A 945,416-nucleotide genomic window follows, 5' to 3' on the forward strand; every position below is an offset into this window, starting at 1 on the left:
AGTCCTGCAAGCATGAGTCAGTTGGCATGGGCCAGATACAGGTGTCTATTTGCAGTGTAGAGATACTCTATGAATCTCAACTTTCATTTTGAAAAGAGTACATTTCTAGGCCTCTTGGTTGCAGAGAAAAGCTAAAAGTGTGAAGTGAGTTCACCAAAAGGCTCAAAAACCAGAAAAGCAAATAAAAAGAAATCAACATTTTATCTTTTTTTTTTTTTAAACAAACACACACTCATGGTTTTGGAAGGCTAGACTTACTATTTTTGAACGTTTGGGACTGGCCTCCCTGTTACTGATAAAGTCTCTATGGGTATTGTACTTTATAAACATAGCTCCAAAACACTGTACTGGATTTGTAACTAGATAATCAGAACAATTTAGAACTTCATCATCCTTTAAAAATAAACACACAGAAATACCTATCTTAAGCAAAACTTTCTGTAACCTAAAACGGTAAAAAGCCGTAGACTCTAAGAAGTCTGGTAGGGACTTTGCTTTTGCTAATCATTTTAATTGAAAGATGCTACAACAATGGGTGGTATTATAAAGGTTGCTAAGGTAGATAAATAACTAGAATATTTTGGTTTCTGTGATGCTTATATGCATAATTATTTGATAAAGTTTTTCAACTGCAAATAAAAACTATTGCAGAAATTAGATCTTTGGTGGTTTTGGAGAAAAAAAAGCAACAGGTATATTAACATTCTAAAAGGTATACTAACATAGAGAGAACATATATTTGCTAGTTGCCCTTAAAGCTGGGATTGAACTAGAGACTGCATCCTTTCTCTGTATCTCAGAGAAGCAGCACTTCCTCCCACCATTCATATGTTATAAAAGCAAGGAGAAAGTGATGAGGCCATATACACGCTGGGCTATACATGTACATTTGGAGTAAATCTATTGGGTTCAACAGTGTTACCTCAGCACAAAACCAATGGAGTTTGTTCCCCAATGTAATTGAGAACAATTGGCTCACTGTTTCTGAGACGGGTGTGCATTTAGGGATGCCATGTGTTTTTCAAAGGTTCTGAATTCCCATGAAATGAGGCCCATTCTGGCTTTTAAAAAACTGTATGCTCAGGAAGGCTGAAGTGATTCTGAGGAGCAGTCCTGAGGGATGCATTGGAAACTCATGGATTTCCTATGTTTCTCTTTGCAAAGTGATATAAAGTCTCAAGTGCCAGTGGATCACCACTTTCTCTACTGATGGTTTGTTTGATTTAATATTTTTGCCCACAACAATTATATTGGGTGACTGGATGGTTAACAGGATTGGCTCGAGGTTGTTAGTTCAAATTTGATCCAGGTTGAAAGGGATCAACAGTTTTTACTATCTGATGGCTATTCAGTGGCCTGTGAATGAGGATGGCTGTGTTTGTTAATTTCCTAGAGTACAATCCATTTCCTCAGTCCATTTCATATCATAAATACCACTATCACCGTTAGAATTCTTGTTGGGAATCATAGAAGATAGCTTAAATAGGTATAGACTGCTAACCTTTTACCAATGGTCTTTTTAGGTCAGGGTTGAGGTATATTTTTAGGGCAGAGTGGGGAAGCCTGACTTGTCGCTGACCATGCCTATCTATTTTGTGGCCTGAGATTTTCATCCCTCAGGCTGCCAGCCAAGACCTTTCACAACTCTAGTCACTATTTTAAAATGACAATAAAATAAAGCATGGCGCATTTGACAAGAGATATTTTTAGACAGATGGACTCTACATTTCTTGTACCTCAGAAGGCTCTCTAGGGCTTGGCATAGCTTTGAAATAACCATGTGTTTCTTGAGCAAGTTCCTCTTGAGCACTGTACTTTAGATTCCTGTGTAATTATATTTAGTCTGGGGATGAACAGATGGACGGTTTAGATTGGGCTTCTGTACACTAGATTCCCGCAATATTAAAATGATGTATGCATCTCAGAATGGTTTAAATGGTGATTGGGTATACTCTTGGGGGAAAAGCAGCTTGTTTTTTATCATTCTGGGTTTCATTAATATAGTTTCACCAGAATGCCCTTACATCATTCATATCATGAATCATACAACAACCATATGATTCTGTGATATTCCCTTTTTGTCACAGGACATTTTCCTGGCAACATATCACTGTGCCTCATTTCATCAGGGTAAGTAGTGTGTGTGTGTGTGTGTGTGTGTGTGTGTGTGTGTGTGTGTGTGTGTGTGTGTGTGTGTGTGTGTGTGTGTGTGTGTGTGTGTGTGTGTGTGTGTGTGTGTGTGTGTGTGTGCGCGTGCGCGCGCAGTCCTGTATTTATATTTGTGTTTTTAGTATCTCTATTTATGTGTATTTAAACTTTTTATGAGTTTTTTAATGCCTCCAGGAGCCATTCATTTGAACTTCTTCAGGTAATTCATTCCATGATTAGTGGAAATGTTATAAGTAGTTCAGATTTCATGCTATTTTAGCTCTGTAAATGACTCCATGGACCCTTAGTCACTCAAAAAGCCAATGAAAACCAAAAGTAAAAGTATTTTTTTTTATATTTATTTGGGTAGTAACAGATGTGAGCTTCCTAATCAGTTAATCACATAATCAAGAAGAAGACGTGAATGAGACTTTTTTTAAACAACTAACAAAATCATTCAAAGCACAGGACATCCATTGGGAAAATAACACAGCAAGGCACAGATTATCCAATAAGTTCTTGGAATGTATTGGAAACAATTTTTAATTTCAGAAAGTGGAGACAGCTACCAGGGGAGAGGCTGTTCTACATTTGATTTTGACAAATAGGGAGGAACTGGTTGAGAATTTGAAAGTGGAAGGCAGCTTGGGTGAAAGTGAGCATAAAATGATAGAGTTCATAATTCTAAGCAATGGTAAGAGAGAGAACAGCAAAATAAATACAATGGATTTCAAGAAGGCAGACTTTAGCAAACTCAGGGAGTTGGTAGGTAAGATTCCATGGGAAGCAAGTCTAAGGGGAAAAACAACTGAAGACAATTTGCAGTTTTTCGAAGAGACATTATTAAGAGCAAACTATCCCACTGTGTAGGAAAGGTAGATAGTATGACAAAAGACAACACTGGCTTAAGCAGGAGATCTTCAATTATCTAAAAATCAAGAGTCCAAAAAAAAGAAAAATTAGGTCTGTGATAAATGAGATGAGGGGGGATAGCTCCCTTTTGTTGATACCTAGCCAGACAGTTGGCTGTGGAATCCCTCTTGGTGGTTGTCCTCTACTTGCCTTACCTGTAAAGAGTTAACAAGCCCACAGGTAAAAGGAAAGGAGTAGGCACCTGACCAAAATAGCCAATGGGAGCCTAGAACTTTTTAAAATTGGGGAAAAAACTTCCCTTTGTGTGTTGTGGTTCTCTGGGAAAGAGGGGAACAGGGAGCAGTTATGCTGTGAGAAACTTAAACCAGATGTGAAAAACCATCAAATCATACCTAGAGATTGCTTATCTGAAACCCCAGATATGTAAGTAAATTAGGGATTTCACCCAAGCTGCCTTCCACTTTCACCCAAGCTGCCTTCCACTTTCAAATTCTCAACCAGTTCCTCCCTATTTGTCAAAAGGGGATAGGAAAAAATGGGGATAGAGAATAAGAAGGAGAATATATTATTGCCCTTATATAAATCGATGCTATGCCCACATTTTGAATACTGTGTACCGATGTGGTCTCCTCATCTCAAAAAAATATACTGGCACTAGAAAAGGTTCAGAGAAGGGCAACTAAAATGATTAGGGGTTTGGAACAGGTCCCATATGAGGAGAGATTAAAGAGGCTAGGACTTTTCAGCTTGGAAAAGAGGAGACTAAGGGGGGATATGATAGAGGTATATAAAATCATGAGTGATGTGGAGAAAGTAGATAAGGAAAAGTTATTTACTTATTCCCATAATACAAGAACTAGGTGTCACCAAATAGGGATCTGGGGGTCATAGTGGACCATAAGCTAAATATAAGTCAACAATGTAGCACTGTTGGGAAAAAAACGAACATCATTCTGGGATGTATAGCAGGACTGTTGTAAGTAAGACATGAGAAGTAATTCCTTCACTGTATTCAGTGCTGATTAGGCCTCAACTGGAATATTGTATCCAGTTCTGGGCGCCACATTTCAGGAAAGATGTGAACAAATTGGAGAAAGTCCAGAGAAGAGCAACAAAAATGATTAAAGGTCTAGAAAACAACCTATGAGGGAAGATGGGGTTTGGGACTGGAGGGGGAGGGAGGGAACTTTTCTTGTTTTAGAAGCAGTGCTGACTAGCGATTATTTCCCCTGCCCTTGATCTCAGGATAGCATTGTTACCTAACCAGAGAGTGAGAGGGGAATTGAGGTCATTTTTTGGGGAGGAGGGATAGCTCAGTGGTTTGAGCATAGGCCTGCTAAACCCAGGGGTGTGAGTTCAGTCCTTAAGGGGACCACTTGGGGATCTGGGGCAAAATCAGTACTTGGTCCTGCTAAAGAAGGCAGGGGGTTGGACTCAATGACCCTTCAGGGTCCCTTCCAGTTCTGTAAGATAGGCATATATTTATTTAGATTGGAAAATATTGGGTTTGTTTAGTCTGGAAAAGAGAAGACTGAGAGGTGACATGATAACAGTTTTCAAGTACATAAAAGGTTGTTACAGGGAGGAGTGAGAAAAATTGTTCTTAACCTCTGAGGATAGGACAAGAAGCAATGGACATAAACTGCAGAAGAGAGGTTTAGGTTGGACATTAGGAAAAACTTCTTAACTGTTAAGCACTGGAATAAATTGCCCAGGGAGGTTGTGGAATCTCTATCACCTGTGATTTTTAAGAGCAGGTTAGACAAACACCTATCAGGAATGGTCTAGATAATACTTAGTCCTGCTATGAGCGCAGGCAACTCAACTTGATGACCTCTTGATGTCCCCTCCCATCCTATGATTCCTCATTATTTTCAGACTGTTAAGTTGATAGACTTGAAAATCAAGATTGGGGGTAGACCTCATATGTGAAATAGAGAATGAGTGAGAGGGAGGGAGGGAGGAGGAAAAAAGATTTTAGGAAAGCTTTTGTCAGTAACTTAAAGACAATATGTATTATATCTGGTTTTAAAAAGAGGTTTTAAATGGGGTTTTTGTCATGACAAGAACAGAAGGGCCTAGAAGAGAAAATGAAGTCTTGGTATCTTAGAGAGAAATTAGTTATAATGAGTGAGTGGAAGGGGTGAGTAGCTGAGGGGGAGAGAAAGGGGGAGAGGATGGGACAGCATAGACATCTCATTTCTTACCGAATGACAAGAGAAAATACTGTTAAAGGTATTATTAGTTTTACTGGATTATTTTCAGCTCAGTTGTAAGTAGAAACTGTGCCCTGAATGCAAGAGCAAAGAGAGATAGTGCCCTGGAGCAGAAAAGGATCGTTAAGGCTAGTTCTGGGGCTATAGACTGTTCTAGGAGTCAAGTCTGTCCTGATCTAAAGCCCCCCTGAAGGTAGTGGAAAGATTCCAATTGGCTTCAGTAGGCTTTGGATCAGGCTTCCAGAGAGAGAGTAAAGGAAGAAAAGATCAAAGAGAATCACTAAAATGATTTGTAATCACCCAAGAGAGTTTTCCGTCCAAGAGTGCTGTTGATATTTATTTTTCTCATGATACACAACTATGTCTGAATTCACACTGGGCCTGTGGCTGCTCCAGCTGAAATAAATATCAATACTCATACTTTAAATTGGAGCAACACCCATACTTAAATCCCTTAAACTGGAGCAGGGGTAGGCCCATTATTTGCAAACCTACTTTTGAAATTCAAAGACAACATTTCTGGTCATTCTTAAATTGATCAAAAAAGAAAAAAACCTTGATATAATGGTGGTGATCATAGAAGAATTGGGTTTTCTTACATTCAAATAAACAAAAGTCAGTCACCTTAATATCAAAGCGGTCTGGTATTAATGATTAATCAGCAAACTGAGCTGAGGAATATGTGCATTGTAATGGAAGTAGAGATTATTGTGTAGTGATCAAGGAACCTGATAGCTGGAGATAAAATATTGTATTAATGAAAATTATTGGAACATTAAAGTGATCCCTTAAAATCCCAGTCACTCAGGAGTGGCGCCAGGGTTTTTGGCACCCTAGACAGGAGTCCTTCCGCACTCCTGGTTGTTGGCAGCAATTCTGCGGGGGGGGGGTCCTTCCGTGCTCCCAGTCTTTGGGGCACTTCGGCGGCGGGTCCCGGAGCGAGTGAAGGACCTGCCACAGAATTGCCACCGAAGACCCGGAGCACGGAAGGATCCCCTGCCGCCGAATTGCCACACCCCCCCCCAAATCCTGCTGCCCTAGGCTACCGCCTAGGTCACCTAAATGGAAGTGCCAGCCCTGCAGTCACTTGATGTTAACTCCTCCTTGTGGCAAAGATTGCACCATAACACTGATACTTCTATACACGGGAGTACTTGGTCAAGTACAAAGGTGTGCAATGCTGCTTACATTTTTGAGTAATTCGTTATATGATTAGAGCTGTTCCAGTTCATTTTTATGGTCACCTCAACGTAGGGTATTAGTTCCCTACAAATAAGAATTTTTTTTTTGCCATAATCTTAGCCATTCACATGGCACTAATATTTTTTAATGATGGGCACCATATAAATGTTTAAATTAAATATGTGAGTGCACATTGAACTTCTCTGATTATTAAACTGTGCTTTCAGAAAGCGAAGCTAAGTGAAATATTGTTTAATTTCTTCCATGATTAGATTATGTAGTGTGGCCAAGTGAATGGGGATCAGGCAACTGCACCCAGCTTCCAGTGGCTGACACACTCCACTTCATCTGAGTGCAGTGGAGAACTGGATTCCGTGCATGGAATCCTGACTCCACTGAAGTCAATGGAAGCTTTGCCATTAATTTCAATAGGGCTAGGATTTCAGCCCCCTATCCCTCAGGTGGTCTTATTTTGCAGTGACCTCTTAACTGTGAATTCAAAGCTATTAGAATTAGGAGATACCTGTATCTGATTGCACAGTATACTTTGTGCATATGCTCTGGGGCATGATGTCACTTCTGTCTTCAAGTAAACAGGCCTGGCTAAGCAAAAGAATGAAGTATATGCCTAAACATGTGTTTTCAGTTGCAATCCAAAATGTATGACCCAAGAATAGTGATTTTAAAACTTCCACTACTGGCATAAGGTCTAAGGATCAGGCATGGTGGAGCTCCACTCTCACTCCCTTGAATGCTCCTGACATATTCCTCCTTTTCTTTATACCAGGAACAAGAGGCAGTTGCCATAGGGAGCTGTGGAGGTGTCTCCTTCAGCTTTCCACCAATAGAGAGTCTCTCTGCACAAGATGAATTCTCTACTTGCTATCTTTTGACATTTTAAGGCCACTTTGTACCATTTACCAGAACTGGGGAGTCCCAGCCTAGAAATTTTTGCTGGATTTTTGTGCCTCTGTAGCTTATTAAAGGGATATTGTGTTGCTGCAAGTACATTATATGTGGTACTGGTAGAGAAACCAAGTCAGTGGTAAGAGAGATCAGCTTTAATTTAAATTAACATACAGGAATGCACTTGTTTACATTAGAACTGAATCTAAACAACTATCTCTTGCATATCTTACTGATTTCTTCCACCCTCTTTCTGTGTACCTCTTTACCTTCTGTTAACAAGAGCAGAACTTTGTGCCACTATGATCTGTTGTAATTTCCTCCTAGAAGTCATAAGTCGTATGAGTGAGGTTTATTTTAGAATAGAATGAGAGTGGAAGAAAAGGTTTATAAGACTTGCAGGAAATAGAAAAAATAGTATTTGAATTAATCTTAAGGTTGATGCAGACTATTCTACATTTAAACCTCAGTTTATACATCTTTTTTTACTTTTCAGTCTATCAATAGGGTGTTCTTTAAGATACATAATGCTGAGTCATAGAGAATGAACTGAAGACAGGGAAAATTAATTTACCAGTATGTGTCTATTTGTTGGTATAGTGTATAAGCTAAATAACAAACCCTTTTTTGCCCTCCCTGAGCTATATAATTGAGTCTGGACTAGATGGGCTGGAAAATAGATTTTGCACTATGTACTCTCAGAAATAAATCCCAAGAGCCTCTGCAAAATAATAATAATAATAATAAAATAAGAGGTTGGGAATGTTTTATTTTGTGAGATGGAAAGGAATTTATTCACAATTGTATCTCTAAGTAACAAGCCTTATTTTCTCACTTTATTTAGTGCAGGCACTATATGAATTTGGCTCTTTTGGCATTGCATACCACTGTCTCCACTTTTTTCTCATAGAAATCAGAGTGCACTTTTTCAGCTTTAAGAACAGGAGTCCTTGTGGCACCTTGGAGACTAACAAATTTGTTTGAGCATAAGTTTTCGTGGGCTACAGCCAACTTCTTCAGATGCATCCAAAGCTTATGCTCAAACAAAATTTGTTAGTTTCTAAGGTGCAACAAGTACTCCTGTTCTTTTTGTCGATACAGACTAACACAGCTGCTACTCTGAAACCAATTTTTCAGCTTTGTGTATTGTTTCAAACAACACATTTGGAAAGGCTTATTGTTAGTAGCCATAATGTTGATGAAAAACAAATAACATGAATTCCAAAATAGGTTAATCCTAAAAAGATGAGAAGAACATTTTTTGCAATTACTGAGATTATATGTGTGCGTTAGGGGGAGATATGTATGGTACAATACTCACGATAGACCTCACAATAGAATAATCTTAATACTGTCAGTAAAAGTACTTTATGTACCCATGAGTGAGTCACAAAAATATGAGACACATACTGTGAATATAGATGCACTGTTACTGACATCTGAGGAAGTGAGTATTCACCCACGAAAGCTCATGCTCCAAAACGTCTGTTAGTCTATAAGGTGCCACAGGATTCTTTGCTGCTGTTACTGACAGCAGAGTCAAAATAACAGATTGTTTTCCAATACAAGAAAGTATACACTACTTCATATCTGTTATAGTGTTTATGTTATAAATGATGTTGCACATATTTATGCCATATATCTATCTCTGCATGCATGTTTGTAAATATATTATGCACAAAAAAGCCTACATTAAAAGAACATTATTAAGGTTAGAAAGTCAAGCACTCAGAAGTTAGGAAATGCTGAATTAAGGTTGCCTGCGTAATCTTACTTTGGCCCCCTTGAGAGTATGCAGTCTGATAGTATTTCATTATATGTTCACATACTGTTTTTTACACCGAGCCCCTGCCTCCTTCAGTGTGTAGGATGGAGGGTGCTAACTTAGTAAGCGGCTATCTGACATTTTGTTTTATCCTCATTGTTCAGTGTATGGTCCTGAGCCTGCCTTACTTCATGCTGTTCACATCTTTTTTTAAGACAGAATTAGTAATTTCCTCATGAGCTTGTCTGTGACATTCATTCTAAACATTAATTTATCTTCATGATACCTGTATGACATGAGGGGTGGTATTATCCCCATTTTACAGAGGGGGAACTGAGGCACAGAGAGATTAGTCAATAGTATCCACTAATTTGGGGTGACCAATTTGAGACATCTGGGACCTTCAGAGTTCCTAGTATTATACAGAACTTCATGTATTCAAGCACATCATTCATTGATTTCACTTGCAATTGTGAGTTCTCAGCACTTTTGTGACTTAGGCCCCATGGTATCAAGTTGGACACCCAAAAAGTGAAGAACACACGATTAGTGCACTTGTGAAAAAAGTTGTTTTAAATGACTTGTCCAGTATCACGCAGGAACTCTGTGACAGAGGCAGGAACAGAATCCAGTTCTATAGGACATCATTCAACTGTCTTAACCATGAGACCTTCCTTTCTCTTCCTGCAATCCCCAGCCTCATCCGTTTACTTCTGCGACAAATGAAGCAGGGTTTGTAAAGACAACTCCTTCACTACATAATTGTGATTCACCTCCAGAACAGTACTATCCTATGCACTGAATGAGGCAGGGGACCTGTGGAAAAAATAGTATGTGATCATCTAATTAAAGACTGTATCAAAATGTGTATGCACAAGGGGGTCTAATTAAGGTTGCTCAGACAGCCTTAATTCTGGTGTTTTGTGCTCTTGACTTTGCAAACTTAATAATGTTCTTTTAACATAGTTTTTATGTGTATAATTTCCTAAATTTAAAAAGAAACCTAAAATCCCCCAGAAATTCAATCATGTGGTATCATATTAACAAATACATGGTTCATCAGGAGGGTTGGAATCTGTAGATAAGTTAATGGAGTAACCTGATGACAGTAGCAGGCTGTCATCCTCTATATGGATCAGGAATAGAAAGGGATGGAACAGTTTGCCAATGGGTTTCACAGATATTTGCAGTCAGCAGAAGAATGGTAAGAAAGGAATTTTGGGTTCCATTCCAGGCCCTGGAGGGGAGGGTTCTCTAGTGATGCTCCGGGCCAATGGGAGCTGCTGGAAGCGGTGTGGGCTGAGGGACTTACTGGCTGCTGCTTTCAGCAGCTCCCATTGGCCCAGAGCATCGATCCATGGCCAGTGGAAGCCACGATTGGCCTGACCTGCGGACGGGGCAGGTAAACACACCGGCCCGGCCCACCGGAGACTTTCCCTATACAATTGGTGACCCTGTTTGAGAAACCCTGCTGTAGTGGATACAGATTCTTCTGCCTGTCCCCTTAAGTCTGACCCCTTTTTGCCTTGTTCCCTCCCTCCAATCTGTCCCTGTCTTAGTCTTGTCTCTTTCCCCATCCCACCCACCATGACTCTCAATCCCAGTCTCCTTGCCTAACCAGTACTAGCCTCCTGAGAGGCTTCCAGTCCCAGCCTCCCCACCTAAGCACTCTCAAGCCTCCTCTCCCCTAGTCTCAGCCCATCTCTTTGCCCAGCCAGTCCCAGTTTTCCTCTCCACCTTCAGTCCCAATCTCACCAGACTTTGTCCCAGTCTATTCAGTTCCCTCCCCCTGGCCTGTGCATGTGAATCAGATCACTTTCTTCTCCATGCTGCCTGGCCAGCAGCATGGGCATCACTGAGTGCACAGGAGAGACAGGATCCCTGCTTTCAGTTTCAGTGGCCAGTCCTATCTGTCCTAGGGCAGCTGGGAGCAGCCATTACAAATACAAGCTGGTTTTGCCCCTTGGTAGTCCTGGGCTGGAGTGAGCATGTTCAGTCACTCTGTGGGAAGGTGTATGCGCAATATGGTCACAAAAGGAGCTGTGAGGATCTGGAACATGCTTGTGTGGCTGGATTTCTCAGACTCTTTAGCAGCTAAAACAAAGAAATCTCTACTGAGCATATGCAAACTATGATTTGTCGAACGCACATTGCTTGGCTAAATTTGGCCATATTTTCACGGGGATTGGAAAAAGGCACATATCTGATACACAGGCCACCATTCACAATCACTTGTTGTTCCTGTAATGCTTACACATGGAAAAGTGTTTATGTATTCTTAGCTGGCTTCAGTGCAATAAGTGTTTTGTTCTTTTTGAAAAGAGTTAATTATTTATCTCTGCTTCCTGCCTTTTCTGATTCTCTGTGCTGGGAAGAGCAGAGTCAACATCATGTGACCAAACAGTTCACCACAGACTATCAGTAAGTATCTACAGATCATCAACGGTCCACAGATCACAGTCTGGGAACCACTGTGTTCTCTCTTTCTCTTATATAAATTGTGTATAAAAAGAGAGATGGTCTTCTGATTGCATGTCAGAGGGGAGTTGTCTGAGAGATAATCTCTCTGTTAACATGTCATCAACTTTATATTTAATTAGACTATTTAATCTATTTAGGAAAAAAATGGAACTAAACTGTAACAACTTTTCAGTGAAATGATGACATTACAGAAGATTTATGCTTGATCTTAGAAGACCAATGGAGTCTACTGATCTGGAAGTCTCCGTATAGTTGGTTTCACTCTGAATAACATGGAACGTAGAGCAGTCTGTCTGTTGGAATGACTGTCATTCTCTTGAATGTATCTGTTCTGAATCTGTCACTCTTTTCTGTCCTTTTTTTCTTTCACAAAACTTTGGATACCACCTGTAGGCATTGGCACTTACTGCATGGGTAGTGTAGGCTTGAACTCCCCTCCTCGGCAACCAGGCAAACAAAAAGTTATCCATGTAACCACAGATATTGGAGCAGATCCCTTCTTAGCTCCAGCTGCTTTGTGCCACTCTGGCTGTATAAAGGAGCCACAAAGGTGGCAGACACAGCCCCATGAAGATTCCCTGGCATTGGAAATTCCTTGAGTGACAAAGGTCTGCTAAAAACAACAGCCTGTTTGCTAACGATTTCTGAACAGAAGAAAGAGCTAAATTAATTAGTTTTCCCAATTGTATTTCTAAAAAAGCCTACCTGATATTTATCATTTATTTTGGTATCTGGTATCTCACCTATGGATTGAGATGGATGAACAGAGAGAGTCAGTACTAGCAGATAATAAAAATGTTATGGGTAAGAAAGAATGGAAAAGTGGAATCGGAAATAGATAATTCTTTATGCAGCCAGTGGCTGTTCCCACCTTTGCACAGACCCTATATTGTAACAATTCCATAAATGATTGTTACCGAAGTGACTGTTGATTAACTGCATTTCCAGCATTCTTTCCCTTTGCCTGACAATTAGTATAAGTAACTATCCTGATGGATGAGAGACTAATGTTCTATAAGTTGATCCCAGGACAAATAAAAATGTCAGTGTTAAAGACTGCAGAAAATACAGTTGCCCAAGCAGAGGGAAGCCATTGTAAAGCTAGACTGCTCCTGACATACTGTAGTGAACCAACAATCAGAAATTCTTCTAGTCTTAGGTCAGAGAATGGTTGTCATAGAGAATCAACCTCACTCAGTTCTCTCAGTAGAAAAATGAACAACTTTCTCCGGCACTGGCAGACATCTGTATTTCCAGTAACCTGGAACCTTCCATCTATTCTCAGTCCTCAGATCTTCAAACCACATTCTCCAGGTTGCTTTCATTCCAGTTGGGCTGTACCTGAGTTATGGAATAACCTGAGTCCCAATTCTTGTTCATTTGAGTGCACTCTTAGAGTTAAAGACCATTCCTAAGCCAACCTTCTCCAGAACAAATCCACCTCCAAGTTTTATTTTCCTGCCTCTCAACTAAACCATGCTCTAGAACTCATCTCCAGTGCATACAGCAATTAAGGGAGTTCTCTGACAGATTCTGCTTACAACTTCAGAAAGTATTGGCATCAAAGAGACCGACCTTTTTACAGGAACATATATTACTCATGCTGTTTTACAGGGCTTGAACGCCATCAGTTAATGTAAAACCAGGTCATTCAGCACTAACATCAGCTCACCACTAGAACACACATTTACAATTTACAAATCTATTAAACACACTCGGGTAATAGATGTGCTGTGCTTAGCCTGGTCTGCGATGTGAGAACAAATTTAGTCTGGTCGTGCTTAAACATATTATAGAAATAGCTTAAGGACCTTGACTTACTTTTAGCCTGTCAAGATATCCACAAGAGGAAGCCCAAGCTCAACAAGCAGTGTTTCAGCAATACTTAGGGCCAAATTATTATTTGATCATTAATTATACCAACACTTTATCATTTTGTGATTGATGCTTGATGTTGGTGACAATCTTTTGGCAGTAACTTTTGTTAAAATTCATTTCCATGTTCACTGAGTTTTCAGATGTTGAACGGAATGGATTACTTGCAGTAGCCTCCGCTGAAACCAGTCTTTGGTTGTGGTGCAAGACACCATTTCAAAGTATGTGGTGACACAATCCCTGAAAGATGAAAGCAGTAAGTCAGTAACAGCTGCATTAATGAGACAGTTTTGTCAATATTGGCTACATTTCAGTGCATAAGGGGTGCAATTTAAATCAAGGTAGCTGAATGAGATCTGGCAACAACTTCAAGAAACCAAACTGAAAACAAGTGTTGTCCTCTTCTGAGTAACAGCAGTTGTGGAGAGAGGTAAGTGCACCATTTGTCCAGAGTGATGATCCCAAACTCAGCTTTCTCTTCATACCTAGCCTACTGAATTTTATGTCACTTTTGAAAACTGAGTTCTTGATAACAAAGGGGGTCCAATCCAAAGCACATTGAAGTTGGTTGAAAGAATCCCATTGATTTCAGTGGGCTTTGACTTTGGCCCTAAGTGAACAGAAAAGATATCAAGCACAAGACGCCATGGGTAAGGAGACCTACATTCCTAACCAGAAAAGGGTAAAGGTTTAGTTATACAAAGAGAAAAAACAGCCAGGAAGATTATTAAAAAAATTAACCACTTTTTGGCTTATACCCTGAGCTGTGTTAAGCACAACTCAGTGGGACGATGGGGTTCAAAGGTGCCTTAACATTGCCTTTATCCCAACCCACTCACTCACTCAGTCCTGGGGTAGCCAGTGGCCAGACTAGTTCCAAGTTTAAGCAGGTCAGCCACAGGGCTGCTTTTCTTTGTACTGTCTGCCAATAGCCATGAAGATGACAGATCAATAGCCAAATAAGAAACATGGAGAAATGCTGTTTAAAAGAAATACTGGGACTGGCACATCCCAAACATGTCACTATTCATAAGTTCTGTTTTTTTTCCTCCCCAAGGATCTAAACAGCCTGCTTTAGCAGTTCTGTCCACCTGAGGAATGCTTCACATTGGGGCGATTCTCAGAAGACTGGATCCATCAACTTTATGACTGCTTTTCACTGTTTGAGCCAGCATGGGGATCACCTTGTGGTTCACAGTTATACAGATATTGAACAACTATCCTTGCCTATGTAAACAAGAAAGCAAGCACTGATGAATAGATTAATTGAAAGAAAGAGGACACTGAATGATAGAGGCCATATACCACACTATTGATTCTGACAAATGCTTGAAAATATCTTGGTAGGTTTCTTTCGTTGCTACTAACAAGCAGTTATGCTAAAAGTCACTGGAAAGCCTCAAGAGTTTTACTAGTTCACTGTCATCCATGGGTCTAGTTTGAAGGCAATTAACCCTGCAATGGAGAATGACCTGAACTGAACTGACAGAGATGTCACCTTGACTTAATCCAAGCAGACATCATCATCCTCATTCCCAGCATCTAAACAGGCAGAGCAGTCTGGAAATCTGTGTGGATGGCAGGTTAGTCAGAGCCTTGTAAAAATGCAGAACTCGTGAATAGCCTTTTTTTGAACTTTAATTACATAAAATGGGAAATAGTGGTAATGAAAGATGCAGACAGCAGGCTTTGTCAGCATGTGGTATTCTGCTTTTATTTAATAATTACAAACCTGTAGTCTAGTCTGTACATATCACTGTCAATCTGGCAAGAAGAGTTGCCAGTAAAGGGGAGGGGAGTTCAGGGGAGCTATTTGCCTGCATGTAGCAGTGACTTTCAGAGTCCTATGTGTACAGCATCCAGACAGTATCCTCTTACAGCTAATGTACATTCATATAGTGTATTGATTTCTTGTAAACACCTTTTGCTGTAATGGTAGGTAAAGACTTAAATTTTGCACCAACTCTAATTGTGGATAATGTTTTGCAATCATATAGTGCCTTCCATATGAGAATCTCAAAGCACTTTACAACACCCCTGTGAATTAAGTATTATACCCATATTATTAATGCTTATTATGGTGCTGTAAAGATTAGTGGCACTTTGCAAATCACAGAGAAAGGCATGCTCCATGTCCCAATGTGTTTACATTTTGATAAAACAAAACAGAAGGGCTGGGTATGGAAGGATGAAGATGGTACTGAAACCAAATTAGAAATAGATCTGAATATTTGTTAATTAAAATATTTTTGAATTATTAAAATAAAGTTAAAAGGTAGATAGACAATTTTATTGGCTGCAGTCCATACAGTTGCTTCCATTGGAAATCCACACCACTAGCGAGCCATTAAAGGCAGTGATTGTGTGCAGTTGAGATGCTGGAAAGACTCACTACAAACCTTTAGAATAAATGTGCAGAATATGGGCTTTTTATAATCTATTTTGTGCTCATCTTCTTGAAGGTGATCCAGGAGTCTGTTTTTTACATGAAACCAAACTGATCCATTTCATGGTATTCATGAATTTTGCAGCACATTTATCCTTCATGTTTAAAAATATGCACCATAAAGTTTTTCTGATAGTGATTGGGATAGATGGATTAAATATTTTTGGATAGTTGGTTGGACGGGATACTTGAAATTGGACAGAAGTGTTTTGGGATTGATACGGGGTTGGGAAGATCATTGGTCAAGACAGACTTTGCAGCTTGCCCTGGCTGTTCTTATCTGGGCATTCAACTGCAGCAACTACTTCCCATCAGTTACAACTTTAGGGAAGCTGAAAAGGTTGAAAAAGGATCCAAGTTCATGGAGGTTGTGTTTATATGAGGGCTTGGGCTCCTCAGTCTCTGTGGGAAGGGAAAGACAGAGTAAGAACATATTTTATTTATTTGTACTGAGTTGAACCCAAAAGATCTGTACAAATACTTTGGAAGACCTGGTCCCTCCCCAAAGAGTTTTTCAACCCAATTTAACAAAATGGTAAGTGAGTTTGTCTCAAACAGTTGGAAAGAGGCTAAGAGGTTGATACCAACAGCACCCCAGCAAAGAACACTCCATGCAGGGATTTTTTTGGTGGGGGACAATGGTTTTCAGAATTTACAGCACTATAAGATGAACGGGGCAGTTCATGCCTGTCATAGCTGTTGGATTCAGGCTGTCTGCAGATACAGCTAGTCGACAGTGTACAAGGTACATTCAGGGCATGTTTTGAAGGTTTCTTCAGAACCATTAGAGCTAGAAACATATCTTTTAAAAAACAAATCTGAGATTATGAAGGCATCACAGAACTTCAGGAGCCAGGGCCCTAGGCATGTGCCCACAGTGGGACTATCTGAACCTGGACCTGAGAGAGAGAGAGAGAGAGAGAGAGACACACACACACCCTTTCAACAACTATCCATGTCTTTTGTCACCTCAAGATCAGATTTAGGTACCGCACTGTGTGGAGGCTGCACACTAACAACTGTGCTAGAAACTGAAGCTATTGCAGAATAATAAGCACTTTCACTTTATTCCAGTACTCTGGAATCTGTGCTCTATTCCATAGCCTTCCAAGTGAAATTCAAAGTGCAGGTGTAAGCCAGGGCCCTAACTATTTAGGGCTTTATAGGTTATCTGACAGATCACCTCCCTTCCCAGGTACATGGTCACAGCTGAAATCAGTGGAGGCACTAAAGGTGGAGACTCCTTATTTTAACTTGGAATGGCTACTAGCACCTTCCTGACGAGTGCAAGATTTTGGAAATGAATTTCCCCTTCATCCCTTTTTGGTCCACCATAGCTGATATTTCTTAGCTTTCCAAGCAGACTTCAAAGAAGGGAGTGGGTTAAAGATTAAGAGAGGGGATTATTATATGGTGTTATGGAGGGTGGGTATTTTTACTATATTTTGGTGGTGGATATATTTATGTATGTTTCAAGGTGAGATGAATAGGCCTTTGTATTATAATATATTGCACTTCATGATTTTTTAAATTGTATATTTTAATGTATGTAATGGGTACACAGAGCATCTATCAAAGATCTTATAAATCTAAGTAAAATAAATATTGCAATAGTTGCATGATTCACTATGATATTGAAATTGCGTATATATGTTACCACTGGTCAAATATTCTAAATCCAATACATTCCTCATAAAATTTTGTTTGCATTTGATGAATACATTATATGTAAAATGATTTATTGTAGCATATAAATATCTCCCAAACTTATGCAATTTGTTGATTTATTTGGTGAATAAATTCAAAATTATTTTTGAATAAGCAAAAATTAGTAAATTTGTTCAATAAATAATTATCCAGTTTTTGATCAGTGTTTTTAAAAAATTTGTAACATTGATTACAAAAAATAAATTATTAATAACAATAATTCCTCTACTCCCACCAATACAAAATTTTTCAAGGAGATACTTTGAAGATTGGAAAATAACTAACTAATCGTGACTAGGAATAAATCTATCCAACTACAAGTAACAACTGAAATATCTTTCACAAAAAATGTCTTTCAATGTGGATGTATGTCAAGTAACAATGGATCATTTAATAATGTTTAACATTGCTTGTTTTTTTATTTATTTTTTACTTCATAATATTGCCTAAAGCATTGGGAAATGTTAAAGACTCTTAACTTAGCTCAACTCAAGATGGTAAGGTTAAAATGTATATTGCAACAAAGATAAAATAACCAAGACTGAGTCTTAGTTTCTGGTCTGAAGCACTGTGAAACAATGAGAGAAAAGTGGAAAGACAAGGAGAATTCTAAGCAAGAGCAAAAAAAGAGAATATACAAGTCAAAAGAAGAGTGAGACAGAGAGACCAAATAATTTAGGGGGAATGTAGGCAGAAGGGAAAAGCATGTAGGCAGAATATGAATATGAACATGAACTTGAAAAGAGAAGTAAAAGAGAAGACTCGCGGACAGTTAGAGTACCTGTAACTTGGAGGAGGAGGCTGCATCAGATGAGAAATTATCTGTAAGATTTCGGTGTTAGTAAAATATAGACATTGCTTTCTATATCATCAGGTTTACCATCCAACAGTCGTTATTTTGGATTGTTAGAGAGAGGTATAATATAATGTAGTAAGATAACAAAGGCACAACTAGAATAAGAGCATAATACTTAGGAATACTGATAAGAGATTTCTTATTATTTCCTGGCCCCTGTCACATGACATGGATCAGCGTTACAAATGGCTGTAATATTGTCATATAGTAGGCATCAGTAGAACTGAATTCCTGTAATTGATTCTATCATTATACCACTACCAAACCCGCAATACAACAAAAGACAGAAGAAGAAGGCAAGAATTTAGTCTCTGGAAAACTTAAACTCCTTGGGTACCAACTGTAAGATAAGGAAAAATGAATTTCCAAGTGAAGCAACCTTAGCTCATCTCCTGTTAACAGCTGATGTAAGGAGACATAAAGGAAGCCATTTGCAGTGCACAAATCTCATTGGACCTACAAAACACAGGATCTGTGCTGTATATGTTTGAGCACTAGCTGCTACTAACTAGATATTTACATATATACAGATATAGAGCTCTCCCATAACATCTTCTATGATTAGGGTAACCATAGTCAGGGAAAAAATTACTTGCCTTTCAACTTGTGAAGTTCCAACTGCAGTACGGAGCAGGATGGATCCTTCATAACTAGTCATCAGGTTAGTGGTTCCCCTGTTTAGTTAAGCTCACGATAACATTTTTGTGTTCAGAAACACAACACAGAGAGGAGGAAACACAATTGAAGCCTTCCCTTCCCTGACCTCTTCTCCACATATACTTAATAAAACATACAGTAAAGAAGGTGTCTCCTTTGCACCTTACCTCTTTTAAGTCTCAGTTCTTTATTTTAAAATATAGGTGACATTTTCAGTTGGGCAATACTTGTTATGTGCCAGGGCCTATGTACCTGCAGCATAAATCCAGCTATGTTGTGCTTCGTAGTGGAGATTTAAGCAGAAGTGAGGTGGCCAGAAAACATTCATCATAGGTAAGGCTAAGTTTTTGTCATGGATATTTTTAGTCAAAGTCATGGACAGGTCATGGGAAATAAACAAAAATTCACAGCAGCCCCTGACCTGTCCCTGACTTTGACTAAAAATATCTCTGACAAAAGGGGAAGGTGGGTTCAGCACCCACTGCTGCTGGGGCTCCAGAACTGCAGCTACCCAGCCACCGCATGCAGGCGGACTCCCCACAGCTGCAGCCACAGCCAGCAGCTGGGAGATCCTGCAGCTATCAGCTGCCGGGGGCGATGGGACCCAGCAGCAGTCCAGCCCCATGGGCATGGGGACCCTGGAGCTCCCCATCACTGCATCGGTTGGGGACCCAGGAGCCTCAGCAGCAGTTGGGACTTTTAGTGAAAGTCAGAGACTGATCATGGGCTGCCATGAATTTTTGTTTATTTTCCATGACCTGTCCCTGACTTTTACTAAAAATATTTATGACAAAAACTTAACCTTAAACATAGGTACTGCTGTTTGAGGCATTGTGGTATTCCATAACATGGAAGATTGTTTTAACACAGAGGTTCTCCAATTTTTGTAGCTCTAACCAAATTCCTAATGCAGAGACAGTCTCCATTCCCATTCAGAATTGCACAGCCTTCCTGCCCTCCCATTTGAAAATGTATAATACACATGTAGTAACTAGACTGCTGCTTATGGGTAAAGGAAAGCATTTGTATCTTTTTATTAGAATTACACTGGTGGAGACAAGGAACCAATACTATATGACTGTTAGCTTTCTGTGGACAACCAACAAGCGCTCCACAGACCAGTCTGAGAACCTTTGCCTTAGCATTTCTTCAGATGCATGTGCAATAAGAAGGTTCAAAATCTCTACTAAAGTTTTAATTATTTTTTATGTAAAGAAAAGTGGGTGTTGAAGACTTGTAAATAAAATGTAACCTTATGGTTGTGAACTACAAGTAGTTATCAGTGAGGAATGGAGACGGCAAATAACCACCCCAAAAAGTGTGAGATACTTCACAAAAAATTTAAGGTAAACAATATCACATGAGAGTGTACATTTTTCAGGCAAGCAACACACACCTTGGGTACACAGCAGGGGATTCTACACATAAGAGGTGTGTATAAATTGTACACCTTTGACAATTTGGATTTAATGACACAATTGTTGCACTTCTTGTAAACCATTTACAACATAGTATGTCACAAATGAGTTTCCTGAAGAAGGCTGCCTGTTGAAAAAAGTCCAACAGAGGCTTGCCTGATCTCAGTAAGAAGGTAATGCAAATTTGATGAATAATGTAATTGCATTTTAAGACATGCAGTTGTTTGTAGTCCGCAGAGGAAATAATTTGTGTTATTGCTACAATTTTTAAGGACTTGTATGCTCCCTTTATTTTATCATTGTTAGAACAACATGAACTGACATTGTGAAGTGTGATGATCACACACTAATCAAAAATTTTTAGGGGATGTTACTGAAAAAAAATTATTTTGCTATCATAAGGATACTGGTTCTTCACAATATATAGGATGTTAAATGGATAATCAATATAGAAATCATGCTTAGCATACAGAGATATTAAATGCCAGACAAACATAGTTAGGGTCATATTTAAAAAATAATCTCTCATGGCTAGTGGGATTAATAATGGTTTATAGGAAGACTTCTTCCACCCTTAGGTTGCTGGCTTGAAAATAATTCTGGTGAAAGTTTCATGGGCTAAAGTCCTCTTTGGTGACATAAGTGGAATTAATTTGTGGCAATGGTACTGGTACATTTGATACTGACAAATTTAACACCACAATTGGCACCATTGTGGCAACCTTTGGAGACAAGGAGCTGAATGGGATTTTTAAAGAAGCCTAGTAGCTGAAAGCCAATGCTAGTGCATAGGTCTTATCTGTACAAGCACATGTCTGTGTGTTTATAAAAAGCCAAAAGTGCTAAAATCTTAAAAACTGGACAGCAGCAGATTGTGAATCCCAGTGATGACTGAACCTGGTGATATTGTGAACAAAGAGTTCTCAATCATGCATGTTGCTGTTTCTATCACTTCATACTAACTCAATAGACATTCTAGGCTTCACAGTGAACTTCGGGGTTATTGTGTGTGCTGACTGTGTTTTGCGACTGGGGGGTTGTTCTGGGAGATTTGTTGCAAGTGGCAAATATGCAGTGCATGCTGTGGTGAGGGGTGTGACAAGTTGGATCACAGAAAAACCCTCTGGGGGCTGCCAACTGATGTGCCAAGAGTAGCTTATTAAAGGGATATTGTGTTGCTGCAAGTACATTATATGTGGTACTGGTAGAGAAACCAAGTCAGTGGTAAGAGAGATCAGCTTTAATTTAAATTAACATACAGGAATGCACTTGTTTACATTAGAACTGAATCTAAACAACTATCTCTTGCATATCTTACTGATTTCTTCCACCCTCTTTCTGTGTACCTCTTTACCTTCTGTTAACAAGAGCAGAACTTTGTGCCACTATGATCTGTTGTAATTTCCTCCTAGAAGTCATAAGTCGTATGAGTGAGGTTTATTTTAGAATAGAATGAGAGTGGAAGAAAAGGTTTATAAGACTTGCAGGAAATAGAAAAAATAGTATTTGAATTAATCTTAAGGTTGATGCAGACTATTCTACATTTAAACCTCAGTTTATACATCTTTTTTTACTTTTCAGTCTATCAATAGGGTGTTCTTTAAGATACATAATGCTGAGTCATAGAGAATGAACTGAAGACAGGGAAAATTAATTTACCAGTATGTGTCTATTTGTTGGTATAGTGTATAAGCTAAATAACAAACCCTTTTTTGCCCTCCCTGAGCTATATAATTGAGTCTGGACTAGATGGGCTGGAAAATAGATTTTGCACTATGTACTCTCAGAAATAAATCCCAAGAGCCTCTGCAAAATAATAATAATAATAATAAAATAAGAGGTTGGGAATGTTTTATTTTGTGAGATGGAAAGGAATTTATTCACAATTGTATCTCTAAGTAACAAGCCTTATTTTCTCACTTTATTTAGTGCAGGCACTATATGAATTTGGCTCTTTTGGCATTGCATACCACTGTCTCCACTTTTTTCTCATAGAAATCAGAGTGCACTTTTTCAGCTTTAAGAACAGGAGTCCTTGTGGCACCTTGGAGACTAACAAATTTGTTTGAGCATAAGTTTTCGTGGGCTACAGCCAACTTCTTCAGATGCATCCAAAGCTTATGCTCAAACAAAATTTGTTAGTTTCTAAGGTGCAACAAGTACTCCTGTTCTTTTTGTCGATACAGACTAACACAGCTGCTACTCTGAAACCAATTTTTCAGCTTTGTGTATTGTTTCAAACAACACATTTGGAAAGGCTTATTGTTAGTAGCCATAATGTTGATGAAAAACAAATAACATGAATTCCAAAATAGGTTAATCCTAAAAAGATGAGAAGAACATTTTTTGCAATTACTGAGATTATATGTGTGCGTTAGGGGGAGATATGTATGGTACAATACTCACGATAGACCTCACAATAGAATAATCTTAATACTGTCAGTAAAAGTACTTTATGTACCCATGAGTGAGTCACAAAAATATGAGACACATACTGTGAATATAGATGCACTGTTACTGACATCTGAGGAAGTGAGTATTCACCCACGAAAGCTCATGCTCCAAAACGTCTGTTAGTCTATAAGGTGCCACAGGATTCTTTGCTGCTGTTACTGACAGCAGAGTCAAAATAACAGATTGTTTTCCAATACAAGAAAGTATACACTACTTCATATCTGTTATAGTGTTTATGTTATAAATGATGTTGCACATATTTATGCCATATATCTATCTCTGCATGCATGTTTGTAAATATATTATGCACAAAAAAGCCTACATTAAAAGAACATTATTAAGGTTAGAAAGTCAAGCACTCAGAAGTTAGGAAATGCTGAATTAAGGTTGCCTGCGTAATCTTACTTTGGCCCCCTTGAGAGTATGCAGTCTGATAGTATTTCATTATATGTTCACATACTGTTTTTTACACCGAGCCCCTGCCTCCTTCAGTGTGTAGGATGGAGGGTGCTAACTTAGTAAGCGGCTATCTGACATTTTGTTTTATCCTCATTGTTCAGTGTATGGTCCTGAGCCTGCCTTACTTCATGCTGTTCACATCTTTTTTTAAGACAGAATTAGTAATTTCCTCATGAGCTTGTCTGTGACATTCATTCTAAACATTAATTTATCTTCATGATACCTGTATGACATGAGGGGTGGTATTATCCCCATTTTACAGAGGGGGAACTGAGGCACAGAGAGATTAGTCAATAGTATCCACTAATTTGGGGTGACCAATTTGAGACATCTGGGACCTTCAGAGTTCCTAGTATTATACAGAACTTCATGTATTCAAGCACATCATTCATTGATTTCACTTGCAATTGTGAGTTCTCAGCACTTTTGTGACTTAGGCCCCATGGTATCAAGTTGGACACCCAAAAAGTGAAGAACACACGATTAGTGCACTTGTGAAAAAAGTTGTTTTAAATGACTTGTCCAGTATCACGCAGGAACTCTGTGACAGAGGCAGGAACAGAATCCAGTTCTATAGGACATCATTCAACTGTCTTAACCATGAGACCTTCCTTTCTCTTCCTGCAATCCCCAGCCTCATCCGTTTACTTCTGCGACAAATGAAGCAGGGTTTGTAAAGACAACTCCTTCACTACATAATTGTGATTCACCTCCAGAACAGTACTATCCTATGCACTGAATGAGGCAGGGGACCTGTGGAAAAAATAGTATGTGATCATCTAATTAAAGACTGTATCAAAATGTGTATGCACAAGGGGGTCTAATTAAGGTTGCTCAGACAGCCTTAATTCTGGTGTTTTGTGCTCTTGACTTTGCAAACTTAATAATGTTCTTTTAACATAGTTTTTATGTGTATAATTTCCTAAATTTAAAAAGAAACCTAAAATCCCCCAGAAATTCAATCATGTGGTATCATATTAACAAATACATGGTTCATCAGGAGGGTTGGAATCTGTAGATAAGTTAATGGAGTAACCTGATGACAGTAGCAGGCTGTCATCCTCTATATGGATCAGGAATAGAAAGGGATGGAACAGTTTGCCAATGGGTTTCACAGATATTTGCAGTCAGCAGAAGAATGGTAAGAAAGGAATTTTGGGTTCCATTCCAGGCCCTGGAGGGGAGGGTTCTCTAGTGATGCTCCGGGCCAATGGGAGCTGCTGGAAGCGGTGTGGGCTGAGGGACTTACTGGCTGCTGCTTTCAGCAGCTCCCATTGGCCCAGAGCATCGATCCATGGCCAGTGGAAGCCACGATTGGCCTGACCTGCGGACGGGGCAGGTAAACACACCGGCCCGGCCCACCGGAGACTTTCCCTATACAATTGGTGACCCTGTTTGAGAAACCCTGCTGTAGTGGATACAGATTCTTCTGCCTGTCCCCTTAAGTCTGACCCCTTTTTGCCTTGTTCCCTCCCTCCAATCTGTCCCTGTCTTAGTCTTGTCTCTTTCCCCATCCCACCCACCATGACTCTCAATCCCAGTCTCCTTGCCTAACCAGTACTAGCCTCCTGAGAGGCTTCCAGTCCCAGCCTCCCCACCTAAGCACTCTCAAGCCTCCTCTCCCCTAGTCTCAGCCCATCTCTTTGCCCAGCCAGTCCCAGTTTTCCTCTCCACCTTCAGTCCCAATCTCACCAGACTTTGTCCCAGTCTATTCAGTTCCCTCCCCCTGGCCTGTGCATGTGAATCAGATCACTTTCTTCTCCATGCTGCCTGGCCAGCAGCATGGGCATCACTGAGTGCACAGGAGAGACAGGATCCCTGCTTTCAGTTTCAGTGGCCAGTCCTATCTGTCCTAGGGCAGCTGGGAGCAGCCATTACAAATACAAGCTGGTTTTGCCCCTTGGTAGTCCTGGGCTGGAGTGAGCATGTTCAGTCACTCTGTGGGAAGGTGTATGCGCAATATGGTCACAAAAGGAGCTGTGAGGATCTGGAACATGCTTGTGTGGCTGGATTTCTCAGACTCTTTAGCAGCTAAAACAAAGAAATCTCTACTGAGCATATGCAAACTATGATTTGTCGAACGCACATTGCTTGGCTAAATTTGGCCATATTTTCACGGGGATTGGAAAAAGGCACATATCTGATACACAGGCCACCATTCACAATCACTTGTTGTTCCTGTAATGCTTACACATGGAAAAGTGTTTATGTATTCTTAGCTGGCTTCAGTGCAATAAGTGTTTTGTTCTTTTTGAAAAGAGTTAATTATTTATCTCTGCTTCCTGCCTTTTCTGATTCTCTGTGCTGGGAAGAGCAGAGTCAACATCATGTGACCAAACAGTTCACCACAGACTATCAGTAAGTATCTACAGATCATCAACGGTCCACAGATCACAGTCTGGGAACCACTGTGTTCTCTCTTTCTCTTATATAAATTGTGTATAAAAAGAGAGATGGTCTTCTGATTGCATGTCAGAGGGGAGTTGTCTGAGAGATAATCTCTCTGTTAACATGTCATCAACTTTATATTTAATTAGACTATTTAATCTATTTAGGAAAAAAAATGGAACTAAACTGTAACAACTTTTCAGTGAAATGATGACATTACAGAAGATTTATGCTTGATCTTAGAAGACCAATGGAGTCTACTGATCTGGAAGTCTCCGTATAGTTGGTTTCACTCTGAATAACATGGAACGTAGAGCAGTCTGTCTGTTGGAATGACTGTCATTCTCTTGAATGTATCTGTTCTGAATCTGTCACTCTTTTCTGTCCTTTTTTTCTTTCACAAAACTTTGGATACCACCTGTAGGCATTGGCACTTACTGCATGGGTAGTGTAGGCTTGAACTCCCCTCCTCGGCAACCAGGCAAACAAAAAGTTATCCATGTAACCACAGATATTGGAGCAGATCCCTTCTTAGCTCCAGCTGCTTTGTGCCACTCTGGCTGTATAAAGGAGCCACAAAGGTGGCAGACACAGCCCCATGAAGATTCCCTGGCATTGGAAATTCCTTGAGTGACAAAGGTCTGCTAAAAACAACAGCCTGTTTGCTAACGATTTCTGAACAGAAGAAAGAGCTAAATTAATTAGTTTTCCCAATTGTATTTCTAAAAAAGCCTACCTGATATTTATCATTTATTTTGGTATCTGGTATCTCACCTATGGATTGAGATGGATGAACAGAGAGAGTCAGTACTAGCAGATAATAAAAATGTTATGGGTAAGAAAGAATGGAAAAGTGGAATCGGAAATAGATAATTCTTTATGCAGCCAGTGGCTGTTCCCACCTTTGCACAGACCCTATATTGTAACAATTCCATAAATGATTGTTACCGAAGTGACTGTTGATTAACTGCATTTCCAGCATTCTTTCCCTTTGCCTGACAATTAGTATAAGTAACTATCCTGATGGATGAGAGACTAATGTTCTATAAGTTGATCCCAGGACAAATAAAAATGTCAGTGTTAAAGACTGCAGAAAATACAGTTGCCCAAGCAGAGGGAAGCCATTGTAAAGCTAGACTGCTCCTGACATACTGTAGTGAACCAACAATCAGAAATTCTTCTAGTCTTAGGTCAGAGAATGGTTGTCATAGAGAATCAACCTCACTCAGTTCTCTCAGTAGAAAAATGAACAACTTTCTCCGGCACTGGCAGACATCTGTATTTCCAGTAACCTGGAACCTTCCATCTATTCTCAGTCCTCAGATCTTCAAACCACATTCTCCAGGTTGCTTTCATTCCAGTTGGGCTGTACCTGAGTTATGGAATAACCTGAGTCCCAATTCTTGTTCATTTGAGTGCACTCTTAGAGTTAAAGACCATTCCTAAGCCAACCTTCTCCAGAACAAATCCACCTCCAAGTTTTATTTTCCTGCCTCTCAACTAAACCATGCTCTAGAACTCATCTCCAGTGCATACAGCAATTAAGGGAGTTCTCTGACAGATTCTGCTTACAACTTCAGAAAGTATTGGCATCAAAGAGACCGACCTTTTTACAGGAACATATATTACTCATGCTGTTTTACAGGGCTTGAACGCCATCAGTTAATGTAAAACCAGGTCATTCAGCACTAACATCAGCTCACCACTAGAACACACATTTACAATTTACAAATCTATTAAACACACTCGGGTAATAGATGTGCTGTGCTTAGCCTGGTCTGCGATGTGAGAACAAATTTAGTCTGGTCGTGCTTAAACATATTATAGAAATAGCTTAAGGACCTTGACTTACTTTTAGCCTGTCAAGATATCCACAAGAGGAAGCCCAAGCTCAACAAGCAGTGTTTCAGCAATACTTAGGGCCAAATTATTATTTGATCATTAATTATACCAACACTTTATCATTTTGTGATTGATGCTTGATGTTGGTGACAATCTTTTGGCAGTAACTTTTGTTAAAATTCATTTCCATGTTCACTGAGTTTTCAGATGTTGAACGGAATGGATTACTTGCAGTAGCCTCCGCTGAAACCAGTCTTTGGTTGTGGTGCAAGACACCATTTCAAAGTATGTGGTGACACAATCCCTGAAAGATGAAAGCAGTAAGTCAGTAACAGCTGCATTAATGAGACAGTTTTGTCAATATTGGCTACATTTCAGTGCATAAGGGGTGCAATTTAAATCAAGGTAGCTGAATGAGATCTGGCAACAACTTCAAGAAACCAAACTGAAAACAAGTGTTGTCCTCTTCTGAGTAACAGCAGTTGTGGAGAGAGGTAAGTGCACCATTTGTCCAGAGTGATGATCCCAAACTCAGCTTTCTCTTCATACCTAGCCTACTGAATTTTATGTCACTTTTGAAAACTGAGTTCTTGATAACAAAGGGGGTCCAATCCAAAGCACATTGAAGTTGGTTGAAAGAATCCCATTGATTTCAGTGGGCTTTGACTTTGGCCCTAAGTGAACAGAAAAGATATCAAGCACAAGACGCCATGGGTAAGGAGACCTACATTCCTAACCAGAAAAGGGTAAAGGTTTAGTTATACAAAGAGAAAAAACAGCCAGGAAGATTATTAAAAAAATTAACCACTTTTTGGCTTATACCCTGAGCTGTGTTAAGCACAACTCAGTGGGACGATGGGGTTCAAAGGTGCCTTAACATTGCCTTTATCCCAACCCACTCACTCACTCAGTCCTGGGGTAGCCAGTGGCCAGACTAGTTCCAAGTTTAAGCAGGTCAGCCACAGGGCTGCTTTTCTTTGTACTGTCTGCCAATAGCCATGAAGATGACAGATCAATAGCCAAATAAGAAACATGGAGAAATGCTGTTTAAAAGAAATACTGGGACTGGCACATCCCAAACATGTCACTATTCATAAGTTCTGTTTTTTTTCCTCCCCAAGGATCTAAACAGCCTGCTTTAGCAGTTCTGTCCACCTGAGGAATGCTTCACATTGGGGCGATTCTCAGAAGACTGGATCCATCAACTTTATGACTGCTTTTCACTGTTTGAGCCAGCATGGGGATCACCTTGTGGTTCACAGTTATACAGATATTGAACAACTATCCTTGCCTATGTAAACAAGAAAGCAAGCACTGATGAATAGATTAATTGAAAGAAAGAGGACACTGAATGATAGAGGCCATATACCACACTATTGATTCTGACAAATGCTTGAAAATATCTTGGTAGGTTTCTTTCGTTGCTACTAACAAGCAGTTATGCTAAAAGTCACTGGAAAGCCTCAAGAGTTTTACTAGTTCACTGTCATCCATGGGTCTAGTTTGAAGGCAATTAACCCTGCAATGGAGAATGACCTGAACTGAACTGACAGAGATGTCACCTTGACTTAATCCAAGCAGACATCATCATCCTCATTCCCAGCATCTAAACAGGCAGAGCAGTCTGGAAATCTGTGTGGATGGCAGGTTAGTCAGAGCCTTGTAAAAATGCAGAACTCGTGAATAGCCTTTTTTTGAACTTTAATTACATAAAATGGGAAATAGTGGTAATGAAAGATGCAGACAGCAGGCTTTGTCAGCATGTGGTATTCTGCTTTTATTTAATAATTACAAACCTGTAGTCTAGTCTGTACATATCACTGTCAATCTGGCAAGAAGAGTTGCCAGTAAAGGGGAGGGGAGTTCAGGGGAGCTATTTGCCTGCATGTAGCAGTGACTTCAGAGTCCTATGTGTACAGCATCCAGACAGTATCCTCTTACAGCTAATGTACATTCATATAGTGTATTGATTTCTTGTAAACACCTTTTGCTGTAATGGTAGGTAAAGACTTAAATTTTGCACCAACTCTAATTGTGGATAATGTTTTGCAATCATATAGTGCCTTCCATATGAGAATCTCAAAGCACTTTACAACACCCCTGTGAATTAAGTATTATACCCATATTATTAATGCTTATTATGGTGCTGTAAAGATTAGTGGCACTTTGCAAATCACAGAGAAAGGCATGCTCCATGTCCCAATGTGTTTACATTTTGATAAAACAAAACAGAAGGGCTGGGTATGGAAGGATGAAGATGGTACTGAAACCAAATTAGAAATAGATCTGAATATTTGTTAATTAAAATATTTTTGAATTATTAAAATAAAGTTAAAAGGTAGATAGACAATTTTTATTGGCTGCAGTCCATACAGTTGCTTCCATTGGAAATCCACACCACTAGCGAGCCATTAAAGGCAGTGATTGTGTGCAGTTGAGATGCTGGAAAGACTCACTACAAACCTTTAGAATAAATGTGCAGAATATGGGCTTTTTATAATCTATTTTGTGCTCATCTTCTTGAAGGTGATCCAGGAGTCTGTTTTTTACATGAAACCAAACTGATCCATTTCATGGTATTCATGAATTTTGCAGCACATTTATCCTTCATGTTTAAAAATATGCACCATAAAGTTTTTCTGATAGTGATTGGGATAGATGGATTAAATATTTTTGGATAGTTGGTTGGACGGGATACTTGAAATTGGACAGAAGTGTTTTGGGATTGATACGGGGTTGGGAAGATCATTGGTCAAGACAGACTTTGCAGCTTGCCCTGGCTGTTCTTATCTGGGCATTCAACTGCAGCAACTACTTCCCATCAGTTACAACTTTAGGGAAGCTGAAAAGGTTGAAAAAGGATCCAAGTTCATGGAGGTTGTGTTTATATGAGGGCTTGGGCTCCTCAGTCTCTGTGGGAAGGGAAAGACAGAGTAAGAACATATTTTATTATTTGTACTGAGTTGAACCCAAAAGATCTGTACAAATACTTTGGAAGACCTGGTCCCTCCCCAAAGAGTTTTTCAACCCAATTTAACAAAATGGTAAGTGAGTTTGTCTCAAACAGTTGGAAAGAGGCTAAGAGGTTGATACCAACAGCACCCCAGCAAAGAACACTCCATGCAGGGATTTTTTTGGTGGGGGACAATGGTTTTCAGAATTTACAGCACTATAAGATGAACGGGGCAGTTCATGCCTGTCATAGCTGTTGGATTCAGGCTGTCTGCAGATACAGCTAGTCGACAGTGTACAAGGTACATTCAGGGCATGTTTTGAAGGTTTCTTCAGAACCATTAGAGCTAGAAACATATCTTTTAAAAAACAAATCTGAGATTATGAAGGCATCACAGAACTTCAGGAGCCAGGGCCCTAGGCATGTGCCCACAGTGGGACTATCTGAACCTGGACCTGAGAGAGAGAGAGAGAGAGAGAGAGACACACACACACCCTTTCAACAACTATCCATGTCTTTTGTCACCTCAAGATCAGATTTAGGTACCGCACTGTGTGGAGGCTGCACACTAACAACTGTGCTAGAAACTGAAGCTATTGCAGAATAATAAGCACTTTCACTTTATTCCAGTACTCTGGAATCTGTGCTCTATTCCATAGCCTTCCAAGTGAAATTCAAAGTGCAGGTGTAAGCCAGGGCCCTAACTATTTAGGGCTTTATAGGTTATCTGACAGATCACCTCCCTTCCCAGGTACATGGTCACAGCTGAAATCAGTGGAGGCACTAAAGGTGGAGACTCCTTATTTTAACTTGGAATGGCTACTAGCACCTTCCTGACGAGTGCAAGATTTTGGAAATGAATTTCCCCTTCATCCCTTTTTGGTCCACCATAGCTGATATTTCTTAGCTTTCCAAGCAGACTTCAAAGAAGGGAGTGGGTTAAAGATTAAGAGAGGGGATTATTATATGGTGTTATGGAGGGTGGGTATTTTTACTATATTTTGGTGGTGGATATATTTATGTATGTTTCAAGGTGAGATGAATAGGCCTTTGTATTATAATATATTGCACTTCATGATTTTTTAAATTGTATATTTTAATGTATGTAATGGGTACACAGAGCATCTATCAAAGATCTTATAAATCTAAGTAAAATAAATATTGCAATAGTTGCATGATTCACTATGATATTGAAATTGCGTATATATGTTACCACTGGTCAAATATTCTAAATCCAATACATTCCTCATAAAATTTTGTTTGCATTTGATGAATACATTATATGTAAAATGATTTATTGTAGCATATAAATATCTCCCAAACTTATGCAATTTGTTGATTTATTTGGTGAATAAATTCAAAATTATTTTTGAATAAGCAAAAATTAGTAAATTTGTTCAATAAATAATTATCCAGTTTTTGATCAGTGTTTTTAAAAAATTTGTAACATTGATTACAAAAAATAAATTATTAATAACAATAATTCCTCTACTCCCACCAATACAAAATTTTTCAAGGAGATACTTTGAAGATTGGAAAATAACTAACTAATCGTGACTAGGAATAAATCTATCCAACTACAAGTAACAACTGAAATATCTTTCACAAAAAATGTCTTTCAATGTGGATGTATGTCAAGTAACAATGGATCATTTAATAATGTTTAACATTGCTTGTTTTTTTATTTATTTTTTACTTCATAATATTGCCTAAAGCATTGGGAAATGTTAAAGACTCTTAACTTAGCTCAACTCAAGATGGTAAGGTTAAAATGTATATTGCAACAAAGATAAAATAACCAAGACTGAGTCTTAGTTTCTGGTCTGAAGCACTGTGAAACAATGAGAGAAAAGTGGAAAGACAAGGAGAATTCTAAGCAAGAGCAAAAAAAGAGAATATACAAGTCAAAAGAAGAGTGAGACAGAGAGACCAAATAATTTAGGGGGAATGTAGGCAGAAGGGAAAAGCATGTAGGCAGAATATGAATATGAACATGAACTTGAAAAGAGAAGTAAAAGAGAAGACTCGCGGACAGTTAGAGTACCTGTAACTTGGAGGAGGAGGCTGCATCAGATGAGAAATTATCTGTAAGATTTCGGTGTTAGTAAAATATAGACATTGCTTTCTATATCATCAGGTTTACCATCCAACAGTCGTTATTTTGGATTGTTAGAGAGAGGTATAATATAATGTAGTAAGATAACAAAGGCACAACTAGAATAAGAGCATAATACTTAGGAATACTGATAAGAGATTTCTTATTATTTCCTGGCCCCTGTCACATGACATGGATCAGCGTTACAAATGGCTGTAATATTGTCATATAGTAGGCATCAGTAGAACTGAATTCCTGTAATTGATTCTATCATTATACCACTACCAAACCCGCAATACAACAAAAGACAGAAGAAGAAGGCAAGAATTTAGTCTCTGGAAAACTTAAACTCCTTGGGTACCAACTGTAAGATAAGGAAAAATGAATTTCCAAGTGAAGCAACCTTAGCTCATCTCCTGTTAACAGCTGATGTAAGGAGACATAAAGGAAGCCATTTGCAGTGCACAAATCTCATTGGACCTACAAAACACAGGATCTGTGCTGTATATGTTTGAGCACTAGCTGCTACTAACTAGATATTTACATATATACAGATATAGAGCTCTCCCATAACATCTTCTATGATTAGGGTAACCATAGTCAGGGAAAAAATTACTTGCCTTTCAACTTGTGAAGTTCCAACTGCAGTACGGAGCAGGATGGATCCTTCATAACTAGTCATCAGGTTAGTGGTTCCCCTGTTTAGTTAAGCTCACGATAACATTTTTGTGTTCAGAAACACAACACAGAGAGGAGGAAACACAATTGAAGCCTTCCCTTCCCTGACCTCTTCTCCACATATACTTAATAAAACATACAGTAAAGAAGGTGTCTCCTTTGCACCTTACCTCTTTTAAGTCTCAGTTCTTTATTTTAAAATATAGGTGACATTTTCAGTTGGGCAATACTTGTTATGTGCCAGGGCCTATGTACCTGCAGCATAAATCCAGCTATGTTGTGCTTCGTAGTGGAGATTTAAGCAGAAGTGAGGTGGCCAGAAAACATTCATCATAGGTAAGGCTAAGTTTTTGTCATGGATATTTTTAGTCAAAGTCATGGACAGGTCATGGGAAATAAACAAAAATTCACAGCAGCCCCTGACCTGTCCCTGACTTTGACTAAAAATATCTCTGACAAAAGGGGAAGGTGGGTTCAGCACCCACTGCTGCTGGGGCTCCAGAACTGCAGCTACCCAGCCACCGCATGCAGGCGGACTCCCCACAGCTGCAGCCACAGCCAGCAGCTGGGAGATCCTGCAGCTATCAGCTGCCGGGGGCGATGGGACCCAGCAGCAGTCCAGCCCCATGGGCATGGGGACCCTGGAGCTCCCCATCACTGCATCGGTTGGGGACCCAGGAGCCTCAGCAGCAGTTGGGACTTTTAGTGAAAGTCAGAGACTGATCATGGGCTGCCATGAATTTTTGTTTATTTTCCATGACCTGTCCCTGACTTTTACTAAAAATATTTATGACAAAAACTTAACCTTAAACATAGGTACTGCTGTTTGAGGCATTGTGGTATTCCATAACATGGAAGATTGTTTTAACACAGAGGTTCTCCAATTTTTGTAGCTCTAACCAAATTCCTAATGCAGAGACAGTCTCCATTCCCATTCAGAATTGCACAGCCTTCCTGCCCTCCCATTTGAAAATGTATAATACACATGTAGTAACTAGACTGCTGCTTATGGGTAAAGGAAAGCATTTGTATCTTTTTATTAGAATTACACTGGTGGAGACAAGGAACCAATACTATATGACTGTTAGCTTTCTGTGGACAACCAACAAGCGCTCCACAGACCAGTCTGAGAACCTTTGCCTTAGCATTTCTTCAGATGCATGTGCAATAAGAAGGTTCAAAATCTCTACTAAAGTTTTAATTATTTTTTATGTAAAGAAAAGTGGGTGTTGAAGACTTGTAAATAAAATGTAACCTTATGGTTGTGAACTACAAGTAGTTATCAGTGAGGAATGGAGACGGCAAATAACCACCCCAAAAAGTGTGAGATACTTCACAAAAAATTTAAGGTAAACAATATCACATGAGAGTGTACATTTTTCAGGCAAGCAACACACACCTTGGGTACACAGCAGGGGATTCTACACATAAGAGGTGTGTATAAATTGTACACCTTTGACAATTTGGATTTAATGACACAATTGTTGCACTTCTTGTAAACCATTTACAACATAGTATGTCACAAATGAGTTTCCTGAAGAAGGCTGCCTGTTGAAAAAAGTCCAACAGAGGCTTGCCTGATCTCAGTAAGAAGGTAATGCAAATTTGATGAATAATGTAATTGCATTTTAAGACATGCAGTTGTTTGTAGTCCGCAGAGGAAATAATTTGTGTTATTGCTACAATTTTTAAGGACTTGTATGCTCCCTTTATTTTATCATTGTTAGAACAACATGAACTGACATTGTGAAGTGTGATGATCACACACTAATCAAAAATTTTTAGGGGATGTTACTGAAAAAAAATTATTTTGCTATCATAAGGATACTGGTTCTTCACAATATATAGGATGTTAAATGGATAATCAATATAGAAATCATGCTTAGCATACAGAGATATTAAATGCCAGACAAACATAGTTAGGGTCATATTTAAAAAATAATCTCTCATGGCTAGTGGGATTAATAATGGTTTATAGGAAGACTTCTTCCACCCTTAGGTTGCTGGCTTGAAAATAATTCTGGTGAAAGTTTCATGGGCTAAAGTCCTCTTTGGTGACATAAGTGGAATTAATTTGTGGCAATGGTACTGGTACATTTGATACTGACAAATTTAACACCACAATTGGCACCATTGTGGCAACCTTTGGAGACAAGGAGCTGAATGGGATTTTTAAAGAAGCCTAGTAGCTGAAAGCCAATGCTAGTGCATAGGTCTTATCTGTACAAGCACATGTCTGTGTGTTTATAAAAAGCCAAAAGTGCTAAAATCTTAAAAACTGGACAGCAGCAGATTGTGAATCCCAGTGATGACTGAACCTGGTGATATTGTGAACAAAGAGTTCTCAATCATGCATGTTGCTGTTTCTATCACTTCATACTAACTCAATAGACATTCTAGGCTTCACAGTGAACTTCGGGGTTATTGTGTGTGCTGACTGTGTTTTGCGACTGGGGGGTTGTTCTGGGAGATTTGTTGCAAGTGGCAAATATGCAGTGCATGCTGTGGTGAGGGGTGTGACAAGTTGGATCACAGAAAAACCCTCTGGGGGCTGCCAACTGATGTGCCAAGAGTACTACTGCCCCTGCTTTCCCTGCCAGCTTGGGACTTCAGCACCCTGTCTTGTTGAGCCAGACATGCCAGTCTGCTCCAGCACCAGACCCAGGGTCTGAACCACGTGCCCCAAAGCTGCAGACTTAACTGAAAGCAACTTAAGAAGTGTTCCAGTCTTAACACTCAGATACCCCACTCCCAGTGGGTTCAAACCCCAAATAAATCTGTTTTACCTTGTATAAAATGTATACAGGGTAAATCATAAATTGTATGCCCTCTATAACACTGACAGAGAGCTATGCACAGCTGTTCCCCCCCCCCCGGTATTAATACATACTCTGGGTTAATTAATAAGTAAAAAGTGATTTTATTAAATACAGAAAGTAGGATTTAAGTGGTTCCAAGTAATAGCAGACAGAACAAAGTGAATTACTAAGCAAAATAAAAGAGAACATGCAAGTCTATCTCTAATACAGTAGGAAAACTGAATACAGATAAAACCCTCATCCTCAGAGGAATTCCATCAAGTTTCCTTTTACAGAATAGTCTCCTTCTAGTCTGGGTCCAGCAGTCACTCACATCCCCTGTAGTTACTGTCTTTTGTTCCAGTTTCTTCCAGGTATCCTTGAGGGGTGGAGAGGCTCTCTCTTTAGCCAGCTGAAGACAAAATGGAGGGGTCTCCCAGGGGTTTAAAAAGACTTTCTCTTGTGGGTGGAAACCTCCTCCTCTCTCCTATGCAAAGTCCAGCTCTAAGATGGCGTTTTGGAGTCACATGTCCATGCATGACTCAATTTTTACATGCAGTAGCCATTGTTTACATGCTACCCTGAAGGTCCTCAGGTAGACTTGTTATATGGATTGGAGCCTTCCAAGAATCATTGTCCTTTAAGTGTTTCTTGACTGGGAACTTAATTTGCACGTTCTTTTCTCAAGAAGCTGACCAAATGCTTTACTAAGGCTACTTAGAAATCAAGCAAGTACACAGCAAATATTCAGAACTTTGAATACAAAAATGATACATGCATACAAATAGGATGAATAGATTCAGTAGGTCATAACCTTTACAGAGATATGTTACATGGCATATGTAGCTGTAGCAAGGAGATGGGATACCCCACTGAGAGACGAGCCTCCCCTAAAACCAACATGAGTGGAGCCAGTGGGTCCTGTGCCCGCCCCCCCAGAGGTCACGGCACAGGACAGGAAGTAGAAAAGCCCCGCTGCATAGCTCAATTGAAAGTCAGCCACCGGAGAGGCCAGATACTTGTGGCCTAGCTCTGGGTTGGGGATCGTCGGCAGGCCGCGGCTGACCTGAGGACTGGCTGGGCCAGCCGAGCCTACCCTTCGCCAGCTACCCTGAGGAGCAGCCAAGCCTACCCCTTGCCAGCTACCCTGAGGAGCAGCCAAGCCTACCCTTCTCTAGTCACCCAGAGGAACCGATGATGCTGGAAACTGCCGAGGACACCAGCCAAACCCAGATACCTTATGAGGGGGAGTCTGGAAGTAGCCCGGGGGCAGCTGACCCTGGCCAGGCTGCAGCAGGGCCAGAACCAAGGTCAGCGTGTTGAGGTCAGGATCCCCACTGACACAGCAGTGAGTCTTCTGCCGCTGCTAGGGCCCCGGGCTGGGACGCAGTGTAGTGGGTGTGCCTGCATTCCCCCTGCCACCCCACTCACGGGTGGCAGTCTCCCCCTCGCACCAGATGCTCAGAAGCCTGAGCTCCTGACTGTGTGTGTGCTGCCCTGCCCTGCCCCAGGGCCAGGGCTCATATTGAACTATTGGCTCAGCCTCTGCTTAAGGGCCTGAGCTCCTGACTATGTGTTTACTGGCCAGCCCTGACCCAGGGTTTGGGCCCAGAGCGAACTAGTGTGAGGTGGTGGGATACACCACAGCCCCACTGAAGGACTAGCCTTGGCCAAGCCCTTCTACAGTAGCATAAAACATATTCCAGTTATGTCATATATACATTCATAAGCATATTTCCATAAAGTCTTATGGGGTGCACTGTCACAAGGGGCCATGTGTATTTGGGCTAATTGTGAGTGCTGGTTATATTGGGTATGGGTTGTTGTGCTGGGAGACTTGTGCTTGTAGCTGTTTCCATCACGTCTCACTAATTCAGCAGAGATTCTATGCATCAGCATGACACACAGATGACACACAGGTGACAATCCTGAAATCTTATTATATAGCTAAGTATGTACTTCTATGGCAAGACACTGTAACTGAAATGTTTTGTTGTTAACTGTGACAAAGTACTGGGAATTAGCAACTAAGCCAGCACTCTGTGCACTTTAAAGCAGTTAGCCTCCCTTCCCCCTTCCTGATGAAGGAGAGGAGTTCCTAATTACCAGATCAGATTAGGGCTGGAAATATAATAAGATAATTATTCATTAACAAGGCAACTGAATAAAAGAGCACAGGAAAGGGATGGGGAGGAGAAGTGGGGTTGGAGAAGGCTAAAGTGGCGCTTGACAAAAGGGAGTTCTCTGGGAGAAGACACCTTTCTCCCCCTCCCACCCTTTTTTGTAGACAGGGTGGTAAACCTGAATAGCATTGTAAATACTGAGACTGCACTAGTATGTAAAAGGTGGTTGAGAGAAACATTAAATAAACTATAAAATGGTATCTTCAAAAGGGAGAATCTCTGAGTCATTTGTGTGAAGCAAAAAGGAGGGGAGCAGGGGAACCCATCACATAAATGACCTGAAATATCAATACAGATGCCTCCCTGATTTACGCAATTGTTCTGTTCCGAAAAGCCTTGCATAGCTCGAATTTTGCATAAGTTGAAAACATATACCCATATGTTACACAAAAATTTCTGCAAATCAAAAATCCTATTTCTGGCTTATGGAACTTTTTCTGTAAGTGCAAATTTGTGTAAATCAGGTCTTGCATAATCCAGGGAGCGTCTGCAAATAAAAACTTTTACAAATAAAAAGTTTACTTCCAAATGCAATCCCTCAAATGAATCCCAGTTCTTCATCTCTCAGTAAGAACCATGCACCAATAGCCCTTGGCTCCTTTTAATTTTGATCACTCCCCCTCTTGAGGTGGCAGATAGTTTTAGGATGGGAGAGGAAATGGAAGAATCTGCATGGCGGTACAAAAATGTTTAACTTCAACTGGAGGTGAGAGGGCTCATCACCTCATATGAGTAAGAACTCTGTGCAATGCCATTTGAAGAAGCCCTGAAGTGGTGTATTGGAATGTAACCATGTTCCTCTTCTTTGATATTTACATATGTTAAGTGGGGAAGCCACAGAGGTACAAAGAAGTCTGAAGAATAGAAGAAAAATGTATTCAAGTAGATGTCAGATGTCAAATAAGAGACCATGGATGCAATTTTAAGCTGTAAAAGGTCCAGAACATTGTTAATAACTAATAAATAAGGTGAATTTATTTATACAAGGTCCAATTCTGAAAAAGAGAGCATAGCCCAAGTGAAAGGGCTTGTTCACATCAAATTGTGGATTCAGGGCAGAAGAGGTGAAGGAAAGACAGTCTTATTAAAGTAAATGAGAGTCTTTCTATTTACTATTGTGAGTGATGGCTCATATATGTAGTGCCAGGCAATTAACATAACTGGCCAGTTGCTAGCTACTATGGATAGGGATAGAATAAGATGGAACCTATTGCACTCCTCCTATGCAGAAGTGTTTTAAACATATGGAATCACTGGTCACACCCATTTTTGTGGGTATCTTGATGGGCTTCCCTCCATTTCAAAAGCCCCTTGAGGAGAATTGCTGTGGACGTCATATCATTATATACTGAGCTTGTGGACTTTCCCTGCATGAGCTTTCTGTCCCTTTATACAAGCTATTCAGCAGAAATACTGTTCTAGGCCTTGGGATTTGTAGTTATTAGAGGAACTATCACAAGCATCACTATAAGTGACTAAACCTATAGCTAAATAGTTTAAACAGAAGGCTAGAAATTTTGCAAAAATATCAGAGGTACAAATATTAACTCAAAGCAGAATAACTGCCAATAAATGTATCTAAGTTCTCATTACAATTTATCCTAAAATCTCCCATGTTACTTTGTCAACATTAAAAAGGGAGCTATTTTGTATTAAGAATGCATTTTGAAGCCAGACTGCCACACATTAATGTCTGAGTGCTCAAACTTGCTTTTCCTCACTACATCTGTAAACCCAATGATAGGTTAAAATAATTTATATAGTATGAAAGCTAAGGCATTTTGCAGAGCTAATAAGAATTCTAGAGCTCCACAGCAAACTTCTTATCTTATCTTATGTTGTTTTCAAGATATCTATATAAATTTAACACTTGGTGATATTTGCTGAGGAAGTTGTAATTTGCTGTCTGAGACACTACGTTTTGTTCAAAGTAGAACATGTTTTATCTACAGTTTATATAGGAGAATAATTAAGAATCCCAGCAGGAAGAATATAGAGAGAGAGAGAGAGAGAGAGAGAGTGTGTGTGTGTGGGAGAGAGAGAGAGAGAGAGAGGTGGAGCTAAGATTGTCAAACACTTCCCATTATAAGTCCCTGTTTTCAGTTGATTATAACTTTGCCAAATTTGAACCATACTGGCTGAAATTTGTTTGACTGTTTTAGCAAAAATGTTTCAGCCATTTCCAAGAAAGAGATTAGGAAAGTGCTCTCTGAAGACTTGATCCAAATCCCATTTCAGTAAGTAGAAGTCTCCTGAGTGCCAAGTTAAAATGCCACTGTGGTGTAAAGTTCTGCCTTCCCATATTCAGGGTCTGGCTACACTTGCAGCTGTACCGCGTTGCCACGGGAGTGCTCCTGCGGCAGCGCTTTGAAGTGCGAGTGTGGTCGTGGTGCCAGCGCTGGGAGAGAGCTCTCCCTGCACTGCAGGTATTCCACCTCTCTGTGGGGATTAGCTTACAGTGCTGGGAACCACGATCCCAGCGCTGGGGCACTGTTTACACTGGTGCTTTACAGCGCTGTAACTTGCTGCACTCAGGGGGTGTTTTTTCACACCCCTGAGCGAGAAAGTTGCAGAGCTGTAAAGCGCCAGTGTAGCCAAGGCCTCACATGCAATTTCAATATGAATTGAGTATACACATGAAAGAGCAGAATTATTTCTTAGCTAACAATTTGTGCCATATGAAGTCCACAGAAGTTCTGCCACCCACCTGAACTCTATAGCCAGAGAGGCTACTGGATTCTAAGGGGATCCCTCCTCTGCCACCTCCCAGCATAGCTATGTATCTGGCTACCTAATTCCCTCCTTTACCAGGAGCATATTTTATTACACTGTTCCAGCAGATTGTCAGATGTGGCAGTCAGGTTCTGGAGAATGATATTGGGGTTTTACTCATTGGTACCCTGGCATCCCACCAAGAGGCAGCTTCTTTCAATAATCAGCCAGCAAAGAGACTTAAAGGTGTTGCATGGTCAAAAGACATCTCCCTGGCTGACAGCTCCAAAACAGAGCTTAGCTAGAGAGACAAAACAGGCTGAAGTTATCAGCAAGGGAGGAGGAGGAAGCCCTGTGTGAATACAAACCCTCCAAGCCTGTTACATTTTGTATAGTTCCTATTCACAGTTAGGAATCCTTCTTGATAGTTTCTTGCTGCACTGGAGCCCTAGGGTTGTAACTCCTGATTCCTACATAACTCTAGCCAGAAGGTGAGAAAAGGTTAGGGATATGAATGGGTCTGCTTAGAGCTGAGGGGAATCTCATTGTCATCCCAAATGGACCTCTACCCCAGGCAGCAAGAAATGGTCCCCTCCTCCACTTTGTGCACTATTCCGTTCAGGTACGCAGCCAACTCCTTCAGGGAGACAAAAGACTACAGAATTTGTATCCGCTATTAGGCTCTGAGGCCAAAATGTTTAGACTTGGGCACCTAAAGTTAAGCACCCAAATCCATATTTAGTCAATTAAATATATGGTTTGATTTTTACAGTATCTCTTAATAAAGGGGGGAAGGAGAGCTTAGTGGTTTGCACATTGGCCTGCTAAACCCAGAGTTATGTGTTCAATCCTTGAGGGGGTCACCTAGGAATGTATGGCAAAATCAGTACTTGGTCCTGCTAGTGAAGGCAGGGGGTTGGACTCAATGACCTTTCAGGTCCTCTCCAATTCTATGACATAGGTATATCTCCATATATTATTTAAAATTGGGGGGGAGGGATCACTCAGTGGTTTGAGCATTGGCCTGCTAAACTTAGCATTGTGAGTTCAATCCTTGAGGGGGCCATTTAGGGATCTGGGGCAAAAATCTGTCTGAGGATTGGTCCTGCTTTGAGCAGGGGGTTGGACTAGATGACCTCTTGAGGTCCCTTCCAACCCTGATACTCAGCAATGATCTGGAAGAAAGAGTAATCAAAATGAGTAAAGGATGTTAGGCTATATTAAAAACCAATAGAAAATACTACTGAAAATATTATATTACCATTATGCAAACTGCTCATACATACTCACCTTGGCCCTCAATCTCCACTGCTTTGTGCAGACATTTATACCTCTGCAAAGTTGATGTAAAATGCTAACACATGAGAATGGTAGGGTTTTGCACTCACTTTGCACAGCTGTAAACAATGACACAGAATGCAATGGATGAAGAAAAGGTTCAGAGAAAGGCAGTACATGTGATCTTATTTTGCTTTGTGATGTTGAAATTTGAAAACTCCACAACAAGGAAAAGAAGAAGTCCACAACATAGTCATTATCTTCAAAAACTAACATCTCTTATCTCTTCCTACTAGAGCAAACTGTAGTGCATAGTGAGAGGAAGTAACAAAAACCCTCAAGAACTGTGACATTTTTAAAGAAGAATATCCCACCAGAAGGAGAAAGGTGTGTGTGGAGGGTAACAAATTCACGATAGTCCAGACCAAAGTAATATTGGAAGTAGAAAGAGGATGAAACTGTAACACCAGTTTTGAATATGTACAAATTTTGGGAAAATGTGTTCCAATCTTTGCTATTTGCTTCTATTGCTACAGTACGTGAAACAAAAATCCCAGATCTTGGGAAATACCCTTTAACATGGGAAAGATCAAATCTATATCCAAATTATGTAGCCTGAACTAACCAGAAGGTAAAATATTTTTTGCCCAACATTAATCTATGTATATTTCAATTTTTTCCTAATGTAGCTGGATTTTAGGGGTTGAGGGAGAGGTATCAGAATTAGAAATTTCAGATCTATATGAACCTAAGAATAGGGAGAAATAGCAAATCTATAATGAGTTGAAAGCCAGAAACATTAAAAATGACATAGTTACAATTGTTAGAGAAAACTGCTAACTATATTAAAAACAAATCAATCTAAAGGATTGATTCAAATCTTATACAAGTGGAAAGATTCTTGTTGACTTCTGTGGGCTTTGGATCAACTCCTAAGTGTGTTAAAAAATAAATTTATGCAATGCAAGTACATGGCATGTCAAAAAGAGCATTACAGTTTCCAAGTCACTGATAACTCAGAAGAAAATTATCTTGTGGACTTCAATGTGCAGGATATCAGACTAGATGATCATGATGGTCCCTTCTGACCTTAAAGTCTATGAATCTTGAATGCTTATGGATCCAGGGCCAGCTCCAGGCACCAGCATTCCAAGCTGGTGCTTGGGGCGGCAGTCTGCAAGGGGCGGCAGTCCCTGTGTTTTCGCGGCCCCAAGCAGCACGCCGAATTGCCCCTGCGGACAGCGGGGGCAGTCCGTGTGCCCTTAGGGAGGCAGGTGCATTTCCATGATGGTGGCAATTCAGCGGCAGCTTCTATGTTTAGCTGTCCTGGGAGGCTTCAGCTAAATATAGAAACTGCTGCCGAATTGCTGCAGCCGCAGAAACGCACCTGCCGCCCTAAGGGCACACAGACTGCCCCCGCCATGCGGCGGCAATTCGGTGCGCTGCTTGGGGTGGCAAAAACTGTAGAGCTGCCCTGTATGGATCAGTGTCCTAACAGGTAAAGCGCAAGATGGTGTACTAGTTGGTGACTCCTACAGACCACCAAATCACACCAGGGAACAGGATGACTGCCTCCTTATGCACCTATCTATAATGTGTAGGGGGAAAAAAGCTGTGTTATCATTAGGGATTTCTATTTATGTGACATATACGGGAGATATCATGCTACCAGTACTAAACATTCTTGGAATTTCTAACATTATACATGACAATTTCTTAACTCCAAAAGTATTGCACCCAAAATAGAGGAATTCTTTTTTGGACCTTGTCTTGAATGAAAGAGGAATTGATCTCAGAACTAAAAAATAATGGTAGTTTAGGTACAAGAGATCATGACTGGATTATATTTAAAATGTCCAAATAGAATAAAGCCCAGACCAGTAATATATCTACTTGGTGCTTCAATAAAGCTAATTTCACAAAGCTGAAAACAATAATGAGTGAAATTAACTGAGAGGAAGAACTTAATTAAAAAAAATGTGACTGATAATTGGCAAACCACTTGTTAGATGCCCAAAAAGTCATAATGAAGGAAAAATGAAGTATTAGTTAAAAAACTGACCTTATATAGAGGGAAAGTGAAGGCAGCTATAAAAATACAAAAATAATATATAACAAATGGAAAACAGGGAAATCTGATAGTAATGAATATAATTCAGAATATAGAAATAGTAGAAAATTGATAAGGGATGCAAAGGGACACAAAGAGAAACCTATAGCTGGCAGGATAATAAGAAGGGTTTTAAAATATGTTAGGAACAAAAAGAATCATGATAATGGTATTGGTCCATTACTAGATGGAAATGGTAGAATTATTAATAATAATTCTGAAAAGACAGAAGTGTTCAATAAATATTTCTGTTCTGTATTTGGGGAAAAAATATGATACAGTTTCATCATATGGTGATGATAACACTCTTTCCATTCCACTAGTATCTCGGGAAGATGTTAAACAGAAGGTAATAAAGTCAGACATTTTTAAATCAGGTCCAGGCCCAGATAACTTGCATTCAAGAGTTTTAAAAGAGCTGGTTAAGAAGCTCATTGGACTGCTAATGTTGATTTTCAACAACTTCTGGAGCACTGGCGAAGTTCCAGAAGACTGGAAGAAAGCTAATTTTATGTCAGTTTATTAAAAGGGTAAACAGGATGACATCGGTAATTATAGGCGTTTCAGCCTGACATCAATGCTGGGCAAGATAATGGAGTAGGTGATATGGGATTCAATTAATAAAGAATTAAAAGAGAATAATGTAAGTAATTAATGCACATCAACATTTTTTTGAAAATAGATCCTGTCAAATTAATATATTTGATGAGATTACTAGTTTGATGGATAAAAGTAATAGTGTTGACATAATATAGTGAGACTACAGTAAGATGTTTGACTAGGTTACTGCACAAAATTGTGATTAAAACACTAGAATGATAAAAACTAACATGGAACTCATTAAATTGATTTAAAATAGATAAATGATAGGTCTCAAAATGTAACTGTAAATGGGAAATCATCATCAAACAGGTGTGTTTCCAGTGTGGTTCCACAGGGATTGTTTCCTGGCCCTACATTATTTAACATTTTTATCAATCACTTGAACGAAAAAATAAAGTCATCATTGATAAAATTTGCAGATGACACAAAAATTAGGGGAGTGGTGTATAAGGAAGAGGACAGGTTAACTGATAGAGTGATCTGGATCACTTGGTAAGCTGGGCATAAGCAAACAATATGCATTTTAATATGGCTAAATGTAAATGTATACATCTAGGAAAAAAGATGTAGGCCATATTTACAGGATGGGAAGCAGTGATTTGGAAAAAGATTTTGAGGTCATGGTGGATATCAGCTGAACATGAGCTCCCAGTGTGATGCTGTGGCCAAAAGAGCCAATGTGATCCTGGGATGCATAAAAAGGGGAATTTTGAGTAGGAGTAGAGAGGTTATTTTACCTCTATATTTGGCACTGGGGTGACCACTGTGGCAATATTGTGCCTAGTTTTGGAGCCCATAATTCAAGAAAGAGATTGATAAATTGGAGAGGGTTCAGAGAAGAACCACAAGACTTGTTAAAGGATTAAAAAATATGCCTTATAGTGACAGACTCAAAGAGCGCAATCCATTTAGCTTAACAGAGAGAATGTTAAGGGGTGACTTGACAACAGACTGTAAGTATCTAAAATAGGGAACAAATATTTAATAACAGGCTTTTCAGTCTTGCAGAGCAAGGTATAACAGTGTCCATGGGCTGGAAGCTGAAGCTAGACAAATTCAAACTGAAAATAAGGCATACAGTTTTAACAGTGAAAGTAATTAACCATTAGAACAATTTACCAAGGGTTGTGGTGGATTCTCCATCATTGACAATTTTTAAATCAAGATTGGATTTTTTTTTGTAATAATTATTTTGGGGAAGTTCTATGGTCCATGTTAAGTACAGGAGGTCAGACTAGATGTTAACAATGCTCCCTTGTGGCCTTGGAATATATGAATCTATAAAAATGTCACTTTTATTTTTCAACTTAAAACAGGCTTGGGTTAGCCTTGTGTGACTTACAGCAAGAACTAGGTAACACCTCAAAGAGTACTGAAGACTGCTTTTGTCTCACAAGATTTTTCTTCCTTTCCGACAGTAACAGTGAAAACAAAAAAATAATTATCTACTCTGTATTTTCTCTGCCTCTTGCTTGAATTACCAAGACTCTGTATTTGTCTCAATTTTAATCTATAGAAACATAGAGCAGGCACAGCAACTAATGATAAAATATGGAAAAATATTTTTTTCCAAATATGAATTATATATTTGCATTGTATAAAACCTTATTTGCACATTGTGAAAATATTATTTATTTTTGGTGTGAAGTCCCATATGCCATTTCATGCTCACTCTTGTCTCATGCAGACTAGGAATTTTAAAATTAATGTGACTTCTGGTTTTACAGTGGCATGAGCCTTCTTGCTATGATCCTTCTTCCAGATTTAGAATAAGGTTTCAAAAGGTGATTTAGCTCAGAGAATTCCACATGTGCAATAACTCCCTTTCTTATGGACCTGTTTATGATGAGTTGCTTCTGATTAATGTCAGATTATGCCATCATGACTTCTTGCAATTTTGCCATGGATCATTAAACTGCCTTCCAATCTTGGATCTGCTTAACTCGGAGGATGGTGTAAATTGCTGTAATTAAACAGCCTGACTCACAAGACCTTTCACTACACACCTTCCAACTTCTGCAAAAAATGAGACATGGCCCTTCAGACAAGAGTCTTCTTCACCGTACAACCTTCACAGATTCCTCCCCATAGCAGGTCCATCCTGTGCACTGAATGAGGGAGGGGTCCTGTAGAAAAAAGTAATATATGATCATGTAATTAACAACTGTTAATGCATAGCCAGCCAAATTTACGTTGCCCAGGCAACCTTAATTCTAGCATTTCCTAACTTTTGAGTGCTTGACTTTGCAATAATGTTCTTTTAACATTTTTTAGGTATAATTTCATAGGTTTTTAAAAAAGCAAACTGAAAAAGCAAAAATTACATCATGTGGAATCCATCATAGTCACACCTACATAGTTCATCAGCAGGGTTGGAACCTTTTCATCTGTGGTGGGCAGCCTGTGGGCTGCATGTGACCCATCAGGGTAATCTGCTGGCAGGCCACCAGACAGTTTGTTTACATTTGCTGGGTTTGCCCGCAACTCCCAGTGGCTGTGGTTCACCGTTCCCGGCCAATGGGAACTGTGGGAAGCAGCAGCCAGCACATCCTTGCTTTTCATGTGCTATAATAAATATTCTGCTTACTGTATTTTTCACTCCATGCAGCTGATGAAATGAGTTTGAGCCCATGCAAGTTTATGCCCGAATATATTTTTAGTCTCTACAGTGCCACAAGGACTCCTCGTTGTTTTTGCTGATACCGACTAAAATGGCTACCACTCTTATACCACATGAGTTTGCATGATTATTACTCCAAAGTGGTGATCAACTCTGCTCTGACTGAATTTAATGGGAATCTAGGCAATGGCTTCAAAGAAAGCAAGATTACTAGGGAGCAGTCCAGGTTAGTCACTGGTCAACTCCTGTTATGTAAATATGGTTTTGGAAAGACAGCAAAGAGCCTGCCCACGTTTAATTCATTCTAGGCAGATGAATGATCTACTTGTAATTTAGGGCTGGCCTGGAATTGTAGCAGTTCAGCAGCCAGTTACCTAACCAGTCATCCAGAGTTCAGACAGTGAAAAGTAAGGGCAAAAATAAATTTATTTCTTGCCATTTGTCTTTTTGGATGTTAGTCTGAATCCTTATGTTAAATATTCCTGGCTTTGTATTCTGGCTATTGTGGTTAAACAATTAAGTTTGTCTTGGTTGCTAGGTTTTTAGCATTAACTCTTGTCTTTTTGTTTTCTCCTTCTCTTAGGAATTTTGACATGTGTCAAGAGTGATTTTAGTGACCAGATTTTCAGAGGTGCTGAAGACAATTTGCAAAATATGTTTTCATATGCAAACTGGAAGCTACATTTGCAAAACATGTACAGGTATTTGCATATGCAATTTTGCACCTTGTCATTATGTATTTTGAAAGTGCAGCTGTTTGTACCTGTATATTCTGTAGGCAAAACATTACTGAAAACCTGGTCCTATATGACATTTCCTCCTGTATAATTGCTTTCTTTTATTCTGACAGGACATCTTCTCTTTCTCATTTTCTGGGATGCAGCAAGTTGAGTTTCTGGCCTTATCATTTTGCTGAGTACTATAAATCACCATTACCACATGTTGGATTTACATCAAAAAAACTTTGTTATGTATTACATTAGCAACATACTCATTAGACTTACTGTTTAATGTAAAAAGTAGAAGAAATTTCAGCAAGTGTCCTTAATACTCAGGGCCAGATTCTCAGTTAGTGTACATTAGTGATGTCAATAAAGCTACACTGAGGCACACGAGGTGAGGATCTGGCCTTTTATGTACTTCCTTACTTTACCTTTGTGGGTGATGGTGGAACGCAGTTCTAAAATGCACCATTTGACTCTCTCAACTTTTTAAATAAATAAACAAACAAAGCTTCAGAGAGATCCAAAACTGTACTGAGAGCTAATCCCTGATTGTTGTTCTGTTATTTACCTACATGCTGTGTGTTGCAATAGGAACAGACAATTCAATGTAATAAAAGACAAGATGGGAGAGGTAATATCTTTTATAGGACCAACTTCTGTTGTTGAGAGAGACAAGCTTTCTAGCTGCACAGGGCTCTCAGAGCACCTTGTCTCTCTTATAGCCTAGAACCAACTGGCCTTTAGAAACACTGCCTAATTAAGTGTAATTTAATGTATTTATTTATTGGTGTTTTTTACATCTCTTTTCTTGTTATAAAGAATTTTTTTTACTGGTTGTTTTTCTGAAAATTGGAACCCACTAGATGATTTTTCTCATACCTTCAAAAAAGTAAGGCTGGATATGGATATAGCACAAACCAGAAGATGTATCCCTGGATAAATTGTGTACTTAGGTCAGTGTTTTCTGTGATGTCTGGGATTGTTACTGCATCAGCCATTTTAAATAATTATTGCTCCAACATCACTTCCATGGTGTCACTTTCAACAGTGACACTTCTGTGAATGTGTTTAGAGAAAATACTATTGGGAGAATAGGTCAGGTATTCATAATGATCCACGTTGAAAAGTCCAGAACCTGAAACAAGTCAAATGAGGTAAAATTTATCTCTATTTACAGCCTTTATTCTCTTCCTCCCTGAAGGGATCCATTTGGTGATTTACTTTGATACCCCGTGGGAACATGAGAGTAGAGGTAGCTGTAATATTCCTCTTTCATTTTATTACTAACATTTGCTTTCAGGAACTCACACTTTCTATTAGGAAGAGAATGTTACGGTAAAATACCGCCAGAGGCATAGAGAATTAAAGGCTTATCCCCAAGGAAGTGTGCCTGGCACAAAAATAATCTGTTTCAGCCTTTCCATCAAATGAGATTTCAGATTAATTTCCTCAGTCAAAGTCCCCATATGCAAAAGCCCAGTTCCCGTCGTGAGCAAACTAACCCTTACACACATGAGACCAATGCAGGACAGGCAGAGAGATCTGGAAGGAAAACCTTTGGCAGTGCAGCAGCTCAAGTTTAATCGTGCGGAACAGGTCCCAGACCTCAGATCCAGCCCGGTCCTACCTGCACATCGTGGTGTGGGTGGGAAATAGGGAGCAAGTAGCAGACACATTCGTGCTATAAATGGAAATCTTAACCCCTAAACGCTATTTTAGTCTACATATAGATGCTGTACCTTTAATTCCCCCCACTTCCCGGAACTAGCCTACAATGAACCACAGGATTGCAGTCATTTTTCTAGTTGCCATACCTACTGGTTAAATGGTAGTATCTGCTAATTGTTATAATCTCTCTCTGACAGAGACTTGTGACAAATGCAAATACAGTCAGGTGGGGAAAGGGCAGCAGGAGGCAGGGAGATCCCGCTTATATTACAACTTTGGATGCGTACGGTGACAAGCCACTCACGGATCATCCCCTGCGACTGTGACTACAGTGAGCTAATCAATCAACATCCCTCACTAAACTCTTAATTTTCACGGTTGGCGTCGTGATAAAAGCATTTGCAGTAACATCTGGGAGGGAGCTCATCCCCAGTCCGCGCAGTTGCAGCAGGGCTGTCTGAGTTCATAGTCCCCTGGCGGTAGCGGGCTGCTATCTGCGGATTTGTCGTTACAAACTTTCCATCCTGATCTGAAGCGATGATTTTTTTTTTCTGTTTTGGGTTTGCCCCATGACCGCACACGTGTTTGTTAACCCCCCCGCCCCAGCCAGCTCCCGCGGGCAGTGAAAACCGCCCACAGCCGCAAGAAGGGTATTAGGACAAGGAAGGCAGGTAAACTTTGGTGCCGCCTGTTTGGCCGATCAAGCTGCTGCGCCCGCTGGCAGCCAGCCCGTGGAAAGAGCCGGTGCTGCTGCAGCAGCATTACGAGGCGGCAGCCCCCGTGCGCATCCCGCAGTAGCGGCGGATGCAGCTTCCTCGCCAGGCGGAGCTGGACTGAAGCGGCCGGGCTCCAGCGGGCTCTGCTGCTGTTGCTCCCGCAGCCTCCGCCGCAGTAGGAGCCGCGGCCCGCGGGGGAGTGGAGGCGAGAGGAAAAGGATGGAGCCGCGGGCTGCTGCTGGAGACAAGCCCAGCGAGCCCGAGCCTGCGGCTTCCTTCCAGGCCCGGCTCTGGAAGAACCTGCAGCTGGGCAGCAAAGCCAGGAGCGGCCGGTCCGGCGCGGAGCGCCGCACTGCAGAGCCCCAGCCCTCGGCCGCTGCTCCTCCGGGTGGCAGCAAGGGAGACCCGCTGCCCGGCGCTAGGTGGAGCGGCTTCAAGAGGCGGAAGCAGGTGCTGGACCGCGTCTTCTCCTCCTCCCAGCCCAACCTGTGCTGCTCCTCGGCCGAGCCGCTAGAGCCGGGCGGCGAGCCCGCCTCCGCCCTGCGCCGCCTCCGCGAGCACCTGCTCCACCAGGGCAAGGGGCAGCAGCCACCCGGCCGCCCTGACGGCCCTGCCGCCTCCTCCTGCGCCGCCTCCTCCTCGCCGCTGCCCCCCGCTGCCAAGGCAAGCGGGGAGGAGGGACGCCGGCCCGCGGCACACCTGTCCCACCAGAAGAGCTCCTCTCTGCCCGGCACCACCTGCCTGGAGCAGTTACTGCAGGACGAGCCCAGCGCCGAGCGCAGCGAGGACGAGGGAGCCGAGGGCAGCGCGGTGAGTTCATCTTCCCACCCCGGTACCACTGACAGCTCCGGCTGAAGGGGCGGCTCCAGGCCCCAGCACGCCAAGTGCGTGCTTGGGGCGGCATGCCGCGGGGGCGCTCTGCCGGCTCCGGCGGTGGACCCTTCGCGGGAGGTCCACCGGAGCCGCGGGACTGGCGACCGGCAGAGCGCCCCCCGGGGCCACGCTCAGGGCCTGAGTCCCCACTGCCCCGCAGCTTGGCTGAAGTGTGGGCGGGAAACAGGGCGTCTCTTGCGTCGGTAGCATTCCCATTCCCTCCCCTCTGAAAAGGTGTTAATGGGAGAGCAGGTGCAGGGCAGAGGAAAGTCAGGCTCTGGCTCCTCAGGAGGTGCAGGTAAACCCAGCTCACTTAAAACGCCCTAGAAAGGGAGGCAAACTTGCTTGAGAGAGAAGAGGTGTAAGCTTCACTCTTGTCAGCTGTGTGTCTTGCACGTGCACACACGAGGGAGAGCCTCAAGCTGTGGGAGGAGCGTGTGTTTGCGCCACTGTTTAAATTGAATATACAGGGGGCACAGTGTAATTAAGAGGAAAAGTGAGTGTAGAGGTGATTGTCAAGGATATCAGGTGGGGCAAAGTAATTAACACCACCATCTGGTGCACTGAATGGTCTTCTCTCTTCACAGTACAAATGATTTGAATATCATTCTGATTTCCTGGCTTGTGTTGTGACAGATTTGTTACCAGTCTGTCTGAGGTCTCAGGTAATCAGGCTGAGGCCACAGGATTGTTAGGGGACAAGATGAGGGAGGACACCAAGTGTCTAAGTTTTAAGTTTTTATTAATAAAACAACAGTAGAGAGTGCTGGGGGTTCCCCATGTCACTCAGAGGAAGGAAGAAAGCATTAGTGCCCCAAGCCCTAACCCACTTTCATACGTACACTTGCACTACCTGAGGCTGGCCAAGCCTGGGTGTAATGTAGGAAGAAGGGGGAAGGGGGGCCAAGGGTGGATGGGCATTCTTGTCATGTGCACGGGTCATCCAGGGTCCACTGTGATCTCAGACTTGCTTTCGCTCTCGGCAGTGTTCTTAAATCCTGGGTTCTTTTGGCATTTCATTCAGGGACCTCTGTTCCTTGTGCTCTTTGTACCAATCCAAACTGGCTTTCTGTGGCGTCCTCAGTTTTCCCAAAACACACCAGCTTCAGGAATGCAAGACTCTGTTTTCCCCCTCGCTGGCCTTCACCGTCTCACCAGTTTTGTAATCCCCTGCCTAGCTGACCTCCCACCTCCCCACCCCTTTTTCCACGGTTTGCTGGGGTTGGGTAAGATGCAGCCAAGAAACATGCAGCCATATCTACAACAACATTAGCAACATACAATGCTGATCTGTCTCCCCAGGGGACATTATAAGGAAATAATTAATTAAAAGCAAAATGGGCTCCCCTCCCCCACTGTGGGCCACCTTCTTCTGTGTGTAAATCTGAAGTCCTTTATTCATGCCAAATTACCATTAACAAAAATTGAAGTTTTGTGTATGTATTTGGGGATTGTGCCTTGTATAATGCTAACTGTACATCTTCTAGGTTTCGATCCTGTTATATGAAATGTGTAGGCGTAAGGTTCCACGTTCATAGGTTGGCTTGTAGCTTTTGAAGTCTTAGAAAAGTTGTGACTGGGGAACACAAACTCTGGCTCTGATCCTACAGCCACTTACTAAGAATATAAAAATGGCCATATTGGATCAGACTAATGGTCCATCAAGCCTAATATGCCGTCTTCCAACAGCAGCCAATGCCAGGTGCTTCAGAGGGAATGAATAGAACAGGTAGTCATCAAGTGATCCATCCCATGTCACCTGTTCTGAGGTTCTGGCAAATAGAGCATCGTTTTCCATCCTTGCCCATCCTGGCTAATAGTCATTGATGGACTTATTCTTTACGAACATATCTGGTTCTTTTTTTGAGTCCTGTTATGGTCTTGGCCTTCACAACATCCTTTGACAAAGAGTTCCACAGGTCGACTGCATTGTGTGTAATTTCATGCATGTAAGTAGTCCCATTTAATTACATAGGCTCATAAAACTTTGAATTAAAAGTTAAACACCTGTAAGTGGTTGTAGGATCTGGGCCTTTTCAGGAGTAATCTGTTAATCAAACATACTGGTGATATCAGGGCATGTCATGACAGTAGCACTTCTAAAATAATTCTGTATGCCTCACTATGGGGTTGTCTACACAGGAAACTTTTCCAGTTGCCCTGATAAACTACACCAGTATAGTTAAATTGCTATAATCATACTGGTGTAACTCCACCATGTTGGTGCTCTTGTTCTGGAATAAGAATGGAATTGGTTTAAACTACACCACAAAAAGGCAATGACATAAGCTAAATCAGAAAGGCATTCCCATACCCTCATAAGAGCATTCACAGGGAGTTATACCGGTATAACTCAAGTGGTTTAAATTCACACCCTATCTTATACTTGTGTAATTTTCCCATGTAGGAAAGCCCTGTGTCTGTTCCAGACTGATGTGCCCCATTTACTTTAATTTATTGGCACTGCTTTTGTTAGGTAACTTTTTTTTCGCATAATATAGAAAAGTGAACCTGTTTTGTGCATATGTACAAATATCAGGAGCACAAATAGCATCTGTGATAATACAAGTTATTTCTAAATACATACATATATATATGAACTTGCTGAATATTTGTCAGACACTGCTAGCAAATATTTCACGCCTACTGCAGTAATTTCAGGCTGAAATAGTCATTTTTTCTCATTTTTGGAGAAGGTGTTGTTCAAACTGACAGCCGTAAGAGTGATCGCTTTGAAGTTAAGTGATGATGCTTGTTGATAGATCTGTCGACTCCTACAATGGATTCTCTAGTAGAAAAGTTCAGGATATGTGAGTCACTCTGGAGTTAGTGTATGTCTTAGCAATCAAATACTTCTGCAGAAATAATTGTGACAATATGGTACAAAAATATATCATGCTTCTTTGATCTTTAGCTATGGAAGAAATGAGTAACTGAATTAAAAGGTGCACTTTAATTTTTGAGTGTCAGGAAGAATCTATAAAGTGTGTGTATATTTGATTTAGTCAGCACTGAACAAATTCTGGCCCTGATTCTGCAAAGACTTGTGTGTTCTGAACTTTATGCCATTGAAATCAATGGGACTTCTCATGTATAAAAGTTCATTATTTACAAAAATCTGTGCAGAATCAAAGCCTAAGCTTAACTTTAACCATATGTCTCAGTCCTATTGACTTCATTGAGTCATAAGTGCTCTGCTGAATCAAGGCCTTTATATAGCTTCCCAGTGTTTGAGAGAGATCAGGAAACTTGTTAAGTTACTTTGGCTTCTTGATATCAGAATCAAACTCACTTCTAAGCAAGCGTTTATAAAATGGATATTTCTCTTCAGTGACTTTCTCATTGAAGATCATTACAAGGACTAACTTTTAAAAAAGTTAACTCTTTGGAATGAGTGGAAATTTTCTTTAATTGGGTGATAATTTTAGTTTGGGAAAATTTAGGGAGGAAGACATGGTATCATGCCTAGACTTGGTCAAAACCAGGACAAAATATTGCAGATAATGAATGGGTGGTTCTTGTGTAAAAAGCTGAATTTCATGAGGAAGTTCTATAAAATGCAATACAATTTATTTAATTTTAAATACAACTGTAGGTGTCCCTCCACTGCTCTGGATTACATGAGTTATATAATTACAACAGCTGGGATATATTTTACCCTTTTTACAGTCTACTATATTTGGCAATTTAAAAACATTCTCATGATAAACATGAAAATATTTCTCAACATTGTTCTGCTTAAATTGATGCTTTGGCAAAGGAACTATATACATTTTTCATATGTTTTGCAATGTTAAGTTTTGTCAAGAGGGAGAAGGTCACTTTAAGAGGCTGGGTCATAACATTTGTAAAACAGTGTCAAGTAAGCAAAGTAGACTGGTGCCCAGGAGTGGATTCACTATGAAACAAACCATGCGGTGACATAGGGCCCCCAAAATGCAGGACAAATGTCTGACAACCTGCCTCCCAGTCCCGGACGGTGGTGTAGCAGGGCTCAGGCAGGCTGCTTGCATGCTGTGGCCAGTAGCCCCACACTGCTCTCGGAAGTGGCCTGCTGCTGGCATGTCTCTGCGCGCCCCTAGTGGGGAGAGGAGGCAGCTCCATGTGCTACCCAGACCTGCTCACCACCTCCCTTCAAGGGGAGTGTAGAGACAAGCCAGCAGTAGGGCTAAGGTGGCCCCCTGTGTGTCTGTGTGTCTCTCCCCACATGATGCCCCTGCCCTGACACCGCAGCTCCCATTGTCTGCAGTTCCTGGCCAATGGGAGCTGCAGGGATGGTGCCTATGGGCAGTGGTGTGTAGAGAGCCTCTGCACCCCTCCCTCCCTCCGGACACACCTAGAAGCTGCTGCTAGAGAGATGTGTGTGCCGGTTGTTTTGGGAGCCACCTGAGGTAAGTGCTGTCCCCCTCCAGTACCCCTACCCCAATCAAGGTACCTCACTTTATTTTCATTAACTTCCCATTACTTAATATAGGAGGAGGATGAAGGAAAAAAATAATGAGAAACAAGGGGAGATAAGAGAGAGAGTGTTGTTTTTCTTGGCTGGATCTCGAAGGGGGGACCTGAAAATGAAGCTGAGTTGAGGGCTCCAGCAGTGGGGCCCTGTGCGGAGTTAGTGGCTTCTTTCTAACTTTGGTCTCATTAATGAAATATAGGGTTTTCTAATAAGTCTAGATACATTCTCTAGCTTGTAGGATTCACTCAGGCTGTGCTTGCACTGCAAGGACATAATTTATTGCTTGTTTGTTTACTTCTAATGTTTGTGGCAATAAAAATCAATACAGTAGTTGTGGCACTGCTCATAATTTTTTAGTTAGCTGAATAAATAAAAACTCCCTAAAATATTGTGTTTGGGCACTTGTAGGACATTCAGTCAAGACAATAACCTTTCAAAGAAATGGAAGCTGAATTTCAAATAGCAGATTCTCACATTTCTAAAATAGCAAAGGCAAAAAAGCAAACCTTAAAGGCATCATCCTACTGTCACATACAGCAATTTAATTTTACTGGCTTCAGTGGAGTTATACGACAGAGAGTAATATCAGAGTCAGCCTATAAAACAGAATCAAGTCATAAACTCAATCAATGAAAGAATGCCCATTTATATCAGATAGTCTCTGATTAATGGATCTGATACAGAGCATATGAGTCCCATTAAAGTTGATCAGAGTTCTGTGTGTGGAATAACTTCAGGATTGATTTTTTCCCCCTCCTCACCTCCTGCCTTAAAGTATTAATGAATATAACCATGTATAATTTAGGGAGAAAAAACAAAAGTACTTTGTTCAGTACCTTGTATCACTGGGCCCTTTACTTGTAGAAGTTGTCATAGTTCCACAGTAAAAACCAGGAATATAGAAATATGACTCTTCAAAAAAAAATGTACAAGTATTGTAGCTTTACAATTAATTAGAGGACATGGTCTTGGGCACATTTCATCTTTAATTAGCAAGAACAGTTGTTTTTTACCTTTTAGACAATCTATTATTAATTATTTAATTTGTCTACACTATCAGTGTGCATGACCCCTCACCAGGAGAATAAAGATGCAGTCCCTGACCTGAGGAGTTAAAATCTAATGCCCTGATTCTGCACAAATAGCTGCATTGGTGTAGGGGGGTGTACCTGCTGAGCTCTCTTTGCAGGATCATGGCTTAGGTAAGTGGTGTCATATCTTTTCAGCATAAGGAATGAATGTGATATTATTTCACAAGGTCAAGAAACCACAGTCAATACTTCATGTCTATTCTTTGCCCTGTTCCACTTCCTCTGCTTGACCTAAGTCCCAGCAATTTTAGCTAGCTGATGTAAGCTAGTGAGCTGCGGAGGTTAGAGTAAGTAGAGGGAGCACAACTACTTCTCTGCTAAAAGCGGAGGGAGGGTTCCCTCCTTGCCCTGGCTTGGATAATCGGTGCTCTCTATCGAGTGCTCTCTTGTCTAGTGTAGTAATCATCTCCTCCTGTTTCAATCCTGTTTAACTACTGGGGAGCTGTAACTGGTCATTTGTTCTCAGCTTCTTTCCCCCCCCCCCATCTTCTGGGCTGTCATGAATGGCTGTTAGAGGAAGAGGAGCCAGTTTTTACAGTAGTGTTCTCCTAAGTTCAGGTGGACCCAACTGAGTTCCTATACTGTCCTCCATGTGTCTCCCCAGCCAGGCATGGCAAGAGGCAACAATTTACTTTTTGGGATACCAGAGAAAAACCAGAGGGCATGAGTTTGGGCCAAGAGAACCTCCTATCAGTTAACAGAAAAGTGTAAGATAAAGGAACTGTTGCTAAAGATTTCCTCTCTTCAGAAAGCTGTTGCAATTTCTGAAGGCTCTCTCTTTCCCTAGGTCTTTAATGTTACCAGTGGATGAGTCTTGATTCTGGAATCACCTCCAGTTATGCAGTTCTGACAGAAGATGTTCCCTTTAGCAGCATGAGCTGTATTTGTCTGCTTCTCATCTTTTAGACTGTATCTTTGATGTGTGTCTTACTTCACAATACTTTTAACTGTATGCACTTTATAATTGATCTTAAAATCAAAAGACAGTATACTACAACCATATTTAATCAAGTGTAATTTCACTTGTGCTTATAATTAACTAAAGCTGGTTCCTGGAGTTTTCAAAGTGGATCACTTGCAAAATTGGCTGGCTAGTATTTAAATTTCTTCCCCATCCTCTGGGGTGGGGTAACCAGAGCAGAGACATTTCAAAGCCAGCTAGCAACTCTTCTTGTCCTCCATAACCTCATTTATTTTGAACTTTCATTTCCCCCCCGCTTGAAATCTTTGTAGTTATGGGGTTGTGATTTACCTGCTTCCCCCCCACTAAAAAAAAAAATTGCATTTGGGGGAATGAATGACTCATTAGAAATTCAGGATTGGAACATGGTGTGGGGTAAACAGGTTACTTTTATCTTTAGATATTGCAATCCCATATCTTTCCCTTTCCTGTTTTTAGCAAAATTACAGTAGTACTTGTGAAAGTTGAATTGAATACAGTTGTATTTACAAAAAAGCCTTATACAATGTTTTACCACAATTCTTACAGCATGGTAGTTAGCCAAGTTCTTCAGTGATCATTGCTGAATCTCTTATTTTCTATAACAATAGCATTTATAAGGAAACATTTTTTAACAAGGGGATTAACTCCTTTGGCCAGCAAGGCATGGCAAAGAATACGGTTTGTTACTGTAGAACTGTTCCATGTGTGCTCCGTAGGTACTGTTTTTTAAATTCATGCTTGATCTACAGTTTAAAGTGAAAGGTCTAAAGCAATATGTTACTATGGTAGACTTTTAGGATTTTTTTTTTCTCTGAGCTTCATCTTGCCTATGATGGAGTCATCTGCCTCTTTAAGAGTCTGTGGCCAGTCAACCGTATAAGGACAGCTGTTTGGCCCTGGTAGAGGGCATTATCAGTCCCAACTGGGAAGGGTCTAGGTGATTGCTATAAAGGCTGAAAGAAGAAAAGAGAGCTACAGGAAGCATGCTGGATTTTGGGTTAAGTTCTGGAATGCATAAGTCCTTAAATAGCAGGTGTCCCAGTATGTTGCCTGTGGGAGGACTGGGGAAAACTGCCAGGAGTAGTAAGGGTCCAACAAGGAAGACGTGTGCCAGTGAAATGGTTTAGCTACTGAACTGTTTTTGTTGTGGTGTGTTGTTTTTTTTTTTGCTGAAGACCGTTAATGGCACCCATAAATGAAGCCCTGAGGAAAAGGACCTCATCCAGACTCAGGTTGTGGTGTGTTTCCCTCCTGGGCTGGGGGAGACAAGGCAGCAGCCTACACTGCCATTATGGTGAAGTGCATATAGAAAAGTTGTTAGAACTCTAAGTAGGAATCATCTCTGGCTATCATTTCATTGCAAAGAAAAGTGCTTTTTAGCACTTAAAAATGTCAGCACACACAGTTTTTAAAATGGACTATGTCTCTAGTGGGGTCCTGCAGGGATTGGTTCTTGGCTCGACTCTCAAACACTTTATCAATGACATGTAAGAAAATCTAAAATTGTCACTGATAAAGTTTGCAGATGACACAATAATTGGAATGGTAAATGAGGAAGAAGACAAGTCAACTGATAGTGATCTGGATCACCTGATAAGTGGGGCGGAAGCAAGCTGTATTTTAATACATCTGGGAACAAATAATGTTGGCCATACTTACTCTTTCACAGGATAGAATCTCCCATTTTGTGATTCTGAAAAATATTTAGGGGGAAAAGTGGATATTAGCTGAATATAAGCGCTGTGTGATGCTGGCCAAAAGATCCAATATAATCTTTGGATGCATAAACAAGGGATTCTTGAGTAGGAATAGAGAAGTTATTTTACCTCTGTATTTGGCACACCTTAATGTGCTGCTGGAATATTGTGTCCAGCTCTGGTGCTCACAATTGAAGAAGGATGGTGATAAATTGGAGAGAGTTTGGAAAAGAGCCATGAGAATGATTAGAAAGCATGCCTTATCGTGATAGTTTTAAAGAGCTCAATCTATTTATCTTAACAAAGAGAGGGTTAAGGGAAGAGTTGATTAGTCTGTAAGTACCTACATGGGGAACAAATATTTAATTATGAGGTCTTCAATCTATCAGAGAAAGGTGCAACAGGGTCCACTGGCTGGAAGCTGAAACTAGACAAATTTGGGCTGAAAATAAGGGGTAAATATTTAATAGTGAGTAATTGACCATTAGAACAAATTACCAAGGGTCATGGTGGATTCTGCTTCACTGACAATTAAGTCAGGACTGGAGGCTTTTATAAAAGATCTTACCTAGGAATTATTTTGGGGAAATTCTGTAGCCTGTGTTTTGTACAGGAGGTCAGACTAGTGATCACAATGGTCCCTTCTATCCATGGAATCTATGAATCATACAGCTTCATTAAGTACTCCTAAATTAACTGTTTTGTTTTGTGGTATGGCACAGTGTACTATCAAATACTAGATTTTGCCCTGGGATGCATTTCTGTGGAGCTCCACAAGGCTTCAGTGAGACGTCTATGCAGGGCCGGCTCCAGGAACCAGCGCAGCAAGCTGGTGCTTGGGGCGGCCCATGGAAGGGGGCGTCACGTGCAGGTCTTTGGCAGCAGGTCCCTCAGTCCCAAATCGCCAAAGTGCCGCTGATGGCGGCTTTTTTTTTCTCTTCACGGCTTGGGGTGGCAAAAAAGCTGGAGCTGGCCCTGCCTCTATATGCACATCTGAGGACAGAATTTGTCTCTTAAGTTCTAATTTTGTTACTGATTCCAGACCTCAGTGATTTATATAATGTTATGGATTAGACTATTTTAATTAAATAATAGTAAGTCCCCAATGTTATAAGCTTTAAAAATAAAAGTAGTTATTTGCATTCTCTATAAAGAGAGAGGGAAATCTAGCTGTGACCAGGGATGCTAGAACAATTTTTATAGTGGGTTGTGTGTGCTGAGAGCTATTGAATCAAACTGTAAACCCTTTATATAATGGAAACCACTTCAAGCCAGGGGGTGTGAAAGCACCCATAGTTCCAGTACTTATGGCTGTGACAGACTTGTGACTACACAAATTATAATTATTCCCCCACTCACTTCTGCATGGTGTTTTGTGTTGGCGTTCTTTTAGAAAAGGGTGTTACATTTACATACATCATGTATTTATGAAATGGACAGAAATTGTGAAAGATATAGTCTGTGGGTAGAATCATCTTGGTGGAATATGTTTGGTTCAGGAGCCCAAATTAAACCAGTGAAAACTTTAAATTCTTAAAACCTGGCCTGGGGTGATAGGATAAGATTTTTAGGAAGTGGCTTGAGCTAGTCACTTTATTTTAAACAAAACCTTTGGACAGTATTGAACTGGCCTCATAACAGCTAATGATGCCTGGCAGGGGCTTGCATAACTCTTTGCAAATACTTTACTGTGCATCGTGGTGTAAATTCAGTAACAGTGCTGCTAGAAAAATGTATTAAAAAAACTTTTTTTGGAGTACTGTTTTTAACATCAGACTGCGAGTTAAATAGCAAAATATACTGAAAGGGTAATAGTCTAATTTGTATTCCACTAGTACTTTTCATCCAGGGATCTTGTAGTACTTTACAAATGTTCATCGATTAAAGTCTCATCGCCTTGGGAAATACATAAAAGGATCACTTCACCTGCCACAGAAATGCATTCTGCTGTGAGTTGGAACATAGCCAGGGGTCTGATTCTCTCTCTCTCTCTCTCTCTCTCTCATATCAATGTAAAACAGGAGTTGGAGTTGCACTAATTTCACATAGCTGGGAGAGAAGAATCAGTCTCAAATATTTTAGAAGCATCCTATACCCAAATTAAAATGTAGAGTGAATTCTAGATAGGCCAAATGCAATTACTTGATTTGGCATTTAGTGAGGACAGGGGTAACACCCTATCTCTTATGAAGTCAGAGAGATCTTTAAACACATAAGATTACAAATGGTCTGTTTTGTTTACATCTTAGCCAGAAAATGGCACTGCCAGCTGCACAGTACCTTGTAATAGTACAAAAAACACTTCAGTATGGAAAGTCAAGGGGAAGAGTGTCACCTACTAACTCACATCACTTCCTGCAGCAAGTGGGTATTTATTAGCAATTTCCCAATACCATCCAAGTACCCTAACCATCATGCTTCTCATAGCCCATCAGATCTCTCACTAATAACACAAAGTGGTATGGCTGCAGATTTCTATATCTAGATTATATACCGAATGTTACTGAGCATGCACACGCTGTTTGTTTATTCAGACTTTGAATGATTCTTCAAAAACCCAATTTTGTGGATTCCTTTAGGTAAGAACTAAAGGTAGAATCCATAGAGCAATTTAGGCTCTTAACTTCTTTGTAGAGTCCACCCTTAAGACTAGCTGAGTACCATGTTAGGATGTAACTTAGGTCTGCTGACAGTGATTTGTATCCTTTTAGATCTTTTTTTGCTTTGCTATGACAGGAAATAATGCTGTTAACAAAAAGGCATATCTTCATGCAAAATATAGTAAGGCTTTTTTTTTTTTTTTAAACTATTTACAAGCATTTTCACACATCCATGATACTACATACTATAGCTATCTTTTCATCACAATAGTAAAAATGCTTGGCTCAAAGGAGTACACAATAAAGTCTGAAGGGTTTTTTGCTCATTATCTTACAGCTTTCACTGTGTGTATGCCTTAAAACAAGAATTCATTATTAGTTGCCTCCTAATAATTGAAACTTTCTGGAGAAGTGTTGGTTATGGGATTCTTCTAAAACAATGTAATGAATATTTTAGCTTACATGTAAGGCTCCCATTAGGAATGACTAATCCTAAAACTTAATAGCACCTGAGAATTAAGTGTCCAGTTGATCCACGGAGTGATATAATAGCAGTGCAAACTTTCCAACACTACCTCACCAATGTGCCTTCAGCATCAGCTAAGGAACAATCTCCTTGCCCCACTTAGTTTTGGTTACTACTTAGCTGGGCCAGTATTTAACAGATTTGCTAGAGGTGAAAGGCTGTATGGTCCAGTCCAATCATTTAACTCATTAATAATGTTACCAGCTCTCATGACTTTGGGCCCTGCTTGGGCCAGTCTCCATGTCAGGTGAGCAGCTCCAGCCAACTCCTCCCACTTTCTCACCTCCCCGTTTCCATCCCATCACAAGGGAAAGCCCCTTGTGCTTTGATGCCTTCTCCACTTCCACACCTCCTGGGAAGAGCAGCCATCTGCTGCAGAGGACAGACTCAATTTTCTCTCATGAGAGTTGGCAGGAATTTTTGGGTAGGGGCCAGAGGGTAGAGAGTAGCTTATACCATTCTGACATGAGGGGAGGAGAGAGCAGAAAGAGCCCAGCAGCTCTGCTCCCTCCTTACCCACACCCCTCCTGTGCATAATGGGCTAGTCTGTTCTCTCCTCCTTTCCCAGGCCTGATGTTTCAGGGACAGAGAAGGGAGAGGGTGTGCAGCCCCTGTAACTGTCCCCCTTCAAGCCTGAGAAGGGATGCTGCTGCAACTGCCCCTTGGGCCTGGGAGAAGGAGCAAAGAATTCTTGTAGGAGCAAGGACAGATGTGGGATGGAAGGAGGGAAACTGGTGGGGGTGGGATGGGGGAGTGGTGAGCTCAGTGAAATGCATAATTAAGTGATGGGCTTGGAAATAGGTAGATCTGGGGATGGGGCCAGAATTAATTAGAAGTTTTGGGTTTGGGGAGAAGCTGGAGGCACCACACCTTAAGGCAATCAGTGAGCAAGCCTGTGACTGGCCAGAAGTGCCCCAGATGTCTGCCCTGCCCTCCCCCATGCATGCACATGTATGATCACAAAGGGGATTCAAAAACCAAAGGACAAACCAAAATAACACAATATAACCTGTCTGTTAAAATCTGAGGACTTCTGAGTCAATATCATAATCTTCTTGGAGTCTGATTTGATTTTTAAACTTTTGGGGTTGGTAATATTGCATCCCATCCAACAGATCTGATTCTTTTAAATCAGCTTTGCAGATATTTTGTTGCTTAAATTTAAAATACATACAGACTTTTGTTCATTTAATTGTGCTCCAATATTTGTTCTTGACATGTGTTATTAAAACAGTTTGTATCAGAAGCCTTTGATTTGTTCAAAGATGGTTCCTTCAGCCACACTAATGCTATCCTATAGAATGACATCTTGTAATACAAAATTGGATTTGGGAGCACTTGGAATATCCTTTATAACATGATTTTCAATGTTATTTTTTTATAGTGGTACTAAATCCACACTATGCTCTTTTAAATTAATTTTCCTAGGAAGAGTGATGAATGAATGGTGCATTAACATTAGCTTCAGTAAAGGAGGAGAAGCAGTGTCCTGAATCTTCCAGTCAGTTGAAATGATGACTGGATCTGAAGAAGAGCTCTGTGTAGCTTGAAAGCTTGTCAGTTTTACCAATAGAAGCTGGCCCAATAAAAGATATTATCCCACCCACTTTGTCCCTCTGGCTGGCTGGCAATCATTTGGTGCTTTATACTTTTTAATTCGATTGTTTAGAACCACTGTTTTGAACTTGTAATTGAATTCTTGCTCTGTCTTTAAGAGTAGCATGATTTATACTTGAAATGGTGTTCTCATTTGATAGCTGCTGGGCATTCCATGATGTCTTTCTTATAAGTGGAAGCCTTTATCTGCCAAATTGATTACAATGTATAATAGCTGGGTGTCTAGTCGTGGTGACTGCTGAATTTTTAGCATAGCAATGAGCTGTCCCTTATACCAGCCAATAAGATGTAGCTCTATGCTACTCTTCTGCATTATAACTATTAGAATTGCATACTTAAGAAATAGAGCTCTCCCAAAGCTGCCATCGACAAAGGAATGTAGGAATTGCTATAGTGGATCAAACCCAATGTCCAGTATTCTGTTTAACAGTGGCCAGAACCAGATGCTTCGGAGGAAGGTGTAAGAACTCTATAGTAAGCAGATATGAGATAATCTGCCCCCACCGCTCCATTAGGTATCATCTTTATTGATGATAGTTAAGCAATGTTTACCATCCCTTCCAAATTTTTTATAATTAATTATGACTAGGGGGTTGCATGCTCTGTTGCTTCTGTAGGCTGAACTCATTGCTTGCACCAGGGGCTCTTCCATTCTCCTGTCCCAAACTCCCTGTGCACCACCTTCCCTATGTTTCAGGCACTCTGCATGCTCTCCTATTGCCCCATTATCCCCCTTTCCCTCCATTATTTTTTGTCTAGGAGATAAGGAATTCAGTGTGTTAAACTGAGATGACCTGGGGGATAATGTTGTGTTGAAAGGTGTTAATGGCTACACAATCAGATTAGTTTGTCTATAGGCAATTTGAGTATGTCTACACAGTAGCTTGGAGTGTGCTTCCCAGCCCAGACTTAAGACAGAACACTAAAAACAGCACTGTGGATGTTAAGGTATGGCCTGTGGCTTGGGATAGCCACTACAGCTCAGATCCAAGTGGTCAGGTAAGTTTGGAGTCTGGTGGCTAGCCTGAGCTGCTGGCCCCAGGCTGCAACATCCACACTATTTTTTTAGCATGTTTGCTCAAGTGGAACTAGTGCAAGTCTGTCTACTGGTGCTCAGAGTCACACTCCCAGCTGCAGCGTAGACATATCTTTGTAGATGCAGTTGAAGCTGCTGGGACTACTAACTAAAAGCCAGAGGCTGCACATGTCCCCCATTTTCCTTTTCTGGTTTTCCAATTTTCACCAAAATCAATTGGGTTCTTCCCACTGATGCCTACCATATTCCTGGAAAATTTGAAATCTATTGGATAGGGCATTCAAAAGTTATTGATTTTACTTTACCACAGACAGTTGTTGAAGCTATGAGTCTAACTAGTTATGTATGTTACCCTTATCAATTTTGAACTTGCTACCTTTTTAAAATTTAATTGACTGTTTCCTTGTTTTTGTGTTGATGAGAATGAGAACAGAAATTCCCAGTCTGCCTGTTCTATACCATTAATTATTTTATATACCAGTACTTTTATCATGTCACCTTTTTATTAATTTCTTTCTTTGAACCTCCTCTAGTTGTGCAGTATCATTTGTGCATTGACCAGTACTGCCCATTATTATAGATGACATTTCACCATTGAATTGATCTGATATGCAATCAGATGAGATATAAAAGTTAATATTAAAAAATAAATTAAACCCCCACTTTGCACTTGGTATGCTAATAATCTTCTAACAAAATGCATGCTTTTAATATTCTGTTGAATCTAAATTCTTAGAAGCAGTATTAAATGTAAAAATACTATCTCAATCCTATGTCAGAGGAAAGAATGTGTATGGATTCACAAACAAAATGCTAGCTCAGAAAGAGTGACTTTCCCTGTCCTGCTCTGTACCTACCTGGTTCTTTGCATCGTCTTTCCATGCCTTCTATGCCCTTCCTCTAACTTTGTGACCAACCTAGTCCCCTGAACACCCTTGTTCATCGTACCACTCTGGTCCCCTGCATCCCTGCCATTCTGATCACATTTCCCTGAAACTGCTTGGAGCCTCTTACGCTTCTTCTTTTGTGCTCCTCAAACATCCACACCATCTTCATGCTATGTCAGGTGACCATCCCTTCCATGCATCCTCACCCTGACCTTTCCTCCCATTCGAAGATCAGAGTACAACTTTATGTTCACCTCCTTCCTTCCCTTCAGTAGATGTTCTTCCTGGTCATCTGCCCTCCTCATTATATGCCCTTACCCTCCCCCCCCCCTTTTTTTTTTTTAAAGAGTTCAGGCCCTCCATACTTCCCCATATTTTACATCACCTACCTAGGGTTCAGACTAGCTGCTGTATAACAAAGCCTGGAGGCAGCAGAAGCAGTAGGTCATCTTATTTATGAGAACTTATATTGTTAATGTTCTAAACTTTGCTTCAGGTACATGTAAAACCAAATCTTCATGTCTTTGTAACTTTCCCATTAACATCTTCTCCCTATTTAAAGAAAACAAGACTAAATTTTCCTGAGCAAGGCCCACAAAATGAATTTGGAGTTTGGTTTAATGAGCTAAGTATGATTAGGATATTTGTATACACTGGAACTTGAAAAATCTCTTTGATGTCTTCTCCCCATCCCTAAAAGAAAAAATAGTGGTATCCTGGGATGAGACATGAGATGTGACATGTACAATTTCTGGGGGGTTGGTTGGTTGGAGAAATTCAAAGGAGGGTTGAACATTTGGCATATACTGCAAAGATGGCTTCAGCCTTAACTATAGAGCCAGACAGGGAAATCCTGCTCTATAATCAGTATAATCAATTTGTTATTTTACAAACCTAATTCATCAGAGTTCATCAGAGATTCTGCTAGATATTTTTCCCCACCAGTTTGATTCTTTTGATTCAGAAAAATATTAAGTGTTTTGGAACCTTAAACAAACACAAAAATACTTGCATAAGCTCATATTACAGTATATCCAACTACCGGGATAAGGTGGGTGAGTTAATATCTTTTATTGGACCAATGTGTGGTTGTGAGAGAGACAAGCTTTTAAGTTCCAAAGAGCTTTTCTTTAGGTCACCCAGCTTATGTGTCTAATATCTTTGGACCAACATGGCTACAACACTGTATCCAATTAAGACATTCAGCTCAAAACTAGATTAGTCTTCCTTAGGATAATACTTTTATAGAAAAGCTTAAGGCCACAGTTCTCAAACTGTGGGTCAGAACCCCAAAGTGGGCCATGACTATGTTTTAATAGGATCACTAGGGCTGGAATTAGACTTGCTGAAGCCCAAGTCCCACCGCCTGGAGCCATAGCCCCGGGCAGTGGGGCCCAGGTTATAGGCCCCCCCCACCTGGAACTGAAGCCCTTGGGCTTTGGCTTTGCCCCCTCTCCCTGAGGTGGTGAGGCTCTGGCTCTGCTCTCCCCTGCCTGGGGCAACAAGGCTCAGGAGGGCTCAGGCTTTGGTCCCCCTTCCTGGGGTTGTGTAGCAATGTTCGTCAGAAGGGGATTATGGTGCAATGAACTTTGAGAATCGCTGCCATAAAGCACTAGTTTTCTGGCTATCTCCGACTTCTGTGAGCATGTCTGAATCACCAGCTGTTTGATAAATCAAACTGCTTGAATCGTGATTCTAGTATGGATTGGTCGTGTTCACACAAGCACCTGAGTGCTGGGCTCAGACACCCACGGCTGGGCTCTGGGGGGGGCGCGGTGGGGTGGGTGGAGAAGGGTGTGAGTCTCTGACCCCTCTCCAGTTGGGCTCTGGAGGGGAGGGGATAGAGAAACAGGAAATGGGTTGTTGTAGGGCAGTGGTTCTAAAACTTTTTTTTTTTTGCGGACAAATTGAAACTTGCTGAGAGTCTCAGCGGACCACTTAATGATCTTTCCAAATGTTCTTTCTAACATTTGCTAACTATTGTAAAGAACTTTGGATATAAGACCTATATAAAAACTTATTTTGTTCTACAAATAAAAGCAAACACTTCCTATTTTAATATCAGTAGTCTTAACTTTCTAATTCTTACCTTTTCCGCTGCTGTGGCAGCCCCTGAGCTGGGACTGGGAAGGAGGTGGGTCTTCTTCCCAGTCTCAGCTTGGGGGCTGCTGCAGTGAGGGAGGGCCTTTATCTCCCCGGCACCTGCAGACCTGGAGCTGGGTTAAGTCGCCTCTTTCTCTGGCTGCTGCAGCCCTGCATGTCCCAAATTTCCCCCTCTCCCCCAAGGCCACCACCTCACCTAACATGCGCATCTTCTTCAGAGTCCAGGCACCAAATTAATGCGCGGCTCCATTAATTAGGTGAGGTGTGTACGGCTGCCCAGGCATGCACCTCAGGGTACGTCTTCACTACCGGCCATATAGGTGCGTAGCAATTGATTTCTCAGGGATCGATTTATTGCATCTAGATGAGACGCGATATATCGATCCCCAAACGCGCTCCTGTCGACTCCGGAACTCCACCAATGCGAATGGCAGTAGCAGAGTCGACGGGGAGCCACGGACGTCGATCCCGCGCCGTGAAGATGGTAGGTAACTCGATCTAAGATACTTCGACTTCAGCTGCGTTATTCACATAGTTGAAGTTGCATATCTTAGATCGATCCCGCCTCCTAGTGTAGACCAGCCCTCAGAGGGAACTATCCGCGGATCACCTGAATCTGGTGATTCATGGACCACTGGTGATCTGTGGACCACAGTTTGAGAACCTCTGTTGTAGAGAGTTAAAGACACCCTATACCTAGGAGAATGTTAATGTGTGCCTGTATTGTTTCAGACATACTTGCTGGCAGGTATTTTGAAATAAATTTCCAAAATAATTGAAACTGGTATGATTATATAATATTTTGACAATTTGCTGAATTTGTAATTTTTTGGTGCAGAATTCCCTCAGGAGTATTTTCTGCATCATTCAGTAATAAAAGTCCTTTTAAGAGATTCCTAGATTGCTTTTTTTCCCCAGAAGTTTGGAATTCTGCTCATACTGTAATTTGAGCACTAGCTAAGGAGTTTGTGATTCTACCAAAGAAACAGCTCTAAATTCTCAAGGACCAAACAAGCTACTTTCTAGGCAGGAGAAAATAAAGGATGGCTTTCTACTTTTGTCTGGGGTCTGGTCAGAAAAATGGAATAATATAGTAATTTAGAATGTGGATAGGGAAAGAAAGAAAGTTAGTCAATTAGACTTTATCAGTACCAATACCCATAGAAACACAGCAGAAAGGGAGCCCACAGCAGGAGAGCCTATGGAAATTAAAGGGGATGATCCTAAGAATCTGGGAGCAGGAGGAAGAAATGGCACTTCTTCCTTCTGCTTTCTGCTATTTCTGTACCAGTGTGGAGTTTGTTCTCCCTCTTTTGCTTGGCTGAGAACTTCCTCTGCAAGAAATGTGTGATTACAATTAATTACTTTTATTAAAATTATAGAGCTATGAACATTTGATCCTTGTTTTGCTTCTCTTGTTTTGTACCCAGTTGATATTAAAATAAACGCTATTTGAGTCTCAAGATGTCATGGGGTGAGATCTGCTTCTTGAATATTACACTGTGCGTTTATGAAAATAACATTGGTATACCATGGAAATTGGCAGGTGTGAAGAGAATGGATATGCATGATGTTGCATCTTTCTAGAGCATACAAAAGAATTGTGGAAACACTATCTTAGAACTATAATCTTGATGAAGACACCAAGTCTAAGAGGGGTTTGGGTTGTGTGTGTGTGGTGTGTTTTGTATTTGTTTTTTTTAAATTAACAATGCAAGTTCCAGCTGCATGGTAGCAGATAGTCTTTTGAAATTATCACACTGCTAATGTTAAAGATTCAGGTACTGTAGTACAGCTTCATGAGATTACTTAATGCAGAATAACAATGGGAACATTCTAATAATGTAGATAATAGGAATTGAAATTCTGTTTCAAACGGGTCTAAACACCTTACTTTTGGTAGCTGACTGCATAACCATTAGCACCCTCCAGAAGAGCTACTACATATTTTTTCCCACCAGTGCACAGAAACTCTGTAACCTACAGCATAAATGAGGAACTCTGAAGTAACATTCAAAGCTTTGACTTACACAAAATGCCATTTGTGAATATCAAAAATGGTAAATGCCCATCAGTGTAATGAACTTTATGTAGGAAACAATATGAACTTCTGCATTTCTTTAGATTCTTTGCTGTGTATCACAGAATATTTAATATTGATTAAATCTAGCCTCAAGTATTTTGTTGCATGTATGGTTTGAGCATTGGCTGGCTAAACCCAGGGTTGTGAGTTCAGTCCTGGAGAGGGCCATTTAGGGATTTGGGGATTGGTCCTGCTTTGAGCAGGGGGTTGGACTAGATGATCTACTGAGGTCCCTTCCAACCCTAATAATAATCTATGATTCTATGTGTGTAGACACAAGAATATTGTTCTGATGGGGGTTCTCACAATGCCAGTAGTTTCCTTGTAGGATTTGTACAGCTATGCAAAATGATGATTCATTTCAGTATTAAATGCTTGTTTTGCCTGGCATGTAAACTGGGAACATATGGTGGCTGGCTACACAGTTCTTTTGCGCAGATGACACATTTGGTGTGAAGATGGGGGGCATGCTAGTGCATCAGCCCTCCATGCAGAACTGCAGATAACACATCAGGTGTAAATGCCTTTGACAGGAAGGTCTGCTATCTTTTCAAAAAAACTTCCACTGTGTTCTCTGGATTCAGAAAATTGTAGAATTCATTCTTTAGTAGGTCATTTAGTCTACAGTTCAGCTACTGTGAGCTTTCTTTTTAATGTAACGTCTATCAGTCACATAAGACCAAAAAAGAGCTTACTTATGGTTTTGCTCTCAGACAGCAATGTAAATATTTGATCAAGATTGGAAAAATGAGAAGTGTCGTGTAGAAACTCTGATGGCTTAAATAGAATACATACCATTTTGCAGGGGCATAATGCACCATATTTATGTCTCTTCTGACTCTTTTTTTTGTTCCTCTTTCATGCCACCCCCTACACCTGGAATGACCTCCTTATTGTGGTATAGCAAATGCTTGCTCTCTCCTTTCTAATCACTCCTTAAAACTTGGACATTCCCAAAAGCCCACAAATGCTGAACCTTGTCAATAAGAAATGCTGTCATTGAAGTGTGCTAACAACAATTATTTACTAAAATAATTAAAATATATAAAAACACTTCAGGGGACAAATGAAAATCATCCAGGTGGCCCATAAAAGGGCACAGAAATATCAATCTAAAAAGGTGGTTAATGCTTTCAAATTATTAGAGGCCAAAATCTGCCCTGGAATGTAGAGACCTGATTCTGTAAGAATAGCTTAAGTAAAATGGTTTTGACCTCTGTTTGTCCTGGTGTCAATGACTTGTGACACCTTTTTTACTGGGGTTAGGATTCTGCCACACTACAGACCTATTAGTAGTAATAGACTACATAATGCAGCCTGCAGTTCTGTACTCCCAGAATCCACTGTTGGCTACAGAATCACCTAGTAACAATGAATTTATTTAAAGCTTTTGGCTAGTACACTTGAATGCAGGGCCACCAAGAGCAGGTTTGGGCTCCAGTGAAAAAAAAATTTTGGGCCTCCCAGCAAGGGTGGACCGGCTAAAAATCTTTACATGGGATTTGTATTAATGTGCATAAAAAAACCACATATATACCCATCCTGGTATACAAATCAAACCTGGAACAGGAAAAGAAAACATTTATTCTTTTAGAACATATACAAATAAAAATTTAAAGAACAAACTTCAATCAAAATCACATATTACATTATTATAATTCACATTGCAGTAAATACTCGCAAAATGCAACCTTGTGAATTGTAACACTCATATAATGTAACATTTAAAACTACTCACAAAATGCAACTGCTTTGTTTTCACTAGAATGTTAAATTTTAACTTTTATAATTTTGACTTGATCTTGTTTGTTTGTTTGAAAACTAAGAAAATACAGTTTAGAAATAATTTAAAAAATTGTATTTTACAAAAAAAATACATATGTAGCCATTGAGACAGAGCTGCTCTCGGGGAGGAGAAAGTGGAATAAGTGCACCATCCTAGCAATGGTGTCTTCAGAATATGTTAGCAAGCGTGTTCATATGTGGGATTTGCTTTGAATGTACAACAGGTGTAATTAGTCTGCAGTGGGAATGGGCTATGATTAGACAAAACCTTCAGAGGTTGTTAGGCAGTATGCCCTGTTTCTTCTCAGAGCCTGCAGCCAAATTATGTCTTTTGTTTGCACGGTGCTTTTGGGAAGGAGGGAGGAGAAAGGAAGGGTGTCATCTCTACCCTCTAGGGCATTGATGCTGAGTTAGCCTTAATTTGGCTTTAAGAATTCATCAGAGAAGGAAATGGTTTGTAGCTATAATTTTAGTGCATGATTAAATATTTAGCACTTTGAGGTGTGGCAGAGAAAAGGATAGACAGTGGTGTTGACTGAGTTGGTTAGTAGCAGGTCAGTATCATGACATGTGAGTTTATTTGAAAAATATGAAGTTTATTAGCTGTTAAAAGTATTATTATTGGGCTTAAGATTGTGGGGGGGTCATGCCTTTTCAAAGCAAATACTGTTCGGTTTTGTGCATGGCCTCAGTACTCAGTGTGAAAGCTGGAAATTGAGTAACCAACAGCTTATTGCAAACTGAGTCTTGGGCCACTGGTTGTGAATTATGAAACGTTTTACTTTTAATATGCAAAATGATGCCTCAAGCTGTAATTTCTTATTGTAATTATAATTTACAGTCTTGATCTTGAATACTCAACCTTCATCTGAAGCTTTTGATAATTAGAAACTAGCTTGGCCCATCTTCAGTGTTGCTGGTTATTGTGCTATGCCTGCATGAATAAATGTGATTGCCGGCAGACATCTTTCTTTAAAAGTAGTGCCACTCCATGTATCAGCTACTGAGAGGCTAGAATCACAAGATGCTTATCTTCACAAAGGTCAGGACCATTCTTTACATCTCATTAACTCACTCTGTTTGCTGCTATTTATTGATATGGCATTAGGTGGCTAGATGACTGGATGTGAAATTCCAGGTAAGGGTTATTTGTTGCATAATATTAATAAACTAGAATTTGTTGGGTTGTCTTCATATCCAGTGGGAATCTGCAGTTGTGCTTACCAGTTTATCATTAACAAATATTTTGTCTATAAAGACTGAGGGTATCTGATAAAAAGAATCGCAAAGATGCTATGTTGACAGTGTTGAGGATATGCATACACCTGCTCAAATTGCTGAACATGCACAGCCAGTGTGTGACTTTCTAGGTATTTATTTTGTTGGTGCATAAGTAATACAAACATTGTAATTAAGCTCTTGTTCTACTATGTGCTGTCTCAGAGAAATTGCTTTTCCGAATGGATCTTAAGTTTTGTGAGACTGGCATCCAGGTTAACCCAAACTTAATTGCCCCCCAGATGGAAAAAGCCCAGTAGAGTTTCCCTTCCCATCCTACTTCGATGAAAAATGATCATGACACCCCATTAGATGTGCAGGAACTGTGTAGTATTCCTGTTAATCCATAGGGGATATATACACAAGTTTTTCTTTCTACATTAGAAAGGACCAATCTGCTGTAAGTAATACTTGGTTTTTGTATGTGCTGCTCCATGGACTATAATGGAAGAAATGCCTAGAAGCTAAAATACATTAAAGTATTGCATTTGTGCTTCAGTGCTGCTGTGGTGTCTAACAAATCATTTAATAAAATTAAATGCTTCCTCTAACTTTTTCCACATGGGAAAAAATGATGCATCACTTTATTGGTAGTTTTGTGTAGCTTATGATTTTGTGAAATGCAAGGTTATTAGGCAAATTATGATAATAAGCATGAAGGTATCTCTCATGTTTAACAAACATAGTAGTGACTTGTAATTATTAAATAGTCAATCAGTTCTTCACCTTTTTAGTGACTTGGAACTAGGCTCTCTCAATTCAAATAACGTATATTACCCCTGCATTCTAATATCTGTATCAAAGCAGTAAGCATTTAGAAAAACTATAGCTTTCCACAATGATAGCTTTTATTTCACTATTTGAAAAATAAATGTAACCCCACCTTTTAAGGCATGGCTATAGTCTTCTCCCTTTTCTCCTCTGGGGTATGGCTTCTGGGTACACCTATAAGGGTGCCTGGTGCCTCCACCCGAGGAAGTCCTGCCTAATGCAGAGAAGACTGGGAAAATATCTAACACCCAGTCTGTTACAAATGAGTATCAGCTTTTGTGTGCTCTGACTATCATTTCCACAGTAATGAAACACTAACTGGGACTTTACTAGGTATGGGGAACTAAGGGTGTGTGTGGGGGTATCTGCGTGCAAGACTCACCCCTGTGGTGCCTCCTGCTGGTCATCTTGGAAAGTAGCTCTTCCAGCCTCTGAAGCTCCTTCTGTAGGCCAGTGTCATGCTGCCGCTGGCCCCCATGTCCCTCCCAGGACCTGTTGCCCCTTGTGTTTTGGGGTGCTGCCCCCTGGCAATACCGCTGCAGTCTCAGCGTCTCCCCACTCAGGGGAACAGCCACCCCCTATCTCTACCTTGCCTCAGTCATAGGCTGCTGCCAGTTACCTACTTGCCTCTGCAGCCCTGGGGCAGACTGCAGTATAAGCCACTCATCATAGGCAAGGTTGAGTCTGGACCTGCTGCCTTTCTCTGCAACCCAGTGCCTCTATGGGGCCTTGGACAAGGCCCTGCAGCCTGGGGAGTTGCGAGCCCTTCTGGCTTTTCCCCAACCCTGCCTCACTCTAGGCACTCTGAACTTCCCAGCAGCCAAGCCCCCCCCCAAGGCAGAGAGAGACTCTGTGCTCCTGGCTCAAAGCCTTTTATAGGGGACGGCTCCCAGCTGTCCCTACTTCCCCAATCAGCCTGGGAGCTGCTTGCCCTAGCCACAGCCCTCTGCTGGGCTGCTCTAAGCCCATCAGGGCAGCAGCGGGTGACCACCCCGCTATGGGGGGGAAGGATCAGGCTAGCCAAAACCAACAATATGTGAATTATACTCCTCCCAACATGTATAGCCAGTACAAACCACTTTGTGCTTTCTCCCAGTGCCTTCCTAGGAAAACAGTAAATAGATTAGGGTCAGTCTTCAATGGGTGGTGCAGCTCTGAAGGCAGGCTTAAAGCAAAACAGCAAATAAACAAGGATATTTTTTACAGCGTATCTACACCAAGGATGGTCAGACTGTCTTTGTGACTCTCTGGTCTGGAGTCCACTGTGCAGTTATGCTGTTTTCTTGATTGCCTAACTTTTGAATCTCTGCTCAGTTTCTTGGGTTTCTTGTCTCTGCTGAGATGACACCGTTCTAGGAACCAAACACAGCCAAAACCGAAAGTAAAACCAAACTCTAGTTCTGGTAATGTTGCTAATCAGCTCTCTCTCTGCTGAGGAGTCGTGAACCTCAGACACATTATTTCTGTAGTCTGGGGGAGTCCCCTAGAGGTCTAGTATTCCAGGAGCATCCTCTCCAACGATATGACACAAACAATACTTTTTTTTTTTCCTTTTTTAAAAAAAAGTTAGGTTTTGATATTGGTAATGGACACTAGGACCACTCAACTATTCCAATTATCTTTAATTGTAAAATGTGTATTGTTAGTGGATGTCTGCACTACTCATGACCATTGACTTCACTTTTGTAATAAAAATGCTGGCTGGGCTGACAATTTTTGTTTAATTGATTTTCATAAAACAACAAAAATACTAAAGTGAATGACTTATGGCTTGCTATGAACATGAGACTTATGAATTGGCCGGTCAAGCACACACCTCATTTGGAATTGGAAGTATGCAATCAGGCAGCAGTAGAGATTTTAAAAAAACCAACCTCAGTACAGTACTGTTAAATGTAGAGTACTTTATTTTTTTTTAATGGGGGTGGTGGTGGTGGGGAGGAGTTGTCTTAAAAAAAATAAGGAAATTTGTTTGTGCTTGTTTCATTTTAAATTAAGATGGTTAAAAGAAGTATTTTTCTTCTGCATAATAAAGCTTCAAAGCAGTATTAAGTCAATGTTAAATTGTAAACTTTTGAAAGAACAACCATAATGTTTTGTTCTGTTACAAACTTTTCAGAGTTACAAACAACCACCATTCTGAGGTGCTCATAACTCTGAAGTTCTACTGTATATATTTCCAAATGTTGCACGCTTCACAAAATCGCTAATAAAATTTTACAATTTGTAAAAACTGCAAGACGAGGCAATACAAAACCAGAGAATATTACATAGACATAACATGTTAAGGTGGGGATAAGTGATAACACTGGAAATAGCATACATAAATGGGAAAAGAAGGGAAGTAGGGGAATGGGGAGAGAAGGAGGAGACATTAGGTGGACTGAAGGTGTAGCATTATTTGAACAGGTTTTTTTTTAGTTCAAATGTACCTAGAAATGAGGGTCCAAATTTTGTCAGATCCACATAACTAATCTCTATGGTGGTCATCTATTCTTTGGCTATTCAATCAGACAGGTCTGAATACCGCTGCTCTGTTGTGGGCATAAGCCTACTCTTCCATTTTTGTAAAATCATGTGCTTGGTGATTATTGCAGATCAAGAGCCAGTCTTTGTGTTACAGTTAAATGCAACTCAGAGTAAATGGATTTGGCTAATGGATACAAGATTCTGCTACAGTCATGAATCTCTGAACTCATCAAAATACAGATGATCCATATTGTAATAATATCCCTATTTTAATAGGGATGGCCAGATTTATTAATCCTTTTACAAAAAATAAAAAAGAAAATTCACATAACCAAACAAGTTTCCCGTTCTTGCGAACTTCCAGGTTAGCGGATGGTTTAAGGAGGCTTTGTCAGAAGTGTGTCAAAGAGGAAGTAACTGGAATAATCAATTATTTTATTATTGTGACAGAACATGGAAGCTAAAATGCCATTGCAGTAGGTGCTGTGTACACCAAAAAGATGGTCACTGCCCAAGGGTGTTCATCCAAATTTGCAGGTGGAGGTAACAGGTGGGTCTGATAGATTGGGAAGTATGATAGCAGTGAGATAGTTATGAACAGTGGAATGAAGACTAAGCAACATTTGTCTTGATTAGATAAGATAGCCAACTCTTTTAGAAGGCAGTTATGGAGGAACTGCCACATATAACTTTCCCTGCCAAACATTGGGTTGGATGCGGATCTATATTGTTTGGGGGCAGGGGTGAGTGTTTTGTTTTTGCGTTTTTTGCTTTGTGAAGGAGTCCAATGATGATCAATTTGCTGCCTTATCAGTTTCTTAATGTGGTATATATTTTTCTCTCAGGCTATGAGTCTGCCACTGCTTTGAGAGAGCAAGTCCTTTTTAGAAAGCTTAATAGTGCTATGGATGTCTAAAGTATGTTGCAATTTTCCTTGTAGGTGGGAGGGATCTTGCTTAAAGATGGTAGAAGTATTTGTTGAAAAAGTATGAAAAGCTAGGAAACTGGCTTTGACACCAGTATCACTAAGTATAAGGAACAGAAATGAGTTTCCACTGACAACTTTTCACATCTCATTTTGAAGCTAAGGACTGTCAGAAATATCACTTGATATTACAAACATTTTCATGTTACGGTTTATGTTTTTTTATTCAAAACAATGCTTGCTCTATAGGTGCACAAATAGTGAATTCTTTTTAGGTCTTACTTTTTATGGCAAGTATATGTTTGATATTAGTCTGAATCACCAGGTAGAAAGTGCAAGAACAACAAAAATATCCAGCCTTCCAATAGCCCTCCAAAGAGTGATACTACCAGGTTAAGGTAGATGAAGATTACCAACCTCCTATTTAGTAAATTTCTCCCTATATCATCCTGCAGATTCACTGCAGGATGAACTATTTCCATTCTTATCACTTCTGTGGACAGACCTGAATTACACAGCGGTCTTTGTGGAATTCTCTGTGAGTCATTCAAATGGTCGTGCCAGACAGAGAAGGAGCAAAGATGAGATGGAGCAGTTTAATTTTATGAAGCAGTTGAATGAAAGCTAATTTTCTTTGTTTTGGAATTTTAAGTAACGACCTCTTCCTATTCACTCTAGGTTAAAGAACTCCCTGGAACTCATCTGACCTGATTACATTAATTATTACTGTTATCAACTGCTTTTATTACTAAATTCATCAGTAGATCAGATCCTCAACTGGCTTAAATATGCATAGCAATGGTCATGTTATAGCCATGTTGGTCTCAGGATATTTAGATAGACATGGTGGGTGAGGTAAGGTCTTCCTTTCACCCACAGAAGCTGTTACAATAAGGGTATGTTTACACTATGAAATTGGGTTGATTTTATAGAAGTTGATTTTTTTTTAAATCGATTTTATACAGTTGATTGTGTCCCCCCAGTAAGTGCATTAAGTCGGCAGAGGGCATCCACAGTACCAAGGCTAGCGTCGACTTTCGGGGCGTTGCACTGTGGGTAGCTATCCCACAGTTCTTCTTCGAGTGATTGCTCACATCCATTCCAGTTAGGTGTGCGCGCCGCGCGTGCACGTTCGTCGGAAACTTTTTACCCTAGCAACTCCAGTGGGCCGGCAGGTCGCCCCCTGGAGTGGCGCCGCCATGGCGCCCAATATATATCCCTGCCGGCCCGCCCGCTCCTCAGTTCCTTCTTACCGCCGTGTCGGTCGTTGGAACTGTGGAGCGCGGCATAGCTGTCCTCCACGTCCCTAGCTCTCCTAGTTTCTATCGCTTGTTTATCGCTTATCTCTAGTTCTATATAGTTGTTAATTAGTATTGTTAAGTAGATAGTTTAGTAAATAGCTGTTAAGTAGTTTCTTGCCGGGGGGCTTAGCCCTTCCCGGCACCGGGCGCCAGGCTCATGCCTGTTTCGCCAGGCTTCAAGCAGTGTGCGGCCTGCAAGAAGCCCATGCCTACCAGCGATCCCCACGAAGCGTGCCTGAAGTGCCTCGGGGAATCGCACAGATCTGACAAGTGCCGCATCTGTAAGGCTTTTAAGCCGAGGACAAAAAAGGAGAGGGATCAGAGGCTCCGAACTCTCCTAATGGAGGCGGCACTTGACCCGTCGACTTCGCAGACCGTGGTTTCGGCACCGGCACCGGATCGCTCCGGCACCGAGAAGACTCATCGGCACCGACCTTCTCCGGCACCGGAATCAGAGCCTAGGCCGTCGAAGTCTAATACTCCGGCCAGGCAGACCCGGCTTGAACGCCCGGCCTCGACATCGGCCGCGGCGCCGCCGGCACCGTCAGCACCGTTGACTCCGGGCCCGGCGGGTCTGTTGAGTCCGGTGCCGCCGAGCTCCCCCATGAGATCTGGGGTTGAGATAATGGTCCCATCCACACCGGAGACCTTTGCCTCGGCTCGGGACCTTATTGCCCTGACGGAGCCTACTCGGCTGCCACCCCCGGTTCCTCCGGTGCGGGTCACGTCCAGAGGCAAGCCCATGATGTCGGCACCGCCCACGGACAGTCGTTCGCCATCCAGGCCCCGACGTCTTGGGCGCTCCAGATCCCGACGCCGCTCGCAGTCCCGGCACCGCTCCCCTCAGCGGTACCGGTCGCACTCGCGGCACCGGTCGGCATCGAGACGGTCGCGGTCAGGCTCCAGTCGACACCGGCACCGCGACTCCAGGAGCAGGTCCCGACGCTACTCGCCGCACCGGTCGACCTCCCGGCACCGAGCTGGTGGCAGGTCCCGGTCCCGATCTCGCTCGACCTCCCGGCACCGAGCTGGTGGCAGGTCCCGGTCCCGGTCGATCTCCCGGCACCGAGCTGGTAGTAGGTCCCGGCACCGAAGCGGCGCCCGGCACCGTGACAGATCCCGGTCCCGAAGCGGCGCCCGGCACCGTGACAGATCCCGGTCCCGAAGCAGCGCCCGGCACCGTGACAGATCCCGGTCCCGATCCCGGCACCGTTATGACTCCCGGCACCGGTCCCCGGCACCGAGACGATCCTCCGTGCCGGCCCGCGCAGACCCGTACCATCCAGGGTCGGCCCCGCCGTGGCCCTCCAGGCAGCCGTCCGTGTCCTCCCAGACGGACAGCGGCTATGCGCTGGGCACCGACCGGCAGGCGGCGCTGTTTGCTGATCCGCCGCTGCAGGACCAAGGCCCCCCACAGTGGGGATTCTGGACACCCTGGGCGTACCATCAGGCCCAGGGCCCCCAGCAGCTCCCTGCTAGGCCGGCGACTGCGGAGCGTAGGGCCCCTGAAGCCTCTTTGTCTCGCCCCCCTCCCTCCCCGGAAGGGGACGAAGGGTCCAAACAGCAGGACTCCGCTGCGGCTCCGGAGACAGAGGCGAGGGCTGAGGAAGACCCTCAGTTGGACACTATTGTGCCTGGGGTCTCATCATCCTCCTCCCCGGATGAGGCGGTGGCGGGTACCTCCTCCAACAGTCCCCCCCCGCTGGATCTCAGGGCGCACCAGGACCTCCTCAGGCGATTGGCTCAAAACCTGAGTCTGCAGGCAGAGGAGGTCTCGGAGATAGAGGACCCAATTGTCACCATCCTCTCTTCCGATGCTCCCACCAGGGTCGCCCTGCCGTTTATACGGACCATTCAGGCCAATGCCAATACTATCTGGCAGTCCCCGGCCTCCATTCCTCCGACAGCGAAAGGAGTCGAGAGGAAGTACATGGCCCCTTCTAAGGGGTACGAATATTTACATGTTCACCCGACTCCCGGTTCACTGGTAGTGCAATCGGTGAACGATAGGGAGCGTCACGGCCAGGAGGCTCCGGCCCCCAAATCCAGAGAAGCCAGGCGGATGGACCTCCTTGGCCGTAAGGTGTATTCGGCTGGGGCGCTGCAGCTCAGGGTCTCTAACCAACAGGCCCTGCTGAGCAGATACGCCTTTAACTCCTGGGTGGCAGTGGACAAATTTAAGGAGCTGCTGCCACAGGATGCTCGCCAAGAGTTCACGGCCATCTTGGACGAAGGCAAGAAGGTCGCGCGCACGGCCTTGCAAGCCTCCTTGGACGCTGCGGACTCGGCTGCCCGTACCCTCGCGTCAGGAGTTACGATGCGTCGCATCTCCTGGCTGCAGGTTTCCGGCCTTCCGCCAGAGCTCCAGCACACGATACAGGACCTTCCTTTCGAAGGCCAGGGCCTGTTTTCCGATAAGACAGGACCCCAGACTTAAGAGTTTAAAGGACAACCGGGTCATTGCGCGGTCCCTCGGGATGCACACCCCCGTGACACAGCGTAGACCCTTTAGGCCGCAACAACAGCAGCACCGTCGGCCGTTTTCCCAGTTCCGCCAGCGGCAGGACCCTTACAGGCGCCGTGGCAGGAACGGGAGGCGCAGGCAGTCGGGGAACCAAGGGGGGCAGAACCAAGGCTCCTCAAAACCCCCGCCTGGTCCTAAGCCTTCATTTTGAAGGTGCGCTCGAGGGCGCAGTAACAGTTTCCCCTACGGATCCTTCCCCTCCGTTTTCCAACCGCCTTTCGTTTTTCCTCCCGGCGTGGTCCCAAATAACATCGGACCGCTGGGTCTTGAGCGTGGTGCAGACGGGGTACCGCCTGCAGTTTGTTTCGTTCCCTCCTTCCCGCCCTCCTTCCTCGTCCCTCTTCAGGGACCCCTCTCACGAGCAATTCCTTCGGCAGGAGGTGCAGACGCTCCTCAGCAAAGGAGCTATAGAGGCGGTTCCCGAAAACGAGAAAGGCAAGGGGTTTTATTCCCGCTATTTCTGATCCCCAAGGCCAAGGGGGGCCTCAGGCCTATCCTCGACCTGCGAGAACTCAACAAATACCTCGTGAAGTTGAAGTTCCGCATGGTATCCCTGGGGACCATCATTCCATCCCTGGATCCGGGAGACTGGTACGCCGCCCTCGACATGCAGGACGCGTATTTCCACGTTGCCATTGGCCACGCCACAGACGCTTCCTCCGCTTCGTTGTGGGGGCTCGTCATTATCAATTTGCGGTCCTCCGTTTGGCCTGTCCACGGCCCGAGGGTGTTTACAAAATGCATGGCAGTTGTCGTGGCGCATCTTCGGCGCAACGTGTCCACGTGTTCCCTTATCTGGACGATTGGTTGATTCGGGGCACGTCGGAACAGCAGGTGTACAGCCATGTCCGCGTGATCACCGGCATGTTTGCGAGTCTGGGCCTCTTGATAAACACAGACAAGTCCACCCTGAGGCCCACTCAGAAGGTGGAATTTATCGGGGCCGTCCTGGACGCCACTGTGGGCAGGGCCTCGCTGCCTCGGCAGCGGTTCCAGACCATGGCGGCGATCGTTCAACGCTTGCGGTCAGCCCCGTTGACGTCAGTGAGGACATGTCTAACCCTGTTAGGCCACATGGCGGCGTGCACTTTTGTGACCGACTACGCTCGGCTCCGCATGAGGCCTCTCCAGCTGTGGCTTATCAGTCATTACAGACCAAGGCAACCGCTAGACATGTTAATCACAGTCCCCCAGAAGGTCTTAGATTCCCTCGGCTGGTGGGTGGACCAGTCCGTATTGTGTGCGGGTCTTCCCTTTCACCCGTCTCAGCCCTCGGTATCCCTGACAACGGATGCCTCAGATCTAGGCTGGGGGGCCCACCTAGGGACCCTGCGGACGCAGGGCCTATGGTCCAAGGAGGAGGTGGGGCTACATATCAACATGAGGGAGTTGAGAGCGGTCCGCCTTGCTTGCCAAACGTTTTGTCATCAGCTTCAGGGTCGTTGTGTAGCCGTGTTCACGGACAGCACGACGACCATGTATTATATCAACAAGCAGGGCGGCACCAGGTCCTCCTCCCTGTGCCTCGAGGCGATACGACTCTGGGACTTTTGCGTAGCCCACTCCATTCACCTCAAGGCTTCCTTCCTTCCCGGAGTACGGAACACGCTGGCGGATCGATTGAGCAGATCCTTCCTGTCACACGAGTGGTCCCTTCGACCGGACGTCGCTCTCTCCATTTTCCGGAGGTGGGGTTATCCCCGGGTGGACCTCTTTGCGTCCAAGGGGAACAGGAAGTGCCAAGCGTTCTGCTCCTTTCAGGGCAGGGAGCCGGGGTCGATAGCGGATGCCTTCCTCATCCAGTGGTCGACCCACCTGTACTATGCGTTTCCTCCGTTCCCTCTGGTTCACAAGGTCCTCCTGAAGGTGCGCAGAGACAGGGCTCGTGTTATCATGGTGGCCCCGGCATGGCCCAGACAGCACTGGTACACCATGCTGCTAGACTTGGCCGTAGCCGACCCAGTTCCCCTGCCCCTTCATCCGGACCTGATTACCCAGGACCACGGGTCCCTCTGTCACCCAGACCTGCAGTCGCTGCACCTAGCGGCGTGGCTCCTGCGTGGCTAACTGGTTCCGAGCTGCGCTGCTCCACGCCTGTGAGAGAGGTGCTCTTGAGCAGCAGGAAACCATCCACAAGAGCCACATATTCGGCAAAATGGAAACGCTTCTCCTGTTGGTGCGTAGAGAGAAATCTCCGCCCTATGGAAGTTTCGGTATCCGAAATCTTAGATTATGTTTGGTCCCTCAAAGAACATGGTCTGGCCTTATCGTCGTTGCGAGTCCATCTGGCAGCTATCTCCACCTTTCACCCGGGTGCGGACGGTCGCTCCGTTTTTTCTCACCCGACGGTGTCGAGATTCCTTAAGGGGCTGGAACGGTTATTCCCTAACGTCCGTCCCCCTGCTCCAACCTGGGATCTTAACCTGGTGTTGTCCTGGCTCATGGGGCCCCCCTTTGAGCCGTTAGCTACTTGCTCCCTGCTTTACCTCTCCTGGAAGGCTGCCTTTCTAGTAGCTATCACCTCAGCTAGACGGGTGTCGGAACTCCGAGCCCTTGTGGTGGACCCCCCATACACGGTCTTCCACAAAGACAAGGTGCAGCTTAGACCACACCCTGCCTTTCTACCCAAGGTGGTCTCAGCCTTCCACGTCAACCAAGAGATTTTCCTCCCGGTTTTTTTCCCAAAACCTCACTCCTCAGGCAGGGAGCAGCAGCTCCACTCGCTGGATGTCCGTAGAGCTCTCGCGTTCTACATAGAGAGGACCAAACCCTTCCGCAAATCCCCCCAGCTTTTCATGGCGGTAGCGGACCGTATGAAAGGGCTTCCTATCTCCTCCCAGAGGTTATCCTCGTGGGTTACGTCCTGTATCAGGACCTGTTATGACTTGGCCCATGTCCCTACGGGCCGTGTGACTGCGCATTCTACCAGGGCGCAGGCGTCGTCGCTGGCTTTCCTGGCTCGTGTGCCCATCCAGGAAATCTGTCGGGCAGCGACCTGGTCATCGGTCCACACCTTTGCTTCCCACTACGCCCTGGTACAGCAGTCGAGAGAGGATGCGGCCTTCGGAACTGCAGTGCTCCATGCCGCGACTTCTCACTCCGACCCCACCGCCTAGGTATGGCTTGGGAGTCACCTAACTGGAATGGATGTGAGCAATCACTCGAAGAAGAAAAGACGGTTACTCACCTTTGTAACTGTTGTTCTTCGAGATGTGTTGCTCACATCCATTCCACACCCGCCCTCCTTCCCCACTGTCGGAGTAGCCGGCAAGAAGGAACTGAGGAGCGGGCGGGCCGGCAGGGATATATATTGGGCGCCATGGCGGCGCCACTCCAGGGGGCGACCTGCCGGCCCACTGGAGTTGCTAGGGTAAAAAGTTTCCGACGAACGTGCACGCGCGGCGCGCACACCTAACTGGAATGGATGTGAGCAACACATCTCGAAGAACAACAGTTACAAAGGTGAGTAACCGTCTTTTCCTGCAGTCTCCACTGCCCATTGGATTTCGGGGTTGAGCTCCCAATGCCTGATGGGGGCAAAAACATTGTCATGGGTGATTTTGGGTACATGTTGTCAGGCCCCCTCTTTCTGTGAAAGCAACGGCAAACATTTCTCACCTTTTTCCTGGGTTACCCGTGCAGACGACGTACCACGGCAAGCATGGAGCCCACTCAGCTCACAGTCACCGTATGTCTCCTGGGTGCTGCTGACAGACACGGTACTGTGTTGCTACACAGCAGCAGCTCCTTGCCTTCTTGGCAGCAGACGATGCAGTACGACTGCTAGCCGTTGTCTTTGTCTGCTGGGTGTTCGTGGTTGACCTTGGAAACGAAATTCAAAGGTTCGCGAGGCTTTTCCTGTCTACCTGGCCAGTGCATCTGAGTTGAATGCTGTCCAGAGCAGTCACAATGGAGGACTCTGGGATAGCTTCTGGAGGCCAATACTGTCGACTTGCGTCCACACTACCCCAAATTTGACCCAGCAAGGTCTATTTCAGCACTAATCCCCTCATTGGGGAGGAGTACAGAAATTGATTTTAAGAGCCTTTTAAGTTGACAAAAATGGCTTCGTCGTGTGGATGGGTGCAGGGTTAAATCAATCTAACGCTGCTAAATTTGACCTAAACTCGTAGTGTAGACCAGGGATAAAACTGCCTTTTGAGCTTACACAGCTCTTCTTCACGTCTGGGAAAGGTACTCCCTGTCACAGCTAAATACAAGGTGGAACAGATTGTTTAGCATAAGTAGTTCACACATTGTAAGAGGCCACTCCATGGTGAAGTGGCCAGTTAACACCTGTGCAGGGGGTGGGTTTAATAGGTTATGAAAAGTGTTCACCCACAGGTGTTAGTGTTTTTTGTCTTATTATTTTTCTGAGAGTTCATTTTAGAGCACAGTGATTAATCTGTCTTGTTTCACCCACATAGTTTTGGGGGCATTTAGTGCACTGGATGAGGTACAACACTTGTTTTGACAGGCATGTGTAGGCCCATGGACCTTGAAAGTATGTCATGGAGAGGGTGCTGATGATCACAGCAATGAGATGTCTACAGGATTTTCATCTGTTCTGGCAGGGTATGCTGCTGCTTTGAGTTGATGTGTGCTGGTCTGTGGGGTGCATGCTTCTGATGAGCTTGGAGAGTCTTTGGTATTAAAGATAACTGTTCTTTTGAGAGAAGTTTTTAGAGGTGGGCTGGAGCTGTTATTGAACTCCTATCCTGTTCCCTCGAAGACAAAATAAGGGAGAGACACACTCAAGGAATAAAAAGAACAGTAAAAGTAGAAAATGCAGCCTCTGACTTTCACTTGCTGTTTGGGGTGGGGGGGGAAACACAGGCACAGTACAGTGTCTTATCAGCATGCCAAGATCTGGCAAACTTGTATTAGCATTGGACTGTTTGGGATACTGCATTTCGCTGCCTTTTTGATCACCCAGGCTTACAACAGTGTTGCAAAAATATGTAGTCTTGGTTGGCTAAATCAAACTCTGATTGGACAGAAGGAGATAGCAAAGGAAAAGAACACATGGGATGGGGAGAGTGTCTCATACTCTGGTGGTATTTGGGATTAGTTGTGGAGGTGAAGATGTCATCTGGGTCCCTCCAGTGGCATTGGAACAATTTTTGTGTGTGTGTGGGGAGGTGGGTTGGTGAGGTGCTGAAAGCCATTCAATAAAACTGTAAACCCTCTATAATAGAAACCATGTCAAGCAGGGATGCTGCCGGACCCCCAGTATGCATAGTTTCAGCACCTCTGGCTCCCTCTCTCTCTGGCCAGGTCTTATCAGGATATCCCTCCAGATTAGGATGAAGGAGGTTTGGAGACCCAGGAGACAATGGGGATGGTAGCCATGGTGAAGCTCACTGCTGCTGCTTCTTTCAAACAGCCAGTGATCATCTGTTTACCCCAAAGTCTCTTTGAGGACCCCAAAAGAGGAGTGATGGCAGAACAGCCTGTTTCATTATTTTGGCCACCAGTTAAGCCTAAAATCTGATACACAGCACTCCTGGTTCATGGAGTTTTTTTTTTTTAATTTTTTTTTTTGGGTCTAGTACTTCCTCGTTTACTTGGCATGATCTTAAGACAATTCTTGAGTTATTTCAGTAGGTCTCTATTGTTTTGGTTTAACTTACTCAGTCTGTCTTGCTCTTGCACCTTTCAACATTTGTCATGGGTTACTATGACACTTCATAAACTTTCACTCACTTCTTACTACTTGAGCTTGCAATTAGGTTAAAATGTAGGCCTGTAAAGGTGTGTGACTGGGGCTCGACCCTCCCTGAGAGGAGGAGGGAAGCCACACCGGCTCGCTACATGCGGTCAGGCCAGGCAGGTCCTGGGGCAACAAACACAAAGGTCCAAAGTTCTGGACTCGGGTTCGGGGCTGAGCTACAATACAGAGTCAAGGGGGAAGCTCAGGCCCTTTGCCTCAGGGCCGAGCGACAATGCAAGTCAATTGGGAGCTCAGGCCCGTTGCCTCAGCCCTGAGCAACAATACCAAGTCAATGGGGGCCCTGCCTTGAGGCCAGGTGGGGCACCAAAAGCAGAGTCACCAAGCTCAGACCCTTGTGGTTCAGGGCTGAGCAAACAAACACTCTAGAAGCCCAGGCCCTTGGGCAGGCGGGGCAACCAGCAGTTCAGGTGTATAAAGCCCAGGCCCTGGCTCAGGGCGGGGCAACAAGCAGTTTAGGGCTCAGGCCTTTCAGCAGGGGCCGAGCAAACAAATAGTCTTAATGGTCTCCTCAGGCCAGGGAGAGGGGGAGTCTGCCACCCTTGGGAGAGTGGCAGGGGGAACGCAGGCCCTCCCACTCCACTGCGTTCCAGCCCGAGGCCCTAGTAGCAGCTATCATCGCTGACAGTCAGTAGGGATCCTGACCGAAACACACTAACATAGGCTCGGGTACGTCTGCAGCCAGACTGGGGTTGGCTGCCCCTGGGCTACTTCCAATTTCCCCCTCCGGGCCTACCTGGTCCGTGGCGTCAGCCCCCGGGAAGTCCAACAGCATGGGCTCCTCGCGGCCAGGGCTGGGTGGTAGGTCCGGCAGTTCCTCCGGGAAATCCGGCCAGGCTTGCTCGGGGGGTTCCTTGGGGTAACAGCAAGGATGGGGAGGCTCCGGCAGCTCCTCTGAGTAGCGGGCACGGGGAAGCTCTGGTGGCTCCTCCCAGTAGCGGGCGCGGGGAAGCTCCGGCCAGTCAGGGTGACTGCCCTGCGTCCCAGCGGCTTCCCAGTCATGAGCTCCCTGCGGCAGGTCTGCTCCTGGCGGTGGTTGGGCTCCAACTGAGCTCTGACGGCTGGCTTTTGTGCTTCTGGGTCGCCGCCTGACCCTCTGGGGGGCGGGCTCACCACTCCTTAGCCCCGCCCACTCACGTGTTAGGTGGGGCATGCCCTCTCCTGGGCAGGAGGGGAGCCACACTGACCTTGCTACAAGGCCCAATTATTGTGACACACATGGCAATCGGAATTTGACCTGAAGAAACTGGCCTTATGTAGTTGAGCAATTTAGAAAAAAATCTTAAATGGGGAAAAGAATTGCCATGCACTCAAGAACCTTTATCACTGGTGATAATGTATAAGAAGGACAGAACCCAGCTTGAAATACATATAATATGAGGTTGAGTTTGTATAGCTGGTAGTTAGGGGAAAAAATACAACTTTATAGTTGAAAACTGAGCACATCTGATGTGGAAGACATTAAGGAACAATAATCAAACAGTCCCACCATGACATTTTTACACAATCAGAGCAGAATTACACTTTAAGACAAGTTTTGCTGTAATTAAATGATTGGGCAAATTACTGTAGCCTGCTTCTTAACTCTTGATTGGTGCTGAAGGTGACTGAATTATGGTACTTCTACCTTTTTTGTTTTTCAAGGTAAAAGGAAAAAATGATCAAAGGGACAAGTAGAAACCACTGGCAGTCAGAAATCAGATATACAGAACAGACTGTCCATTACATATCTTGGGGCCTGTGAGGATCTGTTCTGAGGGGTTGCATGCTTCAACTATGTCTCTCGCACAAAAAATCGTTTGTTTATTAGGTCAACTTCCTCACTTTATTCCTCTGTGAATATACTTTTTCATTAAAAATCCTCTAGAAAAAGAGCTCTGATTTATAAGAAATCCTTAATATTAAAGTACAAAAAATTGTTAAACATCTTGTTGGTATCTAGGACTGAATGCTATATTCAGTTGCCTCGTATAATCATAACATGTCAAACACTCAAAAGCTAGGGAATGTCAGAATTATGGTTTGCCTCCGTGTATGCATTATGCAGTCTAACTCTAGGATTCCATACTATTTTCTTCAAGACCCATGCCTCATTCAGTGCATTGAATGTATATGCTACTCATTTAATGAGCAACTATTCAACATTTTGTTTTTCTCCTTGTTGTTCAGTGGGTGGCCCTAGGCCTTTTTAATTGCACACTATTCAAACCCTGCTCTGAAAGCAGATTTATTAATTTCCTCATGGGCTTTTATAAGGCACTCATCACTGTAGTATCCAAATGTTTTTCCAACACACACATGTATTTCCCCAACAGCCCTGTGACACGAGAGATTGTTATCCCCATTTTACAGATGGAGAACTGAGGCACAGAAAGATCAAGGTAAAATGTGTTCACTCATTTAGGGTGCCCAATATGAGAGCTCTAGGACCTGATTTTTTCAGTGTTCATGGCATTATTTAGCACTTCGTATGTTCAGACCACAGTTCCCATTGACTTCATTTGAGCACTCAGCACTTCTGCAAATCAGACCCCAGGGTATCAAACCAGGCACCCAGAAAATGAGGCATGCACACAATTAGAGATCACCTATGAAAAGTTTGGTTTAAATAACCTATCTAGCATCACACAGGATCTCTATGGCAGATGCAGGTATAGAATCCAGTTCTCCAGGGCCTTCAAACTTTCCCAGACCTAAAGAAGAGCTCTGTGCAAGCTTGAAAGCTTGTCTCCCACTAACAGAAGTTGGGCCAATAAAAGACATTACCTCCCCCACCTTGTGTGTCTCATGTTGGTCCCAACATGTCTACAACACTGCATACAGTGCTTTTTGAAGTCATTGGAGTTTTGCCATTGATTTTAAACAGGCAGAGGATTAAGCCAATTTCTGTTTTGTTCTTGTTTATTGTTAAAAGTGCTAAGTAGGCTTATTTATGCCATAACTCTACAGAGATGAGCATATTTACATGGAAATAAAAAAAATCTCTTGCAATGACGTTACATTTCTACAGTGGCAATAATGCCAAGCAACTAAGGTATCTAAGCTTCAGTTGGATGGGAAAGAACACCTACTTTTTTTTGTTTCTTGTAACACCTGTAAAATCATGTATTCTGAAAAGATAAAAGGAAATGATTTTTCTATAGTAAAATGACAATAGGAATGTTCTGAAGCCTAAGTAATTTGTGTACAACTGGGAAAATAGTATTATTGTAGGTGGGACTGGTTGTCTCACCTGTTAAGGGTGCCTAACACTTTCCATTATAAGACCCCGTTTTAAGTTGCTTACAACCTTGCCAAACTAACTGTTCAGACTAAAATTTTCCATGTTGAGTGTCTGCTTCAGGTTGAACAACTTGGGAAATTTTCAGTCAAAACAGTTCAGACAACTTCTGAGAATGAGGGTTGGAGAAAAATGTTTTTTCAGTGTTTAAAAAAAATTCTGCCAAACTTTCCCTTGGAAAGCTCTAGCATCTCATGTTTTCAAGAAGGGACTTGAAATTTGTCTGAGGCTGGCTCTTGTGTCAAGGATGTGCCTTTTGCCATCCCCATGAAAAACTTTTGAAGAAGTTATAAGCCTTTGGGAAAAAAATGGCAGTTCACATAGTCTCAGTTGAGATTTGCTAGCGCTAAAACAGCTAAACTCTACACAGATTCTGTCCTCACTGGGCATTTTAAAGCTCGAAAGCTTTTCTCTCTCACCAACAGAAGTTCTCCAATAAAAGATATCTGCTCGCCTGTCTTGTTTCTTCAAAATCACTGTTGTATGTAGAAATCAAGAGGTTAACTGTACTCGCAATTTATATTGCCAAAGATGATGATTTGCTAGTTAAAATGATTCTCATTAAATGGTATAATTTAGTTAGCCATGGTAACAATAAAGAGCAACAACTGTGTCCTGTGTGTTGTAGAATTATAAAGTGCTGATGATGTTAAATTTGTTTTACACTGTAGAGTACAAAAATGAAATTAGTTTTTTAGATTCTTTTGTTAGGTGAAGAGGGTGTGGGTTTTGCTACATTTTTCTTTTTCTGATTTTTAAATAGTTTTTGTTATTTAATTAAACTGATTATAATTTGACATTGCAATTCTGAGAAGTTTCTTTGCTATGTGCCACCAAGAGGAAATCAAAAGCCAAAGACACCATGTAAATAACTTTTTTTGCAGATTTCCTGAACTGAATAAGATACAAATGGCAGCATTCTCAGTATACACACACTATATTTAAACAAAGGATAAATATCTAAAATGTATTTACATTGTCCTAAAATTGTATTGCATTTCCATAGGTAACTGAATTGTTGATGTGTATATATCAAAATGAAGGAAGAAAACACTATATCCTAGGCGAATCTTAATTTAAAAAAATGTTCCTTCTTTAAGGGAAGAGCTCTCAAATTCTTCGCACCCACGACTCCAAATTGCACTCCCCCTCTCCTCCTCCAGTGACCATATACATCAGAATTGTTTGTACCCTAGCCCAGAATATTTCTCTATTGTCTGGTCTTATGGCAGAACTAAGGTAATACATAGTAAATTTGTTTGTCATTCATGGTCAGAGTGAGCGTACTGTCTGGCAGTGGACCGTCAGTGAATATGAATTTTGATTTTAAAAATATACCAGATAAAACAGGATGGATTTGATTTAACTCAAATTGATTTAAATCACTAGTCAGGAAAACTCAATTTAATCATGGATTTCTACATAAAAGTGCATTCTTGTTGATTGGTGTAACCTTAATACATATTCTTCAAAACTCAGAGATGTAGGTTTCATTTTTAGAAGGTACACACTATACATTTTTAAGTTATTTTATTTTGGAAACTTTTCAGATTAGTTTTACAGCTGTGTCAGAAAATGAATGATGATTTGGTTATTTCAATTACTAAAAGTAATTGAAGCGGATAGTTTACCTCCCAGTGACTTCATGAATATCTCCAGTTCAACAGGTTAATCATTAATATATGAAGGATTTTTTTGCCATGCTGTATTAGGAGACGAGCATCACCAGACACATACTTAAATTGTTTTATTCTGGATTTTTTTCTTCAATAGCAAAAACAGACTATTTTAACAAAACAAGCATATGAATTTTTGAATTTAGTTAAACATTCTGATTTTTTTAAAATCCAAGTTTGTTTTTTGTTAAAATTGTTTAACTAAAATAGTTAAATGAAATATTAAAAAAAAAAATCAACTATGTCAGCCAGATCAACGTGAGAGACATGAAATATTGGCTTTTGCAGCTAACTCAGTCATCTTCATGTTCATTTTCCTGTTTGTTCATAATCTGGAAAAGAAAAACTAGCTTTCCTGCCTTTTCAGGTCTCAAACGATTTCTCAATTTGGAATGAATTAATCCAAAAGAAGAAGAAACTCTTTCTACACCGTCAGAAGAAGCTACTGCTGTTAAGTGAGATTATCACTTCAGCTTTCTGAATCCAAGTTGCTTCAGTGACTTCCACCAGTTCACTGGTGTGACTCTCTTTAAAACATCATCAGCAAACATATGTTTCTTGAACGTTCAACCTTAGCTCTGAAGTTTTATTATAGTTGGCATTATGAAGGGATGATTGCTGGATGTCCATGTCATAGCCAACTCCTCTTCTTCAGCAGTTAAGGTTTGACCCTGGTACTGAGTATTGAGAATATTTGCAAGAAAATGAGCTGGAGATAGTTTGTCCCATTTGTATTTTTTAAATGCTTGTAATTTAACTCTGTCATTGCATATTTCTCTTTTTAAGATCACTCAGTTCCTTCCAGATTTCAGCAGCACGAGCAATAAAGCAGCTATTTCCCTGCGTTTTGTTCAAGGCTAAAGAAATAGGCTTCAGGGTACTCAGCATGTGTTCAATATTTCTCGTAAGCTCAATGTTGAGAACTTTGGCTGTGACAGTGCCATCTATTTTTTTTCACAATTTTGTTGATAAACTGTCATCAGATTAGGCCAGTTCTTGATATAGTGCTCAAAACAGTCCACTGCTGAGTTCCATCACCTGTGTTGTGGGAGAGTTAGCTTGGTTCCTCCCTTTTTTTCAGAGAACTGCTGGAAAGTGGTTGTTACAGAAGTATTTTGCAATTTCAACATTGGCCTTTATTTCTGGAAGACTGAAGTCTTTGGCTAGGAGATGCATCGAATGAGCACTGCAGCCATATGTTAATAGCTTGGGACTCTCTCCTAAATAATTTCTTCTAATCTTGGATACATTTGCAGCATTGTCTGTGACCAAGCTGCGTATTAGACATTTGAATTTTTTTTCACAGTTTATTGTAGCTTTTACTGCTGCTACTTGTAAGTATTCTGCTGTGTGCGTTTCCTGATATATCAATTGTTTCTCTAAGGAAGACATTCCCCCCCTTCTGTTGTCACAAGCACATACAACAGGATCATTGTGGACATTGCACCACCCATCAAGACTCAGGTTAACAATTTTACCCTCTAGACCTTTTGCACGCTGCCCAATTTCTCTTTTCATACACTTTATCCAGCAATTTGCCTGCGACATCTGCACTATTCGGTGGCCTGTATCCTGGTCTTAATGAGTGAACTGTGTTAATGGAGGGTGGGTTCTCAATCATATGGAAAGGAGAGTTTGTTGCATAAACAAATCAGGCAATTTTTTCCATCAATTACCTCTTTTTTTGTAATCTGCTGGTTAGTATCACAAACTTATATATGGTTGTTTCTGGATGATGGAGATTTTTTTTTCTTTTTGCTACTGTGGATATACTGTGACTATATAACATACATGATGTGACTGAAACACTGTCATTGGCAGGTAACTCAAACTATAGAAAATGATGGTGATCTTGAAGATGGATAGTCTTCAGAATCCTATGTGTTCAGGATGGATTTTCCTAAACAAAATAAGTCCAATGCAAGTTTAATTATTACCATACAGCTCATTTACTATTATTCACTGACACTCAGTACTACTTTGAGGGTAAAAGCACGCATATGACGAAGTGGGTATTCACCCACGAAAGCTCATGCTGCAATATGTCTGTTAGTCTATCAGGTGCCACAGGACTCTTTTTGCTTTTCAGATCCAGACTAACACATTACCCCTCTGATACTTTGAAGGTGAAATTGTAAAAGAAAGATCTGCCTATTTCACCTATTTATTTTTTATCACAACTGCATCTAAAATGATAGTACTATAGAGTAACAACTATTTTTTTTGCTCAAACATGAGAATTCAAGAATAGTCCAGAAGGAAGACAGGCATCAGTCCTTAAGAAAGAAGTTTGAAATAAAAAAGTTTACCAACCTGAAGATCCTGCATGTTTAGACATGTTCCTTTGATCATCTTCAATTCAGCTTCCTCTTGAGAAGGAACACATCTCATGATGTTTCATTTAGGCTACCATTTCTTTGTTGCACTGTTTGCATTTTGCATGTATGCCTGTCTTACCCACAGGTAGAGGAACTTCATTAAAATATTCCCAAACTGGGTCTCTTTTACGGCCTGCTGCCATTATAATTTTTCCCCTCTAGTGAGAGAATGGTATGGTAGATCTCAAATCAATGAAGGCCTCAGGAAAGGTCAGAAAGACTTCAAGATTTCTGGAATATGTTGCTCAAACAGTTCCACTTTTGTTTGTACTGCCTCTCCCTCCCTTCTCACATTTATCTCCAGACTTCTCCTCATCCAGATCTATTCCGCTCCCAGCAATCTTCTGTTCATTGAACTTCTTGAAACTTTGCACTTTTAGAGAGAGGTAAGGAATTGACTCTGTGTACACAAATTTGCAGGGACACAATAGGGTTGAGGTCTGTTATTTCTCACCTCCTAGATATTATGATTTTAAAAACATTTTTGTTGTTAACAGGGATGTTATCTCTGAAGACACAAACCCACGGTTTGAGAACTGCAAAACTAAGAATCTCTGATCATATCTTCTAGACTGAGCCCTGAGTCCCATTCGGTAGACAGCAAGATTAACCTATGTCTATACAGAAGCCCCTGGAACACCGTAAAATTGGTTTCCTAATCCATGAACTATTGGAACTCATTTACAAAACTTTTCTTAAACATTACATGAATATATTGTCTCATACTATAGAATTTATAATCCCTATTCCATGATGAGATCTTTGAGCTATAATGTATCTTTAGATTGGATTTTGTTTTGGTAAAATGCTTTTTGAGGAGGAAAAAACCCTATTTTCTTTAAATCACTTTTATCTACCCTGTAAAATAAGTTCTTTTCTCAACATTATAAAGTTGCACACTGTTGGTATTTACGGTAACAGTCCTTGTAATCATAGCATAGATATAGCTATGCAAACATTTTCAAAAGTGAGTGCCTGAAATTGGTCTCAAATCCACATTAGGAAACTTGAGAAAAATCAGGCTTCTTTATTTAAGTGCTCAGCAGGCAGCAGCTTTCACTGACATCACTAAGAGTTCCAGGGCCTCCCAGAGGGGGGGAAAGTGAGGTAATTTGCCTCAGGCCCTGCAGGGGCCCCCACGAAAGTTTTTTAGGGTGGAAGGACCCCCCTGCCGCCAAATTACCGCTGAAGCAGGACTCGCTGCCGAAGTGCCGGGTCTTTGGGGGTAATTCAGTGGTGGGGGGCTCCTGCCGCGGGTCTTCGGGGCACTTGGACAGCGGGTCCCGAAGTGGAAGGACCCCCCGCCGCCAAATTACCACCGAAACGGGCCCCCCACCGCCGAAGACCCCAGGCCTCCTGAATCCTCTGGGCAGCCCTGAAGAGTTCAGCCACTCATTTACATGCTTAAATATAGATGTAGGAATCTAACTTAAGCCAATTTTTTTTAAAAAGGGATGCTATAATGTATATACCTTTTTAATAAAGAAACTGTATGATAATAATAGTTTAGAGTCTCTAAAATTCAGTGACTGTAGAAAAGCAGCTTTGCAACCAATCTTGGGGTTTGACCAAAAGGATATCCTCTCAGTCCTTGTGCTGACAGGTAAAGTGAGAGAGCTTTTCATCTGAATTTAAATATTCAGACAAAATATATTCCAGTAAGAGGGAAAATGTCAATAACTTTGTAAGCACCCAGAGGACAATAGGGTCATAAGGAATAGCAGCATAAATTTGTCAATAACAAACCATGCTAAACTAGCCTTATTTCCTTCTTTGACTGAGTTCTGGCATAGGGGATAGGGAGGAAGCTGTAGATTTGATAAATTAAGATTTAAGTAAGGTTTTTGACAGTTCCACATTACAGGCTCAAAAACGAACTAAGGAAACGCAGTCTAGACAAACATACTATAAGGTATGTGTGCAACTGGTTGAAAAGTTATACTCAGAATAGTTATCAATGGTTTGCTGCCAAACTGGGAAACTTTGGGGTTTCTTGGGTCCCATATTCAATATTTTTATTAATGATTGGATAATGGAGTGGAGAGTGTGCTTATAAAACTTGCAGTTGAGGGGAGGCTGGGAAGTATTGCAAACAGTTTGAAGGACAGGATTAGAATTCAAAAAGATCTTTTGCAAATTGGAGAATTGGTGTAAAATCAACAAGATGAAAATCAGTAAGAGCAAATGCAAAGTATTTCACTTAGGAAGGAGTAATCAAATGCACAACTCTGTAGGGATAGCTCAGTGGTTTGAGCATTAGCCTGCTAAACCCAGGGTTTGTGAGTTCAATCCTTGAGGGGGCTACTTAGGGATCTGGGGCAAAAATCAGTACTTGGTCCTGCTAGTGAGGGCAGGGGGTTGGGCTCGATGGCCTTTGAAGGTTCCCTTCCAGTTCTAGGGGATTGGTATATCTCCTATTATTATAACTACAAAAGGGGAATAATTGGCTAGATACTAGTACTGCTGGGAAAGATATGGAGGTTATAGAGGCTCACAAATGGAATGAATCAGCAATGTGATGCAGTTGTAAAGAAGACTGATATAATTCTGGGATATGTTAACAGAAGTATCGCATGTAAGAAACATTAAGTAGTTGTCCTGCTCTACTCAGCACTGGTGAGACCTCAGCTGGAGCTCTGTGTACAATTCTGGGTGTCACGTGCTGGAAGGCTATGGACAAACTGGAGAGAGTTCAGAGGAGATCAACAAAAATGATAAGGTTTAGAAAAGCTGAGAGATGAGAAAAGGTTTTAAAAAAAAATGGGCATGTTTAGTCTTGGGAAAAGAGGTCAGAGGGGGGACAGTCCTTACTGTGTTAAGGGTTATTTATAAAGAGGACTGTGATCAATTTGTTCTCCATGTCCACTGAAGGTAGAATCAGAACCATCACATTGCTGGCTTAATCTGCAGCAAGGGAGATTTAGGTTAAATACTAGACTATTTCCCTAACTATGGTCACGTCCAGACTAGGGTATTAAAATCGATTTTAGAAACTCAACTTCAGCTACGTGAATAACGTAGCTGAAGTCGAATTTCTAAAATCGAGGTACTCACCTGTCTGGACGGCGCGGCATCGATGTCCGCTGCTCTCCGTGTCGATTCCGGAACTCCGTTCGGGTTGATGGAGTTCCGGAATCGACGTAAGCGCGCTCGGGGATCGATACATCGCGTCCAGACTAGACGCGATATATCGATCCCCGAGCAATCGATTTTAACCCGCCGATGCAGTGGGTTAGTCTGGACGTGGGCTATGAGGGTAGTTAAGGTCTGGAACAGGCTTCCAAAGAAGCTTGTGGAATCCCTGCCAGTGGAGGTTTTTAAGAACAGGTTAGATATACACTTGTCAGGGACGGTCTAGGTTTATTTGGTCCTGCCTGAGTTAGGTCCCTTCTAGCTATATATTTCTGTGATTGTGGGGTGTTTGTGGTTTTTATTTATTTATTTTATTTAGGAACACTGATTCATCTACTTTGGTAGGATTTATAATCATATAAGTCTATTGGACAAAAAAGACTGTGCATTTGGAAGAACAGCAGTTGGTTTGTGACTTCTCCTAACAGAGGGCTGTATTTTGATGAAAAGTCTTATGGGTCCCCTAGCTATAACCAGGTTCTAATATGTAGTGTGTTCCATATGTTCTTCCATAGCTGACTATTAGATACAGAAGAATTTTAAGTTGATATATGCGCAGCAGTGAAGTTTGCTTTGAAAAAGAGCTCTTTTATGGAGCTCCAGGGAAAAGTAACAGCTTATTAGACCAAAGATTCCTCCAGACTAAGCTGCAGTGATAATGATGAGGGAAGAATTCTTCTATCAAGCTTGCGACTCCTCCTTGGAGTAGTGGATTAATTACAGTGATGGGAGAATCCCTATTGTTGCTGTAGGGCGTGTCTACGCTGAAGCAACTGCATCGTTTTAAGTGTGAATATAGTTTGAGGCTTTTCGCTGGGAGGAAGAATAGTCTCTGCATGCTTCATATCTGATTAAACTCCTACTTAGTTTGGTTGGGATTCCTGTCTGGCTCTGCCCTGACCCTTGGCTCTGTCATCCAGACTCGACTCTGATTCTGACCCTCACTCCAACCACTAGGCAAGGCTGCCCATGACCCAGTCTTCCTTACCACTGGGCTAAAGGCTATAAGGGAGGCTGCTGCTGCTACCACCTCTTACTGGTTTGTGTGGAGTTAGGTGCTTGCCTAACTCATTCTTGCAAGACACAGCATAGGAACCTAAGCTGCCTGACTCAAGGAGAGCGTTCCTGGCTGTGGAATGCAAGCAGAGATTGGTGCCTTCCTTCCTGATTTAGGCACTGAACTCTGAGAGGATAGGGCTTAAGACAGACTCCTCTGGTCATATCTCCTATTAGCAGGGCCGGCTTTAGGCCGATACGCCCGTTTCCCCGGAATCAGGCCCTGCACCAGGGCCCCATGTCTTAGGTGCCTTTATTTGTTTGTTTATTTTTACTTACTTGGCAGTGGTCCAGGGCTTAGGTGGCATTTCAGCGGCAGGGGGTCCTTCAGTGCCGTGGAAGACTCGGAGCAGATCCCCCGCTGCTGAAGTGCCGCTGAAGCCCTGGATCGCCGCCAAGTATTCAAATTGGGCCCCGCCCTTCATAAAGCCAGCCCTGCCTTTTAGCTAACTTTAGGCTGCTCCCCACCTACTGTGCTGGCTTTTGTGGATCATGTTCTTAGGCACCTACCTCTCTTCATTAATTTTTATAGTGAGCCTTGACACCTAATTCAGGCTTTATAGGTGCTTAAAAGTCCAGGCCTATGTGCACAGTCTGAAAGTATACTTAAAATCTACATACATATAGCTGGGTAAAAGAAATTTAGTGTAGGAGAGCAGAAAGGATTTGGTTTTATTAGAATTTAGAGCATGTCCATTGTAACAGTTTTCAATTAGATTGTTGCGCTGTGTTCCAAAAGTGTGGACAAAGTTGGTACTGTTTACTTTATGCTCCTTTTTGGAGCACAGGGATGACGTAAGACAAATCTCAATAGCTAGCATTTACAGTATTGCTAGTTGTCAAAATGAGATACTCCTAACTAGTTATTGAGATGAATCATAAATGAATGATTTGCTTGTTATGGAAAAGATAACTCCTTCCGGAAGAAACTAATATAAAGAAGGAAAATAGAGCCCCACTTATAAATGAGAAAGTGGATTAAAAAAAATAATTTTTGTGATGGAAGAGGTTTCATCAGCTGAAGAAACAGAGATTGGAGTTATTTATTCCTCAGAATCCAGAATGAATAAGTTGATCTCCTTGTGTAACGGACAAGGAGAGCAGCAAATAAACAGATGTATTTCAGAAGTGTTTGTGATATCTTCAAACAGGAGCAGATAGTTCTTTCTGTATGTGTTTGGCAAATTAATGAATAATAAAGGAGAAAAGATACCTTATCTCCTGCCCCAGATAAGGTATTCAGAGGTTCCATTTGTGGAACACACAGTCCACTATCTATGCCAGTACTTCACACATCTTCAGAAAAGAACTGATAGCTGTGTGTGCATTTATGAGATCATTAGGGCTGTGGCTGAGACCTCAGGGACTCTAGAGGATTGTGAAAGCCAGATAGAATTGTTTGGGTTGTAAAAACTGCTGAATTGTTTATCTGAAAATCCAGCTAAGGTTTTTTCTTTTCAAGTCATTCCTAATTCCCTTGTTCCCTATGCCCAATAATTTTGCTCTATAGTGCTTTGTAGTGGGAGTGTTTATGTATCCTGACGGCAGGGGCGGCTCCAGGCCCCAGCGCTCCAAGCGCATGCTTGGGTCGGCATGCCGTGGGGGGTGCTCTGTTGGTTGCCGGGAGGGTGGAAGGTGGCTCCGGTGGAGCATCCGCAGGCATGCCTGCGGGAGGTCCACCGGAGGCGCGGGACTGGCGAGCGGCAGAGTGCCCCCCATGGCGTGCTGCCGTGCTTGGGGCGACGAAATGGCTAGAGCCGGCCCTGCCTGACAGGCTCTTTGATTCCGTAGAGCACAGCATATGTTATAATGCCTTTTGAAATTGTTTTCAGGATGTTTTGAATTTAAAAACAAAAGGCCAGATTCCTCCACCCTTTCTCACATTGACTAATAGCTTACTTTACATGTGTTCCATTGAAATTGATGAGGCTACATGTGGCGTTAGTTGCTACTCAGTGTAAGTAAAGGTATCAAAATCTGCCCCCCCCCCCAAAATAACAAAGAATCCTGTGCTAATTCATTCTATTTTATTTAATACAATCTTTTTCAATTTTACCTGAAGTTGTCCTAGTATTTCCAATCTGGTATATCTTGGCTATAGCAGATGTTCAAGAATTTTCTTAGTTATTTTTGTCTGCTGAGTGCTACCAGTTGTGGGCAGTCCATCAATTAGTTTATATTAGGGCTGTCTATTATTCGCAGTTAACTCACATGATTAACTCAAAAATGAATTGCAATTAATCACCATTTTAATCGTACTGTTAAACAATAGAATCCCAATTGAAATTTATTAAATTCAAATATATTGACTTCAGTTACAACACAGAATTCAAAGTGTTTACAGTGCTCACTTTATACTTCTGTATTACAAATATTTGCACTGTAAAAATGATAAACAACAGTATTTTCAATTCACCTCATACAAGTACTGTAGTGCAATCTCTTTATCATGCAACTTACAAATGTAGATGATGATGATTTTTGTTTTGAGTGCAAGTATGTAACAAAACAGTGTAAAACTCCAGAGCCTACAAGTCCACTCAGTCCTACTTCTTGTTCAGTCAGCTGGTCAAACAAACAAGTTTTGTTTACATTTACGGGAAATAATGTTGCTCACTTCTTATTTACAGTGTCACCTGAAAGTGAGAACAGACATTCGCATAGCACTGTAGTAGCTGGCAGAGCACAGTATTTACAGGACAGATGTGCTAAAGATTCATGTGTCCTTTCATGCTTCAACCACCATTCCAGAGGACATGCTGATAACGGGTTCTGCTTGATAACGATCCAAAGCAGTGTGGACCAATGCATGTTCATTTTCATCATCTGAGTCAGATGCCACCAGCAGAAGGTTGATTTTCTCTTTTTTTTTGGTGGTTCAGTTTCTGTAGTTTCCGCATCAGAGTGTTGCTCTTTTAAGACTTCAAAAAGCATGGTCTGCACCTTGTGCTGCTCAGATTTTGGAAGGCACTTCAGATTCTTAAACTTTGGGTCAAGTGCTGTACCTATCTTTACAAATCTTGCATTGGTATCTTCTTTCACTGCAAATTTTTCAAAATGCAAAGTGTTCTTAAAATGAACATGTGCTAGGTCATCATCCGAGACTGCTGTAACATGAAATATATGGTAGAATGCGGGTAAAACAGAACAGGAGGCATGCAATTCTCCCCCAAAGAGTTCAGTCACAAATTTAATTAAAACACGTTAATTTTTAAAAAGCATCATCAGCAGGTCCTCTCGAATGGTGGACGAAGCATGAAGAGGCATACAAATGTTTAGCATATCTGGCATATAAATACCTTACAATGTCAGCTACAAAAGTGCCATGCAAATGCCTGTTCTCACTTTTAGATGGCATTGTAAACAAGTGAGCAGCATTGTTTCCTGTAAACAAAACTTGTGTGTCTGAACAATTGGCTGAACAAGAAGTAGGACTGAGTGGACTTGGTTTATTTTTGAATGCAGATTTTTTTTGTATGTAATTCTACATTTGTAAGTTGCACTTTCATGATAAAGAGATTGCACTACAGTACTTGTAATGGGGAATTGAAAAATACTATTTTTTATAGTGCAAATATTTGTAATAAAAAATAAAGTGAGCACTGTACACTTTGTATTGTAATTAAAATCAATATATTTGAAAATGTAGAAAACATCCAAAAATATTTAAATAAATGATATTCTATTGTTTAACAGTACAGTTAATCACAATTAATTTTTTAATCGCTTGACAGCCCTAGTTTATATTGGTTAGCTTTTAGGTAGTTCAGAACTGCTATTCAAAACCCAGCTGCTAGAATTTGGTGGATATATTCGACTGAAAATGTGAATTTTTTGCTTCCCAATTAATTTATTTAAGTCTGATATTCCCCCCCCCTTCTTAATTTATCTTGGGTTAAGTTGCTTCTTGTATATGATATCCAATGGAAAATTTTAAGCAAATGTCAGATTTTTCTTTTTCAGCAGCTGTAGAAGGACTGGTTTGAGGAAACACATGTTCAAGAGATGATAATCCTAGAGCGGTGTCAAAACAGCTGTAGTTGGGATGCTGTGCCTAACATGGATAGGGAGGATTGATAAAGTTGTTCTAACTACTGTAAATTCATTTGAAGCATGGAGAAAACTCCAGGTGAGGAATCTTACTATTTTTGAAAGGCTTTCCTTGTGAACTACTATTATTTACATCAAAATTTGATTGAAATTTGCCTGTGACATAATTGGAAATTGATACAACTACCTCTCCACCTCCAAAGGCTTCTTTTCAAACAGCAGGTCCTGAACTGAGTGTGTCTATCAAGTTGCAAATGTTTTTTCTCTTGCATACAGGGAAGGAAGGACAGACTCTGGGGGAGACAGAGAGAGAGGGGCCGTAGGTATGTCAGATTGCTCTTCTAATCCAGGGCTGCCTAGGTGAAGCAGGGCCTGCTTAACTATGCAAGGGGAGACTAGAAGATTACATAAGAATCATGCATGTAGACCTTCTTTAATGTTTTAACCTATATCTTTAATTGTTGTGTTCCTGTAGACAAAATATTATTTTGCCTGTCTACAAATAAATATTTTGTCTACAAAAAGAGAACTATATCCCTGCATGCATTTTTCCTTTTTTTGGTTACCAGACTTCCAAAGGGGAAGACTCCTGCAGGGAACCAAGCCAAACTGGCCCTGCTAAAAGAGCTGTAGCAAAAAACCCAGATATCTAGTCTGGGAGTGGCTCCAAGACCTATCACAAGCAGGGGTGTAGTAAAACGCACAGCAGGCTCTGATCTGTGACAACTAAATTCAAGATAGTATTTGTTTTTTGTTTTCCATTTAAATTCTAAAAACTACTGAGTTCTCCTCCAAGTTTGCCTATATGCTTTAAAACTCACTTCTAACTTGTCTTGATCTACAATAAGGTTTTTGTATGTTTCAAAAAGGTGTTTTTTTCTTTTTTTAATTATTAAAGGAACTGGCAGTTCCCAAAATTCCCCTGTTTCCTCAACTACATGTACAGGGTGTGAATCTAAGCGTGTAGCATAGACCTTGCATCATGGGGAAAGAGGAGCAGTAAGGTGGCTTCCAGTCACCTTTGCATCCTCCTAATCCTGGGCTGCTGGACCCTGATTATAGCTATATAGCCGTAGGGTCTGTCTAAATTACAGTAGCCTCCCAAGGCTGCCCTATAGGCTTCAATGCTGCCTGGAATATCTGCCTTGTCTCATTTTGTCTTATCTCTACCATGACCCCATACCACAGCTTGTGAGTAGAACTGTATCGGAATTTTCCAACAAAGCAGAGTTTCACTGGAAAATGCCAATTCATAGAACCTGAAATGTTTTGCAAAAATATATTGGGTTCATTGAACTTGCATTGAATCACATCAAGGCTTTAGTTGGAAACCTGCCTCGGCTCCTGACTGACTGCTGGGGACCCTGGATTTCCAGGGTTGGTAGCTATGGGGCAGCCCCACCATGTGAATTGCCTTGAGACTGTGGACCACAGGCCTTCCAGGGCAGCCCTGCTGTTGGGATTCCCTCTGAGACCTTTTCCACTCAGTTTGTCCAGAACCCCCTGTCCAATTCTGGGAGAACACTTCATTCAGTTCTGTGTTCCAAAACACTCATCACTCAGGTGCCTTTATTTGGCATACAGCAAAGCTACACTGTGTTGATCAGACTCAAGCGTAAGGCATGAGTATAGGGCATACCACACATCCAAAATTCCACAGGAGCAGTCTGGGCCTACTACCCAAGAAGTAGCAGCTAATGCCACAAAACTACTAGATGAACATCACCATAGGGTAAAAATGTGTCTGGGGATTGGTCCTTGTAGTGGGGTGCCCTGGCTCCCAGCTGCGCCTGAGAGGGCTGAGCAACTGATGCCGCGAGAGTGGGCGGAGCCACCGCCACCAGTTCCCGCCTCCCCGGAAGTCAAAGGGCGGGACAGGAAGTATAAAAGCCCAGCCCCGGCGCTCACTTGGGAGCCGGCTGCCGAAGAGACCTGACGTGGGTGGCCAAGCTCCCGCCTGGCCTGAGCTTCCCCGTGCCCGGTATCCCGAGGAGGACTGGCCTGGGACCCACCGGAAGACGCCGGCGAGCCACAGGTACCCAGAGAAGGGGAGGTCGGAAGTGGCCCGGGGGTAACCAACCATGATTTGGCCCTGGGAGAGCCTGAACCGATGTCAGTGTGTTGCGGCCAGGATCCCCACTGACAGCAGCGAGTCTTGGCCGCTGCTAGGGCCCCAGGCTGGAATGCAGTGGAGTGGGAGGGCCTGCATTCCCCCTGCTACCCTTCCAAGGGTGTCAGACTCCCACTCTCCCTGGCCTGAGGAGGCCTTCTTTATAGACTTACTGTTTGAACTGCTGCTCAGCCCCTGCCTAAGGGTCTGAGCCCTGTGCCTGTTTGTTGCCCCGCCCTGAGCCAGGGCTTGGGCCTTATAGAATTCCTCGTTGAACTGCTGCTCAGCCCTGGCCTGAGCCCTGAATTGCTTAGTGCACTGCCCTGACCCAGGGCCTGGGCTTTATAGAGTACTTGTTTGCTCAGCCCCCTGCTGAAGGAGCTGAGCCCTGAACTACTTAGTGTCCCGCCCTGACCCAGGGCCTGGACTTAGAGACTATTTGTTGGCTCTACCCCTGCTGAGGAGTCTGAACCCTGACCTATTTTGCCATCTGTCTTGAGGCGCCCTGGCTCCCTGCTGCGCCTGAGAGGGCAGAGCCCCAATGCCGGACATTTACAGTCCTGCTTTGAGCAGGGGATTGGACTAGATGATCTCCTGAGGTCCCTTCCAACCCTGGTGATTTATGATCTATGCCAAATGCCTCAGCCAAAGGCATCCTAGGAACAATAACTAGGGTATCAGTCTCCATTACTGTTGGGACAAAATCCTTAGGCATTTTCACCCATGTGGACAGAGAGAACTATACAGATTATGGGCTGTGTCAAACACTTCCTTGCAAAAGTTTAAATTGATCCCTGAAGTGTATAGAAGGAGGTTTCAGGGAGTTGAGAGAAGAGACTATGACCTATGCTGAGGTATCAATCCAAATTAGGAGTTACATAAAAAGATGAGCAAGTGGTTGGGAAGTTACCGTAGTTGATAAAGCCTCCAAATGTAAAGCTTTTAGAACAATTCTTCAAACCCTGCCACCCCAACCTGACATTGTGGTTAATTGGCAGACTTGTTTACACCTAGGATCTTTGTCTATTTCCCAACTCATGTGGTGGTTAGTTGGCCTGTGTTTGATAGAAAACCTAATAGGGATGGAATGGGATCAGAAGACAGAGGTTGGGACCAAACTGAGACCCACACCCAGGGAAGGAGGGAAACCACTTTTGAAAAGTCCTGGGACAGGAGTGGGAAAAGTGTCATCTGTGGACATCTGAGTTACTTTACCTGGGACTGACCACTCTGCTCACTGAGGCCTAGTGCAGTGCTGGAAAGGCTAGCTGCAGCTCAACTACAGAGAGTTAACTGTGGGACTGAATTTCCAAAGGGAGAGAGTCTCACAGCTAGTCTGCCAATGACCTATAATGTTCATGCCAAACCATTCACATCTCCAACCACCACCCATGTGCCATTTTGAACCCTCTTTGGTGCAGATCCATCTCCTCCCTAGTAGTGGAGGAAGGTGGTTTGATACTGTTCACAGCTACGATTAGAGTTAAACCCCTTGTCGTGAAACCCCAGCAAATGCTCACAGGATGTGAAATCTAAAGCTACTGGTGTAAAGGCCTTCACCTAACCTACAGCACAGATTTCTACATTTTCCTAGGAAGGGTCCGGAGTGTTGGTTGTAGAGTGTTGGCAGACATTCTATGTTTTTTGTTGGGGAATGTTGTTATGGCTTTAAAAGCTGATGAGGTGAATCAGGCCCATTTAGTTACATCCAAACCTGCAAGGAACTGTTAGCCAAAATGCAAACAGGATAGCTGGCACAAGGGGTGTGGTCCGTGTCTGAGAGGAAACATTGTCCAGAACAAGTTACCTTCCCAGGATATGCAATCAAATACCTGAAGCTGAGGAAAGATTGCAGTGGGGTGAGGTGAGACAGCCTCTTGCCCCATGGGACAGGAAGTCCTCCTGACTTGAGGCTAGGGAGATACGTTCTCTTCCCTCTTTTACCAGGGACCCAGAGGTAATACACAGCATAATGATGAGTGTCTCCAACCAAAAGTGGGGACACTGAAGTAGCTGCTCTGCTCTGCCAAATGTATGACACCCATGTCGAGAAATGCCCAAGTAAAGTATAGAACAGCTGCTTGGGAGACGGGAGACGATGGTGGTAACTGCACCTTGGAAGAAAGGGGAACTTCTCCCCTGTCTGTAATTGCCTGATGATCTGCTCACCTTGAGTCAGTGTTTGGGCCAATCCAAAGAAGTGGGGGGATGAATAATCTTTCCTCTCTTCTCAGAGAAGCTGAGGTCAGGCCAAAGGGTCCCCAGACCCTGACCTCAGAGAGGGTGGGCAGGAAAAAGGAATTTGGTTATAGGGAGGTCTGAAGAATCTCCCTTACCGGACTTCTTTGCTGTTTAAAAACAGCGTGTGGTTAAGAGCTGCTTCTCTGGAGTCAGCCCTGCGGTTTTCTCCCTTTTGTCCAAAGAGTTTCTCCCTAGAATATATCAAAGGAGTGGGGAATCTCCACCACCACGAGGACAAACGGTGCCTTGAGGCACAAAGGGACAGCCCAGGCACACTCCTTGAGACCTGATCCTCCTGCCTCCCAACTGGTTCCTAAGTTCACATGCAAAGATTTTGGGGTGATATGTGAGAGAGGCTATGAGAGCTCTCCTTAAAAATATGCTCCAGGGGTTCTAAAGAGAAAAATTGTGTAGGGGGGTTGTCAAATGATGCTGTATGGATTTATGAATATGTGCTGGCTTGTTAGCAGAATGTTTATTATATGAATAGTTGAAATGTGAAATTATGAAAAGTAGTGGCAGTAACACCATCCAGGGAATAAGTTGAGGATTCCCCTAGGATACTAGTCAGGTGCCTCAAGTACACTACTTCTTTTGTGGGGAGTTGGAATGGATATTGCCACTGTGTGTGGTATCTTTGGGGAAACATATGGTATTAAGTTTATGCATCGCTGTGGGCCAGGGATTGTATGCCTGATTGTGTTCTTCTCATAGGGATGGTTACCACAGCTGCTCCAGGAACTAAAACAGTAGGAGTGATTGAGATGAAAGACTCACATTGTAAACGTTTCCAGAGAGGTACTGTGGGAAGGTTCACACAGAAAACAAAGAAAGGGCTATTGGTATAAAAGGATGAGCTTGTATTGGCTTGTGGCCTTCTTTCTGATCCAGCAAATGGGTAGGACCTGCTGCCCAACTCCTCAGCCCTTGAGGAAAAGTGGGAAAGACATAGGCTTACTAGGGCCTGATAGCTAACTTCCGGTATGGGGTGTGCGTGTGTGTATGTTTAAATCTGTTGTTGTTTTTGTTTTCTCTGTAACACTTCTAAATTAAAAATAAAGCTGAATGCTTAGAAAGAGCTGTCTGGTAACTTGTAACTTCTGACAATACTGTTCATGGCCCTTACAGAAAGCATAGGTGCTGGCCCTTGAGCAGACTGTCTTCCTGGGGATATCACAGTGTAAAACAGGGAGCTGTACTGCCTTAAAACCATGGATCAGAAGGGAGTGGGGCAGGGGTCTATGCCTAGAGACAGGTGAGAGTTAAAGACCTGAGACCTGATTGGGAACTGCTGAAGTGGACCTGGGGGGGGGCGTGTCCGAGGAGTATGGGATTCAGGTGCAGTTACCTTGAAACTGTGACAAGAGGTGTGGGAGCACCTGTCAGAAGTAAGGCCTCTGAGTCGGGGGCAAAGAATAGCCCTAGCTAGGCTCCCAATTAGGGGCTAACAGTACAGCTATAGCTTCTCCCAGCTAATCTCAGGAAACAGCCAAATCTTTCTCCCCAGTTCAAGGCCAGCATTAATTAGCAGCCGAACCACAGCAGAGCATTCTAGGACAAGGCAAATCCAGGGCCAGAGACTCAGCCAGCAGCCCAAATTGTGAGCCTGGGGCAGTGCCAGCAGAAGAATATTTTTCTTTTAATATAGTATTCTTATCCTCCTGTTTCACAGCATAATGTAGCCAATAACTGATAGGGATTAAGAAGATATTTTGCCTACAGGTAGGCAGGTATTTGATAATTATCCACTGTGGAGTTTCTTGCATCTTCTTTTGAAATACCTGGTTCTGCCCACTGTCAGGGATGGGATATTGGACTAGATGAACCACTGGATTCAGTTAGTATGGCAATCACTGGGTTCCTAAAGCTTGTTCTATGCTGCTGTCTTTTCAGGCCTTCCTCTGGGAATCAAAACAGTTGCTGCCTTTTATATAAATGAAGTGCTGCATGTCCACAAGAGATGCAAATTAGGGTATTATGTCATTTGTATAAATCTTACAGATTTCTGGACCTTCTGCCTTAACAATAACACAGACTAGTTAAGAAGGGGCAAATTTTTGTAAGGCCTTAAAGGTGGCGACTGTTGCATGTTCAGATTTAATAAGTCATGATGTCAAATAACTACTTCAGTTGAAGTTTTATTTAAGTAAAACTATCAAGCAATACTTAATACAGCACTATATAGAAAGGGGAACATACGTACCAAATCTGAGGCTGTAGAAGTGAGGCAGCCTACTTGAATTCGCTTCTGACTAACTCCTTAAAACTCACCTTTTATGTACTGTTCAGAATGATGAAAAATGCTTTCTCATGCTTTCTTGTTTTGAATCAATAAGCCAATGATATTTGTAACTAATTTATTGCTACTGGGATAAATTCTGTGACCACAATTATCTATTAATATTTAGACATCAATGCATCAGCAAAATGTTAATGGATGAATTTTATAACATACCTGCTATACCACATGTACCTTGTCCAGTTTGTCAATTACAGAGCATTTCTGAGTATCTCTTATCAATAGGATCCTACCAAAATGGAACGTGAATTTGGTCAATTTCATGGTCATGGGATTTTTAAAATTGTAAATTTCATAATTTCAGCTATTTAAATCTGAAATTTCATGGTGTAGTAATCATAGGGGTCCTGACCCAAAAAGGAGTTGGGGGTTGGGTCTCAAGGTTATTGTAGGGGGAGTTGTGGTACTGCAGTCCTTACTTCTGTGCTGCTGTTGGTGGCAGAGGTGCCTTGAAAGCTGGGCAGCTGGAGAGTGGTGGCTGCTGGCCAGGAACCCAGCTCTGAAGGCAGAGCCGCCACCAGCAGCAGCACAGAAGTAACGATGTCAAGGTATAGTATTGCCACCCTTACTTCTGTGCTGCTGCTGGAGGGTCGCTGCCTTCAGAACTGGGTGCCCAGCTAACAGTGGCCATGAATTTGGTAGGGCCCTACTTATCAGTTACACCATTTTGTCCATTACAACATACAACTATAATAACACCGAGACAAAGAAATGAACTATTAACTATGGATTTCTTTTCATGGTATCAGGCTTACATATTTGATGAGGAAAGGCATCTGTTCAACCATCCACTATTATCTATTAGAAAAGATATCTATAACCCAGTTATTATGACAGAAATCATCTTTGGTTTAGTCTCTGGTGAATAGTTGTCCTGGAAACCAATTGCCTTAGTTTTTGCACATAGTTTTTAATCATTTCTGGTCTTCTGTTGATGTTTACGGGGTTCAGAGAGTTCATGTTTTCTCTTCTCATGTCTTCTTATGTGATGTAGGTTCTTTCAGGAGGGAAAAGTGTATAGGAGCAACAGAAAAGTTGGACCAGGAGGCAGGACAGTCTGTTAGAATGAATCGCTGAAAAGGAATAGAGGATAGCAGTGGGAAGTGTATTCCCATCCCTATTATATTACCTAGAAAAATTGTTTTACTGGGTATCTGCGTTTACCCATTCAGACTAAAAATTGTCTAGGGTTCTGCTAGAGTCTAGACTGTAGAAAACCTACATGTCCAATGAGTGCAATTTGATTTATTCACTTGTGGAAACTGTACCTTGTATGATCTAGCTGTTCATGATCTGCTGACAGTCTGCTCCACCAGAGAGCAAATGAATATGGATTTGATTTATGGATTCATGCTCCCCAGCCTGCAACCATGGAGTGTATGAGTTTTTTTTTTCTGGGCAGAATATCCCTTTTCCCCTGGACCATATAAAGTCCTTTTATGAACTTGGAGGGGGCTCCAAAACCTGCAGGGGATTGTTAACTTGTGCTGTGGAATCCCATGAAGCAGCTGCAGTTAAAAGCACCTGGTAGCAAGGTTTCTACAGAAACTGTGCTCTTTCTCAGCCAGTGAGAACTGGTGAGTTCAGGCCTTAGAGCAACGGCTGTGGATGTTCACATGATAGCAATTGTTTCTTGCACCACCTCATGTGCAGGAGAATGGAGTGGAAACCCAGCTTCTTACATGAAGGGGAATTCCACCCTATCCCTATCATAAGAATGAGTAGGAATCTGAGTGGAAACTCACTTTTTCTCCTGCTGTGTGAATTATTCCCATGTTAAGAATAGGGTCCTTTATATTTTTGCTCTGGAAGTGGTGAATAGGTTTAAGGACACATGTTGTATCTAGCTAGGCGCTGATAACTACCCTAGTTTGTGTTTGTAAGTTTGTTCCTAGCTGGTTCCTGTAGCTTTGAGTCCAGGCATTACAATTCCCAGAATGTACTGGGTAGGAGAAGAAGGAAACAAAGAATGTGAGCACAATGAAAGTGTGAGGGGGAATAAACCTCTTACTTTAATCTTTTGCTGTTATCAAGCTTTCCTGAAGTCTTACTCAAAGGAGTGCAGACACGAAAGCACAGTTAGAACTTTTCATTTGACTACCTGTGGGAGATTGAAAGTTTATAAGACTTCAGTGTGAAATATTCTCTAGCAACATTCATGAACACTTAGTTTAAAATTACCTTTCATACTGGTTTGCTAGGAAACCTATTTCTATAGAAATTTCAATTTGTTCATATGGTAGTGATGGAAGTAAGAATCAAAGCTAACTCTGAATATGCTGTCTTGATGAAGCACAGAAACTGAATCGCCACTCCTCTGGCTGAAACAATGATTAAAATTAAGAGTAGTAAAATCAGTTTAGTAATTGGAATTTATCTACAAAGCATTTTCAATTTTAAAATACATACAGAAACTACAACTTGCTATTGTGTTCTGTAAACGGATTCAAATATGAGGTTGAGCATCCATAACAGTATCTGAAAGATGAAACTAGAGGCTTTTTAGGAAGGTGATCACAGGAGGCCATTGGTCTCAAAAGTCCTCACATTGCTGCACGATCTAATGCAGAATATTGTCTATGTAAAAGGAATCCATTGTCAAGGGAATCAAAGTTTCTATCCCTTGTTAGTTGTCCAGGTGCTTAAAATAATTATCTCTGTAATGGTCAGTAACAATAAAATGTATGCAGTGTTGTTGGAGCCATGTTGGTCTCTGGATATTAGAGAGACAAGATGGGTGAAGTAATATCTTTTACTGACCCAATTTTTGTTGGTGTGAGACACAATTTTTTGAGTTTACACAGAACTCTTCTTCATGTCTGGAAAATGTACTCCGTTTCACAGATAAAGACAAATTGGAACAGATGGTTTAGCATAAGGACTTAACAGATCTCTCAAGGGACCATTCAAGGTGAAGTGGCCCATTAACACCTGTCTAGTATTGGAGGTAGGGAGTGGGGGGATAGTGAATTTTAGATTGTTGTAATAAGCCAATACAGTGTGTTTAAGTCCACGATTTTGTAATGTCTAGCTAAGTTAGGAATTTAAGCTCCTAGGCTCATCTTTTGAAGGTTTTGGACGAGTTTCATTTGAGGACTGAGAAGTCAGATATAGAGTGTTCACTTTGAAAAGTGTTCACCCACAGGTAATATGGAAAGTTTGTCTCTCCCCACCCTTCCCCCCATGTCAGTTCATTTGAAAGTGTAGGAATTGTCTGCCTTCACCCATATAGTCATTGGGGCATTTAGTACACTGGATAAGGTACACCACATGTTGTGATAGGCATGTGCAAGATGCAGTGGATCTTAAAAGGTGTTAAGAGGGGTTTTGATCATTGTAGCAGTGGAGATACGCCTACAGGTTTTGCATATGGATCTGGTGCCACAATCAATTGATGGGCCCTAATCTGTGGGGAGCTTACTTCTGATGATGAGGTAAGGGACTGGTTTGAAGGCCGGAAGAGGGTGGTTTAGGAAAGATTTCTTTCAGGATGTGGTCCCAGTTGAGTATGGGTTGTAATTTGATACCCATATTGGTTCCAGAGTGGGGTGGTAGGTGACAAGTAAGGGAGTGACCAGGATGGTGATAGCAACTGCAAAATGCTCAGGGAGATTAGAGAGGCTATACAATAAACTCAATAATAATGGGAGATGTCAACTTGCACAAATACAGACAGATATCATCTTCCTTTCCAAATGCAAACGGATGGACATCATACCAAATGGACTAAAGGTAAAAAAATCCACTGCTATCTACATACTACACAGACCACAGTGAAAGATTATGCCATACTCTATCAAAGAAACTGAGGACCACCTGATCAGCATCCTATACAGCAAACAGGAAAACGTCAAAAAAGAGCTCTCCAACCTGGAGACTCTCATTAATAACCAAACTTCCATACAAACGGACTTCACTAAAATAAGACAGGAGATCTACATTACTCACTTCACCTCTCTACAAAGGAAAAAGGACTGTAAGCTGTCTAAACTCCTACCTGCCACATGGGGCCACAACTGTGGTATCCCTAACCCACCCACCAATATTGTCAATCTGTCCAACTACACACTCAGCCCAGAAGAAAAGTCTGTCCTATCTCGGGGACTCTCTTTCTGCCCTGCCACCCCTACCAACATGATACAGTTCTGCAGCGGTCTGGAAGCCTACTTTCGCCGTCTTCGACTCAAAGAATACTTTCAGGACAACACTGAAGAGCACACTGATACGCAGGTACCCTCCCACCAACAGCACAAGAAGAAGAACACCACATGGACTCCTCCTGAGGGTCGAAATGACAGTCCGGACCTATACATTGAATGCTTCCGCCGACGTGCACAGGCAGAAATTGTGGAAAAACAACATCGCTTGCCTCATAACCTCAGTCGTGCAGAACACAATGCCATCCACAGCCTCAGAAACCACCCTGACATTATCATCAGAGAGGCTGATAAAGGAGGTGCTGTTGTCATCATGAACAGGTCTGACTACCAAAAGGAGGCTGCCAGACAACTTTCCGATACCAAATTCTACAGGCCACTTTCCTCAGATCCCACTGAGGAATACACTAAGAAACTGCACCATCTACTCAGGACACTCCCTACATTAACACTGGAACAAATCAACATACCCTTAGAGCCCCGACCAGGGTTATTCTATCTACTGCCCAAGATCCACAAACCCGGAAATCCTGGGTGCCCTGTCATCTTGGGCATTGGCACTGTCACTGAAGGACTGTCTGGATATGTGGACACTCTACTCAGACCCTATGCCACCAGCACTCCCAGCTATCTCCATGACACCACTGATTTCCTGAGGAAACTACAATGCATTGGTGACCTTCCAGAAAACACCAGCCTAGTAGAGGCTCTCTGCACAAGCATTACACACACAGATGGAATACAAGCTGTCAAGAACAGTATCCATGATGATGCCACAGCACAACTGGCTGCTGAGCTCTGTGCCTTTATCCTCACACACAACTATTTCAAATTTGAGGACAATATATATCTGCAGATCAGTGGCACCACTATTGGCACCCGCATGGTCCCACAATATGCCAATATTTTTATGGCCGATCTGGAACAACGCTTCCTCAGCTCTCATCCACTCATGCCCCTTCTCTACCTATGCTACATTGATGACATCTTCATCATCTGGACCCATGGGAAGGAGACTCTGGAAAAATTCCACCACTACTTGAACAGCTTCCACCCCACCATCAACCTCAGCCTGGACCAATCTACATGGGAGGTCCACTTCCTAGACACCACGGTGCAAATAAGTGATGGTCACATTAACACCACCCTATACCGACAACCTACCGACCGCTATGCCTCCCTTCATGCCTCCAGCTTCCATCTCGGGCACATCACACGATCCATTGTCTACAGCCAAGCACTGAGGTACAACAGCATCTGCTCTAACCCCTCAGACAGAGACCAACACCTACAAAAACTCCACCAAGCATTCTCAAAACTACAATACCCGCACGAGGAAATAAGGAAACAGATCAATAGAGCCAGACGTGTACCCAGAAGCCTCCTACTGCAAGACAAACCCAAGAAAGAAAACAACAGGACTCCACTGGCCATCACATACAGTCCCCAGTTAAAACCCCTCCAACGCATCATCAGGGATCTACAACCCATCCTGGACAATGATCCCACACTTTCACAGGCCTTGGGTGGCAGGCCAATCCTCGCCCACAGACAACCTGCCAACCTGAAACATATTCTCACCAGTAACTGCACACCGCACCATAGTAACTCTAGCTCAGGAACCAATCCATGCAACAAACCTTGATGCCAACTCTGCCCACATATCTACACCAGCGACACCATCACAGGACCTAACCAGATCAGCCACACCATCACCGTTTCATTCACCTGCATGTCCACCAATGTAATATACGCGATCATATGCCAGCAATGCCTCTCTGCTATGTACATCGGCCAAACTGGACAGTTGCTATGGAAAAGGATAAATGGAAACAAATCAGATATTAGGATTGGCAATATACATAAACCTGTAGGAGAACACTTCAACCTCCCTGGCCACACTATAGCAGACCTTAAGGTGGCCATCCTGCAGCAAAAAAACTTCAGGACCAGACTTGAAAGAGAAACTGCTGAGCTTCAGTTCATCTGCAAATTTGACACCATCAGCTCAGGATTAAACAAAGACTGTGAATGGCTTGCCAACTACAAAACCAGTTTCTCCTCCCTTGGTTTTCACACCTCAACTGTTAGAACAGGGCCTCATCCTCCCTGATTGAACTAACCTCATTATCTCTAGCTTGCTTGCATATATATACCTGCCCCTGGAAATTTCTACTACATGCATCCGACGAAGTGGGTATTCACTCATGAAAGCTTATGCTCCAAAATGTCGGTTAGTCTATAAGGTGCCACAGATTCTTTGCTGCTTTTCCTGATCCAGACTAACACGGCTACCCCTCTGATACTTATCCCCATATTGACTGGGTACATGTCTTCTCAGGACGGGATATAGAGAGAGAGTTTCTTGACACCTTAAATGACTGCTTCTTGGAGCAGCTAGCCCTGAAACCCACAAGAGGTGAGGCAATTGAGTTAGTCCTAAGTGGAGCACGGGATCTGGTCCAAGAGGTGAATATAGCTGGATCGCTTGGTAATAGTGACCATAATATAATTAAATTTAATATTCCTGTGGCAGCAAAAAGACCACAGCAACCTATCACAGTACCATTTAATTTCAAAAAGGGAAACTACACAAAAATGGGGAAGTTATTTAAACAGAAATTAAAAGATGCAGCAGAAAAAGTGAAATCTCTGCAAGCTGCATGGAAACTTTTTAAAAACACTATAATAGAGGCTCAACTTAAATGTGTACACCAAATTAAAAAACAGAGCCTAAAAATGCCACCATGTCTAAACAACAAAGTAAAAGAAGCAGTGAAAGGGAAAAAGGCATACTTTTAAAAAGTGGCAGTTAAATCCTAGTGAGGAAAACAGAAAGGAGCATGAACTCTGACAAGTGAAGTGTTAAAATATAATTAGGAAAGCCAAAAAAGAATTTGAACAGCTAGTCAAAGACTCAAAATAATAGCAAAAAATTTTTAAGTACATCAGAAGCAGAAAGGCTGCTAAACAACCAGTGGTGGCCAATGGATGATTGAGATGCTAAAGGAGCACTCAAGGATGATAAGGCCATTGTAGAAAACCTAAATGAATTCTTTGCATTGGTCTTCATGGCCGAGGATGTGAGGGAGATTTCCAAGCCTGAGCCATTCTTTTTAGGTGACAGATCTGAGGAACTGTCCCAGATTGAGGTGTCATTAGAGGTGGTTTTGGAACAAATTGGTAAATTAAACTGTAATAATTCACCAGGACCAGATGATATTCACGTAAGAGTTCTAAAGGAAGTCAAATCTGAAATAGCAGAACTACTAACTCCTTTCTGTAAACTATAATTTTAAATCAGTTTCTGTATCAAATGACTGGAGGATAGCTAATGTGACACCAATTTTAAAAAAGGGCTCCAGAGGTGATCCTGGCAATTACAGGCCAGTAAGCCTGACTTCAACCAATTTGCCTGGTACTGAAACTATAGTAAAGAACATATTGTCAGACACATAAATGAAAATAATTTGTTAGGGATGAGTCATATTTTTTGTTTTTTAAAGGGAAATCATGCCTCACCAATCTACTAGAATTCTCTGAGGGAGTCAACAAGCATGTGGACCAGAGGGATCTAATGGATATAGTGTACTTAGAGTTTCAGGAATCCTTTGACAAAGTCCCTCACCAAAGGCTCTTAAGAACAGTAAGCTGTCATGGGATAAGAGGGAAGGTCCTCTCATGGATTGGTAACTGGTTAAAAGATAGGAAACAAAGGGTAGGAATAAATGGTCAGTTTTCAGACTGGAGAGAGGTAAATAGTGGTGTCCTCCATGGGTCTGTACTAGGAGCAGTACTATTCAATATATTCATATATGATCTTGGAAAAAGGGGTAAACATTGAGGTGGCAAAATTTGTAGATGATACAAAACTACTAAAGATAGTTAAATCTGTGAAGAGCTACAAAGGGATCTCTCAAAACTGGATGACTGGGCAACAAAATGGCAGATGAAATTTTGTGTTGATAAATGCAAAGTAATGCACATGAGAAATAATCTCAACTATACACATAAAATGATGGAGTCTAAATTATCTGTTAACACTTGAGAGAAATTTTGGCATTATTGAGTGGGTGTTTTCAGAGAACTATCCACAATGTGCAGCAGCAGTCAAAAGGGTGAACAGAATGTTGGGAATCATTAAGAAAGTGATTACACCAGAAAATATCATATTGCCTCTATATAAATCCATGGTATGTCCACATCTTAAATACTGCATGTGGATGTAGTTGCCTCATCTCAAAAAAGATACATTGGAATTGGGAAGAAGTTCAGAAAAAGGCATAAAAAATATTAGGGGTATGGAAAGCCTGCCGTATAAGAAGCGATTAAGACTGGGACTTTTCAGCTTGAAAAAGAGACAATTAAGTAGGAGGTAATATGATAGAGGTCTATAAAATCATGACTGGTATGGAGACAGTAAATAAGGAAGTTTTATTTACTCCTCATAACACAAGAGCTAGAGGTCACCAAATTAAATTAATAGGCAGCAGGTTTAAAACAAGCAAAAGGAAATATTTCTTCACACAAGGCACAGTCAGCCTGTGGAACTCTTTGCCAGATGATGTTGTGAAGACCAAGACAATACCAGGATTCAAAAAAGAACTAGATAATTTCATGGAAGATAGGTCCATCAGTGGCTACTAGCCAGGATGGGCTGGGATGGTGTCCCTAGCTTCTGTTTGCCAGAAGGTGGGAATGGGCGACGGGGGATGGATAACTTGATGACTAACTGTCTTGTTCATTCCCTCTGGGGCACCTGGCATTGGCCGTTGTTGGAAGACAGACTTCTGGGCTAGATGGACCTTTGGTCTGACCCAGCATGGCTGTTATGTTCTTATCTTGTAAGGAGTCTTATTTCTGTATTGAAGCAGGTACTCTTGGGGTATTTGGGTGGCCAGTTCCACAATGCAGTTCACTTCTCTGGTGAAGTGTTCTTTTTTTGATGAAAACACACTTAAAACTGCCAAGGTTTTTATCCCAGGCTTTCTCCTCGAGCATATTCTATGGTATCTGAGTGCCTGACTGTATGTTACAGATTTCTTGGTGTGTCGCAGGTGGTTACTGGATCTGTGGAGAGAAGTATGGTGATCTGTGGGTTTCTTTGTATATAGTTGTGTTTAAATATAAATGATGTGTCTTTTTTTTTTTTAAATCTTTGTATTTTTCTTTAGGATTAAAGACAGATGGGAAAATATGGGCTCAGTTCTGCCCTTGAAGTTCTGTGCAGGGGGTGTCAGGTCCTATAATAATTAAATTCATATTTCTCTGATAAAAAAGGATTTGGGTTGATATTCACTTCCCCCACCCTGCCTTAAATCAGTGGATTATTCACCCTTCCTCCCCTTCAAGTCCCACAAAGTATAATGCACAATTATTTCCCTTGTTGGGGAAGAAAGGATCCTAATTTCTTTCTAATTGCTTATTCCCTAGAGTGTACTTGTGCTGCCCATATGATACATGTATGTGTAAATAAAATGCTGTTTTTTAAATAATTTTGCCTCGGCAGCTTATGGTAGCAAAGTAGTTGTACGGTTGAGGAAACTACAAACTATTTATCCTAATCTACTTTATTTAAAAAAAATGATTGCTAATTTAATAAATTACAAAACATATCAGAGCTCATTTGACAGGCTGCTGGGAAAAGTCCACTGAATCTGACAGCATGAAATCTAAAATAGAAAATGCAGACATTTGCATAAATCAGGCAGAATACATCAGGGCAGTGTTTATGGACACACTTTTCTTTCATCTAAGTCAGAAATCAAATCAAAATGACTTCAAAATCAATGTCTTGAAGGGAACTAATTCTGTGACAAAGAAAAGTAGTTGAAAGATTGAGCTTAGTACTTCAAGGATGAGAAGTATACTTATCTCCAGTAAATTGTACTGAACAACTCAGATCCTACCCAATATAAGGTTTAGACCCACTCTAGAATGGTTTTCTCCTTTGTTTTCAAAATGAGCCCTTCCTCCATCCCCTTAACTCCTTTTTTTGATCACTTGAGGCCCTATCTCTGCACTGAGTAGACAGTCAGTTCTCCGTGTAGTTATCTTCATTATGGACACACCCTGGGCTTTGTGCCAAGAAGTTTTCGCCCTCTTATCTCTGCTGCAGGCACATGCCTTAGCCCTGTTGCTTTTTGGGCTGAGAAGGCTCTCAGTGAGAGAGAACTACCTGAAAAGGTAGTTAGCTGATCTGGTTGGGTCATCTTGTAGGCAGGAATTGCAATCCATCTCCTCTTCTCTGTAGCACAGATTGTCCCTCCTCTGTCACAGTATTTCCTAGTGTCATTTCCGAAAATCCTGGGATTCAGGAAATCAACTAGTCCATAGTTTCTAGGGAACCAGCGAGTTTCCTAAAGATAGATGATGTACTCTGCCATATAGAAGAGTTGGTTTCAACTACTGGTAACTTTCACCAGTCTCAAGATGCTGTAGAGACAATGCACTCATTCTTCAGCAACTTCTCCAGACATTTAGGCTGTTTTACTGAAAGGTGCTATTATAATCTAATCTCCCACTGTTCCGTTATCACCAGCATAGCTCCACTAGTGGTAGCAATAGTGAAGTGCTAGTTTAAACTGTCCACCAGCCACCATGTTTAATATTATTCAGGGAAGTTGAGGAAAAAGTAGTGGCAAAAATTGTGTAAGCTTTGCTAGACTACTGCTCCCACCATTGTTACAATGTGGTAGTGCAATGGTAGGAGACTTTCGAAAAATGTTAGTCTAGACCAGATTTTGGTGAGAAATATTGATGAACTTCAGTGGAATACTGGCAGTGATTGGTGGCTACCATGTAAGGTCTTGAGGATGGGATGTGTAAAGGAAGTGGATTGGGGAGCAGGGCTAAAAGAGTGGTGATAGTCTTCTGATCTTTCACGAGGATGGACAGATACAGACACTTTGAAAAGCTTCTGTGGAGGCTTCTGGTTAAAAGTCCCCAAACAACTTTCAACCAAAAGAAGTTTTAGTCTGAATAAAGCAAATGATTTAAACTAAAAAAAAATCCAATTACAGACTTTTATCCTGTCTGCTGGATGGCACATTGACTGAGCATCAAAAACCAGATATATGAACAGGGGACCACAGAGTATGTGAACTCAAACCATCTATTGAAAGTACAGACACAACAATTAAAATTTAAGCAGAATGAGTACAAGAACTTGAAGACTGTATCACAGGGACAGCAGGAAGTGACTTTCAACTAAAGTAAAACCATGTAATGTTTGAAAATGGTCAAAATGATAGATTTTTTTCCAGCTCTTCAGAACAATCCTATTTAATTATTAGATTTTCTGGAAGAAGCAGAGAATGAAGACATGATCTAATTTACAACGAATGCCTAAAAACAGAAGTGGGTGACATCTTTTTCACATACCCACCTGAGCATGATAGAGCTCATGGAATTGTATGCCCTAGAGAACACACTTCAAGCAATTATCGTGAAACGACTCCACTTATAAAACCAAAAGGAATTACTGCAGCATACCCATAAAAATGGAAAACTGTTTGAATGGTATTAACTTTTCTTTGTACATTTTCAGAGTTAAATTTTAAAGCCAGCTATAAAAAGAGAACAGAGAGATGTTATAAATGTATTTAAAAACAGATTGCAAACATGCCTCACTTTTTCCTGCCAATCTTTATTGTATGCATTCTTTCTTATGTCTTTTTTCAAAATTAAAAATATACTGTCATAATTCTTAGCCTTACTTGATGAAGACTGATGCACAAGCATAACCCTTCCCTCCCCCCAAAAAAAGCCTTAGCCTGAGGCCCCCGCTGTGCCACTGACCAGACTTTTGATTGCCCAGTCGGTGGTGCCAACCAGAGCTGCCAGGGTCCCTTTTCTACCAGGTGTCCCAGTTAAAAACCGGACACCTGGCAACTCTACTCCTCCATGTACTACTTGGGACCATCGTGTAGCTGAGAGTAAATTTCAAAATTCACAGTCCCTCATGGAGATTGCGATATCTGCAGTCACTGAATATGGCTGAGCTATAACCCTACTGGTTTAAAAAACAAAGAAGCTGCTAGCAAAGCAGTGTGATATAGGAGAAGCAGTATCTCAAATAAGCAAGTTCCAAGCCACAGTTTTATAGATCTTGCATATCATAGACCTTTTTGTGCTCCGTTCATAATCCAGCTCCTAGTGCATATCACACAACATAGGTCTCATACATTCACAGTCAGAAACTCCTAATTAGAAGGCTGCCTTATTTTACATATGTAACCCCTCTTTCCCATTTGAGAGCAGACAACACTCACCTATGTGCCTGGGCACCTAACGTTGTTGACATTAAAGGAGATCCTAAGTATCCTGGTGGTGATGTTGGGAATCCTCTGTCCACCCCTCTGCTGAAGTTTCTTTACTCCTAAAGGAATTTAAAATTGGAAGTGCCTCCACCTGGCTGGCCCCTTTACATGCTCAGTGGTGTGCCTTGGGAATCTCCAGGAATAAAACTGTTTTAATAATCATTTGTGGCGTGGGTTTAACTCAAAAATACCAATTATAAATAATATACATCCAATATACTTAGAGTTAATGCACCTTTACTTAACAACTTAAAGGGGTATAACAGACTAAGATTAAATGTTACTACTGATTTAAATCCATGGGGGCAGTTGAGTAAAATCAATCAATAGGTACGTTTTTTATTTATTATTGTATACTATATTTAACTGGCATCTACACTGCCACCATTTACCCCACCCAGGAGTGTATGCTCCTTTGGATTTCAGAGTTTGTGTGGGTGCGCTTGAAGATCTGAAACTGGAGACAGCACTCTGTTGGTTCTGTGTATCAGTCCAGCCAAGGCAACAACATAAAATATGACCTTAATATCTAAATGTTCTTATAACGTGTTTAGGAGCAGGACCGGCTCCAACATTTTTGCCGCCATAAGCGCCTCCCTCCCCACCCCAAAAAAAAAACAAAAAAACCCAACAACCCGCTATTGGCGGCAATTCTGCAGCAGCTCTGCTGCCGCTGCTTCTTTGGTGGCAATTTGGCAGCAGATCCTTCCCTCTGAGAGGGACTAGGGGACCCGCAGTTGGACATGCTGCCCCTTTCCATTGGCTGCCCCAAGCACCTGCTTCCTGTGCTAATGCCTGGAGCCTGCCCTGTTTAGGAGTATTTGAGGGAATGGAACATGAGTTTGAGTGCCTGTAAACTTGATACTTAAGCAATGTTGATTTTGCTGTTGTGATCATTACTGTATACTCAGCAGAAACCTTCCTTGACTATTCAGTGATGCTCAAGTTTTTTTTTCCCCCTGCATTTAGAATCCACTCGTGTGTGTATGGTTTTTTTTTTCATATTATTCATATCCGTTTGTTCTGCTGGGGTATGTGAAGAAAGAATACTGTAGCTACAAGTTCATGAAAATACACTGGAACCTGTACTCATTAGACACAGAAATACAGCAAGCTAGTGAATGCAGACGAGTTGACTCAGTCGGTGTCTTAACGTTTTGACTGTTCGGGAGCCTCCTTGGCTTTTGGTCAACTCTCTCTCTTCTCCTGATTCTCCTCTATTAATACCCGTCTCCATTCCCCACTGTATGGTTACCAGTTGGTTGTGCTGAGTCCCAGCTGGGTCTGGGTGGAGTCTAGTTACTGTTTCTGGCTCTGGGATTACAGGGCATGCTTCCAGATCAGACCTTTTGTCTGACATCCTTTTTTGGGATGTGAGACATTACCACACTTCCCTAGATCCTGACATCTGTGTCTGAGACCTCAGAGTACTTCCCCCGCCCCCCAGTCATTTACACATCATCTCTCAGAACTCCAGCTATGCTGTGAGAATGCCTGGCTTCTAGTTCAATCTCTTCAGGGACAGTGTGGCAGGAAGGCAGGGAATACCAGTTTAGCAAAGGAATTTGTTAATTACAGTAACTCTACTATTAAAACATTTCAAAGTTACAGATGTCTAAAAACAAAAATCCTGAGATGCACCTTCTCATGGTCTGATCTCTCCCGCTTTTGTGAGTCCGAGGTTTGTCAGAATTTCAGGCTATGTAGAGTTGCTCTTGCTCTTGTCCTCCTGCAAGTCCTTTTGGTTGTGCGTCAGAATATGTGGTAATATTGCTCCCTGGCCCCACCACCCAGAGCAGCATGCTGCTTTTACGTAGACCTCTACCTCTTTGCTGTGTTCTTCATTGGGATCTTCAGCCCACTCCCTGAGTCAAGCTTGCCTCCACCTTGTGTAGAACCATCATTGTTCCATTGGGGTGGGGGTAGGCTAGTAGTTTGGAGCCACTGACTTTGAAGAACTTGTGACTGTAGTTTTGGTGGTTCTTAAAGCTATTAACTAATTTTGTGTTGGCTCTTCAATGAGCTGTCAAAGCCTTTCTTAGGTAGAGCAGCTGTTTGAATGTAGAACAGTAGGTTGTCTTTGGGCATGTCCAGATACATGTTCAACACAACACAACACAAAATGGAATTCATAATTGGATACAGATGTATCCCACTCTTACACCCTCTACCAAGCCTCTTAACATTTTTATTATTAGATAGCCAATAATGTTTTCTTAAATACATTTGACATTTTCTATATATTACTCCTAGGGAATTCAGCACCAAAAAAAAAAATAAATTCTGCACACTATTTTAAATTTCTGCAAATTTTATTTGTCAAATTAACACCACATAATCATGCCAGTTTCAATTATTTTGGTAATAGGTTTTTTGAAATAAAGCAGCAAGTATGTCTGTAACAATACAGTCGCACACAAACATTCCCCTAGGAGTAGAGTTAAAGAAACCTCTATGACAACCCAGCTCCTGTTTCCCTGCCCCCTCCCCCACCTAGAGCCTAGTCACAGGACCCCCCTTAGCCCAGACACCTGCCCCTCTCTCCCTGCCCTGAGCCCAGAGATCCAGGGAGAAACATCCTGATGCTTGGTCCTAGTCTTGCACAGAGTTTCCTGCATGCTGCTATCTCCTTCCCTCAGGTTGTGCCTAGAACTGCAGCTGCTGGTAACCCTCTAGCTCAGGGGTGGCCAACCCGAGCCTGAGAAGGAGCCAGAATTTACCAATGTACATTGCCAAAGAGCCACAATAATACATAAGCAGTCCCCTATGAGGTCTCCCCACAACCGGCAGCCCTGCCGATCAGCGCCACCTCCTCCCTCCCCACACCTCCTGATCAGCTGTTTCGTGGCATGCAGGAGGCTCTGGGGATGGGAGAGGAGTGAGGGCATAGCAGGCTCAGGAGAGGCAGTGGTAAAGGGTGAAGTGGGGGCAGGGCCTGTGGCAGAGCCAGGGGTTGAGCAGTGAGCACCCCCCAGCACACCCGAAAGTTGGTCCCGGTAGCTCCAGTTCTGGAGTCGGTGCCTATACAAGGAGCTGCATATTAACTTCTGAGGAGCTGCATGTGGCTCCAGAGCTATAGGTTGGCCATCCCTGCTCCCTCTCCCTCTCCCTAGCAATGTCTTCTATGGGCTCTGCCAGGTCCAGTGTCCCCTAGTGGCAGCCAACAGCACTGCAGCCCATTTATGTGGGAGAAAGGAAATTCTGTGCGTACAACATGAATTTCTGCAAAATTGTACCTGGTGCAGAATTCCCCCAACAGTTACATAAGGGCTGTTTCTTATTTAAATAAAAATCGCCTGTTGCTTACTAAATCAGTTTGAGATACTTTGTATCCTGTATTTTTTTTTGCTATTCCTGCCCCTTTTGCAGGCACCTCTACACATGCTGAAGGATGAAGCAGTCAGCATTAAATTTAGTTAAATTCAACTCTAAATTAAAAATTATTGAACCTGGAGGACATTCTTCATTGATAGCAAGTGTCTAATCTGGGCTCTGAATAAGTATTAATGTGCCTTTTAAAATGTTAATTTTGTTTATATGGATTGGGTTTTTTTTGTGTTTTTGTCTTTTAGTTACCCTGTCACTGACATGTTTGAAAAGAAATTGCACCTGGGAATGATAGTTTGAAGAGCTACACCTCTCTTTTCACTAACAACATGACATGGCATTTGACTGGTTTATTCTCTGCTTAGATGAACAAGTCAGTAAATGGATAACATTCAATTTATGTACACAAGGTCAGAATTACTCTGTAGAACATAACAATTTCCCCTGTACTTCAGACAAAAATAGGGATGTTCACATGATGTTCATGTTGTAGGAGCTTGTGGAAATAGCACCCACAACTGTGAATGACTTCAGTGAGTATTGAGGGGTTTCAACAATCTTCTGGATGTGCTCAGCACCTTTCAGGATCACACTTTTTAAATCGATGGCTTTTTTAATGTATATAACTGCATTAACTTATAAATTTGCATGCAGGACTCTGTTAAGAAAACATGATATGCAAGAAAATTAATCACTCGGTAGCTAATTGAAATAAAGGTGGGGTTAAAAGCTTTTGCGTATCTATGCAAAACAGTAGGAAGAGGGGGAGATTCACGTTTTTGGGGGTAAGCATGTAATGCCCTAACTAGTGATAAGAGGTTGGAAGAGAAGCTTAAATTTGTAGAACACAGAACCAATACATGTACAGTTCATCTAAGACCGGTAGACAGGCCCACTGATTGGGGGGAGGGGCAAAGGGGGCAATTGCCCAGGGGCCTGGGCAATTAAAAAAGGGCCTGGGGGCTCCCAGCTGCCGCTGCCGGCAGCACAGTGGGGCTAAAGCAGGCTTCCTGCCTGCCCTTGCTCCACACCACTCCTGGAAGCAGCCGGCACATCCCTGCAGCTCTCGCCTAGGAGCCACTGCCAGAGGGGTGTGCTGGTCACTTTTGGGAGCTGCCCAAGGTGAGCGCCGACCCCTGATTTCCCCCTGCACCCCAACCCTCTGCCTCAGCGTAGAGCCCACACCCAAACTTCATCCCAGAGCCTGCACCCTGCTCCCCCTCCTGCACCCCACCCCCCCTGGCCTAGCCTTGTGAAAGTGAGTGAGGGTGGGGGAGAGTGAGCAAAAGAGGGACGGGATGGGGTGAGCAGGGGGCAGGCGTGGGGGAAGGGCGCAGGGATCTTGGAGAAGGAGTGGGACAGGGGCATGGTCTCAGGGAAAGAGCAGGGCAGGGAGCAGGGCAAGGATCTTTGGGTTTGCGCGATTAGACAGTTGTCAACCCTACTGGGTTGGCATGTGGAAGCCCTGGCTGTGCTGGAAGAGTGCGCCCAGCAGCGCAGCCGGCAGCTCGCTGGACACCAACCAGCGCAGACATAGCATGGCCCAAATGTCAGGCAGACCGTGTCTGTGGCTTATGTGTGGGCCCACTGACTGTTCTGCTCTGGGGCTCTGAATTGCTGTCCGTGGGCCTGCTGGTAGAGGAAATAGGACAGAAATTGTGTAAGCTTTGGCATAGTTTTACTGCTTGCAAAATTCAGAAGAATATCAAGGTCAGATAATACTGTGACTTTTAACTTTATTTACCAACAAAACAAAAACAAAAAAACCTACAGCTGGAAGTGTATTTTAGGCTATAAAGAGTGTTTTGTAAAGAAAATGGGCATGAAAATGATAAAGAAAAAAGAAGTAGATTGTTTCATTTACTGTGAACAAGACAATCTTCTTACACTTGATGGTTTTATTATTTGTGTTGTGTTTGTGTCTGAGAACCAGAGTCACTGACCATTAGGCACAAAACAACAACAAAATGGTTTCTGCCCCAAGAACTGTATAAGTAACTAAGTAAGATGCATCTAAAAACATTTTTTTTTTGTATTTATCTTCATTCAGACACTTTCAGTTTTGCTTGCAGAGTTTTAGCACTTGCTGGTACAGTTGCCAATATTTCATATTATTTATGTTTGCTTATATAGGCCTCAGTTCCACAATGTGAAGTGGATGGGCTTTAATAGGGCTCCACATAGACTCAGGGGGGTTCCTATATATCGCATAATGGGATCAGTGCCTTGGAAGGTGAAGTGAGAGTATCCCTAGTTGAAACTGTTAAAGTATAATGTTCTACTGGGAGGCAGAAAAGATTAAAGTGTTGGAAAGCTTGTAGAATTGTGACAGATTGGCTGGTGCATGGGAGAGCTGCATACGTTTTCAGAGTTAGAATTAAATGAGAGGTTGTACAGTTTTTTATTTTGAACATAGGTTATATTTTGAGCTTGTAATTTTTTTTGTTTTGTAAATAGCCAATTTAAAAAAAAAACTTTCCTTTGACTATAACCAGAGTCGTCTTGTTGCAAACACTTAATGCTCATGTGCAATTTTACAAATGAGAGCACTGAGTTGATTACAGTGACACCTAGGTCCCTTTCCTGAGTTGATATACACCTCTACCTCGATATAACATGACCTGATGTAACACAAATTCTGATATAACGCGGTAAAGCAGTGCTCCAGTGGGGTTGGGCTGTGTACTCTGGTGGACCAAAGCAAGTTCGATATAACATGGTTTCACCTATAACACAGTAAGATTTTTTGGCTCCCGAAGACAGTGTTATATTGAGGTAGAGGTGTAGTTAATTTAGAACTCTATAAAGTGTACAAGTAGTTTAATGCACGCTGGAGGAAAACATTTCATTTTCATTGCCCAGTAACCTAGCTTGGTTTGGGCTCTGAAGTAGTTTCTGGTCTTGGCTAGCCTAAATAAATTTTGTCATCTGCAAATTTTGCTACCTCATTGCTCACACTCCTTCCCTACCAGGTCATTAATACATATATTAAACAGCATGTAATTAGTACAGAACCTTGAGGCATCCTGCTGTTAACTTTTATCCATTATGAAAATTCACCATTTCTTCCTACTTTGTTTCCTGTCTCTTTACCAGTTCTTGATCCATGACACTATTCTGCCTCTCACTTCATGAATACTTAGCCTTTTTAGTAGCATCTTGTGAGGATCCTTGTCAAAGGCCTTTTGAAAATCTGAATAATAAATGTCAACTGGTTCTTCTAGAGTGCTGAGAGGTTAGTGAGAAACAGTCTTCCTTCGCAGAAACTGTGCTGGTTAGACCCTAATCCTATCACAATCTTCCAGATGTTTCACGGGCCACATAAAGTGATGCCTAACGCTCAACTTGAGGGTATTTATCTGTCCATCTGTGATGCAATATTTGAGAACAACTCTCCTGCAAGAACAGGCAGCCCTCCATTCCCATCTTGGGGAGTTAGACACTCCAGTCAGCTCCAAACAGACCCAGAGGTTGGGCCACATCTCTGCAGTTCATTGAAACTGAGATTCACTCAGCCCAGGGGCTTGTCAGTTAACAGTGACTTTCCCAGCGCCCAGTGTTCAGCCTTTCTGGGAGCCTGAACCCCAGATAAATCCATTTTACTCTGTATAAAGCTTATACAGGGTAAATTCATAAATTGTCTGCCCTCTGTAACAATGATAGAGAGATGCACAGCTGTTTGCTCACCCAGGTATTAATCACTTACTCTGGGTTTATTAATAAACAAAAGTGATTTTATTAAGTATAAAAAGTAGGATTTTAGAGGTTTCAAGTAATAAAAGACAGAACAAAGTAAGTCACCAAGGAAAATAAAGCAAAACCACACAAGTCTATGCCCAATACATTAAGAAACTGATTACAAGTAATATCTCACCCTCAGAGAGGTTCCAATAAACTACTTTTACAGACTAGACCCCTTCCTAGTCTGGACCCAATCCTTTTCCCTGGTACTGTCCTTGATAATTCCAGCAGACATTTCAGGTAGTAGGCAGGGGTTTTCTCATGACTGGCCACCCTTTTTGTCCTGCTCCGCCCCCTTTTATAGCTTTGGCACAAGGCAGGAATCTTTTGTCTGTGCTTGTCCCCACCCCAGCTTCATCAGTAGAAAAGTACAAGGATAAAGATGGATTCTAGTATCATGTGACATTGTCACATGTCTCTGTAAGACCCCCTAGTCTCCATTCTTCTTGGGTTGGCCCACATGTACACAGGAAAGTGTGCAGGTAAATAACTAGGACAATCAGTTTTAAATGGTTTAATGGAAGCCATCAAGATTCTAAACCACCATTAATGGCCTACACTTTGCATAATTAGAGTAGGACCTCAGAGTTATACTTCATATTTCTAGCTTCAGATACAAGAATGACACATGAATACAAATTGGAGAGATTTATTCAGTAGGTTATAACCTTTGTTGTGATACCTTATAAGAGACCTTTTGAATAAAGCATATTCCCGTTGTATTATATTCACACTCATAAGCATATTTCCATAAAACATATGGTGTGCAACATCACAAAGACTGTATCCAGTCAATTCCAAAATTTCAGGGAACATTGTAGGCATCAGTGGGGATTAAAAACCCGATGATTTTGGGAATGCTCTGGAAAACCAGAGAAATCTGATATCCATAGGGTACCCATTTGATGCTCCAGGTGAAGAAGCATTATAATGTCAGAGGTAACTCACCCACTCATCACTTTCTCCCTCAAGTTCAATTGCATGCTTACATTCCATTGGGTGAAATAAGTCGGCAATTGAAACTGAACTTTAGAACTGAGGTTCTTTGACAATGTTCAGGGAACACAGAGGTTCAGAACTGAAATAGCTTCAGAGGCTGAGCTCCAGCCCAAGCCACAAATCGAAAGTGCTTTCTATATAGCTATTTTTAGAACACTAGCAAGCGCCCCACCATCCTGAGTCTGTCCATGCACACTAGGAAGCTCACTCTGAAATTCTGTGTAAACATACCCACAGATGCTATAGAACACTCTGGGAACAACTTTGGGTTAGGCCAGGCATAGTGAACAGGAGTGGCAAAGGATGGCCCTGACTGGAGTGCCCTCTTGTGGAAGGCCATGGTCCTACTGTTGCATCTGCCTTGGTTTCCCATCTCAGATAACCCAAGGATCCCACTTCAGGCTTTCTTGCCTCAATGATATCCTTCATTGGGGCTGGCTTATTATGAAAACCACAGTGCAAATCCATCATAACAAAAGTCCTCAACATATAGCCCTTTTATTATTACCACAGTGCTGGTAGTCGTTAAAATCCCAAAACATCTCATTCCTCAAAACCTCACATATCACAGTGCAATTGGGAGGTGTGTGATTGCAGCATGTGTCGCTGTACCTGAGCTAGCTTTGTTCTGAGGTAGTTCAAGGGTTGCTGTTGCCTGTTTCACAGGGCAAATTTCAGTTTCTGTTGTGGTGTATATCTTAACACTGTTTCCTGTTCACAGAGGTTTGCGTTTAGGTTTCTTCCACATTGTAGAAGGACATGAGGCACTACTCTGCAACCTGAATTCTGAGTTAAATCCTTCCTCCCTCTTTTTAAAAAAAAATTCAGTATCCCCATGTACTGTGGCCCAACTGTCCCCCGTCACTGCTTCTGGAGCCTTGGCAACAGTTAACCTGGCCTCCGAAAACACTGACTCTACATTAGACCCTTCACATCCTCCCAACATTCTGCCTGTCCAGCACTGCCCAGTTCTCCCTCCTCAGCCCACTTCCCCATGGAGAAAAAGGTTGAAGAACTGGGTAGAGGATGGAGAAAAAGGTTGAAGAACTGGGTAGAGGATGCAGAAACAGTGCAAGGACTAGCAGTGAGTCAGTGGGGATATTGTTTTGAAGGGGGAGAATGGATGTGGGGGATCTGGGGAGAACAGTTAAAACTTCTCCATTTCACAGCTCTGTTCCCTTCTTTTCCACCCCACTCTTCCCTGCACTGCTTCAATGCTCCTTCATTTCCCCCTGATTTCTCAGACTCCCTTACCACTGCTCAGACACTACCCAGACTTTTCCAACATTCCCTCCATCACATCAATTACTCTGACCACACCTGCAGCTCCATCCTTCTTGCCACCCCATGCCCCTGATAAACTTGAATGAGGGGAAGGTGGGAAAGAGGTTTGGGCTGTGAAGAGTCTGTGTACCATCTGAAGGCAGAAAGGGGCAGGAGAATGGAGATGCGGAGTCCCTACCTCAGCTCTGGACCTAGTGTTTTGGGAAGGGGCACTGCATACCTATCTGCAGGATAGGAGGCTCAGAGAGGTGTGAAGTAGCTTCCTCACAATGTGATGTTCTCAGCTGAATGAGACTGCCCCATGGAGATGAATAGAACCAGAAACAATAGCTCTGAAAGATGATGAATGGGCAATTCATTCAGTAGGTGTTCTTGTTCTCCCAGCACTTGTGGGCCTGTGCCATGCACCAAGAATATCCGTTCTCAGCTCCTCATTGCGTTGTCTGCATTGTGTGCCTGTGCCAACTTAGGGTTGGGCATTGGACTGGTCCAAAAAAATTGGTCAATTGACTTGTCAAATATTGTGCAATATGGTCAAATATTTTAAAGCGCTAACTTATTAGAACAAGGAGTAAGACTTTATCATCTGCAATAGGCATAGCTTTAGGCACTTATACCTGATTATAAACAAGTTACTTAACTGAATTATTTTAACTTGGGGGGAAATATAAAACAATGAAATTCTAAAAAAAGAAAAATACAATTTTTAGCAGTATTAAGTTCACATTTAAATGTGAATGATAGTCAAGACTAAACAGTTAGAGAAATGAAATTAAACAAAAATAAAAAATGAATAGTAACTATTTAAATAATTTTGAAATGCACTTACGCTGCAGGCAGAAGGCTAGCCCTTCAAGCATCTTACATTTTATTCTCTTTATCAGCTTCAACTGCTTTATCTATATCTTTGTCTTCATAGTCAAATTCATCAGTATCGCCTCTTCATCTGATGAATGTTGAGTCAACTTTTCATCTGCCATTTTCTTCTCTGATCTTATTTTTTGATGCATGGTGATCAGCTAGCTTCCCAGCAGTGGAGTCTTCAGCTATTTTTTGGTTTTGGAGTGGATGATTTCCCAAACTGACCAATTTTGGTTTGCACACGCAGTAGTATATGGAAGTGTTGAATATAATTTCTGTCTCTGTAACTAGGATGCCAGGGGGACACCCCACTTTTCAGCTTGATCGAGTAAGCTTTTTTGATTCAACTACTGGGATTGCACTCCATATTGTCTTATGGCTGAACAGGATGGTTCTCGCTTTATAATTTGCTACCTCTGTCAGAATTGTTTGTATCTCCTTAAAATGTGCAACAGCCTTTAAAATTTCCATCAGACACTAGAGACGTAAGCAGCTTGCACAACAAGAACAGCCACTCTTTTTCACATTATCCACTTTGGCATTCAGAAGACTTCCCACAAGCCATTTCCATGCAGGTACTTGTAAATTGGACTCAACTTATGAAAAAAGTATAGCATCTAAGGATTTTCAACTATATGAAATGGTTTACTCCTGGCATAAATACCTCTAGCAAATGTACTATCAAGTTTGTTTTTCTAGGCATGGGATATTCTTTCAGAAAACCTCTTAATACCAATTTGATGAACATCTGAAGACTTTCTGGGAATTGGGATTCTTGATGCAGAAGCAGCTGGAATAGATGAAGAAACAGAATTAGCTTCACTTTTGCTATCACTCATATCACTGTCTTCATCAAAAAACTCCTTGCTCTGTGGTGATGCTGCTGAAGACTAAGTAGAAGGAGAATGCAGAGAAGAAAACAAATTTTGGTGCAGATCAGTTTTCCTTTTCTTGGTGTTTGACTGCTATAATTTAGCTTTGACAGTATTTAGACAAAAATTCAACAAGTTTCTCCATTCTATCTACATGTCACGTACCAAGAAGTAAAGAGCTTGCACTTGGCTTGAACAGTTCCATGTTCATATGTAGTAATTTTTTTCAATACAATTGACTTTGGCTTTCCATGACTGCATAATGCATTATGTCACTGCTACTAATGTCACACTACGTCTGGAATGCTCTCTAGGTTGTGAAGTGTCTCTTGTATTTCAGTCAACCAGGAGCCATTCAATAGCATGTCTACCTGCTGTCTAGCCACTCAAAATGTCTTTGGGCATGCTGCCCTCTCTCTTACAGACTCCTAGATCACATTTTGGGGGGGTAGGGGGAAGCATGCAAGGAGGGGCCTGTACAGAGATGTGATGTCACACACTCCTCATTACCATAGAATTTTTCATGTTATCAACAAGGTTTGGCTGGGGTGTGTTGGGGGAGGAGTAAGGGGAGATGGGGAAGAGTAAGGAGGTTTATTTACATGATCATTTAATGTGGGTTGTTTGGTTTGCTGAGGATAAGGTAGATGTTGGAGGTATCATAGCAGTGATACTTTTGTTCAAAGGAGAGGCTATGACTGCATCTTTTCTTTTTGTGTTGGGGGAGGAAGCATAATGACTATTAACCTTCCTGTCACTCTCCCCACTCCCACCTGAGTTAATGTCTATATGTTCATCTAATTAGTTTAAACTGTAAACTCACTGGCGCAGGACTGTCTTAATTTAGGCCATGTTTATATGGACAGCATTGCAGCGGCACCTCTGTACCAATGCAACTATGTTGTTGCAGCACATCTGGTGAAGACGCTGTATCCTGACCGGAGAGAGCTCTTTTGTTGGCATAATAAAACCACCTCTGCTAGTGACAGAAGCTGTGCTGGCAGGAGAAGTTCTCCTACCAACATGGTGCTGTGCACACAAGCCCTTATTTTGATGTAACTTATGTCGCTCTGAGGGGTGGCTTTTTCACACCCCTGAGCGACATAAGTTATCCTGACATAGGTCGTAGTGTAGACATAGCCTTATTTAATGTGCTTTGGAAACCACCATGTACATTGATGGCCTGTGTAAACATGTGGACTCACCCCCACGGCGCCTCCTGCTGGTTGCTTCGGGGAATTAGGTCGATTCCAGCTACGGAGTGCCCTTTGCAGGCCGGTGATCCACCTGTCCTCTGCCGGCCCCGGGCCCCTCCCTGGACCTCAGTGCCCCTTTAACTGGGTCTCCCCTCTCCCGGGGAACCCCACCCCACTATCCCCACTTTGCCTCCGTATTGGTTACTGCCCAGTCATTGTCTAGCCTCCGTGCCCTGGGGCAGACTGCAGTAACAGCCACTCATCATAGGCAAAGGGGTTTTGGCCTGGCTGCCTTTACCTACCCTCCGGCTGCCCCTCTGCAAGCCCAGTACCTTGCAGGCCTAGAATTAGGCCCTGCAGCCTGGGGAGTTGCTGGCCTAGGGCTTCTCAGCTACTAAGGCTTTTCCCCAGCCCTGCCTTCCTCTAGGTCCCCAGGGTGCATTCCCAAGCAGCCAGGCCTGAGTCTCTCTCCAGTCACAGCTTTTGGCTCCTCTGGCCTTTTCTTATACAGCCCTGTGGCTCAGTTTGGGGCGTGGCCCCCAGCTGCAGCCACTCCTGCCATCAGCCCAGGCTTCTGGCTCCAGCTACGGCCCCTTGCCAGGGCTGTTTTAACCCCTTCTCTCCCGGAGCAGGAGTCCACCCTGCTACAGCCTGATATGCAAATAAAGATATGCATATGATGTTTGTTCTAAAAGATACCAGCCAATCAAGATGCCCAATTTTCCGTTATTTCACCTTTTCCTCAACAGGTGGCATTAGCATGTAGTAAAGTGTGTGATCAAGACATTTAAGTAGGGTTGTTAATAGTTGGCACCACCATGATGCAAGGTAGCCCACCACCTACACCAGGGTTTTTGACTGTGATGAAATAATAGGTGGTCAATAGGATCAGTCAATGCTATTTGACTGGTCATTTGACCGGCCTCCAAATCTGTGGGGCATACATAGAACATTCATCCCCCAGCTCCTTATCCTAGCTTGAACACTGTGGGGCACGTTTTGAAACAGGTGGACAGAAATGGGGCCATATTCATGTGGGGACGTTTTGGGGATGGGCAGAGCTGAAGACTTCCCTACATGCCCCACTGCACATCTGACTCCACTTATTTCTTCCCCATGCTCTCCTGAATTGCTCTCACTGCCCCTTTCTTTCTAGACATAGCAGAAAGATGGGTGGGGGGGAAAGCAGGCTGAGCTTGGTATACCTTCCCCACTCAGGCAGCATTGGGTTCATTCCCCTGATCAGGAAGCAGTGGAGGGAAAGGAGCATTGGAGCCCACTCCCTTGGCCTGGTGGAGCAGACATGGGGAGACATTTGTGGGGAATGAGGGATATTTTTAGGAGAGAGGGGAGTGAGAGAAGAGGGTTCCAAAGGCTCCGCCTCCCTTCCTTGTGTGTATGTCATTGGGGGGGAAGTTCCAAACTTTTCCCCCTTATAGTTCTGCTCCATCAGTGCTTCTGAACAGAGCAAAGGCTCTCTTTGAGGATGGCCTCTCACAACTCATTGAGGATTCATAGAAAGTGTCCTTATGGGAACCCATTTCTTTGTCATATCTCTAGTCAATTGAACTGGGTTTTCAAAAAACAACATTGTTGAAAAATTCCCTTACACTGATAAGGGTTTTTGTCTAGGGATTTTGCTGGCCCCTCAGATGCTGTGGAATAGCAGTGGCCACATTTCCCACAGGCATCTGGCAAGGAAAATACTCTCAGATGATACTAGCTGAAGAGTTTGTTCTGATTGTTGATGATGTCATTGTTGTAAACTAGTATTCCGGTTCCTGGGTCTGTTATGATTTCTGCTCTAGATGATGTATCTTGAACTGTCTGAGAAGGCACATATTTTAACTTGATTGTATGAAATGTTTGCATGGACTTGGGGCTAGTGCACTAATATGCTCATGAAGTTGTTTAGTACTTCCACCCGCTCCATCCCCAACAGCAAGGCAGGGCCACAGCTGCTGCCATAACGGTCCCCTCATAGTAAATTGTGCAAGAATATCCACCCAAAGATAGTTAGGTACCGCTCCAGCAACTTTGGACACAGAAACATGAACTTTGAAAACTGTCTATAAAAATATTTATTTCATGTTTGGCATTACACTCATTTGTATTGATGTAATAAAACACTTTTAAAAAATTTACAAGTAATCATTTTATCTTTGATGGTACCCTATTTGTTGTGTACATTTGTAGCTTGCAGGACCAATGGAGAATTACCTAAGCCAAAATATTCCTATGTTACTGTGTATCTTAGCCCTGGTCTACACTATGAGTTTAGGTTGAATTTAGCAGCGTTAGATCAATTTAATATGGAGAGATTAGTTCATTTTAAGTATAGCATCAAGGAATAGTCTCTGGCTCAGTGAATTAATCATTCTTACACAAAGATGTCAAATACAGTGGTGATTTTAATCACTTAAGGAAAAATATTCCTTTGAATTGAACTCTCTTTAAATCAATTTGAGTAAGCAGTGGAAGAGTCTAGATCAGCATCTAACATAATTAGTTCTTCTTTTATGAAATTAAGCAGTTAATAGGAGTATTTAAAAAAAATCCTAAAAAAGCATAAAATGAATCTGAAGGTGTCCTCCAATACTTTCTTCCATCTCTACTCCTTTCCCACAATTCCCATCTAGGTCCAGGATTTTATTTAGTGTCAAAAAATGTATCCAGGTAAGATGATGATTCAGTCTGGTGATTAGAGATGGATGAGAATTTTCCACTGAAATGTTTTTTGATGGAAAATGTAATTTCCCTAAAGCAAAATTTTCTAGAGGATTTAATTTTTCTTTTTTGCCAAGATATTTTGATTTTTCTATTGGGAAAAATCAGGACAGTCTAAATATTGCTCTTTAGCTAAGCCACATCACCAATTTATCCTCTTCTAGTGTAACAAAAGTCCAAGCAAACAAAAGATTCTTCTGCCCTTCCTGAGCTACTCTTCAGCCTACCTTCCTGTCTCAATCCTCAGCCTCTTCTGACTACCTGCTTGTCTTTCCTGCTCCATTATAGAGAGCTTACTCCTAGACTGCTTTGCCTGGAGTGCAGTTCACAGAGTCTACCACTCAGTTCAATTCCCTGCTTTATGGCCTTCCATAAGAGTCTAACCTGATTCCTGTAGTTCCTCTGAGTTCTCTCAGCCCTTTTTATGAGGTCCAGGTGTTCAGCTTGCTATCCCTTGATCCCCTTAATCCCACCCACTCTGCTAATTATAGCACAGGCAGGACTGGCCCTTTTCTCTATAAAGGGGCCACTCACCCTGTGACAGTGAAATACAGGGGGAAATGGAGTGGGTGAGAGTGGTTACGTGCATGGATACACTGAAAGAGTTTCTATTGGCAAAGAAGCATAAGATAAAGGAAAGAAAAATACAGTTTAGAAAAATAATCTTAAAAGAGCTAACATAAGAATACTGAAAGAGAAGACTGGCCATTGTGTTTAACCTGCTAAACAGCTCACTTCCAAGTCATTGGCATAAAAACTCTATTTATATAGTAGTCAGTTATCAAATACCCTCAGAGAATGATAGTCTCTCAACAAGTCTATTTTAATCAATAATATAGTTGCCTGGATTTATATAATCAAATTTTGGGTTTGAAAAATTATTTAGGCTATATTGTATATCACTGTCCAAATGAAACTAACATCTGTATGAATATACAGTAGTTATTTGAGTGATGTAGCAATTGTAAAAGGAAGAAAAATTTGTTCCTGACAACATTGTTGGATTCCAATCTTATGTTATTTCTTAACCATGAAGGATATACAGCACAGTATATTTTTCTGGGAATTTGGTATAATGTAAATTGAAAACTCAGATTTATTTCTTGTGTTTATCTTTAGCACTTTTAAAGGCTTGATATATTTGGAAAATATATATTAAAAGTCCCCCACCCCAAATTAGTGTACAATGACTTATAACTTTTAGCCCCTCAAACTGATTTTTGTCATATTTCACAAATTAAACCAGAGAAAAAAGTTTGATCAGAACCTGAATGATAAGGAACATTCTCTTCTGGTCTAACCCCACAGATGTCAATGAAGTTACACTGGCAGAGATTTCAGCCCTAAATCTCTAAAGAGACCATAGGTGATGCAGAAAAACTTGTCTGAGCTTCTGAATCAACCTCTTTCTTTTTGAATCAGTACATGAGCAAATACCCTAGCATGAGAATGAAGGAGATGCTGTGGTGCTGAGGTGACATCTTTTAGTTGTGTTGTGTAAGTTCTATCTGCTTATGCCTAATACCAAGTTCCTGATAGTTTTTGTGTTGCTATTTATTTTATTTGTTTCTTTGGAAGAGCAAGGATGTTTGCCCTAGTGCCCTATTCAAATTTCTATTTAGGTAATTCCTTACCTATCATTTCTCCTCCATAGTTTCAGTTGGATAAGAGTCTTTGCTCTCTTATCTTGTTCAGTGCTGCTGTTGTAGTGCTGGCTGCATTTCGTTAGTGGATCAGGTGATTCCTATATATTGACCTGTAAAGTCTTTTGGGGTATTTCTGGATGAAAAATGCAATATGAAATTAAGCCATTAGTCTTTAATCAATTCCTTTACTAGTACACTAATCAGACATGCCAAACTGACACTAAAGACTATTACGCTTTTTGACTTTCAAAAAAGTGTCTACCCTTATCTTGAAACACCCAACCCATAGCTTTTTAAGTTTATGGGGAAAGTATTGTGATGGGTTGGATCACAGAAACCCTCTTGGGAGCTGCCACCTGATGTGCCAAGACTACTACTACCCCTGCTATGCCTGCTAGCTCGGGACCCCAGTACCCTGTCTTGGAGGAGACAGGAGTGTCTGGCTCAGCAACACAGACCCAGGGTCTGAATTACTTGCCCCAAAGCTGCAAGTTTACCTGAAAGCAGCTAACAGAAATGTTCCTGTTTTTAACACTCAGATGCCCAACTCCCCATGGGGGTCTAAACCCAAATAAATCAGTTTTACCCTATATAAAGCTTATACAGGGTAAACTCATAAATTGTTCACCCTCTATAACACTGATAGAGAAACATGCACAGTTGTTTGCTCCCCCAGGTATTAATACATACTGAGTTAATTAATAAGTAAAAAGTGATTTTATTAAATACAAAAAGTAGGATTTAAGTGGTTCCAAGTAGTAACAGATAGAACAAAGTAAGTCACCAAACAAAATAAAATAAAATGCACAAATCTATGTCTAATCAAACTGAATAGAGAGAATCTCACCCTCAGAGATGCTTCAGTATTTTTTTTTTTCCCCTCAGACTGGACACCTTCCAGGCCTGGGCACAATTCTTTCCCTTGGTACAGCTCTTGTTCCAGCTCAGGTGGTAGCTAGGGGATTCTTCATGATGGCCCCTCCCTTTTTTGTTCTGTGCCACTCCTTTATATATCTTTTGCATAAGGCAGGAATCCTTTGTTTCTCTCTGGGTTCCCACTCCCTCCTTCTCAATGGAAAGAGACCAGGTTAAAGACAGATTCCAGTTCATGTGACATGATCACATATCACTGCAAGACTTCATTACCCACTTGCCAGCACACACTTATACAGGAAGACTTGCAGGTAAATACAACCATCTGCAGACAATTGTCCTGGTTAATGGGAGTCATTAAGATTTCAAACCACCATTAATGGCCCACAGTTTGCATAATTACAATAGGCCCTCGGAGTTGTATTCCATATTTCTAGTTTCAGATACAAGAGTGGTACATTTATACAAATAGGATGATCACACTCAGTAGATTATAAGCTTTGTAATGATACCTTGCAGAAGGCATCATACCTTTTTCATGAAGCACATTCCAGTTACATTATATTTACTCATTAGCATATTTTTATAAAACCATATAGACTTCAATGTCACAAGTGTATTGGCTTATTATAGATCTTGGAGCTCAGTGGCCTGATCCTCCTCTCTATTACTTATGTTTTATACCTTTGCAACTCCAAAGGAGTCTCACTGGCAAAAAAATTGCTTTAACGTAATGGTAAACCAGGCCACACAACCCCAAATTTTTCTAAGTCAGTGTGATTTATTAGATGGCATCCTTTCTCCCTTTTCTTATTGTTTGTGGAAATGTGATCCTATTCAGCTGTTTCTAGAAATGTGGTGGTGCCAACTCATAATTAACTGACTTAGATGGAGGACATCTTTAATTATCAGATAGAGGGCAATACAATAAGAACAATCCTAGTATCTTCATTTGCTCATTATTGTAGAAGCTTGTGTGATTTCTAATCCAATCTTTATGTACATCTCATGACAAAAATGTAGTTAAAATATACTTAGGGTTTTACATAGATACATAGCAACTTAAAATATCATATTTATACTACTGTATTATTATTAGCCATATATTTGAAAGTCAGGAAATGTACCTACAGGTTAAAGACCAATTAAATGTAGCAATCTAAAAATTGCAGATAAGTCTCCAGCATGACCATTTCCTTGACTGTGTGCTCACCCTTACTCTTCTTCCTGCCCAGTGAAAGAAATTTTCATGATGATCCCTTTTGTACCTCTGGTGCAAAGTGACTGGGAAACTTGTCAAACTGGCCTTGCTTCAGAGGAATCCCAGGATGGATACCACAAGAATCAGAGAGAGGCATCATGTCATATTTGCATGTGCATACTCCCTTCTGCGCTAAGTTGGTATAGCCCATTGTATGGCTCTGTCTTCTCTCTTTTTTTGTGTATGTAAAAAAGAATAATATAATACTTTGTTGTAATGTGTTATAATGAGCACCTGTCTGGCCTATGTCATTGTTTGGAACACACAAAGTGTGACGAGTTGTGGAATATGTACGTTATCTCTGGGAGATTGTGAACCCTATGTATCTGTGCCAGACTGCCAACTCCATTTGGAATGTGCAGTCTTACCTTCTCTGTTGGTCTGCTTGCCTTCTTGCAGTGTCGTCCCCAGGGGGTTGCCGGGCCCGGAACATAGGTGATGAGTTTCTAATCTGCTGGGGGGTGCTCCCCCTGGCTCTGCCCAGGCCCTGTCACCACTTCACCCCTTCCCCCAAGGGTCCACCCCTGCCCTGCTTCTTCATGCTCCACCTCTTCCACACCCGGTTTCACCTCCTCCCCCTGAGCATGCTGCACCTTGCTCCTCCGCCCCAGTGCCTCCTGACACCACGGGTGAAACATTTGAGCTATGGTAGGCGCTGAGAGGGAGAGGGAGGCGCTGATCGGCAGGGCCTGTTGGCGGGCAGGAGGTGCTTGGGGGAGGTTCTGGCAGGGGGGCTCCTTGCCCTCCCAACCTGCCGGCCTGCCACTCGCCTCCCCATTCACCTCTTCACCCAGCTCACCCACTCCCCACCTCACCTCCCTGACCGCCTCCTGGGGGGGCCCCCAAAGCGCAAAACCTGTGGCAATTTCCCCAATTCGCCATCCCCTAGGGAGGGCTCTGCCTCCATGTTGGGTTGAGTTTGCAGAGTCTGGTGGCAAAAGAATAACAGAAGTGTTCAAGTTAAGTGGTTTGACTACTGAAATGTATGGACTCCCTATCCAGAAGAACTAATGTAGCAGGGAGGAGGTTGTCATGGTAGCAATGAAGTCACTTGGCAGAGGTTTTGTGCTTAAGTGGGTAAGCTAGCAAGAGTGTTACTTGACACAGGGGGCTGAAGATTTAAAAAAGGCAAATGCTGATCTGTTCAGTCCACTTTCTTCAGTCCATGAAGAAGAGACCACTCACAATATAATGGCTTGCATGAGGCAGGGGACATCCTGCCTGCCTTTCTGGACACTATTGGTCTCTAAGGACTCCCAAGGGGAGGATGAGATAGAAAGTGACGGGCATCATGTTTGTTTTATATGCTCTGTACTCACTGGTGCTTTACATGATTAAGTATAATAGAACATAAAGGTGTTAAACTGTGCAAAGTGTGTGTGTTGATTGCTTTACAACTGCTGTGGTGCCCCCGAGAGCACTATATTTATAAACCAGAAGCTTCACACATTTGGGTTAAGCTCTTGGAGGAGGGTGTGTTGAAGTCCAAAAGTGTACAGCTAAGAAGTTAGACAGCAGGTTCCAGTTCTCAGGAGAGGGTGCCAAATAGAAGGTCTGCTTCCTGAGAATGTGCCTAGGCACCCTGGGACTGGGGCAGTGGCTGGACTCAGTTAAGGCTCCAGGACTTAAACTACTTGGAGATCCAGAGCAACATAGGCTTGAATTCCCCTCACAGCTATCAGAGGGTACGTCTACACTATGGGATTATTCCGATTTTACATAAACTGGTTTTATAAAACAGATTGTATAAAGTCGAGTGCACGTGGCCACACTAAGCACATTAATTCGGTGGTGTGCATCCATGGTCTGAGGCTAGCGTCGATTTCCGCAGTGTTGCACTGTGGGTAGCTATTCCGTAGCTATCGCATAGTTCCCGCAGTCTCCCCCGCCCCTTAGAATTCTGGGTTGAGAGCCCGGTGGCTGATGGGGCAAAAATCATTGTCGCGGGTGGTTCTGGGTAAATGTTGTCAGTCATTCCTTCCTCCGGGAAAGCAACGGCAGACAATCATTTCGTGCCCTTTTTCCCTGGATTGCCCTGGCAGACGCCATAGCATGGCAACCATGAAACCCGTTCAGCTTTTTTTTTTTTTACAGTCACTGTATGTGTACTGGATGCCGCTGACAGAGGCGATACTCCAGCGCTAGACAGCAGCATTCATTTGCTTTTGCATGATAGCAGAGATGGTTATCTGTCCTTCTGTACTGTCTGCTGCTATCATGGGTGCCCCTGGCTGAGGTCGGCCGGGGGCGCAAAGGCAAAAATGGGAATGATTCCCCGAGTCAATCCTTCCTTTATGTTTTCTAAAAATAGAGTCAGTCCTGCCTCGAATATGGGGCAAATGTACTAGAGAAGCAGTGTATCAGAGAGCACAGCTGCTCTGTGCCAGATCCTGCAGAAAGGATAAGCTGCATGCCATTCCCGGGGGGTGCTCCTGCAACAACCCCACCTGTTGCTTCCCTCCTCCCCCAACCTTCCTGGGCTACCATGGCAGTGTCCCCCCCATTTGTGTCATGAAGTTATAAAGAATGCAGGAATAAGAAACAGTGACTTGTTAGTGAGATAAAATGAGGGGGAGGCAGCCTCCCGCCACTATGACAGTCCAGGCAGGACATTAAGCGGTGCTGGGGAGAGGAGCCCAGCATGCCGCTACTATGACAGTCCAGGCAGGACAGAATCTTTTCTTTACACAGGAAAGGGAGGGGGCTGATGGAGCTCATCTCCCAGTTGCTATGATGAGGACGGTTACCAGCCGTTCTGTACCATCTACTGGGAATGACTGAGAATCATTCCTATTTTCACCCAGGCGCCCCCTGCCAGCCTCACCTGAAGCCAGCCAGGAGCACTCACGGGTTGATAACAAGGACGGTTACCAGTCCTACTGCACCGTCTGCCACCAGGCAGGGTAGAGGAGTGGATACTGTTCTTCACTGCTGCAGCATCGTGTCTACCAGCAGCATTCAGTAGACATAGGGTGACATTGAAAGAAGTCAAGAAACGATTTCTTTCCCTTTTCTTTCACGTGGGGGAGGGAGGGAGTAAATTGTTGAGCTATACCCTGAACCACGCCGGACAATGTGTTTGAATCTACAGGTATTGGGAGCTCAGCCAAGAATGCAAATACTTTTCGGAGACTGCTGTGGACTGTGGGATAGCTGGAGTTCTCAGTACCTCCTCCCTCCCTCCGTGAGCATCCATTTGAGTCTCTGGCTTCCCGTTACGCTTGTCACACAGCCTGTAGATTTTGTTTTCAAACGCTTTGGCATTTCGTCTTCTGTAACGGAGCTTTGATAGAACAGATTTGTTTCCCCATACACCAATCAGATCCAGTATCTCCCGTACCAATCAGATCCAGTATCTCCCGTACGGTCCATGCTGGAGCTCTTTTTGGATTTGGGACTGCATTGCCAACCGTGCTGATCAGAGCTCCACGCTGGGCAAACAGGAAATGAAAATCAAAATTTCGCGGGGCTTTTCCTGTTTACCGGGCCACTGTATCAGAGTTCAGATTGCTGTCCAGAGCGATCACAGTGGTGCACTGTGGGATACTGCCCAGAGGCCAATACCATTGATTTGCGGCCACACTAACCCTAATCCGATATGGTAATACTGATTTTAGCGCTACTCCTCTCGTCGGGGAGGAGTACAGAAACCGATTTAAAGAGCCCTTTATATTGATATAAAGGGCCTCGTAGTGTGGTCGGGTACAGCATTAAATCAGTTTAACGCTGCTAAAATTGGTTTAAACGCATAGTGTAGACCAAGCCTTAGTGGGTGGCCAGGAGGAGCTGATCATTAGGATCTGTGACAAAAGGGCTGTTTTGAAAAAAATACAAAATGTATTTCTATTTGTTTACCAGTATATTCAGGGTGGGTGTGGAAAACACTGATATGCAATCTTTAATTAGTGAGTAGCTTTACAGTTTACAGGCTAGCATGTAGGGTTTTATTCCTTGGGATAGTCTGTGTGGAGAGGGAGGCAGGAGAAGGGGCTGTGCCAAGAATAAAAATAGCTTAATTTTACTGCTCCTGTTAAGGATCTGGGAAATGGAGCATGCCAGGGAGAGTTTTTCAAGTATGAGAACGAGGGCAGATGAATCAAGCAGTTGAGTAGGTTTCAGTGAAGTGTTTTTTTAGATGATATGGTGCTTATTGAATATATTTAGATGTTCAATTTAAACACAATGAGCAGAGAATTAGGCAATGAATCTTCCGTTATTGCTAACAGGTTTATTTAGTATTGAGTTCTGTTGTACTAATTTAGATGGAATAAATGGGCCCAAAGGATCAAGAGTGTTAACATGACCCTGTCGCTGTCCAGGGTTGAGTATGTAAAGATCTCAGCTTGCTTAGTCCCACAGCAAACACATCTTTAAAAATCCCTTTACCCTTTAATAAAGATATGCAGGGGAGGTGGAGGGAGAGGAAAAACAGTTAAAGCTTCTGAAATTTAAAGTATTCAGTAAAACTTTTATTTTAACATCTCCTGTTCCCTTTCATTGGAGAGAAGTTTTAGAAAGAAACCTCATTTGCCAGACAGTCTCTTAGACTGTCTTAAAGATGGTAATAAGTGTCCTTTGAGAGAAAAGAGAAAAAGTTAGTTGAGATGGGCTCGAGGTGTTTTTGTTAAAGTCCGGTCACGTGTCCTGGAAGACAAAACAGAAGAGAAAAGAACAGCAAATATAGAAAATGCAGCTTCTGTCTCCCGTGTTGTCTCACTTGCAGCTTCACTGCTGGAAAAACATAGGTACAGCACACTGTTTTATAAGTCCCTACAAAACCCTGCAAACTTGTACCAGCATTGGGCTATTTAAGACACTGCCTTCAATTGCCTTTCTGATTACACAGGCTTACACCAATGTTGCAAAATATGCAGTCTTGGTCAGCCTAGCCAAGCTCTTATTAGACAGAAGGAAAAAGGCGAGAGAGGGGAAAGCAAAGAAATAAGGTAGGGAAGGAAAGGACACACTGAGGGATGTGTGTGGTGTGGGGGGAGAGACATTCCAGGTGGTGTGTGTGATTTAGTTGGAGATGACAATGTCATCTGGGTTCTTCTCTCTGTGGCCCCGTCTGGTCAGGATATCTCCTAATCCTGAGAGAAGTCACAATGGCATCATACTGGACCTCAGGGTCCCAGGAGACGTTGGAAGTGGCAGCCATGATTAAGTTGGCTTCTTCCCCTTCTCTTGCCTTTTAGTCAGCCAGTATCACAGTAGCTAGCTTTTCCCTGCAAACTTTTTTTTTGAGGACCCCAAAAGGTGAATCCCAATATGAGCACCCTCCAACTGCCTCTGTGACTTGCTCTTTGTATCTGCTCCCCTAAAAGGCATGACAACCTCCCAGGCTGGTTGATCTATAACTCTCCCCAACTGGAGAAGTACAGCAGATTCACCGCATTGCTCTCTTTGAAAAATAGTAGTGTTCATGACAGATGTCCAGCTAAAAGACTGAGATTTGGATGGTTACAGATTATTTCTAATCAGGCTGCAATGTTCCCTTGTGTCCAATGTTCCATTGCTATGGAATAAACCTATCAAGTCCCAAAGAAATGTTTCATTTCAGTAAGTAACAATCTAGCCAAGAAGAATAGACCTTTTAGATATATTTTTCATGGTATTTTTCAAACATTTCTACTCCTACACAAAAGGCTCTGTCCTGCAGAATGTATTTTTCTCATAATTTTATATTTCTCTATCAAGTATAGATGTTTGTCATGCATCACCTTGCTGCCAGATTAATCCAAGTTAATGCTAGCAACTTATTTGAATGAGACCATGACAAATTATTCCCATTGTATTTTGTGTAGGAGAGCACAAAAACGCATCCTACAAGCAACAGAATGCTGCAATCCTTGGTTTTTTTTTTTAAATGCAAGTTAGAGACCGAGAAACTTCAATCCATCACAGGAGATACGTAGAATCATAGGACTGGAAGGAACCTTGAGAGTTGTCTAATCCAGTCCTATCATTGCACTCATGGCAAGACTAAGTATTATCTAGGTCATTCCTGAGGTGTTTGTCTAACCTGCTCTTCAAAATCTCCAGTGATGGAGATTCCACAGCCTCCCTAGGCAATTTATTCCAGTGCTTAACCACCCTGATAGTTAGGAAGTTTCCCTAATGTCCAAGCTAAACCTCCTGTTAGGGTTCCCCTCGACTTTGAAGTCTGGAGTGCAGATGTGGGGACCTGCATGAAAGACCCTCTAAGCTTATATTCTACCTGTTTAGGTTAAAACTTCCCCAAGGCACAAATTCTTTTACTTGTCCTTGGATGGTATTGCTGTCGTCACCAAGTGATTTACGTTAAAGGATGGGAGTTGCTTTATCAAGTGTGAGGTCAGTCTAACAATAAAGTGATTTACACAAAAATTCAGAGAAGGGTTACTTGGACTAATTATGCTATGGCTCTACAAAGCAATAATTTCTTGAGTGCCTGTAAGTTTTGCTCCAGAAGTTGAGCATTTTAACACAGTACCTAGCTCTTATGGTTGCAAAGACAACTTTCAGAATGTGGATCAGAAGTAAACCAGTGCAGTAGTATCTGTCTGAATCTGTTAAGATGCCTGAAACAATACTCCAAGGGAGAATGGTACTGATCCTAGTCATTTCAGGGGGTGTTTGCTATGTCTGATATCTTAAATATGAACACAGTTAATTATTCTACTGCTGAATAAACTATGCTGGAATGGAGAGGGATGATCATGTTTTGAAGATCTTGTCAGTATATTAGGAGGGCATCTCATTTTGTGGTCTCAAGTGGATGGAGCTTTGGTTCTAGGTGAAGTTCAAAGGAGAAAAAATTCAGGCTGACCACTGGGAGCAAAAACCTGCAGGTTCATTCAGCTCATTCCCCAGCCATGTGCTTTACCTGAAGAAGGTTCAACATATCTTATAGAATCTCTGTTGAGCCCAGATGCCGCCCCTTTTAAATCTGCTCCTCTCAGGCTTTCTTTGACTCAGGCCCTGTAGGGGACTCCGGAAGACATTGTTACGGTTTAAGCTAGGGCCTGCGCTTTCTCAAGGAGAGGTTATTACCGGACAGAAGTTGCTAGCAGCTGCTGCTTCTAACCGGTTAGAACTGCCCTGTGTGGGAAGCCCCGGTGTTTTGGGGAACTGCAGAAAGTCCCTGGCCTGAGGCCAGGGGAGGTGGCTATTGCTGATGGAAAGTCCCCCATTGCATATGTAAAGGCTGCTTTGCATGCTATTAGCATGATGCTATAATTGCTAAGGGTTAGAGCTTGCGCCTTGAACTTTGCACCTGACCAAGCTGTTTGGACGTTGGACTCCCCAAGCCAGTGGCAGCAACGCGTGGCGTTCCCGTTGCGGGTGTGTCACTTAACCTTCATTAAAGCCAATTAATTCACCTGTGTGTGTGGGCCTTGTCCTTGCAGAGCATCCAGACACGCAACAGGCCCTAAAGTGCACACTGTGATGCAGAAGCCTTGGGAAAAAAAATCAAATCTTGTGCAGTGTGGCGCTCCCTTTCAAGATGTACAGTGCATTCTCGGGCAAACAGCATAGCAGTGTAGTTAAGTAGAGCAGCAGGTGCCAACTGAGAGAATGCAGGGCCTTGCAGCCAGGCTAATTGCTGTAAATAAAGAGGGCTATAGGAAGAGGCTGAAGAGCTGCCACCAAAAGGACAAGTTTACTCCATCATTTGCCAAAGGTCATGCAGCTGAAGAAATGAGTGGATCATAGATCATGAGGAACCAAGGCCATTTGAGGAGGGAATATTTTGGAAGATTGTGGGAGGATGTTTATCTCAAAACTCCTCACTTCTCGATTAGGTACTGCTTTCACTTTGATTGTAGAGTTGTGTATATTATTGGGGGGGCGGGGAATGGTCTAAATGGTAAAGAAGGTAGATGAGATAAGTGCTAGTGATGTGCTATTTTTTCCTTAATTATAAATGTTTGGTAGGGCTTCCAGGCGTCCGGTTTTGGACCAGAATGCCCGGTCAAAAAGGGATCCTGGCGGCTCTGATCAACACCGCTGACCAGACCATTAAAAGTCTGGTCAGCAACTCAGTGGGGCTAAGGCAGGCTCCCTGCCTATCATGGCGCTGTGCAGCTCCCAGAGGCAGCCATCATATCCCTGCAGCTCCTAGTGGTGTAATGATCAGGGAAGCTCCATGAGCTGCCGCCACTACCAGTGCCAGCTCCGCAGCTCTCATTGGCTGGGAACCGTGGCCAGTGGGAGCTGCGGGGGTGGCACTTGTGGGCGCGGGCAGCATGCAGAGCCCCGTGGCCCCACCACCTGGAGGCCTAAGGGACTTGCCAGACACTTCCAGGAGCTGCGCGGAGCCACGACAGGCAGGGAGCCTGCCTTAGCCCTGCTGTGCTGCTGACCAGGAGCTGTCTGAGGTAAGCGCTGCCTGGCTGGAGCCTGCACCCTGATCTTCCTCCCACACCCCAGCCCTGCATCCCCTCCCACCATAACTCCTTCCCAGAGCCCACACCTCTGCCCTGCATCCCCTCCCACCATAACTCCCTCCCAGAGCCCACACCTCTGCCCCAATCTTCAGCCCCCTCCCAGAGTCTGTACCCCACACCCAAACCCCCAGCCCTGAGCCCCCTGCTGCACCCCAAACTCCTCATCTCTGTGCCCACCCCAGGGCCCAACCCAGGGCCCACACCCCAGCTGGAGACCGCACCCCCCTGCCACACCCCAACCCTCTGCCCCAACCCACTGAAAGTGAGTGAAGGTGGGGGAGAGCTAGTAACAGCAGAAGGGGGAATGGAGTGAGTGGGGGCAGGAACTCTGAGAAGGGGCGTGGCAGGGCCTTGGAGAAGGGGTGGGGCAAGGGTGTTCATTTTTTTTTTTTTGTGATTAGAAAGTTGGCAACTCTAATGTTTGGGCTTCCAGGACTTAAATGTTTGAGAGGTTTTTAGACTGTCATCTGATCCTCTGAGTTTAAATCAGGTTTAGGTTAAAAATGGGGCGGGGAGGGAGGGGGAATTACTCGTCTTAACCTGGTATCTGTAGTAGTTCACATTTGTCCATATTACAAAGAAAGTGGGAGGGAGAGGGAAAAAATCCAACCGCATTGTGATGTTACACCCCACATTCTTCATAGAAATATGGTTATGATATGAATATGTCCTAAGATATATTTTATCAAGATGGGTCTTGTAAGGTATTATTGGAAAGGTTGATTTACTGAATGTGGTAATCCAATTTGTATGCATGTATCATTTCTGTTTCTAAAGTTAGGAATATTGACTATGTAACAATTACAACTGTGTGTGTATTTTGGGACACACCCACCAGACAACAGGCCATCAGCTTTGATGGGCCATTAGGAAGAAACAACCAGACTAATTTCTCTCCTTTCTGAGAGGCATCCTTGGACATAGCTGTGACACTACTAGGTAAGGTGGTCTTGTCACCTGGTACTAAAGACTATGATGGACTTCTAGTAATTTTCCACTAAAAGGTGGGAAACAAAAGATTCTTGCCTTATGTAAAGCTTATTTAAGGCTGTGGAGGAAGGCAAACAGGACTCTCCTCCATTTCCTACCCAAGAAAGACTGCTGAAAGTACCCGAAGAGAGCCCATGTCCAGACTAACCCGCGGCATCGGCGGGTTAAAATCGATTGCTCGGGGATCGATACATCGCGTCTAGTCTGGACGCAATGTATCGATCCCCGAGCGCGCTTACATCGATTCCGGAACTCCATCAACCCGAACGGAGTTCCGGAATCGACATGGAGAGCCGCGGACATCGATGCCGCGCCGTCTGGACGGGTGAGTACCTCGATTTTAGAAATTCGACTTCAGCTACGTTATTCACGTAGCTGAAGTTGCGTATCTAAAATTGATTTTAATACCCTAGTCTGGACGTGGCCAGAGAAAGGAACTAATATGAGGGGGAAGGCAGGGCTGAATCCAGATTGAGACAGGGATCCAGTCTGTAAAAAGAGATAACTGGAACTCGAAGCCACAGAAACTCAGCAACTTGCCTAAAACAACATTTAGGGTGAGAAATTATTTCATGAAACAGTCTCTTTAAGATCTTAAGCTTGATATGCATGTTTTGTTTTATTTGCTTGTTAATCTGCTTTGTTCTGTTTTCTATCCCTTATAATGATGTAAAATCTGTCTTTTGTAGTTTATAAACTCATTTCTTGTTTATAACATAACCCAGTTTGTGCAATCCATATCTTGAGGAGGGTGGGGGCAAGAATCTGTGCATATCTCACTTAGCATTGAGGGAGAGAGCACATTTTTATGAGCTTGCACTATGCAGATCTTTCTATACAGCACAAGACCATATTATCTGGGGTTTACCTCTCCACAGTGGGTGTGCATGTGAATGCTGGGTGAATCCTCTCGCACAGATCTGACTGCAGTCTGTGTCTGCAGCTGGGTCTGGTCTTACCTGAATGTGTTCTGGAAAGGGGCTTTAGAGCCTGGCACAGCAACCCAGTGCAAGGGAAATCCAGGCTAGCAGGGCCAGAGGGCTGAGTGGGATCCTAGCACATCGGGTGGCATTCCAGAAGGGGGGTCCAACCTGTCACAGATATGATCTGAAATGATTGGTAATTTTTTAAATTTGTTGTTCTAAAACACAGCTTCAGTGCAAGAGAGGAGATGAATGTGCAAATAGTAAGAATGCAGTAAAGTTAAAAATTGTATTTAGACAACTTTGTTAAAAGAATCAAGAACTTTAAGGCTACAGATTGATTTGTGAAGTAAGGAATAGCTAGTGTTTGGAGAGAAGGGCAAAGAGATGAGGAAAGGACATGACTGATGGGCTCGTTGGTGGCAAAATAATACATGAACATATTTCTAAATCAAAGCTAATTTTTGAGAGAATTAAGGTTGCTCAAATACGTTTCCTATTGATACAATCACTAGAAATCAAGGAAATCACTAGTTAATATGATCTTAGCATTCAGACTAATCTCATATTGCATACCTCTCTACCCTAACATCAGAGGTGAAAGTAAGCCGGTACAAGCCAGTACAGTGTACCAGCAAGAGCCAGTATGCCATGCCGGACTGCATCGGCTTCCATTATGGGGATTTAAAGGGTTCTGGGCTGCCGCGGCGGCGGTCAGCCCAGAGCCCTTTAAACCCCCCGCCCACAGCTCCGGCGGCTGGGCTGGGGCCGTATTTAAAGGGCTCTGGGCTGCCACGGCTGTGGTCAGCCCAGAGCCCTTTAAACCCCCCGCCCACGGCTCTGGCAGCCGGGCTGGGGCCAGATTTAAAAGGCTCTGAGCTGCTGTGGCTGCGGTCAGCCCAGAGCCCTTTAAATCCCCCATCTACGGCTCCGCGGCAGGAGCTCTTGGCCCTTTAAATACCTGCCTCAGCCCCACAAAGCTCAGGATTCCCCGCGGCAGCCGAAGCCCCGGGCCCTTTAATTTTCCCCTGAGCTCTGGGGGTCTCCCAGCCACCTCTGCAGCTTGGAGGTCCTGTTTGATTTAAAGGCCCTGAGTCTTCCAGCCACAGCTGGTGCCCCAGGGCCTTTAAATCTTGAGGCCACACCTCTTCCGGATGAGGCCACGCCTCCCTCAGGACTCTGGCAGTACCGGTAAGTCCTGTAAGTTACTTTCACCCCTGCCTAACATCTAAATACCCAGAAACATTCAGACTACTCAGCTCCACAGAGAGCTCCATTTCAAATCCAAAATATAACCAACTAAGGTGCACACCTGTTTTTCCTCATAATTGCACTCAAATCCTCACATTTAACTGTGACTTCAATAGTTTAAGATCTATTCTTTACAGACATGTGCAATGGGTCTGTAATGTGTTAGTTACTTTTACAGTAACTATCTTCAAAGTCCATCTTTTCTTTAGGGCATTTGTGGAGTGCTTGGAGGAGACTAAATTGGAGGGGTTAGTATGAAATGTTTACATGCCTCTTGGAAGGGAATTTTCATTCTTCTTCGAGTGCTGACTCTGTGGGTGCTCCATTCTAGGTGACGGTGCGTCCCAGCGCTGTTGATCCGAAATCATTGGTAGCAATGCCTGGTTGGGGGACACATGCTCAGCTACTGTCTCGCGGTCTCGTTATTCTGCCTGAGCGCATGTCCCCTGCCCTATCATAACCTAGTCCCAGATTTGGACCTTAGCGTCCAAAATATGGGGGTTAGCATGAAAAACCTCCAAGCTTAGTTACCAGCTTGGACCTGGTACTGCTGCCACCACCCAAAAAATTAGAGTGTTTTGGGGCACTCTGGTCCCCCCGAAACCCTTCCCTGGGGACCCCAAGACCCAAACCTTTGAGTCTCACAACAAAGGGAAATAAATCTTTTCCCTTCCCCCCTCCAGGTGCTCCTGGAGAGATACACAGAAGCAACCTCCGTGAATCTAAGCAGAGGGAGTCCACCCTCTGTAATTCCAGTCCTGGAAACAAAAGCACTTTCCTCTTCACCCAGAGGGAATGCAAAATCAGGCTAGTAAATCTAACACACACAGACCTCCCCCTGACTTCTTCCTCCCACCAATTCCCTGGTGAGCTGCAGACCCAATTCCCTGAAGTTCCCCACTAAAGAAAAACTCCAACAGGTCTTAAAAGAAAGCTTTATATAAAAAGAAAGAAAAATACATACAAATGGTTTCTCTGTATTAAGGTGACAAATACAGGGTCAATTGCTTAAAAGAAATATGAATAAACAGCCTTATTCAAAAAGAATACAATTCAAAGCACTTCAGCAATTATAGACATGTAAATACAAAAGAACATATAAATCCCGATCTGATCTTTGGTACTCACGACTGGGAAACAGAAGATTAGAAAGCAGGAAATAGAAAAACTTCTCATCCGAGAGAGCATACAGGCAGAAGACAAAGAACTTAGACACAAAATTCCCTCCACCCAGAGTTGAAAAAAATCCTGTTTCCTGACTGGTCCTCTGGTCAGGTGGTTCAGATTACTTCTTTCTAGGTGAAAGAGACGTTAACCCTTAGCTATCTGTTTATGACACGCCCCCCAAATTGCAGACAGTGGGGAAGCTCACTGGCGGCGATTTATTTTTAGAACTTGAAAATAAACAGCTGCCTGAGCGCATGTCCCCGCCCCCCCTCAGTTCCTTGTCAACCATCCTCAGCTGAAGATGGAACTCGGGGCAGTGCTAACACTCTTTCCTGGTCTCTGAAGGGAAACAATCACAAACATATAGAAATAGTTAGTAACATCCCAGTTGTTTCCCTTCCTTTAGAATAGTTCCTTTTTTGAAACTAACTTTTTTCCCTCAAGCTCCTCTCCCGTGGAGACACTCTCCCCCGGCGCTCCAAGTTCAATAAAGCCAGGGGCTTCAGGATTTAAGAAATGTGTCTCTTGTCAGGACTCTATGCCAAAGTCCAATGGACATTCACGCTGCGTGATGTGCCTAGGCGAGACACACATCCCTGCTAAGTGCCTCCATTGCACAGGGCTCATCGTGGCAGGGACCTGCGGCTGAAAATGATTCCTATGCAGAAATCCCTGCAGCCATCTCCAAAGAAGGGCACTGTTAAACCCTTTCCTTCATGCTCCCTGGCCAGGTCTGAACCTATTGGAAGCATGGCTTCACCCTCTCAGGCAGAAGGGCAAGAAGCCCAACTGTCTGCAAGTGGAGGGAGACTTTCACAAGGGTAAAGGGTCTCCTGCAATTTCCTTACCCTCAGTGCTGTTAGCGCCGAAGGCAGGAGCCACTGACCATCCCAGCACTTCAGCAGCTTTGGCGGAACGCAGAGGCAGGGACCTGACTTCCTGTGGAGGGAAGTTCTCCTCGGCACTGATCCCTGCAGCACCAAAAATAGACCCAGTGCCGACCGTGTGTTCTACCCCGGTGCTGACAAGAACGTCGGCACTGAGCCTCCCCGCCACTCATGCAGCAGCAGCGGACCTCCCGTAAGGCACACACAAAAGACCTGCCAGCACCGGGGAAAGCTAAACAAAAGTCTGTGCATGCCTCTGAGCACAGACCGTGTGCAGTGCACTCAGACCCTAGGGAACAGCAACAACAGTTCCTGAGTCAAGACAACCTTTCACTGGCACCTGAGCCTAACTCTGCTCCTGGACACACAGTACCCACTCTTTGAACAGCCGCTCTCCCCACCTGACCTGACCACCTTTACTGACAGCGAGCCTGATATGCAACAGCAGCAGTAGTTCTCCCCACCTGCCTCATCTCAGACCATGGTGAACAACCACCAGCCTCAGTTTCCCTACTTTGTCCCCCACCCTGTGGGCTGCACTTAACTTCTCGTATCCAATGCCTTGGTCTCATTGCAGCTCCTACTGCCACTCGCCCTCATGCTTCTTCCACCAGACCACAAGCTCCTTCTGTGCCTCCATCTCCATCTCCATCTACTTCTAAAGTGCCTGAAGCCCCCTCTGAAGACGTGGGCCAGGGACCGTACCCTGATTTGCCAAACCTGAACTCTCCATCAGCTCTAGATGGAGCCCTCATGCCTCCACAGAATGTGGGCAACCTGAAACAGTTCCAAGAACTTTTCAAGAGGGTGGCACTCAGCTAAGACATCCCTTTAGAAGACGACCAGGAGAGACAACACAAATTCCTCAAAATCCTTCAACCCTCTGCACCCTCAAAAATCGCGCTTCCCATAAATGACACTTCTAGAACCAGCTGGACACAAATATTATGTTCCTGCTAAGGATAGAGACTTTTTATTCTCTCACCCACAACCAGATTCTCTTGTTGTGGATGTAGTGACTCACAGGACAAAACAGCCACACTACCGGCCCACCCGCAAGACAAGGACCTCAAACGTCTTGACACCTTGGGCTGCAGGGTTTATACCTCCTCCACTCTGCAATTCAGAATTGCAAACTACTTGCAGGCTATGACTTTGATAACTACAGTAAACTCTTTGACGTTACCTCCCATATTCCAGAGGACAGGAGAGCAGACTTTAAGTCAATCCTTGTTGAAGGTCAATTTGTTTCCAGAACGGCTCTACAAGCATCCCTAGACATGTCGGATACAGCTGCCCATACTACTGCAACTGCTGTGGTTATGCGCAGAGCTTCCTGGCTCTCTGCATTAGGTATCCCCAAAGACCTGCAGACCAAAGTGGAGGACCTCCCCTTAGATAAAGAAAAACTTTTTTCCAAAAAAATGGACGAAGTCCTTCACATCATGAAAGACTCTAGAGAAACCCTACACACCCTGGGTATCTACCCATCAATTCCCAGGAGACAACAGTATCAACCTTACCAGAGGCCACGTACACAACAGTATCACTGATCTCAGAACAGAACCTACGATATGCCTCGGAATTGCCCTAGACCTCCTAAGCGCAGACAAAACCAAGCGCAAACAGCTACTTCCCATCCACTGGGAAATAAACAACAAATTTAAAACATTGGTTGAGGGTCTGCAGGACCACTCCTTGACTCCACCACCTACTTGCCCATTTGGCCACCACCTCCAGGCTTTCCACCATGCCTGGCAGCAGATTACACAGGACTGTCGGGTCCTAGAAATAGTTCAGTCCAGCTACTCCATCTCTTTTATATCCCACCTGCCTACCCTTCACTCTTCCCTATCTCTCCTCAGGGACCCCTCTCACTACTTCACATAGAAGTGGATCATCTTCTACAGATAGGTGCAGTGGAACCTGTGCTGACACAACATCAAGGAAAAGGGTTCTACTGGCACTACTTTCTGACCCAGAAAAAGATCGGGGGTGGAGGCCTATACTAGACCTATGCCAACTGAACAAATTCTTAAGAGTACAAAAATTCAAGATGGTCACACTGAGCATAATAATACCTGTGCTGGAACAAGGGGACTGGTTCACAGCCCTCGACCTGCAGGATGCTTATTTTCACATATCCATTTATCCAACCCACAGACTCTCTTTCTACACTTCACAATTGGACACAACCATTTCCAATACAGGGTACTCCCTTTTGGACTCTCCACAGCATGGAGAGTATACTCCAAACCCTAGCCATAGTCGTGGCCCACCTCCGCAGACACGGGATCATACTTTTCCCTTACCTAGATGATTGCCTCATCAAGGACAACTCATACAACGAGACACTTCAAGTTACCCATTTCACCATCTCACTTTTCCACAGTTTGGGCCTACATGTCCCAAAAATCCACCCTGATGCCTACACAGCAGATCGAATTCATTGGAGCTCACCTGGACTCAGTTCAAAGCAGAGCCTCACTACTACGCAACAGGTTTCCAGCCATCAGAGGAGTGAAGTTCTGGAACAGCCTTCCAAGGGGAATAGTGGGAGCAAAAGACACATCTGGCTTCAAGACTAAGCTTGATAAGCTTATGGAGGGGATGGTATGATGAGATTGGTCTTTGACTATCAGTGGTAAATATTCCCAATGGCTTGTGATGGGATGTTAGATGGGGTGGGATCTGAGTTACTACAGAGAATCCTTTCCTGGGTGTCTGGCTGGTGAGTCTTGCCCACATAGTCATGGTTTAGCTGATCATCATGTTTGGGGTCGGGAAGGAATTTTCCTCCAGGGCAGATTGGCAGAGGCCCTGGAGGTTTGTTGCCTTCCTCTGCAGCGTGGGGCACAGGTCACTTGCTGGAAGATTCTCTGCACCTTGTTTTTTTTAAACCATGATTTGAGGACTTAAATAACTCAGACACAGGTTTGATACAGGAGTGGGAGGGTGAGATTCTGTGGCCTGCGTTGTGCATGAAGTCAGACTAGATGATCATACTGGTCCCTTCTGACCTTAAAGTCTATGATTCTATGATTCCTCACTAGCTTACACCTCGTACTTGCGCTCTTGGTTCGTCCCAGGACACAGGCAAGAATTTGCCTACAGCTCCTTAGACACATGGCAGCCACCACCTTTGTGGTCAAGTACACCAGGCTGCACATGAGATATCTTCAGAGTTAGCTCAACTCAAATTACACGCTGCTGACTCCTCCAGCGAACGTACTAGCTTCTCTGCAATGGTGGACAAGACCAGAGAACCTTTGCTTAGGTGTTCCCTTCCAACAACAATCCACCACGCTCATGCTCACCATGGACACTTCCCTGATTGATTGGGAAGAGCATCTGGAGGGACACATGGCACAAGGCCACTGGCCTATGCCAGAGATGCGTCTACACATAAACCTCCTAGAGCTCAGAGCTGTAAGACAATCCTGCCTCCACTTTCTTCCCCTCATAAAGAACAAATCTATCTGGGTCCTAACAGACAATATAGCATGTATGTTTTACATCAACAGACAAGGGGAAGCATGATCACACTCCCTATGCATGGAGGCCATTCGATTATGGAATTGGTGCATACAGCACCATATACAAATTGTTGTTTTGTACCTACCTGGCTGCCACAACACTACCTCCTATACACTCAGCAGGAACTTCTCCAAAGAACATGAGTGGGAATTGCACCCCACGATACTGCAACAGCTCTTCTCCCAGTGGGGCACCCCGTCAATAAACCTCTTTGCCACAACCCAGAATTGCAAATGCCACCTCTTTTGCTCCAGAGAGGGATTCGGGACTGCATCCCTAGGAGACTCAGTCCTCATCCCATGGAACAACTCTCTCCTGTATGCCTTTCCACCGAATCCTCTGATACACAGGGTCCGATGCAAGATCAGAGATGGCAAGACCCAGGTCATACTCATTGTCCCGTCATGGCCAAGACAGACTTGGTATCCTTACCTGCTCCACATATCCATCTGTCCTCCACGGACTCTCCCCAACAGACCAGATCTCCTTTCCCAGGACATTGGATGAATTCTTAATGCCCCAGCTCTAGAAACTCCACCTGACAGCATGGTTCCCCTTTACTTTGGAGTTTTGTTCTGACTTCTCCAAAGAAGGAACTGAGGGGGGCGTGGGATGCGCACGCTCAGGCAGATTCTAACAAGACCGCAAGACAGCAGCTGAGCACCTGTGTCCCAACCAGGCACTGCTACCGAAGAACTCTGATCAACGGCGCCGGGATTCACCGTCACCTGGAGTGGAGCACCCACATAGGGACATATCTTGAAGAACCTCAGTTACTGCAAGGTGAGTAACTTTCTATTATGTGTGGGGTGATTTATGGTTAGAATGTTGACAAGTGGGTATTATCTTCCTGTGTGAGAAGAAGTCTTTTTTTAATTAACCAAGTTATGGGAGGAATTCCAGGTGTAGATCATTTATTATTTATTTCTATTTATTAAATTAACCAATAATGATAAGCAAACTATGTGGTTGTAATCCAGTTAGTAGGCAGCAGCACTGATAGTAGTTGATTATACAGTTCGGATTTAAAAAAAAAATAAAAATAAAAAAAAAATTGTGGATGTGTTCAGAATTGTCTAGCTGACTTCTCAAAACAGTTTATTTTTATAGGAGGCCCAAAACTGGAATAGCAGGTGCATTATAGGTCCAGATTTGTGGGTGGGTGAGTGGGTTTTTTTTTTTTTTTTGTGTATAAGCTGTACATAGAAGCTTTCAAAGCAGTTTTTTGAATTGTTTGGCTTTCTCTACAGCTGTCAGTTTGTCACTCATAAGCATTAAAATTCACTAATTTCACTCCTACAGCTACCTGAAACTTAGGTAGAGGAAAAAATGAATTATGATCATTCTCTTTGAATGTGTCAGATGATATTGTGCTTAACACATTAAATAAGTTGTCAGGACCACAAAAAGAACCTAGTCTACATTAATGAAAAATAACGAACTGAGAAAAGCATGGTTAGTTTACAGCTTTTCACAGTGCGGTGAGTTCTTTAAAGTGTGTGACTCTTTTCGACTTAACTTTGTCGTTCTAGCTAACACTTAATTCATAAAATACCCCCTTACTGGACTCTTCATAACTCGTGAACTTCTGTGTTGCAGTATTCTGATCTCACAATTAATTTATTTCTTGCTGTTTATTTCTTAAAGCCTCAGCTATTTAAATTGTGATTATGTAAGAATCTCAGCTTTATAATTAGAAAGAAAAGGCAAGTTTCTAGCCTTCATGTTTGTGGAGATGACTGAAAACATAACCTAAGTGCTCAAAAGGCAAACAGTCCTGCCCCACAATTTATTATTCCATGATTTTATTTTAAAGTCAGGCCTGTGATTTGCAGGTTCGGCTGAGTCATGATTTTTGAATATTTTGACTCATAGACTCATAGACTCTAGGACTGGAAGGGACCTCTTGAGGTCATCGAGTCCAGTCCCCTGCCCTCATGGCAGGACCAAATACTGTCTAGACCATCCCTGATAGACATTTATCTAACCTACTCTTAAATATCTCCAGCGATGGAGATTCCACAACTTCCCTAGGCAATCTATTCCAGTGTTTAACTACCCTGACAGTTAGGAACTTTTTCCTAATGTCCAACCTAAATCTCCCTTGCTGCAGTTTAAGCCCATTGTTTCTTGTTCTATCATTAGAGGCTAACGTGAACAAGTTTTCTCCCTCCTCCTGATGACACCCTTTTAGATACCTGAAAACTGCTATCAGGTCCCCTCTCAGTCTTCTCTTTTCCAAACTAAACAAACCCAATTCCTTCAGCCTTCCTTCATAGGTCATGTTCTCAAGACCTTTAATCATTCTTGTTGCTCTTCTCTGGACCCTCTCCAATTTCTCCACATCTTTCTTGAAATGCGGTGCCCAGAACTGGACACAATACTCCAGTTGAGGCCTAACCAGCGCAGAGTAAAGCGGAAGAATGACTTCTCGTGTCTTGTTTACAACACACCTGTTTATGCATCCCAGAATCACGTTTGCTTTTTTTGCAACAGTATCACACTGTTGACTCATATTAAGCTTGTGGTCCACTATGACCCCTAGATCTCTTTCTGCCATACTTCTTCCTAGACAGTCTCTTCCCATTCTGTATGTGTGAAACTGATTGTTCCTTCCTAAGTGGAGCACTTTGCATTTATCTTTATTGAACTTCATCCTGTTTACCTCAGACCATTTCTCCAACTTGTCCAGATCATTTTGAATTTTGACCCTGTCCTCCAAAGCAGTTGGCAATATTGATTTTATACTAATATGCTTACTTCACAAACAGATTTGTTGTGGAAATTGAGAACAGGAGGCCAATAGAGGACTGGCCTGCTAAAAAATGGGCAGAAGTGAGAAATGCAATAAGGTGCAGGAGGCATGGTACCTACTTACCATGAGATCAACCAGCAAAGAGAGGTCATCAGTAGAGCTGGCTGGGAAGCAAGATTTCATTTCCATTAAAAGTTTACAATTTTTATCAGTAACTTTTGTAGCCTGAAGTGGGATAAAAGCCAAAACCTTTTTATTTTTATCCCACAAAATTTTTCTTGGAAATGAAATTCCATAATTTTTTTTTGGAAACACCAAAACATTCTCACAGCAGAAATGGGTTGGTATTTCCCAAAAATATACTATCTGGGGAGCCTTAGCTCTGTACCGAGCTAAGGCTGGGCAGAAAGTGGTGTTTCAAGTTAAGAGCCAAGTAATTTTATTTAAAAAATACTGAAAATGTATAGTCTACACTAGAGAGAGAAGAAAGGGTGGACCAATGTTAGTAATCTCTCTCCATGCCATTTCAGAGATATGACTCCCCCTATTTTAGTCACGTGGTTCTTAGCCTGCCTTGGGAATGCTATAAGTTAAAAACAAGGAAAATAATTAGTTACAATTACTATGACTAGATTTTTATTTTTTTCCTTAACAGAACACAAACAACGGTTACTTCAGTTACAGTCTCTTCTGTATACATCTCTGTAGGAAGCATTCAACAGAGATTACATATATTTTTAGAAAAATATCCAATAAATTGTTAGATGGAGACTCCACCACCACACTTTGGTAAATTATTCCAAGGGTTAATTACCCTCACTTAAAAATTTACACCTTACATTCCATACTGAATTTTTCTAGCTTTCACTTCCTGCTGTTTGGATGGTGTTATATCTTTCTTTGCTAGACTGAAAAAGAGGGTCTGTCAAGGTAATCAAAATACCTTATTCCCAAAACTAGCAGAAAGGCTTGTTTTAGTGTATCATAAATTAAATTCGCTTGCCATTTTGGAATTTGGTAAATCATGGATAACCTAGATAGTTTACAAATGGGCAAAGATGAGTAATCTTAACTAAATCCTATGAAATAGAAGAGGTTTTTTTGTTTGTTTTTAAATCAGCTATTTAAAAGAAGCCATTGAAGGAGTGGTCCTGAAACAAGCAGTTAATGACTATTTGGGAATCCTTAACCCCAGTTAAATTTCACTGTTTCTTGGTTCATCAAGTCTAGCTGATTCCTCTTCAGGAATACACGGTCTAATCACTTTAATGTTCAACAATTTCTCCTGTTTGTATCTAATAACATTTTAATATCCCAATAAAATATTACAAGAATCATTTAAATCCAATTCTTTGGTAGTGCTTTGAACTTCAGCATCATGGTTGAGATGAAGAAACAGTGCTGAGCTGGAAGGTTGCTGCTTCTTGATACTGTTCTTTGCCTCTTTTTGTTCTGTCTAATTACTGCTATTAGTTGCATGCTTGCCCTGTTCATCACTGCAAGCAATAATGAGTGCTATGAAGTTGAGGGGTGAAAGCAATGTGTGCTGCATGCTCAATCCAGAGAGCGATTTTACAACCAGGTCTTTCCATAACTTCACTGAAGGAGGAAGGCTTACCTCTTTCAGGGGTTTGGGTAGATTCAAAATGAACTGCTGTCATCCTTTCATTGGCTCAGCTGCTGCTAAGCCAATGCCACAGACTTTCAGCTCATGAATAGGCCATCTGCTACTACATGTGCTGTAGGATTGTAATTGTTCCTCAACTTTATGGCCATACTGTCTTTGTGGCAGGAAATTCTCATAACCTTTTTACAGCTAGAGTTCTGTCTGTCTTCTATTCAGGCCATTTTCTGAGAGATTTTTAGTTCCATCAGAGTTTAATAGGAATTGAAATTCTGTTTCAAATGGGTCTAAACACCTTACTTTTGGTAGCTGACTGCATAACCATTAGCACCCTCCAGAAGAGCTACTACATATTCTTTCCCACCAGTGCACAGAAACTCTGTAACCTACAGCATAAATGAGGAACTCTGAAGTAACATTCAAAGCTTTGACTTACACAAAATGCCATTTGTGAATATCAAAAATGGTAAATGCCCATCAGTGTAATGAACTTTATGTAGGAAACCATATGAACTTCTGCATTTCTTTAGATTCTTTGCTGTGTATCACAGAATATTTAATATTGATTAAATCTAGCCTCAAGTATTTTGTTGCATGTATGGTTTGAGCATTGGCTGGCTAAACCCAGGGTTGTGAGTTCAGTCCTGGAGCGGGCCATTTAGGGATTTGGGGATTGGTCCTGCTTTGAGCAGGGGGTTGGACTAGATGATCTACTGAGGTCCCTTCCAACCCTAATAATCTATGATTCTATGTTTATTATAGATGTATTGTAGCAACATACCATATTCCTTTTATGTGCCTTTGTCACCAAAAGAAAATGCTTTTTAAAAATATGCAGTCCTTTGAGCTATACATGTTAAATTTAAAATAAGAGCATAAATATTCTGATCTTGTTGTATTCCAATCATAGATAACACTAGGGACATAAAAGACTTCCTGACTTCCAAATACAGACCAATCTTATGCCTGGTCCACTGAGCTATGTTGCTCAGGGCTGTGAAAAAATTGTTCCCTGAGAACCATAGTTGTGTCTACACTGGGGATTAGGTTTACCTAACTAGGTTGACAGAAGAATTCTTCCATAAACCTAACTACTGCCTCTGAAATTAACTACATTGACACACAATCCCCTTCTGTTGACATAGGAAGCCTTTACACCACAGCACTAAGTGGCACAGCTGCAGCACACCGTAGCTGTGCTGTTGTAGCGAAGATGTGGCCTTCGCCATTATGTGTTTGCAGATTAGTGTATAACACCAGAACAATACCGTATTTATATTGAAATATCAAATCAAAAGTATATAAATTGTATTGCAAGTCATTGTTTAAAAGTAGTAAGGATGTTCATTTTGTTTCAGCACTTAAGAATGGTTTTAATAGTTTTGAAGTGTGTGTGAATTTACTGTCAGTCTGACCTTCCAGCTTTGTGAGATGCTGAAAAGGTATTTCTGAGGCTCTTGTTTGATTTATTATGCACTGCAATTTTGTGGAGGAATTATTTTATATTCCATTAAAGTTATTGCCTCATAAATTGCTTATTGGCTGTATGGCTGCTTTAGTCAAGCAGAAAGGTCACATTAGAATGAATAATTGAAATAGAATAAATAAATATACATTTTATTAAAATGTCGAATTACTCAAACCACACAAATTAATGCCTACCAGACTTGGGAAAACTTTCTGGCTAACTTTCTGAGTGCTGATATCAAGGGAGAGAAATGTGTGGTGATTATGACAACTGGCATTGTGATGTTTAGGTATCAATCACATTGTGGAAGGGTTTTGGCAAGTAGCCATGCTGGTGACTCCTCACCAATCTCCATCTGTTACTTGGCCTTCTCACTTTTCTGCTTTATCCTACCCCTCTGACATAGAATCGTAGAAATATAGGACTGGAAGGGACCTTAGTAGGTCATTTAGTTCAGTTCTCTCCACTGAGTCAAGACTAAGTATCATGTAGATTGTCCCTGACAGGTGTTTGTCTCTGCACGTTAAATTGAAGTGTGGATGGCATGGTGAAAGGACAGCTAGCTAACTGATATCAAATCAGGTATAAAATCTAACTTTATAATGAACTAGCCCAGATATCAGGGTTTTTCTGCAAACTAGGACATCTGATCACTCTGTATAATTTTCTTCAATATGTGTCTGGTTTTTTTTTTCTTCTGTACTATTAGGGTGGTTGTGGAGGGCAGGGATTAATTTTTTCCCTCTTCAAGCCTTCACCCATTAATGTATGCTGGCCATTATCTTTCTATCTTGTGATACTTGAAACAATTCTCTCTTTGAACCCATTATTATTGCTATTCAGAAGAGTCATGGTTGAGATGCATGGGTCACTAGGGACTTAAATATATTTAGGCACCTAACTCCTGTCCTGGAAAACTGGATTCTTTCTCTGCCTCTGCCACAGAGTTCCTGTGTAATGCTAGGCAAGTCACTAAATCCTGTCTTTTCAGAGGTAGTTGCTAAATTTGTATTCCTAATTTTCTGGGTGCCCAACTATAGAGATACCTGGATTCTGATTTGCAGAAATACTGCGTACTTACAGCTGCAGCTGAAGTCAGTTGGAGCTGGGCTTTGGCTGTCTAATGTGTTGTAAAAATGCAAAGTATTCTAACAAGTTGGGCAGCAAAAGTAGTGGACAGTTTTGGCAATTTGGCCCATCCTGCAAGGCAGTTATGCCTTTTTAACAATGGAAACACAAAGTGTTGGTTCTGCCTTGGTGAGAGGCATGCCCTGGAGAGCTATGAAATCTTCTGGTCCTACTCAAAATTGACCCAGTGCTTGAGAGAGGCATGCCTGAGGATCTTCTCAGAGAAGATAATATTGCCAGGCTCCAACCCTTGGTTTCAGGTGTCTAAGCCTTCGGGAGTTTGGAGGTTGTCAAAATCTGCCCCGGCATTGACTCTGAAACTGGCTGAAAGGTCACTCAGGCCTGTGACTGCCTCATCTGGGAAGCACAGAGACCAATTTGATTTGGAGCCCAAGTCTTCAAAGGAGAAGAGGTGGATATTGCCATCCCCTGATGTAATTTTTGAGGCTACATAAGTTCCCTGAGCATTGGTGCCATTACCAGCTGAATGGATCTGACAGAGAGAGAGGACATCATGTCAGTACTGGTGTCCTTGATAATGAGGCAGATGGAACTAGCATCTACTCGTGCAGTACCTGGTGGAAGTCTGAGTTTGGTACCGGCCACCCTGTTGCCTTTTGCACTGGTAGCCTGAACAGTTGCTGCTGCACTGACTGATAGGGGCTCTGACACTCTGGGCTGCTTCACCAAGACTGGTGCCTTCACAGCTATTCTAGCTGCATTGACCTCCTGATGCCTCCTAGCTTCCTGGATCTGGCAGTGTCGATGTTTCTGGCACCCAGTCAGAACTTTCCTAGCCCCATGAATTGAGCATCACCCCTCCTAGAGGACTGTGCTCGCTCATCCTCTGATGCTCAGGAGAACCAGCAGTTGTCCCCAGTCAGGGGGTGGTTGTATAATTCCATATCTATGAGGATATGTACCCACCTACATTCAAAGCCTCATGCTGGGAGAGCATAGCAGAGGTTGCGCACACTGGATGTCTGCAGAGCCATGTTGTTCTACCTTGATATGACAAAATCCTTTGGGAAGTCTCCTAGGCTGTTTCTGGCTTACATGGAGAGAATCAAGAGGCAGACCATATCTACACAGAATATCAAATTGGATCACTGAAAAAATCAAGACTTGTTACCAACTAGTGACCAAACAGGCGCCTGGCAGTATATTGGCCCACTCCACCAGGGTGCATTCTACCTCAGCAGCCTTGCTAGCCAACCTGCCATGCAGAACTTTTACAAGGTCTTCTCCTAGTAATGGTATCTTCTGAGGACTAACCTATCATTTGGAGGTGTCTTAGGAAAAACATAAGGTGGCTATGTTACCAGGTTACCAAAACAAAACATTCATCCAAGTAGTAGGATTCAGGAGTTCAGTAATGACCAAAGTGTGTGTTTTAACATGTTGACAGTAGAATGATTAGTGTGTGTCTGCTCTTTGCTGTCCCATGGGCTGGTCCTCTGTTACACTGAGACATTGTGCTGCCTGAAGCCAGGGATCCTTTATCTGCCAGTTACAGCTCTTCCATCATTTTCTACATTCCCCTAAAGGATAAAGCAATGTTAATTCCCTTTATTTGTTCCAAACCCCATCTTCTGCCACCTATTGTATATTCTGTGGAAACAACAGTAGCACACAGAAAAGACGTGTCTGTATGCTTAACTGCTACATTCTGGTAAAAGTGATTTGCTGGGGGGCATGCATATACAACGAATGTTACTGTGGTACAGAACTTGGATATTCCTTCTATACAATATAATCCCATCATTTCTTTACTTCATCAAAAAGCTCAAAAGTCTTACTGACTTAGACTTTTGGCAAGAACAAAGCCTATGTTAGAGGAAATACTCCTAAGTTATGAGTACTTTTTTTGCGCATCGGTCCCTCAGTGTCATTCCACGAAGCCAGACTGCCATGTCAGGGGCAAACTCAATCCTAGATTGTGACCCTGGGAAAATAGCCTTAAGCAGGTGTGGAGGGTAAAACTGCCATTTATATAGATGCTTCTGAAAAGGAAGTACACATCTGCATAAGGTTTAACTACTTCATCTGTGTAACTTAAGGATCATCTGCAATATAATAGTCACAGAGTCAAATATGAGTTGGATAGAGCCATAAGTAAAGAAAGAGGGAGACGTTGGTTGGGTATGATATAACTCTTTACAAAAAAACAAATCAGATTTAAACGTTTCAGTTAGTTGTTTTCTTTGTTTATCAGAGTTTGGTGATATAAATTTGACTGAAAAATTAATTTCTGACTTATCCATGGATTTCCTCAAAATGTGCTATATACAAATTCACTTCTACCCAGGTGTGTCAGTGCTGCTCTTTAGTTGTGGGGCTGGGAGGTTTGTCGTGAGTAGTGTAGAGTGCTTCCCTTTGGAGCTGAGTGGTCTGCCTCCTCATCTCCTTCAGGAGCTAAGTCAGGTGATTCCTCTTTTGCCCTTGTCCTGCCAACTCTGAGAATGTCACTGCAAGTGAATACATTTCCTACATTGCAATGTCCCATGAGGCCAGTATTTCTGCCAGAGTACTTCAGACATATCTGTTTTACATGGTCCTCATCACTGTAGCATCTGAGTACCCCACAATCATAAATAGATTTATGCTCCCAACACTTTTGTGAGGTGGGGAGGTGTTATGCCCATTTTACTGATGGGAACTGAGTCACGGTATATTAAATTTACTAGTTCAAGGTCACACAGGATGTCTGTGACTGAGATGATAAATGAAAACTCAGGTCTTCTGAATCCATGTTCAGTGCCCTACCCACTATACCACACTTCCTCCCTATAGGAAACTGATGGGGAAACCTTTTGAATTTGAATTAGATTAGTCTAAGAATTCAGTTTGGGTTTGCAGTAAAAAACCCATGTTCACATTAAACAGGTGCATTTTTTATGTGCATGTTTTGTACTACACTATTCAAAGAAAGATTTATCACAGGAAGGTTAACTTGACACTAATTAATCATGCCAGGTAGTACATTCATACAAGAAATCATTGACTTTACCAAGCTTTCAGTCCACACTGATGAATGAAATTAGTCTAGCAAGATAAAGGGTGTTTCTCTCTCTCTCTCTCTCTCTCTCTCTCTCTCTCTCTCTCTCTCTCTCTCTCTCTCTTTTATTTTTAAATAACAGTTATTGTAGAACAATTAATGTTTTCATTGCCTTTGGTGAACTAGAATTTATTCATGCTTCCTAGTAGGCTTGATGTGCAGTAGGGATCTGCAGGTATTGAATACATTTGCACAAATACATCAGAAAGGAGAGCTGTGAAAATTAGCCTTCCCTATGGTTAGTGAATAAAGTTACAGTGACAAGCTGTTAATTGCCTCTTTCCTGTCCATTTTCAGAAAATGGATCTCACTTGGAAATTCATTTTTCTATGCACTGAAATACGCAAGGTCTAGGGTAGTGGGAAGTAGGTGGTGTGAGTTAGAATGGGGTAGGGAAGAGTGGGGCAGCCTGGAGGTGGAAAGATGCCGATTTATATCTGAAAGGGAAAAGAGTCAAATGGGGGACACAGCTTCGATGCTGTCGGGAAAGTAAGGTGGAAGTAAGCGTTTTGTGTTTCTAGGTGACTGGTTGGATGAATATGGGTTGAGGCAGAATAGAAAAGGGAACTTGAGAGGCCTCTGTAATGATCTTAGGGTTCATTAAGTAACAAACCAGTGAATTAGGAAGGAATAAAACAAATGGGAGAGTATCGTTAGTGAACTGCGGCACATAGCAATTTGGTGTTCCCAACCTCCAACTCAGGGCCAGTGCAAGGAAGTTTCGTGCCCTAGGCAAAACTTCTACCTTGCTCCCTACTCCAAGCCCTGCGGCAGCTCCCCGCCCCTTCCCTCAGCCCTGAGGAGCCCCCCCTCGTGGCAGCTCCCACCCGCCCTGAGGTGCGCCCCCCCCCCACTCACCTCTGTTCCGCCTCCTGCTCTAATTCTCCTCCCAGGCTTGCGGCACCAGACAGCTGATTGGTGCTGCAAGCCTGGGAGATGGGAAAAGTGGAGCAGCGACCGTGCGCTCAGGGAGGAATGCTGTAAAAAAAAAAAATTGGGGGCACTGCTTTTTGGCGCCCCCAAATCTTGGCATCCTAGGCAACTGCCTAGTTCGCCTTAATGGTGGCACCGGCCCTGCTCCAACTCCAGGACACATCTCCAAATTCCCACACTCACAACACAGTCCCTTATGAGGGAGCGCCTCCAAATCACAATCTCTCTCTAGGCTGCCTCTGAGATCAGGCAGTTAGGAGAAAGGGTTGAGGAGCTAAAATGTGGTGGTAGGAGATGGAGTCTCCTGAATGCCAGGAGTGACTGCCATAAAAGGGTTGCAGCACTGATGGGGTACTATATCACTTTGATTTGAGACCTTGACTGGTGCCACTGTAATAGATTATGTAATAAAAATGCAGTTTTGGCTGACCCGAACTATTCGCGAATTTGATGTGAGTAATTTCAGTTATTCACAAAATAGCCAGATAAGAAGGAAGAGGTAGGTGCTGGTGATGCTGTTGCCCCTTCTCTACCCTTTCCCCTTTGCAACCTTTAGCCCAGTGGTTAGGGATGTGGGAGAACCAGGTTCAAATCTTTACTCTGGAACAGACTGAGAATGGACTTTTTCAGTTCCAGTGAAAATTTAAAAAATTCACATTTGGTTCAACCCAAACACAAAACACCCTTTTTTTTTTTTTAAACTGCCACTGAACCAAAAAGTCAGTTATTCACCCAGCTCTAGTTGGGAGCACTGGGAACGTTTGCCCTTTGAGTAGTCCTTGTTTCTAAAGTGAAATTAAAAGATTAATGGTGTCTTTGACTATTGTAGCTGATACAAGAGTCTGTTAATAAGGTTTTTTAGCATCCTTAGGTAGCAGTTTTAATTCTGCTGACTCTTTTCTGCAGGAAACTGAAAGTTTCAGTTGGGAGGTGAAATGTATGTTGTGTTTTTCATATGTTACATCAGCTAGAGGGAAAAGTGAAATATATATCAGTCACTGTCCCCAGTATGATATACAAATATTCCCAATGTAACTTTTGATTCATACTAGTAATTTGGTGATTAGAAGAATGTCTGACCTGGGGGAAAAAATAGTGCTTCCCCATAGGATGTAAGAGTCTTTCTTTATTTTCAGAATACTGAAGGTTATCCTCTTTTATGTCATTTTATGGTTGCTTTGCCAATATGACGGTGTTTTATGTTAATAACTTTGCCCGGTCCAGAATATTGTACATATTTTCTTCCTGAGAGGTGGATTCTTGTTGATAAATATGTGGGTATGGAACAGGTGCTACATCAGTTATTTACATTGTGTTTGTAGTACAGATACAAGGAAATCAGAGGCATGTGAAACTCAGCTGTTTTACTTCACTGTGGTTTGCCAACCTTTTTTTTAATGTTTAGATCCACACAAGTACAGTAACCCCTCACTTAACATGGTAGTTATGTTCCTGAGAAATGCTACTTTGGATTCACTTACCATTGTTTCACTTAATTTCCCCATAAGAATTAATGCAAATGTGGGGATTAGGTTCCAGGGAATTTTTTTTCACCAGACACAAGACCTCCCCCCCCAACAGACAGTATAAGTTTTTAAAACAATTTAATACTGGTACACAGTGATGATGATTGTGAAGCTTGGTTGAGGTGGAGGAGTCAGAGGGTGGGATATTTTGCAGGGAATGCCTTACTGCTAAATGATGAACTAGCAATTGGCTGGTCCCTCAAGGGTTAACTCTCTCACTCTACAAGGTAGCAGGAATGGAGGGAGGGGAGAGAACATCGCAGACAGAGAGACACGCTGTGTGTGTGTGTATATGAGACAGAGAGAGTGAGTGAGCTGTGCATTTCCCCTTTAAGTACACTGCCTTGTTAATTAGATCAGCTTGTTGAGACTGCAGCTGCTGCTGCCAGCAAGCTCCCTCTGCCCTGAGCCCTGTCCTGTGTCCGCCCCCCCGCTCTATGGAAGATGGGGTAATTGGGGTGCAGGGGGAGGGGGACACCCTAACATTAGCTCTCTCTTTCTCCCCTCTCCCTCTTACCCCCCACAGCAAGCAGGAGTCTCGGAGCAGGTCCAAGAAGAGGGCAGGAGCAGCACATGGCAGTGGAGGGAGGGACAGCTGCAATTGCTAGCCTGCTGGGCAGTTGCTGTACAGGGACCTTAGGGAAGCGGGGAGCAGATAAGGGGGCTGCAGGTCCACCCTGATTCCAAGCCCCCAGCAGCTAGCTGCAATGGGCTGCTATTCCTGCAAGCAGTGGACAAAGCAGGCGGCTGCCAAACAACAGAAGGGAGCATTGCACAACTTTAAACGAGCATGTTCCCTTATTGATCAGCAACATAACAACGAAATGACGTTAACTGGGACAACTTTAAGTGAGGAGTTACTGTACTCGCCTCCCAGCTTTTACCCTGATATTGGAATTTGATGGTCCCCAGTCTCAAAGCAAGAGTTGGTCAGAATTGCTGAATCGTCTTGAAATCATGTAAATCCACTAATTTCACTTGATTTTTGATGAAAACCATAAAACAGTATGGAGACATTAAAGAGCACCACTTTCTGAAGCATCTAGGTTATCATTGGAATTTTCCCATTGACTTACTGACCAGGTAAAAAATATGAAAATTATCAAACCTTTTGACTGCATATTGCAGCCAAATTCTGTGCTTGATTATACACAGGAAGCTCTATTGACTTGTGAAGGATTCAGTGAGGATAAGTGGCAGCAGAATTTGGTTCCAAGGTGTTTAGTGTGGCAAATGGTATTATAAATCCATAATGTTGGAATTTGAAGCCCAAAATAGTAGAGGAACTTGTTTTCATTTAGATAAATCTACCATTGTAACAATATTTGAGTTTAGTGATATGCTTGATCCTTTGATGTGCTGAATACCCTTAGCTCACATAAATGGGGGCTGAGGGCACTCAGTATCTTCCAGAATCAGGCCCTTTAAAGTATGTTCCCACTGCCGCTGAAGTCAGTGGTAAAATTTCAGGATCAGGTCCTTTTATTTCTGATATTAGCAGTGTGTCTATAGTATACATCTGGATTCTGTAACTTTTCCTAAACAAAAATTGCCTTTCTACGTACTGAATACCACTATTTTGATGTTTTTCCTATAGTGAAAAGTTGTTTTGCTGGTAGAGATGTCTTTGAGAACGCGAGAACAGGCAATAAATTCAAAATCTTGCAGAAGACAAAGGCCATGATTTTTTAAGGTATTTAGATGTTTCTGTGCTTAGTGTTGCAATGCCTAACTGATTTAGGAGCCAACATATCATTTTCAAAATTAGTTTAGTGCTTAGGGGCTTAATCCCATTGACTGTCAATGGGGTTTTGGCTCCTAAGTGCCTAAATGTTTGAAAATGAGATTTAAGCTCCTAAATCAGTGAGGCATTGCAACACTGAGCACAGCAATACTTTAACACCATTCAAAATCTGGCCTGTACCATAGTTACGAATTTTTGTAAAGCTAAGCACAAACATTGGGGAAAAAAGTGGTAAGCAAACATCTGGAGTATACTTGACAATATAAAAAAAAAATCAGTTGCCCAAATTTTAACGACTGACTATTTCATATTTTGCAGCAAGGTAATGGATAAGAAATTGACATCTTTATGTCAAATCACTTGGTGTGTTAAAGTTTTGACCTTCACAATCACCTCTTTTCAACAGACTAAACCCATTGTGGTTGACAGAATCCTTTCAAGAAACAGAACTACTTGAGCTTCTGTGGAGACAGCTTTTTCTCTATTTCACCTCATGTGACTTTGAGTAGGAGACAGAGTATCTCTGAATGGTGCAACTGAGATAATGGGCGCTGACACCAACCAAATATAGAGGAAGGAAAAACAGATCAATATCTACAAGAGCTGATAGTGTCGAGTTAGTCTCCATCAAGAAATCAGTAACAAGAAGCAATGTTCTCATTGCACTTTTGTGTAACTGAAGTGCTGCTAGTGATAGAACGAGACAAAATAAGTCCCAGTAGGTTAAACTGAAATAATTGGTCTCTCTGTAAAGCATTTGGTGATATAGTAGATCCTTTTTCATTCACATAAACAGCTGGGAAAGCCATTGTGGTTTACAATACTTTTGTAACTTAAGAAGTAAAGGAGAAATTGTGAACACCAAGCTGAGTTAATGGGAGGAACTCTAGAAAGGTGCATGAGGTGGAATGGATTTTCCTCTTCCTGCAGATTGTGAAGCAGTCATGGAACCGCTCAACAGCTGCTGCAGCTAAAAGACTTCAGTAGGCCCTGTGGTTGCTGTATATTTTACTTTGGGAAAGTGATGAGTCTTGATTGGTAATGCAAGGACTCATTGCTATTAGATTTTTAATAAAGTGGGGAGCCACCACCGTTTTTTGTGAATTTTGAAGGGATTAATAAATTGCTACTGTATTTCATGAGAAGGATGCTATAGAAATATTAGATTTGTTCTGTCATATTGCACTATAGTTGTTTACAGGGGAAAGAAAAGCATTCAACTATTCCTGACAAGGAGTGATGCTAGAATATCTCTACTGTTTAGAACCAATCAATCTTTAAGATCCTAAGCAAACAAAAAACTGCTTGTTTATACACTCAAAAGTATCCATAGTGGCCATATTCATTTTACTGGTGAATCACGCAAACAATAGTATCCCCTTTCTGAAATTCTCACAAGTATCAGTTATGCTGCAAATGTTCTCTAAAACTCTCTCTTAATTAAGTAATGATCACCTCTGCTGCAGCAAGATGTCAGCCAACTAATGATGGCTAGGTTGAGGGGCAGAATGGGCTAGTTGGAACTCATTCTGTTTAACAATAGGGAGAAAGTTGAAAATATATATTTGTATATAAAATAAAAATATTTGATGGTTGTTGTCTTATCCTTCATCTGCCACTTATCTTTTTGTCCCATTCCTGCAATGAGCTGCATATAGGTGGATCTCCATTAACTTCAGTTGGAGTTCCTCCAAGATTCAGGGTCTGCCACTGCAGAGCTCATTGCAGGATTGGGGCCTTACATCTGTGGGGGTGCTTATGTGATCAGAGCCTTAGAAGTACTTAGAAGTATACCAAAGTAATTTGCAATGGAGCTGATCCTGACAACTCTTACTCATGTAGGCAATATGGCAGGCTGGGACTTGGGAGACCTGGATTCTAGTCCTGGCTCTAGTCTTCTGGGTGACCTTGGGCAAGTCGCTTCCCCTTTATGTATCTCAGTTCCCCCTCTATAAATTGGACACATTGTCACTGACCTCCTTTGTAAAGTGCTTTGAGACCTATGGATGAAAAGTGCTATATAAGAGCGAGGGTGAGCCCTTTCGAACTCTGTGGGACTCTCAATGTACAGGGGACTGCCTACATGGATCAAATTTTTCAGGCTTGGATCCTTAGTAATTTTACCTTTTGTGGTACATTGGTTTTTTTAAGTATTTTAATGTATACTAGGTGGTGTTGGTGTTGTGTGAGTTGTTCTGTTGAAGTTAATAGAACTGCATGCATGTGTTTCTGAGAATTACTTGCGAGAGTAAGGGTTATAGTTATAGACACACTTGAAATAAATTTCAATAATCAGTTCTTTTATAAGCTAAATTATTGTAACTGACTGCTTTTCCTTATGCAGTAAGATAAAATGAAGTGCTATTAATATATTCCTAATACATTTAAAGTGTGCTGCAGTTCTTCTGAACTTGTATTTTTGCTCTTTAGTGTTCAACTATTTTATTTGAGATTTGTTGAATCTTGGTGATACTCATCACTTTTGTTCCAAAGTTTGCTTCCCATTTAAACTAGGGTAAGTTGAAATGTCTCCCTTTAGAAGAAAACAAACATTTAATATGAGTTAAAGTTCTGTGGATATGTATGATAAGAGAATGAAATTTCATATTGCACTTAACTAGACTTCTGATTTTTAACTGATTTATAAAAAGCTCATGGTGAGATTCCTTAAGAATTGAGAAGTACTCCAACTTTGAAAGACACATCTTCCAAACACCACCTTTAGTCCTTTCCCCTCAAACTCTGTGCAAGGTACATAAGACATTAGAAAATGAGAGAGCAGACTAGAAGCTAAAGGAGCAAAACAACACTGTAATAAGTAAACAAATATTTAAAGAAAATTATGTAGTCCCTATTACACATGAAGTTTCTATTAGGAGGTAATTTACACCTTTGTAACATCAAGCTTATGAAAGAAATACACTCTAGAGGACAAATGATGAGAAAATTCAAGCAGCCACTAAAAATGTGTAAGATCAAAGTCATGGTCCTAAAGGACTAGCAAAATTATCACTACAAATAGAGATCCCTTTAAACTGACTGTCAAACAAGGAAATCAGTTTATACTCTTAGAAGTAGTCCCATTGTTCTAAAAGCAGGGATGAAACTTGATACAGATTTCAGCAATTCACTGTATATATGTGATGCAGAGTTAGTCTACCCAGGGGTGGACCCAGAATGGTGATGGAGCGGATTCTAATGTGGCACTCACTGATTGGCAGCTATGAGTAATACCAAACCCAAGAGTTCAAAAATCAGAAGACCACTCAGAATAAACGATTAAGATATTTCTAAGCAGAACAGTACACACAAATCAGCCCCATTACATGTCCTGCAGCAAGCAGGACACTCATTGGAAAATACATAAAGGCCAACTTATTTTTGCCCAGTATGTAATCTCTGCTCACTTCTTATTATTGATCTCAGTGAGAGTTCTGCTGGTTTTGTTGCCATTTGCATACTGGTGAGTAATACTTTAGATGTTTCCATGTTATTCCCCTATTGCCAGTGACTGATCCCTTTTGATGCTGACATCATTCCTAAAATCTGATCCACACTAATTGCCCTAATGCAGGCATGGAGTCCTTTCGAACTTTGTGGGACTTACAGTGTACAGGGGACTGCCTACATGGATCAAATTTTTCAGGCTTGGAACCTTAGTAATTTTACCTTTTGTGGTACATTGTTTTTTTTAAGAGTTATAATTTATACTTGTGAAGGTACCAGTAGTACAGAAGATTTAACTCATGTGCTCATTGAATGCTACTACAGTGGAATCTGGTATTGCTGATAATGTTGCCATTGATCAACTTAAATAAAGCTAGACACTCTTGAAGCTAGCTTTGGCTGTGTAAACTGTACTAGGATATGCTGGACTGAATGCATGATATTGGTACAACACGAGTGTCCTCCTAGTCTTTTGTTTCAATGCCAGTGCTCTTCACAGCCTATTTGCACTTCTCTAGTTATGATTCACTTTGTATTTAAGTTTTATCCTGTACTGCTGATCAGAAAGTATAAACAATGCCAAATTGTCTTGTCAGTATTGTATGTTAATCCCTCGCAAATACAAAACCCTAAGTACTGTCTGTACTGGTATGAATTTGTTGGATTAACAGCATAATTTACGAAGTGTGATTGTTGCTGAAGAAACAAAGTATGTTACTGTGCACGATAAATGAAAAGAGAAAAACCTAAGTTTTAATTGCCAGTGTGAATTTTTTGTATGACTTCAGTTTATGCTTTTGAGGTTATTAGCTGGCAACATAAGAGATAATCAGATACTATTGTAGAAAATAACACCTCTGGCTTTTTAAAACTGAATAAAATTGACAGTTTATTTTACTGTATAATAAAATATACATTCTTAAATAGTTAACTGAAATATAACTGAAAAATTAACCAAATCCAGCAAATATTTAAAAAAACAACTCTAATAGTTACAAAGGTCACACTTCTATGTTTTGTATGTCTAAATGGTGATTCACTAACTGTTGACTTTAGTTCAAAAGACATGAGCAATAGGGACCTGTTTCTTGCAGTTTTTTACAGAATTACCTATTGCAATAATCTTCAATACCTCTAATTGAACACCAAGGCTAGTTTTAAGTTTTTGAACATCCTCTATCCAACTGTAGTTCTTTCCAGAGGCGAAATTTTCTGCATTCTGCAACATTTGTTCAGTAAAAGATTACAGTATGGGTGGGAAAACAAATTAAGAACGGTTCATGAATATCCCTTTAGAGCTGTGAGTGACCACAGCACAGCTCTTTAATCCAGCCACAGCATCAATGCTGGTTACAATGTATAATAACATGCCACATTCAGATTAACACAAAGCTGTTACCTGATTGTACATATACTTAAGATCTAATTCAATACTTTTGATAAAAGCAAGTTGGAAGTTTTAAACCACAGTTTCATTAGCTTCCACGCCAAATTCTATTATATCGGAAATACTGAAGTACAGAATCACTAGAGCTACATTTAAAAACAAAAACAAAAACCATGAAATAAAGCTCTGCATTGGGCTCTATTCTCCTGTTGAATAAGGCCTCCTATTACATTTTCAGTAAGTCCATGGTTGTTGTTGAAACCCTTCCTCACATGTTACATTTGTATTTGTACACTGGTATCTAATCAGGAGAAATGAAAATTTCAGCCTTCATGTTTAGCATGGTAATTATGCTCTACTGTCTTATGTTTTAATTTTGTTAGCCACATATTTGGATGATTAAACAATAATTAGTGGTTTTTGCCAAAGCTGGTGCTGCCTTTGATGACAGTGACTGTTCAGCTTTTAAAAGCTAAGTGCCACTATGCTAGAAGTTGGTGTTGCTGATAGTATTGGCATTGAAGAATTTAAGGACAGTCTAGGTATATTTAAGGTTGCTTTGGACGTATAAACAATTCTGTGATGGGCTGGATGCACTTGTCTGACCAAACTGCACTCAGTACAGGACTGGTGGTGGAAGGGTGGCAGGAAGGTGAGGGGGCAGCAGGGAAAAAGGTAGCTTAATGTCAACTTTGCAGCTTCCTTATCCTGTTGCTAATCATTGGCAGGTTAGGGCAGCCCTTGCTACAACATAGAACAGCCTTAGGTTTGGCTGTTCTTGGCCCGAGGAGGCCATTCTCACAGCCCGGAATCTTTAAAACACAGATATATTCCAGCTTTTCCCCCACTTTTGAAGTTCCCTGGTGCTTCTGGGTAGCAGGGCTGACTCTATACCACCTGGGGATTCCTCCATGCTTGGGAATCCTTAGATGGGAAGTTCTCAAGTTGTTGGTTGCTTTGTGCCCTGCAGCAGTGTAAATCAGGCTGAATAGGGCCAAGGATCTGGATCACAAAGATTTACTAGAATCAGACCTTAACAGTTGACTAGAAAATTCATACTAACTCTAACTTTATAGCAGACCGCATTCTATAATGGTTTTTGGAGCCAGGAGCTTGAGACCAGGAGAACAGATCCTGACTACCACAGACTGACTCAGTATCTCTTTTGGCTAGCCATATAATCTTCTACCTCAGTGTTGCCACCTGTAAAATTGGGACAACAATATCCAGTTCCTTATGGTTCTTTGAGATCCTTAGATAAAATGTCAGCTGTTTGACTTAAAATATTAGTAATCTATGTTTGGAAATTCTATGTAATTTGTTTATCATATGTGCCTAAAAATAATTTAATCCAAATTTACATTTTTTTTTGCAGTTTACACAGCTATCTAATATACGTAAAATCGTTCATATATTCTTAAAAGCAAATATTTTTTAAAATACTCAATAAAATTCATGATTCTACTCATTTTTAGCAAATTAATACCTGTTCTAAAGTGTTTCACAGTTCCTAATCAACAAGCCATTCCTGCTTATTTCAGAAATCCATTTCAACAGCTTTGTTTCCTCCCCCAACTCAATTTTTTTGACTGTAAGAAATGATGGAAATGTAATTTGCCAGTATTTGATTATATTTATTCTACATAGTCACAGCCGCACAGCTTGCTAAAGGCTGTGTGGAGTGAATTTAGGTTAATCCATGAAACATTTTCTGTGATTGAAAAAAGAATATGAAATCAGAAACAGCTATATTTAAAATGAATAAGTAATATACAAGGAAATATCTGGAATAACTATTTCTGATTAACATCATGTTTATACACTCTTATTGTGGAGTGCCTTGTTTCATTTCCATTTACTTTGAAATTGGACTAGTCTAAACAGGAACAAGGAACTATTATTTGGGGGAGGGATAGCTTAGTGGTTTGAGCCTTGGCCTGCTAAACCCAGCATTGTGAGTTCAATCCTTCAGAGAGCCATTTAGGGATCTTGGCTAAAATCCTTCTGGGGATTGGTCCTGCTTTGAGCATGGGGTTAGACTAGATGACTTCCTGAGGTTCCTTCCAACCCTCATATTCTATTATTCTGGAATAAGTGTGCCCACATGTGCAGTTTTTCTGGAAAAGCTATTGTGCTTTAAATTCACACCCTACCTTAATCCAAATTCATAGATTCCAAAGTCAGTAGGGACCATTATGATCATCCCCAAAATAATTCCTAGAGCAGGTCCTTTAAGAAAATATCCAATCTTAATTCAAAAATTATCAGTGATGGAGAATCCACTACAACCCTTGGTAAATAGTTTCAGTGGTTAATTACTCTCACTGTTAAAAATGTACACCTTATTTCCAGGCAGAATTTGTCTAGCTTAGTTAACTTTCAAGTGTAGACAAGCCCTAAAACAAGACAATTTTTAGATAATTTGCCACAGTGTAACCACCTATATGAGGATTCTCTGGAATAATGCTGTGTGTGTGTGTGTGTGTGTCTGTGTCTGTGTGTGTGTGTGAGAGAGAGAGAGAGAAAGATTAGACTGTGCAACTAAATAAAGGAAACAAACCTAGTTAAAGAAATAACGCAAGATCAATATCTGAAATGTTTATATCGTTTCCCTTACAATATAATTGATTCCTTCTTTCCCTTCATGGCTGGTATCAAGGGAGTGTTTTGTTTAAGACTGTCCTCTTTCCATTTAAGTCTTTTATAGAAGAAGAGTCAAGGAATCATTTCTGTCAACAAGAACAAAGCGGGAAATACTGTAATAGGGTAGGAACTATTGGCGTTTAGAAATATTGACATTATTATTATACATCTTCATTTTTTAGGTAACAGCAAGAAAAATAAATATAGGAGTATTTACCAAGAAATTAGAGAATTACAAACCTGATTAGAACCATCACTTTTGCTGTACGTGGTTGGGCTGCCTGAAAGGGGAACTGCAGTTTTTTTTTTAATTCTTAAAACTCTTTTGCATAGTGGCTAAAAACAGAGAAAATATATAGACATGATTTAAAAATATAATTTAATAGTACATTTTAACACAATTAAAATGCCTCCTTCCTTAGCTCCTCAGCTACAGATTTCTTCTTTTTCTTGCCAGGTCAAATGATAGCGTAAGTATCATAAATAAAACTTTGGAAAGAAACATTCCATTCCTAAGGACTTGGTCCTTTTTTTTAATTAAAATCAATGGCAAATCTCCCATTGACTAAAGTAGGATCAGAAGTGGGCCCTAAATCCTGTTTTCATCATTTTTTTTCTCTTTCTTTCTGTCATAGTATTTGTGATGTCATTTTGGCAGTGAAACCATAAAGTCCGCTCAGGTTTCATGCAGAGGTGAGGTAAAATACAGAGCTCATTACATTTTTAAACTACTATATGTAGTTTCATCTATTGGAATCTTACCTGTAGTTTTTAACTTTTGCCAAAACTTTTTCAGTTCTCCTTTAAGTAGAGATTGCCAAAGGATGCTTAATTGTTGATGTTTCTAAAAATACGAATTAAAAAACAAACCAGAACAATGAGCCAAATTCTGATTTCCATCACTGTAACAGATCACTATGGTCACAAACTATTCCCATACATACCAGTCCTCCTTACACGCCTTTCCTATCCCAACATCAGAGTAATTATTTAAAAAAGCAAAACAAAACAGAACACAAATCTGACTCCTACCTCTGGTTTTCTGAGTACATCTTGTTTTCCCTGTGCTTGCCTTTTTTTAATATTACAAACTCTTTCAAGATAGGAAATATCTCCATATTAGCATCTCCTACACTACTGAATATAGTGGTGCTTAATAATAAATATCTAATAAAAAGAACACCTATGCATTGGATGTTCAATCCTAAACTCATAATCTCTTTTTACACATAGCTCTGTTTTTATATAATTGTACCATTGATGTTAATTGAATGCATTTAAACAGTGAAATTTCTTCACCTACATTTGGAAAGATTACTCTCTTTTTTCTGTTTTGTCTATTTCTTTTTTTTTCATTGCTATAATGTCTGAAACTCTGACAAACCATTCTGTTGCAGAAATCTGTTCCAAACTGTGATGTAAAGGTTTAATTAAAACATTTTGATATATAGACTCAATAAAACATTGAAGAGAAAAAAAATCCTTCAGCAATTTTGATGTATTAGATCCCGTACCAACCAATCCTAACACACTCAGAGTTACTATGAGGTAGTTGGTGATTTCAGATGATCTTAATTTTTTGAGGTCTAGATTGATCCTTTGACTTGACTCAGTAACAATTCCTCTCTTATCCTCCCCTTCCCAAACTAAAAGGAGAGCAAATTGAGCTCTTTTCAGGGTGCATTTTAACACTCCCTTCTCATGCCTGGCCAGCTGTGCCTGCTGGGGCATGTGGGTGGTGGAGGCATGACTTTGCCCATTACTCACCCCTTACTACCCTTCCCTGCCCACTTGCTCACAGAAGGGAGTATTGGGGACCTTTGCATCTCTGAGTTCCATAGCCTCCCTAGGCAATTTATTCCAGTGCTTAACCACCCTGACAGTTAGGAATTTTTTCCTAATGTCCAACCTAAACCTCTCTTGCTGCAATTTAAACCCACTGCTTCTTATCCTACCTCAGAGGTTAAGAAAAACAATTCTTCTCCTTCCTCTTTGTAACAACCTTTTACATACTTGAAAATTATTATCGTGTCCCCTCTCAGTCTTCTCTTCTCCAGACTAAACAAACCCAATATTTTCAATCTTCCCTCATAGGTCATGTTTTCTAGACCTTTAATCATTTTTGTTGCTCTTCTCTGGACTTTCTCCAATGTGTCTACATCTTTCCTGAAATGTGCACCCAGAACTGGACACAATTCTCCAGTTGAGGTCATATCAGTGCGAATAGAGCGGAAGAATTACTCCTTTTGTCTTACTTACAACACTCCTGCTGATGCATCCCAGAATGATGTTTGCTTTAAAAAAAAAAAAAGGTAATTTATTTATTTTGGAAACAGTACTCCTTCTTAGGCAGTCATTTCCCATTTTCAGAGGGATAGCCGTGTTAGTCTGGATCAGTAAAAGCAGCAACGAGTCCTGTGACTATAGATGTTATAGACTAACAGATGTTTTGGAGCATGAGCTTTCGTGGGTGAATACCCACTTCATCAGATGCATGTGGTGGAAATTTCCAGGGGCAGGTATATATATGCAAGCAAGCTAGAGATAACGAGGTTCGTTCAATCAGGGAGGATGAGGCCCTGTTCTAGCAGTTGAGGTGTGAAAATCAAGTGGGAGAAACTTTGAAGTTTTTTTGCTGCAGGATGGCCACCTTAAGGTCTGCTATAGTGTGGCCAGGGAGGTTGAAGTGTTCTCCTACAGGTTTTTGTATATTGCCATTCCTAATATCTGATTTGTGTCCATTTATCCTTTTCCGTAGAGACTGTCCAGTTTGTCCGACGTACATAGCAGAGGGGCATTGCTGGCATATAATGGTGTACATTGGTGGATGTGCAGGTATATGAACCAGTGATGGTGTGGCTGATCTGATTAGGTCCTGTGATGGTGTCGCTGGTGTACATGTGTGGACAGAGTTGGCATCGAGGTTTGTTGCATGGATTGGTTCCTGAGCTAGAGTTACTATGGTGCAGTGTGCAGTTACTGGTGAGAATATGTTTCAGGTTGGCAGGTTGTCTGTGGGTGAGGACTGGCCAGCCACCCAAGGCCTGTGAAAGTGTGGGATCATTGTCCAGGATGGGTTGTAGATCCCTGATGATGCATTGGAGGGGTTTTAACTGGGGACTGTATGTGATGGCCAGTGGAGTCCTGTTGGTTTCTTTCTTGGGTTTGTCTTGCAGTAGGAGGCTTCTGAGTACACGTCTGGCTCTGTTGATCTGTTTCCTTATTTCCTCATGCAGGTATTGTAATTTTGAGAATGCTTGGTGGAGATTGTTTAGGTGTTGGCCTCTGTCTGAGGGGTTAGAGCAGATGCTGTTGTACCTCAGTGCTTGGCTGTAGACAATGGATCATGTGATGTGCCTGGGATGGAAGCTGGAGGCATGAAGGGAGGCATAGCGGTCGGTAGGTTTTCGGTATAGGGTGGTGTTAATGTGACCATCACTTATTTGTACCGTGGTGTCTAGGAAGTGGACCTCCCGTGTAGATTGGCCCAGGCTGAGGTTGATGGTGGGGTGGAAGCTGTTGAAGTAGTGGTGGAATTTTTCCAGAGTCTCCTTCCCATGGGTCCAGATGATGTAGATGTCATCAATGTAGCATAGGTAGAGGGGGGGCATGAGTGGACGAGACCTGAGGAAGCGTTGTCCCAGGTGAGGATAAAGAAGGTGCTGTGGGAAGGCCATGGGGAAGTAGCCCAGGGAATTGTAGCTGTCAAGCAGCTGATACAGGGGACATTGTAGACAGCTGCTATCCACAGGGCCCTGGGCTGGAACCCAGTATAGAGGGTGGGCCTGGGGTTCTCCCTGTTCCTCCAACTACCTATCTGACACAGGAGGAGCTGACCTGGTCTCTGAAAAACACCAGAAGGGAAGGTCTAATTTAGAAAGGGATCTGGCCTGTCCCCGACCCACTAAGTGGGACACAGAGACTGCGGAGATGGTTCTCTGTTTCCCCCATGCTGGCCAGTGATGAGGTTAGCTGAATGAATGGCAGGTTTGAGCCTCTAGCAAAAGCAGCCAAACTGAGGGCTGCCGTGAACCTCTGAGGCGAGCAAATCTGCCCAAAAGCACAGGACACACCACTTAAATTGCTTTCCAGGGAGTCTCATTTTTTGTCATGTTTCAAGCTGTGCATCCTGTTCAAAATTTCTAGTACTGGAAGTCTTAAGTACTGGGCTGCTGTGGCTTGTAACTGATCATCTCCTCTAATACGTTTATAACTATTCTCCACTTTTATCTCACAATGAGCTAAAAATACATAGCTGCTAAATGGACACCAATAATGTTTTGGGCCCAAAGTCTGATCTATGTTTAAAATTTATGTGATTTGATGAAAACGTTATGTGGTTTCACTATGTTTAAAAAAATTCAAATATTACTCATTCACTTGCAGACAATATAAGAAACAAAATCCCTAAAGTAGCTACTTTTTGTATGAGCTACAAAACTAGTAATGTTTTGTGCTGATCTTGATGGTCCTGGAGCAGTTACTAACCAATGTCATTTCATTTTTAGAGCACTATTAACTTAATTATGTTAGCTCACAAAAAGATACTTAGCTGTGATAAAGTAACATATAAAGGGAAGGTAGTAGCACTATTTATAAATCTGCATCATACTGTGTATTAATTTCAGGCCATTAGTAGGAAAAATATTAGTGTTTCCCATGGAAAGAGAAATATTATTATGTTCAGAAAATGAGGCAGTCATTTTGAACAATGAAAAACCTTTAAAATAAAATATATATTTTCTGTTTTGAAAGAGAAAATATCTCAGAATTCCTGTAAAAATAAAGCATTATTTGATATGATTTATTAGTGTGTTCATTCTGATTTCTAAGTCACAATAATATTTGTGTTTACATTTGAATTTGGGTTCCAAATTTCATCCTCAGTTGATGTAAATAACAGTGAAACAATTTGTTCTTTGAAACAGGCTCTCTCTGTTGAAGAGCCCGAACTATTATTGACACTGGGGAAAAATCTTTTAAAAAGACATTTAATTACAAATCTTGTAATCCTTGATCAAATATGGTAGATTTTTATGCCAAGGACGCAAAAAGCAGACTATTTAAACAGATAATGTAGGAGACCAAATGGGAAGCAGAATTGACAATCTCTTTAGATGTTTCAAAGGCTTTCAGCTGAACAGAGTAGGATTATTTAGTTTATGTGTAAAAGAGATTTTGCTTTTGGTGATAAATATGTACTTGTAAGGTTAACCATGTATTTACATCTGAGTTCACTGACAAAGTTAATCAAGTTTCTCCTTTTCTACTGCACAACAGAGCAATGCAAAGATGTCCATAATTGCTTGCTACCTCTATAAGCACACCTACCTACTGCATTAGCAATTAGATACAAGGAGAATCTCTAAAACATTGAAAAATAGCCAAGGAATTAATAAAATGTTTTGCAGTATGCAGGATCCCATGGCTGCTCCTAACTAGGTCTACCATATCATTTGCCCCCAAAACACAAGCATTCTAATTTCTGGTAATATTGCAGAGTGTAAAAATCAACTGTGAAACAGAAGTTTCACGATGGGCCTTATTTGCATTCACATTGTGTTTCCAGTACTTGGCCCTAAAATCGCTGTGTTTTGTGCATTCAGCAAGAATTCATCCACGATAATAGCAGTGGCTCCAATATCACTAAATACTGCCCTCATGTTCCCAACCCAAAATACAGGCTGCAGATAATATACCACTAAAACTTAAGCCAAATATATCTGAAAATAAGTGGGGATCTGACTTTTCACCCTATTATTTAAAATGCCTATTACAGTATGACATAGCTACTGCTAATCTTGTTCCTTAATATGCTTATACTGAGGGATTGGAAGAATAGTTATACTGTCATGAACACTAGTATTGTAGTACCTGATGTATAGTACACGGCAGGTAGTTGTTATGCTGGTAGAGCTATGTGATACTAACTCCAGTATTTGTATCATGGTTCCATTTTTCTGACCAAGTTGTATCTATCAACTCTATTTTACTTCATAGAATTTGAAATGAAAAATCAAAACATGACTTAATTAAAAAAATTAGTTTAACACTATTCTACATAAGGTAGTAAACAGTAATTACTGATCAGTAATTACCAGTATACAATACATAATTGAGGATTTGGAGAGGGTGGTACTTATTGAATCTTGACTTATGGGGAAGACTAATCACAAGGAAAGTGATCTCAACTCAGCAATTCAGTGAACCAGTTCTGGTGTTAGGCATGTACTTACCACTATACTTGTTTTCCCACATTGAAGATTGTTCATTTATATGCAGATTTATACAAAGGAAAGTTACTGCTATTGAACATTATAAATGTTAACTTTCATGAGATTTGGCTCAGATAAACTTGTCATGCCTTGTCAGACTGAATCTTCTACCAAGAGTATGGAACAATATATTTCTAACATATTTTGAAATCCAGAGTATATGCCAAATAGTGCTGTACTGAAAATGTCTATGATGCCTAGTGGTTGATAATTCCACTTTTCAGACTTAACATGTTATTTAATGGAGGCTTAATAGTCTTGCCTTCCAGTAATAAGGGGTATGTCTACATTGCAATTAGATACCTGCAGCTGGTCTGTGCCAGCTGACTCAGGCTTGTAGGCTCAGGCTAAGGGGCTGTTTAATTGCTATGTAGACCTTCTGGTTCAGCCTGGAGTTTGGGCTCTAGGACCCTGTGAGGTGGGAGGATCCCAGAGCTTGGGCTGAAGCCTGAGCCTGAACATCTACACTGCAGTTAAACAGTCCCTTGGCATGAGCCCTCTGAGCCCAAGTCATATGGCATTGGCCAGCTGCAGGTTTTTAAATGCAGTATAGACATACCCTGGATGCCTAACAGATGTTAACACTGCTGCTACTACTATTGAGATGTTGGAGTGGAGGAGTTACTGCTGTTGCATTTGGGTCTCATTAATTCAGATATGAGTAGGAGTAGGCTCTGCACAGACTAAAAAGGAACTTGTAAGTAAAGTGTCTGATCTGTGGCTGGTATGTGCACCATTAATGTTTAATGAAGGGAACGTCTGAGGTTTTCCAAAGAAGTAATTTAATTACTACCTGGCTTTGCACAAGTACTGGACTTTTTTGAAATTTAGATTAAAGTCCCTTTTTGCAGCTTGATTAATTCAGTTGGCACTACTCAGATTGCTTCAGAAGAGCCTATGATGCACTATGTCAAGTATTAGGGGGTAGCCGTATTAGTCTGTATCCACAAAAACAACAAGGAGTCCGGTGGCACCTTATGCCCAAATAAATCTGTTTACCCTTTAAGGTGCCACTGGACTCCTTGTTGTTTTTATGATGCACTGTTTCCCTTTGAGAACTATTTTGGTCTAGGAGTGATATGAGCCTGTTGAGTGACTATCAGTGGGAAGTTAAATAGTACTTGAACTATACTGTTGAAACTTCTTTTAGGGAAAGACACTTTGCCTTGCCTAGGCATTTACTGTGTGACCTAAATTTACCAGCTTATATTGCTGGTAGCCGGGTTGTCATCTGTGCTCCGAATAAAGAATTCAGCTATATCAGAGAATCACTCATCTTTCTATTATGCTGAGGTGAACAAAAAAAATGATTGTATATACCAAGTCTACTGGAGAAAAGTGAGTACCACTTTGTCAGATGCATGGAGTGAAAATGACAGATACAAGCATAAATATACTGGCACATGAAGAGAAGAGCGTTATCTTACAAGTTAAGAACCAGTGTTGACAAGGCCAGTTCAGTCAGGATGGATGTGGTGCAGTCCCAATAACTGATGAATCGGTGTCAATACCAAGAGGGGAAATTGCTTTTGTAGTGAGCCAGCCACTCCCAGTCCTTATTCAAGCCCAAATTAATGGTGTTAAGTTTGCAAATGAATTGTAGCTTTGCAGTTTCTCTTTGAAGTCTGTTTTCGAAGGTTTTTTTTTGTTGTTGAAGGACGGCTGTGGTGCCACCGGACTCCTTGTTGTTTTTAAACAGCCTAATGTTGATACATTTCTTGGGATCAATACTTTATCATAGTACAAAATAAATATTGGCACAGGAAATATAAGAAAATAATCAATACGTAAAACTTTGTGGGATTAAGTGGTTTCTCAGGTTGTCATATGTAGTTTTATAATGGCTCTAAAATAAACGTTATCCATTAAAATGTATTAATAGTTTATTCATTCCCAAATACAGTACTCTGCCAGTGACCTTAAAAGTAATATACCTTCACTATTAATTTTTTTCTAAAGGTATTTGCATTTAAGTAAGAAAAATATGCAAAGGTCTGCAAATCCTGTAACTCTGTTTATTTAAGTACACCTGAAAATCCTCTTGAACCTCAAGATCATTGTAGCTGTATTTTTATGTAGCTGTGATCAACAAGAATTTAAAGGATCTGTAGATTGGTTTGCTAATTCTACAATATTTGGGGAAGTGTACAAGTCAAAATTAGGATTCAGATGTTTGGATTGATTTTAAAAACAGCATGTTTTTAAGTGTACACCAAAATCTGTGAAGAAAGTAAAAAGGATAATAAGGAAAACATTGAGGCTAAATTGGTCATGTGAATTATCAATTTCCATTGGTACATTTAGGTTAATTGTATTTTTCACTAGAGATGTGGACAGGCCAGTTACGGCATAAAGGAAAGGACATGGAGATCTTTTCTATTTGGAACAAATGAGAAATAGAAGCATCTGATGTATGACTGAGTTGGCTGATGTTGCCAGTGGTATTAGTAAGGGCTTGTTTACGCAGAGAGTTATTCTGGAATATCTATTCCTAATTAACTCCATGTGTGGAGGCTCTTATTTTGGAATAAGGGTGCTTTATTAAAATTACCTTAATCCACTCTGTTATCTTAATACTTTTTGTTGGATTAAGGTATCTATGTAGGAATAAAGCACTTTTATTCCAGAATAAGAGCCTCCACATACAGTGTTATTTAGGAATGGTTAATCCACTTTAAATTCACACCCTACCTCATTTTGGATTAATTTTCGTGTGTAGACACTCCCTAAGTAGTTTTCTGGGTCTGGCACTTCTAGTTAGTCAAGCTAGTCAAGAGTTCCCATAAAATATTCTAAAGAAATATATGTTCTTCAATAAACAACTGCTTGTACATAAATCTTGACTTGACTTCTCTTGTAAAACAAAGACAGAAAATGCGTAAGCTATATAGACATGTTATTGAATGAGTTTACTTTTAACATAGGAAGTTAACTTTTACAAAAAATACTGTTCTTGTTCATGGTTGTGCCTGGAATAATGTAGAATCCTCATATTCCTGGTGTATTAAAGAATCTTCTGTAATATAGCTGAGCTCATTGTTTATTCAATATCCCATTGCTCAGTCCACTTTGTTTAAAATTTTTTGTCTTCCCCATGTTTCTTAGCAATAATGAGATAGATGCTTAGGAGGTGATTTCTGTGTAAATACCGAATACAAGTTCCAAGTTAAAATAGCTACAAGAGCCACCTCACAGGCTGCAACTCTTTCACCCCTCCTCACCCATTTCCAACCATGTTACATACCCCCTGACATCTCTCACCTCTTAGTCCGGGCTCACCCTTATTCCCTAGTTTCCTCTTCCTCTGCTGCTGTTATGCTTTCTGCATCTTCCTGTGCCCTATCACCTACCACCTTTGTCCATGTGCTAGTGCCCATATTTAGAAGGAGCCATCTTCTGCATGTTCTTCCTGACTTCCTCCAACAGCAACAAGAGATTGTGCCATCACAGCACCACTATTCCTATGGTGACGTTAATATTCGCTCTCATCAGGGGAACTGCCACCACCTGCTGTCAGTCCCCCTTACATCACACCCTTGTGTATGCCCTCTAGAGGGCTTCCATTAACTCATTTGATGAAAGCTCCGATTAATTTTCCTGGACACAGATAGCTGTATTACTGCTAAAAGTCCAGTGGAGAGAAAAGTATCCCCTTCAATATCGGAGTACTCACCAACACATCTCTCTCCAGCAGGGGGTTAACCCTAGCTGGGTATCATAACTCTACCACATATTTCTTCACCCACTTCCATTCTGTGACTCCCTAACATTCATTCATAACTGCCTCCCTTGACTCCCCTCCAGCCACAGCAATCGCAAACCCCACACCTCCTGGGCCACCTCATCCCCTGACATTGCCTCCCACAACAGCAACATACGAGTCCAAAGGTTGTTTGCTAGCCAGCCATGGCTCGTGCTGTAAACCTGGAAGGTACTGGCTCTTTCTTCCCATGTGGCTGTGCAGCCAGAAGGCTTGCTTTTTGTGCTGCTGCTGAGGTTTTTGTTTGGGCAGAGTCTCTGCTTTGCCCATGATGCCTGGGACTGTTTCACTGTCAATTTCTGTAGCAGTTTGGCCTGTGCCTCTGTGGATTCTTGGTTGGGAATGCAGGAAAACAGAGTCTGACTGCTCCCGTCTTTTTTTTTTTCACCTCCCTCCTTCCTCATCCAGTTCTCCTCTTGCATGTCTCAAGCCATCTGCTGTACTCTACCATAGCCATTTCCTCTTGGGCAGAAAAAAAAAGAGGGCAAAGTAGAACTGCCCTGAGATCTGGGCTCCCACTCAATCATTAGTCCTATCCTCCACTCCTCCAATATCATTTCTGGTGTCTCCATTGCCAGAGCTTGCAAAGGAGGGGTCACTGCAGTCTTCTCTTGCTCCTCTGGCCCACCAAAACTCCAGGGTGAGACTGTACAAGCCTCTTTTTAGCCTGTTCCTGGATTGCCAAATGCTCTCCGCTGCCAGCCTCAGGAGCTTGAACTGGGAGTCCCAAAAGACAGCTTGTTCCACCTGCCTCATATCCGAGGCAGCTGGGTTCTGAACCCTTGTCACTACCTCTTCAACTTGCACTTGAATTAGTGGTTTTGCTACCCCAAGCAACTGACTCGGTAGCATGTTACTGTGTTCAGCTGTCTCTGTGTCACCGCCCCTAGTGTCTCCACCAGTCCAATGGTGGGACTCCTCTTCTCCTGGTGTATGCCCAACTGAGATATTGTTGCTGCCCACTTTGGGCATCAGCCACCACCAGAAGAGCCACGATTCCAGCTGCTTCTTCCCTGGCAGCAGTTCCCACAGTCACTGGTGCCCACCCCACCCTTGCCAGTTGGTTCCCTGCTTGTTCTCTATTTGGCAATCTAAGGTCTGGATGACTTGCAGTCACCACTTCAATCTGACTACAGCCACAGATGCTCCTGCTGCAACTGCTCCCAATTCTATTCCTCTAGTAGTCAATTATGGAGCTCACGTTGGCTATTCAGCATCCTCCATTGGATACTGCCCCAGTGATAGTCTCAATCCCCTGCTAAAGGCTTTACCTCCCATGTCCTAATTCCAGCAGCCATTGTTCTAGCAGCCTCCTCTCTTACTCCCCAGGCCATTCACCCATAGCTGCAACCCTTGTCAGGGCTCAGAAACACTCCAGGGTCCCCATTATACCCTCCTGCTCCAAATCACAGCAGGGCTCCCAAAGAGGCAGGCCACTCCCTTTTCCAATTCCTTTGGGCTTCCTCCATCCCTCTGCTCTCAGTAGCCTCTCTGAGCTCTCTGACCGACATCTGCCCAAAGCATAGATCTCACCTGCAAAGTAGGAGATGCAGTGCAGGTTTCCAAGTGCCTGACTGCTGAGGCAGCAGCCTCCTCAGTCATCAACTTCCTATGGGAATAGCGAGTCAGGAGATAATTTGAAACTGAAGGCCGGCAAGAGCTCAGGTTTCAGAGTAGCAGCCATGTTAGTCTGTATCCTCAAAAAGAACAGGAGTACTTGTGGCACCTTAGAGACTAACAAATTTATTTCAGCATAAGCTTTCATGGGCTACAGCTTCCGAAGAAGTGAGCTGTAGCCCACGAAAGCTTATGCTGAAATAAATTTGTTAGTCTCTAAGGTGCCACAAGTACTCCTGTTCTTTTTGCAAGAGCTCAGTTCAGCTGTAGACCTGAAGGAGACAGGGAAAGAACCCAATTATATGACTCCCAGGCAGATGGCTTGGGGAGAGAACTGCAGGGAGTAGAAAGGCTCTTGTAGGAAGAGACCTTGGATCAGAGGAGAGGAGAAAGCCTTTAGGAACTATAGCCCATGTCATGCAGAAGAACTTCTTAGTTTTGATGGTATTCCTAAATTTTCTGCTTAACCAACAAATTGTGCCCTGAGACAAAGACCTGAGACAGACTCTGGTGTGGCATCACTCCTTCCTGATGAGAGAGCCCTCTAGCTTGCAATATTCCTTTCTCAAAATGTGTATTTACATACAGGTCTATCAATTTAAACTTTAATTAACTGAACTTGTTTTAAAAATTTAGCAGGTTTACAGCTACCTGAATATCTTTTACAAAATGCAGTGTATACATGTAAAGAATATGGTAATTTTTTATGTGCTGCCTCTGAACCTAGATATTCTCTAAAACCAAGAAGCAATTCCTGCCCCAAGCTTTTCTATGGGGCTATAAGGTCTGATAAGCAGCAGACCCAATACAGCTCTACTTTGCGAGATGAGTGCCCAGGTTGTGGTGAGCCCACACAGGGTGTTTGTATCCCCTATGAGTCTGCCTTCTGGGGACTCGATCAGCTTTTGTTTGGAGAGTTGTTTTGAGGACAGGCCAGAGCACGTGCAACTATGCAAATACATTTGAATAGAGGAGTGGGGTGCTGCATGGTTAGAGGTCTTTTTTTTTGGTCTTTTTATTAAACTGGCATCCTTTTGACTTGTTTATGATGAGCGTTTAAATGAAAGATGAAATTCCTGTGGCACTAACCTAAATGAGTAAACAATAACTTAAATCTAATAGCCAGAGTTCCTTCATTGAGCAAAACAGGTTTTTAATTATCCAGGCTCTGTGATCTGTTGCAGAGGACTTACTGGCCAGCACATTTACCTACATGTTCTCCAAACTGCAAAGTGCAACATCTGTTGTATTTTAAATGGCTTTTTAAAAAAGCAAATAGCTGTCTTTATAGTAGGAAACATCAAATATTTTCCCTTTTCCTCAAGATTTCTAAATATAAAGATATTGTTTGTGTTTTTGCAAATGTAAATTTATAAATAAGCATTAAAATATGATAAAAAAGGCAACAGAATAGATTGATGTCAGGCAATGTATTATGCAGTTTGGGGTAAGTTCTGACGTGTCCTGCATTCCTGTGTAAAGTGGTTACAAAGGAAGCTGTGTGTGAAAGGAATGTACTTCCATCTTATAGAGATGTGATTCTGGATGTTGTATTACTGTTCTCATTTCACAGAAGGGAAAACTGAGACAAGAATGTTAATGTTTGCCCAAGGCTACCCAATATTAATCAGTTGCAGAGTTATGACTAGAATTGAACAGCTGCTGGCTTCTAGACCAGTGCTCAGTCTGTTAGAATCGTAAATAGAGGCAAATTAAATCCAGTGACCAGCTAGACTGTAATTGGTGTAAGAACCAGCCTCTTCAAGACTTTTTGCTCCAACTGTGGCAACTTACCCCACGGTGAGCTGTGACTTTTCCTCATTTTCCCTTCAGGTATGGCTGAAATTTACCTTTGTACTGATCCTCTGCACAGGGGTAAACGTCATCTGATTGTGTCAACCACCTTCCTTCCAGTTTATATCTGTGTCTTGGGCATTTCTTTTGGAACACCTATGTGGTGCTTTGGGAAATCTTTCTATGTACAGCTTATAAATTCTGTATGATATTGGGGACTCTGACCTGTATCTGTGTCAGACTGCATACCCCCTTTTGAGTGTGGAGTTTGTTTGCCTTCTCTGTTGTCCTTTTACTTCTCTGTTGAACCGGCATTCCACGAGGTAGTAGGTCAGGGCTAACAATAAAGGGTTGTTAAGTTAAGCATGCTCTCGTTGAAACAGAACCACCTTAGACAATAGGTCTTCTCTAACCCAGAAGAATCTGTCTGCCCAGATGGGCTGGCAATTAAGCAACAAATCACCTGATAGGGGATTTTGAGTACTTGATGAGGGATAGCTCAGTGGTTTGAGCATTAGCCTGCTAAACCTAGGGTTGTGAGTTCAATCCTTAAGGGGGCTATTTAGGGATCTGGGGCAAAAATCTGTCTGGGGATTGGTCCTGCTTTGAGCAGGGGGTTGGACTAGATGACCCCCTGAGGGGTCCTTTCCAACCCTGATATTCTATGACCAGGGAGTCAAGGGCAGAAAAAAAGAAGAGATGAGAATTAAATTGGGGGGGTTGGGTCAGCCTCCGGCCAAATATCTTTTTATTGCATTGATGTAACAACTGCTTGTTTCCAAAGCTTAAAAAGGTTAAGTAAAATATAATTATGGATGCTTACATTTTTATTCTTTCTGTAGAGAGCCTTTCTTTAATGTGTTGGTTCTTGTATTTTCGGATTAGTTAATATTTGTACACTGCTTTGAACATGTAACACTCAATATAAGCGTAAACTTTTTTTTTATTAAAGAACTAGAAGTATATAGCTGTAATGTTAATACCTCTCATTTTATGCTTGTAAGGGAGTCATGGAGTGTTTTCCCCTCAATATAATTCTCATTACTCAGTATTTTAGGAGGGTAATATTTTAATATGTAGCACTTAGTTTTAGTCTGTTGCATAGCACACTGAGTGCGTTAATCATTGTTAATACTATTTTATTTGTTAATGCTGATGAAAGCTATGACAGAGACTGTGCCCTTGTGACATGTCAAGAGTGTTAGAATGAGTTTGGTGCATCAAAAGTCACTGTTAGTATTTATTGCATAATAAATACCCCAACAGTTGAGGTCCACATAGAGTTTCTTTAATGGTAGTTGGGCCTCACCTGGGCTGGGCCAATAGCCCTAGTTCCCCTGCACAGCTGCCTCAATCTGAGCATGAACATGCCAAAATTATATAATTAAATATAGTGCTATATTTTGTAGATGAGGCAGAGTTCAAACTGAGGGGATGTTTGGAGTGATTTCTCTGCTGTTGGTAGATTTTATGCTCTTCTCTTGATACTGCTAAATTATCCCAGACAGGTTGATAAATTGTTTGTTGTTCGGATATATTTTTAACACAGATAATTTGCCCCAAATGACCTGTATTTTCACAAGAAACATGGGTAGTGAAGTCCACATGCTCCAGCAAGGGCTTTCTTTTCCCCTCTGAAAATTACTCAGTATTTTCTGAGCTGCTCTAAGAATATAGCTTGGGCTGCTGGCAAGTACCAGTCCAAACTTGTCATTAATACAAGATAAACATTAGGAAAAGAAGAATACGTAAGGGACTTTTCAGAAGCAAGATGATTTTGTTAAAATTATTTTTTTTCCCACACAAGATCATTTTCAAGAGCCTTTTCTAACTGTTGAATCATGCTGTGTTACAACAGCTGGGTTAAATCAATCCCACATAATCCCTCTTGAGCTTTCTCTTGCAAGGTGTTGTTACCCCCTATGTGGTGAGCTGTCAACATGTCACTGGCTTCAGTGGGAGTTGAGGGCCTCTTTCATGATTCAGTCCTTTATTTTGCCTCACCCACTTACAGAACTGTGTCAGGTTAGCAATGATTCTGTGTGAGCCCAACAGTGCTCTCCTGGTAGTACTGGCAGGGCTCACACAGAAGTCTGCACTGGTATTTGTGCACATCTCAAAGTCTCATTGACTTCAGGGTCAGTGTTGGGTGCAAGGAATTCAGGACTGGCTTCCAAAACAAAGTTGTCAATTTCATGGCTCACCAGGGGGCTTCTGGGGCTTCTCACTGCAGCTCTCCAAGAGAGAAAGGGGCAGCTGGGCTGTAGCTTCCTGGCTTTCATGTCAATTTCACAGTTTCTGCCTTGAACTTGACAAAATAGCCAACAGCCCATGTAAGGGACACAATGTCTACACAGACACTGCATTGCCCTAACTAACCTGATATAAGCCCTGCACCTCTTGTGGAGGTGGAGTTATGATGTTGATGTAGTAGGGCACTTGCGTAGTCAGAAGGAAGGCTGTAATGTAGACAATGACATAATTAGGTTGACATAAGCTGCCTTATGACAACCTAACTGTGTAGTATAGACCAACCCATTGTCTTTTTACAATTTGCTGCCTGTATGGCAAGCGTAAACAGTCCCACAACCATTGCTGAACGTTAGAGGGTTCAGTCTAGATTAGCGTCTAAAAGTTTTGAAGTTTATCTGAACTTTACCTGAACTACTCAATCTTCTTGAGTCTGCAAAATTTGATGAAAGCCAGCATAATAAAGAGGCATGCCTTACATTTATTTCTGAAGAGGGTGATATCTCAGGTTATTGTCGCATTGGTCAAAAGTAAGTCCTCGAGAAAGCCTTTTCCCCTGGGAACTGGTCATATTACTGTCTTATCCTTCTTCAAATTGAGATGAACATGCATCCTTTACTAGAAATGAGGTAGTTGACACCTCCATTTTATAGAGGCTTCTCAAAGAGATTATCGTAAATTCTGTCCATATTAGTTTAGATTGGGCAAAGCTAGGTATGGGGAAGAAGATCCTTCAGTTGGGAAGTTTTAAAATTTGATGTAAAATTGATTTGAAACATCTGTGTCTCTGAATTTTAAATTAGTTATATTAAAGCTTTTAGATGCTGTTCCTGTGCAATGCCAAGATCCTGGCTTTCATCCTCTATTACTACAGATATAATGAAAGGAAAGTCTTGAAGGTTAACTATAACATTCTCACTGAAGTGATGTCTTTGATGTACTGAAGAAGACAAAAAACAAAGTAGAATGTAGATGGAAAAACAAGGCTCCAGATGGGCATCCTATATTTCTGAGAAACTTGTTTTCCTTGGAGTGTATGTTTAACTCTCCGTGTAGTGAGCTTTTTATATTTTCAGCAGTATGCAAAACAGAGTGGACAGAATATTATCTGTAAAGCTATCTAAAATCATTTGTAATCTAACCATCCTGGGCTAGATTGAGTCTTTAGCAGGGGGGCTCTGCATTTTAATTTAATTTTAAATGAAGCTTCTTAAACATTTTAAAAACCTTATTTACTTTACATACAACAATAGTTTAGTTATAGACTTACAGAAAGAGACCATCTAAAAACATTAAAATGTATTACTGGCATGCGAAACCTTAAATTGGAGTGAATAAATGAAGACTCAGCACACCACTTCTAAAAGGTTGTCAACCCCTGTTGTATGGCAAGGCTAAAAGAATTCTATGACACTCCCATGGAAGTGGCAACATATAACTGTTTGTGTTCCTTCACATAGTGGAATAATAGCAGGAATTCTAGCTTCTCTGTTTTGTAGCTAGCTGGATGTAGAGACTTGAAAAATCTCATTTCCCTTCTCCCTCCCCCTAGTCAGCTGTACCGCAGAACAAAAATGGATATGATAGTTGTGACTGTTGTCATCATTTCAACTGTAAATGGAAGAGAAAGAAAATGTATGGCTAGTGTACTTAAAATCACTACTGAAATAATTTAAAATCCTATTTTGTACTCAATCTAATTCCAATTAAAATAAAATTTTGCATTGAAAAGCCTTAATGCTTTTAAATTTTTTAAATTATTTTTGGCTAATTTCATTAGTTCGTTTAAAAGTACTAACTAGTAGCTACAAGTACATGAGTAAGTGTATACAAGTCCCCCTGCACAGGTCTGTCAACTCACCTGACTTCCTGTTCATAATTTACCCAAGATATTCCAGTTTTAAGCCTTTCTTGAGTGGACTGCCAGTGATAGCCTAGCTGTGGTAAACCTGTCATGAGCCTTTGCTGTGTGCTAGCACTAACCCCCATACATTGTATGAGGTACTTTTATGGCAGAAGCCTCTGTGATCTGGCGACCACTGGACTAGTTGGACCTTTCATTTTCATCTCCAAACTCCATTTTGTTGTAATTTTCCACAGTAATAACAAAGACGTGTTCTTACACATGGAAAAGACTATAGAAGGCTGATGCCTCATTTCCATCTTGTCTTCAATCCTTCTTCTTACTTCTGGAGGGACTTGGCTACAAACTGAAACTCTGAACAAAGGACTAAGGACCCATCCCAGCTATGGATGGACTCCAGAGAATTGATTTGAACCTGCAGTTTTTTCTATCACTGCTACAAGCCTGAACTAAGAACTTTACCATTACTGTATGTAATCGATTCCATTTAACCAATTCTAGCTCTCATCTCTATCTTTTTCCTTTTATGAATAAACCTTTAGATTTTAGATTCTAAAGGATTGGCAACAGCATGATTTGTGGGAAAGATCTGATTTATATATTGACCTGAGTCTGGGGCTTGATCCTTTGGGATCGAGAGAACCTTTTTTCTTTTACTGGGGTCTTGGTTTTCATAACCATTTGTCCCCATAATGAGTGGCACTGGTGGTGATACTGGGAAACTGGAGTGTCTAAGGGAATTGCTTGTGTGACTTGTGGTTAGCCAGTGGGGTGAAACCAAAGTCCTCTTGGTCTGGCTGGTTTGGTTTGCCTAAGAGGTGGAAAAACCCCAGCCTTGGACTGTGACGGCCCTGTTTTAAGCAATTTGTCCTGAATTGGCACTCTTGGGTCCCTCCAGAACCAGCATCGTTACATCCCATAAAAACAAAGGAACATTTATATTAATTTTTGTTTAGTAGAAGGCTATAAAAAGCTATCATTTCAGGTAATGAGATTGCAATGGTTAAAAATGCCACCCATCTAGCTCACTGGGTGGGGGATATTGTGGGTTAAGGTAAACAAGCTGAGTTACTGGGGTGGAGTTCTTTATTCGTCACAACTTGTAGCCAGTTTCCAGTGTGGTTAAGAAAATAAAATGAACTGTTCCCAGAGGTAAAAGACCTGGGATTTTGGTGATAGGCTGTGGGCTCATGTGATAGGGTGAGATCTTGTTGCCCTCATGGGCCAAGGTCAGACCTTGTGGTCTTTGCGGGCCAAGGCCTCCACCCTGCTCCACACTCTGTCCCTCTTAGATGGGGAGAGGGGCGAGGGTGCTAGGACTCAGAGAGAGCTGAGTCTGGGAGGGGGATGAGTAGGCTGAGGAGAGCTACTCTGAATTATGGGTTATATGTAGGGCCCTACCAAATTCATGGGCCATTTTGGTCAGTTTCACGGTCATAGAGTTTTCATGTTTCATCTGAAATTTCATGGAGTTGTAACTGTAAGGGTCCTGACCCAAAACGAGGTCGTGGTGTGTCGCAAAGCTATTGTCAGGGGATCATGGGAATATCACCCTATTTTTTGCGCTGCCTTCAGAGCTGAGCGGAGGTTCCCAGAGGAGGTGGGTCTGATCTCCCCTGTTCTGCTGGAAGCGTCCCAGTCATGGGCTCTTAGCTGCTAGTTCTGACTAGGCTGGGGAGGGACTGGACGTGCTCTTGTCCTGCATGGCTGCTCTTGTGGGGGACCTCAAACCCACCTCTGGGTACCTCCCACGATTGCAGGAAGCTCTGGGACTGGGCAACAGCCCTGGAGGTTCCTGGAAATGGGTCTGATCTCTCCTGTGCTGCTGGCAGAGCCCCAGCCAGGGGCTCCTAGCTGCCAGTCCTGGCAGGATTGGGCAGGGATGGGACTTCCTCTTCCCCTGCATGATCACTCTTGCGGTGAAGAGAATCAAACCCACCTTCCTGGTACCTCTCCCAGCTGCAGCTCTGCAGCTGTCTGAATGCAGCACAGAACGGAAGGCAGCAGCCGTGGAGCTTCCTGAAGCCGGGGGGTGAAGGGGGTGGTATCTAGAGGCAGGTCTGATTTGCTTGCCTAGACGAGCTGTGCAAGGGGAGAAAAGTTCCGTCCCTCTCCAGCCTGGCCAGGACTAGCAGCTAGGATGACCATGCCCTCTGAAGGCAGTGCAGCCATGGAACTTCCTGCAGCTAGGGGTAGTACTTGGAGGGTGAGTCTGATCTCCCTCCAAGAGCAGCCATGCAGGGGAGTCTGGGGCATGATAGGGGTCTCTTGCCCTGCCCTTTCCTTCCTGTAACCTTTCTGCCCATCTGAGTTGGCAGCAGCAAGGGCCAGGTTAAGTATCTAGGAGTTCTGTTTCAATAACACCATGCAAAACCAGCTCGAGCCCCCACCCAGTGACCTAGTGACTTAGAGCAGCCCCCGGGCAGCTCTAAGAGGCAATACTTCCCCTCTCACAAGCACAGAGTCTGAGTGGAGCAAAATCCTTTTAATAAAGGAGGGAAACAATGCATCATTATGTTGGGGAAACACCACAAACAGGATCTTAAGTCCAGCAACCCAAAAAAATCACCCAGAGTCCCAAAAGTGTCTGTCTGTGGTCAGTGCAGCCCCAGAGTTCAAAAGTTTATCTGCAGAGTTCTATCTCCCAGCCCAAGGGGTGGAGGGGAGGAGGGCGCCATTAAGGGGCACCTTATGAGGCTGACGGCCCTGCCTCTCCATGGGGTTCCGCTGCAGCCTTCACCGCAAACCACTCTGCCAGCAGCTCCACTCCTCCAGCTGTCCCGCGAACTGCTCCGCTTCAGCTGTCCCACAAACTGCTCTGCTCTGCCAGCTATCTTGCAAACTGCTCTGCTCCACCAGCTGCTCAGCAACATATCTTCAGGCCCCCCCCACAGCACTCAGTGATTTCAGTACTCAGTAATTTTGGCTCTTTAGTGATTTCAGCTGGTAGTAGGGGAGCCTCAGTGCTGGTGTACTATTAGCCCAAAATGAATTCAGCTCAGCAGCCTGTAACTAGATTTCTAATGGAACTAAAATTAGCTCTGCTATTCCACAGTAGAGAGAAAAGGAGGTGCAACTGGTATTTCAGGCCCTCAAAAGGGGGCCCCTACTATCAAGTACAAATACTTATCCCCAACCTCTCTCAATTCAGTGGGTTTTGGAACCCATGTCCCTTGTCTAGCAAGTGCTACTTAGTTGATGGCGAGTCTCTCTGTCATAAAACAGTTTCATTGTCCTTGATTCACAAAATCAGGGTAACAACGTTTTATTCTTCCTGCCCCAATAACAGAGAAACTGCGGATCCCACAGCAGCCAGAGTGACCATTTGGGCTCATGCTAGGTGGGTGGGTGTGCCTATGCAAACTAGATCAGCCCCTGAAGTTCTTTTCCACAGCTCACCACAGTTCACTACCAGATGTCAGGTTAGAGCTCATCCTGACTCTGCTTACATTCCAATAGCTAGATTTCATAGGGAAGGTCTGATTTCATGGTCCGTGAAATGTTTTCACTGCCATGAATTTGGTAGGCCCCTAGTTATATGGTAAGAGGTCTACAAGCCCTGCTCTGGAACCAATTAAATGCTTGGTATAGGAGAGTATCTGTCATGGTATAATCCCCTGCTCTGAACCTTAGTGTCCAAGAGATGGGGTACCAGCATGAATTCCTCTAAGCTCAATTACCAGCTTAGTACTTGTAGCGCTGCCACCAACCAGGAATTCCAGTGCCTGGTACACTCTGGTCCCCCCAAAACCTTGCCCGGGGACCCCCAATACCCAGTCCGTCTGGATCTTAACACAAGGAAAGTAAACCCTTTCCCTCACCGTTGCCTCCCCCAGGCTTCCCCTCCCTGGGTTACCCTGGAAGATCACTGTGATTCAGACTCTTTGCATCTTAAAACAGAGAGGAGAATTCACCTTCCCCCCCTCCTTCTCTCTCCCCCTCCCAGACTCTCCCTGAGAGAGAAAGTAATCCTAACACAGAGAGAAAATTAACCTTTCTCTCCCCCTTCCCTCCTTTCTCCCTACCAATTCCCTGGTGAATCCAGACCCAGTCCCCTGGTGTCTCACCAGAATAAAAAAACAATCAGGTTCTTAATCAAGAAAAGCTTTTAATTAAAGAAAGAAAAAACAGTAAAAATTATCTTTGTAAATTTAAGATGGAATATGTTACAGGGTCTTTCAGCTATAGACACTGGGAATACCCTCCCAGCCTAAGTATACAAGTACAAAATAAAATCCTTTTAGCAAAATACACATTTGAACTCCTTCCAGCCAAATACACATTTGCAAATAAAGAAAATAAATATAGGCCTAACTCGTCTTATCTACCTAGTACTCACTATTCTGGACATATAAGAGACTGTATCAAAGAGATTGGAGAGAAACCTGGTTGCACGTCTGGTCACTCTCAGAACCCAGAGAGAACAACAACCAAATTCTAACAGCACACACACAAACTTCCCTCCCTCAAGATTTGAAAGTATCCTGTCCCCTGATTGGTCTCTGGTCCGGTGACAGCCAGGCTCACTGAACTTGCTAACCCTTTACAGGCAAGAGAGATATGAAATACTTCTGTTCTATTAACTCTTACCTATCTGTTTATGACAGTATCAGTGATGGGCAGGTAGCACCCTTCTTGTGTTAAAATTTAATAAAAAACTTACTGCTTAATTCCATGAATGCATCTGTCCCATTTTGCCCATGTGTCCACATTGATTAATGGTGCACACTTTTTCTGTTGGACCCCACAACAAAGGCCATTTACTAGCCATTCCTAGCTCCTCTGTGTCACTTGATAGCTCTTATTTTGTAGGTATGTTCAGTGAGCTCCCAGAGTCTGTTTTACTTTTTCTGAGTTTTACAGATTTTTATACAAAGACTTTCTTTGTTCTTGATAGAGTGAAGTGTCAGCTTCCATTTGCATTTGGGGAGATAATGTCTCTCTTAATACATAATTACATTTTTACAAATAAAGAATCTGTCATTTGCCTTCTGCGTATGTTCACTTCAAAACTCTTTCCTCTAATTTTAAAGATGCTTTTTTGAAGCTGTGTAAAATGTGAGGCATTTTAAAGGATTTCTCCCTCTTCCTCCATGACCTCTTCAGTAGATGTTCTGGTGGGGAATCATTTTTAGAGAAAGTTAATTAGGCGGCTCTTCCTGTTTAGGATTCTCTTGTTCCAGAGCACAAGTAGGGTTATTATTCATATGGATTTTCCCAGACATGACCTTTTTGTTTGTTTGTTTGTTTTTGGGTCCTCTGATCTCCATCTGGGAAGATACTTTTAAATATGACATCACGTCTGTGGTATTGCCACCCTTCAGTGCTTCCTTCAGAGCTGGGTAGCCGGAGAGCAGCAATGGCTAGCCAAGTGCTGAGCTCTGAAGGCAGTGCTGCTACCAGCAAAAGTGCAGAAGTAAAGGTGGGATGGTATGATATTGCCACCCTTACTTCTGAGCTATCTTTGGAGCTGGGTGGTTGGAGAGTGGAGGCTGCTGTACTCCTCTGCAGTTCTCCCTTCCTTCAGCAGTGTCCTCTATTTAGGAATGTGAAATATAGTAACCTTAAGCATGAGGGCTAATATGTCAGATGTGAACTAATGTTAAGCTACTATTATACTTGTAACTTGAGCTTTCCCCCTACCATGAGGGTTGCCTTGAATAGCTATTTAAAGCTTCTTTTTAAAAATATAGTACCAAATATGGAGACTGTCCAGAGAAGTTCTGGCAGAGGTACATATTCTCTTGAGGAACTAATGGAAAAAACAAAATACTAAGAAGTGGTGGTGATTTTGTCTACTAGAGAGAATAGAGTATATTTCAGTAAAGTTTCAACATACATAAACAACTTTTTGTATAGAACTGAGTAACTGACTCAAAATTTCAATAGTGCATGGAAACTATTTTTTATATCCTGACTTGCTGATGGACCCATCTGGGCGTATGTGGTGTGTACAAATCTTAAACATACATACATGCATGCATTGGACATTGTGCATGTGCAAGTTAGAAGCATGCAGAAATGCACAGAGGGTTTAGTTCACATAAGATTGAAAATATGGAACTGTATGCCAAGTGCTAATGAAACAAAGACCAGTGTGTCAGATGCAAACTCTCCTCTTGGCCTCTTGTAATTTGGCCATCTATAGTTTTACAGTATTGACTAGGCTTTTTCAAGGACACTAGAACATATAGAATTATCAGTCTGTAAGGGTACAATAAGCATTCATGATATGGATAAATGTACTACAAGTAACTCCTCCCTTAGTTGTCCCAGTTAACATTGTTTCGTTGTTGATCAATTAGGGAACATGCTCATTTAAAGTTGTGTAATACTCCCTTCTAATGTTGTTTGGCAGCCGCCTGCTTTGTCTACTGCTTCCAGGAAGAGCAGCCCGTTGCAGTTAGCTGCTTGGGGCTTGGAACCATGGTAGACTGGCAGTCCCCATCAACTCCCCCCATTAGCTCCCCTAAATTCCCTGTGCAGCAGCTGCCTGCAGTTCAGCTGTGTCCCTCCCCTACTGCCACATGCTGCTCCTGCCCTCTGCCTTGGAGCTGCTCCATGAGACTCCTGCTTGCTGTGCTGGGGGGGTGGGGGAGAAGGGAAGGAAGAGGGGGGCTAATGTCAGGGTGTCCCCCTCCCCCTGCACCCTGCTTACTCCATCTTCCATACGGAGGGAGCTTGTAGCAAGCTGATCTAATTAACAAGGCAGTGTACTTCAGGGAAATGCGCATATCTCCCTCCATTCCTGCTGCCTTGCAGAGTGAGAGTTAACCCTTGAGGGCTCAGCCAATTGCTAGTTCATCATTTAGCAGTAAGGGAAATATCCCACCCTCTGACTCCTCCACCTCAACCAAGCTTCACAATCATCATCGCTGTGTACCAGTATTAAATAGTTTAAAACGTATACTCTGTGTGTGTGTATATATGTGTGTGTGTGTGTGTATATGTGTGTGTGTATATGTATATAGTCTTTTGTCCGGTGAAAAATATTTCAGTGGAACCTAACCTCCTCATTTACATTAATTCTTATGGGGAAATTGGATTCACTTCACATTGTTTCGCTTAAAGTCGCATTTTTCAGGAACATAATTACAACGTTAAGTGAGGAGTTACTGTACTAAAAGGAGTGGTTTCTAGGCAGAGAAACTGAAATAGGAACCAAATGAGAGAGAATATTTTTCTGCTCAAGATTACTCTTAGATAATTGAATAGTTTTAATATCTTCTTATTTTAAATTAAATGATCCTAGCTCAAGTCTGAAGTATTATTGAATAACTGTTATATGTTGTTAAACAAGAATTGCATCTCATGTTCCCCTTGGGAGTATTCAGAAATACCATATATAATAAATGACCATTATCCATAATACTTCGTTTGTATAGATTTTAGGAAACTGATTCTACCAATCCTGTTCTGATATCCTATGTTAAGCCCCAGACCAGTGCCTTAATTACAAGTTCATGTTTCCTTTTATTTACTAGAACAAGGCACTGGAATGTGACTTATTCATTATTTATATTACTGTAGTGTATAGAAGTATCAGTCAGGACTAGGACCCTGTCATGCTTGGGTGCTGTACAAACACAGAACAAAAGACACCTCTCCGTCCGAAGATTAGTCTAACTATAAGATGGTAGATAACAGATGGGTACAGCCAGATAGGGAGTACAAGGAAACAATGAAATAATGTTGGTTAGCAGGTCAAGAAGGATGAGGATGGAGTACTGGTTCTGAGCTTTAGCTAAGACGAGGTCATTAAAGATTTCAGCAAGAGCGGTTCAATGGAGCGTAAGGAGCAGAAGCAGAATTGGAGAGGGTCTAGGATGAAATTGGAGTAGAGACATTCCAGACAGCCATTGTAAACAGCATTTTCTATTAGCTTAGAGGTTAAAGTGAGAAGGATCAGTAGTTGGAGAGACATGTGGGGTCAAAGATGGGGTGTTTTAAGGTGGAAGAGACTAGATGATGCTTGTATTGTGAAGGGAAAAGAGCCAGAAGAGAGCAATAGGGTCAGGAGAAGAGTAAGGTAGGGGATGAGAGTGGGTCCTAGGGAGGCTGGGAGCTGGAATGGGATTTGGTCACTGGGGCAATTGGAGGAGTTTGAGGAGGAGAGCATATGAGACACTTCTGTCTCTGACAGAAGAAGGCACTGAGAGTTATAGGAGGGGAAGGGGAGACAAGCTGACAAAAGGAGGAATTTTGTCATATTCTGTCAATTGTCTTGGAAGAAATCAGTGAGATCTTGTGCAGAGAGAGGAGTGGAGGCAGGAAGGAATGCCTCCAAGGCTTTGATTTTATTGGTTTGACCTCAGTTTGATTATTGGTTCTGCCATAGACTTTGTGCGGGAATTTGGGCAACCTGCTCATTCTCTGTGCCTTAGTTCCCCATGTCCTTGTCTTTAAATTGGGGATAATACTTCTAGAGTAGCCTCTGCTTGGTTTTTAACCATTTATTCTAGCCTGGTTAAACCCATTCTTTGGACTGGCAATTTCTGAGAAAGCAGACCTGTTATACCACCTGCATCCTGAGGTTTCTTGTTCCTGCAGACTTATCCATTGTTGGTAGCAGCTGCCATTCAAAGCGCTAAAAGGTGTCAAGTCCACTGTAGCCCTTCAGATAGATAGGGTCAAAAGCTAGATGCTCTAGGTAGAAAGATATACTCCTGTCTGACACTAGATGAGTCTGTGAGTGGCAAACTACCAGTCAGTAATGTTCAGATATCAATATGACTTATGAAATAAGATTGTACTCTTTGCCCAGTCTGTGCTGGAAGTTCAGAGAGAACAGGTCAAAATCTTACTTACCAAAGGACAGTTAATAATTAAGACTTAGGTCTTATAACAGTGCTTTCATTGGTAGATCTCAAAGCACATTACAAAAGAAGACAATATTGTTATCCCTATTTTCAGGAAGGGGAAAACTGAGACAGTGACTTGCCTGAGGTCACCCAGTGGGCCAGTGACAGAATTGGGAATAGAATCCAGGTCTTCTGTCCCAGTTCAGTGATCTATCCAATGGACCACATTGACTTTCACTTAGTTGCTAAGCATTTCCTGAGCATGTCCTCCAATACCTTCTATGTGGCTTCTGGAGTTGTACCATCTGTCATTCCTTTGAGGCACTACTCAAGGCTATGTTGTCTGGACTTCCTCTGGAAACAAGAACGTTGATAGAAGACTTCCCATCTGATGGTGAAGGGCTGTTTAGCTCTACAACAGATGATGTTCTAGAGAAACTGAAAGACACCAGCTCTCCTGCAAGGCTTCTGGGGATTTTCAATACCTTACAAAAAGAATTTGTTACCAGCCATACCATTGGCATCTACATTGTATTCTTTTCAAACCAAACAATTCTAACAAACAGCGAAGAAGTTCAGAAGTTTGTTTGCTATTAGAGTTGGACGTCACAGAGGTGGTTCCCCAGGAATTTTAGGGGAAGGGATTTTATTCTAGGTGCTCTTCTGATCCAATCTCTGACCCATTCTAAATATTGAGAAGTTCAACTCTTCCACCATAAAGTTCTAACTCAGTGCAGTTAGCATAGCTCCATTATCTCCTCTTTTTATCTACAGAAAAACAAAAGTCTGGGGCTCTCCATTGGCAGGATGCCTATTGTCACATCTCACTCACACCTTGGCATTGAAAATACCTATGGCTTTTGTGGAAGAGAGATCATTACCATTACAAACAATCCATTTAGCCCATCTTCTGCACTTTGAGTATTCACAAAGTTCCTTTCAGTGATACCCTAAAATCTCAGATGTGCAGCTATCCATGTCTACCTTTATTTAAATGATTGGTTCATCTGGACATCCTCACGGGAGGGCCTAGACAAAACTATGTCACAAATACAGCTATGTTTATGAAATCGATACACCTCTACCCCGATATAATGTGACCCGATATAACACTAATTCTAATATAATGCAGTAAAGCATCCCCTGGGGGGGGGCAGGGCTGCACACTCCGGTGGATCAAAGCAAGTTGAGGCAATTTTTGTTTGAACTCAGCTCACTGAGGAGAATTTTGTTTGGTTGTAGAAGTTATCATTTACTCCATCAGCATTCACTCCATTTTTGTTCCAAGAGATCATATATATGGATCCTGAACAAACAAGGTCTGATTTTCAGAAGTGCTGATCACCTGCATTTTCCATTGATTAATTGAGGTTGTTAGTGCTCAGCACCTCTGGAAAATTAGACCCAAAACTTACAATTATTCTTCTGCTACCAGGAGACCAACTCTGTAATCTCCATATTTTTGCTATAAAGAAGTGAGTCTTCAGTTGAATGCCTGTACAAGTGTGTTTTCAGGTACAAGTATTATCAACTGAAGGAAAATAACTTTTAACAAATTAAGGAAAGGAAGCCCAAAAGGATAACTCCTTTTTCAGTTTAAAACCACACACTACCCATTTAGTTTGATTCTTATTGCATTACAGAAATACACTGTCAACTGTACATTGATATGGGTTTTTAATTGTTTGTGTTTTGGTTACTCACTCTTTTCCTTTCCTTGGCCTGAGAAATATTTTCTGTACATACCTGCACTAGCAGCTGCACAATTTGCTTGTGACAGTGGTTCATTTATAGGGAAATCGGGATGTGAGGTTACAACAGGCCTGCAGAACACACAGATTTTCTTTATGAATGGCATAGTAAGTCCTTGAGAAACTGATGCTCAAAGGAAGCTGTAAACTTTTTTCAAGGCAAAAAGAACCATGCTCTTCTACCTGCTTAGCTCAAGGAAGGTATTCCACTATCTCAGGTTAAGATAACACTGTTACTACAGTGATTTACTAAACTCTGTAATCTAGTTGCTTGACTATGCCTTTAACTCTGACTGAAGATTGTTATTGGCTTAAATGCTGATTTCAAAAGCAAAATTAATCTGAAATACACAAATATGTACTTTAGCACACAATCTGTTTTGGTCTAATTATGTACATGTAGTGAAGATTGTACGTTTAAAAAACAACTTGCTATGTTATATCCTTTATCTATTTGCTGTCACATGGAAGTTATTAGTTTTTAAACATGCTAGGTGCCTGATTTAGCTTGGAGAATAAATAAGATTTCAAATCTTTTATATACCATATATAGAATTTAAAATAAATATTGGAAAAAGCTTTAAATACAAAAACATAGAGTAACTACATCTATCTTTAGATACCAAGAAGATAGGCACATTCTAAAAATGAGAAATATATGGAATATAATATGACTTCCCACGTTATTCTATTTGCATACTGCCCCGTTATAATGATAGGGAGTCACAGAGTGAAAGTTGAATACTGGGATTACTAAAGAAAAAAATAAACAATTTTTCATTCATGTCTCTACAATGTACTTTTCATGAGTCAAAATACTTTTATTTTGTTAAATGTTTTAAAAATATTGTTTTGCAAATATTGTGCCACATCATGTTGCTAAAAATAATTGCTTTAATTTAATATGAAAATTCAGTGCACTGAAGAGATGCGCTCATCAAATCTGCAATACCAATCTATAGTAATTTCTCATTTTAAAATTCATACTGTTTCTAAGATACAATTTACTAAATTAGACCCTAAACTTCAGTGCTATTATATTAAATTCACCAGGAAAAATTAAGCTTTGTTAAACAATTTTCTGAGCTGTTTGGACCATATTTTTCAATGTAGCGTGATCATTTTGTGCCACACTGTCATTGTGAACTGGGCCTAAAACTGATGTTAGCTGACTCAAGGAGGATCACTTCAGCAGAAGAGCTCTTATGATCAACCTCTGGTGAGGGGAGTAGTGCTAAAATCGAGTTTGCTGGGTCGAATTTGGGGTAGTGTGGACACAAATCGATGGTATTGCCCTCCGGGAGCTATCCCAGAGAGCTCCATTGTAACCGCTCTGGACATCACTTTGAACTCCGATGCACTAGCCAGGTACACAGGAAAAGCCCTGGGAACTTTTGAATTTAATTTTCTGTCTGATTAGTGTGGCGAACTCAGCAGCACAGGTGACCATGCAGTCCCACCAGGATCCTAGAGTGTAGAATGTTTCTGTGCTCCCCCCGTCATCTCCATCCTTGAGGTTATCGCAGATTAGAAGGTGAAAAAACGCACTTGTAATGACGTTTTCTGAGCTCATGCAGTCCTCCCGCACTGATAGGGCACAGCTTAATGCATGGAGGCATTCAGTGGCAGAGACCAGGAAAGAATTAAGTGAGTGCAAAGAGCAGAGTCAGCATGCAATGCTGAAGCTAATGGGGGGCCAGATGGACATGATGAAGCAACTATTGGAGCTTCAGGAAAGCCAACAAGAACACAGACCACTGCATCCACTGTATAACTGCATGCCTCCTCCCCAAGTTCCATAGCCACCTCACTCAGCTGCCCAAGAATACGTGGGGGGGGGGAATGCTCCGGGCACCCAGCCACTCCACGCCAGAGGATGGCCCAAGCAACAGAAGGCTGTCAGTCAAACAGTTTGATTTTTATTGTGGCTCCAATAAGCAATGTGGCCTTGTCCTTCCCTCCTCCCCCACCCCATCCAGGCTACCTTGTCTGTTTTTTTTTTTTTAATTAATAAAGAATGAATGCATGGTTTCAAAACAGTAAGTAGTTACTTTATTTTGAAGTGGTGAGGGTGGTTGGCTCACAGGGAATTAATATCAACAAAGGGGGCAGATTTGCATCAAGGAGAAATACACACAACTGTTACACCAAAGCCTGGCTAGTTATGAAACTGGTTTTCAAAGCCTCTCTGATGCGCAGCGTGCCTTGCTGTGCTCTTCTAATCGCCCTGGTGTCTGGCGCAAAACAGTTGTCTGCCGTTGCTTTCACGGAGGGAAGGGAGACTGACAACATGTACCCAAAACCACCCGTGACAATGTTTTTGCCCCATCAGGCATTGGGAGCTTAACCCAGAATTCCAATGGGCGGCGGAGACTGCGGGAACTGTGGAATAGCTACCCACTGTGCACCACTCCATAAGTCTATGCTTGCCATGGTAGTGAGGACATACTCCACCTACTTAATGTGCTTAGTGTGGACATACACAATCGACTATATAAAATCCATTTCTAAAAATCGACTTCTATAAAATCGACCTAATTTTGTAGTGTAGACATACCCTCAGTATCAAGCAAACTAGAAGAGATGTGTTTTCCTGTCTTAGAGTTTTGAGTAGCAGGCAACAGTAGTAATGTTATTGCTCCAATTTTTTATATCTTCAGACTGCTTTCCTCCCTCTATATTGTAGTTTTCATCCAGTACTTGTTTTTTTACTCTCAAGTATAGAAAGATTCTTTGTAAAATTCTTTGAGGTGAGAATAGTAAGAGGAGTGTTTTAGTACTTAAGATGAACTGATCGCACCTGTGAGCTCTAGTCATGTTCGGCAACATTTTGGCTGTATCTTATGTAGATAGAGGAACCAAAAGTAAATCTTGTCTGTGTAGATACTTACGTTGGTCCCATCACAGTAGTATCTGCGTGCATCACAAAAAATGAATTTATGCTCATGACAGCCATATGAGGTACAGGAGTATTATTATTATTCTCCATTTATGGATGAATACCTGAGGCACAGAGGGATTAAGTGGCATGCCCAAAATCACACAGTAGAGTTAATAAAAACTGAACCCAGAGCTCCTGAGTACCAGTCCTCTCCTGCATCTGTGGAATTATTCCTGCAGTTTCTGTCAATGGGGAGAGAAATCTCCTGCCAGGGATGGCAAATGTCCTATTCCATGCCAATCAGTGCTCCTAGTGAATGAGTCTAAATTGCTGTTATATGCTAATAGACAAAAGGGCCTGCCCAAAGGGAAATATTTCCCCCAACTTTCTGCATGAAGAGTTCAGTCTACTTCAGCTGATCCAGGCATGCAAGAGAGCTCTAAGTACCATCTTGTTTTCTGGAGAAGTGCAATGCATATGCTCTTTCTCCTCACTGTTTTTTTTCTGGAAAATAGAGACCTCCATTTATGGTATGACCAAGTCAGGGGACCTGGTTATGATCCAATTGTCTTCTGACTTGGTTACAAAACTTTCATTGGGTTCCTCCGGAGACATGTCTAAGGCTTTAGCTTGGTGAGAAAATCTGGGTAAGACCTTATCTTTGCTACATTCAGAAACTATGTGCAACCACATCAAGGGACTACTGTGGTGTTACTGGGTCGCCTGGTTTGATGAGCATTTGATGAGCCTAGGAGAACATGAGTCTAAACTTGCAATGTACAGGTTGATCTGGGTTATTGAAATTTGGTTTAGATGACTTCCTCCTACTTCCAGTGTTTCCATATTTTTAGCTGAGGGCCTTTCAATTGCCCAAAACTCCATACATTACTCTAATGGGACAGTCTGCAAAGGGAGACAGCAGTAAAGTTCTCTTCTTACAAAATGTGTCTCTATTCTAACCCAGAAGAAGACAGTTCTTGATGGATGTTCATTGTGTCTTTGGGTGCTTTCTTTTAGTTCTATCTGTCAGACTCAAGTGCTCCATCTGTTTGACTAGTTAAGGTAAGTCCTAAGAAAATTTTATTGGTGACTACCTTTGTCAGGTGTATCAGACAACGTATCTCAAAAGCCCTTGAGGTAGAGAGGACTAATGTCCAGGGGAGTGAGAGTTTGTGGGGAGGGAGAAGGGTGTCAGCCTTGTCATCTTGTTGGGTGGAAAATAATGAGGCCGTGGTGAGACTTAAAAATTACATTTTGTTTTTCTGCCTACTAGAGTTACTAGTCTTGTTTTGGCAGATGTTAAATTAAAGGTAAGATTGTAGGGTTGTTGTTTGTATTGGTAGGAATTGTTATACAGATTCTATTAGTGAAGTATTGATGAAGGGTTTAGAAAAATGCATTTTTACCTGCAAGAGGAATTCTTGCATCCCAAAACAACAGTTATATAATATCTTTCTCGTGTTGTTTGGTGTGTTCATTTTTAAAGTTCTTAGGAACACATGGTAGGAATAAATTGCCATCAGGCTGATACATTTAATCTGGTATCTTGTGTCCAGCAATGGTCAGTACAAGGTGCTTCTGAGGAAGTAACATTGTAGCATGATTGGTGGTAGGGAAATGCTCACTTTTATCTGCCAAGGTGATGACTGACTTATGCCGTAAAGCAGTCTCAGATATAGGAATGTCTTTAGAATTTTTGCTTCCTTAGGCAAATTGGAAAATGTGCGCGCCTCACAGTCATAACTGGAAGACCAAGTTTAAAATCCACCTTGAGATGAAGTTCATGCTGGAGGAATATTTTATTTTTCTCTCTTTCCTTCTGAAGTGATAAGACAAAACTAAGTGAGAAAAAGATGGGGTGATTTGAATGGTGGAAAAGCTTTTCATAATTGCAGAAGTTGGATGCTTTACGGTTTGATACCAAATATTCTTCTGCCTTAGGCAGTTGGCTATTCCACTGATCTCGTGCCAGCTGTAGTGGAGGAGCAAAAGAGAAATTTGAATGTTTTGTTAGACTGTCTATTTAGAATTATCATAGATGTCCCTTGACTATCAACGAGTTTTCAGGGAGATGAACTTTAGAGAGCAGGAAAACTAAAAGTTTAAAGTAGTTTAGTTGTTTTTTTGTGCTGCTTGTGACTTGAGGAATAGAAGATGCAATTTATAAAATGAACTCATTATTGAATGTTGCTTATTATGCGCTTAATTAACTGAGAAATTAGTGTGGCATTTCTTTCACCATTGAGATTGGGACAAAAGATGTGCTGAGGGATTCCAGAGTCAGAATAGTGTTTTTATTTTTGGCTAGAGTCTAAAATAAATTTTACAAATTTTCTGCGTATCCATATTGCAGAAGAGATAATATTTTACGTGTGGTCACTGTGCTTTCAGATATAAATATCTTGTATGAGATCCCTCAAGTAAAAAAGCAAGGACTTCACGTTTATGGAGCCTGATTCTCCTTGCACTTTTTATATCAGTTCAGATTCATCAACTTCAGTGGAGTCATTCCTCATTTAGACAAGTGTAAGCAAGTGGAGAATCAGGCTCTTTATCAATAATACACATAATGGAAATACTTTAAAGTAAAAGGCATCTCTCTTTCCTCCACTTACTCTGCATGCAAGTATCGTCACACTCATACTGTAAGTTGCACAGTGTTTTATGTGCTGCAGTTTCCCCTCAGCAAAATAAGAATAGCAATAAATTTTAAGAGTCAGAATTATTTGATACAGTGTTCTCTCTAGGCAGTACACTAAGATACAAACACACAATTTTCATTTTGTTTAAAAGATAAATGTAAACCAAATAGTAAATCATAAATGACCTGTTTTAATAAAACAAAAACAAAACACTTCCTCCCTCACCAAACTAAACTGAAACAAAAGTATATTCTTTCCAGAGCGAAGATTAAGAAATCAGTGCAATAGTCTACCAACAGTATAAAAAACTGGACAGGCTCTAGGAATATGCAGATAATGATATCCAGCAGCGGAATGCTTGTGTTAATGTGACTATATGGCATCATATTCAACCAAAAATCCATGTTTGCTTGCTTTCTTTTCCTTCAGGATTTTTCCTCAACCCTTTCTTTTCCACTCTCTTATGCCCCCATACTCAGCACGAAATCCATCGTTTTTCTCCTTGGTAGAAAGATTTCATTTGTGTTGTTAATCTTCTAGATGGTATTTTAATTTGTTTTCAATGTTAAATTTTTAACTCTGAAATTACTTTAATGTAGAAAATTAGAGAGGCAATGTGGGTGAGGTGATATCTTTTTACTGGACCTCACCACTTTCTCATATCCTAAGACCAACACAGCTACAGCAGCGCTGTATATAACAAGTGTAGAAATATTGACAAAGTTGAAAAAATAAATAGCCCTGACTTAGAGGAGACAACTGTTTTACTGTCACAAGATGATGACAATGCAGTTCAGGATATATTAAGAAAAAATATATGTTAACAGTCTGAGATGTTTTTAAAAAGACACTTTTCAAAGTATTTCGTTTTCATAAACAGATTTAGTGTCTTTGACTTCTACCTTTTTATACTGGACTGGAACTATTCACATTGGCAAGCTTGTAACCTCATGTCTGGTCAACATTATAGTACATATCTTTTTTTTCTACAGATTCTTTTGCTATGTTAGATTATTTCTATGGTATATGTGATCACACACATGAATTCTGTGTGGGAAACATGCTAAATAGTAAAACGAATGTTTTAACAGGTAAATGTTTGGATCATGTTTAATTTTATGTATATATAAAACCCATACGCCCTACTCATTTTCTGTACACTCTGTATTCAGCATTTAGAGTTGGAGGGAAAGACAGTTCTTAATGTCTTTTGAGGTGGGGAGATAACTTCAAAGGATATGACTCAACTATGAAGCAACAGTATTCATAGATCACATTTTCCCCTTACTTTCATTCTGAGTAGCTGCAGTTTGTAGAAGCAAGCAAGTGGTATTTGCAAAGAGGCTGTTGCTGCCAGCTGGAGGTGAACAGTGTTGCTTAGCTGTTGTCATCTCAGAAGGGCTAGTTGTGGATGTGCAGGTATCTTTTGTAAAGCAAAAGATGTTCTGTTCTTTCCTGTTCCACTATGCTAGATAGTTGCAAGCTGAAAACTGGAGAAACTTTCCCATTTGGGTACAATAAGGTAAGAAAGTTTTTGGCTTATCTTTGTGAAGTGTAACATGCTCTAGTGACTCGCATTAGATCACATCTTGTTTTAAATCAATTCTGTATAATATTATATATCAAGTAATACTATGTTCTTTTTCTTACACAAATAGCAAAGGCTCTCTCATCTGTTTTATTGAAATCCAAGTACTTTTACAGATAATTTTTCTGGAAAATGGTTAAATGGATTTTTGTGTGTGTGTGAAAACTATACATTTCCTTAAATATGCGCATATTGTAGAGTCAGAAAAATGAATGCATTTCTCAAGTTCAGAATGCTGTAGGTGGGAAGGAATAGCACTCATTATCTATATTAACAAATACATCACTTTAACGTGCATTGTTTCTCCCTTTCAAGCATCGTTTGTTTATAATTAGGAACTATGAAACTGAGATTTTTTTTTTTTGTCATTCTACAGTGTGTGTTTGTGATCATGCAGTTAGAGATCTAGTCAGAAAATAAGACAGTGGTGAAATTTCACCTTTGGTATGCTCATATTAAGATCTCCATATTAAGAGGAACTCTTGTTTATCTAGTTACCAATTGAGTTATTTATGTTTAAAATATAGTTAAGATAATTAGTTCACTTCCTCAGTTGCTGAATATACTTGCATACTGCTGAGTACTATATTGATTTTGTAAGGAAACTGCCTTTAGAATAACCACTCTTATTTAGATTTTTTTAGTAGCTGTAAACATCAGGCATATATTTACTGAGTTAATTTGATTACACTGTAGTAGAGTACTTGACTAAAAGAAAAATTTAAATATATTTATATCTTCCATTTTAAAGAAGCAATGCTAAAATATTATTCTCTTGTATATAATTAGAATCTAAATTTAAAAGTAGTAAATAATTATGGGTAATCTCTATTAATTAAAATAAGATGACAATTTTATTTTGTAGTATGGAGATTCAGCTATTCAAACTATGATTATTTTTTCTAACTTATGGCTATTCAAGGTGAACTTGAGAAAATGATGTGCTACACTTACTATTTTATATATATATATATATATATATATATATATATATATATATATATATATATATATATATATATATATATATATGTCACCAATATATACCAATGGAGGAAGTTTCTCAGTTTTGGATCTTTCACGGGCATAAACATGACATCTGTCTATGGATATTGAACAAGTTATGCTTTGTATGCAGTGCTTATGATACAACTAGCAGTGTGTAATCCTCCATTCTTCAGGCAAATCAGAGGCCTTTTGTGTTTTAAGTTTGTTCTAATTTGTTTAGAATTCTAGTTACCACAGAAATTGATTAGCACTATGCTTTTCAGATTACTGAACAGTGATGAGGAAATGCACATATGATTTTTGTATTTAACTGGCACATGAAGGTGATTATAGAATCTCAAACTTCATTTTGGGGAAAAGTGTATTTAAAAAAAATCATATGCTTTTTCATGGACTTTGAAGCCCTTAGATATTTGTTTTACATAAGAGCACTACAGCTTTTGGCTTGGAAGTCTATAAGATCTGTTAGCTAGTTCCTTGCAGTCTATCTGCTCCTTCACACACACCTATAACTTCCCAATAATCCTTTTAGCCAAAACGGCAGGGAAGCCCATACTCTTCAGCTATACTGAGAACTGAATACTTTTACACATGTGAAAGGGTCAGCTAATTTATTTCAAGTGTTTTTTTTTCATTAATTCTGCTTAAAGAAGTAGATTCTTCCACTAGTAGTAATGATGGTACTCATGGGATTTGTTTGAATTCAAGTGCTATTGGAGATTTTTTTGGATTCTGTGGAAGACTTTGAGCATTGTATTTTTTCCTGTGTAACTCTGACTTGATTGGAGTTACACCAGCAATATATTTGGCCACATGAGACCCCAGAGAATCCCTCTCACCTAACAATTCCACAGAAAAAAAAATTTGTTTCTCTAGTGTTGAATTTCACCTTGAGACTTGTTTTGAAGACACCATCTCTTGGATTTATGAGTTATATGCGATACTATGTGTGAAAGTCTGGAGTCAGGCTTTCATGGTGTATGATTTACGTTAAAACCATACTAGTCTTTTTCTGAGGAAAGTGAAACATGAACACTGATCATGTTTTATGTTCTGATGTATTTTCTCACTTGTATTCCTTGAACTTATTGGCAGCACTGTGGCTCAAATGAATCCCGATTTGTTTTGTTGAAAGTGCTTGGTAGAAACTAATATTCCCACAGTGCTTATTTTATTGATGAAATCAGCAGTGTTGAAACATACAGTGACCATTCTGTTAGTTTTTCTAAAAACTGAAGCTCTTGGCTGTTTAACTACTTGCTTTTTGCCTGAAGACATGTGACATGCTGTACATCTATCAAGCTTACACATGGCTGTATAAACATATGAAATATGTCTTACATTCTTTTCAGTGGTACAGCCTCTGCCTTCAGAAAGAGTGGCCTTGGGCATTGGTGAACACTGGCAACATCGGGGCTGGGGTAGGGGGTTAAATTAACAGTATGCACAGACACTACAATATAGGCTTTCTCTAGCTTGTTGAAAAATGTTCTGCATTTATGCATATCTTGAGCACACTATAGTCTTATACAGGAAAAAAAAAGCAGACAAACTACTTTTGAATCATTAGTTGCAATAGTGTTCTACCAGAGCCTGCCAGAACTAGCAGACTGGCGATAAGAGAATAGATTTAACCACATGCCAGCTTTTATAATAAAGTTATTGTTTATTCTGAGCTTCAAAAGAAACAGAAAACAGCTGTATGACCTCTCCTTGTCTACTCTTGCCTATGCTTGTGTCAGAGTGTAGGAAACATGCAGCTGGGAAAGGCAAGCTGTGTCTGTACTCACTCCGGTCTGTAACTACAGGCAGTGGTGAAAGGCTCCAGTAGGAGGTTACGGGGTAGCAGGAAGGCTCTGGTAGCTCCTTGCAGGCAGCTGCCAGAGACTTTCCCTGCTGCCTCCTGCTCCCAGCGTCTTTCACTGTGGTGGAGAAAGGCACCAACAGCAGGCCAATACACTGCTAAAAATAACACTGCAAACATGGGAGGCACTACCCGGGTGTGTAGGCCTATCCTATCCTGAATCCTATGCCCTAGGATTTAGGCTCGTAGGACACTCTACACTACTCACCTAAGCACTGACTCAGTACACTGCTGTTTGTACCAGTGCTAGCTGGGTGTGCAAGTGTCTGTGTCTGTACTCCACATGCCACTTTTGGGGGGAGGGATAGCTCAGTGGTTTGAGCACTGGCCTGCTAAACCCAGGGTTATGAGTTCAATCCTTGAGGAGGCCATTTGGGGAACTGGGGTAAAAATCTGGGGATTGGTCCTGCTTTGAGCAAGGGGTTGGATTAGATGACCTCCTGAGGTCCCTTCTAACCCTAATATTCTATGATTCTATGATAAACATGAGAGAAACAAACAGGGGTCAGGAAACTCTTAGAACCAAACATCATTGTTTAGCTTTTGTATCTGTAATATAGTTTAAATTGTTAGCCTCCAAGAGGTTTCTCATGATTTGCTACCATGTTGAATATTCACTGTCTTTCTTGTGATAACGTATGAACTTCTGTAAGTCTTTTAAACAAAGTTGCTTAATTTATAAATAGCCAATGGGTATTTAGATTAACAGAAAGGACCATAATGCCAGCACTCTGCACAACATTCATATAGGATGAATAAGCCTACTAACAATTTGCACAACAAGCTGAATAAGCTGATAAAAAATATTGCCTCAGGAATATTTTGTAGAATGTTTGTTGATTTGCTAATAAAGGGTGGGGCCACTCTTTTTTTCTAATTTTATTTTTAGAAGGGATAAAACTATCAGAAAACCACTAATAGTTGCCCAAAATTTGTTTGAGGGAGGAGTTTGGGGGCCTAATTGCATCATCCTTTTTTCTCTCTGACCACACTAAAACGGTATCTTCTGATCAATGTTTGCTCAGCTTTCTCCTGTTAAATGGACATGACAGGGTAGGTGGGGAAATTAAGCTGCAGAGACATGGACTCAGCAACCTGTGGCAGACTAGCAGGGAAATACCCATAGGATTTAATAATGACCTGTTTGCTGCTATTCCTATTCTGCTGTAACAGTTTTCTTTTAAAGGAGTTTGACCTATGTGGGGAAGCTGTTATGAAAGCCATGCTGCTGTGAGAAATGAGGTAACTCTGGGCAAAGGACAGAGAGATGATTTGCTTATTCGGCATGCTGGTCGAAAAGGGACCCTGGCAGCTGTGCTGACCGGGCTGCTAAAAGTCCGATTGGCCGCAGCGGTTGGCTCCACATGGCCACACACCTCAGCTCAAAGCCCCCTCCAGCACCCCAAACCTCTCATCCTTGGCCCCACCCCAGATCCTGCACCCCCAGCCAGAGCCCTCATCCCTCTCCCGCACTGCAACCCCCTGCCCTTGCCCAGTGAAAATGAGCAAGGGTGGGGGAGACTGAGCAACTGAAGGAGAGGGGATGGAGTGAGTGGGGACAGGGCCTTGGAGAAGAGATTAGGCGGGGCACGAGTGTTTGGTGTTCTGCAAGCAGAAAGTTGGCAATCCTACTGCTCGTCTGTGTGAATACCCTGAAATCTCTAGAATTTCTCTGAATATCTTGGAGCATCCACTGAGTTTTCTGTCTTATCTGCCCATGGAGAAGGAATAATTAACTTATTTATGATTCTGGGAGTTGATATTCAGGTTAAGTGGCTAATGGCCCCTTAATTCCTCTGGCAGGCACTTTGGTGAGGTCTGATAAAGCAGTCATGAAAGCCTTCTCTAATGAGATTCTTCTTCTTATAATCAACCTAGAGATCCTTTTTTGTAGTTTTCATCTGTCAGGGCACAGAAAGCCTTGGATATTATTCTTTAGAGGTAGTTGAAATAGACGGAGGAGAGAGATCCAGGGTAGACTTCACTTTCAGAAATTCTCCATGACTCCTGATGCCTCTTGCAAACAAAAACAAACAAAAAGGAAACACCAGAATTTTATGTTCACTTGTGTGTGCACACCATATTAGCCAGGCAGATCCTGGAAATAATTTGCCACAGATACTGGATGGCAGTGAAATATCCTGCTTTTTAAAGACCACGATCCAGAAAAGCACAAAGTATGTGCTTAAACTCAAAGCATATGAGATAGGTCCAGTGACTTGAAGGGGACTACTTATCTGCTTAAAATTAAGCACACACTGATGTGTTTTGTTAGAGTGGGCTCAAAGAGACCGATTTTTTCAAGGATATTTAGACTCCTATAGATATAGATGGGCTTCTACTGGCATCTAAATCCCTCCTGGCTTAAGTGCTCTTGAAAATTCCAGTAAGTGCCTATCAGCATCTTTAAATACTTAAATGCCTTTAAAATCTGGCCCCAAATTTCTTGAGACAGACAGAGTTACCAACAGTTTGCAGAGGTTGGAGCCAAATACTGATACCTCAGTTGGAGTTAAACCATAATGTTTAAGTCATCTGCTGTTTACCACTAAGTGTACAGTAACTATAAATTCTAAATATAAACTTTCCAGATTAAGCTTCTGTATCCTTGATAGACCTCAAATAAGCTTGCTTCCATAAACCTAGCTTTGCATAACAGCAACAATACAATACAAATCTCTTCCCTATAAGTTTGCAATTTTCCCCCGAGAGTTTTTCAAAGTTGTAATTTTTCTGATTTCAGCTTTCAGATAAAAATAAATTTGCATCTGTTCTTTTTGGAAAACTTGTTGGTCAGGATCCTTTGGAGAACCAAGCAGTTCAGGGCATGGAAATGACAATGATTTTTTGTTGCGTCTTTGCAAGTTTTAGAACTCTGCCTTCATCCTCGTGCTGGATGTGCCAGAATCACAACTTAATTGCTGAAAGTGGAAGGCTGCCCTTCTGATGATAGACCCATAGGAGGGTCTTGCTGAGTAATGTAATTAGCAGGTTTGTTCTCATTAGTTGCTTAGGCCTCCTGCAAACATGCACATGCTTAATTATATGCATGTGAGTAGCTTCACTGGCTTCAGTTGAGTTACCCACATCTGTCAATTTAAGCACATGCATAACTGTGAAGCCCGCCATTCAGTCTATATGACATGAGCGCCTATGTGCCTGATCCAAATGGTAAGCAACTGCTGTTTTTACTATAAAATGTCCTTTAGCTTGAGCTATAGAAGCTTATGCTCTGAACCCTGAGTTTCAGGTTCAGTTCCTTGTGATGATCAAGGGAATGATTATTACGTTTGCAGGATCATGACCACAATTTGCCATCTTTGTGAGCTTGTATAAATTGTAATAGATGAAAAATAATGTAATATAAAGGGAAAGCCGGTGTAAACAGAAATAGATATATAAATTGAAGCCAGGCTTTGAAAAAATGCGTGTCAAAATCATGCATAATTTTAGCATCCGGGTGGAGTTCCTCTGGGCGGCGTTCACTGGCTCCCTTGATGCCTTTGAGGAGCAATGGGCGTTGTCCGGGGTTCTCTGCTCAGTGTCGCCATTAGGTTTCCTTCATTTAGCTCTATGACCTCACTCCTGATCCTGCTCTTTCATTAGTTGTACCACGAAATCATTTGGTGTCACAGACCTGTGGATCCTCCCCTTAGGCTGGGAGGAGGTCCTTTAGAAGTGAGCAGGCTTTGCCCGCCCATCTCCTGGATGCCAATAGGACCAGACTCCTGTACCCCACTGGCCTGGGTCTGTCACAATAGCTAAACTTAATTTGCTATAGAGTTTTGAAAGAGCAGTAATTTACTTTCTGTTCAAGACAAGATGATGTGACACAGATGATTACATTGTTGTTATCCCAAATGATTACGGTTGACAAGCAGATAGAATATTTAAATATGAATCTCATTAGTTTGTCGAACTCATCCAAACAGATATAGCTTAATTGCTGAAAGTGGAAGGCTGCCCTTCTGATGATAGACCCATAGGAGGTCTAAAGATAACACAAAAGGAAGCTATATATATTAAAAAGAATAAGGAAGGTTAAAATCTCTTATGTAAGAGACATTGCACATGCCTGGAGTTGAGAAAGTAAATGTTCTGTGTAGCTGAATGTAGACGTGACTTGAATATAGCTAGGAGAACATTAATTTCTGAATATTGAAGGTCTCCCGTTAATCTCAACGATTTTCAACACTGAAGATGTTTCTATCAAAACAGTGGAAGAAAAATTACCCACATTGAAAAAATGCTGAAACTTTACAGTTAATTTTCTGTTGGGTTAAAAAAATTACTTAATATGACAGCTGTTGGCCTCTGTAACTATCCTCTGCCCACTTGTTGGCCTGCATGGAACAGCATATAAGTAGTTATAATGGGCTGTTTATAGGTAGTGAAGAAATCAATTTATGTATTAAATTGTCTGCACGTCAGCAGAGCTGCAGTCTCAGCCATGGGCCATCCATCTATGCCTGTCTCAAGAAGTGTTTGGTTTTAAAAGCTAGATATAATAGAGATTTGGGGCCTACTTATGCTCTCCTTTGCTCTTTGATCTTCCAAATCAGGATTTTGTTATATTAGATGCCTGTGCAAAAGGAAAACTACCTCTGTGTGTGTGTAAACAGCTGAAATAGCTGTCTGCACTCTAGAAAAATGAAATTAGATTACATTCTTTTATAATAAATATTTGAATTTTGTAGCATCAGAAGGAAAAAAAATTGAGAAATTGAATTTAGAGAGAGATGGGGTATATTATTCATGTAGTTCTCATTGATTTTGGAAGTTGCAAGCATATTTGAGAGTAAAACTTTCTTCTTTCCTTCCTTATGCTAATGTAAAGCAGCAGTTATAAATATTAATATTTTAGGAAAATTAAAATTACTAATCTTGCAAAAGCTTTCAGTCAGAGTACCTTCCAACAGCGTTCATGTTGACGTGTAAACGTTTGCAGAATCAGGACCCCAATTTAAGTTATACTTTTATCTTTGTTTAAATATCCAGCCAAATGTACAGTTTAAAAATGTAAAGATTTTGTGATAAAATGTGGTGGCTCTCTTCCCCCCCCCCATTTTAAACTTGGTAGGCGTCCCTCCATGCTCTTCCCTACCCTCCAAAGCTAACCCTGCATCACAAAGAATGATTTAGAAAATGTGTAATGGATAGTAAACCTGTAGCCAATATTTTCATTTTAGGTTTTAACTAAAAGTGCAAAATTGTAAACAGTGCCAGACTGAAAGTGCATTGATTCATTATAAGAACCTTGGGTTGTGAACTTATTTCTTGTTTTTTCTGTAATAATGGAACTGTAGGCTCATGATTTAGAGGTGATTTAAGCAAAATATATATTGAAAATCAGGTCAGTCCATTAAAATTATTCCCTTGATCTGGAGATAAATTGACTAAAAATATAAAAACTTGTCCTTAAGGGAAGGCTTCAGTTTACATTTTGTCAATATGGCTTTAAACTCCTGTTAAAATTCAGATTTGCCATGTCAACATCTCTGGTAATTGTTTTTGCTTTGTTTCTTTATATTCATGCCAGTTTTAGCAAGATTAGAGGTCAGAAAGTGTGCTAACTGGTCCCAGAAGCTTGATGCTGTGGGTGTTTTGTCTGGCTGGCTAGAAGAAAAGGAATTATTTATTGCCCTTTTAAGGGGTTGCCCTACAATGAGGGAAGCGGAGTAGGAGAGGGAAGGTTTATACAGATGGCACAGGGAAGAGCAAGAAGCAGCTGAACCAGGTCAGGTGGAGGGGACAGGAAGGCATGGCCCTTCCTGCTCACCAGAAGAGGGAGGTATTTGTACCCCATACAGCCCTGAAGAAATCCCTCTTTAACATGGATAAGGCTGGTGGAAGAACACACCTACCCATGACATGTAAATAAGGATTGGGATTCCTCATTACCTGCTGAGGGCAACACACTAGTAGCCCCTTTTCCCTGGGGAGCTGGGAAGGAATTTTTCCCTTGCTGACAGATTGGCTGAAGAGGGTCTCTCCCCACCTGCTGGGACCCAGTGAGGTGGTGCATGGGGGTTAGGTTCTAATGTTGCAATTTAGTATGTAAAACTCATGGCAGATTCCCAGTGCACATATGCATTATGGAAGGGATATGGTTACGAAAGAATATTTGATTAAAATGCATTTGAAAGAAATAATCTCTTAAAGGAGCTGAGGAAGTGTGGAAGGGGTTGGGGCACCTACATCTGGGGCAGTAGAGATGTGACACTCCTCCCCCCTTCTTTTTTGTGCTGCCCATTAAGGGAGCTGAGGAAGGGGGAATTATGTGGAGGTGATTAAGGAAATGTTGATGACCTGCACTGTACAATTTATTGCCAGGTACACCCAGTATTTTAGGAGAATGACACAACCTCGCTAAACCACATGCATTGCCATTTGTTTTTTCTTCCAGTATGGCCAGACAATTGTGATAAGATTTTTCACCCCACACCTGCTAAAAGTTATGTAACTGACTTTATTAATCTTGTTAATCTTCATCAGTTCTAAATAACGTTGACTTCTCCAGCACATCTTATTTAAAAATATATAGCTATAGATATAATTTTTAGAGTCACATTCTGCAACCATGCACATGACTTTGACTTTCAGAAAATGGAAATTAAAAGAGCATAAACTAGACCAGGCAATACAAAAGGTAAATTAGGAGGGCTAAAATGCAATTTGAAGAGTAAGTAGCTAAAAGTACCAAAACAAATTCTTTACATTTATCAGAAGTGAGAAGCCTGAGAGAGAATCACTGGGTTCTTCTCTAATCTGAGGCACTACAAGATTTCTTTGCATCAGTTCCTCCCACAGAGAATGCTGGAAATACATACCCCAAACCTGCTATTTTCTGATAATAATGACAAGGCATTATTGGGGATTGAGATGCCAAAAGAACAAGTGCTGGAAAAAAATTGATAAATTTAAAAAGCACCAGGTCTTGGTTTACATGGTGCATATATATATATCCCAAGAGTTCTGAAGGAATAAATTAGTCACACCTCCAACAGAAAGATCATACACTTTTCTTCTCTGTCCATCATATATATTCACCTACTGACTTCTATCTAATCTCCGGGCAGGTAGTCCATTCTGTGTTCAGTTACTCAACAGTACAATGGTGATCTCTGACATGCACCCATTATTCTACAATTTACCCCCTACACACTGGGCAAGAAACAAAATAAATGAAAGTTTAATACTTTAGTAATCTTAGACCCCTATTTCAAGTTGCTTATAAAGAAGGAAACTGATCTCTCGCTGGAGACCAATGAGCCCTCATTTCCCTATAGCAAGCTTCGATGGGAAACTTTAAAAGTCTTTCTTAGAGGCAGAATTGTTAGCTTTGCTGTGTCTTAAAAAGAAAAAAAAAGGTGAAGAGAAAACATGGTGCTACTTGAAAGGAAAGTCAAGGAAATGGATTGACAATATGTTCAAAATCCTTCCCCAGAATTCTTTTGCAGACTGACCAGAAAAAGGTATGAGCTTGTCATAGTATCTTTCCCCAATCTGAACCTTAGAGTCCAAAAGTTGGGGTACCAGCATGAATTCCTCTAAGCTTAATTACCTGCTTAGATCTGATAAGCTGCCACCAATCAGGAATTCCAGTGCCTGATACACTCTGGTCCCCCCAAAACCTTCCCTGGGGACCCCCAAGACCCAGACCCCCTGGATCTTAACACAAGGAAAGTAAACTATTTCCCTCACCTGTGCCTCTCCCAGGATTTCCCTCCCTGGGTTACCCTGGAAGATTACCGTGATTCAAACTCCTTGAATCTTAAAACAGGGAGGAATGTCCCTTCCCCCCCCCCCTTTCTCCCTCACCCAGAGGCAATACAGATTCAAGATCCCATGAATCTAAAACAAAGGGATTCCCCCTTCTCCTCTCCCTTCCTCTTCCCTGTTAAATACAGACTCAATTCCCTTGAGCCTCAACAAGGGGAAAAAATCAAATAGGTCTTAAACACAAAACTTTTAATAAAAAATAGAAAGAAAAAGGTATAAGTTATCTCTGTAATTTAGATGGTAAAAGTTACAGGGTCTGTCAGCTTATAGAAACTGGAGAAAAAGCCTCCTCCAGCAGAAATACAATTTAAAATACTTTCAGCAAACTACACATTTGCAAATACAGAAAACAATCAAAAGACTATAACCGCCTTTCTTACTAAATACTCACTATTCTGAATATATAAGAGACTGTACCAGGAAGATTGGCAAGAAACCTGGTTGCACATCTAGTCCCTTCCAGGACCCAGAGAGAACAAAACCAAACCCAAAAAACACAAACAAAGGCTTCCCTCCACCGAGATTTGAAAGTATCTTGTCTCTTGATTGGTCCCCTGGTCAGGTGTTTGGTTCCCTGTTTGTTAACCCTTTACAGGTAAGAGAGACATTAACCCTTAACTATCTGTTTATGACAGAGCTCAATAAGCTGTGCATGGCCCAAATAGAGTTTGTCCTTTTTTCACAAATGGAAGCTAGGGGAATTGTTTCAGCAGTCTGAAATGAGCATAATAAACAGTTCTTTAATTTTTATAAAAGTCTGTGCAATTCTGATTCTGCCCCTTCACAGAAAGCCCTGGAAATTTTCTTTGCTAAAATACAAGTGCCCCAACTCTCTGAGGTTCAGCAGGAGAATTTGGATGCCTCATTAGCATCATCCGAGCTTGCCAGTGCCCAAAGTCCATGAAATTAAGGAAGGCTTCTGCCACAGATCTTGAGCTTCAGATTCCTAGCAGAGATGGAGACAGGACCGTCCGGGGTGGGGCGTCAAGTGCGGCAATTTGCTCCGGGCCCCGCAGGGGCCCCCATGAGAATATAGTATTCTATAATATTGCAACTTTTTTTTCTTATGGAAGGGGCCCCCAAAATTGCTTTGCCCCAGGCCCCCTGAATCCTCTGGGCGGCCCTGAATGGAGAGCTTTGTAGATGCAAAGATTTCTTTCACAAATAGTTCACAGGTTATAGTTCAGTGTTTATCTTCAGGGGAGTCCAGTCAGAACTGGGATCTTAGTCCTTATGGCTTAGACTTCCCCTGCATGAAATCTCAAGCAGATCTGAGATGACAGAATCAGGACGCAAGCCATTTTTATACAGTTTCAGGCCACCTTTGACAGGTTGGAGTCCCTCGGCGAATAATAGACACTCATGTTCTAAGCATTACTGGTTATTATTCACACAGATTAACATAAGACTAGTGCCTGTTTTTCCAACATTCACATCTGATTTGCTATATATTTCCAAGAGAGATGAATGCAGGGATATCCTGTTACAGTTCATTTAAATGTTGTCCTTTTGATCTCTGAATTAATAGACAGGGACTGTTTGATTGCATTGTTGACCTCTACCAATATATATAATATCTATAAATACACAAAACCACAACTATTATCTGTTATGGCAGAGCTCCTTCTCTACCTCAGCGGTTTCCATACTTCCTGTTAGCGGCGGGCTGGGGGCTTCCTCTCTCTGGGAATTTCCCCACGCCCCTGGGTTTACTGTCCTCACCTTGTCTGAGTAAGGGTTCCTCCCAGATTCCCTGATGGGGCGGGGAGGAGAGCCTCTTAGGCCTTGGCTACACTTGCAAGCTAGAGCTCATTAAATCAGCCCCGAGAGCCCTAACTTCTGAGGTGTCCACGCTGGCAAGGCACTTAGAGCACCTGGACTCTGTAGCTGGAGTGCTCCTGGTAATCTACCTCCACGAGAAGCACAGAGCTTGCTACTCGGGCTGAAGTATCAGTATGGACAGTGTGTTGCATTACTGAGCTGTGATTGGCCTCCGTAAATGTCTGATTATCCCATGAAGTCAAGTGGCCACTCTGGTCACTGTTTTGAACTTGGCTGCAGGCATGCAGATATCCCCTTTCAAAGCTCCGTTTCCGAGAGCCGGCATGCTTATCTGTCTGGAACACAAAGTAAACCATTACTGTGGAATGCTCCTGCTGCAGAGGCAGGCCTGCGTGTGTGTGAGAGAGAGAGAGAGGGGCGCACAGGGGGTGGTGGCGGATGTCAAGTTTCCCCCTTCCTCCTGCCATTGTCTGAACTTACAAGATAGCATGCTGACACACTGCCCCCCCAAAACACACTGTCTCTCCCCCTATATACACACAACACACACTCCGTCACACTCCCCACTCCCTCATTTGAAAAGCAGCTGGCAATCTAATAGGATGCCCATGGAACAATGGTATTGGGAAACCTGCATCATATGACGCTGTGCCTTCCCCATTAGGCATTGCAAAACCTTTCCAAAGCATGCCACTCGCACACTGCGATAACTACTACTATGCACTGCTCTCTGTGGTGTTGCAAGAGCTGCTGATGTGGACATGCTCCACAGTCACAAGCCCAGTGTGCACACACGGCGGCACTTTCCCTGCTGCTGTCTCCAAGGGCTCATTTAACTCCTGGCGCTCTACATCTTCAAGCATAGCCATGCCCTTAGTCTCTGGTAGCTCCTCCAGACATAGTAGCGGCAGGCCAGACATCCAGTTCAGTCTCTCCCTTCTGGCAGGGTCTCTTCCTTCAAACCTCTGGGGCCCAGAAGGGCTGCACCCCTGTTGTGCAGGGTTTCCCCCGCTTTTCACCTCTGTACCTGTGAGGTCTCCCTCCTGGCATTTGTCAGCATCTGCACCATCCGGCTCACCAATAGCATGCCTGTTCCCCTACAGCTCCTATTGCGTGCACCTATCTGACTGGAGGGGAGGCTTTTAACAGGTTCTGGCAGGCCCTTGATTGGCCCCAAGGGTGTCTTAATTAACCTGGAGTAACCCCTGTTCAATTACCAGGGGAAAAGGGACCTTCTTACCTGCCTTTGACCATCTTTCATTCAGGATGAATGCTAAAAGTGACTGTTCACAAACCTCAGTGATGTGAACTTTGTTGCTCAAGAGTGACAAGTTGCTAATATGCAGAAGGGATGAGTGATTTTCTTGGTTCTCATGCATGTTTCTGTATGTTAATGACTTGTTGGGTAGCTAAAATTGTAAGGTACTAGAATTGATATAAATGTGTACAGGATCCTATTGCAATAAAAGTCGTTATGATTTGATCCAAGTGTTTTAACAATTGGGGTGTTAAGTCTGACCATACATCACTGTGATAGAATGTGGACTTTCAGAGGGGTGAAACTGCAAGTATTAACCACAGTGTAACTTAGTTTCCTAAAAACATAAACCTGGCAGCTATAAAATACACTATGTGCATTTATAATAGCTATTTTATATATTGTAGTGTCAACATTTTTAAATTAAATGTTTTACATTCAAAAAAATAAATCCCTCTCTTGTAGCTGTCTGGCCTGACCCCGTCACACTACCCATATGTTTTTAAGGGTTGAATTTGAGTCATTTGTCCTGCAGGATACTTAACCCTTTCTGGTTATGTGTCACACCAATATACATCCAGATCGGGTGGGATTGGCTATAGACCGCATTACTTAGATTACTTACGGCTGTTAGTAGTTATAATAGTGGCTTTTAGCAGCCTTGGATGTGGAAAAGATAGGGAACTGTGAATACATTATATATACAGTCCAGAGTTTTGGTTTCAGTTTTAGTGAATGGGTTAACTTCTAGATAAGGGCCCTATGTCTTGAATCTTAGCCAATGACATCATTTCAGACTCATTTAACCTCCACAGAGGTACCCAGACAGTGTTGCCCATTGTCTCATTTCGTGTTCAGTCTGGCTCTAATGCCTGCAGAAATCATCATATGTTCTCACCCAAATATTCAGAGTATTAAAAATGGTCCATTGGCATATAATTTGATGCTATAGATCAGGGGTCGGCAGCCTTTCAGAAGTGCTGTGCTGAGTTTTTAGAAGGTCTCTTTCTATAAGTCTATAATATATAACTAAATGATTGTTGTATGTAAAGTAAATAAGCTTCATTTAAAATTAAATTAAAATGCAGAACCCCCTGTACTGGTGGCCAGGACCTGGGCAATGCGAGTGCCACTGAAAACCAGCTCGCATGCCACCTTTGGCACCTGTGCCATAGGTTGCCTACCCCTGCTATAGACAAATTATGCTCTTTTGTTGATAACAAATCACAGTTTCCACTCTTGTAGCATTAATCCAAAATTTTTCTCTCACTTTCAGACTATAGATTTAACTTAGAGAAGTTGCATCTACCTGTGATCTCACAGCTGCCTTTTAGCAGAGTTTTTTCTCAGTGAGCCCTTCATAGATGGTCAGAGTGTTATGCTATACAAAGCGCACGGGATCTTTATAGAGGAGAAGGCAAAAACACTGCATTTATTGAAAATACAACAGTTAGCATATGCTTTTTAGACACACACACACTGACTCACTTCTGCCAGTTGATGTTTATAATTACCAGTCTGTTGTAGCTCGAGTCAATCTAATGGCCAGTTAGATTGAGCACAAGTGAGGAGCTGGGCTCTTGTTGGTCATGCTCCAGGGCTTTGCAGGACTGAACCCAGAGTTCCATGGCAAAACACCTCGGCTTTATAGTTGTAAATTCCCATTTGAGTCCATGCATTTGCAATGTCATCCTGTAATCATTAGTCCTTAAGTGGTGTTATCATTTGATGGTTATTCTCTGGCTTCCCATCGTTATCTTCTATTTGTTGTCTCGGGGCGGGGGCGTGCCTGCCTCATCTCTCAGGTCCTCAATGCTGCTAACATGTTTAGCATCAGATACAATGGATGTTTTCTGATTGTCTCCTGGTCTTTCCAAGTCTCTCACTTTTTCTTGATCATCTAGACATTTCTGATGGCTTTCACACCGTATCTTTTTCTAATGCATGCAGTCCTCATTCACACAAACAATCTCTTACAGAAACCTTCAAAGGTATAGACAGCCATATTTTATATTCAGCAGAATACATGTAAATCAAGCCTTGCTAAATCTTATAACTAAAACAGTTTACATTGGAACTTCAGGCACTCAACATTCCTCTAATCTCCTTAACATAGATACAATACAAGACCCTGTCTCTTACTTACTAAAACCTTAAATCAAAGAAATGTCTATTTAACTTAACTAGAGTGCCTAATTTGCAATATATATAGGAAACCATAGTAGATATTATAACTTATCCTAAAATAAAAGGGTGACCATGATCAGTCAAAAGGATTGTTCTGGTCTGTCATTCCTTTCTGTTATTCAAAGAGGGTGGCTGACAGGATAAAATCAAATCATACATTAATTCTCATAGTACAATTATAAAATCCTGCTCCTACAAGAGGCAATTAAACCCCTAGGAATAAAATACAAAGAAATTTTGAAAAACTTGCAAAAATGAATTCAGAACCCACCCTTCTACAGCTAGCAGAAGATACTAGGTAGTGACAAGCACTTTCTCTAAGCTTGGAGGTGTCATGAACAGATAGTTAAGGGTTAATGTCTGTTTTACCTGTAAAGGGTTAACAAACAGTAAACCAAAAACACCTGACCAGAGGACCAATCAGGAAACAAGATATTTTAAAATCTCGGTGAAAGGAAGCCCTTGTTTGTGTTTTTGGGTTTTGCTTTCTTCTCTCTGGATTCTGAGAGGGACCAGACATGTAAGCAGATTCCTCCAATCTTTCTGAGAAAATCTCTTCTGTTCAAATTTTAGTAAGTACCAGGAAAAGGTGAGTTTAGTCTTTTGATTGTTTTCTGTATTTGCAAATGTGTAGTTTGCTGGGAGTATTTAAAATTGTATTTTGCTGGGGGGAGGCTTCTCTCTAGTGTCTATAAGCTGAAAGACCCTGTAACTTTTACCATCTAAATTACAGAGACAACTTTTACTTTTTTTTCTTTCTTTTTATTAAAAGTTTTGTTTTTTAAGACCTGTTTGATTTTTTCCCCTTGTTGAGGCTCAAGGGAATTGAGTCTGTACTTAACAGGAAATTGGTGAGAGACAGGGAGAGAGAAGGGAGGGGGGAAAGGTGGAATCCCTTTGTTTAGATTCACGGAGCTTGAACCTGTCTCTCTCTCCAGGATAGCCCAGGGAGGGAATGCCTGGGAGGGCGAGAGAAGGGGGGGGGGAAAACCTGATTTCTCTGTGTTGTGATTCAAGGAGTTTGAATCACGGTGATCTCCTTTCTGTAGAGACTGTCCAGTTTGGCCAATGTACATAGCAGAGGGGCATTGCTGGCATATGATGGCGTATATTACATTGGTGGACGTGCAAGTGAATGAACTGGTGATGGTGTGGCTGATTTAGTTAGGTCCTGTGATGGTGTCGCTGGTGTAGATAGGTGGGCAGAGTTGGCATCGAGATTTGTTGCATGGATTGGTTCCTGAGCTAGAGTTACTATGGTGCGGTGTGCAGTTACTGGTGAGAATATGTTTCACCTGCACGTCCATCAATGTAATATATGCCAGCAATGCCCCTCTGCTATGTATATCGGCCAAACTGAACAGTCTCTACGGAAAGGGATAAATGGACACAAATCAGATATTAGGAATGGCAATATACAAAAACCTGTAGGAGAACACTTCAATCTCCCTGGCCACACTATAGCAGACCTTAAGGTGGCCATCCTGCAGCAAAAAAACTTCAGGACCAGACTTCAAAGAGAAACTGCTGAGCTTCAGTTCATCTGCAAATTTGACACCATCAGCTCAGGATTAAACAAAGACTGTGAATGGCTTGCCAACTACAAAACCAGTTTCTCCCACTTGGTTTTCACACCTCAATTGCTAGAACAGGGCCTCATCCTCCTGATTGAACTAACCTCATTATCTCTAGCTTGCTTGCATATATATACCTGCCCCTGGAAATTTCCACTACATGCATCTGACGAAGTGGGTATTCACCCACGAAAGCTCATGCTCCAAAACGTCTGTTAGTCTACAGGTGCCACAGGATTCTTTGCTGCATTTGTGGAACTGGCTGCAGAATCCACCTTTTGTTGCAGAAAGTTAAGCAAAATCTAAGCTTTCATTTTTTTAAAGAGGTTTTCTGCAAAACATAATTTCTTTTTCAAATTTAAAACTAGTATAATCTGATACAGAATGGTCTTTCTGAAACACTAATAGATGTGTGAATTGCCCTTATTAACCTAAGTGTTAACTATGAAACTTAGTGATAACCTTAACTATTTATTATCCAACTATTTAACTGTTGATCATTTTAGTAAAACTTTCAGCAAATGTATTTCTCTGTTGTCCTTGAGTACAGTGGAAGATATTGGGACAGTGAGCTGTGAAGCTGCGTTTTGCTCTCTGTGATTTCTGGCACTGGGAAGTAAGTGCAAGCTTCCTACACAATTTTTTTCTAAGTCATTTGTTTCTGTTTTCTAAAACAATAAAGATTATTGTAGCACAGCTTCTTAGAATAAGAGCTGTTGATTGGTATTGTTAGAGGGATAGGGCATCATCTGCTGAAACAATGTGACTTTGTTATACATAAATTATAAAAGATTTTTGTGATCATTGAAACAGAAGATGATGGAAATTTGAGGGAGGATAACAAATATGACTGCTTTCAGGCTGTGGGATTCATTCAAGAAACTAATTAAATGTGCTATGAAGTTGTTTTTGATGGCACAGAGAGAGAAGTACACTATCTTGTTTGAGGCAGTTTTTCGTAAATCTACTTGCCAGGTGAAGAAGAATTTTCAAAGGTACATCCATCAGGAGTTTCCAGAGTACAGTATGTTTAAAATGGCATAACATGTAAATCCCTTCCTCCTAAAATGACAATCATTAGCCCATAAAGACATGGCTGCCCTGAAAAGTTTATAGTCTAAGGCCCCAGTCCTGCAATTTGTTGAGCGTGGGTGGACTGCTATGCCCATGAAGACTGTCACTGACTTCAGTGGGGCTTTGCACGATTGCAACATTTGATTTTTATGCAACAGATTTCAGGTGTGGGGCTTAAATTCTGACATGACACAGCAAGTGAGAATAAGAAACAAAATATGGGAAAGGAGAGAGGTAGGACAAGAGCTGAAATACTTGGATTTTGTGGTGACTTAAAGTGTGTTCCTTGTTGGTTCTTTATTTTTTAATTTTCTTTTTATACATTTTATTAACTCGTTCTGTATAGGTCATGTTGAAGGAGTGAGGTTTTAGAGGGGGTTGGAATGAGAAAAGGGTGGTGGCTTGGTAAACTGTTTCTAGTTTTAGAGGGCATTCAAGGAATGGAGGCATGTGGCTGAGCCTTATCTGGTTGCAGTAGTAATGTTGCTGTTGACTTGGTTTCCCTTGCTGGTAAGTTGGGTTAGCACTTCAGCTGAAACAAAAAATAAAATAAAATGAAGCACTGCTGAAATATCTCACGTACCAATTACAATTGTTAATATTATCCATACGTCAGAATATTTGGGTTGCAGGAGGAAGTTCTGGTAGGGAATCAAAAATGATTAGTGTAATGTGGAAAATAAACACTTTTGAAGCTCTTACTTTTCAATCAAAAATGGAAACCAATATTTACTACAGACACCCAGGTTTTCTCGAGAGTTAACCATCAGTTATATTTTAATTTTGATGGTTTGTTTAAAGACTTTTTTTAATAGCACAGTTACACATTGTTTTACACCGTTATTTTAATTCTTTCTTAACCACAACATCCTTCCTGAAAATGTTAACAAAACAAAGTCCCACTCAGTGTTGTATATTGACAGAGAGGGCCTAATTCTCTGTGCACTCAGATTTAGACTGTGACTCTTTTGCATGTAAAGGTTTAGGCCTATTTGATAATTACCTTCTCTTATTGGACTACATTTTGTTCTGCTGGGTCAGCCCACTCCCTGGGGTTAATTTGATTGAGCTTTCTCAAGGAATCCAGGGAAGCTTTTTGTCAGTTTAGGTAGCTTTAACTAAGCCTTCGTAGCACAATATAATCACTCTTGCAGATTCTTTCTTCAAAGTCTGTGCAAGAATAGCAATCCTTCCCCCAAATTAGCCTCTTACACCTGTAGTTCCAATAACTAGATTTCCTGGCTTTTGCCTCAGCCTCAGCAATACAAAGCTCCCATCCAGTCTCCCTTTTTTGTCTATTTGGTTTTCTGGAGCAATTTCTCTCAATGGTAACTTCAGTAGCAGTCCATTGAGACACTGCTTTGACCCCTCAATTTCCTGGAGGGTATTGCATTTCCTCCTCACTCAGCCATTCCTTGCTGATCTATCTATATAAGGGTCTGCTAATTAAGGTCCACCTCTTTCACAGGTGCCATGGGTTGTGGCTAATCAGACAGCCAGGCCAGCTCCCAGGCCTCTGACTTAAAGAGAGGGGTATCACTTATTCTTTCACAGTGCCACAGACCTGCATCTAAGCCTGCTTCAATGGAGCTATGCTGACTTGCACCAGCTGAGGACCTGGCCCGCTATGTCAGCTACTACTGATACATACATGTAGATATGTGTATACATGGCAACTTTATACTTACTTTTCATATTTCTCCAAATGAGCTTGTAAATATCCTATTAACTTCTTTAAAGACACATTCCTCTGATGTGTAAGCACTTTTTTCCAGTATAGGAGCCCTTTATTTTGGAAGGAATTCATTTTTGGAGGTCAGGTGTAGGTTGCTGCAGATTAACTACGTTACTCAAGTTCTTTAGATGGGCAAATATTTGAAATATTAAGAACATAAGAATGGCCATATTGGATCAGACCAAAAGTCCATCCAGCCCAGTATCCTGTCTACTGACAGTGGCCAATGCCAGGTGCCCCAGAGGGAGTGAACCTAACAGGTAATGATCAAGTGATCTCTCTCATGCCATCCATCTCCACCCTCTCACAAACAGAAGCTAGTGTCATCAAGGCAAGGGCCTTGAAGAAGAATGCCTGTGTTCATGACCACATAAAGAGGGACAGAAATGTTGTTGGATAGAACAATAAAGATCCTGTGGGCCATTAAACCAATGTGTGGTCTTGGAAACCACTCTCAAATGGGTTGTAAGGAGATACCCCACACTACAAGAAGGATATGGAAAAATTGGAAAGAGTCCAGCGGAGGGCAACAAAAATGATTAGGGGACTGGAACACATGACTTATGAGGAGAGGCTGAGGGAACTGGGATTGTTTAGTGTGCAGAAGAGAAGAATGAGGGGGAATTTGAGAGCAGCCTTCAACTACCTGAAAGGGGGTTCTAAAGAGGATGGATCTACACTGTTCTCAGTGGTAGCAGATGACAGAACAAGGAGAAATGGTCTCAAGTTGCAGTGGGGGAAGTTTAGGTTGGATGTTAGGAAAAACTTTTTCACTAGGAGGGTGGTGAAGCACTGGAATGGGTTACCTAGGGAGGTGGTGGAATCTCCTTCCTTACAGGTTTTTAAGGTCAGGCTTGACAGAGCCCTGGCTAGGATGATTTAGTTGGGAATCGGTCCTGCTTTGAGCAGGAGATTGGACTAGATGACCTTCCTGAGGTCCCTTCCAACCCTGATATTCTATGATTAATGGTCTGAATTCTGATTTTGCTGTACTTTGGTATAATTCCATCAGTATCAACAGATGTAACTCGTAACTTCACTGGTGTAATTGAGCTCAGAATCAGACTCACTGTGTGTTGATCTTCCTTAACACACTTTTTAAATGATGACATAGTTTGTGTGTAGCAGCAATTTTAGTTGTCTGCTTCAAAATTTGAAAAGTACATTCCCCACCTGTTTCAGTTTAACAGCATTTTGTCTAGTGAATACATGGCATGTTGGAAGTAGGATATTGTGTTTTCTCTAATGTGAAATGGCCCTAAAAGCTGTTTGACTGTATTATTGAAGCAAGCTCTTTGCTGCTTGGATAAGACTAACAGTCCACTAGCTTATTCTTTTTATTTACGTCACATCCTTTATTTGTAATAAAAAACCATTTTAGTGTATTGTTGTTATAGTAAAGGCATTGAATTGTTAAAGGCGTGTCATCCAATTGCTCATTGGGTGGCACAATATGTTGCAAATTTGGAGATCTGGGCAAAACACTCTCAACTCAGGAGGTGAAACTTCCATCCTTTGCTTCACCTGGATGAATATCACAGGCTCTGGCAGAGGAGAGAGAGAGAGAACCTCCCTGAGCAACAAAGTACATACCATGGTATAAACTGCAGCCTGAGTCCGGCAGTTTCTCTAGAAATTCTTTAGGATAAATAAATGAGTTTTCTATCATATATAAGCAAAAAGGGAGCAATTCCCTCTCTGTAAAAGCTCAAATGTGGTGTAACACTTAGATATGGATCAGAATTCACAAGCTGAAATAGATTAAACTGTGTCAGTTGCATTAACAGAAACTCCTCAATAGATAATGACATCAGTGATTGTCATTACCAAGAACACTAGGATTCTTGAAGACAAACATTTTGTACCTGCATGGGTCTGCAAATCAGCCTTTTTTGTGCTAAGGTCCACAGGTTTGTTACAGGGTTGGTACTGCAAACTGCATGCAGCATGGGGGTAAAACATGTCATTCACTGGCACCAAGCAAATTCCCTACTTCCTGAAGTTCCTTTCCTTTTTTTTTTCTTTTTTCCTTCTGCCTTTTCAGTAGCTGGTGGCTCAGCCAGTCCTCCCTGACTGCAGAGCTTTTTGAAGAAAAGTCCAAACTTTATTTCAGAGGGTACGTCTACACTACAGGATAAATTCGAATTAGCTTAAACCGATTTTATAAAACAGATATTATAAAGTCGATTGTGTGCGTCCACACTAGCCACATTAATTCGGTAGTATGTGTCCGTGGTCCGAGGCTACCATCAATTTCTGGAGCGGTGCACTGTGGGTAGCTACTGTAAAATAATGAGGCCAATAACGTCGATTTGCGTCCACACTAACCCTAAATCGATATAGTAATATCGATTTTAGCGTTACTCCTCTCGTTTTGTAGGAGTACAGAAATCAATTTAAAGAGCCCTTTAAATCGATATAAAGAGCAGTGTAGTGTGGACGGGTGCAGCGTTAAATCGATTTAACGCTGTTAAAATCAGTTTAACAGCGTAGTGTGGACCAGGCCAGATTTTTAGACTAGCAGTTTTGGTTCATTAATGTGTTTGTCTAATACCCAGCCAGTGCCCTCTGCAAGATTCACTGAGAGAAACAGGCTGAGAAAAGCTCAAGGCAAAAGGAAGTGAAGAAGAAAATTAACTTTTCATCTTGACAGTTTTTCTGACCAGGGCTCTACAGAGATATAAAGATGAGGGAAACACACAGAGTGATATGAATTCTGGAGTATCTTGGATTCAGTGCAGTCAGACACTTGGTGCCAGGGAAGTCAGTATTCATCCTCAGCAATGGCCTCCAACTATCAGGAACAATTTTTTTCACCTGAATGAATGTTTTTCTGTTGAAAAATGCCTTTTTCACAAAACTAAAATTTTAAATTTTGGCCCTGATTTTGACTTTTCATCAGGAAAGTTGAGTTTAGAGCTCCTTGACTGTCCACATGTGAAGTGAAACTGAGAGAAGCTTTCCTAGAGGATTGGTGAGGCTGATTGCCCAGGCACTCTGCCACCCACTCCCTTACCACTCCCGTTCCACCCCTCCCTCCCCTTGCCAGCTTTGGGAGCTGGACTGGGAGAGATCCCTAGGCACAATTCTGCTTCCCCTCCAGCTCCAGGAGAGGCAGAGAACCCCTGCCTTCCTTTTCTTCCCACTGCCTTCCCAGCTGCAGATCTTCCAGTGGTAGGAGGCTTGAGTGTGCAAGTTCCCTGACTCTCTGGCAGCCAGGTTAGAAAGCCTTTCAGGCAGGGAGACAGGAAGACAACCGTCCCCCCCCCCACTTTTTTTGTTTGTTTGTTTGTTTGTTTGTTTGTTTGTTTGTTTGTTTGTTTGTTTTCCACAAATGGAATTTTTTTTAGTCTTTCCATGATAATGTTTGCTTTTTTTTTAAAAAGTTTTGTCCTGGGTTGGGATGACTTTCCCTCATTCTCAAAAATAAATTTTTCATGAAAAGGGATTTCATTTTCTAGCCAGCTCTAGATTCAAGATCTTACCTCAGAAGGATGATGTTTGAAGATAGCTATAATAGAAAAGAAGTGGTACTGAAACAAAAAAACCCCTATTTTTTATCTTTAAAAAAGATTAGGTTAGAAAAATTTGAACTAGCTCTAGTGGTGGATGAAGTAGGTGGGTATATACATAAATAAAAAACAAACAAACGGGGCATCATTTCTTCCATAACTAGAAGTGAGAAGGGGTTATTTTTTTCAAATTTTATATAAGAACAGTCATACCGGGTCAGATCAATAGTCCATCTAGCCCAGTATTCTGTCTATGACAGTGGCTGGTGCCAGATGCTTCAGAAGGAATGAACACAACAGGGCAATTTTGTCATTCAGTCCAAGCTTCTGGCAGTCAGAGGTTTAGGGTCACCCGGAGCATGGAGGTGTCTCCCTGACCATCAGGGCCGGTGTAACCACTAGGCAGCCGCCTAGAGTGCCAAGATTTAGGGGCAGCAAAAAGTGGTGCCTCAAATTTTTTTTACACTGTTGCTGGAAAACGAATGAATAAAGAAAAGAGAACCGTTGTTGAACTTGCATTTTAACTTGTCATTCTTCTCTCGTACATTATAGCTATAGCCTATGCCAACTCTCCATTGCGGGCACAAGCGTACTGCTTCACTACAGTACAAAGTGGCAATGATGTCATTTTTCTTGTCATGCGCAGCCATTACCCGCTCTGACAGGGTGTTCATAATGCTAAGTTTACTAGTTTTAGGAGGTTGTCGACTGAGGCTAACAATTTTTATTGAGTTGTTTCAGATCTAAGACTCTGGCAGTTGCTGCTGCATCATTTCACTAATACTTTGTGTCAATTGTGTGTGTATGTTAAATATTTGAGTGTATATGTTTATCATGTGCGAATATGCATGTGTAGGTTGTTAAAGTTTGTCATATTGATATTGTCAGTTGTATGGCGGAAATTCGCCATTCTAATTTTATAAATTTTATTAATAACAATAATTGGATATTCTAAAGGTAAAATAAAATGTAGTTTTTTATATGAAAGAATGAAAGAAGTATACGTGAACAATGCCACATTATGCAGTATTTATTTTTTGAAAGTTTATAATGAACGATGCTCCAGGGGGAAGGGTGGGGGGAAAGGGGGCACAAGGTGGAAGTTTCGTACCATTTTGACTAATAGCCATTTGTACTGGAATAAGTTGGGTGTTTCTCTTCAAAAGATAATTGTTTATCTTCAGAAGGACCTTGGTTCATTCAGTGCACAGGACAGATCTACTCAGGATTGTGTAGTGAAGTAAGCTGTTGTCTATAGGAACCTTGGCTCACCTGAAGTTTGAAGATTTGTAATGAAAGAGGCAGGGGGTTGCACTGAGAGAAAGGAGTATCAATCTTATGGTTAAGGCAGTTGAATGCCCCTATGGAGACGCAGTCTATCTGTTCCTCTGCCACTGAGTTCCTATGTGATGCTGGGCAAGTCACGTACACCAAACTTTTCAGATAGTCACTTCTGCATGTAATTAAAGGCTGTATCATAATGGGGTCTGAATTAAGGTTGTGTGGGCAACATCATTCTGGCATATCCTAAATTAAGAGTGCTTGATTTTGAAATCTTTTAATACTTTTTAATCTTAATTTTGTATTTCCTATTTTTTTATGGTTCAGTTTATTGATCATAGCACCCTTAACTAACACTAACTAAAGATTTTTGCTTGTGAATTTAGACAAAACTCACTGAAATGATGCATTTTTAGGACATGTAAGAAAATCCATTTAAAAATGTCATGAGTCAGTAACAAGTTATAACTGAAGATCCATTTATTTTAAATTTAGACTATTGAAAAATGTACTGCTGGTTTAGACCTTTAACTGAAAATTAAAGCAGCACTCTCACTGATTTGATAAAAGCACTGATCAAGAGAGTTTAATGCAATGTCTACTAAACATAAAATGTGGTTTATAATTGGTCTGTCTCTCCTGATCTTTTTAATCAGACATCATATTTTCATCATGCTCATGTTTCTGTACAATTTGTATTCTATTTCAGAGTTCTATGGTAGTGATGGTTGTATTAGCTAAATAAACTATTTTCTTTTGAGAGAAAAATTCATCCATATTTTCATTGTGAATTAAGTTGGATCCAAGAACTGTACTATCATTTAGCTAATAAGATTATTCCTAAATAGAATGAGACAAACTACCAACATAACAAAGTAATTTCAAAGTGCAGTATACAGCTGAAAAGTTCAGAGTGGTAGCCGTGTTAATCTGGATCTGTAAAAGCAGCAAAGAGTCCTGTGGCACCTTATAGACTAACAATACGTCTGTTAGTCTATAAGGTGTTAGTCTATAAGGTGCCACAGGACTCTTTGCAGCTGAAAAGTAATTGTTCAAGCATTGTTTCCCTTAGAGGATTTCTAGTTGTCTGAGAGCTTAAACACTTAATGATTACACATTCTATGAAACAGAAGATATTAAAGGCCTTCTGCTATCTGCCATTTCAATGTTTTTATTTGACTTCATATTGAAGATAATATCTTTCAAGACCCTCACTACATTCTAGGATGCTAGAGAAGAAGACTAAATTTTCCTTCAGACTCTCTGCTTCTTCAGATGTCTAAGCTTTATCTTTCAGTACTAACTTAAAGGAATGGCAGATATCACAATAAAGATATAGGTCTGGTTCTGGGGTGTCTATTGTGGATACTTGTGTGGAAGAAAATACTTCTCACTTCAAGTGACACGGTGGAGTGTGGGAGTTTTAAGAAAGTAATGTTGGCGATATTAACCAGTAGATTCAGATTTCATAATTTGTTTTGTTCTGACAGATACAGGAAAGGCTATTTTTCTTTTATCAGAGGGTAGCCATGTTAGTCTATATCCCCAAAGCAACAAGGAGTCCAGTGGCACCTCAAAGAGTAACAGATTTATTTGGGCATAAGCTTTTGTAGGTAAAAAACCCACTTCTTCAGATGCATTATGCTCAAATAAATCTGTTAGTCTTTAAGATGCCACCAGACTCCTTGTTATTTTTCTTTTGTTATTCAGGCGAATAGCTACAGCTCAGTTCCTGAAAGTTCCTGATTATTTCAAGAACTAGTAAATTCCCACATATATTGAAGCCTTAATCTTGACCTTTTATATTTTATGGTTCCAGTGAAGTAGTTAATGGATAAAAATGGTGTTGATTAGGTCGAGCATTTTGTAGTCATCACTATTGTAACGTACATTACTTGTTCTGCACTAATCTAGATTGGGCGGGAAGTTCAGAGCTCTCTTCATGAATGCATATGCCTGGCTCCACTCCATTAGACCGCAAACCTGTAATTGACTCCATGTGAGTGGATATTGGTGTCCCTGTGAGGAGTTCCAGTGAAGTCAGAGGGACTTTGTGTGGGCTTGGGGTTCTGCAGGATTTTGGGCTTGGGGTTTTGCAGCCTTAGTTCTAGGATGTATTTTTTGTTCTTTATTCTGCCATATGTATTATATAGTTATTTTGTTGTGGTTTTTTTGCCTTTCAGAGAACAAATACAATTGGAACTAGTAATGCAGATTTTCCCTTGGCTGATTCCGGAATGTACCAGTTGGACATTACATTAAAAAGGGGTCAAAATTTAGCAGCGCGGGATCGTGGAGGTAAGAATATGCTGATAAATGTGGTTTTATATGTGTCGTGTAAGTTATGTTTTTAGTAGTTGAATAAAATGCAGTACTAATACTTCTAATGGCTTATTGACCTGAAAAGTGTCTTTAAGGGCCTGTCTGTATGGGGTCAAGTATCAGAGGGGTAGCCGTGTTAGTCTGGATCTGTAAAAGCAGCAAAGAATCCTGTGGCACCTTATAGATTAACAGACGTTTTGGAGCATGAGCTTTCGTGGGTGAATACCCACTTCGTCGGATGCATGTAGTGGAAATTTCCAGGGGCAGGTATATATGCATGCAAGCTAGAGATAATGAGGTTAGTTCAATCAGGGAGGATGAGGCCTTGTTCTAGCAGTTGAGATGTGAAAACCAAGGGAGGAGAAACTGGTTTTGTAGTTGGCAAGCCATTCACAGTCTTTGTTTAATCCTGAGCTGATGGTGTCAAATTTGCAGTTGAACTGAAGCTCAGCAGTTTCTCTTTGAAGTCTGGTCCTGAAGTTTTTTTGCTGCAGGATGGCCACCTTAAGGTCTGCTATAGTGTGGCCAGGGAGGTTGAAGTGTTCTCCTACAGGTTTTTGTATATTGCCATTCCTAATATCTGATTTGTGTCTTTTCCGTAGTGACTGTCCAGTTTGGCCGATATACATAGCAGAGGGGCATTGCTGGCATATGATGACATGTATTACATTGGAGGACGTGCAGGTGAATGAACCAGTGATGGTTTGGCTGATCTGGTTAGGTCCTGTGATGGTGTCGCTGGTGTAGATATGTGGGCAGAGTTGGCATCGAGGTTTGTTGCATGGATTGGTTCCTGAGCTAGGGTTACTATGGTGCAGTGTGCAGTTACTGGTGAGAATATGTTTTAGGTTGGCAGGTTGCCTGTGGGCGAGGACTGGCCTGCCACCCAAGGCCTGTGAAAGTGTGGGATCATTGTCTGTATGGGAACACTTAGGAAAGTTAACCCAAATGAACTAAAGGTGTGAATTTAAAGTGCATTAGTTAAACCATATTGATCCTCTGTGTGGATGATTTCATTCAGAAGCTACAGCTAAAGTGAACTGTGGACGCTTTACTTCTGAATGAGAGCATCCACACAGGAGATTTAGTTAACTGGGTTAACTTTCCTAAGTGTCTCCATGTAGGCAAGCCCTAAGTGTTAGGTTGTAATGTTTGGCTAAGAACAAATATGCCCAAAAGTGTTTCCCTGAGATAAATAATGCACATACATTAAAAAAAACTCTACTTGATCCATTTTTTGGTCATAGTCTTGCAAATACAGTGTGTCTACAGCTGCTGGCTACATATTAGTGCTTCACAAGTTGCATTTGGGTCATGCACTGGGCACCCTAGTTTAGAAAAAAGGAAACATTCTTACAGGGCAAATTGACCTATAGGAATACACGGTTTAATATATATATATTTTTTCCAGTGTTGCAGAACCTGCATCTGCAGCTCCCATTGAAAACCAGACCATCTGAACATAACATATATTCAGACTTTTATGAGGAGCCAGTCTGATGTGAAAATCTGACTAAAAAATACTTTGAATCTGTTGTGAAATAGATACCGAGGAGCTGTGTGGGAAATATAATAGCAACAATAATATTGTTAAGAATCTTTCCAAGAAAGACTTATTGGTCACATCACATGATCAGTCTAAATTTACCTGGCTAGATTCAGGTCTCAGCTACAGTGGTGTAAATCTGGAGTAATTCAATTTAAATCAATGGTGTTACTTCAGATTTACACCAGTGTAACAGATCTGAATATGGCTCTCTGTTTCAAAAATAACTTATCACTCTATTCTTCCTCGTGGTATATAGATACATTAGCAAAGTGTGCTTGATGTTCATAAAACAAGATATTATGATGTTCTATGAGGTAGAAAGATGCCCATATAATTGACTCAGTCTCTGAATCAAATTCATTAGAATAAAAACATAACTTATTTTATTTAAACTTGAAATTAAAATATGAATACAAATTTCTTGCTTTTTGTGTGAGCAATATTTTTATAACTAGCATAATTACATTTTGTTATTATTTTTCTTCTATAATTTAGAAGTTTAATTCTTTTGGTAGGCCTTTAGAAATTTGGGGGCATTAATCAGGCAACCATGCTAGAGAGCATCTGAACTCCCTGCACACTGCAGAGATGCTCTGCATTAGCCTTGTGTAGGCCAGGACAGAAGGTGGTGGGGTGACCAGATGTCCCGATTTTGACTCCTTGATCTGGAGCAACGTTACAGACATTGCTCTTGTGACATTCTATATCTTGGAGGAGCACCTTGTAATCCCTGTATTCCTTATTTATATATAATTTTGATCTTGCATATAAAGCATGCCATGTGAGGTATCGGGAGAAAGGTTATGATTTGCCAAAAGTCATTGTTCTATCTAAATATACATATCTTTAGTGCATATGAAGTTATGTGATTGTGTTGTATGGTTGTCACTAAAACATGCTGTAAGATGGAGAATCAATCAGATCGTAGCTCTCCAGCAGCAACAAGAAAAAAGTAACCAGTGGCTGGGCATGTGTTGAACAGCCATCAGCAGCCATTGTCCAGAAACAAAACTACAATGCAATGACATGCTTGGACAAGGCCACACCAGTGCAATTGCTCAACTTCGCCTGGGGACTCAGCAATGTCCGCCAGACATGGACTTGTGTTCTCCAAGCACATGAGACTAAGGGTATAAAAGAGAACACAGTGGCCCCAGCCTGGCCTTTTTGCTTCCTCCTCACTTGTGCTGCAAGCAACAAGGACACTCAGAAGACTGAAGACTCCAACAGAGGAGACTGGACAGGTTTCAAGGGTGAAACCTGTGTACTATGAATTGCAATATCCAGTGGGGTGAGAAAAAGTTTGGTTCCCACTCAGCCTATCAAGTTCATTGGAGCCCCGTAAGATTCTACAAGCTTGCAGACTGGCTATTTTAAAATGATTCACCACCTTTGTCTCAGTCTGCAGTCTGAGCTTTACACAACAGTTTGGATGTGCTTGAGGTTCTTGGTCCACATGTCTGCTTGCATGCAAGTGGTCCAATTTTCAAGGTTGCCTTTTAGCCCTCTTCAAATGTGGCTCAGGACAGTTTACTGTCTAACTCTTCACTCTTTGCATGGATTGATCCATGTGCCACCACTGGTCCTGGATTCCTTACAGTGGTGGACACTTCCAGAGAATGTTTGTTAGCATGTTTCCTTCATCTGGCCCTTATAAACTAGGCCTTGTCATAACATTTTTCCCAGATCTGGACCTTAGCGTCCAAAATATGGGTGTTAGCATGAAAACCTCCAAGCTTAGTTACCAGCTGGGACCTGGTAAAGCTGCCACCAGCCAAGGATTATACAGTGCCTAGCTCACTGTGGTCTCCCCAAAACCTTCCCTGGGGGACCCCCAGACTCAGATTCCTTGAGTCTCACAACAAAGGGGAATAAACCATTTCCCTTCCCCCCTCCGGGTATTCCCTCCCTGGGTTCCTGGAGAGATATATAGAAGCAAGCTCCGTGAATCTAAAGAGAGGGACTCCCTCCTCCCTGTGTTTCCAGGACTGGAAACAAGTACTTCCCCCCTCACCCAGAGGGTATGCAAAGTCAGGCTTAGTAAATCTAACACAAATTGGGGTCGATGAAGGATTGGTGGATAGCTGACACTTGTGCCCCTGTGTCTCTCCACGCAGTAACCTTCTTTCTGCCCACTCTCAAAATTTCCCTTCGCTCCAAGGGTATTTGAGAGGCATCTGGGCCTGGGGATCTTTTGAGTGATGGTGGTGTAATGACTTGCACCCAGTTGGGGTTTTTTGGGCAGTTGGCCTTTATATGTCCCAGTTAATTACACTTGAAGCATCTTCCAGCTTGACTGGTCACTGGGTCGAGGTGAGTTACTGGAGACTGGTGAGGTGGAAGAATAGGGCATCCGTGGCTTTACTTGGATTGTAGATGGGGTCTTTGGTTGCCCTCGGTTGTAGGGCTTATTGTTGGTGTGCCCTCTGGGGTATTCGCTCCCCTTGACAGTAGCTTTCTTGCTTTCTGCCACTTCCATCCATCTAGCTCCAATCTCCCCCGCCTCGGTGAGATTTTTGGGTTTTCCATCTTGTATGTACCGTGTTATGTCCTCAGGAACACCATCCAAGAACTGCTCTATTTGTATGAAGAGGTGCAGTTCGTCCAAGGATTTAACATTGTTTCCTGATATCCAGGCCTCATAATTTTTCCCAACGTAGTAGGCGTGTTTGGGAAATGACACATCTGGTTTCCACTTTGGGGTTCTGAAATGCTGACGGGCATGATCTGGGGTTATCCCCATTCTGTATCTGGCCTTGGTTTGAAAAAGTTTATAGTCGTTCATTTTCTTCTTAGGCATTTCAGCCGCCACCTCTGCTAAAGGTCCGCTGAGCTGTGGCCTCAGTTCTACCATGTACTGGTCTTCAGGGATGCTGTACCCAAGACAGGCTCTTTCAAAATTTTCCAAGAAGGCCTCGGTGTCATCACCTGCCTTGTAGGTGGGAAATGTCTTGGGATGTGGAACCATAATTGGCGAAGGGTTGTTAGGATTGGCTGGAGCATGCTGCCCAGCCTGCGCTAAGTCCAGTTCATGTTTTCTCTGTTTTTCCCTCTCTGCACTTTCTTTTTGTTGTTTTTCCATTTCTCGGCGGTGGGCCACCTCTTCTTCTTCTTGTTTTCTGTGGTGGGCTGCATTTTTGGCTTCTTGTTCTCTTTTATGGGCTGCCTGTTTGATCTGTTCTTCTTTTTCTTTCAGCTCCACCTCTTTTTCTCTTTGTTCCAGTTGTCGCCTGTGGTCTGCTTCTTTGATTTGTTCTTCGGCCTCCATTTTTGTCTTGGAAGGTATGGTTCCTGTTTTCTTGTGTTGTGGTGCCCTCTGGTGTTTATTGTGTGAACTGCTGGTTCTGTTGCCTCCTGGGGTCTGCCTAGCAACAGTGCCTTTTTCCCTTTCTTCCTCTAGCTAATCTTTTAAATGTAAAGTAAACCAGAAAAACCACTTTATTTGCATGTGTATTGTGCTGGTACTTGACTCCTAATGGGAGTGCTATTGTCTGACAAAAGACCCGTTTGTCACAGCTTAATGGTTCCTTGCTTAATATGCAAGCTACTGCCAGGAGAGAACAGAAAAAAAAATTCTCTCTGGTTCCTTTTGAAACCAAACCCTCTCTGCTTAAAAGCCCCTTGCAGAGAAAAGAAAAATATATTATTCCTACTGGCTTCTGGATTCTATGTATCCCACGGCTGCCACCATGTCATAACATTTTCCCCAGATCTGGACCTTAGCGTCCAAAATATGGGTGTTAGCATGAAAACCTCCAAGCTTAGTTACCAGCTGGGACCTGGTAAAGCTGCCACCAGCCAGGAATTATACAGTGGTCTCCTAGCTCACTGTGGTCTCCCCAAAACCTTCCCTGGGGGACCCCCAGACTCAGATTCCTTGAGTCTCACAACAAAGGGGAATAAACCATTTCCCTTCCCCGCTCCGGGTATTCCCTCCCTGGGTTCCTGGAGAGATATACAGAAGCAAGCTCCGTGAATCTAAAGAGAGGGACTCCCCCCTCCCTGTTTCCAGTCCTGGAAACACAAGTACTTCCCCCCTCACCCAGAGAGTATGGAAAGTCAGGCTTAGTAAATCTAACACAAAGAGATTTTCCCCCTGACTTCTTCCTCTCACCAATTCCCTGGTGAGCTGCAGACTCAATTTCCTGGAGTCCCCACTAAAGAAAAACTCCAACAGGTCTTAAAAAGAAAGCTTTATATAAAAAGAAAGAAAAAATACATAAAAATGGTCTCTCTGTATTAAGGTGACAAATACAGGGTCATTTGCTTAAAAGAAAAAAAATGAATAAACACCCTTATCCAAAATGAATAAAATTTAACACATTCCAGCAACTACACACATGTAAATACAAAAAAAAAACAATATAAACCTTATTGTCTTACTATCTTGTACTTACAACTTGGAAACAGAAGATTAGAAAGCCAGGAAATAGAAAAATCACTCTCATAGCAGAGAGGGTCAGACACAAGACAAAGGACAAAGAACTCACACTCAAAACTTCCCTCCACCCAGATTTGAAAAAGTATTGTTTCCTGACTGGTCCTCTGGTCAGGTGTTTCAGGTTACTGGTGTTACCCCTTTACAGGTGAAAGAGACATTAACCCTTAGCTATCTGTTTATGACAGGCTGTTGTCAGATCTTGTGGGGAAGGAATCTTATCCCAGTGAAAAAACAGATTCTTTGAGCCAGTTTTGCTCCTGAAAGTAATTAGTATTTGGAAGGGGGCTTCTCAAAATCAGGATGTCTAAAGGTAGTTCTTCCTTTTCAGTGCATCCTTCTTTCCATCATCCATGCTTCCTCACCTGGAAATAGTGATCTGTAGGTATTATCCCCCAAGATAATTTTAAAAAAAGAGTCTAGCACACCACTTTGGTGCTTCCCACCTCAACAGGGAGTCCATCACAGCTTAGTGAGGTAACCTTCCTGATTAAATTTAATAAAAACTAAGAGAAATCAGCAGTATTATTCAGATACAATGATCTGTGGCACAAATACACAATGAAAACGATACATAAATACTATATATGACAGGAAACACACTTTCTCAGTTAAACTAGATAGAAAATTCTTTGCACTTACTCAGAAGAAAGTCATATCTAATAAACATTACTATTAGTAGTTGAGTGATCCACGTCATATAGCAGCCATCCTGTTTAGAGCGGAGCTGCAGTTGTAACTTGCATTCTCGTCCAATTGGCTGCCCACCTAACTACCTTAAAACCAGGAAACAAAACACTCAAGATCACCAGGGTACAGAGAAGATCAAGTTTGTGCTGCAATGTTGAGAGGAATCCAGCAGCAGACTATTTGGGTGGGTCAAACAATGTTTTGCCCAATTCCTGTTTGAAATACCCTATTGTTATTTTTATTAATTATTTATATTACAGTAGTGCCTGGAAGTCCCATTCAAGATTGGACCCCATTGTGCTCAACTAAGAGATCACCCTCTCTAAGTAGTCGATACACACAAGTATGGGGAAGGGAAACTGATGGACAGAGAGATGATTTGGCTTGCCTAAAGTCCTAAATCAGTGCCCTGTCTACAGTGTCATATTACTGTCTCGTCCCATGGGGACACTTAGACCTGGGTACAGTCATGTTAAAGTCTTCTTGATAAGGAGTTGGGTCTTTTCCTTAGCATTCTCAGGAGAAAACAGTGCTAGATTTACTTCTCTTTTAATCTCCTCCTAATCATATCAGTGATGAGCATAGCAGGTAGCTGCATCAGTTGTGGGAGGAAAATAGTAAGAAGCTCTTAACGCTGAATTAACAATATCTGTCCTTCAAATTACTGTTGTTCTAGGCTCTTTCTCATGTTGCTTGTCTGACTCATTTCAAGCTAAGAAGTCTAAATTTCTAGGTGGGATTCAGGGCAGAGTGCTGCATCCTGGCAGGATCGGGAGGCTGTCAGACGAAAATTGTTGGACTCGTAGTCCATCTCAGCAGAGGAGTATTATTTGCTTTCGACTACTAGTCGAGACAGAAGCTCATTTGTTTCCTGAGTCTCCTTACAGGCCTGCCCACTGGTTGTTTGTCTCATTGCATTTTATAATATAGGCATCTTGCATTGAGATCTGCTAACTAGGACCCCTGACCTGTTCGTAGTCCTATTAACTTCCTTGAGATTTTTGCACAGGTGCAGGATTCTGTGTTTCAAGGTTTTGACAAAGGACTGGCATCTAAATCTAAGACTTTTTTAAATATACATCCCTGTGCCGATACAACCTATTGCAGTGAAAATATTGCATTAATAAGAATAAGTAGTAGAACAAATGGAAATTTTGTCCTATTTAACATTTTATAATTATTTAAACTGTAACATACCTCTGTGGTGCACGGTGTATAGCTGGCATGCTTTTCAGTGTTCGTAGATGGCTTCTGTTGCTCACGATCCCTGCTCAGAATTGGATGGAAATCTGCCTTTTCATAGTGATGTATTCAATTAAACAATTCTAGAATAAAATCTGGTCCTGTGGATTTCCTACATTCCTGTAACACATCTTAGGGGAGAATCCATATGGTATTTAGATATCCAGATCAGTGGCCTGATTTTTAAAAAAATAATTTTTTTGAGCTGCAGATTATTCAGTGCTCATGCTCACTACTTCTAAAATATCAACTTATTTATTGTAATTAGTGTCTAACCTAACCTTAGGCACTCAAGTTTGAAAAACTTGGCCATTGTCCACAGGAAATTTTTGATCCTTCCTGCCTCTGGCCTTCCTCCACTCAAAGAAAAAAATGTAGTAACTTCTGGTGATGATGGAGACAAAGGCCAGTTTCCATCTAGAAAAATGGATATATGGCTGGATACATACAGAAAAAATATATTTTTAAATGAACACAGTATTGAAACATATAATTAAAGACTTTTTATCCTTTTAAAAAATGTATTTGAGTGTCTGATTTTAGTGCCTGATTAGATTTAGTGCCTGATTTCACCCACAATATGTTTATCGCATTCAGATGCTACAGATATAGGGGTCATATGAGTACCTAAATTGACAATATGCCAAAACAGGATAATTACAAATCTGAAAATTACTTGCCATATTAAATGCTTTTGAACTTTTTTATAGAATAAAAGGTAGAAGGCGTTTCCATTTTTTCATAAGTATTTCAGTTTCATGGTAGGTGTTGCATTTATTCCATCAGAGCATCAATAAAAATTTTGAGTGTCAATTTCTACCACCCTTAATTACATTGACTACTATGACAGGTTTCAGAGTTACAGCCGTGTTAGTCTGTATCCGCAAAAAAAACAGGAGTGCTTGTGGCACCTTAGAGACTAGCAAATTTATTTCAGCATGAGCTTTCGTGAGCTACAGCTCACTTCTAAGGATCACTTCTAAGTGAGCTGTAGCTCACAAAAGCTCATGCTGAAATAAATTTGTTAGTCTCTAAGGTGCCACAAGTACTCCTGTTCTTATTGAGTACTATATTACTGTACGAGAAGCTCCGTTATTCTCTAGTAGCTCTGCTATTCTCAGTGCCAGTATGTGCTTACACATAATACATTATTACGTGATGTGAGTCAGAGTAAGAGTCTGGCTCTCTGAAAACACTTTCTCCGATAATATGATTGTTATTTTGTGAAAGGGTGGGACAAAGGTGTTGGGTTTTTGCTATTAGAAAGTAGGCAACCCTAGTGAAGGGGCTCAATGTGATTGATTCAGCTGTGTGTGTCAGAAGAAGAAAGCATTCAGAAATCTATAATAAAAACAGATAAATCATCTGGTAACATAGCCCTGAGAAGGAGCAGAGATAAGACTCCATGGAGCACAGGATTGGCTGGAAAACAGACTTGGATTTACAAACGAGGACACCTGTTGTTGTACCTATGGTGTTCAAAGAAATGGAACCTGTGTAAAACTTTTGTAAAGAAATAGCATTGCATCAAAGAAATAACTGACTTCATCAGTTGTTGACTCCTCGCCAGACTAATTATCTGGACCATTCCTGACAGGTGTTTGTTTAACGTGCTCTTTATAATCTCCACAGATGGATTCCACAACCTCCCTAGGAAATTTATTCCAATGCTTAACCACCCTGACAGTGGGAAGTTTTTCCTAATGTCCAACCTAAACCATCCTTGCTGCAATTTAAGCCCATTGCTGCTTGTCCTATCCTCAGGCCTGGTCTACATTAGTCTGTTATTTCAGAATTAGCTGAGTTAATTCGAAAAAAATACCAATGATTCCATCCACATGACCAAACCGTTTTTTTGATTTAAAGGGCTCTTTAATCCAATTTCTGTACTCCTCCTCAGCAAGTGGAGTAGCGCTTAAATCGAGATCGCAATCCCAGGTTAAAGGGATTGTGGACGCAGTTCAACATTATTGGCCTCCAGGAACTATCCCAGAATGCTCCCTTGTGACCGCTCTGGACAACACTCTCAATTCCAATGCACTAGCCAGGTGGGCAGGAAAAGCCCCGGGAATCTTTGAATTTCATTTCTTGTTTGGTCAGTATCAGCACAGAGGACCATGCAGAGTCCACCATCACAGGAGATCATGCAGTCCTGGATTCGCAGATAAGCTCCCGACTGACTGGTAGCTTTTGGGCGTTGCAAGCTTCCACAGTGCTTCTCAACTGTGAGGGCTGCTCTCATTTTGGTGTCTTTGTGCTTCAGGGTAAGGGACAGAAAGTCTCAAAGTTCCATGAAAGTGGCCCTATGCATATGAAAGTTTTGTAGCCACTGGGAATCATTCCAGACCTGCAACACTGTGTGGTCCCACCAGTCTGTGCTTGTTTCCCGGGCCCAAAATCGGCGTTCCGTGCCATGAACCTGGCCCAGTGCCACCATGATCTCCCAATTGCCACATACTGTGCTTCTAGGAATGTCTGTGTCCATGTCCTCTATCATCGCTTCCTCATTCGGTTTTGCAGCTACTGCACATGCTGCTGGATAATGCGCAAGGTATTTACAATGGTCAAAACTGCAGCAGAGAGCTGAGCGGGCTCCATGATTGCCGTGCTATGGCACCTGCATAGGTAATCCTGGAAAAAGAGCGCAAAACATAGGAGGCCTGTTCGGTTCAAGATGGCCAATAAAAGGTGGTAAATGGCTGTCTTCTGTACCTTTCATGGAGTTGGGAAGCTTGCTAGAGCTGCAAGAGCAGGAGAGTTTGCAGCGGAAGCATGAGCAGAGTTTGCGGTGGAAGCTGTGCAGCTCAGTTCATGATGGCTGAAAAACAACGGGGAATTGTTGCCTTCTGTAGCTTGCACGCGAGCCCAGGACAGACAACATGGAAAAATTAGCTAGCGATGTAAGAGCAGAAGAGCAGAGTTTGCGGTGGAAGCTGTGCTGCTTGGTTCATGGTATCCGAAAAAGATGGGAAATGGTTAGATAAAAGAGTAGATAGAAAGATGAGAGGACATGCGAGATGGATTCATAGTTCTAGGAAACAGGCGGTGCACCGTACTGCACCATCTGCTGTCAGTATGGCGTCTGCCGTAGCTTTCACGGAGGGAGGAGCGAGTGATGGAATACACCCAGAAATACCTGTGAGAATGTTTTTGCCCCATCATGCACTGGGAGCTTAACCCACAATTCCAGTGGGTGGCGGGGACTGCAGGAACTGTGGGATAGCTTCCCACAGTGCACTGCTCTGACATTTGATGCTAACCTTGGTACTGTTCACGTGCTTTAGTGGGGACACACAACACCGAATGTATAAAATCGCTTCCGAAAATTCAAATAGAATACATTTGAATTAATTTCATACTGTAGACGTACCCTCAGAGGTTAAGAAAAACAATTTTTCTCCCTCCTCTTTGTAACAACCTTTTACATACTTGAAAACTGTTATCATATCCCCTCTCAGTCTTCTCTTTTCCAAACAAATCCATTTTTTTCAGTCTTTCCTCATAGGTCATGTTTTCTCTAGACCTTTAATGATTTTTTTACTCTTCTCTGGACTTTCTCCAATTTATCCATATCCTTCCTAAAATGTGGCCCCCGAACTGAATACAATACTCCAGTTGAGGCCTAATCGGAGTAGAGTGGAAGAATTACTTCTCGTGTCTTGCTTACAACACTCCTGCTAATACAGCCCAAAATGGAGGTACTCTGAAAGTCTTTGTCACGCTGTGGGTGAAGGCCCGTTCATGCTGAGCTGTTGACGTTTGGCTGAGAGGTGGGGTGGTGGTTTGGGTGGAGGGGAGTGAAGCACATGTGCTATGTAATGTGAATCACTTGATTCAGTGTGAAATAGTCTTATTTTAGAGAGCAAAGGCATCTTTTTAAATACTACTCTCCCTTTTTTTTCCTCCCGCAGCTGTAAATGTTTCTACGCTCCCCCTATCCTCTCCATCCCAGGGGCTAATGAGCCTAATGTGGGAGCAAACTGACATGCTCAGGCATCTGGTGGAGCTGCAGGAAAGGCAGCAGGAGCACAGACCACCGATGCAGCCCCTGTATAACTGCCTGTTCTCCTCTCCAAGTTCCATATCTTCCTTACCCAGATGCCCAAGAACGCAGAGGGGAGGCTACGGTCACCCAGCCACTCCACTCCAGAGGATTGCCCAAGCAACAGAAGGCTGGCATTCAATAAGTTTTGAACTGTAGTGTGGCATTGTCCTTCTCTCCTCCCCTCATCCATCACCCTACCTGGTGCTTCTCTCCTCACCCGTCCCTCCTGGGCTACCTTGCGAGTTTCCTCCTATTTGTCTGATGAATTAACAAAGAATGCATGATTTTGAAACAAGAATGACTTTCTTGCCTCTGAAAGTGGTGACCGAATGGGGGAGTTGGTTGGCTTACAGAGAAGTACTCAACCAAGTGAGCGGGTTTTCATCAAGGAGAAACAAACAGAATTGTCACACCGTAATCTCCCTCCAGGCGATTTGCCTCAACCTCCCACCACGCCATAAATGTCTCCTCCTTACTTTCACAGATATTTTGGATCACACAGCAAGCAGCAATAACAATGGGAACATTGGTTCACTGTGGTCTAACCTAGTCAGTAAACTGCGCCAGTGAGCTTTTAAACTTCCAAATGCACATTCTACCACCATTCTGCACTTGCTCAGGCTATAGTTGAACTGCTCCTTACTGCTATCCAGGATGCCTGTGTATGGCTTCATTAGCCACGGCATTAAGGGGTAGGCTGGGTTCCCAAGGATAACTATAGGCATTTCAACACCCCCAACGGTAATTCAACTGTGAGGGCTGCTCTTATCTTGATATTCTTGCGCTTCAGGGCAGGGGAAAGCAAGTCACAAAGTTCCATGAAAGTGCCCTTACGCATGCGAAAGTTTTGAAGCCACTGGGAATCATCCCAGACCCGCAACACTATGCGGTCCCACCAGTTTGTGCTTATTTCCCAGGCCCAGAATTGGTGTTCAACGGAATGAATCTGTCGCATTACCACCATGATTTCCAAATTGCCAGGGCCCTTGCTTTGAGAGAAGTCTGTGTTCATGCCCTCATCACTATCGTGATCGTGCTGTCGTTGCCTCCTCCCCTACTTTTGCAGGCTCTGCACATACTGCAGGATAATGCGCAAGGCATTTACAATGCTCACAACAGCAGCAGTAAGCTGAGCGGGCTCCATGCTTGCCGTGGTATGGCGTCAGCTGGCGAGCAGAGTTGCAGCAGAAGCGGTGGATGATGATGGTCGGCACCGCACACATTTCCCGATGAACATACGTTCCTGGGAGCCAATGACAGACAACCTGGAGAAATTCGCTATCAAGGCAAGAGCAGGAGAGCAGAGTTGCAGCAGAAGAGGTGGATGATGACGGGATGCCACGAGAATAGATATTTATAAAGAACGACGAGAGGACCTGTGAGGTGGATTCACAGCCCCAAGAGACCAGAGCTGAAGCAGAAGCGGTGGTTGGATGATGACAGTTAGCAATCCTACTGCACCATCTGTTGAAAGCAGTATGGCATTTACATGGAAAAAAGGTGCAAAACAATTGCTTTCACAGAGGGAGGGGCGACTGATGACATGCACCCAAAACCACCCACGACAATGTTTTTTGCTCTATCAGGCATTGGGAGCTCAACTCAGACTTCCAATGGGCAGCGGAAAGTCGACAGTAGGCTACAGTACTTAGTGGGGACACACACAATCGACTATATAAAATTGCTTCCTAAAAATGGACTTCTATATATTCGACCTAATTTCGTAGTGTAGACATACCCTAATCATTCACATTTTATCCTGCTCTTCTCAACAGACTAGTTATTCTTCTAATTGGTTTCTGCTGCATTGCAAATGGAAACCTTCAAACCTTCTCTCTGGTAATTCATAAAAGCACTAAAAAGCATATAATAAAATACTCTTTGTATTTGTAAATGGACACCTTTTTCAAATTCACAATGCTTTTCTTTTGGTATATTAATTCAGTTGAAACAGTAACATAAATTATATGTCTGCATCTGTTCAATAATATTTTAAAAGTGGCTAGCTATACATTACTCCTTTTCTAGTTTTCAGTTTATTATATTTGGAGACTGCTGTCACAGATGTAAAAGAAACTCGATTTGGCCATATAGTGGGTATTTTTTGTGGCTTTTAAACACAAACTTGTGATGGAGGCAGTGCAGACCCTCAGTGGTGCAGTAGGGCACCAGGAGACCTTTTAGGCTATGTCTACAAAGCAGCTGATTCCCAGCTCAGGTAGACAATACATATTAGCTCTTCTAGAGCTTACGCACTGAAAATAGATATGTGGCTGTACAGTCATGGACAGTGGCAAGTGCAACCCTGTCCAAATTCCCAGGTGCATGCTCAGGCAGCTGTCCTTACCACTATAGCTCAAGCAGAGCAAGGGCACATGTATCTACGTAAGCTAGAAATCATACCTCCTAGCTCCCCTTAGGTTATGGCTACACTACAAATTACAGCATGTTTCTAATTTTAATGTAGGATGGATTATCTGGTTAAAAATAACTTTTTCTTTCTCTAGATGTGCATTTTCTGTGGAGCTTAACATAATGGTGACTGTACTACAAAATTTATATATGTATTAGCACTATGCACAGAGGCTAATATTTTTTACTCCTTTTCAGAAGTTTGTTGCCCAGCTTTGATATACAAATATCACCCATTCAAGGGATTAAAAAAAAAAAGCCATGTGAGTCCTTAGTTATAGATGTAGATTTACACCTTGTGCCTCTAGACACAGCATCTACTCCCCCCGCCCTCACCTACAGCTGACCTTTGTGTTGCACACAGTTTTAGAGTGGTAAGGCACACCTAGGCACATGTCTACTGTGCCTAATAGGAAATCCGGCCCTGGATATAGTTGTAGATCTTTCTAACTTACTGAAATTTGTATCTGTTGGGGCTTTGTGTCATGCAGTCCTCTGAATATAAAATACTGCCCTGTCTAGGACTTACTTCAAGAGCTAAAGGCTTCTGATGACCAGGGCCCTCTCTTTATGGTTCATGTTTACAGCAAGTTCAGTGCTTAAGAAGTCTATCACTGTCCATGACTCGGTCAAGAACGAGGCAGCTGAATTTTACTAGGACCTGGCTGGATTCTGCCCCAAAGGCAATATTTGCCCCGTTGTTTCCAGGCAAGTATTCAGTTCAGCAAGAGCATTTAGTTTATTTTGGAGGAACTATGCTAGTTGAATTTGATATCGAATATAGAATATGTCCCACTGGATTAGTTTAAGGATTTCTATCTTGTGAGTGTGGGTGTGTGGGTGGGGTTGTAATATAGGTTTAAAGTGAGTATTAGGGTGGTGTGTTGGTCACACTGCTGTACTTTAGATTCCCTGGTGAAATGGGTTTGTGTTAGTCTTTATTTCATTTATAAAGTGGCTCTGTGTCTTCAGTGGCAGAAGAGTTCTTCCTCTGCAGTCTGTATGGATGTCCTCAATGATCAGCCCAATGTAGATTGTGCATGAAAATCAAGTTTTTGGTCTTTTGGTTCTGGTCTATCACTTTAGGAGCTCCAGACTGCTGATTTTGATGAACAAATTATGCTTGATATTTTATTACTATTATTTATATAGCACTATAAACATGCATGGCACTTCACAGACAGATAAAAGATAACAAGATGAAATTCTAGCCTTACTGAATGAAATGACAAAACTCCTGTTGACTTCACTGGGTTCCGGATTTCATCCACTGTCCCTGATGAAGAGTTTACAGTGGAAGTTAAGACAAGGTGTTGTAACAGATGTCATAAAACATTGCGGAATTTAGGGTGGGGAAGGGTGGACAAAGACTATAGCAACATCCTGTAGATTTTTAAGTTCATAAGACGAATATGTTTTATTTTCTCCCAAATATTTACTTGAAGGGAATAGGGAAATATACAGATCTCTTGGACAAAGTATGTTCTAAGAGCTGTTGATATCCGCTTTGTATCAGATTTATTTCTGAAAATCACTCATAGTGAATTAAGGTCTTTTTACATTTTAGTATTCCAATGGTCCACTGATAGAATTTAAAATGAGAAAATCAAATACAATAAATGTGAAGTGTGTACATCCACAGAAGTGGTATTGATTTGTCATTTGATTTGACAAACAGATAAATATATAAATATATCACATGCATTTCTTATGCAGTTTTCTGCTTAAAACATTCATTAATCATCTGCATGTTAGTACTTATGACCTTTGGTATTGTCATTAGACAGCACATTTGGTGTTTTGTTGGGGGAGCAGGAAGTTGTGGAAAATGTTTGTTTGGCTTGATTTAAGATTAATGAATTTCCATACTAAGAAATCTACATTTCATTTGTGTTTAGGTGGGGTGGGGTGAGTGGGAGGACCAGGGAACATGAATAATTACTAGAGTGATGGTGGTGTTGCAAGGACATTTTATTTCTTGTGCTTGTGTTTGTTGATGATGGCAGAATAGGTATTAATGTGTTGGTATTAAACCAAGCCACAAATTGTGCAGGAGACTTGATTATAAACCCACCATGAAGCCACTAATGATTTTATAGCTGTTTTATAGATCTCATGGTAGGCAGAGCTGCTAGCACTGCCCGTAGTTAAGATTGCCCCGCACTTTCCATTATAAGGCTCTGATTTCAATTGCTCTAATAGTTTTGCCAGATTGGATTAAAATTTCCCATGCTAGGTGTCTGCATCAGGCTCAACTTTTTTTGGAAAGTTTCAGCCAAAATATATTGCTTTGCCAGTGCTTAAAAAAATGATACAACCATTTTGTTGTGAAGCTTTTTGGAACAAAGGCTTAAGCTTTGGCACGGGGGTGCCCTAGTGTCAAGGACATGTCTTTCGCCAGCCTTCTGAAAATTTACCCAAATATAGTTGTCCCTGCCTGCAGGTATATGGGATCTTGGGGAGCAATTACCACCCAGGTGGGGTGCCAATTAATTTCTTTATTAAAGGAAAAAGGAGGTGGTGCGAATTTAACAATGAAATACAATGGGATGGGGTGTATAGGGTGTTTACAATAGACAGTGATGGGGGGTTCTTCTTATTGAACAATGTAGGGAGTTCTAACAGTGGGGTACAGTAAGTGGGGTTTAGCACAGTGGGATACAGTACAGTCAATAAGCGTATCAAAAGAAATGCAAAATAAAATGGTAGCTTCTATATAAAATAGTCAACAATCTTAGATAGAATGTATTAAGTGGTTAGTGGCCTTATACACAATGTAACAAAATGGTATCAATGCAAATACAAAGTATATCAGAAAAGTGGAAGCAACCAATGGGGTGTTATAATTACAAGTAAAATGTGAATCACAGTGCAATAATACAATATGGGTAATAAGTGAAATTATGCAATGTAACGGTATAAAAGAAAAGTAATGACTTAATTTGTGAGGCTAGGATAGCAGATAATCTGCAAGAGTGTACCTAAAGGCTGGGTCAAGGAACAGGAGGGGGGAGGGGAGTGAATGATTAGTGGCAACTGATGAGAGGAGAGTGCGGCTGGAAGCAGCGAGAGACTCTGAAGCCCTGCAGGGTAAGAACAATGGAGCAGCGTGATGGTGATCTTCGGTAGGGGAGGGGCAGCGGAGAAGTGTAAAGAAGGGCTGGAGAGAGGCTTAAGCAACAAGCGGACACCAAAAACAAAGAAAAAAAAAGCGGCAAAGGGTTTGGGAAGTTTCACAGGGGGAGAAGCAGCAAGGGGTTTGGGAAGTTCGGAGGGTGATGCAGACGCAGGGGGGAAGCAGCAAGGAGCTGGGAAGTTCGGAGGGTGATGCAGATGCGGGGGGAAAAGCAGCAAAGGGTTATAACAGGGAGACACGGAGGAGCACACAGAGGGGGAGATTGGAGCGGGGGGAAAACAGACACGGGAAAGTTCAGGGAGAGATCGGGACAGCGGGAAGACGAATTTAAGCAGCAAAACCCTTATCTATCTTAACCAACGACTAGGAAAAACAACAAATATCACAATTCTAAGCAAAGCTATAACAAGCAACTATACCGAGCAAGAAAACAGTGAACTATAACAAGGCAGGTGAACTTACAAGCTCTACAATCTTAACAAACTATGACTTATTAAACTAAAAAAACCAAAACCTATGGTGCACCTTATGCTATGGGGAAGTCACAGAGGGCAGAGTGGTATGTGCCCAAGATCCAGTTCCCAAGGAAGCCAAGGGATGGTGGCTGCAGCAATGGATACAGCTGAAAGCAGAGAGCCCCAAGGCAAAGCCCACAGGAGCAGAGCTTAGCGGCTGCACAAACTTATTTTTAGCGGCAAAGCGCCGCGGAGTTTAAGAGAGGTTTTAAGACACAGATCAAGGTTTAGCTTGAGTCTGTGTGCTGGGGAAACAGAGCCAGTCGCTAAAATAATAAAATAAAAGTAGGGAAAGTTTCACAGAGGGATTCTTACCAGTCCCCAAGGCAGCAGCAAAGGCAGAAGCAGCAGCAACAGAAGAAGCAGCAAGGAGGGCTTGGTACAGTCTCAATAATCAGGAGATCTCTCAGGTAGCAATTCATTCTTCGTGGAGGGAGGTTCAAAAACCGGGGGTATGCTCAAAAATAAAATGAGAGCGGAGAAAGGACCCCCCAAAACCCCTGGCTGATCAGACCAGGCAGCAATGCAGGAACCTTTCTGATGTTTGTTTCAAAAACGTCTGTTTTTAAAGGCAAACTCAGGCAGTTTCCCACCAGTAATCCTGATAGGCTTCCTCTGTCACAGGGGAAGAGGCACAGGGAAAAACTGCAGATGAGCACAGAAACATGTCTGGGCAGAGTCCTGTGCAATAGGTGACTCAAAAGCGCATGAGGCCTATGACTCATGCCCAGGATCTTAAAAACACAATAGGTCTTGCAGCTCTGGACATTGCCTGCCCTACACCGAGCCTAGGTTCAACGAGGTGATAACAGGACTAACCCTTGAACAGGGCAGTGGTCCCATTTAGCATGCAGCACAAGTGGCCATCCCTTTGAGAAGGGCAATGGCTCTTGTTAAACAACTTAAGGGGCCTTCCCTTTGAGAAGGGCAGTGGCCCTGGTAAACAACTTAACAGCCAGGGAAGGGCGGCCACAGGAGGAGAACAAAAACAAAATGGAGTATGGGGACAGCTGTAAGAAACAAAATGGAATAGGGGGATAGCTGTAACAGACAATAGTCAGGTTATAAATCTCTGGAAAAAAATCTCAATTCACACATGCTTAGTAGAGACTTGTTAAAGTTTACCAGCCAAATTCTTTGGGCATTCACTGGGCATGCTGCAGTCCAGGGACATGGGGCTGAACAGTACATTTCCTGCAATTGTTCTTTCCATTTGCTTGGGACTGCTGTGGTGTCAGAAGAAACTGAGAATAGAGAGATGGTCTCTGTTGCCCTCTCAGTTAGAGTTGACAGGTGTCTGGTTTTTGACCAGAACACCCAATCAAAAAGGGATCCTGGTGGCTCCGGTTAGCACTTCTGTCCGGGCTGTTAAAAGTCTGCTTGGCGGTGCAGCAGGGCTAAGGTAGGCTCCCTGCCTGCCCTGGCTCCATGCAGCTCCCAGAAGTGGCTGGCATGTCCCTACGGCCTCTAGGTGGAGAGGTGATCGGGGAAGCTCCATGAACTGCCCCTGCCCCCAGAGCCCGCTCCACAGCTCCCATTATCTAGGAACTGTGGCCAGTGAGAGCTGTAGGGGTGGCACTTGTGGGCGCGGGCAGTGCACAGAGCCCCCTTACCCCTCTGCCTAGGGGCTGTAGGGATATGCTGGTCACTTCCAGGAGCTGCGCGGAGCCAGGGCAGGCAGGGAGCCTACCTTAGCCCCATTGCACTGCTGACTAGGAGCTACCCGGCTGGAGCCTGTGTCCCGATCCCTCTCCTGCACCCTAATTCCCTTCCAGAGCCCAGAGCCCTGCCCTAGTCCTGAGCTCTGTCCCGGAACCTGCACCCAATATCCTCTCCTGTACCCCAACTTGCTGCCCAATACCAGAGCCCCCTCTTGCACCCCCAAGCCCCTCATCCCTAACCCAGCTCCAGAGCCTGCACCCTGAGCCAGAGGCCTCACCCCCTCCTGCACCCCAACTTCCTGCCTCAGCCTGGAGACCCTCCTGCACCCTGAACCCTCATTTCTGGCGTCACTCCCTCCCACACCCAACCCTCTGCCCCAGCACAGTGAAAGTGAGTGAGGGAGAGCGAGCAATGGTGGGAGGGGGGATGCAGTGAATTGGGGATGGGGCCTCTGAGAAGTGTCTGGGTAGGGGCGGCGCCTTAGGGCAGGGCAGCGGTGTTTAGTTTTATGCGACTAGAAAGTTGGCAATCCTACTCTCAGTGTGTCTGTTGCAGGCATTCAGACAGCCTGATTGGAACGCAGAGGGGTGAGAAATGGAGGGAGCGGGGCAGGGATTCATGGGATTCCACTAAAACATAGTAGAAGACAATGGGCCAGATTGCCCAATTTTCAATCTGAGTCAATACTTGCATAAGAGAGCATGGCATAGGTGTTGAGGGGATGCACTGACTCAGCATATCCCTGCTGCTGCCGCCTCATTGTCAGGGTTCTTCAGAAAGAGAGACAGAGATTAAAGCTGCCTTCCTCTGGTGGAGTCTCTGGTGCATGGTAGGAGTGAATTTCCATCTCCAAGCACAGCAGCCATCCTTAGTACAAGGGTGTGCAGTCTGCATCTCCCTCACTCTGTGCATTACCTGGGGAAGAAGCTAACCCAAGATATTTACTGTGCTGTCACATCCACCAGTCAGGACTGTTGGATTCACTCACTATTTCTACTTGCAGTCAGGCAGCTGTAGCCAGATGGCAAACTGTGCCTTTCCCAGTCTTCAGAAGTCTGCATCTTGTTTTCCTGAAGACTGTAGCTTCAGTCTTTGTTCAGGCATGCTTACATAGTGATCCAAATCTTTACAGCTCTACCATTTCCTACAAATGTATTGAAAAAGAATAAATGCAGGAAGTGTTGAGTACATGTTAATTTCAGTGCTTCACTATAAGTTGACCTCTTTAAGGCTTGTCTACATTGGCACTTTACAGCCCTGCAACTTTCTCGCTCAAGGGTGTGAAAAAACACCTCCCTGAGCGCTGCAAGTTTAGTGCTATAAAGTGGCAGTGTAGACAGTGCACCAGCACTGAAAGTCACTCCCCTCATGGAGGTGGGTTTTTTAGAGCGCTGGGAGAGCGCTGCCGTGCTACACAAGCCACATTAAAGCGCTGACGTGTTGCCAGTGAAGACGTGCCCTTAGGGTAGTACTGTATTGTGTTAGGAATATAGATGGCAATGCTAAACTAACATTTTACTGTATATATTATCGCTGAAGAAGCTATTTGTTACCTTACAAATATTTCTCAAAAATTAAATTCCACAAATAATAGTTTGATGTTTTTTATAATAGAAGAATAAGTAATGTTACAGTAACAGATGAGGACTATACAATCAAAATGTTAGCAGGGAGATGCTTGCACCATTGATGTAGCTGACTGTGAATGCAGCATGGTGACTTTTAAAATATCTCTTGTCGTCTTTGAAGCACAAAGGCAAGAAGCATTTTTGTTCATTTTATTCCTCTCTCCCAGTGGTAGACTTCAGTCGCCCCATTACTACTGAACTGAAGTTCTGAGAGACTTAACTGCTTTAATGTTGGAGAGATGATCGTTTAAAGTACATCAAATGAATCATACCACAAATGTTTTCCCAGTGAGGCATTCCAAGTTGTGGAGGGACATGTATCTCTTCAGGGGAAGTCTGGTACAAATGGAGAGAGATATGATAGCAGGGCTTCATATGTAATGTGATTGTGGCTGTGTAAATTACAATATAATTGTCCTTTTCTGAATTTGCTTCATAATTGTGTTCCAGAATCTAAGGTTTAAATTAAAAAAAAAAGTCTAGTTTTTATGATTGCAAAGAAAATCTTCCAAATGAGAATAGATTGTGAACTGTTACAGTGTTGTCTTACTGAGTCTGCAGTAGGCCTGAAACAATAGCTCTAAGATGTTTGAACTTTCCTGTTTCTCTCAACACTATGTTATATTTGAAGCCTAATAATTTGCTTTAAATGTCAACATTGTGAAGTACTTTACTAGTATTATTCCAGCAGATACATTAATATAATTCTCTGTTGTATGTAGGGGCAGATGGTGGGATGTCGCATAGTGAGGCAGCCAGTTGTCAGAGCTTGCTGGAGCGAGGCATGAAGAATTCATCCCCTGCTCTCCACCAAATTAAGTCATCATCACCCCTGCTCAGGAGGAGGAATGAAAAGAAGATGCGTTCCCCACCCAATACAAAAAGCTTAAACTGCCTCCTAGGATTAAAAGCCAAAGAAACATCCCAAACTCTGGCCTTGATAGGTGCCAAAAATCCCACCTGAATGCTGCACAGGGGGTTCCCTGCTTTCCCACATCAAGTCCTTAAGCAAAAATTGGTGTGTTCAATGTATAGCTGCTGCTCCCGTCCTCCCACAACCTGTCAAAATACACTGGAAATTTATGGGCACTGTATAATAGGTGGTGGAGATGGTGGTGGATATACTAATGATTTGTAATATACTTGAACAGCAGGAACGACAGTCGGGGAGAGGGCTTGTGGCAGGGGAAGGCTTTAAAATCTTAGGCATCATGTTATATGATTAAAGTCTAAGGTTTCAGCTAGAAAACAAGACATATATTTTTCATGGTAGCCCTACAAATTATCTTACACCATTATAAAAGATTCTCCTGTTGACTGAAATTTCCCATGCTTTGCTTCAGTTTAAAGAAGATTATTTTTTTAAATAAGCAAAATTTATTTTACTGTATCTGAGTTGGGAAAGCAAGAAAAGGATTTACTCATTTTTTAACCATTTTTTTTGTTTCGTTACATATCTCTGCTGTATAATCTTTAACAGCTTGATTCACCGCTCACTCTGATAAATCTGTTGAAGTCAGTGGAATTACATAGGCATAAGTGAGATCAGAATCAGGCCAGAAAACTTTAGATTTCAAGTATAAATGTGAAATATTATATTATGGTTTATACAAGGACATTAGTCATCAATTAATCCTCGCAACACTCTTGTGAGTTAAGTAGATAAATACTGTTATTCTCATTTTACAAATGGGGAAATTGAGGTACAGGGTTGAAATGATTTGCCTGAGATCATACAGTGGGTCAGTGACAGAGCCAGAATTAGGTCTCTGAACCTGCCGACATGCAATCCTGTGCTCACGTCTCTAAACAATGCTGGTGAGTTCTCACAAGATTTAGGAGGTCTCTTTTGGATGTAGTAATTCTTCTGTGGTAAGAAAAAATTAACAATGTGGAATGTGCCTAAAGTGGAGACAGACATAACTGACAATGAATTTAAATAAAAAGGCACATTTTCATGGAAAAATATTTAATAGTGAAGTTTTAAGCAATTGAGGATCTATTCTGTGCTATGACATAGCCAAGAAGCCATGTACTAATTGTGACTGTGCTGCATGTGAAGCAAAATACTTTACATTTTTGTCTAGTCGTGTTGGTGTTTGTGTTTTGAGTATTGTACCTTACCAGTTGATTTGGGTGAGTTTTTAAAAACAAATAATTTATTCACCCAAAAGTGTTGTTTTGGTTTACTTGAAACTATTAATAAATTTGATATGAATTTGCTGAATAATTTTATCCAGAACATATGTTTTTGGGAGTAAGGAGCCATTCACAAAATGAGGGGAATAGCCACTTCACAGAGCACCCATCTGAGATGTGCAGGACCACAGTTCCCACTGTGCCCTGATGCAGAGATGGATTTGAATTTGAGTCTCCCATGTTGCAGGAGAGTGCCTTGACCACTGGATTGTAGGATGTTCCAGGTTGGGTCTTGCTCAACCTCTCCTGTCAAAGCTGTTCCACTATGATTAAAATAATTGAATAGTCACTGTGCTAGAGGGAGTGAGTGAAAATGACTCTCTAGCCTGGTGGTTAGGGCACACGTGGGAGAGGAGACCCACATTCACGTCCCTGCTCAAATGACTTTTTAATGATTTAGACACAATGGCACAGCTTCAATAGGAGAGACTAACATCTAACAAAGCTAATTTGCAATTTTTCAAATTGGGTTAGGTGCTGAGTGCTCTTTCCTATGTTAGATGGAGTCAGACCCTGTGATTGTGAAGAAATCCTTCTAAATATGACCCAGTGTTTTGCTTTTTAGCCTGAAATAATAGTTCTGAAAGGAATGAACCACCACAAACGTCACAGTGGGTGTTAAATCTGAAGCCGAACTGTGCCAATTTGAATGCCAACATTAACCATTTCACTGCTGATAATTTTAGCAGAAACACCAAGATAATCTGTTTGATCAATGTACCATCATTTTTCTTCAAATTCTGTCCCCAGGGTAAGTAAACACAAACCTTATTAAGCATCTGAGTTGTGGCTACTAAGTAGATAGCTATGTGATAAATATAGTATGCTTAATGGTTAATTTTTAGGCATTCATGTATTGCAGTATTCAAATTTTACTAGAGCGAAATGGCTAGGAATGAGCTTCATCATATGTATTGTGAACATTCGGTCTATCAGAGTGTGAACTTTATCATTTCTTTGAGGTACTCAGAAATCTATTTCACTGTTTAAGTGATTAATCTGGAGCAAAAGATAAACCAGGTGTTTTCAGTATGCAAGGGAAAAATGAATATAGGGAATACATAGCATACATACTTCATTACTTTCCATTATGGTTTTCTAGTATCTCTGTTTCTTGATAACTCGTATCATCTCCACGGCGTGCTTTTCATAGGCCATTATAGTTATCTGGAGATTAATTTATTCAGCAAATGTGATTTCAGCTTGATTTTTTTTCTTTTTTTTTGGTAAGGTGGACCATTAAAACTAGTGAAGATGCAATTAACTGTTCAGAGGTTTGGGTGATATGAGCATCCACAGATTTGGCCCTTAATCTGAATCTTATAACCAGTTTTCTCACAAGTCTTCTAGTACTCTTTGATTCCATGGGCCATCAATAGCCAGTAAAAATAGGTTTAGTTATATTATTTTAGTTCTGAAACATGGAAGTGCAGAATTAGGCAAACAGTAAAAGAAAAAACACCAAAAATCATACATATGTCAAAAAAGGTTCAGGTTTAAATTCTAGACTATGATCTGGTTGTTTTATCCAAACTAGTTTATCTGCTCCAATAAAAGCTTTGATCACACTTCGAAAGTTTGTAATAGAATTGCTCATTGTTACTCTGCCCTGTGATCCCACTAAAATAAGAGTGTGCCTCTGTGGTTTGTATTTAAATGAACTAAGGCAGTTGAGTGTATGCAAACAATGTTTACTGAATTATTTTGCATCATGGTTTTAATGTAGTGCAAGGTACAGAATCTTTGTGAGGAAGGTGAGAATCTAAGCATGAAATAACTGCACCTTAGGCATTCAGATTTCAAAGACTTACTAGTACATGAAGCAAGTTTCTGTAACCTGCCTGGCTGTTACTTGCTTCCTTAATAGTTTGCAAGTTTTTATTGAGCCTTAATTTTAGGCTCATTAATCAGAACTAATCCCTGTTATCTATAGAACACCACAGATTCGTGTAATCCCCGCAATGAGTACTGCCTACCATGGAAGTGTAAAAAAGTGTGGATGCAAAATTGCCATTTTGCTTGTGATGTAGCTGTTTGCTTACTTCTGATGATACTTGTGCATACTCAGCACTAATGGGCATTGAGAAGTAATAAGCAAGAATAAGTTTAGTTAGTTGTACTGACAGGCTCTGAGATGCACAGATAGATCTGAATAATTTCACAGTGAATTTTACTTGCTCTCACACTGGCCATTATAGTTTCAGAGCTGTATATTGTGAACTACCAGTAAATGGTTACTTAAAGGTACTAATATATAAAAAGATTCCATCATGGATATTTAGTGTGTGTGTGTGTGTAGGGGGTTACACATCACAGTCATATTCTATGCCAATTCTGTGTAGCTGTTTGGAGATAAACTGATGAAGTATAGAAAATGTTTTGTGTATTTCTTTTGCATTTCTTCTTCACCAGAAGATTTAGCATCTTAAAAAGTGAGTTTATTAACCTAAGTTATATTAGGGAGGGCCATAGTAAAATTTGGGTGTTTAAGTCAAATGACATTCTTCACATCAGGGTGTTCTTTAAAAGAAAAGAAGTTGTGAGAGGTATAACCAACTTGTCCAATTTTTCACCTTTTCAAAACTAGCATGGAACATTTTTTTAAAATTTTGTGTTCCTTGTTGATTTTTAAGCAAAAGGAACTACTCTTCCTATTACCATGCGTGGACTCCATGTGAACTTGTAATTGGCATGCTCATCTTTGGGATACTAACTAATCCTGTATCATTTAGACTAATTAGTGCCCTGTGAAGACTGTAGATGAATCTCTGGGAAGGACAAAGTCTGGGGCATGGGTAGGGATGGATTGTGTGGACTAGCTGCTATTGTTGTGTAGGCTGTGGGAAGTGTCTGAAGACACATTGGTGCTTGGCAGTTTTTAAGCAAAACAAAAAGCTGGAGATTCAACTAATGGCAGGTTCCAATTTCTGTTATATGTTTATAAAAGGGAAAAAAAATAAAATTTAATTGTTGAACAAAGCTCCTGTAGCTTGAGTGGGAAGAAACAGCAGGGTTAGGATTCCTGGGAGACCAACCGTGCTGTCTCCCCCTTTTGGCTGTGAAATGCCTATAGAAAGTAGGAATATATGAAAGTATAAAAAATGATGGATGTCTTTCTTACCTGAGGTATTCATTTGACACAACCCTAAGTGGCCTTCTTTTCTGATGGTTGTGATTTTTGTAATTATTTTACAAGAAAAATAAAACACAAGATTTCTGCTTGGAGGAGCTTATGAATGTAAAATGGTCTAAAAATCAACAGCAGAGAAGTGTGTGGGCCGGAGGAAGAGTTTTGGTGGTGACAGAAAGTATGTGCAAGTAAAAAGAAAAGTATGCCAAAACTTGCCGAGGTGAAGATAATAGGAGGAGCTAGAGTTAAAATAATAGCTTTTGAATCTTGTTTTAATAAATAATTTTGTATTGACTGAATTTGTCCACTTTTAATAAGGTGAGATAAATGAGCTTCCAAATTTAGTGTTTCCTTTGTGTACAGTGTTTTATTGAATGTGGTTCATTAATACGCAAAAAACAATACTTTAGCATTTTTATCCAGAGCTTTTATCTAAAGATTCTAAATCAGATTTTGAAAGAACCCTTACACACCTGTATTTATAGTTTAAAGGGCCAAATTTTGATCCCATCGAAGTTAAAAGATGTTTTGTCATTAATTTAAGTGGGACTAATATTTGTCCTAAACTAGTATTAAATTTCAGCTTAATTTTTGGAGGGAATTCCAACCCCTTCCCCCCCCCCCACAGTTGCGCCCCCCACAAAAACTATCTATACGATGTTTGGATTTTCCAACTTCCTCCAAAATCCAAATGTGTCTTCTCCACAACAAACTATCTTTCATATAATACCTTCATTCGGAAGGATCCCTAAATGCCTCACAAACTTCTTACTAAAGTGTCAGGCTGTGTCTGCACTGGCATGCAAACTCAGTTAACTGACCGTGTACATGCTCATGCATGTTCCCCACATCTGTGGCGAGTGTCCAGAGATGCTGTGCTGGAGGCGCATATAGCATGTACAAACATATACCTACATACACTACCTCTGTTGTTATGTAACGTTAGCGCTACCATTTCAAGGGCTGTATCCAGAGTTCTGTGCATCACAGGAGATGCTCTAGGAGCTGCTTTGCTGTGTGGTGTTTGGTACTATCTCCCGCCTTCACACATTTGTTGATGGCATTTCCTGCTCACTTCTGCCTCCTGCCAAACTGGATGGGAGACATGGAGTAACTGGATGTTGATCTGGTTCTTCTCCCGCTCCTTATTGAGGGACAAATGTTTATGCAGTGGAGTAGATAATTGTCAAGATGCAGAATGGAACCTGGGTAAACTTTCTGACATGCCAAAGACAATTGACTATGTGAATGAATGACAGTCCTTTCTGGTCTCATCGAACAGATGTGGTAAATGCCAGTATTGCCACAGTATGCCCCAGGTGGATTGTTGCTTCTTATATACGAGATCAGGCACCATGTAATGGAGTCACATCATTTTGGAAATCTGGGATGACCAGAAGTGGCTTCAGAACTTCCAAATGATGAAACAGACTTTCATGGAGCTCTGTGATGATCTTACCATATATCTCCATCACCAGGACACTCAATTCAGGAAAGCCGTACTGGTGCAGAAATGGGTGTCTATTGCCCTGTATTAGTTGGCGCCAGCAGATCACTAACCATCAGTTGCAGACCACTGTTAACATTGTGGTTGTGCAGGTTTACAGGGCAGTTAGCACTGCAATATGCCAACATGTGGTTGCCATAAGAAAAGTTCCAGAAATAACAGATGTATTTGAGGTTGGGGTTTTTGAACTGTGCAAGGGCATCAATGGCACAGTGTCCCAATACTTTGCCCACCAAAAGGGGTGAGTGAGTATGTGAACTAAAAATGTTACTATTCATTCATTTTGCAAGGTTTTTGTACCACACAGACAGATTTATGATTAGGAAACACTGGAAAGGTCCATGAAACTAGTGTGTTGAGGAGATCAGGATTGTACTTTAAGAGAAGAAGAGACTTTATTCCCCAGAAATTATGTGGTTCTTTATGGCATATCTATGCCAATGGTTATTTTGGGGGACCCTGCATACCTGCTTCTAGCTTGGCATGAAACCATACGCTGACATCAATGACCCTGAACAATGGGAATTCAGGTCTGGATGCCAGTGTGGCAAATGCCATTCACATCACCATCACTTGCTGTGCATCACATAACATTTATAAGAGTAAATTGGAGTGGGCACAGAACAGGTCTGGTATACAGACTGTATACAGACAGCTGGATCCAAGCCACATTCACAGTGGTCCTGGTTTCCAGGGACAAGGGAAATTCGGGATGCCATATATGCACACATTTTGGAACAGCAGGGAGGCAGAAGGTGCTGGTGCCAAAGGACATCTTCATGCCCTGTGCACCTGCTGGAAATGCGGATGGGAACATTGGCATTTACTTGTAGGGCTACGTAACTGAGGGTTTTGTTCCCGTCATTAGCCATTTGTTCCTCTGACTATTTGTCCATTACAGACTATTATAATAGGATGCATTAACTGAGTTAACACCTTACATTTGTGCTGTGGAGGGTGGCTGCTGAGTTGTAATGTGGTCACTGTGCAGCGCTTTTGTCTTAAATGTTCACACTTGTTTACAAACCTCTGTTTTTGGAAGCACTCAATTTGTCTTAATGACCTTTTCAACATTTGGTTTGGGTGATGGAGGGGTTCACTCCCCCCCCATTCGTTGTCAGTGGTGCTAAGCACACTTAACAGCTTTTCTGGAGCAAGTATCAGAGGGGTAGCCGTGGTAGTCTGTATCCACAAAAACAACAAGGAGTCCAGTGGCACCTTAAAGACTAACAGATTTATTTGGGCATAAGCTTTCATGGGTAAAAAACCCACTTCTTCAGATGCACGGAGTGAAAATTACAGATGCAGGCATTATATACTGACATATGAAGAGAAGGGAGTTACCTTACAAGTGGAGAACCAGTGACAGGCTAATTCAGTCAGGGTGGATGTGGTCCACTCCGAATAATTGATGAGGAGGTGTCAATACCAAGAGAGGGAAAACTGCTTTTGTAGTGAGCCAGCCACTCCCAGTTCATATTCAAGCCCAAATTATCAGTGTTAAATTTGCAAATGAATTGTAGCTCTGCAGTTTCTCTTCGAAGTCTGGAGCACTGACCCAAAGATTGAAACTGGTGAAGGTTTTGAGGTGGGAGAGAAGTGGGAAGGATGAGCTGTTTAAACAATGGGTAGTGGCAGATACCTGTATTATTACTTTAACTGTGTTTCATTGTTCTGCATGCAAACTAAGCCACAAAGATGTTAATCTATCCATTTTCTGTGTTGAGTTCTGCTGCTTTTAAAACTATCAGTGCTTTGTAAGCACATAACAATGTACTTTCCTCATCCCGTTCATGTATTCTTAGGACTTCAGATATTTTTTGACCATAGGGTTGACGGGGGGGGGGGAGGGAGTTACTGGGTGTGGGATGAACAGAAAAGTGTTTGCAGTGTGATGGTACCAGATATTTACACTATTCCAGTTCATGTGCTGTGAATTGTGGGGCCCCCACACCTGAAAACACTTCATATTCTTCATACTTAAGAATGAGGGTCCATACACAAATCAAGGAAACTGACATTTGTTAAAATAATATATACAGTGTGGAAACTTTTTGTCAAAGGAGAAGTAAATCAAAACACATCGGGATTGAATCTATGAAAAACGGCCAAATGGCAGTGTCTCTGAACCCATCTCCTTGCCCTTGCCTTTCCCCTCTCTCTGATAAGAAAAGAAAATTGTCTTGATCAGCCGGGATGATTCCTATGTGGGATTTAGGGGGCAGGCACTTGGTGAGCTTCAGGGACTCCAGTGAGCTAATCATTCCCCTCCTTGACGCTCAGGGGATCTCTGGTGAGAGGTTTGCAGGCTCTTCTGGATTATTGATGGAATTGGGTCCTCTGCCACCACAGCACCCTGGGTGACAGCTGGAGAAGGGTGAGAAGAAGGAGGTGTTGCCAGTTCCTGGAGAGTCATAGTAGCCAGGATAGCAGGCAGACCCCAAATTCATTCAGCCGCCAGTTCTATGAGCCTCTCCATTAGGGCATCTTCTGTTCTCTATGCCATGCTGAGACAAGAGCCACTTCATCAATGTTTTTTCCTGCTGAAAAGCCTGATTCTCTCATACCCTAGGAACTCATACCCTGTTTCCTCCTGTCCATGCCAATAAGCAGCTCCTGCAAGATTTCTGTCTGTCTGGTGTACTTCTACTGCCCCATCCCCATCCTAAATGGAATGGTTTCCCTCTCAGGAACTAAAAGTCCTGCCAATTCAAAAAATGAGGATAGCATTATAATTTTTTCCTTTTGATGAAGTCGAGAAATCCCCCCGATATTACATTACTTTGTTGTGGGAGGCCACTATATTGATATTTTTCAGCATTCCAGGAATGCAACAGTTAGCCTGCCTTTGGTTTTCAAACAAAGGAGGAGGAGCAGAAGCTAATAATGGTGAGATATATGTACAATTATTTTTAAAAAATATTGTTTATATTTTCTCAGAAAGGTGAAGTGGGGGTGGGAGATGCAGTTACTTCCAGAAGGCTGTTACCAGTTTGCAATTTCTTCTTTAAAAGTTGAACATTTGGAGAACATAGCTGTTTTCAGGGTACTATAATGGAAAAGAGAGGTGGCTTTCCAGTCCTGTAGAGGAGGTCCAGCCATCTATGCCAGAGAGATGTTTCTGCTAATGGTCACCCCTCTACATTTTGCTGAATGAAGGGGTTTGGTCAGCTCTGAAAGTGAACCAAGCAAATTTGTAGAGCAGTTGAACCTTAAGACCCAGCTAGAGTTTCTGATATACCAGAAATTTGCTGAAATATGTGTAGCCTTTAATTTAATTTAAAGTGAATTTAGTGATGTTTTATTATACCACCATGGGTTTGGCTCTGGTTGCTACAGTTTCAGGCTCAATACAGTGAAATTGCCTCTGGTGCTTTTCTCAAATTTGGAGGCTCTAAGAACACACGAAGACCAAAGGTAATGTTCACAGACATAGTCAAAGTGCAAAGTCTTATCTGTACTACAAATTCCATTAAAGCAATAAATAAAGTTACAATTACTCATGAATCTAGAAATCCTACAAAAACCTATGCAATACTGGTAATTATAACTGTAGTCACACTTAAATCCTCAATGGTATTCTAGGATCTGGTGGACCTCTCAATAAACTATCATCAGTAGAGGGTTATTTCCTGTTGGGTCATCCTTTGGGTCTTCCCACTTATAGCAAATCAGGGGACCAACTCTCTTTTATATTGTAATTCTGAATACACTTAAGGTTTTATTCATATGCATGAAGATGTCAACCTTCTTTTCCTTATCTGTACTTTTGCATCCCATGAATACTGAACTGCCCTGTTTTTCATAGGTTGTTCATAGTTTCTCTTATTCTCATTAGCATTTATGCATACCATCTACCCACAGCGTCAAACAGATATTCAAAGATGTTACAATCAGGTGTCTTGTGCTCTTGGAAAATACATTGCAGTCTATTGCAATCCATTTTTCCATAACCTCACCTACTGGCACATCTTATGCAGTAAACTTGTGACCTTGCTGGCATAGGGTTATTCCTTGGTCATTCACTCATGTCAAGCATTCTTAAGCCTATGGCCTAGCCTGCCTAAGCTAAAACCTTACATGTCTCTGCTTGTCAACCTTTCGTTTCAGCCATGCTTTACTAATACCTAATTCACACTCATCATTCCTAAATATTTATCAATCCTATATTTCAATAATCCTATAATTTAAATCTATTTAGCATACATGGATTATATATGAAATAGCATATGAGTTGACCATAACATCACATAATACAATGATAAATGGATGATAAAATGAACTAATTGGCTACATCTGCTTACAGGACTGGGATGCAGTTTGTCTGGAAATTGACTATATTCTCGGCTAGCATATGGAGTTTCCATGGCACAAGCAAAGCAAACCATGAACACCACTATTCCCCCTCAGCTTCACTAGAAAATCCTGCCCCTGTGCCCGCCTAACAGCGGTGAAATGGACAGGGAAAGAGACACGCCACAACTTTATTTTGTTCCCCAAAGTTTCAGATCAACACCACAACTATCTCACCTTTCTATAGTGAAATGACACCGCACTGTATTTGTCCAACTGCCACACTGGGTCCTTGTCCTATCCCCGTTTTTCTCAGCTTGTTTGGCATGGCTCAATATGTTTGTAAAGGGATGGTAAGATATGGGTGGAGGAAGAAGCATGAAACTGTGTAATCCTCCAAGGAACAAAGATGGCTGTTACTAACTTTAGACAACCAACTACACATTTTTAGCCCCTCCTTTTCTGTGCTCAGCGTGGCCCCCACACCTTTGCTGCCTGTTAATTGGCCGAGAAATGCACAGACACAGGGGCACAGTGATTATTATCGAACAACCTGTTTTATAGCTTCTGGCAAATGCATAATAGTGATTCATGGGAAATAATACAATCATTGATTTATAGCCTCGTCTTGCTTGGGGACCATATAAGGGTTGAAACAGAGCAGGGCTTGGGCTTAAAATCAGGAGAGTAGCATCTGAACAAGAGAAGATATTGGTGTGGGTCCATTGTAACTTACCTGCTGTAGCTTGTGGTTCCTCCTCTGGTTCATACACAGGAGGTTCCTTTGTCAGCTCCCCCAGTTAGCAGTGCCAAATCATGTGCTCCTCGTCTTCCAGGGCATCCTCTGTGCTCCTTGCTGCTTCCTCTCTCTGGCCTTCATCAGCATCCTGTTGGACAGTGAGGCCAGCAGGGTTGAGGAGGCAGTTATGAGCCACTTCAGGCTCTGTATTGGGAGTCCTTGACCGCACCAAGTCCAGCTCATTGTAAAAGGGGGCATCTATGATGATTCCTCCAAAGTGACTATTGGAGACATTTGCCCTTCTGTAAAGGAGCCTCGGGTTCCTGGCACTGGGCCAGAATCTGCTGAGCTACCCACCTACCCCAGCCTTTGTGAAATTTCCAGGTAGAGGTGAATATTCCTGCTACCCCAGGTGGATGATGGTGTACTCTGACTGTACATTGATCAGCACATGGTGTGGTCGGTAGACCAGGCATCTGCTGTCTGAGCAGGATGCATGTTCACCTGCATTGATCTGTAAAAAGTGTAGTGGAAAGGTATTCTGAGGTGATCAACTCACTACTACCAATGAAAATGGAAGGAGTGGGGGGAGGGACAGGGACCCTTATAGACTGGGTAAGGGTCAGGCAAAAATGGGTACATTGCACTGTAGGACTCGGGGGTGGAGGACTATTGAAATGCATGATCTGGTGCACACCCCTTTGCCCTGTCCACACTGCGTTTAACCGGCACAGGCAGAAAGCTGTGCCACAGCCAAAGACATATACTTACCCATGCCCCTCACGGGTGCTCGCTTACTCACCTTCAGACACAAGTGTCTGGAGTTTAGATGGATGTGTGGACACCTGTACAGTCGCTAGTGTAGATGTATCGTGAAATGCAGCATGAAAGGCGACAGCTAAGCAAACAGCTGGTACGCTTAATAGTGAAGGGGTGGGGGAAACTTTATGTTTGGGCATGAGGCCAAACTGTTTTAGCTATTATTACTATTGTTTATTTTATCACATACACCCAAAATTTTCTAGATGCTTTACAGAACAAATGCAAAAAGACGTGATCTTTACCTTGAGGAGCTTCATCATCAGTAGAAGAGTGAAGGAATTGGTTGACTCATTATTTCTTATCATTGAACCATACATTGTGTTGCCAGTAAAACTAAGATCCTATTATAATAAATGAACTAGACTTAAACTGATTGAAATAGAACCACCGCTATGGTTTTGAATGGAGTGTATAGTATTTAGGTAAATACCAGTGCCATCTAGTGGCTAGATAAAATACTGCAAACAGCGGTATAAAGTAGTTTCACAAAATTCATTTATTAAATTTTTGTGGATATGACTATAAACTTTTTGCAGTTCTTATTTATACAAAAATATAAATTAGAAAAGTTGGAAAAGTTCTACATTCTATGTTAGCGGTTTCTTCTCGCATCTCTGCCAGGGGCGGCTCTCGGAATTTTGCTGCCCTAAGCACGGCAGGCAGGCTGCCTTACACGGCTTGCCTGCGGGGGGTCCGCTGGTCCTCCGAAGCCGTGGGACCAGCGGACCCTCCGCAGGCAGGCCGCTGAGGGCAGCCTGCCTGCCGTCCTCGCGGCGCCAGCAGAGCGCCCCCCGCGGCTTGCCGCCTCAAGAACACGCTTGGCGTGCTGGGGCCTGGAGCCACCCCGATCTCTTCTAATTGTGGTGTCATTAAAGGTATTGCATTTATTTTAAAACTGTCTTGGATGAAATGGAGCTAAACAAAAATGTTGTTGCAGACAGTTAACTGATGGAGAATCGGCAAAATTGCAGTCAATTCAGCACCTTTTATGAAATTTAAATTCAGTTTTACAAAAGTAGGTTAAAATTGATTGGCATCTTGGGAGTGTTTACCCAATTTTAATGTTTCCAAGATTTTTACAAAATTGTAAAATTAAATTTTATATTTAAAAAGTACAGGGAAAGAGCTGTGGTCTTTCTGCACTTTACCAGTTTGATTTTGTCAGGGCACCATCAAACCAGGAACTTAGAACAGCACAATTGCAACTAAACAGAAATGTAGGTCATACACTAAACTGTATTTATGATTTAAAAGCCTTTGAAAATTGCCATTCCTAATGCTTTCTTAGTGTAGGCATTGAAGTCTCTCTTTGACAGTGTATTGAGTACAACTTTGGAAGAAACTGCAGGAGAGCTTTGCCAGAATGATTTAATTACAGTTAACAAGGATTGGAGCCTCTCTTAGATGGACAGTGGGGATGACTGCAGGAAGGGAGTGAGTTTAGAAACTAAACCCATGTGGATGAGGGGATGTGGTGTTGAGAGTGGGATGGGGGAATTTGCTTATTCATGATAGTGGAAGAAAAGCTTCCCAAATTAAAGGTAAAATTCTGGGCACAATAAAATCAGTTGGAGTTCTGCTAGTGACTTCAATAGGACCAGGATTTCACCCTTCATATTTTCCCATTGTTCTAATAACATAGCTTACTGATGTATAAAATAAAATCCTAAAGTAACAAAACAAAGTTATTTTTCCCTCTATCAACTCTATTTTCTTCTCTCCAAAGTTCATATTGTCAGTGAAATTATATTTAATTCATTTTAGGGTGAATTAAATTTCTAATGTACACATATAATTAAATTGCATCAATGTCTCTCTCTCTCTAACAGGGACCAGTGATCCATATGTCAAGTTTAAAATTGGAGGAAAAGAAGTGTTTAGAAGTAAAACTATACACAAGAACCTCAATCCTGTGTGGGAGGAAAAAGCTTGCATTCTTATTGATCACACTAGGGAACCGTTGTATATAAAGGTGAGCCATTCATTTATTTTACTTCTGTAGAAGTTTTACTAAACAATTCAAGATACTGTTCTTTATCTCTGAAAAAATTATCATGTAATTCTACATTTCATAAAGATACATGGTCAGGTAACTTTTTATGCACTAAAGTATTATTTTTTTTAGCAAAACAATGGTAATGACTTTCATTGTATTTTTATCAAATCAAGTAAACCAATTTTTAAAACTTAAATGCATCTTTTTCATGTCATTTTAGACAATAGTGTGCTAGTGCAGAAAGTGAAACTGATTAAAAAGAAGACGTCTATCTTTCTTATTCAAGTTGAGTGAAATGCAAAATTAAGAAATAAAAAATGTAAATAGGGCTTACAAAACTCTTCAATTTTAATAGTCTATTGTTATTAGTAAAGAAAAGGGGACAAAAATTAAATGAGTTTTTTATAGATAATGTTTTTAATTTATATTTATGGGAATACCACTATATGTAAGATAATTTTTACATAAAAAACATTTCTGGCATATTAAAAAACTGTTCTTTGCTAAAGGGTATTTTGAGCCTGATCCTGCCAGGTGCAGAGTTCTCAGCTTCCATTGTTTTTGATATTCATAAATAAATAAGATGTCTTTTTTTTTTACGTATGTTTTGCATTGCTTTATATTGTTTTCCTTGGGTGTGAGTGTGCTCAGCGCCTTGCAGGACTGCAATATACCTTGAACCATTCAATCATTACAAATAGAGTGGTTATTTAAAAAAAAAAGACTTAATCCAAAGTTGAAGGGAAACTGGGATCTGAGGTACCATATTTGTATTTGTATTGAGATCGTGTCAAAGAGCCCCAGGGATGGACCAGGACTCTGTTGTGCTAGGTGCAGTACAAACACAGAGCAAAAAGTCCCTGTGCAAAAGAGCTTACAATGTCTTCCTGGCAATAGGGTCCTTAAGTTTATGTAAGATGCTGGATAAAAAGTCAAGCACACACTCCATCACCTCTGGGCAGGAGGAAAATCATTTATAAAATCTGCAGTATTGTGCCTGCACCAGCACAAACCTAGATCAGTAATACTTAAGATCTCACAGAGATTTTATTAAAAAATAGCAATATTTAGACATCTATAATTGATTTGAAACAACATGATGTTTAATCTCATCATTCTGAATTGAGGACAGTGTACCATAGCTTGTGTTTTGTTCCCCACTGAAAGAGTTGGAAATTGATAACGGTGAAAGTAACTGAACATTTGAGAGACAAGGACCACTCAAACTTTCTTTGAATTTGGCGCTGCACTGGCAGATTCCTTCAGTAATGTGCTGTGTTTTACTCTAATAAAGAAGTGCATCAGTATCAAGCACTGTTGAAATTAATTGTAATTCATTGATGCTCCATTACCACTCTTATTTAGAGACTTGAGTGAGCAATCAGGTTTACAGAGTGAAAGAGAGGGAAACAATATAAGTGGGAAACATTTATATAAGCTACTGCTTGTTTTGGCCAGTTGTGTGTCAAGAATAACTGCAGTCCACCACTAAGGTATCAAATTACTACAGTGACTCAAAGGAACAGTAAAAAGCATTTTGATCATTCAGGGGAGGCTGTACTGCTTCATACAATGATGTGTTTGTACTCTGAACAAAACAGCTGAATTTCAAATACTATATCTCACAGAAAATGATGCACAGCTGCAAAAGTTGATTTTAAAACAAGTTTTCATCTTGATATGTGAGTTAAGAACTTAGTAATTCATCTTCAAGATCTGTATTTTAAGATGTGTATAAAAGTCAGTTGGAATTGAATGTAGATAATCATCCAAGAAATGCATTTTTCTCCAATTTTTTTAAACTCATCCTTTACCTGTATCTTCATTAGCAGAGTAAATAAACCCGTTGTCTTTGTTTTTATAGAGTATATATTGTGAGAAAGGGGAACACTGAGGCTCTTGGTGTTCACATAGGTATGGTTGTTAGCTTTTTCATATTTACTTACCTGTGAGATTTAATTTGAATATATCTGATTAAGAATAACTTTCTCTCTCACTATCCAGGTAATGATTTGTTAGTGAGTCAAACAGAGATCATGCAGTTTGTTGCATGTCCTTTACACTGTTCTATATTATCTGATATAATGTTAGTGTTGTGATAGTTCAAAGCCTGATTTATGCCATCTTCAGTAGCGGTTCTATTGGAGTTAACATGAGTAAAGGTGGCATCACTGGGCCCTTACTTTTCTAGATTTTTGTTTGTGTAACTTGTAACAGTTGTGTTTTCTTTTCTTTTCTTTTCTTTTCTTTTTTCGTATTCATATCCTCAACAAGGTCCTTTCCCCGGCTTTTAACATGAGAGAGGATAATTATCCCCACACCATTGGCACTAATATGTACAATGGCCACAGACTCCTCTCCAGGTTTCTGTAAGAGGTTTGTCTAGATCAGGAGTGGCCAAACTTACTCATACAACACATACAACAATCTTCAGAAGTTTGAGAGAGGGGGCACAGTTGCCGGGCTCAGGGTTTCATCCCCATGGGAGGTGCCTGACAGGCCTCGGGGTTTCAGCCTTGCTCTGCTGAAGCTCTGAGTCCCGGCAGGTGCACTCCACAAGGCTGAAGCCCCGAGGCCCCCCTTCCCACTGGGAAGAAGCCCCTACCCCACCACCTCATTGCAAGGCAGAAGTTCTGATCTTCACCTGTGACTGGAGTCCCAGGGTAGTCAGCTGAGATCACTCAATTAGGGTGAACTGCAAATAAAGGGGCAGGCAATCTCAAAAGCTGGTGGATATTCCAATACTTAGATTTACCAAGTCAGCACAAAACAGCTTCTATAGTACCTTACTGGTTACCCAGAAGCCAACACACAGTTCCCTTAAAACAACTCGGCCTTGGGCCTCCACCCAGACACCCAAGTCAAATATGATGAGGATTACTGAAAATCTTATTCATCATATAAAAAAGTCCTACCAATCCCAAAGGATCGGACACATTACTTCCCAAATACATGCTTACCCAAATACATGCTTACAGGCAGTTCTTATTAACTAAACTAAAATTTATTGAAGAAGAAAAGAGAGTGAGTATTGGTTAAAAGATCAGTATACATCCAGACATAAGTACAATTCTTGAGATTCAGTGTAACTTGTAATGGTTTTTGACATCCAGACTCGTAGCGGAAATGGTGAGCTTTGTAGTTTCAAAGAGTTCTTTCAGAATTGGTTCATAGGTTATAGTCCAATGTTTATATTTGGGGTGTTCCAATTTGGGATTGGAGATCTCAATCTTGGGCTTCAACGTCCACTGCCTGAAGCATTAAGTAGATCTGAGATAAAAAGAATTGGGACCCAAGGCATCTTTATACAGTTAGGAGTCCTTAGGCAAACAATAGGCAATCGTGGATACTTTGATGTAAACCTATTTCCTAAGCATCATTGGTAATTAGCTACCCAAATTAACACAAGACAATTCATCCATTAGGCAATCTATCACAAACTTTAAAGAGACATATAGACAGTGACATTATTTCACCCAAGATTCATCTAGATGTTAATATTCCCTTTTGATCTTTAAATCAGCTATAGTGACAGACAGAAACAGTGTGTTTACATGGCTAACATTTGACAAGATATGGGTACATACATACAATTAGTATCGCCTCCAATTTCTAACAATATAGGTTTGCATTTCAGAGTTCTAGCCTGTCTACCATGGAATGGCCCTAATTACTGGTTACATACGCTTCTAAACACGTCTCTAATGGTTGGCTTTGGGTCATTTAGCCTGTAAGCTGCTTAACCATTTCTGGCCACGTGTCACACTTTGTATAAGATTCCTTGCTTTTATATAACAACGGTAGCAACAATGGTTTGCATGGTCATACTTAAATCTGATAACATCAACCTCCCCCCTACCCCCCGTCTAGTAGGTGGAGAATGGGGAGGGGAGCTCTGCGAGTGGCACTATAACTGTAAAAGAGCTGCATATGGCTCATGAGCCACAGTTTGGCCACCCTGGTTTAGATGCTTCATGAGATCTGTCATCCTCTCGTGGTAGACAGGTCGGCTAACAGCCACCACATACTGATTTATTAATTTTTCTAATGATAAAAATCCCCATATGTAAATTTCCTAATTGCTTAATTTAGATTGTAATTCCTTTTTAAAGAAAATTCTATAAAGCACCTTGCAAAATTATACTGCTAGCGGTGTATTATCAGTACTAATACTTCCACCACAGTCCATTTGCTTCTGACAACTATATCTCAGCCCTCCAGCCTGTGCTTTATAGAATTACTCAATGCAACAATTTAGGTACAATTCATAACCTGGATGCTTAATCTGCGGGGTTTTTTTTAAATCTCTTGCATCTGTTTTTCCTCTTCAGTCTCAATGGATTTGTTATAAAATGGCTTGTTCTTCTTCGAGTGCTTGCTCATATCCATTCCAATTAGATGTGCGCGCGCCGCGTGCACGTTCGTCGGAGACTTTTTACCCTAGCAACACTCAGTGGGCCAGCAGGTCGCCCCCTGGAGTGGCGCTGGTATGGCGCCTGATATATACCCCTGCTGGCCCGCCCGCTCCTCAGTTCCTTCTTACTGCCCGTGTCGGTCGTTGGAACTGTGGAGCGCGGCTAGCCGTTCTCCACCTCCCTAGCGTTTCACTCTTCTGCAGTTTAGTGTATATAGTTCAGTTATTATAATAATAGTTGTAGTTATAAAGTTAATTAAGTGTAGTTGTAAATAGTTATACTGAGGGTCGGGGGTTCGCCCCTTTTTCCTCCCCGTGGTGCCGGGGCCCATGCCCGGTTCACCCGGCTTTAAGCCTTGTGCGGCCTGTCATCGGCCGATGCCAACAGGAGATCCGCACGACTCTTGCCTGAGGTGCCTAGGCGAGTCCCACCTTATGGACAAGTGTTAGATCTGCAAGGCGTTCAAGCCCCGAACGAAGAAGGAGCGGGATAGTCGCCTGAAACAGATCCTGATGGAGGCAGCGCTGACTCCCCCACCGTCGGCACTGACTCCGGCACCGGGACCAAGTGTCGCCGCCGCTCCGGACCGCCCGGCGCCAGCAAAGGCTCCAACTTCCCGCTCGGCACCGGCCCGGCACCCTAGCCGGCACCGCTCCCTCTCCCCGAGGAGCAAAAAGCACAGGGCTCCTGCGGTGCCTGCGACTGCACCACAGTCAGAGCATGCCTCAAAACCTGACCACCTGGCACCATCATCCGCCGCAGCACCGAGCGTTGTCGCACCGTCGACTCCGGCCCCTCAGAGACCGTTGAGTCCGGTGCCTTTCAGCTCCCCAGTGAAGACAGGGGTCGAGCTTGTCGCGCCCTCCACGCCGGAGACCTTCTCAGCGGCACGCGACCTCATCGCACTGACAGAGCCCGAGCTGCCCCAACCCCCGGCACCGCCGGTGCGGGTTATCCAATCGATGGGCAAGCCCGCCATGGTACGGCCGCATTCGCTGAGTACTACCGGGCATCGGTCCCGTTCCAAATCGAGGGACCGCTCCCAGCGTCGCCACTCGAGATCTAGACGCCGCTCGCAGTCCCGGGACCGCTACCTGCGGCACCGGTCATACTCGCGGCACCGTTCAAGATCCCGGTCGCCGTCGTACTACTCTCGGCACCGGTCTAGATCACGGCACCGACGTTCCTACCGCAGCCGATCTCGGCACGGCAGTGGACGGCACCGGTCGACCTCCCGGCACCGAGCTGGTAGCAGGTCCTGGTCTAGATCGCGGTACCGCCATGACTCCCAGTACCGTTCACCAGCACCGCGCAGCGACGTCGGGATGCGCAGAGGCCTGCCACAGTCCTCCATGGCCTTTGAGGTACTCGTCCGCTTCTTCTCATATGGACAGCGCCTCTTACGGGGGTTCGGATGTTCACGCCCGCACGGACCAGGGTCCACCTCAATGGTCCTTTTGGACGCCCTGGGCATACCACCAAGCCCAGGGCGAACCTTCAGGACAAGCTCGCTCCAACCCATCGGAGCGTCGTGCACCAGAGGCCACAGTCAGTCGGCCCTCCCCCTTCAGGTATGGAGGAAGACCCCACGGATCCCCTGGTGCAGCAGGATGCCCGGGAAATGGAGGCCCCTCTGGACGAGGCTTCCGTGCAAGAACCTCTCCTCCCTGGGGTGTCTTCGTCCTCGTCCCCGGATGAGGCGGTAGCGGGCACATCTTCATCAGGGCCCCCGCCGATTGATCTCCGGGCACATCAGGACCTGCTGAGGCGAGTTGCCCAGAACATAAACCTTCCTGTAGAGGAAGTCCCGGAAGTAGAGGACCCGGTAGTAAGCATCCTCTCGGCAGAGGCACCGACCAGGGTAGCCCTCCCCTTCATTAAGTCGATCCAGGCGAAGGCGGACACCATCTGGCAGTCTCCGGCCTCCATTCCACCCACTGCCCGCGGCGTGGAAAGGAAGTATATGGTACCATCCAAGGGGTATGAGTACCTCTACGTACACCCCGCTCCCTGCTCCTTGGTGGTACAATCAGTCAACGAGCGGGAACGTCACGGCCAACAGGCTCCTGCACCAAAATCCAGGGAAGCCAGGCGCATGGACTTGCTGGGTCGTAAAATTTATTCTGCTGGAGGCCTTCAGCTCCGTGTGGCAAACCAGCAAGCCCTCCTGAGCCGTTACAGCCACAACACCTGGGAGGCTGTCGGCAAATTTACAGAGCTGCTCCCCCAGGACTCACGCCAGGAATTTTCATCTCTCCTGGAAGAGGGCAGGAGGGTCGCCAGGACCTCGCTACAGGCGTCCTTAGATGCCGCAGATTCAGCAGCGAGGACTCTGGTGTCGGGCGTAGCCATGCGCCGTATATCGTGGCTGCAGTCTTCTGGACTACCGCCGGAGCTACACGATCCAGGACCTGCCATTCGACGGGCAGGGCCTCTTCTCTGAAAAGACGGATCCCAGGCTACAGAGCCTGAAGGATAACCGGGTCATCATGCGTTCACTGGGAATGCACACGCCCCAGACTCAGAGAAGGCCATTCCGCCCCTACCATCAGCGCACTTACCCCCCGCCTCGCCCCAGACAAGATTTCAACCGGAGGCGAGGCCGGTCAAACCGTAGACGGCAGTCAGGTCCTCACAGGGGTAACACTTCCGGGTCTGAAAAGCCACCGCAGGGACCCAAGGCGAACTTTTGAAGGTGCGCCCGAGAGCAGCTTACCAATCCCCTCTCTGGATCCACTTCATTTCCTCAACCGCCTCCGCCACTTCCTACTGTCATGGTCCCTGCTGACTTCGGATCGTTGGGTCCTGAGCACGGTGCAGTTTGGTTACCATCTTCAGTTTGTTTCTCCACTCCCCTTCCATCCTCCCTCCTCGTCCCTCTTCAGGGACCCCTCTCACGAGCAACTTATCGTCCAGGAGGTTCGCAAGCTCCTGTCCATTGGGGCTATAGAGGAGGTTCCAAGGGAGCTAAGGGGCAAGGGGTTTTATTCCCGGTACTTCTTAATCCCCAAGTCAAAAGGGGGCCTACGACCCATCCTGGACCTGCGAGGCCTGAACAAATTCATCAAAAAGTTCAAGTTCCGCATGGTAACCTTAGGAACCATCATCCCTTCCCTGGATCCCGGAGATTGGTACGCCGCTCTCGACATGAAGGATGCGTACTTCCACATTGCGATCTTCCCCCCGCACAGACGGTATCTCCGCTTTGTGGTGAATCAAGACCACTACCAGTTCACGGTCCTCCCCTATGGGCTCTCCTCGGCCCCCCGGGTATTCACCAAGTGTATGGCGGTCGTCGTTGCTGCCCTGCGACGTCGTCGTATCCATGTCTTCCCTTACCTTGACGACTGGTTCGTTCGAGGCACGTCGGAAGCGCAGGTGACTGGACACATCACCATCATCACGGAGCTGTTTGCGAGCCTAGGTCTGACCATCAATCCGGACAAGTCCACTCTGGTGCCTACGCGGAGCATAGAATTCATAGGGGCAGTGCTGGACTCCAACCTCGCGACGGCCAGCCTCCCCTGGCACCGATTCCAAGCCATAGTGTCCATGGTCACAAGCCTGCGGGCCTTCCCGACCACATCTGCTCAAACGTGCCTCGCTCTCCTGGGGCACATGGCTGCATGCACCTTCGTCACCAGACATGCAAGACTCCGCATGCGCCCGTTGCAGACCTGGCTCGCATCGGTCTATCGACCAGGCAGGGATGCCATAGACACAATCGTAACGATTCCACCGAATGTTCTAGGCTCCCTAGGCTGGTGGACAACGCCCTCCCAAGTGTGTGCGGGCCTACCGTTTCACGCCCCACAGCCCTCAGTGTCCCTGACAACGGACGCGTCATCGCTGGGCTGGGGTGCGCACCTAGGGACCCTGCGTACACAGGGTCTGTGGTCGCAGAGAGAGTTGACTCTTCACGTCAATGTGCGGGAGCTACGGGCCGTTCGCCTAGCATGCCAGACATTCCAACGCCATTTGCACGGTCGTTGTGTTGCGGTATTCACGGACAACACAACGGCCATGTATTACATCAACAAGCAGGTTGGGACCCGGTCCTCCCCGCTGTGTCAGGAAGCAATACGTCTGTGGGACTTTTGCATAGCCTGCTCTATTCATCTAGTGGCTTCCTTTCTCCCGGGAGTGCAGAACACCCTTGCGGATCACCTGAGCAGATCCTTTCTGTCCCACGAATGGTCCATCCGTCTGGACGTCCTCTATGTCATTTTCCAGAGGTGGGGGTTTCCCCAGATAGACCTGTTCGCCTCCAGATCGAACAGGAAATGCCACGTGTTCTGCTCTCTACAGGGTCGCTCCCCAGACTCCCTGTCGGACGCGTTCCTCATACCGAGGTCGGGTCGTCTTTGCTATGCCTTTCCACCCTTCCCTCTCGTCCATCGAGTCCTAATCAAGGTCCGGAGAGACAAGGCCCGCCTCATCCTGATCGCTCTGGCGTGGCCGCGGCAGCCTTGGTACACCATGCTGCTCGATCTGTCCCTGGCGAATCTGATTGCCCTACCTCTTTGGCCGGACCTGATCACGCAGGACTTCGGCAGGATGCGCCGTCCAGATCTACAGTCCCTCCATCTGTCTGCATGGCTCCTGGCTGGTTAAGCCAGTCCGAGTTGTGCTGTTCCGATGCAGTACAACAAGTGGTGTTGGGCAGCAGGAAGCCTTCCATGCGTTCAACCTACCTAGCGAAATGGAAACGCTTCTGCTGCTGGTGCAGTCAGCACGGCCATGACCCACTCGCCGTGCTAGTCCCCACCATCTTGGACTACGTGTGGTCTCTCAAGCAGCAGGGCTTGGCGATCTCCTCTCTACGCGTCCACCTCGCGGCTATATCCACCTTCCACCCAGGCGAGGCTGGCAAGTCCGTATTTTCTCACCCAATGGTGTCAAGATTTATCAAGGGCCTGGAGCGACTCTACCCTCAGGTCAAACGGCCTACCCCTACTTGGGACCTGAACCTGGTTCTAACCAGGCTCATGGCGGCCCCCTTCGAACCCTTAGCCACATGCTTGCTGCTGTACCTATCCTGGAAGGTGGCCTTCCTAGTCGCTATTACGTCGGCCCGGCGAGTCTCGGAGCTTCAGGCTCTGACGGTGGACCCTCCGTATACGGTGTTCCATAAGGACAAGGTACAGCTGCGACCGCACCCGGCGTTCCTCCCTAAGGTCGTCTCCGCCTTCCATATTAACCAAGACGTCTTCCTGCCAGTCTTTTACCCAAAGCCGCATTCATCCCGAAGAGAGCAACAGCTCCACTCTTTGAATGTCCGAAGGGCTCTCGCGTTCTACATTGAGAGAACTAAACCCTTCCGGCGTTCACCACAATTGTTTGTGGCAGTAGCGGAACGCATGAGAGGCATGGCAATCTCCTCCCAGCGTATCGCATCCTGGGTCACGTCCTGCATCAGGACATGTTACGACTTGGCCAGTGTGCCAACGGGCCCCCTTACCGCCCATTCTACCAGGGCTCAGGCTTCCTCGGCCGCGTTTTTGGCTCATGTCCCCATACAGGAAATCTGCTGTGCGGCCACATGGTCTTCTGTACACACCTTCGCATCACACTATGCGCTGGTACAGCAAGCTAGAGACGATGCCGCTTTTGGCGCAGCGGTTTTACAGTCCGCAACGTCTCACTCCGACCCCACCGCCTAGGTAAGGCTTGGGAATCACCTAATTGGAATGGATCTGAGCAAGCACTCGAAGAAGAAAAGACGGTTACTCACCTTTGTAACTGTTGTTCTTCAAGATGTGTTGCTCATATCCATTCCACACCCGCCCTCCTTCCCCACTGTTGGAGTAGCCGGCAAGAAGGAACTGAGGAGCGGGCGGGCCAGCAGGGGTATATATCAGGCGCCATACCGGCGCCACTCCAGGGGGCGACCTGCTGGCCCACCGAGTGTTGCTAGGGTAAAAAGTCTCCGACGAACGTGCACGCGGCGCGCGCACACCTAATTGGAATGGATATGAGGAACACATCTCGAAGAACAACAGTTACAAAGGTGAATAACCGTCTTTTCTGTCATAGAAGGTTGATATTATTAATTTTATGCAGTCCAGATCTGATAGTTCCTTGGACATTTCCAGAAATAGGCACATTGAACTTTAAATGAGCAGCTTCAAATTTTAATTTACTTACCTCAGATAGGCGTGAACCCTATGGTAATCCTGCTTTAACAGGATGAAAATCCACTCTGAGAAATGGACACTTAAGAAACATTTATTAATTAAGGAAGTTTCAAAAAAAGTTTTCTAATACTGGAAATACTTTCCTCTCTTGTATGTCTTAGGTCTTCGATTATGATTTTGGATTTCAGGATGACTTTATTGGCTCAGCTTTTATGGATCTCACATCACTAGAATTAAACAGGTATGATGTAGGTGTGAAAGTCCATGGAGTCATATATGCACAGTCCTTGAGGTGTCAACTAATCTCATCCGTGTGGCATTGCAAATAGAATTTTCAAGATGCTTAAAAATAACTAGCTGCCACTTCAGCTAACAGGGAAAGGACACGTAGCCTTGGAGCATTGCTGTAACATTAATGTTAATAATACTGTGTTAAGTCATCATACATAACACTTGCTGCAGTATCTACAGATGGCTTAGGAGACAGCCATTTTATTTCTGTTCCCATGGTTTTTGTTCTGAGCTGTACCACGTCTTGTTCTTAAATTTAGTTTTCTTCTGATTGAATTGCTTCAGTATATACAAGCTGCTTGGAAAGTGTGAAATTGTCAGGAAGGGCAGTTGGGACCAAGGGTTTGAGCAAGGTCAAATCTGAGGCTGATAGTAGCAGAGGAATTCATAATCAAGTTCCAGGCTGGGGTTGATACCAAGGATCAGAGTCTGAGTCAGGTTTCAACGGCTGGGTCAGGAGGAAAGGTCCAAATGAAGCTGAGGTTGAAGCCAGGACTTCAAGAGCATGAATGGAATGATTGTGGCAGCTACAGGAGATGTGTGCTGTTGCCAGGACACTTCCTGGAACAGCTCTTGGATTTATATACAGCAGGGAGCTAATCAGTAGCAGTGAGGCTGCTGCCTTGCAGACCTCTTGAGGCAGGACTTCCCATGATCTGTGTCCACAGCAAGTCATGGATAGTGGTGCATGAGCTGGTTATAGCTGCTGCTGGGTAGCAGTATGGAGACGTTCACTGCCTGGCAGCTCAGCAGATCTAGGTTTGAGACATGCTGGCTCTTACAAAAATGTATTTAGATGTCTGTCCTTAAGAATAGAAATAAACTAAAACTCATTAAAGTAATTGATTTGTAAAAATTATTTTCTAAGTTGTTTCATATAAAATTTGGATTCTGTTGAGCCTGATGCTTCAGAAACATCATTAAACTGGTGCTCAAAATTCAGAATAAATGTTTGTCTTTTGGTCTGCTAGGCCAACAGATATCACCTTGTCTTTGAAGGATCCTCACTACCCTGACCATGATCTGGGTTCTATATTATTATCAGTTCTCCTGGCTCCCAAGGAAGGACAGAGAGAAGTGGTAAGTTTAAAAGTTTCAACAAGTAAGTGTTAACCTGTTTTTGCGTACAGAACATAGATAATATGGTCCTTCCATGGTCATATGAGTAGTAGCATAAGAAGAGGAGACTGCAATCTTGAAACAAATTTGTTATAAGTAGACACTATTGATCAGTGTTTATCATGCATTTGAGAAAAGTGTCATACTTCATATCAGATCCTCTGGTGAAAACAGTGAGGGATCTGGATGGAACATAAATGTACAACAGTCTCAAACAAAATTCCAGGTGAATATTAGTAATTAATATGGAAGTGCACTGATGAACCATTTTCTTATTAAAGAATTTTGGACCTAGTGCGTCAACATTTCAGAGATATTCCAGTGTTGGAATGAAGAGGGAAACTTGTAATAATTAGAATTTCTGCTTCTTGGCATTTAATGGTGAAAACACTGGATATTTTTTGATGTCTTAGTAAAGTGCCATAAATAAAATAACCCTTTTTTCTACACTTAATATAATTTACTTATCCATCATGGCATGTAAAACACAAGGGCATGGCACAAAAATGATGGTCAAGAACAAGGATTCAGAGATTGGGAGCAGCACAAAAATAAATACATTAAATAACTTAAACAAGCATTTTTTTGGTCAGGATGGATTTTCATTGTCAAGCTTATACCAGGTAGCTATTTGCTTCAAGAAAGAATTTGTGAAATTTGCAACATATTAAACCCGATTCACAACTTCATAAACTAGTTCTCTCTCATTTTCAGTTAAAATATATAAAAAGATACAATTTTATTTAGTTTCCAGTACAGAACATGGATGTAACTATAGCTTTTAAAAATATGAGAAAGTTATGTAATGAAAAATTAACGTGTATATTGTGTCAATTTTTATTCCTGAGCATATTTGCTTTTATTTATTTATGCTGACTGCAAAGCTATCACTTTTCATTCAAAGGATGACATTTCATAGAATCCGAGAGGATACAGCAGTAACAACAAAATGGGCACTTTAAAACGCTGGAAAATGTTGACATTATGTGGGCATTTTGGCCATTAGATACAGAAAACTTGAGCTTTCCTACAAGATTTGCCAATTGTTTATTTTTTGTGGACCCCTTTATTATTACCTCTGTCATTAAATTTGATCTTTTGTGTACAATTTCTGAAAGTGTATGTAGTATTGAGTTTCAAGTCTAAGACACGTAGGTGATTTTGAAAATGTTTTTCCAAATGCCAATATAATGTACATTTAGCATTTAGTTTGGATCTTTTCTCCTGTTGACTTTTGAGTTACAAGCACTGCTGGCCAATTTCCATTAGAAATTTAACTAAATTAGAAATGTAGAAATTAATTACAGTTTGAACAGTGCCTGTAAAATAACATGGATTCTCTTTCCTATAACACATATTTTTACACCCACAGGGGCAGAAAATTGTTGTAATCTCATGAAGGACTCAAATTAATGGGAAACCTTAGTCTATTCCCTGTAATTTCACAAAGGAAGTGGAGAGAATCCTTTCTGGAAAGCAGCATCAGCCCCTTGACAAGTTATATAGTGAGATGAGTTTTAAGGCCCACTGTATGATGGTAAATCTTCCCCACTGCCTTTTCCATTCACCCTCTCAGTGGGCCACATAAGAACATACCCAGTGGTTCATGGAATTTGGGCTGACATATTTGTCTTTGTTCTGAATTATAAATATATTTTATGTGAAATAGATTTCAAGAAATATTTAATACTCATTCCTAAACACCAAAATTGAAACAATCCTTTTAATCTTCTGGGTATTGTGACAGACCCAGACCAGTGGGGTACAGGAGTCTGGCAGAGGGTAAATATACTGGTCACTGGATGAGTAGTTTTCTGTTCCCTGAGTGACCAGAGCAGGGGCTGCACTAGAGTAATCAGGAACCTGCTAGAACCAATTAAGGCAGACAGGCTGATTAGATCACCTGCAGCTAATCAAGGCAGGCTAATCAGGGCACCTGGGTTTAAAAAGGAGCTCGCTCCAGTCAGGTGAGGAGGAGCCAGAGGAGAGGAAGTGCCTGTGAGGAGCTTGGAGCAAGAGGCACAAGGAGCTGAGAGTGAGAGGCTGTGCTGCTGGAGGACTAAGGAGTACAAGTGTTATCAGACACCAGGAGGAAGGTCCTGTGGTGAGGATGAAGAAGGTGTTTGGAGGAGGCCACGGGGAAGTAGCCCAGGGAGTTGTAGCTGTCATGCAGCTGTTACAAGAGGCACTATAGACAGATGCAATCCACAGGGCCCTGGGCTGAAACCCGGAGTATAGGGTGGGCCTGGGTTCCCCCCAAACCTCCCAACTCCTGATCAGACACAGGAGGAGTTGATCCAGACTGTGGGGAAGATCACTGAGGTGAGCAAATCTGCCAATAAGTGCAGGACCCACCAAGGTAGAGGAGGAACTTTGTCAGTGTTCAATAGGGAGTGTAAAATCTGCCCACCACAGCCAACAATCAAACATAAAAAGTCTTACTACCTGAAGCAACCATCAGAGGTCAAGTAAACCAAGCTAAGTGATTAAGTAGGTAGGAGAACAGAAAAAAAAGTTTGTCTCCATGGTCTTCTGCAGTCTGTATTTTACCCTATTTAATACAGGACTGTAGTAAGTAGTACATAGTAGTTGTATGACACTCCAGCAAGACTATCTACTTACAAGATGAGGAAGGCTGTGGAGGACTGAAACACTGTTTTTCATTTTTCCTTCAGCTATAATTAAACCACCAGTACATGAATGTGTATGCCTGGTACCTGGAATGCTGTAGAGTTAGAATTCTGAAAACAATTCTCCCACCATTAAGCACCCTCATGATATTCTGTAAGAGTTGTCTGAAAAAAGGACACACCTATTGTGTGCACATTCAAAAAATGAAAATGCATTGTCTCTTTTAAACAATTGCTTCACCCATTTTGCTCAGCACAATATCCTACAAATGTGCATCATGACAACTATTTCTGATAATAAATTGTAAAACATATCTGAGATTAAAATTTGTCATTAAAGCAGGTATTACCGAGCTATTTGGCAACAACCCTGTTGCTCAAAGTTTAACAGTCAGAAGAAGGAAAACTTCTGATGTAGAAAGTAACATTCTACAATTTTTTTTTATTTTTACACACATACTCAAACACAGACATATATTGTGCTAGTCACTATTCAGAAAGAATAACCATCCATTACACAGTGAAATCTAAATATTCTGAATATCATCTCATGACAGCATGGCGTCTTCATTCCTGCCCCTCAACAGGATTTTTACCTTATGGGATAGAAATTGAATGTGAGAAGGGACAGGAGTGCATAGGTTGGCTGGCTAGCAGCCTCTTCCAGATTCAGTGGATTATGATGGTAGCAAAGAGAAGACATGCTGTTATATTAGATCTTCAACTCCATTTACTTTCTATATATTATTTTAGCAAAAGGTACAATTTTATTCTTCCATTCAAACTGTGATCGTTTGGTACCTCCCATTTTGAAGAGGTCTCTGACCTTCATTATTCTATTGTAATATGAGGATGGAATTTCTTTTTTAAAAATAGCATGCCAAGCTATGCATATTGGAGTAAAGTTCTGGCAAAGTTCGATTAAAAGAGTTTGTGTCACCATGAGGGAAAGAGGACTTACCAACTTAACGCTGAGTTGGTTCGTAAGAATGCATCAATTATTTAAAGATTCAAGATGCAATGGATCTTGCGTTCAGCTTCTCTGTTATTTACTTATTTATTTTATGTATACATAGAGATTTAAAAAACTTATTTCATTCCAATTAAATCATCATCCTAAGGTGTTCTTTTAAAAGGTCTTGTAATAATGAGGGTAGTTTTCAGGGAATTAAATGTAGATGAGATTCACGAGACAATTAATTATATTAGAGATATAAAGCAAAACCTTTCCCTTAGTTACTCCTATGCATCTTCATGGGCAAGATGTGGTCCTTGTAAAATAATTATTCAAATAACATATATGGTCCCAGAGTAAGTAATGAGAGCAGATGGTCTGTAGTGTTTGAGTAAATAATTTTCCTTTATACTCTGCCATCTGTATAGGTACAGTATACTTATTAAAGTGTACTTTGGAATAGGATTGAAATCTTTGGAGCATCTCCAAACATGGTTTAATAGCTATAAATACTGGAGTTAGAAGTATTGTGTTTTAGAAACATGTTCAGAAACATCCTTAGGTTCCATGGGTAAAGTATCCCTATGCTACTGACCTGAAGGATAGTGAACTAGGAGCTCTGCAACTTTTACATCATCATTCAGCAGTGGAGATTAGTCTTGGTACTCATACCTCCTGCATGGATTCTGTTCCTCTCTTCAGCCTATCCCGAACAGACATTGCCAGTAATTATGAACCTTTGAACTATAATGTTGTTTGATGCATTTGTGATGCAGATTACAAAGCCTGATATGATCTTTTGCTCCCCAAACCAGAAGGATTTGGAGTATCATGGCGGCTAAATATTTTAACCATAGTGTGTTGAAAGAAGATAAGGCTTCAAGTGTTTACTCTTGATAGACCTTCAAAAGTTATGTGACTGAGTAGTGGATGGAGCCACATCCTTTTATCCCATTTGTGAAATATTAAAGTGTTTTGGTTCTATGTTGTAGGGAAACACAGTCGGTTTAGAGTTAGTCCTGGAGGTGGTGAAAATATTTTTAAGCATGTTGTATATTCTTATCTGTGCAAACAGATGTGTGATACAAATGTGGAACACTGAAAACATCAAAGAGGATTGATTCAAGAATAGTAGGTGTTTGATTTTAGGGTGCCTAGCCTTTGTAGCTTAGAAATACCCAAAAGAGAGGTGAGTGATGTCCCTGCCTGCAGGTATATGGGATCTTGGGGAGCAATTACCACACAGCTGGGGTTCCAATTAATTTCTTTATTAAAGGAAAAAAAAAGGAAGTGGTGGGAATTTAATAATGAAATACGATGGGATGGGGTGTATAGGGTGTTTACAATAGACAACGATGGGGGGGTTCTTCTTATTGAACAGTGTAGGGAGTTCTAATAGTGGGCTACAGCAAGTGGGGTTCAGCACAATGGGATACAGTACAGTCAATAAGCAACTCTAGATACAGTGTGGAAATGCAAAGCGTACCCAAAAGAAATGCAAAATAAAATGGTAGCTTCTATATGAGTTAATAGCTAGATACACAATGTAACACAGTGGCATCAATGTAAATACAAAGTGTATCAGAAAAGTGGAGGCAACCAATGGGGTGTTATAATTACAAGTAAAATGTGAGTTACAGTACAACAATACAATATCAATATAAAGGCTGGGTCAAGAAATAGGAGGGGGGGAGTGAGTGATTAGTGGTATGCAGACGAGCGGCTGGAAGCAGCGAGAGACTCTGAAGCCCTGCAGGGTAAGGACAACGGAGCAGTGTGATGGTGATCTTCGCTAGGGGAGGGGCAGCGGAGAAGTGTAAAGAAGGGCTAGAGAGAGGTTTAAGCAACAAACGGACACCAAAAACAAAAGGTTAAAAAAAAGTGGCAAAGTGTTTGGGAAGTTTCACAGGGGGAGAAGCAGCAAGGGGTTTGGGAAGTTCGGAGGGTGATGCAGACGCCGGGGGGGGAGCAGCAAGGAGTTGGGAAGTTCGGAGAGAGTGCAGATGCGGGGGAAAAGCAGCAAAGGGTTATAACAGGGAGACACAGAGGAGCACACAGAGGGGGAGATTGGAGCAGGGGAAAAACAGACACGGGAAAGTTCAGGGAGAGATCGGGACATCAGGAAGGCGAATTTAAGCAGCAAAAACCTTATCTATAGACACGGAGAAGTACACAGAGGGGGAGACTGGAGCGGGGAAAAACGGACCCGGGAAAGTTCAGGGAGAGATCGGGACAGCAGGGAGATGAATTCAAGCAGCAAAAACCTTATCTATCTTAACCAATGACTAGGCAAAACAACAAATATCACAATTCTAAGCAAAACTATAACAAGGAAGGACTGCTAGGAACAGATGGTGTTCACCTTTCGAAGAGGGGAAAGGCCTTATTTGCGCACAGACTGGCTAACCTAGTAAGGAGGGCTTTAAACTAGGTTCGACGGGGACAGGTGAGCAAAGCCCACAGGTAAGTGGGGAACAAGACCTGGGAGATGGGTTGGAAACAGGAGGGAGCACGGGCTATAATGGCAGAGAGGAAGGAGGGTCAGGGCGAAGCTGGGAGGCAAGATCAAACCAGTATCTTAGATGCTTATATACAAATGCAAGAAGTATGGGTAATAAGCAGGAAGAACTGGAAGTGCTAATAAATAAATACAACTATGACATTATTGGCATTACTGAAACTTGGTGGGATAATACACACGACTGGAATGTTGGTGTGGATGGGTATAGTTTGCTCAGGAAGGATAGACAGGGGAAAAAGGGAGGAGGTGTTGCCTTATATATTAAAAATGTACACACTTGGACTGAGGTGGAGATGGACATAGGAGACGGAAGTGTGGAGAGTCTCTGGGTTAGGCTAAAAGGGGTAAAAAACACAGGTGATGTCATGCTGGAAGTCTACTACAGGCCACCTAATCAGGTGGAAGAGGTGGATGAGGCTTTTTTCAAACAACTAACAAAATCATCCAAAGCCCAAGATTTGGTGGTGATGGGGGACTTCAACTATCCAGATACATGTTGGGAAAATAACACCGCGGGGCACAGACTATCCAATAAGTTCCTGGACTGCATTGCAGACAACTTTTTGTTTCAGAAAGTTGAAAAAGCTACTGGGGGGAAGCTGTTCTAGACTTGATTTTAACAAATAGGGAGGAACTTGTTGAGAATTTGAAAGTAGAAGGAAGCTTGGGTGAAAGTGATCATGAAATCATAGAATTTGCAATTCTAAGGAAGGGTAGAAGGGAGTACAGCAGAATAGAGACAATGGATTTCAGGAAGGCGGATTTTGGTAAGCTCAGAGAGCTGATAGGTAAGGTCCCATGGGAATTAAGACTGAGGGGGAAAACAACTGAGGAAAGTTGGCAGTTTTTCAAAGGGACGCTATTAAGGGCCCAAAAGCAAGTTATTCCGATGGTTAGGAAAGATAGAAAATGTGGCAAAAGACCACCTTGGCTTACCCTTGAGATCTTGCGTGACCTACAAAATAAAAAGGCGTCATATAAAAAAATGGAAACTAGGTCAGATCACAAAGGATGAATATAGGCAAATAACACAGGAATGCAGAGGCAAGATTAGAAAAGCAAAGGCACAAAATGAGCTCAAACTAGCTATGGGAATAAAGGGAAACAAGAAGACTTTTTATCAATACATTAGAAGCAAGAGGAAGACTAAGGACAGGGTAGGCCCACTGCTCAACGAGGAGGCGGAAACAGTAACGGGAGACGTGGAAATGGCAGAGATGCTTAATGACTTCTTTGTTTCAGTCTTCACTGAGAAGTCTGAAGGAATGTCTAGTATAGTGAATGCTTACGGGAAGAGGGTAGGTTTAGAAGAGCAAATAAGAAAAGAGCAAGTAAAAAATCACTTAGAAAAGTTAGATGCCTGCAAGTCACCAGGGCCTGATGAAATGCATCCTAGAATACTCAAGGAGTTAATAGAAGAGGTATCTGAGCCTCTAGCTATTATCTTTGGGAAATCATGGGAGACGGGGGAGATTCCAGAAGACTGGAAGGGGGCAAATATAGTGCCCATCTATAAAAAGGGAAATAAAAACAACCCAGGAAACTACAGACCAGTTAGTTTAACTTCTGTGCCAGGGAAGATAATGGAGCAGGTAATCAAAGAAATCATCTGCAAACACTTGGAAGGTGGTAAGGTGATAGGGAATAGCCAGCATGGATTTGTAAAGAACAAATCATGTCAAACTAATCTGATAGCGTTCTTTGATAGGATAACAAGCCTTGTGGATAAGGGAGAAGCGGTGGATGTGATATACCTAGACTTTAGTAAGGCATTTGATACAGTCTCGCATGATATTCTTATAGATAAACTAGGAAAGTACAATTTAGATGGGGCTACTATAAGGTGGGTGCATAACTGGCTGGATAACCGTACTCAGAGAGTAGTTGTTAATGGCTCTCAATCCTGCTGGAAAGGTATAACAAGTGGGGTTCCACAGGGGTCTGTTTTGGGACCAGTTCTGTTCAATATCTTCATCAACGATTTAGATGTTGGCATAGAAAGTACGCTTATTAAGTTTGCGGACGATACCAAACTGGGAGGGATTGCAACTGCTTTGGAGGACAGGGTCAAAATTCAAAATGATCTGGACAAATTGGAGAAATGGTCTGAGGTAAACAGGATGAAGTTCAATAAAGATAAATGCAAAGTGCTCCACCTAGGAAGGAACAATCAGTTTCACACATAGAGAATGGGAAGAGACTGTCTAGGAAGGAGTATGGCAGAAAGAGATCTAGGGGTCATAGTAGACCACAAGCTTAATATGAGTTGTCAGTGTGATACTGTTGCAAAAAAAGCAAATGTGATTCTGGGATGCATTAACAGGTGTGTTGTAAACAAGACACAAGAAGTCATTCTTCCGCTTTACTCTGCGCTGGTTAGGCCTCAACTGGAGTATTGTGTCCAGTTCTGGGCACCGCATTTCAAGAAAGATGTGGAGAAATTGGAGAGGGTCCAGAGAAGAGCAACAAGAATGATTAAAGGTCTTGAGAACATGACCTATGAAGGAAGGCTGAAGGAATTGGGTTTGTTTAGTTTGGAAAAGAGAAGACTGAGAGGGGACCTGATAGCAGTTTTCAGGTATCTAAAAGGGTGTCATCAGGAGGAGGGAGAAAACTTGTTCACCTTAGCCTCCAATGACAGAACAAGAAGCAATGGGCTTAAACTGCAGCAAGGGAGATTTAGGTTGGACATTAGGAAAAAGTTCCTAACTGTCAGGGTAGTTAAACACTGGAATAAATTGCCTAGGGAGGTTGTGGAATCTCCATCTCTGGAGATATTTAAGAGTAGGTTAGATAAATGTCTATTAGGGATGGTCTAGACAGTATTTGGTCCTGCCATGAGGGCAGGGGACTGGACTCGATGACCTCTCGAGGTCCCTTCCAGTCCTAGAGTCTATGAGTCTATAAGCAACTATACGGAGCAACAAAACAGTAAACTATAACAAGGCAGGTGAACTTACAAGCTCTACAATCTTAACAAACTATGACTTATTGAACTAAAAAAACCCAAAACCTATGGTGCACCTTATGCTATGGGGAAGTTACAGAGGGCAGAGTGGTATGTGCCCAGGATACAGCTCCCAAGGAAGCCAAGGGATGGTGGCAACAGCGGTGGATACAGCTGAAAGCAGAGAGCCCCAAGGCAAAGTCCACAGGAGCAGAGCTTAGCAGCGGCACAAACTTATTTTTAGCGGCAGAGAGCCCTGGAGTTTGAGAGGTTTTAAGACACAGACCAAGGTTTAACTTGAGTCTGTGTACTGGGGAAACAGAGCCAGCAGCTAAAATAATAAAATAAAAGTATAGAAAGTTTTACAAAGGGATTCTTACCAGTCCCCAAGGCAGCATCAAAGGCAGAAGCAGCAGCAACATCAGAAGAGGCAAGGAGGGCTTGGTACAGTCCCAATAATCAGGAGATCTCTCAGGTAGCAATTCATTCTTCGTGGGGGGGGGCGTTCAAAAAACGGGGGTACGCTCAAAAATAAAACGAGAGCGGAGAAAGGACCCCCCAGAACCCCTGGCTGATCAGACCAGGCAGCAATGCAGGAACCTTTCTGAGGTGTGTTTCAAAAATGTCTGGTTTTAAAGGCAAACTTGGGCAGTTTCCCGCCAGTAATCCTGATAGGCTCCCTCTGTCACAGGGGAGGGGGCACAGGGAAAAAACTGAAGGTAAGCCCAGAGACATGCCTGGACATAGTCCTGTGCAATAGGTGACTCAAGAGCACATGAGGCCTATGACTCATGCCCAGGATCTTAAGAACACATTAGGTCTTGCAGCTCTGGACATTGCCTACCCTACACCAAGCCCAGGCTCAACGAGGTGATAACAGGACTAACCCTTTGAACAGGGCAATGGTCCCACTTAGCATGCAGCACAAGTGGCCATCCCTTTGAGAAGGGCAATGGCTCTTGTTAAACAACTTAAGGGGCCCTCCCTTTGAGAAGGGCAGTGGCCCTGGTAAACAACTTAACAGCCAGGGAAGGGCGGCCACAGGAGAACAGAAAACAAAATGGAGTCTGGGGACAGCTGTAAGAAACAAAATGGAATAGGGGATAGCTGTAACAGACAAGTGACACCCAGTCTTGTACGTACTCGCTCTCCTCTCCAGTGCTATGGAGCACTTTCTCTGGTTTATCTACCTGAGAGAAGTTCTGATGGGAGGCAATGTCAAAAACACTGGCTGGTGAGAGACTCTTCTTTCTGATCTGCAGCTGATGTATGCAGTTTCCTCACATAAAAAATTGTTACTTTCTAAAATACAGAAAATCTGCGAAAGCATGTTAGGTACTGGGAAGAGTGAGATGCTATAAACTGTGTAAAGTTATGCTAAATATTCTATATTTCCAATATTTCTTCTAAGAGAAAAAAGAGACCTTAGCTTAAAAGAAATTCAGTACAATATTGGTATAAGTACATTCACAATGTATTATTAAAATATCATGAATAAAAATTGTAGTTCTATAGTTTTAGGGCCATTTTAACTATAAAAGCTATTTTTCTTGAGTTGCTTTCCAGAAGTGGATCCTAAATATATATTAGTTGCAGTAGCACTAGTTCCAACAATTCTAAATCAGAAAATCTTGTGTATTTATTGTGTGGTGCTAACACTGTCCTTTGCTTACATAAATAATGCAGTTTGAATCATTTGTCATTGTGTAGTCTGGCAGTTTGGATAATCATTGCAAGCAAAAGAAGAGTTGAGAAAAGTAAAATATGAGAAGCACTAGAAAAATGCTATTTCTAATTACCAAAATTAAGCAGTACTGTATGAATGATTTTAGATTTTAAAAAATCTAATTAGAAAAAATGAGACCTACAATTAGCTTTAAAATTATCTGAGTCATGTAAGAATAAAGCTTGTTTGTTTATTTAACTCACTGTATTTGTTTATGATAAATATTTGTTTTGTAAAGTGTAATGTAAAGCATGGCATATATATAATTTACAACTGCATGCATACTGATCTGAAAAGCATATTGGTGTCGCTCTTGTAAACTTGTGTCCTTTATTATAGTCATTTGTGCTATTATGCATGTGTGAGATTTTTTCTAGCAAAGTTCAATGCACAGATTTCATCACTGGAAAACTTACAAAGTAACTGTAAGTTTGTTTGAGCTGCATGTTCCTTTCTGTCTTCTAGAACTATAAACTGCTTGGCTAATGTTGGAAGATTAAAAATAAAATAAAAGCTAAAAATTCTCAAATATACGATTGTTAAAAGGCTGTTACTGATGAATGCAAATACAATCTATCTTACTGATTTATTTCTGAAGTGGTTTATCCCAAATGATGCATAATCTTAGTTTGATTTTAGAAAAAATATACCCATTGTTAAAATGCAGCTGATTTGTTTGTTCACTTGAATTCTATTATGTTTTACCTCTGTAATATTTATGTATCTGTCTAAAGGTTAATAATATCACAGAAAAAGACAAAGAGTGGAATGGATTCAGGTCATGGAATGTTTTCAAATGATACCATTTCCTGCAGCTCATCTATCAGTCTGTTTTGTTTTATGCATTTATTTTATTGACTTCTAAGAAAAGTTGATCAGATTGTTATTACTACAACTTTAAACTTGTACTGCAACAGCCTATGTTTTAATATTGATAAGCTTAAATGTACAATTATGCGTTTCTGTAGCTAGAATATAAAATACATTTCTCAGAGATTAAATAGTATAGATTTTTATCTGATTTAGACTTGGGGCCCAATTCTCTCCTAATTTAGGATGTGATCCAAAACACACTGTATTGAGTATGTGGCAGTGTGGAACACTGAATAGGACTCAGGAGATCTGAGTTCTAGTCTTGGCTCTGCAATTGACTCAGAGTGTGAACTTACTCAAGTTACTTAACTTCTCTGTGCCTCAGTTTTTCTGCTTGTAAAAATAAAGATAATAATACTTACCCAACATTGTAAAGCCCTTTGACATCTGTGGATGAAAAGTACTTGCTGAGATTTGAGTATTATTTATTGAGGACAGAATTTGGCCCTTTAGGTTTAAACTATCTTTAGCAGCTTAAATAAATACACATGGGTTAACCAGTTTTCTTCCAATTTTCCAGTTAAACAAGGTTTTATTTTTGATATGGAAAAGTCTCATCATTTATTTTAAGATTATCAATAACATGCATCTTTCTCCTCCTCCACCCTTTTTCCTCCATGCAGTATTTTAATTTGCTGTCAGTGAAATCTCATATTTTAAATCTCTTTTCTGGCCACCTGAAAAAGAAAGTGACTAAAATTAAGCATAGTGCACGATTTGCTTATTTTGCAAGGGACAAAAAGTTTCAGTGAACTTAATGCCATTTTATTTATTCACACTAAATGAAAACTTACATTGCTAAAATAACATTAACCTTTTTATGAATATAAGGTGCACAACTTAATTGCTCAAATAAAATGCTTGATGTGGCTGTTGGAACTCAGCTAAATTGTCCCCCTGCATCTATCCTGTTCAGTGATTTAAGAATTTGTGTGCGCCCTCAGAAATGACAGCGAATGATTTCTGGGATTGCTAAATTTTGACAAATTATTCAGGGAATATCATGTGGGCCCATTTGTTTAAAAATGAGTCAGAACAAATATCATAATTTTGTAAGATTAATGCCAGAAAGTGTAGTGTGCCAATAATAAAAAGTTATTGGAGACCTTCAATTCTTTAGCAGTTTTAGTATACAATATCCTAACTAGACACTTGACACCTTAGGAAACCTATTGCTTCTCAGTACTGTGGATAAAATTTAATTATAGAAAAGGCAGAACATGATCAGTGCTTCATAGCACAGCAACTAAATTTTGAGAATGTTCTAATTTCTTACCAGCTGAAAATAAAATCCAGAAAAATTTCAATTGGCCAAAGTCTTTTCAGCAGCCAAGGAGAGGTTGGTGCAAGTCTGGAGATGGGCAGAGAACAACTTCTTTAAGTAGCCTTTGTGTTCACCTGATCCTAGGATTAGCAGGCACTAGCCTGGACTCTGGAGCAAGGAAGATCAAACTAAAGGCTGCACTGATGGCCAGGGATTATCCAGACACATGGGAGCCCCAGTCACACACCTTTTCCCTGACCATATCCCCAGCACCACTAACTAATAGGAGGATAGTAGTAAAGATTCTATAGTGGCTGCACACCACCTAAGGATGCCATTATGTAGAAGGTATCCACCTGTGGCTGTATCTGCTGTGCAAAGGAACTAGACTACTCTAAAGTATTGGAGCACGTGTTCCTAAACTTCAAAGCTTATTACTCAAGTGATCAGTCAAAAACTGCAATTGCTTTTAAAATAATTGATTTTTTTTTATTGCTTTATCCACTTCCCTACTGTTTTTTATTTTAGACATTCTTCGTATTCATTATCCTAATTTCTCCAAAAATATTAGGAGAACCAAATCCATCTGAAGGGTTTGCTTGAGTATGAGAGATGGTTCTAGTTGCTTTGATTTCAGTCCTGTGTAGTTGTCACTGGAAAATATCTGTTGTCACAACAGAAGCTGTGGTTAAATGTGGATTGTCCCTTTGGAAGACAGTTAGCCTCCTTTTTTCTATGTCTGTCAAAGTACAAGATAATTAAAATGCTTTATTTCATTTTCAGACCATGCTAAGGAGGAAGAGTTGGAAAAGATCAAGTAAGGTAATTCTTAGCGTGTGGTCTTTTAGCCTTATTTTTAGAAGAATGAGATTTCATACTAAATCTCTCTCTTAGCATTGCAAGCAATGGCACGGGATTTATTCTCTATGAAGTTATATTTTTATATAATTTTGGGGACAACTGAGTGAGCCTTTTCAGTAATAATGAAACTAATCAAATGTGTTTTTACAACCTTTTAACTTGTCTCAAATTCATCCAAACGCTTCAAGTTATTTATGTAACTGGCAAACATGGCAATGTTTTCCCTAACATTGGTAATCTATCATGTATGGTAATTTTTCTTGTACACAACAGGGCCTAAAAATAAAAGTTCATGTGCTAAGCTGAAAGATATATGGGGGTCTTTGTGTCCCAATATCACTTTAACTATTTTTTTGAATTTGATTTTAATTGACTGAAATTATGCTTGCAAATGTTTCTAGCTTGATAGTTCTAAGGAATTAAATCCTCTAACCACAGGACAGACACAGGAGAAACAAGAGTAGTCAAGTTTTCCTACTGTACCCCCATTCCAACAATGTGCCTCAACCATATTTTGAGGGACCTGGTCAGGGAGTAACAAGTGGTAGCTGCATAGGCCTATCTCCAAGCCAGTTCAGATGTTGGCCTTTCTGCTAACACTCTCCACCATAGTGTAAGCAGTTATGGTTGTGTATGCAATGTACATATCTGGCTACTAAGACTTTGAGATCACCAACACCAAACAAAATTAATTTTTACATATTTTCTGTGCATGTTTCTGTAAAGTTTAGTGCACACTTTAAAAGTTTGTGTTTGCTTTTTTTAGGAACTGATACCACAGAAGTACAGTGTGCTTTCTGATGAAGTATATACTGTGTATAGTATAGGTACTGTTCTTGAGTTGTATTCATTTTCATTTATGTATCTTAAAAAAAAAAAAATAGGAAAACATCTCCAAGATTTGAAATTGACTGCCAATTCTGATTTTGAGAATACACCTCTACTTAGATATAACGCTGTCCTCGGGAGCCAAAAAATCTTACTGCGTTATAAGTGAAACTGCGTTAAATCAAACTTGCTTTGATCCACCAGAGTGTGAAGCCCCGCCCCCTGGAGCACTGCTTTGCCGTATTATAAATTCGTGTTATATTGGGTTGTGTTATATCAGGGTAGAGGTGTAGCTGTTTATCCTGTAAATTCCTTAAAACATATTAGCCATCCAAGGGCAAGTCTTTTTTTTTTTTTTTTTTTTGAATTATGGTTTACTTTTCTAGTGTATAACAAACTTAACTATACTGTCATTGCAAAAAGCAGTTCTATATTACATACTCAATGGAAAATGCTTAAATCAATATATTTATCATTTAATCATTTAAAGTACAGAACTAGGGTTGCAAGTTCCTGGATTCTGTTCCTGGCACTCACATAAACTTCCTATGTAAGATTAAGCAGTTCACTTATCCTCTCTTTTCTTTTCCAAATCTGTAAAATGACGATGATAGATAATTATTTCATAGTAGTGTGATGAACAATAATTCATTGACATTTGTACAAAAGTTGAGCTTCTTAGATGGAAGGTGCTATGAAACTGTGATTTAAGTATTTTCCAGCCATTTCCATAATACACAGGGAACTCAGATTGGAGTTCTTCTGAAGTGCTAATGAAATGTTGTGGGGCTGGTGAATCACATTGGTTTACATATCCTGCAAATGAAGCTTTAACTTCTGATGTTGTATACCTTCATTCAAGTGGGACTCCCCTAGTTTGAAAAGCAATTTCTCATGTTTTATCTGCATTTGACGATGGGCAGTTAGCAGCCTTGATAATTCAAAATGCTTGATGATATCGTAGTTAAGAATTCTCCAAAATGTCCTACCTATATGATTTGTTTTATATTCACTTTCATGTTAGTTATTTAACAGCAATTCATTTAACAGTTGCGGCTCTCATTGATAGGCATATAAAAAGGTTTGGTACATATGGAATGTATTAATTTAAATATTGTATTCATGTATCTATAATTCACTGAAGCCAGATTCACTGGAGTTAATATGCATACATGTTTCTCCCATATATATGATGGTGATAGTCAGGTTATAAATTGCATAGCCATGTAATAAACTGCATTTATTATGCATCTTAGGCCATTTCAGTTGCACTCTGCCCATTACTCCATCTTCACCGGTACTATTTTTACAATTGCAAACCTCTGAGAAACTTCAATCAGCTGCATTTTAAAGAAAGCAATCTGTAATAAAGATGTTTTCTTGTCTTCACAAACATAGAATTTCTTTCAAAAATTGCAGTAATCTGAGATGCAGGATGGATCAATATTAAATGAAGAATCACTGAGATTTAAGGAATGTCTGGAAATAGGTACTTTATATTATTGTGTAGGAGGGAAATCTTCTGCTCCACCTCCTCTTCAGTAGGACATAGTATTTATGTGTGGATCTAGGAGCTTGAGATATCAGACCCTAAAATCATGATATGATTTATTAGAAAAGCTAATACAGTTAACTTTTGGGGTATCTAAAATAAAGTACATTTTTAACCTTCCAAGGTCTTTACAGTTGCACCGATAGTAAGGGAATCTGGATTACAGATTGTGGGGTCTGAATTGCTTTTATAAACTCCCTCAAACATTCTAAAAATAGTTTTCAGTAATTAATTGTTGTAATTGGTACTTGTGAGAGTCAGCACTGTGTCTAAGCAGTGAAACCCACAGTACTAGCTTTCCAAGTTGTTTCCAGCACACAATACTGTGATACAACTATTAATATAATTAGAGCTTTCATGAACAAAGAACATCAACTTGAATTGGTTGGTTATGAAAATGTATTGGAAAAATAGATTCATTTCTAGTCCTTCTTCTTTCAAAGGGAAGATGATGTCTGAGCTCCTTTATGAAATGTTGGCCAACTATCAATGAGTAAGAGAGGCAAATGAGACAATGTTTTGCCTTTATAACTTTTTATACTCTGTACAGTGCAATGCTATCTGGAAATGGTTAAACATATCTCCTCTGTATTATTGAGCCTGAAGGAAGTAGTTATCACAGAGAGAAACGTGTCGCATTTATCCTTTTGTACAAGATGATGGCATTCCCATTGCTTAAGTACTCACTCAGTATTTTCCTTGTTTTGACTTCCGTTAATGAGGTTTCTTTCTTTCTCACCCATACTGCCAATAATAGGATTTTTTTCCAGATGAAATCTTATTACTTCTGCCACTCACATAATGTGAGATTGGATTTAGTGTTGAAATCAAAAGGATAAATAGTAAGTTTATGGCCAGTGAAACAGTAAATGAACTTCAGTATTGATTTATATGTCTGCAAGAGCAAATGTGTTATCCGCCCAAAACCAAACATCATCTGATCATAATAAGAAACAAGAAGGGGATAAAAATCTGCAAAACAAAAATATGTTTCTGTTGCAAAATGTTAGATTATTAGTGTTTACTCACACTAGTTATTGCTAACTTTACAGACACTACTCCCACTGCGAGATGTAATGTATACCTTTAAGATCCAAGTCTATTATTAAAAGACAGATGGGGCTGATACGTAATTTCACCCGCATTCAGCAGTCAGTTGGGTTGCCTGTAATATTTTATGAATATGTTCCTTCCATTTGTCTGATATGGTAGTTTTTGCTATATGAATACAAGGGGTTAATTCAAGCTGAAGTTGCTTGTATCTATGCAAGAAGGGAGTTGACAGCTTCAAAAAGCCTGTCTACCAGCCTTTAAAGGACAATGCAATTGTAATTTGCTTTTGAAGTTTTACCTCTGACCAGATGGAGTCCAGCAGTCTGGCTTGTAACCACAGGTGGGAGAATTAGAAGTGGGAAAAAGTGTAAAAATGATCTTTGGATTGTAAAATGACAATTCCTTAAGAACAGGCAGAGAGTGAGGCAGGGACTGATGGGGAGATGGGGACAGACTGGAAGCCTGTGTTGCTTTTTCATTAGATAGGTTTACACTTCGTGTTCCTGAGCACCTCTCACATAAAGGGCCCCATAAACATAAAAGTAGATTGACTCAGTTGGAAAACATCTATCAGTGGGATGATCTCTGAACCAGGCAGTTTTTCAAGAGATTGCTTGAAAGTTCCAATATCTAAATATAGATTTTTTTTCAGCAATATTATCAAATTGCAAGATATCACTATTCTTTTACAGAGAGACAGACTAAAAAACAGTAATGAATGTGCTATCTTGAGTGGCCTCCTCTGCTATTTTATGCATTATACCAATTCCCTGATTTTGATCGAAAGTGATGAATGTGCTTTTGGGGTGAAATCCTTTGTCACTGACTTCAATGCTGCCAGGATACTTGAGCAATACATAAAACTTCTGAATTTACTGATGTTCTGGAAAAATGTGGACCACAAGATAGTGCTCCATCTTTTCCTACAAGAAGTTCTCTCCCTTGGTGTTAGAGCCAGTACCCTCAGGGGACATATATCTTCTTGTATCAAAGTTTTGCAGTCCAGGGGAGTAGTCCCTCATCATTCAGCTTCAAATTCCTTAAACTGCAGAATAGGTTAATCCACCCAGGAAACTCAGTGCTATACTGCAGGCATTCACAGGCCGATTAATCATTTACACCCATTGAGACTCTAGTGCAGGCTATGTACAATGTCACTTAATTTTCTTACTGTTATGCTAGAGGTCCTAGCAGCAGTTGTGTCCACACATAGTCTTAGAGCTGGGAGCAATCTAGTTGGAAACTTACTGCTCCATTTTTCATGGCATTGATGACATAATGGAGTCAAATTATAAGGATATTTTCCGTTTCACAATATTGTATTCTTGCCATTTTGTCCTTAAATAGAATTCGAGAAGTCAAAACTGATTTTTCTCTACTTTCATCTCTGACAGAGGTCAAAAGATCATTTCTACCAGATATAAAATTGAGCGCATTCAGTTTTCAAAATCAGGGATTTAATCCCACTTTAAGGACCCAAAGCCCAGTCCTAGATTGATGGCCACATTCTTAATAGAGAAGATCAGCATGTCAAGCAAAGATAGTATGCAAAGTGGCAACATGGACCAACATCCAAACCTGGAAGTTGACGCTACTAGCTGCTCTCCACAAAATTGTTCAGGAATATGATTCTCCAAGCCATGGTTCTGCCTTAATCTTGCCAATATCATCTCTTTTTTTGTCTGTTAGTATTCATATACTGTTCTCTCTTGTATTTTTACTACTGGCTGCACCAAATAATTTAGTCACCAACTCAATAGAGAACAGAAAATTTGGACTGATCTGTCGATTTCTCTGAGAAAGGCATGTACAGTGCTCTGTCCCTCCTTGTTTTCCAGTGCTCGGTCGCTCTGAATGTTTTCTACAGTTGGATTTACAGTATTGTAAAGTAAATCCAAAAATATCCAATAAGCTTCTCCACTGAGAATATATCTGACATAAAGCTGTTCTATTTATTCTTGCTGAAGTTAACCAATTACTAGTCATAGAATGCTTTGAAAAACTCTCTGAAAGGGACCTTCAGGTTGGGCCCCCATATGACTCTTCAGATATATTTTATTCTTTCTGACTCTGGCATGACCAAAGGGGGACCCTACCTCACATGCAGGTCACAGACCCAAAATGTTTAGACCAGTGTTACGATAAAGCACATAAACCAGCATAAGAATACCTGTTAGACAAACATCTGTCAGGGATGATCTACATAATACTTAGTCCTGCCATGAGTGCAGGAGACTGGACTAGATGACCTCTTGAGGTCCCTTCCAGTCCTATGATTCTATGATTCTAATTTCCATATCCATTATGGTCAACTCATAGTTCATGGAATTCAAATAATGGACTGTGTGCAAGGTGTTGTAATGATTTAGAAATAGGCAAAATAGTCATCCTAGATGTTGGAAGTGAGAGAGAAGTGCAATTAATTGCTATTGGAACTGTGGTCTAAATCCTCTTATGCTGGAGTCAGAAAATGGGCTGGATTTATGCAAATACAGTATGTCCACCCTTCTTGCTAGTTTCGCTTATGAAGTAGTGGTATAGGAATGATTAACACCAGGGTCTAAAGTAAGCCTCCTAACAAGCAGCTGAGAAGGTCTCAGTTTAATTCTGGCATATCATAGTGTTGCCTTACAGGCAGTGTGCAATGTCTGCACTAGGTCACATATCCAGATTTGGAGCTGGGTAAACTAGAACATTGGTTTATCTACAACCATTATAGAAGCCAACCTTGTGTTTACCATTAAAAAAAAGTCTGAATCTTCCAACACTAGCCACACAATGTTATGTGATTACCACAGCTTTTCCTTAAGCTTAGAATAGGATATGTCTGTGGTAACTTATAACAGTTGCCCGATGTTGACTTGATAATGGCTTCTACTTTAGAATATTATAAACATTCTTAAAGGCCCTGACTAAGGACTGGTACACACCTAAAACTTAAGCTGACCTGGTTATGTCACCGAGGGCTGTGAAAAATGTTTTGCCCTCTGCAATGCAGTTAGGTCAACCTAACTCACACAGTGGATGCAGCTACTGTAGAATTCTTCTATCAACCTGGCTACTGCCTCTCAAGGGGATGGATTTGCTACAGACATGGAGAAACCCTTTCCATCTCTATAGCAAGCATCTACACTATAGTGCTATGGAGGTGTAGCTGCAGTGCCCCTTGTGTAGTGTAAATATACCCTGAGCTGATTAAGCAAGTGCCTAACTTTGAGCACGTGAGTAGTTTCTGGCAATATTCTTGATGAGTCCACTGCTGGTATTGGCTGTTCAATATGATGATTAGAGCTGGCTGGAAAAAATATAATTCCCATGGGGGAAAAATTGATTTTTTTGGGAAAAAATTAATTGCAAATCAGAAGAAAAATTCAAAAATTTGAATTTTTTCATGGAAGCTAAATTCTAAAATAAAATTTGTTTTGGGAGAGCCAAAACAGATTTTTTCATCCTGCTTCTAGGGGCTACCCAACTCTCCAGGGAGAGTCATACTGCCTAGGTAGTTGGGGTGCTAAGAAGCCTGGGCTCTCTGGTAACCCGCATGTAGGCCACCAAAGAGCTGAGGGTTTGCAAGCCCTGGGACCTTGACTCCCCAGAAAGCTGTTAGATAGCCTGCTGAGGAGTTGGGGAGTCCAAGGAGGCAGGCAGGCAAACAGGCAGAACACCTGCCTATCTGCATGGTTTCTGTCAAGTTTTGACAGAATCTGCACATTCCCATGGAATTTATTGATTTCATTGAATCAGCATTTCTGATGGAAAACCAACCAATGCGTGCTGTGATCAGTGACATAATTCTGTCTTTACATAAACAGCTTTATTTTACGTCTATAAATACCACTTGCACTTTGCACTCTCATGAGTGTCTAATTAACATGCTAAGTGCACTTAAGCACAGTTTCCATGCCAAGAAATGAATCCAGCTTCAGACACTTTTTTATGTAAGACGCTTATTATCATCAGTTTGGCAGAGCAATTTTAATACAAGATAATACCTTATAGCAAAAGCTTGCCAAAATAAGGCCCTGGAAGGGAATATTGTTCATTTAAATTGAAAATTATTTTCAGCTCAGTAATCGCTTGCTCTTGCTCCTGTTGAAATCAAGAGCAGAATTCCCATTGATGTCAACTGAAGCAGGATTGGTCCTTAAATCTGGAGGACATAGTTAAATTTGATACATTAATGACACATTAAAACACATCAGTAAAACCCTCTAAGTGCCTTAATTTAAGGAAAGGTGCAGTAACAGATTATCTTGCACCTTTAGTCAAACATAATGGAAAAAAGTAGTCATTTAACAGTTATCAGCTCTTCTCTGTCATCTCATGGTGTACTGGTAAAATTTAGGGGGAAATGTGAAGATAAGAAATTGTCTTCTGAAATAAGGCCTTTGCTCTTAATTAGGTCTGTAGTCAGTATAATTTTTTAGTTCCAATCTGTAGTTTGAAGTAGCAAACTTTATGGGTTCAGAAAAAAAGCCCCTTCCCTCTTTTCCCTCCTCCACCTTCAGTTGCCAAGGAAAAGTTGTTGTGGGCTCTGGTAGTGTTCCATTACGAATGTTATCTACCATGTTAGTACTACAGTATACAAAGCTGGTATAATCAAAAAAAGACTGAAGTCCATTCTCCATCGCTTCAGCTAGAAATAGTCTGAATTATAGCAAGTTTTTATTTTAATTAACAGCATCCCAGTAAAAATATTTTGGCATCCTTCAGTGTGTATTTGGAAATTACTTTTGATTCACCAGACCTACAAATTGTTGTAAAATAGTTATGACATTTATTGACAAAAGAAGGATAAATATTTAAGAATGTTGTTCCTAAATATTTATTTTCCTTTCCATTTACAACATTAAATTATGCACTTAATTTTAACTTGCATTACAGCCACAGTTTTTGTCAGAACTCAGTGATTAGACTTGTGTATGTTGTCTAAAATATACATTTTCATGTATTATAATTTATAAAAAGGATTTGCAGTAACAGTGCAACATTTGCTTTACCCATCTCACTTTTTTTAAATGTTGTGTGCACTTCCAGAACAAGTCTGAGTCTGTACAAAGTGAAATGCTGAAAGTGATGTCTGTATTATATAATGATTTTGTGCCTGATTCAAGATGTTTAAGTGTGTAGTCACTGATTTTTTTTTTCCCCCAGTGTTGGCAGCATTTTCAAATGATTTCCCTTATTAGCATTGAGGGCATAGCCTCCAGTGTTGCATGAGGCTTCATGAGCTGAGAAAAAAATGGGAAATAGCACATTATATTATAAAGATTATGGCAGCAAACAAAAATACTGATTTGTGTGATATTTCTTAATTCAGAAAATGATTAATATGTTGCAATAATAATTTAGTATAATTTGGAAATGGGAGGAGAAATATAATTTTAAAAAGTACTTTGATCTATACAGTATAAGAATTTTTACTTTCATAAAATATCCACATCTAGATGTCAATTTGTCAGCAATAAATGATGTTTACAGAAAAATTACTGAGATGATAGAAGGTAAGAATCAATAGCAGAGAAAAACACTTGAGAATAGTGGCTACCACACTAATATTTGAAAAGACAACCAGAGATTCAGTGGGGCTTATATTTGTGTTAAATGTGAGTGGAAGAAGAGAGCCTATCTGGTTAATTATCAAAACAGGTAAGTAATATTTCTGTGTAAATGTCAGCATTTTCAGTGTTCACTCTCTGTTACGATGGATTTAAGTACAAGTTTCCACATGGTTTTGATAATCACTTTAGTCCAGTCGTGGACTTCTTGAACAGAATAAAACTATTGATTTTACCAAAATGCACAAATATATATTGAAGTTTAATTCCATTTTCCTTTGCAGAGATTGAACGTGCAGTAAACTTAGTCAGCAGACCCACTTTGGTGAAAACATACTAACTTTCTGCAATGTTTGTAACACGTGTGAAAAGAGAAGTTACATCACTAACTGAAATATTCAAACACAGCTAATTTATCTCTGACATTTACACTATACTGTGGTATTGTACTGGGTAGAAGACAAAAACTATATAATATAATGAGTCTCCTTTATTGTCGACCCTAATTCTAGAACTACTTGGTGTGGTGATGTGCTTTGTAAATGAGAATGGGAATTATCATTAAGATGACAGAGAAGTCTTCAGAATTATATAATATTACAAATAGGAGGGAACACTGACAATAGAAATATTTTCTTTGATGCATGTACACTTCGTGCCATGCTTCTTTTACTGAATATTGAAATGTCCGGTTAAATTATGGATAGCCAATCATATCAAACTACTGCAGATAAGGACTCTTCATCTGTGTCAGAATTTCTGAGAGAAAACAAAAGATATCTGTTTTTATAGAACAAATTTGAGAGAACATTTTGTAATCAGGAGATATGTTTTCAAAAGAATACAAGGATTTTTCCACAACCAGTGACGCTGTTCTCTAAATTCCCTTTTTGGGACATGTGGCTAGTAGATCAACTAGTAGTTGTACTTAAAAGTTCAATTAAGCTTTTCATTTTTTGTTTTGTTTTTAAATATCAGTGGTCAAATTAGGAAGTGGCCTACACAGACATCAGCAAAACTGAATGGATTACTGCTGAGATTCTAAAATGGTGCATCTGTAAGATTGGCCTCCCTTGGTGTTTTTCCATAATAGTCAACTATTTGTGGGTATAAGAATAATTTTAGTGACTGCAGATTGTTGTCATTTACATAGTCATTCTGAACTTTATTTGCCACCTCTTCTGTAGCCCTCTTTCCCTCCCTCTCCTTCCTGCTTCTCATAGTGCTTTGCATTATTTTAATCAAGGTTTCATCTCCCATAATATTTTGACATTCCTTTTTCAGGTTCACTTGTTCATATAATGCCTCTTCATCAGATCTTAAAATATTTATTTGTAGCATGATTATTCCTGTGGGCCAGGGGGGAGATTATCTCCTGGAAAGCAGTGACTCTGAAAAAGATTTGCGGGTAACGGTGGCTAATCAGTTGAACACAAGTTCCCGATTTGATGCTGTGGCCAAAAGAGCTAATGCGATCTTTAGATGCATATAAAAAAGGGTAATTGGAGATATACCAATATCCTAGAACTGGAAGGGACCTTGAAAGGTCATTGAGTCCAGCCCCCTGCCTTCACTAGCAGGACCAAGTACTGATTTTGCCCCAGATTCCTAAGTGGCCCCCTCAGGGGGATCTTGAGTAGGGAAAGAGAGGTTATTTTACTTGTGTATTTGGCACTGTATTTGATTTTGTAAAAAAACCCAAAAATCTACAGATAAGGGAAACAAACTTTTCAGCCTATGTTTCAATAAATGCCAGAAGAATAAATTACAAAAGAAATGTTTGCATATTTTAACTAAATCTGTTTTTTCTTTAACCTGAAGTTTCAGCCCCAGAGTTTACGCCTGTCAGACATGCACAGAAAATCTCAGCTCTGGAGAGGAATAGTCAGTATCACTTTGATAGAGGGGTTTGAACTGAAGCCCATGGATGCAAATGGATTGAGTGATCCCTATGTGAAGTTCCGGCTGGGCCATCAGAAGTACAAGAGTAAGGTAACTTCTTTTAACTGTGTTCGTACTTAACATTTGGGATCTTCTGCTTGAATGACTATTTTAATACTTCTGGAATTTTGTTGTATTACTGCTTAGGTATTTTTCTATATGCCAAATACAGCAATATTGTGGTAACATGCGCAGGAGTTTAGGTTTACTGCCAATATTCTCATCTAGGGATTCAGCAAGTGCCGAGCTCTCTTATGCCCTCATGCAGGGATTTGTGCCTGTGACAGTGATTTCCATCTGCATGGGACTTTAGCACCTGCAGATCAAACCAATCTGGTTTGTGTGTTTGGGTTTACTGCAGGAACTGGTCACCCACTTATGACTTCTATCCTTACAGGACACTGACTGCAAGTAACAGCACAGTTTTGGAGTTTTTAATTTATTTTTCCTTTCCTTTTTCAGTGTCATAATTAATTGATCAGATTTCCAGGCTGCTATGGGGAAGGATTAAAACTAGGGCTATCAAGCGATTAAATAATAATCATTATTAATTGCAGTTTTAATAGCACTGCAAAATAATAAAAATACCATTATAAATAAATAAATAAATAATTTTGAATATTTGCTACCTTTTCAAAGAAAATAATTTCAATTAAAACAGAATACAAAGTATACAGTGCACTTTATTATTTTTTATTACAAATATTTGCCTGGTAAAAAAGATAAACAAAAGAAATAGTATTTCAATTCATCTCATACAAATACTGTAGTGCAATCTCTTTGTCATGAAAGTTGAACTTACAAATATAGAATTATTATTTTTGTATAACTTCACTCAAAAATAAAACAATGTATAACTTTAGAGCCTACAAGTCCACTCAGTCCTACTTCTTACTCCTCCTTTAGAGGAGTTGTCTTGGCTTATTGAAGAGGTAAGATATTTTATCTCAGAAAGTCAGTATTCTGGAGATGGGAAGGGTGAGAGTTGTGCAGAAGAAGGGTGAATTCTTAATGCTGCTCCTATTGGGTTGGATTTCTGGGCTTGCCTGTCTCCTGTCCAAAGAGGAAGAGAGCCTGTAAGAATCCTAGTGATAAATCCAGTGGAATTTGTGGCCTTTGCTGAAGGTAGTAGTTGCCCCATAAGGAAGACTTTGGGCCAATTTCCACTCCTGCTCAATATAGAAGTTACTGCTGCTATTAAGCTATGATGGAGCAGATTGCTTTTTTTTCTCTAGAGAGGGCTTGGTTTATAGAATATATGTTGCTTCTTTTGAGTAACATCCCTCTGAGCCCAGTGCACATGTGCTTTTGATCTGAGATTTTCAGTAACAGAGCCCATTCAGTTCACACATTCACTTTAGACATCCTCATACCTTGGACTAAGGATGTCTAGAGTGGATGTGTGAGTTTCACGGACAGACCACCCTCAATTCCTTCTCAACAACCTGGTGGCCTGAGACTCAACCTTTATTATATCTAGTCCCAATTTTTTTCCTGGAGTTCACCTTTACTATAACTTAGTATAGTATAGTTTAGTCTAGTCTAGTAATTTATTTGTCATTATTAGTTGAATAAGCCCCCCTTCTATTTCTGTTGGTTTTTTTCCAAATAACACCTCTTTCATTTTTTTTTTTTGAGGGGCATCTATCAGGGATCGTTATCGCTTGTTATGCCAAGTTCCTCAGGCTTCAAGCACTGCCTTTCCAGCTGGGGTCCGTCCCAGTTAGCAAAGGTGGTTCTCCATGCCTTTACTGTTTAGAGGACACCTGTATACTATCCAAGTGTAAGATCTGTACTACTTTTAATAGCAAATCTGGAAATTGAAACAGAGAATTTGAATTTTGGCTTCTTATGGTAGAGGAAGCTCTGATACCAGCTTCAGACCTGGATTTGGAGGACGTTCTTGTACACCAACCTTCAAGTGCACTTAGTGCCCTGTCAGCCTCTGTATCAAAGTGACAGAGACCCTTGCAGTATAAGGGTGAAGGTGCCGACAAGGCTCCATGGAAGAGAAGTTCTGAGTCTCCCACCAGAGATCCTTCTTTGAAGAAATCTCAGTCACTCCAGGAGACCTCAGGTCCTGGAATAGGTACCATTGAGGCTCCCAGCAGTTCTGGTACCGGGAGCTCATCAAGGCTTTGAGTTCTTCTGACAGGCATGGTTCATGTTCAGTACCAATGAAACATGATCTGAGCAGAAAGCCCAAGAAATCAGCTTCATAGAAACCAGTACCATCTGCAGACCCCAAGCATTCTGACTCTAGAAAGCTAATAACACCCATCTTCATAGCCAAACTGGTATCCCAATCTGCTACACCGATGCACCAGAAGACATCAGAATCTTTGGTATTGTCACTGTTTGTTTGTTTTGGAGGTATATGTCTAACAATCAGCACCCTCAGATTGAGACACCAGCGAAGCAATCAACAAAATTAATATTGACCATGGCTGTTGTGGAGCCTCACTTAATCTCTGAATACATTCAGCACCACAAGATTTCAGATTCTCCAGGGGTCTTTTCGTTTCTAAAGAACTGGAGTCCGCATTGCTAATGGATACCAAGCACTTGTCAACAGTGTTCCCTCTAATTTTTCCCATGCATGTGCGGAATGAATTCTGTTATGTGCACCAGTATGGAGGTGATGTGTAACATAATTCACATGGTGGGGGTGGAGCCGACGGGTTTGGAGTTTGGGAGTGGAGCTTGGCTGGGGCGGAGCGTTGGGGTGCAGTGGGATGAGGGCTCCAATGGGTGGTGCGGCTCTGGGGTGGGGCCGGGGATGAGCGGTTTGGGGTGCAGGCTGCCCAGGGCCTACGACAGGGAGAGAGGACACCCCATAGCAGCACCTAGGCTCGGGGTCGGGGGGGAGGAGAGGCACCTCTCTCCTGGCCGTGGCAGGTCTGTGCCGGGGCTGGGTTGGGGCTGGGGGAAGGATGCCTCTCCCCAGGTCACGAAAGTCCAGGGCAGATCTGTGTTGGGGCTGGCAGGGAAAGGCGCTTCTCCCTGCCGCGGCTGGACCGTGTTGGGGCCAGCCAGGAGAGGCACCTCTCCCCACCGCAGCCCTGAGCCCCTGCGCGGGGCTTAATAGGCATCTGTGTGGCCGCACAGGTTAGAGGGAACTTAGCTTGTCAGTATCAAGATCTTCTGGGTCACTGAGATCTTATCTTTCCCTGGTGACTCTGACTTCTCCAATACCTGCTGCACATGGTAGACAACTACCTTCATCTTTAGTTCTGCCTCGCTGTTGGACTACATTAAGAATGATTTTTCTTATGCCCAGATCTCTGTCGAGGTGTCTCCTATTGTCAAACCTTAGTCCCAGATTTGGACCTTAGCATCCAAAATATGGGGGTTAGCATGAAAACCTCCAAGCTTAGTTACCAGCTTGGACCTGGTACTGCTGCCACCACCGAAAAAATTAGAGTGTTTTGGGGCACTCTGGTCCCCCCGAAAACCTTCCCTGGGGACCCGAAGACCCAAATCCCTTGAGTCTCACAACAAAGGGAAATAATCCTTTTTCCCTTCCCCCCTCCAGGTGCTCCTGGAGAGATACACGGAAGCAACCTCCGTGAATCTAAGCAGAGGGAGTCCACCCTCTGTAGTTCCAGTCCTGGAAACAAAAGCACTTTCCTCTTCACCCAGAGGGAATGCAAAATCAGGCTAGTAATCTAACACACAGAGACCTCCCCCTGACTTCTTCCTCCCACCAATTTCCTGGTGAGCTGCAGACCCAATTCCCTGAAGGTCCCCACTAAAGAAAAACTCCAACAGGTCTTAAAAGAAAGCTTTATATAAAAAGAAAAAAAAATACATACAAATGGTCTCTCTGTATTAAGGTGACAAATACAGGGTCAGTTGCTTAAAAGAATATTGAATAAACAGCCTTATTCAAAAAGAATACAATTCAAAGCACTCCAGCAACTATAGACATGTAAATACCAAAGAACAGAAACCACATAACTCACTATTTGATCTCTTTGTTCTTACACTTGGAAACAGAAGATTAGAAAACAGAAATCACTTCTTAAAGCTGAGAGAAAAGCAGGCAGACAGACAAAGACTCAGACACAAACTTCCCTCCACCCAGAGTTGAAAAAAAAATCCTGTTTCCTGATTGGTCCTCTGGTCAGGTGCTTCAGGTGAAAGAGACATTAACCCTTAGCTATCTGTTTATGACACCTATATACCATGGAGAGAACATTTCCTGGGTCACCCACCATGAGAGGAATGTGCATAAGGACCAATAACCTTATGGCCCTTCTCATTAGTATGATCAACACTGAATGTCCGCTCCTCTACCTTATGTCTCCCTCACTAGCCATATTGGGCTCTCTATCACCAGCAGTTTTTGAAAGCTCCTAGCTACTCCCATGGGGAGCATAGAAAAATCTCATGTACCATATCTTCCTCCTCAGCCTCAAGAGGAAACTTACAAGGAGCAAGAGGCTAGAGGTGAAACCCCCACCCCACCCCAATACAAATATCTCTGTCATCTCCAGAAGAAGCTGTAATGCCTCGACCACCTTCTTTGGTGGATGATTTTGAACAGTTCCAGGAACTGATTAAACATGTTGCTGACTCACTCTAGTTTCCTTAGAGGAGATCCAAGAATCAGAACATAAACTTTTGGACATTGTACATTTGACAGTCTCTGGCCAAATTGCATTGCCAGTCAATAAGGCTCTTATGGAACCTGCTAAAACCGTCTGGCAGACCCCTGTCATGGCATGGCCTATCTGTAAATGGGCAGACAAAAATATTACATGCCAGCCAAAAATTCTGAGGTTTTTGTTCTCCCACCCACAAACAAATGATTTAATCAACAAATGTGGCACACAGAACAATGCAAAAAATGAGCCTTACAACAAAGACCAAAAGTGACTTTATCTATTTGGTCACAACAGCTACTCTGCAGTGACTCTGCAATTGAGGATCACAAACTACCAAATTCAGTTGGCAAAATACAACCACACCAGTTATGGTAAATTCAACAGCTTTATTGAACTTCTCGCTGAGGAACACCTGAGAACAGTTCAGAGCCATCATAACAGAAGGTCAGTTCTTAGCAAAGACCTCATCGCAAGCCTTCCTAGATGCAGCTGACTGTGGCTCAATCCCTCTCCTCCACCGTCATGCATTGTGCATCCTGATTACAATTATCTGGTTTTCCTAAGGAGGTCCAAGACTGTGGAAGGGCCTGTCTTTTGATGGACTTATGCTCTTTTCAGAGTCCATGGATGAATCCTTACATACCTTAAAAGACTCAGAGCACACTCACGTCTCTTGGAATATATATGCCTGCATTCAAAGAAAATATAGTAGATTTCAAACCACACAGAGATCCCAAATGGTCTAGTTTTTGAAATATTATGGTTCTGTAGAGCCACCAAGAAAGAGATCAAGATATCAAAATAGAGGCACCCTAACGGAACTGTTATCACTTCCCAACTGTTGTCCTCAGCCATGATAATGGTCTGGTTGAAGGTCCGGGAATATCCTCTTTTTGAAAATACCCACTTTTAACCCTTTGGAGATAAGTTTTCCCATTTTCAACCTTTCTGGGAACAGATTATTTCCAACAAATGGGTTTTGGAGGTTATAACATGGGTTACTCCAACCATCTTATCTCCAACCCTTTTCAGGGGCCCATCTCACAAACTGTAGTTGAGACGGGAAGTCATCTCTCTTCTAGTCACAGTGGCCATAGAACCAGCTCCAATCCAGCACAAGGGGAAGCGCTTCTATTCCAAGTTATGTTTGGTTCCAAAAAAAGTATGGGAAATGGAGACCAATATTAGATCTTCGGCTCCTGTATGCCTTTGTGAAATCACAGAATTTCAAGATGGTGTCTCGTGCAGCTACATTTCAATCATTAGATTTCAGGGATTGGTTTGCAACCCTCGACCTTCAGGATGTATATTTTCATGTTGCTATTCATGCCTCTCGCAAGAGATTAGTCAGTCAGGATCACTTCCAATATCAAGTGCTTCCCTTTGGCCTCTCCTCTCTCTACCAGAGGTATCTTCTGAATTCCATATCAGCCGGGTTGTTTATCTTCCAGTCTTTTTTCCAAAACCACACCAGACCACAGAGGAACTCATCCTCCATGCTCTGGATGTCAGAAGGGCATTAGCCATCTATCTGGACGGAACCAAGACTTTTAGAAAGTCTCCATGTTTTGTTTAATTTACAGACAAATCCAAAGTTTCCAATCAGAGACTCTCAAAAGTGGATCTCTGGGTGAGGCTGCCAACATTCAACTTCCTGTAAGTTGTTAGCCCATTGTACAAGATTCCAGTCTGCTTCCATGGCAATCTTGAGAGAGGCCATCTGGTCTTCAGTATATACGTTCTCCAAACTCTATGCTGTGGTTCACAATGCCAGATCATATGCTTTGCTTGGTAATACAGTACTATCTTTAGTGTTGGACTCGACTCTGAAGCTCCCTCCATCTTCCAGTGATACTGCTTGGGAGTCATCTAAAGTGGAGCACTCAAAGGAACACTATTTGAAGAAGGAGAGTTTACTCATCTTATGCAGTAACTGGATTTTCAAGATGTGTATCCCTATGGATGCTCCACTGTCTGCCCTCCTTGCCTGTGCTTCAGAGTTGTCTCAAGGAAATTCATGGTGGAGAAGGAACTGAGGGCAGTTTGCCTGTGCTGCTCTATGTAGCCTTAGTGCGAGGCATAAGGATGGTCTGGAGCCCATGTGTGGGCCGAACAGGCACGGCTAATTAAAATCTCTGCTCAAAGGTGCATGAGGCGCAGGCATACCTGAAGTTGAACACCCCCAGGGACACACATCTTGAAGAACAGCAGTTACTGCACAATAACCTCTTCTCAGAGATAACTAGAGTAAAAATCACTATTGAAGCTGTCTGCTTCAACCTGAATTCATTTACATCTTCTCCTGTAATTAAAAATAAACAACAAATTAGCTTGGTAAATTCATTTTCCCTACCCCTACAACCTCAAACATTATAATGGCAAGAAAAAGAGGAGGAGATCATGCAAAGCTGGTTAACTGCAGTTGCTGGTTAAATGCTTTCCATTTCAGTTTGTCATTTTCAGGTAGCCTTTTTGGTTTTGCTTTAGAAAGACAACTTTGTCACTTTCCTGTCACTCAAGTTGAGGAATCATTACTCTAGAGAAAAATGGTTCAGTTCTCAGGGCAAATTCATTGTTTTACAGACTTTCTGTGGTGATGAACTGAGAGATTCTGGAGGTTGGTACTATGTCCAACAGGGACATGAGGTTGTTCAGTAGCCTTATATTTTTTCCTTTTAAAAAATCACGACTAAAACAATAATTATATAAATTAGACTTTCTGGGCAGCATCTAAAGATTAATTTCACTGTTCAGGAAGAACATGGCTGCACAATGCAATAATGACTTTCTTTACTCTCCTTTCAGATTGTGCCAAAAACTTTAAATCCTCAGTGGAGGGAGCAGTTTGACTTTCATCTCTATGAAGAGCGTGGTGGAATTATTGATATTACTGTGTGGGACAAAGATGCTGGCAAAAGGGATGATTTTATTGGCAGGTGTGTGCTGTTACAACCTACTAGTACTCTGGAGATAAGAGCATATGATTACAATGAGTCTTGTTGTTGTTAAAACTATTTCTTATAACCATTTGTCCTTGTACGTTTTCCTGCATTTATGACAGTTCTTGCTGTAATGCTGACAAAATAATTATTTGCTTGACCAGTAGGTGGCAGATTTTACCTATTCATAGACGTAGATTTTCAAACGTGGACATATTGTATTTAGAAGTATAATCAAGATGCAGGAGGTTCCATGCTGCAATGTTTTCAGAGTTGGGGTTAGAGGTGAAAGAAATATCATGAATTACAAAATGCTTGTAAGACTAAAACACATCCTCATTTTTAATCTACTGTGTGGGTGAAATGAAAATCTTAAAGCACTGCACACAACTTTTTTTGCAATAAAATATGATCACTGATGTAATTAATTCTCAAGGGACTCAGTATTTGGGATCTTTTCTCAGAGTTCAGGAAATGATATAAATCTGAATCACCAAGCTCAAACTGTTTTACTGTGGTAGGTCATGGTAAATACAGCCCATTTGTATCAGCTCGTAATAGAAAAAAGTCTCAAAACTATTAAATGTGTGTAGCTACTGTGAAAACTTAACTTTATTGAGAAGTTCAAATATTCAGTTACATCATATGAAGTTACAGCACATTCTGGTAAATTGTATTAATCCTATTTCTTCTGGGTAGTTATCTGTCAGAGTAGAATATTAAAAACTTGTAGATGCTATGACTAGTACATTGATGCTTTGTAATCAGTAGAATTAGCCTTTGTTGAAAGTACATATTCATGAATGGAATTCCTATGAACTAAGCTATATATTTTCCATGGCAATGTGTTAATCTTTCCCCCTCTATGCTTATGTTTAGAGTAGCACCTTTGTTTACCATACTAGATGATGGGGCAGACTGGTCATAATCAGGGGCGGCTCTAGACATTTCGTCGCCCCAAGCACGACGTCATGCCGCATGGGGTGCTCTGCCAGTCGCTGTTCCCGCGGCTCCGGTGGACCTCCCGCAGGCGTGCCTGCGGAGGGTCCACTGGTCCCACAGCTTCGGTGGAACCTTCTCCTGGAGACAGCCTTTTATAGAATGTGAAGAATCAGAATAGATTTAAATCTTTTTGGTGTATAAGAGGCTTAATGGCAATCAGTTTTTAAAAATATATATTCATTGGAATTGTATTTTATATGACAAATTGGAGAAATGGTCTGAGGTAAACAGGATGAAATTCAATAAAGATAAATGCAAAGTGCTCCACTTAGGAAGGAACAATCAGTTTCACACATACAGAATGGGAAGAGACTGTCTAGGAAGGAGTGTGGCAGAAAGAGATCTAGGGGTCATAGTAGACCACAAGCTTAATATGAGTCAACAGTGTGATACTGTTGCAAAAAAAGCAAACGTGATTCTGGGATGCATTAATAGGTGTGTTGTAAACAAGACACGAAAAGTCATTCTTCCGCTTTACTCTGCGCTGGTCAGGCCTCAGCTGGAGTATTGTGTCCAGTTCTGGGCACCGCATTTCGAGAAAGATGTGGAGAAATTGGAGAGGGTCCAGAGAAGAGCAACAAGAATGATTAAAGGTCTTGAGAACATGACCTATGAAGGAAGGCTGAAGGAATTGGGTTTGTTTAGTTTGGAAAAGAGAAGACTGAGAGGGGACATGATAGCAGTTTTCAGGTATCAAAAAGGGTGTCATCAGGAGGAGGGAGAAAACTTGTTCACCTTAGCCTCCAATGATAGAACAAGAAGCAATGGGCTTAAACTGCAGCAAGGGAGATTTAGGTTGGACATTAGGAAAAAGTTTCTAACTGTCAGGGTAGTTTAACACTGGAATAGATTGCCTAGGGAAGTTGTGGAATCTCCATCTCTGGAGATATTTAAGAGTAGGTTAGATAAATGTCTATTAGGGATGGTCTAGACAATATTTGGTCCTGCTACGAGGGCAGGGGACTGGACTCGATGACCTCTCGAGGTCCCTTCCAGTCCTAGAGTCTATGAATCTATGATACCCTTTATCTGGGATTAATATATGTGTACGTTTTGTCCCTGTCTCATCTGCAGTGAGGGGCTATAATAATAACTTTAGTTTGGTAGAGTAGCTGAATGGGTCTATCCTATGTGAGTACCTACCATGCCTCCCACCCACTTCTCAAATTTTCAGTCATGTGCTTTGTGCTTACTGCCATGCTGCCACTCGTATTTGGGAGGAGTTTCCTGTTAACATCTGCAGAGCTACCTCACAATCCTCCTTAAAACTCTCCTTTGCTGTGATGTCCACAAAAAAAATTTGACAACTATTAGGTCACTGGTACACTGATACCCCTGCCTATCATACCGATCAATGCTGTATCTTTTTTTCCTTGTACTCACCTGTTTGTCTTTATCCAGCTGTCATCTCTTGTCTTATGCTTAGATTGTAAACTCTTTGGGAGAGGAATACTGTCTTTTTGTTTGTACAACATCTGGCACAGAGGGGTTCTGGTCCATGACTGGGGCTCCTTGGCACTTTGTTAATATAAATAATAAGGGTGACATGAGATCTTTTGCTTCCAGTGTCAGAAGAGGTGATATGCTTAGGATCTAGAAGGGAAATTGAAAACTGTTTCCTGCTTATTTGGGTGATTGGGCATCTTTCCTTTTATCTTAAATAAATAAATAAATAAGGACCTCTTACCACCTTGAATAATTCTCAAGCACTAGCAAGTCTCTTCTAGGGGTAAATTTGTATATAATACAAATCTAAGACTCCATCTTGAGTGATTGCCATATCTGACTAAAGTTTGGTGAGGAAGAAACCATGTTTTATTATGATGAATGAGTTTCCACTAATGGAAAAAAATAGAACAAATAGAGGAGAGAAATAGGAAAAAAGATATTCATTCATTATTTAGGGAACATGTCTCATCTTTGATCCACAGAGCAGTTCTCTATTGCACATTTTGCATTCATTCTGCTTGCAGAGAACTCATGAATGTCAGCAGAAATTGTGAGGAATAAAAGCAGAATATGCAAAAAAAAAAAAAAAAGTGTTGCTTTGTGGACCTCAAGAAAGATAGTGTATGTTAGTGTCACAAATCCAGCTGGTGTCTCCTGTCCAGCTACCCACTGGACTGCTGAGAGGGGAATCCAATCCTGTGGATCCCCAAGTATTTAAGCTTCCCTATGTCTCAGCAGGCTGCCTGCACTGTTTCCTCCCTAGGCCTCTCTGGCACATATCCTGAACACTGACTCTGTCTGCTATGTCTTCATAGAAATGGACTTAGCTCCCAGAACCAATGCTGACTCCCCTACCATGATGCCCCAGTTGCTTACACACCCTGCTACAGAATCCCATTCCAGTTGTGAATCTGCTGGTTTACAATTTAATTCTCTCCTGAGACACACAGCAGTTGTGAAGCATTTAACTTGCAGAAACACTGCCCAGAGTCTAGCCCCTTAACTGCTTTTCTACTGACTCTCATAAAGCACAAATAAGTACAGATCATACAAACAATAAGCATCTTACAATGTCCCTCATTAGCACACCTTTCCCCTGTGAGTTCTTGCGCATACCATGTGTGTCCAGGGAGGCAAGCAGGCTCCCTTCCCTCTCACTGACTGTTACTTGCTGGGTCTTTTCTCATATACTGGAGAAAATGCCCCCTGAGTAGAACAACTTCTCTTTTAAAACTTTCAAATACTTTGTTCAGTCTCTTGCTGGATCAGAGGCCCCCTGCCAGGTGACTTTGTTGACAAGGCGAGCTCCCTCCTGCTAAACCAGTTGTTCTGAGAAAGGACCAGTCCTTTGTCCAGAGTGAATAGATTTCTAGTGACTGGGTACTTAGTCAGCTATCCTCTGTTGTCAACACTGTATGGCTACATCTTGGGACTACAGCCCAACATGGAGGCAAAGGATAACAGATAAGGCTACCAAAAAACATGCTCAAAATGGACTGTGGAGCTTGGGGTGTTTTATTTTTCTCTCTCTGTGTGTGTCTCCATCGACACAGTATATTTTTGATTTTTGGAAACCCTGTTCTCCAGGCCTCAACATTATTTGAATTCTTTCCTTGTCACCCAACATGGGACTAGAATCATAGAATATCAGGGTTGGAAGGGACGTCAGGAGGTTATCTAGTCCAACCCCCTGCTCAAAGCAGGCCCAATCTCCAACTAAATCATCCCAGCTAGGGTTTTGTTAAGCCTGACTTTAAAAACCCCTAAGGAAAGAGATTCCACCACCACCCTAGTTAACCCAGTGCTTCACCACTCTCCTAGTGAAAAAGTTGTTCCTAATATCCAACAAGGATGAGATTTGGATAATCGAGCAGAGATGCCTGGGCTACAGAGGAGGCCACTCTGCTGCTGAAGACTCCTGCGTGGCAGCGCAGGTAGACCTTGGCAGCCCTGCTGTCACAGGAGTGAACGAGCGGAGCTCTGACAGTGCATCTGCAGACGGTTCCTGTGCTGCCGCAAGGCTAATGAATCATGGCCAGGGATCGGGTGTCTACTCTGACCTGCCAGGACTCCTGTCTCCTGGTGGTGCTAGAGTCTTGTCTGCACAAGTTGAACCAGTTTAGCTTATATCACTTACCTTGTGCCTGCAATAATTGAAATGGCAGATGTGTCAGGGCACTGCCTTCTTGATTATCCAAGTAAAATCTCTGTCTGGCATGCTACTCAGCTAACCATGAGAGAGAGAGAGAGAGAGAGAGAGAGAGAGAGAGAGAGAGAGTGCGTGTGGGGGTGTGTGTGTGTGTGTGTGTGTGTTTACAGATGCTCTCCTGGTTACCTGAGTAACATGCCAGATACAGATTTTATTCGGATATCTATAGATGTAGATATTCGTGTGTGTGTAAGTGTGTAAAATCTCTCTCTCTCTCTCTAATCTCCCATAGAATTTATAAATAGTACAGACGTATTCCCAAATTATCACAGTTCACACATAAGATTCCCCCCCCCCCCAAAGCTTTATTCTAGAATTTTTTCCTCCGATTTAATCAATGAATCCTCACATCACTGTCATTTTCTGCCTGGTAAAACAAAATTGGACCAGAAACCCTTCACAAAGGGACAGTAGGGGAAATTAATATTGGGGAAATTAGGTTTAGGTTTTGTAATGACCCAACCACTCCCAGTCTTTATTCAGGTCTAATCTGATGGTGTCCAGTTTCCAAATTTCCTCCTACTGTTACTCTCACCTTCTTGTCAACTGTCTGAAATGGGCCACTCTCTTACCACTTCAAAAGTTTATTTTTCCTCCCTTGGTATCCTGCTGTTAGTTGGATTGTCTTGTTAGACTGATCTCACACTTGGTAAGGCAACTCCCATCCTTTCGTGTATTTATACCTGTTCCTGTATTTTCCATTCTGTGCATCTGGTGAAGTGGGTTCTAGCCCATGAAAGCTTATGCACAAATAAATTTGTTAATCTCTAAGGTGCCACAAGGACTACTCATTGTTTTTGCTGATAAACATAATTTGAATGTCCAGATCATGCAGTTGGCGAATAAACTAAATAGTCACAGATTTACCATAACTGGGAGTAAATGTTTTCTATTTCCTTGTTGAGTCAGAAAATAGACTAGTTTGATTAAAAACCATATACTGTAGAAAGTTTAGGCAGCTAATATTAAGCAGCTACTGTTAAGATAAAAAAATCAAATTAAGGTGAAATGATTTTAATCTCCATGTAGTTATTTAGCTTTCTTATCACCTGCATGTTTGAAGGCGATCCTGACTCTGTCACCTTCACAATAATCAGCTAATAAATCCTTATGATTTTTATACCTTTATGCATATCAGTAATTGGAACAAATTGGCTGCTGACAGCTGCCATAAATTGCCAAGAATGAGTGCTGTCAGACAAGAAGTTATTTCTGTGAACGTGCAGGATAAGTAAATCCCATGTCATGCAATTTTATTCAGCTGAAGTTATTTGCAATCCAATACAGCAGGACTTATAACATTATTTATTAGTGGGAAAATGCATGTTTATCTTCAAAATGACATTGATTTTTGCTCACATTTTATGCTAGGGGATTAGTCTTGACTATCTATATCTATGTATCTAGTTAATAGTAAGAGCGTGTTTGCGTATTTTCATCAGTATCTGAGAGACTTCACTACCTTCCAAAATTGATGCAAGCTGTGAGTGGAACACCTTGTCTTGTATATTCATTACACTACATATTGTTTATATTTGTTGGGAGAAGTTTCCTTTTTCATATTTTTGTCTCTGAATATCATTATAATTGTATGTGTGTATTCCACATATTTCTTTGACTTCACTTCTTGCTAAAATGAATGTCATGAAAACATAAGGTTAAAAACATTGGAAAATTAGTTATTCAATTTTCAATTTTTGACACCGTCTGTTATGGTTTGTTTACATAATCTTTTTCACAGTAAGTAAGCTGTAGAGGTTCTGTTAGCACACACATGAATAAAAGCAGAATGAGAACTGTACTGTTGCATTATTACTCTGAAAGCACAATGGTATACTTGTCAGGGAGCTCTAAACTGAAGAGGTGGGATTTTGTATATAAAACATTTATATCTCAGTTTTCTTTTTCTTTTTCTTTTTAATTGAACGATGCTACTAATCTTTGCATCAGTTCTCTAAGATGCACCTACATCTCCCATTGTTTTCATGTACTCAGCAACTCTCACGATTTGTCCTTCAAGATATTCCAAATCATATACATAGTTATAGTATGAAAGCTAAAGAGCCATTAAAGTTGTAAGACAAAAAATAGTGAACTGGATTATATTTTGGCTCACAAATCTGCAACAGTAGCTATTCATTAAGTTTGTAGAGCCAGCTTCTTTTGTGCCTTTCTCTACCAACTTTTTTTTAGGGGGATGGGGTCAAAATTTACTCCACTGCATTAAGCTAAGGGGAGTAAAAATGAAAAGACTGGCATAGGTGTCAGGAACACAACAGCGAATGGGGGAAATGAGAGCAGAGATATTAGGTGGAAGAAGATTATGAAGAGTTATGTGAGGATGAGGTTCCTTTGTGAGGAAATTAGGCTTGGCCTCATACAGGGAAGATGGACTTTGAGAACCAGGGTGAGGCAGACTGGGACACGCATTCTTTGAAAAGCAAACTGAGTCCAGGCTGGGTCCCAAGAGCTCCTGGGCTTGTTAAAAGAATGTAAGCAGGATCATTTCTTTTCCTGTAGCTCAAGAGGAAAGTCGATCCATGGGAATTTACCAGCTTTACTATACTGATATAATCTAAACCAAAAAAAGGGACACACTTACTATGAATGAGTGTCTACGCAAGGATTTGTACTGGTATAGTAATGGTGGTAAATTGTAAAATCATTTTCTCTAATGTTTGGTTCCACTTGCGAAATGAACCTGCTTGTTTTAAGAAGGATGTTTGTCACTGTATGGTGATAGTCATAGACTCCCTAAGGAAAGAGATGCAAGTGTCCAGTTGGATCGGCACTGTAACAAGCAGTGGGAATAGATAGGGCGCTAGACCCAGATCCTGGACTAAGAGTGGGAGAATTGCAAAATTCAACCCCTAACAGGTAAGGGGAGGCCTAACACCTAAGGGAGCACATTCAGAGAGCAGAAAGGGGACAGATGTACAAGCAGCACTGTAACCATGAGCACAGCTCTAGTGGTTTTATGCTCTTCTGCTCCCTGTCCTTCCCCAAGCCTGTCTGTATCCTCCCCCACTTCCAGGCTCCTGCCCCTTTCCTCCTATCCTTCCCCTCCTCAGCTGCATCAATATACCCACCAGGATTTGCACAGCTCTGCTGATATCCAACCCTGCCTGCCTTTGTATCCCTCCCCGTGTGCTGCCACCCTCCCAGCTTCTGTCTCTCACTACTTCCCACTCCCCCCACCCGTATGCCACATCCTCATCCAGTTACTGTCCCACCTCCCCGTCTCCTTCTCACCCATTTGCATTCTAAGTCAGGCTACTTACTTCTTGCTGCTTGTTTAACAGTAAGGGGAGCATTGGAAGAACAATCTCCCTGCTCTTAATTATTCTGCCTGATACCACAGCAGCCTGGAGCAGCAACTGAAGGGACAGTCCTGTTCAGCCTCTGCAGCCTCAGAATAGAACATTCTCAGTCACTTTGTGGGGATGGTGTATGTGTAGTCCAAACAGTACTTAAGAACTGTGAGGAAAAAAATGGAGAGGTGCAGTAAGGAACTGCAGAAATGATTTTGGGGCTGGAGAAAATATCTTACAGTTAGAGACTGAAGGAGATCACTCTATTTAACCTAACAAAAAAGTAAATGTAGATGTGAGTCGATTCTGGCGTATAAACACCTTCATGTGCAGACAATACTAGGGAACTAAAGGGCTCTCTTAACCTATCAGAGAAAGACTTAGGGTGTAACACTGCACCCCATGTACTTCATAGTGTAGTATTATGATATAATTATGATGCATTTTGTACAAGATACGTCGTGTCAGGTGTCTATGGAAAAGTTATGATTTGCTGAATATGATTATTCCAGTTGTATACAAAAATTATACACGTATCTGAACTTATGAATATTTACAAGGTGTTTGTATTTCAAATGTGCTTACTCTGGGAACACCCACAGCTAGCCTTTCAGGTACAGCAATGAAGAACCTAAACATTGATGATGGCCCATCAGCAGAGACCATGATCTATGGAAGAGCTTAGCCTTGCTGTAAACATTTCAGCCAGCTTGTAAGTAATGGCTGCTATGACTCAGCAAGGGCATGTGACCAGACCACATGATACTGAACTTCAGTTTAGTACCTGTATTTTTCCACAAACTGGGCTTGGAACTGAGTTTGGAGCAAAGGGTTCCTGCCATATGGTAAAGCTATATAAAGTGGGGTGTGACATCATCACTCCTCACACAAGGAAACTCTTGGAAACACCTGAGGAACAAAGATTGAACTTGGGCTAAAGGGATTTCTAGCCTGTATAAGGAAACCTGGTAACCTGCTTGTATCATCAGACTGGGTGATAAATTGCTAATTCATATCTAATCTACCTAGTATGTTAGGCTTAGCTTGCATTTTGTTTATTTGCTAGGTAATCTGCTTTGATCTGTTTACTATCACTTATAATTAAGGCTGCAAATTTGTCGAGGAGGTCTCAGAATTCACAGATTCCGTGAATTTCTGGGACCTTTGTGACTTGTGCAGCAGCTGGTGCAGCTGGCCTTGGGGGCTGCCTGAGTAGCTCAGGCATCCCCAGTGCCAGCCGCACTGGCTGCTGCTGGGACAGTCTCAAGCCACTGTGCCCTCCTTCTCCCCCAGTAGCAGCAGGAGTTTGGGTGTGGGAAGGGCCTCAGCTCTAGTGGTTTTATGTGTGTGGGAAGGGGTTTGGGGCAGAGGTAGTGCACAGAGCTGCCTGGCTGCGCCTCCCACTAACACCCACAATTCAATGTCTTTCTATGGTGCCCTAGCATCAAAGAGAAACCTGCCATTGATGGCTCCTTCATCCCGAAAGGACTGTGCTGCCTCCAGTACCACACCAGCACCATGCACTCTGGCACCAATCTTGGCAATGAGACCTTTGGTTACAACCAATTTTGCCTCTAGTACGAAGTATCAACTACTTGGCATTAACCTTCACTCTGGTACTGGATTTCTTGGCACTGGAGGTCCTGGTGCCACTATCTTTCATGGTATCAGACAACTTATCCATGAGTCCAGTACCAGTGTCTCTTGTCCTAGACCTCTTGTAAGATGCCATTTTGAAGCAACCATCTGTTTTGCTTCACTTTATCTCATACCATGCAGACTCAGTACTCCAAATAAGACTCCTAGAGGAGACTTACTCTTCCTCGTTGTCCTCACCAGAACACCCCACTCTCTACACTCGAGTGACCCATTGGGAGTCCAGTAGGGGATCCAAAGAACATTAAACTGAGCAACAAAGGAGACTGGTGGTCTCCAGAGAGCATCCTTTGTGGTGCCCTCCTGTATGTCTGCCATCACAGTTTGCCTACCAACTGTGACCATACTGGTCTCCTTGGTGCACGAATCCTTATTGCAGGAGAGCCACTTCTATTGTGTCTCTTCCAGGATTTCCTTCACCTAGGAAGCAATTGCAGCCTCCTTCAACTACCCAAATTCCTCAGCCCCAACTTGTAGAGGATGAGAAGTACTTCAGTGGGGGAGACTGTCACCTCCCCAGATCAGGAGCCTCTGCCTCTTATGGGGCTTCCTTTTTGTCACCTAATATGGTGGTTAATCCACCTCTTGAAGAGGATCACAGACATCTTTGATATTCCTCCTGAGATAATACAGTAGAAACACCATGGACTGTTGGAAATCTCCACACAGTAACATGGGGCAGAATAACTGTGCCCATTAATGAGAATCTTCTCAAGTCTGCCCAGGTGACCTGGCATATTTCCACTTCCATTTCACCCACCTCAGAGAGCGGACAGAAAGTAGCAATTCCCTGAGAAGTGATATGAGTACTTTTTCCTAGCACCCTACCGCTGGCTTTCTAGTGGTCGAATCAGCTTAGTGTAAGTCCAAACAGCAGGGAAACCCTAGAAGCAGTCCTCATAACAAGGATCCAAAAAGACTGGTCTCTTTCAAGGTCTGTTTCTCCATCAGCCTCCATATGAGGGTAGAAAATTTTCAAGCTTTGCTTTCCAAATATGACTTTCTAGTTTTGGAGTCTCTCCAGCATCACAGATTACCACAGAAGCAACAGGAACGTCTGAAGACTCTGAGGGTGGAGGAACACCTGACCACCAGGACCTCCTTGTAAGCCACCCTTGCCACCTCTGATACAGAGGACCATCCACTATTGCTTTGAGATGTGCTTCCTGCTGTCATAACTTTACTACTCAGGTCTGAACCTTAGAGTTCAGAACATGAGAAGCTAGCATGAAACCTCCAAACTTAATTACCAGCTTGGATCTGATATCGCTGCCACCAATCAGGAATTTTAGGGCCTGATACCCTCTGGTCCCCCCCCAAACCTTCCCAGGGGACCCCAAGACCCAGATTTCTTGAGTCTCACAACAAAGGGGAATAAACCATTTCCTTTCCCCTTTTTACCTCCTCCCAGATTTCCCCACCCTGGGGACCCTAGGATACTCCCTGCTTCAAGTCCTTGAAACACAAGTACCGAGAGCTCTAATCTCTCTTCCCCCCTCACCCAGAGGGTATGCAAAGTCAGGCTTAGTAAATCTAACACAAAGAGATTTTCCCCCTCCCTTTGTTTCTTAGCCTTAACCAGTGAAAAACACTCAAACAGGTCTTAAAAAGAAAGCTTTATATAAAAAGAAAGAAAAAGGACATAAAATGGTCTCTGTATCAAGGTGACAATATACAGGGTCAGTTGCTTAAAGGAAAAAAATGAATAAACAACCTTATCCAAAAAGAATACAATTTAACACATTCCAGCAACTACACACATGTAAATACAAAAATATATATATAAACCTATTGTCTTACTATCCTTGTACTTACAACTTGGAAACAGAAGATTAGAAAGCCTGGAGATTCCTGTGGTCACTCTCAGAGCCCAGAAAGAGAACAGACCAAGAACAAAGGACTCACACCCAAAACTTCCCTCCACCCAGATTTGAAAAAGTCTTGTTTCCTGATTGGTCCTCTGGTCAGGTGTTGTTTGTTACCCCTTTCCAGGTGAAAGAGACATTAACCCTTAGCTATCTGTTTATGACACCTGCCTCTAGGTATCTGGGATCCTGTGGGAAGTCCAAATTGCTATAGAGGACCTCCCATTTGAAGAAACCACCATATGCACCAGTATTAAAGGCAAAGCGCTCCACACTTTTAAGAACACTAAGGTGACACTTTTTAGTCACGGGATCTGTGACGGTGCCCCCCATAAGGCTTTATGGCGGGGTAGGCAACCTATGGCATGTGTGCCGAAGGCGGCATGCAAGCTGATTTTCAGTGGCAGTCACATTGCCCGGGTCTTGGCCACTGGTTCGGGAGCTCTACATTTTAATTTAATTTTAAATTAAGTTTCTTAAACATTTTAAAAACCTTATTTACTTTACATACAACAATAGTTTAGGTATATATTATAGACTTCTAGAAAGAGAACTTCTAAAAATGTTAAAATGTATTACTGGCACGCAAAACCTTAAATTAGAGTGAATAAATGAAGACTCGGCACACCACTGCTGAAAGGTTGTTTTATGGAAATGTGGTTATGAATGTATGTATGATATAACTGGAATACGTTTAATGCTACATATTTCATATAACATATCTGTGTAAAGGTTATCTACTGAATACATTCCTCCTGTTTGTATGCATGTATCATTTTTGTACTTGAAGTTAGGAATATTGGCTGTAAACTTGCTTGATTTCTATTGAGAAAAGAATGTGCAAATTAAATGCCCAATCAAGAACCACTTAAGGCAACGATGAACTCTTAAGACACCAATCCACATCGAAGCTTTCCCAGGAATGTGGCTTGGCTGGTAAGAAACTCAGTCGTACATGGACATGTGACTTTCCCATGTGACTCTGAAACACCATCTTGGAGCTGGACTTTGCATAGGAGAGAGAGGGGGGTCTCCCCCCCCCCACAAGGGAAAGTCTATTAAAGCCTGTGAGAGACCCCTCCATTTTGTCTTCAACTGGCTAAAAAGATAGCTTCTCCACCTCCAAGGATACCTGAAAGAAACTGGAACAAAGGAAAGTAACTACAGGGGGTGTGAGTGATTGCTGGACCCAGATTAGAAGACTTACTGGAACTGGTGAGGCTTTATCTGTATTCAGTTTTCTTAGTCATAGACTTGCATATTCTATTTTATTTTACCTGGTAATTCACTTTGGTCTGTCTGTTATTACTTGGAACCACTTAAATCCTACTTTCTTTATTTAATAAAATCACTTTTTAGTTATTAATTAACCCAGAGTATGTATTAATACCTGCGGATGGGGGGGCAAACAGCTGTGCATCTCTCTCTATCAGTGTTAGAGTGTGAACAAAATGGATTTTTGGGAGGTTTAGACCCCGTTGGCAGTTGGGCATCTGAGTGTTAAAGACAGGAACACTTCTGTAAATTGCTTCCAGTTAAGTCTGTAGCGTTGGGACAAGTGGTTCAGACCATGGGTCTGTGTCAGAACAGACTGGCATGTCTGGTTCAGCAAGACAGGGGTGCTGGATTCGCAGGCTGGCAGGGAAAGCAGAGGAATTAGTAGTCTTGGCACATCAGTTGGCAGTTCCCAAGGAGGGTTCCTGTGATCCAACCCATCACAGGATCTATATGTTTCTTCATCATAGCGAAAATGAGCTGCCGAGACAGCAGCCCTCCTTCAAGCCCAGACCTCAGCCACAGACATTGTTCAAATTCAGGGAGCAAACAAGCGCCCCTGTCACAAATAGAAGTGCTTGTGAGTTACCCAACCCCACCAGCTCTGAATTTTAAAATATATTTTCTTTTTTAAAAGACTTGGGATATTAAATGAAAAAGCCAACATTGATGCATTTTTAAAATTGAAATACTAGGCACTCAAAAGCCAGGAAATTCCATATTATTCCATACCACTAACTCTGCCAAACTGCATATAGTCTACTATACACTACCAGAACAGGAAGAAAAGGTGGATGAGGCATTTCATATAACAATTTGAACAAATAACAGAAATATTCAGAACACAAGACCTGGTAGTAATGGGGGACTTTAACTACCTAGTTGTATGGCAAAACACAAAATTTCCAGTAAGTTATTGGAATTTATTGGTGGAGTGTTTTAGTTTATAAAGTGCAGAAAGTAACCAGGGGGATAGCAATTTTAGACTTGATTCTGACCAACAAGGAGGAGTTGGTAGCAAATCTGAAGGTTGAAGGCAATTTGGGTGAAAGTGATCATGAAAGAATAATTTATATGGTCCTAAGGAAAGGAAGGAGTGAGAACAACAGAATAAGGACAATGCACTTAAAAAGAAGCAGACTTCAACAAACTCAGAGAATTAATAGTCAAGGTCCTAAGGGAAGAAAATCTAAGGGAAAAAGGAGTTCAGGAGAGCTGGCAGTTTCTCAAGGAGACAATATTAAAGGCACAACTGCAAACTATCGAGATGCGAAGGAAAGCTAGAAATAATAGTAAGAGGCTAATATGGCTCCATCAGGAGCCCTTTAATTATCTGAAAATCAAAACTGGAAACACTGACAAACTGCTAGGGATGAGAATAAAAGAATAACACAAGCATGTAGGGAAAAAATCAGAAAGGCTAAGGCACAAAATAAGTTATACCTAGCAAGAGATATAAAAGGCAATTTAAGAGATTCTTTAAATATATTAAGAATAACAGAAAGATGAAAGAAAGTATATGCCCTCTACTTAGTGGGGAAGGAAAGCTAATAACTGATGATATCAAGAAGGCAAAGGTGTTCGATGCCTATTTTCCTTCAGTCTTCACTAAAACGGTTAATTGTGACCAGATGTTCAACACAGTATTAGCAGCAAAGGGGAAGGAATGTAAGCCAGAATAGGAAATGAATAGGTGAAAGGATATTTACATAAGATAGATGTATTCAAGTTGGTCAGGGCCTGATGAAATTCGTGCTAGGCTACTTAAGGAACTAGGTGAAGCAATCTTGGAACTGTTAGTAATTATCTCTGAGAAATCATGGAGGACAGGTAAAGTCTGAGAGGATTGGAGAATGGCACACATAGTATCTGTCTTTAAAAAGGGGAACAAAGAGGGCCCAAGGAATTATAGACCACTCAGCCCAACTTAGATGCCTGGAAAGATACTGGAACACATTACTAACAATCAATTTGTAAGCACCTAGAGGGATAGTAGGGTTATAAAGAATAGACAGCTCTCATCCTTGATGTCAAAAACAAAATTTACCAAACCAACCTAATTTCCTTCTTTGATGGCATTACAGGCCTAGTGGATGAGAGTAATGCACCGCTTATTATGAGATGGGTAATATTATTTCCATCTCCTATCGTGGCCCAGCCTTAGGCGCCTCCTGTTAAAAATCAATTGGAGGTTAGCCCTATAGCGGCCGGCTGCTTCCACGTGGATCCTTTTTAAGATTCACTCACTCAGAGGCTTGTACAACGTTTATTAATTTTTATTAAACAGTATAATTATAATAATTGTATTTATATGAGTTAATTCTCCTAGTAGTCTTATAACTATAGCCAGGTAAATATATAGTTAAAGTGAGGTAGCTAGATAATTATGGCAAGTAATAGCAGCATATAAAGGGCTATCTTATATAACAAATATAACAATTTGTATATCTATTGGAATTATAAGCTTATATCATACTAACTTTCTTTTAGCTATACGGCTGATCAGGCCGTGCGACCTTAAATTAAAAGCCTTACCTTAATTCTTTTTCAAGCGCTTGATTTAGCAAAGCAGGTTTTTGCTCTTTACGTGTGCTGTAAGGCCAGCACTCTAGAGCCCTCTGAATTGCCCCTTTTTTTTTCTGTACCCAGAATCGACTGACGCACCAAGAGGCTCCGGATACCCCCTAGGATGGTCCAGGTAATACCCAAGATCTCCCTTGGTGGGGATGTGTCTTGGGCCCCTTTCCAGTCCGCTCACTCGGGCTCTCGGCGGCAAAGCCTACTTGGATCTCCCTTGGTGGGGATGTGTCCAAGAGGCCCTGCCCCCTTGTCTCCGAGGATTTCGGGGTTCTCTACGGACTCCGGTAACAGCGATTTTGTTTCCCTGGTTAACGATGCCCTTAGGCACCGGGCAGAGTTCACCTTAGGCACGTCCCTTTCCGAGGATCAGGTACCCCCTTAAGTGACTCGCCCCGACTTCTCTCATGCCGCGTCTTTTATTTGATTCTGAGGTACAGACATTTACGTTCACCAGCGCTTCTTATGCTAATTAAGTTTTAGCTTGTGGTTTGCGGTTAAGCGCATCCTGTGCAGCCGTTGCTTATGACATCAGCTGTTCTAAGAATCAGCTGAGGCTTCTTGCTCTGTTTCTGCATAGCAACCAACTAGGGTTTATAGGTCAAACCAGGCCAGCATTCACATCCTCCCTTTTTTACCTACATGCTGTGAGTGGTTTGACCTAATCTTCCTCGTTTATTAACTTTTCATATTTTGGCTTGATACATGCTTTAACAATTATTCCGATTATAGTTAGCACACTACAAGTTACAACAGCGCCTATTATCCATATAATGTTATCAGCAATCATTTTAACAATGTTGACCGGTTGCATTAATACCCCTTTTGATATCTCAATTCCTTGTTCTATTTTATTATTTAACCATTGTCCGGCCTCACCTAGGGCCATAGCAAGTCCTTTAAGAAAAGCTTCGCCGGTTATTCCGGATCCCATGCCCATAATATCCGTTTGTTCTAGTGGACGCATATGTTCCCAAATATATTCCAGTTCTGCATAATGTCCAGCACGAATAATGTCCAATAATGCCTGTAACTGGGTATCATTGAATGGAAACTTCATTGGAATCGCCATACTTCGGTCAAATCCATTAGGGGCAAGAACCATACGTCCTTTTCCTCGGGAATACATCCATCCATAATAAAGTCCACATTTATCGTTTCGACAAAAGGCGTTGTCATTATCTTCATTTCCTGTAATCATTTCTGCTTCATAACTTTTTGGTACACAAGGTGTATAAATGTTTTTAAACACGTTCGCGGGTGGGCTACAAAAGTACTCTTGCTTGTTATATCCCTGCGACCCATTATGACATGCTAGATTTGAACTCCAATATATCATACATGCTTTGGTAGTACAATTAATATGCTTTCTTATTACAGGTCCTTTTAGTCCTATTATACATGCATAATCACATTGTTTTCGAAAGTTACAATTATAAATATGATACACCTCACGCATTTTTTTTATATGTTCTTCCCAAACAGTTTCATTTTTACAATTTGCATCAAATGAGTTATTTAGTTGTCCAATTAATAACTGAAAGATTTGTACAGTGGCATCTATTTTTCTATAATTATTCTCTTGCAGCTCCTTTAATGTGCTTTTTATTCCTCCGACCAAACTTCCCATTTGATCATTTAATTTATCTATCCACTTATAATTTGCTGGGTTTAAGTAAGTCATTACGTCTCGTTTACTTCTAGGCCTTGTCACATTACCCTTTAAATATAATTTAGTGGTTGCATATACTGTTGGGAATTCTCTGGTCATGGATAAATTATTTCCTTTCCAGTTCACATCCCCTTTAACTATTAATAGCCTATTATACACTTGATTTGGGCAAAATGGGTTGTCCCACTCCCTTGTTTTTGCAAAAAATGGTTCATAATCCACTTTATATATTGCAAAATTAGTTATATTTGGAATTTCAAAATATGAATAACAAAAACATCTTAAATGACAACTATCCTTATTCTTACTTTTATTCTTCTCGTTCTCATCTTCACCTATCTCTTCCTCTGTCTTGTCCTTACAATTACTAATATTTACTGACCCAGATACGTTATACCGACTCATATCGTTAAACGAACAATTATGGGCACAAAGCTTTGTTATTTTTGCCCAATTTATATCGATTTCACAATATGAATAATTAGAATTACAATAATGATCACTATTGTTTCCCACCGAACCATTTGGATATATTATTTCCACATATTTTATATAATACTGACTGCTCCCATTTTTTACCTTTCCCCAATGTTTTAATCCTGACGTATCGAATGTCACCTCTATTGTCCCGTTGTTGTATGGAATCTTCATTCCATAATTAAGACGATCAATGGGATTGTTTAAAATAGAAGTATTTAATTTATTGTGGATTATTACTGGGCCTACTAGTGGGCCCCCTCCGAGTCCCGTAAATACCCCCAATACTGTAATATTGGTAACATTTAGGGGATCACCATTAAAATAGCGGCCCCCACTTACATAAGGCACCATCCTTCCATAATGATATCCGTTCCGGTCGAAATATATTGAAGAGTTAAAGGATACTATATAATTACTTTGATTAAATAATAGTACTCTCATATCCAGTGAGGTATATTGTTCCCAACTTCCGAATTCGTTTGTTAAATTCCACCAAGTTGTATCAATATCCAGTCCACAATCTTCAGCTGCCATACTCGACCTTGTCCAAAGGTTGAGGATTACAAAGACCTAGAACAGAAAATCTAATAAACTTGTTATAGCATTATGACTGTTTTATCCTGATCATGGACATTTTGTGGTTCACTAAGTCTTAGCCACTTTTGGTGTACATCTTTCTCTATTCCATTTTCTAACTGTACTCTATATCGATATGGAGTTGGTCCCCAATCTAATATTACAGCCTTTTGAGCACTTTCCCCTGGTCTGTGACACCATACCAGTTCTTGTAAGGCGTATCTAGGCTGCCAGGGCTTAGTAGGCAGTAATTTTACATCAGACTGCCATGGAGTGTTATGGTAAGCCATCCAGGTTTTTTCTTGGCCTACTTTTTCTATTCCTCGTTTTGCTATTTTGATCGCCCCTTCCACAGCACCATGGCTTTGGGAGTGGAGTGGGATATGTAGATGCGATGTTATTTTCCAGTCATGAACCCATTGAATCCACCTTTTACTGTTAAACGGTGGCCCATTATCTGACAAAATATACTGTGGAATTCCCCAAAAGCAAAATACATTTTCCAAAGTTTTAGTTACATTATCACATGCCAAGGTTTTAAGATGTTTAACATAAATATTTCCTGTTTCCCTTTGTAAAATTACGATCCATTCTTTTCCCATATGATACATTAGATCTATCATCCACACTCTGGATCCTTCATATTCCTCCTGAGTGTGATAATTTTTATCCTGTCTTTTTTGATCAGCTTTTTCTGCACAATATTTACAGTTCAATCTTTTTTTCTGAGCTTGGTCTATTTCGCTCGAGGAGAATGCCAACTCTTTCCACATTTGTTTTTCTGTCTTTTGAGTTGGGTGATAATCCTCATGTGCCACAGGGTTTAAATATGTGGCTTCTTCCCCATATTCATCGACAAGTTGATGTAATTCTGATTCATTCTCATCATGACTTTTGATTTTACACAATTTTATTTTAGGAGTTTGTTTGTTTATCCACTTCTGCTGTTTTAGGATACTTCTATATATCCAATCACTATCTACTCCTATTACCCATTGATTTCTGTCTCCATGGTTTAAGCAAAAGTGCTTAAACAATTGACTATTTCCCTCCCGTTCTGCCATTTGAGTACAATTTTTTCTCTGTTCTTTCTGACCTTTTTCTATTATTCCTGCTTTTAACATACCACATATTGAACAACCATAACTCCATATTCCTGAAGCGTTTCCATCGCTACTTCCATCAAGTGGCATTATTCCCCCACAGATGGGCTCTATGTGATCCCCTCCTTGTTTATATCCTATTTTTTTATGTATGCAACTCCAATTGTTATTCCACCATCCATCTCCTGGATGCAATTTTCTATAAGGGCTGACCACTGTTATAATATTCCCATTGCTTGTTCTAATCCACGGATGTCTTTCTGCTAATTTAGTCATTATTTGCTCAAAGGAATCTTCCCTATTATGAGAAATAACATCAAGTACCATGTCTGTTTCTTTATCTATTATAACAGATGATTCCAATTCTACCCTAATTTCCACCTTTTGTGGTATCCTAATACTAATATGTCGGCTAAGGTCAGCCTGTTCCAATTCCTCTCTTAACAATGAATTAAAGTCCTCCTGACAACCAATAGTTGCCCCCAATCGTTTTGTGGCTCCTGGTGACAGCCATTCCTTATAATAAATAAGCTTACCCAAAGCATGCTGTTGTTGCTTTTCTGTTTTATAATATTTCTCTGCCATTGATTTTAACATATCCCTGGTTTTGTCCATTAGTTTAAATCGCCCTTCCCCTAATAATTTTCCCATAATTTCAACTTCTGATCCTATTTGCATTTTTTCAGATTTTATACGTAATTTATGTTCTTTAAGAACTGTTATTACTGCTTCCACTTTAACTTCTACATCCTCGCTGGTGTCTCCGCAAATGATTATATCATCCATGAAACAAGCACACCAGCTATACGGCTGTAGAATTTTATCCATATAGTCTTGAGCATAGCTAGGAGAGTTTACCCATCCTTGCATTAAAGTGGTAAATTTCCAAGCGTCCCCTCCTATTTTAATGCATCCATAATTGTGAGGATCTCGGCAGGGGATGCTGTAAAATTGATCTGTTACATCCAGAATTCCCCACATTTTACAGTCTCCATTTTCTCGGATAAAACTCATTATATGATTAATATCCGGACCTCCAGCTCTAATAATGGTAGCTTTATTTAAATTCCTGCAATCTACTACCAGTCTCCACTCTCCTTTCGCTTTCTTTTTAACTACCCAAATAGGGTTTAAATGTCCCGGGTTTTGACAAAATTCTAGTACCCCTTGACCTTTTAATTTTTCTATTAGGTCCATTGCCGCTCTTTGTTGTTCTTTATTTAAAGGATATTGTTTGGACTTTATGGGGGGGTTGCCTGTTTCTAATATTGGTATGTTTATTAGCTTTGTTTCATTTACATATGTTGAGATCATTTTTAATCCGTTCTTTACAGCTGGATCATGCTTTAATGTTTTCCAATCTTTCATGGCCAATATGTTAAAATCATGATCCATTAACATAACATCAAGGGGGCTTCCATTAATCTTAATTCGTCCATATTCCACTATCCTTTCTCCTACCCCTATAGCTATTGCTTGTCCCCTCCTTTGCCAGGTTGGTCCTTTTTTGCAAATCACTGAAGTTTGAGCTCCTGAGTCTAATAGCCATTTTTTCCCATTATATTTAATATCTACTAAAATCAAATTTTTAAGATTCCCCCTTATCCCTTTTTCTTGTTCTTCCCCCTCCTGGGAGATATTATTTAGGAGGGCCTTTTCCTAACGTTCAAATTTATCTACCCATCCAAGTTGTTTGGCCTTAGTTATGAGAGCTGCTCCTTTCAATCCTACTTCTGTTTGTCCCTTATCTCTTAAGAAGGCCCAAGCCGACCTTTCTTTGCCAGGTATTTCTTTCCATTTTGGATTACTTACTACCTGACCTCCTTCTTTCTGTTTATTTTCTATTTTCACTGGTTGTTTATCTTTAGGCTTTGGTCTCCCCCCTGAGGTTACTCCCTCAAGCTCATAAAAATTCTGAGCTTGATACATGGCTTCTGGCAGCCACGGTTTCTGGTACTTCAATCCTCGAGATAGTATCCCACGAGGGTCTATTCCATCCCAATCTAAAAACCCCCCTGTTAGGTCACTTTTAGTATTCCAAATTTTCCCCTCCTTCCATCCTCTCATTACCACAGCTCCTAAAACTTCTGAGCTTTCGTTTGCTTTTAAATCATCATCCCACCATCCTGCTCTGGTCAATTCCCTTAAAACCTTTAAAATAGGCTTTGCTTGGGTTCCTAAATCTAAACTCAAGTCATCCTCAGTTTTATCTTTAGGGAAAAATTCCCTAGGCAATAGGTGCCATTCATCTGGTCCTACATAGTAATTTCTCCAATTTTCTCTGAAACATTTCCCTATTATTACTCTAGGGTTATTTGAGAAGAGGTCAGATAACTTTTCCTCCTCCTTATCTTTATATTGTCTAAATTTTATTACTTCTCTTTGAATTCCTCCATCTATTTTGATTTGTCTCTCTGCTATTGGAAGCACCAGAGCTTTTAAATCAGGATATAAGCCCGGTTTTAATTTTCCTGGGGTGGGTCCTGCGTCTATATAATTAATATCCTCCGGTGGTGCTGAAGGATTTTTAAAGTCAGGTCCCATTCCTTGTTTAAAGATTTTATTACAAATTTGAGTGACCGTTTGCATAGTTAGAGGCCCTTCTTTTTCCTCCCCCCTTTCTTTTATACTCTCATAGGTATAGGGGGGTGGTGCTTCTATTGCCCCGACCGGTTTCATAGTCACTTCCTTTTTAAAGTTCTGCTGTTCCCACTCTGCTATTTGCTCTTTTTCTGCTTTCGTAGGGTATTTCATTATTTTAGAAGAGTATTCTGCTAATACCGTGGATTTATCTTTTCCATATATTTTCCGGGGTTTTTCCCCTTTAAGACAAACAGGGTAACTTTTCCAGGCAGAGTCCGTTTTGGTTACTGGTTGGATCTGCACCCTAGGCTTATCTATTTTTCTTTTTAATTTTAACTTAGTCACTCCTTTGTATTTCAGGCTTCGAAATATGTTAGCATAATCTCCTGATGTTAATCCCTCCGTCAATCCTGAGGCTTCAGGGAAAATATGGAAATAATGCAACATGGGATGTCCCCCTTGGTCCGGGGCTGTCATAGTTTGATTCATACATAATACTCCCTCCTGGGTAGTGGTTACTTCCACTATACCTCGGCCCTCATTTACCCGTCCATCCTCCTGAAGACAAGTAAATCCTCCTGCATATCTAACCTTTACTCTTACCCCAAAACAACTTTCCGGGCTCAAAGATGAAATATCATGACTCAGTACATGCAACAAATGTTCCATTCCCGTTAAGGCCCTTTCATCATATATTTGCTTGTATCGACACCCTAATCCGGGCGGACAATACTGTTCATTACTCACCAGTCCAGGGATCGCAGGTACTGAAGGTGGAGGAGGTGTTGGAAATTTCCGAGGCCTTCCTCCTTCTGCCATCCTAATTTATACACAGTTATTTACAATTATACAACAATTATCCTATATACACGACTTTTCGCCTACTCTTTATACCGAGTTTTCTTTTATCTTGTCTGGACAAAACTGTTCCTGTATCCCATCCAGTTGTGCTAATCTGAGGCGATACCTGTATAACAAGCGGTCTTGTTCTTCGGCCATCAATATATTCCACACAGAATATAGTATTAACATAAATATTGGCCAAAGCATTATGCATATAGCTGTTAATTTCCATATCTGATCCCATCCGGTTGGAAACCAAAGATACCCAACAATAACCAGAAATGTTATCAATACACTGTAACAACCAATACCTATTATTAGCACTAGCCAAAATACTACCATCCCAAGTTCAGTGAATTCTTGTGATTCTTTCTTATGGTCCAGATGTAACGATCCTGACTGATCCTGGGTCAATTTTTTCCATCCTAGTAGACCAAGGATCTTCATTATTCCAACAGTGCAACTGACTTAGAGTTAACACCGAAAAAATAAGTTGCGCCGTGGGTACTTTCTTTTGTAATCCTAGAAATTTTGCTTGACTCCTTGTAATCAGAATCAGAACCCAATCGCTTTCAATGCTATAAAACTCTAACCCATACATCTGCACCAACGTACTCTTTCCCTACTTGACGTTATTTTCCTTGCATAGACCCTTATAAGCCCCCAGTTTATTTGATATTCACACCACACCTTCCCAGTTATGGCTATATAGGTGGGTGTTGGTGGAAGTAATGAATCATCGCCTGTTCCTAAGTGGATTCCTTTTTCTACTGTTAACAACCCTATCCTTTTTAATGAGCTGACCCACTGCTCCCAACTCACTTCACCTGTCCAATCATTTGTAAACAAATCCTGAACTATCAAATATTGGTTTTTAGAGATTTTTCCTTTATAGCGGAACTCGTTATCCCCTATAAATCCCTCGAAATATATCCAGTATCCCATGAACTTAACCTTCCTCCCTCTTCCAAGGTTCCAGTTAACCTACTTACTGGGTTTCACTGGCTCGCTTTCAACTGATTATATAGGTTTCTTCAAAATCCTAAAGTTATACCGCCATCTGGTGGAGAATCCTGCCGACTACGCCATGCACCGCTTATTATGAGATGGGTAATATTATTTCCATCTCCTATCGTGGCCCAGCCTTAGGCGCCTCCTGTTAAAAATCAATTGGAGGTTAGCCCTATAGCGGCCGGCTGCTTCCACGTGGATCCTTTTTAAGATTCACTCACTCAGAGGCTTGTACAACGTTTATTAATTTTTATTAAACAGTATAATTATAATAATTGTATTTATATGAGTTAATTCTCCTAGTAGTCTTATAACTATAGCCAGGTAAATATATAGTTAAAGTGAGGTAGCTAGATAATTATGGCAAGTAATAGCAGCATATAAAGGGCTATCTTATATAACAAATATAACAATTTGTATATCTATTGGAATTATAAGCTTATATCATACTAACTTTCTTTTAGCTATACGGCTGATCAGGCCGTGCGACCTTAAATTAAAAGCCTTACCTTAATTCTTTTTCAAGCGCTTGATTTAGCAAAGCAGGTTTTTGCTCTTACGTGTGCTGTAAGGCCAGCACTCTAGAGCCCTCTGAATTGCCCCTTTTTTTTTCTGTACCCAGAATCGACTGACGCACCAAGAGGCTCCGGATACCCCCTAGGATGGTCCAGGTAATACCCAAGATCTCCCTTGGTGGGGATGTGTCTTGGGCCCCTTTCCAGTCCGCTCACTCGGGCTCTCGGCGGCAAAGCCTACTTGGATCTCCCTTGGTGGGGATGTGTCCAAGAGGCCCTGCCCCCTTGTCTCCGAGGATTTCGGGGTTCTCTACGGACTCCGGTAACAGCGATTTTGTTTCCCTGGTTAACGATGCCCTTAGGCACCGGGCAGAGTTCACCTTAGGCACGTCCCTTTCCGAGGATCAGGTACCCCCTTAAGTGACTCGCCCCGACTTCTCTCATGCCGCGTCTTTTATTTGATTCTGAGGTACAGACATTTACGTTCACCAGCGCTTCTTATGCTAATTAAGTTTTAGCTTGTGGTTTGCGGTTAAGCGCATCCTGTGCAGCCGTTGCTTATGACATCAGCTGTTCTAAGAATCAGCTGAGGCTTCTTGCTCTGTTTCTGCATAGCAACCAACTAGGGTTTATAGGTCAAACCAGGCCAGCATTCACAAGTAAGGAGGCGGGAAGCAGCAGATGTGATATATCTTGATTTTGACCCAAGCCCACATGACATTCTCCTAAGCAAATGAGGGAAATGCAATCTAGATGAAGTTACTATAGGGTAGATGCACAACTGGTTGACAGACCATACTCAGAGTAGATATCAATGGTTCACTGTCAGATGGAGAGGGCATATCTAGTGGGGTCCTACAGGGGTTTGTCCTGGGTTTGATGCTATTCAGTATTTTCATTAATGACTTGGATAATGGAGTGGAGAGTATGGTTATAAAATTTGCAGTTGACACCAAGCTGGAAGGGGTTGCAAGCACTTTAGAGGAGCGGGTTACAATTCAAATGACCTGGACAAATTCAAGAATTGGTCTCAATTCAGCAAGATGAAATGCAATAAAAATAAGTGCAAAGTATTTCATTTGGGAAGGAAAAACCAAATGCACAACTACAATATGGGGAAAAATTGGTGAGGTGGTAGTACTGCTGAAAAGAATCTAGATCACAAACTAAACGTGAGTCTACAATGTGATGCAGTTGTAAAAAAAGCTAATATCTTTCTTGGCTGTATTAACAGGAGTGTCGTATGTAAATCACATGAAATCATGTTCCCACTTTATTCAGAACTGGTGAAGCCTCAACTAGAGTAGTGTGCCTAATTCTGGGCACCACACTTTAGAAAAGCTGTGGACAAATTGGAGAGAATCCAGAGGAGAGCAACAAAATGATAAAAGGTTTAGAAAACCTGGCCTATGATGGAGATTTATTTATTTTTTTTAAGTCTGGACATTGTAGAGAGATGTTTATGAAAGATTTGTGATTTGGAGACACTCCCTCATACGGAACAGTGTTCTGAATGTGAGAATTTGGAGATGTGCTCTGGAAGCAGGAGTTGGAAACAGCACTTGGCTGTGTGCAGCAGCTAACTACAGAAGCTCTCCAGTTTGTTTTATTAAAAGGTTTTATTTCTTTCTCATTCACTGGTTTGTTATTTAATTTACATGATGTCAGAAGTACTGAATGAGAAGGAAACTGCAGTCATTTTGAAGTTAACTTCTGAGTTTGCAACTGGAAGTAGAGACAAAGAGAGGCACCAGAGAAACAGGTGGGGCACCAGACACAGAGGCTTTTGCGTGTATTTGGTAAGCACATTTGGTAGCTTGACTATCTTAACAAGGGAAAAAAGCCAAGAGTGGATGAGTTTGAACCTCTATCCCATCTGCAATTGTCAAGCAATGTTGCAGAGAACTGGAAAAAATGACAGATTTGAATTGTATTTAGCAGCCATGGGGCAGAGGTGAGAAACTCAATCTGGTAAAATTGATGCTCCCACTACAAGATCATATTGAACCTGACTATGAAGCACTCTTTCAGGAATATCATGACTTGTTTCAAGGGTTGTGTTGCTTGAAGGGTGACCATCCACTTAAACAAGTAGGTCCATCCATGTAAAAAGGTGCCATTTTCACTCTGTGATAAACTCAAGGCTGAGCTTGCAAGGATGGAATCAATGCAATTAATACAAAAAATTGAGGAGCCAACAGAATGGGTGAACTCCCTAGTCATTGTGGAGAAAAGTAATGGCCAGCTACACATATGCTTAGATCCCAGACAGGGGCGGCGCTATGTTTTTCCCGCTCCAAGCACAGCAGTCAGCGAGCCTTTGGCGGTGTTTCTGCAGGAGGTCCATCGGTCACGCAGACTTAGTGGTTCTCAACCTGACTATGGGACTGGCAGACCTCCCGCACAAACGCCGCCGAAGGCTCCCTGACTATCGCCCTCATGACGACCAGCCCACTGCCCCCCCCGCCCAGCTTGCTGCCCCAGGCATATGCTTGCTGCGCTGGTGCCTGGAGCCACCCCGATCCCAGAGACCTCAACAAGGCTATAAAGAGAGAATGTTTCAAACTACCAACCAGAGCCAGATTATGGCTCAAACTAAACAGGGAGACATGTTTTAGGGGTTACAGAACTGACTATTGTTGGGGACATTATTTCCAATAAAGGTGTAAAACCTGATAAAAAGAAGATTTCAGCCATTGAAATGATGCCACATCCCCAGTCAAAGAAAGCAGTCCAGTGGTTCCTGGGAATGGTTAATCTATCTACCAAAGCAGCAACTTTGAGAAAACTCCTAGAGAATAAAAATGGATGATATTGGAATGGATCACGGGAAAGTTTAAAACAACAACTGATACAAGAACCAGTGTTGAAGTTTTATGCCCCAGGAAGGCCTATTAAAATCTCAGCAGATGCTTCACAGTCTGGATTAGGTGCAGTGATTGTAGAGAAGCATGAGGGTGGTTGGTAACCAGTGGCATATGCATGATACCTCCAAATCACTGACTGAGGCAGAAACCAGATGTTGGCAGATTTAAAAGGAGTTTTTAGGAATATTGTTTGCCTGTGAGAGACTCAATCAGTATATTTAGACAGACAGTGGAAGTTGAAATGTCCCACAAGCCCCTAATAGTGTTATTTAACAAATGATAAAGCTGAAAAAGTATGATTAGGTTGTGAGCTACATGCCTGGTAAATTTCATGTTTCAGCAGATGCACTTTCCAGGGAAGTGGCTTCCACAGAACTAGGGAAGACTTCAGAGATACAGATGAAAGCCTATGTTGGTCTGATTGTAAAGTCAATTCCTATAGCTAACAGGAAATTGCAACAAATAAAAGAGAGGAAACGAAGAAAGATGAATCATTAGGAATCCTTAAAGAAGTGATAATTAAAGACTGGCCTGAAGAAATAAACAGTTGCTATCCAAGTATAAGAGAGTATTGGACTGCAGACATGAATTTACTGTGATAGGTGGGGTGATTTTCAAGGGCAGTAAGGTGGTAATTCCAATGAGCCTCTGAAAAGGAATGCTGCAGAAGATCCACAAGGATCATTTAGAAATTGAGAAGTGCAAACAATGAGCACGAGAGGTGCTATGGTGACCATGGATCAATCATATCATTAATGTGGTAGGAAACTGCTTTTCCTGCTTGAAATACAAGCTATGCCACCAAGCAGAGCCACTGAGACCTCATCCACTTCCATTAAGGCCTTATGGGAAGGTAGGCACTGACTTATTTACCTGGCAATCAAAGGTTTATTTAATAGATGCAGATTATTATTCTCTGTATCCAGAAATTAGCACACGGCACAGTACTAATAGTAAATCAGTGATAGCTGGCAGGAAGGGACTCTTCTTCAGACATGGAATTCCAGATGAAGTCTTCAGCGATAATAGGCCACAATTTTCTAGTGCCAATTTTCCAATTTGCCATAGATTGGGACTTTCATCACAAAACATTAAGTCTAAATTACCCCAATCAAATGGATTTGTGGAAAGGTCTACACGGGCAGTAAAGAACCTTATGAAAAAGACTTTTGACAGTGGGGGTGATTTATACAAATCTTCATTAATTTTACCAAAGTACACCACTGGAGTATGGCTTTTCTCCAGCTCAGCTGTTAATAGGAAGAAGGATCAGATCTAATTTACCAATTACTGATAACCTGCTGAAGTCTCATAACAATTCACCCATATGGGAGATTAAAGAAAATCAGAAATATTATTTTGACAAAGCGCCCATGATCTCACATCTCTTAACACACCTCTAATATTTGGGACCAAATAGGTACTATTAAAGAACAGCTGCATCCAAGGTCTTGTGTAGTTCAGACAGACCGGGGAGACATTTCAACGCAATCGAAGGGATGTATGAGTAATTCCAGAAAGTTCCAACACATTGACAACTGAGGTGGACTCTGGCATTTCCCATCTGACTGATCCTTTGTCATCAACACACACAGGAGAAACTGTCAAGGAATAAGAGAACAACTCAGACTCTAATGAAAGACTGATACTGAGAAGATCAGAGTGGGACATTGAACATCCTGAAAGACTCAGAGACTTGCTAACCTGCCTGGAGAAAGGGATATTTGAGGAAAGTGAGTGGTAAAGACTAACTTGAAAGTGATGTTCTGGTAACCTCTCCTCTCTAGGTAGTTGACCCATTGGGTTTATAGAAATGTACTAGATGGGCTGAGAATGTTTTGTGTGTGTGTGTGTGTATGTATAAAATATATATATACGAGTTAATTCATTTTTTTAAAAGGGAAGATGTAGAGATATATTTAGGAAAGATTGTGATTTGCAGATGCTCTCTCATAAGGCACGGTATTGTGAGTGTGGGAATTTGGAGATGTGCCCTGGAGATGGGTTGGGAACACCAGGTGGCTGTGTGCAGCAACTCACTACAGAAACTCTCCAGTTTGTTTATTAAAGTTATATTCCTTTCTCATTCATTGGTTTATTTAATGAACCCCAAGGTTGTTACAGACATGTTTAGTCTTGAAGAAAGAAGTTTTGAGGTGAGACCTGATAGATCTTCAGATATGTTTAGAGGACTGTGATCAATTGTTCTCATTGTCCACTGAAGGCTGAATAAGAAGTAAAAAGCTTAATCTGCAAGAAGGGAGATTTAGAGATAAGGGAGATATGAGGCTTCCAGGGGAAGTTGTGGAATCCCTAGATTAAACTGGAGGTTTAAGAAAAGGTTGGACAAACACCTGTCAGGGATGGTCTATGTTTACTTGATCCTGCCTCAGCACAGGGAGCTGGACTCAGTGGCTTCTCAAAGTCCCTTTTAGCCCTACATTTCTATGATTCTATATGGATAGTATTTTCTATGTCTGTTTTCCTTTTAAATAAGAATTTTAAGGTAATATTTATTAAAGGGTGTTGTCAACTTAAACTCTTTGAGATAGATTAAACAGCATGTCATTAATTTGTTTTTATTAAATTCTTTAAAAATGTATAAGGGTTTTTATAGCTTCCCTAATTATGTTTATAAAGGATATTTCAGCAATAGCATTAGCACTTAAGTAAGACCTTCCAGCTTCTAAATGCCTCACTGGAACTAGCAGTGGCATTCTAAGGAACGAAGAACCCCACCTCCTCTTACCCTCTCTCAGGATTTTGTTCATCTCTGCTCTCATGTAAGGATCTGGTGAGGGAAAGAAGTAGTGTGGTTGAAAATTTTCATTCAAAATGTTTTTAATGTAAAATGTGATTTATGACTAAACAGTTTTCCATAAAGTGTCTAATTTCTGTGACAAATTATTTTTTAATTGAAAAAACTAATGCCTGTAAACTGAAATATTTTGGACAAAACCCAAAATATTTCAATAGAATATGCCGCTACAGTGCCTCATCGGAGTTGTAGTTTGGTTTCCTCATGTCCCTAGTCTCCTCTGTGGGCTGGGCTTTCTGGATAGACTACATTGCCCATAATGCACTGCCTTCCCTCAGAAAGAGGAGAGACCATAGTGCATGATGAGAAATGTAGTTTCCTTAGTGAACGTAACCAATAGAAAAGAATGGGAGAATGAGGCACCCAAACTACAACTCCCATAAGGCACCATGATGGTATTGTCAAAACAAAATATTTCATTTTTGGTCACTATATTTCAGTTTTCATATTTTGCCCCCAAAATTGAAATTTTCCTCAGAAAAAGTCCTCTATTTCTGACTATCTGTAGAAAGAAAGAAAGAAAGAAAGAAAGAAAAAGCTCCCACGGATCATCTCTCTGCTCCAGCCCCCAGGTAACAAACAATCCCTAGCCCTTTGTGTGATTCCTGAGAGAGGATTCATCTGATGCGCACCCCTTGCTGCTGTTGCTCTGTGCAAGGGGTCCTAGGAGCTTCAAAAAGAGAGACATACTCTGCTCCCCCGAACTCAGAAAGAGCAGTAGCTCTGCTGCTATGTTACTGGAAAGCACCCCCTTACAGGTCCTGGCAAGGAGTGTGCCCAGAGTGGTGGTGATAATCTATGACACATCAAGTGCAACTGGCTATCAAAAAAAAAATTGACTGTTTATGCACTGCTGTTGAATGTGTAGAATAAACCAGCTGAAGTAGAGAAATGTTTTCCAGTTGACTTCTCCTAGTTACAGTAATATTAGATGTTGTGTGTAACTGTAGAATTGTGAATACAGCCATTTTGAATAGAGTTTTGATGTTCAGGTTGATGGTGTCCCTTTTAACATATACCAAAAATAGCAATTGATATGTGGAATGGCATGTTAATGTTGGAGGAGAAGAAGATAACTTTTGGTATTGATATTTCAACTTTAACATTCCACAAAGGTTCTTTATTTGCATTTATAACACAGACAGACTAGTGGATGAATAGCTGTGTATACCAAAACTCATCAATTTCTCCTTTTTTTTTCTGGCTAAGACTCTAAAATGACTAGTCTATTTTGGATTACAGTTGGATTACTGATATCATTAAGTCCTAGTGACTCTCTCTTACTGACCCTATTGGCAGAATTTAAACTATTCAAATTAAAGACCATGTTTATAGTAATACTGTCCATGACAACACTGCTGTGTTGATCACTGGAGACATTTTTAAGGATACTTGAGAGTGTATGCTGCTTATTTTGGAGGAGGGGCGCTGGGGTTCAAAATAACTACATGGGAATATATAAAATCAGATTTTAATACTAGAAGCAATCCAAATCATAATAAACCTGTAAAAGCAGCAGAGAATCCTGTGGCACCTTATAGACTAACAGACATTTGGAGCATAAGCTTCGTGGGTGAATACCCACTTCGTCAGATGCATGTATTCACTCACGAAAGCTCATGCTCCAAAACGTCTGTTAGTCTATAAGGTGCCACAGGATTCTTTGCTGTTTTTACAGATCCAGACTAATACGGCTACCCCTCTGATACATAATAAACCTGTTACCTTTAATTGTAAAGTAATGATCATTTGACGTTATATTAGATCTCTGCATACTTAATTACCAATATTCATTATAGTAAAGAAGGGTTTGTTCTTTATTGCAGCCAAAATTGTAACTTTATAGCACAGGAAGATGTGTAGCATTTATACTGACCAGGGTAGTTTTAATCTTTTCCATATTCCTGTTTCTCTCACTTCCTTCCACTGCTTGCTAGTCTTCATACAAAAATCCAAAATGAAAGATAAATGCCAAGCTCCAAAAGCTCTTTTACTCGGTTTTAAAATTTTTCATTGGAAAATAATACATTTAATCTAATAAGTATATCAACTTTGGAGAGGTTTAATTTTAACAGCAAAACAGTATACAGTAAGTGGGGGGGGGGATATCCTTGTAACAAATTTAATCTGTCTATGATAGCAGAGTGCCCATTTTATGGGGCCACATTTATTCTCATAATTGGCTATTTCCTGTCTTTAAATGCCTATTTATTCATGTCTGCCACCTTTCTCTCAGTTTATTGGCCCTGTGGTTACCACATTATCTTTCTCTTCAAAATCAGTTCACCTTTTTATTAAAATAATTTGTGAGATGTTTAGCTTAGTCAGAGTGCCAGATAGAACATGGACCGGTCAAATTAATTATTGCTGTTAAAACTACATTATAAAATGGCAAAACTATAAGTAGAATGTATCCATTTATTTTATCTGGATTTTATTTTCATAGATTGTTAATTTATTGCCATAACTTTAGGGAAAAAAGTTATGGATATAAATAGTTGAAGTAATACTTTTAATGATTCTTGTTCATTGTAATGTGTCAGTTCTGTAAGTTTTCAGAATGAACATAATATGAAATTCATAGCTACATTCTAGGAAAGAGTAAATATATGAAAATACACTAATATATTAAAAATACCAGACAGTTTTAATTACAGGAGGCCTAGAATATATATGTAGAATATTTATTGACTGTATTATTCTCTTTTAAGGCTTGATTACGCATTTAGGTGCGGCCCTGTCTGAGTAGTGGTGCACAACTCTTTCCCTGCTTCTCTCTGGCTTTTAAGGATGAACCATATTTCAGTTGTGCCCAGACATTGTTGGCTGGCTCACGTAGAGGCTACTCCTGTCCACTTGCTCACAGTGGGAAGTATAGTGTGTGCAGTTCCTGTTCTGTCTCTTGTACCCAGAACCACCATAAGAGGTTTAATGCAGCCATTGGAGGGATGCCTCCTTCGCCTTACTCCTGTGTCCAGCCATGTTATCTGCTGTCATAGTCAATCCCTTAATGAAGAATTTTTTTTTTAAAAAGCATGACTGGTATTAGTTTTAGTGTTCAAAGATTTTAAAAGGCACACTTAATTCTTTTATTTTATTTGTATATACGAGACTGACAAAAGCTTCACAATTTGAATCTGAATCTGGATTTCTAGCACACTAATTTGGTGGTAGATTTTCTTTTTGACCCCTCTCTATTTTATATATTTAAAATAAATGTACAATGCTTCTGCAGTATAATGAGTTGAAGCTAAAAATAGGCAAGAGATATGGCTGAAACTGAAAATAAATCTTTCCACAGACTGGGAAGGAATGTCCACTTATTTCTTTTTTGCATAATGGAGTGCAGGTCTGCCCATATGGCTCTTGTTTGATCTTGTGAAGAAAGCTACTCACTGATTCAAAACGTTTGTTTTTAGGTGTCAGATTGACCTGTCGGTCCTGAGTAGAGAACAAACTCACAAGCTGGAATTGCAGCTGGAGGAAGGAGAAGGATGGTTGGTACTGCTGGTCACCCTGACAGCATCAGCTGCCGTCAGTATCTCTGACCTCTCTGTCAACTCCTTGGAGGACCAGAAAGAGCGAGAGGAAATACTAAAGAGATATGTATGTAGCACCTGTCTCTTATCCTTTTTAACGTAATGTTGCAAATAATTAACTAACCACTATGAGAAAAAAATTCTCAACATATCTACTATGTAATCAATGGTGCTGATTTAAGCTAATAATTAGTACTAGTAGTAATTGACTTAAATATCTAGATAACATCATCAGAGCCCTAAAATTTACTTTTCTATAAATGTTGTGCACATGAATATTCAGCTACTGTATTTGACTACTTGTCATTTAAATAGTTAATTTAACTACTTTATGTAATTTTTCCAAGTGCAGTATAATTTAAGATGTTATTTAGCAGTTTTACAGTTTTTCAGAGAATCTTTACAACAGCAACTATTCATTTCAGCACCCATATCCTTTTCAAAGGTTTTGCAGTAGTTATACAGCATACTAGAAAGCAAGATGACTTCTTATTTTTTGATTAAGTGTTAGAATTTGGAGCAGTGGTTTTGTCATTAAAATAATGATATTAAACCATCTTTCCATTTCAGAATATTCTGAAACAAATTATTTTATTTCCCAGCATCCTCACATGGTGCAGAATCTGTGTAGTTTTATCAAAGCAACAGAGAGGGGAGCTCTTACTCCAGCATTTATTAATACCTAAATCCCTAAAAATAACTGTCTTTCTACATATGAAGAATTTAAAAAAAAAGCTATTTCCACTTAAAATTACAAAGCTTTTATTGTACAGTGCTGCCAGGTGTTTAGAAGGCTTCTCTAGACACTCAGCCATTAAACCAAGCTCTGACTAACAAAGAACCGCTTAATTTTTTTTTTTTTTAGATTTTAAAATATTCCTATTCCCTGACTGACATCCTTTCAATAACTGAATTTAATAAAGATGTACCTTATCAGGCTGTGCAGATAACATGAAGTGCTAGTACTAATGCTGTACAATATTCTTCAAACAGATTAGCAGGATGTGCGCTTCAGCAAATTTATTCTGGCTATCTCCACTGAATCAGCTGTCTGCTAATGCTTGTACAACTCATACACCAATAGTGTTATGATAAACACAGTTTAATAGAGGTGACTTAGCAAGGCTAAACATTATATTTTCTAACCCAGCTAAGAGCTAAAGTGTTGTGCACCATCTCTGAAAAATAATTACGATTATGAGAATTATTTCAGATTTTGGTATCCACCAATACAGAGTCTGTTGTCAGAATAAATCTTTATAAATATAATGCATTCTGATAGATTAATTTTATAGTTACATACATTTTGATATCAAGTGTAAAAATACCATATTTTTGTGGATTTTTGTGGTAGTATGATACAAATTAAGTGATACTAATAGTTTTCATAGTTTAGCAGCAGTATAAAAATATTAATATTATAAAATTCATATTTTTACATATCTTTCTTAAATTTCCTTTTTGCTTCATAAATAAAACACATTGCATTATTTGTGTGGTAAAAGAATGCTCAAATGATTTCTTATTCTGACATGTTCTTACATACAAAACATCATTTTTCAGAATTAAAATATGTTTTCCATATGCACAATCTTGTGCATATGAAGCTTAAGCAAACAAATAAGCATTGATTGAAGGATGTATTTTATTTGATATGTGGTAGAAAAATAAGGTTCACAATTACATGTATTCCATATTTTAACATTGGAATGCCTGCTGAGAAATTGCAATACTTTATTCACTAAAGTGACCCATAAATAGCAGCAGAAATAGAAGACAAAGACTTACAATACAGTATTTACAGAATTCAAATTTTCTTTCCGTAGCTGTCAGCTCATCTTCAGTGTTTGTGTCTGCCTTAAAGGACAGAGATGTAATAAAACAGTACTATACAATTAGTGGGATACACTATATCATTTGGTGTCTTTATTTTAGGTTTTTTTATTTTTTGCTTTCTAAAAGAATCTAGTTACCATCTGAAATGTATTTTGCACCCATTCTTGTGGCCAAAAGCAGTCCATGAACTGACCCTGGCATCAGATCAAGTAGCCTTGGAAAATGACTCTATTACTGTCATTTAACCATTTGTAGCTGAACATCAGAGCCCTACAAATTAAACAGACATTACTATTTGAACCGTTATTTTACCACAATTGTCTGAGAAGATTAATTCCTTTTGAGTTGGGGGGAAGAGTGCAGTAATGGGTACAGACCAAGAGAGATTGTATGACCTTTTCAGAACGGGTGTGCTGAACCCCTGGTCCCCCTTGTCACAGTTTAAAAAAGAGGAGCTAGTTTAGAGAAGAAGTTGTTAGCATTCCATTTTTATTATGACATTTCACAGTCATCCGATTTAATGTCCCTTGACCGGATTGTCCACCACGAGACGATGGGCTTGAAATGTTATTTAGAGCATTGATAAAAGGTGAGCGGTTCTAAGATGACAGCGAGTCATAAGGCTGGTGGTGTGACATTAATTTTCTCCATAACAGAGATGGAATAAGACGTCATGGTGACAAGCTGTCAATCAGTACTGGCCCCTCAGTGTATCTCGATGCCATAGGGTGGGGTATTGCTTCTCCCATAATAGAGCTGAACTGAGATGCTCTCCCTGACAGCTGCTGCAGCCATACAGAAAATATATTATACAGCCTTTCATTAAAAAAATAAAGAGGACTCATCTCCAGAGCATTTCAATCTTTTCCCATCTATTGAGGGCTGAAAGGATTCACAGCAAATCATAGATTCCTCTGCTATGGAAATTTCAGGCTTCAGAAACCATGCAGGTTTTGAGGCCTTCAACAATAATCATAAATAAGAAGACAGAATATCTTTTGATAAGCCATTACTTAAAGTTACATATTTAAAGTAATGTGTTAAAATAATTCATATTTCATAGAGTCCCTACAATAATATTGTAACATATGTCAGGGGCCCAGTCTGTCAGAATATGCAATAAATGACTCTAAATCAGCTGACTTGCTGAAACTAAAATTTCAAACAATTATTCTGCAGAGTCTGAAGATAGGTATCAGGTATTGAGAGTGAAATATAGCAATGTTGCCTTTTTGCAGAATGAGCTTACCATGTTGTATGTGTTTTGGGGGGTTTGGGAGGGTTTATTGTTTTTTGTTTGTTTTAGCCGCCATGAAACTTGGTTTAAGTAGCTTCAAAAAAACATGGTGCAGAAACCATTTTGTAAATCTCTTCTCCTTTCCACACTGAATTAGAAGAGGGAAATTATTTGTGTTATGGTACCAGCCCTGATAAGAAACTTCCAAAACTGGATCATTATTGTAATAAATGACAGACTGTGCCAACAAACGTTTGAATTATAACATCACTATCTGTAACACCACCTCCACCACCCTCAATTTGCAAGCACATAAATAGAGGGTGAAGTATATTTTGATTAAAGTTTGTCATCTGTCTGTTTTAAACAGATTTCTGAAGGTAAACAAATGTTTGAAAAGATTAAAACATAATCCTTGTGATAAACACTCTTCATATATGAAAAAAGTAAAGCATATGGGATTACACATAACGGCATTTCCTCAGCTCAGTATACCATGGTCAAACCTTCACTGTAAACAATAAACAGTCAGATGGGACTTATAAAATTAATGTCACAGTATGATTTGACTGTCAAAATTTTCTTATTAATAAAAGACAAGGATGCATTTTATACTCCTAACATTTTAATGGCTATGTTTGGTTTGCATAAATATAATATATTTTTCAAGCAGCCTAATATTTAAGATTAACAGCACCTTTAACATGTAGAATAGCAATGTTAGTTTACTCACATCAAACTCTAATTTTCCATAATAGTCAGTTTTACCCATGTAATAGAATTCAAAATCCTTGACTCAGTGTCTCTGTTGATGCTTGCATGACCTACAAACCAAAACATTGTTATAAATATTCAGACATAAGTAAGAGGTTTCACATTCTTTAACTGTGTCACAATAATAGAATAAGGCCATGGGCATAAAACCTATTGGGCCTTAAAAAAAAAATGGCCCAAGTGTTATGTTGATGAGTGGCTTTTGTGCGCAAATTATAACCTTTACGGCCAATATTTTCAAACACTTCTGAAAATAAGACCACATCCCTAGGTGTCTAAATCTGGACTTGGAAGCCTAATTTTAGTTTCCCAGTTTTGGAGATCCTGATTTAGATGTATAACATAAATGCTAGCAGTGTTCCTCTCAATTAACTGTGGGGTTAAAACTGCATCTGTGGAACTGGCCACTGCATTCAGGCTATATAAAAAATGTTTCTTGCCTATTACACTCAGTTACTGTAATACCATGCTATTACTTTGTTATTTAAAAACACAGCAAAATACTATTTCTAAATAGTTGTCTAACAGAGAATTCCAAAAAGATTGCTTATCATGAATAAAGGCTAATACTCTATTCCAATTTTTCCTTCTTCTTTTTATAAAATGTGTCTAAATTATACATAAACCTTGGTGGTGGGGAAAAGAGATTTATTATGAGAGTTTCTTGTAATATACTGAGAGCCATCTTTCAGTCTCTTATTCTCTCTTTGCATGTGTCACTCCTGTTAAGCACAGTGGTAGTTGCATATATTCCTCAAGGGAAAAAAAATTGGTCCTTAATCACACATGAAACTGTCTTGTGCAAGCTATAACAAGGAAAGCATAAGTATGATTCTCATGTGCAAGAGGAACTATTGTATATTGAATCATTTTTACTTTTTGCATTTTGTTATTCTAAATAGAATATCAAAATTTAAAACTTTGTAATTAATAGCTCAGATATCTAATATTAGGACAGTAATACAGTAGCATTAATGCCATATTAATATATTTATCCTGACATACTCTTCCATTTTTATCTTATGATAATTGAGGAATGGAATGAATTGAAACAGACTGATAACAGTAAGTTCCTATTGAAATTAAAAATTAAGAAGGCAATCATTTGAAACATAACATTGTATTTAATGAATTTTGGATTGGGGAGGGAAAATCGTTAACCGCTTTCCTCTCCACACAGCCCATAATAACTTTTTATTATTATTGTTTAGAGCACAATGAGGATGTTTCACAACATGAAGGATGTAGGATTTCTACAGGTGAAGGTCATCAGAGCAGAAGCATTGATGGCAGCTGATGTCACAGGCAAGGACTGATTCAGTTTCTGTTATAGTAGATAGTATAATTAAAGAGTCTTGGATTTGGTCATTTTTTAAAAATCGATCAGTTTCCACATGATATGAAGTTTAAGGAAGGTAAGTGTGTCAGAATTTCATTGCCCAGTTTGCAAATAATCCTATCTTCTATTCCCAAAATATCCCCAGACAAACAACCAAAACTTTTATATACTAGGCTATGAGCCCTTGTAATACCAGTGAATAGAATCCTATCTAGAGTATCTATGGGAAAGGAGAAATACACCTTTTCTCCATCAGAGGTCCTGCAAAGACATTTCATGAGCTACAAATGCAGGACTTTATTCTTTAATGGATACGAATATACAAAATTCTCAGAATCAAAACTGCAATGAATTAACAGTTCAAAATATGATAGGGTCAAATATTTCTCTAAAGCTGTCAACAAAATAATATTTTGATACTGGCTAAAGAGCTTGCCACACTGTTTGTAGTTTAAAATAAAAAAAATAAAAAATCTTCCAAAGAAATAGTTTCCCGCAATCAGCACAACAAATGTAAATGACCCATTATAGATAAAAGACTGGACCTTGAATAACAGCTTCCAAAACAGTCAGAAGAAAATACGTTTTTGAAATCATTCTGTTTTTAAATCTTCTTGTTTTGTCCTTGTACTAAAAATTAGCTGATTGGATAATTTTGCCTTCTGCTTTTTGGAAATTATTTAAGAATAATCATTGCAGTCATAGTAACCATTTTTCTTCAGAAATATGTTATCTCTTAAAAGTACACCCACCTACACACTGCACATGCTAAATGGAACAAGATGAAATTGTCCTCTTTCAGAGAGTAGCCATTGCGGCTGTAAGAATTCATGAATATGCTGACTAAATTAACCTAGTTGGCTTAGCTGCCACTTGGGAACTTGAAGTACAAGTTCTGTCACAGGTATAAATATAGATATATAGTAGAAAATTACTTTCTTAATAGTTCTGTGTAAATTAACAGGACAAAAAATTTATTGCTGAAACAGGTCATCCAGTTGGTGGAACACAAAATAGCAGATTCTTTCTTTGGCAGAGTTTGGAGAAGCACTTCTAAAGGTTCCTCACTCTGCTTTGACCTTATAATCCAATATGGTCTGAACAGAGAGGGAGATTAAGTTATTCAGGGGGAATGGGTTAATTCAGTCTCTGACTTTGTTCAGTCTTGAATTTTTCCTGATCAATATGTCATTTGTGCCAGTTGCAGAAGTTTTTGGAAATACATTTTGTTCAGTTGGAGATGTGCATAATTACCAAAACTATTTTCAGACTTTGTACATTCAGAATGACTGTCGGTTAGCAAGTGGAAGGAATATTTGATATCCTCCCCATTTCTATGTGTCCTAAATATTTTGTCCACCGGGAATAGCCAGAACAATTATGTATATAATATAGGTGTTTCTAAAGAGCTATGTATTTCAAACTTCATACAAATTATTGCACCTTTTGAGGGGAAAAAAATGCCATCAGTTTGAAAGGCAACCAAAAGGTTTGTTAAGAAATGCTGTAATTTACACCTGTTTTGTGTAATGTTCTTTAGAATTATGTGACTGATCTACCTTCAGATTAAATTTTGAATTTGAATAATGTATGTTTAGAAATAACTGATGATTTATTTTCTAATTGTTTGGACTTTAATTATTCATTGTATGTTCATCCCACATACACCTCCAGTAAAGTGTCTTGTAAATAGCATTTAGGACCTTATCCTCCAATTCTTACTTAAGTGAGTAATCCTTACTGATGTGAGTAGACCAGCTGACATCAACAATGCTACATGTGTGATTAAGAATTGCTCATATGAATATGGATCAGTATGCTAATCTGCATTTTTATCTATAATAATACAAATAATAATAATACATCCTTTTTTTCTGATTGAATCTTATGGATTTTTCTCCTGAGTCTAAGCAGCAACACAGACACTCCTATACAGTACCTGTTTGATCTGCTCCCTTTCTGTAGACTAAAAATATCCCATTTCACTTACAGGCCATTTTTAATATAAAGTAATAAGTCAAAATAAATTAGTTTAGGCTAAATAGTTAAAAAATCATAATATTCCATCATTAAGCATATGCACAGAGTGGGAAAGATTTCTGTAATCTTTTAAGTAGTCATCAATCTTACTACAGTAAGAGAATTTTTTCCTTTCAAAATGTAAAATTTTTCTTTTGTTACTATACATTCATTGAGAAGCACTGTAATACTGTATTAACTCTGTGTGAATAAAGAGCAATTGAGAGTCCCATTGAATGAGGGAGTAAAAAGCACAAATTACTTTTTAATGAAACCCTCAATTCTTTTCCGTTCCAGAAAAAGCCCATAGCCTTGTTCAGCTGAATACTACTACAGTAGGTCACTTCAGTTAAGCCTCTAATAAACTGTTGATAGTAGAGGGTAGTTTTTTCTTTAAGCTCAATAGCCTAGTGTTGGACAGTGCACTTCAAATCATTAAGGTTAATACAGATTAAAAAAAGAGATTAACTGGGTGGTTAAGACCTCCGTTTACAACTCCCACACATACACATGCATTGAACAAGACACGAGAGTGGATTGAAATTTCAGTCAAGTTGTGGGCAGGCTTTCACAGCCTGAGAAACTGGGTGCTACAGTTTTGAAAATTGGTCACTGTTAAGTGTGCTATAACTAAGCTTGAGATGTATTGAAAAGTACTATTCGGTAAACCCATTTACAGGAACACACGAAAAGGGCATAATCCTCTGAAGTGTTGAGTGCTCAGCACTCCAGCTTGATTTCAATGGGAATGGAGAGTGCTGAGCATGTTGTAGGATTGGTCTCTAAAGGAACTGACCTACTGTAAGAATATACTTTCCTTGCACTGGACAAAAATACAGAGCAGTGTATCTCAAATGTGGTCATGGAATTCCTGCCTGAGGCTAAAAATATTAGGGCCTTCACCAATGTCACCTTTTATTAAGTTGGGAAATGTGGTGGAGCAAAGGGCTTTCACCTGGAAATTATTACAAAATAGATTTTTGGAATTCTAATTTGACCAAATGGAATAGAACAAAATACTCTTGTTTGGTTTTTCTTTTCTGTCTTAGACATTTTCATTTAAATCCCCTACTGAACATTACCTATTCAGTGCTTGGGGGCAGGTTATTGCAGGGTTGCGATTGATTTTTCTCCCCCAAGTCCTCAGCAAAAAAAGAAAAAGTTATCTCATCCCTTTCCCCCATTTTACCTTCAGCTAGCTTGTGATTCCCCAGAAAGGATCAAAGTCTCCTCGAAGAGGCAAGCCATTTGTGGTATATACAATTAAATCCTTTTAAATGAAGGTATATACTGGCAATATAGTGAAAGATAATGCATAATGGAATCATCATGTAAGTTGATCTCTCAAATTAATATAATTTATGTGCACCTAACCCAAATATATTTCAGAAAGCAATAGGCACTTTTTAAAATGAAATACAATATCAGTTAAAGCAATAGTCACCTAAATGGTATTCTCCTTTCTGCAACAAGGTTACATATATAGAAGGCTTAGCCCTCTGAAAAACCTACTGGTTTAATCAGGTGGTGTTTGCTGCTCCTTTATTAAGGTAGACATGTTAGTGCTTTTCTTTTGAAGAAAGCTGCCTTATTATTGATGGCAGATTATTTAAGGAAGAAAACAGAGGAAAAAGATATGCCCCCATTTTTATCAACTTCTCTGAGACTCTTATTATCTTATGAAATAAGAGTTAGCAACTCAGATTCATTAGTAGTGCTAAATCTAAGCTCCATTTGACAGCCTGCCTAGAAAACAGTTTGTTTTGCTGTCTGTGGGCTTTAATTAAGATGTGTTCAATTCCAGTCTCCTAGCTCCCCCCACCCCACTCGCTGTGACACAGACTGGTGATCAGACGCTTTCAGATGGTCCAGCCCATGACTTTGACCTTCTGCTCAGTCCAGCGTTCCCTGGGGAACCGTTCAGCTCATGAGGTCTGATTTCACACTTCCAGGATGCCTCGGCTCTCTTAACAATGACAGGGAGACAAAGCCCTTTAGAGCAGGCCGCATGGGGACTTGTTTAAATTGGAAACTAGAGAGGAGTCAAGGAACAAGGTTATGGGCTACAGAATAGTGCTTTTAATAAAGAGCTCACAGCTCTGGTTCAGCTCAATGAGGGCTACCTCTGTACAATTAATTGAGCCATTTATCTGGAGCATCTTAGACCTCTACTTTCTCACAGTATTATGTGATAAATATCAGCTAAGAGGCAAATAAGATATGCATGAAATGAATTTTTAACACTTTGATTACTGTGTCTCCAGACTTCATTAGAAGTAAATTTACTTGTATTTCTGACCTCATTATCAGTTGATTGTTAGTGTGTTTTAGGTTCTGAGATTTATAGATAGAGCTTGGTATAAAAGGTATATTTTATTAAAGCCTTTACAATAGTTGGATTTACTGTCATAGATAGCACTGAGTTTCTTCAGAAAACATAAAGAAAATGCAGTTTGAGTGAACCATTTTTTATATTTTTTCAGAGTTTTATGTAAGACACTTAATCCTGTTCCCAGTAAATTCAATGTTTAAAATTTTGATTGAAAGTAGGATCAGAATCAAGATGATAAAATTTCAAGAATGTGGAGTGCAGATGGTCTTTTTTTAACTGTAAATTTTTAAGGACATGTTTTAAAAAAAAACATCATTTGAATTTATTCCTGAAATGTTTGCAAAATTTTGCAATCAAACGTCAAATTTATGTGCACAAATGGTAATTCTGAGTACAGATATGGAAGGATCTACACAAAAAAATGGCTGGAGCAAATTTAGTAAACCTTTGAGATCATGAGTGCAAATTATATTTGGAGCATCTAGTAGCAGCATATCCAGTGTCTATATAAGTTTTTAAATCAGTTTTTAAATGAAAGTAACTACCAATCACACAAAATATACAATATTGTAAGGTAAATAAAAACTTAAACTGATCCTAATATTTTATGTACTCAAAGGCTTTAGTTCACACTTTTAATTAACTGTCTTAACTTGTGAAAGGAAAAACTTATGAAAGGAAAAACCGAGTAACAAAACTATTTTCTGTTCCTTAATTGGATGAGCAGAGCTCTCAGAATCAGGTTTTTGGTGCAAATATTTTTGATTACTAACCTGAAATTTGCTTTATGCAAATATTCTGCAACATTTGTTTAAATGTGGTTGTTGAACTGAATGTCTTTGTCAGATATCCTGAATATTCAGGACACTGAAACATTTAATTAATCAATATCAATATCAATGTGAGGTAGATATTATCATCATTTCTGTTTTATAGATGGAAAACTAAGAAAGGTTAAGTGACTCAGCTAAGGTCACAGACTGAGTCATTGTCAAAGCTGCCATTAGAACATAGGAGTCTCTTGGTCTTGGTCCTGTGCTTAATCCATTAGCTAAGGCAGCTTCTCATAGGTGTAGCTTTACACATTTTAAGCCCAGAAGGGACCATTGTGGTTATCTAGTCTGACATCTGGTATAGCACAGACCATAAACACGCTGTTGAGCTGTCGTTCCTTGTGGTCAGAGGTCATACTAGCTGCTCAGTTGCAGGTAGGTGGCTGATAGGGAGCTTGCAGCAACCTTTGTGACGTTAGAGGCCGCCCCAATGGCACTGACCGCCACAATCATGAACTGCCTTGCAGTTTTTCAAAAAATGAACAGACTTCTGGCAATGGGTTTCATAGATCACAATGGCCAGCCATGGGCAATTGCATGATGATTTGTGATATTTTCAAACAATAAATGACAAATGTTCAATTCTACAAATGAATTACATTTATGTAAATATCCTTCTGAGGAGAAGGCCTATGAACTTATTTTTGATAAGTGGAATTGAAATGACTTTTGACATTTCTAAGTCTTCAAAATAAAGTCGTCATTGTTGCAGGTCTCAAAGGAAAGGTCTGCTCAGGGCCAGGAGGAGGCAGGAAGGGAACGACTGGGAGTATAATATGAACAGTGCAAAAAATAATTCAGATTATGTTTATCTTGGGAACAGAACTGATATTCAAGTTCTAGCCTAATTACAATCTAGCAAACTGTATACTACAATTTGCTTGAGTAATATAAACTGTCATAGTTGTAGATAGCTTTATGGTCTATTGGAGCCCACACAAATTTAGGTGCTAGGCTACATTCATTCCTGGTTTATGCTGGTACGTGGTCCTTCTTAGTAAAAAAAAAAAAAAAAAAATTGCCAAAGGAACAATGTAACCACGGTCTTGGAAAGAGGCATGGCCAGGACCACATGTTGACTCAGTGCATCCTTACTGTACCCATCTGTGTAGTTTAGTGGAGCTGGTGGGAGTACTGAAAATGCATCTTCACTGGGCACAGTGGGCTTTTTGGGGCATATAGAGGTGCATTGTACACTTCTTGTGTCTGCTGAAATGAATTTAGCTCTGTGAAGGTTAGCAGTTCTAGGGAAAGAATAGATCAGTGGCAGCTCTGATTAAGAACATACAAATTACCCTTTTGGAGAAACCACCCGTCCTTTAAGTCTGTTATGGTCTGCTCTCTCCAACAGTTATTAACAATGGATTTTTAAGAGAAATATGAAAAAAAGAAATACAAAAACATGATGCAAGTAATTCTGTAAAGGAAACATTCTACCTGATCCTAGTTGGAAGTCATCTTATTTCCTGTAGTATGAATATTGGTGACTGTCATTTTAATCCAAATGAATGTATCTGCAAATGCTAGTCATACTCATTTGAAGTCTCACTTTTTAAAATTTCTAACCTACTTAACCTGATAATATTATGCAGGAGAGAGTTCTATACATTAATATTTTTACATTGCTTATAATTAATACCACTTTATAATGAAAATGTTTTTGCATTTAACCTATGTAAAATATAGCCAGTGAGAAATTTAAATCAAGGGCCAAATTCGATGGCCTTTAATCAGGGAAAACTCCCATATATTACTTTGCATTGCTAAAGTGGTTGGGACTAAAGAAAAGAGGAATCAAGAACATTGAAATACAGTAGTTAAATCCATTCCAGCCTCTCAAATGCCTTTTTCATCATTGGCCATGAAATTAAACAGAAAAGGTCAAAAGTACAGTGCACCAGATGAGAAAACTGAGATGAAATCCAAAATTGTGTGATTCTTTAAAATATTTTCTGTTACATACCTTTTTCTTCTTTTGGGGGATTATTATTGGACAGTTTTGTGGAAGAAGTGCATTTTTAAAGGAGGATTTGAGGTAGTCAAAATAGGTAGGTTAGTAGATCCCAGGTTCTTCTTCGAGTGCTGTCCCTGTGGGTGCTCCACTCTAGGTGACGGTGCGTCCGGCGCCATTGATTGGAGATTTTCGGTAGCAGTGCCTGGTTGGGACGCACACACTCAGTTGGTATCTCCCGTTTCGTTGGAATATTTCTGAGTGCCTGCGCCCCACACCTTCCTCAGTTCCTTCTCAACTGTCCTCGGCCGAAGATGGAACTCGGGGCAGTGCTGCTTTTTCTTCCCTGGTCTCTATAGGAAACAGTAACAAAGAACATAGAAACAATTATTAGTTACATCTCAGTTGTTTCCCTTCCTTTAGTGTAGTTACATAGTTAGTTACTTAGTTAAAAAAAAATCCCTCAGGCTTGTCTCCCGTTGAGAGACTCTCCTCGGCCATCTCTAATTCATAATGCCAGGAGCTTCAGGATTCAAAAGGTGTATTTCCTGTCAGGAATCCATGCCACAGAAAGATGGGCACTCATACTGTGTGAAGTGCCTCGGGGACACCCACGTCCCTGTGAAGTGCCTCCATTGCGCGAGCCTCAAGTCAAGAGCTTGTCACAACAGGGATCTGCGGCTCAAAATGCTGATGATGGAAAAATCCTTACAGCCGCTTTCAGAGATGGGAAAGGTTAAACCTACTCCCACACACTCCCCAGCCAGATCGGAACCGGTGGTCAGCATTGCTTCTTGCCTCCGCTCCAGGGAGGGTGAAGCAGAACAGTCTCACAGGAGAGACTTTAACAATGGTAGGGAGTCTCCCGCAAGATCCTTACCCTCTGTGCTGACAGCACCAAAGGCAGGTGCCTCAGCTTTTTCTAATGCCTCAGCAACAGCTCTGACAAAGCGCAGAGGCAACGACCCGACCTCCAAACGGCTGCGGTGCCGGCAGCGCGCTGCTCCTCGGCACCAAAAATGGCCGTGGTGCCAGCAGCGCGCTCCTCCTCAGCACCACAAACAGCCACAGTGCTGGCAGCATGTGCCTCCTGGGCACCGCAAATTTCTGTGGTGCCGGCAGCGTGCCTCTTGGCGCCGCACATGGCCACGGTGCCGGCAGCATGCTCCTGCTTGGCACCAAAAACGGCCCCGGTGCCGGCAGTGTGCCTCTCCTCGGCACTGCAAACGGCCACGGTGCCGTCAGCGCGCCTCTCCTCGGCACTGCAAACGGCCACGGTGCCCGCAGCGCGCTCCTCCTCGGCACTGCAAACGGCCACGGTGCCGGCAGCACGCTCCTCCTCGGCACTGCAAACGGCCACGGTGCCCGCAGCGCGCTCCTCCTCGGCACTGCAAACGGCCACAGTGCTGGCAGCATGTGCCTCCTGGGCACCGCAAATTTCTGTGGTGCCGGCAGCACGCCTCTCGGCGCCACACATGGCCATGGTGCCGGCAGCATGCTCCTGCTTGGCACCAAAAACGGCCCCGGTGCCGGCAGTGTGCCTTTCCTCGGCACTGCAAACGGCCACGGTGCCGGCAGCGCGCCTCTCCTCAGCACTGCAAATGGCCACGGTGCCGACAGCACGCTCCTCCTCGGCACTGCAAACGACCGCGGTGCCGGCAGCACGCTCCTCCTCGGCACTGCAAACGACCGCGGTGCCAGCAGCGCGCTCCTCCTCGGCACTGCAAATGACCGCGGTGCCGGCAGCGCGCTCCTCCTCGGCACTGCAAACGACCGCGGTGCCGGCAGACAAAGGGGAGCGCGATCACATTCCCTTTGCATGGAAGCCATTCAACTATGGAATTGGTGCATACGACATCGAATAAAAATCATCGCTTCCAACCTACCAGGCTACCACAACACTACTGTCGACGCACTCAGTAGGCACTTCTTGACACAGCGTGAATGGGAACTGCACCCCGCAGCTCTTCTCCCTCTGGGGCACCTCGTCAATAGATCTTTTTGCCACGACCCAGAATCGAAAATGTTCTGTTTTGCTCCAGAGTGGGACTAGGGACTGCATCCCTAGGAGATGCATTCCTCATCCCATGGAACAACTCCCTTCTGTACACTTTCCACCAATCTCTCTATTGCACAGGATTCTTTGGAAGATTGCGGACGACAAGGCCTGGGTCATCTTTATTGCCCCGGCTTGGCCAAGACAGATGTGGTATCCCTACCTACTCTGCATGTCCTCCTGTCACCCATGGGCTCTCCCCAACAGGTCAGACCACGTTTTCCAGGACAACAGATGGGTTCTTCACCCCCAGCTCCAAAAGCTCCACCTCACAGCCTGGTTCCTTCATGGTTCCAAACCCATGAACTAGCCTGTTCCGAGCAAGTCCAATATGTCGTCCTGCACAGTAGGGAAGACTCCACTCGTAAAACCTACCTGCAGAAGTGGACGCTTTTTGCCCTCTGGTGCTCACGTAATCACTTCGCACCCAATAACATGACCCTCCCTAACATTCTAGACTACCTCTTGAAACTAAAACAGGACGAACTTTCGCTCAGCTCCATCAAAGTGCACCTGGCGGCACTTACCACCTTCCATGACCTATTAGTGATTATTCATTCTTTACCCACCCCACCATAAAACGCTTTCTCACGGGCCTCCAAAATCTCTACCCTGAAATTTACCCAACAGCGGCTGCATGGAATCTTAACCTCCTTCTTCATGCTCCACATGAAACCTCCATTTGAGGCCTTGGCTACCTCCTCTCGTCTCCATATGTCCATGACGGTGGCTTTCTTAATTGCCATAACATCAGCAGGGAGAGTTGGTGAAATGGGCGCCCTGATGGCCCACCCTCCCTTCACAATCTTCTCCAAAGACAAAGTCACTTTGGGACTACATCCTAAATTTCTTCCTAAGGTGGTATCGACCTTCCACCTCAACCAACCTATATACTTACCTACTTTCTAACCCAAACCTCACAAGACTCTGCAAGAGGCAACCCTGCATACTCTCGACATCAGGCGAGCAATCGCCTTTTATTTAGACAGGACTAAACCATTTTGTAAGTCCCCACGACTCTTTGTTTCCATTACCAAAAGATCGAAAGGTACGGCTATCTCTAAACAACGTCTTTCCAAGTGGATCTCTGACTACATCAGATCCTGTTACCATGTGCAAAATCTTCAACCCCCCCAAAGGCATTAAAACTCATTCCACTCGAGCCATGTCGACATCTGTTGCCTTCCTACACAATGTTCCCATTCCTGACATCTGCAAAGCGGCTATGGGGTCATCTGAACACAAGTTTGCAAAACGCTATGCTCTCATGCAAGACACCATGGTAGACCATACAGTACTATCTACAGTACACACTGCTGCATCTCCAAAGTCCCACCAACCATAGTGGGTACTGCTACACATTCACCTAGAGTGGAGCACCCACAGGGACAGCACTTGAAGAAGAAGAGAAAGTTACTCACCTTGCAGTAACAGAGGTTCTTCGAGATGTGTATCCCTGTGGGTGCTCCACTCCCCGCCCTCCTCCCCTCTGCTTTGGAGTACTAGTAGGATTCTCCACGGTAGAGAAGGAACTGAGGAGGGTGTGGGGCGCACGCACTCAGGAAGATTCCAACGAGACGGGAGATACCAACTGAGTGCGTGCATCCTAACCAGGCACTGCTACCGAAAATCTCCGATCAACGGCGCCGGGACGCACCATCACCTAGAGTGGAGCACCCACAGGGGGACACATCTCGAAGAAACTCAGTTACTGCAAGGTGAGTAACTTTCTCTTGTCATATAAGATTCAGTGGGAGCATTATGGACATTTTCCAAAGCCCACTGAAGTCAGTGAGAAAAAGACTGCAATTGACTTCAGTTGGTTTTGAATTAGGCCTTAATATAATGAGAGGGTAAAAAAGAGGATGAGATTAGAGACTTTGAAAAAGTGTCACCAGTGGTTTCATTGTTATTGTTCATTCAGATACCATGCAGGGAGGCAAAGATTACTGAATGGTATGGTGGCTATTTCCTGCTAATATTTAAAATGAGTAGATGAGAAGACATTAATATGGGTGAGCATGTCTTGAAAAATGATTGCCCATGTTTGGCTTTTTAGCATCATAGAGTTTAAGGCCAGAAGGGAACACTCGATTGTCTAATTGGTCTTTCTGTATGTCACAGACCATCAACATCCTTCAGCACCCACACACTAACCCAACAGTGTAATTCTTATAGTTTATTCTTATTATATCTTAATTATCTGTGCAGTGCCTTAGTGACTTGCAGGGTTGGAAAGCGAGTACAAAAAATGCAACTGCATTGCTTGAAGAATTACTTGAAATAAAAGGAAATTTGCCCTGAAATACAGAATTTTCACTTGGAAGGAGAGGTGCTAAGAATAAAAGTTTTCCTCTGGCTTCTGCACCCTACAGTAGGTTTGGAGCTGTAGTGAAAGGGATAGGTTAGGGCCATTCCCACGTGACTTGCTCAGGAGAACAAGGGGCTGAGGCAGCTGAGAGTTCTATCACTGCAGCTAACGTTAATTTGATGTTGCTTTGTGTAAGGCATTTAGATGCCATGAAGGGGCCACCAATTAATGTGCCTGTGTTTTGAAGACAAGATAGAAAAAATAGATGATGTCCAGAAAGGAAACAAGATGAGTTAATGTATCAGTTAGGCTCTTCATACTACAGAATCAGGGAAGGAAAAGTGTGTTAGCAGGAATTATTAAAAATACTTCTGGAAAAATCTGATTTGGAACAGTGTCCCCTGGGTTAGGAGTTTTCCCTTTTTATGGTCTGATTAGGGGAGACAATACAATAAGGGTAAATTGTAAATTATCCAAGGAGATTCATTTGGAAAGGGAGGCAGGAAGCTGTTGCAAAAGTGGAAGTAAAAAGGGGATGCATCTTGGGTTCAAACGGAAGTTGGAATGTCACAAAAGTAATCATAGAAGCAAGTCAAGTTTTGGGGCTTTTTAATTAATTTTATTGTGATGGTGCTGAGTGGAGTTTACGAGCCTAGACTTCTAAGTGCCCCTTCCTCCTGATCTAGTCACTGTTATTTATTAATATTTTGAGGCAGCCCAGAGGTCTTAACCTGGTCCAGTCCCCTTTGTGCTAAATACTTAAACAGACACATGGGAAATGATAGCCCTTTGGGAAAGGGACTACAGCATATAGGTATTTTGTCAGGTGTCCAGAGCCAGTGAGATGAAGGGTAAGATTTCTCTGGATTTATCTTTGTGGATGATGTCCGTTTATTCAAGATGAGACGTTGATTTCCAACTCGGAGTAAGGTTTGCTGTGCTTATACCTCTAGAAACCACAAATGGAAGATGATGTATGAGTTTCAATTTTGGATGCTTCATGGAGAAATGCTAATAAGGAGGAGAGTAGCAAGACCCCTCTGAACCTAGTGTCAGATCCTGCCTCTGCCCCAGTTTTTCTTCAGTTTCAGTCATTCACTAGTTCCTAGAATTCCTGATCCCCAGTGTCATCAGGTGGCAGTGATCTAGCCCTGTAGCTCAAAACAAACACAAATCTTCCAGTGCTGCTCTTCTTCTGAGCTCAGCTTCTACCTCTTTGAGTCTTTAGTTAGTCTCTCCATCCACACCTTGTTTCCAGGGGTCGCTTCTCCTCCTCACCAAGTGGCAGTACATGGGGAGTCCCTGTCCTCTGTGGGTTACCAGGGTTGGAACAATGAGGCTATTTGCCCTCTATAGTCCAAAACTGCCTTGTCATCTTCCTGGTGTCTCTTCCTGTATCCCCAGCCCTCCTGGCTGCTCTCTGTCTCTTTATAAAGAATCAGTTCCCAGGTGTCCTGTCCTTGGAGTCCCTCTCCCTTTCAGCCCCCATCCCATTCCTACCCCTCCCTCACTGAACCACAGGCTCCTCCTCTTCTCACCACAGGCCAACTCTTAGCCACTTGATCTTTTGTCACTTATTTCTTCTACCTGGGGCAAGCTAACACTGGCACAGATGTAGCCCAAAAGCCCCTTAAAGGGCCAGTTCACCTTGTGACAAGGTGCTTTGTCATACAGCTGCTTAACTCAGATATGAGGGCTTAAGTATATGGAAAAATATGCTCATGGACAAAGACTGATTAATCTTTGTCTTCCCATGTGAGATCCCTTCCCTCTTTTTAGAGTAAGAGGTTTTCCTTGATAGATATGGCAATGGTGACAAAACTTCTTTTGGGGTAGTAAAGAGTATATGGAATACCTCATGTAAAGTGTCATGATATTCCCTTATGTTCTAAAGCTAGGTCAACATTATTCCTTCATTTGTTCCAGGTAAACTGAAAAAAGTTGAACTTATGCATGCTAGGGGGTTGTTTTCTTTCCAATAATGATGGGTAAACTGAAAAAAGTTGAACTTATGCATGCTAGGGGGTTGTTTTCTTTCCAATAATGGTGGAGAAATTAGATTCGGTCTAGAGGAGCAGGAGCATGTGATCAAATGTCCACCATGATTCTTGTCACTTATTATTTGGCCTTCTTGACTGGACTGGTATTAAATATAACTTAGTAAGAAGAGAGTTATGGAAAAAAGTGATACATCAAAGTATTCAGTAAATAAGTGTTGTCATAATTTCATTTTTGTAATTAATTTATTGTATCAGATACTTTGTCTTTATGTACAGAAAAGGGCATTTAAACACTGCAGTGAAAGGAAACTTTTAACCATATTCCTGTTTCTGTATACAATGAATTCACACAAATCATGTTCTACAATCAAATGCAGATATAAGTGAACAAGGGAGATGATACCATAACAGTTTACTCTGGTCAGCTAGTACATTTATTCTGCTTTGTAATTGTGACCATCTCTTTTCTTTTGAAATATTGAAACATAGAAACCCTAAGAAATGAGAGAAATCAGTCTCTAATTTCCTTTTAGAGTTGGTATGTGGCAAGTAAACGTCCTGAGATGCAAGATTGTATCCATCTCTTTTTTCAAGTTTAAAAGATTCAGTGATATTCAGCTTTCTATAGAATGTAAATGTCCACTGTGACTGTAATTCAAATTGTATTTAATACAATTTATTCTTTATCATTAAAGTTAATAATATCCACATTAACCTCTGTTGTAATCTGAATCAATATTGCAGTTTGGAAGACCTCTGGAGAGCTTTGTCTAAATATTGATTTCATTGTCATTTGTAAAAGGTATGAACAAATTACATGCCTTACTAATACCATTAATGTAGTGCCATTGAGCCACTGAATTTGTGTGTTCTTATAATATATGACATCGTATTACAGGAATATTGAAGACATTGTGAAATATAGTTGCTTAGTATGCTAGATTTGCTTGTAAAGAGCTAATGCCAACACTCAATAACTTTCAAACACTTTGCTCTCTATGGACAGACCAGAGACAAGGATGAGCCACTCTGTAATACGCAGTTTAGCTATTGATGTTAATTTGCATGAGGGAGACATAGTTCCCTCAACGTATAGGAGTATGAGTTATTTTGAGGCTTGGCACTAATGTATTGGTACCCTTAATAATGTTTCACAGCCCTATATGCAACTTCTGTACACATGTGCACCCTATGTTAAAAATATTGACTTAAATAGGATGCTCGTGCATATAAATAAGCATAGAATTTGGCTATGCTGGAATTTACGTGTAATGTTCTTGTTGAGTAAATGCTACCTCATTTTATTAATTAATCAGATGGGAGGGGGAAAATGATGCAACAAAGAGAAGTGGTTGTCTTCTACAAGTAATCATTATGGAAATAAAAATAGACGTAGAGCCGGACACACACTCTCTTCCTCCCATGAATTAGTTTGAGTTTTTAGTATTATTATTTGAGGGAAAATATCTAACTTGAAGTACCAGCTGAATAATTTGCTTCACGTTATGCCTCTTTCTTAATTTCCTGTGTGTCAGGATGATATAATTATCTGATCAGTTCAGCTAACTATACGGTTGATCATGCAGGGTGCTGAGACACTTCAAAGCCTCCGGGTTGTGCTCAGCACCTTGAAGGATCATGCAGTTTGTGATCAGAAGAGCAGTACATATGAATTTATCTTTACATTCACTGCTTTTTTTTTTAATCCAAGTTGAGAGGCGGTTCTGTGAGTTTTAGGTGCAGAATATTCATGTATTTTGTTCCATGTATTTATTCTCTCTCTCTCTCTCTCTCTCTCTAGGTAAAAGTGACCCATTTTGTGTAGTTGAGTTGAACAATGACAGACTGCTGACACATACAGTCTACAAGAATCTCAACCCTGAATGGAACAAAGTCTTCACATTGTAAGTTTTTTAAAATCAGAGCTACCTACTGCTAAACTAGGAAGATAAAGTTAGAAGACGGTTATTTTTTAAACCAAATGATTAATTGAAAAGTAATTCAGTTGAGGATAACAAAATATGTTTTCAAATAAATGAAGACTAAATCACTTTGATGGTGAGAAAAGAAGTCCCATTCCTATGAGATGCTAAGGGTTAAGTGCTATGTGTTCTAAATTCCCACTAGTTTTAGTGATAGTTGATGTCACAGGACTAGAGCCTAGAGTTTGGAAATGAGGCAATAGGTTGATGCTCATGAACTTTATAAAATGTAATTATAAAACATTAGTTAACTGTTTGAAGAAATGTAAAACACACTTATTTTTTCTCTCATTTTGTTAAATGACCGTGTCACAATAGTATTCTATATCATACTCGTGAAGTGCCTCTGTTGGATAAATTGCAGTATCTGAAACATTCATTTGTGGAGGAAATGGTGCACATTGTGTTTATTTCTCTATGGTTTTGAAAACAATAAAAAGTTTTGACAAATTCAGAGCAGAATTTTTCTTTCAAGAATGAAGTGTTGCCTTGTTTTGTTTTGTTTTTTTGAATACTTTGTTTCTCCCTGAGTGCAGCAGGGCACCAGTGAGGAGAAAATGGGTCAGAAAACTGAAATCCCCAAACAATCCACTGTAAAGCCCACTAGAAACTTTAGCCATAAATGAGAATATTAAGTATTGCTCTTGATCCCAAAACAACCTCTAATTTAATTTCCCCATTGTTCTTAAAATTTGTCAGTCGTCTCTTTACAGCCTATGCTACAGGATCTATAGATTGCTGCTCCCCTTCCTCTGTGATGGGACTTCGGTAATGAACACAGAACTAAAGAAAAATCTCACGATTGTACTTCTCGGTAGCTTCCTCACAAGTTCTCATTTATAGATCTGTAAAAATGTGCTAAATTCTTCATTAATTTTTGTAATTAATGCTAAGAGAATCAGTAACTAATCAACCTCCACTGCCTGACCGTGTCCTCTGAAAGAGGAATCAGACGTTTTTGTAAAGGACAAAAGACTGTTCAGAAATCAAATCGAAAAACTCATACAGTTGTCAAGGAGGATCTTCACAGGATCTTCTGTAATATGTATAATTGTATCAATTGTTTGGGATAGTCTCAAATTTGATGATTGATTTTGCCTTTAAAAAGAAATTTCCTGTGTGTGTGTGTGTTTTACTCAAGTTGAATTATTTTCCTTTGATCAAATTGCTTACCGAGAAAACATGAATTAAAGAACAAACAACTTTTGTTTCTTTTTCCAAACCAAAAATTTGAATAACTCGCATAAGATTTTACAACATACAGTGCCATCTGCTATGCATGGTAATGGACTATTTAATATCTAGTAGCTGAAATACTATAAAATGCTGAATAATGTTATATGCTTTGTATACATCTTTCCAAATTTCTTTTTAGTGTGGCTATTGCATAGTTTTGATTAAACTGGAATTTTGGAAGTAGAGGTCTCATTCTGAGCCCAAAGATCTGCTCAGCTAGTTCATTATTATTTATTTTCATTTAGAGAGCTACAGATATCAAAGAGGTTGCCATTTGAAATTATCTCAAGGACAGTAGTATTTTAAGGATAGTCTTTTATGGCGATCAGATCTGTTGTCTGTATCTGTAAATCCCTTAGTGCTACTCAGCACTGCCTTTTATTGTAACTCTTGCAGTACACACACCAGGTAGAAGATTTAAAGACTCACGTCTAATGGCGTAAGGTCATGCAAATAGCAGAACTACCATGCTGCCTATGAAGTGACCAAAACTGGGGTTTTCCTGCATTCAGGGGCTTTTCATTTACCTAAGTTTTGTGTTCTGGATACTTTTTAAAAATATACATATTACTTGCTTTTTGATAACTTTATTATGTTTTTGTCCTTGATAACCATTAATATCGGTGACATTTCTCTCCCTCTCCTGTCCCCTCTGTGTGTATTTTTTTTTCCTGAATAGCAATATTAAAGATATTCACTCAGTTCTTGAAGTGACAGTTTATGATGAAGATAGAGATCGGAGTGCTGACTTTCTGGGCAAAGTTGCTATACCGTTGCTGTCTGTAAGTTTCATTCACCTGACATATTGCTCTGTATTTCTTTTGCTCAAGGAAAACATAAAAAATCTCAACTCTGTCTGTCATTTCTCAACCAAGGTCTGTAATAAGAACACTAAAATTTTTAACATACTCAATTCACGGCCATGTTGAATCCCATGATAGTTAATTTTTCCTGACAGACTTGGTCCTGGTAATGAACAGGTACTTGTCAGAATTGCCACAGTTGTTTTGGGTTCTCTGTCAGTTTCAGCAGCTGGGGGTCAAAGGTTACTGAGGAAGTGTATTCAGTGGAGACCGCGAGACAGACGGCTGTCATGTCCTTTTCCCGCAGATTCAAAATGGTGAACAGAAAGCCTACGTTCTGAAAAACAAGCAGCTGACAGGGCCAACAAAGGGGGTCATCTATCTTGAAATAGATGTGATTTTTAATGCTGTAAGTCTTAACTTTGGCTTTTTTGTACTGCTAAAGAGTTCAGTTTCATGAAAGCTTTTGTTCCTGATTTGTAGAGAATTTCTGTCATTCCTCATTTTCTCTAAACCTTGATGTATGCTACAGAATACTCTTCTGCCACTGGCTGGCACACCCACTCTTTTTGTTACTGTGCTGCTGCTGCTGCTATTGCTGCTAATGTAAGAAACAGAAACTTGTGCCTGTGTATACATTTATATTTTATGGGCTTGGGAGCTATGACTTTGAAACTTAATAATTATTGCAAATTGAAGTCTGTATTATTAGTGAGTATTAAGTAAGCCCGTAACATTGACACGTATTTTGATGTATAGGTGAAAGCCAGCATACGAACATTAATGCCCAAAGAACAGAAGTACATTGAAGAGGAAAACAGACTGTCTAAACAGGTAAAGCGTAAGAAAAGACTAATCCTTTTGCAAAGACTTAATATCAGGTGTAAGCTTCTAGACACCTCATGTCAAACTTCAGTGGGGGGAAAAGAATAACATTTCCATTATCTGTTTACAAAACTAAATTATGAGATTCAAGAAGAGAGAAAAACAAATATATAACTATTATATCAGTTCATTGTAAATTGCAATTCAATTTCTGTGAAATGTGTGCGTGAGAACACAATTGAAATCATCAGTGTGTCCACACGTATCAGGTTATAGCACAGGTGGATGTAAGCTAAGTCTGGCACAAATTTATGCTGTTAACCTTGATCTGAAAGAAATCCATTTTGTTTGGGGGTAAGGAATGTGTTAACATTCTCTTAGTTAGGTTTGAAATGTTGTGCTCTATTAGACTCTCAAATGAGACTACCAAAATCAAATAATCTATAACTTTTCAGGGCCATCTGATTGGGAAAACTGTGTCCCCTTTTCCTTTTCAAATATTTTTACCTCCTAGGGTTACAATATTTTCTGGTAATAATTATTTTAAAGGCACATCTTATGTTTTTGTACTAAGTTATATTTGATATATATATTTTACTTTCCACAGTACTGTATTTTAGTTATGGGGTATTGGGTATTTGGTTGGGCTGTGAGTAGAAGGTTTTCTGTAGTGGGAAACGGGAACATTTTAAACAGTTTTGTTTTGTCAGATCCTAGTCTATTCAAGTACTAATGAGCCTTCATAAACATTAATATGATTTGCAATATCTGCCACATGAATTATATATGCATTGTCCATTGTATTTCACTGAAGAAATTGTAAAGGGCAAAATACAGTCTTTCTTCACTATTGTAAGGAAAGCAGTTTCTAGAGCTGCATTTTTTCCCCATTATTACAGCAAACAAACAAGAAGGCCTTTTATTCAAGATTTGCTGTTCTCCCCACTTTCATAACAGAAAATGATGGTTATTGTACTTGCTTGCAGTTGGCAATAAACTTTAAATACCCTCTTTTAGTTTTAGGATATTAGCTTATAATATAATACATCATATAAAAGAAAAGGACTATTCAAAAATTATAAAAGGAAATCTTGAATTAATGGTAGATACAGTAGCATTTTAAAATGTCTAAATTTCCTGATGAACAGTGGGATTTTACTTTCACAGATTAATTTAATGTGTTAATCTTAAACTTAAATTAAATGATGCATTACTACATTCAGCGCTCTTATAAATTAGGTCTTATTATCATTTTAGGTAATTTAAAGAGTTTTCTCCCTGAATTTGAAACTGTATCTCCTTGTGACTCAGTTTTGTGCAGATAAGAATAAGACCTCTTATGGTTACGATTACAGTGATCTATGCTATAAAATACATGATGACTGCAAAAGCAACTATAGCAAGATATTATAAAGCAAAGGAGAAAAAATTGGATGCACTGAATATAGGTGATCTGTTTGATTAGAGCTATAATTTTTGCGCAGTTTGTGCACAATGGTCCACAACACAAATTTTAAAACAAAGGCCAAGATTTTCAAAACATTGAACTCATTGGGAGCTACTGAATGCTCAGCACTTTTGAAAAGTCATGCCATTTACATGGGTGTCTAAATATAGACTGCAGAACCTAATTTTAGGTACCCAATTTTGAAAATTTTTGTCAACATATTTAATAGAACTCCCAAATTTCATTGACCAAATAATGCTTTAATTTTTGCAAATTATGTTTCATGTTCTTGTTTATTATATTTTTTAAAACACAATATCTGAAATGCCTGGGAGAAACACAAACATTTGTATGTCATTCAAAATTATAAACATTAGAATTAAGTTCAACAGGTGATAAACTGGCTTGTATAACTATCTGGATTTGCTTCCCCTTCCCATTCTTCAGTAAATACTAATATTATTCTAGATCTGTTAACTAAATAACTTGACATATTCTTTCAACTTTACTAACTTGCTTTAATGAGAATGAGCTTGAAGATGTTGTAAGCTCTCTTGATAGTTTGAAGTCTTGTTTTTTCTGAATATATTTTCATCTTTCCCACAGCTGCTGTTAAGGAACTTTATCCGCATGAAGCGTTGTGTCATGGTGCTTATAAATGCTGCCTATTATGTTAACAGTTGCTTTGACTGGGATTCACCCCAAAGGAGTCTGGCTGCTTTTGTGGTATGATCATCCTGTAACACTTCATATAATTATTAATTACTTTAGTAATCATTGTTGTGTGTTTGTGTAACTACAGTTAAAGTTAGTGGCAAAGTTGCCATGTTAAAATCAAGTCCTCAGAATGGCTGTACGCATTTACTTCTGGCTGAATTTGGACCTACTGTAGCCAGGTGTCTCAGTCATGGAACATTTTTTTAAATTTACATTTCAAAAACAATTTAATTTTAAAATTCCATAGGTGCAAAGAAGGAAAAGTTTACATAGTGTATACTAAAATTTGCACTTCTCTAAATAAAACTAATTTGTGATATAACAAAAACACAGTTTGGTAAACTGTGGACCGGACCCTAGTCGTCTTACCCTCACAAATAGCCCTATTGACTTCAATTTGTTCAATTTGCTGAATGTGGCACAATTAGTCTATAAATTGTTTTTAATGCTTTTTGGTTCTTTGAAATAAAAATGGATCAAAACAGTGAGGTGGCAAAGCTTTCGTGAGAATTTTTAGTACACCTCACCAATATGAAATATACATTAACAATGGGATCGGCTCCTTCATTTATTAATAAAAAATTATACTTTTAAAATTTGTTTTTTTTTTTAAAGTGAGCATCCCTAAACACCAATAACACCTATTTAGATAAAATGTAATCAGCCAGTTAAATTGCAATTTGTAAAAATCACCAGATATCAAATTCTGGCCACAGTTCTGCATCTAGTTATCCCATGAAACTTACTCAGGTTTGTCAAAACTGGAAAATACAAAGTTAAAATTCAACATTTGTTAAGGGGACACAATTTATGTGCCTTTTTGTTTGTTTTCATTTTACAGTATATGAGCTACCAATAGGTGGCCAGATTCCCTGATTAGGTTCTGCTGGTGGGAAGACCAGCTGTAGCAATAGTCGTGTGTGCTCTCACACTTTTTTGAGGGTCTTGGAGCCATGTGTTGCAACTTACGAAGTTGGGAATAGCTGGCTGTGGAATCTTGGAGCTGCACTGAATTAATGTATCTTCCAGGGAGCATCTGCTAGCAGGGCTCCTTTCATACGATAGCTAAAATTTAAAGTTATTTCCTGGCAGAGGACAGCAGCAGTACCACTACACTGGAAGGTGAATTATTCCTTGGTTGCAGCTTCTACCAGAGGTGGGGGGCGCTTCAGCTGTGCCCCAAGATGTGATTGTAGCACAAATGGTCAGTCTGACTTTGAACTCCTTGACTGTTTTTGGCTTATCCTGCTATCTAAATAATTTAAATGTTCTTTTTAGTACTTCATTGTTTCAGAGTCCAGAATGATAAAACTTTATTAGGATAATGCATATTTCTCCATAATGCTCTGTCCTATCAAATATAAGTTCTTATACCCTACTTGTTGTCATAGTAACTGAGCCCTCTCCAGTAGTGCATTAAGTATCATGATCACATCTGTCATGTGTTGGTTGTTCTCTCATCCTCTCCTCAAAGGGAGGTGTGTGCAGTGGAATGTCTTGTGTTGATACAAGTTTTTGTTGTTTTTATTCATTCATTCATTCATTAAATAAGTATGCCTGCTGCTATAGGTTTACATTAGAGATGTCAAGGTCAAATAAACGTGTCTTGCACTTGGAGCAAAAGCAGGTTTATGATGATTCTTAGTTCCTGGGGTTGTTCATTACACAATCTCAGACCACCTCTGTTCTGAGGTCCTGTCTCCTGCACAGATAAGCTTTACTCCTACTGTTGATAGTTCCATTGTGCCACAAAAGCAAAGTTGTTGACTACTGTCTTTGTGCTTTAGACAGTCTGTTAGGTACCGTCGGCACAGGAAATGGAGTGCTTTGAAAATAAGGACCAAGACCTTGAACTTGATTTGCAATTCTATGGAAAGCCAGTGTAGAGAATGGAGGACAGGTTTGATATGCCCACAGTAGCTTGTGTTGCAGAGGAGCCGTGCTGCAGCATTTTGTACTAGTTGTATTGCTATTAGGATTAATCGATACACATTTGTTCAGTTCTCCTTTTGACATGGAACTCCCTTTTAATATCAGTAGAAGACAGGAAAGTGGAGTGGTATCCTGCTTTGTGGGTCATTGCTAGAGTCTACTTCACTTGCAAGTCTTTCTCATGGTGCACTGCCGTCACCATTAAATCTTAACAGAACAAATTCTGTATGACCAGAAGAAATCTTAACAAGCAGCTGAGAATAGATACATACAGATCTTTTATTTTAGTGCCATAATAAATATACTTTTTAACACTAGCTATTGTAAATTACAGTAAAAACATATTTCTGGTTATATAGCAATATACTTTCTTTTCTATTCACCAACACGACTCTTTCTTCTGCACAGAAGAGAATTGGTTCATAATTAGATTGAATTTAGGAACAGATGTTGATAAGCTGTACCAATTTCAGTGTTGTGACTTTAAAAGTGTTGTGATCTTGCCCTGCAGATGAGGGGATCAGCTATGGCTGCTATTTTGGAGTCTCTTTCTGAGGAGCAAGTTCCTATGGGTGTTTGTGAAGCATTTAAAGCTTTTTTCTCCCTCAATTTCAAAAAGAATTTGTAATGTTGCCTATCATAAAATAGACATTTGTTACTTAAACCAAATCTGTAAGAACTTCAAAAAGGGATTGCAGGGCTGTGGAGTTTTCATTTCAAGATGGTGGCTGGGATTTTCACAGCTTCCTTGGGTCCCTGCAAAATCTTGCACAGCCTTGTGAAAGCGTGACTCATTTCAGTTGGTGGTATTGTGTTGTCTTGTGCTAAGGTTGTGCCAGAATTCAACATTCCCTTTGGAAATCAATTTTATAATAATTCTTACCTGATATGTATCACTTTGCAGCTTCAAAATCCTTTGCAAACCATAGCCCTTAGAGGACTTCCAAAGATCATAGAATAAGTCAATATCACAACAGGGATTAAAAATAGGATTTTCCAGGTTCCCAATTCCATATTTTATAATAAAATTTTAAAATTAACATTCAGCCTTCCCGATAAAGCCAACAGCAAAAACCCAACATGGAGTTTCTGGACCAAGCTGTGTTTGATAGCGTTAAAATAAAGATTCAGAACAATTTTACAAAAGTGAAATTCTGTAGGTATGATTTTTCACATCATAATCCAGAAACATCTTGTCTGAATAACCAAAAGTTAAAAAAAAAATCACAAATACTCATTCTTTCCACCTTCTCCTCCTCCTTCCCCCAACACTCCCTCTCTGTCTTGCTCGCAGAGGACTAGCTTAGCTTTCACAAATTTAGAAATGGAGTCAGAACTTTAACTATGAAGTTAAAGGTACACCACTGAGAAATAGACTTTAGAATGGAAACACATGCAGACTCTTAATTAATATTATAATGCTATAATAAGCCACAGGTATTCACTCTGGGCTTTTTGCACATTGAAGTATTCACTGGGGCACTTTTCAAAGTCAGTAGGTTTAATAGTAAACACTTAAAAATTTATCAGCCATAATGCTCATTTCAGAGAATTCAAAAGTTTTCAGTGGATGCTTTCTGTTTGCTTATGCTCCACATCCAATAATATTTGCTCAGTTTGTAAGTAAGAATACATTTTGTCTAACTCCCAGTTTTACAAATTCGGGATCTGAAAGTCAAGCTTGAGGCATTCTGGCTCATGCAACACCTATACTAAATATTTTCCAGGTCTCTGTTTCGCTTTTGAGTACCATTATTTTCAGTGAGAGTTCAGGGATTTAGCTCACTCTTGTTTTTTTTAGCCGTGCCACCTCAATATGTCACAATAAATATAACAGTACTGGAGGAACACTTTATTTTGAACAGACAATATAAGCTCTTATTCAAAAATGTAGCGTTTAAATTAATAAGGCAGTGCCTCTGAATATCCCATTTATATATAAGCAACTGATAAAAAAATAAATTTCTTCAAGTGCTTGCTTAAGTCCATTCCTTGTTAGGTGTGTGTGTGCCAAGTGCACTGATGCCAGAAATTTTTCTCTCAGTGGTATCTGTCGGGCCAGCCCTAGCTCCCTCTAGAGCCGCATACTCATTTGCTGGTATAAGGGGTGCTGTTGGCCACCCACCCTCTCAGTTCCTTCTTACCGCCTATGATGGTTGCTGGAACGACCCTTCTTGCTTCGGCAAGACTTCTTCCCAGTGGTTTTTGGATTCTCTTAGTTTATCATAGCTTAGTCTATATTGTTACTGTAATTATTGTTGGTCTACATATTTAGTATAAATATCACTGTTGTCAAGGGACATCTTCGCCCCAAGAGGAGAGCATGCCTTGGTCTATGGGCTTCAAACTTCATGCCTCCTCTGGCAAATCTATGCCTATGAGCGACACACACTCTAGCTGCTAGAAGTGTTCAGATGAGGGACAAGTGCCAGTTCTGTATGGACTTTAGACACACACTAAAAAAGATCGAGACATCAGGTTGAAGGCTATCCTCATGGAAGCCACCATCAGACCTACCTCAGCCGAGCTGCTCCAATTCAGCACCAAGCACTTCGGCATTGATATGAAGTGCTCCTCCGGCACTGAGGTCTTCTGGAACCTGTTCACCATCTCTGCTGCTGAGGAAGAAACACAAAAAGCAGTGCACCTGTTACCCAGGGTTCTTTCAATCCAAAGCTCTTGGCAACTTTTACTCTGTGTGAGGTGGTGTCAGGAAATAAATCAGGGGAGACACAGCCATCCGACTGATGAATGGCTGGCAGAAACAGGACAGCACAGGAGTGCTTTCACTTAAAGCTAAACTTTACTTAGTCTCCAGCACTTACTAACCTGTTGCAGATGTGTGTAAAACACCCCCAACCCTTGATAATTATCAAAGCTGAGTGCGGCTCTCGAGTGACACAGCAGCAGGCTTCAGGTGGCCAAATCTTCCGTCTGCTGGTGGGGACCACAAGATGTATCTAGAGGGAGAGTCCAAACGAGTCCCAAAAGAGTCCAACTACCTCAAACTGTTTCCCCTTATTTATACGTTAGTAATAGAATGACATGTCCCTTAAAGAAAACTTGTTAAGTAAGCAGTTTCAATGGTCAAGCAAAAGATTCCTTCTGGTTATTGATTAACCAGGTGTGTATTTTTCCAGAGTTTGCAGCCTTCAGGCCCCAATAGACATTCCTGGGGCACATACATGCATTTTAGAAGAGCAGGATCAGCAACTTCAACACAATTCTTATCAGGAAGGACGCTGGGTCAAGCTGCCCTTTCTGTGGCACCCAAAACCCCCTCCCCTCCTGCCTTGGTCAAGCTGAGACTGTGGTTTCAGGCACTTTACTGGTTTGCCAAAATCACTTTACTGGCTTGCCAAAATCTCCCTGTACACACCAACAGAGGGTAGTCGCTGGTGCACCAAAAGGACAAGCTAGGGGAAAGCAATGCAGTGAGACCCATGCTGAGCCACTCTTCCACTCCCGGCCCCATGATGGCACCGTCGACTCCACCTAGAGCATTGAGTTCAGTGCAGTACCTGCCCCGACATCTGGAAGTCACTGTGGCACCAGCAATCTGACTATCCCATTGACCCCGGAGCCTTTTCAAGCATCCAGGGATTTACTAGCTCTCCTGATACCCCCCCGCCCAACTCCAATGCCAGCTCTGATTACGAGAAACAGAAAGGAACAAGGAGCTTTGAGCTCCTTCGTGGTACTCAGGATGATGCGAGTAGGGCCTGCTTTCCTCTCAGTCTGCCGCCAGTCCCCATACCACTGGCACCATATAGAAGAAGAGGTGGGTATCGCTCCACTATGGTCTCCAAGAGAGGGCTCCTCTTCTGAGTCTGAAGGGGAATCCTATGCATAACCTAAGGGTCAACACCAGTTCCCACCATATTCGCCATGGGATTTTGGTGCTGGTCCCTGCACCGGCACTGGCCAATACAGTGGCTTTATTGGAACCTGTGGGGTTTCTCCCAGTACTGGATCTTCCTCCCATCGTTCTCACTCAATGGTTTCCAAGAAGCGAGTTACTGCTCCTTCTCGCTCGGCACCAGACCCTGACTCCAGTACCAACGTAAAGGATATGGCTCCTATGGACATTGTTAAGGCTGAGGAAGAGAAAGGAGCCCCTCCTCTGGTGTAAGCCTCCTTCTCCTCCTTCTCCCCAGATGAGGCTATAGCAGGAACATGTAGCCTGCTTCCACAGAATAACTTCAGTGCCCATCAGGACCTCCTCAAATGGGTAGCAGTAAACCTGGTGCCACCTTCTAAGCACTGGATCTGCTGATAAACACTCAAAAGTCGACTCTTGTCCCAATTCAGATAATAGAATTTAGTGGGGAAATGCTTGACTCAATCCAGGACAGAGCCTTCCTTCTGAAGGCCCAATTTCAGACTATGTCAGACCGGATATCCAAGGTCATGGTACACCCAATTAGAACTGCTCAAGTTTGCCTCAAGCTACTGGGGCACATGACTGCATGTACTTTCATGATCCAGCATGCAAGGCTGAATCTCAGGCCCCTACAGATGTGGCTGGCATCAGTTTACCCCACAAACAGACAGCACTTAGTCTCTGTGCTCACTGTTCCTCCCCCTGGTCCTTCGTTCCACGGACTTGTGGACAGACCTGAGATTGGTAATGATGGGGGTGCCCTCTGTTGCCCCTCAACTGCCAGTGTCCTTAGTTTCAGATGAGTCAGACATAGGTTGGGGCGCCCATCTTGACTGCTTCAGAGCCTGTGGCCCAAGAACTCTCCCTGCATATAAACGTCAGGGAACTCAGAGTGTAGCTTGCCAAGTGTTCCTCCCCTAGGTCTCAGGCAAGATGGTGCAAATTCTGACACACAATACCCAGCCGTGTTCTATATCAACAAACAGAGAGATGCTTTATCCTCAGCTCTGTATCCGGAGACCATCCTTCTGTGGGAATTCTATGTGGAGCACTCCATCCACCTGGAGGTGTCACATTTTCCAGGAACCCTGAATGCACTGATGGATTACCTCAGCAGTTCCTTTCTTCTCACCACGAGTGGTCTCTTTACTTGGAGATAGCTAGGTTCATCTTCCAAAGGTGGGGGTCTCCCCACGTAGACTGTTTGCGACCAAGCAGAACCAGAACTGCTATCAGTTTTGCTTGCTGCGCAGGCACAGTCCAGGCTCCATCTCTGATGCCTTCTTGCAGAGGCTTTATGCTTTTCCCCAATCTCTCCGGTTCACAAGGTCCTCCTGAATGTCAAGCGGGACAAGGCAAGAGTTATTCGTATAGCCCCGGCATGACTGCGGCAACGCTGGTTTGGCACACTGCTGGTCCTTTAAGTAGCACTCCTTCCGGTGCCACTCTGTCCAGATCTGATCTCGGAAGACCATGGCAGGCTTCCTCCCTTCACCTAATGGCGTGGATGCTACATGGCTGAACCTGGAGGAGTAGGCCTCTGCAAAGCAAGTTTGTTGGGTCTTGCTAGGCAGTAGGAAACAGTCCACTAGGGCTATCTACCTGGTCAAATGAAAATGCTTCTTGATGTGGGCGTTCCAGCAAGGGCTCTCTCCAGTTCATTTCTCCCTGCAGGCTATCTTGGACTACTAGCTCCATCTAAAGCAGCAGCGATCTCATCCTTCCACCCACCAGTGAACGACAGGTCAATATTCTCCCATGAGATGACGATCTGATTTCACAAGGATCTGGAGAGGCTTGACCTGCAGATCTGTGAGGATTTAAACCTGATCCCTCCATGGGATTTAAACCTGGTCCTGTCAAGGCTAATGGGTCCTCCGTTCAAACTGCTAGCATCATGCCCTGTGCTACTTATCTCTTGGAAGGTTGCCTTTCAGTGGTGGTCACCTCAGCCAGAAGGGTCTCTAAAATCAAGGCCAGTATATCAGAACCGCCATACACTGTGTTCTTCAAGGACAAGATCCAATTGTGCTCCTACCTGGCTTTCCTGCTAAAGGTGGTTTCAAAATTCCATAGTGCTATTTTCCTGCATGTCTTCTTCTCAAAGCCTCACAAGAACTCAGAGGAGCAGTGGCTTCACTCATTGTACCTTAGATGTGCCCTTGCCTTTCATATTGAGAGGACTAAATCCTTTCACAAATCCACGCAACTCTTTGTAGCAGTAGCAGAAAGGATGAAAGGGCTTCCAGTATCAGCTCAGAGGATCTCCTCCTCCTCTTCCACCTGTATTTGGACTTGGTGTGAGCAGGTGAATGTCACACCTCTGACTCTCCTAACCACTTAGACCACAAGAGCTCAGGCCTCTTCAGCATCACTCCTTGCACAAGTCCCAGTCCAAGACATCCGCAGGTCATTGATATGTACCTTTGCTTCCCAGTATGCCATTGCTCAACAGGTTTGAGTTGAGACCAGGTTCGGAAGAGCAGTGTTGCAGTCACTATGTCCATGAACTCTGAGCCAACCTCCTGGAGTACTGCTTGTGAGTCACCTAACATGGAATGGACATGAGCAACACAACTTGAAGAACAGCAGTTACAGAAGGTTAGTACTAATTTTTTGTCTGGTTACAATGATATGCCTTTGGATCTGAAATATAAGTAGATTTGAAATTGATAAAGTTCTCCCACTCTTCTACCAATATTTGTTCTTTTCCAACTGTTAAAGGCAAAACACAAAAATAATGTCAAATTAATGTTACAGTTCTAAAATGGCCCTGTTGTGCCTAGATATTGGACCTAGAATATATGATCTCTTTCTGTACTTGTTCTTCCTTTTTGCCTGGGTGTTAAAGAAGTAAGCAGAATACAGAGTAGGAGCCTTCACTTTAAATTTCCTAGGTTTTCTATATTTAAGACAGACCTTTAGCATTATTTCAACAGATTTCTTAAGTTCAGTAATTAATATGTTATGTTTTATGCATAAGAATTCTACTACAGTCATATACTATGCAAAAGTGGCAAGGTTTCTCTTTGGAGTAATCTACTGTAGGCAATGAAATGTCTACTAAATTGGGCCTAATTTCCATCAGCCTCTTGACCAGACATTTGTGTTCTTGTGGATGTCAGTGGGTGCAATGTGGGGAGGGGGGAGTGTACACTGTCTCTTTCCAGTACTGTCATTTCTCACTGTAATGAGCACAAAAATAATTGGACAACTGAGCTATCAGTAAAAGGACACACTTCAGGATGAGTCAATGAATTATTTTACAGGACAAACTTTAATCTTTAAATGTGATTGTAGATAATTTGTGCTACCATCTGTCCATTTTGAATTGTTTTAGCCTTTTCAGTCATTATGCAGTAAGTGCTGCTGTGTTTAACATTAACATTTGATATTTTACACATTTAATTTCTGTACTGCTACATTGTCCTTCGGGAATTGAGCTCTAGTGCTACACGGGAGAGACAAAGTATTGATCAGTTAACATTTCAGCTACATTTATGTATGTCGCAAAATTAATGAAAATGCCAGACAAAAATGTCAGAGTGCACAAAAAGGTAGAATTTAAATTTGGTAGTTTAATGAAAAGTTTAAGATGTGCATTATCAAAAATGTCCCCTTGCCTTTAAAGTAAAATTCATAACAGAATAACTAAAGGGAACCACATATACTTAGAGGAGCTTTGAACATGAAATATTATGGAATATCTGATCCTTAAGTATTTGGTGTCCCAGAATGGCCTGAATAAAGCACTTTAATTGCCAGTTTGAATATTTTATTCTTACTCATAAAATAAACTTGTTTCCTTTCTCATTTGGAAGACTAGAGCCACCATCACCCTAAGAAAGATGCAGACAAATCTGGAGAGTCCAGAGGAGAGCGATAAAAAGATTGAAAACCTGACGTATGAGGAAAAGTTTGAAAAAAACACTGAGCATGATTAGTCTTGAGAAAAGACGACAAAGTATGAGACCAGATAAGTCTTTTAGGGCTGTTATAAAGTTCTGCATGACCACTGAAAATAGGACCAGAATTAATGGACTTGATCTGCAGCAAGGGAGATTTTAGGTTAGATACAATAAAGTTTTTTCTAACTATAAGGATAGTTAAGCACTGGAACAGGCTTCCAAGGGAGGTTGTGGAACCCCATCACTGAAGGGTTTTTAAGAACAGGTTAGACAAACACCTGTCAGGGATGGTCTAAGGTATACTTAGTCCTGCCTCAGTCTCTCAAGGTCCCTTCCAGTTCTACATTTCTATGATTCCATGTTCACCTCCACTTTCCAGTGCACAGTGAAAGGAAGGTTTTCCATGCACTTATGCTCCTCTTCCTACTCTGATTTCCCCATAACTTTGTATATGTCAGACAAGGGGAGTTGTTCTTTTTTGAACTTTTAAACTGCAATTAAATGTTACCTTCGATTTACGTCATTGTTCAGATCTATTTCACCTTTCCTTTTTCTTCCCACATCACACAGTTGGTCAGTTGATGTTTCCATTATCAATCCAATTTTTGAGGGCATATTATATAAATAAGTTCAAATCACATTGGCTAAATCTGTGTGTAGAAGTCTGCAAAATTGGAAGGAAATTATTTGTCGAAAAAAATATTTTTCGACACACTTTGATTTAGAGATTGGATCCTTACTCCTGCCCCCACCCCCAAAAAAACAGATTCCCTCTTGCAAGCCTCCTGTCCAAAAACTGATTGGAAGGGGCACTGTCAAGGTGGTTGATAATGCAACCTACTGTAGCCTGAAAATAACTTTTTTTTATAAAAAGTTCCTGTTGATGACCAGACTATCAGCTTTTAAAAGAGAATTCTGCAAAAGCAGAGTCATACAGTGATGACAGATCCAGGTGATCGATTCATTTATGACAGCATGTCCAATGGCGTCTCAGCTCTGCCAGCTTCATCCTTATAAGGAAAGGGAAGGAAATCACAAGAATCAGCTTCTTCCTTTTTTAAAGCAGATAGAACCCACAGTCATCTCAATCCTGTTCATGGCTTCAGAAGACTCTGCAAAACTGATGTGGTCCCGCAGAATTTTAGGCAGTATTTGAGGTGTTTGCAGCATAGCTAACTGAAAGTTGTGACTTTCAGTTTCAGAGAAGTTTTGACTTTTCAAAGTTTGGTTTGGTTTTGAATCAATCAAAACCACTTGTTTCCTAATTTATTTTAAACTAGGAATTCCAACTCATAGTATTTCCAAAACAAAATGTGCTGCCCTGAAGCAGGAACTGCTGTGTGAAATGGACATTCATATCCGTTTAACTGTTGCTGTGGCATGTTGAAGGTCAATTTCATTCAGCAGTTGCCAAGGCTCCCAGAGGCTGTTGCTCCTGGGCAGCCCTGCCATGTGATCCCATGACTTCCAGACTCCTGGGCCAGGTTGAATTTGGAGAACTTGTCTGTGCACCACTCTGCGTTTGGGGGAGAAGAACTTACAGGGCTGGTAGATCCTGGTGGATCCATCAGCCATTCTCAGCAGAAAGGAAGCAGAGCAACAGGAGTAAATGTTGTAACCCCGAGTCTTCAAGTGCAACTGTGGAAGGTTTCTGCTGCCATTCCTTGGCAGAGGGGAGGATTCCTTCACTCCAGTCCACTCTTATCTCTAGCTCACAGACTATCCACTCAGGCTCTGTGTTGCGTCCCAGCCTTTGGCCCATTGTGCATGTACATGGCCATAATACAAACCAAACTAGAACAGTATTTGTAAGCTTAGGCCTGTTGGCTTTAATTAATTTTTATATATTTATTAATATCGCCTCTTCCCCCCTGTCAAGGTTCTTTCCCCCACTTTGAACTTTAGAGTACAAGAAGTGGGGACCTGCATGAACACTTCTAAGCTTAATTACCAGCTTAGGTCTGGTACGCTGCCACCAGCCAGAATTTAGTGTCTGGCACACTTTCTGTTCCCCCAAAACCTTCCCTGGGGAACCCAGATCCAAACCCCTTGGGTCTTAAAACAAGGAGAAATTAACCATCCCCCTCCTTTTCCCCCTAAACATTCCCCTCCCTGGGTTGCCTTGAGAGGCTTCACCCCAATCTAAACTCCTTGGATCTTAAAACAAGGAGGAATTAACCATCCCCGCTCCTTTCCCCCTACCAATCCCTGGTGAGTTCAGACTTAATCCCTTGGATTTTAAAACAAGGAAAAATCAATCAGTTTCTTAACTTTTACTTTTTTTCTTTCTTTTTATCTCTGTAAAATCAGGATGGAAAATGCTTTTGAGGGTGCTCAGATTCATATAGACTAGAGGGACCCCCCCCAGTCTTAGATTCAAAGTTACAGCAAACAGAGGTAAAAATCCTCCCAGCAAAAAGACACATTTACAAGTTAAGAAAACAAACATAAGACTAATCCACCTTGCCTATTACCTACAATTCTGAAACCTGAAAGACTGATTCAGAAAGATAGGGAAAGCCTGGAATGATGTCCTGTCCCTCTCAGTCCTGAGAGCGAACAACAAACCAAACAAAAAGCACAAACAAAGACTTGCCTCCACCAAGATTTGAAAGTATCTTGTCCCCTTATTGGTCCTCTGGTCAGGTGTCAGCCAGGTTTACTGAGTTTCTTAGCCCTTTACAGATAAGAGACATTAACCCTTAACCATCTGTTTATGACACCCCCTCCCCCTTAATTTGTGTACAGTCATTACAAAACCAGTTGTATGCTAAACTAATGGAAATTATATACAGAAACAGGATTTAGAAGCTTTTAAAGTTTTGATATAACAGAAAATCATAAAAATAGGATGTTCAGAATTAAGGTTACAATTCTCTTACTAATGCATCTCATTGTAGCTTATATCTACATAGTCACCTTGTATCGTGGGCTGCAGAATAGTGGGTGATATTATTAGCTACAATACCTGAACATAATGGGAAGAATTAAGGACAGAATAGCAGGTTTCATTCTGAATATACTAAGATTTGATGGTTTTTAAAAATTTTGTATTATAATGTATTTTACTTAATAATTAAACATGTTTTCTCATGGTCCCTTTTTCCCTTCTAATCCATAACATCATTACTTCAGCACATACAGTATGACTAACTGTACTGGTTTTAATTTGCTTTTATTTATTTTGCTAAATAAAGCCAACATGAATATCTGAGGTAACCATTGTTACAGTCTACATGATATGGCACATGCACCAGGTGTTTTTGGGGAGAGGCCAATGGTATATGCTCCCTTTCCAAAGGTGACACGATTGGGGCAGACAGTTTGACAGTTCACTTCCCACTTTGGAGACAGCAAGATGATGACCTTTTGGTGGCCTCCCTTTTAAAGAAAAATAGCAGAACTGTCATGGAGAAGGTACGATCCATTCTCTGTACCTCTAAAGACAGCAGGATATTGGAGAGAAGGCAGATGCAGCCCATCCATCCCCCTTCTCATCTCTCCCCCCGTCTGCTTTGGAACCTGTGGATTATTAATTGTACAGTTAGATGATAGGCTGTGGTTGGCTTGTTCTACCCTAGAGATGGCTGGTTCTCTCTGATTGACAAGCTTTCCCTTATCAACTTTGCTTTCTTCTGCATAAGATGGACTTTCTATCATTAAAAGTTTAATTTTTATTTCAGTTGGAATAAGCTCAAAATAAATAGCTTTATGCAGCTTAAGAACATTTTATGTATCAGCATGCCAGATTTGACTACAGATAGAAAAATATTGCTCCATTTGTTTGTTTTAATCAGAAGGACTTTCTCATAAAAGGAAAACACTAGTATAGGAAGAGTTCCTTTGATTAGTACAAGATAGATATAATATTGATATGTTAAGAGTATTACAAAGGCTCTGTTTTAGTATCATATGAACAAGATAATATTGTGTATAGTAAAGCTAAGGAACACCTGAGAAATTTATAGATCATACAGCCCGAAGGGAACCACTGTGATCATCTATTCTGACCTCCTGTATAACACAGGCCATGGGACTTCCCTGAATTAATTCCTGTTTGAACTATAACACTTTAACTATATTTTGTTGTTTGAACTATAACATCTTTGAGGAAAGCATCCAATCTTGATTTAAAAAATTACCAGCTATAAAGAATCTACCACAAATCTGGTAAATTACTCCAATACTTAATTACCCTCACTGTTAAGAATGTGTTCCTTATTTCTAGACTGAATTTATCTAGCTTCAGTTTCCAACCATTGGATCTTGTTATACCTGTGTCTGCTAGATTAAAGTTTATGTATATCAGTTTCATTTCGTTTTTAAAATGTAAGCAGACTTTTGCTGGCACATTACTAGCATAATCCTTATTGTACGTTTTAGTAATGTTAAAATGGGATTTTTGTTGTTTTCAAGAGCAGGCTGTTTTCCATATTTAAAGGACTAGGATTATGCCTCTTTCATGAGTGAAAGGGTTACCTTGATGCTTCTCTGAGCTATCCATCCACATTGTCGTCCCCCCCACATGCACACACCTTTCAGATCTTCAAGAGCTGCCTTGTGTGGACCCCAGACAGCAGCTGCAATTCTTATTGACAAGGCTTCATTAAACAGATTGCAGTCTAGGCAGGATATTTACTTAAATTCCTTAATTATGAGCCAAACTGGTGGTCTGGCAAAGTCATAACACGAACTTAGTGTTCCCTGTCTGTAGTCAGTGGTGAAGGCTGAGTACATACTGTGCCCAGTCTTATAAACTAACATCTTATACTGGTTACAGCATTGTAAAGAGCAATAAAGAGTGCCTTTAAACTCCTTTTTGTTTAGTAGGATTACAGCAAACCATATCACCTATACAGGTTTTCAATACATGGAACTAGTTTTATTAGGCAGCTACAGATGTGTTAAATATGTACTGAGTGTCAAGCTTAAGTGATTCACCTTCCATAAGAGCAAAAAATTGCAATTGACCTTGAAGTAAAATGTCTGTATTCAGCAAGTGGTTACAAGTCTTACAAGAAATCATTTCATTAGTTTAAAATGAAAACAGTGTTACACTGAGAACTATTTTGAAGTCTGTCTCTGATATGGTACTACAGTTCCTGTTTGGAACTAGGAATGTACAATTTATTTCTAGTCCATTTTTAGATTTTTACTTATTTTGACTGACATAGTTCTGGAATAACTATCAATTATGCAGTGGAGATAACTCAGTTTAGTGATCAGTAACGTGATCTTAGATAAAGAACGCAAGAATGACCTTACTGAGTCAGACCAATGGTCTATCTAGCCCAGTATCCTGTCTTCCGACAGATGCTTCAGAGGGAATGAACGGAATAGGACAATTTATCAAGTGATCCCATCCCCTGTTGTCCAGTCTCAGCTTCTGACACTGAATTAGAGACATTCTGAGCAATGGGGTTGCATCCCTGCATCCCAAAGAAGGATTAATAAGTGTAAGGCAAGTTACTGCATGTGATACAGAATGGATTTTCTTCTTACTGGATTTTTCTGTTGCTTTACAAATCTTTAAATTGTATATATGTCCATGAATAACATCAGAATTACCGCAGTGCCAAAGTTACAGGATGTGCACTGCTTTCCTAGAAATAGGCACACTAAAGTTTATTACCTATTCTGCAAAAGCAAAAATTTAGTCTTGTTTATATGAGAGAAAACACCCCATCCCCACAATACCTATCATTATCTCTGCAAAGTTGAATGTTGTTAACTGGTATTATGCACTTGGAACTTCTTGGATAATGAGTACAGAGCATTGACTGTATAGTAGACGTGATTTTCTCTCCATAACCTATAGCAGTCATGATTAGGCATGCCTGTATTCTGATTCTAATTGACTAGCCTCTTTAACTAGACACTGTTCATTAATGGCAGACATAGACATTTATTTACTCCATTAAAAAAAACTAGTAAAGAAAAAATTCTAAAGTGAGTGAAACCAATTATATTTGGTTACACTGCATATATATTTGCATCTGTCACTAAAACAAATAATATAGCATACTGAGGAAATCCATTTGAGTCACTGTTAACGTATACCACTGTGATCCTCAACATGCAATAGAATTCTTTTGAAGGCTCATCATAACTAAGTAAAAGTATAAAGCTGAAGACAAATCTGTAGTGTAACAACAGTTGCATTGAATGAACCTGGGCTTCTTTCTTAATAGTTTTTGTCATGCCACATATTTATATTCTCATGAAGCATATCTTCTATCTTCTTCTGCTATGAGGTTCTCACTTCACTGTTATTCTCCTCTTAATATCAGCTTGGGTTAACATTTCTGTCTTCTCTCTCTTGGGGGCTCCACTCTTCCATATGTATTGACCTTTATAAGGGAGGGAGAATCTCCTTTTTCTCATTCTTTCAATTTCTGTAAGATTTTTTTCAGTGGCTCGCTCCTTCTTACCTCTGACAGGTTACAGGATAACTTAAGTAGCAGTATTCTATAAAGCTCATTTTCATCCTCTCTGTTAAGGAAGTTGAGCAGCTCCCATTCCACCATCCCTCATCATTAAGACCACTTCTGATGCGCTTATTGATTGTGCTATTCCATTTGCTGTGCCTAAGACCCAGTGGAGTGAACACCAAATGGAATGTTTCCTGCAACAGCATAGAACAGCATGAGCATCAGTCACAAACCAGAAGACAGAGGCTTACTCAGGCCCATTTTGAACCCCATTTGTAAGAATCACAAACTTTAAATCGCCTGGGTAGACACATTTATTGTAATTTAAAATAAGCAATTCCCTTAGCAGATGTAAAGGATGGTATAATACATACCAGTAATTATTATTTAAGCCTCCTTCGTAAAGTATATATTATTGGTTTCTGCTTGAGATATAATATTAAGTTTAATTGTTTGTCCTTAAAGAAGCGCTAGTGCTAGAAGACGCTGTATCCCTTTAAGATGACTGAAGGATTAAAAGTAGGCATTTTTAATATTCGCTGCCCTCTTAATTATTACTTGCTTAATGCAGCACTGTTAGCAAAGGGATTATGAGTTAATAAAAATGTCATAGTATTAGTGTATGAAACGCAGTATAATTTTCCCAAGATAATGATTAACAGCATAAGGCCATATTAACAACACTCTTTGCGTTCAGTCCCTAAATGCCTTTGATTTTCATCTTTTAGAAAGTACTTTTACAACAAAAATTTTAAATATTGTAGAGAATTTTGTTTTTTTAAAAAACAGCTAATTAATGTAACCATTTTAGATTTCTAAATTTTATATTTTAAATGTTTTCTATTGTGTTTCTATGTATAATTGATTTCAAATTATAATTTGATCTGAATAGTGGCTTTTAAAAAAATATGTTAAAGCAAAGTCACAATAAAACATTAACATATTACATTGTACATTACTTATTACTTATTTAATATTAAATATTAATATTAAAAAAAACTGGCTAAAGGTTCTGGCTTGCTGGCTAAAGAGCTCTCCTCTGAGTATGCTAAAAAGGGTGACCACATTTCTAAATAGCTATCCTATTTTTGGTGCTTCCCTTGTGTACCTACTGCATGTGAAATGGCTATTAACATTGCATAAAGCAACTTCAGTAAAACACAGAAAATCTGTTTGTCATCTCACACTATTAGAGCAGTTGGAAAATGAAATTAAGAAGCTATTAGATAATTGTTATGTAATCATTCTGCTCACACAGGAGGATGGTTTATTTTTCTCTCTTACAACATCTCTTGCTTTGTTCCAAAGCTGCAGCTAGCTCTTGGTATGTATCTTTATATCATTAGAATGAATGAGATGTATATGATTGATTCACTTGAACATACCTTACTAATTCAGACCCTAGCAGCCCCCGTCTAATAGAATGCTATAACTGAACAGAATGAGGTTACCTACCACAGCAACAATTGCCCACTGCAGGTCAAATGCCTTCTTGCCTTTCTAGCTGAACACCTGCAAATTGAGCTGTGTCCCGTTCAGAGTTTTAAGAACAGCTCCATTGTCACAGGAAATAGAGTTTGTTTCTGAGAGAAAATTATGCCAGTTCTACTTCTGAATGAATGACAAGTCTGTTATTACTCAAGGGATATTAGGCCTCACTGCTTTTTTGAGAAAACAAATTTGCTGTAACTTTATCTGTAATTTAGTACTGAATGGGTACAAATAGACTCTACATTGTATGGATAGAAGAAAAAAATAGGGGTTTGTTAAAGCCATAAAAGGGATGTGTAACCATTATATTTCCGAAGGAGGCCTTATCAGAGTCATAGGTTATAAGGGGAAATATTTTGGTTACAGCCTTAGCATTAAACACCTGTTTTGAATTTAACTTAAAAGTAGGTTGAAGAAGGAAGGTTTTTGTCTAAATTGTGCATATGGTGAACTTACAGGTTTCCTGAAAGTAAATATGCAGGTTGTCTTTGACTTAGAGCTTAGCCCATCAAGGATTACAATAAAGACCATATTAAAGTAATTATTCATGAGGCTAAACTTAGATATGGGCCTAGTTATTTTTTTTCTTTTCCCCAATAAATAAATAAAGTTCATGGGTTGTTCTTATAGTCTATGCTTTTGCAGAATAAATAAATGATTACATTGCTTAAGTAAAGTTTTCCCTTTATGGGTTGGCACTAGTTAACCATTTGATATGAAATAGTAACATTAGTTGTCCATAAGCTTTGTCTTGTTTTATTGTTGGAAAAGTACAGCACTTGCAAAACAGTGCCTGAGTCATTGTACAAGCTGGTCAACTTCAGTCAACACAGTGTTTTTATTACAGCACAACTCATTTTTTATGATTGTGTAGTTGATCAGTGCCTTGAATTCTGATTAGATAATAAGAAATCCACAGGCCATGCTCACTTGTTCAAGCCATTTGCACAAGTTTGACCTTAGTAATTTGCAAAGTTTAAAGTTAAGAGCTTAGTTAATGTGGTTCCTGATCAGCCAGCAGCTGTCATTATTGAGTGACAATGTGGTTAATCCTCTGTCCCTCTCGCCATTCTTAAATGCAGAATACGTCACCTACAGGCATGCTCCCAATCCCAGTTGAGAGCAGGGATTGAGAATCTGACCCTAGGATTTGAACCTGAATCTGTTGCTTAGTTAATGTGTCTCACTATATCTAGATAACGGAGCTGCCCTTCTGTTGCTTTGTTCAAAATATCATATATCTTCATTTATCCCCCATTTGTAAGACAGATGGAATTTATTTTGAAAATTGGGACTATCTCTCTCAATGAAAGAGAGTTAAAGATCATATGTGAAAATACTAATTTAAAATCAGATATCTAAACTTGATGGGACCAAGGCTTAAGATAATGTGGGTCACTCAGGGTCATAGATTCAAACAAAATCAGTAGCAAGCTCTGAGCTGGGTAAAAGGGGGAAGTGATAGAGCATTGTTTTTGAAATCAGAATCCAAAAGGAGTGGAACTACAGAGCACATACAAGGCAAAAAGGCTACATGAAATGGATGAGGGATTTCTGTGCATTTCGGGGTGGAAATAAATCCCATATGCTTATTTTGGTTTCTCTTCTGATGATTTTTTTTAACTCATTACTTTGGCAGTACTGTCATTTGCCAGTTGGGAAGGGTTATGTTAGTCTCTTTGTTGAGGAAGGTTATGTGAGGTCCTTTCCCAGATATCCTCTCAGCAGGCTGGTGACATTATGCTGCACAGCTCCTTGGTTGGCATTCATACCATGTTACCCAGACATCCATTCCACTTCTACTTTCTAGGATTTAAAAAAAGAAAGAAAAACATTGTCCAACTCAAAAGAAGGATCAGAAATGCCTTTAAACAAGCTCTCTGAGCTCTAAAATGTAGTTATGAACTATTGAAATTCTGTTGTCTGGCAATGACAGACTTGGCACATTTTTGAGATATTTTAAGGCCTGTATGGCTGAACTAACACCCTCACTCATCTCTGAAGTACAGTACTGTATGGTTGTTCATGATGCATCTAGCCCCTGGTGACTTAATCTCTGTTTTTTAGAGTTAATAGTTGAATACAAACTATAAATTGTTTCAAGAATGACAGATTATGTCGGGGGTTGGAAGGAGGGGGTTCAGTGTTCACCGTTATGACAGTTGCATTTTTTTAAGATAATGTGGTTTACAAATCATTTTAAGTTACCCAGCCCGAATAGTAGAAATGAGATATTGAATTCACAAACAGAAGCTTTATTGGTTTATGACAAGTAATCCATCTTTTTGCATTAGTGCAGCAATTCTGCACCAGATTATTTTTCACAATTGATAATTTGTGAGTCATATATTTGTTATCTATTCTTTTATGGGTTTTTAATTAGTGAATCATGCCAAAGGTCAGAGAGCTTTCATGAAGAAAATGCTTTTATTTATTTATTTATTTATTTTATGCTGGTTTTCTAAAAAAGTCTGTGAATGTTCCAGAAAATGTAACAAAAGAAAGAATGATACTATTGTTCCTGCTACAGAGAAACTATGTGTGGGAGATAATGTTATAACAGTACAAAATGGGAAAGAATTTTTAGTCAGAGTTCACCTCGAGTGCCAGGACAATGGGGAAGCATAAGTAGAATCCTACTATATTAAAAATAAAAATAAAAAAAAAGGCAATAGTAGATTTAAAGAAATACTGTTTTATCTTTAAAATGTATATATTTTCTACATATTTTTCACTGAATTAGGAATAAATACTTTTAAAACTAGTTTTGCTGTTTTTATTTTTTTCTTACTGGAAGCATTATTTTAGCCAATTTTGGATGATATAACCATGTGCCATTATACACAAGTGGGGCCCCCACTCCACCCTTTTAGGGAAATTCAGTTTTGCTCATGAAATCTGATCAGGAAAAAATATCTCAATACCTCACTTATTGTATGTGCTAAAATAATGCTCAATATTTGTGTATTTGTTGGCTCCACACAAGTGATTGATAAAACTTGGACATACGATTTAAAATTTAATTTGTCTGATCAGACAGATAATAACTTTTTTCCTTATTCATGTTTCTCTATAACCCATGAACACAGACACTAGCTATCTGTGATGCCATTACAAATTTTGTTAAATGAATAAAATATGAAAACGTTAATTCAGTGGGAAAGGCAACTTAAAATAATTTACAGACTGCTTTATAGGATGTATAAGGTATTTTTAAAGAAATTAAATATTAATTTCAGGGCAAATTTGTTATGAACATACTTTCACAGTTTATATGGTTCTCTCTTCAACCTCTATTAAAATATCCTCTGTACAATTTAATTATAGGGAGACATTTCTAATAAAAATCATTCATGATTATCTCCTTAATTAAAATTGAATTGAGCTAATTTAATTTTGATATAATTATATTATTTTATACAGTTAAATCTCATAAAAATAAAATCAACAATTGCACTTTTTCAATTTTAAAAAGGGCGAAAGAATAGTTATTTGATAATTTTCAGATAGTGAACAGATTATTCAAATTTTCATCAGAAAATTGTGACTAGTTTAGGAATTAATTTTGTCAAACTGCTGTTGTTTCAGTAGTTCATTTTTAAATCAGTTACAATATTCAGTAATATCAATAGAATTGATCTTCAGTCATCTATAATTAAAGCAATAAAGTTATGCATTTTCTATTAATACTTTAGCTTTCATCCGTACTGACCTTTTTCTCTGATTAACACATTTTTTCTTATTTTGTTCAAATTAATATAGCTTATAATTAATGTTAGTATAAATAATAATTCATCCTGACTTCATTTCAGAAATTCAGTTTAACCAGTGTGCTTAGTCTTACATGATATTTCAAATAAAGGGTTTGGTTGTTCTCTGCTGGGCAAGTAGTTATGAAGTTTGAAATTAATGTATATAAGTGAAGGTGTGTCTTAATATTTATACCGAAATAGTTATACAACAGTTTGGAGAGAAAAACAAAATATTACTCATTTTCAAATAATCCTATTTATGACACTTGTAATTATATTAAAATATATTTAATTGTACTTGTGACAAGTTGATGTGCTCTAGTCACTGTGGATATAAAAATGTATCCTCAAATACAAAAGTACTGGTCTCTATCTTTTGTCCATTTTATACTACTTTGGAAAATGTAGCCGACGGTAAAAGGGAATGGGGAGTCCAATATCACAAAGTCATTTTGCCCTTTGAAAAAGTCACAACATTCTTGTATTAAAATCCCTGGCTTGTCTGAATATTAATTAATTTAATGAAAAAATACTATCTATTGCTTTTTTATTCTTATAGTGTCCACAGCGTGTTAAGCACATACACATAGAAAGATGTGATTCTTGTCCTGAGGAGTTCATAATCTGAGAGCCTGATCTTGCAAATACACTTTATTCTGTTAAAATTAATAAGACTTTTTCCATAAATAAAGCTACTCACACGTGCAAATGTTTGCAGGATCAGGCCTTCGTAAGACAAGCTAGCAGCATACAAAGGATATAGAGATTAAAATATGTATTTAAAATAAATTACAATTCTCAAATATTTTTTAATAATCTTAAACAAATCTGTTGGGAAAAGATGAATGTTTAAGCTTTTTATAAATAATTTCTCATATGATGATACCTGCTGAATTTAAGGGACCTATTTTATTATTTATTTTATACTGGTGGTATAGTTTCAAGAAATATTTAATATGATACATATATTTCTTGTCTAGATGCTTGTTAGTGACTTGGAAGACCAAAACCACAACTGTGACTTTTCAATAGTTATGAATGTCAAAATAATTTAAAATAATTCAATTTCTGAAATACAGAAGAAGGATTTAGCGGCTATTTACTTTTATGGTAGCAGAAAAAGTTAACCATAGAAAACAATTCCATATAGATAGAAAGAAAAATATTGGCATCATTGTAGGAATTGGATATTCTCAAAAACTGGTTAACTGTGAAAATCTCAATAAGAATGTGAATATAATGTTTTTTCTATATAATGTATATTGCTTATCTTACAAATAACTAAGCTTTTATTTTGTCTGTAGATAAAGTAAATGCTGCAGTTGTTTGTAGGTTCATCATGATCTTGTATCCCAGTTGAATGTCATTCTCCACTCAGGCCTGTAGGTAGCACCCTTGCACCACAAAACAATCAGTCTTTGTAGAGACATTTATTTAGGTTTGGAAGTCTTTACCAGTGCAGACCTAAATGTAGCTAGTATTATTTGCACAATTTCCAGACTTTGATGACAATCTGGATTCTTAAAACAGAAGCCTAAAGATTGTGTATTAAGTTTTTGGCCATATGATTCACTTTTTCTCTGTGATGAATTGTCTTTTCTCTGTGACCAGCTGGACATAGGGCACAGCAGAATAGTCCAGTGTGTAACTTGGAATCGTCAAGATATAATGACTTTTTGTCTAAAAAGTAATAATTTGTTTAATTTGTTGCCATTGAGTTATTGATAAATCTGTGGAATTCTTCAAAAACTCTAGATAACATTTTCTTCCCTATGTTACCAGTTATGTGGCACTTGCTTTATTTTTAACTCACTAATGAGGCAAACAAACGTTGTGATCAGTGTGTATAATCTTTTAATCTTGCTTCTCTTCATCCTCTTCACTATGGGCTTGATCCAACGCCTGTTCAAGGCAACAGGTTTCTTTCCATTGGTTTGAATGGGAGCTGGATTAGTCCCTGTGAGCCTGGTCCTGTGACTTGCTAACTATTTCCTGTGTGGTGGTTGAGTGCCCTTAGTTCCCACTGAAATCAGCACCTTACAGGTTCAGGCTTTCCGTGAGTGACTACTGCTGATATGGTGGATAAGTAGCCAGTAGTGTTTCTGTTTTAATAAATACAATGAAACTTCAAAACGCTTGTTTGTTCAATATTTTAAAGTAAACAATGTAAGAAAATATAAAAACTATAATTTTTAAATTCTCTGTTGTTAAATACACCATATATTATCTTCAGAGTTTGTGGCCCAGATGGTAAACTGTGTTGAAGTGAGCCGTTGCTACTACCTATTCCTCCATTTTCTACATCCTTATTAAGTAGCACTCTGCTTCCCAAAATGATAGCTTCTTGTTCCTTCCTGAGTTCTTGTTGCATTATGCCCCTTATTAATATATGCATCAGAGAATATTTTATCATACTAATCGGTAATCATGACTTACGGGATAAAAATGTTGATCTTTGTTCTACTTTATTAATAATTATAAGGCATTGAGAAAAATACTGTTTTGTAGTTTTATTGTATTTATTGTAACTTGCCACTAAGAAAGGTGAGCTTTAATGATTACATTAGTTTCCTTTTATTTATTTAGTTTTTGGCTAACTTATGACAGCTGTGAATGTAAAATTCATTGAAATTCACTAACTAAGGTTCAAAAAACGTAAAAAGTCCTTATTAATGTGTATTTTTATTATTCCTTTGTCAGTGTGCTGCACCATGGGATATTTGAGAAGGGAACACTGCACATTTGAGAGAGCCTAGTATGAACAAGCTCTTTTCTAATCCTATTATCTGCACATTTGTGCGTATACTAGAACATGCAAAGTCAGATGCAGGTGGGAGGGAGCTAACCTTTGACTCACTGCAGCAGCAAAAATATTTAAGACTATCAGCATGGGAGTTTTCAGCCTTTCGTTGTCGCTCTAGAATAGACTATCTTTATCATGAAGGAAAGACACACAGATAGCCTCTTCACGCACACTGCACCACTGTGTGCATGGATTTTTATAAAAAGCCAACCTTCTAATTTTCTAAATTGTAAAGGGAATCCAGCCACAAAAGAAACTGAGAAGAATGCTTTTTTGATTAAATCTTGTTCCTGTGTGAGTAAAGTAAGGCTAACAAGAAGAGCTTATTGGGTCTTGAAGACCCTGCTTCAATTTGCAGTGTCAGTAGCCAAGTTAGAACTGCAGCTGGTATTCACAGCAAATGTTCCTATCTTGACTAGTTAGACAAGGGAGTCATTTTCCAACATGGTGGTCTTCAGGGGAAGAAAGAAGCCCCAAAAGAGGGATTCTTAATGACTGAGCTTTGTCAATAGAAACACAAACTGGTGGAGAGTAGAGGAAAATAAATTTAGTGTGTGGAAAGGAGGCTTTTTATATCTATAGATCATGCAATCTGTTTTTTTTTTAGCTGCATTTGCTTTTCTTTTTGAAAGCTCCCCTATTCATGCAATCACAATAATGCATATTTCTTTTTTTGTGTCTCCTGTTTTACATGCAAGTCATACATAGATCTTAGTTTGCATAATGACAAATGACTAAACAAGTACAGAGATAATTCATTGTTTTTTTTTTCTTACACATATATACTTTGTTCTCTTCAAGAACATTTCTGCTTGTTGCAAGTGCTGGCTAAATGTAACAGTCTAGATCTGCTTTGTAGAATTGTTTTTTTGTTTGAGTTGAAGGAGGCTGGTTGTGGGAAAACAGGTACCTAAAGAGACTTTTTGAGTGATCTTTTGCTACTTTTCCTAGTTGCGGTTATAATAATGGGAAAACTCTGTGGCAGAGAGCATGCAGTGGATTGACCAGGACATGCACATGAATGAGGACAGACCCGGGTAAAAATGCTAAAATTGGAGCAAGAGGCCTGAGAAACCCAGGGCATGGTTTAAATAAATGATTTTGGGAAGCAACAGATAATTGGCTTGCATCTCTCTGGCTGACCAACGGGTAGGATATCACCCAGGGAGAGGAGGACTGATTAATTTATACGTTACTCCTTTTATTCTAAAGCTGTCTGGCTACTTGCATGCACTGGAATGCAATCATAAGCTTTCAAGAATGAAAACAGACACGTTGGAATCGTGGCCTTCCCCTTAATGTATTTTTCTGTCTGAAATACGACGCGAATAAACATTATTAATGCAGACTATTCACTGCCTTGAAGGTTTAGTGTTGATGCCTTGCAGTATAATGTGGAAATCTGATTCTATTCTTGTTTAGACCAGTTTTACACTGGGCCTTAACTTATTGAAGTTACTCCTGACTTTACACCATTTTTGAGATCAGAGTAGGCCTCAGATATCTTATTCCTAAGGCTTGTGGTCTGGGAGGAACAGTGAAGGCAATGCACGTAGGCCCGACTTTTTAAAGGCATTTAGGTGGTGCTGTGATCAGCCTTGCCGTGCATAACTGATTTAGGAGACTAAATCTCATTTTCAAAAGGGAGGTAGGCACCTAGCAGTCTAAATACCATTGACTGACCTAAATGACTTTAAAAACCTGGGCCTAAGCATGTTGGGAGAGGAGACGTTAGCTTAGGGGTCAGCAGCCTTTCAGAAGTAGTGTGCCTAGTCTTCATTTATTCACTCTAATTTAAGGTTTTGCGTGCCAGTAATACAATTTAACATTTTTAGAAGGTCTCTTTCTATAAGTCTATAATATATAACTAAAATATTGTTGTATGTAAAGTAAATAAGGTTTTTAAAATATTTAAGAAGCCTAATTTAAAATTAAATTAAAATGCAGAGCCAGGCCCGGGCAGTGTGAGTGCCACTGAAAATCAGCTTGCGTGCCGCCTTCGGCTCGCATGCCATAGGTTGCCTACCCCTGCGTTAGCTCAACAGTGACCCCACTAACCATTTTAGAGCTAGTCGAAATAGGACTTAGAATGAAGTTTCATCCAGGCTTCATCTATAAGGACAGAGGCTCTATTTGTGTGTCTTTTTATCTCTAGGCTCTTATATTGGCATCTTTCATCTTCATATCTTGGTGCTTCCCAACAATATGAATGAGAACAATATCTCTCTGTGAGCAAGTCAGACGTACGGGTCAAGGTATTTTATGTTGTTTTATTTTAATTTAATATAGGAATGTGAGTGTTTTTGCGGATGATGATGATGGTACTATTGCAGGAAAGATTTTAATTAGAGATATGGGTTTTGAATTTATCTCTGAATTCGGTGAGGTTAGCGATCATTCTTTTTGCATCTAGCAGTACGTTCTGTAGTCTTGATCCTGCTCTTGTAAAGACCTTGCTAAGGTCACAAGCCTCTCTCTGTTGGTTAAGTTTCCTTTTCCAGTAGCATGAAGCTGTTATGTGATGTAATAATCACATTGAGACACACTATCAGGTAGCTCAAACCAATTCTATACAAAGTTTTTTCATTATCCTTGAACTGAATACCTGGACTCAGTGGAGAATCAGTGTAGAGTGGTGTATCAGGGTGATATGTTTCTGAGCAGGTGAGCTACAGCATTCTGAACTAGCCAGAGCTTTTTCACGGCCTTCTTGCCTGACCCCAAAAAAACCAGTTTGACTTAATTTCACAAACACCAGTTCATAAAAGATCTGGTGACGGTCCCCTGATAAAAGGCATTCAACCACCTAAAAAACACATTGGTGTTCCAAACCACCCCAAGATTTCCCATAAATAAATACACACAACTCAGTCAAAACTCTTATTTTTAACTAAACAGATACTCATTCCCACTCTCCACTTAAAAGGACTCCTCATTCCAACACTCCTTGTATTTATGCTCAAAGGTTAGAATCAACCACCAAAATCATAATTCCAACAAAACAAATCCTCAAATGGTTCTTTCCCTTTTTTCTCAGAATGGGTTCTTTGTACATATAAATTATTTCCATTTTGAAAATCTATTGCCATTAACCTTCTTGGGGCTATTTCTGACATCAGAGGCATCAGTTCAAAAGAGAAAGCAAACAAAATTCTTACCACGTTGTAACTATGATACCCCCTGCATCCAGACCAGCATGACTGTTGCATTGAGATGAGGCCATATTAATTTCTGCTATCACTCATACTCTTCTCCTGCACTATTAAAATGTGTGCTTCTAACTCTGCAGAAACCACCAGCTTCAGGCCTTTCTTGCTTTAAGGTTAGTGAATTGGAGCAGCCATACTGACAATACTGCTTTATCTAGGGCACATGAGAACTTTACCTTCCATATATATTATTACATTTCTCTGTTCTTTTGTATATTTCATCTTTCCTCTGTTCCAAATCTTGTTTCCCTTTCCATATTAGATGATGAGACACCCCCCTCTTATTTTACCTCTGCCTTATTTAGGCCTCCCATTGTACCTTTGCTTCAGTTTTCCCTCTTTCACTAGACATAAGACTGGTTTCCCTCTTCTTCCCCCTCTTCCTTTTCTTTATCTGTAACAAACCCGGTCTTGTCCACTGTTGTCATCTGAACTTCCCATTGCCAATGGTAAGAATCATATACTGCCTGCCCTGTATTCTCATTCTTCTCATATCTCACTCTCTCCCCCCACCCCACTTTCTACATTTGTGGAAAAACGGGAGGGGGGGGGAGAAATTTCCACCAGAAGGAAAAAGGGGAAACGACAATAGCCAGACATCAGAGGAGGCATTTTTGGAACACATGTAAAGCCTGCGCAAGTGCAACACTAACCAGATCTTTATTAAGTTCAATACAAGTTAGAGCCTGCGCAAGTGAGGGAGTTGAGTACAAGTGAGACACAGAATGATGGAATTATCTTATGATTTTGGCACTGCACCGGGGCCAGATCTGGGTTCATTGGGCAAGTCACTTAATCTCTGTGTGTGTCAATTTTGCATCTGTAAAACAGGGACAGTACAGAAATGCTATGAGAAAAATTGCTTGTTTGAAATACTCAATTATGATGATAGTTTTGGTAGATAGTGCAACAGGAAACAAACACACTCTCGCCAACCTCATCCCTGCACCCACAAACTCCATTATCTCTGTTAACCTTAAACTAGTGGCCTTGTCCACTGCAATCCATAGGTCTCTCTTTTTTCCTTCTCATGGTGTCACTATTTTCTTGGGGATTATTACTTCACTCTTAGATTTTTTATAGCATTGCTAATGAGTGTGCTCCCATACTGGCAATATGTCAAGAGGATGTGAGGAGTTTCTCCTTCTGCCCCCCACACTCCAATCTACTTTTCTCTCTTATTTTCCTCTTGCGACTTCATTATTACATTAGCAAAGGTACTTTTGATTCCTTTATTCTTATCTTTCTGAGGGTCTCTGCCCCCGAGATTTCACATCTTCCACCTTCTCCTCGTGTCTCCCCATATCTTTCTCTGTCCTTAGCTCATTCTCTTTTGTCATTCTCTTCCTTATTCTATTTCTAATACAGCCCCACAAGCTACTAATTAAGTATCTCATTCTTTCTTCAACATACTTAGGCACAAAAATCCTGTGATTAAGTGCTTAAGTCACTTAGACACAGAAAATTTTACTTCCAGTGACCATATGGCCCACACCAAAATCTGAAAGGACATAGCAATACTTTATGGCCAAAAGCCCACAGTGGTAACAGTTTTCTTATCAAATTGCTCAGTAGATTTCATTTTTTATGTGTGAGGTGTCCTGCATACAAAATGAATCTGTTCTTTTTAATTTAGAAAGGAATTGGGTAAATGAGGCCTGCTCTCCCTAAACTAATAGAGGATTACATATTTTCCTCTGACCATGGCACATGAGAATCTATTTTAGTTTCCCTGATAGCTAAAATATTTTGTTTCCCCTTCCAATCATTAATCAAACCTTATGGTGCCAATTTATTTCTAAATAACACCATCTTTCTCTTACCGTTAGGGTTAATGAGAGAGATGGGGAAAATTCTTCTACTGATCTACTTGCCCTTGCCTAACCTCTTCAATTTTTTCCCGTAAATTTATATTCCTGGTGGAAAGTTCTAATGTTTCACCTTACTGGACTTTGAAAATTGACCATCATTTGTCATGCTGGATAGATGGCAATAGCTTGCAATTCTGGTGTTGCCTGTGTTTGTAGCTGTTAAACTTTTTTTTAATTGTTTCTGTAACCTATGGATATATATTGTTCTGTTAGATCCATTTCTCATTCTCATACTGTATCCTTGCTTTCTCCAGTCTCTTGAACACTTAAATTTGTTCAGATGTTTGAGAAGATCCCTTAATCTCACAGAATAGACTTCCTGAGTAATACACATTTTAGTTTACACGCTCACTTTGAGTTTTTTTTCTTGTAAATCAGCGACTTCAATGGAATGTGTCTTTAGTCTCTCTTATTCTGTATTCATCAGCAACTTCCATAAGATGTGCATAATATACAGCTAAATAACTACAGCTAAATTACTTAGTCTGGTAAATAAAACACTAAAGATACTTGAAATCGTTACTGTGCCTGTTTACAAAAAGTACAGGTATTCACATGTGACATGTCCCTATGAGATTTTTTTTAAACGTGTTATCATGTCCTTTAGTTCTGTGGTGTTCTGTTATTTCTCTCAGTTAGATATTTGTGGCGTGATATTATGAAATTGCATTGTGTATGTTCTCTCACTCCCAGCAAAGAGACTGGTGTATACACCCTTTGAATCCAGGGAACTGTTGATAATTTTTGTTTCTGAATGTTTTGTTTTAAGATTTGTTTAAAATAAGATATGTATTATATAGATTGCTTCCTCCCTAGATCCCAAAAGAGGTCATTACCATTTCAGTGGCCAAAATACATGAGTAGTTCTTGTTACAAAATTTTTACGAAGTGTAATGTTATGAACTATTTTTTTATACTTTTGAAGCTACAGGTCTAGGGTGCTATGTATTTGTTTCGACTTAACAGAAAGCAGAGTTAAAATTAAGGAAGGTACTGTTCATTTTTATTTATTTATTTTGTATCATAATAGTGTTATAACACTGAGCTGATACCTTCTGGAAGAGTAAATAAGACATCCAAAGAATCTCAACCTGTTTATTTCTCAGCTATTTTACTTTTTGTCTTTTCCTTATTCCCTTCACATTTGTAAAGAACCTTTTCTTCCCAAGTTTGTTTAAGCAATACAAGACCTGAATCAGTCCTAAGTGGCAACCACTTCTAACAATGTTGTGTATGTGTGTTAATTAGCTGAAATAGATTATCCCCTGGTGTGTGGCTTAGTGTTTGTGGTAACTTTTAATGTGCATAGTTTCCTGATGATTTCATGTTTATTTTCATGTACTGAGGCAAATTCTCAGTATATCTTCAAATTATCTCCTTGGGGTGTTTTTTCCTAAACTAATCCTGACAGAATCTTCCTGCCAGATATGCCCATCATCAAGAACAGCAGAACACTACATATACAGGAACCTCTGTGCTTGGGGCTGTATGCAAATTTTATGCCCAGCTCATTGCTGTTTCCTTTACATGAATGACAGACATTTTAACAATAACTTCCCCTTTTCCCTATGGGAATCTCATTGAATTACTGTATGTATATGAGTGCACATATGCATTTGTTCTGTATGTGTGTTTGTCTATCAGGAACATATATACATACAAATGTGTTTTTATAGTTTTGTTTACATACATTTATATAGAGATAAAATGCGTAAATGAATGTGTGTGTTAAGAATTCAGCAGTCAAGCAGCTCTTTATCAGAGCTGTATCTAGATCCCAGGGAGACTTATCAGTTACTAAAAAATAGATAGGATGGAAAAAGTGATAAACAAGAAATTGACATTGAAAATAATTCTACAACATAGGTTTCTTGCCTTCATAAGGCAGTGAGAAGCAACAGCATAGAAAATGAGCTTTTTTTTTTTGGTATGTTTGAAGCAGGCACAGTGAGAGCAAATGATATTCCAACAGTTGCAAATGGAGCTTTCTCCACATATGTCATATTCTTCATGACTGACCCAAAATTTGTGACTGAAATGAACACTCTCAGGTGATGCAGGTTTTGGAAGGATAAGAAGTAGTGGAAGAGCTGCTAAATTAATTCTTCCTGAATCTTAAAATCTGATACCAATATTTTTTAATTTGGGTGCTTGAAGTTAGGCATCTAAATAAAAAGTGGCCTGATTGTCAGAGGCCCTGAGCAACCATAGCTCTCTTGCTCCTCCTTTACTCTCCTTCCAATAAATTGTTTTTGTGAAGGGAACAATGTAGAGGTTGGAAAGATTTAAATGCTCTATCCAAGTTGCTGGCCGGACACATGACTGTTTCTCAGCTTCCCTCTGGCCAAGATTCTGACATTCTTCTTCGAGTGCTTGCTCATATCCATTCCAGTGAGATGGGGTGTGCGTGCACGTTCGTCGGAGATTTTTATCCTAGCAACACCCGGCGGATCGGCTGGGCGCCCCCTGGCGTGGCGCCGCTATGGCACCGAATATATACCCCTGCCGACCCGTCTGCTCTTCAGTTCCTTCTTACCGCCTGTGTCGGTCATTGGAACAGTGGAGCGCTGCTCAGCTGATCTCCACTTCCCTAGCTAGTCACTCGTTCTAGTTCTTATTGTGTATATAGTTTTATAGTTCATAGTTGTAATTAATACTTTTCATAACCTTTTGTTAATGTAGTTAGTGTATATAGTTCAGAGGGTTAGGGATTAGCCCTTCCCCTCTCCTGGTGCCCAGGCTCATGCCTGGTTCACCGTGCTCAGCCTGCCGGCGGCCGATGCCAACGGGAGACCCCCACGACTCCTGCCTAAAGTGCCTGGGGGAATCCCATCTCACAGATAAGTGCCGGATTTGCAAATCGTTTAAGCCACGGACTAAAAAGGAGCGGGACTTTCGTTTTAAGCAGCTCCTGATGGAGGCGGCCCTCACCCCTCCATCTTTGGCACTGAGTACCTCACAGTCTGCCCTAGGGAGAAGTGCCCCATCGGCACCGGAGAGTGCCGGCACCGCCAAGATGCCCTGGCACCAGCCGTCACCGGCACAGAAGCCAGCCCGGCACCGCTCCCTCTCCCCGCGTGCCAAAAGGGTTAAAGCTTCTGCGACTCTGATATCTGCACCGCAGTCTGAGCACCAGCCAAAGCCGAGTCGCCCGGCACCAACAACTGCCGTGGCACCGGCAGGTTCGGCACCGTTGATTCCGGCCATACAAGAGCCGTCGAGTCCGGTGCAGGATAGCTCCCAGGCACATGCCTCGGTAGAGCTTATCATTCCCACCACACCAGAGACCTTTTCGACGGCGAGGGAACTGACGGAGCCCTCCCTGCCTCAACCCCCGGCACCGCCGGTGTGGGTTATTGCTTCAACAGGGAAGCCTGCCATCGTCCTTCCATCGACGCCGCAGGCAGGCACCACTCCAGATCGAGGTCTCGACAGCGTTCCCGATCTCGTCGCCAATCCCGATCTAGACGCCGCTCGCAGTCCCGGTACCGTTCTCCTTCTCGGTACTGGTCGTACTCGCGGCACCGCTCAAGGTTGCGCTCTCCGGACCGGTACTCCAGACGGCGGTCCAGATCCCGGCAGCGTTTGCACCGCAGCCACTCTCACCATAGAGCCTCACGATCCCAGTCGACCTCCCGGCACCGTACCGGTCGCAGGTCCCGGTCAACCTCTCGATACCAGTACAACTCCCGGTACCGCTCTCCGGCACGGCACGATGTCCGGTACCATGCTCACAGGGCTCCTCACGCACTCTCTGCTCCGCCATGGCCATCACGGCACCCATCTCAGTCTTCACATACGGATAGCGCCGCATATGGGGACTCAGAAAAGCAGAGCCATGTCCTCCAAGAGGCTCAGGGCTCAGAACAAGCGTCTCAGTGTTCCTTCTGGACGCCTTGGGCATATCACCAGGCCCAAGGCGAAGCCATGGTTCCACCTCGTTCCGTCCCGTCGGAACATCGTGCACCAGAGGCCACTGTTAGCCGCCCTCCTCTAATGGGTACAGATGAGTCAGCTCTGGCGCCGGACACTCAGGTGCTCCCGGACCCTGATGCTCCTCTGGAACCGGAGTTACTAGATGAGCCAACCGTGCCAGGTCTGTCGTCCTCCACTGGAGGAGGCAGTAGCGGGCACTTTGTCATCGGGCCCACCCCCGATTGACCTCCGAGCCCACCAGGACCTTCTTCGGTGAGTCGCCCTAAATATCAACATCCAGGTGGAGGAGGTCCTGGAAGTGGAAGACCTGGTCATTGACATACTCTCGGCAGATGCCCCAACTCGCGTGGCTCTGCCATTCATCCATTCCATCCAAGCCAAAGCGGACACCATTTGGCAATCTCCAGCGTCCATCCCTCCTACGGCCAGAGGCATGGAAAGGAAATACATGGTATCCTCTAAAGGGTACGAATACTTATATACCCATCCTCCTCCATGCTCTCTGGTCGTTCAAACCGTCAATGAGCGAGAGCGCCATGGACAGCAAGCCCCTGCCCCAAAATTGTGGGAGGCTAGACGGATGGATCTGCTGGGGTGTAAAGTCTACTCCGCCAGGGGCCTCCATCTATGGTTAGCCAACCAACAGGCCCTGCTCAGCAGGTATAATTATAATACCTGGCAATCGGTGAGTAAGTTCGCTGAACTGGTCCCACAGGACTCCCGCCCGGAATTTCAAGCCCTTCTGGAGGAAGGGAAGAAAGTAGCATGAACTTCCCTGCAAGCCTCCCTCGACGCTGCTGACTCGGCGGCCAGAACCGTGGCCTTGGGGATTACGATGCGGAGAATATTGTGGTTACAGGTCTCAGGTCTACCTCCTGAACTGCAACACGCTATTCAGGACCTTCTGTTTGATGGACAGGGCCTTTTCTCTCAGAAAATAGACCCTAGACTCCAGAGTCTCAAAGACAATCGCGTCATCGTGCATTCCCTCGGGATGCATACCCCGCAAACCCAATGGAAGTCCTTCCGTACCCAACCTCAGCGCCCTTACCCACCACCTAGACCACGACAAGATTTTAGCAGGAGGCGTGGTCGCAGGAACCGCAGATGGCAATCGGGTTCCCGGGGGAGCCAGAATAACGGTTCCGCCAAACCATCAGCGGGACCAAAACTGAACTTTTGAAGGTGCGCCCGAGAGCAGAGCACCAGTCCTTCCCCAGGATCCCCTCCAGTTTTCCAACCGCCTTTCCTCCTTCCTCCCTGTGTGGGCCCAATTAACCTCAGATCCTTGGGTCCGACGCACGGTGGAGACTGGATACCACCTCCAATTTATTTCATCACCTCCCTCCCACCCTTCCTCCCCGTCCCTCTTCAGGGACCCCTCTCATGAGCAATTCCTCTGGCAAGAGGTTCGTACGCTCCTCTCTATTGGAGCTATAGAGGAGGTGCCAGAGGAGTTCAGGAGCAAGGGATTTTACTCCCGATATTTCCTAATCCCCAAGGCGAACAGAGGTCTTCAACCTATCTTGGACCTGCGCGGTCTCAACGTCTTTCTCAAAAAGTTGAAGTTCCCCATGGTGTCCCTGGGGACCATCATCCCATCCTTGGATCCTGGAGACTGGTTCGCTGCTCTCGACATGAAGGACGCATACTTTCACATCACCATTTACCCTCCGCACAGATGGTACCTACGGTTTATGGTGCACCATCAACATTTTCAATTTGCGGTCCTTCCGTTTGGCCTCTCCACCGCCCCGCGTGTATTTACAAAGTGCATAGCTGTGGTGGCTGCTTTCCTCCATCGTCGGCGAATACATGTCTTTCCTTACCTAGATGACTGGCTTATTCGCGGGACCTCCGAAGCCCAAGTTATCAGCCATGTTGCCATCATCACGGATCTATTCGAGCGGTTGGGCCTGATGATCAATCTAGAGAAGTCTACTCTAGTGCCCACTCAAAGAATAGAATTCATTGGGGCCGTGCTAGACTCGAAACTCGCAACAGCCTGCCTTCCACTACCCCGCTTTCAGGCAATAGCCTCGGTCATAGAAAGCCTCCAAACTTTTCCGACGACCTCGGCCCGCACGTGCCTCAGCCTTCTCGGTCGCATGGCCACATGCACTTTTGTAACCAAGCATGCCAAATTACGCCTGTGTCCCCTTCAAACCTGGCTCGCCACGGTTTACCGTCCAGGCAGGGACGCCATAGACATGGTTGTCACCGTTCCTCAGAGCGTCTTAGGCTCCCTCAACTGGTGGCTAAAATCTCCCCTGGTGTGTGCAGGAATGCCATTCCAACCGAGACAGCCCTCAGTATCCCTAGCGATGGATGCGTCGTCTCTCGGCTGGGGAGCACACCTAGGCCATCGTCGCACGCAAGGTCTCTGGTCTTCTCAAGAGCTGGCATTGCACATAAACGTCCGGGAGCTGAGAGCAGTTCGCCTCGCTTGCCAGATGTTGCAACATCATCTGCAGGGCCGCTGTGTTCTAGTACTCATGGACAACACAACAGCCATACACTACATAAACAAGCAGGGAGGGACTCGATCCTCCCCCCTTGGTCAGGAGGCGATCCAACTGTGGGAGTTTTGTATAGCCCACTCCGTAGACCTTGTAGCATCTTTCCTTCCAGGGGTCCGGAACACTTTGGCAGACCATCTCAGCAGATCCTTTCTCTCCCACGAGTGGTCACTTCGCCCGCGACATTTCGCGTTTGGCACCAGCAAGAAAACTGCTTGCACTTGGCTAAATAAGTAGACCGAATAGAAGGTTTCCTGCTACCCAGGAGTATCTCTTGCACCGGTGCAGAGCAGCGTAACTCTGATTGGGTTAACCATGCCAGAGCCTCGCCATTAGATGGAGGGATTGCAGGTCTGGGAGGAGAAGCCTGCCGTGGTCCTGCGTTATCAGATCCTGATGAAGGGGCAGGAGGATCGGGTTGGCTATCGAGTGGTCCAACGACATGGTATACCAGTGTTGTTGGGGCCATGCAGGGGCGATCAGGGTCAGGTTCACCCAAGAGATTAGGAAGGAGTCCAATATTGAGCCCGAGGCGAGACTCTGGAAGGAGTAGAACCTCTGACACTTCCTGTTGTTGCGGGAAGCGAAGAGGTCTATGTGGGGAAAGCCCCATTTCTGGAAGATGGAATGTGCAGAGGTTCCCATCCCCACTATTTTGGACTACCTCTGGTACCTTAAACAACAAGGCCTCGCTATCTCATCTTTGCGAGTGCACTTGGCGGCTATTTCTACTTTCCATCCTGGAGAAGGAGCTTACTCCATCTTCTCCCACCCTATGGTCTCGAGGTTCCTCAAAGGCCTGGAGCGTCTGTACCCCCTAGTACGTCGCCCCGCCCCTTCCTGGGACCTCAATTTAGTCCTGACTAGACTTATATCTCCCCCCCGTTCGAGCCATTAGCAACCTGCTCACTCCTGTACTTATCATGGAAAACAGCCTTCCTTGTGGTCATTACATCGGCTAGGAGAGTCTCTGAGCTTCGGGCTCTGATAGTGGACCCACTGTACACGGTGTTCCACAAAGACAAGGTGCAGCTACGCCCACATCCAGCGTTCCTCCCGAAAGTAGTCTCGGCCTTTCACCTCAACCAGGACATATTCCTCCCAGTCTTCTTCCCCAAACCGCATACATCTCGTAGGGAGCAGCAGTTACATTCACTTGACGTCCATAGGGCGCTCGCCTTCTATATTGACCGTACGAGACCCTTCCACAAAACGCCCCAACTCTTTGTTGCAGTGGCAGACCAGATGAAAGGCCAGCCCATCTCTTCTCAGAGGATTTCGTCCTGGGTAACAGTGTGTATCCGGACTTGCTATGATCTAGCGCATACCTCTCCCGGTCATATTACCGCACATTCTACCAGGGCCCAGGCCTCATCGACTGCCTTCTTAGCCTGAGTGCCTATTCAGGAGATATGTCGGGCTGCTATGTGGTCTTCAGTACACACCTTTGCTTCCCATTATGCCCTGGTGCAACAATCCAGAGATGATGCAGCCTTCGGCTTAGCAGTTTTGCATTCTGCAGTTTCTCACTCCGACCCCACCGCCTAGGTAAGGCTTGGGATTCACCTCATTGGAATGGATATGAGCAAGCACTCGAAGAAGAAAAGACGGTTACTCACCTCTGTAACTGTTGTTCTTCGAGATGTGTTGCTCATATCCATTCCAAAACCTGCTCTCCTTCCCCATTGTCAGAGTAGCCGGCAAGAAGGAACTGAGGAGCGGATGGGTCAGCAGGGGTATATATTCGGTGCCATAGCAGCGCCACGCTAGGGGGTGCCCAGCCAACCCACCGGGTGTTGCTAGGATAAAAATCTCCAACGAATGTGCACGCGGCACGCGCACACCCCATCTCATTGGAATGGATATGAGCAACACATCTCGAAGAACAACAGTTACAAAGGTGAGTAACGTCTTTTATTATTTGTTAATGTTACCACAGGACCTAGGAGCCCTAGTCATGGGCCAGGACCCTATTATGCTAGGTGCTGTACAAACACAGAACAAAAAGATGTTTTCTGTCCCAAGGATTATACAATATAAATATAACTCGAGACTGATGAACACACATAAATGGGGTAGTGCAAAGAAACAGATGCAGTATTGATCAGCATGCTAGCTGCCAAACCATAGCCACATTTTTTGTAGGCATCACAGCAAAGGAGGGTTTTGAGGGTGGGATTTGAAGGTGAATAATGAGGTAGCTTTGCAGAGGTTTACAGGGAGCTCCTCCGAGACATGAGTGGCAGCACATGTCAGAGAGCATGAAACTATTGAGTGAACACTTAACTGGGTGGGAGGCTAGCATTATTCATAGAATTGTAAGACTGGAAGGGACCTTGAGAGGTCATCCAGTTCAGTCCCCTGCACTCATTGCAGGACTAAATATAATCTAGACCATCCTTGACAGGTGTTTGTCTAAACAGCTCTTAAAAATCTTCAATGAGGGATATTCCACAACCTTCCTAGGCAATTTATTCCAGTGCTTAACTACCCTGAATGTTAGGAAGCTTTTTCTAATGTCCAACCTAAACCTTCCTTGCTGCAATTTAAGCCCATTGCTTCTTGTCCTATCCTCAGAGGTTAAGAAGAACAATTTTTCTCCCTTCTCCTTGTAACAGCCTTTTATGTACTTGAAAACTGTTATCATGTCCCCTCTGTCTTCTCTTTTCCAGACTAAACAAGTCAAACTTGTTCAGTTTTCCCTCATAGGTCATGTTTTCTAGATTGTCGGTCATTTTTGTTGCTCTTCTCTGGACTTTCTCTCAGAATGATGTTTGCTTTTTTTTCAACAGCGTTACACTGTTGACTCATATTTAGCTTATGATCCACTCTGACCCCTGGATCCCTTTCTGCAGTACTCCTTCTGAGGCAGTCATTTCCCATTTGGTACGTGTGCAACTGACTGTTCTTTCCTAAATGTAGTACTTTGCATTTGTCCTTATAGAATTTCATCATGTTTTCTTCAGATCATTTCTCCAGTTTGTCCAGATCATTTTGAATTTTAATCCTATCCTCCAAAGCACTCGCAACCCTGCCCAGCTTGGTATTGATTGATTTGGAGGTAAGAATTGACATTTCAATACTGAATGACAGGTTGGGTTGAGATAGGCCATGAAAGATTATGAAAGTGTATGTTTTGATGAGCTGGAGAAGGAGGTGCCAGTGGAGGGAGTGAAAGTGAGGGATGATATGGTCAAAATGAAGGGCTAGAAGAATGATCTTTGTAGCAGCATTCTGAGTGGATGTGAACAGGTCAAGATTGCATTTGTTAAGGCCAGAGAGAAGCATATTGCAGTAATTGAGGTGTGAGATGATGAGAGCCTAGATGAGACTTTTAGCAGTGTGGATGTTTAGGACATATGTTAGAGGTGTTATGTGGAAAGAATCAACAAAGTTCTTCAAGTGCTGGTCCCTATGTGTATGTATGTACACCACGCGCCTGGGACCAGAAAATCTTGCAAGAAATACAGTTGATCTGCATCTGCACCCTGGATCAGCAATGAGGCATAAGGCGAGGTGCAATCAGACTGCATCTTCAGTTCCTCCTTACTTCTGTATGGCCTGAGTTGGAATCCTTCATTATCTTTGCACTTTCATCCTGATCTGTACATATTATTGAATATATACTTTTGTGTTCTTTTTATAGCTAGCTTAGATCAATTTTCCAAGCTTTGAGCCCTCCCCATTTTTCCCCTCTCAGGAGAAGGACAATGCCCAGAGTTCCAGGTGAGCCTGCATAGATAAGATGAAATGGCTACACTGTCCCTGGATGATTCGTTCCTAACAGGCAGATCCAGTTGGGAAGTTCCCTTGTTCTGTGTTCACCAGACTAGTGCATGCCAGATTCCTGTTCCACACACAATGTGACCATTATCACAGACACATCCTTCATAGATTGGGGAGCGCACATGGTTGATCGTATGACACAAACAGGTGTATACCTTGGGAGGCTAGGATGCTGCGTATCAATATTCCGGAGCCAAGAGCAGTCCAGCTGACCTGAAATCATTCTTCCCACTTATACAGTCCCCACATGTCCAGATAATGTCAGAGAACATGATGAGCATCTTCCATATAAACAAACAAGGAGGACTGAAACCAATTCCTGAGTGCATAGAAGCAGTATGCTTATGGAACTGTGTATCCGGAACCACATCAGACTCAGTGACATACCTCCCAGGTGTGCAAAACTCTCTGACAGACAATCTCAGCAGGCATTTCTCCACCAAGCACAAGTGAGAGGTACGTAATTCAGTATTCAACAAAATCTTCACTCAATGGGGAGCTAGCTTCAGACCTGATGAACAAAAATTTCAATGTATATTGCTCCAGAGCAGCATGAGGTTGGACTGCCAGGGTGATGCCCTTCTGCTATCCTGGTCAAACCAGCTGTGGTACTCCTTTCCTCCTATTCCACTCTTACCACAAGGTCTGCAGAAGATTTGCTGCAAGGAAGTGTGTCTCAGGCAATTCTGGCTTCCGAACCTCCTGCGAATGTCAACTCACCTTCCCATCAGTATCTAACCCTCTCCAGATCTGCTAACTCAGGAGAATGGCAGAATCAGACATCACAACCTGGATTCTCTTCATCTCATGATCTGCCATATGGATGGGCGTCAGACCTACAGCATTCATGTTCAGAGGCAGGTCAAACTATTCTCAATCACAGTAGAAAAGACTACCAGAAAACATTATCTAGCTAAATGGGGGCATATCTCTGGCAGGGCGCAACAAAACCTGTTGTCTACAGAGACATTGGATATTCCTGCTATTCTAGACTACCTCCACTCTCTCAAGACATTGGACCTGTCTGTTAGCTTGCTGCTGGTCCACCTTTCCCCAGATAGTGCCTTCCACCCTCGGGCTGAGGGCTACTCTGTTTCTACTTACCCAGTAATAACTATATTCGTGAGGGTCTCACTAGGTAATTTCTGATTTTTATATAAATCAATTCACTTACCAGTATTTTTCCTGAAACCTTCTGCCTCCAGTGTGGAGTGGAGTCTTCACTCTCTCGATGTCAGATTAACTTTGCTGTTCTACCTGCAAAGTATTAAACTAATTGGGAAAATGCGTAAAACTTCTTGTTGCTGTGGCAGAATGACCATGGGGTCAAGCAATATCTGCTCAGATACTCTCTAATTCAGTGGTTCTCCAAATTTTTCTCGTGGACCACTTGAAAATTGCAGAGGGTCTGGGCAGGTCACTTAATGATCTTTCCAAATGTTGTTTGTACTGTTAGCTAACTATTGTAAAGCACTTTGGATAAAAGCACTATTAAAAAAACTTAATAATAATTAACAGGTTTTTGTTCAACAAATAAAAGCACAGAACTTGTATTTTAATATCAGTAGTCTGATTTTTCTAATGCAATGGATGTGCCCTCGCTCCCTGCCATGGCAGCCCCTGAGTTGGGGCTAGGAAGGATGGGTGTCTCTCCCCTGTCATAGCAGCCACAGAGCTTAGGCTGGAAAGGAGGGCCATCTCTCCCTGGCAGCCACAGCCCGGAGCTGGGGAAAGTTGACCCTTTGTCTGGCTGCCACAGACCTGCAAGTCCCAAAATCTCCCCACGCCTCTTCTCACCTCTCCTACCTATCCACTGTTCCCCCCAAGGCCACCACCACCTCACCTTACATGTGCATCTTCTCCAGGGTCCAGGCACCTAATTAGTGGAGCCACACCTGCGCAACTCCACTAATTAGGTGGATGGCCCTTCATTCTCTCGTGCGCAGCCACCTAGGTGCACATCTTAGAGGGAACTATATGTGGACCACCTGAACAGAGCTCATGGACCACTGTTTGAGAATCTCTGCTCTAAATCTTCCTTTGCTGTCCATTAGTATATCTCCCTCCCGCAGATAGGCTGAGGGTCCATTTCACTAGATTACAGGCAACCTCAGTAAAATCTCTTGGAGAAGTTCTTATGCTGGACATTTTTAAGGCAGCAACATGGATCTCCATCCTTGCCTTCACAAAGTGTTATGCTTTAATTCAAGCCTCTCTGCGGATGCTGTCTTTGGAATGGCAGTATTACAGATATCTATACAGTCTCCATCCTTGCACCTTGCTCCTACTTGACTACTGCTTACCAGTGACCAATGTGTGGAATACAGATAGGGACCAGCACTGAAAGAAGAATTGGGGTTACTTCCCTGAAACTGGAGGTTCTTTGAGGTATGTGGTCCCTATCTATATTCCACTAGTCATCCTCCTAGCCCGGTGCATCAGTTTATGTCTGGATTCATGGTACAGAAGGAAATGGAGAGTTGGTTGCTCCGGACCACATCTTATACCCTTGATGTTGAGCACAAGAAGCTCAAGGGCACAGGCGTGGACCAATGGACTCTACTTAGAAGATTTTCCAGTCTCAAGTACATGGTGTGCATGTGTACCTATATATGCAATACACATAGGGACCACACACCTTAAAGAACTTCCAGTTACAGGTAAGTAACCTCCATATCTAGATACAGTTTGGATGTGAGGACTGAGAAGAAGGTCCAGGGCATCCTCTTTGACCAGGTTATGGTCCTAAGTGACAGGCAAGATAGTAGTGTTGTCAGCTGTGATCGAGAAAGGAGGTACAAGGAAGGGCTTGAGAGGGGGAGGAAGATGAGAAGCTATTCATGTGCCTAAAGTTAGGCAGCACAGCAGAAGTGGGTCTTAAAAAAAGGACTTAAACATGGAAACAGTATGGGTCTTGCAGATAATCCAATTATGTATGAGGGGTTCATGAAAGAGGGAATGGAAGTGATAAATATTGGTTCTTGATTAATTTGAATTTTAATTAGAAAAGTTTTCTCCACATTTTTTTTCAATTTTTATGATATATTTGTGTTTTAATAAATGTTTTCCCCCTCTGACTTTCCCCAATTTATACTACTTTTGCAGTACGCAGCTTCAAGAATCCTCATTGCTACCCCCACCAATTTTTACTTTTTACTGTGGCACTTGATCTATTTTGTTTTGATTCTTAAGATTAGAATAGAATTGTACTGCTGAAAAGAAAACCCATTTGTTACAGTAGTCTAAGGTTATTCTCACAGCTCCATAGAGAAAGTTTTTACAAAACTAATAAATATCATTCAGAAATAAGAACATATTATGCAGATAATTTAACATCAAATTCTTTCTCTTCATTGTTTAAAATATAAATTTGGCTCGGTCTCCCAACACTGCCTGCATTAAAATTATACAAATAATTTAATTAAAGAAAGTGTTTCATAATTGGGATGTGTTAGACATAATTTATTATACCTAGTCAATTTTGGAATAATAGTTATTTACAAAAATAAAACTCCAGTAGTGTGGTGGTGAATAATATATTGCTACAATGCCTAGAATGAAAGAAGTGATGTGATTAGATGATGAGGTTTTGCCATTGCCCATATGTTATAATAACTACATGGGTTGATTAGCATCATAACATAAGAATACATTTACATATGGTTAAAATAAAAATATTTTAAAGAGACTTCAAAAATTCTGGTATTTCAATACATTTTTACACCAATTAATTTTTCTTCTTTTTTGATTTGTTCATTATTGTGGTGGTCTGTTTCCTTTGGTTCTATTTCTTTGTCTGCTTTCTTCACCTTTTCTGAAAGCTATTTATAACCCTCTCGGAGTGCAGTCATACTGAGATAACAAAGTATCTTGGAATATGGAAGTATGAGGAGACCAACTCAGTTAATATGTGTTACCACATCACCACACACCCTACTTTATAGTCAGTTTAGTCCATCCTTCTGAGGCAGATAAATAAGAGGCTATACTGCTTATTGTGTGTTTGTGTTTTGGATATGGTCTTTAAGAATGTGGTCTCAGTTGTTCTATGTTTGGGTTTACACTAGATTCTCTTCTTAAAAATTCCTATAATTGCTTTCACTTACATAGTTCCACTGATACTAGCAGTGACGGGAACACAAGTGTAAACTGGCCACCAGTTTTGAAAAAAGCCACTCTATCCTTGCCAATCTAGTGGTGAGGGAAAAATTAGTTCCCAGTCCCCAAACCAGCAACTAGCACAATATCCACAACAGATCAAAAAAGCTGATCCTACTCTTATTTTGACTGTGGCAGTGGTTAATTCAGGGCTGAGAAGGGGTTCAGGTTGGAGGTGTGGTGTTTATGTACCCTCTCCCAGGTGCACACGGTAAATGGGTTGCCTGAGCCCCAAGAACTCAGGAATGTCATTTTCTCCATGTAGCCATCTCCCTTCTGAGGGAAGAGGGAACATCTGAAGAGGCCGCCTTCTACCCTTTATTCCTGCCAGTCCAGATAAAGCCCTGCCCCACCCACTGCCTTGAGGTTGCAAGGGGTTACATTTTGTCCTGGACACATGGGGGGAAAAGACAAGATGCAAGGGATGTGTTCTAATTAGGATGCAGTTTTATATGAATTTTACTCATCTGAGAGCTATCCACTTTAATTAATAAAATGCCTTAATTCCTTCCTTAATTGTTTCCATCTGGTGGATGGCTGCCATCAACTTTCCACTCCTCCACAGCGGATCTCAGCTTGTTGCTGAGACCCCACCACTCTCCCCCTGTGTGAGAATTAAGGGGCAGGACAAAGTGTGTGGGGGGTTCTCCCTGTTGTACCAGAAATTAGGAACCCTACCCCCTTCCCCACCTCTGTTAGGGAATGCATTCCCCTAAATCCACTTCCAATTCCAATTTATCAGGGATCTTATGTACCTTATGGAATGAGTACCTGCACTGGGCACCTACCACAAGGAGACACCATCAATTAGCTGGGTTGCCTTTCCCCCCCTCCACTTCAGATTCAGTTAGGTTTCCAGATATTTAACAATTCCCTCCATAATGTCAGCTAAAAATATATCTGTTCCCCAGTCAGAGGTGTACACTCATCTTTCAGTAACTCAGGTATCAGATCTGATGGGTTTTATGGGATGGGCCTTGTCCACTTGTAGTAGCCTGGTGGCTTTCCACTGTATCACCCACTTTATCATTTCAGACCAGTTGACAGTCATCCTCTGGGAAAAGGTCTAGATCCTCTGATACTAGCAATGATGGGAGCACTGATATAAACTGACTGCCAATGTTTTAACTATCATGTTGTCTAGATATGGTACAATGGCTTACCTACTTAAAACTTCCACCATTGTTACCACTGGCAAATCTGCACTGGTGGGACATTTTAAGGAGAAAAGTCTAATGCAGACAAGGTCTATGTGGACATTAAAAATCCCATGACTGGTCTGTAAGCTTAGTTTTCTTAAAATATTTAACATTCCTGCACTGTTGTGCAGCTTGGTTGCCTGCCGCCTTCAACCCAAGTGTCAGCTGCATTTCAGTGGTGCTGAATTATATATAGGTTGAGATGAAAGGAGGTATATAAATAGAAAATTGGTATTTATTGCTAATATTTCTTGTGTTATAATGAACTTTTACCCTACTACCAAACTATAGCAAAAAAAGAGTCTCTTTGCATCTTACATTGCTGTTTTATTCTATTTTGAGGAACTTCTATAGGTTGAGAGCCTTAATGTGCCAGCAGAACCTCTAGGTAGACTGAGCATAATGAAGATGTCCAAAAATATATCAGTACCAAAGTAAATTCAAATATTACACATAGAAGAGCCAACTGGCAGCAAAAATGTATGGTAACCTTGTCAAACTCATTCCTAAACTGCTGTGTACATTTTTTTCAAAAGCATCTAAGTGAATTAGGATCCCAAGTCCCAGATCCTCAAAGGGTATATAGACACCTAACTCCCACTGATGGCAGTTGGTATCAGTGGGAGTTAGGTACTCCCTAATTCCTATCGAGGATCTGGGATATAGTCATTTTTGAAAATGGGACTTGGGCTTTAAGTCATCTCAGCACCTTTGAAAATTTGCTAGCTATTTCTTTTGTTGGTGATGATGCCTATGTGATGACTGGAGAAGTGGCTGGATGAGGGCTGTGAAAGGGAGAGAATGAAAAAAACATATCACAGCTACCTGCCTTTCCCACAGAAAATGAGTAAAGAGGAAAACTGAAATGGTTTATTGTGTTTAAAAAAGCTCTGTAGGTATTGTGTCTGCTCAAAAGACCTTCATCAAACAGAAAAAAGCTTTGAACAATTGTGAAGTGGCTACGAGGTCTCTCGCCTCTCCCACAGGGAATTGACTATGGTGGCAGTGTTCATATTTGATAAATTAAAAGTTCGAGTTGTTTGTTTGAATCATAGATTCCAGAGATGAGAAAAGGCCTATTAGGTCATTTTCTCTATCGGACCCTCTGCTGGTGCAGGGTTGATTCCTATAAAATCTTTTCTGGTGCTTTGTACAGTCTACCTGAAATGCCTTAAGCAGTCTGCCTCTTCTCCAGCTAACAATGCCCAAAGAAGCTTTTCACACAAATATTTTATACTTTCCAAAATGTTGATGGGAAGGTAAATACATTTGACAGACATTTCCCAATTTTGGAAGGCTACGATTCCATGGTGATGGGCACAGTATAAAAACCTGAATAGAATGAGACACTGAAATCTGTATCTGCAATTAGGGTTCACCTGCTTCAGCAGAAAACCAGGATCTTAGATTTTACCTCAGGGAGTTGTCACATTTTTCAGATGGTGCCATTAAGTCAAAAATCAAATACCTGTTCATCCATTAGAAGAGCATATCATATGCCAGTGTGAGAGAGCTGGTTAGGATGGGGCTCACTAACAAGATACTCTGTAGCATAATTATGAAACAGATATTTTTCTGCTTTCTTGCTTTTTATTTCCCTTTTGTAGTTCTCCATTTCCTTTCACTGAATTCTCTTGAAGATTGCAAATCTGGAGACATTTGTGCCAAAAGAATATATGCTTTATTTTGTGTGAAGAGTATTCTTCTACTTTCAGCCTCGTTTAATTAGTGATGATCTATTTAAAAAAAAAAAAGACCCTGCAGCATATCTTAGCCAATATGTCACCTGACACAATATATTTTTGTATAACATCTTTAATATATAGCTATAGCTAAATTCTTCATACTAATTTAAATTTGTCCTTTAAAACATACAGACTGTATGCACTACTGGAAGCTTTATTGGTGGTCTAGTGATATATAGTCCTGGTATACATTCCCAACAGTTTACCTCCCTCTGCGTAGAAATCTCAAATATTTGGTTCACGTCACTTGATTATAGTAAGTATGCTGTAGCAGAGTTTGATGTAAGGTACACCGAGTGATTCATGCAAAACCTTAAGGATGTTCCCAAATATCATTGAACTGTTAGCTATCTTACTAGTTAGTAAAATGAGATAGTGCCTTAATATATGACACTGAGGTAGTACACATGTGTACACAGTTTTACATACTCTCTGTGGAAAAAGATTGCTCAACCAAGTTTTCAACATGATTGTTTGCTTGTAGCCTGACAAAACCCTTATAGTGCAGAGAAGACGATGGAACACTGAATTTGTTGTCATTAAACTGGGAATTTCATCTATGTTCACACATTTCTTTGTGGTATTTTCCTGAAATGTTTATATTATGTTCCAAAAGTAACCCCACATTGATTATCAGAGGGGTAGCCGTGTTAGTCTGGATCTGTAAAAGCAGCAAAGAATCCTGTGGCACCTTGTAGACTAACAGACATTTTGGAGTATGAGCTTGCGTGGGTGAATACCCACTTCGTTGGATGCATGTAGTGGCCGCTACATGCATCCGACGAAGTGGGTATTCACCCACGAAAGCTCATGCTCCAAAACGTCTGTTAGTCTACAAGGTGCCACAGGATTCTTTGCTGCTTTCACATATTGATTAGCTGGAAATGAAGCCATAACAACAAAAATTAAAAATCTTGGCTTTTTTAATAGTTTTTTTTCCACTATGAAACCATCCATCATTAGAAAAGACACACATCTATTTAGAGGCTTCTAGAGGACAAAGGCCCTTCTAATAAAGCGGTATGATTTTTTTAACGTAAACCTTTCTTTAAAGTTGAAGGAGATTACAGAAAGATGTCTTGTAAAGTTGCTCTAAAATATCCTCAAACGAAAGCCCTAGGCTTTTGCAACTCCGATATTTCCCACTGTTCTCAACTGATATTTTGGGCAGGCTTTTAACTGCCTGCCAGTTCCTGATTCTGTTCATTTATTCTTTAACATAATCCCTCTGCATGTGAGGAAGGTAGTAAGGAAAAACAGATTCATCAAATGTTATAAAATACAATTGGCTCTATTGAAGACACGGCTGTCTGGAGCCATACAACGATATGACATAAATAATGTTGTGAGTTGTGCAAAAGTGCTGGGATAAGTGTCAGACTTTGGGTCAAAGTACAGCCTCCAAAGAAAATGTGCAGGTAACTCAGGGGTCAGAGTTAACTGCCCAGAAATCTTATATCACATCAGTGGTTAACCCATATAACATACCTGTTCCATTCTGTCCTTATGTTGCATTACAGATGGTTCTAAGGGAATGAATCATAGATTCTTTCCTGCAGTGCAACCGCATTGCACTGCTTACTCAGTACAAAGTGGCCCTAAAGCAACATTGCTGGCCATGGAAAGATCACCCCAGCATGGGGGATGCTCTAGTGGTGCAGAGCCAGTCTAGTGGTTCATGCATCATTCTTTTTTCCCTCTGAGGGTGTAGAGGTCGTGACAAGTGAAAAGGGATATAGCTGAGGCTTGTGTACACCCCATCCATCCCAAGTTGCCGTGTTGGCTCAATGGGATCATTAACAGTCAACAAAGCTCATGTGCTGAGAGATAGGGGCCTGAAAAAGTCCTCTTTACCCTTCACTCCTGAGCTACAATGTGTGCTCTTCAGAGCTGTACGCATGGATCTGGGCCAGACTTTTCCACTGACTTGCACTTTGTGTAGTCATTTAAACCTGTCTAGAGGGAGCGTGCCATGGGTGTGAGACACTTTATGATTTCTGGCACCTTACAATCACTTTTCACAACTGTAAATGATTACACAAGTTGCAAAGCAATGGAGACTCAGTCCCAGAACAATATTTAACCCATAATATATGTGTCAAAGATGCATAATAGAGATCGGAAAATCTAACTCTATTTGTATATTATTTCTATTCTAGAGAAAGAGAGGCAGGAAAGATGACTGTTATTTATATGTGTTCATTAAGACTCATTCACTGCTCCCTATGATGGGGTTTATGTGTGGTTGGTGCCCCTGGCTGCTCTCTTGAATTTCTTGATGCACCCCAACTGAGTAGTGCTCCTAAGAGGAGGCTTTGTGGAGCCACAGCTCAGACAATGAGATGCTGCTGAGCCTTGTTAAACTAAAGCCTTGGAAGGGGAGCAGGAAAGAGTTTTGATTACCAGAAGATGGTGAGCTCTGAAGAGATGAGCTTGGCATGTTTGTTTGTTTTTGGAGTTCGAACACTGAAGATATATGAAGGGACTATGGAAAGGGACATTCTGGTTTGTATTTTTTGATAAAATAGGAGATCTATAAAAAATGGAAATTAGAGAAAGATATCTTTGATTAATGTTGACCTCCTGTGAATATATTTTCCAACCCTTCAAATCTCAAGTCATTATTTGTGTCTAATATTTATTACAGATGGTGAAGGTAGTGCTGCCTGTGGTTAAGGTTGCTTAACACTTTGCATTATAAGACCCTGTTTTCAGTAACTTGTAACTTTTGACAAATTTTAACTGTTTGCTCTGAAATATTCCATACTGAGTGTCCAACATTTTGGGGATAATTCAGCTAAAACAATTTAGTTGTTTCAGAAAACAAGGTTAGGGAAAAATACATTGTGTTGCCCATGTTAAAATACTTATAACCATTTCATTGAGAAGCTCTATCACCTCCAACCTTTGGAGTAGGAACTGTAAAGTTGGCAGAGGGTTTATCCTGGTGTGAAGGGTGTGCCTTTTGCCAGATCCATGAAAATTTGCACAGAGTTGGCCAACTTATGAGCCTTTTAAACAAAATTACACATTAGCCTATGCTCAGTACAGACTAGTTAGAGCATTATATTCCCCAAATATTCCATATTCACTGGCTAGAGTGACTGAGCATGCCCCAGCATGGGGCTCCAGGCACTGGGCAAGACTCTCCATGCAGTTTGATCCTCCCAGTTATTGAGGGCTGCCATGGCTCTGGCCACAGCAACTGAGGGCAGGGAGCTGTCTTTTCTGCATTCTGTGTTTCACATGCTGGTGCTCTACAACACTGAGGGGAAGAAGGGAGCACCCTGACTTGAATGTGGGGGTGCAGGGGAGAGAGGGAGAAGTGATGCAGGCTGTGGGGGACAAGGAGCAGAGGCACATGGAGAAGAATGGAGAAAGGGGAAGCAGCAGGGGAAAGGGATAGGAGTGTGGGGGATAGGTCATAGGCAACAGCTGGGGGACAGGAGCAAAAGAAAGGAAATGAGGACAGAAAAGAAGATGTGAGGAGAGGGACCAAAGAGAGGAACAAAGAGCACAAACAATGATGAGAGGCAGGGAGTGGGGAAAGATAGGAGCAGAGAGTGGAGGAGGATAATATGAGCAGGGATGAAGTACAGGGTCAGGAGTGAAGGAGGGCAGAACAAGCAGAAGCTGGAGGGAGAGCAGCAGGGGATTACGGGGTCAAGAACTGGTGAGAGAGGATAGGAGTAAAACAGGACAGAGATATGTGGCAAAGAGTCTATAACCACTAGAGAACACACTCCAGCAGGATCAGGAATTGAATTGTTGAGTCTCGACATTTCTCTGCTGTCTAGCAAATAGCTGTGAAACACACTGGCAAAGTGTATCTGGTTGCCCTCTGGCAGCAGGTCTACAAGAAGATAACAGTCTACTATTGTGATGAGTTACTCCATTAGCTCAAGTGGTAGAGGATGGTGCTATGGAGGAGAGATTCCAAACCTGCTCATGACCCATCAGTCTGCTTCAATGTTTTGGAATTTCAGGGTTTTTTTCAGTTTGCTTTTTAAAATTTTAGGAAATTCTTTCAGAAAACAAAAACAGAACTATGATAAGAGAACATTAAGGTGGCAAAGCCAAGCACTCAGAATTTAGGAAATGCTAGAATGAAGGTTTCCTGTGCAACCTTAATTCAGCCCCATGTGCATATGCATTATGATGCAGTGTTCAATTATATGATCTCATAATAATTTTTTCCACAGGATTGCCACATTATTTATCTGCTCCATGGGTTTCTCTTGCATTGTCTTCTGCTGCTGCTCCTTTGATAGTGGTATGGATTCAGGCTTAGACTAGCATGTTCATATTCAACTATTATTTTGGCATGAATCAAAGCATCTTGAGAGAATGGAAGTGGTGATATTAAACAGTTTATAACTCAACTAAATCTGACTGGCTGCTCGCTTTTCTTTCTGCTAAATTTCAAAAGCCTGTTTCAAACAGTGAAGGGGCTAAAGTTTCTGGAAAAAAAAATTGCAAGAATCTTTTATAACGGCAAATGTTAGGCAACCTGCATATAAGGGGCACTGCCGTGTACGTTATCCAGATGTCCTAGTTTGGCTGAAATAATCTTGATATTGAATGAAAATTCTTGTATATAAGCAAAACAAAACCTCCAATTTTAGGATCTGCTTGCTTAACCTTCTGAGATGTCCAACTTCCTGAAAGAACTACTTCTAAGGATAACTGTCTTCTTTCCCTGTTTGACTACGTATAATATGTTAGAAAGGTGCTGTCCTTGTTTTGAAGTTGGAAGATCTGGCACACTACAAAGTCAATGGCTAGCAAGAAAGGGTGCATTATATTTTGTAGGCAGCTGCTTACAATACCATACTGTGCATTCTATCCCCACCTTTCTAAGATTTGCTTTAAAATGAGCAGATCTAAAATACAATATTCATCTTTATTGGATTAGTAAATGTTATTGATGATGTAGCTGGTTTGGTAAATGCATATATAATAATTAGAGTAAGAAGAAGACTTTGAACATTTCTATGCTCAAGTATGGCTAAACATATTAGGAATGCAACAGTATAAATAAATAAGTGTAATGTAGCTGAAACAGTGAACTACTGAAAGGTGAGCTGGATTCTGCAAAGTGTCATATACTTAGAGCACAAAGCCACACCTGTCTCCCTGTGAGCTAATGTAGCAAAGAAAGCTGACTGTAAAGAGGGAGCCAGCTTAGATTGCAGCACTTGATGGCTGGAAAAATGACTATAAAAACCATGGGAAATCTGCCAGCACACACCTGTCTTTTCTATACTTGATTTAATTTAGTTCATGTAAAAACACATTGATAAGTTTCATTATGAAGAAACAATTGGAATGGCAAGATTATTATTTTGTAGCTGTACAAAGATGCAGAATTTTTCTGCAGTACCTTAAGTGCTTGAACAAAAACAGTGGGAAGCAGTTTCCAGCTTTATTTCACTCTTCCTGCTGTGATCATCAGTTTTCATTTCTGCTTCCTTGATGTAATATACTGAGGAAAACAAACCCAACAAAACAAAGAGAGTCCGTCTCAGTGACCAGCATTTACCAATAAACTATTGCTGGTCTCTTTCAAAGCGTTTTTCTGCTGTGTTTGTGGCATGAATGGAGAGAGAATTTATTTCTCAGTACAATGGATAGGACTATAGATAAGCTGATGAGAACGAACATTAACAAACTGAAATGAAAATATGTAAAATCTCATGCCAAAATTAAGTTAGTCAGCATGATTATAATACAACTATATTTTTACTTTCATGACATGCCGTTTTCTTCCAAATTCTCTCCTACCCAGTTCACCTGACTCCACAGAGCTTTCTGCCTGTTTTGTTCACTCATGGTTGTTCTCCATCTTTGCTTTCCATTCAGTCCCCACCTGTCATAAATTTTTATAGCATCCACTTCCTGTGATCGTGTCTTAACTCTCCCCGAAATTTCATGTTCTTCCCTTAGTTATAAGACAAAAGCAGACACTTTATTGCCTTCTACTTGGTTTTGCTAAGTAAACCCCTTCTGTTTTGTCTGCGCATAATACTTCCATTATCCGATGGACGTATTTCATTTCAGAAGTCCAGGTGCTTCTCATCTCCAGCTTTCCCAGTAAGCCCCCAGTTATGTGGGCACTGATGCAGCCTATTCACAATAGATAAATGTGTCACAGCCATCATCAAATGTATGTAACTGAAATAGTCCCTGTAAGCCGGTCGTGTCGGGGCTCGTCCCTCTCAGGCACAGCGGGGAGCCAGGGCGCCTCCTTACGCACTGCAGTCCGGGTAGGCTTAGCCCCTCAGCAGGTGTTGAGCGGGGTACAAGGTCTGTACACAAGGTAGAGCCCCGGCCCTCTAGCCAGGGTCAGGGCTCTCAAAGCAGACAAGCCCAGCCCTTGGACAGGGCGGGCAGTAATAGTCCAGGCTCAGGCCTCTAGCGGGGGCTGAGAAAACACAGTATCAGCCCGGGCCCTTGGCTCGAGCGGGGCACCAAACACAAGTCTAATTAGCTCTGGCCCTCTGGCTCAGGGCAAAGCAGTGGCAAAGTCAAAGGGGCCCAGCCCTTGGTTCGGGCGGGGCACCAAACACAAGTCTAATTAGCTCTGGTCCTTTGGGTCAGGGCAGAGCAGTGGCAAAGTCAAAGGGGCCCAGCCCTTGGTTCAGGCAGGGCACCAAACACAAGTCTAATTAGCTCTGGGCCTTTAGGTCAGGGCAGAGCAGTGGCAAAGTCAAAGGGGCCCAGCCCTTGGTTCAGGCGGGGCACCAAACACAAGTCTAATTAGCTCTGGTCCTTTGGGTCAGGGAAGAGCAGAGGCAATAGGCAGGAAGAGGGGGAGTCTGCCACCCGGTTACGGGTGGCAGGGGGAATGCAGGCCCTCCCACTCCACTGCGTTCCAACCCGGGGCCCTAGCAGCGGTCAAGACCCGCTGCGGTCAGTGGGGATCCTGGCCGCAACACACTGACATGAGTTCGGGCTCTTCCAGAGCCAAACCAGGGTCAGCTATCTCCGGGCTACTTCCAACCTCCCTCTCTCTGGGTACCTGGTCCTTGCCAGCATCATCTGGGGGGTCCCAGACCATGGGTTCCTCCGGGTACCGGTCGTGAGGAAGCTCAGGCCACTCCTCGGGGTATCGGGCACAGGGCAGGGCAGGCCGACGTTCCTCGGGGTACCGGGTCTGAGGCAAGTCCAGCCAGCGCTCCTCTGGGTAGTGGGCGCGGGGCAGGTCCGGGCAGCGTTCCTCTGGGTAGTGGGCGCGGGGCAGGTCCGGGCAGCATTCCTCTGGGTAGTGGGCGCGGGGCAGGTCCGGGCAGCGCTCTTCTGGGTAGTGGGCGCGGGGCAGGTCCGGCCCAGCGGGAGCCCGGGCACCAGCATCTATCCTCTCTGGCAGCCTGCGCCCAACTGAGCACTGGGGCTGGGCTTTTATACTTCCTGTCCTGCCCCTTGACTTCCAGGGGGTGGGGACAGGCCGTGCTGACTCCGCCCACTGAGGCACCTGCTCTGGCTCGTCCCTCTCAGGCGTGGCGGGGAGCCAGGGCGCCTCCTTACAGTCCCCATCCTCAGGTATACAAGGCCCAATTCTCCGTTGCTTGCTAATGCTCATCAGTTCAGAATGTGACTCTCTCTCTATAGTCATAAGAAGGTGCTATTGGGTTCCTGATGATATAGAGCTTAACACTCAGATGCAGCTGATCTGACCTTAATACAATCTAAGAAGAGAGGAGTGTAAGTTGTGTCATACTCCCTCTGCCACTCCCAGCCTCCCCCCCGCAATGCTGGGACCAGCCTCAGGAATTCTCTAATTTATACCCATAACAGGCTGACTTGCCTTATGGATTGGATAGCTGGGGCAAAGGTGCTGTGATTGCAGAATGAGCCCTACCTGAGAGGAATCAGGTGATTCCAGTATAAAAGTAGCAGAAAACTGCACTGAAGGGGGGAAGCCCAGGACATCAGAGCTATGTCTGTAGACACAGCAGGAAGTAAGAATGCTCTTGCATGGCCTTGAATGAGTATGGGTAGGGTACCAGCTGAGACAGCCTGAGGAGAAGAGCAAACTCCAAGTAGGAGGAGCTGGGAAGCAGAAAGACAGTCCTTCGGAGGAGGGGCTGTGTCCAGCTGAAACTTGGGATACAGACTGTGTGAGTATGTGTATGTTATTTTGACGTGTCAGGAGATAAATACTGAACTAGGATTGGGGTCCAGAGGGCCAGTATGTATTGGAGGACTCAACAAATTTAACCCCCACAAGCGGATCATTTGAACTACTTTGGAACTGGGTGAGTTCTTAAGGTGCCTGAAGAGGGAGAAAATAAAGGCACGCTGCATATAGTGTGATCCTAGACTCTGAGGGGAGGCAGCTGACCCTATTACAATACCAGCAGGAAGAGTTCCAGATCACTGGAATGAACTGTGCTCTGGCCCTTCCTTTCTTGGCTCTGAACACATACCCTACTTCCAAAGTGGTGCGTATGGGCTACACAAGCTGTGGATTCTCCCACTGCATAGGGCAATTTTAAGTCCCCTTCTGCTGCTGAATCTGTGCAAAGGGGACTAAGTCTAGTGAAGGCACATGGAAATAAAATTAACTCATAGTTTATACCTAATATCTTAGTTGCACTGAGCAAGTTGAAGATGTGCCCTCTGTGCCTCTGGAGTGGAAAATAAATACCAACAAAATTCATTGTTTTCCATCCCTTTTCTGGAACGTTGTGCGGTAGTAAATGTGTTGAATGGAAAGGACATTGTTTCCACTGTTTATGTTAATAACAGATAACTATATTTTGTTTATAGCACAAGTGTTTTTAATTCTACCTGAATGTACTTTAGCTTCCTCAAAAATCTGTGCATTTTCCTAAAGAAAACCAAGCTTAGAAGGAGCTTAAAGAATTGTTTCGTTGCATTTTGTTTAAAGAAAGTATTGTAGAATTGTATTAGAGTCATCTAGGTATCTAAAAATACCTGCCTGTCTCAGTGGCCTTGGCCTAGGGCCTTTCTTTTTACCTTTTTTCTTTTTACCACAGAATTCAGGCTATTTGAACAGTGGGAGCTTGATTTGCTTTGCGGTCGAAACAGTATTCTCTGTTGACTTCCTATTACTGCAGCCTTTTCGATACAAGAGTGTTTAGAGGTTTGGTAAATATAGAAGAGAAATATATACCTAGTATACAAATATATAGCGCTGTCCAGAATTAAATAACTAGCAGATCAATCAAGAAAAAAAATCTTTTTTTCCCCTTAGGGATCATATAGCAAGAGTAAAATACTGTAAAGAGAAGAGAAGTCTCTTAAATCAGCCTAAGATTAATACTTGAATTGCAAAGAGAAACATGCAGACATTGCTAGAGATGCTAACCATAACTTGTGAAGTTTTTTTCCAAAACTGAGGAAATAAGATTTGAAATCAGTGAAGGAGAAAATTAGAAAATTAAAAGACAGACTGGAAGATGAAGTTACAAAGGGTGGTAAAATAGCTGAAATATATTATTATTCCTTAAAATGTATTTACATGGAGTATAGCTATTTTTTTAACTAACATCAGCAGAATGACTTTCCAGTTGAGATGCAGATATTAAGTATTTTGGGAGAATGAAAAGTCAACAAATCTTTAGCACTGTTTGTTTATTTAGCAGTTACTCCTAGCCAATGTTCTAGGCATCTCATAACAGTAAAATGGAGCAGGTCATCAGTTAGGAGACTGATGAAAATCATCATGGAAAGCTCACTAAGGTAGGATGCTGATCTTAAAAAATGAAAATAAATCCACATGACTCCAAATAAGTTTAAGCCAAATGAGTGTTAATGGCAATCAGCACCTAGCAGATGGGCCTAATACTGAAAATAAAATAAAAAATCACAGGGAAATTTAAACAAATCCACATATAGTAAAATTTGAATAAAGAGATACTCTTGTGGATTTAAAAAAAAATTGGTTTCCTACTTGACTTCTCTTTGGGAGAAGGAGGTGGGCGGAGGAGGAAGGTTAATGATACAAAGTTTGGGGTCTGAATGAATAGACAGATTTGGAAAAGCAGTACTTTGTAGAAACAATTAAAGTCCCCTGGAGATCAAAGTAACCAATTTGTATATACAATCAGGTACTTACATGTCCAACTGACCTAACACCACCAACAAATACTTGTGGGAGCAAAACTGCAGGTTAAGTCTAATCTGAAAATTTGGCCTTGAATATTTCCCAGAAGAGCTCTGTTTAAGGGCAAATCAAATCTGATCTGTGAAATTGGATTTTAGGACATATTGCATAATTTTCTATAGTCTCTTCTTAGAAAGTATCTTCGTGTACAGACCGACTGAAACAAAACTACAAAACCCGCTTTCCTCTTGACCAGGTGACTTTGAATCCTAATTACTACTGCTTAAATGTCAACTTGGACTGTACAGCCAGCAAAGTATACATTTTCCTGTTTACCAAATGCAACCACAAAATTTGCTTGTACAGCAGCTAGACTTACTTTGAATATCCTGATGCTCTGTACATTTGAATGGAAATTCTTTACGTTAGAACATGTGCCTTTTCTAGTAATAATAAAGGTGTTTAATAAATTTAAATTTATGCAGCTGGTTACTTTTAGAAGTAGAAAATTCAATTTTTTTTCCAGGGAAAAAGGAAATATCTTGGCAGATATTTCATTTATTTTTCCATATTTGGATAGTCACTGTCTATTTCAGATACAGGAAGAGAAGTTGAGCAGTATTCCTCAAGAGTCAAAGTGAAAGTTCCCATAATTGTACAGTTTCTTCATTTCCTGTCTTGAAATGCCATGTAGTTTTGTTGTGTCCTTAATGATGTGTTTCGGGATAAAGGCCCATTGGGCAAATGAGTGGGGACGGGGAGGAATTCTATGATAGGATACAATTTGGGGCTTGGTGGAAAAGCCAGTGAAAATGAAGAGGCAGATGGAAACTGACCAGGCAGAAGGAATGGAGTAGCTAGTATAGGTGAGAAACTACAGATCCTCTTCTAGTTGAGACTATGGTTGAGTTGAAAAAAAAACTTTTCTTCAACAGTCTGAAGAAGGAGCTCACCAGGATCTCTCCAATCTATATTGCTGGAATAATGGCCACAGAAGTGTAATATTGCATTTCTACAGCTTGCCCGAAGTTTTAAGTCAGCCCTCATAGTATTTCCACACAATTACAAAAGCCTTACGAGAAAAGGGTGAACTTCACCCAACATTATGTCAAACCTTATCTACACTAAAAGGGTTTTGCTGGCTATACCAGTATAGATAACCCAGCAAAACACTCTGCTGTGGATGCAGTTAAATGATATAAGAACAGTCAGATTGGTATAACTGTATCTATACTACAGCTTTTCCAAACATAGGTATATTAAGTGTAGACCAGGTCTAAGGAGTTACAACAATAAGATGAGACAAACCCAGGCCTGGACTACATACAGATGATGTACTGGCATAATTGTTTTGGTTAGACGTGTGATTGTATAATAATTAACAGGTATAATCCCTAGTGTGGGCACAGTTATACTCGTATAAAGGTGCCTTATACTGATTATTCCCTTTCCATGTTCGGTTGGAGGGGAATTTAGCTATATCAGTATAGTTAAAGCAGCACAAAGTGATGCAACTTTTGTGTGTAAGTAAGTTCTAAATTGGTTATATTTGCTGATCATGTATATTTGATTATTGCAGTGAGCACACTGAGAGATAGGTAAATAATTCAAAAGGATTTTCACCTGGGTTATTATGGGAAAAGAAACGTTAATTTTGCAGGTGTAGTAAAGTCATACACATTTAGCCTTTTCCACATTCAATACCTCCTCCTATCGGTGAGAAACTACAGAAGAACCTGCTGAAATTGTAAAGCAGTAAATTCCTATGTAAAAATATAGAGACAATGTTGTAAAATAGATTTAAGTGTTTAGAAAATGTGTCTAAAATGTAAAGTATTGTACAGAAATGATACCTTTTGTATCAAGGCACTTTGAAATGAAATAGTATGTTCAGTTCTGTAATTGTGTTAAACAGTCATTGAGGAAGTTTAAGAGGCAAGAAGAATTAGATTGATCTCAAACCTAGAAGGCATGAGCAATGAGGGAAGGCTTAAACAGCTGCATTTTGTATAGCCTTGAGAAAAATCAGACACTTAACAGGGATATAACTGATTTATATAATGCCCTGAATCTTTTAGACAGTGATTACCCCTGCATCAGTGCTGCACTGAAAACAGTAACTCTGCTTAAGATGCACATGGAAAAGCAAAACAAAAACAAATTGAGGAGAGGCATTAAAAGCACTTTTTCACTTAAAAATAATAAATGTATAGAATGATTTCCTAGGTAATGTTGCAGAGACAAAGACATGGGTCATTCAAGAAAAAAAATTGAGACTTTGTTGGGGAAATGGAGTACTAAAAAGGGACAAGCTTTGATGAACCTAATAGTCTTATTCTGAGGCATTTCTTTGATCTAGTCACTAATGTATCTTTGCAGGGCAGTCGTTACTTGATACCAGTGTATTTGTCACAGGCAGAGTAATACCATTTTATCTTAATTGTGTGTTTGTAAATCTGAGAGAACAAATATGTATTGAACTTCAGTCCAGAATGGCAGTAGACCTGCATGCGCTGATCTTTTCAGTGAACAGGCTTAAGAATTTCTTAGCTGAAGTAGCCAGGTAGAAAATCTAAAGTGAAAGAGAGAATGACCCAAGATTCAGAGTGATAGCCATGTTAGTCTGTATCAGCAAAAACAATGAGGAGTCTTTGTGGCAACTTAGAGACTAACAAATCTATTTGGGCATAAGCTTTCGTGGGCTAGAACCCACTTCATTGGATGCACGGAGTGAAAAATTCAGGAGAAGGTATAAATACATGAAAGGATGTGGGAAAGTGTGAGGTCAGTCTAACACAATAAATCAATTAACAGGAGGATACCAAGGAAGGAAAAGTAACTTTTGAAGTGATAAGAGAGTGGCCCCATTACAGACAGTTGACAAGAAGGTGTGAGTAACAGTAGGGAGAAATTAAGTTTTTGAATGTTTCTGATATCAGGAATCATAACATCCAAAAACCAGTAGGAGAACCTGCAGCATGAAGTTGCAGAACTGGAATTAATTTGCAAACTGGATACCATCAGATTAGGCATAATGAATTAGGCAATGAATAAAGACTGGGAGTGGTTGCGTCATTACAAAACGTAAACTTAATTTCCCCAATAGTAATTTCTCCCTACTGTTACTGACAACCCCATCCTTTCATGTATTTATACCTGCTCCTGTATTTTTCACTCCATGCATCTGATGAAGTGAGTTCTAGCCCATGAAAGCTTATGCCCAAATAAATTTGTTAGTCTCTAAGGTGCCACAAGGACTCCTCGTTGTTTTTAGTAAGAGAGTCAACATTTTGTGAATATTTACAGATTCCTTTGTAAATATGTCATTTTTATTTCCACCTAACTTTTGCTATATGGAAGGCATAAGTGGTATGAATTTTACATCTGTAATTCACATGCTGTTAATGTGATGCTTGTATTCACAGATTCTGGGGCTTGCTTTTTTTGGAATTGTCAGTATCCTCAAAGCAAAGTCATAGCACTTTCTTCTTTAACTTCTATAAAATGATGTGAAATGTCAGTACAAGTTGTAAGTGGGGGGGGGAAATCTAAATTTAAATAAAAATCTTTCAAGCCTCTAACAGGCAGGTTTTATTGGTGCTGACACACTTGTCAAGACACAGGTAACCTACATTATGTTATGATTGGATGATAGCATCGTCTTTGAGGTAGTTCAGGTGAAATAAGTCCATTTAGCTATAGAGATGTTTCAAAAGAAGATTGGGTGGGTTGAAACACATCAAATGAGTCACATGTAATTCTCATACTTGCTTCTTTAATAGCTGGAGTCAAACCATGCTTACATGAAAGAATTTAAATGTAATATAACTATTGACTTATAATACAAACTATCGCCATGGAAAAACTAAGGCCTGGTCTACACTACGTGTTTATACCGATTTTAGCAGCGTTAAACCGATTTAACGCTGCACCCGTCCACACAACGAGGCCCTTTATATCGATATAAAGGGCTCTTTAAACTGGTTTCTGTAATCCTCCCCGATGAGAGGAGTAGTGCTGAAATCTGTATTGCCATATCGGATTAGGGTTAGTGTGGCCGCAAATTGACGGTATTAGCCTCTGGGCGGTATCCCACAGTGCACCACTATGACCGCTCTGGAAAGCAATCAGAACTTGGATACACTGGCCAGGTAGACAGGAAAAGCCCCGCGAACTTTTGAATTGCATTTCCTGTTTGCCCAGCGTGGAGCTCTGATCAGCACGGGTGGCGATGCAGTCCCAAATCCAAAAAGAGCTCCAGCATGGACTGTACGGGAGATACTGGATCCGATCACTGTATGGGTAGATGAATCTGTTCTATCAGAGCTCCATTACAGAAGACGAAATGCCAAAGCATTTGAAAAAAATCTCCAGGCTATGATGCAGAGTCCACAGCACAGTGCTGTGTGACAAGCGTAACAGAAAGCCAAAGAATCAAATGGACGCTCATGGAGGAAGGAGGGGGTACTGAGAACTCCAGCTATCCCACAGTCCCTGCAGTCTCCAAAAAGCATTTACATTCTTGGCTGAGCTCCCAATGCCTGTAGGGTCAAACACGTTGTCCAGGGTGGTTCAGGGTGTATCTCGTCAATTTACCCCCCCAAAGTTTGACTTTTTTCAATGTCACCGTATGTCTACTGCATGCTGCTGGTAGACACGGTGCTGGGGCAATGAACAGGAGCATCCTCTCCCCTCCCTTCCCCGGTGGCGGATGGTACAGTGCAGTAGGACTGGTAACTGTCTTCGTCATCTGCCCGTGAGTGCTCCTGGCTGGCCTCCGGTGAGGTTGGCCCGGGGCGCCTGGGTAAAAATAGGAATGACTCCCGGTTATTCCTGGAAGATGGTACAGAATGGCTGGTAACCGTCCTCATCATAGCAACTGATGGAGTTCAGCCCCCCGCCCCTTCATGTCTAAAGAAAAGATTCTGTACTGCCTGGACTATCATAGCAGCGGGATGCTGGGCTCCTCTCCCCTCCACCGTTTAATATCCTGCCTGGACTATCATAGCAGCTGGAGGCTGCCTCCCCCTCATTTTATCTCACTAAAAAGTCAGTGTTGCTTATTCCTGTGTTCTTTATTACTTCATCACACAAATGGGGGGACCCTGCAGTGATAGCCCAGAAGGGTTGGGGGAGGAGAAAAGCAACGGGTGGAGTTGTTGCACGGACATCCCCTAGAATGGCATGCAGCTCATCATTTCTGTGGGATCTGACACGGAGCGGCTGTGCTCTTTGGTTCTCTGATACACTGGTTCTCTAGTACACTTGCCCCATATTCTAGGCAGGACTGACTCTATTTTTAGATACAACATAAAGGAGGAAATGACCCGGGGGAGTCATTCCCATTTTTGTCTTGCGCCCCCGGCCTACCTCAGCAAAGGTCAGCCAGGAGCACCCATGACAGCAGCAGACGGTACAGAACAACTGATAACTGTCATTTCATCACCAATTTACAATGGCACAGCGGACAGTACAGAACGACTGGTAACCATCTCTGCTACCTTGCAGAGGCAAATGAATGCTGCAGTACCGCCTCTGTCAGCAGCATCCAGTACACATATGGTGACAGTGACAAAACGCAAAACGGGCTCCATGGTTGCCATGCTATGGCATCTGCCAGGGCAATCCAGGGAAAAAGAGCGTGAAATGATCGTCTGCCGTTGCTTTCACCAAGGAAGGATTGAGTGACGACATTTACCCAGAATCACCCATGACACTGTTTTTGCACGATCGTGCATTGGGATCTCAACCCAGAATTCCAATGGGCAGGGGTGACTGCGGGAACTATGGGATAGCTACAGGATAGCTACCCACAGTGCAACGCTCCAGAAATCGATGCTAGCCTCGGTACATGGATGCACACCACCGAATTATTGTGCTTTGTGTGGCCGCGTGCATTCAACTTTATACAATCTGTTTTACAAAACCGGTTTATGTAAAATCGGAATAATCCTGTAGTGTAGACGGACTAGAACTATCCTGTCTGCTAGGAAATGCGGACTTTGATATCAACTGTTTTTCTTTATACTGCACCAAAGTATTCTAACTAGAGAGGCAACATAATTTTTGATATGCCAAAGGGTTTATCAGGGCTGGGATTAAAATAAGAATTGACCTGAAACTTCACTTAAAGCTTGAACTGAACCTCAACTTAACGCTTCTTTAGGCTAAAATAATAGGTTACTTAACATTTTATGAAATTATTTTTCTTCTTGGAAGCCTCTACATTTCCTGATTCTAGGCGGGATGAAAGGGGAAAAAATTCAGATCGCAGTGAAATGGAGTGCTCAGTACATTTCCACAGTACTGAAAGGCGAAAATATAGGAAATCTCACAATAGTTTGTTAATGTTAATTCTTACTGTATTTATAGCTCCTCAAAGGATTTAGAACACTCTCAGGGCTCCAAAGAGGCATTTTTAAGTGGGGGAAACTGAGGTAAGAGGTTAAGTGACTTAACCAAGGTCATATTGCAGATTTGAGAATGGGGTGGCTCCTGATACTTTACTTTAACTATCACACCATGCTTTCACTCTTTTCCAGGCTACTTTTGCATATTGTAGATGTAGATAGGCTAAGATTCAGACCTTTTGAATTTCACCTAGACCTCATGATCAGGTAATCAGCCTGAAAAACGTGGGAGTATTTTAATATTTGCTCACAAAGCTCATTTTCTCCACGCCCATCTGAATGTGCATGTTCTGACTCAAATACAATGTTTACATTTACACTTGCAGGATGCCTGGGATCCAATCAAGTGAAAGAAAATGCTTTTTTAAAAATAAAAATACCACCGAGGGTGAGATGGGAATTGACCACCAAAGGCAGTACTTACATTCTTTGTGGGGGGGGGTTGTTTTTTTTAATGGAACAGGCAACAGACTACAGGCCAAATTCAACTGAAACAGTTATTCCAGTGTTTTACAGTGCAGAGAACATACACTATTACATTGAAGCCTCAAAACCTACGGCATGTAGATAGAGACCCAAGCAATGCATTATGTATGTTTTCTTTCAGTTTTTTTGAGAAAACATCTAAGAGTCCAAAAACATGAGAAAAGAATAATACCCACAAGAACACTTTCAAGCTTAAAGGGGGAAGGGTGATGTTATGATTAAAGCACAGAGTCACAAACATAGACTCTGTATGAAGTTTGGAGGTAAGTCTTTAAGGACTCAATTATGTAACCCTTATTTATGAGAGAAATACCACTTAAGTAAATGAAATTTTTCATTGGAGTAAAAATTACATGTATTAATGAAGATGGCATGATCGTGCCTTAATCTCAGTTTTCTAATGTAATTTATCCTGAAGGACTAGCCTAGCACAGCCAACCCAGGCTTGGGGATTACAGAGGTAGTTTACAACCACACTTGCACCTTCCCTCCCTGCACCTTCAGCTGTAGTGAAGATATATGGGCCATAGTATCTAGGACTTACTTGACTATTTCTCACAGTTTCCTTTCCTAGTGGTAAAATGTCTGAAACATGTTTAATTACAGTAAAGAATAGGGGTAATATAATAGGAGCAGGTTTAGGTGACAATTAGGTAAATGCTCCGAAGGCTTGGGTGCAAATGTGGATTCAGTTAAAAAAAGAAATGAAATTAGAAGGGAGTAGATAAAGACATGAAATACTTGTTCTGTAGGATATGGCCTTTCCACATTGGCAGAAAGCTTTCTCTTTGCTTCTGTCTGAAGAGAGAGTCAAATAGAGAATCTCATCTCTTAATTAGAAAGAAAAATACTCATCAAACATACCTCATCACTGGAAAGCTAATGATCCACAGCTGCTAGCCTGAAAGGGAGGCTTTTTTATTTTTCCTGAACAGTAGGAAGTGTTAATCATTTTGGATGAGATTTCTTTTTAAAATACTGTAGTTTGCAAAAGAATAGGATATTCAATATTCCAACTTAAATTATTTTTTTGAAGTGTGGTACACTAGGGTAGTATCACGTGTCTCACTGAATAATCATTTCATGCATATATATCTCACTAAGGGTATCAACTGATGTGATGTTGTAAATGACCGGTTCATGCCTAGGCTCTTGAAATCCTTGTCTGCAGAGGGAAAGGAAGGAAAAAATCCTCCTGTGTAGTATCTTATGCAGAAAATGGCAGCTATATTAAACTGTAACCTTTGGGACACCCACTCCTCCTTTAAAATAGTTGGCTTGTTTCAGTAGTAATGAAGATCCCTTTTTTTTTTTCTTGTAAGCTTGAGAGGACCCATTATTTCTTTAAAAGAGATCATAGCAGATATAGTCCATGTTCAATTGGATGTTTTACAGGTATGGGTAGGGCCTAGGAACCTTTCATCCTTCTTCCTTTTCTTTTCCACCTGTTTTATTCTTATATTATCTGTACTTGTTTAATGGAGGAATATGTAGTTTCTCTTCCCTTCCATGGATGAAATGAAATTAAAGCAATAGATTCGTATACACTGATTTTTGTTTTTTAAATAGTTGTAAGATGCCTTGTCTGTGGGAACTGAAAAATACCCCTAATTTTTTTTCATCATTTTGCCCTGGATATTCATGTATATTAGTCTCTTTCTAATATTATGAGTTTTTAGTTTGTTACATGTCTTATTTATTGTGCATTTTTCTAATGGCAGGGTGGGGTGGGGAGAGATAGTGAAGCAGATTGAGTTGCAGTCCTATCACTGTGCTGATTTCCCATAGCTACTCATTTCATTTTCATAGCAAATGTGGTGTCCTTGCTTTACTAGTGTCTCACTGAGACAGGTGTTTTAATGAGAAAATTGGTTGAAGCTTATTCCAGACAAGATGGAAATAATGCTGGTAGATCAGGAAAATCATCTAGATGGCATGGCAGTGTATATCTACTCTTTGTATTCATTGGAAATGTCTGTGTATTGTTAAAGGTTTCTAGCCGAAGAGTCCTTTGTTTTCATGCATGGATTCAGAGTTTGCAGCAGTAACCAATAATGCTTTCTTTCATTTGCATCAGATTAGGAGCTTACACTCTTTCCCTCCGAATGTAGGCTTTGCCATAGTTAACTATGTCTGTCTTCTTACTAGAGAGCATTATTATACTGACCTCTGCTTGGGACTACCCTTGAAGACCAGGAGCACGTTACAACTGTATTCCGTAGACGGAGCTGGTCACCAGTTTGTTTCAGGGTGTTGTTTTTATTCTAGAAAGCCATCTGCAGTTGGGTCTTTCTTTAGGAATTACTTCTCTCCATCTACTGGTCACCAGCTTTAAAATTAAGACTAGGGACATCTGCAGGCAGGGGCAGTTCACAACAGGCAGTCTCTGGAATTTGTTTTCCTCTGTTTGTCAGAGTTTACTTCCAGAGCTCCTATCGAAGCCTACAAAAATGATTAAAGGTATGGAACAGCTACCATATGAAAAGAGATTCATAAGATTGGGACTTTTCAACTTGGAAAAGAGAGGACTAAGGTGTGGTATGATAGAGGTCTATAAAATCATGACTGGTGTGGAGAAAGTAAATAAGGAAGTGTTATTGAGTACTCATAACACAAGAACTAGAGACCACCGAATAAAATAAATAAGCAGCAGGTTTAAAACAAACAAAAGGAAGTATTTTTTCACACAACGCACAGTCAACCTGTGGAACTCCTTGCCAGAGGATATTGTGAAGGCCAAGACTATAACAGGGTTCAAAAAAGAACTAGATAAGTTCAGGGAGGATAGGTCCATCAATGATTATCCAGGATGGGCAGGGATGGTATCTCTAGCCTCTGTTTGCCAGAAGATGGGAACAGGCAATGGGATGGATCACTTGATGATTACCTGTTCTGTTAATTCCCTCTGGGGGACCTGGCATTGGCCACTGTTGGAAGACAGAATACTTGGCTTGATGGACCTTTGGGCTGACCCAGTATGGCCGCTCTTATGTTCTTACCTATTCACTCAAGCCTTTTTCTGAGCGAATAGAGGTGAGTTTCTTTTCTAAGCTGGAGATTCCTGTTTTAAGCTGACTTGAGTTGCTCTTGCTAAACCACACTCCTGTAAATGTTCCTCTCAAAATATATGTTAGTAAATCCTTAGAAGAATTCTCTCATAAGTAATTCTTACAGATCTCTGGAATTCTCTTAAAACTTGTTTCTTACTCAACACTACTTCTAATAGGTTTCCTTTTAAACTAAATAACCTGAACAACATACAGATTTCCCAAATGCAGTAATGAGTATCAAAAATGCCATTATCTCTTTAATTGTATGATACCACATAACACCTTTCCGTTGCAAAAATATTAATAGCTATCAAGCTTGTCCTGCAGTCTCCCAAGACATTCATATGCAGGCCATTTGGTGGCTGTAGCATGGAAGAAGGCAAATTAATTGATCTGGTACTGTGGATTTCTTTAAAATGTAGGTTTTTACACTGGTATTTGCATTAGTCTTTTATGATCCAATGTTCTGTTTTGGCTCTATTAAACATAATCCTCAATTTTAAGGGATTATTAAAATCCCTTTTTAGTTCTTGATCAAACCAAAATGTACCTAAAGTATAGGGATAGAAAAAGGAGCCATTTTTTAGTTTGTTAGTACAGTAGTTCTCAAACTGTGGGTCAGGGCCCCAAAGTGGTTCGTGACTTATTTTTAATGGGGTCACCAGGACTGGTATTAGACTTGCTGGTCCCCAGGGCTGAAGCCTGAGCCTTCCCACCTGGGACCAAATCAAAGCCAGAGGGCTTCAGCCCTGGGTGGCAGGGCTCAGGTTACAGGCCCCCTGCCTGAGGTAGAAGCCCTTGGGCTTTGACTTTGGCCCACCTCCACGGGGTGGGGCTCGGGCAGCCTCAGGCTTCAGTCCCCCCTCCGGGGGTCATGTAGTAATTGTTGTCAGAAGGGATTCACAGTGCAATGACATTTGAGAACCTCTGGTCTAGTAGCTATGTTTTGGTTTGGGTTTGCCGTAGTTCTGGTACACTGCACTTGATTAATTTTAGAAAGCAGAAGAAATGTAAGGAAGTGCAAGGCTTGAATATAGTATTTGGAAGAAAAGCATGTAGTGTTACCAATACATAATGCTAAAGACTGGGGGCAGGTTCAGCAATAGTATTGTTTACCATAGTATTTTCAGGTATTATTTTTGTCACGTGAGAGGAAATCAAGTAAGTAATTTTAGATTGTTTAATTCTAGAGTTTTAAAAATGTTAGCTGTGAAAGCTGAAAGTCTATTACAAGAAGAGAAAAATCTCAACAAATACGTGTCCAAGTGTCATTTTGTTCACCTTTTCTTTAGTATTTTTAGCTGAAAGCTGTGCCCCAAGAAGACACTCTCTCTCTTAATAAACCCTCGGATTTTTTTTTAAGTTAAACAAAATCTTTACTAAAGTATTTCTGATCCTTTAAACATTGTTATTGCTGTTTATTCAAATGTTTTCACATTTTTGGAATGTTTTTTGTATTTTCTTTTGTATATGTTTAGTTTCATGCTTTATCTTAGATTTGTCATGTCACCACTGATTTTTCACAGGTGTAACAGCTTTCAAACTGGTGGTTTCAGTTGCGCATTCAGCCACATTAACCAATCATTCCTGGTCTCTGTTCAGAAAGAAAGAGTGTTTTTGTTTAGATTTGTTTAATGTACTGCTCCTTACTTTGAATAAATTCAGAGTTTAATCATTTATCTCTCCTCTATCTTTTAGCTTTTTCTTTTTGTGGTTTGGAACTTTGAGCTCTACATGATTCCGCTTGCTTTTTTGTTACTATTGGCATGGAACTATTTCTTGATCCTATCAGGGAAAGATAACACGCAACATGATACAGTAAGTATTTACTTTTTTAAGCAAATACTTGTACTTGTTTTTTTAACTTATACTAAGACAAGATTTTAAAACTGAGTTTGTTTCAGAAAATGAATTTCTCCAGTTAAATACAAACTCCTTTCAAAAACATTTCAGTTTTTGCTGCTTGATGGACAGTTCTTCCTAGCCGTGATTGAACTTTTTTTCCAGCTGTTCAATAAATGTTTTTACTTTTGTTGAAACTAATTTAAAAAATGCATTAGAGCATGCGCCGTCCTCAAAACTGGTGTGTATGTTTGGTTATTTTACTGGTTAGGAAAGGGCAAACAAATCTTTTGAAAATTTCTGTGTGTGTGTAGCCCTGTTGAAAGCTTATAAAAACTATAGTTTGACATTTTTTTTAGTTACTGAAATTAAAAAGTGCTGATTCTGCCAAAATTCCTCTCTTCCACTAAGAACTGCACACTTGTCAGATGGCTTTCAAGATAGGTCACAAATTTTTATGTGATGGTCTTAGATGAGCTAACTAACACGTATCGTGGAAATTTTACGATGTTTCATCAAGAATATTTTTGCCTTCTAAATTACTACACAATGAAAAAAATAACTGATTATTGAAGCAATGTGCTCTGTTGGATAGAGAATGTCCTGGAAATTGGAAGATCTGGGTTCTATTTCTGGCTCTCGCAGTGATTTGTTGTGTGCCCTCAGTCAAGTCACTTAGTACTTATCTGTAAACTAAGCATATGCCCCACCTTTGTAAATTGCTTTGAGATTGTCAAGCTAAAGGTTCTGTAAATTATAAGCAAAGTATAGTTATTATTAATTAGTGTTTTTAAATGCTCAACTCCAAGCACATGAATTTATACTCGTTAATAAAGAACTGTTCTTTAAACTTGTCTAATATGAATGAAAAATAATCAGACACATTGGGAATCTTGAAAGGAGAACTTCTGGGGAGTTCTTTGCGATTTTTAATACCCCTGCTACCTGCCAATCTCAATTGTCTAACCAACTGAAGCATAGGAGACTGTACTCTGCTGCTCATCAATGAAATGATTTGCTGAGTCGATATCTGGGTATGAGAGATGAACCAATCTTAAGTCATCCTTCTTAGAATATTTTTACAGCGCAGGAATCATTTTCTCTGCCCTCATAAGTGCCAACCCTTTTGTAACACATTGGTGCTTATTCTGTTGTGACATAATCCTTTCTTTTCTTGTCAGATGATCTGAAGAATTTTGTTACAACACAAGTCACACCCAGATCATTTCTGTGTGAGCTAAGTTAACCTGTCACGTAGTCTGGCTTTTGATAAATTGTAAACACAATGAGTTTGGGAGGTTAAATTCTAGTTCCTACATCATTCTTTGGCATATGATACTGGTCAGTTTCTCCTCAAAAGACCCACAGATTAGTATATACAAACATTGCAAACCCGCTGCGAACTAAAATGCCAAGAGGGTAGGCAGGCTAATATGTCCAGTCATAAATGGAGGCTGACTCGCTTCCATTTCATGCACACATACACAACACCTTTATGGTTGCTGGTTCACTTGAGAGTACTGCCTATCTTGTCATTGGGGAAGCAGAGGGTAGAGTTGGAGACAAACACCTTGTTTCATTACTTTCCTGTCACATAGCAGTGGTCAGTTATCACAGAGTTGCAATGTTCCAACACTGAAGAAGAGCTTCAGCGGACAGGGCTGGAGCTAGATATTTTGGTGTCTTTGGCAAAGTTACATATACACACCCCAATTTTAATTCATTATCACCTACCCTAAACTCCATCTGACTTGCATAGGTTTTCTTTAATAATTATTTTCCCACTAACCCTCACAAAAGTGCCCTTGTACTCCTTTGGTCTTGTTCTCCAGATGATGACACTGCTTGCATCCCTCCTCTTTTCCTCTGATGAAAGATAGGGGAGGCAGGGCTTCAGCTTTTTCCTTGAGTCTTCTTGCATGGTAGCAGATTGACAATTTTACTTCAGGAGTCCTGAGCACTTCTCCAGGTGCAGGAGCCCAGAGCAGAGAAGTAATCTTGGTGGGACTGAGTGTGCAGAGAAGACAACAAAGAATCCTAGAGTAAAGTTGGCAGCAGGAGAAGTAGCCTGCTGGAAAATTGGAACTGCTTCCCCATTATGTGGACTCCTGTCTGAAGGGCACTGTCACTCTGGGGGCCTGTCACTGGTTACTCAGTGGCCAAAGGCCCGTTTGCTTCATAGATTCTCTGATCAGGACTCTCCTGTCCAGGTGCTCTACAGTGACTACCCCATGTTTATGCCTACGAGCAGCTCATGCTGCCCTAGCGTCACTGCAGCAGACAGACATCTCCCTGGTTGCCCCATTGGCCTCCACTGGCTGTGTCACCAACACCTGTGCCAGCTTTGGCTAGGTTTGTCCTCCATGGTGGCACTTACCACTGTCCTAGCCAACAGCAATGATCACTCTGACATTTTTGTCTAACCTCAGAAGCTGCCACCAACATACCGCAAGTGAGACCAAAGCAAAAATGCATCAGGAAGGGAGAAAGACTGGGGGAAGAAGAACTGCCCCCACTCAGAATCAAGGACTTACAGCAGTAGCAACACTTTTTTGACCCCACCAATAGGACAGCCATACTCCTGTGTTCACTCAGGATAGTGGGCTGAGGCTGCTGCGGAGCCTCCAAAGAGCAAGGAACTTTTTTCCAAAAGAATACAAACAATTGTACCACCACAAATTCAGCATGTTAGGTAGCCACCTTTGTGGCCCACAGCTAAGGTTAGCCCTATCACTGTGGAGCTTTCACAGATTTAAGGAAACATTACGTTCTCCCATCTTTCTAAACAATCTTTCCACTTTTTAAACAATCCTGTTTAACTATTGTTAAGCAGTCTTTAACACTACACACATTTTTGCACCATTTTGATCCGCATAAAGAAGAATGAATATGAAATAAATTATAGATGCAGATGAATCACATGAGCTTCACCATTTGTTCAGGTCATCTGATTTAAGGAGGATTTTGTCCAGCTGATTCACTTGAATTAATAAAAATGAAAGGTGTAGACTTCTGTTCATTAGCTTTAGGTCTCATCTAAATGTGACTGTTTCCCTTTGCTAAGGCTGTGGTCCGAGTACTAGTGGTACTAGGTTCTCACAGCAATACGTGTGGTTCAAACTAAGTAAACTTTTTACATCATGTCATGACAATTGCAAAGTATCACAGAAAGAATCACTTTCTTTTAACACTGAATGAGGAACTTTTAGTAGCATAAGTAAAATAGTATTATCCTTAGTGCGTTTCTTTCTCTCTTTCACTGCAAAGGTTCTGTCTGAAACCTTTCCTAGCTGCCTCTTCCTTGTTTTCTTGCTTTATTTAAAGAAGCACTACACTTAGGCTCACATTTTCTCCTGTCAATAAGCATGCCTTTGAATATCTGCCCCACTAAAATCATTTCTTTTCAACTTAGCAATTCTCCTCCTAGAACATCTTTATGAAAATGAACGCACACACAAGATGGAGGGTCACTGTTAGAAAACCAGAAAGAGACTGGACAAAAGAGAAGAAATACTTTTGTCAGGTTATTTTTAAATTGCAAAAGATTTTGTAATGGAAGCAGAATGAAAAGGAGCCCAGGTGGCAACATTAAAGGATGAATGATGTTGAATCTTGGGACAGTATGAAACAAAGTAGTATCTATTTCTGGTACACTTTCTACCTTGCTGTCAACCCCTCCTAGTCAGCTTCACTGAATCTGTATTTTTTTGGAAGGAACACTTCCTGTCAGTCAGTCATTGATAGAAAGTGTTGCCGGCTCAGATAGTTCATGTCAAGTGCCTCCTGGCTGAGGGGTGAAAACATTATCTAAAGTTGTAAGTATTTTTGTTATGCTTATTGCCCCAAGGTGGCCAATGTGAGAATAGCTATTTACTGTTAGAAGCCCTAAGGCTATAGTGAGCAGGCTCCAGGGGGTTGTGGGTGGGTGCAAGGAAGATTTTTCGAAGATGCAGCCTGATTAATTTTCTATGTGAAACTTTACTGCAATAAAAGATCTCCTTTTTTACTTCTAATCTGTTTTGGGCTTCCATATACTACATACAGAGTAGCAGAGCATGACGCAATGACAGACCACTTGGCCTATTGAAGGAGAATAAAGAGAGAGGGAAAGCAAAGAACTGATATTTTTACTGCCTGGCAAACAGGCAACATATCTAGTGGTTTTCTTTATTGTGCTTTAGAAACATTATCTAAACATTCTCACAACAAACCTATGAAGGTGATAAATAGATTGTCTCTTTTAATAGATGGAGAAACACTGGGGTTGTGTTGTTTGCCCCAGGTATCATCGAGAGTTGCTGATAGTTCTGGGATTAGCACTTGAGAGTTCATTACTTCATTAGGAAAAGCTGCCTTGTATTTAAAAAAGGTAGTGGTAGCCAGAGAATAAAATTCTTCAGGTTCACGTATAAATACATACATATAAACTAGCTTTTGTTTTGTAATCCCATAAAGGTAAGGGAAATGCAGAGTTGCTTTCACTGTACAATGCTGTTTAGGATTGCACAGCAACAGTTGTGCACCATATTCACCAAACAGTAGTTTGCTATCTCACAATACAATGCTCTATTTCCCCTGTATACAGTAAGATGGGCTGCAACGCTAATCCTGACATTGGTTCTGCTTGAGACACATAGCATTCCAAACTCTTTCATCAGTGCAGGAAAGTACACAAAGGTTATTTCCCAAAATTAGTCTTCTATAACTTGGTTGCTGACTTCTACAAAAATACAACCTGTTCTCAGCTTATACTCTCAACAGCACAGTGATTGGCTAAAAAAAGCCTTTATAGATGGGTCACAATCTGTATACTCACTTTGGGCTCCTTCAGAACACAGAGACCACAGGTAACATGAGAACCTTTCTGCTGAGAACCATTCCTCTTTTTATTTATTCCTTAGATACTACATATATAGTAAAGAAGAAAAGTAAACTATCTTACCCAACCAGACCAGGGGACAGGGGCTCATTTTAATAAATCACAGCTGAAACATGAAAATGTCAGCTTAATCAAGCAATTAAACTTTATTAATCAAGCCTAATTTTTATGAATGCAAATAGTCACTGAAGCTGGACAAATTTGTTCTAGATTGCATCAGAAACATAATTTTAATATTTAATGGCCTGATGAATTTAAATGGAGAATTATCTTTATGAAACAGACTCTTCATAATCTGCTATTAAATGAGAAATGAAAAAATCAACATAAATCTTACATAAACATTTTTTAACTAAATGTTGGTACTATAAATATTACAAATACATTATGCAGTAATTTAGCAATCACACAGTACACTACATAAAGAAAAAAATAGGTTGGTTATGCAGCATTTCTCTTCTGCAATGAAGAGGAATGTATTATTGAAGTTGGCTATTCATGCCACTATAGTTAAGAAGGCTGTCTAAGCTTCTATTATAATTCTCTGCCTTCAGGGTTTTATATTGTCTCTCTGCCACAGAAACTCACTAACAGGGCATACAAAGTCTCAGCCCAATAGCACTTTTTAAAAAACTTCTCCAACCCTAGCTTACTTTCAGTTGCTTTTGCTTACAGAAAGGGAAACAAATCCCAGAAATGTTCATTTTAGAAAGATTTTTACCCTTTTTTCCTCAAAACAGAGACATTTTTAAAGTGAAATTTTGCAAAACTTTTTTTCCCCGAAGCCTTAGACTATTGTATGGAAAATGCATAGGCATTCTTTTGTACAGAATTTTTTAACGATTTTTTTTCATTTGTGTGCAGACTTATGTAACTACTGGATTGACATAATACTGTAGCAGCTCCAACATGTCTTGGTCAATATTCTTTAAACTAAGAACAATTTAGTGTTGGAGTAAAAAATCCCGTTATATGAGGTTATTTTTAAGCATATGGATATTAATTCAGACTAGATCTCAGTAATTTTCAAGTTGTTTTCCAAAATTAGTGTGTTTCTCCAAATATATAATTACCTAAGAAGAGTTATCATAATCACCTGGGCTAATGTTACAATGACATATGTATAATATGGATGTACAATTTCGCATATGTGACAAGGCAAAAATGCTGCTCCAACTTTAAGTATCCTAACTTTTGGCACCACTCAGAAACTCAGTTATTTAAACAAATGTACATGTTGTGGTGTAAGTATATATGTAGATGAGTGGTGTTTTGTTCTCCTGGAATCCTAGTGCTAGCTGAAAAGTTACTGATCAAATTTAAGACAGACAATTACATTTTAATTCTGTTGACAAGAAATATAATAAATGACTTTATTGTCAATGTTTCATTTTAACTCCATGGTGACAAAATATTTTAAAATGTTATTGTTTAAAAGTTTGTTGTGTAGTAAATTAACAACTTATATTTAGCCAAATGTAGACTATTTTTTCTGCTTCACTGTTTTAAAAAATGTCATAAAGCCAGACAGATCAGATTTTGTCTACAAGACAAATATACAGTACATTCTGAAACCTTTAGATGGAGACATACTTCAAATAAAAAACTAGTATTCTGTTCCCAATGCTTTGTGTAAATATCAGCTAGAATTCCTGAAAGCATTGAGATCCAAATATTTAAAGAAATGCATTGAAAAACTACTTCTGATGCCATATTTTATATGAAAATTGTTTAGTCTTAACTACTTTAGCAGCTAAATAGTGGGTGCATCTTAAGCTATCATCAAGCAAAAAGTTACATGTTCTTATGTAATAAAGTATATTGCAGAGGAACTTCTTATACTGCAAGTAAAAATTCCTTTGTTGATATTACCAGGCTGTATGTAATCAGTGGCATGCATCAAAAGGCATCTGATGGCCACGTTAAAGTCACATTTCCTATTAAGCATCAGACTAAATTACATCATGAGCACTTCCCAGAATGAGACACAGAAATGTATTCTGTAAGAAGAAATAATTGTATCTGTAAAAATCAGGAAGTCTTTTAGCAGTAAAGTACTAATGCTTTTCTTTTTAGTCTCCTCTTTTGTACTGCAATATACTCAGCCTTACTGGCAAGCTTATCACACTAATTATTATTACATCTAGTAGTTCAGTTATCTTGATGGCTCCTGTAGATGAAATACTTCAAGGTCAAATCTTTAATTGTGTGAATCAAACTCAGAAGCTACCATAAGTTCAATTGTATTTCAGATATACTACATTGTTAATTTAAAATCTGTTAGTGAGTTTTATTGTCTTTATAAATATGATGTAAAATAGATGGATATTTTAATTAAACTAGGCCTTTTGAAAAATTCCTCCTCAACAACCCTGTGAGAAAAACAGATGTCCTTTTGTGACTATGACCACATAAACACAGTAATAACAAGCTTATTAACTGTGAACGTTTTCAGTTTGACCTCAGGTACTTTCAAGATGCCTGAAATAGCCTGAACAATTTTGGGAATCCTTCTCAATCCATACACATTCAATAATTGTGTATTACATTTACACAGAAGTGTTGTAAATCCACTGACATACCAACACATGTTGTAGTCAGTTTACACGGAGACAAAATTATCTAAATGAACTCCAGACTGTGCTGAAGAATACAGCTAACCAGCTGTAGGGTGGAAATGTTCATTTGGGACCCAATCCTGTTTTCTTTGATTTCAATGGGAGCAGGAACAGGCTCCTGATTTGTGATAGGTTATATCAAAATATTAGTGTTTGCAGGCATCTGGACATTTTAACAAAATAAATTAGAATATTACGTTTTTCATTTGAAGCTATTGTTTTAAAGCCTAATCCATTGAGGTGTTGAGCAAATGAGAGGTGCTGAACACTTGAACTACCAGTTCAGGGCACCTCCCTACTCCTTTTTAGGAATTGCTGAACACTTCACAGGATTCGGCCTTTAAATTATATTAAGATTTCATTCATTAAACACATCTAGATGACTATAGTGGTTCTTCCTTTTGAATTCTCTTACACTGCGTATTAGAGTAAAAGAGTATTGTGGAACTACTCACTTGGAAATTTATCAAAATACCCCTTTACCCACACAGTTGTTTCCATTGGAATAGCTATAGAGAAGTTGGTGATAGAAGAATGTACTTAATTACTGTGCATTTGCTGTGATTATGTAGTAACTTTTCTTCTAGAAACTGCAGGAGTATTCTAAAGTAAGAAACAATTTTGTTAGCATTATACGTGCAGTTAATATACTTCCTTTGTGTGAAAATTTTTAATTTCAGTAGATTTTTTTAAGGATTTTTGGAATTGAGTTATTCTTCACTCTTATTCTGACCTAAAATGGTTATAAATAACTGGAATCTGACTGTACTACTATTTTATTGATATTGCTATTAGATGTTACATTGAACAGTCTCGCTACTCCCAAATCCCATCTTTTAATGAATTAATAATAAATAGTTCCATTTTTTTAAAACTCTAGAAGAGGAATAACTAAAAGAAGTAATTAATTGCCAACTAAATTCTACATGTACATGCTAGTCCAATTTTCTTCTCTTGCAAAGCATAAAGAGGGTAGTGAAGCTTCTGTATATTTCTGAATGTAACTAACTTACTGTATAAAGTGGCGTCCGTTACAAGTGCTCCAGCAACACAGTGTGAATTATGCAGCATTTGCAGACAGAATTCTGTTACATTGTAGAAAGTGGGAATGGGGCAAGAGTGATCTCCTATCATTATATACAAATTATTCTGCATGTTTTTTTCTGTAAAGTATTTGCTGTGCAAAACTATTTATTACAGGAAGGGCTTTGTTTTGCAACATTTTAATATCATCTGCTTAGTGTTTGGCCATAAAGTAGCTGATATTCCATATTTAAGGCCGTCTACGTGTGTTTTTTAAAATATCATCTGTATTAGTCTTATATTCAAGGAACAGTATTAAGAATCAGGTTCTTTCAGGACCTTCTACCAGTGTGTGGCATATAAGGCTGTGACAAGTGACATTACAGAAGGTCATGTCACTTTTAACTGCGTGCATTAGATCTTTCTGATTTCCCCAGTGCCCTTCCTTTGTTTGATTAATACTACCTTGATTTCAAGCACGGTATCGGAAAGCATAATTTAGAGTGAGTATTCTAGGGCTGATCTAAGATTTTTTTCTTAAAACGTTTTATAAAATAACTGATATTTTGTTAACTGATATGTTTTTCCCTTTAATATTTTTTCTCATTGAAAAAGCATGATATTGTTATAGATGTCTGAATTAATGTACTGTGTTGCTGAAGACCAAAGTAGCACCTATAAGGTTTATTTGAAAAGCAGCCAGCTAGAGTCAAAGAAAAAAATCCTTTCTCTTACTGTTGGTTTGATCCTAAGTATGGTGTTAAACTCAAAAGCTGGAATCTATTGAATTTGCATTTGCTGTAATGATCTTATAAATCCTTGCTTTATGTGCCTGTGTAAATAGGTTGTTCTTAAATGTATTTTTAAAAAAGACTTCAGCTTGCAGATTCTTTCTGTATCATGTGGTTATAAGGATTCTATTTTCATTGTTTTAATTTTGGGTAGCAACCAGTCTTAAGAAACTTGAGAATCTGAATTCCTTCTGATCCATTGTATCATTGTAGTGATATGCTTTCGCACTGCATCTTTTTTTCTAACTCTTCTTTCAAAGTTTCATGATGAGTGAAAACATGAGTCAGTGCTTCATATGCCATAAAGAATAATTTATGCTGCCCAGAGATGGAAGTACTTTTATTACGTTTTATTTTGATACAATAACTGAGTTAAATCATTTTTCATTTCCAGACAATTTGACACTCCTAAAGCGTAGTTTAATTGATGATGTGACTAACATGGAATGAGAAAATAGGATGGCATAACATGGGGGAAAGGGGGAAATCATCTGACTAAACAACAGGAGTTGGGAACTTGAGATCTGGGTTCGATTTTTGGCTGTCACAGACTTTTTGTATGACTTTGGGCAAGTCAAACTTCTCAGCTATAATAATAATAATAATACTCTATAGGTCATAGCAGTATTCAGAGGCTTAGTTTATTAATGTCTGTAATTCTGTTTTAGATCCTTGGATGAAAATCACAGTACAGGTGTGAAATATTATCCTGATTATTTAGAATAAGAGTGCTTGTGATCTAAACAAAGTGTCATTGTTTGCAATGAGACAGCTAAGGTGGTGTCAGCATTTCAGTTGTAAACCCTGATTTGTAGAGGTTTACAGTTCAGTTAAATGACTCCATGCAACCTTGGGCCCTGGTTTAATTAAACTGAATATATATCATATTTTTAATTATAATGGTGGAACTTTGCATGTAACCATCCCTAAGGGAAAAAGTAGGTGTAACAGGGGAGTGGCTTAGCTCCATTTTTCAGAACTTAGCTCTTGGGGTGAAATTCACCAAGGTGTAGAAGTCCCAGGCAAGGCCCTCCACACCAAGCCCCATGGTGAGGATGTAAGAGGATAGAGGATTGCAACTGAAATGGTCACACATCATTCCTCAGGGACTGTTCTCCACACCTGTCTGTTCAGGATCACTGTGGTCAGCGCCCTCATCGTGAGCCACAGGAGCTAAACTTATGAGCCCAAAGACTGAAAAAGGAAAAGTGAGATTCTTACACCCAGCTCAACCTCCTTTGTGCTGTGTCAAAGAGCCATAGTGGTGTAAAGGTGCCCTAAAAGCCCCATAACTTCCCAAAGGAGGATTCTCCTAGTGCAGGTAGTGAAGAAAGACTGCCTCTTGCACACCCTCTCTTAAGCACTGGTATAGGGGGTGTTCCAGGAGCAGGGCTACAGTATGCAAGATTGTAGCCCTAGGAGCAACTCTATGGCGGCTGCTGTAACTTAGGTAACGCTGAAAAATCTGTCTGTTACAGTGGGGGTCTCTCCAACCCCAGGACAGCCTAGGAGCATGAAGGAACAAAGGTGGCTGAAAGCCACGTTGTGCGCACCCCCTCTTCCTCCCACCCCCGTTCTTCACTAGGTTGCAAGTTCTGTGCTGAAACTTCTGAGAAGTGCAGCATAGAATCTCACCTGAAATGTTTTGGGGGAATGGCCCACCAAATGAAATAGAGGCCATGGAGGAACTGTGTTACAGCACTGAGGACTGTCCATTTGTTGGAAAGGATGAATTCCATTCCCCAACACCTGTAAAGTTCCTGCATTAAGACTTGTTTGGGCTTTGCTCAGGTTGGGATAAATATCATCCTTAATGGCCATTCTCAATAAATGTTCACATTTATCTCTAATGGACCCATTCAGGTCTTACAAGTAGTAAGGGATAACAAGGGTTCTGTAAATGCTTTTAAACACATTTAAGCAATAACTTAGATAACAAGCATTTGTTTCAGAGGATGGATTTGATTTTTTTTTTTGAGGGAATAACAAAAATCCCTCCATAGATTAAATAATGTTTAAAGTTACAGTAAGAACCAGTAAATAGCTACAATTCAGAGTTGAGGCTGATACTTTGTCCCTAGTGGCTTTTTTGTTTGTTTGTTTTCCTTTCCCCCCCGCCAGGTAAGGCTTTTTTCCCAGCAATGCAAGTTAATTTCCTTACTTTTGTCAGCTTATAAGAACATAAGAATGGCTGTACTGGGTCAGACCAATGGTCCATCTAGCCCAGTATCCTGTCTACCAACAGTGGCCAATGCCAGGTGCCCCAGAGGGAGTGAACCTAACAGGTAATGATCAAGTGATCTCTCTCCTGCCATCCATCCCCACCCTCTGACAAACAGAGGCTAGGGACACCATTCCTTACCCATCCTGGCTAATAGCCATTAATGGACTTAACGGCCATGAATTTATCCAGTTCTCTTTTAAACGCTGTTATAGTCCTAGCCTTCCCAACCTCCTCAGGCAAGGAGTTCCACAAGTTGACTGTACACTGTGTGAAGAAGAACTTCCTTTTATTTGATTTAAACCTGCTGCCCATTAATTTCATTTAGTGGCCCCTAGTTCTTGTATTATGGGAACAAGTAAATAACTTTTCCTTATCTACTTTCTCCACATCACTCATGATTTTATACACCTCTATCATATCCCCCCTTAGTCTCCTCTTTTCCAAGCTGAAAAGTCCTAGCCTCTTTAATCTCTCCTCATAAGGGACCTGTTCCAACCCCCTAATCATTTTAGGTGCCCTTCTCTGAACCTTTTCTAGTGCCAGTATATCTTTTTTGAGATGAGGAGACCACATCTGTACATAGTATTCAAGATGTGGGTGTACTATCAATTTTTATAAGGGCAATAATATATTCTCCGTCTTAGTCTCTATCCCCTTTTTAATGATTCCTAACATCTTGTTTGCTTTTTTGACCGCCTCTGCACACTGCGTGGACATCTTCAGAGAACTATTCACAATGACTCCAATATCTTTTTCCTGATTTGTTGTAGCTAAATTAGCCCTCGTCATATTGTATGTACAGTTGGGGTGATTTTTTCCAATACGCATTACTTTACATTTATCCACATTTAATTTCATTTGCCATTTTGTTGCCCAATCACTTAATTTTGTGAGATCTTTTTTAAGTTCTTCACAGTCTGCTTTGGTCCTAACTATCTTGAGCAATTTAGTATCATATTCAAACTTTGCCACCTCACTTTTTACCCCTTTCTCCAGATCATTTATGAATAAGTTGAATAGGATTGGTCCTAGGACAGACTCTTGGGGAACACCACTAGTTACCCCTCTCCATTCTGAGAATTTACCTTTTATTCCTACCCTTTGTTCCCTGTCTTTTAACCAGTTCTCAATCTATAAAAGGACCTTCCCTTTTATCCCGTGACAACTTAATTTACGTAAGAGCCTTTGGTGAGGGACCTTGTCAAAGGCTTTCTGGAAATCTAAGTACACTATGTCCACTGGATCCCCCTTGTCCACAAGTTTGTTGATCCCTTCAAAGAACTCTAATCGATTAGTAAGACACGATTTCCCTTTAGAGAAACCATGTTGACTTTTGTCCAACAATTTATGTTCTTCTAGGTGTCTGACAATTTTATTCTTTACTACTGTTTCAACTAATTTGCCTGGTACTTAAGTTAGACTTACTGGTCTGTAATTGACGGGATCACCTCTAGAGCCCTTTTTAAATATTGGCGTTACATTAGCTATCTTCAAGTCATTGGGTACAGAAGCCGATTTAAAGGACAGGTTACAAACCCTAGTTAATAGTTCCGCAACTTCACATTTGAGTTCTTTCAGAACTCTTGGGTGAATGCCATCTGGTCCCGGTGACTTGTTAATGTTAAGTTTATCAATTAATTCCAAAACCACCTCTAGTGACACTTCAATCTGTGACTGTTCCTCAGATTTGTCACCTACAAAAGCTGGCTCAGGTTTGGGAATCTCTCGAACATCCTCAGCCATGAAGACTGAAGCAAAGAATTTGTTTAGTTTCTCCGCAATGACTTTATCATCTTTAAGTGCTCCTTTTGTATCTCGATCATCCGGGGCCCCACTGGTTGTTTAGCAGGCTTCCTGCTTCTGATGTACTTAAAAAACATTTTATTACCTTTTGATTTTTTGGCTAGCTGTTCTTCAAACGCCTCTTTGGCTTTTTTTATTACATTTTTAAGCTTAATTTGGCAGTGTTTATGCTCCTTTCTATTTACCTCACTAGGATTTGCCTTCCACTTTTTAAAAGATGCCTTTTTATCTCTCACTGCTTCTTTTACATGGTTGTTAAGCCACGGTAGCTCTTTTTTAGTTATTTTACTGTTTCTTAATTTGGGGCATACATTTTAGTTGGGCCTCTATTATATTGTCTTTAAAAAGTGTCCATGCAGTTTGCAGGGATTTCACTTTAGTCACTGTACCTTTTAATTTCTATTTAACTAACCCCCTCATCTTTGCCTAGTCCCCCTTTTTTAAATTAAATCCCACAGTGTTGGGTTGTAGAGATGTTCTTCCCACCACAGGGATGTTAAATGTTGTTATATTATGGTCACTATTTCCAAGCGGTCTTGTTATAGTTACTTCTTGGACCAGCTCCTGTGCTCCACTCAGGACTAAGTTGAGAGTTGCCTCTCCCCTTGCGGGTTCCTGTACCAGCTGCTCCAAGAAGCAGTCATTTAAAGTATTGAGAAATTTTGTCTCTGTATTTCATCCTGAGGTGACATGTTCCCAGTCAATATGGGGATAATTGAAATCCCCCACTATTACTGAGTCCTTAATTTTGATAGCTTCTCTAATTTGCCTTAGCATTTCATCATCACTATCACTATCCTGATCAGGTGGTCAATAATAGATCCCTAATGTTATATTCTTATTAGAGCATGAAATTACTATTCATAGAGATTCTATGGAACATGTGGATTCACTTAAGATTTTTACTTCATTTGTTTCTACGTTTTCTTTCACATATAGTGCCTCTTCCCCTCTCCCAGCACGACCTGTTCTGTCCTTCTGGTATATTTTGTACCCCAGAATGATTGTGTCCCATTGATTGTCCTCAGTCCACCAGGTTTCTGTGATGCCTATCACAAGGCACTCTAGTTCACCCATCTTATTATTTAGACTTCCAGCATTTGTGTACAAGCACTTTAAAAACTTGTCACTGTTTATTTGTCTGCCCTTTTCTGATGTGTCCAATTTTTTTATGTGAATGTTTCTCATCTGATCTGGCCCCTAGATTCTCTTCTTCCATCCTCTGCTCCTGACTATAACCTGGAGATTCTCTATCAATAGACTCTTCTCTAAGAGAAGTCTCTGTCTGATCCACGTGCTCCTCTGCAGCAGTCGGCTTTCCCCCATCTCCTAGTTTAAAAACTGCTCTGCAACCTTTTTAATGTTAAGTGTCAGCAGTCTGATTCCGCTTCGGTTTAGGTGGAGCCCATCTCGCTTGTATAGGCTCCCACCATCCCAAAAGTTTCCCCAGTTCCTAATGAATCTGAACCCCTCCTCTCTACACCATTGTCTTATCTACGCATTGAGACTCTGAAGCTCTGCCTGCCTACATGGCCATGTGCGTGGAACTGGGAGCTTTTCTGAGAATGCCACCATAGATGTCCTGGATTTCAGTTTCATCCCTAGCAGCCTAAATTTGGCCTCCAGGACGTCTTTCCTACCCTTCCCTATGTCGTTGGTACCTACACATGCTGCGCCCCAGGATTACATAAGTCTATCCAGATGCCTTGAGAGATCCGCAACCTTCACACCAGGCAGGCAAGTCACCATACGGTTATCGCGGTCATCACAAACCCAGCTATCTATGTTTCTAATGATCAAATCTCCCATTACTAACACCTGCCTTTTCCTAGTGACTAGAGTTCCCTCCCCCGGAGAGGTAACCTCAGTGCGAGAGGATACCCTAACACCGTCTGGAAGGAGGGTCCCAACTATGGGAAGGTTTCCCTCCCTGGACCTTTCATCCTCCTCAACAGTGCAGGGGCTGTCTGACCGGAGGTGGGACAATTCTGCAGTGTCCCGGAAAGCCTCATCAACGTACCTCTCTGCCTCCCTCAGCTCCTCCAGTTCCGTCACCCTGGCCTCCAAAGCCCGTACGCGGTCTCTGACAGCCAGGAGCTCCTTGCACCGAATGCACACATACGACACGCCCACAGGTAAAGCATGTATTTCAACTTTACATTTTAAATGAAATTTTCATACATATAATATAGGGCTTCTGCAATCCCTCAGTACCCACACTTTCATTTCTGGCCTGATACTCTAGCTGCCTGGATTCTGTTCCCAGGTCTGCCAAGGACTTGTAGTTAGGATGACCAGATATCCCGATTTTATAGGGACAGTCCTGATTTTTGGGTCGTTTTCTTATATAGGCTCCTATTACCCCCTACCCCCATCCCGATTTTTCACACTTGGTGTCCGGTCACCCTACTTGTAGTATGACCTAGGGTAAGTTGTTTGACCTCTTTATGCCTCAATTTCCTTATCAGGATAATAATTTTTACCTTCCTTTGTTAAGTAGTTTGAGATCTATGGCTAGAAAGCACTGTATGAGTTTACTTATTGTTTTAGTAATAGCCCACAAACTACTAGAGTTAGTTTAATACTTTATATCATCAGAAAATTTGGATTCCCTGCTGCTTCTGCATAAAATATTGTTTCTAGGTCCAGAGCTTCACAAGATAGTGGTCACTCAGATCAAGCCAGAGTGATATGTGTCCATGGTCCATTTTTTTGTGATCTACAATATCTGAAAGTAAATACTACATACCACAGAGAGGCTGTGGATCTCAGCCGTCCAGTGTCATACCACATTCATTTCTACTCTGGTGGTTCATCACATATCAGTCACTGGATCAATGGCTTATCACTTGGATTAGCAGTGTTTGTTTTGGTACTGGTCAAGGACTTAATATAGCATATCTCAGAACTCAAACTAATGTACTTTTAGGTCTCTGGATAGGACATCTTGCAGATACATTAGTATTTATATTGGAGACAACTGGAAAAGAAAGAACTTTGTAGGTCATCTAGCACATCCTCCTGCACTAATTCAGGATCACTATTCACACTAAGCCATAAATAGCTTATCCAGTCAATTATTGTTAGCTCTTTGGACTAAGATTCAAAAAGAAATAGTATAAACATATTATTTTAAATGGCACATGTGACAAATTTAGAACGTTCTTGTGCTTTAAGGCATTGAGTGGGAGTGGGATGGCTATGTATGGCTGCAGTTGGAATCTCCAATAGGCACTATGCCTCCTTTAGGCACGCTTGCTATCAGAGATCTTTGATATAAAGGGGAATCTCACTCACTGCTACACCCCCTGAGAAGGTGCAGAGTGAGTTTCCTTTCATGGCCAGCCTACTCACTGCAAGAGGTGTGTGCAGATGTGTGAGGTTGCAGTTTTGTCCTGCCACTGCATGGAGAGCTGAAAGGGTAGAAGGCTTCTTGTGCCTCCTTTTCACCGTCTGTACCCACGCAGGATATGGTCACCATCTGGTCTTTACATTATTAAATTCTTAGGGCAGGAACTTACTTTTATGTCTCTACATTATTATTTTAGTGGTAATTTATTGACTGAAAATATAGAATCCTCTTGTAAATTTCATATCTTGGACAACAGTTTATATCACTTCCTGGTTTTAATATGCTTCATATACTTGACATACAAATTAAGGGCTAGCTTTTAGTCTGTGTTAGAGGCTGCTTTGTACCTCTGCAGCACTGCAGGTCAAAATTGGAATCTTGCTTCTATATACTATAGCAATTGAAACTCTGGTGAGCGAACATATGTAGTTTTCTTTAGGGCTGATGGGAGTATCCGTGTCCTCCTGCAGAGCAAAGAATATGTTTCTTAAGTTTCTAATGTGACATCCTCTTTTGTCATTATACGTTATAATATAGAATTATGGTTTAACTTCTTCTGTAATGATGTATGCTATGATTTTACTTTATAACTCACTGTAAAGTAGACCAGAATTTTCCCCTTTTGTATCTACAACTCTGTCTTGACTTTTGCATATATACAGATATAGAGACAAATTATTTTTTGGTATAAAGAGGTACAACTCTACTTCCATTTAAACCAGCAGATAATTTGGCCTATAGTTTGGACGTTTGATCATGGGGTTATTAGGCAGGAATTTCTGAGTTCTAAGTCTGGTTCTGTCATTAACTCTCCAAGCACCTAGAGAAAGTCACTCTCTCTCTCTCGGTGTGTAAAATGAGTATATTATTTACTTATCTTACAACAATATGATGAAGATTAATTATTAATATGAGTACAGTGCCTTGAACACATAAAACCTTAAGTGGTAGATATCCTCTCTTTCTCTCACATATCAATCTACCTGTCCACAATCTATTTAAATGAACAGATATGGGCACATATGTAGTACAGTTATACATAATGAGAGAGAGATGCATGTGCAGTATATTAGATATACTAATAGTTCAAAATCACTATTAGGAAATGCTATGCTGATGATAATACAGCATGCACCCTGGGTCACTCCCGTGGGCCATTGCCATAAAGAAGCAAGCTAGCATGAATTTATTCTTGGGATTGAAAGCTTCTTAACCCTCCTAATGAGCAATGCAAATTAAGTTCAAAATGTTGTATGTTTCTCAGGTTAGCTGTAAATCCAAAGTAAGCACTTGTACTGTATTTCATAGCCACCACTAGAGCTGGTAAAAAGGATTCCTTAGTTAAAAATATCCTAGAGTGAATTTTGAATTACCTTTTAAATACTTAAATTGTCAAGATAGCATTTTATACAGGTAGAGGTTTTCAGTATCTTATTCCCTAATGTAGGTCAATTAAAATTATAACACTTTCTTAAATTTGACTTTCTAGATCAAATGATTTTATAGTCGTACATTTTCCTTCTGTGCATTTATTTCAAATGTTAATAAAGTTTTCATCTATAAAAGGTTTACTATTGACAGAACAAAACTCTTCCTTTTTAAATTATGACAACTACTACTGTTTCTGTCGGTAGGTAGTGGAGGACATGCTAGAGGACGAGGAAGAAGAGGATGACAGAGATGACAAGGTAATTATCTTTCCTAGCACTTGGGTACCTGGGGATGGGAGAATTTAGACATGACACTGTTTTTACAGACAGTTAAAAAAGGAGTTGAAGTGTTTTAGTCCAGAAAATTGGACAGAGCTGTTTATCATCCTAACAATGCTACTGGATGTTGTAGGAAGGAATAGAGGACTATAAATCCTCTTCTTTTTTTGTCCAGAGCTGGGTCAAATATTTTGCTGCCAGGAACAAAAATAATTCAGCTTGTCTGGAACTTGATAGCTCTTGTGAAGATAACTGCGGTGACAACTGTTTCTGAAGGACAAACATTTGTCTTGTCTTGAGTATTATAAATAGGGCTGTACTTCAGGGGGAAAAATGGTGTAAAAATAGTAACTCCACACTGGTTGAAAATGGGATATTGCCATCTGTAATTTTCAGTGAATTACTTGGTAGAAGAATAGCTGATATGTTCTGCACTTTGTATGATATTTAAATAATTACAATTTTCATAGACGTCCACTTGATTTGGAGCTGGCATTGTGGCCCAGCAAGCTAGGAGACTGCTGCGGATCTTTCAGCCTTTGCGAATACGTGGTTCAATTCCTGGCCTGCTGGTTGAGTTGAGGATTGCAACCACAGTAAATAACAGCTCTTTTCCACATCTTATCGAGCCAAGCTATGGGACTGCTTGGATTGGTTGTCTCCTGGGGAGAGGGAAAAACCAGAGGGAGGAAATTAGAATGACCTCACTGAAACAATGGAGTGATGGAGAGACAAGTGCAGTGAAAACAGCCTTGTTGTTGCCTTTGGAATTTGCATACCAAAAAATGAGAGAAAATACAGATTTTAAAACAGCTTTGAATTAAATACAGACAATTTTGACCTTCACAAATGTTCTCCCTAGTTCTGTTATAATAGAGCAATGAATTCTTTTTTTTTAGGAGAGGAGAAAAACAGTGTATCTTAATTTATGCCCTTGACCTTTGTTTCTAGTAGAGATGTACAGTTATATACCACTGTAAGAATTCGTATGCTGGCAGCAAGTATTTGAAATGTCAGAAAATTCACTGTGATTAGTTAATCCCCTGAATGATTATTTTTCTGTTAGCTAACCCAAGATTTGAGGGAGGATTAAAAAAAAGAGTATTGCCCTCATTCTATTACTAGTTCAAACATTTTAGAATTGACAGAAAGATATGTGAAATTCTTCTGTACATCATTTAAATCATTAGCTACATAATTTTGGAATAAACAAACACTGTGATAACATTCACCTTTTTACAAAACACGTGCTAGTTTTTAAGCACTAAATGATATGAGCATACACTTCTGGCAATAAAATACATGATTTATTGCAAAGGTCAATCATGTAGGTGTAGAGAGCTTGTATTTTAACTCAACATGCAAGCTCTGAATCATCATTTCTCTTCATGATAAACACTAATCTGCCATCCATTTATGGCCATTTTCTCTTGCTTGTTGCTGCTTTATTATTAAAGCAACTATAAGAGCTTCATCCTAGTAGTACAGTATACATATTCCTGGAAATGTTAATAACTCTGATCAGTTCACAAAGTACAGTAATTTAATAATTGTAGTTTTTCAGTCTATTTACCATTTAGTTGGGAAAGGGGGGGGATTTGAGATATTAAACAAACGATAACCCTTTTTTAAAAGCCCTTTACAGTCTAACTAAAGAAGATGCCAAACAGAACATACCAGGTTAGAAATAACACCAAATCTCTGGAGCTGTATCAATTGTAATCTAGTGTTTAGCTGTCTGAAACTGACACCAGAGTTCTAACATGCTCACAGATGTAGTTACCAACATTTACTGAAGGTAAGTGCTTAAATTACTGTGTGAATTCAGTGGTAGTCTTTATTTAATGCTTAAGAGCAGTGTGTTTCTTATATGAAAGGCATGTAGGTTGATTTCTATAAATTCAAAGTCTTGTTTCATTAATATGTAAGTTTTATTTGAGCTCTCATAATTCAGTATGCTATCATGAAAATCACATCTTGAATGGAAAAGAAAATGACAAACATATTTTTTATTTAAAAAAATGCTTGTACTCTACAGTTTAAACAGTTATTCTTAGAATGGACATTTTATTTCAGACACTAAACTATAAATCAGATAACAAAAGCTTTTTTTTGTCAGTTTCCTCCTTTGAGTATCATGTACTGTTTGCTGATGAAGATGATGATGATGAAGATTTTTAATATTGGTGTGTCTGAATTGAAGGCGCACAGTGCTATACTCCTTTTTTAAATTCCTAGATACCTAATTTTAAAGTTTTGTGCATATTGAAATTTGGTGAGAAAACAAATGCACATTTTGCAGTACTGGCAGGTACTGACCTCCAGCTGTCATTACTTCTGTTTTCTCATATGGTATAATAGTAAAGTCAGGTCAATGGGTCCTCTTGTGGGATAAAAGTAAAAAGATTAATAAATGTGCCAAAGCCTCACTTTAATTGAACCTGAAGCATATGTTGCAAGTATGTAAAATATGTCCCAGATGTTTAACCATGGCCAGTGTCTTTGCTTTCACTGATTACCACAAGGCAGCTATTAGTCCTGTAACCTTTGGACTTGGGGGTAAATGGGGTATTACATGGCACAAAAATAAAGCACCTGTTTTCCATTCAATAAAGAGCCCTGGCAGGCTTTGCCTAAGCCTATCCATATGTTTTCATTTAGCAGATTGTTGTGCGATTATGAAAAGTGTCTTTCTTTAGAGCCAGTATAGATATTAGTCACTTACTCACAAGGAAAGGGCAACTCATTGGCTACTTGATGAAGTCCGTGTGGGCACACACTGAAATAGCTTATTGGAAGTGTGGTGGAGGGCTGTTTTTAACATCCCTATATAAACTGCAGAATCACAGAAGTGATAAATTGAGACTGATAACTATCCAAATGTTTATGATTAGCTAAAATAATAGTTTGTAAAATCTTTTTATTAATAATGACCTTAAGTACCTGTGTGGAGTTTAATTAAGGTTGGCAGAGTACAGTTGTAATTAGGTTGTTGCTTGTTTCCTCAAACCTTATTTTGGTTTTGTTCCAGATTTACCATTTTACATTTTTATTTCACCTTGCAGTACAAATAATCGAACAGGCAAGATTAAAGATTTAAGGTTGTGTGATGCCTAACACTTTTTTAACTAGAGGACATTAACATTTGTTTTCAATTGAAATATGATTAATACTTAAAAATGGCAAGTATACTTAATGTTATATCAATTACAATCTGCTGTTCAACAGTGGGACACCACTTTCTTAATAGTATTACTAGTGTGCTTTTAAGAACAGAAATGCTGTTGCAGTTTACTGTTTGGTTCAGACATTTGTCATAAATTTCAGTCATGTTTCAATAAGATAACACTGCATTCTGCATTCCATATGTTCTGTACTTTTCAATAAACTTGTGCCAACCACAAATTTACAGTGTTTTTTTTTACCCTGTTCCAAACTCTGACTCTGTGGTTAATACAGTATTTTTGCAAATAAGGGTTAGTTAAATTACTTGGAGTCAAGTTATCAACAAACCATAAAATGGCTTTTTACAGAGTTATGTTGTAATAATATTGTGGTTAATGTGCGTAATCTAGTCATCTAAATAATGAAGTTAAGATTTCTTTCTGTGGCTTAAGAAGTTTTAAGGCATGCTTTTCATAAAGCTTCTTACGCTTTAACGAGGTCCAGGCAATCACGGGGACTGATGGGTGAGGTGATGAGCATCTAGTTCAGCATTTAGTGGGCGGCACTAAGCACTTTGCAGAATTAAACCTCCAAATAGTAGTAATAATTCAGATTTGTAAGAGGAAAGAATATGTGAACTCTGGATTTTAACTATATTTGTTAAAAGGCTTTATTAAAATATTCAGGCCATTTGCACCTTCAGCTTCTTTCTCTAACCATTTGTACTTTGTTTGGAAAAATCTCTGTAGTTCTAAGTCAATGTTATGCATGGAGATAACGTGATGCTATTATAATGAAACATAGTTAGGTTAAAATGTATTTTTAAGCTTTTAATCATAGCTGCTTGGACATACCAACTTTGTTTTCAAGCCCAAACATGTTTGTAACCTGCCTCAGAAGAATGTCTCTGCATCTTGAGTAGATCATGGGGGTTGCGGGGTGGGAAAGGAGAGAACTGTGATATGATATAAAAGAAAAAAGATTCTAATCTGTCAAAATGGCAGTTATTTTCTATAAAAATAAATGCTCTGTAGGAAAAAAGGTAAAAACAAAAATAGGGGAGGAGATGGAAAGGGGATTTTTAAAAAAAAAATTGAATGGAAAAATCTTCAGACCCACTTGTGGTTTGATTCTGATCTTAGATTCTGTACATGTATACCACCTAAACAAGAAACAATATATGCGTTTGAGCACATTGACTGTTTGAGCCTCTAACCAAAATTGTAGCTGTATATGATATTACTGTCCTCTGAAAAGTTAGTTAGGACACATACACTTATTTAATATATGTGATTGAATAATCTGAAATAAATATGTGGCTAGAATAAAACTGAAACTTTGTATTGCTCTGTGCCAATTATTCATTTAGGGTGATATTCAAAAATCACCATAAATTGGGCAAGTAAATGGGCTTTATATAGTTTTCCTGCATAGGGGAAGGGATGATGAAAGCCACTACCTCTAATAAAGGGTCCAGGTATGGCAAAACCAGGGTTCCTTTGCCTCTGCTGCTTCAGCCTATAGGCTGGAATAGCAACTGATGTCCTTCCCTGGCCCCTGTACAGGGGTTTTGTGGCCACTGCATACACACTGAACCACAATCCTGGAGTTTGCCTCCCTGGCACTCCAGTCCATTTCTCTCCACGGTCCTCACAACTACCCCAAGGCATGTGGAGCTTTGTATAAGCACCTCCCAAAAAGGCAAATTTCACCCATGCTTCTGTCTGGTATTGGTGCCCCCTCCGGTATTATGTATCCTGTACATATTTCATAAACACAATATATTCTTTGTGGGATATTATGTGCATGTGTGATAGTCTCTGGGGGACTTTGGGTCCATAAACTATTGACTGGATCACACTCATCCATATATGTATATTTTTCATCTGTGACTAATATAATATGGGTAATATTTTTCATTTATTAAGTAATCCAAGTATAATTCAATAAGCTATTACATCAAATGAAGACCATCTCTAAATTATGCTAGCTGTTACAAAATATGACATAATTTTACCCCTGTAATTTTTTTTATTTTTTAATGTTATTTCCTATGATAACTAAGCAGATTGAAATTCCTTTTTGTCTGGGGAAGGATTTATTTTTGTACTGACTACTCATGGAAAGGCTATAAGCGATATGCCTCTAGTACCTCTTTTGTGACTCAAAAGAAGGCAAATATTTATTTGCCTCATCCTTGGGACCTTAATGTGAATGTAGACCTAATAATTGTTGGACTCCTAAATTACAAAGAGGGCATGCATTCATTCATTATGGCATTTTAGAAACCAATGGGAAGAGCCATTTCTGACTCTCAGAGAAACATTTGAGACTGTGTTTAGGTTGGAGCACAGGAATGAGAGTCTGGAGATCTGGGTTCTATTCCAGCCCCTGCCGCATACCTCCTGTGTAGCTGCAGGCAAGTCACATAAACACTAAAGTTTGAACATTTTGACATAAAGTTAGACAGACATCTACATCTCCACTTAAGCTCTTTTATGGTTCTCCACCTGAGCCTTTCCCAGAGCTTATTGGGCACAGTGGTGGATTCAGCCTGATATATCCAACTTGGATGGAATCTTCTGAGCTGAGCACCCAGAAAAAAGTGATTTTCAAATACAGGCCCAGAGCATAAAATAACCTTTTGTCTAATTCTATGACAGATCAGAGACATTGTAAAACTGAGGCACAACTTTGTGGGACTATGATGGGGTGGGGAGTATACTAGGTCTTTGGGGGCCCCCCTGCGGGAGGCCCACTGACCTGCTGCATCCAACTCCAAGAAGTATTTCTCTGAGAAGAAAAGAGCAGTGAGTATTAGATCTCCAGGCTTGTCTAGAGAGGAATTCTGGGAACAGCCATTTTGGAAACCATTGAGATCTGGTCCTCAAGTAGGTAGAAGGGCTGGGAACCAGGAACAGCCAATCAAGGCCCAGCAGGCCGAAATAAAAGGAACTGTTTGCTGCTTAGCAAGAGAGTTCCTGGCTGGAGCCAATGGCATAAAGAAGGATGAGCCCTAGCCACAGCCAAAGGAACCAAGCCATGCCCTGTTTCTGGCCACAACCAAGGGCAGGCAGCAGGACCCCTACTGAGTTAATTTTGGAAAGGGAATTAAGCTCAGACCATTTTAGTTGTAATTGATCCTGAAGGGCATGGAATGTTTTCTAATTGAGTTTGTTATACCAGGGAAGGTGTTTGGACTGTGTGACTCAGCCACAGGGCCAAGCCACAGAAGACCCACAGGGGCCACCTGATAGCCTGCAGGAAGTGAAGAAAATGGCAGCACCATGCCCAGATACCAGGAGGCATTTAGAAATTAGTGCAACACATCACAGGTCCTTTTGAACTTTCTAAGCGGGGGTGAGACATGCTAGCCTAGGGGTGAGTGCTTTATGGACACAGTATTAAGATAAGTGGGAGAGAAACTTGCAACTCACATGGATTGAAGCAGATTCTGGCATATCCTAGCAGAATGGTTCTCTGTGAAATGGAAAGCATGTCATGCTCCAGTTTTTCAGTTGAGGCATGCCAATAAGGGTTATGGCATATCACAAGTTAAAATCTAGCTTGTGAATCTGTGATGTGCTTTTCTTTTCACTGAGAGGCATGTAACAAAAAGCTGCAATCCTAACTACAAAACTTTGCAGCACAGCTGATCAAACGTTGCTGTGCTTTATGCAATAGCTGTTAATAAGATGTATGAGAATGTGAACAAATATTGTGCAAATTGTATTTTGTGCTCACAGTTTGTACATGTTTTATATGCTGTTTGGACTCTGCAGTATTAGGATAAAAATGTTTGTTGTTTACATAATGCTAATAGCTGTTACTATCTGTTTTACATGCAAAGAAATAGTTGGAGAGATCAGCTAAACAAGATACAATCCTAACAAAATAAAACAAAAGAACATAAGTGAAAAATCACCTAGAGACTAATGTGGTTTGAAAAGACAAATTTACCATTATATAGTTGTCTCCGTGAGGACAGAACTCCCCGCAAGAGAGAGCAGCCTCAGGAGCTGCTGAGCTTCCATGAATTAGCAGGCAGAGAGGCAAATTTGTCATAAATGGAATTCCTAAATAAATAGTACATATAATCAGCTCTAGACTACTTCCTTTTCATTGTATGGATATATATGTAACTGTAAGAGCCCTATCATCCCCTCTGGTGCAGTGCCTGGGGAACTGCATGAGACTCCATTTATAGTTTTCTTCATAAAGGAGGAAGTATGATTTGCTCCATCCACCCCAGCAGAAGTTACAGCTTCTAAACCTGACACATCACCTGTGATGTCTGGAGACCTTGTGCCTCCTTCAGAAGCCATGTTTCCAGGGTTGGTTTCAATAATCTCTGTCCCACATAGGCAGCTTTCACCCCCAGGTGTGTGTGTTCCACATAAGGGAGGGGAGAAGCATGTTAAAGCACAGAGCTGGAGGGGGTACAGTGCTGCCAAGAGCAGCCAAATCCCAGGCCCATCCCTCTCCTACTCCATGGAGCCCAGTCTCCAGTGGCAAACGGGATGATATGACTCTTAATTGCTAATTTTTTATGGATTTTCTGTTTGTCATTTTGGTGCCATTTAACATCTGATACACAAAAAACATATTTAACATCCTAGTTTGCCAGTATTCACAGTCAAAACCAATGAAACCAGCAGTGTATTATCACCTAGGCCGCAAGGCCTAGGCCTAGGGCAGCAAATTTGCGGGGGCGGCAAATTTATAATAGCATTGATGCTGCGATTCTACCAATCATAACGTGTATTGAAACAACCAATGACAGCATGACGCCATTTAGTAAACATACTCGCGAGAATCCTAAACATTAATAATATGCCCGAAAGGAAGAAATAAGGTGTTCTCAGTTTTGAATCCATGTGCGGTCCCGCGCTATAAGCGAAATCGTGCTATTCAAGCAAGGATCTGCTGTACTTGTAATTTTATTTATAACAAAACTTGTAAATGTTCAATTATTTTAATGATATTTAGATTCATTTTAGTTCCAACAAATTTGTAAAAAAACTAAAACAAGTTCATATGGGGCTGGGGGCAGCAATTATTTCAGGGCCTAGGGGTGGCAAAATCATTAATCCAACACTAAATGAAACTGAAGGCTAAATTCTTTAAAGAATAACGCCTCCATAGTTGTGGACAATATATATCCATTCCCCTGATCTTCCTATATATACCCCTGTTACATTTACAGTATATGGAAAAACATATAAATGCTCACTAATTTCCTTACAACACTCTTCTTTTAAATATTAGGTGCAACATAGGCATTGGGGTGGTATCTGTTATCTGAATGATCAAGTAAATGCATGTTTGAGCATTTTGGAAACAGACAAGGTAATATGATAGGCTAACATACAGCTGCGGCAGTCTGATAATGTAATGTTTTTATTGATTGTCTAACTGAGTAACTACCATGGGTATTAGGTTTGCTTGTCACAGCGTTTAGTGCCTGGGGTAGTCGAACAAGTTACTTTTCCATTGAGTTGACCTCAAAGTCCCCCACTCTTTTGAATCAGACGCCTCAGATTTCATACACTGGCATTTTCTTTCCTTTTCGAATGAGCTATATTAGAGAAAATGTGTCACCTTTTGCACCATGTAATACCAAATCAGATCAGAATTCATGCACAATTGTGTCAGTGGAAATATATTATTACAGACCTGCTTATCTCTAGATAGCACATGGAAAAATAAACTTACACAACTGACAGATTTACTTGATTTACAGATAAGTTATTTGTAAGTAATCAGGCTAAAGAATGTAACTGGATTATTTTCATACTTTTCAAAAACAACATCAGTAAAATGGCTGTTAAAGAAACAGAGCTTAAATATTTATTTTCCCCCTTTTCTTTTTTAGTTTGTTCAAGTCATTAGGTAATAGTCTGGATGGGGGGAGGAATATTTTACATTAGTGAACTATTGTTGTTCGAAAGGCTAATGTGTTTGAAAAAACAAAATTCACGTAATCCGTTTATATAAAAGTAACTCTAACATAAAGTTATGAGAAAAAGTCTACTTGGAAGGTGATGTTACTCTCTAAACATGATTCATTTTTATTTTTCTCTAATAATCTGAAAAAGTCAAAACTGCATCAGTAATATTGAAGCCTTCTTGCAGCCAATTAAAATAATTTAGCATGAGCTATTCAGCAAATATGCTTTTTAAGTATTTTAGACTTAGGATTTCTTATGAATGTTGTAACCCTTTTAACTTTGCTATATGTTACTACCACATGTATTCTGTTACACCTTTAGTGCACCATATTAGATGTCATTCAAAATTAAGTGCAGGCATGTTCTTTGTTGACTTTGAAATATTTCTTGATTAAAACTTTAAATAATGGTAACCGTATGAGAAGAGAGATGGCAGTCCCAGGGGACACTTCCTTCTCTGGTTTGTGGCTGTATTGTTTAATTTTTTGGGATAGTCTAACATATATAATGACATAAAAATGTTGTGGAGTTGATTCTGTGGAGTTGCAGCACGGTTGTGCTGTCCCTTCTTGGTAAACAAATCACATTGGTATACTTTAGATCACCATACTGCATATAGGAAATAGCTCAGTCAGCTATTTTCCCAAGTTTAACATACACTCATGCATTTTGATAGTGGCATGGTTTGCATAGTAATAGCTGTATTGTGTGATCACTTCTAGTAAAAACAAGGGTTTTCTAAGTCTAATAACTCCGCTATGAGAATTTGCCCTGAATTGAAATGTAGCACATAGGATATTAGCCTAAGAATTAAGTTCCTTTAAATAAAATTTTGAAGATACTTGTTACACTATTTTTAATTTATAGCAGAAGGAGAAGGGGAAGAAAAGAAATGTATCTGTTTTAAAACAACGTATGTTCCCCTATCTTGAAAACTGTTATATTATTCTGAATTTTGTAGGTTTAGTCCATAAATATGGAATTATTTCCTATAACTGTTCTGAAGTGAGGCTTTTTCCCCAAATGACATTTCATAAGGATTTTTAGAATGTAGACTCAGACAGTATGAATGGCAGCTGCATTGAGATGATAGATCCTGATGGACTTGATAATCAATAATCTGTGAACTAAGGAGAGGTACTGCAATGCCTCGGTAAAAACTATAATTTTCAAGCAGGTTTAAAGTGCTTTTTGAAAGGGCCTAATTAGGAATTTACTCAATAGACCATTATGGGCATGAACAGTCTCAGACAAATACTACTTAAATTTTTATATCTTCAGAACCAAAATGGGTAAATTAATTATTTGTAAGTCCATTTTTTAGAAGACATCTTGCAGGATTCTGGGTCTTGCTTCCTTAACTGAGACCAGCAGAAACCCCAAGCTCTTAAAATTATTTGGCTCCTAGAGGCCAGGATGGCATGTTGGAGCAGTTGTCCTATCATCCTGTGAGCTTAAAAACAGCCCTTAGAACTGTCCAGTCAATTTCTTCTTGACCATAGTCAGTAACTTAAACTGCGGCCAGACCTCCTTGTATCTGGCCAGCTTCGGCTGTCTTCAGTGAATCTTGGCTGTAGCCAAGGTTTCTAGCCCTTAATCTCTGACATTGGTGATTTATGAAATTTTGGTTACTAAAATCATGCCATGATTAAAATTCAGGGGACAGTAAAAATGGTAATCAGATTGACCTTATTGTCCAGGACTTTCCTTAGACTTTGGAACAAATGTGTTCTGTGTAACCACATCAGATCATTGTAACTCTTCTTAAGCATGAAACAGTAATTTTTGAATACTGGAGTTTTCTGCACTGAATTCTGATACTTTTTCCCATCCAATACATGTTTAGTACTTCGGAAGACTGAAATAAGCTTAATTTCTTGTTCTATCTCTCTCCCCCTGCCCCACAGGCACAGAGGGCAAAATCCGGCAGTCCTCCTTGTAGCAAAACTCCTATTGAATTGAATAAGATTTTTGCTCCTGTAAAGAATGCAGGATGTGATGCTTACTCTTCAGATACGTTGACTAGAATAGTAGATAATGCTTCCTTTGAATTTTGATGTGTATCAGTGAAATTTTAATACTGTCCTTCTAAGCCTATATGAAACATTACTTGAGGTGGTGGTGGTAGTGTGTGTGTGTGTGTGTGTGTGTGTGTATTATGAAGGTTCCCCCCTTTTGGACTTTTTTCTTTTGTATTCATTTTAACATTAAATATTTCTATATTATATACAGTACTAATACGTTTTCTTATACTTCCATTCAAAAGCCCGTACATTAATACAGGAAGAACAAGGACAAATTGTGCATCCACATACTGGCTTGGCACAAGATTGAGAGTGAAAGGGGCCAATCCCCTCTCTTCTTCTCCCTTTCTACCCCTTCTCCTCCACCCCATATAGTGGACAGGCATAATTCCAATCCCTAATAAATAAAAAGACAAGGAGTGGTGTCATATGCCAAAATTATTAATAGCTCATGGAAATGACAATTTGAAAAGTTGTATGGTGAAGAAATTATTTAGGAAAGTAAGAAAACAAAGGAGAAAATGACACTAGTTATTTACTATAGTTCACCTGGAGAGGTATAGAGAGAGAATGAACAATTGCCAGACCAGCTCTCAAAATTCTATAATCTGAAAGATGGTGTACTTATAGGGAATTTCAACTGTCCAGATATCAGTTGGACAACAACTACAGCAGAAAATGTAAACTCAGAGATTATTAAAATATGCGGAAGACAATGAATCAGATTGTGGAGACTTCTATCAGATCCATTTATTGTTAGAACTGATTCAGAATGAGAGAAAATGGAAAAAAAAAACTTGGAATTAACTATCTGAGTCCAGCAAATTAAGAAATGTACAGAATGTGGCAGATGAAGGATATTAGATTTCAGGAAAGCAAAGTGCGGTACAGCAGTCTACAATTCCTCTGTAAAACAAAGAATGTGAGAAATAAGAGTTAGTCAGTGTAACTTCATAAGAGAGAGCACAAATAACAGGTTAAAATAAACCTGAAATGGAAAAGGATTTGACCAAATAAGATTACTCAGTCAGTTAAGACTTTTAGGGCAAAGATAAGGGCAGCAAAGAAGTAGAATGCATTTGTTAGCCAAAGGGATTAAGGGGAATAAGAAGGGCTCTAACAAGTATAAAGTGAAAAGGGAAGTGCTAAGGAGAAATTAGGTCCAGTAATACATGAAGAGAGGCATAAAATTAATTATTTTTAAATAGCTGGTACTGACCACCTGTGACATTACACCCCATATTCAGTATGGAAATATGCTTATTATATAGATATGGCATAACTGAGCTATATTTTATGCAAGGTGAGTCTTGTAAAGTATCATCAAAAGGTTATGATTTACTGACTGTGATTATTCAATTTGTATGAATGTATCCTGTCTGTATCTAAAGTTAAGAATTTTGACTATGTAACAATTACAACTAGGTGTGTATTTTGGGAGACACTCATCAGACAACAGGCCATCAGCTTTGATGGGCTATTAGGAAGAAACAACATGACCGTGAAGATACTAATCTCTCTCCTTCCTGAGAGGCGTTCCCTAGCTGTAACATTACTAGGTCAGGTGGTCCTGTCACCTGGTACTAAACACCATCTTGGACTTGTAGTAATTTTCCACTAAAAGGCGCGGGGAGGGTCAAGACTGGGAAACAAAAAAATTCCTACCTTATGTAAATCTTATTTAAGGCTGGGGAGTAAGGCAAACAGGACTCTTTTTTCCTTTTTCCTGCCCAATAAGAAAGACTGCTGAAAGTACCTGAAGAGACAAAGGAAGTGAGCGGTGGGAAAGGCAAGGACTGAGTCCAGACTAAGGGTACGTCTACACTACGTGCTGGATCGGCGGGTAGTTATCGATCTATTGGGGATCGATTTATCATGTCTAGTGTAGACACGATAAATCGATGCCCGATTGCTCTGCTGTTGACTCTTGTACTCCACTGCCACGAGACGCAGAAGCGGAGTCGACAGAGGAGCGGCAGCAGTTGACCCCACGCCGTGGGGACATAAAGTTAGTCAACCTAAGATATGTCGAGTTCAGCTATGCTAGGTTGATTTCCACCCCATCCCCCCCAGCCATGTAGACCAGGCCTAAGACAGGAGTCTAGTCTGTAAAGAGAAATAACTGGAACTCTAAGCTACAGAAACTGCAATTTGCTTAAAACAACATTTAAGGTGAGAAATTACCTCTTGAAACCTAGAGCCCTAGCCAGGGGTATTCTATCTGCTACTCAAGATCCATAAACCTGGAAATCCTGGATGCCCCATCATCTCAGGCATTGGCATTGGCATTCTTACAGCAGGATTATCTGGATATTTGGACTCTCTCCTCAGACCCTACGCTATCTCCTAGCTATCTTCGAGACACCACCCACTTCCTGAAGAAACTACAATGCATTGGTGATCTTCCTGAAAACACCATTCTGGCCACCATGTATGTAGAAGCTCTTTACACCAATATTCTACACAAGGATGGATTACAAGCTGTCAGGAACAGTATCCCTGATGAGGCCATGACACAGCTGGTGGCTGAGCTTTGTGACTTTGTCCTCACCCACAACCATTTCAGATTTGGGGACAACTTACACCTTCAAGTCAATGGCATTGCTATGGGTGCCCATAGAACAATGCTTCCTCAGCTTTCGACCCCTAGCACCCCTCCTCTACTTGCACTACATTGATGACATCTTCATCATATGGACCCATGGGAAGGAGGCCCTTGAAGAATTCCACCTGGATTTCAACAATTTCCACCCCCAACAATTTCCACACCCTCAGCTTGGACCAGTCCACACAAAAGATCCACTTCCTGGACAATACAGTGCAAATAAGTGATGGTCACATAAACACCACCCTATACCGGAAACCTACTGACTGCTATACTTACCTACATGCCTCCAGCTTCCATCCAGAACATATCACATGATCCATTGTCTACAGTCAAGCCCTGAGATACAAACACATTTGCTCCAATTCCTCAGGCAGAGACAAACCCTCTAGAAGATCTTCATCAAGCATCAAGTCCGTGCTTACAGACAGCCCCCAAAACTGAAGCAAATACTCACCAGCAATTACACACCACACCACAGAAACACTAACCCAGGAACCAATCTCTGTAACAAACCCTGTTGCCTGCTCTATCCCCATATCTACTCAAGCGACACAATCATAGGACCTAGCCACATCAGCCACACCATCAGCGGCTCATTTACCTGCACATCTACTAATGTGATATATGCCATCATGTGCCAGCAATGCCCCTCTGCCATGTACATTGGCCAAACCCAACAGTCTCTACATAAAAGAATATATAGACACAAATCAGACATCAAGAATGGTAACATACAAAAGCCAGTAGGAGAACACTTCAATCTCTCTGGACATTCAATAACAGATTTTAAAGTAGCCATCCTTCAACAAAAAAACTTCAAAAACAGACTTCAAAGAGAAACTACAGAGCTACAATTCATTTGCAGATTTTAACACCATTAATTTGGGCTTGAATAGGGACAGGGCGTGGCTGCCTCCCTAGAAAAGCAACTGATATTGACACTTCCTCATCAGTTATTGGGAGTGGACCACATCTACCCTAATTGAATTGGCCTTGTCAGTACTGGTTCTCCATTTGTAAGGTAACTCCCTTCTCTTAATGTGCCAATATATTTATGCCTGCCTTTTGTAATTTCACTCCATGTATCTGAAGAAGTGGATTTTTTACCCACAAAAGTTTATGCCCAAATAAAAGGTGCCATTGGACTCCTCGTTGCTTTTGTGGATACAAACTAATACGGCTACCGCTTGATTCTTGAAACCAGTCTCTTTAAGATCTTACGCTTAGTATGCATGTTTTGTTTTATTTGCTTAGTAATCTGCCTTGTTCTGTTTATCCTGCCTAATCACTTAAAATCTGCCTTTCATAGTTAATAAACTTGTTTTTGTTTATTATTAAACTCAGTTTGTGCAATTTCTAAATGGGGAGGGGCAAGAAGTTGTGCATATCTTCCTCCACGTTGAGGAAGGGGGGGAATTTATGAGCTTACGTTGTATCCATACAAACATTCCAGTCGTGTGTATTATCCCACCAAGTTTCAGTAATGCCAATAATGTCATAGTTGTACTTATTTATTAGCACTTCCAGTTCTTCCTGCTTATTACCCATACTTCTTGCATTTGTATATAGGCATCTAAGATACTGGTTTGATCTTGCCTCCCAGCTTCACCCTGACCCTCCTTCCTCTCTGCCATTATAGCCCGTGCTCCCTCCTGTTTCCAACCCATCTCCCAGGTCTTGTTCCCCACTTACCTGTGGGCTTTGCTCACCTGTCCCCGTCGAACCTAGTTTAAAGCCCTCCTTAAACTAGGTTCGACGGGGACAGGTGAGCAAAGCCCACAGGTAAGTGGGGAACAAGACATGGGAGATGGGTTGGAAACAGGAGGGAGCACGGGCTATAATGGCAGAGAGGAAGGAGGGTCAGGGCGAAGCTGGGAGGCAAGATCAAACCAGTATCTTAGATGCCTATATACAAATGCAAGAAGTATGGGTAATAAGCAGGAAGAACTGGAAGTGCTAATAAATAAATACAACTATGACATTATTGGCATTACTGAAACTTGGTGGGATAATACACACGACTGGAATGTTGGTGTGGATGGGTATAGTTTGCTCAGGAAGGATAGACAGGGGAAAAAGGGAGGAGGTGTTGCTTTATATATTAAAAATGTACACACTTGGACTGAGGTGGAGATGGACATAGGAGATGGAAGTGTGGAGAGTCTCTGGGTTAGGCTAAAAGGGGTAAAAAACACAGGTGATGTCGTGCTGGGAGTCTATTACAGGCCACCTAATCAGGTGGAAGAGGTGGATGAGGCTTTTTTCAAACAACTAACAAAATCATCCAAAGCGCAAGATTTGGTGGTGATGGGGGACTTCAACTATCCAGATATATGTTGGGAAAATAACACCGCGGGGCACAGACTATCCAATAAGATCCTGGACTGCATGGCAGACAACTTTTTGTTTCAGAAAGTTGAAAAAGCTACTAGGGGGGAAGCTGTTCTAGACTTGATTTTAACAAATAGGGAGGAACTTGTTGAGAATTTGAAAGTAGAAGGAAGCTTGGGTGAAAGTGATCATGAAATCATAGAATTTGCAATTCTAAGGAAGGGTAGAAGGGAGTACAGCAAAATAGAGACAATGGATTTCAGGAAGGCGGATTTTGGTAAGCTCAGAGAGCTGATAGGTAAGGTCCCATGGGAATTAAGACTGAGGGGAAAAACAACTGAGGAAAGTTGGCAGTTTTTCAAAGGGACGCTATTAAGGGCCCAAAAGCAAGTTATTCCAATGGTTAGGAAAGATAGAAAATGTGGCAAAAGACCACCTTGGCTTACCCTTGAGATCTTGCGTGACCTACAAAATAAAAAGGCATCATATAAAAAATGGAAACTAGGTCAGATCACGAAGGATGAATATAGGCAAATAACACAGGAATGCAGAGGCAAGATTAGAAAGGCAAAGGCACAAAACGAGCTCAAACTAGCTATGGGAATAAAGGGAAACAAGAAGACTTTTTATCAATACATTAGAAGCAAGAGGAAGACTAAGGACAGGGTAGGCCCACTGCTCAGTGAGGAGGGGGAAACAGTAATGGGAGACTTGGAAATGGCAGAGATGCTTACTAACTTCTTTGTTTCAGTCTTCACTGAGAAGTCTGAAGGAATGTCTAGTATAGTGAATGCTTACGGGAAGAGGGTAGGTTTAGAAGAGAAAATAAGAAAAGAGCAAGTAAAAAATCACTTAGAAAAGTTAGATGCCTGCAAGTCACCAGGGCCTAATGAAATGCATCCTAGAATACTCAAGGAGTTAATAGAAGAGGTATCTGAGCCTCTAGCTATTATTTTTGGGAAATCATGGGAGACGGGGGAGATTCCAAAAGACTGGAAGGGGGCAAATATAGTGCCCATCTATAAAACGGGAAATAAAAACAACCCAGGAAACTACAGACCAGTTAGTTTAACTTCTGTGCCAGGGAAGATAATGGAGCAGGTAATCAAAGAAATCATCTGCAAACACTAGGAAGGTGGTAAGGTGATAGGGAATAGCCAGCATGGATTTGTAAAGAACAAATCGTGTCAAACTAATCTGATAGCGTTCTTTGATAGGATAACGAGCCTTGTGGATAAGGGAGAAGCGGTGGATGTGATATACCTAGACTTTAGTAAGGCATTTGATACAGTCTCGCATGATATTCTTATAGATAAACTAGGAAAGTACAATTTAGATGGGGCTACTATAAGGTGGGTGCATAACTGGCTGGATAACCGTACTCAGAGAGTAGTTGTTAATGGCTCTCAATCCTGCTGGAAAGGTATAACAAGTGGGGTTCCGCAGGGGTCTGTTTTGGGACCAGTTCTGTTCAATATCTTCATCAACGATTTAGATGTTGGCATAGAAAGTACGCTTATTAAGTTTGCGGACGATACCAAACTGGGAGGGATTGCAACTGCTTTGGAGGACAGGGTCAAAATTCAAAATGATCTGGACAAATTGGAGAAATGGTCTGAGGTAAACAGGATGAAGTTCAATAAAGATAAATGCAAAGTGCTCCACCTAGGAAGGAACAATCAGTTTCACACATACTGAATGGGAAGAGATTGTCTAGGAAGGAGTATGGCAGAAAGAGATCTAGGGGTCATAGTAGACCACAAACTTAATATGAGTTGTCAGTGTGATACTGTTGCAAAAAAAGCAAACATGATTCTGGGATGCATTAACAGGTGTGTTGTAAACAAGACACGAGAAGTCATTCTTCCGCTTTACTCTGCGCTGGTTAGGCCTCAACTGGAGTATTATGTCCAGTTCTGGGCACCGCATTTCAAGAAAGATGTGGAGAAATTGGAGAGGGTCCGGAGAAGAGCAACAAGAATGATTAAAGGTCTTGAGAACATGACCTATGAAGGAAGGCTGAAGGAATTGGGTTTGTTTAGTTTGGAAAAGAGAAGACTGAGAGGGGACCTGATAGCAGTTTTCAGGTATCTAAAAGGGTGTCATCAGGAGGAGGCAGAAAACTTGTTCACCTTAGCCTCCAATGATAGAACAAGAAGCAATGGGCTTAAACTGCAGCAAGGGAGATTTAGGTTGGACATTAGGAAAAAGTTCCTAACTGTCAGGGTAGTTAAACACTGGAATAAATTGCCTAGGGAGGTTGTGGAATCTCCATCTCTGGAGATATTTAAGAGTAGGTTAGATAAATGTCTATTAGGGATGGTCTAGACAGTATTTGGTCCTGCCATGAGGGCAGGGGACTGGACTCGATGACCTCTCGAGGTCCCTTCCAGTCCTAGAGTCTATGAGTCTATAGATTTCACTACAGCACAAGACAATATTAATTTGGGTACTTTCCAGAGGGGAGCTGCACTTGAGTGCTGGGCAATTTCCTAGCTGAGTCTTCTCATAAAGAGCTGTAGGCAGACTCTGTGCGATTCTACAGCTGGTGCTCTCTACCTGTGGGGGGCGGGTGTGCTGCCAGAGGCTGGAGAGCCTAATTCAGTAAAACAAGGAGAGGGAGCCCAGGCTAGTGGAGAAGGCAGGCTCAGTGAAATCCCAGTACAACAGGTGGCATCCCAGAAGGGAGGTCCAACCTGTTACAGCACCCTTTTAAAAAAAGTTTTCAATGCAAACCGTATAACATTGTAAGCAAAAAGAAAGAAAGACTTGTTATTAAAGATTATGTAAGGGAAAATTTGGAAAATATGTACATAAGGTGATTAGGAATGACATACCTTTTACGTTATTAATGGCATTATCTAAGAATCTTACTGTACTACTGTCACTCGCATTTGGAAAGTCATGGATAACAGAGAAGATATCGAATAATTGGAGAAAAACAAATTATAGTACCAGTTTTCAAACGTGAAAGGGGAATCTTCCTCGCAATTAATGTTTGTCTTTTGTTCTTAGTAAAAGAACAAAACAAAATTTAAGAGGAAAAAATGGCTAAATATCTAGGATCAACCACAGGACAATTCTTTTGACCCTATTTCTCTCCACGTTCAGATCCAGAACCCTACACAGCTCCATAAAGAGGCTTCTATAGGTTTGGAGTTAGAAGGAATTAAATGTTGAGGAACCTCCAGATTCTGGATACTCAAGGGGCACAGAGCATGATATGGCACATATCATTTAAAATAACGTCTGAGCATACACTCTGACATAAAATGCATTTATTTTGTTTAAAAGCCTACAAAATGGTCACTAGAAATTAGATTTACCATACGTTAAAATGATCTTATCAGTCCATCAAGTATTCCAATTTACAGCCCATTTAGGCTTCCATTTGAGAGCATTGGCCATTATTTTTTAATCAAAATGCAGTCCAAAAATCAGTGTCAGGAGTTGGAAATTTGACAGATTCTCGTATTTTTTTCTTTTTTACCCATCTCCCCATTCCAAGACTGTGTGTTTCCATACTTTTTGTCAATTTCACAGCAAGGTGACAGAAAGTTGAAGAGATGAGTCTTCATGATTCCTAGCTGAAAAATACCTAGAGAATGTAATGTAACCACTTTCAAAAGAGAATCATGAAATACAAAAGCTTGCCATCTTTGGAACTTTAGTCTGCTGAAAATCAAAGTCCTCATGTACTTCTAACATCTCTATCTCTTCCATCATGTGTGCCTAAATTATAGGTCCTGCCTTAGATGAGTTTTGGATAAATGTCAAGAGGCCATTTACAAGAAAGAGGTTTGTAATGGTTGCCAGGGAATCAAAGGTAGTGTATTTTCTCAAGGATGAAACTAAACAGGGGAAAGATTGTTACAATTATATTCTTGTAATATCCTTCTTTGCCCTCTTTCCCTCATTCATTGTTGAGCATACTCAAGGACACATGCTATTCAAACATTACCACCTCTACCTTGACATTCTTAGTGTCATTCTTTCCTTTTAGAGATGTCAATACCATGCATACTTTATACATTTCTTCTAGGCACTATGCCCCTAGGTTGATATTATCCAGAAGTATATCCGAACAAAAGCCCGGAAAGACAATTGTGCTTCAGAGGATAATATCTATAGACCTCACATGTTTATAAAGTACGGACTGTAGTAGGAAGGTTACTTTTTATTAGTGCTTTCAAGGACTTATATATGGCTTCTATTTTTCAGTGGTTATTATTTTCATTTTGGGGAGTAATTTTTAGCAATGTTTTAGGTTTATGTAGCTGTCTAAAAATCGGAGGGTTTGTAGCTTTCTTTTTCTATGTATTATACTATATGCATTATTTATTTAGTCTGTATTAGAGTAATCTCTTTGTAATGTGCCCTAGTGTGCTTTAACATAGTATTGTTTAGACCAGCACTACAGTGAAGCGCACTAGGGAACCATTAGTGCACACCAGCAGGGTCTACGTGGACTAATTAATGTACAATATGTTAATGCACTTTAGAAATTACAGTCCTGTAGTCCACATTGCTCTGTGTAGGTAAGCCCTTATATACAAGTAGCTATTTTTTGTGTGTTGGGGGTGTTTTATCATTGTGTTTTATCATTATATCAGTTAAAACCTAAAATCGGAAGCCTTACTTATATTTTTATGGGTATTTTGGTTTTCTTCTTCCCCCTTCTTTCTCAAGTACAATCTTTCTTGCTTTTGCTCTGTAGAAGGAAATTAGAATTGTGATTTGATATGATAAATTACCTGTACTAAAAACTATAATTTGCAATATTAAGTCATCACTGTCATTTCATAGATATAAATTTCTTTCTCTTTAAACCACTGAATTGTGGCTTACAAATGATTTATCAGTTTAAAAAATGTTCATTGTAGCAAACTAAATGTGTAAATAAAGTTAAAATATATTGTTTCCTAATAATAATTTCAAACAAATCACTCTGTTTTTATATTAAAATTCCATAGCTCCATACTTTTGTTTCTTTCCATAACTTGTGTGAGAGTGGATTTGGTCATATAATTTTATGGTGCATAGGTGGAAAATCATGGACTTGAAAAGACATGAACACATACAGAAAAGCTTACTGAATAAAAGCCACTAGGGTTAGATTGTGTAGGTTTTAAACCCTTTGGAGCAGGAACTTTTTGGTCCGCTTGTAGAGAGCTTAGCATGTTGGTAGTTGAAACCTGAAAGGGGACTTTAGCCATTGCTTTAATACAAATGATAAATATTAGTAATGATAAATATTAGTAATAACTTGGTGAGATGCATAAAGGTTATGTGTACAAAGAAAATATTTATAATGACCACCAGTCAGCAATAAATTCAGCTTCTTGGTTCACTTTGGCTTTGTGGGCACTGTTACCCCTGTAACTCTATACTGTTTAAAGATACTTGCTAACTTAATCTCTGACGTCCTTTCACTTCCTTCACCCACTTTCTTTGCTCTAGCTAGCTGTTTTTTCTTTTCCGTCCCCTGATTCAGTACCCAAGTTAGGCTAAGCCTCTGGGGCTACCTGTATCTACCCAGAATCCCATTCCTGGCACAGTCAGGAAAGAGAGTAAAAAATTCCAGTGTGTGTGTGTCTGTGTGTCTCTGTCTCTGTTTCTGTCTGTCTGTCTATCTCTCTCTCTCTCAGAAGCAAAACCTCTTAATAATAATATTAATAATCCTTCTCCCTGCAGTGAGGATCAATTTCAAACAAAACATTTGAACTGCATCCAATAAGGACTTGCCATCTCTGGTTGCCAAGGGAACTTTCTTATATTAACCTCATATTAGCATAATACAATGGGGGTATTTCCCAGTTGCTTGCAGGTACTTGGGAGAAATGCTCTGCACACTAAATACTTCTGTAGTCTTTGCTCCAGTGTTTTGAATAAGCCTTGCTATTGAATTCCCCCCACAGACATATATTAATATTTTCTTCTGCACAGGAATCAAAAACACTAACATCAGTACACAAAGAATAAAATTGCTGGGTTGATTCAGTGATTTGGCTGTAGCAATATAATGGGATACTGTGCAGAAGATACAAGCCCAGGAGAACCATGAGCTTCCCCATAAGTTTCGATGCCTTGTGAAGGTGACACTCGCTATTTCTGAATGGGAAGGAGCAATTTTTGCCATCCTCATTTCACTTTGAAGCAGGAACACTGGCCTATGCACTGATTTTTTTGAAGCTCCCTCATCAGAAAAACAAAACAAACTCACAAATTTCAAAACAAAACAGAAAACAAACCACCACCAAGGAAATCCCTGCACCTTTTTTTAAAAAATATCTTCAGTGTTTTTTATATTTGGCTGTGACTCTGGTCAGGTGTTCACATTCATCCATGTAACATGGAGATTATTGTGTCTGTATGGGGGGTGACTTTCAAATAGAAATGAAGTGAGGATGCTCTGACTGTATTCTTCTCATGAATTGGAGGAATTTGTCTTTTAAATTGTTTTTGTTGTTAACGAATCTTAATAAAATGTAATCTGTTTCAAAGCAAGAAGTGACAAATTTCAAAGGGGTGGGGGAACATGGCCTAATGGTTAGGGGATAGGACTAAGAGTCAGGAATCTTGGGTACTACTCCTGGTTGTATCAGTGACTAAAGCTGTGACCTTGGGCAAGTCACTAAATCTCTTATTCCCAGTTTCCTATCTGTAAAAAGAAATAATGCTTGCCATATCTATGGTCGATAGATCTGGTGATCCCCACTGGTCTTAAACTCTATGACTCTGTTTTACAGAGGAGTTGTGAGGCTTATTCATTTAGAATGAAATTCACCCTCTCCTTATCCTTAAGTCAAAATAAGGTTATGTCAGAGCTGAGAGGTGGAAGAGACTGCTGTGCCTGCCAGGGGCAGCTCTAGACATTTCGCTGCCCCAAGCATGGCAGCATGCCGTGGGGGGTGCTCTGCCGGTCACCAGGAGGGCGGCAGGAAGCTCCAGTGAACCTCCCACAGGCGTGCCTGCGGAGGGTCTGCTGATCCCGCGGTCCGCAGGTCCCGCGGCTTTGGTGACCGCCCGCAGGCACGCCTGCGGGAGGTCCACTGGAGCTGCGGGACCAGTGGACCCTCCGCAGGCACGCCTGCGGGAGGTCCACCGGAGCCACCTGTCGCCCTCCTGGCGACCAGCAGAGTGCCCCCCTGCGGCATGCCGCCCCAAGCACGCGCTTGGCCACCCCTGGTGCCTGGTTTATATCAGCTAAGAGTTCTCCTGCAGGACCTCCCAGCTATGCTGCTGTGTTCTGGTTTCAGCCCCTTCACGCCTCTCAGGTAGCATGGAAGGGCTCCAAGCAGTGGAAAGCATCCTTCCAAGGTTTGTTTAGTAGCTATAGATGGTGAAGAGAAGTTGCAAAAGAAAGCTAAAATATAGTTTTTCCCTCATTTCCAGTGAAAGGAAAGCACAGTTGTTTGTAAATGTAAATATAATTGGCATAAAAACTGCTAATACTGCAGTGCTTTTTTGAGGCCTGATCTAGCTCCCATTAAAATCAGTGGGAATTGGATCGGCCCCCTGATGAATAATATATCCCTCTTCTGGCTGCACAACAAAAAGGAAAAAATATTGTTTCATTTATGATGCATAGTTTTGTTTTCTTCCCCCCCCCCCCCCCAAAATGTGAAAATGTGTTCATAATCCAATCATTCTTGGTAAAACCCACTGTGACAAACTGATAGAACTAGCAGGTGAGCCAGCACTCTGATCACGTAGGCACTAATCAGTTCCCCTGGAGAAGGCTGATAGGGCAATATATGGTTAATTGGCTGATCAGGCTGGGAGGGCTGATGAACCAGTTAGCCATCAGCTGAGGGTAAAAGACAATAAGAGGGGTATAAAAGAAACAATGTGGGAGGACTTGGGCTAGCTGAGCCCTGTATGCTGTGAGTGCTCAAGGAAGGGAGATATCTATTCCTCCCTGGCCTATGGGAAATGGCTAAAGGGCAAGGAATACTGGAAATACTTTGTTGCATGGTAGTGGAGATAGAAGTACACTCCCATGAAACCACCACTTACTGGACAGAATCTGTAAGGTTTCTGGGGCATTAGGGGATGGGGACAGAGCATGTCCCGTTATACCTACATTAATGCTTTAAAAATGATTATCTTACATATTGTGTATTTCTGTAGTGAAGTAGTCAAGACATGTATATGTTGTTTTGTTTAAATAGATAATATTTTGAGCCGGTTTGGTGACCCAGTAACAGTTACTTGCTTCTAAAGATCACCCTTGTATTGCTAGTATTGTGTCGAGCAGAAGTTTCTGTAATTTAACTAAGCTGGAATTTACAATTGGAATAGAAGAATGACAAAAATTCTATAGCTCTGATTTACTATCGGAAAGCAGTCATCTGTAGAAACCTTTGGGTAGATTGCTGCAGAAAATAAGACATGGTTCTTCATAGCAGGTTTAAGGAAATGGTTTTATGTGCTGGTAAAAGCATAGTTTGTAATTCGAAGAGGAAATTTTGACTATTTGTGATTCACTCAAGAAGCAATTAGAGAGTGGAATTTCAGAATCTGACTCTTTTCATTTGTATTTCTGAATGTTAGATGAAACATTTTAATGAGAAAAAAAACCATAGGAAATGAAAGAAAAACCCTTAAAAGTAATCAGTTACAAGGAATAGAATAAATTCATACAGCATTTCAATTAACTTTCCCTTCCTGAAAGACTGGGAAACCTAATTTAATAGACAATAACAATTTATATAGTATTTTGAAAAGAAAATAAATGTGGTATCCTATTGATAGCTGTAAAAGAAAGAGGCTAAAGAGAGTAGTGCTGTGCATATGCTAAGAAATTGTAATGAATTAACCCTGTAAATCAGCATGCATATAAGATATGTATACATTATAGAAGAGTGTACTCAAGAACAAAAAAGGGAAAAAAAGATAAAATGCCACTTTATAATAATAAAAATAATTGGAGATATACCTATCTCCTAGAACTGGAAGGGACTTTGAAAGGTCATCATGTCCAGCCCAGTGCCTTCACTAGCAGGACAAAGTACTGATTTGTGGCCCCCTCAAGGATTGAACTCACACAACCCTGGGTTTAGCAGGTCAATGCTCAAACCACTGAGCTATCCCTCCACCCTTTCTGCAATCTCATTGAAAAATGCTGACTTGTACACACAAACACAGTGGTCAAACTTAAAAAATGTAATTTTAACTGGCTTGAGAGAGAATTCTTATACATAGAATAAAGTAGGTACTGTTGTGTGTATGTACACATATATAAATACTCATAATATGTCTTAATAAAGTTCAGATATGATTATATGATTTGTGAAATTTCAAACCTGTCAATGTGGCACAAACAATCAAAATTTGTCACAAATGTTCATAATTCACAGCACCTGAGTTTGGTTGCATGTTTCACCATAATGGACATTAATAAATGTTTTTAAACTATAAAATCTGCTTTAAAAGATGGTTTATTTCACACAGTGAGAAACCATTTTAAGAAGGAAACTGGAAAAATACATTTTCTGTCACTTGCATCCAAGCGATTCTCCCACATAGGTCATCAACAGGATATGAATAGTCTGAACTTTCACATTCCATCACAAGGGCTGTACTACTTGGGCTACAGGAGTCATCGTTGTTCTCTCTCTGGATTAGTCACTGGAGGGGGACTTGACACACATTTTGGAAATGGGCTAAACATCTGTTTGCTAGACTGCAGTAGCATATTAACAGTCAGGAATCCTGGGTTGTATCCCTGTCTTTGGAAGGGGAGTGTGGCTATAGTTGTGGTTAGATATAGACCTAACCAAAGCACCTAGATTTAACTTGGGCTGTTTGAAAGGCTGTGTGGCCAAGGGATGAAGGCTTAAGCTTAGGTCTGCTATATTAGAGACTGGTTTCTGCTCCCAGCTCTGCCTAAAGTGACATGCAATTTCTCTTTTAATTTATTTATAAAATCGAAGAGCTACTCCTGGACTGATTTCTATGGCTGGCTTATGATGCTTTGATCTGAAATTTGGTCTGTAAAGTGTACAGAAATAGAATTGGTTGTCAGTGGAGGTGAAACCAGAACTCATGGTCTAATGGCTCCCCAATCCAATGAACTTCTCTGATGCTACAAGATATTTAGAGGGCATTTTGTCTCATATTGCCCATCTTTTGGCAGTAGAACAGGTAGCTGGATTAAGCTCTCAACGCAGAATGTGCTCCAAAATTTCAAATTCTTGGATCGTTACTTTAGTCATTTTTTTAAATCATCCCAAACCTTTTTATGGCCCTAATCATGACAGGGAACGAGCACCCACAGTTCACATGGATATGTCAAGATGTGAATTTGAGTAAATAAGTAAAAAAACCAAGCAGCAACAATTTCTACCATGGGGGGAAAAATACTTGCAAATTTGGTCATAGTTTTCTGCCATCTCAGAACAACATGTTTAGCACTTAAAAGCATAGGAATTGTTATGCTGGACAAGATTAGTGGTCTGTCTGGTCCAGTATCTTGTCTCTGTCCATGGCCAGTATTAGATACTTTAACCTTCTATAGAGAAAACCGATACTTGGACAGTCAGGAAATAACCTTCCAAAAGTGAGTACGTCTTCCTAATTACTGTCAGTCCGTGGTTATTTTAGGAAGCATATGGGTTTATATCCATTCTGGTAAAAAGAATATCTAATTCAACAGTGGATGCTCTCATTTACTAATATAAATATTTAATATTTTTTTGAATCTTATGAAGTTCTTGGTCTCTGCTATCTTAGCAATGAGTTCCGCAGGTTAATTACACATTGTGTGAAAAATGTCTTTTATCAGCCTTCAGTTTCATTGAGATTTTTTTTTACTGTATTATTGGAGTAATTAGGAGTGCCCAGTTTACTTTCACAAAAGTATTCATTATTTTGTATATCTTGATTGTGTCCTTCATTCATCTCCTCTCTAAACTAAAATGTTTCAATGTTCTTCTCTGAGTGCTTGCTCAGGTCCATTCCATATTAGGTGTGTCTTCTCGCCACATGCACCAATGCCAGAAGTTTTTCCCTCAGCAGTATCCATAGAGGACCGGTTTGGCACCCTGTGGAGTGGCGCCTACATAGTGTGGTATAAGGGGCACCACTGGCTCCCACCACTCTCGCTTTTTTTTTTGCCACCGGTGACAGTGCTGGAACATCTACTGCTTCGTCTGGTGTTGTTTCATTTTCTGTTCTTGTGAACTTTGAAAACCTGTAATACAGTTGTATATAGTTTAGTAGTTTCTTAGTTACTCTTAGTAAGTAGTTCTCAAACTCTTCACTAGTCCCAGACAGGACTCAGCAGGGGGATGGGGCATGCCCCGGTCCCCGGCTTTAAACCCTGTGATCACTGCAAATGGCCTATGCCCATCAGCGATCCATATATCAGCTGCCTAAGGTGCTTAGGCGAAGGGCACATAAGTGACAAGTGACGTATCTGCAAGTCCTTTAAACCTAGGTCGAAGAAGGAGCGTGATATACGTCTGAAAGTACTCCTAATAGAGTCGGCACTCACTCTGGCACCAGAGCAGAGGTCCGACTCTGCACTGAGCACCATAGCCTCTGTGTGCAGTGTTCCACTGGCACTGTCCATGGGCGAGCAGCAGTCCCCCTCCATGGCTCTGGGGAAGAAGCTGAAAAAGACTGTGAGGGGAAGATCTCCTACCACCTGTAAGGGACAGGAGGGGGCTGGGGTGAGCCCCGACCTGTGCTGGGCAGCTCCACACCCCCTTTGGGAAGTCGGGCCCCCGCTCAAGTCGAGTGGTGCAGCCCATCCCACACTTTGCCTGTGACCCTGGATAGCGGTACAGGCCCTAGCCAGCTTCAGATGCTGTCAACACCCAAAGCTCTTTGAGTGACTCAAGAGATCCTGACACTCCTGATGCTGCCCACACTGGCTCCCATTATACCTGAGTCTCAGAGAAAAGCCGCATAGGGACCTATGGGTGTGTTCCTGCCTCAGCGGTACTGATTCCCATCGAGAGGGATGTCCCACCAGTGTTCGCCTGCCTGAAGCTGCCATGCCTTAGGCTTGGAGAGGCAGGCTCAGCAGAGCCCTCTTCGATCCCCAACCCGGGGGCACCGATCGAGGGACTGGAGGCATACCTCGTCGGTAGATTGGCGCAGACCCTCTGAGGCATGAGCCAAGAACTCTGGGTCCAGCCCCAGCCATCTCCAAGGACCCGGTACTGATCCTGGGACTGCTTGGACATCAGAGACTGCCAATCGCTGGGCTGTCATCATCTGTTTCTGAGAAGGAGGTCACCCTACTCAGGACAATCATCCCAGCAATTGGCCTGTAGTAGCTCCTGGTCCCGTTTTGAAGTCCTGGTATCGGTCGAGAAGCGTGAGGTGTGAATTACCAGATATCCAACGCAGATCTGTCGAATGCCATCAGTCCCTGAGAGCCCGACCAAGACAGTCTTGCCTGGACAGCAACTGGGGCACCAGTCTTGGGACACAGCGACTGGGGCACCAGTTGGACAGGAGCCACTGCTCAGCCTGATCCTGGTCACCTGGTACCGACTGCTCTGCTGGTTGCTCTGGCTTGGAATGAGGTTCCTTGCCTGTATGAAAAGCCCCAATACCAGCAGTGCCGACTACGTTATCAGCACCGAAGCCTGTCCCATGGCCCCAAGCGCCGTGGCCGGCCCATGGTATCCATGGAAACCTTGGGGGTTTACCCAACGTTCCCAGGCTGCACAATCAGTGTCGGGAGCTTCGGAGAGGCCAGAAGCCTCTGTATTCTGTTCCCCTCCAGTGCTTGAGGCTTCGGGGTGGTAAGACCCCACAGGTCCAGGAGGACCCAGCGGAGTAAGCTGCTGGACCACCAATGGCAGTGGAGGTTCCCGCAATGCCAGCATTGTCCTTGTCTTCACTGGACAAGGCTATAACAAGGCCCCTCACTCAATGCCTCAGGATGACACCAAAGCGCACCAGGAACTTTTGAAGAGGGTCGCATCTAACCTGGGGCTTCAGGCGGAGGAATTGGAAGAGCCCTCAGACTCTCTGTTTGATGTCCTCAGCTCCAGCCAGGGTGGCTCTACCCCTTCATGAAGGGGTTTCCAAAATCACTAATGCCTTGCAGCAGACCCCCTTTTCCCTGGCCCCTATCTCTAAAAGGGCCAAAAGCAAGTACTTCTTGCCGACCAAAGGGCATGAGTACTTATACACCCACCCAAGAAGAGGCAAGGACAAGCTGGGGCCATGCCCAAAAGTAAAGCCTTGAGGCAGCCTGATATCTTTTTTCACATAAGGTTTATTTGTCTTCCAGCCTTCAGCTGCGAGTGACCAACCACCAATCCCTCCTTGGCCAATATGACTTTAATATGTGGCAAGCCATGGCCAAGTTTGAAGGGTTGCTCCCCAAGGCTTCCAAGAAGGAGTTCCAAGTGATCTTTGATGAGGGCATGACTGCAGCCAGGGTCGACCTCCAAGCAGCGTCATATGCTGTGGATGCTGCTGCCTGCACCATGGCTTCTGCTATCTCCATGTAGCGAGCCTCTTGGCTGGTCCTTTCTGGATTATCCACCGAGACCCAGCAGTTGTTGTTGGACCTGCCCTTCAATGGCAGAGCCCTATTTGTGGAACAAATAGATAGCAAGGAGCATGGCCTAAGGGACTCCTGCACCACCCTGAAAATCCTGTTTTTTTTTTGCATAGGTGAAAGTGGGCCAGTACAGGCCGGTACAGCGTACCAGTAAGAAGCCAGTACTCACCCTTGTGCAACCCACATTAAAGTGCTGCTCCTTTTGCCTCCCCTGTCAGCAGCCCTGCTGGTAAGAACCCTATCGACAGGGCTTCTGATGGGGGAGGCAAAAGGGGCAACGGCATTAAAGCACTGCCACGGCACTTTAACGTCATTGCCTCTTTTGCCCTGACCCCCTCAAGCCACCTGCCTTCACTCTCAGCCCAGTCAGGTTTGATCTGTAATAAGCAGGGGGCCAAACAGTCATTTGAGGGTGTGCTCAAGGGCGATCTACCAGACTATTCCCCGGATCCATCTCTTCCAGTATTCTCAAACCTCTTTTCCTCCTGGTGTGGACCGCTGTAACTTTGGACCAGTGGGTCCTCAGTACTCTCCAGTTCCTTTTTACCTCCTCGCCCCCCCCAAAAAAAACTGCCTCCCCTGTCTCTCTTCAGGGACCCTTCTCACGAGAGTCTCTTCGCGCAGGAGGTACAGGGGTTACTACAGCTGGGTGCAGTGGAAGAGGCTCCTCTCAAGTACAGGAACAAGGGGTTCTGTTCCCGGTACTTTTTAATTCCAAAGGCCAAGGGTGGTCTACAGCCCATCCTGGACCTGCGAGATCTCAACAAGTACCTTAAGAAGCTAAAGATCCGCATGATCTGTCTGCTTCTATTATCCCCTCCCTGGATCTGGGAGACTGGTATGCGAACCTCAGCTTGAAGGATGCATACTTCCACATTGCAATCTTTCAAGGGCACAGACACTTCCTCTGGTTTATGGTGGGGCCCCACCACCACCAGTTTGTGGTCCTCCCATTCGGCTTGGTGACATCACCGAGAGTGTTTACCAAGTGCATGTCAGTGGTAGTGGCTTCTCTCAGATGCCGGGGTATCCAGATCTACCCATAACTCAACGACTGGCTTGTCAAGAGTAGCTCCAGGTCTCAAGTTCAAAAAGATGTTGAGGTGCTTCAAGCTATGTGCTACACTCTGGGCCTACTGGAAAATGACAAAAAGTCAATGTTACTGCCAGTGCAGAGGATAGAGTTCATTGGAGTGGTCCTTGACTCGACCTGCACCAGGGCATTCCGGTAAATGATAGAAACATTCCACATGTTGATCTCATTGCAGAAGTCTCTTCATTCCCTCTGATTACTGTCAGAGTCTGCCTGTGCCTGCTGGGTCACATGGTAATGTGCACTCACGTGGTCTGCCATTCCAGGTTCTGGATGCAGCCCCTGCAACAATGGCTGATGATGGTCTATTCCCAGTTCCAAGACCCCCTGTGGACCAATCACAAAACAGTCCTGGAAGGGGTTCCGTTCGACAGCCCTTCCTCCTCCATGGAGTTGGTGTTGGACGCCTTGGACCTTGGCTGGGGGTGCATGTTGCATCCTCCAGACTCAGGGGATGTGGTCACCAGACAAAGCACGGTTGCAAATAATGTCCAGCTGGCATGCGGAGTCTTCTTGCTCCACCTGTAAAGCAAGGTAGTGCGAGTCCTGATGGACAACACAGCCTTGATGTTCTACATCAACAGGCAAGCAGGGGGTGCGCTCCTCGGCTCTCTGTCAGGAGGTGCACCATCTATGGGACTTCTGCATCAGCCATGAAATCCAAGCTTGTCATCTTCCCAGCGTCAGGAATACACGGGCAGACCAGTTCAGCAGGGACTTCTCTTACCACCAGTGGTCACTCCATCCAGAGGTAGCCTGCATGATCTTCCAAAGGTGTAGGGAACTCCCCAAGTGGACCTGTTCGCTACTAGACAGAACAGGAAATGCCACCAGTTTTGTTCTAGACAGGGTCTGAGCAAGGACTCCCTTTCCAATGCCTTTCTCCTGTCATAGTCAGGGAGCCTGATGTACACTTTCCCTCTGATTCCACTCATCAGCAGGGCCCTGGCAAAGATCAAGAGAGATCAGGCACAGGTTATCATGATCGCCCCTATATGGCCTCACTGGCACTGGTTCAGCATGCTCATGAGCCTGTTGGTGGTCCCTCTCTGGCCCCTGTCCAACTGACCAGACCTGCTGTCACAGAACTATAGTCAGCTCTTACGCCCCAAACTTCGGGTCCTTCCACCTCTCAGCAAGGATGCTGTGTGGCTGAACCTGGAGAAGTGGACCTGTTCAGAAGGAGTCCAACAAATCCTCCTGGAAAATAGGAAGCCCTCAACTAGATTGACTTACCTGTACAAGTGGACGAGGTTCTCCTGCTGGGTGTCTGAATGGGGCATCTCTTCCTCATGTTCCTCCAGACTGTCCTGGACTACCTGCTTCATTTGAGGAATCAGGGCCTGGCACACTCTTCCATTAGAATGCATCTTGTGGTCATCTCTGCTTTTCACGCGCCGATCCAAGGACAGACGGTATTCTCCCATGACATGACAGTCAGATTCTTGAGAGGGCTGGAGAGACTCTTCGCACAGGTGCGGGTTCCCATCGCACAGTGAGATCTTAACTTGGTTCTCTCTAAGCTCACTGGCCTGCCCTTTGAACTTCTGGGGTCCTGCTCCCTTTCCCATCTGTCATGGAAAGTCGCGTTCCTGGTGGGCAGTGATGTTGGTGAGGTTGGTCTTGGAAATTAAAGTCTTGACCTCAGGACCTCTGTACACAGTCTTCTTCAAAGATAAGGTTCAGTTGTAGCCCCACTCAACCTTCCTGCCAAAGATGGTCTCCACCTTCCATATGAACCAGGACATCTTCCTCCCAGAGTTCTGTCCCAAACCGCACAAGACCAGTGAAGAGAGATGTCTTCATGCCCTGGATGTCCAGAGGGCCTTGGCTTTCTACTTAGAATGTATCAAGAGTTTCCGTAAATCAACTCAACTTTTCATTGCAACAGTTGATAGGATGAAGGGTCACCCGGTGTCCTCACATAGGATTTCCAATTGGATCACCTCGTGCATACGAACCTGTTATGACATGGCGGAGGTTCCGCTGCCACCGATTATCAGAGCCCTCTCGACGAGAGCTCAGGTGTCTTCTGCAGCCTTCCTGGTGCACATTCCTATCCAGGACATCTGTAGAGCCATAACATGGTCCTCTGTCCATACGTTTACCGCTCATTATGCCATCACTCAGCAGGCCAGGGATGACACTGGGTTCGGCAAAGCTGTGTTACAATCTACACATTCGTGAACTTCTACCCACCTCCAAGGGTACTGCTTTGGAGTCACCTAATAGGGAATGGACATGTACAAGCACTCGAAGAAGAAAAGACAATTACCTTTTCCGTAACTGATGTTCTTTGAAATGTGTTGCTCATGTCCATTCCATGACCTATCCTCCTTCCCCCACTGTCGGTGTTTCCTGCAAAAAGGAACTGAGAGTGCGGGGAGCCAGTGGTGCCCCTTATACTGCACCATGTGGGCACTACTCTAGGGGGTGCTAGAGCCAGCCCCCTACAGATACTGCTGAGGGAAAAAGTTCCAGCACCAGTGCATGTGGCGAGCGCACACATTTAATATGGAATGGACATGAACAGCACATCTTGAAGAACACCAGTTATGGAAAAGGTAACTGTCTTTTTTCAGTCTCTCCTCCGTGCTTTTAATTGTTTCCATTGCCCGTGTCTGCACCCTTTCTGTTTCTGCCCTTTTTAAAGATGAACTTGAACATAGTATTCCAGGTGAGGGTATATAATTGATTTATATAATTTTATAATAATACCTGATTATAATTTGATTTGTCAACAATGAAATTAATCTGCCACCATGCTGCCCATTTGTTTAGATTTGTTAGGTCCCTCAGAGTGTTCTCTGGTATTGACTAGCTTAAATAATTCTGTCATCTGCAAATTTTGCTACCTCAATCTTCATTTCTTTTCCAGCACATTTATAAATGTATTAATAACAATTAGTTATAGAGAATCTTGTGGCACTCTGTTGTTAACCTTATGATATGTTAGAAATTGACCACATATTCATGCTCTCTTTTTGTCTCTTAGCCAGTTTCCAATCCAAGTAAGCATTTTACCTCTCACTCCTGACTCCTTAGTTACTTTAATACCTGTTTGTCAGGGACTAGATGAAAGGCTTTTTAAAAGGCCAAATAAATTGTCGATTGTTTTTCCTTTCCCCTTTCTTTTCTTTATGCTCTAAGAACTGCAGTAAATTAGATCGTCAGTTTTCCTTTAAAATTCATACTATTTGTCCTTAATCATAATATCATTCCCATCTAGGGTTTGTTTGTTTTTTTTTTAATATAATTCTGTATTTAATTGTTTTATCTTGTTTACCAGGTCTTGATGTAAGGTTTATTGAGCTGTAATTCCAAGGACCACTTAATTCTTTTTTTTTTTTTTTTTTTAAGACCAGGTACTTTTGCCACCTTCTATCTTTTCGATATACTAACTGATTTATGTGAGGAAAAATCTTCCCCTAATGAATTTAAATCTCTTTTCTTTGCACCCTCTTGTCCTCCGTACATTAAGACTCCCTAATAGCCCTGCACATGGAACTAGAAGCATTTCAAAGAGGGCTTCTATAAGGTACATCTACACTGCGCCCAAAAAAAAAAAAAAAAGCCCCAAAACAAAAAAACCCATGAAATAGAGTCTCAGAGCCTTGCTGAGTTTGGCTTGCTGGCCTTGTGCCATACAGAGCTCAAAATAGCAGCACAGACATTCCTGAAAAAGATGGGAGCCCAGGCTCTGCAACCATCCCCGAGTTTTGGAGCCTGGACTCCAGCCCGAGCAAGAAAGTCTATACTGCTATTTTTAGCCCTATACCAAGAGCCCCACAATCCTGAGTCAGTTGACTCGAGCTCTGAGACTTGCTGTCTTCTTCTTGTTGTTGTTGTTTTTCTGTGTAGATGTAACCATAGAGATACTGGATTTAAGCCCTTTTCTGTTAGTCTAAATGTAGAGTGAAATCCTGGCTCCATTGAAGTCAATGGCAAAAGTTCCATTGACTGAAATTGGTCAGAATGTCCCTCAGACACAGGACTTCTCTCCTACACTGCCCTGTTACTGGTCAAGTTGTGTGCTACAACCGCAGGTTTCTGATTAGCACTTGCTTGTCTTGCACGTTGTCTATACACAGGCTTTTTTGATCAATAATGCCCCATTTCTCAGGATCTAATTTATTGGCATTAAACACCAAAGTCCTGGGGACTTCTCTTCTTCCCTCCAAGTCTGCTCTTTGCAGCTCTTCTCTGCTTTGGCAGGCCACTCACAGTGCTGCCTGACTGGGGTCTTTTTCTATTCATGTGGAGTCCATCGCTAGCTCTCTAACTTCCAGGCCCAAATCGTACCCTGATTAAGGGTCTCCTGCTCACTGCAGCTCTTCCGAAGTCTCTGCCACAGCTTCTTCTGGTTCTCTCCCAAAGCACCCCCCCCCCCCCGCACTGGCTGAAGCTTTCTACTGCTCTTATAGGGGAAATGCCTGATCCCATTCATATGGGCCTACTTAGTTACTAAGGTTGGCTTACTCCAGGCCTCTAGTGCTTAAAAGGGACAAGTCATCTTGTTACAACAAGGAATAATCAATACATTTTCAACAGCAATCAACTTAGAACTGTTCTGTATATTACTAAAATCATGTAATATAAATCTGGCCCTTTTAAAAAGCTATTTTAATCCTGATTGGGTTGCTTTCAGCAGTCTGTTCCTAACCATTTTGCAGTGAAGTATAAACATCTCAGAGGTGTTTGTGCATTTAATCTCAAACTGTCAGACTAGAGAAGTGCAGATCATTTTCTGGAGGAATAGCACCTGCTCTCTTCCTGATTTTGTTTTCTTTGGGAAAGGTTGAATACAGTATATCCTCCCAACCAGTTGTTTCAATGATGATAAAAATTTCACATCTCTCCTCCCTGTTTACTTAGTACTGCTGTGCCCTAGATATGACAACGTGTGCAGATCCAGTAGTAATAATGAAATCTATGGAAAAGAGGCATACAGAGGAAAAAAAAGACATTAGATGATGACAGCTTTTATTCCCTGCTGTTGTTGGACTGCAAACGGGTAGATAGTTTGCAACCAAGGCTGAAAAACATTTAAACTTTATTTACTAGACAATAAATAATACAAAACCTGCCTGCCAAATGTTGAAGACGAGAGCTGTCATTGAATTCATACTGTGGCTGGTGATGTTTTCTTTTTGTTAGTTTCACTAAAATAAGCCAGGATTTTTCTGTTTTGGAAAAAAAGGGGCCCAATCATCCCCTCCACTGACAAAACCCAGGGGAATTTTAATAAATAAGCGTTGTAAAAATACTACATCTTGTTACAGTTTGTGTACTGTGTCTTTCCCTCAGTTGCACAGGGATGGCAACCTTGCAGAAGGGGAGGGGGAGAGGCACTTGTCAAGGTCAAAGATAATTGGGAAACACTACAAATCCCCATCCAGGCCTTCAGAGCCAGGGCGCCCAAAGGGGGGGGGCTAGTGGGGCAATTTACCCTGGGCCTCACAGGGGCCCCCATGAGAATATAGTATTCTATAGTATTGCAACTTTTTTTTATGGAAGGGGCCCCTGAAATTGCTTTCCCCAGGCCCCCTGAATCCTCTGGGTGGTCCTGTTCAGAGCAGATGCCCCCTCCCCCCGTGGAATCCTGGGCCAAAATAAGATTGTACAGGCACTTCTAGAAATAAAAGAGAAGATTAGGATTTAACTTTTTAGATTACATCATTACATGTAGCGGGCTGGAGATCTTTCTGCTGGTCTTCCTCCACCTTTGAAAGTGACACTGCATGCAAAGGGCTGCGGGCCCATTGGGTGTATAATGTGATCCAAATATGAGATCTTTCATCAACTGTCAAATTCTTTTAATTCACCTCTTCTTCCACTGTTTCACTCATGCCTGCAGTTCATCTGCCAAAACCTCCAGAATCGCCCCTGTATGATAAACTCAAAACCTAAACTGTAGGAATCCTCTGATTGCCCTTCCTTCTGCTGCTTTCAGGCCCACCAGTTCTCACAACTTTCAGAAACCCTCCAAGCATCCATATCTCCATGTTCAAATTTCAGTATGTAATCAGAGAGAGCTCTGGGAAGGGGATGGTGGACTTGTCACAGAGCTCATGAGAGTGGGCAGCTAGAGGTGATAAGGAACCAGAGTAGTGCTGCTTATTTTCTTTTCAAAGCTGGGAAAATAAAATATAAACACATACAACTCTGTTCCAGTATACTGGATTTCTGCTTATGTTGCTGACTGTATGCTTTAGTACAGTGGTTCTCAACTACTAGGGGACTGCGAGCAGGTTTCAGGTGGTCCTCCAAGCATGGTCAGCGTTAGACTGGCTGGGGCCAAGGACAGAAAGCTGAAGCCCCACCTCATGGGGCTGAAGCCCAGGGCCATGAGCTCTGTTACCTGGGGCTGAAGCCGAAGCCTGAGCAATGTAGCTTCTTGGGGGCAGGGCCGGCTCTAGCCATTTTGCCACCCCAAGCACAGCGGCACGCTGGGGGGGGCGCTCTGCCACTCGCCGTTCCCGCGGCTCTGGTGGACCTCCTGCAGGCATCCCTGCGGAGGGTCTTCTGGTCCCGCGGCTCCGGTGGACCTCCTGCAGGTGTGTCTGTGGAAGCTCCACCGGAGCCGTGGGACCAGCGGACCCTCCACAGGCACGCCTGCGGGAGGTCCACCAGAGCCGCCTGCCGCCCTCCTGGCAACCGGCAGAGCGCCCCCCACGGCATGCCACCCCAAACATGCGCTTGGCGCGCTGGGGCCTGGAGCCAGCCCTGCTTGGGGGGCCCTGTGACATGGGGCCTCAGGCAATTGCCCTGCTTGCTACCCCCTAACACCGGCCCTGGCTTTTATATGCAGAAAAACAGTTGTTGTAGCACAGGTGGGCTGTGGAATTTTTATAGCATGTTGGGGAGGACTCAGAAAGAAAAAAGTTGAGAGCCCCTGCTTTAGTATATTATATCATCAGTGATCCAAAATGCTGCATAAGTAGCAAGTTAACATTATCAAGAGTAGCCTAACATTTTGTGTGATTTTTGCCATTTGTGTTATTCAATTATCATTCTTAATGCTGCACTAATCATGTGGAGTTTGCATTTAATTCTAGCAGTTTTTATGCTGCCATCTGAAACATTCACATTCATTATCCCTTCAACTGAGAGAGTTTCATTATTCATCTCTCAAAAGCAAATTCACCTAAGGTGACTGAAAACAACCTAGCAGGTTTTTCTACAAGGTTTTGTATTGTAATGTAATAAGTGTATACACACTGTACACACTCAAAGCTTTGGCAAGTCATAATGGCTTAATGTTTGTTTATTTGAAGAAGCAAATAGATGTTTGTGCAAATATTTGCTTGTAAGCACCTTTAAAAAAATTTTAATGTAACTTGTACTCCAAATCCTAAAGACCTTAATCAGTTTTTACTCAGATTTTAATTCATTGGGGCCCTGAATGGAAAAATTGGTGCATATTTTTCTGATGAAGCATGAGAAGGATATAATGTATGTAGAAAATACCCTGGAAATAGTTACACATTAACATCATGTTGTGACAGGAGAGCCTGCACCTCAAGGTTGTGGATTCAGTGGGCCTCATGATTCTAAACTGGTGGTTGAAACAGCAGCTAGTCCAAAAATGTTAAATTTTGACGTTTTCCAGCTAATTTTTTCATGAAAATTCACTCCATTTTTCTGTCAGCTCTTGCTGGATCCTTCAACTGACTGTGAATTGTCAGACAGTGTCAGTCACTTAATACAGGGGAAGGGCTCAGCTTTATCTTCAGAACATTCCCATCTGCCTTAAATTTATTCCTTTCCATGTCTATCTCCTTCCTTTTCTGTCCCCTGCTTCCTTCTTTATGGCAGAGTAGCCTTACCTGTCCCCAGGACCTTAAAGTAGACAAACAGCAGTATGAAGCAGCAGGAACAAAAGGTTTATGTACCCTGTTGCAAGTGCAGGGCCTCCTTTGTAGAAGAGGGCTGCTTGCTTTGTTCCCAAGAAAGATTATCCCAGTGGGCCTCTCTGACCTGAAGGAGTGTCCTATAGAATCACCAGGCAGACCAGTATGGAGCATCCGTGGGTCTCACTGAGAAAGTAAGTAACCATTCTGACCCCCTTGCAGATAGGCAGGCAGCTCTAGGATGGAGTCTCAACACTGTGGAAGCTGTAGCCTAGAAAACCTTTGAAATCCTGCAGCCTTCAGTGGGATCAGGCAGTAACTCTTTAGTGCCCCATGCCTAGCACAAACAGTCCAATGAGCAGAAGGGGAAATGCCTCAAGCAGATAGCCTTTACAGCAGCCTTTCGCTCAAGTAGCTTCAACCTGCTCCTTAAGTGGCCCCTCAGTCTGCTGGTATAGTGGATAATAAGCATCCAGCTCCTTTCTGAAAGTAGCCCCAAGGGTGTTGATAGATCAGTGATACTCAGACCTCAGTGGTTCAGGAGCCAGATTAGAGATCAACTTTACCCAAAAGAGCCATAGTAATAGCATGATTCCATTGTTTCATTTATTGTAGTAGTATATATTCAATCACACGGTGTTTTAATATGCGCTACAAAGAGCTGCATGAGACACATTAAAGAGCCACTGTGGCTTGAAAGCCTCAGTCTGAGTATCAATGAGATAGATTCTGCTAACAATGGACAGATTAATGGATTTCTTTACTCCATCCTCCAGTGTCTCACAACTTGTTCACCCTTCCCCTTGTTGTAACTGGGGATAAAAATATATTTTAGCCAAACGTAAACCTTATCAGGAGAACTCATAGAAGCAGTAGTGCTTTTTCTGAAATTCCTTCTTCAGTTACATTAATCTTCAACAGTGTGCTTGAATAATTTAACTATCCCTTGAAATGAATATATTCAATACACTCAGAGGTCGCTTAGTTAATCATCTTTGCTCTAGAAATAAGATCTTTGTGAGGTGATAACTGAAGACATGATCATAGTGGTACATCTTGCACTTCAGTATCTAAGCTCACCTCTTTATTTACCATCACGTTTTGAACTTCTAGTAAAAATATTGCAGGCTCTGTAAAGAACAATTTGCTGCTTTGAAATTCAGTCTCAAAACTTCTCCCAAGATGTTTTTGCCACCATTAGAACTTTCATGAGCCAGGAAGCCCAGAACTCCCAAGTTACTACTTTTAATATTGTTTTTATAGAATCCTATTTAGAATGAATGGTTTCAATTAATCTATACTGATTTGCACCAGCTAAGAATCAAGCCAATATCTTTAATCCCTGTATTTAATACTATATGCAAAGAATGTGCATTAGCAGCAAGCACTTGAGACTGATCTTTTCAGTTTAAAATTTTAGGGCTTGATCTTCATCATAGCAGTCTTGGCTTCAGTGCAGCTAGACTGATACATGTCAGCTGAGGGTCTGGTCTGTAGTGTTAAACTGAACTGTTGATCTGTATAAATAATTCTCCCAGGAATGTAGTCTTTTTTCCTCCTCCGGTTTTTCATGATAAGTCACATTAAATTAAATCAATAAACTGAAAAAAAGTGGCCAAAATATTTTGGTTGGTCAGCAACAAAAGATTCTTGTTAGGGGGAATAGATTCATATCTTTCAGGGCAGAAGGGACCATTGTAAACATCTAGTCTGACCTCCTGTATAACACAGGCCATAGAATGACCCCAAAATAATTCCTAGAGCAGATCTTTTAGAAAAACAGCTGTTACAGATTTCAAATTGTCATTGATGGAGAATCTACCACTACCCTTGCTAAATTGTTCCAATAGTTAATTACTATCACTACTACAAATTTACACCTTATTTTCAGTCTGAATTTGTCTAACTTCAGCTTCCAGCCATTGAATCATGGTATACCTTTGTCTGCTAGACTAATAAGCCCATTACTAAACATTTGTTCCCCATTTAGATACTTACATCCTTAACCTTCTCTTTAAGCTAAACATATTGAACTGTTTGAGTCTACCACCGTAACACAGGTTTTCTAATCTTTTAATAATACTTGTGGCTCTTCTCTGAGCCCTCTCTAATTTATCAATAGCCTTCTTAAATTGTGAGCACCAGAATTTGCACCAGTATTCTAGCTGTGGATGCATCAGTGCCCAAGTACTCTTAGTCAAGATCCCCCTGTTTATGCATCCTAGGATCATATTGGCTCTTTTGGCCACAGTGTCACTCAGGGAGCTTATGTTCAGCTGATATCCACCATGACCACAAATCTTTTTCAGAATCACTGCTTCCCAGGACAGAATCCCCTATGTTCTAAGTATGGCCTATCTTCTTTTCCCTCAGATAGTGTATATACAATAGATAACCTGGTCTCTGTAGGGGAGATGTGTTTAGAGTCCTCGAGTACAGTATGCTCTCTGTGACCACATCCAGGTAACTTACAATTAAAATCTAGGGAGGGAAATTCCCTGTCACTTAGTATTTTTAGGAATCAAAAGGTCGAAGCAAATAATTTCAGCGGCTAAGGATCAAAACATCATTGACTTGGAAACCCCTGATCCAATAAAAAAGGTGGTGTGGGTGGGTGGGTGGAAATACTTGCACTTGGAGCAATAGGGTCTAGACACTGATTAGAAAGGAGACAGGATTTATAGGTTCCTTTCTCTGGTATCTGTTGTTGAGCAAGTAAGTCTCTATCTGGGTGAAACCTGTTGCCACAGTGGTAGCATCTTTTAAGCTTTCCTCTCTCTGGTGCATCCTTCCTGGAGCTGCAGCTCTGAGACAGCAGCAGCATTTACAGCAGCTCTCTGTTAGACACTCCTCTCTTGAGTGTGCAGGTCTAGCCATAATTTAGCCTAAAATCTTCATCTCTGTTTGTTTAGTTGGACTCGAGAGAGAGTTATAAAATCATAATATCTTATTGACAAGGACTTTCAAAACAAAATAAATTTTCAAAGCATAGTCTGACGCTGAGTTAAAATGCCATAAATCTGTATGATGATGATGATCTTGACTATTTAGGTTCTATAGTCTGTGAACTTGTTTATCCTGACGTTTTCAAAGAGAAAATGAAAATTACATTCCATGGTCTAAACTGAAACATCGGTCTAACTTTTACATCTGCTATATTTGAGCCAATGTACTTCTTAATTATGATTTAAATGATAAATTAACATAATTCCAGCCGAACTGCATAATCAGCCCTCTTCATAGAGCAGAGCGCTGTAGAGATATACATTGAAAAATGACTCATATGAATAAAGAAGTTATTGAAAATTATTTTAAATTTTCAATATCAAACAGTTCATACTTTTTTTTTATTGAATAGTATTGTTAATGAAGGTTGAATCTCAAAAGTCTTGGAGGTCTGGTTTGGATAAGCATCCAAAAGTTCATATGCTTATCTAACCCCCAATCCTTTTTGAGTTTCCCTTTCTGGCTCCTCAGTGCTCTTCCAATCCCCTTATCTTCATAAGAAATTTTCAGGGAGAATTTCTGTGCTTTTTTTTCTCCCATTCCTTCCAACCTGTCCAGCATCAAGGGCCTTTCCCAGTGGAAGTAGATGTCTTTCCAAAAACATTAGCAAGATCTGTTGTTGCCTATTTTAAATTGTGACTCCTTTGTGGTTTTACTTTTACAGTTTGTCTTTGCTAAAAATTTACATCACACTAGAACAAAACCTTGAGGAGTTATGTTAACTGACACAATGTTAACTGAAATTTAGTAATCAGTGTAGATAGGGACAAGTCACATTCATCAGTGCAGCTCCTCAAGGCTGGGTTATAACTCAATGTAAATAACTATTGAAGACAATCCATTAGTGATCCCCAGAATGCCAGGGTTTGAGGCTTCTTCAGGGTGCTATGAAAGAATGCCCAGAGCTGACACCAGCAAAGAGATGATCCACTACCAAAGGTATTAAGGAGACGGGGAACTATTTGAACTTGGGATGGAAGGATAGACTTCTGATTAAAGACCAAACTTGGGAATCAAGAGATCTGGATTCAATTTCTACACTCTCTAGGTGATCTTGGGAAATTTATACTTATTCTCTTTGCCATAGTTTCCCCATCAGTAACATGGGGATAATACTTCACTGCCTCACAGGGGAGTTGTGAGACACTCAGATACTACAATCCTGGGGCAAGTATCTAGATAGGATGAGTACAAGTTTAAATTGTCTTACTGTAGCTGCCTGGGTGCACCGCTTTGCAGGGCTGATGGAATTTCCTGCTGGTGTTTTAGATTTTCCCATCTGTGGCTAATTGTTGTTCTATGGTCACAAAAACACCGAGTTCAAACAGTAACCAGAATCAAATTATTGTATATCTTTGTTATTTAATCCAATAATTTTACAGCCTGACAAGCATTTAAGATACAAAAAAGATTGTCCTTCAACTTGCTGACAATAATATTCTCAAATATAGTGAGACCTACATATACCCCATATTCATATGGACAACAAATCTGTTTTTGAAAATTTTAAAATGTTAGGCCAATAACTGACCTGACAGCACACTGACTTAAACTTAGGCCTTTGACCTGAGTCTTAGTCTATGTGGGACTTTCTCCTTTGTGAAAGTGATGTTGACTAGACTAAAAAGAAAAGAATAGTATACAGGCAGGCCACAAAGAAAATAGTTTTTCAGTTCCAGCATGATTCAGTTTCATTTAAAGTAGAGGATTTTATTTTTCCCGTTTAAAAAGGAAAAGGTCAGCCAAAAGGAAAATCTCAGGATTTTCAATCTTGCACTTTCAGGAGGCATGCCTGATAGATTTCCTTTCTCTCAGTGATTTACCCCACAATAGACTGCTAGAAACATAAAGAACTAAGTATTTATGCAGACAACAGATAAACCTGCCCTGCTCTTGAAGCATCATTTTGTTTTAGAATATTTTTGAAAACAGTAGTTAATAAATGTGTCATGTTCATCAAAATCGGCCAATGTTGCCATTATTCGGTCAAAATTTAAGTGGTTTATTCTTTCCTATTAGATGGCTTTGCAGTAAAATAGCATATCAGACTATTAATTGGCACTACTGCTTTAATGTTTTTGTATTGTATCTGGAGTGGTATCTCTTTTGAATTAAAGCATACAATGAAAGTAAGATCATGAAGGAAAAGATTTAAATTGTATTTGGTAACAGTGTGGGGGAAAGGAACAGAGAGAAAATAAAGAAATTGAAAAGAAAATCTTAAATATAAAGATAAGTGAAAATTGTCTTTACAATGTTCTTTTTTTTACAACATATAGATTTTAATATTGCTTGTGTTTCCTTAGATTATCAGCATAGCTTTTGACTTAATTTGGTTAAACTTATGTTTATATACTTTTATAGCAGCAGTTCACATGTAAAAAGTCTAATTTGTAACATGGGTAGAAATGCCAAAAAGTCTCACACAACAGAAGATTCAAAATGTTTTTTATCAGCTCTGCATGGTATGTTTGAGGCAGAGCAGATTGTGATAATGTTCATGCTCACAGTCATGGTGTCTTCATAAACGGTGACTCTACAGTGTTTTATCTGTATGTTTACATTGTTTCTTGCCTAGTTTCTGGAGTTTTAAATATTAAACACTTATTAGTAACCTTGTTTTACTTCAATAACTGATAACCACAAATTTCCTTTTCTCCATAAAGTGTTGTTAATAGTCATTTGGCCTCTTGCCCCGCAGTTTTGACTTTCAGTAAGGCATGCAACTGTGCATGCATATACTATCTGTGCACTAATATCTGTAGATGCAACTGGTAGAATTGGCATATACAGAAATATGTTAGCAAATGGAATTTGCAGGTGAAACATTTGGCATTTTTGCATACAGGTGTCAGTACACCAGAAGTGCAGTCATTGATGTGATTGTGAAAAGTTGTAATACACAAGTGGAGGCCAGAATCTGAAAATCAAGCTCTGATTATCGAATGTTAAGTTTGTCTCATGGTTCATTTTCATGACAGGTATGACTATTGTAAGGTTCTGCTTTTTCATATTTCTTGGCTGAGTTAGACAGCCTATGATTCAGGACCTTCTCAATCCATAACATCAGTAGACCTTGGCGTTTCATATAACAATAGACTCCAAAGGGCTGGCTTGTGAAGTCCAGAATGTTGCTTCCTGATATCAGTCTCTTTCAGAATGACTATAATGTATTATGTAATAGATAAAATAAATTAAAATATAAGACGTTCCCGCCTCCCCCCAGTATGTGCATTCCCTTTACATGATTAAGATTAGGAAGCTACAAGATGTACTCAAAATGGGGAGTACGTACTGGTACTCCATCTCTCTCTTCAGGATCCAACCAGCTGCTGTTTGAAAAAGGACCAGGACATGGGATATCACTAGCTAGGAAATAGAGGACTGGATTCTGCAAATTGTTAAACACCCTCAATTGCCATTGAGAGAATCTCACAATCTCTTCACATAGTTGTTAAATAAGAGGGATGACAAAATTGCACCATTATGGTACTTCCCCAGGTGACAAGTGTAAGGAAGAAGAGCAACTAAAACATCCTAAGCCTCTGAGATCACTACAAAAATAATGAATGAAACCAGTTCCAGATCATTTATGAGCTCCATCAGGTCCCAGGGACAAATCAGCAGCACCCACAGCATCAAAGCCTTTTTAGATCTAGTAGTATCATTGTGGGTGTCTGACTTCTCATTTCCCTGAGGAAATGATACGCTAATGAATCATCTGTGTGCCATGCCCAGGTCTGAAGCCCAACTGATACTGGTTTAGAAAAATTGGAGAAGATCAAATACGATTGGGGTTGGCCTGCTATCACCTTCTCAGTGATCTTCCCCAGAAATCAGGGGTTGCAGTCTGACAGGTAATTGTGAGGTTGTTAATACCTAGTGACAGTTTTTATGAGCCAGGGTCAGGCTATAGCATAGTGTTTAACAATAGCTGCCAGTTTGACCTTCATAAGGGAGGCATTAACAATTCCTGCCAATAAAGGACTAAGGCATTCCCAACTGATATGGGTCTAATTCACAGGTGCCTGAATGGACATTGCCCAGTGCATTTCAACTGTGAGACTGGTTGAAAGTTAAGGGAGGCACTGCATGTGATTCCTTCTGTTTTGATGTTGCATCTACTCTACTACTGAGACTGACCCAAATCTAATCACTCTTATCTGCAGAGAAGATGAGGAACTCCTCATAGGGAGAAGCAGTTGTCTCTGAAACCTTGTAAAGGCAGCATATATTGATGGGGAGACGCATGACTTGGAATGGGGCTGCTGGGTAGGATTTTGCAGATGATATTCCTACTGCTAAAGTAGTTCTTCCTCATCTCAAGTTATTGAGACCTTTTTTTTTAGTGCTGAAAGTCACAGGTTGAGTCCCTACTGATGTGCGGTAACTGGTAATTCACTGGGACAGAGGTAAAGAATTAAATGTTTGTCTTTACCACAAGCTTAGGATAGGTTTAGAAAAAACTCCCTATGGCACAATGAGGAGATGATATCTGGTCTTCTACCATTGATAGCTTAGTTTCCTGTTCTCTTGCTTTATGTATTACAGGCCAGTCAGCTTCAGCCTTTGTACAAATAACCACCCTGCTCCCTATCCTGAGGGAGCAGGTGGGAAGAAAGGCTCAGGAAACGAGGGATGCTCTGTCTTCCTGCTCCCCACCACAGCACTGCCTAAAAACTTAGAAACTACCTACTTGTGATTCTTCCCCCTGCCCTCCAACTTCACCCATCTCTGTCTTGTTTCCAAAACTGCCCCATTCCTTCCAGTTAGTCAAGTTATGTCTATGTCTAGAGCATTTATCTACCATAACCTATTCAGAGCTTTGATTTCTACCTTTAAAATTTTCTCTCACTTAAAACCAGTTCTTCACATGTTTGAGTTAATTAACTTCAGTAGAGTTACTCCTGATTTACAGCACCATGAGTGAAGAATCCTTTTTATTTTTGCCCCTTTTCCTTTTTTAAAATATAGGCTTCAGGGTTGCCCTTTAGCTCCCCCCAAAAATGGTGCTAGAGCAGTTCTTCTTTTCTTAAATCACCGGAAGTATGGTCCAGTGGTAGGGCATGGGATGCAGGTGAGCTGGGTTATATTCTGTCTGTGTCTAATAAGGATCATCAGTGTGATCTGGGAGAAATCATTTAACTTTCTTCCTCAGATTCACTATATCTAAAATAGAGAGATAGTTGAAAATCACTATATCAGTGCCAAGTGGTTTTATTTGTCAGGCAGTATATCCACTGTAAACCACAATATATGAGAAGACCCTCTCAATCCCTTCCTTTTGCGAATTCAAGTCAGACCAATATTAATTTGACATTTTTTGTAGTTTATTCTTAAACCCATCCCTCACCAAACATCTTGCTTTTTGAGTTACCTTAAGCCTACTGCAAACAAACAAATCATAGAAATTAAATAGTAATAAAACTGTTGTTGGCTTCATATCATAAATTTTATCCAGTATTTAAATGGCAATTATTTCCAGAAACGTGGCAATTGTAGCCAAACAAATGATCAAATTGATTCTCGTCACAGTCCATCTTTGTCTGGAAAGGAAATGCCAGTAGTATTTGAAAAATGGATTATTAAGGACCTTGGTTCTCTGAAGGTGGCTCATATGTTCTATTTGCTAACACAGCATCTTACTGGAAAAAAAAAAGTGCAGCTTTTTCCTATCCCAGATTATTTTCTCTACAAATCTTTGGAGCAGGGCATGTGGAATTAGTTTAAGCAAAGCCAAACCCTGATCCTTCTGACTGCCTCATCTTTCCTGTGCTGTTTTGTCTATGGCTGCCTCAGAATATGTCAACAAATTTCCTCTAAGCTCAGAAGATGGGGGGAAGGAATGGTGATTCTCTGTCTCTCTTTTTTTTTTAAGGGAATAATTTAGAACAGACGTGCTTTCAAAAATGGTACAAGTTTGTCTTCTAAAATATTTGTAAAGAAAAATAGCCTCGGGATCTCCTAAAGTAATCCCTGTTGAGTTTTGGAGACGTCATGAAGGGCATTGTTTTTATTACATGGCTATAATTCTTTTCTCACACAATTTGGTTATAAATCAAGATACATTTATAATGAAAGCAGCATCTGAGAATGTAAACTGAAGAAGCAAAGCTACATATAATATAAAGAGCAGAAAGCAGCTGGGCTGAAGTGTGGTTTATTTGTTTCCTACTATATTAAAAAACAGATTTCTTTTCATGTTAAGTCTGTATCCACAAAAACAATGAGGAGTCTGGTGGCACCTTAAAGACTAGCAGATTTATTTGGGCATAAGCTTTCATGAATAAAAAAAACCACTTCTTCGAATGCATGGAGTGAAAATTACAGATACAGGCATAAATATATTGACACATGAAGAGAAGGGAGTTACCTTACAAGTGGAGAACCAGCGTTGATGAGGCCAATTCAGTCAGGTTGGATGTGGTCCACGCCCAATAACTGATGAGGTGGCGTCAATACCAAGAGAGCGAAGATTGCTTTTGTAGTAAGCCAGCCACTCCCAGTCCCTATCCAAGCCCAAATTAATGGTGTTAAATCTGCAAATGAATTTTAGTTCTGCAGTTTCCTATTGAAGTCTGTTTTTGAAGTTGTTGTTTGTTTTTGAAGGATGGCTACTTTTAAATCTGTTATAGAATGTCCAGGGAGACTGAAGTGTTCTCCTACTGGCTTTTCTATGTTACCATTCCTGATGTCTGATTTGTGTCCATTTATTCTTTTACGTAGAGACTGTCCGGTTTGGCCAATGTACATGGCAAAGGGGCATTGCTGGCACATAAGGGCATATATCACATTAGTAGATGTGTAGGTGAATGAGTTCCTGATGGTGTGACAGATGTGGTTGGATCCTCTGTTAGTGTCGCTAGAGTAGATATGGGGACAGAGTAGGCAATGGGGTTTGGCATGTACATTGGCCAAACTGGACAGTCTCTATGTAAAAGAATAAATGGACACAAATCAGACATCAGGAATGGTAACATAGAAAAGCCAGTAGGAGAACACTTCAACTCCCCCGACAATTTATAACTGATTTAAAGTAGGCATACTTCAACAAAAAAAACTTCAAAAACAGACTTCAGTATTGTTGGGTGGGCTAAGGGTACTACTGTTTCATTTTTGCTTGATCAATACATTATTTGAACTAACAGCAATACGGTTAGTAACCTCACAAATGAATTGAGGATACAATCTGACTTATAAGTGGGTTCAAAATGACTTGCATGTTTTGCATCCCCTGGTATTTACAACTTTTACAGTATACTGAATCATTAGAAATAGTTTTGTCATATATATCCCTCATATGATTGCTGCATTACAGCCAACCCATCTTTTGTGCCTCAATTCTTTTAACGTCTTCAGAAGAAATCTTGACAGTGCAGTTTTTGAACCAGTGTCACTAGAGAACCTTTGGATGTTTAAACACTAGATGATATTTCCCTCATCCAAGCTGGTTTATAAGGAAAAAAGCAAAAAAATGACACTATAAGAAATATACCAATGCATTTTCGGCTCATAAACTATTGAACATTAGTGGAAAAAGTAAGAAATATTAGAATGCAACACAGAGCAATTCCTTTACCTAATGTGGTTTTGGGTCAGATACAATATATAAAGACTAATTACTTCATTCATAGGAGACCATGTTATAGCATGTACTTTGTAATGGAAGAAGTTTTAAAGTAAAAAATTTCTATCCAAACATTTTGCTTTTCAAAACTTTGCTAACCCTGAAAAGCATCTTTTTAAACAGAACGCTTCTAAGAAAATACATTATAGGCAGAATGACAGTGAATCAATCCATTAGTAAATTTTTGGCCTATTATCAAACTTCCAAATCATGTGTGTTCTGAGAAAGGCCAAGAGAAAATGACTTTTAGCCACTATAGTGGTAGAGTCATTACATGCAGCATTTTTCAGGGGTAGAATCTGACTCCATATGGATCTGATGCTATGTGGCTACTGGGTGAGGATTCTTGGGAAAGTCTCCTGGGGGAAGAGAACAGAGTATCAACATGGGACATACCTTGTGAGGAGTGGTCCTTCAGGTGCATATCTGCTTAGCTTACTAGTTGTCCGTTTCATCTGTTCTGCTGACTAAGGGTTCCTTCAGCAGACAAAAAAAAAAAGAAAAAAGAAAAAATGTTGCTGTTAGCAAAATCATCAGCATGAAAAGGACTTGTAAGGGATGATTCCTTGTTTTCAGAGGCCAATGGTCACCCTGTTTTGGTCATTTCACACACACACACACATACACACAAAAAATCAAGTTAATTAAAAGTTGAAAAAGATAATGAAATTGGATGTATGCTCAATTAGACCTTTTTCTTAACACTAGGTGCATGCTGTCACGTGGGTATAATTCATAAAATGGAAAAAAGACAAAAATGGCTGCGAACTTAAAAATTGGATGGCCATGGACTGCAAATCTGTGATGATTGAACCTGATGATATTCAGCACAAAACAAGAATTCTCAACCATGCTTGTAGCTGTTTTCATTGCTTCACACTGACTGTACAGAGACAAGGTGGGTCAGGTAATACCTTTTATTGGACCAACTTCTGTTGGTGAGAGAGACAAACTTTTGAGTTTACACGGAGCTGCTCTTCTCCAAGACCTGAAGAAGAGCTCTGTGTGAGCTTGAAAGTTTGTTTCCCTCACCAACAGAAGTTGGTCCAATAAAAGATATTACTTCGCCCACCTTGTCTCGCTAATATCCTGGGACCAACATGGCTACAACACAGACGTTGTAGGCTTCAGAGTGACAACACAGAGTGACAATCCTGGAATCTTCTTATGTAGATAAAGTAATGGCTCTATGAATCAAAATCCAGTACAGCTTGGAAACCTGGCTAAGGAAGTAACCAAACTACCATACAGAATGCCACCTCTCCTGGGAAGAGGATGTATGCTCATTTGCTAAATTCAATGGAATGATTGTTGAGGTCACCAGTATGTCTGACAGTTTAAACACACATCTGTCTGCTGCTAAATAGTGCACACAGGTTTGTCTGGGGATGTCATAAACAGATAATTAAGGATTAATGTCTCTTTTACCTGTAAAGGGTTAACAAACAGGGAACCAAACACCTGACCAGGGGACCAATCAGGAGACAAGATACTTTCAAATCTCGGTGGAGGGAAGCCTTTCTTTGTGTTTTTTGGGTTTGGCTTTGTTCTTTCTGGGTTCTGAGAGTAACCACATGTACCTACAGGCTCTCTAATCTTCTGTTCAAATTTAGTAAGTACAAAAGGTAGAAAGGCGGTTTAGTCTTTTTGACTGTTTTTTCTTTATTTGCAAATGTGTATCTGGCTGGTAGAAATTTAATGTGTATCTGGCTGGTAGAGTTCTAATGTGTATTTGGCTGAAAGTATTTTAAATTGTATTTCTGCTGGAGGAGGCTTTTTCTCCAGTTTCTATAAGATGACAGACCCTGTATCTTTTACTGTCTAAATTGCAGAGATAACTTTTACCTTTTTTCTTTCTTTTTATTAAAATTTTTGCTTAAGGCCTGTCTGATTTTTCCCCTTGTTGAGGCTCAAGGGAACTGAGTCTGTACTCACCAGGGAATTGGTGGGGAGAAGGGAAAGGTGAATTTCCTCTTTGTTTTAGATTCACGGAGTTTGAATCTGTATTGCCTCTGAGTGAAGGGAAAAGAGGAAGGGGGGAAGGTAACATTCCTTTCTGTGTGGTGATTCAAGGAGTTTGAATCACGGTGATCTCCTGGTGTACCCAGGGCAGGAAAGAGCTGGGAGGTAGGAAGGAGGGGGAAGGGAAATGGTTTATTCCCCTTTGTTGTGAGACTCAAGGAATTTGGGTCTTGGGGTCCCCAGGGAAGGTTTTTGGGGGGACAAGAGTGTATCAGGTACTGGAATTCCTGATAGGTGGCAGCTTATCAGATCTAAGCAGGTAATTAAGCTTAGAGGAATTCATGCTAGTACCCCAACTTTTGGACTCTAAGGTAAGGGGAAAGATACTATGACAGGGGAGACTGCACCTGCTGTGCTTTGGGTGTACCAGGATGTCCTAACAGGCTATAAATTTAATTGGAATGTTAAAAGATGATAGCAGCATAGTGGGTGCAGCAGAGGACCAGCAGTGCAAGGGCTTCTTTTTGTATGTCTATAATACAAGCCTTCCTATCACATTCAATTTAATTCATTTGGCATTTCCCAGTAGCATCTCAGTCAAATTTAAAGTAATCCCTGCCCAACGGTGAGAGGAGGGGGAGAAAAATCATATACAGAAACTTGACAAGTCATTTTCTAAGGTCAGCAGCCTGTCCTTAGGACCTGAAGTGTGTCTGGTTTCTTACTCCCTGTACTTTCAAAGGAGCTTTTATCATCTTGAAATGTGGATACCCACATCAACTGGAGAAAGTACAGTCCTGAAATCTGAGATGTAATATAGCTGCCTGACTCTTATCACTGACCAGAGTTCATAGGATATGAAATTGGCATCCTCAATAAGCCAGAGAGCTGAACTTTTGAAATGTATTTAGGAACTGTTACAGTGACAGATGAAACTATGCTCCATTTTGTACATGGTTTATACAGTGTCTGTACACAATATTCAAAGTAGAGGAAAATAATTGTGGTATCTAAGATACTGCCATGTGGTACGTGTTTCTAAATGCTGACTTTTTACTGATGAGCATTGTGTATGTCTGCAATATGTATGATTTTGAAATTTACTTCAGAAAAATACAGGACAATGTGTATGGTCAAAGTTTTCACATAGTTATTGCTGCTACTTCCTTTTTATTTTTTTAGGATAGTGAAAGAAAAGGATTTATGAATAAACTCTATGCCATCCAGGAGGTGTGTGTCAGTGTCCAGAATGTCCTTGATGAAGTGGCTTCCTTTGGAGAAAGGATAAAGAAGTGAGTGCTGACACATTGGTTCTGGATTGCTCTCTGATGGTGCTCACGTTTTTTCCCTCTAACCAAGCTGCAAAACGTTATATTCTTTTGGCGGGGACGACAGTTTTGGATGACATATTGCTAAATCTCATCATTATTTACTTTGCTTTATGCTGGCCCTTGGATGCATGAAAGTCCTGTCATTTTAATTCTGGAATTTAGAAATATATGAATTGGAAAGAATCAGAACTGTGGCTTTGAAGTAAGAAATAAGACTGTCTTTCTGATGAGACATAACACTCTTTTTAACCCAGACATTTAAAAAAAATCAATACAAAGTCATGATAAAAGAAATAAGCAGACCTAAATAAGAATTTCAGAGATTTTAAAGATACACATGTATTCTATTACTAGGAAGGTTTTATTTAGATCAAGTTACCTTGAAAACAATTGCTCATCCTATTTTATGTGTAATTTATAGTCTTTGTGCATAAAATATATGACTTACCAACATACTTAACCACTGCTTATTTTTTAAGATTTAAAACTATACAGCATATGTATAGGTTGTTTTTTAAAACAAAATTATGCAGCGTTTGCTTTTGATTGATGCTGGCCCATTAAAGGAAGTTTGGTATGTGTTTGACATGTTAAATGGATGAGTAATTTAATGTTTATTATTTGAGACCAGAAACATTCCATAAAGATTCTCTCATCTAAAAGACAGGACTAAATTCAACCTGGACTTGTCCCCCTAAGATGGAATGTTTGGTGCAAAGCATTCACAATCTCCATTCTACTATGTCAGTGCAGCCAAAAAGGTAGAGAGCTGCACTGATTCAGAGCATCCCCTCAACAGCCTCTACCAGCAAGGTTCCTGTGATACACTCAATGGACTCTAAAGCTGAGTGAAAATGAAAGCATTGTTTTCCTGCCTCATTTTGAATACTGTCCAGTGTCCGGCTTCACATCTCTGTACTAGATTTGGTGAATCTGGCCTAGGTAATCATTTATATTCCATGCTTATGAGATTGCAATATGTGCACAGTGATAGAGCCACAAAAGAAATACTCCCAGTGGAAGTTAATTAGAAGAAAAGGGCATATTGGCAAGTGGCCAGTTCACAAGACATATGAGGCTTATCATGCTCTCAAATGCTGCTTTCCTTCACCTCTTAGTAGGCTTGTAGAAAGTGTTTTAGAATCAAGATGTTTTGGGTTTAAGGTGTGGGGTTTGGGTGATGTTGGTGACCTGGATAAACAAGAGGTTAGAGTAGGTGATCTGATGGTCCCTTCTGGCCTTAAACTCTGTGACTCTGTGAGAACAGTGTTACAGAAAGTTGTAGTCTATGAATTTCAGAACAAAGGCTTTAAAAGGAAAACCTGAGAGCTCTTCCAGTGGGAGTATGTGTGTAAAATAATGCATTATGCAACTTTAAACCAGGCCAGATGCACACCAGCAGAGGTAGTCACAGACACTTTATATTGTGCAAACTCTAAAAACGAGCCTCCTTTTGAAAGAAACCTTTCATTAAAAGGCTGCACAAGGAAGTCATCTTGATTATTTTGTTAAATTGTGCATTTTGGAATTAGATATTTTTGCTCCATTGTATAAGAAAGCAACATAACTTGCTAAACAAGTGAGATTAATGACACTTCCAATAAATCTTTGTAATTTGTTCCTAAAAATGTAAAAGGAAAATTGTACTGAATACAGTGCTAACACAGCACATACGGAGGTTTGCTAAGTGAGGAGCCAGTGTTCCCACACATGGGGTGTCTGTGATCCACAGCACCCAAGGCGAGTCGCAAGAATGTGAGCAGACCTTCAACCTTCTGTTCCCCCCAAATACATGCAGAAGAAGGGAAAAGAGCAGGTGTCCCCCAGGATTTAGGGAGTGATCCTAGAGCAATTGACACTTACATAATGTTCACTCTGGAGACATGTCAAAATTGCTGGGAAGGAAAAAGACAAACACAACCAAAAGAAGCCAGAGATCATTATGAAAAATTATAACTAGCAGCTCAGACAACAGTAATTATTTAACCACAGAAGCCAGAATGATTTAGCCAAAATGATCCATTATTAATAATAATTTAAAGGGACACTGTCAACCTTTTTAGAGCCAAAAGCATACTATTCTTATGGGAAGACAAATGCTAGGGAGCATCCTTGGAGTGGTGGTGATTTTTATATAACAATCCCTTTTAACCAAACTCCATTTAACAAAAGCTCCCCAGGGATTTTTTAAAATTGGCCATCTGGCCTTCATCTCTTCACTGCACTTTAGGGTGAGAGACCCACAACTTAGCTGTTTCCAGACTCAGGCTCTACAAAACTGGCTGCTCAGCAGATCTTTATTACACTTTGAGATCTGGGACACACACTTAGGGTTTTTTTAAGCTGAAGGTTTGCTGTGACAACCCATTTCCCTGAAACTTCTATTGGAGCCCAGTCCCTCTGTTTTTCCTTTGTCTTTGAATGAATAATGCCCTTCCCATTTTTTTGAGATTGGAACAGCTTGTTTCCTTATTGTAATTTCAGTTCTCTTTGTCCACTCCCTTCTTTTGTTTTCCCCACCCCTTTTTTTCTCCTTTCCTTTGCTGCCCTGCTTCTGTCTTTTTTCCTTCCCTATCCTCCCTATATTGTCCATCACCTTCAGCAAAACCCGTCGTACCTACCTTTCCCTAACCCCTAACAGTAATGTGAAAAGGTTGCCTATCTTGCACATAGGCACACTTTTCACTCAGTCTTCCCCCACTGTGATTGAACGATCACTGACAGGGAGTGCTGGTACATGTTAAACAGAGAAAGATGTGCCCTCTGATCAGCTTTTAATTTCTTTCTCTGACCACGTATATCAGACAGAGTATAGGGGAGAATCAGATCAGATGACCGAAGCAGCATTGTATAATACTCTCATTCCAGTTAAGAGTGGAGGGATGCCTCGGACTCTATTGGAGTAAGTGAACAGAGGACAGGCATCTGGGGCTTAAATAGGGGAAAGTACTGGAACTCCTAAGGCCATAAGCACTGGTTTTCAGCTTGCATGCAGGCACTTATAGATGCCATCCTGCATGGGATAGAGAGTCTAAGCCCCAGTTTCATCTTCTCAGGGGGTGGGATCAAACACAAGATCTCCAACGTATTTAGCATCCATGCATTCATATGCAGTTTCAGTCCTCTCACTGCTGAAGACTGTTCCATTTACAGAGTTGTAGTCTGCCTGCCCATTGTTTGTTCTCTTATTAGTTTTGTGAAGTGATTAGACTTCTGACTTATGTTAATTTTTCATTCAGTACATTCAACTGGACTGTCCCATTCTTAAGCTGGCTGGCAATTGTTGCCCTCTGTATGTTCACAGTCATCCTGTATTTCATTCCACTGAGATACATTGTCCTTGTCTGGGGTAAGTAAAGCCTTTTTTTAACTGTCTGTGCCACTTAGAACAAACTGTTTTTTAAGGGATGAGTTATACTGTCAGTAGTTTTCAGTATTTATGGTCATGAAGCTATTCCATGATGGAAACAGACAAGTTAGTTAAAAATCACAACTGTGTAAAGATTTAGGCCCACTTGCAAAATGCATTTTTCTTGTCTGGCAGTCTAGACTTCATCATACTATAAACATGTAGCCATGAGGATTTTTCATATATCAAAGTGTAGCTTTGTCTGGATATTACTCTGATTTATTTTCACCACTTATACACAAACGGGCATTTCAATCTATATAGTGCATTTAGGACAATATGTTTTTGCTGCAGCACTTTATCTTGTGTAAGTATACGTAAACACAGTGCTTAGACACCTGCTTAAAGGGTCACCTCTGGAATAACAAAAACATATATGCTATTTTACTGGTGGATAATGAACAAAAGTGGGTTGGCTTTTTTATTTTTTTTTAAAGGAGACAGCTTAACCTCTCATATAGGCTTGTGTATTTTCTTTATACTGATTTAGAAAAGCTACTGAACAGTATATCAGTTATAAAGATTGTTCAGTGTTTTCGATCATATATTTTAACACCCCCCCACCTCTGTAGCGGCTGTACCTGCATTCTGTAAGTACACACCCTGTACAGAGAGAATTCTCATTTAAGTCTATGGGAGTGACTACCTTTTCTTTTCTGGAAAAACTCATGCCTTGAAGAATTCAATGTTCAGACTCCATGGACAACATAAAATCAGTAAAATGACTCCAAATAGTTTATTTTCTTATATCTGAATCAGGATTAGGAAACTTGAAGCAAACTGGGTGGATGCAGAATATTCTGAGTCCTTACACATAAATGAAATGACACCAAAATTGATTATACAGTTCAGAAAACTTTTATTTGATGAGCGATGAACACAGAAGAAACACGGAGCAGTTAAGAAGTTTTAAGGGACAAAAATCTATACAAATGAAAGAGGCAGGTATGAGGTGTTTCATGTTCAAGGATTTCATCTTACTTTTTACTTTTCTACTGCTAACCTACCCTTGCTATGAGACACAGTCTTTTAGTTTGTTTCCAAAATTGCATTTTTCCCACATAGACCAGGTGATAGACATTTGTGACAGAAGTTTAAACTGTTGACTGAAGTCCAGAAAACTGCTCTTGAAATGGAACCCAGCAAACACACACACCTTTTCACTTGATTTGGCGTTTCTACCCTCATTGTGTATATTCAACTCCTCTTCTCATTCATTTTTTTTGCATTTAAAAGCAAATGCTTATTTTTATTTGGTTTTAGTGAAAGAAAGGTGGTCACCTCCAGGAAAGTAGTTTCTGAGCTGCTTTGCAAATTCATATGGCCATGCTGCTGTTTAGTGAGGCAGCCCTTCTCCTTAAGAAATTTCCTCCAGGCAATGTCAGATAGCATCTGCATTGCTACATTTTCCTCTTTTGCGCCCACTGAAGACTTTTTCTAGGAGACTCTTCATTCCAAAGGATTCTTTGCTCTTCCTCTGAATAAACTAAGAATTCTCAGACTTGTCCAGTGTCTCTTCTGGACCACCTGCAAGCTAATTCTGTTAAAAATTGTGCAGCATCCCTGTGGCCAACACAGCTGCTTATATGGAAAAACGATGTTAGAAAGTATTTGATGTATTTTTCGCTCTTATCAAAATGCTTCATCTTAAATGTTTTGAAAAGGCTTAATCACATCATTTCCTCTTGCTCGCCATTTCAGCTTCCCTCCCATCCATTTTGTTTTTCTTCTCTTCTCCTTCCCCCTACATGCTGTCTCATTGCTGTACAGTCCTCTGCTTCACCCACTCCTTTTCACATGGTGCATGGTTCCCTTTTTGCTGAACACATCTCTCCTAATGGTGGCTCTTGTCTGGCTGCAGTCTCCAGTCATAGCGACTCCTGTCTCTTACTCCTCCTGTGTGATAAGGCTAATGGGAGAATCCTAAGTTTGTTCCTCTTTATTTATAGCTATTTTTACAGATATCCAGGCTCTTCTGGTGCTACCAAGAAGCAGCTGATTCCATGTGGTTTGCCAGCTATTCCTTAACCAATAGGTGGTCCAAGATCAGTTTGAGAAGGTCTGGGATAGACAATTGATTTCTCAGTGCCTCCATGCTGAATTGGGTCCCGTCAAATGGATGTGGCTGGATCTCAGATACCCTATTCACCAATTTTAGTAAGGGCTAGAATTTCACAACGTACACCAGTTACCAAATTCTTCCCCCCAGGGTGCAGCTTTCTCCTCTCCTCACATTCTGCACTGCAGGGCAGTTGTGTAGGATTGTGGATTCACTCTGTGGAAGGCCAGTGGTGTTACCACTACTGCTCTGCTATACACATTCTGCCAAGGGCATGAAGCTTCATAACCTGGCTAGAGTTTCATAGATGATCTGCCAGCAAAGGCTGCCTGAATGAGAAACTGAATCAGCTTACGTCCCAGCTAGCTTGGTCCCAAAACCCACAGAGCAGGCCCAGTTCATTTTGAGTGCTGTCCCAGCTTGCTCTGGCTGATGTGGGATTCTGGGAGGCTTGTGCCATTGTGGGCCCTGTTTTGGACATATTTTGTTTCCACAGCCCACAAACTGGGCCTTGCCATGCTATTACCCAGGGAGCCCTCCGTGGTGATTCAGATCCAATGTCTAATATGCAATAGCAATTGTAATTGAGAAATGCTGTTTTAGCTTAGTCTTGATAAGATGGGCGTGGTACCTTTGAACTTCATTTGCTGATTTGAATAACCCAGTACAGCTTTTCTTTTTGTGGAAAAATAAACTATCAAACCTTCCATTCTAAGAATATTCCTAAGTCAAAATACAGTATATTTTAAAAAATCCACAACAGAACTGTGACAGGAGCTTGAATCTGACAGTATAGCCTGAGAGTTCTGAAGCAGAGAAGTAAAGATCATTACCTTGATTTACTGCAAAGTGCCAGAAGGTAAAAACAAAACAGTTGCCACTAGAGCTGACTAGGAAAATCAAATTTCCATTCTTCAGTAATGGAAAAGTTTTGAGAAAATTTGTCCCAATTGGGCCAAAGAGCCTTAAATTTTTCGTGAACTGAAGTTCTGCAATATTTAATTTCTGAAATACCAGAACATATTTCTGGAGTGAAATATGCTCCCTGGGACCCTTGGTGGTTGCTGACTGAAACTGACATGCAGTTTTGTAATCAGAAGCTGCTAGGGCTTCCAGGATACCCAGCTCCATGACAGTTCCTGAATGTTCAGAGTTGAGGGTGCCATGGAGCCTGCCAGCCCCAGCAACGTATTGCATATTTCAGAAACATCTTGTTTTACTGTTTCTGGGATGAAATATTGTGAGATGTCAGGACTCTCCAGCTCTCTGGGCAGCTTGCTCCCCAGACTCCAGAAGTTGGGCAGCGAGCTGGCCCAAGAGGCTGATATCATGGCAGAGTTTCCCTGGAGCTGTCAACTCCAAAAGCCCTGGGGTTCCAACTCTGAAGCAATTTTTCAGGCCACCTGCCAGGGAGCTGGGCAGGCAAGCTGGCAGGAAACCAAGCAGGTTTTTCACTGAAACGTGCCTAGCAGGCAGGTTTTGAAACATGCTGGCAAGGTAGGGTTCCATCGGAACCCTTCTCAAAAATCTATGTTACCACAAAATGTTTTGCTTTTGACAAATTGGCCTTTTCTAACAGAAAAATGTTCCATCTGAAAACTTCCAATCCCCTTTCAGTGTTACTGCTGAGATGAAAATTTAAGGAGGGGTTAGTTGGGGGAAAAATACTCTATGAGCACATTTAGAGACAGATACACTGTCTACACTACAAAGTTTCATCAGTGCAAGTTGCATCAGGAAACAGTCGCTGACTTTTGTATATCGCTTGGGTACTTGCACACTTGGGCGCTTTTGCTGGTGCTACACATACCCAACATAAGTGTTGCATCAGTGTAAAATCTGGCACACCATGGGTAGGGATCCCAGTGTGCCCTGTGCCACTGCCCAGCCCACTGTCTTTTGGGACATTCTTGCAGTGCTTTATGAGATATCAGTGATTTGCCTAGGGATTTCTGGGAGCGAGATCAAGTTACCCTCATGCTGCGTTCTCCATCCTGAAATAATTTCTACATCCTATAATCTTCACACCTTTTAAAAAATCTCCACAGCCCATGCACTGCATTTTTGTCTCTGCCATCTCTCTGGCAGAAGCATGGATCCTTCACGGCTCAGCACCATTCTCAGGAGAGTTGCTAATAGAAGATGCAAAATTTGCCTGTATTTGCAGAACTTGAACCAGTACCACTACAACCAAGATTGTGATGAGGAAGATGAAGAGATGTTCAAGCACAATAACCAGATACTCATGGGGATGATGAAAAAAATGCCAGGTGGCTGCTGGTGATTGCGGAGCCGTTCCACATGGTGGATCACTGCTTATGGGCCTGAGAAACGAGGTCTGATTCATAGGATCTCATTGTAATGCAGGTTTGGGATGATTAGCAGTGGCTTCAGAACCCTTGGATGCAACAGGCCACACTCCAGTATCTGTGTGCTGAGCTTGCCCCAGACCTCCAGTACAGGGCCATCAAAATGAGCTATACTAACAGTGGAGAAGCAAGTGGCAATTATGATGTGGAAACTTGCAACGCCAGATTGCTGTCTGTCAGCTGGCAATCAGTTTGGAATTTGAAAATCCACAGTGGAGGCAGTTGTCATAAAGTATGTAAGGCCACTAAGCATCTCCTGCTACACAGGACTGTGATGCTGGGTAATGTACAGGAAATAGTGGCTGGATTTGCAGCAGTCGGGTTGTCAGACTATACTGGGGTGATACACAACATGCATATCCTTATTCAGGCACTAATCGACCTTGTCATTGTGTACATCAACAGAAAGGGATACTCTTCCATGGTTATGCAAGTGCTAGTGGACCACCAGGGGCATTTAATTGATAGCAATATGATACTCTCATCTTTAAGAACACAAGACTTCTCAAAAAGCTGTAAGCAGGAATGTACGTCCATGACCACTGGATTACCATTGGTGATGTTGAAATGCTAACAGGGATTCTGGGGGACCCGGCCTACCCATTGCTACCCTGGCTCTTGAAGCTGTACACTGGCTACCTGAACAGCACCAAAAAAAGATTCAGCTACTAGCTCAGCAGATAAAGACCTTGAATGTGCTCTTGGTAGACAGAAAGGGTGCTGGTGCTGTTTATTCACTAGCTAGCATCTCAGCAAGGCCAACATCTCCGTCGTTATAGCTGTTTATTGTGTATTACATAATATGTGAGGATGAAGGGGAAAAAGCTACTGTCAGGGTGGACTGAGTGTCTGCTGAATTTGAACAGCCAGATACATGGGCTAATAGAAGAGCCAACTGGAGATATATGGCAAAAGGAGGCATTAAAGAGACTCTTAACAGTCAACCATAATCATGGTGTCTGATGGTTTTATGAAAGTGACTGTCATGTGTACGAAGATTAAATATCAGTGGGTGTTTACACCAAGCATTACAGAATTCACAGCAGGAAGCAAACTAATAAAGATACAGTGTCTCCAAAAAAAGAACTTTGTGTGCAAAGAAACAGACAACAAAATTAAGTCTTCTACCATCACTGTAAAAGGGTGAATCATACTTGAAAATGCCAAGTAAAAAGGAAGAAAAGAGTGATCATTAATATTCAAATATGTAAAACCTACTACAATATAGTAGATTGTGGCTACATATGCACTCTGTGGTTTTCACCGTTCTGTATATGTGTAGCTATGATTCTTCTTCTTGTCCCACCCATGTGAAGTGGTAGGGATAAGGATGTAGACTAGGCTGCCATCTGGTATGTTGGGGGATGTAGCAAGCTGCGACTGTGGAGTTCTCCAATAACTGGAAAGGCTGCTGAGTCCAGGACCTTGGGAATGTAGGTCAATACTGTTCTGCAACATCTGAGTTTGCTGCCTTAGCAAATCCATGATGTCCTGGTGCGCTTCCCGCTGCACCTCTGTCTTTTTCCCTCTCCTGCAGCAACTGCTCTCTCCATTCTCAGTCTCTCATGGTCATATGGCTCCTCCCAAGCCCTATATTCACAGACTTGAGGCAGTAGAAGATGGGAGGGTGTCAGAGAGCAAGTCCTTCTGAATCCTCTTCTTTCTCCTAATCAGGGTCAGACATTCAGGGGCATCTTTCAAGGCCACTTTGTTAGAGGTTGCTGATTAAAACAGACAAAAACAGCACTGATATACAGTCACAATGGAAAGGGACAGATAAGTCTCAAAACTGTCTTACATTATCCCCCTACATACCTTTAATGTGAAATGTTCATTGTCACTTTAGCTTTGGAGCACCTCACTACAGCACTGCTCAGCAGCTCAAACCATGGTGAGTGTTCTGTTGCAGTGAAGTCTTGATTATTTGGCACCCCTCTCTGGATACAGGTATAAGGGAAGTGCAATGAATAATGGCGCTGTTCTCACAGATGGTGGTGATTTTTTTGGCTCACTGCTCAGGATGACAAAGGCACAGAGAACCCAGCTGCAACTGACATCCCAAAGCCACCTGGTCCTGTATGCTGCTAGCCTGTTTATTGCAGCAGTGTCAGCCAAATTTCTTGCAGAGTGATGTGGGAAGGTCTCCTATTGTGGGGTAAGAAACAAGAATGTGCTCCATAGGAATCTTCGGAAGAGGATTGCAGAATATTTCCATGTAAGTTTCATTGACATCTCTCATGAGGATAGAAGAGACATCCCTAAACAATTTATTCTGCATGGCCCCCTCCTGCCTGCTTCAACAAATGAAAAAATTGAAAAGCAGACCTGAGCACAGGAACTGATCTGATGTGAATTGTGTAATCGGAGTACCATACCGCCTTATCCCATGCTTCTTTCTCCTTCATCAGCACATCTTCACTCACCTGATAGAAGTGGCTTTGACTCCAGCAGAGTTTCAAACAGATTCTGCCTCACAGTATGGTCCCTGCCACATCTCATCCCCACCCCCTTTCTTGTGGAGGAAAGACCTCAATATTGATGCAAAAATTACATTAATAAAATTAGTTCGACTTAATTTCCTGTCATTACAAACTTGTTTGCACCTTTACTGAATATTAAGATATAGCTTTAACAAGGTTATAGTCAGAATGTTTGGAAATACATATGTTTGGCTAGTTATGTTAGGAAATGTTAAATCTAATCAAAGAAATTCCAGGTTTCTGTTTTTATTTCCCATGGACAAGCAAATATTAAGAAATAAAGCATGTAAACACTGATATTTTAGGACGAAACATGATTGTGAAAGGAATGTAGGGTGTGTTATCAGAGCAATAAGTTTACGTAAGGTGGGCTCTACCAACGCCCACACTCTTGTGAGAAAATCTACTTGTGTTCTTAAACACGTTAGAGAAAAACATGTTTAGTTGGAGATGTTTTAAACTTTTATTTATTTCTTAAATGTTGAAATGACAAACACCTCTGTGAAATGCAGACTTCCAAATGTTAGCTAAATGAAAACTTCCGAATATAGCTCCCGATGTCATTGCTGTGTAAATGTTAAAATGCCTTATGGACCAACATGGAATCTAATGACCTTGCTCAACTAGTGTGAGAAGCCATTTAAGTATAGGATATTCATATTAATGGAAACTTAATTTCTGACAGTGCACAAGCAAACCCTCAACCAACTCCGGAATAGAAGAATCAAATCTCCAAAGTCGTCAACACTTAATTATTTAAGCTCAAGACTATTTCAATTATTTAATTAAAAAAAAACTGTTTTAAGAACAGAACTTTTGTATAAAAACAGGAATGTTTTGGACTATTGGAAAAAGATTAAAAGATAAAACTGAAAAAATATCTTAGAAAATGGACTGAACAAAAAGAAAAAGGTTTAATTTTAAAAGATATCTGGATCTTTCCATCCCCAAGAACAAAGGCAGTTAAAGAAATACTGCATATTCAAGAGCTGAAAGTGTCACCTAAGCCAACCCTGAAAGGATGACAGCAAGCAACTTTCAATCTCAAAATTTTAAATCTAAAAACCTCAAAAGGGTGTGTTTTTCTATAATTTCTTGAAAATAGGAAGGAGACAGGTGTAAAAACTCTGAAGTGAGCACCTCACACATGCATACAGCCCCTTGCCCCTAGTGCCCCTGGCTACGCTTCTTAGACAGCAAGCATCTCACAACCCATCCTATCCATCCAGTAAGCTGCCACAGACAGCTGGGAAAAACACAGAAGACTCCAGAAGAAACCAGGGAAGCTTCTCCAAAACGTTGACCTGGTTTGGTGAGAGAAAGTTAACTAAGACACTGCCAAGACCGTTGTAATGATTTTATTGGGATATTATTATGCTTTTGTAACTTAAAATATTAACTTTCTCCTGTTAATCATTAGATGGTTAAACCATGTCTTCCTGGAGAAGAGATGGGCTAAACCTTGGCAAACAGAAATAGTGGATTTTAATTGGATTTAGGATTCTTAATATTGGTTAATTGGCCTGAAATGGCTTCTACTAGGTAACTAATTTAAATATTTTCTTCAATTTCATAGGATTAGTTAAGATTGCTTACTTTCTCCAATTATAAACTGTCTGGTTATTTAAGCGTAAGCTGTTTATGTAGAAACAACAATAATTTGCTGCAGTGTCTAATAAGATGCTAAACTGCATTCACAATAATTCTAGGAAACAATATACTTTGGTCTTAACTTACTAAGAGAAAAGCATCCCCTGGACTGGTTCAATCTCCAGGGTGTAATCTCTTTTAAAGCTCTTCACAGAGACAGAGACACAAGCAATTGTAATGGAAGTCACCAGTGATTTACTTGTTGTTTTCTTTTCTTTATTTAATAATAAAATGATTAATAATTGTGATTAGGGGATGCCATGATTAAGACACAGAAAAATAAAGTATGTAAAAGACCCCCCATGACTAAATAGTGGGAGTCACACCCCTGGGTTGGCAGCCAGAGAAACAATTAGTAAGAGTTGGCCTACCGCTTCGTGTTTTTCTCAGCTAAATAGTTTAAGTAATTTTTAAAATAAAATTGTTGTGTCCAACAATTTAAAATTACCCCTTTCCTGTCCACATCCACCCCCTCATCACTGTTCACAGCTGGGATCTCCTCCTCAGGCTCCAGCAAAGCATTCACAGTGCTCTGTAGAGTGTGGTAGAGTCATCACCAAGAATGACATGGTTTGTTGTAAAACTGCAAGTCTGGGGACAACACCAGATTTTTTTGTTGCCCTCCCTTGCCTTCTGGTATCCCAGGCAAAGTTCCTTTGCTATCAGGTGCCATTACTGTTCATCCCTCTCAGGCCCCTGTTTCAGCATCCCCTGTGCACATAGCTGTCAATATTTCTGTGGCTGTTCCATAGCACAGCCTCTTCTCCCTACACAAGTAGATCCAGAATGTCTTGCCTGCTCTCAGCAGGAGTGCTTCTAGTGCCTTTGGAGCTGGCAAGGTCTGATGCACACAACAAAGGTGAGCTGGTAGGTGTGTTCCTCAAGGAGGAGGCAGTTAGGAAAAGGAATTTCAAAAACACACAAGGGATTTTAAAGGAGGGGTGAGGAGGTGGTGGGCAGCTTTGGGTCTCTGTGACCTCTTGGCTGTGGAGTTTGTGACCAGAGAGGCCACTGTTGCAGGAATAGGGGCACTATGGGACAGCTGCAGGAGAGCAGTTAAGAGTTGACATAGGAAATGCAGTGTTTACAGTTGCACAGTGTCACTAGGGGAAGATGATGTCATTGTGTCACTATAATGGTGTGCATATGTTGACAGAAGACAAATTTTGATGTAGACATGCCACAACTAGGTCAATGCAAGTCAACATACGGTACCCTAACTTTGTAGCTTAGACCTAGGCCTGAGTACACGGTGCACTAAGTTAATGCGAAAAAATAAGCCTATGACATGTATCTTAAAATCTTTGTCAGAAGTTTGCCAAAAAATGTTTTTTTAAATAATTGATGATATAAAAACTCCAGAGATTTTAATAACATTTGAACTATCACTTTTCCAGGCATCAGTAAATTTACAAAGAAACTGCGCAGTCCATACGCAATTGATAACAATGAGATACTTGACTTCCTTTCCAGAGTTCCCTCAGATGTACAAGTGGTGTGTATATATTTTTTTAATTCTCATATGGTTGTCAATTTATCATTAGATTAATAATGCTATGGCTTTGGGTTTTTTTATAATTTTAAAAACTGTATTATTTTGTTTTGACTTTATATTCTCTGGCCCATAGAAATTGAAACTCAAACAGGCTGGTGAATCTTCTACACTTTGGGAATTAGTTTTTGCCTTGGTTGTGTCTTTAGGGAGCCTCAAGGGCAATCAGTAAAAAAAGGTTTGGGAAATGGTAGTGGGTGACAGAGTTGCTATTAACCAACTGCCAGGGACTGTTGTAAATATCACTGGAGTAATGTTGTGCTGGAGTTTGTTGTAGGAAGTGCTGCCTGAAGCTATCAGCCCCTGAAGAGAGGAAATAGGGATATCAGATAATGAAAGGAAATTCAATAGTGCAGTCAATGGCAGGCTGTTTTGCCCAGTATCTTGTGGTAGCACCGTGAATTTGGGTTGTTGTTGTTGTCACTTATTTTTCTAAGGTGAAAATTGTTGTTTTATTTACCATAGGGGATGAGGTTGCCCTTTAAAAAAAGAAAAAAAAGTGTTATGAAGTTCATATTCACCCACGAAAGCTCATGCTCCAAAACGTCTGTTAGTCTATAAGGTGCCACAAGACTCTTTGCTGCTTATATTGGGGTGTGGGATCTTACGTGAACTGTTAAGTGTTACAGCACGTTGTTCTCATAAATCACTAGGTAGATCAATAGGATAGGCTTTAACATTTTTAGATGCTGGGTTAAATTCATACTTGGTGTTGCACTTGCATACATTATGTCTGAATCTGCCCCTCTACGTGGTGTGGGCTTTGCATTACTGAAGAATGTATTAAATAACAGTTTGTAAGGAATTTGTATTGATCTCTTTCAACTGGATACTGTTTGATTTTCAACGTAATATTTTGTGAGGAAAACAAAAAAGACTTCACTAAATCAATATCCTATTTTATTTCCTGGCAGGATTTTCCTAATTCTGATTTTTCTTCTTACTCCAGATCTATCATTCTATTGTTTTTGCAGCCCAGCTGCAGATCCCATACAGTTTGAAGCAGGATAGCACTTTTTTCCCTCCAAGGAAAAAAAAAATCTCTCATTCCTTTGGTGCTTTTTTTTTTTCCTGCTGGTGAGTGGCCACCTGACCAGTTTCTTTCTGAATGTTGTGTTTAAACAGGTGCACTACCAGGAACTGAAACAATATCCCAGTCACAGCCCAAATAAGAGGAAGAGAAACAATCCTGGCTAGCCAACTTCATCTCCTGAGGAGTCTAGCATCCGCTAAGGGAAGATAAAAGGAAAAGCCCAAAGCCTAGGCAGCATTTCCTTTCTCTAAGCTTTTTATTTATTTTGCCTTTTTATCACAGTGGAGAGAATTTGTAAATATTGTACAAAGACATTTATCATTCAAAATATACTTAGCATTGTACAGACAAATTTGATGAAGCCTTCAAATATGGGTCATACTGTGGGGAAAGCCTGTGATTCATAACATAACACAATAAAAATACCTAATGTAAAATAAGTGGTAGATCTGTAATATTTTTTGATAGTAGAAGGCACATAAAACTAAATTAAATATTCAAGTCATGCTGATTAAATCTGATTTGAAAATGTAAGTGCAGTTTTATTTGAACGTTAATATTTTTATCCAATAAGTTTCCATTAGTTTTTTATTTTTTATACCTTTAAACGGAAATACAATGTAATGGAACTTACTGCATTTAAGTTTTATCAAAGCTTTAGGCACTCTTGTTAACTTCTGCTGCAGTGTATCCAGACTGACTTGGGCTACCTGTAAGCTAATGAGAAATACAAGTGCAAATCTCTTACTAGAGCTCCATTAATTAAAGGGATTCCAGACTTTTTTATCATTCCTTCACGAGACTTTAAAATACATACATATATCTAAAAATACTGCCAGGTTTGTAACTGACTACATCTTTTTATATGTACCACTAATATTAATTTGTACTAACTAGTTTAGTGAATGAAATACATAGTTCAGTTGTAAAGAAAATATTATCAAACTAAATCCATATTGCTTCAGGTTATGAACACCATTTGTGCACATAAAGACTTAATACTAAACTGTTATAGAAATGTTTTTGCTTTCTAATTACAAAGTCGTATTAAAATGCTTCATGGCATATCATATTATCTGTTTGGTGTGACATACAGTATAAGGGAAAAATGCAGTGGTAAAAGTGATATACTAGTTTTATTTCTTTATTTCGTAAAGTAATCAGTCCTTCTGATACAGATGTGCCCCACTGCCTGAAAGTCTATTTTGTAAATTAAATGGCATGCACACAAAAATGATTTACATTTCAAATGTTTTAATAGCCATTGTATAAATCATGCAGAGATATGAGATCTCTATATCTTAATATATCTCTATATATTAAGAGTTCTACACCTAAAGTAACTCCATACATAGGAGTGTGCTATCCACTACTAAGGGCCTACTTATTTGACTCTTAGGCAAAATTCTATGTAACATTACTAGGAGTATTGACTGAGTAGGAACTGCAGGTTTGTGGCCATGAGAAATTCTCTGCGCCTTACTTTGTGGGGCACCTCGCTTGTGTTGTGATTGCTGGGAAAGTTGTATTGCACTACGTATTTGAAAAAGATATTTAGAAATAGCGTGTGCAGGGAAATGTATATATGTGTCTAGCTCTCATGAGCAGTGCAGTTAATTATTTAATTTGGAAACTTATTTTTGTTGTAAAGATATGTTGCTAATTGCTGCTTCTTATAATAGAGCTATTTTGATATTTTCTGTTTGTATAACATGTCTGAAAATGTCACTCCTATTACCTTTCTGTTAAAAGCCTTTGGCCTAAATGTGCTCCAGTTAGAGCAATCTATTTTAATGCACCCATACCTATCCTGTCACTGTTGGTTGCTGAAGAACAATACACCATTAATGAACAACTCAACCGTACTAAAGCATCATTATTGTGAGACTCTTGTTTGAAATAACTTTCAGTTTGATAAAGTGTAAAAATTTGTCCCCTGTTGATGTGTCCAGACTTTCTCTGCTGTACTGAAAGCCTTGTCCATCTTATCCATCCATTGTTGTGCAATTTCCTATACTGAATTTCTAATATTTAGTTCAATTGTAATGTCTACCTTATGAACATATACAACATTGTCCAGCTACACTAGAAGGAGGACAGGAGATATGCTGTGGTTTAATGAGCTGCCAACTTTACTCTTAAATGCTTGGGCGTACCTCACAGATGAAAGTGCAGGTAATTCCATAAACCTATATGGAGGGGGCTTCTGTCACTCTCCTCTTTACATATTCTGGTCCCCTCACTATCCTCCCATCCCCTCAACTGTATTGGGGGGGGGGGTAGGTGGCGGAGGGAGAGACACTATGGACAATATTGGTTCCTGCCTGTACGAGTCATAAACAGCCTGTTTCTGCTCCTTTAAATCCTTTACCAATCCATTTTATCTGAGTGAACCCAACAGGCAACGATCAAGTTATCTCTCTCCTGCCATCCATCTCCACCCTGTGACAAACAGAAGCTAGGGACACCCTTCCTTACCCATCTTGGCTAATATCCATTAACGGACTTAACCTCCATGAATTTATCCAGTTCTCTCTTAAACGCTATCACAGTCCTAGCCTTCACAACCTCCTCCGGCAAGGAGTTCCACAAGTTGACTGTGCACTGTGTGAAGAACTTCCTTTTATTTATTTTAAATTAATTTCATTTGGTGGCCCCGAGTTCTTGTATTATGGGAACAAGTAAATAACTTTTCCTTATTTACTTTCTCTACATCACTCATGATTTTATATACCTCTATCATATCCCCCCTTAGTCTCCTCTTTTCCAAGCTGAAAAGTCCTAGTCTCTTTAATCTCTCCTCATATGAGACCCATTCCAACCCCCTAATCATTTTAGTTGCCCTTCTCTAAACCTCTTCTAATGCCAGTATATCTTTTTTGAGATGAGACCACATCTGTATGCAGTATTCAAGATGCGGGCGTACCACCGCTTTATAGAAGGGCAATAAGCTACTCTCTGTCTTATTGTCTATCCTCTTTAATGATTCCTAACATCCTATTTGCTTTTTTGACCATCACTGCATACTGCGTGGACATCTTCAGAGAACTATCCACAATAACTCCAGGATCTTTTTCCTGATTCATTGTAGCTAAATTAACCCCCATCATATTGTATGTATAGTTGGGGTTATTTTTTCCAATATACATTACTTTGCATTTATCCACATTTAATTTCATTTGCCATTTTGTTATTCAATCACTTAATTTTGTGAGATCTTTTTGAAGTTCTTCAGTCTGCTTTGGTCTTAACTATCTTAAGCAGTTAAGTATCATATTCAAACTTTGCCACCTCACTTTTTACCCCTTTCTCCAGATCATTTATGAATAAGTTGAATAGGATTGGTCCTAGGACTGGCCTTTGGGGGATACCACTCGTTACCACTCTCCATTCTGAGAATTTACCTTTTATTCCTACCCTTTGTTCCCTGCCTTTTAACCAGTTCTCAATCCATGAAATGACCCTCCCTCTTATCCCATGACAACTTAATTTATGTAAGACCCTTTGCTGAGGGACATTGTCAAAGGCTTTCTGGAAATCTAAGTACACTATGTCCCCTGGATCCCCCTTGTCTATATGAACTCTAATAGATTAGTAAGACACTATTTCCCTTTACAGAAACTATGTTGACTTTTGCCCAACAATTTTATTCTTTACTATTGTTTCAACTAATTTGCCCAGTACTGATGTTAGCCTCACTGGTCCGTAATTGCTGGGATCACCTCTAGAGCCCTTTTAAAATATTGGTGTTAGATAGATAGATAGATAGCTAATGTGTCTTCCAGTCATTGAGTACAGAAGCCGATTTAAAGGACAGGTTACAAACCATAGTTAATAGTTCCACAACTTCACATTTGAGTTCTTTCAGAACTCTCGGGTGAATGCCATCTGGTCCCGGTGACTTGTTACTGTAAAGCTTATCATTTAATTCCAAAATCTCATTGCAACTATTGCAATGCCCCCAGTGTATTCTGCCAGTATCTGGTATTTCTCCACAGGTGGGAAAGTGGGTGCTGCTCCACCCAAAAGAGGGCTTTTGCTGCACTGGCATGGACTTGTAGAGTCCCTCCCCTCTCTTCTGGTCAGTAGGAGGTGGGGAGGAATGGGTGAGCCTCCCCAGTTGACCTAGTCTGTAGCAGAAAGTCACTGCCTGGCTTACTAGCCCTTAAAGGGCATACACCTTTTCCAACAATCTGGACAACAGCTTCCACTGCTTAATGTATGGTGAAATCATTAAACAAGAAGAAGCTGTCAGTATTAGATATAGATAGGTATGTTTGATATTTCTCAGCATTTTTCTTTGGTAACCTGAACTCTTGTTTTCTTGTGAATTATATGCTGGAAGAAGCATGGGCTGAAGCAGAATGAAAACTTCATTTTTTCAGTATACAGCAGTAAATTTTTCAAGATTAAAATCAAAAGTAGAGAGTTATCCTTTAATATTTTAATGCTTCACCCACCTACAGTGCATCTCATTGTGCAAATGAAATTTACATAAGCGACACCGATTAAAAATGCAACCTCATTATATAGGCTGGGCCTGCAGCAGTTAAAGTCAGTGCTCCACCATGGTTTCTCACTGATTTGTCTATGGCTCCATTTTTGCTCTCTGAGAGTTGTGAGAGCAAGTATAGGACGCCACTTCGGAGACTAGTGCCTCATGTTAGTAGATTAATTCTAGAGGTAATTTCTACAGCTGTTTAGACACAATGTGAAATTATCTCATGGCATTTCTGAGAAATGACATTTTTGTACAGCAACATTTTACTACCTTTATAAAAGTTAATTTCTTGGTAATGTATACGTTCACAGAAACCCCCCACAGGGTTAGTCTAAACCCTTTTTTCCCCTCCCTTGTGGCAGAAATGAGAAGGTATAATCACTCATTTAGTTACTTTTCCAAGAAAGGGATGCTGCATTATAACTTAGGTCAAACAGAGGGGTTTTCACAAAATAAATATGTAGGGTGGAGTGTCCTCTAGGATCACATGTGGCAAGGGACTAGTAGTCAGGAGGGCCTTTATTCTCAGTTCAGGGGTGAGACTCAGGGCTTGTCCACATTGCTGCCCATTGATCCTGCAGGTAATCAATCCATCACGTCTAGTGTAGATGTGACACATCGACTGCTGAGCGCTCTCCCATCAACTCTGGTACTCTACTGGAGTAAGAGGCGCAGGCAGAGTCAACAGGGGAGCGTCAGCTGTCAACTCAGCGCAGTGAGTAGATTTTAAGTTATTCATGTAGCTGAAGTTGTGTAATTTCCCCACACTGGTGTAGATCAGACCTCAGTGACTCAGGCTGATAATACCTTAGTTGTGCTCTAAGTAGTTCTCACACACGTGAGAAACTTAACTGAAAAGTGCTACCCTGTACTTACTATAGAACAAGTAAGAGTTAAAATATTAGTATAAGCACAGTAATGAAGAAGGTTGCATGTTATAACAATTTTTTTTTTACTATGCTACTGGGCAGTAAGACTGTGGCATGCAGTACTTTTAGGAGGAAGAGCTAAAACTACCAACAGCTATCTAATATGAAGATAATAGAAAATCACATTTCTTCTAATATAGACAGCACAAAATAAGGGAGGGAGAAGAGACACCCCCTAAGAAAAACAGCCACCACACTACTTTACCCTTTCTACCATGTAACAAATCACAGAAAGCTAAGATAACCCATATAAACCTTTAGAGCTCTTTCCCAAGCAGCAATACGCTCGCTGGTTCTAAATAGCCTCCTAGTTCCCCTTAATCTATTCTGCTATGAGAGGTTATGTTTACGGAAGAAACAGACTCTCTCATTTTCCAGCATGCCACAGTCTTGGTGGGGTGATTTCCAGATTGCTTTGCAAGAAACAGCTGATTGAAGCAGAGGCCCCTCCCTTTTTAAAATGGTGATTGTTAGGTTCTAGGAAGAGGCCTTCTCTCCCATTCTTCCACCACAGATTAACTCCTCTGACCTGAAACCTTCCTTTTCCAGAGGCTTTGGAGAACAGGACTGCAATTACAGGTATTGGGCAGTAGAAACATTTGGAACATTTTATATTAACTTCAGTTTAAGACAACTAAAGCATAAAAGAAACCAATCTTCAAATCCTTTACTAGGGAACTCTGCTCTCAGAAAGAATTGTGAGATACTTAGGTTATCAATGGGCTTGATGTAAACATGGTATCTTTACAAAAAGCCACTATTATCTTTTCAAGAGCACTTAAGAGAACTAGGTGGAAGATGACCAAGGTTGGGAGCATGAAGCAGCTAATAAAGTGGTTAGGGGTAGAGCAAAAGGAGTGATGATGGGAAAGTAGAGAAGTGCAGGAACTAGAGCATATAGGTCCTTAAAGGCAAAAAATAATAAGGAGCATGTAACACTGTTGCTAGTAGTCCTAAGGAATTTGAAAAGGACAAGGTCAGAGCATTAGGCAAGGTAGATTATTCTTGCAGCACAATTCACTGTAAATGCAATATATCCCTTAAATTCCCTGGATTTATTACTGTAATGTAAGTTTTACTTATAAATTAAGATTTTTAGATCAATAAAATATTCATTTAAAAACTGACACACACATTTCATGAACTGTTACGGTATTAATATCCAAAGTAGTAAGAATCTCTGAGCTGAGCAATAAGTATCTATTAGAGAGAGTGTGTGTCATACTTCTACAGAATTTCTTTTTGGTGTGTAAGAATTTATTACCTAATGAATTAAGCCATAGCCATATTTAAAATCAGTTAAATTAAATCTGGATATTTAATATAAAAATCCTAAAAAGACAAACTTAGCCCCAGTAAGATGGTAAGTAAATATAAACATTATTTCCCAGATCAACTGTAATGCAACAACAAAAAAATCCAATTATGTCAAAAATGCTTTTTTATATTTGTCAGATTATTCAGTAGAAAAGCCTAAATAGTTTAGCCTCTACTGGTGTAGCAATAAGTAAACACAAATGTTTCTTTTAACATAAAAGATCAATAGAAAACCAAGTCAAAACTGTTTTTCAGTCAAATTGCAAATAAATTAGAACAGGTTATTCACAGAAAGTCCACAAAATTAATTTGCTTATTGATATCAAGCTGATTGAAGAGCATTCAAATGGGCTGACATTTGCTTACCTTCTTTAACCTGCTGGGATGATTCAATACTAAAGCTAAGGCAAATAGTACAATTGTATCACTAGTGAGTAGCTTTTCATAATTTTATAGACTTTGCTTTTAAAAAGTGCTTTTAGGCTGAAAGTTGATAAAGACAAACTTTTAGGAGCAAAAATATCACTAAAACACAAACAGGCCAACATTACTTCCAGTACATGTAACTTTGTGGTTGCATTCGGGTACAATGATATGCATTGACCAGTGGAAAAGGAGGGACAGTCAGCTGGAAGTCTTATTAAATAAAGGGGAACCTTGAATATCAACATGATTAAGCTTCACAACTCTCAATTTAGAAAAGAAATTAAATGTCTTAAACAACTGTTTTACAATATGATGTATGTAACATTGTTTTGGACACTGCAGGAACACAGATAATACATCAGGATTTTGGTTTTAATATATTACACACATCTGGGAAAACTATCTGGCAATAACTCATTAGGTGCAGGTCATTTTTCCCCCCTGTAATCTGCATCACTAGGGGGAAGCTACTCCCAAGCCTCCCTTTCCACACCTTTAACTTGATCTCAGTACTATTGTTGGGACCCCTTTTGTTCCTAAGATGTTTAAAAATATATGAGGAATAGGGATTGGTTCCTTGCTGTACCACACACTAGGAGCCTCAATCCCATCCCCCACAACCTCTTCAAAGATGCATTCTTCTAATCTTGCTTCCAACTGTAGTTTGTCGTGGAACCAGACTCCCCTATTGAATGATGATTGGCACTGAGCACCTGCCAAGATGCAACAGCGTCCTCTTTGCAACCTAACCTACTCAACGGGCTGGGCAGCTAAGGGGAAGCCAAAAAAAATCTCACACTGCCCAGGCCAATTGGTCAGTGAGGGAAAAATTCCTTCTGAGCCTCAACCCCTCCTCCAAAACAAAGGCCTTTTCCTCTTTCCAGGGTGCCAATTAATCCTCCCCTTGGGTGCACAGGAGCCAATGGGCTTCCACTGCACCTTCAATCCACCTAATCAACTAGGAAGTTCCCCTGCCCCAGCTAATTTCCTAGTTCTCAAGCCCAGGAAGAAGATGGAAATCCTTAAAAGGGAAGCTCAAGGCATTCTTTCCTCTGCTACCCCATCTCTGAAAATAGGTCACCTGGGGCATTTTTATTGTGAAGCTGAACTGAGGAAAGTGGCCACAAGCACATGCACAGTAGTATTTTAAGGATTGTTAGGATGTATATTTAAACAAGATCTGCTCCACCTCTGAGAATCTGACCACATACCCCTTGGTATTGTTAAAGATAAAAAAATACATTTTTTCATAGTGCTTCTAGGTTTAAAATGTTAATTGCCACAGAAAAATTTATTAAAAACACAACTGTGATGTCATTGATTAGTAAAAAAGCACTAATAGTTTGTTTAAAGGACAAAAATCTTAACTCCAATATGCTCCTGAAAGTGAAAGTTGTTTACAAGAAAACAAACATGATTTACTGGAAAAAGGATGGAGAAGGTACTAAAGAAGCCACTGAAGGATCAGCGTCCTATTTTTTCTTACCCTTCATGGACACAAGTATACTGTCCTCTCCCCCATTCTGTAAACAAAAAAGCTTGGTCCCTACCTACCTACCATCCAGTCTCTTTTCACCTCTTAACTGGCTGAACAAATCACTTACTTATAACTGTTGACTTGAGTTCCTCTCCTTCTAAATCCCCTTCAGTCTAGTTTCTGCCATTCCCCTCCACGGTTAGACACTGCTCTCACCAAGTGCTTTAAGTGTCCAGTTCCAAGGTTTCTGCTCCATCCTCCTCCTTGACCTTTTAACTGCTTCTGCACAGTTGATAACCTTTTTTAAAATCTTGCCCTTTCTCAGCTGCCACTTCTCCAACTTCTCTTGTCACTCCTTCAGCATCATTTTCAGTGAGTCCACTTCTTCTCCTCTCTATCCTTCACCTTCTCCTAATTTCTTGAAAATCCTCTCTTCACACAGTTTCAACTACTATCTTTAAACCAATACATCAGTTTTACCCTAACTCCTAGAGCTGTCTCCAGTCCAGTCCTACATCTTTTCCATGCGTCTCACCCTCAACTTAAACAGAGCTCCTTGTCTTCCCTTCAAGCCCTCCCCCACTTCCTCTTTCTTTTCTCTCATTCACCACTGCCATCCTCCCTCTCAATCATGCCTACATCCTGGACCCCATCTTCTTTCTAGATCCTGCATATCTCAATCTCATAGAAATCTTCAACTTCATCCTCCATAGTATCTTTAAGATTTCGCCTCTTCTTCCTGTCCACAGCACTGAAATTCTAGTTCAGGCCCTCATCTACCATCTTGACCTAAACAAACACCTTCTCTGGGCTTCCGAACACAAGACAATCTAGCTGTCCTGTGTAAACACCTTCATATTACCGTTACTCTCATCTGCTTTCCCCCATTTCTTCTAAATATTTACTATGCCCATTTGCTATGCCTAGTCTGAACATTAGGTTATAAACTTTCGAGAAAGATTGAACTCTGTTATTACAGCATTTAGCACTATGGGGCTCTGCTGGTGGCTAGGGAGACTGGGTGCTATGGTCTTTTACATAATATCCCCCCTGTCCTTGGCAGACATTTATCCTTCCATGCTGGTTAGGTACTTAGCTGCTCACTTTCACTGCTTAAGGTAGTTGTATTTAAGCAGTGGGCACAGATTCTGAAGCATCTGGGAATCCTACCACATGAAAGGTACTATAGAAATGAAAAATACTAGAACTCAAGGTCTACCAGTAGCATTTGGGAATAAAGGGAAGAAACAATCTTTGGCAGGAGGTTGTGTAGGTGTTACTGTAGTATGTAAGCATTAAACTATGGGCTAGGTCATTTGGGGCTATAGTATACTGATTTATAGAATCTGGCTGCACTTCAGTGAAAGGGGAGGAACTTGTGCTTCTGAATGACTAGAATCAAATCATATCTTTGCATTTTATTTTGGAAGTGTTCAAGGACAAGGCCACAACAACAAAAACAGGAAGGCAGTGGTGTGTAAAAGTGTCATGTTTCCAGTAAGCACTCACATCAAAGCAGGGACATTTGGGGATGGATAGAAGAAGAGGGTTATTCTAATGAATTATGCAAAGCTGAAAACTAATTTTCACACTGCAGTTTTCCTGTTCTTTTGCTAAGTCCTGTTGTTTGTATAATTATACACAGTGATTAGATTTTTGCAGTTTGGCCCCTTTCTGAAGAGGGCAACACAGAGGTTGTGTTTTGACCCTACTCTCTCCAAAACAATGACATTTAAAAATAAAATAAATTTTAAATTATTAACATTTTTAGTTGATGCACAGTCAAATGTGAAGATATTCAAATTTAGGAATGCTATTTAGATTTTAATTCAACCAGAGGTAAATCAAAGGGAGGAAAAAAGAGTCTCAGTGGTGAAGCTTAAGTGTTCATACCAGCAGTCCAGCTAGAGAACTGGGTTTCAAATCTTACTGAGGACACAGATACTCAAGAGTTTTGGTGTCTGCTAGTCCTTAAAATCACAGACCCACTTTATAATCTGGCACAACTGAAAGTAACCAGGATTAGAAGAGCAGGGTTAATGCAAATAAGGCTTCAGGTGCACTGTCATACCTGTGTGTGGAGGCTTGCATAGTATCTACCCATGGTGCTCCTGGCTCAAACTAATGCATTTATCCCTCACTTTTCATTAGCATTAAATTAAATGTTACCAATTTAAAAAGGAAAATGACAACAGATAAGGGTGAAATGTCAGCCTTACCTTTGAATTGCCTGGGTTTTGTCTGTATCTCAGCCCTGAAAGTTAAATTCTTCTTTGCATTTAACATACAGTTGATGAAATATGACATACATTACTGCAGCTGTTCAACAGGGTCTGTGCTGTTGCTATACTGATATTTTATTTTAGTTCATGTCCGCGGAGTGAATATCCAGCACTATCATTTAACAGCAGCTTTTTACCTTACATTTTAAATCCTTGTAACACCAAAAAAGCTATTGCTCTAGTGTCTGAACTCAGTATGTGCAGAAGTAGCAAATGCAAAAGTTACTAGTTTATACTTACCTCATCTCAGTGTTAAACCACATCTACAAATGAACTCTAGTAAACAAATGTTATTTGGTGTTTTTAAAACATTGATGTCTCAATTTCACATCCACAGACATTCTCATATACGTACATCCCTAATGAAATCTATTTGGGATGTATCATTTACCAAAAGTAAACAGACAGTCAAAATTTTTTTTAAAGCACCAAAGTTCCATGGCCTTTCATTGAGACTTAGGCACTAGTCACACAGGAACTTCTGATAATTGGTCTTGACTGGCTAATTTGCCAGCCTTTCAAACCAAACCTCTCACCTTTTAACTTCAGCTATACCATGATCTGCAGAGCCTGCTACCAAAGACAAGCAATTAAATGGTTAGTGTAGAATGCTAAACTAGATAAAACACTTATTTAGGACAAAGTACCCCCATAATTAAAGAACAAAAAACAAATGTGTATAAGCCATAAGAGAATGGACCAGATTCAGCCCTGCTATGCCAGAGGAAATGGGAAGGCACAGCAGGGCTAGAAAGGTGATGGTGCCACTGCCAATGATGAGACGAGGCACCTTTGCTTCTGCATGGAATGCCATAGGACCACTTGAAAGGGGTTCAAATCAGCACAGAAGCAAACAACATACTTCGTTGCAATTACTCTTTACAGTAATTTAGGCCAGCTTCCCCCATAGGTTTGGGAGTAGGTTGAGAATCTGGCAAAGCTTAGGTAGGTCCCATGCTGATTGGAAAATGCCAACCCCATGGTCCACTTGGAGTCCCTACAGTGCCACCCATCCCTACACTAATCAGGTAGTGGGACAGGGTGGCACTCATCCATTTACAATCTCCTCTCAGCCCAGATATATGGGTACTCTCCTCTGCATGCAGAAAGCAGAGGGGAATATAGGACCTAAGACTGTAAACTCTTCTGAACAAGAATCATGTTTCCAGATGGATCCAGGAAGCCCTGGGTATACCTAGTGCATTGTAAAAATAACATAACATGTTTAGGAATTCAAAAATCTGGCTGGGGTAACAGAGGCAGGCAGAAGAAAGAGTAAAGGAAATAAAGTTTGCTGAGAAACTGAAGTTGTATACCACTTACGTATACCATCGTTACAGCATGGGTAGTTTACCAACCAGCTACTTATACCATCTGCTTGTGTTTCTAGTTGATCAGTCTGTCCCTGGCTTTCGCTGATAGTTGAGTGGCTTTAACTCAGACTACTTTGCCTGTTTAGAAAAAAAAATATTATCAGCAGATATAAAATGAAAAATTAGTTCATCTGTGTAAAGTTTCTTTTACAGTAGTTGCTTTCCTTCTTTCCACTGTGGAGGCATGAGATAGCACCCTTTGACAGAACAGTAAACCAGCAATTTTACTAGTAGCTAGGACTCACTGTAGGCAAACTAGATAATACTATTTCAAAGCTTTGTCTCTTAAACCTGATGCTGCTGTCATACAATATGCATTTGAAAGCATTTTTCTGGATTTGACAAGAAAAAAGAACCTTAGTCTAATAACAGTAGTGAACTCCCTATAAAAACATCTATGGTAGAGCCTTTGATAAGTGTATCCATCATTTCAAACTCAACACAAAAAAGCAGGGAGGGAACTGATAAGATTAAAAGACCCATCGGGGAACAAGTAATTCTTCATGTTCCATGAACACTCCTAAAATCATAAGGGGTTGATAGAGAAGATATGTTATCATCAAGGCACATGGTATCCATATGAAAATTTTCAATCTTTAGCAGTTTAAGAGTCATTACAGATAGCATGTCCCTCACACAGAGAAGTTCTGCTTTGAGAAGGCTTAAACTAATGATTGGTAGACCACCTCAAACTGACAGATCAGAAACATTCTCAGAGGAAAATTTCAGCACATACCTTAAAATGTCCCCAAAAGACCCATCTATATAACACGATAAGACCTCATTAAAAAATCCTGTAAGGAACAGGGTGCTAGCCTCACAGCTTAAGTGTGAAGTAGAAAATATCAAATTAAGAATAAATGGACAACTAGTGCACAAACAATATTAGAAAAATCATCAACTATTAAAACATGAAATAATGTTTTACTGCAATCGGATTATATAATAGCATTTATATTCTAAAAAGAGCGTCACACACAAATCATTGCATCATACCTGCTCTATCTTCAATGACTTTTCAATAAAATAGTTCTTGCTTCTCTTAAAAAAGACAGGATAACTGAACAATAGTTGTCTTATTGCAGATTAGTAGTCTGACTAAAACATACCCTATCGGTAAATACAACAGCAATATTGGTTGAATTAAATATACCAGCTGTTAAGAGAAAAAAAGTGAGACCCTCCTCAAGAATTACCAACCTGAATATCTATGAAAATTAAGAAATGCATAAAAAGTTCAGTTATGAGAAAGAAGAATTACAGTTCATTACTCTAACCTTTAGCTATATATAAGGGACTCTGATGACCGATAAAATTCTTTGTGTGCGTCAGCACTCCTAGATTAACAATCTTTATAAACCAACTACTCAATCATTATTTTGTTTTTAATTCTTTTGCAATCAAGATGAATCACAACTTTCAAGGCCAATACAGCAACTGCCCCTCTGAAAGACTGGTGGAGTGCTTGAATGGGCGAAATTTAAATGCAGATATATTTGTCTTAATATAGTATAGAAACCAAAGCATTAAATACTGCCATCTTTTCCCTTTTCCTTCCCAACCAGTAATCTCTTCCACTGTAGCAGCCTACAACAGTAATTCCTACTAGCATTACTGACAAAGGAAATAAGTATATTCCATTTTCCCCTTATTAACTATTATCCAGTTTAAACAGATAGGGATGCACACAAAGATCTCAATCCTAGTGGATCATGTCTAAGTATTTTTAGAGTAATTTAATCAGTCATTTAAAGCATAGTTGCTTACAGATACTCAGTGTAGCATTATTGCAGTCTTGGAGCCTTAAAATTCCACGTCTTACAAGGGATTTCCTCCCCTACTGTGTGAATTGCCTTGAATAATATAGGAGTTCCTCTAAAAACAAAGATGATTTTGCTTAAGAAGAGGTGCTGTAAAGTTTTCAGGACTGCACACACATGCCAAAAGTGGTACCTAGTGATAACACAATTTACAATAATTCACCCTGAACCACATTGGTTTACATGGGGAAAAATAAGCACTTGTATTTTAATGAGTTGATGGGTAAAGCTGCTAAATGTTGTAAAGTCTAAAATTAAGCCAATACTAAAGATTTAACATGTAGACACCATACAATCATAATAATAAAACAATTCATACTTTTCTATTGGGCCTTTAATTGAAAAGGAGCCCATCGCTTTTTACACATTAAATATATACAGCATCACTGAAATCAAGCTGGGTGAGTAAGGAGGCAGCCAACTGAACACAGCACATTGGGGGGAAACAGTAGGGGAAAGGGAAATATTTTGGCCAGTGACATGAAGGCAAACTCCTAATCTTACTAAAAGCACCATTTGATTTTTAACATCCATGCAAAGCAGGCAGGAAAAAATTTTAAGATCTCATCTTAAAGACACACCCACCCACACATCAAGATTCTATTTATCTACCTTAGCTGAATAACTGGGACTTGTACCAGTGGTTTCAAGGTGTGTAAATGTTTCACATCTGGTGGTTAGACTACTAAACCCTCATTCCAGTTTATCAACATTTTCTCAAAGTTTACTAAATGGGATTGCCTTAATTTCTGACAGTGATATTTATATTTATGACTTAGTTGCAAATGCAGACATCAAGCTAGTAATGCTCATAAATATTTGTATTATTTTCCCCCATTAATGCATCAGAAAGATAAATAAATGACAAGCTTCCTTTGTAGAACAGACCTACATTTAAATGTTCTCAGATAGTTTAAATCAAAGCTATTTAGATTTAGATTTTGTGTTCAAGTTAACCTATTTATTGGGCCTGTTTTCAAAATACCATGATATTAAGCAGAAATATTACAACACTGTATCATCCCAATTTAAAATAGTATGTTAAATATTATATGACATTATGTTCCAGTACATTCAACATCATCAAGTTCAAGAGAAAACTTAAAAGCAAGCACATAGGTCAGCAAAGGCCTACAGTTCAAATTCAATTTTTGACACAGCAACTTTCAATAATACTGAAGACAAGAAATGGTTAATTTCCGACAAAATATATTCTTTAAACAGTATGATGGGTTTGCACAGCACTTTACAAAAAACCAAACAATTAACTGGTATTAAATATTAAACTCGCTGACTAGTAGCCTGAGGATGACAGCCTTCAGAAACAGAGGGAGAAGATTGCAAGAAAGCAAGCAGTTTCTTCCACCTCACAAGGGAGAATAAGCCAGACTGGCCTGAGCTCTGGATAGAGAGGTTATGCGTAGATAAGGTCACTGTTATTTTAAATCCACTTCTTTAAGCACCGAGTACCTCTCGGACAAAATAAATCAGGCTTTGTTTTGAAGAAGCTGTTTTTATCTCACTGCAAATGTATGCTGTCACAGGCTCTGAAAGAGCGAATCCTTGCAGAGTCCAACCCCAGTTAAATCTGCTAAATTAGTCACACTTGATATCCAGGGGGCTGTAATCCAGAACCTGCTCTGAAAGTGGGTGAATTGTGGAATTCCATCCCAGAAAACCTAAAGACATGATTTCTGATACCTATGTGGGGTGCACGCAGGGAGATCTGGAGATGGGACAACAGGGCAGCCTACCAAGGTACCATGACAAGGGGTAATTTTCCAGTGGAAAAAGAAGGGTCTGCAAAGAAACAGCTTCTTCAAAACTTCAGGAGGAAATGGAGAATCTCCTCAGTACTGGAGAGGAGAAAAACAAACAAATTTACTTTTCATCAACTTAGTTCTCATTTTATTGCAATTATTAATTTGCTTTGATACAAAAATGTAGATTTTCCTATTAATTTACTAGACCTATAATATGAGTTAGGCAAGAGTTAGACATATAAAGGATTCTAAAATTACTGAATTTGCTATCCTGAATACATGTAAGGTAGGGTTAAAGCAAAGAAATGTCAGAAGGTTGCACAAAAGCACCTCCTTTACATCCAACTTTTATTCAGATATGGTGCACTGTGTCAACTCTGGATGAGTGCCTTACTGGGAAAGGGGGCAGATCAGAGTAAAGGTGATCAAACAATCCTGGATCTCCTGAATGGACTTGTTACACTGACAGTAGTTTTCACCAATTAATGCAGATTTGAATCAACCAAAACATTTTGTGAATCATGTCAACTTCAGCAAATTGTTTCAGTCTAAATGAAAAAAAAAAAAAAGTGTTGAAAAGGTGTGTTTGAACATTCTCAGAATGAATCATTTTGATTTGTCAGGGTGGATTTTCAGAGATTTAGGTACCATTCACAAAACCGCAACAGGTGAGTGGTCACATTTTATCCCAGTAGTAGTGGGATGTGAGAGATCCAGGTTCTCACTCTGGGGCACTCTCTGATGAGTGCCCTTACTGCTAGCTAGACTATTGGATAGTAATAGCTGGTGGATTAGATTCTTGCAGTTTTTCCTGCTGAGGGTGTTTTACTTTGTGTAACTAATTGAATAATCATTGGACCAAGGACTTAAGCCAGAGTTACAAAGGGATCTCACAAAACTGAGTGACTAGGCAACAAAACAGCAGATGAAATTCAATGTTGATAAATACAAAGTAATGCACGTTGGAAAACATAATCCCAACTATCCATACAAAATGATGGAGTCTAAATTAGATGTTACCGCTCAAGAAAGATCTTGCAGACATTGTGAACAGTTCTCTGAAAACATCTGCTCAACATGCAGCGACACTCAAAAAAAGCTAAAAGAATGCTAGGAATCGATAATAAAATAGAAAATATCATAATGCCACTATATAAATCCATGGTATGCCCACACCTGGAGTGTGCAGTTTTGGTCACCTCATCTCAAAAACAACATATTAGAATTGAAAAGGGTACAGAGAAGGGCAACAAAAGTGATTAGGGCATGGAACAGCTTCCAAATAAAGAGATTAAAAAGACTGTGACTGTTCATCTTAGGGGGAAAAAAGATGTCTAAGGGTCTATAAAATTATGAATAGTGTGGAGAAAGATGTGCAATTTGCCTCTTCACATAACACAAGAACCGGAGTCACCCAATGATATTAATAGACAGGTTTAAAACAAACATGAGGAAATACTTTTTCACATAATGTACAGTCAACCTGTGGAGCTTGTTGCCACAGGATGTTGAAGGCCAAAATTATAACCGGGTTCAGAAAAAAATTAGTTGAAGTCATGGAGGGTGTGTCCATCAACGGTTATTAGCCAAGATGATCATGGATGCAATCTTATGCTCTGGGTGTCACTAAACTCTGACTGCCAGATGCTGGGAGTGGACAACAGAGGATGGATCACTTGATAATTTCCCTGTTTTTTTCCATCTCTTTAAAGCACCTGGCATTGGCCACTGTCAGAAGACAGGATACTGGGCTATGTGGACCATTCATCTGATCCAGTATGGCCGTCCTTATGTTCAGGTTAGTGCCCTAACCTCTGGGGTATGTTCAGACTCTGGCTAGGAGAAGATTCCTGTGGTGCAGGAACTGGAGAAAATAAAGAGTCATAAGGTTGCTTTCAGGGGATCAGTTTTGGCATGCTAGGGGTGGGGCTGCACTTTGTAGCATTACGGAGATTTCAGGCAGTGCTGTGCCCATAGGCAGCTAAGGACAAGCTGCCATAATTCTGACAGGGCCACTAGGGCTGTCTAAATTATGCAGGCTGCAGCAGAGCAGCTGAAGGTCCAGGCAGTGCAAAGATGGTTTACAGGCACAGCCCAGACTCTCATATCCCTTGTTTTGCTTTGCAGGAGAGCGCCACTCATGGCAGTTCTTCAGATATGCTATATAGACACACTCAAAGTAAATTTTATATATAAACAGATCTTAGAATTGGTAATTGTACTATTCTTTGTTGCCCTGACTAAATGACAAAATAGCAAGTAGCTGTGGGAAATATATTGGACTAAATGTAAGTTTAAGGAAGCAAGTAAGAAATTCTCTCTTCATCAGGTCAAGGAAAAGCCATGAAGGCTTTCATCTCTGTATCTAAGATCTTTTTTATTCTGAAGTCTGAACCAACACCTTACAAGTATTACCACTATCCTTTTGCTGTGGCTTTCTATGGCCTGATGATGTAACTGAGGCTCAAATTCATGATTAAAAAAACAAAAAAATCTAATAAAATGTGACCAATTAAGGGCATATTTTGCATTCTTTGCAACGTCTGTACATAAGAACATTTTCACTATGCCTGTTTACTACAGCATACACTGAAATTACAATTGCTTTCACATTTCAGCTACAACAAAGTTTTATTTTATTGTAAAGTATCAGAGTAGAAAAGTCAAAACGCTCATAAAAACAAATAAATCTAACCTAAGAGGACTCCTTATCTTCACTAGAACAGTATGCTCTATATACATGCCTAATAAGAATACTCAGTTATTAATAACCACTGAACATTTGTAATAAATATCTGGTTCCAAGACCAAACCAGCCTGAGCATCATCAGTGGCTTTATTGCTGAGATTATGTCTCCACTGCATGAAAGCTAAATGGAAGCTTTAATGTGCCTCATCCAGCTGTATCAATGTAACTTATTCCCTCTAGTCAAGCAACACCAATTCCAGAAACTGCTATTATACCCTTTTCTTTTAGTTTCTTTAACATTATACATTGCTATTAGAAAAGAACTGCAAATTTAAATATTACTAATCAGTCTATTCCGTCTGACTGTTAAGATTTTAGATTAATCTTTTAATGAATTATAAATTTGTCCTACTATTTCAATAAGTATCCTTATTATAAAGCAGCATTTCTTTGCATTTTCCTTTATGGGCAAATTCTCTCCACAGATCTCAGCCTGAATTGAGCTGGGCACCGGATTTGTGCAGAGGAGTGGGGAGTGAAGAGTATCTGTATCTTGGCAGATCCTGCATTGCCATCCCATTCTCAATTCACTGTGCAAGGCAGCACAGTATGGCCTCCCCAAATTCTGTCCTCCTTCAGCCCTTCCTCTTATGAATGAGAATCACCTCAGTTCCCTCTCATGAACAGACTCTGTATATTTGGAGGAGGGGGCAAGATTTTCCCCTTCTATGTAATTAATTACTAAGCACAACCAATATAATACTTTATAAGCACACAATCCTAAATTAGGTTAGAGGATTAGTTTATCAGTTTAGAGGATTTATCTTGTCTAGTATTCATATATTCTTAGTACTGAGGACAAAATACTAATATTACAGGGGCTGCAATTTTTAAGGAGGCTGGCACTCCAACTTCAAATAAGCAGCATGGAGCTCCCTTAAAACTGCCATATCTGGACAGAGTGAGTTCCCCAGCTACTAAAATGTCAGTTCTGCACAAGTACCACCACAGGCTTGAGGATGTCACCACAGCATTTCATGCTTTGGCAATCCCGGTCAGTGATACAGACCTATATAGGGGTATTGCAAGCCAGCACAGTTTGGAAAAGCCCGAAGGTTGTGTAACTTATGTTGGAGGCCAAACTGGGCCGCAGCAGCCTTAGGAATCTGGAAAGCATAAAGGAAGCTTGGTTACTTTTAACCCTTCCCTATTCAGCCCTGCCAACCAGAGTTCTAACGTAGCTGAGGATCTGAGTCAAGCTGATCATTATGCAGGTATGAATGAGCAAGCACCACAATGCTACAGAAAACTAGCAGAAAGTTTAATGGCTCATTTCTGTGAACAACTTTGTCAAGATCCTTTGATGCAAAATCATTAAGGACAATATGAGAAGTACTGTAAACTGGTACCATAAAGACACACAATTTTAAAAACTAATTTTTGAGCTAAATTTTAATGTATTTTAAAAATATTTATTTCCTAGGATGATGATATAGGGAATGGATTGTTGTAGTAGTCATTTTTCCATTTTTGTTTTATTTATTTGACAAGTATTCAAAAAGTTAGTCACATGAAAACAGCAGGAATAACTGTATGCCCTGGAAAAAAGTAACCAACTGTAGTGTCTAAATCAGATAAACGTTAGGGTCAGCATCCTTGGAAACCAGCAAGAATTCTGGCACAAGGTTCCGCATGACAGAAAATGTGCTAGAAGGGGAAAAAAGAGGGGTTGATAGGGTGCAAGTGAACTTTCCCCTGCTGAGGGGGCCACAGGCATTCAGTTCTGGCTGAAAAGTTGATGACTTTGGCCACAAAAGGGTAGTGGCCAGGAGGTACCCAGTACTTCCACACTGCAGCTTCCTTCAGTGGGACTATGGAAACCTTTGGTTTAGTGCTTTAAGATGCCAGAAGGGATCAAAGGAATATTTCCTAGGTAGCACTAGCCCAGCCTGGTGTAGGATGTGCCATGTGCACTCCTGTATTCACAAGAATGAATCTCGCCCATGATAAACTATCACAACTGAACCAATGGAACTGATCTGAAAATTAATCTTAGTTGTTAGAAAGATGAAAAGTAGCCACCTGAGTTGCCATTGCAATAGTTTCTAGTGTTGCCAATAAGGGATATATCTGTTCTCCAAAAGACTTTTTTAGGTTTCCAGATATTTCCTGAATAAACTCTGGAAGTTTCTGGAAAGTCTGTACCTCTCCAACATAAAGATCTACTAACCAATCAGTAAGAGACCTACTTTTCAACTTACAACCATTAATAGCCACTAATGGAAGTGAATTTAAGTGGGCTTTAAAAGATAAAGGAGAAGGTGAAGATAAGTTATAAACCGAACAAAAATTTAGCAACATCTTATTAAATAAAATTAACCAAAGTTCTCTTTGCTGGTTGTGGAAATCTTTTTCCACACGTTCACAGAAGTCCTTGACAGTCTCTTTTGGGTGGACAATATCCAAAAGTTCTTGTTTTACTGGTAGGGACTCCACATAATCCAGTGGCAATTTTCCATAGAAGTCCCTCTGCCGTAGGAGCAGTGGTCCTGCAAGAAAAATATAAAGCATTAATAGTAACAGCATTTTTAAGACAGCTGAGTAGTGCTGGTATTTTGGGGGGAAGGAGGGGTAGCACTAGGGGTTCCGTTTATAACCTCTTTCAGTACTAAATTATGTTGGCACAAATTAACTAGTTACAAACTGACTGCCTAGGCAGTTGTCTTGACTAGTTTTGTACAGAATTATATAAGCCTTGGTTTACCACCTGATACATTATATGAAAAGCAAAATATTATTTGGAAAAGGAAAAAAATCGCAAACGTATTGTTTTAAATTTAAGTAACAATATACTGCAAACATACAAAACAACATGCATTGTATTGGAAGTGTTGCAAATGTTAATTGTCCAGCTATATCAGAAGAAGGAAAGGAGACAGATGTGTATAGTTTAATCAGGACGCAACTTTATTATTAGATGTCTGGGACTACCCAGCAGATAAAAGCGTACAGTGCAGGTAACTCCATGTTCATTCAATGTCCACCTGGGGGCTTCTGCCAGCCCCTGCCCCTCTTTTCCATCCTGGTCCCTGACAACCCATTGCTGGGACATTACCATCCTCCTATCTTGAATGAGAGTTAAGATGGGCTATAAAGGAATGGGGGGTTGGCTCCCTGCAATGCCAGTCACTGGCGTCCTGAACCCCACCCCATTCAGCTCCTTTAACAAAACACCACTCGTAGACTTTAAAGGACAGAAGGGACCATTGTGATCATCTAGTCTGACCTATTGAACATTGCAGGCCACAGAACCTCATCCACCCACTCCTATAATAGATCCCTAACCGCTGGCTGAGTTACTGAAGTCCTCAAATCATGGTTTAAAGACTTCAAGTTACAGAAAATTGACCATTTACACTAGTGCAACCTGCCTGTGACCTGTGCCCTATGCTGCAGAGGAAGATGAAAACCCCCTTCCCCCCGCTGTATCCCTTTCCTATTGAGTACCTGCACAGGACATTTGCCCCATACTTACATAATGAGTTGTGACATCATAGCCTAACTCCCTTCCCTACTCATTTTAACAAAGCCCCCACAACCACCCTGAACCCTCTGCGGGGAAGCCAAAGAAAACTCCACTTAGTCTTGGCCAGTCTGGTGGTAAGGGAAAAATTCCTTCCCAACCCTCCGAGAAAGGAGCAGCTAGTGCAATGCCCACAGTGGATCCCAACCAAACCTGGTAGTTTGCCACTTCCAAGGGTGAGAGCTGCTCCACCTGCTCCGGGAAAAAGGAGCTTCTCCCACTGGGCTTGCTCTTATCAACTCCCCTGGTTTCTGAGGGATGAGTCAGTGTCACAGTGCTGACCCACTCTCCCTTGGCATCAGCGTCTGTGCCTCTCTCCTCCCAATCCTTAAATTGATACACTCTTTTCCCCGGCAAGCCAGACAATGTCTCCCTCCCCTTCCTCCACAGTGCTGATTTGAGATGCAGTGTGGTCAGTTTCATTAAGAATTTCTAGTGATCAGTTATTTGATGAACACTTGCAGAAGCTGGGCCCAAATGCAACATTTGTTTATCAGTATAGTCCAGATTTTACCTTATTATTGCTGGGCTAGCTAAAGCACAAGCTGGTCAAGTAACTTTTCCCCAGGTCATGCACCAAATCATCTGTCAAAATGAGAATCCACATCCCTCTCAGCTACTAAATACTAAGTTATAATACCTGTTTTTAGCAATCTCTGCAATACAGAGGTTAGGTATTGTACTAAAGTATGTTCAATTAGCTTTAAATAGGCAACATGTTGGCTCTTCAGACTGTGTCAGAGTCTTCCTTTTAATAATCCCTAAGTTTATTACTAAAATAGTTTGTCAAACTTGTAACACTTTACAAATGTATTGATCAGGAGTAAGTTAAATGGCCATACCAGAAATATGTTAAAGCTCAATACATGGTGTTTGGGTTGCTATAAAATGGCATAGGCTAATAGATGTTATGTTAAAGAAACTATCTTTTGAAAAGGTAAATTGCAGTTTAAACTTCAATAGAAGATTATTGTACCATATGCATACCACTAAATCTAGCCACAATAGCTAGAGTATTTTAATTTAGTTAATGCTGCTTTAACTATAACATTGTTTTAATCTCAAACTGATTATGTAAAGTAGCTACAATAACTTTTGCAAAGTGAAGCCTTTTTGGAGAAAAAGAGAGAATACCTTGTAAAAACCTCAATACTAGAGAGAGAAAGAGAAAATGAAAGTTAATGCAGAAATGCTCCAAATTACAGCTACCAAGCCTTAGTGAATCTAAGATGAATGTGTAATGAGTTCCCATCACCATGGTGTCAAACTGGCTGGCAGGCCAAAAACAGAATCTGACAAAGGCAAAGATAAGGCTGCATGCAGTCTGTACAGTTGCCAGAAGACCTTGATGAATGCAAGTGCAAGTAGATCTCTCCGAGGACAAGAGGATCATCCACTGCCTATTCTTCATAAAGGCTCAGGAAAAATGCACATCTGTCAGTGCAATGCCATTTTCTATTGAAGAGTTGGGCTTACTATAATATTGCCTCTTGCATCACTTAGACCAATTGAAGGGAGGTCAGGTACTGGCTTGGCATGTCAGATACATGGGTCAGTAGATAAATAAAACACCTGAGAGACTCAGCATTGAAGCTCATCAAACATACCAACTGCAGAGGAATGTATTGATTATGAAATGATGTCTGCCCAGCAAACACAGAAGTAGCCTTTAGGGGGCAGGAGAAGACTGTAAATACAGAAATCTTATAATGCCAGAAACCAAACATAATTGTGTCTCTAGCTGAATTAAGTTATAAGTCATCTAAATACAGTGGATTCTTTTGCCTTATGTGGTTATGTGCAGAATGATTACTCTCACAAAGATTTCAACATGGGATATAATGCATAGAGATTAGATTGACACGAAGTAGGTGTGAACAGTACAAGCAACATAAATTTTTGTTTTAGTAGATGAGGCATCAATTGTCTTTTTTAAAACAGTCAACTTTTTGCATTAGCTGTGTTCATGAACATGGTAAGTTAATTCAGCTGGTATAGCATTTATCAAGACATGATCTAAGAATCCTGTCACTAAAGAAAAAAAATATTAAAAGCATGCATTGTAAATTGTATTGGGAGCAATGTATGTGTGTAAAACTATGGTCTCCCTCCTGCTGGTACCCACTCCCACTCCTGCAAACAGCAGTTCTGACAACTACAAAATGTCCTTTCTTCAGTTAGTTTGTCAGCAAACTGTATTCTTCAAAGATCATCACTGTCATAAATACTGAGCAAGTTTTCATTTAAATGTATAAACATGACCTGGAAAACTAGACTAGTAAATCTCTATAGAAATCATTGCAATGTACATAAAAACAATTTAAAAAATTCTGTAGATTTGCTTGGTAACTGGGTAATCTTTATGTTCACTCACTAAAATCTTTCAGAATATAACTCATCGTGGGAGTAGAAAACATTTTAAACAAAAACAAAGAAAAAAATCAAACTCCCCAAACCCTGAAAAAAATTAACAAGTCAAGGATATATTATGTTAATTTCACATTTTTATGAGAATCTGAATAAGTGAAAAAATCATAAGATTTTCTCTATAGTGATCAAAACAGCTTTTAAAGTTTATTTTAAGCATTTATTTTAAAATAGTATTGTATTTTAACCATCAGCAAAGAAGGATGCTATGAACTTCATATGGACTCATTTAACACTGGACAATTTCTTAAAACCAATTTAGCATAAATGCACTCACCCCCACGCTGAAGTAGCAGTTTGCCAATTTCTACATGTCCATTTGACAGTGCATCATGCAAAGGAGTCACCCCGTCCACTTGACTGAGCAGGTCTACCTCTGGACAACGTTGCAAAATTTCACGGACACACACTGTGTTACCATGGTTACAGGCTTCATGCAATGGCGTCCAGCCAGCATAGTCTGAATTATAAATCAAGGGAAGTTTTAAAAGAGCAAAAGTAGTAGTTAACTGTTCATAATATTATAATTCTGATTAATTAAACAGCACTACTTTCATTCTGCTAAATAGCACCACACGTACCTTTTAACATTTGAAGTTTAATCCCATTTTACCATTTTAAAATAATAAAAAGAAATTCATTCAAAAACACATGGAAAATTTTTAAGACTTCACATATGACTTAATAGAAAACATGCTTGGACTTTAGTTACAAGCTAGCGGTTCATAAAACCTGTGCTTTAAGTCATGACTCCGTATAATTAAAACAATTAAGATTTTCTTCAATATTTCTAAAAAGTGAACTTTGTATTTCAAAATGAAAATACTAAAATTATTTGGTTTAATATGTTGGTTCAGTACAGAAAATCAACAAGCTTACCTTTAACATTAATGTCTGTTCCAGGGAAAGGGAGAAGCTGAATCAATCTCTCCACTTTGTTTCTTATGCAAGCTATATGCAGGGCTGTCTCTCCTACCATAAAACATTAATAGATTATACTAGACTAGGCAAGATAGCAACTAAAGAAAATAATCAACTAGGAACTAGGAGATCTGGCTGCATGCCAGAAAATTCAATAATGAGTACGATTTTCCTTTGTCCTGTTTAAATGTCTTAACAAAAAACAAAAAAACCCCAAAACACAGAGCTTCTGTTCCATCACAGATCCAGCAATGAAATTGTACTGCAAAAGGTTTGACACTGGAATTATTGCCCCCCAATTCAAGGTTTAAAGCTGCAATCACACTATAAAAGCACTGAATGATCACAGATCAGCAAAAATACTGGGTTTTCAAGTAATAAAAGTTTAGCGTGCAGTTGCCCTCCCTTAAATTTATTCATGAACCCACGTTAAATGTATGGTTCTTTTTACACAGCATTTATAGCTTAATTCAAATGAATGTTTCTGGCTAAGCACGAGTGCCTCTACACATTCAAGTATAATTCAGAATTTCAAATCTGTTAACAGATGGTTTGCTGTTTCTCAATAGGCTGTCTGACTTGGCTACCATAGCAGAGAGAGAGAGACGGAGAGAGAGAGAGAGAGAGAGAAATATGAAGGAGTCATTAAAAAAAAAAAAAAACAAAGGAAAAAAATCGTCCACAGAGGCAAGGTACCATTTAAAGCTGAAAAGCAAGAGACTGAACTGCTGTGTATAAGTAACAGACACAGTTAATGAATACATGGTAAGAACTTCAGGCTTACTGTATGTATAAATTTGTTTTCAATAAGTGATTATGTCTGAACAAAAGCCAGAGCAAAATCTTGATGCAAGTTGACTGAAGATGCAACAGCAAACAGGTTAGAAATGAAATATATATCAGACTAATTTTCTCCATCTATACAATAGTTCCCAGACAGTGTCTTTTTATTATATTTATTGCACACATTAAAGTACAACTGTCAGTTCCCTACTAGTTCTTTTCAGTATAATTTTTATTTTTTACTGAGCTGCTACTTGAGATTTTGGTAGAGAGATGGGTGAGATGAAGAGTTGACCGTTTTCTGCCCTATTCCTCTAGTTCATTTTGCCTTTATAAAGGCAGCATACAATCATTCACATTAATTTTACTTACAGGAGCAGTAAAGGGAAAGGGCACCAATTTTTAAAATGCACGGTCTGGCTCTGTTACTGATGAAATTATTTAAAAAAAAATCCCAGAATGGGATGAATGTTTTGTCCCTCATTGTTTGTGACATACTCTACTGAATATAAAACCTTGGATGATGAGGGCTTTTTCCCCCCTCCCAATTTTACTTCAGTTCTCCCTTGAGTGTCTACATGATAAATATATTTGTATTAGAAACACTATAGGTAAGGTTCAGATTAAAAAAAAAAAAACCACCACCAAAAAAAACAGTTCCAGCAAGTGATTCTGGCCAGGTACAGACTTGTGTAAAGTGCATTTTATTAAATTTGTATAATAAGTGAGGCCTGAGTGAATTACTGCAGTGCTATTTCATTCTAAGGTAGTTGGGTTTCAGCATAGTTAAGACTAAACGCCAAAGGCATTTCATAGTCTGGGCTCAATGCCTAGAAGAAAACCGTCCATATGCTTAATACAGCTATGCAATGTAGCATACTTCTCAGTCTTTGTTCACAAAATGTCTAGGACTGAAAGAGATGAAGACTGAATTATACTTTCAGATCAGAAGACGCTGCTCCTACCAAGTACAGGTTGAGGTGGATTAGCAAAGGAAGATGAGCAAGACTGGAAATGAGCTCACACAAGCTATACACGCTAATATTTGTGGGAGGGAGGGAGGACGGAGGGGAATAAAGAAAGAAGCTTTATTTCACCATGTACAAAATGATTTCTCTCTCAAATAAATGTTGAAAACAACAAATATGATACACAAAGATGTATTTCTTGGGTTTGGGACATCACTTTAGCTCAGCATTCATCAGGGCAAGTGTATTAAACCTGAAAGTACTGACTATAACCATGTGAAATTTTTATCATAAATTAGATATACAGAATACCTTTTATATTAGTCTTGTAAAAGTGCATCTCTTCATCCAAAGGGTGACGATTCTCTTTGGTGTTTGACATCTCAACTTCTGCTTTTGTCCTTAACTTTTTTGATAATGGAGGGAATTTATTGAAGGTCAGTTCACTAAACGGAAATCAAGCAATAAGTATATTTTTATTAAACTAATCTTTTGGGAAAATTATTAAATGTATGTACATATTATATATTCCATACATACAATGTGTGTTTTGGAATTAGAGAGTCTGAAATTTAATCTTAATTAAAAACAACGAGGAGTCTGGTGGCACATTAAAGAATAACAGATTTATTTGGGCATAAGCTTTCGTGGATACAGGCTAACATGGCTACCCCTCTGATACTTAATCTTAATTGTATTTTAAAAACATTTGGCAAAGTACATACTTGTTAAAAGCAGTAATTATATGCTGAACAGACTTAAAAAAATAATTCTGTGAATATTTACATTTTCCCATTATTAATGTAAAATGCTTCCCTATTGAACGTGCATCAATATACATATAAACCAAGAGAGGAAAAAACCTACCCAGAAGTGTTACAAGTTTAAAATGGAGCTTTCTGCCAGTCACAGTAATTTGCAGACAACAACACAGGTCACATAAAGTTCAAGAAATGTGTCAGGTCAGAAGCTGTCCCCCAAAGCAGAATAAAACTGGTGATGTTATAGGTATTACTTACGGTAGATCAGGCAGCCGTTTGGTTTGGTTCTGCTTATCACCATTTAGCATCAGTAATGCCCTTTGAGACTCAGGGCAAGGCCACTGCCCTATTTTCTTTTTCTTCACTTTCTGCACTTTCCCAGTCTCATGCATACCTACTTCTCCTAAAGCAGGCAAACAGGAATAAACCTGTTGCAAAAATAATATGTTTGTTACAATTTTTATGACTGTGTTTAGGAAAAAAAGTACTGCTTAACTGGTAATTAGAAATTACAATTCATTTTCCCTCCATCTTTTCCTGCATTTACTCTACTTAAGGCAGTCTCCTACCACAATCACATTACTACACCCACTACTTTAAAAAAGTTTAAGAATGTTCATACGGTTAAGGTGGGACTACTTAGGTAGCAAGATACTACTCAACGAGAGTTCAGGTGGCAAAATTAGGCCAGAAATTAATACCACTCTGGGGAGAATGGGAATCTCCATGAGGCCAAGAAAAATTTGCAAAAGGAATGAGAATTTGTCTTATGCACTGAAAAAGGTTTCCATTTACTCTACTGTGCAATTGTCATATGAAGACTTAATAACGCTATGTTATATAAACATTAGAGTTTTCTATTGCGTATGTGTTGATTGCACGTTAAAGCTAGCTCGTACGTTCATTTCTTGGCTTGTTTTGTCAGCTTACATATGTCTTTCCCCAGTGCTCTGCTTAAAGACTATTTATGGTGAACAATGCATTAAAAAGTTCCAACCTATCTTGAATTCTTCTATATCCATATGTAAACTGAAGGCAACTGTTCTGTATAGAAGATGTGCGAAGCTGTCTGACTTTGAATCCATCCTCAAGAATTTAGGGGTTTAGGCTGATTTTTCACTTCAATAGAGCTCCACTCTGAACTGCACCCTCCTCTCACTGTCCTGCCCTTGCCCTGACTACAACATATCCTTTGAAGACATTCTTGACATTCCCTGCCCAATCACCAGAAATGGTGATGTGAAGGTAGGAACTTTGACAGAAGCAGAAGATGGAACATTAACAGAAAAAAATTTAGCTGGAACACTGCTGCCCTGAAGCATGAAACAAAGTTGTGTTTGGGAAGAATATAGTAGATAACCTTAAAAAAAAAAGAAAAAAATTGCCTTTTTTCAGTACTGACTTTATCAGACAAAGTTGGGCATATTCCTATACCTGGAATTTAATATTGCAATGAAAAAATATTATTCGTAATGTTTTTCACTTTATCTGATGGTGTAGGCTGCCACATTAATAAGACTGTTGTCACTAAGAATTGCTTGGTAAGCAAAAAAATCATATCCATATTTGAACTATGATCTCAGATCTGTGGCAAGATAAACCCAATCCTAATAATATTTTTCATTTAAATGCTTTACATTCTCCAAGGATGGAATGCCACACAGGCAATGCATATCTCCTGTAACTGTAGTGTAGGACAAGGAGAAGGCAAATAAGTAAGAATTATTTGTTTCCAGAATTCCATCTCATTAGTCTGTTAGTCAGATTACATTCCAAAATGTAGTTCAGTATCAAGCAGTACAAATGCTACTTACTATTTTGTGAAGAGAAAGAGGTTCGGCAGAAATAGTAATGTTCCTCCGTAAACATAAATTTTTAAAGACTGCCTCTGCAACAAACATTTGAAGCCAGAGAGATGGTATGGAACAAATGAACATTTTTAATTCCTGTGTTGAAAAGTCTAGGTTGGGGAAAAATTAAACAAACAAACAAAAAAAATAAAGGACAGATACAATACACGAGCCCTATCAATGAAGGTGAAATCATAGTTCATGCCCCTGATGGATTTCTTTCCTACTACTGCTAATCCATAAATTAAATTACACCTCTACCCTGTTATAACGACACCCAATATAACACAAATTCAGATATAACGCAGTAAAGCAGTGCTCCGGAGGGGCAGGGCTGCATGCTCTGGCAGATCAAATCAAGTTCAGTATAATACGGTTTCACCTATAATGCGGTAAGATTTTTTTGGCTTCTGAGGACAGCGTTATATCAAGGTATAGGAGTATTAAAACTGACAATTTACAAAAAAGCATATAATCCAGTAGCGAACAAGCATAGTTTTTGTGACACTGCTCATCAGGTTTTAAAAAGTGAATCTGCTTAAAATATTAAATCAGTCTTTTATTTAAAAATTATTATCTCTGATACAATCTGCATAACAGTTATGCTAAGATTTTTGAAAAGGAAAGTATTTATTCAAGGAAGTTACATGAGTGATAATCTTCAAAATTTCAGATGGGACAATATAAATACCATCCACATTTAAAAAAAAAAAGTATGAAACATTAGCTCAAAAGGCATGTAACAAAAGCAACACGGTGCAGTAGCAAATCCTGGATGAATGTTATACTGTCATGATGCTGACACATATGTTAATATGATTCAATATCAGAAATGTCCAATGATTGTAACAAAGGTGGAGAGGGGAGCTAACTCCCCTCCCCCCAGACTTGCTCAACATTGTTTATAACCAAATCTTTTATCACCTGTTTTGAAAAATTTCATATTCCATATGAGGGCATTTAGAACACTTTCCCTCCTCCCCCAAATTAATAAATTAGATTCTACATTTGTATACAATGTGTATTTGGTTAAAGTAACAAGGTTTTTTTTATTAAGTTGAGGGTATGTCTACACGGTAATAAAAAAACAAAAACCTAGCACTGACTCTCAGAGCCCAGGTCAGCTGACTCGGATTCATGAGGCTTGGGTTGCAGGGCTATAAAATTGCCGTGTAGACATTCACACTTGGTCTGGAGCCTGGGCTCTGAGACCCTCTGCCTTCGTGGGGTCTGAGATCTTGAGCTCAGGATCCCAAACCCAAATGTCTATGCTAAAATTTTATAACCCCGCAGCCTAAGCATCATGAGCCCAAGTCTGCCGACCCAGACCAGCTGCGACCGGTCTTTTATTGCAGTGTAAATGTACCCTCAGTTTTTGTGTAAGGGATCTTCATTAGAGGAGGGCAAGTGGATTTAGAACAGAAATGCTTTTCCTGGATTACTTCCTTTCTGGAAATTGCCTTTTCCCAATTATGAGATGTTTGGGAAGCCTGCAGGCAGCTCAGACCTTTCTGTGAAGCTCCAGGATTTTGCCTTACTCCTGCAGTGTCTCTAGAGGAGTACATCCAAAGCTGTTCATCCAAAGTGAAAACACTATGGGCTGGATTCTCTACTGAGATCCAGCTTCGCATCCAGCAGGAGGAGGAAAGGGGCTGAACCCATCTCCAAGGGCTCTGAGCCTTGTTATTACCACCTCCCACTCCCCTGGTGTGGGGAAGGTGTGGAGGGTGGAAAGGGGACATTGTGGAGCAGAGCTTCACTATGCCCATCCTTCACTGGTTTAGGATCCTTAGTGGACCCTATGCCAATTGTGAAAATTACAAGCTTCCTGGCAGCAACATTAATTTTACTGGGGCCAGGGCTACCCCTGAGAATCAAAGTGCAGTAATTGGCTCCCCAGCAGCCCCTTTCTCTTCTGCATTAAGCAGAGGTCTGGTGCAGAAAATAATCTACCCTAAATCCTTATTATTAGATTAAAAACATTCTTCTTAAAAGTAATGCCTTATTCTACTAGGCCACAGGAAGGACATTGTGTAAGAGCAGAGAGTATAGAGTGGACTTGGGGAGATCACTTCCAGACAGGAAGTGGTCAGATAACAAGCATTCCATTCTAGACTCTGACCTCTACCTTGTAAATTTGGGATTCAGTGAACAGTAAAGAAAAACAAATTGCTAGGGAAGAAGAGAGAGAGAGAGGTACGCAGCACACTAAGACTTACCTCTTTCCCCAAAAGGTACTATAACATTATTTAGAGACCACTAGCTAGAGTACCTTTCTTCCAAGGAAGCTTCTGAGAAGGAATGAAGGTTACGCCTGTGGTGCTTTATAAAAAGTGTTGCTAGATAACCAGCTGATAACTTTACAGATCTTTTTCTGTAAAGGCTGACTCTCTCTGTTCCTAGTATGACACTAGTATGACAGGGTCTTTTTGGCTCTGGAATCAATTTATCGGTGGTTGAATATACTTCAGTGGTACAGCACTGAAACCCCCAACTGTAAAAGTACACCTAGACCCAGGCATTTAGTGTAAAAGTAAACAGAGGTTTTCATGAATTGCTCAGCTCTACTAAGCTGGATTTGAAACTTCATTTCTCACACCTATCACATGCCATGCATTTTCATTCAGGTATTGAGGCTTTGTGCAAAATAATTGAAGAATAATTTCTTGTTGAGTATGGAACCTGTACGGTTAACTTTCATTATGAAGGACTACCTTGTCCCTTACGGAAAAAGTCTTCTCTTTTAAATAGAGATCTCAAAGACCAGGGGTAGGCAACCTATGGCACGGGTGCTGAAGGTGGCACGTGAGCTGATTTTCAGTGGCACTCACAGTGCCTGGGTCCTGGCCACCAGTCCAGGGGGCTCTGCATTTTATTTAATTTTAAATGAAGCTTCTTAAACATTTTAAAAACCTTATTTACTTTACATACAACATTAGTTTAGTTATATATTATAGACTTATAGAAAGAGACCTTCTAAGAACGTTAAAATGTATTACTGGCACACGAAACCTTAAATTAGAGTGAATGAATAAAGACTCGGCACAGCATTTCTGAAAGGTTGCCGACCTCTGTCATAGACTCTTCTTGCTGATGTAACTGCAGCCAGGAAGCAGGTCTTTACTGAAAGGAACTAGATGCCTTCAGCTTGAAAAGATGGCTCATTAGGTTCTGTGAATCTGTGAGCAGATTCTAGGTAGAAAAGATTGTTCTAACTGTTCATTTTATAATTAGCTGCCTCAAGATAACCTGCTGGTACTGAGGTATTTACTAGAGATTGCAACCAGTCTGAGTTTAGGTTTCTGTTTAAAATTCACTGAAAGAATGGAGATGCAATGGTGAGAGCACGGAGGCCTATATCTAGGATATCATGTAAGAAATTCAGAGGAAGTGGTGTGGCTGATTTCCTAACGCTAACCCTCCTATCTTGTACTAGGAGGGGATTTTGTCAAAACACTTACTGAGGCAGATAGATAAGAGGGCCTGCACAAGGCTAGGAGAATCTCTACTATACTGTAGGAATATCCCATTCTGTTTAGAACTTGTCACTCAATAACTGATACACTCAGTATAAACTGCGTAAAGGAGACAGCTTTAGGACAGCAGATGCTTCCTGCTGGAAAGATCAAGAGAACTGTGCAACTGCTTGTCTAAACACCATGGACTTCTTGGCTAAGTTGTGGTGACAGCTAAAAATAGGTATAGAAGTCCCTAGACTCATTAGCCAGACTATCATTACTATCAGCACCCCGTGGACATTCTGGGGAGTGGAGAACTGTTTGAAGGGTGCTATTTTAGAACAATAATGATAGTTTCAATAGGTGAAAAGCCCAATGATATAGTCTGACTGAAATATGTGAAAAAGCCTCTGCCAGGTGCACTAATGTCAGAAGGTCTTCTGGAGACATGATAACAATAGTGAAAGCTACAGGCTTTATATCAACTGTTTAGCCTCTTGAGGTATAAGACTGTCTGATCTTGTCCCGATCTTGTCTTACTATGAAGGATATAGACTAGAGCCTGGAGGAGGATTATTTGTCTTGTGGGGCAGGCTCAGGCTCTCAGAAGTGAGATATTTATATCAGGATAGACTGACATTTCTTGTCAATCCTCAAGGCTGGACAGAGCCTTCAGAAGGGATGCAAAGGAGGAAACTTATTTAATTTACATTACAGTAACTGTGGTAGGGTTTTTTTGAGATGTGTTGCGTGTACGCAGACACACACGTTTCAGTATACATGTCCAGTTCACTTGAATCTGGATTCTTTTGGCCAGCAATGTCCGTTGGGAGCTGCATTGTGTCCCAAGTGACCTCAGGCCTTCAACTGAACGCATAAAGGGAAGGGCCACCTCTTACTTCTTTTGCCAATATAGAACACAGGTGTTATCAGAATCCATAGTGGCAGGGAAGGGGCTAAATTTTTGAGTATTTGTCCTTATATATTCCACAGTCTGCGACTCGGAGCAGTGACCTAGATCACAGGAGGTGGGTGCTAAGAGACTATCTAAATAGTGTTTGCAAGAAAGCTCCATCAAAATGAGCATCAGAGCATGAGTCCTCCATTTTAGAGTAATGCTCGATGCATGTACGTACTGTGTCCCAAGTAGCTGCCCGACAAATCTCTAGAATGAGAATATTTCTCAAAGAAACAGCAGAGTGAGTGTTTACCTTCATAGGTATGATTGCCAATTCATATGATCGCTTAATACAGCTGGGGAGCCAGTTAGAAAGCCTGCGTTGAAATGCTCTATGCTTTAACAGTGTCTCCATAAACTAAGAATAATCTAGGGGATACCTATTTATGTAAAAGAAGAGTGACCTGAAAACAGAGTGTGGATCTTAGCCTTGTCTTTATTTGAATGTAGGTTGGAGGGGAGGGGGAATATAGATAAGTGAATGACCTGAGTGAAGTGAAAGTCAGAGACCACTGCTGACAAAAAGTCTCAGTGACACTCTGTCTTCATGAACAATTGTATATGGGGTCCCCTTTTCTTCTGCCTGATGTTACTGCTACTGGAAAGACTGTTGTAATGGAAAGAAAGAACATGTAGTTAATTGTTTGAAAGATGGGTCCAATAAACCTGTAAGAACTGCATTTAGAGCCCAGGGAGGGAGAGGTTCTCTAACTGAGAGATATAGTTAGGAATCTGTCCATTTTAGTGTGTGAAAATACAGAATAACACTGAATTGGAGGGTGCAAAGCTGAGATGGCTATTAGGTGAAACCTCAAGAAAATCAATGACAGTCCAGAGTTCTTTAAATACAGGAGATAGTCAAATATGTCTGGAATCTGTGTCCAGGACAGGGATAAGTGGAGCTGATGTGCCCAGACCATGAATCTCTTCAATTTAGTGGCATAAAGTATGCCTGACAGAGTCTTGTCTACCGTGTATTGGTATGTTTTGTATTTCAGATTAATAGGCTCTTTCTACTATCAGCCTGCCAGCAGCTATACTTTGAGATGCAGGGACCATGAATTCAGATGAACCATGTGACCATGCTTCTGTGATTTCACTTCTAGCTGGGGAAGTAACTGTATTGGAGAATAGATTCTTTAGCTCTGAGTACTAGAACTGTCTCAGTCATGCTAGAGCTATGAGGATAATTCTAGCAGAGTCCTGCCTGAGCTTCCAGAGAACTCTCAGGATTAATGGAATTGGAGAATCAGCTTACATCAGGTCTAAGGATCATGTGACTACAAATGTATTGGACAGGCATCTCTAACTCTGCCTCCTCTGGAGCAGAACTTTTGACACCTCCCATTTTCTCTAGTGGCAAATAGGTCTATGGTTGGATGACCCCACTTGGCTCTTGCAGATACAAAAAATTCACAGATGCACAGCCTGCTGACACAGAGAGGTGCATCTTACTCTCCCACCTCTGCCCCACTGCTTGTTTATGTAAAACATATTTGTAGTATTGTCAATCATCATTCTGATGTCAGTCCTTCAAGAAGCAGGAAGAAAGCTGTGTACACCCAGCATATGGTTCTTAGCTCCAAGACATTTTCGATGTGGAGTATTTTTTCCTGAAGAGTACACATACCTTTTATTTGAAGGTCATCCAAATGGGTTCCCCATCATCGTTTGGAGGCATATGTAATGAAAGTCTTTGACTGTAATGGAGTGGAGACTGGCATTCCCTCACAGACTTTTAGAGGGTCCTTCCATCTATTTAGTGATGGCAGAAATTCTGGTGAAACATGTACTAATATATCCAGGTGAGGTCTGACTAGCATATATATGGACTTCCACAGCCCTTACATGCCATGAAGATAGATTCTGGTCTCCCATGTTTAAAAAAGATGAAGTCAAGCTGCAATAGGTGCAGAGAAGGGCTACTAGGTTAATTAGAAAATCTACTTTACAAGAGAAGACTTAAAGAGCTTGACCATTTTTAGCCTATCAAATCAAATACTCAGGGGAGAGATGATTGCTGTCTATAAATACATCAGAGGGATAAACACCAGGGAGGGAGAGGAGTTCATTTAAATTTAGGGTCAATGTTGGCATGAGAACAATTGGGCATAAACTGGTCATCAGTAAAGGTAGGCTTGAAATCAGACAAAGGTTTCTAACCATCAGAGAAGTGAAGTTCTGGGAATAGACTTTCAAGGAGAGTAGTGGGGGCAAAAAACCTCACTTGTTTCAAGACTGAGCTTGTTTATGATGAGATTGCATACCATGCCATATTGCCCTTCAGCAACTGTTACTAGCAAAAGTCTCCAACAGTCACAGATATGACACTAGATGGGGAGGGCTCTGAGTTACTACTAAGAATTCTTTCCAAGATATCTGACTGGTGGATCTCGCCCATATGTCCAGGCTCTAACTGACCACCATATTTGGGGTGAGGAAGGAATTTCCTCCTAGGTCAGACTGGCAGAGATGCTGGTGGATTTTAGCCTTCCTGCATGGGGCATGGTGGTTGCTGGTTTGAACTACAGTAAAATGGAGGATTATTTGTAACTACAAGTCTTTAAATCGAGATTTGAGGACTTCAGTAACTCAGCCTGTCGTTATGGGCCTATTACAGGAGTAGGTGGACAAGGTTATGCGGTTTGCAATGTGTAGGAGGTCAGACTAGATGATCACGAGAGTCCCTTTTAGCCTTAAAGTCTATGAAAGTGTTTAATTGTCTCAGATCCAGAATAAGTGCCAGACACTTTTCTTTCTGGGAATAAAAAAAATGAGTAAAACCACTTTCTTGAGGAACTTTTTCTACTGCTCCAAAGTTTAGCAGTGACAACACATCCTGATGTAACATGCTGTTGTTAGAGGAATCCTTGAAAAGGGATGAGGATGGGTTGGGTGGAGGGTCTGGAAAAAATATGAAAAAGATCAAGCCTCCACCGCAGCAGAGGCAAAGTTATTTCACTGCGTACAGGAGTATAGATCCCTAAGGATCATGTTGTGGCATGTGAATCCTTCAGAAAGCATAAGGCCTCATCTGCTTTAGCACTGAAGAGTTCATATTCCTCAGGTGGGAGATGCTGAAGTCTTACTTGAAGTTCTTTAGAGATTCTGGAAGAGTGGAGCCACAAGGATCTCCTCACAGCAACTGAAGTCACCAGAGATCTAGAGGCTGTATCCACAGCATCAAGGGCTGCTTGGAGGAATGTGCATGCTGCTCTTCAGCAATAAGAGAGTAAATTCTTCTCTGTTGTCCTGAAATGGGAATTTAACCATAGACTCCCAATTCACATAATCATAATTTGCCAATAGGGCTTGGCAGTTGGCAATTCTCATTTAGAGGACTGTTGTGAAATAATTTTTTGTCCAAATTTAGTTTTTTGGGTTCCTTCTCTTTTAGTGTCACTTTTAATTGGCTTTGTCTCAACCTCTCATTAGCCACAGTGACACCTAATGACCCCACTATGGCATATATATAAAATTGCTAGAAAACCTAGGAAGGAACTTGGTGGTAGTCTCCTCTCTTCAAAGTTGGTGACACGGAGGGAGGCATCTGCCAGAGCAAGTTAGACAGCTCTAAAAGTCCCTTATGATGAGTATTGCAAGACTTCCAGAAACCAAAAAGTGTGGATCATGTTCCAGAGCTTGAGTGTTTTTTTTCCTGGACTATGTCCACGGGAATCTCCAGTGTGGCAATCATTATATATAACATGTCCTGGAATATCTTCTTGTCATGTCTTTCAGATGTCTTTAAAACTACAGCTTTATCTAGGGATGATAAGGATATGCAAGCTGGGGCAGGATGGTTCTCTGCTTGAAATTCTTCATCAGAGCCATGATAAAATGGTTACTAACCTTCCTTAACTGGGGGGATGGTTGGAATAGACATGAGCAACACATCTCGAAAAACAACAGTTACGGAAAGTTAGTGACCCTTTTTCTTCTTTGAGTGCTTGCTCATGTCCATTCTAATGTAGGTGACTTCCAAACAGACGTAGGGGAAAGGTCTGGTGTTCATTGACAAGCAGACCGTAGCACTGCTCAGCCAAACTCAGCCTCATCTCTAGCCTGCTGAGCGATGGCATAGCGAGACACAAAAGTGTGGACTGAAGACCATGTTGCCACTCTACAGGTGTCCTGCATAGGGACATAAACCAAGAATGCAGCTGAAGATGGTTGTGCCCTTGTAGTGTGTGTGGTCAGAGCTGGAGCAGGGACCTTCGCCAGGCTGTAGCATGTGTGGATACAGGAAGCGATCCACGATTAAATTCTCTGGGCTGAGACTGGGAGACCCTTCATCCAGTCTGTAACATCCACAGAAAGTTGAGTAGTTTTCCAAAATGATTTAGTCCTGTGTAGAAGGACAGCGTGCATCTGACATCTAGTGAGTAAAGTCTCTACTCCTGTTTGTTGGCATGCGGTTTCGGATAGAAGACCAGAAGGAGTATGTCCTGGTTACTATGGAACTGTGAAACCATCTTTGGGAGGAAGGCTGGTTGAGAATATAGCTGGACCTTGTCCTTGAAGAATCCAAGTTATGGAGTAAGACCCCTAATCTAGGAGACCCTTCTGGTTGTAGTAGTGGCCACCAGAAGGCCACCTTCCAGGACAAGTTGAGCAGAGGACACTTTGCCAATGGCTCAAATGGAGAACCCATGAGTCTTGACAATACCAGGCTGAGATCTCAGGGTGGGATTGATTGACATATCTGGGGGCATAGTCTGTCAAACCCTTGAAAAACTGACTGCAGATTGGTTTTCAAAGACAGACTGGCCCTTCACCCACAGGTGACACCCAAAATTGCATACAGGTGGACTCTAATCAATGACGCAGATGGCCCTTGCTGCTTCAGGTGTAGCAAATAGTCCGGAATGAAGGGCACTGATGACCACATGAGTGAGAGACCTTTCTGCACTGACCAGACAGAGAATCCCTCTCACTTTTCCAAGCACATAGCTCTAGTGGATGACTTTCTGCTCCCTAAAAGAACTTCTTGAATCAGTCTGGAGCGCCGAGGGGTTCAGCCATGGAGCTTCCAGGTTGTAAGATGAAGGGAATCAATGTTCAGGTGATGCAGGTGACCAGAGTCCTGGGATATCAGGTCTGGGTTGGTGTTTCCACTGGCAGGTTCAGGAGCGTAATGAGCCAGTGCTGTCATGGCCAGGCCAGAACTATCAAAATGACTCGCACTCTGCCTGTCTGATCCTCAGCAGACCTTGTGTATGAGAGGAATGGGTGGAAATGAGTAGAACAGATGACCTGTCCAAGGCAAGAGGAAAGTGCCTGTCAGAGATCCTGGACTGTGGCCCAGGAAAGAGCAGAATTGGACACACTTCTTGTCAGGGCCAGCTCTAGCATTTTTGCTGCTCCAGGCACAAAAAAAAAATAAAAAGCAGCTGTGATTGGCGGCAATTCGGTGGCAGGTCCTTCGCTGGGAGAGGGAGCAACGGTCCCACCGCCGAATTGCCGCCGATCATGCTTTCCCCCCCCAAAAAACTTCATTGGCTGCCACAGGCACCTGCTTGCTATGCTGGTGCCTGGAGCCAGCCCTGCTTCTTGTTGTGCTTTGTTTCAAAGATCTATTTGGGGCATTCCCCACTTCTGAAAGATGACTTGTAGGATATCTGGGCAGATGGACCACTCACAATGGTTGGAGAAGACCCTGCTGAAATGATCAGCTAGTTCATTCTGAGAACCTGGCAGATAGGAAGCCTCGAGGTGAATCGAGTGGGCTATGAAAAATTCCCATAAGCACAGTGACTCCTGGCAAAGGTGATAGGAGTGTACTCCATCCTGCCTGTTGATATAGAGCATGGTTGTTGTCTGTAAGGACTGACATGCACCGGCCCGCTATGTGGGGTTGGAATGCTTGGCAGACCAGGTAAACTGCCCTAAGCTCTGATGTTGATGTATAACAAAAACTCTTCTGGAGACCAAAGTTCCTGAGTCCTGAGGGACCCCAAGTGAGCTCCCCATCCCATTGCCAACATGTCTGTGACAAGGAACACTGATGGTTGGGGTCTTGAGAAAGGGACTCCTGCACACACTGCTAGCAGGACTAGCCACCATTCGAGGGAGGTAATCACCAATGTGGGAAACTGTAACTGAGTTTAGATTATGTCAACTTGGCAAATATACCAAGGCCAGCCATGCTTGGGGGGGTCTGAGACAAAATCTCGCGTGCTGAATCACAGAGGTCCAAGATACCAGTGTGGCACATGAGCTGTAAGCAATTTCTCACCATGGTGACAGGGTGGTTCCTGAGGCTTTTCATAAGCCTCTTTATTACTTGGAAGGGTGCTTCTGGGAAAGAAGCTCTGGCCTGTACTGAGTAGAGAATCACCCTGATGAATTCAATCCTCTGGACCAGGTAGAAGGTGGATTTCTGTGCATTTATGAGCAGACTTAAGTACTAGAAGGTTGACAGTATTAGTCTCACATCTGCCTCTACCTGAAGTCTGGACCAACCTCTGACCAGGAAGGGTACAATGACATGCACTTCATGAACACCTGAGGGGCTGCCGAGAGACTGAATGCGAGGACCCTAAATTGGTAGTGCATAGGGTTCATGACAAATCTGAGGAACTTTCTGTGTCCCTGAAAGATTGCAATGTGGAAATAAGCGTCCTTTAAAGTCGAGGGCAGCATACCAGTCCCTTCGGTCCAAGGAAGGAATAATGGAGGCCAAGAAGACCATGCAGAACTTCAGCTTCTTCATGAATTTGTTGAGGTTTCATAAGTCCAGAATTAGTCTGAAACTGCCATTGTCTTTTGGGAGGAAATAGAGGGAGTAGAACCCTGGGCCTTTAGCTCTGGTGATTTTCAAATTTGTTGAAAAAAGTCTTTGGTCAGTAAGGAGGGTACTGTTTGCCAAGTCTCAAGGGCTGAAGGAATAATCTGACCTAACAGATATGTCCCTAGTGGAATACCCGCAGATAGGGAGAGGGATGGCTCAGTGGTTTGAGCACTAGCTTGCTAAACCCAGGGTTGTGAGTTCAATCCTTGAGGGGGCCACTTAGGGATCTGGGGCAAAAATCAGTACTTAGTCCTGCTACTGAAGGCAGGGGGTTGGACTCAATGACCTTTCAAGGTCCCTTCCAGTTCTAGAAGATTGGTATATATCCTATTATTATATGGGGTATGATGAGACCCCAAATAAACCTCCCAGGCTCTGAGCCTCTTCCTGGGCTGACAGCTTTTGCAGCAGAGCTCCCATTCTGCAACTCAAGAGGGATTTCAACAAGATTTGGAGCCTGATGAAAACAAAACTTGTCCAGCAGAAATCTGCCAGGAAAGCCTAATAAATTTTGGCCCTTGCATCAGTCAGTAGACACAAGAGTCAAACATTGCCCTTTTCATATTTTCAAATATCTATGTTATGAGATTGCACATGCATAATGAAAGGCAAAATAGTTTAACAGGAAACTTAAATAAGGATTTTAATATCTGAGACTAACATTTAAAAGAATATAAAATGTATCCCAGACACTCACCATCACATGAAATGGCAATGTAATTTGCCAGGTCATCTGCCACTTGATGCAACACGTTTCTGTCCATCATAAAGCCAGAAAGAATCCAATATTCTACTACAGTTCCAAGAATTCCAATTAGCAGTATAGCTACTTCATCTTTGAAGGCCTAAAACAGAATATGCAGTATTTGTAGAATAGACTTATGAAACACGAAAAAAACAAAACAAAACAAAAAGAGAACGGGTTGGTAACAACAGCAACAACAAAGATCCACTCCGCTGACAATTAACTTTCTCAAATACTCTACTTTCTCCAGCTCCGATGCTAACTCTTGCAGGTAGATTAATATGATTAACACACCATTAATTACAAGTCAATTGAACACTCAGAAGAAAGTGCTTTACAGTATTTAAAAACAAACATATGCAAAATGAGATCAATACTTAAAGTCACAAACAAAAGAGGTGGTGTAAAGTCTGGGTTTAAACGCATGATTTCATTTACTTCAATTAAGCAGCTTATTTACTTTATAGAAGTCTTCCTCCCTTGTTGCCCATTAAAATTATTTTTTTTCAAAGATATCATCAAATGCACGTTTAAAGCTAAATTATGACTGACCAGACATGGGTTTGCTAGAGACAGGTGAAGATGTAAGGAGGTCCTTTGCTCCGCAGAACACAAGTGCAGGAGATAGGCAAACTCTGCCTACTAGCATTTTGGAATGGGGAACTTTCTTAATACTGCCAGTAATTCTGAGACCAAAGTCTGGTTGAGGATCAAATTAATATTAAAAACAATTCTCTTAGCAGAACTGGAAAGCACCAATGACTGGGAAAGAACGAGTTTCATAAATCAGATGGAGATTTATGAAAGAATTGGTCCCATAGTCCCAGAGACTATGGGACCAATCAGACTTAAGGTATCTCTAAACCAACACACACACACACACACACACACACACACACACACACACACACACACACACACACACACACACACACACACACACTCCATATATCTAACACACAGGGACAGTCTCCACTTACAACACAATAAAATGAAGAAAAACTAATACTTAAGATGGAGTGAGAAATTTTATTAAAAAAAAAAAAAAGAAGAAGGTAGAATTGAGGAAGTATTAGTTGGGCAGGGGAAGGGTAAAAAAGAGTGGCACACTTTTTCCTCACCTGTTACACATTTTATTACATAGATAAAAAAAATATTTTAAACGTTTCTAAGAGAGTCAGGAATAGAAAGCAGAAGACATTAACAGAATTTTAATTTGTTTTGTTATAATTCACTTTTAAGAGCCAGTGGTATGCAAACTTTTCCAGTCACACCCCTCTTACCATTAATAGAATATGTCTGTATGCCACTCCCTCCCTGCCCACTGTAGGGGCTGGCCCAGGCCCTGCTGTGTGTCCCCTTCCCCATCAATGTTCCTCCTGAGGGGCCCAGGCCCTCAGAGGATGCACCCCATAGTTTGTGGACCACTGAGATAAGCAGAATTACTGCAGAAAGATTAAGTGATTTGCCCAAGGTCACATAAGTAGTCGAGGAATAGAGCCAGATATTTCGAGTCTTTCTCCTGTTCCTCAGCCACCTCTCCATTCTACTCGTTCCCTGATTTTTCTTTCTGGCAAAGGTTGCAGGTATCTTCAAGTGTAAGAGGGGATAACAGCTGCTCATAGAGCAAAATGCCTCACACCTGCCTAAATTGATAGGGCCAGCAATGAAAGGGGACAGCCCCAGCAGTGAGGGAGGTAGTGAGGGAGACTCTCGCTGATGAGGGCCACCAGATAGCTTCTCTCACCTCCCCTTGGAGTCTCTAGTGCCCACTGGCCAGTTGGAGTGGGGGAAGGGTGCTGATTGGCCAGCTCTCTCACCACTCCAGGGATTTAATCTAGAGCAGAGACCACATGGAGCCTCTTTTGGCACTGTTCCAGAAACCTGCTTACAGAGCATATGTTAATGGTGTTCTACAAAACAGATAGCAAAGAGCTGCAGCGCAATTTGGCAGATGCACAAATTGCAGCTACAACTCCTCCACAATTAAGTATCTCACCTCTGTCCACTGCCAAGGAAAGCCTACTGTATTCTCAGATTCTTGACAATGAAATTTACTGCTATGATGTCAGCTAGCAGGACTGGCATACGTTCAGTTGGCTGACGTGATAGAACAACATTTGCATAAACTAAGCACTTCTGTTTAGTTAATGATTTGAAGCGAATGCTTCAATGCTATATTAAAGAAAATAATATCCTAACCCACTATAAGTAATGCCTATGAAAATGCATGAAATTATTTTAAATGAAAATTGCCAAAAAATAGCAAGTGTGATACTGGATCCTAGTAGTGATATATAATTTAATTAAAAAGTATGTGTATAAAAAGTCTGTTAACTTCCCCATTAAATATAGTAATTTCTATCATGCGTGGTAACAATCACTGTGCAACTATATAGCTATTTATTACACATAATAGAAAACTTCAAAACAAAAGTATTAAAATAATCTATACTGCTATTGTACAACTCTACTCTGCTTCCGAAATATTTTTAACCCTTGCATTTTTACATAGTCCTTTTGCAGTTTTGTGAACTATTTTGATGAGCAGTTTTACCATATAATTGAAGGCAAGAATCTTACACATGATGAAGAGACCTTTTATCAATAATGATTTTGGCATTTAAAAATAAACGATGGCTTTGTAAATCTGAGTGATTCTTAAATGTTGAAATGGCAAACTCCTTTGTGAAATGCATACTTGCAAATATTAGCTAAAAGCAAAGCTCCTAGTATTCCTAATATCATTGTTTTGTAAATGATATACTTATGTACCAACCTGAATTAAACTGATTACCAATACAGGAAGCTATTTGAGTATAGAATATTTATATTAATGGGAAAATAATTACACAGTGCTCCAGCATTTCCCTCAACCAACTCAGGAAGACAAGAATCATTGTCTCGCCAAAAACTGTTTTGAAGAAGTAACTATTTAAGTTAAAGCCTCTCTAAGAATTATTTAATATTAAAAAAAAAAGCTTTTGCAAACTAAAAAACGTTTATATAAAAGCATAGGAGTGCTTGGACTTTTTGGAGGCAGAATTTGGTTTCCTGTTAAACCCTAATGAAACTGAAAACACTCTCAGAAAATGGACTGAACAGAGAGCTAAAACACTAAATTTAAAGATGTTCTAAGACTCTCCTGTCAAAGACAAATGAAATATAACTGTCAAGAAAGAATTACAACCCTAATTGGTATATATTTAACAAACTACATATTCTTAAAAAGATGCTCCTAAGGACAACCCATAAAGATACCGAACCAATGACAGGACCACAGCTAATTCTGATTCTAAACAAGCCTGAAGGTAGCATATTTTCCTACGATCTCATGGAAGTAGGAGAAGTGTAAAAACTCCAAAGTGAGCACTGATCTCACATGCCCTCTCCTACCCTGCTCAACACAGCACTCAACACAACTCATTCTGTCCATCTCCACAAGCAAGCTACCACAGACAACTAAGAAAAACAAAGACGACACAAAGACACCAACCTAAGGAAAAGCTGCCCACAAACTTCAACATGGATTCATAAGAGAAAGGTATATCTCTATACTGCAGCATAAGCCTGGGCTCAGATTCAGGCTTAAGCCCAGCCCCCTCTTCCTCTGTATACAAATCTCTCAGACTTGGTTTTGGACCTAGGGTCCTAGGACCTTGTGGGATGGAGGGTCCAAGTCCCAGTCAAGCCAAGACCCAGGGTTCAAGCCCTATTGCTCTGCACTGTAGATGCACCCCACCCTCCTGAGTCGACTCCTAGGAGTCTGACATACATAGCCCACAATACCATAGGCCAACTTTCCTTGTACTCTCTATTACAAGAATTGCCAAATACTGCAGGGAAACAGAAGCAACCTTCCTTGGTGTAGTGCAGCAGCTCGGTGAGTCAGCATTTAACCCATCTATTGCCTTCTGAACAGCAAGCTGCAAAAACACCAGACCCTTCGGTGTTCACAAAGATGACTGCACAGCAGCTTCACAGTGATCGAAGTGCATCTAGATTTTGGTAAATCTCTGGTATGAAGCCAGCTAAACAATGGACTTTAGTGAGTAAGAGTACCTGGAATGACCACACATAGCAGCAAATAGCAAAGAAGCTGGCAGCTTTGCAAATTTACCGGACCAGTGACCAATGCAGGGAGTGGATTAAGCGGCTCAAGACTGAGAACAGGAAAACCAGGGACCTGAACTGCATCTTGGGCAACTTGCCGACAAGCCTGTTTTATGAGGAATTTGATCGGGTGCTGGGCACTGTACTGAGTGCAGAGTCAACAGTGGTGTATGATGACCTGCTCAGCCCTGCTGGCCCCCGATTCCAGCATGGGAGCTGACAAAAGCTAGAATCAGGCACAAGTGAGGACATTGAAGTGACTATCGCTGAAACCAGTCTCAAGCAAGGCTTTGCAGAAGGTGTAGCAGCACATCGTTGGGGCCATACTTGGAGGAGCTTTTTGATAATTCCCTGAAGAACAGCCTGTCATACGGCCTGCCATAGACATGAAAGGGACAGAAGCCATCCCAGAGCCTGGTAAGTTTCTGGCTCCATTTTAAGTTCATTAATATAGGAATGGGAGGGATTTCTATTCTATGAATCAATACAAAAAAATATTATAAGCCTGGGCTAGTAGCATGAATCTGCCAGTGGTGGCTTGGCTCCCTCTCCTCCCCACCAAATTGAGTTCAAAGTGGCAACTGGGAAACTCAAACAGTAAAACACACCTGGAAAGTGAATTTTTACTGAAAAGGCACAGATTTTTGCCAATAACAACCTTACAATGTCATGCTTGTAATTATGCCGCTCTGTAATACTCAGTGGTGTAACAAACTGCTTGGAGACAGTTAGCTGTGTTGCAAGGAGGTAGACATGTGTTCCATTTACAAATCTAGTTATTTTAGTTAAAGGTGCTTCATGCAGTCCACAGATGAATCATTTGTCCCAAATATGAAAGGAGTGTTTGAAATTTTGTTCAGAAATGTGCCAGATGTCAGGGGCATGGGGAAGAAAGAGAGAGGTTAGGAGGATGGCTGTGGAGTCCTGTGTATTTCTGTGCAATCATAACAGGCTAAGCTAGCACAGCATCATGTTGATTCCCTCATGAATTCTGACCCAGTCCCAGGTACTGATAGTTGCAATATGTTCCTGGAGCAGAAACTCCAGATAGGTATTCACATTTCAGGGAAGGGCATATTTTCCAGGGATACCTCAGTAGCTGATCAGCCTACTCTACTCATAGATAAGCTGTTCAGTCCCTATATGTTTGAATACTTCAGCTGCAAACACTGATGTTATTCCAAGCTGCTGGTGGGAAACTATCTCCCTTTGCCAATTGGGCACCACAGAAAAAACAGTTACCTACTGTGACGTTCTGTACCTCGGGGGGACACTCTGCACCGCCATGTTTATCCTTATAATATGATTGCATGGTATCCAGTGCAAGTTTGTCATGTTGGGTGTATTCAGAAGGCTCATGATGCACTGAGCATTGTTGGTATAGTAATGTTATAGGTTGTAATTTCATGTATATTAGTTATGAGGCTGAAAATGTGTCCTCATGGCTTAAAACAGGCCCAGGCAAAACTCTCCAAGAGCAGAGGGGCAGTTCACACCCCATCAGGGCATGTATGGGACAAACCCAGCCCAGCCTCACAGGAACAAAGGACACTGGCCTAGGCAGCAACAAAGAATCTGTTGGACTCTGAGTGAATCACCCCCCCCTTCCTTTGGTCAGTTTGGGACTGCGATGAGGTAATGCTCACTTGACTCTGAAGTGGGGAGGGGACAAAGCCAAGAGGGAAGAAATAACATGATAAAAGGGAGAGATGTTTGCCATACTCTTCCTCTCTCTTCCATCTACATCTACAGACACCACACCAAGCGACTGAAGTGCTGATCAAAGGGGAAAGCCTGGCTGAAGAGTAAACAGCCAGCCTGGGCTGAGAAGCATCTAAGTTTATAAGGGCATTGAAAGTGTTAAGATCAGCTTAGAATGTGCTTTGCTTTTATTTCATTTGACCAAATCCAAATGGTTATGCTTTGACTTAAAATCACTTAAAATCAATCTTTTATAGTTAATAAATTTGTTTATTCCAGCTGAAACAGTGTATTTGTTTTGAAGCATGTCAGACTCCCCTTGGGATAACAAGCCTGGTACATATCAATTTCTTTGTTAAATTGACAAACTCATATAAGCTTGCAGCATCCATGAAGGCGCGACTCCAGGCATAACTAGACACTGCAAGATGGAAGTTCCAAGGGTTGTGTCTGGGACCAGAGATACTGGCTAGTGTCATTCGGTTGCACAATCCAAGGAGCAGCTTACATGCGAGGATTGAACGGACCCAGCAGATCATTGGTCCAGATAACACCAGAGGAATGTCACACCTACCTTTCATAACTGTTGTTCTTCAAGAGGTGTTGCTCATGTCCATTCCAAATAGGAAAGTTGGAAGGTTTTCCCCCGAGTGGTACCCGTCGGCTTGGCTGTGGATCCCCTGGAGTCGCGCCTTCATGGCGATGTATATAGGCCCCTGCCTACCCACCGCCTCTTCAGTTCTTTCTTGCCAGATACTCCAACAGATTAGAGGCAGGTGAGTCTTGGAATGGACATAAGCAAAACATCTCAAAAAATGGTTATGAAAGGTATCTAATCATTTGTTCTTCTTCGAGTGATTGCTCATGTTGATTCCAAGGAATTGACTCCCAAGCAATCCCCTGGAGGAGGGATCGGAGTTGCAGACTGTAGAACAGCTCTACAAATGCAGCATCACCTCTAACCTGCTGTGTAATGGTGTAGTATGACACAAAAATGTGAATAGATGAAAACGTCCCCAACCTGCAGCTACCCTGAATAGGGACCTGCACCAGGAATGCTGCAAACTAAGCTTGCACTCTTCTGGAGTGCACTGTTAATGCTGTGACTGGTTTCTTTGCTAGGACATAGCACGCCCTAATAAAAGCCATGATCCATGAATAAATCCTTTGGGATGACATTGGGAGCCCTTTCATTCACTCAGCAATTGCAATGAAGAGCTATGTCAACTTTCAAAACATCTTTGTCTGCTCAATGTAAAAGGCTAACACCTGTCTGACATCCAGAGAATGGAGCATGCGTTCTCAATTAGTGGCATGTGGCTTAGGGAAGAACGCTGGCAGAAAAAATATCCTGATTCGTATGAAACTGCAAAGGCACCTTTTGGACAAAAGCTGGATGCAGCCGCAACTGCAACTTGTCTCTGTAAAACACAGTATAAAGGGGGCTCAGACATCAGGGCCTTGAGCTCAGATACCCTCCTAGCCGAAGTTACAGCCACAAGGAATGCCACCTTCCAAGAGAGCTAAAGGAGAGAGCATAGCACTAGGGGCTCAAAAGGGAGGGCCCATCAGTCTCCAGAGCACCAGACTGAGATCCGCCGGGGAAACTGGCTGTCTCACTTGAGGGTACAGTCTGTCTAGTCCCTTGAGGAAGCGGCTAACCCATAGGGTTAGCAAATACTCAACGACCCACTGAGCCTGGATTGAAAGCCAAAATCACGGCCAGGTGCACTCTTATTGACTATACCGACAGCCCCTGCTGCTTTAAGTGAAGTAAATAGTCCAGGATGAAGGGAATCAAGGACTGCAACGGAGCAGAGCTCTTCTGAAAAGACCAAATTGAAAAGCTCTTCCATTTAACCAGATAAGTGGCGTGAGTGGAAGGTTTTCTGCTTCCAAGGAGAACCTCACTAACCGAGTCTGAGCATGAAAGTTCTAACAGGTTCAGCCATGGAGTACCCCAAGGGTCGGTCCTGGGGCCGGTTTTGTTCAATATCTTCATTAATGATCTGGAGGATGGAGTGGCTTGCACTCTCAGCAAGTTTGCAGATGACACTAAACTGGGAGGAGTGGTAGATACGCTGGAAGATAGGGATAGGATACAGAGGGACCTAGACAAATTAGAGGGCAGATGCGTCTGTAACCAGGGTCAGGGTGGGTTGATGGGGATGGAACGGGGCCCCGGCACCCACCATACAGGGACCCAGACACCAATGTAGGGAGTCGAGTGTGTGCTTTGGGACGGTGAGCACTATATCTAGGCTGTCATAGCCTGGTCGATAGGCTGATACCAACCACATCTGTAGAGGCCTGAGTCTTAGCCTGGTGGATTGCACCATGTAGGTACAGGACGCCATGTGACCCAGCAACCTGAGACACTGCCTTGCTGTGGTGGTGGGAATTTTGCAGAAGCTGGTAATCATGCTTGCTATAGCCAGGCGCTGGGCCTCCGGGAGGAAAGCCCTCGCTTGGTTTGCATCCAGGACTGCCCCGATGAACTCTATTGTTTGAGTAGAGAAGAGGACAGATTTGCTGACGGTCAGTATGATGCCCAAGTGACTGAACATGTCCATGACCAGTTGTACTTGAGACCGGACTTCTTGGTGAGACTGGCCTTGTATAAGCCAGTTGTCAAGGTATGGGAAGACGTGCACGTGGTGTCGGCGAAGCTAAGCTGCCACAACCGCCATGCACTTGGTAAAGATTCAAGGGGCTGTGCACAAGCCGAACGGGAGGGCTGTGAACTGATAGTGCATTTTGTTCACCGCAAAACGGAGGAAACATCTGTGAAGTGGAGTAACGGAAATGTTTCATATCAAGGGCGTCTTTCATATCAAGGGCTGCATACCAGTCTCCCAGACCCAGTGAGAAAATAATTGTGACTAAGGAGACGATGCGGAACTTCGGGTTGACAATGTGCTTGTTGAACTCCCTGAGGCCCAAAATGGGTCTTAAGCCTCCCTTTGCCTTGGAGACAAGGAAATAACGGGAGTAGAAACCCTTACCCCGAGCTCCTGAGGCACTTCCGCCACTGCCCCAGGGCAAGGAGGGATTGTACCTCCTGGACGAGGAGCTGCTCGTGAGAAGGATCTCTGAAGAGGGACGGGGAAGGAGGGTGGGAGGGAATGGAAATGGATAGACTATCCCATCTGCCCCGTGTGGAGGACCCAACGGTTCAATGTAATACGGGACCAGGCACGGCAGAAATGGGATGGATGGTTCAGAAAGGGATAAATTGTCCACGGTATGAGCTGGTAGTATGTCCTCGAGCGCACCTTCAAAATGGCTGCTTAGGGCCCAGAGGTGGCTTGGATTGTCTTTGACCCTGTCTGAAGGGGGGACGTGATGGTCTATGTCAAGAGTACCTGCTTCTCCGACGGGAGAAGTCCTGCCTGGGCCTGGGTGGGAAGGGACATTATTGGATGGTCTGGGGCTTAAACGACTTTCTGGGAAGCCGGGGTATGCATGCCAAGGATTTAATAGTGTTTCTTGTGTCCTTTAAGGTATGCAGGTGGAAATTGGTTTGCTCTGCAAACAGGCCCTGACCATCAAAGGGGACATCTTGGAAGGTGTGCTGCACGTCAGGCAGAAGTCCCGAAGACTGGAGCCAGGTGTTCCACCGCATGGTGATGCCGGATGCCAGAGTGCGTGCAGCCGCATCCGCAGCATCGAGGGAACCCTGAAGAGAGGTTTGAGCTACCAATTTGCCCTCCTCAGCAATGGCCCCCAATTCCATACGAGCCTCTGCTGGGCGAAGGTCTTGAAACTTAAGGACCGCAGACCAGGAATTAAAATTGTATCTACTGTGGATCGCAAGCTGGTTCGCGATCTGTAGCAAGTGACCAGCAGTAGAACAAAAAAAATTTTTATTCCGAAAAGGTCCAGCCTTTTGGCATCCTTTGATTTGGGAGCGGGCCCTTGTTGGCCTTGTCTTTCTTTTGTGTTCACCGAGTCCACCACAAGCAAGAATGAGGTGGAGTGGGTGAAAAGGTATTCATATCCCCTGGTGGGGACAAAATATTTTCTTTCCACCCCTTTGGCTGTGGGGGGGAAATAGAGGCCAGGGTTTGCCAGAGGGTTTTGGCATTGGTTTGAATAGTTTTATTCATGGGGAGGGCCACCCTAGAAGGCCCTTCCGAGCTTAAAATGTCCACCATAGGATCCTCCTCCTTCACAACCTCCTCAACTTGAAGGTTCATATTTAGGACTACGCACCTAAGCAGTTCTTGAAAGACTCTAAAGTCCATTGGAGGTGGACCAGACGTGGACATGCGTGCCACAGCCTCATCAGGAGAGGACAAAGACGACTCCACCAGGAGAGCCAGGTCAGAGGTGGCCCCTTGGTCAGCTGTGGATAGCTCTACCTGGGCGCATGGGGTAGCCCCTACCACGGGTACTGAGTCCGCAGGTTGCTCTGTGTCTGGAGGGGGGTAGCTGAGGGTCACCTCAGGAGGCCAGGTGTCTGACCGTGATGATGGCCGGGCAACCAGGAAGGCCCCCTGGGCCTGATGATATGCCCAGGGGGTGCAAAATTGCCACTGGGTTTGCCAGTTGGGTGCCGGGGGGTCATGACAGAGGCTTCCCAGCCCGACTGGGGAATGTCTGAAATCCCTGAAGCACTCTCTGATCTGCCGGAAGGGGATTTGAATCATGACGGCCGAGGAAGAGTGGTGTGCGAATGGAGCAAGGGGGGCACCGAGTCCCTTAACAGACGAGAGTTATATGGAGATCGGCATCGTAGAGCTGATCATGACTGTGACCAATACCGCAATGAAGAGCAGTGCCGTGCCAAGAAGCGGTGCCGTGATGGGGAGCGGTGACACAAAGAGGATCGGTGACGAGTCGCTGGCCAGTGCCATAGCGACAGCCGGTGCGGGGATTGGCGCTCTGAACAGTGTCGGTCCAAACAGTGCCGTAAGGTTGCTGAATGTGACCTGGACCTCAAACAGGACCACGTTCCAGCAGTTGACAGCGACCTCGAGCATGAATGGCTCCGAGGATCAGGGCTGCGGGACCAGCCCCGCAAGTCAATCCGGTGCCGAGAGTCAGATTGGTACCTGGAGCAGTGCCGGGACTCCAAATGACGCCAGGACTCAGAGCGATGTGGAGATGCTGGTCTGAGGGCTGACAGTCTGAACATTGCCAGTTTACCCTTGGACAGTACCAGGACTCAGGCCGGAGCTGATGCTTGGATCGGGTACACCAGTGCTGTCATTTCGATGAGCCCTCTGGCGGCCTCGAAGATATCTAGAGTGGAAAGGAATGTAACCTCTTCCACTTGCCTGGTCCCTTGAGTGGGGCTGGCATGAGAAGACCAGGGCCTAGCGCTCGTCAGGCTTAGAGGTCTGGTCCAAAGCTTACTCGGTCGTGGACTGCTCTTCATTATGCTTCGGGCATAATGGAAGGTCCTCTCAAGGCTTGCTTCTTTTGAGCAACTGGGGAGTGGGAACGGTGCCAGGGCGGGCATCTCTGGGGCCCGGGAGATCGTTGGTCCCGAGGCGGGTGTGGGATCTTCTACAGTGCTGTGGCCGGTACCGCTGGAGGAACACTGCGCACGGAGGTCCCGCGTCTTGAAAGGGACGCAAAGCAGACTCCATGAGAAGTTGTTTTAGTTGTATTTCCCTCTCTCTTCTTGTTCGGGGCTTGAACACTGTGCAGATATTGGACTTGTCAGCCTGACGGCCCTCCCTTAGACACCTAAGGCAGGATTGTGGGGATCGCCTGTGGCATGGGCTTGTTTCAAGAACTGCAGAGTTTGAAGCCCTGGGATGGCGTGACCCAGAGCCCCGCAAGGCAGCCGTTGAAAGGCAAAACTGCCCTCAACTACTGAACTATACTGAACACTACAGTAACACTTCACATTAAGATAACTATCAACAATTAACTAACAAAGGTAACTACTAAGAAAAAGCTAGGGATTAGTGGAGCACTTGAGAAACAAGAGACCACTGTTCCAACAACTGTCAAGGGCGCTAAGAAGGAACTGAAGTGGGGCCGAGCCGGTAGGGTCTTATATAAAACGCCATATTGGCACCACTCCAGGGAGCTCCCCAGCCGGCCCGATGGATAGCTGCTAGGAAAAAGTTTCCGACACCTGTGCACGTGGCACGTGCGCACACCTAACTGGAATTGATATGAGTAATCACTCAAAGTAGAACAGGGAGTAATGGTCTCAAGTTGCACTGAGGGAGGTTTAGGTTGGATATTAGGAAAAAAAAACTTTCACTAGGAGGTTGGTGAAGCACTGGAATGGGTTACCTAGGGAGGTGGTGGAATCCCCTTCCTTAGATGTTTTTAAGGGCAGGCTTGACAAAGTCCTGGCTGGGATGATTTAGTTGGGGATTGGTCCTGCTTTGGGGATTGGTCCTGCTTTGAGCAGGGAGTTGGACTAGATGACCTCCTGAGGTCCCTTCCAACCCTGATATTCTATGATTCTATGAAATATTTTCTTTGATTTTGTAGAGTTTAACTATGATTGCTTACTTCATATATCTATAAACTGGTTATTAATAACAACCAGACAGTTCTCACCAATCCTCCCCACACCCAAGTTTATGGAGAGAAGGGGAATTCTGCTCCCTATTTGCTAAGCTCAATGCTACAGAAACACTACAAATTTTCCTTCCGCATTTCTAAAACAAAGAAATTGAAAAGAGAGGCACAGCTAGCTATGTACCGATGGGGAGGATGTGCTCCTGTGGGTATTTCTTTTGAACTGATCTTTTCATTTATCTGGACAAAGTTTGGTACCCATGTTTTGCAGATAATAGCTCAAAACTGAAAGCACAGAAAGGGATAATAGTGAGCTTTGCACATATCAAGGAGCAAGTTATTCATACAAGATTAACAACAAAACATTTTTTCTAGATCTTTGTCAGGGTTCCTTCCCTACTCTGAACTTTAGGGTACAGATGTGGGGACCCACATGAAAGACCCCCAAGCTTATTTACCAGCTTAGGTTAACAGTAAAATGCCACCACCAAGTGTGTTGCAATCTTAGGGGAGAGCCACTTGGAACTCTGCCTTCCCCCAAATATTTCCCAAGTCCCTAACCCCCTCTTTCCTGGGCAGAATTGAGACTAATTCCTCCCCCCCCAGTCCTTACACCCCTTTTCCTGGGTAGGCTTAAGAGTATACCCTCACCAGTTAGTCCTGGTGAATACAGATCCAAAACCCTTGAATCTTCAAACAATGAAAAATCAATCAGGTTCTTAAAAGAAGGATTTTATTAAAAGGTCAAGTTTATCTCTGTAAAATCAGGATGGAAGTAACTTTACAGGGTAATCAGATTCAAAGAGCCCAGAGGAACCCTCTCTAGCCTTAGTTTCAAAGTTACAGCAAAACAGGGATAAACCTCCCTCTAGCAAAGGAACATTTACAAGTTGAGAAAACAAAGATAAAACTAACACACCTTGCCTGGCTGTTACTTACAAGTTTGAAATATGAGAGACTTGTGCAGAAAGATTTGGAGAACATAGATTAATGTCTGATCCCTCTTAGTCCCAAGAGCGAACACCACCAAAACAAAGAGCACAAACAAAAGCCCCTCCCCATGATTTGAAAGTATCTTTTCTCCTTATTGGTCCTTTGGGTCAGGTGTCAGCCAGGTTACCTGAGCTTCTTAACCCTTTACAGGTAAAAGGATTTTGGTGCCTCTGGCCAGGAGGGATTTTATAGAATTGTATACAGGAGGGTTGTTACCCTTATGAGAATTTTATTTTTGTTAAAAATGTAAAGCAAAGAAATTAAATACACAGCTAAGGAATGAGGACTATTTAAAAAAAAACAAAGCAAAACATCACAAGACGGTAGCTTGTCAGGGAACAACATAATATAGCGGCATTTTAAGACCAGATTTCACATCTGCTGGGATGTTGTACAATGTAGTGTATAAAATGAAAGTTGAATAGCAATGGGAACCTTATTTTTTTGGAAAAGGATAACTGATACTTTAGGTTTAAGTCTATTGCAGACTTCTGTGTATGTTTGATACTACAGTTCAGTCTTGTCAAAAGTTTTCTGTTTCTTTTTAATCCATACACCTTATACTGTAGTTTACTTGTCTACAAGTGAATATTGTACTTACGGAAGAAACAATACAATTCGCAACACTGTATAGTTTAAAAAGTTGGAACTTTTGAACAGAGGAAAGGGCACGATTGAAGAAAAGAAAGTAGGTACCTACATTTAAGCTCCAGAATTTACACTTAGGAACCTGAAAGAATGGTTTGATTTTCAAGTAGTATTGATTCCCACTGAAAGTCAACTGGACAATTGCTTTCTTGGTGCTCAGAAAAAAACATCATGCCACTTGTTTAAGCTGGTAATATGGATTTAGAAACCTAAATCTAGGCACTTAAATATATGTATGTTTATGTATATATCTTGACCATGGATAAAGACAATACTTTATTTCTGCATGTCTTGTTTTGCCATCTCTCAAAAACAGTAGGTGGACTGGCTAGAATTAAAGTACCCTGAGCAAAGCTTTTAATGTGTTTAAACGTCTCTGCCTTCTTCACACTCTACAAAACAATCAGGTAGTACATTGGAAATGTTTTTCTTTCCTTGTGATAGTGCTGAAAAGATGTGTTGCCTATGTATTCTATACCTCCATAATAAATTTTTAAAGAACGGTAATGAGTTTGTACTTTTGTATGGGAACTGAATAGTCAAAGACACTTCAGAAAGGCTTTAGCAAGGGTAGGGGCAGGGGTGGTATAGAGGACAGTCAGTTTCAGTTCAGGTCATAGTCCTGCTGGCCAGCATGCCATGGATCAGCAGTTATGTTGTCTTCCATTCTCTTTGGAAGAAAAAGAACTAGAGAAGGCACCAAAGGAAATTCAAGGGATTGGAAAGAAAACTGGTGAGTTCATAGAAAAAGTTTCAGGTTAAAAAAGGTCTATAAAACAACAAAACCCCATTTGTTTCATTAATTCTATCCTTCAGACAATTTTTACTGAATACAATTTTTTCTAAAAAGTACTTTTCATTGTAAAATAAGATAATTACCTCATTGGTTACAGTTTATTTGATAAGGCGTCCTAAACTTATGTCCCTACTGACTGTAGCAACACCTGCTGGAATATGAACATCTGAATGCAACCAGAAAACTATTCATGACTCCATTACATTTCCTCTTTACAGATCAATACATGAGAACCTTATAGAGCAGTTCATTTCCTTTTGTGGAGCAAAAGTCAGCATGCTTCACAACAAAGGACAGATGTAACAAGCAGCTTTGGTACTTGAACGTAGTTTCTCAGAAAGGAGTGAAGAAATAAATGCTTTTAAAAAAAATACGTTGACCATTACTTTTTTTAATAGAAAATGAATGTTACTCACATCATTTGTTTTGAATTTTTCTCTATAGGAATGTATGACCCAATCTACCAGAATATTTATATATTTGGTAAAAAGCAGAGAGGTTTCACTTCCCAACCAAAAGGTCTTCAGAAGAACTGTCTGTGGCATAACTTGCAGAAGCTGTGAATTGGCCCCTTCACATAATCTATACAAAAGAAAAAGAAAAAGTGAACAAAACCTAAAGCTTTATGCCAATTTGATTACTATAGTTACTAGACAGATAACACATCTCCTGTCAAAACATACAAAGATTTGGTAATTTTTAAGCACAGAAAGCTCATACGCTATTTTTTATGAGTAATATATGTGAAATAATGACAGCCAAAGTGAAAGAACTCAGATGTTGTGTTAATATTATATAAATATAATTACAGTTGGAACAAAAGGAAATTTTTTACTTTATAAGGCAATCATACATACATCTATTCATTTACATTGATTAGGGAAGATGAGAGATAATACAAGTGCTTACAGATTAAAAAAAAGACAACAACATGTATGTTGTATGTTCAAGGTTTTTCATATTAAGTATTTGTGAGACAATGAAAAAAAATCTAAGAACTGCAAAGCTAAAAACTCACCTCCTTATGAAACAAAATTAAACACCCATCCACACATGTAACATAGTGGGAAAATAATATGTAAAAAATTAGAAGTCTCCATACTAACATCCAGCCAGAATATTCTTTTAACATAATGAAAGCTAGTTATAAACAGGCAAAGCAATGAGAGATTTCAGAGGAAACATTTAGCAAGTGCATGGCCAAATTCTACTTTCAAACCTCTATGAGGACAGCATCGCATTTCAGAGACAGCGAGCATAGTAAAGACAGGGTACAATTCCACTGTAGATAGAGAAATAGTTTGAATTTTTTTAAACGGAAGAAGAAAGTACAAGTATTCTCCCATAAAACTTACCTTCTGGTTAAAGCCTGTACTTCAGCTTTCACTAAATTAAAGAAAAACTTGAGTAACGTTTTGTGAACCACCCTCTGTTCATTTTTTTTTTCTGAAACAGAGACTGCATGACAAAAGCTTTTGCAGTAAAGGCAAGATCTGAAAAATAAAGTACCAGAAATTCTTTAAGTTTCAAATGATCTACTGACTAATCAATGCACGAGGCAATTCTGACATTTCAGTTGCAAATTTATTTAATTTATATAAATTTAAATATTTTAAATTTGCAACAACATACTTGTGAGGTTTTGTAAATGCAATCAAATCAGCATTTAAGAAATAATCATAATTAATAAAATGACAAAACAGTGACCCCATTACCGGTGTCACACTTGAACATGAAAGTGAGAATAACTGAAGGATTCTTTAACTTGGTCAAAACTTGGCTCAGGATGAAACTTGGTATATACAATATAAATTTAGGAGGGACTCTCTCTATATCCAGATTAAAAACAAAAATGAAGAATGTTCATTATTTGCGTACAAAAGTTGAACTTCACCAGTGTACACAGGGCCAATGCAAGGCACTACTCATGTCAGTTCTATTCTGAAGACTTAAGTAGAATTTAAGTAATGCGTAAGCCTTGTGCTGGCCCAGTGCACAGAATGAGCTCTACCCAAATTAATTTGTACTTAAAGGACATTAACTTATGTTTCTTATATATCGTAAGTAAATGTATATTTTCATACCAATACCACTAATGATTTAAGGTCAGATTTTCAGCAATATTTAAAATATATATTCTGCAATGAACATGCCAGTAATTAGGTGTTTGATGTCATGTATTATTTTGGGGAAAAAAAAAGTTTTAATTAAAAGGTGCATGTTATAGTGTGAGGTAAATGATTGTTGCATTTAGCACATTTCCTTGTACACTGGAGGAGGAAGGGAATTCCCTGTGGAGGGGCAGAGTTCTTGTGTTTAGTAGAACATTTATAAAAAGGCTTTAATTCCAAAAGATTTCCTAGCACTTTGGAAACTACAACATGCGCCTGTAAACCTTTACTCACATGAGTAAGAGTTTCTATGATTAGATCCTATTTGCATATCATTTTAGCCACACCTTGATGAAACATCATAATTTAACAACATGATAAACTGTTTTAAGAGCAAGAGCAGAACATCTTTTCTAGTTTACATTTTTGGAGGAATTTGACATTGGCAGAGTAAGTACCCTTGATATATCCAGCACTGACTCATTTTGTATTTTTCTACAATTAATTCTTCTGCCAAAGGTCTGAAGAGCTCTATCAACAATTATATCCCCAAATCTCAGATATTTTTTAGCATCTGAACATTAATGGGTTTATTTCTTGTTTTTTTTTAATTAAAACTTTATTAGCTTAAGCTTCCTACATTGAATTGTATAAGTCACCTATTATCCCAATGTCCTAGGTCTGTTGATGTCATTATGAGTTTGAGTGCCTTCCTTCCCTGTTCAGGATGGTTTGACAATAAGCCTTCTGAGAACAGTGCTTTGCAAAGCATTCCTATACAAAATTACATAGATTCAATTTTTTTCCTCTTCAGTCACCCTGGAAACGTTACTACTGGCCATGACCGAGTGGCTGTCTCAAGCCCTGCACATAACATATGGCTTTTACATTCAAGGAATAGCCTCCTCTTCTTCATCCACCCACAAAAAAAAAAAAATAATAAAAATAAAAATTCACATATGAATCTCTTTTCTACCCATCATCAGAATAATCATTTAGTTCTCAACTATTTTCTCTCTCTGTACTTGAAAGTATGGTGTATCAGCTTTGAAATGCTAGTATTAAGTTATGTGACTGAGAGGTGGGAAAACATGAACACATCAAAGACTCCCTACAGAACCAGTGCCTCGGTGTGCTATGAAGTTAAGGCACCAGCACCCGGCAGTTCAAGCTCTTATGGCTTGCCACAGTGACTTGGTTCCCGACCCCAGGCCTGCTGCAGAGTCCCGGTCTACCTATGCATAACCTTTCCAACTCAAGTCTGCAATACAACCCCACTATACCTCTGTCCCCCACACTGCTATTCACCCTCCTGGTAGCTCCCCACACAGTGCACTAGGAAGGTAAGAAGGCTATGAATATACAACATTCATGTCTTCCCTGCAAACCTCTGGAAGAGGTTTCCACACTACCCATTTGTAGCCTTGGTGGATGGGTTGTGTGTTTGACTGTGATGTAGAGGAACTCGGTATGTGCATTATGACTGGCTATATGTTAGGAAGTATAATGGAGTTTGCTGGGGAGAGAAGAAGAAGTCAGTATGCATTTGGATAGCATGATGACTGGCTATTAAGACAAATGATAAAAGCTGCCTTGGACTGGTGATTTCATTGAACTTTAGTAATGGAGGAATGTGCATTTTAATGACTTTCCTTGTAAGTGAATGGAGTTTGTATGTGAGTGTAACAACAGTTTATACTTACAATTGTTTCAGAATATGAAATGATGTATTTAAAAACAAAAAAACAACCCTATATGCATTTCTATACTGATCAACATTGCCATATTAAAGTACTTCAATGTTAAACTAGAGAAGATATCACACAGTGATGAACTGAGGTGCAGTCACTCCTTCCAGAAATGGAATTAATCAGTTTCTGTTCATGAAAGTCAGAAACCTGAAATTCTCCTTCTATCAGATGGAATCATCCAAAAGGAAGCTGTCCTGAGTCTTGTGTTTGTATAGTGGTTAATTAGGACCAATGCACAAGTCTGCAAATTTCATGCTTAAAATCAAAAGACAACATGAAACTGCATATTTGACAAAATAAGATTTATACTGTTTTATTTGCAGCAAAATAGATATACAAAACCCAGTAGTAATATACATTGATCTAGACTGTCAAAAGCCACACAATATACAAATAATTATGCTCGAACATTTAATATAGAAATGCAAAGAAGGGGAGAAACAAGAAATGTATGATGTTTTTCCCCCTCTATAGTGACAGCCATTTTCAGTGAACTCAGATTAATTGAAATTTATAACAACAGTTCTGAAATGTACAAATGCTATTCTAGGTATAGAAAACCTTCACTTATAATGAACTAAATACAGTACAATGAAAAAATGACTTCCATATAATAAGGCTTCCCTTTATTTGTAAAATCTATAATTTTTAACTAAGGAGACCTTTTTATGAAGAAGTGTGATATTAATTATTTTCGCTTAGCTAAGCTGTTAGAGAGAGAGAAGCCCCCAAAACAAGAGAACATACAAAAACAAACCAAAAAACCCCTTTCCAACTGCTTCTTACCTCACAAGCATCTCTAGCAGAGACCATGTTCCTTTCATGCAAATAGGACACTGAAGAAATTCCAGATAATATCTTAACATGGAAGGAGACTTCCAAGGAGGATCAAGTTGAAGAAGAATGTACAAGATGTGAAAAAATTTAGCAGAGAATACTGTGTCTGTATTTCCCTGTTTTAAAAATAAAATAAATATTGGTTCTGTACTGGCCAAAGACTTAATAGTGAAGAACTTTTGTGTTAGTCATACTCATCCTAAACTCAAACTCATCCAAAACTCAAAATCACTGATGACAAATGTTAGCTTAATATTGTGTGGGAAACTGAGGGGCAGGAATACAAGAGGCAAAATATTGTAATTTGCACAGAAAAGGAAAAAAATAAGGATATCTTGAACCAAAAATGGTCTTCAGCTCCGATATTAACTCATTTATGCCAGTGAAGTTCATTCTTACAGGGTTGGGAATGATGCAGTGTAAGTCTGCATGCAGTTGCTTTGTATACACCCTCCTGCTCATTGCCTTGCCTGCAACTACCAATTCAGACCCGTGTGTGTGCGCAAGTCACTCTCATTTTGCAGAATCACAATACCAAAACGGTGCAAGTTACACTATTTGCTTAATCCTGTTCCTGACCAATTTACAATTCATTCCAATTCTGATCTGTTTCCTATGCATTATCTTTATTCTATTCAGAGGGACCAAGATTTCTATTGCTACCAACCAAAGTGACTTGCATTTCGTTTGATAAAGATAATTTATGGTTTGACTTAAGAGTTAATAAATACATATGATTTTGTCATTGTCTAGACAAGAATTTTTTAAGTGGGCTCAATATCTATGGCTTACTTATGCAAAATTACAGAAGATCCTGCTGTTTCTCAAAGTACTAGAACGCTTCAACCTCACTGCTTACTCTTCTTTTCTGTAACTGTTTTTACATTTATAAGGACAGCATTTAACAGTAAGATGGGTACTACATTAATAGGGCTAATGAAAAATACTATTTGGTTTCCGATTATTTTCAGTTATTTAAATAAATTGTACTGGAGAAAAAATTGAGAGAGAGTGCAAGTGCACACTCAAGCATTTCACTTTTATCCATGGATGTTCCCTATGGTCTTCGAGTGGTTATCCTAATATATACTATAGTCTCAGTTGATACAAACATGTAACTTGCTATAATTTGTTACCTGCATACATATAGATAGTATAGTCCTAAATGGGGTAATATTGACAGTATGAAAAAGATAATATTTATTTGCTCAATCTGAATGAATAATTTTGTCTTGCAGGTATGCTGGGATTTTACTGTTTCAACAATATATTGACAGTATGTTCTGGTGAAGTAGTGGTTAAGGGACCATTGGTTAAAGAAATTATGGATGAAGACACTCTTTTTTTAAATATACCATTGGTATCTGACTAAGACCAATGTTTTTTACATTCCCTCCCCCAGGTTAATACTGCGAAAGACCAAGCCTTTAGTTCTCACCTGTAGCATATGTTCTAGAAGAGAATGAAGAAGCTGCACAGGAGGGATGAAGTATTTTTGAGTAGCAGCAAGTTCTGTGATTACATCAGTAAAGAAATGTCCTTCTACTAGTCCTTCAAGTATACACAATATACCTCTGGAGAGGTCAATATTTTTAACCTGGAATGGCAAATATTTGTGAAAAACTACACAGAATGTCTCAATAAAAGATTTATAAACATAGTTTTATCTTAAAAGAAAAATGAGAACCAACTAAGAGTTCAGTCCCTTTAGATACTGAAAGGAAATCTTTATGAATCTTTATACAAAATTTCTTTAGCCAAAAGGTATGTATATACTTTTGTTCATCATATAACAAAGTAAAAAATTGTTTTAAGATATAGAAAACAACAGTTCTAATTTAAAGTAATTACTAATTTATAGTGCGATCCACTGATATGCTGAATATCTTCTGCAAGGGCCTCACTGCTCCTAACTCGTACTGATTTGAACTCCCACTAAAAGCACTCAGTACTTTCCAGGATATGCTTATCATCTCAGAAGTTAGAGTCATAATATATTATTATTTAAGCCCCACCAATTTAACTGTACTTACTCTCTAAGGTCTCATCTACACTGGCACTGACATGTAGGGTCTGTATAGTTACATGCTGCACTGAAGTGCAGGCAGTTTCCACACAGCAGTATGTAGCTACAAGTGGCAGTGAAAGGAGGGGAAAGCAGTGGGAAATAAATGGAACCCTTCCCCACCGCAAGGAACTGCTCCAGCAGCAGGATGCTATACTGCTAAAAACAGTAGGGCAGATGGAGGAGGTACTGCTTGGGCATATAGACAGTTATGTAAGGTATATACCCTCAGGTTCTGGTGTGTTTTTATTTGCCTAAGTAGTGTCTCACTGTCTACACTTTATTTATACCTGTGCTCGGGGTGTACAGAATCTATGTCTACACTTACAGCAGCAGGTACAGTAGTCTAAGGGTATATATTGTAGGAAATCTTTGCTCTGTTGGGTGTGCCTTCTGAGAGCTTGGTAGAAAACTTCCACAGAATAGTATCAGAGGGGTAGCCATCTTAGTCTGGATCTGTAAAAGCAGCAAAGCAAAGAGTCCTGTAGTACCTTATAGACTAACAGACGTTAGGTGCCACAAGACTCTTTGCTGCCACGGGGTGCCTCACATAATCACTCCCACAATGGAAACCACAGTGATGTCCAATGCCTGCAACTGTCAAGTTCCTTTCTTGGAGAGGTGAAAAATCATCAACTGAAAAAACCTGTTCCAAAAACCAGATCCCTTATCGGGGAAGATGATTGGATAAGTACTGAACAATTATAACTTACACCTTCAGAAATCAAGAATTACAGGTACTTACCTCTGTACCACATCCACTCAGTTGGTCTATTTGAGTAGGCTTCTGCTTCACCGTCTATAAAACAGAAGTGAATCAGGGGCATAAATGAAAACCCTTAGATTAGATACTGACAAAATGCTATGTTTAATGACCAGAAAACATACATCAGTGTTAAAAAAATTATTTAACCAGTGGTTAAAAAATAAATGCAAATTTAACATGGAGATCTAGTTAGTTCTCATTTTATAGAAATAGAAGGTATACTTCTTATGAAACTTTTAACAAGAGTAGACTTCAACAAGAGGTGTCCTGAGTCGCCAACAATCTGGGCAATTTCATTTTTCAAATCTAAATTGTCCTGCAATTTGAATTAATGCATTATTCTTGACTTTTTGTTTTAAACTGTTGCTATGTGAAGACAGGGTCAGTTTAAGATATTTAATTTGCACTTAAGCATACTCTTGATTTTCTTTTCTGTTTTTCCAATGGTGAGATATTGTATGTACACTAGTGTTTATTCTGTAAAGTGCTTTGGGAGCCTATGAAATAAAAGGAACTAAATATAAATGTAAAATCATTTTTACATCCAGCTAGGGACCACCACTATGGTTCTATTAATGAACATTAGCAAAACTGCACCTTTAAAAAAAAAAAAAAAAAAAAAAAAAAGGCAAAAAACAAAAAAAAGCATGCCCCCTGAGAATGCCAGCCTTCAATAATCCCCTTGGGCACATACCCATCGTTGTGCACAAACCTTTAGCAAATGACCTTCTCCCAACAAAACTAGCCATCCACCAAACATCCACAACTACTAGCATTTGGGGGGGGGGGAGGAGGGAAGAGGGAGGGAGAGGAAGAAATAATCTGGTAAAGATGTGTGTAAGAGGAAGGAAAAGATGGGGCAGAGGTAAGGTTACAGTGAATGGTCTGATGTATGGTAGTTGTGGTTTTGATAAATCATGTGCCTGTGAGTAGAAGAGCATTGGATATTTACTATTGGAAGGTTAACTTTTTATTCTTTGCTTTTGTGGGTATGGCAACACTAAATTGAAAATATACTTTTACTGCATAATAATAAAACAAGTATTAATATATACCATGGACCTGCTCCTGAAGAGACACAGATTCATAAGACTACAAATGTGTGTTTGCTGTATTAGGGCTCACATAAGAACTACTAAATAACAGTATTATGGTGGGAATATATACTGTATTGATTCAAAACAATTAATTGTTCATTTTTCTAAATATGAAATAATACCCTCACTTCCTAATGCACTTCATGATTAAATCTGTGATATTATTAAAATGGTAGGATGCATTAAGTTTTATTTTCCTTAATATACATTCCACATAGCAATAAGAATTTTTCATAATGCTCAGCAAAATGTTGCTGGTTCAGGGATTTCTTTGGTTTTGAGACGAACATGTAAACATAAATATAGCTATTTAAAGGCCAGTCATAGAAAGACTAAAGGCCAATCCACTGTTTTGTGAGACAGTTAAAAATCAAAATGAAACAAAATGACCAATCAGTTATCTGTGGTATTACCACTGATATTTCATCTAGTCCATTTTTTCATTAGAGACATATTAAACAATCACCTCATAATAGAATGAATCTTAGTTTGGTATAAGATAGCATTGCACTAAGTACTGTATACAATTTTTAAACTTTACAAATTACTATATATTGTTACAATTGCTGCAGAGGTTAAGACATCTAATGTTATCTTTGTTGCATTTGTGTTTGAAGGGCAAATATATCTAGGGAGAATTTTATTACATTTTTACAATTAAAAGTTTATGCATAGCCCTGTTTTTTTCTTACCTGAGTAAAATACATATGCTTTATTAATGCATTTTTCATTGCAACAAGTTGCATGTCAGATGTATCTCTGGCTTCTTGTTCGGCTAAAAGATGGTTCATTTGGTTATCTTCAGTAATATTTTGTATTTCATTCTGTGAAGGTCAAAAGATTTAAAACTTGCATATATAGAGACAGCTGTCTAAAAATTACTTGCACCTTTTTTCTCCTCTTTAAATATTTTTGCATATATTTTTTATAAAGTTTATAAAATTATTTTGGACTAAAGTAGGGTGTGAAATTAAAAGATAAGTATTCCTGATTAATTCTGTGTGGATGGACGCTCTTACTTTGAATTAGCTTAATCCAGGGGGTAAGGCACTCTTATTCCAAAGTAAGAGTGTTCACACACTGAGGGCTTGTCTACATCAGAAAGTTGCAGCGCTGGTGAGGGAGTTACAGCGCTGCAACTTTGAAGGTGTACACATCTGCAGGGCACCACCAGCGCTGCAACTCCGTTTGCAGCGCTGGCCGTACTCCCGTTTTGTCTCGGGTGTAGAGGATCCAGCGCTGGTGATCCAGCGCTGGTAATCCAATGTAGACACTTACCAGCGCTTTTCTTGACCTCCGTGGAAGGAGGAAGCCTCTGGTAATCAAGCTGGTCTCCTTTCCCGGTTTGCTCTCTCGTTCCCGGAACCCCGAGCAAGCAGGTCTCCTTCCCTGCGGTTTGCTGGGTGGCTCCGGGAACGCGAGAGCAAACCGCGGCGAAGCTGGTCTCCTTTCCCGGTTTGCTCTCGCGTTCCCGGAACCCCCCTTGAAGCCGCCCAACAGCGCTGCAGTGTGGCCACATCTAACACCACTTGCAGCGCTGGTTGCTGTAAGTGTGGCCACTCTGCAGCGCTGGCCCTATACAGCTGTACTAATACAGCTGTAACAACCAGCGCTGCAAAATTTTAGATGTAGACATGGCCTGAGTTACTACAGAATAACAATTACTGATTAACTCCTTTTCTAGAGAAGCCCCAATTCCATAAAGGGCAATAAAATATAATCAGATGTCAATTCCTTCCAGTGGCTGACTAGCAGTGATGAAGCTCAACTGGCAACCTACAGTTTAAAGGTTCTATATCTTAATTTACCAGTTCTCCAAGTCATCCAGTCCTTCTATGTCTTAAACTCTTCCCTTAGTAGAATCACAGTCTAACTACACACTGCTCCATACACGGGCCTTTTGGCAAAGCTACAATTTAGTCCATTATTGTTATAAAATAATTACACATTAAATTAGTCAGGTACTGTACAATATGGGAAAAATACATTTCATAAAGAATTTCAGTGCATGATTTTAACCAAATGTTAATCAATCACTAATTTTCACCAATTGTTAATCCAACCAATCGTTAATCACTCTTACTGTTAAAAATTTATGCCCAATTTCTGATTGAAGCCAGACAAATTATAGTTCCCAGTCACTGGTTCTTTTCTGCCTTTCTCCACTAAATTAGAGATCCTTAGATCCAATATTTTCTCCCTGTGAAGGTACTTATACACTAATCAAATCACCTTTTTTTTTTTTTTTTTTGGATAAACTGAACAGACTGAGATTTTTAAATCTCTCACTGTAAAGAATTTTTCCCAGTCCTCAAATGTTGATGACATTCTTTTGCTCCCTTTCCAAACTATCAATATCATTTTTTAAAAATAAGGAGGTGAGAACTGGAGGTAATTTTCCAGTATAGGTGTCACCAATGCCACACTGAAAGGTAAAAATCACCTCCCTTACTTATATATCCACATTAGCGCTTTTTGTCACAGCATCACACAGGAAACTCATGCTGAGTTGCTCGTCTATTATGACCCCTAAATTCTTTTCAGAGTCACTGCTTTCCAAGACAGAATCCCTTATTCTGTAGACCTGGCCACATTACTTGTTATTTTATCGCTGTTTGAATTTGACACTCACTTTGAGGGAGTAATAAACTAAGGCTCAATCCTGCAAGGTGCTGAGCACTCCGGCACCAATCCTGCTCTAACAGAGTGGTCTGCCCTGTTTAAGAGGTAGTGGGGACTGTGGCAAGCCAAATCCTGTTCCAGGAGCTCTGGAGCAGATGCTGAGAAGAGTAAATGGTCCTAGGGTAATAGTTAAGAGTCTAGGGAAACCCCGGTAACTACACAGACCACAGTGAGAGATTATGCCATACTCTATCAAAGAAACTGAGGAACCACTTGATCAGCATCCTATACAGCAAACAGGAAAACATCAAAAAAGAGCTCTCCAACCTGGAGACTCTCATTAATAACAAACCTTCCATACATACGGACTTCACTAAAATAAGACAGGAGATCTACATTACTCACTTCACCTCTCTACAAAGGAAAAAGGACTGTAAGCTGTCTGAACTCCTACCTGCCTCATGGGGCCACAACCATGGTACCCCCAACCCACCCAGCAATATTGTCAATCTATCCAACTACACACTCAGCCCAGAAGGAAAGTCTGTCTTATCTCGGGGACTCTCTTTCTGCCCTGCCACCCCCACCAACCTGATACAGTTCTGCGGCGATCTGGAAGCCTACTTTCACCGTCTCCGACTCAAAGAATACTTTCAGGACAACACTGAACAGCGCACTGATACACAGGTACCCTCCCATCAACAGCACAAGAAGAAGAACGCCACATGGACTCCTCCTGAGGGTCGAAATGACAGTCTGGAAATATATACTGAATGCTTCTGCCAACGTGCACAGGCAGAAATTGTGGAAAAACAACATCGCTTGCCTCATAACCTAAGTCGTGTAGAACGCAATGCCATCCACAACCTCAGAAACCACCCAGACATTATCATCAAAGAGGCTGATAAAGGAGGTGCCATTGTCATCATGAACAGGTCTGACTACCAAAAGGAAGCTGCCAGACAACTCTCCAACACCAAATTCTACAGGCCACTTCCCTCAGATCCCACTGAGGAATACACTAAGAAACTGCACCATCTACTCAGGACACTCCCTACACTAACACTGGAACAAATCAACATACCCTTAGAGCCCTGACCAGGGTTATTCTATCTACTGCCCAAGATCCACAAACCCAGAAATCCTGGACGCCCCATCATCTCAGGCATTGGCACTGTTACTGAAGGACTGTCTGGATATGTGGACTCTCTACTCAGATGCTATGCCACCAGCACTCCCAGCTATCTCCGTGACACCACTGATTTCCTGAGGAAACGACAATGCATTGGTGACCTTCCAGAAAACACTATCCTAGCCACCATGGATGTAGAGGCTCTCTACACGAACATCCCACACACAGATGGAATACAAACTGTCAGGAACAGTATCCCTGATGATGCCACAGCACAACTGGCTGCTGAGCTCTGTGCCTTTATCCTCACACACAACTATTTCAAATTTGAGGACAATATATATCTCCAGATCAGTGGCAACGCATGGGCACCCGCATGGCCCCACAATATGCCAATATTTTTATGGCCGACCTGGAACAACACTTCCTCAGCTCTCGTCCACTCACGCCCCTTCTCTACCTACGCTACATTGATGACATCTTCATTATCTGGACCCATGGGAAGGAGTCTCTGGAAAAATTCCACCACACTTTCAACAGCTTCCACCTCGCCATCAACCTCAGCCTGGACCTATCTACACGGGAGGTCCACTTCCTAGACACCACGGTACAAATAAGTGATGGTCACTTTACCACCACCCTATACTGAAAACCTACCGACTGCTATGCCTACCTTCATGCCTCCAGCTTCCATCCCGGGCACATCACACGATCCATTGTCTACAGCCAAGCACTGAGGTACAACCGCATCTGCTCTAACCCCTCAGACAGAGACCAACACCTACAAAATCTCCACCAAGCATTCTCAAAACTACAATACCCGCACGAGGAAATAAGGAAACAGATCAACAAAGTGAGATGTGTACCCAGAAGCCTCCTACTGCAAGACAAACCCAAGAAAGAAACCAACAGGACTCCACTGGCCATCACATACAGTCCCCAGCTAAAACCTCTCCAGCGCATCATCAGGGATCTACAACCCATCCTGGACAATGATCCCACACTTTCACAGGCCTTGGGTGGCAGGCCAGTCCTCGCCCACAGGCAAACTGCCAACCTGAAACATATTCTCACCAGTAACTGCACACCGCACCATAGTAATTCTAGCTCAGGAACCAATCCATGCAACAAACCTCGATGCCAACTCTGCTCACATATCTACACCAGCGACACCATCACAGGACCTAATCAGATCAGCTACACCATCACTGGTTCATTCACCTGCACGTCCACCAATGTAATATATGCCATCATATGCCAGCAATGCCCCTCTGCTATGTACATCGGCCAAACTGGACAGTCACTACGGAAAAGGATAAACGGACACAAATCCGATATTAGGAATGGCAATATACAAAAACCTGTAGGAGAACACTTCAACCTCCCTGCCCACACTATAGCAGACCTTAAGGTGGCCATCCTGCAGCAAAAGAACTTCAGGACCAGACTTCAAAGAGAAACTGCTGAGCTTCAGTTCATCTGCAAATTTGACACCATCAGCTCAGGATTAAACAAAGACTGTGAATGGCTTGCCAACTACAAAACCAGTTTCTCCTCCCTTGGTTTTCACACCTCAACTGCTAGAACAGGGCCTCATCCTCCCTGATTGAACTACCTCATTATCTCTAGCTTGCCTGCATATATATACCTGCCCCTGGATATTTCCACTACATGCATCTGACGAAGTGGGTATTCACTCACGAAAGCTCATGCTCCAAAACGTCTGTTAGTCTATAAGGTGACACAGGATTCTTTGCTGCTTTTCCAGGTAACTGTATCTTTAAGAGATTGGGACTTTGTGGTTTGGGTGGGGCACGACTCCCCTTCCTTTCAGCCAACCAGGATAAGGTCTGGGGAAAGAAAGAAGTACATAAGGTGTCTCTTCCCTCATCAGAGGAGGAGACTTAGAGAGAAAGAAGGTTCCTGCAGAAGCCTGTGAGACACATGGTGAGGAAAGACTACAGTGATGTGACCGGGCCTCCAAGTTGTGGAGGGAGGCAGAAAGACTGTGCCACAGCAGAGATGCATGGCGGAAGAACTATTATGAAGGTTTTGGTTTTAGCCCAGTTTCTTCAATGACTGTTGCCAGCTCAGGTGGAACCAATGAAGGGCAATTTAAAGGGAGAGGGAGAAGCACAAACACAAGTCCTGGAAGGAAAGATGTGTAATCACTTAGCCAAGAGGGAAGGGTTTGGATCTGCAGGGTCACTGGAAACTATTTGGGAAAAGTTAATATTGCAAGAGTCCAGAAGGGGATTCTTGTTCTAAATACTTCTGATGGTGGAAAGTTACTGGCCACTGAAGTTAGGGTGCCTGAAAAGCCATGCCCTGCCATGAAGGGGTGCTCTGGAGGTACCATCCCTGCTACATCAGCAAAACACTCAAATGTGTGCTTAACTTTAAGCATGAAAGAAGTCTTATTGGCTTCTGTGGGATTACTCATGTGGTCTTCATCAAGCACATGTTTATGTATTTTGCTGATTTGCCACAGTGCCAAGCAATTGAGGAAATTGAGTTCCTAATTACCATCCCATAGGAAGCTTTAATGGAAGATTCTGAAAACCATAGTATGACTTCAGACTACAATGCAAAATAAGATTAGTGTAAGTGTGCAGTTGTCACAATGTCAAGTTCAAGCAAAACGATTTCAGTTCAAGTGTGCAGAGATGGCATTATAATGTCAAAATGAAACCAAGTAACTTTAGTCACACACTGTTTTAAGAAGGATAAGATTCAGCCAAAACCAAGATAATAAAATGAAGGCCACTTGTCTGTAAGTGGAGTTCTTTGATGTGACTTCACATGCACACTCCTGGGATGCACGGACAGAACCTTTTAGTAGCTCGTGTCCTTCCCTCACCCTTCTTGAATGTTCTAAGGTTGAGGCTACAGAATGGAGTGCTGTGCTCCAGCTGTCTAAGTTCCTTCTGTTACCTCCTCACATCCCCTCTTCCTCTGAGACAACTTAGTTTGTGGAAGGAGGGTAGAAAATGTGAATATGCACCAGTATTCTCAAAGAACGCCAGTTCCAACGGTTCAGAAACATTGATCTAACTTAACTAGACTGATTGGATAACTAGAGAGCTAAGGTGGCACTGAGACCAATCAGCTCCAATGAAGCCACATCATAAAGACCCAGCGAGTTTCCTGGTCAATCTGCTGTCACAGTTAGAAGTAACAGGAGCCCCTGAAATACAGCACCCTCTTTTATAGCCTTGCCATCAAAATGTTCAGCGATAGAGAGGGGAGATGCTGGAGGGGGGCAAGGGTGATGCAACAGGCATTGCTATTCTGAAACTGAGTATGAACAAGCTACATAAAGAAGAATTCTCCTTTAAACTGAGTCTGTTCACTACACGTCCTCTATCTATTTGTGATCTAATACACAAAGTCTAAGTATGTCACAGTTTATAACCATTTAGATACTTGAAAGTTCTCTTAATAAAATCTGTAGCATGCTGGCTTGTTATCGTAAGGTTGCATATAAATACCACATTAGATTCCTAGCATGGAAATATTCTGCATCCTTTCTTCCCTACACATCATCCTCCTCTAAGCCTTAAGCTGCGGCCACAATTTTTCCTGGCCAAAAAGGACTGGATAACTAACTCCTCCTTGGGACAAATAAATGAAATTAAAGAGGAGTTCTACCATTGGCCTCAGTGGGAGCAAGATTCAAATGTACAATGTTCATAACTGCAATTCTTTTCCAGAAAGCATTCCCTGGTCAAAGTTACAGAGTAGAAACTGGAAGCAGACTAAGGTCTGCTCTGTAATTAAAATTAATGTCAAAATAGCTGTGGTGCTCAGGGGTGTGAAAAATCTACATCCCTAAGTGCTGTAGCCATACTGACTTAACCCCCAAATGCTTTCGTTGGCCTAGGTACTTTTGCTCAAGGAGGTGATGTTCCTATAGTAATGAAAAACCCCCTTCCATTGCTGTAGGCTGTCTACATTACGTTAGACAGTAACTCCTCACTTAAAGTCGTCCCAGTTAACGTTGTTTTGTTGTTATGTTGCTGATCAATTAGGGAACATGCTAATTTAAAGTTGTGTAATGCTCCCTTTTAACGTCGTTTGGCAGCCACCTGCTTTGTCTACTGCTTGCAGGAAGAACAGCCCATTGCAGTTAGCTGGTAGGGGCTTGAAACCAGGGTGGACTGGCAGCTCCCTATCAGCCCCCCACCATCAGCTCCCCACTCCCCTAAGTTCCCTGTCCAGCAGCTGCCTGCAGTTCATCTATGTGCTGTTCCTGCCCTCTGCCTTGGAGCTGCTCCCCAAGACTCCTGCGTGCTGTGCAGGGGAGGAGGGACGGGGAGAAGAAAGAGGGGAGCTAATGTCAGGGTGTCCCCCTCCCTCCTGCTCCTGCACCCCGCTTACCCCATCTTCCATAGAGCAGGGGGGACACACCAGGGCTCAGGATGGAGGGAGCTTGCAGCAGCTGCCATCTCAACAAGCTGATCTAATTAACAAGATAGTGTACTTAAGGGAAATGCACATATCTCCCTCCATTCCTGCTGCCTTATGTAGAGAGTGTTAACCCTTGAGGGCTCAGCCAATTGCTAGTTCATCATTTAGCCATAAGGGAAATATCCCACCCTCTGACTCCTCCACCTCAACCAAGCTTTACAATCATCATCACTGTGTACCAGTATTAAATTCTTTGTTTAAAATGTGTGTGTGTGTGTAAAAATAGTCTGTCTGGTGAAAACTATTTCCCTGGAACCTAACCCCCTCATTTACATTAATTCTTATGGGGAAATTGGATTCGCTTAACATTGTTTCGCTTAAAGTCGCATTTTTCAGGAACATAACTACAACGTTAAGTGAGAAGTTACTGTACCAACATATTATATAGTTCCTGTAGTGTAGACATGGCCCCAGGTCTTTCACATAGTATTGTGGAACACATCACTTTTTTTCCATAAAATTACACTAAAGATTTGGCTTTGTGAAGTTCTGAATGAAAAGCAAGACATGAAGTTTTGAACCTACCAATTCTGAGTTCCTCTTCAGTTTCATAACTGCTACAATATTACTAGGCACTATAGTCCAATTAACCACTGGCAAGCTGCATTTGCTTTCAGTAAGTTTCTGAACTTTAACATTTTAGCATAATTTGTAATATGATCTGGATGAAAATGCAGGGTAACTTATGAGTTCATGCATGGGGGTGGGGAAGGTAAATCACTAAACTGATTTTTGAAGTGTGAAGATACAGTTTTAATGCAGTTAAGTAGACATTGTCAGACTTTAAGTACAAAAATGTCAAATGGAAGTAGATTTTTTCTTGGATACTAGAAAAACAATTACGGGGAGGAAAATAGTTTTAATTTGGCATTTTGTGAATAGTCAGTTTCACTGTTTGGTCAGTTGCATCACTTTCATGAACTGCTCAAAGTGTATACTTGTAGCTCTAACAGTATGTTTACAAGTAACAGCAGTGAATAAGCAGCAATTGAAAAGATAGTAGGAGGTGTGTGCCCAGAGAAAGAGGGTGCTTGGTGGTGTTGCTATCCGACCCAACCAAAAGCAGAACAGAAAACCTGGCTATACACAATCTTCTCAATGACACTTAAAAAAAACCCCTAAAAGTTAGCACATGCTATTTAAAAGGTGATCAGAATTAAAAAATAAAATAAAATAATAAATAGTGCATTCAAAAAAAAGTTGATAGCATCCCTTTCACTTTTGTCAGAGTTGCAGTATGTTTTAATCAATAAACACACTATTCATGAAGCATTAATTTCAGTTAAAAATATTTATTTTACTTACCTCAAAAAGATAATCCCCTATATATTGCACAGGATAATATGGAGCCTCAAAGAGACATTTCTCTCTCTCTATGGTGACGCTTTTATTATCAGTGAATACATGAGTAACAGCTCTCACTTCCTTTTGTGGTGGATATATAATTGCCTTTCCAGCTTCTAGAACTCTAAAAATATATATATATATATACAGTTTAAAATATATATTTACTGAAAAATTGTTTTAAAAGATATTTTTTAATGCTCACAGGCTACAATGCACCCAAAATTTACAGAAAATGGGCAGGTATGAAGTCACACTTCCGTCCTTAGCAGGCTAACTGAGCACTTCAGAGCCCTGGGACCAGTAGGTAACCCAACTAAACAGAATTGTCTTCTCAGTTTAGAAGAGAATACTAATTTTCTTCACCTTTTAAGAAGCATCTACAAGTGCATTTTTATAAAGATCAAATTTTGTATTACAGTAACTATGGTTTATTACAATACAGCTCAAGAGAATTAGTGGACCTTTATCTAAATAAAGAGGGATTTACTGAAAATGGAGTATTTTCCTTACCTGTAAATTGGAAGATTCATAAGACAGATAGACAGATATAGATATATATGTGTGTATGTATGTAAATGCATAAGATATACCTCTACCCTGATATAACGCAGCCCGATATAACATGAATTCAGATATAATGTGGTAAAGCAGTGCTCCAGGGGGGTGGGGCTGCGTGCTCCAATAGATCAAAGCAAGTTCACTATAATGTGGTTTCACCTATAATGTGGTAAGATTTTTCTGGCTCCAGAGGACAGTGTTATATCAGGGTAGAGGTATACCTACACTGCAGGAATGACTCCACAGCAGTGCTGCTAGTCCCACCTAATGTAATACCCAGACAGCTCAGCTAATGTTTCTGGTCCACTGTAGTTATTTCCCATACAAAAGTTCCAAAGGTGCACTGCTGCAATTTATATTTCTAAGAAAGATGACAGGTAACAGAGGGGGAGAGGAGAAAAAGGTCTTCTAAATTGGTGGCTGCATATATAGAAAGTGTGTGTGCGTGTGTGTGAGTAATGTAGGTGAGACCATCAATTATCCATCAATTTATCCATCAATTATTTTTTCTAGTATATGCATCCTCCAATTTAGAAGACCCCTTTTTCTCCTCTTCTGTTACCTGTCATCTTTTCTTAGAAATACACACACACACACAGAGGTTAGTAATAATTGGAGAAAGGCAGAGGAGAACAAACAGTAGTATTAAGTATAGCTGATAGAGAAAAATCAATCCTTTTAAAAAGTTACTGGCAGCTATAGGACACTTGACTGAAAGCTATGTTTTCAGAAAGCAAAATATCTACCCTGCAATGCTTTTATGCATAAGTAAAGGGATGCCAAGGTTGTTGTATGGTAACGTCGTGGAAAAAAAGAAATACAGATTCCCTGATGCGCACAACTCTCAGTTCATTTGTCTTTCTGATGTAGGTTACTTTCATTCTTAACAAATAGGGATTTGCAGAAGCATGTTAAGATTCCAGTGAAAGAACAGAATGTCTTTCAGAAGTGGTGTAGGATGTATGTACCCAGACACTGAAGATGAGGGAACAAAACCTGTAGTCAACTGTGTCTCACTGGGACAGCAACAAAGATAGAGGAAGGGGAAAAATGATAACTTGTAGTGGAATGCTAAAGCCACAGGTCAGGAATAATGGCTGTTTACTTTCCCTGCCAAGAAGGAAATTGGCTTGTTTATATCCTCTGCCATTAAAGCAATACTTAACACATTTTGCTGAGAAGGGCACAAGACAATTTCCCCCTGCCAAGAAAGGAGAAACCATATACAACTTAATAAACTAGATGTTAATAGTTCTCTCTTTTGGAATGGGGTCAACCCACAATTTCTGGATGCAGGCTGACTACCTACTTACAAGGAGGTTTCAGTCTAGGAGTAACCTAGGTTAATATTGATATGTGAGGATGAAAAGTGGTTATTATGGCCTGTGTCTTGAGATAGTTTTAGAGAGCTACATGAGATCCTTAAGAAGCTTAGGCCCTATAAGAATAAATTTGGTTTTGTCTTGAGGGGAATTACATTCGTCTCCTATGAGCAGGAGCTGGGATTTTCAGATCTCTACTGTTTAATCTATAGAGATTAATTTGACAGAAAACCTGCTGTTAAATGCCAGTGGACCACAAATATAAAATTAAGTTGGACTTCAATCAGCTTTAGAAAATGGCTTGGATGAAACCTGCAGTCTTGAACACTCTCCAAACTGACATGTCAAACAACTACCCTATCTTCCTTAAAATCTCTACAAAGATTCTTTTTATAGTCTAAAAAGACAAAATAGTATTAAAGGATGAAGAGATACTATGTAGTATCATATGCTCATATACCAGTCATATTTGCTTTCCCCCTGTCTGCCCAAGTGTTGTAATTGCAGCAAGAGTACTGAGTTACTCCAATTTCTCCCTGCCTCCTTACCCCTAAGCCTGGTGAACGGGGGGAATAAATCAAATATGACAGGTATATGTGCATGTAACATTGTATAGCATCTCCTTCACCACCCTTTTATATTGTTTGTCTTTTTAGAATATAAGCTTTTGAAGGCAGGGACCATGTCTATATCTAGGCCTAGTGTAATGAGGCTTTGATCTCAGAGCCTTTCTTCACTGCTTAATTCAAAATCACTTTCACTACCCCAATATATGCAATTTTAAGGAGCTGTTCCAACAAAATTAACACAAACATTTGTTTTAAATTCAGTTTAATATTCCAGTTGAAAAATATTCTTTCTGCTCCAGATCCTTGAACTCAAACTTGCTTAGTGCAAGGAAGGGAGAGTCTTTAGCAGAGCCTGAAAAATAGCAATAAGTCACAAGAAGGCGCAGATCGTAAAACTTTTAACATGTTGTCATTAACCTAGTCCCAGATTTGGACCTTAGCATCCAAAATATGGGGGTTAGCATGAAAACCTCCAAGCTTCACCTGCCTTGTAGGTGGGAAATTTCCTGTGCTGTGGAACCATAATTGGCGGAGGATTGTTAGGATTGGCTGGAGCCTGTTGCTTAGCCTTTTCTAATTCCAGGGTCTGGCAGTGTGCCTCCCTCTGGAGTTCTAGCTGTCTTTTGTGGGCTGCATCTTCTTCTTCTTGTTTCCTTCTGTGTGCCACCTCTTCTTCTTCTAGTTTCCTTTTGTGGGCTGCCTCTTTGGCTGCTTGTTCTCTTTTGTAGGCTGCCAGTTTGATGCTTTCTTCCTTTTCTTTCAGTTCCACCTCTTTTTGTCTTTTTTCCAGTTGTCGCCTGTGTTCAGCTTCTTTGATTTGTTCTTCCACCTCCATTTTTGTATTGGAAGGCATGGTTCCTGTTTTCTTGTGTTGGGGTGCCCTCCGGTGTTTATTGTCTGAACTGCAGGCTCTGTTGCCTCCTGGGGTCTGCCTAGCAACAGTGCCTTTTTCCCTTTCTTTTTCTAGCTAATTGTTTCAATGTAAAGTAAACCAGAAAAACCACTTTATTTGCATGTATATAATGCTGGTATTTGCCTCCTAATGGGAGTGCTATTGTCTGACAAAAGACCCGAAATAGTCTCTTAATGGTTCCTTGCTTAATATGCAAGCCAAAAACTGCCAGAGAGAGCAGAGAAAGAAAAAAAAAATTCTCTCTGGTTCCCTTTTAAAACCAAAACTGTTTCTCTCTGCTAAAAAGCCCCTAGCAGAGAAAAGAAAAATACAATCCAGAAGCCAGTAGGAATATTATATCTATTCCACCACTGCCACTCATGTCATTAACCTAGTCCCAGATTTGGACCTTAGCGTCCAAAATATAGGGGTTAGCATGAAAACCTCCAAGCTTAGTTACCAGCTTGGACCCGGTACTTGCTGCCACCACCCAAAAAATTAGAGTGTTTTGGGGCACTCTGGTCCCCCCAAAAACCTTCCCTGGGGACCCCAAGACCCAAATCCCTTGAGTCTCACAACAAAGGGAAATCAACCTTTTCCCTTCCCCCCTCCAGGTGTTCCTGGAGAGAGACACCGAAGCAAGCTCCGTGAAACTAAACAGAGGGACTCCACCCTCCCCGTTCCCAGCCTTGGAAAACAGAAGTACCGAGAGTTAATCTCTCTTTCCCCCCTCACCCAGAGGGAATGCAAAGTCAGGCTAGTAAATCTCACACACACAGATTTCCCCCTGACTTCTTCCTCCCACCAATTCCCTGGTGAGTACAGACTCAATTCCCTGGAATTCCCCACTAAAGAAAAACTCCAACAGGTCTTAAAAAGAAAGCTTTATATAAAAAGAAAGAAAAGTACATAAAAATGGTCTCTCTGTATTAAGGTGACACATACAGGGTCAATTGCTTAAAAGAAATATGAATAAACAGCCTTATTCAAAAAGAATACAAATTCAAAGCACTCCAGCAACTATATTCATGTAAATACAAAAGAACATATAAATCCCTATCTGATCTTTGGTACTTACAACTGGGAAACAGAAGATTAGAAAGCGGGAAACAGAAATCACTTCTCATAGCCGAGAGCATATACAGGCAGAAGAACCAAGAACAAAGGACTCCCACACAAAGTTCCCTCCACCTGATTTGAAAAAGTCCTGTTTCCTGATTGGTCCTCTGGTCAGGTGTTCCAGATCACTTCTTTCCAGGTGAAAGAGACGTTAACCCTTAGCTATCTGTTTATGACACATGTACTATATCATGAGGCTGAAGGGAGAATTCCTTCAACCACTCAAGTAGTGCAACAATAACCACCTGATGCACTAATGGCTTAACTGGCTATTGGAATGAGTTTTTTTAATTAAAAAAAAAATATGAACATGAGCAGGTATTATGCCCTATATTCTACTAGAAACTTTTTCATCGTGATGTTTGAGCATTAAGATCCTTCTCATTCACTCCTATCCTTCAGAAGCCTACCTACCCTGTCAGCAGCAGGATGTGGTTCAATGGCCACTTTCAGCTCACTTTATTAAAACATATACATCTCAGAACTAGGTCTTAAAATATTAAAGAAGACCAAGTTTGTTTTAAAACAAAGTGGGACAGAAGTGGCTAGAGATCCCAAAAGGCCAAGTGAGCACTTTTAAACTAATTTTTTCCTTTCAGTTCCTTCTCCTCCCATCCCCTCCTTTATCATCATCTTTTGAATCTCCCCTCTTTATCATGATGTGAGTAAGTTTTTGTGTTTTTCAGTTCCGAGGCTGCAGCAGTGCCGCTAGAGAGCTGCTGCACGAGTGTGACCTAAGAGGTTCAAGTCAGTCAGAATGTGGCTTTACAATATGTCGAACCATACTTAGCATATTATTTCACTCTCACCATATGAGACAGAGGAAAACAAGACTAGGATTGCCGCTCATGTAATAAAAGACAAAGTTGCCATCCCAGAGAAAAGGGGGGTAGTTTTACAATAGACTATGATCACCACAGAACTAACTGTATTCCTTGCCGTTTTAATGACACACCTGCCTCTCCAAGTTCAACCTGAGCATTTAGGCACTACAGTTTTGGGGGAGGAGTAGGCCAAAAACAGAAAGGAGGGCGGGGGGGAAGTGGAACTAGACCAAGATGTCCTTATTTTAAAAATACCATAGTAATGGAATAGTTTAATGGTATTTTCATATCTAAACATTTATCAAAGTTAACAAAATGCTAGATGCATAGGTAGAATGTAACATACAACTCAAAGAAAGCTTCATTACACAAACAAAATATGATTCTGGACACTATTTCGGTACCATAGCAGCAGTCCTTTATTTTTCTAATGAGCATAAACTCTGAGGATATGGCTATGAACAAATCAGGGTGCGGGGGCATAGGTAGTCTTCCTAGGCTATTAATTTAACATTAAACATAACATAAAATCATAAGTGCTATAGTCAACAATGTGGTAATAGTAATAAGTCAAAAGAAACTAAACTGGAAGATAAAAACAACATTTTTTTACCGTTCCAACTATTATAATTGTGGAACAGTACGTTATGCAGAGACTAAAGCCCTGGGAGTTGTTGTAGACCAAATTAATTGGGATGGGAGAGGGAGAATAACAATTTAGCTATATGAACTGTTTTATCATTCATTACTTCAACTTTAAGTAGTATCATCCTACCTTGTGATAGAATCCCTTCGTTTATCACCTTCTTTCACAAGGAGGATAACTTTCCATCTGTGGAAGGCACCTAAAGCACCAGAGCATGTCAGTTCTTCGCGCCATCTTTTAGGTGCAGATTGCATTTGAGGTGAATAATGGGAGTCTTTTTCAATTTTATATCCCCATTCATAAGTTGTTTCATCAAGCCATCTGCCACTTTCAGCACTATTAATTATGTAGTCCTTAGTTAGTATCCACTTTCCTAGAAAGCAAATGAACTGTCAACCACAAAAGAATTTTTATACAGACAAATGGCAAATGAAGATCAAATATAAAATTAACTTCATGCTCTCTCATTCGAAAACCACATTACAGCATTAAGTAACATTTCAAACAATTTTCCTTTTTACTCCAAAAGTTATCCTTTCCTAATATTTTATCAGAATTGTGCAAAGTCACTGGGCATGATAGTTTTGCTTTCTTCTAATGACACAGTATCCTCTTAGCTCTTCCAGAATAAAATAATCCCAGACAAAAGAACAATCATGATATTAATTTGCCTGTCTAGATTTTGCTCCTGTGTCTCTTGTCCAGTATCAATTTAGCCTTAGTATTCTTATGATGTTTTACAATACATTGTACAAATAGATTTCCTGACTGTGAACAGACTTTCTGTGCACTCAGCGAAAATGCAACAGCTCTGTCAAATCACCTCTATGAATAATCAGTTTGGATGTACAAATAAAGGCATCCCATGCTAATTTCTTATTTAAATCCATAAATACCCCAGCACTATCAGCTAACAAAGCGGTCTAAATTTTTAGCATACTAAAAGCACAGTATAGTCCATCTCTAAATTCTGAAAGTCTACACATTCCTAATTGTGTAAGTTTAGTGGATACCAATATTAAGGGGAATCAATTTTAGACTAGTACTCTAGTCTCTCCTTTCCATGTCCTTTTCTCTCCCTTGGCCTCACCTCCTCTGCCTCTTCTTCTGTACATAATGATCCTCCCTCTTTTCTAAATGTTCTTTCAGGTTCAGATCAGGAGTTGTGGTCCTCTTGAATTGAAACACTACTTATAGTATACATTAAGTGAAATTGACTAATTGTGTGATCGTAACCAATTTCTGAAACAGCAGGGCTGACTGGTAAAATGCATCAGTGCAGGAGCAGATGGTATGTCTAAAGGAGCTAGCACTGGGTGCCAGCAGTGGAAAGACACAAAAGTGCTCTGTACATAACCTACAGCTTAATAAACCCCTTGTCACCAATTTCTACTCAATAGGTTCCACATTGGTATGCTTGCTGGAAATTTCAGGGTGAGGATAAATAACAAAGGGGATTAGAATCTACTGAATCTAACCACACTCTTATTACAGTTTTACCAAGAAAAGGTGGTGGAGATGCATGTCTCCCCCTCCCACCCTCCACTCCTGGCCGAACACCAAAAGGAAAAAAAAAATGTGCAGAAGGGCAATACTGGGCATTATTAGGGAATGATTATGGGTAAAACTATATAGGGTGGGAAGCATACTCAGTGTTCTTTGGAAGATATATTGTGTCAATATGAACTAGTGGTGGTAGGTAACAGGACCAAAATCCAGTTTTGCATCACTTTATTGTTTATGGATAGGGCTCTACCGAATTCACGGCCTTGAAAAACACGTCACGGACTGTGAAATCTGGTTTCCCACAGTGAAATCTGGTCTTTTGTGTGCTTTTACCCTATACAATACAGATTCCAATGGGGAGACCAGCATTTCTCAAATTCGGAGTCCTGACCCAAAAGGGAGTTGCAGAGGGGCTTCAAAGTTATTTTAGGGGGGTTGTGGTATTGCCACCCTTCAGTGTTGCCTTCAGAGTTGGGCGGCCAGAGAGCAGCAGCTTTTGGCCAGGTGCCCGGTTCTGAAGGCAGTGCCTCGCCACCAGAAGCAAGGATGGCAATATTATACCATAGCACCCTTATTTCTGTGCTGCTGCTTTCAGAGCTGGGTGGCCGGAGAGTGGCGACTGCTGACTGAGGGCCCCTTTCTGCAGGCAGCAGCGCAGAAGTAAGGATGGCAATACGATACCATGCCATCCTTACTTCTGCCCTGCTGCCGGCTGTGGCTCTGCCTTCAAAGCTGGTCTCCCAGCCAGAAGCCACCACTCTCCAGCTACCCAGCTCTGAAGGCAATGCTGCACTATTACATTTTCCGAGTTTAGCAGTGCTCTGGCACATATAAGTATTTTCTGAAATTACACTATGGCCCAAATCCTGACACCCCCACTGTGAGAGTGTACTATCTAAATGGTTGCAAAACAAAGGTGATTCTGCACACTACATTAGACGTCTCCATGATGAAGAGAGCAGAAGTATAGCCAGTGCATACATGACTATGAAGATCCACTAATAGAAGAGATGCGACAGTCATCACAGAGCAGCTCTACTGGCACTCTGTAAATTGAAAGGAGTCCATCCTTCCTACCCCAATAAGAAATGCTTGAACAAAGTCCTTTGATTAATGTTTGGTGAGATGCAGGATGGGATTTACCCCTAAATTAAGATTTCAGTGATGAATAATTTTCTACCTCATTTTAATTCATCCACTGTGGTCCACAGTTTAAAAAAGATTCTGAATGCACTGAGTTGAGGGTTGTTTTTTTTTAAATCGTGTAAATAAACACTCACAAAACTCAAGTACCATTGGAAAGTAGGTGGCCTATGCCTTTTCTCCCAAAAGCTAACTTGCTAACGTACCTCAAAGATAATGAGCCTTTAGTCTAAAAGTCAAATCTCTTATGCTCAAGATGTTGATCCTACCTTTAATAGCAAAAGATTACTTTCAAAACATGTACATTTTTCATTTTGGGGACAAGGTAATCTTTTACTAGGTCTGTGGCACAGATCTTAGTTATATAATGTTCTGATTTCTAGACTACTATTTCTATATACAGTGATGGCATGTTTCTCAATTTTCAGATATAGCAATTTTCTAAACCTCTGGTACAAATATATGTCAAAATGGTATAACAAGCATGTTCAGGTATTAGAAAATATAATCAAACTGATAGACACAGAGAGACTATTTTATGCCTTAATTCCTTGACACTAAAGAATGCAGAATCAAAACTGGAAGGTATCACACTGGGCACTGCTTTGTACTTAGTGTTTAAAAAGACAGAAAATGTAGAAACTGTAGCATAAACTTTGAAACAAGTGGAGGGCTAGAAAGAATTTACAGGGTCTAGAACAGAGGTGGGCAAACTGCGGACTGGGTGCCACATCCAGCCCTCCAGACATTTTAATCCACCCTCGAGCTCCTGCCAGGAAGCAGGGTCTGGGGCTTGCCCGACTCTGCACGGCTCCCAGAGGCAGCAGCACGTCCCCACTCCGGCTCCTACACATAGGAGCAGCCAGGGGGCTCCTCATGCTGCCCCACCCCAAGGGGCTGTACCTGCGCACAGGGCAGATCACAGAGCTGCCTGGCCGCGCCACCGCATAGGAGCAGGAGGGGGGACATGCCACTCTTTTTGGGAGCTGCTTGCGTTAAGCGCCACCCAGAGCCTGCCCCTTGACTCCCTCCCATGCCCCAACCCCCTGCTGCAGCCCTGATCCCCCTCCTGCCCTCCAAACCGCTCAGTCCCAGCCCGGAGCAACCTCCTGCACCCCCAACTCCTCATGCCCAGCCCCACCCCAGAGCCTGCACCCCCAGCCGGAGCCCTCATGCCCTCCTGCATCCCAACCCCCAATTTTATGAGCATTTATTGCCCACCATACAATTTCCATAACCAGATGTGCCCCCCCGCAGGCTAGAACAAGGAACAAAGAAGCATTGCTCTGTTCTCCAGAGGTAACAGCTTTATCACCACCCCATCACTCTAACAAGTTTCATATGTTCACACTTCTCTACAGAGGAGAAAGGACAGTAAACTCCTACATGCCACAAGGGGTTACAACAGTGGTACCCTTAACTCACTCAACAATATTGTTAATCTATCCAACCACACACTTAGCCTGGCAGAAGAGTCTGTCCTATCTCAGGGACTCTTTCTGTCCCACCACCCCCACACACGATACAATTCTGTGGTGATCTGGAAGCCTACTTCTGCCATCTCCGACTCAAGGAATATTTTCAAACGCACCACTCAACAGTGCATTGACTCACAGGAACCCTCCTACCAACACCAGAAGAATTCTGCGTGGACTCCTCCTGAGGGTTGAAATAACAGACTGGACTTCTACATAGTGTTCCACAAATGTGCACAGGCTGAAATTGTGAACAAACAGCATCATTTGCCCCATAGCCTCAGTCATACAGAATGCAACGCCATCCACAGCCTCAGAAACAACTCTGATATTATAATCAAAGGGGCTGACAAAGGAGGTGCTGTAGTCATCATGAACAGGTCGAATTATGAACAGGAGGCTGCCAGGCAACTCTCCAACACCACATTCTACAGGCCACTATCCTCCGATCCCACTGAGGAGTACCAAAAGAAACTACACCATCTGCTCAAGAAACTCCCTGCTATAGTACAGGAACAAATCTACACAGACAAACATCTAGAGCCCTGACCAGGGGTATTCCATCTGCTACCCAAGATCCATAAACTTGGAAATTCTGGACACCCCATCATCTCAGGAACTGGCACTATTACAGTAGGATTACCTGGATATTTGGACTCTCTCCTCAGCTAGGAGTGCTGGCAGCATAGGGTCTATCTTCGAGACACCACCAACTTCCTGAGGAAACTACAATGCATTGGTGATCTTCCTGAAAACACCATCCTGGCCACCATGGATGTAGAAGCTCTTTACACCAATATTCCACATGACGATGAACTACAAGTTGTCAGGAACAGTATCCCTGATGAGGCCACAGCACACCTGGTGGCTGAACTTTGGGACTTTGTCCTCACTCACAACCATTTCAGATTTGGAGACAACTTATACCTTCAAGTCAGCGGCACTGCTATGGGTACCTGCATGGCCCCACAGTATGCCAACATTTTTATGGCTGACTTAGAACAACACTTTCTCAGCTCTCGTCTCCCAGAGCCCCTCCTCTACTTGTGCTACATTGATGATATCTTCATCATATGGACCTACGGGAAGGAGGCCCTTGAAGAATTCCACCTGAATTTCAACAATTTCCACTGCACCATCAACCTCAGCCTGGACCAGTCCACACAAGAGATCCAATTCTTGGACACTACAGTGGAAACAAGTAATGGTCACATAAACACCACCCATACCGGAAACCTACTCACTGCTATACTTACCTACATGCCTCCAGCTTCCATCCAGGACATATCACATGATCCATTGTCTACAGCCAAGCCCTAAGATACAACCACATTTGCTTCAATCCCTCAGACAGAAACAAACATCTAAAAGATCTTATCAAGCATTCTTAAAACTATAATACTCACCTGAGGAAATGAGGAAACAGATTGACAGAGTGAGATGGGTACTCAGAAGTCATCTACTACAGAAGAAGCCCAGCAAGGAAAACAACAGAATCCCACAGGCCATCACATACAGCCCCCAGCTAAAACATCTCCAGCACATCATCAATGATCCCTCATTCTCACAGACCTTGGGAGGCAGGCCACTCCTTGCTTACAGTCAGCCCCCCAACCTGAGGCAAATACTCACCAGCACCTACACACCACACCACAGAAATGCTAACCCAGGAACCAATCCCTGTAACAAACCGTGTTGCCTATTCTGTCCCCATATCTACTCTATCAACACCATCAGAGGACCCAATCACATCAGCTACACCATTAGAGGCTCGTTCACCTGTACATCTACTAATGTGATACGTGCCATGTGCCAGCAATGCCCCTCTGCCATGAACATTGGCCAAATCCAACAGTATCTATGTAAAAGAATAAATGGACACAAATCAGGAATGGTAACATACAAAAACCAGTAGGAGAACACTTCAGTCTCCTTGGAAATTTTCACCTTGTCTCTGCTGTTTTGTTGGTTTAGCTGTCCTTTTGAGAGAGAGAAAAGGAGGCGGGGGAAGGGGAAGTCCTTGCATGCAGAAACCTGATGGAGAGATAAGAGGTGCAAGAGACCTTCCTGAAATATCCCTGACAGAGTTCCCTTTACACCAGGGGTGGGCAATAATGTTTGCAGGGTGGGGGGGCGGGGTCACTAATTTTGTGACTAGTTTTGGTAAGTCGCCATGGGCTGCATATTTCTACTATATTAATGGAGGAGTGCTCTGGGCTCGTGCAGTGTTGGTGTCATGGTACAATTCCCCACTCTGAACCTTAGCGTCCAAAGATGGGGTACCAGCATGAATTCCTTCAAGCTTGATTACCAGCTTAGAACCTGTAGCGCTGCCACGAACCAGGAATTCCAGTGCCTGGTACACTCTGGTCCCCACAAAACCTTGCCCGGGGACCCCCAAGACCCAGACCCTCTGGATCTTAACACAAGGAAAGTAAACCCTTTCCCTCACTGTTGCCTCTCCCAGGCTTCCCCTCCCTGGGTTACCCTGGAAGATCACTGTGTGATTCAAACTCCTTGAATCTGAAACAGAGAGGAAAATGTACCTTCCCCCCTCCTTCTCTTTCCCCCTCCCAGACTCTTCCTGAGAGAAAGTAATCCTGGCACAGAGAGAAATCAGCCTCTCTTCCCCTCTTCCCTCCTTTCTCCCCACCAGTTCCCTGGTGAATCCAGACCCAGTCCCCTGGGGTCTCACTAGAATAAAAAACAATTAGGTTCTTAAACAAGAAAAGCTTTTAATTAAAGAAAGAAAAAACAGTAAAAATTATCTTTGTAAATTGAAAAAAAATGGAATATGTTACAGGGTCTTTCAGCTATAGACACTGGGAATACCCTCCCAGTCTAAGTATACAAGTACAAATTAGAATCTTTTCAGCAAAATACCAGTTTGAACTCCTTTCAGCCAAATACACATTTGCAAATAAAGAAAACAAACATAAGCCTAACTCGCTTTATCTATCTAGTACTCACTATTCTGAATCTATAAGAACCTCTATCAGGGAGATTGGAGAGAAACCTGGTTGCACGTCTGGTCCCTCTGAGCCCCCAGAGTGAACAACCACCAAAACTAACAGCACAGCCAAAAAACTTCCCTCCCTCAAGATTTGAAAGTATCCTGTCCTCTGATTGCTCCTCTGGTCAGGTGACAGCCAGGCTTACTGAACTTGTTAACCCTTTACAGTCAAAGAGATATAAAGTACTTCTGTGCTATTAACTTTTCTTATCTGTTTATGACAGTTGGGGTGCAAGGGGGGGTGGGCTCTGGGAGGGAGTTTGGTGCAGGAGGGGGCTCTAGGCTGGGGCAGGACATTGGGGTGCAGGAGGAGGTGCAAGGTCTACGAGGTAGTTTGGTACAGGAGGGAGTTCTGACCTGGGGCAGGGGGTAGGGGTGCAAAATGCAGGCTCTGGCTGGGAGGAACTTACCACAGGAGGCTCCCGGCCAGCTATGCAGCAGGGCTCTGGCAGGCTGCCTGCATGCAGTGGCCCCATGCTGCTCCCGGAAGTGGCTGTGGCTGGCTGCTGCTGGAACATCTCTGTGCACCCCTTGGGGGGCAGCAGGAGTCCATACACTGCTCATGCCTGCAAGCACCACCCCTGCAGCTCCCATTGGCTGGTTTCTGGCCACTGGGAGCTCTGAGGATTGTGCTGGGGACAGGGTGCACGAAGCCACCTCTCCCCTCGTTAGGGACACACAGAGATGTGCCAGCAGCAGCCAGCCACTTCCAGGAACAGGATGGGGCCACAGCAGGCAGGCAGCCTGCCTGAGCACCCTGCTGTGCCGTGGGACTTTTAGCAGCCCAGACTCAGAGACCGGGAGGGGACAAAGAAGGCCAGATAGAAATGTAAGTCATGGCAGACCAGACAGAAATGTTAGATGGGCCGAATCTGGCCCGCGGGCCCTGTTTTGCCTACCCCTTTACACTCTTACCTCAAGGGGAAGAATTTGAGGGGAGCCTCATAGAGATTAAAGAGGGAGTGGCTTCCTCTCTTCTGCTAAAAGCAGGGAAAGCTCCTTCTCCATTCCCTGGCTTAGGCAAGAAGCGCTTCCTTGCAGCTTCTCCTGCTTAACTGGTTGGGGAAAGCTGCTCGCCCTGTTTTCATTGTATTATCCAAGGGAACGGAGATGGGAAAGGATGAGGATTTGCAGCCTTAAGAGATTTATCAAGACCCTGTGCCCACAGAGGGGGAGCCATCTGCATGGATGCACTACAGTCAATCCCTAATAGTATAAAATCATGAATCAGATACCAAGAAAGATTAATTAAAATAATATGGGATTTGTTTTTTCATTTCCCTTCTAGTTTTTTAATCTTTAGATGGGGACAGCTAGCTTCCAAGTCTGTGATTGTTTTCGGGCTCAAAATATAATGTGACAAGCACGTGAAATGTGAGTCTCCCTAGTAGCTGCTGAGAGAGAACCTAATAAAACTTTCCAAAGCCCTAGAGTGGAGGAGCTGCCATCCTTTCCCTGTCCAGCTCCATCCTTTATCGCTCTCATTACTCCAGAGGGAATTCTGTGTCAGTGCACATGGGCAGAATTCATGGCCCCCGTATATTTCTTTGCTTCCCCAGAGAAAAATTATTTCTGATGGGGAAGCAAAGGGAAGCCGCAGGATTGGTCACAAGCCCCACCCTGGCAGTGCAGGCAGGTCAGTTTGGGCACCTGGAGCAGCCGGTAGAGACACAAATCACTGCCGAGATGCAAGGGCTGGGAAGTCACAAGAGAGAGACACACAGACACTGTCCCCCTTGCTTGCTATTGTGGCACACTCAGCATGTGGCACTTTTGGAATCAGTACATCAAGCAGATGATACACTCTGGATACTGCTACTTCAGTATAAAGTGTCTGACTATGTAGCGTGCTTACTAGAGGAACTCTACCATGGTACATTTAGTTGTGTGAGGATCAGTGGTTGTATTAGACTGGTTTTCACTAGAATCAGGAGTATCTCAGGGATATGTTCTCTCTCTCTCTCCCCCCACACACACATTATTTAATATTTTATTAAACTGATAATGAAGCTCATGGAGATCAAGCAGGAGGGGTGAAGTTCGAAGAGTCATTTTTAGAGGATCTTGAATATGTGGATGATATTGCCTTATTTGAAGACACTACTGACCAACTACAGCTAATGCAAAAAGTATGGGACTTAAGATCACTGGTGATAAAATGGAAACAAATGACCAGCTGACACTGCAGGTAGATGGTAATGATGTGGAATGGTGAAGAGTTCTCTATCTGGGTAGTTGGCTGACAGCAAGATGTTCTACAACCAAAGTAATCATTTGTAGAGGCGGTCTTGTGTCAATCGTATTCAGTGTTTTCAACAGCCCTCTGTTTAGGAGGCAAGATGTTTATTGTTTAATGTGGTGGTGATTACAACCCTTTTATATGGAGCAGAAATATGGCCATTGAACAGCTGAGGAGAGGAAACTAAACAGTTTTCAATATTAAGAGTTATAGCATATTCTTAACATCCATTGATTTGATTTTGTCACAAACAAGAAGATACTTAGATGATCCCAGCAAGTTGTAGTCTGTCATCAGTGAAGAACAAGAAGAGTACAGCTGTGGGGTTATACCCAACATGTAGAAGAAGGTACGCTTCTACAGAAGGTTTACATAGCTGAGATGAAAGGAAGCAGAGCACAAGGTCTGCCTCAATGAGTTTGGAAGATGCAGTTTTGAAGGATTTAAGAAGGCAGAATTCTCCCATACTGACTCTTGATGAAGGAAGAAGACTTGTAAGGGATGGTTTGAGATGGAAGTCCATCGTATGCAACATCATAACCACATGAATCTGCTTTATTTCAATATAGGTAAAGGATTTTTCATATTAGACAATGTTAAGCACACGCATACATGCTCACACTTTGAATTTGGCCAATAGTTTATTGGGTTTTCTTGACTACAGAAAAAATTTTCTTTTTCCATGGACCCACTTTCTCTTTTGCTTGATCCTACCTTGAAATAATCCTGTTTACAAGAATAATTTGGTTTAAGTGCCTGCACCTTTGGAGGAGATGATGCCATCTAGACAGAAGACAGAAAATCATGACTCAATCTTGACTCAGACACCAGTTCTCTCTGTGTCTTCAAGCAAATCACTTAACCTCTCTCATTAAAGCCCCAATCCTGCAAGGAATTCCAGCACAAACAGAATCTTGTCTGCTTTTGCAGGCATGGAACTTGCTGCATGATCAGGACCTAAATTCTATAGCCCTGACTTTAATAAGGCTCTGCATGGGGTGCCAGAGTCTACCCACATATAGCCAATTGTCATTAGATGCTAGAATTTTAAAAGTTGTCTCTCACTGGCATTTAAATGCCAGTACAACGGAACAATTTTATAATTATCAGTAAATACTGATTTAGCATATCTGTATATAAGCCTGTTAGTTTGAATTTGAAGACTGGTGTAAGGCTGTGACAGACTGACAACATCCTGTAATATTCTAAACAAATCCCACAGAATTAAGATTAAGTTTTTTGAATGAGATCTTATCAAATTAGGGTGAATACCTTTGAGGTACACTGTATTAAAAAAACTGTATGAGTTATTGTGGCATTGTATGTACCTTCTCTTGTGGTGGTAGGGAGGGAGAGGATATACTTCCTTCTGTTATCATCCCTTTGAAGCCACCCTCTTGCAGAGCTATGTGTATATACTAATTCATCAGGATTCTCCAGGGACCATTAGAAAAAAGGATTTTTGGACAAACAGCCTGGCTACGGGCCTTCTTGTGTCAGCAAATGGACAAGAATCCTGGTCCATGGAGGGCCCCAATCCTTAAGGACTGGGACTACTGAGGTCTCATAAGACTAAGGCTGTGGGTCTCAACCTATTTACCACTGCAGGCCACATATGAAGCTCTCTGTGATGAGGGCCATACCCACACAATATATATACTACCTCTATGGCCCTGAGGATGTCACCTGGGCTGCAGCTCTGTGCTGATTGGGCCCACAAATTGAGAACCACTGGACTAAGGGGTTGCTCTAAGCTGCAGCTGTGATGAACTAGTAACCACAAAGAATCCCTTTAGGTGGAGATGGTGGTTGAAGGATGTTCCTGTCAGAACCCATATTAGGATTGGAATGATTTCTGGTAAGTTTATTAGCATGCATGCAAGGTTTTTCATGTTTGTTTTCAATACATTATCTGTAAAGTTTTTTATCTTTTATTTTAAAGTAGGCTTGCATAGAAAGAACTCTGGGGTACTTACAACTGTAGCAATTACACCTGTTAACCATCTCTGAAGAGAAACAAACAGGTATTCCTTGGACAACCTGTCTGCACTGGAACAACACAGTGAAGGCAGGGAACTGTGTAGCTTGGATACACCCTGGTCAGAAGGAAGAGAGATGGGGGTCTCCACCCAAGAAAGGTGCCAGACCGGGGAGCTGGCAGCCTAAGAGTGGTGTCCTTCCTGGATCACTGAGGGGAAACAGGAGTGCAGTTGCCCTGAACCTATGACTCCAGCATATATGCATGCTTTAGTCTCTCCCATCTAAAAAAAACCCCCAAACACAATATCCTTAACCCCACTTGCCTGTAACTACTTCCCCATCTACCTATAAACTCATTGAATGCTCTTGTCTACAATAACTTTCTGGAGTTCCTCTCCTCCAGTTCCATTTTAGACCCTTTCCAATCTAGCATCTGCCCCTTATATTTCACTGAAATGGTTCTTACCAAAATCTCTAATGCCCTCTTTCTACCTAAAGTTCAGAACCAGTACTCCATCCATGTCCTCCTTGACTTGTCAGCTACCTTTGAGTCTTGAAATCTTGTCCTTGCTTGGCTTCTGTAACTCTCTTCTTTCATGGTTCACTAATTGCTCCTTCAGCATGTCCTCTGGAGGATCCTCATCCACCCTGTAACTTTATGTGGGAGCTCCATCCTTGGTTCTGTTCTCTTCTCCATCTGCACTTTATCTCTGGGTAATCTAATTCACAAACAAATTCAACCACTATCTTAATGCTGATAAGAGACAGATTTGTGAGTTAACTCCAGACCTGTCCCATTCTGTCCAAACTAAAATCACAACCTGCCTCCTTGAGATGATCTTGTGGATGTCTAGCTGCCCACTCAAGGTAAACATGGCTAAAATCTTCCTTCCCCCAAACCCTTCCCTACTACTTTCTCTCTCAATCATTGTAGGTAACACTACCACCTTTCCTGTCATTCAGGCCTGCAAAATGGGCATCATCTTCAACTCCAACCTTTCTCTAGGCTTCATATCCAGGCTACATCTAAATCTTACCAATTCTTTATGCATAGTATCTCTAAGATAGGGCCCTTCATATCCATCCACACAGCCAAAACTCTCCTTCAAGCTCTTAACATTCAGAATGGGAAGAGACTGTCTAGGAAGGAGTATGGCAGAAAGAGATCTAGGGGTCATAGTGGACCACAAGCTAAATACGAGTCAACAGTGTGATACTGTTGCAAAAAAAGCAAACGTGATTCTGGGATGCATTAACAGGTGTGTTGTAAACAAGACACGAGAAGTCATTCTTCCGCTCTACTCTGCGCTGGTTAGGCCTCAACTGGAGTATTGTGTCCAGTTCTGGGCACCACATTTCAAGAAAGATGTGGAGAAACTAGAGAGGGTCCAGAGAAGAGCAACAAGAATGATTAAAGGTCTTGAGAACATGACCTATGAAGGAAGGCTGAAAGAATTGGGTTCGTTTAGTTTGAAAAAGAGAAGACTGAGAGGGGACCTGATAGCAGTTTTCAGGTATCTAAAAGGGTGTCATCAGGAGGAGGGAGAAAACTTGTTCACCTTAGCCTCTAATGATAGAACAAGAAGCAATGGGCTTAAACTGCAGCAAGGGAGATTTACGTTGGACATTAGGAAAAAGTTCCTAACTGTCAAGGTAGTTAAACACTGGAATAAATTGCCTAGGGAGGTTGTGGAATCTCCATCTCTGGAGATATTTAAGTGTAGGGTAGATAAATGTCTATCAGGGATGGTCTAGACAGTATTTGGTCCTGCCATGAGGGCAGGGGACTGGATTCGATGACCTCTCGAGGTCCCTTCCAGTCCTAGAGTCTATGAATCTATGTCTCACTTACTTGAACACCCTTCTCTCTGGCCTTAAATACAGTCATGCCCTGCTCATATCCATTTAAAAAACACAGATACTAAGACTTTCCTAGCCCATCACTTCAACCATGTCATTCCTCTCTTTGAATCACTTCACTGGCTTCCCTTCTCTACTGAATCAAACATAAGCTGCCTGTATTCTCTTTCAAGGCCCCACATGACCTATCTCCACCTTATTATCTCTTATTCACTACTGACATGTTAAACACTCACCTCCAATCATTCCATGATGTGAGATTCCACTGCCCACTTGTCCATGCTTTCTCCCAGGCTGCCCCACACACTTGAGAGGTTCCCTCTTTAAATATTCACAAACCTATCTCATTATTCATCCTCAAATCCTTCCCCAACATTCTCCATTGCAGGAAGGCCTATGAAAAACTTAAGTTAGGCTGCTAACGTGCAAAGTCCACTGCCTACCATGCTGACCTATACCTCTCATCGTTTACTTGAGCTCTCCCATATGTTTGTCTTATCTTATGCTAGGTCTTTATGATCTATCTTTTTGTTGTATGTTCATACAGCACCTAGTATAATGCGGTCCTCCTGGTGTAGACTAGGGCCCCTAATCACTATGATAATACAAATAATTATAGTAATATATATGCTTCAATACATAATATATAGGATAAGTATGCTGAAAAGAAAATAGGATAATTGTAATGGTTACCATATCAATATGTTGCCATTGCAAAAAACTTACATCCATAATCACAGCCTGTTAACACTATAAAGCCCTTCCAGGAAGCCCTACATCAAAAAACCTCTTACAGTATAGAAGTCTCACCTTGAAAACCTTTAATTGCTTGAGTAAGGATTTTCAGAATCAGGCCATAGATATGAAAAGAACAAAGGAGTAAAACTGGGGTCTAGAGTCAAGAATAAGGCAGAGGTAAGGGGTTTTTTCTTTTGGCCCTAGGGGGCTGCTGTGCAGGCAGAAGTTTGCAGTCTGTGATTGAATGTTAGTGTGAAGTTTAGCATCAGAATTGTATGCTACCAATAACAAGTATTCCAATACTTTTTATTTTCTCTAATAAATAATTTGTGACTTCTCAGTCTTAATTACCTTAGCCAACAATTATCTTTTTGTGGGGTAACAGACTTACTGATTTCAGTCAAATAAGGGGAAGAGATAAGGTGAGAGGAAGCAAATCCAAGATTGAGCAAGAGTCTTCTTTATTAGCAAAGATAAGAACAATTATGAAACAAGGTTAATAACTTTATTTCTTCATTAACAAATATAGTTAAAGAGGATACCACAATTTGTTACTCACCTGCTGCACAAGCAGCTAAGAACTTTTCACTCTTGGAAAGCTGTTTTGCTATAAGATGTGTGCAATTTCTGTATTGCTAACAAAAGAAAAACAGTGTAATTGAAAATGGCTTTAAAAAAAATATTAGCTACTAGCACAAACTTAAGCCTAGACCATCATCCAGCCTATTTATCTATAGACTTCTATCTTATCGGCTGCTTCCTTTTGTTTCATCTGTGAATTTAATGAATGAAACAAAGATATATGCTCACCTCAGTATCAATAAAAACACAGTCCAGCGTAAGTAGTAATTCAACTATAGCCTCCTTTTCTTGTTTCTTAAATCCAGTTAGTTGGATTCTCCGTTTTTGGACAGCGCATGCCATCTGTAATTTTTTTTTTTAGGGGGGAAAAAGTATATGCATAAATTCTTTGTAGTTGTATTTGAACTTTCTACTCCTTCCACATTTTTGGATAAAATTAAAGACTTAATATAGCTATATAAGCAAATGCTTCTATTAGAGTAATGCTACCTTGAGTTACTACAAAACATAACCATTTTAAATGGTTACTAAGTAGCATTAATGTACACTCAAGAGAACAGCCTAAAGCAGAGGTTCCAGCCAACACTGAACACCTCCATGATGCTCCCAGCTCTGCACCTTTGTGTGCCAGCCTGCCCTCCCTCAGAACAGACCTGCCCACAAGCTCTGCCGCTGAGGCTGCTTTATAAAAGAAGCTGACTGTTCCCTGAGGAAACCCCTGAGTACAGACAGAGGGATTCAGACCAACCACTGCGGGGAGGGGGAGTCCATAATAAGCAAAGGGAAACCAGCTGTCCTAGGCAGGGTAGGCTGTAGCGGAAAGGGCCCTAGGGAATCTTAATAGGAGAAGTAGAACAGCAGGGAAGGAGACAGGATGTTGAAGGGAGATGGCGCCAACTGCATTTTCAAACCTGAGCCAGCAACGGTACTTCATGGGGCACCACCAGTCAATTCTACCTCCATATTAGTGCACAGTTTACATGGCATTGCTGGGCCTAGGGCGCGCATCACGGTCGGGTACCCAGCTCTCACCCGCCCACACCTACCATGGGGGCCGGGGAGGCCACACTCGGCCACCCCAGGGAGCTCACCTTTCCCTGACGGGGGACGGTCGCTCTCAAACAGCCGCCCTGGTGCCCGCTGGCACTGGTAGCCCAAGCGCTGCTCTGGGGAGGGGGCAGCGCTCCCAGCACTGCAGCTGCTGTAGAAGATCCGATCCCGGAGCCGCTGTAAGAGGCAGCCTGCGCCCTACGATACCAGCCCCTGCAGCCTCCTTCCCGCCGGCAGCGGCCGGCCCCGCCCCCGGATGTAGGACCGAGGCGTTCCGGGACGTTGTCACTGACGCTCCCCGGTCTCCGGGGCTGCGAACACGGAGCTGAGCGGGGCCCGGCCGGTAAGTGAGCCTGGCGGGGCGGAGAGACCGTGGGCAGGGTCCGAGCCATCCCCGGGCTGCTGTGTCCCAACACGCCCCTTCTGGGGATCTGGGCCCCTCTCGAACCGCCCCGGCAGGTACCCGCTCCCCTCTAGCCCCTCTCCTGCCTCCCGGGCCCGACTCCCCAGCCCCTCACAACAGGACGCTCCTTGAGACTGACCGTTAACCCCTCCGTGCCTCTTGATAACTAAGTTGGCCGTTTGGCAGCGTGTGGCAGGCGCCCCAGCTGCGCTCTCCAGGGCCGGGTCACGCCGTGTACCGCCGTCTGTCGCGGGGTGAGCAGTTGGGGGCGACCCAGGCTGCCGCCCCACAATTTATTCCTTTTGCCAAGTGGTAGTGGTGGCGCTATAAATTAAAGACGGTATGTTTGGTTAGGAGAAGGGCCTGGAACTAGTCGGGACACTGAGTTGGGGAGGGTCTGTTTCTGGTCCTGCGCTAACTTCTTATGTGACCTTGCACAAATCATAAAAACAACAAGGAGCCCGGTGGCCCTTAAAGACTAACAAATGTATTTGGGCATAAGCTTTCATGGGTAAAAGCCCCACTTCTTCAGACACATAGAATGAAAATTACAGATACAGGCACAGGCACATGAAGAAAAGGGAGTTACCTTACAAATGGAGAACCAATGTTGAAGGCCAATCTAGTCAGGGTGGATGTGGTCCTCTCCCAATAATTGAGGAGAAGGTGTCAATACCAAGAAAGGGGAAATTACTTTTGTAGTGAGCTAGCCACTCCTAGTCCCTATTCAAGCCCAAACTGATGGTGTTAAGTTTGCAAATAAATTGTAGCTCTGCAGTTTCTCTTTGAAGTCTGTTTTTGAGGGTTTTTTTGTTGAAGAATGGCTAACAAGTACCTTCTTTGCCTCAGTTTCCCCACTAGGCAAATAAGTCTTAGCTGTCTACTTCAAAAGAGATGTTATGAAGTTTGATTAATGGCTAGTTTGAAAATGCAAGTCTTCTACAAATGCTAGGTATCTCTAGTTAGTATTATCTAGGTCAATTGGTTTTCCTCTATTACTGGATGGGAATGGTAGAATTACGGAGAAAAAGCGGAAGTGTTAAATATTTCTGTTTTGTATTTGCAGGGGGAAATTTGGATGATGTAGTCATGATAATAAGTCTTTCCATTCCACTGGTGTTCTCAGGAGAACGTTAAATAGTAACTCTTAAAATTAAACACTTTGAAATCAGCAGGTCCAGACAACTTGCACCCAAGAGTTTTAGAAGTGCTGCTTCACGTACTCTTTGGACCATTAATGTTGATTTTCAATAAGTCTTGGAATGTGGGGGAAGTTCCAGAACCCTGAAGAAAATTAATGTTATGCCAGTATTTTAAAAGGGTAAGCAGGATGACGCGGGGTAACTATAAGTCTCTTAGTTTGCCATCAGTCATACGCAAGAAAATAAAGTGGTTGATATAGGACTGCATAAATAAAGAATTAAAAGAGGGTAATATAATTAATGCCAGTCAACATGGGTGTATGGAAAATAAATCCTCTAAAACTAGTTTTATGTAATTTTTTTTGAGATTCTGAATTTGAGGGATGAAGAGAATAGTGTTGATGTAATGTGCTTATATTTCTGTATGGTATTTGACTTGGCACCACACAACATTTTGTAAAACTGGAACAATATACAATTACAATGGCACACATTAAATGAATTAAAGATGATTAATTGCTAGATTTCAAAATAGAATTCTAAGTAGGGAATAATCATTAAAAGCTGTGTTCCTGGTGGGGTGTCAGTTCTTGGCCCTATGCTATTTGACCTTTTTTATCAATGACCTGGAAGAAGACACAAAGTCATCAGTGATTAAAGTTTGCAGATGACTGAAAAATGTGAGGAGTGGTAAATAATGAAGAGGACAGGTCACTGATACAGAGCAATCTGGATTGCTTGGCAATCTGGGTGCAAGCAAGTAATGTGTTTTCATATGGATAAAAGTAAATGTATGCAAGTAGGAACAAAGAATGTAGGCCATACTTGGGAACCTCTTTCCTGGCAAGCAGTGACTATGAAAAATATATGAGGTCATTGGCAATGATGAGCTGCCAAAATCTTAACAACTGGTTCCCCCCTCACCCCACAAGGGGGTTGTGGCCCGCCCCCTGAGACTTCTGCCCTATTCACCTCCCTTCCCTGTCTCCCGCTGCCCCATCCAACTCCTCTATTTACTGATTGCCCACGGAACCCCTGCCCTATCCAACCACTCCTTCTCCCTGTCCCCTGATCGCCTCTGGAACCCCTGCCCCTGACTGCCTCCCACTGCCCCATCCAACCCCCCTCCCTTCCTGACTGCTCCCCTGGGACCCTTGCCCCTATTCAACCCCCTGACCCCTATCCACCCAACCACTGCCCTGAACTTCCCTCCCATCTATCCAGCCCCGCTCCCTGCCCCCTTACTGCGCATTGCCTGGAGGTGACTGGCGGCGCTACATCTGTGCCGTTTGGCTGGCACCAGGCCACGCCACTGCCACACAGCGCCTGGAGCACCAGGTCAGGCCGAGCTTGCAGTGCCCCCCCCCCCACTTCCCAGGAATCAGCTGTTCACACGGGAAGCCTGGGAGGACTGAGAAGCAAGCGGCGGCTTCGCACTCAGGGCCAGGGAGGCAAAGGCTGAGTGGAGATCAGCTGGGGCAGGGAGCTGTTCCCTTTCCCCCCTCTCCCATGGGTTTCCTGCTGCGGCATAGGCGGCCCCTGTAGCCCAGCTCACCTCTGCTTTGTCTCCACCTCCCTGGGCCTGAGCACGAAGTGTTAATTCAGGCTGAAATTTTCAGGCTGCATCTCAGGTTGAATGTTTCTGGAAAATAAAAACAAAAAACAGCAAAAATAGTTCAGCTATTTCTCCGAACAAGGTTAGGGAAAAGTACATTGGCAGAACAGTATTAAATTCTTGCAACCATTTTGTTGAGCACCTTTAGCATCAAATATAGAATGCAGTAGTGAGTGGAATTTTGGTAGGTGGCTCACCCTAGCAGCAAAAAGGTATCTTTTGCTTGAAAATCCATACCAATCTGGTTGAGTTATAAGCATCTGAAAATCACAGTTTGCCATGCTCAATAGTTTGTTAACGAAGAGTGAGGACAGTGACGGGAGCTAGAGAGGGAACAGGGCAGTGGGGGGAGGGCAGGGTACAGAAGCACAGGGGGACATGCTAGGCAACTAGGCAGAATGGCTCAGGAAGGACTGGGTATGTAGCTTCTGTATCCCCTGGATGACACTACCTCCAGGAACTTGCAATAGAAACGAGGATTCCTGCGCCTGAACGTACCTCTGCTGCCAGTAAATATCAGTGAAACCGACTGGCAAAGTGTCTCATCTCCCTCTAGAGCAGTGGTTCTCAAACTGGGGGTCACGACCGCAATATGGGTCACAAGTTTCTTTTTTCATGGGGTCACCAGGGCTGGTATTAGACACCCTGCTGCCGGGGCCAGAAGCTAAAGCCCAAGCCCCAGTGCTCAGGGCTGAAACCGACACATGAGCCACTCTTACCTGCTTACCGCCCTCTAACACTGGCCCTGATTCTAGAATCTAGAGTAACATAGGACACTGGGGTCATGTAGTAATTTTTGTTGTCGGAAGTGGGTCGCAGTGCAATGAAGTTTGAGAGCCCCTGCTCTAGAGGCTGATCTACATACTGGATGACAACCTGTTCCTTCTATTGGTTACTATGTTAGCTCATGTGGCAGAAGTCTCTACAGTGCATTAAAGGTTCTGTTACTCCAAATGAGACCCAGTGTACCCCTAGTATAGTTTATCTATTGCTCCCTCCTGGGTTCACCTGAGGTCCTTTCTGGGTATCCTGCTAACCTATTAATCTGTTTCTGCAGGGTGAATGGGGGCTCACTCTAGAGAAATTCCCTAGGTTTACTAGAGATTTGCTCCCCAGAGTATCTTAGATCAGATACAGTCTTCTGATGTAATTGATTGACACACAGACAGTACTTTTCCAAAACAAAGACTCTTCTATTACAGTAAAACACTGATGATCCCTGGCTACAATTTAATCTCAGCAACACAACTCCTTAATAACAATTCTTAAATATCCAAACTGCAATGTCATACAATTAGAACAGTATTAAGTGTTACGCCTTACATATAGTGATTAGCCGTGTGCAGTTACTGACAGAAATCTTACTTTGTTTTATATGTATAAAGTTTAAGCTCTAACACAGTAGTTCTTAACCAGGAGTACGCCTACTGCTGGGGGTATGCAGATGTCTTCCAGGGAGTACATCAGCTCATCTGGCTATTTGGCTAGTTTTACAGGAGGCTACATAGATAGCACTAGTGAAGTCAGTACAAAGTAAACTTTCATATAGAGAATGACTTGATTATACTGCTCTATATACTGTACGCTGAAATGTAAGTACAATAGTTATATTCCAAAACTAATTTTTATGTGAATTGTAACTTGGGGATATGCAAGACAAATCAGACTGCTGAAAGGGGTACAGTAGTCTGAAAAAGTTGAGAGCCACTGATCTAATGCAAACACATCTTTATTGCTCCAAACATGTTAATATGATTTCTGTTCTATATTTACACTATAACTAGCATGCCTATTCTCCATAGGTTTCTTTCTCTCTGTTGTGTCAGGGTTTGCTAGTTGCCACAGGTGCTGGCACTGCTTATGGTGTGTTTTTCCTTCCGCTGCAAAAACCACCCGATTGTTCTAACCCTGATCTTCTCCTCCTTCTCTGAACAATTTCACCAATATCTTCACCTTCACCTCCTCCTCCTCCTAACTAAGTAACTATTGCCTACTGACTGTCTCTTTTATACAGTGTTGCCAGCCAGAAGACCCTTTCTGATCATGTTCATATTCCAGTCTCTCTATTGGTTCTTTTACGATCTTTCCCTTATTATCCAATAATAGTTGTTTGCTGAGTTATTCTTATAGAACAGTTTGATATTATGGCTGTATCAGCCATTATGGTCTGTAGCCAAATAATATGGTCTGACAACTATTATGGTCTGTACTACTATGGTCTGTAACCTTTATCCTATATTTACACTGAGCCATGCTTGACTGACCTACTTAGGTGACCTTAAGTCTACCTCTGTGCTGAGCATGCTCCACTTTTACTTGGATGCATGGCAACATTCCACACATACCAAACTGTAAACAATTACCTCATCCTTAAACTGACAATTGGATACATATTGTATGTAACGTATATTAATATTATGGTCTTCTGTTACCACTCTATTTCCTGCCAATTTAGTTAATCTTATTTTAATTCTTCCCCCATTTTCAACTAATGGTGGCAAGATGATGCTTTTAATGCTGTGTTTATGAAACAGAATAGAAGAGCTAAAAAATCTCTGGTATTAGTTCCAGCCTTACTGATGACCTATGTGAGGATCAGTATAATTCTACATGATGGAATATCCTTAGTTTTAAAAAAACAAACCAGGGTGGATTTGATTTAAATCATGGATTTGAATCAAATCATGATTTAAATCACTAATCAGGAAGGCTCGATTTAATCATGGATTTCTACATAACAACCAACAAGAATGCACTTTTATAACCTTAATACATATTTTTCACAACTCAGAGAGATATGTAGGTTTCATTTTTAGAAGGTACACACTACTACTGTTAAAAGTGAGATTATCACTCCCAACAGTCTCTGAATCCAAGTGCTTAAGTGACTTCCACCAGTTCGCTGATGTGACTTTCTTTAAAACATCATCAGCAAACATATATTTCTCGAATGGTTCACCCTTAGCTCTGAAGTTTATTATGGAGGGATGATTGCTGGATGTCCATGTCATAGCCAACCCCTCTTCTTCAGCAGTTAAGGTTTGACCCTGGTACCGAGTATTGAGAATATTTGCAAGAAAATGAGCTGGAGATGGTACTTTTTCCATTTTTTTTTCATGCTTGTAATTTAACTCTGTCATTGCATATTTCTCTTTTTAAGATCTCACTCGTTCCTTCCAAATTTCAACAGCATCAGCACTAAAACAGCTATTTCCGTGCATTTTGTTCACAGCTAAAGAAATAGGCTTCAGGGTGTGTTCATGTGTTCAACATTTCTCTTAGGCCCACTGTTGAGAACTTTGGCTGTGACAGTGTCATCTATTTTTTTCACAATTTTGTTCACAAACTGTCATCAGATTAGGCCAGTTCTTGATATAGTGCCCAAAACAGTCCAATGCTGAGTTCCATCGCATGTCTTGTGGGTGAGTTAGCTTGGTTCCTCCTCCTTTTTTCAGAGCAACTGCTGAAAAGTGGTTATTACAGAAATATATTGCAATTTCAACAATATTAGTCTTTATTTGTGGAAGACTGAAGTCTTTGGCTAGGAGGTGCATCAAATGAGCACTGCAACCATATGTTATTAGCTTGGGACTCTTCACTCCTAATTTCTTCTCATCTTGGGTACATTTGCAGCAGTGTCCCTGACCAAGCTGTGTATTAGACATTTGAATTTTTTTCACAGTTTGTTATAGCTTTTACTGCTACTTCTTGTAAGTATTCTGCTGTGTGTTCATTTCCTGATGTATCAATTGTGTCTATAAGGAAGACATTCCCTTCTTCTGTTGTCACACAAGCACATGCAACGGGATCATTGTGGACATTGCTCCACCCATCAAGACTCAGGCTAACAATTTCACCCTCCAGACCTTTTGCACACTGCTCAATTTCTCTTTCTTTATCCAGCAATTTGCTTGCGACATCTGCTCTGTTGGATGGACTGTGTCCTGGTCTTAGTGACTGAACGATGTTAATGAAGTGTGGGTTCTCAATCATACAGAAAGGAGAGTTTGTTGCATAAACAAACTCGGCAATTTTTTCATCAATTACCTCCTTTTGTAATCTGCTGGTTCTTATTACAAACTTTTATTTATGGTTGTTTCTGGATGATGGAGATTTTTTTTTCTTTTTGCTACAGGTGATATACCATGGCTATGTGACATACATGATGTGACAGAAACACTATCATTGGCAGATAACTCTGAAACTATAGATGATGGTGATCTTGAAGGTGGATAGTCTTCAGAATCCTGTATGTTGAGAATGGATTCCCCTAAATGAAATAAGTCAATGCAGTTGTTTAATTATTATTACCGTATTGCTCATTTATTATTACTCATTGCATTCACTGACACCACTGCTCTACAGCCAAAATGCTTCTGAAATAAATGTAGTCCAACTTTACTAATTCTGGGTCACTGAGAACGAAAATGATGCTTAAAATTGTTGATTGGCTCTAGTTTTCAAGATATGCTATTGGGTCAATATATACGACCCTTGATTTGGGAATGGCGGAGGATGAGTGAGTTATAAAGGGAAGGGATCTCAATTTAAACCAGAAATGACTAAAATACATCTTTGACTGGATCTAGGAATAAATCTATGACTGGGTTTGGATAGTACTTGCTTTTTAGGCAAAACAATGAATGATGCAATCTGAAGCTGGTATTGCATCATACATGATATGAATTGCATCATGTTATTCCTAGAAGTCATGGATGATGCAATCATAACAAAGCTTACATCACTCTGCTGAACAAATTGCCCAATATCAGCTCTGGAAATCATACAGTGTCGTGCTCTCTTATTTGTCAGTGTTTGATTTTGCAAAGGAACACATTTCTGTTTAGCCAAAGTGAGCAGAGATGCCTCGCACTTGTGTGAACAATGCAGCTAACTTCTGCTATGTTTGTGGTGAAGTGACTTTTGCATCACAAAAGCGCAGTATAACCACTATGGTTAAGAAAGCCTATCACCTTTATTTTGGCTGCAAAATTGGAGATCAGGACAAGAGGTGGGCCCCACACATATGCTGCAACACTTGCGCAACAAATCTTTGCTAGTGGTTGAACAGGAAAAGGAAATCTATGCCTTTTGCAGTGCCAATGATTTGGAGAGAGCCAACAGATCATACCAGCAATTGTTACTTCTGCATGGTGCCTCCAGTTGGGAAAGGTGTGTCAAAGAAGAAAAAGTGGACTGTGCATTATCCAAACATTCCATCAGCTATACGCCCAGTACCCCACGGAGAAGGACTGCCGGTTCCTGATGCACCAGAATCATTCTCACTTGAGTCAGACGAAGAAGAGGATGAGACTTCTGGTCCTGAAACATCAGTGTCACAGGACCCACATTTTCTCCCATCCTCCTCCTCTGAACCACACCTCATAACACAAGGTGAACTGAATGACCTTGTCAGGGATTTGGAACTACCCAAGAGTAAGGCAGAGCTGTTGGGCTCCAGACTACAGCAGTGGAATCTTCTGGCAGGCTATCAGGGCAAATGGAGCCCATCAATGCTTGCAGACTATTGCTGGACAGTGACAAGAGATGCTCCATTTAAAGAATACAAGAGACAAGCCAAGAAGTGCCGAGTAGACACTGAATAGGACTAAACTATGTACAGAATAGTTTTTTGCCTTTTGTTTCCTAATCACTTTTATTTATATAACCCTTTTGCTGATTTTTAAAGTGTTACATAAACAGGACAGGTGAAATATTATCATGGAAAGCAACCATAAACACATGAAAAGACAGGTTTACAATTTATAATTAAAACTCTACTATCTACACAATATACATAGACATAAAATGTAAAAACTTAAATATCTTAGAAAAGTAGCCAATCAGTTGTTTTAATTGTCATATTTGAATTCAGCACATCAAAATACATAATAAATATCACATTTTATCTCTGAAGCAGATGACTTCTCAAAAATTGTAGACCAGTGCACTCAGTACTACTTTAAAGGTGAAATTGTAAAAGGAAGATCTGCCTATTTCAGCTATCTATTTTTTATCACAACTGCATCTATAATGATAGTACTATAGTGTAACCACTATATTTTTTGCCCAAACCTGAGAATTCAGGAATAGTCCAGAAGGGAAGACAGGCAGTCCTTAAGAAAGAAGTATGAAATAAAAAAGTTTACCAACCTGAAGATTCTGCATGCTCAGACAAGTTCCTTTGATCATCTTCAACGCAGCTTCCTCCTGAGAAGAAACACTTCTCATGATGTCGTTTCACTTAGGCAACCAGGCCTTGCATTTCTTTGTTGTACTGTTTGCATTTTGCATGCCTGCCTGTCTTACCCACAGGTAGAGGAACTTCATTAAAATATTCCCAATCTGGGTCTCTTTTACGGCATAGGTTTTCCCTTTGTAGTGAGAGAATGGTGTGGTAGATATCAATCAATGAAGGCTACACTCAGAAAGACCTCAAGACTTCTGGAATATACTGCTGAAACAGTTTCACTTTTGTTTCTACTGCCTGTCTCTCTCTTCTCACATGTATCTCCAGACTTCTCCTTGTCCAGATCTATTCTGCCCCCAACAGTGTTCTACTCATTAAACTTTTTGAAACTTTGAACTTTTAGAAAGAGGTAAGGGATTGACTCTGTGTACACAAATTTGCAGAGGGACAAAAGGGTTGAGATCTGTTATTTCTCACCTCTATATATTATTTATTTATTTATTTAAAACATTTTTTATGTCAACAAGCATGTTATCTCTGGAGACACAAATCCACAATTTGAGAACTGCAAAATTAATCATCTCTGATAATATCTTCTACACTGAGTCCATTGGGTAAATAGAAAGATTAACCTAAATAATCTATACAGAAGTCCCTGGAACCCCATAAATTTGGGTCCCTAATCCATGAACTATTGGAACTCATTTACAGAACTTTTCTTAACCATTACATGAATATATTGTCTCATACGATAGAATTAGAATGTATAATCCCTTATTCCATGATGAGAAAAATTATAGCATGGAGAAACTAGCTTGTCAACAGAACAGTTGTTTAATAAAAAAAAAAACAAAAAAAAAACTGAAAAGGGACAGTTTATTTTTCCTAACCATGTATCAGAAATAATTGAACCATTTGAAGTCACATTTCCTCCCAAAAAATGTAGACTGAGGCAAATGTGGCATTTACATTTCAGCTCAAGCAGTTAAAACTTCAGCAGTTATAAGCAACTGAAAACCGGGTTTTATATTGTTAAGAGTGCAGCTACCTTAACTAGAAGTGCTAGCAGCTCTGCTTATAATGAATAAGTGGTGTGTGATAATGGTGCAGTACATGCATAAAACATTCTCTTTTGTGTTATAATCTCACAGAAAAGTGTCATTACTGAAAGAAAATTATCCAGTGAAGAATATTTTATGCATATGATGGGAAAAGATTTTATCCTATATATATTTATATTAAAAAAATCTTATCTGTTGCACAAGATCTACTAACGATTACCCTCTCTACCAATGTTTTTGTAGATGAGCAAATTTTTAACAGATATCATTCAACTAAATACTGACTGCCACAGACAAATTTCAGTCACAGCCCAATGTCAGACACTTCATGTTAAAAATTTATAAAAGGAAATCAGTCAGAAGCTACATAGTTTTTACACAATGATTTATTTAAGATTGTATGAAATTTTCCCACAGAAAGACCACATGCATGTACAGGAAGAACATAACTTTGTGTCTCATTTTAAGGCCATTTTATAAGGCTTCCTGAACTATGGAGCCATGACCAGTGCTTCCACAACATACACAGTGAATATAATGTGTGGCATCCTTCACTATGGTGGCATGTTAACTTAGAGGGCCAAAAGAGAAAATAGTAATCTTATAGCTAAAAAGTTACATGCACAGAAGCCAGTACATGCAAAAGTTATAGTTCATCTAACAATTAATTCCTTTTCCACAAATGTATACATTTGTACTGTTCTATGTAGCAGTATGTTTCATGCCTTGATGCACATATGCAATGTGGTAAATAGTTTTCACAACACTTAATACTATTTTCTGAACCTTGTTGATTTTAATTGTTAATTACAATTGTGTATTAACATCCTGAAGCTTCTTTCTCCATAGTATTTCAAAGATGCCTCCTTTGCTTTCATCTCATGCAACTAAAACTTTTGTCTACATCCTAATCACCTTCCATTGTGACTTCTGAAATCTCGTGCTCTCTGGTATCAGCATCCACCTGGTCTCCTGTCAGTTCTTATTAAAAACCCTGCTTAAATCATCCTCTTACATCAATCTGACCTTATTAGGCAGTCTGCTCGCCACAACAAACCCACTATAGACAGCATGTGCTATGATTTGGTGCTGCTGAATCAATGCTCATAGGTTCATAGGTTTCAGAGTAGCAGCCGTGTTAGTCTGTATCAGCAAAAAGAACAGGAGTACTTGTGGCACCTTAGAGACTAACAAATTTATTTGAGCATAAGCTTTCATGGGCTACAGTCCACTTCATCGGATACATAGAATGGAACATGCAGTAAGAAGATATTTTTACATACAGAGAACAGGAAAAGGTGGAAGTACCCATGCCAACTGTAAGAGACTAATTAATTAAGAGAAACTATTATCAGCAGGGGAGAAAAACTTTTGAAGTGATAGTCAAGATGGCCCATTTCGGACAGCTGATGCGAAGATGTGAGGATACTTTAACATGGGGAAATAGATTCAATTAGTGTAATTACTGAGCCATTCCCAGTCTCTGTTCAAACCTCAGTTAATGGTATCTAGTTTGCATATTAATTCAAGTTGAGCAGCTTCTCCTTGGAGTCTGTTTTTGAAGCTTTTCTGTTGCAAAATTGCCACCTTAACGTCTGTCATGAGTGATTTAGAGAGGTTGAAGTGTTCTCCTTCTGGTTTTTGAATGTTATGATTCCTGATGTCAGATGTGTCCATTTATTCTTTTGCGTAGAGACTGTCCAGTTTGGCCAATGTACATGGCAGAGAGGCGTTGCTGGCGCATGATGGCATATATCACATTGGTAGATGTGCAGGTGAATGTGCCCCTGATGGCGTGGCTGATGTGATTAGGTCCTATGATGGTATCACTTGAATAGATATGTGGACAGAGTTGGCACTGGGCTTTATTGCAAGGGTAGGTTCCTGGGTTAGTGTTTTTGTTGTATGATGTGTAGTTGCTGGTGAGTATTTGCTTCAGGTTGGGGGGCTGTCTGCCAGAAGGGACCACTGTGATAATCTAGTCTGAACACATCCTGTATAATACAGGCCATAGAACTTGCCCAAAATAATTCCTACAGCATATTTTTTGGGAAAACATCTAATTTTGATTCATAAATTGTCAGTGATGAAGACTCTGCCATGGTTAGGGCCCTACCGAATTCCATTTAGATCAATTTCACGATCATAGAATTTAAAAAATCATAAATTCCATTATTTCAGCTATTTAAATCAGAAATTTCATGGTGGTGTAATTGTAGAGGTCCTGATCCAAAAAGCAGTTGTTAGTGCGGGGGGTCATAGTAGTGCTACCTTTACTTCTGCGCTGCTGCTAGTGACGGAACTGCCTCCATAGGTGGGCAGCTGATAGGATGAGAGATCACAATGGTAAAATATTGGGACACATTGGGCTGCCATCAGCCCTGCCCACAGTTCACCCCGCTCCGCCCCCTTCCACTGCACCCTTGCTCATCCCCTGGCCCGCTGCTGACTTGCTGCAAACCTCCTCAGTCCCCCACCCACCGCTTGCCTTCTGACACCCCCTGCCTGTTCCTGGCCCGCCACTCACCTTTTCACCCCCCCCACCTGCCGCTGGCTTGCCGCTTGCCTCTTCACCCCTCCCACCCGCCACTCGCCTTCTACAGCACTGACTTCCCCTCTGCCTGGTGGGTGCTTGCCCACTCCCCTACCTCTTTCCGCACGTGCACCGCCCTCATCCTGCTCCCATTCCATCCCCTTCCCCCAAGTCCCTGTCCTGCCTCTTCTCTGCCTCCTCCCCTGAACGTGCAATGCCGTGGAGCGGGGATGTGGCGGGAAAAGGAGGTGAGGAATGGAGAGCTTGGCTGCCACTGCATGTGGGGCACTTGCTAATTTTTCTCTGTGGGTGCTCCAGCCCCAGAGCACCCACGGAAATGGCACTTCCCTCCCATTCCCCTCCTTACCTGAATAGCAGGAAAAATGGGGTTCCAATCGTACATGGATAAGGACGTGGGACAAGGGGTTAAATATTGGGACAGTCCTGATTTTATCGGCACATCTGGTCACCCTAGCAGCTGAAGAGAGGCGGCTGCTGGCCGAGAGCTCAGCTCTGAAGGCAGAACTGCCGCCAGCAGCCGTGCAGAAGTAAAGGTGGCATGGTATGCAGATCTGGGCCCTCAGTCAGCAGCTGCCACTCTCTGGCCACCCAGCTCTGAAGGCAGAAGTGCAGAAGTAAAGGTGGCATGGTATGGTATTGCCACCCTTACTTCTGCGCTGCTGCTGGTGGAGCGCTGACCTCAGAGCTTGGTGCCCGGCCAACAGCCACCACTCTCTAACCTACCAGCTCTGAAGACAGCACAAAAGTGAGGGTGGCAATACCATGACCACTCTAAAATAATCTTGCAACTCCCCCCTGCAACTCCCTTTTGGGTCAGGACCCCCAATTTGAGAAACACCGGTCTCACCCATGAAATCTGGTATTTTGTGTGCTTTTACACTATACTATACAGGTTTCAACGGGGGAGATAAGATTTCATGGTACGTGACACATTTTTCATGGTTGTGAATTTGGTAGGGCCCTAGCCATGATCCTTGGCAAATTGGTTCAATGGTTAATTACTCTCGTTGTTAAAAATGTATACATTATCTCCAGTCTGAATTTGTTTAGTTTCAATGTCCAGCCATTGGATCATGTTATACGTTTCTCTGCTATCATTAAATAGATGTTCCCCATGTTGGTACAACCTTGAGTTGAGCTCCTTGAGTCTATCACTATAATAAAAAGTGGTTTATCTACAAATGTAGACAGGACAAAAGGGTTCAGTACCTTGCTCTACCATGATTTTTGAAATGGTGCTGAGCACAGTTTGGTTCTGCATGTCCTTTTAGATTAACTATTTTCAGATGTAATTCAAGTGCACCTGTTACTAACATCCATTGTCAGCTGCTGCTAACTTTATTTATTAGCATAGACAAACATTTGAATCCCTCCACTAGGTCCCTTTTCACCATTGTATCAAGTTCAAGCTTCTTGTCCTTACCTTCAGGACTGTGCATTACCCTGCCCCTCCCTGTCAGTCTGGCTCAAATTTCTTATCCAGTGATAACAGCCTTGAATGCTTAATTGATCTGCTCCCTCACAGCTTTCTAATATTGCCTACCCTATGTAGAATGCCCTTCATGAGCTGGTCAGCAACCCATTTCCTTGTTCAAATTACTCTTCCCATCCTTTCCTGATATAGCTACAGGGCATTTTTCACCTAATATATCAATTCATTTTATTTATTTATTTAATTTATTTATTTTTATTTAAATTCATTATCTCTGTTAGGCACTAGCCTTCTCTCAGCACTTGAAAGTGTATTGGTGCATGTGCATAGTGATAGTTCTATAATTGTGACCACATATTAAAACAAATGTATATTTTTATTTTAACTTCCAGTCAAGAAGTTATTCTTTCACTGTTTGTTTTTCTTCACAAAGGGCAAACGTTACAGTGCAGAAAGCTATGTTTTTATTAAGCAGTCCCTAAAACCATGTTTGATGTCACATGATACAGATGAATTTGAATCCTATCCCACAGAGCTTAGAAAGTGATTTCAGATGTGATACAACCACTGGGGCAACATATTTTCCCATCTATTTCTTGCCTTTCCTACTGTTCATTACTCTGTGGTTGCCTTGGATGAAAGGAAAGAAAGATGAAGAGGTATAAGATTATGGAAGGAAAGAGAAAAGAAAATATGCTGAAAGCAATGCAGGAAAATATATACCATTGTCATAAACAGATAGCTAAGGGTTAATGTCTCTTTCACCTGAAACACCTGACCAGAGAACCAATCAGGAAACTGGATTTTTTCAACTTTGGGTGGAGGGAAGTGTGTCTCTGAGTCTTTTGTCTGTCTGCCGGCTTCTCTGAGCTTTGGAGAAGTACTTTTTATTTTCTAGTCTTCTGTTTCTAAGTGTAAGGACAAAGAGATCAGATAGTAAGTTCTATGGTTTCTTTTCTTTGGTATTTGCATGAATGTAAGTGCTGGAGTGCTTTAATTTGTATTCTTTTTGAATAAGGCTGTTTATTCAATATTCTTTTAAGCAATTGACCCTGTGTTGTATCATCTTAATACAGAGAGAACATTTGTATTTTTTCTTTCTTTTTATATAAAGCTTTCTTTTAAGACCTGTTGGAGTTTTTCTTTACTTCAGGGAAATTGAGTCTGTACTCACCAGGGAATTGGTGGGAGGAAGAAATCAGGGGAGAGCTGTGTGTTGGATTGCTAGCCTGATTTGGCATTTCCTCTGGGTAAAGAGGAAAGTGCTTTTGTTCCAGGATTGGGAACGGAGAGGGGGAATCACTCTGCGTAGTTTCACAGAGCTTGTGTCTGTGTATCTCTCCAGGAGCACCTGGAGGGGGGAAGGGAAACAGGATTATTTCCCTTTGTTGTGAGACTCAAGGGATTTGAGTCTTGGGGTCCCCAGGGAAGGTTTTTCAGGGGGACCAGAGTGCCCCAAAACACTCTAATTTTTTGGGTGGTGGCAGCAGTACCAGGTCCAAGCTGGTAACTAAGCTTGGAGGTTTTCATGCTAACCCCCATATTTTGGACGCTAAGGTCCAGAATCTGGGAATAAGGTTATGTCAACCATGTACTGTGATCAAAAAGAATAAAAGAGGGAGGAGGATGAAAGTAAAATCAGGAAAGTAAAGAAAGTATAACAAAGGCAAGAGTATTACCAAGTTATATCTTTTTAAAAAGTAAATAAACCACTAACAGTATGTTATAATTATACACTATACAATTGTTTTATTCATTTATGTTATTGGGAAAGTTGGGAAATGTATTATTAGTGCCCAGAATTGTACTAGCTACTTACTTTTTTTACACTTTTAGTAGGTTTTAGTCCTGAGGCTGATGTATAGTGGGTAATTTTTTTTCAAGTGCTGTTTGTAAGATGCTAGAAAAGCTTTATCATGGAGATGTTCATCCTCACATCAATGTGCAGGATATTTTCTATTGCCGACAGATCTTACAGATGTATATTGTATCTTCATGCTTTCATTTATCTTTGCCATAAGAGTTCTGAGTCACTACCAGTACCAGCCAGTCCAATTGGGCTATTAACTCCCTGAAACTTCTCACAAAAACTCTTGTAACAGTAGCAACTATTTTCTAAAATATTTTTAGCATGTGTACATAACTTATTTATCACTGTCAGTTGGGAAGACTTGGCCAGCAAGTGGGTGAAGCAAGTAGTACTTGCCAAAAGGACAATGTCGCCTTGAGCTTGGAAAGAGTAACATCTCTGAAGCAGAGCACATGTCGTTTTAGTGTTTTTATGGATATCAACAAATGAAGAGTGTTTCTGTCAAAAGATAGATTTCAAGGTTGTGTGGGTAGGGGTTAGCATAAGTCTGATTATCAGAGTTGCTGAAAGCCGTAACTCCCATTGACTTCAGTTAGAGCTGTGAGTGCACAACATACCTGAAACTTAGGTCCATATATTTTTTTGTTGAGAGAGAAACCCTGAGCAGCTATACTAGTTTTGGAACAATGTTGCATTCCTTCCAGCCCCCCACTCCTAGCCTCAGAGGTCAGGGAGGGGTTTTATTTGGGCCAGCAGTGAAATAAGAACTATGGCCCCTGTAAGGATTACATCCCCCCCTCACTTTGAGAAGGTCAGAAGACAGTACTGTGCCTGATTGGTTGGATAGAAGAGTGCAACATAATATATACCCTCACAACCAAGGGGAAAGCTTATAAGCCTTTCCTTCTACACAGGAGCACTATTCTGCACTTGGTGCGGGATGTGGAGTTGCTGTAAAGTGACAGGCAGCAGAAAAGCCTGCTGTGGTTATTTACTGTCAGGGTACCCCACTATGCCCTGCAAGGTGGGAGATCCCCATGAGCCTCAGGGTCAGCAGTGGGATCTGTAATGCTTCCTGGAGGTACCCAGCATTGTGAAACAACTCACTACTACCTGCTCTTAGCATGAAGAAGTCTTGCCTGTCCCTGATGGGGGTCAGCTCCCCTCCTCCACTGATAACACAGGCATTCCTCTTTAGGCCTATGCAGGCTCTGCTGTTTCTCTACAGGTTAGCACTAGGCATGCTTCAGTCTCCCTGGAGTGTCCAGCGCCTGTTCCACTGGGCACTCACAGCATTCACAGAACCAGTGCTTCCAAAGAAACAATACACCCCAGCTTACCAGTTTCACCTCAGATAACTGCTCATGTTAACAAACAATACTTAGATATGTTTATTGTGAAAACAAGTAAAAGTTTATTTAACAAAGTGTAGAGATTTAAATGATAGCAAGTAGTAGTATTGGAAACAAATGGTTACATGTAAAATAAAATAATAATGTGCATTCTAGAACCTAGAGTTATTTACCAGATATTTTCGTGTCTTGTAGAGCAATGCTTACCCTAAGTCCTTTCAGCATTTTGCTGTGATCTGCCATTCATGAGACAAGTCATACTGCCAGCTTGCCTCTTGGGTGAAAGATAAAATCTTGTCCCCTCTCTTTTTTGTTGTAGTTGCTGTTACAGACCGTAGTCTCTTATCCCAGGAGGTCCCCTCTTCAGAGGTTTATCTTGGAGTTCTTTGTCTTTGTAAATCCTCAGGCTTGCACCTGGCCTAGACACTAGACAGGTGTTCATGGTTCTATGTGCTGGTTGAGTTAGCCCTGAGGCTTGTCTCGACTCAGGTGACAAGTTTTACTTCACCTGTTTTTGAACCTAATATTCTAATAATCTCTTAATATGTTTCCCATACAAACATCTTGTCATAATTATTATGATCAGTGGGCTACTGGCTCTTGGTAGAAAGACCTCACATGCCCCCCCGGTGAAATATTATGCATATATCTGACCCAGGAGATCCCTGTGAAACCCTCTGTTAGTTGGCAGCAAGAGTCCCTGGGTCCCAGCAAGAACAGTGGAAATCACCCCCAGGATTGCAGCAGCAGGAAGGATGCGTGGCAGCAGTTGTTCCAAAAGTAGTTGCCCAGGGCTGGGTTGTTGGTACACAATAGGAGCCAGAGCTTTTCCCCTGTGGAGGTGATAGAGGAGGATGGAAGTTGTGGGATGTTTCTTGTTGGTCGGGGGGTGGATGAGTGGGCCCTGAAGGGGCAGCATGGTTAATACCCTGGTTGAGCTCTTGCCCCCACAGGACCATGGCAGGAAGGAAGAGTTGGGGGAAAGGCAGGAAGTTCCCTAGGGCCTGAAATCACTGACCTAAGGTGGAGGAGGAGGGATGCAATTTGGGAGTGCCCATAAGGTTTCCCTTTGATAGGGGTTCAAGATCTCCTCTATACAAAGATCAGATGCTGTAGCGGTTTTCTTTCCACCTGGATTGTTCAGGAGTTAGCACCACCCTGTAGCACAGGCTCCATATTCTGCTGGCAGCTGGGTTGCCAAACTAAAATGGATTTGTGGATTTCCTGGATCCTAGTGCCCAGACATTAGGGGTAGGCATTACATCAATTCATGACTTGCATGGGATCAAGACTGAAGTAGTAGCAACAGCCAGTGGAGCATTGGTCCTTCCCGTAAGCAGAAGGTTACAGATCAAACACTTTTGAATCTAACTTAAGGCCACTGAAATGACTTCCACTGTGTTGAGAATGAGTGGGAGGCATATAGTGTGATGGAAGCCACTGCAGTTAACAGTCCCAGTCTTTGAGTGAAGCAGGCTTAAACAGGAGTATCTGCTTTGATTATAGTGCACCTTCTCTAAGACAATAACATTTAAAGGGCAATATAAATAAATATTCTAATCATTGTGAAAGGAAAGTAGGGGCAGAGATAGAAAAGGAGGATATGGAAGCTAACAGACTAATTTGGATTTGGGAAAGTGGGCATGCTTCCTACTGAAGATGTGCAGGCATGCTGTTGGACAGAGATTCAGAGGAAGACTCAGCAATGTTAGAATATAACAGATTAGTCTGTTGGGTCCACAGTACAGTTAGGGCTCTGGCATGGGCCCATTTGGAGGAAATTAGATTGATGGTTCCAGTGTGTAAGGGAATCAAGTGTGACCAGGCTGACTATAGATGGGGCTGGTATCACTGCCTATTATTGAAGTTACCCAGCATTTCCCATTAAGCAACTGGAAACAGTTCATATAACTTTGCCAGATTTACCAAGAGGCAGGACTGGAACAGGTTGGAGGGGATGGGCAGAAGGGGTCAGGTCTGTGAGTAACTCGCAAAAGAGACTGTGGCCACCGGAGTACTGTCGACTCCAGAGCTTGGAATGGAACTCAAGATTCCTGAATCTCACTGTTTCTCTGCTGTCAACAAATATTTGTGGAACGCACTGGCAGAGTATCTTATTTAATCCCCCCCCCCCCCACACACACACACACTCTACTGCTGCTACCAGTTACAGTGGATCTAAAGGTTCCAACCCTGCTGATGAACCATGTGGGTATCATCAATATGATGCCACATAATGGAATTTTTGGCTTTTCAGTTTTTTATTAATCTAAGAAATTACACAGAAAAAAACTATGTTAAAAGAAATATGTCTTTTCAACCTTGATTCAGTCCTCTTGTGCATCTGCATTGTGATACAGTCTTTAGCTACATGCTCCTGTTTCATTCAATAAACAGGATGGACGGTGCTCACTTAATGAGCAGCTATTCAATATTTTGTTTTCTAATTGTTCATTGTGTGGTCCCATACCTTATTTACTATACACTATTCAGATCCTGCTCTGAAGATAGAATTATTAATTTCTTCATAGGGTTTTCTATGGATATTATAGTGTCTGAGTACTTTAAAAGCAATAATGAATTTATTTTCACAGCACATGAGATGAGTGGGTTTTATTATCCCCATGTTACAGAGGAAGAACTGAGCCACAGAGAGATTAAGGGAAAAAATATCTACTAATTTTGGCCATCCAATTAGAGATACTTAGGACCTGATGTTTTCAGAATGCCTAAGATTACATAGTACTTTATATGTTCAAACCACTGCTCCCATTGACTTCAGTTATAGCTGTGAGTGCTCAGGCCTTATGCAAATCAGACTCCAAGGTATCAAGAGAGGCACTGAGAAAATTAAGAGTATGCAATTAGTGACCACCTGTGAAAGGCGTGGTTTAAGTGATTTACCTAGCATCACACAGGAACTCCGTGGCAGAGGCAGGACTAGAATCCAGTTCACCAGAGCAGTATTCATTTTCCTTAACCATGAGACCATCCTTTTCCTTTCTGCAATCCCTGGCCTCATTTGCTATTCACCATCTGCAACAAATGAAGCAGTGGTCCTAAACAAACCCTCTCCTTCACTACACTGTCCCAGTTCATTCCTGAGAACAAGTCCATCCTGTACACTGAATTTAAAAAAAAAAAAAAAAGTGTGATAACGTAATTAAAGACTAGATCATATTGAACACACACAAGGGGCTCAGGCAACCTTAATTCTGCAATTTCCTAACTTTTAAGTGCTTGAATTTGCAACCTCCCATTCACTCTACTTCTCTGTAAGCTAACGACCCTCCCCACCCACCTTCGATCACCACTTGCAGAGGCAATAAAGTCATTGTTGCTTCACATTCATGCATTCTTCATTAATTTATCACGTAAATAGGGGGATAACTGTCAGAGTAGCCTTGGAGGGGTGGGGGAGGAGGGAAGGACAAGGCCACACTGCACTTCAAAACTTATTGAATGCCAGCTTTCTGTTGCTTAGGCAGTCCTCTGGAGTGGAGTGGTTGGGTGCCTGGAGCCGCCCCCCCCCCCGGTTCTTGGGGATCTTGGTGAGGAGGCTATGGAACTTGCGGAGGAGGGCAGTTGGTTACACAAAGCCCACAGCAGTGGTCTGTGCTCATGCTGCCTTTCCTGAACCTCAGCCACACTCCGGAGCATATCAGTTTGTTCCCCAAGTAGCCTCAGCATTGCCTCTTGACTTCTATCACCAAGCTGATGCCACCTATCATCTTCAGCCTGCCACCTGTCCTTGCATTCATATTGTGCTTTCCTGGACTCTGACATTATCTGCCTCCACGCATTCTGCTGGGCTCTTTCAGTGTGAGAGGACTGCATGAGCTCAGAGAGCATTTCATCGTGTGTTTTTTTTTCGCCTTCTAATCTTCACTAGCCTCTGGGAAGGAGAAGATAGTGTGAGCGTTGAAACATTTGCAGCAGGAGGAGGGGAAAAAAAGGGAGAGTGGTAGTTAAAAAGACACATTTTGGAGAACAGTGGGTAGATTCTTTCACAGTAAACCTTGCTGTTAACATTACACAGCATGTGCTTTCGGTACAGGGTCACATTTTGCCTCTTGTTGAGGGTATGCCGATTTGGTGTAACAGATCACTCACGCAGGGCCGGGCAACAGAATTCAGCTTGCAGGCAGCCATGGTAAGACAGTCTTTTGGCTTCTTTAACCTTCATAACATTTGGGAATGATTTCAAACAGCAGCACCCTCATTTCCCATACCAAGCAGCCATTGGGTTGGCCATTTAAAATGGGTTGGCAGTTTAAAAGGAGGGGCTGTGGTTTTCGGGTTAACGTGCAGCACAAACCCAACTAACTACCCTCCCCACCACACACACCCAATTCTCTGGGATGATCGCTTCACCCCTCCCTCCACTGCGTGGCTAACAGCAGGGAACATTTCTGTTCAGGCGCAGGCAAACAGACCAGCAGGAACGGGCACCTCTGAATGTCTCCTTAATAAAATCACCCTATTTCAACTAAATGACCATGAATGATATCACTCTCCTGAGGATAACACAGAGAGAGAAAGAACAGATGTGGTTTGAATGCCAGCAAACATTGGGACCATACGCTGTGTTATGCAGTGATCCAGACACTGTGCTACTGGCCTGGCGTGGTAAAGGGTCCTACCATGGAGGACGGAATAAGCCTGCCCTCCCCAGAAACCTTTTACAAAGGTTTTGGAAGTACATCCAGGAGAGCTTTACGGAGATGTCCCTGGAGGATTTCCACTCCATCTCCAGACACCTTAGCAGATTTTTCCAGTAGCTGTACTGGCTGCGAATGCCAGGGCAAATTAATCATTAAACACACTTGCTTTTAAACCATGTATAATATTTACAAGGTACACTGAGAGATCCTTCTCCCCATGGCGGGTCTGGGAGGCAGCCTTGGGTGGGTTCAGGGGGTACTGACTCCGGCTGGGTTCAGGGTGAGAAACTGTTCTTGGCTTTCGGGGAAGACGGTTTCTCCGCTTGCTTGCTGTGAGCTATCTTCAACCTCCTCCTCATCTTCCTAGTCACCAAAACCTGCATCCCTGTTGCGTGCTACTCCATTGACAGAGTCAAAGTACAAGTGTGGGGTGGTTATAGAGGCACCTCCTAGAATGGCATGCAGCTCATCATAGAAGCGGCTTCTCTGGGGCTCTGACCCAGAGCGGCCATTTGCCTCTCTGGTTTGTTGGTTGACTTGCCTTAGCTCCTTAAGTTTCACGCGGCACTGCTGTGAGTCCCTGTTTATAGCCTCTGTCCTTCATGTCCTTGGAGATTTTTTCAAATGTTTGGGCATTTCGTCTTTTGGAATGGAGTTCTGATAGCATGGATTCCTCTCCCCATACAGCAATCAGATCCCGTATCCCATTTGGTCCATGCTGGGGCTCCTTTGTGATTCTGGGACTCCGTCATGGTCACCTTTGCTGATGAGATCTGCACTCACCTGTAGATTGCCATGCTGGCCAAACAGGAAATGAGATTCAGAAGTTCACGGGCCTTTTCCTGTCTCCCTGGCCAGTGCATCTAAGTTGAGAGCGCTGTCCAGAGCTGTCACAATGGAGCACTCTGGGATAGCTCCCAGAGGCCAATACCATCGAATTGCGACCACACTACCCCACACTACCCCAAATTCGACCCAGCAAGGTCGATTTCAGCACTAATCCCCTTGTCAGGGGAGGAGTACAGAAAATGATTTTAAGAGCCCTTTAAGTAAAAAAAACCAAACAGCTTCGTCCTGTGCACAGGTGCAGGGTTAAATCAATGCAACTCTGCTAAATTCGACCTAAATTCGTAGTGTAGACCAGGGCTTACATTCATTGGCCAGGGAGGGGCCATGTGAATGGATCAGTGTGTACATTGTAGGAAACTATTTGGGGATTCAGTAAAGGAGTACAGATAAGGATTAGGATAAAGATATTAGGGGTGTAATGAAGTCCTTTTCCTGGGGGTAATTGTGAACTGATCTGATCTGCTGCAGTGGAGGATCTGATGTGGGGAGTGAGTGGGCAAGGCCGGGTGAGAATTAAATTGACTGGTGGTAAATTATGTGAGCAGGAAAAATTGATGATTACCCATCATAAAATGCATATTCAGTATCTGAGTTATTCAAGGAAGAGGTTGTACATCTCTCCAGTAGGGAATGGAGGTTAATCTGGCCGCTAGTAGGGAATGAAATGTTAACAATCTGGGAATCCAGCAGGCATGCTGAAGAGGCAGTGAAGTAAATTTGTGATGCCTCCTGGTGGCGGTGCCCAGTGCAGGTAATGGTTCAATATGGGGTCTGATTCACTGATAAACTGAAATTGGAAATAGATTAGGAGAAGGCACTTTCTAAAGAAGTTGGGGACTGGGGTCAGGGCTTTTAATGTTCAATACATTGAGGAGACAACCCCTTCATAACTCTCATATGAGGAAAAGGCAATAGGTCCCAACAATCGTGCTGGGACCAGGTTGATTGATGGCAGCCCTCCAGCAGGTGGCATGAATTACAAAGAAGGGGTGACCTGCACTGGATGCGTTGTTGCTGGATAGTTTCCAAATGCGTTGTTAAAGTTGTGGCCTAGTTAAACCACATTTCTGATGTCTGATGCAAAGAGTTCTGCCAATTGAACTTCATTTTTCATGAGGAAAAAAATTGTTCCTGGTACATGTCCAGAGTTTACCCTTAAATGAACTTGAGGTTTATTAAATCCTAAAAAAAAATATTTTTTATCCTCTTGTTCTTCCTCAAAACATAAGGAGAAGAGACTATGGAATTAGCTGGGACACCTGATATTTAGTGAAGAACTAGTAGGTGTATAGGACAGAACAAGAAAAAATGTCTAATTTAACTTTCTCTGAGTTACATTTCCACTACGCCAACCAGCCTTTTAAAATGATTTCTTACAGCATATGCAGATACTGAGATGCATTTTATGTAACTAATTCAATAACAGTTTTCCAGTTGTGTGTGGCATTGAAAGAAACTACAAGTTCAGTTTTTGCACTGCAGACACTTACAGATGAGCTTTGTAGCTGCCCTCACATACTGTCAAGGAAGGATGATCTTTTAACTGAACATCTAATTCATAGAGAAGAAAGTAGCTAATATGTGAGAAATTTTCTTCTATGATTAAGTGTACTTTCCCAGCTTAAAGCTTCCTCCAAACAGTCAACATACTGCAGCACTGTATTTTGGTTTCTAAGAGTAATATGATTAGCAATTTCTCTTTACAAGTATGTGTCATCTGTCAACATTGTGATGTTCCTGATCTCCTCTCTCTTGCAGAGCACAATTCAGTTCTAAACCCAAATCGTCTGCATGGCAATGCAACAGGGCTGCTATGATGGCTCTCTCTCTTCTTCTTTTTAATTCCCTATTCCTATCCAATACATTTTTATTTTATGTTTTTGATCAAGCTGAAACTGCTATACATTGTTAACTAATTTTACTTGTCTTCAGTTAAAATCACTGCAATAATCAGTGTAAATTTTTTTTGCTTATGTGCTTATTTTTAGCAAATAAGCTACTTTATTTAACTTATGACTTGTCTAAACATGTTGGAAGTATTGAATTTTAAGGCATAACATTCACACTCTGAAAAGGGAACAGTGACAAGTTCAGTCAAAAGGAAAAAGAGGAATAATTTATAAAAGGAAGATAATGATGCCAGCCAGTTGTTTTAAAGTGCATCTATCTCAACTTTAATGAATTAGATTTGTCAACAGCATATATTTTATGCACTACTTCTAATGAAGTGGCATACCGGCAGTGCAGTGTACTTTGAGGTTTACTCCATCAAAGCTTTTTGCTGTCTTAAAGTAGACCTTTTTAAATAATAGATACTAAAAACTACATTTAAATAACATTAAGGTTGTGACACAAACACCAAATGACAAACTTCAGGCAATTCAAAGTTAAGGCTGACAACTTGTCATTAACTCACATTGTTTCTTTTTAAAAAGAAGCACAATAGCATGATTTAAGGACTGAGTGTCAGCTTAACTTTAAATTTCTTGGCTTTTGTTCTCTGGTGTCACAACCTTAATGTCATTTTTCATATAGTTTTTTGCATTTCCTTTACTACTTATTTCTTTATTAAAAAAAAAACACTGTGTTTTTGTACCCAAGAGACAGAAATGGATTTTTCAGTACTTTTGGTCTATTTGTTTAGGAAGGAGTTTAATTTTTAATTGTGGACTAGTATTAGTGGTGTTAGTATTAGCACTGGTATTAGTGTTTCCCAACCTACATCCTAGCTACTTGACTGAGAGTTCTTCCCATTGCCATAGCTGATCCATCCTGGAGGACGCTCCAGAAGGAATTTCCATTCCTTTATATAAAATAATGAGTTTTTAAAACCCTCCACAATTCTCACTAATTTTTTAAAATTACTTGACTCAAAAGAGGCAAGAACCCTCTTTTCACAAAGTTGTATTATAGAATATTCAGTTGATGGATGGGATACACTGTACTTCTATAGTAGCAGCTGTACCCATTTTTCACCGATGTGGATCCTTCCAGGTTAAATCTGACTTACACTAAGTTGTTGGTCAGAAGATTTACACACACTCACACATAAATTTGAGGCATGCACCAACAGAAATGAAGAAACTCAAAGTTAAAACTAGCACTTAAATTTAAAAAAAAAATCTGTCCAATTGCATAAGTTAACAATTTATCAATGGGAATTAAGAATTTTCTCTTTTCATTGGACCATATTTTTATGTAACATTTAAACATCTTTAAGACTTACTTGTGAATTTTTTTATTCCTAAAATGCTGCCAGTTGGTAATCTTATTACTTGTTTGTTTGTTTTTACATAGGTCTATTGAAAAACTTCTGCTACTGCTGTGTGAACTCAATATGGTCCCTTAAGAAGTCTGTTCACACTGAAGATCACAAGGTGGTATTACTGAAATCTGTTTAGTGAAGGTACCGTACTTAGTACATATGTACCAAATTTCCCTGTTATAAATTATATATGTTTTTGAAATTCTAGTGTGATAATTGCACATGTATGAGAGCTATGACATTCTCCCACTGACCAGAAGCAAAGGATGAAAGATAGGTTTACATTTTAAAAATTCTTTGACATAGATTAGATGTTTCTAATCAAGACTATATGTGAGATATGATTATTTAAACACTTGTTTGGAGAGCCATGTAACAGCTGCTGACTTTGAATTTCAGCTTTTTTATTTTTATTAAGTTAAAAGTGAGCTGAGGGTGAGCCACTACATAAATTCATAACTTCTCTGTGCACCAGATATACTTGGCATAGTCATAGAGAAATAGGTAGATTTGGACTCTGAATATACTTTAGATGATTGTGTTGTAATATGTGAACAGGTCAGAGCAATGTAGTTGTTTATCTGAAACAGTATATTATATTATATATGTCATATGGTACATGGTCATAGGACATAGCAATTATTTTGATATTAGTTTGCAGATTGTTTATATGAGTTGTTAAATGCTTCGTTACTTAACCTAAGGGTACATTAAAGGTTATTCTATACCAATAGGGCAATCGGCTAGTTATCTTAGGTGCAAATATATGAATGCAAGAAGCCTGTGAAACAAGCAGGAAGAACAGAAAAAAAAAATGATCCGAGTAACTATAGGCCTGTTAGTTTAACATCTGTAGTATGCAAGCTTTTGGAAAAAATTTTGAAGGAGAAAGTAGTTAAGGACATTGAGGTCAATGGTAATTGGGACAAAATACAACATGGTTTTACAAAAGGTAGATTGTGCCAAACCAACCTGATCTCCTGCTTTGAGAAGGTAACAGATTTTTTAGAGAAAGGAAACACAGTAGATCTATAAAAGCAGCAAAGAGTCCAATGGCACATTATAGACTAACGGATGTATTGGAGCATGAGCTTTTGTGGGTGAATGCATCTGACGAAGTGGGTATTCACCCATGAAAGCTCATGCTCCAATACGTCTGTTAGTCTATAAGGTGCCACAGGAATCTTTGCTGCTTTTACAGATCCAGACTAACACAGCTACCCCTCTGATACAGTGGATCTAATTTTCCTTGATTTCAATAAGGCATTTGATGCAGTTCCGCATGGGGAATTTAGTTAAATTGGAAAAGATGGGGATCAATATGAAAATTGAAAGGTGGATAAGGAACTGGTTAAAGGGGAGACTACAGTGGGTCATACTGAAAGGTGAACTGTCAGGCTAGAAGGAGGTTACTAGTGGAGTTCCTCAGGGATCAGTTTTGGGACCAATCTTATTTAATCTTTTTATTACTGACCTTGGCACAAAAAGTGGGAATGTGCTAATAAAGTTTGTGGATGACACAAAGCTGGGAGGTATTGCTAACACAGAGAAGGACCAGGAATATCATACAGGAAGATCTGGATGACCTTGTAAACTGTAGTGATAGTAATAGGATGAAATTTAATAGTGAAAAGTGCAAGATCATGCATTTAGGGATTAATAACAAGAAATTTAGTTATAAATTGGGTTCACATCAGTTGGAAGTAACAGAGAAGGAGAAGGACCTTGGAGTATTGGTTGATCACAGGATGACTATGAGCCTCCAGTGTGATATGGCCATTAAAAAAGCTAATGCGGTTTTAGGATGCATTAGGCGAGGTATTTCCAGCAGGGATAAGGAGGTGTTAGTACTGTTATACAAGGCACTGGTGAGACCTCATCTGGAATACTGTGTGCAGTTCTGGTCTCCCATGTTTAAGAAGGATGAATTCAAACTGGAAAAGGTTCAGAGACGGACTACTAGGATGATCCGAGGAATGGAAAACCTGTCTTATGAAAGGAGACTCAAAGAGCTTGGCTTGTTTAACCTAACCAAAAGAAGGCTGAGGGCAGATATGATTTCTCTTTATAAATATATCAGAGGGATAAATATCAGGGAGGGAGAGGAATTATTTTAGCTTAATACCAATGTAGACACAAGAACAAATGGATATAAACTGGACACTAGGAAGTTTAGACTTGAAATTAGACGAAAGTTTCTAACCATTAGAGTGAAGTTCTGGAACAGCCTTCCAAGGGGAGTAGTGGGGGCAAAAGACATATTTGGCTTCAAGACTAAGCTTGATAAGTTTATGGAGGGGATGGCATGACGGGATAGCCTGATTTTGGCAATTAATTGATCTTTGATTATTAGCAGGTAAATAGGACCAATGGTCTGTGGTGGGATGTTAGATGGGGTGGGATCTGAGTTACTACAGAGAAATTCTTTCCTGGGTGCTGGCTGGTGAGTCTTGCCCACGTGCTCAGGGTTTAACTGATCGCCATATTTGGGGTTGGGAAGGAATTTTCCTCCAGGGCAGATTGGCAGAGGCCCTGGAGGTTTTTCGCCTTTCTCTGCAGCATGGGGCTCAGGTCACTTGCTGGAGGATTCTCTGCACCCTGAGGACTTCAATAACTCAGACATAGGTTAGGGGTTTGTTACAGGAGTGGGTGGGTGAAATTCTGTGGCCTGCATTGTGCAGGAGTTCAGACTAGCTGACCATAATGGTCCCTTCTGACCTTAAGTCTATGAATTTATGAATTGTAAGTCCTGGCACAATCAAGGAACTATGATGTGATTGGAATAGCAGAAACTTAGTGGGGCAGTTCACATGACTGAAACACTGTCATAGATAGATATAAACTGTTCAGGAAGGACCAGTACGGGAGGAAAGGTGGAGGAGTTGCATTGTATGTAAGAGAGTGGTATGATTGCTCAAGCTCCAGTATGAAACTGGAGAAAAGCCTGTTGAGAGTCTTTGGGTTAAGTTTAGAGGCAAGAGCAACAAGAGTGATATCGTGGTGTGTGTGTGTGCTATAGACCACCAGATCAGAAGGGTGAGGTAGATGGGGGTTTCTTGGGACAACTAACTGAAGTTTCGAGATCACAGGCCCTGGTTCTAATGGGGATTTCAGTCACCCTGACATCTGCTGGGAGAGCAATATAGCAATGCACAGATAATCCAGGAAGTTTTTGGAGAGTGTTGGGGACAACTTCCTGGTTCAAGTGCTGGAGGAACTGACTAGGGGCCATGGTCCTCTTTACCTGCTGCTTACAAACAGGGAAGAATTGGTAGGGGAAAGAGAAGTGGGTCGCAGCCTAGGCAGCAGTGACCATGAGATGGTTGAGTTCAGGATCCTCACAAAAGGAAGAAAGAAGAGTAGCAAAATACAGACCCTGGACTTCAGAAAAGCAGACTTTGACTCCGTTAGGGAACTGATGGGCAGAATCCCCTGGGAGGCTAATATGAGGGGGAAAGGAGTCCAGGAGAGCTGGCTGTATTTTAAAGAAGCATTATTGAGGGTGCAGGAACAAACCATCCCGATATGCAGAAAGAATAGCAAATATGGCAGGCAACCAGCTTGGCTTAACAGTGAAATCTTCGGTGAGCTTAATCTCAAAAAGGAAGCTTACAAGAAGTGGAAATTTGAACAGATGACTAGGGAGGAGTATAAAAATATTGCTTGAGCACGCAGGGTTGTAATCAGGAAGGCTCACGCACAGCTGGAGTTCCAGCTAGCAAGTGATGTGAAGGGTAACAAGAAGAGTTTCTACAGGTATGTTAGCAACAAGAAGGAGGTCAGGGAAAGTGTGGTACCCTTACTGAAAGGGGGAGGCAACCTAGTGACAGAGGATGTGGAAAAAGCTGAAGTACTCAATGCTTTTTTTCCCTTGGTCTTCACAGACAAGGTCAGCTCCCAGACTGCTGCATTGGGCAACACAGTATGGGTAGCAGCCTTCAGTGGTGAAAGAACAGGTTAAGGAGCATTTAGAAAAGTTGGACATGCACAAGTCCATGGGTCCAGATGTAATGCATCCAAGGGTGCTGAGGGAGTTGGCTGATGTGATTGCAGAACCATTGGTCATTATCTTTGAAAATTCGTGCAATTGGGGGAGGTCCTGGACAATTGGAAAAAGGCAAATATAGTGCCCATATTTTAAAAAGGAAGAAAGAGAACCCAGGGAACTACAGATCGGTCAGCCTCACTTCAGTCCCTGGAAAAATCATGGAGCAGGTCCTCAAGGAAACCATTTTGAAGCACTTGGAGGAGCGGAAGATGATCAGGAACAGTCAGTATGGATTCACTAAGGGCAAGTCGTGCCTAACCAACCTGATTGCCTTCTATGATGAGATAACTGGTTCTATGGATATGGGGAAAGTGGTGGATGTGATATATCTTGACTTTAGCAAAGCTTTTGATATGATAACCCCCAGTATTCTTGCTAGCAAGTTAAAGTAGTATGGATTTGATGAATGAACTGAAGGTGGATAGAAAGCTGGCTAGATTGTTGGGCTCAACAGATAGTGATCAACAGCTTGATGTCTAGCTGGCAGCCGGTATCAAGCAGAGTGCCCCAGAGGTCAGTCCTGGGACCGGTTTTATTCAACATCTTTATTAATTATCTGGATGATGGGTTGAATTGCACCCTCAGTAAGTTCACAGATGACACTAAGCTGGGGCAAGAGGTAGATACACTGGAGGGTAGGGATAGGGTCCAGAGTCACCTAGATAAATTAGAGGATTGGGCCAAAAGAAATCTGATGAAGTTCAACAAGGACAATTGCAGAGTCCTGCACTTAGGAAAGAAGAATCCCATGCACCGCTACAGGCTGGGAACCGACTGGCTAAGCAGCAGTTCTGCAGAAAAGGACCTGAGGATTACAGAGGATGAGAAGTTGGATCTGAGTCAGCAGTGTGCCCTTGTTGCCAAGAAGGCCAACAGCATATTGGGTTGTATTAGAAGCATTGCCAGCAGGTTGAGGAAAGTGATTATTCCCCTCTGTTCGACACTGGTGAGGCCACGCCTGGAGTACTGCATCCAGTTTTGGTCCCCCAACTATGGAAGGGACGTGGACAAATTGGAGAGAGTCCAGCAGAGGACAATGAAAATGATTAGGTGGCTGGAGCACATGACTTATGAGGAGAGGCTGAGGGAACTGGGGTTATTTAGTGTGCAGAAGAGAAGAGTGAGGGGGGATTTGATAGCAGCCTTCAACTACCCAAAGGGGGGTTCCAAAGAGGATGGAGCTCGGCTGTTCTCAGTGGTGGCAGATGACAGAACAAGAAGCAGTGGTCTCAAGTTGCAGTTGAGGCGGTCTAGGTTGGATATTAGGAAACACTATTTCATTAGGAGGATGGTGAAGCACTGGAATGAGTTACCTAGGGAGGTGGTGGAATCTCCATCCTTAGAGGTTTTTAAGGTCTGGCTTGACAAAGCCCTGGCTGGGATGATTTAGTTGGTGTTAGTCCTGCTTTGAGCAGGGGATTGGACTAGATGAGCTCCTGAGGTCTCTTCCAACCCTAATATTCTATGATTCTATCAGGGGTAGTCTATAAGAAGACCGTGGGTCAAATCTTCCAGATGCTTTTCAATGGACTGCTTGGGCAGAGCCAAGCCAGGGCTGGAGCCATGTGGATCCATGCCCAATTCCAGGCCTCTCAGCATGGGGCAGGCAGTTGGACTGTGCAGTGTGTCCCTGGGTGGCTACTTGTGGAGCCACAGCCCCACAAGCAGCAGCACGGTTTGGGAGGGGGGAAGTGGTGATTTTGGGGGAGGAGGTCTCCATCCCTCGCATCCGGGCAGCCTAATGTGTCTCCACTACACCCTACTCCTCCAGTCTAGGAGTGATGGGGTGTTTTGTGCTCATTCTACAGCCTAATCAGAGGGCAGTGCTGTCAGGACCGTAATTCAAATTCTTCTCTGCTTTCCCTGGAGATGGTGGGGCTGGCCTGGGCCATGGATCCATCTACTCCTGCTGGAGCATTGAGGCTTTAAGCCCTGCGGTTGCTGCAAATGGCCTGTGCCCATCAGCGATCCACGTAGCAGCTGCCTAAGGTACTTAGGCGAAGGGCACATAAGGGACAAGTGCCATATCTGCAAGTCCTTTAAACCTAGGATGAAGAAGGAGCATGATATCCATCTAAGAGCGCTCCTAATGGAGACGGCACTCACTCCATGCACAGGACTTCCTCAGTGCCATCCACGAGCTGGCACCAGCGTCGTCGTCCCCGCCCCCCACAAGGCTCCGGTCAAGAAGCCAAAAAAGACTATGAGGGGAAGATCTCCTACCTCCCACAAGGGAAAGGAAAGAGCAGGAGGAGAGCCAGGATCCATGTTGGGCAGCTCAATATTGCCCTAGGGAAGTTGGGCCCTACCTCAAGTTGAGCAGTGCAGCCTATCTCATGTTTTGCCTGCGACTCCAGATAGTGGTGTAGTTCCTAGCCAGCTACAGGTGCCGTCGGTGCCCAAAACCCCCCTTCAAGCAGCTCAGGAGATCCTGACACTGCCAGTGCTGCCCTCACCAGTTTCCGCGCTACCCTGGTCTCAGGGAAAACCCGCATTGGGATCTATGCGTACGTTCCCACCTCAGCGGTACTGTTCCCTATCGAGAGGGACATCCCGTCAGTATTCACCCGGCTGCAGCCGCCATACCTCAGGACTGGAGAGGCAGGCTCAGCAAACCTCTCTGATCCCCACACCAGGGGCACCGATTGAGGGACTCGAGGCATAGTTCGGCAGTAGATTGGCACAAACCCTGCGAGGCACACGCCACCTGGCAAGAACTCCGAGACCAACCCCGACCATCTCCAAGGGCCTGGGACCAATCCGACACCTGAGACCACCGATCATCGGGCCATCATCACTTGTCTCCAAGAAGGAGATCACTCTACTTAGGACGATCCTCCTGGCAACCGGCCTGTAGTAGCTCCCGATCTCGTTCAACATCCCAGTACTGATCGAGTAGCGTGAGGTGTGGATAGCTAGGTAGTTGATGCAGATCTGCCAAATGCCGTCAGTCCCTAAGAGTCCAACCAAGACAGTCTCGCTTGGACAGGTCGGCTTCAGGATGCAGCGACTGGCACTGGTCAAAGAAGAGCCCCATTCAGCCTGATCCTGCTTGCCCGGTACCAACCACTCTGTTGATAGCTCCAGCTCGGAGCAAGGTTCCGTGATTGTGTGACAAGCCCCAGTACAGGTGCTGCCAACTACGTTATTAGCACTGAAACCTGTCCCAGGGCCCCAAGATCAATGGCCGGCACCATGGTACCTGGGGAACCCTTGGGGAGGGGGGGTTCACCCAACCTTCCCAGGCTGCCCAATCGGTGTCAGGAGCCTCTGAGAGGCCAGTGGCCTCAGTATCCCATTCCTCTCAGGTGCTTGAGACTTCGGGGGGTAAGATCCCACAGGTCCATGAGGACCTAGGGGAGCAAACTGCTGGACCACCAATGGATATGGAAGTTCCCGTGGCACTGGCATCATCCTCGTCATCACCAGATGAGTCTATAATGGGGGCCCCTCACCCAGATCCTCAGGATGATGCCAAAGCATACCAGGAACTTTTGAAGAGAGTCACTTCTAACTTCAGGCAGAGGAATTAGAGGAGCCCTCGGACTCTCAATTTGACGTCTTATACTCCTCAGCTCCTGCCGGGTGGCTCTACCCCTTCATGAAGGTGTTTCCAAGATCACGAAAGCCCTGTGGCAAGGGTAATTGAAGAGGGGTTCTATCTCTAAAAGGGCTGAACACAAGTACTTCGTGTCAACCAAGAAGTACTTATACTCCCACTCAGCCCCCAATTCCCTTGTGGTTGAGGTGGTTAAACACAAGAAGAAACAGTGACAACCTGGGGCCATCCCCAATAATAAAGACTCCAGAAGGCTGGATCTTTTTGAACGTAAGGTTTATTCATCTTCCAGCCTTCAGCTGAGAGTAGCCAACCATCAAGCCCTCCTTGGCCAATATGACTTCAGTATGTCACAAGCCGTGGCCAAGTTCAAAGGGTCACTCCCCAAGGCTTCCAAAAGGAGTTCTGAGCTATCTTTGAGGGCATGACTGCAGCCAGGCCAGCCCTCCAGGCAGCGTCAAACGCTGCTGATTCTGCTGCCTGCACCATGGCTTCCGCTATCTCCATACAGCGAATCTCTTGGCTGCTCCTCTCTGGGTTGTCCACCAAGGCCCAGCAGCTCCTGCCACCACACTGAAGACCCTCAGTCTCTATTTCTCAGCCCTGGTGCACAAGTGGTTCAAACCACAGCAGCCACAAGGCCAGGGGACCCAGCCTTGGCAGGACCACCCTCATAAACGAGTCAAGGAGTACAAGCACCATCTGAGCCATCTGCCTCCACCCTCTGCCCAGTCGGGCTCGACCCAGAGTAAGCAGGGGGCTAAACAGTTGTTTTGAGAGTGTGCCCAAGGGTGACCTAACAGACTATTCCCCACTCCGCCTTTCTCAGTGTTCTCCTTTCCCTCTTCCTCCATGCCTGGTCAGCTATAACCTTGGACGGCTGGGTCCTCAGCACAGTGGAAAAGGGTTATACTCTCCAGTTCCTTTCTACCCCTCCTTCCCCCCTGCCTGGATCCACGAGCCTGGTATGCCACCCTGGACTCGAAGGATGCCTACTTCCACATAGCGATCTTTCAGGGACACATACACTTCCTCCGGATTTATGTTTATGATCCGGAGCTAGTTTATGATCCTCCCATTTGACCTGGTGACAGCAACAATAGTGTTTACCTAGTGCACGTCGGTGATAGAGGCTTACCTCAGGTGCCAGGGTATCCAGATCTACCCATAACTCAATGACTGGCTCGTCCAGGACAGCTCCAGGTCTCAATTTCAAAGAGATGTCACGGTGCCTCAAGCTATGTGCCGCACTCTGGGCCTACTGGTAAATGACAAAAAGTCAACGTTAGTGCCAGTGCAGAGGATAGAGTTAATCAGAGCGGTTCTCAGCTTGACCTGTGCCAGAGCTTTCCTGCTACTGTAAACGTTCCACACGTTGACGAACCTCATAGCAGAAGTCTCCACATTCCCTCTGATTACTGCCAGGGTCTGCTTGCGCCTCTTAGGCCACATGGCAGTGTGCACTTATGTGGTCTGTCATGCCACTCCGGATGCGGCCCTTGCAGCAGTGGCTGGTGACGGTCTAGTCACAGTCCCGAGACCTCCTGGAAAAGATTGTTACCAAAGATCAATACTTCCTTTTGCTGCAGTGGTGGACCGACCGAAAAAAAGTCCTGGAAGGAGTTCCGTTCGACAACCTCCCTCCTCCATCAAATTGGCATTGGCCGCCTTGGACCTCAGCTGGGGGGTGCATATCTGCATCCTGTAGACTCAGGGGATGTGGTCCCTGGTCAAAGCGTGGTTGCACATAAATGTCAAGAAGCGCCAATAGTCGGGCTGGCGTGCGGAGTCTTCTTGCCCCACTTGTTGGGTAAGGTAGTACGAGTCCTGATGGACAACACAGCCTTGATATTCTACATCAACAGGCAAGGCGGGGCACACTCATCGGCTCTCTGTCAGGATGTGCTCCATCTATGGGACTTCTGCATCAGCCTCGAGATCTATTTGGAAGCTTGTCACCTTGTCAGGAATATGCTGGCAGACCAGCTCAGCAGGGACTTCTTCTCTCACCATGAGTGGTCACTCCATCCAGAGGTATCCTGCATAATCTTCCAAAGGTGAGGAACTCTCCAAGTGGATCTGTTTGCTACCAGACAGAACAAGAAATGCCATCAGTTTTTTTTCTCAGCGCGGTCCCTCTAAGATGCGTTCCTCCTGTTGTGGTCAGGGAGCCTGATGTACGTATTCCCTCCAATTCTGCTCATCAGCAGGGCCCTGGCAAAGATCAGGAGAGAGAAGGTGCAGGTCATCATGATCGCCCTGACATGGGCCTCGCCAGCACTGATTCAACACGCTCATGAGCCTGTCAGAGGCCCCTCTGTGGCCCTTGCCCAACTGACCGGACCTACTGTCACAGGACCATGCTTGACTCCTAAACCCCAACTTCAGGTCCCTCCATCTCTCGGCGTGGATGATGCATGGCTGAACCCAGAGGAGTGGACCTTTTTGGAAGGAGTTAAACAGGTCCTCCTGGAAAGTAGAAAGCCCTCAACTAGATTGACTTTTACCTGGCTAAGTGGACGAGGTCTTCCCGCTGGGCATCCAAACCGAACATCTCTCCCTCGCGTTCCTCCATATAGGCTGTCCTGGACTACCTGCTCGATTTGAGGAATCACGCTCTCGGCACTTTTGCATTAGAGTATATCTCATGGCCATCTCTGCTTTTTGCTCGCTGATCTAAGGACAGACAGTGTGTTCCCATGACTGATGGTCAGATTCCAGAGAGAGCTTCAGAAACTCTTCCCACAGGTACAGGCTCCTGTCCCACAGTTGAATCTTAACTTGGTCCTCTCTAGGCTCACTGGCCTGCCCTTTGAGCCTTTAAGTTCCTGCTCCTTTTCCCACCTGTCATGGAAGTTAGTGTTCCTGGTGACGGTGACATTGGCAAGACAGGTCTCTGAAATTAAAGCCTTAACCACAGAACCTCCGAACACTGCCTTCTGCAAAAATAAGGTTCAGTTGCGGCTCTACCCATTCTTCCTGCCAAAGGTGGTCTCCACTCTCCATATTAACCAGTGTTCTGTTCTAAACCGCACAAGACCAGTGAAGAGAGAGATCTTCACACCCTCGACATCTGGAAGGCCTTGACTTTCTATTTAGAATGTACCAAGCTTTTCTGTAAGTTGACTCAACTCTTCATTGCTCCAGCGGATAGTATGACTGGTCATCCAGTGTCCTTGCAGAGGATTTCCAATTGGATGACCTCATGCTGTCATAACTTTAGTCCCAGATTTGGACCTTATCGTCCAAAATATGGGGGTTAGCATGAAAACCTCCAAGCTTAGTTACCAGCTTGGACCCGGTACTTGCTGCCACCACCCAAAAAATTAGAGTGTTTTGGGGCACTCTGGTCCCCCTGAAAAGCCTTCCCTGGGGACCCCAAGACCCAAATCCCTTGAGTCTCACAACAAAGGGAAATAATCCTTTTTCCCTTCCCCCCTCCAGGTGCTCCTGGAGAGATACACAGACACAAGCTCTGTGAATCCAAACAGAGTGACTCCCCCTCTCCGTTCCCAGTCCTGGAAACAAAAAGCACTTTCCTCTTCACCCAGAGGAAATGCAAAATCAGGCTAGCAAATTCAACACAGACACAGATCTCCCCCTGATTTCTTCCTCCCACCAATTCCCTGGTGAGTATAGACTCAATTTCCCTGAAGTAAAGAAAAACTCCAACAGGTCTTAAAAGAAAGCTTTATATAAAAAGAAAGAAAAATACATACAAATGGTCTCTCTGTATTAAGGTGATGAAATACAGGGTCAATTGCTTAAAAGAATATTGAATAAACAGCCTTATTCAAAAAGAATACAAATCAAAGCACTCCAGCACTTATATTCATGCAACTACCAAAGAAAAGAAACCATATAACTTACTATCTGATCTCTTTGTCCTTACACTTAGAAACAGAAGACTAGAAAGTAGAAACTACTTCTCCAAAGCTCAGAGAAAGCAGGCAGACAGAAAACAAAGACTCAGACACAAACTTCCCTCTACCCAGAGTTGAAAAAATCCGGTTTCCTGATTGGTCCTCTGGTCAGGTGCTTCAGGTGAAAGAGACATTAACCCTTAGCTATCTGTTTATGACACATGCATAAGGACCTGTTATGACCTGGCGAGGATTCTGCTGCCGCCAATTGTCAGAGCCCTCTCCACAAGAGTGCAGGCGTCTTTGGCAGCCTTCCTGGCTTACATCCCTATCCAGGACATCTGTAGAGCCGCAACGTGATCCTCTGTCCACACATTTGCTGCTCATTATGCCATCACTCAGCAAGCCAGGAATGAGGCTGGGTTTGGCAGAGCTGTGCTGCAATCTACACATCCGTGAACTCCTATGCACCTCCAGTGGGGATACTGCTTGGGAGTCACCTAATATGGAATGGACATGAGCTAGCACTCGAAGAAAAGAGAGTTATCTTTTCCATAACTGGTGTTCTTTGAGATGTGTTGCTCATGTCCATTCCCCAAACCACCATCCTTCCCCACGGTTGGAGTTTTCCAGCAAGAAGGAGCTGAGGTTTGGGGAGCCAGGGGCACTCCTTATACCGCACCATGCAGGCGCCACTCTAGAGGGTGTCAGAGCTGGTCCCCTGCAGATACTGCTGAGGGAAAAACTTCCAGCACCGGTGCATGTGGTGAGCACAGTCACCTAATATGGAATGGACATGAGCAACACATCTAAAAGAACACAAGTTATGAAAAGGTAACTGTCTTTTCTCTGGAGTCTGGACCTTGACCAAGAAATTATGGACCTTGACCAAATATAAAAAAACACCAGAACAGATCGTGTCCACTTTTGTGCTGTTGGAATAGTGCAAAGGAACCAGAAGAGGCAGCCTCAATAAGGAGAATTTCTGGCTGTCATAGAGCCAGAGTATCTTCTTCCTCCTTCCCCCGCTCCCCCCACCTTGCAAGTGGATGCCTGGCTGTTGTATATCAGGCTCTGGCATTTCAAGACTATTGCAACATCCCCCCAAGAACCATTATAGACCAGTAAATTTAAAGAAGGCTTAGCTCTGCTCTAAGCTACACTGGGAACCAAAACAGCTCTCAGCAGCTTCAGAAATCAGGGGACAGCAATATAGTACTCCCTTCAGTTGTTCCAAGTATGCCTCTTGGCACAGATAAAAATCTGGCCCATTACTTGTATTAAAATTTTAATTAGATAATGCATTTCATTTCACTGAGAGAAACACTCATCACCAATGAGGAAAGAGTAGATCTTGACATGGGGTGATGTGGCTCTTTCGGTAATTCTTTCCAGCAGTACACAGTATGATAAAAGTAGAATGACAAGAGACTCTGTTCTCACTTTCTTATAGTTGTAAATTAGGTGATCCAACATACTACTTTGTACAATGACGTAGACTCCAAATACTGTAGACTATATTAATTGTATTGATAGAAACAACCATGTAAGTGCTTTTAATAGTTTGTGAATTGTGTTGGCCTCCAGACAACAGCACTGGTCAGGCCAGAATAATGCCTGCTGCCCCCAGCTGGTCCTGCCACTGAAAAAAGAAAATATCAGTTCAATAGAAGCTTTCCCAAGAATGACTCCTTTCCTCACTACTCACAACGTGTATTGTTGGTTGATAATTTCACTGGAAGTTTTACTTCGGTTGATGACGTCTTACTGAAGCTGCTCCTGATATCGCCACCAAGGCTTGTCCTTTCAAGGTACTCTAGTCAATGAGGGAGGACTTAATTTACAGAGGCTCCCTGCTGCTGGTTGGAAGTCAGACTGATGAAATCAGACCCCAAAAGATTTACCTTTCAGATAGAATGGAGTAGCTGATTTAAGGGAGGCATACTGTAATGGAACAGTTGAACTAAAAATAGGTTCAATCAGAACTCATCCAGCTTAGCTGTCACTGCACTCAGTTTTAAGTGGTTAAATTACAAAAACAAAATGGATTCAGCTTTTAAAATCTTGAATATAAGTTCCCAGCTACCTCATCATCCTATTTCTTGAGTCTTGTAATTTTTTGCTTTATATAAAAGTTGTAAAAATGCAATAAAATTAATTCAGGAAAAAAAAATTTGTGAACTCATTAATGGGAATGTGCAGGGAAATCTTTTACTACCTTTTTATCTTTTCCCCTCTCAATTTTTCCTCCCTTTCCTACTATGAAATATATTCTTCCTTTTTTAAGATGAATCTTAAATTTACAATACAAAATTGTTTAGAAGCAAAAGATTCTTTTTATGATGGTAATAAGACAAATAGCATGCATTGTTTACACCATTTCACTTCTCGTGTGATTACAGAATGCACTTGAGGCTTGTAATTCTGTAAGGAATAACACAGGACGTGATGTTCAGTTGTACGATATTTATGAACACACACACTTTCAGGTATGAAACCAAAGGCTAAGTGCCAATCCCTCAGACAACGACAAACACCTACAGGATCTCTATCAAGCATTCTTAAAACTACAACACCCACCTGGTGAAGTGAAGAAACAGATTGACAGACCCAGAGGGATACCCAGAAGTCACCTACTACAGGACAGTCCCAACAAAGAAGGTAACAGAACGCCACTAGCCATCACCTACAGCACCCAACTAGAACCTCTTCAGTGCATCTTCAGGGACCTACAACCTATCCTGAAGGATGATCCCTCACTCTCACAGACCCTGGGGGAGAGGCCAGTCTTCACTTACAGACAGCCCCTCAACCTGAAGCAAATACTCACCAGCAACTACACACCACACAACAAAATCACCAACCCAGGAACCAAACCCTGCAACAAACCCCAGTGCCAAGTCTGTCCACATATCTATTCAAGGGACACCATCATAGGACCTAACAACATCAGCCACGCCATCAGGGGCTCATTAACCTGCACATCTTCCAATGTGATATATACCATTTTGTGCCAGCAATTCCCCTCTGCCATGTACATTGGCCAAAACTGGACAGTCTGTGCAAAAGAATAAATGGACACAAATCTGACATCAGGAATCATAACATTCAAAAACCAGTAGGAGAACACTTCAGTCTCCCTGGTCACTCAATAACAGACCTAAAAGTGGCAATTCTTCAACAAAAAAACTTCAAAAACACACTCCAACATGAAACTGCAGAACTGGAATAAATTTGCAAACTGGACACCGTCAGATTAAGCCTGAATAAAGACTGAGAGTGGTTGGGTCATTACAAAACCTAAACCTAATTTTCCCAATACTAATTTCCCCCTACTGTTACTCACACTTTCTTGTCAACTGTCTGAAATGGGCCGCTCTCATTACCACTTCAAAAGTTTTTTCCTCCCTTGGTATCCTGCTGTTTATTGATTTGTCTCGTTAGACTGACCTCACCCTTAGTAAGGCAACTCGCATCTTTGCATGTGTTTATACCTGCTCCTGTATTTTCCACTCTATGCATTTGATGAAGTGGGTTCTAGCCAAAGAAAGCTTATGCCCAAAAAAATTTGTTAGTCTCTAAGGTGCCACAACGACTCCTCGTTTTTTCAGCATTACAGAATTTCATATATCTTTACTGTAGTTTTTTATTACAGTGGGGAGGAGGAACATTTTTCAGCATCACAATTGCTGATTGACACCCGAAAAGGACTTGCCATACAAAGGAGAGAAAGTAAGAAGCCATAGTCTGGGCTATAAATTATAGGAGACTTTGACAACATATCTTTGGTACCACTTCCTTCTCCATCTTTTAATAACTGTGGCTCTTTTCCTTCCTGTAAAGGGGTCCTTAACACCTTGACTTCATGCAGTGGAGGCCCTCATTAATACCTTTGATTCATACTCAAATCCAGGAGATAATGCTGTCATATTACTACATGAAGCATTCCACTCTGAAGTTGAGGGAAATTATCTGCACTATACTGCCTTCATCTGCTGATATGGAGAATGGAAGCTTGAGATGAATTTTAAATTCTGATTTCCCTACTTTTTCCTATGGTATTTCACTGTGTTTTGTTACCACAAGGTCTCCTGTCACAATTAGCAAAATTTGTAAGGAGTTGGTGCAACTTAAGTGATTATTCACTACTTTTTCCACTTTTTTCTGAAACAATCCCTCAGTAGAAAGTATAAATTCTCCTTTAGATGTTGAAGTTGAAATATTTGCCAGCTGCAATATTCTTCATTGCCTCATGACCAGGAACTTTCCGTCCATTTCAGTAAATGCCATCCTTTCACCTGGAATTTGAGATGTCTATCTCCATAAAATTATCCTAAGAAGATAAGCACAATTAAGAAGAGCCTTGGGAATGAAGAAGAGCTCCTGCCATGACAACTATTCTTTCATTTCCTCTAAATCTCCTTCAACACACACATAAATGTAGTGCCATAAGAAGTCATGAATAATTTCTTTTTAAAAAAGATTCTCTCATTTTATTATATGTTATAAAACATCTATGGTACTATATAAGTAAAGAGTGCCATCTACAAATAAAGATGGATTCAACTTGTATTGTAAGCATTTAGGTACAAGACTAATAGGATAAGATTACAAGCAGTGGGATGCGGAGGGAAGATAAAGATGAAGACTTCTGCAGGGCAAATAGTTGGAAAAATTATTCATAAATATATGTGACATCGGAATTACAATAATGGTCAAATCAAAACTTGCACCAGTTTTTGTTTCCTGTTACATGATCATTTGGGCAGCTATTTTTGTTCACACAAATTTTGGAGAGGAGCTTTTATTTGTGTATAAACGCACATATTCGCATACCAATAAGCACATTTGTGCTTGAATAACCATACTCTGGAGGTAAATGTTCACTAACATACAATACTGGCTTTATGTGTTTGGGAGTGAAGGTATTTCTTACCAGGAAAAAAAAATCTCTGGCTTCCTTAAAAATAAACAAGAAACTGACTCCAACATCAGTAAAAGCAGCTGTGGGGAAGAGGTCGGGTAGACTGGATAGGAGAAGTGATGTGTATACATGTTCAATTCCAAGAACACAGAGCAAAGATCCATTGGATGAAGTATGATAAAATTTTAAGTACTTTTTTTTGAGGCAGGGGCTACCTATTTGTTAGTGCCTAGTACGGGGATCGGCAACCTTTCAGAAGTGGTGTGCCGAACCTTCATTTATTCACTCTAATTTAAGGTTTCGCGTGCCAGTAATACATTTTAACATTTTTAGAAGGTCTCTTTCTATAAGTCTATAATAGATAACTAAACTATTGTTATATGTAAAATAAATAAGGCTTTTAAAATGTTTAAGAAGCTTCATTTAAAATTAAATTAAAATGCAGAGCCCCCCCCCGACCGGTGGCCAGAGCCTGGGCAGTGTGAGTGCCACTGAAAATCAGCTCACGTGCCGCCTTCGGCACCTGTGCCATAGGTTGCCTACCCCTGGCCTAGTGTATGTTAGGGTACTATAAAATTATAAATAAAGTTTTTGCTGTGTGACCAGATACTGAGGCAGGGTCAATGGTTGTGGAAAACTGCCCTTTGGGATCACCTCTATATATATGACAATTCGGCAGGCAGCTCGTGTGACATCAAAGGGCTGCTGCTTTTGTAACTGGCAGTAATTATTAATAGGGATAATCAAATGCAACAGAAAAGACTGTGACCTCACTCCTTGGGTGAAAAAATGCATATGTGCCCATAATGAATGGTAGTTGGTGACATGTTGTAAAATGGAGACCAATAGATTTAATCCATGAAATCGTATCAAATAATTGGCAAAACAGCAGAGAACATTATCCTGGAATATTTGACTCCTAAAGTGGCTGCAAACTATCGTACAGGCAGACTAAAAAGAGTTAGCTATATAATTAGTGGAGTGAACTGAATATATTGCAGTTGATGTACTTGCCTAACAGCTAAAACTAAACATATATATTGAGTATCAGAGGGGTAGCCGTGTTAGTCTGGATCTGTAAAAAGCGACAAAGAGTCCTGTGGCACATTATAGACTAACAGGGTTTTTCCTTAGTAAGGATTGTGTATTTGCAGCAGAACTTAACCCAGTGGTGTGAATAGGAGCATTCTTATTAAACTCCTGGGTGGGCACAGGGCTAGATCCTGGCCATTTGATGTGTCCAATATGGCATATTCAGGTTCTACTGACTGCAAGCTTTCATTTAAAAAACAAAACAGTAAATTTCTAGTATTCATGGTTGCAAATATCACCTTGGAAATGTGAATGAAATATAAAAGAATGCAATGATGTATGCCTGTGTCTACAGTCAGCCTAAAACAGTAACTCTGGGAGGTGTTAACTCTGCTGCTTCCATCCATCTTTTAGGATTAACTGTAAGTCTAATTATGATACTGCAAATGTTAGAATTAGCTATTTTGTGACTGATCATTTAAACAGCTAAAATGGGAGTGAAAACTGAAGAACTGGGAAGCTGCTATAAGGAGAGAAAGAAAGAAGAGAGACAGGGACGAAGGAGAGAAACATTGAAAGGGTAGTGAAAGAAAAGAAACAAAGGGCAGAAATACCATCATGTGACAGGGTTCACTCATGGCTAATGGCACCTCATTCTGTGGATTAGCTCTGGCCAGGCATTGCACCCTCCTTTGGTGGTGTGTCTACTATTGTTCTCTTATCCTGCGGATCTCTCTCACTCTGGGAACCACAGCCTCCTCTTGGTGACTTGACCTCCGCACAGGTCACTCCATGGTTCCCACTTCTGGGGCGGGGTATGTAACAAACCTTTCTAGAACAAATCAGACTATTCTCTGCCTCATCAGTGCCACATCCCCAGTGGCCAGTAGGGAAACCCAGGCCCTACAGTCAGCAGCCGAGGCCTGCACTGTCCTGCCTTACTGCTTTCCCCAGAACCTTTTCTACCTTCCTGGTTTCCCACTCTCTGGGCTCCCAGCTTCCTCCTCTCAGAGAGTGGCTGCAGCCTATCTTCTTGCTTCTCTTCTCAGCTTCTGGGTTTTATATAGGTACCTCCTGTTCTTGTGCAGTTGAGCCTCATTTCATCAATCCCTAGCTCCTCATCCAGATGAAGCCTGGGGGAATTAACTTGCCTATTTGGCCAGCTTAACCTGTAAGCCTTGTGTGGGATGGATGTCCCATCACATAGCAGTTGTCCTAAATGTGAGAGTATTTTCTTTTGAATAATGCTGAACATCACATAAGATACTGAGCAAATAATAAATGTTAAAAGTTTAATCACTGCATAAAGGGCATAATCAACTTTTTGTTTTTTGTGAGAGGTGTAATTGACATCAGGTAGAAGTTCTGCTAGGGATTCAGAGTGATGTATCATCCTTAATTTATATCCGAACTCATAGATCACAATTAGAAGTGAAATTGCCCTTCTTCATAGACTGCCCTAAATCTATTCCCCTATTTTCATTAAAATAAGAATGTTTGTACTTATGTAGACAGATGATATGTAACCTTGTCCTTTCTATTTTCCCCTATGGCAGCTCTGTAAAGGCATCTCAGTGATGATCTGCTTTACCACTCTTAAACTAGTCCTGGCTGTGTCGGAAAATAGATTGATAATCATGGTGGATTGAGTGGTGAATGGATTTGTAATGTGGACAGTCATCCATGAAGCACTATCTCAGTTACTATCACCAAACTGTTTTGACTCCTGCAGTACCTTTTAGTTGGCCTGTTTATCCCTATGAAGATTAACAGTATCATTATTGGTAGCCATCTTAGTATCTGTCAGGAAAAATAAGGTTTGGTATATTTTACATGTAATGTGATATGGGGGATAAAATTAAAATGCTGAGAGGGGGATTAAATCAAATACAGAGATATTATAGTAGAAATCAATATGGTGTAGAATTTCAAGATCAAAAATATGTGCACCAGCTGTTATCATGTCACTAGGAAAGCTCTGCTATGAGGGAACAACATGATAATATGGCATGATCATGTTCCTTAGTCACTGAAGTTGCTTGGGAAGGAGAACAAATGAAAGAATGCAGGGAAGGATAGAATGATGGTGGAGTTCCATTTACTAGCCAAAAATGAAATGAGAGCCCTAATATCCATCCTATATTCTAATTAATAAAGAGAAAGTTGAATGCAAAAACTTTCTCAGTATGGAACTCTAAAACCTGTTTGCAATTAAGTATAAGAATGCCACAATTAGACAGCTATTCGCCTATTTTGTCAGTTATTTTGAGGCTCTTTCATGGTAGGCTTTTATTGTCTTGGATTATTATGGCTACTTAGAGTAGAATAATTTAAAGTTAATCAAAGTTACCTTGTCCTTTGCATGGGGCTAAGTCAGCATCATGGGACAGACAAATGTCATATACTGTATTTCAAAAATATTTTACAACTTGAGATTTCCAATAAAAGAGCCTTAGTCACTTTATATTGGTTCCTAATGGCTAACAATACTTTGAAGTCTGATATTGCTTTATACAAAGTGTGTGTGTGTGGGGCGGGGGGGGGCGGGTTTAATCAAGGAACCTAGCCTCTCTAACTGGCCAGAAATATAGCTAGGCAGGAAACTGTTTTGTTCTCGCGAGAATTTAGGAGATTTCAGCATTTTTCCCATTCCCCAAATCAGGATGAAAAGTCAAAATCTCAAAAAAAAAATTCATTAAAAAAAATGAATTGGTTCAACTGAAAAATTGTGTTACGATTCTGATCTCTCTCTCTCTCAAACTATAAATTACCTTTAATTTCAAAATGAAAAGTTGTTTCAACCCAAAAATGGAACTTTTTCATTTTGAAACAATGGGATTTAGGGGCTTATTGACAATTTTCAAACTTAGTTCAATTTTTTTTCAAAACAGGACATTTGACAAAACTAACCTTTCCTTGCAGACAGGAAGAGAAAGTTCTATGGCCTGTGTTATACAGGAGGTCAGACTAGAGTCAATGGTTCTCTCTGGCCCTGGAATCTATGAATCTATGAGTAGTTTTGGTTTCCATAAATTGGTGTTTTCTGATGAAAAACCGTTTTGTTAGGAAATTCCTTACCTGCTGCATCCAGAAATGCATTGCTTCTTAGTATCTTTATTTACTTTTTTCCTTATGTAAATTTTCATACTATGCTTTAATTGACTCACATAAGCTCTAAATAGAATGCTGATTATACAATCCAGTGGTTCATCAGATAAATCAGTTACTTTTAAACTTGATCCATGTGAAACAGTGAGTTATGCTACCAGGTTTACTTGGAAGACAAGTCAGCCAGGGGGAAAAGCTTGCATATCAGATGATTTTGTGGAAGCTTATTTGTCTGGAACATGTTTTCAGAAGTCAAATGGTCAGCTTTCTTAGGCTATTGTTCAAGAGCGTGAAAATGTAACTTCTGTGTTCCTTACAAGTTTGATTACATTGTTTATATCTGCAGGTTTTAGCATTATTTAGTTAGTGAATTTTAGAAATGTGAAATGATCCGAAATCTCATCTTTTGCAACAACTACTTTTATGTTCCTCTTTTTTCCTAATTAAGTGTGTGGGGGTGGGTAATTCATAATGTGCATTTGTCATCTCTTGCATGTTCCTTTGATCTCTTAGGTGCAGTTTATGAACAATCTTCTAGTAGAAAATGCTGGGTTCTTTTAACACAACTACAGTTGTTGGCCTGGTAATCCTGAGAGTCAATCTATACTAAACAAGAAGCTCATATCAAGCTCTTGGCAGCTTCAGTTCAAATTAAAACGTGTGCTTTATTGTAGAGATTGTCAAGAGTGGAAACAATGTTTGTCCAGCTGGACAGCTTTCTTTTGTAGTTACTAAATGAAAATTGAGATTCTGTCTCCTTGAAAGCTTCTGTGTCAAGAAGGTAATTTGGACTGTTTGTGATTTGACAGGGATTATTAAAATCATATGAAGTGAAAGGAAGCAAGTGTGGAGAAAGCAAAATTGACACTGACACTCTTTTTATTATTTGCAGCATGGATCATGATGACTATGTTCATATGATGGATTCTAAATGTTAGATTCACTGTTTATATGTTAAGCAGCAAATATGATAAAATGCAGTTATAGTCATGGATTTTCTGACAACACTGAAAGAGCCAGTTGTTTGTTTTTACTTTGGGGGGTGGAGGGAAGTTGAGGGAGAATGTCAGTGAAAAGACTTAACCAACACCACGTTATCCTCCTTTTAAGTTCATAGAGCTGGCAAATATACTTCAAAGGGAATAATATTGAGGATTAGGAATTGAAGGAACAGGTCATAAGATTTTTTTTTTTATTTATTTACTTGAATTTTGGTAAGACATTTCTAGCATAAATATTTTTGCATAAAATCAGCTCTAATATTAAAGGTTGTCTGTTATAGATTAATTTTCCATGACTGGCATCATGTTGTTTTTAAATAGCAATCTTTTCTGCCACTTTTAGATACTATTTAAAAACTCATTATTATTGCTGTTACTCAGACAGCTGAATTTTTAGTTATTGAAGACTATTAATTGCACATTGTATGTATGTTTAGGTGTCTAATCATATATTATGTATCATTTAGTCATTCATTTGTGTAACCTATTTGATATATAGTAAGTATTCAATATATATACAATAAATAAATCAATACACAAGAAATATGGCATATCTCTTATTGTAGAACGCCAAATGGGTACAACCAGAATCCTTGCATGTACTGTATATTTTTAGTCACAGTATGTATCAAATTGAGCTAATAAGTTGTTGTAGTTTATTATTTCTATGGCAATAGCATGTAGAGGTCCCATCTGAGGTCAGGTTCTGTTTGTGCTAGGCACTAAATATGCGAACAGTCAGTCCCTACCCTGGGGTTTCTCATACAGGGGTTGCCGCTTGTATAGGGAAAGCCCCTGGTGGGCCGGGCTGGTGTGTTTGTGGCCCTGGGCCAATGGGAGCTGCTGGAAGTGGGGACTTACTGGCCGCCGCTTCCAGCAGCTCACATTGGCCTGGAGCAATGATATGTGGCCAGTGGGAGCCGCGATCGCCCGGACCTGCAGACAAGGCAGGCAAACGCACTAGCCCGGCCCTCCTGGGGCTTTCCCTATACAAGTGGCGACCCCTGTTTGAGAAACCCTGCCCTACCCTGAAGAGATTACTGAGTAAGTACATAAGGGCAGACAAAGGATTGGAGAAAGGAATAGTATCATCCCCATTTTACAGATGGGAAACTTTAACACAGAGAAATCAGTTGACTTCCCAAAGGTCACGCAGGTAATCCATGACAGAGCTAACAAATGAACCCAGATTTCTTGAGTCCCAATTCAGTGTCTTACCCACAGTACCATCTACAAATCATTTAACTGTTGAATTCCAAATATCTCAACATTTATAATAATACAGAACTTGTGTAGTGCTTTACATTTTCCAAGTATTGTACAATCATGAATACCCTTAAACAAGCCTCTGAGTTAGTATTTGCTGTTATCACTATTATACAGTATGAAACCTGAGACAGCAGTTACGTGACTTCCTCAAGGCCACAAGTCACTGGCAAAGCTGCAGTGAGAATATGTGAATACGTTGTGTTCAGGTCACAGCTCATTACGATTTGGGTGTAGTGCTAGTGATGAGGGGAAAATTGCTGTTGGCAGTGACACTCCTCACAAATGGAGCTTTAGAGTTTTGTGGGTGTGAGGAGGTGCTCTGGGATTGGGTGGTGGACAGAAAGGGATGAGCACATTTGTGAAGAATGGCAATAGCAGAGTGGAGAGCGAGGGAAAGGAAGCAGGCTGCTCCTTCTCTTATGCCCAAGCTTCAGCTGGGTCCTAGTAATGTTGCTGTCCTCTCTCTCTCCCTTGATTCCTTTTGTTTAGATATACCCCATCAGTTGAGCAACACTGTGCTAAACCATGTACATAGTACAGAGTTGTCTTATGTTAACTATATAGCCTCTGCATAGTATAAAATTGCTAGAAGCATAACTTTTTTTCATATTGTAAAGTGAGATATTCAGTTGTTTTTATGTGAAACTGGAAGCTTTTTTTTTTTTAATGTTTTTGCACTCAGTATAATTTTCAGGCAAATACTACTGAATGTCATATGCATCTTATCTTTACATTTCATTCTCAGTTCAGTAAAACATTTAATGTTATCAGTTGTGGGTATTGTCTCAACCTCCTTTCTAATGTGTCAATTTCTCTAACCACAGAGCTTCTGTCCTTTAGGATGTTGAAATAACATGAATTAAATGTCCCTTGTGTTTGATATTATGTTGGGGTCAGTGTACTCTGATTGTGTGGTTATGAAATTTTCCACATACAATTTAAAGTTTTATAATTGATTATAGATAAGTGTCAAAAAGAAAACCTTTTGGCATATGTAACTAAGGTAAATAGGATGTTATTCTTGAGTGGTTGCAGGTGCGTATTCCACTCAGGTGTGTGCGTGCGTGCCTGCCTGGTGTGCCGAAGCTGGAGAACTTTGTGTAGTGGAACCCATCAGAACTGTGCCTGTGATCTGTGTCTTCTCTTTTCCCCTGCTGAAGCTATTTAAGGATAGCACTGCCCTGATCCTCCTACCCCACAGTTCCTTCTCACCACCCAGAGCCTGAGACAGAGCACCCCGTGTGGTTTTTCCTCACTGTTACTATGTTACAGCAAGATTTCTTTGTGTGCTTTGTAAATAGTTAGTATTAGCTTAGTAATACCCTTTAGTTAGTTAGTTTTCAAGTTAGTTAGGTTTAGTAGTTTAATTGTTTTTTAGTTTAGTAAACTGATATGACATCACCAGGCTTTTAAGCATTCATTATCCTTTGGAGTGGCTAACCTGAATAGTGACCTCCACACTCTGTGCTTGTGCCTAGGAGGGGGGCACATTAAAGAAAAGTGCAGTCTCTGCTACTTGTTCAAAAAGAGAACGCAAGTTGCCAGACACGACTACTCAAGAAATACCTCATGGAACAAGCCGTAAGGCCCACTTCAGCTCTGAGGTCTTTTCACAGATCATCCAGCCCTTTAAACTACTTCAGAACTGGGACTGGTTCCTGTTAGACTCACATTCTTACCTGCAGAGAAAAAGGGACTGCTCTCCTACCCCTGGACCTCTGAGGAAGAGAACTCACAAAATTGCTCAGAGCTATTCCAGGGGTATGTTTACACTACAGGATTATTCTGATTGTACAGAAACTGGTTTTTGGAAACAGATTGTATTAAGTCGAGTGCATGCGGCCACACTGAGCACATTAATTCCGTGGTGTGCATCCATGTACTGAGGCTAGCGTTGATTTCTGCAGCGTTGCACTGTGGGTAGCTGTCCCATAGCTATCCCATAGTTCCCGCAGTCTCCCCTGCCCATTGGAATTCTGGGTTGAGATCCCAATGCATGATGGGGCAAAAACAGTGTCGAGGGTGATTCTGGGTAAATGTCGTCACTCAATCCTCCCTCCGTGAAAGCAACGGCAGACCATCATTTTGCCCCCTTTTCCCTGGATTCCCCGGGCAGACGCCATAGCATGGCAACCATGGAGCCCGTTCAGCCTTTTTTCACTGTCACTGTATGTCTACTGGATGTTGCCAACAGGTAGTACTGCAGCACTACACAGCAGCATCCTCTTGCCTTTTGCTAGTCAGCAAAGACGGTTACCAGCCATACTGTACCGTCTGCTGCTTTGCAAGTTGACAATGACAGTTACCAGTTATACTGTACCATCTGCGGCTGTCGTGGGCGCTCCTGGTTGGCCTCGGTGAGGTCGGCCGGGGGCGCATGGACAAAAATGGGAATGACTTCCCAGGTCATTCCCTTCTTTAAGTTTTGTCTAAAGAGAGAGTCAGTCCTGCCTAGAATATATCAGGCAAGTCTACTAAAGAACCAGAGAGGCAAATGGCCACTCCAGGTCAGAAATGATGAGCTGCATGCTATTCTAGAGGGTTCCCCTGCAACAACACCACCCATTGCTTCCCTCGTCCCCCATCCCTCCTGGGCTACCATGGCAGTTATCCCCCCATTTGTGTGATGAAGTAATAAAGAATGCATGAATTCTAAACAACCTTGACTTTATTGCCTCTGCAAGCAGAGATCAAAGAGGGGAGGGGAGGAGAGGGCAGCCTCCAGCTGCTATGATATTCCAGGCATGACTGAATCTCCATTAGACAAAGCTTAAAGAAGGAAATGACCGGGAGTCATTCCCATTTTTGCCCAGGCGCCTCCGGCTGACCACACTGAAGCCAGCCAGGAGCACTCACAGGACGACAATGATGGGTATGAGTAATACTGTACTGTCTGCCGGCTGCAAAGCAAAGGAAGGGAAGGGGATACTGCTGTGTAGCGCTGCAGCACCGCGTCTGCCAGCAGCATCCAGTAGACATATGGTGACATTGAAAAAAGGTGAGAGAGGATTTTTTTCCCTTTGCTTTCATGGAGGATGGCGGGGGAGACACGACATATACCCTGAACCACTCATGACAATGTTTTTAACCCTTCAGGTGTTGGGAACTCAGCCAAGAATTCAAATGGTTTTCAGAGAGTGCGGGAACTGTGGGATAGCTACAGTCATCAGTCGCCCCTCCCTCCGTGAGCGTCCATTTGATTCTTTGGTTTTCTGGTACACTTGTCTCAGCTCCTTAAGTTTCAGCACTGTGTTGAGTCCCTATTGTAGCCTCTGTCCATCATAGCCTTGGAGATTTTTTTCAAATCTTCTGGCATTTCGTCTATTGGAATGGAGTTCTGATAGAACAGATTCATCTCCCCATACAGAGATCAGCTTCACTATCTCCCATACGGTCCCTGCTGGAGCCCTTTTTTGATTCTGGGACTGCATGGTCACCTGTGCTGATCAGCACTCCATGCTGGGCAAATAGGAAATGAAATTCAAAAGTTCGCGGGGCTTTTCCTGTCTACCTGGCCAGTGCATCCGAGTTCAGATTGCTGTCCAGGGTGGTCACAATGGTACACTGTGGGATAGGTCCCAGAGGCCAATACCTTCGAATTGTGGCCTCACTGACCCTAATTCGAAATGGCAATACCGATTTCAGCGCTACTCCCCTCATGGGGGAGGAGTACAGATATCGATATTACAAGCCTTTTATATCAAAATAAAGGGCTTCGTTGTGTGGACGGGTGCAGCGTTAATTCAGTTTAACACTGCTAAATTAGAAATAAACTTGTAGTGTAGAGCAGGCCTAGGGCTCAGAAAGATTCTTTTCTTCTAAGAGGAGTGCAGAAACTTTTCAAGTGCACAAGACAGAGCAGGACGATCTACCTTTTTCCCCGTACTGAGCTGAGAACACCAGATGACTACCATATTGTCGACTGCGGTACCATCAACAGGACGTAGATGGAGTCCAGTATGAACAGCATCAGTTTTGGTACTGATTTACCCCACAGTCACATGAGGCGGCAGCAGCAGCTGATTTACTCTGCCTTTCCATTCTGGACTCTCCTCTGATACAGGAGTCCTAAATTGTGGAATTACCCTCTGCAGTCCCACGCCTGTCCAAGTTGATTGCTCTGGACTATGCAGTGTTACTGGTGTCTTCCTCAGTACTAATTACGTAGCCCAGTAAAGAAGTCACTCCAGTTCCATCATCAGCATTGAGACACCCTTCTTTAGTACTGATACTGTCTTCAGCCCCAATGATAGCATCAATCTCAGCCTTCAGGACTGAGCCATTTTTTTAACAGGGCACGGATCTCTGCATCAGTACTGATGGCCTTTTCGGTAATGGCTTTTAGTGTGGTCTCAACATCCTGAGGGGTATCCTTGGCACCTGTTACCATACTGACTTTGGTACCAGTGCTGTCTTCCCACCGGACTTTGGGCAGACCATGATGATTGGTGGCCCCTGCAGGTCTGGCTTCTCCACTGTGATTATTTTGAGGCTTCCTCACGGTCAGGTTTAGAATCTTCTTCTACCTCTCCATCCCTTTCCAGGTATCAGTCATGGAAGTTTTCTAAATGCCTCTGGAGGAGCAGCATCAACACCAAGACTGACACTGTTCCCACAGCAGGAACAAGATTTCGTGGTCCAGCACATACTTGCTTCTTGTACACTATTCATTTCTTCAGTCATCCCCTGAGAAAGCTTGGGGTGCCTCCCACTCTTCAAGATCCCGATCTCCAAGATTAATCCAGAGCAAGGTCACCTAATCCTTCCGTTGTCCCACTTCCTGACCCATCTACATTGGAGATACAAACTGATATAGCTCCTACAGAATCACTAATACAGCAGAGCAACTTACTAGCACAGGAACAATCCTTGCCCTCAGAAGGGTCCACATGTTCCATTTCCTCTGTCATCCTCCTCACCAGATGATTCCACTATCCTGGATTCATCTTCTCCTATTCCTGAAGACTTTAAGTCTCATTAAGACCTCCTAAGGAGAATGGCTACAACCTTGGGCATCCAGGCTGAGTTTGTCCAAGAGCATACCCATAAATTGGTGGACATTCTTCAGGCCTCCCCGTACCCTGTAAAGTCCTTGGGGCACATTCCAGCTTCCTTGCCTCCCAGACCAAAGCATACGGGCAAGTATTACTATGTAGCTATGCAAGAATGTTTCTACTCCCATCTAGCCCCTCCTGTTGTAACACTGCAAATGAGAGTTTGTGATGGGGGAGCTACAAGTCAACTCGCAAAGAAAAGAGACTGGATTTTAGAGGGGAGGGTATTCTGTCTCATCACTACAAAAGTGCATAAATAATTAGGAGGAACTTTGCAAAGCAAGTTACAAAATCTTACTTAGATAAATGTCCAAATTTACCGATGAGTTACCAGAGGATGCCAAGGAGGAGTTTAAGATATTCCTGGTTTAGTCATCACTACAATCAGTGCACAGTATAGCAGATGCTTCATTGAGGATGATGGCCTCAGCTATAACAATGAGAAGAGTTGCTTGACTACAGAACTCAGGTATAACTCCTAATGTTCAACAGAATACAGAAGGCCTCTCTTTTGATGGGTGGTTCCTGTTCTTTGAAAAGAACAACAAAACCCTACATTCTGTTAAAGATTTTTGAACTATGATACTTTCATTGGGAGTTTATACTCTAGTCATCAAGAGACAGCATTACAGGGGCGTGAGTACTCCCAACAGTATTTCAGACAATCAGTTTGTCCTTCTAGGCAGCAAGACTTTTTAAATAGGAAGCATAAACCACAGAGAAGAAGATCCTCTGGTTCCACCTCTAAACAGCCAGCTTATCACAGTCAACTTTGGCAAAAAGCCAATCTGACTCCTGTCTTACGGTCATCATTCCAGTTATCAGCAATCTTTTTAGTTATATTCCCTGGTCCCCCCTCCCCTGGAGACAGGCTGTCTCACTTCTACAATGATTGGGAAGACAAATGGGTCGTAAGCACTGTAGGACTGGGATACTGTATCCATTTCCTAACCATCCCCCCCCTCTGACCCCATACCTTTTCAGGGACCCATCTCATGAATCACTGCTTCTTCAAGAGCTTCAGGCACTACACGCTTTAGGGGCCATAGAAGTAGTTCCCCTTTAATACTGGGGAAAGAAGTTCAATTCATGTTACTTTCTGACCCCAAGTCCAAAGGAGGTCTGAGACTGTACTTGACCTCTGAGGTCTCAATAATACATCAGTGTCATACTATTTGGAGTGGCTCACAACTGTTCCTACGTCAGGGAAGACTGTCATAAAACAGGGCAGATACTCCAAGCTAGTGATGTGTTCTAGAATTAAATTTCACCAAGCCAGTAATACATGTGAACTCCTGGATCACTATACTAGTCTTACCATGGAGTTACAGACAGTCCCCTTAGACTTTCCAGTCTGTATCGCCACTTAGACAAGCTGATCTTTGTGATAAAAGGTCATTTAAACCAAAAAATCATACCATATCAGGTTGCTCCTAGTCCCAAGAGACCAGACACTTACCCCAGATAAATTGGTACCAGATGTTATACCAAACATAAGGCTGGTAACTTTATATTACAGCAAAGAATCCTGTGGCACCTTATAGACTAACAGACGTTTTGGAGCATGAGCTTTCGTGAGTGAATACCCACTTCCTCAGATGCATGTAATGGAAATATCCAGGGGCAGGTATATATATGTGTGCTAGCAAGCAAGCTAGAGATAACGAGGTCAGTTCAATGAGGGAGGATGAGGCTCTGTTCTAGCAGTTGAGGTGTGAAGACCAAGAGAGGAGAAACTGGTTCTGTAATTGGCAAGCCATTCACAGTCTTTGTTCAATCCTGAGCTGATGGTGTCAAATTTGCAGATGAACTGAAGCTCAGCAGTTTCTCTTTGAAGTCTGGTCCTGAAATTTTTTTGCTGCAGGATGGCCACCTTAAGGTCTGCTATAGTGTGGCCAGGGAGGTTGAAGTGCTCTCCTACAGGTTTTTGTATATTGCCATTCCTAATGTCTGATTTGTGTCCATTTATCCTTTTCCGTAGAGACTGTCCAGTTTGGCTGATGTACATAGCAGAGGGGCATTGCTGGCATATGATGGCGTATATTACATTGGTGGATGTGCAGGTGAATGAACCAGTGATGGTGTGGCTGATCTGGTTAGGTCCTGTGATGGTGTCGCTGGTGTAGATATGTGGGCAGAGTTGGCATCGAGGTTTGTTGCATGGATTGGTTCCTGAGCTAGAGTTATTATGGTGTGGTGTGCAGTTACTGGTGAGAATATGTTTCAGGTTGGCAGGTTGTCTGTGGGCAAGGATTGGCCTGCCACCCAAGGCCTGTGAAAGTGTGGGATCATTGTCTAGGATGGGTTGTAGATCCTTGATGATGCGTTGGAGGGGTTTTAGCTGGGGGCTGTATGTGATGGCCAGTGGAGTCCTGTTGGTTTCTTTCTTGGGTTTGTCTTGCAGTAGGAGGCTTCTGGGTACACGTCTCGCTTTGTTGATCTGTTTCCTTATTTCCTCATGCGGGTATTGTAGTTTTGAGAATGCTTGGTGGAGATTTTGTAGGTGTTGGTCTCTGTCTGAGGGGTTAGAGCAGATGCGGTTGTACCTCAGTGCTTGGCTGTAGACAATGGATCGTGTGATGTGCCCGGGATGGAAGCTGGAGGCATGAAGGTAGGCATAGTGGTCGGTGGGTTTTTGATATAGGGTGGTGTTAATGTGACCATCACTTATTTGCACCGTGGTGTCAAGAAAGTGGACCTCCCGTGTAGATTGGTCCAGGCTGAGGTTGATGGTGGGGTGGAAGCTGTTGAAATCATGGTGGAATTTTTCCAGAGTCTCCTTCCCATGGGTCCAAATGATGAAGATGTCATCAATGTAGCGTAGATAGAGAAGGGGTGTGAGTGGACCGACCTGGAACAACGCTTCCTCAGATCTCGTCCACTCACACCCCTTCTCTTGAAGAATCCCATAGCAAGTGGAAAAGCCCTGTCTTACTGATATCCAAACCAGAAGGCACTACCCTTTCTGCATCAATTTTAGAAAAGTCAATGACATCTCTAAAATTGATGGATACCCTATGCTCACCAAAGATAAACTACTAGACTGTATGAGTGAGGCCAAGTACATTACTATGCTGAATCTCACAAAGGGATTGTGAGATTCAGCATAGTAATCCCTATTATGCCAGTATCCCATGAAAAGACTGTCTTCTCAACTCCTTATGGGTTGTATCAAATTAGGAACATGCTTTTTGGTCTTCATGGAGTGATTGATGGACCAGGTCCTCCAGCCACATGACCAGTAGGCCTCAGCTTGCCTTGATGACTTGGTCATTTATAGCGCAGCCTAGGAAGCCCACCTAAATCAAGTAGCTGCCATCTTCCAATCCCTGGAAGAAGCTGGGTTGACAGCAAACGCAGCTAATGTAAAATAGTAAAGCATGAAACCACCTACTTTGAGTGTATGTTGGAGGAGAGCCAGGTCTGGCTACTTGTCAACAAGAGTCAAGTCTTAAAAGCTTCATCCTCTCCAACCAAAGAAAAACAGTACAAGGATTCCTGGGACATGCAAGGTACTGCAATGGTATTTAAGTGTCCTAATTTGATTCTTGTTTCCCTCCCACCCCTTTTTTAAAACAAAGATCCTAGTTTTCCTTGTTGCCCTTTTTTAAATTTAGCTTTGTACAACACTGAGGCCACCACCCCCACAATAATGATGATTTTTTTGAAAATCAGGAAATCCCAGTGTTTTGCCTGCACTGTCGGAATGACATTTCACATCATTGTAATCTGCCCTTTTATTCATCTCCAGGATATTGTGTGTAGCATTAATAACCTAGTCCTTGTCTCAGAAATCAGAACCTTTAAATTGTAAATTATTTTTTACTTTATTCTCTTCCAGAAGTTGTACAATAATAGAAAATAGAGAACAGAGAGATGTTTTTTAGGATACTTAGTCCCTTCTCTTGCCAATTTAGAAGTGTTCCTTGCAGTGTACTTCTAGTGCTTTGCTCAGTCTTCTTTTCAGTGTCATAAGGCTTTCAGCAGTTATTGGAAGATTGTTCTATATAATGCCAAATACTGTTCCCATTTAAGTTAATGGCAAAACTCTCACTTACATCAATGGAATTAGGATTTGGCTCAGAGTGTTTCTTGGAACGTCTTTTGTAGTAAATCTATGAAAGGGCATCTGTTGAAGGGCATCAGAGATCCATTTTTCAAATGAATGTACTGGGTCTGGTCATTCTTCAAACTGACAACTATTGGCCCACACACAAAAATGGGGTTAGAGCAAAAGGCATATATTTTATTAAATACAGCATAACGCAACTAGTGCATGAGTAGCATATGTGGATCTTCCCCAGTCAAACTATCCAGCAAGATAAATCATGGTTAGCTTACAAAACACACACACACAACTCAGATGCAACTGCAGAGGCAGGTCAGTTTTTAAGAGGAGGCTACTGGCAGCCGCCTCCTGCAATATCCATCATGGGATCCGGACCAGGAAGGCCTCAGATTCCCCCACATCTTTCTTTATGAAACAAAAGGGTGTAAATTAGGGCTGTTGATTAATCACAGTTAACTCGCGCAATTAACTAAAAAAAAGAATCACGATTAATCACAGTTTTAATTGCACTGTTAAACAATAGAATACCAATTGAAATTTATTAAATATTTTGGATGTTTTTCTACATTTTCATATATATTGTGTCCTGTGTTGTAAATGAAATCAAAGTGTATATTCTTCTTGATTACAAATACTTGTACTGAAAAAGATAAACAAAAGAAATAGTATTTTTCAATTCACCTCATACAAGTACTGTAGTGCAATCTCTGTCATGAAAGTGAAATTTACAGATGTAGAGGTTTTTTGTTACATAATCCACTCAAAAACAAAACAATGTAAAACTTCAGAGCCTACAAGTCCACTTTGTTCAGCTGACGGCTAAGGCAAACAGGTTTGTTTGCATTTGCAGGAGATAATGCTGCCCTCTTCTTATTTACAGTGTCACCAGAAAGTGAGAACAGGCATTTCCGTGCCACTTTTGTAGCCGGCATTGCAAGGTATTTACATGCCAGATATGCTAAACATTCATATGCCCCGTCATGCTTCAGCCACGATTCCAGAGGATGTTTCCATGCTGATGACGCTTGTTAAAAAAAAAAATGTTAATTAAATTTGTGACTGAACTCCTTGGGGGAGAATTGAGAATTGTATGTCCCCTGCTCTGTTTTACCTGCATTCTGCCATACATTTCATGTTATAGCAGTCTCGGATGCTGACCCAGCACATGTTGTTCATTTTAAGAACACTTTCACTGCAGATTTCACAAAACGCAAAGAAGGTACCAGTGTGAGATTTCTACACATAGCTACAGTACTCAACCCAAAGTTTATGAATCTGAAGTGCCTTCCAAAATCTGAGAGGAATGAGGTGTGGAGCATGCTTTCAGAAGTCTTAAAAGAGAGAAACTCCTATGCAGAAACTACAGAACCCGAACCACCAAAAAAGAAAATCAACCTTGTGCTGGTGGCATCTGACTCAGAGAAGGAAAATGAACATGTCAGTCCACACTGCTTTGGATTGTTATCGAACAGAAACCGTCATCAGCATGGATGTATGTCCCCTGAAGTGGTGGTTGAAGCATGAAGAGACATATGAATTTTCAGTGCATCTGGCACGTAAATATTCTGTGACATCAGCTACAGCAGTGGCATGAGAACGCCTGTTCTGACTTTCTGGTGACTTTGTAAACAAGAAGCAGGCAGTATTATCTCCTGCAAATGTAAACAAACTTGTTTGTCTGAGCAATTGGCTGAATAAAAAGTAGGACTGAGTCGACTTGCAGGCTCTAAAATTTTACATTGTTTTATTTCTGAATGAAGTTTTTACATAATTCTACATTTGTAAGTTCAACTTTCATGATACAGAGATTGCACTACAGTACTTGGATTAGGTCAATTGAAAAATACTATTTCTTTTGTTTTTTATAGTGCAAATACTTGTAATCAAAAATAAATATAAAGTGAGCACTGTACACTTTGTTCTGTGTTGTAATTGAAATCATTATATTTGAAAATGTAGAAAACATCCAAAATATTTAAATAAATGGTATTCTATTCTTGTTTAATAGTGTGATTAATAGTGATTAATTTTTTAGTTTCTTGACAGCCCTAGTTTAAATGAAGGATCCCTCTTTCTACACAGGAGATTGGAGCACTTCTCTCACAATGCAGTGCACAGCAAAGATCCAGCTAGATGCCAGCTGGCCAGTGTCTGGTTCTGACGAATATCAGTAATATAATACCTGCTCCCTAGATAAACTTCCTAGGTGCTCTGAGGAAGACAAAACCCTACACTGCTAGCTGCTATTTTGCAATGTGGGAAAAGTTCTTCATCGGCCTTTAAAAAAGGGTGCTGGTCAAAACCCAGAACAAATTGGGAGAGCTAGCATTAGAAACAAACCAAAGAAAAAGGCATATTCAAGAGTGTTGTGCTTGCACTGAAGAAGATTGCTAGTGAGACATACAGGCAGACTTAACATTATGAGAGGACAGAAGTAACTGGCATGTCAATCAACATAGCTAATTTAGGTTATGATTAAATATGCTTTAAAGGCAAAATTGTCCAATCAGTCACATTGCATGAAAATGTTTGTGTGTGAAGTTTGGAGTTTGGTGACTACAGTTCTTTAATTAGAGGGACTGGGGAAAAAATGAGACTCAAAGGAAAAAATTAAAAAGAGAGATAATTTAAAAATTATCCGTCTGTCAAAGTTAGTAAATCTTCTACCAAAAATTATAATGGAAAATTCACTTATCCTCCCAAGACGTATTGTATGAAATTTGGAGACTAAATTCAGTCTTTAAAGTATGAAATTAAAAGATTTTATTCCTGTTTTAAGTGCATATCTCAACACAACCTCAACTATGGAGTCCTAAAAAAGTTTAATCCGATCTTTTGATCCTGAAAATTTGAAGTATCGCTGAAAGGTGAATTAGTTCTAATGATCAAGTTTTTTTCCTTGATAGAACAATTTCTGGAAGTTAAAAATAATTTGATGTATTAAAAGATTAAAAAGGGAAAAAATATTTACAGATTGTAACCGTTTGAATTCTTAGTGCAGGAGGAAAAAATGAGCTATGCTTTAAGTAAATATTTTAAAACAAAAAATAACGAAAATGGGTTTAAGAAATTAAACAGAGTAAGGGTAAAAAATGTATAGTGCAAATATCAATTTGAGGCAATAGTACATTATATGAGACTGCACAAGTTAAGTACAAAACCCTTGGTCATTGAGGAAATTAAACCAATGGGAGCAAATCAGAAGAAGAAATTTAACAGAGTTCCATGACAATAGGAGATGACTGAAATTAATCTTCCGCATAACTAAAGAAAAGCAAGCACATAACTAAAGAAAAGCTGTAATGGCTTTGGCATCTTTTTTGTTTTAATCAGTAATTCTGGTTTTAAAAAAAATACTTCAAACTTTCTAGTCAATACTCGTCACATTTAAAAAAAAATAATTAAGAAATATTTCTTAATCTTTAAGACCATTACCAGAATGTGAGAAGTTAACTTCACCGGCTGTCTCAGTATAAGTCTGAATTAGACCTTTTACAGTCTGACCTATAGTTATGATGCCTTACATCTCACTAAATTTCAGACTCTTGAACATAGGTTTTTGAAGACTATTACTGCTCAAATTCAGACTTGGATATTGAATTAAAAATAAATGGGAAGAGTTAAACAACACTGCACAATTTTAATTGATGCTTGATTTTTTGGTTCATTAATGAGACTAATAAACGCTATTGAGTGCAAACATTTCTCTTGTGTTTTTGTTTTAGAACCTATAGAATCATAGGACTGGAAAGGACCTCAAGAGGTCATCTAGTCCAGTCTCCTGCTCTCATGGCAGGAGTAAGTATTATCCAGACCAGTGATCTCCACTTTTTGAATTTAAGGGCAACCCAGGATCTACCCTGCCCCTTCCCCAAAGCCCCCCGATTCCCCGCCCCCCTCCATCCCACTCCCTCTTTCTGTCACTAGCTCTCCGCCACCCTCACTCACTGGGCTGGGGCAGGGGGTTCAGGAGGGGATGCAGTCTCTGGGCTGGGGCCAAGGGGTTCTCAGTGTTGGAAGGAGCTCTGGGCTGAGCCTGAAGCAAGGGGTTGGGGTGCAGGAGGGGGTACACGGTTCTGTCTCTGGGCAGGGGTCAGGGCAGAGAGTTGGAGTGTAGGAAGGAGTATGGGGTGCTGGCTCTGGGAGGGAGCTCAGGGCTGGGGGTTGGACGCAAGAGGGGGTTTGGAGTAGTGGCTCCAAGAGGCTCCTGGAAAGAGCCAATGTGCCCCTGGGGAGGCGGGGAGCACATGGTTCCACACGCTGTCCCTCTCTGCAAGCACTGCTCCCGCAGCTCCCATTGGCCACAGCTCCCTGTTCCCAACAAAATAGGAGCTGCAGGGACGGTGCATGCAGGCAGGAGCAGCATGCAGAGAGCGATCCCTGCTCCCAGGGCCATGCAGCCATGCTGGCCACTTTCGAGAGCAGTGTGGGGCAGGCAGGGAAACGCCTTAATGTCAGCCCCGCACTGCACCACCGGAGATGGCGATCAACTGGGAGTTGCTCTAAGATCGACCAGTTGGTGACCATTGATCTAGACCGTCCTTGATAGGTGTTTGTCTAAACTGCTCTTAAAAATCTCCAATGACAAAGATTCCACATTTAGTCCAGTGTTTAACCACCCTGAGAGTTTGGAAATTTTTCCTAATATCCGATTTATAGTGCTCTTACTGCAATTTAATCCCATTGCTACTTGTGCTATCCTCAGAGGTTAACAAGAACAATTTACCTCCCTCCTCCTTGTAACAACCTTTCATGAACTTGAAAACTGTTATGTTCCCACTCAATCTTCTCTTGTCCAGACTAAATAAATCCAATTTTTTCAATGTTCCCTTATAAGTCATGTTTTCTAGACCTTTAATCATTTTTTTTGCTCTTCTTTGGACTTTCTTCAGTTTGTCCGCATCTTTCCTGAATTGTGGTGCCCAGAATTAGACACAATACTACAGTTGAGGCCATATCAGCATGGAGTATAGCAGAAGAATTGCTTCTGATGTCTTGCTTACAACACTCCTGCTAATACACCCCAGAATGATGTTTGCTTTTTTTGCAACTATGTTACGCTGTTGACTCACATTTAGCTTGTGAGCCACTATGACCCCTAGATCCCTTTCCACAGTACTCCTTCTTAGGCAGTCATTTCCCATTTTGTATGTGTTCACTTGATTGCACCTTTCTAAGAAGAATACTTTGCATTTGTCCTTATTGAATTTCATCCTATTTACTTCAGACCATTTTTCTAATATATCCAGATCATTTTAAATTTTAATCTGATCTCCAAAGCATTTGGAACCCCTCCCAGCTTGGTATTGTCCACATACTTTAAAGGGCAAGGAGAATGCACTTATCTAAATTTTATCGTATTATAGTAATAGAAAATGTTCTGACATGTTTTATAAATTATCTATAGTATGTATGAAAAACAGCTGCCAGGTGGTCAAAAATTCCACCACGCACAACCATGTATACCCACAGAGGGTTCATTACCCTGTTTGGGGGACACAGAACCATAGCAGGGGCCTCTACCACTTGAATTAACTGAATAATTGGTAACAAGCTATTATCCTTTATGTAGCTGTTTAACCGCACACTTTTGTAGTTTCTTTTAAATTCAACATATGAATATGTAAACATAATTGGAAGGTATTTTCTGGTAATACCATAATAAGTATATGGTCTAGTAAACTCTCAGGCCAAAGAACTTGGAGTTTAAAAACCTTAGTCTCAAAGCTTATTGTGTCATGATACAGTTAGTACCTCATAATCATGGAGGGAAGTAATTTTAAATTATTTTCATCTGTAGATTAATATGTATGTGTAAATATATAATCTGTATTAGGTTTTTTATATTGAAATTAAATATGTTAGGGTCAGAAACCTGCCTTCTCAAGTTTTAATAGTCTGAACAACTTAAATACAAAGGACAGGCAGGGTGTAGCACACACTCACACAGAAATGAAATACACTTGTGTTATATTACTGTGTTTCCATTGTGCATGCTTTATAATGCAGCCTCCAACCTGGTGACTATTCCTCCACTTTCACTAAATATTAAGTTCCTCTTCTGGATGTATGGATTATGCATGTATGTGTCAGACCCCATGTATGTGATTTTACAGAGGATCTTGATGAAAGAAGGCTTTAACTTATAAATGGAGCTTAATATAGTTTATATATTGTCTTAAAGAGAGATGGGTGAGGGGCAGAGAGGAATTGGATTGTTACAAAAAAACTGTCAATCCAAACAGTTTTGCAAAAAGGTTAGTTTCATTTCAATTTATTTTGGGAAAGGTTTGTTTAGAAATTTTAATGGATTTATACTGAAACCAAGGTTAAAAATTGTAAAAGTCAAAAACTAAATGCAGCATTTCAAAATTATCAAAACAAAACATTTCAGTTGATGAGATCTGAATTTTATCAGATTTGTGAAAAATTTTGAGACTATGACCTTTGGTCCTATTTCAGGATGGGAAATGTTTAAGAATCTTAATTTCTTGCCCAACAGGAAAACAGTTTCCTGCCCAGATCTACCAGTAATTACTGTTGGACCATTTTAAAATAGTTTTTTTTTTAAATACTTAGTCACATTTTTCATGGGCCTGTGTGTGTGGGGAGGAGCTTGATTTTTTTTAAAGGAATTAAATTTTGCAGACACATTATTATTATTGTAATGCTAGCTTTTAAAAAAATAACATAACACAAAGATTGTTTTTCTAATATGATATCAATACTTCAGTTTGGGGAGAAAGAAAAATGATGTTCAGATGTTCCCACTCTTTTTCTTCTTTTTCTTCCACTGGTTTCAACTAACACCAAACCGACGGCAGAGAGAAGTTAGGGTAAGACATACGACCTACCACAAACCTTCAGTTTCTGATACCGATAACGCTATTTATTCAAAGATAGAAAAGTTGTTAATGTGCATAGTTGCTTTTTGATAACTTTTTATCCAGGTTTTTTTCAGCACATCAAAGTTGTGTACACTATAAAATATATTTTAAGCATGGAGACTACTACACTGGATTCCACTGCTTTTAAGGTTTTTTCTGTAGTAACGTGCATTGTAAAAATCCCATTATCATAATAGGTCCAAAGGATTTGCAGTTCTGGTAGAATATCAATCAATAAGTCTCATAAATTATGAATTGTAGACTTGAAAATGACACTTTAAAAGATTTTTGACTTAAAGTATTTTATAGAAAAAATAATAAAGCTGTGAGAGTTTTGCATTGCTTGCGAACATCATGGGGCAATTCACATTTCCACCTAAGTTTTGAAAGGTGGAAAACATGGCATTTTTATCTTGAATTTTAAATAAGATTAAACCTTATAGAAAAAATACATGAGTCTGCAGTTTTGTAGCCATTGTCTCAAGAAAATACAAAGGAAAAACTGAAGACAGGTTTTGGGGGAAATAGGTTGGAGGGAGTTCCTACACTGTCTCTTTAGTTTCTGCAGAGGTCCTTTGATATACCATAGTGTCTATTTGCTTCATGGTCTGTTGAGAGAAGGTACTTGTCTACACTTCCAAAAAGTCCAAAGGGCTTCTTCAGCATTGAAAAACTTTAATTATTTACTTGCTGTGCCTTCATAATCCTGATTGAAACATCTGTGGTGGTGTGGAACTTCTTGGAGGGTCATCCTGTTTTGTATCCAGCATCACTCCTTTCCTCTGTATTTCTTTAGTTGCCTAATTAAATCTTGTAATCCTAAAACTCTAAAAACAGGGATTCTTGTTTCCTTAGGGCCATATGTAGATAGCATGGCATCCTTACTCCCCCATCTTCCTCCAGTTTCTTCATGTGACATCCAATAATGTCCATCTATAAGGAATTACTTAACTAAAACTTGTAGGTATCCATTGGACAGGCTTCTGATCAAACATTTTTATTTAAATAAGTGTGGCTAAGGAGAAGGTTGAAGTCTGTCCTACCTGCTAAAGCAATTAGTAATCTAGTTCTCTGCTACTAGCCAGATGGGCAGAACTCCACATTAGGCTATTGGGAAATTTGGATGCATTAGTGTTTAACAGTCTGAAAGAGTGGGAAGGGAGAGTTTTTAATGGGGGTACAAGGTTTTGCATTTTAATTTTTGGTTGCATGGGAGTGGATCTCGGGTGGGTATTTTGGATTCAGAAGGAATGGAGAGGGTCCATGTGCAAAAGGTCTATGTGAAAATCATTCAGGACAGTTGATTTTGCCAAACTTTAATTAGTTAAACCTCTGCTAACTGAAATTTGGTTATTTGTCTCAGGTTATACTAAGTTGAGAGTGCCTCCTTTAATCCATAGCATGTTCTCTTTGAAGCCAGCTGGCCTTAGGAAGGCACTCTGGATATGTCTACATAGCAATTAAACACCTGTGGCTGGCCTGTGTAAGCTGACTAGGGCTCGCAGGACTTGGTTTGCCTTGCTGTAAAATAGCTGTGTAGAAGCTCAGGCTTGTGCTGGAACTTGAACTGTTGGGACTCTGTGAGTGGGGAGAGTCCTAAAAATAGGGCTCCAGCCTGAGCCCGAACATCTACACAGCAATTTTTAACCCTGCAGCCCAAGCCCCATGTGCTTGCATCAGCTTATCCGGGCAAGCGGTAGTTGTGCTACGGGTCTTTTATACCAGTGTAGATGTATCCTCCAGAGTTGGTACAAAGATTTAAAAACCCATTGGCCAGAGAAGCTTGTTCTCCATATTTCTGGAACCCTGGTATTTCAGAGGTTTTTGGGTATCCTTTGTCTATTTCAGAAAATTTAAGCTTGCATTATTCAAGTATCGTATCTGAAAACAAATACAGTTATTTGCAGCACAGCACAATCCGCTGGGGAAATCATTCAGCTTCCTGAAGGTAGACCTGCCAAATGTACTCAGGACCTGGAATTCCCCAAAGAAATAGCTGTAGAAATTAGATACACTATAGTAGTAATTTAAAAAAAAAACACTAAAACAATAGTCTATCATGCATTTTCTTGGCAAATATAATCAAAATAGGAATGCTAAATACAGAAGACATAAAAAAGTTTATACTTAGTTTTTCCAGGATGTGTTAGCTGATCTTTAAGATTGAGACCGGAGTTGTTATTGAAAAGTATATAAAAACTTTATTGATCAAGTTTATTAATTTGGCTGTGAGAAAAAAATCCCCATTTTTTGATCAGTTCAAGTCTTAAAAATGGTCCGCAATAGAGAAAGGCAAAAGTATTAAATATACTGAAAAGGTGAGGACTTTGGCAGGCAAGTTCAATAAACCACCACGGGATGGCTTGTTTAGTTGTCTTTGTTATCCTCCCTAAGGTCCTTGTCAGGGCCTAGAACTGCATCTAAGGAAGAAACATCAATCCACACAGATTTCCAAATGTATAATTTATTAACAAAACAAAGTATGCAAATCTAAAATAAAACACAAACAAATCAAATTAAAGAAAAGTGAGTTACTATAAAAACATCAAATTAATCTAATTATCAGTTTGATTAAACCATATCAAATAAACCAACAATTCCTTATAAATTAATTGCATCATCATATACACCACAGTGAGAATATAATCTTATGCCTGAATATTGTTACTTAGAAGTAATAGCAGCTATGTATGTTAAAATGAAAGTACTCATACAAAAATCTACTAGAGTAGATTTGATACAAACCATGTGTGTAAAAATGGGTGTTTATTATAGGAAATATAGCACTTATTAGCACTATCTGCTGGTCAAAATACAAAACTGAAAATGATTTTTACTAATTTATATATAGTAAAATCTGTCAGTAATGGACTGACAAATCCACTTTTTTAGTGGTGGTGGCTTGTCGTCTTTTCATTTTAGAAAGAAGTATAGTTACTGCATTACAGGAGACTTAGAGAGTGGTGTCTGAAGACAAGTTGCCTCATATATCCTTGTATAATTAGTTATATTTTTAGATATTATTTCATTGTAATAGTGAAAGGAAGCATGATGGAGGACAATAACATTTCTGCTAGACAACAACAGTCAAATTAACCCCCAACATAGAGAAGATGAAAGTTATTACTATGTAGAACAAATTTGAAGAATCTGAAGTTTCACAACAGTACCTGCATGATAGCATTAAGTATAATCTGGTGAAAATTTGGAACTAGCCTGGTTTGCAAGACATCTTGGGTTAGTTTGGTGTTTGTATTTATCTGAAAACACATATTTAATAAAATCCTTATTAGATGATTTTTTATTTTTTATTTTTTTTAGGGTTTGACCAATACATGTTTATTCTCTAAAAAGTTCTTCTCCTTAGTCAGGTAATGGAGAACTATTTAGAATTCTGTTTGGAATTATTAGTTCTGGTGATTTTAAACAATGAAGTTTGAAAATGGAACAAATCAGAAGTTGTTCTTTTCCCCATAAGCCAAGTAGATCATGCAAGACTGAGAGGAGCAAATACATTGTTTTGACAAGTAAACTGAACAAATATGACATAGTAGTCTTACAGGAATGCATAAATGAAAACTAAGCTGTCATGTTTACAAAATTACTTTTTTTTTTTCACATGAGGAATGTGTTGAACAATAAATGAGCCGCAGAATTTAATGGTGTCTGCATGGGAACCACTGTGTTTGGTGGTAATGTAAGAATTGAAGACTATGCATCCATTTTTCTTGATTGGAGAGCTACTTTATTAAGAATTTTGAGTTATTGAAGAATTTGTATGCCAAAGCACACTACAATATTGAAATATTGTGTATATCTAATATGCGAGAATTACTACATGGGTAACTGATCCATAAGAAGAGTTGAACAAACCAACTGGATTGGTTGAACACAAAAGGTAGGTTTGGTTCATGTGGGGGTTGCACTAACTGATTCAGATTCACACTCACATAAATCTTGGGAGAATCCTAGATAGAAAATGCAGTTGATTTCAGTCACTAGTCTGACAATAAATCACCGTGACTAGGGAGAAAATATCTTTCATCCGGATTGTCCTGGGTTCCATACAATCCAGACAAAAGATTGGTGCATGTTTGCCAAACCATACTCTTGCCCATGGTGAGTTTTTTTTCCCCCTCTAAGGTTGATTTGACCTATTTATGTACATGACACCTTATATCCAGCCCCTGAAGAGACTTATGCAACCTTGGTTGGCAGTGAATTAAATTCTGGATGTAGACAGTTTACTTCTGATTTATCACCCTGGAAAACCTTCAAGTCTGTTCTGTGGTAGGAGGCAGTTCTCAATCACTATTAGTATCAGTTATCACTGATGTATCCAATCTGAATTTGGAGGGCTTACTTCTTAAATTTTGAGAGTTATCAGTGAAACAGGTACCAAGCCAAACTGTTCAGCCAAAAATGTGGACCTTACTTAGTAACTAAGGAGAATGTTAAAAAGTATCTACTAAAGATAAACATTGTAAAATCCTCAGGCTTGGAAAAATTGCACCTAGGAGTCCTGAAAGAGTTGACTGAGGATATCTCTGGCTTACAGATATTAACTTTTAATAAATCTTGAAATACACAAGAAATTCCAGAAGACTGGGAGAGTGCTAGTGTGTTAATATTCAAAAAGGGCAGGCACAATGACCTGGGTAGTTATAGGCCAATTAACCTACATCAATCCCAGCAAAATAATGGAAAAATTGACATAGGATTCAATCAATACACAATTAAAGAATGGGAATATAAGTAATGAAAAATGATGAAAAATAGATGTTGTCGAACAAACCTGATTTCAATTTTGATTAGATTACAAGTTTGGTTGATAAAGGTAACTGCATAGATGGAAAATGCCTTATAGTGAGATGCCTAAGAAGCTCAATCTGTTTAGTTTATCAAAAAGATGGAGAGGTGACTTAATTGTTGAGTACCTTAAGTGGAAGAAAATACTGGGTACTACAAGGCTTTTTAACCTTTGGGGAGAAAGACACCACAAAAATGAATAGCTGGTAATTAAAGCCAGATGATTAGAGATAAGGTATTAGTTTTTAAACAGTGACGGAGATTATACTCTGGAACAAACTATCAAAGGAATTGGTGGACTCTGCATCTCATGAAGTCAAATCAAGACTTAAATGCCTTTCTGGAAGATATGCTTTAGTGAAACCCAATTAATCTGGCTAAGTATAGGTGTGGCTTGTGTTATACAGGAGGTCACAATAGATGATTTAAGGGCCCCTTCTGGTCTTAAAATATCTAATATACCAATGCTGATTTATACATGATAGCAATGCTTTTTGTGAGCAAGCAGAGAATTTTTCACTTCCAACCACTTTGACCATATAGACTTTTATATTGGCATCTAGCTCTTAGGGTAGAACCTGCTGTCCTCCACTTAGCGGGCAAAAAGAATGTACTTACAGACACTTTACATCTCAGACTACAAACCCAAAATGAGTGGACTCCACTATGGTCTACTGATCTGTAGTTATCTATCAGCAAATTTCTCTGCAAAAAGCATTAAAGCAAAGTTACCGTCAGTTTTGTTCCAGAGCAAGGAAGGACAGTAACTTAGTAACAAAACTTGTTTCTTTTTGAATGGAGTAGAAACTGCAGTGTGATTACTCTCTCACCCCAATGATTGTAGTGAAAGATACAACAAGGCATAACAAAATTTATTCTGACTGTTCTGACAGCTTTGGCTTGATCTAAGAACTTCCATAATGTCTACCAATGTTGCCAGACTTTGACTCAGAAAGACATTGTCATTCTGGAATTGTTTCATCTTTGCTGCTTGAGTCATGGGACATTGACAGTCCGACTCAGGTTGCTCTGCAGAGGTATTTAATTCTTTAATGCAGCCCAGGAAACCATATATATTGAAATGTTACTGTGACGGGGTTAACCACCATGGAAGGGATTAAGGAGCTGCTTTGGGCTAGAGTGGCTCTGACCCTCTGCACACATACAAATCATGCAAGAACTGGAGGAAGCATTAAAAGGAGGGGACTCCACTCAGACAGGGCAACCCTGGGAAAGAAAAGTCTGTTGAGCTCCTTAGCTCCCAGAGAGGTCTGACTGCAACCAACTCTCCATCCTTGCAGAAAGGAAAAGATGAACCCCCTGTGCTAAGAAGGGAAAAGAAACTGAGACTTATACTGGAATCCTAGTGGACTCTGGGGTAATTGATGCTCCCAAGGCCCTCTGATGTAAGAGAGGCCGATATCCTAACTGACGCTGCCTTTAGGTTTTCTTCCTTTTCCTTTATGCTTTTATTTAAACTCATTTGATGACTGTGGACAGTTTTGTTTTTCAGCTGAGACACTGACAGGGGAAGAAACTGAAGGCCTCACCCGGAGGTTTAAGTGCCAGATATTCTAGGCTGACACACTTGCAGTGACAGCGAGGGGGGGAGGTGTCAGTTGGACTTGTGCTCCCTGTATAGCTCCTTCAGGGGGCATTCTGCCGAGTTCAGCTTCATGGTGGTTACTTCTGGAAATGGAAAATTTTCACTGTTAGTAGCAGTTAACACGCTATTACATTCTGCCCCCATATGAACTATTATGAACTACAACTTTACATCTGACACTGAACTACAACTTTACATCTGACACTTCACTGCACCATGTACCAATGGGCAATTGAGTTTTCAGTGGTCTCACTGTCTCAAGATTCCTTAAAAGAATATAAATATCCTCCCACTGTTCAGCAAGCCTATCCTGATATGGGAACTCATCTTGATGCTGTCAGCATTAATGGAGGCACAATTCAGGCTTTTGGGAGAGTGTTCTTTATTTCACCTCCCATTTAAAGACTGCATTTTTAATTGCAGTAATATGAGCAAGAACAGTTTCTGAGTCATAAGTTTTAATATTGATCCTCACTTCATTGTATTCCACAAGTAAGATGACCTATTCTGCATCTCAGATTTTTACCAAAAGCGGTGTCTGAGTTCCAACTAAATCTCCGAGTATTGTGAGATATCAAAAGGGCTTTGAATTCTTATTTGGAGAAGATTAGCATTTAGGAAGTCTCTTAGACTGTTTGCAGCTTTTTGAGAATTAGTTTAAAGGAAATGGTATGTCTCTATATACACTGTGTCTCAGGATCTGTTGCGTCCCATTGATAGTCTTGCGTTCCACATTCAGTGAGGAGTCAGTTGTGCTTTGCTTATCTAGAAGGTTTCAGCAGTGTCAGAGGATAGATTCACACGTGTGCATATTGTGGCAGGATACCTCCTTCACCTCATCGGCCTCAGTGTTTTTCCCTTGGTGAGTGAGGGGCCTGGAGTAAATCAGACTGACTTCGCTCTGGTTTTATTTTTCCTTATTTACATGGTGGGCTCATGATAGGCCCAAGAAGTTATCTGAAGCAAAAAGTAAAAACCCCCACCTCATGCTCAACACAATGGGGTTAAACTACTTGGGTCAAGAAACAGTGTACCCTTGACAGACCATCAGCATTACCAGGCCTGATTCCTGTCCTGTACTGCATCCTGAAGTGGAAGGGTTGTAGTGGTAGGAACCATCTTATTACTCTTGCATTTTTCTCTTTGTTCCGGTGCATCCACTTGGGGAAGTGGGGGGACATGGTAAACCTCAATCCAAGCAGGTAATACCAGAGGGTTCTTATGGCCCATTTTACTGAACGGTATTCCTTTTCCACTTCAGGGTACTTTTGTTCTCTGGGAAGGAGTTTTCTGCTGAGGTACAAGTTGATGTATTCTTTCTCTTATACCATTTGAGAATGTACGCCCCCCAACCTCACCTTGGAGGCATCCATTTGTACTATGAAATTCTTCTCAAAGTCTGGACCACTGGCTATGGGATTCCCCAGCTCCAGCATCCTCTTAACTTCCACACTGATCTGTTTTCTTTTAGTCTCTAGGATCCAAAATGGTTTAACCTTTACCTTTACGCCGGGATCTGTGGTGATGAGCTTCTGTGATTCTGCCAGGCTTCTCTGGGAGCACATCATGATTCCAGTCATCATCATTTTGACTACCTCTATTTATTGTTAAGGGTCAATTCAGGAGATATTTTTATTTGTCCTCAAGGTTTATTCCCGGGGGGAAGTGGGGTTGTATCTAGGGTGACCATATAAGCTCCACAGTCCTGCTAGGGCTTCAATAGATTGAGGTGGTAGATTTGCTCCTGCTTCTGGTGATCAGGTTGTCAAATCATATAGTCAACCTCCCCAACAGCTTCTTTTACTTTTACCCAGCCATTTGGCTAAGAGCTTGCTTTCTGCTGAAGGTACCAGCACCACTGCCCAATCCCCAGGCTGGACTCTCTGAACCTTCACTTGATGATTGTAATATGTCTGTTGGGCCTCTTGTGCTTTTTCCAGGTGTTCCTGCACTATGCAAGTGACTTGGGCTATTCTGTTCCATATCTTCGTCACATGTTCAATGACATTCATCCCTGGGTTAGGCTGTTCTTCCTAGCCCTCCGTGGCAATGTCCAATATGGCACTGGGGTGGTGACTATACAGCAACTCAAATGGGGAAAAAAACAGTGGATGGCTGGAGTACTTCCCTTATCACAAACAATAGGAAGGGTAGTAAGGTATTCCAGTTTTTTCCATCTTGCCTCACTGTTTTCTATGTCATGCTCTTCAGTGTTCTGTTAAAGCATTTGAGGAGGCCATCAGTCTGTGGGTGGTAGACCAAGGTCTTTAGGGCCTATATTCAAAACTTTGTACATAGATCCTTCATCAATTTGAACATGAATGTGGTCCCTTGATCTGTTAGAATCTCTTTCGGTATTCCTAGCCTGGAAAAATTTGGATTAACTTCTTTGCTGTTGTCTTGGACATTGTGTTTCGCTAAGGTACTGCTTCTAGGTACCAGGTAGTGTAGTCCGGAACCATGAGCACATATTGACAATCCCAAGCTGACTTCTCCAATGGAACTATTCAGTCCATACTATCCTCTCAAACGAGACTTGAGTAATAGGTGGGGATACTAAAGGAGCCCTTAACTGGGGTCTTGGGCTGTGCAATTGGCACTCCGGACAGGAGGCACAATAGCATCAGACCTTACTATAAACTCCAGGCCAAAATAACTTTTGAATGATTCTTTTTAGGGTTTTATCCACTCCAAACAAATGACTATGCACTAGATCTAATACTGCCCTTTGGTGTCCTTGAGGTACTAGAAGCTGCTCCAATTTTTGTTCCTGTAATCTGACTACTCTATATTGCAGGTCTCTTTTTATCACGAAGTACATCCCTGGACCTTTGGGTTTTTTCCCCTCTCCATTAGGACCCCATTCACCTCAACTGTCTCTTTTCTAATGTGGTATAGAGAATCATTTGCTTGGTCCTGCCAAAAATTCTTATATGAGGGACCAATCTATCCAATCCCAACAGAATTCATTTCGCCCTTTGAATTGGTCTCAGCGGAATTGGGCCCGGCCTCACATTCGCTCACTATATGAGTTGCTTCCCTGCCTGCTGGATGAGGCTGCTTCCCCGCAAGCATCACCTTTTGATTCTGGACCAAGATTTTGGTCCCCAGTCTTTTGTCAGCCATCCTTTCTTGTTTAGTCTTCCTTGACTTCCCAGTAGATGAAAACAAGTCCAGAGCTAATTCAGGGAAAATGAAGGGAGGGGTTACTGTTTTTCTCCAACCCTTCCAACAGAAGTAGATTTCAAAACTCTAGGAATTCTCATCCTATGAGTACTGGATACAGAAGTTTAGGGATTACTCCTGCTTGTTGTATTTCCCGGAACATCAGTTTGTACAGGAATGACTGAGTAGTAATGAACTGCCCCATGTGCACAGGTTATTCCCATGCATTTGGCTTGAGACAAGCTGCTCCTGCCCCACCAATTTCCCAGATACCAGCATGATTGCACTTCCTGGGTTCACTAAAGCAATGGTCTCTATATTAGTGGTTCTCAAATTTTTTTTTTTTTTTTTTTTGAAAATTGCTGAGGATCTCGGCGGACCACTTATTGATCTTTCCAAATATTGTTTGTATCATTAGCTAACTATTGTAAAGTACTTTGGATAAAAGCACTATATAAAAAAGGTGGTAATAATTGTTTTTTCTACAAATAAAAGCACACAACTCATATTTTAATATCAGTAGTCTTACCTTTCTAATGCGATGGATGTGCCCACTCTCCCCCACCACGGCAGCCCACAAGCTGGGGCTGAAAAGGACGGGGGGGTCTTTCCCCTGCCACAGCTGACACAGAGCTGAGGCTGGGAAGGAGGGCCATCTCTCCCCAGCAGCCACAGCCTGGCGCTGGGGAAAGTCGCCTCTTTCTCTGGCCGCAACAGCCCTACATGTCCCAAATCCCCTCCAATCCCTCATCTCACCCCAGTGTCCCCTCCCACCTACCCCTTACTCCTCCCAAGTCCACCACCTCACCTTACATGTGTCTCTTCATCAGGGTCCAGGCACCTACTTACTGGAGCCACGCCTGCGTAGCTCCACTAATTAGGTGGGTAGCCCTTCATTCTCTTGTGTGTGGCCATCCAGGCACACACCTGTAGAGGGAACTATCCTCAGACCACCTGAACGGACCTCATGGACCACAGGTTGAGAACCTTTGCTCTATACCATTCATTCTAACTGGCCGTGTATATCTATGTGGCATCATAGCAACTCCTACAGGGTGGATTAGGTTGCATAGATCTTCAGTATCACCCAGACTGCACTGCATGGGCTCCTCAATGTTAGGGCATTGAGCTGCTATACTTGTGGGGAATTAGGACATATAACATCTACACATAGCCCTGGTTATTCCCCTATGCTTTAGGCTATTAGGTGTCACAGTGCAGCCTTTTCCCACCAATTCTCCAAGTCCCTTCATGGCCTCTGGCCGCTCTTTTGCATCCCTCTTCCCCAACATAGTTCTACCCAAACTTTCAGTGGTCCCAGCCTTTGGGTCTGGGATTGGCTACTTCGTCAGACGCTTCTCTTCTCCGGTAGTCCGAGAAAGCTCTCTGACCATTAAATGCCTTTCTACGAGAGTGATTATATCATAGTTAGAGGAAGAGTCATTTTGGCCAACCCACCCTCATAGTCCCCTTAAGAATCTGTTCAAAACCAAGAGTGCTATGATCTGTTCTGTACTGTGGTTCTTTGGATGTAGCCACTTCCATATTAGATGGATCAGGTCGAACAGTTGTGATCTTGGCACTTTGCTCTTCCGGTGCATCAACTTGTGAAATCTCTGGGCCCTTGCAGCTGTAGTCAGTCTCAGTTTTCAACTGTAAGTAGTCTTTAGCAGCTTTCCCTGCCATGTCATAGTAGGCCTTCTGAGCCTCCCCACACAGGTTTCAGAGCCAGGCCTTGCTTAAGGTCGTTCTTTCAAATGTGAAGCGATATGCCTCGATGTGATTTTCTGTTATCTTTTGCAGATAACTGCTGGCCACCTCCCAGAGCAGTCAGGACTTTCAGTTGCCTCACTACCTCCCGTAGACTGGTTCATTCCTGGGCTGCCTGGTTCATCAGCAGTTGACTTGTCTCTTGTTGTTGTCCTACAGATTCCTGCTGCATGGCCATCTGGTCTCTAGTAGCCTCTTGTGCCACACAGTAACAGTGCCCTCATTACGTCATCCATTCTCAGGAATGATCTACCTTGCCCCCCAGGACAGTCCCTATATCAAATTCTACCCCGACACCTCCTTTATTTGATTGGTCTCAGCATTTCTCCCTTGGGCGGTGAGGGGGCCTGGAGAAAATCAGTCTGACTCCAGAAGGTTTTTTGCTTCACTCTGTTTTATTTTTCCCTTATTTACATGGTAGGCCTCACAGTAAGCCCAAGAATTTCTCTTATGAAAAAAACAAAAACAAAAGCCCAAACTCACAAAACAATCAGAAATACTTTTCCATGTCCCCTCTCTGGGGTGTTACCCTACTACACTGGAACCTAGTTGACAGCTCTTCTCCCAGGCAGATGTTACCTTAGTTTCTTTCCCTGTAGAGAGGGGAGACATCTTTCCACCCAGGGGAAGGAAGCCTTTCCTTCCTGCTGCTGCCACTACTCCTGCCACAGCTTGTCTCTCAACTCTCCCCTTCTCTCCTTTACCAGAAGAGGGGTTTTTAAAGGTCATTGGCAGTCCATAACTGGCCTCAGGTGTCTCTAGTTAACCCAAGGTAACCTTTTTAAGGGAACAGGGCCTTGATCATTCTAGGGCTGCTATATCTGCTCTCCATTTCTCTCTCATATCTGTCAGAACTGACTTTATCACAGTATCCAGAAGCACTCTTGCAAAGAATCACAGTCACCGTGATAAATAACTGTTTTTGATGTATCCTAATCTTGGCCTCATTATATAAATTTTAAATTCGGTGGGAAGTCGCTATGAAATTTAGTTTTTCTATATAGTATAACTCAAGATCTTAGTTTTTAAGATCTTGGTTGTCAACACTGAACTTGCTACGTAAAATAATATCCTTCTTAATAGAAAAAAAGACACAATTTTCAATACTGTAAATGAGGTGTATTCTGTTGTCAAAATATGCATTTTTTTGTATGTGTATGCTCTCTTTGTGGTGCTGGTGAAGACACTTTCATATTTCCTGATTGGAAAAAAAGATGAATGCTTATGTCAGAAATATTATTGGAGAAAAGAAGACCCTGCTGTCAGAAATAAACAGGCACAAATTATGTACTCTGGTACCACAGTACAGGCCAGATGGAAATAATGTCAAGAAAGTTGTCAGGGAAGGAATTGTGGTGAGTCATGGTAGCAGGGGCCAACCAGCAAGGAGATGGATAGATAGTGTGCAACAGATCACTGGGAGATCAGTTGCCAAGTGCTCAAAGGTAGTAATGGAGGGGGGCCTGGAACATGGGCAGGGGACTTCTTTTGCCTTCAACTTGGGCAGGACCCCCCATCTCTGACTTTTGGGAGTGCTGCAGCTCCCTTGCCCCAGGATGGGGCCAGCCTGCAGCCAGGGACTCCAGACAGCTGGAGCCAGTGCTTGTGCCACCCACCCACCACTCCGAGGCGTGGGGGGCTGTACTGCTCACCCCTTTCCCTCACCAGAGCTCCCCCCCGAATACTGGGGGCTGTGCTCAGCTGCCTGCCCACCTGTCGTTCTGGGGCTTGGGCTGGGGGCAGCGCTGCCTGCCCACCCACCAGCCAGGTGCTCCGGGGCTGGGGGAGGGGGCAGGCACTCGGGTGGTCTGGGGCTGGGTGGGGAGGGTCCTGTAGGCTCTGTCTGGGAAAGCGAGTGGGCGGGGAAGGGCCCATTCATTTACCTACACACACTTAAAATTCATAGTTTTTTGGTCTTGGAATTTTCTGGTGTCACTTCTTAGTTGCAATACCAAGTTCTGTTTAAGCATAATAGTGACAAACTTATTTCTGTATCACAAAGTTGTTTTCTAGAGAGTACTTCTGTTACTATTAGGAAAATATTAGCTGATTTTTATTTTGACCAAACTGGGGTTACTAATAAACTACTCTATTTAATTAGTTTTAAGATATACTGCAAGTTACTCCTCTACAGTATTTCATGCAATAGCATGCAAAGATGTTTGTTTTTTCTTTTTTACTGGTTTAATGTTCCCATTATAATTTGTGACAGGGTCAGGCCGGCTGGCTACAGGAGAGTGATCCTGTTGGTATCCAGGAAGTGGGCGGGCATAGCCCGCCCACTGCTAAAGGACCTCCCCATAGCCTAAGGGGAGGAACCACAGATCTGTGATACCAAATAATTATGTGGGACAACCAATGAAAAAAAGCAGGATCGGGAATGAGGTCATAGGGCTAAACGAAGGGAACCCGATGGGGACACCGAACAGAGAACCCCGGATAACGCCCACTGCTCCTTGAAGGTGTCAAGGGAGCCAGCGGATGCCGCTCAGAGGAACTCTGCCTGGATGCGTGAACAGACGGAGGAGCAGAAATAGACCCCACAGTCGCAGGAAATCCCATCGGCCAACCTCCTCTCCCTGGTTTTGTAGATGGCTAGCTTGGCCAGGGCCAAGAGGAGGTTGATAAGGAGATCCCGTGACTTGGTGGGGCCATGGATGGGGAGTGCATAGATAAACAGGTGAGGGGAAAAGTGCAACCAAAAACGCAAGAAGAGATTCAAGAGGAGCCAGAACAGGGGCTGCAATCTGGCGCACTCTAAATAAATGTGCGCCAGGGTCTCTTTCGTGCCACAAAAAGGGCAGGTGTTGGGGTCAGGGGTAAACAGCGTCAAGTACATGCCCATGCTCACGGCCCCATGAAGGAGCCGTCAACTGACATACCCAGCGGGCTTCAGGACCAGGGCAGAGTATAAGCTGGCCCACCGGCTTACAGGAGAGTGTTAGAAGGCAAATATATTAGCCCCAGGTTAAGTAGGTCCCCTTTCCCTGATAAGGTAACAGGGAAGGTTCCAGAATAATCAGGAACTTTCTAGAAACAATTAGGGCAGACAGGCTGATTAGAACACCTGCAGCCAATCAAGAAGCTGCTAGAATCAATTAAGGCAGGCTAATCAGGGCACATAGGTTTAAAAAGGAGCTCATGTCAGTTTGTGAGGAGCTGGAAGCAAGAGGTGCAAGGAGCTGAGAGTGAGAGAGTGTGCTGCTGGAGGACTGAGGAGTATGAGCGTTATCAGACACCAGGAGGAAGGTCCTGTGGTGAGGATAAAGAAGGTGTTTGGAGGAGGCCATGGGGAAGTAGCCCAGGGAGTTGTAGCTGTCATGCAGCTGTTACAGGAGGCACTATAGACAGCTGCAATCCACAGGGCCCGAGCTGGAACCCAGAGTAGAGAGTGGGCCCGAGGTCCCCCCAAACCTCCCAACTCCTAGTCAAAGACAGGAGTTGACCTAGACTGTGGGTTCCACCAGAGGGGAAGATCTCTAAGGTGAGCAAATGCACCAATAAGTGCAGGACCCACCAAGGTAGAGGAGGAACTTTGTCACAAATTATATGTACCTTGTTAATTTAAGCATAACTTCAGAAAACCAAAAATCACCTGTACTTTAATATTTAAAATAAAACCTGCATTTTTTCATTATTTAATCCCATTTTTTATATTTGCTATTTCTTTTCCATTTATTTCAGGTTCTGGAAATGGAATGGGGAGGTGAATATTCTCTTGATTCTTCCAACTTAGATTGTTTGTTAAACATTTTTCCTGGGGACGGGGAGTTTCAACAGATCCTCAGTGACATCGATGAGAAAATAAAGAAAAACTCTGCTAGGTAACGTATTTTAAGTGTTTATTTCCTTTTTTTGTCCAATGTATCTCTAAGCCGTGTACATTTTTAAAAGATCTGTTTCCTTTCCTCTTTTTATGGTGATAATGTAGAGTATTTTAAGTTATTTCATTACCAGTTTTGCCTTAATTCAGCCAACACTTGTGAGTTGGTTTTTTTCATGGGGTGATGGTTGAAGCATGAACAGATATATGAATCTTCAGTGCATCTAGCACGTAAATATCTTGCGACACTGGCTACAACGGTGCCATGAGAATGCCTGTTCTCACTTTCTGGTGACATTGTGAACAAGAAGCGGGGAGCATTATCTCCTGCAAATGTAAATACACCTGTTTGTCTGAACAATTGGCAGAAGAAAAAGTAGGACTGCGTAGACTTGCAGGCTCTAAAATTTACATTGTTTTATTTTTGAATGCAGGATTTTTTTTACATAATTCTACATTTGTAAGTTAAACTTTCATGATAAAGAGACCATCAGAGGGGTAGCCATGTTAATCTGGATCTGTAAAAAGTGACAAAGAGTCCTGTGACACCTTATAGATTAACAGACGTATTGGAGCTTATGCTCCAATACATCTGTTAGACTGTAAGGTGCCACAGGACTCTTTGTCACTTTTTACATGATAAAGAGATTGCACTACAGTCCTATAAATAAGCCATGCCTTTACTTGTTCTTAAGCACATTTTCTTATTGGAATAATGGCAGAAGACTTTCTAACTTGCATATGTTTTGGAGTATATTTTAAAGCATTATTTGTGGTCAAATATTTCATTATGAAGAATGGGTGAATCTGCTATATTCTCTTAATCAGAAAAGATACACAACATTCAACTATGTGAAATCTCTGAATAATTATTCAGAGGGCATAATCTTTGCTTTGCCTTGGACTTTCCTGTCGTCAGGTCACTTAATAATTCTGTGTCTCAGTTTCCACTTCTGTAAAATAAGAATATCTTCCTCACAGATGTTGTATGGCTAAATACATCTATATTTGTAAAATATATGGAGATCCTTGGATGAAAGATGCTGAGTGTGGCAAGTACAATGGTCATTATTTAAAAAGATAACATTTACCCACTAATACGACAGTAATTTCTTATTTTGAGGAAGAAATTGGAATTTTAGTTACCACTCTGGGTAAACACTGGCTTTATAACAGTAATGATTGTGTTATTATTCCATAAACATCTGAAGTATGCAGCAGGGATTCAGTTGTGCCAAGATGGCATTTATGAGGCTTCAGAGGATACCTCTGATGAAGTGTGATTTAGGATTGTATAACTTAATGATGAGGACTTCCTGGGTAGGAAGACTTTGTCCACTGCTCACAAAATTATCCATCTTATTCAGGAAACAGTCACCTATAGTATGCACCCACAGAAGTTATACTTTACAGTTCTTTCTTTTCTGCTGAAGTTAATCTAAATGAAAACTGAATTTTTATTACATCAGCATATTGCTGTTTTTAACAAAAGGTAATGTATTCCTTACAGAGTAATTAAAAAATCATTTAATCTTTACAAGAGTCAATTATAGTGATAATCCTACAATAGGGATAATAATTAAAATCTAGCAACTATAGAATTGCAGTCCCCTTCATAGTGCTATTCCCGAATCTGTTGACATCTGTGGAAATTTGGGGCATACTCAGAATGGTCCAGTTGATGTCCTTACGGTGTCATAAGTATCTGAAGTTTTGAGTTGCTCTGCATGAAATGTTACACATCCACGAAGGCCACCATCAGCATTTTGACGTGTGTATATGACTGGTGTCTTTTGTTACCTCTTCTACTTAAAAGGTTTGTAGTTTGTGAGAGGCTGGGTCATTTTTTTTGACTGTAGAAGTAGATCCCAACTGTTTGTTGCTTTCACTATCACTTTATATCCATTCACATAACAATTTACATTTTCAAGTCTCTCTATCTCTCCCCTCTTCTCCCTCCCCCCACTGAATAGTTGAGATTGTCTTTAGCAATTCTAGTTCCATACATTAGAAGGGCTTGCACCTATGAACTTTGGATGGCCCAGAGAAGAGAGGCAATGATTTTGTCTTTTGCATTTGGTATCAATCTGTGGTATGATAGCAATACAAGCCACTGATGCTCTTACTGTAGAATTCTGAATTTCTATAGTCTTATTTTTCAACTATAGCAGCTTAGTCAAGAAGACCCTTAGGTTACCAGGTGTTATTTTGCATCTGTAAAATGTTGATTTCAGGAATGGGGAGGAGCTTAACAAAAGATGAAAAACATTTGATGTGACTTTTTATTAAAAAGAGTATTTTATTGCTAATATATTATAGGAAATTAAATCATTTTCCAGTTACCATTGATCTTTGCAAGTAGTATAATAAGGGAGCTACTCTATTTGTTATATTCATGCAATTGGAATGCAATGTATTTTTCATCAAATAGATTTGTTTTTATTGTACTACAGAAAATAAACATAATACTATCCAGCATGTATATTTAAAAAAAAATAAAACAGTATGTGAAAATTATGATCCAGAAGTGTATAATCACTTGCACACTCATTCATGGCCTTCCAACAGAACGACTTTTACAGAATTGTATGACATGACAAATCAGTTATGTTCCACTTACCAACAGCAGTTGAATTATCTCCAGTATTTTTGTGTTGTAATTGTTCTATTTTTCTCCTTGTGGTATAAAGAGGGGGGGGAAATGACCATCTGTGCAATATGTTTTTTTCTGAGTTTTAAGGGAAAAGATGGTTAACACATATATAAGAGAACTTTTATTACACTTGAATTTTAACTTTATTTTTATATCAAATTATGAAGGCAGCCAATTTGACCATTTTCAGTGCTTGCCAGGTTTGTGTGCCAAACTAAGCCTTGGGTTATTTTAAGGTGAAGTCATGTTTCACGTTTTCACTGTAGGGTGCCATTTCTTTCTCTTCATCTCCTTCTACCTGACACACATTTGAACTTTATTGTATTTAGGTAACAATACTTTCATTGTCTAATATGGAAGTTTCAAAATTCTTAATGCAGCTGATGTACAAATACTCCACAGGAATTAAAAGTTCAGCTGACGTCATTGTATGATTAGCTTTTTTGTTGTTGTAATTAATGGAACACCAGGAAATAACTGTGTAGGGCTTGAAATCATGCTTATGATGCAGCTCTCCTCAAAAGTGACTGTGTAAAAATGGCAAAAATGAATTCTTAACAGATCTTTGTGTATTCAGTCATGTCTCCTTACTTTAAGTGGATACATTTTTAAACTGCTTTTTACTCCTGATAGCTCTGCAGAGCTAGCACAATTCTATAAGAGTGAGGTAGATTTCATTCCTTCTTTTGCATACACAACAGAATTATTTACTAAGATTCAATCAATTACATTTCTGCAATCTCATTGAAGACTATGGTTTCGGACAGGTGTCACTAAGGGCCCAATTTGGTCTGCAGAACTGATGCATAAAAGAGAAGGATTGATGTCCAGATCTCAGGTTGCGTTTGCTGTGGTGACAGTTGGAAAAAAAAAATCCACATGTAAACTGAACACATTTGAGGTGGAAATTACAAACCTGGATCCCTGCAACTCCATTTGTATAGCCTCTTTTCAGAGAAGAACTTGACATAAAATATGGTTTAAGTTCAGTGATGACTGAACTGGGTATTTATTCATTTCAGTTAGCCTTTTACTGCTGACCTCCATCCAAGATTTTAATATATTAATAATGATAAAACAGGCAAGATTTGAAAGCAATAATAGGCATCTTGCATTCTTTCTCTGTTGTGAGTCCTGTTTACATGTGTTTCTTTGCCCCACCTTAGTGTGTTATGTTTAATTTAATTTTTTCAGTTCGTCAGGACAGATATCTGTTAATGTTTTCTAAAAATCACTAGGCACACTTATGACTGCATAAATAGCAAGACTTGGTTGATCAGAGTGGACTGCATTAAAACTGGATTTAAAAACCATGCATATGATGGCAAATCAACTCTGCTTAAAAAATCCCAAACTGATAGGGTAAGCTAGTTATGCCCCTTTTGTCAGGAGTGAAAGGAATAGATACATCTAAGTGGCTATAAACATATACGCAGAAAAAAAACAATTTAAAAAAACATCAGCAGTATAACAAAAATTAAAAGTTATTCACCAGCTCAGGGTTTTATCCTAGATCTATAGCTGTGAGTTTGGAGCCTAGCCTTCTACAGAGTGGTCTCCTCCTATTCCAGGATCAGCAACTTTCATGGCAAATCCGTTGGTCACCAGTGTAAGAATAAACTTTTAGCGGTTCGTTTGCTGGGAACAAAGTGGTGGACCCAGTTACACATTGTAGTCAGAACATGCTCTGAAGTGTTCTGCATAATGCTGTAGTTGAGAGAATATTTTTTAACTAAGGCTGTCAAGCGATTAAAAATACTAATTGCGATTGATAACACTGTTAATAATAGAATACCATTTATTTAAATATTTTTGATGTTTTCTACATTTTCAGATATATTGATTTCAATTATAACACAGAATACAAAGTGCACAGTGCTCACTTGATATTTATTTTTATTACAAATACTTGCACTGTAAAAAACAAAAGAAATAGTATTTTTCAATTCACCAAATCAAGTACTGTCATGCAATCTCTTTATCATGAAAGTTGAACTTACAAATGTAGCATTATGTACAAAAAAAATTGCATTCAAAAATAAAACAATGTAGAACTTTAAAGCCTACAAGCCTACTCAGTCCTATTTCTTGTGCAGCCAATCGCTCAGACAAACAAGTTAGTTTACATTTGTAGGAGATAATGCTGCCCACTTCTTGTTCACGATGTCACCTGAAAGTGAGAACAGGCATGGTTGTGTTGTAGCTGACATCACAAGATATTTAACATGCCTGTTCTCACTTTCTGGTGATATTGTAAATAAGAAGTGGGCTGCATTATCTCCGTAAATATAAACAAACTTTTGTCTTAGCGATTGATTGACCGAGACGTAGGACTGAGTGGACTTGTAGGCCCTAATGTTTTGCATTGTGTTGTGTTTTTTATTGCAGTTATGTAACAAAAAAATCCTAAATTTGTAAATTGCACTTTCACAGTAAAGAGATTGTACTACAGTACTTGTATGAGGCGAATTGAAAAATACTTTGTTTCATTTTTACAGTGCAAATATTTGTAATAAAAAGAATAATATAAAGTGAGCAGTGTACGCGTTGTATTCTGTGTTATAATTGAAATCAATATATTTGAAAATGTAGAAAAAATCCAAATATTTAATACATTTCAATTGGTATTCTATTGCTTAACAATGCGATTAATCACGCTTAATTTTTTTAATCACAATTACTTTTTTTTGAGTTAATCATGTGTGTTAACTGTGAATAATTGGCAGCCCTGCTTTTAATTTGTTTGTAATATGTTTTTGCCTGGTTAACACACAGGCTGGACTAACAGTGTTAGAACTCAGTGTGGACACAAGTAAGTTTTTAAACTGTATTTAAGTAAACTTATTAAACTTTTTGAAAGCATTGTGAAGGTTCTTAGGGACACGCCATCTTAACATAACGATGTGTAAAGTAACAATAAAAACAAAACTTCTTCCTACACAGACTTAATATGTCCCGTCTTCTTCAAGCGATGGCCCCTATTGTATTTTACATTGACTTTATGTATGTGCACCATGCTCCCAGAGCCAGAGAATTTGAAAGTAGCTTCCATTAATCCACACATGTGCCCTGGCTCACTTTGTGCCTCTGACTGAGGGAATAAAGGGCAGGGAAAACAAACCATGTCTGTAGTTCCTTCTTACCGCTACATGATCCGAGTCAGAACCCCCAGTGTCCGTAGCTTCAGCTTCTTCCTACAAGATAAGGTTTAGCTTTTAAAATAGTTTTAACAGCATATACAGTTTTTACAGTTCAGTGATTTTATAGATCTTAGTGTTAATCTTAGCCTTCTTTTGGAGGGGGAGAGGGGAACCCGCCACCACTTGTATGGGTACTGGACTATGCCCAGAACTCCTGGCTTCAAACTTTGTGCTTCTTGCCTACGATCTTTCTTGGTCAGTGATGACTACCAGTGCTGCCTGTACTGCCTTGGGGAAGCCCACATTGCAGCGAGGTGCAGTATCTGCCAATCATTCCCTAGCCGTACCTGAGAAAGGTGGGAACTTCATCTCCAGAAATATCTCATGGAGAAGACTATGAGGTTTCAATCAGATCCAAGCTGGAAAACTGCCCTGTACATCAGCCTGATTCAACACGGAGTGTGCTTGCTGCTGCAAAGTCCAACTCTGTTGTGGGACAGTCTTCTTCCACAGACCACCCTCCCCCGGGGGAAGGGGATCTTGTCAGAAGTCCAGAAAGCACTCTCATAAGCATGAGACTAAGTCTTCCTCTAAATCCACTTTGAAGAAGTCAGATTTGGCTCTTAGCAAGCCCATCAACTTGGCCTGTGAGGACTTAGGATATCCTAAGTCCCAGAGGCACAACAAGAAAGCCCAAAGACATTGGGCTACATTGGTACCGGACCACGATCCATTGATACCATCAACCTTAGGACATCCCAAACCCCAGAATCCGCCAGCACCAATGATAACCGATCATTGCTAACTTTGTCTGTCCACAGCACTGTTTTTCCTTGGCAGTTACACAATCTCCTCCAGCCTCTTACACCCAGGAGCACTAAATCCATTGCCACTCCACTGCACATTTTCACTCTCCCGGATCCAGAATCTCCTACTCTATCAGGTCCCTAATCCCTCAGGTCCTATGAGTTCTATGCAAAATCTGGCAAGACAGGCCACAGGTTATCCTGATTGCCCTCTACTGGCCCTAATAGTTTTGGTTTCTCAACCTCCTATGAATGTCATCCCAAGTACCAATCATCCTCCCAGTGTTTCCCAAGATCCTGACCCAGTGGAATGGCAAGATCAAGCACCTCAACCCATGTCCACTTCACGTCAGGGCTTGGTATTTGGATGGGCATCATGCTTAGAACATTCATGTTCCACAGCCGAGCAAGACATCCTTTCTAGTAGCAGGAAGGATTCTATTAGAAGATGTTACCTAGCTAAATGGAGGTACTTTTCTTCTTGGTCAAGTTAAGGGCAGATCCTCTAGTCCTGAGGCACTGAATGAATGGGAAAGGCACTAATATTTTGATATTGGTACCTTGGTCCGAAGAGAGAATTCATCTCTAAAAATAGTGTGTAGATATTCTCTTACATAGATGGTCATCTACTGTACTGTCGGCATTTATTCCTGTAGTACACTTTTTGTGACGTTAGAGCTTTTGAAAGATACTGGAATAATAGTACTAACATCCTCTATTTAATAAAAATAGGTGGAGTATCCCTTACCTGCCAGTCTTCATTAATTTGCTTCTAGTTCGTAAGCAAGGATTATCACTGAGCTGAAAGGATAGTACAGTTTTATTCCTGTTCAGTCTTTATTCTGTCGGCAAAGAAAGACGCTCTTTGGGATGTGGGCACTGATTCCTTGTGAACTTGCCTAAGACCACAAACTCATTTCATAGTGGCCACCAAACAGTCAATGGCTAGCAAATAGCCTAATCAGTCCCAGGATATTAAAGAGGCAAGATGGAGGAGGTAATATCTTTTATTGGTTCAACATCTTTTGGTGAGAGAGACAAGCTTTTGAGCCTACAAAGAGCCCTTCTTCAGTTCTACGAAGGGTACTCAAGTGTCACAGCAAAATGCAAGGTGGAACGGATTCACTTACTTTGTGTCTCTCTCTATAACAGCTAGCAATGATTTTTAGCCATTATTCACCTGGTTTGTATTGAGATCAGTAATTTCAAATTGAAAGACTCCATTTTCTACTACCAATCCTCTGAGTATCTAATCCTTTACTGGGAGCATAAGATTTTCCTCCTACTTTTTAGCTGGCGTAAGAATGTAGGAGAGCATGTTGGAGCTACATTCTAAATAAGTTAGTAATAAGACTGTTACTGGAATACTGTGTGCAGTTCTAGCATGCATACATTAAAAGGAATGTTGAAACATTAGATAGTCCAGAAAAATGCCACAAGATTTCTATAAGGTTTGGAAACTCTGCTGCACAGTGGGATATTTAAGAAGCCAAATCAATCTATTTAGTTTAGCAAAGAGAAAGATATACGTGTGATCCTAAGAGCACCCCAGTGCCAGTTGATGCACTGTCGTCATGATGTGTATCTAAAAGATGGCGTGTAATATATCACTGGTAGACTAATAACTCACTGATCATTAATACTGTCTGATGTGTGTACAATAAATTCCCAAAGGACTTTATAGGTACGAGCTAGAAATATGTTTTTAAAATGTATTTGGCAAGCAATCCCTATGCCACGCCTGTTCCAGCCAAAGGTATGTCTCCTATGTAAATTAAGCAAGGTGTGACTAAAGAAAAGTACATATACATACAGGGTAAACAAAGCCATCAAGAGAGTAAGTGAGACAAGACAGCCACTTAATCTCACTTGGGGATAGGAGACTGTACTCCCAGGAAGCCTTCTTGCTTCTCAAAGAAAGGTCAATGAACTTTGGGAAGATATAATGAGAGGAAAAAAGCCATTTTGGCATCCTTCACCCGAGGAGAAAAAGGAACTGATCACTTTGACGTCTGTGAAGAGTCCGGGCCAAAGTGTCTGGTCAGCCATGCTGGAAAAGAGACTTGGTGAGAATCCTTTCTTTATTCCTTGCATTTGGTATCACTTAAACCTATGACTTTTTGTTTAATAAACTTGTTTTACTTTTACTATAAACCAGTTCAGTCTGTTGATTAAAATGAGTGTCAAGGTAGTAAGCTACTGGGTACTGTTTGTTTAAAAGGGGCAGTGAACTTAACTTTTGAAAGTGTTCTGCAAGAGGGATGTAAAGTACAGAGCAAATGGTTTGGGGGAAATTCAGGGCTTGGGAGGGCACTGAGGTCACCCTTGCAAAAAGTAACTGGGTAGTGGAAGTCAAAGGGTGACTTGCATGCTTGTGTACTGATGGCTGGAGTTGCTGCTATAGCATTTAAGGCACCCAGAATTGCAGAGAGCAGGTAGCAACACAACCCCTTACTGGTCTGACCCCCAAAGCCTCACAATGAGATAGCTTGATCATGGTCTTTAGAATACCCTTTGCTTTCATGAATCATCTCCCCATTTAGGAATTTAGTTTAACAGACAAAGGCACATCAAGATCCAGTGACTGGAAAGTGAAGTTAGACAAATTGAAACTGGAAATAAGGTGCATGTTTTTTAGCGGTGTGGGCAATTAAGAATTGGAACAGTTTGCCAAGAGATCTGATGGATTCTCACTCACTTTAAATCAAGATTGCCTTTCTAAAATACGTGTGGTAGTTCATCCAAAAATTCTTGCCTTGAAAAAGGAATTACTTGGTGAAATTCTCGTCCTGTATTATGTAGGAGATCAGATAAGATGATCGTAGTGGTCCTTTCGGGTCTTAAATCTGAGCAGTGGATGTATTGAGGCTGCAAGTTTTTTATAAAAAGAGTAACACTTTCAAATTCAAATTTGGAAGAATTCCTAGTTTAAAAAAATGGATGTCTTGATTTTTATTTCTAAAACTTTTTTATTGTGGCTCTGAAGCATCAACATCCTCCTCTACAGTTGCCTGTAATCATGGCACATGTTCTTAATTTTGGCTGCATGGCAGGCCTCTGTTGTAAGATGAACAGGAAGTTAATAGCTGTAAGTTTTCAGTTCCCTAAAAAAAAGTTGTTGTTTTGTTTTAAGGAAAATCATTGCAAGAATTACTGTTAAGTATCTTCCCACCACCATGTAGAGCAAGTCTTCTGACCCATCACAAATGATCAGATGAGTTTTCCATTAAGAAATACTGCTGAGTTTCTTTCTTAACAGGTAGGTTTCTTAAAACATAATGCACTAAAATAATTAATAATAATAAGTGCACGTAATGCTTTTTGTGTTCAAAACACTGTAGAAACATTATCTACTTAATTGTTTTTCTAAAAATTCTAGCATCCTTTCATGGATATTTGTTAGTAATACTAATACAAATGTAAGATCCTAAAATTCAGATTTGAATGGCCTAAAGCAGGGGTAGGCAACCTATGGCACAGGTGCCGAAGGCTGAGCTGATTTTCAGTGGCATTCACACTGCCTGGGTCCTGGACACCAGTCCGGGGGGCTCTGCATTTTAATTTAATTTTAAAAGAAGTTCTTAAACATTTTTAAAGCCTTATTTACTTTACATACAACAATAGTTTAATTATATATTATAGACTTATAGAAAGAGACCTTCTAAAAACGTTATAATGTATTACTGGCACGCAAAACCTTAAATTAGAGTGAATAAATGAAGATTCGGAACGTCACCTCTGAAAGGTTGCCGATCCCTGGCCTAAAGGATCTTAGGTACTTCTGGCACCTTAAAGGATGTCTACGCTTGGAGCTGGGGTGTGATTGCCAGCTGGAGGAGACATACCTGTGCTAGCTCTCATCTAGCTAGTGCACTAAAAATAGAATCTAGCTGTGACAGCACTAATCCTCCTAATCTCAGTGCTGTTTTATAGCTGTAAAATGAGTTCAGAATGTAGTGGTCAGGCATCAACATCACAAAATTTAGCCTTAAAATTATTATTTGGTAGTCAGAGCAAATAGGGCATGGGATACAGAAACTGAACTATTCTTTCTTTTAAGAGTGATTTCTCCAGATTAGAATGAGACATATCAGCAGGGCCAATTGGGGAGAGTGGGGGTAGGAGGGGCATTTGGCCTGGGCCTCAAGCTCAAAGGGGTCCTCAAATTTAGATACTTGTTGTTGTGAAACTTATCAAATGCCAAAAAATGAACTTGTTTTTATGTGCATCCCTATTGGACCAAAATGTGACACATTCTCTCAGCTTAGAGCTGAAAATTTAAGCAAATTACAGATGTGATTTGGTAAAAGACATAATTTTTTTTGTTAACTGATACAAATGTTGTCATATTTAAAGTTAAAAATGTTCATAAATATTAATAAAAATCTGTTGGTTCTGATGGCACAAGATTAGACCATGATGAATGTGTCCTCTCAGATCAGCTGATTATATAAACAAACCACTGCTAGTGGCTGGTGCTGGATCAAGTGCATGTTGAAAGATAGAGAATGATTATGTTTTTAGTGTCTTTATAGCTTTATGTCTAGTTGACTAAGGAATTATTTGTGTGAGAATTACTCATTATCTTCATGTGATAGCTAAAAGAGATGACTGGTTGGTTGGTTGAGCCCTAGGTTGGTAGCTTATCCATCATAGGCTTTCGTTGTCTATAGGCCCAAATTCAGGGTGAAAATTTGTGAGAGCTGTCTTGTACAGCGAGTTTTGTGAGGACACACGTTTGAAATTTTTGAACAGAAGTACTGCAAATACATCAGTTCTCTCTGATTAGTCAGGATGGATCATCAACAGAGGTTGGAGGAAGGTGAAAGACCGAATACCATCACATGACAGTTCAGTGTCACACAAAGAAAGCTATGTTGCATGGAAATCAGCCATTTGGGCAGCATCAGCTGAAAGTTCAGTTCAGAATTTACTCTTGACTGAACTCTCTAGAGAAACTAATAACTGGAAAAAACTACTTAAGCGCATTCTGAATGTCCTCCTTTTTCTTTCTGAGTGGGGATTGGCTTTCTTTGGTTCCAGTCAACGTCATGGCGATTGTCTGGCTATGCCGAAAGAATGACAGGAGACATTAGATACAGGTTTAATCAGATCGCAACTTTATTATTAGATAGATGTCTGGGACCAACCCAGAGGATAAAATGTGCAGTGCAGGTGAAAAATGTATGTCCCTCCAGCAGATCCACTGCTGGGACTCTTCAATTCCAGCCAATTCCTAGGTGGTGAGTCACCCATCACGCTGACTGCCTTTCCAGCAGTTTTATGTCTCTCCTCCCCCAAGCCAGAAAGCATTGCCCTCTTCTCCTGACCAGCCAGACAAACCCTCTTCCCCACTTAAAGTGCAGAGCAGAGAGCATGCAAATGGAAACTTTCTAGGCATAGTTGAGCTCCTCAGCAAATATGACCCACTTTTATCAGAGCATGTTAAATGTGTTTGAGAATCGCAGGAGAGTCAAAAGCACATGCAAATCCCTTATCTCTCCACACGCATACAAAATGAGTTTATTGAGCTATGTGGGTCATTTGTACAAACAGCAATTCTTGAGATTCAAAATGCCAAGTATTTTTCAATCATTGATGCCACTTCACGTTGTTCTCACAAGGAACAGATTACTATGATTATTCTATATGTTAAGATTGTAGACAGCTCAACATTTTCAAATGAAGAAAGGTTTATTTTGTTTGATAATTTCACAAGAAAAACTGGGAAAAAATTGCTGCTTGAGTACTAGCAATTCTAGAAGGTTTTAAGTTAGATTTTCAAGTCTGCATTGGTCAAGCCTATAACAATGGATCTAATATGGCTGGAAAGTACAAAGGTGCACAAGCAGTTCTGTATTTTCTCCAGCTGTGGAAACCGCACACTAAACCTTGTAGGTGTTGACTGTGCTGAATCAATTATTTACTTTGGAACTGTTTGGCAAATGTGCAATCTATTCAGTAGCAGTCCACAAAGGAGGGAAATTCTGAAGCAATATCTTCCTGTTTCACTGCATGGGATGTCCAAAACTAGATGGTCTGCATGGATTGTTGGTGTTCAACCGGTTGTGCAGCATTTGAATTCAGTGAGAGAGGCTTTAGATGAGCTTGAATCTCTCAATCTCACTGCACAAGCTCGAACTGAACTTCAGTCTATTCAGAAGCACATGTCCAAATTTGAATGCATTCTGATGTCATCTTTGTGGATGAAACTATTTACAATGATCCACCAAACTTATTTGGTAATTGAAGCACACAATGCTATATTTGATGTTGAGAGGGATAACATTGAAAGTCTTATCAATGACATTCAACAGATTTGTGAACAATTGGATGTGATCCTGACTGTGTCCAAATTAGTAGCACAAAATATTGGCATTTCATCTGAGTTCTCCACCAGTCGCAACTTACCTACTGAATCCAATGCAAAGCAGCATTATAGGGTCAGTGTCTTCCTTGTCATCATTGACTCTATTCAGTCAAGTCTTGCATGTCAGTTTGAGTCACTGCAGCTAATTTGTACCCCTTTTGGATTTCTTTGGCAGTTCAACAGACTGAGTAATGAAGATCTACTTTCTGCAGCTGAACAATTGCAGCAACTGTACAACAAAGAAATCTGAAAAGATCTCAAGTGACAGTCATCTTCCACAAACTAATATATTCCACAAACTTTAAATTGGATTGCAAGCTAAAGGAATTGCTTCAAGAGAGTCAAACTTGGACTCTCTGGGTTGTTTCCTAATATCACAATTGCATTGCATGTTTTTGTCAGCTTGCCTGCCACCAGTAGCTTCAGGTAAATGCACCTTCAACATGTTGAAACAGGAAAAGAACTATCACTATTCAACTATGAGACAAAAGCGTTTGAATTGACTCTCCATACTTAATAAAAACTGTGACATTGCATGAAAGCTAGATTTTTCCTCAATAATTAGTGCATTGATTCGCACAGAAAAGGGCTAGAAAACACATTGGTTAAATAAAAAAATGTTAAAATTATGCATCACTCTTTTTTGGTGCCTTATTTTGTTTGTGTGTCATTTTTTATTTTGATTATGGCTGGGGTCTCAAAAGCTGGAAGGGGCCTGGGCCTCTCTGGACCTCTGAGAGGGCTTGCATATCAGTATGGCAAAGCTTGCCTTGCCAGTTCCTTCATGTGACTGATTTTGCAGCTAAACAGGACATAAGTCTTCACTGCTGTTAAGAAGTGACACATTCACTTCTTAAAATTCATCTTTCAATAAGGGTAAATTATCCCAATTATTGTGGTGATTTAACATTGAGTGACTTAGGAATTTCCAGACTGAGTTTTCAGATTAAGGTACACCTGCACTGGAACTCCTTGACCAGAACAGGATGGTGGCAGAGTTGCTAGCATAAAGATTTTCAATTCTTGCGTTCTCTTTTTGCCGTTAAGTTACTTTCTATCCTCCATTCTGCATTGTCAGAAATGTCAAGATACGGGAGTTGCAGGTAGCAAGGGATGTGAAGAGTAACAAGAAGGGTTTCTACAGGTATGTTAACAACAAGAAGGTGGTCAGGGAAAGTGTGAGACCATTACTGAGTGAGGGAGGCAACCTAGTGATAAACGATGTGACTAAAGCTGAAGTCCTCAATGCTTTTTTTGCCTCGGTCTTAACAGACAAGGTCAGCTCCCAGACTGCTGCATTGGGCAACGCAGTATGGGGAGGAGGTGAGCAGCCCTCAGTGGTGAAAGAACAGGTTGAGGACTGTTTAGAAAAGCTGGACATGCATAAGTCCGTGGGTCCAGATCTAATGCATTCCAGGGTGCTGAGGGAGTTGGCTGATGTGCTTGCAGAGCCATTGGCCATTATCTTTGAAATCTCACGGCAATTGGGGGAGCTCCCAGACGATTGGAAAAATGCAAATGTATGGTGCCCATCTTTAAAAACATGAAGGAGGAGAATTTGGGTAACTACAGACCTGTAAGCCTGATCTCAGTCCTGGAAAAATCATGGAGCAGGTCCTCAAGGAATCAATTTTGAAGCACTTAGAGGAGAGGAAGGTGATCAGGAACAGTCAACATGGATTCTCCAAGGGCACGTTATGCCTCACCAATCTGATTGCCTTCTGTGAGGGATAACTGGCTCTGTGGATATAGGGAAAGCAGTGGATGTGATATATCTTGACTTTAGCAAAGCTTCTGATACGGTCTCCCAAGTATTCTTGCTAGCAAGTTAAAGAAGTATGGGTTGAATAAATGGACTATAAGGTGGACAGAAAGCTAGCTAGATTGTCAGGCTCAGCAGGTAGTGATCAACGGCTCGATGTCTAGTGGCAGCAGTATGAAGCAGAGTGCCCCAGGGGTTGGTCATTTTGTTCAATATTTCATTAATGATCTGTATGATGGGATGATTGCACCCTCAGCAAGTTTGCGGATAAGACTAAGATAAGGGGGAGATATAGATACCCAGGAGGGTGGGGATAGGTTCCAGAGTGACCTAGAAAAATTGGAGAAGGTTCACAAGGACAAGTGCAGAGTCCTGCACTTAGGACGGAAGAATCCCATGTGCTGCTACAGGCTGGGGACTAACTGGCTAAGCGGCAGTTCTGCAGAAAAGGACCTGGGAATTACAGTGGACTAGAAGCTGGATATGAGTTAACGGTGTGCCCTTATTGCAAAGAAGGCTAACGGCATATTGGGCTGCATTAGTAGAAGCATTGCCAGCAGAGCGAGGGAAGTGATTATTCCCCTCTATTTGGCACTGGTGAGGCCACACCTGGAGTACTGCATCCAGTTTTGGGCCCCCACTACACAAAGAATGTGGACAAATTGGAGAGAGTCCAGCAGAGGGCAATGAAAATGATTAGGGGGCTGGAGCACATGACTTACGAGGAGAGGCTGAGAGAGCTGGGCTTGCTTAGTGTGCAGAAGATAAAAGTGAGGGAGGATTCCAAAGAGGATGGAGCTCAGCTGTTCTAAGTGGTGGCAGATGACAGAACAAGAAGCAGTGGTCTCAAAGTTGCAGTTTGGAGGTCTATGTTGGATATTAGGAAAAACTATTTCACTGGGAGGGTGGTGAAGCACTGGAATGGGTTACCTAGGGAGGTGGTGAAATCTCTATCCTTAGAGGTTTTTAAGGCCTGGTTTGACAAAGCCCTGGCTGGGATGATTTAGTTGGTGTTGGTCCTGCTTTGAGCAGGGGATTGGACTAGATGAGCTCCTGAGGTCTCTTCCAACCCTAATCTTCTATGATTCTATGATGCTAGCACTAGTTTCAGAATAAGAAACATGTAAGAAATATGATTTTCAAATATGTTTCATTTTTTTCACTATAAAAGTGTTCTTGTCAGTCAAACTTTCAAATTACTTTGTTAAACAAAAGTTTACATTTCTCTTTCAATTCATATTCCAGTCCATTCTTTACTTATTTGGTAATTCAGCTATTGTTTTCATTTTGTGCTTGAACAGCCTTGGAGTAGCGTTTTAAACAGCATCTAAGTGACTTAGGCACCTAAATCCTGTTAAAAGGTAATGGGATTTAGGGGTCTAAATCATGTAGATGCATTTGAAAGTTTTAATCTCAGGGTTTGTTGTGTGTTTTTGTTTTGTTTCATCAGCAGTAATAGAATCATAACTAAAAGCAGCAAAGAATCCTGTGGCACCTTATGGACTAACAGACGTTTTGGAGCATGAGCTTTCGTGGGTGAATACCCACTTCGTCGGATGCATGTAGTGGAAATTTCCAGGGGCAGGTATATATATGCAAGCTAGAGATAACGAGGTTAGTTCAGTCAGGGAGGATGAGGCCCTGTTCTAGCAGTTGAGGTGTGAAAACCAAGGGAGGAGAAACTGGTTTTGTAGTTGGTAAGCCATTCACAGTCTTTGTTTAATCCTGAGCTGATGGTGTCAAATTTGCAGATGAACTGAAGCTCAGCAGTTTCTCTTTGGAGTCTGGTCCTGAAGTTTTTTTGCTGCAGGATGGCCACCTTAAGATCTGCTATAGTGTGGCCAGGGAGGCTGAAGTGTTCTCCTACAGGTTTTTGTATATTGCCATTCCTAATATCGGATTTGTGTCCGTTTATCCTTTTCTGTAGCGACTGTCCAGTTTGGCCAATGTACATAGCAGAGGGGCATTGGTGGACGTGCAGGTGAATGAACCGGTGATGGTGTGGCTGATCTGGTTAAGTCCTGTGATGGTGTCGCTGGTGTAGATATGTGGGCAGAGTTGGCATGGAGATTTGTTGCATAGATTAGTTCCTGAACTAGAGTTTCTATGGTGCGGTGTGCAGTTACTGGTGAGAATATGTTTCAGGTTGGCAGGTTGTCTGTGGGCGAGGACTGGCCTGCCACCCAAGGCCTGTGAAAGTGTGAGATCATTGTCCAGGATGGGTTGTAGATCCCTGATGGTGCATTGGAGGGGTTTAAGCTGGGGACTGTATGTGATGGCCAGTGGAGTCCTGTTGGTTTCTTTCTTGGGTTTGTCTTGCAGTAGGCAGCTTCTGGGTACACATCTGGCTCTGTTGATCTGTTTCCTTATTTCCTCATGCAGATATTGTAGTTTTGAGAGTGCTTGGTGGAGATTTTGTAGGTGTTGGTCTCTGTCTGAGGGGTCAGAGTAGATGCGGTTGTACCTCAGTGCTTGGCTGTAGACAATGGATCGTGTGTTATGCCTGGGATGGAAGCTGGAGGCAAGAAGGTAGGCCTAGCAGTCGGTAGGTATTTGTTATAGGGTGGTGTTAATGTGACCATCACTTATTTGCACCGTGGTGTCTAGGAAGTGGACCTCCCGTATAGATTGGTCCAGGCTGAGGTTGAAGGTGGGGTGGAAGCTGTTGAAGTCGTGGTGGAATTTTTCCAGTCTCCTTCCCATGGGTCCAGATGATGAAGATGTCATCAATGTAGCGTAGGTAGAGAAGGGGCGTGAGTGGACGAGAGCTGAGGAAGCATTGTTCCACTTTGGCCATAAAAATATTGGCAAATTGTGGGGCCATGCGGTTGCCCACAGCGGTGCCACTGATCTGGAGATATATATTGTGCTCAAATTTGAAATAGTTGTGTGTGAGGATAAAGGCACAGAGCTCAGCAGCCAGTTGTGCTGTGGCATCATCAGGGATACTGTTCCTGACAGCTTGTATTCCATCTGTGTGTGGGATGTTAGTGTAGAGAGCCTCTACATCCATTCTGGCTAGGATAGTGTTTTCTGGAAGGTCACTAATGCATTGTAGTTTCCTCAGGAAATCAGTGGTGTCACGGAGATAGCTGGGAGTGCTGGTGGCATAGCATCTGAGTAGAGAGTCCACATATCCAGACAGTCCTTCAGTGAGAGTGCCAATGCCTGAGATGATGGGGCATCTAGGATTTCCGGGTTTGTGGATCTTGGGTAGTAGACAGAATAACCCTGGTCGGGGCTCTAAGAGTATGTTGATTTGTTCCGGTGTTAGTGTAGGGAGTGTCCTGAGTAGATGGTGCAGTTTCTTAGTGTATTCCTCAGTGGGATCTGAGGGAAGTGGCCTGTAGAATTTGGTATTGGAGAATTGTCTGGCGGCCTCCTTTTGGTAGTCAGACCTGTTCAGGATGACAACAGCACCTCCTTTATCTGCCTCTTTGATGATAATGTCGGGGTGGTTTCTGAGGCTGTGGGTGGCATTGCGTTCTGCACGACTCAGGTTATGAGGCAAGCGATGTTGTTTTTCCACAATTTCTGCCTGTGCACGTCGGCGGAAGCACTCAATGTATATTTCCAGACTGTCATTTCGACCCTCAGGAGGAGTCCATGTGGAGTCTTCTTCTTGTGCTGTTGGTGGGAGAGTACCTGTGTATCGGTGTGCTGTTCAGTGTTGTCCTGAAAGTATTCTTTGAGTCGGAGATGGTGAAAGTAGGCTTCCAGATCGCCAGAGAACTGTATCATGTTGATGGGGATTGCAGGGCAGAAAGAGAATCCCCGAGATAAAACAGACTTTTCTTCTGGGCTGAGTGTGTAGTTGGATAGATTGACAATATTGTTGGGTGGGTTGGGGGTACCACGGTCGTGGCCCCATGTGGCAGGTAGGAGTTTAGACAGCTTACAGTCCTTTTTCCTTGTAGAGAGGTGAAGTGAGTAATGTAGATCTCCTGTCTTATTTTAGTGAAGTCCGTTCATATGGAAGTTTGGTTATTAATGATAGTCTCCAGGTTGGAGAGCTCTCTTTTGATGTTTTCCTGTTTGTTGTATAGGATGCTGGTCAGGTGGTTCCTCAGTTTCTTTGATAGAATATGGCATAATCTTTCTCTGTGGTCTGTGTAGTATGTAGATGGCATCATATGCCAGCAATGCCCCTCTGCTATGTACATCGGCGAAACTGGATGATCTCTACAGAAAAGGATAAATGGACACATCAGCTTCAGTTCATCTGCAAATTTGACACCATCAGCTCAGGATTAAACAAAGACTGTGAATGGCTTACCAATTACAAAACCAGTTTCTCCTCTCTTGGTTTTTACACCTCAACTGCTAGAACAGGGCCTCATCCTCCCTGACTGAACTAACCTCATTATCTGTCTATAAGGTGCCACAGGATTCTTTGCTGCCTAGCCAGACTAACACGGCTACCCCTCTGATACTTGAGAATCATAACTAGGGCTCTACCAAATTCACGGTCCATTCTGGTCAATTTCATGGTCATTAGATTTTAAAAGTTATAAATTTCATAATTTCAGATATTTATATCTGAAATTTCATGGTTTTGTAATTGTAGGGATCCTGACTCAAAAAGGAGTTATGGGGGACGTGTCACAAGGTTATTTTAGGAGGGGTTGCAGTATTGCTACTCTTACTTCTGTGCTGCTGCTGGCAATGGTGCTGCTTTCATAGCTCGGTGGCCAGAGAACAGTGGCTGCTGTCTGGGAGCCTAGCTCTGAAGGCAGAGCCCCTGCCAGCAGCAGCAGCACAGAAGTAAGGATGGCATGGTGTGTTATTGCCACCCTTACTTCTGTGCTGCTGCCTTCAGAGCTGAGCCCTTGGTCATCAGCTGCTGCTCTCCGGCCACCCAGCTCTGAAGACAGTGCAGAAGTAAGGATGGCAATACCACAACCCCCACAAAAATAACCTTGCAACCTCTCTGCAACTCTCTTTTGGGTCAGGACCCCCAATATGAGAAACACTTGTCTTCCCCATGAAGTCATAAGAACTTAAGAACACCCATACTGGGTGAGACCAAAGGTCCTTCTAGCCCATTATCCTGACTTTCGACAGTGGCCTATGCCAGGTGACCCAAAGGGAATGAACAGAACAGGTAATCATCAAGTGATCCATTCCCTGTTGCCCATTCCCAGCATTTGGCGAAAAGTCTGTGTAGTATAGGGTGAAAGCTCGCAGAAGACCAGATTTCACAGAGGGAGACCAGATTTCACAGTCTGTGATATGTTTTTCATGGCCATGAATTTAGTAGGGCCCTAATCATAACATAAAGACCCAATGTTGCGACCTTTTATATTATGAATAATCCTTAGTCTTATACTGAAGGCAATGAGATTACCCACAGGAGTAGGGTGACCAGACAGCAAATGTGAAAAATCATGACAGAGGGTGGGGGTAATAGGAGCCTATATAAGAAAAAGACCTAAAACTCGGGACTGTCCCTATAAAACCGGGACATCTGGTCACCCTACACAGGAGTGAGGACTTACTCACCTGATTAAAGGTTTACAGGATCCGGCCCTTACACCCTGATCAGTGGGACTATTAACAGAATCACAGGACTACTCATAAAGTTAAGTTTGTGCCAAAGTCTTTGAAGGACTGGGACCTAGGTGTGTGTAAGGTATAATTTCATTTTTATGTAGTGTAATTAATACACAACAGTAAAACATTCTACATTAATCAGCTAATTACAGTTATAATTTTGTCCTTAGTCGAAAAGCAATTAAATGATTAATAAAGTCTCCTTTTTAAATTCATATTATATGACTTACTTTTAAAAATATAACTTAACTTATTTAATGAGATTTTTGCATCACAATTAAATACAGGTTTTGTTTAAAGATTTTATATCTTTAGCAAATTGAGATATATACCCCCTTATTAAGACACTGGAAATCAGAAAACTATTTTTCTTCTAGATTAAAGTGAGATGTCAGGAGATTGAGTTGCAGGTCATCTTGCCTAGTGGTCAGAAAAGAGTCAGGCTTAATGGTAAAACAGGAGTTAGCATCCACATGCCAGAGTCAAGAGGGAATCAGAACTGGTTTGAGGGTTAGAAACATAGTCTGAGTCCAAATGTCCAAGCCAGAAATTAGAGCAGAGGGTTATAACTGTATTATTTGGAATCAGAGAAGGCAGGAGCAGGGTTGGGTCTAGGCTGGACCAAGGGGTGAGTACAGAGGAGGATCTGGGCTGGAGAAAGATTTGGAATGAAGCAATCAAAGGAAGATAGAGAATTCAGAGGCATATACCATGAGCAGCCACTGCTATTCTGCAGCTGCTGTGATTAAGAGCAAGCCACCCCACTGCCTCAGCCAAGCAGTGGGGTTCTGTTGTGGGCCGGCTATTCCCATTGGCTGCCCAGTGACAGGACAGGTACAGCTACAGGCCCTCATTCTTGGCATGTGATTTCAGTTTAAGAGGCTAGCTTTTGACTATATTTTTATCAGAATAGCTGTAAACCTGTTTAGCTTGATACTTTGAAAGAAACACTACATATTTAAGCTTATTTCTTTGTATACTCAGAAAACGGACATAAATATTTTAAATGGTTTATTCAGTGGCCTGATTCTTAAATATATTATTGACGTAATTCATACAGTGGAATAGACAACTATAATTTAACAAATACTTATACTATAAAGTGTCTTACAAAACCTTATAAAGAATAGGAGGGAAAGTAATCCTGAGATTCTGCTTCACTACCATATGATATGAACTGAAGAATATACAAAAGTTTTTATCCAATGCAAAAAGTAGTGTTTTAGACAAAAATGTGATGTTTAATTTATTGAGATTAAAAAGATCAAGTAAAGTGATCTGAACTATCATTATTTGTACCTATAGGGAGGTCCACTGAAATTTGTCTGCCTAATCCCTTTATCAGTGCTAGGACAAATTGCTAAAATATCTGGTCCTGTAAAGGCTTTAGCCTATTAATGGTTTGTAGTTCATTGGCTAGTACCCTGATTCAGATGTCAGAGATTAGTATAAAAAGCTGATTGAAGCTAATTGAAACTGATTTAGGTAGACTAACGACACCTGAGTCTTTACAATTCACAATGCTGTAATCTGTTAGGTTTCCTTGAATGAGACACATCAGGCTTATAAATAAAAGTATTTGATATAGTGTCCCAGGAACTAAGGTGTATGAACAGGGCATTGGATTTCATAGTCCTGGGAACAGTTTACACAAGTTAAAAAGATACATGCCAATCTTTTATTGTGTTCAGAACTGGTATTCATGGTTGGAGTTATCCCATCAGGAAATTGAGTGGGCCATAGTCAGAGAGGTATTATTTTTCATGGAAGTCCTTTGCACTCATGAAAAGGCCCTTTGATACTCAGAAGATATTTGTTTCAGTGCACTTAATTTTAAACTTGCTCAGACTCAGAGTTGTCTTGAAAAGACCTTTACTTCATCTTTTTATATAGTGTGTTTTATAGACCACCCACACATGATTAATTTTAAAGAGGTTTTCATATAATTTTAAATAGCTTGTTGTCAGTGAGTTTGGTTTCTGAGGATGATGCAATTATAAAACTTGGCATCTTCATATAATAGAGTAGATGCTCTCTGAACTGTTCATTTCACATATTTTAAAATATATTACAATTCGCTTTCTCACGGTCCTTAATACAAAGCTTCTACTGATAAAGTATGTAAGAGTAAACTGTAGTAAAAGGATACATTTGAAATTGTGACTTTTAAGTGACCTACTGATGGTTATTTCAGAAACTTATGAACATATTTTGCCCAATATATTTTTATTTTTGATCTTCACATTTTTAAGGAATCTTAAGAGTTAATGCAGTTATGAATATCTTTCACACTCCAAGTTTGCAGTGGGCTTCTTTTTTATTCAGCCTGCTATAATTATTTATTTCAATTACTTTAAAGGGACAAATAGAATAGTCCCCAAATTTAACCCACTGTTGAAGATCTATTGATAGTATGCATCATCTGGATTCCAGAAATCTTTTTGAGGAAATAAATTGCTATTATTTTTGTAAAGGAAACAACAAATGTTTAGTTACTGTTTATCCATCACTGTTTTTGCCAGTTCATTTATAATTTCCCTTCCTACCACAAAATCCAATGAAAAAATAAATACACATGAACAAACCCAGTTCCCAGAGCTGTGAGATGACATAAGTGAGATCACTGATGATGATCAGAAAAAGACAATAAATGAGATAAAGTAAGATTGGTTATGATGCACAGTAAATAAATGTTTGCTAAATGTAAGAGGAAAAAGTCCATTAGAAAAGTAATGTTTTAAGAGGTTATTGCAAGCAAAATTTAAAGATAAAAATATGATCACAGGGTGGGTCGCAACAATGACTTTTCACCTCTGATTTCTGGTTCACTACTAAATTAGCCTGATTTAGTACTGTTTGTAGTTTTTTGCCACTTAATAGTTGTCTTTTTAGAGCAAACTGAAAATTTTTAACTAAGTTTTCTTGCTTTCATGGAAAATTGAGTTTTTCAAAAATGTTTTCAACAAAACAAAATTCAATCATTTAAATTAAGCAAAAAAGCTGTGTCACTTTGGTCTTTGAAAACTGATTATATATATATTTTTTAAATTACATTTTGGATTTTTTCCATTTTTGTTATTCAATGTAATAGAGTGGTGGTTTTCAACCTGTGGTCCACAGACCCCTGTCGGTCTGCAGACCATGTAGTAAAGGTGTGATGGATTCCCCTTGGGGTGCCACCTGGAACTGGGGTGCCGCTGAGTCCTCTGCTTGACCAGCCTGGCTTCCTCACACTGTGCTGCTGTGACAAGCTCTAGATCACTACTGGTCTTACACTTCCACCAGCATTTACACAGGCAGGGATACACCCAGCTGTGGTTATATGCAGGCTTTGACCAGCCACTGCATTAACCAACAGTAGAAAGGCTACAGCCAAGATTACCCCCAGCTTTGAAGCCTAGGATCCCAGAGCTATACCGTCTTGCCCTGGTCAAAACCCCAAACCAGTATGAATTTATTACTCGGTTCGCCTCTTCCTGAATGTGGAGAGGAATATGCACACTTGTGGTAACTAAGCTGAGATTTTTCCCCAGACACTTCACTTAGTCACACTGGTTTAGGTTAAAATACAAAACAAGTTTATTAACTACAGAAAGATAGATTTTAAGTGTTGATACATGATAGCAAACAGATCAAAGCATGTTAACTGGTAAATAAACAAAAATGTAAATTAAGTTTAACATACTAGAAGGATAGGATTTGAATTAACAATTTCTCACCCTGACTGATGATACAAGCAGGCTTGCAGATTCTCAAGGCATAAGCTGCACTTGTTTTGCAGCTTGGGATCCCCTTTGCCTCCACCCCCCAGTTCTAAGTCCTTTTCTTTCAGAGCTTCTTTCGGGTGTTGAGTTGTGTGGGAGTGAAGAACAACAGATGACGTCACTCCCTGCCTTAGTTTTAGCATATGGCGGGAACCCTTTGTTCCAAAAACAGTTCCCAGCCCAGTTTGTGGAAAAACACAAGCAACCAAAATGGAGTCCAGGGACGTGGTCCGGTCACATGCCCCTGCAGAGTCATGGCAGCTATTACTTACAGGCTGACTGAAAGGTCTACAGGAAGGCTAAGCTATTCCACAGCCCATTGGCTTTGTTGATGAGTCATTAACTCTGTTTGGCTTCTTGATTGTTGTACCTGAAAGGCTACCTGTGGGTGTTTTCCAGAATAAGCCCATTTGAAATACAGATCCATAATCAATATTCATAAATTCAGATACAGTGTATGTCTAAGATTTCCAAAGGGGTCTGCACCTCCATTCAAAAATTTTTAGGGTTCCACAAATGAAAAGAGGTTGAAAACTGCTGCAATAAAGTAAATGATACCTAATTTTTTGTTTGTTTTTCCTTTCTTTCCTTTTCCTGCTCTCTAACTTTTTAAAACTTGCTGAACTTTTGGTTACCAAGTGGCAAAAGGAAAATATGAAACTCTGCAACATTTAAAAAATTCTCAACTTTTAAAAAGCTATAGAGCAGTCAAATCACAGTAACTTTTGTAAGTTGTGGAAGTTTTGAAATAGTAGAGAGATTCATTCTTTTTCTCTTTACACTTTAACACTTTTCCAAATTTGGATATTGAAGTAGAAAATAGACAAACCACTAACCTTTAAATCATTGAAAGAGTGAGGAAGCCCTTGGAGAATGAAGATAAGAGATAAAGTCAGTGGCAGAGGCCAGGGGTATGTATGTAGGGTCTTGAAGTGGAAGCCAATAAAAGAGTTCAAAATGGGAGTTACATGGACAGATTGAAGGGTTAGGAATATAATTGTAGTGGTTACATTTGAATGACCAGGTTTTGTGTGTGTAATATATGTTTGTTAACACAACAGCTTAGTGATGATTGCTCTCAGTGCAACTTCAAAGTTCTATTATGAATACACCTTATTTCTGGTTACAGTATTTAGAAAACTTTTTTCCCCTTTAATTGGCTACCTAATGACTGCACACTTTGTCCCCATTTACCTCTGAATTGCCTCCCCCACTTGAGGGCACCTCCTGATACACACCATATATCAGTACCTATAGGAGAACGTGTGCTTGCTCCGGTTTTTGCTGTCTCTCCAAAAACCATTAGCAACTGATGACTAACTAACTTTAAATATTAATAAAATTAAATCTTATAAAAAAGAGTTTTTATATATGTGGGTTTGAATTCTCCATCTGCTAGTATATGCAGTTTGCTGCCCTAACCCCTGTTAAATACCCAATAACCATAGGTACTCAATACAGAAATGAAATAGGGACCAGTAGCATAGCAAGTAAGGCATATGTGTGTCTGGCTGCATGAACTTTTCATTGAGAACTAATATTGTTACCTTACTGTAATTTGAATTAATTCTATAAGGAAATAGAGGATTAAATATTCATTTACATCCTTTACCAGCAATAAACAAACTTGCAATAAATAAACAGAATCAGAAAAAGATAATCCAAACTGAAAACATGTATATAATCAAAATCATCCCTGATTTTGATAAAATACTTTATTGGTGTGGATCCAAGATCTAATTCAGGGTAAACCTGGGTGTACCCACTTCTCATTTGGGGAATATGGACACTGTGTGGCCTGGAACACCCACAAGGTTAATTTTCCCAAATTTTTTAAACCACAACACCATCGATCCATGCCACTGCTAGTTCTGATTTTGTAAGACTTAAATCTAACTGATATTAAATATTTTTGTATTAAAGAATAGTAGATGCTCAAGGGAAACATTAAAAAATATAGAAACAGTTATTTCTAAGAGACACTTTTCTTTCTTTTCCTCCTTTTTCTGGTTCTGGGGACATTTTCATGGAAACAGAATCTTTGTTTCTAAGGAGTTCAACTGTTCCTGCTATTTTCTCCCAACCTGAAACCCTAATGATTTCCACACCAAGCATTTGTGATGTCACAAACAAGGTTATGATTTTAGGTAAGCGTAAGGAACAGGAGTAGATCAACTACTAAGAAACAAATATTTTTCATTCAAATATTCTAGTGAGGAAAAGGAAAAGAAAATATTTGGTTTACCAGCAGAAATGTTTCTAAAATTATTTTCAAGTTTTTTGGTGAGATGTCAGCGGATCTGTGAGTAACTGCTACAGTATATGATATGTTATAAAACAACTGCTGATTGCTGCAGAAGCAGAATGTCACATTTAGCTGTGAATGCAGTAGTTGATTCTGCTTACAGTCTTTATTAATCATAAGTGTGAAATCCAGTCAGTTTTATGTTAAGTAAAACTTGCCTTACTTTGCAAGTAGTCTTACTGAAAAATTTGGGAATATTTGAGGATCAAAGTACTACTTAGTTTGAATAAGGCTGGTGGACTCTGGTCCTAAGAAAAATTACTGTAGATTTACTCTCACTCCATTAAGAAATGTTAGTCCTGGAGATTCAGACTTAATACTCTTAAGCCTCGTATCAGACATGTTATGTTCTAATGTTATATAAATTTAAAGTATTTTCCTTTCTTGAAAAGATATGCTATATAAAAAATATTCATCTTTTAAATAATGGAAAAAAGTTTCAATGCTTGTTTTTTTATTTGGTTTTTAGTGTGGAACAATGCCTTAAAGAGCTACAATCAGAAGTAAATGAGACTTGTACTGATGAGCTGTTACAAAACACAACTGACTGCCTTCACTGGCTGAATAACTGCAGTTTCAGTTCCCTCAAACCTTCTTCTACACCTCATGGAGATTTGATCGAATTTCTTAAAACTCTGGTAAAAAAAAATCTACAGTCTTTATATATTTGGGAAAACAATACTTATACAGTTTTTAATGTATTCTTTTTTACTTCTTTTATAGTTTCACAAGAGTGAATATAGAACAGAATTTGAATAAAAGAGTCAGTAACTCTCTTTTACTCTCCTTTTTTGGTGTAAATAATCACCAGAGAGACTATATCCCAGTGGTTAGGGCACTCGCTTGGGATATGAGAGACTCAGATTCAAGTCCCTGCTCTGAATCAGGCAGAACAGAGACTTAAAGCTGGGTTTTCCACATTCCAGGTGAGTGCCCTAATCACTGGGCTACTGGCCAGTTGAGGGTTCATATTTCCTCTTTCTGTCTAACCAGAAATTCCATCCTGAACTTGAGAAACAAATTCATATTTTTTGATGGAAAAACACTTTGTCAAAAATTCTTCACTTATAATAATGTATTCACCAGTGCTGCTGCTGCTACTTTGCCAGACTTTCCAAAAACACCTGTGCATTGGATATAGGGAGCAGAGGTGCAATGTGTCAAGGACGAGGACTCCAAAAGCTACCCCTCCCCCCACCTTCATTTATGCGGTTGAACTGTACTGATTTTGCCAAGTCATGACCCACCACAGAGAAGAGGGCAGAATTTTTTCCCAGAAAAGATGCGGAGTCATTGATCCTACGGAAAAATAGAGGGTTGAATACATTTTTTTTTCTTGTACTGACTTTATTGCTGATGGTCCCTTAATATTTGTGAAATAATCTTAGGAGAAAGAAAATGAGAACAGTTTTATCATCCTGTCTCACCCATTCTTTCCAAAAAAAATCCAAGCACATTCATTGTACAGATAAGACTACAAATGTAGGGAGGCACATGGGGTTTACTTTTGTGCTAGATTATGATATTCTTACTCCATGAGAAATACCGTATGTTGCAAATTGTCCCATTGACTTCAGTGGAACCACTTGCGGTGTAAGGTTCTGTTCAATGTAAGTCCGGTCTTTACAATCTGATCTTTTATGTCCAAAGTGAATACTTGCATGTATTGAATTTTATTACTCAGTTGACTTAATGATTTCTTGTTTGAAAGCTTTTAATTAATTATCTTACTGTTATACATGATGGATTGTAATTCTCCACCCTCGGTAGGACAAAACCCTTGTTCATTATTGCTCCTGTTACTTATGTGGATTGGTCTGTCAAGGTCTTTGTTTATTTTTAACATGCTGAAACAATATAATAGTTTCAGAACAGTGCAAACTATGACATTATGTTGTTGGCAAGCATGTCACACTGTTAACACAACTACACATTTTGATGGGACTGTGATTCTTTATGGTGGTATTAAAAAATTCTTTGTGAGGTCTGACCACCTTCTGTGATGTAATATCTCAGTCACTCTACACAGTAGCTAGTAATTCTAAATAATTAAAATATGAACACTTAAATAAGAGGATGCATTTATTAAATTATATCCTGGCTAAATGAACCACAGCTTTTTTATAACAAAATCTTATTGTTTACCTTATTGTACGTTTTAAGTACCCTGTTGTCACTATCTTGGTACGGACATGGTAGGTACAAAATCCATCCCTCACACCTCGTGTAGCGTCTTGTGCCAACATTTTGGATATGCTTCTTATGCAAAGTCACTGCAGCATCTTTTCAGGTGTTTTTTAAAACTTATTTTTCAGATGCAAAAGTATATCTTAACATAGGCATTGTTCAAACGGATTTCTGAAAATGTAAACTAAGCTTTCAGAGCTTCAAAGTCTGCTGTAGGAGGCCCTTTTCTGAGGAGTACTAACTCCAAGATGATGTCTGCAAGACGTGGTGACTCTTTTTAAAGCATTATTTCAGTTCCAAAAGGCTTTGAACACTGTTTAAGTCTAGGTCGTTTTTTTGTAATTGAAAATGACCCGTTTAAGTTTCAAAAGGAGCACCAATGACTCATCGAAGGTGTTTTGGATTCATCTTCCAAAGCAGTGAATCTCATTGGCTGGTTTGACATCTGTTAAAGTTCTGTTGTTCTTTTTTTATTAGAACAGCATATTTGAATATACATTTATCAAAAATAAATCTATAAATCTAGCCATGGGGATTTGTTACTTCAGCAGAGTAAACTGAAGATTCTGATTAAGATATCACAAGAGTCTGCAAAGTTTTGCACTTGCCTCGTGGGGGCCACAAAATTGTAAGAGAATACAGATTATAACACAAAATAAACTTTGTGTGTAGGTGTGAGTGCACATATAATTATGTAATATATATAATGTGTGTATGTAATATGCATAGATACATGTGCATTTATATAATGTATAACTTAATTCCCTCAGACTTTCTTTTAGTAACTATATTTTATCCACTATATTTGCTCCATTAATGTCAGCCCAGAGAGTGCATATAAATCATTCTGCAAGAAAGGAGGAGGAGAGAGGAAAAAAGCAAAATTATTGTGATGCCACTCACTTTATAAGCACACATGGTTGGCTGGTTTGTCCTGTTCATTGTTTTCTTATCTCCACCAGCTGAGAAGTTATGTTGTCTGGTTAGTTTTTTAGTTTTTTTTCTTCAGTGAAGATATAGCCTATCCTTTCCATTAAAATTATCCAGGTTAGGACAGGGCTTTTATTTTCTCCTACATATTGGAGCATTTTAGAGCAGAGCAGGGCAGAAAACAGTTTTCCCTTCTCATGAGAATGTTTAAAGATTTCTAAAAAACTTTCCATCCCAAATTGGGCAAAACAATATCTTAGAAACGTCTGTGAACTGAAAATCCCTCAAATAAATTTGATCAGGTCAATCAAAATGTCCTGTTTTGATATTGACCTTCCTTTTTAGCTATTTTTTTTTACTATAAATTAACTTACATTTGAAGCAAAATGTCATTTTGACCTCAAAATTAGATTTTTTTCATTTAGAAAATGTCAAAACAGAACATTTTAAGAACTTAAAAACTATTGTTTGAAAACGAGAAATTCATCAAAACTGACCTTTTTCACAAAAAAATTTAGTTTTGACAAATCAGCATTTTCTGACAAAAAATAATGGTTTGCTGAAATAGTCTCAACCAGCTTTACTCTAGAGGAAGTTGGACAGACCACAAACCAGGGCCTGGGCTTCGTGCAATTAGAAGAGCTGATGGTGGGAGAACAGAACCCTTTAGTTACAATATGTCTCATTGTATCTTAAATAGCCATGAGACCAGAACTTTGACCCTACTAGACATTAGAAGCCTTTTCAGATTAAGTAAAACAATACATCCAGTCCTGTTACTTCGTCAGCTCCATACCTGCTTCCCTTCTTTCTCCCTTACCGATATAGCTGAAATGTAATTTCAACCTGACACCTTTTTTCACTGCATCTAGCCAGGACAGGTACATGATGCCCCCCACCTTGCCCTATGGGACCTTAATCCTGGTGCTAAACGTAGCAGATCCTCTCTTTGAGTCCTGCAAGATGGTCTTGGGAAGATTTATTTATCCTTAGAACTGCCTTTATGGTGCTTAGTGCTGAGCTAGGAGAACATGGAAAGCACAAGGTTTCTATCTTATGAATTCCTACGTTTGTCATGAGCAATAGTTATCATTTGCCCTCCTCCCCGCCCCCCCCGACCCCCAGTCTCATTAATTATTTTGACTTATTCCTCATTTGCTTTCCGGGAAGGGCTAACCAGAGTAAAAAGGCTCCATCTTCTGCCAAGGCTTAACTGGTAGCTACGAGAGTTGGTGCTTTTCCTTGCTGAGAGCTGAATATTTTTTACTAAAAATTAACTGGAAAATGAAAATTTTAAGTGAAATAACATTTGTTTACTAGTTAAGAAAGACAGCAGAACTTTTTTCTTTGAAAATTTCTATCAAAATGAAAATTTTCTGTGAAAAGTCATTTTTCATCAAAAAACATTTCAATTAAAAATTTCTACCAGCAACACTATGGATGTTCTTACATGCTTCATTTCATTACAGATTTTATATTACAGTCTCTGCCAATGGTAGGTGGTTCCTGTGTGGTATGATTCATCAGTCTTTGTTTTTCTAGATATCTATCCTATGTCTTTAGAATGAGTACTATCTGGAAAGGCATAGAGGGGAATGCTGATGCATGTTCTTACCTGTTGGTTTGGTTACTCCAAGTCTTTGTTTGCCAGCCAAGACAATACCTTATTGTATTGATGAAACTGAGTTTGAGTTTCTGAAAGTTTTCCTGTGTGTGTTTGTTATTTATGATTGTCATTGCTTAGAGAATCTTTAACTGAACAAAGTCACCAGACAGCCATTTTATACAGAAAGTGACATCAGAAAAATTGTGCTTTTTTCCCTGTTTCTCTTTATTGGTAAGAGAATTTATACTCTATGCCTGGGCTAACATGAAGGGACTCAGAGAAATCAAGTTAACTGGTAAGAAATTATCATTTTGTAGTTTGTAATTAAAAATAATGTACATCTTTTAACATAAAGTTAGTTTTGTAAATAGAGTTATTAATGCAACATCTCTAAATACTGTATAATTTACCATTATTAGCAAAGCTTGCTGAGGAATGAACAAAATCAAGAAGAAATGATACTACACTTTCTTCTGGAACTCTCCAGTCAATGTGGGGTCTCATTTCCATGTACTCCAAGTGGGACATCTTTTGAGTTAAATTCCAGAGCTTCCCTTCATGCCATTGAGGATGATTCATCTATGAATATCAAGTCTGTTTGGGATGATGTGAGATTACACCTTCGACGTTTCTTAGTAAATAGACTTCAGAGTCCTCATGAAACAAATACTGCTACTTTAAAACAGCAAATGCAGTTTAAAACTCAGTGCATACAACACCTTTTGTTTCTATATCCAGAATCAGAAGTTCTAACCAAGTATCAAAACATGCAGAATAAATTGGTTTCTGAGCTTTTGCAGAACTGTGTTCTATCTAGCTGTGGCGAAACAAACTTTGATAAGGTGGTTCATGGTTACCAAAGTTCAATACCTACACTATGCACAATGATAAAAGAGGATTTGTGTATACTAAGTGGTACTATAGATCCTTCCTCAACACTGATGTTTATTAATGAAACTTATCTGGATACCATCACAGAAGAAATAACAATTCTTCTTGAAAGACTTTGTGAACTGCAGTTCAAAGAAAATGCTCTACATATAATTAAGACAAGCAAGATTTCAAAGAAGCATAGAGGAACAGTTCATGCTTTGGGTTAGTGGCATTTTTATGTTCATTTTAGTTAGATTTTTATGTATCTTGTTTATACTACCGTATTCTCTCTTTTGGTTGATTATTTCCCATGAAGACAGAGAGGCATGAAATTACCCATTCTAGTTTGATGCTTTTAACAGTATTCATGTAGCTGAATTATTGACGATATCAGACCTATGACCCCAACATTTTAAAATAGAACATTATTTTATAGCCATATATACAAAGCTGCAATATATTACAATTGGGTAATATTCTCCTGTTGGAATATTTAAAAAACTAAAATTATAACTTCCATAGATTGTGCTAGTAGGTATGGGATTACAAATTATTGAATCTAGACAGGGAAAAAACCCACTCTATTCCCCAGAGTTGCTTTGAATGGACTGAAATTAAACATTTAAAAATTAGACTGCAGCAACACAGCTCAATGCATTTAATTATAAAATAGTTTTCACTAAATCCCACGTAACTGGTGTGAAAGGTTTAGTATACAGACTGTCTCTAAAAACATCTTGTTTGGTTTTTTAAAAATACATTTCCAATGCTTTTTAAATTGATATAAATTTACTGTACTGGTAATTGGTTTCATGTTTTTCAAAAGAAACTTACAGTAAAGAGGATCCCACTGTTGACATTAGATACTTTATATACTTGTTTCACTATTGCTGAATCTGATAACTTTATTCTCAAAGGGAGTACTGAAGGGATAAAAAATGCAATTATATAAAATGAAAACTCTTACTATGTAATTGGTAGAGAAGTTGTGTACAGGCATGCCATGCACAGTTGTAGAGTGCTATTGTATGTAGGAATTATTATGTATTTGTTTACAATAGCTTCCACAGCAGGCTAAGTATTTTCTAGAGAGACAAGAAGGAATAGAGTGCTCACAATCTTACGATAGATGTACAAACGAACAGATGGAACTTGGGGAAAGAGGTATAACAAAAAGTGCTATGTTCCAGGGAGTGGTTTACCAGCTCTCAACAAAATAAGGCTATGTTCATTTTTTTTAAATCAATTTTCCTGTTAGTCTAAATCAAATAGAAACTCAATTGGTAGAAAGACAGAAGAGCTTCTTCAAAAGAGACTGTAATATGGATAGGGGCTTTGTGGGTGAGTAAAGGAAGTCTGGAACATAGATTAGGAGGCAGTACAGAAGAAAGTATGCAGATAGTCATGTGATAAACTGACATTACTGCTGGAGTGAAGGGGCAATGCGAGACAGGAAAAGGGTGGTTAAGGAAGTAGAGGCAAAGTAATGTCGAGCTGTGAAAGGAAGTTTGAATTTGGAGCGCTTAGCAGAAGGTAAGCCAGTGGAGAGATTCAAAGAGGTTATACAATAAGAACAACAAACAAGGATGATGACCCTAGCTCTGCTTTGTAGAGAGTGAATAAATCTAGCACTTGTGTAACTCATTTTTTAATCCATAGATCTTAAACACCTTGAACAAACTCATTAACTTTGGCCCTGAGAAAAGCTGCTGGATCTGCCCCCAAACCCTCTTTTCCCTGATGATTGTCAACCCGCTTACAAACTCCCAAATCATTTTCACCCAGGTGAACAATAATTATGTATGGCAGTGGCTCCCTGGCTGCCAAAGACTATAAGAAAGGCATCAGGTGGTTGCAGAGCATGTGCCTCCATTCATGCCAAACCTCTGTGTAGACCCTCTTTTGCTAGAACAGCTTTTTTTAGTAATTATCAAAAAGCATAGACCAGCCCTTAGTTTCTAAGTGGACTTTACTAATGAGAGCTCATATTTAAATCTTAGTTAGGGCCTAGGACATCACTCTCTCACCACTGACACTGGGAGCAAAATTCCCCATTTATCCATTTGTCAAGGAATGTATAGCTATACCAGGTTGCCTTGGCAATGACCTTCATTTTGACGTGGAAAGACCACAGTCACTAAGAATGGAGGGAGGCAGGGGAGAGAGAAAATTCATAGCTTTCTCAGCTGAGTGACAGTTCTACCAATGTGTCTCCTGTGGTTTTGCTGCAAGCTGCCGCTGCCCTCTGGGAACCCCCAAACCAGCACATTTCAGACCACCAGGATAATTTAATCTAGGATATTCGATTGGGACTCTTGTTTTTATTTACTAAGTGCGCCCTGAGGGAAATGTGATTTTGATAGGAACTATAGTAATTGATCCTACCGTATAGGAGTGAAAAAAAAAAAAACCAGAAAATAATGAAACTGCACTAGAACCTTGCAAAATTTAATATAGATGGACTGCTTCTGTCTGGAAAATAAAGGCAAACTATAACAAGCTTTAAAATATTTATAAAACTTTCAGATATTTCATATATGATGATTTGTGAAATAATGGTTTATCAATTTTGCTTTCATACACTGAATGTACTGCAAAATATTGTAATGGACTTCCCCCATTATCCATGAAGCAGGTGAGCGTGGTTTGAGAGAAATGCTAGAGGAATGGGAATTGAAATCAAGCATTCTTTTCTGGGTTGAAGTCTTTGGGAAGGTAGGTTCAGCTGTATTATGGCTTGATCCTGCTCCCATTGAAGTCAGTGGCAAAATTCCCGTTGACTTGAATGATGCAGCACCAAGCTCTTACTGCTTGGGCTGCATTCAAATTTGAGATTTTTAGACAACATGGTGCTGTCTCATTTCCTTAGATACCCCGATACAATGTTCCTGTCTCCCGTATGTTAAACTACAGTTCAAGAGAAGAAAAAAAATCCCTAAAGGAACTTAAACCTGCTTTTAGAAATATTAGTTTGAAAATGATCAATAAATAGCTTTTTAAAAATATGAATTATTGTTTAATCAAAGAAACTTCAGAAAGGTGAGCTAAGAAAAGCATTAATAATAAAATCATTCATTACATTTGAGTTTTATAACAATGTTGCTTCAATCTTTCTGCATTAAAAATATGCTCCTTAAAATGTTGTCAAAGTTAAAATATTAAAACCAAATATTATGTTTCCAACACATTTTAGTATCTAATGCGGGGAGGTGTTGTTTATTCCAGGTCATCCTGGCTTCTTACTCAGTTTTGTTCCCCTCTTTTCCTGCCCTCTACCCTGACCCTTCCCCTAGATTTCTAATATGATACTTTTAAAAAATAATTGCAGTAAGTCTATTAAATTTGGGTCATACTTTTTACCTTTTGAATCTGTTCTCCAATTCCTTTGTTTACAAAAAATGTTAAGCTAAATACTTCACTCAGCTCTGCTTCCCCAGACACCGCAGGTTCTCTCCTCACAGTCTGCTTTTCCTTCTGTTCCCCCATAGCACTACTCAGACCCTAATGCAACTTCATTACTCTGTTAATTTCCTGACTGTAACCATCATGGCTACTTACACCCCTAATCTCGACAGTCTTGCTAAGTCCTTCAGTTCTCCCATACTGTTTCTGTTTGCAGCAGCATCATCATGGTGAGCCAAATTTGAACGTGCTAATGTCTGACACAGATATATTGATACTGTGTTCATCCCAAATACTCTGCCCTGTGCCACTTCCATTTACACTCTGAGCCCTCACCTTACTGCCTGCTTAACTCTTCAGCACTGCAGCTTCCTGAGACCAGCTCACTTATACTTTTACCTTCCCAAAAGGCTTGCTTACCTCTAGGTCCTCTGAACACTCCAGTTTACCCCCATACTTTCTGCTGCCCAACCTGCTTCCATGGGTCTCCAGAGATGGGGCTGTATGTGAGGAGCTGATCTGGGATATAGTGAGGGACAGTTGGAAAGCAGAAGTAGCTGGGTGAACTGGATAGTTCCTGACATTTCCAACAATGAATTAGGGTATGATTAATTTGGAAAATAATATTTTAAGTTTTCTATCTCTAAGCATTTATGAGAGTGGTCTGTGTGTGAAGTTTGGAGTTTGTGATGAGTATGATTGTCTATCTGTTGGGAACCTAAAAAACCCAAACCCTCATTAGAATCTCAGGAAATCTCAGACTGAGAATGTACTAGGGCAAATTCAGTTGATTGGCCTGTGAAGAGTAGCATGTTAAATTTTGGAGACTAAATGTTTAAGTATGAAATGTAGATTATTGTAATTCTGTTTTTAAGATCTCAACACAATCTTCATGAGAAAGCTACTATTATGCCTCTCCATTATTCGCCTGGCTACTTGGCTCTCATTCTCTTGCCTTTATTCTATGTCCCGGCCACTGTTCCCAATTTTCAATTTTAAGAGCATGGAACTTCTTATATTCTTAGAACTCTTTTTTACTGGGAAAACTCAGAAAGGCTGTTACACAGTTTTGAGATTTTAAATGCTCAAATGCCAGGAAATCTATCCTGTTTCATATATTATGAAAGTTCTTTCATTTAACAATGAGCAATGTGATTTGCTATTCAACTAATATGTTACAAATGTAGATGAAGTATGTTTTTTTAATTAGACATGCAGATGTACCTTGATATACAGTGAACAAACATGTTCCACATTGCTGTGTGTGACTCTCTAAAATGATAACAGTAGTAATTCACATGAATTTACAATGGTGTTGCAATCAGTTTAATCTCCAGAAGCATTCTTGAGATCAGTTTTCTCTGACACCCAGTGAAAATGGCAACGTTTACATGCTCAGCCCATTCTTCTTCTCCAGTATCTTCATTTGTTTTGAAAAGAGGTAAAGTAATTAGTATTTAATACAGACAAAATTTCAAACTTGGATGCCTAAAGTTACCACTTAAATAAAAGTTGTCTGATTTCCAGAGATGCTGAATACCAGAGTCTTTAATTGAAGTCAAAGTGGTCTGTGGTCTCTCTGCATCTCTGAACGTAAGACACTTTTATTTAGGTATCTAAATGCGGATGTGTGTACCTAAGCCTTAGGCACCAAATACACTTGAAAATTTTATGTCTGGTGTGTCTCGTTTGTTAAACAGTTTTATAGTTCTTTGTCACCAAAGGTTGTCATAATCAAGCTACATTTGGGGAGTTTTGAATTTTTGTATCTCAAAATGAAAGTATGTGTGTGGTGTGGTGTGTGGGGGTTTCTTCCTCCCCCCTCAAATTTTGTAAGGAAGCGGAAGACTTTAAAAAGAAAAAGAAAAAAAATCAGCCTGAAAAGAATAGTACTGTCTCAAATTATGGGTCTTGTATAGAATCTCCTTTTCTTCACCAGTTCTTGTGCGAAACTAGTACAACTAAGTTTTGGTATCAAAAGCTTTTGGGCACTCTATAAGAAAACAGATTGTTTTGTTGGTTTTTGTTTTTGTTTTTGTCATGGACTATTTTGATCTCAGCTGCTGTAGTTTATCACCAAGAACAGAAAAAATAAGCTAAGAAATTCTGTTTCATGCAGAAGTGTAGAAATTTTAATATTGTCTAAATATGTCTCCATACTAAGGAGCATAGACATAAGCACATAAATGAATTTTAAAAGTTTTTGGGTTTTACCATATATAGCATATTGTCAGCAAGCCTTTATTTGAGGTATGGGGAGAAGAACATAACCCAACTAGAGTGATTGTTTATAGGGCACCTAGCAGCATCTGTAGAACCAGTGCTACAGGAGGCTCTACAAAACCACAAGGACTGTTGGGATGAATAGAGCATATGTACAAAGGGCCCTTGCATTTTAAGGACCCCCGAGCATCCATATAGTGTGTGGTAGTCCATGGGTGTAGGAAGCTGGATCCCCAGTGACTTACATAGGAGGAGTGGGCAAAGGGAAAAATTAGGAGAAAAAAAGCTGTGAATTAAAACTCTTGCTATTTCTGTTCTCCTGTGGGTGTGTAACCTGTATGGGGAAATATATAGGGCATTAGTGAAGATTAAGTAGAGTGATTATAAACTTCTGGGTTTTTAAGTATCAGAAAATGTGTTTTTATTTTTTTTTCAAATTCAACCATTAATACTTTAAACTAATCAGTGTCCCAAAGCACTTGAGCATATAAACAATGTTAAGCATATGAGTAGTTCCACTTGCTTCAATAAGATTCAACACTTTTTCTGAACAGGACTGAACTAAACAAGTGACTTTTAGATAAAGCAATCAATTTTGTGCTATACCAAAGAAAATGTTAAATACATAGCAGTAAAATAGTAGTTTTCCATTGCCTCAGTAAATCAGATGCTTCGTTTTCTTTATTCATGTATCTTAATTTTGTACTGGTAGGTAAATTAGCATTTAGAGTCAAACTCTTCAACAGGTAATATTTAGCATCCATTTAATGAAGGCGGCACAAAGCATTGGTTGATAGCTGTAATAGGAAAACAGTAGGTGCACAAAGTCTGATGCTGATTTCTGCATCTGTCTTTGTTCCTTGGAAAATGTATAGGATTTTGACAGCAGAAAACAAATCCTGTTGCCCAAGGAGAACAAAATAGTGACTAATTGTCTTTACATTTAATGCAGGAAATATTGTGTTTTGTGGGCTCTTTGTCACATATTTATTCTTATCCTTGGAAGTAGGGTATTTGATTTTTACCACACAGTTATCTTAAATGAAAATAATATGTAATTCTGAGAGGAAAATGAAACCATCTGTTTTAATATACAGAGTTGAAGTTTATAAACAAAAAGAGAAATATTCTTTTAAAGGCCACATGAACATAATACTGTAGAACCACAAGCGTGTTTCTAGTGGGAGTGCAACATTTCCTTAAAGATTACAAAAGCATTAAGCCTGTTACTTTTTAAGCTTGTAGTAAGGAGTAAGATAACAGTAGTTAAGTTACTGGTTTCTCAGTTGGCAGAATTTCAAAGCTGGTAGCATGCCTCAATTCCTTCCTGCTTTTTGGAGCTGTTGCTTCACATAACTTATTAAGCACATAATGTGAAGACTGACAGTGGAATCTCATTACTGACCTCTTGTCATAATGAAAAGATGTCTATATTCAGGTTCTTATTACTTTATATTTGTTTTGATTTACTTGAAAAAATTATAGGATATAGCTAATTTGAATTCAAAATTATTTGCACTGTGTAATTAGCAATGCAATTTTATTTTGTATGATGTCTGCTATACTTGTGTGTAATGATGAAGATACTAAATGTTATGTCTGTCTTTCAAGCCCCTGAATCAGTTGTCTGAATTTTGTAGAGGTTGAAGGAGATATAATTTCAAATTTTTTTTTTGTTTCAAAATGTCTACGGTTAGCAAACTAATTATCTTCCTCTAAATGCTGCCTCAGCACACCTGGGTGTTTTTCCTAAGGGGGAAAAGAACATTTAACTCACCATGCCCCCTAATTATTGCATTCTCCTCCCAAGTATAAAAGATTCAAGTGATTTACTCATCAGTATGATTTTGCTTGAGTGAGTCAGAGATCAGTTTGAAATTTATATACTGTAGTACTCTTTAATAATAAAAGAAAAGAGAGAGAGAGAGAGAGAAGTTGAGGTAGGATTATTAAATTAGGCTCTCTTTCTTTGGGAATATATAGTTATATGAAGGAAACCAGGTTGAACTATGAAAGATGAGAGAAGACAGACTTTAAAGAAGTTCCCTTAAAGAGACTCCTATGGTATATTTGGAAAGACAATTATTACATGACTCTTTTCAACAGGTATGTCTACCATCTCCTGAGCACAACTGAATTAGGTATTCCTTGCTGAGATACTGTTAAGGTTTGAAACATTTTATTTATCCCCTTTATTATTAATCACACATACGTAGCAAATGTATCATCTTTAAAAGATAAATTCAATTTATTTTAGTCACAAAGTATTGCTGTCTTGCAAAAAATCACATTTATTTAAAATTGGGTGGCTTGACACATCAACAGAAAGGGTGTCATATGTTCAGTTAGCATATGCTTCTGTTTCTCACATTGACCAAAGTGTGAAAACGCAAAAATACGTTGTCTTCAATCAAGTGCTTTTAATACATGGTAAATTTATTTTTTTTAAATAAAGTTTTAGGTTTATTTTAAACCCTTTTTTATATTACTTGCTGATCTAACTATGGGTATCAGGAGCGGATGTTCCCCTATGTGTCTGATCTACAGAGGCTATAAGTCTGTTACAGCCCTACATACAGAGCATGTTTTTTAGCTCAGAATGTATCAATTCATGCTCTTAATTCTGGAAGGGTATGGTTCAATCCCAAGTATTCTCCAAAATGGTGTCCACCGGTCACACAATTGTGGACATGTCTGGGATTTGGGTTGCTGTGGTCCTCAGATGCCCAGGAAGAGCTTCATCTGTCTAGAACAGTAGTCCCCAACCTTTTTGTGGCCAGTAGCACATTCATGTTTTCAGAAGAGTGTGGTGGGCGCCAACGATTACTCACATACAGGGCCAGCTCCAGGCACCAGTGGAGCAAGCACATGCCGGGGCAGCACATGCTGCCAGGCAGCATTCCGTCCATTCTGCAGAGTCAGAGCGTTTTGTTTTGTTTTTGTTTTTTGGGGGGGTTTTGGCGCCAGTTCTGGGCAGTGTGAAGAGAAGCAGGGAGGACAGAGAACACTGGCAGCCGCAGCCTACAGCCTCAGAGTACTCTGTCCCACGCAGGCACGGGGCACCAGCTTCTCTCCTCTGCTATGCACTAGGAGGGCCCCGCAGCTGCCAGGGACAGAGAACACCGGCACCTGCAGCCTGCAGCCTTGGAATTCTCTGTCCCCGACAGGCACGGGACCGCGGCTTCTCTCCCCTGCTAGGCACTAGGCAGGCACCCATAAATGCCCCGGCGCATGCCATGGCGGGGACCACTGGTCTAGAAGCATGCAATTTACTAATCTCTCTCTAGCTGAGAATTGTAACAGGCTGACATTTGTGGTTCTAGTACACAGGAGGACATGCTGACCAGTGGGTTACATAGATAACTTGTGTACTTCTACAGAAAGTGTGATGAGATAGAGTGGATCAGCGAGTCACCATCAATTTAGATGCTCTAGAATAGGAATGAGGGTGGTAAACCTGCAAGATGCTGGGAGTCACAACATATAATCCTGAGAGGTCTTTTCTGCTCTCAATATCTTTGACTGTGTGGTAATTGCATCAGTCAATTAAAACCTTGTAAATTTCAAACAGCTTCAGGTAAGCTATCCTTCCCTACTGGGAAAGTCCAACTTCTTCCATAATGAGACTACAGGAAGGATTTTTAGTTCATGTATAGAGAGGTGTTTTAAGACTATACTCTTATCTCAATGTGAAACTGCTGTTGTGCGCATAAATCCACCATATACAAAGATATGACTATAATCTAACTTTTTATATTCGACATTGTAAGGGCTTTATAGATTTCCAGTGAGCAATCCCGTTGTTTCATTAAGTCTTAAAATTGAATGCCCACATTATGAATGCCTACATACATTTCTAATTTATATATATTCTTTCCAAAAATACCGATAAGAACTGTGGTGGTTCTGCCAAAGTAAGGTTATGAAATAGCAAGAGGAAGGAAATTGAAAATTACTTAACAGGGGTGGAGTAAATATCCCCCCATTTTGAGTTGCATTCTGCTTTATTACAATAAAAGTTGTCATTGTTTGTTTTTGTTACCTCTCGGAATTTCCAAAAAGAAAACAGTGACGGGATCACTGTCATCTATTATGTAGGGAACACCAAATATCATATATAGACAACACAAAGGAATGATGAGCACCCTATTGAATCTCTTTATTGGCTGAAAGTTCCTAACAGTTTAATTTTAATATAGGTTGCCTCTGTAATGCAACAGCTGTCATGCTGGGCTATTCCGTTTTGAATGAATTTAACAAAGGATTGAAAGGAGATTGGCAGTTTTGTTTTAAATGTGCATGTTTTAAAGTAATTTAGAGTTCATTAACGTGCAGGGAGGGATAGCTCAGTGATTTGCGCATTGGCCTGCTAAAGCCAGGGTTGTGAGTTCAATCCTTGAGGGGGCCATTTAGGGATCTGGGGCAAAAATCTGTCTGGGCATTGGTCCTGCTTTAAACAGGGGCTTGGACAGATGACCTCCTGAGGTCCCTTCCAACCCTGATATTCTATGAACTACCTTTGATTGTGACTTCTATTCAAATTACAGTTCACTATCATCAGCCTAATTTTTGGAATAATTTATAAGCAAAACTGGCCAAAATCCACCAGTTTTAGATGACATATTTGTGAAATTATAAAGTGTGACAAACCTAGTGGCATTGAGTTTTCCTTTAGAGACAGATTAGCTGCCATCTATTGTTCTCTATGAAAATGAGGCCATATACTTCCCTCAACTGTAACAACAGAGCTGTCATTTTTCTGTGATGTATAATTATTATTGAGCACTTTTCACTTTCCTAATACTATATAAATGTTTTCTAATCCTTTTAACAGGCCTATGAGATAGGTAGTTGTTACCTTTATTTTATAAATAAAATTGATATGCAAAATTAGCATCAGAGTCATGATTAGAACTCCTGTCTCCTAGTCCAGTATATATAGCACTGGACTATACTTCAATTTGTATGAACATTTTATCTTGATAGATTTCTACACTGAATGCCAGCATTCAATATCTAATATCTAATGTTGAATTAGTTTTCATGAATGAAAAGAAAATCTTATTTCATTTTATTGAGAAGGCATTATGGAGTAGAGTTGATTAAAGCTTCATGTTTAGCAAATCTCTTTAAAGAGACTTTTATAATCTTTACTGATGTTGTTTATAGTTGGCAGTGACATCTCTGTTTCTATGTCAGACATGCTCTTCTAATTAAACATATGCAAATTTTTATATACTTTCCATGTTTATAGATAAGTTGAAATCCTCACTTCACTAGGATCCTGTGACTTATACGCAGTAAGGATGTACAGAATAAGGAATTATAAAAGTCGCACATCTAGGCTGATGAGTAATAGGCAAATATATGCTTTCTTCAGATCTGTGGCCAAAAGAAATGACATAAGGGTAAAAAATAAGCACAGTATAGTCTTTAGTCAGAAATTGGTGGGGGGGGGTGTTTATTTTTTATGAGATTTTGCTGGCATCCCAAGGTTTCAGTGGAACTAAAGGGAACTGAAAAGTGGACAGATGTTTAAAAAAAATGTAAACACTCTGATAACTATTTGCGTCCATGTGGTTTTCCCTGCTATTCTGATAGTTCTTTATGGTTCTGTCAGTTTCAATCAGCAGAGAGTACATGGGATCAGTATATCTGATAAACTTGTCAATGCCTTTTTTAAAGCAGCATTCCCCAAGCTATTCTATTCAGCCTCCTTCCTCCACCCCCCTTCATCATTTCAAACATAATCTTGATAAGACTGAGAGATGTCACAGGCAGCTGTATATAACCAGGTCAGACTACAACTAATTTGTGCAGGAAAAAATTAAATCAGGAGGTAAATTATTTCATGATTGCTCATTCCCAACAGAGTTGGGCATCATTCAGAAGAAAATATCAAATAATTGGTTTCAGGCCGTGTCAGACACATGCAATTCCCTTCACTAATGGCTGTGCGAGGTAGCACTAGGCCTCAGAGGTCACTGAAGAACTAGAAATAGCGTAGTGCCAGGCAGAGCAGCAGCGAGACAGAGCGCAGAGGAAATGAAGTGGCAATAAGTGTAATCCATAGGGGAAATGTGCTTCACTTGGAGTTTAATATATCGTCTCAGACTCTGGCAGTAAGCCATGCAACAATTGTTTACCTTTTTGTCAGCATCTGCATCTGTTCTGTTTTGTAAACAGCACTTAGCTCTCTGTCCATAAATGCTGGAATCAATAACAACTGTTAAGGGATTTCCTTTCTTTTTTTCATATTCTATAACAAATGCACAGTACAAGCAATGTTTGCCTTCGATAAACAAGGAACAAACATTAACAGGGTCAGAGGGATTTGGTTGGGAACGTTTTATAGCTTCTTGGGTTTGCAGTAATTATATCTGTGTGATATCAATGTATCTTGTAACCTATCCAAATTAAACTGTTAAAAAAATGCTAGTATGCAGTAGTGAAGATGATGTTTATAATTATCTTAAGTACTATGTATAGAATACTGCTTGCACTGTTTGTAATAATTTAGTTCTATGTAATATTGTGTATTACAGCTGCTATGAAGAAATATTAAGTTGCCGTTTTGCAGTTTTATGAAATTAGAGATTATATCCAGCAACACTATTTTTTAAACTTAGTTATTAAAAAGAATTATATACCACAGTGCAACATAAGAAGAGAGAACTGCGACTAGGGTCTATGAAACTGAATATATCATTTCTAAATGCAAGTGAAAGAAAAATGCAGTTATATACTAGCTGGGTTTAGGACAGTATGCCGATGAATGCTGTCATAAATACTAGATTATTATAATAGTTATGACATTACTTAAAAGTTAAAATCACTGAGAGCAGAGGGACACATTATTGTTAATGGGATTTATACATGTATCTTCCTGTACACTTCTTTTAAAATTTACCCCTTAAAATCTCCCTATACACAGTGTAGCTACCAATAAGTTGAGGTTCTCTTACTTTATTAAGCTACTTCATTTCAGATTTTGGCAAAACATTTAGTTCCGTTTATGAAATTGCTTGATTATTTGTTTTTAGGCTGTAGGTATATTTTAGCTCTTTTACTGTTTTTAATCCTCTTTCTCTACCTTGTGAGATCATTCCCCTCCACCTTCTCTAGCCCTTTTATGAGCCCCTTGAAGAACAATTGTCAAGGGCCATCAAATGTGGAATCAGCCTTCATGAATGAAAACATATTTTTCTTTATTAGGAAGCCACTGATTATCTTTTTGTCTGCCAAATATTGTATTGATTATCCTTTTTGGTGACATCTATCCTCCACATATATCTATCTGTTGTTCTCGGGCAGGTATTGTATGTCACCATGTACTGTGTTAGCCCGTCTCTCTTATAATCTTGTATGAAACTTTCTTCCTTTTGCTGCTCAGATACAAGAAAAGTTAGAGAACCCCATGATTCATTTTACATTTTTTTAAACAATCCGAGATTTTACTTATAATGCATGTCACTTTGCTGAAAAATGAGGGGCAGCTTAAAAGTAAATCCCAGAAACCTACTCAACAAGGCTGATACTGAAGTTGGAAGGCTAGTGTCAATGGATCTAGAAGCAGTGGTCGTAACAGAAGTCTAGCACATTTGTAAGGGAAAACCCCACACTACACCCTCTCCCCTCCTTCCCTCCCAACCCCATGTGTGGCTGCTGTGAAGACAGAACTTCTCTCTCATCTGCTAAAAGAAGTATAGAAAGCTTCGCTGTCTCCTCTCCAGTACAGAGCAGTCCTGAAAATTCATTCATCCTCATGTCACCTGGCTCATTTTGCATTACTTTCTATACATATTCCTAGGTACTTTATTCTGCGATCTGCTTAGTACACTAGTAGGCAGAACAGGAGCACACCTGTAATCAGTGCTCTGTCTTCTCTTCAGGCCAGGCAGAACAAATGAAACACCAGTTAGCAGGTGTAAGCTGCTAATTCAGATCTAATAAATCATTATTTCTCATGTCTCTGACTCTTGAGACAGTAAGGGCTAAACTTGGTAAATAGTAAAATAAATGCAAACATCTTGATATTGTTTTTAAATATTTGGGAGGTGCTCAGATATTATGGTGATAATGGTAGTAGATAGGTACCTAATTAGAGAATAGGATGTCTGTGTTTTGCTTTGTACTCCTTTGAAACTTGCCTTACTGAGTTATCTATAATGTATATGCTGTTTTAGAATTGATAAAGGCTTTTCTAAACTTCATCTATGAGGCAATAGGATTTTTAATTTCATACTTTTTCTTATTTCTAATGAGAGAGCTCCAACTTGATCTTGAACGTTGTTCAAGACATTCCCACCCTGACATGCAAAAGAAATAACAGGATTAAAAACTGAGATTCATAATTTGAGAGATGTTGTAGGAAATCCATGCTGGATACCAGCCTTGAAGTGTGGATGGCATATGTTGACTATTACAAGGAGGATACATATGGGCGTTTAGTTTTCTTCTTTGGGCAGGGACAGACCTGCATTTTTTCCCTCTACATCAGAGGTCTCAAATATGCGGCCTGTGGCACCGACTCTGGAAAAATTAGTGAGTGCTCTGCACCCACCGGCAGCCAAGCTCCTCCTCTCCTCCCCCCAGTGTGCCATGTCCCCGCTCCTTCACCTACCTCCCAGCAGTTGGAATAGGGGCAGGGAGAGGGCAGAGTTGGGATGGGAACTTTGGAGAAGGGGTAGAAAGAGGTGGAGCAGGGGTGGGGCCTCATGGAACGGTGGAATGGGCAGGGGTTATAATTGGTTACCAACGAATTTTGAATTTCTCAACTATTTTGATTTGAAAATTGGTGTACAACTACAGAAAGATGTGTATCTGTGCTGTGGCAAGAGTACTATATCACTGTGATAGCAGAGATAACTCAACCAATCACCCCCTTACTCAATAGCTAATTTGCATGCTAAAGTTTCATTGGTTATAGGAGGGAGACTTCACAGATGGTGAATTACATGGCCTGACTGCCACACCTTGTGCCTAGCTGCCACCTCACATATCAGCACAACCACCTACACAACAAAACAACCAGCATGTCCAAATACAAATAGCCCCTCACCCCAGCACACACCCCTTATTTGCCACCAGCATAAATCAACCAAAATCCCCCAACACAACACAACCCAGGCACAAATCAACACAGCTTCCCATCACAACACACATTTGCCCACCCTCACTCATACTTACCATAAACTTGAGTGGCTAAGTGGCAAGTCCTTTGCTAGCAAGCATATATTGGGTTACTGTGACAGCACAATAGTCAGTAGAAAAAATCACTGTAAGATGCTATACAATTTAAGGGTGTAGAAAAAAGGTATATATTATATGAGAAACAGTATGTGACCCTGTAATTAAAAGATTACATGATAACACATAGTCTCAAAGGGGCAGAGAAAAAATTGTGTGTGCAGCCCTAATTTTGGCATGTGTACTTAACTGTGCAGTCTTAACATTCTCTTAGTATAGTTTCTTGTATGGAATGTGGTACAATTTGCAAGCAACACTGAGATTGGTTTAGTCTCAGGATATCAAACCTAATATTGATGCTCTGGTTCATAGAATCATAGAATATCAGGGTTGGAAGGGACCTCAGGAGGTCATCTAGTCCACCCTCTGCTCAGAGGAGGACCAATTCCCAACTAACCATCCCAGCCAGGGCTTTGTCAAGCCTGACCTTAAAAACCTCTAAGGAAGGAGATTCCACCACCTCCCTAGGTAACCCATTCCAGTGCTTCACCACCCTCCGAGTGAAAAAATTTTTCCTAATACCCTAAGGTCCGCTGCAACTTGAGACCATTACTCCTTGTTCTGTCATCATCAGGTACCTCTGAGAACAGTCTAGATCCATCGTCTTTGGAACCCCCTTTCAGGTAGTTGAAAGCAGCTATCAAATCCCCCCTCTTTCTTCTCTTCTGCAGACTAAACAATCCCAGTTCCTTCAGCCTCTCCTTATAAGTCATGTGCTCCAGCTCCCTAATCACTTTTGTTGCCCTCCGCTGGACTCTTTCCAGTTTTTTCACATCCTTCTTGTAGTTTGGGGCCCCAAACTGGACACAGTACTCCAGATGAGGCCTCACCAATGTCGAATAGAGGGGAATGATCATGTCCCTTGATCTGCTGGCAATGCCCCTACTTATACAGCCCAAAATGCTGTTAGCCTTCTTGGCAACAAGGGCACACTGTTAATTCATATCCAGCTTCTCATCTACTGTAACCCTTAGGTCCTTTTCTGCAGAACTGCTTCCTAGCCATTTGGTCTCTAGTTTGTAACAGTGAATGGGAGTCATCCATCCTAAGTGCAGGACTCTGCACTTGTCCTTGTTGAACCTCATCACGTTTCTTTTGTCCCAATCCTCTAATTTGTCTAGGTCCCTCTGTATCTTATCCCTACCCTCCAGGATATCTTCCACTCCTCCCAGTTTAGTGTCATCTGCAAACTTGCTGAGAGTGCAGTCCACGCCATCCTCCAGATCATTAATGAAGATATTGAACAAAACCAGCCCCAGGACTGACCCTTGGGGCACTCCACTTGAAACCGGCGGCCAACTAGACATGGAGCCATTGATCACTACCCGTTGAGCCCAACGATCTAGCCAGCTTTCTATCCACCTTATAGTCCATTCATCCAGCCCATACTACTTTAACTCGCTGGCAAGAATACTGTGGGAGACCATATCAAAAACTTTGCTAAAGTCAAGGAATAACACATCCACTGCTTTCCCCTCAACCACAGACCCAGTTATCTCCTCATAGAAGGCAATTGGTTACTCATGCATGACTTGCCCTTGGTGAATTCATCCTGACTATTCCTGATCACTTTTCTCTCCTCAAAGTGCTTCAGAATTAATTCCTTGAGGACCTGCTCCATGATTTTTCCAGGGACTGAGGTGAGGCTGACTGGTTGATGCAAAACTCTGCCACCTAAGTGGCCAAAAATGAAATGACTGTCAAAATTAGCACTGAAAGTTTTAAAAAAGTTAATACGTTGACTTTTAATAGCATGCTATATTACTCTTCATTTTTTTCATTTTTGACTATACTTTGGTATCGTTGTATGAAAAGGTTTCAGTGATGCGGCCCACGGGCTAATGTACTTGTCCTCATGTGGCCCTCGTGGTGATTTGAGTTTGAGATCCCTGCTCTACATCAATAACTTTTTTTAATCCCTACATTAGGATTTACATGGAGAAAGATGAGTCTCTACACTGTATTCAGTTTAAATTATTCAGAGAGAGGGTTGTTTTTTTTATTTAATGTCCCCACCAATGTCACAAATGTTGTAGTTTTGGTCTCAGTGTTAATCACTTTGTTTTCTTTTTTACTATATTGCTATTGCATATTTAATTAATTTATTTATTGTATATAAAAGTAAAGTTTCTGCGGATGTCGCTTTTAAAAATATATAAATTGAAATAACTATATTTTAATATACATTAGCTTAATTTTATTAGTTTGTTGTTTATGATGAACTAGTGTCATTCTCCTAGTTTGGATTGCACTTTAATCAAATGAGAATTGAAAGACCTCTACCTTTCACAATTGTAAAACATCCGTAGGCAACTACAACAGTTCTATAGATGGAACAATAATACTACAAACATAATGATACTTTTTTTTTTTAGACTCTTTTAGTGGAGTCTAGCACCTGGAAACAGGAGAGCTGGTGCCATGGTACAAATCTCTCAGCATGCCACAAGCAAGTGTTTTGTGAACCACCAGTGGTCCCTAGAACCACAATATGAAAACTGCTGTGATAAACAATACTCTCTTTAAAACTTGAATTGTAATATTTCTGTTCTTTATTTGAGATTGGAAAGGTGGTTTCTTTCTAAGCCTCTCTTTTTCGGTGCTTACAACTTTCCAAATTATATATAATTTATACTGAAATTGATTATATTTATTTTTAAGCCAAAATTTATGTTTATTTGGAAAGCTCAGAAAAGTTTTTGTTGGCCATTTTTGTCTTATGGGAGTTTAGGATAAAAATATTTTTCATTTTCGAAGAAAATTGTTGAGTTGTGAGGTTTTTTTATTGTGTGTGTGAGACAGTTTTGGGGGTTTTTTTTTTCAGTCCGTTAACTCAAAAATATCTTCACTCTAAAACTTACCACATAGGAATGAAGAATACATTTGGCAGCACTTTTATCACATATTTCAGAGGACACAAGAATCCCATTCTTTCAATGTTTACACAAAACACCCTTGCCCTTTGACTTTTGGGGATTTTTGTACATAACTACTGTAAAACCTTATTTGCACAATGAAGAACATGGCTTATCCTTTTCTATATAGGCTAGTTAGTCATCGTCATTATTGTTACCTTAACCTAGTTGTTAAAAATGATGTTTAAATATGTTTGTTTCCTAAGGAATGCAAACCGCAGATGGATGTGATGGTAAGAAATCGAACCATGTTCCCTGAGAATTTTAAGAGCTGCCAAGTTAAAATTTGGGCTTCATGACAAGCAAGGAGGAAGCAGGAGCTCAGATAATTAGAGTTAGTGATTTGTCACACAAAGAAAAGGGATTAGATATAATATGACTATGGTTTGCTTTTCTATATCTTTTATGGAGGAGGTGGGAGTAACTGAGCTTTCATAGCTTATTTAAAAGTGACTTGTAAAGGAGGAAAATGATTTGTCTTTTTTCTGCTTAATGAAGTGTTTTAAAACATACAGAAATAGCCCTAAAAGACACACATTATGTTTGTTTTTTACATTAGAAATTTGTGTCTACCCTGTTTTTCCTATATGTACAGCTGGTGAACTAGTAGTTTTGTGATGTCACAGATACCTGGGGAGACTTCTCCCTCAGCCAGTCCCCCTGCTCCCTGTTACAAGCTAGAGGGCAGCCCCTGCTGAGTGTGGGGGTTGCGGGAAGCACTGAGCCTAGCCCTGTCCTGTCAGCAGCCTGGCTGGAGGAGGAGGGAGAAGAGAAACCGATGTGACAGTGAGTTTTCCCCTTCCACTGACTTTTATTAGCTCTAGATTTAAGCTCTGCAGCCAAATGGCTTTTGTATTCTCGCCCTGCCTTAGTCTCACACACATCGTCCTCCACTCCCAGCAACAACCCTAAGTGAAAGTAACAAGGATGCCAGGAATAGCCCCTAATCCCACGGTTCAGACCGGCAGTGAAGAGCTAAGTTTAAACTGTTCTTATGCAAGCAACAGGCTACCTCAGGAGGCTTCTCCCTCAGCCAGTCCCCCTGCTACAAGCTAGAGGGGAACCCCTGCAGACCCTGCTGAGTGCGGGTGTTGGGGGAACATGGAGCCTAGCCAGGTCAGGCAACCTGGCTGGAGGAGGAGGAGGGAGGACAAGGAGAAAAATGTGACAGTGTGTGTTCAGTTTTTCAGGCTTATTCCAATAGTAAAATTTTATTACAGACAGTACTGGCAGTAGTAATAGTAGCTTTATTTTCTATATCTAAGTCATGCATTGGGAGGGATCCATGAAGTATGCCAGAGAGGTGGGTTGCTTGTGTTTGGACTGTACAGGTAAGAAATGTAATTTACTTCCACTCCTGGCACCGCCCCTTCCATCTGAGGCCCTGCCCCTTCTGGGGGGGCACAGAGTGGGACCCGTACTGGTAAGAGTTGTATTTTACTTTCACCCTCGAAGGGGGGAAAAATGGAGATCTGAGAATGGGAGATTGAGTAAGGTGGGGCTGAAGAGCAGTCTGAAAAGGATCTGAAGGGCAGGTCTAAAAAGGTGGATCTGAGAAGAGGGCAGGTTCTGCTTTGAGTGCTTGTTCATGTCAATTCCAATCAGGTGTGTGTGCGCGCCGCATGCACAACAGCCAGAAGATTTTTCCCCTAGCAGTATCTAGGGGGTCGGCCTGAATGCCCCCTGGAGTCACTCCCTCATGGTGCCCCCATCAGGCATCTGTCAGCTCCTGCCCCAGCAGGGTCCAGTAGAGTCTGGACCTGCACCACTCACCAGTCCACTGCTACAAGGACCTATAGCTTCCCTCCACACCGGAAGCAGTTGAGGTGGCATCAGACCTCCTGTCACTGACTGCACCACCCTCCCTCCAAGGTGGGAGAGGTTGCCGGCACCGGTTCCTGTTCCAATCCACTATATGGGCAAGCCAGCGATGATGGTGCCGAAGAGGGTATCATCCCCTGTGCCCCGACCCCTGGCACTGGTGGCCTGTGTGGGGGAGCTGCTCCAGGCATTGCTCACGGTGCCAAGTGGCTCCGCTCCTCCGTGGTCTTCACAGTCGGAGACCTCTGAGTTGGAAGCAGAGTCATTGCACTCCAGTAGGAGCAGGAGCTCCTGCTCCCCCCGTGACTGACAGCCCTGCCCAGCACAGTGGCCAGAACAGTGCCTGGCTCCTTGGTGGCCCTTCTGGACACCCTGGCTTATCATCAGAGCCAGGGCAGACCCAGGATTCCAGACTGGCTTTGGTGGCCTTGCTGTCATTTGGGCCACCACACACACCCTCCGCACTGCTGCAAGGGACGCATCTGGCAGCTGTACTGATGTCGACGATCTCTATGCCAATTGCTGCACCATGCTCAGCACCGATCACAGCTCCATCAGCAACACCGCCAGTATCACCGACCACATCACCGCCCATGGCGCCGACTGCAGCACCAACTACCACATCATCCACAGCACTGATCGCAGCATTGTCCATGGCACTGACTCTGGCTCCCATGTTCCTCGTTGCTAGGGACCCCAAACGGGCCAAGTGAAGGGAACAGGCTCTGGTACCAGCCACCATCTCGTCGTTCTCATCTCTGGATGAGGCAGTGGCTGGCTCAGCAACCACTCCAGACTTAGAGGGCAGCAGGGCCCTACAGGAGCTGCTGAGACAGGTGGCCCAGAACCTGAAAATTAAACCTGAGGAGGTGGTAGAGACTGACTTAATGGTCGACATTCTTTCCCCTCCAGGGCCATCCCATATTGTGGTGCTGCTGCTGATTAAAATCATCAGCGATGCCATGAAGACCCTCTGGCAGACCCGTCCTTGTTGCCACCTACCACCATGAGGTACGAGCAGAGATACTTTGTTTCCTCAAAGGGGAACGGACACTTTTACACTCACCCCTAACTGGACTCTCTGGCAGTTGACATGGCCAACCAGCGCAAGCACCAGAGATACCGGGTCCCTCTCCCAAAAATCGGGAGGCCAAAAAGCTGGACCTCTTTGGGAGGAAAATCTATTACACGAGGGAAGGGGAAGGGTTGCTGCTCTGTATCGCTAACCATCAGAACAAACTTGCCAGGACCCTGTGGATATTTACTTGGGGTGGACAGCTCATGCTGCTGCCTGTGTAACAGATACACTTTTATTTTTAGACACTAGCTCAATGAGAGCTAGCGCAAATACGTCTACTTGAATGGGAATCACACACACCCCAAGTGTAGACGTAGGCTTAGTCCTCACCCTAATTTCTTACCTAAAGTGGTCTCTGACTTTCTTCTCAACCAGATGATCCATCTGCCAATTTCCTTCCTCAAAACTGATATTACTTGGTGGGGAAGCAAAATTTCCCACCGTAAATGTTGTCAGAGCTTTCCTACTTTCTGGACAGAACAAAGGCATTCAAAAGTTCTCCTAGACTGTTTCTGTATTTGATGACAGGATGATAGGTCAGCCAATATTCACTTCAAAGATGTCAAAATAGGTCTTGAACTGTGTCAAAACACATTACATAATAGACCATTTGGATTCACTTGGGCTGGTGAGGACCCATTCCACCAGAGATCAGGTAGCATTTGCAGCTTCTCTATGAGATATCCAAACTCAGAGATTAAGGGCATGGCTACATTAGAGAGTTAACAGTGGCACAGCTGATGAGTGCACCTGTGCCACTGTAAACTTTCTAATGGAGCCACTCAAAATTAACAGGAGAAAGCTCTGCCATCAGCTTAACTACTCTAGCCTCTGCGAGCAGCTGTAGCCATGTTGGCAGGAGAAGCTCTCCCATGACATAGCGCTGTCCACACTGGTTCTTATAACTTATGGTGGTAACATAAGTTAGGGCGACAAACTATCGTGTAGACATAGCCTTATAAAGAAGTTACCTAGAGTTCAGTTCACACCTTCACTAAGCAGTACTCCTGAGTTGAGTGCTCCAGACCTGATGCCCACTATGGGAAAGCTGTTCTTCAGTCACTCTACTCCATGTGTTGAGTTACTGCTTGTGAGTCACCAGAGGTAGAATAAATGTGAGCAATCACTTGCCTTCTCCATGTCTACAGAGTCTCTGTAAAGATGGATTCTGTTGAGGTGAAGTAACTGGAGAGTGATTGCAGCCACCCTACCCTTTATACCCTTAGCTGCTGGTGTGGACTTAACAGAGAGTGCTATTCAAAAAGATTCTGGTCCCACACATGTAGGATGCATGTGCACTAGAAGTGGAATACATGTGGGCAATACATCTTGAAGAACCACAATTACTATAGGGTAAATAACCATTGTTTCTGGTTCCCTAATCCACAGCATTGTTCTCTATTCATAGATTATAAAGCCAGAGGGGATCACAATTATTATCTAGGCTGACTGGCTGTATAACAGAGGTCTGAGGAAGTCCTTGAATTAATTCCTCTTTGAACAAGTGCATAACCTTAAAAAAAAATCCATGGCAAGTTGCTCTAATGATTGATTACACTCACCGTTAAAAATTTGCTCTTTATTTCCAGTCTGAATTTGTTTAGTTTCAACTTCCAGATAAAAAGAACAGGAGTACTTGTGACACCTTAGAGACTAACAAATTTATTTGAGCATAAGCTTTTGTGGGCTACAACCCACTTCATTGGATGCATGTAGTGGAAAATACAGTAGGAAGATATATATACACAGAGAACATGAAACAATGGGTGTTACCTTACACACTATAAGGAGAGTGATCAGTTAAAGTGAGCTATTAACAGCAGGAGAGTAAAAGAACTGTTTGTAGTGGTAATGAAAATGGCCCATTTCCAGCAATTGACAGGGAGATATGAGGAACTGTGTGTGTGTGTTGTGGGGGTGGGAGGTGGGGGTGGAAATAAGAATGGGGAAATAGTTTTTCTTCCAGACATTGGATCATATTCTTAGTCTCTGATTCCATGTCTCTATCCTAATGCCTGCTTCTATAATATGGAACAGCAGGCAGCTACATTCTTAGTTTGTGTGGAGTAACATTTTCCCTAAGGTACAAGAATTCTATCTTTTCCTCTCCGTTTCCTGATAATACTGAAGTGTCCTGATTAATTAAAGCCCCTCTTGCCACCTTGAAATACAGTTATATTAGTAGTTAGGAAATTTACAAACATCTTCTTTCTACAGTTATTGTTTCGTTAAGCACCTTAGCAGAGTCAGAGTGCCTGTAGAACATATTTAACCTCTAAACTCAAAGAAAAAAATGCTTGTTTTACAATACAGTATGCTATGATCTGAAAAAGTACATAGTATTGCTTCATGTACACACTACAGCTAGCTTCTTTTTTTTAATGTTTTCCTACACCTCTTTAATGGTTTGCAAGAACTTTGAACTCAGTCTTCAAGGTCCAGTTAAAATATATTTTAAATGTTCGTTGAGATTGAAAAAAATGTTCAGAGTTCTCTTCTGAGAGTTTGGGAAGATATTTTGGAGTAACATAATTGTATAGAATGTTTGTAAATGTGTTGGCTTTTAGGAATTTATTACTTCCTGCTCATTGAAGAGCTGAAGGTGATGTGGTATCAGGCACCTGAGGTATTGGCAGGCCCAGATGAAGACCATAAATGCAAGGCCATAAAAAAGTTGTGACATGGGGCCTTCTATAGCTCTGTCCCCAATCTGTGGCTCTGGCCCCTGCAGTGGTAATGACAGGTGGACCTCTCCCCTCCTCAGTAGACAGGGGCAGCAGTATGATGCTCCCCCAGAACAAAAGGTCTTGGAGTTAATATCCCATTGAGATGCATGGTACAGTTCTTACTTCTGAGAGCTATTGTTTCTGGCTGGCTGCAGACTCAGACAGACATCATTGCATTAGTTATACTCAGTTATGCTTAGTTATACATTTTCAAGCAAGAATGAAAAAAGTAGGATTTTGGCATGTGTTCTGCTGGAAGCACAGGCCTCTAAGAATGGCAGCAGTGATGCAAATATTATTACCTGTTATTTTTGGGGCAGGGAGAGTGGGGAGGAAGCAGCAGCACTACTAGCAGTAGAAACACAAATATGATATTTTCTTTTATCCAACTCTTAAAAGTATAACAGTGACTGTTAATGCCAAAACATTTATTCTGAATTTAGGGGAAGTTCAGATCTGGATATAAAATTCATAGCTCTGTTCTATCGCTATATAGGGGCCCAAAATTGGACCACCAAATCCAAACACTCCCAGACTTTTGGCATATTTGGACAGGGCCATCGCTACCCATACACAAAGTACGCAGCTACGTAGGGCACCAAGAAATTTGGGGCACCACATTTCCAGATGCCCTGTCCAGCTGCATGCTGCTCCAGCCCCTGCTCCACCTCTTCCCCATGACCCCCGACCCCTGCTCCACCCCATCCCCACCTCTTGCCACCCCTGCCCCATCCATACTCCACCCTTTCCCCAAAGCTTCCACTCCTGCCCCGTGTCTTCCCACTCCTCCTCCACCCCAGCCCTGCCCCCATTCCCCTGAAGACTGCAGCAGGGCTTGGCCTGCACTCAATGCATGGTAAGTGGAGCAACCTGGCCCCAGCCTGCTCCACTCCCCTGGCTCCCAGCCATGTCGCTGGTGAGTGCTGTAGGGCGGTTTACCCCTTGCACCCCTCCCCCCGGCTGGGAGTCAGGAGCGCAGAGCGAAGCGGTCTGGGGCTAGGGAGTGGTTCTCCCCTGCCCCCGCAGAGGCCTGGGGCCAGCCCCCCGCAGAGGCCTGAGGCCCAACATAGCCCCCTCGCAGAGGGGCTGTGTAGGGCACCAAAATGGCTAGGGACAGCCCTGCATTTGGTTCTCAGCTGAACTCCATCACTAAGAACCATCTCTGCTTCAAAGGGATCTGCCACTCCTTTTAACTGAGCCTAGTGTGCTCTGATTGGCTGCTTCCCTGCAGCTTTTCTAGGCAGGTCTGGAAGACTTTTTCTGCTCCTTTCCTGGGGCAAGGTGTGGTAGGACAGTGATGCCTCCAGCAGGGGGCTCAAAGGACCTGGTACACCCCATCATGCACAGTTTAATCATTTTTTGAAATGTTACATTGCAAAAGTTATAAAATAAAAATATTAAATATTATTTTTTAAAAAACATGTGATCGAGTAAAACAAAATAAAAATCATCAAGCAGCATTCTAAAGTCTGGCTGCATGCTAAAGCAGGGCTCCCTGGTTGATGTGACGTTATTATATGTTTCAAGCTGTAACCATTGAAAATAAAATGTTCAATTTCTGGAAAAAATAACTGTTGTATGAGTGTAATGCTTTTTGATATTAGTTCACTGACAGTTTCACTTGTTTTCAAACCCCACATATTTAGGGTTGTGGAGAGTTAGATTGATGTCTCTTTTCATTCAGATGTCATATTCATTAACTGTATTGTGCAAACAGAGTGTTAAACTGACAAGGTGACTTGCCAAGTGACAGTGTATTGATATGATGTCCCAAACCATTAATATATGGTAAAGGGGTGTTCTTGATTTGCTCAATCAATTTTTTGCAACACAATGTTTTTGTCTGCAAAATACTGCTAAGAATGTTTTCTGAATTAAAACCTTTAACTGGAATGTTCCCCACCTGCCTTAGCTAATGGATAGTGAAATCTTTGTAATAGTTACTTTGTAATATGACATATGTAATTGAAATATACCAAAGAACTATAAACTCTATTAACAAAAGCTGATTTTTTTTGTGATCACATTAATATAGGGACTGAACTTCCTGATTTCTAGTTTTAGACAACATTGTCAACTCTAAAAAAAAAAAAACTTCTGATTAATATTACTGTGTAAAATAAATATAATGTTATAAAGCAAAATTGACATATATCTTAAGGACTTCTTGTGTGTTTTGCCATAGTTATGCTAAATAACATTGCCAGTAAGAGCAACATTTACTGTGGAAAAAACAGTAAAAGCTTAAAATACATTATTGTATGTAAGGTAAGAAATTACAAAAATAATTTTAATGTTTGCAAACAACGGTAGGGTTACATGCATCATACAGAATTTTATTTATAAAAACATTCGTCTACAGAATGTGTGCATCTTAGTGAATTTTATTTTAGTTTGGAATCAAACCAAAGAAGGTCAAAAAGAAAAAAGCAATCACTACAATCCGCCAAGATGTTTACTGAGTAACAATCTTGTTGTGGGTTATGATCAGATCAGTATTGATGGTTCTTTGATTATGGTATCTACCATAATCTGATCGATACAGGAGATTTATTATGTTGTATTTGTAATAAAATTTCAAATGATCATAATCAAGATCAAAGAGTAGAATACAATGACAGTTTGGTTGATGGAGGAATCAAGTTTTGAGGCAATTGAAGAATACTGCCCAAAGATGATAATAAGAGATTTCTCAGATGTGGCAAGTTTTACGTCACTTACTCCTTTTCTTTCTCTCTCATCCCCTCAGATGTATGATTTGGAAATGGGACTGGAGATGGGTGGAGCAGAAATGCAACTTGCTTTGGTGATCCTTGCTTGGCAGACTAATCCTGCAAGGAGACTTCTCTGACTGTCGTAATTTAGAGTAGTCTTTAGGTTTGTCCTTTGTTTGTTTCAGCTCCCAGCCTACTCCAGGACTGGAGGAGCAGAAAAGTGGTTTTCCACTACCTTTCTCCCCCATTTCCTTTGTGCACTGAGTGCATCTCCACTGGATGCAGGGATCTGAGCCTTTAAAAAGGGAAGTGACACAGTTCAGACTATGATATTAGATTATCTTGTGTCATAACAAATAATAAGACTGACTTTATATAGTGTATTTTAATAAATTTTAGTTTTATCATAAGCATATTTTACATAATATCTACTAAGAAATAAAATAAATGCCATGACTTTTTGTTTGGACAGCTACCCAAGAATGCCTCAGAAAAGGAAGAAACTTCTGCTTAACTTTGTATCAACTCAAATGTCTTTCTCAGCTTATAAAACTCTTTTTGTTTATGGAAGAAAGAGTTGAAGAACTTTCTGCAGAAATTCTGTTGTGGCCCTGTTTCACTGAGAAGAACAAAAATGTTCAAGGTAATGTGTAATTTTCTTTACTTACTGTTTTCAGTTTGTGGAAAAGGATCACTTTGTATGAATTCCAAAGTAAATTAAATTAAATTTGCAGTATTATAAAAATAAATTGCAGTATGTTTGCATTTTTTCTCCAATCTCCCACCATATAAACAAGTATCTTGCAATATCTAATTAAATATTTATTTTAAATAATGTAGATGTATATTTAAATTGTAGATTTTGTGGGAAAGAATTTATACTTGTATGTAGAAGATGTGATTATATTATAATTATTTCTGATATGGAGTGAAATACACTGCCTAATAAACATTTTCTACACACACACACACACACACACACACACACACACACACACACACACACACACACACACACACACACACACACACACACACACACACACACACATATATATAACAAAATAATATATGGAGGTTTCCACTGCTGTGAATATTCCTGAGCTTGTTCCATGGAGGCTGCAATTCTTATATTCAGTGGGGAAATCACTGAACTTTGAACTCTAATTTTAGGTCAGTTTAATGTGTATTTAAATGTACTTGTTTTAATTTATAGCTTGATCCTGCAAACACTACTGAGTTGTTCCATTGACTTCAGTGGGACATCTCATGGCAATAAGCACTTTGCCCAGAAGTAAATATTTGCAGAATCAGGTCTTTGATTGTATTTCCCTTTTCTTATTTTATTACTGGACTATCTCCAGAAATATCAGATGAAGAAAATGTGTAACCCTGCAAGCTGGGAAATGAGATGAAGAAAATCTACTAGCTGAGAAATGGTGTGCCTATAGTTTGTTCCTCTTCTCAGCTTTTTTACCCAATGCACTTAGACCAGGTCACCAATGAGTAGATGGTCTGAAGAGCTTTAGCTAGGCTGCGAGAAAATTTTACACTAAAAATGAGGCTAGGCTGCTCAGGGAGTAGGATAGGTAGAGTCGTGTACTTTGTATCTCTGCACCAAGCTATGGGCTGGGAAGAAATGTATCCTGGGAGTATGGTCTAAGAACACTAATATGAAGAAGCGTAGGAAGAAAGAATAGAGAGGCAGACAACTTGTCAATGGAGTAGAGCAGTGGTTCGTGAAATGTTACTGTTAGTTCTCAGGGAAAAATTCCCTGATGGTGGACAGAGTTGTCCCTAGGAACCCCAGGCAGCATGGTGCCAGCAGCCTGGAGTGCCTGGACTTCCAAGAGCTAGGCAGATCAAAGCAAGAATATCTATCACACTGAGGTGATTTAAACTTCAAGACTCCTTATAAGTAATGGAAAGGGAGGTGGATCTTTTTTGCTGTTTTTAAATTTAAATAGGCAGTTAGTATTTGTTTTTTAAATTATTATGAAGAACAAGTTTAAGCTTTGTTGTAATGTGTGTTGTTTGCCTGGACTGCTCAAGACCTGAATGCTTGTGTAGGAGGAACTCTTTGAGTTGGCTTCTTAAATACCTTCATGCTGTTTCACATCTGATACTCCTTGATGAAACATAGCAACCTTATCTTATAACAGGCTTATTCAAAGTGATGATATATGGAGATATACCTATCTCACAGAACTGGAAGGGACCCTGAAATGTCATCAAGTCCAGCCCCCTGCCTTCACTAGCAGGACCAAGTACTGATTTTTGCCCCAGATCTCTAAGTGATCCCTTCAAGGATTGAATTTACAACCCTGCTTTTAGCAGGCCAATGCTCAAACCACTGAGCTATCCCTCCCCCTACGAAAGTAAGATCTTGGAAGAGTGGTGCCATTTTCATAATGTAATGTAAATACTGTAATGATAAATAATAATAATAAACTGTGTAATAAGCATGTCATAAAAACAAATTTAATATTTCCAAGATCACTGCTTTTATAACTTATACTCAGGTAAAGGAGAAAATCCCTGGAAATATTCATTTTTAGGAGGGGGTTCACGAGACTTGACATTTAGTGAAAGGGGTTCACACGTTGTTAAAGTTTGGGAACCACTGAAGTAGAGCAATGCATTCTTAACCTGAAACTGTTGGACACTATGTCAGTAAAATAAAGAAATAGAAATCATTTTGTGTTAAAACAACACTAAATTAACGTAAAAGTATTTTATATGATATATTGAAGCTCATTTAAAATTTGCATTTAATGCCTTCTGGTTTTCCTATTGATTTCAATGCGGAATGAATTTCTTTCTCACTCTATCATATTTTCTTCCTGTTAGCAGGAAATTGTGTGCCTTACTTAACTACATTAATTGTAGTGTTGTTTCTCTTTTCTTGGATACAAGTGTAATTACTCTAAGGAACTCTGAAAACAGGAAAACAACATGATTGTGTTTAACAAAATATATTTTGTACAGTAACACCTTTTTATCTCGTTATTTAGAGTAATATATATTTTAAAAGAAGGAATGTTAACAAAGAAATGTTCTGTTTTCCATGAGGCATATTTAGGCCCTGACCCTGCAAACATTCACACATGACCTTAACTTTACATAAAACTGTTGGTGCTGAATGGTTTGAGCTTTTCTTTTCCCGAATTTTTCCACTCATTTATGACTGTCTGTATACTCATATTGTCTCCTAAGTGGTGGCTCTAGCTTCCATATCTGAATAGGTGAGTGTCATTAGATCAGCTTCCGTGGCAGCATTCTGGGATGGAAGGCTCCCGTGGTTCCAAAGGAAGTACAAAATTTTGGTCACTATTTAACAAATGTGATGATATATTTAATAGAGATTAGGGCAGTGTGACTAGCTAACACCTTTTTCAGACTTGCTATTCCGATTAAGGTGATCTGGATTTATTCAGAAAACCATTCTGAAGTACGTCAATTACTAAGAAGAAATATGAAGTGCAGACATGGCCAGAGAAATAAGAAAACAGTGTTTGAGAAGTAAAATATTAGTTAACATTATCTTCACTTCAGTTTTAGTGACTACCTGAAAGATAGTGGGAGAATGAGAACTATGTTTACAGTTGTTCCAGCTTTCTGTCAAGAATTCAGAAGGGAAATAAGATATTTCTGTCAATGTCCTATATTATCCTGATTAATCTAGATCACTGTCTCACTGATAAAGCCTCGATTAGAAGGACAGCTTAAATAAACCTAACAAGGATACTTTATTTTAGGCTGGCAGATGTCCTGCTTGTGATATAGGACTAGGAAAAGTAACAGCCATCTTGTGTACTTTTTTGGAAGTATCTTATTTCCTATTAGAGGGCTTAGAAAATAATGTACTTTTTAACTCAATGAGAGTTTGCACTAGCACTGTAGGTAATTTGAGGATTTGTACAATAAATAATAAAAAAGCAAATATTGCACTGATATGATGTTTTCCCAGACATCAAATAGAGGCCCTACACTTGTTTATTTTTCCTCTTGGCTATATTGAGTATCTGTAGAGGCCCTTATTAGCCTTGTATTTAAGTCATACCAGGAAGTAACAGAATATTTTTTGGCTGTTGCAATAACAAGTTTAGTTGTTCTTAGTTCAGAATGTCATGTGGGGACTTCAGACTTGATATTTAGAACATTTGTAAAGTTCCATCAGAAATAAAGTAGTTCTTTGGACGGTTTCTTTTTTTTTTTTTTGGCCAGAGGTGGTATCTGAGTTTTATCTAAACCAGTAGGATTCTTGGCCCTCATTTTTCCCTAGACCCAGCAATGACAGAGAGCAATGGCTGCATAAATTGGATGTAAGAAGAACACTTGGGGTTTATCTCAGAAGAATCAAAGATTTCAGATCTTCTGACAGATTGTCTGTACTCTTAGGGGGTCTTAAGAGGGGTCAAATGGCTTCTAAGAGTTCCTTAGCTAGATGGTTAAGGGATTGTATTAGGGAGGTGTGTGTAGTTAAGGGTAAAGAGACTCCCAGGGTTTGTAAAGCTTATTACACTAGTACTAGAGCTGCTTCTTGGGCAGAGAGGTCGAAGGCTTCCACATTGGAAATTTGCAAGGTGGCCACCTGGGCTTCTCTTCATACTTTTTCATAGCATTATTGCTTGGATGTAGTCTCTTCCGCAAATTTTGCTTTTGGTAGGAGGTTGCTTGTGAAACAAAAAAAGAACAGTAAAGAAAAGAAAGACATATAGTTCACACTTCTAGCTGCCAACAAGACACATTTCTTTGCAGCGTGAACAATGGAAAGCTTTGAAGATCAATTTAGGCGATTAAAAATAGATGTTACAGGGAAGTACTGCCCACCAGTACTCTCTTATGGTAACCCCATGGCAGACAATAGCACCGAGGGACACACTGAACCAAAGTGAACTCTGTAGGGAGATGGCTGTAGCAATTGTACTGAGGTGACATGGACAATTCTGTGACTTCAGTTTGAGAGTTCTGTGTCTGAAATTTTGTGCAAAGTATTCAATAGGTTAAATCCCCCAAATTGTTTCACATAGATGAACAAAAATGATCTATGTATTGCATTCTCTATTATAATTTATTTTCAGTATGCTTTTTAAATTCTTCATAGGTTTATTTCTTGACTACTTCATCTTCAAACATTGCAAAAGCAGGTATTCCTCACTGAGGACTATATATATACCATATTTTAAGCTTAAATCCAAAATATACTTCAAGTATGCAACCACAAATAAGGTATCTGAAAAATGATTTAACTGATATAAATACTTGATTCGTGCTCCACCAATTCAACAATATATAGAATTTGCTTTTAGAATTGCTAAAACAATATACTTCCGAGAGGCGAATATGCATGAGGAATTTCTGCCAAAAAGCATTTTTGGGGGGGGGGGAGTCATAAACCACTCAAAATAGAATGTGAAAGCGCTTTGACCACCAAATTGTAGTGTGTCACCAGGGCAAATCTACATTTCTTATCCTTTTGAGAAAAAGGTAGGTTTGGCCATCAGGGCTCTCTAGCAGGGGGTGGATATAATTAACCCTTTCCTTGTTGGTCTTTCACCACACTTGCTCTCATCTATTTACATTCCATTGAAATCACTGGAATGTTCAAACATACCTAGTACATTCAGCATCACAGGAAGTGTGTTCTATTTGAAGGAACCTGGAACATTCAGTAGCAGTCAGGGTTAAGTGTGAGATCCTTATTTAGAATGAAGAATACACTGACAAATTGCATTTTCCTTCCATCTTTAAGATGCGTTTTCTCTCTTTCCTCTGGCTTTTCAGAAGCCTCTTGTTGAGACTTTTAAAAATCAAAAACATCTAACATACTTTCATCTTTCTCTCGCCTTTTTTCCATTCCACTGAGAAAGGTGAACTTTGGACAGATCTGATAATGAGTGCCAAGAAAAGCTTTTTCCAGTGGAGCTCTTTGAAACACCCTGGGCAAAGTTGTCAAGCCCTTAGGTTTACAAGCTTTGCCTCAGGGGACCAAAAAGATTTACCAAGGTCTTCCTTTCACAGCTTAAGAAGAAGAAATCTTTTACTTTACATCTATTTCTAGAAAGCATAATAAAAGGAAAATAAGATCAAATTTACAAAGTGCATCATCTTAAAAGACAGTGTTTGAAGTTGTACAGACTTCAGCAAGACAAATATGATCTTTGCTTTGGTCCCAAAGGTATATGCAGCTATAGCTTCTGTAGTAAATTTTTTTTCCAAAGGAACAAACTGATGGGAAGATGGAATTTACAGTTAGAAAAACATAATTTTTAATCTGAGATGTATATTTCTTCTGTTTGGTATGCGAGAACAAATTAGAAGTCCATGATGGAGCACAGAACCTAGGAGGACTTCAAATCTATTATTACTAAAATATTTTTAGTTTTTCTTTTTATTAATGATGTTTCTGTTGATATTCTTCATTTTCTTCAGAATATTATCTCTAGTGGAGTTAAAATAAAAATCCTGGCTGAGTCCATATCATATAGATGGGCAATCCAACCTGCGAGTAGCTTTGGTTGTAGTATTATTTACCTTGCTAACTATTATTTTTGAGGATGTTGAAAGGATCTGTGTTAAGTCCAGTCTTCAGTAATGACCTAGACAAGGGAGAACACCAATATGGTCTGGGGTTGGTGGAGAGGGGCACTTGGGTCTGGAGAAAGTTTACTCTGTGCTAGAATCTGGTATTGGAGGGAAAAACCCAAAAGGACTTAAGTTTGATAGTGGTGTGTAACTTGCACAGGCGTTTTTACTGAGATATATCAGCAGTTCTGGAATATTTATGCAAACATATCAGGTTACAAGCAACTGGTCGTCTCTGCGCAGCTCTGCTGTAGACTAAGGGGGAAGATCCTTAACTAGTATAAAATATCATGGCTCCTATCACAATTTATACTAGTTGATCTATTTCAAAATGTGTTCACTTCTGGTAAGTTCACTAAAAATATTAACAAGGAGGAGGGTGTTCTCAGAAGGACAGTGTAAATGGAGGCTAGTCATTTGATTTTTTGATAAAAGATTAAAAGAGTGAATTTATATTGCTTACTTGATAATAAGAGAATGTAAGTCTTCTGACATTGAAAGGGTGTGAACGCTACAAGCAGATGAATATCTAACATAGTAAGGGAAAGTATAAATTTTCTTTCTCAGTATCAGCTCATTATTCCTAGGTAGATTGGATATCAGGAGAAACTTCCTGAGAGCAAACTCTTAAAAATAAGGAACAACTTCCCAAAGGAAGCATTGGAAGCTCCATCACGTAATGCATTTAAAAACGGGCAGAATTAAATGTATAGCAGAAAACTACTTGCAGTGGGAAAGCGGTGAAGTAGGTGACCTGATTGGTATTGTCCATCTTTATGTTCTGCCATTTTATTTTTCATTTTTCTAAAAATAAAATTATTTTTCCCTGGAACTAGTTGCATTAACATAACTCAAGACAGGACTTGAGGAAGTCATTCCAAGCCATGGAACATTGTGTAAAAGCATAAGCAAAATACCCTCCTTCAAAGGATGCACTATCTAAGGAAAAGGAAAAATCTATTTTAGGCAAATGAGATCCTTAGGATCTCAAAGAATTAGATGTTTTCTTCAACAGAAAAGCTTTCCCCAAACTTTGAGCATACATATTGCCAGTGACTTCAAGCTGCAGAAGACCTTTTAGTATATGCTCTTAACAATACTCTTCAGCTATGCTTGATAGCATTCTATCATTTAGTACTCCTTGGTTTTTGTCTTTAATTTCACATAGACATAGTAAATTAGTAATACCTGCACCAGTGTGGTATGTAAACTATATATTAAGAAAAGAAAGGATGTTTAAATTATTAATTACATTGCTTTTATTTACTTGTTGAGCACTGGTGGTATGTTTAGTGCTGATCAGAATGTAGAACAGACATGTCCTCTGCCCTGTAAATCTAAGGGCCAGATAGTACAAACACACATGCAAATAACTGCATGGGGCAATTCATGTGTGTAAGTGTTTGCAGGACCGGGCCCTCAATTTGTTACCTCTGTCCCAGTTATTGGTTTACACTAGATTAAATCAGTGGTAAAATTCCCATTGAGATCAATGGTATGTGACTGGACCATATGTGTTGGGCTTTGCTAATGAAGTATTAGTTCTAAAGAAGTCTGTACTTACTCTGATTGTTATTTTGGATATAATAATTGCACTAATTAGCTGCCATTTGATTCTTATTGTGTCAGAATTTTAAAATCGCTAAAATGTTTAAAATATATAGTGCCACATAATTTATTTAATTTACTGAACAAAGAACAAAAATTAATTTTTACACAGTTGCTCTAAAGTTATCTATTCTCGCTAGCACAATCAGTATAAAATGAATTAATGACAAAAGGGACTATATTTTATACATTATTTATGCATATGTGTAAAATATGAATACAATGGGATGTGGATTTCATAAGGTTATATAAAAGGAGCTTGTATAAGCTGAATTTGACTTTATCGCAACATTAGTATTCTACATCTTGTTGAATTTTTTTATTCTACATATTGATATATCAGAAGGTGTTGTAGGCTGCAGAATTTTCTACAGAATTAATCTTAACTTTGATCCCCTTTATCATACTGTGCAGGAGTTCTGAAGAAAGCTAGTGGGGAGCTTTTAATAGGGGAAACTAGAGCAAATGAAACCAGTGTGCTTCCTGAACAGTTACTTCAGGTAAAAGAGGTGAGTATGAAAAGAGTCTTGGACTTTATAAGGATTTTTTTTCTTTTTCTTTTTCTCTCTGTCACCAATATAGATTCTGTTGGCATACTCATTATAAACGCCTGTTTCCAGAAGTTAATTGTTTGAATATTATAATTAATTTTAGACTGCAGAATCTCAGCTCAGGATGAAAAAAATCCTATACAAAATTTGTATGTAAAGAGACAAAGAGGATAATCTTTTTTATTTTTATTTTTTGGTACACATTATATTGTAACAAAGTTATTATCAGAAGAACACAATGCCACGGTTACAAAGAGGAAAACCCAAACCGTGCACAAACATAAAGTCTTTATTTAATATTCCATGTGTTCTTGAATATACCATAGGCTGACAAAATGTACTGAAGTCTTAGTAGCTGATCATGCAGATGCTTACTGCTAGAGTTTGTGTTAGTTCCTTTATTAGTCATTTAGAGCTATAATCCTTGCAGAAAGCATATGCAGTATAGTGGCTTGGTCTGTCCTCCATTTACTAATTAAATGTTGGAGTTGAGTTTAGGGGACTTAAGAGGTCTAAAAGACATGCCAGGTCAGTCATTGCCCAGTAGTGGAATTTTATTAATCAGTACCAAATTTTAGGACTCAAACAGCTTTTTTAAATACACTTTGGATCTGTTTGTAGGACTTAGGTTTGAATGTTGTCTTTATAAAAAGTATTTTGATCCAGATGAGCTATACCTAGCACAGGACCTCAAGACAATGTGGAGAAAGTGGTATTATGCTGTCTTTGTACTCCCCAGATTATGACGTGGGCTCTGGGATCAATTAAGTCCCTGACACAAGTTAGAGCAATGTAAGCGCTTTTCCAATTTCTGGCTGGTTATAATGCCTAACTTCTTAGCGTACGCGCACAATAGACTATTGCAGCAGCTAGGGTTATTAGAGTCTTGTTTCCTTCCCTCTCCTACCATGCCACTTATGTCAGAGGCTGGTTAGGTTAGGCCCTGAAATATTTCCCTTAAACTAGAGACATTATCAGATGGCCATTGTTGTCCAGCATTAAGATGGCTTTACACCATCGGAGCAGTGCAAAGCAGAATTAGTATGAGCCAGAGGGTGGTCCATGATATTCCTCAGATCCACCTCAGAGGTCTCAAATTTTTTGGCCAGGTTTGTGAACTCCTGTAACCTAGACTAGTTTAAACTGTGGGCAAATGCAGCACTAAAGAAACAAATTCTAGCATCGGTATGCCAAAACTGGTTTCTCTAAACCGTTTACCATTCATATTATTGGTTTCCTGGTTTTGAGTTATAAGCATGCTAAGGAAGTAAGAGAGAATATTACATGGTGTCTGATGTTGCAAACTATAAAAATGGCTATAAAATTTAATTGACTTTTCAAAATATATTGAATTTAAAGGTTGCTTTATGTGGTAAGTAAAGTGCAGCCTGCTGCTCAAATAAAGATAATTTTATTGAAATAGATTTTTAGAAATGACATTTTGATATTTTTATTAACTCCAATGACAATTTAAATGAAACATTATTATATGTATTAATCTGTATTAAGAATACATATGTTTTTTAACGTTAGTTCATTGTTTGTGAATTGTATTTTCCGAGCTGGGGGAATGACTTTCACAGTATGACAGAGTATCTCTACATAACTTATATACCGGTAGTCATATAAGATTGGAACCGTAACAACAGTAATGCTCATTGCTGAGTTTGGTTTTATGTCATATACATTTATATTTCAGACTACTTTATTGGATTTTAGCTGGAGGAATGCATTTAAAGACCTGTCTTCTTCTGTGGCACACTGTATAACAATAGCGATTGAAGATTTTTCAACTAAAATTCTTCAGCTTGAGCAGAAAGAACAGTCTTCAGCTGCAGTCTATACAATGAGCCTAGTAAATATCCGGCAAATGAGAGAGTCCTGGGAAACAGTCAACGAGGAGGAACAACCAAAACGAATAGCAAAGGCAGGTATCCAAAGATCTGAAGTTTGCAGGGAGACAGAATGCCAAGGTTGTTTGCCATCCAAGCCTTGAAGTGCTTACAGTGCCATTAATTTTCCAAGTTGTATATAAATGGAGTTAAAAGGAAAGTAAAAGGCATTACAATACAATGCCAAACATTGTGTTATACTTTAACACATAGTCTGTACTAAACAAAATGAACTTTTTAACTTTGCCCCTATTATTTTTTGCATCAAAAGGGTTCAAAACCATTCCGATTAGTGTCTGTGGCGCTACATCCCAATTTGATGATGATATGCTTGCAAATTTGAAGCATTGCTATAACAGGATTTCCTGTATTTATTTTCTTAGGCATGCCATTTAATTGATCAGCATAACCAATATTATGGCAAATATGGAGTTCTTTGATTTGGCTAAAAGGTCAGATATGTTGATTAATTAAATGGTTAGTCTAAGGATATATAATATATGAAAGCTTTTTAATGTTGTAATTTTTGCAAGTGTTTTACCTATTTAGGATGGAAAGCAATTGATACTAAGCAGAATTATTAAATGTTTAGTTAAAGGAACATACAGGCTTTTAGTAAGATGGCTTTATTGAGAACAATACATACTTACTAGAAGATGACAATGTCCAACCTATAACTAGCAGCAAGAAATTGATTAAAACATTGCTTTTGAAAATGATATAATAGCTTAGAGAATTATCCCTGTTTGGAAGTAATTATTTTCTGAACGCCATTAAATATATATGATGAGAGGGCATGAGCAAAATTAGGGCATTTTCTCATATAAGGTTAAATCCTTAAATATTTCTTAGCCTGTACTGTGCTGGTATACAGCACAAAGATTTAGAAGTTATATTTGATGTATTCACGTTGTTATAAATAAATGTTTTGCCTTCTATACCAGAGATTGAAATTTTTATAAGGCTGATTCAATATATTTAAGTTGTGCCAATTTCATTATTCAGGAATTTGGCCCTGGCATACATAAATTATACAGAGCTGTCAGAGTAAAGATAACTTGATGCCACATTTATTTCTCCCTAGTTTTGTTCTGACATCATGGAAGAACTTGACACAGTGCTTCCACTGGCTCTGGCATGCAGAGATGATTCTCTTCAGGAAATGAGAGCAAACTTTGTAGAGGTGTGCTGCAAAGTAGCAACAGCTGTCCTGGAAAGGTTGGAGGAGAGAAGCAAAGAAGTTCCCTCCAAGGCTCCACTGCAAAACTTGTATGCTGTTCTCTCCACAGCAGTACATGTCTTTCAGCATTTTATGATGTATGATAGTTTAATGAGAGATACCAGCAAGAAGTGAGTCCTTTAAATATGTTTTAGTTCAAATATAGATAATATGGAACGTTGATTCCATTTCAGTGATATAATGTATAATCTATAATACTTGTAAATATACCCAAAATATTTCCTATAGTTAAAATACCATTTACACTGTTTTTTAGGAAAGATCAGATATACTAATAACTTGAAGCAGTTATTACAAACATTGATTTTTATCTTCAAGGTCTGAATTGGCAAGGCAATGCAAATTCTTTACTCATTAACCTTGAGCAAATACTCCTTTATTATGGCTGTCTACACCATATTATGGTATAGATGAATGGAGGACTTCCATTTCATTTTTGTCTGTAGCAGCAGCTTAATTTTCATAAAAACAATGTTAAAAATGTAATCTTTGACAACATGAAGATATGTTCCTGCACTTTGGTGTCATGAAGATTGTGTTGAGCATCATGAGCATATGTATCCAATAAACTTTTACAAGAGGGTAATTATTAATTAAATAAGTCTTAGATGGATGCTAAATAAAATTAGAAGTAGGTCAAAGAAGGGGTGTTGGGATCCAGAGTAGGGTTGGATAAGTGTAAGCAGAGCACTGAGGGACCATACCCAGTTGTTGTAACTTAGTGCAGTCTAGGGTTGGGGCCAGGGCAGCATCAGAATCAGAGAACCATTATTGGATCCCTAATGTTGTCTCCTCTCTTGCAATGATGATGCATGACAGAATCTGCCCCCAAATCATTCTATTTGTGCGCATTTCAAAACAGTTTGTGATCATTCATATCTGTGCAGTTATGCTTTTTATAAATCTGTGGGACTCATGTTTATATGCTAGCTTTACAAAAATTACTACTGAAAAGTGCATAGTGTCTTCCAACAACATTGACAATTAAATGACAAAATAACATTCTGATTTGTAATAATAGGGAAGAATACTTTGACTTCTGAATGATGTATTGATAATGCCATTTGTCTGAAGCAGAAATACATATTTGTAGAACAGCAGATGTACATTTTCAAAGAGCTTGCAAAACAAAGACCAGATTTTTTGAAAGTGAACGTGGGCTCATACGTCAAGCCCAAGAGGAAATGAATGATTGATAACTAATAATCAAAAGCATTTGTAGTACTGTGGATTGTTACCTCCTACTGCACAGGACTTAAATCTTTGCCTCTTTGATCATTCCCTCTGAACAGGCCCCTGTTCCTAGTGCCTGTCCAGGGATATCAGGAATTCATCAATGTTCTCCAGTTTCAAGTTACCAACTACTGCATCAGAGTTTGTGCTACAAGTATTTTACAGGATGCTGAGAGCCACCACTGGGATGACTACAAAGCTTTTTATGAGGTGTGAGGTTAAGTTTACTATACCCTTTTTTTACATAAATGTGTTTTACTGCTTATCTGCTCTCTGACTAATTAGAAACATGAGATCTGTACTACTTGTGCACAAGGGCTGTTGGGATATGTTTTTAAAATAGCTCTGTTACTGTATGTAAATATCTTCTTAGCAATGAGCTAGTAAAATATAGTTAAAAGACTTAAGATTAATCAGTGAGGTAATTAAATAAGGGTTCTCATGCCATTTGCCTAGTAAAATACTGTTTTTTAGGATTAGCTGAAAATAGTTTACCTGTATGGGGAAAAGGAGAGAAGGTTAATATATTGACGCCCATATAGTATAAGACTCAAAGAAATAACAATACCAGAATAATGTAAATTTTTCTCGCATGAAATACTTCCTGTGATGATTGTAAGATTTTTATTTTTTCTCTTTCCCTCCCAATACATATGCATGTTATAAGTATTTCTTATTTAATATATTTCTCTTTCGTCATTCTTTCTCATTTTGCTCCCCTACTATGGGTTTGGTAAGTGGCTCAGATAACACAAGTGACTGGTATCCTTGTCCACAGAATCCAGCCATATGTTTCTAACCTGCATATTGTGATTTTGTCTGAATTTTGGAATCCCAAGTCTGCTCTTAAACTGTAGTTCAATTATTTTAGTGCAAGAAAATCAAGGGGCAATTAATGAAACATACAGTTGAATATATTGATTCTTTCCCACTTCCAGTGAACTATTCCATTGATTATAGACTACATATTGCTTGAAATCCCTTGAGTGTGATTTCTAGGTCATGTAAAATGTTTGTAATTTCATTATCAATAATAATTAGGATCTACAGCAACCATGGCCCTGTCCTTGCTTGTTACAATTGCCATATATGAGAAGTAGGCTTCTGAGTATGAATCTAGCATCTTCCAGGCCTTCTGCAGTGGAGCAGAATATCCTTTGTATGTGATACGTACATTCTGGAAATCAGTTAGGAAGAACCATTGTTATACCTTCTCTTTCAATGGTGAGGATCTGGAGAGTTCAATTGATTAAATGTTACTTACCATGGCTGGTGCTATTAAAGGGTCTCTGTCTCTCAGAGCAGAGTAATAAAGAAACCAATTTTATTTTTTTTAAATATGATCTGGATGGTTCAGAAAGTTGGCAGTGGTATGGAGTCTGGTACCTCATGGTCACTGACTGGGATCTTGCCTGCACTGGTAACAGTCTACACTTATCACATCACTGTGGCCATTTTTCAGTGGCCTCATTCCAGCAACTAGCAAACAGTTGTTCGCATCACAAAAACCACCATCATAATTGACACACATTGTTAGCAGTCTCAGCAAAGACTGCAAAGACTGAATAATCCTTGTTCCTTTGGCAGGATTGAGGCACATAGGAAGGTAGTTTGAAGGAAGCCTGTATCTCTTCAATCTTCACGACAATTGATCTGGCACCATTTGTAAGTCCTCAGTTAAAATTCACAAAGAGCAGAACCACTCTCTCCCACCAAACTAAGGGACAGAGTGTATCTTTGCTTTATGGATGTATGCATCAGAAGGGGAGTATATAAGGAAGGAACCTTCCTCTCTCCACTGTTATGCAGCCTATGTAAGGACCAGGCAGAACACCAGCCCTTATGCACTTGAGATCCCAGAGGCTGTTCCCTTCCTATTCCAAGGAATGCATGGCATTCAAATTGTGGCAGGAGGAGTGGGGCTTTGCCCCACCTCTTTTCCCACTGCCTGCCCCATGTGCTGACAAGCAGAACTGGCTGGCCCCTCTTGTTCAAAATAATAAACTGCACACCACAAAAGAAAATGGGACTATATACAGACAAAGGCATTCTCAGCATAAGTAAGGTTGTCAGAATGTGGCACTCTGTGATTACATGGGGTGACATTTTCTGTAGCCTTATTATTATTTGTACAATGGTAACCTCTAAAGACCCCAACTAAATCTGGGAGTCCATGGCTATTTATACTCTCTAAAATAAAGTGATATTGCTTTTCTATGTAGTGAAGGTAAAAATAGCTCAATTTACAAATCATTTTGCATTGGGACACTGGACTGCATTCTCTCTTCGCACACACTCATTATACCTCTCTGGTAATCCAACTGATTTTGAAAACAGTGGTGGGTTCGATCAAGAGAAAAGCAGACAATTCCATCATAACTGTAGGCTAAGAGCTCTATTCTTTTCATATGGACATATAGCTTGTAAAAGTTCAGTAATGATTTTACAAGATATGGATCAATATGTGCTCATGTACGTGAGATCTGAACTGAACCCTAAGTACATTATTATCATAAAGCACTTACGTTCTAAGCTGTCAGGCTGTGAACCTCTTAGAGTACAGTATCTCACTGATGGAGTACATTGAACACCCACTGTGCCACCAGGCCAGCTCTCCAGATTACATTTTAGAATCAAGCTTTTAGTGTAGGAGACATCTCCTGCAATTTTAGGAACTTATGTTTTCTAAAAGTCAAAGAATAAAGAATTGTCTGTTCAAAGATAGTATTGAGTAGCTTATGTAATAAAGCCCAGCTGCTTGTGTCCTGATATATAATCTAAATAAAGGCTCACATCTGTTTACATTGTACAAAGTCTTCAAAAATAGCAGATGTTTACCAGTAGAATACTTTAGAAATGTCAACAAACAGAAAAACAGGTCAGCAAAAAGGAATGGATCTCATCTAAATCTTTAATCAAAACACTATTGCTTCTGTTTTAGAAGCACAATGTTAAAAAAGATACATTATTCAATTTAGCACTTTAAGATTATATATAGCGAACAAAAATATTATATAATAAGTGTAATAGTATAAACTTATGTTAAGATAAGAGTTTGTAGGCTCCCAGAGAATTTCCAAGACTCTCAGGTATCTAGATACTTAATAAAACATTATAAATGCTGTACCACATAGAAAATTCATTTAGAAAGTCTTATTTCTTATTGTGAGACTGATTTTAATTTGATGCTAGAAGATCTAAAAACGAACAAAAAAGTCTCCATTAGGAATCAAAGCTCATTATTCTGTCCTTTTAATGTGCTTATTCTGTGAATGCAAGATGTATATTTGTAGAAATAAAGAGAATATTTCATAGAATCATAGGACTGGAAGGGACCTCGAGGTCATCTAGTCCAGTCCCCTGCACTCATGGTAGGACTGGGTATTATCTAGACCATCCCTGACAGGGTTTGTCTAACCTGCTCTTAAAAATCTCCAGTGATGGCGATTCCGCAGCCTCCTTAGGCAATTTATTCCAGTGTTTAACCACCCAGACAGGAAATTTCTCCTAATGTCCACCCCAAACCTCCCATGCTGCAATATTAGCCCATTGCTTCTTGTACTATCCTCAAAGGTTAAGAAGAACAATTTTTCTTCCTCTTCCTTGTAACAACCTTTTATGTACTTGAAAACTGTTATCATGTCCCCTCTCAGTCTTCTCTTTTCCAGATTAAACACATCCAATTTTTTCAATCTTCCCTCATAGGTCATGTTTTCTAGACCTTTAATCATTTTTTTTGCTCTTATATGGACTTTCTCCAGTTTGTCCACATCTTTCCTGAAATGTGGTGCTCAGAACTGGACACAATACTCGAGTTGAGGCCTAATCAGCATGGAGTAGAATGGAAGAATTACTTCTTGTGTCTCGCTTACAACGCTCCTGCTAATACACCCCAGAATGATGTTTGCTTTTTTTGCAACAGTGTTACACTGTTGACTCATATTTAGCTTGTGGTCCACTATGTAGAAATATTTGCACATTTGATCGTCTTCTCCTGAAAGAAATCTACAATAGTGAATCTCATAATTAGGAGACCATAAGGTATCAGAACACACAGTTACAAACAACGTATGAACATTTCAGCTAGTATTTGTCTAGGAAGCATTCGATGCAAAGATCTCCATGGGTAAAGTTCTACTCGTTTGATTTTTTTCCAATATACTCAACACATAATAGTTGAAGTTTATTTTATGTAAGAAAACCAGGAAATTATAATAAGCTGCTGGTCTGGCTTGGATAAAATGAGGCCAGCTTCACTTGCATGAGAACATCTGCCAAACTCTTAAAATTATCTTAAAACGAGGCAGTTATTGGTTTTTTGTTTGTTTGTTTCTGGTATTGTTATTAAAATGCAATAGTGAAATATCAAAATACTTTTAAAATGTTTCTCATCAGCCCATGTCACTTGCATGTGTGTAGTAAGGAGATTAGTTGTTGGACTATTTTTTTCTGCTGTTCTTTCATTATAATTATACACAACCAAAGATTCATAAAAAATCTGGCAGTGGTTATTATGGATCTACGGAAAAAGACATACTTAAGTAATTTAAATAATTTGGTTCTTGTTTAAGAAGAGGTAGCCAATATATTAAATAATCTGGTTAGTTGAGTGATTGCAAAATATTGTATGTAGTTTTAAAATAAAATTAAAACAATAGGTCAGAAGTAGGTTAATTAAGGATATAGTAGGTCAAACATTTGTGGTTTGGCTTTGTGGTAGAGTATTGGTTTAGTAACTGAAATGAAACATGTGTTTCTTTGTCAATAAAGATGTTTTACATCTCTCAAGAATCTTTTTTGGTCATCTACTGTCTCAAACTCTTTAGCTATTTCCTCTCAGCCTGAACTAATTAGATTCACAGGAACCAAGCTGACATTTTGGAAGATGTGTTTCTATTGTTTAATGTGTGGTGGTTTTGCCAGGGAGAAAGATGCTCATTCTCTGTCCAGATGTGGCATTATTTCTGCTGTGCTCTCCATCATGATCTGTGGACTATCCTACCCCCCAAGTTAGCCCAGGAGATTCTAAAAGAAGTGCTGGAGAAATCTTTGGCTGTGCTAGCCTGCAGATATTCTCAGGCCCATCCCAGTTACAAGAGAACTCCACAGATAAGGTAACACATTTATGATTAACAGGTTTTTTTTGTGGATAAAATGCATGTATTCTCAGGATATGATGTGTTGTTTTGTTGTAATTCACCTGAATTTAAATATATGTGAATATAAAAATAAATTTATAAATGTATATAATTCCTATGAGGATTATTTTAATAAAATTCACCTGGGATATATAAGTATAAGCTAGGCTTCATGTGCTATGTGATCACTCAGTATATGATTGGGGTTGCACAACTCTCTCTTTTGTAAAACTGCCACTCATTTATGTCCTGCAAATTATAGGAAATTTTGCAAGAAAATTATCAGGAAAGTGTTTTCATGTCAGGAGATACAGTAACTATCGTATTTTGTGTTGGCTAATCCCACAAGATGCAGGATATAAAAGTCCTTCTGCAGTGCCTGATGCATCTGGTATTTTTCACCTTTGCATGAAGCTGATATAAGTTACTGGACAAGAAGAAACTTTTTGTTTATTTTAATAAGCAGGGCACTCCATTTATAGATAAACTTATATTCCACTCATTAAAATGGTAATTCTTGGCTTTGTCTCTTAAATGAATTATCCAGTCTGTGACAAGGTTGGGACTCGCAACCGCAGCGCCTCCTGCTGGTTGTCTCTGGGAACTAGCTTAGTCCAGTGGAACGCCCTCTCCCGGTGGTTTCCCACCCGTTGTCTCACCCTTGGTTGGCGTCTGAGCCCGCGTCGCTCCCCAGCTCATGCCAGCCTCTTCTGGACCACTGCCCTCTGGCAGTGCTCCTCAGTCCATCCACACCTCCTTCTGTGGGGTGGGGAGTGATCAGCAGTCTCTCTGCACCCCAGCCACTATGTCCAACCGCACACCCTAAAGTCTAATCCCTCCTGTCAGGGATCTGGTTTAGTCTGTGATGGCTGCTCCCCGCGACCAATGGCTGGGTGTACTGCAAGAGGGGAAAGGGGGGGATCCAGGCCCGCCTTCTACTCTGGGTTCCAGCCCAGGGATCCTCTGGCATTGTCTAGCTGGTTACTAGTTGAACTAGTCATATCACCTTTCCTCAGTCAGTTGGGCACCTGTAAAGGTTCACAGACTGAAAATCAGTTCACTAACTGTTAGTCATTCTTTCCAGTTGGACTTGAATGTAGTGTGTGCACAGCAATTCCATCCTGTAATATCATTTAAACTAAGTTGCTATTCCCCAGTAAAATTTAAACTCAATATTTTCCCTTTTACAGTTCACACAAGCAGCAGGGAAGAGCCATGATTTGACAGTCTCCTACTGGTTGGTTGGTGTGTGTGTGTGTGTGTGTGTGCATGCGCGTGTGCTGTTCCATTATCACCAGTTCTGTGGCCAAGCTGCATTGTCTCTGCCTGCTGGAGTCAGAATTAGTGCAGTGGCCACCCATATGAGAAAGGAAAATAGGGCTGTTAAACTACTGAGTCCCACACTTTTCCTCCTATTCCTTGTAGGTTGGTGGGGAAGGTACACAAGGTTCCGCTTCTTTGAATTCCTTACAGGCCTTGCTTCCCACGCTTGTCTACCTCCTTCTTTTGCTACAGGTCTCCTGTAGCAGCATTGTTTTACTGGTGGTAGAAGTTGTTTTGCAGTTATTGTATAGCATCTGGTGGCAGAGATTGGTCATATCAGGCCTGCAGAATAGCTGCTTCCTGTACAATGTGAAGAAATTGGTAATAGGGTGTTTATATTAAGGAGAAAGGATGGGGCCTTGGCAGAAAGAGACTAGAAAGTGACAGTGAGGAGTTCAGGGGGCTAGAAAGTGACAAGGGAGGAGTAGCAGGTAACTGGTGACTCTGGCAGTGAGAAGAGGGTTGTAGAGTAGGGGGCAGAGGGCTAGATGTTAATAGGGAAGATGCTGGGGAGTAGCAGGAGCAAGGATTGAAGAGCCAGAAATATGGCTCTATCTTCACATGCTGTGTCAACTATTGTTGATTATGAGAACTGAATAAAGTATTTTCTTCTGACCAGAAATTTGTTTACTAAGAGAACTGAATAAAAAAAAAATTTCTGACCAGAAATTGTTTGATTATGTATTAGTTTGTAGTGTGTATTACAGGGGTTCTCAAACTGGGGGTCGGGACCCCTCAGCGGGTCACGAGGTTATTACATGGGGGGTCACAAGCTGTCAACCTCTACCCCAAACCCCGCTTTGCCTCCAGCATTTACAATAGAGTTAAATATATAAAAAAGTGTTTTTAATTTATTACTGCCAGAGAGCCTTTGTCATTTAACAATTCCAGCCATTAAAAATTAGGAGTTTGTATTTTCTGTATGGTAGGGAAGTGTATTGATAACTCAGATGAGATTTCACCATCAGACTACTTCCATGGCTGACATTTTCACCCTTTCTTCCAAACAGAATTGATATCACAGCGATTTTAATATCTACTGAAAATATGCTGTGGTCAGCTTGCTGCTCAGTGCAGGAACTTTTGAATCCACATAAAGACAAAGACGCCAAGACCTATAAAATACACAACCACTGCAACAATCTGCTCTCTGCACTTGCCATTTTAACTGCACCTTTGAAGAATCTGTATGAGTAAGTATGAGGGTAATATTTTAATACAAAGTAAAATTGACCATATAGCTTATTTAACTTGCAAGTGAAAGGGTAGCTGGTCCATGAGACAATTTTTTGGTTAAAATGTAAATGGAACTCAAACTCTGGAGACAGTTTGAGAACTGCTCTAGATCTTGATTGGTGTCTTGAATTAGGTCTGTATAGGCCTTATTCTAAGATCATTGAAGTCAATGGGATTCTTTCCATCAAGTTTAATGGGATTTGAATCGAGCCCCTGGACATCATATTTTCCATGGATTCATAAAAGCTGGAACAGGTCGTCCAGTTTGATCTCCTGCATAACATAGGGCATAGAATATAACCTAGTGATTCCTCCATTAAGTGCAAATTTCTTGTTGATCTAGAGCATGTCTGGAGTACAGGTATTGAAGGCTATGTGCTATTTAGGAAAGACAGAAATAAAGTCAAAGGTGGTGGAGTAGCATTATATATCAATGATGAGGTTAACTGTAAAGAAATAAGAAGTGATGGAATGGATAAGACAGAGTCTGTCTGGGCAAAAATCACACTGGGAAAGAAAGCTACTAGAGCCTCCCCTGAGATACTGCTTGGGGTGTGCTACAGACTGCCGGGATCTGATTTGGATATGGATAGAGACCTCTTTAATGTTTTTAATGAAGTAAACACTAATGGGAATTGTGTGATCATGGGAGACTTTAACTTCCCAGATATAGACTGGAGGACAAGTGCTGGTAAGAATAATAGGGCTCAGATTTTTCTGGATGTGATAGCTGATGGATTTTTTCACCAAGTAGTTGAAGAACCAACAAGAGGGGATGCCATTTTAGATTTGGTTTTGGTGAGTAATGAGGACCTCATAGAAGAAATGGTTGTAGAGGACAACCTTGGTTCGAGTGATCATGGGCTAATTCAGTTCAAACTAGATGGAAGGATAAACAAAAATAGATCTGGGACTAGGGTTTTTGATTTCAAAAGGGCTAACTTTAAAGAATTAAGGAAATTAGTTAGAGAAGTGGATTGGACTGAAGAACTTGTGGATCTAAATGCGGAGGAGGCCTGGAATTACTTTAAGTCGAAGCTGCAGAAACTATCAGAAGCCTGCATCCCAAGAAAGGGGAAAAAAGCCATAGGCAGGAGTTGTAGACCAAGCTGGATGAGCAAGCATCTCAGAGAGGTGATTAAGAAAAAGCAGAAAGCCTACAAGGAGTGGAAGATGGGTGGGATTAGCAAGGAAAGCTACCTTAGTGAGGTCAGGGATAAAGTGAGAAAGGCTAAAAGCCATGTAGAGTTGGACCTTGCAAAAGGAATTAAAACCAATAGTAAAAGGTTCTATAGCCATATAAATAGGAAGAAAACAAAGAAAGAAGAAGTGGGACCGCTAAACACTGAGGATGGAATGGAGGTTAAGGATAACCTAGGCATGGCCCAATATCTAAATAAATACTTTGCCTCAGTCTTTAATAAGGCTAATGAGGAGCTTAGGGATAATGGAAGGATGACAAATGGGAATGAGGATATGGAGGTAGATATTACCACATCTGAGGTAGAAGCCAAACTTGAACAGCTTAATGGGACAAAATCAGAGGGCCCAGATAATCTTCATCCAAGAATATTAAAGGAACTGGCACATGAAATTGCAAGCCCATTAGCAAGAATTTTTAATGAATTGGTAAACTCAGGGGTTGTACCGTACGACTGGAGAATTGCTAACACAGTTCCTATCTTTAAGAAAGGGAAAAAAAGTGATCCGAGTAACTATAGGCCTGTTAGTTTGACATCTGTAGTATGTAAGGTCTAGGAAAAAAATTTGAAGGAGAAAGTAGTTAAGGACATTGAGGTTAATGGTAATTGGGACAAATTATAACATGGTTTTACAAAAGGTAGATCCTGCCAAACCAACCGTATCTCCTTCTTTGAGAAGGTGACAGATTATTTAGACAAAGGAAATGCAGTAGATCTAATTTACCTCGATTTCAGGAAGGCATTTGATACGGTTCCACATGGGGAATTGTTAGTTAAATTGGAAAAGATGGGGATGAATATGAAAATTGAAAGGTGGATGAGGAACTGGTTAAAGGGGAGACTACAACGGGTCGTACTGAAGGGTGAACTGTCAGGCTGGAAGGAAGTTACTAGTGGAGTTCCTCAAGGATCAGTTTTGGGACCAATCTTATTTAACCTTTTTATTACTGACGTTGGCACAAAAAGCGGGAATGTGCTAATAAAGTTTGTGGATGACACAAAGCTGGGAGGTATTGCTAACACAGAGAAGGACCAGGATATCATACAGGAAGATCTGGATGACCTTGTCAACTGGAGTAATAGTAATAGGATGAAATTTAATAGTGAAAAGTGCAAGGTAATGCATTTAGGGATTAATAATAAGAATTTTAGTTATAAATTGGGGACACATCAGTTGGAAGCAACAGAGGAGGAGAAGGACCTTGGAGTATTGGTTGATCACAGGATGAGTATGAGCCGCCAATGTGATATGGCATTTAAAAAAGCTAATGCAGTTTTAGGATGCATCAGGCAAGGTATTTCCAGCAAAGATAAGGAGGTGTTAGTACCGTTATATAAGGCACTGGTGAGACCTCGTCTGGAATACCGTGTGCAGTTCTGGTCTCCCATGTTTAAGAAGGATAAATTCAAACTGGAACAGGTTCAGAGACGGACTACTAGGATGATCCAAGGAATGGAAAACCTGTCTTATGAAAGGAGACTCAAAGAGCTTGGCTTGTTTAGCCTAACCAAAAGAAGGTTGAGGGGGGATATGCTTGCTCTTTATAAATATATCAGAGGGATTAATATTAGGGAGGGAGAGGAATTATTTTAGCTTATTACCAATGTAGACACAAGAACAAATGGGTATAAACTGGACACTAGGAAGTTTAGACTTGAAATTAGATGAAGGTTTCTAACCATTAGAGGAGTGAAGTTCTGGAACAGCCTTCCAAGGGGAGTAGTGGGGGCAAAAGACATATCTGGCTTTAAGACTAAGCTTGATAAGTTTATGGAAGGGATGGTATGATGGGATAGCTTAGTTTTGGCAATTGATCTTTGATTATCAGCAGGTAAGTATGCCCAGTGGTCTGTGATGGGATGTTAGGTGGGATGGGATCTGAGTTACTGCAGAGAATTCTTTCCTGAGTGCTGGCTGGTGAGTCTTGCCCACATGCTCAGGTTTTAGCTGATCGCCATATTTGGGATCGGGAAGGAATTTTCCTCCAGGGCAGATTGGCAGCATGGGGCATGGGTCACTTGCTGGTGGATTCTCTGCAGATTGAGGTCTTCAAACCACAATTTGAAGACTTTAATAACTCAGACATAGGTTAGGGTTTGGTATAGAAGTGGATGGGTAGGATTCTGTGGGCTGCTTTGTGCAGGAGGTCAGACTAGATGATCATGTTGGTCCCTTCTGACCCTAAAGTCTATGAGTCTTTTTAGAAAGATGTCTTTTCTTGATTTAAAGGCTTTAATGATGAAGAATCCACTGTATTCTTTGCGAGTTAGTCACTCTCACTGTTACAAACTTGCACCTTATTTCCATAAAGAATTTTTCTAACTTCAGCTTCCGGCCATTGTATCTTCTCAAGTCTTTGTCTGCTAAGAGTCCTCCACTCCTAGAAATATTTTCCCCATACTTCTGGAATTACTGGACTTCTTGAGATAATTCATTGAACTGATTCTCTGATTACTTGACACTTAAGAAGCTGATGTGCTTCAGTAAGTCTCAAATATATTTGTAAACAACAAGTGTATACAAAGCTTATTCTTAGGAGAATATATCTTTAGAAGTCACAACTGCAACCAAAACAGGACTTGGCCTACACTGATGTTACATATGAGTTATGCCATTGCCTTCAGTGGGCCCAGGATTTAATTGAGATTGTTTTGTGTAAGAGCCAGATATTAAAGTGAGACCCCAAATTATGAGGAGAAAAAAAAAAAAGGCTGAGAGCCTGAGAGTCTGATCTTCATTTTATTACATGAGGAGACAACTATGGGGAAAAATAGGAGGAGGGGGTCCTGATCTTTGTCTTTGTATGTCGGGTCTTCTAACTAGAGTGGTTCTTTTGTCACTTATATGGTTGTTGTAACATCTAAGTGTTGTGTCCTCAAAAACAGAATGTAGTCTATCCCTTTTAGCTGCTGTATGCTGTTCTGCTAATTCCTGTTGTTTACAGATTTTCCTTGTATCCTGAGTTACAAAGAGTGACTTACTAATTTGAAAAATCAGAGAAGTCTAACAGAAAGGGGAAATAAAGAGAGAATGGGAAGGACTAGCTTGTATTTGGAAATGTACATAGTGTGTTTCAAAATCACAAAAAACTCCAGTGTTTTAGGCATGTAATAAATATCAGTGTAGTAAACTGATTTGCTTTAGATAAAAACTCTCTATGTTTAGAGAGAAAGGTCTCACAGATCCTTCCTGGCCAGTCACAAGGACTACTCTGTGGGCTATCCCCAGGGTATTTCAAGCCCATTGAGCCTGAATGAAGTTCAGCCAGTACCCCCCAGTCTTGGGGTCCCTAGGCATGCTGTCAAGGTGCAGAGTTTCTATTTGGCACTCCTGCACTCTATGAGTGCTGGAACTTTAGCCACCAAACACTTAGCCACTCTGAGTTCAGTGCTGATCCTGCAGACTCCCAGAACTCCTCCCAAAGGTGTGAAGCTTCTGGTTTACAGTTTAACTCTCTCAGGTTCATGTAGTAGTTGTGAAGCAGTCACTACACACACACGTGGTACAATCTGACAATGTTATGCTCTTAACAAATAAAGCAGAAGAAAATACAGATCACACAAAACATCCTAAATGTAATGTGTCTCACTCTCTCTAGCTCACTCTTCCCTTGTGAGTCCTTGGGGGACCATCTGGGTCCAGGAAGGCAGGCAGGCAACGTATATATCCCCTCCTCATAGAGGCTGTTGCATGCTAGCTAGTCACTCTCCCTCATGGGGCCCTTATCTAGTGTCTGGGACCTTGTTCTTTCCTGCCCCACACTTCCTGTCCCTGTCTTACTCTTGTGCAAAATGGCTTACCCCTTATTCATTACCCCCCCCTCCCCAATCCATTTGTAGACTCCTTCTAGGGTCACCTGCTTCTTTTGTTCTGCCTTTCTGGTGATTTTTCATTACTCTCAAACCTCACCCTTCCTTCAGACAAAAGGAGGAAGTGTCTTCTCCCAGGTAGAGCATACCTATTGTCCCAAGGTGTTTCACTTTGAATACACAATCATTGAGTGTCAATCATTCACCATTGTCTCTCCCAGGTCATGACACATGCTAATTCGTGATGGATCCACATATACATTTTCAATGACACAATGATTTCATGATACAATTTCTTAAAATCATCCAAAATTCAGAAGTGGTACAGACAGAACTCTCACTTCATCACAGATCGGTCATCTAATATGAAAATAAGGCCCTTTGCAAATCACAGAGCTCACAGATTTCATGTGTTTGCCATGGTGAAAATATCAAATTTCATGGTTTGTCACAGATTATAGAAAAGTGTTAAAACTGAAATTATATATGGAGCAAATGATCATTAAAGGTTATATTTTTGTGAAGGCTAAAGAAGGTGATTTGCTGAACCTTGCATTCTTAGATCTTTATTCTTAAAACTAGATGAGATCTCAGATCTGGATAGTTTTCTATGTTGTGTGTTGCACTGCAGCTTGTATACTTTCATTAAACCTAACCCACTAATTACAGTCAAGGTTATGTAAAAAGTTAACATGCTGAGTTTGTTTATTAAAGTCCCTGAGTTTGTTAGTCAATGAAGTGTACATATTTACAAGATGGAAAAAAAAAGTTGTCCTTTTAAACAAAATTAGAGGTTATGCATAATTTGAAATAAAAGAATATTGATCTCACATCAGTTTTCTTTATTGTTATGGCTGTATAATGAAAATGTCCATATGTTAGGTAGTTTCTAATTCATTCTTCAAAAAACTTGGATAAAATTAATTGTAAGGAAAGCAATAGAAAAAGCAGACATAAATAATTTTTGCCAACAAATTGATTTTTGTCAGTACATCATCAGAATCTCGTAAGAGCAGGAGACACAGTAGATCTCACAAATGACTACTTCTATGTTTCTATCAGAAAATCTCTGAGAAAATGTGTCTGCATTGCTCTTCTGGGAAATGACTGTTGAGGCATGAAATATAAATATAAGAACATAAGAACGGCAATACTGGGTCAGACCAAGGCCCATCCAGCCCAGTATCCTGTCTACTGACAAAGGCCAATGCCAGGTGCCCCAGAGGGAGTGAACCTAACATGCAATGATCAAGTGATTTTTCTCCTGCCATGCATCTCCACCTTCTGACAAACAGAGGCTAGGGATACCATTCCTTACCCATCCTCGCTAATAGCCATTAATGACAAACAGAGGCTAGGGAAAGAGGCTATGGTCTGCGGTAGTTTGCAAAATACTTATCACTTGTAACCTATATGCTAAGGAAGGAAACATTTCAATTGGTCTATACTTGTCAAAGATTTTTGTGCAATAAAGATGAAAACAAAGTAGATATTGGATGTTGGATATGCTCTAAAATATGAATTGCTAAGACAAGACATATTAATTCCACTCTTTGACAATATATAAACCTTTCGAATTCTTAATTCCAGCTGTGGTTCCCTACTTCTAAATTCTCCATCTTGTCCCACAGGCAACTAGAACATCAGTTTGTTGCAGACATAGTTTACAGCCTTCAGAAATCAATGTTAATATTGATTTTAAAAGGGCATTTAATAAAGCTTTTCAGTTTAAATTAATTGGAATTAACTAACAAAGAAATACCCAATAAAGTTGTAAAGTATTGGTGTTGAATTGTTGGGAAATTGAGGGAGAATGATTATCCCATACACTAACCTGGTCCCCATTCCACCAAATGAAAACTGATCACTTTTATATGACACTATAATTGAAAATCTATTTATAGACATCAGATCACAAAGAAATACTGGGAATTCAAAAAGGAAGCTCTGTTTGCAGATGACCTGATGATTTATCTGAGCTCTCCTTAGAAACAACACATTTCTTATGCAAGCTACAGAAAAAGGCAGGGTTTAGATCCCCAAAACAGTGTGTGTGTATCATGCTCTGTTATTTAAAAAAAGAAACCCACAGAAAACTAAAAAACAGATTTCTAGTTAGAGTGGACACAACCTGATTTTAAATAGTATGGACTAAAAGTAAACATCTGTTTTATTTTCTAATGAAATATACCACACCACTACAGAAAATACAAACATATTTATTCAAATAGTATTGTCTCCTTCTTAAACTTTGAGACCATATCCATCACATTATAATGGTTATTTTCCACAACTATTATATCCATTTGAAATTTTACACATTTTAATCTCTCTTACAAAAAATCCTAAAAAAAAAAAATCACAAATCACTCCTGTCAAAAGTATCACAAAAGTTTGTTCAATTTTCTTAAACAACACTTGAGAGAGAGAGAGAGGAGGTGTATCTCTCCTTTGCTGAAGGTTAAACATTTAAGGACAATACAAGAAGGGCAACATTATGACTTTCACAATTACCAAGACCCCAATTTGTAACATAAAATTATTATTTAATTAAGCATCCTATTCTCTTGTACTAAGCAAGACTATGTGCTGTTGCCAGACTAATCTAAGGCTGATATCTCTCTCACCTTTCCCCACAAGGAAGATTGGTCTAATCAGGGTATTATTGAAGGCAGAACATTGTCTCCGAGCCAGTAGTTGGGTTAGATGAATTCCAAGGTGTCACTGGAAATAGTATCCTAAGAAATGTCATTTTCAGGAATTAAAGCTATTTAAGGTTTTGTCTTAGGTTTGTCAAGTATAACAAAAATACTTGGTTGAGAAACAAAAGAATCCTGTATGTTTCTTCTGAAGAGTGAGTTTAGGGCAGATTCTCTCCTGTGCCAGAGCTCTCTGATCCTTGGGGCCAGGCCCAACTCCATCACCACTTAGAACTGTGGCAGGAAGATCTAACATCTGGTTTAAGATCTTTAATAGATCTTACACCAGTGGAGGATAGGTGGAGCAGAACAGAACTCTGCTATGGCCATTATGCACCTCCAGCACACTGCCTATGCCAGGAGAGGTGGGGTGGCAGGCACAGGGCCCAGACCCAGTATAGTTATGCCAACATTGAGTTTCCCCATGCCAGAAGAATTGTCTGCTGGCGATTTGATGGCGATTTGACAAACCACTCAAAAGAAAAATTGGCACTGAATTATTAAAGCATTATTAGATTGTCTTTTTATCTTTAACACATTTCTGTAGTGACCAGTTAATGTTCACACACAAAAATTTCACATCAGAATTTAACATGATCCTTTGGAAGTTTATTAGATGAAAATATTAAGTGTTTCCAGAAGTAAGGAAAAAAGATTTGGATATAGTGATTCAAGATTGCTTGACAAAGGCTAAGTATATATTACATAAATCCTTGGTTGGTTATATCCACCATATAACCAAATATAATACTTTATTGCTCACAGATTATATTTCACTTTTACAATCACTGCTAAGATTGTCAAAGATGCCAACAAAACTGCTGTATATGTCTTATTGTACCTAGGGCCATATTATATCATTATGTATGGGAGTAACCTGTTTTTAAGAATTTATTTACTCAGTTTCACAAATTATGTTGGAATATGACTGGAAAAGCTACACCTTTTATCACATCATTATATGTAGTAAACATAAACATGAGTATGACAGGTGATAGGGACAATGTGGATATGTATTTTTTTATTGATTGCAAAGAAGATAACATTGAGTTTCTGAATATCAGATGTAACCCAAGCTGGAAATGTGGTGACTACTTAACTAATTATTAAATGTTAATAAATATGGCATATTGTCGACATTAAGGCGTAGCACAATAAATTCTGTGAGACATTATTCATGCATTCAATACAAAGTAAAGAGACTAAAAGCATTATAGCACAGCTGGTAGCACCACCTATTATTAAAGTTGCTCAACACTTCCCATGATAAGATCTTGTATTCAGTTGCATATAACTTTGCAGAGCTTTACCTGTTTCTGCTGAAATTTTGTATGCCAGGCGTCTGTCTCAGGTTGAATTGTTCTGGGAAATATAAGCCAAAATGATCCAGCCATTTCTGAGAACAAGCCTAAGGGAATATACATTATTTTGCCCATGTTAAAGAATTCTTCAGACCATTTATTTGAATGCTCTAGCATCCATATGCTTTGGAGAAACGACTTGAAATTTAGCAGAAGGTGTTTTTTTGTTTTGTCAGGGACATGTCATTTGGCATTTCTGTGAAAATCTGCTCAAATATATATACCCAACTTATAAGCATTTGAAAATCATTGTTTGCACATATTCAGTAGAGATTTCTTTGATTTTAACAGCTAAAGTCTCCAAAGATTCCATCTTCACTGAGCATGTTCCACACCCTAACACTCTTACACATGACGAGATTACATATGCGCCATTCCCACAGAACAACTGAGCATGCTCAAGCACAAGGCTATGTCTACATAGCAAAAAAAACCTTCCCACAGGGTCCTAGAGCCTAGGCTCCAGCCTGCTCTTGGAAGTCTACAGTGCAGTGATACAGCCCTGCAGCCCAAGCCCCATGAGCCTGAGTCAGCTAGAACAGGTCAGCTGCCAGTGTCTAGTTGCTGTGCAGAGGTACCCAGAGGGACTTTCCCTAGATCCTCCGAGATAGAGTGGGGTGTGGCTGGTCTGAGCACCAGAACTAAGAGCAGGGAACCTATCTGTCCTGTGCTCTCAATGATCCCCTTGGTGGCACCTAGGCAGCATGGAGGAGGAAGGAGTATGATTTGAATGCAGAGGGCACAAATGCCAGACTAGGGAGAGGGAAAGGAGTACATTGGAACATGGAGTCTGGTGAGAATGGAGTAGGGGGAGTAAATGTGAGTGGGAACTGTAGAGGAAAGACTGGGAGCTGGGAGACACTAGGATTGCCTGTGCAAGGAGACTGGGAGATGCAGGGAGGGCCTTCTGGAACTGGTTTAGCTAGGACACTGGGACTGGAACCATGGGGGTAGGAGATGGGGGATGGGAATCAATGAGGTAACAGAGGGTGATTGGGATCCAGTTGCTGGGGATAGAATGCTGAAAATCAATAATGAGCAAGTTGGAGAGGAAGAGACTGGCATGGCTGGATTTCCAATTAGGCACAGTAGGCTATGTGCCTATGGGCACCAGCGTTCTAGGGTCACACAAATGTTAAAAGTGGGTTAAAAGTTCTATTTTTTATGGAAAACATGAAGGTCAGCTGTGCAGGGTGGGAGCACTGAAGATGCTGTGTCTAGGGTGCATAAGGTATACATTTGGCCCTGGAGACTGGGACTGGAGAAGGAGACTGGGACTAGAAACTAGAGGGAGGAGAATGGGGACATGTGGGGAGGAGAGAGAGATCTGACAAGGAACTTGTGGGGACTGGGGAAGAGACTGATACTGCATCAGAAACCTGAAGAGGGAGACTGAGAGCCAGTTTGAGTGGTGGGGGAGGAGAGAGACAGATAGGTCAAGGAACTGATAGGAGGATCTGTGACTGGCTGAGAAAGGAGAGTGGGCTGAATGTTAAGGAGAGGGAGAGAATGGAGGTTGGGGGAAAATTAGAACTTGGAAAAGACCCAGAGGAGGACACTAGGATTGACTGGGTAAGGAAACTGGGATTAGGATGAGAGGCCTGAGGAGGTGATGACTGGGACTAAGGCTTGTAAGAGGGACAGATTGGGAAGGGGACAGGGCAGAAGAGGTCAGGCTTGAGGAAAACTAACAGAAGAATCTCTGTCCACTGGAGTACACTCCCCTCTAGATTCAAATGGAACTCAAGATTCCTGAATTTCACCATTCCTCTTCTGTCAGCAAATATCTGTGAATCTGCTTGCAAATGTTGTCTCATTGACTTCTATTTCTGGTCGAACTATAGAGGATGGCTCCCGTTGCTGTCAGATACTCCATGAGTTCCCCAGTAGCAGAGATCTGTGCAATGTTTTGAAAGGTTGCAACCCTGCTGATGAGCCCTCTGAGTGTCAATATGCCAAATGATGGAATTTGTGTATTCAGTCTGCTTTTTTAAAAAACATAGTAAATACCATAAATACAGACTGGACTTCTGGAGACCTACTGGCAATTGTTTTTAAAAAGTATAAAATCTGTCAAACATTAGACAATCAAATTAATCAAAAATAATCCAGATAGGGAGTATGGTCTCACACCATACACACAGAATTTTATCCTTTATGGGTAAACCTTTTGGTCTTCAAAAGTTGTTTTGGACATTCAGCACATCTCGGGAGTCTCTCAACAATTTACAAGATTGAGCCCAAAGACAGTTTGTATCCTCAAAAAAGTTTAAAGAACACTTTTACCATTCTACAGATTACCATAAAATGCAACATGTATAAAAAAAAAATTTCCTACTAGAGTAGAATTTTATTTAAATGAACTCTATAAACTTCTTATCCAGTGCATTAGCTGTAGTTCAAAATGATCTGGTTAAACAACAATTCAGTCAAACTAGCAGCAGAGGGAGGGACATTTTCTTCTCTTTCTTCTGAGCCTCCAACTATTGCAACACTAAAACCAGTTCCAGACACACTGGATAATTCTTCATGGATTATCCTCTTAGGTATGTCTACACTATGCGATTATTCCGATTTTACATAAACCGGTTTTGTAAAACAGATTGTATAAAGTCGAGTGCACGCGGCCACACTAAGCACATAATTCAGCGGTGTGTGTCCATGTACCAAGGCTAGCGTTGATTTCCGGAGCATTGCACTGGTGGGTAGCTATCCCGTAGCTATCCCATAGTTCCCGCAGTCCTCCCCGTCCCTTGGAATTCTGGGTTGAGATCCCAGTGCCTGATGGGGCAAAAACATTGTCGTGGGTGGTTCTGGGTACAGCCTCACCCCTCCCTCCGTGAAAGCAGCAGACAACTGTTTCGCGCCTTTTTTCCTGGGTGAATTGTGCAAATGCCATAGCACAGCAAGCATGGACCCTGCTCAGGTCAAGACTGCAATCATGACGTTGTAAACACCTCGCGCATTCTCGTGCAGTCTGTGCTGAACCAGGACCTGCAAAGCCAGGCGAGGAGGAGCCGGCTGTGGCAGAGCGGCGATGAGAGTGATGAGGACATGGACACAGAATTCTCTCAAACCGCGGGTCCCCTGTGCTTTGGAGATCCTTCTGGTAATGGGGCAGGTCTAGCCATTGACCGCCGATTTTGGGCCCGGGAAACAAGCACAGACTGGTGGGACCGCATAGTTTTGCAGGTTTGGGACGATTCGCAGTGGCTGCGAAACTTTCACATGCGTAAGAGCACTTTCATGGAACTTGTGACTTGCTTTCCCCCTGCCCTGAAATGCCATAATACGAAGATGAGAGCAGCCTCACAGTTGAGAAGCGAGTGGCAATAGCCCTCTGGAAGCTTGCAACTCCAGACAGCTACCAGTCAGCCGGGAATCAATTTGGAGTGGGAAAATCTACTGTGGAGGCTGCTGTGATGCAAGTAGCCAAAGCAATCATTGAGCTGCTGCTACAAAAGGTTGTGACTCTGGGAAATGTGCAGGTCATAGTGGATGGCTTTGCTGCAATGGGATTTCCTAACTGTGGTGGGGCGATAGATGGAACCCATATCCCTATCTTGGCACCGGAGCACCAGGGCACCCAGTACATAAATCGCAAGGGGTACTTTTCCATGGTGCTGCAAGCACTGGTGGATTACAAGGGACATTTCATCAACATCCAAGTGGGATGGCCAGGAAGGGTTCATGACACTCGCGTCTTCAGGAACACTACTCTGTTTAACGGCTGCAGCAAGGGAATTACTTCCAGACCAGAAAATAACAGTTGGGGATGTTGAAATGCCTGTAGTTATCCTGGGGGACCCAGCCTACCCTTGGCTCATGAAGCCATACATAGGCAGCCTGGACAGTAGTCAGGAGCTGTTCAACTACAGGCTGAGCAAGTGCAGAACGGTGCAGAATGTGCATTTGCCGTTTAAAGGCACGCTGGCGCACATTACTGACTCGCTCAGATCTCAGCCAAACCAATGTCCCCATTGTTATTGCTGCTTGCTGTGTGCTCCACAATCTCTGTGTAAGGGGGAGACCTTTATGGCGGGGTGGGAGGCTGAGGCAATCAGCTGGCCGCTGATTACGTGCAGCCAGACACCAGGGCAATTAGAAGAGCACACCACGAAGCAGTGCGTATCAGAGAAGCTTTGAAAACGAATTTCATCACGGGTCAGGGTACGGTGTGACTGTTGTGTTTGTTTCCCCTTGATGACACCTGTCCCTTGATTGACTCATTCCCTGTAAGCAACCTACCCTCCCCCTTCGATTACAGCTTGCTTAAGGAAATGAAGTCACTATCGTTTAAAAATCATGTATTCTTTATTAAAAAGTTGTTATAAAAAGAGAGAGAGAACTGACAAGGTATCCTGGGTGTGGTTTGGGAGGAGGATAGGAGGGAAGGAAAAGGCCACTAAAAAAAATTTCAAAGTAATGACAGCCTTTTGGTTGGGCTGTCCACGGGGTGGAGTGGGTGGGTGCACAAAGCCTTCCCCCACGCGTTCTTACACATCTGGATGAGGAAGATATGGAACATGGTGAGGGGTGAAGGTGGTTACACAGGGGCTGCAGTGGCACTCTGTGACCCTGCTGCTGTTCAGAAGCTCCACCAGATGTCGGAGGATGTCAGTTTGATCATGCAGCAGCCCCAGCATTGCATCCTGCCACCGCTGATCTTCCTGGTTGCCACCTCTCATCTCAAGCGTCCCTCCTCGCCTCACGTTCGTCCCTCCTGTCCTCACGTTCACTGGCATCTTTCCTGTAATTTGCTACCACATCCTTCCACTCATTCAGATGAGCTCTTTCATTGCGGGTCACTTCCATGACTTCCGAGAAACATTTTGTCTCGTGTCTTTTTTTCTGCCGCCTTATCTGAGGTAGCCTTTCGGGATGGAGTAGGGAGGCTTGAAAAAATTTGCAGCTGCATGAGGGAGGGAAAAAAGGGAGAGAAATATTTAAAAAGATACATTTACAGGACAATGCTTATACTCTTTCACAGTGAACAACACTATTCACCTTACATAGCACATGTGATTTCACTACAAGGTCGCATTTTGCATCTTAATATTGAGTGCCTGTGGCTCTGGTGTTAGGGATCTCACAGACGCAGGTCCGGGCAGCAGAATTCAGCTTGCATGTGGCAATGGTAAGCCATTGTCTTTCGGCTTCTGCAGCCTTCATATACCCAGTGCCCTCCTTCCCAAATACCAAGCAAATCGCGTTCAGTGCTGCTGCTTTCCTGTTAACATGCAGCAGCAGAAACCACCCCCCCATCCAATTCTCTGGTATGATCGATTTACCCCTCCTGCCACTGCGTGGCTGGTATCATGGAAGATCACTGCTAATCATCTTGCTTCCCCCTCCACCGCGTGGTTGGTAGCAGGGAAGATTCCTGCTAGCCAAATGCAAAAAAGCTCAGCGCCATTCCCTCCCTCTCCTCTCCTCCCGCTTGGCTACCTGCAAGGAAGGATTTCTTTTAAGCAACAGGCAAACAGCGCAGTAGGAAAGGCTATCTCTGTCCCCTTAATTAAATTCCTGAATTTCAACCAGATTACCATGAACAATATTGCTCTCCTGAGGATAACAAAGTGAGATAAAGAAAAGATGTTGCTTGAATGCCAGCAATCATCCCGACCATACGCAGCTAGGCTTTGTCATGCAATGATACCAGACTACTTGCTACATGCATGGTGTGGTCAAGTGTCCTACCATGGTGGACGGACTAAGGCTGCCTTGCCCAGAAACCTTCTGCAAAGGCTTCTGGAGTACCTCCAGGAGAGCTTCATGGAGATGTCCCTGGAGGATTTCCACTCCATCCCCAGACATGTTAACAAACTTTTCCAATAACTGTACTGGCCGCGAATGCATCCCAAGTCCTCAGGGCAAATCAATCATTAAGAAAGTTTGCTTTTAAGCCATGTTTTATATTTACAAAAGTACACTCACCAGAGGTCGCTTCCATGGCTTCATTGTCTGGGCTAGTGGCTTGGGAGGGCGGGGAGGGTAATTCCGTATGGGTGAGAAAAAGCTCTTGGCTGTTGGGGAGAATGGAATGCTGTGTGTTCTCTGCAAGCTCGTCCTCCTCTTCCTCCTCCTCATCTTCCCTGTCCGCAGAATCCTCAGCCATGGCTGAGATTACCACCCCCACCTTGGAATCCACGGACAGGGGTGGGGTAGTGGTGGCGGACCCCCCTGGAATTGCATGTGGCTTAGCGTAGAAGCGGCATGTTTTTGTCCCTGCTCCGAACCTTCCGTTTGCTTCTTTGGTTTTCTGGTAGGCTTGTCTGCGCCTCTTAACTTTCACTCTGCACTGCACTGAGTCCCTGGTGTGGCCTTTCTCCATCATGGCCTTGGAAATTTTTTCAAATGTTTTTTCATTTCGTCTTTTGGAATGGAATTCTGTTAGCACAGAATCCTCTCCCCATATAGCGATCAGATCCAGTACCTCCCGTGCGGTCCATGCTGGAGCTCTTTTTCGATTCTCAGGAGACTGCATTGTTGCGTGGTCACCTGTGCTGGTGAGCGCTCCATGCTGGGCAAACAGGAAATGAATTCAAAAGTTCGCAGGGCTTTTCCTGTCTTCCTGGCCAGTGTATCCAAGTTCAGATTGCTGTCCAGAGCGGTCACAGTGCTGCACTGTGGGATACTGCCCGGAGGCCAATACCATCGATTTGTGGCCACACTAACCCTAATCCGATATGGTAATACCGATTTCAGGGCTACTCCTCTCGTTGGGGAGGAGTACAGAAACTATATAAAGGGCCTCCTAGTATGGACAGGTGCAGCGTTAAATCGGTTAACGCTGCTAAAATCAGTATAAACGCGTAGTGTATACCAGGCCTTAGAATGTAAACAAACCCAAATATGCACCCTGCCTGGCTCTGAACTTGATTTCAGTGGGTCCACCATGTTACAAAGTGACCAAGCCACATCACAGCAATTTAACATGCACAGTTTGACAAAATAATGTATCTAACATTCCATACCCAAGTGATAGTAATAACCATCTGTATTTCCTTGGAGAGCTGAGATGTGCACTTAAATCAATAAACCACATCAGGGAAGTGGTATATTCAGCTAAACATTCTCATGAGTTTCAAAATCCTCAGATATGTAGAATTCCCTTCGTGTTTTTCACGTGACAATAATTTGCTTTTAGCAGACCTTGGCAGCATGTATATCTTGATAAGGCAGTGGATAACTGGATTTAATTGTACCCTTAATTACCTCCTCTGCTTACAAAGTAAAATTCTCTCCTATTCAGAAGGCCAGCAAGAGGTTTATGCACAATTAAAGTCCCGCTTAATCCTTCAAAATAGAGACTGCCCTCTGCTATATACGTAGGGTAGCTCAAAGAGGAGCAGAGTGATTTTCAGTTGCCTCATGTTGAGAAGAAGTCACCAGTTCCTTCTGTTGCTGAAGATGATGAAAAAGATCTAATTGCCCTCCTTCAGATGATTATGTATTAGAAATCAGGAGATGCTATTACAAATTAAAAATTCAGGATGATAGCATGACTGCTGAGAGGAGTATTTAGAGATTCCAACTTTTTTCTTTTCTTTTTTTCTTTCTTTTAGCAGTTGGAAGTACCTCTCTATTTTTTAAGAAAAACAAGTTACAACTCATGCAGCTGCATGTTATCCATAATTCTAAATTGTTTAGATTACCAAGTCCTTCAAAATCTACAAGGAAACACCATTTGTATCTTGTAGACATCTCATCATTTCACACCTGCATTGAGGCTTGCAAGATCAATTCTCACCTTGTCATATTCTACGGGAGAATAAAACTACTGTAACTTGGGATCTTGCTGTGGTATTAAATACTCTCACAGATGCTATCCACCGCTTTGAGACTATAGGCAGCTGCCTTAATACATCTTATAGTCAAAACAACTTTTCTACTAGCTATTACTATACTTCTGTCAGAAGAGCAGTTGAATTAAACTGTCTGGCACAGAGTTACATTTTCTTTCTGGCAAGAATTACATTGCCAGCAGTGGACACTGAGAACTGCTGGCACCAAAGGATTATTGCATTATTAGCAGACACTTCATTCTTTATAATATTTAAGGAAGATGTTACATGTGGACAATGTGCTTCCTTAAAGCGATCACAGGTTTCCACATCATTTTTGAAATCTGCCTAGAAGTTTGCTCTCCTAAACCTCATTACTCAGAATCCAAAAGTCTGTGCCACCTGCTTGACATTAAGAGAGCTCTGAAGGATTGTATTTAACAAACTGCTGTATTCCAAAAATCTCCCCAACAGCTCATATACTACCAGCAGAGAAAACGTGGCTGCTTATTACTACTCAGACTTTATCAATCATGATTTCCATTAAGGAATACTGTTTTCATCAAAGTCAATAATTGCTATTTCCTATTACTGCAGATTCTTTAAGAGGTGTAGCATCCTACTTGGTTAAATTGGAAAAAAAAAATTTATGAACAGCTACAGCAAGTAAGAATTTGTCTTAGACATTGCCAGCATTTTAAAACTTCTACAGTTTCCCTGTGGAAATATTTTTATTTTCCTTTACCTACTTTACAATCTTATCTTATCAGAGCCGTCAGAAGACTTCATGTGTGTTATTGAGGAAGCTTAAATGTAACTGTTGTAATGATCCCTTACCCTTCTGTAGTGTACCCTGCTCGGTATATGCCACCATTTCCACTCAAAGCTGCTTTATCATGCTCACATTATAGTCAGTGGCAAAACTCCCACTGATTTTTTTTTAATTGCCACTTTTTCCTAAGAAATGCAAGATGAGTGTTATAGTTCGTTTTCCCGCTCATGGATGAGAGGATGGAATTATTGGTGGTGGTGGTGGTGTGGTTTTTTTTTTTGGAAAGTGTGTGTGTGGAATCATGAAAAACTAGGGAATGACTTTATCAACAATTTGTCTGTACCTCTAAACTTTACCTAGTGGGACTGGAAAAAGGAATTTTAATAGGATAAACTTAAAACAAACAAACAAAAACATCCAAATCTACAAAACATTTGGGTGATGAAGTACCCTAGAGCAGTGGTTCTCAACCAAGGGTACATGTACCCCAAATGGTATCCAGGGTCTACCAGGGGGTACATCAACTTCTCTAGATATTTGCCTAGTTTTACAACAGGCTACATAAAAAAACACTAGCAAGTCAGTTACAAACTAAATTTCATATAGACCATAAACTTGTTTATACTGCTCTATATACTATATGCTGAAATGTAAGTACAATATTTCTATTCCAATTGATTTATAATTATATGGTAAAAAATGAGAAAGGTAAGCAATTTTTCAGTAATAGTGTGCTGTGACACTTCTGTATTTTTGTCTGATTTTGTAAATAAGTAGTTTTTAAATGAGGTGAAAGTTGGGGGTACACAAGGAGAATCAGATTCCTGAAAGGAATATACTAGCCTGGAAAGGTTGAGAGCCACTGCCCTAGAGGGAAGGGCTGATCCTTCTTTCTAGATTAGGAGGCTGAGTCTAGATATGTAATTAAGTAATAGGAGCGGTGGTCCATAACTGGATTTCCTGCGTGCTAACGCAATACAAATCCTAAATGTTACCAATAACAACCAGCACTGTTCAGCTTAGAGAATTACAGAATATTATATTACCCCTGAATTTGGAGCACCCCAGTAGAGCTACTGTTATGGTTTAGAAGAAAATTTCTGAACTAAATGAGACTATTAAATTAGTTTATTGTTTACTCTAGCCATTGCCCCTAATTAAAGCTCAGATTTTTATTCTGAAAGAAACTTGAAAATTTTAAACAGAAACCAAGTGCTGGCTACCCTCACTTCTTTTCTTTTAATTTCCTAGGCTTTAAAAAAATACACACATAAGTAATGATGTGGCAGTATTTATAATTTCAGTCATTAATTGTTCAAATCAGAGAGACATTATGGAATTTTGGTAGAACTTAAAGTAGAAGGAAGAAGGAAATTAGTGTGTCATTTCTCCTTAGACACACTGGGCCAAATTCACCCCTGGCATAACTACACTGAAATCAGTTCCCAAGATCCTGAAACAGCCCTAAGACCACACTTGGCACAGCCGAGGAAAGAGAAATTGCCTTGGTGTAATTTAAAGCAGACTCCAGCTGTTCTGAGTTATGCCAGCTGTAGCAGTTATATTAGTCTCCCAGGTTCAGCACCTCCTGACTGTGGCAAGCCCCCTTCTGTCCCATGTGCCAAGTTAGAGGAGCAGGTGGTATAAAGCCAGTTTTATGCCAACCAAGATGCATCTGTCCCATGAGAATCTTCCTTATTGGCTGAAGGTGGCTTTAAAGTGCCTTTTCACTGTTGGAGCAGTGCAAAGGGCACTTAGCAACAATGATCTTAACTAATGGGTTTACATCAGAGAGAAAATGAACCTATCATGACTGATTTTGCAAGATAGTACTAGTTAGATACAATAGGATTTTCAAGGCATCTGTTGCCATTAAGTCATTTTAGAAAATCTCACCCATTTCTTATGGAACAGCAAAGACCAGAGAGAAACAGTTTAAGATGCACAAGAGTGTATGTGAAAAAGAAATATTAAACATTGGAAGTGAAAGTTTTTGAAATGAGAATTCCACTTGAGCAATAGAATGGAGAGAAGGAAACTACATCCTCTCAAGTGTGCTGGAGCTGCCCTGACACACACGAGACATCGGGAAGGGGAGGCAAAGGGGCATAGTCCCTAGGCATGTGTTAGAGCAGTCCAAAGGGCTATCTAATATGTGCTAGCACTAGTGGGATTCCCAGTGCAATCTGGCAATACCTTGCTTTCTCTCTAGAATTGTTCCCTTATGTTGGGAAGGCCATGATGGATGACACTGCGCCATCTATGCCAGCTTTACACCAATCAGATTCTCCTTGTATTGGGAATCCTAGCTGTTCGTCTAAGCTAGCTTTCCATTTCCACAGTAAAGCAGGCCAAAGATTCTGACCCCAAATTTTCCTGATTTAATCCAAAGTAGATATCTCGGTAGCATGTCTAGTCAGGAGATATATCATCACCACCTCAAAAAGGGTCATGATTCTGCAGAGCGTACTCATAATGTTGACAACATGCCCTACTACTTATCTATAAAGAGAAGGGGAATGGAAACTATGACAAAAAAGTAACTTAGTTTGGGTTATTTAGCCTACTTTCAGTCCATAATCTTATTTGTAAAGAGACTATTTAAAAATAACGATATAATAAAACCAGTGTGTTTAATGTCTGTACAGTGCCAGTTTTGTATAAAACTCAGCTGCAAAAAAGTTACTAGTATCTAAGAAATAAAATGATTTTTTAAAATTTCACGTCTGATCAATGGGAGTAAACAAATAGGTTATAAATCAACTTTTTTAGTTCTGTGTTTTCATATTGGTTTCTTAAAGAGATTTTTTTTTTGTCTTTTAACTCAAAACCAATTTATTTTTCCAGGACATTTCAGAATGGTTTTGGTGAGCTACTTCCATCAGATTTCTCCAAACCAAATATCAGTCACCCATTACACTGGCTATCTTGCATAACACCCATTTTGTCCTCCTTACTTATGTGAGTATCTCTAGTTGATATTAATAAGAAAAAAAAAATCATATAGTTACTACTAGTTAGATATTGCTGTGATATTGTGCTGATAGTGTGTCTTAGATATTTATTGTAGTTTAAATTCAGTTGAAATATGTAAGCACTTTTCTGAATTAGTACAAGTTTTATCTGATGTAAAGTGTTCTGTTTAAACTTCCAGGATCTATAAGAAAGGTCATGAGGAAGAAAGTGCATTATGTATCTCTTTAGCAGTGTATTTATGTTATGTTCGATATCTGAATGATTTTCAATATTTCATGTTTGTTTCATGAAAATTAAATATACAATAGTGATAATCATGTAATTCAGCACAGGTACAATTTTCATAGCATTTATTTAGGGGGAATTAAAAGAGCTAGCTCAAAAAAGTGGTGTGTATTTAATAATGAATTGAAAACTATGCCCGGATTTTCCAGGACTTGCTACATGTTTAAAAGCAAATGAATAATTTCTCTTCTGTTTCACTGCATATAATGGCAAATATCACAAGGCATATGTTACAAGCTGTGCTGTCATTCCCTTTCTAATTTTGGTCCCAACGTACTCACAGGCCCATTGTCGATCCTCTGACATCCCTTTGCCTCTTCCCCATAACTCCTCAAATTATTTTGACTTCATTTTTCATAATTTAGATGTTTGTAAATCTGTATATTATTCTGAGAACATATATTTTCATATTTGAAAACATAAAGAAAAGACAAAGGAATCTGGCTCCATTCTTAAAATAACTTACGATAAAATGGAAGGGACTGCTGTAGTGAAGACCATAGCCAAGATCCTGAGCTTTGAGTCACTTTTGTGATCTCCTGATTCTGGGCCAGTTCCCTCATGTAACTTAAGCCATGGATCACCAGAGTAAAAAGATGCCCTTAAGACACCTTGTACCTCTTACAGGGAGAAGGCAGTGTAGTGTAGCAGCTATTGTTGTCTCTTATTCTACCCAAGGGATTCCTCCTATGCAAGGAAGCCACATTTCAGTCAGTAGCAAAACTCCCACTAACTGGCAGAGGGGTCAAGATTTCACACATGGTCTTTAGGGCAACTTTGGTCTGAGGAAATGGCTGAAAGCGGCTCTGACACTACTCAGAACTTATGTATTGCCACTGTGTGGGACAAAAATAATCAGAATATAAATGACAGGCGTCTATGCATCACTCTATACACTGAAGAAGTGATTTCCGAGGTAGGCCGGCACAGGAAAATAGGAGGGCAATAAGAAGAGGGCAAATCCACCACAAGCAACATGGCTAGTGTGTCTACAGAGAGACATCCATATGACCAGACTCTAAAAACACTTAGTACTTGTCTTTGGCAACAACATTTTCACCTATTCAGAAAATTCAATGCAATACCCACATACCCCACGTTTGATGGAAGTACCACCAACTTGTAGAAGGGACAGATTTGAGAATTATCAGTTTTGCTATGAATATTTTGCCTAGTATATTTGTATTATGGAAGTTTTCCTATTTCCAGTATCACATATGAAGTTGAACAATAAAAAGTAAAAAGAAAAATATTCTAACTACAGGAGACTGTAGTATTGAAGTATCCTAACTATTTATTAATCCTCGTAAGTTTCAGCTTCTAACAGAGTTGTGTTCATGTGATAGCAAAGTTTAAACAAGTGTCTTTGTTTAGTGCTCACACAGTGGGGCCCTGATCCATGGACTGGAGTCCCTAGATGCTACCTCAAACAGATATTAATAATAATTATTATTATTATTATATTTTGCTCTCTCTAAGCTGGTGTGCTGCCATGAAATGCAGAGTCCATAAACTGAAACGTTCGTTAATCTCAGAAGTGATGTTCAGTATAATAGTATACTATGTTGCTATGATGCTCAGATCTATACTGGAGTTAGATATGAAAAAAGTGAGAAGTTGTTTTTAATCTATCTTAATGTACTCAAACATCTTATTGTTTTTAGAAGTAACCTAGGGTGGAGGAAAGCTTGATAGTTTTAAGACTTTTAGATACTGTAAACATTGATTTAGACAATGTTTCTTTTGACTCTTAATTTTTTCCTTTTTTAAATAAATGTTGTTACTTTTGTTTGTCTAATACAAACAGGTTGAATTTTGCACATTATTTTTCATGTTAGATTCCAACAAAATAACACATTTGTTTATCATACTATTTAGTGACTAGTTTTAATGAAGTATTTATGTTCTTTTAGTGATTTGGTTTGATGATTCAGAAATTGCTTTTTTATGGACCTAAAACTCTACTATTGGCAATCATCACTCTTCTCTTGTTCTTCCATGATTACAAAACTGAAAATTAAATGTCTGATATTATATATAGTTACCTTTTTGTCTCTTTTTTTATGAGCTAGTGTTATGTTCACGGTTACATGAGCTAGGAGGATGAGAGAACATATGCCTCTTCCATATGTCCAATGCAAAACTTCTCAGTGCATTTATTGGTGCTAGCTCAGTGGCTGTAGGGAATGTCTGCACATTTTATTTTTCCTCTGAGTGAGTCACACCACGGTACATTTCAATTGCAAGAGGCTTAAAGAGCCAAGAACTGGTGTATATATATATTGCAAATGATAGCTTCCCATCTGGTCAATGACAGACAAGCTTATTGCTACCCAAATAGTCTAAAAATGGCTTTTAATTTATTATAAGGTAATTTAAATATTAATATTCATATACCCAACTGACCAAACACCTTACTTGTCTCATATTTGGGGGGCAATGAAGAGCAGTGGTGGAAAGGGTGCTGTATAAGTATATGAAAGCCAGCCATAAAAGTAAACACAACTGAGGCTAGCCACTGTAATGTCACTAATTTATGAAAATGTAGAATTTACACATAAGCCAGAATGCTAAACGTCATTAATATTAGTTGCTTTTTAATGTTTAAAATTTCTTGTAACATATTCCTGCTTTGTTGTTGTTATGCATGTGTTAAAGACCTGTTGTGTATATATAATAGATAATATATAATGTATTTTAAGAATAGTTATTAAAAATGGAAAGGATTAATCCTGAAAAATTATTTTAATAGGTGTAAAAAAATTCAAGGTTTTCTGTTTGCTGTAAATTGTATTAAGATTTGAATATGTGTGTGTACATATTAGTCATATAAATTACAAATCTATATATCCATATTTATTATATACAATGAACATAATTGTCAAGCAGTTAGGGTTTCTACACACACAACATACTTGGCAACAAAACTCACAAAGCATGAAAATGACAGGGAAGGCCACCTAACAATATTCTCCATCCAGAGCCACATACCATCCCCACAATTAATATGCACCACAGACAGTGCAATCCATAACATTATCCACTCACAATACCAAACTACCCACTCACAATACTGTTTTTTGCAGATATTTTGCCTAATGGTGTTTTGGGCTGTGGGGAAGTTTGGTAAAGTGTGTTATGAGAGGCAGATTTACAATACATGATTTGAGGCAAATAGGTTTTTGTGTTAATGGTAAGGTGTGTGTTTGTGGGTTAAGGAGTAGAGGGAATGTACTGTTATGTGGCTTAAGATATTACAGCAGGGGTAGGCAATGTATGGCACGCGTGCGAAGGCGGCACACAGCTGATTTTCAGTGGCACTCACACTGCCCGGGTCCTGGCTACCAATCGGCGGGGCTCTGTATTTTAATTTAATTTAAATGAAGCTTCTTAAACATTTTTAAAACCTTATTTACTTTATATACAACCATTAGTTTTGTTTATATATTATAGACTTATAGAAAGAACCCTCTAAAAATGTTAAAATGTATGACTGGCACGCAAAACCTTAAATTAGAATGAATAAATGAAGACTCAGCACACTACTCCTGAAAGGTTGCCAATCCTGTATTACAGTGATGAGCACTGTAGAATAGAATAGAACTTTTTCATTTCCATGCTTTTTATGGGTTTCTGACTGGTATACTATGACATAGTAACCCTGACTGAAACAACAGAGATTTTGGTGGATTCATTTCTAAGGAGTTTTAATGCTCAAATGAAGGTGAAGATTTGAATGATGAGGCAGGCGAATGAGGGATGGCGGTGGCAGACCCATGACGGTAGAAGTGCCAGCTGCTGCCATAAATGGCACATATTTATGTTTAGCTTCACATAAATCCTTCTCCATTGCAGGATACAATCTGACAGAAAAGTGTAGTTCCTGGTGAGAAGATTTTATCTATAGAAAAGGTTTTGTGTGTGCACTAGCACATAAAATTTATGCATGTATAGTTTTTGCACTGGTGCATAAGTACTTAATGCACTGGTGCATGTCACATTTATTGTATAAAGTGTATATGCATAATGAATAACTTTTCTCAATCATCACCAGTGGAGCATATAGGTTTGGCTCAAATGAATAAGTGTAATGGCTAAAAATGATGCAAAATTGGGTTTTTTTAAAAAGCATATTTTATATAGGAAAATAGTCTTCTCTTTTTTTTTTTTTAATGTCAGTCAACAATGAAAGGGAATACTGCCAAGGACAAATTTTGTCCAGAACCCAATTTCAAAGCCTTCCTTCTAAAAACTTATGATGAGAAATAAAATAAAATCTAAATAGAAAATTCAAAGGCCATAAAAACTAACACTTTGAGGAATTATTCATCAAGAAGACAATTACTTTACAGAAAGGCAAGATTATATGCTCATTCTAAGACCATTTTAGAACTCTACTTTAACTATGGAGTCAATACTAAGAGCCTCCATAATGTAATAAAATATTAATGGTAGAAACAGTCAATTACTGAAGAAAGTACATTTGTGATCATTCATTTGTATTCTGAATGGCTTTGTGATTCAGTCATATTTGTGCCTTTTTAAATTGCTATTTGTGAACATTCACATGAACAAGTCCACATTTACAGAAGAACTGGGTTTTCTAAAATGAAATATATCAATGATCCCTGTGTTGATTAAGGGGTCATTGTCAAAAGGGCAACATCTTTGTCAGAGCGAGGGCCGGCTCCAGGCCACAGCGCACCAAGTGCGTGCTTGGGGCGGCATGCCATAGAGGGCGCTCTGCCGGTTGCCAGGAGGGCAGCAGGCGGCTCCACTGGATCTGCTGCAGGTGTCCCTGCGGAAGGTCCTCTGGTCCCGCGGCTCCGGCGGAGCATCTGCAGGCACGCCTGCGGCAGGTCCACTGGAACCGCGGGACCAGCGAGTGGCAGAGCGCCCCCCGCAGCGTGCCGCCGTGCTTGGGGCAGCAAAATTTCTAGAGCCGGCCTTGGTCAGAGCTGAACAACTCTGACAGAAAAGGGGAACGTGGAGACCTGTTGTAGTAATTGGCCCAACAAATTTACTCTAATTATAGTGAAAGTGAAAGTTCATAAGAAGTCACAATAGCTATATAATAAATGTTAATGGGAAAGGTGCAAAAGTGAGAGACTGAATTAATCCAAACAAAAAGGCCTAATGATATAATTCAATGACTGTGTTGCATCATGCTTGGTAAACAAGACTGTGTGAAACCAAAAATCAGTGAGCCAAAATTGGTGTGTCAGAAATTAGGCCTAATTTGTGTCATAGAGTTTAGGCCAGAAGGGATCATCAGATCATCTAGCCTGACCTGTTAGGGTGACCAGGTGTCCAGTTTTTGACTGGAACACCTGGTTGAAAAGGAACCATGGCAGCTCTGGTCAGCACCACTGACCAGGCTGTTAAAAGTCTGGTGGGTGCGGGGCTGGCAGGCTCTCTACTCAGCTCTGCGTGGCTCCTGGGAAGCGGCCAGCATGTCCCTCTGGTTCATAGGCAAAAGGGGTGGCCAGGGGGCTCTGCGCACTGCCCCCTTGAGCGCCAGCTCCACAGCTCCCATTGGCCAGGAACTGTGGCCAGTGGAAGCTGCGGGAGCGGTGCCTGTGGCCGGGAGCAACACGCAGCACTGCCTGGCCGCACCTCTGCCTAGGAGTTGGAGAAACATGCTAGCCACTTCCTGGGAGCTGCCTGAGGTAATAGCTGTCTGGAGCTGCACCCTGAACCCCCTCCTACACCCCAACCCTCTGCCCCAGTGCTGAACCCCCTCCCACACCCAAACTCCCTTCCAGATTCCACACCCCAACCCACTGCCCCAGGCCGGTTAAAATGAGCAAGGGAGGGAGGAAGGATGGAGTGAGCAGGGGTGGGGCCTCAGAGAGGGGGCAGGGCTGGGTCTCAGGGAAGGGGTGGGGCTGGTGCGGGGCAAGAGTGTTTGGTTTTGTGCAATTAGAAAGTTTCACAACCCCGCCTTCTGTATATCACAAGCCACCAACACCATCCAGCACCCTCACAACAAACCCAACAACTGAAATTAGATCAAAGTATTACAGTTCAACAGGAGACTAGAGCTATTAGATGTCACAGGCAGAGAATAGGAGGGACCAAGGTTCACCAGTGCCTGAGGCCCCTGCAACGGCAGGGAAATAATTAAGCAAGGTATCACCAGATACTCCTAGCAAGTGACTTGCATCCACACACTGCAGAGGAAGGCAAAAAAACCTCACACTCACTGGCAATATCAGACAGCCAAGCAACTGAGAGAGAGAATGCTCAGTACCACTTCAGAGCTCTGTTCCACCCCATCTCCAGCCATGACCATCCCTGATGCTTCAGAGGAAGGAGATTTAAAAGTCTCCCAGAATATGATGGAGAACGGGGGTGTGGGGGAGAGAATCCATTCCTGACTCCTACAGATGGTCAGCTGGAAATCTTGAAACATGAGCTTTTAGGAACATAAGACAAACTGGAGATGAGGTCCAGAGCTGTTGAACCCTACTGCCCATCATCACAAGCAACCCTGTCACACAATTGCACTCATAATATGTCCAGCTTCTCCTTAAAACTAATTAGTTGTTTTCCCCCACAACACTTATTGGGAGTCTGTCCAGAGCCTCATCCCTCTATTTAGAAACCACCTTCTGATTTCCAGCCTGAATTTGTTCATGGCCAGTTATACCCATTGTGCCAACATTGTCCTTTAGCTTAAATAGCTCTTTATCCTCCCTGTCATTTAGCCTCCTAACGTATTTATAGAGAGCAATCATATCTCCTCTCAGCCATCTTTTGCTAAACTAGAGAAGCCAAGTGCTTCCGGTCTCCTCTCATCAGATAGGCCCTGCATTCCTCTGATCATCCTAGCAGCTCTTCTCTGCACCTGCTCCAGTTGAATTCACCTTTCTTGAACATGGGTTGCCAGAATGTATCTCCAGATGAGATCATACCAGTACCTTGTACAATGGCATTAATATTTGTCTGTCTCCACTGGAAATGTCACACCTAATACAGCTAGAATCATATTTGCCTTTTTCATAGCTCTATCACATTGGTAGCTCATAGTCATCCTGTGATCAACCCACTCATCTGCTCTTTCTCCTCTTCTGTAGCTTCCAACTGAAGAGTCTCCACCTCATGCTGGAAATTCTTACTATTAGACCCTACGTGCATGACCGTGCATTTTGTACTATTGAATTTCATCCCATTTCTGTCACTCCAGTCTTTAAAGTCATCTAGTTCTTCCTGTATAATATTCTGATCCTCCTCTGTATTGAAAATGCCTCCCAACTTTTTGTCATCCACACATTTCATTGCCATGCTCCTACTTTTTGTGCCACAGTCATTCATAAAAATATTGAATAAGATTAGTTCCAAAATCTATCCTTGAGGAACTCCACTAGTAATCTCCCTCTGAACTAATAATCCACATTTCAGCACAACCTGTTGCCTTTTCCCTCTAAGCCAGTTCCTTATCCACTTTACAATGCTTGTATTGATTCTCATCTTCCTAGTTTAATTCATAATTTCCCAGCTGGCACCATCTCAAAAGCTTTGTGGAAGCTCAAGTATATTAAATTCATTGTACTTCCCTTATCAAAAAAATCAGTTATTTTCTGAAAAAAAGAAATCAGGTTTGTCTGGCATGATCTACTTTTGGTAAACCAGTGTTGCATTTCATCCCCTTTACCGTTTACCTCTATTGCAGGGGTGGGCAAACTATGGCCCCTCAGGATTGCCCCCCATGGTATTGCAGGCCCATTGCTGCTCTCAGAATCGGCTCCCGGGCACAGGGGAGGGCAGAGGGTGCGTGCGTTGCCCTTGCCTCCAGGCACCCCCCCCCCTCGCAGCTCCTATTGGCCGGGAATGCGGAACCGCAGACAATGGGAGCATTGGTGGAGGTACCTGGAGGCACTGCAAGGGCAGCGCATGCAGAGCCTTCCACCCTGCATCCCCCAGGGGCTGCAGCGCTTCCTGGAGCGGCACAGGGACAGGGACAAGGTAAGCAGGCAGGGAGCACAAGCTGTCAGGAACAGTATCCCTGATGATGCCACAGCACAACTGGCTGCTGAGCTCTGTGCCTTTATCCTCACACACAACTATTTCAAATTTGATGACAATATATATCTCCAGATCAGTGGCATCGCTATGGGCACCCGCATGGCCCCACAATATGCCAATATTTTTATGGCCGACCTGGAACAACGCTTCCCCAGCTCTCGTCCACTCATGCCCCTTCTCTGCCTATGCTACATTGATGACATCTTCATTATCTGGACCCATGAGAAGGAGTCTCTGGAAAAATTCCACCACGGTTTCAATAGCTTCCACCCCACCATCAACCTCAGCCTGGACCATCTACACAGGAGGTCCACTTCCTAGACACCACGGTGCAAATAAGTGATGGTCACATTAACGCCACCCTATACCAAAAACCTACCGACCGCTATGCCTACCTTAATGCCTCCAGCTTCCATCCCGGGCACATCACACAATCCATTGTCCACAGCCAAGCACTGAGGTACAACCGCCTCTGCTCTGATCCCTCAGACAGAGACCAACACCTACAAAATCTCCACCAAGCATTCTCAAAACTACAATACCCGCACAAGGAAATAAGGAAACAGAGCCAGACGTGTACCCAAAGCCTCCTACTGCAAGACAAACCCAAGAAAGAAACCAACAGGACTCCACTGGCCATCACATACAGTCCCCAGCTAAAACCCCTCCAGCTCATCATCAGGGATCTACAACCCATCCTGGACAATGATCCCACACTTTCACAGGCCTTGGATGGCAGGCCAGTCCTCACCCACAGACAACCTGCCAACCTAAAACATATTCTCACCCATAACTGCACACCGCACCATAGTAGCTCTAGCTCAGGAACCAGTCCATGCAACAAACCTCGATGCCAACTCTGCCCACATATCTACACCAGCGACACCATCACAGGACCTAATTAGATCAGCCACACCATCACCGGTTGATTCACCTGCACGTCCACCAATATAATATACACCATCATATGCCAGCAATGCCCCTCTGCTAGGTACATCAGCCAAACTGGACAGTCTCTACGGAAAAGGATAAATGGACACAAATCCGATATTAGGAATGGCAATATACAAAAACCTGTAGGAGAACACTTCAACCTTCCTGGCCACACTATAACAGATCTTAAGGTGGTTATCTTGCAGCAAAAAAACTTCAGGACCAGACTTCAAAGAGAAACTGCTAAGCTTCAGTTCATCTGCAAATTTGACACTATCAGCTCAGGATTGAACAAAGACTGTGAATGGCTTGCCAACTACAAAACCAGTTTCTCCTCCCTTGGTTTTCACACCTCAACTGCTAGAACAGGGCCTCATCCTCCCTGATTGAACTAACCTCATTATCTCAAGCTTGCTTGCATATATATACCTGCCTCTGGAAATTTCCACTACATGCATCCGACAAAGTGGGTATTCACCCACGAAAGCTCATGCTCCAAAATGTTTGTTAGTCTGTAAGGTTCCACAGGATTCTTTGCTGCTTTTACAGATCCAGACTAACACGACTACCCCTCTGATACCAGGCAGGGAGCCTGTCCTGGTCCCGTTGCACACCCCTGCCACCCCAGAGCTTGAACCCCTCCTGCACACCGCCCCCCCAACTCCCTGCCCTAAGCCCCTTTCCTGCACCTTGCACCTCTCCTGCACCCGAACTCCCTGCCCTGAGTCCCCTCGTACACTCCGCATCCCTCCTGCACCCCAACCTCCTGCCCTGAGCTCCCTGCTGTACCCCTCCTGCACCCCACCCCTGCCCTGAATCCCCTCCTGCACTTCGCACACTTCCTGCACCCCAATCCCCTTCCCTGAGCCCCCTCATACACTCCACACCCCTCCTCTGCCCCAATCCCTTGCCTTGAGCTCCTTCCTGCACACCTTACCCGCTCCCACATCCCATACTCCCTCCCACACCCCAACCCCTTGTCCTGGCCCTGCATACAATTTCCCCACCCAGATGTGGCCCTCAGGCCAAAAAGTTTGCCCACCCCTGCTCTATTGATTTAATTATTCTTTCCTTCACATTTTGTTCTAAAGCCTTCCATACCACTGAGGTCAGACTAAGAGTATGTCTGCACAGAAATGTAAGTCCAGGTTTGAACCTGGACTGAAGCCTAACCACCCTTGCATCCACACATCAATTGTGCAAATCTAGGGTCCCAGGGCCATGCAGGGATTGAAGGTCCAAGCCCTACTGATTTCCTGTGTGTGCATGTGACCAAGTGTTTGCACTTGACTCGGGTCCCAGAAGTCCTCCTGATGTATCCCAGAGTTCCTGGCAGCAGAGGACCAGTGCTGCAGGCAGCCAGTGCGGTAGCTGGAGGTGCCATTACTGCCTGGCTGAGCAGTCTTATCATTCCTGCTCCACTCCTCCTTGCTGCTGTGCAGAGCTTGCCTGGACCAGGGAACAAAGCTGACAGGTGCGAGACAACTACCGCTCGCTCAGATGTTGGGAATACCCCTCCACTGGCTGTGCTGAGCCAAGAGCCCTGCCCCTCCCTGTCCTCTGCTCTCTGGTCTTTGCTCCCAGGCCTCCCCTGCCCTCCCTGGCACTGTGTGTGCAAGGGTACCTGGGCTGTGTGCACTGTCAGAGCAACAAGTGGAAGCCAGCCCCAAAAACTTCCTGAAGACTCCTGCAATGGCAGCTTCGGCTAGTCCTCACTAGAGCTAAGTTTTTGGCTGGGTCCCACTTGCCACGCAGACAGTGCATGCTGCACGGGTGTGCCAGCACACACAGCCCCAGTGAGGGCAGAGGGGACAGAAAGTTGCAGGAACCAAGCGGCTGCCCTTCCAGAAGGGGGAGTGGCCAGGGTGTTGAGGGTCATCCCTTGCACAACTCTACTGAGCTAGGAGCTCTGAGTCCGCTGTTGGGGTCAGATGGGTCAGGGAGAGTGGGGAAGGTTGCTTACAGCAGCCAGGTGCATCACATTGTAGAACCAGACTCAAAATCAATTAACTTCTTAATTTTTGCATTTTGAAGCTGCTCTTGGTGGTGTTCATTAGCTGAGCTCTAGTTAAATCCTGAGATGTAAATTCATTTGGATCCTGACCAATTTTAAAGGATGGTATCTCAGGAAGTCTGTGACCAGAATGAACTCAGATTTGAACCACTGTCTCTACCTAGGGCCCTTTGCTGGCATACCAGTTATTAGAGCAATCTCTTTTTGCATGTGGATTTTGCAGGACTTGGAACAATATCCTTTACACTGAAAACACGGCTCCTGTAGCACCCCCATTACATACTCCTTTTAGCATTTGCATTGGTTTTGTTTATTTATCCACTTCTTGTACTGGATTTCAGATATTTATAGCCTCATGCTAAACATTAATGTAACACTGTACTAAAATATAATAACCTCAAATTTATTGAAGCACGAGAAAATTCATTTTTGCCTCATGGAACAAGACATATATGGTTCCACGAAAGAGATAAGTGGGGTACTTTGTATCAGTTATAAATTTGGCAGACTACCAAATATTAATTTGCTTTTAGCTAGTTGAGATTAATGTAATTCCTTCCCCGAGCAGCCTTAAAGTAAGCAAGCATGAAAGCATTTTCTGAGTAATCTGGGAGGAATTGACATTTAAAGGAGTTAGCATTACATCTGCACTTTAAGGCTATTAATTTCATAGATAAATTAACTACATATTCTGTCTTTATCTTACATTTTGAAAGGACTCCATCAACCGGAGAAATGGCAGCCCAGGGTCAACTGAAACTGCTCTTATCCCAACCATATGTAATTGGAACTTGCTTTTGGAAACACTGCTACATCAGGATGTCTCTTAGTGAAAATTTTATTGAAAAGTTCAAGTGAGTATTTGCGCTTTGTTTGTAAGAATGGCAGCAAGAAAACACACACAATATTTGAGTTTTGCTATATTTTCACTACTTGACTGTTGAAGGAAGGATACCGCCAGTTATCAGTGGGAGAAATATTGAACTGGGGAGAGGTGGAGGGAGGAAGAATTCTTTTTCACTTTTTACTAAGAGAGTTGCAGTCAATCTAAACATTCATATTTTGAAGGCAGATAGCATTTTGATAAATAGACCACTGTCACAACTTCAAATCAGTTTGCTTTTAAGAAGAAATGGATGAATTTGAACTTATCAGAGTTTTGATATCAAAACTGCTTTAATTAGCTTTTGCTTGAAAAAAACTAGTCTGAGTTAGGACTCTAAAGGATCACTTGCTTTCAACATAGAAAAGCTTCTAGAGGATTTGATTAAGAAATTATGTGTTTTATGTTACTGTAAACTTCAACTGTATTCTTCCTCATATTTTAATAGTTAGATATGTAAATATGTGAGAAATAGGAAAGCAAATGGAAGAATGGTTCTACACAGGCTTTCATCTTTTATTGTGCTTTTACTGTGTTTGAAAACAATAAACATTATCATCACATCTAACACTTTAGTAGCTTTCAAATAAACTATTCAGCATTTTGATTCCTTTATGGTGTAGTTACGGATTTGGCATAATGTTTGCCGTAATGTTCAACTATATTCTGTTGTTAAAAATCAGTTTTTATCATTCTTTTGCAAATTAATTTCTCATTACTTATCAAAATAGAAAATATTAGGTCCACATACTATTAAACATGACATAATTTACTTCTGTCATTTTAAAGTGGTCTTACATTTGTCAGAAGCACAACATTGCTTCAACTTCTGTCATGCTTCTTACTGAGTGCTGAACTGCATTCACTTACCTATTCAAATACCTGTCATCTTTTATAAAGACTGACAAATGTTTGATCAGGATAATATTCTTACCCTGGTGTTACCCGCTATTGAAATTTACTAGCTGCTTCAATTATCACAAGGATGAAGTGACAGAATTTATTAATCTATTGACTGACCAGCCCTTTGAGGTTCAGGGGAATATATGCTACTTAAAGTTAGAAATTATGTTGTTTATATATGCTGTGGAGCTATATTAACTATAATAACATTGATAAACTGTTGTTTTATGTAACACAGAAACCGGTAATAGTCTTTTTCTTCTAGCGTAATTTCTCTTTGATTAAATATGTGCTGGTAAAATTGACCACATTCTTTACATTACAAATTTGATATTTTATGGGAAAAAAACATTAAGTGTTATAAAGTAGTATACTGTATGGATCAACAAAACACCAATACCGTTTCAAATAGTGCACTTTTTACACCTAAAACTCTGGGAAAACTGATACAGTCTTGATAATGTTACATATTTGTAGAAGTGTGACTGATCTAGTTTTCTGTATAAAGTAATCTAAAATTATCAAGAGCTAATTCTTGGTCATAGCAAAGAAAATAGATTTTGTTTTTTCTTCATGCAGCCCAAAGTCTTACACGAATACATGATTACATATTTCATCAGAAGTAGTAATTATTTATGTCTGAATTCAGAGTGATATGTTTAAGCAGTTAAAAGACAAGCATGTTATAATTTTGAATTTTGGAGTAATTTGCATAACTGACCACAAACTGCCTGAAATTTAACTTCACAGTATGAGTCATGCAGAATTTCTAAAGATAATTTTTTTTTAAATGTCTCAACTTTTTCCTTCTCTTATGCTCAAAAAAGCAAAAATATGTCAGCAAAAATGTACGTTTAAATAGTACTTATATGTTTCAGATGTATTTAGTGGGTGGTGATGATTGTATCATCATAGTGCCATTGCACTTATTATGCGAGGCATTACACAAATACATAGAGATAAGTTGTAGTACCCACTCTCCTTATGTGGCTGTGTAGTTTTTCTTAGATCCGAAGGCCAGAAGGGACTACTGAGGTTATCTAGTCTGACCTGCTGTGTAACACAGGCCATAGAACTTCCCCCAAATAATTCCTAGTTATGAATGGAAGGACTAGGAAGCTTTTCCTGTCCTTGTGTGGACTGTGTAAGAACCATCCAAAATATCAGCAGTCCCCAAGAGCAATTCTCCAAAATGGGAGAAGGGTGGGAGTGGATGGAGCCATGGCTGCACTCTTGCCAACTCTCATTATTTTATTATGAGTCTCTCTCAATATTTGATGATGGAATCATGTGAATACATAGAAATCTAAGTTTTCATTTTTAAAAGATTCTAACTCTTACAGTTGTGGAGAAAAGCTTCAAAATATAAAACCTAAGGATTCAAAACCTAGAAGGCAAATAAACTGATGCCATGTTTATTATTTTTTTAAATCTTGTGATTTTTTTAGCCACTTCAGGTGACTGAGCAATTAATATTCAAAGAAAAGTAATTGGAGCAAAACGGGAGGGAACTGAATTTCAGAAATAGACTCATAGACTCATAGGTCAGAAGGGACCAATCTGATCATCTAGTCTAACCTCCTGCACAAGGCAGGCCACAGAACCCCACCCATCCAATTTTATAACAACCCCTAACCCAGGACAGAGTTATTGAAATCCTCAAAATTGGTTTGAAGACCTCAAGCTGCAGAGAAACCACCAGCAAGCGACCCGTGCCCCACGCTGCAGGGGAAGGCGAAAAACCTCCAGGGCCCCTGCCAATCCGCCCTGGAGGAAAATTCCTTCCCGACCCCAAATATGGCGATCAGCTAAACCCTGAGCATGTGGGCAAGAGTCACCAGCCAGCACCCAAGAAGGAATTCTCTGCAGTAACTCAGTTCCCATTCCATCCGACATCTCCCCGCAGACCATTGAGCAGACCTATCTGGTGGTAATCCAAGATCAATTGCCCAAATTAACAATCCTATCATAACATCCCCTCCATATACTTATCAAGCTTTGTCTTAAAGCCAGGAAAGTCTTTTGCCCCCACTACTTCCCTCGGAAGGCTGTTCCAGAACTTCACTCCCCTAATGGTTAGAAACCTTCGTCTAATTTCAAGTCTAAACTTCCTAATATCCAGTTATACCCATTCGTCCTCGTGCCTACATTAGTACTAAACTTAATAATTCCTCTCCCTCCCTAACGTTAACCCCCCTGATATATTTATATAGAGCAAGCATATCCCCCCGCAGCCTTCTTTTGGCCAGGCTAAACAAGCCAAGCTCTTTGAGTCTCCTTTCATAAGGCAGTTTTTCCATTCCTCGGATCATCCTTGTACCCCGTCTCTGAACCTGTTCCAGTTTGAATTCATCCTTCTTGAACATGGGACACCAGAACTCATGTCTCATATCTCATAGGAGAATTCAGATACTCTACACTGCAACTGGATTGAGGAGTAAGGCAGGATTTCCCAACTCCTCCTTGGAGACTTTATCTTCCCTCATTTTGTACAAAAAATAATCCACATTCACTTAAGTGAATCACAGTGATAAGATAAGACGTATATGGAGCTAAACTTGACAAAATTCCTGCTGGACAAGGAATCTGTATGTTCCTTTTAGATCAATTGATAGAGTTGCTACATGAAGACTAAAAGGATCCTAGTATGAGGCCCAGCTACAGTGCTGTCCTTTTTGCACAAACAGATTAATCTACTGACCATCCTGGAGCGTGAGGAGACACTACAACATTCACTTGTGTGTGTCTGATGACAATAATCTCTGAACTCTGAAACCAAGATTTTTACAAGTGGCTAGAGATTGTGGCTGCCTGGCCTGAGTTAATGAAGAAATTCCCAACAACGCTGAGCACTACGCCTGTAAAAAACAAAACAAAACAAAAAATCCTTTTAAGGTGTCAAAATCACTAGTCACTTTTGAAAATATTGGCCTGGGTGTCTTACTAGGACTGAGATTTTGTTTTTGAGAAATTATTTTTTTTCATTATCACAAAAAAATAAAAAACAAAACTTTAGTGTTTGGGAGAGGTCTATAACTGTCATGTCATTTGATTTGCGTATTAACCAATTGATTTATATTATTTTATTTTATTAATATAATAATGAAATTACCCAAGTGATGAGTAAAATTTATTGATGGTAATCCTAACTACACCTCTATCTCAATATAACACTGTCCTTGGGAGCCAAAAAAATCTTACCACATTATAGGTGAAACCATGTTATATTGAACTTGCTTTGATCCACCGGAATGCACAGCCCTGCCCTCCCGAGCACCGCTTTACTGCGTTATATCCAAATTCGTATTTTATCGGGTGGCGTTATATCGAGGTAGTGGTATATTACAGAAATAGCACTGTATTGATCACTGCTGTTTTAGTTTATGTATAGGTGAATAATAAAATTCTAATTATGTTTTGAATGAAATTTGACTTAAAGTAGGGGTATACTGTATTTTTTTAAGAACTTCTGATATTTTTTTAATGACTGGATATAACTTAAGCAGACATAATGAATCAAATGTTATTATGTGAAATATTTCAGTGGTATTGTGTTTTGAAATGTAGCTCAAATACAGTTTTCAGTTTGCTTTGACACTTTTTATTTCCATAACTAGAATTAATTTGAAATTCTAGTAACCATTATTTTATTCATTTTCAAGAAATTGAAGTATCAAAATGTGATGAACAAAGTTCCTGCATAAAACAGATAAATAACAAAGAGCCTACTTTGACTGAAGCAATCTTTACAGTATTATCATATTGCACTTTATCACCCAAATCACTTGGTAGAGTTCTTGAGAGCTACATGAAAAAAGAGCAACTATGGGATTGTTTATACAATATATCAGGTATGAAAACAATTTGTGATATAAACGTTTTAAAGCCAGTGTTTAATCTTGTTCATTTTCAGATATATTAGTTTTTCTTTTACTAAGTTGGCCCAAATTATGGAAGATTACTTAAAATAATATTAGAGTTTTGAAGTGTTTTGAAGAATCATATTATGAACATTTGCAGCCTAATACAACAAGGGCTTGGAGAAACAATGGTTACAGTATTTGTGGTTGTAGAAAAAATTGTGGTGCAGTGGGAGTCCAATTTTCAAAAGTGTCTGCCTCTGACCTTAGGGATGAGGGCTGTTCCAAATCTCAGAGGGCCCAGGCAGTAAGCAGCAAACACCACCTATAATTGCTGAATGCTTAGTTTCTCTGTTCCTGCCTATCTAACATAGGAGGTGCAGTGTGGATGCTGCTACTTGGTGATGCAAAGAGAGAAGGGCTCTGAGTTGTGAGTGGACGGGGAGAGATGTCTGGGATAGGAGTTGGAGGCCACTGCTGATCTCCAAAGTGTTACGATGTAGGACCAAGGGGAAGAAAAGGGATGGGAGTAAATAGCTCTCTGTGCCCAAAAAGGGTGTGGCGAGGCTCTGAGGAAAGTTGGAGAGAGGGGGATCTGCGTGAAGGAAAGAGACAGAATAAAGAGGGTAGTGACCATTAAGGGGGTGGAGATACTCCCCAGGAGTGAGTGACCTGCAGGGGAGACCCAGTGGCCTGAGGCACAGAAGGAGGGGAGAAGAAGAAAGGCACAGAGAATGTTGGATTTCAAAGAGGGATGAGAGGTGGGGATTTATAGAAACTTACAGAAGGGTCCTGAGGTGGAGGATGAGACTGAGAAGGGGGATGGAAGCAGACATTTGTCCCCCTGGACAAGTGAAAGAAGTTTGGACAAAGGCCTCTAGCTGACCCCAGAAGAGGTGAAGAGAGTGAGGTTGTGTGGAAGCTTCCATTCCCCCAAAAAGAGAGGGAAAGGGAGTAAAACAGAAAAATGAAACAGGAGAGAGGTGATATAGCAAAAAAGAAAAGAAGAATGGCAGGAGGGAAATAAGAGGAGAGGATAGATAACAAAGAGAGGGAAGAACTCTATGATGTCAGTAACACCATCCTTTATCAATCAGACAGAATATGCTGCTTTAAGAGGAGCCTTTTCAATTTCCCTGACCTAAGATATGACAACTAAATTACCAAAGGAACCAACGTTCAGCTTCCATGTATTTAATAGGCAACTCCTACACTTCATAAAATTACTGCTCCAGCATCCCCACCTTGCATTCCCTCCCACTTGTCTCACCAAGACATCTGCAGCAACTGCTTCCAAGAATGTTGAGCTACATTTTCAATCAAATGGCTCGGTTTTCCTGCTACAGCACCCCCAGACATCTCCCCAGTCTGAAACGACGATGGCGATTCCCTACTGCTTTCTCTCTCCTTTCTCCATTCAGATTTAACTGAAAATTCTCAAATTTTCTGAGGGACAATTCTGCTGCATTCCATTTTGGGGTCTACTGTTAGCTGTCCTGCAGCCCAGTTCATTTGTTGATTGGCATGTGGTTCTTCAGTCTGCCTCATTCTCACCTTCCTTTTCCTCATTCCACTTTCTTCATCACCCATCCACAAATCACTTTTCATTTTAGTCCTGCATATTAGTAAAGTAGTGGTGGCCTCTACTTAGTCAAAATTTTGAAGTTTTGTGACAATCTGGTTCCACACATACTCTTCAAAATTGCCACTCCAGCATCTGGTGGAACTTCCAGTAAGAACTACATGTTATGTGACTTGAGGGCCGCAGTGCCCATTTTCTGGAGAGAATGGTAAATTCTCTAAGATATTATGAATAAGGGAAAGAATGCTCTTATATCATCTTCATACCTGCTACTCACAATATAAACTATGTTGTATATAACTAACTTGTGGAATATTGTCTAAAGTAATATGGCAGCACTCTGTGCTAGATGATAGGTTTGGTTTTTTTTAATTCCATCATTTTGTTATTGGAATGTTCTCTTCTGTTTTCCTTCTGCTTGCTTTCTAATTAAGCAGTACCAAACAGTCTGGTTAACTATCAAATACTATTCTCAATTCTGTGCTAATGTTATTGATGATCCAGCTAGGGAGGTAAAGAAGTAAACAAAAATGGTCATATCAGCTGGCTCTATTAAAAGAAATAAACTAAAAACATATGCAGCATGGAAAGGGACAATATCAATTGGAAAAGTGTAATTTTTAGCTTCAAATTAAAGGGAAAAAACAAAAGAAAAAAGAAATTAAACTATAAAATAGATGATCCTATAATATTAAATCTTACAAGCCATGTTATTTTAATTTTGTAATATTTCTTTCATTAGTTACAGGACTGTAACTATGAAGTTTTTCTGAATCATAATTTTGTTGCACTTCTTTTCAGAAGGGTTTTATAATATCTCTTTTGAAAATTCTAATAGTAATCAAATGTGCACAAATGACTGCTGCATATTGAATGTTTAATGCTTTTTTTTGTCTGAAGTTTCTAGTTGTGGTGAATCAGAGCCAGAGGTTATCAGATGTTTGAAGCTGACTTGATTAATTCAGTCAAGGGGTATAGTGAAGCAAATAATTTCTTTGATGCATTCGTGGGAGGCAAAGAGAACTATGGAACCTATCAACATAAGCAAATAGTTCCTGAAAGTTTGCTGAAGACAGTTCCAAAGGAATGGAATTATACACCTAGAGAAATGAAGAGAAAAGAATCTGGGAAATGTAGGTGACACTTAAATAGTGTTCTTATATAAACCTGTCATAGGAGAGTGTTACCCATTTAATGACAACATATCAAAATTGAAGAATTAGAATTGATATGTGGTATGATTTGACAACAAACATTATTGTAAATTGCAAGCAAATTTCCTGATTTTTTTTTCCAGAAAAGTATTAGTGAAATTGTTATGTCCAGTACGTTTCTTCTTCATTAAGTTAGAACTGCAAAAACTTGGGATTTACATCCTTGCATTCATCTGTGGTGTTTTAAAAGTCTATATAGTTTTTTCACATATCTCACAGAACTAGAGAATAGTACAATAGGCTTCAAGATATCCTAGGATGATCTCTTGATGGTCAAAACTAGGATATCATTTTAGTTCATTTTGTTTACCACCCAGTGTAAAGTACTGTAAACCTTTTAGATTTTGTTGATTGTAAATATCTCATAGTCATCACAGTTTTAATTAAGATGTGTTATTGGGGTTGAAACATTACAACCTCATTTATCACTGCTTTATAACACAGCAATTTATATAGCATTGAAATTAGCATACAATTTGCAACTGCAGATATTTTTCTCTAAACCATTATTAAAATAAGTAAAGTAATATGGTAAACAGATAATAGAAAGCATTTTTAGAATGGATAGGGAGTAAAGATGATTTCAAGTACTTTTTTTGACCACCTGTGGCTAAACAACCATCATTTTAATTTTTGCAAAGATCCAAAAAAAAAAAAAAAAAAAGATTGGCACCAAAATCATGACCTGATTCTCAGTTACACTGACATCCCTTCACAATATTCTGGCAATGAAAAGGGGCCATAAAGTGGGAGTAAATTATTTTTAAGTCTACTTTGTAAGGCCGCTTTACACTGCTTCAGCATCTACCCCATCCTTCTTCATATCCTTTTTCCTTCCCACTTTTTATTTCTGTCATGCTATATACTTGGTCTCTTTTCTCTTTTTAATTGTGTCCTTCTCTCCCTTTTTTCAATCTGTTTCTTTATAGTTACCTTCCAGTTTCCAGAATGATTCAATAGTAGGTGCTGTGCCAGCATACATCTTGCTTATATTGCAGAAGCCAATAATCATGAGTGATGTGAGGACATTTGTGGGCCTAAAAAGGGAAAGGGAGGCAGGGAGTAAACATTACAAATACACTTCAAGACTCTGAGAGATTTAGCACATTACCCTACACTGCAAATTAAACAAATACAAAGCAAATTTAAAGTCAAACAGTTGTCCCATTTTATTCCAAGTACTCAGAATAATGAGTGATCTTTATCTCTATTAAAGCGCTGTAATAGCTGTGCTGTGCTCTATTATTTGTGCTGAAATAGCTGAGCACAACAGGACTAGATACATATGGAACAGCAATCTTAATTCTAAATTTTCTTGGTTTTCTATTTTCAGGTCATTACAGGATCTCATTTCAATAGATTTTTGGAGATTAATATACAGTACAGCACAGTAGAGCTCTAGCTACACTTTTGAGTGCTTAATCTTTTCAGCCATTTTCACTACAAAAGTTAGACATCATAGAACACTCATAACTGTACTGTGATAGAACCAGAATATTAATGTTAATCATACCTTCTTTTCTTTCTTTTTTTCTTTTATTTAAGGCTTCACAAGGCTTGCAGCTCAGGCTGTATCTATTGTAATCAGCAAGTTACCTACAGTGATTGCATGTTTGCCTCCCCCAATTAAATACTTCTTTTTTCTGTCTGAGAGAAAAATGTCAAAAAACTTTGTTGAATCGAAGAAAACTGGTCTGCTTGTCTGGAACTTGATTGTAATTATATGTCGGATATTTGAGGATGGAAACACCGCAGAACTTTTAACAGGTGCAACGCTTGACAGATGGAGCAAAGAGAAACTCACTTTAGTTCGTGTCTGTTTGGAAAGTATTGTGGGAAAACAGAAAAGTAGTCCTAAACAAGTAACACAGAAGGTTATACAGAGTATAGAACAACAAAGACCAAACTGGATTGAAAGCCAGTTGCTGAAAGCAAGAAAATTGAGCACTGACTGGTAAGAAGAATTTAATATTTCAGATGATATATTTCTTCCATTGAGCTATTTGTGAAAGTTCATAATAGAGTCAAACAAATACATACCAGTGAACAAAATGCAGGTTAACACTGATTTTATTTTCTCTAATTTAGAGTAGTTCTTAAAAGGATAAAAGTTTGATAGTAAAAGATTTATGGAAATCAATTGCATAGTAAAAATGTAAACCACAGTTGTTTCATTGGAACAGTCTACTCACAAAGAGATTTCTGATTATCACAGTTATCATAAACAAGGACAATTTAGTTTCTAATCTTTCTTTATGTGAACAGGTACACTAACTGGAGAGCAGTATAGTATGTTTGTAAATGGATTTTCCTATGGTGATTAAATTAAAGAGGACTTAATGTCTTTAAACAGCTTTCTATATTTTTTCTGTGATTAAAAAAATAAGCGTATTTCACTTTGTAGCAACAAAGCCTGAGGGCAATTCGGGCATATCAAAACAGGACAGGGAAGGCACCCAACTGTTCCTTTATGAGGCAAATATCAACCTTCTTCCAGATTTGACATCAATGTCCAAATGTTTTGAAACCTTGCTAAGGTTTCTGGAGGGGTTGAATGGATCTAAATATGTTTATGGTTTTCTCTTATCAAAAATTAGTTTTATGGAAGAAAGTTGTCTAATTTTGGTGACATGTATTATTGTTTAAAATACTACCTATCAGCTTTCTGATATTAGTTTATAGGAGTTACACAAAATAAATTTGTTGACTACTGAAAGTAAAATGGTTTGTCATTTTCGTACATATTCTACAAGGTCAGTGTCATTAATTTCCTCCCGTAATAATCCATATAAACAATATAGAAATTCACATTTGAGTCACCAATCTAAATGAAAAGCTTTTGTGCAGCACACTGAGGTACGGCATTTTTTCTTCTAGGAGCATTCAGTTGGCAAGAATAGCAATAAGCAATAATAGTATCACACAAATGCTCATTGACTTTGACCTTCATAATCTTTACATTTGCATTTAATACTAATTTATGTGCTTTAATCCAATGAATAAAAGATTAAAGGCAGATGCCATCCATGTCAGTAGTCATAATGCAAAATATGTTGTTAAATTTGTAGACTAATATCGACCAGAATAATGTCATAATTCAATTTATAATTTACTCAGATTATAGACCCCTTTTTAAAGCAATGGATATCCAATTTCAGAGTACTGTCTAACTGATAACTCCTAATAACTCTCAGAAGCATCCTTTTAACTTTTTGTTTTTGTCTGCTTATTTTGAAAAAATAATAATAAAGTCAAATAGGTATAGTATTATACTAATTTTCCTAATATTTTAAAAAATATTTAATAGCTATCACACCAGGTATCTGACTTTGGGCAATGACTCTTTCCTTAAGATGCTGAACAACTAGTCAAAAGAATATCTTTACTCATTTTGAGTCTAGGGAATTGAATAATTCCATTATTTACTCTCTAAGTCTCCAGTCATGTGATGAGCTCTGCATGGGAGGGTCTCTGTACATAGAGGAACTCCCCACTGTAGCATGGGGTCTGCCAACATGAAGCTCATTGAAGGAGCAGGGTCTATATTTGTGCCAGGCTACTGTGCCTGAAAGGGAGAGTGACTAAGTAGCTGAGATATTCAATGCAGAACCAAAAGTTATGTATTAAAACAATTTATAAAACAGATCCAGTGAAGTAGGAAATTCAGAGTATTAGCAGAGGTAAGAAAATGGTCCATGTAGAATTGTTTAGTTACTAACTAAAAAAGGATCTTTCAAGAAGGATTCTGATCTCAAACTGATTCTTTTGAGATAAGTTACTTATAAGAATCTTCAATAAAACACTGTGGAATCCATCCTATGATTAAAATGATATGTGTATGTATGCATGTACATCTATATTTATATGTTCACAATTATAGCATCTATCTATCTATCTATCTATCTATCTATCTATCTATCTATCTATCTATCTATCTATCTATCTATCTACAATTATAACATACACACACCCATACCATACCTCTAGTTTCTGTGTATCTGAACCACATAGGACATGTACCAGAAGTGCATAATATTTTTGTAAGCAAAAGCATATAGTGTTTTTTATGTTAAATCATTGTTAAACAAGATTATTGCTTTGATTGTATATAAAATTAGTTATTTTTTCAGTTGTTGAACATACATTTAACTTTGCTTTTATGGAATTTTTAAAAAAAACTATTGTGGAAAAAGTGGCAGCTTTATGCGTTGCCTGTCTTGTATATTGCCTGAAAGCATTACTATTCATTAAAAAAAACCTTCACTCTGTAGTAACACCCGAGTTGTAAACAGTCAAGTTACATTCGGGAGAACACACAGCCCCAAAAGTAAGAAATGTCTGTCTTTGCAAAGTAATTTGTCGAGTTGAAGATTATTGTTTTTCATCATGGTGACCCTGACTTGGCTGACTGGGTGCATATACAGATTAAGATGAATGCAGTTATTCCTTGGCTGAGGTCTGCCTCTTTCAGGGCACATTCTCCCTAATGACATGATTGATAGGCAGTCCCAATCCAGAGAGGAACTCATTAATCATAGCACTGACTGAATCCAATCATCTGCTTCACCTGCACAGTGATGGACAGGAAAGGATACAATTTGGGTGCTGACACTGATACACTCCTTTGTCAGAGGGCCTCAACTTTTTCAATGTCAACCTCTAAGAAGCTCGACAAGAAATTCAGTTTGTATCTATACACAGCATCAAAAGACCAGTCGTAAAATATGCTTTAATTCTAAAGATCAATTTCTTTTTAAGCTTTTCTATAAATATGCCATAACATAGTATCATTTACTTCAATTCAGCAAAGAACAAAACTTTAGTTTATATTTTCAACTATTTACTCTTTAAGAAGTTCTGAGGCTGCACATGGAAGCAATATCAGCATTAATGTCCAGCAGCTGTGTAGCCTTTAAGTGAGCTTTCAGGTCAACAGCAACTTTCAGCAGAACTTATTTTGTAATCATGGCATATTTTCAACAGTAAACTGCAACTTACAGCTGTACGCACTACAACATTTTTTAAAATTTTATTCAGACCCATAAACAATGCAAACTTTGGCTTTCATTCAGAATGCTTATGTTGTGTATCTTAGTATGACTACAGTAATGAATGTAGCAAGCATGATGTGGTCAGTAAAGGACTAACATGTCCATCACTGTGATATCTGTGTGTCAAGTTATATTTGTGCAATAAAACCCCAGTATTTAAGGTCTTCTGAGATAGATGGTGCTCAAAGTTGATAAGGATGCATTTCAACAGTTTGTCACTAGATACCTAGTAAGCACATAGTTATTAGTTTATGTTTATTACAGAGGGAAAGTAGTCAAATAATCATAGTCACAAGTTTTGAGGATCATATGGCAGAGAAGAAACAAGAGGAAAGTACCATACTAGGTTAAAAATAAATAAATAAAGGCAAGTGGCAAAAGGCTACTAGTGAAAAACAGACTAAGATTTAAATTTTCTAACTTATACTCAGTGTAATGGCTATCTGTCTGACATTTAATTAGTCTTTAATATAATCAGTCACAGACAAAGAAAAATGTGCAGAAGATTGAATGCTAATGTTTTTAGTAGCAAAAATACTTTTTTAATGCTAAGAGAAAATAAAATAATTCTTACATGTTCTTTAAAATGTTTTATGTTTTCATCCTTCTGATTACAGCAATTTCAACAATTGCACTAATGCGAAAATACTTTATAGATAAGAATATAGAGGCAACAAAAATGCTTATAGTCTTAATAGGCTTTCAAGCACTTAACATACTATTTTTATATAATTTTATAAAAAACTTCAGAGATATAGCTAAACAGCAACATTTTGTGTGCGGTCCAAATCTTTACAAATTATATTATGTATGGACTTACATTAACACTTTATATTAAGATTTTGTGGTTAACAATGTTATTACTTTACAATAGTAATATTGTATGCTTTCTTTATTTTAGTGCCTTTATTTCAGTAGAAGAAGGTGCAGGGTTAGAGAAGGGAGGTATTGCATTTGAATTGACTGAGCAGAAAATAAACATGATGGTCCTGGATATCTGCCACAAACCAGGTGGCAGCGAGTACCTGAGGCAAATTTATCACATCATCCGGCTCAATGAGGTAGGGAAACGGCCTTTTTACCGAGCAATTAGGTGTGTACTGGCCTGAGGCAGCGTCTGCTGGCAGCTAAGGGTTAGTCAAGGAGGTGATAATGCTTCTTAAAGTCAATACCAAACTCAGTATTGCATTGTAATAGAACCTATTCGGTTCAGGCTTTTCTACATTTGTATATAAAGATTACTTTACAGGAAACAATATAGATTTTATTTATGTACTTTAACAGTAGCATGGCTCATAAACTTGCTTCAGATTTATATTGTTAGACCACAGATCTATTTTAGGAGTTAAAACATAGTAAGAAAATCAGCATGCTATTGAAAATCTGATTCCTACAGGAAGTAGAATTAAATATTATAAGTCAGTTTTGCTGATTTAAAAAAAACAACAAAACAACAGACAAACCCTACTGCTATAGTGGTGAAGTAAATTCATTCAGATGAAGACTGGTATAATCTGTATAACCCTGTGTAGTTAAATGACTTTTAATATTCATATAAAAGCATCTATGCTAACTATTTGTATTGCAACCCATAGAATCTAGACAAGATAAAAGGAGTCTCATGATTTCTGATTATTTAGGGGTTACCATTTTTCAGGTTCCCAAAAAGAGGACGCTGCCAGGGGACGGGGGAGTTGGAAGGAGGGAGAGGAGGAACTAGAGGGAGGTACAGTTGAGGGTAATAGAGGGGGTACCTGCGGCAGGGGTACTCACTGGAGGTGGGGGGCAATTTTGCTCCCTGTCACTGTGTCAGTGCAGCTGGAGCAAGCCAGGATGCAGTGCTAGCCGTCAGTCAGCACTTCCCTGTGGGTGGGATGGGATCTGGCAGCTGTGGCTTCAGTGGAGTGGACCAATCCGCTGCAGATGCAGGGCAGAACCAATTGGGAAGCAGACCAATTGTGGCTCTTTCTAAGCTCCAGCATCTGTTCTGCAAAAATCCTGGACATCGCCAGTTTGAAAAATCTGCCCAAAGAGAGGATGAAGCCTCAAAGAAGAGGCAATGTCCTGGAAAACTTGGATGTATGGTAACCCTATATGTACTGAATTGCCCTAAACTATGGAAAAGATTCCACCTCATCCTACACAATCATATAATATTACATATTTAAATAAACACAGATATATTTAATTGTGTGATACTTAGGGTTGCCAACTGTCTAATTGCACAAACCCAAACACCCTTGCTCCACCGTGTCCCAACCCTTCCCTGAGGCCATGCCCCTGCCCCACTCCTTCTCCAAGGTCCCACCCCCACACACTCCATCTCCCCTCCCTCTGTCGCTCACTCTCTCCCACCCTCACTCACTTTCACCAGTTATGGGCAGGAGGTTTGGATGCAGGAAGAGGGGTGGGCTCTGGGAAGGAGTATGGGTGCGGGAGGGGGTGTGGGGTGCAGGCTCTGGAAGGGAGAATGGGTGTGGGAGGGGGTGCAGACTCTGTTTGGGAGTTTGGGTGCAAGAGGAGATGGGAGGTGTCTCTGGTCAGGTGGCGCTTACTTCGGGTAGCTCCCAAAAGCAACTGGCACATCCTTCTGGCAGCAGCTCTGAGGCGGGGGGCCAGGGGTTCTCTGTTCACTGTTCCTTCCCACAGGCATTGGCTGTAGCTCCTATTGGCTGCAGTTTCCAGCCAATGGGAGCTGGGAAGTCAGTGCTTGGGCCGGGGGCAGTGTGCAGAGACCCCCTGCTCCTCCCAGGGGCCACAGTGATGTGCCAGCTGCGTCCATCAGTTGCCTGGAGCCAGGGCAGGCAGGGAGCCTGCTTTAGCCTTGCTATGCCGCTGGACCTTTAGCACCTAAAATCTCACAGTTTGGCTTCTATAGCCTCTGGGATATAGAGCCTGATTCTGGGAGACTCCCGGCGAAACCAGGAGGGTTGGGAACCCTAGTGATACTACAGATGTACATGCCTGAATTTACATAATTTTTAAAAAAGCATTACTTATATGTATATATATATTGTAGTTATAGTATAAGCAAGTGCATATAACAGAATGCATGATACTGCAAATGTAGGCATAGGCCAAGATTTTCAAAAATGACTGCCTACAGTCTTGCTCCTAAATCCACAGTTAGGCTCTTAAGTCTGTATTATGTCAATAGGAGCATGTGGTCACTCATCACTTCAGAAAATCAAGTCAGTTGTTTAGTAGCCTAAATATGGACTTTGGAGCCCAACTTTGCACATCTCCTTTTGTAAATCTTAGCTATGATGTATGTCCGTATAAAGTAGGCATATATAGAGAAATCACTGAAATTTTGCCTTATTTGGAGTAGAACATAGTATCTGTTTAATAGCATCTCTCACACCACTCAACAGTTTTAAGCAATGAAGTGAAGAGTACGACAGCTTTAAGTGAAAACATTTTCAATGGGGCCATACTCAAGACCCTGGCAAGGCTCAAACAGATTTCTTCAACATGGCTGTGAAACCACTTCAAAGATGTATAGTTTTTGGCACAAAATCATGCTAAGCACTTTTAAACACTGCTTTCCAGAACTTGTTTAAGATTTGTAATGTGAACAGAAGCTAACGTGAAAAATGAGTAACTGGCTGCTCAGAGTAATCATGCCAAAGAATGGAGAAAATGGGATGGTGATCTTTAGTAGCTTTACTTTGTGAAACCAGTACCATGAAGCTATTGAAATTTATAATAGATTTTGTGGATCTGTGGTACCGAAGTTATGTATTCATCAAAAATAATATAAATAAATAAATAAATAAATAGAAATTGTCATCTGGTGGCTACCAAAGAAAACAGCCTTTCATAGACTAAGTCAATGATAGAGAGACAAAGTGGGTGAGGTAATATCTTTTATGGACCAACTTCTGCTGGTGAAAGAGAGACAAGCTTCAAACTTATACAGAGCTCTTAAGAAGAAGAGCTCTGTGTAGGCTCCAAAGCTTGTGTCTCTCACTAGCAGAAGTTGGTCCAGTAAAAGATATTACCTCACCCACCTTGTCTCACTAATATCCTGAGATAGACACTACTACAACAACACTGCATATGAGTCAAGAATGTTCTGTTCACATTATTGTTTCACACCCAGTCACAGAACATACAATTCTACTTGCAAATTTGGTTTTATTTGTATTTATTTCTACATTTATGAAACACACTCATTTCTGGTCTCTTAGCTGAAATGCAGTAATAAAACAATACTTAAAATACAAATTTACCATTGTTGGTTAAATTTCTGCCTCAAAATGTATCTCCACCAGTCTTTCCAACACAAGAAATGCCTTTGTAAAAGATAGGTCTTACATCATGTTCTGATGCTCTCCACAGGGAAAGCAAGTCCAAAGTCGAGTGCCCTCCATTGAGAAATCAAGGGATCCCACAGTTGAAAGCTCTGATTGTAATACTGCTTAACTGAGGGCGTTGTATATGCAAAAGGCCTAGTTAAATTTATACAAATAACGGTCATAGTCTTTCACCATAACTTGGTCATTTTATGACATCAAGTAATAAGTAAAAAACATTTTTGAAATTTGGGAATAAATGGGTGATTTATTGGAGCCAAAAGTTCTAAGTAACAATTTTCACTTCCAATTGTATCATTGTATTCAGAGACTTCAAAAAGTAACAGCATCCTTTGCCCTCAAACAAGAATCCTTAATCTTGCAGGAAACAATCTGAGATGTCCTTCCCTCATAATGTTTCCTAATAATGTCAAAGACCATTCTTTTCATCTATGCCAAGTAACTTATTTCCATGGAAAACAGAATTTTGGGCTATTCTAAAGTCAATGTGACAGATTCTAGCCCCTGCTGAAGACTGTATGCTTTGCTCTGGTAACACAAAGGGTTTGTCTTCACTGTATCTGTACGGGAGCCTACAAGCCTGGGTTCACATACTTGAGCTTCCGCTGTAAAAATAGCTTTGTAGACATTGTGGCTGGAGCTCAGGGTCTCAAGCCTGGTGGACAATGTCAAAGCAACATCTACACAGCCATTTTTTAGCATGTGAGCATGAGCCCCTCAAACACAAATCTGAGCAGGGAAACTTGCTCCAAGATGCAGTGTGGAAAATACCCAAAAGGGCCAAAAATTTTCAACTACTGATTCCCTGAGCATGGGAGAATCTCTGGCTGGCATAGAGCCAGTGTAACAGCACTTCCCAAAAGCTCAGCATAAAGAGTGCATTAGAACAGCCTTCAGACTGCTCCAATTTGTGGTGGAATTAAATTGGCCCATAGCTTACCTGGTGGTAGGAACTTGCAGAATGATTTCAGAGTTGCCTGTGTACTCCCTTCTCCCTCACTCAGAGGTATTGAGCAAAGTTAAAGTGTACTAGAGAATCTGGGTCACAGTGTAAAAGTTTCCTTGCTTCTTGAAGAAGCCCATTCCTATATCTGGAACTAAACAGGTTTAGTAGAAAGATGTATAGTTTACTCATTGACCACCTGGAGGTGCAGTGTGTCCTTACTTATGTAAATAGAATACTCATCAATGTTTACATCAATTCCTTTGAAAGAGACCTATCTACAAAATCAATATCCAGATATTCTTCACATTTGTGTGGCGAAGAAAAGAAAGTTACTTAGGAGAAACTGTCTTTCATTGGTAATGGCTCCACTGCTCCTCTCCAAGAGTTTATACACACACTTTTCCAAGATGAACACTTTATTAGAGCAAAAGCTGTTTTTTCTGATGCCTGTCTTCTTGACTTCACCCATTATGTCAGGCAACAAATGTTCTACCACAGTTTAGACTAAGAGGAACTGATATAAAAAAATGTCAAAAACAAGCACTAATTAACTTGAAGACATTAATATATATAAGTCTAACTGCCTTAAACTAATGAGGAAAGCAGGGACTGGTTCTGTGGCTGCACTGATTGTTGGAAAGAGAGAATTGGAGGATGCAGGATCTTTTACAGCTTTGAATGGTTATGAAATGTTCATGGTTATGAAGTGTGCATGCACACAACACCTAATTGCCAGGCTATACAATCCAGTTTGAGTCTCCAAATGTTCTAACGTATCACAAATTGATATTTTCACTAATATACCCAGGTCTTTTTCCTCCTCTGTCATTTTCAACTGATGAGCACACAGCTTATAGCAGAAAGTTTTATAGTCTGTAAGTACATGATCTTTCACTTTGGACATTAAATTTCATCCCATTTGTATTATTCCAGTCCTCAAGGTCATCCAGTTCTTCTAGTAGAATATTCCGATCCTCCTCTGTATTGTTGTTAAGTAAAAATAAGATTTGTCCAAAAATCGATCCATGAGGAACTCCACTAGTAACCTCCCTCCTGACCAATAGTTTTCCTTTTAGCACAACTTATAGTTGTTCCCCATTAACTAGTTCCTTACAATTCCTGTACTAATCCCCAGCTTCTCCAGTTTAACTAATGATTTCCTGTGTGATACCATATCAAATACTTTACTAAAGTCCAGATAGATTAGATTTATTATATTTAGCTGGTCTAAAAACATCAGTTATCTTACAAATAAGGATATCAGAGTAAACTGGCATGATCTACCTCTGGTAAACATATATTGCATTTGTCCCATTTTCCATTTACCTTCACATCTTTAGTTATTCTTTTCTTTAAAATGTATTCTAAAATCTTGCGTACTTTTGAGGTCAAACTAGCAGGTGCATAGTTGACTGGCTTATTTTTTTCCTTCTTTTTTAAATATAGATACTATATTTTCTATTCTACAGTCATACCATACCACCTCCAGTTTAACAGATATATTGAAAATCTTTGGTATCAGACTTGCAATTTTATGTGACAGTTCTTTCAGTATCTGTGATGCAGTTTATCCACTCCCCCTGCCACCCTTCCCAATCTGAGTACATTAAATATTTTGAGTTTTGCATAATTTCTATACACTCATTCCCATTAACCATCTTGCCTTTGCCCCCGTGTTCAACATTAGCATCCTTATTGAAAACTGAGGCAAAGTATTAATTTATTTTGCAGTCATATTATACATATTATAGCTAGATTATCCTTAATTTCTAACCCATCCTCACTGCATAGTGGCTGCCCACTTCTTCTTTTCTTCTTTTTATTTATATGGCTAAAGAATCTTTTACTATTTGTTTTAATTTCTGTTGCAAGGTATAGCTCAGCTTGACTTTGGCAATTCTTATTTTATCCCTATACTTTCTGACCTCCAAGGTATAGCTATCTTTGCTGATCAGTCCCTTTCTTTTTAGGATCTTTCCTTATTCCTAATATCCTTTTTGAAGTGGTTATTCATTCAGTAAGTGCTAGAGTCCATCCCTACATGCTTGGGATGCAAATTCCAGATAGTTTCTGCACTTTTAACTTAAATAAATGTCAATTCTCCTCCACATTTAAGGCCTTGAGATCATCAGACTAGTTTACTTCACTAACTAGTGCCCTTAATTTCTCAACATTTGCCAGTTTTTTTGATTATCCTTCCATTTAATTTAAATAGAATCAAGTTGTGATCATTCAGTCCAAGGTTATTTTCTACAAATAGAATGTCTATAATGTCTTCATTACTTATCCAAGCCAAATCTAAAAAAGCATCACCTCTTGTTGGTTCATTACTATTTGAAGACATGTCTGCTGCCATCCAGGAATAAGTGGGTCACACCATTATTAGTAATATGTGTTCTCCAATCTATATCTAGGAAGTTAGTCTTCCATAATGACACAATTTTTGATAGTATTTATCTCTCTCATAACATCAAAGAGATCTCTGTCCATTTCCAGATTCCAGCCTGGGGTGGTCTAGAGCAGACCTCTCACACTATCTTAATAGAATCTCTTTTACAATCTTTCCCCAAAGTGATTTTGAGCCAAACGCATTCTGTTTTATCCATGCTAATGGTATCACTTCTTATTTCTTGTGTCTGCGGCATCATTGACATACAATGCTTATTTCCTTACTGTACCACATCATTGTTGTACAATGGTACCCCATCACAATTACCTTTTATTTCTTTCTCTCTTGGGAAGCACATATCCATCATTGCCTCTATTCCAGTCACAACTGCTATTACACCGTATTTCTGTTGTCTTTATACTATTTGGTTTGCATCCTGCACCAGTAATACTAGTTCCACTACTTTGTTGCCTAGGCTTCTTGCATTAGTGTACAAACATTTCCTTTGTTGCATTAGTGTACAGTCATCTCATCTGACTTCACACTATTTCCTAGACAGATTAAGTATAATCCTTTCACTATTTGTATCTTCTACCTGACTATTCCTCCTATCAATATTATTACTTTTTCTGTTTGGGGTCCATATTCCTACCCTCTGGAGTTCCTTTTTCCTGTACTAAATCCTCATTTACATGCAGATGCTGCTGTCAGATACTCTGGGCCTGGCTGAAGCCTAGTGGGGCAGAGAGAAGAAAGTGTGGGGAGGCGGGAGAGATCTGATGATAATCTGGTTGGGCAAAGATAAATTTATATGTGGAATTTGACCAGACTGTTGCCATCAAGGATAGGTGGTACTCATTGACTTGTATTTCTTCTTAAAAGGAATACTTGAAAGAGCTGCTGTCTTGTGGGAATTCTTCAGAAGAGAATGTAATGCCCATTGAATATTTGCATTTGACATTGAGGAGCGCAGAAGAGCAGCCTGTTTTCAACCCTTTCCAGGTGCACCGCCAATATTGTGCAAATATGTTTGATCAGGTTAGTGAAAGTTTTTGAAAGTTTCAATTTCTATCAATGAAAATATAATATATAATATTATAAGGAATACAGGTCATACCTACACAATGAGGCAGTCCTGGAAAGCAGTAACTCTGAAAATAATTTAGGAATCAGTGGACAAGCAACTTGCATGATTTCTCAAGTGATGCTGTGGTAAAAAGAGCTAATGTGATCCTTGTCTGTATAAACAAGGGAGTAGTGCGTAGGAGTAGGAAGATGATTTTACCTCCAGATGTGGCGTTGTTGAAGACGACACTGGAATATTGTGTGAAGTTCTGGTGTTCACATTTTTAAAAGGATGCTGAAAAATTGGAAAGGGTGCAGAAAAGAGAGACAAAAATTATTTGAAGGATGAAGAAAATGCCTTTCAATCTGTTTACCTTAAAAAGAAGATCAAGAGCTGACTTGATTACAGCATAGGAGTAACTTTACAAGGCGAAAATACCAGATACTAAAGGGGTGTTAATCTAGTGGAGGAAGGCGTAACAACAACTTATGGAAGGTGAAGCCAGACAAATTCAAATTTGGAAAGAAAAGGCAAACATTTTAACAATGGGGGTGACAGACTGTTGAAACAAGCTATCTCAGGAAGTGATGGATTCTCCATTTCTTGAAGTCTTCAAATCAAGTCTGGATATTCCTGAAAAATTTTCTTCAGCCAAACACAAGTTATTGTCCTTAATAAAGGAGTAACTGGGTGAAATTTAGAGTAACTGAGTGAAATTTAGTGGCCTGTGATTGATAGATAGACAGATAGATAGATAGATATAATGTGGTCAGACTAGATGGTAGGTGTTGAAATCATGATGATGAACTAATTGGCATAGGCACAAACTTCATAAAATTGCTTGGGTGCTTGGCCTCTAAAGTGCTGACTTATAATCCATTTGTGCTATGCAAGGGGTTGTCATTGACACATTTTCTCCCCTGTTCTTTTATCTGTATTGTTGCTTTGATGTGGATCTCATGTACTTGAAGAATTTGTATTCTTTCACATATAGCTACGTTTCTTCAGTATGAATATGAGAAGCACATTTTATGGATGATTTTTCATTATCTAGATACAATGGACTGGGTCTTCTGTTGAAGACAGTGGCAAAGCTTGAAGTGCATATTTGGGAGAAATGATGAAAAAAATCCATAAAACACACTACCTGATGACAGTCATTGTCAAAAATACCAGACACTGGAGTAATGGTTGAATTTGAAATATGTAGATCGATATAGATTAAATAGAAAAAAAAATGAGAAAACTGTGTATTTCTGATGTTCATATTAGGCTAATCAGTTAAAATATTAAGGTATCTAATTCCAGAAACTAGTACCATGCCAGGTCAGCATTTTTTTTTTTTTAAAGTAATAGGTCTAAGGTAAAATCATCAAAACTCCCTAAGTCTGATTTTCTCCTGTGGCTAAGGCATGGACCTTAGTGAACGGCACTTAGGGTACAAATCTCAAAAGTCACTTTTAAAATGAGATTTATGTGCCTAGATCACTTAGGCACTTTTGAAAAATTTATTTGGAGGCTTTGCCAATCTTCTTAATCCCTGTAGGCACCCCCACAATTTCAGTGCTGATTTTTTAAACTGTTAAATGAAGTTCACAGTAAGAACTTCTTCTAGACATCCCCTTATCTTTTTTCAGTACAAATTTCTTTCGTATTTAGGTAAAGATATCACCTCTGCTCTCTTTAGTGATGGCTAAAGAGCAGTTCTTCTTCGAGTGATTGCTCACATCCATTCCAGTTAGGTGTGCGCGCCGCGCGTGCATGTTCGTCGGAAACTTTTTACCCTAGCAACTCCAGTGGGCCGGCAGGTCGCCCCCTAGAGTGGCGCCACCATGGCACCTGATATATACCCCTGCCGGCCCGCCCGCTCCTCAGTTCCTTCTTACCGCCGTGTCGGTCGTTGGAACTGTGGAGCGCGGCATAGCTGTCCTCCACGTCCCTAGCTCTCCTTGTTCTACGGTTGATAGTTAGTAGTTAAGTGTAGTTAGTTATATATAGTTAATAGTGTAAATATTGTAGATATTTGTTAGCCGGTTTGGGCCATAGCCCTCCCCGGCTCCCGGCACCAGGCTCATGCCTGGTTCGCCGGGCTTCAAGCAATGTGCGGCCTGTAAGAAGCCGATGCCGACCAGCGACCCTCACGACGCATGTCTAAAGTGCCTGGGGGAATCGCACAGGTCAGACAAGTGCCGCATTTGCAAGGCTTTTAAGCCTAGAACAAAGAAGGAGAGAGACCAGAGACTTAGGACTCTCCTCATGGAAGCGGCACTCGACCCGGCAGCTTCGCAGGCCGTTATTTCGACACCGGCACCGGATCGCGCCGGCACCGGAAAGACTCCCCGGCACCGACCTTCCCCGGCACTGGGTGTAGAAGCAAGACCCTCGAAGTCTGCAACTCCATCCAGGCAGACTCGAGTGGAGCGCCCGGCACTGACATCGGCCGCGGTGCTACCGGCACCGTCGACTCCGGGCCCGGAGGGTCCGTCGAGTCCGGTCCCGCCGAGCTCCCCCATAAGATCTGGGGTTGAGCTATTGGTCCCATCAACGCCGGAGACCTTCGCCTCGGCACGGGACCTCATTGCCCTGACTGAGTCAACTCAGCCTCCACCCCCGGTACCTCCGGTGCGGGTAGCGTCCAGGGGCAAACCTATGATGTCGGCGCCGTCTCGGGACTCACGCTCGCTGTCGAGGTCCCGACACCATGGTCGCTCAAGATCCCGCCGCCGCTCGCAGTCCCGGCACCACTCCCCTCGGCGGTACCGGTCGTACTCGCGGCACCGATCGGCCTCCAGACGGTCACGGTCTGGTTCCAGCCGCCGATACCGGCACCGGGACTCCAGGAGCCAGTCCTGCCGTCGATCAGCGCGCCGGTCGACCTCCCGGCACCGAGCTGGTGGCAGGTCCCGGTCCCGGTCAACCTCCCGACACCGCGTCGGTGGCAGGTCCCGGTCCCGATCCCGGCACCGAGGCAGCGGCCGGTACCGGTCCCGATCCCGGCACCGAGTCCATGACAGACCCCGGTCCCGATCCCGGCACCGGTGTGGCTCCCGGTCCCGATCCCCAGCACCGAGAACATCTTCGGCGCCAGGACGCGGAGACTCTTACCAGCCGCGGTCGGCCCCTCCATGGCCTTCCAGACAGCCGTCTGTGTCATCGCAGGCGGGACAGTGTATACGCGCTGGGCACTGACAGACAAGCGGCTCTTTTCCAAGACCCTCCGCAACAGGACCAGGGTCCGCGACAGTGGGGGTTCTGGACACCCTGGGCATACCATCAAGCCCAGGGCCCCCAAAAGCTTCCTCCTAGGCCTGCAACGGCAGAGCACAGGGCACCGGAGGCGACGTTGTCTCGCCCCCCTCCCTCCCCGGACGGGGAGGATGGGTCAAAGCAACAGGACCCTGATCTCCCTCCTGAGCCAGAGGCGAGGGCTGAGGCGGACCCCCCGCTGGACACTCTCTTGCCAGGGGTCTCCTCATCGTCTTCTCCCGATGAGGCGGTGGCTGGCACTTCCTCTAATAGCCCTCCTCCTCTGGATCTCAGGGCACATCAGGACCTCCTCAGGCGCGTAGCACAGAATCTGAGCCTGCAAGCTGAGGAGGTCTCTGAGATCGAGGACCCCGTCGTCAGCATCCTCTCCTCCGATGCTCCCACCAGGGTCGCCCTCCCCTTTATTCGGACGATCCAGGCCAACGCCAATACAATCTGGCAATCTCCGGCCTCCATCCCCCCTACTGCACGGGGCGTCGAAAGGAAGTACATGGCCCCCTCCAAGGGCTACGAGTACCTCCATATTCACCCGACACCATGTTCCCTGGTGGTACAGTCGGTGAACGAGAGGGAGCGTCACGGACAGGAAGCCCCAGCCCCCAAATCCAAGGAGGCCAGGCGTATGGACCTCCTCGGCCGCAAGGTTTATTCGGCTGGGGCCCTTCAGTTCAGGGTTTCCAACCAGCAAGCCCTTCTTAGCCGCTACGCATTTAACTCTTAGGTGGCAGCGGATAAGTTCAAAGAGCTGCTGCCACAAGAGGCGCGTCAAGAATTTGCGGTGATTCTTGACGAGGGCAAAAAGGTTGCACGAACCTCATTGCAGGCCTCCTTGGACGCGGCAGACTCAGCTGCCCATACCCTCGCCTCGGGGGTGATGATGCGCCGCATCTCCTGGCTTCAGGTTTCTGGCCTTCCTACGGAGCTCCAATACACCATCCAGGACCTCCCGTTCGAAGGCCAGGGCCTGTTCTCGGAGAAGACAGACCCCAGACTGAAAAGTCTTAAGGACAATCGGGTCATTATGCGCTCCCTTGGTATGCACATGCCTGGGACGCAACGCAGACCCTTCCGACCGCAGCAACAGCAGCAGCGTCGGCCATACCCCCAGTTCCGCCAGCGGCAGGACCTTAATAGGCGCCGCGGCAGAAATGGCAGGCGCAGGCCATCGGGCAATCAAGGGGGGCAAAACCAAAGCTCCTCTAAAGCCCCACCTGGACCCAAACCTTCGTTTTGAAGGTGCGCCCGAGGGCGTAATACCAGTATCTCCCATGGATCCTTTCCCCCCGTTTTCCAACCGCCTTTCGTTTTTCCTCCAGGCGTGATCCCGGATAACATCCGACGGCTGGGTCTTACGCACGGTGCAGACGGGATACCGTCTGCAGTTTGTATCATTTCCTCCCTCCCGCCCCCCATCCTCGTCCCTCTTCAGGGACCCCTCTCACGAGCAATTCCTCCGCCAGGAGGTACAGACGCTCCTCAACTAAGGAGCTATAGAGGCGGTTCCGGAGAACGAGAAGGGCAAGGGGTTTTATTCCCGCTACTTTCTGATCCCCAAGGCCAAGGGAGGCCTCAGGCCTATCCTCGACCTGCGAGAGCTCAACAAATATCTAGTAAAGTTGAAGTTCCGCATGGTATCCCTGGGGACCATTATCCCATCCCTGGATCCTGGAGACTGGTATGCCGCCCTCGACATGCAGGACGCTTATTTTCATATTGCCATATGGCCACACCACAGATGTTTCCTTCGGTTCGTGGTCGGCTGCCTTCACTACCAATTTGCGGTCCTCCCATTTGGCCTTTCTATGGCTCCGAGGGTATTCACAAAATGCATGGCCGTCGTTGTGGCACATCTTCAGCGCAGTCGCATTCACGTGTTCCCTTACCTCGACGATTGGTTAATTCGGGGCACGTCGGAGCTGCAGGTCTGCAGCCACGTCCACAGGATCACCGGCCTGTTTGCTACCTTGGGCCTCATGATCAACGTGGACAAGTCCACCCTGCTCCCCTCGCAGAGGGTGGAGTTCATTGGGGCCATCCTGGACTCCACCGTAGCCAGGGCCCTTCTGCCGCTGCCGAGGTTCCAGTCGTTGTCGGCGATCGTTCAGCGCTTGCTGGCAGCCCCCCTGACATCGATACGGACATGTCTAACCCTGTTAGGCCATATGGCAGCCTGCACATTCATGACCGGGTATGCACGGCTCCGCATGAGGCCCCTCCAGTCCTGGCTCATCGCACATTATCGGCCGACAAGGCAGTCACTAGACATGCTGATCACAATCCCCCAGGGGGTGTTGGATTCTCTCAGTTGGTGGCTAGACCAATCCGTCGTGTGTGCGGGGCTCCCATTCCACCCACCCCAGCCCGTCGTCCCTAACGACGGATGCCTCCGATCTCGGCTGGGGGGCCCACCTGGGACCCCTGAGGACACAGGGCCTGTGGTCTCCACAGGAGGTGGAATTACACATCAACATGCGGGAGTTGAGAGCGGTCCGCCTTGCTTGTCAAACGTTCTGTCACCAGCTTCAGGGTCATTGTGTCGCGGTATTTACCGACAACACGACGACCATGTACTATATCAACAAGCAGGGTGGCACCAGATCCTCTCCCCTATGTCACGAGGCAATGCGACTCTGGGACTTTTGTATAGCCCACTCCATTCACCTCACGGCTTCCTTCCTCCCCGGAGTACGGAACACGCTGGCGGACCGCCTGAGCAGATCCTTCCTCGCGCACGAATGGTCCCTCCGCCCGGACGTCGCCCTCTCGATTTTCCAGAGGTGGGGTTGTCCCCGCGTGGACCTCTTCGCGTCCAGGGGGAACAGGAAATGCCAGGCGTTCTGCTCCTTTCAGGGACGGGAGTCCGGGTCTATAGCGGATGCCTTCCTTATTCCGTGGACGACCCACTTGTTCTACGCGTTCCCCCTGTTCCCGCTGATCCACAGGGTCCTTCTGAAGGTGCGCAGGGACAGGGCCCGCGTGATCATGGTAGCCCCGGCGTGGCCCAGGCAACATTGGTACCCCATGTTGCTCGACATGGCCATAGCCGACCCAGTTCCCCTGCCCCTTCATCCGGACCTGATCACCCAGGACCACGGAACTCTCTGTCACCCGGACCTCCAGTCGCTGCACCTAGCAGCGTGGCTCCTGCGTGGCTGACCAGTTCTGAGTTGCGCTGCTCCACCCCGGTACGTGAGGTACTCTTGGGCAGCAGGAAGCCTTCCACTAGAGCGACGTACTCGGCCAAGTGGAAGCGTTTCTCCTATTGGTGCGTGGAGAAGGGTCTCCTCCCGATGGAAGTTTCGGTGGCCAATATTTTGGACTATATTTGGTCCCTTAAGCAACAGGGCCTGGCGATATCGTCCCTGCGGGTCCACCTGGCGGCTATCTCCACCTTTCACCCGGGTGGGGATGGCCGCTCCGTTTTCTCTCACCCGACGGTGACTAGATTCCTTAAGGGGTTGGACCGTCTCTACCCTAACGTCCGACCCCCTGCCCCTACCTGGGATCTTAACCTGGTGTTGTCTCGGCTCATGGGGCCCCCCTTTGAGCCGTTAGCTACTTGCTCCCTGCTCTATCTTTCTTGGAAGACTGCCTTTTTAGTAGCTATTACCTCAGCTAGACAGGTGTCGGAACTCCGGGCGCTCACGGTAGATCCCCCGTATACAGTCTTCCATAAAGATAAGGTGCAGCTGAGACCGCACCCTGCCTTTCTCCCCAAGGTGGTCTCAGCCTTCCACGTCAACCAGGAGATCTTCCTCCCAGTTTTTTTCCCGAAACCTCATTCTTCACGCAGGGAGCAACAACTCCACTCGCTTGATGTCCGTCGGGCTCTCGCGTTTTATGTGGAGAGGACCAAACCGTTCCGCAAATCCCCCCAGCTTTTCGTGGCAGTAGCGGACCGCATTAAGGGGCTTCCCATTTCCTCGCAGAGGTTATCCTCGTGGGTAACGTCCTGTATCAGGACCTGCTATGACTTGGCTCACGTTCCTACGGGCCGTGTGACTGCGCACTCCACCAGGGCGCAGGCGTCATTGCTGGCTTTCCTCGCCCGTATGCCCATCCAGGAAATCTGTCGGGCAGCGACCTGGTCATCGGTCCACACCTTTGCTACCCACTACGCCCTGGTCCAGCAGTCCAGAGAGGACGCGGCCTTCGGATCTGCAGTGCTCCATGCCGCTACTTCTCTCTCCGACCCCACCGCCTAGGTATGGCTTGGGATTCACCTAACTGGAATGGATGTGAGCAATCACTCGAAGAAGAAAAGACGGTTACTCACCTTTGTAACTGTTGTTCTTCGAGATGTGTTGCTCACATCCATTCCACACCCGCCCTCCTTCCTCACTGTCGGAGTAGCCGGCAAGAAGGAACTGAGGAGCGGGCGGGCCAGCAGGGGTATATATCGGGTGCCATGGTGATGCCACTCTAGGGGGCGACCTGCCAGCCCACTGGAGTTGCTAGGGTAAAAAGTTTCTGACGAACGTGCACGCGCGGCGCGCACACCTAACTGGAATGGATGTGAGCAACACATCTCGAAGAACAACAGTTACAAAGGTGAGTAACCGTCTTTTTCGTTGTATACGCCATTTTCTAAAACATACATATTATTTAATAGATATTTAATCCATGTGATGTATTTCAGTGAAAGTGTTAATGGTGTGAATGAAGGAGATGAATATTAATTTGAGGCTCCTGACCCCAGTTGAACTAGTTTTAAACCTGTGTTGCTCTTTCTTGTTTCATAAGTTTCTTTGTAAATATCCTAAATGAAGGGGACTCAAGGGAGGGATTACTTGTCTTAGACAACTGGGAAAAAAATGGTGTCCAGATTTGGAACACAGATAATATTTTTATCATGCATGTTACAGTTCTTGCCTACATTCATTAATAGTGAGTAGAATAAGACCTTCAAATACTGAAAACTCAGGGCAGAATTCTTTTGCTATATGACAGAGTTGCAGTGCTCCATTAATCAGCAGGTGACAAGAGACAGTTCATATTGGATTGTGTTGGATTCCAGAAATGTTAGCATAAAATCAGTTTATCAGAACTTGGAAAACTGTCCTAGCATTTCAATAAAAATAATTAATGGACCATAGACATTAAGGTATCATGTGTCAAACCTATTGGTCAGTAAATCAACTTGCTTCCTGAAATTAATTATACTATTAAAGAAGTTATCTTATTTTATTTCCTTTAAAATGTAATTTTAATACATGAATATAGGAACTGCCATACTGGAATAGACCAATAGTCAGTCTAATCCATTATCTGGTCTCTGACAGATTCTACTGCTAGATTCTTCAAAGGACGCTACAAAAAAACTCATAATGGACAGTTATTCTGCCTAAATTTCTTCTTAACCCCATCAGTCAGTAGTTGGTCTCTGCCCTGAAACATGAGAGTTTATAAATCCCTGATCTGTTTCTTTATTTTTACCATATACACCCCTACCCCATATAATATGGTCATAGGGAGCCAAAAATCCCTACCGCGTTATAGGTGAAATGCCTTAATATTGGGGTAACAGTGGCAGGGCTGCAACGGTGATTTAAAGAGCCTGGTGCTCCGGATGCAGGGAAACCCAGGCCCTTTAAATCACTGGTGGAGCCCCGCTGCCACAGCCCGGGGGTAGCTATGGCAGGGCTCCAGCAGTGATTTGAAGGGCCTGGGATTCTTCAGCAGCAAGAGCCCCGGGCCCTTTAAATTGCCGGCAAGCCACACTGCCACAGCCCCAGGGTAGGGGTGGCAGGGCTCCAGTGGTGATTTAAAGGGCCCTGGGATCCCCACAGCAGCTGTAGCCCCGGACCCTTTAAAAGCACCGCCGGAGCCCCACTGCTACCGCACTATGTGAACCTGTGTTATATCGGATCACGTTATAGCGGAATAGAGGTGTATAATTATATATATTTATATAATATATGTTTTCATTATCCACATAAATGTCGAATCCTTGTTTGAATCCCACTAAGCCTCTGGCCTTCACAATATCTTTTGCCAGTGAGCCAGTTATGCATTGTGTAAGAGTATTCCTTCTATCAGTTTTATATTCGTTGCCTTTCAATTCTAAAGACTGTGCTTAAGTTCTTCTGCTTTGAGAGCATAAATAGGAGTGCCAACTTTGTGTTTATTCAGGAGTCCGTGTATTCCTTGGCACAGTGGCACTGAATTCAGGAACAAGATCAGCTGAATTCTGCAGCACTGTTAACTTACTCTGTTCCCATAAAATCCTCTTCATTTACAATCCCTTCCCTCATGCACAGCCCATTATCACTGGGTTTGGATTAGCCTAAATAAACCAGGGAGTAGGTGAATCAGAAGGTAGCAGGCCTGCCTGCAGAGTGTTGCCATGGATGAACCTCTTAAGCTGGTTACAGGCTTCCACTTCCTAGCACTCATTGAGAAGAGAGGTTTGGAGACAGGTCTCTTGAACAGCAAGATAGCCTATATCCATGGAGCTAGGCTACCTAAGCAATATAATAGGGGGAAATTATCATAGAAAATAATATTGTACAAAAATATTTGTTTCCTGTCAGTACTTTTGACTAGGGCTCATATTAAAAATAAATATAAATGAAAAAATTGTCAATTAATATTTTTACTGTGTTCTTCACACTCCAACTCCATAAGCCTCTGTTCCCTAATTAATTCTCCCTAGAAAGCAAGAGGTAGCTGCAGAGTGGAACTGATAGGGCAAGGAGACAGAAAACAAAACATCTAGCACCTGTCTGCAACCATATGCGATTCTCATACAAAAATACTGAATTCTGCAGCATCTTCAAAAAAGGATAGATTTTGCAGCAAGTTGTATGAATGTGGAATCACAAAACATTTAGGGGCCCGTTTTTACCATTCATTATTTTATATACCTCTATCATGTTCTCTCTTTTTTGGTTTCTCTAAACAAAGCAGTTCCAACTTTTCAATCTCCCTTCATATACAATTCTTCTTGTTCTTTTTTTTTTTAACTTAACATTTTCATCATCGATTTCTGGACTCCTTCTGTTCCTACATTGAGCAGAGGACTATATTGAGCTGTCCACAATGACTGCCAGGTCTTTTTCCTTAGCGGCTACAGTTAAATAGAACACAAATATGTATGAATAGTTAAAATTATTCCTTTCAACGTGCATTATTTTACATTTGTCAACACTGAATTTCATCTGCCACCTTGGGTTTTTCCTGACAGCTTCTCTAGTCTTGAGTAACCAGACTGATTTTGTATCATTTGTAAGCTTTGCCACCTCACTCTTTGTTCACCTATTTTACCACATCATTGAACAGCAGTGATTTTAGGACAGACTTTGGAGCCATGTCCTGTTATCTTTCTGCCATTATGAAATTTGACCATTTGTTTTCACTCTTTTTTTTCTGTGTTATAGCCAGTTTCTAATACAAGACAATAATTTTCTTTTCACCCCATGACTACTTGGTTTCCTTAATATAAGTTCTTGTTATGGACTTTTTCAAAGGCTGTTTAATGGTCTTTTAAACAGCCTTTGAAAAAGTCCATAAGAAGAACTAATAAACTATAGCAACTGGTTGTCTCTTATTTGCTATCTTTTTCACATATGCAAAGAATTATAGTAGATTAGAGGCATGATTTTCCTTTTCTGAAGCCATGCTAGTTTGTCCCCCAACATATCATGTTCTCGGTGGTACCAGATGACAGAACAAGGAGTAATGGTCTCAAGTTGCAGTGAGGGAGATTCAGGTTGGATATTAGGAAAAACTTTTTCACTAGGAGGGTGGTGAAGCACTGGAATGGGTTACCTAGGGAGGTGGTGGAATCTCCTTTTTTAGAGTTTTTTAAAGTCAGGCTTGACAAAGCCCTGGCTGCGATGATTTAGTTGGGAATTGGTCCTGCTTTGAGCAGGAGGTTGGACTAGATGACTTCCTGAGGTCCCTTCCAACCATGATATTCTATGATCAGGAGATTTAATAATTATTTTTAATTATAATTTCAGCCAATTTACCTGCTCCTGAATAAAGTTTGCTGCTCTGTACACCCCAGGATCAACCCTAGCATATTAATTAAATATTATGTGCATGTGTTATCTTCCAGCCCTTTGGTTTAGTAGCTAATTTGAGAGACAGCACATAATTAAAGTTCACAATTCAGCCACTTCATATTTACATTCTTTCAGAACTCCTGATGTTTACCATCTAGTCGTAGCAACTTGTTACTCTGAATTTAATCACTTTGTCCCGCCGACATCTCAATCTCCTTTACTTTACCACCAGACTGACCAATTCTTTCCCAGGCTTCCTCCTCCTATTATATGTACACAATTTCTTGGTTTTTTTTTTCTTTTTCCTGTTTGCTCATCAAATCCCCTCTTTTTAGCCCTTCTGATTTCACGTATCTTTGGTGTTCCCTCTGTTTTTTGTTGTTCTGTGTGTAGAATGAATGACTACCTGAATTTACAGTTAAACATTGGAGCACTGTCTTTCCTGCTTCCATCCCCTCCCTCTTTTACTCTCTTTCCTCCCTCTTCATTAACTCCTTCTGTCTCTCATCTCACTCTTGATAGACTTTTTCCTCCTCATTCATTCTTCGTTAGACATTCACTTCCACCATTCAGCTTCTTCCCCATTTACTCACTTATTCTCTTTCACTTTCCCTGCCCCTCTCTCCCATTCTTCCTTTCTCTATCCTCTCTCCCTGACTTTTATTATTTGTGAGTGAATGAAGGAAGGAAGGAGGGGGTAAGAGAAAGGCGGAGAGACAGAGAGAGAGTTAAAGCAGCTGGGTGGAAGAGGACCCGTGGAGTATATTCAGCTGTCTCCAGTAGCACCAGAGGTTCTGTGGGATTAGGGAATCCTGCAAATCTTGTTGGAAACTCTGCTTGCTACAGTTTATGTTACATTACTTCCTATTGGCTTCATTTGGGCTGGATTTCCATTTTCTAAAGGATACTTGTTTAGCTTAAATAAGCTCTTGAACCTTGCCATTTAGCCGTATATATATTAATATACATATATATGGGTGTTGCCTTCCCTCTTTTTGTTTAGGGGTTACATAACTCCTGTTACTATTTATTATGGTATGAGAAAGTAGCTTCCATTCAGAGTCATAAGGATTTTAATTTCCCCAGTTTTGACTAGTTTCCTCATCTTTTAAAAAAAAAATAGTCCTAGCCAAATTAGTTTCACCATACTAATTTTGGGAGCAATCTCTCTCCCAAGTATATTGAACTTAATTGTATTATGGTCACTATTCCTTATTGGCTGAACTTTAGTTAATAATATTAATATTATACAGCTACAAGTATTGCTTTGTAAGCATGATATTGTTGTACGTCATTTGTCTGCATACAGTTATTGTAGGATAGATTTTATTAATTAAATAAGCAACAGGGCATTTACCTGAGTTCATATTGTCTATAGGTATTTATAATAACCATCTGGTGACTGCAATGCCTTACACAACAATAGACAAGTAAAATATCTCGCACTAATTAAGATACAGCATTAATTCCAGCTACACCAAGTTCTTTTTCTTGATAAACTTTTTGCTGACAGTAGAAAATGTAAATTGCTACAATACATAAAAAGTTGCCAATGATTTTGCTTTTCAAATAGAGTCAAGCTCTCAGAGAAAGTGGCTGGGCAAAATGCCATTAACAGTTGGAAGAATAACGACTCAGAAAAATTGATTTATCTTTTTATAAATAATGGCTACATCCCCAAATGGATTTATAAATTAATTGCTGTCTTATTGGAATAAAAACCTTCTTCTGTGGACATGATTGATATCATCTGTCTAAGTCCTTGTTCTAGACCCCCCTCCTTCTTAGTTAGTCTATCACAGCTGGTGCTTTAATTTACTGATCATATTAATTCTGATTAATAACTAACAATAGCTTCTTCCCATACCTCAACAGTCAGCCATTACTGAATGGAACTGGGATTGGTCAATCTTGCTGCCAAGTTATCTGGGGCTGAATCAGATGACCTTCAGGGCACTGCTGGCACACAGGTAATAAGAATCTTATACAGAATCTCTGTATTTTCCAATTTTTGGTGTTACTTTATCATGGACTATACATTAAGGTTAATTTTGACACAAAATGTAAAATAATTAGGAAATATATTTTTAAACTACAGGATTTCAAAGTGGCAATTGTTCGAAAGGATAGTTTTTCTGTATTTGTTGTGCAATGAGAAAGTCTAGTGATAAATGAATAGTTAACAGTTTTTATCTCAAGGGGTAAAAGCCTGTGTTTTATTTTGTGATTAAGATTCCAGAATTTGTTTGCCATTGTCCAGAAGCAGTACTTTACACAGAAATAAGAGCAATTTTTTGCTTTTCCAAATCCATAATACTCATATAAATTTCAGCCGTGTAGCACAGAACTCAGGGGAATGCTTGTTAAAATAAGTGATGAAGCCTAAATTCAGTGATGTCATGGCAAACGATAGCTATAGCACAGAAACATTAATTTAAATTGTTTAAAAATAATGCAACACAAATTCTACTTAACAGTGCCAACAGTTCCTCTTTAAAATGACATTTTTGTCTTTTAAAATTGCAGTGCTTAATGAAAAAGCAAGGATATGTAATGCAAAACTAACAATATTCTTAAAACTCGCAGACTATAGAGAGGTGGGTGAATGTAAAATACTGTAAGTCCTTTGCAGGTAGTATTTGTGTGCTATATTTGTGTTTTATCCTGTCAGATATAACAGAAATAGTAATTTTGTCCTTGGTATAGGACAAATTTAAGTATGCACGGTAAATCATCTTACTTATATATTTAATGTATTTCTAAGATGCCTCTGACCTCTATTTGCATGAAAGGAAGCTAATATCTTTGGAGCAATGAATGCTCCTTCTTAATATGTATAGGGTTTCTCCTGTAATGTACTCATTTTGTATGTGTGAAGTTACCCTTTATTTACTAGCCTATGGGCAGGATAAAGGGACCGGCTATTACTGGCATCCAGTGAGATATTCTTTAGCTGAAATGATGGTGATCTGTGATTTTTGGAGGTGAGGGGACCAGAGTTTTAGACCAGGCTCTGCAGAAACTGTGATTTGTTCAGTAATTCTTGTCTGCAACATATTGGTTTGTTGATAGTGTAACAAATGTGAAAGCTCAGAAACCTGAAAAAATTATTTTATTGAGATGTGCCAGATGCTATGGACAAAGGGATTGTTAATAAAGGTGTGCATCTATAAATGTTATATGTATATTTGTGAGCTACGAATAGTAGGCTCGCTCCATCAGGAAGAGTTACTGAGCTTCTCCAGGAACTAAAATCAGTGGGAGACAATTATTGCAAATCCTGGGACAGGTAAGCAACTCCAAAGAAGTACCACCCATTGGGCAAAAATGTGTATCTTGGTTCAGACTGGGTTCCCAAGGCCCAGCAGACAAATAACAGGATTTTGATATAAAGGGGGAAGCTGAACTGATTTGGAGACCCTCACTTTGATCCAAGAATTTAAATGAAACTGTAAACACGAAGTCGAAACCATACTGGTTATTATTTGCCTTCCCAGAGTCAGATACTTCTCTAGAGGCAGATATGTCTAGAAGGCATGGTTTCAGTGGAATTCAGATGCTTTTTCCATATATATGTCTAGGTTCAAAATCAGACTATGAATAATATTCACAATTTTTATAGTAAGAGACACAGATGCACTCCATGTTTGTAGGCAGAGAACCTGGAGGTTATGATTTCCTAGAATATTTTACATCTGATGTTCTCTTGAACTTGTAAGAAAAAAAACCTATTTTCTCTGTTTTCATGAACTGGGGACCTATATTCTCCCTTTGTTGTTGAACTTTACTGGAGGCATCTGGCAGGGTTATATCACTAACCTTTACCTTTACCTGTTTCTCTATTTATGCATCAGACTATATGAAGCTTGTATTATATCCCCATTTCAGAGAAATATCTTTGTTTTACAACATCTGTGCATTATCTTGGCTAAGGGGTTAACTCAGAATGGACGCTACTAATATATTTCAACCTTAATTCTGCCCTTGTTTTAGGTATGAAATATTTTTCCATTCTGTTTTTATTCTTCTTCCTTGCTTCTCCATAATAGTTTTCCCCACTTAGGCCTGGTCTACACAACAGGGTTAAGTTGGATTTAGCCGCGTTAGGTCGATTTAAAAATGACTGCATCCACACAACGAACCCTGTTCCGTCAACCAAAAGGGCTCTTAAAATCAACTTCTGTACTCCTCCCCGATGAGGGGAGTAGCACTAAAATTGACTTTGCTGGGTCAAATTTGGGGTTGTGCAGATGCAAATCGACTGCATTGGCCTCCGGGAGCTATCCCAGAGTGCTCAGTTATGACCGCTCTGGACAGCACTTTGAACTCCGATGCACTAGCCAGGTACACAGGAAAAGCCCCTGGAACTTGTGAATTTCATTTTCTGTTTGGTCAGCCTGGCGAACTCAGAAGCACAGGTGACCATGCAGTCCCCCCAGAATCCTAGAGCGTAGAATGTTTCTACTCTCCCACTATCGTCTCTGTCCCTGAGGTTATCGCAGATTTGAAGGCAAAAAGAATGCACTCCCAATTACATGTTTCCAAGCTCATGCATTTCTCCTGCACTGATAGGGCACAGCTTAATGCATGGAGGCATTCAGTGGCAGAGGCCAGGAAAGAATTAATGAGCATGAAGAGCGAGGCAGGACACGATGCTGAGGCTATTGAGGGAGCAAACTGACATGATGAAGCATCTGTTGGAGCTGCAGGAAAGCCAACAAGAGCACAGACCCCCGCTGCATCCACTGTATAAATGCCTACCCTCCTCCCCATGTTCCATAGCCTCCTCACCCAGACACCCAAGAATGCGGGGTGGGAGGCACCCAGCCACTCCACTGCAGAGGATGGCCCAAGCAACATAAGGCTGTCATTTAAGCAGTTTGATTTTTAGTGTGGGCACAATAAGCAATGTGGCCTTGTCCTTCCTTCCTCCTCCACCCCATCGGGCTACCTTGTCTGTTATCTCGGTTTCGTTTTTAATTAATAAAGAAAGAATGCATGGTTTCAAAACAATAGTTTTATTTCGAAGTGGGGAGCGTGTTGGCTTATGGGGAATTAAATCAGCAAAGGGGGCGGGTTTGTATCAAGGAGAAACACACAACTGTCACATCAAAGCCTGGCCAGTCATGAAACTGGTTTTCAAAGGGTCTCTGATGCACAGCGTGCCTTACTGTGCTCTTCAAATCGCTCTGGTGTCTGGCTGCTCAAAATCGAATGCCAGGGATTTGCCTCAACCTCCCACCCCGCCATATACGTGTCCCCCTTACTCTCACAGATATTATGGAGCACACAGCAAGCAGCAATAACAATGGGAATGTTGGTTGCACTGAGGTCTGACCAACAGCGCCAGCGAGCTTTTAAACGTCCAAAGGCACATTCTATCACCATTCTGCACTTGCTCAGCCTATAGTTGAACTGCTCCTTACTACTGTCCAGGCTTCATGAACAGATCCCCCGAGCAGGAGAGCAGAGTTGCAGCGGAAGCGGTGGACAAGGACAGTAAGCAGTCCTACTGCACCATCTGCTGCCAGCAGCATCCAGGAGGACCAGAACAGATCCCCGAGCTCGTTGCTGGGGAGCAGGAGAGCAAAGTTGCAGGAGAGCAGAGTTGCAGCGGAAATGGTGGAGCCATACACCATGCCCTGGAGGTTACTAGGAGCCGGGCAAGGAAGATGTTCCCAGAACCCGCAGCCAAACTACATGTCCAGCGAGGACAGTTAGCAGTCCTACTGTACTGTCTACTGTGAAGGCAAGGAGCTGTTGCAGATTCTTCTGTGTTGAAAGCTTGGAGGTTCGGGTAGGGCAAGGTACCTTGGCCAAAGCAAAAGAGCAAGAGCCCTGGAACTGTTATATGTGTCAACCACAGAAGTGCTATGGGATATTACAACGCCAGCCGGACTGGAATGTACGGCTGCAAGACTTCTTCACCAGCAACGAACGACAGGCATATGATGCACTTAAAATCTAAAAAAGCTCGCATGTTTCCCAGAGTTACTACCCTTGATAACAGAACGTCAGTGATTGCATTGACTACTTGGATAACAGCAGCACCCACAGTAGACTTGCCTACAACAGCAGCATGATGGTGAACTGAGCAGGCTCCATGCTTGCCGCGGTATAGCGTCTGCATGGGTAATCTGGAAAAAAGACATGAAACGATTGTCTGCCATTGCTTTCATGGAGGGAGGGACTACTGACGACATGTACCCAAAACCACCTGTGACAAGGGTTTGGCCCCATCAGGCATTGGGAACTTAACCCAGAATTCCAATGTGCAGCAGAGACTGTGGGAACTGTGGGATAGCTACCCAAAGTGCACTGCTCCATAAGTCGATGCTAGCCACGGAGGTGAGGACTAACTCCACCGACAATGCGCTTAGTGTGGACATATGCAATTGACTGTATAAAATCGATTTCTAAAAATAGACTCCTATAAAATCGATGTAATTTTGTAGTGTAGACATACCCTTAGACTATTATTTTTCAAAACATTAACTTTTCAGTTAAACCAAAATTAATTGACAAAAAGGTTACAATAACAAAGAATGCACACTATGTCAGATCCCCTACTTACAGCTTACAACTGCCCTCAGTTAAATGAAGCAACTTGTATTTTGAAATAAATACAAATTACTCAGTGTGTCTATAAACAAAAGGTATGACACCAACCCACAACAGGAACTTAAGCTCTCAGGCTGGCTCTTATACAGCCCTGTCTGCTGATGTCATCAGTATGAGCCAAAGGCAGTAGAGAAGGATTGGTGTGACTTACAAATGGAAGCTGCTCTCTGAGGCCACAACAACTCCCCTGTTGACTTGTAATTTAATTAGCTATCCCTTTGTCCCTGTGTGATGAGTGTAAATAGAAGCACCTGATTTACCTTCTGTACACTACTATCATTTTATATACCTCTGTCATGTCATCTATTATTTGTCTCCATTTTAAACTGAATTGTCATAATATTTTTAATCTCTCCTATTTTGGAAGTCTTTCCATTCATTGTCCTTCTTTGGATTCATTCAGTTTTTGTTGTATCCTTATTGAGACAAGGTGAACAAAACTGAGCACATTATTTAAAATGAGGCCATACCATCAATTTATAAAACAGCCACTATAGTATTTTCAGCATTATTTTCATTTTATTTGACACGTTCTAACATCTTTCTTTCCTTATCTGCTGCTGCTGTACAGTGAGGATACATGTTTTCATCAAGATGTCCACAATGATGTCTAGTTCTCTTTCCCTTTTTAAGCTTAAATGCTGTCTATTTGACACTAGGTTAACTAGGTATGCTCTGCTGATTCTCCTGCAGTAGAAAAAGTAAGCAAAAAGTGCTTATGGAGCTCATTTACCAGGGAAATGCCTCCCCAACCTAGTTACTGACTGAGTGAGATGGGGACAAGTTTTGTCCCTGAGCCTGCAAGTGGTGGGCACATTCATTGGTTGGCTGTTAGGGGAGGGTAAAAAGCTTCCAGTACTGGATGAAAGGGGAATGATTTTAGCACCTGCTTGCTCTCACACACATGCAAGGTAAAATAAATACTTTCAGGTCTCATTTGTATTTATTTTAGAGAATTAAAACAGCTAATTTGCATGTTACTGTAAATATTAACAGTTATGCTGTTTTCATATTTGTGATGTAATCACAGTTATGCTGGGGGTTGGGTGAAACCTCGTTGAAGCTCATGGTCACAATAGCTGCTCGTCGTTCAGGATAAGCTGTTTTGAGTAAGATCACTGAAACGATGTGAGCCATCACTCAAAAATAGGCCACATGCAACACCAGTGAGAAGCTGTGTGGGCAAAAGGAATTTTCAAGAGTGTGAATGCAAACAACATAGGGCTGGATATTGTTTGCATGTGGGGGAGGTGTGGGGGGGTTGCAGAGCAGTAGTAAACACAGAACACTCAGAAAGCCATGGACTGAAAGAGAAGTACTTGTAGTGTGACCCTGAGAGAGATTGCTGTTTGGGAAAAAAAGCTTCAAATATTGAGCAAGGGAAACTGTCTCATGATGTTTGATTGGTTCTGTGTTTAGGGAAACTGAACTTTGTGTACGTTCTTCATAAATAAACTGGATTACCACAAATAAATACCTGATTCCATCATCAGTTTCTCCTCCTAAAGGAAACAACCTGACACAGCAAATATTAGCTAATCAGGTCAAAAGGTAGCAGTACTGAGGAAAAAAAATAAAGCAATAGAAAAAATATATTATATTTATATATATAAAAATATATATAATATTATATATAGAAAAATATGTAAACATAAAGTTGGCCAAAGTCTTCATGGTCAATAAAAAATAAAGGCAGGAGGAAGTTTCTGGCCGGTTCAGCTGGCTACTTTGCTAGTCAGCTGCTTCAAAAAGATGCTGATTTGATGTTAGGCCCAGCATATCCAGCTAGTGATTGATTTACCAAATTCTTTTTTCATAGTATATTTTGTTGGCTAGAGCTACCCAACAGGTAGCAACCACAGAAGGTCTCGTGTCACTATGATCTCTCTTGCTACTCAGATGAATTTGGAGGGGAGTCAACAACCTGACCAGGCTTAACAAAACAATATCATCATGAGAAAAGCAGGAATCATGACGGGAGGTAGCTGTCACAGGAGAACACTGGATGTTTCACCTTGCTCAGGTCCACCTCTCAGATGTGAGTTCAGACCTCTCTCTATGGATATCTTCAACTAGTTGGTAGGCTTCTTTAAAATAGAGCAGAGGTGCATGTGTGTGTTTATGTAGTAAGTCAAAGGGGCTCATTATATCCTATGGCAAATAATTTAGTGGGGTTACAGTGGTATCTGCTGCCAAACCTGCACAAACTCTGGGCCAATTAGGACACCAGAATGTCCATAGCCCAATCAAGATTGAATGTTACCTAATAAGCCAGGAATCAGCAACCTTTGGCACGTGGCCCATCAAGAAAATCTGCTGGTGGTCTGGGACATCCCATTGGCCTGGAACGGCGCACTGCAGCCAGTGGGAGCTACGATTGGCTGAACCTGCGAATGCTGCAGGTAAACAAACTGTCTTGGCCTGCCAGCGGATTTCCCAGACAGGCCACGTCCCAAAGATTGCCGATTCCTGAAATAAGCCGTGTCAGGGGCTTATCACACAGTGACACTGTCCTGTGGGTACCTAGGGCCTATACTTTATAGTGTACTGCTGTGTTGGAGTCAGGGGGAGCATTCTAATCTGAGTTAGTCTAAAGTGGAGCCTCAGGCTCTGGCCAGTGGGAAAACATTTGGACTGGGTTTGGTAAAGACTGTCCACATGCATGTTCTGTTTATACTAGCTGAAGCTGGATAAAGTCGCAGTATTTGTTTCCTAATCAAGAGTTAGGTGATCTGATGAATATTTAACCATTTATTAAAGTCCACCATAATTAGAATAAAACCCGTGTTTTTCTAGTTTTGAATTTTGAATTATTACAAGGAAAAATTGTATAGATTGTGTATATTCTAGTGGATACACAGATAGCATCTGTTGTGAATGGAAGCCATATGGTGAACTATTTGTGGAAAATGTTTACATTAATAATGTTTATTGTGTTGATGATCATCTGTATATCCAGAAATGCTCTTTTAAAATCCAATTTATCAGCATGCTGAAAAATTCATTTAGTACTGAAATTGAAAGGTAGATAAGCAAGGTGAGCTGTGCTGGTCAATGCACTTTTTTGTCCACATCAAGATGTGATAAGTCTCTGAAGATGTTTGGATCTGAAAAAACATGAGAACAGATGACAAGAACAGGAAAAAAAGTGGCATGTTCCCTGACAGTTTGGTTTTGTAGGAGGAAAAACTAGTGGAGAAGGAGTTTATAGATTCCAAGGCCAGAAGAACCATTGTGGTCCTCTAGTGCTCCCTACTATATAACCCCAAACATAGTACTTCCCCCCCCGCTAAAAAAAATTCCAGTTGCTGCTGGCATACCACAAAGAAGACATAGAGAACATAAAAGGCAAATAGCTGGAACATTATTAACCATGTGCAAAACAGTTATGGAATAAGCGCTTTGTCCTGTAGTTATCTGAATCCCTACATCTTGATCAGTGGGATCTCTGGGCCCCAGTAATTGGACTGTTGTGTGTCGTCCCACCATGCACCTGTGAATGAGTGAGCCCTCATATCAAGTAGCTTGTGTCAAGTCTTCAGGACTCCAACACTGTACAAGATTCATAGTTTACGATATACAATTCTCGTAACTAAATAAGATCTACCTGGCACAGGGAGAAGTCACTACTTAATTGCATCCCAATAGTCCCTTTCCTGTATAAAAGGAAATTTGTTATGAAGAACTGGAAATGCAAGTTGAGAATATCCATCTCCACATATTACAACACTGAGATACAATATGCCTGAGCAATTGTAGATTGTAGGGCATGTTTTCCCCAGAGAACAACAGAAACTCCTAATCCCTTAATTTGATGCAGGACTTTTCCACCACACCAGAGCTCTCAGAAGGGAAAAAAAAGTGGATTTCTTTCTGTTCCCCATTTTAACCTTTTTAATAAATCCCATTTGGTTGAGAAATATTGGATCTTTATTCCAAGATGAACAAGTTTGATGACAAAATAGGCAAAATGCCATTTGCAAGCTAACGATAGGGATATGAGCTATTATCACTATGTATCCTTGCTCCTTTGTCATATGAATCACTGTGTGTCCAAACTGAAATCAGTTGTGAGCCCTGCTAACTTCTTTGTCCAATAGAGTAGATTTATATACTTGTCAGTGAGCTGCTTCATGGAGCAATATGAGTGGAACTAAATAGTTAAACAGCAAGAATTGTCAGTAAAGTTTCTTGACCCAGGCTATACCATGTGGATGAAATATCTGGTAATCTCTTGGCGAATGGTCTTTATATGAAAGCCCATTATGGTTGTGGATGTGGCTGACTGTGGTGTAAATGTATAATGTGTTGTACTGTCCGATGCCCAACTAGGGTGACCAGATGTCCTGATTTATAGAGAAATCACGATATTTGGGGATTTGTCTTATAGGTGCCTATTACGCCCCACCCCATCTCGATTTTTCACACTTGCTGTCAAGTCACCCTGTGCCCAGCATCTTGTCTTAAAAACTCTCTCGTTAATTGAGATTTACCCCATGCCCATTCAGTTAATCAATTCTATTTGTGCCTAAGAATGTCATGGTGAATATTCACGGAAATGGAACTATGTCACAAGCTTGTGCCCTACTAATAACATCATTTGTAGTCCTGTAACAGTCCCAACCTGCACAATTCATCCCATAACTCTGCTCTACTTCTGCGTAAATGTTCAGGCATTTTTCTGGTTATTGCAGGACCCACATAACCCTTCATTGGTATGTAAAATAATTTCCCCCCTCAGAAGACGGGAAAAAGAGGGAGCTATCAGACAGACCATGATTGGCTATAGCTAATATGATTTCTTATATCTAATCTTCTAATGTTAGAAAGAGGAATGTCAAAAGTCTTTTATGATGGGGCCTTTGCATACTTGGGTTTTGTTCTGTTGTAACTGTTACTAGCAAAGGAACCAGGAGAATGCTGGAATTAATCTTGTTTTCTGATATGCATCTAGTACTAGTGCATAAACCTTCCCATGGGGAAAAAAAATGTATTGACTTTACCTACTTACTTTAAGTAGAGTATTAAGGGGGAGACAGCCTGGTCTAGGGCTAAAGTATAGGGCTAGGAGTTGAGTCCTTTTTTCTGTCATTGGCTCACTCTGCCTCACTTTTCCCATTTATAAATTGGGTGCTTTGATATCTTAAAATTAAAAAATGTTAGATCAGTTTGAATTATTAGTATTGATATTAATAATGTATGTATTTATGTATAAATTATGAGACTTTACATCTCATTTGTTTCCTTGGTAATTTGCATAGCTACTCTTATCATTCCTTCATGGCAGGGCCTGTTTTTTTTCCTTATTGGAACCACATTGAGATTGCTTGATATGCCTTTTGACTCAATTTTGTACTCAGCACCTCATGCCACTACATAATACACCCTGCATCTACTACTTGGCTGTCTAGGGTTGCCAACTCTGACTGAAGCTAATCCGGAAGATTTCCCCCCCCCCCAACATGACGTATGTCATTTCTTAAAATATCCTATTAAGATCTCCCAGATTGCTTTCAATAGTCACCAGGAGATCACTGCCGATTCCGGGAGACTCCAGATCGATCGTAGAGGATTTTCTCATCTCCTTATTAATAGATGCAGTCTTTCCTCTACCAGTAATCCTCTTTTCTTTCAACTCTGGCCTTTCTGTTACTCAGGGTTGCTTCTGTAGTGAAAAGGGTCACATTCATCCTTGTTGATGTTGCTGAAAATGTAAATTCTATTTCTCTACTCTTTGGATGTATAGTTGGATGTATTAGAGTTCTGAGCTTGTGCTCGTGCAGGCAGAGTACTGACTGACTGCTTGCTGCAACTACCACCTGCTGCTCGTCCACCCACCTGCACTGTGGGGTTTGTGATTCTATCTCTGTGAGGGAAAGGAGAATGAGCTGAGGTGGGCAAAGCAGCAAGTCAGAAGTTTATCCTTGCCCACCAGACTGTTCCTTCCTTCTGCCTCTTGAGCTTTTAGGGGGTTTAGCAATGTGCTATTAAAAATCAATAATAATTCCTTGTACTAATAGCATGTTTCACCCAAAGATTTGAAAACTCTTTTCAAACTTCAAAGAGTTAAGACTTTCAACACCCCTGTGAGGTAGCAAGGGAAGATTATTATCCCAGTTTAATAGACAGGAATTTGACATAGAGAGCTTGAAGCACTGTTTCCAGAGTTGGAGAGAGTCTGTGGCAGAGCCAAGAAATACAACTTAGATCTTTCTGACTCCCTGTCCATGCTTTAGCGAAAAAACTATCCTTCACCTTTCTTACTGAGGCAAAGTGAATATGAAAATCCTACATGATCATCTCCACATAGGGATGTCATTTAACACTATTGTTATGTGAGGTCAGATTAAGGCCACAGTACACTTGAAAGTTAAAATGCTGCAGGATTGAGGGACAGAAGGATGCCATGTTGGTAGACTATATGCCAACAGGTGCTGTGATCTACTGGGATTTGGGTGGCCTGCCATGCATAACCCACACTATTACCAGCAAGTTCTCAAAAACGCCAATTTGCCTGGGCCAAATTCCTTGCTGGATGAAACAACAAACTTGGTCTGTGCATAGGGCAGGAAACTGTGTTGTGTGTCCTGTATTGTATAGTAAAGAGAGAATTCAGAATTGTCACCAAGAAAAATGTCACTGACGAAAGGTTTTTAATGTTAGTCTCTAGATTGACAGGTTATGACAAAACTGCATTCATGTTGCTTGAATACATCTTTTGTCTAGTTTTACATGATTTTGACTTATCTAGAAAATGACATATTGAAGTTTTCATTAGCTTTAACCAGGTGTGATTTTCTTGATGGAATATACCTTGGTAGGACTGCAGTTGAAGATGAATAAGCAGTGAAGCTTGGAAAGGCCACGGCCCTTCTTCAGACGGCAGCAATGAGTTGAAAGACTCATTAATCAATGAGCAAGTCACAGGTATGATGGCTTTCCTACAATCTGCCAACAGACTGTGAAAAGTCACAATCCAGCACACTAAACTGTCAAACTAGACACATCTACAAACATTCTTGAACTTTTTCTTTCAGTTTTAGCTCAAAAACACAATCTTGTAGTGCTGTTTATAATGAAAGTATGTTGCATTCATGATTTCTAAAGAATAGCAGTTATAGAAAACAAAAATTGTTTTCCTTGTATGCAAATTTTAATAAATTAGCAGAAGTTCTATAGACATATATACACTCAGTAGTTATTGCAATAACAACCCGATAGTTAGTTGTATATGTTTTTTAACCTTATATCTATTTAAGTTGTAGAATTTTTAGTATGCATAAAATAGGAGTGAAAATACAGATTAGAGTGAAAACAGAAGTGCAGAATTTTCTGGCATGTAAATAGCCAGGAAAGTATACCTCTTTTCTAGCCTTCATCACTCCTGCGGTTCTGGTACTGAATTTCTCTGGAGAGGAGACTTCCAGGTTTGTTGCAGTGTAGCAGTGTGAACAGAATGACATAAAATTAGATTGAGAAGACCGGGATCTAAGATTAGACTGATAAACTCAGATTACTTATTTGACCAGGTATGGGGCTGGTTCACCCACTCCTAAAACTTGTCAGATGGAGCTCAGGGGAAGGAAAATTCTGTGAGATTTTCCTCCATCATACTGTTAGGGGGCGTGGTTTGATCTCTTGGGATAAGTGGGAGTCTAGGCCTTATGCCTCTCCAGTAACTCTGACCTTTTGTGACCCGTCCTTGGGCTGAATTATCTTCTCTCTGTAAATTTAATTGGGCTCTGGGAGAGAGGTCTAAGGGGGAGGATGTGCATCTGCTTCGCATCACTCCACCCACTTTTTCCTTAATCTCCCTAATTCTCATGCCCTTCCCCATATAGATTTCCAAGCCAGCAAAAAGGTAAGGAAAGGCAGTGCCCCAGCAGTGGGTTGAGCCTCCCTCCCTCAATCTCTGTTTTCTGCAGGAAGTAGGATTTCTTTGCACAGAAAGGTATGATCTCCCTCTTTCCTCCATATCATTGAATTTTGAACTTCAGCATCCAGAAATCATTTAATTTATTTCCCAAATTCCCCACCTACTGGGCCTGAATCACCAATCACTGCCAATATAACTCAATTAAAATCAATAGTGAAATATTGGTGTAAAATTGGAGTAACACAGTGGTGAATCAGCCCAACTGTACTAATCTAACTATACATAAAAGTTGGGGAAGTAATGGTGCTGTATTTACTGATGTACTGGATATTATAATAGTTAGCAATCTATCATATCATCAGTGTCATCTACTGTGACTTTACAAAACCAGAAATGTGAATATACTTGTTTGTCAGGCTGATATGTTCCACTCCAGCTCTAGCACCCTTATATTACTCATCCCAGTGCAACTGTGTCCTATTGACAATGATTTTGAAGGGGTATACAGCTGTCACATCATATCAGCATTTTCAGAAAGAGGATGCAATTGATTTTTTTTTTGTGTTAATGGCGATATATTTTAAGAATATATTTTGCCATTGGAATCACAGAGAAGTATACCTTGAAGTAAGTTTGATAGCCATTTTTGCCCATATTTTGGTTATTGCTTTTGTTATTGCTTTAATTCAGAAATTATAAATCCCTCAAAAAACTACCTTCTAGGATAATATGAAAATGATCCCTTTAATTGTAGTAGTGAAGACTTTGATAACTGCATTTAAATACAGCCAAAATCTTACCACGAACATGTTAATGAAATTAACAATAAAAAGTATGATTTCTCCTGAAATAATTACATGAGTAATTTAACTGTAGATTTGGATGAAAACTTAAAGCATTTATATGATATACAGTTAAACTTCTGTAAGTGGTACATAGAAAATCAAAGACTTTTTTATTGTCTCTCAAGTATAAAAGAAATCTTTCAAAATGTTAAATAGTGACACCTCTTAAAAATAAATTTTCTCTTTCATTACTCCCTCTTTTATAAATAGCTATTTTAAACATTACACCACTAGTTGTTTCATATGGTTTTATTGTCTCTTCATTCCTTAAAAATAGCATTTAATGTACTTGCTAATCTTAAAGTAAGAAATGTAGAGACAACCAACATGAAATTTATTATAGTCGATAAAATGGCAGTTATGTAAGAAATTGTCATACTACGTTTTTAGAATTTCAGCAATAAAATGCTGGTTTTTAACGCTTTCTTATTGTTTGTGATGTTTGTACCCTATATACGGAACACTGTTGATGACTCTGGAATAAGCATAGATAAGAATGACCAGACAGATGTTCTGACTTAAAAGCTTGCAGGTCACAACTTTGTGAACAAAAGTACAAACTGATATGTCACTAATAATATGTAGGTATGGTCTTGAAGGACCATAGCCACCTGAGATACATCAGTGCCCTAGTCACCAGGTGCTGTGATTCCAGATGCAGAAATCAAGCCAGTCTGTTGGATGTTCCTTTATATCAGTCCATAACAAGGGCTGTTCTTTGTCTGCTGTGTTCTGTCCCAATCACCACAACAGTTCCATACATTTTACAGGCCTGGTCCTCACTTAAAAGTTTTATCAGTGTAACCGCTTCAGTTAGTGATATTGGGTTGGGGTTGGTTTTTTTTAATTTAAATTATTATACCAGTAAATGCCTAGTGTGGACACAGTTGTACCAGTGTAAGGTGACTTAGACTAGTATAGCTTATAGCTTATTCCTTTCTGAACCAGAGTAAGTTCTACTGGTATAAGCATTTTTATACTGGGGTAACTTAGGCCACATTTAGCAGCATTGGGAGTGTTGCCATCTTAACTATATCAGTATAGTTAGAGAGGCAGAGAGAGCCTGAGATTTTCTAGTTCCCAAATCCAGGGCAAAATTTTGAGATCATTTTTTTTCCCAAATAAGTTGTCAATAAGATACCAAGGCACCTTAATGTCCTGATTAAAAATGCAGGGCTTGAAGTTGCTCCCTCTCTTTTTAGTAACAATTTGGGGGTGGTTCTTTCCCTTTCCTGCCTCCCTGAGTTAGATTTGTTCAGGTTTTCTGTCATATCTTTTTCTCCTTCACGCTCTCCCACAGCAGAAGGCTCTCTGGAGTATTTTCAATCACCTGACTGCCACAGTGATCCTCTCATAGGGTTTGCCTACATAGAGCAGCAATGTGTACTACAGGGGTGAGATTTCTAAAGAACACTATTGTGTTGCACACTACCTGGTTCACGTAGACCCTGTTGGTAAAACTAAAAGTTCCCTGGTGCACCTTAAGGTACTGTTAATGTGTGCATTTGTTTTCCATTACTGGAGTACTGTGGAGTCATCGGTGGTCCCCTTAACTCCCTCTCAAGTGCCCTTTCAGTGCCTGGCAACTGCCTGCTGCCCATCCTCAGAAAGAACACACTCCCTTGTCACACTTACATTTGGGCTTCCTCTTTCATTGGCAGCTTGTCAGGGAGAATATGATCATAAGGTTCTGATATTGCAAGTAAGAGATAAGATCATTTCGTTGACACAGAACTTATATCTGAACTAGCTTCCTAGCCAGAACATCCTGGCCACTCTTAGCATAGAGTTTCTGCAATGAGAATGTTGGGTGGATTTGTTTTGGTGAGTCTCTGAGCTGAGCAACATGTCTTTATTCCCCAGAAGATTTGGAGAGTCTCCCAGGATCACATGTGAGGTATGTGGCAGAGTTTGGAAGTGAACCAAGGGAATTTGTATTTGTGTGGAGAACCAAATGGTGGGTATCAGGGAAGATCTGGATGAACTTTCCTACTAACTAGTCCCTGCAAAACAATTTTTTTAAAAATCACATTCAACAATGGCTTGAAATTCTCTGAGTTCAGGTTTCAGCTGTTTCAGCCTTCTAGTGAGTCTGATAGGCTTTGAGTTCCAATTTTTAATCCTTAATGGGACCAGGATTCTGTGCTCCCAAGTCTGAAAAACTTTCTCATACTTACAAACAGATAGGTAAGACTCCATCCCTGCCAATGAAGGACCGCTGCACACGTGGCTTATTTCCACCTCTCCAAGTAGGCTAGTGGGACCTTGTCTCACACTTTCATTACCCTCTACTAGGTGGGTATAGATAACCAAGGCAAATTTAGTTCCAAATTTTTTTGAAGCCATCTCTTCAATAACTCCAACAGCTTTTGTGGGTCTACATTCTATGTTTGTCTGGAATCTTCCACAGGATGGAGAGAAGTGGGTCAGACCACAAAGGAAAATTAGTCTCCAGCAAATCAGTTTTTCAGAGTCCATCTTCATCTGCCATTCCATATCCCTGAACCTACAATTGTATTGTGGAGTTTACCAATTGTCTTGGGAGTTGAAACTTTTAAAACTTTCTATAGGGCTGGATGTGGAATCTGATTCTGTCTTTCACTAATTTTTGCCTCCTCCTTGGTGGTTTATGTTCTGACACTGATTGATTGTCTGGAATCTTTCTCATAATATGAGAAGAGGAAGGATTCTGACAAACTGAATTACTGTTAATAGTATTCCAAAAAGTAACAGAAAAAAAGAGGGACGTACTCAATTGCTATGTGCTTCCTTTTTCAGGGTTGTCATTACTTCACATGTAGGACCCAATTCAATGGAGTTGTCCCTTAATAAAGACTGGAGGACTATACTCTTAGTATACTTAATCCACACATCTTGGACTTTATCCTATATTTTCTATTCTGCAATTGCAAATAGACTTGCAGACCGAATTTCTTGGAACAAAAAATCCAGCTACTTTTTTTTTTTTTTTTTGCTGCAGTTCAATACAATTCAGCTCCATCCAGACGCCTTTTAATGTTTACATTTGGCACTAGATGTAAGGAAATTACAGACCCACCTGCTTCCTAGAGTGATTTAAGATCAGTAACTTGGAGCTATCATGAATTTTCCACATAATGTGGGATAATTAATGTATTATCTTTCATTGTAAACAGGAACACACAAATAGTTTTAGTAACCTAATCATTCAGAGGAACTGTTTTTTTGGCATCTTCCAGTTCCAAGACTATGAGCTTCACAGCTAAATTAACATCAGATAAGATTTAACAACAGTGAACTGTGAATATTAAAAATATATAATTTTCCTGTGTTAACCATAGTCATTTGAGAACAAAGTTATTTTAATGTAGCTTTGATATAGTGACTGAGCTTCAACGCCTGCTGAAGTATAAGAATGTACCTTGAGATTATACACTGAAATGGCAGCGGAAGGTTGGTGCTTATTTAATTTTAATGTCAAAGTCAGCCTTCATAATGTTGCTTAGACAAGCCTAAAAAAGTCATGCTCTTGTTGGTTGGAGACTTAAGGATATTTAAGAATGCTGTGTTTAAATAGACCATTAAATCTGATCAGGATCAGTAACACTGGAAAGTGACCTAGTGGTTCATAAGGAGGTATTACTGTCTGTCAAATAAATAATATACTTTTAAAATTTTCCCAGGGCTGTGTTCTTCCCTCAAAACATAACTCCTGTTATCCCTCAACCCTCATTAGCACCCTTAAGGCTAATGCAAGTTATGTACAAACATCAAAAGTACAGTACAGTATTCAGTATCCCTAAATATGTGTTTATACCACACACTTCTTGGTCTCCAAAACATCTATCAGGTAAACTACTTTTTAGATTTTATGGTTTTAAAAATGAAACTCTGGGATTAATATAATAAAGGAATACATGATTTTGAAGGACATATAACAACACTTTAGGTAAATAAACATTTGAAAATATATATGCCAGGCATGTAGACCATATAGGAAGTGAGAAGGACATTGTATAATGTCATAGCAAACTTCGTATATTTCCATAATATGCATTTTCTTCTTGTTGTTTCTTTGACTACTAAAAAATAGAATATTAAACCACAAAAACACATTCAAATAAATTGCGAGGTAAATTTTTAGTGGTTCACGTGAGGCTTTAACTACACACACCTGCCATGTATGTTAATAGAGTCATGTGTAAATCCCTGTGTAGTGTGCCATAAATGTACTACTTCAGTGATTAACTAATACCCATAAAGTAAACAGAGTTAAAGTTAAAACTCCAGCCTTAACAAATTGTACTTAGATAATGCAAAAATATTAACCTAAAGTATTGGATACATCCTAAGGAAGACATGACAGTCTGATGTGAAAAAGACTTAATGGCCTCAATTATATTAGCAGACAAGAGTAATTTAAAAACTAATAAATACATAGTCCTTGTAGCAGGTGGCAGTCACAGTTGCTCTTGTGGTTCCCATTATCATAATATCAGTGTGTCTCAAGATCTTTAATGTATTTATCCTCACAACACCCCCGATGCAGGGAAGTATTACAATCCCCATTTTACCAATACCGTAAAGTCCAATTTGAGAGCCAATGCATATCCCAGAGCATGTGCTCTGCTCACCGAGAGATGCCCTGCTCAGTAACTGAGCTGCTGCATTCTGCAGCAGCAGAATGGTTTTAAGATCTAGCACTACCACCAAGATCCACAGACAAGTCAATAACACTTCTGCAGAAATAACAGTTCTCCAGAGAAGAACACAATAACACAGTTCTGCAGAAAAGGACCTGTGGGTTACAGTGGACAAGAAGCTGCGTATGAGTCAACAGTGTGCTCTTGTTGCCAAGATGGCTAACAGCATTTTGGGCTGTATAAGTGTGGGAGGGTTGCCAGCAGCTCAAGGGATGTGATCATTCCCCTCTATTCAGCATTGGTGAGGCCTCCTCTGGAGTACTGTGTCCAGTTTTGGGCCCTACACTACGAGAAGAATGTGGAAAAATTGGGAAGAGTCCAGTGGAGGGCAACAAAAATTATCAGGAGGCTGGAGCACATGATTTATGAGGAGAGGCTGAGGGAACTGGGATTATTTAGTCTGCAGAAGAGAAAAATGAGGAGGCATTTAATAGCTACTTTCAGCTACCTGAAAGAGGTTTCCAAAGAGGATGGATATAGACTGTTCTCAGTGGTACCAGATGACAGAACAAGGAGCAATGGTCTCAAGTTGCAGTGGGGGAGGTTTAGGTTGGATATTAGGAAAAACTTTTTCACTAGGAGTGTGGTGAAGCATGAGAATAGGTTATCTAGGAAGGTGGAGGAATCTCCTTCCTCAGAGGTTTTTAAGGTCAGGCTTGACAAAGCCCTGGCTGGGATGATTTAGTTGGGGATTGGTCCTTCTTTGAGCAGGGGGTTGGACTAGATGACCTCCTGGGGTCCCTTCCAACCCTGATATTCTATGATTCTATGATTTCATGATCAATGGTCTTAGACACAGCTGATAGAGCTAATAATATACCTGCATGGACACATGGATCTTCACCAGGTGGAGATCATTGATCAACATGATTTATGCCAAAGCCAGATCTATACCTAGATTCATAATAGTCAGGGAAATCAAAGGTATCTAGGTACTTTTAGAGTTGTCTCATTACAGTCTTCTCCACAATCTTGCCCAAGAAGGGAAGACGTGATGCTGGTTGATAATTAGCTATATGGTCAGTGTCAAATAATGTCTTCTTGAGCACAGTCTACACTAATATGTCCATGAAAGCAATAGGCAGCCTATCCTCCCTGAGAGAGGCCTCGACAATCTCCACAAGCAGGGTTTTCCTTTCCTGTACCAGAAAAGAACAGGTCCATAGTAGATATCTCCCTATGGTCCACTGTGGTGATGTCTAAAGCAAAGAAATCACATAGCTTCTCAGCAATGGCTTAGCTGCTTACAGAAAATCTCTTTTAAGCCCTTGTGATCCAGCAGCTCTACATATTTTTTCACAGCCTTCCTTCCTTCTGTCTCATAGTTATAGGTTTAGGGTTAGATTTTCAAATTTTGAGTGATCTCTTTTTGGCTCAAATGATGTCCTAACTCTTGTCATTTAGTCATAATTGTTTATTTCTTAACTGCCTGGTATTTCCACCCCCCTTTCTTTTTTTTTTTACTTTTTGCATTTCTTCTGAGACTCTGTTATTGTTTCCTTAAATAGCATTCAGGCCAATTCTGATCATTTTATTTCTCTTATTTTTGACTTGAGGGACTTTTTGACCAACTGCCTCATTTTACTGAAATCTCCTTGTCTTCGTTTTAATGTCACTGTGCTAGCTTTAGTTATTTTTCTTTCCATAGAGTGTTGAATGTTTTTAATAAGGGTAATGTGGAGCTTGGGGGCAATGGCAGGGTGGCTAATGGCAAGAAGGATACACAAGTAGCAATTACCACATCCAAGGTAGAAGCCCAACTTAAACAGCTTAATGTGACCAAATCAGAGGGCCCGGATAATCTTCATCCAAGAATATTAAAGGAAGTGGCACATGAAATTGCAAGCTCTGTAGAAAGGATTTTTAATGAATCCATAAACTCATGATGCCCTCTTACTGAAGAATTCCAAATATAGTAGCTTTATTTAAGAAAGTGGCGAAAGAGTGATCTGGGAAACTACAATCCTGTTAGTTTGATCTCAGTTGTTTGCAAGGCCTTAGAACAAATTTTGAAGGAGAGAATAGTTAAAGACACAGAAATAAATGGTAAATGGGATAAAATACAACATGGTTTTACAAAAGGTAGATTGTGCCAGACCAGTCCGATCTCTTTCTAATAAAAGATAACTGAATTTATAGGAAATGCAGTAGAACTCATCTACCTGGATTTCAGTAAAGCATTTAATACAGTTCCACATGGGAAATTATTAGTTAAATTGAGGAAGATGGGAATTAATATGAGAACTGAAAGATGGGTAAGGAACTACAAAATGTCATGCTGAAATGTGAGTTGCCAGGTTACCAGGAGGTTACTAGTAGAGTTCCTCAAGGATCCATCTTGGGACCAATCTTATTTAACAATTTCATTATTAATCTTGGCACAAGAAGTGGGAGTGTGGTAATAAAGTTTGTTACCACAAAAATTTGGGAAGTATTGCCAATATGGCACAGGACCAGAATATCATAGAAGAAGATCTGTACTGTCTGGAAAACTGGATCATGCACTTAGGGACTAACAACAAGAATTTTGTTGCCAGATTATTTTTGGGGGGTCACAGTATTGCCACCCTTACTTCTGCTCTGCTTTCAGAGCTGGATGGCCAGAGAGTGGCGGATGCTGACTGAGGGCCCTGCTGTACAGGCAGCAGTGCAGAAGTAAGGGTGGCAATACCATCCCATCCCATCCTTACTTCTGTGCTGCCACCAGCAGCAGCGCAGAAGTAAGGGTAGTAGTACCGCAACCCCCCCTACAATAACAATGTGACCCCCCCCCAAAATTCCTTTTTGAGTCAGGATCCATACAATTTTAACACTGTGAATTTTCAGATTTAAATAGCTGAAATAATGAAATTTAGGATTTTTTAAATCCTCTGACCATGAAATTGACCAAAATGGACCATGAATATGGTAGGGTCCTAACTTTAAGCTTCTGATGTGATATAGCTGTGAAAAAGCTAATGCAGTCTTAGGATGCATCAGGCAAGGTATTTCCAGTAGAGATTATTATTATTATTGCACAAGGCACTGATGAATAGAGCCCTGCGCAGATACAAATTTATATCCACATATGTGGATATCCGCGGATAGAAATCTGTATCCACTGAACCGCAGGGCTCTCCTGGGGAATCATGGTGGCGAAAGGAGCAGAACAAGGGACCGCCACTCCCAGGAGCCAGTGCTTGTGCCGGCATCTCCTCTGTTGCAGCCTTACCACCCCAGCCACACCTCCAGCCCTGTCCTCCAGTGCAGCTGTACAGACCCCAGACAGGAGACGCAGTCACACAGACAGAAGCATGGAAAGGACAAGACTGGTCATCAGTAAATGCAGGTTTGAAATTAGATGAAGATTTCTAACCCTCAGAAGAGTGTATTTCTGGAATTGCCTTCCAAAGGTAGCAGCGGGGGCAAAAAACCCTAACTTACTTCAAGACTGAGCTTGATAAGTTTATGGAGGGGATGGTATGATGAGATTGCCTACAATGGCCCATTCACAACTGCTATTAGAGAATTCTATCCCAAGCGTCTGGCTGATAGATCTTGCCCACGTGCTCATAGTGTAACTGATCACCATATTTGGGGTTGGGAGACCCTGAGAGTTTTTGCCTTCCTCTGCAGCGTGGAAAATGGATCACTTGCTGGTTTTAGCTAGAGTAAGTCACATATTCTCTGTTACTTTAAGTCTTTAAATCAAGATTTGAGGACTTCATTAACTCAGCCAGAGGTTATGGGCCTATTACAGAAGTGAAGTTCTGTGGCCTGAAACGTGCAGGAGGTCAGACGAATTGATCATGATGGTTCCTTCTGCCCTTAAAGTCTATGAGTCTATGAATCTATCCAAATTATGTTGTGGTCCCTATTACTTAGTGTCTCAGCTAATGTTATTTCTTAAACCAACTCCTGTTTAAGTGTGAGTTGATATTAGACTCTCCTCTTGTGTTCTCTGAAATTAACTGTTCCAAGAAGCAGTAATTTATAGTGTTGAGAAATTGCTTCTCTAAACTTTTTCCCATTGTGCCATGAAATCCTCCCAAACTATCATTTTGTTAAACTTTTATGACACTCACTTCTGCAATTAAAATCCTTTTCTTGATCTGAAGGCCAGTAGATTTGCCCTACTAGCATATTTGTGTTCTTACAGCTTGGAATGTATATCCATACAGAAAATCCTCTCCACTTAGAATTTTAATCTCACTAGATTCTGTGAAATCTGTTAAATATAGCAATACATCCCTTCGGCATAACCTGTCCTGCCTGTATAGTTTATAGCCAAGTGTTACAGTACCCCTTCGACTGTTGTCATTCCACTGTGTTTCTGTAATGCCTTATATATCAAGGTCCTTTACCATTGCTAGTCACTCTAGTTAATCTCTTTAGGCTTTTAAGCTTTTCACATTTCTATATGGACATTGATATTTTTTGTTTTTGACTAGATGCTTGTTTTTATTTAACTCCCTAATCTCACATTGCTGATTTCACAGAAATTTCTTCTCTGATCTTTACCTGTCACTGGTCCAATTTAGTTGTATTATGTGTCCTACTCTTTAAAGGATACAATGATACCTTTGTACTACAGACATTTTTAAACGCTGTCTCTGTCCGATTTGTGTGCTCTTTAACTCCTATCTTTCCCCCACAGCACATGCTTTAAACACTCCCAGAAAACCTTATTAATTTTATGTGCCATCATCTTGTTCACTTTGATTAAGAAGGACTCCATCCCTTCTCTAGAGGCTTTTTTGACATTACTTCTATTATGTCTTGATTTCATTGTTGAATTTTCTCTAATTCAGTACCTTCCTTGTATACTGTTACCTGCTATGGCAAGCAGAAATTTTGTATACTAGTACAATTACTACTGAGTGATTAATCTTTTTACTCCGGACTAAGCCCCTGATCCTGCAAATGCTTACTCACATATTTAATGTAATGTATATGAGTAGTCCCCTTGACTTCTATGGAGTTTTTTGGATATGTAATGTTAAACATGCACATAGGGTTTACAAGATTAGGCCCTGAGAAGAAATCCTTATACGAATTATGATAATACCAGTTTTTTTCTGAGAACGCAGAATTCATTGCTGACTAATTGACTTAGCAGTTATCATGATTATATTATTATGGTGTGAAACTTCACTGGCATCTGTAGTTTATAATGTCCTTTTTAGTATATACAGTGCAGGACTTACTACATTAATTTTTTTTTATATTATTGGATTTTTAAAGTATGAAACATAACTTGCTAAAATCTTCAACCTATCAAACTACTAAGCAACCTTTTACCACTATCATAATCATTCTCAGATTTGAGCTGCCTTGTTTTAAAACTTGTAAATATTAAGTTTTAAAATGAACATACATTAAATTTTATTATTTTCAGTGTCAATTTTGATGTGATGATTGTGGATTTTGTCAAACTGTTTTGGTTATGAGTTATTAAAATTTTTCTTGAATTTGTCACATGTACTTCACACCTGTTGCAATACAGAAAGGCAAACAGCCATTCCAGGAACTATATATTACCAGTTTCTGAATAATAAAGATATAAAGTGCTAAACATTGAACATTACAGCCAGAATCAAGAAAATGATACTTCATCCTCAGGGGAACATTTTCTAAATTGCTTTGTTTTCATCTGAAAATTTAAAAAGCAGCCTGAAAACATCAAATCAGCAAGAGTCCATTTTAGGTTTGAACTTACTGCCCTTTTGTCATTTACTTCTTCAGAACTTTGTAGAATAAATGGAAAACCAACTTTATACTGCATGCTATTTTCTCCTGGTGGGATAAGAATTAGCAAAGTTGTGGTTTCTCAGTATTAACACCAAATATCCCTGTGACTAATGTTATGAAAGGATGGAAATGAGTTTTTCCTTCTGGATTGTGAAATGACTCTAGAAAAGGAACAAAAAGGCAAAGATACAGACTATTTTCCATCTGCATAAAATATTGTTCAAGTCTTATGGTTTACTAAAATCATAAATAATAAGACTGCAGCATGTAGGACAAGCTCCAGGACAGCAAAATTAATCATTTTAAAAAGGAGCTGGAGAGTACATAGAAGTATACACCCTGTGAATCAGCTACTTTCTTTTTCCTTATTAACATTTGCTCAGCATCTACTAGTAACATAAAAATGGAGTTTTTAGATCATTCGGAATAGACTTGTTAAGCGTCTTGGTAGTGTCCTTTAATTGTAAAAACTGAACATATGCTTCAATTCCAGAGTTAAGCATCTGCATTGAGTGCTTTGCATACTTCCTTTTCTCTCCAGTTTTAAATGTGTAGGAGCATTTAATCAGGGTCCTTTTTATATTCAAAATGAGTCAGCTTCTGTCTAGAAAGTGTCTTATTGTCATGATGTCACTGCATCTCAAGATTTGTGACCTTTTGCACTGTATGGATTCATGGTAGTCCACGTTGTATTTTTACAGGCCAGATTGCTTTTGTCCCTCCGCTAGGGGGTATCAAAGCCTTTTGGACTGGAATTTCAAGTACTGATAGGTTTTAAAAAAAAACAAAACTAATTTTTATATATAATAAGCACCGCCAGATGTCGCAAAGCCATCATTGATTTCATATTTTTTATCCAAAATGTGGCACTTGTATAAGAGTTGCAGAGGTCATAACAAGTCAGCGAAATGTCCTTCAAACGTTTTATTTTTACATTCGAGAATAGACCAAGATGAAAAGATAACCACATATCTGACATTGACGTTACTACTACTTAGACAACCGATGAAATTGCCTTAGTCAGTGGGATCAGTCAGACCGTTAGTATTGGAAAATTGTATAAAAAATTTGTTTGGCTTTTCCTTTAAAAATAATGATTCTGAACTTCATCTGATCACAAACCTCCAGTTGTTGAATTAAATGTTGAATTATGCACATAAAAAGTTTTGTTTTCCCTATTCCCTCCCCAAAGCACGTGTGTGTGTGTAAATGAGAGAAGTACTGTTGAATGAATTTTAACTGAGTTGAACAGTGTGCATAAATTGGCAGTTTAACAAGTCGAACTTGGAAACAAGCATTTGATGATTGATTTTTTATTGAGACAGAATGAGAATGATAGTGGATAAAGTGATTTTCCTTATTGAGAGAAAATATACTGTTTTTCAACATGTCTACTGTATGAATGGGAGCCCTGTCAAAAAAACTGAGCAACACATAATATCTTTTAAAAGGTGAATTAACATAAGTATATCACTTAGTTTATGGATCAAATTTTACACTTGTCAGTTTTATTCAGAATGTCATAAAGTTTATATTGTAAAGGTAGTGTTATTACCTTTGTAATGTCCTGAAAAGCCTAATATTAACTGAATTCATTGTAGAATTCAAAGTATATTCAGCTGAAAAAATGCCAATACAGAAAATTAAGTCCAAAATATGTATTCATGTGCAGATTTTAGTCAAATCCCTAGTAATTTTAAGTACTTGAAATACATTATTCAACAAGTAACCTGCTGTATGTTTGTGTCTAATGGGCTCTGCTTGAGTATACAGGAGCTGTCAGGATAAAATATGGAACATGCATCATTCTAATTCAATTATGATTCTTCAAAAATAAAAAAATAAAATCAATTTGTGTGTGCTTATATGTACTGAACGTGGAAATTTGCAAACTTTATCATTAAAAAATTGGAAATTAAAAATATTTATTTGTGATTTGCCATTATTTGTATTTGTTTGTGTGAATAATATATAAATCTGTATATCTATATGCTGTTAAAACTTGTTTATATAAACCCCTTTAATCCAAAATTCCTCTTATCAAATCTAGGTTATATCTCCAGGCATGAATCTTTACCTATTAATTCCCCCATTACGCACAACTTTGTTTATCCAAATGTTGATGTCTCCAAACATTTAAGATAATTGGGGTTTTACTGTATGCATATGTATATACATGTACTATATGCATATGTATTAAATATTATGTGCTCATTCTCACCCATGCTGTACATATGCAAGGAAATTATAGGCATGTATATAGACACACAAAGGCATTACTAAAATAGGTTACATTACATTAACTAGAGCCTGTACTATTCTCCAATTTGAAATAAAATGCTTGACAGCTGAAGCATGGAAGGAAGGCACTGCATTTGTTTCTCACTATTATTTCATTGGCATTTCTTTTATAGTGTATGATGTAATTACCGTTAACTAAATAGGCAATGCAAAGTTACTTCATATTCTATGTATTTATATTCATTATAGGTGGAGGCTTGGTATATTTCTTTTTTATTTTCAAAAGCTTTCATAAATAGAGCTAAATGTATGTATGTAGTACTGTGTACTGTACATATAAACTATATACCTATGAACACCTACTCTGAATTTTGTTCTAAGACTTTATGTATATTTAACCTTTAATTTAACTAGCAGGTTGTAAGATTTACATAAAAAATAGATGAGTTTTGAACTCACTGAATGTTATTGGTATAGCATGATCAATCATTTCTAAATGTTAATGATGTTAAAAACAATGAGAGCATGTGTTATATTTTTAATACTGTATATTTTGTAACATTATTTAGCATAAATAAGGGATTTGTATTATGCCTTTTTGTTATGTTGGGTTTTACAGTTTTTTGAACAGTATATTATAAGTTTTATTATCAATATTATGGGGGGAAAAGACAAATGTAAGTATATAAACTTTTTTCTACTGTGAATAACATAATTGGTGATTTAGTAACTGTGGCATCCTGTTGGAGTTAAGTAAATCTGTAATATATTACAGTGTTTGAAATGTTCTTACTTTATTTTCTTCCCTTTCTGCTATCTTTTCATAAAATATAACTTTTATTGGTGTTGTCCTAAATACAGCATATGCACAATTCCTCAATGAAATAACGAGCAGTTACATGAATGACAGTAGTGGAGGGGGGCAGCGGCAAACGTAATTTCAAATAGTAAAAAGCCTGCTGTGGTAACAAAGTCTGAATCAGTCCCTGTGTTGCATAGCTCTTTGATCATATCTTTAAAACTGATAGTAACAAAGAATATTTATTTGTTGCCATGCTGTTGTAGGATTTATTTTTAAACTCAAATCCCAGTAATCCAGTAAATTGCATCCTCTTAATCTCACAGAATGGCATACTGCATCATAGCATATTTGGTTATTTGGGACTATAATATTGTTACCTTGCTTGAAACACATGGTCTCTCCTGATATACAAGAAAAAACTGAATCCATTTCAATAAATTAATAGGGATGAGAATCCCAATCCATCCTTCTTTTCAGAGGTTCGCATACATTGTAATGAAATGCATTAGGAGTTTTCTTCACTTGAAATCCAAATGAGACCCATTTTGGCTCACACCCTTGACAGTCTCTTTTATAAGCACTGCTGTCTCCTGTTCATGTGTGGGCTTAGTAAAATGCTTCTTTTGTAAGATGCACAGAGACAATATAATGCCACGAAAGACGAAGGTGTCAAAACACAAAGTTAGAGGCAATCTAATCAATGCCTCCTGATTTAGCCTTTGAAGGCTCTCTTCATTAAAACTCTTTAATTGTGAGGCTTATCTTGAGGTAGAGCTGTTACTTCATATTTTTCAGTGTCATTCTTTGGACAGTCATTTGTACCTTTTCAACGTATTTTCAATATTCATTGTTTAGTAAATTGGATGCCTTGTTAGCATGGTGGTGGTATGAATGACAGGCATTAAAATGATTGAAGGTAATAGCATATAAATGCATGTACATCTCCCAAAAAGTTTGCTTTCTGTGTACACCAGTATAAAATATATATTTTTCATTGTGGGCCTTTTTATCTTTTATGTACAAGAATGTGGCTTATCCTTCTTGCTCTATTTTTTTTAAATATAGATTTCAGTTTTATTTTCGTATTAGCTGGTTCTCAGCAAACACATGTAAATCCCATGAAAATGGTGAAAAACAATGTGTTTGCAATGGTCTATACCCTTCTAAATATATTCTAACCAAAATTCTGAGAAGAGGTGAGATAAGAAAAAGATGGCACATCGTCAACTCTTCACAAACAATCATAAAGTTGGTGATGGTTTCTAGAAAGCAACTTCTTAAAAGGAGTTGACACTTGAAAAAACAAAGTGTGTCTGAAAGCACATAATTTGGAAAATGCTTTTAAAAGAAATATTCACTTTCCATTTGAAAACTACTAACATAAAATAGATGAAAACCTATTATAATAATCTTTCTTTTATACATGAGCCAGGTGACATTGTATTTTGTTAAAAAGTAGTATATGATATCATTGAGGTACATAGTAGCACTGTTCATGTATGATATATCAGTAATGTATAACTTACAAGTTAAAATCCCTGCTTATGTGCTTACTAAAAAAAACAAACAAGCACAACAACCCTGTCAGAATAATCTTGTTAATGGATTCAACAAATATATGCATTTTCAGAATAATCCCATATTTTTATAATCTATCATAAAAATAGTTGTGTTTAATCTCTCTTGAAATGTTTAGAACACTAAAATTGTTAATGGTCCCCTTACAATTATTACCAGTAAAAATAAATAATTTTAAAATAATACAGAAAAACAAAAAGATAAATACTGCAGAATTTATATGCAGACACTCTTGAAAATGGAAGAAAATCATGCAACTTTGACCTGGTTTTCAAATGACTAGTGTGGTGAGTACAGCTGCTCTAGCTTTAGTAATTATTTGTGATAGGTTGTTTTTGAGTCCCATATGTATAGGAGCTCCAGGCCCAACTACCTCATTTGCTGGCACACGAACAGATTCTTCCAGGTGCTGAAAATTAAATTTTAATATATTATTTAAATATTAAGAGAATTATAGTTTCAGTTTTATTGTTACAGATCTAATACAAAGTATGGGTATAGATGACAAAGATTGTTGAATAGTCTACACAAATAGAAAATTTACACTGGTTTTAAATACTTGATGGTTATAAATAATTGAGTCATTTCTGCATTACTTATATAATATTTCATATACAGCACACTGAAAAATTGTTACACAGATATTTTATTAGTGCATTTTCTAATCAGACTCAAAATTATTAAATTTAAGTTTATGCTATTTTTGCAATGTAAAATAAATAAAACATAAATAATAGTAATGAAGAGTGATATTCATTCCTGTGCAAAAGGTTCGTGTAAAGCCTATGCATCAGTTAGGCCCTGATTCAGCAAAGCAGGTAAGTCCCATTGAAGTCAAGTTAGCTGCTTTGGTTTACTGGGGCCTTCAGCATGTGACTTTAATGAGACATAAGCATGTGTTTATAGTTAAGCAAGTGCTTAAGAGCTTTGCTGACTGGGGGCTTTTAGTTCTATTTTAGGGCTTAAGTGGGACTGAAGTGTGCATAGAAATGAATTTCATCCTTAAAAATATTAAAGTGGGGAGCAGATAGGTTTTTAGAAGATATAATAATATTGAGTTGATTGTGTAGTACATGGAAAATATTTGGAAATTGTAAGATTTTTTTTTTAACCTCATTTACTGTCTGCTTCTTCAGTTGTTGTGTAATCTAAGTTGCTGGGTCAATGTTGGTCAACAATGTCCCAGTCCAAAAATAGGGGAAAAAATAAAAAAGTATTTTGTTTATGTTTTGAAATATTTGTGAGAAAGTAAATCTTTAAAAACTGCCATTCTACTATATTAATATTTGTAAGGCTGTGTTTTGTAGATGATGTGAGGATGATATCACTTGAAATTCTTTGGTCTGTATGCAGTGTTTTTTTCATTATCTTCTTGGTATTTGAGTTTTCAAAGGTTGTTTCAGTGGAATTAATTCAGGTATGGATTTAATTTTTCCATTGATCATATCTTAGAAGGAAAAGTCATTCCATCTGTCTTGATTATTACACTGAATATTGAATGTGATTTATTTTATTAGAGACAGTATATTTTATTCCATTGTAGCAGGATGCATTCACCATGGGTCTAAGTTCTATGGGCTTTGGATGAGGTGCCATATAGTGTTGTGGAAATGGGAGATAAGAAGACAGCTGTATTGTTATAATACAAGATCTCATACAAGGCAACAAAGTCACAAAATCTTCATGTTTTAATCTTTTCAAAATCAATTGGCAAATCACAGTACTTGTGTCTCTTAATTATAGAGCTGCATTTCAGGATACAACAGTTCAAAGTTTCTACTATAGTAATGTCTTTTACTATTTTTAGTAGGGATGAACTTTGGCCTGAAAGGTCTAAGATGGAATAGATTCAAAAAAAATTCAAACCACCTTAATTACACAGTCACTCAGAAAACCAGAATTGTCAATGAGTATGCATGATATGATTTTCCAATATCTGTGTATCTAAACTAAAAATTTATATTGAAATAACATTAATAATCTTACTTTAATTGATCAAAATGAAAGATCAAGTTCTCTCTCTTTCACACACACACTCTCTGACTATAGAATGGTTTATATTTTCTTTCATAATATCGTGAGTTTAACCTTATGAATGCTTATTTTCCTCAGATCTATAACATGATTTAAATGTCATTCAATATTACTAAATTTTAAAAATTCACATTCTTTTTTCTAAATAAAAAAGTCAAAATAATATGAATTAATTAAGTGTTCACATGTCCTTTTAGATATACATTGATTTCTACTGATATGGAATCAGCTTAAATGGCTGCAGTCTTCTTTCCCCTAAAAACATTTTAAGGATGATGAACTGTTAGATATTGTTAATTTTGATCATGATGTAGTTTTTGTGGGCCCTTTGGCTGCTGCTAGGTCTTCCCCTGTTGAGACTCCCAGATTAAGATCTGGAGAAGTAGGATATTCAAGGATACGGTGTGAAAGGAGGAATATATGAAAAAGATTTACAAAAAGAGCCAGCAAGTACTTTTCTTGTTCCTGAAATATGACCTCATGTTCATTGTTTGGCTATCCTGGAAGGAGGACAGGAAGCACTGGGATGTGGTTTTAATTAGGCCACAACTTTAGTTTTAAATATCTGGGAGTACCTGGCAGATAAAAATATACAGTGCAAGTAATTCCATAGTCATTTCCATATACTCAGAGGCTTCGTCAGCCTTCCCCCTTTCCTTTTCAGGTCCCAGCCAACCTGCTGCTGGGATCCTGCTCTTCTCCCCCTCATATGAGGTTTAAGGGAGGCTATAAAAGTCTTGGGGTTGACTCCCTGCCACACCAGCTGTGTGGGAGCCCTGAACTCCCTTTCTCCACTCCTTTAAAGAGTGCCTCCTTTAAGTCCTTTACCAATCTGTTTTATCTGATCACTGTATCCATTTCCTATAGAACACTTGCAAAGGACATAAAGAGGGCTTTGGCCAGCACAACCCAGTGCATGAATAACCCCAATCTTCCGATCACCTGTGGGGCAGGGGGCAAGTCCCCATGCTTTCCTGGTCCAGCTGAACTGCTTTCTGCCTCTTCCAGGAATCTAGTACCCTTTCACGCAAGGGACCTTAAAGGGGCAACTCCCTTTTCCCATCAAGCTAGACAAAGGTCCACATTGTTCAATATGCCATGAGAATATTTTCAAGCCCTAAATTCACCTCTCTTTTATGCACCAACAAGTTCGTTTTACACTATCTGTGCCTATGATAGAGAAATGAATCTGATTTTCAAAAACAGATTTTTAAGAACTGTGATGACATCTGATCACCGTCCAGTCAAATGGCTATACAATGCAATTTTGTGAACCTTCTCAGTGAAGATGAAATAAGTTAGGTTTTTGCCTTTCCCCTGTTAATTATTATTAATGTTAACATTTACCACAACGTGTTATCTTATTGAATAACTCTATAACACTTGATGCTTTTGAAAGGTGCCATGTTAAACTCTACTTTCCCCAGCTTCGTGTTTTGTATAATATTCATGTTTGTGCAGATAAAAGCAGTCTCTGCCATGTAAATGAAAGAGATTAAAATATAAAACGTACGGAGTGTAATACTACTGAGGGATTATGTATAACTATATAGAAATAAAAAAGAGAAAATGAACCATGGTTGAAAGCATAACAACAGGAATTCTAAAAGAACAAACATATTGATATATACTTAACTAAAATGTTGTTGAATTGTAAACAATAATTCTGTCCCTTTATAAAATCATAAAATAGGTTCCTATTAACCCTGTCTCTTCTGTTTTAAGAATTGGAAATGCTATTTTTTTTATCACATCAGCAGTCAAATCTACAGTCTAATTTGCTAATCTGTCATTGGGGTGGACAACTAACCTGTAGAGCAAAGAATTCCATTCTTAAATCTTTTCACCAGATGAGCCCGGGATTATGCTTTCATTTGGTTTAATGGAATAAACATTTGGGGTTGAAATCGTGGCTTTATTCAAGTCAATGACAAAACCCCCATTGACTTCAGTGGGTATAACATGATTTTCGATTACCTTACAGAAACTTATGTCTACAGCGTGTTGGAAATTATACTATAAATTATATTGCAAATCCTGTTTTTAGCTTACATATCACTGTACTGTATGAAACGCTTTTCTTCTAAGACAAACAAAAGAGGGAAGATTGGAATTAATTTTTTCTTCCACTTATATAATGTTTTATATAGTTACTTAAGTGCCCTTCTAGTAGCTTGAGAGTAAGAAATCCATACTTAAGACTTGCACACTTACCAGAGCAGCAGATGTTCTCACCAGTATTTCTTTAGGTTTCTTTTCACCATGCCATCAGTTGTTCTGTATGATTATGACTTACTGACTTTAGTAAAACCATGTACACCTTATTAAATTCACAGATATACCACATAGATTTAAAGAGAATCACTGTTATATAACCTCACTTCTCTTGTAATTGACATCAAATCCTGGATGTTCTGAGTTTTAACATTTAGCTCGATAGTAAGACATAGGGGATTGACCCTTGAAGACTGAACAAGTCTAATTGGAAGTAGCATAAAAGATTGTATCAATGGGTTTCATTGTAGTATAATTACATGTTGAGGCAGAACCCTGAAACTCTATTACTGTACATTGACAGACAGTATCTTAAAAGCTGAAGTCAGGAAGCTAATTTCTAGGGGAAATAATAGCAGCTAGAATAATACAAAATATGTATTTTAATTACTGATCATCATAGTTTAGTCATCAGTCCTTTTCTACAGTTAGGCCTTTTTCTTTTCATTGTTTCTTTGTATTTCAAATGCGATCTTAAGAATTTAAATTCTGCCATTCTAAGATTATAGGGGCCTACGAAACTTATGTTCAACATCCATCCTTTTTTCATGCTCGGTAATTAAAAATGGCTATGGGCATTTTTTATCCACTGAGATTTACCAACTGCTGTAGCTTTCAACATTTGTAGAAGGATTTCTTCACCTGCTTTTGTATGAAATAACCAAATATCAGAGCAGCTTGAAGTATTTTTAAAAAAAGTTTACCTCTAGGCCTCTGGTTTTCAGCACATAAAAAAGACTGTATCATTAGTCTACCATTCTATTAATTTTGAAATCCTAAGAACAAAAGTCATTAATAAGTCTTTTGTTATGGAGAAAAAAGAGAAGATTCCTTTTTACTATTTGTATGTCATCATGCCAGGCCTATAAAATTAGCCTAATTTATTATTTAAAACACTGGTGGGATTCCTAATTGCATTCATCATTAGACATGACACGTTTAGAACTGAGAACCATATCCAGTGAGAATTTTCCAGTTTGAATTTTGAAATAAAAATATTTTTCAAGAGATCCCTAGCTATTGCTTGTTACCATGGCAACAGTCCTATTTGTCTGAGAGCTCTGTCCGCTGCCAATGAGAGAGCGAGCAGCGTCAACTAAACATACGAATACATCAAAGACAAATTCATATGCTCAATCTGATCAGCTCAATTAATGTAAGAACAGAAGCTGAAGGGGGTTAAAAGAGGGCACCCATTCAGGATAGATGAAGCCCCTTTTAGCAGAATATATATGCTGGCCTTTTGGGGGAGGAATTTAGCACACTGTCAAAAACATTATCAGAAAAGGAAAGTACTAGGCCTCCTACACCTAACAGATATGAAGCTGTCAGACAAAGAATAGCACTATTCATTAAATGACACTTATTTTCTCCCACTTTACAAGAATACAGCGAACAAAACAAGCAGGGGAGCAGCTGAGAGAGAGACACTTTTTTCTTTTCCTAGTGATGACAGACATGCAGCAATTATGGTGATAACTAAGGAATACTAAACAAGAAGCCAGGCTCCATTCTGTTTATCACCTTAAATTTTATGTTACTAAATTTGCATGCAACTCTTGTTTTGTTTTATTATTTATGTCTGGGACAAATTAGATCCTTTTGTTTTTAACATGGTGCTTTCAATTTAGTGAAGAGCTCCTCTAAACTACACACATTCTCTCACTTTTCTTGTTAAATGGCCATATCAAGTTGAAGTGCTTTTGAAGTAAGACGGTTTCAAAGCACAACAAAACTGCTGTTATCAATGGGGAAAAAAGAACGTTAGTGTAATGGCAGGTATTGTGTAATATTTCTACTACATGTAATTTAAAGGAGCTATAGTGAAAAGTTGTATTAATTGCTACCTCTGCTTTCAGAATACAGTACATAGTGCAATGGTGTTATCTTTTTTAATTGATTCATTTTTTTGCTGTCCTAGAAAGTTGTAGTTGATTGGTGGTAGAAGCTTAGCTTGTGTGCTTTGTAACAGGTGCAAGCAAGATAGAGATCCCACAGGGTTACTGCCTTTTAAGAATTTTATGCCTAAGCCATGATGATCTGATTTAAGGTCCATTATCAATAGGCTGCTACTTATATCTGCATGATCGTAGACTGATTGTTACCGACTTTGCAGCCATGTGCTCCATAATGTTCTGTCAGGAAATGCTGACAGTTACAATGAAGGAACAATAAATGTGGGGCAGCGGTAATGTAAAGGTCCAGCCTGGCTGTATGAAAACTGATAGCTGGGATATTGGCTGCTGTGTTACCATATACACCAGTCCCTTTGAGAATTTAGCTGGTGAGTGAATTAAAATGGTCTCTGGATACATAGAAAAGAAAAAAAATCTTCATTTAAGAAACTTGCAGACTTTGCCAAAACGCTGCGTTAGAAAAACACAGAAAAACAAAACAACACAAACATCTCTCCTTACTCAAAAATCTAGGAGTGTCTGACACTACTGAAAAACTGACACTTGACAAATTGATACACAAAAAGAGCACTATATCCATTTTTCTGTAAATGTAATCCATATGATATACAATTAACACAAAATATGGGTAAGATATTTATGCTAATTTCAATTGGTTGACAGGATATATTTTATTCATGCTTTAATTTGATATCTGAGCACACTCATAATTTTCATTTGCTGTTATATTGTGTGTGTGCGCTTGTGTGTGTGTGTATAGATAGATAAAATCAAATAGGGAGAAATAAGCAAATTAGGATATATAATTCAATGCAATGACCCTAATCCTGCACCCATTATTCTATTACAGTTCCTATTGAGTTGAACTGGGCCTTGATCTTGATTGCTGCTTTTGACCCATTGAGTTCAATAGGAGTTGTGTCTGAGTGAGAAGGACTGGGTCTCATATGGATGCGATCAAATTTTGGAAACTGGCAAAAAATGCATCCTGAATTCATGAAGTCAATTTTACTTAGACTTAAGTCTCTGATTTATAGTTAATTTGAGGTGCCAGAGCTAGAAGTAATTTCAGAGAAATAGACAAACAAAAATGTCTACTATGTTAAGGGATTGAAAAAGTCTGATTTTTGTATTATTTGCATATAATTAAAGAAATTCAAGTTTAATGCTGAAATGCTGTCCTTAATCTAATCTATTACTTATGATTACTATTATTATTATGTAAAATATTAATTACTATAGTTCTCCGAGGCCCCTATCAAGACTGAGGCCTAATTGTGTAAAGTGCTATGCAAATATATGAAGAGATGAAAATCTAAGACTTTTTCATACTTTTAGATAATGCAGCCCACTCTTTGGAGACAAAGTTAATATATGTTGGTAGTTTTAAACTTTATTTTAAGCTGTGCTCAAACAATATCACATTTTCAAAACAAAAAAAACCCTGATGTTTAATATAATAATGTAATCTAAAACTGTAGCTCAGTGACAAAATTCACCTAACTTTAAAAGATGTGTTCACTGTAGCTTTGTCCAGGAGGCCAAAAGAAAAAGGGATTTCTACTTCTTTGCACTGGGTTATGAAGGAAGGAAGATGGGAAGGAGAAACCTGCCTGAATGGAGCCATGGGAGCTTAGTGCAGCAGTGAGACTCCCCATCTCACCCCTTTCTCCAGATCCCTTTAATTCTTATATGGGAGAAGGCACTGGGGTCCCAGCAATGGGCTGGGACTGGACTGGGAATGGGGAGGGCAGATAGCAGCCTTCCCAAATAGGTAGAAACAATTAAGGAAAGAATGACAACCTGCATTGTATGATTTATTGCCGAGTATTCCCAGAATGTGGTAAGTGAATAAAGTTGCTGTCCTATTAAACCCCATCCATTGCATCTTGTCTTTCTTCCAGCATGGCTGGAACAATGAGAGCATACTGAAAGCCTCCCTAATTTGCATATTGACACAATATGCTGAATCATCATTAAGGTATAGTTTGAGATGTTTCCAAAGATCCTCCTTTCAAACTATCAACACACAATAAACCATAACAGTTCCATAGGCTATTACACATCAATATCTAATCAGGGAGTCCTTAGTAAGCAGGGCACAGATACTTGACAAGATAAGTAAGCAATTTAGGATATATAAGTCCAAGGAAAGAGAATTATATCTTGTATTTCAAAGCCTACCTACTGCTTCATTATTTGCACATCAATGAAACCACAAGACCAAATCCCTCTAACCTTAGTCATGAAAATGGGTTCATTGTCTTCATTATGAGTGCTTGACTGAGTAAGGCAGATATGATTTGTCCCATATTGGTGGTCACTTATCTTCATTAGGATTACCAGTATGAAATATTTGGGCTTTTAAAAACAAAAAGCTGTTTTTAAATTATCAGTAGATTAAAAACTATAAGCACTCTTCTTTTTCTTCCACTAGTATAGCTTAAAAATGTGGCAACTGACTGTTACTGGATATATTTTAAAAAAACATTTTGGCCTGATATCAGTATGCTAAGAATCAAACAGAAGCAAAATTTTAATGTTCACATTATAACCTTTTGGAAATAGGGATGTATAATGAAAACACTGACAGACCCTGGATAAACTTACCCTGACAGGCAATAGTACCAGTAGGCACCCATAATTAGATCTTTTGTGTGTTGACAGTTAGCTTTAAAAAAAATCTTCCACATTTATTATAAAAAAAATTCAAAATGAACTACCAAAAGGTAAGTTGTATACTAATGATGGCAATGAAAAAAGAATTTACAAGAAAATATTCTTACTATTTGAATTTATTATGATTGTGTTTATTATGGTTTCATTAAAAGAAATGTGATTGACTGAAGTTTCATTCAAAGATATCCAGTTGACTCATTGTTCTGAAATGGAAAGGTCAGCATAATGAATTTACATTTTGGAATGATAGACTAGGTTTTTAGTACTGAGCTACTATTCAGAATAAGAGACTAATATGGATTATATTGTGCGTTACAGTAAACTATTATATTTTCATAGGTAACACTCTTTAGTATAAGTGAAATACATGATTATTTTGGCACCCCGAATTCTTGAATATTTTCAAGTTCACGTAGAGTATTATGTAAATGTATTATAGTCTAAATTCTTCCACAGAGAGTAGTTGTGTAATTTGAAATATTATTCACAATGTGAAATGTTTGCTGCATTTCTTTAAAAACCTCCTCATTTTTAGAATATTATAAATGTTATGTTTTATTTTAATTGTCTTCTAAAAACAATTTAGATCACCCTAATCTGCATTTGAACATTTGCAAAGAAACACATTTTTCTCACTTTTTCTGTTTATACAATTCCCTTTTCCTTTACTGTTTAATATAATACTTTCTGGCTGCAAATGCTCCTACTTGGAAATCATAATTAAAAGCGAAAGGACTGACAATGACATTTACCTATCTTTTATACAAGAAATTAAGTTCATACTTGATCTAGTGAAGTTCTCTTAATTTATAGTGGGACAACAAATCAGAATATATTTCATTTAAGATGCAGTGGCATAAACCTATTGCACACTGGAGGTCACCCTTGCTACTTACAAATTGTTTACATTTTTGCAAAAGTGCAGCCATTGTATATTTTAATATACACACGGTGGCTTTCTACAATATTTTTAGCAAAAACTCAAGTCTATATATAGGGGTATGCAAACTCCATATTTAGCTAACCATAATACAGCATGGGGAAAGCCATTTGTAAAAATCTAATTGCAGTCTGATTCTCAAGTGACTGGTACAAATAATATAGATTCATAGATTCTAGGGCTGGAAGGGACCTCAAGAGGTCATTGAGTCCAGTCCCCTGCCCTCATGGCAGGGCCAAATACTGTCTATACCATCTGAAATACACATTTATCTAACCTACTCTTAAACATCTCCAGAGACAGAGATTCCACAACCTCCCTAGGCAGTTTATTCCAGTGTTTAACCACCCTGACATGAAGCTTTTTGGTATCAAAATAGAGACTTTGGTTGTCTATTGAATTTCTTGTGGAGAGTTTCAAAAGCATTGTGTATTTCTATCTTATGATATATTTTATTCTATAGCATATGAAGTATAGAGGTGTTCAGCTGTAATGATGATTACTAAGGGTATATTAGATATGATACTCTGTGGTGTATATTTAAATGGTTTGCTCAGCAATTTACACCACTGTCTCTTGATGTTATTCTTATGGTCTAAAACTGTGTAGTAATACTGACTTTTATTTGTTTATGGTAAACAACCTGTGAGTTGTGCACTTTATTAACCAGGAGAACTTTGTGTACTCAAGACCAGAGCAGTAAGATCTTGAGATAGCCTGTGTGGTATGGTTTTAGGCTTAGCTCATCTAAAATCATGAGAGAATTTAAAAATGAAAATATGAGGACAGAGGTTCTCAATCTTTACCTTGGCAGCTCAGGAGAGGGGGGAAAACAGGAGAAATTGAGACCTAACAACCAATTATTATTTGTTTGAGCGTAGGAGCCCTCAACAAAAAAATGGTCTCTTTCCCAAACAGTTTACAATCTAAATAGATCTTACACTTTAAATTAATATACAATAAACTCTCCCAGTTTCTCTGAACCAACACAGGTTAGAGCAGTACCTTATGGACTTCTTAGTTGCAATAGTTAACCAGGATTCAGCACCCACCATCCAGACTTTCCTCCGCCCTCATCGTGCCACTCCACACTATGCTTTCCACTTGCACCAGAGGCTGTGGGGAAGGAGGTGTAAAAACTGAATACACTGGTCTTACACTCTCTGGTGATTCCTCCATGCTAGGAGAATCCTCAGCAGGGAAATTGCAGGTGATTCTGCTTGGGAAGCAAAATTGTGCAGAGTAGGCCAGCGAATATATCTCAGGTTATTGATTGTGGCCTCATGACCTTTTTAAATAATATGTTTGGCCCTCTTTCTGAAAAGGTTGGATGCCAGTGCTCTAGAGTCTAGACCATGATGCCCCAAAACTATAATTATGAATGCATAGCACAAAGCATACTTGCAACTTGTGATTATTAGTACAGATACTATAGGAGTTGCTCCTAGTTACCTATTGTCTTCTAATGTGTATTTGCAAAGTACAGTCATATTAATTATTCCATTTGCTAAAGTGTACTTTAAGGGATTCTGTTACATTATTTTTCATAATTTCTAAGGTTTTAAAAATTCACTGATAATTATCCATTGGAAGCTTGAAACTCAATTGTTTTTATATCAAAATATATTCCCGTCAGACACAAACATTGCTTTGTTATTAAAGTTGTGGTGTTCTTATCAGTGCTGCTACCATGAGGGCTATCATTTAAGTGATGATAATAATTTAGACTCTGATCACAAAATGACCCATATGCCCCTATGGAGTTTCACCAAAGTCAATGGGATCTGTATGGGTAGACATCTATACCTGCACAGTCCTCATTGCTGGATGAGGTCTTAATAGAACAATTTGAACCAACTAACAAAAAACATTGCCCCTATCTATCATGCAGCAATAAACTTGGTCATATTCCATTCTATTTTATGACATTCCCTATATGGGTACCTCACTAATCCCCAGGAAATGGAGTTTGGCCCACATACTAGAATCAGCTCTTTCTTCACACAGAAACTAAGCTCAGATGAGAAGTGCTTTCTATTTATACACAATACACGAAAAACAGAAAGACAAACATGCTATGAAATACAACTAGTTTTCAGTGAGGTAGAACTTCTTCCCAAGCACACATTTGGTGTTCACTTACAGCTATGTGCTGTTACAGAATACTTACAGTATGGTTGTGCCAACAAAATAGATTTAGCATCATCTATATGCGGCACTTAGTGCAGTGAGACCTGATTGGGGCCTATTGATGCTACTATGATCAAATTATGATTAATTATAAAAGATGCATTTGCCACTAACCCTCAACCAAGAAGAACATCAAAGAGAGGCAATATGGGGAGAAGAGTTTGTCACTATGTGAGAATCAGAAATGCACTCATGCCCCACCTCCCATAACCAAGGCAATTTTTAATATTCCTGAGACAGGGATGAGCAAGCCAACAGGAGACTGGAAGGTTTCAGACCTGTCAGTCAAAGCACCCCAAACTTCAGTTTCCCCACCAGGGTCAACCATTGGCCCAGTGAGAACATTCAGATTTCACTTCCATTTTTCAAGGAATTAACGAAAAAGCATTAACCCCAATAAGAATAGATTTTTTTTTTTGCCTTTAAGAAATAAACAGCAAAGAAGAATTTATTTCGGAGATAAAATTACATTATATTTCCAAAGGTACGTGAGAATGGTCAAGTTGTAGTAAACCCAAAATGCACATTTTAAAAAAATTCAGTTTTGTTAACAATTATGTATCCATCAAGATCACAGTCATACTAAAAAAAAATCCTGTAATACATATAAATCTGCTATGCAAGCTAATTGTATTCAGATCATACAGTCAAACTTTATCCCCTCTCACAGGATAAAAAAGATATGCATAATTAGTAAAAAAAAAAACTTTTAATATTATCTGGATGTGTTATCCTCTTAAGGCTCAGAGTCTCCAGATATTTTAAATGGAGGGATAAGAAGTATACCCAGAACATTCAAAAATAAGTAAACCTATTTAACTGTGTAGTTTGTTGGAAAAAGTAGGAAAGCACTATAAAAAGTCTTATAATTTGTACTTCTTACTAATATGACCTGAGGCCTTATTGTCCAACGTTTCAATGAGAGTCCAGAGAGTAGAGGAGCAGGCCTGCATTGTATCAATTCTTGCTTAATGTAACAATTAAAGAAAATGAAAATTTGCAGGATAAAAAGGATGGAAGTGTCTCTTTTAGGGTATGTATCATCCTTAAGATGCAAAACTATTAATAGCATCAAATACATGAGGTTCTGTCATTCTGAATCCTCCCCTCATACTAAAATACAGGATGCTTGACAAATATTCAAGCCATTTCCAGTGGCAGTTACGAACAATTTAAGAGAGATATTTCTTCGGTGACAAAGTTCATTCTAACCCAGAAATATAAATGTTGAAGTATAGATGCTGGCTCTCTGATGCAGAATGGAACAGTAGAAAGTTTACGTTCTATGCTTTATTGTTAAGTTAAAAATAAAGGCAAACCCCAGAGAACAGGTGAGTTTGAACAGTGTATGTGTGCATGTGCATGTGCACACATGCACATTGTATTAATACCAGAGTGGGGACACTGTTCTGGATGTTTATGTAAAATTCAACGTATCAAGCATAATCAGGGAGCTGTTGGCAGAAGTAATTTACATCAATTAACTAAGTGGATTGTAGCAAAAGAGGTAAGGTATTAAATCAATAACTTGACTGAAATTATATATGCACTGTTCATGCTTCATAGTTAAGGTTGAGCTGGGTTTTGAAGAGATTCAACTTCTTTATTATATATGAAGAATACAGTGTATTACATGTAACATCTTTATTAAGATTGTGGTAAGGATGAGTATGTATCAGTAACTTCAAGTAGAAAATCCTTCCGAGAATGGTGTAATTATCCCCAAAACAAGAATTACAAACCCAGAAAATTTAGAATTAAGGTTAAACTAAAAAAATCAAAATCAAAATCCAAACATGCTGAAGTAAGGTTGCTCCAAGGCAACCTTAACTCTATCCTATAGAGACACTAAAGTATTTTACTATTTGTGGTCTGATTTACAAGGAACTAATTTTTTTTTTTAATTTCTCCCTCCTTTCCCAATGACACCACTGCCTGGTAGAGTCAAAGTTTTGGGGTATATTTCCATGTCTGGACATCTTAACTCTGAATTTATTGGGTTTGTAATACTTGTTTTGGATAATTACAACACCTCTGGAATGTTTCCTACTCTTATGTTATGGTGTGAACTATCAATCTTATTTCCAGTGTAATGTAAGTTTTTATTTAGAAATAAATACTTAAAATAAAGATGGTTCTCATACTATGCTCATCACCATATCTGAACACCTTCCAGTACCCAACTTCACTAATGTCTGTCATATGTTGTTTGTTCTCTCATCTGCTTCTCAGGGGGAGATGTGTGTGCAGTGGAGTATCTTCTTTTGGTAGAGTTTTTGTTTTGTTTTTAAATATACCTATTGCTATGTGTTTTATATTAAAGTTAGGTCAAAGAAATGTATCTTGCATTTGGAGTGGAAGGTGGTGAGGCTGGTGATAGTTCCTGAGGGAGTTCATTCCACAGTCTTGGACTAGCCCCTGATAAAGTTCTGTCCCCAGAACACGAGCTTTACCTCTATTATAGAGAGTATTGTGTGCCAGAGGAGTGTGGTTGCCCATTGTCTTCATCTCAGATTTTTAGGCAGACTTTCAGATATCCTGGGCTCAAGTCATGGACTGCCTTGAAGATAAGGACTGAGACCTTGAACTCTATTTGAAATTCTATAGGAAGCCAGTGTACAGAGTGGAAGAGAGGTTTGATGTGCTCGCAGTAACCTGTGATGCAAAAGTTGCACTGCAGAGTCCTTTACTAGTTTGAGTTTCCTAACTGCTCAAGGCTTCATGCCCAGGTAAATTGCGTTGCTGTAGTTTAGCCGAGACATGCTGAAGCTGTGGAAAATTTAGGCCAGGTCATCATCTGCCAGGATAGGATGTTGTCTTGTAGCCAGCCAGTGATAGAAAGCATTAGATGCATATGCTGCTATGTGAAAGCTTAGTGTCAGCAAGTCATCCAAGAGTATTCCTAAGCTATCGACTGAATTGACCAATTGTGGGTGTGAGCCTTCAACCAAAGGAGACTGTGCCATAGCTGCAAATGTTTCAAAATGCTTTCCTCCACCCACCACCATCACTTTTGTCTTGCTCATTTTCACCTTCAGCTAGCTGTTCTTCATATATGTGCAGATCTCATCCAGGAGCTGGAGCAGGTGTAGGCTGGGGCAAGGAGCAGGAACAGGAGCAAGGCTAGAGACAGTGGAGGCAGGGAGAGTCCCAAATGGAGCTGGGGGCTAGGAATGCATTGAGCAGCCCCACTGGACTGCTGCTATTGAGTGTAAGTATCAGTCTGCTGACTCCTGCAACCTGATTCCTGCTAGACAGTTTCTATCGGGGCCAGCTGCACTTATTGGATTGCAAGAAAAGTGGTTATGGTTGCAGGTCAGATTGACAAGTTTTGGGTCAAGACTCCTTTAGGGTGTCTGGAACTTTTTGATGAGTGAATGTACTGAGCTCTGGAAATGCAAGTGTGCTGTTGGATGGTGGGTGTAGGTGGAACAGATCCATACTGTTTGAGAAGCCTTCCTGAATGTGGTTGATCTTTTCAGTGAAGTAGGATGATGGTTCTTCTCAGCACTTGGTGCTCAGCTCTGATGCAGGCTACAGGATTAATTAAGTGGATAACCGCCCTGTATAGGTCCTTCAGGTGGGATATGGCAGCTTCAGAAGTGGCTGATAGTAAAATCTCTTGGTCTTTAATATGACCTCGGCATAGGCTTTGAGGAATTCATGTTAGATCCTGTCTGTATCAGCCTTTGTTTTCCACCAATGGTGCTTGAATTACCACCACACCCTCTTCTTCTGGCACAGGGTGTTTGAAAACCAAGGAGATCTATGTGAGTGGTGGGGGAAAATGGGCCTTTTGAGGGCCAGCATGTTGATGGTTGTGGCTAGTGTAAAATGACAGTGATTCATCAGGTCCCCTACTCCTTATCCTGTGCATGAAATGCTGTTGTCTTTTGGCAGGCCTTGGAATTTGTGGGAGTCTATCAGTGTTTGTGATTGAACCAAGATTGTTGGTCTTTCTTGTTGCCTGGAAGTGGGAAGATTAAGTCCAGGGGATGACTGGCTGTGTGGATTGGACTAGGAGTCCTAGGGAGGTGAGTGAGGGAATGAGTTTTTGGGCTTTTCCACTGTTAGCCTTGTGAAGATGAGTGGGGAAATCTTCCAGGATGGGGTGTTTCACCACCTTCCCCTTTCTTGTTGAAAGGTTAATGGCACATAAGTGCCAATGTGTGAATTCCTCTCAGTGTCCGAGAAGGTTGTGTTAAGGATTCGTTGCTTATGGCATTTGAGTGAGGAAGATGACCAAGTGTTAATACATTCATTCCAGTGCTTAACCACCCAGAAAGTTAGGAAGTTTTTCCCAACATCCAACCTAAACTGCTCTTGCTGCAATTTTAAGCCCATTACTTCTTGTCCTGTCCTCAGTGGTTAAGAGAAACAATTTTTCTCCCTCCTACCTAAAACAAACTTGTATGTACTTGAAAACTGTTATCATGCCCCCTCCATCTTCTCCAGACTAACACAATTTTTTCCATCTTCCTTCATGGGTCAGGTTTTTGTAGACCTTCAGTTATTTTTGTTACTTATCTCTGCACTTTCTCGATTTTCTCCACATCTTTCCTGAAATGTGGCACCTGAACTGGACAGGTTCCAGCCATCATTTCTGTTGCAGTCTCATTCTTTTCTGAAATGATTATTCTGCTTTGAGAAGTCCTGGAAGTCAGATTCTTTGCTCATTGCAAATATAGAAGACTCCTCAGGGATCCAAACCAAGAAGGATTTACTACCATATTCCAAGGAAAGGCTTTGTTGGATATAATAGATTGCAGCTCCTCTCAGTCCCAGTGTTCTTAATCATTGTTTTAGTGCAAAGCTGCATCTTCTTTTTAAAAAAGCTGGAATATAAACACTGCATATATTGATCTCAGAACCAGTGAATTCTACTTTTACTCAGATAAATTCAAAAGTTTGTTGTGGAACAGTGAAACAACATATTCTATTCAGGAAAAAAAATAGATTCAGAGAGTTTTATAGATAATTTTTAAAAGATTAAAATTCCATGTAACACAGAGAATGAATACTTTGGTTAACCATGTGGTAAAAAACTATAAATCCCTAGATTTAGTTTACTCTCAAATTTGCAAAATTCCTAATCCTGGCTTCATATTCATTCATATTTCCACTGTGTTTTACAGCTGCAAATACATCATGTCCAGACAGGATGTTCTTCTATGTCTACAATGCTACAAATCCACCCTGTAGTTTTACAAGAATTATCTTGTTTTCAGTCATTAAGACAAAGAAATTAATAGTATCCAATGTCTTGTGCTGTACGTCTCAGATTTGTTAAATTGCTTACTTCAGTTTGTTTAGTCCCAAGTCTATATCCACCCTATAAGGAGTGTTAGGAACAGCCACCCATTTACCCATCTTTATTTACCTGGGATTATGAGTAAGTAGGAATGTGATTATTACCTAACTGAAGAACTTGGCTGCGCTGTTAATTCAATGTAACTTGTCGCAAAATACAAAATGTGTACAGTATTTTGGAGGATACATGTGTGGGATGCACGCAATTTGAAGAAATCGTCTTTACTAGATTTTTTTTACCTTGATCAAGTGTTCAGACAGAAACAAAAAATCTTAAATAGCTACAGTCTTGGCATGAGGCAGGAAATTTGTCATATTGTTAAATACTGTAAAAGCATCCCACATATATATCCTTCAAAATACTGTACAGATTTTGTATTTTGCCACAAGTTACAGTGAATTATCAACTCAACCAAGTACTTCAGTTAGGTACTAATCACATTCCTACTTAATCCATTGCAAGGAAGGTGAAGAAACTCCCTGCCTCTGTCAGTTCACCCTATGGGAGAAAAAAAAACCAAAACCTTCCTGACCCCTAAACAGATGGTTGACTAGAGACATAGCATCTGCCGGCCTGGATTTCCATTGTTTTGCTTGTAAACTTTTCACATTCATATGCAAACAAATGATGGATCCAAACTGTGACATTTGAATCTTGAACCAGATTACATTTGTCTCCAAATTTCAGGTGTGTTTAGATCTTGAGTTTAGATCTATGTCTAACGCAAGCTGGGATAGAAATGAGAGTTTAGATATCTTATATATTTAGCATCTGATTTTTCTCCCATTGAGCCTGGTTTGTAAGTCTAATTGACTTTAATGGGACCAAGATGAGATCCTTAGAAGGAAGCTCACAGTATGTTTTTCCCCAAACCCTAGTTTTAAAATTTTGTGTAGTAGTTCTTTTTAGTTCTTATCTTAAACCATGTCTTCCCCTTCCTTTTGCTTCATAATTTCTGTGTGTTAATGCCCTTATTAAAATACTTTTATTTACTTTTCAGGTCTGTGTTTTCACCAGGGCTTTATTTTTTTTTTGTTTGAACAGATGTCCATAGACATTTAATGCATGTTCAAATGCAGTAACCAAATTCCAGTTTGTAAATGGAAATGTGAGGTTTTTCAGGCCCACAAATTGCAAGCCCATTGAAAAACTGGGCCTTCATTGCTTGTGCATAGACCATAAGGGCTTTAGGACCACACTGTGATTCCCCTACTTCCCCTCCTCATCCCCACCTGAACTCTTTTTTCTTCTTGCCTTCCTTCCAAGAGGACCCCAACCGCCATATACACCATAATGCTCCAGTCATGACTTGCATTTACTTCTTTTCCTAGGAGAAAGTCAGATCCAAGGTGGTACAAGGTCTGGGGGGCAAAGAGTGAAATTTTCAAGCGCGTTAAGGAAGCTAGATGCCTATATTCCACTGAAATTTAATGAGAATTGGGCATGAAACTATGTTTGGTTCCTGTGAAAATCCCCATGGGAGCATCTCTTTGACAGTTGCATAGAGGGAACATAGAAAATTTCAAATAGTCATTCAAATAAATGTACATTTATTCAAATGTATGCAGATTTATATAATGTGAAAACTCAACTCTTTGGGGGTTTATGCATCAAGCAAAACAATACTCAGTGCCTTCATTTTCAACACATGCCATTTCTGTAGGTTTCTCTGCAATGTTTGATTTTCTTTTATCACTTTGTTCAGTGGTAGAGAAATGGCCTTTTGTGGAATCTGTAGTATGTAATATTTTTCTCAGCTGCCATAATGCTATACTATAAATGATGTAGAATTTTTGGCAATTATGATGCCCAAGAAAGAGTTTTAGGGTTTAACTTCATAAATGCTCATGGAATATTTCCTTCTCACTTGGATTCTACAGACAGATATTTCTATTTGGAGGAACATAAGGAGTCTCCTCCTAGTGGTAACAAGTGCTAAATATTATGAGACATGTTGTTTGCTTGAGTGGGCTTAGGGAACTTCACACCTTTAGATAATCCTCTCAGGGGAACATTTAGCCTCAGTAATATACAAATTATGCCTTTTTGCCTTTAAATAGCTAATAAACAATAGAAGAATGTTGTAAGATGTAAAATATTGCTTTTATGGTTACTATGATGTTAGACTCTTATCACCCACATTTAACTTTGTAGTATCCTGTATCTGTATACAGCAATGCTTTCTATGGAAGTATCCAGATAACCATCAAAACAAAGCTAATGTTGTTTGTAATCTAATGTCAAATACAAATTTTACAGGAAAACTTTTTTTTGAAATTGTCACACTTTAAAAATCGCTTGGATGTTCTAAATTTTGTTGTATAATTGTTTATCAGAGCGATCCTGTCACAGAACAAATATGATTTCAGTTTTTTATACTTAGTTGATTTGAAGACTGTTCACTGTTGTAGGGAGGATTGTGACATCAGAAGTGGTTTGCCGGATCATTATACCGTTGACCAGTTCATTTTATGTATTGGAATCCTATTGGATAAAAGGCTATAAAAACTGGTTGTGGTTTTTCATATTTTTTTATATTTAAAAATTCCATGTCATTGCTATTGTTCATTCTAGGAAGTATGAAATAAAGCCTTGTGACTATAGGCATGAAATACAGTATGTCTCACTTTTTACCAGCTAGCAGTGAGATTTTTATTATACCTGCTAAAGACAAGTATAAATACAGTGAGTGTGTGCAAGAGACAGAATGATTTCTGCACAGGTAACTATACGTTCCACACAGATCAAGAGTTCTAAGTTGCATCATGGTAACCACAAGATCAAAACTATATTGGTTTATTTTTGTCATTGGAACATTCAGATATGCCTATAGCTTTACTGACAATTTTCCTGTGATTATATCTTAGAGGGCTGACACATCTCATCAGAGTTTTATCCAGAAAATATTTTTAAAAGAAAATCATACGCAAAATATTTTTTTATTTTAAGTGATATATAAAAAGCCTGTATATTTTAGTAAGATTTTATTCAGTTATAGAATTGATATAATGATATTTTACCTATTTTTTAGTCTTTGTTTTCAAGAGTTACAAGCATCTCATTGCTGAGTTTGGGTTTTCAACATTGGAGATGACTCATTCATTCATAACCCAATTTGCTTTCATTCATTTTCATACTGTAATTATATAACCTATACATTGTTCTGTTGTCTATCAATCTGGTTATATGTACAGTACATCCAATTCTCTTTTTATTTGAATGAGCAATATTCATTCATTCAGTTCACATTTTTCGGTAGATAGCATCAAAATGTGAGGCTCAAAATGAGTTGGCTTTCAGTGAATAAAAGTTTTAAGAATCCTAAGGTATTTTAATCAAAAGGAATTTGGTATGCAGACAAATTAAGGAGCAGGAGGAAGAGGGGAAAGGCAATGACTCATTGATTTACCTCTTCTACTACAAGTCCATCACCAAATGGCAATCAGTATTTCACAGAGAAGCATCAAAAGGGGACAGGATGGAGCAGTGTAATTTTATTCATCTCCCATTTCATTGCACCGCTCTCTAGTGACAGCCAACCCTGCCTCTTGTTTTTCCTCCATTCTTTCATTTAACTACTTACTCTCTTTTCCAATTCCACACACACTTCCTTCCCACATTGTGTCCAACCCATCTTCACCTTTGTGTTGGTTAGTGCTCTTCAGCATCCCATTCTCCCCATCTCCTTCAGATCAGTCCTAAGGCTGCTTTTAATTCTATACCCTTAAAATGGATTGAAGAACGCACTTAGAGTTTAAGGCACTCAGCCACATCAAAACAGCTCAGTGCTTAGTGGAGCTTTCAGAGCAGAGAGGCCCTTAGCACTAGGGCCTTAAGAGCTGAGCTGCCTAAAGGTTGCTTAAGTAAGGCCTGATTTTTAAATAAAATTTCAAGTGAAGTTTAACAGGAGTTGTGGATGCTCAGTACCTCTGAAAACCAATTCCTTAATTGCTTACAACACAAAACTCTCTTTGGTGTTTCAAAACCGAAGAGTTTCAGTAAGTATCCAGCATTCCACAATTCTAAATAATTTTAGGACATTCCAAACAACAACAACAAAAGTAGAAATTGTTCTGACATCTATGCTGGAATATTCCATATTTAAATAATCACACAGTAACTTTAAAAATAACAAGCCAGTTTTCTCTAAATTTATATTGTTTGGGTTTTTTTTCCCCCTTCTTTACTGAGAATATTAAAGGAAGCCAAGTTTGAAGTTTCTAGCTTTAGTTATTTTTTTAGCTATCTTAAGTGCCCTTGACTCTCACTTCAAGTCTTCCCACACAGACATACTTTCCCAGCAGCACCACATTTGTGAAAGGCACTTGTGGCAGTGTGGAACACTGAAATCCATGGATAAGGACGACGAGATGGGGCCAAGAAAGCCAGGAGGAGCCATTCTTGTGGGCTTAACAGAGGGCTATGAGGAGCCTGGAACTGCTCCTGTGTCCTGGTGGGGGAGTTTGGCTTGTCCTTTTGAGGACAGGAAGAGCAGTTGCTGTGGGTGGTGTAGGGTGTCTGAGAAGATCCACAGCAAAAGTCCATAAAAGGAAGATTATTAAGCAGCCAGCACCATATGAAAATTAGGCACTAAGACGAGATCCTGCAGCATGGCCAGAGGTGGTGCTTTCATATGACAGTTTAGCACAGCAGTGCTCTAAGGAAGATGAAGTTGGCAGGCAAAGCCTCTTGTGGGCACGTGGTGGAGTGCACCAGGTCAGCCACATTCACTTACAAGGCTGGGGTCTGCGAAAGTGGCCCTGGATGTCTCAACCTAGGCAAGTAAACAAATGGAAGATTCATTTTAGGGAATTACAATATGTGTGGATAGAGGTGAAGAAGCTTCTGCAAAACAATGCAGATTTTCAGCCCATATATCAAAACGCTAGCAATTTCCATTTCAAGGCATCAAAATAATAATAAATAATTTTGAATAATGACACTTAATATATATTGGGGTCATTTTATTAAATAAAATCTTACATAATATCATTGTAATCTAGTTAGCTCTTGTCAACTCTTGTTAAATTTCTGTTGACTGCATCTTTTTTGTGAATAGACATAAAAGATTTATGGTGGCTGGGACATAATTATTTTGGACAGCAAGATCTGCTCTTTGGATGGGATATGTCTTACATGCAGTAAAAATTTAAAACTTGCAATGGCTCTGAGAATCAGTGAATGAGAAATTTAAAAAATGATTTTCATTTACGTAAAAAGTGAAGTAAATTCCCCTTTTCACAAATTATTGTGTATTTTATTAATTAACACTCAGAAAATTAAGTATTTTAATGTGCTATGTTAACTACTTCTGATGACACTTAGTCTTGAATATCTAGAGTCTTGCCTCTTTTCAGTTATTCAGCTGCTGGCTAATAGAGTCCTCACTATGAAAAATAAGTACCTGTAGAATAGCAGTTTTTGGGTAACTTAAACTTCGTTGAAGAATCCTGAAATCTTATTACAGTGCCATTTTCTTAAAAAAAAAGAAAAATCAATGCTGCGGTTCATTGTACATTGAAATACACTTTTTCATTAATGAAAAAAACAAACTGTTGTTTGTATTCTCCTTCATGTAATATTAAAAGTTATATTTTTCATATTTCATTTCAATTTAAATACTTTTTGTACGGAGTGTATACACTCGATTTAGTTATTTATTTACATTGTGTTCTATAGTATTTGACTAAATTATTAACTCTGATACATTGTTAACAGTTGCCAACAGTAGACAGCCCATATAATTTTCTTTGTTTAAAAATACCCAGATCTGTTGTTGAGTGAGAGAATTTATTCAGACAATCTTATAAATATCGTATTTAAAAAAGAACAACCCAAAGTAAAGACAAAAAATGTCTTTATCCATATGCAACCAGATAAGAAATAGATTTATATTCAGTCAAATCTTTTTAGTCAATGAAACATTCATGCACACTGCACTCAAGTGATAATTAATATAGTCTAATTCAGGACATGATGCCTGAATTGATGTACTGTCATCAATACCCCATGTTAAAATCAAATCTTGACAGGGATTTAACACCGTGGAACAGGTCATCATATGATAATATTCCTTTTGTCTCTCAGTATTTGTCTTCAACCAAGCAAAGTATTACAAGATGGGGTAAAAAAAAAAAAGGGAAATAATTACAAATGAAGAGTGACGCGAGCTGTGAATAGAACATATGTTAGGCTAGGCAGAGGCATCAGTAAATTATATCATTTCATGATGAAGCAGCACTGGGGCTGAACAGACCTATTTTAAACCTTGATGTATTTTATCTCTACTGTATTTGGACTGTCATCTTTGGAGAAAGACTTGGCGTAATTGAGAGTCAACTCCAATCTGCATGACTTGAGTATGAAGTGTAGGCCAGATGAACAGTGTTATGGGAAAAAGGGAAGCATCTAATAAGATATAAATGAGTAATAACCTTTTATACCTTACACTTTCAAAGGGTTTTGTAAAATATAATTTTCAAAGTTATAAATTTCAAGGTTCCATTAATAACACAAACTTAATTTTATTTAGTTATTTTTTAAAAAATCTACAGAGCTATTTTTATGCATTTTTGCATAAATATGCATCCACATATTGATATGGAATTCTAAAATTATTATAATAAAACAGAATTTTAAAAAAGTATGGAGTTGATTAATCTTATGATGAGTGCTTTGATACCATTTTTTCATGTATATTTATTCATTTAATTGTAGAGTTTATCTTCATAGGTTGGAATTATAATAATTGTGCAGACATTTGAAAGTTTAATTTGCTTCCTTTGGAGTGTTTGTAAATTAATTTCTTCTGATTAATGTTCTTGGATTTTTTTTCTATAGAAACTACATACAGTGAAACAAAATATAGAGGCTTTATTTGTTTATTTTGTTTCAATTATTGGATTCTAAGAGCCTAACCCTGCAAATATTCTCATGTATAATTGTTTGCAGGATCAGGCCATAATTTTTCATATTTTATTTTAAGTTGGTATAAAGGTATACTTTTAGGAAGTTAAATTTCATTCATTCCATGTTGAAGTTTTGGTTATAGAATAATGTGTTTGGCACATAAATATTGTAAGATAGTTAAATTTCACCTTGTAAAATGTATTAATTAAAACCTTTGGTAGCTCTGATAAAGTTCCACCAAGTGCTTTGCTAGGCGCATTAGAACTTGGCATCTTCAAAGCACTGAGGGATGCATGCTGCAGACCTTTTGATGTAGACACAGTGGCAAAATTAGGATTGACACATGCATGGAATTATGCTGCTGGCTGCAACTTTTATTAAACTTTAACACAGGGGAGGGAAGCTACCTGCCCATCATCCATACTTTCCTGTACCAGGCATGTAATTGGTTCTAGTGCAGGAATTACAGGGCTGGAATGGAGCTGAAGGAGGCTCCATGTGGCCCCCACATTGGGCAGTGGGGAATGCTGGCCAATCAGCACCCCTCTCCCCCAGCTGGCCAATGGGTACCAGAGACTCCAAGGAGGTGAAACTACATGTTTTCCCTTGGTGAGGGTCTCCCTCCTTACTGCTGGTGCTATCCCACTTTCACCATTAGCCCCATCAAGTTCCCCCACCAGTTGATGCAGGTGAGTGATATTTTGAATGTTTCCCAAATTCTGGGAAGCCACAGTGGAAAAATGTGTAGCTGCAATGGTTCTCTGACATGGTGATAAGAGAATGTGAGAAAATTGGGGGCATATTGATCCAAGGATATAATCTTCAAGTAATCCTCCATTTCTGTAGAGATTAGAGATGTTTATTTGGAGACTTTCCAAAGACTCCTGGGTGAACTGAATTTTTCTGAGAGGCTATTTGTAAGACTTCTTATAGAAATAAGTTTAAATAAGGTCAAGTGGTCATTTTCATACTATAAACTACGTTAGAATTGTGAATACAAAATGTTTCTTTCCGTTTTTTTGTGTGTGCATAGGAGTTTAACTCTCATTTTATAATGCTTTGTGCTTCTTGTACAGATGTAGCCCACAGCGTTTACGTTAGACTTAAGAACAGATTTGATTAACATTTTCCCTCTTTCATTAAGGAACAATTATTCAGTTGAGAGGGGAGAAATTGATTGTGACTGTCTACAAAACATATTACTGTAACATGATAGGCTCTGATTCTGCATTCATATTCACATGAACAGCCATGTAGTCTGGTAGAGCTCCACTGAACTCTAATGAGCACAATGACCTGCCTGGGCAGATCCAGCTTCAGAATCAGGGCCACAGAGAGATCAGAAATGCAACTCTTAACTCTTAGAATAGATACAGGTTATTTGTATAATTCATATTACATTTTCCTCTGTATGGAAAACATCAAAAATATTTGTGTTTTAGTTGGATTTGGGGTCTGCAGATGCTAGATCTGTGCCAGTAGCAGCTTTAAATTTGAAAAATAAATGATAGCTTTAATAAAATGAAGGAAATACATGTATTAAAATATGATACCTATCAAGCTACTACTTTCCAAAGTGACCAGATAACCATATTGTCCTCTCCTCATCTGTCCCTTACCTTTACATTGTGTTGTAGTATTCTCCTTATTATCTTATGTTTTGAGTTCTGGACAAAGAATCCATCTTTGTGGTTTTGGTACAGCTAATAATGATATTATGATCATTAATTTCACATTATTTTCTTCAAAACAAAATTGTACATAGACCCTCATTACTTTTTCATAGCTCATTTTTCATAGCTCATAAGTATCCAAGAAGTAAAGACAATGTATGGCTTAAAAGGCTCACACTGTCCTTATCTTAGAATAGAGCTACCTTTATTATCCAACAAAGAGTATGGTACATTTTGGCTTTATCTTGTTAAAATGATTCTCCTCCTGTAATACATTAAAGGCATGACATTCTTTTCACAAATCCATTCTCCTAAGCAAAATGAGAGTATGCTTAGGGAAGAGGTATAGTATGGAACACCTGATACCCAATACTGTAAATGTTATGGATGCATCTATCCCATTGGACTCAATGAGAGTTTTGTGTGCAGGATCTGCCCTCAACAGGCATGCAGGAATGAATTCAGGATCAGGTACTAAATATGCATTTTATCTTTGGTGGGCAAATAAAAATGATATTTCTGCCTAGGGACAGCAATTAGCCTCTGTGGCTGCAGAACTGAAGAGCTTTGAAAAGCTTCTGTGTGCCGCTAGTCAAGGAAGATAAATTCTCATGGGCTGTTTAAGGAGTCAGAGGTATATAAAAACAACAACAAAGTACAATTATTTTAAAACAAATTTCTGAATCAACTTTGCTCTAAAATGTGACATAAACAAAGTGATCCTGGGGTGGTATGGTATGGATTCATAGCACTCATTTAGAAATAACCCAAGTAATCTACTCATGGCTTTGCACTTGTGAATAATGTTGCAGTTCCAGACCTATGCTAATAATGGGGTTACCAGATAGCAACTGTGAAAAAATGGGATGGAGGTGGGGAATAATAGGCGCCTATATAAGAAAAAGTCCCCCCAAAAAAGACTCTCTCTTTAAAAATGGGACATCTGGTCACCCTAGCTAATAAAATCTTTATATATAAATATAATCAATATGTATTTCATTGCAACCATACATCCTTGACAAAATGTTCATTCTTTTTAAATGTCTGCTTAACAGGACTATGCCTAGATTTTTTAGAGTCCTGTGTGATGTAAGGCATGCTACACCCTGTTCAGCTCCCTTCATGCCTTTAATGGGGCCTGTTGTCCTGTGTCTCATGAATTCTGTGTGTATATATGTTTGGAGCCCTTTGATGAACAGACCCCTAGATGATCCTATGCCTATTGTAGGCCTCTGCATATCAAAGGCCACCATTTCTGCCCTACAAAGTTTTTCCATTGCATTTTCTAAGTTAGGGTTGAGCCCTTTTTTTTGTGAAAATTGGTTTGTAGAATAATTGTTGGTTTATGCTGAGTTGCTATGAACTAAAGATAAATGTTTAAAACAGTAATACTACATTAGTTTTCACTTCTGTTTTTCTTGGCTTTTCATGGATCTACGTGTATGAAGCAGTTTAGGATCCAAAAAGTTGGTGATTCATGCAGTCAGAATGAGAAATACACATGGCTTGATCTATTGTGAGCATTATGAATCATTCTGTGTATGGTATGTTCTAATCAATTCCAATTTTGGTTCAAACAGATATATTTAGTATTGAAAATGTGTTGGGAAAAAAAGCAGACTTAGTTTGTACTTTGAAGCTGAAAATTGTTCTTTGTCTCTATCTGCACATTAGTCTGTGATGCTCTTCATGAGTTTCACACTGAAGAGTGGCACTAGCTTGACAGTCAGTGGCAGAAGATTAGTAGTGGTGCTATTGCCTGTCACATCTCCGTGATTTAGAACATCATGCAGAAATTCTAAACCCTAAAGCCCTTACCTATATCACAAAATGTGGCCAAAATATTTGGAAAAAAGAGAAAATTCAATCAGAGTTAAATCTGTGTGTTGTTTGTTGAGGGTAGGTAGATCGTCTATAACTGCTCTCTCTCTCTTATTTCTCTTGTTCTTAAAACATACAAAATATAAATGACTTGTAACCCTGAGTTGTGTACCTCGCTAGTCCATTAAACCACATGTTCTTTTCACTGGTTTATCCTGTCTCCTTCCATCCCTCCAATTGCTAATTGCACCCTTTTGTTGAATTTAGTTTTAAATTAGATTGCAAATATTTCAAGGGTGGGATTGTCTAGGTGTATGATTGTATAATGCCTAGCAATAAGCCATCCTATGGAATCCTGGATGTACCATAATACCAATAATAAATTATAATAATATTGACATAAAACATGATAAGAGATATGAGCATGCATATATATATATATAATATATATCTTTTTAGATCCTTCATCTAAATAAGAGTGACTACTCACTTTTCGCCAGTTCCCAAACATTAATTTTAGAAATTCCAAGGAATATGGCTGGTAATTTGTAAAATATATAACCAAGATATTTATGTAAGTCCTTCTGTAATGAGATTATTTCTTATATGGTAGTGCTTCATTGTGGCTCACATATGCTTTGAGATATTTTATAAAAACTTTGCTTTCAATATATTTCTCACAATATCACAAAAACTTTTAATGGGGAAGTTGTAAAGAGATATTTAGGTTTTTTGTTGTTTTATTTTAAAGCTTTAGTTAGTAACATGATGCTCTGTATGTATCACAGTTCTTTAGCAGTTTTTTAAGGATTGCAGTATTTTTCAAACCATAAGAGAGTTCTAGTAGCTAGAAGCAAAGGAGTCCACTATATGAATAAAAATAATAATGTGGTAGAGCTAGAAATAATGTTAAGCCATAGCCCCAAAAGAAACAAGTTTGTTACTAAGTTCATTAATAAAACAATGCTGTGTTTAAAATAACCTTAGACATGTCTTTATTGCTGAAAAAGTACCAGCAGAATATAAGGAATAACTGTCAAGGAAGGACACCAACTGAGAGTGAATAAACTCCTGGAAGCCTAATGTTCATTCTCGAATGCTGGCATCAGACAAATGAAAAACAGAGTCCTGATTCAGGAAAGCACTTTAAGCATGTGCTTAATTTTAACTTTGACTTTGAAAATGGGGCTTAAGGATATGCTTAAGTACTGTTTAAATAGGGATACTTTCCTGAATCAGGACACAAAAGGGTAAATCAGTACAGTCATAGTACCCAGAATCTTGTCCTCAGTAACCTCCTTAGATATATTAAACTTTAAACCCTGAAAGTTACACTGTTGTAGATTGCTAATGGAAGGTGGTCAATAGAACTTGGAATGTAATAGCCAAAACCTCACTGCAGTTGCACCACATGGATCTCAGTAAAACAAAGATTTGTGTTTGAGCTCAGCTTCAAGCATTATTCATGCTCAGATAAGGATCCATCAATGTTCTGACATACCAAAAGCATATTTGTGGTCTTTGTTTCTGAGATCCTCAAAAAATGTGATTTGATGCAAAAGGAGTATAATTTATGTTTTTTTTTTAAATAGAGCATTTTAGATGCTCTTGTTGAAAAAGTATATTTTAGTTTATTTTATTGTTTTAAATCCATTCCTAAAACAGCATAACTATTACACATTAATGTTCACAGAAGCATAAGGGAGCAGTATGGATTCATGAGTTCTTTCCTTCATAATTCCCAACCCCGACTCATCCTCTAGACCATAAACCTTTCTATATCTACAGCACCTATAAAATTTGTATTTTCAATATAGGTGTCAAACCATCACCCACAATATATGATTCACAGACAAAGCCACAAGCCATTTGTAGTTCATCAACTCTAACTCACTGTTAGCCAGACACACCAACATCTTGCCTCTTAAACCCAATACAATATAAAATGAGTGACTGAATCCCCTTCCTCACATCTTAACTTCTCTGTATGGTAAAGAGACCAAAACATATCACATCTTATTCTCTATATACAATCCAGAAACAAAACTATTCCACATGCACGGTTCCACTATTAGACAGAAAACCCAATCTATCCCTGTCATCCTCTGTATGCAGAATAAAAATCTTACTATTCCCTCTCTATTTAGCTTCTCAATGTGAGTCAGAGACTTCTCTCTTCCAGAAATGGACCACGGGCCCACTTTCATCCAATGTTATGCATGTAGGCTACAAATAGAGTCATCAAATTAGGTTAGTACTTTACTTATTTAATCTAGAGAAGAAAAGGGAGCCAGTGTGTCTTTAAAATATCATTTTAATTTGTGTAACCCTTCTGCCCGTCTGAGTTGTCAGCAACAAGGGCCTGGTTCAGTATCTAGGGGTTATGTTTCAATAACACAATGCAAAACCAGCTCGAGCCCTCACCCAGTGATCTGGGACAATTACATATCACCCCCCCCGTGCGCCTCTAAGAGGCAATACTTCCCCTCTTGCAAGCACGGAGTCTGACTGTAGCAAAATCCTTTTAATAAAGGAGGGAAACAATGCGGCATGATGTTGGGGAAACACCACAAACAGGATTCATAACACAAACCATGATCAAAAGGCCCACCCCCCAAGTAAGTTTGGCAGTATCCTTTTCCCCTCAGGGTCTTAAGTCCAGCAACCCCAAAAAAATCACCCAAAATCCCCAAAGTCCAACACCCCAAAAGTCTCTGTTGCTGGTCAGTGCAGCCCCAGAGTTCAAAAGTTTATCTGCAGAGTTTTATCTCCCAGCCTGGGTCGGGGGGCGCAGTAGTGTTAAGGGGCACCTTACGTGGTCCGAGGCCGACTGCTCCGCCTCTTCATGGGGTTCTGCTGCAGCCTTCACCGCGAGCCACTCCACCAGCTGCTCCACTCCACCAGCTGTCCTTCAAGCTGCTCCAGTTGTCCCACAAACTGCTCTGCTCCACCAGCTGCTCAGCAGCATATCTTCAGGCACACCACAGCACTCAGTGATTTCAGCTCTTAGTAATTGTAGCTCTTTAGTGATTTCAGCTTGTAGTAGGGGAGCCTCAGTGCTGGTGCACTATTGACCCAAAGTGAATTCAGCTCAGCAGCCTGTAACTAGACTCCTAATGGAATTAAAATTAGCTCTGATATTCTACAGTAGAGAGGAGGAGATGCAATTGGTATTTCAGGCCCACTAAAGGGGCCCATAACATCAGGTACAAATGCCTGTCCCCAGCCACTTTCAATTCACTGGGTTTTGGAACCCATGTCCCTTGTCTAGCAAGTACTACTTAGTTGATGGCAAGTGCACTGGCCTTGATTCACATAATCGATGTAACAACACTTTATTCTTCCTGCTCCAATAACAGAGAAACTGGGGATCCCACAGCAGCCAAAGTGGCCATTTTAGCTGCTGTGGGCTCATACTAGGCGGGGTGGGTGTGCCTATGCAAACAAGATCAGCCCCTGAAGTTCTTTTCCACAACTCACCACAGTTCACCACCAGATGTGAGGGTAGAGCTCATCCTAACTCTGCTTACATTCGTACTAAGGGATTTCAAAAATTTCTGAAGCGTTATATAAATTTACCCCTCTTAGATGGATTGTAAGTGGGTAAATGAGTTACTGCTTCCTTAAGTTTAGTTCAAGGCTACTTTTTGGTTTGGTTTTAAGATACTCCCTATGATTTCCTTTTTTCCTTCACTAGAATGATGGCTTTACTTACCTCCTAGAAGAGGGGTTTCTCAACTGTGGTATTCATACCCCCAGGGGTATGAGAGACGTTTCTGGGGGGTACATGGGAGAAATTGTGTAATGGTGGATTTCATTTATTAATTACTTTATTTATTGTATTTTCATAATAGGCTACCATATGAAGCTTTAAAACTCTGGGAATGTGTTATGTAAAATATGGTAGTTAATTTACTTAAAGATGTACCAATGAGAACACAGATACACATAGGGTTGCCGACTTTCTAATTGCACAAAACCGAACACCCTTGCCCCACCCCTTCCCTGAGGCCTTGCCGCTGGCCTATCCCTTCTCTGAGGCCCTTCCTCTACTCCTCCAGCCCCCCTCCATCCATCATGTGCTCTCCTCCACCCTCACACACTTTCAGTGAGTTGGGGTGTGGGAGGAGGTAAGGGCTCCAGATGGGGGTGCGGAGTCTGGGGTGGGGTCAGAAATTAGGGTTTCAGGTTGTAGGGGGCTCTGCTCTGGGGAAGGGAATTGGGGTGCCGGAGGGGGTGAGGACTCCTGGGGATGTGGGAACTGGGGTGGGGCTGAGACTGAGGGGTTTAGGGTGCAGGAGGGGTCTCTGGGCTCAGGCAGGGGATTGGAGTATGAGAGGGGGTGTGGGCTCTGGGAGGGAGTTTGGATGTGGGAGGGGGCTCAGCCGGGGCAGGTGGTTGGGGTATGGAAAGGGGTGCAGGGTGTGGGCTCTGGGGGGGGCTCAGAGCTGGGGCAGGGGTTTGGGGTACAGAAGGGGGTTCTGACTTGTGGCAGGGGATTTGAGGTGCGGCTTTGGCTGAGTGGCACTTACCTGAGGTGGCTCCCAGTTGGCAGTGCAGCTGGGCTAAGGCAGGTTCCCTGCCTGCCCTGGCTCCATGCAGCTCCCAGAAGTGGATGGCATAGCCTTGCGGCCCCTAGGCAGAGGCACAGCCAGGTGGCTCTGTAGTGGTGCTCACTGGCTGCACCCACAAGCGTCACTCTCGCAGCTTCCATTGGCCACAGTTTCCAGCTAATGAGATCTGCGGAGCCAGCACTTGGAGTGGGGGCAGTGCTCAGAGCTTCCCTTGCTGCCCCTGCACCTAGGGGCAGCAGGGACATGGTGGCCACTTCTGGGAGCTGCGCTGAGCCATGGAAGGCAAGGAGCATTGTCTTAGCCCTGCTGCGCCACCAAATGGACTTTAACAGCCCAGTCAGTGGTGCTGACTAGAGCCTCTAGGGTCCCTTTTCGACCGGGCCTTCCAGTCGAACAATAGATGCCTGGCAACTCTAGATACACAGAGATGCTGCTGTATAGAGCCCTCAATTCCAATCACTGTACAGCATGGGTTCAGTTACCTAGCAACTCTCCAGTCTAACTGAGCTCAGAACTTAAGGGATTGTTTTCGGTTGCATACATCACACTATCTCTGTACGTAACAGTGAGATGTGACCAGATGGCTAAAGACAGGAAGTGTTAAGAGGAACACACAAAGTATCAGTGATGAGAAGGGTAGAGGTATGCAGGCAACTTGATGTCTTGATAGATCTGGAAGGGGGGTTTTCAGTAAGAAAAGTTTGGGAACCTCTGTCTTGGAAGTCATGTCCACAAAATTTTATGTGTAAAGTGAACTACTTACTCTGCTATACACAGGTCGCTGATAGCTAGTTACTGTATGTCCCCTTTTGATTGTCATCTTAGAGAATGAGTTAGAATAAAACAAGCAAACATCACAACAACAAAAAAAGCAGTACAACAAAGGGTCCATATTCAACTCCTCTTTGAAGACAACAACATTGTCACAAATGTGCAACAAAATAGGCCAAGTAAAAAATGTTATGCAAATTAAATCTTCCCTTATCAGCTTTAACTTATAAGATTGGAATATACAGTGCGTGTTAGATAACTTATTCAGACACTGACGCGGTTAGGGCCGTATATTGGCACAAAGATGAACAGTTTCACCAGTGTATTAGAAAGGTACATGCTTTCCTTCAAGAGATGCTTTCTTACATCCTTTTTTCCCTCACAGAGTCATATTTATCATAGTGATCATAAAGAAAATCCTTCTTTTCATTTATTTTTGAGTTCTCCTGTACTACTTTTCTTTATCTCAAGGTAGTAATGGACTACAAGAACTTGCTCCTCACTTGTTTTTTCTTTAACAGGCAGATTCCAGTACCATAGGGCAGCTGGTAGTATTTAGTGACCGTCTGCACCAGTACTCTCATTTTTTAGCATTAAAATTTAATTTTCCTCATCTTGGCATGTAAAGAACCCATGTGTGCTGCTTACCTCCTTACCTGAAATTTTACAGTGTCACCAACAGCAGGGGGTATGGTGCAACAGCTTTTTGGACATCACAAGGAGAAGCACTGGAAGTATTAGCATGAATAGATTTTGCTAAGGCAGCTCTTGCACCTTTTAATATGAAATCAACTAGTTCCTGTTTTCTGCATGCTGATGGCTGTTCCTATGGTGGTCAATATCATGCAGAGTATTCAATAAATGTTCTGGCTTGCTGTTTCTTACAATAGCAAAGGAGAGAGAAGCCCTCAGGACGTATCTGAAATCCTCATCAGGTGTTCACCATTACTTAGCAGCCTTGCTGGCAGTCTCAGCAGGGAGTTTAGGGACTGAACGGACCTGGAGACTTAAATGATCACTTACCCATAGGCATAATCCCATAAAACTAATATTAAGGCACATTGCTGGGACAGTGTGAGGAAGTTTACACTGTTGCTGCCTATATTGTGCCTGTTGTGTGGATAAATAGAAACTTTCAGTCTTTAGGACTGTCAGTATAGAACCTTTCCGGGGAAGACATTCAAAAAGTATACATTTTGGCCAATCCTTTCAAGGCATACAGAAATAAATCTCAGATTTGTTTTATTGAAGTACGCACTCAACCACAGTGAGAAATCATTTGAAAATAAGGATACTGAGGCCAGATCCTGGACTGCATCTGAGTTCTTGGAGCATCTCAAGAGGGAGTGGGAGGGCAAAGCTATCTTTAAGAAACCTTTCATCTGCTTGATTTTAAGTCTGGCTGGCTGCTGGTCCAGTCCTGAGTATAAGATACAACAGCCTCGGGGATTCTATTCTATTCTATATATGTTTTATACCAGGCTCATTATTGTAGTAGCTGAGCACTTTTCAATAGAGCTTTAAGCAATGTGACTACACAACTGTCCCATGTTGTTTGTTCTCTCATCCTCTCCCCAGAGGGAGAAGTGTGTGCAGTGGAGTATCTTGTTTTGGTAGGGGATTGTTTTATTTTTTATAAATATACTTGTTTCTATGTGTTTATATTAGAGAAGGCAATGTCAAAAATTGTGTCTTGCACTTTGAGCATAAAGTGGTGAGGTTTGTGATGATCCTTAGTTTCTCATAGACTCATAGACTCTAGGACTGGAAGGGACCTCGAGAGGTCATCGAGTCCAGTCCCCTGCCCTCATGGCAGGACCAAATACTGTCTAGACCATCCCTGATAGACATTTATCTAACCTACTCTTAAATATCTCCAGAGATGGAGATTCCACAACTTCCCTAGGCAATCTATTCCAGTGTTTAACTACCCTGACAGTTAGGAACTTTTTCCTAATGTCCAACCTAAATCTCCCTTGCTGCAGTTTAAGCCCATTGCTTCTTGTTCTATCATTTCTGGGAAAGTTCATTCCTCAGTCTCACACAGTCTGCACAGAAAGTTCTGTCTTCATCACTGTTGAGCTTTACTCTTATTAAAACAACAAGGAGTCAAGTGGCACCCTAAAGACTAACAGATTTGTTTGGGCATAAGCTTTTGTGGGTAAAAATCCACTTCTTCAGATGCATGGAGTGAAAATTACAGAAACAGGCATAAATATATAGTATCAGGGGGTAGCCATGTTAGTCTGTATCCACAGAAACAATGAGGTGTCTGGTGGCACCTTAAAGACTAACAGATGTCTGTTTCTGTAATTTTCACTCCATGCATCCGAAGAAGTGGGTTTTTTACCCATGAAAGCTTATGCCCAAATAAATCTGTTAGTTTTCAAGGTGCCATTGGACTCCTCATTGCTTTTGTGGATAAAGGTTACCCCTCTGATACTTTACTCTTATTGCTGAGAGTTCCATTGTGCCACAGGAGTGGAGTTGTCACCATAGTCTTCATCCCTGACCTTCACCAGGCTATGGAGCACTTTGAAGATGAGGATAGAGATCTTGCACTTGATTTGAAATTCTGTGAGAAGCCAGTGTAGAGAGCTCTACTTCATACTGGCTGCCAGAAGCCCTGAAGGGCTATTCAAAGCATCAGGGATTACCAAAACATAAGGATGCCCTAACCATGCCCCTATTTTTTCTGACTTCATCCCTTATGCTGGAAGCTTGGAGATACTGATAGTATAGGAGCTACAATGGCTTCTCTATGCCACCAGAGGATCCCTCTGTGCAGAGGGGATCCTTTTGGCCAGAGGTGAGTTCTGTTAGGTTTACAACCACTTTGTGCTGGTAATTTATGGGCATGGCATAGCTGAAAATATGGACCACTTATTCTTAACTTATTAAATACCAATTAATGGTGTCCTAAGTGTACGCTTATCTTATTTAACCTTGTGTCCCATAGCTCATATTTTATGTTTTATTATTAAAATATGTATAGTTCAAAAAAGAGATCTGCCTCAAAAGAAGCAACATTTATTATCACTACGAGTGAATCTGGTAGTGATATCTATAGTTAAGGGTGATAAACGCTTTCCATTATAAGCCACTCTTTTCAGTTGCTTATAACTTTGTCAAACTTCAACCATTTAGACTGTAATTTTTCATATTTGTTTCAGACTTTTCATTTGTTTTGTTTCTTTTCAGCTAAACAGTTCTGAAATTTCTGAAATCAAAATCAGAGGAAAATAGGTAGTTTTACTAATGTTAATTTTTTCACAATCATTTCTTTGATGAGTTTACTGCCTCTATGCTTTAGAGCAGAAACTTGAAATTCAGCAGAGAGAATAATTCTGGAATCAGAGAATTGCCTAGTAGTTGACTCATGGAAAGCTACCCTATTTGAATTATTATAAGCCCTTAAAAATCACCATTTGTCCATGCTCAGTAGAGCTTTTTAAATACTTCTTGCTAAAATCTCCAATCATTCTATTTTCATTTGATTATGTTCTCTGGCTCCAATCACTTTCCATCTGCATTGTGCATGCTCTAGGTACCGCACAGCATGAAGACCATTTAGGATGCAGCAATAGCTGCCACTCCTTGGTCTGTGGGAAGGAGTGCTAGACTGCAAACTCGAAGGAGACCAAGGGTCATCCATTTAGCCATCTCCTTTCAAAATTGACATTCAAAATCTATATGTTTGGCTATGCTGTTTGTAACCACACCCTATTCAGAGTCATCAATATTATCCAGGAATCTGATTCCCAACATCTCACTACTGTCTAGCAAATAGTTGTGTAAAACACTCCTGTTTCCATTCTTATGACCGTGTAACACAGAGAAGTAAAAATCTGTTAGTTATTCTGTTTGCTCAAGTGGGAATAGAGGTTTGTGCTGTGAATCTGTGGTTTCATACCCTGCTAATTTAGGGGATGAATATGGCTCTCTCCATGATGGAATTTCGGTGGGTTTTTTTTAGTTTTTTTAACATCTTTAGAAAATTACATATAAAAATACATTTAAAGAATGCTTATTTTTGCAAATCAAGCACTCAAATATTAGGAAACGCTAGAAACATGCAACCTTAATTTGGATTTTTTTATGTATGTACTATGATCCAGTTTTATATGATCACATAACATTTGTTCTACATGACTCCTGCTTCATTCAGTAGACAGGGTGGACAGTGAATGAGGCAGAGGGTTGTAGGACGAGTAAAGATATTCTCTTGTGGTTAAGGCACTACACCAGGAGTGGGCAAACTACGGCCCGGGGGCCACATCCGACCCGTCAGATGTTTTAATCCAGCTCTCGAGGTCCTGTGTTGGAGAGGGTCTGGGGCTTGCCCCACTCCATATGTGCCATGGCTCCACAGGGTTCCCAGAAGTAGAGGCATGTCCCCTCTTAGGCTTCTACACATAGGGGCAGCCAGGGGATTCCACACATTGCCCCCACCCCAAGTGCTTCCCCCACAGCTCCCATTGGCCAGGAACTGCGGCCAAAGGGAACTGCAGGGGCTGTGCATGTGGACAGGGCAGCATGCAGAGCCGCCTGGCCATGCCTCTGCATAGAAGCCAAAGGAGGGACATGCCGCTGCTTCTGGGAGCTGTTTGAGGTAAGTGTTGCCCAGAGCATGCACCCCGACCTCCTCCCACATCCTGACCCCCAGCCCTGATCCCCCTCCCACTCTCTGGACCCCTCGGTCCTGGCCCAGAGCGCCCTTCTGCACCCTCAAACTCTCATCCTCAGTCCCACCCCAGAGCCTGCATCCTCAGCTGGAGCCCTCACCCTCCCCACACACCCCAACCCACTGCCCCAGCCCGGAGCCCCCTCCTGACCCCTGAACTCCTCATTTCTGGCCCCAACCCAGAGCCCACACTCCCAGGTAGAGCCCTCACCCTCTCCCACACCCCAACCCCCAATTTTATGAGCATTCATGAGCCACCCTACAATTTCCATACTCAGATGTGGCCCTTGGGCCAAAAAGTTTGCCTACCCTGCACTACACTATAACCTAGGAAAACTGGGTGTTATTTCTGGCTCAGCCATAGACTTCCCCTGTGATATGACTTTATCATAATTCATAGACCTAAAGGGGCAAAGTTAAGGTTGCTTCCCTGTGTTTCCCTTGCAACAATTGATAATGTCTCTACCACACAAAGTAGTACAGGAATTGCATAAAATGTGACACTGCAGTAAGTGCTAGTGATGATGCTAACTGTTGTAGGAGAAACACAGAACCTAAAATTTAGGTTTTGGCTGATTTAAGAGCATTTCATTTCACCTTCATTAATTGAGTCACACATGAACCAACTTAAACAAGCCTACAATTATTAAAAGAATGAAACAAGGCCCCAATCTTGCTAACATTTACACACGTGAGTAATTTTACACACTGGAATATCCAATTGAATTCAAATGTTTGCAGGACTGAGACCTTAGCTGTAGAGTAACTATCATCACACAGTATATCATATTTTATAACCGCAGAAGGGAAGTGTTAAATAACAATATTTGGAAACTACTGACATTTTTGTGCATATTGTCCAGATCTTTCCACAAAAAGAACCTTTTATATTCCTATAGACTTGTACAAGTGTTATTGCATTTTTGTAGTGGCCTTGGTTTTGGATTCTAAATAGTCTCCATTAGTCAGGATAGAAATGTTTGTATCAGTATTTTTCTGTTTATCCAGCTATTGCCCAACTTTCATCAATGCCACTGCCTATGCATAGAAACACCTGTCTGAGCTAGCTTGAAGGTCCCCTACGCTCTCTCGTCTCCCTCCTTAGTGTCTACTTTTTTTGCCATGCTTAATCAAAATCAAACAACTAATGGTGGCTAAATGGCTAGGTCAAAGTCATAAAAACCAAACAAAAGGAATCTGAACAACAACAAAAATGAAAACATAACACAAAGCACAGTACGATTTTATGATTCAGAGCCACTGAGCGTGTTCATAAGTTCACATGGTTATACAGACTAACTATCACCATTATCCTTTTATTCTCTTCTATTTACCTCATACAGATTCTCACACACACTTGTCATATGTAGTCTTACAATATAAGTAAGTTCTTTGGGGCAGGGGCCCCACTTTCCTATGCATTTGTGTAGCATGTAGCATAATGAGGTCTTGAACTTTACTGGAGCCTTTGGGTACTACTACAGTGCAAATAATAAGTAGTTATAATTAATGACAATGATATTGGACATTGAACTTCTGAAATTCATAAATATTTTACATGCCACAATATATGATAGCAGTGCACTTTCCAAAGAAATCTTAGGGAAGATGACTTTAAAAATCTCACTAGCGCCTCGAAAATAACATGGCTCATTGTTTACCTACCTATCTAGCTATTTCCCTTCACCTAGACACCAATATTAATGAGATTAGTGAGAGGAAAGTATTCTCAGTCTAATTTTCTTCCATTGTTTGTTACTTTTATTAGGCTTGCAATTAGAATTCTATACATTGTTGTGCACTTAATAAAGATATTTCATTTTTCCTGGTACACTTCCAGAGCTGTAGCATGTAGTGAACATTTTATAGTCAGTGTGCAGTGCAGCAGATGTCATTCCATTTGCCTAAGTCCTGCTGACATTTGGAGATGTGGATTAATTGAGCTACAGAATGAAATTTAATTAAAATTAAATACGGACTTGGCCATTGTATCTGTTCATTTCCTGCACTCTAGTGTGTACATTTGCAGTCAGCGCCATAGTTAATTTGTTTAATCAGGATGCTATGTGGGAAAAGCTGCACTTTGTTTTAAACAGAAAGGCTGAAAGCATGGCAGATGCCAAGTTGAGTATCATTACACGTGATATATGCTGTGTAAATGATACTATTGATGTGCCTCTTGGAGCCGCCTGAAGGGTGCAAGGTGCTCTTTTCCTGGAGCTGTAAAGAAACAAGACTATATAAACAGACCAGGTTTTCAGGTAAATATAGTGTTTAATGTGATGTTTTAAATACTCTGTGAATTTAGTTTACTTATAAGAAGCATGTTGCAAATCTATTTAAAGTAGTTTTAATTAAGAAGTAATTTATATCCTCTCAAAGAATACCATTGTCAGGAGCCGTTTAGTGTTGAGGTACCTGTGTGACAGAAAAGTAGCCAAAAATGCATTTACAAAGTCCACCATTTAAATGCACGATATTTTATCTTAATAATGAGAGAAAGAGGAGATTACATTTTTATCTTTCTCTTATCTGACCAAAGTAACAGGTAACATGTATTTCTTAAACTGTGTATAAAAGTAGAGAAGATATAAATGGGTGCCATTGGTATTGTGAGCATGATAACTATAATGACATATTTATAGACTCCAGGCAGGCCTGAGGAGTTCTAAATCTCGTCTCAGGTCACATCAGACTAGTAGATCCTGAAGGTCCTTGTTAATACCTTGGCTATGGAGTGTAGACTCTAGTCTCATTGTAGGACAGTGTCACTGCATGACAGGATCTCCTAGGGAAAAGACCAACTCAGATGGCTCTAATCCATGTCAGATAACTTTGGTATCAATTTCTGTAAATGGATTGGTTAGAATGTGTCCATTTGCCTAGCTAATCTGGATTCTTAGCAGCTCCCCAACTCTATGTAACTAGTAATTTTTACTTTACTCTATAAGAAAAGGTATATCTTGGAGAATTGTGCACTATATCACTTCATTTCCCTTCTCATTTCTGATCTACTTCTTGCTACTTTTTCACCTAATGCTACTATTATTATTATAGTGAATATAATGTGTCATAAACAAAGGTGAAAATTGTGATAAGAAGTCTGGTCTCTGTCCTTGGAGACTGCAATTTAATTCAGGCAAATGCACTTCAAACAATTAAGGATCAGGCATACAGTTTGCAACACTAGAAAAGGAGCTAAGTGTTGGGGAGCTATGAGGGAAAAAGTATTTTAAAAAAGGTTCTAAAGGAGGAGAATTGAACAAAGAGATCTGAAGTTTTAGTAGTGGGAATGGAAAAGAAAGAAAGGGTTTTAGGGAAGGTATAGACTGGATGAACAAAGAGGAAAAATAGTGAAAATTATTTAGAGGACACAGGATAAAGAACCTGCATAACTGAGAGAAATATGGATTTGACCATGATGATAGGGAATATCTGGAGTAGAGACAATTTGATAGGAAGGATACATTTAACATACTAATTCTAAAAGATAGTAGAATGACATTCAGGAGAAGATGTTGGAGAGACATTTTGAAATATAAAACTGGATATGGGAGAAGTGTTGGAGATACAAAGCAAGATTTACAAGCCTTCTATTGGAGATGAGAGAGACAAAATGGGTGAGGTAATATATTTTATTGGACCAATTTCTGTTGTTGGAAGAGACAAGCTTTCGAACTACACATTCTAGTGGAGATAGCATTCAAAACTATGGAAGCAGATGAAATCATTCAGGGGAGTAATATGTAAAGAGAAGAGCAAAGACAGAATTATGGAATATAGTCATAGAGATGGGGAGAAGTGAAGGTAAAGACCTATTGTAGGGTCAGTGATGTTCAGTAGGAGAATATCTGTGAGAGAACAGCATCATGGAAGCTCAAGGATGAAAGAGTTGATGGACAGAGAAAAGGTGGATTCACAATATTGACGATAACAGAGCATGAGTGGAGGGTGGGGAAGTACAGAGGATAGCAATTGGTGGGAAATATTGATATTAGCATGATTATATGGTTTTAGTCTTCAGAGAAGCAAGAGAGACAACAAGAATCTACCAGAATTGCATAAAAATTTGCCATAAAGTAAAAGGCCAGGGGTCCTTCTAGCTGTATAACCTGTCTTCAACAGTTGTCAGTACCAGAGGCTTTAGATGAAGATGCAAAAAAAAACAGTGAACAACTTCAAAATAAGCTGACTGTAAGAGAAGCTTCTTCCTAACTGTATAGATGGTAGCTCATTATGCTTGGAAGCACAAAGGTTCATCACAGAATATTTTTATATGCTATCTATTATAACTGTTGATATTCTCATCTATATCCGTAGTCTTTTTCTGAATCTTATAAGCTATGATCTTCAATGATAAGCAGTGAACTCCACAGGTTAATTATTCATTATATTAAAAAAATTAGTGTCACTGAATGCCTCCTTATTTGTATGTTTAGGAAAAGCAAGTTAAATTGGGAATTCATAACTTTACTTTGTCAGTCCTTTAAAGAGGATTGGAAGACTTTGTTTTTCAGTCTAATGTGTTCTTAGACTTGCGACACTGGTGACATCTGGTAATATCAAATAATGTCCAAAAATTTTCTAGGGATTCATTCTTCACCCTGTGTCATTTATGAGCAAATGTAATCTCCCCATCTTCGCCCACTTTAAACTTCTAGATATGGCACTTCATAAACTAAAGTAAACTGTATTTTACCAGAAAGCCAAACTAATTTTGTTGTTTAGATACTTTCAGGTTTCACATATAATATATGAGCATTACTTATGCTAAAAAAGACTCTTGTTCTCTGTTAAACCCTTGTTCATGATACTGTGGGAGGTAGATACATTTTTACATGGCAAATTGGGAAAGGATGATAACATGATAAATCTGTTCTTAGTCAAACATAAATTGATAATCAGAGGGTATTGTATACCCTTTTCTGTGTCTGATAGAGTCTAATATCTCTGACATTTGCAGCAGAAATTGTTCTGTGAGGTTCTCTGCTTCCAATAATTTGGACATGTGCCAAGATTATTTAATTATAGAACAGAAATTTGTGCTGTCATTGAACTGGTGTTGGAAATTTCTGGAGCAACATACATATGCTTCATCCTCTTTTTTACTAACTCTAACATGCACTTTTTGCTTTCTACATTGTTGATAGTCAAGTCCTGAGAATGACCGCCCTGCACCTTTAAGCAGGGGGATTTTGGCTGGCTGGCCGAGTGACGAGCACAGCGCTTTATGGCTGTGGTGAGAGAGAAGATGAAAACTGCTGCAAAAAGGGGTCAGCGTGGTTGCTGACTCAGACCCTGGGAATGCAGGGTTTAAAAGGGGCAGCTGGTGCCTAAAGCTCCATGTGAAAGCAGAACAGTAAGAAAGAGGGAAGGGGAGCAATTCTCCCTTCCTCTGCCCCCAGGTAGGGTGAAGCAGGCACAGGAGAGTAGCTCCACAAGAGGAGAGGGATATAGCTAGCAAGGGCAGGGGATGGGTGACACTCTGTGTAAGCGGAACAAAAAGGGAGGGGAAGTTACTTGGTTAGTCAGCTCAAAGGAACATACTAGCGTGGGGTAAAGGAGGAGAAGGGACACAGCAAAATCCCCCACCCCTTCCCATAACAACTGTTCTGTGATAATTGGGTTAGGGACTGGTTTCAGGTTTTTTGCTTGGGGTGCACCCAGGGAATTTTCACTTCTCTCTTTTCTGTCAGGCTCAGCACTAGCGCTAGGAGAAAGGAGGGAGGTAGTCAAAGGCTGCACGAGCAGATGTAGTGCAGTTGTGGGAGTTGGAAGCAGTCTGGGGTAGTAGGCCCTGGGAGTTTTCTGTTTCATTACTAAAGGCAGCCTCCCCCTCCTCCCCAGGTTCATGGTTTGGGGGACTCCAAGGGAAGCAAACTTCTACCTCAGTCAGCAGGAATTTTCATGTAAGTGGTTAAGACTGCTTTTTCTAAGGTTGTCTTCACAGCATTCAGGGTTTCCAAAGTATACAGGATCACCTGGAGCCTTGATGTTCGTCCCAACTGATTACAAGCCATGAAGGCAATGCAGGGGTGTGTCAGGGCAGCAACAAATGCATGTGGCATTGGGAGCAGGCTTTGGAAAGGTGTATAGTTCCATCAGGGTACGCATGTTTGTGGATTACATTTTGGGGCACATGCAGCGTGTTCATGCCACATTGGTAAGGAAGGGAACCAGCATCGGGGTTAACTCAAGTGCCACCCATAGGTTGAGAAGGGCACTGTTTCCAGTTCAGCTGGAAAATGTTAAGGTTGCTCATTTGGAAGTACCTTAATAAAGCAAATGGGGCACATTTTTGTGGGGTTAGAATTGTTTCCACAGCTTTGTAGGCTGTACAAGATGTAATGGTTCATGCAGATTTAGGACATTCCGCTAAGGTGATTGCAGGAAAGGAGGGAGACACTGAGAGCACAGGTGAGTTAAATCAACAACAGGAAAAGTTCCCAGTTGCAGGAGTGTTTGGGTCTGCTTTGGACAGAGGCTACAGGAGGTGGTTCAGGGTCTCCTACCAAATGATATGGCAAAGGTGGGTATTGCAGGCACTAGAGGTTCCTCTGAGGCTTGGGGGGTAGGGTGGGAAAACAACCTAGTGGAGTATGTACATGATGGGGTATCAAATGGCTGCTCCAAGCTAACTTAAAGTTCTTCCAACGGCTGGGGACAGCCATGGACAGGGTCTTGCTAAGGCTTGCTTAGCTATGCAGGCGTACAGTACATTTAAGGGCATGCATTTAATCATAGCAGTTGTTTTTTTGCAGCATCTGCACATTCAGGCATGCTTGCAAAACATGTTTTGGGTCTCATACAGCACATTCTTGACACAATGGTGCAACAGAACACAGGGTAGAACAAATGCCACCTGCAGGTTAGGCCCTGTATGAACAGGGTTTGGGTGACACAATGCAAGCCAGTTCAAGCTTTAAGCAGTGCAATGGGCTAAGACTTCCTATGGGACTAACTCAACAAAGCCGAAGGGTCAATTTTGTGGGCTGGTTTAATGGGGGTTCTTATCCCCTTTATGTAAAATAATAATAATTAAAGTCGGGGCAGAGTTAGGCCATCTTGTTAAGACAATAATTCCACAAGAATGAATTTGGGATAGAGTGGCAGGGCCATGCAAACAATTGCCTATGGACAATTTGTGAGTTTTCCCCCCTGAGGTTTGGCCCCCAGAAAGGCTCCTGCTTCATAACCTCCCTGGGGTTGATAATGGCATAGCACATTCCTTATCTCATTTTCAGGTCCACAGATTTCTGGTACTGGCACCAGGAGCCAGCCGGGAATCCAGGCAGATGCCACTAGCACGATGGAACGTGGGCATAGAATGGCGGTCAGTGTGGCACGGAGCTCGATTGCTCCAGGCACGTGGCAGAGCTGTGAAAGAAGTTTTAATGATTTCATGCAATTTCAGGATCAGGAAGGCCGGTCAACAATATGGCACATTACAGAGGAACAGGTGCTGCGATAGATGCTGTTGTTGACAACCCGTCAACTGGCATCCTCCACAATTTCAAATCACCTTTCTGCCATTACATTTGTTAGTAGGCTAAATGGTTATTCTGATTCTTGCTGTGTTTTTTTAGTTCAAAGGTTTTTGGCTGGGTGGTTGCATACCAGTGGCCCCAAGGTGTATTCCCATCATCCCATCACGGTTTACATCCTCAGGGATCTTGTGCAGATCCTACTGCCATATGTCATAGTGGACAGGAGGTGGCCTTTTTCAGGGCAACATTCTCAATAGCAGTTTTTGGTGCTTTCAGGATCAGTGATCTAGTACCTGGGTCCTTTAGGGACTCTACGGAAAGGGCTTTGGAACTATGTGATGTATAATGGCATGAGCATTCAGTGATATTACACTTGCAAAGATCAAAAATAGATCAAGTTGGCCTGGGTGAATCTGTTATCCTCTGGGAAGATGGTGAGCCTGGGGTCTGCCCCGTTCAGCCTTTTAAGGCCTACAGGGTGATATGGCCAAGGTGGGAAGGCCCCCTTTTTATGCACAGTGATGGGAGTCCCCTGACAGCATATCAGTTTGTTACCATGTTGAGACGGGGGCTGATTCATTCAGAATCGGGGCAGCATTAATTTGTTGTAATCTCATTACAGATGTTGGATGACCAGCCATGCAGATGGTGATCTGTAGGCACAATATTGGTTTTGGGGTGCATAGGCACATGTCCAAGTTGCCTGAGGGTTCACAGCTGGGCTTTGATGGTGAAACAGTACTCAGCTGGCATGCGAAGAAGGGCATGTTATGGAATCAACTCATACTGCTGTCATATGCTGTGTGGGCCTGTCAGTGGCCACCAGGTATAATTGGGGTGCATCTTGGGGGAAACGATTTGGGAATGCTTAAAGGGGTGGAACTAATGCTCAGAGCAAGGAGGGACTGGGGAGTGATCCTTGAACTTTTTCCACAGGTTAACAGTGTTTTGGTCAGACATGCTTCAGCACAGGGTCTGGTGGGGAGCCATGAGCCCCCCCAGATTGGGCAAGGCAAAGAGGTATGTGAACAGGGAGGTGGCTAAATTCCTTGGGACCATAGAAGGGACAGTAATTTCACATCCTGGCATAATATATGGGGCAGCAGAGTTGTTTCAGGAGGATGGGGTTCACCTATCCGAATTAGGTGCTGTCATGTTCTTAACTGATATGAAAGATGGCATTAGGAGATGTCTGTCATTACTGGTGCTTCCTTGTGGTGGATATCCAATGCAGGTACTCCATAGGAAAGGCATACAGTGACTGGATAAACGGCTTGGAAAAGGACTTAAAAAGAGGTATTCATTAAAGGAACAAATGAGGGGCAGTAGGAGATTCCTATGATTGGTACGGCAGGGAGCCAACACCCCCATTCTTAGAGCCTATCTTAACCCTCCTACAAGGGTGGGTTGGATGGTAAGGCCATGGCAATAAATTTTGCTGGAAGGACCTGGATGGAAAAAGAGGGGGAGCTGGTAAACCCCCCACCAGGTAATTATGGAATAAACATGGGGTTACCTGCTCTGTACACTGTTATCTGCTGGCGGATGTCCAATGCAGGTACTCCATAGGAAAGGCATACAGTGACCGGATAAATGGCTTGGAAAAGGACTTAAAAAAGAAGTGTTTGTTAAAGGAATGAACAGGAGGCAGTTGGGAACTCCTATGATTGGTGTAGCAGGGAGCCAACCCTTCATTCTTATAGCCCACCTTAACCTTCCTACAAGGGGGAGGCGGATGGTAAGATCCCAGCAGTGGATTTGTTGGAGGGACCTAGAGGGAAAAAGGGAAAGGTCATGGAAGTCCCTCCCTGAGTAATTACAGAATGAATGTAGGGTTACCTGCACTGTACACAGTTATCTGCCAGGTAGTCCCAGACATCTAATATTAAAGTTGCAGCCTGATTAAACCCATGTCAAATGTCTCCTGTTCTCCTTTTGGCAAAGCCAGACAAGGTAGTCACAGGAAAGCACCTTTTTCATGGAATGGTTAACATACACGTGAAGAGCTGTAGGATTATCCAAATTTGCATGATATCAGGATAATCAACTCTCAGAAAAAAGTAAGGGACCTTAAGGAGGCTTTCTGAAGGTATATGATTATACTGGTAATTCTAAATTTGTATCTGATGCCTTGCTAGAGAAATGGTCCTGTCTTCATATACTTTTCTATCAAGTGATTGTTTTCGTTGTTGGTAACATCTCTCTGCCATATTATTCAAGTTATGTGATAGCGGCTTTATAGTAACATAGTGTCAAACACATTTACATCTGTCCTGAGGATAGTTGCTACGGTATGTATTTTTCCTTTTCTTTTGTATTATGTTTTTTTATTTAATAACTTGAGAAACTAACATGCTGTACTTTTCCCTGTAGCAGGTATTGTAGATAGGTAACTCTACTGTGAGTATCTCTGTCCCTGATTGTGATCCAAACTTCTATATTACCAGCATTTGTTTATATGTATTTTTATGTGCTCTGTTTTCCATTCCGGTAAATATTTAGATTAGATTTTGCTCTTACTCTCTGTTGTCACATACTGTATTTTGTTTGAAGTAATGCTTATAATTTCAAAATACATTCTTTGTATCATTTATTTGCTAAATATCAAATGGATCCCTATATTTTTAATCATCTAAAAATGGTCTAATTGAACTGTCTTTGGTGAATCCATAAAAGATAATATACAGTAACAAGCATAATTTTAATGACATTTTCTGTACATGGAAATCTTCCTAGGAATGAGGGATCTAGATCCCCACCCCCCCAGCCACACTGGATAGAATGGATTATCCTGGTTGATCTGCAGTTTTTGACACAGCATGCCATCCAAATCTATTGAACTACCTAGACACTAGCACTGGGGTGGGTACCCTATGGCCTGTGTCCTGGATCCGGCCCACCAGCTGTTTTAATCCTGCCCTCAAGCTCCCACTGGGGAGCATAGTATGGGGCTAGCCCTGCTCTGGTGCTCCAGTTGGGGATCAGTGTCTGGGTCCACTCCAAGTAGCTCCTGGAAGCAGCGGCATGGCCCCGCTCCAGTTTTCCAGCCAGGGAGCGGTGTTGGGGCAGTTCCACACAGCTCCCGGGAGCAGCAACATGGTCCCCCTCTGGCTCCTACATAAAGGGGCAGCCAGGGGGCTCTGCTCTACATGCTACCCCTGCCCCAAGTGTGGTCCCCGCAGCTCCCATTGGCCAGGAACCATAGCCAACGGGAGTTGCGGGGCAGCGCCTGCAGATGTGGCAGTATGCAGAGCCACCTGGCCACGCCTCTGCATAGGAGACGGAGAAGAAACATGTTGCTGCTTCTGGGAACAGTTTGAGGTAAGCGCTGCCTGGAGCCTGCACCCCTGAGTCTCCCTGTGCTCCCCAACCTTCTATCTCAGCTCTGATCCCCCTCCTGCCTTCTGAACCCCTCAATCTCAGCCCGGAGCACCCTCCTACACTCCAAAATCCTCATTCCCAGCTTTACCCCAGAGTCTGCACCATCAACCGGAGCCCTGATCCCCCTCTGCACCCCACCCTGGTGCCCCTCCCGCACCCTGAACTCCTCATTTCTGGCCCTACCCCGGAGCCTGCACCCCCAACCAGAGCCCTCACTCCCTCCTGCCCCCAACCCCAATTTTGTGAGCATTCATGGTCCACCATACAATTTCTATTCCCAGATGTGGCCTTCGAGCCAATACGTTTGCCCACCCCTATATTAGCATGAGTTTAGCAGGAAATGTTATTAGTTGGTAGTCTTAGCTGATGTATGGTGGAAAAAATTATCTTTGTCCTGAACTGGCATCACTTGTGCTCTACACCAAGGTTCTGTGTGGTTCACATGTTTTTTAGTGTGAATATACTGCCTTCAGAGAGCCCTTGGAGAATTATGGTTTTGTGGTACCACTGCATTTAATATGACACTTGGCCATATATTTCTCTCTGTCTCTAAACTCAAAAGGAGATATACAGCACTTAAAGTAGTATTGAAATCAGTGATTAGATGTCAAGAAATAGCATGAGATTAAACTCTTGAAAAACTGAAATTATCCTGAAAATTTCAGAGAGGAAATATGAAGAGAATGGGAGTTGTAGACAAATGCCCGACTTTGAAGTCATGCTCTAGGGAGTCAGTGTCACACACAGTATGGGTGTAATCTTTGACTGCAGGCTAATTTTGGATTAGAACATCACATGCCTGCTGTGTTTGGAGCTAGGTGTTTTGGGCTGGATCTTAAATCATTTCATGGCTATTGCTAGACCACAGACCGTCTTATACTCTGATCTTAAAACCATGATGCATGTCTTTGTAATATGTCAGTAGGATTATCCTAATTCATGGTATATTGGGCTATATAAGTGACTGATTTGTTACTGGCAGACGCTGAGTAATGCTGCTCTTTGTTCTTCGTTAGCTGCCAGTTGGTGTGTGGAATGAATTAAAGATCTTGGGTCCGTAGTCTTCGCTTTGTCCATGACAGCACTCTCATTGGTGTCAATGAGAATAGCACATGTTGTTAAAAGGCAACATGGAGCCACTTTTTGTTGTCACTTAAGGTCTTTAGTGGACTGAGCCCAAAGTATCTTTCTGAGCTAATTGTATCTGACAGATACTGTCTCACCATCTTAGAGGTAAGAGGTAGGAGAGTTTCTGTTTCCAACTGTTAAACAATAAAAGGAAGTTCTTCTTCACACAGTGTACAGTCAACTTGTGGAACTCCTTGCCTGAGGAGGTTGTGAAAGCTAGGACTATAACAGGGTTTAAAAGAGAACTGGATAAATTCATGGAGGTTAAGTCCATTAATGGCTGTTAGCCAGGATGGGTAAGGAATGGTGTCCCTAGCCTCTGTTTGTCAGAGGGTGGTGATGGACAGCAGGAGAGAGATCGTTTAATCATTACCTGTTAGGTTCACTCCCTCTGGGGCACCTGGCATTGGCCACTGTTGGTAGACAGGATACTGGGCTGGATGGACTTTGGTCTGACCCAGTACGGCCGTTCTTATGTTTCTCAGTGTTTAAGAGACTGTCAAGGCTTTCTTTAAGGAATCCAGTGCTGAGCAGCTTTATAACCTTTACTCAAGAAATAATCACTTGGCATTGATAGTCTGGCTTAGAAGGAGAAGATTGTGGAAAGAAAACTATCCAAATATCTAGAAGCCTTTACCTTGGTTATGGCTCTGTCATAAACAGATAGCTAAGGGTTAATGTCTCTTTCACCTGAAGCACCTGACCAGAGGACCAATCAGGAAACCGGATTTTTTCAACTTTGGGTGGAGGGAAGTTTGTGTCTGAGTCTTTGTTTTCTGGCTGCCTGCTTTCTCTGAGCTTTGGAGAAGTAGTTCTGTTTTCTAATCTTCTGTTTCTAAGTGTAAGGACAAAGAGATCAGATAGTAAGTTATATGGTTTCTTTTCTTTGGTATTTGCATGAATATAAGTGCTGAAGTGCTTTGATTTGTATTCTTTTTGAATAAGGCTGTTTATTCAATATTCTTTTAAGCAATCGACCCTGTGTTGTGTCACCTTAATACAGAGAGAACATTTGTATGTATTTTTTCTTTTCTTTTTATATAAAGCTTCTTTTAAGACCTGTTGGAGTTTTTCTTTACTTCAGGGAAATTGAGTCTGTACTCACCAGGGAATTGGTGGGAGGAAGAAATCAGGGGAAATCTGTGTGCGTTGGATTTGCTAGCCTGATTTTGCATTCCCTCTGGGGAATAGGAAGTCCTTTTTGTTTCCAGGACTGGGAACGGAGAGGGGGAGTCACTCTGTTTGGATTCACAGAGCTTGTGTCTGTGTATCTCTCCAGGAGCACCTGGAGGGGGGGAAGGGAAAAAGGATTATTTCCCTTTGTTGTGAGACTCAAGGGATTTGGGTCTTGGGGTCCCCAGGGAAGGGTTTTCAGGGGGACCAGAGTGCCCCAAAACACTCTAATTTTTTGGGTGGTGGCAGCAAGTACCAGGTCCAAGCTGGTAACTAAGCTTGGAGGTTTTCATGCTAACCCCCATATTTTGGATGCTAAGGTCCAGATCTGGGACTAAGGTTATGACAGGCTCTGAGAAGCAGTATTACCAACTCCAAGTGTTCAAAAATCATGAGTCAGGTCCCACAGAATCATGAGATTAGCTTAAAATCACGACATTTACAGAAAAACACATTTTAATTTCTGTTTGTTTTCCAGTTTCTGAGTCTTTTACATTGCACTCAGATCAGGTTTTCTTGCTTTGCTCTACAACCATGAGGGCTGTGGAACCATTCTCTTTTTAAACTGAAAGCTGAGATTCTCGTGCAATCTCTTGATTCAAACAGGGCTTTAAGAAATCTTGGGATAAAACTGTGAGAGCTGGCAACATTAGAGATTGCACTAATGATGCTGGTCAATGATCACCTCTTGGTGATGGGTAGGGATTAGATGTCCATGCTGATGATATAGCTATCACCTACTATCATGAGGTGACATTGATTCATTTGTGGATCCAAGTGGGAGCACATTAAATTCCTTGCTGCTACTTTATCTTTTTGCATGTAGAAGGTAGTTTTGAGTAATTGTTTTTCTGCCTTTAAGGTTTTCTGTTTTTCTCATGTGGGGCTCCACGTAGTTCTGCATTATTGTCTCCGTCTTGTTCAATTTGTATAAGGCATCATTGGAAAAGCTAGTGAGGAGGCATGGGTTGCAGTATTTTCAGTAAGCTACTGGCACTGCACTCTCTATCCCTATTTTGTATGAAAAATGACCGCATTGCACATTAAGTGGTGGAGCCGTTATTTGGCTTGTTGGAAGAGGTGTGTGCCTCTTTAAGGGCTTGAGAACCAGGGAGCGACTTACTGCTGCAGCTGCAGACCAGGTCTGGGGGTGGACACAGACCCATCCTCCCCTCCTCTCCCCATGACCAGAAGAGATTGGGGGTGGGCTATATAGGTCCATGCTGGTGCAGGAAAAGCCCTCTTTTACCTGGACCAGATGGAGTAGCACCCACTCTCCTTAGGGTGACCAGATGTCCTGATTTTATAGGGAAAGTCCCTATATTTGGGGCTTTTTCTTGTATACGTGCCAATTGCCCCCTGCCCCTGTCTCGATTTTTCACACTTGCTATCTGGTCACCCTAACCCTCCTACCCATGGAAGGGGTGGAAAACGGGGTATTGTCAGGATCCATTCCTTTCTTGAGGGGCTGGGAAGGAACTTTTCCCTCATTGCCAGATTGGCTAAGGCAAAATGGTGGGGTTTTGCCTTCCCCACAGTGGGTTTGGTGGTGCTTAGTTGGGGCAAACATATAATGGGAGTTAGGCTATGATGTTGCAACTCACTGTGTAAACATGGGTTGGATGTCCAGTGCAAGTGGTAGGTAAGGATGGAATGCAGTGATCAGATAAAATGAATTGGTAGAGAATTTAAAGGAGGTATTCTTTATTGGAGCAGTAATGCAGAGTTTGGGGCTCCTATGGCTGGTACAGCAGGGGGCCAACCCCTTCTCCTTTATAGACCCCCCCACACCTTAACTCTCATTTAGGGGGATGAGGTCCCAGCAGCAGGTTAGCTGAGGACCAGGATAGGTAAGGGGGGAGAGGGCTGATGGAACCCCCGGATATATATTGAAATGATCATGGAATTACTTGCACTGTACACTTTTATGTGCCAGGTACTCACAGACATTTAAGGATAAAGTTGTGGTCTCTTGTCCTTTTTCCAGCATAGCTGGACAAAAGGGAGTGTCTGAGTTTCTTTTCGGTGTACAACAGCAATTGGGCAAAGGTGAAACTGAGGTAGCTAAGGCTAACACAGGTACCTACCTATATATAACTTTAAGAAAGGTTTGGCCATTTAAATTGTAAAATTAAAGAAAGCACAGAAAGAATAGCTTGGTTCCCAGTCCTATTGCAGAACTTCTGTATGTCAATGTATGAGCCTTACTAGAGAGTACAGTTGCTTCAAATTGCATTTTTAATATGGCCATTAAAATGGCTACTATCTTTCTAATGTGGCTGTTTTGATCAATATCTGTATATCTTTATGTGTCTGACTTGGGTTTTTGTTGATACACCTCTACCCCGATATAACACTGTCCTCCGGAGCCAAAAAATCTTACCACATTATAGGTGAAACTGCATTATATCGAACTTGCTTTGAGCCGCTGGAGTGTGCAGCCCCGTCCCTGCCGGAGTGCTGCTTTACCACGTTATATCTGAATTCGTGTTATATCGGGTCGCGTTATATCAGGGTAGAGGTGTATCTGAAATGTGTGACAAGATTTGTATTTATTCAAGAGATACAATGACATCAGAGGAACCATTCCTGTCATTTTAATGATATTTACACATCATTTTTTATTCAATAATGTGATCCACAAAATGAAAGATGCAGCAAATGTGAATGTTCTTTTTGGAGTTGGGGGTAAAAATGTAGTGTAGGTTAAAACATGTTTTTTTTTCACTTAACTTGCACAAGGCAGCTTTTTCTTATTTTCTAGTGCTGTATGAAACCTTGCTAAAATCCACGTTGGGATCCTTTCTATTGTTTTCCCTTTAAAAAGAGCTTGATGAAAACCCTTGACTGCTTTTAAATATTTTAATCAGACCACAAAGACTTAAATCTGCAGATTTCTCTTCACTTTAACTGTAATATAATTAAAACCAGTATAATACTAATATGAACAATAAATATCTCTCCATTCAAGGAGACTGATTATAGAAAGCAGCATAGATGAGTACCAAATTAACTGTCTTTCTTGCTAGATGTGTTTCTAGAATCAAAAGTGTTTTGATGATGTAGAGGATCCTGATTTGAGAAACTTCTAATTAGAAAATGAATACATACAAAACTATTTTAGAAAGATTTTTGAACCTGCATAACTCCCTACAGCTATAAAGACTTACTGTATTTCTGAACTGTAACAAGGAGATTTTTTTTTGTATAATGCTCTTCTTAGTAGAATCTTTTATATAAGAAACATACTTAAAAAGCTAATTTCTTTTCTCCTTCCTGCACTGCAATCCACAAAGTATGACTAATAATAGATTTAAATTTGCTAAGTGCATTTACTCCTTTGTGCCATCATAAAGAGAATCTATTACTGTAAAATTGAGGCTTAGTTCCAAATTGCGCCATTATGAAGTTTTCTTCCAGCAATGTTTTGTCTCTAATACACTTCCCTCATTGTAATTCTATTGCAAACCTGATGTCTAGCATCAAGTCTCACAATAATTATTTTAAATTGCTACTAGGAACAGTAGTCCTGGTGGGATATATTACTACCATTCTAACAAGATGAATTTCAATGCACTTGTAACCATATTATAGTGTATTATGAAAGAAAGAAAATCTTTGAGTTGTAGGTATGCAAGCATACATGCAACACTAAAAAATGATTTTTATCAACTTCCTAACACTTTATGTTGCACTTTTGTGTTTTTCATTTAAATAAACTAGTGGTATCTATATATTATAATAGCATATAATAGTTGAGTAGTGTCCTTCAAGTTCTACTCAGCACGCAGCGAACTTTATAAATAAAATTATTAATTATTATTATTGTTGTAAACATAGTAGGGGCAGAGATTTAAACTAAGGTTAAGTTTAAATCACTGAAAATTAATGGGCACTGAACACACAAGTCTGTAGACTTCATTTAGAACATCCGGTTTCTATGCTCCTGATCTCTTCAGCCAAAGAATTCCTGACTCTTGGTACACGATGAGAAAATAATCTAGCTCCTGAATCCATCCTTTTTAGCCTAGGAATATTAAGGAGACTCTTCAGAGGTAGTTCACAAATGAGTGGCTAGAAGTATATGAAGTTTTCTATCATCCACTGTAGCTGGGGGTAAGGCCACAAGTGCCAAAGTGTAATTGAGAAGAATTCTGAAATCAACCTGAAATGTCACTGGAAGGCAACAGAGAAGTATCGCTGGTGTAATATGATTGTGTGGATCACACTTGAATTTGCCCTCTTGCTGTAGTATTATACCATGGAATTTAGCTCATGGAACAGCACCATGTAATGTGCATAGAGTGAAGGCCTCTGAGTAATGCATTACAGTGATCTAGTCAAGATGTAACAAAGGTGTGATTATTAATTGCAGTCATGTTAAAAAGGATTGTTCATGGCTGCACTGTATTTGGGAGATGATAAATTAGATGTTCATGATATAAAGTGATAAAGTATAGTGAGTTTGAAAGCAAAGATTACTCCAATAGGCAGCTGCATAGTGTTCCCAATAAAAAAGGAACTGCTAAGGATGAATTGCCATTCATAAGATACCATCGCCAAAAATTCTGGTTTCTCGTAATTTAACTTTAGCAAATTTTCATATCTCCATGACTGAATATGAGTTAGGCATGTAATAAAACTGCAGATTACTCCCTTGGGGACAACTGACATATAAAATAAACTTTTGTATAACTAGTTTAACAGTGGTAGATGAAATTCTGTAATAGTCCACCACATGCCTGAAAACAATAGCATTTAGTGGAAGAACACACAGCATCACTGGCATAACTGATTACTAGCGCCTATGACATGTGTATTCCAAATTGGAAGAATGACCACTCATAATAACAAACTCTTTGTACATTCCATTAAATAAAATAGAACTTTCAAAACAGTTGCAGTCACAGTCTGGTCTCCCACCACTGACTGTCGGTACCATCCAATTAGTTCAGCAGGATGCCACCACTACTATATCTTACAGTGGAGCAGAGGGCCCAGTGATATAAGAACAGACAGAAAACCATAATTAGTATATGTGTGTAAACCACTATTAACACTAAGAAAATCTATCTTAATGCTGTGGGAAAATTGAAAGCTATACAAAAACTTTTAAGGTTGTTTGAAAGTGGCATGTAACTAGGTGGTTGTTATTTTTTAAATGATGTTGGCAGCAAAAGATCAATTATGTACAGTATTTGCTAAAAATTCATCAATGGGTCATTATATCTGCTTATTGACTGGGTTTTCTGACCTACAAGTTTCATATTCCAAATGTAGTGTTAACAATTAAACCAAGGATTGGAACATATTTCTTCAACAACTCTGTCGGCCAGAGTTGGTTCAACTTGCAAGTGGTCAAATGCATGTACAGTATTACTATGGTGACTTCATCCATAGATACAACTGTAAAATCATGCCCCACGCTTTCCATTTGGAGTAAAGTAAGGTAATGGATAAATTATTAGAAACAAAAACAGCTTGGGTCCAATGGTCTCAGTTTTGTTCATAACCTCCACCTATACTACCACCACCATCAGAAACCTTTTACAGTTCTTCACCAATACCTGTCGCCCGACCTCTTGAATTACAGACTTTCTTTGTGGATTCAGGATAGAACCAGTTATCCTGAGAACTTGTTCAAATTATGTTTCCCCAAGGACATGATATGGAAAAAATATGCTGCCCTTGCAGTTGTCAATGCATTTTGAAACTAGTATTGATTTAAAATAGTGAGTAAAGAAAAAGAGATGTTATTATTTTCTATAATATATCATGCACATCTTCCCATTTTCTTATACTGGCTTCCACTAGTCATTTTTAATTTAACTCCTTGAATGCTGCACTCCTTAGGGAGTACATTTATAGATGAATTCTCACAGGTTTGTATTCTCCTATTTGTGTGTATGTGACTTTATGTAATAGTTTTTGTGCCATGGTTACCACTATACATCTGTATAGCCATAAAAGACCTTCTGATGGATTGCACCATAACTGTACATCTTGTAGCAGTCAAAGATTAAGTCAGAGAAGGCAAGATTTCATTGGCAGAAGGCTCAATTCTGCATGGTGCTGAGTACTCTGGCCCTGACACTGCAACACACTTAAACTTTTGGTTAAAGTTAAACATGTTAAGTGCTTTACTGGATCAGGGCTAAAGTGCTCAGCACCTTCTAGGACTGAGCCCATAAAGCATTCAATAAATTTTCAGTGACCACATTGCAGTCATCAACACATCTAGGAGGTGTTCATTAAAGGAAATGAACGGGAGGAGGGGGTGGGGACTCCTATGATTAGTATGGCAAGGAGCCAACCCCCTTTCTTATAGCCCACCTTAACCCTCTTATGAGGGGGGAGTGGATGGTAAGGTCCCAGTAATGGATTGGCTGGGGGGACCTGGATGGAAAAAGGGGAAGCTGGCAGAAGCCCAATTGGTAATTATGGTGTGACTGGGGGGTTACCTGCACTGTACAATTTTATCTGCTGGGTAATCCCAGATATCTAATAATAATGTTGTGGCCTGATTAAACCCATATCAAATGTCTCCATTCCTTCTTTTGGTATAGCCAGACAATAAATAACAACACCGTTTGTGAGTGGTGCCAGATTGACAGCATGAAACAGCTAAAGTTCTACGTTTATAGAAAAAGTACAGCATGGTCACCAGCTGTGCAAACTTCCCCACATAGCCCCACCAATATTCTTCAACCCTGCCCTAGTGGTACCACCTCAGGGGTGAGAGGATAGTTTAATATGCATATCCATTCTATCCTTTGTGCATCTGCTGGAGCTGTCAACAAAGGTGCCAGTTAGTGTTTATTAAAGCCTGTGCTTTAGAAAATGGCTTAAGACCAACAACTCATTTCACAAAGTTCACCAGAAAGCTCTCAAATAATGTAGTGACATTCACCAGTTTTGAACAGATTCAAATAAGTGACCTAGAGGTAAAATCTTCATGTCCCATTACCAATCCTCCGAGCCATAATTCATGTTCCTACAACCATTATCCATACAAAGGCTGGAATCTGAGTAGTGCTGTGCTCATGTCTGCCAACCCTACTTGATGTCAAAACATCACCTATCATTGTTACAAGTTATTTTTCATTGTTTTAGAGTAAAATATTGTTATATAAAAATATATTATTATACAGTGTCATCAGTTTGGTTAGATGTACAAAATCCCTGTAGCATAAAGATATCAATTTATTTCCAAATACGCAAAAATCAATATATAAATATTGTTTTCCTTGACTGGACTGAATTTTCCAGTGTAGCTGGGAGTTTGCTGCCATGTGAAAGTCAAACTATGAATCTCAACTATTTTCTGATAAATAAAAGGTTAACCATTACTGCTGAAAAAGGTGTATGCCACAGCACATTTCCTGCTGCAGCTGGGACTGTTGCAGAGAAGTAAGAGAATTTGATCCGTGGCCCTCTGAGTGTTAATAAAGTAAAACTGAAAATGCTAAAGTGCTAAATAAAAAATGTCTTAAGAGTAAGCTCATAACTTCACCTCTTGGGATTTGGTCACATCCTTTGGCTTAAAACATGAAGTGAGTTATAA

General features: G+C 40.7%; 3 protein-coding genes across 13 annotated transcripts; 2 read left to right on the plus strand and 1 right to left on the minus strand.

The window, feature by feature from the left end:
- The first annotated feature begins 50,417 nt into the window (after positions 1–50,417).
- MCTP1 (multiple C2 and transmembrane domain containing 1) lies at positions 50,418–598,436 on the plus strand. Of its 9 annotated transcripts, none has more exons than XR_004001078.1 (22): positions 214,942–215,049; positions 242,356–242,470; positions 278,331–278,473; positions 289,211–289,290; positions 290,312–290,420; positions 304,159–304,197; positions 315,049–315,219; positions 322,584–322,714; positions 355,949–356,135; positions 361,127–361,220; positions 376,558–376,660; positions 378,654–378,756; positions 379,085–379,186; positions 379,537–379,611; positions 381,656–381,775; positions 450,106–450,225; positions 468,574–468,627; positions 520,985–521,094; positions 524,373–524,482; positions 534,498–534,595; positions 561,763–561,958; positions 598,354–598,436. XR_004001078.1 is itself a non-coding variant. In XM_030567942.1 (21 exons), the coding sequence occupies exons 1-21, from the start codon at positions 51,032–51,034 to the stop codon at positions 535,847–535,849; spliced, it is 2,727 nt and encodes a 908-aa protein (XP_030423802.1). In that variant the 5' UTR covers positions 50,418–51,031; the 3' UTR covers positions 535,850–537,545. The 9 variants fall into 9 exon arrangements, 6 of the variants coding, with proteins under 6 accessions (XP_030423802.1, XP_030423807.1, XP_030423806.1 ...); XR_004001076.1 differs by lacking the exon at positions 598,354–598,436 and adding an exon at positions 562,886–563,140; XR_004001077.1 differs by lacking the exon at positions 598,354–598,436 and adding an exon at positions 562,921–563,140.
- SLF1 (SMC5-SMC6 complex localization factor 1) lies at positions 556,289–632,086 on the minus strand. 3 transcript variants are annotated; one of them, XM_030567940.1, is made up of 18 exons: positions 632,008–632,086; positions 631,145–631,258; positions 630,894–630,969; positions 616,510–616,753; positions 610,409–610,571; positions 601,572–601,703; positions 599,762–599,815; positions 598,390–598,548; positions 596,901–597,067; positions 593,608–593,745; positions 592,669–592,834; positions 577,462–577,609; positions 565,520–565,593; positions 563,964–564,133; positions 563,257–563,390; positions 561,152–561,244; positions 560,550–560,732; positions 556,289–556,811 (listed from the first exon to the last, which is right to left on the minus strand). In XM_030567940.1, exons 2-18 carry the CDS (start codon positions 631,256–631,258, stop codon positions 556,315–556,317), a joined length of 2,712 nt encoding a protein of 903 aa, XP_030423800.1. In that variant the 5' UTR covers positions 632,008–632,086; the 3' UTR covers positions 556,289–556,314. The 3 variants fall into 3 exon arrangements, with proteins under 3 accessions (XP_030423800.1, XP_030423799.1, XP_030423801.1); XM_030567939.1 differs by having other exon boundaries at positions 565,520–565,665; XM_030567941.1 differs by lacking the exons at positions 630,894–630,969; positions 632,008–632,086 and having other exon boundaries at positions 565,520–565,665; positions 631,145–631,227.
- Positions 632,087–632,240: 154 nt separating this feature from the next.
- Positions 632,241–858,506, plus strand: KIAA0825 (KIAA0825 ortholog). The gene is given in 23 exon segments (XM_030567980.1): positions 632,241–632,309; positions 658,336–658,444; positions 712,152–712,291; positions 739,113–739,281; positions 743,786–744,461; positions 770,840–771,010; positions 778,978–779,072; positions 780,814–781,041; positions 782,091–782,356; positions 783,539–783,689; positions 788,403–788,593; positions 790,951–791,133; positions 811,655–811,768; positions 823,760–823,818; positions 823,821–823,862; positions 823,865–823,897; positions 828,492–828,680; positions 831,172–831,278; positions 831,281–831,404; positions 833,031–833,439; positions 837,438–837,597; positions 845,073–845,228; positions 858,408–858,506. Coding segments are annotated over 21 exon segments (3,753 nt in total). The 5' UTR covers positions 632,241–632,309; positions 658,336–658,444; positions 712,152–712,160.
- The last annotated feature ends 86,910 nt before the right edge of the window (positions 858,507–945,416 follow it).

This window comes from Gopherus evgoodei, chromosome 6 (genome assembly GCF_007399415.2).
Source record: "Gopherus evgoodei ecotype Sinaloan lineage chromosome 6, rGopEvg1_v1.p, whole genome shotgun sequence".
NCBI lineage: Eukaryota > Metazoa > Chordata > Testudines > Testudinidae > Gopherus > Gopherus evgoodei.

Excerpts from the sequence above, each read along its gene's own strand:
- MCTP1 (XM_030567942.1), top strand. The coding sequence starts at position 51,032 with ATGGAGCCGCGGGCTGCTGCTGGAGACAAGCCCAGCGAGCCCGAGCCT. Across the intron at positions 378,757-379,084 it reads TTGCTATACCGTTGCTGTCT|ATTCAAAATGGTGAACAGAA; the intron begins GTAAGTTTCATT and ends CTTTTCCCGCAG. Across the intron at positions 379,187-379,536 it reads TAGATGTGATTTTTAATGCT|GTGAAAGCCAGCATACGAAC; the intron begins GTAAGTCTTAAC and ends TTTGATGTATAG.
- SLF1 (XM_030567939.1), bottom strand. The coding sequence starts at position 631,258 with ATGGCATGCGCTGTCCAAAAACGGAGAATCCAACTAACTGGATTTAAG. Across the intron at positions 630,970-631,144 it reads GTGTTTTTATTGATACTGAG|CAATACAGAAATTGCACACA; the intron begins GTGAGCATATAT and ends TTCTTTTGTTAG. Across the intron at positions 565,666-577,461 it reads CATTGCCATTTCATGTGATG|ACTTTTCAACACAGGAATTA; the intron begins GTGAGTGTCTGG and ends TCCCCAACCTAG.